Raw genomic sequence first — 1,099,359 nt, 5'->3', positions numbered from 1 at the left:
CATATCTGCAGAGATATGGCTCTCTCCTCCCCTTTCCCTAGCGCCGGCACCGATTTCAGTGGCTGTGTTCCACGCACACACCTTTGCACCTTAGTGCAAGTGTGTGCGAGGGTCTGGCATAGGTTTTGTACTGAAATGGAACCATTTCAGTACAAAATACTAGGCCTATGCAACGTCTAAAAACTTTATTACTTTGTATGTGTGCAGCACAGTGCAGCACGCATGCAAAGTAGGAAATGAAAGGAGAAATTAAATTTCTCCTTTTAACACCTGGTTTTAAAAGGCGTTAATTTTTGACGCAAAACCCTGTCTCACATTTTTGGTAGATAGGGTTTTGCATCAAAAAGGGTTGGAATGCCCATGTAATGCCCCCTTGACGCAAAGTAATGCAGAGCAGCGCCTCACGCTACTTTTCATTACTTTTCATCATTTTCCAGTGCAAAAAAAGTATTGCACTGGAAAGTAAATTATGGAAAAAACATTTTGGACTGTTTTGCATCACTTTCATGATGCAAACCCACTGCAAAATGTTGGTAGATCTGCCCCTACAATTGACAGGTTTATTGTGCTTCAGCAACTAGGGACTCCACCTAGGGGAGGAGCCAGGGCCATTTCACCCCACCAGCTACAGTCTTACCAGAGACAGCTGCAAACTTCTCACCATGGTGTACATACAGAGGCAAACAATAGCGGCAAGAGCAGAGGTGGCTCCAGTAAAGGAGTTTCCACCTCCAATCAGTGACTTGCCCCACCTCCTCCTCCAGTCACACAATACCTGTAAGGGGAATGATACAAGATTTCCTCTGTTGGGGGTGAAAATCACATTAGACTAGTAGGTGTTAAAGGTGGTTCGCCATGGGTCCTGCCTAGAACTTCTCACAACCTCTCCCAATATCCCACCTTGCAGGCACATCCTCCGTGGAAACCATTTTTGCCTTGTCTAGGAAGGTCAAGCGCTTCACCAGAAAGGCACAATAGAGAAACTCCCTTCACAGCAGAAGGGAAAAGGCATTTACTTTGTACTTACTCATTACAAGAAAATGATGGGCTCCCTCAGGCCTCTAAAATACATCCTGATGGAACATTTCCATAGGACAAATTTGTAGGATGTCATCCCAGTGCTCTGACAAACCAACTGTGTGATGGGGCTCACCTCAAGGGCGCCTACTTCCCCATACCTTTGCGACATGTGGATATTACTACCAATTCAAAGCGTTACCTTTTGGTGGGGGGGGGGGTCACCACGGCTCCATATGTATTCACAAAGAGTCTAACAGTTGTGTTTGTACAGCTATAAAGGCAGGGCACTCCCGTCTCTCCCCCCCCCCCCCCCCCCCCTCAACAATTGGCTTATCAAAAGTAGTGACAGTCGGCAATGCCTAGGCCTCACTTTCAGCAGTTTCCATGTTCCACAGCTTGGGATTTACTTTAAACACTCACCTGCAACCTTTCCTTTCTTAGAGGTTGGGTTTTGCATCTCAGTGCTATGACCATTCAGGGTGTGTGGGACCCTAAGCAGAAAGGCCACCACAGCAAAAACATGGAATTACTAGCTATACCCCTAAACCTCAGAGCTTTCTCCTAAGTCATTTGAGGGAAGGTAGTCCTTGCCAAGACAGACAACATGACCACTATGTGTTACTTGCCGAAACAGGGTGACGCGTACTCAACCCAGCTCTCTGCGCTACCCATGGGATCTGGTATTGAGTGATCTGCTACAACTTTTAGTGGACCATCTTCTAGGGGTGGATGACGACTTTGCAGACCTGCTCACAGGATCCATCAACAAGTCCAAGAGTACAAACTCACCCCCCACAAGTCCTGCAGAGGTACTTCCAACACTTGGGCACCCAAGAAATAGATCAGTTCATTGCTGCTGAAAAAGAAAATTGCCCAAACTTTGCCTCCTGGTACCTATACCAACGGTCCATGTGCAATGAACTATGAATGAATTGACCCAGTAGCTATGCTTACACTTTTCTCCTCTTCCACTCCTCTCGTACATGGTAAGGAAGATGAGAGAAATATCGCCAATGCTCATCCTGGTGGCCCCTATTTTGGCCAGGCACCCCGTCATCTGCATGTTCCTGGAGAGGTAAGGCAGCCCCCATGAGAATCTTCCCCTCAGGCCAAGCTCTTTTCACACAAAGATAAGGCAAGATGTGATACACAGACCCCAAACCGCTGGACCTAGTGATCTGGCAGCTAAGGTTGGCAAGATGAACCTTCCCCTGGAATGCATGACCATTCTGCGGGAAGAGCATAGGCCCACTAAATGGGCATGCTACATCACAAAGTAGAAAAGATTTGTCCACAAGTACATTTTCAAAGACTTGGACCCCTTTGACCCACAACCAGAACGTTATGAGCTATCTTTTAAATCTACAGAGGTCAGGCCTTCCCTACAAATGAATGCACCATCACCTAGCTGCTGTTGCAGCCTACATGCAAAACAGACCATGCATAATTCTTTAAGATTTCAGTAGTCAAGGATTTCATGGAGGGTCCTTAGAGAGTCCTATGTCCCTGAATGTATACAGCCATTACCACATATCTTTTACCATGCACGACAGTAGAAGATATAGGATTTTACCTTTATCATGCACCCTTTACCACCCAGGTAAGTATTTGTTATATCTAAATAACATGGTTTTAATGTTATGTTTTAAAATGGGGGGAGGGAGTAAAGGTGCAGTTAGAACTACAGGGAGGATAGGGTGATGTTAGGGTTTAAGTGTTGGTAAAAGGAGTTATGCGTAATTTTAAGGTTTTGGGGTGACTAGAGATAAAGAGAGGTATGGGTTAAGTAAGGGTACATTTATTACTGAGGGGTGGAAACAGGTAAAGAGGTATGGTGTTAGGTTTCGATAGAGGTAATGGGAGGCAAGAGTAAATTGAGAGTTCAAAGACAGAAGATGAAAGGGAGACTAGTTTTTTTTATTTTTATTTTTTCTTAAAGGGGGCCTTTAATATACATGACCACAAAAATGTGTGGTAAAGGACCACAATGTCATGGAACGCGTTGTAAAGGTCAGCACATTGTATTACATACATGGTAATGGCATGCGTTGTGATGTCTGAAACTTTCCAGGATACATCCTGCCCCTGTGTGTGGATTCTTAATGCAGTCCTCACAAAGCTCATGGGGCCAACATTACACTCATACCCTGTACAGTTCTTTTTGTGAAAGTTGGCCTTCCTGGTAGTCATTACTTCCCTGAGAAGTACTAGTGAACTACAAGCACTCACCCAACAAGAGCCTTTCATTCAGGCTCCCAAAGATAGGATGTTCTAACAACCAAACCTAAATTTCTCCGGAAGGTAGGATCACCCTTCCACCTTACCCAGAACATAGAGCTCACATTCATTTCAGTAGCCAGAGCCAGAAGCGAAAATAGCTGTACACATGTGAGATGTCAAAGAACTCTTATATATTACATTGATAGGGCCAAGGTCTTTCAAAAGTCGTCTGAACTATTTATAGCATTTACAAAGGCCAACACATTTATAAAACAGATACAGCATGGGGGATAGTCAGGTGCATCCAAACCTGCTACCACAAAGCTAAGAGAGTCCTACCACCAGCGGTGCACGCCAACCCTAAGAAAGGGACATCTATAGCTTCCTTAGGTAACATCCAGCATGCTGACATCTGCAAAGCAGTCACCTGGCTAACACCACATGCCTTTACCAAGCACTGCTTTGTTGACATCCTGGGCTGGCATCAGGCTATGGTTACCCAGACATTCTTGAGGACTTTGTTTCAGACATCTGCATCATCCACACGCTTGCTAGTGCTTATAGAGTGTATTGTTTTACAATCAATACAGAGCATGTTACACAATACAGAGCATGTTACACATGCTATGAACAGAAAATTTTACCCTGTAACATCTTTTCATAGTGTGTATTGCTGAAGATTCACTTGTACCCACCCTCTTTCCTGGAAGCTTTTGTGGAATGCTGATCTTTTTATTTATTACTGAGTTAACCATGCACAATACACTCACTCCCCACTCTATACACATTCTCGCCCACTGTGCAAAAAACCCAATTCAAGATGGAGTCGGTGCCCACGTGCATTGTCCACTAAGGGAAGGTTCACAGCACATTTTGTGACTGAAAGACTTCTTTGAAGAACAACAGCTTGCAAACATCTGAGCCGAACACTAGATGGTATTAGTACGCAGAGAATGTGAATCTACAGAACCACACGTTGTGAGCAGGTACTTACAAGTAACTAATATTTGCCTTGTGAATAAAACCCTAATATAGGCTCTGGAAGAAGGGACCACTGTGGCAGTGGCCTAATGAAACTTGAGGGTCCCCCTGCAAAGTAAATGAAGGGGACTCCCCTCTCCCCCACCCAGTCAGAAGCTCTCAAGCCAGGGGGCTGCGGCGGTTGCAGTGTACTGTGCTGAGGGGGGGGGGGGGGGGGGGTCCTGGAGCTCAAACCACCCACCCATCCCCACCCCAGGGGTAAGTGTTACACCAGTGCACAGTGGATAAAGATTTGTTCACACAATAAAATGATTGTCTGCATCAAAAAGAGGAGGCAAGGTTGTCATCATTGGTAAAAAATAAACCTGACCACCCCTGGGATCGGACTAGAGCAGCTGATGTCCAAAAGCAAAATATATTGAGAAAAAATATGAACAAGCCTTACTCAACTATCTTGGACCACCATCTGTCTAAGGAAATAATAGCTGTCAATCAGAAAAGAAATACCTTGGATTAACAAAATCTTCTCCTCCACTTCCTAAAACTATAAACAAAATAAACAGATGTACAGATGGGTGGGGGTTAAGAGTTAAAACTGTCACTTTTGTCAGAAGGCTTTTGTCTTCAGTCTAAGCAGTTCTCCTAGGATCCTGGAAGGAAAGCACAGATCACAGCAGGATGAAGGGTTGTCGATTTAGAGGGGAAAGGTCAAGAGGAGTAAACAGGTCTTTAAAAAAAAAAAAAAGGACCTTGTCGGCTTGCCTCCAAGGGAGTAATGTTCAATGATGACTACGGTTGATCTTCTAAGAAACAAATAAAAAAAAATAGGCTTCTGACAAGATGGTGGTCTTCAAATGAGACTCAAACTCTTGAAAGGAAGAGGTGATGCACTGAAGAAGGGGCCACACTTTCCAGAAGAGTTTCAAAACAGAATGAGTGAGACTGGTGTCCTAAAAACCTAAAGTCATGCAAGATCAGCTGGGCTCTTGTTAGAAGGTTAGATTAGGGTAATTTCCAAAGAGATGGTGGTTCATGCAAGAAAGAGTCCAGATGTGCTGCTTGAAGAAGACAGTGTCTTATATTCTCAGTCCTTCCCCAATAGTGGTGATGGGCATCAGACTTCAGAACTGTGAAGCGTTGCTTGGGTCACACTGCAATAGCCTCACAATAGAAGGGTCACTCTTGGCACCTTTGATGAATTCCTCCAGAGACAGTTTGCCTGGAAAGGAGAACAAGGTTGTTATATAGAGGATAATGACTTAACATGTCAAAATTATATATCAGACGCTGTTTTGTGATTCAGCCAGACTCCCTCAACCACTGGTTTCCTTGAAATGAGTACAAGTAATTCTGACACCTATGTATACCGCTTCAACATCCACCCACCAGGATGTATTTACTTTCACTTTAACAGATAACCCAGTTCCTCTGTGGTGGGGGACAATCTTGTCAGTATTTACACATTCCCTCTCTACCACTGCTGTGTCGGCAGCAGTGTCCATCATTGCAGACCTTCTTACCTGCAATCCTCCATAAAAATACATGAAATTAGGGTACCATGCTTCAGGGCTTCTGTGACTCTTTCCCAGACGCCTAGGACTACCATAGATGGCTTGACCAGCCCCTCTATGATGCGTTCAATAGTCGGCACAGTACTTTCCATGCCACACTTAAAACACCCACTGGTCTTGGGTGAGAAGGAAAAAAAGTTTACCTCTTCTTTGTGAGCCTTTCCATTTGACCTATTTCTCTAAAGTCTCAGTCCCTGCTGGAAGCCTTGGCAGCTGGTGCTGTGATTTCTTTCAGGCTTTTAGCTACACTGCTATCAGTTCATGTCCCTATGTGGCTAGGATAAGTGAGATTTCTGGCTCGTCTGAACAACACTGATTACAAACCACTTATCAGCCACACAAGCAAATTAGTAGCTGTATCTTTCAGAACAGACTGATACTGTGAGTTTGCTTGTTTTTTTTCCTTTCTCACCCGCTAAGAGGTTGTTTAATGATTGACCTACCCAACCCGTCCTTCTATGTACCCCATTTGCACAACCTGAGAGTACCCACCATTGTTGCACTAATTGAAGTTGGCACTGTAATGCAATGAACACATCCAAAATGTTATTACAGCTCCCTTCATGCTGTCATACTGTACTCTAACAGTATCGCTTAGGTTGACCTGGTTCCCAATTGAAGGAAGGTGACCGATGATGCTTTTGACTCTAGATTCCTTACTGTATGTAGGAAGCTGGCTCAGTATATACTATACCAATGTAAGGTATAGTGTGCACAGAGCCTAGTCGATCCCCCAGAGGCTAAAGTAGATAATACTAATGCTCTCTTTAGTGGTAGTGTGGACGAGCAATTAGGCTTATCAGAGAGCCAGTGGCTACTGAGGGTGGCTACACCCTTCCTGTGCCCAGCCCTATTGGCTGTCTCCCTCCAAAACAAGATGAAGGGTTACAACAGGAGGGGTTCACCTCAGCTCTGGGCACCTTAGAGTGGTCCCAGCCTGGTGTTGACTAATTTTCCCACTGGACCTGCTGCCAAAAGTGGTTCCTGGCCCAGAGGAGGTGGGGGGGCATCTCCACTAGCTGGAGTGCCCTGAGGCAGCAGAACAAAAGGCAGGAGCCTTTGAGGCTCTGTAAGGAAATGCCTCCTTGGCATGGTTGCCCCCTGACTTTTTGCCTTTGCTGATGCTATGTTTACAATTGAAAGTGTGCTGAGGCCTGCTAACCAGGCCCCAGCACCAGTGTTCTTTCCCTAACCTGTACTTTTGTATCCACAATTGGCAGACCCTGGCATCCAGATAAGTCCCTTGTAACTGGTACTTCTAGTACCAAGGGCCCTGATGCCAAGGAAGGTCTCTAAGGGCTGCAGCATGTCTTATGCCACCCTGGAGACCTCTCACTCAGCACAGACACACTGCTTGCCAGCTTGTGTGTACTAGTGAGGACAAAACGAGTAAGTCGACATGGCACTCCCCTCAGGGTGCCATGCCAGCCTCTCACTGCCTATGCAGTATAGGTAAGACACCCCTCTAGCAGGCCTTACAGCCCTAAGGCAGGGTGCACTATACCATAGGTGAGGGTACCCGTGCATGAGCCTGGTACCCCTACAGTGTCTAAACAAAAACCTTAAACATTGTAAGTGCAGGGTAGCCATAAGAGTATATGGTCTGGGAGTTTGTCAAACACGAACTCCACAGCACCATAATGGCTACACTGAAAACTGGGAAGTTTGGTATCAAACTTCTCAGCACAATAAATGCACACTGATGCCAGTGTACATTTTATTGTAAAATACACCCCAGAGGGCACCTTAGAGGTGCCCCCTGAAACTTAACCGACTATCTGTGTAGGCTGACTAGTTTTAGCAGCCTGCCACAAACCGAGACATGTTGCTGGCCCCATGGGGAGAGTGCCTTTGTCACTCTGAGGCCAGTAACAAAGCCTGCACTGGGTGGAGATGCTAACACCTCCCCCAGGCAGGAATTGTCACACCTGGCGGTGAGCCTCAAAGGCTCACCTCCTTTGTGCCAACCCAGCAGGACACTCCAGCTAGTGGAGTTGCCCACCCCCTCCGGCCAGGCCCCACTTTTGGCGGCAAGGCCGGAGAAAATAATGAGAAAAACAAGGAGGAGTCACTGGCCAGTCAGGACAGCCCCTAAGGTGTCCTGAGCTGAAGTGACTCTAACTTTTAGAAATCCTCCATCTTGCAGATGGAGGATTCCCCCAATAGGGTTAGGATTGTGACCCCCTCCCCTTGGGAGGAGGCACAAAGAGGGTGTACCCACCCTCAGGGCTAGTAGCCATTGGCTACTAACCCCCCAGACCTAAACACGCCCTTAAATTTAGTATTTAAGGGCTACCCTGAACCCTAGAAAATTAGATTCCTGCAACTACAAGAAGAAGGACTGCCTAGCTGAAAACCCCTGCAGCGGAAGACCAGAAGACGACAACTGCCTTGGCTCCAGAAACTCACCGGCCTGTCTCCTGCCTTCCAAAGATCCTGCTCCAGCGACGCCTTCCAAAGGGACCAGCGACCTCGACATCCTCTGAGGACTGCCCCTGCTTCGAAAAGACAAGAAACTCCCGAGGACAGCGGACCTGCTCCAAGAAAGGCTGCAACTTTGTTTCCAGCAGCCTTGAAAGAACCCTGCAAGCTCCCCGCAAGAAGCGTGAGACTTGCAACACTGCACCCGGCGACCCCGACTCGGCTGGTGGAGATCCAACACCTCAGGAGGGACCCCAGGACTACTCTGATACTGTGAGTACCAAAACCTGTCCCCCCTGAGCCCCCACAGCGCCGCCTGCAGAGGGAATCCCGAGGCTTCCCCTGACCGCGACTCTTTGAATCCAAAGTCCCGACGCCTGGGAGAGACCCTGCACCCGCAGCCCCCAGGACCTGAAGGACCGGACTTTCACTGGAGAAGTGACCCCCAGGAGTCCCTCTCCCTTGCCCAAGTGGAGGTTTCCCCGAGGAACCCCCCCCTTGCCTGCCTGCAGCGCCGAAGAGATCCCGAGATCTCTCATAGACTAACATTGCGAACCCGACGCTTGTTCCTACACTGCACCCGGCCGCCCCCGCGCCGCTGAGGGTGAAATTTCTGTGTGGGCTTGTGTCCCCCCCGGTGCCCTACAAAACCCCCCTGGTCTGCCCTCCGAAGACGCGGGTACTTACCTGCAAGCAGACCGGAACTGGGGCACCCCCCTTCTCTCCATTCTAGCCTATGTGTTTTGGGCACCACTTTGAACTCTGCACCTGACCGGCCCTGAGCTGCTGGTGTGGTGACTTTGGGGTTGCTCTGAACCCCCAACGGTGGGCTACCTTGGACCAAGAACTGAACCCTGTAAGTGTCTTACTTACCTGGTAAAACTAACAAAAACTTACCTCCCCCAGGAACTGTGAAAATTGCACTAAGTGTCCACTTTTAAAACAGCTATTTGTCAATACCTCGAAAAGTATACATGCAATTTTTATGATTTGAAGTTCCTAAAGTACTTACCTGCAATACCTTTCGAATGAGATATTACATGTAGAATTTGAACCTGTGGTTCTTAAAATAAACTAAGAAAATATATTTTTCTATACAAAAACCTATTGGCTGGATTTGTCTCTGAGTGTGTGTACCTCATTTATTGTCTATGTGTATGTACAACAAATGCTTAACACTACTCCTTGGATAAGCCTATTGCTCGACCACACTACCACAAAATAGAGCATTAGTATTATCTATTTTTTTTGCCACTATCTTACCTCTAAGGGGAACCCTTGGACTCTGTGCATACTATTCCTTACTTTGAAATAGTGCATACAGAGCCAACTTCCTACATTGGTGGATCAGCGGTGGGGTACAAGACTTTGCATTTGCTGGACTACTCAGCCAATACCTGATCACACGACAAATTCCAAAATTGTCATTAGAAATTCATTTTTGCAATTTGAAATTTTTCTAAATTCTTAAAAGTCCTGCTAGGGCCTTGTGTGTTAAGTCCCTGTTTAGCATTGTCTTTTAGAGTTTAAAAGTTTGTTAAAAGTTTGAAATTAGATTCTAGAAACAGTTTTAGATTCTTTAAAAAGTCTTCCAACTCTTAGCAAAATAATGTCTGATACAGAGATGAATGTGGTGGAACTCGACACCACACCTTACCTCCATCTTAAGATGAGGGAGCTAAGGTCTCTCTGTAACATCAAAAAAATAACCATTGGCTCCAGACCTACCAAAATTCAGCTCCAGGAGCTGTTGGCAGAGTTTGAAAAAGCCAACCCCTCTGATGATGACCTCACAGAGGAAGAGATTAGTGACTTGGAGGCCAATGTCCCTCCTCCAGTCCTAAATAGGGAGAACAGGACCCCTCAAGTCCTGTCTCCAACTGTGTTAGTCAGAAATAGTGAGTCCCTCACAGGAGGGTCCCACATTTCTGAAATCACTGAGGATGCTCTCAGTGAAGATGACCTCCTGTTAGCCAGGATGGCCAAAAGATTGGCTTTAGAGAGACAGCTCCTAGCCATAGAAAGGGAAAGACAAGAGATGGGCCTAGGACCCATCAATGGTGGCAGCAATATAAATAAGGTCAGAGATTCTCCTGACATGTTAAAAATCCCCAAAGGGATTGTGACAAAATTTGAAGATGGTGATGACATCACCAAGTGGTTCACAGCTTTTGAGAGGGCTTGTGTAACCAGAAAAGTGAACAGATCTCACTGGGGTGCTCTCCTTTGGGAAATGTTCACTGGAAAGTGTAGGGATAGACTCCTCACACTCTCTGGAAAAGATGCAGAATCTTATGACCTCATGAAGGGTACCCTGATTGAGGGCTTTGGATTCTCCACTGAGGAGTACAGGATTAGGTTCAGGGGGGCTCAAAAATCCTCGAGCCAGACCTGGGTTGACTTTGTTGACTACTCAGTGAAAACACTAGATGGTTGGATTCAAGGCAGTGGTGTAAGTAATTATGATGGGCTGTACAATTTATTTGTGAAAGAACACCTGTTAAGTAATTGTTTCAATGATAAACTGCATCAGCATCTGGTAGACCTAGGACCAATTTCTCCCCAAGAATTGGGAAAGAAGGCGGACCATTGGGTCAAGACAAGGGTGTCCAAGACTTCAACAGGGGGTGACCAAAAGAAAGGGGTCACAAAGACTCCCCAGGGGAAGGGTGATGAGACAACCAAAACTAAAAATAGTAAAGAGTCTTCTACAGGCCCCCAAAAACCTGCACAGGAGGGTGGGCCCAGAGCCTCTTCACAAAACAATGGGTACAAGGGTAAAAACTTTGATCCCAAAAAGGCCTGGTGTCATAGCTGTAAACAGCATGGACACCAAACTGGAGACAAGGCCTGTCCCAAGAAAGGTTCCACTCCAAACTCCCATCCAGGTAACACTGGTATGGCTAGTCTCCAAGTGGGATCAACAGTGTGCCCAGAGCAAATCAGGGTCCACACTGAAGCTACTCTAGTTTCTGAGGGTGGGGTGGATTTAGCCACACTAGCTGTCTGGCCGCCTAACATGCAAAAATACAGACAGCAACTCTTAATTAATGGGACTAGAATAGAGGGCCTGAGGGATACAGGTGCCAGTGTCACCATGGTGACAGAGAAACTGGTTTCCCCTGGCCAATACCTGACTGGAAAAACTTACACAGTCACCAACGCTGACAATCAGAGAAAAGTACATCCCATGGCAATGGTTACTTTAGAATGGGGAGGGGTCAATGGCCTGAAACAGGTGGTGGTCTCCTCAAATATCCCAGTGGACTGTCTGCTTGGAAATGACCTGGAGTCCTCAGCATGGGCTGAGGTAGAACTAAAAACCCATGCAGCAATGCTGGGTATCCCTGAACTGGTGTGTGTGAAAACAAGAGCACAATGCAAGGCACAGGGTGAACAAGTAGAGCTGGAGTCTGGAAGAATGGCCCAGCCTACCAAGAGAACAGGAAAGTCAGTTGGGAAACCAACTACAACACAGCAAAAGAAAGGGAACCTCTCTTCTCAGGAAGAAGTTCTGCCCTCTGAGGGAACTGAGCCTTTGGAGCTTGAACCTTATCAGGTTGAGCTCTTAGGCCCAGGGGGACCCTCAAGGGAGGAGCTGTGTAAGGGACAAGAAACCTGTCCCTCTCTTGAAGGCCTTAGGCAGCAAGCTGCTGAAGAGTCCAAAGGCAAGAAAAATGGAACGCATAGGGTCTATTGGGAAGATGGACTCCTGTACACTGAGGCCAGAGACCCCAAACCTGGTGCCACTAGGAGAGTGGTAGTGCCTCAGCTGTTCAGGAAGTTCATCCTAACATTGGCCCATGACATTCCCCTTGCTGGACATTTGGGACAAACCAAGACGTGGGAGAGGTTAGTCAACCACTTCTACTGGCCCAATATGTCCAACATGGTTAAGGAGTTTTGCCTCTCCTGCCCCACCTGTCAAGCCAGTGGTAAGACAGGTGGGCATCCAAAGGCCCCCCTCATTCCACTTCCAGTGGTGGGGGTTCCCTTTGAAAGAGTGGGTGTGGACATAGTTGGTCCACTAGAACCTCCCACAGCCTCAGGAAATATGTATATCCTGGTAGTAGTGGATCATGCTACCAGGTATCCTGAAGCTATTCCCCTTAGGTCGACTACTGCCCCTGCAGTAGCCAAGGCCCTCATTGGTATCTTTACCAGAGTGGGTTTCCCTAAGGAGGTGGTGTCTGACAGAGGTACCAACTTCATGTCAGCATACCTAAAGCACATGTGGAATGAGTGTGGAGTGACTTATAAATTCACTACACCATACCATCCACAAACTAATGGCTTGGTTGAGAGATTCAACAAGACATTAAAAGGCATGATCATGGGGCTCCCAGAAAAACTCAAAAGGAGATGGGATGTCCTCTTGCCATGTCTGCTTTTCGCTTACAGAGAGGTGCCACAGAAGGGAGTAGGATTCTCACCCTTTGAACTTCTGTTTGGTCATCCTGTAAGAGGACCACTTGCTCTTGTTAAAGAAGGCTGGGAGAGACCTCTCCATGAGCCTAAGCAAGACATAGTGGACTATGTACTTGGCCTTCGCTCTAGAATGGCAGAATACATGGAAAAGGCAACCAAAAACCTTGAGGCTAGCCAACAACTCCAGAAGTTTTGGTATGACCAAAAGGCTGCACTGGTTGAGTTCCAACCAGGGCAGAAAGTCTGGGTTCTGGAGCCTGTGGCTCCCAGGGCACTCCAGGACAAATGGAGTGGCCCTTACCCAGTACTAGAAAGGAAGAGTCAGGTCACCTACCTGGTGGACCTGGGCACAAGCAGGAGCCCCAAGAGGGTGATCCATGTGAACCGCCTTAAGCTCTTCCATGACAGGGCTGATGTCAATCTGTTGATGGTAACAGATGAGGATCAGGAGGCAGAGAGTGAACCTCTCCCTGATCTTCTGTCATCAGACCCAAAAGATGGCACAGTAGATGGAGTGATCTACTCAGACACCCTCTCTGGCCAACAGCAAGCTGATTGTAGGAGAGTCCTACAACAGTTTCCTGAACTCTTCTCCTTAACCCCTGGTCAGACACACCTGTGTACCCATGATGTGGACACAGGAGACAGCATGCCTGTCAAGAACAAAATCTTTAGACAATCTGACCATGTTAAGGAAAGCATCAAGGTGGAAGTCCACAAGATGCTGGAATTGGGAGTAATTGAGCGCTCTGACAGCCCCTGGGCTAGCCCAGTGGTCTTAGTCCCCAAACCTCACACCAAAGATGGAAAGAAAGAGATGAGGTTTTGTGTGGACTACAGAGGGCTCAATTCTGTCACCAAGACAGATGCTCATCCAATTCCAAGAGCTGATGAGCCAAATTCTTAAGTACCTTTGACTTGACAGCAGGGTACTGGCAAATAAAAATGGCACCTGGAGCAAAAGAGAAAACAGCATTCTCCACACCTGATGGGCATTATCAGTTTACTGTTATGCCCTTTGGTTTAAAGAATGCCCCTGCCACCTTCCAAAGGTTGGTGAATCAAGTCCTTGCTGGCTTGGAGTCCTTTAGCACAGCTTATCTTGATGATATTGCTGTCTTTAGCTCCACCTGGCAGGATCACCTGGTCCACCTGAAGAAGGTTTTGAAGGCTCTGCAATCTGCAGGCCTCTCTATCAAGGCATCCAAATGCCAGATAGGGCAGGGAACTGTGGTTTACTTGGGCCACCTTGTAGGTGGAGGCCAAGTTCAGCCACTCCAGCCCAAGATCCAGACTATTCTGGACTGGGTAGCTCCAAAAACCCAGACTCAAGTCAGGGCATTCCTTGGCTTGACTGGGTATTACAGGAGGTTTGTGAAGGGATATGGATCCATTGTGACAGCCCTCACTGAACTCACCTCCAAGAAAATGCCCAAGAAAGTGAACTGGACTGTGGAATGCCAACAGGCCTTTGACACCCTGAAACAAGCAATGTGCTCAGCACCAGTTCTCAAAGCTCCAGATTATTCTAAGCAGTTCATTGTGCAGACTGATGCCTCTGAACATGGGATAGGGGCAGTTTTGTCCCAAACAAATGATGATGGCCTTGACCAGCCTGTTGCTTTCATTAGCAGGAGGTTACTCCCCAGGGAGCAGCGTTGGAGTGCCATTGAGAGGGAGGCCTTTGCTGTGGTTTGGTCCCTGAAGAAGCTGAGACCATACCTCTTTGGGACTCACTTCCTAGTTCAAACTGACCACAGACCTCTCAAATGGCTGATGCAAATGAAAGGTGAAAATCCTAAACTGTTGAGGTGGTCCATCTCCCTACAGGGAATGGACTTTATAGTGGAACACAGACCTGGGACTGCCCATGCCAATGCAGATGGCCTTTCCAGGTTCTTCCACTTAGAAAATGAAGACTCTCTTGGGAAAGGTTAGTCTCATCCTCTTTCGTTTGGGGGGGGGGGTTGTGTAAGGAAATGCCTCCTTGGCATGGTTGCCCCCTGACTTTTTGCCTTTGCTGATGCTATGTTTACAATTGAAAGTGTGCTGAGGCCTGCTAACCAGGCCCCAGCACCAGTGTTCTTTCCCTAACCTGTACTTTTGTATCCACAATTGGCAGACCCTGGCATCCAGATAAGTCCCTTGTAACTGGTACTTCTAGTACCAAGGGCCCTGATGCCAAGGAAGGTCTCTAAGGGCTGCAGCATGTCTTATGCCACCCTGGAGACCTCTCACTCAGCACAGACACACTGCTTGCCAGCTTGTGTGTACTAGTGAGGACAAAACGAGTAAGTCGACATGGCACTCCCCTCAGGGTGCCATGCCAGCCTCTCACTGCCTATGCAGTATAGGTAAGACACCCCTCTAGCAGGCCTTACAGCCCTAAGGCAGGGTGCACTATACCATAGGTGAGGGTACCCGTGCATGAGCATGGTACCCCTACAGTGTCTAAACAAAAACCTTAGACATTGTAAGTGCAGGGTAGCCATAAGAGTATATGGTCTGGGAGTTTGTCAAACACGAACTCCACAGCACCATAATGGCTACACTGAAAACTGGGAAGTTTGGTATCAAACTTCTCAGCACAATAAATGCACACTGATGCCAGTGTACATTTTATTGTAAAATACACCCCAGAGGGCACCTTAGAGGTGCCCCCTGAAACTTAACCGACTATCTGTGTAGGCTGACTAGTTTTAGCAGCCTGCCACAAACCGAGACATGTTGCTGGCCCCATGGGGAGAGTGCCTTTGTCACTCTGAGGCCAGTAACAAAGCCTGCACTGGGTGGAGATGCTAACACCTCCCCCAGGCAGGAATTGTCACACCTGGCGGTGAGCCTCAAAGGCTCACCTCCTTTGTGCCAACCCAGCAGGACACTCCAGCTAGTGGAGTTGCCCGCCCCCTCCGGCCAGGCCCCACTTTTGGCGGCAAGGCCGGAGAAAATAATGAGAAAAACAAGGAGGAGTCACTGGCCAGTCAGGACAGCCCCTAAGGTGTCCTGAGCTGAAGTGACTAACTTTTAGAAATCCTCCATCTTGCAGATGGAGGATTCCCCCAATAGGGTTAGGATTGTGACCCCCTCCCCTTGGGAGGAGGCACAAAGAGGGTGTACCCACCCTCAGGGCTAGTAGCCATTGGCTACTAACCCCCCAGACCTAAACACGCCCTTAAATTTAGTATTTAAGGGCTACCCTGAACCCTAGAAAATTAGATTCCTGCAACTACAAGAAGATGGACTGCCTAGCTGAAAACCCCTGCAGCGGAAGACCAGAAGACGACAACTGCCTTGGCTCCAGAAACTCACCGGCCTGTCTCCTGCCTTCCAAAGATCCTGCTCCAGCGACGCCTTCCAAAGGGACCAGCGACCTCGACATCCTCTGAGGACTGCCCCTGCTTCGAAAAGACAAGAAACTCCCGAGGACAGCGGACCTGCTCCAAGAAAGGCTGCAACTTTGTTTCCAGCAGCCTTGAAAGAACCCTGCAAGCTCCCCGCAAGAAGCGTGAGACTTGCAACACTGCACCCGGCGACCCCGACACGGCTGGTGGAGATCCAACACCTCAGGAGGGACCCCAGGACTACTCTGATACTGTGAGTACCAAAACCTGTCCCCCCTGAGCCCCCACAGCGCCGCCTGCAGAGGGAATCCCGAGGCTTCCCCTGACCGCGACTCTTTGAATCCAAAGTCCCGACGCCTGGGAGAGACCCTGCACCCGCAGCCCCCAGGACCTGAAGGACCGGACTTTCACTGGAGAAGTGACCCCCAGGAGTCCCTCTCCCTTGCCCAAGTGGAGGTTTCCCCGAGGAACCCCCCCCTTGCCTGCCTGCAGCGCCGAAGAGATCCCGAGATCTCTCATAGACTAACATTGCGAACCCGACGCTTGTTCCTACACTGCACCCGGCCGCCCCCGCGCCGCTGAGGGTGAAATTTCTGTGTGGGCTTGTGTCCCCCCCGGTGCCCTACAAAACCCCCCTGGTCTGCCCTCCGAAGACGCGGGTACTTACCTGCAAGCAGACCGGAACTGGGGCACCCCCTTCTCTCCATTCTAGCCTATGTGTTTTGGGCACCACTTTGAACTCTGCACCTGACCGGCCCTGAGCTGCTGGTGTGGTGACTTTGGGGTTGCTCTGAACCCCCAACGGTGGGCTACCTTGGACCAAGAACTGAACCCTGTAAGTGTCTTACTTACCTGGTAAAACTAACAAAAACTTACCTCCCCCAGGAACTGTGAAAATTGCACTAAGTGTCCACTTTTAAAACAGCTATTTGTCAATACCTCGAAAAGTATACATGCAATTTTTATGATTTGAAGTTCCTAAAGTACTTACCTGCAATACCTTTCGAATGAGATATTACATGTAGAATTTGAACCTGTGGTTCTTAAAATAAACTAAGAAAATATATTTTTCTATACAAAAACCTATTGGCTGGATTTGTCTCTGAGTGTGTGTACCTCATTTATTGTCTATGTGTATGTACAACAAATGCTTAACACTACTCCTTGGATAAGCCTATTGCTCGACCACACTACCACAAAATAGAGCATTAGTATTATCTATTTTTTTTGCCACTATCTTACCTCTAAGGGGAACCCTTGGACTCTGTGCATACTATTCCTTACTTTGAAATAGTGCATACAGAGCCAACTTCCTACATTGGTGGATCAGCGGTGGGGTACAAGACTTTGCATTTGCTGGACTACTCAGCCAATACCTGATCACACGACAAATTCCAAAATTGTCATTAGAAATTCATTTTTGCAATTTGAAATTTTTCTAAATTCTTAAAAGTCCTGCTAGGGCCTTGTGTGTTAAGTCCCTGTTTAGCATTGTCTTTTAGAGTTTAAAAGTTTGTTAAAAGTTTGAAATTAGATTCTAGAAACAGTTTTAGATTCTTTAAAAAGTCTTCCAACTCTTAGCAAAATAATGTCTGATACAGAGATGAATGTGGTGGAACTCGACACCACACCTTACCTCCATCTTAAGATGAGGGAGCTAAGGTCTCTCTGTAACATCAAAAAAATAACCATTGGCTCCAGACCTACCAAAATTCAGCTCCAGGAGCTGTTGGCAGAGTTTGAAAAAGCCAACCCCTCTGATGATGACCTCACAGAGGAAGAGATTAGTGACTTGGAGGCCAATGTCCCTCCTCCAGTCCTAAATAGGGAGAACAGGACCCCTCAAGTCCTGTCTCCAACTGTGTTAGTCAGAAATAGTGAGTCCCTCACAGGAGGGTCCCACATTTCTGAAATCACTGAGGATGCTCTCAGTGAAGATGACCTCCTGTTAGCCAGGATGGCCAAAAGATTGGCTTTAGAGAGACAGCTCCTAGCCATAGAAAGGGAAAGACAAGAGATGGGCCTAGGACCCATCAATGGTGGCAGCAATATAAATAAGGTCAGAGATTCTCCTGACATGTTAAAAATCCCCAAAGGGATTGTGACAAAATTTGAAGATGGTGATGACATCACCAAGTGGTTCACAGCTTTTGAGAGGGCTTGTGTAACCAGAAAAGTGAACAGATCTCACTGGGGTGCTCTCCTTTGGGAAATGTTCACTGGAAAGTGTAGGGATAGACTCCTCACACTCTCTGGAAAAGATGCAGAATCTTATGACCTCATGAAGGGTACCCTGATTGAGGGCTTTGGATTCTCCACTGAGGAGTACAGGATTAGGTTCAGGGGGGCTCAAAAATCCTCGAGCCAGACCTGGGTTGACTTTGTTGACTACTCAGTGAAAACACTAGATGGTTGGATTCAAGGCAGTGGTGTAAGTAATTATGATGGGCTGTACAATTTATTTGTGAAAGAACACCTGTTAAGTAATTGTTTCAATGATAAACTGCATCAGCATCTGGTAGACCTAGGACCAATTTCTCCCCAAGAATTGGGAAAGAAGGCGGACCATTGGGTCAAGACAAGGGTGTCCAAGACTTCAACAGGGGGTGACCAAAAGAAAGGGGTCACAAAGACTCCCCAGGGGAAGGGTGATGAGACAACCAAAACTAAAAATAGTAAAGAGTCTTCTACAGGCCCCCAAAAACCTGCACAGGAGGGTGGGCCCAGAGCCTCTTCACAAAACAATGGGTACAAGGGTAAAAACTTTGATCCCAAAAAGGCCTGGTGTCATAGCTGTAAACAGCATGGACACCAAACTGGAGACAAGGCCTGTCCCAAGAAAGGTTCCACTCCAAACTCCCATCCAGGTAACACTGGTATGGCTAGTCTCCAAGTGGGATCAACAGTGTGCCCAGAGCAAATCAGGGTCCACACTGAAGCTACTCTAGTTTCTGAGGGTGGGGTGGATTTAGCCACACTAGCTGTCTGGCCGCCTAACATGCAAAAATACAGACAGCAACTCTTAATTAATGGGACTAGAATAGAGGGCCTGAGGGATACAGGTGCCAGTGTCACCATGGTGACAGAGAAACTGGTTTCCCCTGGCCAATACCTGACTGGAAAAACTTACACAGTCACCAACGCTGACAATCAGAGAAAAGTACATCCCATGGCAATGGTTACTTTAGAATGGGGAGGGGTCAATGGCCTGAAACAGGTGGTGGTCTCCTCAAATATCCCAGTGGACTGTCTGCTTGGAAATGACCTGGAGTCCTCAGCATGGGCTGAGGTAGAACTAAAAACCCATGCAGCAATGCTGGGTATCCCTGAACTGGTGTGTGTGAAAACAAGAGCACAATGCAAGGCACAGGGTGAACAAGTAGAGCTGGAGTCTGGAAGAATGGCCCAGCCTACCAAGAGAACAGGAAAGTCAGTTGGGAAACCAACTACAACACAGCAAAAGAAAGGGAACCTCTCTTCTCAGGAAGAAGTTCTGCCCTCTGAGGGAACTGAGCCTTTGGAGCTTGAACCTTATCAGGTTGAGCTCTTAGGCCCAGGGGGACCCTCAAGGGAGGAGCTGTGTAAGGGACAAGAAACCTGTCCCTCTCTTGAAGGCCTTAGGCAGCAAGCTGCTGAAGAGTCCAAAGGCAAGAAAAATGGAACGCATAGGGTCTATTGGGAAGATGGACTCCTGTACACTGAGGCCAGAGACCCCAAACCTGGTGCCACTAGGAGAGTGGTAGTGCCTCAGCTGTTCAGGAAGTTCATCCTAACATTGGCCCATGACATTCCCCTTGCTGGACATTTGGGACAAACCAAGACGTGGGAGAGGTTAGTCAACCACTTCTACTGGCCCAATATGTCCAACATGGTTAAGGAGTTTTGCCTCTCCTGCCCCACCTGTCAAGCCAGTGGTAAGACAGGTGGGCATCCAAAGGCCCCCCTCATTCCACTTCCAGTGGTGGGGGTTCCCTTTGAAAGAGTGGGTGTGGACATAGTTGGTCCACTAGAACCTCCCACAGCCTCAGGAAATATGTATATCCTGGTAGTAGTGGATCATGCTACCAGGTATCCTGAAGCTATTCCCCTTAGGTCGACTACTGCCCCTGCAGTAGCCAAGGCCCTCATTGGTATCTTTACCAGAGTGGGTTTCCCTAAGGAGGTGGTGTCTGACAGAGGTACCAACTTCATGTCAGCATACCTAAAGCACATGTGGAATGAGTGTGGAGTGACTTATAAATTCACTACACCATACCATCCACAAACTAATGGCTTGGTTGAGAGATTCAACAAGACATTAAAAGGCATGATCATGGGGCTCCCAGAAAAACTCAAAAGGAGATGGGATGTCCTCTTGCCATGTCTGCTTTTCGCTTACAGAGAGGTGCCACAGAAGGGAGTAGGATTCTCACCCTTTGAACTTCTGTTTGGTCATCCTGTAAGAGGACCACTTGCTCTTGTTAAAGAAGGCTGGGAGAGACCTCTCCATGAGCCTAAGCAAGACATAGTGGACTATGTACTTGGCCTTCGCTCTAGAATGGCAGAATACATGGAAAAGGCAACCAAAAACCTTGAGGCTAGCCAACAACTCCAGAAGTTTTGGTATGACCAAAAGGCTGCACTGGTTGAGTTCCAACCAGGGCAGAAAGTCTGGGTTCTGGAGCCTGTGGCTCCCAGGGCACTCCAGGACAAATGGAGTGGCCCTTACCCAGTACTAGAAAGGAAGAGTCAGGTCACCTACCTGGTGGACCTGGGCACAAGCAGGAGCCCCAAGAGGGTGATCCATGTGAACCGCCTTAAGCTCTTCCATGACAGGGCTGATGTCAATCTGTTGATGGTAACAGATGAGGATCAGGAGGCAGAGAGTGAACCTCTCCCTGATCTTCTGTCATCAGACCCAAAAGATGGCACAGTAGATGGAGTGATCTACTCAGACACCCTCTCTGGCCAACAGCAAGCTGATTGTAGGAGAGTCCTACAACAGTTTCCTGAACTCTTCTCCTTAACCCCTGGTCAGACACACCTGTGTACCCATGATGTGGACACAGGAGACAGCATGCCTGTCAAGAACAAAATCTTTAGACAATCTGACCATGTTAAGGAAAGCATCAAGGTGGAAGTCCACAAGATGCTGGAATTGGGAGTAATTGAGCGCTCTGACAGCCCCTGGGCTAGCCCAGTGGTCTTAGTCCCCAAACCTCACACCAAAGATGGAAAGAAAGAGATGAGGTTTTGTGTGGACTACAGAGGGCTCAATTCTGTCACCAAGACAGATGCTCATCCAATTCCAAGAGCTGATGAGCCAAATTCTTAAGTACCTTTGACTTGACAGCAGGGTACGGGCAAATAAAAATGGCACCTGGAGCAAAAGAGAAAACAGCATTCTCCACACCTGATGGGCATTATCAGTTTACTGTTATGCCCTTTGGTTTAAAGAATGCCCCTGCCACCTTCCAAAGGTTGGTGAATCAAGTCCTTGCTGGCTTGGAGTCCTTTAGCACAGCTTATCTTGATGATATTGCTGTCTTTAGCTCCACCTGGCAGGATCACCTGGTCCACCTGAAGAAGGTTTTGAAGGCTCTGCAATCTGCAGGCCTCTCTATCAAGGCATCCAAATGCCAGATAGGGCAGGGAACTGTGGTTTACTTGGGCCACCTTGTAGGTGGAGGCCAAGTTCAGCCACTCCAGCCCAAGATCCAGACTATTCTGGACTGGGTAGCTCCAAAAACCCAGACTCAAGTCAGGGCATTCCTTGGCTTGACTGGGTATTACAGGAGGTTTGTGAAGGGATATGGATCCATTGTGACAGCCCTCACTGAACTCACCTCCAAGAAAATGCCCAAGAAAGTGAACTGGACTGTGGAATGCCAACAGGCCTTTGACACCCTGAAACAAGCAATGTGCTCAGCACCAGTTCTCAAAGCTCCAGATTATTCTAAGCAGTTCATTGTGCAGACTGATGCCTCTGAACATGGGATAGGGGCAGTTTTGTCCCAAACAAATGATGATGGCCTTGACCAGCCTGTTGCTTTCATTAGCAGGAGGTTACTCCCCAGGGAGCAGCGTTGGAGTGCCATTGAGAGGGAGGCCTTTGCTGTGGTTTGGTCCCTGAAGAAGCTGAGACCATACCTCTTTGGGACTCACTTCCTAGTTCAAACTGACCACAGACCTCTCAAATGGCTGATGCAAATGAAAGGTGAAAATCCTAAACTGTTGAGGTGGTCCATCTCCCTACAGGGAATGGACTTTATAGTGGAACACAGACCTGGGACTGCCCATGCCAATGCAGATGGCCTTTCCAGGTTCTTCCACTTAGAAAATGAAGACTCTCTTGGGAAAGGTTAGTCTCATCCTCTTTCGTTTGGGGGGGGGGGTTGTGTAAGGAAATGCCTCCTTGGCATGGTTGCCCCCTGACTTTTTGCCTTTGCTGATGCTATGTTTACAATTGAAAGTGTGCTGAGGCCTGCTAACCAGGCCCCAGCACCAGTGTTCTTTCCCTAACCTGTACTTTTGTATCCACAATTGGCAGACCCTGGCATCCAGATAAGTCCCTTGTAACTGGTACTTCTAGTACCAAGGGCCCTGATGCCAAGGAAGGTCTCTAAGGGCTGCAGCATGTCTTATGCCACCCTGGAGACCTCTCACTCAGCACAGACACACTGCTTGCCAGCTTGTGTGTACTAGTGAGGACAAAACGAGTAAGTCGACATGGCACTCCCCTCAGGGTGCCATGCCAGCCTCTCACTGCCTATGCAGTATAGGTAAGACACCCCTCTAGCAGGCCTTACAGCCCTAAGGCAGGGTGCACTATACCATAGGTGAGGGTACCCGTGCATGAGCATGGTACCCCTACAGTGTCTAAACAAAAACCTTAGACATTGTAAGTGCAGGGTAGCCATAAGAGTATATGGTCTGGGAGTTTGTCAAACACGAACTCCACAGCACCATAATGGCTACACTGAAAACTGGGAAGTTTGGTATCAAACTTCTCAGCACAATAAATGCACACTGATGCCAGTGTACATTTTATTGTAAAATACACCCCAGAGGGCACCTTAGAGGTGCCCCCTGAAACTTAACCGACTATCTGTGTAGGCTGACTAGTTTTAGCAGCCTGCCACAAACCGAGACATGTTGCTGGCCCCATGGGGAGAGTGCCTTTGTCACTCTGAGGCCAGTAACAAAGCCTGCACTGGGTGGAGATGCTAACACCTCCCCCAGGCAGGAATTGTCACACCTGGCGGTGAGCCTCAAAGGCTCACCTCCTTTGTGCCAACCCAGCAGGACACTCCAGCTAGTGGAGTTGCCCGCCCCCTCCGGCCAGGCCCCACTTTTGGCGGCAAGGCCGGAGAAAATAATGAGAAAAACAAGGAGGAGTCACTGGCCAGTCAGGACAGCCCCTAAGGTGTCCTGAGCTGAAGTGACTAACTTTTAGAAATCCTCCATCTTGCAGATGGAGGATTCCCCCAATAGGGTTAGGATTGTGACCCCCTCCCCTTGGGAGGAGGCACAAAGAGGGTGTACCCACCCTCAGGGCTAGTAGCCATTGGCTACTAACCCCCCAGACCTAAACACGCCCTTAAATTTAGTATTTAAGGGCTACCCTGAACCCTAGAAAATTAGATTCCTGCAACTACAAGAAGATGGACTGCCTAGCTGAAAACCCCTGCAGCGGAAGACCAGAAGACGACAACTGCCTTGGCTCCAGAAACTCACCGGCCTGTCTCCTGCCTTCCAAAGATCCTGCTCCAGCGACGCCTTCCAAAGGGACCAGCGACCTCGACATCCTCTGAGGACTGCCCCTGCTTCGAAAAGACAAGAAACTCCCGAGGACAGCGGACCTGCTCCAAGAAAGGCTGCAACTTTGTTTCCAGCAGCCTTGAAAGAACCCTGCAAGCTCCCCGCAAGAAGCGTGAGACTTGCAACACTGCACCCGGCGACCCCGACACGGCTGGTGGAGATCCAACACCTCAGGAGGGACCCCAGGACTACTCTGATACTGTGAGTACCAAAACCTGTCCCCCCTGAGCCCCCACAGCGCCGCCTGCAGAGGGAATCCCGAGGCTTCCCCTGACCGCGACTCTTTGAATCCAAAGTCCCGACGCCTGGGAGAGACCCTGCACCCGCAGCCCCCAGGACCTGAAGGACCGGACTTTCACTGGAGAAGTGACCCCCAGGAGTCCCTCTCCCTTGCCCAAGTGGAGGTTTCCCCGAGGAACCCCCCCCTTGCCTGCCTGCAGCGCCGAAGAGATCCCGAGATCTCTCAAAGACTAACATTGCGAACCCGACGCTTGTTCCTACACTGCACCCGGCCGCCCCCGCGCCGCTGAGGGTGAAATTTCTGTGTGGGCTTGTGTCCCCCCCGGTGCCCTACAAAACCCCCCTGGTCTGCCCTCCGAAGACGCGGGTACTTACCTGCAAGCAGACCGGAACTGGGGCACCCCCTTCTCTCCATTCTAGCCTATGTGTTTTGGGCACCACTTTGAACTCTGCACCTGACCGGCCCTGAGCTGCTGGTGTGGTGACTTTGGGGTTGCTCTGAACCCCCAACGGTGGGCTACCTTGGACCAAGAACTGAACCCTGTAAGTGTCTTACTTACCTGGTAAAACTAACAAAAACTTACCTCCCCCAGGAACTGTGAAAATTGCACTAAAAGTGTCCACTTTTAAAACAGCTATTTGTCAATACCTCGAAAAGTATACATGCAATTTTTATGATTTGAAGTTCCTAAAGTACTTACCTGCAATACCTTTCGAATGAGATATTACATGTAGAATTTGAACCTGTGGTTCTTAAAATAAACTAAGAAAATATATTTTTCTATACAAAAACCTATTGGCTGGATTTGTCTCTGAGTGTGTGTACCTCATTTATTGTCTATGTGTATGTACAACAAATGCTTAACACTACTCCTTGGATAAGCCTATTGCTCGACCACACTACCACAAAATAGAGCATTAGTATTATCTATTTTTTTTGCCACTATCTTACCTCTAAGGGGAACCCTTGGACTCTGTGCATACTATTCCTTACTTTGAAATAGTGCATACAGAGCCAACTTCCTACAGGCTCACTGCCAAGTGTTGCTGTTCCTGCAGGAGGGAGGTGTGAAGCGCACCCACCCAGAGCAGGCTTTTTCACTGACTCCTGAGAGCACACAGGCTGTCACCCCATGGGGTCAAAAAGTTGGGTGCATTTCAGGGGGCATCTCTAAGATGCCCTCGGAGTTCATTTTACAATAAATCCAACACTGGCATCAGTGTGGGTTTATTGAGCTGAGAAGTTTGATACCAAATGTCCCAACATTCAAAAAGGCCATCATGAAGCTGTAGAGTTCGTAACGACAAACTCCCAGCCCATGTACTCAATATGGCTACACTGCACTTACAGGGTCTAAGAATGGACTTTGACACTGGAGGGGCATATTGCTCATGCAGCTATGCCCTCAACTGTGGTATAGTACACTCTGCCTTAGGGCTGTAAGGCCTGATACAGGAGTGACTTACCTATGTCACAGGCAGTGGTTTGTGGGCATGGCACCCAGTGGGGGATGCCATGTCCACTTTACTCTTTTCTCCCCACCAACACACACAAGCTGCAATGGCAGTGTTTGGTGAGGGGTCCTTTAGGGTGCCATAATATGCTGCAGCCCTTAGGGACCCTCCCTGGCCACAGAGCCCTTGGTACCACTGGTACTTTTACAAGGGACTTTACCTGTGTGCCTTAGGTGTGCCAACTGTGGACACAATGGTACAGTTTTAGGGAAAGGATACAGGTGCTGGGGCCTGGGTAGCAGGATCATATCACATACTCAGTCAAATTAGCATCAAATATCAGGCAAAAAGCATGGGGTACTGCAAAAAGGGGCCAGTTTCCTACACTGTATACTGAATGCAAACTCAAAAGTCCTTATCCACACACAGTCCTCTGCGCCAATGAACAAGTTACCTACCATTGGTAACAGCTTTTCTGGTACAGACACCACCTAACTGCAGATTCTTCACCTTGTGAATTTCCCGAGTCGCCAGACTGGATCCAGATTTTTTTTGTAGCAATTCCCTTGTGTGCCATTAGGTGGCATCATGCATCAGATCCATCGCACCCAAGATGAAATGACGCCACGCTCTCCCCCCACCCCATTGTATGCACCACCTCCGCAAGCTGGTGTCAGTCTCTTTTTGATCTCGGTCTGCTCCATCGGACACAAAGCCATCAAAATCGGTTAGTGCCATATGCCGACGATGACCTCTTATCAATGGATCCAATGACTTATTTCCACAGAATGGGGAGTAGGGTGGGTTGTGAGGAATCTACAGTCAGATAGTCTGCCAGAAGAGGTGTTACTGAAAGTAACTTGTTCTTCTAAGAGAAACTTCTAAACGCAGAATCCTCATCTTGTGAATAGATACCAAAGCAGTACACCTCCTCAATTGGTGGGTCTGTGAAACGGCTCAGTCCAGGAAATCCTACTGGGCAGACTGTGCAAAATACTCACCCTGCCAGATCTGGCTACTGAAGCAGTAATACTTTGTGAACGTGTGAAGGGATGCCCACATAGCAGTCTGGCAAATGTCCATGACTACCACATCACATGCCAGTGCAGTGGTAGCATCCTTTGCTCTGGTGGAGTGAGCCCTAACGCTCCAGGGGCTGCTTTTTAACTAGCCCACAGCAGATCTTAATACATAACACGATCCATTTGGAGGTGGTCCTTTTTTTGCACCGCCTTTCATTTTTGCCCCAGAGAAACCAACAAAAGGTTTGTCTTCCTGTCTGTACTCTTTGGTCTATTCAACATAAAAATTAAGTGCTCCTTTTGAATCGAGGTGATTAAGACATTTTTCCTCCTGAGGGGGTGGGAGTAGAGGGCATGACTACATTAGGTAGAATGCTGCTTTTGTGCAAAGGACTAATTTGTCCAGGAAGAAAGAGGTATATGGTGGTACCACAGACAACACCTGGAGCTCACTGACTCCTCTGGCTGAAGTTATAGCAGTGGGAAACACTGTCTTGGTGGTAAGTAGATGAAGAAGTGAACAACTGTGCATTGGTTCTAAGGGCATGCACATGAAGTAGATGAGAACTAAGTTAAGATCCCACTGCAGCAATGCAAAGGGTGTTGGCGGGAAGTTGTGGACCAGCACCGTTAAGAAACAGGTAACTTGAAAAAAGTTGGCTGATTAGGGAAACAAAAAAAGCAAAACAGACCAAAATGTAACCTTTACCTGTTGCCACCGCAGGGCCTTGCTGGGCTGAAGACAATCACAACAGAATAGCATCCAATTGTTCCTGCATGGATGGGATTGTTTTTTAGAGACACACCATGCAACAAACGTCTCCTAGCGTTCTGAATAAACTGATTTGGTTAATGGGCACCTGGCTGCCAAGATGACACCAATCACTTTGGGAGGGAGAACGAGAGGCATTATTTGTGTTGTTCAATCTCCGCATATGGAGGAGTACTTAGTGCAGACCCCGAAGGGGCAGCCGGCTTCGAGTGCTCATTGACAGAAGCTCAGGGTACCACATTCTCCTCACCCAGTCTAAGGCCACTAGGATGACTTGGCCCCATCTTGTTCAATCATTTTCAGTACACTGGGCAGGATGGTTAGGGGTGGAAGGGAATACAGGATTCCTGCCCCCCCCCCCCCCCCCCCCTTCAGTCCAGGTCAAAGGTTTCTCTGAGGTAAAGCTGCTTTGGAAACTAGTTTGAGCTAGGATTTCCCCCATTGCTAAAAGATGCCTGGTGTCACCTCTGAGTGTAACTGCCATTTGTGATCTGCTAGGTAACACTGGCTGAGTTTGCCCTGCCATGGCATTTAAGTTTCCTGCCAGGTGCAGGACAATGAGAGAGATGCCCCGAGAGTTCAGCCTCTTCTACAGATGCAGAGCCTCCTGGCACAGGACCCACAACTCCACTCTGCCATTTTTAATGCAATACCACATGGCAGTTGTGTTATCCATAGAACCTGCACCTGTTCCCCCCTTAATGGTCAGGAGGAACACCTTCAGCAAGTTGATGTGGAGACGAGCTTCCTACGAAGATCAGAGCCTCATGATTTCCACCTCTCCCAAATGACCTCCCCAACCCAGCAATGATGCATCCAGTATGACTCTTAGTAGGCATCTGCCCCTGGTCCAATTATGGTTGAGCAGCCACCACTGCAAGCATTTTGTAGTCTACTCTGACACCTGTATGAACACTGATAAGTCCCCTTGGTACTGAGCACTATGAAAAATCAGATCCCCCCCACAGAGTCCACATGTGCCACCTAGGGTGCTCCACTAGCAAGATGCAAGAGGCCCAGAGCTAGTCTCATGGAGACCCTGGGCAAGGGGTGAAACATAGGGATCATACCCGAATATCCTGGACTCGTTGAGGTGGAGGAAAAGCTCAGAAGAGCACTGTATCCAGGATGGCTCCAATGAAAGAAAACCTTTGTAAAGAAGTCAGTGTGACTTAGGCACGTAGATGGAAAAGCCCAATGATGTCTACAGTGTGACCATCGCCTAGATGTGGTTTACATCTGTTTGGGGGTGGGCCAGCCTTCAGTAGCCAGTCGTCAAGGTATGGGAAGATATGTATTTCCAACCTTCCCAGGTGGGCTACAACCATCACCATTACCTTTGTGAACGTACTGAGGTTCGACCAAAGGGGAGTACGGAGAATTGAAAATGCTCTTGGCCTACCTGAAACTGCAGGTAACGTCTGTGGGACTGTAGAACGGGATTGTGAAAATATGCAGTCCAGTGCTACCATGCAGGCACCTGGGTCAGGGTGAGCATCTTGAACTTGTTGTTCCTGAGGAAGAATTTCATCGAGTGCCTATTGAGGACAGGGCAGAGGCCTCTGTCCTTTATCAGCACCAGGAAATACCAGGAGTAACAGCCAGTCCCGATCACTGATGCTGGTATCCGCTCTATAGCTCCCAGGGCCAAGAGAGCCTGAACTTCTACTTGGAGTATGGGAAAGTGGTCCTTTAGGAGATGTTGTGGTGGGGGTTGTATGGCTGGGGCATAGGAAAGGGCAGGGTATATCTATGTCCATGATTTGAGGTTCCCATTGGTCTGAGGTGATACTCATACTTCCAGGGAGGTGAAAGGTGACTCAACCTCCACTACTGTGCGATTGTTTGCTTGCAAGTATAAATGAAAGTGGTATTGCAGCAGCTGTGTGTGTGTGTGTGTGTGTCGGGAGGGGGGAGTGATATGGTGTTTGGGTAGTATGCTGCTCTTGGGGGTCTAGATACAGTTGGCCTGCTACCGGCCTCTGCCCTGAAAGAACTGGGAGGCTTGTTGGTGCCGGGGCATGTATTGACGATGCCTCTGCAGATATTCCTTACCAAAGCCTCAGAGGGGTGTTCTTGTGGGGGACCTGCTGAACTAGGTGCAGTGTGGGCAGTGGCCTTGCACTCTTCAAATCTCACTAGGACCAAGTCAGCCTTCGCCTCAAACTAAATTTGAGGCATCAAAGGACATGTCCATGAGGGACTGCTGTACATTAGCTGAAAATCCTATGGAGTGAATCCAGGCGTGGTCTGAAGCGGACAGCATACTTTTCCACAAATTGACCATCTAAGGTTAGGCTTCGTAGGGTCAGTCAAATCTCTTCTGGGACAACTGCCAATATGTCCACCATTCTGTCCCACAAAGAGAGTACCTTCCCAGGAGGCATGGTGTGTTGGCTATTCTGATGGCAAGACTAGTGATGAAGAATACTTGTTTTGCAATAGTTACCATTCATTTGGATTTCCTGTCTGGTGGAGTGGTTGGGAACGAGTTGGAATTGAGATGGCTGTAGGATGTTTGTACTACCAACCTTTCCAGTGTGGGGTACTAGAAAGGAAAATTCATCTGTCCAGAGGCAGGTATGTGCCATCTTGCTACTAGACGGTTGACTGAACGACAAGCTCCTGATTTTTGCCCTGGTGCCTGCCAGAACATCACTGAGCCTCGTTAAGGGGTAGATAAGATCTCGGTTAGCACTTTGCTCTTTTACCACCGTGAACAGGAGGGCCTTGACCTTACTCTCCCTATGCCAAAAGTAAAAACCAGAGTCTCCAGTAGCCATAGCCTGGCTTGTGGAGGATAATCCAATGTCTGGTGAGGTCACCAATGATATCCCTTCTTCATAAACATACATATCCTGGAGGAATCCAGAGCATAGCTGTCTATGAACGGTGCGAGTAGTGGGACATCACGGATCCATGTTTGGACTTTTGTATTTCTTGCACGACATTATGGACATACATGAACTTCGCAATTTTGACCTCTTCTTCTTAGAGTTTGGCAACAGCCTATTTTACTTGCGGTTGCGGATGCATTGCAGTTCATTATCACAGAGCTAGCACAGGACTCCAAGTCATGGGTGGTGCTAAGGCAAACATTGTGTGTGTCTGTCACCGACCTCTGTCCTGGACAGTCAAAACACTGCTTAAATCCAGTAGTTTTTGGGCCCATATTTGCACAGTGTCAGAAGAGACTATTTAAATTTGAGGGAGAAATTCTGTCAAGAAGACAGATTGAAAACTCCAGATCCAAATAAAGAAACGGATGCCAGCATGCAGAGGTGGCACAGGTTTGGAGGACCAGACCTCATATAAGGGATGGGATGGTTCAGACATGGAGCTGCACGATGCCACGTAAGAACACAAGGGGACTGCTACAAACGTTTCCGAATCCAGTGTGGCGCCTGGGGAAATTCACAAGGTGAGGAATCTGCGGTTAAAAGTCTTTATCAAAAAGTCTTTATCGGAAAGTGCATGTTAACACAGTCTCCTTTGGAACATTTAACCTGGAAGAGGGCTGACTACTGGGGACCACAGAACTAGCTCCCTTCATCAGACCTAGCATAGAAGTTTTAAACTTGCAACTGGTTTATTTTGAGGTTGGCTGTCATCCTTTTATTCTCTAGTTTCAACTTTCTTCCCCCAGTTACCAATCTTTCTTTAATCTCTCTGACCTGTCTGTCTCAATATCAGTTTTCCGAAGCTCCTTTCCTTCACTTTTTCTATGTCCGAGCTAGTGTCATCTATTCTATATCAAGTTCTCCAGACTCTTTATTCTCCAAGGTTTTTGCCTTAGACTAGTTCATCTTCTTGAGCTCTACAGCTTGAGAAGCAGACGGTTCTGCTGTACTGCATGATCCTGAAGAAGGGGCAGTGACAGGCGAAAACGGTGGGTGGGAAGGGGCAAAACATCTAACAGAAGACCTGTCCTAAAGGGACCTTGTGTGAGAGCAGCTCGTCTGTCAGCTCTTTCTATTTGGGATCTATCACTCCTGTGTCTGTGCCACCCTCCCCTTTAGGTTGAGTGTCCAGGACAGTAACTATCTGCCAATCGTGTCACCTCCGATTGTGTTCAGTCTATTTGCTGCTTTTTAGAGTTGCTTATCTGCAGATGCTTGTTATATTTCGGCTACTAAGTGTCCAGGAGAAAGGAGTTTAGTGATCCCACCCGTGCTAGGATTATGGTGCGTTTTTTGGGGACGCAGGACAGTCAGATTTAAAATTACAATAACTATCACAATTAATCGCCGCCATCATTAGTGTAGTACAAAGTGTTGCACATTAATTGGTTGACCAAGCACTCCCTTTAAGCTGTCTCCCAGGGTAGCGGTTTCATGCAGTAAAGACTTAATGCAGAATGTTGTGTGATCCTAGTTTAACACATCAAATAATAATGGCCATACAGTCAAGCCTTTGTTAATAGGCAAGTAAAAAATCTCCAATTAGATGCAGAGATTGTCTTCAGATAACCTCAAATGTATTTATAGCTAGGAGCTATAGTTCAGTTTTAACACTGGATCCTGTGTCCCACGTTATCCTATTGGGGTTTGATACGCTGCACTAGGGTCTTTTTTTGAAGCACTCGGCTCAAAGTACTTTAAAAAGTATTTTTCGCAAGTTCACTTTGAAACCAAACTAACGGTCCTATTAGTTTTGGAAGGTAGTGCCTTCTTTTGGTTTCAGAAACTGTGCACCTGCGATGACACCCGCTATGTTCAAAGATGCCTAGAGGACTTACCATCCAAGGAAATGAAGCCCGCACAAAACTGGTTAGTAAGCTCTTTCTTAAAGAGGTGCTATCCAACAGGAGGAGGCAGGGGATGCTCAAACACTGTAGTCACTGGATTACTCATTAGTACAAGGGACTTTAACATACAGGAGTTCCTTAATGTTTCATGGAGCGAAGTAAGACAGGGACTCTTCTAGCCCGGAATGTAGCCCTTTTGTGCATCCCAAGTATTATCATGGAGTTCCATGAGGACACAACATCTCTCCAAAAAGTAAAAAAATAACTATACAGTAACAACTCTGACCAAAAATGCGTCCATTACTTACGATAATGGCATTACTCCTAGTCCTACTCCCTCGCCTTCCTTTCCAACCAATAAAAGGCTCCCTGCCTCCCCCTAGACCCCCCCTTCCTTTAAAAAAAGCTCCACCCCACCCCCTCCTGTACAGAAACAAGCCTAAACAGCAACTCAGGCGGTCCGTACCAGGAGGGCGGGAGGGAACAGAAAGAAAGGCGAGGGAGTAGGACTAGGAGTAATGCCATTATCGTAAGTAATGGACGCATTACCTCCCGTCCCTCCCTCACCTTCCTTTCCAACCAATGAGACATAGCAAGAGAAAAACAGGAGACGGACACTGAGTTGCAACAAGTTTAATCACAACCAAAAAGGACACAGGACAACCACCCCCCTATTACATCATAGAGGATAAGACACGGTGACCCAATACCGACTCCAAACCCCCCAAGTCAGCCAGCCTGTAATGACAAACAAAAGTAGAAGGTGAGGCCCAAGTAGCGGCCCTGCAAATTTCCACTACCGAAGCGCCCTGCAGCTCAGCCACCGTAGCAGCCATACCTCTGGTAGAACGGCCCTGTATCCCCTGAGGCAGAACAACCCCTTGCAAAGAATAAGCCATCAAAATTAGAGAGCCACAGACAAACCCAACTGGGCCCCCTCCTGCAGAAACTGCATCACCTCAAACAGAGAAGCTGCAGTAGGATCCAACCTATGCCGCAAACACCAGGAAGAAAAAACCTTCCACTGCCGACCATAAGACAGCAACGTGGAATGGCGCAGTGAAGCCCGCAAAGTAGAACTCAAAGTGACCGGAACCCCTAAGCTCGTCAATCCCCTCTGTTCAACTTCCAAGCCGTCAAGTGCAACCACCGCAACGACCCCATCGGGACGCAAGGAAACTCCAGAGGCGAGGGACAGAGAGGGAGAGTCCACATGTGACCGGATGCCATCAACCGAAGCAACGGAAACCAATTCACCCGTGGCCAATGGGGCGCGATCAAGAGAACCCTGGCCTTCAGAAGACGTACCCTCACCAGAAACGCACGGAGCAACTGGAATGGCAGGAATGTGTACAGAAGATCCTGAGGCCATGGACACGACATCCCGTCCACCGCCCAAGCCTGATGACAACGAAACCGGGAGCAAAAGTGCCTCACGTTCGCATTCTCTGGGGAGGCAAACACATCCAATACCGGAAGCACCAACAGGCGAACCAGGCGACGGAACAGTGACAACCGGAGGGAGAAAAGCTGAGATGAAGGAATGACCCGGATCAGAAGATCCGCCCGAACATTGACCACCCCCTGAATGTAGGTGGCTCGCAGAGACAGAACCCACTCCTGAGCCCAAACAAAAATGTCCCTCGCAATGCGGAACAGCGACCGCGACCTGGTCCCTCCCTGCCTGTTCACGTAAGACTTGGTCACCAAGTTGTCTGTCCAGATAAGAACATCCAATCCCTGCAGGGATTCCTGAAAATGAACCGGAGCAAGAAGCACCGCCTTCAACTCCCGCCAATTCGAGGAGCATCCGGCCTCCAGAGGTGACCAAAACCCCAGGACCTGAGCCGACCCCAGCCAAGCCCCCCAACCGGAGAGGCTGGCATCGGTCGTCACTACCACCGGGCGAGGAGGAGATAAAGACACCCCCAAACAAAGATGAGCCGGCACCAGCCACCAAACCAACTCCCTGCAAACAAACCCCGACACAGGAATCCTTGTCCGAAGAGAACTCGACCCCGGAGACCAACGAACGAGAAACCAGTTCATCAGGCAAAGAAGATGAAACCTTGCCCACGGCACCAGAAAAACCTCCGACGCCAAATGACCCTACAGACGAAACCACTGAAGGGCTCTGGGAGCAGTCTGCAATAAGATCAACAACAACTGTGACTGGAGGCACACAACCGCTTCTCCGACACAGTCACCAAGCCTTGAAGAGTCAGAAATCGGGCGCCGAGAAAAAGCAGATCCTGGGAAGGGACCAAATCTGACTTCCCCCAGTTGACCAAAAAAACGTGATTTTGCAGGACCAACAGAACCCGGGCCATATGACTCCTTAACAGAACCTGTGCGGGAGCTTGAATCAGAATATCGTCCAAATAAGGATGGACAAACACCCCCTCGGAATGTAGAAGAGGTACCAGAGGGGCCAGCACCTTGGTGAAAATCTGTGCAGAGGATTTGAGGCCAAACGGCAGAACACAAAACTGAAAATGGTCCTGGCCTACAGCAAAGCGTAGGAACCTCTGAGAAGACAGAGCCACCGGAACATGCAGGTAGGCATCCTGCAGATCCAGAGACCCCAGGAAATCCCCTGGACCGACCAGAGGAAAAAACGACTGAATGGAAAGCATACGGAAATGTACAGCCTTGATCCAGGAATTCACACCCTTGAGATTGAGGGCAGGACGAAAGTCCCCTGACACCTTTGGAACCAGGAACAAGATGGAATAAGTGCCCAGACCTCTCTCCCCCACAGGAACATTGGATATTGCCCTCTTGAGGAGCAAGTCCCGGACCCCCTCCAACAATGCCCGCCTCTGGGCACAGTTCGCAGGCAGCGGAGTTGGACGAACCCCTGTATCTGGAGGCACCACTTCGAAGTCTATAGCGTAGAAATTGTTCACAATGTCCAGCACCCAGCGATCGGTGACCTCCTGCCAAACGTGAAGAAAGTGCCTCAGCCACCCCCCAACCGGCCCGCTGCCAGGCCCACAGTGATTGTCAGGAACCCTTCTTGAGGCCTCCCTGCCCCAAAGGAGCAGACTTCTTAGGAGAAAAACGGGGCTGAAAACGACGCTTCCTGGAAGAAAAAGACTTGGAATCAAATTTGGGAGAAGAACGAGAATGCTTCTGCCAACCCTTGACAGAAGAAGAACTACCTTTGTAAGGCAAGGCATGCTTCCTCTCCTTAAAAGCTTTCGAAAGCATGGAAGGCAACTGATCCCCAAATAAATTGCACCCTTCAAAAGGCAGCCTGAGGAGAGCAGACTTCTCTCCAGGATCCGCCTTCCACATCCTTAACCAGAGGGACCTACGAGCCCCAATCAAAGCTCCCAGGCCAGAGCCGAAGTGCGGACAACATCAGATGACATGTCCACCAGCAACCTGGCCTGTTGTTCCATAACCGCCAGCAGCTCCAAACACTCCGAACCCTCCTGAACAGCCACCGCCAGCTTGTCAAAATCCTGCACCAAGGATTGGGCAGAATAAGCAGAAAGAATTCCAGCTCTGAGGGCCAAATTAGCTGCTGCAAATGCCCTCTTCTGACCTGAATCCACCTTTCTGTCAGTGGCATCAGCAGGAACACAGTCCTCCGGATTGACCGCTGTCTTGCCAATCAAAGTTGCCAAAATGGCATCAAGCTTAACGGAAGGTGGCAACACATCCTCCCCCTCCAGTAAGTACAGTTGCTGAAGGAAGCGCCGAACCTGAGATTGGTCCACATCCTTCCACTCCCGGAACACCATATCCTTAACAGGGCCCTGGAAAGGCATGGTAAACCGCAAAGGTGTTTGATATTGAGGGAACAAGTGGGAATCAGTCCCCGAAGGTTGAAAAACAGGAAACCCTAAATTGTCCCAAACATGCGTCAGAACCTCCCACATCTCCTCCCTGGAGACATACTTCCCACCAGAAGAAGTAGAAGTAGCGTCATCATCCGATGAAGAGGACCACTCCGCAGCCCCCGAAGGACGGGATGCCTGAGAACGTCCAGGTCTAGGCGCTCCAGCCTGAAAAGCACGAGACACAGCCACCTCAATCATGTCCTGAACCTCCTCTCCGGACATGAGAGGCGCAGGAACCCCTAGCGCAACCTGGTGTCTACCAGGAGTGGGAAGAGGAACCGCAACATCCTCCCACGAAGAAGAGACAATCCTGCACCGCTTGGAAGGAACCTGCCTCGACTTTATCCCAACAAGAAATGTACCCAAGAGGCCAACAGCATCCAGTAAAATAAAGGAGAAAGCCGCCTCCCCCCCCATCCAACAGCAGCAAATGAGAAAAGTGCATTAATCAACCCTAAAATAATAAAAAATGCGGGCAGAAACGCCCGTCCTACCGCCAAAACGCAAATTTTCACAACCGGCACATCAGCCCCGCAAACGCGAGCCGAAGATCCGGAAGCACAGCCCCAGCCACCACAGAGCCAACCGACTCTGTCAGCTGACTCCAAGGACGCGTCTCCAAGGCAGCGCCGCCTGCCACAGGAAGAAGTGACCGCCGGGAAACTCACTGCGAGGTGCACCGCGCTCGAAGAGAGTCAAGACAATGCCCCCCCCTCCAGGCCCCGCCTTGGAGGAGAAGGAAAAGGTAAGTCTAGCGGGGCTAGACAAAAAGATCAAGAGGTGGTGGGGGTGGGCGGGGCTTTTTTAAAGGGAAGGGAGGGGTCTAGGGGGAGGCAGGGAGCCTATTATTGGTTGGAAAGGAAGGCGAGGGAGGGACGGGAGGTAATGTGGATTACCTTAAACAATTGATAACTTTGGTGACTGCAGAAGTATTACTAAACATAATTCAGAAAGGGAATAGGATAAAGAAAGGTTTAAGCAACCAAAACCTTTAACAGAATATGCTATCTATGACTGACATCAAGTCGATATAATTTGCAGATGTGTCTGATTCAAATTTTACAAAACTGTGTGGACTAATAGCTTTCCATATTACTATTGAACCCATCTGTTTGATGATGTAGCAATTAAAACTGTGCCTTTAATTTTTTTCAATAAATACAAGGTGATAAAAAAAAAGAAGCTTTTAACAGAACCTGAAAAATACCTCTGTTCCTGAATAACATCTCCAAATCTTTCAGGCCTCTTCTCACAAACGCACTTCTCATGTGTTGTAATGTCCTCACTTCTGTACACTGCCTCAACTCCCCAGTCATTCTTAACTCCCCCCTCACCCTCCACAACAACCTTCTTGTCACTGTTCCTGTGCAATAAAACAACCCAAGCAGTATTCTACCAACCGCCATCACAGAATCCCTTTGACCTCCTGAATTTGTGTGCATTTACGAAACCTTCACAAGCCTGTTTAAACCAAAACTGGATTTTTGATTCTTACCCAGTCACCGACTTTAAATGTAGATCTAAATACTTCTATAATGAACATGTCTTTGTTTTTTTAATCAGACTTGGGTTTAGCTACCTGCCATATAAACTGTGCAACCTCCACCTTTTTCACCACCCATATGATCCAACTTGGACATAACTTTTAGTCTATCTTCCTTCCTCGCAGCAATTCTAAACTCTAAGTTGCTACTTGTGTTGTAGTCCTGTGTAACCAAATTACATCTCTTAACCTTCACTACATCTGTCCAGTTCCTGTACACACTCTGGGTGTATTCGAGCATACCTTTTTAAATACTTCACCTTTGAGATTACTTTGATGATGGAACAGGGCTGTCCTAACTACACAACATTAGTCACATATTTCTTCAGGAACTCCCTTCCTTCTTGAAAACAAACAGCTTACGTCCTTCATTGTAGGTTCTGACACAATTCTGATTTTCATCGACCTTGACAAATGATTTTTCAATACAATGAATTTGCTTATCTGCACAGGAAGTACTTGAAATTGCCTCAAGAAATCCACTCCCAACCTCTGCAATTCTCTACTTGGGCTCGCTATAAAATGTTCCATGAGTACTTCAGTGGCCAGTCACCTGCCACTATTACAGCACCTCACACATCCTTTCACCAGTCTTTCTCCGTCACCATTGATACCAGGCCTCCAGTAATCATTTCTAACATTCCTTTTAGTGATATTAATACCTGTATAAGCACTGCTACAAATATCCACAATTTTCCCCCTGAAACACGAAGGAATTAACTTATCACCCTGAACCAATATGCCAACTTCCGATTACAAGGCGTCCACAATTTTTCAGAAAGATTGCAGTTCCTAACGCAACGTTTTCTGCCATCCCTGTGCAGCAAGCCACTCTACATCCTTCAGCAGAGAGCCGTCTTCCATCTCATGAATCCAATCAGCTTTCTCCACACACACAGCAGCACCATCAGCACTAGCCCTGACGCACGCCACACTTTCACTCTACCTCTGTACTCTTACTCCTATACACAAGCCAACTTTGACAGCATGTTCTCCCCACCGGGAATGTAATTGATCTAAAAATTCAATTTCAACCACAGGTTTGTTTAATCTTGGCCGCTGCCATGATATCAACAATAAGCCCATAATCTGTTTTTATTGCCTCACAAATATCCTTTAAACTTTTCTACACCCACACGCAAACTATCATTTATTTTTCCATTCCCAGAGTGCCTATGTTCAACTAGTTGTAATGTTCTGAAAACAAAACCCACAGAAACTTCATGTTTTCCAACTGTATTCAACCCGCTTTAAGGAAGTAAGAACCAGGGTCCAGGTTACACAGCTCAAACACCCATCCACAGATGGTTGCACGGCTAGAGTACTCAAAATATATTTTTTTATCTTATTGAAACAGTCCAGGCACTGTTCTGTTCCTCTTTTCAACATTGCCCAGAAGCACTTTGCAACAGCAGCAAAACGTTTGTAAAACTTTGCATAAAACTCACACGCCAAGAAAAGAAAGCAATTCTTTGTTGTTCTTTGGAGCTGGGGCCTTAATTATATTTGTACTAAACTCAGCTTGAGCTAAATGCCCTCCATAGATAAGATGTGCCTTGAATACTTGGTTTTCCTTCCTTTAAGGACACTCCTGTTCCTCCTTAATACGATACCTTTTTCTTCTAAAATTGCACTAGCTAGTAGTGGCTATGCCATCTGCAGTTCGAGACTCCGAGAACCTCAGGGGTGGGGTGACTGCTTTAGCCACCCCTGCACTGCCAAGCACCATCGTAATCCCTGGGATTCCCTGAGATTGTAAGGGGAGCAAGACTCCACCTGGCAACAAAATGTGAGGGCTAATTATTTCCTTCTTGAACCGTAGGCCATGCCAGCAAGAGAATCACTTGGATTACCCTTTTGTGAGGGTTGGGGTGGAAGTGCCAGGGGTGCTAGCACTCCCCAGGGAAGTAATGCTATGGATCACCATCATTTTTTGGGAATCCCTGGCCTCGTAACCTCATATGACAGCCCCCTCGACCGAGCACTGCTGCACAAGCATCAAAGTACAAGGAGGGCTCATCTCTGGAATTTTGCAGGACCCGGGATTTCTGCCAAAAGTAGGCTCTGCTCAGATGACTTTGTAATCAAGGTCAGTTAATGGTGACAACCGTTGGGGAGAGTGGTGGGAATTAAGCCTGGGTAAGGTTGGTGGCTCCACCCAGATGTAAACGAGGGCCTCACAATAGCAACTCCAGCACTCTTTGTCCTAAAGACCCTTTCCTTCAGGCAGTGCCCTTCTGATTGACAGACCAGATGCAGGTGCTACAGTACACAATGTGGTGCAAATACAATAATGGTGCCATCCAAATCCTGGGATTCAGTCATTTCATTCCTTTTAGCACTTACTACCATGGTGGCATTTATGTATTGGAACAGAGCAGCGGCTAAGAGTTGGATCATGATTTACAGAGAGGGTCATGCGATTAAGGGCTGTATTGAGCCCGTGGTGGGTGACCCGCCAGGTCAGCAGTGGCATGTTCTTTGCTCCCCGGGCAGAGGGCCAACCACCGTGTATAGAGGGGACAGCCCACTTGATAAATTTCAGAAGCTGAATTATCTATAAAAGTATTTTGACAGCAGCCAGGAGGACTGCGCTCAACAAGTCCTCTGGAAAAACTTATCAGAGAGATTCTAGAACATCACTCTGGAGACGATAGAACAGATACAACATTGAAAGTAAACACATGACCCACATATTATGTGCATGCAACACATTTTCCCTCTTAAAATCAATTGTAATCTAGAGAACAATATTTTAATCATCCCTCTTTATTGGGAGACGCCTGGTCCTGCAACTCTTTCTCACTCTAGTTGCTACTGATTCAGCTTCACAAGCATAGCTAATTTTCAGTGGGATCAATTGACAAGTCACCACTCAACTCATCCTGAACAAGTTCACTTCTGCACTTGACCACCTTTTTCACATTCTACATTTTACTGTCCTGAGTGACAACACGGTTTTTGTTAACCTTCGCAACTTTAAGAGCACAACCACATTTTGAGGCACCTTTTACCATGAACCCTGGTTTGGGTATCCTCACCCAGTCTCCCATGACAAAATCAAGGACCTTCACTTTCCACTTCTCATACTTCGCTTCCATTTTCCCTTCTTTCTCCTTCACACTCTCAACCACTTCACCAAGATCCATACTCTCTGTCCTGGTAAATGTCTTTTTAATCCGCCATGGACACAACTTGGATACCAGATTCCTGGCTCACTTCTATAACAGAATGGGGTGTAATGTGATACATCCATAACTTTTCCCACAGGACATGCGTCCATTCAATTCCAGACTTGCAAGCCACCTCAATACCATCTGTCAGGGCGTGGCTTAAGCACTCAACTTAACCATTCCCCTGGGGTGCATACAGCGCTGTGGTGACATGCCGGATGTCACATGTTTTCAGAAATTCCTCCATTTCATGCGATGTGAGTTGCACCCCAATGTCACCAACACCTCGGAGCACCCTTCCCTAGCAAATACTCTGAAGAACTCAACCAATACCAGGGAGATAGCATGTGAAACAAACTTGACCTCTGGCCATTTTGAATGATAATAATAACCAACGCGGAGTTGGGCTCCTGGGGTAAACTGTTATAGGGACCGAGATATCAAAAGCCACTTTCTCCCAAGGAGAACTTGGCCATGACACCAGGTTGAGCGGCACTGGGAAGATCTGGAGCATTTTATCACTGTTTATACACTCAGAGGATTCCCTCACACATCGGTCCACCATCATGTCAAATCCAGGCCACCAAAAATTAGCTCTGATAAGCCTTTTCATGGCAGACATTCCTTGGTGTCCTTCATATGCCAATTTCAGTAGCTTTTTCCACATGGCAGCTGTAGGAACACATTTCCCTCCTTTGAACAGTAAGTCCCTTTCCATTTCCATCTCCTGAGAGAGGTCTTACTTCAGGGGAGACACATTTCTCCTTTGGCCACCTTTCAAACATGCATTCCTTCACAAGTTGTCATACTGCTTCCTTATTCATCTCTCTTTTCCAGTCTTCTTTAGAAATACTTATGCATTCAGCACTCACAAAATTCTTATCAGTTGCCGTCATTTCAATCTGCCGTGACGTTACATTTCCCAGGTACATATACCAAACAAAAACGGTATTCTTGTAATCTGGAAGTGAGCCAGGCTATGCGAGCTGTAGCATTCTACCTGCCTGCCGGCGACAAAATTACCACCAGTGGTTTATGGTCCATCCTAAGAATGAATCTACTTACCCACACATAGTTGCAGAAATGTTCAGTTGCTGAGACACTTTCAACTCCTTTTCAATTACTGCATATCTTCTCTCCGTGTCAGTTAGTGTCCTGGATCCAAATGCCACACACCAACATCCTTCCCACATTTCTGACCCAACATGCCTCCAATCCTATACAAACTGGCATCCACAGTTATACTGCATAGTTTGTTCAAACAAAACGGTTTGCGTAGGTGCCTGTGCAATTGCTTCCTTGATCTGTTGGAATGCTGCTTGTTGTTTCTCAGACCAAATGAATACAGCCCTATTTCTTGTCAGTTCTCTAAGAGGTTCAATTTTTGTGGCAAAACCTTGTATGAACTCGCTGTAATATTAACACAGCCCTGCGAATGATAACAGCTTTTCTGTACTATTGGGGGCCGGACCCTTAATGATGACACCTACCAAAGATTTTTCAGGAACTACACCATTTCCAAAGTGTGCCCCAGATACTTCACAGAGTTAGAAAAAAACTTCTCCTTAAAGTGTCAAACCACACTTCTCCAATATTTTGCATACTTCCACCACATGCTGCATGTGTTCATATTCGTTCCCAGAGAAAATGAGGATGTCATCTTGAGAAAATCTCACAAATGTGTCCAAGTCTTTGAAAATAGGAAACATTGCCCTCTGAAATACGGATGCCACAGAGGCTAGAACAAAGGGCATCATTTTGAATCGGAACAAGCCCTTAGGGTGTAATAAACGCAGTGAAATGCCTGGAATCCTCAATTAGTTCAATCTGGTGATATGTTCAGGGAAGATTCAACAAAGAGAACACCCTTGCTCCTTCAAGCATACACACCACTTCATTTATGTTTGGTAGTGGATGGTAATCCAGCACCAAATTGGCATTTAGGGCTTTCAAATCCACACAACCTGAGACTCTTATCAGCCTTTCGAGCCAAAACAACGGGGGGAAACCCACTCTGATTACTATTTCTTCTACAATTCCCTTGTTAACCAACCCCTCCAACATGTTTTTTTTTAACTCATCCCTCACATTCACTGGCACTCCTGGAGCTTCTGCTTTACAGGAACTGCACTTTATTTCACTTTGATCTTATGGCTAAAAACCCAACAATTTTCCTAAACTCTCAGTAAACACTCTGGGGAAATTATTGGATAATACCATCCTTATTCAAACCATCAGACACTATCAACACAGGTTCTTTACTCCTAGGATTGAGGATGATTGCTAAATTCCATTGGTCTCTCCAACCCAGAACATTGATCCCTTTAACAGCCACATACAATTTAATTTAAGCCACCTATTCAATTTCTACCTCTTCATAACCTTCAATGTCAATTTTAGAACATCAAAACTTTCCACGATGATGCTAGACTCCTTGAGAGCATCCAACCATATCCTGTCTCCAAATTTTTGCACACAATACTCCTTAGTAATGATGGTCCATGGGGAACCAAAATCCGCCATCAATTCCAGTTCTACATTAAACATACTCGCCACACACTAAGAAGGGCTCATTGCACCCTCCCTCTACAGACATGTTCCAAAATGTCTGATAGACAACACTATACCCATTTCTCCTCTACATTTTCCACCATGGTTGAAATCTTCACTCACACACAACACTTACCCTTTGGCATTGTTTGCACTATTCCCTTTTTTAAAAAGTTTTCGCACACCTGTGCAAAGTGCCTAATGTGTCCACATTTGCTACATTCCTTCCCCACAGCCAGGCATTGTGCTGATGATGCAATATGGCTAGTGCTCCCACACCTAAAGCAATTATATTTTTTTCACTTCTCTTATAACTGAGTACCACCATGTGAGTAACCAGACATTGCACTGCACACACCCTCAGACGTCTTACTATCCTTGTTTGAAGATTTCATCCATTAGCAGTACTTATAACAGCCTGCAAATTAGGATCACCCATTATCCACAATTCTTCCTGAAGCTTCTTGCTCCTGACATGTATGATAATTTGGTCTCTAATCATCTCATCAGTAATGGATCCGAAATTACAGCTTGTGGTGAGGCTTGTAATCCTGTGAGAAACTCATCAAATGTTTCACCTTCCTCTTGCTCTCTAGTATTAAATGTAAACCTGTTGAAAGCAACACTATTAGCTGGCTTTAAGTGATTCTCCATCTGTAGCATAGCTTCATCATACACACTCCTTTCACCTTGGTCTTTAATTTGTGGTAGTGTTCTGAAGACCACTAGACAGTGCAAAAGGATGTTTTTCTTCCGCTCAGCTCCCATTTATAGCTTTGAGGTAAGTAATAAACTCCTCTTTCCTTCTCATCCATGGAATGGGCGGTTCACCCTTATTTTGCAGAAACTAGGATAGTGGGTCAAATCTTTGAAACATGATGTAAAGGAGACTGATTTCACAAATTAATTTCTCAACACTGTTTCAACCTTTCACCGAATTTGTGCCAAATAATCCATGAACAATGGTATTTTCATAGTAATGCACACAGTGGAACTATATGAAACAGTCAGTAGGGAAGTCAGGCCAGCAAAAGCATGTATTTATGGCAAAGCCCTATGGTGATATAGCAAGCTTAGGTAGTGTTCAAAAGGTTCAGATACTTCAGCTGCTTACCAAAAAACACTCCCAGAGGAGTCACCAGTTCAAAAACAAAGGAAGCAGCGGGTACCGCAGCAGCACCTCACTGAGTGGAGCTAGCTGAAAACATCCAGTGCGGCAAAACAACAACACATGAAAGATGCAGTGAGCACTATAGCAACCATGCACTGATTCTGCTGCATCATGGAGGCATGCAGAAAACAACCTGTCAGAAAGATGGAGCAAGCCATGACGCAGAACGAAGGCATTACTAAGCAACCCTTGTGCTGTTGCGGTCATGTACAGTGAGCCCCTCGAGCCTTATTGAATTCCTAGTGCGGGCGTGGCTGCATCTCCCAAATTGTTGAAAACCCCTGAAAAGGTGTAGCAAATCCATTTAACAACAGAATTTTCCATGAAAATCAAGGTAAACCTTTCACAAAATCCTAGTAGATGCACGTGTTGCATAAGTTAATGCTAAAAAAAATCATCCTGGGTCCTATGAAGACAATATTGCTCCTGTGCTGCTTGAAGAGTAGCAGATATGTCTTCTTAACTCGTCGCCATTGTAAAAGTATATTATTGGCAGCGGCACAGTACGGGAGGACTCCACTTAACAAGCCCTCTGGAAAAACTGTCCTCAAAGAGATTCTAGAACATCACTCTGGAGACAATAGAACAGATACAGCATTGAAAGTAAACACATGACCCAAATATTATGTATATGCAAAACCACTGTATCTAGAAATAACCCTTCTCCCCGCCCAGGTGAGGATCTCTGTGCTGTGTCCACCACAACAGCTCCCTTCAAAGAGGTTTGCTGAGTGGGAAGCATGCTTGAAGAGCCCACTTTACAAACGTTTGTTCTCAAGCATTGGCATAGCCAATAGGTCTGGCCTTTAGTCCCTAATAAGTGTTTAGACATGCAGCATATTATCCAGAAGACAGCAGCTATTTTTTTTACAGGGAGTGCAGAATTATTAGGCAAATGAGTATTTTGACCACATCATCCTCTTCATGCATGTTGTCTTACTCCAAGCTGTATAGGCTCGAAAGCCTACTACCAATTAAGCATATTATGTGATGTGCATCTCTGTAATGAGAAGGGGTGTGGTCTAATGACATCAACACCCTATATCAGGTGTGCATAATTATTAGGCAACTTCCTTTCCTTTGGCAAAATGGGTCAAAAGAAGGACTTGACAGGCTCAGAAAAGTCAAAAATAGAGAGATATCTTGCAGAGGGATGCAGCACTCTTAAAATTGCAAAGCTTCTGAAGCGTGATCATCGAACAATCAAGCGTTTCATTCAAAATAGTCAACAGGGTCGCAAGAAGCGTGTGGAAAAACCAAGGCGCAAAATAACTGCCCATGAACTGAGAAAAGTCAAGCGTGCAGCTGCCACGATGCCACTTGCCACCAGTTTGGCCATATTTCAGAGCTGCAACATCACTGGAGTGCCCAAAAGCACAAGGTGTGCAATACTCAGAGACATGGCCAAGGTAAGAAAGGCTGAAAGACGACCACCACTGAACAAGACACACAAGCTGAAACGTCAAGACTGGGCCAAGAAATATCTCAAGACTGATTTTTCTAAGGTTTTATGGACTGATGAAATGAGAGTGAGTCTTGATGGGCCAGATGGATGGGCCCGTGGCTGGATTGGTAAAGGGCAGAGAGCTCCAGTCCGACTCAGACGCCAGCAAGGTGGAGGTGGAGTACTGGTTTGGGCTGGTATCATCAAAGATGAGCTTGTGGGGCCTTTTCGGGTTGAGGATGGAGTCAAGCTCAACTCCCAGTCCTACTGCCAGTTCCTGGAAGACATCTTCTTCAAGCAGTGGTACAGGAAGAAGTCTGCATCCTTCAAGAAAAACATGATTTTCATGCAGGACAATGCTCCATCACACGCGTCCAAGTACTCCACAGCGTGGCTGGCAAGAAAGGGTATAAAAGAAGGAAATCTAATGACATGGCCTCCTTGTTCACCTGATCTGAACCCCATTGAGAACCTGTGGTCCATCATCAAATGTGAGATTTACAAGGAGGGAAAACAGTACACCTCTCTGAACAGTGTCTGGGAGGCTGTGGTTGCTGCTGCACGCAATGTTGATGGTGAACAGATCAAAACACTGACAGAATCCATGGATGGCAGGCTTTTGAGTGTCCTTGCAAAGAAAGGTGGCTATATTGGTCACTGATTTGTTTTTGTTTTGTTTTTGAATGTCAGAAATGTATATTTGTGAATGTTGAGATGTTATATTGGTTTCACTGGTAATAATAAATAATTGAAATGGGTATATATTTGTTTTTTGTTAAGTTGCCTAATAATTATGCACAGTAATAGTCACCTGCACACACAGATATCCCCCTAACATAGCTAAAACTAAAAACAAACTAAAAACTACTTCCAAAAATATTCAGCTTTGATATTTATAAGTTTTTTGGGTTCATTGAGAACATGGTTGTTGTTCAATAATAAAATTAATCCTCAAAAAATACAACTTGCCTAATAATTCTGCACTCCCTGTAGGTGTGTTGGTGGTATCTTTTGATTTAGGCATTGAATGGTCAACTTCCAACTCATACTGCCACTGAAACTGTGGATTAAGCTAAAAAAAATATTGATGTAGAAAACACCTGCTGTAAACACAACGAAACATGAGACACGAAATATGGATAATGAGTGGTGTCAGTGGCAAGCCAACAGGTCTCGCGTTTTAGCGCAATTGCTAACTTATTGACTGTGCTAACACTTGGTAGAGCGTGCTATATAAATGCTGTTATGACAAAAGTATAATACGTGCTTTGTGCACTCAAAGCACATATTGCACCTGGAGACACGCCATGAAATGCATAGCGGAACCTTACCACCACCCATTTGTTCTGGGCCACTAGAGCTTCAGTAGACCATAAGTTACTTTTTAAGCGCTTAAAATAATATCCAACCCATGCTCTTATAATTCCTCCACTGAATAACGTGCAATTATATTGCACTTCATTCAGCATCTAAGCAACTCCAAAAAATAGCTGTAATTATTACCAATTCATTACGCTTTTACAAAGCGTTCATTACATATGTAAAGGAATCACTACTAATGGTTCCAAACCAGCAATCTGAGACTGATGAAAGAATGAGTGGTCATTGGCTGCAGCAGAACCTGTGCTGTGCAGATTACAGCAGCCGCCGTCTCTCACTGAGCCATCCTGCTGCCACTAAAACAACAAGCATTTGCAATGCAACGGGTCTCGCATTACATCGAGTTAGAGCTATTAGTGTTGTAAAATCCTAACCAGACTTTTCTTGCCACACTAACTGAAAAAAAAAAAAAAACACGATTGCGCTGTGAAATAAAAAGAAAAAAAGTAGTCCAGAAACCATACGGAGAACATGGAGCCTCGTATGTTTCCAGTAGTTTACCGGTTCTCTCAAGGAGGGCTAAACACCAGAAAAAGCATGATGTATGCATGCCTCTCATGAATGAAAACAAGCGGATTTTAAAAGGCAAGCCCACGAACCAATGAAAGTGACTGACATAACATGGGCGTGGTTAAAATCCCCCTAAAGAGAGATTAGAAGAGGGACGGAGCGCTTTACGCTCGCCCCTAAAAAGGGTACTGTGTAGAGACACAAATAACCAAAGCATATACTAATTCACTACTGAATACAACGAACCATTTCACTAAAAATGGTTCTGCGTTAGTCATACATTGGACCAGACATCCTTGCACATGAAACCCAGACTAGAATGGCTTTTGACATTTCCATAAGCACGGACGAGCAAGCAGAGAGAGGCATGCAGCAAGGGGAGTGTGGTAGTGGGAGGGATGGGCAAGCCACAAACTGGAAGGTGAAATGCAACGCTAATAATTTATGTTATACATATACTGCTGTCATCATAGCAACAACATGGGTGTAGTCGCATATGATGTCATTTAAAGTCCATTCTATGTTGCTGCATGTATTGTTTACGTGCACCCGTCACTACCCTGGCAATGTCGCCAGAAATGGAAGAATGTAAACAATAAAACAACTCATCACAGCCGTTAAACAACTCGCCATGTTCCCGTAAATTCTGATCAAAATCTATTCAAGTAGCCTGCAGTGCTCGTCTAAGCCATCACTTCCTGGCCTCAGAAAGGACAGGGTAGGTCCAGTCATGTCCTGCATTCTTTTATTCAAGGCAAATCCAACACTACCGTAAAAACATATGCGGTGAGTGGGAAATTAGGGAACGTTGAGGAAATATGATTAACTCCAAATCGCAGGGCACAGAACTGACCATAAAAAGAACATAGTTAGCGGTCCGAATTTTTCGTATCTGCGGGGCACAGTTATATGTGCTACCTACATTAGCAGAAAGAACGAACCATAGCTGAACCGCTCATGTTTTTGGCTGAGCTACGGGCTGAGAAAATGCATTCCTTGGCTTCATTATAACATCATGGCGCATTAAAACTAACCTGGATACCATCAATCTGCACAAATAAACATGACTGACATTACTGTTGGCCTGTTGACCAGCTCGGGTTAGGAAGGGTCACAAGAAGTGGTATAATAGCTGAGCGAGCCTCAAGGTGGCAATGCTCTGGAAACTGTCACGGGGAGAAGGATGGCACTTGTTTCTTGCTCAGAAGAATCATGCTCAATCTCCGAGCACTCCCCAACTCCCACCTGTGCACGCACGTGACAGCTGGAAATGAATATGTTCACTCTGAGGAATCTAAAACAGATCTTGAGGGAAACACAAAATGGATGCCAAAGTGGGCAACTCTCTGAAAGAGTGTGAGTGAGAGAAAACATGAGCTTCTGTAGCAATATAGAACAATAGGGCCTCATCCACATGCTTCCTGAACCTGGTGCTCAACTGCCAGCACCAAGAGGCCAGGTGAAGGGAGGCCTCTGCATTTTGTCACATCGCCATGCCATCCACTACCCCCCATCGGCTGTCAGTGACCACGCCGCTCCACATGCAGGCTGCAAAGATGCACAATTACATACTTAGAAAGAAGTAAAACACAGGGAGGAGATATAAAGTTAAACTAAAGAGAACTACTCCAGGACGCAAGACAGGGGAGCGTGGAAGTTCAGGAGAAGAGAGGAGGCATCGCGCAACGAAGGAGAAGAGAGCTGAGGAGCCTGGGACAGCCGTTCTCCGACAAAGAACTGTGTGTCATGGACTGGTTAAGGTGAGGCAGCAGTCTGACATTTGATCTATGCAAGTAATATGTTTTATGCAAGTAGGATGTTTTCTGAAAGTAAAAAAAAAAAAAAAAAAAAAAAAAAACAAGAGCGCAAGGATCATGCCTTTCCATTCACAAGTGCTCAAATTAAGGGCACTGAAACAAAGCGGTAAAGTGACTGATGAGCACATGAGTGAGTTGAGAAAGAAAAAAAAGATGAGGAATGTAAAACAGCTTTTGTAGAAAACACGCTTTTCCTGTACCTTGCAGATTCTGGACTCGGATATCGCTTATCTGTCCAATCAGTTCCTCTCTGCTGAAAAGGTACACCAAATGGTTCTGTGAGAGCACTAAACTGGAAGGGTCCTGTTCCTGTGCCAGGGGAGGAGGGAGGCAGATTTCCCAGGTCAGGGAGGAGAGCATGAAGAAGTGCTCAGCCATCTCTGAGGGCTGGAGGGGAGGGAGCAAGGAGTGCAACTGTGGGGCAGTGAAGGGAGGGGCAAGAGCAGGCTATATCCAGGAACTGGGAGAGGGCATCAGCATGGGGTGGAGTGACCTGCCAGCAAAAGCAGCAGAAAGGAAGTACCTTGTCCAGAGAGAGGGGTTGCACGCTCCCTGTCAGGGCAGCGTGGCTTTAAATGAAATGATTGAAATAGCTGTGGGAGCCAGCGATGGGGCATGGAGGAGCTAGGGAATTACAAGCAACATGAACTCTGCTTTTCATTGCACAGAAAATGTGACCAGATAACAAGATTTACAACACTGTTTACAGCAGGGCATGGAAACAAGCACTCCTGCCCAGTGCTCCAGATGAAAGATAAAAGTTGTCCCTGAACAGATGTTAATATGGTGAGCAATTTATTTATATAGTACTTGGTCGGTGCTGTGTGGGAGGACACAAAGAAGAGAAAGGAGGGACAAAAAGGAAGGATTGCCCATTAGAAAGCAAAGATTGTTTAAGGACACTGACAGACAAATGAAAATAACTGGGCAGAGCTGATCCTCACAAAGCATTTACAACAGGTCGCTAAGTGACAGCGCAAGCGCTGTCTAGGCTCAACCTAAAAAGAAGGGGAACCACCGATTTGCTGAGGAGGGAGGGCTTCCAGTTTACAGCGTTCCTCCAGTGCAACAAACCTTAAATAAGCTCCTAAGTTGCCATGGTAAGTAAATGTTTACTTGTATCGGTCCCATTCCATCACAATGTATGAGAATATTTCAAAGCAAAAACACAAATGTGGCAGCTGGGACGGAAGGTAAGCAGCAATCTTTAACATGGCCTTTGAGCAAAAATTGCTTTGCGCCAGCACCAAGGCACATGCTATATTCTATACAGCCAAGGTGGTACATTGTGCTGGAAAGGTGAGCTTTTCATAGTGCCAAAGCAGCTTTGCATCAATGAGGCATTACTGGTGTGGTTTGGGTTTTGATACAAAGCCAGGCCTACTTAGATAGTGAGACAGGGCTTTGCATCAAAAAATTAATACCTACTTAAAGCAGGCACAAACAAGGGGAAAATGTGTTAAATACTCCAAAAACATAACTTAGATCATGTGTGCTGCATTGCAAAGCACACATCCACTGCGCTGACCTTTTGTGGTTGTCTATACATAGGAAATTGTACTGGAAGCATATGCTTCCAGTACAAGTCCTACACTGAACAGCGCATACTCACCTCTGCACCATGGTACAAGGTTGTGTGTAATGCAAAGCAGCCTGTTTGTGCACCAGCACAGGGATGACAGCAGCAGGCCTATTTTAGTAGATATGGCACTTTGCTGTTCTTTCCCCTTCTGCACACCGCAGCGCACCTAATTTCGATGTTGCGCTGCACTGGGTGAAAAATATGTGAATCTGGGACTGTATTTACAATACAGCCAAAGTGCCTGGCTTACATGATACATTGATGGTAATGTGTTTGAAATGTCAAGGGTGCTGCCATCGCCCTAACTGCACATACATAAATATTCTAACAGAGAGAAGAAGCCCGATTGATGCAGCTATGTTGTAGCACAGATAACCACAGGTTAGTAGCTCTTGTTGGGCATTGACTTTTCACACTTAGATGCCTGCATGCAAGAACAAAACCAATTTGTGCCTCCAGATAAAACAACACCCTCTTATCTGTAGTGGGATTTTCTGCCTCCAGCATGGGGATAGCCTGGGATTCCATCTTGTTTTAAACAAAAGTTTCAGTAAATAAGGAGCGTGAAGAGCCACCCTCTCACTGTGAATGACTTGTAGGATTTTCTCATCTACAAATCCGGTCACTGATCGTCATGTGAAAGTGGTCCTCAAAATCACCAGCTCGATGGCTATGGTATTATGAGCAGAACTTTAAAAAATATCTAAATCTCATAAGAGAAGGAGATTCTGTAGATGCTGAAACATACACAGAAGTCAAAGAGTGTGTCTGAACTGCCTTGTTCTATTACAAGATGGATGCTTTTGGAAATTGTCTGTGTGTACCAATGCAACAATAAATGACTTTCCACGTTCTCATCTGTTAATCTGTTTCGATGTACAAGTTCAGGTTTGGGAGACTGATAAGTTTACTCTTTTAACTAATTAACTAAAACTTAGCCACTTGCACCTGTTCTGCTTTGTGGTGGATTCCTGTTAGCCTCTCAAGTAACCAGACTTCTGTTAAAAAACAAAGGTGTTTATAGCATATAGCCATACACGGACTTTGTAGGCATCGTGAACAGGGGGTGTAGCTTTGAAGGGGGAAGTATTAACCCCCCCCCCCTAATAAATGTATTTACTGGCAGATAGTTGATTGCACGTGTTTTCAGTCAGGCATGGTAAGGTGTCTGTTTATGTAAACATTTCTTGAGAAACCTGCCAGAGACAAACACACATTTACTCACATTTTGTGCTGGGGTTGCGTCATAAAAGTGACGTAAATTAATACAAAAAGTTTTTTTTTAATGATTTCCAGCACAAAACTTGTTTTGCGCTGGAAAATCATTAAAAGTAATGCTACGTTGCATGCAACCACCCATCCTGTTTGATGCACAACCTATCTACTAAAAATCTGAAACAGGGTTTTGCGTTTAAAAAATAATGCGTTTCTAAACCAGGCATTAAAGGGAGAAATGTTTTTATTTCTTCTTTCTTTTATCACTGTACACGTGTGCTATTCTGTGCAGCACACATACAAAGTAAGAAAAGTCTTATAAGTTGACTAGGCATAGTATTTTGTACTGGAAGAGTACCCTTACAGTAATAAACCTATGCCAGACTCGCGCGCACACCCTTGCATTATGGCGCGAAGGTGTGTGCATGGCGCACCGCAGCTAAAGTCTACGCTGGCACTAGGGAGAGGAAAAGAGAAGAGATGCCGTATCTCTGTAGATATGCGCGCTCCTGCTCCCCCCTCACACAATATAGTGCAGCATTTTTGGCTGCTGCGTTGCGTTGGGTGTAAATCTGCCCGACTGTGTTTTCTCTTACTTACTCCCCATGCCAATCCACATTTGTCTCCCTTTTCACTGCCCCTTTAGCCCCTCATGTGCCCTGCTTGTTGTATTTAATGGAAAATCTGAAGCCCCCCGTCCCCAATCTTACTGACCAAGCTACGACCCTGATCGTGAATGAAGAGGGCAGAAGTCAACTCTTAACGGAAAGTAAAGGCGGGTCCTCTCTGAAATGAAGGGGGAGAAAGTCTTTCACTAGATTCAAGAAATCAGAAAACGAAAACTGTGTATGATTCACGCTGGTTTATATTGTGCATGATATTGTAGGGGGAAATTCCAGAATTAATTCATCGCCACAACTCAATCCCATCCTGCTTAGTGACAGTGCCTTTAGGGCTTATGTGCAAATTGCATTCATGAAATAAATGTACATAAAACTGTAGGGAGGAGAAACGCTGCCCCCTGCATGCCCATCAATTATATAATATATATATGTAACCGGTTTCTGAGTTGATGAAAAAGATAAAGACTCAATTTACCGACACTGCCTAAATAAACTACTCGAGAGATGGACAGATTAACACGCTGAGACAACCTGTCCATTTCTGCTAGCTGGGTGGGCAGGATGGTGTCTCCTTGCTTGCTCATGTGAAACACTACAGGGGTGTGGTCTGTATGAAGTGTATCACAGGCTATTTTCTTCTCAGTGATGAAGGGAAGGGCTTTAATTAAGACAAGCAGTCTTGAATTCAGAATGACGACCTGGATTTGTGAACTCCTCGTGCCAAGAGTTATCCTATTTAGAAACCCACACCTCCTCGCTGCAAATCTACAATCCGTCATCAAAGGCACATCTAGATGTCAGGGAAAATAAAATTCGGAGATTTCTTTATACATTGGTAATAATAATTTGTGAATTTTTTTTTTTTTTTTTTTTTTTTTTTTTAATCACCACTTTAAACCAAACGTCAGCCGTAGGCAAGTGCTGTAACCAACATGTGTTATTGGTACTCCGTCTAATGACGCACAATTTACATAGTTTCGGTCGGATGACACCTTGCTGGGATTAAAATTTATGAGGAAGCAGTGATTACTGCTGCAGCAAGCATTCAACTCAGTGAGCTAGCTCTTATATCATACATGGTCCTAACAGAAAGATAAATGCAGCTGGGTTGGAGTGTGAAAGTCTAGCCATATAATGCACATATGTACAAGAGGACATAAAATCAGGGCTCAGTCAACGACACCATGTTTAGTTCAAGGTGCCTCAAAGAAAGGTACCAAGAACGATTGAAATGGCATGAAGTATTTCCAGGAACTGTAACCTTTGCGAATTAGCTAGTTCTAAGTTGTGCTTGGTTTGCTGTAGTACATTTATATTTACATATATTTTATCAGAGCTTTTATAGTTATTGTGTTGCACGTGCTTTGCACATGCTGTTCACTTGTGTCCGTGACTTGTCTGTTGGACACTCGTTCTACTGCTGTGCATCAGTGTTTTCTGGGCTCCTCAAACTAAACAGCATTGTTTTCTTACCTACAATGAGGATTTTATCTATCACAATTAGCATCGACTTTCAGGACTAAATGTATTTATTTAGCAGGTTTGTACAGCATGAACCGGACCCTAGTGGGGTGTTCCCCGCTGGGACTTCAATTTGTTTCTAACGTTTTTGGATGGGGGAAGGGTGTGTTCCAGCCCTCGCACAGGTGCCAGTTGTGGTGGTTAACTTCTAAAACTGTGTTCTTGGTGGCCACTTCTTCAGCACAATGTGTCAGTTATCTGCCACTGCTCTATCTCTGCCCACCCTATACCCGTTTCCATCAGGACAAACAGGTCCTGAGGACTAAAGCGACTTTTCATGTGTGAAAGCTTATGAGGCAGTCCATTACTCTTCACAAACTTTCCCTCTGCCTCCTTCAACCAAACAAGAGATAGGAGAGGTTAAACCAGCAAGACCCTCATAGGACTGTCAGCTTTGACATTAATCAATCAATCAGCCAGTCAGTTCTTTCTGACACACGTGGGCAGCAAGAAGAGCACGAGGGTCCCGAAAAGGACTGTCACAATGGATCCTGCTCTGCCTCAAGCTTTGCCATATTCTTGCTATAAAGGAACCACAAGAGGGAATCCTTGCTCATTCTACCAAAGTTAAGGCATGGATCTCTCACTGGCCAGGGGCGTTCTTGTGGCAGAGATCTGTCACTTATCAACATGGGCTTTCCATTCATACTTTTGTGAAGCACTATTTCTTGGATTCGTTCTGACCACTCCTTCAGATCCACCACCTGCTGTGGTATCTTTCAAAAGGCAGAAGTATCCATCAGACGAAAATGTTAGCTTTGGTAATGATCTTTTCGTGTGGATACGGTCTACCTGCAGATTCCTCACCAATCCTGTCCACCGCCTCGTTCTGACGGACATTCATAGACTTCTAAAATTAATAAGATTCTAAGTTTAGTTTTCTGGCACTGCATACTTTTATTCGATCGGTCTTTACCTCAAAGAGTGAAAAAATGGACAAGGAACTGATGCCTGGGTGCCTTAGTGGAGCTATGTAACTCCAGTGACTTACCATCTGTACTGCAACCGATATCAAGACAGAAGCAGACCCACTTGCTGGGAGAATTAATGCAACATTATTTATTCATTCAGGTGCTTGGAAATATTGAAAAGATAACTCAAGGGAGGAGGAACCTAGAGATACACAAGTATTCGCCAGAAAACTAGTTTGTTACCAAAGGTTTCTTCTTAGGGAGGCAAGGAAATCAGAAAAGATATCTTTTGGGCCCAGTGATGCTTTGTTGTACGAATATTTTGAATAAGAAGCAAGCCCTGATACAGATTACTAGAGAATCGCGGAACAGATAAATATGTTATGCTGGGCTTTCTAATTGGCTCTTTGCTTTAAAGCGAACTCAAAGTCATATGTCATTCGGACCTTGGGCGAGGGTCTGGGAGCATTGGAGATGTGACATTAAGAACATTTGATTTTAAGTCAAGGAAAGCCAGCCTCCCTGCAAAAGAGCAGTGGTCATTGGAAGAGGGTTTGAGAAATAAGAAGGACAGCTAAAGTCTAGCGAAGTTTCGGTTTTCTCAGCGTTGATGTAATATAGTGTGGGAGATCACAAGCTGAGCAGACTTCCTTGTGTACTCTTGTTTCAATGGGATGTAGGGTTTTGTGACTATCATTTGCAGGTTTTGGATTTGCCAGTACTAAGTGCTTAGTATTATAAGGCTGGAATATTTGCGATTGTAGTTTATCATGGGTGTGGTTTCATCCTCATGCCTGAGGTTTATCTGCTTTTCACCATCACAGTGGTTAAAATGTGGTTTAATGTTGTAGGGTTTATATCAATGATTGTTTTGTGAGGGGATCAGGATCTAGGGTTCTCAAAGTTGGATAGAAATCGATTGAAGTACAGAACTTACAGCAATAGCAAATCACTCAAAAGTAGTAAGGGGTATGGGCCTGGGTACTGTATCCAGAACAAAAGGTATGTGAAGATTTGCGGCTCCTCTTCTGAGCGACATGATATATGCACAGGACCTGAGAAATCAGATTCAGGGACATTTTGAGCTGACTGACAATTGGGAGGTGACATCGAGCATGTCTTGCAGGCAGTAGTCAGAGGTAGATGCACAGCAGAAAGATCAGGTCAGAGGCATAATTGGAGGTTGTTTAGAGAAAAGTTGGAAACAGGTCTTAAAAAGTGTGCTTAAGATAGGGGACGAGGATAAAGAGTGAAATATATCTGCTGCTCACGGTACAGATGTTCTAGGAGAACGTTTATAAGTCCAATAAGCTAATAACAGGACACTGGAATTATGTGGCAAAGTATGAGAACAATGTAGGAGTATTGACTGGCTATATCATATGGAAACAAAAAGCAAATTATGTAGCACACTGCAGTACATTTAATGGCAGCATTGCTTCGTTTTGTCATTTTCATGCATGTAGCACTGGGCAAAGATTACCTCAATAGTGTCAGTTTAAAACCTAAATGCAGGTGTCAGGAAATGGAAGGTGACCAATTACCTTTTGCAAAGGCCGTCCGCTGCTTAGTAACACGAGTGGCAGCAGTGTTAGTCATTTTTTATCCATTTATGCTAGAAATAACAAGTATGTTTTTTCAAATCTGCAAATTATGCAGCAGATGACTGTTTATGTGAGAAGTTTGGCAAATCCATAATTATGTGGAAGACACCTCTGAATTACATAATTCTATTGGCCGTGGCTACTAACCCGAAGACTTCGGATAGCAAATGCCAAATTTACAATACACAAGGTTATAGACTCTAATAGCACTTTAACCCAAAGTAAACATGAGAGAACGAAAAGATGAGATTTTTCCAAAACTCTTTATCGGAAGGAACAGATAGATAATTGCAAATGCAAAGATTTAATGTGAACAAGTACTATGCCCAAATAGGGAAACGATGAGACAGACCCTGGATGTACCGATCTGTGAAACCGAGGTGCACAGGGTGATGCAGGATCTAAAGCCTAATAGGGTTCCAGGACCTGATTGACTGACTAATTCCTTTTATACATATTTCTGCCCTATCTTGACTCCCATATTGTCTTCTAAATTCTGTAATTTGTCTTTGGAGACTAAGACTGTTACCTCTTTTATGACGTACGCTGACATAATATTAATATATAAACCAGGATGCTCTCATGAGATTTGTTCCTCTTGTAGGCAGATCTTATTGTTGAGAACGGATTGTAAAATATTTACTTGAATCCTGGCTTCTGGATCTTATGCTGTTTTTTAATCCATGGGGACCACTTATGTTTTTTTTTTTTTAAAGCAGACAGATGTTTGATAATATGCGAAAAGTATTGTATTTGATAGAGAAAGTGAACAGGAGAGAAAACTCCTATGGTCTTCTGATGCCTGGACAATGGCATTCCTAGAGCCCTCCGGGGTAGGTCCTAAAGTCCTATTGGAGGGTGATGATCACCGTATTTAAAGTCGATTTCAACAAAGCTCATTGTACATAAGCAGGAGGAGAGGGTGTTCCCATTTTGAGATTTGGGTAGCTATCACACCCACTCTTAATGAGGTATATAAAGTCAACTATCCGCATCTCATGGCTGATATTGAGAGAGATCTGGTGAGGAGATGCATCCTTTTTATTTCATGGCTAGATAGTAGGGTTGCAAAAGAAGACTATATTACCATGTTTATCATACTTCTTTCAAGAATCGCTCTCTTCAGTGGCTTTGGATGTATTTTTAAGGGATGGCATTACGTTTAGGACTTTTAGAAGAGTAATTAATGTGCACAAAATCTTAGGTGTCTGCGTCTCCAGACATAGACAAATATTAGGCTGCCAAGTGGGAGCAGTGTTTGAATGATGGCCATGAGAGTCTCAGAAGCACTGGGTCTGTACAGAAGCCATAATGATGAGATTGTCATTATTGGCCAAATTTGGTTTCCTAAAAGCTCCGAGCCCACTGTGGCATAAGTCTCAGACACGGCACGCCTTACCCTAGAAGCGAGGAATGAGGTGCCAATATTTTTCTATGTTCCTTTCACCGAAAACCCCACTGCTCCATAATCACGATTTTACACCAGGGTTAGTAGGAGATCCTTTTCTCAAGAGGAAGGAAGGGGACTGTAGGATATTTGGGGATTTATTTCAGAAGGCAAAAATTAAGCCCTTTGATACCTGCAATTGGGAATATTCATTAGAGAACAGAAACAAGTTACATTACGTCCTAATAAGAACTTAGGTATTATCTGAAGAACATCACTTGCATTGAAGACCCAACATTGTTTTTGAAGTGTTTTGCTTTTATTCTCTTCCACAGATGCTTGATGCCAAATATATATTTCCTATATACTGATGTGGAGGTAGTGTGGCCCTATATGCAATAATGGAAACACCGCTGGGTATCAAAAGTGCAATAACCCAATGACAGAGGTTTTAAAAGCTATCCCAAACTTAATATGTAATGTTAGAATAGAGAGAATGATTACAACTAATATATAATTCGTATTTAACCCCAAACCAGCTAAAACATGTGTATGCTAACATCAAGGGTGAGAGCTGGAGAGGTTGCGGTTGTGAGTTGTAGGACGACGAGTTAGACATTGGCTGGTCATGCCCAGTGATACGGACATTTTGGAAGGATGTGCTAAGTCCTACAAAGGGCTCTGTTGTACCCATTTACATTCGATCCACATACAGGGATCCTGGGCTTGAAACCATTGTTGTCTGTAGCAACGACTAAAATAAATAAATATCTGTGACGTGTATTGTAATGGGAGCTATGCAAACAATTGCAGGCTGCTGGAAGTGCACTCTGCCCCCCTCTGACACAGAAATGGTCTGGGAGATTGTGGTCCATGGTGGTCCTGGTACTCCTGTTATGGCTCATGAAAGGTGAGGGGAGTACATTTTAAATGTGGAAACCATTGATGGACTGCTCGGGCAAGGGATCCTAAGCACTTGTTTGTCCTAAATCAGTGGTCTCCAAACTTTTTAATGCCGCACCCCCCAGTTTGGAAAATAAAAATCCTTGGGCCCCCCTCAGAATTTTTCACAATTATTTTATAAGGAGGGCAATGTTTAAATATGTCTAGGCCTATTTAAACATTGCAGTTAAGTACTGTTACCTTTTTTTAAATGTGATAACAGGCCTTTGTTTTAAGCAGAAGCATGTTATCTGTATAATGCTTCTGTTGGCCAGAGTCTGGTGCCCCCCACTAGGATCACTTGGGCCCCCCCTAGGAGGGCACGCCCCCCAGTTTGAAGACCTCTGTCCTAGATCGCCAAGACTGCACTATTTACTTTGGGAGCAGTAGTATGAAGTGAAAGCCACACATAGCAGTGGCTTTCTTGTAGAGCCCACGTCTGATGCTTTGTTGTGACTTAACTATGGATACTATGAACTTCCTGCTTGGGTGCATGGGAGATTCAGTTTGGCAACCCTGGTGGGTGAGGGGGCTGAGCGGGGCTTGACTGTGAGACGTCGCCCCTGCGGATTACTGAATCTGTGGCCTGCCTAGAGCTGTGAATGTATTTAGAGCTCAGAAGGCATTCTGTTTTGTACAATAATAAAATCAAAGCATAGTTGAAACAAATAATTATCGTATCTCTATTTTGAATAACGTGTAGCGTTGCCAGCAATATACATGAACTGGTTATGTACGTCACCATACAACAGGGATATGACTGCAGTAGAACCAGTGGCTTTCCTGCGCTCCTGCGTTTGAAGCCTGCACATTTTAGATGGCGCTGCCTGACTACATGTTGAAGTACACACTAACCACACAAACTGCCTTGGCGCAGGGCTGAACAGCCAAGAAACCAAACAAACTAATCTTGCATTTTTGCCTGAAGTCAGTGCTTGCGGTCCCCTATCTTAAGACAATGAAGAGTTTATTCTAGATATGGAAAGACAAAGGACAAAGCACGACCTTGCCATCTGGAGATCCGGAATTTGGGAACTGCCAATAAAGCTGTATCTTTTCTCTGAAGATCGCTAGTGGCAATGTAGCGATTAAAGCACAAAAAAAACATACAAAAAACCCACAAATGATGGACGGAATGCGGAAGCAATCAAACATTCACCCCCAGTCACAGATCTGGGTTTAATCCATCAATTCTTTTGCTCACCATGCCACCCCAGTTTGGACCCAGCCATATGCAAATCTGTCTTGACCTTGTTCCCCATGGGAACAGTCCAACCCGAACTGCCAGGCCAGGTCCCCCCTGAACCAGAAACAAGCATCCTGGGACTGGTTTCAGGGTATCACCCTTCATCAGCCAGGCTAGTTTGAATCCAGTGGCACAGTGAACCCAAGACTCACGTATGGGCATACCCGGCGCACTTATGGCAACAAAAGTGATTAAGGCATTTACAAACACTTTGTGTTGGGTTTGCATTACTTTTTTAATGCATAACCAACACAAAGTGTAGTGGTGGGATTGCCACTAAAAGTAATACAAAGCTGTGCAGTGTGCTCCCTTGCCTTACTTTGCATCATGGGGGTGTTCCATGGATGGTGCATGGGCATTTCCATGCAACCACCCACAGCTTTGATGCAAAAATCTATGAACAAAGAACTGTAAACGGGGATTTGCGGCAAAATCCATGTTTTAATTTCTCCTCACTTTTCCCTCTTTGCATGTGTGCTGTATTCTACAGCATGCATACATACATACAAAGGGGGAAACACATTAAAGCATTGTTTCTGTACATCTGGGTACTAGAAAATTATGCCCATAACACAATGCAGACACCCTTGCAGCACAGCATATGGAGCCAAAGGTGCACCAGTGCAGGGAGAGAGAACAGCGCTACATCTTAAAAGATATGGCGCTGTTCTGTTCTCTCCCGTCACAGCAACTTTACTTGCCATGATGTGTGATCTTTTTAGTAAATCTGGGTCTTAGTTTGGAGTTTGAATAATCCGGTGGAAGCTCATTAAGACATTTAAATGCGAGTCCTAAACTGAATGTATGAGCAGTCCTGCGACAAGCTGAGACCTGATCTTGTGTGCTTAAGCCAAGGATGCTTCTACCGGCTGACTATCCGGGAGAGGTGCATTCAATGCATTACAATGGTCCAGGCTTGAATTTATAATGGCTTCCACTACTAAAGCCATGTACCTAATGGAAAGGAATGTTAGGATCAGTCCATTTTCTTTTTTTAACATGGAGAAAGTAACTTCTGGCTACTGATTTAGTTTATGGGGCAAGAGAGGCACTAAAGATTACATCAAGATACTTCACTTTAGCACCAACTGAGAATTCAAATCAAAGGAGGGGAGGCCAGGCGCAGGACTTCCGTTTTTTCACTAGCTAGGTGTAAACCATTTTCCTCGTCCGCCTCTTTACCAAGCCCAAGAACTCAGATACTCGCAATGAGTTGTTGGACTCCTTGTGATTATGCTATAATTCTACAGATCAATCATAATATCTACCAATATATATCTACATATATCAGTAGCATACAACATTCCCAGAAGATCTGAGCTGTAGATCATCTGGGCCAATGTAACATATACGTACAGGAGGATAAGAAGAAATAGAGACCATTGTGAGATGTAACGTTTATCCCAATAATAAGCTACGGTTTGTGGAAAAGAATACGGTGACCCAGTGTCAAAGATGTAGTAAAAACCAATGCTATTAGTTTGTCTTTCCCACTCCGATCTGGCACATTTTCTCCGATATTCATCATCACAGTCTTGGTAACGAGAAGGGGAGAACAGTCAGGCAAAAAATTAGAGCGCAGGGTCGTTGTTTTAACACAGGCTAACCGGCGTCTGCTTCAATAATACAATCTAGGGCCACAAGCGTCTGCTTTAATAATATTATCTATGAATGGCAAGGATGAAATTGAAGTAGGACAGTGTGTGTGTACTGGTGCATTGTGCTAGTGATGTGTGTATCATTTAAAACATCTTAGCATGAATTTGCATCCTGAAAGGTAGGAGGGAGTATGTAAATCTACGGCACTACAATCTACAGCACTACAAATTAAAACTGACTGGTAAAGGAAAGTAACATTTCCTGTTTGCAGCATGTGCTGTTGTTGATCACATGCTTTATACTGACTGAAAATCAGTGCCTGTCCCCTAAAGTGGTGGCTTGCAAGAAGATGAAAATCAAATATTAGACAGGACAAAGTCCCAGCTAATAAAAATCACTGTTTTCTTCTTGTAAAAAAATTCTCTCTAGCTATCTATTAATCGTTCTGTTCATCTGCTCCCTTACCTTGGCGCGAACTGATCCCAGCCAGCTAAAAAGACAATAGCTCAATTTGAATTAGCTGTAGATCCACCTAGCAGGCTACTGTAGCTGCAAACACTATAGATATGGTTCTGTGACATTAAGAAGAGTGGCCAGTGTCTGCTTTGTTCAGAGATGTAGTGCCACTGATTTTCCAAGTTGGGCAACGTCTTCCTTCTTCTCACTAGAGGAAGAAAGGGCTGCTCATGTCACCCCCAAATCTTGTTTTCAATCCTTGCTTTCTGTGTGTTCCCTTTGACTCAGGTGTGATTAACAGTTCTCTCAAGCCATCGGCATTCATCAAGCTAGATTACTTTATTTAAAGTATTTCTATAGCTCTGATCTAACCTATAGGCATTGGAGCACTTTACAGATAGCATGTGGCCACCGTCTTGCATAAGGAGAGATTTCAAGTGCATACATTAACCAGGGAAGTAAAGTCTGAAGTGGGGTTGACCATAGGACAAAAGGTAGATTTTGGAACAGCATTTCCTTCTTTGAATCCCACTGACACAATTCTACCTGACTAACTGGACAGCTGTCTGACTGGAGAATATGTTATCACAACTTGTATATCTATGGAAGACAAATTCTGGAAAGGATTATGTTACTTGCCCTGTAAGCCTCTGTTTGTGGCACGTGGTGCTGTAGATTCACATGCTCTGCATACTCTTGCGATCTAGTGTTGTGTCCGGAGTGGTGCAAGTTGTTTTTCTTTGAAGAAGTGATTCTACTCACAAGATCGAGTGACTTCTACTCTTGGTGATATTGCACATGGGCATCAACTCATTTGTCAGATTGCTTTCCCGCAGGCAGGTGAGAAAGGACTGAAAGGAAGGAAAGTGTAAGAAAAAAGATGTCCGTGCAAAGTGTAAATAGATGTGTGTGTGTATATATATATATATATATATATATATATATATAATAATGTAACTGCAATAGCTCAGGTGTTTGGGAAGGAGGGAGGGCACATTTGAATCTACAGCACCACATGCCACGAACAGATGCTTACAGGGTAAGTAATCTGTTTGATGGCATGTGTGGCTGTACATACACATGCTCTGCATAGACTGTAAAGCAGTACCTCCACAGAAGCAGTGGCTAGCCTGTAGGAGTTGCAGTAGACTGGAAAAGTGCGCATAGCACTGCCTGACCTACATTAGCTTATTGACCTGCTAGAACATCCACACAATTGTGGTTTGTGAATATGTATGGTATAGACCATGTAGCTACTCTACAAATGTTAGCAATAGGAATGTTGCCAAGGAAAGCCATAGTAGCCCCCTTTTTACTATTAGAGCGAGCTTTAGGAGAAAGATGCAAAGGTCTCTTAGCATAGCAAGTTTGAATGCATTTGAATATCCATCCAGCTGTTCCTGATTTGGATATTGGGTTACCCTTGTGAGGTGAGTAAAAAGCAACAGAGTGGTTTGGTTTTCCTAAATTCTTTAGATCTGTCAATATAGAACATGAGTGCTCTTCTAACATCCACTGTGTAAAGGGCCCTGTCTGGAACAGAGTGTGGTTGAGGGAAGAAAACTGGTAGCTCAATTGACTAATTAAGGGGAAACTGAGAAATCACAGCAGGAACAAATTTAGGATTAGTTTGAAGGACTACTTTATCCCTGTGGATTTGGAAGGAAGTTTCTTCCAGGGTTAATGCCTGGGGCTTACCAACATGCCTGGGTGAAGTGATGGTGACAAGAAAGACACTTTCCATGAAAGACAATTAAGTAGACATGAGTAGAGTGGTTCAAATGGGGAACCAATGAGTCTAGGGAGCACAATGTTAAGGGTCCACGAAGGAGTTAGGGGTACCCTAGGTGGAATAACATGTTTAAGTGCTTCCATGAAAGCTTTAATGACTGGAATCCTTAACCAGGAAATATGTTGTCTATTCTGGTGATATGCAGCTGTAGCTGCAAGATGTAGGTAAATTAAGTGTAGGTGAGATTTGCTTTCTGCTAGAGGAGCAGGTAGCAGACCATTTCTTGTACTGTAGCTTTCATGAGATCAAGACATTTGGGTTGGCAGTAACAAACAAAACATTTCCATTTTGCAGTAGAACAGGCTCTAGTTTTGGGCCTACAGGCTTCATTGAGAATGTTCATACATTCTGCAGGCAAGTCCAGGTAGCCAAACTCTATGACCTCAGGAGCCATATAGCAAGGTTGAGTGACTTGTGGTCAGGATGCCTGATTTGTCCTTGATTCTGAGTGAGAATGTCTGGCCTGTTGGGGAGCTTCTCGTGTGAGACTACTGAGAGATCCAGGAGTGTGGTGAACTAAGGTTGGCGTGCCAGTTGTGAGCTACAAGGATCATGGTGAGGGATGTTTGCCTGATCTTCCAAACAAGGATCGGAATGAAAAGGAGAGGTGAAAAAGCATAGGCAAGTATCCCTGACCAACTCATCCATAGAGCGATTCCCTTGGATAGTGGGTGTGGATACCTGGAGGCAAAGTTTGGGCATTTTGCATTTTCTATTGTGGCAAAAATGTCTGTGTTGGGAGTTCCCCACATTTTTAAGTATGATTTGAAGCAAGTTTGAATGCATTTGAATACTTTGTGGGTAGAGTCCCCACATGTGGACTTGTTGCTGCATCCTGCTGAGCAGGTCTGCAAAGTTGTTGTCCGTTCCCAGCAGATAGTCCACCAACAGGTGAATGTGGTGGTGAAGGGCCCAATTCCATATGGGCTGAGACAGGTTTGATAGTCGTGAAGACCGTGTTTTCCCCCATTTTTGTAAGTAATACATAGCTGTCATGTTGTCCAACCAGACCAAGACAACTTTTCTGAGTTAGGTGTGAGAGGAAAGCTTTCAGCACTAGGAATACCACCTGAAGTTCCACGTGGTTGATGTATACGGACTGGTATTTGGTGTCCCAGATTGCCTGCACAGTCAAGTCTTGAAGGTAAGCACCCCAACCCATGTGCGATGCGTCTGTGGTCAATGTAATGGGAGGCACAGGGTCTAGAAAAGGCCACCACTTTAGGAGGTTGTTGTTGTTTTACCACTGGAGAGAAAGGTGAGTCTGATGGTCTAACAACACTTGATCTTTCAGGTGACCCTGTGAGTGAGACCATCGTCAAGACAAATGGTGGACTGTAGGGGATGCATGTGTAGTCTGGCATGAGGAACTGTGGTGATGCAAGAAGCCATCATCCCCAACAGAGGCATAATGGCCCCGATTGTGTAAGATTGTTTTTCTTGAAACTGAGGGAGAAGTGACTGAAAACTATGTACTCAAGCTGAATTGGAATACACAAGTTCTAATTCTGCATTCAGAATTCTCCTAGGTAAGGTTGAACCTGTAGTGGCTGGATATGATATTTTGGAATGTTGAGAGTAAATCCCAGATTCTGAAGGAGATCCACTGTTAAGTGAGTGTGCAGTTGGCACTGGCGTAACGTACTTGCTTTGATGAGCCAGTCGTTGAGATAGGGAACGATGTGAACGTTCTGCCTGCACAGGTGTGCAGCGACTACTGCCAAAAATTTGAGGAAACCCTGGGAGTGGTTGTGACTCCGAATGGAAGGACTTTGAACTGATAATGTTTTCCTGCCATGACAAATCTTAAGTGTTTTCGATGTGCAGGGTGAACTGGTATGTGAAAGTAGGCATCATTTAGAACTAGAGCTGTCAAAGTCGCCTTGCTGTAAAAGTGGGATAACATCCTGAATAGTGATCATTTGGAAGTGTTCTGCGAGGATGTATTTGTTTAGAGGTCGGAGGTCCAGTATTGGTCTGAGGGACCAGTCCTTTTTGGGAATCAGGAAGTATAGGAAGCATGCCCCTGAGCCTTGATGTTCTTGTGGAACAGGTTCTATGGCCCCTTTGAGAAGAAGGGCTTGGGCCTCTTATTTGAGAAGTGTTAAATGTTTCTGAGAGAGTCTGCAAAAGTGAGGGGGAATATTGGAAGGAGTGGTGATGAGTTCCAGACAATAACCATGTTGGATAATGGCAATGAGCCATTGGTCCGTGTTGATGTTGTCCCAGGTGGTGTAGAAATTTTGGAATCTTCCCCCAACAGGTGTTGTATGATCAGGGAGAAGGTGTAGGTAGTCACTGCTCGGTAGTAGAGGAGGATCTGGGTTTAATGGCACTCTTTCCTCTTCCTTTGTTGTTGGACCCCCTGTAAGAGCCTCTGTAGAAGCCTTTAGTGCAGGAGCACTGAGGTTGTCAAGGGTGTGAGGTAGATGCCTGTCGATGACGATTTGTATACCCCCCCTGTACCCAGGATGAAGAAAGGAGCCCCTCTGTGTGTTCATTTGGAGGGCACCCATGGCCTTGACAGTGTCAGTGCACTTTAGTTTCTATAGAGTGGTATCCACCTGTGGCCCAAACAGGTGCTCTTTATCAAAGGGAATATTGAGAACTGCCTGCTGAACCTCAGGTTTAAAACCTGAGCATCTCAGACAAGCATGCCCACTTTGAAGGACGCTGGTATTTATGCCCCAAGCCACAGTGTCTGCTGCATCAAGGGTGCACCTAATGGGATTATTAGTGATGGTCTGGCCCTCGGAGACAATTTGTTGTCCCCGCTTACAGTGCTCCTTAGGGAGGTACTGTAGTAACTCCTCCATCTCATCCCAATGGGCTTGACCATACCAGGCCAAAAGGGCTTGATTCTTGGCAATGTGTCAATGATTAGCAACCTGTGCTGCTACCGTCTTTGCTGCAACATCGATCCTCTTTCTCCCCTTTTCTAGGAGAGGAGAAACACCAGTGGCCTGGCTGTTAGCTCATTTACGGCTCACTGTGGAGCCGGTGGTACCTGTGCCCTGATGTAAAGCAGGTCAGAGGGGGCCGCCTTGTATTTCCTGTCCTCCTGTGGCATAATCACCCTGGAGCGTACAGGCTCCTAAAGATATCTTCTGCAAGCCTAAGCATACCAGGGAGCATGGGGAGGTATTGTGTATCTCTATGTGTGGTGGGCAGGGTGTCAAACAAGAAATCCTGCTCAATGGGGCCTTTGTGCAGCTCTGCATGGCGAAAGGCGGCTGCCCTAGCAATTACCTGTTGGTGAGAGGTAGTGTCTTCTGATGGTGAGGGGCGTGCGAGGTGAAGGTCTGGGTCATTTGAGGGAATGGGATCGGGGTTATAGGCATCCCAAGGGTCAGTGTCATCAAGGAGACACTCTAAATCCCCAGTGTAAGATTGTGGTGACCCCTGAGGAGTGTCATCCCCTGTATAGGCGATGGTGGAGGTTGAGGAGGGAAAAGGGGTAAAGGTGAGGAAGGGGTGGAGGAGGTGGTGAAGAATAAGATGGAGGTGGGGGGGGGGGGGGGGGGAGGGAAGGCCTGCGAGGTGGGCTGGTAGCCTTGTCATTTGTCCTCTTTTTTGAAGGACAGGAACGTCCAGGGCCTCTTGAAAGGAAAGTTTCCTTTTGGGGAGCACAGGAGAGGAAAGTGTGGCAATGATCCGACCTGTGCCTTCTTGGAAATCTGAGTTTGCGCTGTCTAGCGTCCATTTTCTCCAGAATCGGCTTAACTGTGGAGGGGCTTGTGGAGTCTCTGGCTTTCGATATTTTTCGCTCCAGAGGTTTCGGTGCAGAAGGATTGTGCTTCAGAAGTTTTATCTGCACAATGTCAAGGCTGATGCTCGGTCCTGAGGTTCAGATCAATACTGAAACGAACTCTCAGTCTGAGGCTGTTGAGGATGAAGCCAATGGTGTGGCTTTGGCCTTAGCAGCCATTTTCGGTGCCAAACGGACCATGGCTGGATGGCATTGGTGGACCAGCAACCTCTGTGATGGGCTGTATGGCCTTTTTGGAGAATTTGTGCGGGTCACTAGGGGCCACAGTACTCATGCGCCTGGCAGAGGAAACTTCTTGGCTTTCGATGTCGAACCCGACATCCGACTCAGAGCTGTCCTGGATGGAAAAGGCTTTCTCCTCCTGTGCTGGTTCCTCCTGAGCAAGTTCCTCTCCAAATAGGTCTGGGGTGTTGTCTGGTATCTTCTGGGCCATTTCCAGCTAACCAGCTTGTCGATCCTGAAGGGTCTTTTGCAGCCGCAAAGACTTGCAGTGTCACAGTGGACCTCATGGTGGTCCGTAGAGAGGCAGAGGTTGCCCAAGAGGTGTTGGTTAGTGTGCTGGAACTTGGAGTGGCACCAAGGACAGAAGTGGAATGGAGTCCGTTCCATCAGGGGAATGTTCCCGTCGGTGCCGGGGCCACATGGAAGGCAAGCCCAAGGCTGACGCTGGCTCCCCAAAGGCAGTTGGTCAGATCCCAAAACGATGTAAGCAGAGAGAACCCTAAGATAGAGAAGCGAGATTGACAACAATACTGTTGGAATAAAACAGAAAAGATTGGGCGGAAAAAAACCGAACAGAGTCGAAAGAAGGAGTGGAGGCACACACGTCTGAACCCGAGAGTGGAGAGAAAACAATCTGACAAAGGAGCCGATGCCCAATGGCATTATCTCATGGGGAGAAGTCATTCTATCTAATGACTCCAAATACTTAATCGTAGAAAAACAACTTGCACCACTCCGGACTCAACACTAGATGACAGGAGTATGCAGAGTATGTATATCTACAGCCACACATACCATTGAACATTACAGTTAGAGATAAGCAACTTGCCATGCCACCTAAGGAGTAGGAGGAGGTGCAAGGATTTGCTAACTGGCAGCAAATACGTTTCTCACTACTGAAGGAATTGATGTAAGCATGACTATTGGAATTTCTCCCCGAGTCTTCCATGTGGAGCACTACTAAAAGCAACAAAGAGAGTGGAATAAGTAGGTTTCCCCAGTGCAAATTGTAAAGAATGACACCGGAGGATACCATGAAAGAAGGGGCACAGAGGGGAACTGCAAAGGGAAGCTACACCAAGCCAACACATACATAGATACCAATAGGTAATAGATAAGCAAGAGTGGAGTAAGAATGCAGTGTAAAGCTCTCTGACATTTTAATGACTGAGTCTGCGCTATACAAACCATGAATAAAATGGGCCCCAGAGGGGGCAGTGCAAGTGGAGCCCCCAGAAACAATTCACAATGGTCTCTCAATGTCGCCCAATAGGACAATGCAAGCAGGGCCCCATTTGAATGTAATTAGAGTCTCCAGGGAGGAAGCTTTAGCAAGCTTTTGCAGAGTTGTTTCCTTTAATCAAAATAAATTATAGGAGATACTTGGAACATAATGAGTGGAAACTGGCTCATATGCACACACAGCAGTGCCACTGTGACCTCCAATAACTTACCCTCCACACCAGATCACTTTCCACCCCTCTCCAACCCTGCCGATCCCCTACCGACTACCCAGTTCCCTTGACACCACATATTCAATCTACCGTCATTATTTGTGTCCATCTGACGAAAGATCTTTTCTGTTCTTTTTTCTGGAGTTGACTCATCTTCCGGCATCTTCATCACAGAAGACACCATCTTGTAAATGGCCTAAAACAGGGAAGAGTAAAGAGGAGAGAAAAAAAACAACAAAACAAGTAAGACACAATTCCCCAAAATTATATACAAAAGGAAAACTGCTCAAAATTAAAAAAATGCAGAACACCCCCACACCAAATTCCTTATTATCGTTTGAGGATATCAGGCCCCGTCAGATAGTGTGTGAAGACTCACAAATACACAAACAGCTGGCAGGAGGTAGGTACAAATTAAAGGAATAGGCACTTTGGAACAAAGTGCTTTATAAACACAAATAAATATGAGATTAACAAGTTACTCACGTAAGTAACACTCTTTGTAGTGGAGACTCTATCATATTCCTCACCTTAGAACACTCCCCAGGTGTCAGATTTGATCTTTTTTTTTTTTTACAACAGTAGCGGTGTCATGAGGCTCTGCGTCCACTCCACCATGGCAGGGATGGAGAGGAATGGCATGTAAGCTCCACCCTATGTGCCAATGCCTGGTTAAGTGTGCTGGATATAACTTAGAACTTTTTTTATATGTTTAAAAGACCATATCACTGAACAGGGACGTGGAAGGGCAGTGGGGAAACTGCAGTTAGATTGCGTATTCACCAGACTGTTACAAAAAGTAAGTACATTTTCTTAATATGGATACTTCTAACTGCAGATTACTAAGACTAGAATATAAACTAAAGGAGGGATTGTTGAGTGGGCTCAGACCAGAAAGTCTTTCAGGACCGAGAAGGCAAAATGTGTTTCTGTCTAACCTGGCTGTTAAGGTAGTAGTGCTTGGTGGACGTGTGCACGACTGTCCGGTCATAGACTGGTAGATATCAAGGACAGGCACTCATGTGAGAACGCAGTGGTAGCAGCCTTAGCCCTTGTGGAATTTGCTCTCAGGTGGTCCAGAGGCTGCTTTTGGTCAGTGCATAGCAGATCTTAATTCAGAGGACTATTCACTTTGACAAGGTCCTCTTCTGCACGGCCTTCCCTTTCATGTCTACCAGATCCCCACAAAAAGCTTCTCATCCACACAGTGGTCCTTGGTATGACCAGTGTAAAAAAAATTGGGGTCCAACAATTGGATCCTCTCCTACTCTTTCAAGACGTGAGATGGAGCTGGTAGAATGACGGATTGCCCAGCATGGAAGGGCGTCACAACTATCAATAGGAAGGTTGCTAGAGTCCTCAGCATCAACTTGTCTGGGAAAAAGGTGGTACAAGTGAGCTACCCTCTGAAACAAAGGCTGTAGTAGAAGTCTGTACACATGATGTTACGCGCTCAGTATTTGCTGGCCAAGGGGGTGCTAGGAAGAGACCTGCTGATTGTTACCAGTTTAGAGACCCCTGAAATACCTGTCGGGGTCCGAAGGCATGCCAAAGAAAGCCAGAGGGGCACTGAAAATGTGCAGCATAGCTTCTTTGAAGGACTTGATTTGCTGCAGAGTCAGTGATGGTCCAGGCAATTTGCAGTGCCTCAGGACCAACTAAGGAATGGCTTCCATGACTGGGCATATTGAAGGAGTGCATCTGACATTGTGACACCATCACACCTACTCTTTGGAGTCATAGAGGCCAGGAGAGGGGGGGGGGGGGCAGAGTGATTCCCACTTCACTTTCCTTATGTTTTCATTTAGAATTGGACTTCAACTTACCAGAGGACTTTGAGTAAGAAGTTGAAAGGTCACAGAAGTGGCCTCGAGACTGGGACAGAGTCCGGATTCACGACTAGGAGCGGGATCTATACAAAGGCTGCAATATCTTGTGTGTGGAGGCCTCTTACTGCGCCTCTTAGTGTTGGATAGCCTTCAGTTGCTTGATGGTGCACTTACCACATAACTTTGAGCCATGTCTGAAACTCTGACACCAAAGACACACCTCGTGCAGGTCCAAGGACCTCTGCTTCCTGCAGTTCTGACATTACTGGGAACCCTTCATTTTCAGAGGGGACATTTTTTCCTTAGCATACTGTGAAATTGTTTCAGAAGTCTTCAGAAAAAAGACAAAAATGGGAGCGGAACTCCAGGTCCGTGTCCGGAGGTGTGGAAAGAAAGGAATGGACATTAGTGTGCAGGGTTGACACTGATAAGAGGCTCAGTTCCATCACTTCTGGGGTGGTACAGAAACAACATGGAGCAGCACGACACCACATAGGGCCGTGCAGGAGTACTGCTAAAAAAATTAAAAAACATACCTCTGGATCCAGTCTAGCACCTGGGAGTATTCTAAGGTGAGGAATCTGCAATCACATGTTTTCATCAGAAGCTTGCAATTGAAAGACCAGCGGGGACCAGCAATTGGTATAAATTTAGTAACTAAGATCAGTTAAAAATACTCAGTGCAAACTAAGGACTGGCAGAAGAGGTATACAAACTAAAAACAACAGCAGGGGGCGCAGACAACTGCAGCACAACAGAAGATACATCTATACCATTCCGCTCTCAGAACCCCGTTACACCCCCAATCACTCGCTGACAGTATTTTTACCTTTGATCCCCGATAGTGCCCTGTTGCTTTTTGTCTAGGTTCGATGTATGCAAATGCCATTCACAGACCCGCATAAACGCAGTACAATTTCGATGCAAAGCGTACACGTAGAGGGACTCGCGTGGTCTATGGCGTGCAACCCGTGACAGAGGCACTGATTACCATTCTAGCCTGTGGGACTAGATTGTATATTAGTTTACAGAAAGATGGTCAATGACTATATAAACTTTAGCCCAGTGTTCGGCTAAAGTGTACATCAGGGGTCATTAAACTGAGGGCGGAGGGCAGATGACGCAGGAAGAGGTTGAGTCAACCATGACAGAAGCTCTCTCAGCCTTTTCATAGACATCTCTGAAAACCAGAGACATTTTGACAATCTCTTTTAAATGGTATTACTGAACGCCATGACAATGTATGAAATGTTAAGTATGTTCATGTGTGAACATAAAAGTTAAAATGGGTATTTTTGTCGAACGTTTTTGGTACTCGGGTTCGTCAAACACTTGGAATCGTTGGCTCAATTCCACTGTTTGACATATCAACTGTTTATAATGAGAAACAGCAAAGCACTGCCCAATATTAGTCTTTGTTTACATTTATTAGAGTAAATTACCCCCAAGCCGCATTGCAGTATTTAGTTTGCTCATCAAATTTAAATAAAAATTGGGAGACAGTTACGTCGTCATTTCGGCAGACCCAACTAATCGTAAGCGTCCTGCAAGAGCTACATGCGTTTCATAATAAAGGCCGGGAGGGGGCATTAGTACACCATGAAGCTGACTATTGCGGAAGATGTCATATTTTACGCATATATCATTTGCCGGGTTCATAATTTTCTTGGAGTGGAGGAGCAAGGCCCTAATTACAAGTAACAACGCATATTCTCTCCACATACGTTTCTTAGTGTGCGGCAACAGTGGATTTGCGTGCACACTTTTCGACTGAGTGCAGAATCAAGAGTGAGGAGACTTTTAAAAGAGCGATTACGGGGGTGAGCTGAGCTCCCCACTTCAGAGGCAGGAGTTATGGAGACAGACATCGGAGGCAAGGAACTAAAGAGGCCGAGCAACGATTATTATGAAAACACCAGCAAAAGTCCTCTGCGCCTTAGCACTGAAAGCTGAGGCTTACCAGCACTGCTTCAATTTCAAAACATGTTTAGAAATACTGTAAAATATACATATATATATATATATATATATATATATGGAAAATGTCACTTACCCAGTGTACATCTGTTCGTGGCGTGAGACTCAGTAGATTCACATGCTGTGCACATCCCGCCATCTAGTGTTGGGCTCGGAGTGTTACAAGTTGTTTTTCTTCGAAGAAGTCTTTTCGAGTCACGAGATCGAGGGACTCCTCCCCTTTCGGCTCCATTGCGCATGGGCGTCGACTCCATCTTAGATTGTTTTCCCCGCAGAGGGTGAGGTAGGAGTTTTGTATATAGCAATAGTGCCCATGCAATGGAGTAAGTATGTATGTACATGTGACTAAAAGTGATATATTTACAGATTTACAAATTTACAAGTTTAATTTTTTGTCAACTTCTAACGGCTACAGGCTCCCAGGGAGGTGGGAGGGCGCATGTGAATCTGCAGCGTCTCATGCCACGAACAGATGTACACTGGGTAAGTGACATTTTCCGTTCGATGGCATGTGTAGCTGCAGATACACATGCTGTACATAGACTAGTAAGCAGTTATCTCCCCAAAAGCGGTGGATTAGCCTGTAGGGGTTGAAGTTGTTTGAAATAATGTTCTTAGTACAGCCTGACCTACTGTGGCTTGTTGTGTTGTTAACACAACCACGCAGTAATGCTTGGTAAATGTATGAGGCGTAGACCATGTGGCTGCCTTACATATTTCAGTCATTGGTATGTTTCCTAGAAAAGCCATGGTAGCACCTTTCTTTCTAGTGGAGTGTGCCTTTGGTGTAATAGGCAGTTCTCTTTTTGCTTTTATATAACAGGTTTGAATACATTTAACTATCCATCTGGCAATGCCTTGTTTGGATATTGGATTCCCTGTATGAGGTTTTTGGAAAGCAACAAACAATTGTTTTGTTTTGCAAATTTGTTTGGTTCTATCAATGTAGAACATTAGTGCCCTTTTGATGTCTAATGTATGTAATGCTCTTTCAGCTACAGAATCTGGTTCTGGAAAGAACACTGGGAGTTCCACTGTTTGATTTAAGTGGAACGGCGAAATGACTTTAGGTAAGAATTTTGGATTTGTGCGTAGAACAACTTTGGGCCATATTTATACTTTGACGCACAATCTAACGCCGGCTAACGCCATTCTGAAGCGCCATGCGGGCGCCGTATTTATTCAATGACGTTAGCCGGCGTTAGCCGGTGGAGCTGCCTGGTGTGCGTAAAAAAAAATTACGTACACCAGGCAGCGCCGGCGTAGGGGAATATGGAGCTTGGGTGTAAAAAAATGGGGCAAGTCAGGCTGAGGCAAAATTTTCGCCTCAACCCGATTTGCGCCATTTTTTTTTACTCCCAACCCCCATTGAAATGACTCCTGTCTTCGCAAAGACAGGAGTCATGCCCCCTTGCCCAATGGCCATGCCCAGGGGACTTATGTCCCCTGGGCATGGCCATTGGGTATAGTGGCATGTAGGGGGGCACAAATCAGGCCCCCCTATGCCACAAAAAAAAAAAAAATAATAATAGTTACCTGAACTTACCTTAAGTTCCCTGGGATGGGTCCCTCCATCCTTGGGCGTCCTCCTGGGGTGGGCAAGGGTGGCAGGGGGTGTCCCTGGGGGCATGGGAGGGCACCTCTGGGCTCCTTCTGAGCCCACAGGTCCCTTAACGCCTGCCCTGACCAGGCACTAAAAAACGACGCAAAAGCGGCTGGACGTCATTTTTTTTGACCCGCCCACTCCCGGGCGTCATTTTTGCCCGGGAGTGTAAATACGGCGCACATGCCTCGGAGTCATTTTTTAGAAGGGAACGCCTACCTTGCATATCATCAACGCAAAGTAGGTGTCCACGCTAAAAAATGACGCAAACTCCATGAACTTTGTCGCTAGACGCGTCTAACGCCAGAGTATAAATATGGAGTTCGTTTTGCGTCGAATTTGCGTAAAAAAAAACAACGCAAATCCGGCGCGAACAGAGTATAAATATGGCCCTTTATGTTTGTGTATTTGTATAAAGGGTTCTTGTATGGTAAATGCCTGTATTTCACTTACTCTTCTGAGAGATGTGATAGCTATTAGAAAGGCTACTTTCCATGTTAAGTACTGTATTTCACATGAGTGCATGGGTTCAAATGGTGGACCTAGGAGTCGTGTTAATACGATGTTGAGGTTCCACGAAGGAACTGGTGGTGTTCTTGGTGGGATAATCCTTTTCAGACCCTCCATAAATGCTTTTATGACTGGGATTCTGAATAATGAAGTTGAGTGCGTAATTTGCAGATAAGCCGAAATTGCAGACAGATGTATTTTAATGGATGAAAAAGCTAACTTGGACTTTTGTAAGTGTAGTAGGTAGCTAATGATGTTTTTAGCAGATGCGTGTAATGGTTGAATTTGATTATTATGGCAGTAATAAACAAATCTTTTCCACTTATTTGTGTAGCAATGTCTTGTGGTTGGTTTCCTAGCTTGTTTTATGACCTCCATGCATTCTTGTGTAAGGTCTAGGTGTCCGAATTCTAAGATTTCAGGAGCCAAATTGCTAGATTGAGCGATGCTGGATTCGGGTGTCTGATCTGCTGTTTGTGTTGAGTTAACAGATCTGGTCTGTTTGGCAGTTTGATATGAGGCACTACTGACAGGTCTAGTAGTGTTGTGTACCAAGGTTGTCGTGCCCAAGTTGGTGCTATCAGTATGAGTTTGAGTTTGTTTTGACTCAATTTGTTTACTAGATACGGAAGGAGTGGGAGAGGGGGAAAAGCGTATGCAAATATCCCTGACCAACTCATCCATAACGCATTGCCTTGAGAGTGAGCCTGTGGGTACCTGGATGCGAAGTTTTGGCATTTTGCGTTTTCTTTTGTTGCAAGTAGGTCTATTTGCGGTGTTCCCCATCTTTGGAAGTAAGTTTTTAGTATTTGGGGATGAATTTCCCATTCGTGGATCTGTTGGTGATCCCGAGAGAGATTGTCGGCTAACTGATTTTGAATTCCTGGTATGAACTGCGCTATTAGGCGAATGTGGTTGTGAATCGCCCAATGCCATATCTTTTGAGCTAAGAGACACAATGGTGTCGAGTGTGTCCCTCCCTGTTTGTTCAGATAATACATTGTTGTCATGTTGTCTGTTTTGACAAGAATGTGTTTGTGGGTTATTAGAGGTTGAAATGCTTTCAACGCTAGAAATACTGCTAGTAGTTCTAAGTGATTTATATGAAGCTGTTTCGGCCGAGTGTCCCATTGTCCTTGTATGCTGTGTTGGTTGAGGTGTGCTCCCCACCCTACCATGGAAGCATCCGTTGTGATTACGTATTGAGGCACTGGGTCTTGGAAAGGCCGCCCTTTGTTTAAATTTATAGTATTCCACCATTGAAGCGAGGTGTATGTTAGGCGGTCTATCAACACTAAATCTTGAAGTTGACCCTGTGCTTGTGACCATTGTGATGCTAGGCTCTGTTGTAAGGGCCGCATGTGTAATCTTGCGTTTGGGACAATGGCTATGCATGAGGACATCATGCCTAGTAGTTTCAGTACAAATTTTACCAGGAACCTTTGGTTTGGGTGCATGGTCTGTATTACGTTTTGGAATGCTTGTACCCTTTGTGGACTTGGAGTGACAATCCCTTTTTTTGTGTTGATTGTTGCTCCCAAGTACTGTTGTGTTTGACACGGCTGTAGGTGTGATTTGTTGTAGTTGAGTGAGAACCCTAGCTTGTGAAGGGTTTCTATAACGTACATTGTGTGTTGTAAACACCGTTCTTGCGTATTGGTTTTGATTAACCAATCGTCTAGATACGGGAACACATGTATTTGCTGTCTTCTGACATGAGCTGCCACTACGGCCAGGCATTTTGTAAAAACTCTTGGTGCTGTTGTTATTCCGAACAGCAACACTTTGAACTGGTAATGTACTCCTTGGATTACAAACCTTAAGTACTTTCTGTGGGAAGGATGTATGTGTGTATGGAAATACGCATCCTTGAGGTCTAGTGTTGTCATGTAGTCTTGTTGTTTGAGCAATGGGATCACGTCTTGCAGTGTCACCATATGAAAGTGATCTGATTTGATGTAAATGTTTAATGTTCTGAGATCCAGGATGGGTCTTAGAGTTTTGTCTTTTTTGGGTATGAGAAAGTACAGGGAGTAAACACCCGTTCCTTTCTGATGAATTGGTACTAGTTCTATTGCGTCTTTTTGCAACAACGCTTGGACTTCCAGTTGTAATAGATCCATGTGTTGTTTGGACATGTTGTGTGTTTTCGGTGGGACATTTAGAGGGAATTGTAGGAATTCTATGCAATAACCATGTTGGATAATGGCTAGGACCCACGTGTCTGTTGTTATTTCCTCCCAGTTTTGGTAAAAATTTGTTAGTCTCCCCACCACTGGTGTTATGTGTTGGGGATTTGTGACACTGGAGTCACTGTTTATTTTGCGGTGTCTTGGGACTTTGGAACTTCCCTCTAGTTTTAGGGAACTGTCCCTCTCTGTATTGTCCCCGAAAACTTCCCCTCTGATACTGGCTCTGGTATGTGGGCCTGGTTTGTGAGGTTGAGGGTTCTGTGCTTTGTCCTCGAAACCCCCCCCTCTAAACTGTGTTTTGCGAAATGTGCCTCTGCTCTGTGGGGAGTAGAGTGCGCCCATGGCCTTGGCCGTGTCTGTGTCCTTTTTAAGTTTTTCAATAGCAATGTCTACTTCCGGCCCAAACAACTGCTGTCCGTTAGAAGGCATATTCAGCACCGCCTGTTGAATTTCTGGCTTGAATCCTGAGGTGCGTAGCCATGCGTGTCTCCGTATGGTGACCGCTGTATTTACAGTTCTTGCCGCTGTGTCTGCTGCGTTCATTGCCGACAGTATCTGGTTATTAGAGATACTCTGACCTTCTTCCACCACTTGTTGCGCACGCTTTTGGAACTCTTTGGGTAAATGCTTGATGAAGTGTTGCATTTCGTCCCAATGAGCTCTATCGTATCTTGATAGCAAGGCCTGTGAATTGGCAATGCGCCATTGGTTGGCTGCCTGTGCCGCAACTCTTTTCCCCGCTGCGTCGAACTTGCGACTTTCCTTGTCGGGTGGTGGTGCATCCCCCGATGTGCGTGAGTTCGCCCTTTTGCGAGCTGCACCTACTACCACTGAGACCGGTGTTAATTGCTGCGTGATGTACACAGGGTCTGTCGGTGATGGTGTGTACTTTTTTTCCACCCTCGGAGTGATGGCCCTGCCTTTCACAGGCTCTTGAAAGACTTGTTTGGAGTGTTTCAACATTCCCGGTAACATAGGGAGACTCTGGTACTGACTATGCGTGGACGACAGAGTATTAAACAAAAAGTCATCTTCAATTGGTTCTGCGTGCAGGGTGACATTGTGAAATGCGGCTGCTCTGGACACCACCTGTATGTAAGCAGTACTGTCCTCAGGTGGTGATGGCCTCGCTGGGTAGCAGTCGGGACTGTTATCTGATACAGGCGCATCATAAAGATCCCATGCGTCAGGGTCATCTTGGCTCATCCCTGTATGCGTTGGGGACTGCATCATTGGTGGAGTGGCCATTGGTGATGGTTGTGGTGAGCGATGTGGTGATGGTGGCGGAGTTACTTGTCTTGCCACCTTTGCTTGTGGCTGTTTGTCTTTCTCTTGGAAAGCAAGTTTCCCTTTCATTCGGATTGGAGGGAGTGTTCTTATTCTCCCTGTTTCTTTTTGAATGTGGAGCCTTCTTTGCGTGTAATCTGGCTCCCCAGCTTCTAACACTTGGCCAAATTTGTGTCCTTGCAATTGTGAGGACAGTCCCTGCTCCTCAGTGTAGGAACTTGGTTTCGGCTCCGAAGCCGGATGTTTCGGTATCAAAACTTTTTCAACCGTCTTTTTCGGCTCCGAAGACACTTTTTTGGCTTTCGGTGTTCCGATTTCTCGGTGCCGGTTTCTCGATGTCAAGATTGCTCTGACCCGTTGTCTTGGGGTCGAGCCTGTCTGTGCCGGTATCTCGACCGGAGTCGGAAGACTTCGACATGTGCATGCCCTTTTTCAGTGCCGATGGCCGGTCACCTAATTTTCGGGTTAAGCCATGGCCTGCTGGCGGTGGCGTCCCCTGGGCTTTTATGTATTTTCCATGAGTTTTGGCCAGGGGTGTTCTACTCACAGTTTTCGGCGTCTGTTCGGTTTCGGCTTCGTCCGAGTCTGAATCCACGATGGAGAAGGTTTCCTCTTCTTCCAAGTGTTGGTGTCCTGCCGACGCCATTTGAAGTCTTCTTGCTCTCCGGTCTCTTAGCGTTTTCCTCGACCGAAACGCTCGACAGGCCTCGCAGGTATCCTCTTTGTGTTCGGGAGACAAACACAAATTACAGACCAGATGCTGATCTGTGTAAGGATACTTGTTGTAGCATTCGGGGCAGAAGCGGAATGGGGTCCGTTCCATTAGCCTTGAAGACGCACAAGGTCGGGCTGATCAGGCCCCGCCGGGGAATCGAAACCCCGAAGGGCCACCGGAGCTCTTCCAAATTCGGTGTCGATCTGTTTTAACTAACCCGATCCCGAACGCAAACAATACCGTCGAATTTTCCGAGATTTAACTAACTTTCTGAACCGAAACACGGAGCGAAGAGGAACACGTCCGAACCCGATGGCGGAAAGAAAACAATCTAAGATGGAGTCGACGCCCATGCGCAATGGAGCCGAAAGGGGAGGAGTCCCTCGATCTCGTGACTCGAAAAGACTTCTTTGAAGAAAAACAACTTGTAACACTCCGAGCCCAACACTAGATGGCGGGATGTGCACAGCATGTGTATCTGCAGCTACACATGCCATCGAACATATATATATATATTATATATATATATATATATATATATATATATATATATATATATATAAATGGTGTATTATGATATTTATTTCCATTGTTGAGTGTGGTAGGGTCCATCACTTAAAAGAGAGCCATGATTTCCGTCTCTCTTACACCCTCTTCCCACCAAGGATCGTAATAGCATATTGTACTCAGCACATCTGCGTTATGGGGTTAGCCAAAACCCTTTGATTTTATTAAAGTCGTATGCATAACACACTTACTTATTAGGGCTTTCAGACAACCTTCTACATCCACTGGTCTGTGGTGTCATTTGTATTTTTATTTTGCCCACTACAGCATACTGTATGGGTCTGCGTCCTTCAGCAACTGGCTAACTTCACTGTGAGCGACAGAATTCTGCTCTTGCACAAGAGCACATCCGCACACCAAGTAGTTATCTTTAGTCAAGCAATTACTATGGAAATGTCCATTCTGAGACAAACAAATATTTGCTTTTAGCATTTTATTCTGCATAGGTGAAGGCCCAGCAACTCCCAAAAAACACATGGAAAACAAAAGCAGCACTGAACACGCCAGACCTGTTGACTGTCAATAGTTGTTTCATGTGTACTTGTTTAACAAAAGGTAATTAACTAAAACCAGGGTGTAAGGGGTTCTATTTGTGCAGTACATTAAAATAACACAGATGAGATATTCTGACTATCAAAAGAGGTATGTCCCTTTGTAAAGTAAATGTTGCTTGCAATCTGTAAGAGTGGGTGTCAGTTTTCCCGTATGGCAGTAATAACATTGAATTTAGCCTCGGAATGAGGCTTCTAGCTGAAGTTGGTTACCTGTCTGCCCGTTCACATCACTGGTTCATTTATCAATCTGGACCCAATACTGCAGGCTATGTTACGTGACTAGGCACAATATGCAAGGTTCAGTTCTCTGCCAGTAGCTACTCTGTAAATCACTTATACAAATCCCACAGCAGCTTCGGACACAGTTACCTGCACAATCTCCAGCATCTCGTCCCGGCTGATGTACCCGTTGCCATCCAGGTCGTACATACTGAATGCCCACTTGAGCTTCTGCTCTAGTTTGCCCCGGGAAGTGACACTCAGGGCAATGATAAACTCCCGAAAGTCAATGGTCCCATCACCATTGGTGTCGAAGGTGCGGAAGACATGCTCTGCGAACTTTGAGGCATCACCGTAAGGGAAGAAGTTGGCATAGATTTTTTTGAACTCTTCCACATTCAGGATGCCTGAAGGACAGTCTTTGAGGAAGCCCTTGTACCACTCCTGTAGCTCATGGTCCGAGAACTCGGTGTTCTCTCGCAGGTCCTGTAGCATCTCCGGCCGCAGTTTGCTGTTCTGCTTGCCCATGATGAGGAGCTGGTTCCAAGCTGCAAAGGATGAGAGGGAAAACAAGAGGGTCAAAGGTGAGCGCAGACGGGGATCAGAGCAGTGACCAGGAGAAGGAAGGTGACGAGAGGTGAGCTCCAAGCTGTATGCAGCCAGAGGAAGTCACCATGGCAGAGGTAACAGATGCCAGTAAGAACAGACTTTAAAAAACGGTAAGTGAGGGAGAAAAGGTCACCATGGCTGTGGGGACAAGGCAGCAGTCAGGAACAGAGAATAGAAGATCAGACTTCAATACAGGTTTGGCAAAAACTGACAGAGGTGGCAAAAGTCAGAAACTGCCTACAGTGAATTAATAGTAAGTGCCCAGGGCCAGATGGAACTAGAACAGATATTATCGGGGGGTGGGGGTGGAAGAGGTGATGATTAGTGCCAAAGAAAAGAGACTCTCAGCAGTCAATAGGCTGAGGAAGTGACTAGGGCAGAGCATGGGTAAACAATAAAGAGCATGATAGGTCATCAGGGCAGTAGGTGATCTGGGTCAAAACAAATACCTGCTTATCTCAACAGGGGTGATGGGCAGGTCAATGACCAGAATTAGAAGCATCAGTGGGTAAGTTATAAGAAAGGGGTAAGGACCAGGATTAACAAAGGGAGGATTTGTCTGTAAATGAGAAAGTACAGGTGTTACACGTGGCGAGGGACAGAGGGAAAAGAGCGTACATTCACAATTCATTAAAAAAAAAAAAAAATACCTGGGAAGAAGTAGGTCACCATGGATGATTGGGTCAAAATCCATGAAGTTAGCAGGGTTTTGGAGATGAAGGAATGACTAAAGAAGCTAGAAAATGTACATTCTGTGCAGGTATGGAGGTCGCCAGGGAAACACAAGTCACCAGGGATACGGAGACCACAAGGGGTTATGAAACATGCACCTGGTAAGCAATGAAGTAGCTTGTTGGCAAAGAGGGACTAAGGGATGAGGTCAAAAGTCATGGAGAGTCAAAAGAGCAAAGGGGGATACTAGGGGCACAAAATCAACCAGGGGTGAAGGACAGAGGTACCTAAGGAGATCACCAAGGAACACAGGACCCGCTGTGTGGGGGAGGGGTTAGGGAAGGGTAGGGATGGGCAGAGGTAACCAGGGCCAACAGGTGTTACCAACGGCAAAGCACCAAAGGCATAGGGTGCCATGAGAAGCCCGGTAACTGTAGTGGAATAAAGTCAGAGGGGCGTCAGATGGGGCTTGGCAGGTTCAGGAAGCAAGGATCAAGGAGTTCACTTGGGAGAATTAAAAGACTGCATTGAGGAGAACGATGTCCAATGAAGCCTACTGGGGATTTGGCGGTGGGGAGAGGGATGAAGGGGAGCAGATGAAACATGGGTGTCACAGGGGGAAGGGAAAAGGAGACTACTAGGGGCTTACACAGATAGCGGACACTCGATAGGGAGACAGGGCTGCTGAATGCACACTTTGGCTAAATCACGAGTTGAATTACCAAGTAGTTTATTGATTGCTGCATGTGCATTAACTGTGCTTTAAATCATAACATTAGTGTAAACATTTAAGTACTTTATATACATTAGCAGCCTAACATCACCAGTCGCTTGTGATAATGTACCTTGACTATTGGCGTTTGTGCAGGAGGTTGCAGGTGGTGGGCTCGAGCATCCTTTTTGGTGGACTTGGACATGTTCATCATTAGGTTGTGACTCAGAGCAAGAAGGGCAGAAATGGAAGATAACTTCTCCCAAGATGGTGGCATTCATCGGCGCTCACCGGGTTTCGTGCTGCCGTGTTCCATTCCAGGCCACCACAATGGCAGAAACTAAGGGCTCAATTTAGAGGAGCATGGTAACCGAAATTCACTGAAGACAATACATGCTGAATAAGTAACTCCTGCGTGCGTTGAATAAAATGTTGATCTGCAGTTGTAGAAAGCAACTGAAGTTTTGCTGTGCTGATTCTGACAGGTCGGCCATCTCTACCACCAATAAGTGGAGGTAAATACTATGAAAAAGATGGAAATGAATCTCTGGCACAACATCTGAAGATTGTTTGTAGCTCCATTAGTTAAATACCCGTGCCCAACTTAGACAAACATTTCAATTCCATTGCAGGTACGAATTAAATCGCATTACTTACTATCAGTCAGTGAGGCCTGTGCAGCGCACGATACACCGCAGCTCGCTTCTTCTCTCAATATCTGACTAGAGGCGCTGCGCACTTTGCTGGGGCGGGTGAAAACTTGGGGTGATGCAGATCTATTGGTCCGAATCAGGGCACCTGGTGATTCAACTGGCCAAGTAAGCACAGGCTAATTTATTTCCAAGCCCCACTTATACTGTCATCGGTAGCGCTGCCTTGTGGACTTTACGCTGGAGCAGGGACCCACCCGGACCATTTGTGGCATGCACTGAGTTAAGTATTACACATTATAATCCAGCCCAATCAGTCGACTGTGCCTGCCAGTGGTGCTTTTTCCTGTACAAATAATAAAAATGTTGCCCATTTGTGTGGTAAATCGCCCAGTCTGGCAACACTCAGTCCGGGGCATTGAATTACTGTGGGATATCAGTTCTTCACCAGGAGACAGTGTAAAGTGAGCAGATACTGTGGGACACTGTGTGAACTGGCACCGCACCCCTTCCCTGGTCACCGCGGTCACTTTTCCTCAGTTCGAACTATTTAGCAAAGCTCCTGGTATCTTCTGTAGTGAGCAGTTATTCCCCATTCTGTGGACACATCCCATGATTGCTGGAATTTGTGGAGGGTATACCAGCCGGATCCATAGCTTCCGGTCCCCGGGAATTTCTGCACCAAGTCCCTGCCAACTTGTACTAAGGGCCTGACTGTCCTTGATAAGGAAATTGGAACTTGAGGCTGATGCATCGAAATCAAAAGGAGCACTTCAGGAAGCTATTCCTGCCTTCCTTCCTCGCCTGTGTCCTTACAGTAGGGAATCCCCCGCTATATCAGTCAATTCTGATGTAATCTGGCCTTAGCGAACAAGGTATTCGCCACTGCCTTCAACAGTCAACCTATTCCCTTCTGTGACAGCCACACCATGCTGCTGCCACGAATACAGTGCCCTCTGCTCTCGTCAGATGACTCCTAAATGGAAACTGACCACGAACATTCCTGAGCTTTTAGTGAAGACGCTTTGCAGGTGGAAAGGAAGGTATTTATTTTGGGGGCAGTTCGGTCTTCATGTTAAAGGTTTTTGTTTTTTTAGATTTAATGATATCAGTGGGTTGTCAGCTGTATGCAGTGGGACAGAAGTTACACTATTTGGATCTGGTAAGAAGATTTTGATATTTCATCTCATGAATTATCGATTGCTCCTATATAGTGATCTGGCCATTCTACGGCCCTATGCAGTGGATCGTAAACTGGTTAATGTTTTAAGGAAATGTAAACCAGTTATGGTCTGGTTGGCAATTGTAAAACCTTTTCTAGCGGTAATTGTAATAGGTGTTCATATCGCCCTGACACATCTTGACATTGCAAAAACTCACGCTTTGGTTGAATGATTTCAATTCTAAAATTGACGTGACACTTGACTTCTCACCACGCTGCAAAAGAAATAAAATATCCTCCAGGAAAGCATCGAAGAATATGGCTCTTCTCAAGAGTTATGGGGTTAAAAGAGAACGATCGGGTATATCTAGAACAGTGGTCGCCAAACGTCTTATCGCCGCGGCCCCCCAGTTGAAAAATAGAAATCATTGCCCCCCCTCAGAATGTTTCACAATTATTTTATAAAGATGGCAATGTTTAAATATGTCTAGACCTATTTAAACATTGAAGTTGTGTACTTTTACCTTTAAAAAAATGCAAAAACATGCTTCTGCTTATAGTAAAGCCCCGTTACCTGTATAATGCTTCTTTTGGCTAGACCCTGCACCCCCCCACCCCCCTGATCACTTGAGCCTCCCCCTATGGGGGCCTGCCCCCCAGTTTGAAGACCTCTGATCTACAGGAAAACAAGGAATGTGAAGTATAAAAAGCACCACAGGTTACACTGCAGAATGTACCAAGGGGCCCTCAGTCAATGCAGAATGTACTAAGGGATCCTTAGTTATGCACAATGTACCAAGGGACCCTCAGTCATGCAAAATGTACCAAGTGGCCCCTAGTCATGCAGAATGTACCAAGGGGCCCTCAGTCATGCAGAATGTACCAAAGAACCATCAGTCATGCACAATGTACCAAGGGGTCCTCAGTCAATGCAGAATGTACTAAGGGATCCTTAGTTATGCACAATGTACCAAGGGACCCTCAGTCATGCAAAATGTACCAAGTGGCCCCTAGTCATGCAGAATGTACCAAGGGGCCCTCAGTCATGCAGAATGTACCAAAGAACCATCAGTCATGCACAATGTACCAAGGGGTCCTCAGTCAATGCAGAATGTACTAAGGGACCCTTAGTTATGCACAATGTACCAAGGGACCCTCAGTCGTGCAGAAGGTACCAAAGAATTATCAGTCACGCAGAACGAACCAAAGGGTCCTCAGTCATGCAGAACGTACCAAGGGGCCCTCAGTCATGCAGAATGTACCAAGGGCCGTCAGTCATGCAGCATGTACCAAGGGACACTCAGTAGTGCAGAATGTACCAAGGGACACTCAGTAGTGCAGAATGTACCAAGGGACACTCAGTAGTGCAGAATGTACCAAGGGACACTCAGTAGTGCAGAATGTACCAAGGGACACTCAGTAGTGCAGAATGTACCAAGGGACACTCAGTAGTGCAGAATGTACCAAGGGACACTCAGTAGTGCAGAATGTACCAAGGGACACTCAGTAGTGCAGAATGTACCAAGGGACACTCAGTAGTGCAGAATGTACCAAGGGCCCTCAGTCATGCAGAATGTACCAAGGGCCCTCAGTCATGCAGAATGTACCAAGGGCCCTCAGTCATGCAGAATGTACCAAGGGCCCTCAGTCATGCAAAATGGACCAATAGCCCTCAGTCATGTAGAATGGACCAAGAGCCCTCAGTCATGTAGAATGGACCAAGAGCCCTCAGTCATGTAGAATGGACCAAGGGCCCTCAGTCATCTAGAACGGACCAAGAGCCCTCAGTCATGCAGAAAGGTTTTAAATGTGCAAAGATAATCGAGGAGGCTTCCTGGGGTTGTACGTCTCTTTAGTCTGCTTGTACAGAGATGAGATAGAGGCATCAGGCGATATTAAACATAGCTGCGCTTAGGCGTTAATAAGAGCCTCTGATGCTTTACCTGTAGCCCTTTTTAAAAATATGTTTTGTGGCAGAGGTGGAAGATAATGATGGTAACTGACGCCTCCTGACAGAGAGGCAACTACTAGAGACACAAAAAGCTGCAGTGCTACCCCGGTGCTGATCCAGCCCGATTCTTCGGCTAGGCTTTATTGTTCTGTATTCACTCGGTCTTTTATTGGTGAATTTATAGACACTGAGATCACTGTGTATGTATATTGAAGCAGGTTATTTTGAACATGGCAACCTGCTGTGGACTCCAGGGGTGGCACCCATTTGAGGAATGGAATAATGGACAGTTTCTGGATGTCTGCTAAATTAGAGACAGAGGTAGGTAAGCTGCTCCTTAGATATCTCTGCATGTTTTTTACACCCTATTTTCTATTGGATCAGATCGAGCATTTTGATTAAGAGTAGCGGGTAAAATTCTCAATTGGCTTCTTTACATGAGAAACCAACAATGTGCTTGGCAATGTTATGTCCCCACAATTGTGGGAATCTATAAGGTCTAGACCCCTGCTCCTGCTTGCAGCTATTATGTGCTGCCTTTGACTTTGCAGTATAGGTTATAGTTACAGATTTAGGTGCTCATTACGACTTTAGCTGTCTTTTTGAAAGACCGCGAAGTCGCGGGCGCCAAAAGACCGTCAGTGCTGGCGGTCCAAAGACCACCCTATTACGACAACGTGCTGTTTTTGGCTGATGTCATCATAGAGGAACTTTCCACCACTGGCACCGCCACACCAACAGGACGCCGCCCCCCAAATTACAATCTGTAATACGGTTTCCTGCGCGCCGATGCAGTGCTGGAAAGCGCCAGGACCCGTCCCCTCCTGGACGGCCGCCTCGCCGAAGCAGGTAAGTTGATCATCCGAAAGGGGTGTGAGGGGGAGTCTGGGTGCATGTATGAATGCGGGGGGAGGGAGGGTGTAGGAAGTTGGCTCTGTATGTACTATTTCAAAGTAAGAAATAGCATGCACAGAGTCCAAGGGTTCCCCTTAGAGATAAGATAGTGGCAAAAAGAGATAATTCAAATGCTCTATTTTGTGGTAGTGTGGTCGAGCAGTAGGCTTATCAGAGGGTAGTGTTAAGCATTTGTTGTACACACACAGGCAATAAATGAGGAACACACACTCAAAGACAATTCCAGGCCAATAGGTTTTTAAATAGAAAAATATATTTTCTTAGTTTATTTTAAGAACCACAGGTTCAAGATTTACAAACAATACTTCAAATGAAAGGTATTTCACTCAGGTACCTTAGGAACTTTGAATCAACACAATATCATGTACAGTTTTGACAAAAATGGCAATAAGCTATTTTAAAACTAGACAGTGCAATTTTCAACAGTTCCTAGGGGAGGTAAGTATTGGTTAGTTTTGCAGGTAAGTAAACCACCTACAGGGTTCAAAGTTGGGTCCAAGGTAGCCCACCGTTGGGGGTTCAGGGCAACCCTAAAGTTACCACACCAGCAGCTCAGGGCCGGTCAGGTGCAGAGGTCAAACTGGTGCCCAAAACGCATAGGCTTCAATGGAGAAGGGTGTGCCCCGGTTCCAGTCTGCCAGCAGGTAGGTACTCGCAACTTCAGAGGGCAGACCAGGGGGTTTTGTAGGGCACCGGGGGGGACACAAGTCAGCACAGAAAGTACACCCTCAGCGGCACAGGGGCGGCCGGGTGCAGAGTGCAAACAGGCATCGGGTTTGCAATAGGTTTCAATGGGAGACCCAGGGGTCTCTTCAGCAAAGCAGGCAGGCAAGGGGGGCAAGGGAGAGGGCCACCTGGGGGTCGCTTCTGCACTGGAGGTCGGGTCCTTCAGGTCCTGGGGGCTGTGGGTGCAGTGTCTTTACCAGGCGTCGGGTTCTTAGAAGCAGGCAGTCGCGGTCAGGGGGAGCCTCTGGATTCCCTCTGCAGGCGTCGCTGGGGGGGACTCAGGGGGGTCAACTCTGGCTACTCACAGGGTCGCAGTCGCCGGGGAGTCCTCCCTGTAGTGTAGGTTCTCTGCAGGTGGAGCCGGGGGCGTCGGGTGCAGAGTGGAAAGTCTCACGCTTCCGGCGGGAAACGTGTGGTCTTTAAAAGTTGCTTCTTTGTTGCAAAGTTGTAGTCTTTGTGGAACAGGGCCGCTGTCCTCGAGAGTTCTTGGTCCTTTTAGATGCAGGGTAGTCCTCTGAGGCTTCAGAGGTCGCTGGACCCTGGGGGACGCTTCGCTGTTGCAGTTTTTCTTGAAGTGGGGAGACAGGCCGGTAGGGCTGGGGCCAAAGCAGTTGGTGTCTCCGTCTTCTCTGCAGGGCTTCAGGTCAGCAGTCCTTCTTCATCTTCAGGTTGCAGGAATCTGTTTTCCTAGGTTCTGGGGGCCCCTAAATACTCAATTTAGGGGGGTATTTAGGTCTGGGGGGTTAGTAGCCAATGGCTACTAGCCCTGAGGGTGGCTACACCCTCTTTGTGCCTCCTCCCTGAGGGGAGGGGGGCACATCCCTAATCCTATTGGGGGAATCCCCCATCTGTAAGATGGAAGATTTCTAAAAGTCAGAGTCACCTCAGCTCAGGACACCTTAGGGGCTGTCTTGACTGGGGGGGGTGGTGACTCCTTGCTTTCCTCATTATCTCCTCCAGCCATGCCACCAAAAGTGGGGGCAGTGGCAGGAGGGGCGGGCATCTCCACTAGCTGGGATGCCCTGATGCGCTGTAACAAAGGGGGTGAGCCTTTGAGGCTCACCGCCAGGTGTTACATTTCCTGCAGGGGGAGGTGAGAAGCACCTCCACCCAGTACAGGCTTTGTTACTAGCCACAGAGTGACAAAGGCACTCTCCCCATGTGGCCAGCAACATGTCTGGTGTGTGGCAGGCTGGTAAAACTAGTCAGCCCACACTGGAAGTCGGGTATGTTTTCAGGGGGCATCTCCAAGATGCCCTCTGGAGTGTATTTCACAATAAAATGTACACTGGCATCAGTGTGCATTTATTGTGCTGAGAAGTTTGATACCAAACTTCCCAGTTTTCAGTGTAGCCATTATGGTGCTGTGGAGTTCGTGTATGACAGACTCCCAGACCATATACTCTTATGGCTACCCTGCACTTACAATGTCTAAGGTTTTGCTTAGACACTGTAGGGGCATAGTGCTCATGCACCTATGCCCTCACCTATGGTATAGTGCACCCTGCCTTAGGGCTGTAAGGCCTGCTAGAGGGGTGACTTATCTATGCCATGGGCAGTGTGAGGTTGGCATGGCACCCTGAAGGGAGTGCCATGTCGACTTAGTCATTTTCTCCCCACCAGCACACACCAGTTGGCAAGCAGTGTGTCTGTGCTGAGTGAGGGGTCCCCGGGGTGGCATAAGACATGGTGCAGCCCTTAGAGACCTTCCCTGGCACCAGGGCCCTTGGTACCAGGGGTACCAGTTACAAGGGACTTACCTGGATGCCAGGGTGTGCCAATTGTGGAGACAAAAGGTACAGGTTAGGGAAAGAACACTGGTGCTGGGGCCTGGTTAGCAGGCCTCAGCAAACTTTCAAATCCTAACTTGGCATCAGCAAAGGCAAAAAGTCAGGGGGTAACCATGCCAAGGAGGCATTTCCTTACAGAGGGTGTCTGCGTTTGTGAGTGGGTGTAAGCCGGAGGGGTGTTGTGTGGGTGTGTGAGTGCGTATATGTTTGTGTGAATGCAGAGAGGGGCAAGGGTGTGTCAGTTTGAATGCAAGTGTATGTGTTAGTTTGAGTGTGTGCATGCGAGTGTATGTGTCCGAGTACATGTGTGCGAGTGAATGGGTGCATCTGAGTGCGTGTTTGGGTGTGAGTGTGTGGGGGTGTATGTAAGCGAGTGCGTAGATGAGTGGGGGTGCATGAATGTAGGTGTGTGTGGTCCTGTGGGGGTGTGTCTGCTGGTGACAGAAATAGAGATTCCTGTTGCCGGGTGCATGACCACCAGCACTTTCGTGGCTGTGTGACTGCAACGAAAATGCTGGCAGTCTGCTGAGTCGTAATACTAATGGCGGTATTACAGCTACCGCCGGAGGTGCTCACTTCCGCCCCAGCGGTCCGACCGCCCTGGCGGTACAGGCGGCGTTTCAGTGGTTTTGTTTCAGCAAAACCACCAGTCATAATATGGCGGTCCTCACCGCTGGTCCCGCGGAGGTAAGACCGCCACCGCAAGTCTGGCAGTCCAAGGACCGCCAGACTCATAATGAGGGCCCTCAGTGTATGCAGACGACACCCGGACCCTGCAGTGCTTCTTAGAGTGTCTTCAGTAAGGTGACAACATGTGTATGTGAACTATAGAGAGCAGGGTCAGATTGGTAAGGCGGGCAGTTGGGCATTGGCTGATGGGCCGATGCCTAAGGATGACCTATGGGCCAGTTTTTTATTAGGGCCTCTGTCAACCGGCCCAGGGCATGCCATTTGTATTATTACTCCCCTGCCAGGCTATCATCATTCTTCAGGATCTGATGGGCGCGGGAGGGGTTAGCCTGAGATGGCTAGGGGCCAGGTATTGCTATTGCCCTCAGGCCATTCTCACCTCGGCTCCCTGAGGGACCGCCACGCCCAGAAGCAATCTCTTTTCTCTGGCCCGGTCCCCACTGGGCCATTACATTCAGGGCATGGCTGTATGCAAGGCCTCCCTGGAGAAGAGGGGGCAGGCAGGTGATTTTGTGACCACTGGGTCATTTTCACCTCAGTCCCATAGAGAAGCAGTAATATGTTTTTCTTAACCCATCCCCTGCTACGAAATCGCCCTGATATTATGGTGGGCTGGAAGGTGACGACAAGGTGATTTTGTGTCCTTTGGCCTCCACCTCTCTGTTACTGGAGCAATAGCAGCTGTGTCCTTCACCTGAACCCCGCCCGGTCACATGCCTCTAAAACACTTTCTAGTGAGACTAAGCAACCAGTAGTTCATGAAAGGGAGCTGTCCAGAAATGCGGGCCACTTTTTTGGGGACTGCTCGTGCCTAATTATGATCCCAATCCGACCCTGATAGAGAGGGATGCACAACAACAGGCTACACTTAAAATGCTGACTAAACTGAAATTCTGCTTTTCGTCCGTCACGATCCTTCTACCATTCGTTCTAAATGGCCACAAAAAGGGATTGAACGCCTGCTCTAGAAACTAGGGAATCTTAATGGTTCATCAGTGCCTCCCATCATAAACCATCCTCCGAGGTCGAGGTAAATGTAACAAAGAGTGTACAATTTCAATTCCAGAGCCGAAGATCTGGCGCAGTGGCATTGGTACAGTCTCATTGCGCCAGTGGTCACATCAGGACCACATGGAGATGTATATTAATGCCGCAGATAAACTACTCAAAAAGCTATATGCGCTCCCAAGTAGCACCATTGGAATTATTTTAGATGGTATAAATACGCGCGTGCCTTAGAGGCCCGTTTCGATGGTGCTGTGCTTAATGTTGCTAGGAGACTGGACGCCAGGTTTCACCAATGTGGACAAGGTTACGTTCTTCCGCCAGTGATTCTGTGACAGAGATTATAGGCGTTTACAACCTTGCAAAAAAAAAAAAAAAATACAGTTCACCCTAAGCAAGGTCTTGGCAAATATTTCAAAGCTCAGTCCGATGGCAAAACTACGATATCGGAAGTCAACAGATAGGGGCAGCACGCAAGTACAAAGATAATACAAAGTACATATAAGTTACCCCTGGATATCTTGAGTAGTTCGCTGATTGTTTATTTACTACAATACGTACGCACAGTAAGACTTTATGCGATCCGAGGCATTTCTGTGTACCTGGCAGTAACTTTACATTTAAGTTCTGGCCCTATCTCTATCTTGTAATAATATGTGATATATTTTTCTTTTTGGAAGCAAGAGTCCGATAGGAAATCCCTGGTAGTTGGGCCCCGGCGTTTTTCCCACCATTTTCACAAACTGCTGAAGAGGCTATACCTTGTGTCTGCCTAAGGTTGTGATATAAAAAAAAAAACTATAAAATAAGCTGGCACTTAGACTTTGGAACAATTTTAATAAAGGTTTACATGGCATCATTGTTTCTCTATATTCTAATTCTAAAATGTCTTGAAAAGGTATCCGCTTCTAAAGTAATCAAGATGCTATGTTTTAGCTGCAAAGGGATTGATTGTTGGCATGTGTCTAATATCCTGCTGGTTTGTTCTGTAGCCCTGATTTCATCAGACATTTTAAATTTTTGTACCTGTTGGTATTGTTGTTTCATAATTGATTTTAATAGATTTTCTTATTTATATATTTTATTTTAGAGCCTGTAATCGGTCACCTCATGCGATTCTCTGCATATCAATCCAAATTACTAGATGAAACGGACTGCGGGCTGCAGCACGTTAGTCCCTCTTGAAAGACAAAGGTCTCTTACCTCTGGCTGTAAATATTTTTCAAACTGAACTCCACGGCCGCGTTGCCCCCTAATTTTGCTTCTTGAACAGAACAAGATGGTTCTTGCGTTTAGGGTTCTCATGCTTTGTGGTGCAACTATTGCAGCAAATGATCAGCGGGCAGTTGGTGGGAGATTTTAAGCATGAGAATAGAAGACAGAGATCAAGAGTTACTCTGTGGGCCAAAGCAGAGGAACTTCAATATGATCTGCTAGCATACAGTAGCAACTGCAAGAAGCATGTGCAGGCCAAGTCTGCCCCCTTGTGTCCAGGCTGAAAAACTCAGTTATGCAGCAGCGTTCTGAAAGTCTTCTAATCACAGCAATGGATAGGAAGGCTAAAAATGCTCAATAACAGATAGCATTATTGACTGACTTTTAGGTGAAAAGTTTACCAGAGGATAAATTCTTCAAAAATATATAAAAACTCCGCTGTAGTCACAAATAAGATCACTGGGGTCAACGAAAGACCAGCATTGAAATCTAGGCCAAGATTCTTGTGCTGGCTATACCAACAATGTTGAAAACTAAAGACTAACAAATGAAGTGAGTGTTAGCAATCACTGTGTTTACCACAATGCATTTTGGCAATTTCAAGTGGTGTGCTTGTATGTCAGTCAGTGTGCTCCCCTCTTCCCCCTCCCCCATTTAGGTTTCAATCGTGGATCATTTCAGAAGAAACTGTAGTAGATTCAGTGACCAATCCATAGTGAAAATCATTCTGCATTTAAGTAATTATATTTATTGCATGACGAGGGATTGGAGATGCAGAGACTGATTAACCTTCTTATCGTTATGGGCCTCATTACAAGTCTGGTAGTCAATAGACCGCCAGACACGTGGATGGCGGTTGGACCGCCGCCAATGCGGTGGTCTGACCGCCACATTACAACCCTGGCGGTCGGGCCACCACGGAATCGCCAGCTCTGCCAAGATCAGGGATTCAGGCGATTGGGCGGTGGTCCTAATCCACAAGGGCAGCACTGCCTGCAGCGCTGCCCTGGGGATTATGACCCCCCCCCTTCTCCGCCAGCGGTTTCATGGCGGTACCACTGCCATGAAAATGCTAGCGGAGAACGGGTGCAGGGGACCCCAGGATCCTCCTGCACTGCACATTCACTTGGCATGGACTGTGCAGCACCCCCCCTCCAGGCAGCACCTTCGCAATGTTCACGGTCTGCGTTGCTAGGAGGGTGCTGGTGCACACTGCGCTCTACAGCATTGCCGCTGACTTGATTATGAGCCAGAGACAATGCTGTAGGCTGTTTCCCGCTAGGCCAGCAGGCAGAAACTCATGTTTCCGCCCACAGAGCTAACAGGAAACTCTTAATGGGGCCGGCGGGGAGGTAGCCACTATGGTGGCAACCTCCCAGTCGGAGGTTCAGCAGACGGTGTCAACCATCCACCAAAGTCATAATCAGTCCCTGTGTGTTTGGACTGTGTATGCCCTGACAATTGCTCCAGGCTGAGAAGTTGGGTATACATCTCTATAGCCTTTCAAAGCTTCCCTTGTAAAGCTTTGTTCCAGGTAAGTGTTCTGTTTTGAAATGCTAGAGAAATTATTTTATCTAAAACTAGAGTCAACGCAGTGCTCATTCAGTCTGCGTATTCTCAGAGTGAGCCTCCACACCAGCGGCCAATGTGCACAGCGCTCTACATCCCTCCAAGCACCACCCCTCCCCCACACCCCCGTGCAGGGTGCATACTCTATACCCTCCTACTGGGCCTGGCTCCTGCTGGCCTAATTCCATAATCCCAGGCACCGAGGGCAGGCAGGGTTTATCCAGGTTGGAATCAAGACCCCCATCTCTTGCTTCCTCAAAGGAATGAGGTCACTGGAAAAAGCACAAAAACTACCATCTGCCCCCAAAAGAGCAAAGTCCGACTGGCAATCTGTGCACGTGTCTGTGCCAAGGGCTTCTTTGTGAATCTGTGCTCAGGAAACATCTGCACAGATAAGGAATAAAGAGCAGACAAATCTTCTAGAGCAAATCAAAACCCAGCAACATAGTAGAGGGGGTGCCCTGCATCTGCAGTAATGCAGGCCCAACTGTGCAGTCGATACAACAGCGGTGATGCACTCAATGTCGCTGGGATAAAAACCCTCTGTGGCTTTGGAAAGCTTGGACGCCCTTCTCCTTGTGCCTTTGATAGAAAGTCTGGTGTATTTCCTACAGCAAGCCTCTCAATCATAGGAGGGCAATTTTGAGACTGGTCTTTGCCTACATCAGGTGCCAGAGGGGAATCAAAAGGGAACCCACTTTCTAAAGTGAGTGCCTGCTGACCCCTGGGTATGCAGTAACTGACAAGGGTGTTAGCGTAATTGTAGTCCGGGGACAGATCTTTCTACCGACCCCCTTAGAATGGGCAGCCACCGGCTCCCTACAGGCCTGCCCAATATCACAACGGGGTCCTTTGTTTTCAACATGCCTGGGATTTGCACGTATGTTCTGATTCTGTAGAATGTGGATTAAGGTCAGACAAATGTCGGGCCCACTACACACAAGTTTCGCGTATCCCGCCATGAAACGTTTTTCTCTGGACAGCACGGGAGGATTTCTACTCCGTTTATTTTGTCCCAGGGTTGGTTCAAATGCCACAGAAGAAATTCGCCATTACCAAATTCCTGCGTTGCGGCCGTCTTAGGTGGCAAGGGAAGCAGATGCAGGTCTCAGTACGAGGTCAAAGGCCTTGAGCGGGCAGTAAGCGCTGAGTCTCTCGAGGCAGTCTGTGGCTCACCATTAACACAGAAAAGGCCTCCTCAGCTGTGCAGGAAAGAAAACTACAGGACCAGGGACAGCTTCCCTGCTGGACTTCTACTCACCCGCCAGACTAGGCCGAAGTCCGGAATTGCCTGCGGATGCACTTTGATGGAGTGCTATGAAAGTAAAAACTTTCCAGTATATCCAAGGACGCGGACTGCATCTACGAGTACAAATGAAGTAATCCATAGGAAGAGCTGTAGAAAGCCCAGCTGACTGGAAGCAACAGCTCGATGGACTGCACCTACCCAGGAGCCACAAAGTCACCACAAACCAGCTGCCAAAGAGGTATCGATCAGGGGTTCTAGAGCGCCTCGAGGACTTATTCCATCGTCTTCAACATCAAGAGTGAGCCCGCACTTCACCAACCCAGGCTTTCAAGTCCCCCTCTCCAATTTTTATTACACTCCATGATGGATAAGAAGGCAATACAATACGCCTTAACACTCGGATGTGGGGCTCAGATCCACGGATCGGACGAGGGTACCCACATTCTGGAAAAGTTGGAACTATCTTCCTAGAGTGTACAGTTCCAGCGATATCACAGAAGGACTAGCGTTGGATCCAGAGTCTTAGCATCCCTATACCAGCGGAAGTGACGTCACACGCCATGTGACCTCTACTTTCACTCACACAGACATGCTTACATATACCCAAACATTCGCCCATACACACGCTCTCTCACATAAACAACTCTCACCCGCACGCATGCACACAGAATACATTTAAAAGCATTTTACTTACCTCTGCTCCCTGAAGCGGTGATATTCCAGCCTATCATTCTCCATTCTTTATTACACCAATAGAGAAAAATGTAGCATTATTCACTATTAGTGGAATAAAAAAAAATGACAGAAAACAAGAAAAGAATTGCTCCAACCGACGTCAGTAAGGACAAGCTGCCTATTTGTTACTGGCACCGATCTTGCCACCTCTGAAGCCCGGGGTAGCCAGGGCAGTGCCAGGAATCGTAAGGGGCAAGGTCCATGCCGTATACCTTCCAGAACCTTCTTCACGAGCTTAACTAACTAGCAGCAGAACTCCAGGGCAAAGGGCCAAACATGTTTTCGTAACATTAACGGTCATATCTTCATCCCACAAGGTGCTAGGGTAGAGAAAAAGAGAGAGACTGCTTTAACTGAACTACTTACCTGTTAAAGTTCTTCTTTTCTCCAATCTAAACCGCAGTGATTCCCAACCGTTTGACTGTGGACCTCCACTTTATCATTACTTGAGCCCGGGGACCCCCCACAGAATCTTTATTGGAATCCAGGGACCCCCGTATCCCCACACTGAGTTATTATTGAAAGCTGCGGACCTAATCCGTTAATATTATTTCATTTTCATTGCAGTCGGTCCACAGGTTGGGAACCACGGATCGGAAGCACTGACTGCACACTGATGTAATGGAGTGTTATTAAATGTGTTACTCTGAATCAGAGTTTCAGACTCTTTTACCTCCTGGAGAAAGCCTTGTCTACCCCGCTTCATGCAATTACATTAGATGCATTAACTACTCCAAGTTGAGTGATTAAGTTGTCAACATATCCATTACATTTTCATTAAAACATACCATTTCAAACAAACAAATCCACAGAATTTCACCAGTTATAGTTATCTCAAGTAAACAGAACTTGTGCCCTAAAATAACTATAACTCATGCCTCCGGCAAGCAGAGTGGATTCCCACTTAATCAATACTGGAACCCGGGGATCCCCACTGAGTCATTACAAAGGACTAGACATTTCCAAGATTTGAATGGCAGAACAATACAAAAAAAATATATATATAAAAAAAGAATCAAAATTGTAATTTCAGTGGGAAGGGTGGAGCTTTACTAAATTTAATTGAGGCCACTTGTCGTCCATACTATATTCTGTCCGATGCACCTGCACCGCTCCCACGAATCAATCTCAGGATACTAACTTAATTTTAGCCTCTTATATTAAGTTCCTTCATATTTACAGAGTGTTTTAATATGTGCAATTTTACTTGTTTATTTACATACACTTTATTAATCTATTAATACTATTTAATTTTCTAAGCCAGCATGGACCCCGTGAGTAGGCTTTGTGGCCCCCCCAGGGGTCCACGGCCCACAGGTTAAGAACCACTGTCATAGAACACATAAATGATCCAGTATGTGAGGTAATTAATTAGCAGTGGATAGCGAGGGGGTAAGTTATGGTTACTTTAATGCATGAGTTATAGTTGCTTGAGATCATTATAACTGGTGATTTTCAGTAGTTTTGTTAGTTTAAAATGCTATGTTTTAACTGACATTTTCACTTAACTATAATGTTCCTTTAGCCTTTGTTTTTTTCAGTGAATTTCTAAATTTTATTTTTATTGTCAAGTAACATATTATTCCAACTCCTAAATATAACGTCACTTTTACTTTTGTTTTTTTTCAAAACCTGGCAAGCAGCCAGATTGATGCAATTCATGGTGACCCCTTTTCACAATAAATGTAGATAATAAAATCCTTGCCAAATAGATCATAAGTTAGAAACTACCTCTTCTGCTGGATATTGTCAGATCGGACCGGCTTTGTCCCAGGGAACTCCACCGCACATAATCTGCCCACCAGGTTCACTCTTCACCATCTATATACCAACAGCTTAGCCCTCCCGCTTTTCTCCTCAATGTCACAAAGGTATTTGATTCCCTAGAGTGGATTTACCTGTTCCAACTCCTGGCTTGTTTCGGGTTCAGAGCTAAATTCCTTGGCTGCATCAAACCCTTTTATACACTTCCAAGTGCAAGACTACATATTAATGGCTGTGTTACTTCTCCGTTTCCAATTACAAAGGGCACCAGGGAGGGTTGACCGCAGTCACCTATATTGTTTACAGTCATAATGGACTCCCTGGCAGCTAGATTAAGACAACATAACGCACATAGGCGCCTTGCCTCAACCGACCAGAGGATCCTTGTCTCTATGTACGCAGATATTACTCTATATAACGCGATCTTGATGCTCACCCCTCTCCGATGGTTCGAGAGATCATTGCAGTCAGTAACCATTCGGGAATCTTCATCAATTGGTCTAAATCAGTACTCTTCCCCCTTACTCAGGTGACAGTCTCCTTCAACTCTGATCATCCACTGCTGGTCCTGGGAGCCACTCCACTACATAAGAATCTGGATCAGCAGAAGTCTGGAGGAACTTTGGAGGGCTAACTGGCAGATTAATGATGTGGCCGGAAGGGCAGATTCCAGCCTGCTCCAGACTGCCATTGTTGCTGCTTGGGAGGACTGCGATTGCAAAAACGGCCATCCTCCCCAAATTCTTATACCTGGTTACAAATATCCCGATCCCCTGACAGCACAGTTTCTAAAATGCCTCAGAAATAATCTTCAGACTCCTGCTTGGGCTGGCCAGCAGCACAGAGTCAAGTGGGAAACAGAGACTCTTCTGTTTGAGCAAGAAGGAACAATGGCGTTACTGCTGTGCCCAGTCCTGTGCCCTCTTGTCAATCTACCAACTGCGCCTCATACATTTCAAATTTATACACAGACTTTACCGACACCTGTCCAGCTACACAAGATGGGCTGTCAGAGGATACTCAGGGGCATATTTATACTCCGTTTGCGCCGAATTTGCGTCATTTTTTTCGACGCAAATTCGGCGCAAAACTAACGCCATATTTATACTTTGGAGTTAGACGCGTCTAGCGCCAAAGTATGAGGAAAGAGCGTCATTTTTTAGCGTGAACGCCTTCCTTGCGTTAATGAGATGCAAGGTAGGCGTTCCCGTCTAAAAAAATGACTGCGCCGCAAATGCGTCGTATTTATACTCCCGGGCAAAAATGACGCCCGGGAGTGGGCGGGGCAAAAAACCCTGCATTTGCGCCGGATTTTAGCGCCTGGGTCAGGGCAGGCGTTAAGGGACCTGTGGGCTCAAAATGAGCCCACAGCTGCCCTCCCATGCCCCCAGGGACCCCCCCGGCCACCCTTGCCCACCCCAGGAGGACACCCAAGGCTGGAGGGACCCACCCCAGGGACATTCAGGTAAGTTCAGGTAAGTATAATTTTTTTTTTTTTTTATATTTTTTTTTGGCATAGGGGGGCCTGATTTGTGCCCCCCTACATGCCTCAATGCCCAATGACCATGCCCAGGGGACATAAGTCCCCTGGGCATGGCGATTGGGCAAGGGGGCAGGACTCCTGTCTTTACTAAGACAGGAGTCATGTAAATGGCGTCTGGGCGTCGTTAAAAATGGCGCAAATCGGGTGGAGGCGATTTTTTGCGTCAACCTGACTTGCACCATTTTTAAGACGCCCTAGCGCCATTTTTCCCAACGCCGGCGCTGCCTGGTGTACGTGGTTTTTTTCCACGCACACCAGGCAGCGCCGGTCTGCTTGCGCCGGCTAACGCCATTCAATAAATACGGCGCCCGCATGGTGCTTCAGAATGGCGTTAGCCGGCGCAAAATTTTTTGACGCTAAACTGCGTTAGCGCAGTTTAGCGTCAAAAAGTATAAATACGGGCCTCAATGTCTTGGATGCGCAGCCACCTTCCTACTCCTTGAATGGAACTGTCCGGCAGTGGCTCAGTGTTGGACCAAAGTCATTGATACCATTGCCCTGATCTCATATCGCATTCAGAGCTCCCTCTTGGTATTGCTCTTGGGATGTGTTAACTATAAAACTGTAAACTTCGCACTTGTATAGCGCACTACTCACTCGTTAGGGTCTCAAGGCGCTGTACGCATACCGCTATGGAACCCCTTCTGGCTTTTCCCTGTGAGGTGCCCACTCCTGGGCACCCCCAGGGCGAAGCCAGGCATCCAAGCGCTGTTGGGGCGGTTGTGGAGATTAAGCAAGCTATTGCCCAGAGTTACAGAGTGGGACCCATTAATTAGATTAGGCACAGAGGCGAGAATTATCTGGTCCAAGGGAATTGAGCCCAAGACCTGCCGAGGCGGGACTTGAACCCTGGTCCCGGGCCAGATCTCTGCATCAGGGTCTGCCGCTCTAACCATTGTTCCACACTTCTCCACTATGATCTGCCTTCGATCAGGGGACTGACCTTGAAGCTACTAATCCTGGCTAGGGAGGGTGGCAATACACTGCGATCTGCACCCAGTTCTTTGCATTAACAGCTGGCTGCAGGGTGTTATCATGAACAACTTGAAGCACACTGGGAACTTGCCCTGCATAGACTACGACCCAAGAACATTTGACATCCACTGGTTCACTATCTGGCATTGCTGGGGATGCCTGAGGCTGATGAAGATGCACCCCACCCCTGATCATAAGTGATTCTCTTCTGGAGGTCTGCTTGGGTGAGAGTGCATTACATTTTTACTTCATACCTGTAATTGTCATTGTGCTGTGTTCTGGTATACCCCATCACCTGTCACCTCCCGGATCCTGGACTCTGTATTATTATTATTTTTTTTTTTTACACAGAAACTTAAGGCTCTTTTTTGTCTATTACTGTTCGCATTGCAAACATCGTGTTACAGCTGACACCATGACATTATGCGACTCATACTCTGTATTCTCTTTCCCCCTTTTTTCTATGTTGCATTATTTTGTAATGTAGTGCTTTATCAATAAAACCTGAGGAAAAAAAACGTTGTTTTTTTCCAGTGAATGTCTGTTTTATTTTGTATATGTAGAGTAAGATATCAATTGCCAGGCGCAGTATGTGGATGGGTGTAGGGCCTGCTGACAGGCCCTGCACCCAACCTCCCGTTATCCACGGTAGCCACGCCCTGCACCCAACTCTCCACCCATGTGCACCCAATCCCCCTTTGTCCAATACCTGGGTAGGACAACTGTGTCATTTTAGCTAAGGCAGACTTAATGGCTTTATCACAGGGTCAAAACACTAAAATATAAAAAGCTGGGCGTCTATTAGCTTTATCAAGGCTTCAGCAGATCTAAATAAAGAGAGCTTGCTTATTTTTTTGGGGTGCCTCAGTGACCATAATATCACAAAATGTTGTGGGGCCACAGGGGAGCCCCATGTTCCCCGCAGCCCCGGCCAGCTCCCCAGCCAACACCGTGGAAGGAGCTGGCCTTTTTTATATATATTGTTTTTTAATGGACGCCCATTACAATGACCTACATGCAGCAAATCGTTGACAGCCGCAGGAGAAGCCCCAAGACCCGTAGTCCAAGCCGGCTCCCCAGCCAGCACCCATGGTGGTGCTGGCTGAAACAGGTTCAGTAACTTTGCTCCTGCCTGGGGGAAGAGCAGCATTCTTTGCTGTTCCACCATAGGGCAGGAGCAAAGTTGTGTTTCCTGCCGGAGAGAGCGCGTGCAGGGTATTTCTGCACTCTTCCGGGCATGGAACTACAGTGTCATGGGGGATGGGGTCCACCAGACATTACTCACGATGGGCCCTGCGGAAATCAAGTCGAGTCCCCAGGCAGAATAACAAGCTTGGGGCGATGGGCCCTGCGCCCCCTCACTAAAATGTTCCTAGTGCCCCTAGGGGTTGGGGTCCCCGAGGTCTTAGTGAGGCACTGGGATGGGAGCTGCACGCCCCCCTTTCCCTATATGTTGTACGCAGCCTGGGAGCAAGGGGCACCTGGGGCCTCAGTGAGGCACAGGGAAGGGGGCTGCACGCTCACTTCCTCCAAGAGATATGGTTGTCCCCAGGGGGAGAGGGACCCCGGAGCCTCATTTGACATAGGAAGGAGGGCCGCAGGCCCCTACCCAATAAAATATACATAAAAAACTAGCCAGCTCCCGGCCCTGGCTCACCCCAGTGAAGGTGGCATATTTTAAAAGACGTGGGAGGCCTTTTATTTTTCCTTCGCACAGTGGATCTAAAAAAAAAAAAAAATAAACACACCACATTACATATTTGGCCTTTGAACCCCTCCCTCACACCAGGCCTAAGGGGGGGGGGGGTATTCCTATTCCCCCATGTTTGTTACCCCAATTCAGGTCAAGGGACCACTTTACCCTCCCACCAAGTCCTAAAACAGCTGGTGCTGCATCTTTGTTGATGTAATAGCACCCAATCAAATGTTATATAGAGATCGATCGGATCCGTGGTCCTACAAGGCGTGAAATATCTATACATTTTGAACTGTAAATTTCTATACACAAAAAAAAAAAAAAAAAAACAATGAAATGATTTATAGCAAAAAACTAGTTTTGTGGACCTAGATCCAAATTTCTGTCAATTTGGTCTGCTTATGTTCAGCTATTTCGACAGTGTGTACTTTTCCTATGGAAAAGTTACTGGGGCATTGAGACGCCCTCCCTTTACCCACCCCCCATTTTTCTCGGCGTTATATAGCCTAAAATTACTTTCTGGCACAAGTTATAGTTTATACAGCTAAATATAACTATTCATTAGTTGTCAGGTCTGAAATGGAAGACATACTGAACCCCAAAATAATATGCCTAGACATATCCAAAGAAAATGTGCACATCATGGCCTAGGGGTGTGCCACACAAAGCACACAACTGCACAAACAGAATGCACACACTTGGAAATGGCCAACATGCGCAGTCGTGTAGCTGAAGACCTGCTAGAAAAAAAGAAAAATTAGCACGGGCATGGCAAATGCACACTCAACCAGCGCGTGCACTTGCATGATCAAAGCGAACAAGAACACCGGACAAAATAGAATGTGCACAGCTGCCAAAAGAGAGCATGCGTGGAGGCGTGCTTAAAGATACCATGAACACTTATCCATAACAACACTGACGACTAATGTAGAGGAAATCTACTAAACGAGCTACAACAATGAACCTGAAGGAAAAATAATCTTCAGGCATAACTCGCTATAGATACGGATAATTATAACATAGTATGCCGAAGACTAACAGTGGCACATAATTGAACAGGACGGCTGAACCAGGATTTAGAACAAATGAGAATATTCTATCACAAAAATATAATTTTATTAAATGATTTTACATAATGCTAAAATACATGGAAGACAAAACTAGATATAAGAAAAGGAAAAACTGAGTACCTAACTCAGACATACCACACTCATACTAGACTAAAGACAAATGGGATAAAGAATACAAAGATAAGAAACTACACACAATGTACTAAGATTAGCATAATAACACAAAAAAGCTACGGAGGCAAAATGACGAATCAATAAAAAGAAGAAACTAATCAAAGAAAGTACAAAAACAATTTATGTTCTGATACAAACACAATCTATAATTGGAAAAGGACGATGATGCAGTTGTTCTGTCAGAGAGGTACACTGACGACTGGCCATGACAAAAACGAGAACACGTGCCCAGACAGGAGAAGACACGCCACACCACCAAAGATAACATGAACATCGAACTAAATACTGCCCAGTCATCTGCCCGAGCAGTACGATAACTTGCACCTAACAAGCACTGGCAAAGCCAATAGGTCTCACCAATGCAAGAGCTATTGGTTTTGCCAATCTGTTTTAGCCATGTTGTACACCAGTGTGGCTGCTGTTCAGCATGGCTAAAAGTTAGTGGTGTACAGGAGAGTGGCATAAAGTGTTGCAGAGTGGAATGGTGAATAGTGGAGTAGAGTTGTAGAATGGAGTGGCAGAGAGTGACGTGTACTGGAGTGGCACTGTGCGGAGTCGCGAAGAGTGGCATAGAGTAGAGTGGACTGATGTAGAGTGCAGTGGGATAGAGTGTTGCAGAGAGTAGTGGCCTAGAGTACAGTGGCGTAGAGTGCAGTGGCATTAAATTCAGTGGAATGCAAAGCAGAGTTGTAGAATGCAGTGCTTAGATTAGAGTGGTGCATGTTGCAGTGGCACAGAGAAGAGTGGCGTAGAGTGGTGTGGCGTAGAGTTGAGTGATGCAGAGGGCAGTGGCACTGAGTATAATCAAGTGTCATAGAGATCAGTGGCATAGAATGCAGCGTAGCGTCAAGTGACAGAGTGCAGTGGCATAAAATGGTGTCAAGCAGAAGAGTAGAGTATAGTGCCGTAGAGTGCAGTGGCGTAGAGCGGAGTCGCATAGAGCAGATAGTTTAGAGTGGAGTAGTGCGGCATAAAGTTCACTGTAGCAGAATAGAGTTTCAGAGTACAGTGGTGTAGAGTAGGGTAGGGTGGCATATAGAGCAGTGGCAAAGAGTACAGTGATGCAGATTGAGTGCAGTGGCACAGAACGCAGTGATTAAGAGTAGAGTGGCGTAGAGTGCAGTGGCGCAGAGTAGATTGTTTCAGAGTAGAGTGAAGTGGCATAGAGTGGAGTGGTGCAGGGTAGAACCCACCTGCGTAGAGTGGCATAGAATGTAATGGCATAGAGTAGAGTGCAGTGGCGCAGAGCAGATTAGAGTGGTGTACAGTGGATTGGCGTAGAGTGCAGGGGCATAGAATTGCGTGTTACAAAGTAAAGTGCATTGGTGCAGAGTGTAGTGGCATAGAGTGCAGTGGCAGAGAGAACAGTGGAGTAGAGTGGAGTATTGCCGAGTAGACTGGTATGGCCTAGACTGGAGTGGTGTAGCATGCAGTGGAGAAGAGTTGAGTGGCAAAGAGTGCATTGGCATAGAGTAGACTGGTATAGGGTAGAGAAAGAGGCGTACCGTGAAGTGGCGTAGAGAGCATTGGCATAGAGTGCAGTAAGCAGTGGCATAGAGTGGTGTAAAGTGGAGTGGTGCAGAGTTGAGTATTCATGGTGTGGTAGCACAGACTGCCATTAGAGAAAACACATTTTCAGTTGAAATTACCATTACATTTGCACAGACATACAGTTTTACTAACAAAACTATACATTGCACAGACGAAAATGTGTGGAAATTACATCACCTAGCATAAAGATTTGTTTTGGTCATATTAAAGTATTTGCTTCCAAGACACTTCAGAAATAACAAAAATGTGTTTCATTTGTGTTTCGAACTCTGATAGCTTCTGAAATACTTCCACAGTTCATTTAAAAGTGTGCTAGAAAAAAACTCTGTCCTAACCCCAGCATCCAGCAAGATTGTCACATAAATCCTTTCACTTTGAAGTCAGAGAAAGAAAAGCAACCAAGCACCCTCAGAAGACAGTGTCTGACATTTGACCTCACTCTTTGAAGGCACAGCAAATGTGACAAGATAGGAACAAGATTTGCATGCCTGTTTACAGAAAGGGAGCACTCAGAAGGATACTGTTAGTAAGATTTGGGCAAGGGAAGGTAAACACACAAGCTGGACAGCCTAAAACAAAGCCAGCCAATGGAAAGCAATAAAATGTGAGTTACAAATCACAAAGCCAATGGCAAGCAAGGGGAAGAATGCATTTCTTGGTCAGCTTTCTGAATGTCCCCAAAATGTCTCTATCAAACCAGATAGACTGCGATCAAAAAAGTGCATGTCCTATAAAGAAGAGCAGTATGAAATAGGGAGCCATGAATCTCAATAGACACAGAGAGGTGCCATAGCAGCCACAACCACTAGATGGCAGGATTCAATCGCAATCCAATGCACTGAAAATAGGGGGGGAAAAAATAAAAAAAATCTTATTGTTCGTATCCTGTTTGTTGGACCGCTAACAGCGTAATAAATCACTCTCTGTCAAGGGAGTAGCCAGAAAAATAAACCACCTCCCAACTTGACTCAGGCCCTAAAGAGCTCTGAGCAGGAAGGCGAGGAATGAGAACCAACAGTAGTTCAAGAGATGTCTCCCTGGAGAGAATTCTGAAACTCTTACATTTCCTGACTACTTTTTCTCCATCATTCTTTCAGTCTTTTGTCCTTCATTCTCTCCATCATTTATTCTTTTTCCTTCTTGTTTTCCTTTCTTTCTTCCCCTCTTTTCTTTCTGCCTTCTTCATCTTTCATCTCACTATTCTCTTTTTAAGCTGTTTTCCTTCTCTCCCTCCTTGTCACTACTTTCCATCCTTCACCAAGCCTTAGTTTTTTGTATTTATCCCTTCATTCTCCCACCCATCCATCTTTCCTCTCCAACACTCTGCCTTAACAACCTTCCACTGTAAAATGGCATACTTATCTTCTGGAGACCAGTTTTTTGCAATATCAAGGGAGCCATAAACAACCATTTAAATATATCGCATTATACAGAACTGCCAAGTGACAGCCACCACCTCTCAGGCTGCTAGAGTGAGGGCTCTATAGCGCCCCCTCTTTCCAAGTAGTGCTACGAAAGGTATAACACACGTAAGGGCCCCAGCGCCCCACTGGTGCGCACAGAGGTACACGCACGCTGTTTATAAGAGACATTTAAAATATTTTTAACACATGACCCCTTTAAGTGGGAGTCCTTCGATGCTACGTGTGAGAGGAAACAAATACCTGAAGATGGAGTCAAATCAAGGTGAATTCTGGGATTCCCTTTGAGGACTCCCGGGGGCTGGGTCAGTCTCTTGAAGTCGCAGCTTAATTCTCAAATGTAAAAGATACATCCGGAAGCTAGTAGAGCGCGTGGCGATGCAGATGCCAAGCTGCAGACGCAATGGTACAGATAGGAAACTTCTCATCTGATGGCTGATTTCAGCCGAAGGGACCGGCACACAGACCGCCGGGTGGAGACGCAAAGGTACCATTCAGAGAAACACAACGGGAGGCAACAACTATGCAGGCAGGATTTGCAGACACAGGGTGATCATAAAAGACCGGCAGTACTTTATTGCCCTAAATAAAACAGACTGGAGAAAAGAGTCAAGTGACTGACAGTGGATTCATATCTCAGGGTAAGAGAAAGACAATAATTAGCATTTGTTGAAGGTGAGCTGTGCGCTCTGATGTATGGACCCATGCACTAATTCTTGTTGGGTTCCGGAGTCGCGTGCTACTTATCGAAAAGCGCTTCGACGCCTCGTCAGGGGTAGTAAGCGCTATATAAATACGATTACAATACAATACAATATGTCATGCAAGTGAAAGTATGCTGGGCAGTGCCGGCCTGCGCCACGCACAGCACTCGTGATATCGTCCGAGCTGGGAACCCAGCAGGAACTGGATAAAAACCATGGTAAATAAGTTTAAAAAAAACCTTGAAAGGGTGGGGTGTTCTGTAAGTTCAATGGAATGGAGCTCGGCGCTTACACAACGATTCGTCGGTGTTCTTTTTTAATCATATAACATTAAAAAAACGGAAAGCTGTAAGGAATATAAGAACACGCGTGTCCGTATTCTTTTCCAGTGCATTTAGTATGTAATACTTGGTATGACCGCTGATGAGGTGTGTGAAGAACCAACCACCACAAACCAGAAAAGTGAATCCCGGCAGCAACGACCCAGCCCTTTATTCTTCGGCAACTCATGACATCAGCAGAAACGTTAGGGGTCGCGATGACACTGGCTGGTTCCGCACACGGACATTAGGGTCTGCACTACATACATGGTTGCTGTGATATTAAGAGAATACAGGTTTTTGGCCATCCTTTTTTTACCCGTGCGGTAAAGTTGCTGACACCAAACACGTCACCCGGTTCTGGGTGCAGTAACAATCCAAACTGTACGACCCATTCTTTACATCTCCTGCGCATGGATCTCCGGGTCCCGGAGGCCCCCCGGCACTCCGTGGTTAGCCGTAATGAGGGGAGAACCGTAACCTCATCTTTCTGACGGATGTGCAACCTCGAGGAGCAGTACATGAAGAGACAAAAATTGCGTAGGACGCATCACCGCACTCTTTGTGAAAGAGTGTTCTGGCGCACGGACGACGCGTGGTTTGGAGGCTGGCATGCGTGAGACCAAGTGGGACCCCGCAGATGTGGGACCAAGTAAAGGACATCACGATTTCGTAATAGTAAGAGGCGCGAGCTGGGTGCATCAAAAGCTGGGAATGTAGGCAGGATTTGGTGGCAGGCCACAAAGGTCACACCTGTGGAAAGTGTGAGACGTCGGACATTAGAGAGGATCTCAAAATGAAACTTGGAGGTGGCTCCCCAAATGAAGAAGGCATGAGATGGGGAAACCTTAAAACTGAGCTTGAGAGCAGAACTGGAAGCAGTACAGAAAACTCAAAAATAAAATTAGTTGCACTTGTTTTGAGTTCATCTCTTCACAGCAATACGGGACAGGTTTCCCACATGATCCGACTGAATTCTAACTAACCAGTACAACGTGGCCTTTGTCTAAAACTCCGGCGCTGTACAGTTATTCAAACGTGATAAGCAAGGGTATTTACATTTCTAGGAGAACAGGGACAAACTGGCCAATGAGCTCCCAACTCAGTATCCTTAGAGTACGAACAACTCCCCTTTAAAAACAAAACAGGGAAATCGCAGTTCAGCTGCTGTCGTATATCATCAACGTAACTTCGATCTTCAAGAAGAGTAAGAACCGTAAACACTAACTGGAAAGAATGCATGGATTAAAAGGTCATAAAAATCAGAATCCGACAAGATAAACAGTGACGAGGATCGGGTTAATTAAATCCCCCACCAACCTCGAAAACAAGTTTCAACCAATTTTAGGGACGGGGGAAGTGATTCAAATTGTGCAGCACGTTCACTAAAATGACCACGAATCAAAAACGGACACCCGGTGACCAAGCCGCTTTCCAGGTCTCTCCTCCACAATTTATAATCCAGCCCGCCCTTCTTCAGCCTTCTGGACATATTTCTTATTCTTTTTCGGCCTTCTGTATCGCTTTCGATTTCTACAGCGAAGCCGAGGAGTTCACTCGGAGCGTAGCTTCCTCTGGTGCAGCAGGCTCAGTGACACCGGGCAAAGAGGCTTGAATATTATTGCTGCATTTTATAATTTAAACAACGGCCATGGGGGCCAGCCGACAAAATGGAAAGAAGAAATAACCAGGGAGACAAAGGGCCCTGCTGTCCCTGTGAAGAGACAGGTTTAGGAACAAACTGCCAAATAAAAGCGCCTTTTAAAGCGCAGCGGCCGGTTCATCCCATTGAGCGACCGCCTTACGGAGCGCTGCCTAGCGTGCCCGCCGGTCCTCCTCATTTGTCAGGCCGTGTTGCCCTCTGCACACACAGAGGTTGGCACAGGCCACAAATTACGGGCGAGGTGCCCATCGAAAAGGCCGTAATGCGGAGCTCAGGACGGAACTTGCAAGGTTAAACCCAGAGACAATTATTGTGCACAGTGCACGAGACCAATCGATTCATGAAACTCAGGAAGGCCGGAGCGGGAAACTGGAGACTTTTGTCAGCGACGCCCTCTGCGCAGATCGATCACTTAAAGGACGCGTGCTTCCTGTGAAATGGATCGGAGAGGAGAACTGGAAGAGGTCTGGGCGCGAGCTTCCTCTTCTGGACTCCACATTTAAGGGCTGAGAGAAGAGACAGAGGTCAGTGGGTAAAAGAGAGGGAAGGAGAAACTGGCAGAGTGAGACTTGTTTTTATAGCAGCAGCTGTCGCCAGGAGCCACTTTGTAGTGAGCTGTTCACAATATTTGTCTGCATTCTCCACATTTAAGTCACATTTAGATTGGTAGAACTTAGATCGCAAGGCCCGAGGCACTGTACATCCGGATCTGGGCATGGTTGGGCTATGCGCCTGTCCCTCGGAGGACCTCTGTGGAAAGGTCAGTGCAGCAGTTGTACGCAATGAAAAGGCCCCTCAGAAGGGCTAGTTCTATTTTTAAGCTCTCAAGGTTGGACTGGGCCCTCCAGCCTTGATGCACAGAGTTCAAAGTAGGGCACCTCTGACCAGGGGCGGCTTTTAGCATGGGTGAGCCGGGCACGCGCCCTTGGCGCCAACCTTCAGAAGGGCGCATGGAGCTGCCTGTCATCTCCTCTGACCCGCTCCAGCGATTCCGCCTCCACTATAATTAATCATCCTTTTTCTTACACAAGCCGCAGGTGCCCGGTTAGCATCCCCCCTCCCCCCCCCCCATTTCCATCACACCTCCACCCCCCTGGGCATATCTTACAATTTGGCGCTGGCAAGAATGAGCCTTGCTGCGTGTCTTTCAGATGCGGGCGGGAGGACAGGCGAAGTTGGTGTAATCAGCCAAGGCCTGAGCTTTGTATACAAAGGACGCCCACATTTTACTTAGCAGCTTGAGGAAGACCAGGTCCGACAGGACAGCAGCCATTTAGGCACTGAAGGCCTCACCCAGAGCAGCGGAACCCTATATGCTTTTATTGTTTTCTAAAAGGTGTAAATCTTCTGACTTTCTGGTCAATGTTCGCAAGGACACGATTAGTGTGCGATTGATATTGGGACGTTATTGAGATCTACGGTTTCCCTATGCATTACTTGCACCTTCGCTTCTGATCTCTATAATCGTTCCATGTGATTGCTGGACCACCAGTACCACCTGCAATGGAAACATTAATCGGAATTGTCATTGCAGAGGTTCCCCATGGGCTGCAGCTTGTATTATGCCACCCATGGGAGCCCTTGCAAAATATGTCTGCTGGCCTGCCACTGCAGCCTGTCACTGCACCAGGTCACTGTAAGTCATCCCTATGGCAGGCCCCCCTAGCCCAAAGGGCGGGGTGCAAGTACCTGTGTGTGATGGCACCCCTGCATGAGTAGAGGTGCCCCTACAAACTCCAATTCCATTTTCCTGGACTTCCTAACAGCGGGGAAGCCATTTTACCTGTGTACTAGGCACAGGAAGTGACCAGCTACATAATGGGAACTCCGAACCTAGGCATGTTTGGTATCAAACATGTCGGAATCATACCCCAATAATGTTGCCAGTATTGGCTGTATGATTCCATGCACTCTATAGGCTCCTTAGAGGACTCCTACCAATCTGCAGGGTTTTACCGGGCAGCCCACACTGCTGCTGTCCTACAGACAGGTTTCTGCCCTCCTGCTGCTTTACCAGCTGAAGCCCAGGAAGGCAGAACAAAGGATTTCCTTTGGTAGTGGGAGGCAACGCCCTCTCCCTTTGGAAATTGGGGATACTTGGCCTGCGAGGGGTAGCCTCCCCAAGCCACAGGTATGCTTTGAAAGGCACATTTGGTTCCCTTCATGCATGAACTGGTTTGCACCAGTCCAGGGACCCCAGGTCCCTGCTCTGGCACGAAACTGGACAATGGAAAAGGAAGTGACCACTCCCCTATCCATCACCACCCCAGAGTTAGTGCCCAAAGCTCCTCCAGGTGGCCACTTGATTCTGCCATCTTGAATCCAAGGTGGGCAGGGGCCCCTGGGAGCATTTGAGTGGCCAGGTCAGACAGGTGATGTCACAGCCCCTCCTGATAGGTGGTCACCCGGCTAAGTGACCAATCCCCCTTCCTGGCCTATTTAGGGTCTCCCTCTTGGGTGGGTTCTCAGATTGGACGAGCAAGATTCCAGCAGGACTCCTCTGCATCATTTACTTCATCTTCTGGCCACTGGGACTGCAACTGGACCCTCCAGGAACCAACAATCTTCAACTCCAGCAATGACTACGCTTTGCAACATTGTTTCTCTGGCTCCTTCCAACAACTTCAACATTTCCCTGGCTGTGCATCCTCTGAGGGTGACAAGTCTTCATCCTTCCTAAGAAGCAAGAAGGTGTCTCCCTTGGAGTGAAGGAGTCACTCCCGTGCATCCGCAGGCACCTACTGCAAGGAACTGTGTGGATCCTCCATCACAGTTGGTGGTCTGGAGTGGTCCCCTCTACCAGCTGTCTAACTTGGGAGACGGTAAGTCCTTTCCTCTCCTTGCAGGACAGTACCCATGTTCACCGTGACTCTTGCAGCTACCAAGGCTTAATGGCTCTTCTTTTAAGGGATCTTCAGGCTCCGTATAGCCCTGGTCTCCAGCACTGTTCCCTGCAAAGCACAGTCTCCTGCCTGCTGCTCCAGGGATGTGGGATTCCTCTCCATGTCTCTGGAGTGGGTCTCACTGGGACTCCCGTACCTGCTGCCTGTGGGGGCTGCATCCTCGTCTTTGGACTCACCCCACTGCTGAGGGTCACCTGGGACTCCCCTCCTTGGGTTGAGTCTCCCTAGACCTTCCTGGTCCCCGGCAGCTCTGCAACTCTTGCCTTTGCCAAGGCTTGTTGGTGGTTTTTCCACACCACTGACTGACTGCAACTCTTCTTCTGACCTGGGACATCGTTTGCACTACTTCTAGAACTCTTCTCCTGCTCCTGTGCTGCATAGCGGACTCCTTGTCTTCACCGTCAAACTGGTCCGGAGTCACCAGAAGGGCGGGTACTGGCTCCCGCCCCAACCAGACACTCCAATTCAAACAGGACCCAGTCCCCTTCATTTGCAGGTCCACTTCTGTCAGGATCCACCTTTGGTTTCCTCCAGTGTTCCTTGGGTCTTGCACAGTCCTTTTACAAAGTTTACCTGTGGGTTTGGGGGGAAAACAAGGTACTTACCTCTTCTCTCCTGGTTGCGGAGGGTGCACCCTGGTACTTACCTTTTGGGGTTCCTAGTTCCTCCGGCTCCCCTCTACAGACTATTGCATTCCACTTAGTGTATGGTTTGGTCTCCCCCTAGGGTCTCTATTATGTTCTGTTATTTCACTATTTTCTATTGCTTTCTATGCCAATTCCCGACTTCGAATGTGTATATAACAGTGTGTTTACTCACCTTCTAGTGTGGTATTGTCTTTACACTATTTAAGTGTTTGTGATACTATAATAAAGTCCCTTTAGTTTTGTGACACTGTGGTTCTTTATGTGTGTAATTGCTGTGGGACGATAGTGGTAATGCACAAGCTTTGCATGTCTCCTAGAAAAGTCTTGGCTGCTCATCCACAGGTACTTCTAGAGGGCCCTGGCTTTCTAGACACTTCCTACACATCACTAATGGGAGATACCTGGGCCTGATTACAACTTTGGAGGAGGGTGTTAATCCGTCCCAAATGTGACGGATATACCACCCGCCGTATTACGAGTCCATTATATCCTATGGAACTCGTAATACGGTGGGCAGGATATCCGTCACATTTGGGGCGGATTAACACCCTCCTCCAAAGTTGTAATCAGGCCCTATATGTGCTCACCACACACCAGGCAAGCTTCCTACAGTTTCCAGAGTTTAATTAACCTCTCCATAAAAAATAGGAAAATGATACTGTTTATTCAGGAGTCGCACCCTAAACCCATGTCACTTCTCAGGACCATCTTTCCTTGGTCACCATTCTTGGTATCTGGTATGCAACTGAGAGGGAATGCATACATCGGGGACGACAGTCACCTCAAGCCATGCACTATATGGCTGTGTCTCCACAGATTAAAGGTGAACCTAAGATGTGAAAATGCCTGCCAAGATACTTCATGAGAAGGGATGGTTGTCGGTAAGCAGAAAGGCTCTTTTTTTATTTATTTTGATTTTGTCTGCAGAAGTCCGCTTGGCTAGAACATAAGCCCCCTTGCACTTGTCTGCTTTTACCTCCTCAGTATTCCGTTTGGTGGCAGAAAAACACATATGGTTTGCAGAGACTTATAGACCAGTTCTCCTGCTTTATGGCTGACCTTCATTTGTTTATAAACCAAACTAAAACACATATTATGGTATGTGGCCCAAAAAAATAAATAAATAAATAAATAAATCAATCCAGAAGTAATGTGGTAAGACTGGCTCGGTTTCTACTTTCCGGCTGAGTTTTTACTGAGCACCGAGGCCTTGTTTACATTTTCTTTCCAACTGGGTTCTAAGGCTATTAAATACATGGTGACTATTTACAAGTCTTAAGTTTTACCCAATTGCAAAGTATGGGGTGGGGGGTTGGGGTTTTAAGGACGTGCCAGGCATTCATAATGTTGAGAATGCCTTTTGGCAGAGGATGCTGACAGTCTCACTAAGTAGTTCAACATACCTTTTGTCATGCTGAGCTGGTCTTGATTTTATAAAATTACGTCCCCTTATATGGTGGATTTCAATTTGGGCAAAGAAGAAAATGAGTTTTAATCTGCCAGTGCTGATTTGATTTTTTGAAATTAGATGGAGTACACAGGATTCCATGGCTAGCCTATCTCAATAAGATGCTTCCGTGCTCGGATTTGCCAGAATTGTACTGTAGCTCTGATACAATCTCTTTAAAAAAACAGTTAAGGAATGTTTTATTTCTATGTATCATAGATATGGAGAACACCGAACTACCAAAATCTAACTAAAGTAGTGAACTGCCTACCGATTATAACTTCGACTGGTATGGACCCATTCTTAAATTGGGTTAGTAATTCACAGCATAATTATCTCCTCACACGTTTTAGGCTAAGGATCCTACATCTTTGGTTGCAGTGAAATGCGCGACAGGGCTACGCCTGGGGGCCCCTGCACTGCCCATGCCAAGTGCATGGGCAGTGCAGGGGCCCCCAGGGGCCCCGTGCGTCCCCTTACCGCCAGCCTTTCTATGGCGGTGTCTACCGCCACGGACAGGCTGGCGGTCGGGGACTCATAATCCCCAGGGCAGCCGTGCTTGCACCGCTGCCCTGGGGATTATGACCGCCAGGCGGAAACCTGGCGGGAAAATGGAGGGGCCGGCGGTATGGCCGTGGCTTTTGCGCCACGGTCATACTTGCTGGCGGAACACCGCCAGCCTGTTGGCGGTGTTCCCGCCAGCAAACCGCCGGCTGCCAGGGTCGGAATGACCCCCATAGTGTTTTCGGTATTGTTGATGGTTTATATATATGTATGTGTGTGTGGGTGGGTGTGTGTATGTGTTGCTTTTCTAAAATGTTCTATGTATCTTTTATGGTTATATCTAAACGGAGTAAAGATTAATTGAGGTGAAGTGAAGTATTCGGTTTGGTGGAATAGAGTGTCCAAGTTAAGCAAATAGCCTTCATAACACAGCAAGAATCAAACATGGTCGAAGTATCAGACGAGATAGAAAGATGGTTGGCCAAAACAGGCTGGTACCAGAAGGTAGGACAAGTGATCCTGCCCAAGGACTTGATTGGGATATTGCTGAATTAGCCATTACATCTTGTTCCCTACAGAAATGACCCAGTCCAGCCGACCAGCCCCAGTCACTATTTCCAGAAGCTCCGCCCCATTACAAGTAATTCTACAGGCCATCAGGAGCTTTGTTTAGCACCGCAAGCTTTTCCAAAGCTATTTATATTTGTGCAGCATCAATTCCTCCAATTTATTGTGCCACCTTTCTCTGCCTGCAGCTTTGCTTGTATCGTCTTTGAAATAAGTAAAGGTCACTTACCTCTATTCCTAGCTCTCAACCATGTGTGTGTGTATATATGGGTGACCCCGATAGATAATCTCTCACAAACATTTTTACATGGCTTGACTTTTTAAGTTGTAACTAGAATATAAAAAATTTTTAAGCCATCGACAGTGTGAAAAAAAACATAAAATAACCTCATAAATTTGCCCATATCTAAAGGGTTAATACTCGACAGTTCAACTCAATATGCTGCTGGGGCTTTTCAAAACACAGGGCATGCGAAAAAGTCAGTTTGTGTTGAACAACAGATCGAGAGAAAAGCTCCTAATTGCAATTTTAGCGAATACTTGAATGGGTCGTTTTCAAATTTAATAACGTATCCATGATAGAAAAATAAGATTACATGTGGATGATTTTTTATTCTCCACCATGGATCACCTTTAATACTCATAGACAGAAAAGCAAGCTCATTACCCATGCTAAACGCGCAGAGAGAATTTCATTTTGGATTTTGATGGAGTGAAAAACCGCACTAGGGTTCATAGAACCCCCCCAAAAAATGTCTTTGTACTTGAAGTAGAGATAGAATGCAGTCTTCGTGGTTTGAAGATGGGGAAGACTGGTTGTATTAAGAGTTCTTATCTACATTTGTCAAAGGGAGTATTTCTGAGGTGTCGAAATGAAGTAGAAAGGCCTCTTGAACTGGGTAGTTGGGACCTACTAAGTATTTAACACTAAATAGCCAAAAAAAGATGCTAGAAGAGATGCTACTGGATACTAATCTAAACACGACAGAAATACACAACTGAATTTTCTAATATTTGGGTCATTAAATAAGGTTTGAGTGTGTATAGCTCAGATGCAATCTTTCAACTGGAAAAGATTAAATGGGAAAAAAGCTGAAAATTATTCTGTGCATCATGCAAAAGAAATCCAATAGAAAGTTCTAAAGAGAAAAGGTAAAGCTTCAAAGACATATATTTGGGAGTAGAATGAGGAACAAAATCATCGTGAAAACGGAAGCAAACTTTGCAAGCAGAGTTAATAGCTTCAAACCAATTGCAAACATTATCCAGGCTAAAGCTGAAAAGGAGCAAACTGGTGCATTCAACAAGCTGGTAGAGACCCCACTTTTTATGGAATGCATCAGCTCTCTATGGTCCACATAAAATCTTTCTCAAAGAAGGGAAACGAAAAACCCCACGCACCTACCACGTTCTTTCTTGTTCAGATGACCGCTCTAGAGCTGCAAAGTCACTGCTTAGCCTGCTGCCTCAGCCTAGTTATATTTTCAATATCATTTAATAGAAAGCTCACCTCCATAAGCAAGAACAGCTCTTCGAAGTGCATGTCTATTAGGTAAGCTAAGATAAGACAGCATTTGGTCATGTCATCATATAATCACCTTATGCAGGTGCACAGGAGATTATATGAGGGATGTGAAAAACACTTCACCCCAATGACGATTAAAGGGCTTCGGAGAATAGTGCATTTCAGATGCTCCCTTTCTAGGCACTGGATAAAGAGGACAGACTGCATAAAATGTGCTGAATGTAGTTAGAATAAAAGCAACTGGCTGAAACGCGGGTTTTCACACCTAAGTATTCCGGCATAAATAGAGGCAGTGCCACTTGGGGGAAGAAAAGGGAGGATTTTTATTTAATTGTGGAATGTATTTATTTTTACACAGCAGCTCCTTCTGAAGGCTTGAATTAATTGGAAAAACAGAACTTTTGCAGAAGAAGGGCTGTGGCTAGTACTTTGGGTGTTGCCGATACCCTGCGATTAGGGTCACAGCTCTGTTGTTGAGCCCAGCAGACACCACACTTAGAACAAGGCTCATTTACACCTGGAACTATCTTGTCCGGTTCCCTTTGAAGACCACCTTGAGTCCCCTTCTGTAGGGAACATCTGGGCACTGAGCTCCCTCCAAGGTGGAGGCTGTCTGATCATTGAGCTGTATGACACTAGAGCCCACCCCCAGGTCGGTCATAATTTACAGTAGCGGTCTTATGCTGGGCTCTCCTCCTAAAATGGAGGTCCCTTTGAGGTTGATGATTATTTGGCAATGGATAGGAGTATCTCCAACATCCCCTTGAAATTTCTATTGTTTCGAGGAGGAGCAGAAAGCACGCTCTGATGGGTTGTGTTCATGTACAACAGACGGGCGGTGATAGGACATCAGGTCAGAGCAAATCACCTTTGCATATTCTCTTTGCTGCCTGTGCTTTTTCAGATGGTAGAAGAATCCAGAAGGCATCTCTGGAGTCTTTGAACCAAAGAAGCCCTGGCAATGGCAATTCCAGTCACTGACCAGCAACTACCAGAGGGTATTTACACCAACAAACAGACCTACATCAAAAACACTCCCCTGTCTGAAAACAGGAGATAATATAATTACATTATCAGACCAAAGAACAATTATAATATAAAGCTTGTTTTGAATAACCCTTAGTACTCCAAAAGAACTGCCTCACACAAAATTAGATGAAGTAAAAAATGCCCAGCGTTTGAAATCCTTGCTGCGAAGATTTGAAACACAAACGGACTATATCACTGCATTAAAAGACTCCGCAGCAGAGTGCTGCGTTAAAGTGACAGTGTAAAAAATATCTTCAATAAGGCTTCTACTTACCCACATCTGTATAAACAGTTTTTTAAAGCAAGTGTTAGAAATGGGGTCTCTAGTTGGCAGTCGGTTTGAACACTGTCCAAGTAGGGACCCTCACTCTAGTCAGGATAAGGGAGATACCTGCTCAGATAACCCCTCCTCACCCCCTCGGTAGCTTGGCACGAGCAGTCAGGCTTATCTCAGAAGCAACGTGTAAAGCATTTGCACTTAACACACAGTAATAAATGAAAACTCACACACAACACCAGTTTTAGAAAAATTGCCAATATTCATCTATTTAAAACAAGACCAAATACGACAAAAATCCAACATACATTAATAAAAATATGAATTCTACAAGATTTACTCAAAAATACAGTCCCTTTAAGTCAATAGCTCCACATGGGGCTTTCACAGTGTCATGAGTAACAAAACCAACAGTTTAGGCCGGCCTCGGCGTCGCAGGCCAGCTACGGTGTCAAGAAGACCCGCAAACAGTACCTTGGATTTGTAGGGCGTTGTGATCCTCGTGGTGAGCACTAGAGAGGGGAGTCGCTGACGTCGCGGTGTCGGTTCCAGAGTCGGTGCAGGAGTCATAGGGCACTTGAAGTCACACACCTTGCAGATCGAACTCCGGGCTGATGAAGTCAGGTACGCCGGCGTGGATGGCGTCGGGCTGCAGTGCGAAGCAGGATGATGCGACGTGCGGTGCCCATAGGTCACAGTGCAGGCAGCGGCTCGGTGACAGCGTTCAGCGGCATCGGTGAGACCAGGGCTGCGGTGTGAAGTGGGGCAGTGCAACGTGCGGTGTCAACAGGTCACGTGCAGGCAGCATCATTGTCGTTGCGGAAGCGCTGTCGCTGGTAGGCCCAAGCCAGCGGTGTGGGACGGGACGGTGCTTCGTGACCCTCACGAGCGGTGTCCACAGGCCACGGTACCACAGGACGTCTGGTGATGACACAGGAGTCGATGATGCTGATGTCGGTGGACCGGGGCTGCAATGCGGGACGGGACGGTGCTTTGTGTACCTCACGAGCGGTGTCCACAGGCCACGGTGCTGGCAGCGGTGCCAGTGTCAGCATGTGCTGCGTTGTTGGGATGCCCAGGCTGTGGTGTGAGCAGGCGATGCCGGAGTGCGGGCCCACAGGTCATGGGGCGAACAGCAGCTCTGTGAAGTCGTCCGATGGCAGCGTCGGTGAGACCAGGGTTGCGGTGCGAAGCAGGGCAATGTGACTCCGTGCGGCATCAGCAGGTAACGGTGGAGGTCAGCGGCGTCGTTGTCGCAGTGGTTTCTCCTCTTGAACAGCACAAAACACGCAGTTCCCAGTGCTGCAGGTCGAGAAACCTGAAGTCTTTGGTGTCCCTGAGACTTCCTACAGGAGGCAGGTTCTACTCTAAGCCCTTGGAGAACTGTCTCAAGCAGGACACACAGCAAAGTTCACCCTTTGCACTCTTTTCAGGCAGAAGCAGCAACTGCAGGCAAGTCCAGCAAAGCAACACAGCAGACAGTACTCCTCTTCCAGCTCTTCTCCTTGCAGAGGTTCCTCTTGATTCCAGAAAGATTGTAAACGTCTGGGGTTTTGGGTCTTCTTCTTATACCATGTTCTGCCTTTGAAGTTGGCAAACTTCAAAGCAAAGTCTCAAGTGTTTGCAAGATCCTTCCTTGTCCAGGCTGGGGCCCAGACGCACACCACGGGGTCGGCGACTGCATTGTGTGAGGGCAGGCACAGTCCTTTCAGGTGTGACAACCACTCCTGCCTCCCCTCTAGCTCAGATGGCTCATCAGGATATGCAGGCTACTTCCCGCCCCCTTTTGTGTCACTGTCTAGAGAGGTGCAAAACAGCCCAGCTGTAAAAATGACCCAGAAAGACAATCCACAAACAGACAGAGTCACAGAATGGTTTAAGCAAGAAAATGCCTACTTTCTAAAAGTGGCATTTTCAAACAGACAATTTAAAAACCGACTTCACTAAAAAAAATGTATTTTTAAATTGTGAGTTTAGAGACCCTAAACTCCACATTTTAATCTGCTCTCAAAGGGAATCCGTGCTCCAAGGATATTTAAAGGCAGCCCACATGTTAACCTATGAGAGAGATAGGCCTTGCACAGTGAAAAGCGAATTTGGCAGTATTTCACTGTTAGGACATATAAAACACACTAGTATATGTCCTACCTTAAACATACACCGCACCCTGCCCCTGGGACTATCTAGGGCCTTCCTTAGGGATGCCTGACATGTAGTAAAAGGGAAGATTTAGGCCTGGCAAGTGGGTACACTTCCCAAGTCGAATTGGCAGTTTAAAACTGCACACACAGACACTGTAGTGGCAGGTCTGAGCCATGGTTACAGGGCTACTAGTGTGTGTAGAACAAACAGTGCTGCAGGCCCACTAGTAGCATTTGATTTACAGGCCCTGGGCACCGCCAGTGCACTTTACTAGGGACTTTGCAGTAAATCAAATATGCCATTCATGGATAAACCAATCAACAGTACAATTTACCTAGGGAGCACTTGCACTTTAGCACTGACTGGCAGTGGTGAAGTGCGCAGAGACAATAAACCAGCAAAAACAGACCTAAAGAACTAGGCGGAAGAAGGCAAAAGGTTTGGGGATAACCCTGCAAAAAGGGCCATTTCCAACAGCAAATTTATTATTTTTATTCTAATTGCAGTAAAAGAAATTTTGTTTTTAGATACAGTCTAGCATTTTCTAAAAAGTAGTTCAGTGAAATTAGTTTTTCTCGGATTTTGCCTACGACAGACAGTTAGCATTTCTGAATATTACGGAATATCCCATGAAGGAAAAATATAGTTATTTTTTTGGTTTCACCTACGTGGGCATGCGCTAGCACATGCACTCTCACTTACAAGACTCTTGTATTCTATAATGGGCATGGAACCTGCCCATTGCTTACCATTCGTTTGCATCATTGTCACTTTTCTCTGCTGACCTTTAATTGGATAGCGAGTCACTTCCTTTTCTTTTGGTAGCACATGGACCATCCACTCCTTGTGCTGTGATTCAGGTACTCTTTCTTTTTTTTTGTTGCAAAAAAACACTACGACGTGGTCAGCATTGACCGCATCATAGCGTTTGTCACCTTCTCCTACCCTCCCTCATTCTGTTTGTTCTCCCTCACCGACCCCATTGTGTTTCTTACCCCCCACATCCCCATCCTTCTTCTCCCCCACTCCTGTTTTCTTCTCCCTTCTCCTGTCCCTGTCAATTTTCTCCCTATGACTCTTCCTCCTGTCCATTTTATTTCTTCCTCTCCCACTGACAGAAGTAAAAAAAAAAAAAAACTATTAAGCAGCTTTTTTTATCCACCCCACCAGCCCCCTTGCTTTTTTATCCTCCACCTCCACCTACCCTCCTATCCCTCAATGTACTCATGCCGGCCCAACTGCCAAAGCAAGTAGCTCACCCATAGGCAAGACCTATTGGCTTTGCCAATGCTTGTTTTAGAATTTACTGACTGGTCTGGTGCCTGCATGTCCAGTTTGCATAATGGAGCTTGCTAATGACTGGTAAATGATAAACATGTTTTTCTGGCTACAGAGAAAGGGATTGAATCTCAATTTGCTCTCAAGCCCCTTCCCCTTCAAGAGTTGGGAGTGTAAATACAATCTGGGCTGCAGAGTACCTACTGCCCATGTGTTACCCAAAGTCCACAATGCAGGGCTCATGCTACAATCTTGAGAAGCAAGGCTGTAAAACCATGACCAGCCCTTCCATTGGATGAGGATCCAGGTCACACCCTTCCTGGCTCCTTGATAGATGCCTCCAGGCAGAAAGTGCCACAGGAACCAAGGACTAAGAATGGACTCCAGCGGGCACAACTTCTCTTTCAGGATGGCATCTGAGGAAGTTACCTTGAATGCGTGTCACAGGGTTCGGCAATGTGCCCAAGCAGGCACAAGTTCTACTGAAGGATGCAGATCAAGGACGTACCCTGAATGCACAAGGTTCCACAATGTACTTGAGTGGGCACAAGAGCCCACAAGTTCTCCTGAAGGGTAACAACCAAAAACATACTCTGAATGCACAAGGTCCCACAATGAACCTGGGATGGTGGAGGGCTCAAGCAGCACAACAGCAGAAAAGGAGGATCATGATGAATCGAAGACATGCCTGGCGCGCCTTCACCCAAAATCCAAGACCACCTATGCACCCCTCGTGCTCAGTCTCACTCCCTTCACACCTAATGAGGAGACAGCTGAAAAGGACACTTAAGGCCGAAACTGGTCTTTAAAGCCAGTGCTCTGGTTCGGAGAGGAACTGGTTGGCAGTTTGGGCTAGACTCTGCTGGAGAAGGACCAAGACTGATTTGTATATGGCTGGGGCTAATCTGAGGTGGCATAACAACAATGGGCTGGATGCTACCCTGAGCGAATGCCAGTGGTTAGACTTATTGCAAGCATTTTCCCCATCACCTTTTGTGTGTTTGATGTAAAGTCCTAAGTAGCCAGGGGATGCCTTGACATGGATCCCTTGCTCGCTGTGTCACTGGAACCAAGCTACATCTGACTAAAGAGACTCAATCCAGCCAAAACTTGTGTTTGGTTGCTTGTGTTACACTTCAGAGTGGACCTAGGTTGGCATATTGGGTTGGACTGTTTCGACTGGAGCCGGACCAATACTGATTTGCATATGACTGGGTCTAACCTGAGATGGTATGGTAAGCGCAAAGGAGCAATGGGTTGGAATGCTACTCTGAGTGATTGACAGTGGGTAGGCTTATTGCAAGCATCCTCTTATCACAGTTTGTGTGTTTGACCAAAGAAACTGGAGGGAGGTGCATAGCTCATTTGTTGAAAGGCGAACTAAGACCCAATTTCCAGGACATTGCGGAACTGGTAATAAGTGAAGTGCAAGGTGTGGGCAGCCTGCAAAGTTCAGGCAGCACATGCACAATACTTCTGAGTGGGTCGGAGTGTCACCCTTCAGTGACTGTTCTATGCATGTGAGAAGGCTCAGTTGTTCCACAAGAATAGTTCTAAACTGTATTTAAATATTAGACCTGGGGTAGAGGCTTACAGGAAAAACAGGGAGAGTGAGAGGGAGGGAAGGGAGAATTTCATCAAAAGCATGGGAAAAAGAAAAGTCCCCAATTCACAATTAATGAGAAGGAACCCCAAGACAAGAGGAACCAAAGAGAGATCCCAACACAACAGACAGAGACCCTGGAGGTAAATTAAATACCAATAGACAGGAATGACGTGCAACGGGCAAATATTACCTCACTGACTTTCCGGACAGAACCACAGGAGCTGGTGCAGAAGTCCGCTCACTGCAAGAATAAGAATGGAAAACGAAATTGTTACATTCTTTACACATGGTCAAATAGTGGCAAAACACCCCAAGTGCTAAATGGGCATTGCCCCATCCTCATAGATGCTGGACGCTGCCCACCCAACGCTTACGTATGTCAGAAAGGGCAGGGTGGAAAAGGGCACTGCTTAGTGTTTACGGAGGCGGGACGAGAACACTGAAACATGACATGGTTGAAAAGGGCACGGACCACTCCTCGGGTGTGAAAGAAGCTGCCCACCCCCAAGATTGAATCTGAAATTCAAAGCACAGTACGCCCCAGAAAGGGGAACAATTACACATCAATAGCTATGCTTGTGAATATGAAGACAAAGCCAGCAAACCCACCATACTAGAAAGCTAGCAGGTACACCAGGCAGGGGTAAGCAAAAAACACACACACATTCATAGCGAGTGCCTTGAGCCGCCATACAAGATTAAGAAAAAAAAAAAGACTTACACTTCTTAACTAAGCCATTAAAAGCTAAGCGTCTCCACCAGCAAGAATAACCAATTGCCCACACTCTTGGCTTGTAAAGGCAACACAAGCAATGGCAAACAGGTTACAACAGCATACCACACAAAGAGCACACCCGCCAGACAATCCTGAATAATGGGCCCCGATCACCCGACCTGCTTAGCAAGCATTCACCACACCGTTTTGCACGATTAAGAGCGCCCAATCCATCAGGTCAGCTAGCAAAAAGGTAAAACTAGACTAGTTCAGGCAATGTTACACAATCCTCTGCATGCACAGGCTCAGATAAGTCAGCATTAGCCACAACAGACCAATCAACAATACTCAAGAATGCTGCCACTATTGTCATTCCACGTGGCCAGACTTGGCAAGATTTTTCCGAACGGAGATGGACAAGCCTAAGCTGAGCCACCCCAAAGCAAGCAAGTTTAAGCTAGCAACCTCCAACCAGGCAAGTTACACATGGCTAAGTGAGCGCCTCTTCCACTGCATGATATCATAAGGGTGAGTCCTCGTAAATGTAAGCCAGTGACCCTTGCAGGCCTTACAAGGCAATGCCTTTTTCCACCCACAACTTAGAGAACGCCTACAGCAAGGCGACAGAGAGCAACACATAAAACAGACTAAGTGACAGACTTTCGTGGATCATGCAAAACTAAATAAGCATCCCTCACTGGGCTATTGCGGCTCAGCAGATATGCGCCATTATCCATGCAAGCATAAAAGAACGTCCCTTCCACTTCAAGCAAGTGCAAAGGTTTCAAGAGGAGGTAAGCCAAAGCTAACCGCTGCCCTCCTCCCCAGGCCAGGAGAGGCTCTACGAGTACCGCTCCCCTCAGCAGGCCACACAAGCGTAAGGGACTACTATTATTAATTACTTATAGATGCTCAGTTATTAAAAACCGCTGCATGCAGAAATCATTACAACAATTCAATCACATAAATAGTATTCTTAGAAAACTTCATGTTTTGCCAGTATTCCATGAAATCAAATCACAAAAAAAAAAAAAAAATTCTACCCTAAAAAGTCAAGAGATTGCTACAAGATCAAGCTGGAGAGCATAGGAGCTGGTAAGGTGACTGTCCAGTTGCCGGCTTAAGTTGGCTGTCATCTTTACATAAAACGTTCTAAGGAGGTACAGCCAGTGGAGCAATAAGTTTCTTTTCTGTGCAAATCAAGAACAGGTAGTCTGTAGTCAGTGACGCAATCACGGCTCTTATGCACCAGCGGATCCCTCTTGTTAAAAAGATGAGTTTGAGTCAATATCTGTGTTCCGTCTGAAGGCAGAACAGGTAGGTATAGGTTATACGTTCATTTGTCTCCCTTCAATGGACACATAAGTGGCATTGCTTCCTGCTATCCAGATTGCGCAAATTTGGGGCCAAATCTTAAATCGTAGCCATCTGAGTCGATACATGATGAGCTGCCGTTTAACTGTGGAAGAAAGCTGGCCGCCAAAATAGGGTTGCAGGTGCAGGAGCTTGCAAGGTGGGCATGGGATTGCCTTGCCAGGGTACTCTTGCCAATGATAGAGGAGGGCCACTGCATTGCTTTGTTGAACGCAGCTTTGAGGATTGAAAGCAGAGTCACTGAGGGCCAGAGGTCCCCTAGTTGTAGAGTTAAAATCGCCTGATCAAGATAAACCCAAGTTGATGATGATCTTTGAATCTGCATTTCTGTACGAGCTGATTTGGAGCGCCTGATTTCAAACTACCGAGTTTATAGCAGAGTTTTACATAGGACTCCTGGTGCATTGCATTTTGGCTGATAAGCCCAAACTCCAGTCATATTTGGGATGAGGATGCTCCGTGTGGTAATCTGAAGGCCTTCATGTAGGTACTTGAGACTAGACTGTCAATGAGCTGCACATCCCTACCACACAGGGGTTCGGAGCCATATAAGATGGTTGGGATCAATTTTGACCGAATAAACTACAAGAGTGGCCTCAATGAGGGTCCAGACATACGCTTTGCCAATTTTCCAAAGGTATATTGAAGAATTCCCTGCTGCTGACTAGACTAATGGCAACCAGGACCAAGAGGAGGCAATGGAGTCAGAGGTTGGTCGGTCGGAATCAAGTTTCACTAAACGGGTTGCCATCGGTGAGGGGTCCCGGTTTGTGAGTGCTGACCACGCTCTAACCCCTTGGAATACAGTAACAAAATGTTTTTGTAATTCTGCTCTTTAATTATGGTGATTTTCAGGGGTAGTGTAGTTGAACTTGAGGTTGGGTGGGGGGGGGGTGGTTACACCTCTTGTGCCCTTCAAAATGGAATAACGACTTATTTTTGCTGAAGCCTTGGGGGAATGGCGGGGGTTGGGGTGCTGTCTTGGCCATATCCATGTTTCACAGATTAACCTAGAGACAAGGGTAGAGTTTGTTCTAGTATTCTATTACCTTAATTCCCCAATCTCTGAACTGCCCCTTTTTCAATAAGATGAGGTGGGTAATTGTGGATGAGACCCATGTTATCAGTGTTGGTTCTTTATCCTGCTTGCCTCATCTTGGTAAGACTTGTTCGGCCTCTATTTCTTGGCATCTAATGTGTTCCAGGTCTGGGATGGCACTGAGCAATGTTAGGATGTTGCCTCGAGTTAGGATGTCTTGGGGTCCTTTTCGAATCATATTGAGGGTAAAACACGAGTTGTGTACTTCAATTCTTCGGTCTTTGGACAGCGTTACCATCAGCCTTTTTATCCAATTGAGCTTGCATGTTTTGAGTAGCTGGTGCCAAAGGGCTTGATGGTGTGACTTGCTGGATTACAGGCAGACAGGGCTGTGGGGCTAGATGTTGCTCTTCTCCTGCACAGTCTGCTATGGGAAAAAAGGCCAGACATACAAAAAGCCTGTTTGTGGCCCTTCTCGACACATGTCAAGGTGTGGGGTGGGCGGAGTCGGCTGCACCTCTTCTCTCAGTACCTCTGACACTCCTTGCAAAGATGCTACAGGCTGTTTTGTTGCTTTTCCGTTCACCCAGGGGTCGTGAGCATTGTTTAATCCTGTGCTGCCAGAGGTTCCTATAGGAGGATTTATGTGTTCTGGGGGTGCCCCCGAGGTACCAGATGTAGTTGCTTGTGGATTAATCCTGGGGCAGGATTGTTGATTTATTTTAGAGGTAAATATGGGGACAAGATTGGGATCGTAAGGGAGTGCACCAGCTGAGCCACTCAAAACAAAACAAGCCACCCTCTGCCTGAAACATGGAAGGTAAGCAAGCACCCCCTGCTTGTCGTGAAAGCACAAGGGAACACCTCCAGAAGACCAGCAAAGTGAGGAGTCCCCGGGAGATAATGAAAGACTTGGAGACGCCGGGAGGCACTTAGAAAGTGAAAATAACTTAATTTAAATGAGCCCCTGAAAACAGGAGGGTACTCTGAAAAATAAAAGTTTGAATGGAGCTCTCATGTGCGCCCAGGCACCACCTAAACGAATTGCCGGCATGCAAGAGAACTACCGAAAAGACGACAAACATGAATTAAGACTCTCCCCAACCATCGAGTGACTGACAGGGCTAGTAACAGTAATACTCCGTGACAGATTTGAGCTATAATAGCACACGTTGAAACACCGATTAACGACTGCAGAGAATGATATAACCAGTTGGCAATTTGATAACTCAGATGAAATTCACCACAATTCACCCACTTGTACACCACAGCAGCAATGTTCCTTTGGTGGAGCAGCATTTACAGTAACATGAAGCAGCTGACAGTTTAAAACAACAAAATTAGATGTATAATTATTGGTAAATGATTTTATGGACGCTGTACATTACGCAGCGAAGCAAGAGCTGTGTGTGAAAAGATGTCTTTCTGGAGTGAATATATTGTATGATAATCTTGAAAGTCAATTATCTATTCATACAAGAGGTTGAACACTTACAGTCAGGTGCAGGACCAAGTAGCCATGATCCCGGAGTGTGTAATATCTGGAGTATTAATTAATGCATAAAACAGAATTTGGCAAAATAATTACAATCGATGTTAATGGCTGAAGAGGGTGTCAATTTGTTTGTTCTCGCAACTCTACCTTTGGCATGGAGACCCCCAATTTTGAAGAGAGAGAAGTAACCAGAAAAGGAAAAGCAACTCTTCCACCTAGGCGACATGTCACCAACCTGAGCAATAGTTCACCATGACACACAAAGCCACGTATGAGCTCCTTGCTACCCTTTCCAGTGGATGGGACCATCCTTCCCCTCCACTGATCGCTGGTAGGATGAGTGACGGCCTCCCTGTCGAGGCATGGCAAAGCCAGAACCCCATACCCTCCGTCTGTGTAAACCAAGGGAAATCGAAAAAGCACCACACCAGGTTAGCTAAAGTTAACCAACTGCCCCTGCAAGGCCAGAAGGGTACAGCCCTGTCAAACAACTCAAACCTAAGGGTACCTTCTCCCCACATGCACACAAAGCTAGGGCAGTATGCCCTCCCTGCCCACATCGAGCTAGTGACCCCACCAGCAAGCGCAAGCGTAAGACAGCACTCTGCAGGCTGAACAGACAGGCAAGGCTAAGCAGGATCCCCCTCTTGTAAGTCATTACAAAATGATGTATACACTAACAGCAAGCAGGTTTCCAATAGTAAAAATCAGTTTGCAAACCTTTTAGAATGCAAATCAAGAAATTCATAAACATGTGAAGTCTACAAAGGTAAATGTACACTCGCAAGACCAAATGATAAGTTAGGTACAAAAAACAGACGCGGCCCCTCAAAGGCTCTCATGTATGGGCAAATCATAGACTCCTCATGGATTTGTCCACGGATATATTATAGGGCATGTGTCTTAAGGGACAACCAGTCCATGAGTACTATAACGGAGATCACAGGCTTCTTTTATTTATCTCCTGTGACCTTTGTGGTGACTCAATGGGTGTGGCTCAGATACTGCTGTGTCACTAATGATCTCAGTGGCCATATAACTAAATGCCCTGTCACCGAGTACGCATGTGTGTTACATTTGTTTTGATAAATATATTGACACAAACAAGCATCTAACACCTAAGTTTTGAAACAAAGATAATAAAATCGGCCACCAGTTCAGGACAGTTACCATTTTCTTAGCCTGTATGTGATGGCAAATTTAAATTCTTCATATGGCCACTGCACGTTCTCAGCATGGTGAACCGATCAAGCTAAGGTTCTTCCCATTTGCGGAAGAGACCTTGTACTGCCCTCGGGTGTAACTGCTGCTAAGTGCCAACTGCTCAGTTTGTCTGCCCTGGAGTTCAATGAGCCTGCCTGGTGGTTCACCACCAGGAAGATCCCTTGGTGAGCCAGACATTTACAGATGTGCCAGGCCTCCTGGCACAGGGTCAGTGACCCCAGCCCAGAAGTGGCACATTGGTCACCACTGTCAGCTCTGGGAGGAGAAAGGAGACCTCTATGCACACACACCCTGATTCAATCGCGGTACAGTAGCCACCACTGCAGATCTTTCCCAGTCCTTTCTGAAGTCTGAATGTGGTCGTAGAGGTCCCCTTGATGTTGGACCCACTGGGACTTGAAATCCCACTGCAAAAACCACATATGCCACTTGGCGTGCTCAACTAGCAGGATGCAGGAGGCTATCAGTCTCCAAGTCGACTTCACTGAAACTCATAACTAAAGCTGAAAGATCGGGATCATAGCCTGAATTTTCCGGACTCTTTTTCCCCCAGGGAAAAAGCACGAAACCGAGCTGTGTTCAGAATGGCTGCCAAGAAGGGGAGCTTTTGAGAAGGAGTCAAGTGTGACTTAGGCATGTTGATAACAAATCCACAAAGATGAAAGGAGGTTCGCTGCAGTCTGAAGGTGGTTGACTACTGCCTGGGGCAAGATCGCCTTAACCAGTCAGTCATCAAGTTAGGGAAAGACTGGCACTCCTGACCTTTGAAGGGATGTTGCCACTACCGCCTTCACTTCTGTTAACACCCAAGGGGCACTAGTGAGACTAAAGGGGAGCACACTGAACTGAAAATGCCCCTCTCACACCATGAACGTCAGGTGGCACCAATGAGACTGCAGGATGGAAATATGGAAATAGGAGTCCTGCAGGTCCAACGATACCATCTAGCCTCCAGGGTCAAGCACAGACAAGATCTGGGGCAGGGTGTGCATGCTGAATTTCTCCTTCTGGAAAAAGGCATTGGGAAGGGGCAATTCTAAAATAGGCCGACTATCTTGATCCGTCTTGGGCACCAGAAAGTAACAGGAGTAACAACCGGATCTCAGTCAATATGTTTCTTTTGACCATGGCGGGGAGCTGGAGGGCAAGGACTTCAGCCACTCTATGCATAACCATAGCATAGGAGGCAGATTTGTATGTGACTGAGCCAGGAGGGGTAAAACGTGCTGTTTCTAGGGATGTCTCCAGACCACTGGCCTTCTGCAAGTCCTCATACTCATTGTCCTTGGTTTAGGGCTGAGCGAACTCATCACCCGGGTTATAGTAGTTGTTGGAGTCACTCCCATAAAGTAAAGGGAATGCAGAGAATGTTGCCTGCCTTGTAGTAGTGTGAGTGCCCGAATGGGCAGCTCAGGAGGATTTGGGAGCAATGTCAGTCAAAGTCAGACCCGCATGAGAGAGGACAATTGCAGCCACCTCTTCAGACGTCAAGGTCAGCATTGGTGTACCTGGGCTTATTAAGGGTATGGGCGCCTGGAGTGGCGCTGGAACTGGAGCTGAGGGCAACAGTGGCTCGGAGGGTCCAGCTGGTGCTGAGGGCGAACCTGCCAGTGGTAGTCAAAGTAGAAGGCCTCAGAGTTCCGTGTGACCCGAAAGCACATCATAGGGAGTTGGTAGAGATCCAAAGGGCTGGAGCATAGCTGTGCGGAACTTTTTGATCTTGCGCTATGTGGCTGGAGGCCCTGGAAACTCTGGCTGTGCTGGAACGAGCCTTGGATTGAGAGTGGGACTTGGAGCAGTCCTGGTGCTGCATCTTATTGTGATTGGCAACAAATTGTTCCTTGTGTTCCTTGATGGCCTTAGTGTTCATCAATGTGCAGAATCCGCAAGTCTTGAAACCGTGGCCCCACCACAGTCAAACCTGGTGAGGAGCTGCCCCTGACATCTGCATACAATAGTCCTTACAGAGTTTAAAACATGTTGCATTAGGGAGTGGCATTCCTTGCACAATGTGATAATTGTTTTAAAGAAATTTCTTGAAGGAAAAAAAAACTTGAAGACGAGGTCTCTTATCTAGTGGCATGGAAAGAAAGGAATTGACATCAGCTTACGAGAGTGTTACTTACCTATAGGCCCCGCATATAATTTCCGGGTTGGAGTGTCAAAGGCACCACCTTCTGGAACGCAAAAGGTACTGCTGAAAGGCTTCTAAAGTGACACGTGGGGAATATTAAAAAATGAGGTATCTGCGGCTAGAAGTCTTGATCAAAAAGACAGATTTTTGGGGTTTTTAGTCTAAAAGGCTTGCAGACTGATTGAACTGCCAATCTGTTGTTTGCATGTATATTGTTTCTACCATTTCTGTTGTTGTAATCACATACTAGTGGAGGGTGAAAACATTGTGTATCTCTAATCCCTTAAAGGTTTGGCTATTCGTTCTGACCAGGCAAAGCGAATGCCTCCAATTAGCACGCAATGCCAAGTTATTTCCTCTAAATTCCCTCAAACTCCTCCATCAAAAACATGCAAGAACATGATAGGGCCCAATAAAATTATATAAAATGCCAAGAAAAGGTCAACTTCCAGTTGGGAAGAATATGCCAAGCCAAACATGCAAAGGCAAGTGTTCACCGCATACCTGAAAATGGAGAGCAAAGAGAATAGCCTCTGGGCAGCACATGCAGAGCTAAGCAAACAGTTGGACTAGGCTATGCACTAGCTGCAATTAATTCCTCCTAGACCATGCAATTACTAGGCTACCACAAACCTCGCTGGCCAGACCACGCAAGAATCAAGCTTGCACACATATCACTATCAGGCCAAGCAAGGTACTCTTCCAGGCCACGTACTACTGGGCAAGCATACTTCTGTCTGGAGAACTTAAGTCGCACAGGGCAAATTGGTGCCCTCCATGGCAGTCCCTACTTTCCAATCAACATCCACTAAGCAAATGTAATTAGGTGAACCATCCTAACCTACAAACATGCAAAGCTAAGCAAGTGTGAATCCACAACCCACCCATAAGGGGGACGAACGGCCTCCCACAAGCAAGGAACGATCAACTAGCGCCACTTGCCAGGCGAGGATAAATAAAGCTGCATTTTCCCAGTCAAAATAATCAACAACCAACCAAGCAAACACAAACCAGCATTCCCTTTTCTACTTCAGCAACTTTTGTAAAACAGTGACAGCACCACACTCACCAGCACATGCAAGACAAAGTTCTTACTTCCTCAGAGGCCGTGTAAGGCACAAGTACCCAAAAAAACACAAAAAACACACTCCTGGATTGCGCATGCACTTTTGATTGAGACTCACTCTCCAACATGAATCACCAAACAGCGCAACTCAAAGCGGTAATAACCAAGTACTCTTAGCAAGCCAAGCATAATCAAGCAGTTCAGACAAGTCCTGTGATGCAGAAATGCATGACAGATGTTGCTGTTGGCATAAGCAGTAGTTTTGCTTCCACAATTTGCAGAGTGAGTTGTGCAATCTTCCTACAACAATTCAGGTTCCACAATAGTTCAGAAGCAAGAGCCTGGCACCAGCTAAAATATACGCGCTCTCCTACCAGGCAACGTGAAGTGAATGAATCCATGATGCAATAGAGAGTGCCTAAGCTTAGAAGTAGCATGAAACGCAAATGTCATTCAAGAGGATGACTCTCCCCAGCTAAGAGATGCAAACAACCACCAGAAGACAGTGCGCCGACCCTTCAACTCCTAGGTAAGCGAGTTCTCCAAAACCAGGTAAGCAAGTCCTCTTCACAAGGCAAGGTTAAGCATGTGCCCTCCACCAACTAAACCAGACAGACAACCGCTCTCCCCTGCCAGGCAATGAGAACCAGGTGTTTCTATGCGCTCACATTCAACCACGTCAGGGCAAGTGCGCAACTTTACCAAGGTACCAGCGTCCCTGATAGTAAAGGGTAATCAAGACCTCTGCCTTTCCCACCCATACCTGTGAGGGTAAGCGAGGCCCCCTCATTAGCCAAGACTAATCAATCAAGCACCCTCTAACCAGCCGAGGTATGCAAGCTCCCTCCCAACCTAGAAAGCAAGGGCCTGCAATGCCCAGCAAAATGCACCTGCAATATGGTAAGTTTTTCTAACTTGTCAATGGTAAATCTGCGCTCTGCCGCCAGGCAAAAGAGCACCCCCTGACTCACTGCTTGCCTGCTAACTAGTCAATGGCAAGGAAGAACTGCCTCTAGTCAATGGGTTCCCTAACCCCACCAGACAAAGAAAGTGAAAATTCCCACCAAAAATCAACACCCAGGCAGAACCTCTAGGCCTAAGAAGGCAAGAGTAAGCAGCTGCCTCCAAAGTTACCCAGCAAGAAGATACGCGAACATCCACTCACGCAAGGGTAACCAAGGTCCCCGGGAGACAAGAGAACTGATGTCAATGAGACAACAGTAAGCGAGTACCCTCATGAAAGAATGAACACCCCACTAGGCAAGGAACGCCCACCCGAGGAGTGAGCAATCCCTATAAAGTAATATGCAAGCTAGCAAACCAACGCGGCAAGGGAGTGTTCCTTAAAGAGCCAAGTGTAAGCAAGAAGCCTCGCCAGCTGTGCATTAGAGCCCCCCCTACGGCAACTTCAGATGGATCCCAGCAGACTGTCGCAGGACAGTCACCCACGCCTTACTCACGAGCAAGCTCGACTGCGGCAACCCCCTCTACGCCGGCACCTCAACTAGGAACATCCAAAAACTTCAACTCATCCAGCATGCCGCCGCCAGACTCATTCTGGACCTCCCTCGCCGAGAACACATCTTCCCAACACCTGAGGACCCTCCACTAGCTACCGGTCGAGAGGCGAATCACCTTCAAACTTCTCACCCACATCTACAAGGCCATACACAACGCAAGACCAGCCTACCTGAATCACTGCGTTTCCTTCCACACCCCCGCCATATCGCTGAAGCCCACCCAGATGGCCTTGGCCACTGTCCCTCGCATCCGCAAAACCACCACCGGAGGACGATCTTTTACCTACTCTGCAGGGAAGAGCTGGAACAACCTCCCCCTGCACCTCAGACAAAGCCCATCGCTCACCATCTTCAAGAAGAACCTCAAGACGTGGCTCTTCTGATGACACCCCTCCCACAGCACCTTGAGACGCTCACGAGTGAGTAGCCACTCTTTATAATCACTGATTGGTTGATTGATTGAACTGTAAGCTAGTGCCTGCCCCCGAAGAAGAGCGGAGGACCTGTCTCAAAGACAACACTTGCTAAGCAAAAGCGCCCATAACAAGCAGGTGCGCCTACTCTCCTTTCTTAATGGGGTTCTCCCTTATTTATCCCACTCCCTTTCCATGTTATCTCTATTCTCACGTTTATTACCTGTTCACTCGTCATTGCAGCTCCTGTCACACTGACTCTCCAACCCCTCCACAAGTTTAACCCCTCTCTCCTTCCCTCACACCCTCACTGTCTCCCTTGCCCCGCCACAAACTCCGTATCATGCCCCCTTCCACTTCACATCGTCACACAACCCAAACAGCTTCTCGTCCCCTCCCCACTGTACCTCACTCCAAAGCCCCCACTACATTACCCCGTCCCTCGCGTTGTTCCTTCCACCCCCCGCACACCCGTCCCTCCGCTCAGCATTGCTCTCCGTTGCTTCAGGGTTCGCAAACATCCAGAGTCGCTCATCCGGTCAGGTATCAACTTTGCATTCTGGGGCTAGTAGTCTGTATTTTAAAATGGGACACACAGAACTCCGAGTCTCAGGACGTAAAACACAATTCTGTGTTAAATTAGATACTGAGGTGGACGATTGCGAAATGTTTAGCCTTTTCTGCCGACAGCCAATGCACATTCCAAAGGAATGTCGACCGGGTTTATCCTGCGCATAACACTAGACCCTCCCTCCCTATGTCACAAGTCCTTCTGTATATCCTCAGTTTTTCTCTCCCCGACAGTTGCTCCACTTCTCGGCACCTTTCTACTTTACCCTGGGACAGCCTTGCCCCCTTCCCTGGGGAAAGACCGTCACCAGACCCGGTACTCCCCTTAATCCCCCGATTTATATGCGCGGTGTCCCAACAAGTACCTGTCCACACACCTAGAAGCTAGGGCTGTCCATGGTACCTCAGATGTCGGCTCTCCTCCGCTATCCAGCTGTTTCCCCCCGCCTACGGGCGCATCCTCGTTCCCCAAGGTATCACCCGCCTCCTGCCCCTCCCCACCCCGCAAGGACTTGCATTTTAACCCTGGGTAAAGTCTATCCACCCACCCAGGTCTCTAGCGCCTCGGTACCTTCCCCCGGCTCACCGTGGATACCTGCTGGTCGCTGCCCCCGCTCCGGCTCCCCCCTGCCCCGGTTCTCCCCGGGCTTTCTCTCCCCATCCCTAGCAGCGGCGGCTTTACAGCTCCGGGGCTTAGCATAGGTCGGGAAAAACCATTCCGCAGAGGGGGCCGCAGGTGCTTGGTTATGGCTCAGACAGAGACCGTAGTCCCACAACCCATCGGGGATGGACTTGCTGGACATGCACAGTGCTCGATTGACCTCCAGATGTAAAGTCCCCTTCCCATTATCTTTTCGGGGAGAAGTACATTTAGCAGTACTACAAATATACGCAGACCCACAGGAAAGATGGTTCAGTCCAGCTCAGGGCCCAAGTACAGGGAATGATTCAATGGGATTTAAAGGAGGAGGGATTCAATGGAAATTGGGCGGGACTAAAGCTGAAGGAGAAGGAACCGGAGAAGAGGTGTTACAGGGATAAAAGAAGAACTCATGCGAGAAAACGAAGTAGAGAAGGAAGAAGGCAAGAAAGGAAAAACGGCTAAAATACACTAACTAGTAGCGTTACAAGAATGTTATGAACTGTATTTCAGGCAAGGATAATGCCCCTCTTGCCCAGCGGTTGGGCTATGGGATTTCGAACTGGAGTGCAGAGGGCTCCACTTACCCCTAGTACCCGGTAGCGCTGCACCTGCTATACCATTTGTAGCTTCACCCTTGATTCTGACTACGTTTGTTACTGGATACTATTCTAAGCAGTAGGTCTGCCATGGGTGGAAAGGTCACATCAGTTTCATGAATGTGGGTTCCCCAAAATGCCTGGGGTAGGTGAAGGGACTAAACACACGCTTTGACCACAATCATTTCACGGTAATTGAAATCACATAACCCACAGGTCATCCTAGAAAGTGATGTCATCTGACCATTGGCCCTGGTGGTATGAAATGAAGTACATCACAACAGTTAAGAATCTTACACTTAGTCCAAATATAAGAAAATACCACAACTGTTAACTAAAGCTGATATATTTTAGTTACTAAGAGTAATTACACCAGGATGCTGGTATGCCAAACATGTGGAGCACCATTAACTAATCATGTATAAACCTCTCTTATTAACTCTCTTTCCTACTTAGCCTCTTACTTCCAGTTCTATCACCCTTAATCTCTAATCTTTATCTCACAATGTCCCTCGCTTGCCTTTCTCTCCCAGTTTCCCCCTCTATCATTCACACCTATATTGCATTTCCCTTTTGTGAAACAATGGATTATTAGTTGAGGTGGTCGTGAGACCTTACTACATAATGATGTCACTATTCTGTATCGGGTCCAGTTAGGTTATCTTAATTTAACCTTATTTCAGTCCTCGGTAGCTCTGTCACAGAGCAGTTAGGCTTAACTCGAAAGGAAACAAGTGTAAAGCATTTGCATGTATCAAAACAGTTAATAAGTAGAAGACAATAAATATTCCACTGAACAACAAGTAATTTTAATTACAAGCATGTGTAACAAAAATACAAAGAAGGTAAAAAAAAAAAATCAAGCTGTTGCCTAAATGTGTCAGCCATATTCTTGCAATAAAAGACCCTTTCACATAGAAGACCACACAACCATAACTCTATGGCCCTTCTCGAAAATTTTGAAAACCTTGGCCTCACACAGCATGTTGCCCAACCCACTCACACCACTGGACACCTATTTGACCTGATTTTCTCCTCAATCAGCAACATCATAGTCGTCAAGCTAGCAACTATGACCTGAACAGACCACACCCTTGTCAGTTTCAGCATGCCCCTGTTACACCACCAGAGACCTACCACCACCAGAACCGTCCACCGCAGCTCAGAAAAGAAGTGGGCTTCCGCCCTCTCCAAGCACTGGCTTGTGCTCACCAGCAACATGCTGAAAGCCATCAAGAACCTCAACAGCTGGATAACCACATGTGCCGACACCCTGGCTCTACTCAAGCGCAACCCAACGCAAGTGTCTGACCACAGGCCAGCCGGTACACAAAGAAATCAGGCTGATGACACACCACTGCAAGCAACAGGAGTGCAAATGAAAAACAAGTCAGGACACCACAAAGACATCTTAAAATCAGCCCTAAGATGCTGTGCCCAGCAGATACGGAACACCAGGCACACAGCTCTTGCAGGTCGCACCAACGATTGTATTAACAGCAGCAACTAAGGCCCTTGTTATGAATCAGCTGTCTTTTTAAAAAAACGCAGAAGCTGCTGCCCGCCCTATTAGCAGTTTTCCGCTGGGCTCATAACCGGGCTGGTGGCAATGTAGGGTGCGTCGGGTGCAATATCACCAGTCGTGCATTTCACTGCCCATAATTCGGGCAGTGAAATGCGTGACGGGGCTGTCCATGGGGGCCACTGCCCTGCCCATGCCAAGTGCAGGGGCAGGGCAGGGGCCCTCAGGGGACCCCTGCTGCCCCCTTTCCGCCAACCTTTGCATGGCGGTGAGACCGCGACTGCCAAGACGACCAGGCCGTCAACATGAGGCAACCTGGCAGTGGCAGCGGTCAGACCGTGGCCCATCTGCCATTGTCATAATATGACGGTCGGTTCATAATATGAAGCCCTGTCTGCGGTGGTCCGACCGCCATCGTGAGACCGCCACACTCGTAATGAGGGTCTAAATCTTTGACATCAAAGATTTCACCACACCTCGTGCCATGTCCAGCAGCATCACTTCCTCACGAGACCTTTGCAACAAGCTCTCAGAACCCTTTTGTAACAAAATCACCTCCATATACAGCAACTTCGATCCTCAACCAGACCCGTCACTGTCACAACTCAACTTCTCATGATATCTGATGAATGAACCCTGACCTCATGGTCTGCCGTCACCACCATCCAAATCACTGCTTCCATGAAACCCATCCAGTCGGGGCTCCATCTGACATTTGCCTTCACCAAAGGACTCCTAAAGATTGGCACAGCACTATCACCTGTCCTCAATGCCTCCATAGACTCAGCCACATTCCCAAACACTTGGAAAGATGTCACCGTCATACCCCTGCTTAAGAAACCATTCGATGACCCAGCCATGCTTTCCTACTACAGAACACTCTCCCTTCTACCATACCCAGCAAAGGTCTTAGAGAAAGTTATCCATTGACTACCTCAGAAACCACCAGCTCTTTGGTGCCATGCAGTTCTGCTTCAGGCCCAACCACAGTACAGAAACAACACTCATCGCTGCCACAGATGCCATCGGCATGATCCTTGACAGAGGAGACACAGCAGCCCTCATTCTCCTGGACCTTCCTGCAGCATTTGACACAGTCTCACACCCCATCCTCATCAGGCACCTGCACAAAACTGGCATGCAAGGACTCGCTCTCTGCTGAATCTGCTCCTTTTTAACGGATAGAACACAGGTCTTCAGCCTGGCACCTTACTCCTTAAAAGTCTGCAAACTGATCTGTGGAGTGCGTCAAGGTTCATCGCTCAGCCCCACTCTCTCCAGTGCATATATCATTCCTCTGGCCAACATCATCTGTGCACATGATATCAGCACCCTCTTTTATGCTGACAATTCACAACACATACTCTCCCTCTAGGACATGACCCCCAACATAAGAAATAAGTTCACTGCCTGCATGAGCAAAGTCGCTAACTGGATGAAAGCCAAATGTCTCAAGCGCAACACCGACAAGATAGAAGTAGTGATCACCTCATCAAGGGACAGCAACTTGTGGTTGGCCAAACCCAGGTCCACACCCCACACCAGGAACCTCTGAAAAAACATTGATTGCAAGCTGGGCATGACTGCATATGTCAAAGCCATCCTGCTTTAACACACTGAAGTTGCTGAGGAAGATCTTCAAATGGCTTCCAAGCAACGCTACAAGAACTGCCACACACACTCTAGTCACCACTGAGTTAGGCTATGGAAACACCTATGCCTGGATCACCAAGCAACTCACTGGAAGACTACAAACCATCCAGACATGGGCAGCCAGACTCATCCTCAACTTCCCACACAGAACTTGCATCACACCACCCCTCTGGGATTTACACTGGCTCTTGATACACAAACAGTCAATTTCAGACTCCTCACACACACATTCAAGGCACTACACAATTCATGCCCCACCTACCTGAACCACTCAGACACCTCTGCTCCGCAGGACTTCTACTTGCGCACTTCCCAAGAATACACAGAAAGATCAGGAGGATGGGCATTCTTTTAAATCTGTCCTAAAGCATGAAATGGTCTCCCCACTCTACATAAGAGCCTCCTCCTTTCTACTTGAATTCCGCAAGAAACTGAAGATGTGGATTTTCAATTAACCCACTGTGAGGAAACGTGCCCAGAAGTTCCCTACTTACCTTGCATGAATCCCCGAGTCCGCACCGCCAGCTCCCGATACCTCAGGAACCCCTTCAGTAAAAAGAGAGAAAGGATTAAAGCAGGAAGAACACAGAGACAAACAAGGAAATACCATATTTTTGAACAGCAGGGTGGAGCTTCCAACGACCAGGACCAATCCCGCAAGCGTGAAGGAGGAGAAAAGAACACCACAGCTGCATAGAAGGAAGGCAAGGAGGAGACCGGGAAAAGAGAGGATCAGGGAACCGAGATGTGAGTTGGAAGTATCCCATCTAAAGCCAAAGTGCAGGAGGAAACCACCAGCCTGAACGAAGAACCCGATGCATGGAGCGAAGAGTGGTACACCCCCCCCAGAGGACACTGGAATTGTAGTGCACCAGGCTAGTCTTGAAGAGAAGGGAGCATGTATGTTTGGGGAGGTCACGGTGTGTGGTGGTGTCACAAGAGTTTTTTTTCCTTGTTTTCTTTTGTTGTTTACCATATCATGCTAATTAACAAGGGCTAGACTTAGCGCTTACATGCCGGCTCTTGTGTTTTGAGGATCATGGCGTCTCTGACCCAGGTAAAAGGGTAATCCCCGACACCTGGTGAGGTTACCCTGATGCATGCCGGAAACCCTGTGACACACTGACAGGGGCAAAGTGAGAAGGCAGGAGTGGAGAGTAACATAAAAGGAACTGTTGGACCAGAGGTGCCCAGGGCCTGTAAATCAAGTGCTGCTAGCGGGCCTGCAGCACTGATTGTGCCACCCACACGAGTAGCCCTGTAAACCTGTCTCAGACCTGCCAATGCAGTGTCTGTGTGTGCAGTCTTGCACTGCCAAGGTAGGCTCAAGGCAGCCCCATGGGCAGGGTGAAGTGTATGTAAAAGGTAGGACATGTATTGGTGTGTTTTATATGTTCTGATATTGAAATACTGTCAAATTCGTTTTTCACTATTGCAAGACCTATCTCTGCCATAGGTTAACATGGGGATTGCCTTGACAAATCTTTTAAGTGCAGTTTTCCATTGGGAGCAGAAAAATATTTTGAGTTTGGGGTCTCTGAACTCACAGTTTCAAATACATCTTTTAGCAAATTTGGTTTTTAGGTTGTCTGTTTGAAAATGCCACTTTTAGAAAGTGGGCATTTTCTTGCTTAACCATTCTGGGCCTCTGCTTGGCTGCTGAATACACGTCTGGGTCAGACTGACAGTTGGACTGTTTGTGAATTCAGGCTAGACACTGACACATAGGGAGCTGCGGTGTGCCCTGCATTTCCTGATGAGTCTTCCTGGGCTAGAGTGGGAGGGAGGAGCTGTCACCTGCACTTGAAAAGAGCTGTGCCTGGCCTCTCACAATATACTCTCCAGCGTGTGTCTGGGGCAGGGCAAGGAAGAGGCAGGGTCTTGTGAACTACAAAGACTTTCCTTTGAAGTTTGCTTACTTCAAAGACAGAAATGAGTATAAGTGTTGGACTGCTGACCCCACAACTTTAGATTACTCCTGGATCAAGAGGAACCTCTTCCAAGGATAAGAGCTTGATGCTTGAGGAGGACCTGCCACTCTGCCTGTTGCATAGCTGTGCTGGCCTGCTGCTGCTTCTGCCTGAAGAGGGAAAGGACTGGACTTTGCTTTCTGAAATCCTGCTTGTGAAGTTTCTCCAAGGGCTTAGACTGAGCTAGCCCCCTGTTTTGAAGTCTCGGGCCATCAAAGATGTAATCTGCTAGCACCTAGGCTCTCTTGCTGAGACCCTTACCCTGCCAAGTTGTGCCACATCCAGTCCCTGGGCCTTTGAAAGGAGAAGCTGAGGAACCCAAGATGATAATCCAAGCACCGGAGCCTAACGGCAGAAAAATAGACAGAGCGCCAAGGCTGAAAAATTGCTGCAGCACTAGTAAAATTGACGCATCGCTAGCTCAGCACGGATTTATTGCTGCCGTTCATCCGGATTTTCCACGCATTGTCCCTGGGCAGGTCAAAAGCTACAACCAAGACCACCCGGACCTGAGGTTGCTTGTCCGTAAACCAACGCATCACTTACCCGATGGCAAAAGAATTGATGCACAGCCTCACTTGCAAGTCAGGAATCAACGCATCGCTTGCTCTTCCGATGCACATTCGCCAGTGCAGCTTTATTTTTTTATGTATACCAGGTACTTTGTGCTAAAAAATGCATCCACTGATTTCTAAGGATTAAGCTCATATTTCTGCTTGTGTATGTTGGTTTTTTGCGTTGTGGTCTTGTTTGATTTGGATAAATATTGGTTATTTTTGTAAACTGGTGTGGAGTCCTTTTGTGGTGTTTTCACTTTGTTTCTGTATGTGTTGATAAAAATACTTTACACATTGCCTCTGAGATAAGCCTGACTGCTTGTGCCAAACTACCAAGGGGGTAAGCTGGGGTTATCTGAACTATATATCTCCTTTACTCTGACTAGAGTGAGCGTCTGGTTCCTACTTGGACAGGGTGCAAACTGCCTGCCAACTAGAGACCCCGTTTCTTACATTAACTTGCCCAGAGGGCATTTCCTTGATGGATAAAACTGATGGAGACATTTCCCCTCTTCTCATACTTACTGCTATTTCTCTTTCTGTGAGAATCCGGGTGGTGCGATCTGGATAGGTGACCCTGAAAAACCAAAAGGAAGACCATACCAGTGGATCCACCATCAGCATTCTTACAATTGTTGTTTCCTCATACCAATAACACTAATAAATACTACCATTCTGAATCCCATCCAGCCTCCGCGTTTACATATCCGCCCAGCCCTCCCACAGGTGGTGTCAGAAGTGGGATCTGGCGATATGGAGGCTGTGGTCCACAGGATGGCTGAGAGCCAAGAAAAATTAGAGAAGGCCATGGAGAAGTTCCTATCCGTAGCGACAGAGAACAGATAGACCCTTCATAAGGCCTTAAAATGCCAAACTCAGTCACAGAACACTGCCATTGGTAAACTCTCCAACGTTCTGGGAGAGCAAAGAGGCTATATAGCTTTACCCTATGTGGTATTGCAGAAATATATTGGAAGAGAGGATACAGACCTTTTTTGACAACTTTGAGCTCATGGCTCAGGCCAATGCATGGCCGGGAGACAGGTGGGGACAATACCTAGGCCCTTTGCCATCAGGCGACCTCCATGCCGCCTATCTGGCTGCTAATCCCTTGTGTACCACTTCCTATGAAGACATTAAGAGGAGTATCCTAGGACAGTTGTGGTTGGACAGAGAAACCTACTATGCCAGACTATGCCAAATCCGAGAAGGGTCACAGGAAACATCCTGAGCCTTGTACTACTGCGTCAGAGATATGAGATCAGTGGCTCAAACCTCTCACCACCTCAAAGGACGATATTATGGAGAAGATATCCCTGGAACAAAATCTTACTTCTCTCCACCCGGATACAAAAGTGGGTCTGTTAACATGCCCATTTGACCCTTGAAAATGCAGTAGAGATAGAAAATGCTTTTAGTCGGGCTTAGGAGTTAGAGAGGGCGGGGGAAACCCCATTGGAGACATCCTGGAGAGGGGCCATACGACTGCATAGAACCCCTCTGATCAAGAAACCAGAGACTGTGACAATCATACCTGTGCCAGCACCATGACCACACCCACTTCAGGACCCCAATGCTTCCAGTGAGGCAACTATGGATACATCTCCCAGGTCTGCTCACAGAGGTAAGAACCTATGGAAATAAGAATGGTTCGTACTTTGTACTGTACTCCTCCCATAGAGAAATCACCCTATCATTGTTGCCTTTCTGTTAACGGTGAACCCGTCACCGCCCCTTTTGATACAGGGTGTCTCCAGAGTGTGATGCGTCCCCACGTTCTTTCGGGGGCTATGACCCCTACCACCGGGTCTGTAAACATCCAATGTGCACATGGAGATAGCAAGAGAAATCCTGTGACAGAAGTTCAAATCCAACATTACACTAACCCTGTAATGCCCCTCAAAGTTGGTCTCATACCGAAACTGCCAGAACCACTGATAGTGGGGAACAACTGCCCCATCTAGAAACCTGGTTCAAAAGTCATGGAAGGAGGGAGATGCCTTTTTTTTCCCAGGCCGAAGACCATGATTGGCCCTCATCCAAAACACAAAAAAGTAGAAGGCAAAGACGGGAGGAAAAGAAAGCACCTCGAGCCGTATTACTGAGATGCACAGATGAGGCCATTTGGGAGACGGATCGGAACTTCCACACTGCCCAACTAGAAGATTCCTTGTTTCGAGAAGCCTGGAATGTCACTACTGAACAGGAAAATTCCAACCACATAGGTCCCCAGTTTTTCCTTCAAGGAGGGCTTTGGTACAGGAAGGGAGAGAAAACACAGCCCCAGCAACTGTTGGTACCGGCTCCTTTTCAGAGAAACGTCTTGTTTCTAGTGTACAGTCATCTCCAGGGGGCTCACTTCAGTACAGAGGAAACCGAAAAAGCCATTCTAGATAAGTGTTATTGGCCAGGGATCTACCAACAGGTGCAAAAAGTACTGTAGAGAGTGCCTCATATTTCAAAAGAACAGTCATTATCATCCCAGTAAAGTCCTCCTCATGCCCTTACCCATCATAGAAGAACCCTTTATGAGAGTAGGCATGGACATCATAGGACCCCTTCTTCCCTCCCACAGTGGTTGTCAGTATTTCTTGGTTCTCGTGGACTATGCCACTCGTTTTCCTGAGGCAGTGGGTTTACGACAACCCAACATGACCCACATAGCGAATGCCATGATTAGTGTGTTTTCAATGGTGGGATTCTCAAAGGAGATCATAAAAGACCAAAGGACCCCATTTGTGTCTACTCCCATGAGGCAGGTATGCCAACAACTGGAGATCAATACTGCGGCTTATCGCCCGCAGACAGATGGGCTTGTCGAGTGTAGCAGCGCAACGTTGAAAAGTACCCTAAAAAAACTGCTAGATCTTGAAACAAGTAGATGCGAGGATATGTTGCCCCTTACCCTGTTTGCGGTCAGATGCAAAGTCCCGAAAATACGGGGTTTTCTCCATTTGAGCTTCTCTGTGGTTGGCAGCTACTGACTTTACTGGACATGGCCAGGGTAGAGTGGGAAAAGAGAAAGACAGGGCTAAACCCCTGCTTGAGTATGTTACCAACCTTAAAGGCCACTCGGGGCAAATAAGAAGTATAATCAAAGCCAATATAGAACAGGCCTAACTATCCTAAAAATAAAACAGTACGACAAAAAAATGAAGGAAAGGTCCTTCAACGTCAGGGATCCCATCCTACTAATGATGGTTTTATCTGACCAGAAATTGTTAGGACAATGGCAGGGCCCCTATGTGGTCACAGAAAAAGTAACCCCATTTGTAGGAAAGTACCCTCTTTCTTGGCATGGGGTTACTTTTTCTGTGACCACTATAGGTCACTGCAGCAGGTCACTATAAGTCATCCTTATGGTAGGCCCTCTCAGCCCAGAAGGCAGGGTGCAGGTACATGACACTAGCAGAGGTGCCCCCACAAACTCCAGATCCATTTTCCTGGACTTTGTGAGTGCGGGGACGGCATTTTACGCGTGTACTGGACACAGATCACTCCCTAAATCCAGCTACATAATGGTAAAACTGAACCTAGGCATGTTTGGTATCAAACATGTTGGAATCATACCCCAATACTTTTGCAAGTATTGGTTGTATGATTCCATGCACTCTGGGGTGCCTTAGAGGACCCCTAGCATTGCTCCTACAGCTTTCTGAGGTTTTCCCGGCAGCCCCAGCTGCTGCCACCTCACAGACATGTTTCTGCCCTCCTGTTGCTTGAGCTGCTCAAGACCAGGAAGGCCTTCCGCCTTCTGTTACACCCTCTCCCTTTGGAAATAAGTGTTACTGGACTTGGGAGAGGTAGCCTCCCCAAGCCACTGGTATACTTTGAAGGGCACATTTGGTGCCCTCTGTGCATTAACCAGTCTACACCGGTTCAGGGACCACCAGTCCCTACTCTGGCATGAAACTGAACAGTGGAAAGGGGAGTGACCACTTCCCTGTCCATCACCACCCCAGGGGTGATGCCCAGAGCCCCTCCAGAGGGTCACCGGATTTTACCATCTTGAATCCAAGGTTGGCAGGGAACTCTGGGAGCATCTGAGTGCCCAGGTCAGGCAGGTGATGTCAAAGTCCCCTCCTGCTAGGTGGTCACCCAGCTAGGTGACCAATCCCCTTTTCAGGGCTATTTAGGGTCTCTCTTTTGGGTGGTTCCTCAGACTCGGCTTGCAAGATTCCAGGAGGATTCCTCTGCATCCCTTACTTTGACTTCTGACCAAAGAAACTACATCTGGACTCTCCAGGGCCCGATAATCTGCAACAAAGACGAAGACTTCGCCTGCAACATTGTTTCCACGGCTCCTCCCAGCTTCTGCAACATTTCCCTGGTCGTACATCCTCTGAGGACAGCCTGTCTTCAGTCTGCACAAGAAAGAAGAAGGAATCTCCCTTGGAGTGAAGGAGTCACTCCCCTGCATCTGCAGGGACCACCAACAATGATGACCGGTGTGTGGATCCCCTCTCCTGCTGAGCTGTGTGGATCCTGCAACACGGTGATGGTCAGAAGTGGTTTAGGTGGTCCTCTTTACCAGCTTTCCAACTTGGGTGGAGGTAAGCCTCTGCCTTCCCACGCAGGGCACTACCCACTTGCACTGCGTCTTTTACAGCTGCCAAGCCTTGTTAGCACTTCTTCCAAGGGGTCTTCAGGCATCTTGTAGCTCCAGCCCCCAGCACTCCTTCTTGTGACGCACAGCTCCCTGAGTGGCTCTCCTGCGGCATGGGACTCCTTTTCGTAATGCTGCATGGGATCCATTTGCAGCTTCTGTGTACCCGTCCTGTGGGATGCCTGTGCATGCTGCCTGTGCTTCTATGGGCTCTCTGTGACGCCGAGGACCCCCTCTAACTCCCCCTCCTGGGCCTTTCTGGTTCCCGGCAGCACCACTATCTCCCAACCGCAAGTTTTGCCTGAGCCAAGGCTTGTTGGTGGAATCCAGACATGCAACCCAGACTGCAATCTTCCTTCCGGTGTAGGACATCACCTGCATCCTCCAGGAACTCGACTTCAACTCCAGGGCTATAATGCTGATTCTTCTTCCTCACTGTCGAGCAACTCTTGCATCCTCAGCTTGGTGGGTAGGGGCTCCTGCCACACTGGATTCTGCTGTGTTTTCTGGATTTGATCCCCTCTTTCCACAGGTCTTCCTCTTTAGGAATCCACCATTAGTTTCTTGCAGTCATCTCTGGGTTTTGCAATTCTCTTCTTTTCTTCTAAGTGGACATTTTAGGGGACTTCTAGTGATTTAATCCTGCTTTCCTGGTCACTGGGTATGTTGTGGTACTTCCCTTTGTGCTTTCCTGGTACCCCCAGCACTGCTCTACACACTCCACTTACCTAGGTGGGGGTCCAAATCGGGCATTCCATTTTTTTAGTATGTGGTTTGTGCTCCCCCTAGGGCCACTATTCTCTATTGTGTTTTACACTGTTTGCACTGTTTTCTAACTATTCTTATGCCTGTTTCTGACAACTAGTGTATATATCTTGTGTATTATTTACCTCCTAAGGAAGTGATGCCTCTATAGTATTTTTAGTGCTGTGTTACCATAATAAAGTACCTTTATTTTTGTAACACTGTGTGGTTTCTTTCATGTGTGTAAATGCTGTGTGTCTACAGTGGTGTTGCATGAGCTTTGCATGTCTCATAGATAAGTCTTGGCTACTCATCCACAGCAACCTCTACAGAGCCTGGCTTCTAGACACTGCTTACACTACACTAATAGGCGATACCTGGACCTGGTATTAGGTGTAAGTACCTTAGGTACCCACCACACATCAGGCCAGCTTCCTACATTTGGCAGGGCCCCTATATGGTCACAGAAAAAGTAACTTCATTTACCTACCGTGTCAAAAAATATGTGAATAATAAAAAATAAAAAAAATCTACCATGTAAATCTCCTGAAGAAATGGGTAGGCCCTATATACCTGTTATGGTAGGATTGCCCAGAGATGACATCCCTTTATTTCTCTCCCCAACCTCCCTGAAACAGTGAAGCAGGGATTAACCCAGCTGCTCCATTACCTTCAGGAGGGTTTTCCCCCTTTCCTAGTAAAATCACCTTGTTGCAATATTCCATTAATACCCATCCAGGGAAAATAGTGCAGTTAAGGCCATATTGCATACCGGAAGCTCGGAGAGAAATCAACAAATGGAATTCCCCAATTGTACTGGTACCAAAACCTGATGGGTCGGTGAAATTCTGCATAGATTTCAGAGAGGTAAATAAAATATCACTGTTTGTCATGTATCCACTCCCTAGAGTGGACAAGATGAGATGGTAGAGTAACTGGGAGAGGCCAAGTATATCAGTATCTTGGCTCCCTCTAAAAGGTATTGGTAAGTACTCTTTCGGAAACAGGACAGGGAGAAAACAGTCTTCTCCACCCCAATGGGTTTGCATCATTTTATGGTATTACCTTTTGGGCTCCCTGGAACACCCGCAACCTTCCAACGCTTGATGAACTTGATACTGAAACCCCACTAACAGTACTCTGGTACACAGTATTCTGGTGGTTTTATAGGGGACATCATAATATTTAGTTCATCATGGGAACAACACTGATAACATTTACACGCTGTCATACAAACCCTCAGGGCAAGTGGGTTGAAGATCAACCCTGTGAAAAGCCACTTGGCTGCAAGAAAAGTAAAATACTTGGGGTTTCTTCTGGGGGAAGGCCATATACGAGATGAAAGCAGTTATCTTCAAAATCCCCTTACCGAGAAACTAGAGTGAGTTCTGTGCCTTATTAGGGCTTCTTGGCTACTATAGACAATTTGTTCCCTATTTCTCTCAGCTTGCAACCCCTTTGACCGATCAATTGAAGAAATCCACGAAAACAGAGCTCGAGTTACAACAGCCCTCTCCTCCTGAAGGCCTTCCTTACGCTAAAACAGATCCTTCTCTCTGAGCCAAATTAATCAGACCTGATTATACTAGGCCCTTCGTTTTAGAAACAGATGCATCAGAGATGGGTCTAAGGGTTGTCCCAGGTTGATAAAAAAGAAGTAGAACCGCTTGTGGTGTATATTAGTAGGAAACTGTTCCCCAGAGAAAAGAACTACGCAGTGGTGGAAAAAAAAGCATTAGCCATAAAATGGGCTATTGAAACCCTGCAATACTACCAGGAAGGTTGAGAATTCACTCACCTTACGGATCATGCCCTCTTAGAGTGGATCGCCCAAAACAAAGGCAATAGTTATTGTGTGCTTTGTTGGTTCTTAGCCTTACAGCTATTACATTTCCAGACCCTTCAAAGTAAAGGGACTGAGCAGGCTAATGCAGACTTTATATAGATATCTGCAGGAAGGATTTCATACTAGTAAGAAAGTAAGGGAAGAGGAATGTGAGAAAACAGGCCCAGAACCCCCAATTTACCTTGCATGAACCCTGAGTCTGCATCGCTGGCTCCTGATACCTAAGGAACTCTTTTAGTAGACAGAGAGAAAGAATTAAAGCAGGAAGAATACAGAGACAATCTCATGAGAGTGAAAGAGGAGAAAAGGACATCACATTTGTACAGTAGGGAGGCAAGGAGGAGATCAGGAAAGAGGAGGATCAAGGAAGCAAGACGCCAGTTGGAAGGATCCCATCTGAAGCCAACATGCAGGAGGAAACTGCCAGCCTGGACAAAGCGCCCGATGCATGGGATGAAGAATGGTACACACCCTTAGATGGTGAAGGAGAGCTGCTGGAACTCAGGAGAGTTGCAGCATAGCAGGTGAGTCTGAAAGGGAAGGGAGTTTTTAATGTTTGGGAAGGTCACGGTGCAGGGTGGTGTCACAAGTGTTTTTTTTCTTCTCCTTGTTTACTATATCACGCTAATTAACAAGGGTTTGACTTAGCGCTAACAGCTGGTTCTTGTGTTTCAAGGAGTCTGGCATCTCCGACCCTGTTAAAACGGTAATCCCTGACACACAGTGAGGTTAACCGAATGCATGCCGGAAACCCTGTGACCCACTAACAGGGAGGAAGTGAGAAGGTGAGAGTGGGGAGTAACATAGAAGGAACCATGCATGGGGGCTTTTCCGAAGCTCCTTATTTGCATGCTGGTTTCTTCTTTTCTCTTCTTATAACTGGCACGACCCTATTCCATAAAAGGACCCTAACTCTACACATAATCAATAAAACGCACAACGGGTGGTAATGGGTAGAACAGATAGAGACATTTCTCCTGTTCTCATATTTACTGCTATTTCTCTTTCTTTGAGAATCCGGGGTCGTGCCATCTAGACGGAAGGCCCTGAGAAATGAAAAGGAAGACTAGTACCAGGGGATCCATCATCAACATCCTTACAATTGTTGTTTCCTCATACCAATAACACTAACAAATACTACCATTCTGAATCCCTTCAAGCCTCTGCAGTTACATAACCGCCCAGTCCTCCCACACCCACCTACCATAGGCAGGGCAAGACACACACACACCTGCTCAGCACCAGGGTAACATGGTGCTTTACAGAGACACATAACATAACAAGACAGTTTAAACAAACAACGATTAGTAAACAACAGAAAATGAGGATAAATAACACAAAGTAACAAGCATTGGCTAAGTAAAATATTGGCCCAGCAGCCTTGGCATTGAAGTGCACTTCTAGTAAACTAGCGTACACCAGTGCTGATTGTTGTTGGCAGGCAAGGTGCTGTCTGTATCTGAAGAAAACAAGAAACCATACATCACTCAGTGTTTTATGAAAAGCAAACCTTTTCTGAGAAAAACAGTGCATGGTGCTCAAAGATCCAGAATGAGCTGGAGAAGGGTTCATGTCACCAGTGGACTTCTCGCAAAGCTTGTGATATTCTTGCTAGCCATAGAGGGACATCTCAGGCTACTGTGTCTGTGGTAGAAGTATACCAAGTGCCTTTAGAGGAAGGCAATAAAACACAGTACAACAGCATTGGTAGCAGCAAGCACAGCCTTCAGTCCACATGTTCAATTTGTCTGAAGAGACTAACCCACCCGAAGCAACTCAGTATTGACCAGATACCACTCTACTACCCCACTGCAGTGCTCAGTATTGTGGAACTACCAATAGTTATTTGTGATCCCTAACAGCTCAGTAAATCTTAATTTTGGCAGAAAAATAAAACTCAGATTTAGCGTGTGTTCATTTCCATGGCTCCTTCCAACTTCCCGCTAACAAAAGTCAGTCCGCCCATGTTAGAATGCCATAATCAGGATGCTCTTTAAATAGCACACAGCAGCTTACATCCAAACGTAAAATGGTCAAAGGTGTCATTATAGATGCCTGATGATGTTAAAAACACGGTCTTTCAGAATCTCACATTATGGTGTCAAATTTAAGTATGCCAATTCCCTTTTTAGGGTGGAGCGCGGAAGCACTCTAGCCAGCTGTAATCTCTCTATGGGCTTTTAAACACACCCACCACACGCCAATCAGTTTCATTGGTTCGTGGGCTTGCCTTTTAAAAATTGCTTGATTTAATTTGTGAAAGGCATGCATACGTTATGCCTTTTCCAGTGTTTAGCCCTCCTCGAGCGCACCAGCCAACTACTGAAAACATACAAGGCTCCATGTTTTCTGGACTACTTTTCGTTTTATTTGCTACACAGCGCAATCTCGCTGGGCAGCAGTCGAGCGCTTTGCATGACATGGACCCTGTTACATGGATAATTGCACTTTTGCTGATACGGTTGGCGGCGAGCAAACTTCTGTGTCCTTTTGGGTGTCTCCTTCACGCTCATGGTGGCCGTCAGCTTGCTTATGTAAAACTGTATTACTTTTCACGTTATGTGGCAATAAAAGCCCAGTTAGGACTTTACAACGCTAATAGCTCTAAGTCAAGCAAATGCGAGACCCATTGCATTGCAAACGCTTGTTTCGTATGCTATAAATAAAACGCTCATAATATCAAAATGCCCTGTAAGATTTCATCTCAGCCTGAGATTTAAGCATCAGATAACAGTCATAACAATTAAATGAAAAGCAAGTGAAATTAAATATATTCAGAGTTTTTAAATTGTTGTGTACATGCTGCATGAAAACATTTGAAAAGCTAACAAGGATTTCTCTGTCATACCACGAAATCACACCAACACTGGCCATTGCTCCCCCTGTGCTGTTATTGTCGGGCTCCTTGTGTATTCTGTAAAGATGTTGTTTTTTATTATTATTTTTTGCTGTTTTATTCAGCACAAACTCAAACCGAAGCTATTAAAGCGCCTTACATGAGCATCAATTACATTGCACAAGGTCACGTTAATGTTTTTTTAAGCGCAAGGGGATTAAGTGATTTGCCAGAATCACAGGATGTGGAGCCGACGCCGAGCCTGGAACCTCGTTCACCCATTCTAAAGTCGCCAGCTCTGCCACAGCGCCATATCCTATCAATCTTTTAATGGCCTCACGGTAGAAAGAAACGAAAGTCTAAAATGTGTGCTCCTTATTGAAAACCCACAAACCTAGAGGTTGTCTTTAAATATATCAGCACATGTTAAAACCATTCACAAATCTGTTTTAGAACGTTAACACTAATTTATTTGAAACCAGAAAAAGCATTTTATGTGTAACATTTACTTTTGAAAAATGTCTAGTACACAATAAAACGAACGTATGAAATAATCACTAAGGGGATTTTTTAAATACAAAAATGCAAAGGACCCGTCGTTACATGCCTAAATGCGAGGCTACGCCAGCCAACTGCATTGGGCAGCTTTATGTCAGACGGAATAGGAGCTGAGGTGCCCTTTGGTCTCCAATACAGGATTCAACAAAAGATGCTTCTTGCATGTGCTAATGTGCTCGCCCATGTAAGATGCAGCACATAACAAGTCCATCCAGGGCCGCTATGTATGAGGCAGAAGTAAAAGAAAACACATACTGCTTCTCTTAGCAAATCAGCAAAAAAGACAGGGCGGGTAGTAGGCAGTCCTGTAGCATTCTAAATGAGTAAAGAACGAAAGAAGGATACTAGTTTGGAGCTACCAGCTTTTATAAAAATAAAAAAAATTAAAAGATCTCTGGTAAAGCCAAACAAAAATAGAACTGGCTGCTAAAAGTAAAAACGTGTTTGCTCTTATAAAGTATGCAGTGACATACTAATCCCAGGCATCGAAGGGAACTACGTTGTGTGCAGATGTGCTTTTTGTGAAAGAGCAAAATGTTGTCACTCAAAGGGAAGGCAGCCAGTGACTGGAAGTCAGCTAGTCCATCGTCCCATGCTGTACTCTGTTGTGGGTGGTAGCAAAATGTGAGTGACAACAGCAGACCGATGAATGAAGAGAGCTGGCTGAAAGCCCTTTTAAGTATATTATGCATATAATTTTAGTAAAGTCAAAAGGTCTTGGCGAACGCCAGACCTAAAAATACCACAAACACCAAAATTACTAAAATCTGATGAAGGGAACCAAAGTTATGATTTTTAAAGGTTTTCTTACATCACTGCAATTCACACAAAAACGTTTCATAAATCACTGTTTTTCACTTGTAGACGTTTATGAGCCTTGAAAGCAGAAGCTCGAACCAAAGTCAAAGTTTCAGGCCCGATGGAGTGTCAATCGAGTGCAGGGCTGGGTTAGTCCTGGTCAAGATTTTAGCTTTGCACGTATTACCATTGTTGGGTTCTTTTCTGCATCAATGGGGCTCGTCGGTAGGATTCTCTGCAGTTTGGATCCGGAGATAGGCCTAACATCAGAAGACAGGCAAGATCCAGCAGTCCGAGGAGAGCCTCAGTTCCTGACAGGAGTTCGACTCTATCCACAAACCAGCAACACTTTTCAGCAGGTGTGTAACGAAGGACAAGGTGAAGTAAGGTACTCGCCTGAAATCCCAATAGCTCCTCTCATGCATGACCTGGAAAACAAAACTACAATAGGGAAAAAGAGAAAGGATAAAACCACAAAAAGAAACAAAATGAGGACTTGTTTTCCTTCCCCGAGACCTAACACTTAAAAGAGAAACAGAAGGGTAGAAGAAGAAGGGACGTAGCCAGGGAGAGAGGAGTTGGAGACACGAACAGAGATTTAGAGGTGGATACCATAAGATGCGCATTGGGATTCAGAGGGCAGAAGAGACTTTCTGGAGATTCAAGAAGAGTGGAAACCCCACTCATGGTCACAACGCCTCCACTCTAGATCGGAGAGGTGTCAGCCCACACCACAGTCACGGAGGGGCGTGGTTCACACGGATGGGTACCCGCTTACATGGCTGGAGCTAGCAGGAGGTGAAAAGTACTGGGAACAAGATGGATGGGGAAGTCCAGGGATAGGCCGAACTACACAACTGTAAAGAAAGTTTATTCTTTTTCTTTTGATTGTTGATAATGGGCTTAAAGTAAAAACCAGTAAAAGGCAAGAATAAAACTCCATAGTTTTATTATTCCTTCTTTTTCTATTTTTTACCTTTGTTTGTTACAAGCTAAATTTGTGTTAAGTCCTTCTGAGAGTGACCCGTCACAGAGGGTTGGAAGTTGTCAGGGCACACTGTACCAAAGCAGAACAGAAAGGACTTGCTTCACTGAAATTCCTTAAAGATAGAGGAAAAGAATAGAGGAAAAATTGTAAAAGGAGTAATCTTTTGTATGAAAGTGCGTACAATTAAGAAACTCCTGTGACAAGCCTATGGAAAACAATAAGAAATAGTTGGTGTAAGTAGCAAAAGAAACGGAAACCAAAGATAAATAAGGTGGAGAAAGAAATCTAACAGAGGGATGACCAGAGGAAGAAGCTTTAAAGCTGAAGAATAGGGATATGGCCTTGTTTACTTATTTGTGTGTCACCCTCTTTTGATAAAGGGCTTTGGTCTGGCAACATTTATACCTGAAAGGGAAAAGAATACAAAAGTCCCTCAGAAGTCAACGTAATTGTATGGATCAAATGGACTATCTGAACTTATAGATTCAATCTGTTTGTATGGACCAAACAGAGAACTAATCTGAATTTATATAAAACAAAATACCACAAAAACATTTACAGCTCAAGTCCTTTGATTCCAATTGTAATTGTTACCCTACGCCTACAAGGTGCAACTTGAAGTTGGCTGCTCAGGGAGCATTTGACAAAGATTGGGAGCCAAGTAGCAGTAGTGTAGTAGCCTCTGGTTCATTTCCAAAAACATTACCTTTTACGTAGGGTCCAGGGAAAATCACACTTCTAACTGGTCAGCTGGCTGCTACATAACTTCTTTAGCTTTTATGTTCATAGAGCTTAGCAGGAGGCTAACCACCTAGCCCTTGGAGTCCACTCTCTGGTCCTTGGCATACGTGGGAGTAGCAACAGCCCATGGGCTCTCTCCACAATTTTAACAGCAGGTGCAGTCCTCTCTCTCTTTCTCTCTCTCTAAAGTCCAGACTTTGGTCCAACAGAAGCAGTCCTTTTGGCTCTTTCTGAGGTCCATGGGTTCTACAGGTGCAGTCCTTCTGTTCTTTCCGAGTCCAACAGTGTTCTGAGGCTAGTATCCAGGGAGCCACTTTTATGCCAGTTTCGAGTTTGTGGGTGGGGAGGACTCCCTAACTATTGATGATAAAATTTGCATGGGCAGACCTACCCACTCTTGCATCACTTCCTGGGAGATTGGCATTAAACAATCCCACAGTGCATCTCTCTACCCAAATCCAACATGTCAGAATCATTCCTGCCTTGGTCAGAGCCCTGGGCACACCTCTGAGTTGTGTCTAGTCTAATGAGCAAGGCCCCCCGGAAAACTGGTTCTGCAGCAGGCTTTTCCCCTTTGGAGGAGATGCCAACCAGTCTAGCTAGACAAAGGAGTAGGCAGGCTGAGGTGTGACATTTACCTGTGACAGGAGGCTAAATCTTTGGTTATCTGTGGCACAGCTCTTTGGCCATCCTGTCAACAAATGGCTTTTTGCTCTCTTCCCTGCGAGCCATTAACACCTCCTGGTAGGAGGGCAGCAGATTGTCTCAGGTGACCACTCTGGTTAATCAGAAAAATCTTTTAGTAACTTTGGGTAAGAAAGTGGTGACTTTTATGTTAAAAGGTACTTTAAATCAACTTGACAATATTTCGGATTTAATGTAACAACTTATTTAATACCTTGAAATACTAGTGTTGGTATTCCCAAGTGGAAGTTAGCAATTTGAGTGCAGAGGTGTAACCCCATTTTAATCAATGGGAAAGCCAGCTTGCTACTGTGAAAATACCAATTTTGAGTTTTCACTGTAAAAACATGTATACTATAAAAGAATCGTGTTCTTTTTAATATTCTGCACCCTGTTGAATGGGTGTTTGAGGCTTACCTTAGGGGTGACTTAGGAAAATTAAAAATGAAGGTTTGGTTGTGGCAAAAAGGGTTATCTTGTCATGTTGAATTGTCAGTTTGAAACCTGAAGGACTATGCAGCAGTGGCAGGCCTACAGTCATGTTTTCACGTTGTCACTGCAGTGGCGAGACAGCACATACACTGGGGTCTGGTCAGCAGGGCTCAGTACACCCCAAAGTCTAAAAACCAGCAACATCAGTCCAAACATTTAGGATGAGGTTATCATACAAAAGAGACATTTCCTTACATCTTTCAACTGCAGATCTTGAATTATCTTATGTCAATCCCATCCAATCTGCATTGATCATTGAAAAATAACAATCTCTTGCTTTTAAGGTAGCTCCCTTTGTAAACTTTCATTCTCTAACCATCATTGTAGACAGTAGATTTCTTCTTCGTCTCTATCTAATCTTCTTATCTGTATATCTCACACATTTCTACTCTCAACCTCATTATCACAAATATTCTCTCACATCTATTTTCCAGATTTCTTTGTCCTCTATCACAATGCTATTTTTTCCATTTCCTCTCAACTTTTCCAATGTTCGCCTCAACTTCTTGAAGGTCCTATTTCTGAACTTACTACTCTGCCTTTTTATATTGATGCTTCACACCTATCCCCATCAGTGTAGGGCTCACTTTCTAACTCTTCAGTCAGCCTGCCCCTTCTCTGTTCAACCTTATAAATATCCGTATTGACCTTGCCCAAGATAGCTTCTTTTCTCTCCCTTTTGAGCTGTCTCATGTTTGTTCTTTTTGCCTCGTTCCGGTGACCTCTCTGATGGCCTTTCTTTCATGTTTCCGCCTTTGTCTTACTCATTATATAACTCCTGCCCTTTTCCTATTTTCTGTGCCTGGTCTCTGTTACTGGTTTTCTATTTATGTATTTGAATGTCATTTTTTATTTCCCTATCTTTCATTTGTTTTTTTCCATTCTTATATTTTCTTTTTTATTTCATTTTCTCTGATTTCTTTCTTTTCCTTTTGGTTATTTTCCTTTCATGTCACACACTGTTTTTATTCACCTCCCCATCAACTTTTGTCTTCCATTTCTCACAGTTTTTTCTCTCATTAGTACTTCCCCTCCAATTTCACTCCATCTCTCATTTCCCTTCATTTTGCCCTCTCACTTTTATGTTCTACTTGTTCTTTTCCCTTACTTCTCCCTTTCATTTTTCCCTATGGGATACCATTCCTCGTTCCAATTTACTCTCCCTGTAACAGCCCCCCCTTTTCTCTGCCATTTCCATTATTTGTTTTTCTCTGTAACAATGCTGATTCCTTGGCTCCTCTTTAACATCAGGAATCCGGCATGTTAAAACTTCCACAGGGTACTTATAACTCCAAGCCTGTGCAGAAATCAAATTAGTGGATGGAGCATAGAAATCCCTCCATCACTCCAGTACTTGTGTCAGAATGTAGAGGTACCCATAGGGAACAGTTATGGTACAGGCAGCATCAATGCAAGCTTCGCTCACACACACCATTGGTGCTGCACATTTAGCAGCATTGCAAACATCATACGCTCTCAAAACAGGGACAGCACGGCAAGAGTACATGACACCCTCACACACACAACAGGTACACCACCTACAGCGCCACCTACAACAGCAGTGCAATCTTCCCTCACAGCACAGTAAAGCTACAGCACAAACAGCAGCATAGGAACATGCCCTGACACAGAACAGCACGGACAACAGTGTGTAAGCTTCCTTCAAAAGAACCAGGGAAGCTACAGCACAAGCTTTCCTCTTAGAAATAATGAGCAGCATTGACAGAGGGTGTGAAAAAAAGGTGTTGCTTAGGAAGCAGTTGAGCAGGCTTCCTTCCTAAAAAGAGCAGTCACAAAACAGAAACTAACAGTATAGCACAATTCACGAAACAGGCAGAGTGAGAAACTGTTGGGTATGCCCCCTCACAAAACGTGCTATATGAGTAGGAACTCTGCGGACACCACGAGAAGCACGCGTGAGTGAAGCCTCACTCACCAAACAACTGCCCTGTAGAAAGCAAGCCGCGTTGCAAGCCTTGATAATAAGCCAACAGCTGTAGGGCCCTAGCTTGGGCAGTAAGATTGGGGGGGGGGGGTTCAGATTTCACAACAATAATGCAGGGATATCTTGCTAAAACACATTGTATGAGAAGCTTGACATGAGCGGGGCTTATGGGTAAGTGGAAAGGGAGAAGAGTGCGGATTGTTAGGGGCACCCAAAGCATTTTTTAAACTAATCAACATTTTAAGGCCTTCAAAACGGAGACGAGAGAGTGTGTGTTTTCAGTGTGGGCATGTATACATCCCAGGTAAAATCGAACAGACACTTTACCATACCCTACTGAAAGCACTTGTACCAAAGTATTTACTAGAGAATACATTTTGTAGGGGTTCTACCTCCCTCCATCCCACCACCCACCTCAACAGCTGGTTTAATCTCACAAACAAACCTTTTACAGTGCATTAATTAGAAAGGCAGGCCTTCTCATAAAACCGCCACAGCAAAGGAAACAAGCAGCAGTGCAATCGTCCTCCCACAAAACAGGTAAAGCATGGACTACAGATCTGCACCACTCAATCACTCAAACCAGGAACAGCATCATTCTCATTGGCCAGTAAGTCAGATTCAACCGTAAACGTCCATTTGCCCTTCAGTTAGGAATATAACTGCTGTGTAAACTATGCACCCAGCAGGGCTTTGCCTACAAGAGTTGTGCATGGTAAACCTGGTGCAATTAATGCAGGAAACGAGAGCAATTTCTGAGTTAGCGAACCTCTGATTGTTGGACAATTAGCTATTTGTGCAGTATTCGAGCTTGGAAACTTAAAATGGTGCTGTAATTGTACGCTTGTGGTAGCAGTACTTACAAGGTAAGCAATTACCAGCCATGATTGCACACTATCTAGAAATCAGAATCAAGTCCTTATCATGTGGGCAGCGGCATTGTAAGTCCTTTTCATGAAATAGATACAGCATGGGATGCAGCTTTGCAGGCCTGCCTCACAAGACACATATTTCATAGGCAGGGGCACCATACCATGTGAGAACTACAGCCAGCCCTGGATATTTATCTAAAAGCACATTCCTGATTGTGATTTTTAAATAAACACTTGCAATGGTAAAATAATTAGCCGAGTCCCAGAATCAATCAATTTTACGTCACCTAAAATCCCAAGAAGGCCGGAAGCTGTAATATAATAAAATATATAAGTTGGGACCTCTAGGCAGCTTTCCATGGCGGTACAACGACTCTCTAAGCAGCAACGCCAGACAGCCATCTTTCTATGAAGGACTCCTTGCAGTTATGGGGACAATGGCATCAAATGTATTTCAATTGTTTTAGAACACACTTTTGAGGCTCGTGGGGTGGGGGGAGGCGGGGAAGGATCTGAAAGCTTCAACATATGTGCTTCAGTTATCTGCAAGTCTGACAAGTGCATTTAAAAATTATTTCTTTTTATCGTTTGCATCTTTGCAATATCAGAGTTACAAACAGTGATTATTGTTGAACCCACCAATGGTTATCTAACTGTAGGAAACTAAAAACCTATGCTTAGCAGAAGGTCCTGTGGTCCAGTGAAAGAGGTCAGCAAGGGAGCCTCATTACATCCGAAACACCAGACAAAACGCAGCAGGACCCTGGCTTTACCTCTCGCATGCCAGCCCCACCCTTGGTTCCAGGCAGACCACACACCTGGAAAACTGCTGTCTCCTGGACTTACCTTTATACCCAGAGTCATGAGGGAAGACAACAACCTCGTAAGGGCGAGTGAAATTTAGAGAAGCAGCAGAGAATGTGAAACAAACTCCGCTGCTGCTCAGGAGTCTCTACAGGACACAAGCATTGAAATTAATTAGAGGGTTCATTACATGCACTTTAGATTGTGTTTAGTTTGCAAAATAAAAAGATTTTGAAGTATGATGTGCACTCCAATCAATTATAATTTCCCAGACCTAGTGAAGCAACTGAAAGTAAACAGGGCCCAGTAGAGCCTTGTTTTGCTTCTTTCCTTGTACTTTCTATGCGTTTGTGCTCTCTTAGGCCAGGGATCACAAGATCAATGCCAGGGGTCACAAGAGGAAAGCCAGAGGTAGCAGCTGCTTACCTTGGTAACCCTCAAGTCACATTAAAGCACAGTGTGCTTGACTCTTCAATTGGAGGCTAAGTCTAGGCCCAACTCTGAGATGGTGTGAAGGGTGCTACCTGATGCAGTGTGACACGGATCAGATATAAAAATCAATAAAGCAATGTGCACCTAACCCTACTCAACTGCTACTCCAGTCTGTCTATGCCTGTGGCCCTCCCTCTTATCTCTCACTTCTCCCTCCTCACCCTAAGTCCCTTCTCTCTCCCCTCCCTCTCTTCTAAATAGTACTTCAATGCCTGCCGCATTGCCGCTCTTCTGGCTCCACTGCAGGCACTGGCTCCCAGACTGCACGGCGACCAATCCTAACGCTGCTCTCAAGGTGCTGGCAGCATGAGAGCAGTGTCAGGATTGGCTTGAGCTCACTCGATTGTTGCTCCCAGACAGAATGGGAGCCTCGGGTTGGAGACAGCTCAGTGTGCATGTTGTTTGGCTGTCCTGGGACTTTACCCTGTGTAGCATGTTCAGGGAGTTACTCACAAAAAAAGACCCAGAAGCAGAAATATAAATACTAAAGAACTTTTTATTGGCAAGTTCTGAGACTACTTTAAAAAAAGTTTGTGGAAAAGTTTTGAGAAAACTTGCAGGGTGTGTGGGCCATTAGTTTTTTTTATTTTTCAAAAACAAACTTTTAAAAAAGTTTGACTAGTGGACATCACAGTTGACATTACTATTTGTCAAGCCTTTTCTCCACCTACAGGAACCAGTGGTGTAAAATAGGCCCCGCAGTGCAGACGGCCCCTGAACATCAGGGGGCCCCTCAGCAAATGTAACGAGTGTTGGGCCAGGGAGAGGGGACCACTACATGTGCTTTGCAGAGGGGGCCCACTGACAGGAACTACCACAAAGGTGGTTTCTCTCAATGTAGAGAGTTGTCTGCAGGACCAATGGTCAACTGTAAATATAGCAGGTGGAAGTCCCACAGGTGGCAGGTGTATTGACTTCACCAAACTCTAATTCAGGCCTCAAGTACCTTTGTCATGCATGGAAGAAAACGTTCCACCAGCATTTGCATCCGTTGCTGCTACTGCCCCCTCCTCCCACTCACTTATATCAGACTAGTTTTTTAAGGGAGGAGGTCCAGGGGCTTGCAAAGAGAGGGGGAGTCTATGGCAATCTGTAAGATTTGTCTTGGATGGTGTGCTGTTCTGGGAGTCTCCTAATTTGGACGTATTTGTGGATTCCTCTGTCATGCTTGCTCTGAGATACTGTGGCTGCTGGTTGTGTGCAAAAGGGACAGATGGTAGTTGTGCTGGCAGTTACAAGGTAGTGGGCATTGTGTCACATTTTTGGGGACTGGATCTTGTTTTTCCTCATCAGATTTTGACTCAGAGGTTGGACAAAGACAGGAAAGGGGTGGGGGGGGAGAAAGATGTGAAAGACAGGAAAGCAGTGGCAAAGAGAGAGTGAGGGTGAAATAGAACCTGCAAGAGTGTGATAAAGCGGCAGGAAGTGTATGGTGGTGGAAGAAAGAGGCAAGAGGTGGAAATCAGACCAGATATCCGTGGTATTGGAAAATCTTGGCATTTGGCAGCAATGGCTTTCGAATCATAAGGATAAACTATGGGGCCCTGCACGTATTTATTCATACAAATTAAACACTGCTCAAGGGTACTGTGGCACCTTCTGGCATGTTTCTGACACTTGCATAGAGCATCTCTAACTCATGTGGGATGGATTGCAGGTACCAGTAGGATGCCCATCTAGTATTACAGATGATTATGACATCTGCCAAAAAGTGGTTGATCAATATACTCCAACAGCTGCATTGCAAAAATCCGGACACTTAGAAGGTGCATCTCAAGTAGCTGCAGAGAGCAACTTTAGTATTTGCAGTTATGAGCTGTTTCCAAGGGGGTGAGACTTTAGCGTCTACAGTGATAAGCTGCAGGGACTCTAGAACCTCCAAAGCCTTGTCAAGCTTCTGCAAGGGGCTTTCCTATCATCTACAGATGAGGGCTCTGACACCTGCAAGCAGGAAGCTCTCAAGCCAGCTGGCAGAGGGGTGGGGTTCTGGTATGAGGACTGAAGGGCAGAATGGGAACCGGTCCTCAAGCATCTGTAGAGTTGCTAACTTAATCCTTGTGAAAATGTGTGTTTTGAATAAGTGACGTTTCCCGGTCTTTCCTAAATGCAGTGAGTGCAAAATTGTTTGATAGTGCTAAGAGAGGGGCACAGCCATCTAAATTTCAAAGCAGCAACAGTCATCTCATACTGAAATGCTTTATCTATATTTTTTGCTTCACTTTGAACTCTGTATTCAAAATGCATTAGCTGTGTGAGTATTATTGAAGACAGTAAATTGTAACCATTGTTATACACATAAGAGTTACATCCTCACTTTGACTTCCTTTAGAGATGGGGGTATAGATATGTCTGTAGTTTGAAGGTGTGGGGGTTTGGAACCTGTTTGGTGGCCACAGGGCATGAAGGGGCTACTGGGCCCCAACCCTGGTGGTTGGTTTAACATATGTCCTAGGGCCCGTTTTTTTATGGTGCAGCAAAGTGGGCCAAGTACATCCCTACTGTTCCCCTAATGTTCAGCCCAATGCTCTTCTTTAAAAAAATGACAACTATGTTAATCACACCAAAACATAATACATTACATATAGAGAAAGTAGTGCTACTGGGATGAACGACATAGGGCCAATAGCACTGCTTCCCAAACATTTTGAACCACAACCCAATTTTTAGAGTGCCAACTTTTGTGACCCACCTAGCTTTAATGGACGAGGCAGGAGATTTTTTAATGTAACAAAAGTAAGGCTTGGTAGTGCACTGTCATTCACAGACAGCACATTTTCTATTGAAATGGCTGCTAAATTTGTGCAGACATACAGTTTAACTGCTAAAACTATACTGAAAAATAATGTGAGGAAATTGGGTTTCAGTGAATATCATTTATGCATCAAGTAAAGTTTCTTGATTTGATCCTGTTATAACCTTTGTTTCCACCACTATTTTAATTTCAGAATTAGATACACTTTGCTTCATGTCTACTTTCTTAGCTGCTGAATGTCTACAGTTCATTACAGGTTTACATTTTGCTGTGTTACAAAATGTGAAATTCTGCAAGCCTTCACTTTCCCACTCCCTGTAGCCCAGCAAGACTGCCACATGATTCACTTTACTTTTCTTTCTCAGGCTGCAAAATGAGCAGAGTTTCTAAACACCTATCCCTATGCTAAAAAAATAAGCAACAATTTGACAGAAGACATAACCTAATATTTGACCTCTGTCTTTGAGGTGCAGCAAATGTGACAAATAAATACAGAATTTATAAGCATCTTTATTTAATGTTTGGACTTTTGAGACCTATCAAACATCAGCTTGTGACTCCCCAGTAGCTTGCAACCCACAGTTTGGGAAACACTGGTGTTTGGACAGTAAGTCTTCTGCATGTCTCTGGAGAGCGTACTTCGCATGTCTCATGGTGATTTACAGGCAAGTCACTTAAAAGTTACTGTGTGGTTTCTGGATCCCTACCTCAGTGAACATGACAAACATGTAAGTCCACTGAGGATCTCCCTGTTGACATGGACTGAGACCCTAGAGCTTTGCCCTGAGTTTGAGGGGGCATGCATAGTGCACCCCTATTTCACAGTGAGTGGCTACTGCCCTCTCTACCAAGGAGGTAGTAGACTGACTGTAGTGGCAGCAATAAATCTATAGTCAGGGATATTGGTATCCTTGTACCCTTGGTGGCGGGGGCTCCTGATCAAGTCTGTGCAGTCTTCTTTGCCTGTGGTCCTGTTGCCTTTGTCTACCTGGGATGTGTCTTTGAGAGCCAGTAGGTTCCCTAGGGTAGAATGGAGAGGTGAGCCATTGTGTTTAATGTGAGCCTAGCTGTTCTGCTTGACATTCTAGCTCCCCGTGCCACTTCCAATTCCTTGGAGAAGCCTGGTGGGCTGGGGGTAAACACTTGCTTTTATCTGTGTTTAGCTGCAGTAACTGCTAGGAAGGACCCTCATCCCCTTTTCTGTTTGGTGATGGTGAGTGCCTCCTGGTCTGGAGTTAATTAAAATTCCTCTCTGGGGAATAGCCTAGGCCAGAGGTCTTCAAACTGGGGGCCCTTAAGTGATCCCAGGGGGGGCGCCAAACTCTGTCCAAAAGAAATATTATACAGATAACATGCCTTTGTTTTAAGCAGAAGCATGTTATTGAAGTTTTAAAAAGGTAACAGTACTTAACTGCAATGTTTAAATAGGTTTAGACATATTTAAACATTGCCATCTTTCTAAAATAATTGTGAAAAATTCTGAGGGGGGGGCCCAATGATTTTTGTTTTTCAACTGGGGGGGCGCGGCATTAAAACATTTGAAGACCACTGGCCTAGGCTGATACCAAGAGGCTGTCCGGAAGAACAATAACTCATCCTTGCATGCCTTGTACATGCAGTGAGCATGACACACATGGGCCTCATGATTGAAGGGGCACCCAGGATTCAAAAGCAGCAGACCCTCTGATTGGATCAGCCTATTAATCAGAGGTGACAAAAGTCTGGCATCAATGGTCAGTGGTTGTTCAAGACTGGTCTTTGGTTCTAACAAGCATCTACAGAAGCCAGCTGCGAGCCCACGGTCTAAAAGCAAGGAAGCTTGCTCACCGCGTCTGAATTTGAGAGTTTTCTCTGTGATGGATGGATTCTGCTGTGAAGGAATTTGCCACCTGTGAGAGAGCAAAAGGATCAATCAACAGCCTGAATGCAGATGCAGAGGACCAGTTGTTGGTGAGGCTTGTGGAGCATCAGCTTGGAATAAGGAAATTTGCAGACAACTGCTCAAGATAAAGACGCTTGCAGCACAACAGCAGAGACAGGGGGAGGCGGGGAAGCTTGATTCCACTAGTCCTTTGAAGGTGAGATAATTTTTCCCAGACTCCTCCCCTATGCTGTGGGAGTCTGTGATACTTCCAGTTACTATCTGTAGCTGGGGAAGTGTCCTGTGGTACAGGACCCCTACTACCTTTCTCTCTGTGATGCATGGGGGTACCAGGATATACTATCACTCTGTTCAGCCAATACCCTCCTACAGATCGTTAGTGGCTACTGGGCTAGTGGGGCTCCAGTAAACTGTGCCAAGACATCAGGCGCCTGTGATCATATCCCTGATGCCACCAGAGCGGTGTCCTTGCTAAGGAGGGGAGGGCTGTTCTTTGGGTGGTGGGTTCTGGGGCTGATGTGGAACGTTTGACTTCACATCATATGCTGAAACTACACCATTGCAATACAAGGATTGGCATCTTGCTGTAGCGAATGAGAGCAACCCTATGCAACCCTATGCAACATGGTCTGTAATATGCAATGCTAATTGTGTGTCTACATGCCGTGTTTGTGTAGTGCTTAGCGTCTAGCCACTATAATACTGTTTGGGGTCAGAACTCTGGCCCTGAGGGTTGTAGAGATGTCTGGTTTTCACTGACTATCCTAATTTTATGTGTAGTATATTTCCTCTTATGTGTATTAAAGTTCTTTTCTTTTTTAAAATTAAAGCACTGACTGGACATTGATCTTAATAGCGGGTAGTACGGTGTGCACTGTATTCTGAATGTCTAAACCCATCTCACCTCCTTGAGTAAGCCTTGGACTCCTCTGTCTCACTACCCTGAGAGAGTCAGGTGCTGGAGAGGGATACTTGGTTATACCGTTTTGGATCCACTAGTTCTGAGGGCCCAGGACACAAGAGGGGAACACTCCCAGTTGATGCAATTGGAACGGGGTGTGCCCTGGTGCCCAGGAAACTGGGTCTAACAACTGGTCTATGGGGTTCACTGCACAGTAAAATAGAAACTCTGTTAAACTCTGGGGAACGTTCACCATGATTAAAGTGGAGAAGCTTTCTTGTAGTCTATCACCTGTACAGCAGCCCGTACAATTGACAAGGCAGTTCTTGTATAAGGGTTTTGGGTATTATTCAAAGACCCATCAAGCAGTTCAGTTTATTTGGTCACAATCAATATTTTCTTAGGCGTTGGTGTCACCTACGTATTCATGCACACTCAGATTGTCCAAGCGCAGATTTGTAGTTGTTCTGTGTACACGTTGAACCATCATGGTCTTGATCACCAGGGCTCATCTCAATCCTCTCCACATCAGCCGGTGATGGGTGCAGCAGCTTGGGGAAGGGGACACAGCTCTAACACTTCTGGTAGGGAATCTGTTCACTCCAGTCACAGCACTGAGATGTGATCCTTGAGTAATTTGAAGGCAGATTCTGCACAGATTTATCTTTCTCTGTGGTGATCAGGGTAGCATGTGTTCAGGTGAATCTTTTTCACAACATCTTTGGTTAAACAAGGGAGTTTGTGAAACCCTTGGGTTCATGCAGGTACACCCATATGAGCAAAATAGTTCTTCCAGGTGCTCCTTTCCAGTCTTTGTGGCTGAGCTTTTCTTCCTCTTGGTGTCAGGCATACATAAGATCACTTTTAATAAACTCCTCTAGTTCAGTGATTCAATCTGATGAACTGACGTGAAGTGCTTTGTATTTAAAGAAATACATTTTTTCTGAATTTTGATGAGAGTTAATATTTTTGAAGATATCTGTAGTGCAATATCTTCACGAGGTTTTTTGGGGTGTTTCACCCCCCACCAAATGTATTACTTAAGAAATAATTTGGTGCAGAAGCTTTCATTCGGGTAAGGCAAGATATCAGACATACACACCATCGACTCTGCTTTGAAGGTCTTAAAACACACTTATTTAACAAAATACTAAAACTAGTTTTAAGTACAGCGCAGAACCCACACTCCATTCCCTTTCCATCGGCCCTTACGCCCTCCTCATGCCTGCTTGCCATATGATGATTAACATGATACGCCATTGTGACTGTAGGAAAGTCCGAAGCTCAACCAGCCCAACAGTCTGGTTTCATTACTACTCCCCTATATCTCTACTGGGATGTCCACTGCTAGTCAACCCCTCTTCGATGGTTCTGTGGGAACTAGACTTCAGTGCATGGGCCGGCTCCCTCTGCTGCCTGCAGACTGTGGCTCCTAATCAGCTGGCTAGAGATTAAGTTTGAATTCTCAAACAACATCAAACGAGTGTAATAACAGTGCCTGTGTCTTACCCACTATGTTTCTGAGTAACTGACGGTGAATTCTTCCACAGATCCCATTGACTGGTATTCTCTCATACATTATATTTAGGAGTTTCGGTTTTGTGATATTTACCGTCTTCAAGTTTCCATCTATCATTTGATCATGTCATCAGTGTTTAGCTCTATTGATTTTGTAGTCCACAAAAAAGGATGTTAGACTAGCAAATTCCCACATGAATGAAAACGATAAATCGGCAATCTTTAGGGCTATCTGCACTCATGAATAGTGCAAGACTCATCTGAAAGCAATAGCTTTGTAGTAGCCACGACTTGCACATCTGAAGCTTTGCAACGTTATGGTATCTATACAGCACCCACTTTAAGCGTCCCATACTCTCATTCTGCACGATGACTACAGAGTCCCCCAAAGACCAGCCTTCCACTTTTTTCAACTTTAAAAAATAAACGCATACAAGGATATAGTTTTTCGAGTTTGCATGTATATGAAAAATCAGTATCAATATGTCTGTCTGTCTGTAGAGAAGCCTATCCAAAGACCACCCCATGTGTCTCTAACCCACAATGCTCCTGAGTTCCAAGGGCTCTCATCTCAAGATTCACTTAGAATATAAGAAGCGTAAAGAATACCAGGCCTGGCTCTTTACAGGGCACAGTCAATTGTTGTAGGAGAAAATGTGGCCAAGTGGCTCGAGCTATACCCAGGTGTGAATCCAGGCCTCAGGGCTCCTGATTCTGGCTAAATCACTTAGGGTCACATCTACAAAGATCCGGTATTGCGACTCGCAAACTGTGCGTCTTAGTGACTCGCAATTTGCATGTCGCAAAAACGGATGTACAACAGTGTGCTTTACACTGTTTGCGAATCCCAATGGGGTCGTAAATTACCTACCTCATGAATATTCATGAGGTAGGTCGCAATTTGCGACCCCATTGGGAATGGCCACCCTCACAGGGATGGTGGCCTGCTGGAGACAGCAGACCACCATGTCTGTGACTGCTTAAAGCAGTTTTTTTTAAAATGCAGTCCATTTTCTTTAAAGGAAAACGAGATGCATTTCAGGAAGGGACGCCCTTGACACGCTCCTTCCTAATACCGAATCGCAAAACCAAATCGCAGTTTGGGCTTTGTACATCCCAAAAAGCATTCTTCAAATGCGAATCAGTCCCTTTGGGACTTGAAAAATGCTTCGTACATCTGGCCCTTAATCTCTCTGTGCCTAAAAATGTGAAATGTAATTTGTGTGATCCCCACTTGATACACACGATCTTGTATATGGTATCCCTACCCCTCACCTAACTTGCTAGGCTTTTGCTATAGAAATATCAATACATATCTTATATTGCTGCCAAAGTATGTTTCTTTGGATCGAAGCCGGTGTTTGATCATGTTGATTGAGGGGTAAAGTGCACAGATATCATAACAGATGTGTGAAGCAGCTGCAGGGAGGTGGAAGAAATACCATACATATCCGACCATTCTGTCCTTTGGGAACATGAATGTTTTTGACATCAAGAGGTCCAATATTTGTTCGCGAATATCACCAATTCTATTATCCTTTCAACCAATCTACTTGCAATTAGCAACTAGTCTGGAAATCAGAAAAACATCTTTGTAAACGTCTCTATGCAAGAACGTTCATCAGCGTATGGAGAGGGAGCATATCTCTCAAGAAACCTTCCTCGTCAAGCAGATCCTCTCTGCATCTCACAGATGCCCAGCTTCCTGTCAGTAACATTTGATTAGAGGATGCCTCTGCGGAGCCGTCTGGACGACTTCCAAGGACAAATAAAGGATCTTTCTTTCAAGAAGCAACAGAAGAGGGGCAGAAAAGTAACACAAATATTATATTCTCCAAAATCGTATGAGCTGAAATCAGGTTATGGGGAGTCGTTTTAAGTTTATTGCGGTGGTTCCCAACCTTTTTTTTTAATCATTACTGGAACCCATGGACCCCACTGAGTCATTACTGGAGCAGGAGACCCAGGCCTAAACATTGTTGATGATTTGAAATGCAAAACAAGACACAAAAATACAGAAACAAACACTCCATTGAACACATATACAAATGATAACACCATTTATTTAATTTGCAAACAAATAAAATAAAATTATTGTAATAGAAAGGTTGGAGCTTTTCTAAATTCAGTTGAAGCCAAACATTGTCCATATTATATTCTGTTTGATGCACCAGCACTGCTCCCACGAATCAATCTAAGGATACTAATTTAACATTTAGATTCCAATTTCAAATTCCTTGACATTTACAGTATGTTTTAAAATGTTCTATTGTGCATTGAGCCACTTTATTTATATACACTTTATTATTATGTTAATTTTAGTTACTTTTCTAGGAAGTCATGGACCCCCTGAGGAGGCTTCATGGACCACCAGGGGTCCCTGGACCACAGGTTGGGAACCACGGGTTGGCATCAAAACAATTAGGGTGCAAGATGCCCCACTTACCAGTCCAGTAGTAGTCTGTGGCACAGCTTTGTTCTTTAAAGGTGTAATGGTATCCTAAATGCAATTCTTAATTTGAGGTGGTGGTTGCAGGTAGGGATCACCAGCACTCTTTTTGGGGGGGCTGGCTTTTATTTTTCTCAATCAGACTTTGGCCCAGAGCAAGAGAGACAAACAGGGGAAAGAAGAAGAGAGAGAAATGTGGAATAACAGTGACAAAGAAAGCAAGGATGAACAATAATGGAAAATGCGGAAGCCGACAAGTCATGGGGTGATGCTCCAGGGGAGTAAACGAGTTACAAAAAGGAGGGACCAGGAAGACAAATTACCCACTGGCAAGCAAGGCACTTTAAAAGACAAGCGATTACACAAATCAAAAGCGATGGAATGAGTCCAAGCCAACAAAGTACATACAACACATCATCCTGGCAGCGCTCCTGGGCTCGACCTAACAACATGCTCTATGTTTTTACAGAAGTAAAAAGAATCTCGAAGAGTGAGATAAAGGGGCAGAGAGTGTCTGTTGGGGCAGGAGGAGGAAGACGACACAGCCTTGGTATTCGGCACCAATGACATTCCATAGCACCGGTCGTGGGCTTCTGACCAAAAAACTTTCCTTCATTATCTTCATGCATTTCCCGATCTGCTTTCAGGTGCTCTGACTCATTTCTTCCATTTATTATAACCTACTTTTGCCTAAGTACGTGCCGTGCACGTTAGTAGTGCGGGCCAGAAACTTACAATCAAAAGAACCACTCAAAAAAGACTTTGCAAAAAATGGTGTGTGTAAGAGTCATCCAATGCTAGAAACTGATATACTGCTAGAAGTCTGGATGGACGCAGATTAGCAGAGCTGCATCTGGGCTAGCAGGGGGTGTGCATGGTAAGCATTATACTCTTTTGCGGGTTCTGGGTCAATTCAGTGGTTATTACTGACAATATCTGTGGTGCCTACGCTACTCCCATGTCTCATCTGTGTCCTGGGGTCTCCGTACTGTTGCCCCCTCGTCATTGCTTTTGTAAGTTTCATTTTCCAAGGGGAGCTGGGTCAGGTAGTCAAGGTTGGCTGCAAGGAGTCATGGTAGCTTTGCAATGCAGACACCCAGTGACACACTCAAAATCCAGCAGGCAGGTGCTGGCCAGGACCTCCTGCGGCCGAGCTCTAAGCATAAACAGCTTTAGACCTCTTATGTGGCAAGGTGCCGCAAATGCACTAGAATGGGCATTTAGAGACAATGTCATATGCTGGTATGTCTCGTGCTTTGGCCTGTTAAAGCACAATGACTGGCACGCCGATGTCCCCTTAGTCAGCACAAGGGGCCCACTGCAAAAGGAAGAGCCCGACAATCCCCTGATATTCGGCAGCAGAGCTTCACAGTGACAGTCTTGACGGTTCACTACATAGAGTAATGTAACATTAGTATCTCTGGTAGAAAGCACAAGATCAACACCAGCCAGCCCCATGTGTCGAGGCATATCCCGAACCAGCGGACAGTCCCATGAACAAATGTATGGGAATCAGGCACACATCGTGTCAAGGTAAACTCTCACCCGGTGAGATGGATAGAGGCGTGCCATGTGTGCACCTGTCTAGAAGTTCTCGACCTGACGAAACCCCATGAGCGCATGTGTTGAGATGAGTCCCAGCCGCGGCAAGGAACCTAGAAGTGCTCCATATGTATGTGTTCATACATGATGTGATCCTCTGGAGTGCGTCTATGGTATTTTTAACGCTTTAAAAGGATGACAAATATGGTGATGTGTCTTTATTTGTGATTAGTGCGTTCATGCTTTGATGCCTTATAATAACGGGAAGAGATGTGTGTCATGTTTTGGTGTTTTATGTCAAAGGGAGGCATGTAGTGTTGCGTCTTTAATGGTAATTCGTGTAAGGGTGCGGACACAGTGATAACCGTCCAACCACCCATGCCATGTCTCAGTGAGTACAACGGAATGTTCTGTTGCCATGGAGCTGCTTGCCTCAGGCACTTGGCAACACTGTGAAAATCTGGCATCCTCAGAAAATGTGGGAAGGGCAAGGTGTTGGCCCTGCTCTGGTGGGGCTTACTTAGCGGTCTCTTTGAAGCACCTCGTTTATCCTAATAAAAAATATTCCGGCCCCTGTGCAGGCTTGCGCATTATAACATTCGGGTTCGCAGCTATCTGGAAAGTCTTCGTTTTCTTACCACAACTTTCTGTAAAAATCAATGAAGCTAAAGACCGCGGGAGCACGGAAGAATAGGAAGAACGGCTGCCAAAAACGTCACAAAGCACTAACATATTTAAATATCCAAAAACATGTCTCTCAAAAGTAAACCGACGTTCCTAGCCACAAAAAGTGCGTTTTAAACTTCCAAAGAACTGTTCTAAAAAGTCAAAGGTCCAGTGACCGATTAATGGGCTTTCAAGGCCCTGGTGGCTTGTGCCAGTGTGAGCAGTGAACGCAGTACAAGAGGAGACCGGTTACTGCTGGACAACAATGGGGAGCAGGGACATTATTCTGGGAATGGGCTACCAAAGGTTTGGGGCCAAAACTCATAAACAGCTGGTCGAGGTTAGAATTAACATTTGGGGAGAGGGTGTACCTAAACACCCTCCGCCCTCCAAAAAGATAACAAAAGCCACTTGCCGGCCCTCGCAAGGCAGCACATGATGCACTCAGGGTAGGTACACAGACCGGTGCTTCACCTGAATCACAGAGACCTCCAGGCCAAGGATGGGCTCAGAAAGAGCGGTGCTAGTACCCTGTTATTCAGTACTTAATCTGTAAATAAAAAGGTGCCGGTGCCCAAAGCCCTTCTCTTAAACGAGCGGCTGTTGCAATTAAATGTGTGAACAGGGAATACTGAGGCGGAGTAATTCTGAATCCATCTCGGGCCTCTTAAATCCATATAAAGCCACTCTCTGCCCCTTCAGCTCACTCTTGCAGCTTTCTACTTTCTCCTTTGTGACGCTTTTGCGTTTTTCCCTTCCTCCGTCTTCCCTGTGTGTCTTTTGAGGCAGAAGAATAAGCCCCGGCACTCAAAAATAAGTGCCGGTGCTCAGCACCGAAACCAACAAGCACAAATTAAGCACTACTGTTATTGCTTTCTCAGTGTCCATGCTGCTCGCATTGTTCCATGGAACAGTTTCGTTTTAGCACGTCATTTGCTTTTCCCAAGGAGCCATACATTAGCCCACTTGGCTGTTTCTGCCTCTCACTCACTGGGCCTCCAGAAAATAGTCAGAAAGTAAAGAACACATTTTTATTTTGTATTTCACGTGTCTGCCAAGTGCACTGTGACATTTCAGCCATTCCTCTCTTTTCAGGCAAGAGCATATTGCATTGAGGAGTTTGCAGTTTTGCTTTAAGATTTTCTTTATGGGTCCAAAACCCTAGAATGCAACACGTTGCTGGAGAAAATGCCAGAACTGGCCAAAGGAGTTATAGACGATATGGAGCTACTTGCAGGTATGCTTTAAAATGTTACAAAGTCATCCAATCCCTTAAAAAACTGCTTGGTTTACACATTGTGAAAATCTAAAGTCTGTTCAGGTATTTTGTGAGGGTTCACTGTTTCATTCACATCATGCTTTAGAACGACAATCCAAATTGCCTTGCAAATTGTTTTGTCTTTATAAAGTGAAAAGTTTCATACTGAACTTCACAATGCAACAAAGGGACAACATGGATAGAAGCGGTGCAGCTTACCCTAGCGCAAGGAATATGTAAACGACAAATGCAGTAGCAGAAGGATGTTGTATGATCCTCTCACACATACAGGACAGGTATAACACATGTAGCTAACACACTAATGAGAAAGGGAGAGGAGCGCATGGACTGTTGTACACAAAAAGTAAAACACGCCTGGAAGAAAGAGCCAAACCTCTAGGAGAATCACCTTAAAATGCATCCTCGGAGGACGATGAACCCTCACCTACATAGCATAGTATGGTCATCAGTGGGTTCCACATCTAGCACAAAGTGTACTACTGTTCACTGCTGTATAGTTTCCCTAGTGCTGCTATGGTTACACTCCCTACGTCGATATTTATGTTCTTTCTTTGTTAAACTCAGACCTATATTAAAATATTTGTGGGTGAGCTACAATGTATTTTACTGGTGTCTCCCTGCCACAATATTGAAAACATAGAGTAGAGCAAAAGACCCTGCTTCTCTTTTCCATCAACATGTTTTGGCGCTCGAATAATGCCCCTGTGGGAACAGGAACTTCCTCAGGACTACAGGTTTCTCACATCACATACTGTAGAGCAGTCCCTGCCCTGTTCGTAGGGAATGCAATGGAAGTGAATTCTATGTGTCCTTTTTTTCTTCAGAAGCAGCAAAAACACTTTCATTCGTCAGTGGAAAATACAACAGGTACACCTTGGGCAGAACCAATGCAAGAGCCCTCCTTCAGACGATAGGCACAGATACAGCAGCTGAAGGGCAAGTTTTCTCCATCACAGGACACGTGCAAAAACCATGCAACAGCAGCGTAGGTTTAGCTTTGTCACAGAATTGGTGCAGGATGGAAGTCGCAAAGCAAGCTTCCCACTCTCACAGAAGTCAGCAAAAGCAGTCTTACATTCCAGGCAGAAGATATCCAGCAGCGGAGACTAGTAGAAGCTTTCCCTGGTCTCAGAACATGTACATTCAAGGCATGAATGGCATGTGGGGTACAAAGACATCTCTAAATGGGGCACATAACCCACTGGGGGAACCTATTGGTGGATGGGTGAATATTTGAGTTCTGATGCCATTCTCACTTATGTGATATTTAATGTTAGAATCCTGAAAGTCCTACATTTTCCACACAGTGAAAGTAGCCATTAGCTAGTTTCCCATTGTTATTTGGAGCAGTTCAGCCTAAATAACTATGCTCTATTCAGGTACACAGGTCGTAACCTCTTCGAAAACGTTTTGAATGCGCATGCTCACAAGTGTGCTGTGCAATTCTAGTCTCAGTACTGCACCTATTCAAAGTGTTGAGGGTCACCAGTGACAGTTGCGCCCGGAGAGCTGAAATTTAATGGTTAGTCTTGCTTCATCTTTAAAACACAATATCATTCGAACTATAAAGGTAAAGGGATGGCGAACTCTAAAGGTAAAGGAATGGTGCAAATGGTTCCACAGTCAGGGTGACGTGCCTCAGTTAGTGTACTTCAAGATCTGGGATAGAAATAAGATACCACTGTGTCAGGCTGTCCCTGTCTGAAAGATCTGTGACATTCTGGCAAAGTCAGAGGCTGTATGTGAAAAACAAGAGTGATGCAGGCATAACATACACACAGTCCCGGAATGTCTCTTACAACTATCTGGGCCACTTGTGAAGCAGATGTCTTGGGTTTGGTTCTGACCAACTACCTAACAAAACCCTACTTGTTCCTGCATAGCTGACATCCTTTAGATGGCCTAGTCATAGACTGAAGTGCACCAACCTTGCTTTTTTTTCTTCTTCTCCTGACCAAGAGCTAATTCCTTTCTCTGCAGGGCGACACCGCTTCCTCTTTTTCAATGACGTTACAGGAGCAAGGCTTCCTCCTGAGGCCGTATCCAGTTCCCACCTTTGGGGAAAAGACCAATGTACAGAGAGCCCTCTTTCTGGCCAGACCCCCTGTACTGCTACAGCAAAACTTCGAGAAGTCCAGATAAATCAAACCTGCTGACCCAAGAAGTCTAGTGTTTGTCTAACACTGGGAGCAGGGTTGGGAAGCCTACCAGGTTCTAAAATGATAACCCAAACCAACCAAAATGGAAAGCATCCTACCTGCCAGATAAAGGTGTGCGGATGCCCAATCCAGTGCTGAAACAGCATGGTTTGCACGCCGGATAGGTTGGAGGCACAACAACCAAGATATGAATGTTGGCCCTAACTAATGTTGGAGCAGAAGGAGGTGCTGCAGTACATGACTGAGGAACGAAAGTAGAGACGTGTGCCTCCACATCGTCGAGGATGGGACGGGATTGGATGACATGAATCTGCATCAGTGTGAGTTTACATCTCCCCGGTGGGTTGCAGAGGGTGCACCATGTGTTGGAAGACCTGTTGAGGAAGGAGGTATGGGATGAGGGACTGTGTAGTTTTGATGAACAGAAGGAGACATGGTAAAAAGCTTGTGGAGCACCACTCCGCCCTAGGGGGTTAGACAGGAAGAATGGGGTAGAAGGCATGCACTAACGTGATAGGAATCATGGGGTACGTGGCTTGTGGTAGGCGGTGTTATGAAGCATTTGGGCACACGAGGAGTCATTGTGGCATGATTAGACAGACAGAAGCTACTATGCTGAGGTTCTGTGTGTGTGCAGGTGGAAGGAAACATTGCACAAAGATGCAGAAGTGCTTGTGCACAATACAATGGGTGCACTTAGCAGGCATCGGGCGTGCCAGGGTCAGCAGTCACGGATAGCCAGACCTCCTGCTGCACGGAGTAGCCCTGAATTCAGACAGAATGGTCTTTTATTTGAGCCGGTGACCTTCTGGCCAATCAGAGTTCTCAGCTGTCAGTGCTGTGCTCGTTAAAGGCCATTGTCGGTAACGCGGGCTGGGAACAGCCCGCAAATCCGAAAACTGTGGTTCCTCGTTCTCGCAGATAAATCCCGATTATCCTGGGGGGATTTGCTTGCTATCTGAAAATAAGATTTCATATCAATATTAAATCAGTCCCCGCTGTTGGCCGGGGGTGCTGGCGTCACGGAGTGGTTAGGATTCAATCAAGCTCCTTTGGAATTTGTCTGGCAACATGTGGTGCGTGATAAAGACAAGACTGCAACATTCATTTGACTGTTTTTTGTATAGCACCCACACTGCTAGCCGCCGCGGTTTCACTGCGTGGCCTTCACACGAGGCCACCGGTCCCAATTACAACCAAAATAGGACACTTTGCTCGTCGCCATCTTTAAAATCGCCTGTTGCTAGACAATTGTGCAATTGCAATTTACTGATGCAAAAACATGGAGCACCAGAGCCAGACTGCAACCAGAAAAAACATCCTTGCATTGTAATTGCAGGTATCCAGCCCCTCGTAGCTCCGACAGGGCACCAAAGCGCACGTGTGAGTGGTGAACGTGGTGCTCAGATCCTGTCAGGCCGCCGAGCCTGGGCCTGTACTGGTGGATTGGTGCGAGTGGTCGAGAGGGCCGCTGCTAGACCCTTGCTGACAAAACCGAGGTGACTGGGCCAATGACTGCCAGTACGAGCCGCCGCTGGGCCTCGTTGCTGCCACAGCGTGGCGCACCAGAGCTGACGGCTGCCAGGTCCTCGCGCTGCTGGGGTCAGCTGCTGCCAGAATACATTATCAGGACATTATTCACCACTGCTGCTGCCTCTCTGGATAGAGCACTAACAGTGCAACAACCAGAACACACTCTGGGCCATTTATGAGAATGATCAGCCCGCATGACCGCTTTATCACTACCTCGTTATATGAACTCTCCAAGGCTAGACCTGCCATCAATGTCACCAACTACCCAGGGAGATCCCCGGGGATGACAGAGTGGTCAACTGACCTCCGGCTAACTGAGCAAATTGAATGGCAAACTCAAATGGGAACAGCAGACTATGGGCCACCAACTAAAACATGGCCACCCAATCAAATAGGAGGAATACTTAGTCTCATGCTCCCATTCCGCCACACATACTGAAACATGCAGTGCCACTGTGAGCCACATGATAGGCACTCTTCCCACAGTAACCTGGTGAACAGCCAATTACCCGGTGAGCTGGAATCCACTGCGGGGAGGTTCCCAGCCAGTGTGAGAAGGCTCGCTGCACAGTTCAGATTGATGATGGATTTTGTAACCTACCTGAGATACAGCTTCAGATTCTTTTGCTTGTGCCTTTGGGTAGATATGGAGTGGCTTGTTAAGCACAGAGCTCTGCCCCTCTGATATCCCTGTACATTTCAAAGTTGGGAAATTTGCATTCTGCTAGTTTATGGTGAGTAGAGCAGCTTTGTGGCATGGGATGTGGTGATTTATAATTCCTAGATGCGACCAAGCCATACACGTTGTGACTGTAGACTATAGATATGGTTGGGGTCTTGATGTTTATTTGTGCTTCTATTTTCTGATATGCTGGTATGGCACTCGTACCAATGCCTGTGATCTACTGATTGTAAGAACATTTTATTGTACCTTTCCCGACAAGCATAATAATTCTATGCTGCACCTCCCAGAGAATGATTTGCAATTGTCCGTGTCAGGGTGCATCTGTTTTTCTTTTCAGTTATCTCAATTGCATAACGTTTAAAAAAAAAAAAAGTCTCTCCCTACAATAAGACGAAACAAACAAAATAAATGCAGACTAGCATTCGTCGAGAAGCCAGGGACTGAGCAATGTCAGACCGGAGAACTAATAATGCCATCCTGCTCGCCATGCTAGGGAGTGGCAGCCACAGGCGATCACCAGAGATAAAAGATTCAGAGCCCAGTCCAAATGGCTGCCTTCTTCCTTTGCACCAACAGCAATAATTAGTGACACTTGACCAACCAGATATCACAAGCCTTGCCAGTCAATAAAAGAGTCCTATTATGTATGCTAATCATCACCAGATCACTGAGTAAAACACTCACATCTATCACATGTTGGATGATCTCTACCTGGGCCTCTTCATCTCCAAAACTTCACTTTGCTAATGCCTTTCCTATTCCTCACAAGTAAATCCCTGATGGACACCTAACCCATGGCAGAAATCAACCAAATAGGAACAAGAGAGGACTGTCAGTGGTTCACAAAACACCATACAGATCTCTACCATTATAGACTACACAATCTTGGAATGTGAATCATTACTTGTCCACTGCTCATTGTCCTCGACTTTCTCAGACATATTTTTTCTGAACTATCAGACTTCCCCCACACAACTTAGCTTTGGCAAATGCTCTCCTGGGCAACACACTTTTTTGTAAAAAATGATAATAGTTAATGTAATTTCCTCTAAAAAACAAGCAACATACACGCCACTGCCAACCATAACCAAGTGGGCCTCCCCAGCCACACATCAACAACTCTGCTGCGTTAGAATGATAAAAGGGAAAAAGCAAAGACATAAAAATCAATGATATACGCACGGCAGACTCTCCAGCAGACCGTTGTCCTTCAAACCTTTTCAGATTTCCATGTGACCTCCAAAAATCTTAGATTAAACAGATCCTATGGAACTGGACTAGGCTGCCTTAGCAGACTACAGGTCATGGTCTAGAAAAAGTAAAGTATTGCCAGATCTCAAGCTTCATTGAGCAGAATAAGCTACTGTCAGACAGGCAGGCACAATTCAGTCCTTGATGAAACACTGAATCAGCACTAATTTCCATCCCGTCCCAGATGATCTCAAGAAGTGTGTTGATGTTAGTGGAGTCAGTGCCCTACTCCTACATGAATTGTCTCCAGCGTTTCAGTATAACCCTAGTTGTATGCTAACCTGCTTACCATTTGTGTATTTAAAAGGAATGTCCTGTGTGGTGGAAGCGCAGAGCCTAGAAATAAGGCTAACTTCTTGTTTTTGCAGCTAATTGTAAGCTGACCTGCGCTCGTCTTATGTTTTTCTTGGTTGAAATAAAAAAATATAAAATAAAACAGAGAAGGAAATTGTCTACTAAATTGTCTACTCTCTAATGTCGCACTGTTCATAAGTGCAGAATCTGAAATATGGCTACAAAGAAAAATTACCTTGTGTGTTCAGTCTTGTACAAAGAAGGAAAGAAAAGCGGCAGTGAGCTTCAATATCAATTTTAAACAAGATGCATTGCTCAAAATAAGCCCTCTATAATGATGCACGAGCTGACTCCACCGTGCTACATAGGATACCATGCTTATGACAGTGGTTTAAGGGCACGGTAGGACACAAGGATTAACTGCTGGAGGCGAAGCTAAAAAATAGAGTTCCTACTTCCGATCTGAATGCAAATTTCAAAGTAGGGTACGCAGGAAGGCATTGCATGGTTTAGCGTAGGCAGACGTCCGTCGAGCCATGGGGCCAGCACAATGCTCAATTGGGTCCACCTCCTGCCACCACCAACGCAGCTTACTGTAATGGCAGCGGATGCTGGCGCAGCGATGGAAGGGTTTTTGGGATGTGGACAGAAAGGAGGGAGGCCTGGAACACAAGGGAATGCCTGTTAGTCCTCGTGTGTATTCCCTTTTCTCCCAGCTAGATTGGCGGACAAACTATTAGACAGTTACAGTGATTGCCTGCAAATGATAAACTCCCCCCTTCCAATTCAGTAAGAATGACAAGCTCTTCCAGATGTCTCATCAGACTGAAAATGTTAAGCTATTTCATTCCATTTGTTTTATAGAATATTTGCATCAACGTATTAGTAACCCACAGTTAAATCAACACAGAGAGGTTGTTTACAATTGTTTCTAGAATTTGGAAGGCTAGGATTTCTTCAGATGAAATGAGAAGTATGAGCTTACTTTTATTTAGTCCTTATAGGTCTGTGTTGTTCTCCAGAATTGCTTCATATAAAACTAAGATTGCACTCATCCTAGTCTTGGTAAAAAATAATTATTTTGTTCACAAATGCCATTTTGAGTCATAATTCAGTCTTTCCAATGTTCCCCTTTACCTTTTGGTATTTTCCCTGGAAAGTTGTGAAAGGAACTACAAAATTGTTTTTACTTTCAGTGTAATTTCCTTCTTGCCCTTTCTGCAATTATTGCAAGGGTATTTATAGCATCCAAATCACTCTTGCTAATAAATTAGTCTTTCAGGTTGGTTACAAAAGTGACCGTAACAACCTTTTTGTCAGTGTTATCCTTAAACAACCATGAATCTCGCATTGCATTCCAAATTGCTGCGTGAAAGAGCTTCTATACTTTTCAGTCTGTCAAAGAAAACAAGGTCAGAATGTTATCTTTAAACAAACATGAACCTAAATAAGCTGCCATATTACTGTGTATGAAAGAGCTTCAGTTTTTGGACTCTGTTAAGGAAATCAAAGGCCGAATATTGATGCAGATGCGCCCTTACTAAATACACTCACGTTTTGACCTTGAATCTCGAGATGATGCAACTGCAACGGCATGCTAAACTGCTCCTCTTCTTTCACGGGTTCTTCCACAATACTGAACAACTGATCTCGGGTGGGGTCGCTTTTTATGGAAGGAACCTACCCAAGCTGGATGCCCACAGGCATCATGGGACATGTAGTCCCTTTCTTAGTATTTGGTGCTAGAAAATGTCTTATGGTGAAAGCATACCCACCACCACCTGCATGACACAGCATATGCTTTCCCACAGTGTGTTCGAGAGATCATTGGCCCAAGACTGACAGCCTTTCTGTTTCTGCCATAGGTGTGGTCCCTCCACCAGTTGCTTTGGCAGGAACTTGTTGGGGCTCGCAGTTCTGCTCATAGGAACGTCTCTTTCGGCCAGGATGTGACTATTTCTGACAACCCTATTGTATAGAACTCACATAACCATGCTGTTAGAGAGCTGCCTATAATATTAGGCAGATACTATACTGATAGAATAGGGAGATGTGATGAAACTTGGTCGGGGCTTATAAAACCTTTGCTCTAAACTGCATAATTATTGCTGAGCTATGTATAATAAATATTCGTATTGTGCAAAATACCAACTATTGTGTGTGTACTGATTTACAGGGATGGGGAAGGACTCTGCACAAACAACCTGCAGATGAGCAGTCCTCTGATATATTTCTCTGATTCATAATACTCCCAACTTCTAGGCAATCACTCGGCAGGCAGGGTAAAAGTCACCAAAAATAGTTCTCTTTTCAGGGTTAGTAGATCTACCAGGTGTGGTCCCAATAACATGAGGGTTAAACTACTCCCCAAAGATTTCATGACACCAGGATCTAGGACACATTCCTTGAGTGGACAAATCTTACCTTAAGAATAGATCGTAACTGGCCACATTACTGTCAAACAAATCTTCAGCTTTCACTGGCTGGGTAGGTGCCCCAGGGGCTCAACAACTGTCCTTCCTGTCCAGTGTGTAACTACACTTTCTTCCAGTATGGTCAACTCTTTCACCTTCATCAACTATGCAGATGAAAATCAGTTCACCCTAAAAATTTGAAAGACCATCGGAGGTCAAGACATCAAGACTAAGGTGGTCATTATGAGTTTGGCGGTGTTGGACCGCCCTGCCAGCGGTGGAGGTGCGACCGCCGACAGGGTGACAGTCCTGACCGCCGTATTATGACTCAGGTGGGAAAATGTGAGCAGACCAGCCACTTCACCTCTGCTACTGCCAGAGCGGGATAGCTGCCGCCGCTGGCCATCTTCAGGTCGGCGTAAAGACCCTTCCCATCCACCGTATTACAACACACTGCACCGCCAAGATTTCCAGGGCGGAACTACCGCCACACAAAGCCTGGCGGAAGGGAGCCATACATAAGGAAACACTCACCGTAGGGACACAGACGACATCAACATGGAGTGTGAACTGGAAATTTTCCCAGTGCTGATCCTTGCGACATTCCTCCAGGACCGTGACCGTTGACGAAGACGACAACAGTGAGTACATCCACCTAGCACACAAGGGAGGGAAGGGGACAATTACACACCCACACACACCACCACACTCACGCCGACACCCTTACACACACCCGCCCTCACCACCAACACCCCAACGCACACACACAACCTCCCCCCCCCAAACTAGGTACATAATCTGTACAGGTTGACACTTACCTGACACATGCACAGAAAGAAAATACGAAACACATACCTGTGTACACGACCCTCCCACATTAAAATGCAGGACTACGGAAGAACTTTGCACCATCATACCTGTTGGCCAGATATATTAAACCAGAAACTGGAGGCAGAAAAATAAGTACAGACAAGGCCATGTGCCAGTCCTTTCAAATTGTCCCGTTGGGCCCACAAGGCCCACACTTGACTCCTACCATGACCATGGCCTCCACAGGGAAGGGGCATCCATGGGGCAGGCAGGAACCTCAGGGAGCAGGGGTAGAGGGTGGGGACTCAGGCTTGGCAGGGGGTTCCTTGGCTTAGGTTTCGGAGTGGGTGAGGTTTTGGGCTTGCCCTGGGAATTAGTGGAAGTGGACTTGGACCGGGGGGTGGGAGCGAGATCAGGCCTCCTACATGTTTTTTTCCTCCCTGGTGAAGGGGCACAGGACTGTGAAGGGAGGACTGGGGAGGAATCTGACAAGGAAGGAGTGGATCTGGTGAGACCAAGGGAGCGTTTAGGAACAAGACGGGGTGGGCCAGCGGGTTCAAAATGTTGACACAGGAAAGGTGCAGATGGAGGGGTTTTGTAGACAGGTTTGGGAGTGGAGGTTGAGGGAGTGGAAGTATGTGGTGTAGGCATGCTGTCAGTGGATGCATGTGCATGCTTCGTCTGCTGATGTTTGGTGGATGACTGTTGCATGGATGAGTGTGTACGTTTGTGTGTTCTGGGAGGAGGGGCGGAAACAGTGGGAGAAGACAGGCAGCTAGTGTAGATGATATTGTGCGGGTGTCTGAAGGTCTGGTGAGTGTGCAGTAGGTGTCTGTGAAAGTTGTCGTGGTGAGTGCAGGTGTCGTGTCTGGGGTGCATGAGTGGATGTTGGCAGTTGTGGTGACTGTGAGAATGGGGGCAGGAGCAGTGACAGACAGGGAGGAGGGGGTGGGCGACACAGTGGGGGAAGTAGATGTTGTTGGTGCCCTTGGATGTTGGGTGTGTGCCTGCTTGTGGTGGGACGTGTGGTGCCTGTGTTCCTCTTTGAGTTTCTTGTGTGTTGTCTTGGGTGCATGCTTGTCTGTATGTGTACTTGGGATGGGTGAAGGGAGTGGGGTGCTGGAAGGGGCAGAGGAGGTGGGAGGGGAGACAGATGAACCCACTGGCTGCTGTCAAAGAGGAGGCCAGAGCCTGAAAAGATTGCTGTAGGCCAGACATGGCACCATGAATGCCTTCCAGGTAGGCATTGCATTGCTGCATCTGGGATGCCAGCCCCCGGATGGCATTCACGATGGTTGTCTGCCCTACAGAGATGGTTCTCAGGAAGTCAATAGCCTCCTCACTGAGGGCAGCAGGGCTGACTGGGGCCAGGGCAGAGGTGCCTGCGCTGAAGGAGACACCCACCCTCCTGGTGATCAGGCACGGCAACGCGGGGGTAGGCACTGGGAGGGCGGAGCTGGTACTGGGGTGGCGGAAGATGTTGTAGATCCAGTGGTACCAGAAGGGTCCCCCACCACCTGGGAGTTGCCAGCGAAGGAGCTGTCAGAGTCACTACCTGCAGTGGTAGTTGCCTCCCCGTGGTGCTCCCTTCGCCCTCCGTCCCACTGGTCCCTTCAGTGGTCTTAGCCTCCTGGGTCCTGTGAGCAGCAGCATCCCCACTTGCCGGTGCCTCTGCTCCTTCGCCAGATGATGCTAATACACACAAGAACACAGAGAGGTGGGGTTGGAAAATAAAGGATGTAGGCTGTCAATACCTGATTGAATGGCATGTTGGCACAAATGCACTCCCATCCATCCCAGACACTATCCCTCAACATCACCCACTACATCAAGGTAGGTACCTCTGATTGGTCGTCTAGCTCTGACACTACACTGACCTACCTACACTTTACTGGCCAACTACATCACCATCCATTCCCTAAATTTCCAAACAGGTTGAGTTGGCCCAACAGAGAGGGATGCTGTCCCACCACAATGTGTCCAGACTCAGAGGACATACATTAGACCCACTAGCCCACCCATGGGATCTGTTACATGGTAAAATACCCACACCTTCAAAGCAGAAATCACAATCCAATTGACGGAGAGGGGGATGCCTGCATGGACATACCTGTGTACGACCTAGTCACTACTTGGCCACCACTCTTTTGCTCCCAGCTATACTTCACAAAAAGCAATCTGAACAGTGGTGGTACTCTTCCCCCCTTGTGGCTGCTGTACTGCCTTCAAGCGCCCATCCAACTCCGGATTGGCCACCACCAGAATGCGGGCCATTAGGGGGGTCAGGGTCCGACGGGCACCCTTTCCTCATTGGGAGGCCATCCCCAGATGGGCCTCTGCGGTCTTCTGTGCCCAGCGTCTCAGTTCCTTCCACCACTTCCTGCAGTGGGTGCTCCACCAGGCTGTAGACCCCCAGGGTACGCTCTTCTTTGGAGAGCCCAGGAGGAGGGTGCCAGTGGCCCAGGGGGGTGGGCCAAGGAGGGATGCGGCTGCACATGAGACCATATCAGAGGTCCTGGGGGCATACCACCATTCCCAGGAAAGGATGGGCCAGATCCTGGCCACATTGCAGGACAACCAGAGGCTGCATGTGTCACACCACCAGGAGGCCATGGAGCAATGGAAACAACTAAATGCTACGATGGCCTCCATTGCAGGGGGCTGCAGAGGTTGCCTTACATCTTGCCAGAGTCCAACGCCCACCAGCAGGCCCCTTCTATTAGCCTGGGCACAGCCCAGCCATCGACATCTGCAGCAGCTACTGGAATGATGGCCCTGCCATAGGACTCACAGGGCACCAGCACCATTTCCCCTGTAGCCGAGGAAGTCCCGTGCAAACGTGGCTGGAGAACCAGACAACCCAGTGACTGTAGCCAAGACCAAGCCCACTGCCAAGAAGTGACTCTGCCCTGAACTGTCTCCCTTGTGTGCCACAGAGCCATCTTGTTGACTATCCACTGCCATTTGCCCATTTCACATTGGCACCATGGATTGTACTCCTGTCCGTTAACCATGTGCCCAATCCCTTCCACATTCCCATCCACTTTGCCATGCACAAAATCAATAAACGGTACCTGATCACACCAGAAATTAATTATTATTTCATACCAATGTATTAAATATCAATGTAACTGACTTCTTCAAACATGAACCTAAGTAGACACATCTTGCAGAAACACATTGTACCGAAAGGTGGATGGCAAGTACGTGACACTGCACACTCCAGGAGTGTTAAATAAATCCCTTCAGCATCCATGATGTAGCCATATGTCAGCAGTAGGACACCATAGCAGCATTGGTCAGCAAGAGAAATGTAACACAATTTTAACTGCACTGTACCAATACAACAGAAGCCACATTTGCTGCCAGACATACACCCCTCCACCCCCCAATTTCAGATTAGGAAACTAGGTTAAAGTTAGCACCTATTACTAATGTGGGCTATGCACTACTCATACATGTGTAAATACACATTTTCATGGATATGAATGTAGAGTGGCTGATGAAAACTGAACATTACATCACCCACTATAGTGTCTAGGAATGCCAACCTGCCAGGACAACTGTCAGCCCTTACCCCACCACAAGTGTCACATTGATTAAAAATATCCAGTTGAGCTCCAGACAAAAGCCCTGTCAGAGGTATGTGGAGAAAAAAGCCATCACAGTGTCATGCAGGTAATGATGTTGTGTAAAACTATTGTGACCACTCTGTTCAACACTCAGCAGACGGCCAAAAGTGGACCCCGAAACATCCACACATACATATACTTCTGTCCACACAGCTTTGTGGAGGTACAGTCACCATCTACCACTGACATCCAGCCCAGTCTAGTCTGATATCACAATGCAATATGTACCTGAGAGTCATTGGAAGTACAGCTGTATTAGCTGGGTCCTGGAGCCAACTTCATCCCCCTCTTCTTGTCCATCACTGTCATCCATCCCCTGAGATCCCACGGGTGGCAGTGCAGCATCCTCCTTTTCCAGTAGTGGAACATGTTTCCTCAGAGCCAGAGCATGCAGCAGTCCACTACAATCTGACACATCTTTCAGGGGAATAGCACAGTGATCCACCGGACATGTGCAGGCAGCAGAATCTGGCCTTCAGGAGCCCAATGGTCTGCTCAATCACCCTTCTTGTGCGACGATGGGCATCATTGTACCGGTTTTCTGCATCTGTCCTGGGATTTCTCACAGGTGTCAGGAGCCTCTGCATGTTTGGATATCCCGAATCACCTGGGAAGAGGGCTAAAAGTTAGTTCAAAACACGCTTTACTGCAATGCAAACAAGCTGACAGTCAAGTATGACTGGAAATCTGGGTCATACACACCCGCCTTTTAGCCAGGCTCTCTCCCCCTGTAGTTGTGTCATCATGTGTGGCACACTAATGTTCCTCGGTATGTAGGCAACATAGACAGATCCAGGGAATTGTGCAGCCACCTGTGAGATATACTGATCTGCAAGAGAGACCAACTGCACATTCAGTGAGTGGTAGTTTTTGCAATTCATGTACACCTGTTCATAGGCTCTGGGGGGAATTAGGGGTATGTGGTTGCCATCTGTGGCACCAATCACATGTGGTATGTTGGCAATGGCATAATAATTTGACTTGAAAGTACTGAGATCAGGGATTTGGGGAAACTGGAGATAACTCTGCATGTGTCGTAAGAAGACACCAAGAAATTAGTTAGGATGTTGCTGAACATTGGCTGTGACACACCGGATGCAACACCTACTGTCACCTGAAATTAGCCAGTTGCAAAGAAATGTAGGACTGATAGACCTGCAATGTTGGAGGGGTAGCATATGGGTTTCTTATTGTAGGCATGAGTTCAGGCTCAAATTGGGCACACAGCTCACGGATTGTGTAACGGTTCAGACGATAATTGATGATGATGTTGCACTCCTCCATGGCAGCCAGATCAACCAGGGGTCTGTAGACAGATGGAGCCCTCCCTTTCCCTGTGGGTCGGAAGCTATGGGGAAAAAAAGGTAGATACATGTTGTGTAGGTCTAATTACTAACCATTCACCTCTCACATCTATTGCATGTGTCTTTCACACACATTACACAGTATAAGATCCGAAGCAGGATCAAACCCTGAATGGGCAATGTGTTGTGATTGCTGTAGTATGGACCTTTAACAGCGTAGTCATAATTGCAACCATGAGATGGGTATAGGCATTTGTCATGTCACCTCTAGCTACCTGACGGTAGTTGAAATGGTGCCAAATACACTTCCCCTGTCCTGTTTGGGTACACGTTTTGTTAATAAAATGGCAGCCTCCAGTCATACAGGTTGTGGAGAGTAGGAAGTGACATCATACCGCTGGCGTGTTTCATCATGGCGGTAGGCGGTGTTCACCGCCGTGCAACTGCTCATTGGTTAACATTGTTGTCTGTGGGAAACGGGCTAATCAAGATCACTGTCGGCGGTGACGGTGCACACCGCCACGGTTTACACCGCCATTTTGGGTTGCCTATGCCACTTATCTCCTGCACCACAAGACGGCCACTACTCCACTGCGTGTGCTGCTGTGTCCTGATTCTAGTCCTGGAAATGGCGTGGGCTACAGGGGAACGGGCCCCAGCCTTCACATCGGGGGATTTGGAGAAGCTGGTGGACAGGGTCCTACCCCTGTACGCAAAGCTGTATGGGCAACCAGAGGACCAGGTGAGTGGTATTCATGCGTCCTGGGAATGTGTGCCAATGCATCTGAGGGTTGTGCGTATGGCTGAAGTATGTGGGCATGGATAGGTGTAGTGTGCCAGGGCATATGTGTGTTGGCTCATGGATGACAGTAATTTTGCATGGTAAATTTGCAGGTGCTGTTGTATCCCATGTGTTAATGGTGTGCCTCCACTCACAGCTACATTTTCCTCTGTGTGTTACATGCAAGTCAGCGCCCATCAGAAGAAGGGACTGGCCAAGACCCACTTGTACTGGGGCCTTCATTGCCCTGCCTGGTGGTGGGTGGTGACTCCAATCCCTGTACAGGGGGGCAGACAGTCCGTGGCCTGGAGACACTAGTGTGGGGACATTGGGCCACGGTGATGGTGGTGTCCTGGGTGGGGCTTCTGGAGTGTAATGTGTTATGCATTGTGGCTAGTGGGTGATAGTGCAGTGGTGTGCTGGAGGGGATATGGCATTGACATTACTGTCCCTGAGTATTTTCATCATTTTATATGTGTTTGTTTCATAGTTTTTGCCATTGTCGCACTTTTCTCTAGTTTTCTGCCCCCTATGCTGTCATTGCCATATCCCTTGCAGCACTAGCCACCTCTTTGTTGTTCATCCATTCCCAGTCACTTGCATCCAGGGGCCCTTCGGGATAGGTGTGATGCATTTTTAGTTAAGGCATTGGTGGTGTATTGTGGGTGATGTAGCGCAGCATACATTACATGCAGGGGTTGGTGATTGTGCTCACAGGGATGAGTTGTGAGTTGGATGGGGTGTTGTGGGCATGCAAGGATTCTGGGTACTGTTGTATTTGGGATGTTGTATGTGTATGGGATAGGGTGTTTAGTTGTAGTGAGAGGGGTAGGGTGAGACATGCATTACAGGTGGGATACATGGTAGGGGAGAATATATGACTTACCCGAGTCCAGTCCTCCACTGAGTCCAGTGAGGCCCTCTGGATGCAGGATAGCCAAGACCTTCTCCTCCCAATCAGTGTATTCGGGAGGTGGAGGGGGACACCTCCAGTCTTCTGTACTGCAATTTGATGTTGTGATGCCAGGGAATGTATCTTCCCCCGCAGGTCATTTCACCTCTTCCTGATGTCGTCCCTTGTGCGTGGATGGTTTCCTTCTGCGTTCACCTTGTTGGCAATCCTCTGCCATGGCTCCATCTTCCTGGTGATGGACATCTGCTGTACCCGTACCCCAAACAGCTGCGGCTCAACCCTGAGTATTTCATCTACCATTGTCCTTAGCTCCCTGTTAGTGAAGCGGGGCTGCTTAGGGGGTGCCATGGTGTGTGGTGTTGTGAGGGTGAGTTGGTAGGGTGGTGTGGTGTGTGTGTACTTGTGGGTCCTGGTTGTGGGTGTGTGGTGGTTGTGTAGTTTGCGTTGTTTTGTGTGTGTGACTTGTGTCATAGGTTTGTAGAGTGTGCGCATGGTGTTCGTGGCAATAGCTATGGTGCAATTGGCGTTGCAAAGGTTTGTGGGATGTGTGTGTTTTATAGTGGGGTGTGTGTAGTGTGTGTATATGTCTCTCAAGTGAGGGGCTTTTGAATGGCCCAATGCATGAGGTTGTTGTTGGTGGGTGCCATTACTGTCCACAGTGGTCCGTACCGCCAATGGTGTACTGCCGTTGAATTACCGCGGGGCTGATTTGTGGATCATAATTTGGTGGGCAGATTTTTTATGGCGTGGCGGTGACGGGTTCCTGAGTACCGCCTTTCCGCCGTTGTTGGCCCTGGCGGTGGGTGAGGTTTGACAGATTTTTGGCCGTTTGGCTTTTTGTACTCATATTACGGCGGAATGCATTCCGCCGACACTGCCGGTCTTTTGGCAGCCACCAGCACGGCGGTCGGTGGTGTTTCCGGCCAAACTCATAATGAGGGCCTTAGTGAGTTACTATAAGCAGTGGAACAGCTATTGCTAAACAATCATCTTCAAGTGAATCACCCAAAACTGCGACAGTTGTCCCTGGATCCTGGCAAAATCATTACCAGTTAGCTGTGTGGCTTTGGCAGATGTGACTGCCCTAGTGCCATTTATGGGGATGAAAAACCTGGCATAATCATGGATTCCAAATTTCACCCCCAATCTAAGTCAACTCACAAAAGACTCATTTTAAATAACTTATCTTCTTTTACTTATGCCTCTATCACAGGATACCGGCATCATTAGATCTAATCATGTCATTTATAGATTACACCAGTCTTCTCCAAGGCGTAGTTCATGAGCTACTGGTATCTCTCCATTTACCTCTAAGTAGCTCTTCTTTGTGCAGCCCAGCGTAATAAGAAGCTTTTGATTGGTTGAAATAATATATGTATGCTAAAATTGAAAAGCACGTATACAAGATGAAAATGTGTATATTTACAGAACTCATGCGGATGTTTGGACAAAAATGGTTGAATTTGCATAATATATTTAAAGCTAATATTTGAGTTATACATTTTGAGGCATTGGGAGGCTCTTGGCCATCGGAATTGCATATTAGGGGATCAATAGAATTGGGACAATTTTCCTGCTATGTAACCCCATCTTTACAGCCAAAAGAAAAACCTCAGATTGAGAATGGCCCCATTCCTTTTAATTTCTCCTTTCCTAAGAATCCACATAGGTAGATGCTTCTTATCAGTGAAGGCATAGAAGCCGTGGAAGATGCTCCCAAAGTGAATATAGACCATCAGCAACTATAAGGAATCCAATAAAGCAACAAAGACCTAGTGTTTCCAAAAACTAGGACCCATGTGAAAACTTTGACAGACTTGTACAGGCAGCACGCAGAACTATGTGACACTTCATCTGCAGTTCCATGCAAAAGATGCTGCTGCATTAAGTCCAGAGTACACTCTCCAAGCCTCATGCACAATACTAAAATGCAACAACAATACATGATACAGCAACCAACACCCTTCTTTCTTCCATAAGCTACAAGATTGGGTAACTACCTACTTGACTATACATTGTTAGCAGTAGGTTAATAGAATCTGCATATCCTAAATAGATGACATGGGTATGTTTAAGCAGTGGGTAAATTGTAAGTGGATGCTTCCTAAACAATACTCCTTGCTAGGGAAGTTAACAAACAGTAATAACAAGTTTGCAGCACACCACCTGGTCAGTGAACTGCTCTGCCTCCCCATAGCTCCACCAGTAAGTGGAAGCCCGTCCTGATCCGAACTCTGACCTCTGTCAGAAGTTTGAGGCCTTCCTCCACCCGCAGGCTTCTGCCTGCGCCTCATCCCTGGTGCCTAGTGGGAGAGCTTTGCATTTATGCTGGGCTGCCCTCTGCCTCTTTTCTCTTTTCTCCTCCTTTTTCTTAATGTGCTGTTTTTGTGCTTTTCGCTTCGGCGCTTTCCTCTTTATTTGCCTCTTTCCCTTTTCTCCTACTTTTTCTTTTAGTGTGCTGTCTCTGTGCCTTTTTCGCTTTCTGCGCTTCTTTCCTCGTTTTTCGCCTCACTCCCCTCATTCTCTCTCTCCCCTCTCCGCATTCTCCCCGCTGCTGCTGACCCACCCCCCTCCTCGCTCGCATTCTCCCCCCCCTTTTTCACGCCGTTCCCACTCCCGCCTCCCAGCTGCCCTCTCCTCCCCCCTCTCCCTACTTAATGGCGGCAGCTGCGCAGAAGGAAGAGCAACCTCAATGACCTGGTCAGTGAACTGCTCTGCCTCTGCATAGCTCCACCAGTAAGTGGAAGCCCGTCCTGACTCAAACTCTGACCTCTGTGAGAAGTTCGAGGCCCTTCTCCACCCGCAGACTTCTGCTGCGCCTCATCCCTGATGCCTAGTGGGAGAGCACTGCTCTTCTGCTGGGCTGCCCTCTGCCTCTTTTCTCTTCCTTTTTCTTAGTGTGCTGTTTTTGTGCCTTTTGCTTCAGCGCTTTCCTCTTTCTTTGCCTCTTTCCCTTTCTCCTCCTTTTTCTTTTAGTGTGCTGTCTCTGTGCCTTTTTCGCTTTCTGCGCTTCTTTCGTCGTTTTTCTCCTCACTCCTCTCGTTCTCTCTCTCCTCCCTCGCATTCTCCCCACTGCCGCTGCTTTCCCCACCCCCCTTTTTCGTGCAGTTCCCGCCTCTCAGCTGTCCTCTCCTCCCCCCCTACTTTAAGGCAGCCGCGCACCTAAGGCAAACCAGCCTGCGCCCAACCGCAACCAGCGCCAGGACCCCTGGTCCTCTCATCCACCACCACTGCTCTACGCCAGCAGCACTCACCGCGCTCAACCCAGGACACAACAACAACTGCAAGCAGGCATCTCCAAGTGAAACCAAGGGACCCTTCACCTGTTGCCACTGCAAATTCACCAGCTTCCGGCACTGAAGCGTACCCCGAGGGACCCACAAAGCAGAACACAGCCTCAGATGTATCCTGATCAACACTCGCTCCATCCACAGGCACGCAATTGAACTCTGGAACCTCATCGACACCACATCCCCGGCTATTGCCTTTCTCACAGAAACATGGCTTAACCCCTCCTCGGCTCCACACATCGCCATTGCCATCCCAGGCGGCTACAAGATCATCCGGCAAAGACTGCACGAACCGTCCCGGGGGAGGCATCACCATCATCTACAAAGAGTCCCTAGGCCTATCCACCAGCACCGAAGACTCCACAACCCACATGGAACTCCTCCACTTCCAGATTAGAACCAACCCTAACACCACTCTGCGGCGCACCCTCATCTACAGGCCGCCGGGCCCAAACCCACATTCTGCGACAACATCACTGACCTAGCCACCACCCACGCTCTTACATCCAAGGACTACATTCTACTGGGGGACCTCAACTTCCACCTGGAAACCCAAACGACAAAACTCCACCACCCTGATCGAAAACCTTTGCCAACCTCGGACTCAAGCAACTCGTCACCACACCCACTCACTTGGCCGGTCACACACTGGACCCCATTTTTTTCCACCAGCAACCATTTCTCCGTCAGCCACACCACCGAACTCCAATGGACTGACCACGGTTGCATTCACTTCACCTTCAACAAACCCACTGGTCGCCACCACGCTCCCCAACTTCCCCGAGGAAACTGGAACAAGGTCACTGAAGCCCCGCTCACCGCCAGCTTCAAAGCAACACCCCCCCCAAGCTGCCACTGACGACGTCAACACTGCCACACACAACCTCTACGAATGGATCACCGACTGCGCCAACACCCTCGCCCCCCTCAAGACACCTCACTACAGAAGCACAGCCAAGAAAGCAAACTGGTCCACCCCCGCTCTCAAAGAATCGAAGCAGGTCTGCAGACGTCTAGAGAGGAAATGACCCCCACAAATCACGAAACCTTCAAAAACACTGTCAAACATCACCACGAGCTAATTAGGACCACCAAAAAACTGGTCCTGCAGCAACGCAGCAATAAGAGCGCCCAGAACAGCAAGAACTTTTCACAGTCACAGAGTTCACCAACCCCAACTCAAACTCCACCGACATCCCCCCATCGCAAGAACTCTGCAAAAATCTTGCCAACTACTTCCATCGCTAGATCGCAGACATTTATGACAGCTTAATCCACCCAGGACCCACCCACGACTCTCACCACCAGCTTGTCTACTGAAGCGTCACAACGCGCCCTCTCCCTCCTCTGCTGGAACAACATCACCGACAACGAGACCTGTGACATCATCGCAACCATCCTCTCTGGAGCACCCACCAAACCCTGCCCTCACCACATCTGCAACAAAGCCAGCACCATCATCGCACCCAAACTCCGGCATACGATCAACCGCTCCTTCGAAACTACCACCTTCCCAGAGAGTTGGGAACACGTGAGATCAAACCTCTACTGAAGAAACCCACAGCCGACCCGAAAGACCTCAAGAACTACCGCCCCATCTCCCTGCTCCCCTTTCCGGCCAAAGTCATTGAGAAGGCAGTAAACAAACAACTCACGCTTTCCTGGAAGCCAACAACATCCTGGACGCCTCTCAGTCAGGATTCAGAAGCAACCATAGCACCGAGACTGCCCTCCTCACCGGCATAGACGACATCCGAGAGGCGAGACTGTCGCCCTCATCCTCCTGGACCTTTCTGCCGCCTTCGACACAGTCTTACATGACACGCTATGCACCAGTCCCCACGACGTCGGCATCCGATACTCAGCACTGCAATGGCTCTCCGGGTTCCTCACAGAAGGTCCGACTCCCCCAACATCTCTCGGAAGCCAACAAGATCCGCTGCAGCGTCCCCCAAGGATCCTCGCTGAGTCCCACCCTCTTCAACCTCTATATGACCCCACTGGCCGCCATCGTCAGAAGCCACGCACTCAACATCGTCTCCTACGCCGACGACACCCAACTGATAGTCTCCCTCACCAACAACCTGACTTTTGCCAAGAACAATTTACACAAAGGAATGAAAGCAGTCGTCGCCTGGATGAAAGATAGTTGCCTCAAACTGAACTCGGACAAAACAAAATTCCTCATCCTCGGTTCTACACCCTCCGCCTGGAACAAGTCCTGGTGGCCCACCGCCCTCGAAAAACGCCCCCACTGACCATTCCCACAACCTCGGCACCATCTTAGACTCATCACTCTCAATGGACCGACAGGTGAGGGCAGTCTCATCGGGCTGCTTCAACACCCTGCACATGCTTTGAAAAATCTACAAGTAGATCCCCACTGAAGCCAGAAGGACAATCACCCAGGCCCTTGTCAGCAGACGCCTTGACTACGGCAATGCTCTTTACGCCGGAACCACCGCCAAGACCTGGAAAAGTCTACAACGCATCCAGAACGCCTCCGCCTGTCTCATCAAGAATGCCCCACGACACAGCCACACCTCCGCCCTTATAAGAGACCTACACTGGCTGCCTATTGACAAGAGAATCACATTCAAGCTCCTGACCCACGCCTAAAAGGCCCTACATGACGCCCGGACCAGCCTACCTCAACCACAGACTCTCCTACACTCCAACCAGACAACTCTGTTCCCCTGACCAGGCCCTCACCAACGTCCCCCGCATCCGGAAAACCACAGCCGGAAGAAGATCCTTCTCCCACATCGCCGCCAAGACCTGGAACACCCTCCCCATCCACCTCAGGCAATCTCTCACCCTGTCACAGTTCAGGAAGGACCTCAAGACCTGGCTCTTCGACTGATCCTCAGCACCCCACCCACACCTCCCCCAGCGCCTTGAGACCCTCACGGTTGAGTTGCCACGCTTTACAAATCCCTGATTGATTGATTGACACCAAAAAAGACAGTTGTCATTCGGTAGTATCTGAATTATACAAATTGTTACACAAAAAAAAAGAAGTTCATGCATACATTTGATTTACTTTCTATGATTTAAATTGAACAGACACCATTAGTACAGATATACGTTGGAAATTAGTTCATAAATAATGAACCCAATAATGAAAGCAATGTATTTGTATGTATGTGTTTGTATAGGACGTTCCGGCTGTATCATTGAAGAGCTAAGCAGCAACAAGCAGAGAGTGACAGAGAACTTGTGGAGAAGGAACAGCAAGCTACTAAAAGAAATAGCTAGAATTAATGTAGAAAGAGTCAGGTTTTCAGCTGCTTCCTAAAGGCCATAAAGTTATGTTCCTTCCTAATGGACAAGGGGAGAGTGTTCCAGCATTTAGCAGCTGCCACTACAAAAGCTTTGTCACCCCGTCTAGCCTTACGACTATGAGGGACAGAGATCAGGTGGAGTCCTGCTGATCTAAGCTGCCGACCCGGCACATACCATCATAAACAGGAACAAAGTTATTCAGACCCTACCGAGTGAAGAGACCTGTGCTCTAAACAAAGAGTCTTACCAGATGTACAATATACAGTTCATAGAACTTAGTGCATGATTTAAAGTTTGATGGATCGGTTATTCCATCACAAACATGACACTGTCCACCTTATTACGAGTACAATAAAATATAATGCATTTGTAATAATGCGTATGGGATATCTGTCACATTTGTGGTGAAGTAACTTACCTACCAAACTCTAAATAAAGCCCCAAGTTGAATGAATCGAATAATTTATTTACAACAAATAATTACAGCCTAAATCAAATGAATTAAAGTTATATTGAGTTCACCGAATTTAGTTGATTGGACAGAAACCAATATTTCATCACGTGACCACATCTAACACATGGTTTGTCAACACATTGGACTTTCCCAGGGCTGTCAAAGCAAAACAAATAAAAATAAATTGGTTGTAATTATTGACAACATCTTTGGATTCAGTGAAATCACCCATAAAATATTACACGTTTGTAAGGTATATAGCAAGATAGAAACAGTTATGTACATTGGGAATCCCATTTCCTAAGTTACTGGACAGGGGAGTTCTTGTTACAGTTAAACACCAATGTGAAACCATGAAAATGATTAAAGAAAAACTATAAAAGAACATCTAGTTACATGTAGAGTGATGCACAACAGTATTCCGGAGTGTGACAAGAATGTTTGAGAAGTAGATAAAATATAATACACTCAGGTTGTTGAAAGCAAACATAACACGTCAGTCCTTAGTGTCAAAATAAAGGAAACAGACGTATTTTTAGGTGGATAGGGTCTAGGTTTACCCAGTAAGTCAAAGTGGTTGTTGTTGAACTTTATTACTGATGATGCAGAATTTAGTTTTAACAGAGAAAAAAAGGGGACCATGGTTTTAATGTAAAAATGAATAGAGATGAATAAAGATGGTAACAAGTAGAGTTGTAGCTCACTGGATATTTGAGGTTATTACCCAGTTGCTTATTGTTATGTAGGAAAACAATTCTATGTGTTATAGGAGACTTGTGAATTGAAGTTGTGAAGAATGAAGAGATTGAACATTGTGCGACTGCATACAATGAAACAAAGGGGGCTGAAGAAAATATATTGTAAGAATACTTCAGTAGATCGATAGCTCTCGGTTAGGCAGAGTATACTGCCTGAGGTGCCCTTCATAAGACCCTTTTGTGAAAAAGAGGGTGATAGAAAAATAATACGAAGTAAAGATCAATAATGACTTGTAACCTGTTTAATAACATAATACATATAACACTTTAATGGCTAAGCCTCCAGTATATTTTATCCTAATTTGAGATCTTTCGAGTTGATTTATGTTATGTCAATCCAGTAGTGTACAAAACAGACCGGTCCTCGTTGAAAAACGTATGCATGCTGAATGTAAAATTTTGTGGACAGCTAACACAATCTTATTATAGTTTGCTGAAATGTGAGAAAATAATTTGGGTATAAGTGAGTTCAAAATGTCTATGGACGGTTTCTTTAATACGATTATAGCCCCTGTGTTTACTAAGCAGGCAAAGAACATATATAGGGTGTTGCAGAGGTGGCAAATGATTGTTATTCCCAAATGGATTACATAGTCACTGGGAACACTTTATATTGCAATAGAAATCACAAATCCAAAATCTGTCTTCCCCCATAAAACAAGTCACAGTCAGACTGATGAAGCGCGTGTCTGTAGTAAAAAAAAGGTAAAGTACATTCTATTAAGCTTACCCAACACCATGACTCGAAGAACGTGAGCTGAAAGAACTGAATTGAACTACGACCTCAGGTGTTAATGTGATGTTACTTTGGGTCATCTTGAAGGTCGTAGGTTGTAAATGTAAGCATCAATAATGAAAACAAAATAAAGAAACCTAATTTCTTTAGGCAGTGTGAATGTCAGCTTCCTTCAGCACTGGGAGGCACTGAGGCTGCATTGGTGGTTAATGGAGACCTGCACGAATGATGGTTTCATGACAGATGCCATGGGTGACCCAAGGGTAATGGGGGTGGTTGGAGCCCCTGAAAGGCACTGGAGTTGAAGGTGTTCCTGGCTGGCAATCGGGCCGTCGACGACCTGTACAATAGGGGTCCTGGAAGGCACTGTGGTTGTTGGCCCCACAGAGCCTACAACACTGAAGGTCCCTGGGAGGCACAGGGGCTGAGATAATGGTCGTGCCTGTGAGAACTGGAGTTTTGGGTGTTCTGGCGTGCCTGGGGTGGTGGATGTCACCGGGGATGCACTGAAGCTATCGAGGTGTAAAGGGGGGAGGAAAGCAGTGGGTGTCCCAAGGGGGCTGAGGTAATGCAAGTCCTTGCAAGGAACTGTGGCTCTGGGTCTACCAGAGGATGTTGGGTATATTGTTGGGAGGCACTACGACTCTGTATCTAATACCACTGAGGATCTTAGATTTAATTTATATGGCTTAACTGGTAGCCAAACCCGCACTGCCCTCGATCTTGCATGTATGCCCTTGATTACTGTGAGCTCTTGGTGGCCTTGTGTGAGCTATCACAAATGTTCATACAACTCTTGTCTCGTTCAGTGGGTGGGTTTCACAAATATGAGGCTATTAACAATTCAACAATATCAGTGACCTCATTGACAGTAATGGAGTCTCACATCAAGCAGTGTGAGGAGCCTCTGAGTCTCAAACTTTGGCTCCACAAATTGTAGTCTCACACACTCTCACAGACCCTGAAACTTCCGAAAGTACATTGCTTTGTGTTAAAAGTATCACAGCTGTTAGCAATGGATTGGTAATTCAACAAACGCTGTGTAAACAATTACAATATCCTGACTTGTCACATAGTGATAAAATGGGTTGGCTGAAAGAGTGTAATACTACCAAAAATGCCATCTAGTAAGTATATCATAGCTTGTAATTTTGAGTAAGCATATTGTTCAATGTATTTATTTCAGAGAAAATCGCATAGAAATACCCATCAAGTGCAAACAAATTTCACATTTAAATGGGACTACCCACACCCAATTCAGATATCCTAATAACAACTAGAAACGGCACAAAATATTAACATCAATAAAATACACAACATACATTTTTCAAAAGTCAAGACAGAAAAATAAAGCGCACCAACAATAGACAATAAATTGTCTGATTCTGTGTTAATAGCAGCAAGAATTATAAATAGCAATAAAATTCATAACACTGAATTTTGCAAAGTTCACAGCAGTAGTTACTAACATGCATCAACAGTATGCAGAAAGGGTCAGAAAAAGTCATATCATTATGAACTAAATAACAAAGAGGTGCAAAGATACAAATCTGAATGCATGAAAACCAACAGCAAAAAAACTCAACTGGGATCAGCCATTCATAATAGAGGGTTTCTTAAGTAGCACCTTTAAAAATTGACCAATAGGAAATGTGATTTCAGTCGATGGATGTGCAAATTAAGCAAAGGAACCAGATAATTTTGAAATGGATTGAATCAGATTCTGCAATTTATAAATAAGTCTTGCTTTTGTCTGTATTGAAACTAGGTAGCCATGCAAGAACCGTTTATTCAAATAATAATAGAAACGACTCTTTGGTCCAATGGGAATCAGAATCTTTTAGGAGGAGAGAGTGGGCTCATTTCTACCCCTTACTCTGTGTCTTTACTTTATTTGCCAAAGAGGGGTGACTTAAAGGCCTCCTACTTCAGTTTTGGGTGATTCCGTTCTCCAACCACTAGACCCGGAAGGTTTCTGTGAATGTAACAAGTCCCAGTTTTCAGATAGAAAGGGCTGAAAACGGAATGGGGGAAGGATTCATGTGTTCCACCGCAGGATCAATTTAACAACAAACAAAAAAAACTCCAAAACATTTTAAATAACATGGATGATCGTGTGTCTAAAAGTTGATTTCAATGCAGACATTCATCGTCCTGTGATGATATCATAACTGCATCTGGGGCCTGGAGTTGCCAAGCAAACTCTGCAACATGTACAGTGCACATAAATGTGATTGATGTAAGCAGTGAGTAAAAGGGGCATGTCGGTAAACAGAGCAAAATCCAAACTTACCCTGTTAGCTCCAAGCCTTGTAAAGGATACAGGACAGAAACTAGACACTGTGTTTAAGAGAGAGGGCGTCATGTTGTGGTGCAAATCATGGAGGATAAAAGATCTTCACTGACCGAACTCTTCGGGCACTGTCTTCCCCACCTCATTGATGCAGACCAGAATAGCTTTGCGCTGACACACATCTCACAAAATACCGCTACTTTATGCAGTGATGAAAGTGTCTCCTCAGCGGTGGCTCAGTGCAGTTGTGTTGGACAAAGAATAAGCCTCCAATACTCTCAAATGGGATTATCTGTTCCGTGTCCTGATCACATATGAATTCAGACCCGCACTGTAAAGCTCATGAAGTTCCTCTACACTGCCCCCTTGGTCAGAATCTGTCTTGGCCACTCTCTTTCTGCCTCTTTTCCTATCCACTGGAGGAGGCGCCATGGTTGCCCCATCTCTGTTCCCTTCTCTTCCCACAGGGCCTGGAACCGCTCACAGTGAAGGCAAGAAAACAGGGGGTGGCTTGAGGGGATTCTGTTACACAACACAATTCATGTCATATTCCTGTACACCGACGTTCTATGATATCTTTGGGATCTGCAACTATTCCATTATGGGCAGACTCTTTGCCTAACTTTGGAAAGCAATCGGATCTCAAAGTCAATTAGTGAAAGTCCTATCTTTTTCCACTGGCCTCTTCAACTCCTCGGGTCGACTTAGACATGGGAGGTGGTCCACTCTGTTGGGAGGACACCTCCCTTGGAAGGCTATTGCACTCAATATTTATTATTGATAAAAACGTCCTTGAAGGAAATCTAGGGCGGTCAGGGCCCTCAGAGCACAGGCAGGCTCCTGTAAGGGCCTGCCGATGTCAGTCACGGGTTGGGTCACCCTATCAAAAATGGTCATGCGCCTGAATCTCTTATAAAATTGTGTCAACCTACCTCTGCTCATTATATTAAAGAGATTCCATCAGCTGGACTCTCTGGTGGTCTTATCTGGCACATGGGGTGCTGCAGGGTGTTACGCAGCCAACTCAAGCTACTGATCAATTGCAGGGGTCTGACAGCCCTCAACGTTTTTGATTACTATTTAGTTGTACAATTGCAGTGGCTGTCCCACTGCACGGGAACTGAAAGAACTGTCAGCCTGGGTCACCGCAGAGTCGTTGGGATCTCTATACCCTCATATTTCTGAGAGCTAGACTCCCTCACTGCATTCCCTGTCTCCTTAGAGTAGCGCTACAGTGCTTCGCTAAAAGCCTACCCATCACCAAACACACAATATTATATGATCCTGCGATACCCTTACTGGGCCTCCCCTTACTCCAGGGACAAATTACAAGACTTGACCTACGCCGCTGGAACGAGGCTGGTATCACGTCACTGGGAAACCTCTTGCTAGACGGGTAACCTGTGTCCCTTCTTTTCCTTGCTGAACATTTTGGGCTACATGACAAATGGATGATCACTGACAGAACCGGAGACTCATAAGTCCATATATACTATGGGAAATGGGCAGGTAATTCCCAGTTGGCTCTATAAGGCCATCTTGGCCCACACCCAACTCCCAATACAATCTCTCTGGGACACCTAGGAACTCGAATTCCTTAGAGCAATGCACAAAGAAGAATGGGCAACGGCCCTAGAAAAGGGTCGGGCAACACGTTTTAAATGATTACAATTCTTCATCCTCCACAGAGCCTAACTCTGCCCCCATCTAAGGTTAACCATTTGCTATCCATGGCTGACGTGGCCTGTAACTGCTGTGGGGCCATATCGGCTGACCTTCGTCACTACCTGTGGGTTGCCCTGAATTGTCACTTTTCTGGTTGGGAGCTCTCCTTTGTGTAACAGAGTTAGTGTGACTTCTGCAATTACAGTTGTAGGAAGCCTGTGCTTTGGGAATCTTTTAGATGGACAAAGCAAAAAAAGCTTTGCATTTTTTAGACTTGGTGCTTTTGCTGGCTACAGGAACCATTACCAGCAAGTGTAGGTTTGCCCAGCTCCCCGCCTTAAACAAATGGGGCTGCGATCTCCTGCACTGAGCAGAGGTTGTGGGCCCAGTCTTTCAGAGAGGAACCTTGCAGTCTGTGCAAACACCCTGTTGCCGGTGAATAGGATGCATGATGGATGCCCCTCATGGTGCCACCTAGTGACGAAGCCTCATCGTCCTGGATTACCTTCTTGCCTAATAGGCCATGAAGGTCCCAGCCCCCCTGCCTATATTTCACCTCAACAGTAACAGGGCCCCTCTGTCAGCTCTTATCCCGCCGATCCTCACAGGCCTATCACTCTCTTGGCAGGCTCCAAGTCACAGCACCACAGAATCCTACATGCCTCAAGTTAGACACCACTACCTGCTCCTGAGCATCATCCTAGTCTACCAGTTAATTACTTACCTCAAATGAAGTTTGGACCATTGCCTGTGTTATACAGCTATATACAGTAATGTTATTCCTGATGGAGCAATGATTAGCTCACCCAACTGTCCGGCCTTTACATGATGCTTAGGATAAACACTCGAGCTAGCTCGTGGGCATCATGGCTCCTGCAATGGTCGTGATCTGTTTTTATGCGCTGTCAGAATATGAAAAACATTAACAAAAATGAGATTTTGTCACCTGAGCTACATTTGCCCTCTAAGATTCGCAGTTCAGGAAGCCAAGGACTTCCTGAGCTGTGACCCTATGGTAATCTCTGATCAGGTTGGTGCAACCAACTGAGGCTCTGTTGTGTAGCTAGTATGGTTCGATTAATACCGCTATGCGGCACAAGGAAGGGTTTGTGGTATTGTTCGCTTCTCCACTGGATACCACTGCTAGTGTATTAGGTCACGACAAATACTATTTGACAGAATACTTTGCCACCAAACAGGTCGCCCACTGACTTGAACCACCAGAAGCACGCGAGCTTCAATCGAAGAGAGGTCGTTTACTCCCAATTCACCATTTTAACTGCGGCGGATCCTTCCATGTCTTGAGAGCTGTCAACAAGTCACATACCCCCATACAGCAGCCTGCACCTGTACCTACCTATGCAGACATCGCGGCTCACCGAGGACTCGTCTTAAGCAATTCTAGCCACCAGGAGTGATGAACCAGCCACTGGTTTCTAATAATTATTTCAAAACATCGCCTTTGTTATAAGCCTTCGCAAATGTTTTCCCACAGAGCACCGAGGTCACAGTATGGCCTTTGTTGATCCTTTCTAACTCAGGCTGGAAAAGGATGTGACCTCAGTTGTGCTTTCGTTTTTTCATTTCATGAGCCTTTCCCTCGTGGTGAGTCATATAGGAAGTAGCGGAGTCTGTACAGCGTCAGGGTATTTATCTCATTAGCACATATATGGAATGCCGAGATTGGCTCTGCCAACTAGAGTGCACAGAATGGTGGAATAAACTACCGCTGTTTGTCTGCACTCTTAATTCAGTGAGAATGTGCGGCAGGGAAACTGAGCACACGGGCAATTGTTCTGTTTGGATACATGTGCTGGGCTGAGAGATGGGCGACGGGTGCTATTTATCTTATTGCCTCCACGCAATCTAATGTTAACCACCATTAAGTGTACGTCCCCTCATCATGCAACTTCGACTGGAGAAGATCATATATGGATTATATCTGGGCTTGTAAGTAATGACAGCCCCAGGCTATATTGCTAAGCTTTACAATTGTCCTTTGCTCAATCAGCTTTCTCTACTTGAAAAGCAATCAAAACGTGAACATTCTAATTGTTATCAGAAACTATTGGCATGGTACCTGGTTGGCAGCAGTTTAAAAAATCTTTGACTTTTAAAGACGCACTGTGCTTCTAACAATCATTTTATGTATTAAAAATGTATTTCTTCTTATTACTACAGATAACCAAACAATATAATCCAGTACATTTGGAAAAAAAAATCCACGATAACTGCACCAAAACAGACATGTAGCAAAGCTACATAACGCGTAAACATTGCCCATTCGTCGTAACCACACCCGGCTGTCACAACAACCCAAAGGGCATATTGTGTTGCCCGCAGCACAGAGGGGGGGGGGGGGGGGTGAAAGGGACGGTGAAAATAGAAGATTAAATGCAAATACCAGATCATGAGGATCTGGGAGAAAAAAGCCCATTCCTGTAATTTAAATCAGTAATGAGGCTTCCAGAGCTTCTGCTGTGTCCAAGCTCCCGGCCCTGGGAGGGAGGGGCCGGGGCTCTGGAGCTTTAAATACATCTATATTTATCACTGGAATCGGCAGGGGCAGGAGGAAGTGTTGGGGAAATCATTTTATCATAAACTGCTCAATTTCGGCTCCTCCCCGTCAGAGGATCACGGCATGCTTAAGCCTCACCTTGCTGGGAAGCAGAGGTCGTGGAATGGGTAGTTGAGAAGCGGAACACAGTAAGCCCTGCCACCCCCCCTTAAACGTCCCTCCATAACAGTCATTGGTTCAACACTGCCGTCAGGTGCACCAACATCACTCATCTCCCGAATGTTTTTATTTAGGGGGTCTTCTACTCTATATGCGAGTAAAACAGTGACTACAGAAGGTAAGGGGACTTTCCTACATCATGCCAGGTGTCAGTAGGAAGCAAGTCTTCAAGACCTGAAACTTCAAACCGTAATACAGGTCAGGAGCGGGCAACAAATGCAAAAGTCCTCTTATAGAAATGAACCCTGGAGGGATCCATTCACTCAATGATTCGCCCATGGAACTCCAACTCCTGAGGACAGGAGACAGCTTCATTGACGGACCCACAACTGGCTTGGAGGGGCTCATCTGAGCCAATGCTCCAAGCAAGAACCCCATCTTCCACCTGCCTTGGAAGAGACACAACTTCACAATCTGTCACTCATGGAGGCAACTCTGCCTTTGTGGGACCACCTTACATATTGCTTTACCCAGGGAACCAACCCAACTTAGGGGTTACAGCACACAGTGTACCCTCACCCATGGGGACTATCTTACTTCTCCATTCATTGGAAGTAACCACACTAGGACAGCCCACCTCATACAGAAATCTACCTGAAAAGGCCAATCCTGCCTTTCACACCACACAACGTTTCACTGCTTAGAGTCAACCCTGCCTCAGAGATATCAATTCAGTGTTTCATCGATTAAAACAATGCCTGTCTTAGAGCAGTCACATCACACCATGCTCCACCAGTGTAACACAATCATATGGGGTCAACTAATACCGTGCTCCACTGATGAAAACAACCTTGCCATGGAGAATCCTTATAGAATGTTCCACACATTGAAATAATGGTGCTCTAGAGGGTACACATGATACTCCACATATGGAACCAGTCTTGCCGTTTAGTGGACACTTTACATGCTGTTCGACCCATGATGGGATCCCTGCCCTGGGGAGACCACCTTACACACTGCTTCACATATGGAACCAACTTTGCTTTGGAGAACTCACCTCACATACTGCTTCGTCTCAGGAAGTCAATATTGTCTGGCAGACACCACCGTCTATGTTTCTTCACAAATGAACACTGAACCTGCACAGATTATTTTACCATTAAGACTGGATGACTTACTGTGTTACAGTGGTCACATCACTCTCCTGAGGTCAACCCTGCCTGGGAGACACCACTTCAAACAATGTTCCACCCATGGAATTAATCCTGCCACGGAGGAGTCCACCTCATATAATGCTCCACTCACACAACGCTTCACTCAGGGAGCCTCCATGTAATGTTCCAACTACAGATCCAACCTTGCCCCAGAGAGACCATATTGTTCCATCTAGGGAACCCCTACCCTTTTCTGAGTGCCTCATATGCTATTCTGACCAAGGGATCAACCCTGCTTTTCAGTGCGCACCTCACATGATACTGACAAGACTGGGGGCCTCATCACGAGTCTGGCGGTCTATGGATCCCTAGACTCGCGGTGACGATTGAACTGCCACCGACAGGGGCGGTCCGACCACCATATTATGACCATGGGGAGCTGCCACAGTCCGACCGCTGGCACCACCCGGTTGGTGCCAGTCGATGGCCTGGCGGTCTCAATCCACCAGGGCAGCGCTGCCCTCTGGATTACGACCCCAAAGGATGTCGTAAAGGGGATGCAGGGGCCCCCATCGACAGCCACTTGCGCTTTTCACTGCCCGAATTACGAGCAGTGAAAAGCGCGACTGGTGCTGTTGCACCCGACGCACTGCAACACTGCTGCGGGCTCTATTACGAGTCGGCATCAATGTTGTGGTGTGTTTTCCACTGGGCCGGTGGACGGAAACGCTGTTTCCAGCCGCCGGCCCAGCAGGAAACTCGTAATAGGTACTGCGGAGGGACGCGGCCATCCCAATGCGGGACTTTGGCGGGCGGCCTCTGCCACCCGCCAGAGTCATAATGAGGGCCTAAGTCTGTCCTGTGAGATTTTCTTACAAAATGCTCAACACTTGGAATTTCCTTTTGCTTGAAATGTTCACTTCACGTTGCTCAACCCGTTTGTCGAGGGATAATCTTATACACCTCTATCCCTAATGCAAGGAAAGGTTACTTACTACTAATCCTAGCTTCTTATCATGGGCATCTACATTTCATGCATGAACACTGAATTTGTGCAGCATTTCGGCATATCTTGTAATAGAGAAAACCCACCTGTTATTTGATGATTAACAGAGCATGTATGGCTTCAGTTAATTTTTTGTAGTTCTTATCGGAAAGTGATTTAAGGGCATCGATCTGTAGTTTTCCTCATTTCACATGCCCGACTATAAAAAAATATTAATAAAAACAGAGGAAAAACTCAGGCTTCCCCAAAACCAAAAAAGCGAAAATGACAATTGCAGTCATTGGATTTCATTATACAATGCAGTGGTTGTACTTCCCACAGTTCACACTAACAGCTAAGCAAAGAAAGGTTTTTGGTTCTTCCAAAATGAAGTTCATGGCTTCCCGTGGGTAGAGGGTCGCTTGCTTATGAAGTCAATTAAGTTACCCATAATGGAGAACCAGAATGAATCATATGTATCTTCACTTATTCCACCGTAGGCTCTAATGTGATATTTATTCCCAGTAAATAAATTGCACGCGCTTCCCCCAGAGAGGGATATGTGGATGTAAAGCCACAACCAGGAATAGAGAGGAAACAAATACTATTACTATCCAAATAGATTCAAATGAAAGAATGATCCACCTGTGATTCACTCTAGAGTGAAGAAATGAGTGCCTGACAAGTCCATATGCTTGCATGGCTAATCTCACGGACAGAGCATTTCTGAGAAGAGCAACAATGGCTACTTTAACCCTATTATAGTGATCTTAAAGCAGGCCTAAAAGGGACGGATTCTTCTCAGGTAGCATATGAAAACCAGAGACTATTGACCCTGCAATGGTTTGCGTAGTAACAAGAAGCCCTGTGTCCATATATTATAGTTTACAATAAGCTGTGTAGACTCTCAATTGTTTTATCTAGATCGTTTATAATGGTGCGCTTTACCTCAGTGGTGAGAGTAAAGAATAAAATAAAACCATCTGAATTATATGAAACTCTGATCAACTGATTGCCGTGGGAGATCCTGCTATTGTATTATTGGGGTTTATTTGAAAAATGGCTAACAAACTCACTAACCCACTTGTTGGAAAGTAAAGGCCTCTCAAAATGCACATTGCAAGAGATATATTTCAAATTTATCTTGTACATCAATGTAGGGACAAAGGGGAAGATGCACTAAGGCATTTTGCAATTGTAGTCCCTACAATTTCCAAAACCATATGGTTTCCAAACACAAAATCCCTTTTTGTCATGTAATAACTTCATTATGTAATTCAGAAAGTTTTTTCTGAATTGCATACTGAATTGCTATTTGGAAGGGACATGAAGGGGGTGTAGGTTCCAAAGTGCGAGTTAGTATGGTATGCATCAATGGTTGCCAACTATTGACTAGTTAAACTCCCAAGTTGGCATAAGTGATCTACAAAGGGGAATGGGACCCTTGTGAACCCTTCATGCTAACCATAACAGAAAACCTATTAAAAGAAAAAAGTTTTCAATTTTGGAATGCAGCCACAAGGATGGTGGTCTGCTATCCCTTGCAGGCTATCATTCTTGTAATTGTTGCTAATCACAGGGGGTCGCAACTTGCGAGCTGCCTAATGAATAATGAACACCACAAAATAAAATGATGGACAGATTATTGAAACTTTTCAAATACTCACCCCAAGTCACAGATCTGGGTTTAATCCATCATTATTTTGCTCGCCACGTTACCCCAGTTTGTATCCAGCCCTATGCAAATCAGTATTGACCCTGCTTCCCATGGGAACAGTCCAGCCCAAACTGCCAAGCCAGGTCCTCCCTGGAATGAAAACAAGCATCCTGGGAACAGTTTTGGGGTATCACCCCTCATCAGCCAGGCTAGCTTGAATCCAGTGCTGCAGCAAGAAAGGGACCCGTGTCTGGGTATACCCTAGCCACTTAGGGCGCACATAGCAAACCATAAAATAAAATAATAACGAGACATGATTTTTTGCATATGTTGGGATGGTATGCCTTCTGCAGTTCTCTGGAAAGCTTGCTTCCCCTGCCTTATGGTTATCTACAGGCAAGTCACTTAAAGGTTACTGTATGGCCTCTAGATCCCTACCTCAGTGAACATGACAAACATGTATTTCCACTGAGGATCTCCCTGTTTACATGGACTGAAACCCTGGAGCATAGCTCTGAGGTCAAGGGTGGCATGCATAGTGCACCCTATTTCACAGAGAGTGGCTACTGCATTCTACCAAGGTGGTGGTAGACTGACAGTGGTGGCAGAAATAAAGCTATAGTCAGGGACACCTGTATCCTTATATCCTTGGTGGCGGTAGGGGTGAGCTAGTAGCCACCATCCTGATACAGTCTGAGCAGTCTTCTTTGCCTGTGGTCCTGTTGCCTTTGTCTACCTGGGATGTGTTTGAGAGCCAGTAGGCTCCCTAGGAGAGAATGGTAAGGTGAGCCAATGTGTTTAATGTGAGCTGAGCTGTTCTGCTTGACATTCCAGCCCGTGTCCCTTCCTATTCCTTGTGGAAGGTTGGTGGGCTGGGGCAGACACTTGCTCTTATCTGTGTTTAGATGACCTAACTCTGCCAGGTGGGATGATGGTCATTGCCTCCTGGTCTGGAGTTAATTAAAATTCCTCCCTGGAGAATAGCCTAGGCTGCTAACGAAGAGCCTGCCCTGAAGCCCAGTCACATCCTATACACGTCTTATACACACAGTGAGCATGAAAAACTGATAGGCCTCATGATTGGAGGGGCACCCAGGATTTAAAAGTAGCAGACCCTCTGCCACCTATCAATCAGAGGTGATAAAAAGTCTGGCCTGAGTTGTCAGTGGTTGTTCAAGACTAGTCTTCGGTTCTAACAAGCATCTAAAGAAGCCAGCTGTGGGCCCGTGATGTAAAGGCAAGGAAGCTTGCTCACCACACCTGAACTGGAGAGTTTTCTCTGTGATGGATGGATTCTGCTGTGGAGGAATTTGCCAGCTATGAAAGAGCAAAAGGATCAATCAGCAACCTGAATGCAGATGCAGGGGACCAGCTGTTTGTGGGGCTTGTCGGAAAGGAGCAGCGTTGGCTTGAAAGACAAGGAAATTGCAACAGCTGCTCAAGATAAGGAAGTCTGCAGCACATCAACAGAGGGAGACGGGGAAGCTTGATTCCACCAAGCCTTTGAAGGTGGGGTCACTTCTGCCCAGACCCCTCCCCTGTGTTGTTGGAGCCTAAGATACTTACAGTTACAATCTGTAGCTGGGGAAGGGTGTCCTGTGGAACAGGCCCCCTACCTTTCTATTTGTGACACATGGGGGTACCAGGGTGTCCTGGCACTCTGGCCAGCTAATACCCCCCTATAGCTAGCCAGTGGATATTGGTCTAGTGGGACTCCAGTAAAATGTGCCAGTACATCAGGCACCTGTGATCAGATTCTCGACGCCACCAAGTGGTCTCCTTGCTAAGGACAGGAGGGTACTCCTGTTCTTTGGGTGATGGGTTCTGGGGCTGATCTGGAACGTTTTACTTCAGAACATATGCTGAAACTACACCATTGCCATACGAGGATTGGTATCATGGCTCTAGCGAATGAGAGCAACCCTGTGCAACATGGTCTTTAGTATGCAATAATAATTATTTGTCTACATGCTAACTGTGTTTGTATAGTGCTTAGTATCTAGTATGTTTGGGGTCAGAACTCTGGCCCAGAGGGAGGGTTATAGAGATGTCTGGTTTTCACTGTTTATCCTAGTTTTATCTGTAGTATATTTCTCTTATGTATATTAAAGTACTTTCCTTTTTAAAAAGTAAAGCATTGACTCGACATTGACCTTATTAGCTGGTAGTCCAGTGTACCCTGTATTCTAAATATCTAAACCCACCTCACCTGCTTGAGCAAGCCTTGGACTGCTCTGCCTCGCTAACCTGAGGGAGTCAAATGCTGGAGAGGAGCACTTGGTTATCCAGTTTTGGGTCCACTAATACTGAGGCCCCAGGACACCAGTGAGGGACGTTCCAGTTGATGCTATTGGAGCGGGGTAGCCCCTGAGTGCCCTGGAAACAGGGTCTAACAGCATACCTAGATGTTTGTACTCTTAATTGTGAATTTGTTTTTATACCTTGCTAAAGCACAGCAATATTGCACATTACACACATTTTAAATCCATTGCCATATTGTTATTCAGTGTATATTTAGACTAACTGATAAAGCGTAGCCCCGTTCTGAAGCTGACACAACAAAACAAGGACTGCAGAATTAGTGGTTAGCCTTTTTACTGTAGTTTGTATCTCTTCCTCAAGGTATTCTTGCATTCATTCCACAAGAGGAACCTGGCTCCAGGTTGTTAGTGTCTTTCTTATGTTTCTATTTGATCATGTGTCCTTTCCTCTTCTGATTGCATTGAGGAAAATGTATAAATGTACCACCAGAATACATAGAATTTAGCATTACATGCTCCAACTGATCAGATGGTGGAGCTCAGGTTTGTTGAAATGCCAGTTTACACTTAAAATATTTTTTGATACTTGATGTCTCTTTTTGCATTAAACATGAGTTAGTCTTCTATGACCTTTCCTAAGTGTCCAATTTCTTTCACAGAACTTGGTGCACTGTGTGCCAGGAAACGTCTTTGCTTGGAGATTGAAGTATTTGAGCACTGGACCGTACTTCATATGATGACTCCAGGCACCAAAGCTAAGGGAGAGATTTCTCCAAGGAGACAGGGGTGGAGCACAGCTCAGTGCAGGATCTGGTGATCTGGACAGTGAGCGTGTTGAACTAACTTAAGGTGAAGTCTAACCACATTCCTCATTCATTGCTTTGCCTTACAAATATTGTTTCATGATGTTTGTGGTACGTTAAACTACATACAAAATGTTGTTAGGGTAGGAGGCAACAGAATAATATACTGGTTGTACATGTAGGAACGGGGTATTTCCATTGCAAAGATGCATTCTGTGTGTGTGGAATCCACAGAATTGAGTGAGTGGGTTCTAGCAAATAGTGCAGAAAATGGAAGATAGACAGGAGTGGCAGGACCCACAGCACAGACCTTTGAAGGATGAATGTGTGAAAGAAAGAGGCCCTCTGATCCAGCCCCTTGCCTTGCCATTCCGAGGCACAAGCAAAGAATGGCTGGATGCAAGGGGATTCTTAGATGTGAGTGTGAATACCTTTCCTTCCGTCCTCTACAAGATCAGTTGTAGAAATAACTGAGGGACCTTCTACCCTACTTTCTGTTTCCTTCCCACCCCCTCCACAGGGTGGGCTATGGACACAAAGCCAGCAGAGCCCTTGATTTTTGCATATGAACAAAGGAGCATTTATGGAGGCAGAAAAAGCTAAGCAAAGCAAAGCTCCATTCCCCCTGCAAAGTACCACAAATATGATAAAGTCACATGAAAAAGTTCTGAAAAAGTGTGTGGGACCCAAATACAGATCAGAGAAAATCCAATCCTACACATGGTACCTTTGAGCCGTGTAGTAACTTACAAAAGAAGCTGAAAGATTCTAAAAATATAAGGAAGGTTTAGCAATAGCCACATTTTTAAATTGCCATGAGGAAACCAAGAAACACAAACATGAGTCCCAAGTCTGTGGTATAAAATAGAACCAGGAGAAACTGGAATACCAAGTAAGCACCTTAGGGACAGATTTTGGGCTTGTGCTCTACTGCCACACCTCCTCCATATTTATATCCTCAGATTACTGAACCAGCTGATAAAGAGAAAGAGAGCAATGACCCAAAAGAGGAGGATTTGCTGGATTTTTTCCTCATGCAGATGGGGAATGAGTGCCGACACACCTGCAAACAGGGCAGCACCAGAGTATGGAACACAAGGAGGTAACACACAAGTGAGCAATGCAAGAATCTGACAGAGCGCTAGGCGGAGGCACACAAGTTGCCAGATGAAACACAGACTCCACGACCACAAGAGTAATCTAGACCAAGAGTGTTTTCAGTCTCAGCAGGGTGTAGAAATCCCCGCAAACACATCTCCACTGTTACCTGAGACAGATTAAGGACCATAGTTCAACTAGCTAGGAACAGCATGTAAAGAGAGTGTAGAGGCCTCCCATCATTCTAGCAACACAGATGATTAATACCCTATTCTACCAATTCCCACTAATGTCCTTCTGTTAAGAGATTTTCTCACCCCAGAGGTAGAGTCCCCAACCACATCCCTTGGACAATTTATGAACTTAACAAGCTTGTGAAGAGGATTTATTTGACCCATAAAGGAATCTAAAGAAGTCTGCCAATTTGTTTTCCATGTCTGTTGGTTGAGTTAGGATGTTGTAATTACTACTAGAGAGCTGAATGATATTTGTAGATTCCTCTTACATACTGCTTAACCAGTGTATCAATTTACCAGTCTTGTTCCCTTGTTCATACGGTCTACGTTGTGTGGCAAGCCATGTTTTACAGACAACATTCATTCTAGCTTGCTTGTGTTGCAGTCTGGATTGAGTTAAACTATGCAGATTGACATCGGTTTTATGGTAACCATATTCATGTTCAGAGATTATAACCTTTATTTCCAATTTGTAAATTTTGTTTGCCTGTTTCCTCTAATGATGCAAGACTTTGCTAATTATGTGGCCAATTAGCTGCTTCACATACTTCCCAGACAATAGCTGCGGATTCTCCACTACCCATGCTTGTTTCAAAATATTGTATTATGGTCTTTTATAGCATATCTCTGTTTTCTTTTTCATTAGCCATCAAGGACTAAGATGCAATGGAATTTGGAGGTCAGGATTTTGGGGGTCCAATTTTATGTTAACTGGATCGTGGGAAGGCACTGCTCTGACTTGCAGGCCAATTCCCTTAAATAATTCCAGATCAGAAGTGGGTATCAAGAAGTAATCAAAACGAAATTGCCATGTTCACACCTAAGAAGAATGTAAAGCTGTCCTCCCTCGGGTGGCAGTGCAGAGCCATTTATTGTGCAATGTCTGCTAAGAGTGATGACTAAGGCACCACTGATAGCTAAGGATGAAATCTGTTCACTGTATAATCCATCAGTCCCTTCTCATTATCATTAGTCTATGTGGCGCCACCAGTAAAACTGACCCAGTGAGAAAAGTCTTGGATACAGGGGGATGTGTGTAGGTGGTCCATTGTGTGATCTGACATATACACTGCTTGTCAGCATAATGTAGTGACCTTATTTATGTTCCCATTAAAAATGCTTGTTAATCAATATGGCAGCACCCCTTAAACGCCTCTCAGGTGTCAAAGAACAAGGTGCTTTTCTAAAATAGGACCTTGAGTTTAGCTAGAATTAATATATATTAGATACCACCACTCCCAGTTTCCTCTTGGCTTCTTCAAACAATGTCTGTGGTTTCTGGATATTTCTTGTGTAGTCTGGTAATAGCAATCTGTTGGGATTCAATTTCCAGGCAATTATGGGCATCAGGGTGGCACCCAAAGGCATTTTGTGAGTCAGTCCCTGATGGGCACATTTGATTATTAAACATTTGTCTAGCTTCCCATCCCATCTGGGATCAGGCTCCACTGCCACTGTTCCAAGAATCGTTCAAGGTTACCAATTTCAGGGAAACCATTGAAAACAAGGTTGTTTCTCCTTGCCTGACATTTGGTATCCTCTACCACCAATTTCTAGGGATTTAGTAACAGAGGAGAGGCAAACATGCTTTTGCAGTGCTTTGAGTCCATAATCTTTTCCACAGCGTGTCTCAGGTCTTTTCCAGAGCAGAGAGATATCTATCTATCCAATTATGGTTTTCAGGGTTTCTTTAGAGGACTGAATTGCTTGCAATATAATATCTGTTGAGTGTGAGGTTTCTGGTGTGTACCTTATATATCATGACCCATGCCTGGGCATCACACGGCTTGAATGAGCAAATTTGTCCAGAGTGCCTTGTTTGGGGGCTTGGTTGGTCTTATCTTTGACCATGATGACAGAGCAGTTTTACATGGCGAGATCCAAATATTGCTTGAATTCTCTTTATTCAATAAGGCAGTTTTGAACCCAGCAGCCCTTGGATATATACTTCCAGTGACCAAGGAATGGCATGAACAGTCTCCTAGCACCCCCTGGAGATTTAAAGGGCACTCTGCTTCAACTACAGGGGACCAAGTCAGGGCAAACACATCTTCCACCCTGAGGTACAAGGTTGCAGGCAGCTTAGCAGAGCCACCGGAGCATTCAGGGATCAGATTTAAAATTGCCAGTACCTGTAGCCCAGTAATAACAGCTCAATTTAAGGACGGTTCCAGAGTGGCATTATGAGGAGTCTCTTCAGGCCAGCCCAATTTTCTAATGTGTGTGTGGCTGGGAGAACCCAATCCTCACTCGCTGTCACTGATTCACTGTATGCCCATTTCACAAACTGTACAGCAGGCGTCCTGGGCTCCCAAAACACCCGACCCTTGGGTAACTGTACCCCCTTACAGGCTGCAGGGAGCTGGTATCTGCCACTGCAATATCTGATGTTAATATCTGATGCTTATCCCATCCTTTTCTAAGATGACTTGGCTATTGTCAGTATAGTTGTAGCAGGTACATTTGAAGCTGTTGATGTCATCAGGAAGTAGGGATAAGTATAAATTGAAGAGGAAAGGGTTGATTGTCAAGCCTTGGGGGACACCTACCTGAGTGGTGAATGTTCTTTCTAACAGGAGATTAGTTTGTTCAATAAAGCTTGAGGTGTGGGAAAAAGCTGCCTTTTGAATTAATTTGCCTAGGAACGGTCTGTTAGATACTGGTATCTAATTTTTCAGGTTGGATTGATCAAGTCCCAACTTCTTTGCAAAAGCCTGCCTTGGAATGTATCCTGTGTCAGCAAATTTAACAGTACAAGAGCAAAATTTGCAACACTTTTGACACAGGCAGAAAATGTGCCTGTCTCGCAAATATCGATTGGCTTTTGGGCTGTTGCTGCTGGAGACTCTGCCAAGTAACTCTGTGACCTGGCAGAGTCTCCAGCAGCACTGCTCCTCGGAACAAGAGAATGTCTTACACCAAAAAGAAGTGGATTTCCGTGTAAAGGCTGTGCTCACTCTGGCACCAGACACCCTGACTTCCACTGGTGAGACTGAACTAGAGGACAGAGGTGAGATGGAGCAGCAGGGGAGGAGAGGAAATACAGGAGGAGGGGAAAGAGGTGTAGCATGGTGAAGGTCAAACAAGGGACACAAGGGTAGAGCAGTCATGGAGAAGTGGAGCCATAAGGAGAGGGGGCACTTGAGTTAGGAGGGTACAGGGAGAGGGGCCTAAAACGTGCTGGCTAAGGGAGGTGGGGGTCGCATGGCCAGAGGAGACATGCAGGGAGAGGAGCACAGAGGCATGAGGCTATGGTGGGAGGGGAGCTAGTCTAGGTGATCAGGGAGAGGGGCACAGGCCTTTAGTGAGCATGAAGTTAGAGAACACAGATCTATAGGGAGAGGGGACTAAGAATGTACGAGTGGAGAGGGAATCAGAAAAGACAAGGAGGGAGTGGGAGAGGCACATGGCAACAGGGGATGGGCCAGAGGAGACACTAGGGAATTGGCACACAGCTGGCATGGGAGATAGCGGGGGTGGGCAGAGAGGTCATGGGGGGAGGAGGGGCCAGAGATAGTGGGGTAAGAGGCCAGAGATGACATGGGACAGCCAGGAGAGGGTGCAGGAGACACCTCTCCTGCTTGCTGCTCATCCTCAATTTTTGCCCAGCGGCCAACAAAAGGGGGGCAGCCCTCCTTTTTTTTTAATTTCACAATTTTTGTGAGAGATTTTGTGAAACCTGGAGGATTTTGATTTCGAAAATCTTTGGGCTTCAGTTTAAGATGGGTTTAACGCAAGATGTTTACAGATCACTTGGGAACTCTACAGGTGACAGAGAGAAATTAGTCTTTGCTCCGGGAGTATAGCTGCACAGAATTGTGGAATGTTTTGAAATATGTTTAATGGGCCAGTGAGCCTTCAATATTTGTTATTTTGATAAGTTCCTTGCTTTCTTTTTTTCATAAACGTTTCGAAGGAATGTGGTTGTGTGGTCTTTTTTCCTTTCTCATTAATGTTGATACACAGACAGATTGATATACTTACATTCTACCTGTGCTTCTCTATTTTGTCATTATATATTTGTCTCCTGTGCTAGCAACTAGTATATGCTCCCTCTGATGCACTATCTACAAGATGTTGAGCGAGACAGATTGTTAGTTGAAGATTTTAGGTCTGAATTAAATGTTATATCTTTTCAAACTTTTCTAGGTGTCTTTTTGTGTTGTGTTTTATCTGAGATATCCCGGAAAACACGTGTTGGCAGCTGCAATTGATGGCAACTTCAGCTAGGTCTTGTGGATGGATACATTTTGGCAACTATAATCAATACATGATGTACATGCTATCAAAATTGTAGGTGCAATTATGATGTACATGTAATGAATATTATTGGTGCATTTAACTGCTGAAAATGTTATATAGGAAACAATTCTCATGATCCGATAGACAGTGATTTGTCTTGTCGTTTTGATACAATGAATTTGCATTAATTGAATATTATAATAATTATTTTTCAATGATTTAATATTTGCGGTGTATATATTTTGTGTCAGTGTTTCTAGCATTGAGTTTTTTCTCCCCACAATTCTGTGGTATAGTGGAATATTTCGTCAGGGGGATAAACTGACTCCTGAGGGTGAGAGCGCAGGGCCACTTCTTAGTTATCCCATACTAACATTGAATATGTGTGGTAAGGTAACACTGTTTGACCAGACTGACAACAGGAGCACTAGGGGCCAGATATGCAGATCAATTTACCTCCCGCATACGGCTACATTCACCATTTGCGACCGTTAAATTGCCTTGTAACATGCGCCAACCCTATTTTGTGAGTTGGTAACCTGTGACTCGCTACTAGGAAAGGGCGTGCCAAGGGTGTCCCTTCCTAATAGCGAGTCGCACGGGGATGTATGATTGTTTTGCAGCCAAGAATGTTGTCGCAAAACAATCGCAGTTACCACTTACTTCAAGTAGGTGGTAACCCATTCGCAAATGGGAAAGGGTCCCCAAGGGAACACTTCCCCTTTGTGAATGGGGTGCCAACATTTTTTCCAGAGTAAGCCATGGTACCATGGACCACTGCCTACTCTGAAAAAATGAAAAGGAAACTTGTCATTCTTTTTTGTAATGCATCCTGTTTTCCTTTAAGGAAAACGCGCTGCATTTAAAAAAATTTAAAATAAAAAATAAAAAAAAACACTGCTTTATTTAAAAAGCAGTCACAGACCTGGTGGTCTGCTGACCCCAGCAGGCCACCATCCCTGTTAGTGCTCGCTGTAGGAAGCCGATTCTGTATACACTAACACTATCCCAAAGTAAGGTATGGTGTGCACAGACCAGTGGATCCCCAGTGGTTTTATAGAGGCTAGAGGAGATAATACTAATACTCTCTTTTGTGGTAGTGTGGTTGAGCAGTTAGGCTTATCAGAGGGTAGTTCTAATCATTTCTTGTAAACACACAGTCAAGAAATTAGGCACACACTCAATGACTAACTGCAGACCAATGTTTATGTATCAAAAATATACTTTGTTACTCTATTTCTAGAGCCAAAAGGATCTTTGTTGCAGGTAAGTACAGTTTCAAGACTGGATCTGTGATGCATTGGCAGCGCTTCTTAGGAATTAGTTGCACTCTAATTAGAGATTGCACTTTTCATATTTATTCTTCTCAAGATATTTCAACATAAACATCAGATGAAGATTAATGCTTGTTCTTTTTCTTCTCTCTTCTAGGTTCCAAGGAGGAGGTTGTTCCCTCAAGAGAAGCACAGTAAGTATTAGTGAGTATTGAATTTTCCTTCTTGGTTTGATACCATCACCGTAAACACCATAACTGTGCACTGAAACTCAAAACGGTGGAATGAGGGCAAAAGAAAGGTTTCTTTCCTTTTTAGGTATGGGAGGAAAAAGAAGAATATAAAGAAACATATACCTTGCCCCAATAGGGTAGTAAGGCTTATACTCAGCCCCTTCCCCGCCATGCAAGACACACTCTACCCCCCACTCCCTTGATTTCTCTTTGTTAGAAATACTGGGGCAGTCAGATAGCTGCTAGTGGCATTCCCAGACCCTGGAGACAGCCACACACCTGATGGAGCCACACTCCTGAAGCGTGGCGGGAAGATGCAGCTACACGGCAAACGGCCTCCTGAGTCATCTCCTGGTCTGCTTCGGATTGCTTCCTTTTTGTAGTCTCCTGCACTGTGTCACAGCAAAGGGGGCGGTTCCCACCATCTTCTTCAACTCCAGTCGACTCCCGAAGATGTCTGAGCGTCTGTTCTTCTTCGGGTCGCTCAGCACTGTTCTCTGCTTACCTTTGCGATGCAGTACCTCAAAACTAAAAGGTCGTAATCCCAAAAACCAACCAAATATTCTATTGTTCTGTGCTTGGTTCCTATGTAGCTAGGTCAATGGAACATTGTCTGTATAGAGAAGATAATGTCTTCCTTCCAGGTAATATCATAGTTTCTCCAGAGCGCACTTCAGGGCGAAGCATTCCTTCTCAGTAGTGGAGTACTTCTGCTCCAGAGGAAACAATATACAACTAATGAATACAAAGGGATGTTTATCTCCTTTCTCATCTTTCTGAGATAATACAGCACCCTATTCCTATGTGTGAAGCGTCCTTCTGCACAAGGAATGGTTTGTCAAAGTTAGGGGACAACAGGACATGTTTCGTAGTGAGAGCTGTTTTAACATTGTCAAAGGCCTCTCTTGCTATTGCTGGGGGATGGTCAAAAACACATAGTCGAACTGACTTTTTTAGGAGGTCTGTTAAGGGGGCCTATATCTCGGAATACCACAGTACAAAAAGGTGGTAATATCCAATCAATCCTAGGAACACTCTCATGGCCTGCTTATTAGTAGGGAAGGGAGTGTTGAGAATTGCCTTAACCTTTTCGTTTTGTGGCTCTATAACTCCGTCCCCTAGTAAATAACCTAAGTACTTGACCCTACTGTATGCAAATCTGGACTTCTTGGTGTTAACATATAGATAGGCATTTAAGAATTAGAGGTAGGTGGTGTAAATGATCTTCCTAGGTTTTGCTGAACAAGCTCACACATCCTCTGCTCAAATTAACTCATACTAATACTATGACTGTACTCATATTTCCTTATACTAATCCACCACTAATTCCTCTTGGGTTCCGGAGTAGCGTGCTACTCGCCGAAAAGCGATTTGACGCCTTATCTGGGGTAGTAAGCGATCTATAAATACAATTACAATAGACCGGTCAGCCACACACTAGAGAGTTGGGCGAGTTTCAGAGGGCCCTCTGTGTGTATTTTACAATAAACCCAGCACTGACATCAGTGTAAGTTTAGTGAGCTGAGAAGTTTGATACCAAACTTCCCAGTCTTCAGTGAATCCATCATGGAGCTGTGGAGTTCTAATGACAAACTCCCAGCCCACATACTTAGTATGGCTACACTCCACTTATAGGGTCTAAGAATGGACTTAGACACTGTAGGGGGCAACTTGCTAATGCAGCTATGCCCTCATCTGTGGTGCAGTGCACCCTTCCTTCGGGGTGTAAGGCCTGCTAGTAGGGTGACTTACCTATGCCACCGGCAGGGGTTTGTAGATATGGCACCCAGGGAGGGATACCATGTCAAATGTACCTTTTTCTTCCCACCAAAACACCCAATCTGCAATGGCAGTGTGCATGTGCTTGGTAAGGGGTCCCTTAGGGTGGCATAATACATGTTGCAGCCCTTAGGGACCCCCTTTATCCATAGGGCCATTGGTACCACTGGTACCTTTTACAAGGGGCTTAGCTGTGTGCAAGAGGTGTGCCAATTGTGGAAGCAATTGTACAGTTTAGAAAAAGACATGTGCTAGGGCCTGGTTAGCAGGATCTAAGCACACACTCAGTCAAGTTAGCTTCAGATATCAGGCAAAAAAGTGTGTGTGTGTTGTGGGAGGGGGGGCTAACCAAGCAGAAGGGGCACTTTCCTACACAACCCCCTCCCCAACAAAAGAGGATGAGACTAACCTTTCCCAAGAGAGACTTCATTGTCTAGGTGGAAGACCCGGGAAAGTCCATCTGCATTGACATGGGCAGTCCCAAGTCTGTGTTCCACTTTAAGTCCACTTCTTTTACAGAGATGGACCACCTCAAATGTTTAGGGTTCTCACAGTTCATCTGCATAAGCCATCTAAGAGGTTTGTGGTCAGTTTAAAAAATAAAGTGAGTACCAAACAAGTTTCAACTTCTTCAGGGACCAAACCACAGCAAAGGCCTCCCTCTTGAAGGCACTCCAACACTTTTCTCTGGGGAACAAACTCTTGCTAATGAAAGCAACAGGTTGGTCATGGCCATCATCAGTTTGGGACAGGACTGCTCTTATTCCATGTTCAGAGGCATCTGTCTGCACAATGAACTGCTTAGAGTAGTCTGGAGGTTTGAGAACTAGTGCTGGGCACATTGCCTCATTCTGAGAATCAAACGCCTTTTGACAACTAACCGTCCAGTTTACTTTTCTGGGCATCTTCTTGGAGGTGAGATCTGTAAGAGGGATCACAATAGACCCATATCCCTACATACACCTCCTGTAACATCCAGTAAAGCCAACAAATGCCCTGACTTGAGTCTGGGTGGTAGGAGCCAGGTGGAGCTAAAGACAGCAATATCATCTTGATAAGCTGCACTAAAGGTCCCCAATCCAGCAAGACTTGATTCAGCAATCTTTGGAAGGTAGCAGAAGTATTCTTTAAACCAAAGGGCAGAACAATGAACAGATAATGGCCATCAGTTGTGGAGAATGCAGTCATCATTTTGCTCTTGGTGCCATGCGAATTTGCCATTCCCCCCAGTCAAGTCAAAGGTACTGAGAAACTTTGCTGCACATAATTAGTCTAATCAGCTCTGGGTATGGTGTGAGCATCTGTCTTAGTGACAGAGCTGAGACCCCTGTAGTCCACACAGAACCTCATTTCTTTCTTTCCACCCTGGGGATGAGGCTTGGGTGGTATGACCACTGGGCTAGTCCAGCGGGTCAATAACCCCTAAATCCAGCATCTTGTTGACTTCAACTTTGATGCTCTCCTTAACTTGGTCAGACTGCCGATATATTTTGGATTTGACAGGCAAGCTGTCTCCAGTGTTCAAATCATGGGTACACCAGTGAGTCTGCCCAGGGTCTGAGCAGAAGAGCCTGCTGTTGGGCAGTGAGGGTGTCTGAGTAGACAACTCCATCAACTTACCCATCTTTAGGACTGTCAGAGAGGAGGTCAGGGAGAGGTTCACTCTCTGCTTCCTGATCCTCATCAGTAACCATCAGCATGGATACATCACAGAAAATCATGAGGCAGTTCACTTGGATCACCCTCTTGGGTGTCCTGCTAGTGCCTAGGTCTACCAAGTAGGTGACCTCAATTTTCTTTTCAAGGATAGGGTAAGGCCCAGTCGACCTGCCCTTCAGTGCAGCCTTTTGCTTATACCACTGCTTTTGGAGCTGTTGGGTACCTTTAAGGTTTTTGGATGCTTTCTCCGTGTACTCTGCCATCCTAGAACGTAGGCCTGGTACATAGTCCACCACATCTTGCTTTGGTTTGGGGAGAGCTCTCTCCCAACCTTCCATTACAAGAGCAAGTGGTCCCCCTAACAGGATGGCCAAACAGAACCTCAAAGAGGGAAAACCCTATAGCCTTCTGAAGCACCTTTCTGTAGGCAAAAAGCAGACATTGCAAAAGGACATCTCATCTCCTTTTGAGCTTTCAAGGAGTCCCATGACCATACCTTTCAATGTCTCATGGAGCCTTTCAACAAGTTCTTTGATTTGTGAGTGATAAGGTGTTGTGAACTTGTAGGCCACCCCACACTCATTCCACATGTTTTAGGTAAGCTGAAATGAAGTTCCCACCTCTGTCAGAAACCACCTCCTTAGGAAACCCTACCCTGGTAAAGATACCAATGAGGGCATCTGCTACTGCAGGGGCTATAGTAGACCTAAGAGGAATTGCTTCACGATACTCGGTAGCCTGATCCACTACTACCAGTAAATATTGGTTTCCTGAGGCTCTGGGTGGTTCAAGTGGACCTACTTTGTCCACCCCAACCCTTTCAAAGGGAACCCCAACCACTGGTAGTGGAATTAAGAGGCCTTTGCTTGGCCACCTGCCTTATGACAGGAACTGCAAAACTCCTTCACCTTTTGAGACATGTTGGGCCAATAGAAATGGCTGACTAGCCCATTCCAGGATGTGGCCTGGCCCAGATGCTTAGCTAGGGATGTCATGGGCTAAGGAGAGGAGGAATTCCCTGAATTGATGAGGCACTACCACCCTCCTAGTGGCACCAGGTTTAGGGTCTCTGGCCAAAGTATACAAGAGTACCGCCTCCTAACAGACCCCGTGGGAGCCACTGACATCTCCTTTTTCCTGTGCAGCAGCCTGCTGTCACAACCCTTCAGAGTACGACAGGTCCTCTGTCTTTGGCACAGCTGGTCACTAAAGGGTCCACCTGGGTCCAAGAGCTCAACCTTGTAAGGCTCAAGTTCAATTCCCTCTGGGGTTGGTAAGTCTTCTTCCATAGAAGGATTCTTGAGCTTTCTGCTGTTCAGAAGCTTTTCCCCCAGTCTTCTTGCCTTTCCTCTTGGAAGGTTGGGCCATTATTTCAGGCTCCAACACTTGTTTTTCACCCTGTGCTTGCCATTGTGCTCTGGTTCCCCCCACCCCCACCCTCTCAGGGATTCCGAGCATGACTGCATGGGTTTTTAGTTTACCTCAGCCCATGCTGAGGACTCCAGATCCTTCCCTCGCAGACATTCAACTGGGATTGCAGAAGAGGCCACTGCCTGTTTCAGGAAAGTAACCCCTCCCCATTCTAAGGACACCATAGCCACGGAATGGACCATAGTTACATTGTCAGCATGGGTAGCTGTATATATTTGCCCAGCCAAGCACTGTCCTGGGGAAACCAGTTTTTCTTTTACCATGGTGACACTGGCACCTGTATCCCTCAGGACTTCTACTCTAGTTCCAATAATCAAGGGATGCTCTCTGTATTTGTTCATATTAGGGGCCAGACAACAAGAGTGGCAACATCTATCCCACCCTCAGAGTCAAGAAAACCTTCAGTGTGAACCCTGATTTGCTTTGGGCACACTGTAAATCCCACCTGGAGACTGGCTATATCAGTGCCAGCTGGTGCAGTACTAAGGGGATTATTTTTGGGACAGGCCAAGTCTCTAGTTTGTTGTCCGTTCTGTTTACAGTTGGAACACCAGCCCTTTTTGGGATCAAAGGTTTTACCCTTGCACCCATGAGTGGATGGTGAAGAGGTTGGGGCCCACCCTCCTGAGCAGCCTATTGGGGGCCTTTACAAGGCTCTTTGCTTTTATCCTTAGGTGTTTCACCACCCTTTCCCTGGGGAGATTTAGTAACCCCTTTCTTTTGGTCACCTCCAGTGGAAGTCTTGGTCACCCTAGTCTTGACCCAGTGGTCCGCATTCTTTCCCAGTTCTTGGGGAGAAATTGGAACCAGGTCTACCAGATATTGATGCAACTTTTCATTAAAGCAGTTACTTAATATGTGTTCTTTCATAAACAAATTATAGAGCCCACCATAGTCATGCACTTAATTTCCAGTTCACCAAATATCTAGTATTTTACTGAATAGTCAATGAAGTCAACCCAGGACTGACTTGAGGTTTTGTTAGCCCCACAACCCTAATTCTATACTCCTCAGTGGTGAGTCCAAAGCCCTCAATCAGGGTAGCCTTCATGAGGTTATAGGACTCAGCATCTGCTCCAGTGAGTGTTAGGAGTCTATCCCTACACTTACCAGTGAACAGTTCCCAAAGGAGAGCTCCCCAGTAGGACTTCCTCACTTTCCCCATTCCACAAGCCCTCTCAAACGCTGTGAACCATTTGGTGATGTCATTACCATCCTAATACTTGGAGACAATCCCTTTGGGGGTTTTAGGGCTACAAGATTGTTCTCTGTCCTTAGTTATTACGTTGCTGCTACCATTAATGGGTGCTAAGCCCATTTCTGCTCTCTCTCCCTCTCTATTGCTAGGAGTCTATCCTCCAAAGCTATTCTTTTGGCCAACCTTGCTAAAAGACTGTCCTCCTCACTAAGGCTGTCCTCAGTGGACCCAGTAAAACCTGACCCACCTGTGTGAGGCCTAGGTGCTGTGAGTACTATCCTTGGGGTCAGCGGCACAGAGGCCCTGTACCTAGTTAGGTTAGGAGGGGGGACGTCATTCTCCTGATCCTTAATGTCTTCCCCATCTGAGGGGAGGTCATCCTCCTCAGCAGGGGGTTCCTTTGTGTACTCTGCCAAGAGCTCCTGGAGCTGGATCTTGGTAGGGTTTGAGCCAGTTTTAATCTTTTTGAGACTGCAGAGAGAACTTAGCTCACTCATGTTAAGCTGGAGGTAAGGGTTCAAGTCAAGCTCCATAAGCAGGTCCTCTGAGCTGCTCATTATGCTACTAAGGTGGGGGATTTATTTTTAGGAACGAAGACTACTTCGAGTTACTTTACCCCGAACAATAGTATTATTATTTTTTTTTTTTAAAGAAATGCTATAGGGGATTTATCCCAGACCCTAGCAGGACTTTAATAAATTTGGGGAAATTGTCAATATACATATCAATTGAATCTAAAGGCAATTTTGGACCTTTAGTTGTGTTATCAGATGTTAGCTGAGTAGTCCAGTAAATGTAAAGTCGTAGACCTCACTGCTAATCCATCAATGTAGGAAGCCGGCTCTGTATACACTATACCAAAGTAAGGTATAGTGTGCAGAGTCCAGTGGATCCGCAGAGGTTTTACAGAGGCTAAAGTAGATAATATTAATGCTCTCTTTTATGGTATTGTTGTCGAGCAGTTAGACTTATCAGAGGGTACTGCTAAACATTTTCTGTACACACACAGTCAAGAAATGAGGCACACATTCAAAGACTAATTCCAGGCCAAAACCTATGTATCAAAAAATATACTTTGTTACTTTATTTCTAGAACCCAAAGGACCTTTGATGCAGGTAAATACAGTTTCAGGAATGTATCACTTTCAAGTATCAAATGCACTTTGTTTGCAATCCACAGATAAAACAGTTTTCAGGTAAGTAATACTTTTCAATATCAAAAGTCGACAGTGCAATTTTAATCTAAGGCAATGTAGTCCTGGGGGGAAGTATATACACAGTTTAAAGATAAGTACTAGACTTACGGTCCCAGTCTTCGGAGGTCAGGGTGGCCACAGGGCAAAGTTTAGAAAGACACCAAGGGTGCACCACCAGCACAGGGCTGGCTGGGTGCAGAGGTCAAAGTTGGTGTCAGGCACCCAATGGAATCCTGTGGAGACTGAAGGCACTCAGAAGTGAACGATTTGCAGGTAAGTACTGCGGTCTTAGGGCCTGGGACCTGGGGTGTTTAGATCAAACCTAGTTGCGGTTTGACGTTCGCGGAGGGTAGGTCCAAAATCCGGACCTGTAAAGGAATTATAATCAGCCGAGTCCTCGGAACGTACTTACCAAGGAGCCTGATCTTGACTTGGGGGCGGGCGACCTGACTACGACTAAGCCTGTATACTTCAATGTAAGTGACCGGCTTATACAATTCTAATTTTTACATTGTTAAATTTTTGTTGATTTGGAGAAGAGCTGACTCACGTTTCTTGTGAATTTTGGTCCTGATGAAGCGTCATTGGATCCGCAAGGACCGCACGACGCGAAACATGTTGACCCTAGTTTAGGGGGATCTCCAGAGTGACATCCCTCCGAGTTCACTGCTTTTGAAAGTAATTGAGCATTGATACTCAATTTACTACTTTCCCTTGTTTTTAATCTTGGTTTCATCTCTGACTATTGTTTAAAATTATGAAATATGTAGTGATGAGTAACCAATTTTATTCCTTTCTTTCGTTCCCTCCTCTGCGCGCTGGTGCCTGAATGCAGACATGCTCGCCTCGATAGTTGGAACTCACCAGTCACTATCAAGAACAGAACGGCTTGTTGCCCCCCTGTTGGGGAGCCCGTCAGGCACTGCACTGCCGGCCTGGCGTGGAGCATTACCCAATGATGATGCTAGTCATCCACTGTGATGCTTGAGGGTACTCGCTCCTGATAGTTCAAGTCTCGCTAGTCTCTTCTTGCGTGGAACAGTGTACTTTTGTTGTTGTAATTGTGTTTAGATCAGCACCAGGGGTCCACAGGTCAGCACCAAACACACACCCTCAGCGGCACGGGGGCAGCCAGGTGCAGGGTGCAAACACAGAGCTGGGCGCCCAATGCTTTTCAATGGAAAACTCTGGGTTCACAAAGAGGCTGCAGGCTTGATCAACTGGGTCGGCTGAAGAAGACCAATGGCTGGACAGGTAAGTTGAGGCTCCGCTGGATGTCGGTGGACCATCGTCTGAGTTCCCTAAGGCCAGGGGACTGCGGGTGCAGGGGTACCTTTAGGTACTGGGTATCTTCACCGGATCCGGTCGGGGGGGGGGTGTTCCTCCGGATTCAGGATGCAGGCATCATTGTGGTGGCCAGGGGGAGTCAACTCGTGGTGGACTCCAGGTCAGAATCGCTTGGGGACTCTACCTGGTCTGGCGGGCCACCTGGACTCATGCTGTGGGCGATGGGTGCAGAGTGGGCAGGACTCGTGGATCCAGAGGGTTCTGGAGTCCTGGTTGGAGCTTTCTTTATGGACAGGGCTGCGATCCTCGGGAGATCTTTAAGGAAGCAGGATTCCTATAGCCCGAAGCCCAGGAAATATTGTTTGGGGTCAAGGACTAAAAGATTTCATGTTTAATTTGTCCTTAGGACAAGAAAGCACAGCCATCTGCAGCACTAACCATTTGGATGCCAGTTTACAGTACCACATAATGGATCAGGAAAGGGCATTGTCTGCAGTTAGAGTAATCTTTGTGTCCATATGTTAATGCTGTTCGAACTTGTATTTATGGTTCATTAATGCAAAACCTTTATTATTAGAATGAGAGCTTTAACGAAATGTAAGCTCGGACTGCACTAATGAGATTGGTTCCATTGTTAAAATGTGTACATACATTTGCAAAGTTTAACAATATGAAACTACGTATAATGCTCTCTGATCAGATGCAAATATTTGAAGAAGCTTGAAAGCAAGTTTGATCCTTAGCTTTCACAATAAAATGTTCACAAAAATTGCTACCAGGAAAAAAGGTTTTGGTAATCTACTGTGAAATTTTAGGTACCATTTCTTTGAAGCATCCTTTAGTAAAATGTGTTGATGCATGCTACAAAAAATCATAATGGAAAATCAATGTAATCATATTTAACAAGACTATGGGAAACATGAAAATAAAAAATCATTGGCAAATCCAATAGGTCTGACCTTGATGGTCAGCCTTTTGGTTTTGTCAATGTGTGTCTTTTACATGGTTTTTGTAAAACATTGTTGTGGGAACTGCCGGGCTGCACCTTTATAACAAACATGGGCAAAAAGAAAAAATATTTTTGTTCTCAAAAAGCACACATTGCTCAGAAGTCCCTGACACTAAACAAAACTACTTTGTGTGCAGATATGCTCCTTGTGAAAGAACAGAATGCTGCCACTCACAGAAAGCCAACGATAGATAGGATTTTAATAACAAAAGGTGTTGGTTAACATCAGACATAATTAGGGGCCCAGTCCTTAAAGGAAGTCGCTAAAATGCACCCATGGTATGTGTCTTTGCATTAGTGCAGAATGTATGGCTTTTGTGACTTCACAAGAGTTTACATAATAGGTCAGGAAATCATAATCCTAGAAAATATTTGTTAACTGCATTTTTCAACACGACATGCGTAGATTTGCTCATGCGAATATCTGTTGAGCGTTTACAAGTTCTATTTCCTCCAACCTTTTTTGTTCCCAACCCTGGGAGATGTTTTACTTCTGCCCTTGTCAGGAGTAAATTTCCAACCTTTCTCTGTATGGAAAAAGACCAAAGAAGAGCTGGTGAAAATCTGTAAAACATGCAAGTTAGTAGGTTTACACAGATTCATATGGGCATTCCATCCCTGGCATTACAGCTCACTCCTACTAGCTAGTCCTGTAGGAAGGGTCGTCTTCTTGTAGCAGGAGTCTTGAAGCTGCAGACAGGCCGGTAGGACTGGGGCCAAGTTCGTTGTCTGGAGTCTTCACTGCAGGTGCAGCTCCTCAGTCCTTTTTCTTTAGGTCACCAGGAATCTGAAAAGCAAGGTTTGGTAGTGCCCCTAAATACTAGATTTAGAGGCATTACAGGGGACAGGAGGCAGAAGACAATGGCTACTGACCCTCAAGGTGGCTACACCCTTCTTGTGCCCACTCCAATTGGGAAGTGGAGCACATACCTAACCGTATTGGCTATCACCCTCCAAAATAAGATAGAGGATTCTGCCAGGAGCAGTTCATCTCAGCTTTGGGCACCCTAGGGGTAGTCCCGGCTGGGGTGGACACTCCTCCTGCTGTTTATTTTCCAGCCGGACCTGCCACCAAAAGTGGGGCTTGGTCTGAGGGGCAGGCATCTCCACTAGCTGGAGTGGCCTGAGGCAGCAGAACAAAAGGCAGGAGCCTTGGAGGTTCACCGCCAAGTGTGAAGCACCTCCACCCAGAGCAGGCATTGTTCCTGACTCCTCTCTAAGGCTCCATGATGGCTTCACTGAAGACTGGCAAGTTTGGTATCAAACTTCACAGCTCAATAAACCCACACCGATGCCAGTGCTGGATTTGTTGAAAAATGCACGCAGAGAGCATCTTAGAGATGGCCCCTGAAACTCACCCAACTCTCTAGTGTGTGACTGGCTGCACTATACCAGGCTGCCACTACCAAACAAATTTCTGACCCCATGGAGTGAGAGCCTGTGTGCTTAAGGAGTCAATGTAGATAGAGAGTAGTGAACATGACCCATAACTCAAACATAGCATTGCAATTTCAATAAATCAAAGTCCAGTCAAATACATATTTCCATATAAAAAAGAAGTATTTTATTTCTATGCATTCAAAGAAGTATTACTACATTCATATGCAATAACACAATCTCCTTGAGGTCGGGGCTTAGTATTTCACCAGCAAATCCCTGTTCCACTCGCTCTGCATAATGTGGTTGGGCTCATTACCCATTCACTGGTGGCCACATCCAGGGAATGCTTAATAGTAGTCTTCACTCAAGAGTCTACTCAGACTCTTAAAAAATAGTCAAAAGTGTCTTAGTGTTGCAGTACAAATAGCAGTGAGTCCCCTAGGGTCCAATAGGCCCATAACCAGTCTTACATTCCCCAGCAGCAAGGAAGCTTTCAGTGGCTCAGTGGGTGCCCCAACCGTGGGCACCTGCAATGCTCCAGTCCTGCTTGGTCTACTCAGGGTGCACACAGGGCGCATGGCAGCACCCAGCAGGCGCAGGCTCTCTTTGAGCCTGTTTGGCCAGCTCCAGCAGCAATCGGAGGTGCTCCTGTGCTTCCGTTAGCAAGGATAAGCACAGCACTCCCCCAATAGAGGAGGTGGGTTGATCCTGGTTCTCCTGATCTGCGAAGTGGCAATGCACTCTCTACGTCTTCCTTAGTCCATTAGCCAGATCGGGTCAGTCCTCGATGGTTGTTTCTGCCCACAGGTCATGGCTTTTCAGTTCTCTGGGTGGTGGCTCTAACTTCACAGCTCACTTGGTAACAGCAGCCCCTCCTGGCATACAGAGTACCTGTTAACAAGGTGCCAGTATTCTCTGCACAGCAGTCTATACCACGGGAGCCACACCTGGCATACAGGGTTGCCGCTAAGGTCCACATTGGTCTTCCCACTTGTCAGCACTGATACCTTCCACTGCGGTCCCTCCTGGCATACAGGTGAGGAACCAGGAAAGATAGAATCCCCACCTGGGGTCTCCTTCCCAGTGGTGGAGGGACAGCCTAGTCCTCAGGGTCCGTTTAGCAGAGAGTACACAAATCAAGCGGAGTCACCAACTGGAGGAATAAAGAGAAGTTTATTACATGGATTATAGCTCAAGCTAATACAGAGTCCCAGGACAGTCAAGTGACTATCCTATGGAGGATGACCCTTCACTCTGGGGCACCCAACCTTATATACACACAAAACTGCTTAGTCAGAGGACAACTCCACCCCTAGCGTATTCAGGGTCCTCTGCGGCCTTCAGAATATTTCAGGGATACACGTGTGGTGGGAGAAGGTACAGATGCAGCTGGCAGGAGGTGGCAATGACCTGTACGAACCTGTTCTGGCAGTTACTGATTAAGCACAAACATTCTCCGAACTACGGTTAGAACAAGTAAATTACAGCGATAAGCAGATTGCAGCCCAAGGCTGTGAACACAAGGTCAATCATCAAAGTTCAGGAGGTTTGTCGAGCACATGGCAACATAATAAAGATAAACAGATGCCTAGCAGCTATGGTGTATGATTAAGTTTATGTACATTTTCTCAATCCCTCGTTTTGCCATTGTGAGGCAAGTTTGAACGTCATTCAGTGTGTATGTTAATGAAATAAGGTCTTTTATCTCCTGCTCAAGGGATAGCATAGCCATGTGTTGAGGAGGGTGAACAGGCCAGGGGGCAAGGGATGCCATACAGCAACCGCACAAAGCAGGTAGGCACTGTACACAAAGACAACAGGTGAGGAATACAGCAGCAAGCACAAAAAGGAATATTAGTATCTTCCAGCCCCATTGGGAAATCAAACCCCAAAACCAGTCGGTTAAGGACCATGTTCCTTCGTCTTGGTGTATTGTGGAAGCTATCATATGCAACCTTTGAATAGCTTTGTACACTGAAGGGGCATTGTCTGGTATATAAACGCAGCAGCTCGATCCGATCAAAGTACAAACTCCACCACGGTCCGCCAAGATGATGTCAAGAACCATTCTGTTTTGAAGAGTAACAAGGCGGTCAGCAGCGAGCTCTGCAGTGATGTTACTCAGAGCTCCTGCTGTTTCATTTATTGTTGCTTCCACGACTCATGTGAGATGTCTGATATCCCAACTGTTCATCATAGGGCCCCAAAATGGAAGGACTCCTTTAAAGTAGTCCAATGCTTCTTGTGCTGAGGTATCTTCTGCAGATATTACCCCTCTACAAGTCCTGTGGTGTTGAGGGCCAGCTGTGTAAGTTGGTGGTAGTAACCAAGACATGTAACACGTGCCGGTCCAGGTGGGTACCAAGGAGGTGTAGGCATTATTACCACAAACAAAATACGAGTTTCGTGATGGCATCATGGTAGGCCAATTAGTTCCATTCAATATTACTGTAGCATTACAGTTACTGGCACCTAGACTTCTATTACCACTTTTCTGAAAACAAAGTGGAGCCTTGACCTGTGTTACCAAAAATCTTCGGCCAATCCGGGGTGTGGTATTAAAGGTTAAAAAATATATGTCAGTAGACCTATTTCGACGGTCAGCATATTCTGACTTTTCTTCCTTTGTTCCATAAACTCTTGTTCCAGTGGGCCAGCATAACCGGTATAGGTGGGTGACCAATAGTCCGGAATTAGTAGCATCCATTGAGGTAGCCCAAATGGCTGATAGTTCATACCAGGCACTGCAGGAGCCATAAAAAAAAAGGGGAATGAAATATATGGCAACCTTCTTTGCACGGAACTCGGTAGCAAGCCACATATCCAACAATTTGTTCTATTTACAGCCAGCTGATGTTGATGTAACATAGATATGAAGGTATTGTTTTCATATTCCTTACGTCGTCCTTCCTCATGGGGTGGTAAGGAAACATGGCTGTGTTCTGAAGGCGGTGGCGTAGTTGGTGAGACCTCTGAATCAGAATCATGTATTACCCACCCAATGCAGGACAGAAGTACCAAAAATAGTATTGTTATGGTGAGACAAGCGATACGTGGGCCTAATAGTCTTTTTAAATTACTTATTTTCTTCTTTTTCCTCTTGTCTTCTTGTATAACACCCATTTCTCTTTATTGCTTGTCCCACTAGCAGTTCAGTCCGACCTAAGTGCTGCCCGTGACTGGTGGTTGCTTCACTGTGGGGTGATACCAGCAGTCCTATTGACACACTCTGGTCCACCCCGACAGACAAAATCACGGCCCTGCAGCTATCGTCAGACTTAGTACAGGGGACAAGCAATCAGTTCATTGTTCATTTTCTTATTTTCGTGGGCGGAAATCGTATCTTGTGGACTGTGGTATGGTATGGTCAGGAAACAATTGTTCAGTGTGACCTAAATCTGAGGGAACCTCCTGCAGCACACTGTCGTTCTGTTTTTTATCACTCCGCGTAGTGTTGCTGAAAAGGTCCTCAGTCATCGGGTGGTCACCACTTTTTATTTCATCAGAGGGTACGAGTAAGGGTACTTTCTTACAGTGGGATGCATGTATCCAATTCTTAGCTCCCTCGACTTTAACTGCTGTTCGAGTAGCAAGAAGGACCTGTCACGGACCTTTCCATCGAGGTTCGAGACTCTTTTTCAGCTGGAAATTCTTTGTGAGAACCCAGTCGCCAGGTAGTATCTTGTGACCTGGATCAGTGGATACAGATGAGAGTGCTTCACGCACCTGTTAGTGAATAGAACGCAAAGAATTAGTGAGTTCATTTAAATAGTCCATCAAAACAGGATGTTCTAGTTCTGAGTACTTGTGAGGTCGAGGGACCCCCCAGACATTTGCTGGCCTTCCCATCACTATCTCATGGGGTGACAACCCTGATCTAGAGTGAGGCGTCATCCTGACAGACATTAAAGCCATGGGCAACGCGTTCGGCCACTGTATACCGCGTTCTGCGCATATCTTTGACATCTTCAATTTAAGTGTGCCATTATATTTTTCAACTAGTCCTGCTGACTGGGGGTGGTTAGCTGCATGAAACTTCTGGCGGAGGCCCAACCCTTCACACACCCTTTTCATCACCTGCCCTACAAAATGACTCCCATTATCTGACCAGACACACCTTGGGACCCCAAACCGTGGAAAGAACTCCTTCAGAAGTACCTTTGCGGTAGTAAGGGCAGTATTATCTTTAGTAGGGTAAGCTTCTACCCACTTACTAAACATACAGACCACAACTAGGACATATTTCAAGTTGTTACACCTTTCCATCTCAATATAATCCATTTGTAGTACTTCAAAGGGATACGTTGGTGATGAAAAATGCCCAGCGGGGACTGAGGCACCCTTCCCTATGTTATGTTGTAAACAAATCATGCAGGATTGAACCAGTTGGTCAGCTACTCTTCTGATATTTTTTTTAGACCAAACCGGATCAAGCAAATTACAGATGCTTTTCGCACTAACGTGTGCAGGACCATGGGCCATAGTCACTACTGGCAGAACAAATGCATTGGGTAACATACATCTTCCCCTCTGTGACAGATCTGTCCAGCACAGCGTATTTTCATCTAACTTGGCCTTCCCTTCTTCCCATTCCTTTCTCTCCTGTTCAGTTGCCTCATCCTTTATCTTCCTGACACTCTCTACCGTGTTCCCAAATATTTCATGGGGACAAACCTTCTCTGTACTATCTACCACAAACATGTGTCCTGTCTTTGCATACGCTGTATCTTTTGCTGTCTGATCGGTTAGGGCATTGCCCCGTCCAGTTTCATCTGTCACCTTTTTGTGTGCACTACACTTCATGATAGCCATTGTTTTGGGCAATGCCAGGGCAGAAAGTAAGTTAGTTATAAGGGTCCCATGTTGAATACGTGTCCCATGTGAGGTGAGGAATCCTCATTCTGCCCACAAGCGACCAAAATTGTGTGCTATGCCAAATGCATACTGGCTGTCCGTGTAAACATTCACATTAAGTCCTTTACTTAACTCACAGGCTCGTGTTAGAGCTATTAATTGTGCGGCCTGAGCAGAGTTATGTGGCATTCTAGCTGTTTCAACTACAGTGGTAGCTGTTGTAACTGCATAGGCTGCAGAGGTAGTGCCATTGGGTAGCTTGATGCATGAGCCATCTACGTATAATATGCCATCAGGGTCTTTCAGTGGAGTGTCCTGTAAGTCCACTCTCCCTTTTGTTTCATCCTCCGTCCGGAGAATGCAGTCATGTATGTCATCATAAGAATCTTCAGTTTTTTCAGTAATTGGCAATAAAGTGGCAGGATTGAGCGTGTTGCACCTTTTTAATGTTATATGACTAGCTAAAAGTGTCAGTTCATAAGTAGTTAATCGTGCATTAGTAAGATGCTGTGTTTTTATTTTGTTTAATAGTGCGTCAACAGTGTGTGGGACCAACAGGGTGAGGGGTGAATCCATGATTACCCCATCCGACTGGCGCACTGCGACCGCTGCAGCGGCTACTGCCTGTAGACAACTCGGGAGTGCACGGGCCACTGGATCCAGTAGAGCCGAAAAATAAGCAAAGGGGCGCTGTTTGCTGCCATGCTCTTGGGTTAACACTGATAGTGAACATCCATTTCTCTCGCTCACATATAACTGAAAATCTTTACGATAATCAGGCGTACCCAGTACAGGTGCTGTGCACAGTGTATTTTTCAATTCATCAAAACCAAACTGAAAATCGTCATTCCATTCAATTGTTTCAGGACAATCTTTGTGGGTGAGATGCAAAAACGGTTTTATCAAAAGAGAATAATTAGGAATCCATTGACGACAGAAGGAGGTAATACCTATAAAGGCCCTAACCTCTCTCTGTGTCCTCGGAACCAGTATGTCTCGTATAGCTTGTATTCTCTCAGCCGTCAACGTACGTCCCTCCTTAGACAGGAGGTGTCCTAGGTATATAACCTCCTGTCTACAATATTGCAATTTGGAGAGGGAGACCTTATGGTGATGGTGTGCAATATGTTTCAATAAGGCTACAGTATCTGTTTTACAATTTTGTTCTGAAGTGGATGCTATTAAAAGGTCATCCACATATTGAACCAGCGTCGAGGAGCAAGGAAAAACAAGGGTATCTAATTGACCCTTGGGGGCCTGGCTAAAAATGCTAGGTGATTCAGTATAGCCTTGTGGAGCGCGACAGAACCGGAAACTGCGACCACCCAGTGAAAACCCAAAGATGTGTCTGCTATCTGGATGAATGGGAATGCTAAAGAATGCATTCTTAAGATCGATAACAGAGAACCAGGTAGCGGAGGCAGGTATCATTGTTAATAATGTCGTAATGTCAGGAACAACAGGGAACTGGGGTATTACAATCTTATTGACCGCCCGTAAATCAATAACAAATCGGAGTCCTGGAGTCGCGGTGCCATCAGATAATTTTTTCTGAACAGGATGGACAGGACTGTTACAATCATTACCACGCGTTTCTTCAATGACACCCAAATCAATCAACTGGGTCACAATATTTTTGAGTTGTTGTTCAATGTGTTGGGATAATTTGTATTGGGGAAGACGAGGCAATTTGGCATTGGCTTTCAAGCGTATGACATACGGTGGTATGTCCAGACATCCAACATCGTCCTTATGTGTGGCCCATAAAATGTCTGGCAAATCTCGAAGTTCGGGTGGAAGTGGTTTTGACAAAAATTGTGACGGGGAAATATTTGGACCTAAAGTGACATGAACTCAATCCGGAGAGCAATAAATGGTGCCGTACAATTTCTTTAATAGGTCCAAACCCAATAAATTCTCACTACAGGCCGAAGTAAGAATGAGAGGGGAGCTAATGGTGTAAGGACCTATAGCAACATGCAGCGGCTGGGAGACGGGGTTAGCCACCGGAACACCAGAAAAACCCATAGAGACGTTAATATTGCCTTGGACCTCTTCCTCTTTAACAGAACTTTTGGTGGCCCCAGTATCTACCAAAAAATCATGTGAAGTACCGTCTAATTGTACCTCAACGTGAGGGCCATTCTGTCTAACAGGAATAGAAACTGGTCCCACCCCCCTCTGTCGAAGGCTGTCCCAGTCAAAGGAGGACCCCTGACCTTCATACGCATCATAGTCGTCATTAAAATATTGACGCTGGGATGAAGCATCAAAATAATTCGGGCGGGGGGTACTGTGGGACCGTGAAGGGGCCCGCTGGCGGGGTCTGTCTGCAGGACCAGACCTACTGCGTGGTCTGTTGTCCTGTTGCGGTGGGGGCATGGGGCGGCCTGTGGAGTTGTCCTTATTGGGGCAGTCATTCTTCCAGTGGCCCTCCTGCTTGCAATAGGCGCACTGATTGTAGGAGAGGGAAGAACGGGAAGGGCGTTGTGACTGCCTTCTGTCATTGGGAGGTCCTTGTGACCTTGATCTGGACTGCTGTTGACGGGGCTGAGGGTAGGCCTGCTGAAATAACACCTTTGTTTTCAACTCCTTCGTTTTTTTCTCGTTCTTTTCTTGTTCTACTATCTCCCTGTTCTCATAATATTGGGCCATTGTCAGTATTCCAGTGGCAGTAGAGACTGGCCACGTACTTTCACACAATTTAAATTTTCCCTTTCTGTCTGGTAATACATTGTCCACGAATTTGTCAACAAAGAGTCTTATCCCCCCTTCAGTAGTCATGTCTTGGCCGCTGTAATCAGAAAAGACACCCTCAAACCTTGTATAAAAGTCTGAAACACCCTCGTCCTTTTTCTGTTTACAGGCGGCCAATTTATCCCAATTTATCCTGTGTGGTGCAAGTATGGTCTTCATTTAATCCAAAATACGCGGTGGGAGAGCCAATATAAGTGGGTCTGGTTTCGCTCCCACAACCCTGTCCCTTTCTGCTGCTTGCAATTGGTCCCACGTGCCCCCTAGTTCAGCATGGTCGTGCCTCCGTACTTTTGACCATACTTCCTGCGGGACTACTGCTGCAATTAACATGTCAATATCGGACAACGTCATAGTACAGGATTCAAGAATTTGTTGCAGTTCTTTATAATATCCTGCAGGATTCTTACGGGGGTCAGGTAAGGCAGCTTTTAGGGTATATGTTTCATATCTTTTCCATGGGGTGTGTACCCACACTTGTTGAAAATGCCCTGCGGTAATAACTTGGCCAGCGTTATCCATCACCGGCTCTCGCCAAACCGGCAGAACCTCTCTCATGGGAAACATGGATGCCCTTATAGAAGGGCTACATGTCCACAGGCGGTCCCTATATACGAGAAGAGTAACAACATAATCATGTAGACCAGAACCAAACGGCAGTCCAGTAGAGGCGTATTTTCGGAGGTCCACCAGTCCCGCGGGAGCTGAGGAACCATCATCCTCATATTCTTGTATTATAATGTTGCACATAAGGGTAGCTGCATGTAACTGAACTAAACTATCCCATTGTTTCATAGTGTGGACAAAGTCCCTGACCCCATAGTCATTCCAATTAGTCATCCACCTCCGTGTCATTTCTTCAATGACATCTTCCTCTTGTGAATTAGAGAACAAGTGTCCGCGGAGGGTGCGCTTTCGCGGGGTCATGGGACGGGGGGTATGTGTGGTGTCTAAACAGGAGTCAGGGGTGGGCCAAACGGGGGCCAGTCGAGGGGTGTGTACAGTCGGGTGGGGTGTATCCTCTATAGGTCTGGTGACAGGAGGGGTGGTGGTGGTTGGCGGAGCACTCGCCTGAGATCCAACCGGGGGTGGCACAATAGGGTCACCTGGTGCAGGTTGAGGATGTAGTGTAGGATATATTGGTGGAGTATATAACGGGGGTTTATCTAACATATCGTTTAAAAGGGGGTCTTCCTCTTGTGGCTTATCCACTACTGTCCTGGAAGGGTAACACTTATCAGTTTGTAAGTGAAGCCTTCGGTCATGTTCTAAGATTTTCTGTTGATGTTCAGCTACGTCAGAGTCATATACCTTTTCAGTCACCGTCCTGGTTTTATGTCTCTGTAATTCTTTCTCTGCCTTCCTACGTCTTTGGTCTGCTTCTTTCTGCCAAGTCCGTAGTGAATCAAACATCCCTGGTCTACTTTTTGTCACAAACAAACGTTCCTGTAAATAGTCTAATTTATCTTTATCAAATGTCCCGCAAATAGGCCATTGTAAACCAGAACTACCTTTGGTTCTTTTTCTCCATATATCAGACCAGATAATTGGACCTATGCCATATTTAACATATATATCATGATTCGGAGTCCCGGCCGGAGGAGCGGGGCATGTTTCCTCCAGGTGGGAGTCCGTACTGCAAAGACAACAACACAATTTCCTAAAATAACTGAACGCTGGCATTCTTCCAGTATTTAAAAAAAAAAAAAATCTTACACCAGTGGTTTGAAGACACCAAGTGAGTGGCAAATATGCCCTTTGCTTCCTATATACTTAAATGACAACTGAGGTCAGTCTTACCACTGACATCGATCTTTGCAAAGAGCGATAGAAATGGTACAATACTCACAGACCTATTTTTAGACAGGAATCTTTCAACTCCCGTCCTTACCTGACACTTCTGTTATAGTCCGACAGTTGGGGACTCCAGTAGTTCACAGAAAACAGAGACCCGAATTCAGACAGCGCCAGGAGAAGTCGAGCCAGCTGGAAGACACACAGTGGAGATCCGCAGGTCCACGACAGAGAACGAAGCTCAGAATCTGGTGTGGGGCGCCTCCCTTGGAAATCCAATCGTGAGTCCTCCGTCACCTGGTCGGTCCCCTGGATGCCTGACTCGGGTCCCTGTTCAGGCACCAACTGAGGAACCAGGAAAGATAGAATCCCCATCCGGGGTCTCCTTCCCAGCGGTGGAGGGACACCCTAGTCCTCAGGGTCCGTTTAGCAGAGAGTCCACATATCAAGCGGAGTCACCAACTGGAGGAATAAAGAGAAGTTTATTACCTGGATTATAGCTCGAGCTAATACAGAGTCCCAGGACAGTCAAGTGACTATCCTACGGAGGCTGTCCCTTCACTCTGGGGCACCCAACCTTATATACACACAAAACTGCTTAGTCAGAGGACAACTCCACCCATAGCGTATTCAAGGTCCTCTACGGCCTTCAGAATATTTCAGGGATACACATGTGGTGGGAGAAAGTACAGATGCAGCTGGCAGGAGGTGGCAACGACCTGTACGAACCTGTTCTGGCAGTTACTGATTAAGCACAAACATTCTCAGAACTACGGTTAGAACAAGTAAATTACAGCGATAAGCAGATTGCAGCCCAAGGCTGTGAATACAAGGTCAATCATCAAAGTTCAGGAGGTTTGTCAAGCACATGGCAACATTATAAAGATAAACAGATGCCTAGCAGCTATGGTGTATGATTAAGTTTATGTACATTTTCTCACAGGGTTGTCACAACAATGTGGTACATGTTGAGGAAAAATTACATATACATCCATATGTATGTACCACATAGATGATATACTTAAGTTACAATTCTCTTGCGCATAATCTGAATCCCACAAAGCTATTTATTCTTGTCCCTGACCAAGCTCCTTGCTTGTGTGCTTTCCTTCTATTCACAGAATGGTTCCCCTAGTCCACATTACTATTTTAGCACTGCCCTAAGATTTCCCTGCTGAACTCTCTGACATGTACGCCACCTGCGCAAAAAAACCTCTCCATGCCATGTTAATTTTATCTCTGTCTTACATAATAAGTTCATCAAGTCAGTCCAATCTACAAGCAAGGTCACAGCTCCTTTCTGCCTGCAATCAGTCCACCTGTTGTCTGTTCACTTGTTTTTGTCCACACTGTATTATGTCTAATTTTACTCTGTGGTCTTGAAGTTTGTGTATTTGCAGCATTTCTATTTTGTATATGCTTGCCCATGTTTGGACTATGTCCCCTTTTGGGGTTTTGCAGTGACAGCACTTTTTAATATATATAACTGCCTGACTTAAATGACTCAGGGCAGAAGATGCTTGCTTATAAGACGTAACACGGGGATATGTATCTTCCTTCTGCCTTCGCCTGCCAATAAACCTTGGTATCTCAACAAACATTTCATCTGTTCCAGAGCTTTGCCTGGTGTTTGTGTTTTCTGTGTCACTCTGAGAAGGGTTGGAAAAGTAGTTTCCCTAACAGCATGAGTTTCACTCTGCCCACACAACATACAGCTCATGGCTATCTTCATGATGACTCTCTCATGGCATACAGGGAGAGTCGCCATACTGATTCTTCACACTGGCAATGACAGGTCAGTGCAGTAGCATCCCCTCACACCTCGCAAAGTGCTCTTGACCGGGGTCCTCACTGGACTTAGCTCCCTCCAGTGCACTCCTCTTTCTAACAAAGCATCCTGGTCTTGGAAAGCAGGCAGGCGCTGGTGACCCAGAGAAGGTGGTCTCTGTTTCCCTGGGTGATGACCCCTTAGCCAGTAGGTAGATTGGCAGGCCTTGGCCCCTAGTCCTAGTCACAGGTAGAAGTCTTGCAGAGATTCCACTCCTCACACAATCCAACTGGTTGCTTGGCAGACGACAATTTTTTGCGGTCTTATTCTTCCCTTCTTATTGTACCTTTCCAGACATACAATGTGAAGAGGGTCTGGTTCTTTGAGGTTTTATGTTGGGATTCTGCTGCTTTTGAAGTGTACACTTTATCTACCTCTTCCTCACTCGAAAGGCTTTCTGTCACAGCAGGAGAGACTCTGAATATGATAGTCCTACAACACAGGCCATGGAAGAGACCAGAGTTCACACCTGGATGTCAGCCACAGTGATATGTGCATTGAAGGGTTAATTCCACGTTCCCAGCCCTACTTCTTTATGATTCGCTTATCAGCCCCAACTCCTTCCTGAGCTGTCCAGACCTTTTCCTTGTAATCTCACTGAATCAAAGAGCACCCTTCAAAGTGCACAGGGGAAGACTCTAGCTCCCTTATCCAGTGTGTCCAAGCTCACAGGAATGGAGCAATACACACATTTGTCTGGTGAAATTCCTCTATTTCTTATGTCTTTATCATGCAGGCCTGGTGCCCTCCATATAATGTACCATTACAAGCATACTCGCACTCACTGTACATACACAGCACACTACTGTTCAGTCCTGTCATCTGCCTGTATTGTGCCACCCATGCCCATATACATTTGTCAGCACACAAAATCACTCTGTGTGCACTGCTCAGTACTATATCATTTTGGTGTTGCGCCATGGTGTGCTGCATGCAAACATACCCACTGCTAGTACATGTTCACCATGTGCGCATTGCACAACCCCTCATCCTTCAGGCATTGTACTTCTTGTAAGAACACATACACCCAGTACATGCTTTCACTGTGCACACTGCACAGCACTACATCTCATGTAATGTAATGTATTCCTCTCTAGTGTACATTCACCCAGTACATGCATAAACCATGTATGCACTAGCACTGCTAGTGCCTCTGATGAACCCTTTGCAGGAACACATACATCAAGCACAGAGGCATTATTCCTGTGTGCGCAACATTGTACATCTAACTGATGTAGGCAAAGGGTGAGTTAAGCACGCAGCAGCAATACTTTAAAAAGGTGAGTAAGCCTGGAGGCCTCGCTGAAGTGATACAGGTAAAATAAATTACCTGTTCACTCCTAATGGTCACTACATGGTATGCTGTCACCACTGCGCCCGTGCTGCTTTGGACGCCCCTCTTGGCTCAACAAGGCCACAATCTGTAAGACAGGCCTGCGTCATGGCGCACATGCATGATCTGTGTTTACCTATAACAATAAAAATCAACATTAGGGATATAGACAACAGTACAGTTGCAAACTCAGGGAAGGGATACACATCCATTTTCTAGACCAGACACTCATTCAAGCAACAGCAGCTGAAGATCTCCCCCATTCCCCACCAAAATCCCAGTGAAGGGTGTCTATCTGGGTAACCCACAAATAAGCTTAAAAGTGCTTAATTTCCGCCAGGGTGGCAGTTGGTGGGCACCAACTCTCATTTTTGGAGACTAGTACTTATTCTTCACAATCAGTCTTTGACCCAGAGCAAGCGAGAGAAAGGCAGCAAAGTGAGAGGAATAAGAGAAAGGACTGGAAACAAGTGACTAAGTGAGAAAGAAGGAATAAAAGAAACCTGCACGAGAGAGATAGAAACATGATGAGGTGAAAAGTGGTGGTGTGTGGTGAAATAAATCCTCTGCAGCTTTGGTATTTAGCAGCCCACTATTTAGCAGAGTTAGCTGTGAGTTCCTAAGAAACATTTTAGGCCCCCTGCATGTAACATTTACACAAATTAATCACAGAAACCAAGTCATCCCACATGAGGCTTAAGGAGGAAAAGAAATGGGAGAAAATTGAGTGGTTCAAGGTCGTATTCCCACAGCGCTCAGTGTGTAACTATCACTATAAAAAGAAATATTCCCAAACTCTCCTATGTCTCAAAATAGCTTTCCTGCTACCAATGTATTTATTTACTTATGTAGATATGTATTTGTTTGTTTTTTTAACACTCAGACAGCGCTGCAAATGGAAATTTAGGTTTGTTGGTACTCATTATCCAGAGCAGTGACGTAGCAAAAATGTCCTAGTCCCTGTTGCAGGTTTAAACCACCCAAGGGGCACAGGTCCTAAGGGACCAGAGTCAAGTATCTTACAAAGGAACAAGGGCCCTTAGATAAAAGGACTTAGATTTAAATACCACACAGAATCACAATGAAGTCTATGGAAAACGAGCAATAAATCAGTATTTTATTCCAAATTAAAGTAAGAAAACAGTGTGGTGGAAAAACAAAAACGTCTTGGAAACATAAATCATAATTGTTCAAGCATACCCCATGTGACAGCACAGTTATAGTCACAATTTTAAAGTGCTCTTGCTCATGACAAAACATATTATTGTACAAAGTCCAAGTACTAAACGTCGACGACGTTTCCATCCCTTATTTGATTGTTAGGCTCATCATCAGGACATAAAAATTATGCCTGAGATTCACATAAGTAGTCACTGACTATATTATAACCAAGACCTGTTAAAATAAATGAATATACTGATTTATTGCATGCTTCCCATGGACTTCATTGTGATTCTGTGTGGTATTTAAATCTATATCCTTTTATCTAAGGGACCCTTGTTCATTTATAAAATACTTGGTCCCTGTTGCAAGCAAATAAAATGGCCCCTTTGATGTTGGGGTAGTAAAATACAGCATTTTTCTCAGAGTTCAGTGGGCCCCGGAGGGATCTGATCCCCGATGTCACTGCACCTGCTGCACCAGCGGCAGGCCCGGATCCAGAGTACCTCCTCGCACCTGAGAAATGTCAATAGTCTCATTGAAGCCGTGCTGAGAAGCGCAGGTACTCTCGCTCTCAAATGTAAGTGCAGGTCCTGACTGGTTCCCCAGTACCTGCCTGTTTAAAGCAGTGCACCGAGGAATGTGAGCGCGCATTACAGGACAATGCTACCCTTGAAAGGGCCTAAGGGCAGCAGAAAGCATATATCAAAAACCTACAAAATGGAACGGCCCAGGGAAGAAAGGCATATACTCAGGCCCGACTCGACACGACAGAGTGCGCCAGAGCATGTAATCTTCCCTTAGAAATCAGACCCTTTCAACAGCGGGAGGGTGGTTAGCGCTGCTCTGGGTATGTCGACATTGATCCGACCAGATAAAATGAATCTTCCGCTGTTCTGTCGTAGTCACGCTAGCCGCGCCCAGCCAATGAGGATGACTCCTCGCCACGCACATCCTGCAGATGCACAAACCCACCCCAGACAGTGCAGAGGAATCTAAGCCCCGATGCACGCTCACAGGGAGAGGAGGGGCATGGGGAAGAAGCCACAGTTAAAAAAGCAATTACTCAGTGCAGGCGTACATTAGATAACCGCGGGCCTGGCAACATCAGTGGATTGCCATCTGCTGCTACAAACCAGCGTCAGGTGCAAGTTCACTGAGCCTTGTGGAAGCCAGCAGCATGCGAGTCAAATGCCTACCAGACGCATCATCACGCGGGTGTGTAGTTTCCATGGGTACAGCAGGTGCAGTGTCTCATGGGCCCACTAAAGCCTGATTTATTGCTGCATTTATAACTCACAGGGGCCAGGGGCCCATTTCCTTCCTTGCACTAAGACCCATGGCACCCTGGCTACGCTACTGTCACCACGACCTCCCTTTCACAAGCTACAAGAGCCAGACGACCCATGCTACCTACACGTATGGCATACGCACATGGCCATATTCTGTGAAACATGAGAGCGCCCACCAAAGAGCAGCACTGTGGCCGTGGTCCCAGTGAGACACGGACAGGTGCTTACGGATCAAAACACATGCCACCTAAGGCAGACCTGGAGAACATTTGGAGTTACTAAGGTGATGCTGTGAGATGCCCTAGAAAATGACAGTAGAGATATTGCGAATGTAGGAGTTGATTTGGCAGTATTCATGCATACGTGCATTTGGAGAAGATTTATCTTGTGTATGTGTTACAGACGTCTCTCTGCCATGACACTGCTGTGCCACAAGCCCCTAGCTATAAGATCCAGGCTGCTGATTTTTTTTTCTCCCTCCCCTAGAATGAACAACAATACAGTCAGAGTAGGCCTTTGCTCAGAGAGTGCACTGGACAAACTAAATTTGGAAGGAGTAGGAGGAAAGTAATGGGAAAAAGATAAGGAGCGCCATAAAAGTAAAATAAACAAAACGCAAACATGGACGCCAGCAGCCTTCAGAACAAGCACAGGCAATACAATAGGTCTCGCATTTGCGAGACTTAGAGCTATTGACGTTGTAAGTGGCTAAATTGACTTTTCTTGCTAAATACGTTGGTCAACACTGCCTCAAAATGTGGTCCTTTCCTGCCACATAATTCCAGTGACCCTGTATTTAACTAAAGCACATCCATTTACCTTCTTCCTCTATCTGCAACAGAAAATCAAAATGTTGCCATTTACCATCCTAATCAAAATCTGCCATGCTAATTACAATAGAATACCACTTTCACCACCCCACCATCAGAGTTGCGGACTGGCTAACAATTCCCTCCAAAAATACACAAGACAGCCACAGAGCAGTAATGCCAACCATTGCAGTGCCCCCACAAAGTAGTTGTGAGTTGTTTCCCAGATGACCACCTTTTACAAACCAATATGTCTTCATCGGCACCATCCTACGTCTATCATTTCCCCAGACCAATTTTGCCTGTAATTCCCACATATTCACTGAAAAATGTTCCTTGCAAAATCACAAATAGGACTGCAGAAAAATATAGCAACCGTGGTAGTACTAGCATCATTGCTAGAGCGACCCTGCCCATTGGTGACAGTGGCAATTTAGTGCAAAACAGCAGGAAACGTGAATGGAAGCAATTGTTCTACCCACATTTCAAAATATGAACTGGGATTCCAAACGCTACGCATTAACAGTACGCATTTGCACCCAGATATTTAAAGTATCTAAATTAGGGTGAACTCTGGGCGAAGAAAACTTGAGTGCTTTCGACTTTCTGTTGTAAAGAACACTGCAAATTCTCTGGCAACAAAAACTAGAATTCCAAAAGTAAATGAAGAAGGATTTTGTTATGCTCTGTCTTAGCTATACCGAAGAGTTCTTAACAGTATTAATTTCTAGATTGATGTGAGTGGCCGTAGGTGCATTACCAGTGTGAAACCCCATTGTGATGTTTATGTGACCCTGTAAAAAGCAGAGATGTTTAAGTCTCAACAAATTTCGGAATTGAAATATTTTCAACACATTTTTGCTGTTAGCCATTTATCTTAAATAGCTAACAACCAATGACAATAGTCCTGGATGGTTTTAGATGCATCTCAGTTGCTGTGTTATATATCTGAATGCAATCACGGAAATCTCAGAAAGGAACTAAGGGCCAGATGTAGCAAAGTTTTGCGAGTCGCAAATGGCCCGAATCGCTATTTGCGACTGTGCAAAATCGGAAATGGGATGCAAAAATCCCATTTCTGACTCGCAAAAAGCGATGCGAGCCGTTAGCGACTCGCAAAAATTGCAACCCCATTTTGCGACCCGCAAATAGGAAGTCGCAATTAGCGAGTCGCAAACCATATGCAATTGCAACTCGCAAATTGCGACTAGTCACGAAAAGCCCAGTTTGCATCTCCCATTTACCACTAACTCAGAGCAGGTGGTAACCATTACCAAAGTATAAAAGGAGACCCAGAAGGCATCTGAGTTACTCAAGATGGCGGAGATATACCTGATAGCAGTGAGGAGGAGAGTCTACGCAGCCCAGCAGAGGAGGAGGAGGGGCCACAGACAGGAGAAGATTTACAGAACAAGGCAGACTCTTTTTCAGCAAACTGAGGAAGAGATCTATGACAAATACCGCCTTAGCAGCGCAGCCATACTAGAATTAATTGAATTACTAAAACCACAGCTAGAACGCCAGACTCTGCGCGGCTGCGCCATCCCAACGCATGTGCAAGTGCTATGCTCACTGCACCTCTTGGCCTCAGGGAGCTATCAGGGGGTCATTGCTGTGGCAGGTGGGGTATCTCAAAGTGCACTGTCAAGGTTCCTCAGGGCATTCCTAGATGCCATACTCACACACGTCTCACTTCATATACCTACCCAGGAATGAGGCAGAAATTAACAGCACCAAGCTGGACTTTTACCGGATTGCCAACTTTCCCCATGTCATAGGGTGTGTAGATGGGACACATATTCAAATATGCCCCCCTGCAAACCTGGAATATCTGTTCCGCAACAGAAAGTGTACCCACTCACTCAATATTCAGGTTGTTTGTGACGCCCATTATGTCATCACCGACATTGTCGCAAAATTTCCAGGCAGTACCCATGACTCCTACATTTTTAGGCACAGTGGGATACACCAACGCCTGGAACATGGGGAGTTTGGAGACCGATACCTCCTAGGTAGAGCTGCATACACCTCATAGACATACACACAGGTCACTGTGCACACCAACCAGGACTTTCTAACAGTGTAATGTTTGTGCCCAACAGGTGACAGTGCATATGCACTACGCCCATGGATAATGACTCCGTTCTTAACACCCAGCAATGATTCCGAGAGGCGATACAACAGTGCACATAAGAGGACCAGGAACATAATAGAACGCACCTTCGGATTGCTGAAAGCAAGGTTCAGATGCCTCCACCGCAGTGGAGGTGCCCTCCAGTATACCCCCATTTCAGCATTCAAAATTGTTGTCGCATGCGCCATCCTGCACAATATTGCCACCCGACGTGGGCTACCTCTCACCCCTGCAGACCCAGATTCAGAGGATGAAGAGCAGGAGCAACCACATCGCCATCATGGGGATCGGAGTATAGCAAATCAAGGCAGACTGAGACGGGAACACATTGCAACCCAATACTTTGGAAGGTACGTGTCAACTTCAAACATACTCACCTATTGACCAAAAACTCCATTTGTTAAGTGGAACAAAAAAAATATTTAATATGTGTAGAAATTGAATTATTTACAATGACTAACTGTTCATGTACATCAAAAAGCAAACCATGCATGGGGCACATTGCTGTCATGTGCCCCAACATCAGGGACAGGGTTCAGTCTATGTCCTACGGCGGCCTCTGCCAGCCTGGCTGGTCCCAGGTTGTTCTGCAGTGCTCTGCCTGGTACTCCCACTCCGGAGCACCCTAGTGTCACTGGCAGAGACACTGCTCACTGTGGAGCCCTCTTCGCTGTCCTGGGTGGTGTCCCCTGTGCCCCTGGACAGATGCCGTGCCTACATTAAATCGATCACATGTGTGATCCGGCCCAGGCCTCTAGCCACATCCCCTGCAAAGTGGCCCATTTCAACTTGGAGGCCAACTGTCCTTCTCGACAGGCCAGTGGTGTTGACTGCCAGTCTGCCAATTGATGTGGCCATCCTGTCCAGCCTCTGGAGCAGCTGACGGTCCCTGCGCCGCCCACCCTCGCTCTGTGACAGTAGTCCTGCCACCAGTTCCCGCATGGACAGGGCTAGGTCCCCAGTGTTTGTGCCAATGACGTCCAATTGGGAATGGAGCTGCTGCATGCTGGCCTCATTGCTCCTCACAAAGCAGTGCAGAACCCCACTAATTCTCCCTAACATATTGTTCTGCAGGCGCTGACCACGGAGCAGCTGTGCCTCGGTGATGGTGGTCAATGGACGGCCGGACTCAGCCTGCAGCCCTGCTCTCCTGAACCTGCGTCGCCTGCGCAGCGGTGGATGCCCTGTGAGCTCTACTGTGGCACTCCTGGCTGTTGCTGGCGCAGAACCACTGTTGCAGCAGGTGTTGACATCAAGGGGATGGTGTTGGTGGTGCAGGTGGGAGTGGTGGCAGCTCCTGTGCTTTCCTCATGGGGCTGGCTGCTGTGGCTTGTGGTGGTGTCTTGTGGGAGCCCTGTGGGACATGGGGAACAGACTGTCAGTGTCTACTATCTGTTGCGCACTTCCTAATAAACATTTGCCTATTTACTGCCTACTTGACTACATTGCCCATAATGCATCATTCTGGTGTTTGCTACCCTTAAATGGAGCTATCTTGGTTGTGCATGCCCCTGTGTACATGGTGGGTGGGGGTATGGCATTGATGGGGGTACAGGCATATCACATGGTACTCACCGGTTGATGTAATGGGCTCAGAGGTGTCCAGATCTCCAAATCCTGTCACTGCCTCCTGCTCCAGGGTCTCCTCCACCCTTTCCTCCAGGGGTGTGGGTGGTGGTACGGATGATGGTCCCCCTCCTGTGCCTCTCATCTCCCGGAGCCTTTCTGCCACCCTCTCCTTGGTCCGGGAGCGGAGGTCATACCACCTTTTTTTGATCTCATCCACACTCCTGTGGCTGACCCCCAGGGAGTTCACTTTTTCTTGAATTTCCATCCAGAGTTGTTTTTTGGTTGAGTCTGGCACATTGAGGGCTGCCTTTCCAAAGAGATCATCATAGTGCTGACAGCATTTTTCTGTCAGCACCTCCAGCTCCTTCTCAGAAAATTTCAGTTTTCTTTTTCTTGGTGTTTCTGCCATTGTAGCTGCTGTTCCTCCTGTTGGCTGTTCAGCAGTTTAAAATGGGTGTGGTCCTCCCTCCTCCCAGGTGTATTAGTAAACTTCCTGGCTGTGAAGTCATCATCATGTGCCAGGAAGTGTTTCCAGAGTGTTCTGGAGTGGTTTCTTGAGTGTTCTGCAGCACCTGCAATCAATTTACATGGAACTCGCAATTTGCGACACCCACTTGCAAATTGCGAGTCCGTTTTTTGCGCGGTCGCAAACAGCGACCTCGCAGACAGCGGACTCGCTATCTGTGTTGCGACTCCGGGTGCGAGTCGCAAATTGTACACGGACATTGTACCTGCATTCCTATTAGCGACACGCAATTTGCAAGTCGCACATGCTCGCAAATTGCGAGTCGCTAATTTTTTTGTACCTACATCTGGCCCTAAAATCCAGGGGGGGTGGCCACTATGGGACTTACAGAAATGTAACTAACGTGCTTAAGCAACGCCCTTAACTACATAGACCGCTCCTCGTTTTAGAGAACCCTCATATTTCCATCTCAATTAAGGCCCTGGTGTGGGATTGTACAAACATAGGAACGAGATACAATGCTATACAAAGCCACATAAAACCCACAGTAAGCTTGACGATATATAAATAAGGCACACATAAAATGCACACATCAGTGAAGTGTGAGGCAGAGGGACTCGTCCGTCTTTAGGGTGATCAGCAGACAAAAAACAATCTTGATAATGATTTGTAGCCGAACAGTTAAGTAGCTGTAGGGTAACACTGATTCGGAAGTGATGGGTTATGGGCATCAGAAAGCAAAGTTACATCGCATCCAAACATACAAAAGTTCCTCGTCTAATATGCCTGTTGCCCATGAGCCTTCTCGCTTCAACATCTCCCGCAACTCCTTGCAGCACTTCCCTCGCAGATCTCCCGGCCTCTGCTTACTTCGCTGGGCATTAGTCGCTGACTATTTCCCTCGATCTAAGATGACCAAACACCTTTCTGCTGTTTATCCAGATTGTCAGGGACTTCAACTTGATGGCGCCTAGTCACCTCAAACAGCATGTGAATGTCCTTGCATTGCTTCTTGGTCGTAGAACAGCCAATTCTATGGCAGAACCCATTCTGGTGTGGAAGGGGCTCGTCGTATGTAAGCTGACCTAGGATTGGAGTATGCCAGCACCACAGCCTTCCTATTACGCTAGATAAATATATCTGGAGTGCTCATCATTGGCTGTAGATGCCGCACGTGCCTGTACAGTGTACATACAATCGTACTCTTCGAGCTCGCATTTGGTGGGTCTGGTAGGTCAGAGTGGACAAACTTCATTCATGAATAATCTACCAAGAGTCATTGTGTACCAAGGAGTAAGAATCAGTCAGCAGCCTCGCCCCGGCTATGCAGCTGCTACGAACATTTTTTGGATGGATTGGGATGGGGTGGGGTGTGGGGAGAGAGATATCAGTACAGCCAGTGCTAGCAATGGAAAACAAGCAACAGCGAAGGAAAAGAGGCAGCCTCGTCATGACGTTAATTAGCCTAATAAAAAAGTAGTCCCTAAGCACATGCTACAGTGGCACAAGTGGAAAGGTACAAGTACTGGGTCTATAGGGGAGTGTACAACTGAGAAAAAAGGTGGTACAAAGAAGGATTGACTACTAGCAAGCAAGGATTTTTGAAGGACACTGAAACAAACTAATGAAAAAGCAGAGAGCCCATAAAGAAATATACACACTAAAGTATGTACACAAGAGGCCGTAAGCGTACGTTCGTCCTAAAAAGTGTATAAACACACTTTTCTTTTGACCTAAATCATTGCTACTCGCTAACATTTTCCCATGAGCCACAAAGTTTGGCCTGTGATGTGACTGAGGGCAGTACTGATGACAGCAGGTTGGTGGGGGACATTAGTGTAAAGGTGGGTATAGGGGAAGCAACCCATATACATCTAGTGTCCGAATTGCACAAAGTGAACCCAAAACATGGGATTAATCCTGGCTTCTCTACGTAACCTAATTGTTTGATCCTAGTTGATTGTTTTATTACACTTTCCCTCCTCTCTCTTCCTTTCCACATATAAGGACCTCAGAATACATGACTTCAGGATGTGTGCTGTGCAAATCCTTCTCCTGTGTTTGATTTTTACATTATAATGCTGTTAATGTATAACAGGAACCTAGGCCACCCAAAGAGTACACATTACAACTGACTTCCCCCATACACCACTATTTGCTTTCTTGTCAACAGGAGCAGGGGATGTTTCTGAATTCAGGTTTGAAAACTACCACTTTTGAAAAAAAAATACTTCTCAATGCACTGTTATAATATAATCAGATGTACTAAAGTGAAAGGGATAGTTTCTTACCTGTAACTCCAGTTCTCTCGTAGGGGTATTTCCATGATAGTCATAAGCGCTGAATAGTTCCGCCCGCTTGCGGGGACCCCAGAACACTGTTCTGAAATTGTCTTCTTAAGTGTAGATGTTTGCCTTTTTCAGGAAGGCCTGCAAAGTCACTTAAGAATGTCAATATGCAGCCTAAAGGAGAGGCTACAAAGGCCAAATTCTTCATTCTACTTAGTTGAAAAAAGGGTATTGTAATGCAGATATGCATAAAAATGCATGGATATTCTAAAGATTTCAAAGAAAAATCTTTCACAAACCTTTTTTTGCAATGTTACATAAGGATGAAGGAATGCAGGGCAGTGTAGCCCATAGGCTGGCACTATACTGAATGAAAATTAAGCTGTGCCTTTAAGAGCAGATGGCCCTCCCATATCCCATCATGCTTAGCAAGAGGCAGTTGCCTCAGTTCTTTTTGTAGGCTTTGATAGTTGAGATGGAGCCTGTGAATTATCAACCCTTATTAATATTATTATGTCTATTCCACCGGGGAGGAGGGAGGGTCGCTTATGACTATCATGGAAATACCCCTACGAGAGAACTGGAGTTACAGGTGAGAAACTATTCCTTCTCTCGTAGGGGATTTCCATGTATAGTCATAAGCGCTGAATAGATTAGCAAGCCCATCCCCCTGACAGCGGTGGGGTAGACTGAACAATAGAGTAATATTACGTCATGCAAGAGATTTCTAAGAGAAGCCTGTCCTACTTGAGCATCTGTCCTAGCATCAGAATCAAGACAGTAGTGCTTAGTAAAGGTGTGGACGGACCTCCATGTAGCCGCTTTACAAATATCTGCTAACGGAATGTTTCTCATTAATGCAGCAGTGGCGGCCTTGCCCCTAGTGGAATGTGCCTTAGGTCTGCCATCAAGGGACTTATTGGCTAGCTGGTAACCGAGCAAAATACATGAGACAATCCATCTGGACAAGGATTGCTTGGAGGTGGCCAGGCCTGTTTGAACTGGGTCACAATTAATGAACACATTTTAGAACCCTCTTCACATTCAGAGAGTTAAGCGTTCTCTCAGCATGAGTAGATGGGGTTTGAAAGAAAGTTGGTAAAGAGATAGTCTGGTTTACATGAAAGTCAGAAATAACTTTGGGTAGGAATTTTGGATGTGTTCTCATTACCACCTTGGAGGAATGGAAAACTGTATATGGTTCCTGAGCGCAAAGGGCCTGGATCTCACTAACCCTGCAAGCTGAAGTAATTACTAAAAGGAAGGCAGTTTTCCAAGTAAGATGTTGGAGAGACACCTTGTGTATGGGCTCAAAGGGATGTTGAATCAGATGTGAAAGAACTATATTAAGCTCCCAGGGAGGAAAAGGACGTCTAGTAGGAGGAAACACTTTTTTAACCCCTCTAGGAAGTCTTTAATTACTGGCATTTTAAAGAAAGAGGTTTGTAAAGATCTTTACCTGTATGCAGTCAGAGCTGCCAGGTGTACTTTGATGGATGAGAATTATAAGCCAGATTTTGCTAGCTGCAATAGATATGGAAGAATAACATCTTCTCTGCATGTCGTTGGATCTATGCTCTTGTCCAGACACCACATGCAGAATGTTTTCCACTTTAAGGCATATGCTGATTTGGTAGAAGGTTGTTTTGCCTCTCTTAAAACATCCATGCAGTCTTGAGGAAGGTTAAGGTGACCATACTGCACTAGCTCAGGAGCCATTCTGCCAAATTCAACGTCGAGAGGTTGTGATGTCTCATCTGACCTCCAAATTTCGTGAGAAGGTTTAACCGGCATGGCAGTCTGAGATGTGGACGTAGTGACTGGAGAAGTAGGTTCGGAAACCACCACTGCCATGGCCACTCCGGAGCGATGAGTATCATGTTGGTTTTGGAGTAGGACAGTTTGATGTGGACTGCCGGGATCAGGGGAAGTGGCGGAAAAGCGTAAAGAAAGTTTCCTGACTACTCTACCCATAGGGAATTCCACAATGTCCCTGGATGGTAATATCTGGAGGAGAAGTCTGGGCATGTTTTGTTTTCTGGTGCTGCAAATAGATCTATAGAAGGGGTACCCCACACGGAGAAGATGTAGTGAACAACGTCATCGTGTAGAACCCCCTTGTGGTTTTTGTCTTTCGCTCTGCTGAGAGCGTCTGCCTGAACATTTTCTATGCCAGGGAGGTGAGTTGCTGTTATTGTAAAGTTCCTGGCCAGAAGCCAGTCCCAGATATTTGAGCCTCCAGAGATAGAGTCATGGTTCTGGTGCCCCCCTGCTTGTTCAAGTAATACATGGTGGCCATATTGTCTGTTTGAAGAAGCAGAGTACTTGTGGTGAATGCAGGAAGGAAGGCTTTGAGCGTGAGATGGACTGCATTTAGCTCTAGGAGACTGATGTGATACGATCTCTTCTTCCGAGACTAGAAGCCTTGAATCTGTAGATGATCCATATGGGCACCCCATCCAAGTAACAATGCGTCCGTGACTATCGTCTGTGTGGGAACCTGTTGGTGAAATGGCATCCCTTTCAGGAGATTGTTCGGAGAAGACCACCATTTGAGAGATTGTAATGCATGTGGAGATAGAGTAATCCTGCCCTCCCAATTGCCCATCAGCTGATTCCATTGGTTTTCCAGGCACTCCTGCAAAGGCCTCATGTGGAGGCGAGCACTGGGAGTGAGGTAGATGCAAGACGCCATTGACCCTAACTAAGAGAGACAAGACTATTCTTGCTGTTGACCGAGGAGCTCTCTCGAGAACTTGACATTTCCGGAGGATCAATGAACGTCGCTCCTCCGAAGGAAACACCTTTGCTTGAATGGTGTCGATGGTGGCGCCTAAGTAGTGCAACCTCTGGACAGGTTATGGCGTCGACTTGGTGAAGTTGACCTGAAGGCCCAGTCGATGGAGTAGTTGGTAGGTCCAATTGAAATGCAGTTGAGCCTCTTGAGATGTGGATGCCTTTATGAGCCAATGTTTTCTTAGATGGGCTGCCACTACCGCCATGCACTTGGAGAACGTCCTGGGTGCTGACTTGAGGCCAAAAGGTAGCACAGCATATTGGTAGTGGTCTTATCCGACAAGAAATCTTATGAACGTCCGATGTTTTCTGGCAACGGGAATGTGGAAGTAAGCATCGTGAGGATCTATGGAACAAAGCCAATCTCCATGGGGAAGCTGGGGGTAGGTAGATCTGATGCAAAGATAGCATTCTGAATTTTTCTTTCCAAATCCATTTGTTGGCTATTCTTAGATCGAGAATGGGTCTGAACTCATGCTTGTCCTTTTTTGGCACAAGGAAGTACCGTGAGTAGATTCCTTTTCCCCATCAATCTGTGGTAACTGGTTCTATCACCTTCTTTTGTAATAGGATTTTGACCTCTACCTTGAGAGCGTCGAGGTTGAATCTGGAAGGCTTTGGTGGAATAGAAGGCAGAGGATTGGTGAACCTGAGACAATAGCCATTCTGCACAATATTCAAAACCCAGACATCTGATGTTATGCGTTGCCACTCTTCCAGGTAATGCTAAATGCTTCCCCCTACCAGAGTGGGTAACGGAAGAGGGGGAAATAAGGATTCAGGGTTTAGACGCAGATGTTTGACGTCCTCCTTGGGCGGTTTGTGGAGTGGACCGACCCCGTATCTGTTTGCGTTGAGTTGGAAACAGTCTCTGGTGTTGATGGTGCTGAGATCTAGGTGACACCCATTGCGGAGATTGGTGTCTTTGTGAGAAAAACCTGCGGTGGTAGAGACAGAAAGACTTTCGCTGCTCTCTCGGTTTTTCAATGCCTACAGCCTTAAGAGTCTCTAGTTCTGCTTTCATTCTAGACAACTCATCATCTGCGTGAGAGCCAAACAGAGTAGAACCTGTAAAAGGGAGGTTCTGTATTCTTTGCTGCGCTTCTGGTTTGAGAGAAGTAAGATGTAGCCACAAATGCCTTCTCAAGGATATCCCATGACAATATCCATGTGTCGCTAAAATAGAAGAATCCGCTTCTGCGCTTATAATCTGGTTAGAGACCATGGCACCTTTGTTAATAATTTCAAGGAAATCTTCCTTCTTATCTTTAGGAAGGTGATCAGCAAACTGAATGATGGAGTCCCAAAGAGCACAATCATATCTGCCCAAAAGGGCCGTGGAACTAGCTGTCTTAATGGAAATGGCCAATGTTGAATTAACTTTGCGGCCTGCCGCATCTATCTTTTTACTCTCCTTGTCTGGCGGAGAGGAGGATGAAGGGGAAGTCAAATAACTACCAAATCTGGTGTTGGGTCTGCCCTTAGGAATAAAGGATTCTGTTCTGGAGGGTGATATTTTTTCTGGAGTCCAGAAGGTGCAGTTTTGCCCGTGGCTGGTGTCAAGAATAGGTCCATCACCGGTTCAAGCAGACCCGGGAATAGCGGAAGCAATGGTCTTGCAGAAGACCGTTGGTGTAGGGTTTCAAAGATAACTGATGTTGTCAGTGTAGGTACTTGCCATAGGGATGTTAAGTTTGGTAGCACCCCGGACAAGGACTTCCTGAAAAGTGTTAACATCATCAATCTGTGAGATTCATGGCAAAGGAGAGTCAGACAGAGTTGGAGAATAGACTCTGGTAGACGATGAGGAATGCCTACGATGGTAGCGAGATGTTGACCTGTTGTTAGAGTCATGACGATGCAAATGTTTTGAGGATCCTACATGAGTCTTAAGGGCCGTTTCAGAAAGCGGTATCGGAGGAGGCGCCACAGGAGCCTGATGAGCTAGTGGAGGTGGAGAAAGCGGCAAAGGCATTGTATGTGGAGGTGGAGATGGCTAAGGAGAAGATGGTAGTATCACAAAAGAGGCAGAGGATTCAGATGTGGAGTAAACCCTCCTTCTCTTTCTTGGTGGAGACCTCTACAAACTCCTGTACGTCGATACACGACGTCGACGTGTTCCTCTCGCCGTCAATCCCTCATGACATCAGGTATCCTTGACGGTGATCCCTTGTGACGTCGCGTGGACGACATCAATAGTTTATGACGTCGGGTGTCCCTCAACGTTGATCTTCCATGCCGTGTCGACGGCGACCTCGAGAGAGAGAGGCACTCCTCGACGTCTGATGTCCATGTCGTCTCAACGGCGTGTAAACTCTTGATGCTGAAGAGCGACACGACGGCGAGCGGTGTCGCTTCCTCACAAGCGAGCATGTCAGCGCTGTTACTTGCCTCGACATTGATGTTCTCGACGTCGACTGGGACCTGCGTCGTTTTTGACCAGAGCTGCATTTAGAAGCTGCCATGGATGATGAAGTAAGAGCCCGCGGAAGATTGACCTTCCCCTCGCTCTAAGGTCCTACTGGTAGGCTCCTTTCTCTGTCTGCTGTCCTCTTTGGCCTGGAGGCAAATTTTCTCCCTGTCACCCAGGGTGCGTCTGGAGAAGTTTTTGCATATCTCACAGGCATCTGGTATATGTGAAGCTGGAAGGCAGATAATACAGACTTCGTGTTGGTCTTTTGTGGCCTTCTTTCTGCCACAGCAAGGGCACTTGTCAAAAAATGAAGGCATTTTGGATGGGAAAAAGGCCTAAATTTCTGTCAGGATTTTACAAAAAAAAGACAAAAAACTCAAGCAAGATGAAAAATGTCGAGTAAAAGTGTAGTCAAAATTATTTGATCAGAAATTGTTGTGAAAAACCTATAAATAGGTGGAGCTCAATGCTTCAGGGTCCTGTTAGAAGGAGCCGGAAAACAGAACAGAAGCAACTGCCTCTTGATAAGCATGAGGGGATATGGGAGGACCATCTGCTCTTAAAGGCACAGCTTCATTTTCATTCTGTATAATGGCAGCCTATGGTCTACACTGCCCTGCATTCCTTCATCTTTATGTAACATTGCAAAAAGGTTTGTGAAAGATTTTTCTTTGAAATCTTTAGAATATCCATGCATTTTAATGCATAGCTACATTACAATACCCTTTTTTCAACTGAGTAGGATGAATAATTTGGCCTTTGTACCCTCTCCTTTAGGCTGCATATTGACATTCTTAAGCAACTTTGCAGGCCTTCCTGAAGAAAGGCAAACATCTACATTTAGGAAGACAATTTTAGAACAGTGCTCCTGGGTCCCCGCAAGCAGGTGTAACTATTTAGCGCATATGACTATACATGGAAATCCCCTACGAGAGAAGTAAAGTTCTGCATGTTAATAAAATGCACTTTTTGAATTTTAAACATACTTTTGCTGAAGATATCTTTAAAAATGAAGATGTTTCTAAAGCTAAGTGGTGTAGGACCCCACTTAGCTGCCTTTCTTACACTTCAATTAAAATGTAAATAAATGCTTGCCTGTTTATTTAACATCTTTTTAATGTTAGTGCTGAGTGTTAATAGCAGCCCAGTGCTGCTGTTGACCAGGAGACCCATTTAAAGGTCAGGAGGGTCATATGCCCCCCCACCTTACCATAACCTAAGTTATAGTAAGACTGCTGCAGGGAGCTCCAGCGCCACTCTGCAGGTCAGTGGCGTGGGCCCAGCTTGCACACCCTAAAGGCTGCACCTGCATACGATGATGACCAGTATATGGTTCACTAGTAGTGAATGCTGGTGCTGGGCCTTTGACCCCTTGTGGTAAGCTCTTCTTGAACACTGATTTTTCTACATCCTCAAAAGTAAATCCCCAAAGGAAAAACTCAGAATATACCTAGTATCCCTCTAGATCGCCTTCTCTCCAACTTCCACTAACGTGGACCTGCAGGTGAATGGATTGCACAAGGAGAGGAAACCTGAAAAAGTAGTGATGGAAACTATTTGGGCAGATCTTTGCTTCCAGATCCTCATTTGGGCTTGGTGCAGGCAGATCCTTAAGTTTCCCATTTTAGGAAAGTGCCCCTTTTTGACATGGTCACCCCCACTTTTTGCCTGGTACATGTTGCAATTTCAATTGAAAGTACACTGGTTTCTTGCTAACCAGGTCCCCGGTGCCAGATCACTTTCCCTAAAACTGTACACTTGTTCCCCAATCAGCACTATCTTTGGCCCTCGTAGGTCCCTAGTAAATGGTGTCCCTGATGCCTAGGACATGGCTAATAAAGAGGGTCCCCAAGGGCTGCAGCATGTATTGTACCACCCTCAGGGTCCCCTCACCTAACACACAGAGTGCCATCACAGGCTGCGTGTCTTGGTGCAGCAAAAAGTAAAAACACAAGATAGCACACAGCTGTGTGCCATGTTCCCTAAATATTGCATTCAATATATCTAAGTCACCCCCTACAGCAGGCCTTACAGTCCTAAGGCAGGGTGCATTACTTTGCATGTAAGGATGTATCTTCACCAGCAGATATGCCCCTGCTGTCTTTGTCGAGTCTTGGGCATAGTGAGTGAACAGGGGAGCCATTAAAGTACATGTGTTGGACACTGGTCATTACGAGTTCCCCAGCTACATGATGGCTTCACTGAAACTAGGGATGTTTGGTATTGTATTGTATTGTAATCGTATTTATATAGCGCTTACCACCCCTGACGAGGCGTCGAAGCGCTTTTCGATGAGTAGCACGCTACTCTGGAACGCAACAAGAATTAGTGATGGATTAGTATCGGGAAATAATGAGTACAGTCTTAGTATTATTATGAGTTAATTTGAGCCGCGGATATGAGAGTTTGTTAGTTAGATTGACTGGAGTAATGGAGGGGTGGAGGAGGAAAGAAATCCAGAAGTGTTAATTGGGAGTATATCCTTCATTTACTCAACCCAAAGGCTTGGGATGAGTAAAGGGGGGTGGAGGAGGGAAGAGTATGTGGAAGGGTTAGGGAGAGCATAGTAGTAGGGCAAGATAAATGCAGGAGAATTTAGTAGGGTTGTGTGGGAGGTCACAGTAGTAGAGTGAGGTTTGGTGAGTTAGATGTGGAAGCGGAGGGAAGAGCTTAGGCAGAGTTATTTAAGAGATGAAAGTAGTAGAAGGGATTTGGGATGAGTCAGAGTGAGAATGGAGGATAGTTTGATAGAGACATGACATATGATGAGTAGATAAGTGTGATAAGATGAGAGCAGGAATTCATAGATATCTAGTATAACAACCCACCAAGGAGCTATGCAATGATCCACGAACATGCCAAGCACAGAAACAACATATACACATACATATATATATATATATACACACACACACACACACACACACACACACACATGAATACACACATATATGCACATACAATACATAATTAGAACCATGGGTAAAAAATACTTAGTCAAACAGGTTTAAAGAGTGTGTGTGTATTTTATTGTTATGACATAGTAGCGATACATATTTTCTAAAGAAACTATAAATAAATAGAAATATACACATAATCTGAAAAAAATATTTATCAACATAGGCATATACAGTTCATAGTTGTTTGAATATGGTGGTTATGAAGGAGAGAGCCAACCCTTGAGTAGTTTTCTGAAGACAAGAAAGTTATCTGTGGCTCTTATAGTTGGGGTAATGAATTCCATAGTTTGGCTGCTTGGACGGAGAAGGATGTACCACCTATAGTCTTTTTCTTGTATGGTGGTGTTCTAAGGCGTGGTGCCAATCTTGAGCGGAGGTTTCTTTGTTGGATGTATTTGGTAATTTTCTCTCTGATAAAAAGCGGTCCTGTTCCATGTATAGCTTTGTGGGTGATACAAAGCAGCTTGAAAGTGCACCTTCTGGCAACGGGTAACCAGTGTAGTGCTCTCAAGGCAGGGGAGATGTGGGCTTGTGGCTTTACATGTAATAGTAGCCTGGCTGCGGAATTCTGGATACGTTGTAGTTTTTTCATGACAGATAGAGATGATCCATGGTAGAGGCCATTGGCATAATCCAGTTTGGATAGTATCAAGCATCTCATATTAATAAGCCCTCACTGATGCCAGTGACTAGACTAATTTTTTAGTACATGCACCCAGAGAGCACCTTAGAGCTGCCCCCTGAAACACTACCAACTACCCATGTTTGGACTGACCAATTTGAGCCACCCTGCTGCCACCAGACACAAATCTAACCCACCAATGGTGAAAGCCACTGCTCTCAGGGCGGTCATAAACCACGCTTGCTCTGGGAGTGGTGATTACTCATCCCACTCAACAGGATGACCTGCAACTCTGCATTCCAAGGCAGGGTGCTTCAGAAGCCCACCACCCTTGGTATGCAGATCTGGCTTCCCTCACGAAGGAGATGCCAACAACCCTGCCCCAGAGCCCATTTGGCACCTGGACAGACGGGAAATTTAGTATTCAGTGAGGTGTGTCCACCCCTCAGTCCAGTCCCACCCTTAAGGTGCCCTGCCTGAAGTGGACACAACTATTAAAAATATGCCATCTTGGTGTTGGCAGATTTAGGAACTCTGGGACAGGGTTATGTCCACTTTCCATAGGAGGTGGCCATATAGGGGGTGTAGTGACATCAAGGGACAGTAGCTCATTGGCCACTACCCTGCACCCCTGTAACACCCCTAAATTTTGTATTTAGGGGAGCCCCTGGCACCATAGAAGCAGATCCTGAAAACCAAAGAGCTGCAAAAGCAGAGAGGAGAGAAGAAGCAGCTGACCTGGTAGCAACTCCGTCGGCCTGTCTGCATCCCTTGTTAAAAACTGCATCAAAGTTGACATGTCCTGCATCTGTTGACTCCAGAAACCAGGGAGGACTGCCAGCCTTTGATAAATACGCAAGTCCTCCTATGAACAGCAGACCTGTTCTCCTCCAAACCACAAAGAAAGGACTCTGAAGCCTCAGAAACCACCAACACCGAAAGCCACCACAGCACAGTCGCCTCCAGCCCAAGTTGAAGTGGGTCACTGGTGCCAACAAGATCCTCCCCCAAGCCTTCCATCGGGGTTTCACCCCTCCTGGACTCCCCAACGATACCTGCAGCCTCTACATGCAGCTCCCATCTACCATGACCCGCTCCAGTAAGGAAAACCCATCACCCCTGGGCGGTAGGGAAGAGGACCAAAGGTGTCTACCTGTGTCCGAGCATTGTGAGGCCTGAGCCCCGCTGTTGGTTCAGCCCAAAAGGCTTCCTAGCCAGAGCCTGCAGCCTCTTTTCGCAGTGACCGGTCTCCATTGAAACACATTGGACACCGACACTGTTTTGCACCCTGCCGCCTGTGGTGTACTGCTGGTGCTGCCTTGGACCTTGTCCACTACTCACCTTAACCCCTGGAGATTGGTCTTGTAAGTCGCCATACTCTACCTGTTTGCAGAGCTTGTTCTTCCTCCCTATGATAACACTGCAGAACTCAGAAACTACACTTTTTAAAGTAAAAAGAATTTAGATTTAAGAACTTATCCAAACTATTTCTCTCTGTTGCTTAAACATATATAAAGGTACTTGCTATTTTTATAAATTGATGTGGATCTCCTTGAGTTGTGCATTTCATTTATTGACTGAAATGTGTATTTGTAGATGTCTAGCACTCATCTGTGTTAAGCCTAAGGCTTAATAGAGCACTTTGGGATTGCACAGCAAGTCCCTGGCCACTCACGGGGGAACGCCTGGACTCTTTACACAGTACATCTAGTTATTGATATATCACATAAAGAGCCAGCTTCCTACACCCAGACTAACCATATGTCAAGCCCGGTTTCCTTACCTTCAAACATTTCTAAGTCCTTGCTTTCTCCTTTATTATTAGACTCTCTGTTTAACAATTTCAGACCATAAGGTGACTCCCCACAGCACAATGTCTCTCCTATTGGTGAGATACAACCATTTTATGGAGCATCACTCCACTGACAAAGATTCCACTCACTCCATCTCTTTTGTTCCTTCTTTTCTCAATTCCATCTCCCCTGTCCTAAGAGCTTTCAGGTAGTGTTAAGGCAACAAATAAAAAGAGATATCCATCAAACCAATATAAGATCTGCAACAGCTCACCAAACCCTTCAGAGATGAAGCATTTGCAGTACCCTTTCACCATAACAGTACGACCCACCAAAAAAAGAAAAAACATGTAATGGCTTCCTGTGAGAGACAGTACCACCAAACAAAGCTGCAAGATCTACAGTACTCAGTTCCCTAGGAGAATAAACATCCCACAATAGCTTGGATTGCATGATGGCCACTCCCTGTCTGAAAGACAGCCAGGCACAGCTGAACCTTTTCCATTGGCTAATTCCCTTTGAAATATGGTACTCTACAGTTGGAACCTTTCCATGGCCACATTCTTCTTGAGGCAAGCCTAGTCCATCACTGCTAGAACATGTCCATTTGTTCTCATGTGAAACAACACAGCTTACCATGGGAAAAAGAACTCTGTAGCCAATCACTCATGAACAGACTACTCAGAAAAAAAGGAACTTTATGATGACCGTTTCCCTGTGAGGCACTATTAGCCCACACAACTGAAACATCGCCAGGGCTACCTTCCCTCATTATTAGCTGCCTTATACCAGTGCTTAATTTGTAAAGAAAAAGGTGCCGGTGTCCAAAGCCCTCATCTTAAACTTGCGGCTGCTGCAGTTAAATGTGCGAGCACTGAATACTGAGGCAGTGTAATCCTGAAAACATCTCAGGCCTCTTTAATCCATTTACAGCCACTCCCTGCCCCTTCAGCTCACTGTTGCAGCTTTCTTCTTTCTCCCTTTGTAACGCTTTTTCGTTTTCCCCCTCATCTGTTTTTCTAATATGTGTCTTTTGCTCACAGCAAATGCTTGAGGCAGAAGAATAAGCCCTGGCCCTCAAAAATAAGTGCTGGTGCTCAGCACCGGAAACAACAAGCACAAATTAAACACTGCTTTATATCCTCTTCACTTTTTTGCCAACCTCATTCCCAGGCCCTAGTTTTTATTTCTCCCTCCAATATCTTCTGTCTGATATCTCAGTCTATGTTCTTCAATGCCTAACAACCCATTTTTTTACTTTATTCACCCACCTTTCAGTGGCCGCTGCTGAGATTAGCAAATTGAGGGATATAAATTCCCACCTGAATTACACTGAGCATTTTTCCTAGGAACTTAAGACCTGATTTAGAGTTGGCAGACGGGTACTTCCAAAAAATATGACAGATATTATATCCGTTATACACAATGGTACTTGTAATATGGCGGATGGTATATGCCTCACATTTGTGAAGGGGTAACCTGTTGGTTGAACTTTAAATCAGTTCCTTAGATTGCCCCAGGGAAGAAACAGTTGAAGCACTGGGGTAATCTTTTTTGCTTCGCACAATTTTCACATGGTTTGCAAGAAAGGATATATGTTTTGAAGTTGCACTCATGAAATATTCCAGTAGTTTGCAAAGTCCAACCATCTCCCAGGGGTATTGCAGGTTTAGCCTTCCCAAGAAAATTGTAAGAAAATGTTGACAAAGGCAGTTTTTCTTACAACTGTCTGAAAAATCACAGGTGATGCAGACAGTTCGGCAAGTGCAGTCTTGTGCAGTACAATGTATACATTGTCATAGAGCTTTCTTCACTTTTACATTTTGCTTCCTTTTAGTATTTCCAGTAAGATTGTAAGTCATATTTTATGAATGACAATCTCTGAAACGGTAGTGTGGATAAATAAAATAAAAAACAATACAGAAATGTCACAATCTCAGGTTGTAAGTAGAAAGAGCTAAGTAGAGTTGAAACGTCCATATATCAATTATATTGATCAGGTTACTGAGATCTTATAGGTTTTATGGCAGATAGGTTATACCAGCCTTACTAGCCGATGTCTCAAACAGCAGTAGTGATTATGATGCTCTATGTTATCCGTAGTAATATTTGTGTATATGGTCCAATATCGCATTGTGGTCTATTTTAGAAATATATAGCACTGACTACCCAGGATGAGTCATAGAAGCGATTTTTAAATGGGCAGAATGCTACTCTGTGAAGTCCAGAATAGCACTCTAGCCATTTTAGTTTGTTTTGTTAGTTACAAGTTTTGCAGTTAGTCATAATATGCAGCATTAGAGTTGCTTTACAGAGTAGTTTAATGCAATTTCTGGTCTTATTATTGATGCAGATGCTTAAGTTTTGTATTGATTTGCATTATTCACTGTGTGTGTGATGTCCTTCAGATTATGTGAATACTAAACCTTTTTGTAATTTCATGTGTGCTATTTGGGTATCTTCAGATGTGCATGACAGAAGCAGACCTTTATTCTCATTTCTAGTTGTAACCTGGTATTCCATCTTTGCCTATGGTGTGTTAGATGTGCTGTTCTGGGACACGTTCATAATTAGGTGATGGTCAGGGGTATACGAACCATCTAGTTTATTGGTCTTACTTGAAGACGCTACTTCTTTTTGACAGGGAGATCATTTTTCTCTTCAATACTCAGAGGTTCATGGTATCATGGATAATAGGCAAGGTTAACGCATTCTTCTAAGTTTGAGGTCATTTATAGTAGCCCAAAACTTTGCTTGGAGTCTATTTCATATTTTGGCAATAAGGCCGGACAAGGATGCCCCACCAAAGGTTTTCTTCTTATGTGGTAGACCAATTAGTATTATCCTTAATTTCTTCTGTACAAATAATGCTCATTTTCAGTTTATTGCCTCGTGTGTTATGCACAGTAATTTGAACAAATATCTTTTGGCAGTAGGCAGTAAGTTCAGAGCCTTCACACTTGGTGAGATCTTGTCATGAACCTTAAGGTGCAAAAGTTGTTTTGCCACTACATTTTACATTCTTTTAAGTTGTCTCTTGATAGATACAGATACTCTATGGTAGTCTATTTGCATAGTCCAGATGTTATAATGTTAGAGTGGTGGTTATCTGGGCTTTCTGTGGGAATCCAAGCAAAGGGAAGATAAATCGGAGTGTTCTTATGGTGTTGAAGGTGCAGTTGGTCAATTGGTTGACTTGAAGGAGCATGGCAAGACCAGGGGCCATGATAATTTCTCAATCACGCAGGATTTGTAAAGAGTGGTTCATCACCGGTGGGTCTCCAGGCATTGTGGACCCTGTGGGAGCGACCTCCACTTTCGCTTTGGTGGATATGGATGGTGTGAGCGTGAAAAAGGAAAGCAGAGAGCAGGTGTCTGGTGTGTTGGTGGAAGTTCAGGCAGTGGTTGATGTATGCTGGTCATTGATCGTGCAGGGTTTTGTAGTAGTGGATCAGCAACTTGAAGTGACATCTCTTCATGGGCACCCAGTAAAGCTTCCTGAGGTGGAGGTGATGTGGGTTCATCTGGGGAGGTCGAGGATGAGTCTGGCCAATGGGGCCATGTAGACTTTGAACAGTGTAGGGCTGAGGGACGATACTTGAGGGGTACAGTAGATTACGTTTTTGGGTTCTGAGATAAATGGAGGTAGGTGGACTCTGTGTTCTTCCGGTGAGGAAAGAGGTGATCCACTTCAAGGCCTTTCTATGGATTTCAATATGGCGGAGTCTCTTGATGAGGGTGTGGTGGGATACGGTATTGAGCGCAGCAGAGAGGTCGAAGATGATCAAGGCTCCTTTTCTCTCCAATACAGGAGGGTTCGGATGTTATCAGTTGCAGTGATCAGGATGGTTTCAGTGCTGTGGCTGGTGTGGAATCCGGATTCGGAGGTGTCCAGAAGACTGTTGTTCTTTAGATGTTCTGTGAGTTGGTGGTTGATGGCCTTTTCAAGGATGTTGGCTGGAAAGGGGAGCAGAGAGATGGGACAGTAGTTCTTGAGATCACCGGGATGAGCAAAAGGTTTCTTGTGAAGGGGCTTGACTTCTGTGTTCCTATTCTTCAGGAAGATCGTTGTGGAGATGGAGGCGTTGAAAATGGTGGTGAGCTCATTGCTGATTATCATGCTTTCAAGGTTAAAGATGTGATGGGGGCCGTGGTTAGAGAGTGCTCCCGAGTGGATGGAGTTCATGATGGTGATGGTGTCTTGAGTAGTGAGCCGGTTCTAGGTGGAGAGCAGGTGGGTGGGGTAATGACTTGTGGTCACGAGCCGGTGGGTTGGGGTTCGAAGCTTTTGTAGATGGTGGTGATCTTGCTTGGAAGGAGTTTACTAGGGTGTCAGAGTTCCCGGAAAGGGGTGATGAGGGTCTCCGTGGCTGAGGGGTTTGAAAACTCTGACAATGTTAAAGAGCTTCATACTGTGGTTGGAGCTGGCTTCAATGTGGTCACAATGAGGGCATTCCTTTTTGTCTTTTTCAGGAGTTGGTGGTTTTGGATGAGGGACGACTTGAATGTGGCTTGGTCCAGCTGCTGCTTGGTAGGGGGCCATTTCTTTTCAAGACGCTTGAAAGTGCGTTTACTGGTTCTCAGTTCTGTGGTGTTCCAGCTGGTGTATTTGCAGGCACGGCCTGTCCTTTAGGGCGGAGGGGCCACGCCCCCCACCTTTTGCCCCTCATGAATAGTGTCTGTCAGGCCGAACAAAGATCAGCCTGAAAGGAAGTATTCATGTTCAGGTCAGGCATCCAGGAGCAGACATGCGCGATTTGCGCAGACTCCTGGCTGCTTGAGCTGAACTTTGCTGGGTTGAAGAGGTCACAGCTCCTGTGGGCGTGACCTCCTCAGCTCAGCAAAGGTGCCTTGAGGCCCTCCCCTGGGTGACGAGGGAAGCGTCACCCATTGACTTCGACCTGGGCGCTTCAAGTTTAAGCCCTGAAGCGCCCAGGGCGAGTGTCAATCAGTGACACCTCGTCACAGAGAGGGGTGGGGTCAGAAGTCTCACTGACCCCACCTCACTCTGTGACGAAGTTGGGACTGCTGCCTTCCCTCATTGGCTAACCTAAGGTCAGCTAGTGAGGGAAGGCAACAGTCCCAACCCTCCTGGAACCAAGGCTGAAGGTAAGTGTGTGTGTGATCTTCTTAAATTAATGTTTGGTGCGTGCGTTCATGTTTGAATGTTGATGAGTGTTAATGGATGTGCGTGCATACGTGTGGGTGTGTGAAAGAATGAGTGCAAGTGTGCTGCCCCCCCCAAAAAAATGCCAGCCGCCACAGTGTATGTGAAGGATTTCTTGAGTTTGGTGGACTTGATGGGGGAGACTGTCGGCACGTTTGGTGATCCAGGAGGAGAGGTTCTTGAGGGCCTGTTCTAGGTTGGTGGATGCACCAGGGTGGGCAACGGTCTGCTGGGTCTCAGATATTTTTTTCCAGCTGCGGTGGTGGGTGGCTTGGTGGTGAAGCCGGCAGGATCCCGAGATGGTGAAATGGACAATGATGTGGTCTGTCCAAGTGAACTTGATGACATGGCTGTAGTTGACTGTCACTGGGCGTGAAGATGGGGTCGGGTGTGTGTCCTGCTCTGTGTGCGTGGTTTTTGACAATCTGGGAGAGGCTGATGTTGTCCATGCTTTCGAGAAGGTCTGCAGTGTTCGTATCATTGAGGTCGTGAAGATGAAAGTTGAGGTCCCTGAGAAAGATGTAGTGCTTGGATTTAATGGTGAATGAGATGATGAATTTGGGGATGGCATTGCAAAAGCTGGGGCGAGGTCCTGGAGGTCTGTAGGTGAGGGTGCCTCTGATGGTGGTTTTGCAATTGGTTTGGAGTTGGAAGTTTAGGTGTTCCATGAGAGGGGTGGTGTCGTCCACGGGAGTGGTGCAGAGGATGGTTTCTTCGTGGATGATGATGCCACCTCCGTGTTTGTTGATGTGGTCTCAGTGTAAATTCATGTAGCCATTAGGTTCTGTGGATGCAGGGTTGAGCCAAGTCTCGGTGAGGGAGGTGATGATTTTCCAAATTTCAATGGCATGCCTGCAGAGTGACTGTGCACTGAATAGAAGGCAGTGGAGTAGATTAGGTGCAGAGGTGGACGCGTTGCGTGGAGGTGCTTTTTTGTTGCAGAAGAGGAAGTGCAGGCAGGAGAACTGTCCTTCTGTAGAGCGAGGCATGGCGCTGCAGCAGTTGTTGTTGCAGGGTCCAGGGCTCTGCACCAAAGCATCTTTCGGCGGCAGGAGGGCCAGTGTTCCTAGCGTTCAGCGCAGTCCTGGCAGGACATGCACAGACAGACTTGCCTTGGGTGCACCTGCTGCATGTGTGCAGCCGTACTGTGGCCTCTGTTAAGCAGTTTGGGAGGAGGCAAGGGCACAGAGGAAGTGTGCAGGGTGGCAGGAGGAAAACAGTGGAAGAAAAAACAGGAGGGCAGCGCAGCAGTGAATAAATACAATAAGGCACTATACAGAACAAAGTGCAGATACAAAATTACAAAAATTACAATATACAGGTGAACAGAAGTAAGCAAAAAGCACAGAAGGAGCGTGAGGAGTGAACAGCTGCTCTCTCGGGGAGATGGAGAAAGGAGGTTGCACAATGGAGCTGCGCTGTGGCCTCCATTAAGTATGTTAGGAAGGGTGCAGAGGAAGTGGGTGGGGCGGTAGGAGGGAAACGGTGGGAGAAAAAACTGCGGGAGAACGGCGGCGCAATAGGCAACAAATCCAATATGGTACTATACAGAACAAAGTTTCTACGTACTGTGCCTTGGTGGCATTTTTAGATCTTCAGAAAATATTGTTAATGGGTTGCAGATTTACATTTCCCATATCAATACTTTGTTTTTGTGGCTTTGAGTTTGAGGTGATTTTATCATCCATTTGGTTGCCTTAAGGTATTTGTTTAGTTTTAAAATCAGAAGGTCCTGTGGTTATTCCAATTTGAACACTATCTGGATATCATCACTGTAAGACGTTGGTTTATTAGTTGTGCAGGAACTGAGGCCAATGCAAGGTCCACAATTTCCCCTTACTGAGAACCAAATACCCCACTGTAGCACTTGACTATCTTAGGCTAGCGAGGCAGAGCAGTCCAAGGCCTACTCATGGGAGGTAGTGTGGGATAATAATCAATGATAACTGGCACACAATACACTCAATAAATGATTGTCCAGTCAGTGCTTTTTCATTAGAAAAAAAGAAAAGCACATTAATTACACATACACTACTGAATACTATATATATTAAGATATACATCAGACCGATTAAAAATACCTTGGTGACACTCTGAAATCATATTTGACGCCTAAAGGGTAATGACCTCCACAATCACAGTACCCTACCACCTACACCAGATAAAACACCACAATATACAAGGTGTCACTTTAAATAAACCAGGCCTATTGGCTTTGGTCATCACAACAACATATCAGGCAAGTCTAGTGGATGTGTCAAATGTTCATCACATTAAAAGAAAAATAATCCACAGGCTAAAACCACAATTGTTTTACTGTAATTAATAACCATGCTTATTGACAGTAATGATTGCATTAAAGCATTTCAATATTTATCAAACGTCACTACTAGCATTATTTTCTCAATAAAACATTTGAAATACCCATGACATGTGTCTGACTTTTTTTATACACATTCAGACCACACACAATTCAGCCACAGAACCAACCCCTAGAGGGCTTTCCACTCCCAGCAGAAGAGCAAAAGCAGAGCCTTAGAAAATAGTGAAAATGTCATACTTTTCAAGACCTCAGAAACTTAGGGTCCCTTTTAAACTATCCCATCAGGGGTGTATGCATCCAGCATCCCCCAGGACACTTCCTTACTTTGTTGGTGGCACCCCTGTTATCCTGGGGCCACCACAAGCCAAGAAACGTATATGGAAATTAAGCCCTGCACGGCATTATGGGGGAGATTCCCTCATGGAAGCAGTGAACAATTAAATTATCTGCTCTGCCACTGCTTTTGGGAGAGTTGCATTGCTGAGAAAGTGGCTTTGCTCCACTTTTTCTCTTCTGTTAGGGGTGCCCGGTCCCACCTGAGCATTCAGACACTCTTGCACTGCCGATCTGGCTCCCCGCTTGGCCTGCTGCTCAGGGATTTCTTTAGGGTGGCTGTTCCGCTCCCCTCCTTTATCTTCTTGCCAGAGGCCCAGATATGAGATCCTGGGCCCCATCCATAAAAGCATGGCCTCAGGGAAATAGCCCTGGAAATAATTTTAAAAGTCTCATGCCGACCCCTGGGCCTTGGACAAAGCTGGGAGTATTTTCAGGAGAACCCCGGCAGAGTGCCACACGCTCAGTTTTTCAAAACGATTACCAACCTTTAAAAAAAGGCATACCTTGGCCCCCTTTGGGACAATCTGGATGATCCAGGGCTCATTTTACTCCTGGTGGCACGCTCTAACCACTATGAGTAGTTATAGCTCACCTCATAAGCAGCACACTTTGCAAGGAGTTGGTTCCATTTGTTTCCTGCACCAGTTTTTCTCTGGTGCTCTTCTCCTCTCTCTCAGGCCCAGGAGTCCATATCTTCCCCATTAGGGGGTTAGGGGGACCAGCTCACTGGTTCTGGAGAGTCCCACTGGTCCTGAGATCCGAGGATGCAGAGTCCTTAGTCCATTAGTGCAACAGGAAAATAGGAAGCTTGTCCTTCCAGTTGTCCATGGCTGCTGCAGTTGTTGCCTTCAGGTGCACAGTCCAACTCCACTCTCCCTAGAAGCCAGGCATACCAGACCAACCATAGGGTGCTATATCACCACTCCACCCGTCCCAATCCTCCTGCACAACATGCTGGTACAATTCAAGAGTGTGCTGTTCACCTCTTTGCTAGGGACCTCAGCTCTGCCCCTAGCTGACATCACTGCCAGGATCTATCCCGCCAAAGTTGCAAAGGGGCACCCCTTCTGTGTTGGTTCCAGAGGTCTGGGCTTCCGCCTTTGTTCAGTAAGCCTGATCTGTTCTAATCCTGGTACAGTGTGCCAGTTAATTAACAAATGCAGATTTTCTTTCCACCCCTTCTTCCTCAGGAGCTTAGTAAAGCACTGTTAATTACTCCTTGTGTGGGGGGGCCTTTGCAGCAGAGAGATTACCTTGGCCCAGCAGGATGATAAAAGAACCGGAACCTGATTCCACGTTGAGCCACAGGAATATGAAAATTCTGGATGACCCATAAGGTGTATATGTATGATCTTGGAACTTGCATATTCATACTGGGTGTGCGTTTCACTCCAGTTTCATACCTCATGGGATTTTGGAGGCCTAGGGAAAGGAAACTGTATTTTAAGGCAGATTTCCCCCTATGTGTATAACACAGTAACGCTACAGATAAAACATTAAACCATATTGACTTTAAATAAGTGTGCCCACTAATATCATAAGGCCTATCCCAGGTCAACATTTTAACCTTGCAGAGTCCCCTCTGTGCCAGGCTACCTTTGCACAGTCACCAGGCTCCACATGACTGTAGTCTCGCATGCGCAGTATATGCACATGTGTAACCAGCCAAGTGGCCCTTACCCCAGATGCATCACAGTGGCATTATCTTAAAAGGCGGACACTGGCGGTAAACAGACACAGTCCTTTTACCATGTGATTATAGTGGGTAAGATACAAGTAGTAACACTCATCCACACTAAAAAGTCCAAAAGCAGGTGATCAAAAAAGCAAAAAGTTCGGGTGTACTAAATGGGCAGAAATCGATTGCAAGGATCATCACTGTTGTAGTATGTAAGAATGAAAGAATTGATGAATTCCATTAGTGGTTTGAAATAAACATTGAATAAAAGCGCTATGATCTTTGCAGAACTGGTCTTTCAATGTTGTCGGTGTGGAGAACAGAGAAGTAGGAGCTTTCGGTGGAAGAGGGAGGAATAGCTTAACCTGTCTTTAAGGTAACAGTCAATCCAGCCAAGAATAATTCCTATGACTCCCATATCATTTTGTCAGCTCAGAATGAGTGCTTCCATTCCCTCTTTATATACATTTTAGTTTTCAGGTAATCCTACATGAAGATCAGGTCAGGTTCTCTGCCTCTTGCATGCCAGCAGCCTGTTTGGTGGTCAAATATTAAGACTTTTTCCTCTAGATATTTTGATATTAAGCGGTTTGAGATCCTTTTTATTAGTTTTCCAATGAATGATCCATTGGAAACGGCTCTGTAAATGTTGGGACTTTTTAGGTCCTACTTATTCTTCTTAAGTAGAAGTTTTATGTATTATGTTTTGAGTTCTTAAGGAAATGTGCCTGTGGTTAGGGACTTGATATTCAGTGTTGGGATTGCTTATGCAGTTGATAGCAAGACCTTCCTTTGTGGAGCTGTACAAATTGCAAGCTTTTCCTTTTGTTTTTGTGGGTACTGATCTAGTGCTTTGGGTTTGGAGATAAAATGATTGGCTATTTAATTCTAGAGCTTGAGAGTTGATTTATTAAAGCGGGATTGCAAAATTCTGATAGATTCCTGTGTAGTTCCTTAGAAGGACACTCAACTGTTGTAATTCAGTTTATTTAGTAGGTCTTCTTTATTTTTTAACTACTAACTTTCCATAAAATGCTATTATAGAGTGTCCACCTTTGCATCACTTATCTTTTCTGTTGAGATTTCCTCCCGACTGAGGAGGCTCCACACATGTAACTATACTTTTTAGTAGTAACTGTGGAGGGTGGGCAGAGGGGAGTGGCTATGAAATGGAGAATACTTTCTCAAAAATGGGCGTAAGGAGGGTTTAATGAGAATGGGTTCAAAAATGGGCGTAAGGAGGGTTTAATGAGAATGGGTTCAGGGAGGGACATTTACTCACACACAAAAGAATAAGCCCATTTCTATTCTAAAACTGCACTTATAAGGTTACTACTACTACAGCCAACAAGGACTCAAAACAGACGTGAATGTACTTCAACTCAGAGCTGGACTAAGTCCAGCACCACAAACACTGGTACTACAACACCCAACACAGAAAATAATGGAGGTAGGGACTTAAAATAACCCTATACAGAAAATAATGCTAAATTAAATTACTTAAACTAGTTAAAAATATTAATACATTTAATTCAATATTAAAAGAGTAAAATTAAGGCATCTTATTTATTTTAACATTTAATAACCCTTTTACATCTAACAATTAATGTAACATTTTATACATCACTTTTAATATTAGTACATAAAATATTTTTACTTTAAATGGTTTGTTTTCAAACTTATTCTTGAAAATTCAATTACATTTTCAATGTGTTATTAATGTTGTAACTTTTTTATAGTCTACACATTAAAGTAAATATATAATTTATTTTCCATTAGTATTTACATTAAAATTGGTTTCGGTTTTAAAGTTTAATATGTTTTTATTACCAAATTTAGATTTTTGATAAACACAGCAATAACCACAGTGCGCTTACAATATAGATACTCATCCAAAAGACATACATCATTCCATCCATCATACTAAGCCCCACCATTTCCATAATATTTTGTGGTTCTTATGGGGTCAACCTCTTGCTGCCTAATAGGCTTTTTCTGCTTTGTGCACCAGTCCATGTAAAGTATTAAAAAAACTTTACACTTTTCTCTATACTTTTCCATATGGAGATATTTACCAGGGTGGCGTAGACCCCCACTTACATGTGAAAGGTTACTAGTAGTAGCTTTAAACTATTAAAGTATGTTTAACATAATTATTCAATTATTATAATTGTTAAATAATTGAAATAAGAATTATTTTTTTAAAGATTTGTTACAAGAATGCCACCTGAAGTCAAATGTTTGCATTTACTTAAGTAATAAAAAATTACAAAAATATATGTATAGAAATAATTGAAATGAATATATTTTCTTTACAAATAATTTCAATTTTAAAAAACATATTTGACAATTAAATAGTATTTGTTTCGTATATATACGCACATATATATCTAATGTGTCTGTATATGTATGTATATATATATATACACACACACACACACATATGATTTTTTCATATTCTATGTAATTTATATATACGTTTAAAAAGCCAAAACTATTATTGCCTCAGGAGCTCTATTTTAAGTCACTGACTTAATTATTTTCTAAGGGAGGGTGTTGCAGTATTAGTGGCTGACCATGCATGGTGCTGGACTTACTATTGTTCCTTTTTCCTATAGTAACTTTACACTTATGAATTTGGCTCCACTGCCTGCTTCAGGCATCATAGACATCCAAGTCTCCTCTTTTGATTAACTTTTAACTTAAAATGGTGACTAGCCAATTGTAGTAAAGTTACTCAAAAGTGCAAGAGTACATTTCCACATAGATTTACTCGTGTGTTTGTTTACTTTTGTGAAAAGGCCCCTTCTTTAATTTTCAAGAATTACCTGTTCCATACTGAAGTACAGAGAGTTGGTTACAAAGAAACAGTTCAGGCACAGGAATGGAGAACTGCAGCTCACCGAACAGACACTTAAGAGATCTCTTTTGACTCGAAATAATTACATTCTGCAAAACTCAATGATCAGCCTAGTCACAAACAAATCCCTGTGCCTCTTTTGTCACTCCGATTCCTTTCCTAAATTCCCACTTCTACCATTAGTCTGCATATTCTTGTATATGTTAATCTTGGTTGGGGGGGTGGGGTACCAAAAGAGAGAAAAGAGCATTTCTAGAGGATTCCTCAACAGAAGGTGAGTGCAACGGAACACATATTACCAGAGGAAACATGCAACAACGTTTTTTGGTACAGAATAAGTTTGTGGTGATTCTTCTTTTTCTGGACAGTTACTGTACTCCTAACCACGCGTCTGTTTATTTTACCCTTTCTCTAAGAGGTAGAACTACTGCAACACTGCTCCATACCAGGTGTATAGGACTATGGAGATATGTGTTCCAATTCAAGCAACTCTGAGGAAAGCTTTGAAATTACACCTATAGACTCAGAGTAAGAAGAGAACAATTCCTTGTATGGCGTTTTTCTTTCTCTCTTTGCTGTGGATCATCTTTTAGGATTAATTATACAATGCTAAATTTTCCAATAGTCTAACCTTTCCTCCTATGCAAGATTAATTTCCCATCTGCAAGTGTCTAAGGACTTAAGAGCCCCAATAGAATACACTCATTAACACTGTTGCCAATGTTGCGCAGCTATAAAAAAAAAAAAAATCCAGCCATCATTCCTGGTGTTAGGTCTGGCTTAAAGTGAATGTGTTGGTTCTTGCTTAATGACTAGAGTATTTAATACTGTACATACTGGGGTGGTAAGGTATGGATTTAGTAGTCATCTATGCTGTGGGTGTCATGCTATGTCCCTTATAGAACTATCTCATAAATCTTTTTCCATATAGATGCAAAAATTAGAAGTCTCCAGCAAAAGATCAATCAAGCAGCACCGGAGACCGAATGCCTGGTATTATAGTTTCCAATCTGGTAACACTAGTCGCCTTCTGACTTGTGGCATTGCAAAAGCTTGAGGGTGCATATAGGTCAGAGCCTTACCAAATAAATTGTATATGATTGAATCAACCAGAAATCGGGAGAAACTAAAAGAATAGGACTCGTAGTAATACTCCCATTTTTACAGTATCTATCTTCCCAAACTAGAAAAAAGAGGGCAGTGGCATATGTTATAAATCCCATTGTATATCCCCATGCATGAATGAATCGTTAGTCTTAGGAGATCTTCAATATGTGGTGCTACCTTGATTCCACAATATTCTACCCTGTTTGTTGACAAACAAAACTGAAACGAGGGACACAGATGCATTTCTGCTTTTGGGTTAAGTTTCATATCTCAGATGTGTTCATATTATTATTACTTTATATATATATCTCACAACTCCCTTGAAAAGTTTGAAGTGGAGTATCAGTGTCAAAAAAGAAGTTACTGGGGTACCTAAGGTGAGGAGGGCCTTAGCTGTGGAAAGTGAAATCTTATATAGGTCTGATCCTAAAATTATACCCTTAATGTCATCAGATTGTCTTATGTGACCAGCAGGGTGGTCTAGGCTGAGGGTGATCAAGAGATGAGAAAGGGCAGACATAACTAGTACCCTGTAGAAGGGTATAAGCCCTAGATGTATGCCCAGGACAATAGGAGCTTGTCACACCATTCACCAACATCTTTTTGATATATTTCCGGTCAAACTCAACCTCCTCCAGGACCAGTTTCAGAAATGACTGTCAACCTGGTCAAATGCCATCTTGTTGTCTAACGCAGCTACAACGCGGAAGCAGCCTTCAGAAGCATGGATTTTCATAGAAGCATCTCTATTCTTGCAGCTTTACCCTTCCCCCATCAAGCCGGTACCATCATTTGATAGGGTATCCCTAATGTAGGTTTTTTCAGATTTGTCTCGTAATTGTCAAGCTAATCTTGTCCTTACTTTGTTTGGTTCAAAGGAATGCCTTTTAGGATGGCGGCAAAGTGATCTCTTCTGTTAATGAATATAATTTTCAGTTTGTCCTTGGGCTTCATCACTCTTCTAAGTCTTTAAGTAAAGGGCCTCAGCATACTTCTGCCCTGAGTCTTAAAGTTCTTACAGTGAAAGCAGTTAAGCTGTTTCTTCTTTATTTGAGGAGTCTGATGTTGAGGCCAAGAATTCATCTCCTGGACCATGCTGTATTTTGCGCTTGGAGACTATTGCCCCAGAAGCTGTAATGTTTTCTGCTGAAGGCTTTTTTTGTCTTCTAAGATTTTTCACCTTGCGCCATCTCGAATTTCTGACTCACATTCCGGCTTCTTTTGCACGGACATCAAGCATAGACTCTGCCTCCTTGCCTGAAACTAGAATAAAAATGCAATGCAAAAAAATTTGACCTCCCACTGGTATGAGGTCTTTTGGTCTGCAGAAATTCAGTGGTCATTCTAAACTGTATTCTTCTTTGCAAAGTTTATGCTGCCAAGTCTCGATACAGTTGAAATTTGTGATCTTGGAAAGATACCTCAGACGTATTATTTGCTAGAGCCATCATCTCTTCATTTTCTTCCAATACGTGAGCTCACCTGAGAGTTTCTGTGGGTGCACTGATACCAGATCCCTATGCTCCAATTCGGTTTGGGGGGTCGGATTTCAGCAGGGGTAGTCCCACTTTTCTCTGACGAAGTGCAAACGCTCTCTTAGAAAGCCATGTGCATATTTGCCCTCTGCACCATGTGGCATTCCTCTTATGTGAACGCTGTTTAGGTGCACTCTGTTTTCTAGATCTTTGTATTTAAGCAGACACTCCTCATTCTATTCTTGTAGGGCTTGACTCATCCACCGCATATCTGGTGGTGTTGCTCAGATCTTTCATTATCCACTTATCTCGAGGTCCTCCTTTCTTTCTTCAAAGGAAGAGATGTACTCTTTCAGCTTTTAAAGAGGTTTTGAAGTCAGCTCCAAGAGATGTCCTCTTTGAGCTCTTTAGAACAGGTCTTGACTTGGGCTCTGATCTTACCTATTTGAGATTTGATTTCCCTGGCGAAGTACTAGAGGAAGCCTTTGATCTCTATCCGATCTGAATTGGTCTGGAATATTTGTGTATTTGTTTTGAAGAAGTTACTTGACAGGCAGATTTTGCTGGCCTCTGCTGCCTGCTATTTTATGTGTGGCTATGTCTCTGAGTACTTGTTAGATGGATTTGGGGTGCTTCCATCAGTGGGATGTTTTCTTTACCCAGGTTTTCAAGCAGGTTCCCCCTGCTGAAGCTAAATGTGGCTACTGTGATAAAGCAAAGGCTCACCTACTTTACAGTCCATATCTGGAAGACAATAACAGCGAGCTGAGGATCCAGGAATCTGCCTCTCTAGACCTAACAGATTGAGCTCAGTGAGTCTTACAGTGAATCTTCTGTGTCTGTTTGATTTGTGTTTCTAGTAACCTCTGAGCGACCTATTTCCAGTTTCAGAGCATGGCTACAGTAATTCAGGAACTTGAGACATAGACTTTGTGGAGACATCTCCAGGTATAGCGGATATATTGTGAACATACTGCATCCTCTGTTTCACTGCCCACCTCAAATGCAAAGTCCCCAAAGCAGCTCACCAAGAATCTGGGCAAAAGCTCCAGCAACTTCCAGTGTGGGGTAGTCCCCAGTTGAAACATGCCTCCAACTACTTTGGCATTCAATGCTGAATTTGTAGGAGTGAGGACCTGCTGAGTTTCATGCTCCATTTTTACTGTGCATTTTCCTGTTATAGGCCCCTGCACCTGGCTTGAGTCACATTTTATAGGTGTTGTTGCTTCTCTTTTGGCCTGTGAGTGTGAAGGAACCTCTAGCCTTCTCAGTTTTGACTTCCCTTTGTCAAAGCAGCTCTTCAAGCTTGTGTGTGTGTTTATAGACTCTGGTGTGGCTGAAACCCTGACAACCAGTTGCCACCCTATTCGATGCATATTTTGGGCCTCAATGTCAATGTATGCTGCCCTTCTTTCCACACCATCACTACTTTCAAGGTTGCCTAGGGGTCCAACAGCCTGTGGCATGTTGTCAGAAGCAGCCCTTCCAATTGTCTTCAGCCTGTATGTGTCCCTTGTGTTACAGAATGGTGATAACCCTAGGGCTTTGATTTATTATCAGTGGGGTCACGTATCTCAGAGCTAACTGCCACATTACTCACCCAAGGATGTGATGTGCCTGTTCTTGAACAACTGGGATCTCTTTCAGGTTAACCTGGGGCGTGAAGACTGCTGTTTTCGAGGGATTCAGATAATACCACTGGTTTGTGGCCCCGCCATTGCTCTGCTAGTCATGCTCCTAAATCAGAACTACAGCAAATGGTCATCATGGTGTCAAGGGTGTCCACAATATGCCAAAAATCTCCAGTGCTGGCTTTATTGCCAGATTGGTTTTATCATGCCATGGACACGAACAGTCTGGCAATAACTTATGCAATTATGTCAGGGCCATAATTATACCAGGGTAGCACCCTCACAGTACAAAAAACAAAAAATACACTCCTGCCTCCATTTGACCATGAATTCACAATACTATTTTATATATGTACCGAACACTTATTACTCCCTATTGTGTCAGGCTAATGCTATTCAAAGTTAATTTATCAATGCATAAATATGGCAAGAGCATTGCAGATATTCCAAAAAGTATTTAAAAGATAGATTTTAATACAACAAACATTAATCAAATTAAATGTGTTGCAGTTTTAAATATTCCCATCAAGTGCTCCAATTTTTGAGAGGTTCAATGATGCACCTACGTTACTAAATAGTGACAAAATAGTCACAAAATATGACAAACATTATACATACAAGTAAAGTCATATAAAACCCTAAGGGCCCAAAATGTAAAAACCAAAAACAAAATTAATGTAAGAGTCATATGTGAATAATCCAGTCCTTCTGAGGGAGTAGGAGTTAAGGTTAATTCACAAATCAATTTATACTGTTCATGCTTTCATTTCTCTGAGATATTTCTGTTTCTGCAATTGTGAAAAAATGCCCCTCAGCAATCAACTGTTGGTGCGACTTTACATGTTTATTTGTATATATTATTTTTGTAACTGTTTTGGAAAATATGACTGTTGGCAACCGCGACTGTACAGTTATCGTTATATCGGAGTGTCCACTGAAAAGGTGACCTTTGTTTTGCATTTAACTTCGGTGCCCTGTGATGAATCCAGCAGCACAAACAGACGATGGACTGAGAGCTGAACCTTTTCATACACTCACCCACCAGTCACAGATCTCAGTTTAATCCATCATTCTTTTGCTCACCATGCCACCAAGTTTGTATATAGCCATATGCAAATCAGCCTTGACACTGTTCCCCATGGGAACAGTCCAGCCAAAACTGCCAGGCCAGGTCCTCCCTGGACCGGAAACAAGCACACTTATTGGGACCAGTTTCAGGGTATCACTCTTCATCAGCCAGGCTAGCTTGAATCCAGTGGCACAGTGAGCAAGGGACCCACGTCTAGGCATACCCTTCCCATTTAGGGCAACTTTAACAACACAAAAGGATGATGGACGGAGTGCTGAACAATGCAAACACTCACCCCCAGTCACAGATCTGGGTTTAATCCATCGTTCTTTTGCTGCCAAGCCAGGTCCTCCCTGGACCGGAAACAAGCATCCTGGGACCGGTTTCAGGGTTTCACCCTTCATCAGCCAGGCTAGCTTGAATCCAGTGGCACAGTGAGCAAGGGACCCACGTCTGGGCATACCCTTCCCATTTAGGGCAACTTTAACAACACAAAAGGATGATGGACGGAGTGCTGAACAATGCAAACACTCACCCCCAGTCACAGATCTGGGTTTAATCCATCGTTCTTTTGCTCACCATGCCACCCCAGTTTGGACCCAGCCATATGCAAATCAGTCTTGACCCTGTTCCCTCATGGGAACAGTCCAGCCCGAACTGCCAAGCCAGGTCCTCCCTGGACCGGAAACAAGCATCCTGGGACCGGTTTCAGGGTTTCACCCTTCATCAGCCAGGCTAGCTTGAATCCAGTGGCACAGTGAGCAAGGGACCCACGTCTAGGCATACCCTTCCCATTTAGGGCAACTTTAACAACACAAAAGGATGATGGACGGAGTGCTGAACAATGCAAACACTCACCCCCAGTCACAGATCTGGGTTTAATCCATCGTTCTTTTGCTCACCATGCCACCCCAGTTTGGACCCAGCCATATGCAAATCAGTCTTGACCCTGTTCCCCCATGGGAACAGTCCAGCCCGAACTGCCAAGCCAGGTCCTCCCTGGACCGGAAACAAGCATCCTGGGACCGGTTTCAGGGTTTCACCCTTCATCAGCCAGGCTAGCTTGAATCCAGTGGCACAGTGAGCAAGGGACCCACCTCTGGGCATACCCTTCCCATTTAGGGCAACTTTAACAACACAAAAGGATGATGGACGGAGTGCTGAACAATGCAAACACTCACCCCCAGTCACAGATCTGGGTTTAATCCATCGTTCTTTTGCTCACCATGCCACCCCAGTTTGGACCCAGCCATATGCAAATCAGTCTTGACCCTGTTCCCTCATGGGAACAGTCCAGCCCGAACTGCCAAGCCAGGTCCTCCCTGGACCGGAAACAAGCATCCTGGGACCGGTTTCAGGGTTTCACCCTTCATCAGCCAGGCTAGCTTGAATCCAGTGGCACAGAGAGCAAGGGACGACCCTACGTCTGGGAATGCCCTGTGACGAATCTACACAACTCTCCAAAAAACAAAGAGTACCTCTGAGTTATTTACGGGATGTCAAGTTTCATGCAGAACCATTCACATGAGTAAGAAATGAAGGGGGGCAAAAACTTAGCATTTCCATGTTAACCTTCATGTGCTGTTTGGTGAAGTTTAACGAATCTGCATGAAATGTGACTGCTTTTTACCAAATTAAACCCACTGCAGGACTCGGGTTTCATGCAGATCACACAAAAAGGGTGAGAATAATGCACAGCACTGGCATGCCCCAGGCATATTTAGCTGAGCCTTGGTATTTTGATAGTCAAGTAAATTCATCACAGTGGGCACAGTAAAAACAAAAAAGAGAAAGGGGATTAAAAAAGTGTTTTTTTTTTAGATAAGTTTCCCTTTGTATGAACCTACATGTAATGTAGCAAGCGAAGCACTGTATGGGATGAAGGGATAGGCTGTACATGCTACATAGGCATTATCACTTATCATCACAAAATACATTTACCATAACATAAAAAATTAAGTTATGGCTAGCTTTATTAATGACACCTTAAAGTAGGTTTAAAACAATCTCTAAAATGTGTTTACAAAGTTATAGATCAATTACGTGATGAAACCAAATGAACTCTGAAATTCACCAGTTACGATTAGCTCCACAAAACTTAGCTCATACACCTATCATGGCTGTCGTTGTTAGAGAATCTTTTTTTTTTTGTTATTTGAGGTTTCTGGCACAGATCTTAAGGTGGTGGGGTATGCTCCCATCGAGCCATCTGCCCACACGCTCCCGTAGATATGCTCACATCCAACCAATTTCTCTTTTGTTGATGTGTCATGGCATGCTTGCGATTAACTCTGTCTCGACTATGATGTATGTACGATACCAACCCTGCTACTTTGTTCTCCGCTTCTTGGGTGTAAGCACTCTTAGCCCATACAAAACCAATGTATTTTTCTTACTTACTTCTCCTGTGACCACGCCCCTACTTCTATAGCACTTATTCCAGACTCTCTTCAGTTGTCATAGAACTATAATCTTAAGAGTCTTCGACGCCTCTCCTTCCTTCCCTAAACACGCGAGTCCCTTAATACTTTGTTGTGCATCTTTCAACTCTACAAACTGCAAGAAATTAACACATTACTGGCTCTTTAAACTGGCAAGTTTCTAAGCTTTACCCTCACTTGCCGTTTCTCACCTTGATTAGAGCACTGTGGTTTCCTGCTAATATTAAGCATAGAGTGGCAAGAGAGTAAGTTCTTCAAGCAAACCTTTCTTTTTTTCCAAACTTTTTCCGGATAGAGCTTACAAACCAGTGAAATGTTACATTGGTTTCCAACATGTAATCACGTGCTTCTCTCCACAAATCATTCAATATCTTCCCATTCTCTGTCGGCAAGTAATATATTTTTGTATTTTATATATACACCAAACCCTTATTTTACTGTACTACTTTATGTCCCATTAGTTGTCCTTTCGCCTCACAAAATGTTTTATTTTGTGTCTGACAAAACTGTTTGAAGCTGGGCTGGGGGCTAATACACCAGATTTGTGTAGAATGGTAGACATGTGTCCTGGAACCCATCTGCCCTTGATTTTTTCTATACGTGCAGAAAGATGTCCAAATACTTTAAATTTACTCTTTCCTTTACTAATTTTGTCACGGATAACTGTCTTTAGTTTCTCCATTGCATGAATTAACCTCAAAATGAACCACCTCATGGTCAGTAGGGGTAGAGGGAGTTTACTTTTTTGGAGCTAGTATCTATTATTTAAGTTTCCTGCATATGGTCGAGAGTGTATATTCAGGATCAGAATCACTGACAGAATATCCTAAATAAACTCATTGTGTGGAAAGAATATTGTGTCAAAAATATTCAGGACCACAATATTGAGACGATAAGTGCAAATAGGTAAGTATAGATTTACTATCAACTCCACATCTACATACCTAACAAAATATCTATCTATCTACATATGTCAACAAGGTACACACATGTAGAGTTATATATATATAAGAGTTGTTTAAGCTTCAACTTAATACCTGCTACAGTTTTAATTTAATATATCTTCCCAAAATATTTGTATCTCGTTGCAGGACCACTGAGTACGTCATGGTGCCTTTTTCAAAGCAACCTCTCCAGCATACATCAGAAGATCCAAACAAGTTGACAAGCAGACTTCTTTTCCACCATCCTGTTCCTACTCACATGTGCCCTTACCTTCCTTCTCTACACTGGCTTTTGCTTTTAAAGAATTCTTTCATTGCTTTGCATCACTTTACAACATATTCTTTACAATATAGACTTGATGTTTCATGGAAATATTTTTCTTCACTTAAAATTTTCCCCATTAAAAAAAACTCTATTGTTCAGGTATAAGTATGCCACAGTGCCTACTGGCTGTAGGAGGTTGGCTGGTTTGTAGTGGGTACCAAGGGGTACTTACACTCTGCACCAGGTCCAGTTATCCCTTATTAGTGTAGAAGAGGTGTTTCTAGAAGCTTAGGCTGGTAGAAGGTAGCTATAGCTGAGCAGCTTAGGCTGAACTAGGAGACATGCAAAGCTCCTACTATACCACTGGTGTCCTACGCACAATATCATAAGAAAACACAATACACAGATATACAAAAAATAAAGGTACTTTATTTTTATGACAATATGCCAAAAGTATCTCAGTGAGTACCCTCAGTATGAGGATAGCAAATATACACAAGATATATGTAGACAATACCAAAAATATGCAGTAATAGCAAAAGGAAGTAATGCAAGCAGTGTATAGTTACAATAGATTGCAATAGGAGCACATAGGTGTAGGGGCAACACAAACCATATACTCCAAAAGTGGAATGCGAATAACGTATGGACCCCAAACCTATGTGAGCTTGTAGAGGGTCGCTGGGACTGTAAGAAAACAGTGAGGATTAGAAAAATAGTCCACCCCAAGACCCTGAAAAGTAGGTGTAAAGTGAACCTATATTCCCCAGAGAGCACAGAAGTCGTGATAGGGGAATTCTGCAAGAAAGAACAACACCAGCAATGCAACCAAAGTGGATTTCCGGACGAGAGTACCTGTGGAACAAGGGGACCAAGTCCAAGAGTCGCGACAAAGTCGGGATTGGGCAGATGCCCAGGAAATGCCAGCTGAGGGTGCAAAGAAGCTGCCACCGGATGGTAGAAGCTGTGGATTCTGCAAGAACGAAGAGGGTTAGAGACTTCCCCTTTGGAGGATGGATGTCCCACGTCGTGAAGAAGCTTGCAGAGGTGTTCCCACGCAGAAAGACCGCAAACAAGCCTTGTTAGCTGCAAGGGTTGCGGTTAGCGTTTTTGGATGCTGCTGTGGCCCAGGAGGGACCAGGATGTCGCCAATTGTGTGAGGAGACAGAGGGGGCGCCCAGCAAGACAGGGAGCCCTCACAAAAGCAGGCAGCACCCGCAGAAGTGCCAGAACAGTCACTACGAAGAGGAGTGAACCGGAGCTCACCCGAAGTCACAAAAGGAGATCCCACGACGCCGGAGGACAACTCAGGAGGTTGTGCACTGCAGGTTAGAGTGTCGAGGACCCAGGCTTGGTTGTGCACAAAGGAAATTCTGGAAGAGTGCACAGGAGCCGGAGCAGCTGCAAATCACGCGGTACCCAGCAATGCAGTCTAGCGTGGGGAGGCAAGGACTTACCTCCACCAAACTTGGACTGAAGAGTCACTGGACTGTGGGAGTCACTTGGACAGAGTTGCTGAGTTCCAGGGACCACGCTCGTTGTGCTGAGAGGGGACCCAGAGGACCGGTGATGCAGTCTTTTGTTGCCTGCGGTTGCAGGGGGAAGATTCCGTCGACCCACAGGAGATTTCTTCGGAGCTTCTAGTGCAGAGAGGAGGCAGACTACCACCACAGCATGCACCACCAGGAAAACAGTTGAGAAGGCGGCAGGATCAGTGATACAAGGTTGCAGTAGTCGTCTTTGCTACTTTGTTGCGGTTTTGCAGGAGTCCTGAGCAGTCAGCGGTCGATTCCTTGGCAGAAGGTGAAGAGAGAGATGCAGAGGAACTCGGATGAGCTCTTGCATTCGTTATCTAAAGAATTCCCCAAAGCAGAGACCCTAAATAGCCAGAAAAGGAGGTTTGGCTACCTAGGAAGGAGGATAGGCTAGCAATACAGGTAAGACTCTATCAGAAGGAGTCTCTGACCTCACCTGCTGGCACTGGCCACTCAGAGCAGTTCAGTGTGCCAGCAACACCTCTGTTTCCAAGATGGCAGAGGTCTGGAGCACACTGGAGGAGCTCTGGGCACCTCCCCTAGGAGGTGCAGGTCAGGGGAGTGGTCACTCCCCTTTCCTTTGTCCAGTTTCGCGCCAGAGCAGGGAGAGGGTGTTACACCGTCTCTCTGAGGAAGTCCTTTGTTCTGCCTTCCTGGGCCAGGCCTGGCTGGACCCCAGGAGGGCAGAAATCTGTCTGAGGGGTTGGCAGCAGCAGCAGCTGCAGTGAAACCCCAGGAAAGGCAGTTATGCAGTGCCCGGGTCTGTGCTAGAGACTCGGGGGATCATGGAATTGTCTCCCCAATGCCAGGATGGGGTGACAATTCCATGATCTTAGAAATGTTACATGGCCATGTTCGGAGTTACCATTGTGACGCAGTACATAGGTGGTGACCTATGTCCAGTGCACGCGTGTAATGGTGTCCCCGCACTCACAAAGTCCGGGGAATTTGCCCTGAACGATGTGGGGGCACCTTGGCTAGTGCCAGGGTGCCCACACACTAAGTAACTTAGCACCCAACCTTTACCAGGTAAAGGTTAGACAGATAGGTGACTTATAAGTTACTTAAGTGCAGTGGTAAATGACTGTGAAATAACGTGGACGTTATTTCACTCAGGCTGCAGTGGCAGGCCTGTGTAAGAATTGTCAGAGCTCCCTATGGGTGGCAAAAGAAATGCTGCAGCCCATAGGGATCTCCTGGAACCCTAATAACCTGGGTACCTCAGTACCATATACTAGGGAATTATAAGGGTGTTCCAGTATGCCAATGTGAATTGGTGAAATTGGTCACTAGACTGTTAGTGACAATTTGGAAAGCAAAGAGAGAGCATAACCACTGAGGTTCTGGTTAGCAGAGCCTCAGTGAGACAGTTAGTCATCACACATGGAACACATACAGGGCACACTTATGAGCACTGGGGCCCTGGCTAGCAGGGTCCCAGTGACACATACACTAAAACAACATATATACAGTGAAAATATGGGGGTAACATGCCAGGCAAGATGATACTTTCCTACACTGGCCACTGGGAGCAAGAGTTCTGCTGTTTGTAAATGCAACACTTTGAAATAGGAGAAAACTAAAATGAAGAGTTATCTTTATCACTGAGGTAACTTTTCATTTTTATTTACTCCCTTTTAAAAGCATACAGAAACATCATTTTGTTCTCAGGTCCAATATTGATTTGAGAAGGCTTTTATTTAAGAGTTAAATACCACAGAGCTTCAGTTCTTCACCTCTGGGGGCCCCCTGTGTTCTAAATCTGACTTAGCACTGCTTATTATCAGGCCCTGCTATCTGCAAATATTACCCAACTGGGTCTCTTGCCAAGAGTCTTTAAATAAAAAATAAAAAAACATTAACCTTTTCTCTTCGAGTAGACAAGAATTTGGGCTTTTTGTAAAAGACATCAAGAAATGACATTGCCATAGTGGTAGCAAATTCCAACAATTTGGTCTATCTCTGAAAAAAAGCACACCTTCTTTTGAAAGCAGCATGGGCTAGGTTGAAGCAGAGCTATTCTCGGGTCTCTGGTGGGGTTATGGACATAGATGTGGTTATCAAGGCTGGCTCTAGACACTGAATGGATGCACTTATATACTTGGCTGCCCATCTCAAGTTAAATCCTATCTTTAATGGGCAACTAGTGGTGTGCTTTCATGGCTGCTGTAATATAATCTCTTTTTCAAAGGCCTTATATGTAGTTCACCACTGCACCATCTGGAGATGGTGAAGCCGGATATCAGGCAGGCCAGCATATGCATTACAGTAGTCCAGCAGGTGTTCGTAACTGCTCCTACCACCCTGGCCCCGTTAGTAACTGATGGCATAGGAAGAACATGGTTAAGACTGGATATTTTGAAGCAGCTGGCCACAACCTATCTGCTGTTTAAAGACCCTATTTATCTCAGTGATAACTCATGCTGTTTTTAACTTGGTCAACGAGGATGATATTTTGTCCAAAAAGGTTAGGTAGACTCTGGTCTGTCTAACTAGACCTTATTTCAGCCACCCCCCCCCCCCCCAAAAAAAATGCTCTGTCACAGAGCTGTTTGACTGTAAATATATAATGCTGAAATGTATCACTTCCAAATCTGACAATCTTCACTTCCAAAACCGTTCCTGGAGACTGAATGGTGTAAGGGCATATAAAGGGCTAGGGAGCACAATTCTGCAATGTTATCGCTGGCTATCGAGCATTCAGGCTGATACACACCGGTTGTTCCTCTGACCTTGGACGGGATATTGTGTCGTTTCGTGAAAGAACGGTTTCAATGAAAGGGGAGACTGGGAACTTGGCAGTAAGTACGTCTTTCTAGGAACTTTTTTAAAAGCACTTTTTTTTCATCAGTGTACTAATCATACAAAGACGCCGCTCACGTATACAGTTTGGGAAATCGGTGAGTGGCGGTTTTTAACTCATAAGGAAGACTGGAGTCAGAATCCTGCTCAAGGGACCATCAGTGTGCCTATTCAGGATGCTCCAGGTAAAAGGTTTCCAACAAGACCAAATCCTCCATCATAACTAGTTCCGATTGTGAAATTGGGCAGTAAATAGCCACTTTCAATGTTGGTTAGCCAGTTTTTAATTTGTGCTTGTTGTTTCCGGTGCGGAGGATCGTCACTTATTTTTGAGGGCCGCCGCTTATTTTTCTGCTGCAATCATTTACTGCGAGCAAAAGACACATATGGAAAACACGAAGGAAGAGAAAAACGAAAAAGCGTCACAATGGGAGAAAGCAGAAAGCTGCAAGAGTTAGCTGAAGGGGCAGGGAGTGGCTTTAAATGGGACGAAGAAGCCCGAGGTGACTTCAGGCTTACTCTGCCTCGGTATTCAGTGTTTGGACATTTAATTGCAGCAGCCACGTGTTTAAGAGGACGGCTTGGCGCCAGCACGTTTTTATTTACAAATTAAGCACTGCCGTTAGCATACAGGTCCGACCCCCTCAAACTCACATTCGTACTGCTGTTATCATACTATATAGAGAGGTAGCTCATTGTTAAATGCGTTCCTCTATAAATTACTTTAGCTTCTGGTTTCTATGTAGGTGTCCTAAACTAGTTGCACTTCCAGGGCCGCATTTATAATCGCTGGTGGCTGCAGCAAACCACGCTCTGGTTCATGCCGTGGTCTTGGAGGTAAGCAACGTTTCTAAACACTTTTTGGCGAATGTATTGGACAAATGTGGCCACCTTGGGCAATTGTGCATTTCTTTTTCTCAATAAATAGGAGCCCAGATATGGGCCACTCTGTCAGTGGTTCCCCCCTAGGGGTATCATGCAGATTTTTCCACAGAGGAGCATCCTCCAGGTGCGGCGCCCAGAAATATATATCTCATGTCAGGGAAACCAACACTTCCCCTTGAAAAGGTTTTAGTTTAGCCTGCGACATCCTGCACCAATTCACTAGCCTGAACAGATGGCATGGAAAGGTGCCCAGATTCCTAATAAAAACGGCATTTGAGTGGCATCAGTATACTTTGAAAGGGTAGTGAAATATTTGTGGCACTAGCAGCCTTTCCAAATGCCATCCTACCCACCATTGGTAATGGAACCTTTACACAGAATTTAGTCGAGTTTATCAGCTTAGTCAGTCCTGCAGGTGGTCTTTCAACACGTTTTCAGAGGACTGGCACGCTTGGAACCTCAGGCAGTGTAATGATGTAATTTGCCTGCTCAGAAGAACATTGGCAACCGACGGGCCACAACACGCCTGAAACGGCCAAAAAACGATGCAAATTATATTCCATTTAATACAGAGGCCAGATACTGGACTAAACCGCTCCACTTCCTCCAGTGATAAAGAACATTATATATATGTGTATGTGGAAGGTATTTATATGGTATGAACGTAGCCAAAAGCCAGCAGTGCGCCAGAGGGTGAAAGACAAGCATAGGTTGATAAGTGATAAGAGGTAGCTGGTTTGTGAACTGTTAATGCTTTGTGATGTAGTGTTCGTTGAAAAGGTGCACATTTAACTGTTTCCTAAATTGGAACAGTTTTTGGGCGGTTGAGATGTACACAGGAACAATTACTACTGGCAGTAAAGAAATCAGTTTCTTGGACTCAGTTTGATGCCCATGGCTTGGCAAGTGCCTTGGAAGAGGTACACCAGTAGGTACATCTCCAGAGGGAATACAGCGGGGCCAGGTAACACCAGGTTAAAAAAAAAAAAAACAATCTGTAGCATTATGAAAAGATTCACAATCAAAATGGAGGCACAGGACTCATCTAGCATGTCACATGTGAACATCTAAGCCATGCTTGTCACCTAGTAGGAGCTCCAAAAGCCACACAATCTGCTGCATTTGCAACCTGATCGTAGGTGGTACTTAAGAATCAGTCGGAAAGCAGCCTTTGAGTACACTTTCCCTGCAGTACTACTGCAGCTCCTTTTTAAATCACGTTAGTTCTTTTACTTCTAGTGTAGAAGTTTGAGCTCCTCCATTAGCACTTTAAGATCCACATGCATCTCTCACTTATAAATCGTGGCGCTAAAAATTCCTACAGAAATAAAAACATCAGATTCAGAACCTGAATCTAGTGTTGGTGACGATTTGGTGAGTGGGGCCCAGGGCCAGGCACCCAGTTCTGGGGGTTATGGGTAAAGCGCTGTCAAAAAACATCCCACAGGGAGTGAAATAAGGAAGTGAGGAACAAACACATCTTTAACAGAAAAGGAAAACTGAGTTGCAGCATGTGGCCCTGCCTTATATGAAAGCCAATAGGTCCGGGTTTAATGTACTAAAGCACACAACATTAGTGCATTAGAACGAGACACTCACATGGGAGCCGGCAGAGAGGGATATAGTTGTAAATTAGGCCTTCATGCAGTCCAATATAGGTGCTAATTTGGAAGGATATACCCAAACAACAAATAAAATGAAGTAAGAAATGAACTCTATTGAGCCGAGACAACACACGATTGGCAAAGTCTCAATGAACTTGCCAAACCCAAAGCCAGCAACAAGGACCCCACACACACATAGCCCCTATGTGACGCCCTTTCCAACCACTTCCTCCACAAAATCCTGGACATCCACAACAGCTTCAGACCACACACACACCCACCACACATACCCCTCACTCACCCAACCCTATCCCCACTCAGGACCCCCCCACCACACTCTCCACATGGACCCCCACCACACACGAAGAAACCGAAAAAAACATGATCTCCATCCACTCCGGTTCCCCCTCCGACCCCTGCCCACACCGCATCTACAACAAAGCTAGCCCTACCATCGCCCCCATACTCTACAAGATAATCAACTCCTCTTTCGACTCCGCCACCTCCCCAGACCCCTGGAAGCACGCGGAAATCACCGCCCTCCTAAAAAAAAAAAAAAAAAGCCGACCAAGAGATCCTCTCCAACTACCGCCCCATCTCCCTCCTCCCTTTCCCCGCCAAGGTTGCAGAGAAATTAGTCAACACCCGCCTATCCCACTTCCTTGAAGCAATCAACACTCTTGACCCCTCACAATCTGGGTTCCGCAAGAACCACAGCACAGAAACCACCCTCATCGCATGCACTGACGATATCAGGACCAAAGTCGACAAAGGCGAGACCGTCGCACTGATCCTCCTAGACCTCTCCGCAGCCTTTGACACCGTCTGCCACCACACACTCCGCACACACCTCCACAACATAGGAATTCGCCACAAAGCCTTAGATTGGCTCACTTCCTTCCTCACCGACCGGACCCAGAGAGTCCGCCTTCCACCCTTCCACTCCAACACTACCAAGATCACCTGCGGAGTCCCCCAAGGGTCCTCCCTCAGCCCCACACTCTTCAACATCTACATGATCCCCCTAGCTAACATCCTCCGAGCACACGGAATCACTATCCTCTCCTATGCAGATGACACCCAACTCATCCTCTCTCCCTCACCCGCAACCCCACCACTGCCAAAACCAACCTACACGCCGCTCTCCTCGACACCGCCAACTGGATGACCACTAACCACCTCAAGCTCAACTCAAACAAAACCGAGATCATCATCTTCGGCCCCAACAAAACCACATGGGACGACTCCTGGTGGCCCACCACCCTAGGCCCGCACCCACCCCCGCAAACCACGCACGCAACCTTGGCATCATCCTCGACTCCTCCCTCTCCATAACACAGTAAATCAATGCTGTAATCTCCTCCTGCTTCCACACACTACGCACACTAAAAAAAAAATCCTTCGAATGGATTCCCCCAGAAACCAGAAAGACAGTCACCCACGCACTCATCAGCAGCAGACAGGACTACGGTAATGCCCTTTACGCCGGCACCACACTCAAACTCAAACGCAAACTCCAGAGAATCCAGAACACAGCCGCTCGCCTCGTCCTTGGCCTCCCCCGCCATGAACGAATCTCACCACACCTCAAATCCTTTCACTGGCTCCCCATAGACAAGAGAATCACATTCAAGATCCTCATCCACGCACACAAATCCCTCCACAACACCGGCCCAACCTACCTCAATGAAAGAGTTAACTTCCACACACAACCTCCGATCAGCCGACCTCGCCCTAGCCACAGTCCCCCGCATCCAATGCACCACCACAGGAGGCAGGTCTTTCTCCTACCTCACCCCCAAAACCTGGAACTCCCTCCCCACCGACCTCCGCAAAACCAAGGACCTACTGGTCTTCAGAAAGAAGCTCAAGACATGGTTGTTCGATCAGTGACCCTCCCTCTCACCCCCCTCCCCCTCCGGTTTCCCCTCCCCAGCAGCTTGAGACCCTCACGGGTGAGTAGCGCGCTCTACAAATTTGTTTGATTGATCGATTGAGTGAGGCAATGGCTGAAAGAGGTTGTTTGAAGAAAGCCAGTTGTTGGATCCAAAGCCCACTCTGTGTAGGTTATCAATAGGTCTGTTTGGTACTTCTGCTGTCAAAAACCAGACCTAACAAAGGAGTGCCTGGAACACAGCCTGAAACTGGTGCTGGGATTGATGCAGCAATCCGGTAACTGCTGTCTGGCTCGGCAACTAGTGCAGGAGGTCATTACATGCATAAGGGCTCACACTAAAGGTTATTTATTGGAATCAATAGTGTCCAGGTTAGTGGAATGTAACACAAAGGCTGACAAGCTTAGTAACTTTATTTGCAGCATTTTTATCGCTAGTTTAAATAAGGACTGTAGCAAACAGTATCATTATTTGCCCAAAGCCTCCTCTAGGGTTTAATTTGGAGCTATTTTGTTCCATTTACGTAGCAGGCAAAATAGAAAATAGATTTCCCCATGTTTTTAAGATGAACATTTGAGGCAAAATCAGTTTCTTATAACCGCTAGGGTATAGGTAGCAAAAATAATTCAACATTCACTTCCTGTTGTATTTAATTTAAAAGCAGGAACTATGATTCCTTCATTAATCATTAAATGGGTTGTACATGTTTAACTAGTTCTCAATTTGTTTACTCCATTTTTGTTCTGTGCAAAAATCTGTAGTGATGTCAGACTAGGTGCAGACTTACAAGAGATTGCCTAACCTGCTGGGCGGTGTGGCTATTAACAGTTATGACGTAATCAGTGATTAGGTGTGTGATTCTATGCGAAGAAATAAAGGCGCCTAATCAACAGCTGTGTGTGAGCATGGTCTTTGCATGCACCCGGGCTGGGGTGGAAGCTACAACTGGTGATGAGGAAGAGGATACATGCGCTACAAAAATGAGGCTGCTCTCTCTGAGTGTTTGCAATGACCTAGCAGACTGCTTGTGTGTTTCAAGTGAGCTCGATCTGAAGCATGTCAGAGTTGGCTGAATCGAAGTGCCGCTCCAGCCCTTAGACAGCTCTCAAAGGAGTGGAAGACCATACGGAGGAGAGCGTTCAGTGGCAAGGTCAAAAGAAGAAAGACTGACACATTCTAACAGAGCCATCATCAATACAAGCAAAAGGTTAAAGGCAGTGACAACCAGGTATATGAAAAAGGCTAAACAAAACAGTGACCAAGTGCGACAGACAGAAGCAATACTTATAGTAAAAAAAGAGGGTGAAGATGTACAGCTTCTGCTCGGACAGGACGACTCAAGCACAAGCAAGCAGCCTCTGCTTACAGAAATTACATTTGCAAACAGTGGGTGGCTACTGCCACCATAACACCATAGACCATCAGTGGCAATAGAAAAGGGCGAGAAGTATGAGGCAGTTGCGTCTCTGAAACCAACACTGCCTTTTGACACCGCAGGAAACAACGCCATTGGCGTAGATGGTCTGCATGGATTTAGACATTTGATGACTTAATATATGCCCTAGAAGTAGACAATAAGAAAATCATTAATCATTCAAAGAACTTTGCTGGTGATGGAGTAAAAGTGTCTAAGAAAATCTTGAAGACTGATGCAATATCACACTGTATACCAACCTCAATCCGATACCGAATGTTGACTATAAAAGGTACATTTTCAATCAAGCAAAACGGCAAGATATTCTCATCAAACACTAAGTTCAGTGAATTTCATGATGAAAGTCAAACACCTTATAGTCAACAATGGCTATCTGTCGGACTCTTTCAGAAGATGCATGCTGAGAGAGATGCTCAGATTCGACAAAATACTCATGGCTGCTAGAGCTGATGAAAGAGCAGAACAAGCTGCTGATATGAAAGCTGGAATAGCGAAAAATGATCAGCACTGAACGAATAGCAGGTACAAGCATCAAGCAGATGCACACAAGTTGACGTCTTTAAAGAAGGTAATGATATGTTTGAGATATGGGTTTTCATATCCTCAGGAAGATAAATGTCCAGCCATAAGCCAAACGTGCAAAGGCTGCGGAAAAGAAAACCACTTCATAATGATTTGTAAGGCGAAAAAGAAATCAAATGCATCACAGTGAGAAGAAAAAACTGGACACCAGAAAGTTCCAGAATCATTTTCGTCACACTCACAAGGCCAAAAAGCACCATCAGTTACGACAAGTAGAAACCTGATGAAATAGATGACTGTCAAGCTCTTCCTGCAAAGGCTCACCAACATTATCAAGTGCTAATGAAGAAGATCGATGTTCAATGATGATGTCATCCTGGCGCATGTTGGGTTGGCTGTGTGCAAGGAAGAACAAATGACAAGAACAAATCGTCAAATGGAACGACCTAGTTACTTTGGACTCTGCCATAAGATCACAATAAAAGCTAACAGTTGCCCCCATAACCTTATAGACAGTAGTTTGTCGATTTACATCATGACAGTTGAGAAAGTTTAACAACCTGTCTCCTGTGCCATGACTAAACCTGTCAAACACAAAGGTATATACGTGGGCTGCTTCGAAACCGTTGCACAGTTAAGGATCATTCACAGCGACCATGAAATATAAAGCAGTGTCTGTGCAATTCACAAATTTCCAGGAACTTCGTCCAGTGCAAGCCTGCTGGGCTTTGCAAATGCTGCTGACATGGGACTGATATCTCTCAATTAAAACTTAGATACTCAATCTGAAATTCCCGTTATTACATGGCCTTTTGAAGACTTAAAACAATGTAAGTGTGACTTCACATTAACGAAAACATTTGCCCCACCGCTCAGCAGCACCGCAGAATTGCTTTTCATTTGCAAGAAGCTGTTGAGGAAGAACTGAAAATGCTGCTGAAGCATGACATTATTGAACGTTCCACTCGACCTACGCATTGCGTTTCACCCATAGTGGTGGTCCCCAAAAAGGACAGTGGAGGTGCTGTGTGCACCTGTGTTGATATGCACCAGGCCAACAAAGCAATCAAGAGAAGAGAGAAAGGCATTGTGGTCCACACATAACTGACATGATCATTCAGTCGAACTGCGACAAAGTTTTCTCTCATCTTGACCTGAGCAGGGGATACCTCAAACTCAAGCTGGAAGAGAAATGCAGGTACGTTACCACTTTTTCGACTCACTTTGGCTTGTTAAGATATAAAAGACTGACCTTTGCAGTGTCATCAGCTGCAAAAATATTTCAGGATGCTATACAGTGCATAATTCAACCAGCCACACATGCTTTCGAGTAGTGATGACATACCCAGTGCTTGGAGCAACACAGAAGGAGCATGACAAAGCTCATGAGCAAGTGTGCAAATTACTTAATGACGCCAGTCTCACTCTGAACGCAGCAAAGTGTGAGTTTCATAAGAGCAAACTTAAATTCTTTGGACACATTCTCTGATGGTGGAATGACTCCTGACCGAGATAAAGTGCAAGCTCTGTCAGCTACTTTAAACCACACCCCACCACAAGATGCCCCCATACTGCGATCCTTCTTAGGTATGGCCACTTATTTCTTAAGGTACATCATGTTTTTTCTACAGTGAGTGCCTTATTGAGAGAGGTGACTAAACAAGATGTTCCTTTCCAGGGTCTGTAGAAAAATACATACTGAGAACACCATAGATGAAAGCCCGGTGGGGTTAGGGGCAGTCCTTGCTCAACATAATGGACATCCGAATGCTCAGAGACACATTGTGGCCCAAGCCAGCAGGAGCCTGTCTGACACAGAACGAGCCCATTCTCAGTTGGAGAAGGAGCATCTGACTGTTGTCTGGACCTGCAAACATTTTCATGTGTTTCTATATGGAAATGTTTTACTATCATTACGGACCACCAAGGGCTACTCACTATATTTGGGAACCCGAAAGCTAAGATGCTCCCTCGCAATATTAGGTGGGGTTTGCAACTGCAAGAGTACAACTGTGTGATTGTACACAAGCAGGGTAAAGATCAGAACCCTACTGATTACTGTTCATGAGTACCTCTACCCCGACACAGTCCGAGGGTGGTGATGTGCAAAAGACACATGGTGTTAGTCCAGCATCCTGGAAAAGCTTTTAACATTTTAAGCACCTATTTTGACATTCAACAGTTCAATCTTCAAGGAGGATCCACTTAACAGTCCATATGAGCATCAGAATCTACACCACTATTGCTCCATCAGTGCTTATCTCCATCACTTGATCTGGCTGAATAGTGTGAGAGCCTCGACTACTTATAGAATAGATCTGATATAACTATTATTTTTACTTTTTATTTAACAAGGGGGGGGGGAGAGATATGGTGTTGTGGGACTAGGTGTGCTAAGACCCTTGCGGTTCTGGGCAGACTTAGAAGAGTGATTTAGTGTGTGAATATATGCGGAGAAATAAAGACATCTAAACAAAAGCTCTGGGTGTGGTGCGGTCTTTGCATGTTCATGGGCTGGGGAAGACGCTACAAAACCTATCTTTGATGTGGATTTGAAAAAAATATCTTTGCTCTTTTCTCTACCAAAGGAGCTACAAAATGGCTCCTTACTTTATACAACTGTGCAAAGTTTCTATACTATGCCCCATAATAATTACTACGATATGCACTCAATCTCAACTTTGCCTCAACATAAGCCATAACAATTACATACTAAAATTTGCCATTATAAAAACAGGAATTATTAATTGAAAAAAAACGCACAACAGTTAAAAAATCATGCCCAGCGAGTGTACTGTCATGTATACAGTTCCTCAAATAATAACAAGCATTGGCAAAGCCAATAGGTCTCACCTATACAAGAGCTATTGGCTTTGGCAATGTGTGTTTGCCATTATATATATATCTTAGTATGGCTGCTGTTTAGCATGGCTAAAAGTAAGTGGCGTGGAGTGTCGTACAGTGGAGGAGTAGAGTGTTGTAGAGAGAAGTAAGGGGGAGTAGAAAGTGTTGTTGAGGAGAGTAGAGTTCAATGGTTCAGTGGCAGTGAGTGTTTTGGAGTGGCATGGGGCGGAATAGATTGGAGTAGGTTGAGGTAGTGGGGTAGATTGGAGTGGATTGAAATGGGGTGGATTGGAGTGGGGTGATTGGATTGAAATGAATTGATAGGACTAGAGTGGGTGGGATGGATTGGATTGTAGTGTGGTGGATTATATTGGACTGGAATAGCATGGATTGGACTGAATTGGGGTCGACTGGATGGACTATAGTGGGGTGGGGTGGACTGGACTGGAGTTGGGTAGATTGGAGTGGGGTTGACCGGACTGAATTGGAGTTGGGTGGACTGCACTGAGGTGGGGCGGATTGGAGTGAATTGGACTGGAGTGGGGTCGGACTGGATAGGGGTGGGGCAGACTGGATTGGGGTTGGGCAGACTGGATTGGGGTTGGGCAGACTGGATTGGGGTGGTTTGGCTTGGAGTAGGGGGTTGGATTGGAATATATTTTTTGGAGTGGGGGGGTGGATTGGACTGGATTTCAGTAGGGTGGATTGGGTTGGATGGATTAAGGTGGACTGGACTAGGGTGGGGTGGACTGAACAGGAGTGGATTAGATGAAGGAGGACTGTATTGGACTGGTACGGGGCAGGCCACTTCAGGGACTGGTACGGGGCAGGCCACTTCAGGGACTGGTACGGGGCAGGCCACTTCGGGGACTGGTACGGGGCATGCCGCTTCGGGGACTGGTACGGGGCATGCCGCTTCGGGGACTGGAGTCAGACAGGCCGCGTTGGGGGCTGGAGCCAGGCAGGCCGCGTCGGGGACTGGAGGGACTGGAGTCTGGCAGACTGCTTCGGGGACTGGAGCGGGGCAGGCTGCTTCGGGACTGGAGCAGGGCAGACTGCTTCGGGGACTGGAGCAGGGTAGACTGCTTCGGGGACTGGAGCAGGGCGGACTGCTTCGGGGACTGGAGCAGGGCAGACTGCTTCGGGGACTGGAGCAGACTGCTTCGGGGACTGGAGCTGGGCAGACTGCTTCGGAGACTGGAGCGGGGAAGACTGCTCGGGGGACTGGAGCGGGCAGATTGCTTCGGACTGGAGTGGGGCAGATTGCGGATTGGATTGAGTGGGACAGACTGGATTGGAGCAGATTGGAGTGGGGCAGACTGGAGTGAGGTAGACTGTTTTGGATTGGAGTGGGGCGGATTGATTTGGATTAGAGTGGGGCAGATTGATTTGGATTGCAGTGGGGCAGATTGCTTTGGATTGAGTAGGGGCAGATTGTTTTGGTTTGCTGTACTGGAGAACATCAGATTGGAGTGGGGTGGGAGGATCAAGGTGTGGTGGACTGTGATGGAGGGTGGCGGACTAGAGTGAGGCTAACTGGAATGGGGAAGATGGAGTGTGGCAGATTGTTTTGGAGTGGAGTGAGGCTGATTGTTCTGTATTGGAGTGTGGAAGATGTTTTGGATTGGAGCAGATTGTTTTGGATTGGAGTGAGGAAGATTGGAATGGTGCAGATAGTTTTAGATTGGATTGTGACAGATTGTTTTGAATTGGGGTGGGGCAGATTGTTGTGGATTTGAATGGAGCAGATTGTTTTGGATCGCTGTCCTAGAGTGGGGCAGATTTTTTTGGACTGGAGCTTTTTTTGGGGGACTGGAGTGGGGGAGATTAGAATGATGTGGGTTGAGAGGATGGGAATGTGGTGAATTGGAGTGGATTGGGGTAGGCAGTTTTGATATGAGTTGGGCGAATTAGGGCGCACTGCATGATTATGTGTTAAAGCATAATTAAAACAATTATACATAAAAAAAGAAACAATGTTGCTTTGCAATATTTATAACAAAATAATAGTGATCTTTTCAGAACAGCGCCCACAAGCAAAAACAAAACAAAACATTAGTGCAAAGGAAGAAGAGAAGACCTGGCAAAATAAAACAAAAAGTTAACTACTGAAATACAACTTTTCAATTTTGTTTGTCCTGCTGAGCACATTTTCACCAGTCACACGCCTTCTGTTTGCAGGGCACCAGAAGTTAAAAATAACAAAATAATTCCTCAATCAGATCATGAGCAGCAGAATGCACTGATTAAGTTGAATCAATTAGTGCTTGGCCACTGCTCCATGGACAGGAACGGAAATGAGGATATGCCAGCTGTGACCAACTGTGAGGCTGTAAAGAAGAGTGGTACACAATTCAACAAATGATAAGCAACAGGAAGGCTCCGAGCCCGTTTCTAAATACAACAGCACCTTGCAAGCAATAAACATGTGGAAGTGTATGCAATTGCAGGCTTGACCCTAAAAATTATTACACATACCAACAGACCCAATTTTCCAGTGTGTGCAATGGAAGTCACATGCTGGACTAAACAGTACTTCCTGTATTGCTTACAGATGGGTAGGGGCAACTCAAAATAAAAACTAAAATGCAGACAGGGTATTTCATATACAGAACGATATTTTCTCATGGCCAAGGTGATGGCATGGCCTTACAATCTTAATCCAGGCAGCCCAACGGTAGCTTGCCACTGATAAGCAGATCTGTTGAACATCAAGTGCAGCATTACAGGTTACTACAGAAAACCTAGTAATAGTGGCACTAGCCACCTAGAGCAAAGGCGTTTGGTTTTTGTGCAAAACAGTATCCCGTCCCACAAACTAGGAGTGACATTTATCATCAGGGCGCAAGTCGGGGATACATGTGGGTACATGTTGTCCATCCACTATTTTCACAAATTTGTGCACCATGCCAAGTAGTGAAGCCATACTGTAATATGCTGAACTCGTCACGGTGTAATGTTTAAACACTGCGACGCATTCAGCAGTGCCTGCAGGTTGTCTACTTTCCTTCTGAGCAGCAATGTGCAGGCAGCAGTGAGGGAGCTTTTTTTTACTTTAAATTTGAGCTGAGGCCAAAACAAAGGCCAAAGTTAAGTGGTTATCAGGACCCCTTTTGTTCTCACTGGAGCTATCTAGAGCTGCACACCTAGCTGCAATGGAGGTGAAACAAAGGCACACAGTTTGTGGTTACTTCACAGGTATTGGGCATCATTTTGACTTTGGTCAGTCCCAGTAATTAAGTGGTATGCATGCACAGTAAGAATGCCAGATATGCTGGTTTGCTCCTGTGTTTACACAAATAGCAATTTAAATATAATTATTTTGTTTTATTTCTCTTTTGGCACTACTTATCCCACTGCAGGCTGTCAGAGCGCTTTACATCATATGTACACATTATACACTGACTGTAAATCATAAAATATAAATCTACTAACAGGGTGTGGTTCATAGGATAGTGAGGGTTACAAGGTGTAGGGGCCACATGCCCTTCATAGCTCTCTGTGCTGAATTAAAAGGATTACAATTTATGAGCTGCAAGTAACAAAAGGGTCTCCGTGTTAAAACAGTAGCCCACTTACCCATCTACATAAAAAAAAATCTGTCACGATGTGCTTTACAGGAAATATGTTAATCCTCTCTGCTATTTTGATTCAAAACGGACTAGACAACACACATCTCTCCAGCAAATGTGTTAACCACCAGAGCTATCTTACCATTATTATTTCATGAGATTTATGGGCATACAAACCTCTCTGCAGCAATGCTTTAACCCCATAAGATTTTTTTTTTATGTAGTCTGTGCAGCCAGTTAAGCAGAACAGATGTATTGCCAAGTTTCTCCTTGTGCCAATTTAGTTGTGGCAGAGATTTTAAAAACATAAATGTTGAAATTGAGGCCCGGATTTTGCATCAGGGTTGTGTCACATTTTTGGCACAACAACAAAGCAAGATCTAATTTGTTAAATCTGGTAATTCGCTCAAATGTACTCCTTATAGACCTGCTAAATATATGTGTGAGGTCTTAATATCAGATGTCACTTTTTGTGATGTCACTTCCTGTACGGTTATGGGTTGTAATGCCACTTCCTGTGATACTACTTGCGATATCACACACTGAAATCATGCGCCACTGATGTCACTTGTATACTGTATAACGTGGTTAATCCCACCACTTCTTTTTTTTAAGACTTGTGCCCTGTATATCATGTACTCAAGGGAAGGAAGCGCTTCACTCCTTCACTAGCACTGGGAAATCAGATGAGTCACTGGTTTTCAATAGTGGTTTCTTCGTCGACACTGCCATCTCCTGACAAGGCTTCGGAACTAAAGCGCCCTGTTTCCGCCAGTTTGCATATATCAACGCGAATTTTCAAAGCCCTGAGAAACTGAAATCACGAATCTAAGTGAGTAGTGGTGAACTTAGAACCTCTAACGTAAGGGTGCTTCAGTTGCATTCGTAAAACTGGAGTAATGCGACTCAGGGGCAGGCCCAGAGGAAGTCACAACGGTGACGTTTATGCACAGCACATTAGGTTCAAGTATAAGTAAGCAGGGAATGTAATAGATGAATAAATGGATTTTAGATATGCAAGATTCCTGGTTTAAAAGCGCCAAGAAGCGGAGTCAACCCCAAGCCTCTTTAATTTAAAGTCATTCAATTTGCTATGGGCACATTGATAAAATTGGCAAAGCGGCAGTCATTTGCTCCATGCGGAGTGCCCAGGAAACCGGTGGGGAGGGGCTGTGGAGAGGTGTCAGAGAGCCTGCCACTCCAAGTCGGTACGCTCTGCCTATCCTTGCACTATTCTACTGGTGCTCAGAGAATCTCTCGCTGCCACAGAACCTCAAGCTTAATGTCTGTGATAAAAACCCGCACCATGTTTTAGGCAATGGAACAACTGCTGTTCCAAGAAGGCGAAGCAGCAATAAGTGGAATCGATATTTAACTGGGGTTTTCTGTAGTCACCCACTCAAAGTCTTCGTCAGAACACGATAATTAGTAATAAAAATACAAAGTATTAGCAAATATCACTTGAATAACGTGCAGTCAAATTGCTATGTAAATGTGCAGATCATTTCTAATGATACAAGTTGTCAAATAGGCACAATGTAAGATTAGAAAATGAACACCACATACGAATATTTTAGACCAGCTGTAGATTAGTTCTTAGCGAAAGATCTGTACTTAGAAAGGGTGCTTGCATGAAGAGCGTGTTATTTGAAAGGTGCGGGGAGAGCTTCCGCTTGAACCATGAAGAATAAGATAAAGTGTGTGTAGGAAAGTACCATCTTGCCTGGCATGTTACCCCCATATTTCACTGTATATATGTTGTTTTAGTTGTATGTGTCACTGGGACCCTGCCAGCCAGGGCCCCAGTGCTCATAAGTGTGCCCTGTATGTGTTACCTGTGTTATGACTAACTGAGGCTCTGCTAATCAGAACCTCAGTGGTTATGCTCTCTCATTTCTTTCAAATTGTCACTAACAGGCGAGTGACCAATTTTACCAATTTACATTGGCATACTGGAACACCCTTATACTTCCCTAGTATATGGTACTGAGGTACCCAGGGTATTGGGGTTCCAGGAGATCCCTATGGGCTGCAGCATTTCTTTTGCCACCCATAGGGAGCTCTGACAATTCTTACACAGGCCTGCCACTGCAGCCTGAGTGAAATAACGTCCACGTTATTTCACAGCCATTTTACACTGCACTTAAGTAACTTATAAGTCACCTATATGTCTAACCTTTACCTGGTAAAGGTTGGGTGCTAAGTTACTTAGTGTGTGGGCACCCTGGCACTAGCCAAGGTGCCCCCACATTGTTCAGGGCCAATTACCCGGACTTTGTGAGTGCGGGGACACCATTCCACGCGTGCACTACATATAGGTCACTACCTATGTGTAGCTTCACAATGGTAACTCCGAATATGGCCATGTAACATGTCTAAGATCATGGAATTGCCCCCTCTATGCCATCCTGGCATTGTTGGCACAATCCCATGATCCCACGGGTCTCTAGCACAGACCCGGGTACTGCCAAACTGCCTTTTCAGGGGTTTCACTGCAGCTGCTGCTGCTGCTGCCGCCAACCCCTCAGACAGGTTTCTGCCCTCCTGTGGTCCAGCCAGGCTTGGCCCAGGAAGGCAGAACAAAGGACTTCCTCAGAGAGAGGGTGTTACACCCTCTCCCTTTGGAAAATGGTGTTAAGGCAGGGGAGGAGTAGCCTCCCCCAGCCTCTGGAAATGCTTTCATGGGCACACATGGTGCCCATTTCTGCATAAGCCAGTCTACACCGGTTCAGGGACCCCTCAGCCCTGCTCTGGCGCGAAACTGGACAAAGGAAAGGGGAGTGACCACTCCCCTGACCTGCACCTCCCCTGGGAGGTGCCCAGAGCTCCTCCAGTGTGCTCCAGACCTCTGCCTTCTTGGAAACAGAGGTGCTGCTGGCACACTGGACTGCTCTGAGTGGCCAGGGCCAGCAGGTGACGTCAGAGACTCCTTCTGATAGGCTCCTTCAGGTGTTGCTAGCCTATCTTCTCTCCTAAGTAGCCAAACCCTCTTTTCTGGCTATTTAGGGTCTCTGCTTTGGGGATTTCCGCAGATAACGAATGCCAGAGCTCATCAGAGTTCCTCTGCATCTCTCTCTTCACCTTCTGCCAAGGAATCGACTGCTGACCGCGCTGGAAGCCTGCAAAACTGCAACAAAGTAGCGAAGACGACTACTGCAACTCTGTAACGCTGATCCTGCCGCCTTCTCGACTGCTTTCCTGGTGGTGCATGCTGTGGGGGTAGTCTGCCTCCTCTCTGCACTAGAAGCTCCGAAGAAATCTCCCGTGGGTCGACGGAATCGTCCCCCTGCAACCGCAGGCACCAAAGAACTGCATCACCGGTCCTCTGGGTCTCCTCTCAGCACAATGAGCGAGGTCCCTTGAATCCAGCAACTCTGTCCAAGTGACTCCCACAGTCCAGTGACTCTTCAGTCCAAGTTTGGTGGAGGTAAGTCCTGGCCTCCCCACGCCAGACTGCATTGCTGGGAACCGCGTCTTTTGCAGCTACTCCGGCTCCTGTGCACTTTCCGAGGGAATCCTTTGTGCACAGCCAAGCCTGGGTCCACGGCACTCTAACCTGCATTGCACGACCTCCTGAGTTGTCCTCCGGCGGCGTGTGACTCCTTTGTGTAACTTCGGGTGAGCACCGTTTCACTCCTCTTCATAGTGCCTGTTCCGGCACTTCTGCGGGTGCTGCCTGCTTCTGAGAGGGCTCGTTGTCTTGCTGGGCGCCCCCTCTGTCCCCTGACGCAATTGGCGACATCCTGGTCCCTCCTGGGCCACAGCAGCATCCAAAAACCCTAACCGCACGACTTGCAGCTAGCAAGGCTTGTTAGCGGTCTTTCTTCAGGAAAACACTTCTGCACGACTTTCCACGGCGTGGGACATCCATCCTCCAAAGGGGAAGTTTCTAGCCCTTGTCGTTCCTGCAGAATCCTCCGCTTCTACTGCCTAGTAGCAGCTTCTTTGCACCCACAGCTGGCATTTCCTGGGCATCTGCCCACTCTCGACTTGGTCCCCTTGTTCCACAGGTACCCTCGTCTGGAAATCCATCGTTGTTGCATTGCTGGTTTTGGTCTTTCCTGCAGAATTCCCCTATCACGACTTCTGTGCTCTTTGGGGAACTTTAGTGCACTTTGCACTCACTTTTCAGGGTCTTGGGGTGGGCTATTTTTCTAACCCTCACTGTTTTCTTACAGTCCCAGCGACCCTCTACAAGGTCACATAGGTTTGGGGTCCATTCGTGGTTCGCATTCCACTTTTGGAGTATATGGTTTGTGTTGCCCCTATCCCTATGTGTCCCCATTGCATCCTATTGTAACTATACATTGTTTGCACTGTTTTCTAATACTATACTGCATATTTTTGGTATTGTGTACATATATCTTGTGTATATTTGCTATCCTCATACTGAGGGTACTCACTGAGATACTTTTGGCATATTGTCATAAAAATAAAGTACCTTTATTTTTAGTATATCTGTGTATTGTGTTTTCTTATGATATTGTGCATATGACACTAGTGGTACTGTAGGAGCTTCACTCGTCTCCTAGTTCAGCCTAAGCTGCTCTGCTAAGCTACCATTATCTATCAGCCTAAGCTGCTAGACACCCTATACACTAATAAGGGATACCTGGGCCTGGTGCAAGGTGTAAGTACCCCTTGGTACTCACTACAAGCCAGTCCAGCCTCCTACAGTGTGTTTTTGCATTCCTCTCTTAACGGTGAGTGAGGTAAGGCTTGCTCAGTTTTAGAAGAATGTACCTTCAAGATCATAGGTGCTGCCTCCAACAAGGACTATGCGCTGTTTGTAATTCCAGTCACTTTGTTTCTAATTTTCCCAACGATATTTAGTTTCGGCTCTTTGAATCTTGAGGTGTCATAGCCAGGAGCGGCTCGCAGTGGTAGCAGGGGGCGGGGCGGCGCGGCACGGTACAATAGCGCTTAAGGCACTATAAAAAGGCCACTTATTATATACCTCGTAATTCAGAAGCTATAAGAAGGGCCAGAGAAGTCTATAAGCAAGCCCTATTAAAAAGGAAACAAGAATTGAGGACTATGGCCTGGGAGGACTTAGAAAAAGCGGCAGCCCTAATCTTTTTTGGGAGATTGTCAATCGGACCCTCTTTACTAAAAACTTTTCCTCTGGAATAGAGTGCCATATTAGTGCCCAGGATTGGACTGATCGTTTTACAGCCATTTTCAATCCTGGGGATGTTTTAGTAACTCAAAGGGATGTTTTAGGCCTCCCATTTCTTGAGGTTAGTGATCACTGGTTAGCTGACCTTGTTAATTATGCAGCAGTTGTTAAAGCAATGCAGGAACAACTAATGGTAAAGCCCCAGGTCCAGACGGGGTACCTATCGATTTGTTTACATTTATTATCCATCTGTGTGCCCAGTTGTTGACTAATGTCTTGAGGGCAGTAGTTAAAGGAAATATAAAGGATTAACTGAAAGAGGCCATCATAGTACCAATGTTTTAAAAAGGAGATTGAAATACGCCCTCCTGCTACCGCCCAATTTCTCTGTTAGATTCAACAGTAAAGATTTTTGGAAGGGTTATTTTAGATAAACTAGAGACCTGGGCCGAGTCATCATCATCCTTTTCCCCATTTAATATGGGTTTAGGTCCAGTTTAGGGACGGTGGAGCAGGCCCTAAACCTGACTCATCTGGGGAAAATATGTCACAGCCAAGAGAGGTGCCTTTCCCGTGGCTTTTATGCACCTCTCCTGTGCTTTTTGACTTTGTGGACCATGGAATATTACGGACCTGGATCAGGCGTGAATTGATCCCACATTGGTGATGTTGGTACAGCGCCTTCATACGAATACATCTACCAAGGTGCGTTGCACTATTGTCGGGGAGTGTACTAAACTATAGGAGTCTCCAGAGGCTTTTGACAGGGATGCTCTTAGACCCGTTTCTGTTTTTATTATATAAATATTCTTTAGGTACCTTTTTAGATTATTACAGTAAATATATTTACCACAACTTGGCGTACAGGCAGTTCCAGTCCTCTCCTATGCATTTGATGCCGTTCTTTTGGCATTAACCACAAATGGTCTTCAAAATATTTTAACCGGGTTTAATGATTTTATGCGTAAATTAAATCTTAAGGTCAATCATCAGAAATACTTTGTTTTGACCTGTGGTCCCAAATCAACCAAGACCAAAAAATTTTGAGAAACACAAATTTCAAAAGTCCCTTTTTTAAAGTTATTTAGAACATTAAAAATGGTGGCAGCCTGTGATGTGTTATTTAGATTTGCTAATCGATTGCACTATAAACCAATTAAGGAGTTGATTCAGCTGTATAAGAGTAAATGCTTTTCACTTGGCGCTTATGAAGCAGGTGTGTTGGGCTGTGCTATGCCAGGCAAGTTTCAAATAACTGAGAACAAGTTTCTCAGTCACCTGCTAACGATACCTCAAAGTACGACTAGCTTTATTTTCCACTTTGAACTTGGAATGGATTATTTGGAAGACTTCGTGTATATGGCTCCACTGTTGCCTTGGACTAAAATTTGGAGTGCCCCTAAGGTGGGGTTTTCCCAGAAAATGCTTATGGATTGCCTGAATTTAGATAATTGGCACACTATCCAGTGGCTGGCCTACGTAAAAAGTAATTTGTGTAGTCTTGGGATGAACCAACATTTTGATTCCCCTAAAGGGACATGGCTGCAAATAAAGGAAATTATCAAAAAATGTTATTTGTCTTACAAGGATGAAGGTCTTATGGGAAGGTCCCTTAAGATGGTTTCTGTCCTTAATTAGAAGAAGCTTTCTAATAGTTTGGGCATGAATGGGTACTTGACATGGATAATTAATTCACAGCATAGATTTTATCTCACAGGGCTAAGGCTGGACTTAATACACCATTTAGTCACTTTTCCGATAGCGGGCTCAAGAGTAACATTTTTTCCACGCTGCCCATGTGATGGTATCTCAATGCAATCAACTATGCATTTTATGCTTTTTTGTAAATTTTATTCAGTGTTTCGGGCTGATTTTCTTTACCCCATTTTAAAGCGTATGCACTTTAAGTCTCACAAAGATGGTTTGCGATATCCGCAATCTGCTGCTACGCCGGAAATATGTTTTTCAGTTGTGAGTTATATCAGGGCTGCTATCAAACTCCGGAACACTTATGGTACCCACAGTTGTAATTTTATGGACATTTAGTCAGATACCACTTTTACATTTTATAAAAGGTAAATGTATTAGTGCTAGATAGGGGTATGACATTTTAGGCTGTTTGTTGAATTTCTTGTGTAAGTATTGTGTGTGTTTTAATTTTAATAATTTGTGATTAATGCTGTATGTTTTGTGCTTTTATGGTAAAAAAAAATGGACCAAATAAAGTTTTAACAATTGAACTGAATATGCAGCTATTTTCCACAGACAGGAGATCTTACTTCTTAGTGGAAATGTTTTATGTGTCTTCCGAGCAGATATGAGTGTTTAATGGGTTGAAGACAGATTTACCTGCAGATCCTTTCCAGTTTTCCAACACTTTTTTGTTGCTCCTTGTGGTCTTTAGAGAACTACACTGCTGATTTTTGGTTTCTGTAGTTCAATAACAATTTGGACTGCAGAAAGCTGGCCTGATGTGTTGTGAGCACTTATGGTGTTATCACCTTATACCAGTTCCAGGTATCCCCTCTTAGTGAGGTGTAGACACTGTCTCTGAAACCACAGCTCTCTAGAGGTAGCTTTGGAGGAGCAGCCAAGACCTATCTAGGAGACATGCAAAGATACCACTCTAGTCACACAGCACTTACACATATGAAAGAACCACACAGTGTTACAAAAATAAACATACTTTATTATAGTAACATAAGAAATAGAATACTGAATAGGCAATACCCCAAATGGAGGTAAATAAACACACTATTATATGTACATTAGAAGTCAGAAATCTGCATAAAAGGCAATAGAAAACAGCGAAAGCACTAGTAGGTACTAAAAGCCCTAGGGGAAGACCAAACCATACACTAAGAAAGTGGAATGCGAAAGTCGGGTCCCCACCCAAGGACGTGGAATCGGTAGAGAGGAGCTGGAAGAACTAGAAAGCCCAAAAGGTAAGTACCCGGGTGCCCACCAGCAAACCAGGAGAGAAGAGGTAAGTGCCTGGTTTTGCCCAAACCCACCAAAAGGACTTCAGAAGAGGATTTTGCAAGACCCAGACAAGACTGCAAGAAAGCAAAGGTGGATCCTGGTAGAGGAAGACCTTTAGAGGAAGGGGACCAACTCCAGTTCACGTTGGAGTGTCCGGTCATGACAGGAGACACTACCCGCCCGTCTGTAGATGCAGGACCAGTTGGACGGAGACAGTCAGCAGTGCAACACTTGAGCAGCGGAAGAGTTCCTGAAGTAATGCAGTCGACGTACCACGCCAGAATAAGGAATGCAGTCAGTCAGCGGTGTGGAAAAATCACCAACAAGCCTTGGCAGAAGCAAATGTTGTGGAAGAAGAAATACTGAGCTGCCGGGGACCAGAAAGGTTCAGGGCGACTCAACCCAAGGACTGAAGTCCTCAGCAATGACGACAGTCACAGGAAGAGGAGGCAGCCCCAACAGGTGACCCACAGGCAGCAAACAGGAGTCACAGTGAGGCCCACGCAGCACACCTAGAAAGGAGTACCGCGTTGCTGGAGAAGCACGCAGAGGGCTGTGCGTAGCAGAGAAGAGTTCTGGGGCTACACGGAACCTGAAGAGCCCTTAGAGGAGGCCTTGGTAGCTTCAAATGACACTGTGCACAGGGGTACTGTCCTGCATGGAGAGGCAAGGACTTACCATCTCCCAAGTTGGACAGCTGGTAGAGAGGACCAAGGGGACCACTCAAGATCACCATCTGTGATGCAAGATCCACACAGCTCAGGAGGAGGTCCATGCAGCCGGTCGTCGTTGCAGTTGGTGCCTGCGGATGCAGGGGAGTGACCCCCTCTCTCCAAGGGAGATTCCTTCTAGCTTCTTCTGTAGACTGAAGACTTGTCGCCCTCAGAGGATGCACAGCCGGGGAAATGTCGCATTTACTGGAAAGAGCCAGAGAAACAATGTTGCAGAGCAGAGTTGTTACTGTAGATTGTCAGTTTCTAGAGGGTCCAGTTGCAGTTCCAGTGGCCAGAATGTGAAGTAAAAGTTGCAGAGGAATCCTACTGGAGTCTTGCACGTTGAATCTGAGGACCCACCCAAGATGGAGACCCTAAATAGCCCAGAAAGGGGGATTGGTCACCTAGTAGGGTTGTCACGTAGGCTCTAATTATCGTAATGAGACTACTGGATTATGAGCAACAAGATCGTCCATGATGTGGGGGACTGAGTCTAGCCCACGGTAAATGGCGCTTGTCACTCCAAATCCGGGTTTTGCTCCGGCTAACCAGCAGTGCCTCATCTTTCCCAAATGGTAGAGACAATTGGGCAGCCGAGCGCATGACATCTTAGTACTTCTCAGGGAAGTCATGGTCACTCAGGTCATAACCGGTTCTCTCATACACAGTGCAGTCTCATATATAAATGACAAAAGGCAGTATAAGTTTTAAAGATTGGTTTAATAAAACAACTGCATTTTAGATAGCAAAGCGTGAGCTACAATAACCAGAACTACACAACACAGTAATATTAAAATAGTGACGATGAGAGTGAAGCACAAGAATAAAGCTATCATAGTGCCGCTAGGTTATTCTCTCTCTAGGTTATATTTTTGAGCACAGCATCTTAAGCTCTAAGCCTGCCTTTCAGGTTCCCCCGGGAGGACATCGACCCTCATACCAGAGGAAAGGCCTGTAATCTGCATCAGCATCTGCAACAGGGCATTCAGCATACAGTTGTGGGTCCCTGGCTGGAATCTCCCTCTTGACATGTACTAGGACTAGAAAGTGTTTTTATAACTGACACGCAGATGTTCTAAGAAAATGTCCCTCTGTAAGGATGTGTATTTTCTACGAATGCTGGAGACTAAACTTCTACCACGTTTACTGGCAATGTACCAGACCGTAGCCTTGACTGAAGCACAGGGCGATCAAGAATGAATTATTTGAGAACACAGTGCTGAACTAAGCTAAACAGTGTGATAGAAGAAATTAACACAAGACCGTAAAAACTGGTTATTGTAAAATAACAGTGCGAAGCTGAATAAATATATCTAGGGCAAAGTGCACAGCGGCCTAGTATGTTAAACTAACGTGCATGGAGCTATACTTAAAATGGCTACACTACACCCTCCCCTTGTCAGTAGAAAGTGGTTTAAGCCAAAGCTAAAATGCCCTAACCTAAAATATATTTAAAACCCTACTTAATTTTGACAAGTTAAGAGTTCACAAAAAGCATACTACTTGACAATTTATAAGTGAGCATGCGGCTTAGTTCCAAATTGTAAAAAGAAAACGTCTAATTAAAACAGTTCCGAATTAATCATTTGAGATGGAACAGAGGAGATCATCCACTTCAGCAGATGACATAACAGGCAAGTCCACGCCAAAAACGACCAAGGTGCACATGTGTTCCATAGCCCTAGTATCAACCAAGACGGCATCCCGTCCAGTGCCCATTAACGAGTTGATGGCAACTTCCTCCAGGAAGGGTAGCTCGTAATCAGCTTCTCTTAGCAAACGCAGCCGCAGTGCGCATGTCTGTTAATGAACCCTCAATGAGAACATCAACAGATCAGCATCAATCACTGAGGGGTGTTGCTGTGAAAGACAAACTTCTAGTGCATGTTCAAAAGAGCACCAACGACACAGAAGCACAGGCTGCACACAATCCAAAACCGGTCTGAATGACAGAGACCAGTCACACCCCAAATGTTCTAGGAGTGTTACTCCTAACTGCTGCATCATGCGTTCACGACACAGCTGCGCTGATGGGAGCGCCTTCATTTGTCCTTTGTGCGGCGGGACAGCCATTGCGGAAAAACAATAGCAACAGCAAAATGCCGGCTAATAAAGCCAAAGTTATTGGAAATCCCCCAAAAATGCTTCAAAAAATTGAGTGAATAGCCGAAGGTATCAAACTGAATATAGAGGAAAAGGTGTGAACAAAACCAATACCAACAGCTTTGAAGAAATGTGCTAATCCAGCCCTGCTGGACGTATTAAACATACGTCCCACGAGTTCACCAAAGTGTCTCGGAAAGTTCGTATTTAACAGGGACTGTATTTCTGCCGACAACCTTGCCACTTGAAGTACGTAGGTCTCGCGAGCAGATGTAAGGGCCACATGCTTCTGAAACAATAAAGCCTTCAGTCTACTTAACTTGTCAAAATTCACCTTGGAAGTAGCAATGTGAGGCCAGATATCAGCTACCTCCCTAAATTTAGTGGGGGGAAACAACACGTCCCCGCAGCATGTAACGACCTTAGAGACCGAAACAATGTAAGCTATTCTGGCCTGCATGCCACAACAGTCTTCAGTATTTAGGAGGACGTAGCTGCTGTTTGAAAGCAACTGGAACGTGCGTTTAATCAAGGGGACTGGAACTCCCTTCAGATAGCAAGCTAAGTTTGCAACCGAGGCATTACACGCCCCATGCAGGGACAGCTGTTTACAAATCATCGAATGGCTGACGGAAGTCTCGCATTCACTACCGCTAAGAAAAACCTCTTTCATGCCATTGAGGCATTTGTACGAGAAGGGAAGCTCCACCACCTCATGGATATAACTATCTCCCAACTTTTCATATCTGCCTACCGGAACGTGTTTCAAACAAGAAGTGAATTGTAATGTAAAAATAGGCAGATTAATAACCCGTGTATCAACCACTCTGCCGAAGGAATCTTGGCCACAGTAAAAGGCAGTCTTTCTATCTTTTCAATGTTAAGCATGACATAAGTCGCTTCCTTTTTAGCCATTAGTTGTTGTTGTCGCATCAAATTGAAGGAAAACAATATTTCCCTGGCACTGATGTGCTGCCACAGAACGCGAACCGCCTTCAATGTCTGAAGTGTCCGACCCAACTGCATAATGGACCTGGTCTGACTCTGTCCATGATATAAAGAAGACATATCAGATTGTATAATGTCTATAGCAGAAGAAACAATGTTGTTAATTGTATATATCCAGTCGGACAAGTGTGAATCCCATTATCCACAACAGCTAATGCCTTTTTCAAATTTTCCTGATCTATCTGCCTTAACCGGGCTGCAGCCTCTTGTTGGGAAAGTTTCCATATTTCATTGTATACCTCATACAAGAAACGCTTCCTACGTGGTATCTTTGGGCCTAATAAGAAATCTTGTAAGTCAGTGTTGTTAGACAGGAGATTGAGGTGTGTCTTAACCGCGTCTAGTGAGGATGATTTTAGCCACTGCTGGCACAATTTTCCTACACTATATGTTGTAATTATGTCAGCATGTTCTGGTGATATATAGCGAGGTTCTGACCTACTCGTTCGGAAACCCCCTGAGGAGGTGACAAAACGTTGATGACACCCGTTTGTATCTATCGGCCACAATAACCACCCGCCCGGATGCGTCAGTGAAGCATTAAACGTACCATTCTGGACCCACTCATTGAGGTGATTTATAGTTGTATTCGTGTATTTTTGCCAGTTATTAAATTTTGCAGGGGCAGGTATACTGAGCATGTTTAATTCTCTAATTGTTGCGAAGCCTAAACAACTTGTTTGTTGTACCGTTTCATTTAAAAAGATCATTTGAACAGGGATGAGACATGCTCTAAACAATGTTTCTCTACCCTTGGTCTGCCAATTTTTTGTTCCCCAAACACTTTTCAAATCAACATATTTTGACCAATATTCATAACCTTCAATTGATAACCGGGAAACAAAGGAGTCCGAATATATAAAGTTTGTGTTGGTCAATAACATATGTACATCCTTAGTAGGAGTTACCTTAAAATAATATGACTCAGCATTTTTTTTGATGATGCCCAGAAAAATACGCAAACTTTTCAGGACACGTTTTTGAACTCCCTTGCGGGGGAGTTGGGCAATGTTCCCATTGTGTGTAATTAAATATCGTTTTTGGACTGCTCGCTCTATGTATGAAGTGGTGCCCATAATAATTATAGCAAAACATATCACCATAATTTTCTTTAAACTGGTAAACATCTTCGTTTTCATAGACAGTATAATATTACAATTCTGTCATCATAGAATCAACTGTTTTCACATCCCAATCATCAGATACAATGCCTGGTATAACTATATCGTTCATGGATAATTTTAACACATAGGGTATTTGAATAATTTCAGTGGGACTATATATATCAAACATTACTTTGTCCCACACAATACCATCAGGAATTGGCACTGCAGAAATGTTCACAAAAGACAAGTCTCTTCGAATCTTATGTGATGAAAAATGTGGTTTCAAAACCTCCTCCATCTGTTCAACCGCTGATCTCTCGGGAAGAAAATGACCATGTATTAACAAGAAAAAGGTAATGACAAAACCAATCCAAAGCAGAAAGGCTAGGACAGTCAAGGAAAGCCACACATAGTTCCATGGAATATGTTTCTTTAAGCCAATGTATTAGCTTACGTGCACCTGACAGGTCAGCTGTCGAAGAGGCAAACAAGTCCATTAGACCGCTGTTGTAGTCGGCAAAATAACCAGAGGCTGTTCGTGCAAATGGCGTAGCCGTGGCCAGCGGTGGAGTTGGTGTTTCCTGAGGTGGTACACTGTAGACAGTACCATCCGTCTGGCTTGTAGTCATAGTGACTTGATCAAATGTTTCTAAATTGCTTGTTGTTAGTGGAACTAATGCAAGATCATCATCCACCCTCCCCAAGCTCGGAGAGGTATCAGCGTTGGTATAAACAACTTGAAGCGGAACTTCTTCTCCAGTAGTGAGAGGGATTCGGGAACTACTGGACGTTCCTCTTGGTCGGCTGTGTAGAATTGGCCACATGTTGTAGTCTGACATTGTCAATGGAAACAAAGCGATTTTCTTTGGCACTTGGCACGGTGGTAGAATAACAGTTCTGGTACTGTGTATCCCCAAACACAGGTACTGGTGCTTGATAAGAAGGGCCAAATTATTTTTTCACTGCGACCTTTTCACGCACAAGATCCCCAACCCTGGGAATCCAGCCGGTAGGTGTTACTGGCACATCCTTAATTCCGGTGGAGGCAGCACTTTTAGAAGAGTTATCTTCACGGAACTGCTGTAATTCCTGTAAAACAGTGACACAATCATTTATGTCAAAAGCTGTTTCCGCTGCCTCCACACCAGGACCATCAAGATCCGGAACAAACATTTGTGTTCCGAACAGGCACTCATATGAAGTACGACCCCCCCGGAACCTTCTAGGTAGGTTAATTAGTGCTCTCTGAACTCCATACAGGTGGGTTAGCCAACTACGACCTGTACCTAAGACTCTGGCCGTTAAGGATTGCTTTAAATCGCGGTTTAATCACTCCACGACACTATTTGCCTCGGGATGAAATGGAGATGAGTACTGGAGTTGGACCCTGTAGGAGGCTGGACTGGCTTGTAGTGAGTACCAAGGGGTACTTGCACCTTGCACCAGGCCCAGTTATCCCTTATTAGTGTATAGGGTGTCTAGCAGCTTAGGCTGATAGATAATGGTAGCTTAGCAGAGCAGCTTAGGCTGAACTAGGAGACGTGTGAAGCTACTACAGTACCACTTAGTGTCATATGCACAATATCATAAGAAACACAATACACAGTTATACTAAAAATAAAGGTACTTTATTTTTATGACAATATGCCAAAGTATCTTAGAGTGTACCCTCAGTGAGAGGATAGGAAATATACACAAGATATATATACACAATAGCAAAAATATGCAGTATAGTCTTAGAAAACAGTGCAAACAATGTATAGTTACAATAGGATGCAATGGGGAAACATAGGGATAGGGGCAACACAAACCATATACTCCAAAAGTGGAATGCGAACCACGAATGGACCCCAAACCTATGTGACCTTGTAGAGGGTTGCTGGGACTATTAGAAAATAGTGAGAGTTAGAAAAATAACCCTCCCCAAGACCCTGAAAAGTGAGTGCAAAGTGCACTAAAGTTCCCCTAAGGACAAATAAGTCGTGTTAGAGGAATAATGCAGGAAAGACACAAACCAGCAATGCAACAACTGTGGATTTCCAATCTAGGGTACCTGTGGAACAAGGGGACCAAGTCCAAAAGTCACAAGCAAGTCGGAGATGGGCAGATGCCCAGGAAATGCCAGCTGCGGGTGCAAAGAAGCTTCTACTGGACAGAAGAAGCTGAGGTTTCTGCAGGAACGAAAAGGGATAGAGACTTCCCCTTTGGTGGACGGATCCCTCTCGCCGTGGAGAGTCGTGCAGAAGTGTTTTCCCGCCGAAAGAACGCCAACAAGCCTTGCTAGCTGCAAATCGTGCGGTTAGCGTTTTTGGACGCTGCTGAGGCCCAGGAGGGACCAGGAGGTCGCAAATTGGACCAGCAGAGAGAGGGGACGTCGAGCAAGACAAGGAGCCCTCTCTGAAGCCGGTAGCACCCAGAGAAGTGCCAGAAACAGGCACTACGAGGATGCGTGAAACGGTGCTCGCCGAAGTTGCACAAAGGAGTCCCACGTCGCCGGAGACCAACTTAGAAAGTCGTGCAATGCAGGTTAGAGTGCCGTGGACCCAGGCTTGGCTGTGCACAAAGGATTTCCGCCGGAAGTGCACAGGGGCCGGAGTAGCTGCAAAGTCGCGGTTCCCAGCAATGCAGCCCAGCGAGGTGAGGCAAGGACTTACCTCCACCAAACTTGGACTGAAGAGTCACTGGACTGTGGGGGTCACTTGGACAGAGTCGCTGGATTCGAGGGACCTCGCTCATCGTGCTGAGAGGAGACCCAAGGGACCGGTAATGCAGCTTTTTGGTGCCTGCGGTTGCAGGGGGAAGATTCCGTCGACCCACGGGAGATTTCTTCGGAGCTTCTGGTGCAGAGAGGAGGCAGACTACCCCCACAGCATGCACAAGCAGGAAAACAGTCGAGAAGGCGGCAGGATCAGCGTTACAGAGTTGCAGTAGTCGTCTTTGCTACTATGTTGCAGGTTTGCAGGCTTCCAGCGCGGTCAGCAGTCGATTCCTTATCAGAAGGTGAAGAGAGAGATGCAGAGGAACTCGGCTGAGCTCATGCATTCGTTATCTAAAGTTTCCCCAGAGACAGAGACCCTAAATAGCCAGAAAAGAGGGTTTGGCTACCTAGGAGAGAGGATAGGCTACTAACACCTGAAGGAGCCTATCAGCAGGAGTCTCTGACGTCACCTGGTGGCACTGGCCACTCAGAGCAGTCCAGTGTGCCAGCAGCACCTCTGTTTCCAAGATGGCAGAGGTCTGGAGCACACTGGAGGAGCTCTGGACACCTCCCAGGGGAGGTGCAGGTCAGGGGAGTGGTCACTCCCCTTTCCTTTGTCCAGTTTCGCGCCAGAGCAGGGGCTAAGGGGTCCCTGAACCGGTGTAGACTGGCTTATGCAGAATTGGGCACATCTGTGCCCAAGAAAGCATTTCCAGAGGCTGGGGGAGGCTACTCCTCCCCTGCCTTCACACCATTTTCCAAAGGGAGAGGGTGTCACACCCTCTCTCAGAGGAAGTTCTTTGTTCTGCCATCCTGGGCCAGGCCTGGCTGGACCCCAGGAGGGCAGATGCCTGTCTGAGGGGTTGGCAGCAGCAGCAGCTGCAGTGAAACCCCAGGAAGGGCAGTTTGGCAGTACCAGGGTCTGTGCTACAGACCACTGGGATCATGGGATTGTGCCAACTATGCCAGGATGGCATAGAGGGGGCAATTCCATGATCATAGACATGTTACATGGCCATATTCGGAGTTACCATTGTGAAGGTACATATAGGTAGTGACCTATATGTAGTGCACGTGTGTAATGGTGTCCCCGCACTCACAAAGTTCAGGGAATTGGCTCTGAACAATGTGGGGGCACCTTGGCTAGTGCCAGGGTGCCCTCACACTAAGTAATTTTGCACCTAACCTTTACCAGGTAAAGGTTAGACATATAGGTGACTTATAAGTTACTTAAGTGCAGTGTAAAATGGCTGTGAAATAACGTGGACGTTATTTCACTCAGGCTGCAGTGGCAGGCCTGTGTAAGAATTGTCAGAGCTCCCTATGGGTGGCAAAAGAAATGCTGCAGCCCATAGGGATCTCCTGGAACCCCAATACCCTGGGTACCTCAGTACCATATACTAGGGAATTATAAGGGTGTTCCAGTAAGCCAATGTAAATTGGTAAAAATGGTCACTAGCCTGTTAGTGACAATTTGGAAAGAAATGAGAGAGCATAACCACTGAGGTTCTGATTAGCAGAGCCTCAGTGAGACAGTTAGGCACCACACAGGGAACACATACATGCACACCTATGAGCACTGGGGCCCTGTGTGACAGGGTCCCAGTGACACATACATATAGGCCACAAACCTATGAGCACTGGGGTCCTGACTAGCAGGGTCCCAGTGACACATAAAACATACTGAAAATATAGTGTTTTCACTATGAGCACTGAGGCCTGGCTATCAGGATCCCAGTGAGACAGTGAAAACAGTGACAAACACCCTGACATACACTCACAAACAGGCCAAAAGTGGGGGTAACAAGGCTAGAAAAAGGCTACCTTCTCACACAACCCCCCCCCCAAACGAAGGACAATAAGGCTAACCTTGGCCAGTTGAGACTTTATTGTCTAAGTGGTGATAAGTAGAGAGTAGCTCTGCAATAGACTGGTTACTCCCTTTATCATCCACTATATGGTTACTTCCCTGTGGGGATGTAAACCACCCTGTTTGAAGTTTTTTAGCTAAGCAACAATGTGAAGATGTATTTTCAGAGTTTCTATCAGTAAGTTTTAGTTTAGAGCAGTGGGAATTGCCCACTGAACCTATTTGTAGTGATGGAAATGCCAGACAGGGATGCTGTCTCAGAAAAGCCATAGCTGGGCAAAAACTTTGTCCATCTGGCTGGAAGAGAGAACAGGGATGCTGTTTCTCTTGAGTTGGAGCAGGGCAGGGATGCTGTCCTATGAGCTCCACACTAGGGCAGGGATGCTGTCCTAAGTGTTGTGAGGTAGTGCAGGGTTTTTGCACTAAAGTTTCTCTGGGAGGGTTGGAGGGATGCTCCATGTTAACTAAAATGGTGCTCTTTTTCTCACCAATGTTAGTTATCCCACAGAGAGGTACTTCCACCTCAGGGAGTCCAGCTTTGCCAGCTGATGATTCCCTTGGAACAGGTGCCACCCCAGGAGAGGTTTCTCCCACCACAGGAATAGTATCCTGAATGGTAGGGTGGTTAGGGGATACTGTGATACCCTTTTTACCTGTTGATGGAGAGGGATCCTGAGTTTTCAGGCCTTCTCTCCTTTGCTTTTTCATTTCACTTGAAATGAGAGGGAACAATTCCTCAGGGATGCCTAGCATGGCTGCATGGGCATAAAACTCTACATCAGCCCAACCTGAGGCCTCTAGGTCATTACCTAAGAGACAGCCTACAGGTAAGCTAGGTGATACCACCACCTGCTTAGGGCCAGTAACTCCACCCCAACTAAACTGAATTATAGCTAAGGGAAGAAACTTAGTGGAGTTATGGACATCAATAATCTTATACTGTTGTCCAATGATGTGTTGATCAGGGTGCACTAGGTATTCAGTCACCAAAGTGAAACTGGCACCTGTGTCCCTGTAGGCCAAGGCCTCAACCCCATTTATTGAAACTGTCTGCCTGTACTTATCCATTGTAAGGGGACAAGCAGCCAGTGTGGCAAGGCCAATGCCACTAGGTGTGACAGAAACTGTCTTGGGACTGATTACATCAGTTTCCACTATGGACCCATAAGTGAACCCAACTACACCCTTTGCTTGACTGTTGCCAGCAGTCCCACCACTAGTACCACTACTGCTAGGGGCACTAGAGCTTGATGTATTAGTGGTGGTAGGCTCAGGGGGTTTACCTGGACAGGACTTATCCCCTGGCCTATGGCCTCTGTTTTTACACACAAAGCACCAAGGCTTTTTAATGTGTGCAGGTTGAGAAGAAGAGGAAGAATTAGTTTTATCCCCACTCTCTGAAGAGTGTTTAAGATTTGAAGTGGGATCTTTGGTTTTACCCTTATCCCCATGCTTATCTTGAGATTTTTCACCATCTTTCTTCTTATTGCCATCTTTGTCACCCCCTGTATGAACTTTTCTGTTCACCCTTGTTCTGACCCATTTGTCTGCCTTCTTTCCCAATTCTTGGGGAGAGGTCAGATCAGAGTCTACCAGTTACTGGTGCAACAAATCAGACACACAATTATTAAGTATATGCTCTCTCAGAATTGTGTTATACAGGCTTTCATAATCAGTAACTTTACTGCCATGTAGCCACCCCTCCAAGGCCTTCACTGAATGGTCAATGAAATCAACCCAGTCTTGTGAAGACTCCTTTTTGGTCTCTCTGAACTTTATCCTGTACTGTTCAGTGGTTAAGCCATAACCATCCAGGAGTGCATTCTTAAGAACTGTAAAATTATTAGCATCATTTTCTTTCACAGTAAGGAGCCTATCCCTACCTTTTCCACTAAATGATAGCCATAGGATAGCAGCCCACTGCCTTTGAGGGACATCCTGTACAACACAGGCCCTCTCAAGTGCAGCAAACCACTTGTTAATGTCATCCCCCTCCTTATAAGGGGGAACTATCTTGTGCAGATTCCTGGAATCATGCTCTTTTGCAGGATGACTATGGGGAATACTGCTGCTGCCACCATGGGAATCTAAACCCAACTTCTGTCTTTCCTTCTCTAATTCAAAAGACTGTCTATCCAAATCCAGCTGTTGCTTTTTAAGCTTCAGTCTGGTTTGTTCCACCCTCAACTTATTGAGTTCCCTCTCTAACATTCTGTCATCAGGGTTGGTGGGAGGGACATTTCTAGAAACAGAGCTATGATGGGAATGAACAGAAGGAGACCTGTCCCTTACAGAAGCCACCCTAACAGCTTGGTTTACAGAAACATTACTACCAGTATGGTGAGAATAAATGCTTTTGCTATGATGTGAGACAACACTATTTATATGGTGTGGCTCATCATCATTACCATCTATGCTAGATTGTCTAGTAATGGGCAGGCTAGGAAGTTTCTTTCCTGAATCTTTTCCTGGGGGAGTCCCTGAATCAGATTGAGAACTATTAGGTATTTTTTCAACAGATGAGGCACCTATGGCCTTATCCTGTTCTCTAAGCATGTTAAGTAACAGTTCCAAGGAAGGATTCTTCCCTACACTCAAACCTCTCTCTATACAGAGACTCCTTGCTCTTTTCCAGCTAAGGTTGTCATATGCAAGTTTGGACAGATCAACACTTTGGCCTGTGCCAGACATTTTTAGAGAGAGTTAAAGTGATAGAAAAAGAGAAAAAAGTTTTCAGAACTTTTTGGAAAGACAGAAAAAAACTTTTTAAACTTTTAAGAACTTTTTGAAAGTTTAGAGGTACTTTTCAGCACTTAGAAAAGAGTGAAAAGAGGAAATGCAAAACTTTTTGGCTATGTGTATATACACTGACCTTGTTTTGTATATTTTTCTCTTATGAAAAGTACAATGACAAGAGTGGTAAGTAGTCTCAAGCACTTATCCCACCACTGCACAACCAATGTAGGAGGCTGGACTGGCTTGTAGTGAGTACCAAGGGGTACTTGCACCTTGCACCAGGCCCAGTTATCCCTTATTAGTGTATAGGGTGTCTAGCAGCTTAGGTTGATAGATAATGGTAGCTTAGCAGAGCAGCTTAGGCTGAACTAAGAGACGTGTGAAGCTACTACAGTACCACTTAGTGTCATATGCACAATATCATAAGAAACACAATACACAGTTATACTAAAAATAAAGGTACTTTATTTTTATGACAATATGCCAAAGTATCTTAGAGTGTACCCTCAGTGAGAGGATAGGAAATATACACAAGATATATATACACAATAGCAAAAATATGCAGTATAGTCTTAGAAAACAGTGCAAACAATGTATAGTTACAATAGGATGCAATGGGGAAACATAGGGATAGGGGCAACACAAACCATATACTCCAAAAGTGGAATGCGAACCACGAATGGACCCCAAACCTATGTGACCTTGTAGAGGGTCGCTGGGACTATTAGAAAATAGTGAGAGTTAGAAAAATAACCCTCCCCAAGACCCTGAAAAGTGAGTGCAAAGTGCACTAAAGTTCCCCTAAGGACAAAGAAGTCGTGTTAGAGGAATAATGCAGGAAAGACACAAACCAGCAATGCAACTACTGTGGATTTCCAATCTAGGGTACCTGTGGAACAAGGGGACCAAGTCCAAAAGTCACAAGCAAGTCGGAGATGGGCAGATGGCCAGGAAATGCCAGCTGCGGGTGCAAAGAAGCTTCTACTGGACAGAAGAAGCTGAGGTTTCTGCAGGAACGAAAAGGGATAGAGACTTCCCCTTTGGTGGACGGATCCCTCTCGCCGTGGAGAGTCATGCAGAAGTGTTTTCCCGCCGAAAGAACGCCAACAAGCCTTGCTAGCTGCAAATCGTGCGGTTAGCGTTTTTGGACGCTGCTGAGGCCCAGGAGGGACCAGGAGGTCGCAAATTGGACCAGCAGAGAGAGGGGACGTCGAGCAAGACAAGGAGCCCTCTCTGAAGCCGGTAGCACCCAGAGAAGTGCCAGAAACAGGCACTACGAGGATGCGTGAAACGGTGCTGGCCGAAGTTGCACAAAGGAGTCCCACGTCGCCGGAGACCAACTTAGAAAGTCGTGCAATGCAGGTTAGAGTGCCGTGGACCCAGGCTTGGCTGTGCACAAAGGATTTCCGCCGGAAGTGCACAGGGGCCGGAGTAGCTGCAAAGTCGCGGTTCCCAGCAATGCAGCCCAGCGAGGTGAGGCAAGGACTTACCTCCACCAAACTTGGACTGAAGAGTCACTGGACTGTGGGGGTCACTTGGACAGAGTCGCTGGATTCGAGGGACCTCGCTCGTCGTGCTGAGAGGAGACCCAAGGGACCGGTAATGCAGCTTTTTGGTGCCTGCGGTTGCAGGGGGAAGATTCCGTCGACCCACGGGAGATTTCTTCGGAGCTTCTGGTGCAGAGAGGAGGCAGACTACCCCCACAGCATGCACAAGCAGGAAAACAGTTGAGAAGGCGGCAGGATCAGCGTTACAGAGTTGCAGTAGTCGTCTTTGCTACTATGTTGCAGGTTTGCAGGCTTCCAGCGCGGTCAGCAGTCGATTCCTTATCAGAAGGTGAAGAGAGAGATGCAGAGGAACTCGGCTGAGCTCATGCATTCGTTATCTAAAGTTTCCCCAGAGACAGAGACCCTAAATAGCCAGAAAAGAGGGTTTGGCTACCTAGGAGAGAGGATAGGCTACTAACACCTGAAGGAGCCTATCAGCAGGAGTCTCTGACGTCACCTGGTGGCATTGGCCACTCAGAGCAGTCCAGTGTGCCAGCAGCACCTCTGTTTCCAAGATGGCAGAGGTCTGGAGCACACTGGAGGAGCTCTGGACACCTCCCAGGGGAGGTGCAGGTCAGGGGAGTGGTCACTCCCCTTTCCTTTGTCCAGTTTCGCGCCAGAGCAGGGGCTAAGGGGTCCCTGAACCGGTGTAGACTGGCTTATGCAGAATTGGGCACATCTGTGCCCAAGAAAGCATTTCCAGAGGCTGGGGGAGGCTACTCCTCCCCTGCCTTCACACCATTTTCCAAAGGGAGAGGGTGCCACACCCTCTCTCAGAGGAAGTTCTTTGTTCTGCCATCCTGGGCCAGGCCTGGCTGGACCCCAGGAGGGCAGATGCCTGTCTGAGGGGTTGGCAGCAGCAGCAGCTGCAGTGAAACCCCAGGAAGGGCAGTTTGGCAGTACCAGGGTCTGTGCTACAGACCACTGGGATCATGGGATTGTGCCAACTATGCCAGGATGGCATAGAGGGGGCAATTCCATGATCATAGACATGTTACATGGCCATATTCGGAGTTACCATTGTGAAGCTACATATAGGTAGTGACCTATATGTAGTGCACGCGTGTAATGGTGTCCCCGCACTCACAAAGTTCAGGGAATTGGCTCTGAACAATGTGGGGGCACCTTGGCTAGTGCCAGGGTGCCCTCACACCAAGTAATTTTGCACCTAACCTTTACCAGGTAAAGGTTAGACATATAGGTGACTTATAAGTTACTTAAGTGCAGTGTAAAATGGCTGTGAAATAATGTGGACGTTATTTCACTCAGGCTGCAGTGGCAGGCCTGTGTAAGAATTGTCAGAGCTCCCTATGGGTGGCAAAAGAAATGCTGCAGCCCATAGGGATCTCCTGGAACCCCAATACCCTGGGTACCTCAGTACCATATACTAGGGAATTATAAGGGTGTTCCAGTAAGCCAATGTAAATTGGTAAAAATGGTCACTAGCCTGTTAGTGACAATTTGGAAAGAAATGAGAGAGCATAACCACTGAGGTTCTGATTAGCAGAGCCTCAGTGAGACAGTTAGGCACCACACAGGGAACACATACATGCACACCTATGAGCACTGGGGCCCTGTGTGACAGGGTCCCAGTGACACATACATATAGGCCACAACCTTATGAGCACTGGGGTCCTGACTAGCAGGGTCCCAGTGACACATAACAAAACATACTGAAAATATAGTGTTTTCACTATGAGCACTGAGGCCTGGCTATCAGGATCCCAGTGAGACAGTGAAAACAGTGACAAACACCCTGACATACACTCACAAACAGGCCAAAAGTGGGGGTAACAAGGCTAGAAAGAGGCTACCTTCTCACAGACCCCCAACGAAGCCATGGTGTCCCTGAATGCCCTTGAGGCAAAAGCAGGGCCCTGGTCCGAATGGAATGCCGCAACCGCATATGTACCGACAAAAACTCACAAATCTTTAATAACAGTCCGAGCGTCAGCCGAGCGTTGTGGCCACACCCACACAAATCTGGAGCAGGAATCAACAGCGACTAATATATATTTGTATGCACTATCAGGTGTTAATGGACCGCAATGGTCCAAGTACACACATTGTAATGGTCTGTTGGAAATTAAGAGGGGTGTCTGCGGCGGGCGCTTGGCCGTGGAAACTTTAATTTGTTGACAGATGTCACAACAAAGGACATACTGCTTAGTCTCTTTATAGAGACCGGGCCACCAATAACGGGCCTGTAAGAGTGAAATTGTAGCCGCCACACCAGCATGTGCAGATGCCACCCCCTCATGCGCTGCTTTAATCAATTGAGGTCTTACATCTTTATTGGGGATGTCGCGTACGCCTACGCCTGGAATTTTAACCTCAGCGTTCAGCATACTTCCCATCAGGTATTGATATTTATTATGAAATCCTTTAGGATATGGCGTGCCATCAACAGTAGCTTTTATGGCAGCCATAATATCTGTGTCTGGTTTAGAACTCGAATGAGTCACTGCAGCTACAGTGGCGACTGCCACTGTTGACTTTGAGGCTTCATCAGCCAAAGTATTTCCAGCAACGTGCATTCCAACGCGCTGGTGTCCAAGTGTATGCACAACATGGACTTTGGGTAGCGTCTCTTTTAGGTCCATTACCTTCCCCCACAGGAGTCTGTGTTTTATGGTGTTGCCTTTTAAATCTCAGAACTTATTCAAACGCCAGCAATGCAGGTATTCATTAAAAGACTAGACGCTATAATATGAATCACAAACAATCAGTGTGAACTGTGTCAGATCTGTGTGTTCTAGTGCCAACAGTAGAGCTTTTAGCTCTGCCAATTGTGCTGTACAATCCCCTAAGGTATGTGTATAGGTATGTTGGGGACAGAATTTCTCCCCCTCCATATAGCCGCTCATGACTGCGCATGCAGCAGAATATTGATGTTTAGTTCCAATCGCTGGTTGCGCAGAGCCATCGGTGTACAAGACTGCATGATATTGATCAATAGGCAAGGTGTCAGCGGGAACTGGATATCCTACTTCATATTGTAGAAATTCTTGAGTTTGTAACTTTGGGTCGAAAATGTAGTCTACATCAGTGGCGGTTTAAGACGTAGCCCATTGTATCCATCGTGGATGAAGTGCTTTTGCGTTCGGAATGCTAGCTTTTGTAACAGCCGCCAGGGCTGGAATTGCAGAAACGACAATAATGCGTTTTCCTTGGGCAAGAGGTCTTTCTTTAATAACAGCCATCTGCACAGCAGTGAGAATTTTCTCCGTGGGTGCAAAGTGTTGTTCAGCAGCTGAATACAAATGTGATTTGTATGCAATCGGGACTGTCTCACCTTCATTAAATGTGACATAAGTAAAACCGATGGCCCCAGCTATTACCCTGATGACCAAATGTGTTTTATTGTCCTGTGTGTGTAAATGTTTTGCTGCTAGCATATCTGCCTGTAAATCTCGAAGAGTACGTGTATGTTCAACCGTCCAGAATTTACTTGAAAAATCAGGACGTATTAACTCATATAAAGGTTTTATGCGTGTGGCATAATCAGCAATGTATGTTCTGCGAAAATTTAGAAAGCCCAACGACTATTGAAGTTTTAAAATCGTATTTGGTGGTTGCAATTGTGCATATTTTTGTAAAAATTGTGGCGCTAGGCTCTTCCCTTCACTCAACAGCTCATATCCCAGAAACAGGACGCTGAGGAAGGCAATTTTTGACTTTTTAAAGTTAAATTTGTAGCCGGTTCGGCAAACCCTACAACAATGCGGGCTACCAGTCTTAAATGTTGTAGTAACTCGTCATCCGTGAGATATATATCGTCCACATATGACAATGCTTCAGGGTCTATCTCGTGTAAAATAGCAGTCACACGAGCCGCAAACAGTCCTGGCTGTTCTTATACCGCTGGGGCAAACAACAGAATTGTTTCTGGGAGTCTAATGCGCTAAAGCTTGTTAAGTCCTTGCTCTCAGGCGCTATATTCTGGCAGAAGAACCCATTTGAGATATCTAAAGTTGTTTTATATTTTTTCCGCACAATGTTGCTGATTAGTGCAGTGCTATGTGAGTTTTGTATAGCATATGTACGTGTATGTCCGTTTAAATGTCTGTAGTCTAAGACTATTCTGTAGGAATGGTCCGGCTTAGCTACAGGGAATAAGGGGTTATTCATCGGTGAGACACAGGGTTCAATCACACCCTGGTATTCTAATTGCGTAAGTATCTCTCTCACCAGTGCCCTTGCTTCATGTTTTATTGGATACTGCGGTTGTGGCTGAGGTTCACTTTTAATGGGAATGGCATGGTATGGAGAGTCCCTATCCCACCCTACGTGATTTCTATATAACGCAGGTGCTTGTGCTAGAGCCCATTCTATAGAATAGGACTCAGCGAGTTCCTTTGGAACAAGGGGCGAGAAGGAAGGTTTAATAACCTCTTCTCCACATGGGCAGGTGCGGACAAAATCAGGCGGCCAATCTTGTTCGGCCAACAAGATGTCATATTTTAACTACACAGTCCCAGAAGATGGCATGTATAGTGCGTTCAATGTTTCCTTCCAGTTGTAGAGTTACTTTATACACCCTATCGGGTTCGGAGACACGCATGTCCGCTGTTTCTGCTTGTCATCAGTTGCTTTCACCTCCAGATGTACTAGAAGATTCCAGTGAACTATTGTGACCTCTGCCGCGCTGTCTAGCAGTGCTAGAGCCCAGTTCTTGTTCTTCAAGGGAACCCTCTTCCTGAGTGGCATGTCTAACTGAGACAGCTGCCACTTTTTTCTTTTTAAATTGTTGTTTTTGTTGTACGGGTTTCTCTTCCTTTTTGACAGAAACCACCGAAGAGCGTTGTGATTCCTGTCTCGGTTTCACAGACTGTTCTCTGCTCTGATCGCCCACCTCTCTCATTTCTCTTTTCCGATGAGTCCTGAAAGGAACAAGATTGGCGCGTATCACTATATTGATATCTATCAGGTGTTTTTATATTCTCTCTATTCCTGAGATTATATCTATTCTGTGGGGTCTCCAGTCGTGGAGATTCTCCCCTTTTTTAGGTGTTTGTTGTTTTTTCTCCCAGCGTTTCTTATTATCCTCAGGTTGTTGTTTAGTATTATCTTTATTAATTTTACCCTGAAATTTAGGTTTTTGTGGTCTAGCCCCAATGCTATGTCGACCAATACTTGAATATGTTTCCGCTATTATTTTAGGCAGCTCTCGCTCCTTATCTTGTTGCGGAACGTCACGGAGCCGCATGCGCACTGCGAGTGCAACTGCTTCCCCTTTAAGCTTACTTAGAATGATTGAAGAATCTGTGGCAAAATTGCCCATCAGTTGCATACCCAAATCTAGGGCCAGAGCAGCCCCGTATTCATCTTGAATTTGTTTAAGCACTTCCGGTAGGTTGGCTAGTGTCGGTGTACCGTGTGCCGTTGTATAGAGCGCGGCAAATACCGTGCCCCATGTGTTACAGTGTTCAACTGTAGGGACCATCCCAAAGGGCAAGCACATAGTTAATATTCTATGTTTATCCTGAGGTCCCGTATGGGGAAATACTGCCTCCAGCGTATAAATTTTTTGTGCTATCCAAAACGTAGTCTCCTCACGTTTGGCCGGGACTTTACCCATAATAGAACGTACAGTCAACGGATTTATACCTGGTGTTACTGCATGTGGTTGTGCTGGAGCAGCACGCGCTGGGTTTGTATTTAAAGTCTGCATCACAAATTGTACTAATCATCTGTATATTGCTGTTAACTCAATGTACAAGCGTCGAACCTCAGCTACTGCTAAATTTGAAACCGCAGGATGTGGTGTATATGTGGCCAATAAAGGCCAGGTAACACCGTCATTACTTAGTGGACCTAACCTTACTGGTAATATTGTATGGGGTAGGGCGCCATCAAGCCAATTATTATGTTTTTGATAAGATAGAGATATCTCTGAGTATGCATACGCCCTGTATTGCCCAGGCGCGTTCGCAACTGTATATGTATGAAATGTATTTGTGTTCCCATCAACTGCTGGAAATGTGACCCAGAGAGTAAAAAAAGCTCTGTTCTATAGGCTGCGTGGGCGTCCACCACAAACGTGACTGGACCTTCCTGGGTCGTAAGGCCATGTGCTAGTAAATGTGCTGTGAGAGGTTGTCTCATGTTAAGAGCTATTTGTACAACCTGGGGATTTGCCATCATAGAAGCACTAAGAGTTCAGAGAAGGCACACCAAGATGGGTTTTATTCCTTTCAATGTTCAAACTTGAACAACCACCAACTGAAAATAGGATTACCTATACGGCTGTGGTGGAAATCCTCAGTACCACAGACGTCTCCGTATACGGAACTGAGGGGTCATTATATAAAAATGAGAGCGAGATATGCCGGTGGACCTGAAAATTAGAGCCTGACCAAACGTTGGGCGCCATGTCGCGTGGGCTCTCATTATCATAATGAGACTACTGGATTTTGAGCAACAAGATCGTCCACGATGTGGGGGACTGAGTCTAGACCACGGTAGATGACGCTTGTCACTCCAAATCTGGGTTTTGCTCTGGCTAACTAGCAGCGCCTCATCTCTCCCAAATGGTAGAGACAATTGGGCAGCCGAGCGCATGACATCTTAGTACTTCTCAAGGAAGTCGTGGTCACTCAGGTCACAACCGGTTCTCTCATACACAGTGCGGTCTCATATTTAAATGACAAAAGGCAGTATAAGTTTTAAAGATTGGTTTAACAAAACAACAGCATTTTAGATAGCAAAGCGTGAGCTGCAATAACCAGAACTACACAACACAGTAATATTAAAATAGTGACGATGAGAGTGAAGCACAAGAATAAAGCTATCATAGTGCCGCTAGGTTATTCTCTCTCTAGGTTATATTTTTGAGCACAGCATTTTAAGCTCTAAGCCTGCCTTTCAGATTCCCCTGGGAGGACATTGACCCTCATACCGGAGCAAAGGCCTGTAATCTGCATCAGCATCTGCAACAGGGCATTCAGCATACAGTTGTGGGTCCCTGGCTGGAATCTCCCTCTTGACGTGTACTAGGACTAGAAAGTGTTTTTATAACTAACACGCAGATGTTCTAAGAAAACGTCCCTAAGTAAGGATGTGTATTTTCTACTCATGCTGGAGGCTAAACTTCTACCACGTATACCGGCAATGTACCAGACTGTAGCCTTGACTGAAGCACAGGGCGATCAAGAATGCATTATTTGAGAACACAGTGCTGAACTAAGCTAAACAGTGTGATAGAAGAAATTAAAACAAGACCGTAAAAACGGGTTCTTGTAAAATAACAGTGCGAAGCTGAATAAAATATATCTAGGGCAAAATTCACAGCGGCCTAGTATGTTAAACTAACGTGCATGGAGCTATACTTAAAATGGCTACACTACAGGGTGACCACGTATTAGGAGGGGGCTGTGATTTCACCTGCCTGTCTTGGCCACTCAGATGCTGGCAGAATCAAGTGGCCACCTGGAGGAGCTCTGGGCACCACCCCTGGGTTGGCGATGGACAGGGGAGTGGTTACTCCCCTTTCCATTGTCCAGTTTTCCACCAGAGCAGGGACCATGGGTCCCTGGACTGGTGCAAACCGGTTTATGCAATCAGGGCAGCAAATGTGTCCTTCAAAGCATACCAGAGGCTTGGAGAGGCTACCCCTCCCAAGCCATGTAACACCTATTTCCAAAGAGAAAGGATGTTGCCTCCCTCTCTCAAAGGTAATCCTTTTTTCTGCCTTCCTGGGCCTGAGCTGGTCAAGCAGCAGGAGGGCAGAAACCTGTCTGTAGGATGGCAGCAGTGCGGCTGCCCAGGAAAAGCCTACAAGCTGGTAGGAGCAAAGCTAGAGGTCCTCTAAGGAGCCCCCAGAGTGCATGGAATCATACAAGCAATACTGTCAACAGTATTGGGGTATGATTCTGACATGTTTGACACCAAACATGCTCAGGTTCGGAGTTACCATTATGTAGCTGGACAAAGGAAGTGACTTGTGTCCAGTACATGGGTAAAATGGCTTCCCCGCACTTACGTAGTCCAGGAAATGGAGCTGGAGTTCATAGGGGCACCTCTGCTCATGCAGGGGTGCCCTCACACACAGGTACTTGCACCCTGCCCTCTGGGCAGGAGGAACTGCCATAGGACTTAGTGGCCTGGTGCAGTGACCTGTAGTGAAAGGGTACATGCACCTTTTCACGCAGACTGCAATGGCAGACCTGCAGACACATTTTGTATGAGCTCCCATGGGTGGCATAATATATTCTGCAGCCCGTGGAGAGCCTCTGGTGCCCCAATGCCCTGGGTACCTAGGTACCATATACTAGGTACTTGCATGGGGGTACCAGTATGCCAACTGTGGGGTCTACTAAGTCAGGAACAACCAAATTTAAGAGGAGAGAGCACAGTCACTGGGTTCCGGATTCCAGTGAACACAGTGAAAACACGCTGACAGCAGGCAAAAAGTGGGGGTAACCATGCCAAAAGAACAAGTTACTTACCTTCTAACGCATTATCTGGTAGAGATTATCAAGCTGCAGATTCCTTACCTTTGAATTCCCTGGCATCAGCTTCAAATCCAGAATCGTTTTGCTGATCAATACCCTGCGTGCGCTGTCAGGTGGCGTTGTTCGTATCCGTGTGTGTCATCCAGCTCCATGTGGCTTTGTCAGCCTTGTTGGAGCCGTCTGTGACGTCATGGTTGCTTATATAGGCACCACCCCGGCGCGCGTATGTCAGTTCTTTTATCCACACAACTTTCACGCCATAAGCGCAGTTATGGATAGAACCAACATTTGTCTGTGCAAAACTAAAGCCCTGAAATGGGATAAACCTTACCCTACTAGACATATCCGCATAACGGGGAGGCATGGGCGAGTGTAATGAATGTGAGTCTAGATAGAGTATCTACCAAATGTTAGTAACTTGTTCATCAGATAGAGACTTCTAGCTGCAGATTCCTTACTTCCGAGTAAATACCCAAGCTATAACCTGGCGGTGGGCTGCGGATATTACTCCTTACAGTAAGAAGTCCTGTAGGAGTGAATGGGCAAAGTGCTTGTCTCTTCGTACCTGACTGTCCAGGCCAAAGTGTTTTACTAACGTGTGCAAAGATGCCCACGTTGCCGCCTGGCAGATCTCTAGGACAGGTAAGCCTTGAGCTAGCGCAGTGGTAGCAGCTTTGACCCAGGCAGAATGAGCTTGCAAGCCCTCAGGAGGCTGCTTCCTGGCCAATGCGTAGCATATCTTGATGCAGAGAACGACTGAAGGGAAATGCCTCACTTGGCATGGTTACCACCTAACTTTTTGCCTTTTGTTGAGGCTAGTTATGATTGAAAGTGTGCTGGGATCCTGATAGCCAATGGCTACTGCCAGACCTAAACACACCCCTAAATTGAGTATTTAGGGGCGACCCTGAACCCAGGAAATCAGATTCCTGCAACCTGAAGAAAGAAGGACTGCTGATCTCTCCGCAGAGACGACAACTGACTTGGTCCCAGCCCTACCAGTCTGTTTCCAGACTCAAAAAACCTGCACAGCGACGCATCCAGCAGGACCAGCAACCTCTGAGGACTCAGAGGACTGACCTGCACCTAAAGGACCAAGAACCTCCGGAGGACAGCGGCTCTGGCCAGAAACAGCAACAAAGAAGCAACTTTAAAGAGAGTCTAACTTTCCGCCAGAAGCGTGAGTCTTCACACTCTGTACCCGACGTCCCCGGCTCGAGTTTGGAGAAACCAACACTACAGAGAGGACTCCCAGGTGACTCCGACAAGGTGGACACCCTGAGTCGACCTCCCTGCATCCCCACAGCGACACCTGCGGAGAGGATCCAGAGGCTCCCCCTGACTGCGACTGCCTGGTAACAAAGGAACCCGACGACTGGACCAAGCACTGCACCCGTAGCCCCCAGGACCAAGAGGAACCACCTACCAGTGCAGGAGTGACCAGCAGGCGGCCCTCATCCTAACCTATTCGGTGGCTGGCCCGAGAAGCCCCCGTGCCCTGCCTGCATTGTCAGACTTGACCCTCGGGTCCCTTCATTGTTTTCAATACAGAACCCGACGCCTACTTTGCACACTGCACCCAGCCGCCCCTGTGCCGCTGAGGGTGTGTTGTGTGCTTGTGTCCCCCCTCCGCAGTGCTCTACAAAACCCCCCTGGTCTGGTCCCCAAGGACGCAGGTACTTCCCTGTTAGCAGCCTAGAACCGGAGCACCTCTGTTCTCCATAGGCGTTTCCATTGAAGCATATGTGTTTTGGGCACCTCTTTGACCTCTGCACCTGACTGGCCCTGTGTTGCTAGTGCAGTGGCTTTGGGATTGCCTTGAACCCCCAACGGTGGGCTGCCTATACCCAGGAGACTGACTGTGTAAGTGCTTAACTTACCTGAAAAACTAACGATTACTTACCTCCCCCAGGAACTGCTGATTTTTGCAGTGTCCACTTTTGAAATAGCTTATTGCCATTTTAACCAAAACTGTGTGTACTACTGTTTTAAATCAAAGTTCTATACTTACCTGTGTTAAGTATCTTGCAATTTATGTACTTACCTAAAATTTGAATCTTGTAGTTCTAAAAATAAATTAAGAAAATATATTTTTCTATATAAAAACCTATTGGCCTGGAGTTAAGTCTTTGAGTGTGTGTTCCTCATTGATTGCCTGTGTGTGTACAACAAGTGCTTAACAGTACCCTCCGATAAGCCTACTGCTCGACCACACTACCACAAAATAGAGCATTAGTATTATCTAATTTTGCCACTATCAACCTCTAAGGGGAACCCTTGGACTCTGTGCACACTATCTCTTACTTTGAGATAGTATACACAGAGCCAACTTCCTACAACGACCCAGCACGAAATGGTTCGCTTATGCACTGCCCGACCCTTCTTTGCTCCACCGCACCCCACGAAGAGTTGGTCATCCACCCGGAACTCTTTTGTGCGGGTAAGGTAGAACGACAATGCTCTTTTTGGGTCCAGTCGATGAAGTCACTTCTCTTCTTTAGAGGGATGTGATGGAGCAAAGAAGGTGGGCAGGGTGATGTTCTGACCCAGATTAAATGGGGTCACCACCTTGGGGAGGAAAGAGGCATGAGTTCTGAAAGCCACCTTGTCTGGATAGATATTGAGATATGGCGGCTTTGATGACAGGGCTTGCATCTCACTCACCCCCTTGGCAGATGTTATTGCAACTAAGAAGGCTGTCTTGATGGTGAGCAGCTGAAGGAGACAGTTGTGCAAAGGCTCAAAGGGAGCACACATCAGAAATGGGAGGACAGATTTAAGTTCCACTGAGGCATAACAAAGGGCGTAGGGAGAAACATATGTACAAGCCTTTTGAGGAATCTATGTACAATGGAGGATTTGAACAGAGAAGGCTGATCAGGCAGCCGAAGAAATGGCGATAAGGCAAAAAGATAGCCCTTGAGAGTCCCCAAGGCAGAATCCTGCTGGGCGAGGAACAGATTGAAGAGAAGAATGTCAGAAAGAGAAGCAGAAAGAGGGAAAGAGGGTCAACAGACCTTTCTGTACAATGATATACAAAGCGTTTCCAACGGCAGGCATATACCGTCTTAGTGGAGGGACACCAGGCTGCCAAAATAACTTTACAGACTTCGGGAGGGGGGTCAAAAACCATCAACTGCCACCGCTCAATCTCCACGCATGAAGGTGCAGAGTTGACAGGTTCAGGTGGAGAACCCTTCCCTGTTGCTGCAACAGAAGATCCTCCTGAAGGGTCAGCCTGATCAGAGGATTGATGCTCATTTCGAGAAGCTCAGGATACCAAACTCTCTGTGCCCAATCCAGAGCCACTAGGATGCCTTGGGCCTGGTTGTTCTCGATAACTCTGGGCAGGACTGGTATGGGCGGAAAAGCTTACAGGAGGCCTGAACTCCACTCACGATGAAAAGCGTCACCGAGCGATTGCCATCTTGGAAACTCCAACATGCAATACTGCTGACATTGCCCATTCTCTGCGGAGGTGAACAGATCTAACCAAGGCTCTCCCCACTGCTGAAAGAGTCCTTTGCCCACCTCTGGATGGGACTACCACTCATGATCCACTAGGCATCGATGGCTGGGGTTCGTCCACGCTGGCGTTCAGAGAACCTGCCAGGTGTTGAACCACCAGGGTAATGCCCTGCTGTTCCAGTCATGTCCAGAGACATAGAGTCTCTTAAAAAAGGGTCCACAAACCCACACCGCCCTGCTTGCTGCAGTACAACATTGCAGTGGTGTTGTCCCTGAACACCTGCACTATCTTCTCTTTCACAACAGGAAGAAATGCTTTCAACCCCTGAGCTCTGCCTCTCCCAGATGGCCACCCCATCCCAGAAGTGGCGCATCTATCACTACTTTGAGATCTGGCCGGGGAAGGGAGAGGAATCTGCCTTTGACCCAATCGCAGTTCACTAACCACCATTGCAGGTCTCTTGCAGTTGCCTCCGAGATCTGAACTGTCGGTAAGATTTCCCTGATGCTTTGCCCACTGGAACTTCAGGTCCCACTCCAGAGCCCTCATATGCCATCTGGCATTTTTGACTATCAGGATGCAGGAAGCCATGAGTCCTAATAGCCTCAGGGTCTGTCTCACCAAAAACCAGGATAGAGGCCGAAACATCGGTATCATACCCCGCATATCCTGGACTCGCTGCTCAGGAGGAACAGCCCAGATGAAAGAGAGCTTCTGAGAGGGGGTCAGTTGTGACTTCGGCACGCTTATAATAAACCATAGCAAATCCAGGAGGTTTGCCGTAGTCTGAAGATGGCTGATGAGAGATTGAGGTGTAGAAGCCTTCAACAGCCAGTCGTCGAGTTAGGGGATGACAAACCCCTAACCTGCGCAGATGAGCTGCTACCATTGCCATCACCTTGGTGAACACCTGAGGGGCACTGTTGAGACCAAAACGGAGCACGGTAAACTGAAAGTGCTTGCGGCCCGCCTTGAACCGCAAGTATCGCCTGAGCTAGAGTGAGCATCTTGAATTTCTCCTTTTTGAGGAAGAAATTGATGTCCCTTAAATCCAAGATAGGGCGAAGACCTTTGTTTTTCTTTGGAATCAGAAAGTAGCAGGAGTAACAACCACTGCCTATTTCTGACATCAGGACCCTTTCTACGGCTCCCTAGGCCAAGAGAACTGTTACTTCCTAACAGAGCAAGATTAAATGATCCTCCATCACCCATTCTTTCAATGGAGGGATAAAGGGAGGGAAAGATTGGAAGGGGAGGGAACAGTCCTTCTGTGTGATCTGAAAGACCCATTTGTCTGATATTATGGACCGCCAGTGAGGGAGATGATATTGAATCCTCCCTCCAACTAGGCGAACATGGTCTTGCAGAACCATCCTAGAAGGGCTTGGGTGTTGCGGAAGAGGGGAGCTGGGCGGTGGCTGACTTCTGGCTAGACCCTCTGGGTCTGAAGGTACCACAACCTCCTCCTTGCACTGGATGCTTTTAAGCTGGAGGATGGTGGCTAACCTGTGATTGGCGTAGTACCCCGCCCCTCCCGAAGCCTCAAAAAGGATGATAGGCAGACTGCTGGCGAATGGGCACCAAGAGGCACAAGGATCTGGCCATGACTCGAGAGTCCTTGAACCGCTTAAGCGCAGTCTGCCTTCTCACCAAAAAAGCGTGAGCCATCGAAAGGCATGTCCATCAGATTTGCCTGGACATCCTCCGAAAAGCCAGTGGTACGCAGCCAGGCATGGCGACAAAGGGCCACTGTCAAAGAAGTCACCCTGCCCAGCGAGTCGGTCGTATCCAAGCCACACCAGATGGTAAACTTGACTGCATCCCTCCCATCCTTGAAAGCTTGGGTGAGATTGTCCTGTATGCCCTCCAGGACCTGGAGCAGCACCTGTGCCACCGTATCCCATAAAGTATGGGAAAAACGGCCCAATAGGCATGAGGCGTTTACCGACCTCAAAGCCAGGCTGGAAGAAGAAAACATCATCTTCCCAAGTTGGTCCAGCCTCTTGGACTCCCTATCCGGGGAAGCGGAAGGGAAGGCACCATGGGAAGTGGAGGCCTGGACCAGCAAGCTCTTCGGGTGGGGTGTTGGGTGAGGAAACTAGGGTCTGTAGGAGCTGGTCAATGGCGGCGGCCAATTGTCCTATTTACAGGAGCCCCTGTGCTGGGTTTGGACTTCGTTCCCAGTAGGACATCTGTAGGAAGTTGGGTCTGTATGTACTATTTCAAAGTAAGAAATAGCATGCACAGAGTCCAAGGGTTCCCCCTAGAGGTAAGATAGTGGCAAAAAGAGATCATTCTAATGCTCTATTTTGTGGTAGTGTGGTCGAGCAGTAGGCTTATCAGAGGGTAGTGTTAAGCATTTGTTGTACACACACAGGCAATAAATGAGGAACACACACTCAAAGACTTACTCCAGGCCAATAGGTTTTTATTTATAAAAATATATTTTCTTAGTTTATTTTAAGAACCACAGGTTCAAGATTTACAAACAATACTTTAAATGAAAGGTATTTCACTCATGTATCTTAGGAACTTTGAATCATCACAATAGCATGTACAGTTATGGCAAAAATGGCAATAAGCTATTTAAAAATTGGACACAGTGCAAAATTCAACAGTTCCTGGGGGAGGTAAGTATTTGTTAGTTTCACAGGTAAGTAAAGAACTTACAGAGTTCAAAGTAGGGTCCAAGGTAGCCCACCGTTGGGGGTTCAGGGCAACCCCAAAGTTACCACACCAGCACCTCAGGGCCGGTCAGGTGCAGAGGTCAAAGTGGGGCCCAAAACGCATAGGCTTCAATGGAAATAGGGGTGCCCCGGTTCCAGTTTGCCAGCATGTAAGTACCCGCGACTTTGGAGGGCAGACCAGGGGGGGGTTTGTAGGGCACCGGGGGGGGGGGGGGGGGGGGGGACACAAGCAGGCACAGAAAGTACATCCTCAGCTGCAAAGGGGCGGCCGGGTGCAGAGTGCAAACAGGCGCCGGGTTCGCAATAGGTTTCAATGGGAGACCCAGGGGTCTCTTCAGCGATGCAGGCAGGCAAGGGGGGGGGGGCTCCTCGGGGTAGCCACCACCTGGGCTAGGAAGAGGGCCGCCTGGGGGTCGTTCCTGCACTGGAGGTCGGATCCTTCAGGTCCTGGGGGCTGCGGGGGCAGTGTGTTTACCAGGCATCAGGTTCTTTGAAGCAGGCAGTCGCGGTCAGGGGGAGCCTCTGGATTCCCTCTGCAGGCGGCGCTGTGCGGGCTCAGGGGGGGTCAACTCTGTCTACTCACGGGCTTGCAGTCGCCGGGGAGTCCTCCCTGTAGAGTTAGTTTTCCGCAGGTCGAGCCGGGGGCGTCGGGTGCAGAGTGGAAAGTCTCACGCTTCCGGCGGGAAACGTGTGGTCTTTAAAAGTTGCTTCTTTGTTGCAAAGTTGCAGTCTTTGTGGAACAGGGCAGCTGTCCTCGGGAGGTTCTTGGTCCTTTTAGATGCAGGATAGTCCTCTGAGGCTTCAGAGGTCGCTGGACCCTGGGGGAGCAGTCGCTGTTGCAGTTTCTCTTGAAGTGGGGAGACAGGCCGGAAGGGCTGGGGCCAAAGCAGTTGGTGTCTCCGTCTTCTCTGCAGGGCTTCAGGTCAGCAGTCCTTCTTCGTCTTCAGGTTGCAGGAATCTATCTTCCTCGGTTCTGGGGGCCCCTAAATACTCAATTTAGGAGTGTGTTTAGGTCTGGGAGGATAGTAGCCAATGGCTACTAGCCCTGAGGGTGGCTACACCGTCTTTGTGCCTCCTCTCGGTGGGGAGGGGGTCACATCCCTAATCCTATTGGGGGAATCCTCCATCTGCAAGATGGAGGATTTCTAAAAGTCAGAGTCACCTCAGCTCAGGATACCTTAGGGGTTGTCCTGACTGGCCAGTGACGACTCCTTGTTTTTCTCATTATCTCCTCCGGCCTTGCTGCCAAAAGTGGGGGCTGTGGCCGGAGGGGCGGGCATCTCCACTAGCTGGGATGCCCTGTGGCACGGTAACAAAGGGGGTGAGCCTTTGAGGCTCACCGCCAGGTGTTACAGTTCCAGGGGGAGATGAGAAGCACCTCCACCCAGTACAGGCTTTGTTCCTGGCCACAGAGTGACAAAGGCACTCTCCCCATGTGGCCAGCAACATGTCTGGTGTGTGGCAGGCTGGTAAAACTAGTCAACCCACACTGGAAGTCGGGTATGTTTTCAGGGGGCATCTCTCAGATGCCCTCTGGGTGTATTTCACAATAAAATGTACACTGGCATCAGTGTGCATTTATTGTGCTGAGAAGTTTGATACCAAACTTCCCAGTTTTCAGTCAAGCCATTATGGTGCTGTGGAGTTCGTGTATGACAGACTTCCAGACCATATACTCTTATGGCTACCCTGCACTTACAATATCTAAGGTTTTGCTTAGACACTGTAGGGGCATAGCGCTCATGCACCTATGCCCTCACCTGTGGTATAGTGTACCCTGCCTTAGGGCTGTAAGGCCTGCTAGAGGGGTGACTTATCTATGCAATAGGCAGTGTGAGGTTGGCATGGCACTCTGTGGGGAGTGCCATGTCGACTTAGTCATTTTCTCCTCACCAGCACCCACAAGCTGGCAAGCAGTGTGTCTGTGCTGAGTGAGGGGTCCCCAGGGTGGCATAAGACATGCTGCAGCCCTTAGAGACCTTCCCTGGCATCAGGGCCCTTGGTACCAGGGGTACCAGTTACAAGGGACTTACCTGGATGCCAGGGTGTGCCAATTGTGGAGACAAAGGTACAGGTTAAGGAAAGAACACTGCTGCTGGTTAACAGGCCTCAGCACACTTTCAAATCATAACTTGGCATCAGCAAAGGCAAAAAGTCAGGGGGTAACCATGCCAAGGAGGCATTTCCTTACAACATCTGTAAGGGTTTTATTCAAGGGTAACATCACTACTGATGTAGCAACCCCCTGCTGAAGCACCTCTGTCAGGAGGTTAGTCCTGACCGGCACCGTAGGCAAGTCTAGGTCCAAGACCTCAGCTTCTCTACGCACAACCATGGCATACGATGCTCCCTCCTCCATAGCCACAGAAGGAGGTGACAGCATACCAGCATCTGGAGAAGTATCCAATCCATTGGCTTCCCCTAGATTCTCATACCAGTCCTGCTCCTGCAATCCATATTCCAAAGGGTCTTCAGACCCCCTCACAAGTGCCTGACTGAGGGAAATAAGCCTCAGACACTGATCTGGGCCTAGTCGGCATAGTCGAAGTCAGAATTGGCGTCGTACGACACCATTCCGGTTCTGGATTATCAGGAATGAGGATGGGGCATCCGCACTGGTGGGTGCCGGTGATGGGGTGGACCGTCATTGTCGTCAGGCCCGGATCCAACATGGGATCCTGGGGTCCCCAACGGCACTGAGGCCGAAGCAACCGATGAACTGGATGGGGCCCCTGCTGACCCTGTGGGGTACGAAGACCCACCTGCAAAGGCAGCCCGCTCAATGAATGGCTTCGTAAAATTATTTTATTTTAGTGGGGGACGCTCCAGTTCCCGGATATAGGGGAAGACGCGAAGTTGGCCCTGGCAACGGCTCTGCATAACCGTGCACAAAACGTCAACGTTGCTGAGACTTCTTCTTCTTCTGCCTCTTCCCCAAGTGCCCAGAAGACCTCGAGTGGAACGAAGAGGACTTGTAGCTCTGGGAGCGGTCCCGCAACCTCCACCTTGAGCTGGACTGTGACCTCCGAGGAGTCGTGCTATCTGAAGTCAACTGCTGGGCCACCATGAGCTTTAGAGACCGCTCTCTCAAAGCTTTCAGGGCCATGGCCCGGCAGTCGGAGCAAGACTTCTAGTCGTGGTCCCTGTCGAGGCACCAGAGACATACCTGGTGGGGTTTCGTCATCAACTTCGCTCGATGATAGGCACCACACTGCTTCCACCCAGTCTTCCTAGATGACATCTTCCTTGCAGAGTCGAAAAATTCTCAGACAAAAGGTCGAAAAACAGGCTTGCCAAAAAAGGCAAAAGGGTAGCTTGATCCTGGACCTGCTCTTAACCAGCGCAGAAGGAAAAGAACTGACGCATGCCCGCCGGGGTGGTGCCTTTATAGGCGACCGTGACGTCACAGACGGCTCAAACAATGCTGACAAAGCCATGCGGAGCCAGACGACGCATGTGGATCGAAACGACACCACCCAACGGCGGGCGCAGGGTATTGCTCAGCAAAAAGATTCTGGATTCGAAGCGGACGCCAGGGAATTCAAGCGTAAGGAATTGCCAGCTAGAAGTCTCTATCAGACAGAGGGTACTTTCCTACATAACTTTCCCCCTTCCCCGCCAAACTAAGGAAAATAAGGCTAATCTTGTCCAGATGAATCTTCATTTTCTAAGTGGAAATATCTGGAGAGTCCATCTGCATTGGAGTGGTTACTCCCAGGTCTATGTTCCACTGTATAAAGTCCATTCCCTGTAGGGATATGGACCACCTAAAAAAAATTGGGATTTTCACCTTTCATTTTTTAACCATAGAAGGGGCTTGTCATCTGTTTGAATAAGGAAGTGAGCGCCAAACAAGTATGGCCTCAGCTTCTTCAAATCCCAAACCACGGCAAAGGCCTCCCTTTCTATGGCTGACCAATGCTTTTCTCTGGGGCTGAGAAAGGGATGGTAGACCCACCATGGATCCAATATACTCGTTTAATTCATCATACTGTCAAAATATTTGTGTATTAATGCATTGATTCAAGTCCATAAGTCCAGTTTAATGTTTATTTGTTGACACTCTTGATAAGCAACAGCCAACACCTATTTCGTCCTCTGGGGTATATATACCTGAGGCTTTCTCAAGGCTGTGAACATTTTTATGAAAAATGTTTTTTTATTATTAGTTGAAAAAATAGAAGAGTGAAAATAAAGAGATTACCAAATTTCCCACACCCAAAGTGTGAAAAATGGGGGGAAGAGATGATTCAAAATTACACCACAAGTGAAGAAACACAATCATATAATTGTGATAAGAAAAGTGCTGAGTGCGTGAGTTATTTGTGAAAATATGCTGGCAGTTCAAATTATAGGGCCAGATGTAGCAATATTGCAAATTACGAGTTACAATTTGCGAGTCCGAGCGACTCGCAAATTGCAACTCGCAATTTGCAATGCAGAACGGTGTCTCAGACACCGTCTGCAAGTCGCTATGGGGTCGCAAAGACCCACCTCATTAATATTAATGAGGTGGGTCGCAAATTGCGGCCCCATAGCGACTATGGGCACTCGCTAACATGGAGGCCTGCTGTAGTCAGCAGACCTCCATGTTCGTGACTGCTTATCAATAAAGCAGTTTTTTTTTTTTTTAAGTGTAGTCTGTTTTCCTTAAAGGAAAACGAGCTGCACTTAAAAAAAAAATCCGAAACCTTTAGTTTTGGAATTTTTTCAGGGCAGGTAGTGGTCCTTTGGACCACTGCCTGCCCTGAAAAAATATTTTGCGGTCCATTCACAAAGGGGAAGGGGTCCCATGGGGACCCCTTCCAATTTGCGAGTGGGTTACCATCCACTTCAAGTGGATGGTAACTGCGACTCCATTTGCGACCACGTAATTGCATTCCACTGCGAATCGCAAATAGGAAGGGAACACCCCTTCCTATTTGCTATTCGGAAATGCATTTTGCGAGTCGGTCCCGACTCGCAAAATGCATTTCTGCATAGGAAACTCAGGTTTGCGACTCGCAAACGGCAATTTTTGCCATTTGCGAGTCGCAAACAGTTTCCTACATCTGGCCCATAGTTCCTTACAGTTTAGACATTATTCAAATATAAGAAAAGTGTTAAGGGTACCTACAACCAGTGGTCCCAAATGTTGTAAGTAAAAGAACAGGACATTTCTAGGATCGCCGAAAAGAAGACCTTCTGCCCTTATTACATTCACCACATGCTCATGCAATACTGTATAAAGAAAACGTTAAAGGCTCTCTGCCCCTTTATATAAGTTCAACTATACCATAGCTCTCCAATTATTTGAGAGAATGTATCCCTTTTATGGGGTTATGCAGAAGACCAAAGGTCAATCTGTAAATGCAAAAATGTACAGTAGTACCATGGTTTCAATTTCATCCAAAAATAGTGAAAAGATGTTCAGTTCAAAGGAAACATTCATCTAATTAAGTCACATACATCCCTGTTCTAAAATGTTATGTTCCAGGCTAATTCCTAATTAAGACCGACATTGGTACCGATTTTTATGTATGCCGGTCATCAAGTAAAATTAACTCCTACATCAAGGAGACTAATTAACACATTACATCGACTACTACATGTGTCATTGTTGCATAGTGCTCAACAAAGGTTTAGATTATTTGGCAACCATGAATGCAAAAACGACAAATTGGTCGGAAAACTTGGTCCGTATTGAGCGATAGCTATGGCATTGTTTTTTATCACATTTGGAGTTTTATATAGACACTCATAAGTGAGTCAATAAAATCATTCATGACCAAAGATGATCTGACTGATGGAATGATATACATACATAATACTTTCCAAGGACATAAATATGTTTAAGGAGGTCTCCCATTGTTCATATTTTGGATTAAGTTTGTGCTGAGCCTTGGTTCATTAGTACAGCAGCAGTTTGGTGATTGAGGATTAGGGGGCTGATCCTCTGGACTCGTGCACAACTTGTCCTGAAAAAATATACTACTTGAGTTTAATATGTGACTAAAAGAAAAGGTGCGGCTAAATATGCACTGGCCCCAGAACTGTTTGTAAAAAAAAAATGCTCAACAAATGTTTAGATTATTTGGCAACCATGAATGCAAAAACGACAAATTGGTCGGAAAACGTGGCCCATATTATAGGGCGTAACTTATCTAGTAATATGTCAGGCAACCATAATAGCGAGTAAAGCAGCCTAAATCATAACAATGATACATATGTCATGTGTTAAAAATACCGAAATTAAATGACATCTTCCCAATCTAATTGGGCCAGGCCAGATGTAGATCCAGAATGGAAAAAACGTTATCCTGAGAGAGCGGACTAGAGGTAGTTAAAAAGTTGGTTACCGATCAAAAGAACAGATTGAAAACAAAAGGAACAGCGGCTCGCCTTGGGTTGAATCCCTGGTAACAAATGCTTATGGTGAGTGTCTGGCATCTTGGTCCAGCATCATCTTTATTAGGACAAGCGAGGTGGCCTTCTTTGGTTTCCGTGGCCCAGAAAACGCCACAATCCGAACACCTATTTTGGCGGCCATGATGCAATGAATATAGTTTTGCACGAATTAACATGAAAAGATATAGAGATTGAATACAAGCTAGTTATTTAAAATCTATTTGGGGCAAAAAAGTAAAATTTTAAGATTTTTTTTTTTAAAGGTATGGGACATCCCGCAAAACGGATCAAAGTATGTATGCCGGAAGTGGAATGGCCATCATCCTGGAAAAAAATAATATAGTAACGTTGATTATTCTGAGGCAGACTATTAATAACTTCAACGAACTGTGATAGACCAGAGAGTTTACTGGCCAATCAAAGAACAAGTTAGTTTAAATAAAGAGTAAATACTAATCTTGAATAGGCTTCTGAACATCAGGTGCTTTCAAAGGAAGGCCTAATACGAAAAGAACAGATCATGGACGGAAACAAGCATCCTAGGACCGGTTTCAGGGTATCACCCTTCATCAGCTAGGCTAGCTTGAAACCAGTGGCGCAGTAAGCACAGGACCCACATCTGGGCATACACTTCCCACTTGGGGCAACAAATGCAATAAAGAACAGGTTTTCGAGTCAGGAGACAGGCCAGTAGGGCTGGGGCCAAAGCAGTCGTCCGTTGTCTCTGCAGGCTTGTAGGTCAGCAGTCCTTCTTTCTTCAGGTTGCAGGAATCTGATTTCCTGGGTTCTGGGGGGCCCCTAAATACTAAATTTAGTGGTGTATTTAGGTCAGGAGAACAGTAGCCAATGGCTACTGTCCTGGAGGGTGGCTACACCCTCTTTGTGCCTCCTCTCTGTGGGGAGGGGGGCACATCCCTAATCCTATTGGGGGAATCCTCCCAAACTAAGATGGAGGATTTCTAAAGGCAGGGGTCACCTCAGCTCAGGGCACCTTAGGGGCTGTCCTGACTGGTGGGTGACTCCTCCTTGTTTTTCTAATTATCTCCTCCAACCTTGCTGCCAAAAGTGGGGGCAGTGGCCGGAGGGGCGGGCATCTCCACTAGCTGGGATGCCCTGGGGTGCTATAGCAAAAGGGGTGAGCCTTTGAGGCTCACCGCCAGGTGTTACAGTTCCTGCAGGGGGAGGTGTGAAGCACCTCCACCCAGTACAGGCTTTGTTCCTGGCCACAGAGTGACAAAGGCACTCTCCCCATGTGGCCAGCAACTCGTTTGGTTGTGGCAGGCTGGCAGAAATTGTTCAGCCCCACACTAGAAGTTAGGTTTGTATTCAGGGGCCATCTCTAAGATGCATGTTACACATGGCATCAGTGTGCATTTATTGTGCTGAGAAGTTTGATACCAAACTTCCCAGATTTCAGTGTAGCCATTATGGAACTGTGGTGTTCATGTTTGACAACCTCCCAGACCATATACTCTTATGGCTACCCTGCACTTACAATGTCTAAGGTTTTGCTTAGACACTGTAGGGGCATAGTGCTCATGCACATATGCCCTCACCTGTGGTATAGTGCACCCTGCCTTAGGGCTGTAAGGCCTGCTAGAGGGGTGACATACCTATGCCACAGGCAGTGTGAGGTTAGCATGGCACTCTGAGGGGAGTGCCATGTCGACTTAGTCTTTTCCTCCCCACTAGCACACACAGGCTGTGAAGGCAGTGTTCATGTGCTGAGTGAGGGGTCCCCAGGGTGGCATAAGACATGCTGCAGCCCTTAGAGACCTTCCCTGGCATCAGGGCCCTTGGTACCAGGGGTACCAGTTACAAGGGACTTATCTGAGTGCCAGGGTTGTGCCAATTGTGGAAGCAAAGGTACAGTTTAGGGAAAGAACACTGGTGCTGGGGCCTGGTTAGCAGGGTCCCAGCACACTTCCAATCAAAACTTGGCATCAGCAAAGGCGCAAAAAGTCAGGGGGTAACCATGCCAAGGAGGCATTTCCTTACACACAGCCCAAGATTCACCCTGATCCAGGCACCTGCTACGGCGGCCATGCTAGAGGGATAGTATATCGTCATAACACTGTAGTCAGTATAATACAGAGATGCAAGGACTCAAGTGCAACCTAAGAACAAGTAGGTTTACATAAGAGTAAATACTAATCTTGGATAGGGTTGTGAGCATCAGGTGTTTTTAAAGGAATGCCTGATATCTTAATACAACACCGTATCCTATGAAAGCAGGCAGAATGTCCTACTTTTATTCCATAGCCCGAGTTTCACACTGAACCAGGCACCTACTACAGCGCCCATGATGAAGGGACAGTGCATCTTCATGACTTCGTGGTCAATATAATACAGAGATGCTAGGACTTAAATGCAACCTAAGTAGTATGGCAGCCTTAAAACAAGACAGTGAGAATGGAAATATATATGAAATCCATCCCACATTGAGACCCAAGAAGTACAGTGAAAATGGGAAGATTTCTAATTTATAATTATATGATATGAGACACCCAGAGACTCCCTGTAAGGAATAGAATGGATAGGCGATTAGTAATTTCTGTTGCCTTTACCTCATACTCTTCAGTGATGCTACAGTTCTGTCTAGCTCTTCTATATTCTCCTGAAGAGATCTTAGCTATTGTATTGTATAGGTGACAACTGGATGCACGGAGAATGGAATTGGCAGCTGTTTCTTTTCGATGAAATCAAGTCTATAGCTGAATATGATCGATATAAAGTGTAAGACTGATAAGTTACTTACCTGTAAATCCTAGTTCTCTTCCAGGGGAATCCTCAAAGTTATAAACACTGAATGTTCCCGCCCACGTGCAGGGACCCAGGAGCATATATGAATACACATTTATATACTTTAAATGTATATGTAAAAGTAAAAATCATGTAGAGAATTTTAGTACATATTTATCATACACATGTAAGCAATCATGCAGTCTATGTTGACAAACAGTCTAAAAGAGCAAGTTACTTACCTTCTGTAACGCTTTTTCTGGTGGATACACAGGCTACCTGTGGATTCCTCACCTAATGAATTCTCCCCTTGCGTAGCATTCAACGGAAACTTCTCTCTCTAGCTCTGCACGTCGGCGAGGATGTCACAAATGCCCGACTCCACGCAGCTCCGTGTGACATCATCGTGGCAATAAGAGGTCCTCGCCGCCGTCAGTTAACGCCACTTTTGACGTGCCTTTGAAACATATAGAGAACATCGACAATTCACACCCTTCAGGATTTGAGAAAAATAAACTTTATAGAAAACCTTCACCTAAAAACTTTTCCACAACTCCTCAGGAGCATATCTTCATGAACAGTCTGCAAAATTGAGAATAGTCCGGAAAACTATAAACATATATAAATATATAGAAACATTGAAAGCAAAGTACTGAAGCGCACACCCAAGGAGATCCTGGCATGACCAGACAGGCAACTGGGAGGTGGGAGGGACCGTGAGGAATCCACAGGTAGCTAATGTATCCACCAGAAAAAGCGTTACCGAAGGTAAGTAACTTGCTCTTCTGATGGATACATCTACCTGTGGATTCCTCACCTAATGAATAGAGTCCCAAAGCAGAACCACTTCGGAGGAGGATGTCCATCTGGTCAAACCAGGAACTCCTGCAGCACAGACCGCGCAAAATGGCCATCCCTCCGCACCTCCGCATCCAAACAATAATGCTTCACAAAGGTGTGAAGGGAAGATCAAGTCGCGGCCTTACAGATGTCCACCATCGGAACACCTCTTGCCAAAGCTGATGAGGTCGACTTGGCCCTGGTGGAATGGGCTCTGATCCCCTCAGGAGGATCCTTCTTTGCCAATGAGTAACATATTTTTATACAAAGAACGACCCACCTGGAGAGTGTTCTCTTGTGGACGGCCTTCCCCTTCCTCTTCCCCACGTATCCGATAAAGAGTTGTTCATCCAACCGGAACTCTCTCGTCCTGTCGATATAAAAGCTGAGAGCCCTCCTAGGGTCCAGATGATGGAGTCTTTCCTCCTCCTTAGATGGATGCAGAGGAGGGTAGAACGTAGAGAGAGTTATGGACTGTCCCAAGTGAAATGGAGACACCACCTTGGGGAGGAAAGCCGTCCTGGTCCTCAAAACCACCTTGTCCTTATAAAAAGTCGTGAAAGGCGGGTGAACAGAGAGGGCCTGCAATTCACTAACACGTCTGGCCGACGTAATGGCTGTCAAAAAGCCAGTTTTGAATAACAAATACCTTAATGGGCATGAATGAAGTGGCTCAAAGGGGGAGCCTATTGTAGGAAGTTGGCTCTGTATGTACTATTTCAAAGTAAGAAATAGCATGCACAGAGTCCAAGGGTTCCCCTTAGAGGTAAGATAGTGGCAAAAAGAGATAATTCTAATGCTCTATTTGTGGTAGTGTGGTCAAGCAGTAGGCTTATCAGAGGGTAGTGTTAAGCATTTGTTGTACACACACAGGCAATAAATGAGGAACACACAGTCAAAGACAATTCCAGGCCAATAGGTTTTGTATAGAAAAATATATTTTCTTAGTTTATTTTAAGAACCACAGGTTCAAGATTTACAATCAATACTTTAAATGAAAGGTACTTCACTCAGGTATCATAGGAACTTTGAATCAGCAAAATAGCATGTACAGTTTTCACAAAAATGGCAATAAGCTATTTTAAAACTAGACAGTGCAAATTTCAACAGTTCCTGGGGGAGGTAAGTATTTGTTAGTTTTGCAGGTAAGTAAACCACCTACAGGGTTCAAAGATGGGTCCAAGGTAGCCCGCCGTTGGGGGTTCAGGGCAACCCCAAAGTTACCACACCAGCAGCTCAGGGCCGGTCAGGTGCAGAGGTCAAAGTGGTGCCCAAAACACATAGGGGGTCATTCCAACCTTGGCGGTAAAAGCCGCTTACCGCTGTCAGAAGACCGCCAACATACCACCGCGGCAAACCGCCACGGTCATTCTGACCCACAACAGGCAAACCGCCAAAATGCAGACATCCACAAAAGTCCGCCACACCAAAGGCCAGCGAGAAACTGGCGATGACCAAACCTCCACCGTCACGCCAACAGAAATACGCCCACACTATCACGACCCACGAATCCACGCGGCGGTCTTTCAACCGCGGTAATCCATTGGCGGTACATACCGCTGCGCTCAAAATACACACACATTTACAAAACACATCCACATTGGACAAATCGAAAAACACACACCTGATACACATACACACACCACTCCCACACACCCAACACAATATAAAACACACACCCACATCACCCACAAACCCCCACTTCTACAGAATCGGGACCACGCACTGAGAAAAAGAGAACTGAGCACCCAGACGCGCATTTTACTTTCACCCAGCAATATTTCCACGCACTTCACACAACACACCAATACACATCACCACACAATCCACCTCACACATCACCCACACCACCCCATGGCACCGCAAAGACACCTCAGGTTCTCCGAGGATGAACTCAGGGTCATGGTGGAGGAAATTGTACGGGTAGAGCCACAGCTCTTCGGGACACAGGTGCAGCACACCACCATTGCCAGGAAGATGGAGCTATGGAGCAGAATAGTCGATAGGGTCAATGCTGTGGGACAGTACCCAAGAAATAGGGACGACATCAGGAAGCAGTGGAACGACCTACGGGGGAAGGTGCGTTCAATGGTATCCAGGCACAACATCGCGGTGCAGCGGACTGGTGGCGGACCACCACCTCCTCCCCCAGAAATTACAACATGGGAGGAGCAAGTCTTGGCGATCCTGCATCCTGAGGGCCTCGCAGGAGTAGGCGGAGGAATGGACTCAGGTAAGTCTCATCTTCACTACTTCATCCCCCCCACCCCACCAGCATGCCAACTCATACCCCCACCCTCACTCTCACATCCTGCTCCTTGCAAATGTCTCCACATCACAGCCCATCCATCCCAACACCAAGCCCTGCATGCGACCACAAAGCATGGACACCCATCACCAAAGCATGCCCACTGCACATACCCATCCCCCACCAAATCACCGTCACAAAAAAACCCACACGGGAATGCCAGCACTGGGGTACAAGGGCACCCACCCATTACACGCTATGGCACACACAAATGCAATAACCATACTTTTATACCCCTGCAGGACCCGAACGCCACGTCACCGCGCAGGAGGGTCCACAAATGTCCACTCCACCCCCAGAAGAGGCCCACAGTGAGGACAGCATCTCTGTCGACCTGGATCTAGATGACCAGCCCGGCCCATCGGGGACCTCGGGACAGTCGGTTCCCCTCAGACAGCCACAGCCCATAGCAGACCTTCCCCCCTCTGGCAACACCAGCACAGCACCCACCCAGCGGGCCCATCCCTCAGTCCCCAGGACACGTCAATCAGCGGTGTGTCCACCACTACAGGGCACCCAGGTTAACCCCCCACCCCAACAACAACAGGGACCTGGGGGCAGTGGTAGTGGGCACACGGTCCAGGGGACAGAGGCACAGGGAAACTGGGAGGGCTGCTGTGCGACAGAGGGGGGACAGGCCCAGGGAACCCACTCTCCACGAGGCCCTCTCCTCCATCATGGGAGCCTACCACCACTCCCAGGAGACGATGGCGACGGTCCTGGCCAGGTTTCAGGAGATCCAGCTTATGCAGGAGGAACAGTATTTGGGGTTCAGGGAGGAACTACGAAACATCAGTTCCGCCCTGGCCACCATTGTAGGGCTCTGAATCAGGTAGTCACCACATTGCGGGACACTGTGGCAGGACAAAGGGCCCCTGACACTAGCATGGACCAAGAACTGCCTACCACCTCCGCCGGCGCTAGTGGACAGGAGGCCCCGGCACAGGACCAACAGGCCACCAGCACCCCACCCCCGGCAGAAGGAGAACCACCCCGCAAGCAGGCCCTGAGATCCAGGAAGAAGACAGAGTAAGATGACAAGACCCCCGCCAAGAAAGGATACCTCCCTGATTGTCATCCCACTGTCCCACATTGACACCCTTTCCATTCTTACTGTATACTGCCCATGCTCCACTTTCCACAGGCATTTGGACATTGCACCTGTGAGACTAATAGTCTGGACTCTGCCATGGACAATCCTCCACCATCACCCCTCACCGACTTGCAACCACCCACCAATATAGGAAACTGAAATAAACAGTTATTCGACAAAACAATCAGGAGTCTGGCTGTGATTTTGTACTAATGTATTAGACATTACCGTCCCAAAATGCATATTTACATTGTGATGCCAACATACCACTGTCACACAGCTGTAGTCCATGGGTAAATAAAGCAGATGTCACGCAGTATGGCCCACATCTCTGAAATTGGAAGGGAAAGTCACAACTCAGTTACCATACACAGGGGGAAAAGGTCAGACAGTAGAGAGGTAGTAGGGGTTAAGTATATGTAATATGACGGGTTGGACTCTTACCTGTGTGTCATTGAAAATACTGCTGTATTACTGTGTTCCTGTTGTCTATGTCGTCCTCTTCGGCTTCCTCTTCTTCACTCTCCACAGGCTCCACAGCTGCTACAACACCACCATCTGGACCATCCTCCTGCAGAAAAGGCACCTGGGGTCGCAAAGCCAGGTTGTGAAGCATACAGCAGGCCACGATGATCTGGCACACCTTCTTTGGTGAGTACAATAGGGATCCACCTGTCATATGGAGGCAGCGGAACCTGGCCTTCAGAAGGCCGAAGGTCCGCTCGATCACCCTCCTAGTTCTCCCATGGGCCTCATTGTACCGTTCCTCTGCCCTTGTCCGGGGATTCCTCACTGGGGTCAGTAGCCAGGACAGGTTGGGGTAACCAGAGTCACCAATTAGCCACACACGGTGCCTCTGGAGTTGACCCATCACGTAAGGGATGCTGCTATTCCGCATGATGTAGGCGCCATGCACAGAGCCAGGGAACTTGGCATTAACATGGGAGATGTACTGGTCTGCCAAACACACCATCTATACATTCATCGAATGATAACTCTTTCTGTTTCTGTACACTTGTTCATTCCTGCTGGGGGGTACTAAAGCCACATGTGTCCCATCAATGGCACCTATGATGTTGGGGATATGTCCAAGGGCATAGAAACCACCTTTCACTGTAGGCAAATCCTCCACCTCAGGGAAAACAATGTAGCTCCGCATGTATTTCAGAAGGGCAGACAACACTCTGGACAACACCTTGGAAAACATAGGCTGGGACATCCCTGATGATATGGCCACTGTTGTTTGAAATGACCCACTTGCAAAGAAATGGAGTACTGACAGCACCTGCACTAGAGGTGGGATCCCTGTGGGTTGGCGGATGGGTGACATCAGGTCTGGCTCCAGCTGGGCACACAGTTCCTGAATAGTGGCTCGGTCAAGCCTGTATGTCAGTATGACATGTCTTTCCTCCATTGTCGACAGGTCTACCAGCGGTCTGTACACGGGAAGATTCCTCCATCTCCTCGCATGTCCCAGCGGACGGTGCCTATGTAGGACAACAGCGAGCACAGAGTCAATCAGCCCAGAGGTACGTAACCACAGTTTGCACAAAACACAATTCCCAATGCATTGAATGGTTTGTAGGAGTGTTGATGCAAGGCCTAGGTATGTGTGACGCAGTTAAAAGTAAGCCATGTGGGCCCTTGAAATGGCGCCTGCCTGACCTGTGAAGTGTGACAATGGGATGTGAGGTCAATGCGCTGGTGTGGCACACCGTGGCGGTAGGCGGTCGAAGACCGCGGCGCAAAGCAGCATTGGTTAACATTGAACCCTATGGGTCTCAGGAGCCAATGACGATGTGCGCCGGCGGTCACGGTACGCACCACCGCGGGCGTGACCGCCATTTTCTATTTGCTTAATCACTCGATACCTGATCTTCGACAGGAGAGGACCTACACTGCAAGTGCTGCTGTGACCTCGGTCTGGAAGAGACAATGGCTCATGCGACTGGGGAAAGGGCCCCTGCCTTCACTGCTCAGGAATTGGAGAAACCCGTGGATGGGGTCCTCCCCCAGTATGCGCTACTCTACGGTCCTCCAGGCCAACAGGTAAGTACACTGGGACCATGCTTTGTGGCCAATGCCTGTGTTGAGTCGGGTGGATGAAAGATGGTGGGGAGGGGAGCGAATGAGGCATGCATCAGACGACGGATGACAGGATGTGCCACATGGCAAGGGTAGGGATGGGGGGGCCACTCACATTGAGGGTGCAGAAGGTGATGACTTTTTCTCCCCCTGTACATTTCACATAGGTCAGCGCCCAACAGAAGATAGACATTTGGCATGCCATCGCCAAGGACGTCCGGGCCCTGGGGGTCCACAACAGACGGGGCACCCACTGCCGGAAGAGATGGGAGGACATCCGACGCTGGAGCAGGAAGATGGGGGAGGCTCAGCTGGGGATGGCCTCCCAACGTGGGAGGGGTGCCAGTCGTACTTTGACCCCCCTGATGTCCCGGATCCTGGCGGTGGCCTACCCCGATTTGGATGGGCGCGTGAGGACATCACAGCAGACACAAGGGGGTGAGTACAACCTCATTCTGCTGACTTTGCGCGCAGTGGAGGTGTCTGGGTGGGGGAGGAGGGCTGTGGGTATCCCTAGGCCAGGGCGATTTCTGTAGGCTAGGCCCCTCCGTAAGGCATGGCCGTGTGCCCCCGCCCCCACCTCCGTAGGGTGGCAAGTACAGTTATCCATGGCCCTATGTCATCTATGTGTGCAGTTGTCGTCCATAGGCTTGTAGGCCATGTCCCACGGATTGAGTAGTGGCCCCCAAGTGCACGGCGTAGTGCAGGGGGCTTCTGTGTCTGTCCTCTCCACCAACGGTGTCGCCAATGCATGCACTCAACATGTCTTTATTCCCCCCCCCCCTTTTTTTTGTGGTCTTCCTGTTCATGTGTGCATTAGCATCATCAGGCGGAGGAGAAGTGGCATCGGAGCACGAGGGAGCTGCATCCCACATGGCCCTGGAGGGCCATGCAACGGATTCCGAATACACCAGTGGGACGGAGGGCGAGGGGAGCTCCACAGAGGGGACTCGTGCAGACATTAGTGACACAGACTCGTCCTCTGAAGGGAGCTCCCTTGTGGTGGCGGCAACATCCATGCCCCCCGCACCAACAGGTACAGCCGCCACCCAGCGCACCATCACCGCCCTCCCAGCAGCCCCTCAGCGTTTGGCCCGTGCCCGCTCACCCAGGAAGGTGGGCATCTCCTTCGCCCCAGGCACCTCAGGCCCTGCCCCTGTCACCCCTGCTGCCCTCAGTGAGGAGGTCATTGACCTCCTGAGGACGCTCATTGTTGGGCAGTCTACCCTTTTGAATGCCATCCAGGGTGTAGAAAGGGAGGTGCACCAGAGTAATACATACCTGGAGGGCATTCATTCTGGTCAGGCTGCCCATCAGCGATCGTTCAACACTCTGGCCTCAGCACTGATGGCAGCAATTGTCCCTGTCTCTAGCCTCCCTCCTCCAACTTCCTCCACCCATACCCTATCACCTGTACCTCTGCCTATCCCAGACACACCATCAGACCAGCCTGCACACACCTCAGCACCCAAGGGAAGCTCATCCAGACATAAGCACCACACATCACACAAGCATTCACACAAGCAACATCCACATACAGACATACCAACACCCACTGCCTCCACTGTGTCCCCCTCCTCCTCGTCTCCCTCCTCCCTCCCTGTCACGTCTCCACTCACACCTGCATGCAAAACATCTTCAGCCACTACGTCCATCACCAGCACACCCACCAGAACCCCCCGCACACGTGCAGTCACCACCCCCACTACCATTTACACGTCCCCTGTGTCCTCTCCCACTGTGTCTGTGACCCCCTCTTCCAAGCTACACAAACGCAGGCAGCCACCCACCCAGCAGCCATCCACCTCACGACAGCATCCAGCCCAAGCACCTGCACCCAAAGACACCAGAGTGAAGACTCCAACAACCACAACCTCTTCCTCCACTCCCATACCCACTACACCTACCCGTCCCTCTGTTCCTAAATTGCTTTTCTTTTCCAAACTTGACCTCTTTCCAACAACTCCCCCACCCCGTCCATCTCAAAGGACTCCAGTCAGCACCTAAGCCACCACAAAAGCAGGACCTGTGATGACAGTGTGCCATGGACTGTGGAGTCCCCCACCCTCAAGGGAAGCCAGTTCAGTAAGGAGCCAAGGCACGGCCAGCCCACCCCCGGTAAAACATCCGAAGATTGTCAGTGGCCGTCGCGAGAGGCCGAAGACACCAGGGACCAAAATCCCTACCATGGCTCCGGCAGGAAGTGTGGTGCCACCTGGCACACCGCCAAAGGTGGGGAAGGGCCACAGGCGAACAGGGAAGGCTGGGAAGGGCAGCACGCCTGACAAGTCCGCCAGCAGCCCAGCTGGCCAGGAGGGCCCCGCCAGCCCCATCCCAGGTGGGCAGCAGGACACCCACAGGCCCGGTACTGCAGCCCAGGAGGGCCCGCAAGCCCCATCCCAGGTGGGCAGGAGGACACCCACAGGCCCAGTACTGCAGCCCAGGAGGGCCCCACCAGCCACACGACAGATGGGCAGGAAGGCACCGCCAACCACAGGTCAGGTGGCGAATGACCTCCATGCCATGGCCGGATCCGCTGAGCTGGACACTCATCCGATGCACCGCTGCACTGGGCACCGCCGTCTCAAGCACCGCTGAACTGGGCCCTTCATCTCAAGCACCGCTGAACTGGGCACCGCCGTCTCAAGCACCGCTGAACAGGGCACCGCCGTCTCAAGCACCGCTTAACAGGGCACCGCCGTCTCAAGCACCGCTTAACAGGGCACTGCCGTCTCAAGCACCGCTGAACTGGGCCCTTCATCTCAAGCACCGCTGAACAGGGCACCGCCGTCTCAAGCACCGCTGAACAGGGCACCGCCGTCTCAAGCACCGCTGGCCCATTGGCAGAAGGGGCAGGCCCGCCTCTGTGTCAGGCAGGGCTGCACGAAGCACTCTGGGCACCAGTCCCCCTCCAGAACCAGTGGAGACTGTTATCCACTTGTGAGACTGTGGCTTTGCACTCCCCAGGATGTAACAGTGGGCAACCCACCCACTGGAGAGACTTGAGAGACTGTGGCTTTGCACTCCCCAGGATGTAACAGTGGGCAAACCACCCAATGTAGAGACTTGAGAGACTGTGGCTTTGCACTCCCCAGGATGGAGCAGTGGCCATGGAGGCCCCTCGTGGATCTGGCGTCGTGGACTCATCTGGCTGAGGTGCCCCCCCTTCCCTTCCCCCCGAGGTGCCTGTAGTTTTGTTATCTGATGCCCCTGCAGTGTTCTCTCCGTTGGAGTCAGCTATCCTGTGTGGGCTTTGCCCATGTGATTTGGGCCCAGTGGTCCACGGACAATGCCTGCTACAATGATCGGACTTTAAAATTTATGTATATAAAGGTTTTAGATGTGTGATATTTTTTTAAGCCAGTGATACAATATATTCCAATGTTTAGAATCATTTCCTTTTGTCTTTGCATTCTTCCGGGGGGTGTAACTCTGAGTTGTTGCTATGCATTGATGTGTGTGTTGTAGTGGGTGAGGGTGGGGGTGGGTGTGTCGCGTATGTGTGTCCCCGTAATTTTTTTCCCTCCCCCCTCCCCTGTGTCGTAGGTGCAGTACTCAACGTTGTCTTCTGCGCCGGCGTTTGTGCTCCTGGTAGAGGAGCAGGAAGACAATCGCTGGGAGGATGTGGAGTTCGGGTTCCATGCTGTCCAGATTCCTCGTGGGGTGTATGGAGGTGAGCGTTTTCCGTTAGAAATGGCTGTTTCCGCCGTGTTTTTATCGGCGGGGCTACCGCCCCGGAAAAGGTGGCGGATTGGTAGGTTGTGATGGGGTGGGCGGTACATTGACACTCGCCTGTCTGTTGGCGGTGACCGCCGCGCTGTTTGTTTGTCCCGCCGTGGCGGGCGGTGTGTTGAAGTGGCGGTCTCTGTTGGCGGTTTCCGCCAGGGTCGGAATTCCATTTTTTTTTACCGCCAGACTGTTGGCGGTTTAGCCGCCACTTTAACACCGACCGCCAAGGTTGGAATGACCCCCATAGGCTTCAAAGGAGAAGGGGGTGCCCCGGTTCCAGTCTGCCAGCAGGTAGGTACCCGCGTCTTCGGAGAGCAGACCAGGGGGGTTTTGTAGGGCACCGGGGGGGACACAAATCAGCACAAAAAGTACACCCTCAGCAGCACGGGGGCGGCCGGGTGCAGAGTGCAAACAGGCGTCGGGTTTGCAATGGAGTTCAATGGGAGACCCTGGGGTCTCTTCAGCGAAGCAGGCAGGCAAGGGGGTGGGGGGGCTCCACGGGGTAGCCACCACCTGGGCAAGGGAGAGGGCCACCTGGGGGTCGCTTCTGCACTGGAGGTCGGATCCTTCAGGTCCTGGGGGCTGCGGGTGCAATGTCTTTACCAGGCGTCGGGTTCTTAGTAGCAGGCAGTCGCGGTCAGGTGGAGCCTCTGGATTCCCTCTGCAGGCGTCGCTGGGGGGAATTCAGGAGGGGTCAACTCTGGCTACTCACAGGGTCGCTGTCACCAGGGGGTCCTCCCTGTAGTGTTGTTTCTCCGCAGGTCGAGCCGGGGGCGTCGGGTGCAGAGTGGAAAGTCTCACGCTTCCGGCGGGAAACGTGCAGTCCTTTAAAGTTTGTTTCTTTGTTGCAGAATTGTTTCTTCTTTGGAGCAGCCCCGCTGTCCTCAGGAGTTCTTGGTCCTTTTAGATGCAGGGTAGTCCTCTGAGGCTTCAGAGGTCGCTGGACCCTGTGGAACGCGTCGCTGTTGCAGTTTTTCTTGAAGGGGGAGACAGGCCGGTAGGGCTGGGGCCAAAGCAGTTGGTGTCTCCGTCTTCTCTGCAGGGCTTCAGGTCAGCAGTCCTTCTTCGTCTTCAGGTTGCAGGAATCTATCTTGCTAGGTTCTGGGGGCCCCTAAATACTCAATTTAGGGGTGTGTTTAGGTCTGGGGGGTTAGTAGCCAATGGCTACTAGCCCTGAGGGTGGCTACACCCTCTTTGTGCCTCCTCCCTGAGGGGAGGGGGGGGGGCACATCCCTAATCCTATTGGGGGAATCCTCCATCTGCAAGATGCAGGATTTCTAAAAGTCAGAGTCACTTCAGCTCAGGGCACCTTAGGGGTTGTCCTGATTGGCCAGTGACTCCTCCTTGTTTTTCTCATTATCTCCTCCGGCCTTGCTGCCAAAAGTGGGGGCTGTGTCCAGGGGGCGGGCATCTCCACTAGCTGGAGTGCCCTGGGGCATTGTAACACAAAGCCTGAGCCTTTGAGACTCACTGCTAGGTGTTACAGTTCCTGCAGGGGGAGGTGTGAAGCACCACCACCCAAAGCAGGCTTTTGTTTCTGTCCTCAGAGAGCACAAAGGCCCTCACCACATGGGGTCAGAAACTCATCTCTCAGCAGCAGGCTGGCACAGACCAGTCAGTCCTGCACTGAACAATTGGGTAAAATACAGGGGGCATCTCTAAGATGCCCTCTGTGTGCATTTTTTAATAAATCAAACACTGGCATCAGTGTGGGTTTATTATTCTGAGAAGTTTGATACCAAACTTCCCAGTATTCAGTGTAGCCATTATGGAGCTGTGGAGTTCGTTTTTGACAAACTCCCAGACCATATACTTAATATGGCCACACTGTACTTACAATGTCTAAGAATAGACTTAGTCACTGTAGGGGCATATTGCTCATGCAGCTATGCCTTTACCTGTGGTATAGTGCACCCTGCCTTAGGGCTGTAAGGCCTGCTTGAGGGGTGACTTACCTATGCCACAGGCAGTATTTTGCGTGCATGGCACTCTGAGGGGGGATGCCATGTTGACTTTGCCTTTTTCTCCCCACCAACACACACAATCTGCAATGGCAGTGTGCATGTGTTAGGTGAGGGGTCCTTAAGGGTGGCACAACATATTCTGCAGCCCTTAGAGACCTTCCCTGGTCACAGGGCCCTTGGTACCACTGGTACCTTTTACAAGGGACTTATCTGTGTGCCAGGGATGTGTCAATTGTGGAACCAATGGTACATTTTAGGTGAAAGGACACTGGTGCTGGGGCCTGGTTAGCAGGATCCCAGCACACTTCTCAGTCAAGTCAGCATCAGTATCAGGCAAAAGTGGGGGGTAACTGGAACAGGTAGTCATTTCCTTACACAAGCCCCCCCAGCCCACAGGCCAGGAGACTCAGCCAAAGCTGGGAGAGTCTTCCTAGTCTGTCAGGCGAGGAAGAGTAGAGGAAATAGGCTGGTTTGTTGCAGGGCCTACTCTGCCTTACATCCTCCTGTTCAGGTCATTCCCTCTGGGGAACTGACCCACTTCCACAGTGATAGGACCTAGTCTGAATTGCCTCTTGTCTGTGCTTTTAATGTCTTCACCCATTCTCTCTATTTTGGGGTTAGAGGTATCCACCTCTGCTAATCTTATCTAAGCCAGGGTCACCCCTAGCTTACCCAAAGAGGTTACCCAGAGCTGGAGTAACCCCACCATGACCAACAGGGTCAAGGGGCCTAACTTGCTATTTGGCATGGGGTCAGACCACCATGCCAAGGATAGTGCAGCCATAAAGGCTAACACCCAGCAGAGGCCACTGACAGCTGTCAGTGCCCAGAACCACACCTTTAGCTCTTCGTCTGCAAGGGAAGGAGCTAAGTTACAGGCTTATTTGGGTTCAGGGTGCCTGTCTGCTGTGTAAGAGTGGGGGGTTACTACATCTTGAAGTAAACACCCTTCTTCCACTCTTTCTTCTGTTAACTGAGGAGCCACCCACTCAGGTTTAACAGTTGCCTGACTAGCCAGGACTTCTTGTGGGTCAGGTTTGACTTTACCAGTGCCATTTTTGGAGTTCTCCCCTACTGGAGCGGAATCTCCTTTGCTTGCTGGAACCTTGGCTAAAGGTTATCCACCTTTCCCACTCTGTTTTCCTTTCTTTTTCTTTTGGGGCCTACTTGCAGTTACTGCAGGGGTAGCACCTCCAGAATCCTTGGGAGAGGACTGGCACTGGACCAGTTCCTCTCTTGGTCTCTGACTAACCTCTGGTTAGTCATTTCCAAGGAGACAATCAAGGGGGAGGTCTGTACTGACTACCACCGTTCTCCAGCTAAAAGTCCCACCCACTTCTATGGGTACAAAAGCCACAGGCCTATCAGTGACCCTGTCTGGGCTAACTCTTACTCTGGCAGTCTCACCTGGGATGTACTGCTTTGAGAACACCAGCCTGTCATGCACAATAGTGTGACTGGCACAAGTGTCTCTCAGGGCAGTGGCTGGGATTCCATTCACCAGTAGGTGGTGGAAGTGTCTACTTCCCTCTGGAATCTCCAACTCACCTGTTGGGCCCTTTTTCCAGTTGAAGGCTATGAAGACCTCGTCATCTGAGGAGTCATCCCCAGTGGCTACACTGGTCACCCCTGGGATTTTGCTAGGGGGTTTGTTTTTGGGACACGAAGTGTCCTTGGTGTGGTGCCCTGTCTGTCTACAGTTTTGGCACCATGCCTTAGTGGCATCCCAGTTCTTACCCTGGTACCCACCTTTGTTTTGGGTTGTGTCTTGGGGCCCACCCACCTGGTCTGGTTTTTGGGGGCCTACAGAGGGCTCTTTTTCTTTATTTCTAGTGTCACCCACTTTCTCCTGGGGAGGCTTTGTAACCCCTTTCTTTTGGTCACCCCCAGTGGAGGTTTTTGGTTACCCTAGTCTTGACCCAGTGGTCTGCCTTCTTTCCCAATTCTTGGGGAGAAATAGGACCTAGGTCTACCAGGTACTGATGCAACCTTTAATTGAAGCAGTTACTTAAAATGTGTTATTTCATAAACAAATTATAAAGCCCAACAGTCATGCACTTCATTTCCAGTTACCCAACCATCCAGTGTTTTCACTGAGTAGTCTACAAAATCAACCCAGGTCTGGCTCGAGGATTTGTGAGCCCCCTGAACCTAATCCTGTACTCCTCAGTTGAGAATCCAAAGCCCTCAATCAGGGTAGCCTTCATGAGGTCACAGGATTCTGCATCTTTTTCAGAGAGTGCGAGGAGTCTATCCCTACATTTTCCAGTGAACATTTCCCAAAGGAGAGCACCCCAGTGAGATTTGTTTACTTTTCTGGTTGCACAAGCCCTCTCAAAAGCTGTGAACCATTTGGTGATGTCATCACCATCTTCATATTTAGTTACAATCCCTTTAGGGATTTTCAACATGTCAGGAGAATCTCTGACCCTATTTAGGTTGCTGCCACCATTGATGGGACCTAGGCCCATCTCTTGTCTTTCCCTTACTATGGCTAGGATCTGTCTTTCCAAAGCCAATCTTTTGGCCAACCTGGCTAGCAGGAGGTCATCTTCATTGAGGCTGCCCTCAATGCTTGCAGAGCTGTTGGACTCTCCTGTGAGAGAAGCAACATCTCTGACTATCACTTGTGGAGGCAGGGTTTGAGAAACCCTGGGCTCCCTATCTAGGACTGGAGGTGGGAAATCCTCCACATCACTAGCTTCCCCCTCTGTGAAGATTTCATCAGAGGGGTTGTTTTTAGCAAACTCTGCCAAAAGCTCCTGGAGCTGTACTTTGGTAGGGTTTGAACCAGTCTTTATCTTTTTGATTTTGCAGAGAGACCTTAACTCTGACATCCTAAGATGCAGGTAAGGGGTGAGGTTGAGTTCCATCACTATCTCTTCTGCAGCAGACATTATGGGGGTCATTCAAACCTCGGCGGTAAAAGGCACTTACCGCCGTTCATAAGACCGCCATAACACCGCCGCGGCCGCGGTAAACCGCCACGGTCATTCTGACCCACAACAGGCAAACCGCCAAAATACAGACATCCACAAAAGTCCGCCACACCAAAGGCCAGCGAGAAACTGGCGATGACCAAACCTTCACCGTCACGCCAACAGAAATACGCCTACACTATCACGACCCACGAATCCACGCGGCGGTCTTTTAACCGCGGTATTCCATTGGCGGTACACACCGGCGCGCTCAATATACACACACATTTACAAAACACTACCACATTAGACAATTCAAAATACACACACCTGATACACATAAACACACCACTCCCACACACCCAATACAATATAAAATACACACCCACATCACCCACAAACCTCCACTCCTAGAGATTCGTGAACACGCACCGAGAAAAGACATCCGAGCACCCAGACGGCCAATTCACTGTCACCCAGCAATATTTGCACGCACTTCACACAACACAACAATACACATCACCACACTTAGCACCACACAATCCACCCTACACATCACCCACACCACCCCATGGCACCGCAAAGACACCCCAGGTTCTCTGATGATGAACTCAGGGTCATGGTGGAGGAAATTGTACGAGTAGAGCCACAGCTGTTCGGGACACAGGTGCAGCACACCACCATTGCCAGGAAGATGGAGCTATGGAGCAGAATAGTGGACAGGGTCAACGCTGTGGGACAGCACCCAAGAAATAGGGAGGACATCAGGAAGAGGTGGAACGACCTACGGGGGAAGGTGCGTTCCATGGTATCCAGGCACAACATCGCGGTGCAGCGGACTGGCGGCGGACCCCCACCTCCTCCCCCAGAATTTACAACATGGGAGGAGCAGGTCTTGAACATCCTGAGGGCCTCGCAGGAGTAGCTGGAGGAATGGACTCTGGTAAGTCTCATCTTACTACTTCATCCCCCCCACTCCACCTGCATGGCAACTCATAATCCACCCTCACCCCCACCCCCACCCCATCACACCTACTCCTTGCAAATGTCTCACCAACACAACCCACCCATCCCAACACCTAGCCCTGCATGCGTCCACAAAGCATGGACACCCATCACCAAAGCATGCCCACTGCACATACACATACAACCCCCCCCCAAACCACCGTCACAACAGCCCCCACAAAGGAATGCCAGCACTGGGGTACACGGGCACCCACCCATTGCACGCTATGGCACACACAGATGCAATAACCATACTTTTATACCCCTGCAGGACCCGAACGCCAGGTCACCGCGCAGGAGGGTCCACAAATGTCCACTCCACCCCCAGAAGAGGCCCACAGTGAGGACAGCAACTCGGTCTCCCTGGATCTAGATGACCAGCCCGGTTCATCGGGGACCTCGGGACAGTCGGTTCCCCTCAGACAGCCACAGGCCACAGCAGACCTTCCCCCCTCTGGGAACACCAGCACAGCACCCACCCAGCGGGCCCATACCTCTGTCCCCAGGACACGTCAATCAGCGGTGTGTCCACCACTACAGGGAACCCAGGCTAACCCAACACCCAAACAACAACAGGGACCTGGGGGCAGTGGTAGTGGGCACACGGTCCAGTTGACAGAGGCCCATGGAAACAGGGGAACTGGGAGGGCTGCTGTGCGACAGGGGGGGACAGGCCCAGGGAACCCACTCTCCACGAGGCCCTCTCCTCCATCATGGGAGCATACCACCACTCCCAGGAGACTATGGCGACGGTCCTGGCCAGGTTTCAGGAGATCCAGCTTCTGCAGGAGCAACAGTATATGGGGTTCAGGGAGGAACTAAGAAACATTAGTTCCGCCATGGGTACCATCGTAGTGGCCCTGAATCAGGTTGTCACCACATTGCGGGACACTGTGGCACCTCAAAGGGCCCCTGACACTAGCATGGACCAAGAACTGCCTACCACCTCCGCAGGCGCTAGTGGACAGGAGGCCCGACACAAGACCAACAGGCCACCAGAACCCCACCCCCTGCAGAAGGAGAACCACCCCGCAAGCGGGCCCTGAGATCCAGGAAGAAGACAGAGTAAGATGTCAAGACCCCCGCCAGCAAAGGATACCGCCCTGATTGTCATCCCACTGTCCCACATTGTCACCCTGTCCAACCTTAAACTGCCCCTGCTCCACTTTCCACAGGCATTTGGACAATGCACCTGTGATACTGATAGTCTGGACTCTGCCATGAACAATCCTCCACCATCACCCCTCACCGATTTGCAACCACCCATCCAATTTAGAGCACTTGAATAAACACACTTATTGCACAAAACAATCTGGAGTCTGGCTGTGATTTAGAACAAATGTATTAGACATGACCGTGCCAAAATGTTCATTCACATTGTGATGCCAACAAACCGCTGTCACACAGCTGTAGTCCATGGGGAAACAAAGCAGATGTCACGCAGTGGGGCCCACATCTCTGAAAACGGAAGGGAAAGTCACAACACAGTTACCATACACTGGGGGAAAAGGACAGACAGTAGAGAGGTAGGAGTCTTTAAGTAAATGTAATATGCCGGTGTGTACTCTTACCTGTGTGTCATTGAAAATACTGCTGTGTTCCTGTTCTCTATGTCGTCCTCTTCGGCTTCCTCCTATTCACTCTCCACAGGCTCCACAGCTGCTACACCACCACCATCTGGACCATCCTCCTGCAGAAAAGGCACCTGGCGTCGCAAAGCCAGGTTGTGAAGCATACAGCAGGCCACGATGATCTGGCACACTTTCTTTGGTGAGTACATTAGGGATCCACCTGTCATATGGAGGCACCTGAACCTGGCCATCAGGAGGCCAAAGGTTCGCTCGATCACCCTCCTAGTCCGCCCATGGGCCTCATTATACCGTTCCTCTGCCCTTGTCCTGGGATTCCTCACTGGGGTCAGTAGCCATGACAGGTTGGGGTAACCAGAGTCCCCTAATAGCCACACCGGGTGCCTCTGGAGTTGACCCATCACATACGGGATGCTGCTATTCCGCAGGATGTAGGCGTCATGCACTGACCCAGGGAACTTGGCATTAACATGGGAGATGAACTGGTCAGCCAAACACATCATCTGTACATTCATGGAATGATAACTCTTCCGGTTCCTGTACACCTGTTCACTCCTGCTGGGGGGGACCAAAGCAACATGTGTCCCATCAATGGCACCAATGATGTTGGGAATATGTCAAAGGGCATAGAAGTCTCCTTTCACTGTAACCAAATCCCCCACCTCAGGGAAAATGATGTAGCTCCTCATGTGCTTGAGCAGGGCAGACAACACTCTGGACAACACCTTGGAAAACATGGGCTGGGACATCCCTGATGATATGGCCACTGTTGTTTGAAAAGACCCACTTGCTAAGAAATGGAGTACTGACAGCACCTGCACTAGAGGGGGGATCCCTGTGGGTTGGCGGATGGGTGACATCAGGTCTGGCTCCAGCTGGGCACACAGTTCCTGTATAGTGGCTCGGTCAAGCCTGTATGTCAGTATGACATGTCGTTCCTCCATTGTCGACAGGTCCACCAGCGGTCTGTACACGGGAAGATTCCTCCATCTCCTCACATGTCCCAGCGGACGGTGCCTATGAAGGACAACAGCGAGCACAGAGTCAATCAACCCACAGGTACGTAACCACAGCTTGCACATAACACGATTCCCAATGCATTGAAAGGTTTGTATGAGTGTTGATGCAAGGCCTAGGTATGTGTGACGCAGTAGAAATTAAGCCATGTGGGCCCTTGAAATGGCGGCTTCCTGACCTGTGAAGTACGACAGTGGGATGTGAGGTCAATGCGCTGGCGTGGCGGTAGGCGGTCGAAGACCGTGGCGCAAAGCCGCATTGGTTAACATTGAACCCTATGGGTTTCAGGAGCCAATGACGATGTGCGCCGGCGGTCGCGGTACGCACCGCCGCGGTACGCATCGCCGCGGGCGTGACCACCATTTTCTATCTGCTTAATCACTCGATACCTGATCTTCCACAGGAGAGGACCTACACTGCAAGTGCTGCTGTGACCTCGGTCTGGAAGAGACAATGGCTCATGCGACTGGGGAAAGGGCCCCTGCCTTCACTGCGGAGGAGTTGGAGAAACTTGTGGATGGGGTCCTCCCCCAGTATGCGCTACTCTACTGTCCTCCAGACCAACAGGTAAGTACACAAGGACCATGCTTAGTTGGCAATGCCTGGGTTGAGTGGAGTGGATGAAAGATGGTGGGAAGGGGAGCGATTGAGGCATGCATCAAACGACAGATGAGAGCATGTGCCAAATGGCAAGGGTGGGGATGGGGGGGGCCACTCACATCGAGCATGCAGAAGGTGATGACAATTTTTCTCTCCCTGTACATGTCACATAGGTCAGCGCCCACCAGAAAGTCGCTATTTGGCGTGCCATCGCCAGGGACGTCCGGACCACAACAGACGGGGCACCCACTGCCGGAAAAGGTGGGAGGACATCCGACGCTGGAGCAGGAAGACGGCGGAGGCTCAGCTGGGGATGGCCTCCCAACGTAGGAGGGGTGCCAGTCGTACTTTGACCCCCCTGATATCCTGGATCCTGGCGGTGGCCTACCCCGATTTGGATGGGCGCGTGACGACATCACAGCAGACACAAGGGGGTGAGTACAAATACATTCTGCTGACTTTGCGCGCAGTGGAGGTGTCTGGGTGGGGGAGGAGGGCTGTGGGTATCCCTAGGCCAGGGCGATTTCTGTAGGCTAGGCCCCTCCGTAAGGCATGGCCCTGTGCCCCCACCCCCCACCTCTGTAGGGTGCCAAGTACAGGTATCCATGGCCCTGTGTCATCTATGTGTGCAGTTGTCGTCCATAGGCTTGTAGGCCATGTCCCACGGATTGCGTAGTGGACCCCAAGTGCGCAAGCAACATCCACATGCAGACATACCAACACACACTGCCTCCACTGTGTCCCCCTCCTCCTCGTCTCCCTCCTCCCTCCCTGTCACGTCTCCACTCACACTTGCATGCACAACATTCTTCAGCCACTACGTCCATCACCAGCACACCCACCAGAACACTCCGCACACGTGCAGTCACCACCCCCACTACCATTTACACGTCGCCTGTACCCTCTCCCAGTGTGTCTGTCACCCCCTCTTCCAAACTACACAAATGCAGGCAGCCACCCACCCAACAGCCATCCACCTCACGACAGCCTCCAGCCCAAGCACCTGCACCCAAAGACACCAGACTTCACACTCCTACAACCACATCCTCTTCCTCCTCTCCCATACCCACTACACCTACCCGTCCCTCTCTTTCCAAATTGCTTTTCTTTTCCAAACTGGAACTCTTTCCAACAACTCCGCCACCCCGTCCATCTCATAAGACTCCAATCAGCACCTCAGCCACCACAAAACCGGGACCTGTAAAGACTGTTTTCCATGGACTGTGGAGTCCCCCACCCTCAAGGGCAGCCAGTTCAGCTAGGAGCCAAGGCACGGCCAGCCCACCCCCGGAAAAGCATCCGAAGATTGCCAGTGCCCGGCGCGAGAGACCAAAGACACCAGTGACAAAAATCCCTACATTGGCTCCGGCAGGAAGTCGGGTGCCACCTGGACACTGCCAAAGGTGGGAAAGGGCCACAGGCGAACAGGGAAGGGTGGGAAGGGCAGCACGCCCGACAAGTCCGGCAGCAGGCTAGCTGGCCAGGAGGGCCCCACCAGCCCCATCCCAGGTGTGCAGGAGGACACCCCACAGGCCCGGTACTGCAGCCCAGGAGGGCCCCGCAAGCCACATCCCAGGTGGGCAGAAGGACACCCACAGGCCCGGTACTGCAGCCCAGGAGGGCCCGCAAGCCACCAGACAGATAGGCAGGAAGGCCCCGCCAGCCACGTCAGGTGGCGAGTGACATCCATGCCATGGCCGGATCCGCTGACCTGGACACTCATCTCAAGCACCGCTCCGCTGGGCGCCGCCGTCTCAAGAACCGCTGAACTGGGCCCTTCATCTCAAGAACCGCTCCGCTGGGCACTGCCGTCTCAAGAACCGCTGAACTGGGCCCTTCATCTCAAGCACTGCTCCGCTGGGCCCTTCATCTCAAGCACTGCTCCGCTGGGCACTTCATCTCAAGCACCACTCCCCGCTGGGCACCGCCGTCTCAAGAACCGCTGAACTGGGCCCTTCATCTCAAGCACCGCTCCGCTGGCCACCGCCGTCTCAAGAACTGCTGAACTGGGCCCTTCATCTCAAGCACCGCTCCGCTGGGCACCGCCGTCTCAAGAACCGCTGAACTAGGCCCTTCATCTCAAGCACTGCTTCGCTGGGCACCGCCATCTCAAGAACCGCTGAACTGGGCCCTTCATCTCAAGCACTGCTCCGCTGGGCCCTTCATCTCAAGCACCGCTCCGCTGGGCACCGCCGTCTCAAGAACCGCTGAACTGGGCCCTTCATCTCAAGCACCGCTCCGCTGGGCACCGCCGTCTCAAGAACCGCTGAACTGGGCCCTTCATCTCAAGCAACGCTCCGCTGGGCACCGATGTCTCAAGAACCGCTGAACTAGGCCCTTCATCTCAAGCACCGCTCCGCTGGGCACCGCCGTCTCAAGAACCGCTGAACTGGGCCCTTCATCTCAAGCACTGCTCCACTGGGCCCTTCATCTCAAGCACCGCTCCGCTGGGCCCTTCATCTCAAGCACCGCTCCGCTGGGCCCTTCATCTCAAGCACCGCTCCGCTGGGCCCTTCATCTCAAGCACCGCTCCGCTGGGCCCTTCATCTCAAGCACCGCTCCGCTGGGCCCTTCATCTCAAGCACCGCTCCGCTGGGCCCTTCATCTCAAGCACTGCTCCGCTGGGCCCTTCATCTCAAGCACTGCTCCGCTGGGCACCGCCGTCTCAAGCAGCGCTGAACTGGGCCCTTCATCTCAAGCACCGCTGAACTGGGCCCTTCATCTCAACCACTGCTCCGCTGGCCCCTTCATCTCAAGCACCGCTCCGCTGGGCACCGCCGTCTCAAGAACCGCTGAACTGGGCCCTTCATCTCAAGCACCGCTCTGCTGGGCACCGCCGTCTCAAGAACCGCTGAACTGGGCCCTTCATCTCAAGCACCGCTCTGCTGGGCACCGCCGTCTCAAGAACCGCTGAACTGGGCCCTTCATCTCAAGCACTGCTCCGCTGGGCCCTTCATCTCAAGCACTGCTCCGCTGGGCCCTTCATCTCAAGCACCGCTCCGCTGGGCACCGCCGTCTCAAGAACCGCTGAACTGGGCCCTTCATCTCAAGCACCGCTCTGCTGGGCACCGCCGTCTCAAGAACCGCTGAACTGGGCCCTTCATCTCAAGCACCGCTCCGCTGGGCACCGCCGTCTCAAGAACCGCTGAACTGGGCCCTTCATCTCAAGCACTGCTCCGCTGGGCCCTTCATCTCAAGCACTGCTCCGCTGGCCCCTTCATCTCAAGCACCGCTCCGCTGGGCACCGCCGTCTCAAGAACCGCTGAACTGGGCCCTTCATCTCAAGCACCGCTCTGCTGGGCACCGCCGTCTCAAAACCGCTGAACTGGGCCCTTCATCTCAAGCACCGCTCCGCTGGGCCCTTCATCTCAAGCACCGCTGAACTGGGCCCTTCATCTCAAGCACTGCTCCGCTGGGCCCTTCATCTCAAGCACTGCTCCGCTGGGCCCTTCATCTCAAGCACCGCTCCGCTGGGCACCGCTGTCTCAAGAACCGCTCTGCTGGGCACCGCCGTCTCAAGAACCGCTGAACTGGGCCCTTCATCTCAAGCACCGCTCCGCTGGGCACCGCCGTCTCATGAACCGCTGTGCTGGGCCCTTCATCTCAAGCACTGCTCCGCTGGGCCCTTCATCTCAAGCACCGCTCCGCTGGGCCCTTCATCTCAAGCCCCGTTGAACTGGGCCCTTCATCTCAAGCACTGCTCCGCTGGGCCCTTCATCTCAAGCACTGCTCCGCTGGGCCCTTCATCTCAAGCACTGCTCCGCTGGGCCCTTCATCTCAAGCACCGCTCCGCTGGGCACCGCCGTCTCAAGAACCGCTGAACTAGGCCCTTCATCTCAAGCACCACTCCGCTGGGCACCGCCGTCTCAAGAACCGCTGAACTGGGCCCTTCATCTCAAGCACTGCTCCGCTGGGCACCGCCGTCTCAAGAACCGCTGAACTAGGCCCTTCATCTCAAGCACCACTCCGCTGGGCAACGCCGTCTCAAGAACCGCTGAACTGGGCCCTTCATCTCAAGCACTGCTCCGCTGGGCCCTTCATCTCAAGCACCGCTCCGCTGGGCCCTTCATCTCAAGCACCGCTGAACTGGGCCCTTCATCTCAAGCACTGCTCCGCTGGGCCCTTCATCTCAAGCACTGCTCCGCTGGGCCCTTCATCTCAAGCACCGCTCCGCTGGGCACCGCCGTCTCAAGAACCGCTGAACTGGGCACTGCCGTCTCATGCACCGCTGAACAGGGCACCCCCGTCTCAACAACCGCTGAACTGGGCCCTTCATCTCAAGCACTGCTCCGCTGGGCACCACCATCACAAGAACCGCTGAACTGGGCCCTTCATCTCAAGAACCGCTGGCCCATTGGAGGAAGGGGCAGGCCTGCATCTGTGTCGGGCAGGGCTGCACGAAGCACTCTGGGCACTAGTCCCCCTCCAGTACCAGTGGAGACTGTCATCCACTTGAGAGACTGTGGCTTTGCACTCCCCAGGATGGCACAGTGGGCAAGCCACCCCCTGTAGAGACTTGAGACTGTGGCTTTGCACTCCCCAGGATGGCACAGTGGGCAAGCCACCCACTGTAGAGACTTGAGAGACTGTGGCTTTGCACCCCCCAGGATGGCACAGTGGCCATGGAGGCCCCTCGTGGATCTGGCGTCGTGGACTCATCTGGCTGAGGTGCCCCCCCCTTCCCTTCCCCCTGAGGTGCCTGTAGTTTTCCTATCTGATGCCCCTGCAGTGTTCTCTCCGTTGGAGGCAGGTATCCTGTGTGGGCTTTGCCCATGTGTTTTGGCCCAGTGGCCCACGAACAATGGCTGATATACATATTGGACTGGAGAATTTATGTATATAAAGTTATAGATGTGTGATATATTTTATACTCAGTCTTACAATATAATTCTAAATTTATAATCATTTCCTTTTGTCTTTGCATTCTTCTGGGGGGTTTGGGGGGGTAACTGTGATGTGTTGCTATGCATTGATGTGTGTGTTGTAGTGGGTGAGGGTGGGTGTGTCACATGTGTGTCCCCGTAATTTTTTGCCTCCCCCTCCCGTGTCGTAGGTGCAGTACTCACCGTTGTCTTCTGCACCGGCGTTCGTGCTCCTGGTAGAGGAGCAGGAAGACAATAGCTGGGAGGATGTGGAGTTCGTGTTCCATGCTGTCCAGATTCCTCGTGGGGTGTATGGAGGTGAGCGTTTTCCGTTTGAAATGTCTGTTTCCGCCGTGTTTTTATCGGCGGGGCTATCGCCCCGGAAAAGGTGGCGGGTTGTGATAGGGTGGGCGGTACATTGTCTCCCGCCTGTCTGTTGGCGGTGACCGCTGCACTGTTTGTTTGTCCCGCCGTGGCGGGCGGTGTGTTAAAGTGGCGGTCTCTGTTGGCGGTTTCCGCCAGGGTCGGAATTGCATTTTTTTTTACCGCCAGCCTGTTGGCGGTTTTGCCGCCGCTTTAACACCGACCGCCAGGGTTGGAATGACCCCCTATGTTTCTAAAAGTTGGAATACTTTTTAAGAATCTAAAACTATCTCTAGAACTTAATTCAAACTTTTACAAAACTGTTAAACTTTAAAAGAAATGCTAACAGGGAGTAACACAAGGCCCTAGCAGGACTTTTTAAATTTTTGAAAAAAAGCTCAAATTTCAAAAATCAGTTTCTAATGACAATTTTGGGAATTTAGTCGTGTGATCAGTTATTGGCTGAGTGGTCCAGCAAATGCAAAGTCTTGTACCCCACCGCTGATCCACCAATGTAGGAAGTTGGCCCTGTATGTACTATTTCAAAGTAAGAAGTAGCATGCACAGAGTCCAAGGGTTCCCCTTAGAGGTAAGTTAGTGGCAAAAAGAAATAATTCTAATGCTCTATTTTGTGGTAGTGTGGTCGAGCAGTAGGCTTATCAGAGCGTAGTGTTAAGCATTTATTGTACACACACAGGCAATAAATGAGGAACACACACTCAAAGACAATTCAAGGCTAATAGGTTTTGTATAGAAAAATATTTTTTCTTAGTTTATTTTAAGAACCACAGGTTCAAGATTTACAATCAATACGTTAAATGAAAGGCACTTCACTCAGGTATCATAGGAACTTTGAATCAGCAAAATAGCATGTACAGTTTTAACAAAAATGGCAATTATCTATTTTAAAACTAGACAGTGCAAATTTCAACAGTTCCTGGGGGAGATAAGTATTTGTTAGTTTTGCAGGTAAGTAAACCACCTACAGGGTTCAAAGTTGGGTCCAAGGTAGCCCACCGTTGAGGGTTCAGGGCAACCCCAAAGTTACCACACCAGCAGCTCAGGGCCGGTCAGGTGCAGAGGTCAAAGTGGTGCACAAAACACATAGGCTTCAAAGGAGAAGGGGGTGCCCCGGTTCCAGTCTGCCAGCAGGTAGGTACCCGCATCTTCGGAGAGCAGACCAGGGGGGTTTAGTAGGGCACCGGGGGACACACAAGTCAGCACAAAAAGTACACCCTCAGCAGCACGGGGCGGCCGGGTGCAGAGTGCAAACAGGCGGCGGGTTTGCAATGGAGTTCAATGGGAGACCCTGGGGTCTCTTCAGCGAAGCAGTTAGGCAAGGGGGGGGCTTCTCGGGGAAGCCACCACCTGGGCAAGGGAGAGGGCCACCTGGGGGTCGCTTCTGCACTGGAGGTTGGATCCTTCAGGTCCTGGGGGCTGCGGGTGCAGTGTCTTTACCAGGCATCGGGTTCTTAGAAGCAGGCAGTCGGGGTCAGGGGGAGCCTCTGGATTCCCTCTGCAGGCGTCACTGAGGGGGGTGCTCAGGGGAGTCAACTCTGGCTACTCACAGGGTCGCAGTCGCCGGGGGGTCCTCCCTGTAGTGTTGTTTCTCCGCAGGTCGAGCCGGGGGCGTCGGGTGCAGAGTGGAAAGTCTCACGCTTCCGGCGGGAAACGTGCAGTCCTTTAAAGTTTGTTTCTTTGTTGCAAAATTGTTTCTTCTTTGGAGCAGAGCCGCTGTCCTCGGGAGTTCTTGGTCCTTTTAGATGCAGGGTAGTCCTCTGAGGCTTCAGAGGTCGCTGGACCCTTTGGAACGCGTCGCTGTTGCAGTTTTTCTTGAAGGGGGGAGACAGGCCGGTAGGGCTGGGGCCAAAGCAGTTGGTGTCTCCGTCTTCTCTGCAGGGCTTCAGGTCAGCAGTCCTTCGTCTTCAGGTTGCAGGAATCTATCTTGCTAGGTTCTGGGGGCCCCAAAATACTCAATTTAGGGGTGTGTTTCGGTCTGGGGGGTTAGTAGCCAATGGCTACTAGCCCTGAGGGTGGCTACACCCTCTTTGTGCCTCCTCCCTGAGGGGAGGGGGGCACATCCCTAATCCTATTGGGGGAATCCTCTATCTGCAAGATGGAGGATTTCTAAAAGTCAGAGTCACCTCAGCTCAGGGCACCTTAGGGGTTGTCCTGACTGGCCAGTGACTCCTCCTTGTTTTTCTCATTATCTCCTCCGGCCTTGCTGCCAAAAGTGGGGGCTGTGTCCAGGGGGCAGGCATCTCCACTAGCTGGAGTGCCCTGGGGCATTGTAACACAAAGCCTGAGCCTTTGAGGCTCACTGCTAGGTGTTACAGTTCCTGCAGGGGGAGGTGTGAAGCACCTCCACCCAGAGCAGACTTTTGTTTCTGTCCTCAGAGAGCACAAAGGCCCTCACCACATGGGGTCAGAAACTCGTCTCTCAGCAGCAGGCTGGCACAGACCAGTCAGTCCTGCACTGAACAATTGGGTAAAATACAGGGGGCATCTCTAAAATGCCCTCTGTGTGCATTTTTTTATAAATCCAACACTGGCATCAGTGTGGGTTTATTATTCTGAGAAGTTTGATACCAAACTTCCCAGTATTCAGAGTAGCCTTTATGGAGCTGTGGAGTTCGTTTTTGACAAACTCCCAGACCATATACTTAATATGGCCACACTGTACTTACAATGTCTAAGAATAGACTTAGACACTGTAAGGGCATATTGCTCATGCAGCTATGCCCTCACCTGTGGTATAGTGCACCCTGCCTTAGGGCTGTAAGGCCTGCTCGAGGGGTGACTTTCCTATGCCACAGGCAGTATTTTGCGTGCATGGCACCCTGAGGGGGGATGCCATGTCGACTTTGCCTTTTTCTCCCCACCAACACACACAGGCCCTCATTCTGACCTTGGCGGGCGGCGGAGGCCGCCCGCCAAAGTCCCGCCGTCAGGTTACCGTTCCGCGGTCGAAAGACCGCGGCGGTAATTCTGACTTTCCCGCTGGGCTGGCGGGCGGTCGCCTTCAGACCGCCAGCCAGCCCAGCGGGAAAGAGGCTTCCACGATGAAGCCGGCTCGGAATCGAGCCGGCGGAGTGGAAGCTGTGCGACGGGTGCAGTTGCACCCGTCGCGTATTTCACTGTCTGCGCAGCAGACAGTGAAATACATGTAGGGGCCCTCTTACGGGGGCCCCTGCAATGCCCATGCCAGTGGCATGGGCACTGCAGGGGCCCCCAGGGGCCCCGCGACCCCCCCTACCGCCATCCGGATCTCGGCGGTCCGACCGCCGGGATCTGGATGGCGGTAGGGGGGGTCGGAATCCCCACGGCGGTGCAGCAAGCTGCGCCGCCGCGGAGGATTCAATGGGGCCGCGGTACACTGGCGGGACCCCGCCAGTGGTGCCGGTCCGACCGCGGCTTTACCGCCGCGGTCGGAATCCCCATTGGAGCACCACCGGCCTGTCGGCGGTGCTCCCGCGGTCCTCCGCCCTGGCGGTCAAAGACCGCCAGGGTCAGAATGACCACCACAATCTGCAATGGCAGTGTGCATGTGTTAGGTGAGGGCTCCTTAAGGGTGGCACAACATTTGCTGCAGCCCTTAGAGACCTTCCCTGGTCACAGGGCCCTTAGTACCACTGGTACCTTTTACAAGGGACTTATCTGTGTGCCAGGGGTGTGCCAATTGTGGAACCAATGGTACATTTTAGGTGAAAGAACACTGGTGCTGGGGCCTGGTTAGCAGGGTCCCAGCAACTCAGTCAAGTCAGCATCAGTATCAGACAAAAAGTGGGGGGTAACTGCAACAGGGAGCCATTTCCTTACACCTATCAAAAAAGTCAACACCAAATTCAGATCCCACTGCGGCATGATAAAAGGCATGGGAGGAAATCTATTAGTAAGCCCCCTCAAAAATCGCAACACTAAGGGAGATTTGAATAAAGGAGGCTGATCTGGAAGATATAAAAAAGCCAAAAGGGCCAAAAGATAGCCTTTAACAGTGGCCACAGCACAGCCACGCTGAGCCAACGACAATGGAAACAATAAAATATCAGAAAGACGGGCACTTAAGGGATCAATTTTCTTCTCTCCACACCAACTAACAAAATTAGCCCACCTACTCGTATAGACTGATTTGGTGGAGTGTCGCCAGGCTGATAAAAGAACGACCACCACCTCTGGTGGGAGAGAAAAGGAACTTAGGTTGCCCCGTTCAATCTTCAGGCATCAAGGTGCAGGCTCTGGAGGTGGGGGTGTAGAACCTGCCCCTGTGACTGCAAGAGGAGGTCTGCCCTGAGAGGGAGACGGAGCGGAGGGCACAGTGAGAGTCGAAGTAGGTCCGCATACCACACCCTTCGTGGCCAATCCGGAGCTATTAGAATGACTTGAGCCCCCCAACACTTCCTGCATCGGATACTGAAGGCTGCAGAACAAAGGACAGTGCGCGTTCTCCCGACTGGCAAACAGGTATATTCGGGGAAAACCCCACTTCCGAAAGATGTAAAGAACCAGATCCGGATGCAGACGTCACTCGTGGTTGTCCAAGAAGAAGCGACTGAGTCTGTCCGCTCGTACATTTTGGACCCCGGCCAAATGGTTTGCCACTACGCAAAGCCGATGGTCCCGAGCCCAGGACCAGAGTCGTAGAGCCTCTCTGGAAAGAAGGTACGACTCTACACCCCCCCTGTTTGTTGATATACTACATCGCAGTCGTGTTGTCCGTCAGAATCTGAACTGACTGACCGCGAAGGGAAGAGAAGAAGGCCTTGAGGGCCAAACGAATCGCCTGCAGTTCTAGCAGATTGATATGAAACCTCTGCTCTACTGGGGACCAACGAACCTTCTGATCTCCAGATCCTCCAGATGAGCTCCCCACCCTAAGGTGGAGGCATCCGTTATCACCGTGGTCACTGTAGCTGGCTGCGAAAACGGCTTTCCTTGAGAAAGGTTGCCTTCTGCAGCCCACCATCTGAGATCCGCTGCAGTGCCTCTGGAGATCTTTATCGACTCCTCGAGATCTCCTCTGTGCTGATACCACTGCTTGCGGAGGCACCACTGAAGAGCCCTCATATGCCAGCGTGCATGAGTGACCAACAGAATGCAAGAAGCAAACAGACGAAGGAACTTGAGGACTGGAATTACCGCTCCTTCTTGAAATATTGGAACCAACGCCTGAATGTCCCGTTTCCGCTGTGGCGGAGGAAAGGCCCAATTCAATGTCGTGTCCAGTACTGCCCCTATGAACAGGAGGCGTTGAGAGGGCACATTTATGGAAAAACCCAGACTGAACAACAACTGAGTTGTCAGCTATAGATGATGCAACACAAGCCCCGGAGATTCGGCTTTGATCAACCAATCGTCCAGGTAAGGGAATACTGCTACTCCCTTCCTCCTGAGGTGTGCTGCAACACCTTCGTGAAGACCCGAGGTGCGGGAGTAAGACCAAAAGGAAGGACCGCAAACTGATAGTGCTGCGACCCTACCACAAACCGGAGATACTTCCTGTGCGACTTGAGAATGGGAATGTGAAAATAAGCATCCTGCAAGTCAACCGACACCATCCAATCCTACTTGTTCAACGCCAAAAGCACCTGTGCCAGAGTCAGCATTTTGAATTTCTCCTGTTTGAGGAACCAATTCTAAATCCTCAGGTCCAAAATAGGCCTCAGACGACCATCCTTTTTGGGGATCAGGAAGTACCTGGAATAACACCCCTGACCCCTTTCTTGCTCTGGAACCAACTCCACTGCGCCCTTCAATAATAGGGAGAGAACCTCCTGTTCTAACAACAGGAGATGATCTTCTGAACGAAAGGAAGGACAGGAAGGGAAGGGAGGAGGAATCTCCCGAAAGGGAAGGGCGTAACCTTTTCTTACCACACTGATGACCCAGGAACCTGTTGTTATAGACTCCCATATGGGAAGAAAAAGAGAAAGCCTCCCCCCTTCCGGAGAGGTATGAGAGACAATGGCAAGAGGACTAGGGCTGCTTTCCTTGTGGCAACCCTCCAGAGGAAGAGGAAGAGGAAGGGTGCTGCTGTTGGGTGGCCCCTCTTGTGCGGACTCTACCCCGCCCCCTGAACGATCGATAAGGGAGGCTGGAAGACTGCTGCCCCGGCTGGTGTGACCCCTGCAAAAGGAAGCTCCTCTACCAAACACTTGCAGCCGTCTAAAAGATCGAAACGGGGCGGAAGCAGCCTGCAGACCCAAAGATCTAGCCGTGGCCCTACATTCTTTAAAGCGCTCTAGCGCAGAGTCCGCTTTCAAACCAAATAGTTTTGCCCCATCAAAAGGCAGATCTAATAGCATAGTCTGGACGTCTGATGAAAATCCGGAAGTGCGTAACCACGCATGCCGCCTGGTGGCAACGGAAGTCCCCATGGCTCTTGCAATAGAGTCCGTGGTATCCAGCCCTGACTGAATAACTTGCGTAGCTGCCGCCTGAGCGTCCAAAAAAAGACGCAAGCCCGGGGGCATATCTGGAAAATATAGCATGGATGTACCTGCCAAGAATACAAGTCGCATTGGCCAACTTCAGAGCCATGCTGCAAGATCAAAACACCTTCTTGGCCAATTGGTCCATCCGCTTGGATTCCCGGTCCGATGGTACTCCCGGGAACGAGCCAGGGGCCGACCTCGAAGAGCAGGATGCTTGCACCACCAGGCTCTCTGGGGAAGGGCGTTTGGACAAAAACTCCGGGTCCCCAGGCGCAGATCTAGAATGCCTGGCCACTGACCTACTAACAGCCGAAGAGGTGACCGGCTTCTTCCAAACCTCTTCGATACGTTCCATCAGAGCCTCATTAAATGGCAGAAGAGGATCTGCCATGGCTGTAGCAGGATGCAAAACTTCAGTCAATAGGTTGGTTTTAACCTGCGCTGTTGGTAAGGGAAGATCCAGAAATGCTGCGGCCTTCCTAATCACCGAGTGGTAAGAGGCTGCCTCCTCTGTATATTCACCCGGGGAGGCCAGGTCATATTCTGGAGAAGTGTCAAGACCACTTGCAGTGTCCAGCCCGGGGAAGTCACCTTGGGGATCAGTGATCTCCCCCTCTTCGCGGAATTGCTGTTGGAATTGCTGTTGATATTCCCTCTCCTCTAGCAATATAAGGGCCTTCCGACGAGACCTCAACTTAGCCTCGAGCCCCGGCGCCGAAATGGAGCGCAACAACGTCGGTGAATGGTGCTTCTTGTGAGATGATTTTCCCGAAGAGGACCGATGGTGCCGCTTCCTCTCCTTCTTGGATCTCGCCAAGAATAGCTTTGCCTCACGCTCCTTCAACGCCTTCGGATTCATCTTCTGGCAGGATTCGCATTCTTGGACGTCGTGATCCGAACTGAGGCACCAAAGGCAATCGTTGTGTGGATCAGGTCACCGACATGCGACCTCCACATTCCCTGCAGGGCTTGAAACCCAACTTCTTTGGAGGCGACATCGTGGAAATACACAAAGTATCCCTTCCGAAGAGCTAACGATACAGGTAACAGAAAAGTAACCGTTATCGAAGGCACGGAAAAAAGGGAACGGACGTCAGCACGGCGGTCGAGGACCTCTTATTGCCACGATGACGTCACATGGAGCCGCGTGGAGTCGGGCAATTGTGATGTCCTCGCCTACGTGCAGATCTAGAGAGAAGTTTCCATTGAATGCTACGCATGTGGAGAATTCATTAGGTGAGGAATCCACAGGTAGTTGTATCCATCAGAAATGCCTTATTTTTGTAAAGTTTTTCTTTAATAAAACTCTTCAACTAGTGTTAACAGCTTTCTGCAATCAAAGAAGGGAGCTTAGAAAGTATTAGCAATCTCATATAGAGGGAAAACCTGTTGTGAAAATATAAAGGCATTATTAGCCAGTAGGCTGCATCCCAAATAACATAGCAGAACCAAAAACTGGCACCATGGCTTTAAGTCCCTGATGACCTCTAGTATCCCACCATGCCTCAGAGGTGAGAGTGAGGTGACAGTTGGGCTACAGTTAGGTCAGTACTTTTTTTTTTGGTGAAGAGAGGAGTAGTCTAGAAGATTAAACTGCTGTACCTCCAGAATTACGTCCGGGGAGGCAGTTGGGTTGCTTGTGACTTTGATGAGGACCCCCCTGGAAGAGAACTAGGATACAGGTAAGTAACTTGTCCTTCTCTTCCAGGGGATCCTCATCAATAGTCATAAGCACTGAATAGATTAGCAAGCCCATCCCACATCCCTGCGGACGAAGAGGTGGAAGCACGAGCAGTTGACTTGTTTTAATTAAATACATTTCTTAAAGAAGCCTGACCCACTTGAGTGCTTGTCTTACCATCTGAATCTAGAGAGTAATGCTTTATAAAAGTATGCACCGATCTCCATGTTGCAGCTTTCAGAGATAAGCACATTCTTCAGAAGGCCTGTCATTGCCACCTTGCCCCTTGTCGAATGGCTTTGAGTCTGGCAGTCTATTGTCAAAAACAATACATTAGATTATCCACCTAGAAATAGTTTGGTTTGAGGCAGCTATTGCCGTTCTCATGGGACCATAGTTTATAAATAATTGATCAGATTGTCTGATATCTTTAGTCTTGTCTTATGATAAAACTTTAACATTAATTTTAGATCTAGGGAGTGTAAGGTTCTCTCTGCTGGCGTAGATGGTTTGGGAAAGAATGTTGGAAGAGAGATGGTTTGGATAACATGAAAGTCAGACACTACTTTAGGTATGAACCCAGGATGGGTTCTCATAACCGCCCTGTTATCATGAAATACTGTGTAGGGTTCTTTAGAACAGAGAGCCTGAATTTTCGCTGACTCTTCTGGCTGAAGTAATAGCAACAAGAAAAGCTGTCTTCGATGTAAGATGTTGCAAAGAGGGTTTGTGTATAGGCTCAAAGGGTGGACCCATGAGGTTAGACAAAACCACACTCAATACCCATAGAGGAGAAGGTGTACGAACTGGTGGAAATACTTTTCTCAAGCCTTCTAGAAACTCTTTAACCAATGGTGTAAGGAAATGCCCCCTTGGCATGGTTACCCCCTGACTTTTTACCTTTTGTTGATGCCCAGTCATGATTGAAAGTGTGCTGGGACCCTGCAGACCAGGCCCAACCACCAATGTTCTTTCCCTAAACTGTACCTTTGCTCCCACAATTGGCACAGCCCTGGCACCCAGATAAGTCCCTTGTAAATGGTACCCCTGGTATCAAGGGCCCTGATGCCAGGGAAGGTCTCTAAGGGCTGCAGCATGTTATATGGGGACCCCTCGCTTAGCACATGCACACTGCCTCGCAACTTGTGTGTGCTGGTGGGGAGAAAATGACTAAGTCGACATGGCACTCCCCTCAGAGTGCCATGCCCATCTCAAACTGCCTGTGGCAGAGGTAAGTCACCCCTCTAGCAGGCCTTACAGCCCTAAGGTAGGGTGCACTATACCACAGGTGAGGGCATATGTGCATGAGCTCTATGCCCCTACAGTGTCAAAGCAAAACCTTAGACATTGTAAGTGCTCCCCCTGAACCCGACACCTGGACCAAGCACTGCACCCGCAGCCCCCAGGACCTGAAGGAACTGAACTGCAGTGCAGGAGTGACCACAAGGTGACCCTCTGCATAGCCCAGTCGGTGGCTGGCCCGAGAAGCCCCCGTGCCCTGCATGCACCACTAGAGTTACCCCCAGTTCCCTCCATTGATTCCTACTGAAAACCCAACACCTGCTAAGCACACTGTACTCTGCTGCCCCTGTGTCGCTGAGGGTGTGTTTGTGTGCCTACTTGTGTACCCCCAAGTGCTCTACAAAACCCCCCTGGTCTGCCCTCTGAAGACGCATGTACTTACCTGTTGGCAGACTGGAACCGGAACACCCCTGTTCTCCATAGGAGCCTATGTGTTTTGGGCCCTCCTTTGACCTCTGCACCTGACCAGCCCTGTGTTGTTGGTGCAGAGACTCTGGGGTTGCCCTGAACCCCCAACGGTGGGCTGCCTATGACCAGGAACTTGAACTTGTAAGTGCCTTACTTACCTGAAAAACTAACCAATACTTGCCTCCCCCAGGAACTGTTGATTTTTGCAGTGTCCACTTTTAAAATAGCTTATTACCATTTTAACTGATACTGTATATGTCACTGCTCTAATTCAAAGTTCCTTACTTACCTGTGTGGAGTACCTTGCATTTTATGTATTTACTTCAAATCTTGAATCTTGTGGTTCTAAAATAAATTAAGAAAATATATTTTTCAATATAAAAACTATTGGCCTGAAGTTAAGTCTTTGAGTGTGTGTTCCTCATGTATTGCTTGTGTGTGTACAACAAATGCTTAACACTACCCTCTGATAAGCCTACTGCTTGACCACACTACCACAAAATAAAGCATTAGAATTATCTAATTTTGCCACTATCTTACCTCTAAGTGGAACCCTTGGACTTTGTGCGCACTATCTCTCACTGTGAGATAGTATATACAGAGCCAACTTCCTACAACTAGCATTGTAAAGAATGATGTTTGAGAGGGTGATTTTCAGTTAAGAAGTAATGGCTGACAAATGTACCTTAATTGATCAAAACTGCACCCCCTGATTTTGCAAGGTGAAGGAGTAGGGTAGAATAACCTCCTCCTGAGCCAGAATTGGATTGGAGCAGTTCTGGATACACCACATGTAAAGTCCACTTGAATGAATGAGAGTGCCGTGTTGAAGGTCTTTTGGACTCCTTTAGAATATTCATGCATTCCTGTGAGAGGCCTAGATGGCCATACTGCAGGAATTCATGAGCCATGCTGTCAAGCTCAGCGAGGGAAGGTTGGAATGAAATACCTTCCCCTATAATTTGTGGTGAAGATCGGGTCTGCACGGAAGCCTCCTGTGAGGCTTTTCTGATAGGTGTCGGGGATCCGTGTACCACCATTGACAGGGCAATTCCGTGGCTATTAGTATCATCCTGGTTTCGGCCCTGTAGAATGTGTTGATCACTCTGGGAATTAGGGGAGTGGGAGGAAAAGCGTGGACAAATGTCTCTGACCAGTCTATCAACAGGGCATTCCCCTTTGTGCCTGGTCAGTAAAACCTGGATGCAAAGTTTCGGCATTTTTTGTTGTTTTCATCAGCAAACAGGTCTATCTGAGGATACCCCCATTGTTGAAAAATGTCTCCTATGACATCGTCGTGAAGCACTGTCGTGCGAGAAGCTTCGGTTGAGGGAGTCTGCTTGTGTGTTCTGGGCTCCTGGGAGGTGAACCGCTGTGATCGACAACCTCCTTGCTAGTAGCCAATACCAGATGGTCTGTGACTCTGAGATCGAGGGCGAGATCAAGTGCCCCCCTCTTTGTACAGATAGTACATCGTGGTCATGTTGTCTGTTTGGACTAAGATAGAGTTGTCCTTGATGGATAGGTAAAAGGACTTGAGGGCTAGATGAACCGCCCTCAACTCTAGCAGGTTGATGTGGTATTGCTGCTCATTGTCCAACCACAGTCCTTGGGCTTGGAGAGAGCCCATGTGAACCCCCCAGCCCTGAAGCGTGCATCCATTACCAGTGTGTGAGTAGGAATGCTCTGATGAAAAAGGAATCCTATTAACAGATGTTGTTGGTGAGCCCACCATCGTAGCAAGTTTCTTGCCGCTGGTGAGAGAATGATTCTTTCAGCCCATTTGTCTGCAAAATGGCTCCACTGATCATCCTGGTTCTTTTGGAGAGGTCTCATGTGTAACCTGACATTCTGAAAAATGAAAATGCAGGAGGCCATGGAACCTAGGAGTGATGCTATTTGCCTGGCCGTTAGTCATAGAGTGTGAAGGATGCTGTGACACTTCTGCGCTATTGATAATAGTCTCTCTTTCGAAGGATACACTTTTTTGAGGTTTGTATCCAGTGTTGCTCCTAAGTAGTGGAGTCTCTGGGTTGGGGTCTGTATAGACTTTTGTAGATTTACTTGAAGATCGAGAGTTTTGAAGGTATTCAAGCTGATTTTGAGATCTTGCATCGTCTGAATTGAAGTGCTGCTTTTTACTAGCCAATCGTCGAGGTATGAGTAAATAAAAACCCTTTTCTTCCTCAGGTTGATTTTAGACCAAATGGTAGTACCCTGTATTGGTACTGGTGGGATGCAACTACGAAGCGAAGATATTTGCAGTGTTTCACTGCCACTGGGATGTGAGAATATGCATCCTGTAATTCTATGGAACACAACCAGTACCCTTGATGGAGTTGGGGGAAGATTTGATGAAGGGCAAGCATTCTGAATTTTTCTTTTCAAATGTACTTGTTGAGATCTCTCAGATCTAATATGGGTCCTGAAGGGTCTGTCTGGGCATCTTTCTGTACCAGGAAATAGCGGGAGTACACTCTTTTTCCTCTCTGTGAAGGTGAAACTTCTTCGATAGCCCTTTTTTGTAGCAAAGAACCTCTTTTTGTAGGAGAGGTTGTTGATGACAAGCTGGTTTTGTTGGTAGTAGCGGAGGAGGTGATTTGAAACGTAGAGAATACCCATTTTCACAATATTTAGAATCAATTTGTCTTTTGTTATGGAGCGCCACTCGCTTATATAGTTTGTAATACGTCCCCCCACTGGAGTGGGTGATTGGATCAGGGGAAGTGATTCCTCATTGTTTTCCAGATGTTTTGGCTGCAGACTGATTTTGTCTGTTCGTACCTCGTTCCCCTGTTTGTTTTCGGGAATGGTAGAAAGGTCACCCTTTCCTTTGGGCCCAGTAAGGGGTTTGAACCCTCTGCTGGTATGGACGTCTATTGTAAGGTCTATATCTTCTGCGGTATTCCTTGCTCTTTTCTAGACCCACAGCCTTGAGTGTGTCTAATTTAGACTTCATTTTGGCAATTTCTTCATCTGTGTGGGACCTAAATAGAGAATTCCCAGTGAATGGGAGATTCATGATGCAATATTGTGCCTCTGGTTTGAGTCCTGTTAGGCAGAGCCAAGATGACAGTCTTGTGCATATACCATGCGCAAACCCATGAGCAGCTAGATCCGCACCATCTGCAACCGTGCTGATTATCTGATTGGCTACTAGGCCTCAATCCTGTAGGATTTCTTTGAAATCCTGTCTGTCTTCTTTAGGCAGTTTATCAACAAAACAGTTTAGCGAATCCCAGAGAGATCGATCATATCTTCCTAAAAGTGCAGATGCACTAGATACCTTCATAAAGGAATCAGAGGTACCACACATCTTTCGCTCCAAAGAGTCCAGATGGATAAGTTACTTACCTGTAAAATCCTAGTTCTCTTCCAGGGGTATCCTCATCAAAGTCATAAACATTGAATATTCCCGCCCTTGTGCGGGGACCCCGGAGCATATATAAAATACACACATATAAAGTATGAAATATGCACAAAAAATATATATATAGCATTTTTAGTAGACACATTTTCATACTAAACTCATAAATACATGTGTAAAACAGCAATGCAGGCTATAATCATAAACAGGCTAAAATGCTTTATTTCTATGGAGTTTTTTTTTTTTTAAATCTTTCCAAAATTACAATAAGAGAAAAAATATCTACCAAAGCCCCACAACTGGGCTTAGGGAAATAAGCAGTAGTAATCATCGGAGAAAAAAGAGAAAAAACTACATTGAAAAACAATGGAGCATTCTTAGCCAATAGGCTGCATGCAGGTTAACACAGGAGAACCATAAAAACTTTGGCACCGTGCCTTTAAGACCCTGAGCACCTCCAGTATCCCACCATGCCTCAGGGGTGAAGGAGAGGTGACAGTTGGTTCACAGTTAGGTCAGTACTTTTTTACGGTGACAAGCTGTGTAGCCGATTCGAAAGATAGTCTGTCCTGCACTTCTAGGAGACGTGCGTCTGGGGAGGAGGGTGGGTTGTTTATTACTTTGATGAGGATACCCTTGGAAGAGAACTAGGATTTACAGGTAAGTAACTTATCCTTCTCTTCCAGGGGATCCTCATCAATAGTCATAAACATTGAATAGATTAGCAAGCCCATCCCTTGACTCTGCGGACTGTCCAGTAGAAGTGCAGGAATAGATATGTATCATGCAAACAAATTTCTCAGAGAGGCTTGCCCCACTTGGGCGTCTGCTCTTGCATCTGAATCCAAACAGTAATGTCTAGTAAATGTATGTACAGACTTCCATGTAGCAGCCTTACAAATTTCAGATATTGGAACATTGTTAAGGAGGGCAACAGTAGCCGCTTTTCCTCTTGTGGAATGCGCTTTAGGTCTAGCAAGTAGTTGTTTGTTAGCCAACTGGTAAGCATTAACAATACAAGAAACTATCCATCTTGATATGGTTCGTTTAGATGCTGCCTCTCCTGTCCTCAAATGACCACAATTTACAAACAAGTGGTTGGAATGTCTAATCAATTTTGTTTTATCCAAATAAAATGTTAGCACTCTTCAGATCTAGGGAGTGCAACGCTTTCTCCGCCGGAGTCTCCGGATTGGGGAAGAAAGTCGGTAGAGAAATAGTCTGATTGATGTGGAATTCTGACACCACCTTCGGTAGGAATGATGGGTGAGTTCGCAGAACTACTCTATTGTCGTGAAAGACTGTGTACGGTTCTTTAGAGGACAAAGCCTGAATTTCACTGACCCTCCTTGCGGAAGTGATGGCTACCAAAAAAGCCGTCTTCCATGTAAGGTGTTGCAAAGAGGCTTTGTGTATAGGTTCGAAAGGAGGGCCCATAAGTTTTGACAGAACTATGTTCAGCTCCCATGGAGGGGAGGGTTTCCGAATGGGCGGAAAAACTTTTTTCAAACCTTCTAAAAAAATCCTTGACTACTGGTTTCGTAAAGAAGGATTCCTGAGAAGGTGACTTACGATAGGCTGTAATGGCAGATAAATGTACCTTAATAGATGATACCTGCAGACCGGATTTTGCCAGATGGAGTAAGACAGACAGTATGACCTCCTCCTGAGCTCGTATGGGATTCTGACCTTGCTGACAGCACCATATGTAGAACCTCTTCCACTTAAACGCTTAAGAACGCCGCGTGGAAGGTCGTCTGGAGTCCTTCAAGATGTTCATGCACTCCTGCGAGAGCCCTAGGTGCCCATACTGCAGGAATTCAGGAGCCATGCTGTCAAGCTCAGAGAGGGTAGGTTGGGGTGCAGGACCCTGCCCTCCATCCTGCTCAGAAGATCCGGTCTGCACGGCAGCCTCCTGTGAGGTTGTTCCGATAGGTTGAGGAGATCTGTGTACCAGAACTGACGGGGCCATTGCGGAGCTATGAGAATCATTCTGGTGCTGGATCTGTAAAGTTTGTTGATCACTGCCGGTATGAGGGGGATCGGTGGAAAGGCGCAGAGAAATATCCCTGACCAGTCGATCAACAGGGCATTCCCTCGAGATCCCGGACGGTAGAACCTGGACGCGAAGTCTGGGCATTTCTTGTTTACCTCGTCTGCGAAGAGATCCAATTGAGGCCAACCCCATTGAGCGAAGATGTCTTCGACGACTTCGCCGTGTAGGACCCAATCGTGGGCGTCCTCTAGGTGTCTGCTCAGGAAATCTGCTTCCACGTTTTGTTGACCTGGTAGGTGAACCGCTGTAAGCTACATTCCTCTGGCCAGGAGCCAATGACAGATTGTTTGGGACTCCCGAGATAGGGGTAGGGATCTCGTTCCCCCTTGTCTGTTCAAATAATACATTGTGGTTGTATTGTCCGTTTGTATTAGGAGAGATTTCCCCTGAATCGATGGAGCAAAAGACTTGAGAGCTATTTGGACCGCTCTGAGCTCCAGCAGATTGATGTGGTACGTCCTTTCGTTGTCGGACCACAGGCCCTGAGCTTGAAGGGGACCTAGATGAGCCCCCCATCCCTGAAGAGACGCATCCGTTACCAGAGTGTCGGATGGAATTACCTGGTGAAACGGAGCCCCTACTGACAGGTGAGGTCTGTGCATCCACCATTGCAATGACTGACGTGCTGCTATCGGCAGCCGCACTCTGTCCTCCCAGCGACCTGTCCTTTGGCTCCAGTTTTTCTGCAACGCCTCTTGGAGGGGCCTCATATGCAGCCTGGCATTTGGGACAATGAAAATGCATGATGCCATGGCGCCCAGCAGAGATGTCACCTGACGGGCCGTAGGTGCGTCGGATTTTAACAGGTCTTGACACTTTTTCTTTATTGATAATAGTCGTTCCTCCGAAGGATACACTCTTTGGAGCTCTGTGTTTAGTATTGCTCCCAGGTAGTGGAGGTTCTGCGTTGGAATCAAGGTGGACTTTTGGTAGTTGACCTGAAAACCTAGAGACTCGAAAACCTTGAGCACAATGTCCTGATGGGTTTTCGCCTGATCCGGAGAGGAGGCTTTCAGTAGCCAGTCGTCCAGGTATGGGTAAATGAAGATTTTTTGTTTTCGTAGATGTGCCGCTACCACTGCCACGCATTTCGAAAAAACGCGGGGGCAGATTTCAGGCCGAATGGTAGCACCTTGAACTGATAGTGCTGTGAGGCTATCTGGAAGCGCAGGAATTTCCGATGCTTGGGAACTATTGGGATGTGAAAGTATGCATCCTGCAGGTCGATGGAGCACATCCGGTCTCCCTGATGTAGCTGAGGGAAAATCTGGTTAAGAGACAGCATTCTGAACTTTTGCTTTCTTATGCACTTGTTCAGAAGCCGTAAGTCCAGAATTGGTCTGAAAATGCCCTCTCGGCCTTTTTTCGCCACCAGAAAATAACGGGAGTAAACCCCCTTCCCTCTGTGCGCGAGTGGAACTTTTTCTATTGCCTTCTTTCGTAAAAGGGCGAGAGCCTCTTTGCACAATAGGCTGACGTGAGACGGATTGCATTTGGTTGGTGGCAAGGGCGGTGGAGGTTGCCTGAAAAGAAGAGAGTAGCCATTCTCGACAATGTTGAGCACCCATTTGTCTTTTGTTATAGCACGCCACTCGTGAATAAGGTCTGTGATACTTCCCCCCCACCGGAGTGGTGCACAGTGTTAAGGGAAGCGAGTCCTCATTTTTTGGCCGGCGCTTTGGGTGTGGACTGTTGTGGTCTACTTGACCCGCGTTCCCTTGTGGCCTTACGAGACTGAAAAAGCGGGCGTCCCTGCCTTTGCTGTGGCCTCTGGGACCAGTGAGGGGTTTGAACCCTCTGCTGGAAAGGGCGCCTGTCATAAGGCCTATATCTCCGCCTAAAGTCCTTCTTCCTCTCCAGGCCTACTGCCCTCATGGTATCCACTTCAGTTTTCATGCGCGCCATTTCTTCGTCTATATGGGTACCAAACAGCGAGTTCCCGTTGAATGGAAGATTTAGGATGCACTGTTGTGCTTCCTGTTTTAATCCAGTCAATCTCAACCAGGAAGACCTTCTTGCACAGATCCCATGTGCGTACCCATGTGCAGCTAAGTCTGCCCCATCTGCCGCTGCGCTGATGACTTGGTTGGATACCAGACATCCTTCTTGAAGGATCTCTTGGAAATCCTGTCTGTCTTCTCTAGGTAATTTTTCTGTGAACCTGTTGAGAGAGTCCCACAGTGAACGGCCATATCTGCCTAGGAGTGCAGACGCGATGGAGACCTTCATCACAGATGCCGCCGTGCCGCACATTTTTATCCCCAGAGAGTCTAGATGTCTGCTGGAACCATGGAGGATGATGCCACTGAGTGAGTTTTTCGGGCTGCGGCCAAAATGACAGAGTCCGGCGGCGGATCTGTTCTGAGAAATAAAGGATCTTGTTCAGGCGCTTTATATTTTTTCAAAATCCTAGCAGGAGCAGATTTGAGGGTGGCTGGCACCAAAAAGGTGTCCATGGTTGGCTGCAACAGACCAGGCACTAGCGGCAGTAGCTTTTTCGAAACCGCTCTATGCTGTAGAGTCTCAAAAATGACTGATGAGGAGGTTGATGGTTCTGGAACCTCTATGTTTAGCTTCTGTGCTCCCCTGAAAAGCACCTCATTAAAAATAGTGATGTCGTCCACTGGTGAAACTCTAGCTGGTGGGGAATCTGTTCAGGTGGGGGAGTATCGTCTGACGGATGACCCTGACGATGACCAAGAGGGCGACCTTCTGTGTCTTGATCGTGATCTAGATCGTCGCTGGGAATGTAATCTGCTGCGAGACGCTGTAGCAGAGCGCCCAGGCCTCGTGGTCGGTTGGCGAGAAGCAGAACGTGCCCGTCCTGCCCGCGCTGTCGGTGATGGTGTTCTCGGGAGAGAGGCAGTAGGAGAGTACATCCGCGAATACTGCGAATCCGGGGAGGCCGTTGGTCTGTTAAGGCTCTCCAACCATCGTGGTAACAAATTGATGGGTGAGACATGCCCCGACTATGCCACTCTCGACCGAGATGAACCACTCCTTATGGAGACCACCGGAGATGGAGTGGTCTTGTCTGCTGGCGGAAGCCGATGTTCTGCTCCCTGCAAGACAGGTAAAACCTGTGTCGACGTCGACAGCTGTAATGACGTCGAAGGGAGCGCCGCCGGTTGTTCCTGTCTCGACGTTGAGTGTCTTGACGTCGAACGGCGATCTCTGGACCGCGACCTGCTCGCCGTCGTGTGCCTCGACGTGGAGCAGTGGGTGGGCGACGGCGGATGTCCTCGCTCTCGCCACTGGGGCGATTTCAACGTCGTCCCTCTTGACGTCGAGGGGTGCGAGGCCTTCGGCGGCGAACGGGCACGCCGGTGATGGCTCGACGTCGATCGGCGGGCTGCCGTCAACGGAGATATGCCCCTGCGATGGCCATGTTCTCTCAACGCCGTATCCTTCGACGTCGGTCGGGTCGCCGGTGATCTATGGCGGTGAGATGGTGACAGCGACGACGTCGACGGGGAACAAACAGGTACTTTCCTACCTGCTGACGTCGATCTAGCCAGTCTCTCCTGAGATTGGCTTGTTGGCTGCCTGGGAAGCGAAGAGGATGATGTTTTCTGCCTCTCGTGAAGCCCATGAAGCCTGATCTTTTCTCTGTCCTTCAGAGTCCTCTTTGACATGTTCTTGCAGTGTTTGCAAGTGTCAGGGCAGTGACTCTGAGGCAAGCACACAATACAGAGAGTGTGTGGATCTGACTGGGCCTTCTTCTTCCCACAGGAAGGGCATTTCACAAAAAGTGAAGGCATTTTTCTGTCAGAAAAAACTTCCAAACTCAGACAATGATATTAGATGTCGAGTAAAGTAAGAAAAAACGCTGTTCTAAAGTATTTTTCTGAGAAAAACTCAGAAAAACTGAGAGCTCAATGCTCCAGGATCCTCTCAGAATAAGCCGGAAAAAAGAACTGACCTAACTGTGAACCAACTGTCACCTCTCCTTCACCCCTGAGGCATGGTGGGATACTGGAGGTGCTCAGGGTCTTAAAGGCACGGTGCCAAAGTTTTTATGGTTCTCCTGTGTTAACCTGCATGCAGCCTATTGGCTAAGAATGCTCCATTGTTTTTCAATGTAGTTTTTTCTCTGATAATTACTACTGCTTATTTCCCTAAGCCCAGTTGTGGGGCTTTGGTAGATATTTTTTCTCTTATTGTAATTTTGGAAAGATTTTAAATAAAAATAAAAACTCCATAGAAATAAAGCATTTTAGTCTGTTTATGATTATAGCCTGCATTGCTGTTTTACACATGTATATATGAGTTTAGTATGAAAATTTGTCTACTAAAAATGCTATATATATATTTTTCGTGCATATTTCATACTTTATATGTGTGTATTTTATATATACTCCGGGGTCCCCGCACAAGGGTGGGAATATTCAATGTTTATGACTATTGATGAGGATCCCCTGGAAGAGAAGCTTGCTTTCCTTGTCTGGAGGAACTGTTGATGAGGACGCCAGTGAATGGGTTTTCCTGGCTGCAGCTAGAATGACAGAATCCGGCAGAGGATTGGTTCTGAGAAATAATTGGTCCTGATCTGGGGCCTTGTAGTTCTTTAGAATTCTTGCCAGTGCTACACGTAAGTTTGCCAGTGAGAGGAAAGTATCCATGACTGGTTGCAAAAGTCCTGGAACCACAGGAAGAAGCTGCCTTGAAGAGGAGCAATGGTGCAGTCTTTCAAATATTACAGACGACGACGCTGCAGGTTCAGGGAGGTCTATATTAAGCTTATGAGTTCCTCTGACCAACACTTCATTGAAGGTGCTTATGTCATCCACTGGAGAGACTCTCGCCGGAAGAGTGTCTGTTAACATGGGCGAATAGTCCTTAATAGAAGACATAGATCACTCTGGGAATTAGGGGAGTGGGAGGAAAAGCGTGGACAAATATCTCCGACCAGTCTATCAACAGGGCATTCCCCTTTGTGCCTGGTCAGAAAAACCTGGATGCAAAGTTTTGGCATTTTTTGTTGTTTTCGTCAGCAAACAGGTCTATCTGAGGATACCCCCATTGTTGAAAAATGTCTCCTATGACATCGTCGTGAAGCACTGTCGTGCGAGAAGCTTCGGCTGAGGGAGTCTGCTTGTGTGATCTGGGCTCCTGGGAGGTGAACCGCTGTGATCGACAACCTCCTTGCTAGTAGCCAATGCCAGACGGTCTGTAACTCTGAGATAGAGGGCGAGATCAAGTGCCCTCCTCTTTGTACAGATAGTACATTGTGGTCATGTTGTCTGTTTGGACTAAGATAGAGTTGTCCTTGATGGATAGGTAAAAGGACTTGAGGGCTAGATGAACCGCCCTCAACTCTAGCAGGTTGATGTAGTATTGCTGCTCATTCTCCAACCACAGTCCTTGGGCTTGGAGAGAGCCCATGTGAACCCCCCAGCCCTGAAGCGTGCATCCATTACCAGTGTGTGAGTAGGAATGCTATGATGAAAAAGGAATCCTATTAACAGATGGTGTTGGTGAGCCCACCATCGTAGCAAGTTTTTTGCCGCTTGTGAGAGAATTATTATTTCGGCCCATTTGTCTGCAAAATGGCTCCACTGATCATCCTGGTTCTTTTGGAGAGGTCTCATGTGTAACCTGGCATTCGGAAAAATGAAAATGCAGGAGGCCATGGAACCTAGGAGTGATGCTATTTGCCTGGCCGTTAGTCATAGAGTGTGAAGGATGCTGTGACACTTCTGCGCTATTGATAATAGTCTCTCTTTCGAAGGATACACTTTTTTGAGGTTTGTATCCAGTGTTGCTCCTAAGTAGTGGAGTCTCTGGGTTGGGGTCTGTATAGACTTTTGTAGATTTACTTGAAGATCGAGAGTTTTGAAGGTATTCAAACTGATTTTGAGATGTTGCATCGTCTGAATTGAAGTGCTGCTTTTTAGTAGCCAATCGCCGAGGTATGAGTAAATAAAAACCCTATTCTTCCTCAGGTGTGCTGCTACTACTGCTACGCATTTGGAAAATGTGCGCGGGGTTGATTTTAGACCAAAGGGTAGTACCCTGTATTGGTACTGGTGGGATGCAACTATGAAGCGAAGGAATTTGCAGTGTTTCACTGCCACTGGGATGTGAGAATATGCATCCTGTAATTCTATGGAACACAACCAGTACCCTTGATGGAGTTGGGGGAAGATTTGATGAAGGACAAGCATTCTGAATTTTTCTTTTCAAATGTACTTGTTGAGATCTCTCAGATCTAATATGGGTCCTGAAGGCTCTGTCTGGGCCTTCTTTCTGTACCAGGAAATAGCAGGAGTACACTCTTTTTCCTCTCTGTGAAGGTGAAACTTCGATAGCCCTTTTTTGTAGCAAAGGACCTCTTTTTGTAGGAGAGGTTGTTGATGACAAGCTGGTTTTGTTGGTAGTAGCGGAGGAGGTGATTTGAAACGTAGAGAATACCCATTTTCACAATATTTAGAATCAATTTGTCTTTTGTTATGGAGCGCCACTCGCTTATATAGTTTGTAATACGTCCCCCCACTGGAGTGGGCGATAGGATCAGGGGAAGTGATTCCTCATTGTTTTCTAGCTGTTTTGGCTGCAGACTGATTTTGTCTGTTCGCACCTCGTTCCCCTGTTTGTTTTTTAGGACTGGTAGAAAGGTCATCCTTTCCTTTGGGCCCAGTAAGGGGTTTGAACCCTCTGCTGGTATGGACGTCTATTGTAAGGTCTATATCTTCTGCGGTATTCCTTGCGCTTTTCTAGACCCACAGCCTTGATTGTGTCTAATTTAGACTTCATTTTGGCAATTTCTTCATCTGTGTGGGACCTAAATAGAGAATTCCCAGTGAATGGGAGATTCATGATGCAATATTGTGCCTCTGGTTTGAGTCCTGTTAGGCGGAGCCAAGATGATAGTCTTGTGCATGTACCATGCGCAAACCCATGAGCAGCTAGATCCGAACCATCTGCAACTGCGCTGATTATTTGATTGGCTACTAGGCCTCTCCTGTAGGATTTCTTTGAAATCCTGTCTGTCTTCTTTAGGCAGTTTATCAACAAAACAGTTTAGCGAATCCCAGAGGGATCGATCATATCTTCCTAAAAGGGCAGATGCACTACATACCTTCATAAAGGAATCAGAGGTACCACACATCTTTCTCTTCAAAGAGTGCAGATGCTTGCTTTCCTTGTCTGGAGGAACTGTTGATGAGGACGCCAGTGAATGGGTTTTCCTGGCTGCAGCTAGAATGACAGAATCCGGCAGAGGATTGGTTCTGAGAAATAATGGGTCCTGATCTGGGGCCTTGTAGTTCTTTAGAATTCTTGCCGGTGCTACACCTAAGTTTGCCAGTGAGAGGAAAGTATCCATGACTGGTTGCAAAAGTCCTGGAACCAGAGGAAGAAGCTGCCTTGAAGAGGAGCAATGGTGCAGTGTTTCAAATATTACAGACAACGACGCTGCAGGTTCAGGGAGGTCTATATTAAGCTTATGAGCTCCTCTGACCAACACTTCATTGAAGGTGCTTATGTCCACTGGAGAGACTCTCGCCGGAAGAGTGTCTGTTAACATGGGCGAATAGTCCTTAATAGAAGACATAGATGCAGTAGACAGGAAGATGATCTGTGACTTTGGTGATGGGATCGAGAGGTCCGAGATCTTAATCTTGGTTTGAATGCTTGCGGTGATCTACTCCTTGTGAGTGACCAACGAGTCCTGCACTTTTTTGCGGTGTGGGGTAACTTATAGGAGATGGTGCTGTCGGCCACTTGTTTGGAGGCATTGGTGATGGTGTCCTTGTAAGGGATGCTGAGACGGAATACATCCGCAAGTATTGTGAGTCTGGAGATTGATGGGCCTGGCTCTTGTTAAGACTTTCCAACCATCTTGGCGACAGACTTGCCCAGAAAGTGACAAGGCTCTTGAAGAAGCGAGAGATTACCTATTTGGTATGATCATTATAGGGTCATGTGTTTGAGGTACAGACATCAAAGTAGCAATAGGTGAAGTTGTCCTTTGATGGGCCGCCATTGGTCGATGTCGTGGTGAACGTGAAGGGTCTTGTTTCGCCGTTGACCAAATAGGTAAGGTGTGTCTCAGCACTGAACAGCGATGCAATGTCGTTGACAGAGACCGCTCCTGTCTTGACCTTGAATGCCGTGACGTTGAGTGTGACGCCACTGGTGGTGTGTCCAACGGCGTCTCGTAACTGTCGACGGAGAAACTGATCTTTTCCTTGACAGCGATTTGTGTGACGTTGTTGTCTTTGACGTTGATCGCTTGGACGCCAATGGGTCACGGTGTGCCCTTGACGGAGTATCAGCTCGTCAGTGCTAGCTCGATGTCGAGCGGTGGGTGATCGCCGATGGAGACTTATCCTTCGAAGTTAACTGTGTCTTTGATGTCATGTCCCTTGATGTTGCATGTGTCGCCGTTGATGGAGAGCTTCTCGACGTCGGTTGACGATGAAGGAACTGATGACACCGACAGTGAACAAACAGGTATTTCCCTACCTGCTGAGGGAGATCTTGCTCGCCGTTTGTCTGTAACACTTTTGTCTCTGCAGACCTTCTTATGAAGAGAAGTAGATGTAGTTTTCTCCCTCTCCTGTAGGCCATGGAGCTGAATCCTTTCTCTGTTTTTTTTTTTTTTTTTTTAAGATTCAGGTGGTGGTTGCAGGTCTCAAGACAGTGGCATTGAGGTAAGCACACTATGCAGACAGTATGGATCAGTCTGAGCCTTCTTTTTGCCACAAGCAGGGAATTTTACAAAAAGGGAAGGTATTTTCTTCAGAGAAAAATGTTATTTTACTCAGAAAATGAAAAAAGATGTAGAGTAAAATGTAGAAAATTGTTTTATAGAATTTTGTCTTATGAAAAACTCAGAAAATGAGAGCTCAATGCTTAAAGACCCTAACAGAAGGAGCCAGAAAAACAGAACTGACCTAACTATAGCCCAACTTTCACCTCACTCTCACCTCTGTGGCATGGTGGGATACTGGAGGTTCTCAGGGCCTTAACTGCATGGTGCCAGTTTTTCGATTCTGCTATGTTAATTGGGATGCAGCCTACCGGCTAATAATGCCTTTGTATTTTCACTGCAGTTTTTCTGTCTTTATGAGATTGCTAATACTTTCTAGGCTCTCTAAAGAGCCCTTAGACAGAGAGCTGTATATCATTAAGTAGGATATATACTTTCAGTAAGTCCTAACAGCAAAACTTCCAAATTGTCATTTTTGTTGTGGAAAAGTAAATAGTCCCATTAGTTAACACTGAGTTACTGGCTGAATACCTCAGTCTGGCTAACTTCTGAATGAGACTACTGAAACGGATACTTCAAAGTATCAAATTAATAGTGGCATTAAACCTGACTGGATGAAAAGAGCATTCAATTGGCTGAGAGGGCTGGACCATAGTTTTCTTTGGCTTTTCACTGGGGCTCAACTTTCTGTTTAGAAAAGCTACAGGTTGCTGCTGACCCTCTGTATTTAGTTTTGTGACAGTACTGCCCCAACCCCTACCTCAGAAGCATCTGTCTGTACTTTGAATTGCTTGTAGTAGTCAGGACTTTTTAAAATAGGATCAGAGCACATGGCTTGTTTACGTCGCTCAAAAGCTTTTTAGCAGCTACCTGTCCACAAAACGTTCTTGGACATTTTAGTGGAGGTGATGTCATTAAGAGGGGCTACAACCGGGCCATAGTTCTTAATGAACCTCCTCTAGTACCCAGTGAGGCCTAAAAAAGGCTCTAACCTGGATCTGGGTAGTAGGGGCAGTCCAATCCAAAATAGTTTGGATTTTCCCCTGTTGTGGCTGAATCTGTCCTCCACCCACCAGGTGGCCCAGAAATACCACTTTCCCCTGCCCTGTCTGGCACTTAGAGGTCTTGATAGTGAGGACTGCTTTTTGCAGGGCCTCCAAGACATTCCACAGATGGATCCTCCCAGATGGAGCCAAAGACAGCTATATCATCAAGAAAAGCTACACTGAAGTCTTCCAAACCTTGAGGAACTGCACTCACCAGCCTTTGGAATGTGGCAGATGCATTTTTAACCCAAAGGGCATCACAGTGAATTGACAGTGCCCACCAATGGTAGAAATGCTGTTTTAGGTTTGAGATACTCTGATAACGTGTTCTGCAGATAGCCAGCAGTCAGATCAAAGGTGCTTAGATACTTGGCAGATGCCAGTGTATCAATGACTTCATCTATCCTAGATACAGGACCAGTATCTGTTTTGGTCACAGTGTTAAGCCCTCTGTAGTCTACTCAAAACCTGATTTCCCTTTGGTCATTCTGGGAGTGGGGTTTTGGGACAAGCACTACAGGGCTAGCCCAAGGGCTATCTGAGTTCTCTATGACTCCTAGGTATAGCATCTTCTGAACTTCGGACTTGATGCAGTCCGTGACATGATCAGGCTGCCTGTAAATTTTGTCTTTATAGGCAAGCTGTCCAGTGTCAATGGTGTGCTCACACCATGTGGTTTGACCAGATGTCATGGAGAACAGTTCTGAGAACTGTCCTAGGAGGCTTGTGCAGACCTTTTTTGGGGACTCAGAGAGGCAGTCACCAAGCACTACCCCATCAACTGAGCCATCAGCTGCACTGTGGGAGAAGATGTCAGGGAGAGGGTCACTCTCTTCTTCCTGTCCTTCATCAGTTGCCATGAGCAGAGTTATATCAGACCTGTCATAGTAGGGCTCAATGCGGTTCACATGAAGCACCCTAAGGGGGCTTCTGGGAGTGCCAAGGTCTACCAAGTAGGTAACCTCATCCTTTTTCTCCACAACGGTGTGGGAACCACTCAACTTGTTCTGGAGTGCCCTAGGACCCACAATTTCTGTCCTGTCTCGTACACAGTCAGTACAGCCTTCTGGTCATGCCATAGTTTCTGCAACTCCTGGCTGGCGTGAATGTTTTTAGTGGCCCTCTTCATGTACTCAGCCATCCTTGATCTGAGGCCAAGCACATAATCCACAATGTCTTGCCTGGGAGGTTTGAGAGGTTGTTCCCAGACTTCCTTAACAAGAGCAAAGGGACTCCTAACAGGGTGCCCAAACAGAAGTTCAAATGGGCTGTGGCCCACACCCTTCTAAGGGGCCTCCCTATGGGGGAAGAGGAGACATGGTAATAGGACATCCCACCTCCTGAGTTTTTCAGAGTTCCATTATCACACCTTTGAGAGTTTTGTTAAACCTCTCAACTAAGCCATTTACTTGGGAGTGGTAATAAGTGGTGAACTTGTAAGTAAGACCACGTTCCTTCCACATGGCTTTCAGGTAAGCAGACATGAAGTTTGCACCCCTGTCTGATACCACCTCCTTAGGAAAACCCACTCTTGAGAAGATACCAAGAAGGGTTTTTGCTACTGCAGGAGCTGTAGTAATCCTAAGAGGAATGGCCTCTGGGTCAGTGTTGGCATGGTCCACTACCACCAGAATGAATCTGTTCTCAGAGGCTGTTGAAGGATTCAGGGGGCCAACAATATCCACCCAACCTTCTCAAAGGGCACACTCAACCACTGGAAGTGGCATTAAGGGGGTCTTTTGAGGTGCAACCTTTCTTGCTACTGGCTTAACAGGTGACACAGGAGCTACAAAACTCATTTGTATCTTCAGACATGTGGGGCCAGTGAAAGTGAGGGACAAGCCTGTTCCAGGTCTTGATTTCCCCCCAGTGACCTCCCAGGGGAATATCATGTGCCCAGGTCAGTAGAAACTCCCTGTACTTCAGAGGGACCACTAACCTGCAGGATCCCTTGATTCTGAATATAGGAGACTGTCTTCCCAGTACACCTTATGGGTGCCACTGATATCCCCCTGCCTCTTGTGCTGCAGATTGCTGCCTCAAGCTCTCTAATGTGGGACACGTCCTGAATTCCTTCCAGGCGGGCCCCCCTACACCAACGGGCTCAGCTGTGTCAGATTGCAGCTCCTCTGTTGTAGGATCCACCCAAGGAGTGGATTCTTCTCCCTCCGAGTTGAAGCTTCGCCGGAGCAGGGGGTACTTTCTTACCCTTCCTGCTCTTGGGTTTAGGAAGCTTTTGGGCCATTGATCCAGGCACCACAGATCCTTACTAGTTTTGCTTCTTTGCCTGTGCTCTTTTGAGGGCAAAGATATGCTCTAGGATGCCCAGCATTGCTACATGGGCCTCCAGTTCCACTTCAGCCCAAGCTGAAGTCTCCAAGTCATTCCCTAGTAGACATTCTACAGGTAGGTCTGAGGAAACCAGAACTTTCTTAGGACTATCAATCTCCCTCCCCCCCCCCCCCCCCTCCAAAGCTGAAATCAATAACTGCCGTGGGGTGGTACAAAGTGTTATTATGACAATCAGTCACTTGGTTCATGTGACCACATATGTGTTGTTCAGGGGAAACCAGTTTTTCAGTCACCATAGTGACACTGGCACCTGTGTTCCCGTAGGCCTCAGCACTATTTATCAAGGGGTACTGCCTGTACTTACCCATGTTAAGGGGACATGCAGCAAGGCTGGCAAAGTCAATGCCCCATTAGAGACTAGCACTGCATCAGTGGTCTCTCTAATCAGCCCAGAACCCACTACAGTCCCTAAGGTGAGCCCAGCTACACTTTTGCTCTGACTACTGTTAGTAGTTCCACCACCACTGCTATTGCTAAGGGCACTAGAAGTAGAAGTGGGGTTAGTAGTGGCGGAGGGATTGGTGCCTTTCTTAGGACAGGAGCTGTCTCTTAGCCTATGGCCTTTGTTTTTACAAATAAAGCATCAAGGCTTTTTAAAGTTAGAGGAACAGTTTTTGTTCCCACCCCAAGAGGAGGTTTTTGGGCCTGATGAAGACTCCTTTGATTTTTCTTTCTCCCCACCCTTATCTTGATGCTTATCTGTTTCCTTCTTTTTGTCGTTGTAGGATGTTGGCTCTGTATATACTATTTCAAAGTAAGAAATAGTGTGCACAGAGTCCAAGGGTTCCCCTTAGAGGTAAGATGGTGGCAAAAAGAGATAATTCTAATGCTCTATTTTGTGGTAGTGTGGTCGAGCAGTAGGCTTATCAGAGGGTAGTGTTAAGCATTTGTTGTACACCCACAGGCAATAAATGAGGAACACACACTCAAAAACAATTCCAAGCCAATAGGTTTTTATATAGAAAAATATTTTTTCTTAGTTTATTTTAAGAACCACAGGTTACAGATTTACAATCAATACTTTAAATGAAAGGTATTTCACTAAGGTATCTTAGGAACTTTGAATGATCACCATAGCATGTATAGTTTTGACAGAAATGGCAATAAGCTATTTTAAAAGTGGACACTGTGCAAAAATCAACAGTTCCTGGGGGAGGTAAGTAAATGTTAGGTTCACAGGTAAGTAAAACACTTACAGGGTTCAAAGTTGGGTCCAAGGTAGCCCACCGTTGGGGGTTCAAGGCAACCCCAAAGTTACCACACCAGCAGCTCAGGGCCGGTCAGGTGCAGAGGTCAAAGTGGTGCCCAAAACACACAGGCTTCAATGGAAATAGGGGTGCCCCGGTTCCAGTCTGCTAGCAGGTAAGTACCCGCGACTTCGGCGGGCAGACCATGGGGGTTTTGTAGGGCACCAGGAAGGGGGGGGGGGGGGGGGGCAAGCAGGTACAGAAAGTACACCCTCAGCGGCACAGGGGCGGCCGGGGGCAGAGTGCAAACAGGTGTCGGGTTTTCAATAGGAATCAACGGGGAGACCCAGGGGTCTCTTCAACGATGCAGGCAGGCACAGGCGGGGGCTCCTCGGGGTAGCCACCACCTGGGCTAGGCAGAGGGTCGCTCCTGCACTGGAGTTCGGTTCCTTCAGGTCCTGGGGGCTGCGGGTGCAGTGTGGTTTCCAGCTGTCGGGTTCCTTTAAGCAGGCAGTCGCAGTCAGGGGGAGCCTCTGTATTTCCTCTGCAGGCGTCGCTGTGGGGGCTCAACTCTGGCTACTCACGGGCTCGCAGTCGCTGGGGAGTCCTCCCTGTAGTGTTAGTTTTCCGCAGGTCGAGCCGGGGGCTTCAGGTGCAGAGTGGAAAGTCTCACGTTTCCGGAGGGAAACGTGTGGTCTTTAAAAGTTGCTTCTTTGTTTCCAAAAGTTGCAGTTTCTTGAACAGGGCTGCTGTTCTCGGGAGCTTCTTGGTCCTTTAGATGCAGGGTAGTCCTCTGAGGCTTCAGAGGTCGCTGGACCCTGTGGGATGCGTCGCTGTTGCAGTTTTCTTCGAAGTAGGGAGACAGGCCGGTGGGGCTGGGGCCAAATCAGTTGTCATCTCCGTCTTCACTGCAGGGCTTCAGGTCAGCAGTTCTTCTTCTTCTTTAGGTTGCAGGAATCTATCTTCCTCAGTTCTGGGAGCCCCTAAATACTCAATGTAGGGGTGTGTTTAGGTCTGGGAGGGCAGTAGCCAATGGCTACTGGCCCTGAGGGTGGCTACACCCTGCTTGTGCCTCCTCGCAGTGGGGAGGGGGGCACATCCCTAATCCTATCTGGGGAATCCTCCATCTGCAAGATGGAGGATTTCTAAAAGTAAGAGTCCCCTCAGCTCAGGACACCTTAGGGGCTGTCCTGACTGGGGAGTGACTCCTTGTTTTTCTCATTATCTCCTCCAGCCTTGCCGCCAAAAGTGGGGACAGTGGGCGGAGGGGCGGGCATCTCCACTAGCTGAGATGCCCTGTGGCGCTGTAACAAAGGGGGTGAGCCTTTGAGGCTCACCACCAGGTGTTACAGATCCTGCAGGGGGAAGTGAGAAGCATCTCACCCAGTACAGGCTTTGTTCGTGGCCACAGAGTGACAAAGGCACTCTCCCCATGTGGCCAGCAACATGTCTGGTGTGTGGCAGGCTGGCAAAAACTAGTCAGCCCACACTGGAGTTGGGTATGTTTTCAGGGGGCATCTCTAAGATGCCCTCTGTGTGTATTTTTACAATAAAGTGCACACTGGCATCAGTGTGCATTTATTGTGCTGAGAAGTTTGATACCGAACTTCACAGTTTTCAGTGTAGCCAGTATGGTGCTGTGGAGTTAGTATTTGACAGACTCCCAGACCATATACTCTTATGGCTACTCTGCACTTACAATGTCTAAGGTTTTGCTTAGACACTGTAGGGGCATAGTGCTCATGCACCTATGCCTTCACCTGTGGTATAGTGCACCCTGCCTTAGGGCTGTAAGGCCTGCTAGAGGGGTGACTTATCTATACCATAGGCAGTGTGAGGTTGACATGGCACTCTGAGGGGAGTGCCATGTCGACTTAATCATTTTCTCCCCACCAGCACACACAAGCTGGCAAGCAGTGTGTATGTGCTGAGTGAGGGGTCCCCAGGGTGGCATAAGACATGCTGCAGCCCTTAGAGACCTTCCCTGGCATCAGGGCCCTTGGTACCAGGGGTACCAGTTACAAGGGACTTACCTGGGTGCCAAGGTTGTGCCAATTGTGGAGACAAAGGTACAGTTTAGGGAAAGAACACCGGTGCTGGGGCCTGGTTAGCAGGGTCCCAGCACACTTTCAAATCATAACTTGGCATCAGCAAAGGCAAAAAGTCATGGAGTAACCATGCCAAGCAGGCATTTCCTTACAGTCGTCGCCCCCTGTAGGGTCTTCCTACTCACCCTGGTGCTGACCCACTTGTCTGCCTTCTTTCCGAATTCTTGGGGAGAGGTCAGATCAGAGTCCACCAGGTATTGAGGCAGCTGATCAGATACAGTTTTTCAAATTGTGCACTCTTAGGATTACGTTATACAAGCCCTGATAATCACTAGCTTTGCTTCCATGCAACCAGCCTTCCAGAGCTATTAGAGCAGTCCACAAAATCTCCCCAATCTTGGGAAGACTCCTTCCTGGTCTCTCTGACCTTGATCCTATACTGTACAATAGTCAGACCAAACCCATCTAACAGTGCTGTTTTCACAACTGTGAAATTGTCTGCATCTTCTTCTCTGACAGTGAGGAACCTGTCTCTACCCTTGTCAGGTATAGGTCCTCTCCAAAACAGTGAACCACTTGTAGATGTCGTCACCCACCCTGTAAGATGGGACTGCTTTGTTTAAGTTTCTGGTGCCAAAAGGGTCCTCCCTGACTCTGGCGTCCCTACAGCCTTGCCTTTTTCTCTCCATTGCTAATGCCTCCCTGTCTAGGGTCATATGTTGCTGCCTCAGCCTGGCCTCCTCCAGCCCCAGTTGCCTCAGTTCCCTATCTAGGGAATCCTCTTCTGAAGTGGAGCAGTGGGTCCCCTCAGATACTGAAGAACCATGAGAATGGGCAGAGGAGGATCTGTTTCTCCTTTGGGGAACCCTCTGTACCGGCCCTCTAGGGACAAAGGTGGGCATACTAGTATGACCCCCCCCTTCCCACTACCCACTACCTGTAGTGCCTCTAACAAGGCTGTGACGGTCCCCAGATTCTCTCTGATCCTCCCTTGGTACTTCCTGACCCTCTTCAGTATCTATGCCTACTCTCTCTAGCACTGATGGGTCAGATTCTGCTTGATCCTGGTCAGCCTGGAGAAGCAGGCCTAGAAGCAGACTCTTATTAGGATTTCTCCCTGTCTTCAGTTTTCTCTCAGCACAAATCTCCCTCACCTCTTGGAAAGTTAGACCCACATACTGGGAGTCCAGGGCCTGAGAGGTGTGCTCTACTGAGGACATAATGTCTAGCTGGAGTGGTGTAGGTAACCCTAACCACTCTAACTACTAGGCTCCAAAAGAAGTTTGGAGCAAGGGCTATGCTAGACTCCTATCTTATCCAAACTTAGGACACCTGTGTCCAGTACACGGGTAAAATGGCTTCCTCGCACTTACAAAGTCCAGGAAAATGGAGCTGAAGTTCGTAGGGGCACCTCGGCTCATGCAGAGGTGCCCTCACACACAGGTACTTGCACCCTGCCCTCTGGGTTAGGAGGGCCTGCCATAGGGGTGACTTACAGTGACCTGGTGCAGTGACCTGTAGTGAAAGGGAGCATGCACCTTTTCATGCAGGCTGCAATGGCAGGCCTGCAGACACATTTTCTATGGGCTCCAATGGGTGACATAATACATGCTGTAGTCCATGGGGAACCCCTGGTGCCCCAATGCATTGGGTACCTAGGTACCATATACTGGGGACTTACATGGAAGCAATAAGTCAGGAACAACCAAATTTGGGGGGAGAGAGCACAGTCACTGGGGTCCTTGTTAGCGGGATCCCAGTGAACACAGTCAAAACACACTGACAGCAGGCAGAAAGTGGGGGATAACCATGCTAAAAAGAGGATATTTTCCTACAGGGACTATTCCCATTTTCTCAAATTTAATTGCTACTATGTTGCTATAGCTTTTGATTAACAATTAACAACATGTGGTCGAAGGAATGATTCACTTCAGTTCTTGCTTGTTGCTTTTGAGTCAAGTGTTACTCTTCTCTTGTCTGTTGCAGCACAGGAGGCCTCCAATTAGCCATGTGCTATACAAAAACTCCACACTAGACTCCAGACTACGGACATGCCTGACACTGAAATAAACCCTTGCAGCGAGGCATTGCTGTATCAGGGCCTTGAGCAGCCTTAATACATAGGGGCAGTGCGCCCTTTTGGTTGTTGACTGCGGCCACTGCGGTCGTGCGGTCAGACTAGAACACTATTCTCTTGTGTGCCATAAGAGGCCCCCAGACAAACAGTGCCACCACAATTGGAAATAGCTTGAGGAAGGTAACATTTCTAGTGAGGCCTGACCCGACCCAAGGGTCGGGCCAGCATTACATGCACCACTTCATACCTCAAAGTGCCCCAAAACTCACGTGGCTTGACGCGTCTGTGTAAATGCCCCAAAATCATTAGTCTGTACCAACTGAAGTGTGTGAAGGTACTTAGCTCACAGGCCCAAAAAAACCCTGGCTATGTATTTGGAAAAGACCCTCCCCATTGGGATGACTGAGCGTGAAATTCCATGCAATGGCCCCTGCTGGTGCACTGGCTGGTCCCACGGGTCCATTGGCATTTTCGTTGGGCTCCCCTGCTCCGTACAAGGCGGCATCATTTATGCCATTTTATCCAGCTGAGGGTACCGGACCGGCGCGATGACATCGCCTCAAGCCCCTGCGGATCCCATGATGTCGCATTCTAGATCTATGGCGCCGATTTCATCAGCCCGTCAGCTGGCGCCGATGGTGCAGCCACGAGCATCTTCGGCGCCATTAGGATCCGTGCCGGATCCGAGTGATGGATTCGAACGGAGTCAACCTTCCTCCCATGTTCCACGTCAGGTGTTGAAGTCGGTGTCTTCGACGTCAGCAAATTCCATGTCGACGCCGAGGTTGGAGGCTCTATTGAGGTCACGCAGGAAGGCCTTGCGTCTCTTAGAGGAGAAAAAGTATACAAAGGCAGTTGTTGGAGGGAGGAGAGACTGTCGAGCCTTTGGGAGAGTATCAAGGTCTGGAGTCGGCCAGTGGGCTGGATACTTCCCCGGAATGGGACTTGTCTTCACCAGGGGAATTTATGGAGGAGGCAGCTTCTTTTCACACAGTGATCAGGAAGGCAACGAACTTCCATGGCCTGCTGTGGAAGTTAAGACGAACATTTTGACAGAAGTCCTGCATCCTTCTTCGGCTTCTGCAAACCCTTTGCTTCCATTCAACGAGGCTGTTACGGAGCCCATATTAGAACTTTGGAGGAAGCCTGTATCGTTGCCAGCTGTGAATAGATCTGTGGCAAGTAGATACAGAGTGGCGCCTGGTGATCCGGGGTTTTTATAACAACATCCTACCCCGAAGAGTTTGGTCTGCTCCAGGCTCCTTCCCTGTGATTCCATCAGACAGGGAATCCATGCGGATGGAGCAATCCGCAAAGAAGACTTTTTCGTCTTGCAGCATGGCTCTCAAAGCTGCAAACGGTACCTGTGTGCTGGGCAGATACGTCCACGCCCTCATGGACTCCACGAAGGCCATGGTTCGTGACCTGCCGCAGGATGTACAGAGACCATTTGGGGAACTCCTGTCTGATGAGCAGTCTGCTTGCAACAAATAATCCAGTCTGGCCTGGACTCTACAGACTCTGTGGCCAGGGCAATGGGTACATCTATTGCTACTCGGAGGCACGCTTGGTTGAGGTCCTCTGGGTTCTCTTCAGATGTACAGACTACCTTGTTGGATTTGCCCTTTGATGGGGAAAAACTGTTTGGTGATAAAGCGGACTCTGCCCTAGAGCACTTTAAAGATAACCGGGCCACGGCGAAGTCTTTAGGATTGCAAGCCTCCTCTGCTACCCCTTTTAATTCCTTTCGGAGGCTCAGGGTGTTTGGACGTGGAGCAGTTTATCGAGGGAGACCCCAGTCCACGGTCCAGCAGACTACCAGCCTTCCATGTAGGTCCTTTAGAGGGCGGGGAGTGTTAGGACAAGAGGGGCCACCCAGCAGCACCCTTCGTCATCTTCTTCTGTGGAGGACAACAGAAAGGGAAGCAGCCCTAGTTGTCTCCCCTTTATCGACCATACTTCTCCTGTAGGGCGAAGATTACGTCTTTTTCTCCACGAGTGGGAGTTGGTTACATCAGACTCATGGGTTCTAAATATTGTGAGAAAAGGATATGCTCTCCCTTTTCAGGAGTTTCCTCCTCCCATCCCTCGTTTTGTTCAGAAGACCATCTCCTGTTACAGCAGGAGGTTCAGACCCTATTGTCAAAAGGTGCGGTGGAGTTGGTTCCAGAGCAGGAAAGGGGTCAGGGTTGTTATTCAAGATACTTCCTGATCCCCAAGAAGGACGGTCGTTTGAAACCAATCCTAGACCTGAGGATTTTGAATTGGTTCCTCAAACAGGAGAAATTCAAGATGCTGACTCTAGCGCAGGGACTTCTGGCATTGAACAAAGAGGATTGGGTGGTGTCTGTCAACTTGCAGGATGCGTACTTTCATATCCCTATACTCAAGATGCACAGGAAGTATCTGGTTTGTGGTGGGGTCGCAACACTGCCAGTTTGCGGTCCTTCCGTTTGGTCTTACTTCAGCACCTGGAGTTTTCACAAAGGTGATGGCAGTGGTGGCAGCAAGTCTTAGAAGGAAGGGGGTATTGGTATTCCCTTACCTGGACGATTGGTTGATCAAAGCCAAGTCTCCAGAGCTTGTGTTGCGTCACTTGCGGATGACAATTCAGTTGTTGTTCAGACTGTGTTTTTCGATAAATGTACCCAAACCTCACCTGAAGCCCTCTCAATGCCTCCTGTTCCTAGGGGCAGTAGTGGATACAACATTGAATCAGGCCTATCCTTCGCCTCAGCGGATCCAGGATATTCATGCGTTGATTCCAATGTTTCAAAATGGAGCAGTTGTTCCAGTCCTCAAGGTCTTGAGCCTGCTCGGTCTGTTCGCTTCTTGCATTTTGTTGGTCACTCATGCACGTTGGCACATGAGGGCTCTTCAACAGTGCCTCCACAGGCAGTGGTTTCAACACAAAGGGGAACTCGAGGAGTCGATATAGATCTACAGAGATGCTGCAGCGGATTTACGATGGTGGGCTGTGGACGGCAACCTTTCGCAAGGAAGGCCGTTTTCACGGCTGCCTCCGGTGGCCACGGTCATGACGGATGCTTCCACTCTAGGGTGGGGAGCTCATCTGGGGGACCTGGAGATCAAGGGTCGTTTGTCTCCAGTGGAAAAGACTTTTCATATCAATCTGTTGGAATTGCGGGCGATACGTCTGGCTCTCAAGACCTTCCTCCCGTCCCTTTGCGGTCAGCCAGTGCAGGTCCTGACGGACAAAACTACAGCGATGTAGTATATAAACAAGCAGGGAGGAGTAGGGTCGTATCTTCTCTGCAGAGAAGCTCTGTGTCTCTGGTCCTGGCTCCAGGACCATCAGATTTGCTTGATAGCAAATCTGGCCGGGGTGCTCAACGTGCGTGCAGACTCTGTCGGCCTCTTTTGGCCGATCACAAGTGGCGTCTCCATCCGGATCTGGTCCTGCACATCTTTCAGATGTGGGGTTCTCCGAGGATAGATCTGTTTGCCACTCGGGAGAACGCACACTGCCTGTCATTCTGCAGCCTCCAGTATCCGGTGCAAGGAGCTTTGGGGGACGTGTTTCAAATCTCTTGGTGCAACCAGCTGGTTTACGTGTTTCCCCCCCATACCCTTGATTCCTTGGGTTCTGAGGAAGATTCATCAAGATCGGGCTCAGGTTATTTTAATAGTCCCGGATTGGCCAAGAAGGGTGTGGTACACGGACCCTCTCCAACTATCGCTGTGCCCTCCGCTCCATCTGCCTCTCAGGGCAGACCTCCTCTCGCAGTCGCAGGAGCAGGTTCTACACCCCCACCTCCAGAGCCTGCACCTTCATGCCTGGAGATTGAACGGGGCAACCCGAGTTCCTTTTCTCTCCCACCAGAAGTAGTGGATGTTATTTTATCGGCGAGGCGTCACTCCACTAAGTCAGTTAATGCCGGCAGGTGGGCAAAATTAGTGGCTTGGCGTGGAGAAAAGCAAATTGATCCTTTGAAGGCCCACCTTTCTGATATTTTATTATTTGCTTTGGACTTAGCAAGGAAGGGTTGTGCAGTGGCTACGGTTAAGGGTTATTTAGCTGCTCTATCAGCCTTTCTTTGCCTCCCGGATCAGCCCTCATTGTTTAAATCACCTATTGTGGTTAGGTTTCTTAAGGGTTTACTTAATAAGTTTCCTCCCACTCCTTTACATGTGCCTCAGTGGGACCTAAATCTTGTTTTAATTTTTTTAATGGGGTCACCATTTGAGCCCATGTACTCTTGCGCGTTAAGGTTTTTAGAGCTTAAAACAGTTTTACTTGTTGCCATAACCTTGGCTAGGCGGGTTAGTGAGCTCCAGGCTCTTTCTGTTAAACCCGCTTTTACCTTGTTTTTCCCAGATAAAGTGGTGTTGAAAACCAGGGCGGCTTTCCTGCCAAAAGTTGTCACTCCTTTTCATATAGGGCAGGATATTACCCTTCCATCTTTCTACCCTCCTCCTCACCCCTCGAAGGAGGAAGAAAGGCTTCACCGCATGGACCCTAAGAGGGCGCCGAGTTTTTACACTGAAAGGACTAAGGACTTTTGCCTGGAAGATCAGCTGTTTGTGGGGTATATTGGACAGAGGAAGGGCAGAGCAGTCCATAAAAGAACAATCTCCAGGTGGGTTATCCTTTGTATCAAGATCTGCTACTTGTTGGTGAAAAAGGTTCCCCCTGAGGGTATCAGAGCCCATTCGACCAGGGCTAAGGCCGCTTCTTTGGCCCTGGCAAGGGGGGGGGGGTCTGGCGGTGGATATTTGTAAGGCAGGAACTTGGGCATCCCTCCACACCTTCGCAAAGCATTATTGCTTGGGCTCTGAGGTTCAGAGGGACGGCCATTTTGCACGATCTGTGTTGCGGGTTGTCTTGGTGTAATCAGACAGGCACCCACCCCTGCGTGCGGTACTGCTTTGGGACTCTATTCATAAGGTGAGGAATCCACAGGTAGTTGTATCCATCAGAAGAACAAGTTACTTACCTTCGGTAACGCTTTTTCTGGTGGATTCCTCACAGTCCCACCAGCCTCCCCGTTGCCTGTCTGACTGCAATAGGATATGTGGTTGTATAGATGTATGTATATATTGATATTTTTCCAGTATAGATAAATGATGGTTTTGATTATATTGCATCATAAAGGTTTTGTGTATATATGTATTTATTGAAGTTATTGTGGAGTCGGTTTTCACCTGTTCGCCTCAAAAGCACATAAAAAATGGGTGAAACTGACGTCAGCACACCGGCGAGGACCTCTTATTGGCACGGTGACGTCAGACGGAGTTGCATGGAGCCGTGCAATTGTGACGTCCTCGTCGATGTGGAGAGCTGGGTAGAAGATTTTCCGTCGGATGCTGGCACAAGGGTGAATTCATAAGGTGAGGAATCTACAGGTAGTTCTATCCATCAGAACAGCGCTTTATATTGGAAGGGAGCCCGGTGTCTCAGCAGTGCTCATTTGCAGTGATCTAGGATAATAAGCTTATAAACATTTTGAGAGCTAATGCGTGAATACCCCACCTTCCCCATGAGCCTTCGATGGCACTGCTCTGCTGCTATTGCCATCCACTATCCTCATTCATTTCAGAGACCCCACTTTGCACTAGACAAGTGTCTTTCGCCCCACCAACAATGCCCGTAGGGGTGACCGAGATCCCACGACAACCGTCTAAGCCTTGCTTACAACCCTAGTGCCCTACGCCCACATCCATCTCTTTCATCCTGAACAACCCTTTGGCAACTTTTCTCGTGCCACTCTCTATTATTCCCCGCCCCTTGCACCTTCTCTAGGTTACCCTTCTCCTCTGTTGACAACAGATCTTTCCACACTACATCCATTACTATGGGGCACCTGGGATCAACAAACGTCTACCCCTGCACAGTGATTTTCATGTAGCTGTATTTCCTGTATCTAATTGCTCATCTTATGGTATTGTACAACCTGAAATGTATGTCTCCTTTACTATGTCTTCTATTGTTTAGACCCTATGCCATGTTTGTGCATCCTCCTACTGATTTTCAACGCTATAACACAGATATTTGCTATTCCCACACCTACCGTAAAGTAGCAAAACCTCAATAAAAATAATTTTAAAAAAATAGTATGATTGGCGGGTGACAGACATGTTACCTACCTGTAACACCAGTGCCCTTTGATTTAAAAATTAATTGGCCATTGCCTGATTAAAGGCAATATTTATATATATATATTTTGTTTTAACTTTAGTCAAAGAGAATATTAAAAAACCCAACAAGAACATAAGCAGAGTTTTAAAAACTCAGGAAGCAGCAATGCTGTCTTAACTCCCTTTTTCAGTGTTAGAAGAAAATGCATTCAAAGAAACTGCCATGTGGGGAAAACTGTCCCTTAAAGAAAGCGTTTGTTAAAGATAAATCTGCCCATACAGTAATTTGAAGTCTGAAAGTGTTTTATTAACAAAAGAAAAACATAATTGTGAATCACCATGGCGAGTGACAAAGGGAATTCCCAGCATCCCCAATGAGCATAAGCTGAACATGCAGAGAAAGACAACTGTATGGGTTTTCATATACCATGTTCCAATGGAGATCGTGTAAGGAGTCTGAAAAATGGAGTTACACAAGTGCACAATTCTAAAGTTATGAGAAAGTACATAGACCGCCTTCAGATAGATATAAAAGCTCTTGCAGCTGTGCAAGCAAAGCAGACAATTCTCATTTGTTATGTCAGGAAAGAAAACAAGACTTTACATGTCATATAGATGGCATAACGCAAAGGCATTCAGCGCTGAGAAGGATTGCGAACATAGTTACAATAAAACAATATTTTAAAATCTCACAATCCCTCCTTTTTGCCATTCATCAAGATTAAAAAAAACAATTTTATGCAATCCTTTTAATTCTATCACGGATATGATCAATTTGTTTATGCTTAAGGAAACATTTGTGTGAATGAGATTGTTCTGTTCCTACAACTGCATACACCACAACTCTTAGCAGGCAGGTAAGGTCTGGCAGATTTTAACTCTAAGGCTATAGATGTTGAATTTGTGACTTCTTATAGGACCTCAGCTACTATTCGAATCTCCTGTTTTGATAGCTCTATTTCACACATGTGGAAAATGAAAAGCAATGAAGAGGTCAGTTTAGGATATTTTCCTCTCCAACCTCTTCTTGTGAGGAGATTTAGCAGGGTTGTGTAGATTTGCCGGCATATTGTAGGCACGGTAGCCACATGAAGACCAGTCTCGATTCTATGATATAATACTGAGATTAAAAATATTATATTACAAAAATGATTGCATCAAAAACTTTGATTTTAAAAATACTATGTACTTACTATGTAAAATACAATATTAACTATGAGAATATTATGGACAAAATATTGAAAATACATAGGGTAAATATATCTTCAAAAGTTTGACATAAAATTAACTTTTATAAAAATGAATTAACTTTATAATATACGCATTAAAGAACAAGTTACTTATGTTCTGAAGTGCCTTATATCTGGTAGAGACTATCCAGCAGCTGTTTCCTTACCTTAGAATATTCCCTAGGCTTCAGACTGGATCTGGTAATTTTTCTGAGCAGGCTCCTGGCGTGCCAGTAGGTGGTGTAATTTGGCTTTGTGTGGCTCCACTGGCCACACTGAAGTGATGTGCTTGGTGCCTTTGTAAGCGCCACCCTAGCCTGCTGACCTTAGTTTCATGACTATTTTTTTCCGCGCCACAAACTGAGGTATAGAACCACTGTGCCAGAGTAAGGTCCTCAAGGGTCTCTTAAGGTAGAAGTCATGGGTCACGGAACAGGGAGGATAGGCAAGGAGTCAATGGGAGATAGTCTCTACCAGATAAGGCGTTACACAAGGTAAGTAACTTGTTTATTGAATAGAGACTTCTAGCTGCAGTTTACTTACCTTAGACTTGATAAGAAATCAATATCACCCAGGAGAAGGGTTTACAGACTACACTAGAAAGTGCTGGAGGACTTAACAGGAGAAATGCCCGTCACACCAGACCACACAGTCCAGACAGTAGTCTTTGATAAACCTTTGCAGCGATGCCCATGTAGCTCCCTGACAGATGTCCAGGACTGGGCCTTTGTGAGCTAACGTTGTGGTTGCAGCTTTGGCCCTGGTGGAGTGAACCAGTGAACCCTCAGGGGGCTGCTTCTTGGTCAGCACGTACAGGTTTTAATGTAGAGGACAATCCAACTGGAGATGGTTCTATTTTGCACTGCTTTCTTTACTCCAGCAAATCCCTCAAAGAGGTGACCATCCACCCAGAGTTCTATGGTACGATCAATGTAGAACGATAATCTTTTTGGATGCAGGCAGTGAAGTCTCTCTTCTTCTTTGGAGGGGTGAGGTGAAGCAAAAAAAGTCAGCAGGGGGATATTTTGTCTGATGTCAAAAGGTGTCACAACCTTGAGAAGGAAGGAGGTGTGAGTTCTAAAGACCAGTTTGACCGGGAAGAAGATGGTGTACGAAGGATTGACTGAGTGCGCTTACCATTTACTAACCCTCCCTGCAGATGTAGTAGCCATGAGGATGACTGTTTTAATTGTGAGCAGTCGAAAAGGGCAGCTGTGCATGGGCTCAAAAGGAAAGCACATCAGAAACTAAGAACTAAATTAAGATCCCACTGGTGTATAATGAAAGGTGTGGGTGGAAACGTGTGTGGAAACCTTTCAGGAAGAATGTTTTGAAGGGTGACTTCAACAGGGAAACGTGATGTGGCAGCTGCAAGAAAGCAGAGATGGCAGAAAGGCACACTAACTCTGCACAAAGCAAGGCCTTGCCAGGCTAGAAACCGCACAAAAAACAAAACTTCAGACATGGGTGTAAACAGAGGGTCAACTTGCTTTGCAAACCAACAAGCCACAAATGTGTCCCATTTGGAGGCATACAATGTTTTTGTTGAGGGGTGGCTGGCTGCCAAGATGACGTCACACATTTCGGAAGGGAGGATGAACACTCAACTGTCTCTGCTCAATCTCTACACGGGCGTGGAGAGTGCCCAGGGTCAGATGAAGAACACTGACCTGTTGCTGCAATAGGAGGCCACATCCGCAGCCACAAAAGGACTGAGGCACCTGTGAAAGAATGTGGCCGATAGCCCATATTAATTGCCAAGAAAGGAAGATTGTAGTTGTCATGGTGAGCCCTAACAATTTAGCGATGAGTCTGCTTTCCATTAAATGCTCAAGCACTGAATCCGCCTGGTCACCAAAGAGGTGAGTGCCGTCAAATGGAATATCCATAAGAGATGCTTGGACATCCACCGAAAAACCAGGAACCCTCAGCCAGGCGTGATGTCAAAGCGCTACCATAGAACCAATGGCTCTGCCCAGAGAGTCGATGGTATCTAATCCACAGCGAATGGCGAATTTTGGTACATCGCTACTATCGGTAATAGCTTGGGAGAGTATGGCCCAGGCCTCCTCCAAGACAACAGGCGACACTTGCACAACCAAATCCCATACAGTACAAGGATATTTGGTAAATAAGAATGCAGTGTTCACAGACCACAGCCTGCAGTGCAAGGCTGGTGGAACAGAAAATTATCTTCCCAAACATACTCAGCAGTCTGGATTCCCTATCCGATTGTGTGGTAGGGAATGCACCAGGCATGACTTTGGAGATAGAGCCCTGGCTCACCAGACTCTCCACAGTGTGGTGCTGGGCAAGGAAGGCTGGATTCCACAGAGCAGGGCAATGGTGGCAAGTGATGGCCCACTGCACAGGTCTGCCTGTACAGGGCTTGGTCCAGACTCTGAGCAGGACATCAGTGAGGACTTCACTAAAGGGATGCAGATGCTCTGAGGGATACCTGGGTTAAATCACCTCTGTCAAAACATTGGCTTTGACTTCCACCATGGGCAGCATCAGGTTGAATGCCTCAACCACCATCCGGGCCATCATTGCAAAGAAGGCCCCTTCCTTGTTAGTTACTGTGGGAGGAGAGAGAAGACCAGTGTCTGGTGAGGTAGCTAGACCACTGGCATTAGCCAGTACCTCATACCAGTTATCTTGGGCCATGGACTCTTCTACAGGGTTGAGGTAGCTGTAGGGATCCTCTAATCCCCTCTATTTGTGCTACTCACAGGGCCTTTCAGGAAAATAATTCAGGCCATCTAGGTCCAGTGAGCGCCATTGCAGCCCTGTATCTCACAATGGGGACGGCAGCACCAGAAATAGCACCAATGAAAAGACCCCTGGGGAGGTTGCAAAGTTGCTGCTGAGGCCGATCAGGACCCACTAACAGATCCTGAGTGCCCAACTGATGCTGAGAGTGAATCTGCTGGCGGAAATCAAGACGATGACCATCCCAGACCCATGGGGCCCAAAGGCACTCCATAGGGATCTAGCCACCCAAAAATGAGGTTCATGACCTCAAAGAATTCACATAGTTGGGTGACAGTAACTCTGGCACCGGGAAACTCTGAGAAGCACTGAGTAGACCCAAGCTCAGGCTCCAGAGGTACCAGTGGGAGTGGAGCCTAAATTTGTGACATCGTTCCTGCACCTTGTCTGATGAATTGGAGCAGTGCGGAAAAGTCAAAGAACGCTTCAACTTTTATTGAGACTTACCTGAAGAAGTCCTGGATTGCGACGATGACCGGCACAAGTGACTCAGAGCAGTCTTGAAAGCTCCCTTGAGACTAGGACCTGGAGCAGCACAGTTGCTTGTCGAGCAGTAAGGAGCCTCATGGCTGGCTCGTAGATGGCCTTTGATTGCATAGTACTGCACTCCGAGCAGACCTTTAAGTCATGGGCAGATTTAAGGCACCAGAGGCATACCAAAGTGGCAGACATTTGCCTGCGAAAACCCCACAAGGTTTTTTTTAGGGGGACATAGTCCAAAAAGATATGAAACAAGGTACAGTGGTGATAAATGTTGACAAAAAGGTGCAAAAATCCATTAAAAACATAACTGAGGAGAGTTCGATCCAATCCATGTGGATGCAGCAGAAAAGAAGGAACTGAGGTTAGGGCACTGTGCACATCACGTCCGGCGTGGATGATGCCACGAGGAGATGAACGACGCCACATAACAGCATGCAAGAGGACTGCTCGGAAAAATTTCTGGATCTTGATGCCTGGGAAATATTCTAAGGTCTTGAATCTGCAGCTAGACATCTCCATCAGATATATATAATAAGAATAAGTAAACAAATTGATGAATTAAAAAAAAGGAAATGCGACATCTAATAAAATGTAAACAAAATATATATCTAAACTAATACGTAAAAATTAATACAATATAATTAGAATATACTAATACAAATTGCAAAAAAAGCTTTACATTTAATGAAAAAATGACAGAAAATAGAATTATAAATTAAATATAAATAACATTACTAAAAGTAACATTTTTCAAATAACACATTTAGTCAACATAAAATACAAATATTTCAAATAAAATAATAAAACTTCTTTTTTTTTTTAAACATACAATACCAAATACTGAAGAGTCAGAAATGCTGGTATAAATGAAATCCCAAAAACGAACAAAAATAAACAACTTAAAAACAAAAACATTATGAAAAATGTTAACACCAACTCAATATAGATTAACAAAACAAATATACCATTAGAACTCACTGTACACAAAACATTTAAAAACACATAAAATAAAATAAAATGTCCTACTTAAACTCCAACAAAAGCAACAGTAGGGAATATATGTCACTTTGGAGGGATCATATTTACTACTCCCACTCCAACGTAAGCAACAGTAGGAAAATACTGGACGCCAGAGGGGGGTAGATTTATTATTATTCCCACTACAAACTGAGCAACACTGGCAAGAGTGTTGGACTTTGGAGAATTCAGATTTGCTATGTCCACTCAAACATATGCAACATACTAGGGAGTGTTGGAAACTGGAAGTGTTTGATTTAATATTCTCACGCCAAACTAAGTTACAGTAGGGAAAGGGTTGACTTTGAAGGGATCAGAATTAGTAATCCCATGCCAAAACTAGAAAAGAAAGAAAAGTGTTGAACATTGAAGGGTTCAAATGTACTATTCACACTCCAACCTAAATAAAAGTAGGGAAAAAGTAGACTTCGAAGGGGGTAGCTTTATTATTCCCATTCCAATGTCAGCAACAGTAAGGAAAGTATTACACTATAGAGGAGTCAGAATTCTATGTCAGGACCGGAGGTGAGGATTATGCTTTTCTTTCTTTCCTTTAATCAATCAGCAAAAGTTAGAAGCAAAAACATTTCCCAGAACACCCTGGGATAGGACTACAAAATTTAATAAGCCAGTCCATGTCATTCTGCTGCTGCTCATATCCTGTTGCACCTGCTCAGGCACTTCCTTTTTCTTTCCTGCTGCGGAAGAAGATAAGTGCGTTTTGTGTTTCATGTTGTTACAAGCTATTAGGATTTAATTACTTAGGTTGCGCGTGCAGGTAGTGGCGCCTTAGAGTGACGCATTAACTTTTTCCTTTGCAGGGATCCGCGGGGGCGCTATTCACAAACCCCTATTGTGGCTCTTTCTGCCCAGCAAGCGCTGCGGTGACTCCGCGCGCCTGCAGAGGGCAAAGCAGTGCTCCAATGCGCACCACACATCTCGATCGCAAGGGCACTGCTCTGTCTTTGATAGGAGTGTGAGCCTGTGGTTAAGCGATTCGGAGCACCGCAAGCCTTAGAAGCCCCGACACCCCACAAAGAGTCCGTATTGGGCACAGGCAAGTCGCCTTGCCCCAGTCGGTCTAGCAGCGGCAGACCCCCGGGTGTCTCGGGTCTGTATCGAGCCTTAAGGCTCCTTGTGCTTAGGCCATTAAAGTGCAAGAGCTCGCTTTCACCACTGCTTTGGGGGCTGGGCCCAAGCGTTCATTATCTCCCTATAGAGCTAAAGGGAGGTGGCCCCAGAGGGGTTACCCCAATCGCCTCATAAAAGGCTCTAAGCTGGTAAATTCTGTAGGGGGCATTCCCTAACAACTGCACGCTGTGCCTAAATCTTCTGGACCTGGTCCGGCCTAGTGGGACGCCCTGAGCAAACTTCAGTCTCATTTCTCTGGTCCTCACCTGCAACTTCAGTGGCCCCAGAGGGCCTGTATAGTACGCCTCCCATACACTTCCAGTATGCAAGGTGAGGAGTACATGAAGAAAGAGACCATCTCAGGCCTGCCTATTGATAATGAATTCTGTGAGGCGGTGGATGCGTCCATCCATCAGGCAGTGGCAGCCACATTTGAGCCTCTGGAGAGACGGCTACTCCAGCTGGCATATTCGTGCCTAACTGCCCCTTGACCTGTCTCTCCCTGCTAGGGGATCGACAGACTCGGGACAGTCAGTGAATCTTCCCCTTAAGCGCAAAATGGAGGGCGGCCTGGACATGACAGCATTTGATAAAGTGAAGCAGGCATTTGCACAGTGCCCCTTCCTGGACAGCGATCCACTCTCTCTGTTGCTGTCAGCGGATCCTGAGGAGGATGACTCACATGACTCTAATGACGAGGCAGGCCCATCTAGGCCTTGGAGACTAAGCCAAAGTCCTTTGGCACACCACCAGGCAAAGGGGTCATCAGGCATGTAAGACCCTGAGGACTTAGTCCACCCTCGCTCCTCTGAGTGGGTTCCCTCTGACAAGGTCACATCATACGTAGCTGCCAGGCTGCGCAAACCTCTGGAGAAAGAAGATTCAGCGCAGCTGAGGGTGGAGTGTCCTCGCCCATCTCTCCAGGGGAAAGTCTCCTCCACCCCGGACATAGATCCCAGGATGGCCACTTTTCTACAAATGTTTATCAAGGATCCCAAAAAGGTGATTTGCAGCTCCTGGAGGACTTGTCAAGACAAGCTGCTCGATATTTCTGGGCCTCCTACGAAAATACTGGAGCTGCCGGAGCAGGTAGTCAACAGATACTCCCTTATCTCCAGAGTGGTCTCCGGCTGGGCCCAGAGAGCTATAATCTTTCTGGGGAACGCCAACTGTGGACTCTCAGTGGAGAGGCAGAGGTCTCTCCTGATAAAGGTGGACCCAAAGCTCAGGGACCTTTCTTTTGTGGAGGCGGGGCCAGTTGCACAGAGAAGCCTTTTCAGGGACCCTTTCATTAAGGAACTGTCAAAGTTTGTTGCTACCGTTATGTCCTTCGACAAGGCAGAGTCCTCGATAAAAATGATATTTCAGCCACGCCTTTTCATCTCGGCTGGTTGTGGGAGAGGGCGCTCAACCAACCGTTTTTAAATCCAAGTCCTCGCCAGAGGTCAAGCCACATGCAAGGCGGTTGAGCAACCTCATTACAGAGAGTTCTTCCCAATCAGATGAGGTCAACGAGGCAGAGGAGCCAAAGGGTCCTTCCGGGGACAACTGCAAGGACCCCAAACTGGTGAGTGTGATGTCAGAGGTTTTCATACTGGTTGGGGGGGGGGGGGGGGGGGGGGGGGGGGGGGGGGAGGCTGGCTCTTTTTGTATACCATTGGAAGTCTATTACCTCAGACCCTTGGGTTCTTCAGACCATCAGAGGTTCTCAGCTAGAGTTCTGCGGGTCTCCTGTTCAAGTTTCTCGCACGCGTCCCCTAGTGTTCACCCGTTCCCAAGAAGTTTTGGTGGACAAGGAGGTGAGGGAGTTGTGCCGCAAGGCGGCTGTAGTTCCAGCTACTCTTCATCCTCGGGGTTTCTTGAGCAACATCTTTTTAGTGGACAAGCAGGATGGGGGCCAGCATCTGGTAATCCAACTGAGAGAGTTCAGTGGTTGGCTACCTTACTGCCATTTCAAGATGGAAGGCATCCATCTATTGTGCGATTTTCTGCGCCCCAACGATTGAATGGTGCGCCTGGATCTCCAGGATGCTTATTTCGCGGTACCGATTTTCCCCCCCAACGTTGTTTTCTACAGTTTCAGTTGCAGGGGCAGGTCTACAAGTTCACGACACTGTCGTTCAGCCTGTCCTCAGCCCCTTGATGGTTCACCAAGGTTCTGAGGCCAGCAATGGAGCATCTCAGGGTGAGGGGAATACGTTTAATCATCTACCCAGACGATCCTTTGATGTTGGATCAATGCCCCCACAGGCTGCGAGAGCAGCTAGAGTACACCATTTCTCTTCTAGAGAGTATAGGTTTCCTGATCAACGCCAAGAAGTCTTTGTAGAATCCCTCCAGACAGACAACCTTTCTGGGTTTTGTCATAAACTCAGTAGACAAGACTCTCAACCTGCTGTCTCGCAAGGTTGCAAAAATTTGCAGGAAGTTAAGGAAAACAGTTTCAAAGTCTGCAACTTCCCTGCGCCAGATTGCTTGCATACTGGGGCTTCTGGCTTTCTCCATACAAGCAATATATCCAGGCTCGCTGCACTCAGGGTCTTACAGCGTCTGAAAGCTTCCCACTTGCACTGGGGCTTCTCTCCTACTCGGATCAAGTCTCTGACAGGGGACGCAAGAAGCGAGATGAGCTGGTGGCTCTCTCATATGGAGACCTGAACCGGGCGAGCAATTTTTGGCTCAGATCCAGACGTTATCATAGAATCCGATGCCAGTGGCTCTGGTTGGGGAGCTCGCTGCGGGGATTCGGGCAGAGAGGGAAGATGGTCGTTAGTCAAGCAAGCCTACCACATCAATTGTCTGGAACTCCTGGCAGGCTCTTCTGCCATTCAATGCTGCACCAGAGACGAGGCAAATTGTTCGGTTTTACTCAAGACGGACAATCGCTCTGCGGTTGACTATATCAATCACCTTGGGGGCCCCAGATCCAAAGTCCTGGCAGATCTGGTCAAGGACCTTTGGGCATATTGTCTTACATACAATATATCTGTCACAGCGGAATACCTCCTAGGGTCTTCTAATCAAATAGCGGACTGGTGCTCGAGGGAATGGTCAGACAAGTTTGTGGCACTTAGATCCGAGGGTTTTTGCGAAGCTCACTGCCTGCAATGTGGGGTCCTTTCACAATCGACCTTTTTGCATCGAGGATGGATCACCAGGTTCTCCGCTACGTCAGCTGAAAGCCGGACCCACAGGCCATGTAGACTGATGCATTTCTCCAAGACTGGTCCAAGGAGAAGGGTTATGCTATTCCTCCCTTTGCAATGATAACGTGCCTAACGGCACAGATAGGAGGCACAAGTGGTAGTGATCACTCCGGTTTTGAAATCTCAAGTGTGGTTTCCGGTTTTTCTGGAACTTTCTTGGGATTTTCCAATCCCTCTCCCCCAAGATCTGGATGTTCTAAATGATCCTCTGGGTCAGAGTCATTCGTTGGATCTCCAGGACCGTCTTCTTCTCATGGCCTGGAGAATTACAGGGAACGATGGAGAGTCCCAGGCCTTTCATCAGAAGCTGAAAGGCTGCTGGCCGCAGCCTGGGCAGACAGCACTTTTAAGAGATACAAATCTGCATGGACAAGGTGGGTACGTTGGTGTCTTTAATGCAAAGAAGATCCCATGGGGTGCGACGTTGTCCCGGCCTTGAATTTCTTGGCTCTTTGGCATCCAGGGGTATGGCTTATCGCACCATTAATGCATACTGCTCGGCTATTTCGGCGGGTCACCTTCCTATTCAGGGTTTGCCGGTAGGGAACATTCTTTAGTGTGTAAAATGTTAATGGGTTTTCGCCTTGCTCTCACTCCGCAATCCAAGTACTCAATTTATGGAATGTCAATTTGGTCCTTAATCTTTTCAAATCCTGGCAAACAAACGAATACCTTTCAAGGAAGGAAATATTGGCCAAATTAGTGATGTTGCTGTGCCTTGTTTCCTGCAGAAGGGTTTCGGATGTTCGAGCCCTGGACCTTTCGAGGTGGGTTTTTACGCCTCAAGGAGTCACATTTCATGTATCCAGACAGACAATTTCTTATCTCGCCTTTGACAATGCTCCCAAGTTGTACGTGGTAAGATGCCTCAAGGCACACGAGCTGGCAACTGAGGACATTCGCCCACCCGGGGGAGCACCAGTTGCTCATTTCCATTAGAAACCTTTCAAGGCCGTCTCATCGCTGACCATAGCCCAATGGGTAAGATGGGTTATGCAGGAGGCAGGGATCAATGTGACTTATTTTGGGGCACATTCGGTCAGGGGTGCCATGGCATAAAAGGCTGTCTCTCTGGGTGCTGGACTGGAAGACATTATCAATGCCGCCGACTGGTCATCAGATTCGTTGTTCAAGAGGTTCTACTTTAAACCAGTATTGCACATGGCATCATTGGTGGTGGATAAGCTTTGAAAAAGCATAATCCTCACCTCCAGTCCTGACACAGAATGAAAAATGTCCTAGCTATCGTAACAGAAAGTTTCAATTCCATTAGAGACACAGAGGAAAGGAATATTCCCTTTCGGATACTGCTTGTCTTATTCCCGCCCAGTGGATGTTTTTCCTGCATGGGTGCTTCTAACTTCTGCTGTTTGATTAAAGGGAGGGAAGCAAGAGAAGCATAATCCTCGCTTCCGTGTCCTTAATAGAATTGAAACTTTGTTACAAAAGCTAGGAAATCTTTCATTACTATTCAAACTCAAACCTAAGCAACAGTAGGGAAAGTGTTGAACTTCACATGGTATCTCCTACTCCCTCTCCAAACTGAGGAAAGGGCTGGATTTTGGAGGAGTCAGATACATTTTCCCTATCCAACACCAGCAACAGTGGGGAAAGTGCCTCAACTATAAAGAGGTCAAACATATAGGGCCGGATAATGACCTTGACAGATGGGATACTCTGTCACAAACTGCCGTTTTACGAGTTCCATAGGATATAATGGAACTTGTAATACAGCAGGTGGGATATCTGTCACATTTGTGATAGAGTATACCATCTGCCAAGGTCGTAATCAGGCCCATAATCTTAATCAATCCTGACCAGCTTCCCTAAAAAAATGCAGTTATGGTTCACAAACTTAAATATAAATAAAAATGTTTATTGTCAGACTTGAGCTTTAAACTTTTCTTAAGCAGTACCTCTGCTTGTCAGTAGAGGGTGTTGTGAGACTCCGTAGCGACCTAGTCCCTGGATATGATGGAGTCCAAATAGTCCCTCCCCCGACACGCTGACGTCAGTTTCTTCTGTGACTAGAACCCACACAACAACGCGGAGCCACATAGAAACTGGCAATGGAACACTGTATACACCAAAAAGGTGGATATAATTATGATGTTACAATCAATAACTAAAAAGCGAACAAAGGAATGCCCCGAAGCGAGACTGAAGCCAGATAATAGTTCGCAAAGCGGGAAGGATGGATAGGTCAATAAGGAATCTGCGGCTAGTCTGTCTCTCTACCAGATGAGCAAGTTACTTACCTTCGGTAACGCTTTTTCTGGTGGATACACTGGCTACATGAGGATTCCTCACCTAATGAATTCTCCCCATGGGAAGCATTCAACGGAAACTTCTCTCTAGCTCTGCACGTCGGCGAGGACGTCACAATTGCCCGACTCCACGCGGCTCCACCTGACGTCATCGTGGCAATAAGAGGCCCTCGCCAGCGTGCCAATGTCAGTTGACACCATTTTTGACGTGCCTTTGAGACGAATAGATAAACATCAATAATCCAAACGCTTCATGCTCATAACCAATAAACCTTTATAGAAAACGCAAAAGTCAATAACAGAAACAATACCAATAGTCCTTCGTAAAAGATGTACACAATCATGAACAAATTTAAGAACTTGCAAATCACCGAAATGCAACTATGTATGTATGTACATATATACAAATATACAAAATTAAAATATAGAAATGCACACCCAAGGCGATCCCGGTATGACCAGACAGACAACGGGGAGGCTGGAGGGACTGTGAGGTATCCACAGGTAGCCAGTGTATCAACCAGAAAAAGTGTTACCGAAGGTAAGTAACTTGCTCGTCTGATGGATACAGCTACCTGTGGATTCCTCACCTAATGAATAGAGTCCCAAAGAAGTACCACCTCGGAGGAGGGTGTCGTTCTGGTCACACCAGGAACTCCTGCAGCACAGACCGTGCAAAATGGCCATCCCTCCACACCTCCGAATCCAGGCAATAATGCTAAACAAAGGTGTGGAGGGAAGACCAAGTCGCGGCCTTACATATGTCCGCCACCGGAACACCTCTGGCCAGAGCCGATGAGGTCGACTTGGCCCTGGTGAAATGGGCCCTGATACCCTCAGGAGGATCCTTCTTCACCAATGAGTAACATTTTAATACAAAGAACGACCCACCTGGACAGCGTTCGCTTGTGGACGGCCTTCCCCTTCCTCACGTATCCAATAAAGAGTTGGTCATACAAGCGGAACTCTCTCGACCTATCAATGTAAAAGCTGAGAGCCCTCCTGGAGTCCAGACGATGGAGTCTTTCCTCCTCCTTAGATGGATGCAGAGGAGGGTAGAATGCTGAGAGAGTGATGAATTGTTCCAAGTGAAACAGAGACACTACCTTGGGGAGGAAAGCCGCCCTGGTCATCAAAACCATCTTGTCTTTATGAAAAGTTGTAAACGGCGGATGAACAGAAAGCGCCTGGAGCTCACTTACACGTCTAGCCGACGTGATGGCTGTCAGAAACACAGTTTTTAATACAAATACCTCAAGGGACAAGAATGAAGTGGCTCAAAGGGAGATCCCATCAAAAAAGTCAGCACCAGATTTAAGTCCCACTGGGGCATGATAAAAGGAGTGGGAGGAAACCTATTAGTAAGCCCCTTCAAAAACCTTAATACTAAAGGGGATTTGAACAGAGAGGGTTGATCAGGAAGACATAAGAAGGCCGATAGGGCCGAAAGATAGCCTATAACAGTGGCCACAGCACAACCACGCTGCGCCAACAACAAAGCAAATAACAATATATCTGTTAGATGGGCACTTAAGGGATTAATTTGTTGCTCTCCACACCAATGAACAAATTTAGCCCACCTGCTAGCATAGACCGATTTGGTGGAGTGTCGCCTGGCCGATAAAAGAACGTCCACCACCTCTGGCGGGAGAGAAAAAGCACTCAGGTTGCCCCGTTCAATCTCCAGGCATGAAGGTGCAGGCTCTGGAGGTGAGGGTGTAGAACCTGCCCCTGCGACTACGAGAGGAGGTCTGCCCTGAGAGGGAGACGGAGCGGAGGTGTAGGAAGTTGACTCTGTACATACTATTTCAAAGTAAGAAATAGGGTGCACAGAGTCCAAGGGTTCCCCTTAGAGGTAAGATAGTGGCAAAAAGAGAGAATTCTAATGCTCTATTTTGTGGTAGTGTGGTCGAGCAGTAGGCTTATCAGATGATAGTGTTAAGCATTTGTTGTACACACACAGGCAATAAGTGCAGAACACACACTCAAAGACTTACTCCAGGCCAATAGGTTTTTATATAGGAAAATATCTTTTCTTCGTTTATTTTAAGAACCACAGGTTCAAGATTTGCAAGTATTACTTCAAATGAAAGGTATTTCACTCAGGTATTCTAGGAACTTTGAATAATCACAATAGCATATAAAGTTTAGACAAAAATGGCAATAATCTATTTTAAAAGTGGACACAACGCAAAAATCAACAGTTCCTGGGGGAGGTAAGTATTTGTTAAGTTCACAGGTAAGTCAAACACTTACAGGGTTCAAAGTTGGGGGTTCAGGGCAACCCCAAAGTTACCACACCAGCAGCTCAGGGCCGGTCAGGTGCAGAGGTCAAAGTGGTGCCCAAAACACAGGCTTCAATGGAAATAGGGGTGCCCCGGTTCCAATCTGCCAGCAGGTAAGTACCCGCGACTTCGGAGGGCAGACCAGGGGGGTTTTGTAGGGCACCGGGGGGGGGGGGGGGGGGACACAGGCAGGCACAGAAAATACACCCTCAGCTGCAAAGGGGCGGCCAGGTGCAGAGTGCAAACAGGCGTTGGGTATCTGATAGGCATCAATGGGGAGACCCGGGGGTCTCTTCAACGATGCAGGCAGGCACGGGGGGGGGACTCCTCGGGGTAGCCACCACCTGGGCTAGGCAGAGGGTCGCCTGGTGGTCGCTCCTGCACTGGAGTTCAGTTCCTTCAGGTCCTGGGGGCTGCGGGTGCAGTGATGGTTCCAGGCGTCGGGTTCCTTGTTACAGGCGGTCAGTGGGAGCCTCTGGATTTCTTCTGCAGGCGTCGCAGTGGGGGCTCAACTCTGGCTACTCTCGGGCTCGCAGTCGCCGGGGAGTCCTCCCTGTAGTGTTAGTTTTCTGCAGGTCAAGCCGGGGGCGTCAGGTGCAGAGTGGAAAGTCTCACGCTTCCGGCAGGAAACGTGTGGTCTTTAAAAGTTGCTTCTTTGTTGCAGAAAGTTGCAGTTTGTTGAACAGGGCCGCTGTTCTCGGGAGCTTCTTGGTCCTTTAGATGCAGGGTAGTCCTCTGAGGCTTCAGAGGTCGCTGGACCCTGTTGGATGCATCGCTGTTGCAGTTTTCTTCGAAGTAGGGAGACAGGCCGGTGGGGCTGGGGCCAAATCAGTTGTCGTCTCAGTCTTCACTGCAGGGCTTCAGGTCAGCAGTCCTTCTTCTTCTTTAGGTTGGAGGAATCTATCTTCCTTGGTTCTGGGAGCCCCTAAATACTGAATTTATGGGGTGTGTTTAGGTCTGGGAGGGCAGTAGCCAATGGCTACTGTCCTGGAGGGTGGCTACACCCTCTTTGTGCCTCCTCCCTGTGGGGAGGGGGGACATCCCTAATCCTATTGGGGGAATCCTCCTTCTACAAGATGGAGGATTTCTAAAAATAAGAGTCACCTCAGCTCAGGACACCTTAGGGGCTGTCTTGACTGGGGGGGGGTGGTGAGTCCTTGCTTTCCTCATTATCTCCTCCAGCCATGCCACCAAAAGTGGGGGCAGTGGCAGGAGGGGTGGGCATCTCCACTAGGTGGGATGCCCTGATGCGCTGTAACAAAGGGGGTGAGCCTCTGAGGCTCACCGCCAGGTGTTACAGTTCCTGCAGGGGGAGATGAGAAGCACCTCCACCCAGTACAGGCTTTGTTCCTGGCCACAGAGTGACAAAGGCACTCTCCCCATGTGGCCAGCAACATGTCTGGTGTGTGGCAAGCTGGCAGAAACTAGTCAGCCCACACTGGAAGTCGGGTATGTTTTCAGGGGGCATCTCTAAGATGCCCTCTGGGTGTATTTTACAATAAAGTGCACACCGTGTGCACTTATTGTGCTGAGAAGTTTGATACCAAACTTCCTAGTTTTCAGTGTAGCCATTATGGTGCTGTGGGGTTCGTGTTTGACAGACTCCCAGACCATATACTCTTATGGCTACCCTGCACTTACAATGTCTAAGGTTTTGCTTAGACACTGTAGGGGCATAGTGCTCATGCACATATGCCCTCACCTGTAGTGTAGTGTACCCTGCCTTAGGGCTGTAAGGCCTGCTAGAGGGGTGGCTTACATATGCCACAGGGAGTGCGAGGTTGGCATGGCACACTGAGGGGAGCGCCATGTCGACTTAGTCATTTTCTCCCCACCAGCACACACAAGCTGTGAAGCAGTGTGTATGTGCCGAGTGAGGGGTCCCTAGGGTGGCAAAAGACATGCTGCAGCCCTTAGAGACCTTCCCTGGCATCAGGGCCCTTGGTACCAGTTACAAGGGACTTGCCTGAGTGCCAGGGTTGTGCCAATTGTGGAGACAAAGGTACAGTTTAGGGAAAAGAACACTGGTGCTGGGGCCTGGTTAGCAGGGTCCCAGCACACTTTCAAATCATAACTTAGCATCAGCAAAGGCAAAAAGTCAGGGGGTAACCATGCCAAGGAGGCATTTCCTTACAGTAGGGCACAGCGAGAGTAGGAGTAGGTCTGCGTACCACACCCTTCGTGGCCAATCCGGAGCTATTAGAATGACTTGGGCCCGGTCTTGGCGAATCTTCCTCAGAACCCGAGAAATCAAGGGTATGGGGGGAAACACGTAAAGCAACTGGTCGCACCAGGACATCTGAAACGCGTCCCCCAGCGCTCCTTGCGTCGAACACTGAAGGCTGCAGAACAACGGGCAGTGCGTGTTCTCCCGAGTGGCAAATAGGTCTATTCGGGGAAAACCCCACATCCGAAAGATGTAAAGAACCAGATCCGGATGAAGACACCACTCGTGATCATCTGAGAAGAACCGACTGAGACTGTCCGCATGCACGTTTTTGAACCCCGGCCAGATGGTTTGCTATTACGCAAAGCTAATGGTCCCGAGCCCAGGACCAGAGCATCAGAGCCTCTCTGCAAAGAAGGTACGACCCTACACCTCCCTGCTTGTTGATATACCACATCGCAGTCGTGTTGTCCATTAGAACCTGAACCGACTGACCGTGAAGGGAAGGGAGGAAGGCCTTGAGGGTCAAACGAATCGCCCACAGTTACAGCAGATTGATACGAAACATCTGCTCTACTGGAGACCAACGACCCTTGATCTCCAGGTCCCCCAGATGGGCTCCCCACCCCAAAGTGGAGGCATCCGTTATCACTGTGGTCACCGGAGGAGGCAGCGAAAACGGCTTTCCTTGAGACAGGTTGTCGTCCGCAGCCCACCATCGGAGATCCGCCGCTGTGTCTCTGGAGATCCTTATCGACTCCTCGAGATCCCCGCTGTGTTGAAACCACTGCCTGCGGAGGCACCACTAAAGAGCCCTCATGTGCCAGCGTGCATGAGTGACCAACAGAATGCAAGAAGCGAACAGGCCGAGCAAACGAAGGACCTTGAGGACTAGAACAACCGCTCCTTCTTGAAACATTGGAATCAACGCCTGAATGTCCTGGATCCGCTGTGGCGGAGGAAAGGCCCGATTCAATGTAGTGTCCAGCACTGCCCCTATGAACAGGAGGCGTTGAGAGGGCTCTAGGTGAGACTTGGGCACATTTATTGAAAAGCCCAAACTGAACAACAACTGGGTTGCCAGCTGCAGATGATGGAACACAAGCCCCGGAGACTCGGCTTTGATCAACCAATCGTCGAGGTAAGGGAATACTGCTATCCCTTTCCTCCTGAGGTCTGCTGCAACAACCGCCATCACCTTCGTGAAGACCTGAGGTGCGGAAGTAAGACCAAAAGGAAGGACCGCAAACTGGTAGTGCAGCAATCCCACCACAAACAGGAGATACTTCCTGCGCGACTTGAGAATGGGAATGTGAAAATAAGCATCCTGCAAGTCGACCGACACCATCCAATCCTCCTTGTTCAATGCCATAAGCACCTGTGCTAGAGTCAGCATTTTGAATTTCTCCTGCTTGAGGAACCAATTCAAAATCCTCAGGTCCAAGATAGGTCTCAGACGACCACCCTTTTTGGGGCTCCGAAAGTACCTGGAATAACATCCCTGACCCCTCTCCTGCTCTGGAACCAACTCCACTGCGCCTTTCAACAATAGGGACAGAACCTCCTGTTCTAGCAACAGGAGATGATCTTCTGAACAAAAGGAAGGACGGGGAGGGAAGGGACGGGGAATCTCCCTTTTCGCACCACACTGATGACCCAGGAATCTGATGTTATGGACTCCCACATGGGAAGAAAAAGAGAAAGCCCCTCCCTACTGGAGAGACACGGGAGACGATGGCGAGAGGACTAGGGCTGCTTTCCTTGTGGCATCCCTCCTGAGGAAGAGGAAGAGTGCTGCTGCTGGGTGGCCCCTCTAGTGTGGAGCCTACCCCGCCCCCTAAATGATCAATAAGGGAGGCTTGAAGACTGCTGCCCTGGCTGCTACGATCTCCCACGAAAGGAAGCTCCTCTTCCAAAAACTCACAGCCGCCTAAATGATCGAAATGGGGTTGAAGCAGCCTGCAGGCCCAACGACTTAGCAGTGCCCTACATTCCTTAAAGGGCTGTAGCGCAGAGTCCGCTTTAGACCCAAACAATTTCGCCCCATCAAAAGGCAAATCCAACAACGTGGCCTGAACGTCCTAAGAAAATCCAGAAGTGCGCAACCAAGCATGGCGCCTGGTGGCAACAGAGGTCCCCATGGCTCTTGCAACAGAGAGCCCTGACTGAATGACTTGCGTAGCCACTGCCTGGGCATCCAAAAGTAGGCCATGCAAGTCCGTGGGCATGTCTGGTAAAACTGTCTTTGCCGCATCCATTATAGCGTGTATGTACCTGCCAAGAATGCAGGTAGTGATGGCAGATTTTAACGCCATGCTACACGATGAAAACACTTTCTTGGCTGACTGTTCCATACGCTTGGATTCTCGGTCAGATGGAACTCCCAGAAAAAAGCCATGGGTAGATGGCGAAGAACAGGATGCCTGCACGACCAGACTCTCTGGAGACGGATACTTAGATAAAAATTCAGGGTCTCCAGGTGCAGACATATAACGCCTGGCCACCGACCTGCTCACAGCCGAGGAGGTGTCAGGCTTCTTCCACACCTCTTCTATTGGCTCCATAAGAGACTCATTAAATGGCAAAAGAGGATCCGCCATGGCTGTAGCAGGGTTCAGTACTTCCGTCAAAAGGTTGGTTTTAACCTGAGCCGTAGGTAAGGGAAGTTCCAAGAAATTCACAGCCTTCCTGATGACTGAGTGAAAGGTGTCTGCCTCCTCCGTATACTCCCCTGGGGAGGCTAGATTCCATTCAGGGGAAGTATCAAGACCACTAGCTGTATCCAATCGTAGAAACTCACTCTGGGGATCAGCAAACTCCCCCTCCTCAAGGATTTGTTGCCGGTATTCCCTCTCCTCCAGCAACCTGAGGGCCTTCCGCCTGGATCTTACCTTGGCCTCCAACCCCGGTCGACATGCAGTGCAACGACGTCGGTGAATGGCGTCAAGAAGGCGTCATGACAGGATCTCCGGATCCTCCCGACACCGTAGATGGATCCATCAGCACCATGGACAAAGGCCCGCATCGGACGACGCCATCCGGCCTCGAGGCTCCATCTCATCTGACAACGGCGCTGAAGGTCTCTCCCTCGACGGCTGCACCGCCGGCATAGGCGCCTGGTTAGAGTCTCCTGCTGGACGGAACAGCATAAACGGCGTCGGCCTGTACGGCGCCGGAATGCCTAGATTAAATGCCAGGGCCAGCCGGCGCACCACCTCCCGGAGTCATATTCTGGAATTTGGCATTTAGAAATGCTGCAGGATCCGTCCCCGGAAACGTAGGATCGCCCTGAGGAGCCGGGGCCAGCGACAGGCTTGACTCCTGCACGCCTGGATGCGCCGGAGAAGCCTGATGACTTTGAGGCGCCAAAACCTCGAAGATCGACGGCGCCGGGGACGTCTGCGGAGTCACTGGCTGTGGAGACACCGTCAGGCTTACTTCCCAAGACTTACGGCATCGAGTCGACGGAGACCTCAACTCGACCGACTCCTGGACCGACGCCTAGAGTCACGATGATGCCGTTTCTTATGACTCGACATCCCTGAAGACGAACCATGGTGCAGCTTCCTCTCTTTCTTCGACTTGGCTAAGAACAGCTTAGCCTTGCGTTCCTTCAAGGCCTTCAGATTCATCTTTTGGCATGACCCACATTCCTGGACGTCATGATCCGAACTCAGGCACTCTCTGCAGGGCTTAAAACCTGACTTCTTCGGAGCCGACATATCGAGAAAATCACAAAGTTTCCCTTCCGAAGAGCGAACGATACAGGTAGCTAGAAAAGTAACCGTTATCGAAGGCATGGAAAAAAGTTTGGATTATCGATGTTTATCTATTCGTTTTAAAGGCATGTAAAAAATGGTGTCAACTGACATTGGCACGCCGGCGAGGGACTCTTATTGCCACGATGACGTCAGGCAGAGCCGCGTGGAGTCGGGCAATTGTGACGTCCTCGCTGACATGCAGAGCTAGAGAGAAGTTTCCGTTGAATGCTACGCATGGGGAGAATTCATTAGGTGAGGAATCCACAGGTAGCTGTATCCATCAGAAAAGGTGTTACAGAAGGTAAGTAACTTGTTCATCTGATAGAGACAACTAGCCGCAGATTCCTTATCTTAGAATTAGATACTAAAACAATATCAACCCAGGAGAAGGGCTGCGAACACATCTCACCCAGTTTTGCAATAAACAACCGGTCAACTAAGGAGTAGTAGAACAGCTATGAGATAGACAAAGGTGAGAAGAAGTATGTAGCTTTCAACAAAAGTAGATGACCCACATATCCCAAAAAGATATGAAAAGTCATAGGCATTTCAGAAATGTCCATGAAAATGAAACTGGAGGTGGGGTCACGACAGGTGACATGAAGTGCTCCCAAGAAATAGCCGGATGAATGAGGTGCAAAAACTACCAATAGGGACTGCGAGAGATCGCAAAGTAACCACCTATCAAGGGAAAAACCCAAAAGAGTAATTAAGAAGGGAAGCTACACATAGCCCTGCTTGCACCAGAATGGTCATTGAAAATTTGCAAAAAGCAGGAGCATCACGCTGAAAGGGATATGAACCTGACAGTGGATTGTACGTGTTCAAGAACACCCAAAGAGAAAAAATGCGTAGACAGAAAGCAAAAATGTGAGGCACGTAGAGCAAGCCGACAGAACACCATATAGATGTAACGAGAGCACGCTACTAATGGGAAGGTAGGAGAACCGGAAAAACCAGCCGGGGAACCCATACAGAGGGGCAGACATGTAAGAACATAGATATGTCAAAGGAGAAAGTGTCCAGAGACACACTATTAGGACCACACGGATGTCATAAATGAAAACAGAACACCAAACAAGGGGTCTGATCAGAACCCTCGATTGTAGATGGCAGGACATCAAAGTCTCAAAACCTGAATATTGAGCTATGCTCCTAATCTAAGAAAATAAGAACTGTGACTGTGGAGGAACAACAACACACAAAAAGAGGCGAAAAAGAAATACTTCTCAAGACAGAAAAATGAACCAAAGATAAAAACAAGGCCAGCACATCAAAGGAAGTAGAGGGTGGAAGAAACACCTGCTCAGATAAACCACCAGATACTGTGCGGTACAGTAAAAACAGAAACACAATGTAGAGAGACACCCTTTGAGAAAAGTCTACTCACCAAAAAAGGCATAAACAACAAATGGAATAAACCCTTTGAAGAAAGAATGGAAGTAAAAGTGGTAATTCCGAAGGAAGAACCAGCGTAGAAAACAGTGAACGAAGTTAAGATCAACACAAAATACTACTAAAGGAGTATATAAAGATTGATTCCTAGAATGGAATCTGCATACCAGACCTTACATGTGATAGAAATAGAAAAACCTTCACACCCCTGAACCAACAATAAAGTAGTGATGATAGGGGTAGAAGCCTGCAGGTAGATACCTGCATTAGGCGACAACAGATAATGAAGAAAATACATACACAAGGGGAAACAACCTTCTAAGACTGTCACAAAACCAGTCATGAAAGAATAGGTGTCAACAATATCCCATTGGCACACTATATATCCCCTCATGGAAGGTAGGTAGCTAACGGCAAGATCCATTGCATCCACCAATGGTGGTTTGCAATTATAACCTTGCCATAGCAGACTGATGAGTAGGAAATATGTCCAAGTAATAGGCGGTCTATGCCTGAAAGGAAAAAGGGGTTTGAATTCAAAGGTGAAGGAGGGAGATGTCTTAGAAGAAGAGAACCCTCACTACTCAATGTGAGCATCTGTGATTCTGACCATGAAGCCACAGGGAATATCCATATGAACAATAAGGGGATTACCCTCACAACCACCCTAAAAAGGCAGAAGGAAGGTGAAAGTAGAGGCCTCAAGAGGCAAGAACTGGTGGCTCTGAGTATGGAGAAAAAATAACCAGAAAAGATCTAGAATTAAAGTATTGCTCAATCGACCAATAGAAGTTCCATGGAAAATGGGAAGAAAAAAACTCCTCCATAAAAAGAATGGAAACGGACACATGCCAAAGCCATTTTAGAAATCCTAAGGACATTAGGAAACAAAATGATCCCATACAATTACCAAGGAAGTTCACAATAGGGAACAAGAAGCGTGAAAGAGTAGCAAAAAGCTTACACCAATTTCTCTGAAGAGCTGGAGCTGAACACAAATCTCCATAGAAATCACAGAGATTGTAGGCGGCCAGCCTACATTCAATAGAATTCATCAGAAAACACGCCATAGGCGGAATGACATTAAGACACCAGGCACACGTCTTTCATCTTGTCCAGTTTGTGTGATGAACTTCTTTATTTCACTTGATGTTTCTATTAATTTCAACATTCAGCCAACCCAACACGTGTTTCGTCTAGGACAATCACCTAATGACTTTCTCAAGGCTGTGAACAGTAATCATGAAATAACAAGAATCTCTCAATGATTTACTAATGGTTCAGTTAAAAAAACATAATTGTGTCAATTAGTGCTCTCCAATTCAAGTGTACAAACCTTAAATAACATCGTTTTTGATGATTTGTGTATATAACTATAATATTATGCATGCACACACATGTGGGAATCTTCTCTGTTCCTTATAACCCTATACAGCAAATGGAAAAACTTCTGAGTGTACCTTATATGCAAATTTCACCTCTCTCTCTCAAAGCTCTCCCCTTATATGTTATAGTTAAATCTTGTGCTGAAGCTTCTAGATCGAGAGGAAAATGCGATCGTTTGAACGAAGAAGAGCTATCTCAAATAACCAGTGCGTTAGCCACATGAGTCCACTGTTACAATTGCATACCTAATTATCTTCCCGAGCAGATCACCCCGATAAAAATATCTTACACGCAGCATTTATCCTAAAAAATAACCGAGTGCTGTTTGAGTTCATAGTCTAATTGACTATCTAGATTTAAAACTATCGCATTGTTCACTCCATATATCCACTCACTGGCAATTTAGTCAGTGTCTACCTCCGCGAGTACGCCGATGTGCCGTAATCAGCTGTGCCTTTTGAATCTATTTGAGCAACAATACCAAAAGAGGACTGTTGCTCCAACACTAAAGACGGACTGAGGAAGCTCTTGCCGATAGTCACAGAATCACCGTAATGTGTTCCCAACGCGCGTATGCACGAAACCCCGTCCTGTCAATTTCCTAGCGCAATTTTGAACCGTTTGTTAAATCCTACTGATATGAAAACTCTATGAAGAAAGCTGTTCCTCCTGTTTGCTAACATATCCTTCAATGACAGCAACGTTATACACCATTTAAAGCTAGATCTAACCAAGGAAAAGTTACTACTATGTATAAATATCGAGAATTAGAAGAGTAATCAAAATTTCTATTCCACGTGTGTGTACCCATATTCCATAATTCGATATTGATATATTAAATATATTTTAGACATTTTGACAGTATTCATCATTGGAACCATTATTGGTATGCATATATTAATGTCCACCCAAAAAATATTCCAACTCATGATCAGAATTCAATCAATTTTCTACTGCATTTAAATGCATAATCCATATGGATTCTCTTCTCCTGAGATGTAATTCCCTATTACCACCTTGGGGGATATTAGTAACATGTTCAATTCCCAAAAATTTGAATTCTTTGTATATACCTTTGTCCATTATCCACACTGAAATCTTTTTTGGCGTGCCAAGTCCATTTACAAACTCCACATCCCCCACATTTAAAGAAACCTTTATTGTGCAACCTCAACGAATTGTCATTAGCGCGATTGATTGGATAACTTGGACATAACAAATTGTTCAAAGATTTGCCTTTTTCGAATGCTGGATCTTGGGCTAAGATATTCCAATGTTTTCTCATAATTTTAAGTAAAGTATTTGAATTCTCTGTATAGTCCAATATTATTCTTATTCTATCTTTATCTTTGTTCGAATCGGAGATCGCCTGATGTTCCAATGTTCGCTGTCTAGGTAATCTGATTGCGCTCTGTTAAGCTTTGATAATGTTATGTTTCTGATAGCCTCTTGATAGAAAACAATGTCCCATATCTTGAATACATTTATGAAATTCAATATCCTTCCTGCAATTCCGTCTTGCTCTGATCATCTCCCCATATGGTATCGCCTCTATCTGATGTATAGGGTGTGCACTTGTAGCATGCAAAACAGAATTGCATGATGTGGGCTTCTGATATAATCTGCTTTCTATTTTGTTGCCCTCCACATATAATTCAACATCCAAAAATTCCATGTGTACCGAACTATATTGATATGTAAATTTAATGTTAACATTGTTATTGTTCAAGTACCCACCAAACCCTTTTAATTTCTCCACACTGCCTGTCCAGATCATAAAACAATCATCTATGTAACGCCCCCAATGAACGAGTTACTTACCTTCGGTAACGACTTTTCTGGTGGATACATTAGCTACCTGTGGATTCCTCACCTAATGAATACTCCCATGGCGCCAGCATTCAACGGAAATCTTCTTTCTAGTCTCTGCACGTCGACGAGGACGTCACTCTAGCCCACGCAACGCCGTCTGACGTCATACAGGCAATAAGAGGTCCTCGACGACGTGCCGACGTCAGTACCAACATTTTTTACGTGCATGAGAACAACAACCCAATGCAATGAAAGAGCAAGGCAACATCCCATAACATTGTAAAATACACAACATTGCAATAAAATGGCTGTAAATTTAATATAACTCTCTCTTTTTTTTTTTTAAACCAACAAATATATGCAAATCATGTATATACACAAAGATATATACATATAAATATACACAAGTATCCATATGTACAACATCTATTGCAACCTTGAAGACCAAGAGGAGCGCACTCAAGGATTACTTGGTAAGACCAGAAAGGCAACGGGGAGGTGGGTGGGACCGTGAGGAATCCACAGGTAGCTAATGTATCCACCAGAAAAGTCGTTACCGAAGGTAAGTAACTCGTTCTTCTGATGGATACAACTACCTGTGGATTCCTCACCTAATGAATAGAGTCCCAAAGCAGTACCACTCCCGGTGGAGGGTGCCTGTATGGTCAAACCAAGAAATCCTGCAGCACTGACCGTGCAAAATGGCCGTCCCTTCTGACCTCAGAGTCCAAACAGTAATGTTTCGCAAAAGTGTGAAGGGACGACCAAGTCGCGGCCTTGCAGATGTCGACCACAGGAACACCTCTGGCCAAGGCCGTAGTGGCCGACTTAGCTCTGGTGGATCCTTCTTTGCCAAAGAGTAACATATTTTAATGCAAAGAACAACCCACCTTGAGAGTGTTCTCTTGTGGACTGCCTTTCCTCTCCTCTTGCCCACGTATCCGATGAACAGCTGATCCTCCAGCCTGAAATCCTTCGTTCTATCAATGAAGAAGCTTAACGCCCTCTTTGGGTCCAATCGATGTAGTCTCTCTTCCTCCTTTGAAGGATGAGGCGGAGGATAGAACGTGGACAAAGTAATTGTCTGGGCCAAATGGAAGGGTGAAACAACCTTCGGGAGGAAAGCAGCCTTGGTCCTCAACACCACCTTATCCCCATAAAAAGTTGTATAAGGGGGTTTTACCGATAAGGCCTGCAACTCACTCACTCTCCTTGCAGATGTTATAGCCACCAGGAAGACTGTTTTAATAACCAAATACCTTAATGGGCAAGAATGCATAGGCTCAAAAGGGGACCCCATAAGGAAAGTGAGGCCCAAGGACAAATCCCATTGAGGCATCACGAATGGTTTTGGAGGATATTTATTTAGAAGACCTTTCAAAAATCTGAGAACAATAGGGGATTTAAATAACAATGGTTGATCTGGAAGACAAATGAAGGCTGACAGGGCAGACAAATAACCTTTAATGGTAGCCACTGCACAACCTTTCTGCGCTAGAGACAGAGCAATAGACAAAACATCTGACAGATGAGCATGTAAGAGATCAATCTGTCTCTCTCCACACCAGATAACAAATTTAGACCACCTATTAGCGTAGATAGATTTAGTGTAGTGTCGCCTGGCCGCTAATATAACATCCACTACATCAGGCGGGAGAGAGAAGGAACTCAGGTTGCCCCGTTCAATCTCCAGGCATGTAGGTGTAGACTCTGGAGGTTGGGGTGTAAAACCTGCCCCTGCGACTGCGAGAGGAGGTCTGCCCTGAGAGGGAGACGGAGCGGAGGGCACAGCGAGAGTTGGAGAAGGTCGGAGTACCACACCCTCCTTGGCCAATCCGGAGCTATTAAGATGACTTGGGCCCGGTCTTGGCGAATCTTCCTCAACACTCGAGGAATCAAGGGTATGGGGGGAAACGCGTAAAGCAACTGGTCGCACCAGGTTATCAGAAACGCGTCCCCCAATGCTCCCTGCACCGGATACTGGAGGCTGCAGAATAACCGACAATGCGCGTTCTCCCGAGTGGCAAACAGATCTATCCGAGGAAACCCCCACATCTGGAAGATTAAACGGACTTGACCTGGATGGAGACGCCACTCGTGGTCGGCCGAGAATTGGCGACTGAGACTGTCCGCACGTACATTCAAGACCCCGGCCAGATGATTTGCTACCAAGCAAATCTGATGGTCCTTTGCCCAGGACCATAGTCGAAGAGCTTCTCTGCAGAGAAGGTACGACCCTACTCCTCCCTGTTTGTTTATGTACCACATCGTGGTAGTATTGTCCGTCAGGACCTGTACCGACTGACCACGAAGGGAAGGGAGGAAGGCCTTGAGAGCCAGACGTACAGCCCGTAACTCTAACAGATTGATATGAAACCTCTGTTCCTCTGGAGACCAAAGTCATTTGATCTCCAGATCCCCCAGATGAGCTCCCCACCCTAGAGTGGAAGCATCCGTTATGACCGTGGCCACTGGTGGCGACTGCGCGAACGGCTTTCCTTGCGAAAGATTGTTGCACGCAATCCACCACTTCAAGTCCACAGCAGCATCTCTGGAGATCTTGACCGCACCTTCTAGATCTCCCTTGTGTTGAGACCACTGCCTTCGGAGGCACCACTGAAGAGCCCTCATGTGCCAGCGAGCATGCGTGACCAACAGTATGCAGGAGGCAAACAGACCGAGCAGACGAAGGACCTTGAGGACTGGAACTACCGCTCCATTTCGAAACATTGGAACCAATTCCTGAATATCTTGAACCCGCTGAGGTGGAGGAAAGGCTCGATTCAATGTTGTATCCAGTACTGCCCCTATGAACAGGAGGCGCTGAGAGGGCTCCAGGTGAGATTTGGGCACGTTCACTGAAAAGCCCAGGTCGAACAACAACTGGGTTGTTGACTGCAGATGATACGACACAAGCTCCGGGGACTTGGCTTTGATCAACCAGTCGTCCAAGTAAGGGAATACTGCTATCCCCTTCCTTCTGAGCTCTGCCGCAACCACTGACATCACCTTCGTGAAGACTCGAGGTGCTGAAGTAAGACCAAACAGGAGGACCGCAAACTGATAGTGCTGCGACCCTACCACAAACCGGAGATACTTCCTGTGCGACTTGAGTATCGGGATATGAAAATAAGCATCCTGCAAGTCGACAGACACCATCCAATCTTCTTTGTTCAACGCCAAAAGCACCTGAGCTAGGGTCAGCATCTTGAACTTATCCTGATTGAGGAACCAATTCAAGATCCTCAGATCCAGGATCGGTCTCAACCGACCATCTTTCTTGGGAATCAGGAAGTACCTTGAGTAACAACCTTGACCCCTTTCCTGCTCTGGAACCAACTCAACCGCGCCCTTTGAAAGGAGGACTTGAACCTCCTGTTCTAGCAACAGGAGGTGTTCTTCTGCACAATAAGATGGGCGGGGCGGTAGGGGGGGCGGAAACTCCCGAAAGGGAAGGGTGTAGCCTTTCTCCACAATACTGATAACCCAAGTGTCCGTTGTAATAGTCTCCCACTTGTGGAGAAAATGCCGTAATCTTCCCCCTACAGGAGAGGAGTGAGTGGGAAATGGTGGAAGCCTAAGGCTGCTTTCCCTGCTGCACCCCTCCAGAGGACGAGGAAGAGTGCTGTTGAGAGGCTCCTCTGGTGCGGGCCCTACCTCTCCCTCTAAATGATCTATAGGGGTGAGAAGAGGCGGCTTGCTGGAACCTCCCCCGAAAGGAAGAGGAGGAAGAGCCACGCCCAAATCCACGAAACCTCCTGAAAAATCTGGAAGAGGCAGAGGAAGAAGGAGCTTGCAGCCCTAACGATTTGGCTGTGGCCCTGCTCTCCTTAAATCGCTCCAAGGCCGAATCTGCCTTTGCTCCAAACAGTTTGTCCCCATCAAACGGGAGGTCTAATAGGGTCGACTGTACATCCGCAGAAAACCCTGAATTACGGAGCCAGGCCTGTCTCCTTGCCACCACAGCCGTGCCCATCGCCCTAGCCACCGAGTCGGTCGTGTCCAGTCCAGACTGGATAATCTGGGTTGAGGCAGCCTGGGCGTCTGAGACAAAATCCAAGAGTCCCTGGGGAAGCTCCGTAAAAGAAGATGAAATATCATCCATAAGAGCATGGACATATCTCCCCAGAATGCAAGTTGCGTTGGTGGCCTTCAACGCCAAACTGCAAGAAGAAAATATCTTCTTGGATTGCGCATCCAGTTTTTTGGAGTCCCTGTCTCCTGGCACCGTCGGGAAGGATCCAAGCACTGATTTTGAAGAACAGGAGGCTTGTACCACCAAGCTCTCCGGCGTAGGGTGTCTTGAAAGAAAGCCAGGGTCAGATGGTGCAGTCCGATATCTACTGGCCACAGCCCTATGAACTGCCGAGGAAGATACAGGCTTCTTCCACACCTCATCAAGCAAAGCCTCATTAAACGGCAAGAGAGGCTCCGCTGCAGCAGAGGCCGGATGCAGCACCACCGTCAATAAATTCTGCTTCGCCTCTGCCACCGGCAAAGGCAGGCCCAGAAAATTAGCCGCCTTCCTCACCACCGCGTGAAAGGAAGCAGCCTCCTCCGTATACTCCCCTGGAGATGAAAGGTCCCACTCAGGGGAAGTATCCAGCCCACTGGCCGTATCCAGACCATGCAGTCCATCACCCGAGTCCTCAACCTCTCCTTCCTCCAGGACTCGCTGGTACTCCTGCTCTTCCAACAGACTGAGAGCACGCCTTCTTGAATGTAGTCTCTGCTCAATGCGTGGAGTCGACATGGCCTCTGCCGAAGTCGAAGATCGGCGCCGATCTCCAGAAGCATCCGACGCCGCAGACAGCTTCGGCGCTGATGAAGGAACAGGACAAAGGGATCTTGGAGCCGATGGACCCACCGGAGTCACAGGACGAAATCCCGACGTCGACGGGATGGAAACATCCGGAGCCAATCCCTCTGAAGCCACCGGAGCGGCCACCGGCGCCGAGCCCACATTCCCAAAAGGGAGAAAGGGCATAAAGGGTGCCGGCCGAAGAGGCGCAGGATCACCCAATGAAAAGGCCAAAGGCCCCGAAGGACCAGCCGGAGCACCTCCTGGAGCCACCTGCTGAAAGATGGTATACATCGCATTCAGAAATGCGGTACTATCGGCTCAAGGGGCTGGAAAAGCCGGCTACTGGGGTGCCTGGATCGAAGGCGACCCCGACTCCGGCCTCGACGTCCGCGACGCCGGAGACATCACAAGAGGCTGCATCACCTCAACCACAGACGCTTGTCCAGGCGAAGTCGGTGACGCCGGAGAGGGCAACGGCGTCGATGGATGCGGCGTGACCGTGGGACTGACCTCCCAAGTCCTCTGACGTCGAGCCGAAGGCGACCTCGAACGAGTCTCCTTGCTTGAATGACGCCGTGAATCTCTACGGCGCCGGGAGTCTCGATGACGCCGATGAGACGTTGGCGAGGAAGACTTCTTGTGATGTTTTTCCTTTCTCTTCGACTTCGCCAGGAATAATTTAGCCTCACGTTCCTTGAGGGCCTTCGGATTCATGTGCTGACATGAATCGCAAGTCACATTTATGTGCTGACATGAATCGCAAGTCACAACGTCATGATCGGAGCTCAAGCACCAGAGACAGTCGGAGTGAGGATCTGTAACGGACATCTTGCCCCCACACTCTTGACAGGGCTTGAAACCCGACTTTCTCTGAGACATTGTTACCGCAGAGAAGAACTACGCAGCAGAAAACACACTGTAACCACTAAAGTAACAGTAGCTCCCTCGAAGATAACAGTTTCGAATGCACGGAAAAAAGGGAACTGACGTCGGCACGTCGTCGAGGACCTCTTATTGCCTGTATGACGTCAGACGGCGTCGCGTGGGCTAGAGTGACGTCGACGTGCAGAGACTAGGAAGAAGATTTCCGTCGAATGCTGGCGCCATGGGAGTATTCATTAGGTGAGGAATCCACAGGTAGTTGTATCCATCAGAAATAGTATATATGTTTGCCATTCCGCTGCTTCAATCCCCCACACCGATTTTTGTTCGAACCAACCCATGAATAGGTTTGCATAAGAAGGGGAAAATCTCGATCCCATCGCTACTCCCTGTTTCTGCCTGAACCATTCATTATTAAAAAGAAAGTAATTATGATTTAGAATCAAATCTATCATATCAAGTAACATTTCCGTATGTTCCAACAAACTGGCTGAACTTGTATGTAGTAAATGCCGTAATGCTAGCATACCATATTCATGCTTTATACTGGTATAAAGGGCCACCACATCCAATGTTACAATTAGCATATCTGGTTCCCATTGTATATCATTCAATGGACTCAAGGTATGTTTTGTATCCTTTATATATGATGGGAGATTAATCACCAGAGGCTGTAAAACTATATCCACAAATTGTGATATTTTTTCAGTGGGCCCTCCTATTCCAGACACTATCGGTCTTCCCTGGGGGGAAAGGGGATTTCTTGTGTATCTTGGGGAGGGTATAAAAACAGGGTAATCTTGGGCGACCTACCAGTAGGTACATGTATTCATCATCATTTAATAGGGGGAATGACACTTATACCTGGTGAAATAACAACAAAAAGGAACCACCATATGTGGAACAGAGAAAAATGAACATAAATGTCATTGGCTGTATAGCAACCGCTGAACAGACGTGGTCTGCACCACCAGGTGCATGTATCTGTGCCACTAAGCAAAATCTCCATGATGGAGGAGAACATAGTAGTAACAAATGAACCTGCAAAGTGCAGAAATTCACACTGGATGTCAAATGACAACAAAACACACTCCAGAATGATAATACAACTGCTAATTGAGGTGCACGTTTACAGACACACCTGGGATAGGACCGTCATTTCTGAGTGTGAGGGTGTGAGACCGTGAACATTATGCCACAGGAAATGCTCCTTAAAGAAGCTGTAGAAGAGGACCTGACATTAGGTCCCACCATAAGCATCTCTGAAGCGGGCCAAAGCTGAATCGGTATGCCCGCTAAAAAGGGACTTGCCATCAAAAGCATATCAAGCAACAAATCTTGTACAGGTTCTGAGAAATTAGAATAACGTCACTGTAGCGCTACGGAGGAAGCCATAATCCTCCCAACAGAACTGGTGGTATCCATACCACAGTAAACACTAAGTTTGGCAACCTGTTGACCACTCCATATCAAGTGTGTGAGAGCAGTTCTAACCTCGTCAGTCAGAGAAGGAAAAATATGATCCAATGAGTCCCACAGAACATGGGAAAAGCAAGCAAGTACACAAGAGGTATTAGTGGGACACAAAGCCAAACCAGATGAGGTGAAAACCCTCCTAACAGAAGCGTCCAGCTGCCTGGCTTCCCGCTCTGGTGGAACAGGAGGAATCTGCGTAAGACTGTGTGCAAGCAAAGCAGTTTGCACTACAAAACGTGAGTCGTCGGGTGCTGGAGAAGGCATGACGGATCCTCTGAGGCTGGCTTGTGTTTGTGGGAGAATAAACGCTCCACAGGGGGATAAGAAACTGGCTGGGTCCAAACTCCCAAGAGTTTATCATAAAGAGCCTCAAAAAAAGGAAGGACCGGCTCTACAGAAGACTGATGAGGATGTAATATGCCAAGTAACAGATCCGTGGACAATTGCACTGTAGGAAGCTGTAAATGCAACCCCTCTGAAACCAGTGTCAACATATCTGCAAAAGCAGAACTAGCTTCAGTAGCCACACCAGGGGATGATAGGAGGCTAGACGCCGGCAAGGAATCAAGACCGCTCACATTGGCCAAATCAAGCAACCAATCTGAGTGGGAAAGTGGAATGGTGTCTGAATAAGGAGGCTGAGGATGTTCAGGCCCCTCCAATGGAGAAGCAAGAAGTTGAGGCTCGGAGAATGAAGGAACATCTGACTTCAATGGTGCTGCTCCCAGTGTCGACCGACACAGAGGGAGAGACCTCAGAGGGGGCGTTGTCCGACTGCGGAGAGACAATGTGGGTGTCGAGCGAAGTCAGATGCGTCACCACTGCCGAAGACGGCGTCGGAACACAGGAATCCAGCGCAGTCGATGGGAACTCGCAGGATGCCGTGCCTCGGCACTGATCTGATGAGGATGAGCCGCCAGTGAGGACCCTGTCGCCCCTCGAGAGGGAGGAGGAGGAGACTCAAAAACAGCATGCAAGGCCAGAGTCGCCCACACGCCAGGATAAGGCAGAAAGGGCAGGGGTAAACTCCTGCAGAGATTCTTCCTCAGAAGGTCGTGGCAAATCGCGTGGGGGCGGTGAAAACAGAGGAGAAAGTGACTTCACCCGAGGATAAGGCTTACATGGAGATACCGTCAAGGAAGCTACGCGCAATCGTCTCCAGAACGGTCTCTGGGATGCGGAGTAGAAGATGACTGACTACGACACCTCTGAGAGTCCTGTGAAGGCTGCGATACCTGCGCCGCCAGGAGCTTTAGCCATCGTTCCCGCAACGTCTTAGGTCTCAGTTGTTGGCAGGCGTTGGTGTCGTGATGGGTGCCTAGGCACCACATGCAGACGGAGTGACGGTCCGTGACAGACATCTGTTGAGTACACGACCCACAGGGCATAAAGCCATTAGGCAAATACACTATTCCAAATACGAAAAATACAGTGAAAAGGGGAAGGCCAAAAATGGCCAGAGTAACTTCTGCTCTGGACCCGCGTTGCTGCATGGAAAAGAAGAAACTGATGTCAGCGTGTCTATATGGACTCCGTCTACATCATATTTGGGGACCCCGTCACTATAGAGTCACAGAACGCCCTCTACCAACGTGCAGAGGTACTGGTGAAGAAAAGTTTCCGGATCTAGTCTGACATCGGCGGGAGAGTTCTAAGGTAAGGAATCTGCGGCTAGTTGCCAGCCTGTATCAGATAATGTGAATACGAGTTTCCATTACTAGCAACTGTTTTAACTATTAAGTAGAAAAATCTAATTTAAAATAAATAAAAAATAATTTGAAACACTTCCCATCATATTCCCCTACAAACCTAACAGACCTATAAAAAGAATTTGAAATATAATTGTTTAAATACATAAAACCTCAAAAAATAAAGTCCACTAAAAATTACAAATAAGTAACATCAAAATAATAACACTAAAAGTTACAAAGAAATTAAAAAAACAGATACATATGCATTAATATGACATGACAATATTAAATACTTACACATTTTTAGACACAAAGATTCTTATATGCAATATTATGCACCACAATATTGTCATCATTTTTAACAATATTAGTTCATCATATTTCTACAGCAATACTAGGGTCGCGTACCCCAGTCCTGGGGAACGCATATACAGCACTCCGCTGCCTTTTGGTAAGGTTTGTGCTGTCGGAATACCATATAGTTAGATGTATCCACCTGGCTGCCGTAAACAAAATAGGTGTCAGGTTGTTCATGGCAGTGACTAAATGAATGAATAGAAGAATCCTGTTGGTAGCTGGAAATAGCAGGGACTGAGGTTAGACTCAGGTCAGGCACGGAGGGAGAAATCACATTTATTCTAGTCCACAAAAATGCTGCCATTTCAAATTTCACAGGTCATTACAAGAGCAGTGTTTGCAAGAACAGCATAAGGCATTAAATGCTGGTTAGGGAAACAGAAACCTCCAGCCAACAAGTGTAAACGGAGGGAGACACTGAAATCATCAGAGTAATGTTGATTTAAGTATAAGTGGAGACACTAATCCCCATCAAAGGGAACAGTGGTCACAGGTATGCCCCCTTGGACATCAGTAGGCATGGATCTAGCAAGAACAGAGGTTAGGATTTTTTATATATTGTTTCAGGAAACACAAAAAGGTGTTCTCCCTGTACAAAGGCTGTCCGACTCAAAGGTAGAAAGTGATGATGATTTCCGGCCCCTTGTCAACTGACCTTTCTCGACAGGGTCCTGGGTTATCCAGGCAAGCAGACTTACAGGAAAGAAAACTGGCTAGACCAACCTGAACAATGTCACGTCTTCGCTTCCCAAGTTTTTCAGCAAGCATGTTATGGCAGGAAAATGCCAGAGAAGGCTGGTCTGGCTAGGGCTGAGGCTATAAACAACCAAGTTTTACATCTTAGCCCTGAAGGCCCTTGAGTGCCCATGATGGCCCAACTGCTGTATAGAGGCTGGCTGCAGGTGATTAAGACCCTGCTAAATGGGGGTGGTTTCACTATGTGTGCTAAAATCAGATCCCGAGACCAGCTGGTAGCCCCAGAGTCCTTCTGAAGACCTTAAGCTAGAGGTTCCATCGTGGAGGTAGTTTGTGGCTGTTGCTGAATGAGTCGAGCTTCTATGGACCGTGTTTGCCTAGACCAGCCCTACTTACCAATCCAATACTATGTTGCAGTTACCCTGAAGATAAAAAGGCAGCAGCAGGACCTTAAGGGCAGAGAGACTGTAAAACTCCTTTTTGAATACCTACTGGTTTGTTAGTTTTAGTTGGGCCTATACAGCGGAGGTCTGCTATGCCTGAGTAATGATGAACGATTAACCTGTGTTCCTGGCAAAGAAAAAGAAAACAATGATAGGGTCAATGCACAGTGGTTTTCGGAGTGACTGAGTGAACAAGACACCTGTTTCTTGGAAGGTACATGTGAGAGAGGAACAGCAGCTTCAGAGTCCTCAGAAATGAGATGAAGCACAATAGCACCCCACTACCCCCCCAAAAAAGCGCCTGTACCACCTATTGCCAAGTGTAATGTGATGTTTTGCGGGGTGACTGATTTGCCACCTTTGGTTCACAAGTGTGCAAATTAGTGAGGTTCATTTACCGGCAAATTTGCAACGATCATTTAACATTTTGGGAATTTCATAAACTCCACAGATATTTCAAGAAGTGCATTTAAAAATCCACAAATCGTAGGTTTTATGGCCTAAAAGAATTTGCGAAACAAACTGTCTAGCAAGAGTCAAATGCTATTCCCAAGCCAGAGGGATCACTTTTGTACACTTTACACCTTAGGGAAGGCATAGGAGGGACAAGGGATGTCCAGCTTGATGTCTATTTGAAGCCCAAGCCCAATATCTCAAATACCTACATAGGAAATACCTCAGAGGCAGTCACTTAAATGGGGTAACATACATAAGGACTGATACTTTGTGTTCATGTGCACAGAGCTGCTGAAAATGTTTCTGTTCAAGCAATGCACCAACAGACAATATGAAACCTGGGGCTCAAACTATCTATGTATTGTCCTGGCTCTCCAAGCTTTCTAAGAACTTGAGAAAAGGAGGTAGGAGAAACTGTAGAAATGGGCCGAGAAAGAGAAATGAAATCGGTGGGAAAACAAATTAAGAGACCCGGAAGAGAGGGAAAATGAAAGGGAAAAAGAGCTAGAGAGGGAAAAGACTGCCCTTCAGAAGGAGAAGTTTAGGAGAGATGGCTCCACCTGGGAGGAGTGACTCCACCTCAGGCCAGGCAGTGACCAAGATTCCAAGAGATCTTGTACATACGTATGTGAAAGGGCAGGATATCTTGCACTGGTCTGTGAGCTTTGAGGTCACACGTAAGACGCAGGCCTTGAATGAGGTGTCTAAGGCAGCTGCGTTTAAATCATGGATTAATTGCGTATTGCATGACTGGTGAGAGGGTTGAAGGTCCAGGATTTTCTTTCTCTGAATCAGTTGATAGTGACAGAGCAACTCAGGGAGGAGTTCTCCGCCAACCCCACTTAGGCAATACCTGCCAGATTGGAGGGATCCAGAGAACTTTGCAGTATTGGCTGAGAAGTGACTCACTAACAAGTTTCACAAAGGGGCAAGAGCAGCATGGTTTTAATCTATAAGGAGAGAGGAACTTTCCACAGACAGAAATTACCAAGGCCCTTACCCTCAGGCCTTGAACCAAAGGGACCCAAACAGGGTCCAGGTGAAATGAGAAGGGTAATGGTATGTCCAGTAAGGAGCATCATGAGAAGGGACAACTTCATTTATTCCAAGGCCAAGGTGGTGACTTGCTGTAAGTGCCACCAGGTGAGACAGTATAGAAGAAACTGCCAGGTGAAAACCCTGTCCTAGCAGTACTTCTGATAGCTAGTATGTTACACATGGGCTAAGAGACATAAGAGGACCCCGTTTCGTTCAACTTAGTGGCTTATAGGCAGCCGGGAAAGAGATCTAGATGCTCTGAAGCACATACATCACAAAGGGGTTGTGCAGAAATTCAGTATCAATGAGGTAGGTTCCAGCATGGAGGTATATTGAGGCTTACAGGGCCACGGTTGGAAGGAAATATCTCAAGCGAAAGAAAATGCTCTCTGGTACCAAGGATATCAGTTTGGTAGCCAATGGAGAAGGCATAGAGTACCTGCTTGCACAAGTTGAGGTAGAAGTCAACGGCAATGGGTTCATGGTAATTTTAAGAGTGAGAGAGAAGCAAGGTGCTGGTTGTCTCTTGGCCAATGATTTCACTGCCAAAGGCATGGTTCCAAGATAAGAAGCCTATTTGCCTGGACAGCATCAGCTGTGTTGACCAGAATGCAGGCCTTGCTGCAGTCTCAGGAATCTGGGACCAGGACAAAGTAGCTTTCAGACAAGGGCAGACTCTGAGAAAGCACTGCCTTTGGATGTTATCCCTACTGCTATAGAGGGTGAGGAAGATAAGGCTCCCAAACTAAACAAGGTGCTTGAGTATGGGTTGCTTCCAGAGTTGCAGGGTGCTAGCAACTGGGGGGAGGTTGGGCTAAGCAGAATGATTTCTGCAAGGCACAGTAGAAGTGCCCTGTGTTTGTGGGTCTTGCCAAGGAACAGGTATGCAAAGCAGGGATCAGAAAACACCATGTTGGCTGGGAGGATTGCTTGCTTTATACTGAGCCTGTGATTCCTGAGCCAGATTCTAGCAAGAGGCTAGTGGTTTGTTAGTGCACAGGAACTATTAGCAAAACCAAGTATAGGTTGGACCTTCTGCTCTACTGGTCAGGGATGTGCAGACACACAGAGGTTCTGTTGAACCTGACCCGCTAGCCAAGCGAGTGGTAAGTTAGGAGGGAGAACAAAGGTACCGTGATTACCTCTACCATTTGTGGGTGTTCCGTTTGAGCAGGTGGTAATAGACACTAAAGTTCCATTTGACCATCCCCACTGTCAGGCAAGAAGCATTCCTTGATTGTGGTGGACCATTCCACCAGTTATCCAGAGGTACTACCACTGAGGAGCATTGCTGGAAATGTGGTAATGAAAGCTATTCTGGGGATCTTTTCTAGGGTCAAATTGCCAAGGACCATAATCTCAGACCGGAAAACCAACTTTATTTCCTCATACTTTAGTGACATGTGGGAGCAAGCTGGTGTGACCTACCACTTCTCTGTGGCATACCAGCCACAAACTAATGGTTTGGTTTGACAGTTCACCAAGACACTAAAAAGCATGATGAGAACACACTCAGGGAACTAGGGAGAAAATGGGATCTCCTGCCATGTCTCAGCCTTCAGAAGGCAGCAGGGTTTAGTCCTAATTAACTTTTGTACGGACACCAGGAAGTTGATGGTGAAATACATGATTCATTCAAAGGAAATCCTTCAGGCAAGCCAAGCGCTTAAAGTCTAGTATGACCAGAAAGTTACTCTAACTGGGTATCAAGAAGGTCAGGAGGTGTTGGTGCTGAAGCCTCATTGCCCGAGTTTTTGAAGGACAAATGGCATGGGCCATACAAGGCTGTTCAGAAGATTTGAGGTTACACAGATGCCAAGAGGGAACTTAGGTTTGTGTTCCATATAAACCAGATGAACTCTTACCTCAGAAGAGATTACCAAGTGGTCAGTGAAGGCTGTGAGCCTCTTCCTGAACTGCTCCATAGAGACATAAAGTAGGCACTTTGGGAGGGGTTCAATTAGCCACTGAGTTAACACCTGAGCAGCAGAGAGTGTAGAGAGGTGTTGGGATAGTTTCCAAACCTTGTATCCCTGGCTCCAGAGTTGATTTCTGTGTCCACAAAAAACACAGGTGATTGTCTTCCAGAATGCACCGAATGTCTGACCAGGTTAGGAATGGATTAAAGCTGAAGCAGGCAAGTTGCTGGACCTGGGAGACATTGAGAGATCTTGTTGTGTTTGATCCAGTACTGTGCAATTAGTACCAAAGTAAGAGTCTACTGATTTGTGGGTCTATGTGGACTACCAAGCCCTTAATGAGGTAACCAAGACCGATACCCATCCAGTCGTGAGAGCTGATGAGCTTGTGGGTTGGTTAGGTGCTGCAAAGTACTTGAGACCTTTGATTTACCTAGTGGGTACTGGGAGGTCACCATAGCACCAAGGGGGACACTGCATTTTCTATGTCATGGGGGTTAAATCAGTTTACTATAGTGCCCTCTAGGTTGACGAATGCCCCTACCGCTTTTCAGGGCCTGGAGAACCATGTTATTGTAGCGCAGGAGTTGTGTGTGACCCTCCTGTATGGCAATGTGATGTTTACCAATTCATGGCAGGACCACCTGAGATACATAGGACAGGTGTTAGCTAGGATAAAGGAGGCAAAACTGTCCAAAGCATCAAAGTGTCAGAGTCCTCTGTGGTATACCTTGGGCAAAAAGTGGGTAACTGGCAGGTTTGCCTGTTGGTGTCAAATAAAATATGTGATTAAGTAGGAGGTGCCCACCACCCAGAGTAAGGTAAAGGCCTTTTTAGGACCGGGGGTATTACAGAAATGATGTGGTAACTAGGAGTGTAGTTGTCCCATTGATTGCTTTGACCTCCAGGGAAGTGATTTGGACTAAGCAGTGCAAAGGGCATTTGAGGAGCTGAAGAAGGCACTCTACAATGTACTGAGAGCACCTGACTACAGTAAGACTTTTATTGTACAGACAAATGCCTTGGACCAAGGGTTTAGAGCTGTGTTAGCTCAACCTGATGACAAGATAGAAAGCATCTGGTGGGTAATATTAGTAGGAAACTAATACCCAGAGATAGGAACTGGGTGGCCATTGAGAACGAGTGCTTTGCGACAGTGTGGGTCTTGCAGAAGTTCCACCCTTACTTTTTTGGTACTAGGTTTGTAGTGCAAACAGATCATAAGACATTGAAGTGGTTGATGGCTATGAAGGGAGAGAATCCTAAGTTTTTGAGATGGTCTATTTCACTACAAGGGTTAGATTTTGTAGTGGGGTAAAGAGCTGGATTAAACTTCAGGAATGGAGATGGACTTTCTCAACAGTTTTGCCTATCTATCAGTTCAACCTCTCCAGGTTAGGAGTAGGCTCAGGGTAATCTGATCAGGAAGGGCATCTGTTGGGACAAAATGTCCCCTGTATGGTAACTGATGTGCACCCCTGCCCTGAGAGCCCCATCTGCATGGATATCTGGAATCCTGGTGATGATATCTGGTTTAAGGGGAGGACAGAGCATGTATGTGGGCCATACCCTAGGCCTGTCTTCTGGTAATAAGGACTTGTTAGACCAGAGGGGGCACACTAAGCACTACTTTCAGAGTGGTAGTGGTCTACTTCCATCACTTTGAGTTAAGTGACATGAAACTAGTGGTGGCATCCCCGTTTGTGCTTAATAGTGATCAGTAGGCCTTCTAACCTGCCTTATTGGAGTAGTGCCTATTGGCCCACGTAAGCAGAGTTAGGCAGCTGTGTACTTAACTCGCCCTTGGCTTGCATGGATTGGGTATATTACCGGACAGCACGTAATATTTGAAAGTTAATGCTGGGATATATGTGCTCCTTTCTATAGTTCATAAAATGGATGCCTGTGGGTTCCATTTGGGAAACAGGATCTGGAGAGGTTAGGACTGCAATCCCCAGTCAGCAGATGTGTATTGCTGACTTTCCTGAGGACTGGAGTGAGACCACACACACTAAAGGAAGGGGAGCAGAGCATCCTTTGTGCACAAAGGTCTCTGATTCTTGGAAGAATCACTATTCAGTGGAGTCTGGGCTACTTGGCAGTGATGGAAATGATAAGGTTGGAACTGTAGACAAGGGAATCTTTACGGAGAGGAAGGCTTAGGTCTTTGAACCTTTATGAGGCATATTTCAGTGGTAGTGATGGCCAGGTGTTATCCCCGGTTACTTCCTTGGCCTGTATTGTGGGCCAATCAAAATTGGAGCCACTCCTGCTCTGCCAGACTGTATCATTGGCAAATGGCAGTAAAGAGGAGAGAGCACTTCAAGGGAGCTGAAACCCCCAACAAGAAATCAGAAACTAAATTACATTTGTGTCTGCAGTTGGACTCTAAAGGTGGGAGACTGAGATTCATACTTGGTTCCACATCACTGTTCAACAGAAGAGAAGACAACCATGACTTCTAGCTGCTAGAAACAAGACTAGGAACAAAGGTCTGCTAGTCTCCCTGCTGGGTGAGGGACCGTCACCCAGGAAATCAAGACCACTTGCCCTGACCACTAACCTTCAGCCTGCCTGCCAAGGCTAGTGAACCCTGTGAGGAGGAGAACACCTGAAGGGAGTAAGGCCCAGCGGGGATCTTGCCCAGTCGATCCCTGTAAGGAAATGCCTCCTTGGCATGGTTACCACCTGACTTTTTGCCTTTGCTGATGCCAAGTTATGATTTGAAAGTGTGCTGGGACCCTACTAACCAGGCCCAGCACCAGTGTTCTTTCCCTAAACTGTACCTTTGTCTCCACAATTGGCACATCTCTGGCAGCCAAGTAAGCCCCTTGTAACTGGTACCAAGGGCCCTGATGCCAGGGAAGGTCTCCAAGGGCTGCAGCATGTCTTATGCCACCCTGGGGACCCCTCACTCAACACATACACACTGCTTGCCAGCTTGTGTGTGCTGGTGGGGACAAAATGACTAAGTCGGCACGGCACTCCCCTCAGAGTGCCCTGCCAACCTCACACTGCCTATGGCATAGATAAGTCACCCCTCTAGCAGGCCTTACAGCCCTAAGGCAGGGTGCAATATACCACAGGTGAGGGCATAGGTGCATGAGCACAATGCCCCTACAGTGTCTAAGCAAAACCTTAGACATTTTAAGTGCAGGGTAGCCATAACAGTATATGGTCTGGGAGTCTGTCATACACGAACTCCACAGCACCATAATGGCTACACTGAAAACTGTGAAGTTTGGTATCAAACCTCTCAGCACAATAAATACACACTGATGCCAGGGTGCACTTTATTATAAAAATACACCCAGAGGGCATCTTAGAGATGCCCCCTGAAAAAATACCCGACTCCAGTATGGGCTGACTAGTTTTTGCCAGCCTGCCACACACCAGACATGTTGCTGGCCACATGGGGAGAGTGCCTTTGTCACTCTGTGGCCAGGAACAAAGCCTGTACTGGGTGGAGGTGCTTCTCACCTCCCCCTGCAGGAACTATAACACCTGGCGGCCCCCTTTGTTACAGCAACACAGGGCATCCCAGCTAGTGGAGATGCCCGCCCCTCCGGCCACTGCCCCCACGTTTGGCTGCAAGGCTGAAGGAGATAATGAGGAAACCAAGGAGGAGTCACTCCCCAGTCAGGACAGCCCCTAAGGTGTCCTGAGCTGAGGTGACCCTTACTTTTAGAAATCCTCCATCTTGCAGATGGAGGATTCCCCCAATAGGATTAGGGCTGTGCCCCCCTCCCCACAGGGAGGAGGCACAAAGAGGGTGTAGCCACCCTCAGGGCCAGTAGCCATTGGCTACTGCCCTCCCAGACCTAAAAACACCCCTAAATTGAGTATTTAGGGGCTCCCAGAACCGAGGAAGACAGATTCTTGCAACCTAAAGAAGAAGGACTGCTGACCTAAAGCCCTGCAGTGAAGACGGAGACGACAACTGACTTGGCCCCAGCCCCACCGGCCTGCCTCCCTACTTCGAAGAAAACTGCAACAGCGACGCATCCAGCAGGGTCCAGCGACCTCTGAAGCCTCAGCGGACTACCCTGCATCTAAAGGACCAAGAAGCTCCCGAGAACAGCGGCCCTGTTCAAGAAACTGCAACTCTTTGCAACAAAGAAGCAACTTTTAAAGACCACACGTTTCCCGCCGGAAGCATGAGACTTTCCACTCTGCACCCGATGCCCCCGGCTCGATCTGCGGAAAACTAACTCTACAGGGAGGAATCCCCGGCGACTGCGAGCCCGTGAGTAGCCAGAGTTGACCCCCCTGAGCCCCCACAGCGACGCCTGCAGAGGAAATCCAGAGGCTCCCCCTGACTGCGACTGCCTGCTTCAAGGAACCCGATGCCTGGAAACCACACTGCACCCGCAGTCCCCAGGACCTGAAGGAACTGAACTCCAGTGCAGGAGCGACCCCCAGGTGACCCTCTGCCTAGCCCAGGTGGTGGCTACCCCGAGGAGCCCCCCCATGCCTGCCTGTATCGTTGAAGAGACCCCCGGCTCTCGCCATTGATTCCTATTGAAAACCCGACGCCTGTTTGCACTCTGCACCTGGCCGCCCCTGTGCCGCTGAGGGTGTTCTTTCTGTGCCTGCTTGTGTCCCCCCCCACCCCCGGTGCCCCACAAAACCCCCCTGGTCTGCCCTCCGAAGTCACGGGTACTTACCTGCTGGCAGACTGGAAACGGGGCACCCCTATTTCCATTGAAGCCTATGTGTTTTGGGCACCACTTTTACCTCTGCACCTGACCGGCCCTGAGCTGCTGGTGTGGTAACTTTGGGGTTGCCTAGAACCCCCAACGGTGGGCTACTTTGGACCAAACTGTGAACCCTGTAAGTGTTTTACTTACCTGTGAACCTAACATTTACTTACCTCCCCCAGGAACTGTTGATTTTTGCAGTGTCCACTTTTAAAATAGCTTATTGCCATTTTTGCCAAAACTATACATGCTATTGTGATAATTCAAGGTTCCTAGAAAACCTGAGTGAAATACCTTTCATTTAAAGTATTATTTGTAAATCTTGAACGTGTGGTTCTTAAAATAAATTAAGAAAATATATTTTTCTATATAAAAACCGATTGGCCTGGAATTGTCTTTGAGTGTGTGTTCCTCATTTATTGCTTGTGTGTGTACAACAAATGCTTAACACTACCCTCTGATAAGCCTACTGCTCAACCACACTACCACAAAATAGAGCATTAGAATTATCTCTTTTTGCCACTGTCTTACCTCTAAGGGGAACCCTTGGGCTCTGTGCACACTATTTCTTACTTTGAAATAGTATATACAGAGCCAACTTCCTACAATCCCCATGAGTGAAATGGGAAACTTCTGTTCCAGAGCATTGCACTGATGAAGTTGATGACCCTTTTTTGCCAGGATGGGGCTACAATGAAGAAAGGGCCATTGCACTTGGGCGAAGCCAGGGTCGCCCCAGTATGCCAAGTGGGGCCACAGTGAAGTAAAGAGCATCACCTCAAAACCGAGGAAATTGCCGACCACATGAGCCAAGAGGGGGCCAGCGTGGAGGCAGGGTGGTTGCCCTGGATCATCGTGCCCAGGCTGCTATCAAGGGCCATGTACTGATTGACACAGAGAAAGACATCCAATGAGGATCATTCAGAGACTGAAGGAGGCCCATACAAGTCATCAGTAAAAGATAGCAAGAGGTCACAAACCATCAGCATTGTTAACTGGAGCCTGCAAAGATTCACCCCAGTCTTTTCATACCTGGTGGCTGCCTTCAAGTTGGGTAAGACTATTCGTGGCAGCAGGCCTGTTTAGGGACTGACACCGACTTTACACTCGAGGCCAAAGATTCTCTGTTGTGTGGGGACCAGCATGTAATGAATCAAATAGGGAGAGTGAGCAGCCTCACTAGAAAAGCATGGAGGGACTTTGGGATACCACAAAATTACAGTGGCACATTTATAGACAGCCTCAAAGATATTAGGAGGTTTGCCATCATCTGGAGCTGGTCTATGACTGACTGTGGGGAGCCTGCCTTCAACATCCAATTGTCATAGTAGGGGAAGACTGCCATCCACAATCTCCTAAGATGTGCTGCAACCACTGCCATCACTTACGTGAACACCTGGGAAGCAATGGTAAGGATGAAAGGGAGCACAGAAAACTGAAAATGCTCCTGGCCCACCTTGAACCACAGGTAACTAATTTGGGACTGCAGTATAAGAACGTCAGAATAGACATACAGCAGGTCCAGCATTACTTCCTAGTCTTCTGGATGTAGAGCAGATAGAATGTAGGCCAATGTGAGTACCTTGAATTTTACCTCTCTCAAGAAGAAATTGAGAGGGCGAAGATCTAAAATGAAACAGAGACCTCAGTCCTCCTTTTGCACCAGGAAATAATGGGAGTAAGATCCAGTCCTTACTTCCAAGGCTCCTTTGTCAAAAATAACCTGGCCTCCTGCCTCAAGATGAACAAATGGTCTTCCGACAGCCACTCTGACATAGGTGGAATATGAAGTGCATAGGAGAGGAAAAGTAGGACTTACCCTCCCTGGACTACTTGAAGCACCCATCTGTCGGATGAAATACTTTGCCCATGTAGCCAGTGGGTGGAGGTATAGGGCCTGGGCACATCTTTGGATGGAGATTGGGCTGATAAATGAATCAAAGAGTAGGGTTGGGGGCCTTTGATGTACATATCACTGCTGCTGACATCAAGTGTGAACTTCTGGTCACTCACAGGGCCTGTGTGGTGGGGCTATCATCTTTGGAATCTCTCCTGCTGTGAAAGACTGCTAGTTAGGCAAGAGGAAGCAGACACCTAGCACAACCTCCATAGACCCAGGACACTAAATCACATTTTTCTATCTAGAAATGGACTATAAGAAAGGGAGCATGAGTGCCCCAAAAATGTCAAATGTCAAGCAGCCAGTCGGGCTGTATCTCAAGGAAGAGAAGCTCAGCAAGACGTCTGTGTGACCAGGTCTGGAGGCTAAAGTCTGCCAGTCTTCCAGTTGGCTGAGGAGACATCACCCAGGAAAATCCAAGACCACTTGCTCTGGAGCACCAGTGCCTGCCACCTAGCAAAGTCCTGTGTGCCCTTTGAGGAAGAGAGTTCTCAAAAGGAGGTAGGTCGAGTGGGGGATCCTGAGAGTGAATCCTTGTAGCGAGGAAGCAGCTGCTGCATTGTTCGGGCAGGCACCTAAATGCAGACTCGAGTCAGTGACCCCAGACACTAGAGGACAGCCTCCATGAAGTTAGTCGTTGCTGCACCGATTGGACATAGCCCATATGAGAAGCAATGTCGGAGACACCACATGCCACATTTAGCCGACGTGAAGAGTGAATTACTGCTGTGCTGAACGGGACATAGCCTGTATGCAGAGTCAAGTCACCAATCAAGTATGCCAGAGAGGGTTGCAGTTAACAGTGCATTACTGTCATACATATCAGGCTGTAGCCTGTGAGCGGAGTAAGTTGGTGACCACGGATAACAGAGGGGAGGCTGCATGAAGCCCCTGTGGTAACATGCAAGTGCTCGTGCCCTAAATAAAGCATCTGCACCTGAGTGATTGTATCCCTACATGGGAGAGAGAACAAAGGAACTGACTGCATCAGAGGGAGTGCCACCGACAACCTTTTGCAACACCTGCAAAGCTGAGTGTATCACTCACATCCAACAGCCACAGCAGACCTCTGCGATGTCGGAATGTGGAACGCTTCTGGGGACTCGAGTAGAGCAACCCTTAGCAGTGGCAGATAAAAGTGATATCAGGGTCAAGGGGCCTAGGAGAAACCTGTTCTGCCTTGTAGCGCCATGGGCGCTGGAACACTTGACTTTAGAAAAGTTCAAGTAGGACTCCTAAGACTTCTAGTGGGGCCTAACTGAATGTTGTCTATCAACAATGGGAATGACAACTACATTAATGATCTCAGGAGGACTGTGTGTGTATCAATAGAGTATGACATATTTTACTTTGTAAAAAAAAGGGAGCACACTGCCTCACACTCCAGCAAAAAGTTGGCCCCAATGCATCTTGGTAAATGCAGTCAGATTCTTTCACATTAACAAAAGTAATCAAAGTCTTTCACCTTAGTAGGTGCAGCAAGTGCTGTGTATCTCTGGACACGTGTTTCTGGGTTTCGCCTGTCATCAGCAGAGAGCAGCATATTTTGTAGGGTTGCTTGAAATGCCACCAAACGTCTTCTCAGGTTTATGTACCACTCTGGTGCGCAGGTGCCTCACCAAGGCTCGTCAGCCCGTTATCTCAAGGGAGCCGTCATTCGACAGTGCAAAAAAAAGGGAGCACACTGCCTCACACTCCAGCAAATTTTACTTTGTGTTTGTATATAAATGCTTTTTTTTTTTTTAAACAAAAACAAGTATTTGACTAGACAATCATTTATTGTTGCTATTGAACATATTTTGAATTGTGAGCTTGTGTTCACCTTCTGCACCCCAGAGAAGCCTTGGACTGGTCAAGTGCTGAAGGGGTACTTGGCCCATTTGCTCAAGACCCATAGTAGTTCGGCCTCAGGACATTGGGAGTAAATGGACACAACCCCCATGGTTGGGCCCACTAGATCTTGTTCGCCGCTTGGCCCTCTGAACGGGGTTTCCACCTTTATTATGGGCCAATACATACAGGGCCCGTATCCTCTACATAAGCCATCTCTCATTGGATAGCCCACTGTATTTATATGTCTCAGTCAATAAGTCGCTGCCAGGGAAGCCTAGGACTCCTTCCAGTAGAGGGAACGCAGCTAATACTGACTTGATGAGAAACATTCCTTCAGTAGACATCTGCAAAGTGGCCACTTGGAGGCTGGTCCACACTTTCATAGGACACTACTCCCTCAATCCTGATATGAGAGCTTACTCTAAAATAGGTCAAGCAACTCTGAGAAATTTCTGGATTATGCACTTCATTAGGGTTGTACAAGCAGTTGTGGACTATTTCTTATGATGTATGACCAAGAGTTTCTATGGAGATTTTGGAAGCTAGCTACTATATTTGAACATTTTGAATATTAATTAGGATCCTACAATGCAAAGGAAATGGTTACTTAATTGTAGTCTTGGTTTTTCATCATGTGCCGATTCAATTAGGTCAAACAATCTGCTCTCCCCTCCAACTTTCATCTTGGTAATACAGTAGAAGAAGGTTTGAGATTTTGTTCTGGAGTAAATTCTACATACTTGTTTTAAAAAACCCAAATAAACTCTAAAGCACAGTCAGTACAAGACATGGGTTAGGAAACCTGATGGACTCTTAAAAGAGCATGACCGTCATGTATGCTATGTGGCTCCACACAGACGCCGTTCCTCTCTGGAAATGTGCAGGGTTCATATAGGCGCCACTTCCGCATGCTCACATCAGTTGCTCCCGAGGCTGTCTGTGCCCTAGATGCAGAGTCACAACAGCAAATTGGCTTTGACTGGTGTGTAGATTCTTAGAATAAGGATCTGATTAACAATGAGTTAAAAAAGACAGGATGCAGCAGGCCTAAAGGACACGCATCAATGCCACTAGATAATACGTCGATCAGTTGCTAAGGCGGTCAAAAACGTATCGAGGGCCGGTGATGACAAATAGTGACGGGCCCGGCCGTGTGCCGCCCGTCCCTCTGATCATGTGTACACCGCCTTAACAACTGATCGACGTATTATCTAGTGGCACTAGTCTTTTAGCTTCCATCTGTTTGATATTGATTGGTTTGGACCGTCGCGCAATAATTTAGCGACACAATTTTTAGGCACACCACATGCCTTTGTGCACTCATATATCGCTAAACAACGTTTGCATCAACTAGAATAGTACCTTGCCCTGAGGAAGCCCATCTGTATGGGGCGAAACGCATTGGCTGTTTTTTTTGTATGAATCCCATGTAATAACAAGTTCTTTACGCCAATAAAAGTCTTCGGAAAGAAACTGAGAGAAGTCTCGCACCATTATTAACTCAACAGCATTGGACTCTTTCTGCTCACTGTGTGTTGCTGGATGTTCTGGAGTGGTGCACCCCCTGAATGTTTTTATGATCTGATTAACCCATCAAGCCTAATTCACAGAATGTGGAGGATGGAAAGGTCGGTGAAGAATCTGCTATTAGGTAGTCTCTACCTGAAAGAGCATTGCAAAAGCTAAGTAACTTGTTCTTGTGACAGAGACTTCTAACTGCAGAATCCTCACCTTTTGAATAGATAGCAGATCAGTACTTATCAGGAGGTCGGTCTGTGAATTCTAACACTACAATACTGACCTAAAAGTCATGTAGGACCCAGCAGGCGAAATGCACCTCTTGGTTAAATGGACTGTCCAGAAAGTAGTGCTTCGCAAATGTATGGAGCAATGCCCACATAGCCTAGCTGGTGTCCAGGACAGGTACTCTGTGCGCCAACTCAGTGGTGGCAGCTTTAGCTCCAGTGGAATGAGTCTGCAGACCTTTTGGAAGCTGCTTTTTGGCCAGTGTATAGCAGATTTTGATGCAGAGTACAATCCAATGGGAGATGGTCTTCTGCATGACCTTGTATTTTTTTGCCCCAGTGAACCCCACAAAGAGCTGATCGTCCACTTGGTGTTCTTTGGGACAATCGATGGAAAAGATCAGCACTCTTTTGAGGTCCAAGCAATGGAGTCTCTCCTCCTCCTCTACAGGTGAAGCAGATGACAAAACACCTGCAGGGCGATTTAGCAGATGTGGAACGGCGTCCCAACTTTAGGCAAGAAGGATGCTTCCATCTGCAGAACCTGTTTGTCTGGGAACATGGTGGTATATGGCAGATTGACACAGGGCCTCAAGCTCTCTTGCTGCGCCGATGTTATGGCAACAAGAAACACTGTCTTGAGGTTAAGAAGCCACAGAGGAGAGCTGAGAAGCAGCTTAAAGGAAGTACACATCAAATATGTGGGGGGCAAGTTAAGGTCCCACTATTGTATGATGAAAGGAGAAGCACAAATTGGAGCTGTCATTTTGCTTCAGCGCGGTCTAGTGTCCCTGTCTAGTTATATCAAACATAAGTGTCCAATTGATAGAGGTCTGTTTTCATGTGTTTCACCTAATTGAAAACGTTAAGTGATTTATGCTTCCTGTTCGGAGAATTTTGGATTTCAATTTTTTAATATTGCAACATTTTGCTTATTGCTTACCCTTGAGGCAGAGGTTGTAAAAGCTGCAATTTTTCCTTTGGGCCTCTGGGTCACACTGGTGCAGCCATTTTGGTTCGGCACGCTGTCTTTCAGCAGAACAATTTTTTCTGATTCTGCCTACTTAAATTGAACACCAAAGGCAAGCCTGTCTGCTCCTATTCGTGTCCAGCACCAGCCACCGGTTGGTTTGACTAGCAAAACTCTGGGTATGTTTTTTTATATACATTTAATCAGTTGAAAGCCTTAACTCATGTAGAGCTATGCCAGCTCGATTTGAGTGTTATTACACTGGCAACTTACGACATAGTTAACATTATACTTTATAGGACCCCAGAGGAGATGTGGAAAATGGCAGGTGGTATAGCGCCCAAAAATATGGCCCCCCTCAACGTGGGCTTCAATGTCTAATTTTAATGCACCGTTGATAAATGTTAGATTTCTGTCCAAACACCCACTGGATAATTTCCATCTTATTTTGTCAGATGACTGGGAAATAGTTGTTCTCATGGGAACCTGGATTTCGGATGCTTCCTTACCATCTCAATTTCCCATTTAGACAAACAGAATCACAAAGACCGAGGGACTGCTATAATCTATCACTATGTATATAAGCGTGCCACTTCTAGGGCTCTTATCCCCATTGTCGTGGAAGGTTTTATATTTTCCCTCAAAATCAATGCAAATTTTGCCTTCTTCCCTAACTGTGAATGATTTGTTAGAAGTAGCCAGGAGTAGACTTCAGTTTGCTAATTTTTCTATTGTTGGTGATTTTAACATACATGCAGAAGTGGGATACTTTCCTTCCAGATTTCAGACGATTGATGCCTTTGCTTCTTTAAAATGTATGTCCAAAGGTTTGTGGCCCCCCACACATGCTGCTGGCCTTACTTCTGAATTTGAATTTGTGTTTAATAACTATCCTGACCAAAGTGTTACTGCTCCTATTCTGCTGACTTTGACTGACCATTATCTAATCCTGAAGTCTTTGAACCCTACTTTAAAAATGTTTCTACCTGTTAACTACACTCATATTTCTCACCCTTGGTATAAAGTAAATGAGGCCAACTTGCTGAATAACCTGTTCAGGGAAACTCCGATATTTAAGGGGGACCTAGAACTCGAAGCAGCTTTAACAAATAATTGGCTTTCATCAGCTATTGTTCTCGTCAGATGTAAAGAGTCCCCCAGATCCCGCCCTTTCGTGCTCTGGTTCTTGGCTGCTTCAAAGGCAGAAGAAATTAGGCAGAAGAAATTAAGCATAAGAGGGTGGACAGGCGTGGAGGAAAATGTACAGCTATGCTGACAAAAGATAAATCTGCTTTAAAGACATAGAATTGCACCATTCGATAAGCCCATGCTAATTATTTCTTGGTCCAAGTTGCAGCTGCTGCCAATTGGTCTAGAGAGCTTTTTAAAATAGTTTGAATGTTTTTTTGAGCCCAAAACATGAGTGTCATGCCGTTTCCTCCACCGAGCTCTGTGAAAATGTCTTCTTTCATGAGGAAATTGAAAACATGTATGAAGACTTTGATCATCTATCCAACTTTGATCCCTTTTTGCCGATCAGTAGCCATCCTGGACTACTTTTATCTGGCTTTCAAAGTATCTCGTAGGATGTCACAACACAGATCAACCTTGGAGAGTTGCTCTGGTTTGCCACTGGCTTCCTGTCCACCTGATGTCTTCGCAAAGGCTCTACATAGCTCCTGTAATCAACAATCTATTTAATCAATTGATGCAATAGGCAGCAGTTCCAAAGGCTTGGAAACGTGCATGTGGTTCCTTTAATTAAAAAGTCTTCTGCAGATCCTAAGGTCTCAGCCAATTTTAGGCTGATTTATCTCTTACCAGCGTTATCAAAAATGTACCTTGATGCTGAAAGTCTTTTGCATAGTATGCAGTCTGGCTTTTGAAAATGTCACAGTACGGTGACTGCTTTGCTTGAAGTAACCATGTTTATCAAATTGAGCCTGTGTCAACGTCAAGCAGTAGTGCTGTTAAATGGTTCTGCTGCTCTTGACAGTATCACATTCAAATCTGTTACAGCATCTAGTGAGGAGTGGCATATGCAGTTCTGACTTACTTTGGCTTAAGTCTTCCTTTCTGTTCATCACCAATCTGTTTACCTCCTGCCACACATGCTATTTATCAACTACCTCAGAAATGGTTTCCCACAAGGATGTTCCCTAAGTTCTACTCTTTTCCATGTTCACATTACCCCATTGGAGAGGATTTTTATTCATTTGGCCTCAAGGTGATGTCATACGCTAACACACAGCTTATGCTCTCGTTTCCTGAGGTAAATTGTGAGCTACAGGATCACCGAAATTATTCCTGATGAAAGTTGCCGAATGGATGAAGAGCAGTTGTTTAAAACGTAGTTTGGATAAAACAAATGCTGCTCTTAAGGAGGTCATCTTTTATTTGGTCCAGTGCATGGTGGCTCTCTGAGTTTGGGCCCCCTCCTATTCCAATGGACGAGGGGAGAATTATTGGTCTTAAATTTGATACGCATCTCTCCTTTCTCCCTCAGGTGAGAGCGGCAATCACAGCATCCTGTTTCACTCTTAGAAAACTTAAAAAGGACCCTTAGCTTAAATCCAGCGTATAACAGAAAAAATATTATATACTCTATAATTACTTCTTGTTTGGAACATGCAAATATTTCACATCTGGGCCTACTTGATTACTTACTTTGTTGCATTCAAACAGTAGATAATGCAGCCTCATGGCTTCTACCAAATCTTCCAGACAGCAAGCAACCTCTCCATACTTGAAAACTTTACATTGACTCCTGGTGCACCAACGCATCCAGTTTAAACGTTTACTGCTAACTTTCGGGGCATATAAAAAATGGCCTAATGTATATGAGGGATAGAGTTTGTGTATATTGTTCCTGCAGATCTGAGATTTAAAAAAAATTACTGTTGAGGTCCCCAGAGTGCATTGTGCACGCTTGTGTGCATGGACGTTCCTTTTTTGGGCCTAAAATGTGGAATGTTCTTCCGTACAGTATTTGTGCTTCCACCAATTAACAGACTTTCAAAACTCAATTAAAAACTTGAGCTATATCTCTTTATTTAGCTACTTTTAAAAACGTTCCCCTTCTAGCTATTTCAGCTCTGGAATGTCATTGTGGCAGCTACGCTATATAAATGACTCATTCATTCATGTTGGAGACCTTTAAAAAAACATGTCACAACCGGTGATTTAAACAATGAGGGCTGATGCAGCAACCTAAAAAAGTCTGAAAGTGCTTAAAGAATCCCTTTAACTATGCCCAAAGCAAAGCCTTGCTGTGCAAGAGGCAAACTGAGCAATAAAACGTCAGATACCTTACCTTAGAGGGGGGTCAATTTGGCGTGTGTTGCACCAAACTACAAATTTGTACCAACAACAAGCATCTACAGTTTTTGCAGAGGGATGTCTGGCTGCCAAAATGACATCAACCCCCTCTGGAGGAAGATCAAATGTGTTCAGCTGTAGCCGCTCAATTTCCAGACATGAAGGTGGAGATTATGGGTGCAGAACTCTGCCAACTCTGCCCTGTTGCTGCAATAGTAGGTCCTCCCAGAGGAGCAGCCTGATCGGGGAGAGATACTCATGCCCAGTACATTTAGATACCATGCCCGGCATGTTCAATCTGGGGCCACTTGGATGACTTGGGCCCGACTAGTCCGGATCTTCTCGAGCACTCTGGGCAGAAGAGACCTCAGCGAGAAGGCATATAGGACTCCCGAGTTCCACTCTAGGCAGAATGAGATTCCTAGCGAGAAACACCTTAGAAATGTCAATGCACAGAATTGATGACATTGTGCGTTCTCTGTGGGGGCAAATAGGTTGACCCAAGGTTTTCCTCATTTGCAGTAGAGACATTGCCCCACCTCTGGGTGTAACTGGCACTCGTGATCCACAAGGTATCAATGGCTGACCACCTCTGCCCTGGTATTGAAAGATCCTGCCAGGTGGTTACCCACCAGGAAGATCCATTGATGATCCTGTCATTTCCAGATGCACAGAGCCTCCTGGCACAGGGTCCAGGACCTCATACTGACTGCTTGTTGCAATAACATATGGCGGTGGTGTTGTGCATAGGAACCTGCACCAGCCTCCCTTCGCGGGACAAAAGGAAGGCTTTCAACACCATGCGGATGGCCCTGAGCTCCAGGAGGGTGATATGGAGCCGGGCCTCCCCAGGAGACCAGAGGCCTCTGATCGGCACCTCTCCCAGATGGTCGTCACAACCCAGAAAGGATGCAGTCAGTCAGGGAGAGAGGTCTGTCACTGACCCAATCACTGCTCCGTAACTACCACTGTAAATCTTTTGTAGTCTCCTCCGAAATCTGGATGTGGTTGGAGATGTGGTTGTGATGGTGGGCCCACTCAGACTTCAGATCTTTTTGCAGAGTCTGCATGTGCCACCTGGGGTGTTTACCATGCAGGATGCAAAAGGCCATAGGTCCCAATCGCCTCTGGGTAGACCTCACTGAAATCCAGGACAGAGGCTTAAAGACTGGGGTCATAACCTCAATGTCCTGGACTCTCCTCTTTACAAGGGAAAGGCAAGAAACTGAACAATGTCCGGAATAGCTCTGATGAAGGGAACCATCTGAGAAGGAATCATGTGTGACTTAGTATTATAAAGTCCAATACGCAGTACGTATCTTTAAGTTCCAGACTTTATTTCCATCTCCACTGCTCCGTCCGTTCATACAGCCTTCTTGATCACCTTCACCTCAGAGCTCCTCTAGTCAACTCAGCATTCTATTCCACCTTCCAGTCTCCAACTGTCTGAATGTTCCATGTTCCATCTCCACACACAGGGGAGCAGAGCATACCAATTCTAAAATCTAAATTACTTATAACTTCTACATTCCACTACTATTTTAAATGCCAACTACCTTACATTATAATTTCCTAATGTACTATAAAACTATATTACAACACATCTTCCCCTTTATAATGATATTGATACATGTTATCATATATATGCTGACATTGAATACAAAGTTGTTATAATTGCTGTACTCAAAAAGTTTTATGAACAAAGAAGCCATGCATCATAGTTATCATTTAGTGACCTTATAGTCCTTGTGCCAAAACGGAGGTCTAGAAAGACGGTTATTTAATGTTCTTCGCAATTCATTCCGAGTCACGTTCTGTGATATCTTTCCCCTTCTGGAGTTCTCATTTAGGATCTCATCGGTGTTAGTTGCCTTACAATTCTGTCCATGCTCCAACATTGGCCATTTTCTAACACAACAACATTTATTTTTTACCTTAGTGATGCAGAAGGGACCCATGAACTTGGTTTCTTTCATGTGAGACCTTGAATACCCCATAGGTTTCTTTATATATACTTGATCTCCCTCTTTCAAGTGTTGTTTTCTTACCCCATTTTTAGCATCATCTCTTTTCTTATACCTTTCTTGGTGCACCGCTACTTTTAGATTGGTATGTGGGATTGCATTTTCACTTTTCTCTCCTCCCCCTAGCCATGAGGTGAAGAACTTCGTGCATGGTTTTCTACCTCGTAATGCCGAAAACAGAGATATTTTTGTGATCGAATTCAGAGTGGTATGATATGTCCACAGCATATCCCTGATAGCATTTTCAACATTCACATGGTTGATACTGGCTAATTGAATACAATCCTTAATCATGCGGTTGGCCCATTCTGCCACCCCATTAGCTCTGGGGCAATATATCGCAGTGGTAAGATGTTTTATACCTACTGAGTCAAGGAATTGTTTCATCATCACAGACGTTAACTGAACTCCATTGTCCGTTATGAAAATTTCCGGAATTCCTTCTACAGCAAAAATGTTTTTGAGAAAGTTAGTAACAACATCAGTAGTAATTTGATTAACAAACTTAGTGGAAATCCAATGGGACTGGTAATCAATTAGTACAATTGCAAATTTTTTTGAAAGCCCCGAGTAGTTGAGAGGACCAATGATATCTAACGCTAACTTCACCCACGGTTTATTAGGAATTTGAATTGGGGAGATTGGAGTTTTACGGATTACTTTCGTTTTGTCGCTTAAAGCACAGATGGAACATTCTTTAACCTCATTTTCAATCATGGAGTCCATGTTAGGGAACCAAAAACTTTATCTGACTCTGGCTTTGGTGAGACTTCTCCCTAAATGGCCTTCATGAGCGAGTTTAATGATTTTGAGTCTAGGACTCTGAGGAGGTATAATCTTATCATTTCGGAGCACAAAATTGTTCTTCTCATTAATTTCTAATCTCACTTCCCAAAAATCTTTGATGCTGTCCTCAAGATCTTTTCTTACTAATGGCCATCACTCTTTGGATTTCACTTTCAAAAGGGATAAAGTGTCACCCTGTTGGTATGCTGTTTTCCATTCATCACTACTAATTGAAGGTAAGTCAATGAATAAAATGGGACATTCATTAATTTCAACATCTTCCTTGGTGTCTAGTGGAACCCTGGAGAGAAAGTCTGCTGCAGAATTTGTATTGCCATAAAGGTAATCAACATTAAAACAAAAGTTTTATAGGCCCAAAATCCATCTAGCAATTCTTGGTGTGCTATTGTTGAATCCTTTGGTGGAGAATACATATACCAGCGGTTAATGATCGGTACGCAAAATGAATTGTGTGCCCCAGAGGAAAAATTTCAAATGTTTAATGGCCCAGTAACACGCCAAGGCCTCTCTTTCAATAACAGAATAATTGGTCTCTGCTTGGCTTAAGGCTCTAGATGCAAAAGCTACTATTCTTTCTTTGCCATCTGTGATTTGAGATAAGGTAGCAACTAAACCTAACTTGCTGGCATCAGTTGTAAGAATACTTTTCCTATTATGGTCGAAGTTACAGAGATAGGGAGCTTCTACTATGGCTAGTTTAATTTGCTTAAATGCACGATCATGGCAATCGGTCCAAATATAGGGTACATGGTTTTTTAGTAATTCTCTAAGCTCAAATGAAATGGATGAAAACTTTTTACATACTTTGCCATAAACTCAGCAAGGCCAAGGAATGACCTCAACTCATCTTTGTTTTTAGGGGCTTCGGCTCTCTTCACAGCGTCCACTAGTGAGATTTTGGGTTTGAAACCGTCTTTAGAAATAACGTGTCCTAAATATTCTACTGAATTCACTCCCAAACGGCATTTTTTTTCCTGCTGTTCTCAATTTTTCAAGGACAACTCCTACATTTTTGTTGTGTTCTTCTTCCGTGGTTCCATAAATAAGAACTTCATCCTGAAAACATAGAGTTTTCGGAAGATCACCTAAGATGCTTTGCATAATTTTTTGAAAAACAGCTACTGCTGATACGAGCCCAAAAGGCATCCTATTAAACGTAAAGGAGCCAAATGGGGTGGTGAATGCTGTGAGCCACTTGGATTCAGGATGCAACTCAACTTGGTGATAGGCACTAGAAAGATCTAGTACCGAAAAGAATGCTGCTTCCCCCATAGTGCTTAAAAGTTTGTGGTTCCTGGGGAGAGGGTATCTTTCGACCCAGATATTCTTATTCAAGTCCCTCAAATCAACACATCTCCTAATGTCATTGCAACTACTTTTCTTGGCAATAACAATGGGGGCCAACCACTCTGAACACTCAATGGATTGTATTATCCCTAGAGTTTCTAATCGGTCCAACTCTTTCTTGACAGCATTTTTTAGAAGTGCGGTATGGGTCTGGTCTTGTGTATTACAGGCCTGGACCTGGGTTTAAGTTTGATTTTGTGTTGAAAGTTTTTTAGTAGGCCTAGTTTTTCACAAAAAATTCCGGGAACTCTTGGATAAAGGGTTCACTTGAGTTAGAGTTGTCAAAACATAGTACTTGCTCTGGGTTGTTTGGGTCTAGTTTTATTCCTAGCTCCTTTTGGTGCTGCCATCCCAGCAAACTGGAACCTTCTTCCACTACGTAAATCTTCCCAACTGTGGACCGACCTTTGAACGAAATGATACCTCTAAACATACCTTTTAAATGAATGGGATCCCTATTGTAACCTTTAGGACTAATATCAGGGTTTAATAACTCAATGCTGTTACCACTTTCTATCCTACTTAAATCGGAGGCATTTATAATTGTGAACGGTGAGCACGAGTCAGCATACACTCTTGTCATCTTATCATTAATCGCTATGGTACATACAGGATATTGGGCAGCATTATTACCATCTGAATTTACTTGCAGCACTATCTTTTTAACCATCTGGGAAATTTCTTCTTATTTCTTGGTGTCAAATGATTTGGTGGTGTGCTTGCACACCCTAGCAAAATGGCCTCTTTTACTGCACTTTCTACAAATTGCTGACTTGGCTTGGCAAGAGGTGGGATTAGCCAGATGATTGCTACTCCCGCAAAGGAAACATGTTAAATTAGCTCTTGTATTTCCATACTTCTGGAGCTGTTTCTCATTGCTTTTAATTTTGAGAATTTTGTCCTCCCTCGCATCGTTTGTGATTTCATTCACATGGTCCTCAGCCGGTGGGGATCTAATCTCTTGAAGGCATATTTCGGTATGTTCTATGGATTTTGCTATTTCTATCGCTTCTGGTAAGTCAGGTTGTTTTTGTAAGAGTTTCTCTTGTATTTTAATATTGTTTGTGCATCGAACTAATTGATCTCTAATGAGAGAGTCATTCAGGTCCCCAATCTCACACAAGGTACATAATCCTCTTAGTGCAGCTATATAATTAGTTACACTTTCTTGTCTTCCTTGACAGCGAGAAAATAATTTATGTCGTTCAAGTACGACATTAATCCTGTCTCTAAATTGTTTCTCCAGTTTTAAATATGTAGTAACATACTCATCCTGAGCCTGACCCTCAGGAACATGAGGTTAAGGAAGAGATTCATATATTTTTCTACCGTGTGTCCCCAAATTATGTAGTAAGATATGTTGCTTCCTGATAGGGTTGAATTTATCCCCCCCCAATTGCTATATGACTCAAAAATTTTAAACCAATCCTTCCACGGAACATTTGGTTCCCCCATTTCATTCAAGAAAGGAATTGGTCGAGACATCCCTGCAGCAGCCATTGTTACCATTTAAGTCTTTGAATACATTAATTTCCCTGAAACAATCACAATTTCTATATCATGCAATGTAAATTCACAACATGTAAAATTACCTTACTAATTCAGCTTCGTATTTATCATAGAGTGAACAAGGAAGTATAGAGAATTAGAGAAAGCCATTAGCACCAGTACAATCCCATCATGCATTGCTTACAATTAGAGAAACAACCTTAATACCGAACAGGTTGCACTACTCAGCAGTTTCAAACTGTATTCTTACATAACGGTAAGGTTTTCTTACTTAATTGTAATGATTTATATTATCTTGTTCGTATTGAATGTTTCTTTACATTACGGAATTACTGAAGCTTTCAATATTCCACTCAAAGTTATTTCTGAATATTGCCCACCATTACTGCTGTTAATGTGTTTATATATTGCGTGGATCGAACCCGTTAGTATGAGCAATTACTGCTGTGCCTGTCAGCGTTATCTTTGACAGGCACTTTGAGCGTTGTAATGTAAATAATAATTAAAACTTTAGAATATCGCTGTGCCTGTCAGCGTGAGTTTTGACAGGCGAGGGAATCGTCCAGGTCCGATAGTGCCAAGTACACCGATTCTTAAAAAGGTTGTGCCGGTTGTTGCTACGAAACAATCAGCGGCAGTGCGTTCAAAGTAAGCTGTGGCTGTCAGCGTGATTCCTGATAGGCGAGGAACGCGTTAGAAGTGTGCCGTTCGTGAACCAAGCTGTGCCTGTCAGCGTGATCCCTGACAGCCGAGGAACGCGTTAGAAATATACCGTTCCTGAACCAAGCTGTGCCTGTCAGCGTGATCCCTGACAGGCCAGTAGAATGCTGAGGCAGCGCGTCACCGGTGAGCTGTGCCCGTCAGCGTGATACCGGACAGGCGAGAAACACGTTGGATGTAAGCTTGAAACAGACTTAAACGGCGAGGCGAACAAAGCACACACAGCAGGGGCTGATCCTTCAACGGCACTGCACTCCTATGAAACACACGCAGCAGAATTGCTTAATACTTTCCAAATCTGATTTGTTGAACGCGTGGTTGATTCCAATTTCCAATTCCTTCCACTCACATTAAGAGTAAAGAAACACAATGGGACTGTTCAATGAAGGGCATGCTCAGAACTGTCCTGTATCTCACCAATCCGTCCAGCTTTACTTTAATCTGAATATTCAATTTTATATTGTCTGTTAAATCTGTTAAAGGATAGTCATTAATTACAGAAATGCCTATTTTGAGATGAGGTTGGTGTGATATGAAAGAGAATCTGATAAGGGGTGGAGATGAGAGTGCCCCCTTACGCACTAACTCGTCGCCAGTATTATAAAGTCCAATACGCAGTACTTATCTTTAAGTTCCAGACTTTATTTCCATCTCCACTGCTCCGCCCTTCATACAGCCTTCTTGTTCACCTTCACCTCAGAGCTCCTCTAGTCAACTCAGCATTCTATTCCACCCTCCAGTCTCCAACTGTCTGAATGTTCCACGTTCCATCTCCCACACAGGGGAGCAGAGCATACCAATTCTAAAATCTAAACTACTTATAACTTCTACATTCCACTACTATTTTAAATGCCAACTACCTTACATTATAATTTCCTAATGTAGTATAAAACTATAGGATGGGTACATGGGAATAGGCATCCTGCAGTACTAACACCACCATTCAGTCTCCAGGGATGGGGGCAGCTAAAAACTGGACTAATGCAAGTATCCTGTAATTTTCCTTCCAATGAAGGCACTGTGAGAGCACAGGTCTACAACAGGACAAAGCACTCCTTTGGCACCAGAAAGCAGCTGGAATACTCAGAGCGTACTTCCATCGAAGTCACCCTCTTGACAGCCCCTTTAACCAAAACGGCTTTCACTTCCAGCTTTAGGGCAGCCAGATGGTCTTCTGCCAGTCGCTCTTGGGATGGTGCTGTTCAGTGGCAAGGTGTACCCCTTCTGGGCTATCCGCAGGACCCACCTGCTTGACATGATTGTCAGCCAACCCGGCAAGATTAATCAAATCCTAACTCCAAATGGGTGACTTTGCTCCACTAAGAGTACGCTAAAAGGGCTTGGCAGACTGGGCAGTGAGTAGAGTCTTTAACTGACCCCAACAGAGACAATGGGTGAAAATGCTGGGCACCTCTGTTGTGGTTGAATTGACGGATGGTAAGGGCTACTTCTGCCATTGTCACAAAAGGAAGAGTAGGACTGATGCCCCTGGTGAGCCGGGGCACATAACCCCAAGGAACGCACTGTGGCCCGGATGTCCTTGAACCGCTCTAGAGCAGAATCTGCCTTGTTCCCAAACAGGCAAGTCATGTCAAAGGGCACATTCATGAGGGATGGCTGGACATCATCTGAAAAAATAGCTGACTACAGCAAGGTGTGGCAGCGAAGGAAAGCTGGTGCCAATGGCCGCCCAATGGAATTTATTGTGTCCAAGCCACAGCAAATTGTGAACTTAGCCACATCACCACTGTCCTGTATGGCTTGGGATAGGACAGCCCAAAGGTCTTCTGGGATACCTGGAAGGACTTGAAACAATCCCAAAGAGCGCGGGAAGAGTGGCCCAGGAGGAAGCTGGCCTTCACAGACCTGTTAGCCAAGCTGAAGGAACAAAATACCTACTTCATAAAGGTCTCTGCATGTTTGGAAACCCTATTGGATGAGTAGCTGGAAAGGTATTCGGATTTGTAGACGCCCATACCACCAGGCTTTCAGGGGAGGGGGCTGATTGAAGAGCAAGACGGGCTCAGTAGATGTTTGCCCTGATTGGAGCACTTCTATCAAGACATTGGTTTTGACCTTCAATGTGGGGAGCAGGAGGTTGAGAATGTCTGCTGCCTTATGCACGACTATTGCTAAAGAAGCACTCTCCTCAGTGGCAGGATCAGGGGGAGAGAAGTCCCAACTCAGGAGAAGTGACAAGACCACTGGCATTTTGAATGTCAGTGTATCATTTTTCTTTCTGGTATTGATGCACTATTTCATCACCTGCATTGTAACTGCTTTCCGAATGCATGCTAAATAAGGAATGCAACATATATGTCCTCCTTTATGGAGGCGGCGAGTCAAGCGCAAGTGGCACTTTGACAGAAATCGAGCACTGACTTGGTCGGTGTTGTAGCTGCACCAACACTGAGTCCGAGAGCAAAGTAGGTACTTCATCTTCTGGCATTGGAGTCTGCATCAGCGTCGAGTCTCCAGGAACTGGTGTGGAGCAAGAGGACACCCAGTGGTTGATTTTGAGGGTTCAACTAGTGCCAATGGCAAACTCTCCAGCAGTATCCCAGAAAAGTGGGGGGTGCCTTGCGGTTCTCTGGGGCACATAGTCATGCTAGAGATATATGAATGAGAATGGCCTGTCGCCACTCTTTGATCTGCATAGGTTTTGCAAACAGCCCTGGAAACTCGGACTGTGCTGCAACAAGTTGCAAGATGGGCTGTAAAGGCCAGACAGCTTTGGGAACAAAATCGAGAGTCATGGTGACACCATCACGCCTTCTCCGAAGAATAAAGAGGCAGGAAAGGGCAGAGTCCTGCTTGGATTTTTTATGTTTTTCCTTACACTTTCCTGAAGACTTGGAGCATAATGAAAACCGACCTCAGGAATGACTTGTTTGCCTTGTGGTCTCAAACAGCATAAGTCATGGCTCAACCCCAGGAACCACAGGATAAACTCGATGAAGACTTATCACAGACATCTGTTTGTGACCATTCTTACAAGATTTGAATACTGTCATCCTGGGAGGTGACATTTTCCTTGCACACTGAACACATTTTGGTTGAAAAGCTGTCTCAAAGAGGTGAGAAGCTCTGGATCTGCGTCTTGTGGTTCAGAAAAAAAGGAACTGACGTCAGAGCACAGGAGTGGCAACTAAATAGGCCTGCATATCATTTCCGGAGCAAAACGCCACCAGTGTAAAGCCTCATGGCGCCACCTACGGGCATGCAAAGATACTGCTGAAAAAAGTTTCCAGATCTAGTCTGTTGCCTGGGGAATATTCAAAAGGTGCAGTTAGCAGTCTCTATCAGAACAAAATGGAGAAAAATTAAGTGAAAAAGAAAAAAATGGAAGTGAAACACGATTGAATGCAAGAGAATCAGGTTCTGATCCACGCAGTACAGCAAGAAGGGAACTGAAATAGATGCACATACTTGGAGGGTATGTGCATACATGTGCAGTACCAGCATGCAAAGTTCATTTAAACCAGCAGGTTTTGGTTCAGCAACTTGGCAGCACAAATACAAAGGAAGACCTTGGAGAAAGCCAAGACTTAATAGCAATAAGCAGAGATTGATACAACAACCTGTGCTGAAAGAGATGTGGTGTGCAAGAGCTAGCTAGGGAATACAGGAGAGGGTGGAGCTTGAAGTGGATAGAAAGATCACATTCTGAGGGATACAGTGCTTGGGAACTGGCTTTCTACTGTTAACACACTGTTGTCTTTAGCTTTTAAACCATTTGCTATCACTGGTATTACTATGTATAGCGCTTGGTTGTTTTCATTGCAGTTAGGGAATGTTGGGGAGCAGTTATAGTTACAGCTGCAGTGGGGCTTCTTATTGAGGACGTGATGGTCTCTCACCTCCTGTACTTAGTATTGCAGCAGTGTTTGTGAAAGGACCTTGAGTCCAAGAGGATCAATGCTGGACCTTGCATCCTGACAGCCAATCAGAATACGGAGGTGCTGACCCACTGGGAAGAACGGCGACGACACTGAGGAGCAGCCAACAAAAAAAGGTTGGTGGAGTACGGAGAGTACTGAAGTTTAGTTAGATACTTACCTATAACTGCAGTTATCCAGTATTGGTACCTTTCATAGATTCACACACTTGAATCATTCCCCATCGTCAAAATCCCATGAAATACAAGTATGCACCGTCACTATAGGCCTCAATGGCAATGGACCATCTATTTAACCCCTACGGTGCCTTGGACAAGGTGATCTCGTCCAAGGCACCGGTTCCCGGGTGCCTTGGACGAGATCACCTCGTCCTGCACCTAGGAACTGGGGGGAGCGCTAGCGCTCCCCCCATGAGCTCCCCACCCACCTCCCCCGGTGGTGGGCGGAAGGGGAAGCCCTTCCCCTTCCACCCTCGCCCCCTCCACCCCCGTGACGTCAGCGCGTATCGCGCGCTGACAATCACAGAGGGCCTCCTCCCATCGCGCTGGAAGCTCAGCTTCCAGCGCGATCGAAAGAGAAATGCAAAGCATTTCTCATTCGATCACGTGGGGGAGGCCCAGAGAGGCTTCAAAGGGAAGGAAACGAATTTCCTTCCCTTTGAAGTCTCTCTGAGCGTTTCAAAAGCCGGATTGCAAAGCAATCCGGCTTTTGAAACGCCCACTAGATACCAGGGATTTTGTTTGTTTGTAGAAATTGGCAATAAGGGAGCGACCCCTTGGGCAAGGGTCGCTCCCAGGGGGGGGATTTTTTTAGAAGGCCTTTTCTGCCCCCCCCCCCAGGGGGGGGGCAGAAACCTCTAGGCACCAGGGATCATTTTTTGTTTTTTTTGGAGGTGGGGAGCGACCCCTTAGGCAAGGGCCGCTCCCCTAGGGGTCAAATTATATTTAGGCCATTTATCGGGAGACTTAGGGGAATGCTGGGTGGAAGGAAATTTGTGGCTCCTCTCAGATTCCAGAACTTTCTGTCACCGAAATGTGAGGAAAATAAGTTTTTTTAGCCAAATTTTGAAGTTTGCAAAGGATTCTGGGTAACAGAACCTGGTCAGAGCCCCACAAGTCACCCCATCTTGGATTCCCCTAGGTGTCTAGTTTTCACTAATGCATAGGTATCGTAGGTTTCCCTAGGTGCCGGCTGAGCTAGAGGTCAAAATCTACAGGTAGGTACTATGCAAAAAAACCACCTCTGTTTTCTGTCAAAAAATGTGATGTGTCCACGTTGTGTTTTGGGGCATTTCCTGTCGCGAGCGCTAGGCCTACCCACACAAGTGAGGTATCATTTTTATCGGGAGCCTTGGGGGAACATAGAATACCAAAACAAGTGTTATTGCCCCTTGTCTTTCTCTACATTTTTACTTTCCAAATATAAGAGTGTGTGTAAAAAAGACGTCTATTTGAGAAATGCCCTGTAATTCACATGCTAGTATGGGCACCCCTGAATTCAGAGATGTGCAAATAACCACTGCTCCTCAACACCTTATCTTGTGCCCATTTTGGAAATACAAAGGTTTTCTTGATAGCTATTTTTCACTCTTTATATTTCAGCAAATGAATTTCTGTATACCCGGTATAGAATGAAAACCCACTGCAGGGTGCAGCTCATTTATTGGCTCTGGGTACCTAGGGTTCTTGATGAACCTACAAGCCCTATATATCCCCGCAACCAGAAGAGTCCAGCAGACGTAACGGTATATTGCTTTAAAAAATCTGACATTGCAGGAAAAAGTTACAGAGTAAAACGTAGAGAAAAAGTGTTTTGTTACCTCAATTTCAATAAAAAAAAAATTCAGTTGTTATTTTCTGTAGGAATCCGTTGTAGGATCTACACAAATGACCCCTTGCTGAATTCAAAATTTTGTCTAATTTTCAGAAATGTTTACGTTTCTGGGATCCAGTATTGGTTTCACACCCATTTCTGTCACTGGCTTGAAGGAGGCTGAAAGCACAAAAAAACGTAAAAATTGGGTTTTCCGATTCAAGTCTGCCTGTTCCTGAAAGCTGGGAAGCTGGTGATTTTAGCACCGCAAACCCTTTGTTGATGCCATTGTCAGGGAAAAAACCACAAGCCTTCTTCTACAGCCTCTTTTCCCCATTTAAAAAAAAAAAAAAAACGAAGATTTCACTGTATTTTGGCTGATTTCTTGGCCTCCTTCAGAGGAACCCACAAAGTCTGGGTACCTCTAGAATCCCTAGGATGTTGGAAAAAAAGGACGCAAATTTGGCTTGGTTAGCTTATGTGGACAAAATGTTATGAGGGCTTAAGCGCGAACTGCCCCAAATAGCCAAAAAAAAGGCCTAGCACAGGAGGGGGAAAAGGCCTGGCAGCGAAGGGGTTAACAACATATCCACATTATTTTGTAAGAAGAACTAAACTTGAACTATAACCAATCAGGTGACAGTAGCCTCTAGAACACTCCCAAGAGAGGTAGATTCCCTCAGATTTTCGAGCACAATTGAAGTATTCTAATATAAGTTATGAGGGGAGCCTCTCAGAGGAGAAGGGTTGGTCGCATGTGAATCTATGATAGATACCAATACTGGATAACTGTAGTTACAAGTATCTAATTTTCACTATTGTGTTATGAAACAATACTATATTTGCGGATGGTGTGTAATAATACAATATACTTACATTTATAATCATAATATCTAAAACAAATATATATGTTTATATATATATATATATATATATATATATAAAAATCAATAAATAAAACAAGAGCTATGCAAATAACACTAGGTAATAAACGAACAGTTAAATTGTAAAGAAATTTTCTTTAAATAAAGGCTCACCTTACTGAAACAAATATCTCAACCCATCTTGTCCTACGGCTGCCTCCTCTCTGAGTACCGACTGCAGGCAGTAATGCTGCGTAAATGTGTGGGTATTCTTCCATGTTGCAGCACGGGAAAACTTCTCTAATGGCACGCCCGCAAACAGAGCAGCTGAGGGGGATACTGCTCTCGTTGAGTGTGCTTTGGCTTTGAATGTTAGCGTTTTCCCCGCCTTTGTATGACAATACTGAATTGCTGCGGAGATCTATCTCGCGATCGTGGTCTTGGTAACTGCATACCCCTGATATCCTTGGTTATATGAGACAAACAGTTGATCAGATTTGCGTTTGTCCTTTGTACGATGAAAATGGAAATTAATACATCTCTTGAGATCCAGAGTGTGAAGTGATTGTGCAGCTGAGGTAGCCAGATTGGGAAAGAAAGTGTGAAGAATGATAGGTTCATTCAGATGGACATGAGTTGACACCTTTGGAATAAATCGGGGATTTGTTCTTAAGAGGACAGTCATCCGTGTAATGCAAGTATGGCTTTTGTGTCGTGAAGGCTCGTATTTAGCTAACTTTTCCTGCAGAAGTACGCACTAGTAATAATGCCACTTTCCATGTTAAACATTTTAAGTCAGCTTTGTGAACGGGCTCAAAGGGCAATATCACTAACTGAGCCAGTATTATATTGAGATGTCATCCCAGTAATGGGGGTCAGACCGAAGGAAAAGTCCTAAATAGTCCTTTCATAAAATGTTTCATTAGTCTCTACGAGACTGCATTTCAATATCGCTGCAAGGTGGAGCTAGACTGATCCATGCGTCAATCCAGATTTTGCCAGAGATAATAGGTACGGCAAGATCTGCTCCGGAGATACCTTTAAAAAATGGAAGTTAGAATGTTGACATCACATGTAGAATCTTTTCCATTTAAACTTATATGTTTTGATGGTGGAATCAGCTCTTGCTTTGTAAAGTATATCCTTGCAGTCTTAAGGAAGGTCTAAATCCTTGAATTGATTAAACTCAGGAGCCATGCACACAAGTGAAGAGAAGTTGGGTACGGATGAAGGATCTGCCCTGTGTCTCTGGTTTGCAAAGTTTGAAATGGTGGTAGGTGAGTGGGTTAGAATTCTACATCAAGAGCAGTTCCGTATTGTTGGCCGTGGCCATCTAGGAGCAATGAGGATCAGGCAACACTGCTCCCTTTAAATGTTTGAGAACCGTTGGTATGAGAGGGATAAGGGGAAAAGCATATGCATAAATCCCTGACCATTGGGTCAAAAGGGCATTTCCCCACAATCCCGGGAGCGGGTATCGACTGCCGTAGAATTGGCATTTGCCATTCTTGTCTGTTGTAAATAGGTCTAATGCTGGCCTGCCCCGTTGTGAGAATATTTTGATTGCTCTTGATCCGGCTCCCAATCGTGACAGCTGTCCATTGTCCTGCTGAGCGTGTCCGCTAGGGTGTTGATTACTCCTGACACATGGTCTGCCTTTAGCGATATGTTGTGAACAGTGAGCCAGTTCCAGAGCTCTTGAGCTTCCTGGAATAGCGTTTGAGATCGTGTTCCTCCCTGCTTAGTGATATAATGCACGCTGGTGGTATTGTCTGTGCGAACCAGTACTGAGGCACCTGCTATTCTCCAAAGAAAAGCCTGCAGAGTGAGGATATGGTCTTCAATTCTAACCTGTTGATATGCCATGTTTTCTGTTGCGTTGACCAGTGCCCCTAGATCTGCAAGGCTTGCTGGTGGCTGCCCCAACCCTGCGGGATAGCATCTGTTATGACAAACTCGGGGATCTGAGGTAGAAATGTGAGGCCCCGTGACAAATGAGAAATTTGGGACCACCATTCCAGAGCTTTTTTCACAGCTTGGCATAATAGTCACAATCTGGCCAAATAATCCTTCTGTCTGGATCCACTGTTATTGCAGTTCTTATTGAAATGGCTCATGTTGAGGCGTGTAAGAGGTACCACAGTGATTTTAGAAGACATTATGCCCAGCAACAATTTGTAGAGGTGAACCGAAGTGGACTTTCTTTTTGACAGCCTGACTGCTAGAGCTTGGTTTGTCAGTACGGAGATAAATATGCCTTGTTGTTGATGGCATCCAGAAGAGCACCCAGGCATACTGCAGTCTGACTTGGAATAGTTAATGATTTCTGTAAATTGACTGTTAGACCCAGCCACCAAAATAGGTTGAGACAGGCTTGAGTGGTCCTGTTAGCCTGAGACCTTGTTGGGGCTTTTAGCAACCAGTCGTCCAAGCAGGGAAAAACTTGGTGACCTTGGGTTCTTAGAGCAGCTGCTGCAGGTGCTAGGCACTTGGTGAATATGCTGATTTGAGCCCAAATTGAAGAACCCTGAATTGATAATGGGTACCGGCTACGGGGAAGCGAAGATAATTCCTGTGTTGGGGAAGTATGGGGATGTGAAAATATGCATCCTCCAAATCAAGTTGTCATGAAGTCTCTGCTGATGAGGAGATGTGAGATAGCGGAGAGGGTGATCATCCAAAATGATTACTTGCCTAAGAATGTGTTCGGCTTTCTCAAATCCAGAGTGGGTCTCCATTCCCCTGTCTTTTTTCAGAAGAGGAAGAATCGAGAATAGAAGCCTGTGCCTTTTGTGGCAACTTAACTCTCTATTGCTCCCTTTGCGAGAATGATGAGGGCTTCCTTTCTTATTAAGTGAAGTGGAGGAAGGGAGGCGGGGTGCGCTCCCCGTGGAGGGTTGTTTGGAGCTTTTTGCACAAATTCTAGAGTATGGCCAAAAGCGATCAACTCCAATACCCATTTGTACATAGTTATCTCCCTCCATTGAGGTAGGTGGCTGGAGATCTTCACACCCACAGGATGTGATGTGATGTTTGTAGCTGGCAACGGAAAAAGGTCACTGTTTGAGACCCATATCTCTACCCTGGGGAGGGGAGGAGAAATTGTTTTTTTCTGGCGAAGGTCTTGCTTTTTATAGACCGGTGCGGGTGGTTGACAGTACTGTTGCTGGTAGCCTTGCCTGTACTAAGATTGCAAGGGCTGAAACTATGGAGGATGTTGATATGATCCTCGGTAGGAAGAGAAACCTCTTCCACTGACCTCCTGAAAGGGCAGTTTCCTATACTGCAGGATTCCCAGGGATCTAGCAGTGTCGGTTTCATTTTTTATTTCTAGTAGCTCATCATCAATGTGCTTTCCAAAAAGCGTCTGGCCGTCGTAGGCCATATCTATAACCTTCGACTGGACCTCCGGCCTAAAAGATGTCGACTTAAGCCATCCTTTGGCGACTGAGGACAGCTGCTCCTTCTAGTTGACGGAAGCCTGTTGAAGCTATGTCAAGCACACAGCCTATTACCTCAGATGAGGTATGTTCTCCTTCTTGGAGGATCTTTGCTGGTTCTGCTTTTTTGTCTTCTGGAATAAGGTCCATGAGGTCTCCAATATCAGACCTCATCTGTCTATCATAGTGGCCAAGTATCGACAGTGACTTAGCTGCTCATACTACAATGGCAGGCATGAGGGAGAACCTCTTGCCCACATTATCCACACGTCTGCCCTCTTTATCTAGTGGAGTGGAAATAGGAGTGGATTGGTTCTTGGAACGGCGTTGTGCCGCTTCCAATATCACAGCGCCCGGTTGGGGATGCCCTGTGTGGCAGGCTGGGGAATCTTCCGGGCTTTGTATTTTTTATACACCCGTGGGCACAGTTTCTGGGTTCTTCAATATTTTAATCCCCTTGTCCCATATATAATCAATAATGAGGATATGTTGTTAAATCCTGCTGCAGCTCGGTTGTGAAACCCTCCAACGTCCTCAGGAATATTCGATGGGTGCCGCAGTGGGGGTGACGGTGGGGGAATTAAATAATAATCTCACTCATCTTGTGGAGGGGGGATTATCAGGTATCTCCCCTTCTTCCCTTTCATCCTCTGTTGAAGAGGGGTCTTCTCGTGGTGGTGCCGCAGTGTTTCTCTGGGTAACCCAGGGGGTGATAGGTGCAGGCAGATTCTGAGGTGAATTTGGGGCAGAGACTGGATGTGGCAATGGTTGATGTTCTATTGGTGGTTCAGGAAACCCCCTTCTATAACATTGTAACATCGCTTGTAGGTCTTGAAACAGGGTAGAAGGCAATTGTATCTCTTCCTGCGGCCTTTGAGATGTATAATGGTGCTCATAATACCTTCTTGGTGGAGAGGCATAATATTGTTGGCAATAGTTCTGCTCTTCCTCCTCAAAATCATCATCTTCCTGGCATTTCACAAGTAGCTGGGCAGGACTATGCGCGATTCTAAATGGTCCGTTGTCATCTGAATCCTCCATGTCTAATAGGTGAGAAGGAGAAAAAGGCAATATCTTGTTAGGAGATGTTATGGCAGGTGTTTAAGCCCATTCAGGTATTTTGAACCTTGCCACCGTCGTCGTCAACGATGCCTTCGTTGACAGCATTGTCGTCTTTGGTGTTACCGTTGACTGTAGGGTCGTAGACGGGACTGTCGTAGATGGAGTAGTTGATGAAGTTGTTGTCAACAGCGGTCTCATTGGCGGAGTAGTCAACGGTCTCAGCGGTGGGGTAGATGTAGACGATGGTCTTGTTGTCAACAGTGATCTTCTCGTCGATGAAGGATGAATTTTCGTCATCGGTATGGCTGCGTCGAGTTCCGTGGACAAAGGCCTGGTGGAAGATACCGTGCTCACTGTTGCTGACGATACTGAGTGCTTCTGTAGTCTTTGAAATCTCTGTAGATTTCAGAGAAGGTGTGATGGGCTGAGAGAAGATCGTTTCTGAGGAAATTATTTTTTTCTCTTTGTGTAGAGTGTCCTTGTGATGTTTAAGGGCCTTTCTACCCTCCACAGATGTCCCTTGGTGTCAGAGATCTTTTCCTTTTTCGTGACCTCTCAGACGTGTTGCTTTCCTCCTCAGAAGTGGTTACTTTCTGGGTCCTGGACATCTGCAGCCGGATCAGTAAACTCCCCTCTCTATCTTTAAGAGTCTTTGAGGAAAAGGTTCTACATACCTTACAGTCCTTTACTTGGTGGTTAGGGTAAAGGCATTCTTTATGTGGCTCATCCACATGTATTCTTTTTTTCCACAGGACAAGATCTGAAAACTCCTTTTTTGGAAAGACCAGCGATAGTTATAGGAATTCCTGCTTGAAGCAAAGGCAAAGCTGAGCAGCGCTCAGGGAGACTCCCTTCACACGACATGCGGTATAAAATCTGAGGGAATCTGCCTCTCTTGGGAGCGTTCTAGAGTGTTGTCGTCTGATTTGTCATAGTCCAAGGTTGGTTGTTTTTACAAAAGGATGTGTATATTTTGTTAAATAGATGGTCCATTGCCATTAAGGCCTAAGGTGATGATGCATACTGCTATTTTATGGCACCTTGGGAATTCCACTTCAACAACTTTGAATGATTCAACAATGTGAATCTATGAAAGATCCAAAACTGGATAAATAACACTTGCACACAGGAAAACCCTAGAGAGGAGCACTGGTTACCAAGGAACCAGTACTGAATTACGCACACGTGCGTACATGAGCATGCAGCAGGAACACAGAGAGAAGCACTGGTTGCCAAGGAACCGATGACACGACCTAGGTGTGCATGCAACATGACTTCCATATTGATTTCAGCACTCAGATAACGAACAGGAGAGTAGTTAAGGTCCTGGCAGGTGCTGCAGCCAATTACAAGCGCTAATGTAACAAAAGTGTACAGGAATTCCATAAAGTTGAGCGAAGGACGTGTATGGAACTTTAGTAGGATTGTTAAGTACAATAGAAGCAGGAAAGTTGGAAATGTAGAAAGAAGGAAATTGTGAACTTATAATGGGTTGGATGAGTTGAGTGTAAGTGAAGGAAATATAAGTGTGGAGAGAACGGCTGAAGTGAGGGATGAAACTGTGCAAGTTGAAGATCCTGGAGAAGAGTGAGTGATGACTAAATCCAAAAGAGAAATTAAGTATCCAATATATTTAAGGGATTATGTTGAATAAATAAGGTTTGGGGATTGCAATGTTTGTTTTGTACAGATGGGATTTTATAGTTTTCACTTATATGTTTAGCCATGTTCAAGAATAGTACTATATTGTTATTAGTATAAAGAGGAAGATGTTTGTGTTTAGCTTTTAAACCATGCTCAATCACTGGTATTATTAGATTATATATAGAGCGTGTGGTCATTTTTTTCAAAGTAATTAGGGACTATATCGGAGAATTCTTAAAGTGACAGTTCCAGTGTGGCCTCTTATGGAGAAGGCCATGTTGTCCTCTCTCACCTCCTGTATTTAAATAATGAAGATTATTTACGAATCAGTTTCTGTGCCGTGAATACACAATATGCACCATTTTGTGGTAGGATTTCACATTCATAGGACAGAAGGAATGGAAGTGTAAAAACAGTCGCCTAACACTGCATGTCACAGAAACAAGCACTGACCCATTAATCCATAAAACACAGAAGGTAAAAAACTGCAAAACCTTTATAACAGCAACACTTTGGTAATAAAATCCAAGCTAAATACAAATGCACAATTTTCACAAACAAACATAAAAATCTTTGATACACGAAATGAAAAGGTAGAAGTCTAGTTAGCTGCTTTGTCCAAGCACACCACAGCAGCTCCATGGAAATTCATGTTCCAAGAGTTCCACACCCACCATGTCAGAATTCCAGAGCCTGTCCTCACATTAAGGGTACAGGGTGCCACGGGACAGCAGGGACAGCCTGCAACAAGACTCCAGGGTCAGGCTAACCAATCCAGTGTCTTGAAATTCTTGACCTTTCGCCAAGATAGCAACCAACATGCTTGAGAACAATGACTAAAATGCTTTTAATTGTCCCCCTCCCCGATCTCAGGCTTGAAGTCTAAACTGCAGCACCGGGAGACTGCATCTCTGTTACACATAATCAATTATAATCATGAATAACCACAGGAACTGAAGTCTTGACCTGTGCCACAGTCTGATGAGGAATGCTCAGAGGTATTACTCACCTGGAACAAGAAACAGGCACAGTCCACACAGTTACATTTAAACAAAACAGAACAGCAGAGGGTATGGTGTCTGCTAGCTTTCTGTTTCTAGTGCTATCATACCACTCAGTATGTATAAGCAGCTGAACACTTAAACCACCCAGGAAGTGATGAATCCTCCCAAACTATAACATAGAACCAACAGCAGCTGACATCAAGCTGAACCACAATATTTCATGCTAAAGTCACAGCGAGGAGTAGACGACTGAGCTTCGTTGGAAACGATCCGCCAAGTTCTGGAACCGGCGATAATATCCTCCATTCTGGCTCACCCATTGTTTGAGGTGGCACTTATTAGGAAGTTTCTGTGCACACCTGGGATAATTCCTTTAAACATGGTAGAAAAAAAAGGAGCATGTCAGAAAGGTGGGCAAAGCGAAAAGCTAAGCAGAAAGCACACAGGGAGACTGTGTAAAAGTACCCAGTCCCAGTTTATCCCTACCTTGTAGTGAGGTCAGATGGATGCTGCCAATTCTGTTCTTGATTCTTGTACTCTGCACTGGCAACTTGGTCCATTAACATGAGCAGCTCGTCATAGGCATCTAAAATAGATTAATATTAAGCTGTTAGTGAGCGGAAGGATTACATTTACCTACTGGTAAATGTAGGTGCATCACTTCAGGTCTAACTGCAGAAAACCAACTGGATTGAGACAGAGCTTCCCTTAATGCCCAACCTACACCTTACCTCCTATCTTGAGGGGAGGGAGGGATGAGGAAGGCAATATTTTTAATCACTTCATTGAGGAAATGCCCAGTTCACGAACTGTTGCAAATCTCTACACGTTCATGGAATTCCAAAACACAAGCTTTTAAGTCAAGAACAGTTTAGCAAGATATTATGCTTACAGGTTTTTTATCCAGTCAGCCACATCAAATATTAAAAATATATTTAACTACAAATGCATCTTGAAAAAGGAATAAAGGGAATTGGATTCCTGTATTAAGATTGGAGAAAACTGGAAATATGACAACAATTTAAGCACTTCAGAAATTGCCAACTACAATCATCCAATGCAAGTAATGCAACAGCTCGTTTTTGAAGATCAGAATGAGTAATGATCTAACAAGACTCCACTTCAGAGTGCTGATCCCAAATTGGGGGTTGGTGGAGAGGGGAGAGATTAGTCAATAGAATTACCCTTATGAGGACTACCCTTTATAGGTAGGCTCCTTCACATTCACAACCTTTGGATATCCCTGGTGCCTTGCAGTATAAAAAACTTGAATTTATAGAAGAGGGCGTCTGTGCTTCAGAGCCAATGCTTAGTGTGCCCAAGCATTAAGAAAGGCCTGCCTCATGGGCCTAGGTTCACATGTGCCGACTGGAAAGTGTTCTTCTGAATAGTGACCTGCACCGTAGTCTGGGCAGGAAAGCCTCAAGCACCATTAAGGTTGAAACCTGGCTCTGCCTCTGGATGCAGTGCTGCAGATATATGAGACAGGCTCCAATCTTCAGGTTACTTGACACTTTCCTGCCAAGACTATTTTCTAGATTAGCAAGTTTTGATCCCTAAGGATCCACTACTCCTGAGCACTTCAAACTTCTCTCATGGACTATGAAAACAGCGCCAGTTACCAAAGTACATTTTCTTTAGAAAGATGTTTCACCTTCCCACAGCAGTTTCATAGACCTACTGTGGTGACATCTGCAACGGAAGAGGAGGTTACATGCAGAGGATACATCACTATATCTATGAAAGGAAATGTACTTTGCAGTGCCCTGGTCAACGGGAACCGGGTTTATTACTGCCTGTGTCTTGTCCCTAGTGATAAAATACATCGTCTAAGAATTTGTGGCACCTTCACCCTGCACGTATGCCAGAGACAACATACTCATGATAGGAGTGAACACAAGTATGCAACACCTGACAGGTCTGCATGCACATCATGCAGAGGTTATGCTGCAAATAGAAAATCAAGGTATTTTGACAATACACATATGTCATCAAGGTACATATATGTGGAGTTATATACCCACTATACCTGCAAGTTAAATTCAAGCAAACAAACAGAAGAACGAGTTACTTACCTTCGGTAACGACTTTTCTGGTGGATACATTAGCTACCTGTGGATTCCTCACCTCATGAATACTCCCATGGCGCCAGCATTCGACGGAAATCTTCTTACTAGTCTCTGCACGTCGACGTGCAGAGACTAGTAAGAAGATTTCCGTCGAATGCTGGCGCCATGGGAGTATTCATGAGGTGAGGAATCCACAGGTAGTTGTATCCATCAGAACACTGCGTTCAAAGTTTTCACCACTTATAATAACACCTTATCATAAGAAATCCGTAAGAAGCACTGCTTTCTCAGTACAAGCTGCCAAGCACTGGAACTCACTACAAGCCAGCATCAGAATCACCCAGGAGCATATACACTTCTGAAGACAGTTGAAAACTTGGCCTTTTCCTCGACAACCGCAACACCTGCATCCAGGCAACAGACACCCTCAAGTGCAACCCTCTGCTTAAAACACATGAATCACAAACAACTCAACCAACAAAATGCTTTCTTTATGCAGAGAAGCAAAAAGCTACTGATGTGCTTCACCATGGCATTACATAGTTAGGTACTATGGCCCAAAGCAATGCTGAAACCATAATATGCAGCAGTCAGCAACGAATTGTGATTTATACCTATTAAATTCACAAAATACATTATCTACTATGAGGTTTGTCCATCATCAGCACTCTGCAACCAATCACCAAACGAAAAAGCATGGAATATATAGAGATCTGTCACAAACTACAGGACAATTTTGAAGGTCTTTAATATATAGTTATTTCACTGCAGGTCCCAAATATCTATACAATCGCTTCTTTACATCTCACCTCAAAACTCAGATATGGGATGATAATAAAATGTCCATCTCTACAGAGCTCTCCTCTATTCTCTCTCTCTAACTTTACCATCTCAGGACCACAACTATACACAAATTCTCATATTGGACAACCCAGTGCAGCAACCAGCTAAGCAGACTATCATAAGAAACACTATAAAAGGACATGCAGAGCTTTCAAAGCTACCAGCGTACTGAAAAACAAAAAACTGCACATCTGTCTTTAACACTTTATCATCCGTAATACGGTAACTGCACCTTAGTGGTCAGAAAGCTTGACACGGAAACACTTCTTACATAGGATGGAAACAAAAACAACATACTTCACACCATACAACCTACACATTGTAGCATGTTACTAATGTAGACAATCACTTCAGCAGTACCCCATACAGGGGTTGCAAACACTGTTTAAATGCTGGAATACAACACAATACATCAGATGATTGCATTACGCACACAGTTTGAAGTTGTACACTGCGGCATAAGATGCCTAATCTGAAGTTAGGAGTTCAAGGAGAGAAAAGTACTAGGATAATGGACTCCAAGAAGATCCAAGAATAGGAGGGTGATTCCACTAGAGGAATTCAGTGACCTCAAGAGCAGTAGGTTTATGAAGCCAAAAATGAAAATAAATGTCCTAAGGACACCTTGGGTTCCAGATACGGAATCCCAGGTATCCCTTAAAGAAGAAATCTCAGGATAACAAACTACAAGAAAAAAAACATGAACTAATGAAAATTAGACATGCACAATGCAAAATGTATTTAAATATAATCATTGTTTCATTTTCTGTATAAGCCAATACTAGAACATAATATACCAACAAATAATATAATAATAAGCATCCTTGATGTGCATCCTGGAAAATGGAAGAACTAAAACAAAAAAATCACAATCATACTAACTTCATTCATACCATGTTAAAAAATGTGAGGACTCAATTAAATGCATTAAGACCAACACGGATAGAGCCAAAAAAGGCTACAAAGTATAATCATGCCTGATGGGCCACTAGGTCTTCATCAGTGATAACATAACCAAGTAATAGTCCAATGATGTTGTAATGCCGTAGTATAAGCAGGCCCAACAAGAGGGATCCTCAATATCTACTATATATTTCTTAGTAGTTCCACTTTCAGACTACAAAAGTCCTTCTTAATTAATCAAATGTAATACTTGATCCTTCCTTATGTTATATGGATACATTGATTGTGGATTCCAAAGAAATATCCATGTTGGTCACAGCAAGTGTCTTGTTCATAGATAATAGTGCAGACGTACGTTTCGGTGACTAGCGACCTAGGGAAGGACGCCCGCCTTCCTCAGGGCATTGACCTTTGTATTTTTCAAAACAATTCCAGGGAACAATTTGTTACGTACATAATCCAATATCTGGATGTATACCACATCAAAATGATACATAAGGGGAATGGGCTCACTATTAGCCAGATCTTATTTCCTCTGCAACCAGCATCTGCTGTACATCGCAATGGAATAGATGATCAGCAGTCTGCTATATATGTGGACGGGCCAAGTCCGCTAATCCCGACCCACCGGACATGCGGAGAAAAGTCCGATAACGTAACCTGCTCCAAAATTGTGAAACAATGGGCTCAGCACCTTCTTAAGATGTATATCGTTGTCAAAGCGACAAAAGATCTCATCAGGAGGAGGGACGCAATCCTAACTGACGGGGAACCCGCAATGCTATCAGACAAACCTACATTGTGCTTGTAGGTTTATGAAGCACATTGGGTGGATGAAAAGGAATCCAAGATGGCATGCACAGATTAAAATATGCCACCCATGACACGTGTTTCACAATGCCCAAAGCTATTCCCTCAACATTAAAAACAGTTTACTGTCTACCATTAAGACCAAGATTTGTGCAGTGATTAATTTTTATAAACAATTTTCTAGGAGGCCAATGCCCACTTCCACTGCTGATATGGCAAACTACCACCAATGGCGCCAGCGCTACCTACTGCCTGCGTACTTACATAAGGTACCTTTCTGACAAACATGAACCAAAAGTATTTGAGCATTACCATGTCATATAAAATAAGAAATCTAGCATGCCAAACTGGTGGTGGATTATGTTTTTTAAAAGTGATTGGGTGGAATACCTGATCAGAATTAGATCAATAAGGACGAACTGGCCTACCTTCCTCAGGGAGTTAAGGTGTGGGAGTGTTAGTAGGAGCAACCACACACTGTCAGGGAAGACACTCAAGTTGTTGCAGCAGACACAGAACACGCACCCTCAGAGACACAGAACAGACACCCTCAGAGACAGTCACAAACACACAGACTGTTTCATAGTGTAAACACGCACATAGAATTAAGCCAAGCACACGTAAGATTCGGCAGAGCAAACAACCCAGAATTTCAGAAGCACATTCACTAAATGTGGAAACATATGAGAAGAGCAAGTCCCAGGCCAGCTCTCCGTGTACTGCTGCTGCATCGCAAATGCTGCTTCCCCATCTTTTGAGCGTTTTATTCAGATTTTCCTTTGTTTTATTACTGCTTTCTCTTCCTCACCCTGCTTTATGAGTACTTTTTCCTGCTTTTCCATTTTTTTTTTTTTTTACTGCTTTCTCTTTCCTTTACCCCTGATTTCTGAGTCCAGCAAAATAGTCTAGTACAACTACATCTCACCTGGACCGACCACTACAGCGTCCACCTCACCATCTCAGGATCTATCAACATTCAACATGCCCCCAGCTCAACAGGCAGAAAGTGAAAAGTTCAGAAGACCAGTAGAACAACGCTCTCAACTCCAAACTCCCAGACACATCTTCTGACCCAGAACAGGCTGCGAAGAACTTCTCCCACTGGTTCAAGGAATGTGTTCACACAATCGTCCACGCCAAACCCAAAAGTACTGGCCAGAAGAGCCAGCTGATTCACTGCAGAGTGGAAATTCACCAAATGCAACTGCAATCAACTAGAAAGAAAGTACTGTACTAGCGAAAAAACAGAAGACCATACCACCTTCAAAACAGCACTTAACCAGTACCACCGCCTCCTGGGAGAAACAAAGAAGAACGTTACAGAAGACAGCATAGAAGTCAACACAAACCACAACAAGGAGCTCTTCCACATTGTGAAGGAGTTCTCCAACTCCCCACTGGGAACATCATCACCCTCTCCCAAGAACTGACGCACACCCTAGTGGACTTATCCTGCGATAAGATCTCAGCCATTTACAAGAACTTCAAACCCCACCCCAATTCATGTGAATTAAAGAAATAAGTAAATCTGCACTAATGCAAGGACTTCTAGCATGGGTGCACTTTTGTGACTCCCTTTCACAATTGGGCTCCCACTTAGGTCTGGTATTAACCTGGAAAGTTTTTATTAAAAATCTATATTTCTATCTATCCATCTATCGGCTGGCTTCAGTGAGGGTGATAGCAATCTACTTTTTCACAAGGAGCATTTTGGCACACAAAGTAGTTTTGTTCAGTGCCAGAAACTACTAAGGCAATGTGTGCTTTATGAGACCAAAAGCAGACCACTGGCCTCACCCAATTCCTGTGCCCAGTCCATATTAGGGTCGTCCTGGTATTCATAAGGGTCCAGGGACCCCTTAAATCCTTTCCCGTATTCATACCCATAAGAATAAGGGTCTGAATCCAACCTGGGGTGAAGAGACCCCATTGAAGAAGGCAGAGTTGTCCGATGCCGCTCCGACTCAGTCGCTGAGGATTAGGATCGGGTCGACGTCAGTCGTGGGCACAACTGATGCTGGGAGTGTGTTCGGTCGAACCAGCACCGAGGATGGTCTCAAAGGTACAACCAGCATTGGTACAGATCGGGTAGCGGATCTGGAGGGGACCTTTGTGGCCGGAACCGTAGACACAGAACCCGAAGGGCCCCCAGCCGAACCCCCAGGGCCCGAAGGGGGAATGAACTGCACAAAATTGAGACGCATGGCTCATAGAATTCTTTCAATTGGGCAGGGGGTCACTCCGGCTCCCGGAAAGTCGGGGAGGTGCAGAGTGGACCAAGAAGTAGGCTCCGAGGACGGAGGCCTAGAGCATCGATGCTCCTCTTACGTCGCATCACCCGAGCGACGAGGTGAAGTCGAAGGATGCCTAGCCTTCTTCAACTTCTTCTTACCTGAGTGACCCGACGTGGAGGACGACGAGTAGTGGTGACTCCGCGGGCAGTCTCAAGAACTTCCCCTCGAGTTAGACCAGGATCAATGTGGAGTTGACTTTAGGTCGTGGCTGCGCTCCAGGCACCACAAACAGACCCAGTGTGACTCCATCACCGACATCCTGCTGTGACAGACTTCGCAAGGCTTAAAACAGGTCTTCAGGGACATCCTTGACGCACCAAAAACTCTACAAAACTGTCAGTCGGTCAACAATTGACCTAGGGTAGCTCTCTCTGGATTAGCGCGTGGCTCGGAAGGAAAAGAAGTGAAGTCACCGCGCTGAGGCGGCATCTATATACGACTCCCGATGTCATCACGATGACCAAGAGGCCAGCAGAGTCAACCGATGCCACTAAACGATAGGCAAGGATACTGCTCAAAGAAAAATTTCCATATCCAGTCTGTGATACCTGGGGGGAAATTCTAAGGTAAGGAATCTGCAACTAGAAGTCTCTATCAGATAATAATGTTTTTCAAAAGCTATGCCAAGATAAGACACACACTAACAAAACCAAAAGACTGACCACCAACTTTGGACCTATTGGCTTTGCCAGTGTTTGTTTATTTTCATGTTTCTCAATCTTGTTGAACGTGGTTTCACTGATTTTCCATTTTAAATATTTTTTGGGAAATGCTAGCATGTATCAAAACTTTTCTCTGAATGATGGTACTTAAAATTTCAAAGTAATTTAGCAAAGTGTTTTTTCCTAGTTGCATTTTTTGTGAACATTTTATTTTGAAAGCAAAGAAACAGCAATCTTGCTTGCAAGCTTCTACAAATACTTTAATCTAATCAGAGCGCATTCTTTGAGCATTACATGTATCCTCATGTTTTTAAACTTTGTAAACGTGTGTACACTTTTTTTTTTTTTTTTTTTTACTGGAACCACTGTCAGGACTGCAGTCCGAGCTTACAACATGTACTTAGAGCTCTCACCCTAATAACACAGGATTTGCATTAATGAACCATAAATACAAGCTTGAACAGAATTAGCATATGGACACAAATATTAACTCAACTGCAGACAATTCCCTTTCCTGCTCCATATTGTGGTACTGTACACTACCAGCCAAGGGGTTTGTGCTCCAGGGGGCTGGGCCTACTTGTCTCAAGGACAGATTAAATATGAAAACTTGAACATGATCCCAAACAATATGTCCTGGGCGTCATTCAGGACACTTGCGGACCTCAGTAGCAAGCAAGAAGCTCAAGAAAGTCTTGAACGCCTCCATCACCACAGCCTCCTTCCCTGAAGACTGGGAAAACACTGTAGTGCGGCCCCTCCTGAAGAATCCATCTGCTGATGTAGCAGATCCAAAGAACTAACGGCCCATCTTCTGCTCCTAAGCAGCATCTCACCAAACATCTGGAACACTACAACCTCACGGACTCCTCTCAATCAGGATTCCGAGCCAACCACAGCACCGAGACAGCTCTGATCGCAGCCACTGATGACATCAGGGCTCTCCTAGACCATGGCGAAACAGAACACCCTCATCCACCTGGATCTGTCAGCCACCTTCGACACAGTCTCTCACCACATCTTGAGTAACATTCGACCAAATCGGCACCCAGGAAGAGGCCCTCAAATGGGTCATCTCTTACCTCACCGGAAAAACCCAGAGAATTCTTCTCCGACCATTCCCAACTTGGAACCAAAGATGATCTGCGAAGTCCCAAAAGGATCGTTCCTCAGCCCCTCCTCCAACATGTAAATGACCCCACCCCTGGCCAACACCATCATATTGCATGGACTCAACATCTTCTCCTATACCAACAACCCCCAGCTCATTCTTTTGTGGTCGGAAGACCCCTCCATCACCAGAACCAACTTCCAAAGATGTACGGTGAACATCGCTGACTGCATGAAGGGCAATTGTCAAGCTCAACACGGACAAGATGGAAGTCCTCATCTTTGGGAACAACACCTTTCCATGGAATAATACTTGGGGGACTGCTGAACTCTGCCTATCCCCTACCCCAACAGACCACGACAGCAACTTCGGCATCATCTTGAACAGCAAGTTATCTTTACATACACAGGTAAACACTCTTATCTGCTCGTCCGCTTGCTTCCACACTCTACACATGCTGTAAGATCCTCAGATGGCTCCCAATCAACACCAGAAGGACTGTCACTCAAGCCCTCGTCACCAGCAGGCCTTTACACCCTTTACACAAGAATCACTGCATGCCTCCTGAAGTGCCTACAAACAATACAAAATTGAGCAGCAAAACTCATCCTTGATCTCTCCAGATGGACTCACATCACCCTGTACCTCAAGAAGCTCCACTGGCTCCTGATCCAGAACATGTGCTAATTGAAGATGCTGAATCATGCATACAAAGCCTCGCACAATGAAGGACCAGCATATATCAAATGAATGACCATCCACTAACCGACCAGACTCCTGCGATGTGCCTCCCGTTTTCTCCCCTTTCCTCACAGACACCCCCAGATCTGCTGATCCATCAGTGAAGGTTGCTACTTCTCTCACCTGGTGGCCAAAGCCTCAAACGACCTTCCCCTTCACCTCAGGAACACCGCATCGCTCCGGGAATTCAGAAAAGGACTCAAAACATGGCTGATAGAATAAACAGAGCACTGCAAAGCAGCTAGCAACGCTAGCGCCTTGAGACCCTCACAGGTGATTTGGTGCGCTTTATAAATCCTGATTGATTGACACATACAGTAAAGAAGCGCCTGGGGTAGGGATGTGGTAAGAATGCAGCTTCCATCCCTAGGTTTCTTTTTTTCATCACTCTCCTGGCTTCGCTTCTTTGGAAGGATAGGAGCACACTTTTCTTACATGGTCGAGACCTGCTAACTCACAGGGTGCCACTGCGTGACACACGATATTGGCTCCTCTCACACAGTCTCCCAGTGAGAAGCCAATATCACACAGCAGCAGGGAAAAGGAGATGAAAAACACTGTTGTGTTTTTCAGCTCTTTCACGAAGGCTTTTATCTGTTGATGTCCATTAATGGGTGTGAAAACACCCCAAGAAATTGGCAGCAGCCTCAGCAAGCTTTATTTTTAATTGGGGGGGGGGGGGGGGGAACCTGCGGTCAGGGGCAAACATGCCTCTTAGGCACCTCTCAGCATGACGCCCCACCCCCTCCTCACACTGAGGATTTTGGTACAGTTGGCAAGTCTGATGGTCAAGTGATGAGCAACAGGGGATAGATGGCTTTCACTCTAGTTGACCATTCATTCCGTTGATATTTGAGCATTGTAAAAATAAGGAAAGTATTTGGTGGAATGACATAACGAGTAGCATGTAACCAATTTCTACCCCCAATTCGCTGCAGGAGTGTCTGAGCCAGGCAGCTACTAAAGGTTTAAAGCTGAGAGTGCCTGTCTTTCTACTACTGTTTGAACTATCGCAGCCTAGTACTAACAAATCCTCACACTTACTTGAAAAAGAGCCAGCTACACTGGGAGACACTTATCTAGGCTTAGCGTACGGAAGAACAATGTATCCCAGGCAGAATAGCTCTGTGTGTTTCGTGCAGCTACTTGAAAATCCTGTGGACAATCTGTTGGTCACCAGTTAGAATCCTATCAGAGTAAATTCAGGGTCTCATCCTTCATATATTGACAAAGGTGCTGTGAGAAAGTTGTGCCATGGGAGTTCACTGCTCTGATGCTTCAAGAACGTGGGAGCACGTACTGTATAAAACAACAGCTTTCTGCTCAGGTGATAGGGGACAGTCTTCTTGGGTTAACACTTGAAGAACCTCCTACCATGGCACCTAAGGGACCACAGCATAAGTCACACTTCCTGTAAGATGAATGCTACTGTGTGTTTCCTAAACACAATTACTTGAGCAGCCTAAAGATTCCCATTGTGTGTTCAGTGCTACCCAAAGACCTAGAAATGTGCATGAGCATGATCAAACTACATGACCCGCCCATGAATACTCACTGATATAATCCCCAATGGATTAACACCTGCATAAAGTGCTTGTAAGTCTCTTCAATGGTAGTAGGCGTTCCATAACATAAGTACTTGAGCAGGGCGAGGACAACAGTCTCAATGTGAAGAAGTGCAGGTGATACACACCAGCAACCATTAGTAAACATTAAGTACTCGATATCTGGAGCCTAATAGAAGGAAATTGGGTGGAGAGCAGGTGGTGAGTAATGTGTGGTTAAATAGAGTACCCACCAGAAAAGGCTGTAGCAAAGGTAAGTAACTTGTTACTTGTGTTCTTGATCCACTTAGAATGTGGTGTTTGTAATGTTAAGAGGAACTGCGTGGGTGAATTTTGGGGGAGAGCGGACGGTGGGGAAGAGATAATCAGCAGAGATAGCTGTGTTGTTTGGTTTGCTCCCCTATACACAAACTTACTTTTCTCTAAATCCAGAACCTATGATTTCTACACTTTTGGCGATTAGCAGACGGACAAGAATCCCCGTTGAAGTATCCTGAGAAGTGGTGATGGAAGCCTTTAGCGGATATCAGGGCAGAAAACAAACAATCATAAATAAAACTGAAGACTCGTTGATAAGCACTTCACGATAAGGTTCTGGAATGAGCAAGCACATCAATCAGCATATCGGCAGATGATTGCTGTTTACAGGGCAGTGTATGCATCATGTTCAGTGGGCAGCAGGGTTGGTTGTTTTGTAAAAAGCTCAACCAACTTTAAAAATGTACGTGCATAAAGCATAAGTGGCGGCTACTTAGAAGTTAGTAATTTTGACTGCTGCCATTTTAAATTGGGTTTGTGTACCAGAAAGCACAACCATGTTTAAACACAAGCACAAGATATGTGTGGTGGCCATCTCAGAATTTCTGGAAAAAAACAAGTTCAGGTATATCGAAGGCAACTTGCATGCCAGTTTTGAGGGAACATCGTTTTTCAAAGATTTACTGAACACTGGGAAAATAATTGTTTTATACAAGCACAGACGATACCGACTATTTGAGTAGCATTTATGTGCTAGTATACATTTTACATGCTCCACCATAAGCAGTTTATAATTAAAATGGCCAGCATTGCTCCATTACTTTCATTAATGCAATCCAAAAGTGATCCACCAATGGAGAGGGAACCAAGGAATCCAGTATTTTCTTTTAAGCATACTTAGAGGTTATGGAAGGTGATGATTGTCCACCCCAATGGAAATTTGCTCTTTTAAAAATACCTTGGGTGGAGTGGGACTCAATTCTTCCACCTTTGGATAACCTGGGAAACATTAATGGGCTTGATTATGCTGTCAATCAAATGATTAACAGATATGACAGAAAACTTAATACAGTCATGGAAAGGTTCAAATTCAATTCAAAAGCGCAAAGAGATGATGAAAGCATTGAGGAATAAGTATCGGCTCTATGGGGCACTAGCATCATCTTGTGAATTTGAAACGATACCCTACAATCAGGTACTGAGAGATGAGGCCATGATGAAAACTAAGAGCAAAAAAGTTAATTAGAGACTCTGGGTAGGCACAGAAATGACAATACTACTGTTAATATTGCCAAGAGCATCGAACAATCAGAGAAGTCTGTAACATAGTTCAGAGGAAATTCAAAATCCGATGTAAGCATTAATGCTATTGAGTACGATAAGGAAAAAAAAAATTGGAACAGTGAAAAGTTTCCAACTACATGTTTTAGATGTAGAAGCAACTTTACTTGAGTAACTTTAAAGAGTGTCCTGCAATTGAGAAATCCTGCAGCCGCTGCAGGAAAAAGGGACATTTGGTACAGTCTGCAAAAGCAAAGTTGAAACAAATGTTAATTGTGTGGTCGAAGAGGATGATGAAGATGGACTTAATCCTAACATGATACTTTGTGTTAGAGGTGGGGGGGGAATGGTGGTGCGGGGGTGTAAATAGTTTTCCTAAATGTAAAATTGCTAGTAATGGGAAAATCGTGGACATGGTAGATTTGTGTGTTTTGTACAGCATAATCAGTAAGTCCTTATGATAAAGCAACTGGAAAGATGAATGGTTGGTACCTTCTAATGTACGTCCTGGTGGTTATACAGGTCACAAAGATCAAGTTATTGGGTTATTTCTCAGCCAACATACAATTTGGCGATAGAGTAACTCATGATAAAATCTATGTTGCCACCAAAGGTGATCCTATTTTGGGGTGGCCACATCAACAAGAGTTAGGCGTAAAGTTAGACCCCCAATGTTGTATCACCAGTTTGTCACGCAAAGTGAGAATGATGAACAACTTGTGGGCAACATCAAGAATTAATTTCCCCAGGGTGTTTTGTGACAAACTTGGGAAATTTGTAGGGTTTACAAGTTGTTTTACTGGACAAAGCATTCCCAGTTAGGCCCAAAGTTCGTAATGTACAGGTCAAAATCGAAAGATGTTGAAAGATCTATGCGACAGACAAATGCACCAATTGTGCTCTTCAAGGCAAACCGGTGGCTGGGGGGAATGCTACCCCTCCCCAGCCTTGTAACACCTCATTCCAAGGGAGAGGGTGTTGCATCCCCTCTCCCGCAGGAAATCCTTTGTTCTGCCTGGTCAAGCAGCAGGAGCGGGCAGAACCCTGTCTGAGGAGTGACAGCAGCATGGGTTGCCCGCCAACCCTGGAAGACTGGTAGGAGCAATAGTGGGGGTCCTCTAAGGAGCCCCCAGAGTGGATGGAATCATGCCACCAATACTGGTATTGGGGTATGATTCTGTCATGTTTGATACCAAACATGCCTAGGCTCGTAGTTGCCATTATGTAGATAGACCACAGTGGCCAGTACACAGGTAAAGTTGCTTCTCTGCACTTTCAAAGTCTAGTGCAATGTAACTGGAGTTCATGGGGCACCTCTGCTCTTGCAGGGGTATGCACGCGCACACACACACAGCCTCAACCCCCCCCCCTTTTTGGGCTGAAAGGGCCTGCCATAGGGGTGACTTGTAGTGAGCAGCAGTGAAAGGGTGCATGCACCTTTTTACTGAGGCTTCAATGGCAGGCACAGACAGATTGCATGGGCTCCCATGGGTGGCATAATACATGCTGCAGCCCATGGAGGTCCCTGGTGTGCCAATGCCCTGGGTACCCAAGTGCCATATACTAGCGACTTACAGGGGTACACCAGTATGCTAATTGTGGGGAGTAAAATGTACCAGGGTAGCCACCTTTGGAGGAGAGAGCACAATCACTGGGGTGAAACAGTCACACACTGACAGAAGGCAAAAAGTGGAGGGTAACCATGCCAAAAAGAGTGACTTCCTACAGTAGTGGTAATGGTGTAGGAGATAAAAAATCATCCCACTTGTCACTAGGATGTTGAGGATTGATGATTTCTTCTTCCCACTTCTCATCCAAGGAGGTGCCATCTTCCCTGGGAGGTGCAGCTATCGTAGAGGCTAGTGTAAACTTAGGTGCTGCTGGAGGCGGAGGCATGCTTCTTGATGTAACTGAAGAGGGAGGCTGGGGCTGTGAACGTTGTTGTGGTTGGTCCGAAGCTGAATCTGGGAATCTCGGTTTGTAGTCCTGAAGCATGGACTGAAGATGCTGAATTAGGGAAACAGGCATCTTCACTGCAGTGTGTGGCTGTTGATATTGCATTGGTTCGTAGTAACATCCATGGCATGTGTAATCGGATTCATATTCCTGCTGTTCATAGTCACAGTCATCATCTTGGTATTTGATGCGCAACTGTGATGGACTGTGTGCGTCTCCAAATGGTCTCTTGTCATCATATTCCTCCCAGTCCAAGAGATGACAAGGTAGTAATGTTGATACCCTGCTAGGAGATGTATCGTCAGGGAACAAGGTAGACTTGGTGACTTTAGTAATCATGATTGTCGCACGGAGATCTGGAGAGTCTGCAGAGGTGATAACAGTGTATTGTGGTACTGTTTCCTTTGAAATAGGCAATGCGAGTGTTATCATCAACAATGGTGTCATCGTTGATGGTGTCAACGATGATGGTCCCGTCAACTGTGCCGTCGTTGACAATGTCTTAGTCAACGGAGGGGTCGCCAATGGTGCTGGAGACTTTGTTGACGGTTCAGAGGATGTCGTAGATGGCAGAAGTTTCTTTTTAGCTGGTGGTGAAGTTAAATCCACCATGTCACTCACCGAAGACATTGGCGTTTTTATGGCTGTCGATCATGCTGTCGACAACCACAACGGCCATCGTCGTCATTGACATCGTCGACGGTAGTGTAGTCGTTGACAAAATTAAGTGGTGTTTTTCTTGGTGTCGACGGCTTAGAGGAAGAGGTGAGATTTACGATGCTTTCTGCTCTCCTCAGAACACCCCTGGTCAAATGATCTTGACCTTTGAGGTTTTGGAGCCATGTCACTATGCTCACCTGAAGTACAGGACTTTGCTTGTAACTAAAGCAAAAGTCTTCCTTCTCTGTCCATCAGAGTCTTTGCGAGGAAGTAGTGACAGATTTTGCAGTCCTTCACTTGATGTTTGGGTTACAGGAAGTACAAACAGTCCTTGTGAGGATCATCCACATGGAGCCTTTTCTTGCCACATGTTTTACAAGTGCGAAAAAGGCCTTTCTTAATTTTCTGAAGTAGGAAGTTGGCTTTAAGAGCAAAAAATTGAGCAGAGCTCAGGGAGACTCCCTTCACATGACGTGCATTAGAAAATCTGAGCGAAGGAGCCTCTCTGGAGTATTCTAGAGGGTGGTTGCACCTGATTGGTTATAGGCCAAGTTTGGTTCTTTTTTCAAAAGGACATAGATAGGCTATATGACTGAGGGCTACTAACATTATAGCCTATGGTTATTTCTACATACTGCTTTCATAAGGTACAGTGGGGCTCCCACTTCAACGACCGGGAATGATTCAAGCATGTGAATCTATGAAAGATCCAATACTTGATAATGTACTTGACACGTAACGGGTCTCAAATTGTGTGACCTAAGGCAAATATTTTATTTTACAGAGTCACCATTTCCTTCTTTCTCACATATGAGTGCATCTTCAAATATGTGAGTTCAGAATTTCTGCTATACAGAAAAAACCTGATTAAATATGTTAAACATTTGCACCATGTATAATAAGAATCTAGCCACATATAGGGTACACATGATCCATGGCTTTCCTCTTAGTTTACTAATAGCATTGCCATCAGGGCAGGAGTGTTTCTCAATTTATGTTTAAACACTTTTAATAAATATATTTCTATAGCACGAAGTGGTAGCGCACTCATTTACAGACAGTACATTTCCAGGAAATGTCCAAACTCCTTCCCACTAACTTGCAGCTTTACTGATGAAACTATATAGTGTATCAACAATAATCTGTAAAAAATGGGTTTCAGAAAACGTTTATCATTTGCACATCACCTATTAAAGTGTTCCAATTTGTTTTCATCCTATTAAAATATTTTTTTCATCAGACAGAAGTAGACAAAATGGGCTCTCGCAACTACTGAACATACATTTTGAAATGTTTGAACACTTGACTTAGTTACTTAAATGTTGTGTTAGGAAAATTTTGACAACCTAGAGCCTTCCATTTTGCACTGTTTACAGATGTTCAGGCAGTCCACCTTACAAAATCCTGAAACTCTGCAGTCAGAAGGAAAAAGGAAATTGACTTTTGACCTTTGTCTCTGAACACAGAGCAAATGTGACAAGAACAAGTATTAAAGGCGTCTTTATTGCTCCTTCACTTTCTGACTGAACAGAACACCCGTTCTCTCAACTCGGCAGAAGGGGTGAGTAGGTCTTAAAAATAGCTCGACCTGATAAAATACGACTCGCCATTGTGAGTGGGCGAGTAGATTTTTTTAAGGCCTGGAGTCCACCTTTTTTTGGGCACCAGAAAATAATGAGAATATCACCCACTGGCTCATCCCTTTCTATGGCACCCTCTCTAGGGCCTCTTTGGCCAGCAATGACTGAACCTTTTTTGCAAGGATGGAGGCTTGTCCTGCCACACTCAGGGTGAAAACAAGAGGGGGACTGACAAAAAGGGAAGGGCATAGCTTCGATTGACAGCACATCCTGAGGCACTACCATGAACCGTGGAATCTCAAAAAGTTTTGGTAACTTCACGGGCTAAAATGACTGTCTATGACGGTAACCCAGGTCCTGCAAATAACCCCTGAATTTCAGGTATTGTTTGTGGAACTGGCAGCCCAGTAGCCAGCACACCCAAGGAGTGTGCTGTAGCAAAGCTATCTTTGACAACTTTAAAGATGATTCAGTCTCATACCAAAAAATTTTGTATACAAAGGAGCTGCCCATGAGGGATGCATGCCTATCTCAGGTGTGCATCCAGGTATGACAACAAATAACTGCACTACACAGTATGTGCTGTGTACATCCAGGTATGACTACAAATAACTGCCTACACAGTCTGTACTATCCCAGGTGTACATCCAGGCAAGACAAAAAATAACCGCCTACACAATCTGTGCTGTCCATATGAGCCCGCAAGATGCACTTTGCTGCCTCTTATCTGTTGTGAAACATCTGGGTGAAAGTATTTCAAACCTCGTTAAGGAGGGCAGGCAACATCTCAACAGCCATGTTCCAAAGGCATGGATATAGTTGTCTAGCAGGCAGATCGCATATACAGCCAAGCTGGTTGAGAAGAACGTTTTCTTTCCAAGCTCATTAATGCATGTAAACTATCAAGTAGAGCAGTGGGAAAGCATTCAGGGTTACTGGGCAGGCCAAAGCCTGTGCTACAAGATAACCAGGTGATGTGTGCTGAATCAAAAAGGCTAAGTCATCATAAGCCGGCCTGTTGTCCAAAGCAATGGGGCAACTCAATGGCTGCACTGATTAGGGCTGCGCAAAAGCAGTAGCCAAAGCATCTGCCAGTGCTTTATTGAAGGGTAGTCAAGGCTCTGAAGATGAAGGACTATGCTCCAAAATTTCATTAAGCAGATCAGCCTTAGACTCCACAGTTGGCCACTACTGTGCTAACACCTCTGCTGCTCTGGATACTATTACAGTAAATGAGGCACTTTCTTCACTGGGGGGTAACCAAAGGGTAGTCCAATTCAGTCTCTGGAGAGATATCATGACTACTTATATTTTGAAAGGATAGAGATAGAGTCCACCATCCACATAGTGAGTTGTCAGGCAATGGTAAGCCCTTACATCATCATCCCCCCACTATATAGAAGATGAAGTTTCCAACATTTGCACAAGAGCCACATAAAACCTCAAGGTGCTGGAGGTACTAGAGTTGAGGCAGAGGTACTGCCACAGAGTGTACTTCAGACAGCTGCCGAAATCTAGCGGAACTCAGCTCTGAATCCAAGATCAACATCAGGGTTGAAACAGAACGAGCATCACTAAAGACAGGGAGAGGGGGGGCGTCAGCCCGATCGGAACAGATGTGGTCTTTGGCAAAGGAGCAAAGCATATTTTTGCGCTGGCAGGAAACTGGGTGGGAGTCGAATGAGTCAGTCAGTGCTGAAGAAGTCCCCGCCGGTGAACGTTCAATTGGGAGTCCACACTGATTTGTGGGGAGGAAAGGTGCTCTAGGAGGACCAGGAAACATCTGGAAGAACTGCAGCATTACTTCCTTCAAGGGCTTAAACTGCTGTGAACTACTATATATACTATATATATAAAACAAAATAGTATTTATTGTGAAAAATTGGTATAAAATTAGGCCATACGAGTGAGCTTAATAATTGTCATTGGCGGATATTAGAAATTACTTAGAAAAAAAACCTAAAACAAAATTATTTCTGAAACTGAATAATCAATATTCTTAGTCCCACCTGTTTCAAAGGTGCTTGTACTTCATAATGGTGCAAACGTATGAAATTTAAAATAGTTTATACATCACAGGCACACACTAGTGCAAACATATAACCTTACAAATTAGTTGTACATCATAAACACAAATATCAAAGACAAATCAAACATGCAAAATTCAATTAGATTAATGAATTACATTTTTATTTAACCTTCCGATTGTTTTATATGTTGATTTGTTCCTGTTTTTGTAGGCTGACTTTTCTTCCTTTAAATTCTAGATTAACTTAAAAATATCACAAAAAGGGAAGTTTCCCCCCACAATATCCTTTATGTTCCACATCTGTGGGTTTTAAAACAGTTTTCAAACCTTCCCAAACTTGTTTGTCAATTAAAGTGAAAGGTGAACATGAGCCTGCCCACACTTGTACCTCTTTTCCATTTACCCCGATGATACACTTGGGTGGTTTATACACGTCGCCCATTTCTTCATATTGGGCAAATACCAATTGTGTCTCTACTCCTACTGCTAAAAAGTCCACCTCAACTTCTCCACTCGTGCTCGATTCTTCTTCCCCAGCATATTTCTCATGTTTGTTTACCACATTAACTGATTTATTGGTTTTACTCACATTTGACATATTACAAACTAGAGCAAAAGTACAAGTTACTTACCTTTGGTAACAATATATCTTTTAGAGACATATTCTAGCTGCAGATTTCTTACCTTAGAATCTCCCCCAGGCGTCAGACTGGATCCGGAGATTTTTTCTTCAAGCAATACCCTTGCACAGTGATTAATTATTTCTGAGGGCTGGCGCTTAGTTTTCTGTCTCAAGCATATACTGCGAGCAAAAGACATGTGGAAAAGACTGAGGAAGAGAAAAACAAAAAAGCGTCAGAAAGGGGAAAAGCAGGAAGCTGCAAGAGTGAGCTGAAGGGGCACAGGGTGGTTGTAAATGGATTGAAGAGTTCCAAAGTGGCTTCAGGATTACGCTGCCTCAGTATTATGTGCTCGCTCTTTTAATTGCAATAGCCGCTTGTTTAAGAGGAGAGCTTTGAGCACTGGCATCTTTTTATTTACAAATTAAGCACTGCCCATGCACTTTGGTAGGTGGCATCAGTCGACTCCGCGGCATTGTAGTCACCCTGATGACGTCGGGAGTAGTACATAGATCCGCCTCAGCGCAGTGAAGTCAGTTTCTTTTCACGACTTACCACGCCAACGCGCAGAGCGGTGAAGAACAGTGAAATTGGTGCGCCAGAGGTAAGGCCCTGAATGGGGAAGCCCTTTCCCTAGAAATCAGTTCGCAGGCGGGGAGGATGGGTGGGCGGTAGGGAATCTGCAACTAGAATATGTCTCTACCAGATATATCGTTACCGAAGGTAAGTAACTTGTACATCTGATAGAGACTTCTAGTTGCAGATTCCTTACCTTAGAATAGATACCCAAGCAATGCCATTTTCGGAGGTGGGCTGCAAACCAAGATCATACTAGAAAGTCCTGCAGGACTGAAAGACGAAAGTAGCCTTCCCTAAGGACCAGACTACCCAGGCAGTAATATTTAGTAAACCTGTGCAGGAATGCCCACATAGCTGCCTGGCAGATATACAGGACAGGAACTCTGTGTGCCAACGCCATGAAAGCAACAGGTGCTCTGATGGAATGAGCACGCAAACCCTCAAGGGGTTGCTTCTTTGCCAAAGCGTAGCAGATTTTGATGCAAAGTACCACCCATCGTGAGTAAGTTTTTGCACCTCCTTCATTTTCTTCTCACCTACATATTCAACAAAGAGTTGATTGTCCACCCAGAAATCTTTAGTGTGATTGAGATAGAACGCCAACCCTCTTTTTGGATCCAGAAGGTGGAGTCTCTCCTCCTCGTGAGAAGGATGTGGAGGTGCATAAAAACTAGGCAAAGTGATGGACTGGCCTACATGAAAAGGCGTAACGACTTTAGGAAGGAAGGAAGCCTTAGTGCGTAACACCACTTTGTCAGGGTGCACAGACAAAAATGGGGTCATAGAAGATAGAGCCTGAAGGTCACTCACTCTGCGAGCAGAAGTGATGGTATCAAGAAAAACAGTTTTGAAAGTAAGGAGCCACAAGGGACAATTGTGCATCGGCTCAAAGGGAGTACACATTAAGTACGGACAAGATTGAGGTACCACTGAGGCATGATAAACGGACTGGGAGGAAACAAATGGGTGAGGCCCTTAAGGAATCTACTAACAATAGGCGACTTAAAGAGTAAAGGCTGATCAGGCAACCGAAGAAAGGCTGAGATAGCAGATAAATAACCTTTAATGGTGCCCAAAAAGCAGAGCCCTGCTGGGCCTAAAAAAGAATGAAAAAAAGAACCTCAGGAAGAGGAGCAGAGAGAGGATCAACAGATTTATTAGTACACCATGCCACAGATTTATGGCAGCAACAAGTGTATACCGTTTTGGGAGGGACGCCTGGCTGCCAAGATTACATCATAGACTTTGGGTGGAAGGTCAAAAGCCGTCAACTGCCGCCGCTCAATACCACGCATGAAGGCAGAGATAGGATGTGTTCGGGTGGAGAACTGTCCCCTGCTGCTGCGACAGAAGATTCTCCCGAAGGAGCAGTCTGAGTGGAGGATCGGTGGCCATGCTCATTAGCTCTAGATATCATACTCTCCGTGCCCAGTACGGAGCCACCAAGATTATTCGGGCCCGGTCCTTCTTGATAACTTTGGACAGAAGTGGTACAGGTGGAAAGGAGGCCAGAGTTCCACTCAAGACGAAAAGCGTCTGGGAGGGAGTGCTGCCTTGGAACTCCAACGCACCAAACAGCTAACATTGCAGTGCCAGCCATGTCCAAAGGCACAGCGCCTCCTGACAAAGGGTCCAGGACCCCACTCCTCCCGGTTTGTTTCAGTACCACATGGCGGAAGTGTTGTCTGTGAACACTTGCACTACTTTCCCTTTTAGAGAGAGGGAAGAAATGCTTTCAATGCAAGCCTGATCGCCTCGAGCTCCAGAAGATTGATATGGAGCCCAGAGGCCTCTGATCTCCACCTCTACCATGTGGCCGCCCCATCCCAGAAGTGACGCGTCTGTCACTATGGATAGATCTGGTTGGGGATGGGAGAGGGGTCTGCTGTTGACCCAATGCCAATTCAAAAGTCCCCACTGCAGGTCTTCCGCAGTCCCCTCCGAGATCTGGATCATGTCGGAGAGTTTTGCTGATGCTGCGCCCACTGGAACTTCAAGTCCCACTGCAGAGCCGGCATTTGCCATCTGGCATGTCACTAGCAGGATGCAGGATGCAGGACGCCATGAGGCCCAGCAGCCTCAGCGTTTCACCAAAACCGAAGATAGAGGCTGAAATATCTGAATCAGAGCCTAAATATCCTGGACTCGCTTTTTGGGAGGATAGGCCTCAAACTGCATTGTGTCCAGAACAGCTCAGATGAAAGGGAGCATCTGAGAGGGAGTCAGGTGTGACTGCTGCACGTTTATAGTGAACCCTAGCGTGTGCAGGAGGTTTGCCAAAGTCTGAAGGTGGGAGATGACTTTCTAGGGCGAGTCCACCCTCAACAGCCAGTCGTCGAGGTAGGAAAAGACTGAAACCCCCAAGCTGCGCAGATGAGCTGCAACCACCAGCATTACTTTCGTGAACACCAGAGGAGCGCTGGTAAGGTCAAAGGGGAGCATGGTAAATTGAAAGTGCTTGTGGCCTACCACGAATCGTCTGTGGGCAGGCAGGATCGGAATATGGAAATAAGTGTCCTGCAAGTCCAACGCTACCATCCAGTCTTCTGGGTCCAAGGCAGAAAGGACCTGAGCCAGGGTGAGCATCCTGAATTTCTCCTTCTTGAGGAAGAGACTGAGGGCACAGAGGTCTAGGACAGGACGTAAGCCCTTGTCTTTTTTGGGCATCACAAAGCAGGAATAACAACCACAACCTACTTCTGGTGCAGGGACCCTTCTATATGGCTCCCTTGGCCAGGAGAGCTGTAACTTCCTGTCAGAGAAGTGCCAAATGATCCTCGGGTATACAGCTGAATGAAGGAGGCAGATTCGAAGGGGAGGGAGTAGCCCCTTTGAACGATCTGCAAAACCCACCTGTCCGTAGTGATGGATTTCCAGCAAGGCAGGTGATGGTGAATCCTGCCACCAACTGGACCAGAGTGAGGGGACGGAGTAGAAGGGCTTGGAGGCTGCAGCAGTGGCAAGGGTGGACTAAGCAGACCTCTGGTTACCTGTCCGAAGACCACGTGGGATTCCACGTCCCCAGCCATGCAGTGGCTAAACAGCATGGGTGGCTAGGAAAGGGACACGGCAGGGAGCCCTTTCCGTGGCCATAAAAGGGGCGAAAGGCGGACTGTTGAGGACAAGGGTCAGTGGAAAGGCCGAGGGACCTAGCAGTAGCCCGGGGGTTCTTGAACCTCTCCAGCGTTGAGTCCGCCTGGTCTCCAAAGAGACGGGAGCCATCAAAGCGCATGTCCATAAGTCTGTTGGACATCCCCTGAGAAACCCGATGTACTTAACCAGGCATGGCGCCTCAAGGCCACCGTCGTCCCAACCAATCTACCCAGAGAGTCGGTCATGTTCAGCCCACATCGGATAGTAAACTTTGCTAAGTTTCTCCCATCGGTAACAGCTTGGGAGACAATAGCATGGGCCTCCTCCGGTATCTACGGCAGAACTTGCGCTACTGTATCCCACAGAGAGTGAGTATAACGGCCCACAAGGCATGCAGTGTTCACTGACCACAGTGCGAGACAGAAGGAAGAAAATATCTTCTTCCTAAATTGCTCCAGCCTTTTTGATTCCCTATTCGGAGGTGCGGAAGGGAATGTGCCCGAGAATGAGGATGCCTGGATAACAAGGCTCTCAGGCCTGGGCATGCAGATATGGAACCCAAAGTCCCCCCAACCAAACCCCTGGGGCCCAAAGGCTCTGTAGCGGGGTCGGGCTGCCCAAAAATGAGGCGCATGGCCTCATAAATTTCTTTCAATTGGGCAGGGGTCGCCCCGGCTCCCGGAAACTCAGGGAGGCACGGAGCGGGGGAAAATAAGGAATCTGTAACTAGAAGTCTCTATCAGATTGTCCTATTATCTTGCATTTAAAACATCTACTTTGGAAGCAGGACAACTACTCGCTTCTGCTAAGTGAATGTAGCTCCCACATCTGAAACATACTCTTTTTCTCAAACTCTTCTCCCTTCTTTAACCTCCCTTTATTATCCTCCTCGATTCCTCTTTTCTTTCTCAAGTTTTATGTTTGGCTACATCAATAGTTTTATCCAGTGTGGGATTTTTTAAACCTAACAATTTTTCTTGTATTTTCATGTCTTGTTCTCTATTGATAAATTGGTCTCTGATTATCTCATCATTGAGATCCCTGAACTTGCATGTTATTGCTAATCGTCTCCATATAGCAATGTATTGCTCTATTGTTTCGCTCTGTTTCGGAGCACAAGAAAATAACTTATGCCTCTCTACAACTATACTGATCTTCCTCCCATAATTTTACTCCAATGCGTTCATCACTAACTCACATACTACTTCTTCATGGTCAGATTCCTCACCCCTATCACTAATACCAGGCATTAAAATTTTAAAACCTTTCTTCCCTCAATGCCTAGACAGAGTTTAAAAAAACATTATTTTTATTTTTTCTACGCACATTCCTCCCCCACCCCCCAACAGCTTCTAATTCAGTTTCAGAAGCTTCTTTCCAGTCTTCCCACGCCATACTTGGGTCTCCTGGTTCCTGCAGAAATGTCAGGGGATGATATGTCATCTTCCTATTCTTGTGTTTTCTCTCCTTTTTTTCTTCTTGAAAAAGAACAATTATTACTGATATCTCGAAGCCAATTGATATTTGGTCCACTCCGTTTCTTACTTTCAATATTAATATGTCGACTTTCTAGATTAACATAGAAATCACCTTTACAGTCTAATTGCACAATGCGCTAGATAGTTTCCAAACTGTGCGTATCAATGAATATCATATGTCCAGAAGTTTTTTGTTCCCCTTTGACTTATGATCTAGCTGTGTGCATCAAAATATAAATCGCCCAAGGCACCCTAATGGTGAAAAAAACTGACAGAGGGTCTCCCAAAAAACTAGTCAAAGGAGCTTTCCAAACGTGCATGGTTTACACCCAGATAAACCCTGCTTACACCTACACATTGTCAAGAGGAAGCCCCACTAACATGCGTTATCGTTTATAATCCAAAAGAAAACAAAGTAAAGAACATTACAGAAAATAACTGTAAAATACTGGTACCTTTGCAAATTCCTAAACCAATGTTCTCATTTCATAAAGCACAGAATCTACAAGGGCACCTGGTCAAGGCAGTCCAACCAGGACAGAAAAAGAAAGACTTTAGAGATGTGCTACACACCTGCCTCCAGTGACAGGACACTATAAATGTAGCAACTGCCCAGCCTGCCAGTTTACTAACAACTCACAGTCCATTATAATTAACTGGGAAAGTACACCAAGAGAGGAGTTTTCCCAAATGTAACACAAGAAACACAGTATATCGTATACAATGCCATGTGATTTAGCCTATATAGAGCAAACCACCCCAATTGTAAAGGCACGCCTACTCCAAAACCAATCGTGGATCAGATGCGGTGATAGGTGCTCCCTGGTTGAACACTACAAAAACACAAGTCACACAGAGAATGAAATATCATGGTCTGTATTATGTGTAGCTGAAGAAAAATAACGATAGAGGGGTTTCTCCTCAACTTACCCTACACCGCGTAAAAGATAGAATGATTGAAACATTCGGGACAGCTATCAAAGGCCTGAACGATTTGGACGAAATGTGTACCATCAATGAGTTCGCTAATTTACACACTAATCTCACTATAAGAGAATCGTTTTGCATTTAGAAAGCAGAAGCACAAACACATATAAAAAAAATTGGAAGACTAAACAAAAATGCAACTCATTCCTCTAAATGAATGCTGCTCGTTTGATTCGATTGACATTTTTGTTTGTGATATACAAACAATTTTTTATATCATACGTGTGCCCTATTATGAAATACAAGCATGTTTGAAACAGATGGGACTAAGAATGTGGATTATTCATTCTTTGAAATAATTTTGAAGACTTTTTTTTCTAAGCAATTTCTAATATGCGTCAGTGAAAAACTAAGTTCACTTGTATGGTCTAATTTTATACCAATTTTTTCCCCACTAAATATACATATATATATACCTATAGTATTTGTGGTCTGCGTATAATGGGGTTACATAGGCATAATCCCAAGGTTTGCACATTAAACTGCTGTGAAGTCAAGGATGGCTCAGGAAACTTGAGACACACCAGTCAATTTGCTGAATGGGGTCAGAATTGTACAACTGGTCTACAGTTATGCCTTTTTCAGTGACAACTTCCAATCCTTCCCTGGTGGACCATTCTAGAACCCCTGGAATCACTCTTCTGAATAGTATGTCTAGGTAAAAAAATAAATTAATGAATCCTTATTTTATCTTTCCCCTCTAGTCTGCCATGATATTTTCTGTAGCCTAGATTCAAATCCAATGCTGGCCTCTAACCATGGAATCCCCTGCCTTCTTTGCCTCCCCAAACTCAAGTCACTAGCAAGAAGAACTCTCTCATTACTAGATGTCTGAGCACACAGTGTGTCTCAGATTATTGGGCAGGGGTTCAGAAGTGTTGGGTTCTCAGAAAGATCATCTTCACTAGAGTGATCTCCAAAAGTGAAGCACCATCAGTTGCCTATCCATTTCGCACATATTCCAAGCCCTGACATTGTTCACTAGGCACCTGCAGACAATCAGCAAAGTAGGAAACAAATAAGAACCCTAATGAAAAGCATTATCATGGGACCGGCCAGCTCTGCTCACATGCTTTTTTTCTCAACCGGGGGCCCCAGAAGTAAAGCCTTTAACAACATTGGTGAAATTAGGATATGGGCCCTATCTAGTAGCCACTAGGTATAATATCTAGCGCACACCTGCTTTTTTATCCTCTTCCAAGAATAGATATAGTTGCATATGCTCCCTTCCACCAAAGTTCGAATTGCGGTGAAAGGAAAAAGTCACTGTTTAGAAGGCAGATGAGCCTTCTCAGAGACTAACATTTGTTGATTTGAACTGCCTAATCATGTTTTTCGGCATCTTGCAAATCGCTATGTAGCTGTTGGAGTTGCGGGCCAGAAGGATATAGCATAAAGCTGGTGTTCAGCCTACCATACCCCAAGAACTGAATTTTAAAGAGGTCCTATATCTTCTACATGACCACAGGGTTAAGCATTTGGCCTCAGTCTTGGCCTACTTTACTTCATTTCTGTGGGGTTGACAGACACCTGCCATCGAACGGAATGGTCAAGGTTTTTTTTTTGGATTGAGATGCAAGAAGTGAGGCACAACCAAGATGTAGGTTGCATGTTAAACATAAGTAAGTTGACCAGGTCAGCAGTATCCTTTGGTATGCGGAGTACAGTTTCTGAAGTGATCATGCCTTCCTTAATCCTTTGGGAATGTTCTAGCAGGTCGCACAATACAATATCCTATTGTAGCAATCCAATAAAGCTTAAGGGCCAGCTACTCTAAATATGGTGGAAGGCCCTTGACAAACTTTCTTTCTCAGTGACTTTGTGCACTTGTTTTCCTTCTGGTGGTGGTGGGGTTGGGGGAGGGGGGTGGAGGTATAGGGGGAGAGATGATGGGGAGCCTAATACATTGTACGTCGTAGAGTCAGAGAAATGTACTTACCTTTAAGCTGCTGTTCTCCACTGTTGGTATTGTTTATGAATTAACACACTTGAAATAACTTCCTGTTGTAAAACTGAGTCTTGTGTTAACTTTATATTACCTCTAAGAGGTCATTCTCTGCATGATATCACTACTCACAATTTCCTAAATGGAAGCAACCCAAACACCAGCCAATGAGGTGAGTGCGTAGAACACCACTCTCACTAAAAGCCATCATCATTTATATATCACAGCACACGTCTGACGGATATGCAGAGAAGGTGAGCCTCCAAGAGAAAGTGACCCATGCCGCTCTATGAAAAATGTCAATGCAGGATACTGCCTGTCAAAAAACACAACATATTTCTTCTCCCGCACTGGATCTTTCTTAGATTCACATTCTTAAATCAGATTAGCAAACTACATATCCACCTGTCCCACAACCAAGTCTCTTGAAGCCTCTGTATCCAGGCAATGATGTTTACTTATGGTACGGCAGATCTTCCAGGTTGTTACCCAACTAATGATCAGTAAAGGCTCTCCTACAGAGTGCCACTGTTTCAGCCACCCCTCGCACTTAATGTACACAGAACTATAGAGTGGATGAGTAGCTATAGCATAACAAAAGTAGTTGCCACTATTATCCATCTGTCAACTTCACGTCTGGCTAAACGGGTTCACCTTCCTGAAAGATTTTGTTATTTCGGTGCAAAAACTGAGATATCTGAGTAATGAGAGTGCAGCTTTCTCTCCACAGAAGAAGAAGGTTTCTGGAAAATCAAGCGTTCAGATTAAAGTCAGTCAGAAATGTAAGTGAAACTATGGATTTGTTCTGTTTAAATAATTTACAGCATGCTACCAACAGGAGGGCCTTCGGGTGCTAAAACCAGGAGAACTGTAGAATAGATCGAAAAAAAATGGTTATACATAAGCCTTGCCAAATACAATCTTTAATTATTTCCTGAATCAAATGTGAACATGAGTGAATCTTAACAGTGGTAGGGATTTACAGATTGTGGGGGCTAGCACCGAAAGAGGATGTCAGCCGGGTTGGGGTTTACAAAACCAAGGAAAACAGAGCAAAAATTGCAAAACAAAGGAAAGGGACATAGACTAAACCAAAGGAAGATCTGTGGAAAACTGAACAATTCCAAAGATTTTAAAGGAACCTTGAGCTTGAATTGGTTACCAGTGAGAATATAAGGTGAGGGGTGGGGTGGGGCGGGGGGGCATCTAAATTACCAGACGGGCCACCTGTTTCTCCATCGTCCGCAGATGATGAATTAGAGTGGAGTTAAGGCTGAGGTAGGTGCCAACGCAGTAGTCCAGTCAGGATCCAATAAGCAACATGACAACTGTACGGGGAGTATCTTGAAAGAGAGGTCTTCCTCGCAAAAAAGCATAAGAAGAAACAACTAAGACTTGAAATCGCATTTGAAGATATCCAACAATTTTTACACTAAGGCTCTTCACGGACTGAGAAGGACTGGGTGATGAGCGAAATTGCATATGGCTGGGGAGAAGGCTGTCAAAGATTGGTTCAACCACCACTGACCAAATATTCAGTTATAGCCAGTGACAGCCAATCAATCAACACACTTTGGAGAGGCAGTGTGTTGTAATGATGGGTCTGGACAGCGAGGATGTCTTCATTACATATTTATTAAGCACAGTACATAAATGTAACCTCCACCTCGGCCAGCTTGAATCAACCGTTCCCAGGCAGAATCTCACGTTACTAAGACACTGTTTCTATAACAACCTACCAACATTCTATTCTAACCAATAGCACATTATAACATATCCTCCCCCTTTACATAATAACACCCTTTTGATTTGAAGCAAAAGTACATTATCAAACATCACCTAACTAACATTACTTGAACTTTACCTTAAGGTATGCATCACTTTAAATATTACTATCTTACATAATCTTGCAAATACATTGGAGGACGTCTTTGTCTCTGCTCCCTTACAGGCAAACTCTCTACCGCAGTGTTTTGTACACAACTTGCAACCCTTCGGGAAGATCCAGAGTATTGTTCCACCTCTGGAATAATACCAGAAGATTCAATGCCTGATGTTTGAGAAGAAGACACTCTATTCTCTACCAAATCCTTAGAGAAAGATGTGGCCCCCTTCTTTAAATCCTGTGTTGTTTCGCTACTGGGTCTATCAACATCAATATTAAATGTTAAAGAATTTGACCCAATATCTTTAGTAGAACTCCGAGATTCTGAAGTTACTCCTTCATCCTCACCCAACACTGACCCCTCACACTCACTCCTCTGTGTACCAAACTTTGAGTCTTGCGCACCAAACCTAGCTACCCTCCTAAAATTCCACTTTTCACCATTTTCTAACACAACATGCCATCTGCCAACATGCTTAACTTGAAACGGCCCACGAAATTTGTTCAATCCCCCAGCACACCGTCCCGATTTTATTTTTACCCAATCCCCAGAACTTATTTTTTTAGTGTGTCTACTTTCACCCTTCTGATATTCCTCCTCCAAACTATTTCCTTCCAGCAGGGATTTAATCCAAAACGGTGTTAATTTGGTACTGGGCTTCCTGCCCCGCATCAACTCAAAAGGTGAAGATACTAGCGTATTGTGCACAGTAGACCGATAAGCCCACACCAAATCACTCACAACTTTTCCTACGCTTAGTCTATTCGCCAAAGCTAGTTGAATGGTGCCCTTAACTACCCTATTAGCTCTTTCTACAGTGCCATTTCCCTGAGGATTATAGAGAGAAGTGCGTGCATGTTTCACACCACATTCATTTAAGAATAGTTTCATACGATCTGAAGTAAGTTGAGTACCATTATCTGTGATGAGACAATCAGGATAACCTTCCTCACTAAAAATCTCGGATAGTACCCTCATAGTAGAAACCGTCGTCACTTCCGCCATAAACTTAACTACTAACCATTTGGTATTCAAATCAATCAATACAAACGCAAACCTCTGACTATAACTTACTCCTGCAATTGGACCAATAAAATCACCACACACAGTATGCCAAGCTATGCCTGGATCCCGCATGGTCCCACACACCGTTTGTTTGCCCACCTTCAACCTTTTCTCACTCTCCATGCATTCAGAACACCTTTCCACCCAGTTTACCACATCATCGTCAATTCCTGGCCACCAAAACTCAGCCCTGAGGCGTTTCTTTGACATAGTTTGTCCTAAGTGTCCTTCATGGGCTATATCAAATAACCTTTTCCTGACACCTACAGGAGGTATCAACCTTTCTCCCCGTACTAAAACTCCTTTGTCCAAAATAGATAATTCGTCCAAGACCTTACCATAAGGTCTAAGAGCTGGGGGTAACGTACTCGCTCTCCTTCCCCCTTCCACTATCATTTTAACTACTCCCATAAGCACCTCATCATGTGTAAAAGCTCGCTCCCACTCTTCTTTACTCACCGCCCCCAAGGTCCAATGAGTTACATCACAAACACTCGCAACTGCACCTTCACTTTCGTATTTCAGTACACCTTCACCATCAACTACCTCCCAACCTAAAGGTAAGCGAGATAAACAGTCTGCCTGCACATTCCTCCACCCTGGTATGTATTCTAAGTCGTACATATATTCCTGCAACCTTGCAGCTAGTCGAGCCAATCTTGCAGAACACTTGCCAGCACCACCAGAAGACAAAATTTTCAACAAAGGTTTGTGATCGAAACGTAGAGTCACTCTTGTTCCCCATACATAGACTCTGAAATACTCCATGCCCCAAGCTGCGGCCAAAGCTTCTCTCTCGATAACGGAGTAATTGCGCTCTGAATCCGTTAAGGAACGTGAAGCAAACGCAACAGTCTTCTCACCTGTTGGGTGTATTTGTGCCAGCACTGCCCCTATACCACATGCACTCGCATCTACCGTAATTGTGGATTTCTTTCCAATGTCAAATGGAGTCAATATACCAGCGCAGCACACCTCCTCTTTAATACTCTCAAAACACTCTTGATGCATGTTGGTCCATGAAAATCTTGCCCCTTTCCTTAACAACCCTCTCAAACTCTCAGTCTTAGAGGCGAAATTCTTCACAAATTTAGAGTAATATTCTAACATTCCTAAAAAAGACCTTAATTGATCTTTGTCCTGCGGCGATGGAGCCAATCTAATGGAATCAAGTAGTTTTTTTTTTAGGCTTGATACCTTCCCCTGAAAGAGTATGCCCGAGATATTCTATCTCCCTGACTAAGAACACACATTTCTCCTTCCTCAAAGTTAGCCCAGCATTAGAAATTCTGTCCAAGACGTGCTTCAAGATGAAATTATGATTCTCCACTGTCTCCAAAAATTAAGATATCATCCTGGAAAAATAGAACATTTTCCAATTCACGGAATACATCAGTCATTACTCTCTGAAACACACTAGCCGCCGAACATAATCCAAACGGCATACGTGTAAATTGAAACGTGCCTTCCATAGTTATGAAGGAGGTTAAAGATTTAGAGTCACTGTGCAATTTAATCTGATGATATGCATGCTTCAGATCTAGTTTCGTGAAAAATTTTCCACCCTTCAGGAGAGTCAAAAGTTCGTTGATATTTGGAAGTGGAAAATTGTCTGTAACAACAGATTGATTTAGGCTCCTCAAGTCAACACAAAATCTCAATTTGCCATCAGCTTTACGTGTGATAACCACTGGAGAAATCCACTCTGCCGTCTCCACTGGCTCAATTATTCCCCTTTTTAACATGTCACATATTAATTTGTTGACCTCTTCTCTTACCAGAACAGGTACTCTTCTGACTTTATGTTGAATAGGAATCGCACCACGTTTCAATTTAATCTTATGCACATACCCTTTGAGTTCACCCATATCCTCACGAAACACATTATCGGCACCCCTAATAATGTCTTCCAATGTAACCTCCTGAACAACCATGACAGGATTCTCCGCACGTGGATTTATAATGATGTGTAAATCGTATTGATGAGCCCACCCAAGAATCGGCGGACCCGCTTCTGCAACATATACTTTCCCTTGGATAATCCTTTCACTAAAGGCGATGTCAGCTACCACATAACCTATAATATCAATTTTTTCACCCTGATACCCACCAGGGTTGATGTCTTTCGGCAATAACTTAATGTCTGGCCACTTGGACCTGAATAAACTCTTGGGTATAATGGTATAAAGAGACCCAGAGTCAACCATTAAGTGAATTGCCTGTCCCATAATGCGAAATTCAGCTGTGGGTCTTTGCTTTCTATAATATTCATCCTCCACTAATAATACTCTGTCTGGGCATTCATTCAAATTATCATCAGATCCCTCTGATAACACTGCTACTCTCATCTTTGCAGAACTTCAACACATCCTGGCAAAATGTCCTTTTTGATTACACTTCCTACAATCCTTTCCCTTCGCAAAACAATTTCTTGCTCCAGTTACATGGTTGTAGCTACCACAATTATTGCATGCTTTCCCTGTTGTTTTTACCCTCTGACCACCTGTACCACCTTTGTATGCACTGGTACCACTTTTGCTGCTAAAAACTTGACTTTCTGTATGTTGACCGTTGATTGACACACCGGTTTTTTCCTCTCTGTTATCCATTACTCTCATGCAATGTTCAGACTCCTCAATAACTTTAGCTATCTCAATGGCATCTTTTAGAGTAGGATTCTTAGCAGCCCACAATCTTTCTTGTATTTTGCGACTGTTGCACTGCACTATCAATTGATCACGTATCATCTCCTCAGTCATTGGACCAAACTGACATTTTAACGATAATTCTCTTAATCTAGTAATGAAGTCATCAATCGACTCCCCAGGACGTTGTGGCTGATTGTAAAATTTGTGTAGTCTAATTACAATATTTCGACCCTTTGCAAATCTAATTTCTAAACGTTTACGAGCATCAGAATAAACATCTACATCAGGTTGGTCTTCTTGAATGGGTAAAGCCGATAGATACTTAAAGATGTGTTGCCCTTCCTTTCCTAAAGCATTCAATAAAATGGCCTTTTTCCTCCCAAGAGAAAAGTTGCGCCCATCTATTGCTTCTAAATAGTTATCAAATACATCTATCCATTCTTCCCATTCAAGCCAAGGCTCACCAGGTTGAGGTAAAAACAATGGTGGTGGCGCAATGGAATGCAAATCCATGTTGATGTTGACACCTAAAATACAAATATCAAAAATATCAAAGTAATCTTCCCCGTAAACAACAATAATGCGATAAGAACATGAAGATATACCAAGTCAAATTTAAAATCTAAAGTTTTCCAGCTTGTGACCAGCTTAAGCTCATGTCAAGTTAATGGTAAGGTCCTTTCCTCTAATACCGTAACACCGGAACCACTTGCCGTGAAGACCTCTTGAGATAAAGATGAGACTACACACCACTCCGCGCCCACCGTGAAAACTGAGATGAGCTCAAGTCCCACACGCTGCAGGATGTGACCGCACACCACTCCGCGGTCGCCGTGAAGAACTGAGGTGAGTTACGTGCTGCAGATTGCGCTGTCCACGCAGCCAGTCTCGCGCTCTGCGCTGAAAGAATAACAGAGCCAGTCTCGCGCTCTGCGCTGAAAGAATAACAGACACCACCACGCTCCACTCAGCGCGCGCGACTTATAATTACCGTTGGCTGTGTTTCCTTTTCACACAGTACCTGCGCTGTACTGTATGCGCTAGATTGTAGCAATTTAGCGCTAAATTGTAGCAAAATACTGTATAGTAACAAGGCAAAAGTTAAAATTCAACCGAGTCCCTGCTTTTCCTTTTTCCGGACTCTAGCGCTCTGCGCTGAACGAAAGTCGCACTCTACACAGCGCCCGCAACCTATAACTACAGTTGGCTGTGTTTCCTTTACCCACAGTATCTGCGCTGTACTGTATGCGCTAAATTGTAGCAAGACGTCACTCCAACGATATCCTTTCTCTTCCCTTTTGGTCTCCAGGTGACCACAGCCTCCGTTGATTCCTTCCGACAATCCTAACCTTTAATCACCATCAACAATACAGCTGTATTGTAACCAGGCATAGATTCAACGAAGTCCTCTCTTTTCCACTGCACGCTAGTCCGTTTACTCCTTGAGGATAGAGGTCACACCACTTCTAGGTCGTAGCAGCTGGCTCCAACTCGTCGCCAAATTTATGTTGTAATGATGGGTCTGGACAGCGAAGATGTCTTCATTACGTATTTATTAAGCACAGTACATAAATGTAACCTCCACCTCGGCCAGCTTGAATCAACCGTTCCCAGGCAGAATCTCACGTTACTAAGACACTGTTTCTATAACAACCTACCAACATTCTATTCTAACCAATAGCACATTATAACACAGTGCTGAGGAGAGAGATTATCAGAACAACCACCACTCAATCTGCAAAAAAATTGCGAGTGGTTCACACTAACAGTAAAATGGAATGAGACTAGAAAAGGGCCTGAGCTATAGATCAAATTTATAATAACAGCGACCGCACCCTTGGGGAAAACCACAAAACAGTTAGTGTTAAGACGGCAAACAAAGGGCAAAGGGAAATTGTGTGAAAGAAACGAACAAAACCACTGGAAAACTGCTGCCAAAACCGGATGCAAAAGTCATTTGGGATTAGTGTGTGATCGACCGTGTCAAAAGTCGCTGAGAGGCCTAAAAACATCAGATTTGACACGGTCATCAGCAAGATAGAGCTTACCTTACCTAGAACTGCAGATTCAGTGACTATTAAGTCTATTGCCTGCCTTGTTCAGAATATTATAGGATTAGAGAAAAACGGAGAGAGGGCGAGATAGAAAGGTGTCAACAATGTGCAGTAGCCTGTAGAAGTAAAGTGGGTCGGTAACTGAAGGGGGGAAGCATCTAATGAGGGCCTTTTTTTCCACAAAACGGAGAACTGTGGCAGGCATACTAAGAAGGAGCATGCCCAGACAACAAATTAATTTCAAATATTAGGTGTCAAAATGTATTTTAAGAAGGACAGAAATCTTACTGAAATAAGGTGACAAGAGGAACCAGACCTGCAGGAATCCAGTAGAGCATGAAGACTACATTGATCGATTGTCTTACAATCTAACTAATGAAGCTGTATTACTGGGGAGGGAGGAATAAGACCAAATTGTTCAGCAACCGTGTCTCCAACAGCACTAAATCCCGAAGAGAAAAACTGGATAGTCGTGCAAAGCAAAGTTGGGATTCATTGTTAGAAGTAATAATTTTGCCAGCGAGGTCATTAATAATTAAGAAGCATTCTTTTTTATCAGCTGAGGTAAGAAATCCTGCCGAGTAATAGAGGCAACGAGCCTCTTTAAGGGCAGATTTATATTTTGAGATGTCCTACCCGCACTCCAGTTTCTTTGTCAATTTCGTAATTATAGGCCCGAATGGGGTCGATAGGTTTCAAATCATGCTTAAGAGTGCCTAGTGGCACAAGGGCGACATTTCGTTTTTTTTCTTGCTGGGTCCATTCATAAATTTGTTACAACATATTTAATGCAGCAGAAATATAATGACAATACTCACAGTATGAATGTGTGCCTGAAATATAAGAAATAAAATGAGTAAGAGTAGTAGAGAGCAGTGTGTTCAGCTTCTGACGGCAACTGCAGACGAGTAAAGTTGTTGTGAGAAATAGGCAAAAGCAAAATGCGCTGACATATGGGCAGAGTAGCCAGAGGAAGTGGTTGAGGTCCGGGTCGGGAGTCCGCTTTAGGATGTATGCTAAGATGCACTACATGGCCTGATGCAGGTGTAGCATTAGTTTGGAAATGCAATAAAAAGGACTGTAATAGATAAAGAAATCTGCATAAAAGTATCTCATCCGTCTGTTAAAAAGGATGTTAAAGTCTGCCAGAAAAACGGGCACAGACTGAGTGGCATTAAAGGTAATACTAGCATTTGTGAAGCCACTCACATAAGTCAGAACAGCACCATGTGGGCAATAAATGAGTATGAAAGTGTAAGCAGGCGGAACCTCAGAATCTACAAATTGTGTGGCAGGTAGGATAGATATATATATATATATATATATAGAAAAGATGTATTTAGACAGCCCCGCTCAGCCTCCACAGTGATTAATAGGGCGATTGACAAGTACCCAGTTTATAGTTTACACGGGAGCTTCGTTGATTGCCACTCTGGACCAATCCCTCAACAAGGTGGACAAAAATTAATCCTCTTCTTGTCTACAATGAATATATGATTTTCTCCGGCATGTTTTGGCAGCAGAATAACATTAAGCAGTGCAGTTTTTAGTGATGATTGAGGCCTGCAAGGCTAAACAGGGCTATCATATAAAAAAGGAAGATGGGGAGGATTTACGTTAACAGCTAAATTCATAACGTCCTTGAGGGAGCAACCATGCGGCGGCAGGCATTATTATGGCAGAGATTCTAAAGCTTAGTCCTGCAGTAAACATAATATACCTGCAAATCGGAGTTGCTGCTATGTGTTACTGTAACTGAAAGCAGGCAGCATTGTTTGTCTCAGGAACTGGCCAGCCTCAGACAGGATTGCCTTTGGAATGCCCAACACCGTTAGACTGCTATGGTGGCCCTGCACAGGTTTGTTAAGTTAAAAAAAAAAAAACCAGCAAGCTGGCGAATATCATTTATGTGCATGGAGCCCAAAATGGCCATCGGGGATGCAGGTCAGAAAAAGGAAAAAAAAAACAGTACAGACAAACAAACCTAGTCTTGTCTTTGGGTAATTTTACTAATGGATCCTTGTTTCTGAATGCCTGAATCTCAGCATCTTCTAGCAGAACTTAGAGATAAGTAGCCACCTTACAGGATAGGAATTTTAGGTCGCTCTGTAAACGTGCTCTTCAGGAGTTCACACCGTACTACTTTGAGCTTTCAACGTGTAGGCTGTTTTTTCACATAACTAAAGACTAGAAAAAGTCCTTTAAGAAAATCTAAATTCAAAAGATGCATTTTCCTGAGCGGCGGAATGTTGAAATTGCAGACAAGTATACTTCAATTCAAGGTAAAGGAGATACCGCTGATATGGTGAGGCCTAGCAGAGATCATATCTGGGGCTGATTCAGGCTTTAGGGGATTTAACAATGCCTGTCTGGGTCGCAGAGTACATAACCTCCAGACCCCTTTGCCCAATTTAGAGAGGACTGCCTCCCTAGAGATGGTTGTCTACCTAGAGATTGTTAGAGAGCAAACATTATTAATAAAATAAGTAACCAAAACTAAATGATTAGCATGTATTGAAAGGCCTAAATAGAGCAGTGTGTTTTAGAAACATAAAACGTGCATGACATGGTGTCAACAACCTCAAGCTTTATGTGAAATAAAAAGTGATTGTGAAATTGTATTTTGATTAATTATAACTACATGTACTGGCAAGACAGGAATAATAATATTGTGCTACAAAACTAATGGTTTGAAATTAGAAATGTTTTATTCTTCATGAATTAGCATTAGTAAAAAGGCCCACATTTTAGTATTTTTTGTCCAGAAGCACAGTGTTAAAATGCTATGCTGACATTACTGAAATGCTGTTATAAACTGTGGCAGGCTTTGGCGGTACAAAAAGGCTGAGACGTCAATAATTGGGTAGGTAAACCAATATTTTAATTTTCTTTCCAATTGTGAATACAGTCCAGTATCTGTTCTATGTTTCTTGTGGCTCTAGGGGTTGTGATTCAGTCCTCCGTTAAGTGTTGTCCTTTCTTGCTTCCTTTTCTCTCTTTTAGGTCGGCTATGGTCCTGTTCGGGATGCTCCAGCACGTTTTACCGGAAATATAAACAAAAAAACGCGAAGGTAAGTTGGTGGGTGGTTCTGGGGTTTTCTTAGGATAATAGGTGGGGAAGGATCACCCAGGGAGGGAGGGGGGGAGAGTAAAAGAGTGATGGTATCCCGGGTGAGTGTGAGGAGGAGGAGTTTTTAGTGGTGGTTCTATTAGTGCTTCTACTACTTCTTAGTGCTTCCAAAATTAAAGGGTGAGAAGTGCTTTTGCTATCTGGTAGGTGCTGCACTCCCTTTTCCCTCTCCCACCTCCCCTGGTCCCTTCCCCTGTGCCCCTTTAGCTGTGGCCTCCCTCGTCCCCAGGAGGGACCGTACCTTGGAAAGCCACGACCCTCCTGGGTCGTGGCTGGTTCCTTGGGTGCTCTGTTCCGGCGTGTTCCTGGAATTGTAGCTGGTCTGCTCGGTTTCTGGACAAAGTCCTCGCTCGTCTTGTTCTTCCCGGTGCGCGTCTCCGTCTTCCTCTCCCTGCTCCGTGGCGTCCTGCTGCCTTTCCTTGGAGTCCGTCCTCTTTTTATTGCCCCGAAGCCGGAAGTTCGCTTCCGATGCGTTCCATCGCCTTCCCATGTTACCATGGGAACGCGGTACTGACGAGACGGGGACAGCTGAAGACTTCCGGTTCGCGGAAGGAAGAGACGTGGTCTCAGAGACCTTTCTACACAAACATTGTTTAATAAAGCTCACAATGGAAAGCTAATGCTTTCTCAGTGCTGTGCACTTAGCACTTCCTTGTGATAAATGTTGCAAGACTTAACAATGGGGATTTAGTTTTTGAAAGAAAGCGATGTTAGCTAAATGTGTTCTCTGCTGCCGTTTATAAAAATGTAATTATTACATGGAAACTGTTGTCCACAGAGAAACTTGAACATGTGCCCATCTTGAAGAAGAAATGAAGAAAGATACAAATGGCACAGGAACTTAATTTAATTGGCTAATGTGCATCACACCTTATAGTCTTGTCCAATAGAAGCTGGGCTGGTAACTTTTGGGACTTTTATTTGGCAAAGCTTCAGGTGATGCAAGTCAGTTTAATTTAGTTTTCCATTCAGTTCTTTGCAGTTCAGTTTCGATTCTGTTCAGTTCCTGTACAGTTTAGTTCTGCTCAGTTCTTTGCAGCTCTTATGTCCAGATACTTGTGATTGTAACAGTTCAGTTACATCAGGCCCAACATTACTGAACTTTTGCCCTTCACATGTTCCCGATTGTGAACTGGCCACTGAAGACCTTTTCCTGTGCTCCACTGAGGAAGACTCTGTAAGTTGCTGTCTCATTTAGGAGAGGTATAACAAATGTGCATTTGTTTTTCTTTGCAGGTTTTTCTCTTTAGAAATCCAACCGCATGTTCTGGTTAGTGCCATAGTTAGATGTTTTTCCAAATTAATTGTTATCTTATTTTAAATTTTTGCATGTTCAAAGTGCAGCACACATGCTTTCTGAATCAGAATTTGGTAGTGAGGATGTCTGTCCCATTATTTGATTAAATGTTTATAAATTGATTGTGATCGATTTAATTGCACAACTAAATTAGGTTTGTTGCTATATCTCAGATAATTCTTTTAGTTGCATAGTTCTTTTGGAGTGCTTAATGGTAATTGCACTTACAAGATTAACATTTTTCAGACGCTTTGGACAGCCTGTGTTGATTCTTTAATGCTACCATTTGGTTTTGTTTTTTATTTATGTGATCTTAGCATTGTCAATTTAAGGGCAATAAATGTTTAAACTTTACTAAGTTGGTGTGGTGATTGATAACCACATAGGTCATTGCATTCCTAAATTTCTGACTCATTATTGTATATCTTGATTGTATTGGTTCTCATTGTTGATAGGATAATCTCATTGATCCTGTCTGAGTCACTGTAGCCTAAAATTAGGAGGTCACACGCCCACATATTTTGGCTTTGAGAGATTTGGTTTTGCCAATGATTGTTTAGATGTGATTTGGTATGTTCCCAGTATTTCCAGTGATTTGTGAGTTCTGAGTAGGGGTTGTGCTTGCAATGCTTTGGAAAATCGCAGGTGAGCTGTGATGAACGAGTGACAAAGGGAGTTTGCGTACTCCAACATAGTTGAGTAGGAAGTTTGCGTAGTCCAAAGGGTGAGAGTAGTGAAGTCGTTGTACTTCAAGTCAATGTGGTGTTTGTGCTCAAAAACAGCCCATATTGATGTACCGGATCCCTGCATGGTCTAAGACTCTGGAGTACTGTGCAGGTGTATTAGACACTTGGTTGTTGTTGTTTACTTGTCTGCAGTTGGTGTAGTTGTATTCCTAGTGTGCGTGTTAAGGAAGTGCTAGTTTGACAGGTACCTCGTGGTTCCTGAGTGCACCAGGAGGATCTGGTATTAGTCAAGAGTGAAATTTCCAGGTTGAATTTTACTTGGGCATGAGAGAAAGCCACAGCCTGCTGAGTAGCTGTTTGAGCGAAAGGCCAAAGTCGAAATTTCCGTAAGGCTTCTGAAGTGATTGAGCCCTATTTGTAGTTAGCAGACAAAATGGTTTGTTGATTTTTTTCAGTGCTCACAATATTAAGCATTTCGTTTTCTGTGTGAATCGAGTCTGAAGGACGAGCTGCAAGGCTTTGTCAGCTGCTATGTAAGCAAGTGTGACGTCACTGGGTCTGTGCTGAGATCGGTTGGTTGGTTAAAGGAGCTGTGAACGGGATTTGTGGACAACTATTAGTTGAGAGTAGCAAGCGAAAAGCATTTTGGGATTAAAATACTTCCTGTTGTGGATTAAATTTGTAGTTTTAAGCACTATTAAAGTTAAAAATGAAATTTTTCAAAGCACTAAGATGTGTGATGAGATGAGATGCTTTCATTCCAGTAAGAATAGAAGAAATTGCCCCACCAGGAGGTACACCTGCATTCATAATAATCAAAGAGAAAAGTCCATCAGCAGTTATCAGGTTAAAACAGTGGTGCAAAATAACAGAGAAGGTAGGAAGCTTAGCTTTCCCTGCTCATGGAAGTTTTAATATGAACATTTTAGAGTATTTTATGACTTAAAGCCCCCTCCGAGACCAGCACAATTCAAAGCCTCAGCTATTTATGAGTTAGTAGCCAGACAAGAAAGATAAATTAACACTTGAGAGACGAATGAGAAAAGCTGAGAAAACATTGTTAGAAGCTAGATGGGATAATGAGCAGAAGTTTTGGAGAACAGAAACCCTACAAGGTATTGGAATGTTTCCTGGGATATCACAAGAGAGAGGAGACGATGTCAGAGCAAATAAGGAAAACGAATTCTGAAATAAATGAGCTAAGTCAGGTAAAGATAAAAGATCACTGACTTATGATAGTGATCTGAATGATGATGAATTTATAACAAAATTATTGAGACATTGTCGTCCTCCATATGCAGCAGAAGAGACGAATCAAGCTGCTAGTCCAGATGTGGTTACACAGAGTCAAGTACAGGTCGCAACTAATGTTCCTACTATTACAGTAACGCATACTCATGTGATTCAAACTGTAGCTCAGCCTGTAATATATTCTACAGTTCCTGTTAGTTCCAGACAGAGTATGACAGTACCGGTGGCACCAGAGATTATTCAGAAACCAATGATGGTTCAGCTGGAGTCTCCACCTAGTTCAGTAACTCCTGTAAAAGTTGTCAGTCAAGCTCAGACAATGCCAAGGTATACTCCAGTGACAATATCGCAATCCAGTTCCTCAGTATTTACAGGTTAGAGTTCTGGAATGATTTACTTGAAAAATCAGAATACTTCCTCAAATCCAGAAGCATTAACAGTTCCTTTCACAATTGGCCCAATTGTTCCAGAGAAATAATGCGAGCAATATGCAGAATCCTAATTTAGTTAATGGTACAATGTTTTCACCTCTTACTTCAAATGCATAAATGGAGAAACTCAATGCTACTGCAGGAATTAGGTCTCCAATAAATCAGACTTTTGACAAAACAGTTCTGATTATAGACGTAACTTGTTCTGGAACCTCACAAACTTTAGTATCTCCAAATTCAGTTCCAGTGTCACCAGAGAGAGTGACGGGTCGGCCATGTAGTATTCCACAATGTGCGCTGAATGTGAATAATAATGTTTTTTTACAAGGCTTGACAGCTCAGGAATTAAGAGAATGTTTGAAGAAATTGAGTGGAGCATCAGCAATGAAAACAGTTGCTGAAGGAGAAGGAACACTGAGTCTAGCAAGATTAAAATTAGAATTAAAAGAAATGATTGATGGAACACTTGAATTAGAATTGATTCATATAATGACGATGAGTTACATTTTTTGGGTAACAATGTCACAAACAGAGCAGGCTTTGTACATAAGAAATTATCAGTGCTTGCAGCAAAATATGAAGTGGATATTGAGAAATCCAAACCATTAAAGATAAGTTACAGATTGGAATTGATTCAAAAGACATTGCAAACATGGGATCGCCTGGAATGCAAATTCATATTAGAGGACTAATCCAAAGTATTCAAACATAGGGAGCATTAGATAAATGGGAAGGCAGATGGGTAAAGAAAAGAGAGCAAAAGAAAAGTCAGGGAATTCAAAGTCTGACACTCAGCAGACTGATAGTCCAGTAAAAATATTACCAATGAGTGAAATTCCTGGAGGGAATTATGTTCATGTCCACTGGGGCAGGAGTGATATTTTGTCATTCACAAATGATTACCCGAGATTGAGAGAGAAATCAGTGGAGTGGTATCAGCAGAAAGACAGGTTTGTGAAACTTGAAAAATGTTTGTGGGAGGATTATGAAAGATTGTTGCAGGCATTCAAGCATTACAGTGGTACAGAGACAATTGAGCCCAAAGACATGAGTCATTTTGTGCTCAAGTTTGTGCAGGGGTTCAGATCTGAAATTTGTAACATGATAAGGAGTCATTTGATTTGCTGGCAAGCAAAACCGATTGACAAAGTATTGTATTTTGCTAAATATTGCAGTGACAAAACTGACATGAAGCAGAAAAGATTGATGAAAATGGCATTGGTTATGCAGAATAGAGCAGCACATTCAGGGATGCAGGGAATTCCACAACAGGGAAACATGCAAGTGGTTAAGAGTCAAGGACAGGCAAGAGGAAGAAGACGTGGTGGTAGTGGAAATGGAGATCGTGGAGATTTGATTACTAATGTTAATTCAGGCGATGTGCAGACAATGAAGACAAAGTTACCTTGTCACTATTGCGGGGGTCTTGGAAATTGGAAGAGGGAATGTCCCTTGATGGTGCAGGAAGGTGTTGTGCAAATGAATGAACATAATCTGTTTCCAAATTTGAGAGGACAGAGAAATTGGAAACCTAATGTAAATGTCCAGAATGTGAATAATTAAATGCAGATTTCAGGTACAACAGCAAATGATGGCACAACAACCTCAAATGCAAATACCTCAACCCCGAATGGCACAGCAGCAGGTAGCAGTTTCTCAGCAGAACATGGGCCAAAGGTTAAATCAAAACAGTCAACCACTGATAACACAGTACACATTACACAGTGAGGATTAATTGAATGATGAAATTGTGAGTGAGTTCGGATGAACAAGAATGGGTGTTAGCAGCTTCATTAAAGATGGATCAGAATTGTCCCTATGTAAATGAAAGAGTCACGGGTCATGAAACTTCATTCTTGGTTGACGCAGGAGATACAGGGTCTACTGTCAGAACTGCAGAAGTTATCAATATGACACTTTCTGGGAGAACTGTACAAGTTATAGGAGTAGCGCATCAGCACTTGACAAATCCAATAACTGAATCGATTCCTGTTAAAATTGGTTCTTTTGAAGGCATGCACAAATCTGTAGTCTGTGACTCAAGTCCAGTATGCCTACTGGGAAGAGATTTGCTGTGCAAATTAAAATGCTCAATTACTTGCACAAATGATGGAACTGTGATTCAAACAAATAGTGATGATGAGGAATCATCTGTACCAGTTGGCTGTAATCTAATTAATGAAGAATTCCCATTGATTACTCTTTTCCCCACATTTATGATACAGGGCTTGCCAAGTGACCTACAAAAGACAGTTATTCTAAAAGTGTGGGATCTTTCTGGAAAAGATATTGGTCTAATTAAAGGAGTGGACCCATCAAAGTCACAGTTAAACCTAATGCAATGTTCCCCCAAAAACTCCTCGGTATCATATGGCACCAGATATAATTGAAGGAGTTACCACTATAATTGCAGATTTTGTTGAGCAAGGGGTTTTGAAAGAACTGCTATGCAGCCCATGTAACTCACCTAAAATGGGTTTACGAAAGCCTAGTGGAAAATTTTGCATAGTTCAGGATTTGAAAAAAATAATAATATGGTGGTCAAATGTTGTCCAGTGGTTCCTAATCCATTAGTGATCTTATTCCAAACTCCATGTGACACAGAATTACTCACAGTAGTGGACTTGTCACACTCATTTTTCTCAGTGCCTTTACATGAGGATAGCCAGTTTCTCTTTTGTTTTTAATTCTGCAATTGTCTGTATTCCTGGTGTAGAGTTCCTCAAGGCTTTTCAGAATCCCAGTCAATAGTTTATCAAGTGTTGAAAAATAATTTGGAAGCCTTTCCAATCTACACTGATTCAGTACACTGATGATTTAAAGGTTGCTTCAAAGACACAAGAAACATGCAGGCAAGACACTATTGCCTTATTGAATCATCTGGGTGAAAATAGATAGTGTTTCCAGCTAAATTACAGTATTGTCAAAAATATGTGAAGTACTTGGGACATCAAATAGAGAAAGGTGTAAGAAAAAACTGTTAAAAGAAATTGTTACAGCTATGTTGCAAATGAACCCTCCTGTTACAAAGGGATGTCGGAAAGCTTTTGGGAATGGTGAGTTATCATCGCCAATGGATTCCCAATTTTTCTGTTATTTTCAAACCTTTGCAGAGATTGAACCACAAAGATATTACTGATCCAATCCCTTCTGATGAAGCTTGTATGAAAGCTTTTACTGAGTTGAGAGTCTGTGTAGAGCACCAGCTCTGGGAATGCCTGATTACACTAAACCATTTTCATTGTTTTGTCATGAACGTGATTGTTGCTTTCTTTCTGTCCTAACATAGGTACATGGTGGAGTAAATCGTCTTGTAGCATATTTTTTCAGCTACATTTGATTCAATTGCTGCTGTTTTACCAGGTTGTTTGAAGCAAGTGTTTGAAGCAAATGGCACCTGTTGGTGTAAGCCTTGCCCAAAGTGAGCATTATAATGGGACATCCTTCAACTGTTCCGTTCCTCACCAGGACTAAAACTCAATATGTGACAAATGCTCGATTGACTCGCTACGAGTTATTGATTTTGGGGTCCCCAAATGTAACCTTCAAGAGGTATGGAGTACTTAATTCTGCTACTTTGTTAACTATAGACACTGCTGAATCTGAAAATGTAAATAAAGTGGAACCTGACTGCCTGGATGTTACTAAATTGTGCACCAAACCCAGACCTGATATTCAGGATCCTCTGTTAGAGAAAAATTATCAAATCATTTCTGTTGATGGTTCCTGTTTAAGAGACAATGCAAGGACATTGAAACCTAGTTAGCATATCTCTGGTGTGCTCAAAGGTTCATGGCTTCAAGGAGTATTTTCTGCCTAGGTGGCTGAATTGGTGGCTCTTACTAGAGCATGCTGAATTTCAGCACAGTTTAAAATTAAATTTTTTACATACAGCCATTATCGATTTGGTGAAGTACCCAACTTCGGGCAGTTGTGGTCCCAGAGAGGTTTCATGACCTCTTCTGGCTCCCCTGTAAGAAACAGGGATAAGATTCATGAATTGGTAGAAGCCCTACAATTTCCTTAGAAAGTTGCAGTTCTGAAATGTACTGCGCATCGCAAAGCAAATTATTTTATTACTTTGGGTAATGCGAATGCTGATCAAGTTACTAGATATTGTGCACTTAATTGTGCCACTTTCAATGGAGAATGGAAAAATGGAGACAATTCAAAGCTTTCTGTTGACAATGGTTGACACTTAGGAAGAAATTATAAGATTGCAAGCTGAGGTTCCAGAGCAGACCTCAAAAAATCAAAAATGTTACTAGACCTGCTGGTCGAGTAGCTTGAATAATCTTTTCCACCTAACTGTAATGTACTTGACCCGGAAACGGGTCTCAAATTGTGTGATCCTAGGCAAATATTGTATCTTACAGTTGCCTTTTTCTTCATTCTCATATGAGTGCTCCTTCAAATATATGAGTTCAGCATTTCTGCTTTTGTTTTGATCAAATACACTAAATGATTGCTCCATGTATAATAAATCTAGCCCCCATATAGGGTACACATGATCCATGCATGACTTGCCTCTTAGTTTACTAATAGTTTTGCCATCAGGACAGGAGTGTTTCTCAGTTTATGCTTAAACACTCACTTTTAATAAATATATTACTAAACCATAATGTGGTAGTGCACTGTCATTTACAGACAGTAACTTTCCAAGAAATGTCCAAAACCCTTCCCACTAAATTGCAGCTTTACTGATAAAACTATATAGTGTATTAACAATAATCTGTCAAAATTGGATTTCAGAAAACATTTATCGTTTGCACATGACCAAGTAAAGTGTTCTGACTTTTTTTCCATCCTATTAAAATAGTTTTTTTCATAACACAGAAGTACAAAAAATGTATTTCACAGCTACTGAAATACATTTTGAAATGTTTGTAAAGTTGACTTAGTTATGTAAATGTTATGTGTTAGGAAAAACCCGATACCAAAAGCCTTTCATCTCACATAGGTCAGATAGTTCACCTTACAAAATTCTAGAACTCTGCAGTTACAAGGAAAAGCACATGCATTGCAAGAAGGAAAACTGACTTTTGACCTCTGTCTCTGAACACAAAGCAAATGTGACAAGAATAAGATTTAAAGGCATCTTAATTGCTAATTCAGTTTCTGACTGAACAGAACACCTCTTCTTTGTCCACTGGACAGAAGGGTCGAGTGGAATCTGAAAAAAGCTCGACATAGCAAGTGGTCGAGTAGATTTTTCGAGCCCTGCAGAGGAGGAAAAGAAGAAGCTAGGTAAAATTGGGTTGCAATCAAATTTATCACATTTGTGTTTCAAATGAAGGGCAGATAGTCTTGCTAAACTGTTTACTGACGCAAATGGCCAGATACTATAATGGTCAAACTCACATTGGCAGAGATGCAATGATTCGAACATTTAAGCACTCGCTGGTTCAATCCAAAATTTTAAAAGGTTGCAGAAGCAATTTGTCACTGATGCATTACATGCCAGCAAATGAACGTGTGAATGACAACTGTTGTCAATTTGAGCCACATTAGAAGATCAGGTGGTCCATTTAACAGAATGCAGATGGATTTAATTGAAATGCCTACGTTTGGTGGTCTGAAATATTTGTCGGTGATTGTATATTTAGTCAGTGTATTGAAGCCTACCCTACACGTAGATATGATAACGTCACAGTAATAAACCTGTTACTTAGAGAGTTGATACCATGATTCGGTTTCCCGGCCTTTTCAGAATCAGACAGAGGAAGTCCCTTCAATAAAGACTTAAACAATGAGCAGAAGCTGCACTGTAGCTACCGTCCTGAAGCTTCTGGATTAATAGAGCAAATTAATGGAACTCTAAAAACTCTAGTGGGAAAAATGTGTGCATCTACAAATCGGAAATAGCTTGATGCTTTTCCTTTGGTTCTAATGAGCATGCAAAGTACACCCGACAGAAAGACTGGACTCTCGCCACATGAAATACTAATGGGCAGAGCCACAAGATTTTCAGCTGTTCCCGCCAATGTGCTTGTAAATATATCAGATAAGTTGGTGCTGGATTACTTCAAGGGTCTAGCTGATGTGGTACGCTCTTTGTCTTACCAGGTGGAATCAACAGCTGTGCCACCATCCCAAGATCAAAGTCACAGTCTTTGGTCTGGTGATTGGGTGGTGATCAAGAAGCACGTGTGGAAGGCTTGCTTGGAACCTAGGTAGAAAGGACCTTTCCAGGTCATCCTAGAGTCAACGACTGCTGTGAAGCGTGCTGGAGTTCCATACTGGATTCACGCAAGCCATACTTGTAAAGTGCCATATCCTTTGGATGATGATGATCCAGTGCTCCTGAGAGCACCAGCAGAAATTGTACAGTCTCAAAGGGAACAAGTGACAAAAGCAGAACAAGAGACTGCAGAAGTAAAGAGAGTGCAAACTGGTGAAGATCCAGATTCAGGTACTCCTCTGACAGATGAAATTGAGGATAATCCTGATACTATCAGCAGAAACAGAAGTGGATGCAGAAGGACTCTCCTAGAAGAAGACAACTGGACAAAAGAGATAAAGCAGATCTCCTTTCCTGAACTAGCCGAAAGTAGAGTTGAGTTAAATCAAATCAAAGTCACACAGATTTCACTACTGCTGAAGTGTCTGATGGTGCAGGTGAAGCAAGTCAAAGTCAAAGAACTTGTCAAATTCCTGCTAAACCAAAAACAATTCTAAGTCCCATCACTGTCTAGAAAAAACTGTGAAAGGAGATAAATGGCCTTCTTTGCGTGCAACTGAAAACGTTTCTGATGTGTTGTCGAGCATAAATGAGAAAGCAGAAGCAGCAGAATGAACAGATCTGAGTGAAGGAGAAACCAGTTCAGGTCGAAAATTTTAAGAAGTTGCAAGTCGAAGATACTCAGGTCCCGAATGAGCGTACCTTGCAGCTGATGAGTGGGAACACAAGTTAATGTCCTTTTGTTTTGATCCTGAGAATCCAGTGCAGCCTTTTGGAACTTGACATTGCACTTGAACTGAGTTTTGAAATTACATTCCCAAATGAGCAAGGAAGACATTATACACTGGAAGTAATAGTGATCAGCAGATTGTGATCTACTAAAGAGATTTTTTAAACTAATTTTGACAAAGCTGCTAAACTGATTTTTGACGAAGAGAGCCCGAAAGCTGCTATAAATAGTCGCAAAGACTGAGGATTATTTTTGATTTGTGTTGTGGCTGCCTAGTTGAGTTTATATTTTTCTTTCCTTCCACTTTTTGACTCTTTACAGGCTATAAACACCAATTTGAAACAATGGGTGCAAATAATTGTGTCTGCATTGGCAATTGTATGTGTGTTGATAAGTTTAGACATGAGTGGTTTTGATAAAGCTGAAATTACTTACACACCTTTTCCAGTAGCAGAGACTACTACACTTTTTTGACAAGTTTTATTAGGAGAACTACTTACACTTAGGCATCTCGCAAGGAGATCTTTCCGCTAATGTTTTCTATTGTTTGCTGTATGAATATGTTGAGACCATGGATGTGAGAGAATGTTGTGTGTACACTAATTCCTTTCTCAGTACAAGAAGGGATTACATGTCATAGCTTACCACTAGTTTATGGGAGTAGATGCACTCTTTATTAACAAGGCTTTATGCATAAAATTGCAAAAGGGTGAAGAATGAACAGAGAAGGGAAGAAATAGAAATGAAAAAGATGTGAAACAGATACTTTTGTGATTTGAGAAATTTTGAAGAGTGGAGAAAGCCTAACAGTAGAGATACTAAACAGACTAAGTTTTGAACTGCCTCATTAATGAATTAATGTAGTATTATTTTGTGATGGCACACATTGCCGTAAGAGAAGGGACGGTTAGAGGGCAAACATTAATAAAAGTAAGTAACCAAAATGAAATGATTAACATGTAGTAAAAGGGCTAAATAGGTAAATGTGTGTTAGAAAAATATAACCTGCATGTTTGAATGTGGCTGACATGGTGTCAGCCACCTTTAGCTTTATGTGAAATAAAAAGTGATTGTGGAAAATCATGAATATTAGGCGTAGGTTTTAGTAGTTTTTCCAGAAGCACAGTGCTAAAATGTTATGCTGATTTTCACAATAGTGTTTCCCGTGAACACCTGCACCACTTTCCCTTTGAGAGAGGGAAGGAATGCTTTTAATGCAAGCCAGATCACCCGGAGCTCCAAAAGACTGATGTGGAGTCCAGACTCTGCCGGAGACCAAAGACCTCTGATCTCCACATCTCCCATGTGGCCGCCCCATCCCAGGTGTGACACGTGTGTCACTACTGTTAGATCAGGCTGGGGAAGGGAGAGGCATCTACTGTTGACCCACTCCTGATTCGAAAGCGACCACTGCATGTCTTTCGCAGTCTCCTCTGAGATCTGGACCATGTCTGAGAGATTCCTCTGATGCTGCACCCCTGGAACTTCAAACTGCAGAGCCCGCATATGCCATCTGGCATGTGTCACTAGCAGGATGCAAGAGGCCATGAGTCATTCTCACCGAAGCCCAGGATAGAGGCTGAAATATCAGAATCATAACCTGAATATACTGGACTCGCTTTTTGGGAGGACAGGCCCAAAACTGCACTGTGTCCCGAACAGCTCTGATGAAAGGGAGCGTCTGAGAGGGAGTCAGGTGTGACTTAGGCATGTTTATAGTAAACCCCAGCATGTGCAGGTGGTTTGCCGTAGTCTGAAGGTGGGAGACGACTTTCTGAGGTGTGTCCGCCTTCAACAGTCAGTCGTCGATGTAGGGGAAGACTGAAACCCCCTACCTGCGCAGATGAGTTGCAACCACCGCCATCACTTTCGTGAACATCCGAAGGGCGCTGGTAAGTCCAAAAAGCAGCACGGTAAGTTGAAAGCCCTCGTGATCTACCACGAATCGTAGGTAAGACGGGGATATGGAAATAAGAGTCCTGCCAAGTCCAACTCTACCATCCAGTCTCCTGGGTCCAAGGCAGACAGGACCTGAGCCAAGGTGAGCATTTTGAACTTCCCTTTTTTAAGGAAGAGTTTGAGGGCCTGAAGGTCTAGCATAGGACGTAAGCCCTTGCTCTTTTGGGCACCTGAAAAATAGCAGGAATACCAACCGCAACATACTTCTGGTGCAGGGACTCTCTCTATGGCTCCCTTGGCCAAGAGAGCCACTACTTCTTCCTGACGGAGAAGTGCCAGATGATCCTCAGGTAAGTGGCAGTAGGTGGAGGCATGGTCGGAGGGGCAGTCTCGAAGGGGCGGGAGTAGCCTCTTCGGACGATCTGCAAAACCCACCTGTCCGTAGTGATGGATTCCCAGAGGGGCAAGAGATGGCGAAAGCTGCTGCCCAACTGGCCTGGGATGGGGGGGGACGGACTAGGAAGGCTTGGAGGCTGCAGCAGGGGTAGGGGTGGACTTGGCAGAGCTCTGGTTCCCTGTCCTACAAGGCGACAGGGAGCCCCTTCTGTGGCAATGAAAGGGGCAAAAGGCTGACTGTTGTGGACGAGGCACAATCCAAAGGCTGAGCCGTATCTCAGGAGTCCCTGAACCTATCAAACACCAAGTTCGCCTTGTCTCCAAAGAGACAGGGGCCATGAAAGGGCATGTCAATAGGGGTCTGTAAGACATCCCCGACAAACCAGATGTCCTCAACCAGGTGCGGCGCCTCAAGGCCACGGTCGATGCAACCGATCTACCCAGAGTGCCGGTCGTGCTCAGCCCACATCGAATAGTGAACCGCATCTCTCCTATCAACAACTGCTTGGGAGATGATAGTCCTGGCTCCTTCAGTATCTGCTGCTAGACGTGCGCAGCCGTATCCCACAGGGAGTGAGTAGTAATGGCCCAAAAGGCATGTGGTGTTCACTGACCGCAACGCCAGACTGGAGGAAGAAAACATCTTCCCAAGTTGGTCCAGTCTCTTTGATTCCCGATCCGGAGGTGTGGCAGTGAATGCCACAGATGACGAGGATGCCTGGATAACAAAACTCTCAGGCGTGGGGTGTTGGGAGCCCCTGTGCTGGGTCTCGACCAAGAACGACATCAGTGAGGGCTTCATTGAAAGGAAGAAGCAGCTCAGATGTGGAAGCCCCTGGTTGAAGCACCTCCATCAGGAGATTAGACCGGACTTCAACAGTAGGCAGTTTGAGGCCAAGGACCTCAGCCGCCCTACTGACCACCACAGAATAGGTGTCTCCCTTCGCCATAGCCACGGTAGGAGGAGAAAGCATGCCAGCATCTGGAGAAGTATCCACACCATTGGCCTCGCTCAATTCCTGTACCCAGTCCATGTTATGGTCGCCCTGGTATTCATAAGGGTCTGGAAACTCCTCCAATACTTCCCCGTATTCATACCCATAAGGAAAAGGGTCTGAATCCAACCTGGGGGAAGAGACCCCATCGAAGAAGAGGGCGGCGTCAGCTGACGCCGCTCTGACTACGATTCTTCGGGGATTAGGATCGGGTTGATCGTGGGCACAAGCGATGTTGGGAGCGTCAACAGCCGAGCTGGCGCCGGGGAAGGTCTCAATGGTGTGACCGGCTTCGGAACAGATCCGGAGGGGCCCTCAGAGGCCGGGGCTGGAGTCGGCAGCGAGGAACCTGAAGGGCCTCCAGCCCAACCCCCAGGGCACGAAGGCGCCAAAGGGGGGTGGGGGCCTGCCCAAAAATGAGGCACATGGCCTCATTGAATTCTTTTAATTGGGCAGGGGTCGCTCCGGCTCCCGGAAAGTCGGGGAGGCACATAGCGGACCCAGAAGTAGGTTTCGAAGACGGAGGCCTAGAGCGTTGATGCTCCTCCTGTGTCGCATCAGCCAAGTGACGAGGTTAAGTCGAAGGATGCCTAGCCTTCGACATCTTCTTCTTACCCAAGTGACCTGAAGACTTGGAGGACAATGAGTGGTGGTGACTCCGCAAGCGGTCTCAAGACCTTCCTCTCGAGTGAGACAGGGATCGAGGCGAAGTCTAGCGCTGGGCTGCCATAAGCTTGAGGGAACGCTCCATCAAAGCCTTTGGGTGCATGGCCAAGCACTGGGAGTACGACTTTGGGTCGTGGTCATGCTCCAGGCACCACAGATGGACCAGGTGTGGATCCGTCACCAACATCATGAGGTGATAGCACTTGCAAGGCTTGAAACCGGTCATCGGGGACACCCTCGACGCACCACAAATAACCAAAAACTTAACAAAAGTGTCGAAATTGGTCAAAAATTATAAGAGTAGCTCTCTCCGGATCAGCACGTGGCGCGGAAAGAAAAGAACTGACGTCGCTGCACAGAGGCGGCATCTATGTACGACTCCAGAGGTCATCACGGCGACTATGACACCAGCAATGCCTGCAGAGTCGACAGACGCCACCTGACATGCAAGGGTACTGCTCGAACAAAAATTGCCGGAGCCAGTATGACGCCTGGGGGAAATTCTAAGGTAAGGAATCTGGAACTAGAAGTCTCTATCAGATATAGAGCTTACTACCTCTATGTGGGGCATGTGTTGTAAGCTACACTTTCTAGTGTGTGTGGTTGGAAGGGTGTGGTCTTTGTTTCTGAACATATGTGGCAAATGTTTCCCTGCTATGCATGATGACCACCAAGGTGCATTTATTGTGCTATGGGAAGAAACACTGCACTGTGGTGAGTGAAGCTGTGTGTGAGACAGATGCACAGTTTAGTTTTCAGTAAGCTGGCAGCTTCAAGCAGGGTTTTATGTCAATATCATGCACAAAAATATCGAGGCACATGCATATTGTTTCAAAAATATGATTTACCTTAATATATTTCTATATTTATAATAGTAATTACAAAAATAGTGCCTCAAAATAACGTGGAAGGGTGTGAGGGTCAAGAGGTGTTTCCTGGCAGTGAAGGATACAATTTTTTTTCCATTACACCGTCCACCCTAGATACTGTGCGCAGTTGAATGCCTTCTTTCAACGGCCCCTGCTATGTAAAAAAAAAAAAAAAGAAAAAAAAAAAACTTTTCATCAACTAAAACTCTACAGTCTGCCTGTCTCTGAATGATGCAGGGTGGACCGAGTTTGGCAGACCCCGTACTTAGTCGCAAATGCATCCAAATTCTAAATTAGGCCCATAATAATTTTAACTGGAATCAAATACAAAACCTTTTCCATTTGGCTAGGTACATAGTGTTGGTTGAAGACACTCTGACTTGTGACAAAAGTTTTATTGAAATCTGGAAGGACAGCTGAATGGGTACTCTAGCCTCACTGGGACCAAGCTACAACGCTCAATGATGGAAGATCATGCGGAAGATGTGTCTTCCATCCCTGTTTCAAACATCTGCTTGCTTGACCATGTTAAGGACTGGATGCTTTGAAGGTATCACTTGTTCCTTTCTTTGACAGACCAAAGAAAAGGTTAATACTTCCATTAGCCACAGTGCCACCCTGTACTTAATGGGCATGTCAAAGGTGTCACATTTTTCCTTAAGAGGATTTTTAGGAGGAAAAAGATACAAAAGGTAAAAAGATAATCCTTGGCAATATTGGTAGTACTTGATCGGATGCAAATTTCAAAAGAGTAGGAACGAAGCCACAGAGAGGTAGAGGAGAGAGAGTCCAGCTAATAGTCTTATCGGCAAGAGATTTGAACAGAAATGCAACTTAAGCAGAAAGGAAAATCACAGGAAGACGATTGGCCACCTTCTTGGCTATGGGTGCTCTGGCAGCAAACTGGAACAATGACTTTCTTGGTTTAAAAGGCTAACCATCCGCATCTTCTCAGGCAAAAGGTGTTAACCTTCTATAGCATGTACATGAAAGTAAAGCAAATGCTTGACAGCCTGCTCATCATTCATCTGAAATCTGGGATCATCCAAAACCCCATGGTCCTCCTCACTCCTCATTTGGATGTCCTGACCATGTGCAGAACACCTTGATACCACTGGTAAACCGCTGAGTTTGCCACAGTGGTACCAGTGTTGGCTTGCTTCTCTTGGCAAAGTGGACAGGGAAACCTGCCTCCGCTCCAGCTGCAGGAACATTTCCAAGAGAGAGATTACATGACAGACACTGCCTTCTAGTCTGCAGATGCAAATAAGACAGCCAAGTCACAGCAGCAGAAACAAAGCTCCTTTCTGGGGAATTCCATGTATAGTCGTAACACCCCAGTGCAATGTGTGGGACTTCTGAAAGTCAAGCAGAGGCTTATCCGAATCAGGAGGCAAGGTTCTTTCTTGTTCATACTCACTCCCTCCCTCTGGATGAGGGAGAAGCATTCGAAACACACGTGCAACAGTCTTGGACATTGCAATCAAAAAGGCATTTAACCCTCACTCCTGAGTGCCAGAGGCTGCTGGCAAAGTATCATTTCTTGTTGGAGGTTGTGCCTAAGGTTAAGATTTGAATGTCCAATATCGAAAAACTTAGTCAAGTAGACCCTGCGCCAATTCCCGTCCATGGCTCACTGATGGCATGTGACTGAGGATGTCTGCACACACATTACTGACACCTAGAAAATCCAGTGATAGATAATCCATACAGAATTGTTAGACTCCATAAGTGTTGTGTTTCTTCTGACAGCACATTGGGCCTTGTTCCTCTTTGTTCATGTAAAACAGACATGGTGCTGTTGGCCTCAGCTATCTGAGAGCCAACCTTCCATTGAGGCATCTATAGTCACCACAAAATGTGCCACGTGAGGCTGAAAATAAAGGCCTGGTCCATAGCTGCTCCTAGAAGTCCACAAAAGGAGTGACTATATGGTCCTGGATATTATAGAAACGTTGTCGTCAAAGGCTCCAGAAGTTTGGAGCCATCGTACGATGAGGTGTTCACAAATCAAATACTTCCTCACTAGTTGGGATCTGTAGAGCCCTGTTGCAATACTGGGTACAATCCAAATTTGATGACATTAGCATTATCTGAAGGAAATAAAGGGGGTCCAAAACTGAATGTATGCATTTGAACCTAGGGAGGACTAGCTTGTGTTCAGAGACACTCCTAACCATGCAAACAAACACATGCTACAGAGTTGGTAGCAGCAAATGGCTACCTCAATTGACAATCAGGCACCATGGCACTTGCTGTTGATGTGGGAAGCACAAGAAGTGAAAGGCATCACGAAAGGAGGCTGGGCTTCTACCCAAGATGCTTCAAAAATATGCCACAGTACTGTTGGGGACTTTGAAGTTGCTGTGTCCACCATCTTTGCCTGAAAAGTCTCATCAACATGGAGCCAAACAAAGCCTCTCTGTCAAAGGGCACTTCCAGTACACTGTTGTACTTCCGACAGAAGGAAGTGCTGGTGAACCACCCATGATGTTTGCAGCACCAACCAACTATATAAATCCCTTTGTTGCTACATCTATTTATCATAACATCAAGTGAGGGAGGCGGGCATTTATCCCCTGGGGGTGGTTAGCATAGAATTGTACCCCCTGCAATGACAGATGCTCGCCCCCGCGACATGGGTCTTGTCTGCGGACAAGATTAAAAGCTAGGGCCGCCGGCGCACAGCTGCACAAGATAGTCCTATTCCCCTGGCCCAGATAACAAGGAGCGGTAGCCGAGGCACCAGGAGCAACTTTCAGCTCGCAGGGCACCTTGGTGAGAGGACCTGACTGAAGAGGCACGGGGATGAGAGCTCTCCTGGCATGGGGGATGCTGTGCGGGCCTTGGGGTGAGGCCTATGAGAAGGTCCTACCTGTGGCACTGTTGGACTCATGACCGCTGTGGGTGCCCCCTGAGACCCGCGAGGGCTAGAGCCAGCATTACATAGGCTTGCGGCCAGTGGAAAGAGGGTGCCGGGGGTCGTCTTACTGGGTGCGCATTAAACGGAGATAGCCTCTACCACACATTCCTCCACCCTCAGGATTATAGCAGCTGTGGTCTGATTAACAGTGGGCCACGAACAACCAGAGGCCTCCTGCCAGGTCTGGTGCTGTCTTGACCACTGTGGGGACTGGCGGGCTGGCACTGCCTTGCTGGGAGCGACGGGCCGCTTCAAAGGAGGCCTGAGGCAGCCCAGCCGCAGCACTGTTTTCCGTTCCCCCAGGTGACCCATGACGAAGAGGTGAAAGTGAACAGCTGCTGCCCAGGTAAGGAGACGGGGTGGGGAGAGGAATCTGGCTGCATTATAAAGGACCCTATATACAGTGAGCCCTGCCCGGTTGCTCAGTAACCATCTATTAGCCCAAAAGCAAGGCACCACCAGCGGAGTCTTGGGATCAAAGGGTCATCAGTAAAGCTCTACAATGGAGCATCGGGCCCGGGGAGGCCATTTGACATTGCAGGCAGCTCATCTTCGCCCCCAGGCACCACCTAACCCCACCACAACCCTAACATGGGGAGAGACAAGTATGGGGGACACAGCTACCACGGGGTGGGGGAATTGATTGCAGGGGGGACCCCCATGAACTGTATCTGGAGAGAGAAGAATTCTGGCGGTCCGACCTCCCAACCTTGGAGAACAACCCAGAGGGGACCTTGCTGACGCTGTTAGGTGGAAGCACCACAGAGAGCTAGACATTCACACTCTAGCGCCCTGCTGACTTTGTAATGGATTTCTGAGTGGCAGCCCAGCCCCCTAACTCTTGGTTTGGAAAGTCGGCCATCCTGCAAAGCCCAGTGACTGGCCTAGAGACCAGGGTCTGGTGGGTCAGAGATGCCAGACTGGCTGAGAACTGGTATTCAGCCCTTTACCAACGCTTCATGGGCAAGCGTATGACGAAGCGAGATGTGGACCTAGGGGGCTCCCTGCAACCTAGTACTGCCCGGATTGCTCAGAACACAGTGGCAATACCAGCTGGACAGGCACCCTTCACTCCCACGCTTCAGGATGTGTTAGAGGCCATCACTGCATCACGAGAGGCCCTGAAAACCAAAAGATACTCTTAACACTGATCTGGGCCCCCTGCATGATGACCACTGGTGGCTGGCAGAGACCTAGCATAGCGACCTAGAGGGAGTTGTCTGAAGATACCCCGGTTGTGGTGGCAGCTAGCATTCAGATGAGTTCCCTTGAATCCTGGGTGACCCAGGATGCAATCAATTAATATTTCTTCTCATTCAGTCAAGCCTTATATACCACAAGGCTGCCCTTTGCGTTGAAGTGCGTCTAGTTCCTCCAAATACCTACAATTCTGTGCCTCTCCTGTGAGGACACAGATGCTCGAAACGGATTTTACCTTGTCAGAGGTACTTGGGGCTATTAAGGAAATGGCCCAAGGTAAAATACCGGGCTCGGAAGGCCTACCAGTTGAATTTTACAGCACATATGCAGCCGAACTGGCCCCCCCAGCTAATAAATCTATACAATGGGGCAAAAGCAGGTGGATGCTTGCCACTGTCCAGCAGGAAGGCATTGATAGTGCCCCTGCTGAAGCTGGGGAAGTCAGCCACTGAAATCAGTGCTTATAGGTCACTTTCAATACCAATTACAAAATCTTGAGTAGGATCTTGGCCTCCCGACTGCTCCTGCACATGGTCAGGCTGATCCACCCAGATCAGATGGGTTTCATCCCCAAGCCTTCAACATAAGACGGCTAATGACTATTTTGGAAGATGATATCTACGATAAAGGAAATGCCGCAATCCTGGCAGATGACATCCAGAAGGCGTTTGATAGCCTTGAATGAGACTACTTATGCAATGTCATGGAACTTATGGGGCTGGGCCTAGACTTTGTGGTCTGGATGTGCCTCTTATACCCCAGCCCTAAGGTTGGGATACGACCAGTTCAACTTATCTCAGACAGCTTTGGGGTGGGGAGAGGCACGTGGCAGGGCTGCCTGTTGTCACCCCTATTTGCCATTGGCATCCCTGCTCTGTTCCGGTTTACATTATGAGGGCTTTTGGACTGGGGATACAATACAGAGGATTGCTTTATACATGGACAATCTCACCCCCCCCCCACCGACTTGGAGCAGAAGCCTAGCTGCCCCCAATATTTGGGAGCCAAAAGCTACCACTCCCTTGCCGATTCGTCAACACAGAATTACAGAGTGGCTATTCGTAACTTGAAATCACTCATCGCCTTTTGGCAAATCTCCCAATATCAGTGGCGGACCGTGTTGCCCTCCTCAAAATGTTGGCCTTACCCCGCTTTTTGTATCTATTCAGGAACCTCCCGCTTTGGTTGCTTTGGCCTTCCTTCACAGAGTTAAATACCATTGTTACTGCCTTAATATGGGGCACCAGGAGCAGGTGGGTAGTGTTTTGTACACTCCTACGCCCGGTACCCCACGAAGGCTTAGCAGTCCCAGATTTCGAGGCCTACTAGTTACTAGGCTTTCTAGTTACCACATAAATAGGCACATTCACTGCTCCAACCCATGCCCTCATGTATAACTTCACTTTCCTCTTCCTCACTACCATCTGCTACAGCCTGAAGTGGTTAATGCTCCACAACGAATGGGGCTGAGTTAGTGCAGGATGTGGTTGTGATGGTGGGGTGCAGGTTGCGCATGCACAATTGATTGTGGTCTTTCGAACCCGGAATCTAGTATAGCAGTCTGACATCATGCGGTGCAGATTGTTAATCAGGTTGTTGGGGATCTTCAGCAAGGCTGACATTGGGATCGTGGTTCATATCGTACCAAGATGTGAACTAGGATATAACAGGCATCTGCAAAATTGTGTCAATGGTGCCTTAAAAGCTGACAGAGGAAGACATCACCACATAGACTAGTTTCGGGATGTCAAGAGTGAAGACTTCGATAATGGAATTCTTAGATTCTTAGCTTTAAGAGGTGCTTAAAAGAACACTTGAGGGGAGGGGAGAGGGGGTTCTATTAATGTTCACCTCACTGAGTGGAGTTTAGGTTGTTTCCAATGAGGTAGTTGTACTAATAACAGGAGGCAGTGTGCAGCCTTCCAGGCACAGTTTGCGCTTACACTGCTTAATAGCAGTATGACCATGGGGCTCCCAGCTGCTAATGGCAGTAAAAGAATAACGGTGGGGCTCGCAACTGGACCATGGAGAGTAATTCAAGCATGTGAATCTATACAAAAAAAATAAAAATCAACGCTGGAGAACAAGGAGTAGATTCTCTTTTAGGAACTTTGGCTTCAATTCAGACTCTGTGCTTTTCTTATCTTGTCTCCTTTTGACTGAATGTCCAGAAGCACGAGTGAGAAAGGTGTACATTACTGGTGCAAAAAGACCAGGGCCCACAAACAATAAATCTTGCTGCTTTTGCCTGCAAAGTCTTAAAAAAAAACAATGGAAGTATGGACTACTAGAGTAAAACTTTCAATATTGTTTCCTGGCATCCATGTTTGTAACATCACAGAAAAATATTATGTCATTTGATGGAGAAATTCAATGTGATGTCGTTTGATAACTGAGGAGAAAAGACTAAAATGATCAGCATCTGTATGTGTGCTAGGGTCCTTTAGCACTCTCTAGGTGGAGTGCATCCAGAAAGACTATTTTTATATGGGATGTTTCTTTGTCGACGAACTTCCGAATGATCTATATTGCTAGGAATGTGTCAGAGTTTTGGACACACTTCAATTTTAGTCTCTATGGCAAGGTTGGACTCCCTGACACCAGAGAAACGCGGAGGACGTAGGATTCCGTTGCCGGATGGAGCACGTCAGAGAGGAGCGAGAGGAGAGGAGCGAGGCACGTGTAGAGCACGGGGGAGCAACCGTAGAAGTACGGTCCCCCTCATCTCTGATCCGACCCTACCGAAGCCAACCAGAGCCTCGATCCACCCGCACCCGGCTCTTAAACTGCCCGGTCCGGCCCATTAGGAGGAGCGTGAGTCCCAAGGCCAGCTGCCCTCCCCATGCATCAAGAGGAGTGGAAGGTGAGGCGGCTGGGGGCATGGGGAATTGTGGAGTGTGGTGTACAGAGAGCGGTGTGTGTAGGCGTTAAACCCTCCCCCCAACCCTCAGTCGACTGCCGACCATGCCCCAGCACGGCCAGTGGCCAATGGTGTGGTGTTTGGAGTCGGCAGGAAGGCATGGGGGCTCGTAGGCTGGCATTGAGTCCCTGGTTTGGCTGGCGTGGTGGCAGACGTCGAGGCTGGAGTCCTGAAGTTCAGGTGTCCAGGAGCTTCACACAGACCACGCAGCCACTAGTGAGCAAGCACCAAACCGCACCTTTACCGCCGGCACAGGCATTAACAACGACTTGGAAGGTGGTCCAAGTGGCAGCGAGCATCTGCAGAGAAACCATACCACATGAGCCAAAGACAGTATTTCGAGTGCCTGGTGCCTGAATTTTGAGGGTGCAGCTCTTCGAGAGCATTAGACCGCAGCCATCTTTTTGCATGGAAGAGGCCGGAGTTAGACCGGTGCGGCTTGTGCCTAAAGGAAAGCTGGCACAGGCACTCTATTCCAGCTTGGCAGAAGTGCATGCTTTCAATCAACAGGACTCCTTTTCTACTTTAAAGCTTAGCAATTGGAACAACTGGAGCCAGAACTCCCCTCTGCATACTCCATAAGCAACGCAAATTACAGTACACACCGCGGGGGGGAGTATCAGTAACTGCATAATGATGCACGATCCACCCCTAATTGACCTCTGACACTTGCGCCGCTGCAGTTTCAACTGACCCGGTGGCCTGAGAGGGACTCATTAATGCGGCCAACCATCAATCACCAATGCTACGCAAGGAGGGGAGGAATGTTCAGAAAATCTTACAGCCTTCCTGAATCAGTGCACCACCAGTTGCAGTAGCTCATGGGTGGAGGCACACTCCTCCTTCAACCCAAGCGCCCTAGTGTCTTAGTTAAGCAGGATCGCGCAACAGGCACTGTGTTGGGCTGTCTAGAGAAGGCAAATGTCCTAGTGGACCCCACTTTGGAAGCTAAAATTAAGGCGGATTGGTCTGCTTCTGGGGAGGCAGGGGCCCCGTGGCAGGCCCTCTTATCGGCCATTGATGCCGATTTATTATCAAGCCGACAAACAGGAAACTCAGGTGGACCTACTCAATTTCTTGGTAGTACACATAGTGAGTATCGATAAGAAGCTTCAAGCGTTGAACAATCTGATAAGAAAGGCCCAGACCCATTCTTACACTCAGCAAGTGTTATGCCAATGTGCTTCCAGAGGACATAATCCACCTAAGTTGAAATTCTAAATGACATCCTGACAGAAGTCAGGGCCAAGGCCCAGAGAACTCAGGATGGGCTTTGCAGGAGGGAAGGGACTGTGCACTCTAATCATTTCGATAAGAAAGGCGCTGACAGTGAAAATAGAAAATCACAGGCTACTTGCTTTTCCCGGCCGGAGGAAAACCAGAGCTCATCAGGGTGCAGGAAAGACTCCAACATTCAAGCAACAAGTCCCGTCAGGGAAGGGATTGCAGGAGAAGCTTCAAACACCTTAGCAATGAATGAGGTCTCTCTTACTAAAAGGGAAAAGAAACGCCAAAGGAAACCTCAGAAGAAGGTCAAGGATGCTCAGCAAAACAGTATCTGGAAGTCATTAACAAAGTCCATTGGCATGCAGGGCAAAGACCCTGGGGGGACAGATGAGGGAGATTTGGAGGATAGCAGTGCATACCTTGCACAGCAGATGACAACGCAAAAGAAAAAGCAGGATAATCCACAGTTTGCAGTTTATGCAAGCAGAAGTCAATCAACTCAGCAAATCCTGTCACTTAAGGATACAAGGCCATCGAACGGCTGCTGGGGTGTAAACCCAGTTCAGCCGGAGGTTGTGGTAAGCAACCCCCCGGAAGAGGATCCTAACATCTGCCAGATCACTGACCAAGGAAACCAATGTGGTAATGCTGGGGAGAGGTGGGGGGGGGGGGGGGGGGGGGGGGGGGGGGGAGCCATCAAACATTGGGAAAACAATCAAGACCTGCAGTAATCGATCATAGCCAGACCTCACATCTCCCAGAGGTAAATATCATGCCAGACATCAACATATAAGGATAGACATCACTCTCAAACTGCTGTCACCAATAAGTTCGCCAGGACGTCAGACCTTACAGCAAACAGAGGTTTTGAGTGACAACAAACTCTTCATTCCCAGGTACAATTCAAAAGGGGCTTTTGAGATCTTATATAGAGCAACAATCATCAAACTTATAAATGAAATTCGGCCCCTAGCCCATATCACCACGACTGAGCTGCAGACAGTGGAGCTTGTCCCGCATCCGAATAACAGGGTCAAGGAGGCAGCACTTACATCCTGGGCCTCTCCAACCACCGCTGCCCAAATCCTGGCACACCAAGACATCTTCAGTTCATGGGGCATCGCGCTACAAAGACCAGAACCTTGTCTGTATCCTAGCCCCCTGCTCCCGGGAAATGAGAGGGGGCTTCAGTGTTGAAAGGAGCGGTTGGAGTGAATGTGACTACCAGCAAATGGGAAAATCTAACTATAGAAAGGAATCAAAGTTCGCTCCGTCAGGGGAGAAGCCACCAAGTATATATTGGCAGGCCTCTGACTTGGAAACAGGCAGAGCGGCAATCCATAATGGTCCACAGTAGAAATTGGTCCTGACGAAAGATCCAGATGGCAAACTGCTGCAGAGGATAGTCTCCACATATGCTCTTGGAATTGCCATGGACTGAAACAAATGGTAACGGACGCGGAGGCATTGATGTTCCTACAGCAGCTTGATATCATCATGCTTCTGGAAACCTGGTGTACTAAGCCAATCCAAATCTAAGGCTATGTCGGAAGGCACGTTCCTGCAGTCAAGTCCTAAATATATGGGCATCCCAGAGGTGGCCTCACTACATTATGTTCAACAAAAACTAATTGGGCCATCAAACAAACTGAACTCGGAATTGCCTGGCTACTGCCAATCAAGTTAGAACCCCCAGGAGCTAAATGGTGCTAAAACATCACTGCTACTAACCAATGTGTATATTTACCCGAACAAGGATCAAAACAGGGAAAATAGGGAAACACTATTTAGCATCCTAGTGTGCAGAGGCAGTACAAGGAGGCAATTCATATTGATTCCGGCGAGTTTAATGCTGACTTGAGCAAAGGCTATACAAAACAGGGACAAAAATACAACGGAATGCACCTGAATAACAGCTTTGAAAATCCTGGCCTCTGTCTCTGAATGACCCACTCAAATGCCTTTACACCAGTAACTTTCTCAAGTGGATCAATGAAATCAACAATAGACTTCATATTAATAAATGCCATCAGTTGCTGCCTACAACATTTATGTTCGCCCAGAGAGCGATCACTTTCCACAAGCCATACAGTTAAGATTAGAATGGAAGTGATTACCGACCACAAACATCATTATCGCTGCCCCGACGACCCATACTACAAAAAAAATTGAAAAGGCAGAGGTACTGTATTGAGGAAGTGATAGAAGTGTATCACTGTTCAGGGTCATTAGAAGAGTTCAAGAAAGAATTTGAGAACCAGGAACAAGCAGTAACGAGTTCAGCAGCATGGGTGACGGCAAGGAAGCACCTATGCGACTCATTATTAAACACATTTCCTAATAAAATCCCCTTCTCAAGCTCCGCATTTGCTGCACACAAAAATCTGAAAGGTGTTACTGAAGAGCATCCATGGTATAACAGATCTCTGCGTAAATTTAAAAAATCAAGTCTCAAGTGAGACAAAAAAAAAGTGGCGAAGGAGGCGCGAAGGGACAAGAACCCTGACAAAGCAAGGCTCCTTAAATTTAGATTACAATACAAGAAAGACTGCTGGACGAAAAAAGGGCAGTACTATGACGATCTGTGGTCAAAGCTCCTGATGTCTAATAAACTGAAGAACAACAAAAAGTTCTGGAAACTGGTAAAAAGGTTGGTACAGGGTAACAATCGACATTCTAACACAGGTATTGATGCTGCCACTTAGGAAGCCCATATTTCATCCTTGTATTTGTCCTCAGCCCAAAAGGTGAAGGGAGAGAACCCTCCGGCTGTAAGTCGTTGCATTTCAAGTTGACCAACTTTGGTTTTAGAGTAAAGTTGAAAACAGACGCTTCCCAGCCTGATTCTGATCAAGACAACACTCTTGCGGATATAGACATTGAGCAGCTGATAGGCATTATAACAAAGCTAAAAATGGAAGGAGCCGCCGGAGAGAGCGGCATCCCTAATGCCCTTTTTGAAGGTGATGTACCACACTGGGCTTATTACTTGGTGCTTCTTTTAAACAATCTTCACGGCATAAAGCTGCTGCCAGATGCGTGGAAAGGTAATATCTTCCATCCGATTTACAAGACTGGCAATTCTGCCTCCCCGCTAAATTACACTGACATCGACGCAAAGATTTATGTATCCTGTCTGTTGCAACTATTATCGTTTTGGATACACGAGAAACATCTCCTGCCACAAAGTCAGACTGGCTTCAGAGTAGGAATGGGGACTTCAACCAACTTGACAGCATTGGCTTGGTTAGGTATAAAGGCTATGCATAAGAAAAGTCGACAATTTGCCTGTTTCACTGACCTTAGGTCAGCTTTTGACCGTGTCCCAAGATCTCACCTATGGGAAAAATTGAAAGGCTGGGGTCTCCCCAGCAGCCTGCTGAATGCAATGATTGAACTATATACGGGTACTTGGGCGCAAGTCAAAATTGTAGTGTTATGACTACCAGGCGCAGTCAATTCACCGGAATAGTGCTCAATCAATAGGCACATTAATTTACACTCCCAGGGACTGTTTTTACTGCTTTTTGTAACCGTATGTTTTAATTACTAATTTGAGAGCATGTGTGCATTTATTAGCCCAACAACGTGATAATTTTTATAATTGGTGTTGGTTTTAATTAACTATGCTAATAACATTTACTTACTTTGATAGAATGATCTTTTATTTTTACCTGTGTAGGAGTCTCTTATATTGCCCGGGAGAAGTGGTCTATAATTGGTCTTTTGTGGGAGCACTTCCAGTGTCTTTCTTCCATAGGTGGAAGTGCACCAAGCAGATTTACTGACAGAGGGGAAAAGAGGCACTTGTCAAACAAGACAACTGTGGCTCCTTCCCAAATAATCTCTAGCAGATATGAGACTGTGTTGCCATCCACGAAACCCACGAAAGGCACTAGCTTCTTAGCCAACAGTTACAGTAGGTCAGAAGGCAGCAGCAGTGGGGCTTGAGATCAGTGAATGCACCCTAAAAATTGGGTTTCAGTGGAAGAGAAACCTAACTAGCTTGAATGTCCTCAAGGTGGACATGGCTCAATATCACAGGGTACCTCAAAGCAATAGTATACCAAACCCATCAACAAAGAGGTGAGAAATGAGAGGTCAAGCACCTCAACAACTACCAGCACTAGCTGTGGTGATGCGAGCGTCAACAAAGTGGGGAAATTAAACAGACAAAGAAGGAAAGCTGCCTTCTTGCAGATAAAAAGCAGATCATAGGGGCAGGATGAGAACATTGTCTGCTCTCCCTGTTAGACTGTAAACTGAACCCCTTTTTCCTGCATTTTTCACACTTTCAGTCGAAATACAAAATTACCTTTTCAAAATAATAGCATGTGAATAGTTCAATCATGTACAACACGTCAACAATCTCCAAATCAACAACAGTAGTTCATGTCTCAGATTAGTTATTTTGAAACTATAATGCATGTAAAACTAACACTCACGTTGGTACTTGTGCAAAGGTGCCAGCAAAATATTATCAACAGCCCTACACATTGCAAAATCTTGGAACAAATTCACTATGACTTGTGAAGTACCTTTTTCTGGCTCATGCTAACTAAGCCTCAGTTATGCCTCAACAACATCTTGTTCAAAAAGGATGTCTCACCCTTCACATTTCCGGATTATTTCTGCAGCACTCAGTCAGTCGAAGTGTTGGTTGTTTATTTCCATTGACAATGATTTTTTTCTCTAAAAAGCTTTGCAACATGGGCTTATGAATATTATAGTCATTTAAGGTCTTTTCCGCTAGCTCACTGTGCTTCATTCATTCACTGTTCAGTCAGTAGTTTGTCCTGCCATCTCCAGATGACATTAGCACAGAATGGGTGAATCAATATTCATGCATTGGGTAGTGCTTAGATGGTAAGGCAATGTGACGTCTAATAAAACAATGCTTTGGTTTGCTGGAATTATAGCTTTTTTTCACGCCATGATGAATTTTCTCTTTTAGTTTTGTTCTATGAGAAGATTTCTTTTATAAATCTTCAAATTTGGAGAGGTGAATCAGAAGACTTTCCGATACTGTCCAATTTCTCGGTGATTTTGTTGCATAGTTGGGACTTTGAATTTTTCTGATTTCGCTTATTGTTCTATAACTCCCTATTACGCAGAGCCTTTAATACAATGAATTATGCATGTACACTTTACAATTTCAGTCTTGTATTCTTTTAAATTTTTGTATTCAATCTTTATAAACATTTTAATTTCTCCCCTAAAACTCATTTATTGAGTTTGTCACTACTTAATTGACTGTATTCTGATATGATGGAGGGTGTTTTTTGTCTTGGACCACATTGCCCCATGAAATTGAGGTTTAACACCGTCTCTGTCTCTGCAATCTGTGGTCGTGGTATTGAGGTGTATAATAATTTAAAGGTTCACAGCAGCCACACCCGCATCAAGTTTTGCATCACACTTGTCATAAATCACCACTATCAAAGACTTGCAGTACTAACTGCTCCATCACAACTGCCCATCAAAATCACTCAGGAAGGCTCTTTGGACTTTATCACTATATCACTACTTGAACTTGTCCCAATATTCAAATCCATGAACCCTTCAGGTGGCCATTTGACAGTTTCAGCCTTCAAAGCATCAAGCATCTTTCTCTCAACTGAAAGCTACTATTGTGCCTAATACCCTATTTCAACCTCATACACCTTGAGTCTACTTCTCAAGCTACTTCTGTCAAAACGTACAGTTGGCCCACTCTCTCTACAAATTACTGCTCAAGTGTCTCAACTCCCTTCTCCACAAACGTTTAACCCCTTTTTTTAACTGCCTTACACTTTGAGACCTCCAATTTGCTCATCCATCTCCAGTCGGGTTTGTATGCACATCACACCACAGAAACAGCCCTTTCATACAGAGCAAACTCAACTGTCTCCACTCACCTTTCTTCCATCCATCTACTTCTTGATCTACCCCCTGTCTTTGATGCCATAGATCACACTCCTCTACTTAGGATCCAAATAAAGGACTATTCTATCATCAAAGACCCTTTAATAGGGATAACAACATGTTAATGCACCACGTTTTCCAACTTTCCTTGCCGTGGTGATAGCTACAAACAAAAAAAAAAAACAAAAAAAAAAAAACCACCTTCATGGGGAGAAACTTCTCAGAGAAAGTCCAAGGGCTAAAAAGAAGCTGCCTGGAGGCAAGATAAGACCACAGAAAGATCCCATGAAGAAAATTAGTTTCTAACCTTCAGGCGTAAAAGACTAAACCCTAAACTGTCCTGAAACCTAAGGATCAATAGTAGATGGTGTACCCCAGGAGCATCTGAACACTGTTATGGCTGCCTACTGTAATTTCAGAGTAGCTACTGACAATTCCTTTTCAAAACCATCCTACAAAAATTGCAATATGTCAAGAGATAATGCCTGGAGTGGTGAAATAGGTCTACCATTGCACCAGGAACTAAAGGAAATCCCAATGTGATTGGGGGGCCTTGTATGTTGATGTCCTCCTGGAAGTCTGCAAATACCTGGAGAACAAAATAGAAACCCTTACTCTGAACTCCTCCCTCTCAATCTCAAGACCTGCAGTCTTAGTCTGGTTAGGGTTCCCATGGGAAGAGGGTGATAATTTAAGGGAGGGGGGAGATTGGAAGGATCCACTTCTACTATATGCAAGGTGCAAAGGCATGGCCACACTGTTGCCCATCCTTATTACTAAAATCTTCCTTTGCAGGATTTGCAAGTGCGCCAGAATTCCTCTACAGACCGCCATCAGCTCTTTCCAGTTTAAGGACATGCTCCATTCCGTCATAATCCAAGGGTCGCAAGTGCTTAGGTTGCCCCTAACCTAAATCGCAGTCAAAATTATAGACATGGGATAAGAAAACATCGTCCCTCAAGTTAGATATGGTAGATATAAGCACCAAGTAATGCTCTCTTGACCCACATGAGTTACTGTTATTAGGCCCTAGTAAGCCTCCTGTTGTGGTGTCCAGTGGCCCAGGATGTGACGAACCAGGTCTCCCAGATGAAGGTGAGACCAAGGGATGATACTCCGAGTTGTTGCCTAGAGAAAGAAAGCACCCTAACTAAAATTGCTGTATAGAAAAAGAAAGAAAAAATGCAGCATCTCAAGAAAAAAGAAAAAAACAGTGTTTACCGTGTCCCCTTGGATCAGTAACCACTATTTTGCTAGAGCTTCTGATCTGGAAAACAGCTCTGCAAGGCGAAGCTAGAGCTTTGCCCTCCAGGCATATGGCGGGGAGCCAATCTGATGGTTGGATTGAATGCTACCCCTAAGTATTCTAGTCTCTGACATTCACTAGATGAGACTTGCCCCAGCTGATAAGGAATCAGAAGATATGCAGTGTTTGGATTGTTCCTTACCTTTCACAGTTTGTTCCAGAGATGTAGTCTGGACCAAGATGTTGTCCAGATAAGGATGGATGAATATTTTCTGAGAGTGTAACAACCCCAGAACTGGAGCCAACACTTGCGAAAACTGTGCAGGAGGGCCAGAGCCCAAAGGAGAGAACCTGAAACGGCCAGTGTTGAGAAATCCGAGATCTATTATCATCCTCAATTCCAAAGACACTTTGCTACACAGGAATTACTAGGGAATAACATTCCTTCCCTCTCTCGTGAGCAGGTATCATGTAGAAGTCTCTCTTCAGTAAAAATAAAGATCCATAAATCCCCTGAATTACACAAATTTAGTAATGAACTCCCCAGAGTGGCCATCACCTCCAGGCCTTCCCATCCATATGTCCCCATGCAAAACATAACATTTCGTCAGCTTAGCAAGTATTCCACTGAAGGAACACTTTCAAAGTACATTCATACTACATACTGGAATAAAAGCTCTCTTGATTAATAAAGCAATGCAATTTCATAAAGATCTCTGCTTCTCCTTTTCCACAGCCAAAACGTCCTAACAAAATGAGGATCTGGAAATTGAGACAGTTCAATGGAGTAACTCTCTGAAATGGAGAGCCCAAGAATTTGAGATTATCTCCTTCCATTTGTGTTGAAGAATAAGGAGGTGGCATCCAACAGGGCTCGCAATGGCCCCAGCATACTTAGGAACTCTGTTTTTGACCTATCTTATACCCAGTTGGTGAGTGGAGATATCAGGCTCCATAGATATTAGACTTTCGAGCTGGAAACTGTGCTTACAGACGTAAAAAAAAAAAAAAAAAAAAAAAAAAAAAAATCAGACTCTACTTGTAATGCTCATCTTTCTAACAGACCTCCGTTTGTAGCTAAAAGGTCAAGAGTGTTTCTGGTACAAAGAATTTTCACAAATCCTCAACGAAAAGCCTGTAGCACATCCTTAAGAAACTATTTTTCTGCGGCGCATCCACTTTGCAGCTTAAGATATATAAATGTTGCTTAGCAGCCACAGCTCTTACTAGTGCCACAATAGCCCAGGCCCTCAAATTGTCAAACATATCTGAGAGATATTTAGTTTGAACTGCCATCATTCCCAATACCTGGGAGAAATTCTCACCTCCCTGAATACTGCACCTGAACATCTTACCAGCTATTGGGAGGTATAAATTGCATGAACCACAGGCCAAATCACCAGGAGACCAAAATGTGACCTCTCAGGGGCACCTTCCACACCTTCTTGTTGAACGAGACTGACCATATCACCTCCTCCAAAAGCTGGGAAGGCAAGCCAAAAAGGGATCCATTGTAAGATTTTGAGAAAGTGTTCCTTTCTTTGGCTACAAAATATAATCTCCCTATGAGCCCGGTGATGAAACCCTGTCAGAATCTTTCCACTCCCTTTCCAAAAAAATAAGGCCCTTATTACAACCCTGGTGGTAAATGCCGCCTACTGCTGTGCTGACGGCCGCCAACATACCGTGACAGCAGCGGTATACCGCTACGGGTATTATGACCCACACAGAGAAATCCACCACCATATAGACACCCACACAAGTCCGCCAGAACACAGGTCAGTGATAAATTGGCGACACCAAAACCCACACCGTTATGCCAACAGGAATACGTCCACAGTATCAGGACCCACGAATCCCCGCGCTCATAATACATACACACTAACAAAACTCCACCACAATGGACAATTCAAACTACACACACCTGACACACAAACACCCACCACACCCACAACACCATAAAAGACACACCCACATTACCCACAACCCTTTCAACGAAAAAAAAAAAAAAAAAAAGATAGCAAACAGAGACAAAATCCAGGAGCACCCACTCAATCTGAGGCATAGAACACCATCACCCATACACCATCCACGCACCTCACAGCACACAAGACAACACATCACCCCACACATCCCTCACACCACATCCATGGCACCCCAAAGACACCCCAGGTTTTCAAAGGAGGAGCTAAGGGTCATGGTGGAGGAAATCATATGGAAAGAGCCACAGCTATTCGGATCACAGGTGCAGCAGACGTTCATTGCTATGAAGATGAAGCTATGGTGGAGAATCATGGACAGGGTCAACGCAGAGGGACAGCACCCCAAAACAAGGGATGACATCAGGAAGAGGTGGAATGACCTACGGGGAAGGTGTGTTCCGTGGTTGCAAGACACCAGGTAGCTGTACAGAGGACTGGTGGTGGACCCCCGCCTCCTCCCCCACAACTAACAACATCGGAGGAGCAAGTCTTGGCAATCATGCATCCTGAGGGCCTCGCAAGAGTAGCAGGAGGACTAGATTCTGGTAAGTCAAATCTTTACTACTATATCTCCCACCCTACCTGCATGCCATCACAAACTCCTACCCCCTACCCTCACCCTCATCACACCACCACCTCACATTTACCCCACTATCACAACCCACCCACCCCAATAGCAAGCCTTGCATGCCACAACAATCCATGGACCTCTATCACAGACCTGCATGGACACCCATCACCACAGCATGCCCAGTAGAGAGAATCATCTAGCCCACAAAATCACCACGCACACAAGGCAAAGCTGACAGGGCAATCACAACCATGCACAAGATGGCACACGCAGATACAATAACACTGCATTTGCATCCCCACAGGACCCCTACTCAAAGTCACCGGAGAGGAGTTGCCAGCAACACCCAGTCCACCCCCCCCCCCCCCAATCACAACCATGCACAAGATGGCACACGCAGATACAACAACACTGCATTTGCATCCCCACAGGACCCCTACTCAAAGTCACCGGAGAGGAGTTGCCAGCAACATCCAGTCACCCCCCCAACACCATGAGGGAGGCAGTGGCACACCAACGGGCCCCTGGCACTAGCCACACCGAAGAACAGCCCTCCACCTCAGCCAGTGCTAGTGCACAAGAGGCCCCGCCACAGGAACAACAGGCCACCAGCACCCCACCCCCTGCAGAAGGAGAACCACCTTGTAAACGATCCCTGCGATCCAGGAAGAAGCCAGAGAACATTCCCAAGACCCCGCAAGGAAATAAGACTCTCCTGATTGTCACCCTTCTGGTCCCACTCTGTCACCCTGTCCACCTTGAACTGCCATTACTCCCCATTGGACAATGCACTTGTGATACCAAGAGACTGGACTCTAACTGGACATTCCTCCAACATCACCCGAGCCCATTGCACATCCCCCTCTACTTATGAGCACTTAAAGAAACAACCTTGGAACAAATACAAATCTAGAGTCTGTCAAATTATTGAAATATGTATTAGTAAACTGAAAACATTGCAAGTCACATGTACAGTTATATATACATTGGTATGACCTTTAGTGGGCAGCAGTAAACATACCAGGAGCCAGAGTGGGTCACAGAGATCTGAAAATAGAGATGCCAAAGGGTACAGTAAGTGGCCATAGATATAGGGAAATGAGGCTGCCATGTACAGTTCCAACAGAAAACTGAAAAGTAAAGTGAAGTTACATTGTCTTACTGGAAGTACTGCTGTATGAAATTACTTCTGTTGTCCACATCTTCCTCTGCCTCCTCTTCCTCACTGCCCACAGGCTTCACCGCTGCCACAAGAACATCTCCAGGCTCATCCTCCTGCAAAAAAGGCACCTGGCGTCTCAAGACCAGGTTGTGCAACATGCAACAATGATCTGGCACACCTTCTTGGGTGAGTAGTACAGGGATCCACCTGTCAGATGGAGGCACCGGAACGTGGCCTTCAGGAGGCCAAAGGTTCTTTCAATTATCCGCCTTGTTTGCCCATCTGCCTCATTGTAATGTCCCTCTGCCCTTGTCCTGGCATTCCTCACTGGGGTCAGTAGCCATGAGAGGTTGGGGTAACCAGAGTCACCTGAAAACATCGAGAGACAAATGTTAGACACACACTAACCCTTAGGGACAACCCCATACCCAAACACCAACATATACTGGGTGGGGACCTTGGGCTCACCTATTAGCCATACCTGGTGCCTCTGGAGTTGGCCCATCATGGGACGCTGCTATTCCTCAAGATAAAGGTGTCATGCACAGAGCCAGGATACTTGGCATTCACATGGGAGATGTACTGGTCTGCCAAACACACCATCTGCACATAGAGTGATAGCTTTTTCTATTCCAGAACACTTGTTCATCTCTCCTATTTGATACACAAATGCTACTTGTGTGCCATCAATGGTATCAATGATGTTGGGGATATGTCCCAGGGCATAAAAGTCAGCTTTCACTGTGGCCAAATCCTCCACCTGTGGGAATACAATGTAGCTGCGCATGTGTTTAAGCAGGGCTGACCACACTCTGGTCAACAGGTTGGAGAACATTGGCCGAGACATCTCCGATTTCATGGCCACTGTGGTTTAGACGGAACCACTTGCCAAGAAATGGAGCACTGACAGGACCTGCACTAGAAGTGGAATACCTGTGGGCTGGCGGATAGCTGACATCAGGTCTGGCTCCAATTGGGCACACAGTTCTTGGATTGTGGCCCGATCAAGTCTGTATGTTAGTATAATGTGTCTGTCCTCCATTGTCGCAAGGTCCACCAGGGGTCTGTACACTAGAGAAAGTCTCCATCTCATATTCATCCTCAGCGGTTGAGGCCTATGGAGGAAAACAGTGAGCGGAGGTTCATCATCACACATCTATTGCAATAATGATGCATTTCTACATTTACAGAACCAGTATGTGAATCCGAGAGTCAGTTGCTGTGCCAATATCTGCTGTGACACAGTTAGGTGCCATGGCCTGTGCCCCCCTGAAATGGCGTCTGCCTGACCTGTGAGGAGGGACAAGTGGAACTGAGGTAATCCTGCTGGCGTGCGCCGTTGCAGTAAGCGGTCGATGACCGCCGCGCAACTTCGCATTAGTTATCATTGGGCCATATGGGTTCCAGGAGCCAATGGCGATGTACGCCGGCGGTGACGGTACGCACCGCCACGGACACGACCGCCATTTTCTATCTATTCACTCACTTGCTACCTGACCTTCAACAGGAGAGGACCTACACTGCAAGTGCTGCTGTGACCTGTGTCTGGAAGCGACAATGGCTCATGTGTCTGGGGAAAGGCCCCCTGCCTTCACTGCGGAGGATTTGGAGAGAATGGTGGATGGGGTCCTTCCCCAGTACAAGTTACTCTACGGTCCTCCAGACAAAAAGGTGAGCACACTTTGAGCATAATGCGTGGGCCATGAATGTATGGAGTGCTGTGCGTGTAAGCCACATGTTGGGGTAAGGGGTGGGGGTGGGGGGGTTAAGGGGGGGGGGGGGGGGGGGGCGCTGAGGCGTCCTGGCCAGAGTGCTGTATGTATGGTGGTCAATGTATGTGCATCAGGGGATGGGAGGGATATGGTGGCCCATGAGTGTGACGGTCCGGACGGTTAACTAATTCCCTTTTCTGCTGTCTTTTTCCTGCAGGTCAGCGCCCATCAGAAAAAGGGTATCTGGCGTGCCATCGCCAAGGAGGTGTGGAACCAGGGGGGCTTTGATAGGCAGAGCACCCACTGCCGCAAACAGTGGGAGGATGTCTGCCACTGAGCAAGGAAGAAGGAGAAGGCCCAGCTGGGGCTGGCCTCCCAACGAGGAAGGGGTGCCCGTCGTACCCTGACCCCCTGATGTTACGCATCCCGGCGGTGCCCTATCCGGAGTTGGATGGGTGCTTGAGGGCATCACAGCAGCCACAAGGGGGTGAGTACAAATTCAGATTCATTACTTTGCACGCGTTAAGGTTTTACCTTTGTGGGGATGTGGACTGTGGGTGCCCCTAGGCCAGGGCGATTGGGAGGGTAGGTCCCTTGTGGGGCAGGCTCTGCAGCACTCCAACCCCCAATAGTGTTAGTGGGCATCTACTACCGGTCAGGGCCCTGTTTGTTTCAGGTGTGCAGCTGATGGCATTAGGCATTGTGCCCCATGGGCTGGTGACTAGCATTGTAACTGGTACTGCATGGCCTAGTGCATAGGACTGTTCCCTGCGAGTTGTGTACGCCAAGAGTAGTGTTGTTGCTGGCATTGACAAAGTGTATCCTCTGTCTCTCCCCCACCCCTCCCTCTTTGTTTTGTCACCCTGTCCTTGTGTGCATTAGCATTATCTGGTGGATGAGCAGAGGCACCGGTGACGCAGGGAGCTGCATCCCACATGGGCCTGGATGCCGAATCTACCGACGGTGAGGGCACCAGTGGGACAGAGGGCGAGGGGAGCACCACGACGGGGACAGGAGGGGACCCCACAGACAGTGACTCCTTCGATGCAAGCTCCCTGGCGTTGGCGGCCAGCTCTGTGCCCACCCAAACAACAGGTACAGCCGCCACCCCCCTACCAGCACTGCCCTCTTAGTAGCCCCTCAGAGTGTTTCCTGTGACCGCTCACCCAGGAGGGTGGGCATCTCCTTCACCCCAGGCACCTCAGGCCCTGCCCCAGTCAGCCCTGCTGCCCTCAGTGAGGAGGCTATTGACCTCCTGAGATCCCTCACTGTTGGGCAGTCAACTATTCTGAATGCCATCCAGGGTGTCGAGAGGCATTTGCAACATACAAATGAATATCTGGAGGGCATTCACTGGCGTGACGGCCCAACAGAGAGCATTTCAGGCTCTGGCCTCCTCACTGATGGTAGCCATTGTTCCCGTCTCCAGCCTCCCCACTCCAACTTCCTCTACCCAGTCCCAATCCCCTCAACCCCAGCCTATCCCAAGCACACCTTCAGACCAGAATTCACTCAAATCAACACACAGAAGTGGCTCAGGCAAACACAAGCACCACACTTCATTTCACAGGCACTCACACAAGCACCATCCCCATGCGGACACACCAACATCCACTACCTCCAACGTGTCCCCCTCTTCCTCCTCGTCCACCTCCCTCCCAGTAGCGTCTCCACTCACACCTGCATGCACTACATCCTCATCCACTACCTCCATCACCAGCACGCCCATTACTACACACCCCTCACTGGCAGTCACCACCCCCATATCCATACACACGTCCCCTCTGCCCTCTCCCACTCTGTCTGTGACCCCTCCTCCCAAAGTACACAAACGCAAGCACCCACCCACCCAACAGCCATCTACCTCACAACAGCATCCAGCCCATGCACCCAAACTCATTAGACAGACACCTCCTACAACCACTCCTCCTTCCTCCACTCCCAGACTTTCTCCCTCTTCCCACCCCAGTGTCCCTAAGAAGCTTTTCTTGGCAAACATTGACCTCTTCTCTACCCTTCTCCCCTCCACTCCACTCCACTCCCCCGTCCTTCCCCTCAGGCCAGGGTGGCCAAAATCCAGCCCAGCACCTCAGCCACCAAGTCCACGTCCGCTGTGGTTCCTGCAGCTGTCAGAGGCTCAAAGGGGGCATCCATCAGCCCAGCCAGTGTGCCACCAACCCCTGTCAAGGCAAAAACCATTCCGCCACCTGGCAAGGAGAAGAAGGGGACAGCATACAGCAAGGGGAAGGAGCCACAACCACCCAGCAAGGCCACCTCAAAGACTCCAGTTGCCAGACCCAAGGTGACACCACCATCTGCCAAGGTGAGGAAGGGGCACAAAGCACCAGGCAAGGCACTTCAGCCGCCCGAGGCTGCAGGTGAAGGCCTGGTGGCTACCAGCACAAGCGCCAGCACTGCCACCTGCACCACGGCCCGCACCACCAGCAGCCCTGCCGCAAGCACTGCCACCTGCACCGCCGCAAGCACCACTACTATCAGCAGCAGCAGCCCCAGTGAGCAGCTGTCCAAGGCTGCAGGAGAAGGGCTGGAGCCTCCCCCCACCACTGGCAGCACTGGCACCTGCACCGCCGCAAGCACCGCCACCAGTAGCACCACTGCCAGCAGCAGCACTAATCGGCAGCCGTCCGAGAGGGGCTGGAGCCTCCCTCCACCACTGGCAGCACCCCGACCAGCACCGGCACTACCACCACTGTGCAGCCATAGCCGCTGCCGGATGGACTCTAGCCCTGCCTCCGTGGACTATCATGCATCCCGGTCACTGCAAATCTTGTGGCTCAGACACCCAGGTGAGGGACTGTGAACTGCCACACTCAGTGTTGCATCACTGGGCACACAGCCCCCTTCAGAACCAGTGGAAGAAGGCATCCACTCACCCTGTCCTTGACAGGATGAAGCACACTGGGCCCAAAGCCCCGTACAGAAACAGTGGAGAAATGCATCCACTCGCCCTATCCTTGGCAGAATGAAGCACACAGGGCACAAAGCCCCCTCCAGAACCAGTGGAGGAATGCATCCACTCACCTTATCCTTGCCAGGATGAAGCACACTGGGCACAGATCCCCCCTCCAGAACCAGTGGAAGAAGGCATCCACTCACCCTATCCTTGGCAGGATGAGGCACACTGGGCACAAAGCCCCCTCCAGAACCAGTGGAGAAATGCATCCACTCACCCTATTCTTGCCAGGATGAAGCACACTGGGCACAAAGCCTCCTCCAGAACCAGTGGAGGAATGCATCCACTCACCTTATCCTTGCCAGGATGAAGAACACTGGGCACAGATCCCCCTCCAGAACCAGTGGAAGAAGGCATCCACTCACCCTATCCTTGGCAGGATGAAGCACACTGGGCACAAAGCCCCCTCCAGAACCAGTGGAGAAATGCATCCACTCACCATATTCTTGCCAGGATGAAGCACACTGGGCACAAAGCCCCCTCCAGAACCAGTGGAGAAATGCAGCCACTCACCCTATCCTTGGCAGGATGAAGCACACTGGGCACAATGCCACTCCCCCTGCCCCCCCCCGAACCAGTGGAGAAATGCATCCACTTGAGAGACTTTGGCTTTGCACTCCCCAGGACCAGGCAGTGGGCAACCCACCCACGAGAGACTGTGTCTTTGCACTCCCCAAGACCAGGTAGTGGGCAACCCACCCACTTGAGAGACTGTGGCCTTTCACTCCCCAGGACATCGATGTGGGCATGGAGCCCCCTCCAGGAGCAGTGTTGTTGTCCCGTCTTCCGGCTGAGGTGCTCCCCCTTCCCTGTCCCCCTGAGGTGCCTGTGTGTTTTCGACCTGATGCCCCTGCAGTGTTCTCTCCGTATTGAGGCAGGAGTCAAGTGTGGGCTTGGCCTATGAGTTTTGGCCCAGGGGGCCACGGACATTTTGAATTGACAATGTACTGCCTTATGTACATATTGTATATTTTGTAAATACAATTTTTGAATTTATAATGTGTATCTGACTATTTCTAATATGACACTCATTTGACTCAATTCCTTTTGTCCTTGTGTTCTTCCAGAGGGTTACAGGGTGTGTATGTAATGTTCATGCATGTATGTGTGTGTATGGTGTTGGGGGTGGGGTGTTGCGTGTGTGTCACTCTCTTTTTCCTCCCCCTTTCCCCTGTGTGCTAGGTGTAGTACTCACCATGGTTGTCGCCACCGCCGTTCGTACTCCTGGTAGATGAGCAGATACACCAACACGGGTAACACCTGTAGCTCGGGCTCCATGGTGTCCTGGTTCTTCGTTGAATGTCGGAAGGTGAGTGGTTTCCCTTCTGTGTACTGTGCTTTTGATGGCATTGGTACCGCCCCGGAAAAGCTGGCAGATGGGCGGGTTGTAATGGGGTGGGTGGTACGTTGTCTTCCGCCTGTCTGTGGCAGTTACCGCCATGGTGTTTGTTGCTCCCGCCGTGGCGGTCGGAGTGTTAAAGTGTGTTGGTGGTTTCCGCCGTGGTCGTGATTCCATTTTTTTACCGCTGGCCTGTTGGCGGTATTTACCGCCGATTTAACACTGACTGCCAGGGTTGTAATGAGAGCCTAAATACCGCCTGAATAGTAGGAACCTTAGGGAGTATAGGTTTGTGGAATCAATCAAGCCCATCACTACCACTTCTCGTGGGAGAATAAATGGTAAAACAAGACTCTTCTTCGTCATACTCTGGGGATACCCAAGAAGAGACTGAGCACACCTGGGGAAAAAACTATTTCCTTGAAGGAAAGAACTCAAGATCTGTCCTTCTGATGGTCGTATACATCAGACAGCAATTTAACCACATTCTTCAGCTCCTTTTCATAGCACAAGGTTGATTTATATCTTCTACCCCTATGATAAACTACATGAAGTTATCTGCCATCTGGAAAAGACAGTGAATTATGGTGCCTTTCCTGCCTGCACTTTCCCACAGTGTGCGCCTACGAGAGCAGAAAACCACAAGCAATCAAAACCAGCTATCCTGAACATTGCTCGTGTAACACTATAAAGGAGGGCAGCCGCACTTTTTTTCATCTCACTGGGAGACCGAGCACTAGAAAAAACACAAACAGGAGGGCCCCTGCACCAACATACATTTCAGAGTGAGCTGAAGCTCTGTTCTGATCTCAGAGATGGGCCATTGAATCGCTCATGAAAATGCCAAAAACTGAGCATAATCTAAAATGGAAAATGGGTCACATGCCATTTTCTAAAATAAGAAGCTACAGGATTTATCTCCATTTCAAAGTATGAAAACAGGGCCTCTGCAATGGAATGCACCCCTGCAGCCTTCCTTTAAGGCACTGAATGGAAATGCATGGAAATAAAACAGGAAGTGATGTAGAGCAGGAGGAAGCACCAGCTACTACTCCACCGTGCCTCTTGTTTACAACGACCTTTTCAACCCACGCTGGGCTCCATTGGTATAAGAGACTTACTTTCGGAATCTTAAGTGCTGCCAAAGTCTTCCAGAACACGATTTGAGAGGTGCTAGGTGGCCTGCCAGGAGTCATCAACATAAGTGACAATATTCTTGTATACGCCACCTCCACAAGAGGCTGAAAAATGTACTGCGGAGGAAAAGTACGAATTCCTAAGAAACAACATCCGTTTATTTGGGTATGGGACCACCCATGCACTAATAAAGGAGGACACACACAGGGTCGGACCTAAATTTAACTTTACACTACCCACGAGCAGTATGCCACCAGAAGTGCTTGCCTTCGAAAAAGCTGTTAATTATGAGATTGACAAACTCAAACAAGCACCCCTCGATGTTTTTCACAACAGAAATAACTCAGAGATGGGAGCACTCTGTAGATTATTTGCTGACAAGGACATTGTAATAAAACCTGCATATAAAGGAGGAGCAATTGTAATATTTCCTGTACAAATGTACTGTGATTAATTATTGCGGCTCTTAAACGATACCCACTACTATAAGTGTCTGAATAAGGATCCCACCCCTGAGATTAAGGAAGAGATCAGCTTTTTGGTTAACAAGGGCCAGGAGCAAGGATGGATCACAAAACAAAGTCTTTTTTTTTTATTTATTTTTATTTATTTTTAACAGACCTCAGCTAAAATGCCCTATTTGTATATACTTCATAAAATACATAAGGGGAAAGTTCCCCCTCCTGGAAGACGCATAGTCTCAGTAATTGATTCAGTGTTGGAACCACTATCTCAGTTTTGCAAGAGATTTTTTTCAGCCATTAGTCAAGGAGATACTCACCTACTTACAGGACACCAAGGATGTTCTAAAACTTCTGGTGAATGAGTTTTAATGAAAAAAATGAACTTTTGATTAGCCTAGATGATGAATCATTACACCAATAACCCCAAGGAAGTAACCCTTGAAGTGATTAAAAAGATACTCCATCAAGTACACTGGGAATCTAGGACACCCCGAGTTCTTCCTAGATATAGCACATATGGCCTTAACCCAGAACTGTTTTGAGTCTGAAGGAGAATATTTTCTCCAGGTACACAGGACATTCATGGGGAGTACCTTTTCCCCAAGGGTAGCATGTCTCTATGTCCATGCCTTCAAAGCAGAATATGTCTTGCACTCCTCTAAATCATTTCTGGAAAGCATCAGATTATAGAAACGATACATTAATGATGTCCTCCTGATCTGAAGGGCTCCAGAAATAAAGCATTGGAGGTCACAGAATGGCTGAATGCCCTTAACCCCTACTTACGATTTACTATCAACATCGGGGGGAAATAATTACCCTTTCTGGATCTACTAATAGCAGCTAAGAATGGCCGGTTAGTAACAGAAGTTTACTATAAGTCAAGGGATAGGAATAACCTACTTAGGTTCGATAGCTTACATCCCCGCTCTTTAAGAGAGAAATTACCAGTGGGCCAATTCCTGAGGCTAAGAAGGAACTGCTCTGGGAGACAAGATGATTATGACAAACATGCCACAAAACTAACACAGAAATGTCAAGCTAAACACTGTCCATCACATTTGATAAAACAAGCATACAAAAGAGCCTTGAATAATAACAAGGAACAGCTACTAGATCCTTACAAAAAAACTCACAATAGAGAAATTAATCTATGTTACAACATATAGTCCCCTATCGAATCACTTACAAAAAAATATCAAAAAGAAGTGGAGGGTTTTGACCCCAGGAGGTGTTCCATTTGAACCACCCATGCATGCTTATAAAAAAAGCCAGGAGCATTAGTGACAAAGTGGTCCACACACGACCATAAAAAACAAAATTTACCAGAGGTCAACAAACTCTTTGGAACCTACCCCCACCAGCAGGCCATGCACCATTTGGGAATTGCAGTGTTTGCCCTTACACTGAGAAGACATCGAAGTTGGACCTCAGTCTCAAGAACCATTGGGAACTGAAGAATTTCTCCAATTCCAATAGTAAAAATGTAATCTACATGATAAAGTGTCCATGTAACCTAAAATATAAAGGTCTGACCACCAGGTGAGTAGATACACGTATCTGAGAACATAGGAGCACGATGCTTTGCAAACGCGATTCAACAAGACTCGCGGATCACTACATCAAAATGAACCATGCCGCCAAAGATATTGAGTGGTATGTGGTAGAGAGATTCACACAGTCAAAACACAATATGATTCAATATCTACTGTGGTGTAAGCAACGCTGGGTATGGAGGCCTTCAAACCAATATGAACGGCCTCAATGATGAGGTCGTTATTACAAAGGGACTAGAAACTCACTAAGGATGCAGGACCTTTTATATAACCCCTCCCCCCGTCTCTATTCAAAGGACCTTGTAGAGCTAAGGTGAGAGTTACTTATAGGTGGTTTGTTTAGAAACAACTAGCGATGGTAAGATTCTTTAGACCACCTCTAATGAGCTCACACTACCCTCTGATCGACAGCCAGTTCATTACGACAGACACATAGGCCCTTATTATGAACATGGCGGTTCCGACCGCCATGCCGACGGTGGCGGAACTCACCGCCACTGGCATAGCGGTCTGGACCGCCATATTCTGAACAAGGGAGGGTCGCCACAGGTGGCCCTCTGCCACCGCCAGGCTGCTGCCGAGAGGCAGCCTGACGATGGCGGATAAACAACCCTTGTTCCTCCAGACTTTCCCTGGCGGGTTCCCCTGCCAGGGAAAGGCTGGCGGAAGGGGTGCTCTGGGGCCCCCCTGAGGGCCCCTGCACTTGGCATGGGCAGTGCAGGGGCCCTCATGCAGTGCCCAGTCGTGCAGGTCGCTACAGGTGCTGCTGCACCCGCCGCAAAGTGACATTCGATGACAGCTCCATGTGGAGCCGTCGGCAACGTCCTGGCCCAGCAGAATGTATATTATTTGGCCGACGGGTTCTCAAGGGGGCTGGCGGTCTGTGATAAGACCGCCAGCATGAACACGGCGGGGATTCCCGCTGTGTTCATGACGACACCCATAGTGTCACTTTAATGGTGGGGCTGCACAGCAGCAACTACATCTCCCATCATGTCTTGCCCACGTATGCCAATGCAGGCGTACATAGACATTCTGAAGTCTCTGTCGGCGTTACACAGGTGACGAACAGGGGCATCCGTCCACCGTTCGTCTCCCTGACCAAAGAACACTGCCCGGGGACTATACAAGACATGACGTGCAGCCAAATAAGTGGCTGCTTGGCGTAGGCGTCTTTTTCCTGCTCCCGCAGGGGTCTTTAAATACGTTTTTCCACAGTGTGGACAGCGGGCAAGCGGCTGACAGCAACAATGTCTAGGTACTACCACGCGATGCGCCTTTTGACGAAGTAAGTACAGGATGGGTGTGAGAGGAATGGGCTCGTCTTATGGTCCCTGGGAGTTCTTTTGGGACCTATTATAAATTCGTTCTGACTTTCTTAGTGCAGGACTTCTTTTAAAAAGATAACTCTGCCATCAGCAAGATAGGGGGATATTGGTAACAACTAGAGAACGCAGATCAGGGTTTCCTTGATTTAGTCATAGAATTAGTTTGTTTCCCCCTAGTTTCCAATTAGATTTGTTACCGATATAAACCGGACACCAAGTATGTATACTATTTTAATTCTTTCCCTAGTGTGTGACTAAAAAGGACATTGCCTTTTCTCCAGACTGGAAGCTTGTTACCCCCCAAATAAAGGGTAAGGGGTTTATTTAACCCACACCAAGCAAGGATTTTCAGTAGGTTCTCTAAGAAATGTGGAGACATACAACAACAATAAGTCAATGAGAATGCCAGCTTTTACAAACACCAGTATGATACCGGTTTGCAGTGCATATCACTTGTGCATGTTCACATGTGTAATGTTAGTTCATGATTTACTATCCCCATTGGCAGATAGGATTCACAACATATCATTTCTGTTTCCTGTGTCTCTTTGCCTGGTGTCTAGGTATCTTCAATTTATGATTCCCATGCAGGTAAGCCCTTGGGTGTTACTCCCTGGGTTTAGATTTGAGGGATCCCCAGCCCTGACGAAAGCCCCAGACTGCTTTAGGCTCAGAGCGGGCAGAAACATGCTGGCTTAAGCAGACAGTTAGGGTAATTAGGTCCTGATTACGGTCTTTGAATGTTTTTAATTATATCCTTAGACACCACCAATAAAGGTGAATAACACCGGTAGTCCAGGAGATATTTTTTTTGACTTAGATCTGGATCCCCGACTCTATCCAGTAGTCCTTTATATAAGAACTCCCTCTAGTGCAGGCTTTACCTAGAGGTTGAGTCCGCCCTGGTGGCATTGCCCTACCAGGGTGGGGAGAGGTGGTCAAGGATGAAGCATGACAATGTGTCAAACCACTTCTTCCATTAAGAAAATATTCTAGCAGATAGACTAGAGAGACATTCGAGACGAATGGTGACAAATGGTTTCGCTTATCAGAACTTGACAAAATATCACACTTTGAGTTCAACGCCACCACACTGCTTGTGATTAGTAAGTCATCAAAGATGTGACCATGTTCACCCATCCCCTGAGAGAGCACAGAAAGGTAAAAAGAACCTGGAAGGCAACCGCAGCACGAATAGGAGTTCCTAAAGATTAAGGATGCTCTTCCAGCTGAAACCACACTGGCAAACCTTGATCCCACATCGAACTGCCCGTTGATGCAAGTTACTCAGTAATAGGTGCTGTGCTAGCACAGGAACAGAAGTTTAGGGAATGGGCCCCAGCTCCATATGCAAGATGATCACTGACAGCCATTGAGCAACAGTACTCACAAGTTCACCAAGAGGCTATTGCGATTCACATGGGCAGTCACCATTTCCATATCTATGACAAACCTTTTGTCGTCCATATTGTCCCATGATATCACTATACCAGGGAACGCCATTAAAACCTCTGCCAAGGATCAGGAAATGGGCGATCCAGCTCCAAGAGTACTCTTTCAAAGTTGAGTACACCCACCAGGATTGTAATCCCACAGATTAATTCTCCAGAAACCATGGCCTGCAACACCCAAGGAAACGTGCAAGGCATGAGAAACTGAGAAATACTTCAACTACTTTGTGGAATGGTCCCGGCCAATGACACTGGAAGAAATTACAGCCCTCACTTTGCGAGATCACTACCTAAAACTGGCTATCACTGCACTGACCACCGGGAACAACTCAAGCCTCACCGGGGGCAAAGAACGTCAGAGGCACAGAAGACCCTTTAGGACCTAATGTCCAGCAAGAACTGGCAGTAAATATGAATGGATGCCTGTTGTGCAACAGCAGATTTGTAATTCTTCAGAGTCTGGTCACTCAAGCAATTAACTTTGTGCACACAGGGCACTATGGCATGGTGAAAACCAAGGGGCGCCTCAGACAAAATGTCTGGATCCCTCTTCTAACATGAGCTTGTTGAGGAGGCAGTACATGGCTGCATGTCATTCCACGCCACTGGCAGAGCCAATTGACCTGCAACTGTGATCACTAAGGAAGGACCGCAATGGCCCTGGGCATCTGCCAGCCCGGACTGTGGGAGCCTGACAGATGGTCGACATATGATGATCATGGTGAACGACTACTCAAAATATCCTGAAGAAGAGCTCGTCACAACTACATCAGCAAGTGATGTGATACCAAATACTGAGAAGATTGACATCATTCTTGAATTAAGGACAGATGATGGGCCCCTTTTTCGGAGTCAAGACCTTGCAAGACTATTTGCATTCATGGAGCATAAAGCACAAGAAAATCACACCTCACTGGCCTCAAGCGAATGGAGAACTGGAGCGTTTTATGCCAACTAGGAGTAAGAAAAAAAAAAAAAAAAAAAAAAATCAGGATTGCACAGTTAGAGAGAATGGCTCTAGAGTGGGCAATCTATTCATTTCTGCGAGAATATATCCTGACTCTACACACCCCACAGGAGTGACCCTAAACAGTGTCTGCATGAAGAGGGTGGTATGTGATAGCAGCCTTCACCATCCTCTTTAGGTGTCCGAAGCTATGGATGATCACCAAAATCTTAGCAGTAGATGAACATCCAACAGAAGGTGCAGCATCAAATTAGAAATCAAAATTTCAAGAGGGAGATAAGGTCCTAGTGAAGGGCAGCTAGCCTGGCAGCAGGTTTAAGTTACCATTTGAGTCTGGACCCTGGGTTTTGGTCCAGAGAAAGGGTACCATGGTCCCTGAAGAAATCAGATGATAACCAGAAATATCTTGTTTTTCAAATGATACACCAACACACAGCCAAGCAAGATCTCAGTTCCACAGAGGAACAAGTTCATTTTGAACTCATGATGCTGCTGCAAATAGACTCAGATATGCAACTTCCTGAGATCCCAGCCCAAACTAGATTCAAAGATTCAGTGTCACTGAGTTGTCAACCGAGTGGTATGAGACATGACCAGGAGGCGTCCAGAGGGCAAAAGTGCCCCTACAATTTGATACAAAACCCCAGTCTGTCCTGCTGACTTAAAGACTTTGCAAATTGAGGAGTGCAGCTACATGTACTTATCAGTGGCTTTTTTGATGAGCAACTTGTTCTGGTGGTATTCTAAGACTCAGGTTTGGTTTTGCAGTAAGTTGGAAGGGATTTAATGTTGTCAAATGAGTACAGTGTTTGAACAATTCACCTTTGAGGCAAGCATTAAATAAGGACGCTTAGTGTGGGCCTCGGTTGGTAGATCAGGGACATGGCTGAGTTCAATAAATGTGCCCACCCAATTCAGGTGCAGGTAGTTGCACACCATGTGTATGTTATATGCGGCTGCTAGCGCCCATGCTATTGCCCCAACACACAAGTCGCTTTGGGGTTCACAACAGTTTTATGGGAGTAGTTCTCCCTGTGGTATGGAAAGTGAAGAATCTAATATATAATGTCACAAGGGTATTTTGCCCAAATGATTACAAAATGCATTTTGTACTGACATGTGTGGACTGCATCAGAGGTTATTAAAACAGTGATCTCTCAAACTGTAGACTTAAATATTAATATCAGCATACAATTGTTCAGAACATGAAGAGGTCTACTGCTGTACTCCTTTTACAGCAAGAAAGCATTTGATATGCTATAATAGAACTTGATGTTTTAGGTGTTGCAGCACATTGGGATGGACATCTGCTTGATAAAAATCAATCTCACTCCTCTAGGTTAGTCCCGTAGTAAGCGTCTAGATCAATGCAAAATTCACTAGCACAATAAAATAATACAGGGCAATAGGCAGGAGAGCCCCCAATTGCCACTAATATTCATAAAAGGGATAGAACCAGTTGCATACATATTGTACAGGTTTAATTTGCACAGGGCCTAGGCATAACAGGTGAATATTGCTGTCACTTCATACTAACAGCATACTACTATATGTTAAGACCCCTGAGAGAAATGTGTATTCTATCATCAGTGGGAGAAACTGGCACCTTGTTGCAGAGCCACCCCCCACACACACTTTTTGCCTGGTTTCTGAGTGCAACTTGAACTGGAGTTCACCGCGATCCTGCTAACCAGGTTCCCAGTGCCAGTGTCTTTCCCTAAAACATTGTAAAGGTAATCAGATATACCTTTAGCAATCACTATAAGTCCCTCGTAAAAGGTACTTAGGTACCCAGGGCATGGGGTACTAAAGTGCCCCTGAGGACAGCAGCAATGATTGCACCACCCTCTAGGGCCATGCATTCAGATACATCCAGCACTGCTGTAACATGATGAGTGTTCTGGTGCCAACCTAACGCACAAACTCGACTGGGCACACTACCTGTGTGCCCTGTCCACCATATACTACATTTACTATGGGTAAGACACTCCACTAGCAGGCCTTACAGCCCTAAGGCAGGGTGCTCCATATTATATATGGGGGCATAGCTGCATGAGCAATATGCCCACACTGCGTCCCTGCCAAACATGTGACATAGTGAGTGAACAAAGCAGCCATTTTAAGATATGTGCTGGACACTGGTCAACACTAGTTTCCCAGCTACATAATAACTACTCTGAACCCTGGGTTGTTTGGTATAAAACAACTCAGAATGATAAATCCAAAATCACACCAGCACTGGATTTATTACAAAATGTACCCAGGGGTCACCTTAGAGGTGGCCCCTGGCATGACTGCTGACTGGTTCCACCCAGCCTGCCACATCCAGACAGCCAGTACATAAAATTTGGGGTAGAGCCCTGTATCTCTAGCTTGTAAACCAATGACCCTCCTGGGCGGTGAAGCTAACACCTCCTCCCTCAGGAATGTGCACTGCCCAAGGCTGCTGCTAGCAGCAGATGGCCTCTCCCTTTGGAAACCCCCACTTTTGGAAGGAGCAAAGGCAGGAAACCACACTAAGGGTAGGAGGAGGGCGGCAAAGTGGACCCTCTATTTTATTTTCCTTCATGTTGGATGGCAGGAAAATAGCCAATGAGGCATAGGGTAGTGACCCTTCCCACAGGAAGTGGTCACTGTAGTGGGTGTATCCACCCAAGGGTAAGTGTCCCATTGGACACTAACAGGTTTCCCCTAAAACACCCACTAAATTCAGTATTTAGTGGGCTCCCCTAGACCAAGAAATCAGATTCACCAGGAAGAAAAGAAGATAGCACCAAAGAACCAGACAGCACGAGCACAGAGGAGCTGCTGCACCAGAAGAGGCTCCAAGACCCCTGCCGCTGCAGAGGAGCTGACCACTGGACCGACCTCAAAAGACCCAGAGGACCTCCAGGCTTCGCAAATAGCCCGAGATCTCCATCCTGAGTGGAGGCACCACTAAAGAAACCAAGGAAACCTGCAAAGAACCAGCAAACCGGTGAGGGTCACTTCACCAACCGGATGATATCTCCGCAACCGGAAGTCGCAGCCAGACCAGACAACACACCAACAATAGCCCAGACGAGACCTACAAGTGTGCCAACTTTGGTGGCATTGACCCCTCCTGTGGACGAGTTGTGACAATGCCCCAGATACTGGTCAGTGCACATCAGACGACAGCAAAAACAGCTCACCCAGATCTGCAGCTGGACCAGGAGGAAGCTCCAGTCAAGGGACTTCAGAAATACCCCGGACCTCCTGCCAGAGTGCCCTCGTTGTCCTGCAAGGCCCCAGAAGAAGACTTACCTCCAGCCCCAAAGGGCTCCAGTGCGCACAGCCTCCAAGACCTCAATTTTGCTCTGCATCCAGCCGCCCTGAGCCCTGCATCGCGGAACCAGCTGTGTGGCACAGGTCCCTAACCCCTTGCAACCTCAACAGCCCAAGAGGACCCTAACACACCACCTTTAAAACTGCAAACCACCTCTTTTTCCAGGTGGCCCCTCCAAGTGGCCCTGTGCCAAAAGACTTTCCAGCTCTGCTCCCGCCAGAACTGGGAGCCTCCCGAGGCTCTCCAGCTGGCACAGTGTACCCTCCACCTTCATCGACCACCCTGCAAAAGAAGAGACTACCAACTCAACTGTACGATTTTTTATTCATTTTTAAAAGTGACTTCCTATTGATTCCGATGGTGCACAATTACGCACAGAAAGACTAACTTTATTAAAAATTTAAAAAATCATAACCCAAAAAGTACTTAATGTATCGTAATCATTTTGGTCTTAAACATTATATAACAATCTGAAGTATTTTTAATAAATTCTGGTATTGAGTTATTCATTGAGTGTGCGTGGTGCATGATTGATACTGTGAGTACAACAAATGCTTAGCACAGCTCCTGGATTAGCCTAGCTGCTTGACCAACTACCTAAAAAATTGGAGCATTAGGTGATATGATTTTTACCAATGTGTGCTTGCCTGGACCTCCTGCACAGTGTGCCTAGTTTTGCACACTACATATAGGGCCAGCCTCCTACAATCAGAGTTTGAGTGTCACGGATGTTGATAACACGACATTCAGGTCTCACGCTGTGGCGGGACTTCGGAGGTGCTGCAGTGGCATCAGGCACATGTTGCAGGTTGCGGTTGTTGCACTCAGCAGGGACCACGGCTCCAGTGTAGGCGACGGCACGGAGCCTGAGGACAGCACTGGATCCGAAGCCACTCTGGAGTCAATGTGCTTAGTTTCCCACCAGAGCTCACTTCCAAGGGACCAGGAACTGGATTTGGCACCACTTGGCAAGTGAGGATGCTCAGCAAGAGAGCCCAGGCGCTGGTAGGTGAAGTCTTTGATGGCCCGAGACTTCTTAAGAGGAGGCAAGCTCAGTTCAAGCCCTTGAAAAACCTTGGAAAGCAGGGTGTAGAAAGCAAAGTCCAGTCCTTTCATTCCCAGGACAGAAGCAGCGAGTAGCAGGCCAGCACAACAAAGCAACAGGCAGACTGGCAATCCCTCATACAGCATACAGCTCTTCTTCCTGGCAGAATGTCCTCAGTCCAGAAATGTGTAACTATGTCGGGTCAGAACAGTAGCTATACTTTTTTCTGTCTTTGAAGTAGGAAAACTTCAAAGATAAGTTTTTGCAGTGCACAAGACCCTGCCTTTCCTGCCCTGGCCCAGGCACACTCCAGGAGGTTGGAGACTGCTTTGTGTGAGGCTAGGTACAGCCCTATTCCGGTGCAGGTGTCAACTTCTCCTACCACTCTAGCTCAGGAAGACCTATAAGCATGGTGATGGGCCATAAGGATATCCAAGGCACACCTCAGCTGCGTTTGTGTGACTGTCTAGAGTGAATGCACAAACAGCCCAATTGTCATCCTGACCCAGATGTGTATTCGGCAGGCAGTGGCACAGAATAGTTAAGCAAGAAAATGGCCACTTTCTAAAAGTGGCATTTTCAACCCCACAATTCTAACACCAACTTCACCAAAAGATATATTTTTTAATTACGATCTCAGAGACCCCAAACTCCCCATCTCTATCTGCTCCCAATGGGAAATTACACTTAAAAGATATATATTTCACGGCAATCCCCATGTTACCCTAATGGGGAGAGATAGGCCTTGCAATATTGAAAACTGAATTTAGCAGTATTTCACTGTCAGGACATGTAAAACACACCAGTACATCTCCTGCTGTTTAAATACACTGCACCCTGCCCATGGGGCTGCCTTGGGCCTACCTTAGAGGCGACTCACACATAGTAAAAGGGAAGGTTTGGGCCTAGCATGTGGGTGCACTTACCAGGTAAAAATGGCAGCTTAGAACTGTTCACACAGATACTCTAGTGGCAGGTCTGAGACATGTTTACAAGGCCAATCGTGGGTGGCACAAACAGTGCTGCAGGCCCACTAGTAGCATTTGAATCACACATGGTGCACTATACTAGGAACTTACTAGTAAATCAAGTATGCCAGTCATGGATAAACCAATCACCAATACAATTTAGACAGAGAGCATATGCACTTTACCACTGGTTAGCAGTGGTAAAGTGCCCAGAGTCCTACAGCCAACTAAAACAGGTTAGAAAAAATAAGAGGAAGTAGGCAAAACATTTGAGGATTACCCTGCAAAAAGGGCCAGGTCCAACATCAAGATATATTTTGTCATACCTCTTTGGTAAGATGTCCTTGCCGCAGAGTAGCAGAGGAGACTTTATTCATCTTAGTTAATATTATGGGGGAATACACATTCCTGTATACTGCACCTGCTTGACTGTGTGACAGTGCATCTCCTCAGGTAAAATTGAGAGCCAAGTTTTAACCTAACAGAGCGGAATTGAGAACACTGGGGCCTGGCCAGGATTTGAGACACGGTACACAGTGGGAATACTGGTGCAGGAGGACTATGTAAATGGTATAATTATGCAAATGAAAAAAATGTAGGATGCTACTGCACCAACAGTGCAAATAATGCATGTTTGTTAAATTCAGATTATGTATCAACGCAAAGTAATGCCTACTATTACTTACTTCACATGAATGTCATTTTGTTTCTAAAAAACATGTTCACCAAATCCATCCACACCCACAATATCTATCAGAAGAAAAAAAATGCTTTCTAAATGCCACTTGCACCCCTTTTCCAACTAGGAAGTACTCTGAGGTGATTGATCGTGGAAGAATGTATGCATTCATCACAATAAACATCCCCAGCTCTGGGATTACCTCGGTTTGGATCTTCAGTACTCCTCATATGCTTTAAGACACACTGAAGATATGTCTGCTTCTTCCATTCTAGTTCTGCATGGGGAAGGGATTTGTGCCTGGAAGACAAAAGAATAAGATAGCATGTAGCTGTGGCTTCACCTTCCCAGCTTGATAAACATAATTCAGGCTATGAGGGGAAAATCCTGACCAAATCGGTGTCAGATAGACAATCATTTCCAAAGTTTGGGCAAATACTCTGCATCAAGCTCACACTTCCATTCTTGTGTCCTTAGGCTTCTCCGACAAGTAGCTTTATGAAGTACTGGTATCTCTCTAGCTACCTGGACATAGCTCTCCTATATACATCCCAGCCTCCTAAATTAGAGGTTTTTACTTGGCTGAATTACTATATGTATACCGAAATAAAAACCATGTATTCAAGATGAAAATGGATGTATTTTCAAAACTCATAAGCACATGTTTGGGGAAAAAATTGCTGACGTTCCACAGTACACGCACAACTGATATTTGAGTGATAATCATGCTGTGTTGGGACCAGGGACTTTGTAGCAATGGCTGATATGTATTATAAATGGAGAAGCATAACCACATTGACTAAGCATTTTTAAAATTACTACTGACAACCATGACTGATGCACTGAGGTCATCACTGCTGGTGGTGCTGCGTGGTGGTCACTATGGTAATCTTCTCTGATGTGGTCACTTTTACAACATTAATAATAATAGTTGAGTGGGATGATTTTCATTGAACATACGTAGCTCTAAATAAAGAAAATATTGGAGACCCCTGCCTTGAAGAGTATTTGTTACTGTAAGGATCGTCTCGGATATTTGCTGGACATAAAAGAAATAGCAGTGCTGATTGAAAATGGTATACTATAAGATAGGGGTTCCACAGGAGGCCAAACAGGTCTGTACATGCATTGTGACTATTTTGGATCAGCACAGTCAGATCAGTTTCAACAAACAAGACTACAACAAGTGCTGAAAAATGGGGGTTTTCAGAGGTATTTACTAGTCAGTCAGTAAGAGTGGCACAGAAAGAGTGACAAAGAACAGAAAACATCAGGACAGTGGATTGTCAGTTTATTAAGCATATGCATAATTTTCAGACACCTTAGCTGATTAAAGTATCACCTTTTGAATTCCCATTGGAACGCAATCCTGAGACCAGACCCTAAGCATGCTCCTTAAGGTCTTCAGGTGGCTCCCAATCGACACCAGAAGGACGATCACGCCGGCCCTTGTCACTAGCAGGCTGGACTATGGGAAAACACTAATAGGAATAACAGTATGCTTCCTGAAGAGACTACAGACAATACAAAACTATGCGGCAAGACTCCTCTTCAATCTCCCTAGGCTGAACCACATCACACCCCACCTTATGAAGCTACACTGGTTCTCAATTCAGAAGAGATGCCAGCTCAAGATGTAGGACCAGCATACATCAACAAGTGCCATGACCTTCCACCAAACAACCAGACACCTATGACCTGCCTAGCTTTACCTCAGACAACCCCCAGATCCGTGGTGCCAACAGCAGAGGATGCTCTCTCTTTCTCACATCTGGCGGCCAAAGGTTGGAACAACCTTCACCTGCACCTCAGGACTGCCTCATCACACCAGCAATTAGTTGTTTCCTCCTTTAAATTTAAAAGGTTTTAATTGGCACAAAGTAGACCTCAGGGTGTCAGCGTGCTTTACATTCGTAGAGAGAGAGAGTTCCATATGTTGACTGTGCTTCTCAAGCAGAAACAAGACATTGTTTTCTTCGATTCTTCAACTTGGGTAGTTCTACAAAAAAGAGAATTTGTACTTCGTGTGGAGGGGCACCAACCAGATAGTGTGAGATTTTGATCATGGTATTCCCAAGTTCCACAATGCAAACCTTCAAAGGTTATGCACCCAACGGTAAAGATGCTTCTGACTTCAATGGGAAGCCAGTTGAGTGATGTGAGGCCAGCTAGTTGAGTGACTGAGTGATATGAGCACAAAGGAGATGCGATCATAGAATAACTCCAGGGATGAGTTTTGCAGTGAAATTCAATGCTACCTTCATATGCGCCAAGTGAATTTTTGGAAAATCGATATGGAATGCCTTTCGTAGTAGAGTCTGCAGAGCACTACAGCAAGTATAGCATTTGAGATTTGAGCCCAGAATAGAAGGTTTAATCTTCCTTAGAAGTCTGAGTTGGAATTGGAAGCTCTCTGTTTCGTTGGTTGTGTTATTGAATATACAGACACTTGCTAAGAGTGAACCTGAGGGATTTAAAGTAGTCAGTGATTTAGCGATTGCTGTCTAGTGCATGTAACAAAGTTAACCTACTGTGGACTGAGGAGGAGGCCTTCGGGCAGGAGATAAGGAAGAATTCCATCTTACAGGTAACTCAAGAACAGCCACGTTTGAGTGTTAGTGAATCTCGGATTAAGACATAGGATAACTTGTTGAGATGCAACTTTAAGGTATAGGTGAGTGACATCCGCATATAAATAGCACACTTTGTTTACCGGTTTTAAAATGGAGGTAAGGCGTTCCTTGTAAAGATGAAAGATTGGGTGAAAGAGTGGAGCCTTCAGGTATTCCTCAGGTAACCAGAGTTGCTTCAGCGAGGCACTCATTCATCTTTACTTGTTATCGGCTGACTAAGAAGGAGAAAAACCAGTAGAGGGCTGATTCACTTTTGCCCATTTTGAAATTGAGTGTTTTATTAGGATTTTGGGATTGATTGTGTTGAAAGACGCAGAGACGTCTAATAGCATGAGAAGGCACCGATATATTTCATCTAAAAGGAGCCATGCATCATCCATAATAGGAAGTGCAGGCGTTTCTCTGCTATGCCCTGGCTTGCAGCTAGACAAAGTTTTCCATCATGATTTGCTTCAATATTTATTAAGTTTCAAGGATTTTGGCTAGGACCGAAAGGCTAGTCTCTGAGCAGGAGCTGTTCAGGTGATTGGGCTCACTATCAGATTTTTTCAGGAGGGCAGTGACCAGCTCAATTTTCAGACAGTCGAAGATGCCTTCCGTGCCACGGAGGTATTTCATCAACTGAGTCGAGTAGGGTGCTATTTACTCTGCGTTCTTTAATTATTAAGGAGAGAATCGGGTATGTGATGAGTGTAATTTAGTTTTTGCTTTCATTGACGAATTTGAAGAGTTCCATACTGCACTGCTTTTTGGGGTTAGAAAGATGGTTGATGAGGTTGTTGGGATAGTTGGCAATCTCTATCTTCTTTAATGTTCTCACTGAAGAAACTTGTATCTTCTAGTTAACTTTCTTTGGACAGTGTGATCGTGGGTTTTGACTCGGGTTGATCTGTTGCTTAGTTTTCAACAGATTCTTTGGTTGGTTTTTTTCTTGACTGAGTTAAAGATCGGAAGTAGGTGGTGTTTGCCTTGAAGACGTTGCCTTTGTATTTTCTTCTTTGAGAGCGCTGGCTAAATGCGTTGCTGCGGAGTATTATTTCCATTTCTGTTCTATTAGTATCAGGTTTCTTGTCTCCCTGCTTACTTTTCCATTGTGCAGAGATTTTAGTTTTTTTAGCTCTTCAGTTACAGAGAGCATTTTCATCTATTATAATGGACATGGCACCATAGTAATTATTAGCCAACTGACTAGGGGATAGTGGCTCGCTGACTGGGATCAGTCATGTGCTGATTTTTTATGCCAGTTCATTGTGGGTGGTTTTACTCATATCCCCGCTTTATAATTTCGGTCTCCTCCTAGCAGTTATCAGAGCAAGATTTGATGAAAGTATTGTTTCCAGTGATTTGTTCCCTTTATGCCAAACTCTAAATGAGGGACAGGGTCTCAATGAGTGAATATACTGCGGTGCCTATCCCATTAAAGGATATTGATGGGAGGAGCGAGTAAGAAGAGCATGAGACACACATCTGCTCATTATATTGTAAATAAAAATACGAGATAAAGTTGATTTCCTTTAAATATATGTAGCTCATAAATCTCTTAAGAAAACATTTGCTCTACCAAGTACACACCACTCAATTCGTTTGATAACTTTGAAATTAGGCCTGGTGACCAGGTTTCATCCCACATCAGATAAATACCATCTTCCCTCTTTGAGAGGGAGAAAAAAAGTGTGCCACGGGGCAAACATTGTTTGTTCTGACAGCAATACCTAGATGAATTTTGCGACGTGTGCGCTACATTATAAAATGTATTAGCAAAACATAAATATAAGCTGGACGGAAGCCGTTAGAACACAATATCTTTTCCTTCTGCCACTCAAACAGAAACAAGCATTGTCAAAGCCAGTAGGTCAAACCTTGACAACTAATGTTTATTTTTTTATAGTAAGCATATGCCACAAACCAATAGAAAAAAGAAAAATGGCTACCTAAATAGGACAGCCACATGCTTGCAATAAAACATTGCAAATAAAAAAACAATCATAATTTTATTAATTTTAATAGAATATGGTTGCTTCCAGTCACATTTAGAACAGATATAGAAGCTCTTTTTAATGTTAATGTACATCACAGGAAAATGTGATTCTTACGCACAAAAAGAAAAGGTTTTATTGGCTCAGAATTACACTAACAAAGTCATGGTTTAAACATATAAGGATGACAAAAAAATAAAAATGATAAACAATGGCGGGTTTATCACCTAAAGAATAGAGTCCCAAAGCAGTACTACCTCCGGAGGTGGGTGCCCGAATGGTCAAACCAAGAAATCCTGCAGCACCGAGCGAGCAAAATGGCCATCCCTCCTAACCTCAGAATCCAAACAGTAATGTTTGACAAAAGTATGGAGGGACGCCCAAGTCGCTGCCCTGCAGATGTCAGCCACAGGAACGCCCCTAGCCAAGGCCGAAGAAGCAGCCTTAGCTCTGGTGGAGTGGGCACGAAGCCCCACAGGTGGTTCTTTCTTCACCAAAGAATAACAAATTTTAATACATAGAATGACCCACCTGGATAGCGTTCTCTTGTGGACAGCTCTACCTTTCCTCTTCCCCACGTATCCAACGAAGAGCTGATCATCTTGCCTGAACTCCTTTGTCCGGTCGACATAGAAGCTCAGCGCTCTTCGTGGATCCAGCCGGTGGAGCCTCTCTTCCTCCTTGGATGGATGAGGTGGAGGGTAAAAGGAAGAGAGAGTAATAGACAGCCCCAAGTGAAAGGGTGTAACAACCTTCGGGAGGAAAGCCGCCTTGGTCCTCAACACCACTTTGTCTCTATAGAAAGAAAGGTATGGGGGTAAGGGTCAGTGAGCCTGAAGCTCACTGACCCATCTGGCCACCAGGAACACAGTCTTGAGAACTAGCAACCGCAAAGAGCAAGAATGCATCGGTTCAAATGGGGACCCCATTAAAAATGTTAATACCAAATTAAGGTCCCACTGAGGCATAACAAATGGTGATGGTGGAAATTAGTTAGTAAGCCCCTTTACAAACCTTAAAACAATAGGAGATTTAAACATGGAAGGCTGATCAGGAAGGCACAGAAAAGCCGACAGCGCAGATAAATAACCCTTGACTGTGGCAACCGCACAACCTTTCTGTGCCAGGCAAAGAGCAAATGACAATATGTCAGACAAACACGCCTTTAAGGGATCAATTCTGTTCTCTCCACACCAGCATACAAACTTAGCCCAACAACTTGCATAGATCGATTTGGTGGAGTGTCGCCTGGCCGATAAAATAACATCCACCACTACTGGTGGGAGAGAAGAATAAGTTACTTACCTTCGGTAACGCTTTTTCTGGTGGATACAGTAACTACCTGTGGATTCCTCACCTAAAGAATTCTCCCCTCGCGCCAGCTTCAATGGAAATTTCTTCTAGCTCTGCACGTCGACGATGACGTCACAATCGCCCGACTACACGCGACGCCGTATGACGTCATCCAGGCAATAAGAAGCCCTCGTCGACGTGCAGACGTCAGTTATCACCATTTTTTACGGGCCATAGAGGCGAACAGGTTAAACCTAAAGAGTACATATTCATCTAGAATGAATGAAAATAGAACGTTTATTAAAAAACACATTATAAATAACAGTAATGAATGCTCAATACAAGAGAGAAATATATTTGTATATATAAACCAAGTCCAAAATGTCTTCTTGAACCATCTTACTTTGCAAAGGAAATGTATATACAGTTATCACAACTATATACATGAATCAGCTATATACATATATACAAGACCAAGGATGCGCACCAAAGGAGTTCTCGGTTTGACCAGTCAAGCAACAGGGAGGCGGGTGGGACCGTGAGGAATCCACAGGTAGTTACTGTATCCACCAGAAAAAGCGTTACCGAAGGTAAGTCACTTATTCTTCTGATGGATACACCTACCTGTGGATTCCTCACCTAAAGAATAGAGTCCCAAAGCAGTATAACCTCCGGTGGTGGGTGCCAGAAGAACGAGTTACTTACCTTCGGTAATGACTTTTCTGGTGGATACATTAGCTACCTGTGGATTCCTCACCTAATGAATACTCCCATGGCGCCAGCATTCGACGGAAATCTTCTTCCTAGTCTCTGCACGTCGACGAGGACGTCACTCTAGCCCACGCGACGCCGTCTGACGTCATACAGGCAATAAGAGGTCCTCGACGACGTGCCGACGTCAGTACCAACACCGTGAGGAATCCACAGGTAGCTAATGTATCCACCAGAAAAGTAGTTACCGAAGGTAAGTAACTCGTTCTTCTGATGGACACAACTACCTGTGGATTCCTCACCTAATGAATAGAGTCCCAAAGCAGTACCACGCCCGGTGGCGGGTGCCTAAATGGTCAAACCAAGAAATCCTGCAGCACTGACCGTGCAAAATGGCCGTCCCTTCTGACCTCAGAGTCCAAACAGTAATGTTTCGCAAAAGTGTGAAGGGACGACCAAGTTGCGGCCTTGCAGATGTCAACCACAGGAACACCCCTGGCCAAGGCCGAAGTGGCCGACTTAGCTCTGGTGGAATGAGCTCTAATGCCCTCAGGAGGGTCCTTCTTTGCCAAAGAGTAACAGATTTTAATGCAAAGAACCACCCACCTGGAGAGTGTTCTCTTGTGGACTGCCTTTCCTCTCCTCTTGCCCACGTACCCGATGAACAGCTGATCCTCCAGCCTGAAATCCTTTGTTCTATCAATAAAGAAGCTCAACGCCCTCTTTGGGTCCAGACGGTGCAGTCTTTCTTCCTCTTTAGAAGGATGAGGCGGAGGATAGAACGTGGACAACGTAATTGTCTGGGCCAAATGGAAGGGTGAAACAACCTTCGGGAGGAAAGCAGCCTTGGTCCTCAACACCACCTTATCCCCATAAAAAGTTGTATAAGGGGGCTTTACCGATAAGGCCTGCAACTCACTCACTCTCCTTGCAGATGTTATAGCTACCAGGAAAACTGTTTTTATAACCAAATACCTTAAGGGGCAAGAATGCATAGGCTCAAAAGGGGACCCCATAAGGAAAGTCAGGACCAAGGACAAATCCCATTGCGGCATAACGAATGGTTTTGGAGGATATTTATTTAGAAGACCTTTCAAGAATCTGATAACAATAGGGGATTTAAATAACGATGGTTGGTCTGGAAGACAAATGAAGGCTGACAAGGCCGACAAATAACCCTTAATGGTAGCCACTGCACAACCTTTCTGCGCTAGAGAGAGAGCAAAAGACAAAACGTCCGATAGATGAGCATGTAAGGGATCAATCTGCCTCTCTCCACACCACGCAACAAATTTAGACCACCTATTAGCGTAGATAGATTTAGTGGAGTGTCGCCTGGCCGCTAATATAACATCCACTACATCAGGCGGGAGAGAGAAGGAACTCAGGTTGCCCCGTTCAATCTCCAGGCATGTAGGTGCAGACTCTGGAGGTTGGGGTGTAAAACCTGCCCCTGCGACTGCGAGAGGAGGTCTGCCCTGAAAGGGAGACGGAGCGGAGGGCACATTGAGAGTTGGAGAAGGTCGGAGTACCAAACCCTCCTTGGCCAATCCGGAGCTATTAAGATGACTAGCGCCCGGTCTTGGCGAATCTTCCTCAATACTCGAGGAATCAAGGGTATGGGAGGAAACGCGTAAAGCAACTGGCCGCACCAGGTTATTTGAAACGCGTCCCCCAACGCTCCCTGCATCGGATACTGGAGGCTGCAGAATAACGGACAATGCGTGTTCTCCAGAGTGGCAAACAGATCTACCCGAGGAAACCCCCACCTTTGGAAGATCAAACAGGCTTGATCTGGATGGAGACGCCACTCGTGGTCTGCCGAGAATTGGCGACTGAGACCGTCCGCACGTACATTCAAGACCCCGGCCAGATGATTTGCTACCAAGCAAATCTGATGGTCCTTTGCCCAGGACCATAGTCGAAGAGCTTCTCTGCAGAGAAGATACGACCCTACTCCTCCCTGTTTGTTTATGTACCACATCGTGGTAGTATTGTCCGTCAGGACCTGTACCGACTGACCACGAAGGGAAGGGAGGAAGGCCTTGAGAGCCAGACGTACAGCCCGTAACTCTAACAGATTGATATGAAACATCTGCTCCTCTGGAGACCAAAGGCCTTTGATCTCCAGATCCCCCAGATGAGCTCCCCACCCTAGAGTGGAAGCATCCGTTATGACCGTGGCCACTGGTGGCGACTGCGCGAACGGCTTTCCTTGTGAAAGATTGTTGCTCGCAATCCACCACTTCAAGTCCACAGCAGCATCTCTGGAGATCTTGACAGCACCTTCTAGATCTCCTTTGTGTTGAGACCACTGCCTTCGGAGGCACCACTGAAGAGCCCTCATGTGCCAGCGAGCATGCGTGACCAACAGAATGCAGGAGGCAAACAGACCGAGCAGACGAAGGACCTTGAGGACTGGAACTACCGCTCCACTTTGAAACATTGGAATCAACGCCTGAATGTCCTGGACCCGCTGGGGTGGAGGAAAGGCCCGATTCAATGTCGTGTCCAATACTGCCCCTATGAACAGGAGGCGTTGAGAGGGCAAAAGAGGCTCAGCAGAAGCCGGGTGCAAAACCTCTGTTAATAAATTTCTTTTGACTTCCGCAGTAGGGAGGGGAAGGTCTAAAAAGTCTGCAGCCTTCTGAATGACTACGTGGAATGAAGCAGCTTCTTCAGTGATCTCTCCAGGGGAAGCTAGATCCCATTCCGGGGAAGTGTCCAAGCCACTGGCTGTATCCAGTCCCTGGAAGTCACCAGAGGGCTCGCTCCAAAACTTCACCTTCTTCCAGGTGTTGTCTTGCATACTCTTCCTCCTCCAAAAGTCGTAGAGTCAGACATCTTGATCTAAGCCTTGACTCCAGACCTGGCATCGATAAGGCGTTGGCCGACGCCGAAGATCTTCGTCGGCGCCGAACCTCGGATCCGTCCGAAGCCGGAACCTCCGGCTCCACAGGATTCTTAACCGTCGATCGGATCCGAGGCGAATCCAACGGCGCCGTAGCAGGTGTAGTCGGTTTGGGCGACGTCATGGGCATCGGCGCCACTTCAGGTGAAGCAGATAAAAATGGGGTGAAGGGTGTCGATTTATAAGACGCCGGAACGCCCAAAGTGAAGGCCAGAGGGCCAGACGGACCTGCTTGACTTCCACCTGGCGTCATGGAAGTAAAAATGTTAAACATTGCATTTAAGAACGCTGCAGGATCCGTTACCGGAGTCGGGAAAGCCGGGTATTGCTGCTGCACCGGCGCCGGCATAGATGCCGATGAAGGTCCAGGTAACTCCTGGCCAGGAGAACCTTCTGGCCTCTGGGGAGGCTCGACCTCAAAGACCGACCCGGGTGACCAATCATAAGCTTTTTTAAGATTAGTATAACAACCTGAGTAGGATTCTTTTTGGAGAGATTCTGTGACTTCATGACGAGACTCTAGGGAGGAGAGGAGATTATGTAGTTCGAGTCATATTAGCAGTGTGGGTGTAGTTATCAAATAGGCCCAATTTGCTGTAAACTTACCAGATGATGTCCCCTTGCTGAAGCAGACTGCATGTTGTTGTAGAGGGTTAATGTATGAATTGATGTTATACATGTCTCTCTTGCTGTGCCGGTACCAGCTGCAACATATATTTGGACTGCTGCATACTAATAATATTTTTAATAATAATCTGAGTGGTTTTCCTAAATTTGTATTTCAAAATTCTTTTTACATGAAGCCCAACATGTTGATGCTAATTTGTGGTTAGTGAGGGTATTAACTTCGAATGCTCAAGATTTATATTGACACCTTTTGAATGTTCGTACTAATGCATACTTTGCCATTATTACTAATCCTGGTGCTATTAATCAGTGTAATAATTTTGGAGATTATTTGCTTGGTTGTTTTGATTAAACTTAGATATATAAAACGTTCTAATCAACCGCTATTAATTCTATATGCGTATCATTTGTGTTTGAGAGTGATTTTCGTGACATTAGCATTGTTAATCTAGGGCAATACATTTTACAATTCTTAATAATCTGGTGTGGTTATTGTTTGAGGTTCTGAATCTTTGATTATATTGATTATTGTTGATGCTTACATTCCTCATTTGTGACATCCCCTCATTCCTATGTCGTATTGATCTACTGACCTCTTGCGCAGAATCCAATATTCGGTTTAATTAATAGCTAGGATTCCGTAGCGCTGCAGCAGTAGCTAACCCACAACTCCATTCACACCAACATTTACATTGGTGTCCATATCATTTTCTGCATCACACGCTACTAACACTTCCACTTCATCCCCCAATTCCAACTCTTCCATCCATTGCTTATCTGAACCATCATTCTCATGTAACATGTTAGCAGTACTCTTAACAACACTAAGCTCAGTTTTACATACCCTTCAGTTATGTTACAATTGAACTCTGGTAGAATATGTGGGCTGTATCTTGTTCCTGTATTAGTAATACAGAGTCATGCAGTCAATTTCAGTTCCATCTACATTTGTTGCCATTCATGGTGACCACATTTTGCCAGAGGCGGACTGGGGAGAAACACTTGAAATTTATTTGGAAGCTTTTGGAAGGGGGGTTGGTGACTATGTGCAAAGGGGAAACCAGCTTTGCAGAAACGTGGTTTAGGTATGAAAGGAAAGTAATTAACTGAGTGGGCACAACGATTTCCGAATTGATTCAGACAGGTCTTAGGATTAAGAAATTTGCCCATAACAGTTTTGAAAGAGCAGTACCAGCATTGCTTAAGGTGGGGCATGTACCCTTCGCTTTTCAGAGGACTTTAAGGGAAGAGTTGGACAGGCTGCAGAAAATGAATGTGATGCTGATTGAATCACTTTAATGGTTGAATCCAGTAGTTACAGCTCGAAATCTAATGGAAATATCAGAAAGTGCATTGATTTTAGAGATCTCCACAATAATATTTGGGTAGATCGCCATCCTCCCCCAAATATTAACAAGATATTGACTAGTGTAAGAGGGGCAAGTATTATTTCACCATTGATTTGTCTAATGCATACCATGAAATATATCTATCAGGTGTTATTTGTAATGCGTGGCTTGTCATCCAAGTGGCTATCCAGGCACTTGCTGTAGGTGTTTATTCGAAAGGCCAGGTTTTCATTCCCTTTCTGAAGTGGGTCAGCGAGGGTGAGGTGCGGAAGTGGAGGGCGTTCGAGGCTTTGGAGGCGAGGTGGGAGGAGCATCCTCCAGTGTGGCAGTGGCATATGCGTGGTATCTTTGCAAGGGCTATGTGTGCCGAGCGGAGGTTCCTGGTCAGTTGGTGGAGGTGATGCAGTTCTTTGGTGCCTGCGGTTGCAGGGGGACGATTCCGTCGACCCACAGAAGATGTCTATGTCACACCACACTCCTTCCACATGGCCTTTAAGTAAGCAGACATGAAATTGCTTCCCCTGTCTGATACTACTTCCTTTGGGAAGCCCACCCTGGAAAATATTCCCAGGAGGGCCTTTGCCACTGCAGGTGCTGTAGTGGTCCTTAAAGGAATTGCTTCAGGATATCTTGTGGCATGGTCCACTACCACTAAGATAAACCTATTGACTGAAGCAGTAGGAGGGTCAAGGGGGCCAACTATGTCAACCCCTACCCTTTCAAAGGGTACCCCAACCACAGGCAGTGGAATAAAGGGTGCCTTTGGGGTGCCACCTGTCTTGCCACTGGCTTGACAGGTTTCACAGGACTTACAAAACTCTTTTGTGTCCTCCGACATTCTAGGCCAATGAAACAAGGGAACAAGTCTGTCCCAAGTTTTCATTTGTCCCAGATGTCCAGCTAGGGGAATGTCGTGGGCTAGAGTTAGGAGGAACTTTCTGTACTCCTGAGGAATCACTAACCTCCTGGCAGTTCCAGGTTTAGGATCCCTTGCTTCAGTGTACAAGAGGTTGTCCTCCCAGTAAACTCTGTGAGAGTCACTGACATCCCCATTAGCTTGTTTGACAGCTTGCTGTCTTAGACCCTCTAGTGTGGGACAGGTATGCTGTGCCACACTCAGCTCCTCCCTGGCAGGCCCCCCTTCACCCAAAATCTCAGCAGTGTCTGCTTCCAGCTCCTCTGGTGTAGGTTCTGCACAGTGTGGAAATTCTTCTTCCTCAGAAGTAGAATCCACTGTAGAGGGAGGGATAGTAGGTAGTGCTTTACTTCTACTAGCCCTAGCTTTAGGGAGCACTTGGTCCATTGTTCCAGGATCCAAGTTTCCCTGTCCTTTTTGCTTTTTGGCCTGAGCCCTAGTTAAAGCAAAAATATGCCCTGGGATGCCCAGCATTGCTGCATGGGCCTCCAACTCCACATCTGACCAAGCTGATGTCTCCAAATCATTTCCTAGTAGACAGTCTACAGGTAAATCTGAGGCTACCACAACTTTCTTTGGACCAGTAACCCTCCCCCCCCCCAGTTGAGATTTACAACAGCCATGTGGTGGCTAAGTGTGTTGTTGTGAGCATCGGTTACTTGGTACTGGTGACCAAGTAGGTGTTGTTCAGGGTGGACCAGTTTCTCTATGACCATAGTCACACTGGCACCAGTGTCCCTGTAGGCCTGAACCTCAACACCATTTATTAGGGGTAGTTGCTTGTACTTATCCATGTTAAGGGGACAAGCAACCAAGGTGGCTAAATCAATAGCCCCCTCAGAGACTAACACAGCCTCTGTGGTCTCCCTAATCAGACCAACCCCAACTAAGTTACCAAAAGTGAGCCCAGCTACTCCCTTGGATTGGCTATTAGTAGGTTTGCTCCCACCACCACTGCTATTAGTAGGGACACTAGGTGTAGCAGTAGGGGTTGTAGTGGTAGGAGGCTTGGTGCTTTTCTTTGGACAACTGGGATCTGTTGTCCAATGGCCTTTTATTTTACATAAATAGCACCAGGGTTTCTTTTCTTTGTTTTGATTTTAAGAGGATTTGGGCCCACCACCCCCACCAGAGTGTTTTTGTGGGCCTGATGAAGACTCATTTTTAGATTTGTCCCCACCCTTGTCAAAGACTTACCATCCTTCTTCTTGTTGCCATCTTTGTCACCCCCTGTATGAACCTTTCTGTTCACCCTTGTTCTGACCCATTTGTCTGCCTTCTTTCCCAATTCTTGGGGAGAGGTCAGATCAGAGTCCACCAGGTACTGATGCAACAAATCAGACACACAATTATTAAGAATATGCTCTCTCAGGATCAAGTTATACAGGCTGTCATAATCAGTAACTTTACTGCCATGTAACCACCCCTCCAAGGCCTTCACTGAATGGTCAATGAAATCAACCCAGTCTTGTGAAGACTCCTTTTTGGTCTCTCTGAACTTTATCCTGTATTGTTCAGTGGTTAAGCCATAACCATCCAGGAGTGCATTCTTAAGAACTGTAAAATTATTGGCATCACTATCTTTCACAGTAAGGAGCCTAGCCCTACCCTTTCCACTAAATGATAGCCATAGGATAGCAGCCCACTGCCTTTGAGGGACATCCTGTACAACACAGGCCCTCTCAAGTGCAGCAAACCACTTGTTAATGTCATCCCCCTCCTTATAAGGGGGAACTATCTTGTGCAGATTCCTAGAATCATGCTCTTTTGCAGGATGACTATTGGGAATACTGCTGCTGCCACCATGGGTTTCTAAACCCAACTTCTGTCTTTCCTTCTCTACTTCTAAGGACTGTCTATCCAAATCCAGCTGTTGCTTCTTGAGCTTCAGTCTGGTTTGTTCCACTCTCAATCTATTGAGCTCCCTTTCTAACAATCTGTCATCAGGGTGGGTGGGAGGGACATTCCTTGAAACAGAAGTGTGGTGAGAATGGACAGAAGGAGACCTGTCCCTTACAGAAGTCACCCTAACAGCTTGGTTAACAGAAACATCACTTCTACTGTGGTGAGAAACAATACTTTTGCTATGATGTGAGATAACACTATCTGTATGGTGTACCTCTTCATCATTACCAATTATGCTAGACTGTCTAGTAATGGGCAGGCTAGGAAGTTTCTTTCCTGAATCTTTTCCTAGGGGAGTCCCTGGATCAGACTGGGAACCATTGGCTACTTTTTCAACAGATGGGGCCCTTCTGCCTTATCTTGTTCTCTAAGCATGTTAAGCAATAATTCCAAAGAAGGATTCTTCCCTACACTCAAACCTCTTTCTACACAGAGACTCCTTGCTCCTTTCCAGCTAAGGTGGTCATATGCAAGTTTGGACAGATCAACATTTTGGCCTGTGCCAGACATTTTTAGAAAGAGTTTAAGTGATAGAAAAAGAGAAAAAAGTTTTCAGAACTTTTAGAAAGACAGAAAAAAACTTTTAAAACTTTTAAGAACTTTTTAGAAAGTTTGGAAGTACTTTTCAGCACTTAGAAAAGAGTGAAAAGAGGAAATGCAAAACTTTTTGGTTATGTGTACACACACTGAACTTGTTTTGTATATTTTTCTCTTATGAAAAGTACAATGACAAGAGTGGTAAGTAGTCTCAAAGCACTTATCCCACCGCTGCACAACCAATGTAGGAGGCTGGACTGGCTTGTAGTGAGTACCTAGGGGTACTTACACCTTGCACCAGGCCCAGTTATCCCTTATTAGTGTATAGGGTGTGTAGCAGCATAGGCTGATAGATAATGGTAGCTTAGCAGAGCAGCTTAGGCTGAACTAGGAGACGAGTGAAGCTCCTACAGTACCACTAGTGTCATATGCACAATATCATAAGAAAACACAATACACAGATATACTAAAAATAAAGGTACTTTATTTTTATGACAATATGCCAAAAGTATCTCAGTGAGTACCCTCAGTATGAGGATAGCAAATAAACACAAGATATATGTACACAATACCAAAATATGCAGTAATAGTATTAGAAAACAGTGCAAACAATGTATAGTTACAATAGGATGCAATGGGGACACATAGGGATAGGGGCAACACAAACCATATACTCCAAAAGTGGAATGCGAACCACGAATGGACCCCAAACCTATGTGACCTTGTAGAGGGTCGCTGGGACTATTAGAAAATAGTGAGAGTTAGAAAAATAACCCTCCCCAAGACCCTGAAAAGTGAGTGCAAAGTGCACTAAAGTTCCCCAAAGGACATAGAAGTCGTGATAGGGGAATTCTGCAGGAAAGACACAAACCAGCAATGCAACAACGATGGATTTCCAGTCGAGGGTACCTGTGGAACAAGGGGACCAAGTCCAAAAGTCACAAGCAAGTCGGAGATGGGCAGATGCCCAGGAAATGCCAGCTGTGGGTGCAAAGAAGCTGCTACTGGACAGTAGAAGCTTAGGTTTCTGCAGGAACCTAAGGGCTAGAGACTTCCCCTTTAGAGGACGGATCCCTCACGCCGTGGAGAGTCGTGCAGAAGTGTTTTCCCGCCGAAAGACCTCCAACAAGCCTTGCTAGCTGCAAATCGTGCGGTTTTTGGATGCTGCTGTGGCCCAGGAGGGACCAGGATGTCGCCAATTGCGTCTAGGGACAGAGGGGGCGTCGAGCAAGACAAGGAGCCCTCTCAGCAGCAAGCAGCACCCGCAGAAGTGCCAGAAACAGGCACTACGAGGGTGCGTGAAACTGTGCTCACCCGAAGTCGCACAAAGGAGTCCCACGTCGCCGGAGAACAACTTAGGAGGTCGTGCAATGCAGGTTAGAGTGCCGTGGACCCAGGCTGGACTGTGCACAAAGGATTTCCGCCGGAAGTGCACGGAGGCTGGAGTAACTGCAAAAGTCGCGGTTCCCAGCAATGCAGTCTGGCGTGGGGAGGCAAGGACTTACCTCCACCAAACTTGGACTGAAGAGTCACTGGACTGTGGGAGTCACTTGGACAGAGTTGCTGGATTCAAGGGACCTCGCTCGTCGTGCTGAGAGGAGACCCAAGGTACCGGTGATGCAGTTCTTTGGTGCCTGCGGTTGCAGGGGGACGATTCTGTCGACCCACGGGAGATTTCTTCGGAGCTTCTAGTACAGAGAGGAGGCAGACTACCCCCACAGCATGCACCACCAGGAAAACAGTCGAGAAGGCGGCAGGATCAGCGTTACAGAGTTGCAGTAGTCGTCTTCGCTACTATGTTGCAGTTTTGCAGGCTTCCAGCGCGGTCAGCAGTCGATTCCTTGGCAGAAGGTGAAGAGAGAGATGCAGAGGAACTCGGATGAGCTCTTGCATTCGTTATCTAAGGAATCCCAAGAGACAAAGACCCTAAATAGCCAGAAAAGAGGGTTTGGCTACCTAGGAGAGAGGATAGGCTAGCAACACCTGAAGGAGCCTATCACAAGGAGTCTCTGACGTCACCTGGTGGCACTGGCCACTCAGAGCAGTCCAGTGTGCCAGCAGCACCTCTGTTTCCAAGATGGCAGAGGTCTGGAGCACACTGGAGGAGCTCTGGGCACCTCCCAGGGGAGGTACAGGTCAGGGGAGTGGTCACTCCCATTCCCTTTGTCCAGTTTTGCACCAGAGCAGGGGTAAGGGGTCCCTGAACCGGTGTAGACTGGCTTATGCAGAAATGGGCACCATGTGTGCCCATGAAAGCATTTCCAGAGGCTGGGGGAGGCTACTCCTCCCCTGCCTTCACACCATTTTCCAAAGGGAGAGGGTGTAACACCCTCTCTCAGAGGAAGTCCTTTGTTCTGCCATCCTGGGCCAGGCCTGGCTGGACCCCAGGAGGGCAGAAGCCTGTCTGAGGGGTTGGCAGCAGCAGCAGCTGCAGTGAAACACCAGGAAAGGCAGTTTGGCAGTACCAGGGTCTGTGCTACAGACCACTGAGATCATGGGATTGTGCCAACTATGCCAGGATGGTATAGAGGGGGCAATTCCATGATCATAGACATGTTACATGGCCATATTCGGAGTTACCATTGTGAAGCTACATATAGGTAGTGACCTATATGTAGTGCACGCGTGTAATGGTGTCCCCGCACTCACAAAGTCCAGGGAATTGGCCCTGAACAATGTGGGGGCACCTTGGCTAGTGCCAGGGTGCCCTCACACTAAGTAGCTTAGCACCCAACCTTTACCAGGTAAAGGTTAGACATATAGGTGACTTATAAGTTACTTAAGTGCAGTGTAAAATGGCTGTGAAATAACGTGGACGTTATTTCACTCAGGCTGCAGTGGCAGGCCTGTGTAAGAATTGTCAGAGCTCCCTATGGGTGGCAAAAGAAATGCTGAAGCCCATAGGGATCTCCTGGAACCCCAATACCCTGGGTACCTCAGTACCATATACTAGGGAATTATAAGGGTGTTCCAGTAAGCCAATGTAAATTGGTAAAATTGGTCACTAGCCTGTTAGTGAAAATTTGAAAGAAATGAGAGAGCATAACCACTGAGGTTCTGATTAGCAGAGCCTCAGTGAGACAGTTAGTCATAACACAGGTAACACATTCAGGCACACTTATGAGCACTGGGGCCCTGACTAGCAGGGTCCCAGTGACACATACAATTAAAACAACATATATACAGTGAAAAAATGGGGGTAACATGCCAGGCAAGATGGTACTTTCCTACATCATGTAGACGCTGAAGAGTGTTGGGCTTAGGGAGGAGCCTTGGGGGACGCTGCAGATGGTGTGCTTGAGCTGTGAGGTGAAGTGGGGGCGGCAGAGTCTCTGGGTGCATCCCGTGAGGAAGGATGCCATCCATCTGTAATCCAAATCTGGCGTAGCTGTTGATCAGTGTGTGGTGGGAGACCATGTCGATGGAGGCAGAGAGGTTGAGCAGGATCAGGGCGGCTGTTTCTCCTCTGTCGAGCAGGGTGCTTATGTTGTCTGATGAGGCTATCAGACCGATCTTGGTGCTGCAATTGGCTCTAAAGCCTGATTGACAGCGGTCTAGCAGGTTGTTTCTCTCTAGGTGTTCAGTGAGTTGGAGGTTGATGGCCTTCTCCAGGACTTTGGTGGCAAACCGGAGCAGAGAGATCAGGCAGAAATTATGGAGCTAGCTGGGGTCTGCAGAGGGCTTCTTGAGGAGGGATCTGAACTCTGAATGGTTCCAGGATTCTGGAAAAGTGGCAGTGGCATTAAGGATGGTGGTGAGCCGGCGGCTGATCTTGTTTCTTTCGAGTTTGAAGATCTTGTGGGGGAAGGGGGTTGGTGGGTGCTCCCGAGTGGATGGAGCTCATGAGTGTGATTGTGTTCGGTGTGCTGAGGTGTCAGCGGGTGGTCAGCAGTGGAGTTTGATGGTCAGAGGGTTGGGATCAAAGTTACTGTAGATGGTTTCTATCTTGTAGTGGAAGTGTTTGTCAAGGGCATTGTAGAGTTCTTGTGAGGGTGTGACAGATTCTGATGGCTCGTGGGCAGGCAAACTGATGGTGGTGAGGTGTTCCTTGGTTTGACGTTGGTGCTGTTCTCGATCCGGCGGGTCAGAGCCTCTTTTTTTGCAGCTTTGATCTGGCGGTGGTAGTCGTTGAGGACCATTTTGAAGGTAGCTCCCTCGGTGTGGTTCTTGCTGGTGTGCCATCTTCTCTTCAGTTGTTTGCACCTGCATTTTGATTTGCAGAGTTGCAGGGTGTACCAACTGCCTTTTTTTGGTGGTTCTGTGGGTTTTGGTTAGTTTGGTTTAGGCAACCAGGTCAGTAGAACTGGTGACCCAGTTGTTTAAGTTCTGTACTGCGTGATCCAAGTTGGTGGTGACATTGGGCTATGAGGTGTTGAGGGCGTTGGTCCATTGCTGCTGGATAACCTTGGTCCAGCCAAGGGAGGGGGATCCAGCGAGGATGAAGTGTACAATGTAGTGGTCCGACCGAGTGAGTACTGTGGTGTGACTGTAGCTGGTTCTGTTGCTGAACGTGAAGATGGGGTCCAGTGTGTGCCCTGCTTTGTGCAATGGGCCCATGACCAGCTGCATGAGGCTGATGTTGTCCAGTCTTTCCAGTAAGTCGGTGGAGTTGTCCAGGTGGTAGCTGAGGTCTCCCAGGAAGACGTAGTGTTCGGATTCAATGGCGAGCTGGGTGATTAATTCAGTGGTGGCATCGCTGAGGCCGGTTCTTGGTCCTGATGGTCTGTATGAGAGGGTGCCTGTGATGGTGATGTTGCCATCGGCGTGGAGCTGGAAGTTCATGTGTTCCATGATGAGTGGGGTTGTCTGTATCCAGATTCCAAGCATTTAACTTCATTTGTGACACTTAAGGGTTCATTTTGTTTTGTGTGAATACCTTTTGGCCTGGCTTAGGCATCAGTGGTGCTTCAGCGTGTCATGCAGCATTTGCTAGGAGGGTTAGAATGCGTATATTTTTTCAGGATGATGTGCTAGTATGGGGTAAAGAGAAAGAGAACCACAATAGGTTATTGGGTAAGGTGTTGGAGATCTTTGAACAGGAAGGGCTCACTGTGGAGACTGACAAAAGCAAGTTTGCAGTTAGAGAGTTTGAGGACTTGGGGCATACCATTTATGGTGAACGAATAAAGTGCAAAGTAAAATTGATAGAGGCTACAGAAAAGGCACCATGCCCCCAGGACAAGGATTAATTTAGATCATTTCTAGGTCTGGCAGAATGCTACACTAAATTTGTTGAGCTCTTTGCTGACAGAATGCAACCTGTGAGGACGTTGATGAAAAAGGAAAAGATGAATGAATGGTCATCACCCTGTCAGAATGTGTTTGAGGAGATTAAGAGCTGCATTATACATGCTGGGGAACTTAACCCTTTTGAATAATAGACAAGAATGAAGAGTATCATTTGCTTTTAGAACACTTAGAAGGGCAGAGTTGAGTTACTCTACCACTGGGGAGGCAGAGGACTGTTTGTGTGCAGTTCAACATTTCACGAGCTATGTATAGGATTCAGAATTTGAGCATAGAACAGACCATATGCCTTTGACTGGTCTGTTTACCAGAACAGAAGCAAGCAAGGTAATGCCACGATTTGCAAAGTGGTAGCATGTGCTGCAAGAGTTCATACGTTTGTGGTCCACTATGCTCCTGTGATTAAAAATGTGAATGCATTTGCTGTCTTGCTTACCTGTGCATGTGAATGGAAATGACAGAGGATGATCTGGTGGGGGCTGACGTGGAAAGTAGTAGTTTAAAGGCAATATCAGAGAGTGGGTGGATACAGACAGTGGAAGGAGATCGAGAAATGCAGAAAATAGAGTTATCGCCAAAACAAAGAATATCAGAACGAAGTATGGATCCTGAGGTATCAAACTACAAATCAGTTTGGTCAGAATTGTGTCAGATGGCATTATCAGATGAGGTGATAAACTGTTAGAACCTGTCAGATCCCCTTTAAAAGAGCATGGGGCACACAGGGGCTGCTGGGACCAACTGTTGGACTCTTGTTCCATGGCTCAACCAACTCTGGATCCCGCTCATATGGGCCAAGTACCCCTTCTGCACTTGGCTCTCAGAAGCTGTCAAGGCTCCCTCAGGGGGAGGGGGAAGAGGTAGACACAGGTCCATGAACATGATTCATAACCCAAAGTGCAAACAGTACTAACTATAAATCAAAATCCAGCCAAATACTTACTTTATAAGAAAAAGTAGTATTTTATTTCTAACTCTACACCTGCAAAGAAATGAGACATTCAAATGCAACTCAATCGCCCTTGAAGTCAGGGCTAGAGAGCTTGTTAGACAAATCCCTGTCCCACCCTCCTTTGTGTAACATGTTCAGAGTTTACTGGTGGGCACATCAGGGAATGCTATTGGGCCATACTCCAGAGTTCTCCCTTTTGATCTTTTAGGAACATAACTAGTCTTCCAACACGAACAGTAGTGCTTTTAGCACCCTCCCAGTCCAAAAAGGCCACAATGTGCGAGACAAGCCTATGTCATGGAGCACACTCATGATCCGTGTTCACCTATAGCAAAAAAGAAAAAGAAAACACAAATCAACATTAGGGATCCAGACAGCAGCACACGTCTTTACCATGCGCAGGACATTATGAGGGGTTGCTGATAACGTGACATGAGGGGCATGCTAGTATGCATATTTTCCATGAAAAAGAAAGAGGCAAAACATTTGGCGGCCCGAGTAGATCGAGATGTGGAAAGGTTTGTAAGGGGATGCACAGCGTGTGTTGCTGTGACAAAAGCCATGTGATGAGGAAAACTATAATACTGATTTTTCTGAAAGGGCATGGAAGAAGGCAGCAATGGATGTGTGGCTCGTTTGAGTTGCTAGGGATGCAGAAAAAATGTGCCCTAGTGCTTATGGACTGCTTTTCAAAATGGCCAAAACAAAGTTTAATAAATGAAGTGGAAGACAAAAGTTGTAGCTGAGTTTTGTAAAGAAGTATTTAGAAGGGAAGAGTACATGAAGAAAGTATTAGTGATATTGGACCTCAGTTTGGGTCTGAAGAATTTGAAAATTATCTTGTGCAGAACAGAGTTAAACTCAAAAGAACAGTAATAGGGAATCCACAGTAGAATGGTCTGGTGGACCGATTCAACAGAGTGCTAGGGGAAATGTACAGTCGTCAGTACAGAATGGTGTTAAGTGGAAACACGAGATAAAGAAATGAGTATGGAGTTACAGAATCACTCCTCGCTCTACAACACCCAAGTCATTCCTTGTGCTGGTAAATGGTCGAATGCCATGCTTAAAAGCTGTTCCAGAATGAATGAGCAAGGGAAAGTAAAAAATGTTGATGTGATCAAGTAGTGAAACAGTACATGAGAAGCAGATTATGCCAATGACCAATGTGGCAGCAGAGAGTTGGAGTTTAACGCTGGAGATCTTGTATGTGTTCAAGTTGTTGTTAGGTGTGAAGAAGGGTACAAAAATGGTTGATGCCCAAAAGGTCATCATAGCTGGAAGATATATCATTGCTTTGAAGGATGGGAAGAAATGGAATGTGAGAAATGTTGTTAAATGTAATGAAGCTGAAGTGTCATGTTGGAAAGAGTCTCCATCACACCGAAGTGCCCGATGCTGGTCAAATTATACAGCAAGTATTTTTATGTGCATCAAAAGACACTGCCAGAAAAGCCAAGATTTTCAATTTACTATGGGTGGAATATAGCTGCAGAAGGCTTATAAATTTATTGTGAGTTGCATCCCTATACCAAATTAATTGGAATTGGCTTAATCTTTTTTACATATTTTTTTTTTAGTTTATGGGAAAGGGGATGTTTGTATTTATGCTATGTTAACATTAGATTTTAATTAATTCTAGAATGTTATTTCTCTGAAGAGAAGTTTGTTACCCTGCCAGTTGGTTGTTGGAACTTGCCTGGCCTGGTTGTTTACTTTGGAGCATAAACAAACCTGATTGCTTGACAGAAATTGTATGTTTCTTGGTGCAGACTTTATACCGGGCTCTGTCCTACTATGGCCCTGCAAACTGGGCCAAATACAATCCCCTCAGCAACTGAATCACAGAGGCAGTGATTGTGAGCAACCGCAGACTTCTCATTGAAATAGTGTGGAGTAGCCAAATCACAATGCAAAAAGCACACAGTAGTGTAAAAACTAATTGTCCAGTCCTTTATTCAGAAAAAGAAAAGTACTTAAATGCACACTAGAACTAGTTAATACAGAATACAGGCAGGATGTAATCACACCCTGGTCTGTCTGTGAATCTAACCACTATCTCCTCTGGCTCCCACCCCATCACATGCCAGTCTAAAGTGGTCTCTCTGTGGTCAATGCACTAGCATGATTATGGCTCAGATGTAGAGAGCACCCTTCATGACAAATTGCTGTCTTCTCTCATAGTTTGTATGCACAGTTCTCGCAGAGCGAGGTTTGGTAGCTTAGGTTAGTCTTTACCACCAGCAGGTGAACTCAATCCAGTTGGGTCTTCACAAATATCCTTTTTACCGCTTCTGGGAGTCATGAGTGCCAGCTCTGTCAGGACTTCTTCGCGGCTGTGGTCATCTGTCTGGCAAACACGTCTTCAGGGCTGCTCCTTCACATCTCCATTGGCTGCATTGGGAGGATGGAGGTTTTCGTAGAAGTCTGAATCATCCATTCAAGAGGTGGACAGTTGCTCTGGGATTGGTGTGGCTCTGACCAGGTTCACCCTGGTGAGGCAGCCACGCATAGATTGGTGTTCAATGGCAGAGCGACCACACAGGCTAACCTCTAGCTGGGCAACAAGACCATGTTTCACAAAAACTATTGCCAGTGTTTTTAAGTTCTTCCCTCAGCAAAAACGATTTCCCTTTTCCTTGTACCTACGTTGGTTGCAGCGGCGTCCTCACTCCAGCAGGTTCTTGTGGAGGCTGTTCTTAGAACTAGCTTCTTCAGGTCTAACTGCCACTCAAGATGGTGGCCTCAAATCTTTGTGAGAACAGCGCTGTGAACTTCAACTGTCATCCTGAGGCGAATGAGCAGTGTTCCTGAGGTGCTTCGTTTCATAGAGAAATCTTCCCGTTTTGAGTAATTAATTATTTTTCTTGTTACCGTGTGCACACTAGCTACTTTTTCCCCTTCTGGAGAAGCTGAATTTCTTCTGTCTTCCAACAACTGGCTATCAGCTTTCCAAGGAGAATTTGTTTTGGCTTAACTGAACTTCAAGCCAACAGCAGTAAGGAATCCTTTTGTATGATTTCCAGACTTGCCAATATATATATATATATATATATATATATATATACACACACACAAACATATATATACACACACACATATATATATATTCAAAAACTCTTCGCCTTGCAGGCTTGCCAGTCTTAGAGCTAAACCTCAGTGCTCAGACTAATTCCTAGAGACTGTGATTGAGAAAACTGAAACTTGAGAAGGAGCTTTCGTTTCCTATAAAAGACATTAGGAGATTGTATATTTCTGAACCTTTGAACTGTTCTCCAGAGAACCTTGGATACCTCTAACTCCTGGAGAAAAGAAGATATTAAGTTACCATTGTTCTCTTAGAGAGCGGCTAGTCTCTTAAAAGATCCAGGTTAGAAGAACGATAGAATGGGTGAATGTGAATGGCTAACAGTTGAATGCTCAGTAGGAATGTACTTATCTGTGCTCTAATCACCCGACTGCAGGTCATTCCTTTAAAGAAATCCCAATAAGAAGAAAGGTGCAGGTTACAGAAGCACACACTGAATATCCTATCTTCAAGTGGGAAACACAGGCTGGAACTGGATCTGAAGGCGGTCTCTCTTTCTAGTCCCATTCCCCTTTCCCCCTAGCGGATGCAGGGTTCAGATAATCAGCAAAGTCTGAACACGCATCTGTTGGAGGGAGTTGGGTAGAAGGCATCTGCTCCTGTGGAAGTTTGATTTAATGGGTAATCTTCTGGCACCGTGCACCGGCCTTTTACTGAGCACAGTAACTTAGCTTAGACCAGTGGTTCCCAACCTGTGGTCTGGGGACCACAAAGCCTGCTGAAGGGGTTCGTGACTGCTCAGAAAATTAAATAATATTAACAGATTAGGTCCAAGCTTTCAGAAATGACTCAGTGGGGGGGTCCCCAGATTTCAATAATTATTCAGTGGGGGTCCGCGGGTTCCAGTATTGCTAAAGGAGGACTCCACAGATGTTCTTATGGGCACACCGTACATGTACAAACTGCTCTTCTTCTGGTCTCAATGGCTTTAAGAGCCTTACAACCACATACCACGGCCCCAACCAGGCCTTTCCGATCATCAGGTCGCTAGTGTCCGTCACGGCACATCTAGTGACATGGAATATCAATGAGCATGACGTGGAGAGTCTATATCCCTGTGAGGCCAGCTCCCTCACCACTCTACTCTTCTGCAGAGCTCCACCAGCACACTGGTCACTCTGTACCTTGCCCCTTTTGGACGGTCACTCTTACTACAGGTTTGAAAGGCTCATTTCCCCTCTCAGCATGCAGGGAGACTTCTCCGTTTGTTAGATAAACAGCTCTTCCTGCATGGGGTAGACTCAAGTGATGCTCCTTTCCTCTGGGAAAATGGTTGTCAGGAAGACCCAGGATCTCGTTGTAAAGCAGAGTTCCGAGTACTCTGTAGAGAGTATAGAGTACTTTGAAATGGGGAAGAGGGTCTTTATGCAGCAAACGGACACAAAGAACAAGTTACTTACCTTCGGAAACACTTTTTTCTGGTGGATACAGTAGCTACCTGTGGATTATTCACCTTATGAATTCTTCCAATGCGCCAGCATTCGATGGAAATTTTCTTCCTAGCTCTTCACGTCGACGAGGTTGTCACAATTGCACGGGCCGTAAGCGACTCCAGGTGACGTCATTGTGGCAATAAGAAGTCCTCACCGGCGTGCTGACGTGAGTTTCACCTTTTTTTACATGCCTTCGAGGCAAACGGGTGAATACCTACTTCACAGAACAATATATAAATACCAATCCAAATATAAACCACAATATTTGTTTATATAAAAACACCAAAAACATATATATATTTATAGTAAAAGAAGTCTTCTTATGACCAGACAGGCGCAACAGGAAGGGGGTGGTTGGTGGGGCTGTGAGGAATCCACAGGTAGCTACTGTATTCACCAGAAAAAGCGTTATCAAAGGTAAGTAACTTGTTCTTCTGATGGATACAACTACCTGTGGGTTCCTCACCTTATGAATAGAATCCCAAAGCAGTCCTGCACTCGGAGGTGGGTGCCAGACCGGTCAAACCAAGAAATCCTGCAAAACAGAACGTGCAAAATGGCCATCCCTCCTAACTTCAGAGTCTAAGCAATAATGCTTTGCGAAAGTGTGGAGGGAAGCCCAAGTTGCGGCCTTACAAATGTCAGCAACTGGGACACCGCTAGCCAAGGCCAAAGTAGCAGACTTAGCCCTAGTAGAATGGGCCCTAATATATCTTCAGGAGGAACCTTCTTTGCCAGTGAATAACACATTTTTGTGCAAAGAATGACCCACCTGGAAAGGGTTCTCTTGAGGACGGCCTTGCCCTTCATCCTGCCCACATATCCAACAAAGAGTTGATCAACAACACGAAAGTCTCTTGTCCTTTCAATGTAAAAACTCAGAGCCCTTCTTGGATCTAAGCGATTAAGTCTTTCCTCCTCCTTTGAAGGATGGGGAGGAGGGTAAAAGGATGACAGTGTTATAGACTGGCCCATATGAAAGGGAGTGACAACTTTAGGAAGAAAAGCCGCCCTGGTTCTCAGCACCACCTTGTCAGCATGAAAGGATGTAAAAGGAGGTTTCACACTAAGTGCCTGGAGCTCACTCACATGCCTAGCAGACGTGATAGCTGTGAGGAAAACTGTTTTCAAAACTAAAAGCCTCAACATGCAAGAATGCATAGGCTCAAACAGGGAACCCATTAAAAAAGTAAGAACCAAATTCAAATCCCACTGAGGCATGAGAAACGGAGTGGGAGGAAACTTGTTAGTCAAGCCTTTCAAGAACCTAATAACTGTAGGGGACTTAGATAAGGCAGGCTGATCATTAAGGCAGAGAAAGGCCGACCGCGCTGATAAATAACCCTTCACAGTCGCGACTGCACATCCCTTCTGTGGCAAGGAAAGGGCAAATAGTAAAACACCAGACAAATGGGCCTTTAAGAGATCAATTTGCTTCTCTCCATACCAAGCAACATATTCTGTCCATCTGCTAGCACAGACAGTCTTGGCGGAGTGTCGCCTGGCCAATAAGATAATATCCACCACTTCTGGAGGGAGAGAAAATTAACTCAGATTGATCCGTTCAATCTCCAGGCATGTAGGTACAGGCTCTGGAGGTGGGGGTCTAGAACCTGCCCCTACAACTGCGAGACGAGGTCTGCCCTGAGAGGGAGACAGAGCGGAGGAAACAGAACGACGGGCAGTGTGCGTTCTCCCGAGTGGCAAAAATATCTATTTGTGGAAATCCCCACATTCAGAAGATATGAAGAACCAGGTCTTGATGAAGACGCCACTTGTGATCGGCCGAGAAATGCCGACAGACTGTCCACAAGTACGTTGAGAACTCCGGACAGATGGCTTGCTAATACGCAATCCGATGGTCCTCTGCCTTTCTGCAGAGAAGATACAACCCTACTCCTCCCTGCTTGGGAGGAGTAGGGTTGTATCTCCACATTGCGGTAGTGTTGTCCATCAAGACAAACTGACAGACTGCAAGGGGACGGGAGAAAGGCGTGAGAGCCAGACGTATCGCCCGTAATTCCAACAGATTGATGTGAAACATCTGTTCTACTGTAGACCAATGACCTCTGATCTCCAGGTCCCCCAGATGAGCTCCCCGCCCTAGAGTGGGAGCATCCATTATGACTGTAGCCACCGGAGAAGGCAGACAAAACGGCCTTCCTTGGGAAAGGTTGCTGTCCACAGCCCACAATTGTAGATCTGCTACAGCATTTCTGGAGATAGTTATCAACTCCTCAAGATCCCTTTTGTGTTGAAACCACTGCTTGCGGAGGCACCACTGGAGAGCCCTTGCATGAGTGACCAACAGAATGCAAGAAGCTAACAGACCAAGCAGACGTAGGACCTTGAGGACCAGAACAGCCGCTCCCTTTTGAAACATTGGAATCAACGCCTGAATGTCCTGAATTCACTGAGGCGGAGGATAGGGCCGATTCAATGCTGTAACCAGTACTGCCCCTATTAACAGAAGCACTGAGAGGGCTCCAAGTGAGACTTGGGCACGTTTACTGTAAAACCCAGTTTGAACAACAACTGTGTTGTCATTTGCAAGAGATGCAGCACAAGCTCTGGGGACCTGGATTTTATCATCCAATCGTACAGATAAGGGAATACAGATACTCCCTTCCTTCTGAGGTCTGCTGCAACCACCGCCATCACCTTCATAAAGACTTGCGGTGCAGGAGTAAGACCAAAAGGAAGGACCGCAAACTGGTAGTGTTGCCACCATACCACAAAACGGAAATACTTCCTGTGTGACTTCAGAATGGGGATATGAAAATAGGCATCCTGCAAGTCGACAGACACCATCCAGTCTTCCTTGTTCTACGCCAGAAGCACCTGTGCTAGAGTCAGCATTTTGAATTTCTCTTGTTTGAGGAACCAATTCAAAATCCTCAGGTACAGGATAAGCCTCAATCGACTATCCTTCTTGGGAATCCGGAAATATCTCAAATAGCATCCCTGACCCCTTTCCTGATCTGGAAACAACTCCACTGCACCCTTTAACAAAAGGACTTGCACCTCCTGCTAAAACAACAGGAGATGATCTTCCATCCAAAACGAATGACAGGGAGGAACAGGAGGGGGAAACTCCCAAAACGTAAGGGCATAACCTTTCCCCACAATATTCAGCACCCAAGAGTCCGATGTGACTGACTACCACTCGTGGAGAAAATGAAATATCCTTCACCCTATGGGAGAAGTATAATTCAAGATACGGAGAGAAAACTAGGACTGCTTTCCTTGTTGGGTACCCCCAGAGGAAGAAAATGAGACGGGAGGCTGCTGAGTGTTCTAACCCTCCCCTGCCCTGTGTAAGACCTATAGAGAGGGTTGGCAGACTGCTGCATGCTGGACTGTGGCTTTCCATAAAAAGAGGACCTACGGCCAAACCCCCTGAACCTCTGAAAAGATCTACAGGGAGTGGACGCTGAAGCCTGGAGTCCCAAGACCTTGCAGTAGCCCTGCTGCCTTTAAAACGCTCCAAAGCAGAGTTGGCCTTGGATCCAAACAACTTGTTGCCATCAAACAAAAGGTCCAACAAAGTTGTTTGAACATCCGTGAAAAAGCCAGAAGACCTAAGCCACGCATGCCTCCTGGTCACCACCGAAGTGCCCATTGCCCTGATAACGGAATCAGCCATATCCAAACCCAACTGGATAACCTGCTTGGTCACCGCTTGAATGTCCAACAAGAGCTCACCAAACTGCCCCTGCACATCATTGGGCAAGCTTGGCACAGCTCTTGCTGTGTCCATCAGGGCATGAAAATACCTCCCAAGCACACAGGTAGCATTGACTGACTTCAAGGCCATACTGCACGAGGACAAACCTTTCTTAGCTGCTTGCTCCATCCTCTTAGACTCTCTATCCGATGGAGTAGCAGGGAACGAACCAGGTGCTGATCGGGCAGAACAAGATGCTTGCAATACCAAACTCTCAGGTGATGGCTGCTGAGACAAAAACTGTGGATCCCCAGGAGCAACTGTGTACCTCCTCGCCACAGCCCTGGAAGCCCCTGGAGTCGTGACAGGTTTCCTCCAAATGTCTAAAATGGGCTCAGTAAGGGCATCATTTAAAGTGAGTAGGGGCTCCGCAGACGTAGAGGAAGGATGCAACACCTCAGTCAATATGTTTGCTTCACCTCCGATGATGGCAAAGGAAGTTCCAAGAATTCAGAAGATGAAAGATCCCACTCAGGGGATGTATCTGGTCCATTTGCAGAGTCCAGACCCTGAAATTCCCCCATAGGCTCAGGAATCTCCCCTTCCTCCAACAGCTGTTGCTGATACTCCTGCACCTCCAAGAGCCTCAAGGCTCTCCTCCTTGACTTCAGTCTGGCCTCCAACCACAGCATCGACAGAGAATTAGCCGACGTCGACTATGCCAGTTTCAAAGCAGATGGACGCTCTGGCAGAGGAGATGGTGGCGATATACTGCGTCCCGATCAGGATCCATCCGGCACCAACTCCATCGGCAACATCATCTGGGATGACGTCATTGGCGCCGAACCAGTACCTTCAGCTGAATAGAAGGGTACAAACGGGGCCTGTTTGTACGGCGCCAGCGAACCCAGAGAGAAAGCTAATGGACCCGTGGGACCAGACGGTGCACCAGCAGGGGCCATAGCTCTGTTGAAAAATGGTAAACGTACCATTAAGGAACCCCGCAGGATCCGCTCCCGGAGTCGGGAAGGGAGGAAACCCCTGCTCATCTTGAAGCGCTTGGGCTGAATCCAAAGCTTGTGCCACCTGCTCCTGAGTTAACACAGGTGAAAAGTGAACCGGAGGACTCAAAGACCTCAATCAACGACAGAGCCAGACAGGCCTGTGGACTCTGAGACTGGGGAGTAATTGTTGGACTGACCTCCCACGCCATACGGCACCGTCTCGGAGGGGACCGAGACCGATCTCTGGAAGAACAGCATCGAGAATCGTGCCGGCACTGCTTCTTGTGAGACCTCGAGGACTTATGTGAGGAACAGTCCCTCGCCTTGGATCTTCGATGACCTTTATGCTCCTTCTTAGCTTTTGCCAAGAAGAGCTTAGCCTCTGTCTCTTTCAAGGCCTTTGGGTTCATCCGCTGGCAGGACACGCATCCCTCCACGTAGAGGTCCGAGTTTAGGCCCCACAAGCAGCCATCATGAGTATCTGTGACCCACATGCAACCCCCCCACTCATGACAAGGCTTAAAGCCAGATTTCTTCATTGTAACTAGACAACAAGAACTTCAAAACGGTAACTGTTCGAGAGCCATAAAAAAACGTTACCGTCGAAGGCGCGGAAAAAAGGGAACGGACGTCAGTACGCCGGCGAGGACTTCTTATTGGTACGATGACGTCAGACGGAGTCGCGTGCGGAGCCGTACAATTGTGACGTCCTCGTCGATGTGAAGAGCTAGGAAGAAAATTTCCGTTGAATGCTAGCGCATTGGGAGAAATGATAAGGTGAGGAATCCACAGGTAGTTGTATCCATCAGAAAGATTTTTATCCAGTCTGCCCTTTCAGAACTACTTTGGGGTGTTTTTTTTTGTTACCTTTCCAGTCTTTTCTAGAAACAAAACCTTTGTGTGACTCTGTGATGACTCACAGCAGGATAGTCTACAACCTGAAGCACTCATAACAGAGGCCCCAACAGGTGTGAACTTTTTGTGTCTGATACCCATAAGTCAAGCTAAAAGAGTGATCAAGGAAAGAAACATATGGGCCTCAGGTAAGGAGTCCCCTTCACACTGCACAACAGTATGTAGTCACACACTTCACCCCTACTGTCTACTAAATGGCAGAGGTTCATGGGGACTGATCAGCAGCACATGGTGCAGCAAACTGTAATTGAATTAGTAAAGAAGGATGGTTTCTTCTTTGCTCACTTCAATGTCTAGTTCAACTCCCTCTAGCTTCAGGAGGGTCAGCAACATGTGTGGGAGAACAAGATAACCTCCATCTGACCACAACTATCAATTCATAATTTAGAGAGTGCTGCCCCCACTGCTCTAAGTGCTACACCCATGACAAGCATGGCACCCCTGAGAGACCACGGTCTCTCAATGAGTGCCACTAAAACGGGTATGGCCAAAGAAGCATAACTAGGAAATCTTTCAAGAGTAATGGCCAATGTATTTAAGGTTGTGGCGTAAAACAAACTGAAATCTTATGCTTCACATAGCATGCTACCTAACCAGTATTTCTGTGCCTCAGTGAGTCTACTGCCTTCAGACGTAACGAGCAACAATGAACATGTTTAAAACAGAGACCTATTGATTTTTACATTACATCTACATCCCTCATCTATCTCAGTACATTGAGGTTAATCCACTTTCCAGACAGGAAAAACAGGAGAATTCTGAAATGAAGCCCCACCCACCTCCTGGGTGCTAAATATAGGCTATCATTCCCAAAATCTTCCTGTTGTTTCTTTTTTCCTGGCAAAATTACAGGAATTAGGAGACATACCCTGTGCTTATTGCAGGAGAGGTGATTCCTTGTCTGCTGGGCTCTCAGGAGATCCCTCCTACGACATGGGAACCTTGAACTTACAGAGTGGGGCGACACTGTGAAGTTCAGGGATTTGGGATCCTTCCCTCCTGGTCCTTGGGACGCAGACTGAAGATGCCCCTGTTACTGTATCATATGCTCCCTGCTTGGTGAACTGGTGGAAGATGGCGCCATTCCTGCGCATGTTTCCTGGTCTGGACATTTCTTGGTTTCACTTTATTTTGCCATAATGGGGAAACATTTGATTAAGAAGAAATAAGTTACTTACCTAATACTGTAGTTCTCCAGTACTGGAAATTTTCATACATTCAAATGCTTGAATCCTCACCCATTGTCGAGATGGGAGTCCCCAGTGTAATACCGAAGCTATGCTCAAATGTGTGTGTGTGTATATATATATACACATATATACACACACATATATACATATTGCATGCATTAGGCCTTTAGCTTAGTAACATATCACAGTCATTTTGTAAAGAAGGACCAAACTCTAGAATCAACCAATCAGGTTACACCACCCTCTAGAACTTTCCTGTGGGGGCTGCCTTCGCTCAGATTTTCCAAGCATTAGTGCTGTAATAAAGATACCACTGCGAGAATGAGGGTGAGCTCCCCAGGGGAGGGAGGTGGGTTGCATGTGAATCTATGAAAGTTTCCAATACTGGAGAACTACAGTTACAGGTAAGTAACTTATTTCTTACTCCAGTATTGGAACTTTCATAGTTTCACATGCTTGAATCAGAATAGCAAGCAGTGATTAGCACATTTTCTGCGTGTACAATATCAAAATGTGGTTATTTACCAGACAGTGTGAACACTTCTTACAGGTTATGCTTGTTGTTTAGAGCATGGAGAACGGAAATGTATTACGCTATAGAAAATGTGAAATGGAACAGTACAAGCGGATGGTGGAAACAAATAGCTCACCTTTATTGGAACAAATGTCTAAGGACTGCTTGGCCAACTGCTGCATCCCGGAGCATCTCCGTATCCAGGAACAGTGCCTTGTGAAGGTATGTGATGTCTTCCACGTTGCAGCTCGACAGCTGTCCAGTAGCGATACCCCTGAGAACAATGCACAGGACTTGGATATGGCTCTGGTGGAATGTGCACACACCTTTGTATCCAATGGTCGACCAGCTTCTGATGGCAAAAGACGACTGCATTTGTAATCCATCGAGAAATAGTCTCTTTAGTTACTGGGTATCCTTTTGTAGGGGCACTAAAGGCTATGAACTGCTGGTCAGCTCTTCTAAAGGTTTTCATACTGTCCAAATAAAACTTGAGGCATCTCTTCAGATCAAGCAAATGGAGGGATCTCTCTGCCACAGTTTGGGGCTTTGGGAAGAATTACATCAGTACCAAAGGTTCATTAATATGAAAGTGCAAAGGTACCTTGGGGATGAATTTAAGATTGGTGCGTAAAATAACTCTGTCTTTGAATTGTAAAAAGGGTTCCTTAATTGTAAACGCCCGGATTTAGTTGTCAGTACGTGCAGAAGTGAGGGCAAGGAGAGGCACCACTTTCCAGGTGAGGTATTTGATGTCCGCCCTATGTATGGGCTCAAAGCGTTTCCTCATCAGCTGGCCTAAGACTGTTAATTTGTCATGCCGGAGGAGGGGTTTCACTGGAGGAAAGGATCTGCAAAGACTTTAAGAATTATTTTATAAGCCTTTGAGAACACAGAGATGGTTTACCAGATATTCTTCTGTACAGATGGCTGCCAGATGAACTTTGATTGACGCATGGGCAAGCCCTGAGCATGGTAGTTGCAACAAGTAAGGTAAGATCTCTTCCGGGAGGATGAGGATGTATATTCATGAACTCGCACCACAGACAAAACTGCTTCCACTTTAGGCAGTATGTTTTATTTGTGCTATGCACCAGGGCTTTAGCAAAGACGTCCTTGCAATCCTTTGGGCTGTTCAATCGGCCAAATTCATTGAATTGAGGAGCCATGCTGTTAAGCTCTGAGATTTGGGATCCGGATTTCTTACTTGGCCCTGGCTGATGGTAAACAACTCTGGAATCGGCTTTATCTTGATGGGAGCACATGAAGATAGTAGTAGTAACTCCGTGTACCAAGGTTGACATGGCCACCCTGGAGCAATTAGTATTATCTTGGAGGGTTCCGATTTGATCTTTCTGATCACTCTTGGGAGGAGGGGAATTGGAGGAAAGGTGTAGGCATAAATTCCTGACCATGCAATCGAAAAGGCAACCCCCCCACGACCCTTGGTGGTGATCCCAACTTGTGTCAAAACGGCATTTGGCATTCTGGGAGGTTGCGAAAAGATCCAGGTTCGGTTTGCCCCATTGGAAGAATATTTTGTCCAGTTTCTTCTGGTCCAATTCCCACTCGTGGGGAGATGTCTTTAGCCTGCTTAGCGAATCCGCAATGATTTTCTGAAGGCCTGGAACATGTTCCGCTGTTATGTGCACTGAGTGCTGAATGCACCAACTCCAAATGGTTTGTGCTTCGCGGGACAGTAGATGTGAGCATGTTCCTCCTTGTTTGTTGATGTAGTGCATTGTGGTCGTATTGTCTGTTTTGACAAGCACTGCTGATCCGCAAATTCATGGGAGGAAGACTTGCAATGCAAAATACACTCTCAGTTCGAGGAGGTTGATATGAAGTGTGGTGAGAGGGACGCCGCTTGCCACTTACCACTTACTTGAGGGTCCTGTATGCATGAGCCCCATCTGTTCATTAACGCGTCTGTCATTATGGTTAGCAGGGGAATCTGAGGTAAGAAGTGTACACCTCTCAACATGTTTGCGGGAACTGTCTACCAATCGAGAGAAGCTATCATGAGTGGAGTTATCTGGATTATGTCCCCGAAGGACCCTTGCGCTTGTTTCCATTGCTTGTCTAGCTTCTCTTAGAGTAGATGCATATGAACGAGACAGTGGGGAAGGAGGTTTATAGAAGATGACATCATCCCTATCAATGATCTGTAGCGTCGAACTGAGAGACTTTCCTCGTTGAATTCGTTTCACTAGGGGGATTAGTTTCTCCTGTCTGTCCAGCACTGGGTAGGCTTTGGTTTGTTCTGTGTCTAGTATAGCGCCAAGGAAGACTATCCTTGTCGATGGTTGGAGCAGCGACTTCTCCTGGTTGAGAGTAAAACCAAAGTCCTGGAAAAGGCGTAAGGTCGCTCTGATGGACCTGCATGCTGACTGGATGTCGGGAGCTTTTACTAACTAGTTGCCTTGATAGGAAAACATTTGGTGTCACTTGCACCTTAGGTAGGCTGCGACCGGAGCCAGACATTTGGTAAAGATCCGGGGTGAAGACTTGAGTCCAAAGGAAAGGACCTTCAATTGAAAGTGCTTGCCAGCTACCATGAATCTCAGGAACTTTCTGTGGCTTGGGTGAATGGGTTTATGGAAGTAGGCATCTTGAAGGTCCAGTGAAGCCATATAGTCCACTCTGTTGAGAAACTTGGGTGAATGGGTTTATGGAAGTAGGCATCTTGAAGGTCCAGTGAAGCCATATAGTCCACTCTGTTGAGAAGCAGCAAGATGTCTTGCAATGTGACCATACGGAATGTTTTCTTTTTTAGGTATTTGTTTAGTTCCCTTAAGTCTAGGATTGGCCTCCATAAACAAGACTTTTTTTCTAATTATGAAGAAGCAGGAATAGAGGTCTCGCCCCCTTTGGCAATAGGGTACAACTTCTATTGCTCAACATGATCTACGCTTCCAAGTTGAGCAGACGCAGATGTTTTTGTTGCAGCTGGGACAGTGGTGTCACTGGGGGTTTCTGTATGAACTCTAGGAGGTGGCCAAATTGTATTACATCTAGTACCCATTTGTCCTTGGTTATTTGACACCAACAATGAATATGGTGTTTCAGCGTTCCTTGAAAAGGTGATGGGAAAGAACCAGAGGTAGCCGGTGCTTGAAGCCAGTCATTGCCTACGGGAGGCTCCCTTAGTTTGCCTTCTGGGTTTTCCTCTGTGAGGAGGTCTGCTGTAAGCCGCTGGGGGCGGTTACCTTTGAGGATTTTGGGGCCTGGCGGTGTGGAAGGTGGTGGAGTAAGATGGATGTCTGTACTGTTGGATTCCTTCACGAAATGAAGGTTGCCCTCTGCCCTTGGCTCCACAAAAAGGCACTGTCCTATACTGCAGTGTGCCTAGAGATTTGACGGCATCAGTGTCTAATTTTATCGCTTAAAGCGCGTCACTGACATACTTCCCCGAATAGTGCTTCTCCCTCATAGGGAAGATCTAAAAATGCTTTTTTGGATCTCAGGTCGGAAATTCGTGGCTTTGAGCCAACCTTGACGCTTCAAAACTGCTGATCCAGCTAGTAGTCTAAAGCCCATGGCGGCGATGTTGAGTGTGCAGTCAATTATCTCCACAGAGGAACATTGTCCCTGCATTAATACCTTCTTGGTCTCTACCTTGGAAGTGTCCGGTAGTTCTTCCAAACACTGAGTTATGTCCGACCATAGTTGCCTATCGTATCCGCCAAGGAGCGCTAGGGAATTGCAGCTTGTTCCACAATGGCAGACACTGAGGAAAATCGCTTCCTTATCTTATTGAGGCACCTCTCATCTTTATTTGGCAGCGTGGTTAAAGGTGCAAAAGGGGTCCTAGAGTGCTGTTACGCCGCCTGTGAGATTACGGAGTCCAGCTTTGGATGACCTGTTAGGCAGGCAGGAGTGTCATCTGTTGACCTGTACCTCTTATGCAATTTAGGTAACACCGCCGGTACTGTTGCAGGGTTACGCATTATCTTTAACCCTGGACACCAAACGTGGTCAACTACTGGAATAGCTCTGACCGTTTTCCTGTGAGGTTCTTTGAAATCATACAGGAAACAGTCCTGCTGAGTTGCAGGCATCAGTAAGTCAAAGCGTGTGTCGCCCTTTCCAGCAGGTTGTGAAAACCACCTATATCCTCAGGAGGAGATTCCACTATAGGTGGTCCAGGCGAGGCAGGCGCTGGTATTGTATATTCATCTCACTTATCTTGTGGTGTATGGATCTCACCCTCTTCACCTTCTTCGTCCAAAGAAGTTTGTACTTGTGTGGGTAGTCTGGGAGGAACCCCGTGGTCGAGGAGGAGTTAACACTTGCGGTTGTTGAAACTGATGAGGGGTTGATGGAATTGTGGGAATCATTGGTTGTTGCACAGATGTAGCTACTGGCGGAAAATGCTCCCTGTAATCTGCCAACATTCCTTGTAAATCAGACATTAAACTGGAAGGTAGACATACCATGTTGTGGCTCCTCGTAATACTGCTGGTCACAGTATGATTCATCATCAGAGTATTCCTGACATTGTAATTGTGAAGGGCTTCTAGCCACCCCATATTGCCCATCATCCTCTGAATCATCCTCATCCAAAAGGTGTGATGGAAATAGTCTCAACAGCTTACGTGGAGATGTGAGGGATGGGGTCAAAGGATGTTTTGAAATCTTTTTAAGTCCAATCTGTTCTGCCGATGAGGAAGGAGACAATGTAGACGGTCTTTGTCTCTTTGTAGGTGTGTCGACAGGAGGTGAGTCAGTGGCGTCGACGGAAGTGTCATCGACACAGGTGTCGTCAACGGTGGTAGCATCGTCTGTGGAGACGTCGATGGGTGTTCCATCGACTAGCGTGTAGACAGAAGGATCGTCAACGAGGTGTGCATTGTCAACGGAGACTGTACTCGCTGTAATGAAATGGGGCCCACCGTCGACGAAGACTCTGTTGAGGCTGCCGTCGACAGATATGGTGACAACGGTTGATGTCATTGTTGATACGTGATAAGTTGACGGCTGGTTTCTTGAATGTATGCTTAACCTGCAGAGGCAGCGTTGGGGGCTCAGATAGGGTTTTCTTTTTCGATTTTAACAGGGAATCTGCCCCCCTTGATTTCTCCGACTGCGACAAATGGAGGTTCCTTAGTGGCAGTCAATTCCTCACTATGGCCCTTCATTATGACATTGATTGTAAATCCTGCTTACCACCAGTGATGGCTGCCAACATATTGCCGCAGTGGCGAATATCCGTTCCCCATATTATGACACAAACCAATCCGACAGAATACTGCTACATACACAAATCTGACAGCCATACGGTTACGCCAACAAAACAACACCCACCACATCATGACCCACAAATCACCACAGCGGACATTCAATGGCGGGACATACTGCCGCACTAAGAATGGACACCCACATACAAAACAACACTATATTGGCCAATACTAAAAAGCACACACCTGACACTCATACACATACCACACCCACCGCCCCACAGCACCATAAAACACACACCCACATTACCCACAACCCTTTACGAACAATTACTGCCAGGAGATTGACAAGAACAGCACAGAGACAACTAGACACACACACCACATACACCCATATATCCCTCACGCACCCCACATCACACACCGCACCACATTACTCAACACACTCTCACCAACACACACCACACAACCTCCATGTCCCCACTAAGGCACTCCCGTTTTACTGATGAGGAGTTAAGGGTCATGGTGGAAGAAATAGTCAGAGTAGAGCCACAGCTGTTTGGAGCACATGTACAGCAAATATCCAGTGCCCGGAAGATGGAGCTATGGAAGAGAATTGTGGACATGGTGAACGCCGTGGGACAGCATCCAAGAACAAGGGACGACATCAGGAAGAGGTGGAACGACCTACAGGGGAAGATACGTTCCGTGGCAGCAAGACACCAGCTCGCCATACAAAGGACTGGCGGTGGACCCCCACAGCTCACAGCATGGGAGGAGCAAGTCTTGGCCTTACTGCATCCTGAGGGACTCGGAGTAGCCGGAGGACTGGACACCGGTGAGTCAATATTTACTACTTATCACCCCCCATACCTGCATGCCATCACACCCCCTCACTCCACTCCATCCCACACTGCACCTACACGTATGACTAACCCCAATGCCAAATCCTGCATGCCATACCAATGCATGGACAGCCCTCCCAGCCCTGCATGGATACCCATCACTAAAGCATGGGGGGCATAGGGAAGCTAACAATCCCACAATACATCACCATACACAAACAAAGGTGGCAGGGCAACAGCAACGATAGAGGGGAATCCAGGGATGCACAATATGTCACAGACATGAAGCATAATACATTACTTACATCCCCACAGGTGCCCCAGACAATCCCAGTGGAAAGGAGGTGCCACGACTATCCAGTCCCTTGACAGAAGATGCCCCCAGTGATGGCAGTAACTCTGGACTTCAGGATCTGGACCAACAACCTGGCCCATCAGAGACCCCTGGACAGTCGGTCACCTCAGCCCACTCCCAGTCCACCACAGAGCCTCCCCCTTCAGTATGCAACACCACAGCACCCACCCAGCGTACACACTCCTCTGTCCCCAGGACAAGTGAATCAGAAGTGTGCCCACCTGTACAGGAACCCCAGTCTACACCTCGACCCCAAAACAATCAGGGACCTCGGGTCAGTGGGAGTGGGCACACTGTTCAGGGGACAGGGCCACAGGGACACTGGGAGGACAGCTGTGTGCCAGTGGGAGGACAGGCCTAGGGAACCGAGTCTCCAGGAGGCACTCACCAAGATCCTGGGAGCCTACCAACATTCTCAGGAGACGATGGGCCAGATCCTTGACAACGTGCAGGAGAACAGGCAGCTGCATGAGGAACAGTATCAGGGGATCAGGGAGGACTTGCAGGCCATCAACACTACATTGATCTCCATAGCAGGGGTGCTGGCAGACATGGCAAACATCATGAAGGAAGCAACAGCACAGCAGCCAATAGCCCTCCACTTCCGCTAGTGGGAAGGATGCCCCAGCACAGGACCCACAGGCCACCAGCACCCCTCCCCCTGCAGAAGGTGAACCACCCCGCAAATGTTCCCTGCAAACCAGACAGAAGCCAGAGACACTTGCCAAGACCACCGCCAGGAAATGAGACTCTCCTGTTTGTCCCCCTTGTGTCCCACCCTGAAACCTTGTCCACTGTGAACTGCCTTTGCTCCCCTTGCTATGGCCTCTTTGACACTGGACCTGTGCTACAAACAAACTGGAACAATACCATGGACTTTCCTCCACTATCACCCCATTCAATTGCACTTCCCCTCAATTTCATAGCACTACAATAAACACCCTTGAACCCAACTTGACTACTAGTATTTTATGTGTGGAAAATTTGCATTTATGGAAGCAGTCACATTTGGTGGAAATTATCTGAACACAATGAGAGCATGGAAATAATAACCTGTGGCTCTCTGTTGTCATCACATCAGTACACAGTTGTTATCTGACCAACAGCTTTAAAATGACAAGCCATAGGTGACAGTAAGTTGAAATGCAAAGGAAGTTAATGCCATCATGCAACAGCCACACAGAAAACATGAATAGTCAGAGGAATGGTCAGTTGCACTGTCTCAAATGTGTGTCATTGGAAGTATTGACGTATAGCGAATGTTTGGTTGTCCTCATCCTCTGTCTCCTCATCCTTATTGTCCTCAGGGTCCACTGCTCCCACAGAAGAATCTCCAGGCTCCTCCTCCTGCAGACAAGGTACATGCCATCCGAGGGCCAGGTTGTGCAACATGCAGCATGCCACTACTATCTGACAGACCTTCCTGGGTGAGTAGCACGTGGAGGCACCTGAACCTGGCCTTCAGGAGCCTGAAGGTCCTCTTGATGATCCTTCTGGTTCGCCCATGTGCCTCATTATAACGTTCCTCAGCCCCTGTCCTGGCATTCCCCACAGGGGTCAGCAACCACGATAGGTTTGGGTAGATAGAGTCACCTGCAAGTACTGAGGGACAACATTTAGCCTCACACAATGCTAAGGGGTTGACACCTGAAGGCATACACTACCATACAGTGGGTGGGGACCATGGCTCACCCTGTGCATCTGTAGTTGGCCCATCACATATGGGATGCTGCTATTCCTCAGGACAAAGGCATCATGCACCGACCCAGGATACTTGGCAGTGACGTGGGAGATGTACTGGTCCGTCACCTGTTCATTCTGGCAGGGGTGTAGGGGGTACTGAACGCAACGTGTGTCCCGTCAATCGCCCCAACAATATTGGGCATATGTCCCATTGCAAAGAGTCCGGCCTTCACAGTGACCAGATCTTCCACCTGGGGGAAAGCTATGTAACTGCAAGTGTTTCACCAGGGCAGCAAAACTTGTGCCAGCACAACTGAAAACATTGGCTGTGACATTCCTGCTGCTAAGCAGACTGTCACTTGGAAAGAACCAGTTGCCAGGAAAAGGAGCACTGATAGCACTTGCACAAGAGGGGGGATCCCAGTCTGATGACGGATAGCAGATATCAGGTCAGGTTCCAACTGGGCATACAGCTCTGTGATTGTGGCCCTGTCCTTTCTATAGGTGAGTATAATGTGCCTGTCCTCCAGTGTAGCCAAGTCCACAAGGGGTCTGTACACGGGGGTTTGTCTCCTCCTATTCATCTGCAGTGGTAGGTATCGAAAGGACACAAGAGTGAGTAGGCTGTCACAATTTGAACAATGGAAATACCACCTGAGTGTACAAAGTGCATTTATGTGATGGGACAGTGGGAATGGCGTGGTATGTGCTAATCTAGGCTGTGACACAGTTAAGGTTGATATGATCGCCTGTCCTGTATGTAGGGACAGGTCAAAATGAGGTAACTCTGCCGACGATGGGCGTCATGGCGGAAGGCGGTGTTGCACCGCTGTGTAATTCTTCATTGGATAAGTTGGGGCTCTATGGAATACAGTGGCCAATGGGGATCAGCACCGGCGGGGACGGTGTACACTGCCGCGGACGTGACTGCCATTCTCCATCAGATTCCTCACTTGTTTCCTGACCTTCAACAGGAGAACACCTACACTGCGTGTGCTGCTATGACCTGTGTCTGGAACCTACCATGGCCCGTGTGACTGGGGAAAGGGCCCCTGCCTTCACTGCGGATGAGGTGGAGTGATTGGTGAATGTGGTCCTACCCCAGTACTGACTGCTGTATGTGCCTCCAGACCAACAGGTGAGTACACCTTGCACATGATGCATGTGTGAAGGATACATGGAGATGTGTGTGCAAGCATCGTGCCATTGGGGGGGGGGGGGGGGCTGATGTCTTGTGGTGGTGTACATGGTGTGTGCTGGGCGATGTGTGTGCCAATGAGGAAGGGGTGCCTGTCCAATCCTGACCCCCCCTGATGGCCGTATACTGCAGGTGGCCTACCCAGAGCTGGATGGGCGCTTGAGGGCATCACAGCAGCCACAAGGGGGTGAGTACAGTGGGCGTTACTACAATAATTGGTAGGTGGCATGTGATCCAGGTGGTGGCTGTGACTTAGTGGTGTAGTGTGGTTAGTTTTACGTATCCTTTTGCGCGTTAGCTTCAGGCTTTAGGCCTTTGTGCACTTTGCCCTGGATGTGTTTTATTCATTTGCTTGCAGCTTAGAGCCTCTGTGCACTTTGCTCTAAATGCTTTTTATTAGGCTTCGTACTGTTATTTTTCATATAGCCAGTTCTACGGTTTTGTTTTTTATTCATATCACACTGTTTAGCCTACTTCAGCACTGGAGTTCTCCATAACACATTCCTGTTCACTCTGTGCTTCAGTCAAGGATACAGTCTGGTACATTGCCGATAGACGTGGTAGGAGTTTAGACTTGGCATTCCTGCGTAGGGACATTTTGTGATCACGCTGACATGTTAGTTATAAAATCACTTCCTTGTCCCAATACACAGGAGAGGGAGATTCCGACCAGGGAACCACAACTAGACGCTGACTGCCTCGTTGCAGATGCTGAACCAAGATCACAGGCCTTTGCTCAGGTATGAGGGCTGATGTCTCCCCAGTGATACAGACAGGCAAGCTAGAAGCTTAACATGCTGTGCTCGAAATAGAACAAGCAGAGGGAGAGTAGAAACTATTAGACACGATGATCGCTTTGTTCTTATGTTTTACTCTCCTGGTGACTATTTCAATCCTACTGTGTTGTATGGTTCTGGTTATTGCGGCTCACGCCTTATTATCTAAGATACAGTCGTTATATTATAACATTATATAAAACTTATACTGCCTTTGTCATTTGTGTATGAGATCATACTGTAAATGAGAGAGTTGGTTTGGGATCTGAGTGACCACGACTTCCCTGAGAAGTTCCAAAGATGTCATGCGCTCGGCTGCCCAATCATCTCTTCCCCGTGGGAGAAATGAGGCACTGCTAGTTAGCCGGAGCAAAAACCGGATTTAGGGTAACAGAGTTCCTTACATGTGGGTCAGACTCAGTCCCCCACATCGTTATCGATCCTGCTGCCTAGAAATCCAGTAGTCTCATTTAGGATAATGAGAGCCCACGCGACAGTGGGTGCCCCTTAATGCCAGGTCAGACATTGCAGCGTGATCCAGCTCAAGGGTAATAGGTGTATGGCAAATGCAGGTAACCTAGCTTGTTAGCATTCCATGTCAGTCAGGTCTTTGTGGGTCCCAGGAGGGGTGAAGTTGGCGGTGTGTGGCCCTCATCTTGCTGTGGCATCTAGTCAAATCACTGGCACTACAATGCATAGTGCTCAATCCTGATCCCTGTGTGTGACGGTGCTGTGTATGCCAACTGTGGTGTTGGTGCAGTAACTGACCCAGTGTTTCCTTTCTCACTCTACCCCACTTTTTTCTTCTGTCATCCTGTCCATGTGTGCATTAGCTTAATTTGGCGGAGGAGAAGGGGCACCCGCGACAGTGGGAGCTGTATCCCAAATGACCCTGGGGGCAGAGCCCACCAACGCAAGGGCGAGACAGGAGGCGACACAGACTTGGATACCTCCTCTGATGGAAGCTCCCTGGTGATGGCGGACACCTCTGTGACCACCCCAGCTGCAGGTACAGCCGCCACCTCCCGTACTAGCACCACCCCCCCCCCACCAGTAGCCCCTCAGCGACTTGCTCGTGCCCGCTCACCCAGGAGGGAGGGTATCTCCTGCGCCCCAGGCACCTCAAGCCCTGCCCCAGTAAGCCTGCTGCCCTGAGTAAGGAGGCTATTGACCTCCTGAGATCCATCTCTGTAGGGCAGTCAACCATTGTGAATGCCATCCAGGGGGTAGCATCCCAGATGCAGTAATTCCTGGAGGGCATCCACGGTGGACTGGCGGCCCAACAGAGATCGATTTGGGCTCTGGCCTCCTCTCTGATGGCAGTCATTGTCCCTGTTCCTACCCTCCCCCCTCCAACTGCCACTTCCCAGTCCCAGTCTCCTCAACCCCAATCCATCCCATGCATATATACAGACAAGCATGCACACAAGACAACACACGAGTGGCACAGTCAAACATAGGCACCATAATTCATCCCACAAGCAATCATGCAAACACCAGACAGTTGCAGACATGGCCACATCCACTGCCTCCACTGTCTTCCCCTCCTCCTCCACCTCCCTCAGTCATGTCCATACTCCTGCATGCATTGCATCAACATCCACCACCAGCATCACCACACCAAGCAGCGCACACACTTCACTGGCAGACACCTCAACCACATCCATCCACGCGTCCTGTGTCCTCTCCCACCCTGTCTGTCCCCCCCATCCTAAAGGAGAAACGCAAGCACTCAGACACCCAACAGCCATCCACCTCACATCAGCACACTGCCCAACACCTGCACCCAAGTCCAGCAGACATACACCTCCAACAACCACTCCCTCAACCCCCACTCCCATCCCTTCTCCCTCATCCCGCCCCACAGAAGCTTTTCCTTGCCCAACTTGACCTCCCCCCCATACACCCCTCCCCCCAGTAAGAGCAGGGTCCCAAAGACCCAGCCCAGTACCTCAGCCAAACAGTCCATGTGGACAGTGGAGGCACCTCCTAATCGTGGAGGCAAGACAGTGAAGGATCCCACTCCACCAGCCAGGAAGGTTAAGGATCCCACACCTCCTGCCATGAAGGGCAGAAGCCCTCAACTCCTGCCATGAAGGATAATGATCTCACACCTCCTGCCATGAAGGGGAAGAAGCCCTCGACTCCAGCAGAGGCTGTCAGGGTGACACCACCACCAGTGGTCACAGAGCCCTCACTGCCAGCTGAGGAAGTGCAGCCTACTCCTCCGGCAGAGGCTGCCCAGGAGGCCCCTTCACCTGCTGAGACAGTGCAACCCTCACCTCCAGCAGAGGCTGCCCAGGAGGCACCTTCACCTGCTGACACAGTGCAGCCCTCACTTCCAGCAGAGGCTGTCACAGTGACACCACCAACACCACCACCAGTGGTCACGGAGCCCTCACCGCCAGCTGAGGAAGTGCAGCCCACTCCTCCTGCGGATGCTGCCCAGGAGGCATCTTCACCTGCTGACAGTGCTGCCCTCACCACCAGCGGAGGGCATGTAGGCCACCCTTCAAGGACTGCTGTACAAGGCCCCCCCCCCCCCAACAGAAGCAGTGGGCATGTTCCCACCTGAGAGACTGTGACCTTCACTCCCCAGCAGAGAGAAATGGGCATGGAGCCCCCTCCAGAATCAGTGGGCGTGTTCCCCACCTGAGAGACTGACCTTCACTCTCCAGCAGAGAGAAATGGGCATGAAGCCCCCTCCAGAACCAGTGGGCATGTTCCCGTATTCAGCTGAGGTGACCCCCCCCCCCCCCCCATCCCCCTGAGGTGCCTGCCCACTTGCAAACTGATGCCCCTGCAGAGTTCTATCCAGGTGAAGTCAGGATTCAAGTTGGGCCTTGGAGTATGCCCTGTGGCCATGTGGGCTGTTAGTACTTTGGACTGGGCTTTGGCCCTTTGTGTACATTTCTACATATCTGTTTTTCATACAATTGGTTCTTTTGGTAGCTGTTCACAATCAATACATTCTCATTACTGCCTTCTTGTTGTCGTGTGTGTGTGTGTGTGTGTGTGTGTGTGTGTCTCACTCTCCTTTTCGTCCCTCCCTCCCTTGTGTGCTAGGCAGCTGTACTCACCGTCGTCTTCGTTCCAGGTGGAGCATGGCGTAGATGAGCCTGAGGAAGACTCGCAGTTCCGGTTCCATTGCGGCTTTGTCCCTCTCTGTGTCTCCAACGGTGAGTCTTTGGTCTTCTGTGATGAGTTTCCGCCAGGCTTTTGATGGCGTTGGTACCACCCCGAAAATCGTAGTAGTTTCCTGGGTCATGATATGGTGGGTGGTACTTTGTCTTCTGCCTGGCTGTTGAACACTACTGCCGTGGTCAGTGGTGTTAACACCCTTGCGGTTGGTGAGATACATTGGCTGTCTATGGGAGTTATCACTGCCATGGTCATAATTTGGTGGTAATTACCACCAGCCTGTTGACAGTATTACTGCCACTTTATCACTAACCGCCAATGTCATAATGAGGGCCTATGTCTCTTCACAGGTGTCTTGGTGACAGACATAGAAGATGAGGCATTGTCAGACCGGATTGTCTCTAGAGTTCAACTTTTTTAGCCAAAGGAGAAGACAACCCTCTCTGTCTTTTAATGTTTTAGTAGAAAATTTCCAACATACCTTACCATCTCTGGTCTTATGCTTAGGATAGAGACAGTATATTCAGTCCTCATGCTGGTCATCAACATGCAGCCTCTTCTTCATGGAGGTACCACAGGATCTAAAAAGTCCCTTTTTAGGTGTCTCTGACATGGTTGTCAGTTTGAAGTACCCAAATGAAGAGAATTTCTGAAGAAGAGTAATCCAAAACACCTCAGAATAACTATCTGAGAGAGAGCTGAGCAGAGCTCACATGAGACTCCTAAGCATGACGTGTGGTGGAAAATCTGACGGAAGGCAGCTCCTCACAGGAGGGTTCTAGAGGGTGGTGTAACCGGATTGGTTGATTCTAGAGTTTTGTCCTCCTTTACAAAATAACTGTGATAGGTTACTAAGCTAAAGGCCTAATGCATGTAATGTATATATATACATTTGAGCATAGCTTCTGTATTAGACCGGGGACTCCCATCTCAACAACGGGGAAGGATTCAAGCATGTGAATCTATGAAAGTTCCAATACTGGAGTAAGCATGTTTCACCCCAATCTGCTTCTCCCGTTTCCTCTCTCTCTTCTTATTCCCCTCCTTCCCCCAACAGAAAGCAGTGTGGTAAAGAGGAGATGGATGGGAGAAAATCAAGAGGATTATTCTGAATACTTTGTGGTAATTTCAAAGGGGTGATCCTAAAATAACAGAAAAACTATTTCCTGATGTTTTGTCTGCTTCAATTGTGTCATCTTGGAAGACACTTTCCCTGTTCCAGAACCGAGGAGAAAGTATATTTCTAAGGAGAGGTTTCCTGATGTTTTGGCCCCCATAAGACAGAATATTGGATTTGAAGGTATTGAAAGACCATCTACTTCACAGGAGGCAAATCTTTGCCAATTCCAGATATTCATTAATGAGGGAGTACCAATTCAGTTTGTTATGGAGGGTAAGCAAGAATGGAAAGACCCAAAGAACTGCCCTACATCGATTTATGTCCAAACTGTATTCTGTGGAGAACATGGACACTCTTATCGGATAACATTCATGTAGATTCTGTGGTGGCACATTTGGTGTGCAGATGTTCGATGGCAGAGGATAATATTATGAAGAATCCTGCTAATAAAAAAGCGGATTCCTCTCTCAAAAAGGTTTTTGAAGGATCTTGTATGGATATGACAGCAGGTGTTTATGGGGCATATTCAGCTCAATCATTGATAATAGACCTCAAGACATTATTTGAGGGCATTCAAAAAGGCTCCAGGTCAGAAAACATGGAATGCCAGCTGGAACTACATTCAGATATTTCTTTTGATTTGTTCAAGTCTACTGCTTTTGCAATATGTTCCATGACTGCTAGACAAAATTGGTACGTTTTTCACAATTCATAATGCATTAAATGCATGGGTGTGCATTAGAATGATATTGGTGAACTGTGATCTTTATGTTTAAGCCAAAGGCTTGTTTTTTGGCTATATCTCAAAATGTAATGTAATGACGATGACTAGGGACTCGAGGTAATGTTCTGATTACTTACTGGTAATCTTCATTACTCCTAGTCCTGCTCGGCCTTGCCACAGTCACTAAGTCGTCTTCCACCCTCCCTTCTTAGCCTTTGACGTAGGCTAGGAAGTAACAGGTGGATTCTGGGAATGCTAGCCTATATGTAGCAGCCAGGAGGGTGAGTGGGGCTTCATGTCCAATTATCTTGTGTTTTTTTTTCCTGTCTGGGAGGTGGATTTGCCTCAAAATGTAATGGCTATGACTAGGATGAGTAGGACTAGGAGAACAAGTTACTTACCTTCGGTAACGCTTTTTCTGGTGGATACAGTAGCTACCTATAGATTCCTCACCTTATGAATTTGTTCTTGGGCCAGCATCCGACGGAAAGTCTTCTTCCTAGCTGTCCATGTCGACGAGGACGTCATAATGGCACGGCTCCACGTGACTCCGTCTGACGTCACCGTGCCAATAAGAGGTCCTCGTCGGCGTGCTCACGTCAGTTTCACCCCATTTTTTACGTGCCTTTGAGGCGAACAGGTGAGAACCGACCCATAAAAAACGTAAAGAAAAATACATTAACACAAAAACACTTCCCATAATTGCATATATTCACATGAAATATAAGTATCAGATTACACCCATACATACATATATATACATAAATACATATAAAATTTTGCAAGATATCTGTGCAATCAGGCAGGCAACGGGGAGGCGGAAGGGACCGTGAGGAATCCACAGGTAGCTAGTGCATCCACCAGAAAAAGTGTTACCAAAGGTAAGTAACTTGTTCTTCTGATGGATACAACTACCTGTGGATTCCTCACCTTATGAATAGAGTCCCAAAGCCGTACCGCACTCGGTGGTGGGTGCCCGCCTGATTACACCAAGAAATCCTGCAATACCGAGCGTGCAAAATGGCCGTCCCTCCTCACCTCAGAATCTAAACAGTAATGTTTTGCGAAGGTATGAGGGACGCCCAAGTTGCCGCCTTACAAATGTCCACTAATGGAACCCCTCTTGCAAGGGCCGAAGTGGCCGACTTAGCCCTAGTGGAATGGGCCCTGATACCCTCAGGGGGAACTTTCTTCGCCAGTGAGTAACAAACTTTTATACACAGGATGACCCACCTGGAGATTGTTCGTTTCTGGACCGCTCTGCCCTTCCGCTGTCCAACATACCCCACGAACAGCTGATCATCCAGACAAAAGTCTTTTGTTCTCTCCAAGTAGAAACTAAGAGCCCTTTTAGGATCCAATCGATGGAGCATCTCTTCATCTTTAGAGGGGTGTGGAGGAAGGTAGAAAGAGGGAAGGGTAATAGTCTGTCCCATATGAAAAGGAGTGACAACTTTTGGCAGAAAAGCTGCCCTGGTTTTCAGCACCACTTTATCAGGGAAAACCATGGTAAATGGGGGTTTAACGGAAAGGGCTTGAACCTCCCCAACCCTTCTAGCAGAGGTAATTGCAATCAAGAAAACACTCTTTAGGACTAAGTATCTTAACGGGCATGAATGCATGGGTTCGAAAGGCGAACCCATCAGAAATGTCAAAAACAGATTTAGATCCCACTGAGGCATGTGAAAGGGCGTGGGAGGAAACTTATTAACTAATCCCTTAATAAACCTATTTACAATCGGAGATTTGAATAAAGAAGGCTGGTCCGGAAGGCAAAGAAAAGCCGACAGAGCCGCTAAATAGCCTTTAACTGTAGCTACCGCACAGCCTTCTTTGCTAAATCAAGAGCAAACAAAAGAACATCTGAAAGGTGGGCCTTTAAGGGATCTTTTTGATTCTCTCCGCACCAAACCACACATTTTTCCCACCTACCGGCATAAATGGATTTAGTGGAGTGTCGCTTGGACGATAGAATAACATCCACTACACTAAAAGGAACTCAGGTTGCCCCGTTCAATCTCCAGGCATGAAGGTGCAGGCTCTGGAGGTGGGGGTGTAGAACCTGCCCCTGCGACTGTGAGAGGAGGTCTGCCCTGAGTGGGAGACGGAGCGGAGGGCACTGAGAGAGTTGAAGAAGGTCTGTGTACCACACCCTTCTCGGCCAGTCCAGTGCTACCAAGATGACTTGGGCCTGGTCTTGACGAACCCTCCTCAGAACCAGAGGAATCAAGGGTATGGGGGGAAACGCGTAAAGCAACTGGCCGCTCCAGGACATCTGAAACGCACCCCCCAACGCTCCTTGTAATGGATACTGGAGGCTGCAGAACAACGGACAGTGCGCGTTCTCCCGAGTGGCGAATAGATCCACCTGAGGCGAACCCCACATCCCTAAGATGTAGAGGACCAGGTCCGGATGGAGACGCTACTCGTGATCTACTGAGTAGTGACGACTGAGACCGTCCGCACGTTCAGAGCTCCGGCCAAATGATTTGCTATTAAGCAAATCTGATGGTCCTGAACCCAGGACCAGAGTCGCAGAGCCTCTCTGCAGAGAAGGTACGACCCTACCCCTCCCTGCTTGTTTATGTACCACATTGCGGTAGTGTTGTCCGTCAGGACCTGAACCGACTGACCGCAAAGGGAAGGGAGGAAGTCCTTGAGTGCCAAATTTATTGCCCGCAACTCCAACAGATTGATGTGCAACACCTGTTCCGCTGGAGACCAATAACCCTTGATCTCCAGGTCCCCCAGATGAGCTCCCCACCCTAGAGTGGAAGCATCCAATACCACTGTGGCCACCGGCGGTGGCAGTGAAAATGGTTTTCCTTGGGAAAGGTTGCGTCCACCGTCCACCAATGAAGATCCGCTGCAGTGTCCCTGGAGATCCTTATCGAATCCCCGAGATCTCCTTTGTGCTGGAACCACTGCCTACAGAGGCACCACTGAAGAGCCCTCATATGCCAGCGTGCATGAGTGACCAACAGAATGCAAGAAGCAAACCGACCTAGCAGGCGTAAGACTTTGAGGACTGGAACTGCCGCCCCATTCTGAAACATTGGAATCAGCGCCTGAATGTCCCGAACCCGCTGAGGCAGGCCCGAAACAATGTTGTGTCCAGTACTGCCCCTATGAACAGGAGGCGTTGAGAGGGCTCCAGGTGAGATTTGGGTACGTTTACCGAAAAACCCAGATCGAACAACAACTGGGTTGTCATCCGCAGAGGAGACAGCACAAGCTCTGGAGACTTGGCTTTGATCAACCAATCGTCCAGGTAGGGAAATACCGCTACTCCCTTCCTTCTGAGATGTGCTGCAACCACTGCCATCACCTTCGTAAAAACTCGAGGTGCTGAAGTAAGTCCAAACGGAAGGACCGCAAACTGATAGTGTTGCGACCCGACCACAAACCGGAGATACTTCCTGTGCGACTTGAGTATCGGAATATGAAAGTACGCATCCTGCAAGTCGACAGACACCATCCAGTCTCCTTCGTTCAATGCCAATAGCACCTGCGCTAGGGTCAGCATTTTTAATTTCTCCTGTTTGAGAAACAAATTCAAAATCCTCAAGTCCAGGATCGGTCTTAGACGACCGTCCGCTTTGGGAATCAGGAAATATCTTGAATAACACTCCTGACCCCTTTCCTGCACCGGCACCAACTCTATTGTGCCCTATGATAACATGGCCAGAACTTCCTGTTGTAACAACAGAAGATGGTCGTCTGAACAAAATGAAGGATGGGGGGGAAGGGAGGAGGGGACTCCTGAAAGGGGAGAGCATATCCTTTTTCCACAATCCTTAACACCCCAGAGTCCGTTGTTATCGACTCCCACTTGTGGAGAAAAAGACTCAGCCTTCCCCCTACAGGAGAGGTATGATCGATAAAGTGGGGAAAACTAGGGCTGCTTCTGCTGTTGTCCACCAGAGGAAGAGGATGATGAGGATGAAGGCTGCTGGACTGCCCCTCTAGCTCTACCCCTACCCCGCCCTCTAAAGGAACGATAGGGCAGATTGGCAGGCTGTTGGGCCAAGTACTGGGACCTCCGAAAGGCAGAACCACGTGCAAACCCCCTGAATCTGCGAAAAGGTCTATAAGATGTAACAGTGGTAGTCTGTAAGCTCAAAGACTTAGCTGTTGCCCGACTGTCTTTAAACCTTTCAAGGGCAGAATCCGCCTTCTCTCCAAACAACTTCTCACCATCGAATGGTAGATCCAACAAGGTGGTTTGAACGTCCGAGGAAAACCCAGAGGACCTCAACCAGGCTTGCCTCCTAGTAGCCACAGATGTCCCCGTGGCCCTGGCTACCGAATCAGTCGTGTCCAGGCCAGACTGTATAATCTGTTGTGCAGCCGCCTGAGCATCCAAAAAAAGAGACCCAAAGGACCTCTGTTCCCCCTGCGGTAGATCTCTGACCAGCTCCTTAGCCGAGTCCATAAGGGCATGGACATACCTGCCCAGCACACAGGTAGAATTTGCAGCCTTGAGTGCCATGCTATAGGATGAAAAGATCTTCTTAGAAGACTGCTCCATCCTCTTAGTCTCCCTATCAGTTGGAACCCCTGGGAATGTTCCAGGAGCAGACTTCGCGGAGCAAGACGCCTGGACTACTAAACTTTCAGGAGTCGGATAGTGTGACAGGAAACCCGGATCCCCGGGTGCGCCCCTATGCCTCCTTGCTATTGCCCTGTTCACTGCCGGAGTCGTAACCGGCTTCCTCCACAGATCCAAAATGGGCTCAGTCAACGTCTCGTTGAAGGGCAGCAAAGGATCGGCACTGGACGTAGAAGGGTGCAACACCTCAGTCAGCAGGTTGGTTTTCACCTCCGCCACAGACAAGGGCAAGTCTAGAAACTCTGCTGCTTTCCTGATCACTGTATGAAAGGATGCTGCCTCCTCTGTAAACTCACCCGGAGATGCAAGGTCCCACTCCGGGGAAGTATCCAGGCCGCTTGCAGACCCCAAACCTTGGTACTCATCACAAGGCCCAATCTCACCCTCTTCCAACTGCCTGTACTCTTCCAGGAGTCGTAATGCCTTTCATCGAGACCGGAGGCGTGTTTCCAAAGTCGGCGTCGATAACGAATCCACCGACGCCGAAGACTTCGAATCCCGGTAGGGCACAGGAAGAGATGGATGACTCCTAGCATCACCCGGCGCCGGCACGGACTCCAATGACGTCCTCTGCAGAGTCGGCTGGCAGGAAAACGGCATACATTGCATTAAAAAATGCAGCCGGATCCGCTCCTGGAGCCGGGAAAGCAGGATACTGAAGAGTAGAGGACTGTCCTTGAGCCTGCTGCACATCAGGCTCCTGCGACCCCGGTGAAAACTGAGGGCTATGATGAGACACCTCAGCTGGAGATATCTCCGGACTCCTGGGCTGAGGCGTCACAGTAGGGCTCATCTCCCATGTCTTTTGGCGTTGAGAAGACGGAGACCTCGATCGGCTCCGCTCAGACTGGCGCCGAGTCATGACGGCGTCGTGAATCATGGTGACGCCGCTTCTTATTCTTCTTTGGTGAAGCATGGGAGGAATCTCTCTTATGGCCCTTCTTCTTGGCTTTCGCCATGAAAAGCTTAGCCTCTCGCTCTTTTAGAGCCTTAGGGTTCATACTCTGGCACGACCTACTCCCTTTGATGTCGTGCTCAGAGCTAAGGCACCAGATATAATCCAAATGTGGATCGGTCACTGACATCCGACCTCCACATTCCCTACAGGACTTAAAGCCAGACTTCTTTGGAGGAGACATTGTAACCACCAAAAACGCAACAGTAATCAACGAGCCAGGAAGAAAAACCGTTGGCGTCGAAGGCACGGAAAAAAGGAAAGCTGACGTCAGCACGCCGACGAGGACCTCTTACTGGCACGGTGACGCCAGACGGAGTCACGTGGAGCCGTGCCATTATGACGTCCTCGACGACGTGGACAGCTAAGAAGAAGACTTTCTGTCGGATGCTGGCGTAAGGACGAATTCATAAGGTGAGGAATCCACAGGTAGTTGTATCCATCAGAAGTAATAAAGATTACTGGTAAGTAATTGAAGCAGTGACTGTTGGCAGGAGTGTTTCAATTGCACCTCTTTTCACCATTCACACCACTTTACTCCACAATATTTTCACTCTCAAATATATTTAAGCCCCTTTCCTCCCCCACATTTTTCTAAACATCATTTATACACATCTCTCATACATCAACCCACCCCCCAGCCTGTACCTTATTTCATCTCCTACATTTATAAACGACAACTGAAAGAACTGCATTTTCTTTCTTTGAAGTAGTCAATATTTTGACAGAGGTGTACCTCTTTCACACACTTTCATGAAGAGAGAGAATGACAAATGGCACATATTTAACCACTGCTTTATGCACTTCCCAGAGAGGCCAAGGACTATGTGCATTTAATGGAAGAATACCTTTATGACTCATTGGTACTGTGAGAAACTTGTATTGCCTACAGCCTTAGCTCCTGAGTTCTCAGTTTTGCCCACATACTCATCCTCAAACTGGACTCACCCAGACACCTGGAGGTGATTCCCTTCACCATATGTACTATTCAAGAGTCATATTTTCACTGGAAAAAACTACATAAACACAACTTCTTGAAAACTCGCTCTGCAAAATGAAGCAAAACATGAAATGTAAACTGGGACTGCACTGCCAATATGCATTAAAGGGTGCTTTTTTTGTAGTCATTACTGAAAAAACACTCAACATTTTTTACTATAAAGTTAAAGATTTGAATATAGGGCATGATAGTGACCTGTTTTAAAGTCAATTTTTAATTACTGGCAGATTTAATTACAGCACGACTTGCCCCACTTAGGCCCTCATCATGACATTGGCGGTAATGGCTGCCTACCGCCGCGGCAACTGCCACCAAAACACCGTTGCCGCAGCTACCTACCGTTGGCCATAATATGACCGTAGCTGGAATTCCACAAGGCAGCTGGCGGAATTCCGGCTACGGTCATGGCGGCAGACAGCGGTAAGGTGGCGCTGCTGCCAGCAGCAGCACCACACCAGTGGACCACCACAGACCGTATCATGACCCATGATACAGCCTGGCATGTTCTGCTGGCAGACGCTGCTGCTGGCAGCAGCGCCACGTCCGTCTCCTGCCGGAGGACCCCCTACAAGCAGGTAAGTCGGGTACTCCAACAGGGGAGGGGCTGGGGGTGTTGTGTGTATGGGGGGTGGGGGTGTGTTTGTGTGTGCATGCGGGTGTGACACGTGTGGAATGCGTGTGCATGAATGAGTGTGAGTGTATTTGTGAATGAGTGTGTGCTTATATGTAAGTCAGTGTGTGTGTGAATGGATGTATGCATGCATGGGTGAATGTGGGTATAAGTGTGTGTATGTTAGTGCATGCATGTCGTGGAGGGAGGGGTCCGGTGGGGGAGGGGGCATGAGAAAAGCCTATCAGTGTCAGGGAAGGAATTCCCTGGCACTGATAGTGCCTACCGCCATGGTTTTCGTGGTGGTAAGAATGCCACGAAAACAATGGCGGTAGGTGGGGTCAAAATCCCGTGGGTGGGACAGTGACGGACGCCTGGCTGGAGACTGAAGTCTGCAGTCCGGCGGCTGTTACCGCCCTGGCAGACGGAATGGTACATCGGCAGTTTGGCTTGAGCCAAACCGCCAATGTCATATTTTAGGGAAAGGTACCGCCAACCTGTTGGCAGTATCTTTCTCCAAAATACCACCGTCCGCCAGGGTCGTAATGAGGGCCTTCCTAATGATAGCAATGTTTTATTTTGGATTCAAGCAAAAATGTGGCAAACGTTTCCATTAGTAGATTTTATTTTTTCCCCTATCGTAACGTCTGATGAAATAAAGTGTAGTACTTTGAATAGTCAGACATTTATTGTTTATTTGCTGTGAAATCCAGCGAATGCCCTTCAGTTGTGTTCAGCTGGACCTGCTAAAACCAGCACGTGGAACACTCACAGTGAAACACAACCTTGTGTATGATGGAAGTACTGGCTGCAGTTTATTAAACATTTGGTTAAAGCAAGAGCCCCCTTCATCACATGTCCTGGGGAGCCATAAATCAAAAGTGACAGGGCTATGATAAATCACTTCTAATATTTGCAGACACGTCAATTTACATGAACCATAAATCATTTGTATTATCTCAGGTCATAGTCTACTGGTCATAAATCTTCCTGGCATGAATTGGTCTAGGAGGAAATGGAGTCTTTGCTCTGGTGTGTGTGTATGGTGGTGGTGTGGTGGGGGCAGAGGGACTCCTTTAACCCTTTGTATGCTTAACTGGCTACCTTTGACTGTTCGTTTTGTCCTGCCCTCCACAGACTTGCAGGGCAAGCACCATGTTTTTGTGTACCCCTTTGACTGACTATTTTACCCTGCCCTAAGTAATCTCAAGGTAAGTACCCTGGTCCGCCACTCCACCATGTTCATCTGAGGCCTTTCCATCATCCTTAAATTCACCTCCTTTCCCGCAGTCGCTCTTCACTGCGACATTCGTTGTTCTTCTGTTAATTCCCTAGGTGTGGATCTTCACTCTTGTGCTGCTGCCCAGCAGCCCGAAGGAAAGATGGGGCTAGGCAGAGGCAGCTTGTTTTAACCTTGCAAACCCGTCTTGGGGGAGGGGGTTATTTCAGAAGTCGCCTCAGGCCCTCACTGGGGTTTCCACCTTTTTCCATACCATTTGGCGCCTTGGCAACTACCCCGCCCTCCCCTCACACCTCCTTGTTCACACTCCCTGAGGGCCGCGGCCTGTTGAGGCCTTGGCTTCGTTTAAGCACCAGCCCCTTTATGAGCCTCCTGCGGGTGAGAGGCCTTCACCATATATATGGGGACAGGAGTGTTTTAAATCTTCTGCCGCTCAGGCGTGAAAACCACAAAACTAACCGTGCAAATGTTCAGGTGATCATTTTTAGTACATACCAAAGCTTTGGGTGCTCAGTGTTTTATTATGTGTGGATGAGCCCTGTAGCTGCAGACCTCAGGGCTTCTCTGTTTTAGTAAAGATTTAGGTGCTCAATGTATATTATCCTAATTGTGTTGTCAAATGTCCTGTAGCCGAGTTCAGCTGGATGTGCATTCGGAGCCCTCTTCTCCCACAGGGAACTGTAGGAACTTTATATTGAGAGAGCATAGTTTGAACGTATTATTAGAAGTGTAATGCTTACATAAATGCCTAACAAATGCAGCATAGAAAACGATAATGAATAGTAATTTGCTTAATGTGCATTTGAATTATGTCAATGAAACGTGAAAATACCACTGTATACACAAACTAATGTTAGTTATAAAAATGATTGCTTGCATCATAATTAATCGAGCTTATATTGGCGTTTACAATATTGCATTAAAACCCATCAGCCTTAAGTTAGCGTGAGCTGCGGATTTAGCTGCCTAGCTCTCATATTAAAGCATTTTCTCTGTTTTTCAGTGTGCTGACTCACAAAGGGCCATGACCCTGCATTTGTTCTTTTCTTCGTTCCATGTAACTATAATGGTTTTGTTCCCATCCGAATGCTAGCTGCTTCTGTATGGATTATTATACTATTTGCAACAAAGTAGATTAAAAGAAATATTCAAGGACATTTAACCATGGACCGAAGAACTTATGACCCGAGGAACGTGCCAAAATGATGAACTAATCCAGGATGTGCCACCTCCGAAGACGTCAATTATGAAGACCAATCAAAGTGTTGTAAATTATCGTGGGGTGACAATTGAAATTACCTAATGTAGAATTTGATAGGTTAAAGATAGTGGGGTATAGTAAATGACCAATAGAATTTTGGGGGAAGGGGTTACGAAAAGGGATAAAAACTCATGTCACAGAAGGGACGTTAGAACTAGGTAGGGAATGCTATCGATTTCATCCAGAAACTCTGTCACTCTGTTTGGTGATTGGGACTTAATAAAATGACCATTGCCCACAGACTGCCCTTACACTTCTCCTCCTTATGAGGGAAGTGTCCCCTGTCTCTTAGACGAGGCCAGACTGAAGGCGATCTGACAGATGCCCTGAAGACGAAGACTGATCCTGTGTGCTGACCTATTACTGGAGGGTAATTATGACAATGTAAATTACAATTTGTCTGTTTGCTTTTCTTTCTAGGTACCAACTGCTGTATATTTTTTAATAGAGGCCATAGCTAGATGTTTCTAAATTGGTGTTCAAAATTATTTTTGCATGAATTCCAACATGCTGATGCTAATTAGTGGTTAGGCTAGGTAATCACCTGACTGACACTTATAGACAAAACTGATGTTGCGCTACGCTGAACTGAGACTGCATTATATTCTTTGTGTTCTAATCTATGTTTATGATATGTTATATTCTAATGTTCGTGATTCTTGCATTAGTGAAATCTTATTATAGTTGCCATGTTGTGGTAATGTTCTTATGCTTTTTGGTTTTGAGATTGACACTTCTACTAGTAGATTGTAATCAATAGGGAATAAAATTCATAAAATTCCATCAGAAGGTGTGGTTATTCATGGCTGAAAGGTCATGGTTGCGCCAACAGTTTAATCAATGTCTTTATCCAAAGTAAAGTATATTGTGGTGATAAATACTGGTGACATTATTGACATACTCCGACATATTGATCAGTTATCTCGTCCTACGGTGTCTCACCACTGGGTCAAAAGATTCATTGGCCTAAAACGAGTCTTAATGTGTATAAAATTGGCATAAAGGGACACGTTAACAGTTCTGGTAGCAGAGCGACGGTTTGGCCCTTGGGGGCCCCAGGACGGAGAGTTATTGTTTAATTTGTTTTTCTGTGATAATGCAAATTGGAGGTATGATGGGTTTCTAAGTTCACCATGACTTTCCCGGGATCTCGGAGCCTGCTTAAGTGAGTTGGGAATGTTCACGGCGCCATAATGTATGTGGTTTAGGGTTTCTGCGCTTGCCTAGCTTATGCCTTTTGCAGAAGATTGTGAAGATTTGTATGCATTTAGGCCAAATTAAGTGTTGTTTAGTAGGAGTGGGTGTACTCCGCGGTATGAGAGTAGGGAAGTTGGCGTACTTCATGCGAGTGTGGCGCTTAATGCTCAAAATTATCCACGTGGTTGGTTGTTGTGTACGGACCTGTTGAGGTCTAAGACTCTGGAGTATGTAGACAAGTGCGGAAGACACTTGGGGTTATGTTGTAATCTGTGCGGTTTAATAGGTCAATCGGGCGTGGTTGACAAGCCAAGTTTGAATCATAATGTATGTGTGAAACCTTCGATGGAGATTTGACAAATTCTAAAGTGCACTAGAAGGAGTCATTGACAAGTCGAGAGTAGGATTTGCTGGTCAAATTCTGCTTGCGTATGCAGGAATTGATAAGGAGAAAGTAGCGGCCGAGGCTTCAAGTGAAATCTCTGTAAAGTTCTGAAGCGAATGTGTTACCCTTCCTGTAGTAAACCGCCAGATTTATGTTGTCATTTAAGGTGCTTGCAATAATTTGCATTAGTTTGTATGGGTTCAGTGAGGAGCGGACGAACCGCAAGACTGTCAGCTGCAGTGTGTGTATGTGAGTGTGACGTTTGTGGTGCCGCGCTGAGATAGGTCAGTTGTCGAGAGGGGTCGCGCACGGATTGGCTGCCGTCCGTGAGAGGCAACAGGTTGAGAAGGCGGGTGAAGAGTGTCCTGGGAACTAAGTCAATTCTGATTAAAATACAAAACAGAAGAAAATCGCAAAATGAATTTTGTTAAAGCATTCAAGAGCGCTTTGAAGGGAGATACATATATCATAGCGACTGATGGGGAGCCTACACCACCTGAGGGTACCACAGCTTATATAGTTATGGAAGAAAAGGGTGTCGCTCCTTGTTTATGGATGAAACAATGGCGCAAACTAACAGAGAAAGAGGGATGTTTAGCGTTCCCAGAATATGGAACATTCAATACGAGGATCCTTGCACGATTGAGGTGGATGTTAAGTGAACAGAAACCACCTCCGAGGCAAGCACAATATGAGGCGTTAGCGGTTTGGGATTTAATGGCTCTTAAACAAAAGCAGGAGAAATTTCAGAAAAGGTTGCGAAAGGCAGAGAAATCTTATGCGGAAGCTAGCTGGGATGATGAGAGTAAAATGTGGAGAAGGGGAATAGTTGATGGGATAAAACTGTTTCCAGCAATAGCACAAGGGGAATAGACACAGGGAAAGAAAGACTCATGTAAAACGGATAGAGACTCAGGTAAATCTAAAGATAATAAAAGATCTTGGGAAGAGGAAGATGATTCAGACGACGAGAAATTTATGGACAGATTGTTACATGATCGCCCACCACCTTATGCAGTGAGCGACAGTGCTCCAAGCACTAGCATGGATCCTCGGAACCAGACGCAGGAAAAGGGAGTTGCTGATGCGGTGCAGACTAGTGATACGGTTCCGATACAGAATGGTGTCAGTGTACCCACTGCACCAGACATACCGATACAGTTGCAGTCTCCACCGCAGATACAGAGAATCTACCCAGACGTCCCAGTGCTTCAGACTACTACAAATTTGATAGTGCCGCCAGACCCGATATACACAAAGCCAAAGCTAATACAGATTGAATCAACTCCGAAATTAGTGTCCCAGCCGCAACCACAACTAATGCCAGGGTACAATCCAGTAACTGGTCCACCATTAGTACCAGTCCCAGGTACATTAGAGCAGACTTATGGAGTCGCTGCTCCACGCAGTTTAGGTATGGGTCAGACACCTGCCGCCATATTATTACCAATTACTGTCGGTCCACCAGTGCCATTGTATGCACAGGGTAAACCTGGCGTATGTGATCAGGGAGTGATGACTCAAGATGCGATAAGAGGAGGGCCTATGGGAACCCCCCAGATTATGGCCCCAGGAGAACAAGCAGTTGAACAACCAAGGTCTTTAATGGACCCTAGTCCAGTGGGAGCACCCATTGAAGCAATGCGTCAAGCAGGGTTAGGAGTTTTAACTCCACAGACAATGAGTATAAACACTTCGCATTCACCAATGATGCATGCAGGGAACATCTCATTGCAGAGTTTCACAGTCCAGCAGTTAAATGAATGGTTAGAAAGGACTTATACTTCACAAAAGACTGCAGTGGTTACAGCGAACCAGAAAAGGAAAAACAGGACGAATACCTGAACTTTGTAAGACTAGGGGCAGAAGCTGCTGAGCTAGTAGAAGGTACAGTGGGAGTAAACAGACTGGAGTCATACACGGAGGCAGAATTGAGATACCTATGCCCTAAGATTACCAAAGAAGTGGGCAAGGTGCATTAGAGATTAGCGAACCTGGCGGATAAATATAACATTGATATCGGAAACACTAAACATTTGAAAAGGAGTTATAGATTAGACTTGGACTCAAAAGATTTTGAACACTTGAGATCTGCAGGAATGAAAGCACATTTGAGAGAACTATTGCAAAGCGCAAATTTGGGGTGCACTGGAGAGATGGGAAGGCAGATGGGCAAAGAAAAGAGATAAAGGAAAGAGTGACAGTCCTGGATCTGATCAGACTAAGGCTTCACCTGATCTGGAATCGGTAAAGATATTACCTAGGAAAGAAACAGCTGGTGGTGTCTTAGTTCATGTGCCATGGACTAGAGGAGATATTCTATCTTTTACTAACGATTATCCCAGATTGAGAGAGAAACCGATCGAGTGGTATCAGCAAACAGATAGGTTCGTGAAACTTGCGAAATGTCTTTGGGAAGACCTGAATACCTTGTTTGAGATCATTGTTCCGCCCGACTTGTGGCTTGAGTGTAAGAGAGGTGTTGATTGGCCGACGAAGGAACCTGCAAGGGATAAGGTAACTGGGGCACCTTCTGAAGAGGTGATGAAGTATTATCATAAGGTGATTGAGTTTTTGAAAAAAAAGGTGTCGCCGAAAGTGACTGATTGGCAGAAAATCGACCGGTTCTCTCAAGAGGATAAGGAATCAATACATGCCTACTACGAAAGATTGTTAAAGGCATTCAAACACTATAGTGGTACTGAAACTATTGAACCAAAGGATATGAACCATCTCGTGTTTAGATTTGTTGAAGGGTTGCGACCAGAGGTTAGCCAGATGATTAAGAATCATTTGATCTGTTGGCAAGCTAAACCGATTGATGAGGTGTTGCAGTATGCAAAGTACTGTAGTGACGAGATGGAGTTGAAACAGAAAAAGTTGAAAGAAAAGGTGATGGTTATGCAGATAAGGGCTGCACAGGCAGGAATACAGGGAAATGGAGTTCAACAGATGATACAGCAGCAACCGCAAATGAACGGTGTGTTTCAGACACAACCGAGGGGTCCAGGCCGAGGGTTTGTGAACCGTGGTTCAGACATGAATACTGTTGTAATTCAAAATGACACACAAGGGGTAAAGAAGATGTCACCATGTCACGCGTGCGGGGGGGGGGTGGGGCATTGGAAACGGGAGTGCCTGAATATGGTGCAGGATGGTGCTGTTCAGCAAGGTGTTAACGTTGGTGCGTTACAAAATTCACGAGGTCCGAAAGTGAGAAATCAAAACCCGAATTTTCAGAACAATTCAGTACAAATGCAAGGGGTACAGCCTATGCAACAAATGCAAATGCCACGTTTTCAGTCAGTGCAATTGCAACCAGTACAACAGCAGATTCCTATGGTGCCTAGACAGCAAATGCAATTACTGATGGCTCCGATGGGACAGCAACAGGTGATGGTTCCTCAGCAGGTCACAGGTCAAGTAATGAGTCAAAATAATACAGTACAACAGTTCCCATTACGAGGTGAAAACAGCATGAATGGGGAATGGTCAGATGATAGCTCAGACAGTGAAGAGTGCAGACTTGCAGCATCCTTAGAGGTGGATCAGAGGGGTCCATATGTAGAAGGGAAAGTGATGGGTTACAAGGTTTTATTCCTGGTGGATACAGGAGCTACCACGCTCTACAGTCAGAAGTGTTGAGGTCCCAAAGTTGCCACTTTCAGGACATACTATAAGAGTGGTCAGAGTGGCAAACCAGTATTTGACAAATCCAGTTACAGATCCAGTGCAGGTTGAGATTGGTAACTTTCAGGGACTGCATAGGTTTGTAGTCTGTGATTCAAGTCCGGTATCCCTACTGGGGAGAGACTTACTGTGCAAGACAAAATGTTCAATTACCTGTTCCAATGACGGAATTGAAGTACAAACAAATAGTGACGATGAGGGAGACGAAGGGCAATTCTCAGAAGATGACACAGGAACAGCGAATGAAGATTACCCTTTAATTACCTTGTTCCCAATGCTTACCTTGATTGATCTGCCTGTTGAATTACAGGGGACAGTAAAAAGTGTGGGATCTGACTGGAAAAGAAGTAGGATTTATAAAAGGGGTAGAACCAGTCAAAGTCCAAATAAAGCCAGATGCAGTATTCCCTCAAGTACCACAGTACCACATGACACAGGACGTTCTCATCGAAGTGTCACAAATAATTGTAGATTTTCTCAGACAAGGGGTTTTGAAGGAAGTTTTGGGCAGTCCATGTAACTCTCCAATAATGGGTTTGAAGAAGCCCTGTGGAAAGGTCCGAATTGTGCAAGATTTGAGAAAAATAAATGAAATTGTGATAAAATGCTGCCCTGTGGTACCCATCCCAGCAGTAATAATGTTTCAGGTCCCCTGTGATGCTGAATGGTTTACCGTAGTAGACCTATCACAAGCCTTCTTTTCGATACCTCTTCATGAGGACAGCCAATTTTTGTTCAGTTTCAAATTCCTGGATAAGGTGTACAGTTGGTGCAGAATTCCTCAAGGGTTTTCTGAGTCACCGTCCAGCTTTAATCAGATATTGAAAAAGGATTTGGAACCTTTAGTACTGCCTTTTAATTCAACTCTTGTGCAGTACATTGACGATTTGCTAATTGCGTCCAAAACTAGGGACAGTTGTAAATATGATACCATTGCATTACTGAATCATCTGGGAAAGAACGGACATAAGGTGTCACCCAGAAAGCTACAATGCTGTCAGAAGGAGGTGAAATACTTAGGGCACTTGATTGAAAAGGGTTCCAGGAGAATATCAAAGGAAAGAATAACAGCTGTTTTGCAAATGAACCCCCCAATGACAAAAAGAGACGTCAGGATGTTTTTGGGGATGGTGGGCTACTGTCGCCAGTGGATACCCAACTTCTTGATCATTTCAAAACCATTGATAAAGCTAACAGGCAAGGAGATCAAGGAAGAGCCATATACTATAACTTTGTCTAAGGAAGAACTTGAGTCCTTTATGGAGCTAAGAGAATGCATGTGCAGGGCACCAGCATTAGGAATGCCAGACTATGAGAAACCTTTTCTGTTGTTCCGTCATGAACGTGATGTTTGTTCTTTGTCTGTTTTAACACAGGTCCATGGAGATGCAAAACGCCCTGTAGCATATTTTTCAGCTACCTTGGACCCTGTCGCAGCAGCCTTACCGGGTTGTTTGCGCGCAGTTGTAGCAGTTGGTCAGAGCGTCACACAATGTGAAGGCATTGCCATGGGATATCCTCTAACAGTAATGGTTCCACATTCAGTTGAAATACTGTTGACTTGAACTAAAACTCAGCACATGACTGATGCACGTCTCACTAGGTATGAGACGATCATATTGGGGTCACCCAACGTTTCTTTGAAGCGGTGCAGTGTATTGAACCTGGCAACTTTACTTCCTGTTGAAAACACTGAGATTAAAAATGAGGAAGAATTTGAACATGATTGTCTTGAAGTAACTGAACTGTGTACCAAACCTCGTCCAGATATTCAGGACACCCAATTGAAAGAAAATGACTGCATCATGTTGGTTGATGGGTCCTGTCTAAAAGATTCTGCGGGAACGCTGAGATGGTTACGCAGTATGTACTATAACCGGCATTGTTGAAGCTTCCTGGCTCGAAAGAGTGTTTTCCACACAAGTGGCAGAACTAATTGCCCTTACTAAGGCATGCCACGCAGCTGTAAATTTGAAAGTCACTATCTATACCAATAGCAGATACGGATTTGGAATTGTGCATGATTTTGGCCAACTTTGGTCCCAGAGAGGTTTTATGACCTCATCCGGCTCCCCGGTGAAAAATGGTGAACACATAAAAGATTTGTTACATGCAATTCAGTTACCTCTTGAAATTGCTGTGGTGAAATGCAGTGCTCATACCAGATCACAAGACTTTGTGTCCATGGGAAACGGCTATGCAGATCAAGTCGCAAGGTTTTGTGCATTGAACTGTATATCGTTCAAGGAGCAATGGGAACTATTACCACAGACTGAAAAGGACACATGTTTGAATCTTGCATTACGAGAAGTTGATACCTTAGATGAGTTGAAGACATTACAGAGTTGTGCAAGTAAAGAAGAGAAACGTTCTTGGCAAAGAATGCAATGTACCTAGAGAGCTGATGATATATGGGTTTCAGAGGAAGGAAAATTAGTTCTACCAAATAGCCTTTTGTCACAATTTGCCCGATTGTACCATGGACAGGCTCACCTTGGGAGGGACGCAATGATCAGGTCATTTAAAATTGATTGGTTTAATCCAAAATTCAGACATACGGCCAAGGTCATTTGTCACAGGTGCATCATCTGTCAACAGATGAATGCGGGAAAAGGGACAGTGGTAACTTTGAGCCACACTGGGAGAGCTGGAGGTCCATTTAGCAAGATGCAAATGGATTTCATTGAGATGCCTGTTTGCGGAGGATTGAAATATGTGTTGGTGATTGTGTGTGTTTTCAGTCACTGGATTGAAGCATACCCTACACGAAGAAATGACAGTCTCACAGTTGCAAAATTACTACTCAGGGAACTAATACCAAGATTCGGGTTTCCGGTCTCTATAGAATCAGAAAGGGGCAGACACTTCGACAATGAGGTGATCAAACTTCTGTGTGCTGCACTTAACATCGAACAGAAGCTGCATTGTAGCTATCGCCCAGAAGCATCAGGACTAGTTGAACAGATGAACGGTACCCTGAAATCGAGAATGGCAAAAATGTGTGCAGCTACCAATATGAAGTGGCCAGATGCATTACCTCTAGTGCTGATGTCAATGAGAAACACCCCAGATAAGAAAACGGGATTGTCCCCCCATGAAATCCTCATGGGTAGAGCTATGAGGTTACCAGCAGTACCTGCAAATGCTCTAGTGAATATTACAGATGATATGGTGTTGGATTACTGCAAAGGTTTGGCTGATGTGATTCGCTCTTTCTCTCACCAGGTGGAAGCTAGAAATTTGCCACCGATTGGGTATCCATGCCACTCTCTGCAAGCTGGTGACTGGGTGGTTGTCAAAAAGCATGTGAGAAAGTCGTGTCTGGAGCCACGCTGGAAAGGGCCCTATCAAGTGATCTTGACAACTACCTCTGCTGTAAAGTGTGCCGGAATTCCAAACTGGATACATGCCAGCCACACCAAAAAGGTAACGTGCCCAGATGAAGAAGAGTTCAGAGTTACCAGCACGCCTGTTTCAGAAGGAGAAGTCTCAGGTCTAGAAAACATTCAAGAAAGAACTGAGACTGCTGGAGAACTCACTGAGAACAGCCTCGTCCCTCAAACAGTTAATGAGTTCGAGAGAGGTGACAGAGAGCCCATCTCAGTAGAAACGACAAGAGGACAAGATCAAGAAGAAGTTCTCCCAGAAATAGACAGATACGGGCTAGAACTTGAACCTGGTACAGACCCAGAGGAAGAAGAAAAAGAGGAAGGAGAAATAGTAGACAGAAGCCAGAGTGAGCCAAAATCTCCTGAGCCAATTGCAGGTCCATCAAGCGAAAACACCATAGTACAAGAGGAGGGTGCTGTCCAAAGTCCTGAAAAGACACATCAGACGCATAAGGGTGATGACAGACCAAACAAACCGCTTTCTAAAATAAGAGGTGTGCCAAGAGACACAGTAATAGAGGAAAGTGATACATCTCGAGTGGAAGACTTAAGCGAAGGAGAACAACAAGGTGAACGAAAGTTGAAAAGGAAAAGAATTGCAAACAGGAGATATACAGGTCCTGAATGGGCATATGCTACAACATCTGAATGGCAACAAGAATTCCTGGCAGTCTGTTTTGATCGAGAAGTACCAGGCCAATACTACAGTACCTGAACGAATCTGAAGAAATCTTGGTTAAAATCGGAAACTGAAAAATTGAAAGAAAAAGAGAGACTTTATAAATTACCTAAAGTGACACTAGAACCAGATTTGACTATTGAGAAACCCGATTACGACAAGCTGCTAACCTGATTTGACAAAAGGGATCCTGCTGCGAGTGAAAACGCTGTAAATACACACACACAAAAAAAAAAAAAAAAATGAGTTTAAATCATCCTCTAGTTGGTTGTTATTCTGCTATCTGATTGTATACAGACATGGCTAATAATAGAAGTAGTAGCAAGAAAAGTAAAGTGTGTGGATGGTTGAGCCCTATAATAGGTATTGTGTGTGCAATAATGATAGTGGGTGTGATTGTAGGAATGCCGTGGTTAGAGAAAAAGACTATAAATGCTACCTCAAAACCTGTCACTACAACACTAACACCGTGGGAAAGATTCGAGCAGGATGCACGACACATGCATGAGGGAACTAATTCAAGGGGGGTAACTTTCTACTAATGTCTTCTATCGCTTGCTAAATTAATATGTGGAGACTATGGATGCGAAAGATTGTTATGTGTGCACTAAGATTCCTTCATCTGTGCAGGAGGGAGTTACTTATCATAGCCTCCCTTTAACTTATGGAATTAGCTGTAGTTTGCTATTAACAAGATTCTATAATGAAGAGCATGTGCAATACTTCTATTCAAACTTGGATGTTGTATTTTCCTTTGTGCCAGTGATTGAATTTTTGAATAGATTAGCTAAAGAACATGATATAAAATTAGTTAGAGGTTTCTTTGAGCCAACACTCCCCTTCGGAACTGCTTATGCACATCGCAATAATTGGACCTGCTTATTATCGCCTGTAGAAAATAGATTTTTAGACCACACTGATGATAGACGCAAAGCATTAAAAGAGAGATTAGAGAAAGGATTAGAAAAGCGCACATATGCAAATTATTACGCTTACACTGCAATCAAATCACAAGGGAAATTAGCTATAGATGCATTACATGTAGGTAGACTTTGTATATATAGACCAAAATCTGAGCAAGACAATTTATTTGTGGGAACGAGTGAATGCAGGCATGTATTTTTGTTTCAGAGTAAATGGACATTTATGTTGAATGGACAGGATCCAGCGATCCCTGGGATCTATTACATTTGTGGGCTTAATGCTTATTACCGTTTACCTAAAGGATGGTATGGGACATGTTATTTGGGAATAGTTTTCCCAAAGATCTACCAGATTGATGACCTAAAACAAAAACCTAAATCGTCTGAAATACAACATACTAGACAAAAACGAGAATCAGTGGCGGCTGTCATAGGTGACATTTGGAGTAATAATCCCTTCAGTAGGGGTTATCTTAAATTCTATGAAGATACAGAAGTTGTCTACTATTGTGGATAACATGCTGACAAATTTTACAGGGGCTATACTCCTGATGGATACTGAACTTGCTGCAGAAAGAGCTATGACTCTTCAAAATCGGCTTGCTTTAGACATTCTTTTAGCAAAGAGTGGAGGAGTCTGCAAGATGCTCAATGAGCGTCATTGTTGTTCATTCATTCCAGATAACAGTAAGAAAATTAGAAGTATGCTTACTAACCTTACTAGAGATAGTACAGATTTGAAGGATTTGAAAGAACTTGGTGTTTGGGAGAAATTTGGAAAGGGAATTGCCAGAGATGGGAGTTGGTTTACCAACATTTGGAATGGGGTACTCGCAAAAATATTAATGGGATTACTAATTGTCTTAATTTGCCTATTAGGATTGTGGGGGGCATGCAAAATTAATGACAAAATTAAGAGAAATTGGACTAAAAGAAAAATGAAGAAAGTGAAAGAGAAAATATTCAATGAAATTTGGGAAAGTTCACATAAAGGGCAAGATGTTGAAATGCGCATTATGCGCAAGGTGAAAAATTGAAAAGGTTTGTGTGATGACGAACGTCATCAGAGGAGGGACTAAGAGCATATTTTGAACGTATCTATTAGAAGTGTAATGCTTACATAAATGCCTAACAAATGCCGCATAGAAAACAATAAAGAATAGTAATTTGCTTAATGTGCATTTGAATTATGTCAATGAAACGTGAAAATACCATTGCATACACAAACTAATGTTAGTTATAAAAATGATTGCTTGCATCATAATTAATCAAGCTTATATTGGCGTTTACAATATTGCATTAAAACCCATAAGCCTTAAGTTAGCGTGAGCTGCAGATTTAGCTGCCTAGCTCTAATATTAAAGCATTTTCTCTGTTTTTCAGTGTGCTGACTCACAAAGGGCCATGACCCTGCATTTGTTCTTTTCTTCGTTCCATGTAACTATAATGGTTTTGTTCCCATCCGCATGCTAGCTGCTTCTGTATGGATTATTATACTATTTGCAACAAAGTAGATTAAAAGAAATATTCAAGGACATTTAACCATGGACCAGAGAACTTATGACCCGAGGAACGTGCCATAATGATGAACTAAACCAGGATGTGCCACCTCCGAAGACGGCAATTATTTAGACCAATCAAAGTGTTGTAAATTATCGTGGGGTGACAATTGAAATGACCTAATGTAGAATTTGATAGGTTAAAGATAGTGGGGTATAGTAAATGACCAATAGAATTTTGGGGGAAGGGGTTACGAAAAGGGATAAAAACTCATGTCACAGAAGGGACGTTAGAACTAGGTAGGGAATGCTATCGATTTCATCCAGAAACTCTGTCACTCTGTTTGGTGATTGGGACTTAATAAAATTATCATTGCCCCCAGACTGCCCTTACACTTCTCCTCCTTATGAGGGAAGTGTCCCCTGTCTCTTAGACGAGGCCAGACTGAAGGCGATCTGACAGATGCCCTGAAGACGAAGACTGATCCTGTGTGCTGACCTATTACTGGAGGGTAATTATGACAATGTAAATTACAATTTGTCTGTTTGCTTTTCTTTCTAGGTACCAACTGCTGTATATTTTTGAATAGAGGCCATAGCTAGATATTTTCTAAATTGGTGTTCTAAATTGTTTTTGCATGAAGTCCAACATGCTGATGCTAATTAGTGGTTAGGCTAGGTAATCACCTGACTGACACTTATAGACAAAACTGATGTTGCGCTACGCTGAACTGAGACTGCATTATATTCTTTGTGTTCTAATCTATGTTTACGATATGTTATCTTCTAATGTTCGTGATTCTTGCATTAGTGAAATCTTATTATAGTTGCCATGTTGTGGTTATGTTCTTATGCTTTTTGGTTTTGAGATTGACACTTCTACTAGTAGACTGTAATCAATAGGGAATAAAATTCATAAAATTCTATCAGAAGGTGTGGTTATTCATGGCTGAAAGGTCATGGTTGCGCCGACAGTTTAATCAATGTCTTTATCCAAAGTAAAGTATATTGTGGTGATAAATATTGGTGACATTATTGACATACTCCTCGACATATTGATCAGTTATCTCGTCCTACGGTGTCTCACCACTGAGTCAAAAGATTAATTGGCCTAAAACGAGTTCTAATGTGTAAAAAATTGGCATAAAGGGACACGTTAACAGTTCAAATGAATACATTGTCCATTTAAATCACTGTCAAATCATTTATTGTTTCGTATCTCTATGCATGGCACAAAAACATGCTTTCCTAACTCTTTTCTGCTACCCCATACAATTATTTGTTAAGTCAGTGATTTTCAATAGTAAATAGATTTAAAGCCAAACGCTTAGTTGGTTTTTGTTTGCGAAGTTATGAAAATGTACCCATGCCAGATTAGAGAATTAATTGAAGTCTTCAAAGAGGTCAAATTAACTTCCTTTATATGAAAACTCTTCACGGATTGGTTATTGAATACATAAATCAGAAAATATCCGCGCCATGGCAATTTTCTTAACAGATTTATGCATTAAAAAAAAAAAAAGTTTTTTTGAAAACCTATCAATAAGAGTAAGCAGTTTGTCTTTTTTATCCAGACGCAATTCGGCTATCAAAGCTATAAATTGTGTGGATGAAAAAAAAGTCACTTTCAAACATCCCCAAAAAAAAAAAAAGAAAAAAAAAAAAAAAAAAAAAATCAAACCGTTACAAAAACAACAGGTTTCGCATTTAATAGACACATGCAGGCTTACTGGCTTGCCAATACTTTTTATCTTACCATTCCAATATGGCTGTGGCAATGTCGGAATGGTTATTACAAATAAAAAAAGCCAAAATGGTCACTGTGAGTCGACAATCATGCATCATGTGCATAGACAAACAAACACGTGAGTCTGGTTGCTTGAGAGCAAAGGCACTCATTCCGAAATGGCGCTGTGTACTCTTTTCGCCACCAAGACACATTTTTTTACCATTCCGACAGGGCCGACATACTAAAAAGGTAAAATAAAACAAACACTGGCAAAGGCAGTAGATCTGGCTTTGTTGTGCCAAAGACTGATGCTATTTGAATACTCTACCACATCAAAACCAGATCTATTTGTAATGCTTGTTAGAATGGTGAACGTTGCATCTGTAGTGATTAATAAAAGTTGTACACATTATGTGATTAATAAATCTTCGCATTGTAGAACTATAATGTGTTCCTAAGGTTTTATAGATTACTGCAAATTCATTGGGGATTATAGTGTTAATTTACAGTGGCTACAGAACACTGGCTGGATTTAAGTCTAATGATGGGATCTATGCAGGTTCTTAAACAAAACTCACAAGGCACACATATGCACTGACGCACAGAAGGAAACGAGGGACAGTTATGATATACATAGAAATAAAATGAGCAGCATAACACAGGCTACTTCTCTTTGGAATACTTACCCGTCTGGAAACTGAGGATGTAGATATTATACCTGTGATGAGCGGTAGTGAGAGATGTGTTTGGCTATAACACTGGTCGGGGTAATTAATGGCTGAACTATCCACTAATAATGATATAAGTTTATTCAATGGAACAACCACCTAGGAAAGAGTGTCCTGGTTCTTTTGAAAACAGCAAACTTATTTCAATTCCCAAGTGTTGAGACTCTTCTGGACCTCTGTCATTGGGTTCTGTGTGCATATGTAAAGGAATGCTGCTACAGACCTTACCAGAACAAGCATTTACAAAGCAATGGGTCTCGCATTTGCTTGAGTTGGAGCTATTGGTGCTGTAAATTCATAACTGGACTTTTCTTGCTGCAGAAACTGGTCAACTCTGCCTAACAATTTGGGCCTTTCCTGCCACATCATTCCAGTGGCCCTGCATATAACTATAGCAATTCAATTTACCTTCCTCCTCTATCTGCAGCCAAAAATGAAAATGTTGCCATTTAGCATCCTAATTTAAATGTGCCATTCTAATTCCAATATTATACCACTTTCGCCACCCCAACATCAGAGTTGCTGGCTGGTTAACACAGTCCCCCCCTCCACCACCCCTCCCACCCGCACTCAAAAAAGAGAAACAAGACAGCCACGGAGGAGGAGTAACAAGGGAAATAAACTAGAACGGTCACCCAAACATATCAAGAATGTTCAAACAGTTGTAGTGTAATAAGGATGTTAGTTTGGCCTGAATCATGGTCATAACTGCAATAAGCAAAGATTAATAAAACATATACAATTATCATATAAACCCAATAAAAACCTTTATCAGAAATAAACTGTTGGCATTAGACCCTAGAGGGCATAGCCACATGAAAAGAAAATGACCGAAAGTAATACAGTCTAAGCATACCATATATTTGGCATACCATATATCTAGCCCCTAGAGGGTGTAGTGCATTGCACATTTTCAGGGCTAGCTGGCCTACTGCAATGATCTTACAAACAAGACCCTTCAAACTACTTTCAGCTGTAAAACAAAAGTTCCAGCCAGGACAGAGATTAAAAAAACACTGAATAGTGGGAAGGGTTATTATTTTGGGGTCCCCACTCACCTAGTGTAGGGACCCAGAAATGATCTAGACAGAAAGGGCAGGTTGTGGTGAACATTTGGAAGGTGGTCTCATTGTCCTAGGACCACCAAAGGCTAAGTTATGAGCAAAAATATTTTGTAAAAGAATGCCTTGCAAAGCATTATGAGACGACAGAGCAGCGAATATTGTAGTTATGTTGACTGTAATGCTCAGAACAGCCCCTGGAGGACACGGCTATAAAAACAGCTTTTGTAAGAAAAATGGTCATGTAACAACAGTTAGCCTCTAGCGGGCATAACCACATGAAAACAGAATGGCAGAGCAACCATATATTTAGCCCCTAGAGAACGTAGTGCCTTACACATTTTCAGGCCCTGCGGGCCTACTGCAATACTAGGGAACTTTGAACACAAACTACTCCCAGCTGTAAAACAAAATTTCCAGACATAGAGCTTAAAGGCACTGAATGTTGGGAAGGGTTACTTTAGGGTCCCCACTAACCTAGTGTGGGGACGCAGAGATGACCTAAACAGAAAATGTGTCATACTGAACGTTTTGGTTGTGGTCCCATTGTCCAAGGACCACCACAGGCTGAGTTATGGGCAAAAATGTTTTGCAAAAGAATGATTGGAAAGCATTACTTAGCATGCTTTTCCTGAGTGCAGTGAATATTGTAGTATCGGCTCTCCTGCTGTGCCGGGAGAGCCCCATTATGGATTTCTGTGTTTTTTAGTAAAGCGTTCATCCAAAACAAGTAATTTTGGGAAAGCTATGGACCGTAAAGGGGAGAGCCAAAATAAATGATTGACTAGGAACGGTGTGAACAATGTGACCGGTGCTCCAAAAAAAACTGATGGAGTTTGCGCTGTTTGTGCTATTCGCGTCATGGTGCACAATGGGGGAAGACCAAAGAAAAACAGTCCGCCCACGCTGAAGTATATGGGCAGTCGTGCAATTATCCATGTAACAGGGTCAGTCTTCAAGGCGGTAGCCTAACCCGCCCCAAGGCGAGATAAACGTAAAGCATTTACCAGTGACATCAAGGGATTTTTGAAAGACAAGCCCACGAAAGAGTGAAAGTGATGGGAGTGAGGTGGGCATGGTTAAAAGCCCACAGATAGATAACAGGTCAGAAGTGCTTGCACGCCCAACCTAAAAGGGAAAACAAGTGATTTATGGAAAGGAATTAAAAGGGGGCAGTGTTCATTTGATCCAAACGACATGCAAAGGCAAGAAATCGATCCCTGATACAGGTAGTTGTGATATAGAAAAGGACGTCAATCTTGCCCCACAAAACAGTAGCTCCATTCTAGCACAAAGGTGCTCAATTTTAGCTTCAGTCAGTTACTACTTATCCAACTTAGTACTTCAGAGGAGCACTTTACAAGAGCACAGTTGAGCATCCGGTTATTTCGTGCCTTTTAAAAAAATATATATATATAAATATATATATATATATATATATATATGTATATATATATATATATATATATTTTTTTTTAAGAGATAGAGCGGCACCCAATTTATTGGGGGAGGGTGGGTGGTGCTGCAGAATCTTTTCAAGTACATACAGATACATGTTCTTATGAACCGGAGCAATATACAACAAAATTAGCCTGCTTCGGTATTAGTTAGGAAAGCAGAGGGCAAAAATGCTTACGTTCACCTATTTCAGGCACTTTGATTACATACTCAATCGATAACTATAAAGCAATAATGGCTACTGCAAACTTATACAACACTCAAATAGGGACTATCAAGTAGATAAAGACTCCTCTAGCCTCAAATGCATGTATGCACGAAAGGATTCACTCGAGTATGCCAAATAAATGTCAGCAGCCCCTTTCTACCCAAGGGAGGGCATATTATGCTCACAAAGGTGCAGGGGTACTAAACCTTGCCAGCAGTCAACTTACTGCCATGCCAACTGCCCTTGCAAGCCCAATACCTACAAGTTGCAAGCCATATGCCCTAATGTCTATATTTATAGGAAACAAACCCACAGCTCGCTTCCTTAACCCAATCTTGACAGCTCCGCCACACATTCACTATCTACAAGCTCAAAAACGTCTTCCCATTTATAAACCCTAATCTGATATCTGCAAGATACCTATAAACAAGGTAGGCTTCATATGAATGGTGAATTGAAGTCAATGCAAATTCGCATTGCCGAGATTGCCAGCCGTCTAAGTAAAGGACGTGCATGATTTGAAAAATACTTGTTAGAAATTAGAATGTAAAATCTATTTGCTTTAATGATGCGAAACTTAATACGTGTGTGTATATCATTTAGCCAATAACTATACACCCAAACAATGTCGCGTCTCTGCATTCTCACCTTGTATTAAAATATTCTCCTTTAGGCCATTGAAGTGACAGTCCAAAAAAAAAAAACAAAAAAAAAAGCACCGTTTCCTTGCATGGAACACTGGACAAGAACCAGTATTGTGGAATAGATGTAGCATATGTATTGTCCTGATTGGGTTGTAATGGTTTCCCTGGAAGTTGCTGGGTTTTATTGAGTGCGTTAGTTGCGATTGTTGGGTATGCACGAGACTAATGGTTGTTGTGCTTTTGATTAAAAAAAACTGAGTAATGTAAAGTATGTTTAATAAATGTGTTTTTTTTTTTAAAGAAATACAAAAAAAATCATTTTTGTAACTTTGGTGTCACAGTACGGATCGCTGTCAGGTGTTCTCTCTATAGAAGAAATAAGGACTGAGTTAGTTTTAGCGATATTAACTACTCCTCTCTCGAACCTAAGAGTTCATTATGGGGGTACCTTTGTGGTTTTGCACAGAAGTGACATTGGCACACAGACGGAACATTTCAAATCAAAATTATGGAAAGATGGACATGGGCATCAATTTGTCACCTTAGCCAACAGACCTCACGGGCACTTGACGTATTAATTTCACGCTGTTCTTCTAAAGAGCTGATCCAGACTTCACTTTAAGTGGCAATAGGCGAAAGAGCATTAGCTCACTTCATAAAACACTTGTAAACTTTCTAGCTTCTGACGAAGCATGGGTCAATTTCGACAAGTTCTGGACGTTAAAAAAAATGGGAAATAAAGCTTTCTAAGAAAAGGGAGGCAACATAATCTGCATAATAATTAAAATAGACGTCACAAGTTCTTAAGTCTCTGCGTCCAATATAAGGAACAGATCGTTGTCGACATGTTGCTGAACAGGACGAGGCCTGAGGGACGCGCATGCCAGGATGATCATTTTGAGTTCTCTCTACCAGCGACATCCTGAAGACACACCGAACCCAGACGTTAGAACAAGAGCGTGCCTTCTGCCTTGTCATCCTGCGTTGTGCGCTACCCGAGCCAAATAGCAAGATTAAATAAATCAATCCCCGCTGTCTGTGCTATACTATGCAAACGTGCCTCCCAGATCCATCTGTGAATGATGCGCGTTCCTTCTGTCACGGGAATCACATCCTCCACAAGTGCTGTTACAAGGCTGGTGCTATGCTGCAATAGCTGTCCATCCACATTTGCTTAAATGGGTGAGGTGAATGTGTTCTTTCAGAACACTAAACTGTACAAATAAATGATTGATTAGTTAACAGCGCTCCAAATCCGCCAATGGAGTTTGAGCTGTTAGCGGTATGAGCGCTCCAAGAGCCAAGGCTGAAGCAGGAAGGGGAGACACAAAAGACAAGCATTTGTAATGCAGCGGGTCTCGCATTTGTCGAGTTAAAGCTATTAGCGCTGTAAGCTCCTAACCGGACTTTCCTTGCCACAAACTGAAAATGAAAAGTAATACAATTTTACATATGGGAGACGATTTGAAGCACCACGCCATGAGCGAAGGTGACCAATCAGAACAAAAAGATGGTCTGGTTTAGCCTTTGCATAGTAATAAAAAATTTTTTTTTTTAAATGAGCGCGCTCGCGAAGGAGCGCTAGGGTAAACAAATGGATTTAACTGGTAGTCATGAAAAGCGCTCAATTACTGCCCAGCGAGATTGTGCTGCCTATGAAATAGGGAGAAAAAGTAGTCCAGAAACCATACAGAAAAAATGGAGCCTTGTACGTTTTCAGTAGTTGGCCGGTGCTCTCAAGGAGGGCTAAACACCAGAAAAGGCATGACATATACATGCCTTTCACTAATTAAATAAAGCAAATTTTAAAAGGCAAGCCCACAAACCAACAAAAGTGATGGACGTGACATGGGAGTGGTTAGAAGCCTACATAGAGATTACAACAGGGACAGGACGCTTGCACGCTCGACCCTAATCAACGTTGTTGGCCCACAATGAAGTATATTGGAAGTTGTGCAATTATCCCTGTAACACGGTCAGTCTACACAACAGTAACAAAACCTCCCCAAGGTGGGACAAACGTAAAGCATTTACCAATGACAAAGGATTTTTGAAAGGCAAGCTCACAAACAAGTGAAAGTGATGGGTGTGAGGTGGGCCTGGTCAAAAGCCCTCAAGCAGCTAACAGGTCGGAAAGAGCTTGCATGCTCAAACTAAAAAGGCCCTCTTGCATTTATGCATATGATTAATTCAAGGTACCCCAAGTAATAGATTATCAGCAGATATTAGTGGCCTATTGAGAGTGTATCTTTGGAGTTAAGAAAGGAAAGTCTCAGAGTGTTGCCTGTTAAAGGCACTGTGTGCATCATCTACTGAAAGTCAATGCATGGCTGTGGTGAGTCACTGGGCTTCAAAACTTCGGCTCTTAGCCTTGATTAGCCAATCATCCAGGTAAAGGTAGATGAATAAATAGTACCTGCCATACGTGAGCAGCCATTAAGGGCATACATTTGGAGAACGTGTGTGAGACTGACAAGGCCAAATGATAGTGTGTTGAAAGCGTTAACTTCTGATGAAAATTTTTAGGTACTCTTTGCAATGCTCTTCAGTGAGAATGTGAAAGATCTATCACCCACAAACTTCTTTTGCTTAAAATGTGAATACATTTGATGTACTGGTTGGCAAAGCACAGTTCTAGTAGTGGCCTACTGTTGTGAAAGGAATCATGAACCCCTCACGGATGTAAGTATAGAACACAAGTTTATTCAGCGAAGCGACCTAGCATCCAGCCACTCTGGAAAGGCAGCAGTAACTGTCTTCACCAGACTGTTTGGACGCGTACGTTCTTCAGAACGACCAGAATCAAAACACAACATATCCTCTTGTCTTCACAATGAGTAACCAATAAAGAATGTCAAAACTAAAAAATAAAAATAAAAAATAAAACAGAAAGCAAGAGTTGAACTTAAGCATACAAGTTACTAATAACATAGTTCCTCAAGTAACTAATGAACAAAACAGCAGAGGAACATTTTAAAAACAAAAGTTACTTCACAATATAGTCCTTCAAATAATCAGGGCACTTATGTACTCTTGTCGGTTGTTTACGAATGGTTGTGCCTAAATGAGGTGCACTTGCACCTTGATTCTCACGAATTTCTCTTGCGTCTTGCAACACACCATCATGAACAGCACCTGCGCCTTGTGCACTTGTGCCTTGGTCCTCATCTCCTCCATCCTCTTCACAAATTACGTCATCAGAAACAATATCCCTCTTGCCCTCATTTCCCAAGAAGAAGGAGCTAGAACACTCTCCCTCCCCTTGACTTCGAGCATGCACTCCTCCTCTCTGATACAAAGCTACATTCCTCATATTCCACTTTTCACCACCTTCAATCTCAACTTGAAATTTCCCCACCTTCTTTACACGGAAAGGACCTCTAAACTTCGAAACACCCCCTTTGACTCTACCCGACTTGATCTTAACCCAATCACCCACCTTCAACTTATGGTTGTGGTGAGAAATCACACCCTTGTCACCCCTTGATATCCTGTTCCCACTTGAAGCAACCCATTCTTGAAGCCAGGAAGGAATCAATTTCGAGCCTATTGGTCGCCCCCTCATCACACGAAAAAGAGACTCTCCAGTAACAGTGTATTGTGGAACGATATGCCCGTACGACATCAACAATCATTTCCCGGACACAACAATTATTGGCAAGAGCTAACTGCACTGTCCCCTTGATTAATCTATTGATCCTTTCCACAATGCCATTACCCTGAGGATAATACAAGGATGTTCTGGCATGACGCACTCCACAATCTTTCAGAAATGCACACATCTCCTTCGAAGTTAATTGAGTCCCATTGTCCATGATCAAAACCAATGGAAAACCTTCCTCCATAAAAATATCTTCCAAAACTCTTATAGAAGTTGTTGTGGTCACATCACGTACAAACCTAACCACCAACCACCTTGAATGTACATCCACCACCACAACTGCAAAACGCATCTGAAGAGGAAGTTCCAACAGTGGACCAATAAAATCAAAACAAATAGTGTGCCAGGGCTTCCCAGGATCTTCAATGTGTCCTTCCATCTTCCCCACACCAACTTTCAACCTCTTTTCACTCTCCTTACACAGCCTACACTGCTCCACCCAACGCTTAACCTGACCATCTAAGCGTGGCCACCAAAAAAACTATTTCAATCTCCTGCTTGTCATTCCTTGACCCAAGCGACCCTCATGGGCCAGGGAAAATAATTTAAATCTTAACCCAATTGGTGGAACAAAACGCTCTCCCCGCATCAACAAACTGTCCCCACAACACGACAATTCGTCCAACACATCCAGAAATGGCCTCACAGACAGCGGAAGAGAACTCTCTCTTCTAGCCCCTAAAGAAACTAGTTTGAAAACACATTTCAGACAATCATCTGCAGCCATCTCACTCTTCTATTCCTCCAGTGTAAATGTACCTAAACCCCACTCGACCAAGTCACCAATGGAGGCCACTGCATCATCCGTATCACAACACTTTATCGATTGAGAATCAACTCTCTCCCAATCAAGAGACAATCTGGACAGGCAATCAGCCTGGACATTTTTCCAACTTTGGACATACTCCACACAATATAAATACTCTTGCAGTCTAGCAGAAAGTCTGGTCAAACTTGCTGACCCGTTCCCCGCACCACCAGCAGACAGTATCCTTAACAGTGGTTTGTGATCACTCCTCAAAGTAAACTCTAACCCCCACAAATACGTTCTGAAGTACTCTGGACCCCAGACACCACCAAGGACTCTTGTTCAATAACAAAATAGTTAGGTTCTGTCTGGGTCAAAGTTTGAGACGCAAACGCCACAGTCTTTTCACACTTACCATGCATTTGTGACAACACCGCTCCTAAACCTGTACCACTGGCATCTACAGTAAAGATAGAGCGCACATTAACATCAAAAGCTGTTAGGATACCTGCTCCACAAATTTCCTCTTTGATCCTGTTAAAGCAAACCGTCTGCTCATTAGACCAACAAAACTTACTCCCTTTTCTCAACAATTTCCGTAGATCCTCAGTTTTGCTTGCAAACTTATCCACAAACTTGGAGTAGTATTCCACGAGTCCCAAGAAGGACCTCAACTGTTCCTTATCAGTCGGAGCTGGTGCCAGCCTAATGGCCTCTAATAAACTTTTCTTTGGCTTGATACTCCCTTTAGAAATCGAGTACCCTAAGTAGTCAATTTCCACTACAAGAAAGATGCACTTCTATTTATTCAACCTCAAGCCAGCTTCATCAATAATCTTGAGAACTTTTCTGAGTGTGATATTGTGTTCACCAACTGTTTCACCCATCACAAGTACATCATCCTGGAAAAATACACCTTTAACATCCCCAAACATTTTGGCCATCATTCGTTGAAACACACTTGCTGCGGATGCCAAACCAAAAGGCATACGGGTGAATTGAAAAGTACCTTCTGGAGTGACAAACGCCGTAATGTGTTTGGATTCAGGATGAAGCCTAATCTGATGATAGGCACTTCTCAAATCTAATTTTGAGAAAAACCTACCATTTTTGACCGAGGTTAACAACTCATTAATATTCGGTAAAGGATAGACATCCACCACAATATTCTGGTTCACAGACCTCAAGTTCACACACAATCTCACCTTACCATCTGACTTCCGTGTAATGACAACGGGAGAAATCCATGGAGAAATCTCAACAGGTTCGATAATACCCTCTGCCAACATGCTGCTTATCACCTTTTTGACTTCATCCCTGACAACAAATGGTATCTTGCGAACCTTGTGCTGACTCGGGTGAGCATCATCCTTCAACGTAATCATATGCACGTAACCTTTTAAACATCCCAACTCTTTATTAAAAACATTCCCAGCCCCCTTCCAAATGTCCTCCAACTGCATATCATCTACCAACAAAACCTGACTGGATGCCCTGGGACTGATGACAATGTTGAGATCAAATTGATGCATCCAACCTAGGATAGGTGGACCTTCAACTGCCACATAGATTTTCCCAATAACTTTTCTTTTCTTAAATTGAATTTCTTTTAACATATATCCAAGCAGTTGAATTTCCACACCTTGATACCCACCCGGGGATATATCTTTTGGTAACAATTTCTCCCTCGACCAATAACGTTTAAAGAGGCTCTAGGGGATTATGGTGTACAAAGAACCAGAATCCACCATGAGATTCACTTGGACCTCCCCGATAGAGAATAGAGCTGTTGGTCTAGAGCATCTCCGGTCACTCCCATTCATGCTCAGTCATTCCATTCTCAATTGCTAATATCCTGTCCTCGCAAGCCAATTCACAGCATTCCTCCACTATATTTATACTCGGTTTCAACTCCTTAACAAATCGGTTACCTTCCCTGCACACACGAGCATAATGCCCCCTGCGACCACACTTGCGACACTCCTTATTGGTAGCAAAACATTTCTTGAAATCCCCCAAGTGTAAAGTACTGCCACACCGAGATACTACAGCCTTCACCAGGAGATAAGCTGCATGATTGTGGTGGTGGCAGCATAATATATAGTAATCTGTAGGAACGAACAGGGCCTTTTTAACCAGTCACCAAAGTGAGACCCACAGACTCACTCTTTAAAAAAATTCTGCTGCTGTGTGCTTAACTCCCCCTTGGCCTACTTCGGTTTGTTGTGAAGTGCTATGCAGTGCAGGAGTGGCGTATCTGCCTGGGTGTATGTGTGCCAGAGAAGGGTACAATACAAGGACAATGCAGTACTGAGCAGTGTGTGCATGCTTAGTGTATGTACTGGGCTTATGTTTCCCCACAAGTGCTAAAGTAAATGGAGGATGTAATGTTGTGCAGTCCGTCCAAGATAAATGCTTGTGCTGGAAGTATGAGGGCCTAGGAGTGGTACAATACATGAAGGATACAGTGCTGTGCAGTGTGTGTAGGTTGCATACATGCACTGGGTGTGTGTGTGCCTGTGGATGGCATAATACATGGAGCGCCCTGTGTTCCATTTTGGGAGACCCAGACCTGCCTGGTGAAACATGGAGAAGAGGCAGAAATCCCACCTAGACAGAAACTGTGTATTGGTGCATTCCTGTAACCTAGGTGAGACACCCACACTGGAGAGGGGCGAGTCAGGCTTCCCATGTACACTTCAAAGCGTGCTCTTTGATTTAGACAGAGGTCACAAGGAATGGGCTTGAGCAATTAACAGGAAGGAGATGGGACTGATAAAAGAACCAGAAAGTGTAGGGCTGGGGCCCTGGGCCAACCTTTTAGTATACATATCACTGTAGCTGACATCAAAGTACAAAATGTAGTCATTTCCACGGCCTGTGTTGCGGGGCTATCAGCGTTGGAATCACTCCTGCCGTGATAGACTACTTTCAAGGGGAAAAAGAGAGCAGATCAAAGAAAACGGACACCCCAACAAATGTCAAAGAATCAGACTCTAAATTAAATTTGATGTTTGAAAATTAACTATAAGAGGACGTTGAGAACCCAAAAATTGACATCTGATAAGTAGCCAATTGGGTTGTGAGGTTGCTGCAAGACTTCTGTCTGTGAGCAGGAATGGAGGCCAAAGCCTGCAAATCAGAAGGAATATCACCCAGGGAATTGAAGATATGTCCTGGACCACAAGAGCCTGCTTGCTTCCTCAGACCAGCGAGCACTGTGAGAAATAGAAGAGTGTTGGAGGGAGTGAGGTTCAGTGGGGAGGCCTGTTGAATGGACTATTTTGAAGTGTGAGGATACTGCTGCTGCATCGATCAGGTTGTTGTCTGTGTGCAGCACAAAGTATGCGACCCTCGAATACCAGAGTACGCCCACCATGAATTGAGCCATGTTTCACACTGCGCCGGTTGGGTTGGAGTCCTGCGCAATTTCAAGCTCGCAACCCCGTATGAAACACTACAGTGGGATAAGGAACATAGGCCCATATGTACAAACACTTTTCCCCATAGACACAAAATGGGTAAAAACTTTTGCTACATCTGGCCCATAGCCTTGTACAGTAGCAGATCATGACCCTGTAAGTCAACAGTAGCTACTGCCCAGGACTTCCCTGTGCTGACCGTGCAGGAGCACATGTATTGTGAGGCTACGGTGACCCTGTCAGAGGGGGTCACCCGGAGGATCAAGAACTGGATCCTGATTTGCAACTGCCGCCAGAGAAGTGAAGGCACCATGGGAGCACCTGCGCACCATCACCCAAGTGCGAGAACCACATCAGGATCATCGCCCAACCCCTACTGGGAGACAGATTTATAAATTGCTTACCTGTTATCCTAGTTCTCTTCCAGGGAATAGGGAATCCTCATCAAAGTCATAAGCACTCGATATTCCAGCCTACGTGCTTGGACCCCGGAGCACACTTTCAAAACACGTATATATATATATATATATATATATATATATATATATATATATATACACAACCTCACTTAAAAAAAACAAAGGTTACAGGGAAATAAATAGTTAGACTCACATTTTAAACGTACTAAACCATAGAAATTGGACAGTTATAGTTTGAGTTATCTCAAGTAACTATCATTCGTGCCCTAACTATAGATCGCGCTCTCGCCATGCACATTTTTTTCCAAAAATTGTTTACTGCAAGTATTACGTTGACATTATCAAGGATGTTATTAAAGATGTCATGGGTACTGTAGGAAAATAGGTTATTGGTAATGGCAGGTAAGTACCTACACTTAGCAACAGGCCAATAACCTCCACTTGGGTCCAGTCAGGTCTCAGTAAATTAAACCTAGCTCAACCCTCGGTAGCTTGGCAACGAGCGACGAGGCTTAACTTAGGAGACAAAGCGTATAGCTTTCAAATATCACAAACCAGTAATTAAATAAAACACAGGAAACAGTTTAAAAATCCAAAATCAATTTATAAAAATGTAAATATTATTAGCTTTAAAATGACACCCAAACTAATAAAATCGGATAAGGGAAACCGGAGATATGAATTTTTAAAGAATTATTGCTTTCTAGCGCATAGAAACACAAACAGCCAATCAGATCATCTGGTCCCACTGCGACCGGGGCAAAGTCAAAGTTTAAGGCTGACCGCGATGGAGCCCGGCTTGGCTACAGCCCACGGGAGGCCTCGGTCAAAACTTTACCTTAGGACTTAGTAGTTTTTCTGAAGATTTTCTTCAGCGGGACGAACCTGCCAGTCCAATCCAACCTCCTGGAACTCTTCCTCGGATACGCGCAGTGGGAACCCTCGGTGGAGATTTTTACCTTCGGACTTAGTCGTTTTTTCAACGTGAAAATCCTTTGACTGGGGCAAACCTGAATCTTCATCCGACGTCCTTGGAGCCCTCCTCGGATATGCTGGCTGGGAGGTCCTGGTCAACTTCCTACGTTTGGACTTAGTCTCTTTTTTGAGGATTTTCTTCACCAGGACGAACCTGCAAGTCCGGTTGGGTCACAGTTGAGGCAAACCGGCTAGAGTTGCTGCGGCATGTCGGTCCCTCTATGGAGCTTTTTTCAGAAAGTTCTCCAAAGTTCTGGATCTTCTTCCAGATGTTCTTTTAAGGTTCTTTAGAGGTCCGTAGTTCACCCCAAGGTTCGAGAAGCTCTGAGATGCTCCTGGGGTGTGTGGACTACAACTCCCAGAATGCACCTGGCGCAAACTCCTTTTTGGCCACTGGACAGTGATCAGCTGGGTGGTTTCTTCAGGAGTTGGTGCAGGGGACTCTGGTTAGCAAGTTTTCACCCCTAGCAAACAGGGAGTCCCTCCTTGAACCAGTTGAAGCCAGGCAAAGTCCTTCTTGTGGTGAAGCCAAAGTGTGCAGCTGGTGCAGTCCTCCAGAGTACAGGGTTCAGGTGCAGGCCAGGGGTCCATCAGGACAGTCCTCCTCCTGTAGTTCTTCCTTGTTGGAATCTGATGTGGATCAGAGATGTGGGTGCAGGTCTGCCAGTTTTATCCCTGCTCTTGGGTGAAAAAAAGGGGGGCCTGGTTCTCCAATCAGGGGCAGGGTCCTTCCCCGTGTGATGACCATTTCTTGGGAAGTGTGGCAAAAATCAATCCCAGGGAGCAACATTCCTCAAAAATCCATCATGGCTGAAAGGGATTTTTGGAGGTTACATCTGGCTGAGCCAACCCACTGGTGTGGCTAAAAATCCTCAACACACCCCTCTCCTAATCTAATCAAGGGGGCACCTAATTGTCTGGGTTTGCAGGATGTGAGGGTGTTGCTGGGTTGCTCAAAATGTCCCTCTCTGTCTTTGGAGACCACTTTGGCAGCCCTCCTCCTTATTGCTTACCCATCTGCTGAGGGGAGATCTCCTCCCCCAGGCACATCTCTTTGTGCTGAGCAAGGCCACTTCACACCTCATCAAGGCAGCCTGACCAGGCTGCCAGAGGCTAGCCTATCAGAGCGCAGCAGCAAAAACACTGCAGGGTTGGAGTTGGCAACTTTTCAGGTAAAGTTTAAAACTCTTTACCTGAAGAAGTTATGTTAAATCCAACAACAGGAAGTTGTGGGATTTATTGTAACAATTAATTTGATACCAAACTTCTGGTATCTGTTACTTAAGGGGATTAAAAAAATTAAAATAAAGTCTCCCAATTCTAGCCTATGGAGGCCATTCACTACAATGAGGGAAAAACAAATGTTACTGTTTTACCTCACCAGGGCTTATAAAACTATTTTTATAAGGTCCCTGCTTATAGTTACATGGCACCCCGTCCTAGAGGCACACAGGGCACACCTTAGGGGTGACATATGTAAAAATAAGGTAGTTGAAGACTTTGGAACTACTTTTAATTCCAAAGTCGAATTTGCATTTAACTTTAATTTAAAAGCAGCCAGCAAGGCAGGCCTACCTTTAAAATGACACTGGGCACCTCAGCAGTGCACCTATGCTGGGGTCCCTAAACCTCCATGCCCTACCATATACTAGGGACTTATATGTAGGTTAATTTTGCCAATTATCAGTAGCCTAATTTACATATCCACTTTACACAGAGCACTGGCCCTGGGACTGGTAAGCAGTACCCGGGGCACAGCCAAGAGTCAGTAACCACCAGTACATTGGCAAAAAAACATTTGGGGGTGACCAGGGCAAAAAAAGAGGACCTTCCTACACTGCCCCCCCCCACCCCAGATGAAAGGTGATGGGTACTAATCTACACCCTGGTAGTCCTCATCAGCTAAGTGGAAAAACCTGAAAAGGCCATCTGCATTGGCATGGGCAGTCCCAGGTCTGTGCTCCACTGTGAAGTCCATCCCCTGTAGGGAAATGGACCACCTTAGCAGTTTTGGGTTCTCCCCCCTCATTTGCATCAAACATCTGAGAGGTCTGTGGTCAGTTTGTACACGGAAGTGAGTGTGTAGGATGTTGGCTCTGTTTATACTATCTCAAAGTAAGAGATAGTGTGCACAGAGTCCAAGGGTTCCCCTTAGAGGTAACATAGTGGCAAAATTAGATACTTCTAATGCTCTATTTGTGGTAGTGTGGTCGAGCAGTAGGCTTATCAGAGGGTAGTATTAAGCATTTGTTGTACACACAGGCAATACTTGAGGAACACACACTCCAAAGACTTAACTCCAGGCCAATAGTTTTTATATAGAAAAATATATTTTCCTAATTTATTTTTAGAACCACAAGTTCAAGATTTGGAGTAAATACATAAAATGCAAGGTACTCCACACAGGTAAGTTAGGAACTTTGAATCAGAGCAATAACATATACAGTTTTTGTTAAAATGGCAATAAGCTATTTAAAAAGTAGACAGTGCAAAAATCAACAGTTCCTGGGGGAGGTAAGTATTGGTTAGATTGTGAGGTAAGTAAGACACTTACAAGTCTCAGTTCCTGGGCATAGGCAGCCCACCGTTGGGGGTTCAAGGCAACCCAAAGTTACCACACCAGCAGCCGAGGGCCGGTCAGGTGCAGAGGTCAAAGAGGTGCCCAAAACACATAGGCGCCTATGGAGAACAGGGGTGCTCCAGTTCCAGTCTGCCAGCAGGTAAGTACCCGCATCCCCGGGGGCAGGCCAGGGGTTTTTTGTAGAGCACTGGGGGGGGACACAAGTAGGCACACAAAACACACCCTCAGCGGCACAGGGGCGGCCAGGTACAGTGTGCAAAGCAGGCGTCGGGTTTTGTATTGGATTCAATGAAAGGACACAGGGGTCACTCCAGCGGTGCAGGCAGGGCACAGGGGGGCTTCTCGGGCCAGCCATCACATGGGCTAGGCAGAGGATTGCCTGGGGGTCACTCCTGCACTGAGGTTCGGTTCTTTCTGGTCCTGGGGGCTGCGGGTGCAGTGCTTGGTCCAAGCGTCAGGGCCCTTGTTACAGGCAGTCGCAGTCAGGGGGAGCCTCTGGATTCTCTCTGCAGGCATCGCTGTGGGGGTTCAGGGGGGTCGTCTCGGGCTACTCACGGGGTCGCAGTCGCCTGGGAGTCCTCCCTGTGGTGTTAGTTCTCTGAAGCTCGAGACTGGGGCATCGGGTGCAGAGGGTGAAGTGTCACGCTTCTGGCGGGAAGAGTGAAGTCTTTAGAAGTTGCAAGAAAGTTGCAAAGTTGTTGCTTGTTGTTGAGCAGAGCTGCTGCTCACAGGAGTTTCTTGGTCCTTAGGTTCAGGGCAGTCCTCTGAGGCTTTAGAGGTCGCTGGTCCCTGTTGGATGCATGGCTATTTGCAGTTTTTCGACTCAGGTGACAGGCCGGTAGGGCTGGGGCGAAAGCAGTTGTCATCTTCGTCGTCTCTGCAAGGCTTGCAGGTCAGCAGTCCTCCTTAGTTCAGGTTGCAGGAATCTGATTTCCTGGGTTCATGGGTGCCCCTAAATACTAAATTCAGGGGTGTGTTTAGGTCTGGGAGGGCAGTAGCCAATGGCTACTGTCCTGGAGGGTGGCTACACCCTCTTTGTGCCTCCTCCCTGAGGGGAGGGGGGGCACATCCCTAATCCTATTGGGGGAAATCTCCAAACGTAAGATGGAGGATTTCTAAAGGCAGGGGTCACCTCAACTCAGGGAACCCTAGGGGCTGCCCTGACTGGTGGGTGACTCCTCCTTGTTTTTCTAATTATCTACTCCAGCCTTGCCGCCAAAAGTGGGGGGAGTGGCAGGCATCTCCACTAGCTGGGATGCCCTGTGGCGCTGTAACAAAGGGGGTGAGCCTTTGAGGCACACCGCCAGGTGTTACAGTTCCTGCAAGGGGAGGTGAGAAGCACCTCCACCCAATACAGGCTTTGTTCATGGCCACAGAGTGACAAAGGCACTCTCCCCATGTGGCCATCAACTCGTCTGTTTGTGGCAGGCTGGCAAAACCTGGTCAGCCTAACACTAGAAGTCGGATTGGTATTCAGGGGTCATCTCTAAGATGCTCTCTGGGTGCATTTTACAATGAATTCCACACTGGCATCAGTGTGCATTTATTGTGCTGAGAAGTTTGATACCAAACTTCCCTGATTTCAGTGTAGCCATTATGGAACTGTGGAGTTTGTGTTTGACAGACTCCCAGACCATATACTCCTATGGCTACCCTGCACTTACAATGTCTAAGGTTTTGCTTAGACACTGTAGGGGCACAGCGCTCATGCACATATGCCCTCACCTGTGGTATAGTGCACCCTGCCTTAGGGTTGTAAGGCCTGCTAGAGGGGTGACTTACTTATGCCCCAGGCAGTGTGAGGTTGGCATGGCACTCTGAGGGGAGTGCCATGTCGACAGTCATTTTTCTCCCCACCAGCACACACAAGCTGTGAGGCAGTGTACATGTGCTGAGTGAGGGGTCCCCGGGGTGGCACAAGACATGCTGCAACCCTTAGAGACCTTCCCTGGCATCAGGGCCCTTGGTACCAGGGGTACCACTTACAAGGGACTTATCTGAGTGCCAGGACTGTGCCAATTGTGGAAGCAAAGGTACAGTTTAGGGAAAGAACATTGGTGCTGGGGCCTGGTTAGCAGGGTCCCAGCACACTTTCAATCATAACTTGGCATCAGCAAAAGGCAAAAAGTCAGGGGTAACTATGCCAAGGAGGCATTTCCTTACAGAGTGCCAAACAGGTATGGCCTCAACTTCTTCAGGGACAAGACCACAGCAAAGGCCTCCCTCAATGGGACTCCATCTTTTCTCTCTGGGGACTAGTCGCCTGCTGATGAATGCAGCTGGTTGATCTTGGCCATCTTCATTAACTTGTGCTAACACTGCCCCAATCCCTTCCTCTGAAGCATCTGTTTGCACTATAAACTCCTTGCTATAGTCAGGGGCCAATAACACTGGTGTTGAACACACAGCCTGTTTTAGGGTGTCAAAAGCTTTCCGACGCTCTGGGGTCCAAATAACCTTCTTGGGTTGTTTCTTGGAGGTAAGCTCAGTCAGAGGGGCCACGATGGTCCCATAATTCTGAAAAAACCTCCTGTAGTACCCAGTCAGGCCAAGAAAGGCCCTGACCTGAGTCTGGGTTTTAGGAGCCTCCCAATCCAGGATAGTCTGGATCTTGGGCTGGAGAGGTTGTACATGGCCTCCACCAACAAGGTGGCCCAGGTACACAACTGAGCTCTGCCCTATCTGGCACTTGCTTGCCTTGATAGTCAGGCTTGAAGCAGGGCCTGAAGCACTTCCTTCAGGTGGACCAGGTGGCCCTCCCAGGTGGAACTAAATACAGCTATATCATCCAGATAAGCTGCACTGAAAGATTCCAACCCAGACAGGACTCTATTCACAAACCGTTGGAAGGTGGCAGGAGCATTTTTCAGGCCAAAGGGCATCACCTTGAACCGAAAGTGGCCCTCTGGTGTGAAAAATGCTGTTCTCTCCTTATCTTCTGGACTTAAGGCAATCTGCCAGTATCCTGAGGTCAGATCAAATGTGCTCAGGAATTTGTCAGCCTCCAACCTATCAATGAGCTCATCAGCTCTAGGTATGGGGGAGCATCAGTCCTAGTGACTGCATTTAGACCTCTGTAGTCCACACAGAATATCACTTCCTTCTTCCCACCTTGGGGATTAGGTTTGGGTACCAGTACCACTGGACTGGACCAAGGACTGTCAGAGGGTTCAATTACATTGAGCTCCAACATCTTAGCCACTTCAGCTTTGATGTTGGCCTTGACCTGGTCAGGCAGCCTGTACAGCTTGTTAGGGACAGGTAAGCTGTCACCAGTGTCAACGTCATGGACACACCAGTTGCTGAGTCCAGGGGTCAGGGAGAATAGACTAGCAAACTGCTCCAAAACTTTTCTGCAGTCTTTTTGTTGCTAGTCTGTCAACTTGGGAGAGAGTACCACTCCCTCCACTGACCCATCTTGTTCATTCGAGGACAGGCAGTCTGGCAGAGGTTCACTCTCCTCCTCCTCCTCCTCCTCTTCACCAGTGACCATCAGCATGGCCATGTCTTCCCTATCCTGGTGGGGATTCAATCTGTTGACATGCAGGATCCGCTGAGGATTCCTGGGGATGCCAAGATCCACCAAGTAGGTGGCCTCACCCTTTTTCTCCACAATTGGATAGGGCCCAGTCCATTTGGCCTGAAGTGCCCTAGGAGCCATAGGCTCCAAAACCCACACCAGCTGTCCTGGGTGATACTCAGGCATGGTAGCCTTCTGGTCATGCCAGAGCTTCATGAGCTCTTGGCTGGCCTCCAGGTTTCTGCTTGCCTTCTTCATGTACTCAGCCATGTGTGACCACAGGCCCAACACATAATCCAGCACCTTCTCCTTGGACTCTTTGCAAGGCTTCTCCCAAGACTCTCTCAACAAGCACAATGGGCCTCTTACAGGGTGCCCAAACAGCAATTCAAAGGGGCTGAATCCAACCCCTTATGTGGCACCTCTCTGCAGGCAAACAGCAGGCATGGGAGGAGAACATCCCATCTCCTCCTGAGTTTGTCAGACAAACCCATGATCATGCCCTTCTTATTAAATCTTTCCACCAGACCATTGGTCTGTGGATGATAGGGGGTGGTGAACTTGTAAGTAACACCACACTCATCCCACATGGTTTCAGATAGGCAGACATAAAATGTGTGCCCCTATCTGAGACCACCTCCTTTGGGAATCCCATTCTGGTGAACACACCAAGTAGAGCCCTAGCCATTGTGGGAGCAGTGACTGTCCGGAGGGGCATATTGCCTCAGGGTACCTGGTGGCATGGTCCACAACTACCAAAATGTACCTGTTGCCTGAGGCAGTTGGTGGGTCTAGATGACCAACAATGTCAATCCCCACCCTCTCAAAGGGAGTCCCAACCACTGGCAGTGGTATCAAGGGAGCCTTTGGCTTGCCCCCCTGCCTTGCCACTGGCCTGGCAGGTAACACAGGGGCTGCAAAACTCCCTGACTTTTTCTGACATTTGGGGCCAATAAAAATGGTTGACCAGCCTGTTCCAGGTCTTGATCTGTCCCAAATGTCCAGCTAAGGGAATATCATGGCTTAAAGTGAGGAGGAATTCTCTATACGTCTAGGGGACCACCACTCTCCTGGTTGCCCCTGGTTTGGGGTCCCTTGCTTCGGTGTAGAGAACTTCATCCTCCCAGTAAACCTTGTGGGTTCCACTGGTATCCCCTTGTTCTTGCCTGGCAGAAGTCTGCCTTAGGCCCTCAAGAGTGGGACACTCTTTGTCCCTGGCACAACTCTGGTTGGCCCACCTGCCCCTTGCAGTTCCGCAAAGTCAGGCAGAGCTTGCAGGGGAAGTGACCCTCCCTCAGAGGTCAGGTCCTTCCCCTCAGGTTTGGATTCTTCATGACCCTCTGTACTTGTGGGGGCTGGCAAGCCAGACCCAGTGCCCTTTCTCTTCTTCTTGGAGGCTTGGCCCATTGTTCCAGGGTCCAAGTGTCCAGCACTTCCCTGTTGTACTGCCTGTGACCTGGTCACAGCACACACCCGTTCAGGGAGGTCCAGCATCTGTGCATTGACCCTTCTCTCCACCTCTGACCATTCAGATGCTTCAAGACCATTTCCCAGAAGACACTCTACTGGGAGGGCAGGAGCTACAGCTACCTTCTTAGGGCCAGTCACACCTTCCCATTCCAGGCTCACCATAGCCATGGGATGGAGTTTGGTTCTGCTATCTGCATAAGTCACTTGGTGGAAGACACCAGGTAAGACCTGTTCTGGAGGAAACAGCTTCTCTGTGACCATTGTCACAGTGGCTCCTGTATCTCTCAGAGCTTCCACCTCCGTCCCATTGACTTTAGACCTTTGCCTATATCTCTCCATGCTGGGAGGTAAGGTGGCCATAGTTACAATGTCCATCCTAGCCACGGATACTAAGGTGACCTCTATGTACCCTGATCCCAGGCCTGGGCCAACTTCCACCCCCAACCCCCCCCAATGGAATCTCCTCTTTTGTGTCCAGATTGATGACACTCAAAGCACGTGCCGGCCTTAGCAAGCTCCTGAAACGTTCCTGCCTTAACAGGATCATAATGCTTCCCCTGATACCCTTTCCCCTTAGAAGTGGAATGGCTCGGGGCTCCACCACCCTGAGAAGTTTTTGGAGACTCTTGTGAGGACTCCTTGGGCTTTTTAATCATCTTTCCCTTGGTTCTTTCCCTGAGAAGAACCATGTCCTCCCTTTTTCAGATCACCCCCTAGGGGTTTCTGGTTAACCCTAGTTCTTAACCAGTCATCTGCTGCCTTGCACAGCTCTCTGGGGTTGGTCAACTTAAAATCAACTAGATACTGGCAGAGCTTCTCTTGGACACAATTGGGTGGAAGGTGCTCCCTCATAACCAAATTGTACAGCCCCTCAAAGGTACTTAACTTGTTGCCCTGTATCCAGCCCTCTAGTGGTTTAACTGAGATGTCTAGGACTGGGTACTTGTCTTTTGGGTGTCCCTAAACTTGAGCAGATACTGCTCTGGGTTCAGACCAAACCTTTTAGTTAAGCATCTCTTCATACTGGGGTATGAATGTGCCTCCTCCCCCCTCAAGGTTAGGAGACTATCCCTTCCAGAGTTGGGGACCAACTCCCAAAGAAGTGAACCCCAGTACTGAGGCTTAACTCTCCTAATCTGGAGGGCCCTCTCAAAGGCCCCCAGCCACATATCTATGTCATCCCCCTCTACATAGGTAGGAACCACCCCCTTGGGTAATCTGGGGCAAAACCCCCTACCCATGGACCCCCAGCTTCTTTGTCGCTGCCACCATCTCTTTTCTCTTCCCGTGCCCACTTTTAGTTTTCTAGGGCCAGCTTCTCTGCCTTCAAAGCTATAAATGCTAGCTGGCCCTCCAGCTCTCTTTCCCTGAGGGACAGGTTCTCTCCTCCTGAAGGAACCCCCCCTTCCCCCAACTAGCATTGGGTATGCCCCTAGTGACTGTGTGCAGTGAGGACCGGTCTTCCTCCTCCTCACTTAGGCTCAGATGCTCAACCTCCCCTGAGTGGGTGGAGCTAGCATCCGCCCCTGATCCTTCCTCCACTGGAGCTTCCTCTGAGCCTACTTCTTGGGCCTCAGCCCATGCTGTCAGGGATTTAATCAGGACATGCTTCCTGAGGTCAGTGGTTGCAGGCAACCCCCTTGCAGTACACAACCCCCTAAGCTGGACTACTGTCAGTGTGGGTAGGCTAGCCAGATCAAGCTCCATGGTTCCCTACATTTGTGTCAACAAAAGCTTTTTGCAAAAATTGGAAACAAGAATTTAGAAAAATCACAAAAATTCAATAATTGCAGTCCAAACTAAAATGTAAAAACTATTTTTGCACCAGGACAATTTAAAGGATTTTTAATTTGTTTTACTTAAAACTGTAGTTTGATACTGAACACAAGTACAGGATCCCACCACTGCGTACCAAAAATGTTGGAAAATAGGTTATTGGTAAGGGCAGGTAAGTACCTACACTTAGCAATAGGCCACTAACCTCCACGTAGGTCCAGTCAGGTCTCAGTAAATTAAACCTAGCTCAACCCTTGGTAGCTTGGCAACGAGCCACAAGGCTTAACGTAGGCGACAAAGCGTAAAGCATTCAAATATCACAAACCAGTAATTAAATAAAACACAGGAAACTGTTTAAAAATCCCAAATCAATTTATAAAAATAGGAAATATTTTTAACTTTAAAATGACACCAAAAACGAATAAAATCGGATAAGGGGAACCGGGATATGAATTTTTAAAGAATTATTGCTTTCTAGCGCATAGAAACACAAACCGCCAATCTGGTCATCTGGTCGCACCTCGACCGGGGCATAGTCAAAGTTTAAGGCCGACCGCGATGGAGGCCGACCGCGATGGAGCCCGGCTCAGCTACAGCCCGCGGAAGGCCTCGGTCAAAAGTTTACCTGAGGACTCCGTCGTTTTTCTGAAGATTTTCTTCAGCGGGACGAACTGCCAGTTCAATCCAACCTTCAGGAGCTCTTCCTCAGATACGTGTCGGGAGAGCCTTCGTGGAGATTTTTTACCTTCGAACTTAATGAAAATCCTTTGACGGGGGCAAACCTGAATCTTCATCCAATGTCCTTGGAGCCCTCCTCGGATGTGCTGGCTGGGAGTTCCTGGTCATCTTCCTACGTTCGGACTTAGTCTCTTTTTTGGAGATTTTCTTCACCGGGACGAACCTGCAAGTCAGGCCGGGTCGTAGTTGAGGCAAGCCGGCTAGAGTTGCAGCGGCGGGTCAGGCCCTCTATGGAACTTTTTTCAAAAAGTTCTCCAAACTTCTAGATCTTCTTCCAGATGTTCTTTTAAGGTTTGTTTGAGGTCCATAGTTCACCCCAAGGTTCCATAAGCTCTGAGATGCTCCTGGGGGGTGTGGACTACAACTCCCAGAATGCACCTGGCGCAAACTCCTTTTTGGCCACTGGACAGTGGTCAGCTGGGTGGTTTCTTTAGGAGTTGGTACAGTGGACTCTGGTTAGCAAGTTTTCACCTGTAGCAAACAGGGAGTCCCTCCTTGAACCAGTTGAAGCCAGGCAAAGTCCTTCTTGTGGTGAAGCCCAAGTGTGCAGCTGGTGCAGTCCTCCAGAGTGCAGGGTTCAGGTGCAGGCCAGGGGTCCATCAGGGCAGTCCTCCTGTAGTTCTTCCTTGTTGGAATCTGATGGGGATCAGAGGTGTGGGTGCAGGTCTGCCAGTTTTATCCCTGCTCCTGGGTGAAAAACAAGGGGGTCCTGGTTCTCCAATCAGGGGCAGGGTCCTTCCCCGTGTGATGACCACTTCTTGGGAAGTGGGGCAAAAATCAATCCCAGGGAGCAACATTCCTCAAAAATCCATCATGGCTGAAAGGGATTTTTGGAGGTTACATCTGGCTGAGCCAACCCACTGGTATGGCTACAAATCCTCAACACACCCCTCTCCTGCCCTCTCCTAATCTAATCAAGGGGGCACCTAATTGTCTGGGTTTGCAGGATGTGAGGGTGTTGCTGGGTTGCTCTAAATGTCCCTCTCGGTCTTTGGAGACCAGCTTGGCAGCCCTCCCCCTTATTGCTTACCCATCTGCTGAGGGGAGATCTCCTCCCCCAGGCACATCTCTTTGTGCTGAGCAAGGCCACTTCACACCTCATCAAGGCACCCTGGCCAGGCTGCCAGAGGCTGGCCAATCAGAGCACAGCAGGAAAAACACTGCAGGGCTGGAGTTGGCAACTTTTCAGGTAAAGTTTAAAACTCTTTACCTGAACAAGTTATGTTAAATCCAACAACAGGAAGTTGTGGGATTTATTGTAACAATTAATTTGATACCAAACTTCAGGTATCTGTTATTTAAGGGGATTAAAAAAATTAAAATAAAGTCTCCCCATTCTAGCCTATGGAGGCCGTTCACTACAATGAGGGAAAAACGAATTTGGCTGTTTTACCTCACCAGGGCTTATAAGACTATTTTTATAAGGTCCCTGCTTATAGTTACATGGCACCCCGCCTTAGGGGCACACAGGACACACCTAAGGGGTGACATATGTAGACATAAGGTAGTTTAAGACTTTAGAACTACTTTTAATTCCGAAGTCGAATTTGCATGTAACTTTCATTTAAAAGCAGCCAGCAAGGCAGGCATGCCTTTAAAATGACACTGGGCAGCTCAGTAGTGCACCTATTGGGGCACTACCTATGCTGGGGTCCCTAAACCTCCATGCCCTACCATATACTAGGGACTTATAGGTAGGTTAATTTTGCCAATTATAATTAGCCTAATTTGCATATCCACTTTACCCAGAGCACTGGCCCTGGGACTGGTAAGCAGTACCCAGGTCACAGCCAAGAGTCAGTAACCACCAGTACCTGTCCAAAACTTTTGGGGGTGACCGTAATGTGAGGGGCAATTAGCAATGCATGGCAGGAGCGCGGAGGCCAACACCCTATAAGCACCCAACCTTACATTGTGCATTAGCTTCTCCCGTGCGCAGCAGAGGTTGCCCGAAAGACCTGGCCTGCAGCCAGATCCTGTGGCCATCCCTCCAAACACCCAACCCCATGCGGCGGAAGTTGGCCCCAGCCTCTCTGGGTGTCAAAGTAGGTGTGAGAGGGTGTATCTGGGGGGGGTTAGAGTGACTGTGACAGTGTGACTGGGTGTGAGAATCCGTACATCAGTATTTGAATGGGTGTGACAGTGTCTGCACGGGTCCTTGAGTGGGTGTATGAGGCTGTCAGTGGGTCTGTGAGTGGGTATGCGAGAGTCTGAATGGGTCTGTGAGTGGGTGCGTAAGTGAGTGGGTCTGTGATTGGGCGCGTGAGGGTCTCTAGTGCACGAGGGTCTGATTGGGCGTGTGAGTGTGCACAAGGCTCTCAACAGGTCTGAGTGGGTGCGCAAGGGTCTGAGTGTGTTTGTATGAGTGGGAGAAATTGATTGAAAGAGAAACAGAAAAAGAAAGTGAGAAGGAAAGAGTTTTTTAGGCTTTGATGTAAGATGTACTTAGAATTAGATATTTCTGTAAAATTTAAAAAAATATATCTTTCATTTTCAAAATGTTAAATATTTTGTACTAAAAATAAAAAGGGAAACAAGACAGCAGCTGACGTGACTGGCAAAAACGTTTTCGGAAAGTTTTGTGAAGATTCATTAAGCGGCAGCAAACATAAGCAAGTAAAAAAAAAAAACAATTTTTATATAAAGATTAGGTCCCAACTAGTGGCGACTGCAGGAAAACAAAAGAAAGGTGCAAGTACAGCTTTTATTAAACAAGAAACTGCAATGGAATGGAAGGCACTGGTAGACAACAGGCTGCATTTAAAAGCATAACAGAGAAAACTGGCAGAGTGCCTTTGACCACTTAGGTGCAAGGGAAGTAACTGTTACGTCTTCCGCTGCGCCGCTCAGGTGCTGAGGACGTAACCGTTACATCGTGGACCCAGCCCACAGGGGAAGAGCTAGCGCTCCCCCTGTGGGCCTCCCACCCCTCACCCCTAGGCAGGGAAAAAAGGGGAATCGCTCCCCCTTCCACATCAAACCCCCCCATGACGTCTGACGATGTCAGCGTGCTAACCTCATTAGAGGTCGTCCCCATCGTGCTGGAAGCTCAGCTTCCAGGGCGAACAGAAGAGAAATGCTTGCATTTCTCTTCCAGTCAGGGAGTGGGGGAGATCAGAGGCATCAAAGGAAAGGAAAGGCTTCTTTGATGTCTTTCTCAGCATGATCGTGCTGCAGGAATGTCCACTAGACACCAGGGAGTTTGTTTCCATGTAGTAAACACATGAGGGGGTCAGCCCCTTGGGCAAGGGCCGCACCCCAAGTGGCGCATTGTTTTTTTAACTAGGCCATTGACCACCCCCCACCCCCACCCCACCTGCCTTGGGCCAGTTTGGGTGTGTTTTATTTTTTGTTTTTTTGGTGGGGGGGGGGGGGGGGGGGGTACCCCATTGGGCAACAGTCGCTCCCCATGGGGACACATCACTGTTGCCCATTTCTGCCCCACTTGGGGGCAGATCGGCCTATATTTTGTAAGGCCCAGCTGGGCAGAAAGCCCACTAGACACCAGGGAAGATTTTATTTATTTTTTCGAAAAAAGGGGTTGGGGTACAAAGTTGTTCTGCCCACCGGCAAATGGGGCAATTACACCCGATCCACACCGGGGGGGGTGTTGGGGTGGTTTGGAATGAGCTTTCGGTGGGGGTGTTACAAAGCCTACTAGATGCCAGGGAAATAAAGAATAGTGGGGTGGTGGCTACCAACCAGTGTGAGTATGGTTATGCCCCCACCCCAAGTGAAGGGGGTAACAGTCTTTCAGCTCTCCCCGCACACTAAAAGATTTTATCCCAATGGCAAGCAAGAGGAAATTTGATTATTTTGGGTTTTGATTTTACATTTGGGCCATAAGAGCTTGGCTGACTCTCAAAATTGGCCCACTTGGAATGGTGAGGGCTGCAATTTTTGGACTTTGGGAAGCTGCCATGTAGAAAAATTTACGAGACTTAGACACATCTGAAAATTAAACATCTGGGTGAGTGTCCAGGATGGTGTGCTTCACATGCACCCCGCACCATTTTCTTACCCACAATGCCCTACAATCCTCCACTTTGCTTCAAATCACACATTTCCCCCCACATTTTTGTGATTGAACCTTTTGGAATCTGCAGGAATCCACAAAATTTCTACCACCAGGCATTGTCGTATCTATACTGATATACCGATAAAAATTCTGCCCCATTTGTCTGCCCAAAAACATTTTTTTTTTTCAAACTGCCTTTTTGGACCCACTTTGGTTCCCCCACAATTTCAACATGATTTGGCTCTTCCCTGTCACAGGCATTTGGCCCACCTACACAAGTGAGGTATAATTTTTATTGGGAGGCTGAGGGGAAAGTTGGGTGGTAGGAAATTTGTGCCGGTGCAGTGATCCCACACAAAAACGTGGGGTAAAATGTGATTTTTGAGCTAAATTTGAGGTTTGCTGAGGATTCTGGGTATGAAAACGCTGGGGGATCCACGCAAGTCACACCTGCCTCGAGTCCCTCGGGTGTCTAGTTTTCAGAAATGTCTGGGTTTGGTAGGGTTCCCTAGATGTCTGCTGAGCCCAGGACTAAAAACTCAGCCCCGCAAAAACAGGTAAGTTTTGTAATTGATAATTTTGATGTATCCATGTAGCGTTTCGGGGCATTTCCTGACGCAGGCACTAGGCCTACCCACACAAGTGAGGTACCATTTTTATCAGGAGATGTGGAGGAATGTTGGGTAGAAGGTGGTTTGTGACTACCTTCAGATCCCAGAACTTTGCAGCACCGAAATGTCTGAAAAAAGGTTGTGGGTGCCTGTCTGATAACACCAAGAAATCCTGCAAAACAAATTGTGCAAAATGGTCGTCCCTCCGAACATCAGAGTCCAAGCAGTAATGCTTTGCAAAGGTATGGATGGACGCCCAAATTGCTGCCTTGCGAATATCGACCACCGGAACCCCCCTTTCCAGGGCCAAAGTAGCAGACTTAGCCCTGGTGGAGTGGGCTCGGATACCTTCAGGGGGGAACTTTTTTCGCAATCAGTAGCAGATCTTGATACAAAGGATAACCCACCTGGAGATAGTTCTTTTATGGACTGCTCTGCCCTTCCTCTGTCCAACGTAGCCCACGAACAGCTGATCTTCCAGGCTAAAGTCCTTCGTCCTTTTAAGGTAAAAACGAAGCGCCCTTTTAGGGTCCAACCGGTGAAGCCTTTCTTCCTCCTTTAAGGGGTGAGGAGGAGGGTAGAAAGATGTAAGGGTAATAGTCTGTCCTATATGAAAAGGAGTGACAACGTTTGGCAGAAAAGCCGCCCTGGTTTTCAACACCACTTTATCTGGAAAAAACAAGGTAAAGAGGGGTTTAACAGAAAGAGCTTGGAGATCACTAACCCGCCTAGCCGAGGTTTTGGCAACAAGAAAAACGGTCTTTAACACTAAAAACATTAACGGGCAAGAGTGCATGGGCTCAATAGGTGACCCCATTAAAAAGGTCAAAGCAAGATTTAAGTCCCACTGAGGCACATGAAAAGGAGTGGGAGGAAACTTATTAAGTAAATCCTTAAAAAACCTAACTACAATAGGTGATTTAAATAATGAGGGCTGATCCAGGAGGCAAAGAAAGGGTGACAGAGCAGCTAAATAACCCTTAACCGTAGCCACTGTACAACCCTTCTTTGCTAAGTCCAAAACAAATAATAAAATATCAGAAAGGTGGGCCTTCAAAGGGTTAATTTGCTTTACTCCACACCAAGTCACGAATTTTGGCCACCTACCGGCATATATGGTCTTAGTGGAGTGTCGCCTGGCCAATAAAATAACATCCACTACATCTGGTGGGAGAGAAAAGGAACTCAGGTTGCCCCGTTCAATCTCCAGGCATGAAGGTGCAGGCTATGGACGTGGGGGTGTAGAACCTGCCCCTGCGACTGCGAGAGGAGGTCTGCCCTGAGAGGAAGACTGAGCGGAGGGCACAGCGAGAGTTGGAGAAGGTCCGTGTACCACCCCCTTCTTGGCCAATCCGGGGCTAATGACCTGAGCTCGATCTTGGCGAATCTTTCTCAGAACCCGAGGAATCAAGGGCATGGTGGGGGCGGGGGGGAGGACGCGTAAAGCAACTCGTTGTACCAAGAGATCTGAAACGCGTCTCCCAAAGCTCCTTGCACCACATACTGGAAGCTGCAGAATGATGGCCAGTGCGCGTTCTCCCGAGTGGCAAACAGATCTATCACCGGAGTACCCCACATCTTAAAAATGTGCAGGACCAGATCCGGATGGAGACGCCACTCGTGATCAGCCGAAATGAGCCGACAGAGAGTCCGCATGCATGCTGAGCACCCCAGCTAGATTATTTGCTATCAAGCAAATCTGATGATCCTGAAGCTAGGACCAGAGATGCAGAGCTTCTCTGCAGAGAAGATACGACCCTACTCCTCCCTGCTTGTTTATATACCACATTGCGGTAGTGTTGTCCGTCAGGACCTGAACTGACTGACCGCGAAGGGAAGGAAGGAAGGCCTTGAGAGACAAGCGTATTGCCCGCAATTCCAACAGATTGTTATGAAAAGTCTGTTCCAATGGAAACCAACGACCTTTGATCTCCAGGTCCCCAGATGAGCTCCCCACCCTAGAGTGGAAGCATCCGTCATGATTGTGGCCACCGGAGGCAGCAGTGAAAACGGCCTTCCATGCGAAAGGTTGCCGTCCACAGCCCACCATTGCAAATCCGCTGCAGCGTCTCTGGAGATCGTTATCGACTCCTCAAGATCCTCTTTGTGTTGAAACCACCGCCTGCGGAGGCACCATTGGAGAGCCCTCATGTGCCAACGTGCATGAGTGACCAACAGAATGCAAGAAGCGAACAGACCGAGCAGGCGTAAGACCTTGAGGACTGGAACAACCGCTCCATTTTGAAACATTGGAATCAACGCCTGAATATCCTGGAGCCGCTGAGGTGGAGATAAGGCCCGATTCACTGTTGTGTCCAGCACTGCCCTTATGAACAGGAGGCGTTGAGAGGGCTCCAGGTGAGATTTGGGTACATTGATCAAAAAACCCAGTCTGAACAACAACTGAGTTGTCATCCGCAAGTGACGCAACACAAGCTCTGGAGACTTGGCCTTGATCAACCAATCATCCAGGTAAGGGAATACCGATATCCCTTCCCTTCTGAGACTTGCTGCCACACTGCCATCACCTTTCTGAAGACTCGAGGTGCTGAAGTAAGACCAAACAGGAGGACTGCAAACTAGTAGTGTTGCGACCCCACCACAAACCGGAGATACTTCCTGTGCGACGAGTATAGGGATATGAAAGTACGCATCCTGCAAGTCGACAGACACCATCCAATCCTCTTTGTTCAACGCCAGAAGTACCTGCGCTAGAGTCAGCATCTTGGATTCCTCCTGTTTGAGGAACCAATTAAAAATCCTCAGGTCTAGGATTGGCCTCAAACGACCGTCCTTCTTGGGGATCAGGAAGTATCTTGACTAACAACCCTGACCCCTTTCCTGCTCTGGAACCAACTCCACCGCACCTTTTGACAATAGGGTCTGAACCTCCTGTTGCAACAACAGGAGATGGTCTACTGAACAAAACGAGGGACGGTGAATGATGGGAGGAGGAAACTCCTGAAAAGGGAGAGCATATCCTTTTCTCACAGTGTTTAGCACCCATGAGTCTGATGTAACTAACTCCCACTTGTGGAGAAAAAGATGTAATCTTCCCCCTAAAGGGAAGTATGGTCGACAAAGGGGAGAAAACTAGGGCTGCTTCCCTTGCTGTTGTCCTCCAGAGGAAGAGGATGATGTAGGGTGCTGTTGGTTGGCCCCTCTCTTTCTAACCCTCCCCCGCCCTCAAAAATACTGATATGGGAGGCTGGTAGGCTGCTGGACTGAGGACTGGGGTCTCTCTCGATAAACTGTCCCACGTCCAAACCCCCTGAACCTATGAAAGGACCTAAAAGGGGTAGCAGAGGAGGCTTACAATCCTAAAGACTTCGCCATGGCCCGGCTTTCATTAAAGCAGTTTTTCCCCATCAAATGGCAAATCCAATAAGGTGGTCTGTGCATCCGATGAAAACCCAGAGGATCTTAACCATGCGTGCCTCCTGGCCTGCCTTGGCCACCGAGTCCGTAGAGTCCAAGCCAGACAATTATTTGTTTAGTTGCAGCCTGCACATCAGACAGGAGCTCCCCAAATGGCCTATGTATATCTTGCGGCAGATCTGGTGCCATGGCTTTCGCAGAGTCCATGACGGCGTCGACATACCTACCCAGCACACAGGTAGCGTTTGCAGCCTTGAGAGCCATGCTGCAAGACGAAAAAGTCTTCTTTGCGAATTGCTCCATCCGCTTGGATTCCCGGTCAGGTGGAATCACAGGGAAAGAGCCAGGAGCAGACCTTGTAGAGCAAGAGGCCTGAACCACCAAACTCTCTGGGGTAGAATGTCGCAATAAAAACCCCAGATCTCCAGGCGCCACTCTATATCTTCTTGCCACAGCTCTATTCACCGCAGGCGACGAAACCGGCTTCCGCCAAAGTTCTAAAATGGGTTCAGTAAGAGCCTCATTGAAAGGAAGCAAAGGGTCTGCAGAAGCCAAAGAAGTATGCAGCACTTCCGTTAATATGTTCGTTTTAACTTCCGCAGCAGGCAATGGAAGTTCTAAAAAGTCTGCTGCCTTCCTGATTACCGTGTGAAATGAAGCTGCCTCCTCCGTAAATTCCCCCGGTGGAGTATCCAGCCCACTGGCCAACTCCAAGCTCTGATACTCTCCCAAGGGCTCAACAATCTCTCCTTCCTCCAACTGGCTTTGATATTCTTCCTCTTTCAAGAGACGCAAGGCCTTCCTGCATGACCTTAATCGAGCCTCCAACCTCGGCGTCGACATGGAATTTGTCAACGTCGAAGACACTGGCTTCAACGCCTGACGAGGCACCGGAGAGGAGGGTTGACTCCGCTGGAATCCATCACCCAGGTCTGGCGCCGGCACGGATCCTAATGGCGCTGAAAATGCATGTGACTCCACTATCGGCGTCGGCTGATGGGGTGATGATATCGGCGTCATAGATCTAGAGGGCGACGTCTTGGGATTCACAGAACCTCGAAGAAATGTCATCAGCGCCGGTCCGGTACCCTCAGCCGGATAAAATGGCATAAACAGTGCTGCCTTGTGCGGAGCCGGGTAGCCCAATGAAAATGCCGATGGACCCCTGAGACCACGCGGTGCACCAGCAGGGGCCATGGTGTTGAACATCATAAACATGGCATTCTTGAATGCCTGATTCGCTCCCAGGGCTGGGAAGGCAGGGTACCGCTGGTCTCCCTGTTGCACCTGTGCTTGCTGACCATCTGACTGCTGAGTAGCAGGTGAAAAACGAGGACTGTCCTGAGGTGCCACAACCTCAAAGACGAACGGCGCCGGAGAAGCCTCAGGACTCTGGGGTTGTGGAGTCACCGTCTGACTCACCTCTCACTTCGCACGGCACCGACGAGATGGAGACCTTGATCTTGATTGGCTCCGAGAGTCATGACGGCACTGCATCTTAGAAGAAGCGTGGAAAGAGGATCTTCTATGGCTCCTATGACCCTTCTTTGCCTTGGCCAAAAAGAGTTTGGCCTCCCTTTCCTTTAAAGCCTTGGGATTCATGCTCTGGCAAGATGCACACTCCTGGACATCATGCTCAGAGCTAAGCACCAAAGACAATCGTCATGAGGGTCAGTGACTGACATGCGACCGCCACAACCTCTGCAAGGCTTGAAACCGGACTTCCTTGAGGGAGACATTGTAACCACAACGAGCAACAAAATCAAACCTCCAACAGAAGCAAAAGCTAGGAGAAAACTGTAAGGAATGGCTCCCTGTTGCAGTTACCCCCCACTTTTTGCCTGATGCTGATGCTGACTTGACTGAGAAGTGTGCTGGGACCCTGCTAACCAGGCCCCAGCACCAGTGTTCTTTCACCTAAAAAGTACCATTGTTTCCACAATTGGCACATCCCTGGCACACAGATAAGTCCCTTGTAAAAGGTACCACTGGTACCAATGGCCCTGTGACCAGGGAAGGTCCCTAAGGGCTGCAGCATATGTGGTGCCACCCTAACGGACCCCTCACCTAACACATGCACACTGCCATTGCAGATTGTGTGTGTTGGTGGGAAGAAAAAGGCAAAGTCGACATGGCATTCCCCTCAGGATGCCATGCACACAAAATACTGCCTGTGGCATAGGTAAGTCACCCCTCTAGCAGGCCTTACATCCCTAAGCAGTGTGCACTATACCACAGGTGAGGGCATAGCTGCATGAGCAATATGACCCTACAGTGTCCAAGTCTATTCTTAGACATTGTAAGTACAGTTGTGGCCATATTAAGTATATGGTCTGGGAGTTTGTCAAAAACAAACTCCACAGCTCCATAATGGCTACATTGAATACTTGGAAGTTTGATATCAAACTTCTCAGAATAATAAACCCACACTGATGCCAGTGTTGGATTTATTACAAAATGCACACAGAGGGCATCTTAGAGATGCCCCCTGTATTTTACCCAATTGTTCAGTGCAGGACTGACTGGTCTGTGCAGCCTGCTGCTGAGACGCGAGTTTCTGACCCCATGTGGTGAGGGCCTTTGTGCTCCCTGAGGACAGAAACAAAAGCCTGTGCTGGGTGGAGGTGCTTCACACCTCCCCCTGCAGGAACTGTAACACCTAGCAGTGAGCCTCAAAGGCTCAGGCTTCGTGTTACAATGCCCCAGGGCACTCCAGCTAGTGGAGATGCCCGCCCCCTGGACACAGCCCCCACTTTTGGTGGCAAGTCCAGGGGAGATAATGAGAAAAACAAGAGGGAGTCACCCACCAGTCAGGACAGCCTCTAAGGTGTCCTGAGCGGAGATGACCCCTGCCTTTAGAAATCCTCCAGCTTGATTTTAGACGATTCCCCCAATAGGAATAGGGATGTCCCCCCCTCCCCTCAGGGAGGAGGCATAAAGAAGGTGTAGCCACCCTCAAGGACAGTAGCCATTGGCTACTGCCCTCCCAGACCTAAACACGCCCCTAAATTCAGTATTTAGGGGCTCCCCAGAACCTAGGAAAGTAGATTCCTGCAACCTAAAGAAGAAGGACTGCTGACCGGATGCCCTGCAGTAAAGACGGAGACGACAACTGATTTGGCCCCAGCCCCACTGGCCTGTCTCCCTACTTCGAAGAAAACTGCAACAGCGACGCATCCAACAGGGACCAGCGACCTCTGAAGCCTCAGAGGACTGCCCTGCATCCAAAGGACCAAGAAGCTCCTGAGAACAGCGGCCATGTTCAACAAACTGCAACTTTCTGCAACAAAGAAGCAACTTTAAAGACTCCACGTTTCCCGCCAGAAGCGTGAGACTTTCCACTCTGTATCCGACGCCCCAGGTTCGACCTGCGGAAAGCAAACACCTCAGGGAGAACTCCCCGGCGACTGTGAGCCCGTGAGTAACCAGAGACGACCCCCCTGAACCCCCACAGCGACGCCTGCAGAGGAACTCCAGAGGCTCCCCCTGACCGCGACTGCCTGTAACAAGGGACCCGACGCCTGGAACCAACACTGCACCCGCAGCCCCCAGGACCTGAAGGAACTGAACTCCAGTGCAGGAGCGACCCACAGGCGACCCTCTGCCTAGCCCAGGTGGTGGCTACCCCGAGGAGCCCCCGTGCCTGCCTGCTGATTCCAATACAAAACCCGACGCCGGTTTACACTCTGTGCCGCTGAGGGTGCACTTTCGGTGCCTGCTTGTGTTCCCCCCCCCCCGGTGCCCTACAAAACCCCCCTGGTCTGCCCTCCGAGGACGCTGGTACTTACATGCTGGAAGACTAGAACCGGGGCACCCCTATTTCCATTGAAGCCTATGTGTTTTGGGCACCTTTTTCACCTCTGCACCTGACCGGCCCTGAGCTGCTGGTGTGGTAACTTTGGGTTTGCCTTGAACCCCCAACGGTGGGCTACCTTGGACTTTCAACCCTGTAAGTGTTTTACTTACCTGTGAACCTAACATTTACTTACCTCCACCAGGAACTGTTGATTTTTGCAGTGTCCACTTTTAAAATAGCTTATTGCCATTTTTGTCAAAACTGTACACGCTATTGTGATTATTCAAAGTTCTTAGAATACCTGAGTGAAGTACCTTTCATTTGAAGCATTACTTGTAAATCTTGAACCTGTGGTTCTTAAAATAAACTAAGAAAATATATTTTTCTATATAAAAACCTATTGGCCTGGACTAAGTCTTTGAGTGTGTGTTCCTCATTTATTGCCTGTGTGTGTACAACAAATGCTTAACACTACCCTCTGATAAGCCTACTGCTCGACCACACTACCACAAAATAGAGCATTAGAATTATCTCTTTTTGCCACTATCTTACCTCTAAGGGGAACCCTTGGACTCTGTGCACATTATTTCTTACTTTGAAATAGTATATACAGAGCCACCTTCCTACAAAAACCATTAGCGTCGAAGGCATGGAAAATTTTGAGGATCTAACTTGTGATTTTATTTGGAACACTGACTCTGTTGGAACATTCAAGATGGAATCATTCCTTATAGAATAAAAAAAAATTGATTTATGGAACAAATTTATACTTTGGTTTATATTGGATGTATATTTTTACATAGCATTTTCTACATTGCATGTTTTGATTTATGCGTGTGCCACTACACATTATTAGAAGAAAAAAAACACATGCTTTCTTTTGCAGAAAGAAATTTTACATATGTTTTTGCTAATTTCTTGGTCTCCTCCAGGGGAACCCACAAACTCTGGGTACCTTTAGAATCCCTAGGATGTTGGAGAAAAAAAGGACACAAATTTGGCGTGGATACTTTATGTGGACAAAAAGTTATGAGGGCCTAAGTGCGAACTACCCCCAAATAACCCAAAAAAGCTTGGCACCTGAGGGCGAGAAGGCCAGGCAGAGAAGGGGTTAAGACCTCAGAGGACTGTCTGTATTCCATCATGCTCCAAAGGTGACAGTTAGGGCAGTTTTCTTTATTTTTACGGCGACATGAAGATAACAGTACCAAAGATGTAAGCGCGGTTGTATGACATATTGATGACTGATGAGGACTCTCCTGGAAGGGAACCATGATTACAGTTAAGCATTTTATCCTTCTCTTCCCGGTGATCCTCATCAATAGTCATAAGTACTGAATAGAGTAGCAAGCCCATCCTACACTTTTGCAGATAACTATAGATCAGACAAAAACAGTTACAAGTAATGAAACAGATTTGAGTATATGCAGTAATGACTGGAGAAAGTGTGTACCAATCTCAATGTTGCAGCTTTACAAATTTCGGCAATGGAGACATTTTCAGGAAAGCAGCTGTTGCTACCTTACCTCTCGTAGAGTGGGCCTTAGGTTTAACAGGTAAATGTTTGTTGGATAGCTGGAAGGAAAGTGCTATACAAGAGACTATCCATTTAGAGATGGTCTATTTCTCAGTGGGTCGTAATTGACAAATAGGTAGTCAGACTGAGGGATGTCTTTGGTCCCATCGAAACTAAATTTGAGGACTCGTTTGAGATCTAACAAGTGTAATGCTCTTTCCTCTGGAGTAAAAGGATTAGGAAAGTACTGGGAAGGGAAATAGTCTGCTTAATATGAAAGTCTGAAACCATCTCAGGAAGGAAACTCAGATAGGTTCTCATGACTCCTCTGTTGGCATGAAATACAGTATAAGGTTCTTTAGCACCCAGAGCCTGGATCTCGCTGACACTACATGCTTAATTAGTTGTAACTAGAAAAGCAGTTTTCCATGCTGAGGTGTTGTAAAGAGGTCTTGTGTATTGGTTCAAAAGGCGAACCAATCCGTTTCGAGAGAACTACACTAAGTTTCCATAGGGGAGTGGAGGGAACGCACAGGTGAAAAAATCTTTTTCAGACCTTCTAGAAAATCTTTCATTACAGGCACTTGAAAAAAATGAGGCCCAAGTGGTAGACTTTCTGTAAAAAGTGCTATCTGCCAGATGTACTCTAATGGATGACAACTGTACACCAAATTTTGCTAAACGAAGGAGATATGACATCCTCCTGTCCCAAATTGGATGAAAATTGTTCTGAATACACAACACATATAGCCTTTTCGACTTGGATGCATAAGAGCTTCTGGTAGAGGGTCTTTTGGACTCCTAAAGAATGTTCATGCATTCCTGTGAGAGGTCTAAATGTCTAGATTGGAGGAATTCAGGAGCGATGCTGTCAGAGGGAAGACTGGGGTGGAACATCTGCCTTCTGAGCTTGTACAATAGATCCTGACAGGTGATCCTGTTTGACAGGTGAAGGAGAGCTGGGAACCACCACTGGCAAGGACATTCCAGGACTATGAGAATCACCCTGGTCATGGATCTGTAAAGCTTGTTGATCACCGCTGGGATCAGGGGAATCGGGGGAAACGTGTAAATACATTTCCTAGATACATTTCTCAAAGGGGCAGGTCAGTAGAACAAGAATGCGAAGTCTCAGCATTTTCTGATGTGTTTGGCTGCAAACAAGTCTATTTGCAGATTCCTTCACTCTCAAAAGGTGTCTTCTACAAAGTAGTCATGCAGAATCCAGTCGTGCGCCTCTGCGAAGTTGCAGCTGAGACAGTCTGCTTTAGTGTTGTGGACTCTTGGCAGGTAAATGGCGGAAATTGTCAAGTTCTTTGCTATTAGCCACTTTCAGATTGCTGCACTTCTAGAGACTGGGGGCGAGAGCGAATGCCTGCTTGTTTGTTAAAATAATGCAATGTTGTCATGCTGTCCTTCTGGGTCAGGAGAGAGTGGTCTGTATCGATGGATAAAAAGACTTGAGGGCTAGATGGACCGCTCTCAACTCAGCATGTTGATGTGATAGTGCTGCTCTCTGTCAGACCAAATAGTTTGCATCTGTAGAGGACCCACATGGGCACCTTACTCCTGGAGAGATGAATCTGATGAGAGTTTGTGTGGGAAGATCCTGTTGGAAAGGGACCCCTTCCAGTAGATTTTGTTGTTGAGACCACCATGTTAGTGATTCCTTTGCCTCTTGCAACAGTCACAAGGCTCCCAGTGTTCTGAGAACTGTGAAGAGGTCTCACATGCAGCCTGGCCAGTGGGACAATGAAGACGCAAGAGGCCATTGATCCCAGAAGAGATGCCACTTGTCTGGATGATGGACGCAGTGTGTGCAGGTGACTGACACTCCAGCTTTATTGAGGATAATCTCTCCTCCGAAGGAGACACTCTTGTGGCCTTGTGTCCAGAGATGCACCCAGATAGTGGAGGCTTTATGTTGTCTTTTGTATGGGTTTTTGTAAATTGATCTGAAGCGCCAACCTTTGCAGTGTGTTGAGTTATCTGAAAATGATGTTCCATTTGGGGCTCGGGGGAACTTTTTAGAAGCCAGTCGTCTAGATAGGGATAGAGGAATATCCATTTTCTTCGCCAGGATGCTGCTACTACAGCCATGCAGTTTGAGAACATGCGAGGTACCAATTTGAGGCCTAACGGTAGTACTGTGTACTGATTATGCTTGGATGCCACTGAGAAGTGCAGAAATAGCTGATGTTTTGGTGCGAATGGAATGTGGAAATATGCATCGAAGAGGTCGATGGAACACATCCAGTCCCCATGATGAAGCGGAGGGTATATCTGGTGAAGGGCCAGCATCCTGAATTTTTCTTTGTGCATAAACGTGTGTGGTAGTCTTAAGTCCTGAATGAGTCTGAATTTCTTGTTTGGGTTGTTTCCGTACTAGGAAGTAGCAGGGATATACTCTTAAACGCAGTTAGGAGCGGGAAAACTTCTTCTATGGTGTTTTTTTTTTTTAAAGCAGACTCGTGTCTGTCCCGCAAGAGGGCCCGTTGAGAACATATTTTTTGCAGGTAGTACGCAGGGAGGAGGAGACTTCAATAGCAGAGAGTAGCCATTTTGCAGTGTTCAAACCCCAATTGTCATTTGTGATGGAGCACCACTCGTCGAGGTTTCTGATGATATTTACCCCCCAATAGAGTGGATAAGAGGAGTGGGGAAGCGTGGACTCATTGCTAGGTTGGTGCCTTGGAAGAAGCTGGATGTTGACAGTTAACCCTTCTTGCTTTAGGCGGTCTGTGAGGGTGGAAATGAGACCAGAATAGTTGGTGTTTTGTGGAAGCCAATAAGAGGTTTGAACCCTCCGATAGCATGGTATGGCATGTATCTTCGTCAGAAATCTTATTGCTTTTCCAGGCTGACAGCATTCCGCGTATTAAGTTACGCTTTGATTTTGGCCATTTCATCATTTCATGTGTTGTGCTTCAGCTTTAAGGCCTGTAGGCCAAAGCCAGGAGGTTCTTCTGCTGCATATCCCATGTGAGTATCCAGGTGCAACCATATCAGAAGCATCTGCAGCCGCGCTTATGATCTGGTTGGATACCAGACCCACTTCCTTCAGTATCTCCTGGAAGTCTTGCCTAGCTTCCCTTGGTAGTCATTTTGTAAAGCAAGAGAGGGTGTCCCAGAGAGATCTGTCATAGCTCCCTAATAAGGCAGATGCAATAGCCATCTTCATGAAGAAAGCAGAGGTACCACACATTTTCTTACCTAAGGCATCCATGTGCATGCTGTCTTTATCTGGAGGCACAGAAGATGAAGCAGCCACAGCATGTGTCCACTTAGCGCAGCAATACTCACAGAGTTTGGTGCCAGATCACACCTTAGAAATGAATCATGATCAGGTGCTTTGTACTTTTTGAGGATCTGCGATGTAGCTGCTCGCAGAGATGCTGGGGTACGAAAAAGGTTCATAGCCTGTTGGAGAAGGCTTAGCACCAGAAGAAGTAGTGGTCTTGACACGGATTCATGATGCTGTTTCAAAGATGACCGATGATGTTAGGGGGGAGGGATGTCTATGTTTAACTTGGCTGCAACTCAAACCAACACTTCATTGAACGTTGATGGATCTATGGGGGAGAGACCCTTGATGGTGAAGGGTTTGTCAGTGTAGTTGAATATTCTCTCACTGACGACCTAGATGATGTAGGACAGGTGGGAGACCTATGTAGATGTCGCAACCTGGATCTGCAAGATCACCAGGACATCTGATCCTTGTTGTTCTGGCTCTCAATCTATGTCTTAGCGGTGTCCTGGATCTCCTTGGTGATCCAGTTACAGCACCATTCCCTCTCCTGCGGTAAAGTGAAGTCTGACAAGTAGGGGGTGGTGTTGTTGGCTACAGTGATGATGACTGCGAAACAGCTCTAGACAGAGAGTATACCCGTGAGTAGTCTGATCCTGGACTTTGCTGTTCCCAACCATCGTGGAGAAATATTTATTTGGGTCTCGAGGGGTGCAAACTGTGCACAAGATGTGACATTTAGAGGTTGCACTGTCACAATCTGAATGTCCACTGATACAGAACGCACTCCGAGGGTTGAGGGCATTGTTGATTGAGATCCTGGGCTAGAGGGTAAATGCCTCTCATCTCTCCATGGTCTCGATGACGGTGGTGGCAACGTCAACAGTGGTTGGTTAGGTCTTGATGTGGGCTTCGAATGACTGGGCAGTCTGTGACTTGACGTCGAGTGGCTGTCCTGAAATCAAAGATCGGTGCGATGGAGAAGGGTGTTTTGACATTGAGTGGTGCTGTGTCTTGCTTGATGGAGCCCCTGACTTGATGCATGCCTCGATGTTGATGAGTGGTCTCAACATCGACAGAGGCCTTACCGGTGATGCATGCCTCAACGAGTGATGTCTGGGTGTTGATGGAGGCCTTGAAGGCATGGGGTGCCACTGGGTTGATGTAGACAGAGGTCTTATCGGTGAGGATTGCTTTGATGTAGAATGGCATCGGTGAGAATGGCTTCTAGCCACTGAGCATACAACAATCTGCCCAGACCTTGATGTCATACTTATCCGTCGACATTAGTCGGAAAAGCCATTTTTCATGTTTCTGTAGATCTTCTTCTGGGTGCCTTCTTGAGGTATGCGGAGGGTTTCTTGGAGGAAGGTTTGGGGTTCTCCAAGGCCACTTGAAACCGTTCTTCTTCTCCCCTGCAGCCCCCTCTCTTTTAAAGTGCCCCTGGACATCTTCAGGTAATGGTGACATTTTTAAGGAAGATGAGTCTCAGGAAGACAGACGATACAGACAGAGTGAGGCTCTGTCTGTGCCTTCTTTTTGCCACAGGAAGGGCACTTCACAAAGAGCTAAGGCATGGTGTCACAGAAAAAGATGGATTTTTCTGCCAAAAAAGGACACTTCTATATAATAGGTTTCAAATGTTGTTAGTAGAAATCAAAAACAGGAGTTTTTGAAGAGAAGTTTTTGATAAAAAGCCAAAAAATAGGACAGCTCAGTGCTCCAGGATCCTAACAGTAGGAGCTGGAAAAAAGAACTGACCTGTCACCTGTGGCATAAGGAGATACAGAGGGTCCTCTGAGGTCTTAAACGCACAGTGCAGTTTTCTCTGTTATGGTTTTAAATGCAGCATATTGGCAACCAATGCCTTTCATTCCATTGCAGGGACGTTATGTTAGGCTCACATTTTAAACATACGAAGACAGTAAAAAAAACAACAAAAAAAAACAAACAGGCACTTTTTACCTAGAAACTATGTCCTAGCTATAACCACTAAAGGCCACTGGGATGGATATATATATATATATATATATATATATATATATATATATATATATATATATATATATATAAATATATATATATATATATATATATTATACAAAGTGTGCTCTGGGAGTCCCACATGTTTTCAGTGGTCATGACTATTGAGGAGGATCTCCTGGAAGAACAATTTACTTACCTTCGGTAACGCCTTTTCTGGTGGATACACTAGCTACCTGTGTATTCCTCACCTAAAGAATTTTCCCCTCGCGCCAGCTTTCGACGGAAATTTTATTCTAGCTCTGCACGTCGACGATGACATCACAATTGCCTGACTCCACGCGACGCTGTATAACGTCATCCAGGCAATAAGAAGACCTCGTCGACGTGCAGAATCCACAGGTAGCTAGTGTATCCACCAGAAAAGGCATTACCGAAGGCAATTAACTTGTTCTTCTGATGGATACAACTACCTGTGGATTCCTTACCTAAAGAATAGAGTCCCAAAGCAGTACCACCACAGGAGGTGGATGCCTGAATGGTCAAACCAAGAAATCCTGCTTCACTGAGCGGGCAAAATGGCCATCCCTCCTGACCTCAGAATCCAAACAATGATGTTTGACAAAAGTATGGAGGGATGCCCAAGTTGCCGCTTTGCAGATGTCAACCACAGGAACACCCCTAGCCAAGGCCAACGAAGCAGCCTTAGCCCTGGTGGAATGGGCTTGAAACCCTACAGGAGGTTCTTTCTTTGCTAAAGAGTAACATAGCTTGATGCAAAGAATGACCCACCTGGATAGTGTTCTCTTGTGGACAGCTCTGCCTCTCCTCTTCCCTACGTAACCAACGAAGAGTTGATCGTCTTGCCTGAACTCCCTCGTCCTGTCGACAAAGAAGCTCAACGCTCTTCGTGGTTCCAACCGGTGAAGCCTCTCTTCCTCCTTGGATGGATGAGGTGGAGGATAAAAGGAAGAGAGAGTAATAGACTGTCCCAAATGAAAGGGTGTAACAACCTTCGGGAGGAAAGCCGCCTTGGTTCTTAACACCCCTTTGTCTTTGTGAAAAGAAATATATGGGGGTTCTAAGCTAAGAGCCTGAAGCTCACTCACTCTTCTAGCAGATGTTATGGCCACTAGAAAAACTGAAAATCTCAAGGAACAAGAGTGCATCGGCTCAAATGGCGATCCCATAAGAAAGGTCAATACCAAGTTAAGATCCCACTGTGGCATAACAAACGGATTGGGTGGAAACTTATTAGTGAGACCCTTAATGAACCTCAACACAAGAGGTGATTTAAACGAGGAGGGTTGGTCTGGAAGGCACAGAAAAGCCGACCGCGCTGATAAATCAACCTTAACTGTGGCAACTGCACAACCCTTCTGTGCCAAGGATAAAGCAAATAATATCTCCGACAAATCGGCCTTCAAGAGATCAATTTGGTTCTCTCCACACCAGCTGATAAATCTGGCCCACCTGCTTGCATAGATCGATTTGGAGGAGTGTCGCCTGTCCGATAAAGTAATTTCCACCACCTCCGGCGGGAGAGAAAAGGAACTCAGACTGCCCCGTTCAATCTCCAGACACGAAGGTGCAGGCTCTGGAGGTGGGGGTGTAGAACCTGCCCCTACGAGAGGAGGTCTGCCCTGTAGGGGAGATGGAGCAGAGGGCACAGAGAGAGTTGGAGAGGATACGAGTACCATACCGGTCTTGGCCAATCCGGGGATATTAAGATCACTTATGCCCGGTCTTGGCGGATCTTTCCCAAGACCCGAGGAATCAAGGGTACAGGAGGAAACGGCTAAGCAACTGACCCTTCCGGGACATTTGAAACATCCCCCCAAAGCTTCTTGCACCGGATACCGGAGGCTGCAAAACAACGGGCAGTGCGCATTCTCTAGAGTGGCAAACAGATCTATCTGAGGATACCCCCACCTCTGGAAGACGTAAAGGGCCAGATCTGGAAGAAGACGCCACTCATGATCGGTCGAGATGAGCCGACAGACTGTCCGCACGCACGTTCAGAACTCCGGCCAAATGGTTTGCTACCAAGCAAATCCGGTGGTCCTGAAGCCAGGACCAGAGCCGAAGAGCTTCTCTGCAGAGAAGATACAAACCCACTCCTCCCTGCTTGTTTATATACCACATCGCAGTAGTATTGTCCGTTAGGACCTGAACCGAATGACCGCGAAGGGACGGGAGGAAGGCCTTGAGAGCCAGACGTATCGCCCGCAATTCCAACAGATTGATGTGAAATCTCTGTTCTCCTGGAGACCAACAACCTTTGATCTCCAGGTCCCCCAGATGAGCTCCCCACCCTAGAGTGGAAGCATCCGTAACAACTGTGGCCACTGGCGGAGGTAGCGAGAACGGCCTACCTTGTGACAGGTTGCCGACCGCAGCACACCATCGAAGATCCACTGCAGCGTCTCTGGAGATCCTTATCGAGTCATCGAGATCTCCTTTGTGCTGAAACCACTGCCTGCGGACGCGCCACTAAAGAGCCCTCATGTGCCAGCGTGCATGAGTGACCAGCAGAATGCAAGAAGTGAACAGACCGAGCAGACGAAGGACCTTGAGAACTGGAACTACCGCTCCATTTCAAAACATTGGAATCAACGCCTGAATGTCCTGAACCCGCAGGGGCGGAGGAAAGGCCGGATTTAATGTTGTGTCCAGTACTGCCCCTATGAACATGAGACGTTGAGAGGGCACCAGGTGAGATTTGGGCACGTTCACTGAAAAGCCCAGATCGAACAACAACTGAGTTGTCGAGTGCAGGTGATGCCGCAAGAGCTCCGGAGACTTGGCTTTGATCAACCAATCGTCTAGATAAGGAAATACTGCTATCCCCTTTCTTATGAGCTCCGCCGCAACCACTGCCATCACCTTCGTGAAGACTCGAGGTGCCGAAGTAAGACCAAATGGAAGGACCGCAAACAGAGTGTTGCGACCCCACCACAAACCGAAGATGCGTCCTGTGCGACTTGAGGATCGGAATATGGAAGTACGCATCCTGCAATTCGACGGACACCATCCAATCTCCTTCGTTCAACGCCAAAAGAACCTGTGACAGGGTCAGCATCTTGAACTTTTCCTGCTTGAGGAACCAATTCAAAATCCTCAGGTCCAGGATTGGCCTCAACCGACCATCCATTTTGGGGATCAGGAAGTATCTTGAATAACAGCCCTGATCCCTTTCCTGCTCCAGGGACAACTCCACTGCGCCCTTTGACAATAGGGATAACACCTCCTGTTGCAGTAACAGAAGATGGTCTTCCGAACATAAGGATGGGCGGGGAGGGATCTCCCGAAAGGGAAGAGCATACCCTTTCCCCACAATATCGGTGACCCAGGAGTCTGATGTTATTGACTCCCACTTGCGAAGAAAGGGAGTTAGTCTCCCCCCTACAGGAGATGTGTGAACAGGGAGTGATGGAGAACTAAGGTTGCTTTCCCTGCTGCACCCCTCCGGAGGAAGAGGCAGAGTGCTGCTGGGCGGTCCCTCTAGTGCGTACTCTACCCCTGCCCCTGAAGGATCTATAAGGAAGAGTCCCTGACTATTGCTGTCCTGGCGCATGGAGCCTGCAACGAAAGGAAGCGCCACAACCAAATCCTCTAAACATTTTCAAAGAAGAGGATGTGGCTGCTTGCAGTCCCAAGGATCTCACTGTGGCTCTACTGTCCTTAAATCGTTCCAAAGCAGAGTCGGCTTTCGATCCAAAACGTTTGTCAAATGGCAGGTCCAGCAGAGTGGTCTGAACATAGGGGAGAACCCTGACGATCGCAGCCAGGCATGCCGCCTCATCGCTATGGACGTACCCATAGCCCTGGCCACCGAGTCCGTGGTGTCCAGCCCAGATTGAATCACCTGGGTCGCCGCCACCTGAGCGTCCGACAAAAGGTTCAGTACTTCCTGCGACAATCCGGGGTGCCCCTTAGCCTCATCCCTAAGGGCACAAATGTAACGTCCCAAAATGCAAGTAGCATTGGTGGAATTCAAGGCCATGCTACATGACGAGGCCTTTTTAGCTTGCTGGTCCATTCTCTTAGACTCCCTATCTGCTGGAAATCCAGGGAACGATCCAGGAGTGGAACGGGAGGAGCACGACGCTTGCACAACCAAACTCTCCAGAGTCGGGTGCTTAGACAAAAAGTCCGGATCACCTGGGGCCACTCGATAGCGTCTCGCCAACGCCCTGTTAACGGCAGCCAAAGTCACTAGCTTCTTCCAAACGTCCCTAATAGGGCCCATAGGAGCCTCATTAAAAGGAAGAAGGGGCTCCGCCACAGCTGATGCTGGGTGCAACACTTCAGTTAGGATGTTGGTCTTCACATCCACAGCAGGAAGCGGCAAGTCCAAAAAGTCTGCTGCCTTCCGCACCACAGCATGAAAAGAGGCAGCCTCCTCTGTATACTCCCCCGGAGAAGCCAAGTCCCATTCCGGGGAAGTGTCTAGGCCACTTGCAGTGTCCAAGCCTTGCAGATCCCCTAAAGGCTCCATGATCTCTCCTTCCTCCAAGTGCTGCTTTTCATATTCTTGTTCCTCCAGCAGCCTCAGAGCCAACCTCCTGGAGCGGAGCCTGGACTCGAGCCCGGCGTCGATAAGGCATCAGCCGACGCCGAAGATCTATGACGGCGTCGATCCACGGAGCCATCCGACCCGGGATCCCCCGGCGCCACAGGCATCTTTAAAGTCGACCAGATCCTTGGTGAATTCATCGGCGCCGGGACAGCAGACGTCGTCGGCGACACCGGTCTTCTGGGCGACGCCAAAGGCATCGGCTCCGAAGCCGTACTTCCCAAAGAAAGAAAGGGCATAAAGGGTGTCGGCCTGTAAGGAGCCGGAGCATCCATGTCAAAGGCCAAAGGACCTGACGGCCCGCATGCCCACCTCTAGGCGCCATGGTGGCAAAAATATTAAACATGGCATTAAGAAATGCTGCTGGGTCCGTGCCCGGCACCGGGAAAGCCAGATAACCTGGAGGAGCCGGAGCTTGAGGCAAAGCCGATGACGGCCCAGGCATCTCCTACTCCAGAGAAGCCCTCGGCTCCGGCTGCGGATCCACTTCATACACCGACAGCGGCGACGTCGTGAACCTGGAGTCGTCGGAGGAGGAGGCGTCACAGTTGGGCTGATCTCCCACGTCGGTCCCTATGACGCCGATGAGACTTCGAAGATTTTGAAGAAGACTCTTTATGGTGATGCTTCTTCTTCTTGGATCGAGCAAAGAACAACTTAGCCTCCCGTTCTTTCAGGGCCTTCGGATTCATGCACTGCTTACAGGGTTTAAAACCAGACTTCCTCAGCTGCGACATAGTTACACTGAAGTGAAACTGTAGCTCCCTGGTAGCCTCGTAGAAAAACCGTTACTAGAAGGCGCGGAAAAAAGGGAACTGACGTCTGCACGTCGACGAAGGCTTCTTCTTGCCTGGATGACATCATACAGCGTTGCGTGGAGTCGGGCAATTGTGACCTCATCGTCGACGTGCAGAGCTATAAGAAAATTTCTGTTGAAAGCTGGCGCGAGGGGAAAATTCTTTAGGTGAGGAATCCACAGGTAGTTGTATCCATCAGAAGAGAACGGATTAGTTACTTACCTGTAAATCCTAGTTCTCTTCCAGGGGTATCCTCATCAAAGTCATAAACATTGAATATTCCCGCCCTTTTGTGGGGACCCGGAGCATGTATAAAATACACACATATAAAGTATGAAATATGCACACAAAAAATATATATATATAGCATTTTTAGTAGACATATCTTTCATACTAAATTCATATATACATGTGTAAAACAGCAATGCAGGCTATAATCATAAACAAGCAAAAATGCTTTATTTCTATGGAGTTTTTTTTTTTTTTAAACATTATAAAATTACAAAAGAGAATAAATATCTACCCAAGCCCCCAAAACTGGACTTAGGGAAATAAGCAGCAGCAATATCTAGAGAAAAACTACATTGAAAAACAATGGAGCATTCTTAGCCAATAGGCTGCATGCAGGTTAACACAGGAGAACCATAAAAACTTTGGCACCGTGCCTTTAAGACCCTGAGCACCTCCAGTATCCCACCATGCCTCAGGGGTGAAGGAAAGGTGACAGTTGGTTCACAGTTAGGTCAGTACTTTTTTACGGTGACAATCTGTGAAACTGATTCGAAAGACAGTCTGTCCTGCACTTCTATGAGACGTGCGTCCGGGGAGGAGAGTGGGTTGTTTATGACTTTGATGAGGATACCCCTGGAAGAGGACTAGGATTTACAGGTAAGTAACTAATCCTTCTCTTCCAGGGGATCCTCATCAATAGTCATAAACATTGAATAGATTAGCAAGCCCATCCCTAAACTCTGCGGACTGTCTAATAGAAGTGCAGGAATAGATACGTATTATGCAAATAAATTTCTCAGAGAGGCCTGCCCAACCTGGGCGTCTGCTCTTGCATCTGAATCTAAACAGTAATGTCTAGTAAAAGTAGGTACAGACTTCCATGTAGCAGCCTTACAAATCTCAGAGATTGGGACATTGTTAAGGAGGGCAGCAGTAGCCGCTTTTCCCCTTGTGGAATGCGCTTTAGGCCTAGCTAGTAATTGTTTATTAGCCAGCTGGTAAGTATTAACAATACAAGAAACTATCCATCTTGATATCGTTCGTTTAGATGCTGCCTCTCCTGTCCTCAAATGACCATAATTTACAAACAAGTGGTTAGAATGTCTAATCGATTTTGTATTATCCAAATAAAATTTCAGCACTCTTTTCAAGTCTAAGGAGTGCAATGCTTTCTCCGCCGGAGTCTCCGGATTGGGAAAGAAAGTCGGTAAAGATATAGTTTGATTGATGTGGAATTCTGACACCACCTTCGGAAGGAAAGATGGGTGAGTTCGCAGAACCACTCTATTGTCGTGAAAAACTGTGTACGGTTCTTTGGAAGACAAAGCCTGAATTTCACTGACCCTCCTCGCGGAAGTAATGGCTACCAAAAAAGCCAGCTTCCACGTAAGGTGTTGTAAAGAGGCCTTGTGTATAGGTTCGAAAGGAGGGCCCATAAGTTTTGACAGTACTATGTTCAGTTCCCATGGAGGAGAGGGTCTCCGAATGGGCGGAAAAACTTTTTTCAAACCTTCTAAGAAATCCTTGACTACTGGTTTGGTAAAGAAGGATTCCTAATTGTGCCCTTGTTGACAGCACCATATGTAGAATCTCTTCCACTTAAAAGCGTAAGAACGCCGCGTGGAAGGCCGTTTGGACTCTTTCAAGATGTTCATGCACTCCTGCGAGAGCCCTAGGTGTCCATACTGCAGGAATTCAGGAGCCATGCTGTTAAGCTCAGAGAGGGTAGGTTGGGATGTAGAATCCTGCCCTCCATCCTGCTCAGAAGATCCGGTCTGCACGGCAGCCTCCTGTGAGGTTTTTCCGAAAGGTTGAGGAGATCTGTGTACCAGAATTGATGGGGCCATTGTGGCGCTATGAGAATCATTCTGGTTCTGGATTTGTAAAATTTGTTGATCACTGCCGGTATGAGGGGAATCGGTGGAAAGGCGTAGAGAAATATCCCTGACCAGTCGATCAACAGGGCATTCCCTCAAGATCCCGGACGGTAGAACCTGGATGCGAAGTCTGGGCATTTCTTGTTTACTTCGTCTGCGAAGAGATCCAATTGAGGTCGACCCCATTGAGCGAAGATGTCCTCGACGACTTCGCCGTGTAGGACCCAATTGTGTGCGTCCTCTAGGTGTCTGCTCAGGAAATCTGCTTCCACGTTTTGTTGACCTGGCAGGTGAACCGCTGTAATTGACATTCCCCTGGCCAGGAGCCAATGCCATATCGTTTGGGACTCTCGAGATAGGGGTAGGGATCTCGTTCCCCCCTGTCTGTTCAAATAATACATGGTGGTTGTATTGTCCGTTTGTATTAGGAGAGATTTCCCCTGAATCAATGGAGAGAAAGACTTGAGAGCCAGATGGACCGCTCTGAGTTTCAGCAGATTGATGTGGTAGTTCCTTTCCTTGTCGGACCACAGGCCCTGAGCTTGGAGGGGACCCAGATGAGCCCCCCATCCCTGAAGAGACGCATCCGTTACCAGAGTGTCGGATGGAACTACCTGGTGAAACGGAGAACCTATTGACAGGTGAGGTCTGTGCATCCACCATTGCAATGACTGAAGTGCCGCTGACGGTAGCCGCACTCTGTCCTCGCAGCGACCTGTCCTTTGGCTCCAGTTGCTCTCCAATGCCTCTTGAATGGGCCTCATGTGCAGCCTGGCATTTGGGACAACGAAAATGCATGAAGCCATGGAGCCCAGTAGCGATGTCACCTGACGGGCAGTAGGTGCGTCGGCTTTTAACAGGTCTTGACACTTCCTGTGTATCGATAAAAGTCGTTCCTCCGAAGGATACACTCTTTGGAGCTCTGTGTTTAGTATAGCTCCCAGGTAGTGAAGGTTCTGTGTTGGAATCAAGGTTGACTTTTGGTAGTGGATTTGAAGACTTAGAGACTCGAAAACCCTGAGCACAATGTCCCGATGGCTTCTCGCCTGATCCGGAGAGGAAGCCTTCAGTAACCAGTCGTCTAGGTATGGGTAGATGAAGATCTTTTGTTTTCGAAGATGTGCCGCTACCACTGCCACACATTTCGAGAAGACGCGGGGGCAAATTTCAGGCCGAATGGTAGAACTCTGAACTGATAGTGCTGTGAAGCTATTTGGAAACGCAAGAATTTCCGATGCTTGGGAGCTATTGGGATGTGAAAATATGCATCCTGCAGGTCGATGGAGCACATCCAGTCTCCCTGATGTAGTTGCGGGAAAATCTGGTGAAGGGCTAGCATCCTGAACTTCTGTTTTCTTATGTACTTGTTCAGCAGCCGTAAGTCCAGAATTGGTCTGAAAACGCCCTCTCGGCCCTTTTTCGCCACCAGAAAATAACGGGAGTAAACCCCCTTTCCTCTGTGCGCAGGTGGAACCTTTTCTATTGCTTTCTTTTGTAGGAGGGCGAAAGCCTCTTTGCGCAGCAGGCTGAGATGAGATGGAATGCATCTGGCTGGTGGCAAGTGTGGTGGAGGCTGTCTGAAAAGAAGAGAGTAGCCATTTTCGACAATGTTGAGCACCCATTTGTCTTTTGTGATAGAGTGCCACTCGTGTAGATAACCCGTGATACTTCCCCCCACCGGAGTGGTGTACAGTGTCGAGGGAAGAGAGATCTCATTGTTTGGCCGGCGCTTTCGGTGTGGACTGTTGAGGTCTTCTTGACCCTCGCTCCCTTGTGGGCTTACGAGCCTGAAAAAGGGGGCGTCCTTGCCGTTGTTGTGGCCTTTGGGACCAGTGAGGGGTTTGAACCCTCTGCTGGAACGGGCGCCTGTCATAAGGCCTGTACCTCAGCCTGAAATCTTTCTTCCTTTCCAGGCCTACTGCCCTCATGGTGTCCACCTCTGTCTTCATGCGGGCCATCTCTTCATCTGCATGGGTACCGAACAGCGAGTTCCCGCTGAATGGGAGGTTTAGGATGCGCTGCTGTGCTTCCTGCTTTAAACCAGTCAGTCTCAGCCAGGAAGACCTTCTAGCACAGATTCCATGCGCGTACCCATGCGCAGCTAAGTCCGCCCCATCCGCCGCCGCGCTGATGACCTGGTTGGATACCAGGCATCCCTCTTGCAGGATTTCTTGAAAGTCCTGTCTGTCTTCTCTGGGCAATTTTTCTGTGAATCTGTGGAGGGAGTCCCACAGAGAACGGTCATACCTGCCCAGGAGTGCAGAAGCGCTGGAGACTTTCATTGCAGATGCCGCCGTACCGCACATCTTTCTTCCCAGAGAGTCTAGATGCCTGCTCTCTTTATCCGGGGGGACCGTGGAGGATGATGCCACCGAGTGGGTTTTTCGGGCTGCGGCCAATATAACAGAATCCGTTGGCGGATCCTTTCTTAGGAATAAAGGATCCCGTTCGGGAGCCTTGTATTTTTTTTTTAATCCTAGCCGGGGCAGACTTGAGTGTGGCTGGGGTCAGAAAAGTGTCCATGGTTGGCTGCAATAAGCCAGGCACTAGTGGTAGTAGCTTTTTCGACACTGATCTGTGCTGCAGAGTCTCAAAGATGACTGACGAGGAGGTAGTTGGCTCCGGAACCTCTATACTCAATTTCTGCGCTCCACTTAACAGCACCTCGTTAAAAGTGGTAATGTCATCCACCGGTGAGATCCTAGCAGGTGGAGAATCTGTTAGGGTGGGGGAGTAACGCCCAACAGATGATCCTGACGACGACCAAGAGGGTGATCTTCTGTGTCGCGATCGTGACCTGGATCTCCGTTGGGAACGAGACCTGCTGCGAGACGCTGTAACAGAGCGCCCAGGCCTCGCGGTCGGTTGACGAGGAGCAGAACGAGCCCGTCCTGCCCGCGCTGTCGGCGATGGTGTTCTCGGGAGAGAGGCAGTAGGAGAGTACATTCGAGAGTATTGTGAATCCGGGGAGGCCGCTGGTCTATTCAGGCTCTCCAACCATCTAGGTGATAAGTTGATGGGAGAAACATGCCCCGATGATGCCGCTCTCGAATGAGATGAGTCGCTCCGTATGGAGACCACTGGAGATGGTGCCTTATCTGCTGGAGGACGATGCTCTACTCCCTGCGAGACAGGTAAAACCTGTATCAACGTCGACTGCTGTGCCGACGTCGAAGGGCACACTGGTTGGTCTGGTCTCGACGTTGAATGTCTCGACGTTGAGTGCCTCGACGTAGAGTGTCTTGACGTCGAGCGGCGATCTCTGGACCTTGACCTACTCGCCGTCGTGTGCCTCGACGTGGAGCGGCGAGTGGCCGACGGCGGATGTCGCTCATGCCGTCGTGGCGATTTCGACGTTGTGTCTCTTGACGTCAAGGGGCGTGAAGTCTTCGGCGGCGAACGGGCGCGCCGGTGATGGCTCAACGTCGATCGGCGGGCTGCCGTCGACGGAGATATACCCCTGCGGTGACCATGTTCCCTCGACGCCGTATCCTTCGACGTCGGGCAGGTCGCCGTCGACGGCGATCTATGCCGGTGAGACGGTGGCAGCGACGACGTCGACGGGGAACAAACAGGTACTTTCCTACCTGTTGACGTCGACCTGGCCATTCTCTCCTGAGAATGGCCTGCTGGTTGCCTGGGAAGTAAAGAGGACGATGTCTTTTGCCTCTCATGAAGCCCATGTAGCCTGATCTTCTCTCTGTCCTTCAGAGTCCTCTTTGACATATTCTTGCAGTGCTTGCAAGTGTCAGGGCAGTGACTCTGAGGCAGGCACACAATACAAAGAGAGTGTGGGTCTGACTGGGCTTTCTTCTTCCCACAAGAAGGGCATTTGACAAAAAGTGAAGGCATTTTTCGGTCAGGAAAAAACTGCCAAACTCAGACAAAGATGTTATCTGTCGAGTGAAACAGGAAAAAACGCTGTTTTAAAGGATTTTTCTGAGAAAAACTCAAAAAAACAGAGAGCTCAATGCTCCAGGATCCTCTCAGAAGAAGCCGGAAAAAAGAACTGTCCTAACTGTGAACCAACTGTCACCTTTCCTTCACCCCTGAGGCATGGTGGGATACTGGAGGTGCTCAGGGTCTTAAAGGCACGGTGCCAACGTTTTTATGGTTCTCCTGTGTTAACCTGCATGCAGCCTATTGGCTAAGAATGCTCCATTGTTTTTCAATGTAGTTTTTCTCTTTTTTCTCTCGATATTGCTGCTGCTTATTTCCCTAAGCCCAGTTTTGGGGGCTTGGGTAGATATTTATTCTCTTTTGTAATTTTATAATGTTTAAAAAAAATAAAAAATAAACACTCCATAGAAATAAAGCATTTTAGCTTGTTTATGATTATAGCCTGCATTGCTGTTTTACACATGTACAGGGAGTGCAGAATTATTAGGCAAATTAGTATTTTGACCACATCATCCTCTTTATGCATGTTGTCTTACTCCAAGCTGTATAGGCTCGAAAGCCTACTACCAATTAAGCATATTAGGTGATGTGCATCTCTGTAATGAGAAGGGGTGTGGTCTAATGACATCAACACCCTATATCAGGTGTGCATAATTATTAGGCAACTTCCTTTCCTTTGGCAAAATGGGTCAAAAGAAGGACTTGACAGGCTCAGAAAAGTCAAAAAGTGAGATATCTTGCAGAGGGATGCAGCACTCTTAAAATTGCAAAGCTTCTGAAGCGTGATAATCAAACAATCAAGCGTTTCATTCAAAATAGTCAACAGGGTCGCAAGAAGCGTGTGGAAAAACCAAGGCGCAAAATAACTGCCCATGAACTGAGAAAAGTCAAGCGTGCAGCTGCCACGATGCCACTTGCCACCAGTTTGGCCATATTTCAGAGCTGCAACATCACTGGAGTGCCCAAAAGCACAAGGTGTGCAATACTCAGAGACATGGCCAAGGTAAGAAAGGCTGAAAGACGACCACCACTGAACAAGACACACAAGCTGAAACGTCAAGACTGGGCCAAGAAATATCTCAAGACTGATTTTTCTAAGGTTTTATGGACTGATGAAATGAGAGTGAGTCTTGATGGGCCAGATGGATGGGCCCGTGGCTGGATTGGTAAAGGGCAGAGAGCTCCAGTCCGACTCAGACGCCAGCAAGGTGGAGGTGGAGTACTGGTTTGGGCTGGTATCATCAAAGATGAGCTTGTGGGGCCTTTTCGGGTTGAGGATGGAGTCAAGCTCAACTCCCAGTCCTACTGCCAGTTCCTGGAAGACACCTTCTTCAAGCAGTGGTACAGGAAGAAGTCTGCATCCTTCAAGAAAAACATGATTTTCATGCAGGACAATGCTCCATCACACGCGTCCAAGTACTCCACAGCGTGGCTGGCAAGAAAGGGTATAAAAGAAGGAAATCTAATGACATGGCCTCCTTGTTCACCTGATCTGAACCCCATTGAGAACCTGTGGTCCATCATCAAATGTGAGATTTACAAGGAGGGAAAACAGTACACCTCTCTGAACAGTGTCTGGGAGGCTGTGGTTGCTGCTGCACGCAATGTTGATGGTGAACAGATCAAAACACTGACAGAATCCATGGATGGCAGGCTTTTGAGTGTCCTTGCAAAGAAAGGTGGCTATATTGCTCACTGATTTGTTTTTGTTTTGTTTTTGAATGTCAGAAATGTATATTTGTGAATGTTGAGATGTTATATTGGTTTCACTGGTAATGATAAATAATTGAAATGGGTATATATATTTTTTTATTAAGTTGCCTAATAATTATGCACAGTGATAGTCACCTGCACACACAGATATCCCCCTAACATAGCTAAAACTAAAAACAAACTAAAAACTACTTCCAAAAATATTCAGTTTTGATATTAATGAGTTTTTTGGGTTCATTGAGAACATGGTTGTTGTTCAATAATAAAATTAATCCTCAAAAATACAACTTGCCTAATAATTCTGCACTCCCTGTATATATGAATTTAGTATGAAAGATATGTCTACTAAAAATGCTATATATATTTTTTTTCGTGCATATTTCATACTTTATATGTGTGTATTTTATACATGCTCCGGGGTCCCCGCACAAGGGCGGGAATATTCAATGTTTATGACTATTGATGAGGATCCCCTGGAAGATACTTACACCGCAGTAGGAACCGCAAAGAACCTCCAGTCACTTCAGGACAGTGACCACATGTGAGGAACCATGCACCCGGTGATTGCAGCCCGCCATGTCCAAGTGTGGCAAACTCACCTGAGCTCCTGCCACTCCAATACCCGCAGGGGGGCGCACTTAGCAACTCCAAAAGCTGCATGCCTGCCTGTGTAGGTAAGACTGATTTTGACTCTGTTGGCCCCAGTGGAACTTGCCGCAAGTTAGCACCGCAGCACTGGTACAGTGTTGACTTTAAATTAATGTCAAAGTGGATTGCTGGGGCTACTAGTGGCCTACACCTAGAATGTTACCTATATGGAATAGGGAATAACCTAGTGGTAGAGCAAGGAGGGATGGAACAGGAAATCGCCAAGGAAGCACTATTGCCCTGACCTCTGGGGGTGAGGGGAGGAGAACAGGACTGTGTGATTGCTTGTGAATTGCATTTTTCCTTTGTATTGTTTAGCCATAGAAATACAATACTTCCCATTTTTCATGAAATTGAGTATTTGGCTGGACAATTATTGCTGCTGCTGCTGCTGCTGTGCGCATTTTGAATCTGTATTATTCTGTACCGCTTGAGTTGGCAGACGTTTTAGGTGTGGATATATATTTTGAGGTTTTATGTTGGTATTGATACCTAAGGTCTTGCTGCTGATGGTGTTGTGGCTGGTAGGGCTAGCAACTAAATTAGACCGTCGAAGGATAGAAATGTTTTCTTTTTGTCTTCTACTGCTGGCTGTAAAACCTCTTCCTCATCTCTAGGTCTACCGCATTAAGGGACTTCAACTCAGCCTTCATTTTAAGCATGATCACTGGTTTGCTGATCTAACACTGCAGATCCAGAGCAGGGAGGTTAAGACGTGAGTTTTTTTATTTGGAATCAGGAAGACCTAGGAAACACTATGTGAAGTAGCTAACTGCAGCTAACTCAGATGAGTATGTTACAATGCTGATAAGTTGGCTGAAGACCAAGGAGCCTTCATTCATCACTTTCTCAAAATATGTTGTTGAGGGAGGGCATCAATAAAGGATTATGTTCCGTCCCAAACTTTACTGTGGAATCTTCCTAAAAGGCGGAAGCACAGGCAGCTCCTTGAAGCTGTAGCAGTCGTTCCACAACCTTTCCTGCCCCGTGGTGTTTATATGCCTCCTTTTTCCTGGTAAAGCAGTAGCCTCCCGTGTTGAAGCAGGTTGCTGCCTTACAGAAGTTGGTATAATGGAACGCTGTTTTGAGCTAGAATTAAGGAAGTCAGCGCCCTGCTGAGACGGTCTGTATTTTTTGTGGAGACACAGATTTGACGCCTTAATTGCTGCTGGATTGTGGAACAACTTCTGAATTCTCTATAACACCCAGAATTAACAACAAAAGAGAACTCTGAGCTGCCCTTGGTTGATCATCATCACTGACTTCATAGGTTTCAACACCTTTAATAGAATGTTACATTTTGTTGCACCCCTAGCAACAACTTAATAAAAAGTGGTGATGTGATATCCTCTAGAGAGAAAGAAGAAAGAGGCAGCTGGAGATGACATATAATAGGATGATCTAAAAATCATCCGTGCCCAAATTAGACAGTGATCTGTGCCTCTTAGGCCCATCTGGAGTATGTGGTGACCTTGCTCTACTCTGATGTGAGGGTGGGGCTGGTGTTTTTATAGGCAATTTTTTTGGGGGGGGATTTAGGCAGATCCTTAATTTTCCCTCAAAGTCTCAGAACTAGAACTTGAAACCATCCGCAGTGATGGAGGCTAATCAAGACGGCATAATGGAACCTGTAGTGTGTTCTCAGGAGGGACAATGGACCATGAAGGACCTAAAGAAAGTGGACTTGGTTCATCAAGCATAAAACTAAGTCTGCCTATCAACCGGGTGTGAGTGTGTGAGGGAGGGAGGGGGGGAATTACCCTCCCTAAATGCAAAGCACACAACTGCCTTGCATGGAATTGTAATGGGTCCTCGGAAACTCTGCAGTGCATGGCACAGAGCTGTGTGTGGTGGGGAGTCACCATCCCTACACACAAAGCACATAACATAACTGCCCTGCATAGCATTACAATGGGACTCCACCCACTCTGCAGTGCATTGCACAGAGCTGGGGGGAGGGGACGTAAAAGGAAACGAGAGGGATGTGAGACCCACGTGGGAGTCAGCCAGGTAAGTCCTTTTTAGGATTTTTTTGGGATACAATATATTTCCCAAACACAGCGCAAGCACTGTGTAGACGAAGCCTAAAAGGGAGGGACATATAAAAAGAAGTAACCACTTAAAAGTAAGGATTTACAATGAACACCCAAGTTAACAATCAAAAGTGGTGGGTGGGATGTAAACCCACAGATTAGATTACAGCATGTCTCGGAGTGACAGAGCACGTGCTGCCTAGGCAAGACCTAAAAATCACTCTGTCCCTTTGAGACTATAATGGCTTCCATCTTCCTTGATGCTTGGCTCTAGCAGTTGCTTCATAAATACAACTTAGTACTACTATTTTACTGTAGTAATGAAAACATGTTATAATTTACAATAGTATAATGTAGCAACAACTTTGCAAAAAGAATTTTGAAACTTTACATTTCCATTCTTGCTGGCCCCAAAAGGAGACAAAAGCTGCAGTTTTTTTTCAGTCATCGCCGGTAAAAGAAAATGCATAAATCCTTTACTATATTTGAACCTCCTGAAGCCTAAGGATACTGCTGTACAAATCGTTTTGTACTAATCTTGAATAAATAAGTGTAACTGCTTCCTGTGGTTTTTAAGTAACGCAGGATGTTTTCTAAAATTGTGTTCCAGGTTTCAGAATATAAGCTGCAAATTCCGAAAATCGCAACAAGTTATGGCTTAAACCATCTGCCATCAAACCTTGCAAGTGTAAAGTAAAATAACCTAAATCAGAAGTATTTCATTTAAACTTTTGCCTTTAACTTACTATTAATGTAAGCTTGTTTCCTCAAAGTATAGGTCTCAATAAGATAGAATTCAATTTCCTCGATCTGATGTTTGCTACAGCAATCATGAAAGCAATTTGCTTATTTATACCCAGTTTCATCGTATACTTAAAATAAAATGACTGTGCACATAGTTATGCCCCATGTTTGGGGGTCATAGTGAAGGGAGAATTGATGATAGATAGCTTCTGACCCAATATTTAATATTGAACTGCAGCCTAGTTCGAATATCTGATGCGATTTCTGCCTTCAGTGTAGTAGAATTCACTCAATCAATTCTTTAAGATAGCAACAGTAGAATATCAGCAACAGAAATTCTCTTATTTAACCATAGTTCCATATGTATCTGTGCATGAGGGGATTTTTTTCTGGAAATACAAGAACTGTTAATTTAATTTGAATGCAGTCTTATTACATTTTGGTTTAATTTGCTCAAATGTGCTTGGTGCCCTATACAAATCAAATTTACTTTTAGTTTTTCCATTTGCCCATCAACTCTATGTAAAATTGTTGAATCTCATTAGTTGCACGTAAGCAACAATGTTCTATTAAGAATACTTTCCATGTAATTCTCTTATCTAGTATAACACCTAGTTCTTCTTCACTGTATGATAGCCAGTTAAACTCCTAAATGTTACAATAATTCCCTGCTGCGTGTGTGTACCCCAGTCCACTTCATATTAATTATTTGTCCACATAATTGCACACAAAGGGTTCTATTGTCCATATGTTAAGCAGCATCCTCCACAAGCATAACCAAGGCAAGAATTTCTCGAAATGTAGATTGGTGGAAACACAGAAGAGAATATTTCAAGACTGCATTGCAGCATCTGATTTCTACCACTGAGGGAAAAATGATATATTGTAGGCTTGAAAAGATGTTAAAATGGACACCTGCCTCTTTAAGGTTCCCTGAACTTCTCCCTACCCATGATGATTTTACTGGTAGTTGCTTCACTGGGACTGTTATTTTTCCAGTGCATGAGAAAAGTATCCCAGAACGCATGAAAGGCCTCACGTATCTTTTTTTCAGTGAATTCTGTCTTTGCATTTATTGTTTTACATCTTTACTTTGTTTTTTGTCTGAAATGCCACCTTTGTTTCTCAAATACCCCTGCTGTGGGAAAAAAGGCAGCTACACACTCGATTGTATGTGGTGTGTCATCTGCCTACAAGCTTGGTAAAAGAATGTGAATTCTTCATAAAAATGTCCAAAAATAAGTTAAAGGACCAGGAAGGCATCAATTAAGTAAATTGGGAAGACATGCAAAGAAAGGAAGACGGCTAAGAACCTACCAGCCTCGGAAAACGAGCCAGCACCAGGAAAACCTCCCACAAGGGAGAGCTAAAGAAAGAAGATTAAGTAGACAAGAACTGACATCAGTGCTATCATTCAGCGTCATTTCAGGTTGATGTAAAAGAAAACGCCGTTGACGGAGTCCGCTCTAATTTGCTCACTATTGGTGTCTCTCCTTACTGATGTCAGTACTTCGTCACCATCAGAAAATTCAGAATAGTCAGCATCAAGACAGTTCAGGATGACAGCGACTCGTGCTCTCATTCTCCCTGGGCATCAAAGAGATACTGTATGAATTCTGCACAATCGTTGTCGCAATCAATGCCCAAGAGACCTATATCGAAGTTACCCTCCCCGTTAATATCCGAGCACAGCGTGATGGTCACACCCTTACCCCTGACCAAATAAATCCACTCAGCGTCGCTTCTACATACAAAAGAGCTTGAATCACCGTACCTCTCAATGTTACAGAGATAAACACCAATATTGTTTTGTTGTCAGTTTAGCTAAAACTTTAGCCAGTAAGGCAGATGTCTGCCTCTGGTCCCTGCGGAAGGAGCTGTCGACCCTCCTGTCTAGGTTTGCAGGAGGTGCACGGCTCATCTATTCGCAAGTCACGTAGAAGAGGATGCTAGCCAGACCAGGTGTGCCATGTTTTTACCACAAGACATACCTGTGCCCCTTTTCAAGGGAGGTTCTTGGATATGTTTGTCTGAGATGTGGACCGCCTTGTCACTTCACAGATGCAGACTTCGAAGTTTGTGTGCCACGAAGTCATAAGACGTGTCTGAATTGTCACACAGTGGGTGTTTTAATATTGTCATTAACAAAAGGCTAAGGGAAGGGAAGCTACCCAGTGACTGCTGCACATAGTAGTACACAGCTAGACTTGTTCAGAAAGTATCGATTTATTGCTTTCCGAGGCATGACTATTTTGGCGACTACTACTCTACTGTAAATCAGTGTAAAAGATCATATTCCTCTGCCGCAATCAAGTCTGCGGTGCCCTACATTCTAACTTGTTGGTGTCAGATCAACATCCTGTGAATCTGGGCAAATCACTTAATATTACTGTGCCTACAAAAAAAAATATGACTGTGTCCTTATATAATGTAACTGGTGCTCATGTAAAGCGATCCAATACCTTTGGGTCGAGCTTGCACTATATAATACTGGAAAAGAAAAAACAAAAAAACAAATACGCTGCATTTTACTGGACAACAAAGACCGATGTTTTCTTGTCCGACCGCTTTACCTTTGCCCCCAACCATTTATAATTCCTTCTCAAGGGGTTAATGTCCTCTACCTGGGGTTATGACGCCCAGGTTCTGGGATTTGATGTCCCTTTCATCAACCCACCACTTTCAAGGATGCCTGTACTTCTTCAATTGTTTCATGATGATGTTGTATTTGGCACATGTAGGTGATGCTCCTGAGCTCCTCCCTGGGTTTCTCTTGTCTGTGTGGGATGTAAACAAATCACACCACTTGTTAATGAAGTATCTCCAATGAGTGTATTGATGGCTTTTAGTAGATCTCATAGGCAAAACCTATTAGCTTTACCAAAGCTGGTTTGTGTGTTTCTCCCGCCAAACAGAACACCACCTCATTACATCCAGGCTTTCTCCTTTCAGCATTTGTGTGCACTGTTTTTTATTTTAGGTTTCGGTTCGAGTTTTATGAATGTTTCCTTTTCATTCTATACCCTGTTGGTGAAGCTTTAATTTGTTGTGTATTTTTTATTTCAGCAGTGCAGTCATTCTGCTGCTACTGGAGGGCTGGGGGTTTGTTGGGACGCTCCTCCGCCCTAATGGAGGAGCCGCCCCAGACACCCTATTGTCCTGTTTGTGTCTAGCCTGCACCAACTCACCAGGTCACAGTTCAACAGAATATTGATTCTATTTGTTACAAATTTATTACCGCCCCAGTAATCCTGTCCAAGGTGGACATTTCCAATTTCCTGAAACTTTATTTAGAACACTTCTCACTTTTTAAAGTCAAATATGCGTCTGTTAAATGTTTTTATCACTTATTGTTTTCTAAAACGACAAGAACTTTCTATTAACCCCTTCGCTGCCAGGTCTTTTCCCCCTCCTGTGCGAGCCTTTTTTTGGCTATTTGGGGCAGTTCGCGCTTAGGCCCTCATAACTTTTTGTTCACATAAGCTACCCACGCCAAATTTGCGTCCTTTTTTTCCAACATCCTAGGGATTCTAGAGGTACCCAGACTTTGTGGGTTCCCCAGAAGGAGGCCAAGAAATTAGCCAAAATACTGTGAAAATGTCGTTTTTTTCAAAAAAATGGGAAAAAGTGGCTGCAAAAGAAGGCTTGTGGTTTTTTCCCTGAAAATGGCATCAACAAAGGGTTTGTGGTGCTAAAATCACCAGCTTCCCAGCTTTCAGGAACAGGCAAACTTGAATCAGAAAACCCAATTTTTCAACACAATTTTGGCATTTTACTGGGACATACCCTATTTTTACGTTTTTTTGTGCTTTCAGCCTCCTTCCCGTCAGTGACAGAAATGGGCATGAAACCAATGCTGGATCCCACTTCTGAAAAGTAGACAGAATTCTGAATTCAGCAAGGGGTAATTTGTGTAGATCCTACAAGGGTTTCCTACAGAAAATAACAACAGAAAAAAAAAAATATTGAAATTGAGTTGAAAAAATCTGCTATTTTTCTCTATGTTTTACTCTAACTTTTTCCTGCAATGTCAGATTTTTGAAAGCAATATACCGTTATGTCTGCTGGACTCTTCTGGTTGCGGGGATATATAGGGCTTGTAGGTTCATCATGAACTCTAGGTACCCAGAGCCAATAAATGACCTGCACCCTGCAGTGGGTTTTCATTCTATACCGGGTATACAGCAATTAATTTGCTGAAATATAAAGAGTAAAAAATTGCTATCAAGAAAACCTTTGTATTTCCAAAATGGGCACAAGATAAGGTGTTGAGGAGCAGTGGGTATTTGCACATCTCTGAATTCTGGGGTGCCCATACTAGCATGTGAATTACAGGAATTTCTCAAATAGACTTCTTTTTTACACACTGTCTTATATTTGGAAGGAAAAAATGTAGACAAAGACAAGGGGCAATAACACTTGTTTTGCTATTCTTAGTTCCCCCAAGTCTCCCGATAAAAATGATACCTCACTTGCGTGGGTAGGCCTAGCGCCCACCACATAAAAACGCCCCAAAACACAACGTGGACACATCCCAGTTTTTCACAGAAAACAGAGGTGTTTTTTGCAAAGTGCCTACATGTAGATTTTGGCCTCTAGCTCAGCCGGCACCTAGGGAAACCTACCAAACCTGTGCATTTTTGAAAACTAGAGACCTAGGGGAATCCAAGATGGGGTGACTTGTGGGGCTCTGACCAGGTTCTGTTAGTCAGAATCCTTTGCAAACCTCATTTGGCTAAAAAAAACACATTTTCCTCACATTTCGGTGACAGAAAGTTCTGGAATCTGAGAGGAGCCACAAATTTCCTTCTACCCAGCGTTCCCCCAAGTCTCCAGATAAAAAAGGTACCTCACTTGTGTGGGTAGGCCTAGCGCCCACAAAAGGAAATGGCCCAAAACACAACATGGACACATCACATTTTTTCACAGAAAACAGTGCCTACCTGTGGATTTTGGCCTCTAGCTCAGCCGGCACCTGGGGAAACATAGCAAACCAGCACATTTCTGAAAACTAGACACCTGGGGGAATCCAAGATGGGGTGACTTGTGGGGCTCTGACCAGGTTCTGTTACCCAGAATCCTTTGCAAACCTCACAATTTGGCCAAAAAACACTTTTTCCTCATTTCAGTGACAGAAAGTTCTGGAATCTGAGAGGAGCCACAAATGTCCTTCCACCCAGCGTTCCCCTAAGTCTCCCGATAAAAATGGTACCTCACTTGTGTGGGTGGGCCTAGCGCCCACGAAAGGAAATGGCCCAAAACACAACGTGGACACATCAATTTTTTCACAGAAAACAGAGGTGTTTTTGCAAAGTGCCTTCCTGTGGATTTTGGCCTCTAGCTCAGCCGGACCCAGGGGGGGCAGAAATGGCCTAAAATAAATTTGCCCCCTAGGGGGGGCGACCCTTGCCTACGGGGTAGCTCCCCTTGCGTAACGGCGCAAAAAAAAAAAAAAGATCCCCAGTGCCTAGTGGTTTCTGCCCCCATTGGGGGCAGATTCACCTAAAATCGGCCGATTTGCCCCCGGGGGGGGGGGGGGGGAATGGTCTAAATACAATTTGCCCCTCCAGGGGAGCGACCCATGCCTAAGGAGTCGCTCCCCATCTCTAAAAAAACAAACAAAACAAAAAAACACAAAAACAAATTAGCCCTGGCGCCTAGAGGTTTGGCAGAAATGGCCTAAAATATATGTGCCCCCCCACACCCCCAGGGAGTGACCCTTGCCTACGGGGTCGCTCCCCCTGCCTGACGGCGCAAAAAAAAAAAAAAAAAAAAAGATCCCTGGTGCCTAGTGGTTTCTGCCCCCCTTGGTGGCAAATTGACCTAAAATCGGCCGATCTGCCCCCAAAGCGGGCAGAAATGGCCTAAATACAATTTGCCCCTCCAGGGGAGTGACCCTTGCCTAAGGGGTCGCTCCCCATCTGTAAAACAACAAAAATCCCCGGTGCCTAGTGAATTAAAATAGGCTGATCTGCCCCCCTGGGGGGCAGAAATGGCCTAAAATAAATTTGCCCCCCAGGGGAACGACCCTTGCCTAAGGGGTCGCTCCACTTACGTGAAATTTACAAACCAAAAAAAAAAAAAAATCCCTGTTGTCTAGTGGTTGATTGGCCTCATAAAAATAGGCCAATCTGCCCCCAAGGGGGGCAGAAATGGCCTAAATATAATTTCCCCCCTTGCCTAAGGGGTCGCTCCCCACACCTAAAACAAAAAGCGCTTCAGACCTGTTGTCTTCTATTCTGTGGGCTTGCCTTTCAAAAATCCCTTGATGTCAATGGTAAACGTTTTACGCTTGTCTCACCTTGGGACGGTTTTGTTACCGCCTTGCAGACTGACCGTTACAGGGATAATTGCACGAATGCAGATATATTTCAACGTGGGCAAACAACGTTTGTCTTTTTTGGGTCCCTCCTTCGTGCTCCATGGCAGCCATGGCCCTCAGAGCTACATGCTTTTGGTTCGTCCCTCATTGATGCTGCTAAGTTATGCCTTGGACACCAACCCTGTTACATGGATAACTGCACAATTGCCAATACGCTTTACTGTGAGCAAACTACTTTCTTATTTTGTCCCTCCCCTTCGCACTCCATGGCGCTTTCAAGTCTTACATAGCGGAAACTCAATCAGCAGTATTGGAGAGCTTTGCATGACTACCAGTTACTTCACACGAATGGCATCCATGGCGCTTTCAACTTTTACACAGCGCAATGGGCAGTATTGGAGCACTTTGCATGACTAAGTTACTTCACATTGTTTCCTTTGTTTTTCCTTCGGTTTGGTGGTGGCAATGGCGCTTTCAAGTTTTACACAGTGCAGTGGGCAGTACTGGAGCGTTTTGCCTGACTACCATTTACTTCACATTGATTCTTAGTTACCTCACGTCACAGTTACAGAGAGGACAGAGCATTCCGTTCGCACACAGCTTACCAAATGGCAGTATAAAGCTTAACTATAGTTAAGCACTTTAATTTTCTTCATCATTGTATAGTGCTGCGATACCCTATCCTTGACAACTCTGGCTTCAATATTTCTGATTAAAGGTTCCCTTTTGTCACGCATGGTCTTGCCGAGCTGCTTGCATAGTGGAATTATGTGGCAGGAAAGGACCAAAATATGAGGCAGGGTTGACCAATTTATGTGGCGAAAAAGTCAAATTATGCACTTAGAACGCTAATAGCTGTAACTCTCATAAATGTGAAACCTATTGCATATGCTTGTTTAGATTTGTCAGTCAACATGTGTTATACATGCTGTAATACTTTTATGTGTGACTGGGTGTGCTTAATCAGCTCTTAAAAAGGTAAATGTAAAGCCTTAAATGGGCTTAGACGGTACTTCTCTCAAATGGATAACCTCGATTCTTAACCCTCTCCTCCTGTATGTGAAAATAAAGTGCTGCAGAGTCCTACATGCAGTGGAGAATTATTCTGGTGTGTATTACTCTCAATGAAGACACTACGGTAAAGAAAATAGGGTTCTTATTGCCGCAAACAAAATGTACTACTAGACTTTAACTACTGTACCCTGAAGACACATTTTAAACACAGAAGGGGTGAACAAAAACATTAAAAAATGAGGAAGAAGCTAGAAAAACAGTTTTGGTAAAGGAAAATACAGGTTTACCAACTCAACCACTTAAGTGTGGCTCTTTTTTACGTATATGGCCACATATGATCAGGAGAAATGCAGTAACTCTCCGTGCAAGCTGTTTCTTCGCATTCTGGCACAAGCACTCTTCTTTTGCTACTGCCACAAGCATTCAATACCTCGTTTCTTTCTTTGGAATTGGAGCAACTTTTCCCAATTTCTTCGCAGTTGACAGCACCTTTGTCGAATCCTTTGATGAAACATGATTTTCCCCCTAAAGTCACAGCAGAGAAAAGAAAGTAGAATTAACCTTCAAAACAAATGCAGTGTGAATAATGTAACAGTGAAGATTACGTTATAGCTTCAACAGCAAGTGCTCCATACCAGGGGTCTTCAACATTTTCTGTTATAAAAGATAGTTAACGTCAATGAAAACCAACCCAAGCCACTAATATTAGTGTTTTAATAGTGACCATGTCAAACAAGATCAACTGAGTGACAGAATACTGAGGACAAAACTACTGCGGGACCAAAAAAATGTGGCAAAAATATCGAGGACCAAAATATCCAGAAGGTAGGTTCATAAGTAAGTACTGATTTGCTATTCTTAACTCCACGTGTATGCACTTTCACGAAATATGTATAAGGTCAAGGTTTATGTACAATGTGAAGTTAAATATAGTAAGCCTATGCTTACCTATGTAAACGTACGTTCACGATATTTTAGGCTGTGATATTTTAGCCACAACATTTTGCTCCCTCCCCCTATACTCTCTTTGGTATGGTGGATTACTAACAATTACATTAGTGGCCAACATATGCAAGATACAAGCAGTTATCAATCCTGTTCATCAGGTGTGGTTTTTAAGCAGTAATGTAAGAAAGGCTTGGTCAATGTTGCAGTCCTCTACGTGCGTAATACATAAAGCCTCACACCAAAATATTAGTTCTAAGTCTCACCAACACCACATGATTTGTCACTCACATAGCTTTACATTTCTGTTGTGGAAATTAAACACTTTTCTTCAAACATCAGCTGTCAGTTCTGAAAATAGACACATCCTCATCTCTGATACACAAGTTTTAATTTTGTTTTACATATATTCATTCAAACAAGCAAAAGCTTCTAAGTTAGTAGGCTGGGCTACACAGAGGACGGGGTCTTCAAGGTAACAGCAGAGCTAACCGTGAGTCATATCATACTTGTATAAGAAGCCTACTCTACACTAAAAAACAAGGAACAGGTGCTCTGGTCTGGAGAAGCAGGCAGTTCTTAAGAACACTACGAATGAAGTTACTTCTCTGCAATCCTAGTTCTGCTCCAAGGAAATCTTCTCTTAAAAAGAAAAGCACTGAATAGTCCAGCCTATGTGGGAGAGCTAGGAAGCATTTTCCAAACAACATTTCATCCTTTTTCAAGAAAAGTGAAATTTGGGATTGTTGGCCTACCTGTAGCAATGTTCAAGATTGCAGAAAATTGTTAAGAAACTATTTTAATGTGATAACCAGTGATAGCTGGTTATTTTTTAAATTGGCACTCTAATTATAGACAGCGAGCCTGATTACTTCTAGGAGTATTTGAGGGTTTTGCTTCAAAGGAAATTTTGAAGAAAAAAAAACAATGAGGTCAAAAGGGCCTTTTAAAGCATAATTTTCACGTACATTTCCTCAAAGACTCTAAAAGGCCACTCATTAAATATGCAAGTACTTTAATCATCTCAAGCAAATGAAATCCAACGCTCCCCAAGAGCTAGCAATATTTTTTCAAAACAGCCAGTGGGTGTTCAACCCCTGAGTACATCCAAAATAACTACATTGGACCAGCACCAGTATTCTTTTTCACCTTTTGGCAGTTATTAGACAGTACAACAGTGTTCTACAATTAGGTTACGGTTACAATATTCCTACATCCCTAATGTCAAGAATCACCCTATGGTGAGTCATATGCCAAGAATTACTTAATTTGCCATGATTGCCATTTATGCCAAGAACTACCCCAAAGAACGAGTTACCTACCTTCGGTAACAACTTTTCTGGTTGATACATTAGCTACCTGTGGATTCCTCACCTATTGAATACTCCCACTGCGCCAGCATCCAACGGAAATCTTCTTTCTAGTTTCTGCACGTCGACGAGGACGTCACAATTGCCCACGCGACGCCGTCTGACATCATACAGGCAATAAGAGGTCCTCGCCGACGTGCCGACGTCAGTACCAACATTTTTTACGTGCCTGAGACTAATAGGCCATTGAGACAAACAATCAAATAACATTGTTTAATAATATCGAAGATAAACACAACATTCCAACAATTCAAGATCTTTTTTTTTTTTTTAAATAAATAAATACATAAATAAATATATACAGTATATGTACAGGCCCCTAAGTACCAAGAGGAGCACATCCAAGAACAACTTGGTTAGACCAGACAGGCAACGGGGAGGTGGGTGGGACCGTGAGGAATCCACAGGTAGCTAATGTATCCACCAGAAAAGTCATTACCAAAGGTAACTAACTCGTTCTTCTGATGGATACAACTACCTGTGGATTCCTCACCTATTGAATAGAGTCCCAAAGCAGTACCGCACTCAGTGGAGGGTGCCTGAATAGTCAAACCAAGAAATCCTGCAGCACTGACCGTGTAAAATGGCCATTCCTCCTAACCTCAGAATCCAAGCAGTAATGCTTTGCAAAAGTGTGGAGGGATGACCAAGTTGCGGCCTTGCAGATGTCGACCACAGGAACACCCCTAGCCAAGGCCGAAGAGGCCGACTTAGCTCTGGTGGAATGAGCTCTTATACCATCAGGGGGTTCCTTCTTTGCTAAAGAGTAACACATTTTAATGCAAAGAATGACCCACCTGGAGAGTGTTCTCTTGTGGACTGCCCTTCCTCTAGTCTTTCCCACGTACCCGATGAAGAGCTGATCCTCCAGCCTGAAATCCTTCGTTCTGTCCACATAAAAGCTTAGCGCTCTCCTCGGGTCTAAGCGGTGTAGTCTTTCTTCTTCTTTCGAAGGATGAGGCGGAGGATAAAACGAGGAAAGAGTAATCGTTTGGGCCATATGAAAGGGTGAAACAACCTTCGGTAGGAAAGCAGCCTTGGTCCTCAACACCACCTTATCCCCATAAAAAGATGTGTAAGGAGGTTTAAAAGATAGAGCCTGCAGCTCACTCACTCTTCTTGCGGAAGTAATTGCAACAAGGAAAACAGTCTTTAGGACTAATAACCTTAAAGGGCAAGAATACATAGGCTCAAACGGTGAACCCATAAGAAAAGACAGAACTAGGTTTAGATCCCACTAAGGCATAATGAAAGGAGTGGGAGGAAATTTGTTAATGAGACCTTTTAAAAATCTAAGTACTATAGGGGATTTGAATAGAGAAGGTTGGTCCGGAAGACATAGAAAGGCTGACAGGGCAGATAAATATCCCTTAACTGTAGCCACTGCACAACCCCTCTGTGCCAGAGACAATGCAAAAGACAAGATATCTGATAAGTGAGCACGTAAGGGGTCAATTTGCCTCTCTCCACACCAATTCACGAATTTAGCCCACCTATTAGCATAGATAGATTTAGTGGAGTGTCGCCTGGCCGATAAGATAACATCCACTACATCAGGCGGGAGAGAAAAGGAACTCAGGTTGCCCCGTTCAATCTCCAGGCATGAAGGTGCAGGCTCTATAGGTGGGGGTGTAAAACCTGCCCCTGTGAGAGGAGGTCTGCCCTGACAGGGAGACGGAGCGGAGGGCATAGTGAGAGTTGGAGAAGGTCCGTGTACCATACCCTCATTGGCCAATCCGGAGCTGTTAAGATGACTTGGGCCTGGTCTTGGCGTATTTTCCTCAAAACTCGAGGAATCAAGGGTATGGGGGGAAACGCGTAAAGCAACTGGTCGCACCAAGTCATCTGAAACGCGTCCCCCAACGCTCCTTGTCCCGGATACTGGAGGCTGCAGAATAACGGGCAGTGCGAGTTCTCCTGAGTGGCAAACCGATCTATACGAGGAAACCCCCACATCTGGAAGATTAGACAGACTTGATCCGGATGGAGATGCCACTCGTGATCGGTTGAGAAATAGCGACTGAGACTGTCCGCACGCACGTTCAAGACTCCGGCCAGATGATTTGCTACCAAGCAAATCTGATGGTCCTTTGCCCAGGACCAAAGCCGTAGAGCTTCTCTGCAGAGAAGGTACGACCCTTCTCCTCCCTGCTTGTTTATATACCACATCGCAGTAGTATTGTCCTTCAGGACCTGAACCGACTGACCGCAAACGGATGGGAGGAAGGCCTTGAGTGCAAGACGTACAGCCCGCAACTCCAACAGATTTATATGAAACATCTGTTCTACTGGAGACCAAAGACCTTTGATCTCCAGGTCCCCCAGATGAGCTCCCCACCCTAGAGTGGAAGCATCCGTTATTACTGTGGCCACAGGTGGAGCTTTCGAGAACGGCCTTCCTCGGGAAAGATTGCCGTCCGCAATCCACCTTTTTAAATCCGTGGCAGCATCTCTGGAGATCCTCACCAAACCTTCGAGATCTCCTTTGTGTTGAGACCACTGCTTTCGGAGACACCACTGAAGAGCCCTCATGTGCCAGCAAGCGTGAGTGACCAGCAGTATGCAAGAAGCAAACAGACCGAGCAGGCGCAGGACCTTGAGGACCGGAATGACCGCTCCATTCGAAACATTGGAACCAACGCCTGAATGTCCTGAATCTGCTGAGGCGGAGGAAAGGCTTGATTCAATGTTGTATCCAGAACTGCCCCTATGAACAGGAGGCGCTGAGAGGGCTCTAGGTGAGATTTGGGCACATTCACTGAAAAACCCAGGTCGAACAACAACTGAGTTGTCGACTGAAGGTGATGCAACACAAGCTCCGGAGACTTGGCTTTGATCAACCAGTCGTCCAGATAAGGAAATACTGCTATCCCCTTCCTTTTGAGCTCTGCCACAACCACTGACATCACCTTTGTGAAGACTCGAGGTGCTGAAGTAAGACTAAACGGGAGGACCGCAAACTGATAGTGCTGCGACCCCACCACAAACCGGAGATACTTCCTGTGCGACTTGAGTATCGGGATATGAAAGTAAGCATCCTGCAAGTCGACAGACACCATCCAATCTCCATCGTTCAGCGCCAAAAGCACCTGAGCTAGGGTCAGCATCTTGAACTTTTCCTGTTTGAGGAACCAATTCAAGATCCTCAGGTCCAGGATTGGCCTCAACCGACCATCCTTCTTGGGGATCAGGAAGTATCTTGAGTAACAACCCTGACCCGTCTCCTGCTCTGGAACCAACTCCACCGCACCCTTTGAAAGGAGATCTTGAACCTCCTGTTCTAGTAACAGGAGATGCTCTTCTGAACAGTAGGGACGGCGGGGCGGGATGGGGGGCGGAAACTCCCGAAAGGGAAGGGCATAGCCTTTCCCCACAATGCTGGTGACCCAGGAGTCTGATGTTATGACCTCCCAATTGTGGAGAAGGTTCAATAACCTCCCCTCTACAGGAGTGGAGTGAGAAGGAATTGGTGGAAGTCTAAGGCTGCTTCCCATGCTGCACCCCTCCAGAGGAAGAGGCAGAGTGCTGCTGGGTGGTTCCTCTAGTCCGGACCCTACCCCTCCCTCTGTAAGATCTATAGGAGAGAGCAAAGGTGGGTTGATGCTGGAATCTCCCTCGAAAGGAGGAGGAGGAGGAACCACGACCAAATCCTCGAAACCTCCTAAAAAGTCTGGAGGAAGCAGAAGAGGCTTGCAAGCCTAAAGACTTGGCAGTTGCCCTACTCTCCTTGAACCTCTCTAGAACTGAATCAGCCTTGGAGCCGAAAAGTTTATCGCCATCAAAAGGAAGGTCCAAGAGGGTTGACTGTAATTCAGAAGAGAATCCAGAGCTACGAAGCCAGGCTTGCCTCCTTGTAGCTACAGCAGTACCCATAGCCCTGGCAACAGAGTCAGTCGTATCTAACCCAGATTGAATAACTTGGGTTGCCGCTGCTTGAGCATCAGAAACCAGGCTCATTAATTCTTGAGGCACCTCAGTATGAGTCGACTTTATTTCGCCCATCAGGGCGTAAATGTATCTCCCTAAAATACAGGTAGCATTAGTGGATTTCAAAGCCATGCTACATGACGAGAAAGCCTTCTTTGACGAAATGTCCATTTTCTTAGAGTCTCTATTTGAGGGCACAGCTGGAAACGATCCTGGAGCAGACCGGGCTGAGCATGAAGCCTGAACCACTAGGCTTTCAGGAGTTGGGTGCCTGGAGAGGAAGCCTGGGTCAGCAGGAGCCACTAGATATCTTCGAGCCACAGATCTATTCACCGCCGAAGATGACACCGGCTTCTTCCAGATTTCCATGATCGGATCCAACAAAGCCTCATTAAAAGGCAGAAGTGGCTCTGCAGTTGTTGAGGCAGGATGCAACACTTCCATTAAAATGTTTGGCTTAAGCTCAGACACCGGCAAAGGGAGGTCTAAAAAGTCAGCTGCCTTTCTGATGACCGAATGAAATGTTGCAGCCTCCTCCATATACTCTCCAGGTGATGACAAGTCCCATTCTGGAGAGGTGTCCAGACCACTAGCCGTGTCCAAGCCATGGAGATCTTCACGAGATTCCTCAATCTCCCCTTCCTCCAATGTCTGTCTCTGATATTCTTGTTCTTCAAGGAGGCGAAGAGCAAGCCTCCTCAAATGTAATCTCTCCTCTATCCTCGGCGTCGACATGTCGTCTGTTCCGGTGCCGGAACCACAGGTCTACTCAGCTTCGCTGGCTGAAATGCTGACGCCGTAGGCGCCGGCGCCGAGCCCACATTTCCCAAGGGAAGAAAGGGCATAAAGGGTGCTGGTCGTAACGGAGCCGGAGCACCCATATTGAAGGCCAAAGGGCCCGAAGGACCAGCCGGTCCACCACCTGGAGCCATCTGTTGAAAGATGCAGAACATCGCATTCAAGAATGCGGAAATATTGGCTCCAGGGGCCGGGAAAGCAGGGTACTGAGGAGCCTGGGTTGGAGGCGACATCGACGCCGATCCCGACGTCTGCAAAGCCGGAGAAAACTCTTGACACCGAGGCACCTTGAACACCGAAGGAGGATTCACAGGCAACGACAGCGAAGTCGGGGAAGTCTGAGATGCTAACGGCGTCTGCTGTTGGGGAGAGATGGTGGGACTAACTTCCCAAGTCTTCCGCCGTTGAGTCGAAGATGACCTCGATCGCGATCTCTCCCTACTCGACCGGCGTTGAGATTCTCAACGACGCCGGGAGTCCCTATGACGCCGATGCGACTTCGCTGAAGACGACTTGCAGTGATGTCTTTTCTCCTTTTTCTTTGACTTCGCCAAAAAGAGCTTGGCCTCACGCTCTTTTAAGGCCTTTGGATTCATTCGTTGACAAGAGTCACATTTGTCAACGTCGTGGCCGGAACTAAGACACCACCAACAGTCAGAATGTGGGTCCGTAACCGACATTTTGCCACCGCACTCGTTGCAGGGCTTGAATCCAGACTTTCTTTGCGACATTGTAAACTGTCTCAAAGCAAAATCAGCAAAAATAACTGTAACTACGTCGAGTAGTAACAGTAGCTCCCTCGAAGAATAACCGTAGTTTGAATGGCACGGAAAAAAGGGAACGGACGTCGGCACGTCGGTGAGGACCTCTTATTGCCTGTATGACGTCAGACGGCGTCGCGTGGGCAATTGTGACGTCCTCGTCGACGTGCAGAAGCTAGGAAGAAGATTTCCGTTGGATGCTGGCGCAGTGGGAGTATTCAATAGGTGAGGAATCCACAGGTAGTTGTATCCATCAGAATGTGCCAGTGCAAGAACTAGGCTATTGGAGTCCCATGTGCCAAGAATTACCCTAGTCATACACGCACATGCTTGCTTACTTACTTTCAGACACTCATTCTCACACACTCACACTTATTCACTCCCACTCACTTGCACTGAATATCACCCACTTCCTCTCACTTATTTCGCTTCCAAACAAGCTAAAACATTTACATACACACACAGCACATGAGATTTTCCATTTACATATGTTTCAGCTGTCTGTGCCAGGTCATTTCAGCTCCTCAGCTACGGACCTAGATAGACTCTAGAGGCAGGTTTACAGCTCCCTCCTTCCGCAAGTGCTAAAAAAAAGCGGCAGAAAGCCTGCACATGGTCCAGCATTCAGTTGCTTCCTTTTTCACCTCACCCTCTTCAACTCGTTACAGAGTTCAATGGTATGGTATGAGTGAGGCCACCCTCAATTGCCCCACTGAGCAATGACAAGAGGGGTGGGGGTCAGGTGACAGCATTCATTAAGTGCTACCCAGGGCAATTATACCGGGGTCTCTTACAGGTGATGCTACAATACGTTACAAATAGTTGGCACCTGAGCGTGGCAGGTCTCCGAAGCTAGTACTGCGTGTATGATCGCTAGCACCAGTGCTTCTATGCGCTTGAGCCCAGCATCAGTATAAACCACAGGAGGCACTGTAGCCCCAAAAGGACAAAGATCTACAACATTAACATGCTGAAATGTCCTATGAGGCATCATTAGAGATTATAACTCAGGAAAAATGCAATACATACCAAAAGAACAAGTTACTTACCTTCAGTAACGCTTTTTCTGGTGGATACAATAGCTACCTGTGGATTCCTCACCTTATGAATTCGTCCTTGCGCCAGCATCCGACGGAAAGTCTTCTTCCCAGCTGTCCACGTCGACGTCACAATTGCACGCCTCCACGTTACTCCGTCTGACGTCACCGTGCCAATAACAGGTCCTCGCCGGCGTGCTGACGTCAGTTTCACCCATTTTTACATGCCTGAGGCGAACAGGTGAGAACCGACCCACAATAACACCAATAGATGTATACATACAAAAAACCTTCACGATGCAACATAATCAAACACATCATTGACAAATGCGAGAAAAACATCCAAAATATACATATATATAAAATTCATATATAAAAATACCACACATCCTAGTGCAATCAGGCAGGCAACGGGAGGCGGGTGGGACTGTGAGGAATCCACAGCTAGCTATTGTATCCACCAGAAAAAGTGTTACCGAAGGTAAGTAACTTGTTCTTCTGATGGATACAAACTACCTGTGGATTCCTCACCTTATGAATAGAGTCCCAAAGCTGTACCGCACTCGGAGGAGGGTGCCTGCCCAATTACACTAAGAAATCCTGTAATACAGAATGCGCAAAATGGCTGTCCCTCCTAACCTCTGAATCCAAACAGTAATGTTTTGCGAAGGTATTGAGGGACGCCCAACCCCTTGCCAGGGCCGAAGTGGTTGACTTAGCCCTGGTGGAATGGGCTTGGATACCCTCCGGGGGAACTTTCTTGGCAAACGAGTAGCAAACCTTGATACAAAGAATGACCCACCTGGAGACAGGTTTTTTGTGGACTTCTCTGCCCTTTCGCTGTCCCACATATCCCAGGAACAGCTGATCCTCAAGGCGAAAGTCTTTCGTCCTCTCAATGTAAAAACTGAGAGCCCTTCTGGGGTCCAATCGATGGAGTGTCTCTTCCTCCTTTGAGGGGTGAGGAGGAGGGTAGAAGGATGGAAGGGTAATCGTTTGCCACATATGAAAAGAAGTGACAACTTTTGGCAGGAAAGCCGCCCTGGTTTTCAGTACCACTTTATCAGGGAAAAACAAGGTAAAAGGGGGTTTCACAGAAAGAGCTTGAAGCTCAGTAACCCGCATAGCTGAGGTTATTGCAACTAGAAAAACAGTCTTAAGAACTAACAACCATAACGAACAAGAGTGCATGGGCTCGAAAGGCGAACCCATCAAGTAAGTTAAAACAAGATTTAGATACCACTGAGGCATTTGAAAAGGCGTGGGTGGAAACACATTAAGCAAACCCTTTAGAAACCTATTTACAATAGGTGACTTAAACAGAGAGGGTTGATCCTGGAGGCAAAGAAAAGCTGATAGGGCAGCCAAATAACCCTTAACTGTAGCCACTGTACAACCATTCTTTGCTAGTTCTAAAGCGAATAATAAAATGTCAGAAAGGTGGGCCTTCAAGGGATCAATCTGTCTCTCCACACCAAACCACAAATTTTGCCCACCTTCCGGCATAAATGGTCTTAGTGGAGTGTCGCCTGGCCCATAAGATAACATCCACTACATCCGGTGGGAGAGAAAAGGAACTCCGGTTGCCCCGTTCAATCTCTAGGCATGAAGGTACAGGCTCTTGAGGTGAGGGTGTAGAACCTGCCCCTGCGAGATGAGGTCTGCCCTGTGAGGGAGACAGAGCGGTGGGCACAGTGAGAGTGGGAGACGGTCTGTGTACCACACCCTTCTTGGCAATCCGGAGCTATTAAGATGACTTAGGCCCGGTCTTGGAGAATCTTCCTCAGAACCCGAGGAGTCAAGGGTATGGGGGGAAAAGCGTAAAGCAACTGGCCGTACCAGGACATCTGTAACACGTCCCCCAATGCTTTCACCGGATACTGGAGGCTGCAGAATGTCGGGCAGTGCGCGTTCCCCCGAGTGGCAAACACATCTACCTGAGGAGATCCCCACATCTGAAAGATGTAAAGGACCAGGTCTGGATGGAGACGCCACTCGTGATCAGCTGAGAAGTGCCGACTGAGACTGTCCGCACGTACATTCAAGACTCCAGCCAAATGATTTGCCATCAAGCAAATCTGATGGTCCTGAGCCCAGGACCAGAGCCGCAGAGCCTCTCTGCAGAGAAGGTACGACCCTACTCCTCCCTGCTAGTTGATGTACCACATCGCGGTCGTGTTGTCCGTCAGTACTTGAACCGACCGACCGCGAAGGGAAGGGAGGAAGGCCTTGAGAGCCAGATGTATCGCTCGCAATTCTAACAGATTGATGTGAAACATCTATTCTGCTGGAGACCAATGACCTTTGATCTCCAGGTCCCCCAGATGAGCTCCCCACCCTAGAGTGGAAGCATCCGTTATAACTGTTGTCACCGGTGGTGGTGGCGAAAACGGCCTTCCTCGAGAAAGATTGCAGTCCACAGCCCACCACTGGAGATCCGCTGCAGCATCCCTGGAGATCTTTACAGATTCCTCGAGATCTCCTCTGTGTTGAGACCACTGCCAGCGGAGGAACCACTGAAGAGCCCTCATGTGCCAGCACGCATGAGTGACCAACAGAATGCAAGAAGCAAACAGACCGAGCAGGCGTAAGACCTTGAGGACCGGAACAACCGCTCCATTTCGAAACATTGGAATCAACGCCTGAATGTCCTGAAGAACAAGTTACTTACCTTTGGTAACGCTTCTTCTGGTGGATACACTAGCTACCTGGGGATTCCTCACCTAAAGAATGTTCCTCACACGCCAGCCCTCGACAGAAATGTTCTTCTAGCTCTGCACGTCGACGATGACGTCACAATTGCCGGACTCCCACGCAACGCCGTATGATGTCATCCAGGCAATAAGAGGTCCTCGTCGACGTGGAGACGTCAGTTATCACCATTTTTTTACGTGCCTTTGAGACGAACAGGAGATCTTTGACATTACAGATGTGATATGAGTACATCAAACAAACTTATATACCAACCTTTATTTCAATAATATGAAACGCAATCAATAGAAATAACCTACACAAAATATGTGTATAAATATATATATACATATCGACACGTTTCTATATATATATATATATACACATATATATATATATATATATATATATATATATATATATATATATATATATATATATATATATATATATATATATATAAATTGCATCATCATATACATATGTACAATACACAGGCACTCACCCAAGGAATTCGTGGTAAGACCAGTCAGGCAACGGGGAGGCTGGTGGGACCGTGAGGCATCCACAGGTAGCTAGTGTATCCACCAGAAAAGGCGTTACCAAAGGTAAGTAACTTGTTCTTCTGATGGATACAACTACCTGTGGATTCCTCACCTAAAGAATAGAGTCCCCAAGCAGTTTGCTCTCTGCACCCGGCCGCCCTTGTGCCGCTGAGGGTGTACTTTCTGTGCCTGCTTGTGTCCCCCCCGGTGCCCTACAAAACCCCCCTGGTCTGCCCCACGAGGACGCGGGTACTTAAATGCTGGCAGACTGGAACCGGGGCACCCCTGTTTCCATTGAAGCCTATCTGTTTTGGGCACCTCTTTGACCTCTGCACCTGACCGGCCCTGAGCCGCTGGTGTGGTGACTTTGGGGTTGCCTTGAACCCTCAACGGTGGGCTACCTTGGACCAAACTTTGAACCCTGTAAGTGTTTTACTTACCTGTGAACTTAACAATTACTTACCTCCCCCAGGAACTGTTGATTTCTGCACTGTGTCCACTTTTAAAATAGCTTATTGCCATTTTTGTCAAAACTGTACATGCTATTGTGATTATTCAAAGTTCCTAGAATACCTGAGTGAAATACCTTTCATTTGAAGTATTACTTGAAAATCTTGAACCTGTGGTTCTTAATATAAACTAAGAAAATATATTTTTCTATATTAAAACCTATTGGCCTGGAGTAAGTCTTTGAGTGTGTGTTCCTCATTTATTGCCTGTGTGTGTACAACAAATGCTTAACACTACCCTCTGATAAACCTACTGCTCGACTACACTATCACAAAATAGAGCATTAGAATTATCTCTGTTTGCCACTATCTTACCTCTAAGGGGAACCCCTGGACTCTATGCACACTATTTATTACTTTGAAATAGAATATACAGAGCCAACTTTCTACTTAGGACCAGAGCCGAACAGCTTCTCTGCAGAGAAGATACGACTCCACTCCTCCCTGCTAGTTTATATACCACATCGCAGTAGTATTGTCCGTCAGGACCTGAACCGGCTGACCGCGAAGGAAGAGAGGAAGGCCTTGAGAGCCAGACGTATCGCCCGCAGTTCCAACCGATTGATGTGAAACCTCTGTTCCACTGGAGACCAACAACCTCTTATCTCCAGGTCCCCCAGATGAGCTCCCCACCCTAGAGTGGAAGCATCCGTTACAACTGTGGCCACCAGCAGAGGTAGCGAAAACGGCCTTCCTTGCGACAGTTTGCCGACCGCAGCCCACCATTGAAGATCCTCTGCAGCGTCTCTGGAGATCCTGATCGAATCCTCAAGATCTCCTTTGTGCTGAAACCACTTCCTGTGGACGCACCACTGAAGGGCCCTCATGTGCCAGCGTGCATGAGTGACCAGCAGAATGCAAGAAGCGAACAGACCGAGCAGACGAAGGACCTTGAGGACTGGAACGACTGCTCCATTCATAAACATTGGAATCAACGCCTGAATGTCCAGAATCCGCTGCGGCGGAGGAAAGGCCCGATTCAATGTTGTGTCCAGTACCACCCCTATGAACAGGAGGTGTTGGAGAGGGCTCTAGGTGAGGTTTGGGCACGTTCACCGAAAAGCCCAGATCAAACAACAACTGAGTTGTCGACTGCAAGTGATGCCGCAAGAGCTCCGGAGACTTGGCCTTGATCAACCAATCGTCCAGATAAGGAAATACTGCTATCCCCTTTCTTCTGAGCTCCGCTGCAACCACCGCTATCACCTTTGTGAAAACTCGAGGTGCCGAAGTAAGACCAAACGGAAGGACCGCAAATTGATAGTGTTGCGACCCCACCACAAACCGGAGATACTTCCTGTGCGACTTGAGGATCGGAATATGGAAGTATGCATCCTGCAAGTCGACGGACACCATCCAATCTCCTTTGTTCAACGTCAAAAGAACCTGTGGCAGAGTCAGCATCTTGAACTTTTCCTGCTTGAGGAACCAATTCAAAATCCTCAGGTCCAGGATTGGCCTCAACTGACCATCCTTTTTGGGGATCAGGAAGTACCTTGAATAGCAGCCCTGACCCCTCTCCTGCTCTGGGACCAACTCCACTGCGCCTTTCGACAAAAGGGATAGCACCTCCTGTTGCAGTAACAGGAGATGGTCTTCCGAACAGAAGGCTGTGCGGGGAGGGACGGGAGGAGGAAACTCCCAAAAGGGAAGAGCATAACCTTTCCCCACAATATCGGTCACCCAGGAGTTTGATGGTATTGACTCCCACATGCAAAGAAAGTGAGATAGTCTCCCCCCCCTACAGGAGATGTGTGAACAGGGAGTGATGGAAAACTAAGGTTGCTTTCCCTGCTGCACCCCTCCGGAGGAAGAGGCAGAGTGCTGCTGGGCGGCCCCTCTAGCGCGTACTCTACCCCTGCCCCTGAAGGATCTATAATGGAGAGCTCCTGAAGATTGCTGTCCTGCTGCATGGAGCCTGCCACGAAAGGAAGTTCCACGACCAAATCCTCTAAACCTCCTGAATGACCTTAAAGAAGAGGAGGTGGCTGCTTGCAGTCCCAAGGATCTTGCCGTGGCTCTACTCTCCTTAAACCGCTCCAAGGCACAGTCGGCTTTCGATCCAAAAATGTTGTCTCCATCAAATGGCAGGTCAAGCAGTGTGGTCTGAACATCAGGAGAGAACCCTGACGATCGCAGCCAGGCATGCTGCCTCGTCGCTATGGACGTGCCCATAGTCCTGGCCACCAAGTCCAAGGTGTCCAGCCCAGATTGAATCACCTGGGTCGCCGCCGCCTGAGCGTCCGACAAAAGGTTCTGCACCTCATTAGACAATCCAGGGTGCCCCTTAGCCTCATCCATAAGGGCATAAATGTATTGTCCCAAAATGCAAGTAGCATTCGTGGATTTCAAAGCCATGCTACGTGACGTGAAGGCCTTTTTAGCTGACTGGTCCATTCTCTTCGACTCCCTGTCAGCGGGAACTCCTGGTAACGATCTAGGGGCAGAACGAGAGGAACACGAAGCTTGTACAACCAAACTCTCCAGAGTCGGGTGCTTGGACAAAAACGCCGGATCACCTGGGGCCACTCGATATCGTCTCACCACTGACCTGTTCACAGCAGTCGAAGTCACCGGCTTCTTCCACACTTCCCTAATGGGGTCCATAGGAGCCTCATTGAATGGAAGAAGCGGCTCCGCAACAGTTGATGCTGGATGCAACACCTCAGTAAGGATGTTGGTCTTAACATCTGCCGCTGGAAGAGGAAGGTCTAAAAAGTCTGCTGCTTTCCGTACCACAGCATGAAAAGAGGCAGCCTCTTCTGTATACTCCCCCGGAGAAGCCAAGTCCCACTCCGGGGAATTGTCTAGACCACTTGCCATATCCAAACCTTGCAGGTCCCCTGGCGGCTCCATGATCTCCACTTCCTCCAAGTACTGCTTCTCATATTCCTGCTCCTCCAGCAGCCTCAGAGCCAACCTTCTGGAGCGGAGCCTGGACTTGATCCCCAGTGTCGATCCTCAGAGTCCTCCGACGCCGGATCCCTGGGCGCCACAGGCATCTTTAAGGTAGATTGGATCCGTGGTGAATCCATCGGTGCCGGGACAGTGGACATTGGCCTCACCGGTCTTCTGGGCGATGCCATAGGCATTGGCGCTGAAGCAGTACTTCCCGAAGGAAGAAAGGGTATGAAGGGCGTTGGACTGTAAGAAGCCGGAACACCCATGTCGAAGGCCAAAGGACCTTGATGATGCTGCTTCTTCTTCTTGGACCGAGCAAGAAACAACTTGGCTTCCCGTTCTTTCAGGGCCTTTGCATTCATGCGTTGACATGAACCACACGCCTCGACTTCGTGGTCAGAACTAAGACACCACAAGCAATTGTCATGTGGGTCTGTGACAGACATCCGACCTCCGCACTGCTTACAGGGTTTAAAACCCGACTTCCTTGGCTGCGACATTGTTACACCGAAGTGAAACTGTAGCTCCCTGGTAGCCTTGAAGAAAAAAACGTTACTCAAAGGCACGGAAAAAAGGGAACTGATGTCTGCACGAAGACGAGGACCTCGTATTGCCTGGATGACGTCATACGGCATCACGTGGGAGTCGGGCAATTGTGATGTCATCGTCGACGTACAGAGCTAGAAGAAGATTTCTGTTGAGGGCTGGCGCGTGGGGAAAATTCTTTAGGTGAGGAATCCACAGGTAGTTGTATCCATCAGAATCCGCTGAGGCGGAGGATAGGCTTGATTCAATGTTGTGTCCAGTACTGCCCCTATGAACAGGAGACGTTGAGAGGGCTCCAGGTGAGATTTGAGCACGTTTACCGAAAAGCCCAGATCAAACAACAACTGGGTTGTCATCTGCAGGTGATGCAGCATGAGCTCTGGAGACTTGGCTTTTATCAACCAATCGTCCAGGTAAGGGAATACTGCTATTCCCTTCCTCCTGAGACTTGCTGCAACCACCGCCATCACCTTCGTGAGACTAGAGGTGCGGAAGTAAGCCCAAACGGAAGGACCGCAAATTGATAGTGTTGCGCTCCTACCACAAACCGGAGATACTTCCTAGGCGACTTGAGTATAGGGATATGAAAGTACGCATCTTGCAAGTCGACAGACACCATCCAATCCTCTTCACCCAACGCCAGAAGTACCTGCGCTAGAGTCAGCATTTTGAATTTCGCCTGCTTGAGGAACCAATTCAAAATCCTCAGGTCCATGATTGGTCTCAAACGACCGCCCTTCTTGGGGATCAGGAAATACCATAAATAACTGTCCTGACCCCTTTCCTGCTCTGGAACCAACTCCACCGAAGAGGATCCTGTTCCCCGTGCGGTGGGACTCCTGTGCGTGCTGCCTGGTCTTCTGATGGCTCTCTGAGTTGCTGACAGCCCCCTCTGACTTCCCACCCTGGATAGAGTCCACCAGGTCTCCCCTGGTCCCAGGCAGCGCCATTTTCCGCTAACCGCGAGCTTTGCGTGTGCCAAGGATTGTTGTCGGACTCCAGCGACGCAAACCAGACTACAGTCATTCATCCGGCGTGGGACATCACCTGCACCAACCAGGAACCCGCAACCCGTCTTTTTAGGTGCAGTACTGACTGTTGTTCTTCACCGGTGATTCCTCTTTTGCACCTTCATCCGGGTTAGGAGGGGCTCCTGTTCTCCATGGACTCTTCTGTGCTTCTTGGACTTGGTCCCCTTCTTCCACAAGTCTTCAAGTCGAGGAATCCATCATTGGTGTCTTGCAGTCTCTTCTGGTTCTTGCATTATCTCCTTTCTCATGTTCTTCTGTGTTCTAGGAAAGTTACTGTGATCTACTCCTGCTTTCCTGGGCTCTGGGGTGGGTTCTATTAATTACCGTTGTTTTTTTTCTATTGTATTTCTTACATTTGTGTCACCAAAATAAAGTACCTTTATTTTTGTAACACTGAGTATTTTCTTTCATGTGTGTGAGTACTGTGTGACTACAGTGGTATTGCATGAGCTTTGCATGTCTCCTAGTTAGGCCTTGGCTGCTCATCCACACTACCTCTAGATAGTCTGGCTTGTAGACACGGACTACATTTCACTAATAAGGGATAACTGGACCTGGTATAAGGTTTAAGTACCTTAAGTACCCACTACAAACCAAGCCTGCCTCCTACAATGACCTCATGGATCCTTCCTTTAATGGCCTTTGATCGTCTCCTATGGCTCCAACAGCGTTTTCTGGGATCTCAACATCTTTCTTCAGTGTCAGTGGGAATGGTGACTTCTCTCATGATCTTCCTCTGTAATCTTTTTTTTTTTAGAGGAAATATGCAGAGAGGTTTCTTGTCTCTTTGCCTTCTTTCGTTCCTCTTCTGCCCTCATGTTTTCAAGAATACTTCCTAGGAAAATGCCTTCTCAGTCCTTTAGACTTATTTTATTTTTTGTTTTTACACAAATGTCACAACCTAAGACAGAGTGAGAGAGAGGCAGATAAACGTTATGCACATCAGTCACTGCTTTCTTTCTCCCACAAGAAGAGCACTCCTATTCAGCGATAGCATTGTGACAAAATTCAGTCAAAAACTGTTTCACAGAAGAGGTGTAAAACATTGAGTGAAGGTCAAAGAATCAAAATCCTTTCTAGAAATTAGTTATTCTGAGGTAAAACCTTAGTAGTGTTCTTGGGATCCTTGCCACAGGAGCCAGATAAAAAAATTAAAAACACTTGAGTGGGCGAGGCAACTGCCAGTACTACTCATGCTAGGCAGGGGACCGTACCAGATTTTGAAAGCGATAGCCTTTCAGTCTATAATAAATGTAAGCCTATAGGCTGCATTTAACATCCACATTCTTCATCTTATAGTGCCACTGTGCTACGTTTTCTATTGAACGATGCTACAATGCAGTTTTTTTTTTTATCTGAGTTTTAACACAGCATTCAAGAACGCCTGTTTGCAGTCTTCTGTTCAACAGATCCAAAATTCATGGATAAAGACATTCCTTGATGCTGTTTCCATGAGAATGTACTTTTTAATTGTGTCCTGGGGTCTGTGTAAATAGAAAATTATTCAAGTGTTTATGACTTCAATGAAAATGCTAACGATACAGAATGGTATAGTCAACTATGGTACCTCAGGACTATAGATAAACTGATTAAGTACATAAAGCAGATGGGGAGCTGAGGACTCCTTTTTCCTGTCCCTCTTATCCTTAGAAATCAAAGAGCTGTCCTGGCCTAGATACCTAAGAGTCTTACGTATTGCCCCAGACAAACTGTCGCACTTGCCATCCTGACACCCAAACCTGGCAAACTGAAAAAGTGTAGCTCAAGAACAGACATTCAGACGGATAGTTCTTTTAGCACAATCTCATTATCAGAGTGGGTGGATTGAGTAACGCGGGTTTTAATCAGTTGATAATGGAGGATACGTGCTAAAGCACAGCAGCTTCTGGATGTTGGCTGGTCCAATACTTTTGACATCTTAAAAATCAATTAACAGACAAACCAGAAAAACTCCCTCTTTGAATAATAAAACGTTGTCTGTGCACCCCTAAACTAACCAACTGCCCTAGGCTGGGAAATGTTCGATTTTTAAGAAACAATATGAAGCAGGAAGGCTTTTCTGAAGTAGACTCAGAAGGGCTCAGTGGGACACAGACTAAGTGTGGTAGAAATCCAAAGTATGGTGGCCCCTGGAGGTGGAAGAGTGGTGTTTATAGTGCTTTCGATTGGTCAACGGCTTAAATTATGAAGCTTCGGCCCACCCACATCCCCTCCCCCCACGTGCAAGTGTTAAGCATTGTTTTGATATTTGTGCAGGTCACGGTTTACCCATTCATAACTTTTTTCATAAAAAGTATCCAAATCAAATTTGGGTATATTTACCTCATGTTGAGTATCCAAAAAGGATCCATGCTTTATGAATTCCCCTAGAAGGAAGTGAAATATACCCAAAGTGTAGCAAAAAAAGTAGCTAGTTCTCCAGCCTTGGTATTTGTCATAGATTCATATGCTTGAACCATTCATTCTCGGTCAGGCTGGGAATTCCCACCATAATGATAGGGAATGACTCGGGCGTGTCAATCTATAAAAGGTAAAATGCTTGTTTTTTTTTTATTAAATAGGGGTGGGGGGGTGTTGTGTAAGAAAGTATCTTTTTTTATAAAAGTGGCACTATTTAAAGGTTTGCTGTGCTAGGATAACTTTCTTCCGAGCCTTCAGGACCATACAGAGTTGGAAAAAACAACCATTTGCTCCTGTTTTTGAGGTTTCTACCTACTTGCAGTTTGTTGGAGAATAAACGTGTGAAGTGTGGAAAACCTCATTTCTGAAAGAGGTGTAGATCACTATTGGTTTTTCCCAGTGAAATTAATCAATGAAATAAAAATAAAATCAATAATCGTGAAAAGGAAAAAACATAAATAAGTGACGTCATCTATCATTTGTGGCCCCGATGGCAGTCCTACAAATGTAAGACATACTTACTTCTAGTCCTGGTTCTGCATCATAGGACTTCGTTGATTATATAAACATTAGAATCATTCTTTAATTGTTCAACATAGGAACATGTTGCTGAGCACTTCTGCTGGATTATGGACAATTTAAAAGACGTTATGCGGAAAAGTGTTACAGGATCCCGGAATGGAGAAGGGAATTATTCTGAAGTATATGACGATTAATGAAGCTCCTAAATTACAAAACAGATCATTATGTTCCTCAGGCAATACCTACAGGCAACTACAAAGGACAATGATATTCACTGAGAAAGTCATTGTATACTGACCAAACATCAATGTATACAGTAAAATCCAATAAATGAAAAATATGCATGAAGGAAAGCTATACTTTTTTTCAAAAATGCCCAAGAGTATGAGTTTAGGAATAGTGGTTATTTGTGCAATTGAATTTTCAGCAAATACGACATGAAATAAACAATGTGCCATCAGTTGTCTCATATTGAAATCACACATTACAGCTGTAATAGGTTTTTAATGCCTGTCTATACCACAACGGCAACATCTTCACTCCCTCCTCCCCTAGTACACCTCCATGTTAAACAGTATGTTGAACTAGGTCAGTATTCGACGGTAGATGAGCTGTTAGGGGTGCCCAAATGTCTCTAGGACGCAAAGGCATCGGCATAGGTCTCCAAATGTCTTTACAATAAATCATGTCCATCAACCAGTGTTTGTGGTTAGGTGTCGAAGGCTTTCCCCATTGAATTACCACTTGTTGTTTTGCTAGTAACATCACTGTCACAAACTTGCGGCTTGAAGCTTCTTGATCAGGCCTAGCAGGCACATCAGTGGGAAGGGGTGCAGTCCATTGAGTCCAGCGTCATGCATTTAAGGTCCTGCATATGTATGCAAAACTGCTGGACCAAGCCACATCTCCTGGCAAGAAGCATAAAGTTTGCATCTGGTGTCCCACATCTCATGCATTGTGCATTATCCCGCAACTCATGGCTGAAGAACCTAGAAGGGGTATCGTACATTTGCTGCAAATATTTGAAGTTGATTATTCATAAATTGCAGGTAGACGTTAGCATCCCCAGCAGTGTACAGCAGAATTCCCAGCCTTCTAATGGTAATGGTGCATCTAGGGTAGTGCTCCGTCGGGAGAAAGGGCCTGTCACCCTGAGCCGCATTATAGAGTTTAGTAACTAGGTGTCAGCGTGTGGGACTGGAGGGTAAGATTTGTAGGGAGCGGAGTGTGGGGTGTTTTCCCCGGAACTCGGGGTATAATTCGCTCACAGCTGATCTAAGACGATAGAATGTGAATGTAAAGAGTGATGACTCATTCTGTGTGGATGTAAGGTCCACGAAGAAAATAAATTGCCATTCGGGGATCACACTCATCGTCTCCAACCCCGCTTTCTTGAGAAGAGCGAGTGCTCCTTCTTCCTGAGTGACTGCTAGGGCTGGATGATGGCATAGGGAGAGCACAGGAGCTTAAAGATTAAGTGTTTGGGGTTGCACCCAAAGTGACTGCCAAGCCGCCGTGATGCAGTGTAGTGTGTTAATTTCCGTGCGTGACACATCTGTACGCCTATGTGGCGAAACAGACCTTAGCAGAGAGAGGTGCACGCCCTCTGCCTCAATTGCCAGGTGAGGTGTGTATGAGCGAGGGTGGTAAATCGGGCGTGCCAAAACCTCCCTAGGCAAACAGCAGTGTCAATGTTCCAGTTAATACAGGGTTGCCTGCCATCCCATGTCAGCGTTTTCATGTGCTTGTGCACCGTTTTACAAAGGGGCTGAGGGAGCGATATAGGAACGTTATTAAGAAGGTAAAGAAACCGTGAGAGTATGATTATCATTATTACTACTCTATCAGCTTGGAGCAGAGGCATTCCGGATCATATAGCCACCTGATCCTCCAATTCCAATACCACCCTGCCGTAATTTTTGCAAAGGACCAGGTCTGGGCGTCTGTTATCCACATCTTCAAGTAGTTGGCAGGGTCTGTGCTCCATTATAATAGATATTCTAACATGCGGTTTCGTGCTGGGTGTCAGAGGTAGTAACACTGATTTCGCCTAATTTATTCCCAGACCGGAGTGCCTTTCAAAACGAATATATTCCCAGAGGAGTGGCACCAAGTGCAATGTGGGATTGCGGACATAGAGAATCACATCGTCCGCTTAGAGACATATGCCAAACGGTCTCAGTTGAAATCACAGGGCACACTCCGCGTCTGTCAGATCACGCACGCTAGCAGTTCAAGGGCTAGTGTGAAAAGAATTAAGGAAGGGGGGCATCCCCGTCTCGTACCTCAGCGTGTAGGCAGCAATTCTAATGTGTGCCTGTTAATACGCACTCTAGCCACCAGGCCCGTGTACAATAGGCGCTCCCGACCTTCAATAAAGTTTTTGGTATCCCCATACGGCTCAGGAGAGGGAACATATAAGCCCACTCGATCAAATCAAAGGCTTTAGCAGCATCTAACAATACCACCACCACCACCAGGTTGGGTCTCAGTGGTTGTAATAGTGCAAATATCGTGCGCAGGTTGTGTGTTGCAGAACAAGGCTGGATAAAACCTGATTGGTCTGCGAGAATCAGGTTTGTCAGTAGTGTCTGATGTCTGCTGGTTAAGATTTTCGCATCTATTTGGAGTCAGAGGGCAAAATGATGTACAATATTGAGGGTTTTTTGCAGGTATTCAGCAAAAAGGTCCGCAAACTCTATGAAGAGTTTACTTGTTAGGTCATCTTGACCTGGTGGCTTGCCGTTAGGGAGTGTACAACTAGCCTCTCGCATCTCCGCCGCCGCTATGGGTTGAGTTTAGTATTTTCGTTGTCCTAGTGCCAGCCACAATAGGGCACCGTTGCCACGGTACGTGCTTGCCTCTTCCATGGACGATCCGCGAGCTGAAAATAGATGTGTGGAAAAATCTAAGAAGGCAGACAGAACCGCAGGTGTTTCATATTTATCCTCATATGGACCAGTGGGTTTAACCAGATGGTTCTGACCCCAGGTGGTTTTCAACCTGTTAGCCACATTACAGCTAGGGCGTCTTCCCTCCCCATAAGCTCGTGACGTGCTGTGGAGATATGTAGCGCAGTTCCCTCTCCGCCATGTCATTATAGTTTGTAATTTGTTCTCTAATGTGGGCTAGGGCGTTGGAACAGGGATTGTTTTCATAATCTCGTTCTAATGTCTGATGCCTTTTCTCTATATGGTGTAATTGTGTGCGGATCTGGCGCAAAGAACACACCTCAGAAAATATGTCTGCCCTCAAAATCACCACCCGCGAACACCACCAGCTGATCCGCTCCACCAAAAGAGCATCCTTCAAAGAGAGACTGGACAAGCACACCGACAACAGCAAAGAACTCTTCAACATCGTCAAAGAGCTCTCCAACCCCAACCCCAGCTCCAACTCCATCACACCCTCACAAGAACTCTGCAACTCCCTCGCTACCTTCTTCCATCGAAAGATCACGACCTACACGACAGCTTCAGACCACTGATACCGCCGACCACCACGGAACTCATAGCCCCAACCATCACCCTCAACGCCTGGACACCCATCAGCTCCGAAGAGACTAGAACCACCATGAACACCATCCACTCCAGCGCCCCCTCAGACCCTTGCCCACATCACATCTTCAACAAAGCCGACGCCATCATCGCCCCCTATCTCCAGAGCATCATCAACAGCTCGTTTGCATCTGCCACCTTCCCCAAGAGCTGGAAACACGCGGAAGTCAACGCTCTCCTGAAAAAACCTACGGCGGACCCCAACGTCCTGAAGAACTTCCGCCCCATCTCGCTCCTCCCATTCCCGGCCAAGGTCATCGAGAAGGCCGTCAACAAACAACTGACCAACTTCCTCGAAGACAACAACCTGCTCGACCCCTCCCAGTCTGGCTTTCGGGCCAACCACAGCACGGAAACCGCCCTCATCGCAGTCTCCGACGACATCAGAACCCTGCTGGACAACGGAGAAACAACCGCCCTCATCCTCCTTGACCTCTCGGCTGCCTTCGACACCGTCTGCCACCGCACCCTAATAACCCGCCTCCGCTCTACCGGTATCCAAGGACATGCCCTGGACTGGATCATCTCTTTCCTCTCGGACAGATCCCAAAGAGTCTACCTCCCGCCCTTCCGCTCAGAACCCACCGAGATCATCTGCGGCGTCCCACAAGGCTCCTCACTAAGCCCTACTCTCTTCAATGTCTACATGAGCCCCCTCGCCGAAATCGCTCGCAAACACATCAACATCATCTCCTACGCCCAGCTGATACTCTCCCTCACCAAAGACCCAGCCACTGCCAAAACCAACCTGCAGGATGGAATGAAAGACGTCGCACAATGGATGAAAATCAGCCGCCTGAAGCTGAACTTTGACAAGACGGAAGTCCTCATCCTCGGAAACTCCCCGTCTGCCTGGGACGACTCTTGGTGGCCCACGGCCCTGGGCACCGCACCAACCCCTTCAGACCACGCACGCAACCTCGGATTCATCCTGGACCCCCTTCTCACCATGACCAAGCAAGTCAACGCCGTCTCGTCATCTTGCTTCCACACCCTTTGCATGCTCCGGAAGATCTTCCGCTGGATCCCCGCCAACACCAGAAAAACTGTGACCCACGCCCTAGTCACAAGTCGCCTGGACTATGGAAACACCCAATACGCAGGAACCACCGCAAAACTTCAGAAACGTCTTCAGCGCATACAAAACGCCTCTGCACGCCTCATCTTCGACGTACCCTGCCACAGCCACATCTCCGCCCACCTGAAACACCTGCACTGGCTACCCGTCAACAAAAGGATCACCTTCAGGCTCTTCACTCACGCACACAAAGCCCTCCACAACAAAGGACCCGAATACCTCAACAGTCGCCTCGCCTTCTACACGCCCACCCGTCTACTTCGCTCTACCAATCTCGCTCTCGCCACCGTCCCTCGCATCCGCAGAACCACAGCTGGAGGGAAATCCTTCTCCTACCTGGCAGCCAAGACGTGGAATTCCCTCCCTGCCCACCTCAGGACTACCCAGGACCACCTCACCTTCAGGAAGCGCCTCAAGACCTGGCTCTTCGAACAGCAGTGACCTCCCCCCTCCCCCCCAGCGCCTTGAGACCCTCACGGGTGAGTAGCGCGCTTTATAAATGCCTTGATTGATTGATATCTTATTATTCCAGCCTGTGTACCTATGCAGACCCCTCGTATAGTAGCTTTAAAGGCTTCCCAGAGGGTATCTACCCCGTTTACTGACCCCTTATTTGTGTCAAAATATTCAATAATGGTTAATCGCAGGCTCTCTATACACCGGATCCAACACTGCGGTGGCACTGAATTTCCATGTGAATTGTGTGTGGGAACACATATATCCAGCCTAAATGGCTTGTGATCCGATAGGGTTCTGACGAGGTACTGTATGTCCAACGTCCAGGCTCTCACCTCTCTGGACGTCAGGCAATAATCCAGCCTGGACCAGGAGGTGTGCACAGAGAGGTGAAAGTGCCCTCCTGGCTAACTAGGTTCCTCAAACTCCAGAGGTCCACCATTCCATATTCTTCCATTCCCTCTCTTAATACCTTGCCAGATAGTCCCCACCATTCCACATTACTTGTGTCGACTGATCCTGCATCAGGTTAAGGTACGTATTCTGGCCCTTACCCCACAAAACTGTGGACAGTGTCATGGATTGTAGTTAATTCCATATTTGTGTATGGAACTCAGGGTCGTCTGTTAGGCCCATAAGTGTTCACCAAACTAATAAAGCGCGCCGCAGAGAGCACCTATGATGGCATATATATACCCTGATCATCAGCCTCTGTCTGAATGATGGTGAGTGGTACCCCTTTTTTGATCAAAATTAAGACCCCCTTAGACTACGACTATTAAGATGAGATGGGTCATAGCCCATCTTGCCCCAACAGCTCCCTGCGCCTGTTTGTTAAATGAGTCTGCTGGAGGAGAGCGATTTGTATGTGGTGTCCACCTAGGTAGGCCAATACTTGGCGTGTCTTACGGGGGTTATTAAGTCCCCGTACATTCCAGGTTATGAGGGAGAAACATCCGTGTGGCTGGGCCATATAGGCATGGTGTGACATGGCAAGAGTTGACATGGTGTGGCAAACAGCGTAGAGTCGTGTCGGCACGAGCCTCTTTCAAGCTGTGGCAACAACAATTCAAACAATACCCCCCCCCAACCCCCCCCCCCCCCAGGCACTTCAGCATCCCAATCATGGCAAAAACCTTTCCACAGTTAAAAAAAAAACAAAAAAAAAAAAACAAGTCAAACAGTACAATAAACCAGAAACAGAAGACAAAAGCATTTGTAGTTGCAACACATTTGGACGTCATTCGGGATGTACCCACGTGAGAGCAGCCAGTAACCCACCCGCTGGATACCAGTCATATAATGCAAATACAGGTGGGGCAGTGGGTCAGCAGTGGAAGGGTCTAATATAGGATACAACGCCTCAGTCAGTTGACATCAGGCCAAACCAGAGGTAAGGCATATAAACGCTACAAGGTTGGTATGAGACATTTACCAGCCAACGAGGCCACTAGCCGCTTCCAGTTGCTTCAAATGCTCGGGTGGGCTATGGGTCACCCACCACCACAGCTCACATGCCCACAGTTGGGGTAAAATTCTTGAGCATATGACAAAGAACGTCAAACGCGAGTGCAGCCAGTCGCTCCCGGCTTCATCTTCATGAGCAGGGTGATCACTTCTACATAGGGAGGATTTCGTAATTAATTCAATCACTGCCTTGGGCGTCACAAAAATCTTTGTTTTACCCCGGTGGTCCATTCACAGTCGGCCCGGGTACAGCATCACATATGGAATCTCTGCTTTTTGCAGCTTCTTTTAGATGGACAGGAATTCTTTCCAGGCCAGCTTGCACATATTCTGTGAAATTCAGGAAAAACGCCACATTATTTAGTTACAAGTTAATGTCTTTTTTCCCTGTGCCAGTCTAAGCACAGCATCGCGATAATTGGTCGTGGAGGGGCCTCTGCGTAGGATCTTGCTGCCACAAATCAATGCACACGCACTACCACCAGCAGCTGGAAAAGCTCAGGCGGAATAGGTCTGTAAGAATGCTTTCCATGTATGTCTTCATTTTGCAGTGTTCGTCGATTCTGCTATCCCTGTTATTCGCAAGTTGTTGTGGTGTGAGTGCACCTCCAAATTTTCATGTTCTGCTTGTACTACTGGAAGTACAGTCTTCATGTGGACGCATTTAGTGTTCATGGATTGCATGTTGTCTTCTGTTGTGGAAATGTGGCTGGCCACGTCGCACGTAGGGCGACAATAAAGGGGACATCTTCTTAGCGTCGCTCCCCTGTTAGAGGGAAAATTGGCCAGGAGGGGCCTCCGTACTAGGGAGGGTGGTCCACCCCCGGTTTATGGCCCCAAAAGGTGCGAGGAGGGAGGAGTGAGGCCAGGAGGTCCATTTAAGGGGTGACCTCCCAGGGCTGGGCCTCTTTTGGCGAAAGGCGAGCAACGCGCTGGACGGGAGAGAGGCTGAGTCCTGATACGGACATCTGGCATGGCAAGGATGAGCTGAGGTGAGTAGGAGGAGGGGGTTGCGAAGGTTGGAGGCAGTGGCAAATCCCTACGTTTTGGAAAGGGATATGGGTCCGAGAAAGCGGGGAAGACGCGAGTTACAGATCCGTAGCCACCCGCTCCCTTCAGCCGCTGCCACCCAAAAACCCCTTCCTCCCTCCTTCCACCTAACCAGCACTCGGTCACAGACTTAGGTCGGGCACCGAAGGAAAGCCCCTCTCGTCCAGCACTTCGCAGACGCTCTCGTCCTGTGAGGGCTGCGCCGGCATAGTTGCTGGTTCCTTGGGTGCCGGGCCTATTAAAGAACCCGGTCCAAGAGGCGACCTACGCGCACTCGGTAACAGAAGGGCGAGGCCTTCCCTCGCCGGTCCTAGAGTGGAGGGCCGCCGACGAGGCAGGCAGCAGGCGCGTGGCAGCCTCTGGCTCTGCCTCCTGGTAAGCGACATGGCTGCGGGGAGCTACCGGTGCGGGGCCTGGGCCACGGCAGTCCCCACGCCGCGTGCAAACTCCCCGACCCGTTGTGGCAAACGGGCGAAGGACCGGGAGGCTTAAGCCGCGCCTCCTCTGCCGCACCTCAGCATATGGGGCGCGGAGCGAGGCTAAAAGAAGCAAAGCGAAGGAAAGGAGGTGCCGCTCGAAGGAGTGCGCGCGGACACCTCCACCCATAACGCCCGCGAGACCCAACGCCCGTATGGTGGCGGGCGCGCGAGGCGATTAAAAAAAAAAAAAAAAAAAAAAAAGGCCCGACAGAAAAGCAGAAGGAGGTGCCGCGGGCACGAGGACACGCGGTAACCTCCACCTTCCCAACGCCCGGATGGCGGCGGGCGCACCGGTGTCGGCATAAGAACTTAAAAAAAAATAAAAAAGTATATTAATAAATACAATGGAAGAGATAAAGGAAAGGCCGTGGCGAGGGCGCGCGGACACCTTCACTCCCCCAGCGCCCGCATGGCGGTGGGCGCTCAGTTGGGAAAGTTGAAAGATAAATAATATTTTAGCGATTGTGCCTCACCGTCCGGGTGCGACGTCTGAAGCGCCCGCTTGGAGGGAGTTAGGTGCAGCGGGGTCGGGGGCAGACAGCCGCGTCGGCACACTAGGCACTCGAAGCCTGCCAGGGCGCGGGCCTACCAGGGCTCGTGTGAGGGGGGGGGGCACCAGGCTGCGAGGGGGCGAGTACGTGCGCTGCATCGGGATTCGAAGCCGGCATCAGGAGGAAATGAAAGGCTTCGCAAGAGTCGTCCCCGTACCCCCCCCCCCATTGCAAACACACCTGCAGCTACTCCAAGATAACCACGTGTTGGGGCAAGACGATGCCGCAACGGGCCGAGTGGCGCTCGGCATAAAAAGGGTCAGGAATTGCAGGAATGGTTTGCGGCATATGCGTGGTATCCAGGCCGGCACATCAGGGATAATTGAAAGTTTGGCGGGAGCGGCAGCAGGACACAAAAAAGGAACTAGGAGGCGGGGGGGCGATACCTGCATAGGACCGAGCGGTGCTCGGCAAATGGGTGGCTCAGGCTTCCGAATCCGCTCCTCAACATTAAAACAGAGGCCTTCGTTTTCGCCGCACACAAGAGTCTGGCCCCCTATCGCGAACAAACCACTGCTGCGTAAGGTATTCTGTGGTGCTATGTATGCAGAGTGCAGTCTAGACTGGCAAGCTTGGTTTTTCCATGCCTTGCACTGCATAGCGCACGAGCACTGCACTACTCGTTACCCACTATATGCAGAGCTCACGTGTGCACAGACATTGTCCTATATTTGCAGTGTGCTATGCATGGCCTTGCTCTCACTGCCCAGAGCAGGCAGTGCTGCAGTGCACTATGGTACGGCCTCAGTATTACTGCTGAGTGCGTGACATGATGCTGAGTACGCTCAGTTCCATACTTGTTGCGTGCAGTTTAATGTGCCTCGTACCACCCTAACCCCCTGCATGCCTCACACCAATAGACACCGACTCGCTTAACTGCCTATTGCTGAATGTAGCCCCGCGCGGACCGGCTCTGACGGTCCACTGCTGCATTGTGTTCTGGCCACCGCTCCCACGTTCTTGCAGTAGGGCCCTGCCACTAACTGACTATCAATTCTCAGTGTAGGCAGTGCTGCCCTGCCACTGCAGGCAGGCACAAGCACTGCCTCGTTCTTGCGGTGCACCAAAGGCCAGGAATGTGGCATTTGTCAGGACAATTTCCGGGCTGTATTAAGGAACATGCACAATGCAGGAGAGCAGCAGAACGGTCTGCACCGCAGTGAAAGTGAAAGCCTTTCCCCTGCCTCTGCAAGCTCATTTGCATTTCACACACAGTTACCCAAAGACTGAGTTACAAAGAACAGACACACAGTAACAGTAGACTCCTCTGGGGATGTAATGCCTTTGCCCTAGATTTCAGCCTCCTTCAGGGCAGCCCTTAGTTAATGAGCTTGAACCTCCATTCTTGCAGTTCCCAGTTTCCATTGATGTGAGCATCACAAGCTGATGCTCTGGGGTTAATCATTACCCGAGGCACAGACGCACTTGGCACAGAAGGATGAACACCAAGAACTCTGCGGTGGTAGCACTGCATGTACCACGCCACTCTCTCACTGCCCGTGGCTGCAACGCAGACTACCCTGAAACTGTCCGGCTCTGCCTGCCAGTGACGTACTGATGCAATGTACTTTGGCACTGTCTCGCTATTCCCCGTTCAACGCTGGGACAACGTTCACCCAGGATATCAATTTGCCAAAAAAAAAAAAAAAGGGATGGGGGCACCTGGTCATGGCACCTTTCGCAGGCCAAGGGGTGCACATTGTGGGGGGCTGGCTTGTAGGGGGCACCAGAGGTACTTACACCTTGTGCCAAGTCCAGTTATCACTTAGTGTAGAAGAGGGTTTTCTAGCAGCTTAGGTTGATAGAAGGGAGCGATAGCAGAGCAGCTTCTGCTGGGCTAGGAGGCATTCAGAGCTCCTACCGTACCACGGGTGTCTGATGCACAATAGCATAAGAAAACACAATACACAGATACTAGGAGAAAGGTCCTTTGGTTTAGGACAATATGCCAAAAGGATCTCACCGAGTGCCCGCAGTATTGACCATCTTGTCTATACAATAAGTGAATCAGCCGCTGCCTTCTCCTACTTACCACTGGTGTCATACGCACAGTATTATAAGAAACAATACACAGAAGTACAAGAAATAAGGGTACTTTATTTCAGGACAAGAGGCCAACAGCCACAGCATGAGGTTAAGTTAGATACGCACGATATGTGTACGCGTGAGGCAACCCTGCATCATGAAACCATTTACCTGGCAAAACTAGGAACGGCCTGGTAATTGTAGCATTACTAAGAATTCCTTGGGGGAGCCACCTGGGGAGCTGAAAGCCCCCGTTCAGTTATGACACAGGGATACGCAACAGTCGGGAGGCATTAAGACATACGAGGCATGCAAAGGATAATATAACAAAATATAAAATATATATATATATATATATATATATATATATATATATATATATATATATATATATATATATATATAGATAGATATAATAAATAAAAAGAAAACATGTGTATCTTATCGGGACACTTAAGGTTGATTGAAGATATATATACATATATATATGGTAAGGTCACATGCACAGGGGAGGGTGCGTAACAATTAGAGATGCCGCCGGAGGGGGGTGGGCAACAGGTGTGCCAATCAACGCATCTCCAAGCTTTCTGATACCTTCAGGTAGAGTGGGCGCAAATGAAGTCAACTAACAATGCTCTAATACCCTTGTGTCGAGTTGGCATTAATAAATCGACAACACGACGGTGGTGGCAACCTTGAGCGGGGGAACCAGGTTCGGGGCTAGGCTTCCGCCCCTCGTCCCTCAAAACGGCCTAACCAAGGGGTCCTGGTACAAGGTCTATTCAATTAGGCCCATGGAATCGGGTGGGGCAGTAGGTTAACGGCCCCTTCGATAGCTCAGTTGGCAGAGCGGAGGACGGTGAGCAAAGTCAGGGATCTTTAGGTCTCGGGTTCGGATCCTGCTCGGAGGACAGGTTTACCCTAGGGTACCATTATCAACAGTATGTTACTGGTAACATGGGTAACACAGCGGCCCTATTATCAACAGTATGTTATGTGTAACATTGGTAACCCGGCTGCCTCCCCCACAAAAGGTTCACTGCGGTGTCACAGGACTTAGCGAAGGTGGGGCAGCGATGGAGAGTAGGACAGCACCACCAGATCTGACATGCAAGAACGATGGTGGCAGCATACATAAGAGATGGACTTGTTGGAGGGTTGAGTCAGGCGAACGATTCCAGGCGCATGTGCATTTCTGGACTACGCTTCGGGAACAAAACAAAAAAAAATATATATATATATATATATATATATATATATACACAATATTAATAAAATGAAATTAACATATATAAGTAAGTATAGCAATAAGGATGCGAAGCAGAAGCTTAGCCGCAAATAGCAGGACTCCGGGGCAATTGACAGGATAGAACTAGCAATATGGGACCTACCATCTGTGACTTATAACCTGCCTCCAAATTCTGTCTGACAGCCATATAGAGAGCAATGCGTGGCACTCGAACTTATCCTGACTTGTAATGTTAGGGACTTGTCATTTGAGGAGACGAAGGGAGTGATTGAGTTAGGAGGCAAAGGCCTGTCACAGGAGCCTACACAGGTAAGGAAACTGCGGCCCAGCTACCGAGATGAGACGTGTTGTTGTCAAGCGGATGAGGCAGGCCAGTGGGGCAGGAGTTTATGCAGGTAATCATGCTGGGGCCCCAGCTGCCTCTAAGAGTAGGGTTGTGACCAATCGGTGGCCAGCAGCGCTGGGGCCTGGATGCATACACGGAGTGGGGTTATCGAAAATTAATAATAATGAGGAATAAGCAGATAAAAGAAAGGAGCGACATAGGTTTAGGAATTTTAAAGGAATTTCAGCCGGGCCGAACTGTAGCCCGGCTGTAAGAAGCGGGCTCTGGAGGTATTATCTCAAAGTAAGAAATGGCATGCACAGAATACAAGGGTTCCCCTTAGAGGTAGGATAGTGCAAAAGGAGAGAATTCTATGTGGTATTTTGTGGTGGTGTGGTCGGCCAGTAGGCCTATCAGGGGTTTGTGCGGGGGCATTGTGGTTCACATACAGGCAATGAATTAGGATCACACACATGCACGAAGTGGGGGGTTATTGGAAATTCAGAATAATAATGGATAAGCAGATAAACGAAAGGAGCGACATAGGTTTAGGAATTTTAAATGAATCTCAGCCGGGCCGAACTGTAGCCCAGCTGTAGGAAGCGCGCTCTGGAGGTATTATTTCAGAGCGAGGAATGGCATGCACAGAGTACAATTGTTCCCATTAGAGGCAAGATGGTGCGAAAGGAGAGAATTCGAATGCGCTGTTTTGTGGTGGTGTGATCGAGCAGTAGGCTTATCAGAGGTGTGCTGGGCGTTGTGGTTCACACACAGGCAATAAATTAGGAACACACACTCAGAGACAATTCCAGGCTAATAGGTTGTGTAGAGAAAATATCTTTCTAGTCTATTTTAAGAACCACAGGTGCAATATTTGCAAACAAAGGAAATGGTGGCACAGGCGAAGAAAGGCACTTCAGTAATGCAGGGTAATGACTGCAGTAATGGCGGACACATCCGAGGAAGTTAAGGCATGGCACAAAAAAAAAAAAAAAAGGGGGCATGTAAATATATTAGAGCATTGACGAGCCATAACATGTGCGGTAACAGATGTCAAGAAGTGGTGAGGTAATGCTTCCCTTCTCGTCCATCTAGGGACTGCGACAGTATGATGATGGGGCCACTCCGTGGTGGCCAGAGCTGAACGCCTGGCCAGAGTGGGTGACTGGAACCCGGTTTCAGCGATAGCAACTCGCCTGGATGGGAACCCCCTGGAACGTGATGTGCCATGTGTGAGCTAGAGTTGGCCAGCTGGTGGGCCAAGAAGGGGTTAAGCCAGCCTTTCCAGAAATCCACCTGGGGGGAAAACTAGCTAAACAACTGGTGGTAGAGGTCCACGGTGGCGGGCCGTCTTAACACTGGGTCTGGCCAGAAAGGTTGCCCGAGGGAGCTCTGAGGCATAATTGGGCCAAGAAGATCCCAGGAGAGGTGATTCAGGGAGCCAGGTCTCCAGCCCCAAGTGGAATGTCCAGGCAAAGAGTCAGCCCGCGCTAGTGTGAAACAGCATGGATGGTATTCAGCAGATGGGTACACCGGTCTGAGGCGGGCACAGACACTTCCTAACAAGGGTAGAAACCCTCTCGAGATAACAGCCTGAGAATGAATAAGTAAGGGAGGAGCACAGGTGGGGGGGCCTCGGTTATCGCAAGATGCCATCCCCGAGGCTTGGCAGTTACAGGGCGATCCTAAAGCTTATAAATGATTAAAAGGCCTCCAGATGGTGATTCCTGGAGCAAAAAGCTATTCCTCAGGCTACTTGGAGCCTTTTACGGCAGGGCCTGGGATGACGTGACGGCGCTCCTTAATCCCGCAAGGGACAGTTGGAATCCTGAGCAACTGTGGAGACTGGCCTGGGTCTCGCTCTGACTTGTCAGGAGCATGACAAATTGATAAAGTGGTAAACCACAATAAAGGAACGAGCTGTAAGATGCTAAGCGTGCTGGTGCAGAGAACACCAGATGGAACAGCTCTAGCTTTCTCAGGATGGGTGTCGGCCAATGTTTAAGAAACTCATCGCTGACACCGGGATCGCCCGTAAGCTAACCCAACCTGTGTAAATAATAAACTTGCGACATATTATACCCACAAAATGTTGTCCTAGCATTTATTATGTTGCATGCATGATATTGTGATAAATGCCAATTGCACACCCACTAAGGGACTAGGGGTAGCAGCGCTATGTGGCTGGCCACGTCGCACGTAGGGCGACAATAAAGGGGACAGCTTCTTAGCGTCGCTCCCCTGTTAGAGGGAAAATTGGCCAGGGGGGGCCTCCGTACTAGGGAGGGTGGTCCACCCCCGGTTTATGGCCCCAAAAGGTGCGAGGAGGGAGGAGTGAGGCCAGGAGGTCCATTTAAGGGGTGACCTCCCAGGGCTGGGCCTCTTTTGGCGAAAGGCGAGCAACTTCCCACCCACCCCTACGACAGGGCAAACAAGCTCATGCATTCAGAGATGAAGAGGTGATTACATATGTGAAAGAGGTGTTTACAACATGAATTTCTCAACAAGAACATCAAGAAGCGTCGCAAAGCGGAGTTACAGGGCGATCCTAAAGCTTATAAATGATTAAAAGGCCTCCAGATGGTGATTCCTGGAGCAAAAAGCTATTCCTCAGGCTACTTGGAGCCTTTTACGGCGGGGCCTGGGAGGACGTGACGGCGCTCCTTAATCCCGCAAGGGACAGTTGGAATCCTGAGCAACTGTGGAGACTGGCCTGGGTCTCGCTCTGACTTGTCAGGAGCATGACAAATTGATAAAGTGGTAAACCACAATAAAGGAACGAGCTGTAAGATGCTAAGCGTGCTGGTGCAGAGAACACCAGATGGAACAGCTCTAGCTTTCTCAGGATGGGTGTCGGCCAATGTTTAAGAAACTCATCGCTGACACCGGGATCGCCCGTAAGCTAACCCAACCTGTGTAAATAATAAACTTGCGACATATTATACCCACAAAATGTTGTCCTAGCATTTATTATGTTGCATGCATGATATTGTGATAAATGCCAATTGCACACCCACTAAGGGACTAGGGGTAGCAGCGCTATGCATTCCTCCGCTGCTGTCAGTCCTGCTGTTTCTCGAGTTAGGCAGTTAAATGGTCCATACGTGGGTTTAGACTATCTATTTGGCCCTGTATGGGCTGCAGCCTCTGCTGCACAGCCAGCAAGGTATTTTCTAGTGCTGTGGCTCTCTTGCTTGAGTGGTCCATTTCTTGCACTGTAATTGCATCCGGTGGGGTCCTGCTGCTTTTTTGTTCCAGGAAGGTAAGATGCGGTTGTGTCTTATCTGCTTTCCTCGTCTGGGTGGTCAGACACGGCGTTGACACCGTGGTAGGTGGTTACCAGTGTGCCCAGCTTCCCTGAAACCACTGTGCAGTGGGTTTGATACCCCTGCGGTCATAGGCAACGAGATTTTTGTGTTTTTTAAAACTTAAAACATAAAACAAGTTTCACATCTGCACAGGAGCTTTATCCAGGCACACCTACATTTCAGGCTTTCAGGTTTATTTGGGAAAGAGTATACCATATGTCAGAATCAGCACTTTGTGGGCACCGGCACAGAATTAATGTTCACCGAACCCACGGGACCCCCAGATCTAGTGGTTATGCCGTTTGTTATGCTCTTTTATTGGTGCCTGTTGGGTGTCATATCCCAGTGCAGTCGTAGGCCTGGACATGAGGCTCGCGTTGGCTGAAGCAAGTAGATCAGTGTCTTATGGGCCTTTGCTAGGGATCAGCGTAGGCCCTGGGCCTCTAGGCAGTCAGAGCCAGGCAGCCGATCTCTTCCCTAGCGCCACCTAAAAACTGCAGTCTCCCCAGCAGCGCAGCTGTAGGAGACCCATCCTGCAGCTTGCCGCTCTCACCTCACATTTCTTGTTGCTGGGACCTCACAATCATCACGTTTCACAGCTGTTCCCCGGCAAGTGGGCCATCCCTAGAGAACCCCTGGGAAGCCCCCCACACGGCTGCCCCAGACAACACCACAGAGCGCCCGCAGTCCTCTCACCAGCACGCCATCCGCACTCGTTTGCAGGCCCTTTACCAAAAGGCCTTCTGTACTTGTGGACAGCGGCCTCACTCTGCTCAATCCGGCCGGCACCACTACCATTCACGCGCTGCCTCGCCGTCCAGCACCCACAGCAGGATCCCTTCATTTGAGCAAAGGCAGCAGTGCAGGCTATAGTCTGATGGTGTCCAATCGAGCACCCACCGCAGCCCACCTATTCTCCTTCAGACGCCCACCACCTTGTGTATTTCGGCCTCAGCAGTTCAGACTTTCTTTGGCCTCTGTTACAGAAATCCGCACACTTTTTCCAACTAAATGTCAGCACTTATTTCCCTATTCCAATTGCTCCGTTTTGCGGGTAGGTTTCAACCGGATTGCAGGATTTGGAAAAGACTGTAGCTCTCGGCTGGCAGAGCTGCACTAAGGTACGGCGATCCTGCTGTATGCTCTCTATCACCCCCAGCAAAATTTTTTTTTTCAAAATGGCACTGACTTACATTTGGAAGGCAAAAAATGATTGAATTTCAATCGATAGTTACTCTATCAATCTGTTCTCCCACACTTCTCCAGATTGGAACGGTATCCCATGTGAGGATGAACTAATCATCCACTGATGAAGACTCCTAAATGCAGCATGGAAACATTTAGATATTTTCTTGGAATTTCATCTGTTTTGCAATGTGGATATCTGTGGTATTTTGGCCCAGGGTTAGCTAGGCACACCAGGAAACCTACCAACCCCAAATATTTGAGCAAACTAGACACCCTGGGGAGTTCAGGCTTACATGGATTCTACCATTTTTTATAGCCAGAGTGCCTTGCAGTCAAACTTTGTTTAAAATTCGAGCATGCCACCAGATTTGTGAGGTAAATACATAGAATCTTAATGTATTAAAAAAAGGTCCTGCATTCCTACACACCTCTTGATAAAAACACTACTCTAGTTATAGGGCGAAGTCAATAACCTGCAACTGGTAAGGCCCCTTATCCAACACTGAGACATTAAGACTTCCTTGGAATCAATCTTTCTGCAAAAGATAGACACTCAGGGTAGTGCAGGCTGGTGTAGCTTATGGCGATCACACCACTTTATTACATGGAAACAACTCATTTTCTTCCACTTTATCTGCGGATATCAGTACACCATGGAAGTTGAGGCTGTTATTCAGAGAAAAAGCCCCCGACTACTAGGAAGCTCGTCATTGGTGGCCCAAGTTGGGGCTATACATGGAATCACTGATGCCAAACGGATTATCCTCCCATTAATGGGTAAACCAAACTTTCAAATCATCTGCACTGCCACATTAAACGGTTTTAAGTTTAGATCTTTTTGAATTTTTAAACAAGGTCAGTGGGTTACTAAACTGACAAAGTTTGAATCTTTCCAATATATGTTTGGCATTATACTACTACTCAATTACTAGAAAGAAGACCCAATGGTTGAGGAGAAACTCTTTATGAAAACAGACTACACGGATGCATACCCCAGTGAATTATCTGTACTGAGTCATACTTTCTACAGTCATAACCAGTAAAGGTATGAATTCTTGTTAATGTGAATGACAAGAAAACAAATTACTTACCTGTAACTACAGTCATCCAGTATTGGTATCTTTCATAAATTCACATGCTTGAATCATCCCCGTCGTAGAAGTGGAGTCCCGCGGTACATCAAAAAAGCAGTAGGAAAAAAATGCAATAATACTAGCAAAATCATGCATATAGCCTATCCATGTCCTTTTGTAAAAAAAAAAAAAAAAAAAAATCCAAACTTGAGTTATGACCAATCAATCAGGCTCCAGCACCCTCTAGAACAGGGATACTCAATGTACGGCCAGTGGCCGCATGCACATGCGGCCTTCCTGACCAACAGCAGCAATGGGCTGCTTTTTACTAGACTAAGCACTAAAATAAAAAAAATAAAAAATGTTAATGAAACAGCTGTCAGGGTACTTGAAGTTAAAAAAGAATGTGACTAGGTTGTCTTGCTCCATTTAACTTTAGGAAAACTTTAACTTGTTAAGACATCTTGCAGCAAAATTGTAAAAATATAATAAAGTCTGCAGAATTCAAAAAGTGTACTTCATTAGTATGCAGAACCGTTTCGCCTTAGTAAATCAGATTATTCGGTGCAGTGAGAAGTTTTTTTTTTTTTTTACCTTGGAAACCTTCATTCTTTCCCCACTCTAGCAACAATGCCAATAGTGAACTAAGAGAAGTTGTTGTGAGACCCTTTGGTTTGCCTGGGTTCCTATTATACATGAACAGCATTAAGGTTTAAGTCAAACAGAGGAGAATATTTAATATAGCGAGCATCCTGAAGTCCTGCCTTTCGAGTCCTCTTATATGTGATAATCGAGGGAAAGTGGAATAAAATAATTGCCTAGAATCACACAATTTGGCAAAGTGGGAAAGCCATGATTAATCCCAGGTTTTCTTGTTTCACATTGTGCATTTCAGCCAATAGATGTAGATGCTTCGCTTCCCCTAAACTCACCTTACCTCCAACACCCCCCACCACCCCCACCCCACAAACCAACCCCCCAACCACAACCACTCCCTTTTGGCATCAGTGTGGCCCTTGGTCACATCACAGATCAAAATGTTGGCCTCTGGGAAAATCTTTGTGAGTACCCATGCTCTAGAATATTCCCCAAAGACGCTCATTCCCTCATATTTTCTAGCAGAAGAGTGAGGAATATGTAATGAAAAGGAAATGTGAGCTTCAAAGGGGAGGAGGGTGGGTTGCATGTGGATTTATGAAAGATAACAATACTGGATAACTGTAGTTACAGGTAAATAACTTGTTTTCGTATCCAGTATTGGATCTTTCATAAATTCACAAGCTTGAATCTGAATAGCCAGCAGTACTCCCAATAACCGTTATGCCCACAGTGGATGGTGGGTGCGAGCATTGTAATCTTTCTAAATATATATATATATATATATATATATACATACACACACACACACACACATTAAAACATATCAAGCAATAATTGCGTAGGAGTTCGAAACTATTACATATAGAATTAAATATGCACATTCAAGTAAAAATCTCACCTCAATGAAAAAGATGACTTAGGACCGCCTGTCCAACAAGTGAATCAGTTCTTTGTGTTGATTCCAAACAGTAATGCTGTGCGAAAGAATGTGTAGTCTTCCACGTTTCAGCTTGACATATCTTGTCCAAGGCGATCCTTTGAAACAGGGTAACTGATGTGGACATCGCTCTTGTAGAGTGTGCCTTCGGATGGCTGGTTAGTGGTTTTCCACCCTTCGTATGGCAAAACTAAATGGTGGATGCAATCCAACTAGCTATCGTTGCTTCAGTAACTCCTGTACCCTGACGACCCTGGCCACAGGAGGCTAGTAGCTGGTCTGTCTTCCGGGGTTGATAAGTATGCTGAAGGTAGAACTTCAAGCACCGTTTGATATCCAGTGTGTGGAGAGTCCTTTCCGCCACAGTTGATGGATTCGGTAAGAAGGTTCTTAATATCACTAGTTCATTCAGGTGAAAAGATGAAGGTACCTTAGGCATGTATCTTGGGTTTCTTCTGAGAAGAACAAAGTCGTCTGAGAAAATAAGGTAGGGTTCCTTAGTGGTAAAGGCCTGTATATCACGGACCCTTCTCGTAGACGTAAGAGCAAGTACAGTTGCCACCTTCCATGTAAGATATTTTAGATCCGTTCTGTGAATAGGCTCGAACGGGGCTTTCAATAATTGTGAAAGGACAATGTTTAAATGCCATTGAGGAGGAGGTGGTCGCACAGGAGGGAAAGCGCAAAACAGACCCTTCATAAACTGTTTTATTAGCCTGGATAAACCAAGGGAGGGTGCATCCGCAGAGCATCTGTAAGATGATATAGCAGCCAAATGGACCTTTACAGATGCATGTCCGAGCCCAGTTTTTGATAGAGCAAGAAGGTATGATATAATTTGCACTGGCAAGACCTTTAATGGATGTAAATGTTTTTGATAGCACCAGATACAAAACCTCTTCCATTTAAACCTGTAAGTCCTGTTTGTACTGTCAAGTCATGCTCGGGACAAAATTACTTTGCATTCTTCATGCCCTGGAATTCATAGAATTCAGGAGCCATGCGTGCAATTGGAGAGATGCTGGATCTGGATGAAATATCGGACCTTGACTCTTTGTTAGAAGGTCATGCTTGCAGGGAAGTCATCAGGGATTGGCCACCGACAGGAGAAGGAGTTTGTGTACCAGTACTGTCTGGGCCACTTGGGTACTATGAGTATGCGCTTGCAACACTCCGATTTCATCTTCTTGAGAAGCCTGGGGATTAATGGGAAGGGGGAAAAGCGTATGCAAAGATCCCGGACCATCGCATCGTAAGAGCATTCCCCCACGACCCTGGGAGTGCGTATCGACTGGCATAATATTGGCATTTGGTGTTCTGATTGGTGGCAAATAGATCCAGGGTTGGCCGTCCCCAGCATAGAAAGACGTTGTCCAGTTGACTGTGATCGAGATCCCATTCGTGGCAGTTGTCATCCATCCTGCTGAGAGAGTCCGCTAGGGTGTTGTTGATACTTGGAAGGTGTTTCACTCTCAGACAAATCTTGTGAAGTGTGAGCCATTCCCACAGAGATTGAGCTTCTCCTGAGAGGGAAAGAGATCTTGTTCCTCTCTGCTTGTTGAGGTAGAACAAGCTTGTTGTGTTGTCTGTATGGACCAACACTGAGGATCCTGAAATCCGCAGAAGGAACGCTTTGAGCGTAAGAAATATCGCCTTTAACTCTAGCAGATTTATGTGCAGTCTCTTCTGCGCACTTGACCATTTTCCTTGAATGCACATGTCTTGCAGATGACCTCCCCAGCCCTCCAATGAAGCGTCCGTTGTGCTAATGAAATCTGTCATTGGAGTTAGAAAGGTCAATCCCTGAGAGAGATGATAGGTCTGGGACCACCACAGCAGAGCCTCCACCATCCTTGGAGTGATATTGATTAAATCCTCGAAGGATCCTTGGGATTGGGTCCATTGCAGCTGCAATTCCTCCTGTAATGGTCTTATTTTCAACCTTGCTAGGTGGACTAGGGTGAGTGATGAGGAAATCATTCCCAGGAGTGACTTGAACGTTGGTACTGAAACTGACCTTCTTTTTGAGACCCTGATAGCCATGTTGGTCAGTTTCTGTTGCCGTGCCTTTGAAAGATAAGCCTTGCTCTTGACTCTGTTGAGTTCCGCACCCAAAAAGACTATCTTCTGTGTCAGAAGAGTGAACGATTTTTGTAAGTTTACTGTTAGGCGTAGGTTGTGAAATAGTGCTAGGCAGGCGTTGGTAGCTTTGGACACCATCTGTGATGTAGGAGCCTTTATCAGCCAGTAGTCCAGATATGGGAAGACTTGAAAACCCTTGTTGCAAAGTAAAGCTGTTATCGGAGAAAGACATTTTGTAAAGATTCTTGGCGCTGACCTTAAACCGAATGGGAGAACTTTGAATTGATAATGGGCACCAGCCACAGTGAAGTGGCAATATTTGCGATACTTTGCATGTATCGGTATGTGGAAATAGGCATCCTGGAGATACAACTATATCATGTAATCTCCAGTGCTGAGAAGATGCAGGATATCCAACAGTGTGATCATACAAAAGGATTGTTTCCTTAGGAACTTGTTCAATTTTCTGAGGTCTAGGATTGGTCTCCATTTCCCTGACTTTTTCCTTAGTAGAAAGAACTGGGAACAGAATCCGAGTCCCCTCTGGTGCACAGGGACCTTTTGTATTGCTCCCTTGGAGACCGTTAGGAAAACCTCTTGCTGAAGCAAGTGAAGATGAAGTGGTTGTGATTTTCCCAGCAGGTGGAGTGGTGGTTTTTGTACAAATTCCAAAGTATGACCTTGAGCTACTACATCCAGTACCCATTTGTCCGATGTTATGCTTTTCCAATTCTGAAGGTAGTTTGAGATGTTCGCTCCGACTTGATGGAATTGTGGAAAATATGGATGCGTAGCGGATGCCAGACAGTGATCATTGTTTGCAAGATTGATCCTGGGTTTGCAAGCTCTGTTTCCCTCTCCCACCTTGTCTGATGTAGGAGGTCGTGGATGGTTGTCTATAAGGCTGTTGATAGGCCGGTCTGTATTGTGGCTGTTGGTATTGCCTATGGTAGGAGCCACAAAACAGAGAAACCCCTACCTCTGGCTCCCCAAAAGGGCTGTTTCCTGTACCGCAAGGTACCCAGAGAACGAGCAGTGTCCGTGTCAGTCTTGATGGCCTGTAAGGCGTCATCTATATGCTTGTCAAAGAGAGTTTCTCCACCATAGGGCATGTCTAATATCCTGGACTGGACCTCTGGCCTGAAAGAGGTTGCTTTCAACCATCCCTGACGGCGCAGTACGGGCTGCTCCCACAAGCTGCTGGAAGCCTGTGGAGGCTTTATCTAAAGCGCAATCGATGATCTCTTCTGAAGTACGTTCTCCCTCCTGCAGTATTTTTTTCATGGCTGAGGTTGTTTGTTCTCGTGAATGAGCTCTCTGAAGGCATTCATGTCAGACCACATCTGGCGATCATCGCAACCCAAAATCACTAGAGTTGGCTGCACGGATAGTTAGAGCTGACATGACCGAGAATCTCTTGCCTACGTTGTCCAGGCGCCTGCCTTCCGTATCTGGAGGAGCAGATATAGGCGTTGATGGATTCTTGGTACGCCTTTAGGCAGCCTGGGAAATGACAGAATCTGGCTTTGGGTGCCCTGTCAAACACGCTGGAGAGTCCTATGTAGCCTTGTACTTTTTATCCAGCTTCTGTGGTACTGGTGAAACTGTAGCTGGATTCTCCATAATTTTAATGCCTTCACTCCAAATAAATTCTATGTTTGGAATTGCCCTCACCGGCTTTCTTGCTTGTTCTTTAAAGTCATGGAGGAAGCATTCCGACTGTGAGACTGATGCCGGCAAATGAAACTGTGTGGCCGCTCTGTTCATTAAATTATGAAAGCCTCATATATCCTCCGGTGGAGAATCTGATGGATGAGGAGGTGGTGGTGATGGAATAGGAGCTAAATATTTGTCCCATTCATCATTAGGATGTTTGCGGTGGGGGGTTTCGGGGGTTGAAATCTCTCCTTCTTCCCTTTCATCCTCTGAAAGGAGACATCCTCTCCGGGCGGGGTGGCTATTTTAGACTGAGGTGTAAGCCTGGGAGTTGCTGGAGGTGGAGGTATACTCCTTGGTGTAGCAGGAGAGGAAGGAAGAGGTGGCTGCGTCTCAGCTGTGGTTGGAAACCTCCTCTTATAATCCTGTAACATAGACTGCAAGTCTTGAATTAAAGAGGCTGGCATTTGCACAGTGTCTCTTGGCTGATGTAAAGGCTCATAATAACGTCTTTGATGAGGATAATAAGACTGATACTGTTGTACGTACTTATCCTCCTCCTAATATTTGACATGTAACTGGGATGGGCTGTGCGCATCACCAAACGGCCCTTCAACTGACTCCTCCCAGTCTAGCAGGTGACTAGGAAGTAAGGTTGTTACCTTAATTGGTGATTTATCTGCCGGATAAACAGTAGACCTAAACATCGTAGTAATTTTCACTGTGGCTTGAAGGTCGGGAAATCCAGAAGAAATGGGGATCACACTGCCTTGACTGACAGGAACTAGTAGCATCGTCAATGACAATGGTCCCGTCGATGGAGTTGGCGTCAGACAATTTTTCCGCCAGCAACTGTCTTGTCGACGGTGCTCTTGTCGTCGATGGTGTCGATGACGGTGCCCTTGATGTTCTTGTTGACGTACCCTTCAATGACAAGGTCTTTTCTGGAACAGCTTTTGTCGACGGCTCCAACGATGGATGTGACTTATCCGTGACTCTGACTGAAGGAATTGGTGCCTTTATAACAGACGTAGTTGATGACGAGACGGTGGAGACGGTAACTGTGGAAACCATTGTCACTGTGGTTGACGGCCGTGTCATCGTCAACTTGAATTTAAGTGAAACCTTTCTGGAAGTGGAAGGCTCTGATGAAGGAGAATGGTAGCGGGACTCCTTTTTACAACAAGGAGAGGATGGCTCAGAGGAAATTGAGCTTTGTGGTTTTTTGGCACCCTCCTTATGGTGAGTCTTGTGATGTTTTCTGGATTTCTCAGCCTGCCCCAGGTCCGCAGATCTGGACCTTTTATGAGGTCTTTCTGAATCACTGTCCTCCCCAGAAGTACAGGATTTAGCCTGTAATCAGAATAACAGTCTTCCTTCTCTGTCTCCAAGGGTCTTCGCAGAGAAGGTGCAGCATATCTTAGTCTTTTACCTGATGGACAGGATGTAGGCAATATAAACAGTCCTTATGTGGATCATCCACATCCTGTCTCTTCTTGCCACAGGCCTTTCCTGGAAGAATCAGGCATCTTCTGAAGAAAAACAGTTGTGTTGAGAGGAAAAATCTGAGCAGAGCTCAGGGAGACTCCCTTCACACGACGTGCGGTAGAAAATCTGAGGGAATGAGCCTCTTTGCGGGAATATTCTAGAGGGTGCTGGAGCCCGATTGGTCATAAGTCAAGTTTGGTTATTTTATACAAAAGGACATGGATAGGCTATATGTGTGATTTTGCTAGCATTATAGCCTAAGGATTTTTTTTACTCACTGCTTTTTTGATGTACAGTGGGACTGCTACTTTGACGACGGGGATGATTGAAGCAGGTGAATTTATGAAAGATCCAATAATAGATAAGCAAATACTTGGACTAGACACATTCATCAGCGCAGCAGTGGTGGAGTTCCAAATGGTGCAGTGAATCAAGGGGTTATTAGCTGCATGGTAGCAGCTTATGAGGCATAAAATTACTCATCTAGCTATAGACTGCTCAGAGGAGGCCTGCCATGTGTTAAGAGCTCAACATCTGATGGTTGTTGAAACACAGAAGACGTAACAGTAAAGAAGTGTGTGAGGTTCTTCGGTACCCACTGCCTGAAGCTCATATGCTCTTCACACAGGTAGTATAGCAACCTTTGACAAAGTTTTTTGTACATACAAAAAACTTGAAGCATATGCTTAAAAGGCGTTTCCCTGAATGTCAAAAAGATTTTGTTCAATATTCATTTGGGTGTGATAATTTGTAAGCATCTGATCTGGCACAATGCTGAAGTACACAAAGGAAATTTCAAGACATGTGACAAAATATATCCAAAAAAGAAATTTACAATAAGCAGTAATGTAAGAGAAATAATTGACAAATATAAACGAGGTAAAGGAAGGTAATCCTGTGTTCCTTGAACAACAAAGGGGGGTGGGTTAGGGTCTAACCTGGTGCTTTTGTGTGTGTACAAAGCATAAAGAGTCCTCCTCCTTGCAGTTTTACATTTTTTAAAAATATTTCCTTCGGTCCTCTGTAAGCCATTCCTTGATAGTCATCAATCTTTAAATGTGTGCGTTAGACCCTCCCCGTCCCTTTGCCCTCTAACAAAAACAACAAAAAACTCACTCTTACCTCCGTTGTGTAGAACACTGTGGACAAGATTTATCTATATAAACATTATGCACATCAGTTCAGCACTATACTACCATTTATATGGTCTTGTAACCCTTCATTTACCAGGGCAGCATTTGAAGTTCTGGAAGGCTTGTTGACCTGAGTCAAAGTGGTCTACTGGCAATGCAATTGGATGGGGTTTCATAATATTTAGATGCATCATATAGGAAAGTCCACAGTGATTTTAAAAGAAACTTGGCCCATTGATGAGCAATTAACGTTCTTTACATACAGATAATCTAGAGGAGGCGAAGGTTAATGATGATTCTATGGTGGGAAATATCTATCAAAGAACAAAACCATTATGACTACCTTTAACAATCATGGCTAGATGGTATGCCGCACAGTAAAAAGGGAGATCTCCTGTAGATAGTAGAAGGAATAAAGATTGACACTTCTCTAGCAGAGACATCCAAAAGGTGGTATCCAAAAGAATGTAGAAGGAAATCTGGTCTCAAACACAGATCACAGAAGAAAAGTGGTAAAGTCACCAGAACAAAGTGAAGAAAGAAGGGACAACATATGGTTGCAAGCATGGTGTGCAAAAGTTAACAAGAAAGGTCCCTAGTGCAAAAGATAAGAGGCTAGGTGGGCCTTCAACATAGTGCACACACAGGATGGAGAGAATATAGCACAAAATATAGACAGGAGGGAGAAGTTCCTCATAACAGAATGCAGAAAAGAACGCCGAGTTGGTTTTCAGCAACGAGCACAAACGGAGTGAGGAATATCTTCAGTAGATTGCTCACAGAGGAAAAAGCATTGTCAGCACATAATGGAGAAAGGATGGGATGGCAGGTTGTCAGCAAGGCAGAAGATAGAAGGAAAGTCTTTAGTAGAGGAGCAGTCTTGATTATAGAGTGCAGATACATGCATGACCTTAGACATAGAATGCATGCTACAGAGAGTAGGTTATCTTGAGCAAAGAAAATATTTAGAAAAGGGTGCTCAAAACAAGAGGAATGTCTTTTGTGCATTGTAGACATCTTTTCAGGAGGAAAGCAACTCTGTCAGAAGTTCAAGACTTAGGAGATATGCCTTAAGTACAAACAAGGAAAGTCTTTGCAGACTGCAGCTAGGAGAAATAAAGAGAACAGACAGTAGGGATTTCAGTACAGACAGAAGAATGACTTCAGAACAGATGTAGACCGGTGGTGGTGGAATGTTATCAGTAGGGAAGACAGATTGAAGTGAAGTCTTTGAAGGTATGTAGCAGTTTCACAACATACCTAAATATCCATCTAATAGATACTCTGTGAACAGGTTCAACAAATGCATTTAATGCACTTAGTGAAAGGACCACTATATTAAAAACAGAAATATTTCCTGCAGAAGCATTTGGACTCATACCAGGTGTGAGGCATGCTCTTATACCAATTAAAAAAGGCTTGCAGGAGCTAGTAGTGCTTACTTTTTCCACAGCTGTATTGGTTTGGCTCAGGAATGGGCTCTCAGCTACATCATTGTTTTTGGATTCCACACTCTTTGAATCTAAAGCACCACTACTGGAAGCACTACCTCCGGAGGTAGGCAAAGGTCCAGAAATATTCACAGGCTTGTTTAACTGGAGCAGGAATGCAGTCAGCTTATGTGCACTGGAAGAGTCCTTTCTAGATGAAAGATGAGAATCAAGAATGCAGCTAGGAACCAAGGGAACTGGGTGAATATTTTTTGTCAAGTTAGTAGGACTAATTAAGTTACTCTCTTCAGTTGTTTGAGGCTTTTCTGACTGAACATTCTTTCCAGAGCAAAGTTGCTGTTTGACCAGCACTTGAGGGTGCACTAGCTGTTCCTTGTTAGGTTTGATGGCAACTGCTTGATAGCTAATATTTCCTTTGGAATTATCATTATCTGCTTTGAATAGCACTACTTCTTCACCATTTGTTTTTCCTTTGGGTTTACTTCCGATAACCTCCTCTAGTAAGTCATCTCGTCCCGCTGGAGATTTGCAGTCCTTGGACAAGTAATGTTCCCCTTCACCTAAAGCAATATCTTCTCCATGATCCACAGTAGACCCCGGAATAGGGCTCAATGCTAGAAGCTCATCAATGTCTAAATCAAAGGGTACATTAACGACTTTGCTGCTCTTTAGATGTCCTTCTGCCTCATGTTCCCTTTTATATTCATGCTCTCTTTCTGAAGTCTCAATGCGGCTTGGAGTTGCACCACATTCAGACAGAATAATCATGCTTGCTGCCCATTCTCCAGGGCTTTCAGAATCACTTTCCGAAATATTGTGCTTGACTGGACTTAGCCTCGATTCAGATGTCTCTGTTTGTTGTTTTCTTTCATGCCAGTAAGAACACTTGGGTGAGGAAATCTCAATATTATGCTTTTTCACATCACCGGTTACTAAATTGTCATCCAAAAGGCTAGAGATCTCCTCCTCGGTCATTCGAAAAGGTGAATCCTCTCTCTCAGTATCAGAAGGTGTAAGCAACGAATCATCAAGGTCAACGTCTAATTCAGGGATGTCCTGCTTGGATTTTAAGGACACCTTATGGGGGCAGAAGACTGTATCTTCCATGGTCTCATTTAAACTGCCCAATGACCCTAAAAAGCACTCCGAGTCTGCAGAGGAGTGCGTTGCATGTGAACAGGGTGTGCTGCTGTAGAAGGGCATCAGGAGAGGCTTTTTAAAATTCAATTGCTGGAGCTGCTCTTCTGAGGCAGAGTCCTCCAGGACTCGCTTGGTTCTGGAAACTCTCTCATTACCAATTTTATTTTCAATTCGGTTTGCTGATCCCTCAGAATCACCTTCCAAAAATTTACAGACATCTTCTCTGTCAATATTCACGTCCTTCATGATGGTTCCTTATTGAAGCTAAAACAAAATGCTCACTTTCCTGCAAAGAAAAAAAAGAAAAAGGGTTTTAAAGTAGGTATTTCCCCATTTAGTCTTCTCAAAGGAACAAGTTGTAACATTGGTTCAGGTCGATCCTGCTATCCCCAGGGAGATTTATCATATTGGAAATATCCAGGTTGGCACACACATCTTCCATACTACCACGGTCCTGATGAATATTATTCATGTGTCAGGAAGTCTCTCTGGCATTAGGACTATGAAGGACTTAAGTGACATAACTGTGACAAGCACTGCAGTTCCCAGATATCCTAAATAAGAGGACATCTTAGGTGGAGTTGAGAAGTATAAGCAGTAAAGAATGTACAGAGAATGCCATCAATCAAAACCAATGCTACTGAAAGAATTAGACTTTTTTGCAAATTGACACCATTAACTCTAATCTGTAATGTTGAAGGATTTAACAATTTCGAAAAATGTGAATGAAACATAAGTACCAAAAGGAAATGATACCAAGAGATTTCCTTTCAACACAGATTTTGCAATTATCCTATTCTCCCTTACTTCCATTTCAAGGCATAATCCTTTGCAAATACATTCAATGAACAGCAACGTGCCACATATTTCCTCGCAAGCAAAGAGACAGCAATCACAACAGAAGTCTCTCCAATTACAATAAACACTAATTTAGTCAAGTGGCGCCTTACAGATTGCTTAAAAACACTCTTACAAAAATGACAACCTAGCAAGATATGGGTCTGTTATCAATAACTATATCCTACTAAGGCTACTTACGGGCACTAAGCAGTTGTCTAAGCATTTTGAGTTCACAATTTCCTGAATTCCAATAACTGTTTTTCTTTTTAAACAACCTATGTGGCCCACTTGTCTGCCTTAGAAGGATGTGAAAAAAACAAGAACCTAGATCAACTGGTTTAAGTGAAAAAATATATTTAAAAAGGCTTTATCCACATGTAATCACATTATAAGCCTCATGTGCCAAGCAAGCCTTCAGCTCACTAAGCTTTATCTCTAAAGCCTTCAGAAACACTGTTCTAAGAGCCAGTTTATCAATACAAAATTCTCTCTGATATTCATAAAAGGCAGAATATAACTACACGTCTGAAAGATCCTAAAATACTATCTTTAAAAACTAGTCAGGTTTTCCAAATAAGGAAAAGGCATGCCACAAAAGGCAACCTTTAATTTTTTTGCCAAAATATAGAACAACAACAGTATACTTGATTGAAAACACGACAGAGGAAGAGTGTAGAGAGGAAAAAAAAAGATAAAGTGAAATGGTGCCCAAGTTGAAACACTGAGTAGGAATTAAAAACGTGTTTCTTTAGGAATTCTGGAAGACTGCACTATCAGATCATGCCCAGCAGGTTGTCAGACAGTAATTTTTTTTTTGGAGGAAAGGAACGATCTAAATCTTACAGAAATCGGTTCAAACTATGTGGTCTTAAAATGTTTGAGCTGGGTGGAGCTTTTATGATTTCAGGAAGAATACCCATGGTGAAGAAGAACGAGTTACTTACCTTCGGTAACGACTTTTCTGGTGGATACATTAGCTACCTGTGGATTCCTCACCTAATGAATACTCCCATGGCGCCAGCATTCGACGGAAATCTTCTTCCTAGTCTCTGCACGTCGACGAGGACGTCACTAGCCCACGCGACGCCGTCTGACGTCATACAGGCAATAAGAGGTCCTCGACGACGTGCCGACGTCAGTACCAACATTTTTTACGTGCATGAGAACAACAACCCAATGCAATGAAAGAGCAAGGCAACATCCCATAACATTGTAAAATACACAACATTGCAATAAAATGGTTGTAGATTTAATATAAACTCTCTCTTTTTTTTTTTTTTTAAACAAATATATGTAAATCATGTATATACACAAAAATATATATATATATATACATATAAATATATACAAGTATCCATATATACATCATCTATTGCAATCCTGAAGACCAAGAGGAGCGCACTCAAGGATTACTTGGTAAGACCAGAAAGGCAACGGGGAGGCGGGTGGGACCGTGAGGAATCCACAGGTAGCTAATGTATCCACCAGAAAAGTCGTTACCGAAGGTAAGTAACTCGTTCTTCTGATGGATACAACTACCTGTGGATTCCTCACCTAATGAATAGAGTCCCAAAGCAGTACCACTCCCGGTGGTGGGTGCCGAAATGGTCAAACCAAGAAATCCTGCAGCACTGACCGTGCAAAATGGCCATCCCTTCTGACCTCAGAGTCCAAACAGTAATGTTTCGCAAAAGTGTGAAGGGACGACCAAGTTGCGGCCTTGCAGATGTCGACCACAGGAACACCTCTGGCCAAGGCCGAAGTGGCCGACTTAGCTCTGGTGGAATGAGCTCTAATGCCATCAGGAGGATCCTTCTTTGCCAAAGAGTAACAGATTTTAATGCAAAGAACAACCCACCTGGAGAGTGTTCTCTTGTGGACTGCCTTTCCTCTCCTCTTGCCCACGTATCCGATGAACAGCTGATCCTCCAGCCTGAAATCCTTCGTTCTATCAATGAAGAAGCTTAACGCCCTCTTTGGGTCCAAGCGATGTAGTCTCTCTTCCTCCTTTGAAGGATGAGGCGGAGGATAGAACGTGGACAAAGTAATTGTCTGGGCCAAATGGAAGGGTGAAACAACCTTCGGGAGGAAAGCAGCCTTGGTCCTCAACACCACCTTATCCCCATAAAAAGTTGTATAAGGGGGTTTTACCGATAAGGCCTGCAACTCACTCACTCTCCTTGCAGATGTTATAGCCACCAGGAAGACTGTTTTAATAACCAAATACCTTAAGGGGCAAGAATGCATAGGCTCAAAAGGGGACCCCATAAGGAAAGTGAGGACCAAGGACAAATCCCATTGAGGCATAACGAATGGTTTTGGAGGATATTTATTTAGAAGACCTTTCAAGAATCTGAGAACAATAGGGGATTTAAATAACGATGGTTGGTCTGGAAGACAAATGAAGGCTGACAAAGCCGACAAATAACCCTTAATGGTAGCCACTGCACAACCCTTCTGCGCTAGAGACCGAGCAAAAGACCAGACGTCCGACAGATGAGCATGTAAGGGATCAATCTGTCTCTCACCACACCACGTAACAAATTTAGACCACCTATTAGCGTAGATAGATTTAGTGGAGTGTCGCCTGGCCGCTAAGATAACATCCACTACATCAGGCGGGAGAGAGAAGGAACTCAGGTTGCCCCGTTCAATCTCCAGGCATGTAGGTGTAGACTCTGGAGGTTGGGGTGTAAAACCTGCCCCTGCGACTGCGAGAGGAGGTCTGCCCTGAGAGGGAGACGGAGCGGAGGGCACAGCGAGAGTTGGAGAAGGTCGGAGTACCACACCCTCCTTGGCCAATCCGGAGCTATTAAGATGACTTGGGCCCGGTCTTGGCGAATCTTCCTCAACACTCGAGGAATCAAGGGTATGGGGGGAAACGCGTAAAGCAACTGGTCGCACCAGGTTATCAGAAACGCGTCCCCCAATGCTCCCTGCACCGGATACTGGAGGCTGCAGAATAACGGCCAATGCGCGTTCTCCCGAGTGACAAACAGATCTATCCGAGGAAACCCCCACATCTGGAAGATTAAACGAACTTGATCTGGATGGAGACGCCACTCGTGGTCGGCCGAGAATTGGCGACTGAGACTGTCCGCACGTACATTCAAGACCCCGGCCAAATGATTTGCTACCAAGCAAATCTGATGGTCCTTTGCCCAGGACCATAGTCGAAGAGCTTCTCTGCAGAGAAGGTACGACCCTACTCCTCCCTGTTTGTTTATGTACCACATCGTGGTAGTATTGTCCGTCAGGACCTGTACCGACTGACCACGAAGGGATGGGAGGAAGGCCTTGAGAGCCAGACGTACAGCCCGTAACTCTAACAGATTGATATGAAACATCTGTTGCCCTGGAGACCAAAGTCCTTTGATCTCCAGATCCCCCAGATGAGCTCCCCACCCTAGAGTGGAAGCATCCGTTATGACCGTGGCCACTGGTGGCGACTGCGCGAACGGCTTTCCTTGTAAAAGATTGTTGCTCGCAATCCACCACTTCAAGTCCACAGCAGCATCTCTGGAGATCTTGACCGCACCTTCTAGATCTCCCTTGTGTTGAGACCACTGCCTTCGGAGGCACCACTGAAGAGCCCTCATGTGCCAGCGAGCATGCGTGACCAACAGTATGCAGGAGGTAAACAGACCGAGCAAACGAAGGACCTTGAGGACTGGAACTACCGCTCCATTTCGAAACATTGGAACCAATTCCTGAATATCTTGAACCCGCTGAGGCGGAGGAAAGGCTCGATTCAATGTTGTATCCAGTACTGCCCCTATGAACAGGAGGCGCTGAGAGGGCTCCAGGTGAGATTTGGGCACGTTCACCGAAAAGCCCAGGTCGAACAACAACTGGGTTGTTGACTGCAGATGATACGACACAAGCTCCGGGGACTTGGCTTTGATCAACCAGTCGTCCAAGTAAGGGAATACTGCTATCCCCTTCCTTCTGAGCTCTGCCGCAACCACTGACATCACCTTCGTGAAGTCTCGAGGTGCTGAAGTAAGACCAAACGGGAGGACCGCAAACTGATAGTGCTGCGACCCTACCACAAACCGGAGATACTTCCTGTGCGACTTGAGTATCGGGATATGAAAATAAGCATCCTGCAAGTCGACAGACACCATCCAATCTTCTTTGTTCAACGCCAAAAGCACCTGTGCTAGGGTCAGCATCTTGAACTTTTCCTGATTGAGGAACCAATTCAAGATCCTCAGATCCAGGATCGGTCTCAACCGACCATCTTTCTTGGGAATCAGGAAGTACCTTGAGTAACAACCTTGACCCCTTTCCTGCTCTGGAACCAACTCCACCGCGCCCTTTGAAAGGAGGACTTGAACCTCCTGTTCTAGCAACAGGAGGTGTTCTTCTGAACAATAAGATGGGCGGGGCGGAAGTGGGGACGGGAACTCCCGAAAGGGAAGGGTGTAGCCTTTCTCCACAATACTGATAACCCAAGTGTCCGTTGTAATAGTCTCCCACTTGTGGAGAAAATGCCGTAATCTTCCCCCTACAAGAGAGGAGTGAGTGGGAAATGGTGGAAGCCTAAGGCTGCTTTCCCTGCTGCACCCCTCCAGAGGACGAGGAAGAGGCAGAGTGCTGTTGAGAGGCTCCTCTGGTGCGGGCCCTACCTCTCCCTCTAAATGATCTATAGGGGTGAGAAGAGGAGGGTTGCTGGAACCTCCCCCGAAAGGAAGAGGAGGAAGAGCCACGCCCAAATCCACGAAACCTCCTGAAAAACCTGGAAGAGGCAGAGGAAGAAGGATCTTGCAGCCCTAACGATTTGGCTGTGGCCCTGCTCTCTTTAAATCGTTCCAAGGCCGAATCTGCCTTTGCTCCAATCAGTTTGTCCCCATCAAACGGGAGGTCTAATAGGGTCGACTACATCCACAGAAAACCCTGAATTACGGAGCCAGGCCTGTCTCCTTGCCACCACAGTCATGCCCATCGCCCTAGCCACCGAGTCGGTCTTGTCCAGCCCAGACTGGATAATCTGGGTTGCGGCAGCCTGGGCGTCTGAGACAACATCCAAGAGTCCCTGGGGAAGCTCCGTAAAAGAAGAAGAAATATCATCCATAAGAGCATGGATATATCTCCCCAGAATGCAAGTTGCGTTGGTGGCCTTCAACGCCAAACTGCAAGAAGAAAATATTTTCTTGGATTGCGCATCCAGTTTTTTGGAGTCCCTGTCTCCTGGTACCGTCGGGAAAGATCCAGGCGCTGATTTTGATGAACAGGAGGCTTGCACCACCAAGCTCTCCGGCGTAGGGTGTCTTGAAAGAAAGCCAGGGTCAGATGGTGCAGCCAGATATCTCCTGGCCACAGCCCTATGGACTGCCGAGGAAGATACAGGCTTCTTCCACACCTCCAACACCGGATCAAGCAAAGCCTCATTAAACGGCAAGAGAGGCTCCGCTGCAGCAGAGGCCGGATGCAGCACCTCCGTCAATAAATTCTGCTTCGCCTCTGCCACTGGCAAAGGCAGGTCCAGAAAGTTAGCCACCTTCCTCACCACCGCGTGAAAGGTAGCAGCCTCCTCCGTATACTCCCCTGGAGATGAAAGGTCCCACTCAGGGGAAGTATCCAGACCACTGGCCGTATCCAGACCATGCAGTCCATCACCAGAGTCCTCAACCTCTCCTTCCTCCAGGACTCGCTGGTACTCCTGCTCTTCCAACAGACGGAGAGCACGCCTCCTTGAATGTAGTCTCTGCTCAATATGCCGAGTCGACATGGCCTCTGCCGAAGTCGAAGATCGGCGCCGATCTCCAGAAGCATCCGGCGCCACAGGCAGCTTCGGCGCCAATGAAGGAGCAGGACAAAGATCTTGGAGCGGATGGACCCACCGGAGTCACAGGACGCAATCCCGACGTCGACGGGATGGAAACCTCCGGAGCCAATCCCTCTGAAGCCACCGGAGCGGCCACCGGCGCCGACACCGGCGCCGAGCCCACATTCCCAAAAGGGAGAAAGGGCATAAAGGGTGCCGGCCGAAGAGGCGCAGGATCACCCAATGAAAAGGCCAAAGGCCCCGAAGGACCAGCCGGAGCACCTCCTGGAGCCATCTGCTGAAAGATGGAATACATCGCATTCAGAAATGCGGTACTATCGGCTCCTGGAAAAGCCGGATACTGAGGTGCCTGGATCGAAGGCGACCCCAACGCCGGCCTCGACGTCCGCGACGCCGAAGACATCACAAGCGGCTGCATCACCTCAACCACAGACGCTTGTCCAGGCGAAGTCTGTGACGCCGGAGAGGGCAACGGCGTCGATGGATGCGGCGTGACCGTTGGACTGACCTCCCAAGTCCTCCGACGCCGAGCCGAAGGCGACCTCGAATGAGTCTCCTTGCTTGAATGATGCCGTGAATCTCTACGGCGCCGGGAGTCTCGATGACGCCGATGAGACCTTGGCGAGGAAGACTTTTTGTGATGTTTTTCCTTTCTCTTCGACTTCGCCAGGAATAATTTAGACTCACGTTCCTTGAGGGCCTTCGGATTCATGTGCCGACATGAATCGCAAGTCACAACGTCGTGGTCGGAGCTCAAACACCAGAGACAGTCGGAGTGAGGATCTGTAACGGACATCTTGCCCCCACACTCTCGACAGGGCTTGAAACCCGACTTTCTCTGAGACACTGTTACCGCAGAGAAGAACTACGCAGCAGAAAACACACTGTAACCACTAAAGTAACAGTAGCTCCCTCGAAGATAACCGTTTCGAATGCACGGAAAAAAGGGAACTGACGTCGGCACGTCGTCGAGGACCTCTTATTGCCTGTATGACGTCAGACGGCGTCACATGGGCTAGAGTGACGTCGACGTGCAGAGACTAGGAAGAAGATTTCCGTCGAATGCTGGCACCATGGGAGTATTCATTAGGTGAGGAATCCACAGGTAGTTGTATCCATCAGAAAAATTAGTTATTTTAGGTAACACAATTTCTGGTTGATACTCCAAATGGAAATTCTTCACCTTGGAATATTCCCCAGACTGGATTCGGAAACTTTTTTCGGGGGTGCTCTTGCGTGCTGCTGGGTGAGGTAGTGCAGCCCCACACTAGCTTCGTAAACCAGGAATTGACAGAGCCATACAGAAGTGCTACCTCTGCAGCCTGTTGTCAGTTCGTTATTTCCCTTTCTGGATCCTCAAGTGCGGAGTGTGAAGAACTGTTACCTGTGTGCTAATCTCTAACCTAGGACCATATGGAAGGTTAAAAAGAGGCAACTTCACAGAACGCAGATGTGAGAGGGCTGGTGAGAAACCTGTGATTAGATAGAATAGCTATCAGAAAGCACGTTATGAAAGGTAAGTAAATTGTTCTTATGATGGATACTTCTAACTGAAGACTTCTCACCTTAGTTCAGATACCAAAGCAGAACCTCCCCATGGTAGAGACTGTGGAGAGTACTCAGACCAAAATGTTCTGCAGAAGAGTAGTCGGACATAGCCATCAAGGTAGTAGAGCTTCTTGAAGATATGTGCTAATGCCCATGTCGCAGACTGGCAGATGTCAAGGATAGACGCACTGAGCAATGCAGTGGCAGCAGCATTAGCCCTGGTAGAACAGGGTCCCCTCAAACTCCTTGGAAGGCTACTTCTTGGCTAGTATATAGCAGATCTTGATGCAGAGGGCTATCTTCCTCAACAGGATCTTCCACAGCCTTCCGTTTTGTCATCCCAAAGAATCCCACAAAATGCTGATCATCCACACAGTCTCCCTGGATACGATCACTATAAAATCTTAGAGCTCTTTCGGGCTCCAGTCAACGGGGCCTCTCTTCTTCTAGTGGGTGAGGAGGAGCAAATAACGCAGGCAGGGTGATGGACTGCCCAATGTGAAAGGGAGCCATGACTTAATAGGAATGCCACCACTCAAGACCCCAGCACAAACTTGTCCAGAAAAAAGGTGGTGTATGGTGGTTGCTCTGAAAGTGCCTGGAGTTCACCAACATGAGGAGACAATTACAATGAGGAAGATAGGTCTCAATGTTTGTATACGCAGCAAGCAACTACTCATCAGCTCGAAGATGGTGCACATGACAAACTTTGGAAAAAAAAAAAATTAAGGTCGTACTGTAGCATTACATTTTGAGAGGGAACATGTGTCAAGCCTTTAAGAAATCTCATCACAACAGGTGATTTAACAAGGATGGTTCGTCTGTTAAACACAGAAAGGTCAAAAGAGCCAAAAAATAACCTTTAATAGTGCCCACTTTAAGGAATTGCTGGGCTAAATATGAAACAAACACCAGGACGACCACAGCTTTCCTTGTAAGACGTCAATCTTACACATCTCATATAAAGCCACAAATTTGTCCCAGCGCATGGCATAAATTGATTTTGTGGAAAGTCACTCAAACTCACTAAGTAACTACTGCTAAGTCTCCACCCGTGCAGCTGAAAATTGCATAGATCTGGGTGGAACAGCCTTTCATGTTGCTGCAAAAGAAGAATCTCCAAATCAGATGGCATGCTCATGCCCAGAATTTCCAGGTACCATATTCTCCTGGCCCAATCTGGAGCCATTAGGATGACTTGTGCCCAGTCGTCCTGGATCTTTTTCAGAACCCAAGGCAGAGACAGAAAGGAGTGCAGGAGTCCTATTGCTCCGAACCAGAATGCATCTCCAAATAAGTCAGGCTGCTCTCAATTGTTGTACAATGCCTTGCACCATCTCAAGATGTAGATGTCACTCATGACCTGCTAGGCACTGCCTACTCAACCCACTCACCCTGACATTCCGGGATTCTGCCAGGCAGAGCATGACCAAGGAAACACCTAGGCGCTCAAAACAACTTTTGAGGTGCAGTGCCTCCTGACAGAGGGCCCTGGATCTCACACTGATCTGTTTGTTATTATACCACATGGCAGCAATGTTGTTCATGAGAACCTGTACCAGCCTGTCCTTGGTGGATGGTAGGAAGGGCTTTAGAGCCAGAAGAATGGCCAGCAATTCCAACAAATTGATGTGCAGCGAGTTTGATGGAGAGCCAAAGTCGTCAGATCTTCACTCCCCCCCCCCCCCCCCCTCCCAAACAGCGGCATCCCCAACCCAGCAGGGATGTTTGTCACCACCTTAGCTCCAGGTGGGGAAAGAAGGGCCTGCCACTGGACCAATATCGCTTGAGTAGCCACCACTGGAGATAGTGGGCCATCTCCTCTGAACTCTGGATGAAATCTGTCACATTTCCTTGATTCTGGGACCACTGGAACTTCAGATTCCATTGCAGAACCTGCATGTGTCATCTGGTGTAGTTCACAAGGAGGATGCAGGAGGCTTGAAGACCACAAAGCTTCACAGTTACTCTCATCAAGATGCAGGCCTGAAGGTGAAACATTGGGATCATAGCTTGCTGCAGCTGAAGGAAGACCAGAATGTTACCAAGACTGCTGCAATGAATTACATCAGGTGGAAGTCAGGTGTGACTCATTCATAGTGAACCCTTATAAAATCAAGATGTTAGCCATCCTATGGAGATGGTCTACGAATGACTTTGGTAAACCTGGTTTCAACAGCCAGTTGTCAAGAAAGGGGAAGACAAGTAATCCTGACATCTGAAGATAGGTCGTGACCAGAGTCACTACTTTTGTGAACGCAAAAGGAGTACTGATGATGCTGAAAGCCCCTAAGGATAATTGCTTTGGTAAGTCCAATGAGCTAAGGTTAGGATAGTGCTATCTTAGCGGTGGCAAAAAGATAGAGACAAGATCCTCCACACTGCTGGAAAATGCCCTATGCCACCTTAGAGTGTAGCCGCCATTCGCGATACACTAGGTAATGCTGGCTGAGTTTATCTACTGTGGTCTTTAAAGATCCTGCTAAGTTTTGTACGACCACAGAGATGCCTTGACCCCCCCACCCCACCCCACAGTTCCAGAGGCAAAGAGGCTTGTGGCATAGGACCCATGGCCACACTCTGCCCTGCTTGTTGCCGTAAACATGGTAGAAGTGTGGTCCTAAAGAACCCACAACTCTAGAGACTTTCTTCGCTTTTCTCAATCTCTCCAAGGTAGTCTCCGAATCGCAGCAGAGATGCATAAGTCACCACCAGGGGTTCTAGATGGGGTAGGGAGAAAGGTCTGCCACTGGCCTAACTGCAGCCCAGCATCCACCACCGCAGATCTTTCGCAGTCTTCTCTGATGTCTGGATGGAACCTGGCCTTGTTGCTGAGCCCAGAGATTTCAGATTCCACTGCAGAGCCTGCACATGCCACCTGGAGTTCACAAGCAGCATTCAGGAGAATAGTAAGCCAAGAAGCCTCACAGTTGATCCAGCTGGGATCCATGTCAAGGGTTGAAACATCAGGATCATAGCCAGGTTATCCTTGACTCTTAGTAGGGAAGGATTGAAACAGCACAGTGTCCAGAATGACTCCAATGAAAGGGAGCCTCTATGAAGGAATCAGGTGTGACTTTGGTATGTTGACGGTAAATCCAAGAGCTATCATTGGGTCAGCGGTCATCTTGAGGTGGTTCACGACTGCTTGAAGCGAGTCCTCCTTCAGCAACCAGTTGGCAAGGTATGGGAAAACTGGTATCCCCCCAATCTCAGATGGACAGCAACCACTACCAAGCTTTCGTTAGTACCAGAGAGGCACTAGTGAGGCCAAAGATGAAACACGCAGAAGTGAAAGTTCTCTTGGCCTACCAGAAACTGCTTGCGTCATAGGAACGATGCTTGGGTGGATCTCCGTTGCTACTTCTTAATCTGGATCATCTAATCTTCACAGACTTGATCTTCTAGAGGGAAGGGCAACCCCTTCCAGTACATACAGTTCAGTTGACACAAGGCAAGCCCAGCAGTCAGTGCCCTCTACAAGGAGCCCCAAGGAGGAAAGAGCCCATGGGGAAAAACTCAAGATGATGGACAGCTAGGACTATAGTGATAATGTAGGCGTTACACCATGAGACACCAATTAGGAACATAAACAAGACTGATGAGTTGATAGCTAGGTGAACCTAGGATAGAAAAGGAAGGCAAGGAAAAAGGCTGGAAAGACTAGCACTATGGCAAGGCAAAAACACTCTGAAATGGTAGAACACTACAGAAGCAACTCAGACCAACTAAGAATGTACTCCTTATGTAGCAGGAGAAACAGGGACTTGGGTCAATAACTTCCACTCATCATTCAGGACTGAATGTCAGGGAAGAAACCTTTGACAGGCAGCTATTTGGGAATGGACTAAATAACCCCCTTCCAGAGTCACCCCAGGGGAATCTTGGGAAGGTAATACCAGAGCCAGCCTCAAGCGTCTGAAGCATGGTGTAAAGGACCCCTTTTCCCCCAGGAAGAAATGCAGAGTGTGCAGCCCACAGTAATGGGTTTGCCACTGCCCCATGAGCTGTATTATTTTCCCCACTGTGACCCACTAGTGCTACTGCCGTGCCTTGACATCAGGACTTTGTTTGCGTCCTGGTAGCTCAGAAGAGCATAGCATGCAGAACACACACGGTAGCTGGACCAGCAGCATCACAGCAGGTAGAATCTGTGGAATTGCAGGACAGGGATATGCTAATAGGCATCCTGAAAATCAAAACCACCATCCAGTCACCTGGATCCAGGGCAGACAGAACTTGAACCAAGGTGATCATCTTGATTCTTGTTTCTGCTGCATCTCTCTTCCAAAGCCTTAAAAAGGGCAAAATATTGGGTGACTGAACTACTGGCGTTGCAAGGCTAGGAGAGTGCACTGATGCTTTGCTTTCTTTGAAGCACAGTAATTCAAAGTTTGCCTTGGCTCCAAATAGATGGGTGACATCAAATGGCATGTCCATGAGCAACTGTTGTAAATCACTGGAGAAGTGAGTATTTTGTCCATGCATGATACCAAAGCAACACACTGGTACCAAGTGGCCTACCCAGTGTCAGTTGTGTTCATGCCGAATCTGATCATGTACTTTGCTGCATCTTAACCGTCCTGTATGATTACTTGGAGGTTGGAGAAAGTCACAAGGGACTGCGGACAGGATATCGCTAACCACATCCTACAACACATGCTAATACCACTGAGGGAGACAATTGGAATTGACAACTCTAAGGGCAAGACTAGCAGAGGAGAAAATGAGTTTCCCAAATACCTACATGCATTTTGATTCTGTTTGGCGGTGGACAGAAACTTGCTTGGGTTTAGTCAGATCAGCTGGCGGAAACCTGAACCACAAGGTTCTCTGGTGTTGTGTGCTGCAGGAGGAAAGATGGGTCATCCACCCCTTCCCCCAATCTGCCACTGGGCTATTTGTCTACTGACAGAAGGGAAAATGCCTACAAGTGTGGCTGTGATGGCCTCATTGAACGGAAGTAGTTCTTGAGAGGTCTGCCCTGGCTCCAGAATCTCAGTCAACACATTTGTTTTAACCTCCACATTTGCGAGTCTTCTAACGACCATGGTAAAAAAGGCAGGTACCTCCATTGAAGGGGCAGGTAGAAAATGTAGTCCAATATCTGGGGAGGTGTCAAGATTACTGACCTCCTGGAGGTTCAGAAACATTCTTGTAGTATATATGCAGTTTTTCACACCATTACTGTCATCATGTGGCTCTGGGTCTGAGAATCTATGTGGCAGAATCTGAATGTGGCTGTGGGAAAGGTCGAGTTGGGTAAGACTTTAAGGTTGCAGCAGATTTGCTTCAGAGTCCAGAAGGACTATGGGTTCACTCTCAGGCATTTGGGTCACCGCTGCCAGAATCAACGCATGGGAACGGCACAGTTTTATGTGCTTGGCAAAGAGTAAGGGCAGGTATTGGCCACAAAGTTGGTGCACATCACGTATCAGAGTTGAGAGTCCTAGTCAGCATATGGGACAGACCCTTCAGCAATAACCCATCTGGAGGCCTCCTCTGATTCTTGGTGCCTAAAGGCGCCTCTGAAGAAGGGTACTGAAAATTCAAAACATAGCCTCTTTGAAGGCTTGAATTGGTCATGCCATTTCAGATGGCCCCCGGAACTTTAGCTGGATTGAGACTAATGCTGGAGTATTTTCCCCAAGTGGGTGACGGAGATGGATAAGTTACCTCCCAATAAATCCTAGTTCTCTTCCATGGGTATTCTTATCAAAGTAATAAACACTGAATATTTCCACCCACGTGCGGGGACCCCGGAGACTATACAAACACATGTATATGTATGAAATATCTATGTAAAATAACATTTTAGTAGAGAATTTCAATACAAATATAATATATACATGTGCAAACAGCCTATGTTGAGAAACAGGCTAAAAATGCTTCATTTTTTTTGAGTTTTTTCTTTTTGAGGAACATAAATTGAAATCTTCAATTAAAGATAAAAACATTCTGTAGTGTAAGTAGCAGGCATAGAAAGTGTAAACCATCCACTTTAAAAGAGAGAAACTACATTGAAAATAAAGGAGCATTATTAGCCAATAGGATGCATGCAGGTTAACACAGCAGAACCAAAAAAATTGGCACTGTGCCTTTAAGACCCTGAGCACCTCCAGTATCACACCATGCCTCAGGGGTGAGAGTGAGGTGACGGTTGGTTCACAGTTAGGTCAGTACTTTTTTCGGTGGTAAGGAGAAATGGAATAGACAAATGAGTAGTGCTGCACTTCAAAAAAAAAAAGAATATCACGTCCGGGGAGGAGGGTGGGTAGTTTATGATTTCGATGAGGATACCCCTGGAAGAGAACTAGGATTTACAGGTAAGTAACTTATCCTTCTCTTCCAGGAGATCCTCATCAATAGTCAAACACTGAATAGATTAGCAAGCCCATCCCAAACCCTGGCTGACAGAATGATAGAAGTGCAGGAAAAACACACATTTTAGGCAAATAAATTTCTTAGAGAAGCCTGATACACTTGAGTGTCGGTTTTGGCATCTGAATCTAAACAGTAATGCCTGGTAAAAGTATGTCCGAATCTCCATGTGGCAGCTTTGCAAATCTCTGAGATGGGTACATTCTTAAGAAGGGCTGCAGTCGCCACTTTCCTCTCGTGGAGTGAGCCTTAGGTTCAGCTGATAATTGCTTGTTAGCCAACTGGTAAGTCAGAATACACAAAACTATCCATCTAGAAACAGTCTGTTTTGAAGCAGCTTCCCCTGTCCTCATATGTCCATAATTAACAAACAGGCGATCAGATTGTCTGATTGACAGTCTTATCAAGGTAAAATTTGAGCACCCTCTTAAGGCCCAGGGAGTGCAAGGCTTTCTCCGCAGGAGTAACAGGTTTAGGGAAGAACGTTTGAAGTGATATTGTTTGGTTAATGTGGAAGTTCAACACCACCTTAGGCAAAAACAATGGGTGGGTTCTTAGACCTACTCTGTTATCGTGGAAAACCGTGAAGGGTTTCCATGAACATAGAGCCTGAATCTCACTGACCTTTCTAGCCGAGGTAATGGCTAACAGCAAAGCTGTCTTCCACATAAGGTGTTGTAAATAAGCTTTGTGGATGGGCTCAAAAGGAGCGGCCATAAGCCTAGACAAGACCACATTCAATTCCCATGGGGGTGAGGGTTTCCGAATCGGTGGAAAGACGTTTTTCAAGCACTCTAAGAAATCCTTATTCACTGGCATAGTAAAGAAAGACTTTTGAGAGGACGACTTACGATAAGCTGTAATGGCAGATAAATGTACCTTAATGGAGGAAAACTGCAGTCCTGACTTCGCAAGATGTAACAGGTAAGGAAAGATAAGATAACCTCCTCCTGGGCCAAAATAGGGTTGTAATCATGCTGCCGGCACCACATGTAAAACCTTTTCCATTTGAACACATAGGAGCGTCGTGTAGATGGTCTTTTAGATACCTTTAAAATACCCATGCATTCCTGCGAGAGACCTAGCTGTCCATATTGCACGAATTCAGGAGCCATGCTGTCAAGCTCAGAGAGGGAAGGTTGGGATGCAGAATCCTCCCCCCCCCCCAAATCTGTGGAGAAGATCCTGTCTGCAAGGCAGCCTCTTGTGAGGTCGTTCTGATAACTGGGGGAGTTCCGTGTACCAGTATTGTCGAGGCCATTGTGGGGCTGTAAGTATCATCCTTGTTTTGGACCTGTAGAACTTGTTGATCACCGCAGGTATCAGGGGGATCAGTGGAAAGGTGTAGAGAAATGTCCCTGACCAGTCTATCAACAGGGCATTCCCTTTCGTCACTAGACGGTAGAACCTGGATGCGAAGTCTGGGCATTTTTCTGTTGACGTCGTCTGCAAACAGGTCTATTTGAGGCTGACCCTACCGTTAGAAGATGTCTGCTACAACATCGTCGTGAAGAACCCAGTCGTGGGAGTCTATTAGACTTCTACTTAGGAAATCTGCTTTTGAGGTTTGTTCTCCCAGAAGGTGGACTGCTGTGAGAGACATCCCCCTCACTATTAGCCAGTGCCAGATGGTCTGAGACGCTCAGGACAGAGAACAAGATCTCATCCCCCCGTCTGTTCAGATAATACATCGAGGTTGTATTGTCCGTCTGGAACAGAAGGTACTTTCCCTTGAGAGATGGAGCAAAAGTCTTGAGAGCAAGATGGACCGCTCTCAGTTCCAGCCGATTGATGTGGTAACTCTGTTCCTTGTTGGACAATAGACTCTGGCTTGGAGGGTCCCAGGTGAGCTCCCCAGCCTTGTAGTGATGCATCCGTTACAAGGGTTTTGGAAGGAGTGGTCTGATGAAAAGGAACACCCACCAACAGGTGCTGTCTGCGCATCCACCACTGTAATGATGCTTGAGCCCCGATTGAAAGAGTTAGTCTGTCTTCCCATTTGACTGTGTGCTGACGCCACTGATCCTTTAGATTTTCTTGAGGACGTCTTATGTGCAAGCTGGCGTTCGGGACAATGAAAATGCAGGAGGCCATGGAGCCCAACAGAGATGCTATCTGACGGACTGTAGGCCTCTGAGTGTGCAGAAGTGTGTGGCACCTCTGTGCTATTGATGATAGTCGTTCCTCTGAAGGATACGCTCTTTCTAGCTTGGTGTCTAGCATTGCCCCCAGATAATGGAGCATATGAATTGGAGTGAGTGGACTTCTGGAAATTGACCTGCAGAACCAGAGAGCTGAAAGTGTTCAGAACTATGTTGAGATGCTTCACGGTCTGCTCTGCGTCGATGGCTTTAAGCAGCCAATCGTCTAGGTATGGATAAATAAAGATATTTCTTTTTCTCAAGTGTGCCGCTATTGTTGCTCCACATTTGGAGAAGTGCCCGAGGGGCTGATTTTAGTCTGAAAGGCAGCACCTTGAAATGGTAGTGTTGTGATGCCACTACAAAGCGAAGACATTTTCGATGTTTTGTCATGATCGAAATGTGAAAGTACGCATCCTGTAGATCTATGGAGCACATCCAGTCCCCTCGATGTAGCTGAGGGAAAATCTGCTGAAGGGCCAGCATTCTGAATTTTTATTTTCGGATGTATTTGTTCAGATGCCTCAGATCCAAAATGGGTCTGAAAACTCCTCTTGGCCTTTCTTTTTCACCAGAAATATCAGCAGTATACTCCTTTTCCTCTTTGAGAGGATGGAACCTTTTCTATCCTGGTTTATGCAACAGGATGCAAACTTTCTTTCATAGTAATGAATGGTGAGCAGGCGTTGATCTCGTTTGTGGCAGAGGAGGTGGAGGAGATTTGAAACTAAGAGTATCCATTCTCTACAATGTTTAGCACCCATTTGTCTTTTGTTACGGCATTCCACTCGTGAGTGTAATTCAAAATACTTCCCCCCCACTAGAGTAGTGGACAGGACTAGGGGAAGCAAATCCTCATTGTTTGCTCGATGCTTTGGGGTTAGACTGATGTGAGCTGCTTGGTGCGCGATCTCTTGCCGTTTTGCGTGACTGAAAGAAAGGTCGCCCTTGTTTCTGCTGAGGCCTTTGGGACCAATGAGGGGCTTGAACCCTCTGTTGATAAGGGCGCTTATCATAAGGCCTGTACCTCCTTCTATACTCTTTTCACCTATATAACCCCACTGCTTTCATAGTGTCGACCTCAGATTTCTCTTTTTGCCATCTCATCATCAGTATGAGATCCAACTAATGAGTTTCCATTAAAAGGCAGGTTCAGGATGTGGTGTTGTGCTTCCTGCCTCAACCTTGTAAGATGAAGCCATGAGGCCCTCCTTGCACAAATGCCATATGCGTGGCCATGAGCCACCAAATCTGCGCCGTCTGCAGCAGCACTAATAACTTGGTTGGACACTAAACTCCCCTCCTGAAGGATCTCCTGAAAATCTTGCCTATCTTCCCTAGGCAATTTTTCTACGAACCTGTTCAGAGAGTCCCACAAAGAACGGTTGTATCTTCCCAAAAGAGCAGAGGCACTGGAGACCATCATATATGCTGCTGAAGTGTCACACATTTTCCTGCCCAGTGAATCCAGATGTTTACTCTACTTATCTGGAGGGACCGTCAATGATGATGCCACTGAATGAGTCTTACGGGCAGCAGCTAAAATCAGAGTCTGGAGGTGGATCAACCCTGAGAAACAAAGGATCCTGGTCTGGGGCTTTATACTTTAATATCCTAGCCGGAGCTGAGCATAGGCTAGCAGGGGTCAGAAAAGTGACCATAGCTGGTTGTAAACGACCAGGAACCAGTGGCAATAACTGTCTGGAAGAGGCACAATGATGTAGGGTCTCAAAAATTACCAACGATGAAGTAGTCGGCTCCGGAATATCTATATTAAGTTTCTGGGCCCCTCTGACTAACACCTTGTTGAAGGTTGTAATATCGTTGACTGGCGATACTCTTGCCGGAGGGGAGTTAGTCAAGGTAGGTGAACAGTCTTTGATGGAAGACTCCGATGCCGTAGACCACAAAGGAGACCTGTGCCACCGTTGCTGTGATCTAGAGGATCTAGATCTAGACCTCCTCCTGGATCGTGATCTACTTCTGGTAGATGGCCTTGACTGGCTTTGCTGGCGTCTAGGAGTGGGCTGGTCCGACGTTGGTCTTGCGCGCTCGACGGGTGTCTTTGGCGAAGGTGTATTCGAGGTAAAGACACCGATGGTGAATAAAGGCGCGAATATTGAGTTTCTGGAGAAGCCGGTGTTTTATTAAGGCATTCCAACCACCTCGGAGACAAGTTTATAGGTGAGAGGTGTCCTTCCGATGATGCTCTTGAAGATCCACTCTGAATAGTGACTACCGAGCCTTGGTAAAGAGCAGTCTCAGAAGTCTGTTGTAGACCTGTAGGTGACTTTTGAGGGGGGATGGTACGTAGAGGAACTCTTTGTGAGACAGATGTCACAGGTGATGGTTGTCTCGACATCGATCGACGTTGTACTGCCATCAATGGAAATCTTTGAGTTCCTGACGTCGAGCAAGACTTCCCCGTCTTCTCAGGTCTTGGCCTCGACGATGAACGGTGGGCCGTTGCAGGAATATGCCTCGACGTTGAGTGTTTTGACGTCGAGCGGTGGGCAAACGGAGACAAGTGTCTCGACATCGCATGATTGGGGGACCTCAACCTAGTTCTTGAGGCTGACTTCGACGGCGGGTGCCCCGACGTCAGAGGATGACGACTAGCCTTCAAGAGCATGTGAGTACTGCTGTACCTGCTCAACGTCGATCGGTGTGTGACCGTCGAAGGAGAACTACCCTGATGAGGGAGTTGAGTCTTCGACGTCCGGTCTTTCAATGTCGCTTGAGTCGCCGTGCTCTTCGACACCCGGTGATGTGACAATAGAAGGGATGACGTAGATGGTGAACAGATAGGAATTTTCCTACCGGCCGACGTCAATCTGGCTCGCCGCGGTTCAGAAGAGTCTTTAGAAGTCTTCTCTCTCTCATGCAGACCATGTAACCGAATCCTTTCTCTGTCCTTGAGAGTTCTTTTGGACAGATTCTTACAATGTCTGCAGGTGTCCGGACAGTGACTCTGAGGCAAACTTACCATGCACATAGAGTGTGGGTCTGACTGGGCCGCCTTCTTCCCACAAGAAGGACATTTCACAAAAAGTGAAGGCATATTTGTGAGAAACAATTATCCCTCTACTCAGGACAAATGAAGAACCGTTGAGTAAAGCATAGAAAAAATAGTTTTAGATCATTTTTCTGGCCAAATAACCAGAAAAATAAGAACTTAATGCTCCAGGATCATCACAGAAGAAGCTGGAAAAAAGAACTGACTAACTGTGAACCAACTGTCACCTCACCCTCACCCCTGAGGCATGGTGAGATACCAGAGGTGCTCAGGGTCTTAAAGGCACAGTGCCAGTTTCTTTGGTTCTGCTGTGTTAACCTGCATGCATCCTATCGGCTAATAATGCTCCTTTATTTTCAATGTAGGTTTTCTCTTTTAAAGTGAATGGTTTACACTTTCTATGCCTGCTACTTTGACTCCAGAACATTTTTATCTTTAATTGAAGATTATTTTATGTTCTTTAAAAAAAATAAAAAAATTAAAAAAAACATTTTTAGCCTGTTTCTCAACACGGGCTGCATTGGCTGTTTGCAGATGTATATATTATATTTGTATTGAAATTTTTCATAGATATTTCATACATATACATGTGTGTTTGTATATGCTCCGGGGTCCCCACACGTGGGCGGAAATATTCAGTGTTTATGACTATCGATGAGGATCCCCTGGAAGAGAACTGAAGGTACCTCGACATTTAGGTAACAACTCAACAAGAGAGGTGGGAAGAGGGCTAGCTGTGTTTGGACTGCTTGTGTTCTTTTTTGGCTTAGCTGAGAAATTGGAGTGTGATGAAGATCTCTCTCAAGAGAAGCTTTGGACCAAGAACACAGCCCAAACTTCTATCAGGATGCCCAAGCCTTCCCCATGGTGCTCTGAGGCAATTTGGCCTTATGGTCTCAGGATGGCCTTTGAGTTCATTCGAGCACATTTGTCCCAAAACCTAGAGTCACATGGGGAGCAGAGAAAGACAGGGTGGATCAGTCACTGACATCTGGTTGTCACAATCTTTGAAGAGTTTAAACTGGAAGGTGCAGAAGAAAAGAACTGACGACGCTTGAAGGTGGTGTGTATATTGTGGACTGACATCATTTCCGGGTACAAGATGGACCAGACGCAGAGCCGCACAGTGGCACCTACCAGCACGCAAAGGTATTGCTGAGGACCATCTTCTGCTACAGTCTGGTGCCTGGGGGTATTCTCAAAGTGAGGAATCTGCATCAAGAAGTACCCATCAGAACCTACTGTTCAGCAAAACCATAGAGTTCCAAGTGCAGTATTACAAATGTCAACAACAGGTAGAGTTCACTTAAGAACTGCAGTAGTCACTTTCCCTTGTGGAGTGGGCCCTAGGCTTGCTAGATAAATATCCATTGGCTTTTCTAGAACACTTAACAATAATATAAAATATTCTTCTAGCTGTGGTCTTTTTAGAGGAGGCTAAAAGTGGCTACACAGTACCATAATTAATAAAGAGCACATTGACCTTTTGCATCTCTTTAATCATGTCAGATTAAGAATGGAAAGCCTTCATTAACATTGAGGAAGCATAAGGACAACATTTGCGAGAAAAGATGGATTTCTTAATGGTACACAGTGACAAAATCGGATTACAAGTAACTTTTTCATATAGTCTTTCCCTATTTTAACTCATTCATTTACAAGAAGCAGTAGCAGGTGAAAATGGTACTATAAAGAGAAGTACAACATTGCCTTAGTAGCTTTCCACCGAGATCTACAAAAACGGGGCGACGGCTGATATCTGAAAGATAGATGGTTCTTGAGGTTTCATCACAAAAAAGGACTGAGCTGCCACACACCACCTTCCAGTGAGAGTACTTGGTTAGCTGGGAAGAATCCTATGCCACACAAAAAGATGCAGCAATGTGACCCATTCACGAATTAATCAAGCTACGGAAACCATCTTATCTGTGGGTGTACAGGCACAGAGTGCTGCGTCTTGCACACTCAAAAAGTTTTGTTTTCAGTATTCTAGCATACACTTATGGTCTTCTTTGTTCTCCATAAAGTTAACACAAAGTTTAGAAATGTACAAATGCAGAATTTCCTTTTAAGAACAGACGTGGCCTGCTGAAAATATCTGCATATCCACCGCTTTGTCGTTTGAGCAACATGGCCCCTCATCATGCCAAAGGTATGTACTCTTAAGACAGACAAGGGACAACCCTGTATTGCCAGGAACTTGGGTAATGTATACTTATGAAAATACAGTGTTCCACAATGAATCATTTGAGAATTATTTTAAGCTTTAACAAGGAACTTCAATCTGTCCTTTATTCCATCTTCACACAATGTAATCAATAAAAAGAACTTAATTGTGTGATTTATGCTATCTACATATCACATGCATTACAAGACAGTTTGAACATAAAGAAGGTGCTTGTGGTGATTGTGCAGTGCAAGTGAAAAATCAGTGAACCAGTAAATTACAGAGAATATTTACAAGGGTCCAAACCCTTCGGACATGTTTACTTCGAAATCCAGACAAAAATCAAAGATCATGATCACATTAAGCCCAGCAATTAATAAATGGTTAGGACCAATAAGTCAATGTTTGAACCCCTATGAGTGATTTATACAAGTTCTTCCTTAAAGAAACAAGCAGTATCACCTGGCTATGGGATTAAGGTGCACTCACAAATGGCATTCAAGAAACCACTCATCCTGATCTTATTAAAAAACTTTAATTATTCAAATTCTCACACAATTTGTCAGTTTAAAGACACATGCACAAAGGGCATGTTTTAGAGTTTGGCGGACGGGTTATCCCATCCATCGTATTACAATCTTCATAGGCTATTTTGGAATCGTAATAAGGTGGACAGGATAAGTTTGTGACCGAGTAATCCCCTCCGCCAAACTCTAAATCCGACCCAGTATTAAAGAAGGTCATGATTACTGATTTCTTGAATGCCATTTTTTATTACAGCAGAATTGCATACTCGGATTACACCTGTTTGTTGTGCGCATAGTCACTGCAAACAGGTAGCTTTTGAGCCCATCACTTTCCACACATGCCAGGTCTGTGATGCTATGTAAGAAGTACACTGACCCTGAATCAAGTTGAGCTCGAGTCAGAGCAACAGCTCCAATTGCGTCCTCAACAGCATTTAACTAAGCATCTCGCTGCAGTTCTGGCATGCTCTAATGAGGATAAAAAGCATATGTATAATGGTTAAGCATGTGCAGCTTCCACAAATAAGGTCCCCTGACATGCAGAAAACGGAGACATTCAGACCCTGAAAGGAGGCACCGCTTTGCTTCTCCTTTGCTTAACCAGATGCATTTTAATCTACCTCACAACCAGCTGAAGTGGCCCAGAGCCGTTGGAAATGATGGCCTTGAGCGACCCAGAGAAATGCGTATCGGCTACGATAAGTCAGGGTTCGGGGCCAGCCAGTGCTCAATTTGTAAATTAGGAGGTGCTGGTGCTCAAAGCCCTTCTCTTAAACACGAGGCTGCTGTAATTAAATCTGCCAGCACTGAACACTGAGGCAGCATAATCCTGAAGCCATCTCGGGCCTCTTCAATCCATTTACGGCCACCCCTGCCCCTTCAGCTCATCCTGCAACTTTCTACTTTCTCCCTTTATGACGCTTTTTAGTTTTTCCTTCTTCCGTCTTTCGCATACGTGTCTTTTGCTCGCAGCAAATTCTTGAGGCATAAGAATAAGCCCCAGCCCTCACAAATAAGTGCCGGTGTTCAGCACCGGAAACAACAAGCGAAATTAAGCACTGGGGCCAGCCCTCCACTCTCCCAGGGGAGGCTAGCAGATTATTGCGGACTTCTGCAAACATTTATTGGCATTTATAGATATTCCTCAGTCAGGTGGCTTCCCTCTCTAGGGGCTTAACTATCTGGTGGGCAAGTCTGCCAGAAGAACGAGTTACTTACCTTCGGTAACGACTTTTCTGGTGGATACATTAGCTACCTGTGGATTCCTCACCTGATGAATACTCCCATGGCGCCAGCATTTGACGGAAATCTTCTTACTAGTCTCTGCACGTCGACGAGGACGTCACTCTAGCCCACGCGACGACGTCTGACGTCATACAGGCAATAAGAAGTCCTCGCCGACGTGCCGATGACAGTACCAACATTTTTTACGTGCATGAGAATAATAATAACCCAATGCAATGAAAGAGCAAAGCAACATCTCTTAATATTGTAAATCACACAACATTGCAATAAAATAGCTGTAGATTTAATATAACCTTTTTTTTTTTTTTTTTTAAACAAATAAATATATTTATACATACGAATCATGTATATACCCAATATATATATAGATTTATATATAAATATACACATATATACAAATATCATACATGCAAAATGTATTGCAACTTTGAAGACCAAAAGGAGCACACTCAAGGATTGCTTGGAGAGACCAAAAAGGCAACGGGGAGGCGGGTGGGACCGTGAGGAATCCACAGGTAGCTAATGTATCCACCAGAAAAGTCGTTACCGAAGGTAAGTAACTCGTTCTTCTGATGGATACAACTACCTGTGGATTCCTCACCTGATGAATAGAGTCCCAAAGCAGTACCACGCCCGGCGGTGGGTGCCTAAATGGTCAAACCAAGAAATCCTGCAGCACTGACCGTGCAAAATGACCGTCCCTTCTGACCTCAGAGTCCAAACAGTAATGTTTCACAAAAGTGTGAAGGGACGACCAAGTTGCGGCCTTGCAGATGTCGACCACAGGAACACCCCTGGCCAAGGCCGAAGAGGCCGACTTAGCTCTGGTGGAGTGAGCTCTAATGCCCTCAGGCGGATCCTTCTTTGCCAAAGAGTAACAGATTTTAATGCAAAGAACAACCCACCTGGAGAGTGTTCTCTTGTGGACTGCCTTTCCTCTCCTCTTGCCCACGTATCCGACAAACAGCTGATCCTCCAGCCTGATATCCTTCATTCTGTCGATATAGAAGCTCAACGCCCTTTTTGGGTCCAGGCGATGTAGTCTTTCTTCCTCCTTTGAAGGATGAGGCGGAGGATAAAACGTGGACAAAGTGATTGTCTGAGCCAAATGGAAGGGTGAAACAACCTTCGGAAGGAAAGCAGCCTTGGTCCTCAACACCACCTTATCCCCATAAAACGTTATATAAGGGGGTTTAACCGATAAGGCCTGCAACTCACTCACTCTCCTTGCAGATGTTATAGCTACCAGGAATACTGTTTTAATAACCAAATACCTTAAGGGGCAAGAATGCATAGGCTCAAAAGGGGACCCCATAAGGAAAGTCAGGACCAAGGACAAATCCCATTGAGGCATAACGAATGGTTTTGGAGGATATTGATTCAGAAGACCTTTCAAGAATCTGAGAACAATAGGGGATTTAAATAACGATGGTTGGTCTGGAAGACAAATGAAGGCTGACAAGGCCGACAAATAACCCTTAATGGTAGCTACTGCACAACCTTTCTGCGCTAGAGACAGTGCAAAAGACAAAACATGTGACAGATGAGCATGTAAGGGATCAATCTGTCTCTCTCCACACCACATAACAAATTTAGACCACCTATTAGCGTAGATAGATTTAGTGGAGTGTCGCCTGGCCGCTAAGATAACATCCACTACATCAGGCGGGAGAGAGAAGGAACTCAGGTTGCCCCGTTCAATCTCCAAGCATGTAGGTGCAGACTCTGGAGGTTGGGGTGTAAAACCTGCCCCTGCGACTGCGAGAGGAGGTCTGCCCTGAGAGGGAGACGGAGCGGAGGGCACAGTGAGAGTTGGAGAAGGTCGGAGTACCATACCCTCCTTGGCCAATCCGGAGCTATTAAGATGACTTGGGCCCGGTCTTGGCGAATTTTCCTCAACACTCGAGGAATCAAGGGTATGGGGGGAAACGCGTAAAGCAACTGGTCGCACCAGGTTATCTGAAACGCGTCCCCCAACGCTCCCTGCATCGGATACTGGAGGCTGCAGAATAACGGGCAATGCGCGTTCTCCCGAGTGGCAAACAGATCTATCCGAGGAAACCCCCACATCTGGAAGATTAAACAGACTTGATCTGGATGGAGACGCCACTCGTGGTCTGCCGAGAATTGGCGACTGAGACTGTCCGCACGTACATTCAAGACCCCGGCCAGATGATTTGCCACCAAGCAAATCTGATGGTCCTTTGCCCAGGACCATAGCCGAAGAGCTTCTCTGCAGAGAAGGTACGACCCTACTCCTCCCTGTTTGTTTATGTACCACATCGTGGTAGTATTGTCCGTCAGGACCTGTACCGACTGACCACGAAGGGATGGGAGGAAGGCCTTGAGAGCCAAACGTACAGCCCGTAACTCCAACAGATTGATATGAAACACCTGTTCCTCTGGAGACCAAAGCCCTTTGATCTCCAGATCCCCCAGATGAGCTCCCCATCCTAGGGTGGAGGCATCCGTTATTACCGTGGCCACTGGTGGCGACTGCGCGAACGGCTTCCCCTGTGAAAGATTGTTGCCCGCAATCCACCACTTCAATTCCACAGCAGCATCTCTGGAGATCTTGACAGTACCTTCTAAATCTCCCTTGTGTTGAGACCACTGCCTTCGGAGGCACCACTGAAGAGCCCTCATGTGCCAGCGAGCATGCGTGACCAACAGAATGCAGGAGGCGAACAGACCGAGCAGATGAAGGACCTTGAGGACTGGAACTACCGCTCCATTTCGAAACATTGGAACCAATTCCTGAATATCTTGAATCCGCTGAGGCGGAGGAAAGGCTCGACTCAATGTTGTATCCAGTACTGCCCCTATGAACAGGAGGCGCTGAGAGGGCTCCAGGTGAGATTTGGGCACGTTCACCGAAAAGCCCAGGTCGAACAACAACTGGGTTGTTGACTGCAGATGATGCGACACAAGCTCCGGGGACTTGGCTTTGATCAACCAGTCGTCCAAGTAAGGGAATACTGCTATCCCCTTCCTTCTGAGCTCCGCCGCAACCACTGACATCACCTTTGTGAAGACTCGAGGTGCTGAAGTAAGACCAAACGGGAGAACCGCAAACTGATAGTGCTGCGACCCTACCACAAACCGGAGATACTTCCTGTGCGACTTGAGTATCGGGATATGAAAGTAAGCATCCTGCAAGTCGACAGACACCATCCAATCTTCCTTGTTCAACGCCAAAAGCACCTGTGCTAGGGTCAGCATCTTGAACTTTTCCTGTTTGAGGAACCAATTCAAGATCCTCAGATCCAGGATTGGTCTCAACTGACCATCCTTTTTGGGAATCAGGAAGTATCTTGAGTAACAACCTCGACCCTTTTCCTGCTCTGGGACCAACTCTACCGCGCCCTTTGAAAGGAGGACTTGAACCTCCTGTTCTAGCAACAGGAGGTGTTCTTCTGAACAATAAGATGGGCGGGGCGGGATGAGGGGCGGGAACTCCCGAAAGGGAAGGGCGTAGCCTTTTCCCACAATGCCGAGAACCCAAGTGTCCGTTGTGATAGACTTCCACTTGTGGAGAAAACGCTGTAATCTTCCCCCTACAGGAGAGGAGTGAGTGGGAAACGGTGGAAGCCTAAGGCTGCTTCCCCTGCTGCACCCCTCCAGAGGACGAGGAAGAGGCAGAGTGCTGTTGAGAGGCTCCTCTGGTACGGACCCCACCCCTCCTCCTCCCTCTAAATGACCTATAGGGGAGGGAAGAGGCGGGTTGCTGGAACCTCCCCCGAAAGGAAGAGGAATAAGAGCCACGCCCAAATCCCCGAAACCTCCTGAAAATTCTAGAAGAGGCAGAGGAAGAAGGAGCTTGCAGTCCTAACGATTTGGCTGTGGCTCTGCTCTCCTTAAATCGTTCCAAGGCTGAATCTGCCTTGGCTCCAAACAGTCTGTCCCCATCAAACGGGAGGTCCAGCAGGGTCGACTGCACATCCGCAGAGAACCCTGAGTTTCGGAGCCAGGCCTGTCTTCTTGCCACCACAGCCGTGCCCATCGCCCTGGCCACCGAGTCGGTCGTGTCCAGCCCAGACTGGATAATCTGGGTCGCGGCAGCCTGGGCGTCCGAGACCACATCCAAAAGACCCTGGGGAAGCTCCGTGAATGAAGACGAAATATCATCCATCAGCGCATGGATGTACCTCCCCAGAATGCACGTGGCGTTGGTGGCCTTCAACGCCAAACTGCATGACGAAAATATTTTCTTGGACTGCGCATCCAGTTTCTTGGAGTCTCTGTCTCCAGGCACCGTCGGGAAGGAACCAGGCGCTGACTTTGAGGAACAGGAGGCTTGCACCACCAAGCTCTCCGGCGTAGGGTGTCTAGAGAGAAAGCCAGGGTCAGATGGTGCAGCTCGATACCTCCTGGCCACAGCCCTATGAACGGCCGAGGAAGACACCGGCTTCTTCCACACCTCCAACACCGGATCCAGCAAAGCCTCATTAAATGGCAAGAGAGGCTCAGCTGCAGCAGAGGCCGGATGCAATACCTCTGTCAGCAAATTCTGCTTTGCCTCTGCCACCGGCAAAGGCAGGTCCAAAAAGCTCGCTGCCTTCCTCACCACAGCATGAAAGGAAGCAGCCTCCTCCGTATATTCCCCTGGAGATGAAAGGTCCCACTCAGGGGAAGTGTCCAGCCCACTGGCTGTATCCAGACCATGCAGTCCGTCTCCAGAGTCCTCAATCTCTCCCTCCTCTAGGACTCGCTGGTACTCTTGCTCTTCTAAAAGACGGAGAGCACGCCTCCTCGAATGAAGTCTCTCCTCGATACGCGGAGTCGACATGGCCTCCGCCGACGTCGAAGAACGGCGCCGATCTCCAGAAGCATCTGACGCCGCGTCCGGCGCCACAGGCAGCTTCGGCGCCGAGGCAGGAGCCGGAGGACGAGGTCTTGGAGCCGATGGACCAACCGGAGTCACAGGGCAAAATCCTGACTTCGACGGAGGGGCAACCTCCGGGGCCGAAACATCCGAAGCCACCGGAGCGGCCACCGACGCCGGCACCGGCGCCGAGCCCACATTCCCAAAAGGGAGAAAGGGCATAAAGGGTGCCGGCCGAAGAGGCGCAGGATCACCCAACGAAAAGGCCAAGGGCCCCGAAGGACCAGCCGGAGCAGCTCCTGGAGCCATCTGCTGAAAGATGGTATACATCGCATTAAGAAACGCAGTACTATCGGCTCCAGGAGTGGGAAAAGCCGGATACTGGGGTGCCTGGATCGAGGGCGACCCCGACGCCGGCCTCGACGTCTGCGACGCCGGAGAAAACACAAGAGGCTGCACCACCTCAATCACTGACGCCTGACCAGGTGAAGTCGGTGACGCCGGAGAGGGCAACGGCGTCGATGGATGCAGCGTGACCGTGGGGCTGACCTCCCAAGTCCTCCGACGCCGAGCCGAAGGTGACCTCGAACGAGACTCCTTGCTGGAGTGACGTCGTGAGTCTCTACGGCGCTGGGAGTCTCGATGACGCCGGTGAGACCTTGGCGAAGAAGACTTCTTATGATGTTTCTCCTTCTTCTTTGACTTTGCCATGAATAACTTGGCCTCGCGCTCTTTGAGGGCCTTCGGATTCATGTGTTGACATGAATCGCAAGTCGAGACGTCGTGGTCGGAGCTCAAACACCATAGACAGTCGGAGTGAGGATCTGTAACTGACATCTTGCCCCCACACTCTCGACAGGGCTTGAAACCCGACTTCCTCTGAGACATTGTTACCGCAGAGAAGACTACGCAGCAGACAATACACTGTAACCACGAAGGTAACAGTAATTCCCTCGAAGATAACCGTTTCGAATGCACGGAAAAAAGGGAACTGTCATCGGCACGTCGGCGAGGACTTCTTATTGCCTGTATGACGTCAGACGGCGTCGCGTGGGCTAGAGTGACGTCCTCGTCGACGTGCAGAGACTAGTAAGAAGATTTCCGTCAAATGCTGGCGCCATGGGAGTATTCATCAGGTGAGGAATCCACAGGTAGTTGTATCCATCAGAAATCTGCTGTTAACACATGGACTAGTCAAATCAATTCAGATTTGTAAACCCCAGCGAATCACCTGCAAGGGTATCCAGGCGCTGAGTGTAGATGCTCAGATCAGTCAAACAGCCAGGTCTTGAGTCCATACCTAGATTCCAAAAGGGAGGAGAAGGTCCACAGGTGAAGGGGGAGGTAATTCCAGGATTTTGCAGTGAGGCAGGAGGATGAGAATCATCCACTGATATGTGCTGGTCCTTAAATGTGAAGGGATTCGTAGATGTGGATCAACCTCTTTAATTGGCATCTCATCTGGATGAGGAGCAAGTGGAGCTTCCTAACGGTGGGGGGTGATGTGGGTCCATTTAGGGAGGCTAAGTAGGAATCTGGTCCATAAGTTCTGTATGTTCTACAGTCTCTTCAGGAGGTGTGACACGATTCCTATGTAGTGTGTGTTTCTGTAGCCCAGTAGGCTTGTGACCAGGGCCTAATGACGCTACATCTGGTGTTGACCGGTAGCCATGTTAAGATCTTACCAAGCATGCAAAGCATTAGGAAGCGGGCGGAAGAGACTGCATTGATCTGGTTTTGCATGGTGGGCTTGCTGACCAGGATGATGCCGAGGTTGCAAGCGTTATCTGTAAGGGTGGTTGCTAGTCCAAGTTTTGTAGGCCACTGTAGGAGGCTGGCCCTCTATGTAGTGTAACCAGAAAAATAGAGAGGGGACCCTCCTATAACCAGTGTATATGGGGGAATAGGGTACCGTAACACAGTAAAATCATAAAGAAATCCCCCACGAGAAAACCAAATCAATCACACCTCACTCATACACGTAATGAATCTTTCTATTGTTCAGCTAAAATCAAGGAAATCAAGGGTAAGTATTTTTAATAAAAATCCAGATAAAATCCAAATCTTACAAAGACAACACAACCACAAATACTAAAACTTCAATAACATGGAATAAATATCAAATGAAATTAAATGGAATGGAGACAAACACAAGACATATACAATAGTCTATAAAAACGAACTGTCCCAATGTTGATAGGAATAGGTTTATCGATAATTATCCACACTCTTTATTCGATAAAAGCCTCCTTCTATGGGTCCAGTCAAAGTAATGCGTCGACGCATTTCGGTGGGCTTCCAAACTTTTTTCACCACCTTCTTCAGGACTATATATTGTGCTCCCCAATATGGTTCGATAAAACCTCCATACAGGTCAATTTAAACCATCAACACTGATACACATAGATACTTTCCTTCACATCCACAATTTCTGTGAAGTATATTTCATGGAATCCAAATCTATTGTACTAGGTCAGAACCGTATAACTCAACTGGTTCAAGCCTTACTTCTTAAAGATGGCGCTCTTCTTCCTTTCACTGCCGCTTAAAATTCATTTTGTATGTAGTGTGCAAAACGGTGTACACTGTACAGAGGGTCCGGGCAACCACACATTGGTTTACAGAGGTAAAAACTAGACCACCTAATGCTCTAATTTTTGTGTTAACTTGATCAAGCAGTTAGGCTAATATTGAAGAAGTGCAAAGCATTTGCTATACTCACAGTATCAATAAATGAAAACACACTCAAAAGAATAACCCTAGACCAATTTACAAAAATACTTCAGATTTTTATAAAATTAAGACCAAGACCAAAAATCGGTAAGTAATTTTTAAGTTATGAATTTTCAAAGTTTATAAAATGTCTCATTTCTATGCGTAATTACACCCCACAGAAATCAATGGAGAAATACTTTAAAAATGAATATAAAATCAGCCAATGTGTTTACCAAGGTCTCCTCATGGTTGTAGGCAGAGGTCGTCAGTGGGTCCTGTGGACCAGCTGGAGAAGTTTGGGCGGCTCCCGGTTTCAGCAGGAGCAGCTACAGAAAGTCTTTGGAACTGGCGCACGGCCACTGCGGGGGACCACTTGGAAAAGCACTGCTCAGGTGGACTTCAAGGTGAGTCCAGTGGGTCCCGTTGGAATGTGGAGGGAGGGGAGGCCCTTAGAACATATCTGGATCATCGGTGGAGGGCACAGGGCACCCAGCCGCCAAGTGCAGAGCGAACTGGTGAGCCAAAAGCTGTGCGCCAGGTTCCCTTGGAAGCAGGAGATAGATCACTTTGAGGGTTGCTTGCAAGTCAGCAGGGTCATTCTGGTAGGAGGTCTTGGTGTTTTCAGAAGTCCCTGAACTGGGGCTTCCTCCTGGTCCTTTTGCAGTTTGGAGTGGACTGTCCTGGGTGTCAGCCATTGCTTGGTTCAGCCACTGAAGGTCGCAGTGCCACCAAGCTTGGCACACTTGCAGGGTTAGTCATCCAGATCTGCTGGGTGAAATTTGTCCAGCTGCAACATCCGGTTCCTTGATCAGCAGCCAGTCAGTGAACTTGACTTCACTGGCATTTGGGTCTTTGATCACTTCGAAGGCAGGTCTTAAGATTTTTTTTTTTTTTTGTTGAAGAGTGGAGGTCCTCTGCAAGTTTTTAGAGTCCGTCCAGTGTCTGAGCAACCCTTCAGCAGTGACTGTCGAGTGTTGGGTGCAGCAGGCAGGGCTTGGCGCCTTTTTTCTTGATGCAGCAGGACTTCAATTCTCGAGCCGTGGGCCTTCTTTGCTGCTGGTCTTCTTGTGCCCTTGGAATCTGAATCTCTGGTCTAGGGGTGCCCACTAAATAATTAATTTAGTAGGCGTTTAGGGGAGTACCTTAGGCTATTTTCCTACCATGTAAGATGGAGGAAAATGAAATTGAGGGGTCACCTCGCATGCAAATTAGGGGTGGTGCAAGCTGGTGGTGTCAACTCCTCCTGTCCTTTGTGTGTTTTTCTGCTGTTGCAACCGCCAAAAGTGGGTGTTGGCAATGGGTATGGCCATCTGCTGTTAGCATCAGGCCTGAGGGTCTAGTTTCAAGGGCAGCAAGCCCTTTGAAACTCGCTAGTAGGGCACATTCCTGAGGAGGAAGGTGTGACACTGCCACCCAGGAATGGCTTTGTTCTGGGGCCCAGAGAGCAGGAGCTCTCACCCCAGGGTTTCAGATCTTGTCTGATGGTGGCCGGCTAGTTGTGACTTGCACAGGTCACCTCTAACTTGGTTAGAAGGATCCCAGTGCACTCCAGTCCATGTTGCATGCAGACACCAGGCAAAAAGTGTGTGTGTGTGTTGGTTCAGAGGGGAAAGGAGGTGGGTGGATTCTCTGGGTTCTTTTGAAGAAAGATGTGATTCACTTGAGGGTTTTTCCTTGGATTCCGATGTGATGCACCCTTGTAAGAGTGTGGTGTGATACAGTGTTGAATGCGGAGGTCGAAGAGGATCAGGGCATCAGTTTCTCCTTGATCGAGCAGGGCTCTGATGTCGTCAGAGGCAACGATCAGGATGGTCTCTGTGCTGTAGTTGGTGTGGAATCCAGAATGGGAGAGGTCCAGAAAGTTGTTCATCTCCAGGTGTTGCGCTGGGTTTTTCGAGTACCTTGGCGGGAAAGGGGATCTGCAAGATGGGGCTGTAGTTAGAGTTTGCTGGGTCACCGTAAAGTTTCTTGAGAAGGGATTGGACTTCTGCATGTTTTCATACTTTGGGGAAGGAGGCCGATGTTATGGATAAGTTGAAAATGGCAGTGAGCTCGCTGCTGATCATCTTACTACCAAGGTTAAAGATGTGGTGGGGAAAGGGGTCCTTGGGTGCCCCTGAGTGTACAGAGTTCATGATGGCTATGGTGTTCTGTGTGGTGAGCTGGTCCCAGGCGGTGAGCAGGTCATCGGAAACCTCTCTGTGAATGTTATTTGAGGTGGCAAGGAAGCTGAGGCTGTCAGCAGCCGTGGGTTGGTGTCCTAACTATTTGTAAATGGTGGCTACCTCGTCATGAAAGAACTCTGTCAGGCAGTTGCAGAGTTCCTGTGAATAAGTGATGGTGTTTTCGGTGGGTGAGAAGTTGGAGAACCCACTGATGATGTTGAAGAGTTCCTTGCTATGGTTGTAGCCATTTTCGATGCCGTCTGCTAGGACATTACTTTTTGTTTCTTTCAGTAGTTGGTGGTATCATTTGAGGGGTGATTTAAAGGGGCTCGGTCGGTGTGCTCTTTGCTGGTATGCCATTTCCTTTTTAGTTGCTTGCAGTTGTGTTTCACAATTCTCAGCTCTGGGGTGTAGGGTCTCTTGGGTTTGGTGTGCATCAGTGGGGCATATGTCGGCCCAGTCAGAGAAATTCTTAACATCCTGTTCAAGGTTGGGTGCAGTTTTAGGGTAGGAGATGCTGAGGGCGTCATTCCAATGGCACTCAGATACTTTAATCCAGATGCAGTGTTCGGTGCTTGGTGGCAATTTTTTATCATTCAGAAGCTCAACACTCAGGCACACATGCAGCACCATAAGGAAGATAGGCAATGCTGGGTTAATTGTACCATCCCATATATTTGTTAGACTACAACTAGTCTGTATGCCCCGAATGAAAATAACCCTGAACCATTGATAAAATGTGTTCAAACTCATCTCAATCTCCAGCTCTAGACTCGACAATCTTAAATAAAAAACAGAAGCCTAAAACTGGAAAAAGGATGGTTATGTATCAGAGAGACTTAAAACTAGTTGTTCATGGAGATTGGCCTGTCAAGTTAAATGAGAATATACTTGTTTTTTCAACCAGATTTAAAATGGCTACCCATATTTACTTTCTTCTGATTACTTCTGATATCATGTTCAAAGGTTCAGTTATCCAGCCTTAAAAGATCTTGTTACCCCCACCCAATAGGTGGGTTTTTAATTAACTATATTCAGAAGATAAAATTGGGTTGAAGACTTAAAAGTAGAGATCTTAAAATTATTTTTACTGAATCAGGATTCTGCGACAGAAGATATGGTTTGGATGCTTTGAAATTAAGTATACAAGCGTTCATCTCAAAATTTATTTTCAGAAAGGAATATTAACGTGATTAAAACAGAGCAAATTACAGATTAGGAGAGATTATGAAAAATTCCTGGCTCTTGAAACAAAAGAAAATAAAAGCGCTCTAGATCAGTCTAAGCCTAAATTACGTATTACTAAACAGAGAGCCAAGTGAATAATTCAACCTATTTTGCAGAAGTTGTACGAGTAAAGAGGCTATGAAGGGTAATTAATGGCATGAGAAACACATCTATGATTATTAGCACTTTAAGATGCCAGAGACCTAGCACATCTCCAATGTTGAAGAACAAATTAATAAACTCTTTTTGTAACACTACAAACAAAAGTATAGCCACATTAAAGTAGATGATCGAGATAAATTACTTTTTGGAGCCACTGTGTATTCCAAGACTCACTCAAGAAGTTGCAGCTTCAACACTAATGACATTTACTATACAAGAACATAGAGATGAAATCACACCAGTCTCCACTGTGGGAAAGTGTGTGGGTCCTATGGCTATCTAGCAGAACTGTTTAAAGTGTTTGCACGTTTTCCGAACACCCATCTTTTGAAACTGATTTAAGAACATCTAAGCTTGCGGTTCCATTGTTGGGCAGTAGTAAAGGTTTAAAACAAAAAAGGTAAAAGCCCAGGATTAGAACTCATATCATCCAATTTATCTAACACATTGGGTTTATGAAATTGCCATGAAGCTTACATCAAATTGGTTTATTAGGGTTGCAGATAAATTAATACACAAAGATCAAAATGGTTTTATTGCAGGGCACCAACTACATAAGAATACAAATTTGTTTTCTATACTGTAAAACTAATTCCCACAACTATCTTTTTGTTGGATGTCAAGAAGGCTTTTGGCTTAGGAGACACTTTTTATACCCTCAGAAAATTTGATTTCCCTCACAGTTTACAAGGGACATATACAATTTATACAAGGGGCAGAATGTTAGGATGATCTTGAATACATCCAAAGCAGGTATAGTTAAAGTTCAAATAGGCAAAAAACTAATTCATCTATTGTATTTGCCCTTTTTATACAGCCATTAGCTATAGTGATTCGCAGTGATAAAATATTCTGCCCACCACTTTTGTAGATTAAGTTATATGCCGACGATATGGAACTATTCTTAAATCCTTGAGCAGCTTCTCATGATAGGGTGTTTAGAGTTTTTTCCCCTCTTTTAAACTCTGTGCAGCTACAAGTTAAAGAAATCAAAAATTTCAATTATACTATGTAAGTGTTCTTCGGAAACCTATTGCCTGAGTTACAAAGCTCTTACCGCAGACCTGAAAGGTTATTTGGGTATTGATTTTTCTAATACAGAGAATCTTTACAAACTGAATTACAAACCTTTAGTAAGAAATGGAAAGTAAAATTAAAGTATCACCCTCTCACTGATTGGCAGAGACACCTTAACATGGCATTTTATCTTTGTTTTTCATTTGCACCCTGCAATTTTTATACACACTTTTTTTTTTACAAAAATAAAGTTAATGGTTTCATCATTAAATGGCATGATACTAGGCCTAGACTATCCTTGAGCACTTTAGGTTGTCTTATTGCAGATGGAGGAGTTACATTACCAAACATAAAAACCCTAATATGCATACTTTGCACAGCACTTATCTAGATGTAGAACAATGCATTGTTCTTGTGTATATTATGATGAACTAACTAACATTATGTTAAACGATATCATCGTAATGATTTTCTTAGACTGATAAAATACCCAAAAAGTATTTTAAATGGTATTATCATGGTTCCTTATAAGGAGAACAATTTTATAAAATGTTTTCTGTGACGGTTATTAAGGTGGCAAAGCATCTCGAGGATTTGGTATTGGTAAACCATGAAGCTATTAATAAAAGCGTAAACCAGTTACAATGGTCAAATAATGTTATCTATCACACTCTTAAGCAGATCTCCCCCAGCTTTGATTTATGATGAATAATTAGTAACTAATTGATTGAAAATTATTGATTGAGGAAAGAAGGAAACTGGAAGACATACTTGACTAGTACTAATCAGCTAGACATTTTCCCGAAAATCTCCAGCAAATGGAAGAAGCAGGTACAGTGTTACAGCTGGAAGTCTGGCACAAAGTCAATGAGTTCAATTTTTCAGATTTAGGAGGCACCGGTGTTTATAAAAATACAATTGTATTCTACATGGTTGATCTATTTTACTTCAATAAGATTAACCCTGATAGCTATTCAAAATATTTTAGATGTAAATCCACAGAAATAGCAAATTGTACCCACAGTATTCGGTGCTGTTCTAGACTTTTTGAAATTCACATCTGAATACCCTGAAAGCCAACTAATGGTTCAAATTACTCAAACCCTCACTATACTATTGTTGTGCTACTATCCAACTCTGGATATTGTGAGCAGATTTCAAAAATGTATTTTCATGTCAATTCTAGTTACACAGTCATTAATACTACAGAAATGGGGGCCTACACCGATTCACTTCTTTGTAGGTTGGCTTAAAAAAATTAGTAGTGTACAACAATATGAAAGACTATGATAAATGGAACAGGGCAATCCAAACGTGTTTAAAACTGTGGGATAAGATGTTTCCATAACACATGGCATATTAAGATTATGATGAGCATTTGTTTTTTACACTTTATTAGAACTTCATAAAAGATAAATTTGTCGATTTTGCCAACTTTGTCTTTTTCCACATTTCTGTTAAAACTATTGCATAGCACCACTTTTAATTTTTCACTCCATAAATATAATTAATCAAAGTATGCATTATCGAATTTGATATCTTTCTCTTTCACAATTTAATGGTGGATTATAGTGAGTAAGCCCAAGCATACTCTCTACTATGTAATTAATACATTTATCAATGTCGACAATTAGATTATTTTTCTAATTGTTTGCACTTCAGAATAAGAAAACAAAGATCAGTGTTGGTGAATATGTACATTGCTTAGATACTTGGAAAAAATGTTTAGGTGCAAAAGAAAAAGGGGGGAGGGAATTACATCAATTTATTTTTATCAGCAAGAAGAGCACACATTTGGCCTTCTATAGAAAATATCAATATGAAAAATAAAAAAACCAGCCACTGCTCGACAGATGCAGTAAATACAGTAGGGCACTAGTAATTGCTCCATGTTTACCATTAATAGATCTGGTCAATGAATTGCATATCATCGTAAATCTGGATGAAGTCAGAACCGAGCATCTTACATGAAATATCAGTAATGGAGTTTTGAAGATCTATACAAATCAATTAAATACTTTATTTTGAGCAGTGTTGTGTATCTTATTTGATAGCATAAATTAACTTCACTAGTTACTGGAGGACTTCAGCCCAAGAGAATTGAAACCCCTTTCCACTAGCAAACCTATGGTAAATAGCCCAATAAGAGTATTGTGGGCAACCCTTCATTTAATGAATTTTCTGGGGATTTCTCCAGGCAAGTTGCACCTCAGAAGATGTAAATAACTTTGACTTTCCTCTCACCCCACCCCCAACAAAATAAAATTAAAAAAATAAAAAATCTTCGGGTTCTTTGAAACTTCACCTATCCTGTGATTGTTTCCCAATCATTGATGTTAGATAGTGTTTTGATTAATTTGCGTTTACCAATTCAAAGAAAGACAGTCTTAAGCACTATATTAAAAACTGTAAGTGCCACATCAGATACTCTTTGCCCCGCAATTTGTAAACGTGGCACCAACAGCTGTACAGGACAAATGGGTGTGCCGCAGGCAACAGCTTTGACGCCATAATACATACATGGAGTATTTGGCTAAATTAAGAGCAGAATATTCGGAAGGCTGCCCACATCATAGGCCTCCACTGCTGAACGAACTGCACCCCAGATCTGTGCTGTGCAACAGGAGCCAAATAAAACCATTCATTATTTCATTTGGGTCATCGTGCTTAGAATATGGTTATATAGACATTCCAGTCCCTGTGTCAAGGTTTACACCTTCTTTGCTAATACCACCATAGTAGAGCCAATTCCTTGATGAGAAAATAAAGTTTTCTTTCTTTGGCTAGAATGAAGGGGTTAAAAGAGTTATTCCGCTACTTGGCATCCATGGCCATTCTTCCAAAAGTAGCAGTACGCACCCCAGGAATATCTAGGATGCAATGGCTGGAAGATCTGAGCAGGAAGATGAAGGAACAAAGTTTTGACTAAGAAAATGAGACAACGCAGAGGAAACACTGCGCAATGGGACGCTAGAGGGTTTCCGGATGAAGTTCTATATTTGGTGGAAATAGAAAAAGAAGAATTCAGGACAGAAGGGTTTTTGAGGGCTAATCTTCCTAAGGAAATGCTGTGGTGGAATGAGCAGGTTGGGTGGAGGCGTTAAGGCGCAGACGTTAGGCGCTCCTCCTCCGTCTATTTGTTTAGAATTCCCTCAGATGTCTTGTTTGCAGGCTCTGAGAAGTTGTGTTTGCGTTGGCTTCAGCTACACTGCACTTCGGTTGACTGAAAAAGCAGACTGCTAAAGATGTGGCAGTTAGTAACTGAGTAACGACATTTGCGCATAATTATCAAAAACGCAAGAAGCACACAAATCACGCAATCAACATGAACAGGAGATGCAACTTCCCAATGTAAGCGGATGCTATTTATTATGGGAGGCCAACAAAATAGATTTTTTACCTCAGTGCACAGGTCGAGTAATGTTTCGCGCATGAACCCACCGAATCCAAACGCAAGCAACCAGTGGGCTGGCTTAATATGGCAAGACTTCAATCAAATGCACAGAAGCATGCAACACTGGCACAGCAAGTGGCAGCACCAATGACAATTGAGAAGATAGTCCAAGGCTATCTGGATGACCCAACAGGTGTACCTGGATCAAGACCTATTTACCTATTGGAATGGGAAGAAGGAACAGGGGCCAGAACTCAGCAGCCTTGCAATACTGATTATAGTATTTCTGTTAGTCAGTGTCTGTCTTCAGAGGGTATGTTGTCAGTCAAAGACAATTAACTCTCCTTGAAACATGGAACGGAGAGACTGTTCATGTTAAAAATTAACACTTCAGACCAAAAATTATAATACCGCAGAAGGCACAACAGTGGATTAGGGCAGTAGGCCTGACATCACTATATATATATATATATATATATATATATATATATATATATATATATATATATATATATATATATATATATATAGTCACTGAAAAAAAAAAAAAAACGTTGCAGGGACGTTAGTTAGGTTCACTCCTACAAAACCACAGAAATTCATAGTCCGATTTCTTTCAAGGAACTATAACACATGCCTTAAGGTAACTATAAATCGCGTTGAGACATCAGCTACCAAAGGAGTTGGAAAATGTATATTTATGTATGTGCATATACATATCTACACACACACACACACACACACACACACACACACACACACACCTTAAGGCAGTTATACTTACTTGAAAGAACTCTAACTGCTGAACTTCTACGGTTTTGTACGAGTAAATTCAGAATTTAACTATAGCGTCCCTGTAAACTTTGCGTTTTTCAGTGAAATATATATATATATATATATATATATATATATATATATATACATATATATATACATACATACATACATATACATACACATATATATATATATATATACATATACACACACAAACACACACGCCTGTAAAACCCTTACAATGAATATGCCTTTTCCATTCATTCTTTTACAATGCAATTTGTTGTAATAGCATGCGTGGTATAGGAATATTGGTTGTAAAGGCATGTGTGCTAATGGCATGCGTAGTAATGCTGCATGCATGGTTAAGCCTACATGGTAATGGCATGCAGGATTCAGCCTTCATTGTAGAGTCTGTTTCCCCTACAGCGCTTACCATAATTTCTATGACAAAATGAACCCCCTTAATTTGCTTCTTATTAAATTAAATGTCTGTTTTGCTGAGAATGTCAGACTTTATTCTTATATGGCTGAGAAAGATAGCGTGAATTTACAGAAAAGGTGCCCTCATTTTAGCTTCTGGAGCACCTCTTATCACCTCTATGGGAAAAATAACTGGATAACACTTTTCTCTCAAACATGATTCATGAAATTCCAGCAGGGTGAAATCATCTTAGAACACACCACAATTCCTAAAATTAGTAAGGGACCACTTTATCGCCCTTAATAAGTTCGCCTTTTTGTGACCCTCAAAACCTCACATTCACTACAATGCATTTTATTGGGGTGCTATCATATATATTGGTCTCAAGATGGCTGTCATCACTTTCTGGTTTAACTGCTCACAGCCAGTCGGATCTCACCAGGAGATGTGTGCTTAGGCTCTGCCCAGATATACAAATTTGGTTTTCCTGTAATAGCTCAAAAACTACTGGTTAACATCAAACAAGAAAAAGCATGATCTAAGTACCAAAAGCTAGCTTTCTGCCAAATTTGGTTCAATGCTGCCCAGTGTTCAGGCTGTAGTCGTGTTCAAAACACCTATGGGAATTAATATGGAAAAAGCATTTATTGAATTCCCCCCCCCCCCTTACTTGGCCCCTGCTTGACAGATCACCCCAAAACATTTCACAAATGCAAAACAAGAATTACCAGCACACTTTTTGGGGGAAAGTTTCATTAAGATTTGCCAAATAATGCCAAAGATATAGGCAAGTTGTTGCAAAGTAATCGTTTTGCTCTGTTGAGCCCAATTGTGTTTGCTCACTGGTACTGATAGCAACTGACTAACTGTCCTGAGCCCTGCTAGCCAGGCCCAGGCCAGTGCCATGTTAAAACACACACATGTAGTAGAGTACACTAGTATTAGGGTACCCTTACAATTGGCCTGCCAAAACCCTAAAAGTCCCTGGTAGCTAACAGGGCAAGCGGGTACAATCTGCCTTTAAGTCCCTATTATATAACAGAGCATGGAGGTTAGACACCCAGTAGAATTTCTGCACTTGCATGTGTGCACTGCTGTGTGCTTTCTGTCCTTTTAAAGGCAAGCCTGCCTTGCAGCCTGTCTTCAAAAGTCACATTCCTATAACTCCCTAGTAGATAATAGGGAAAGGGGGTGCCAACTACCTATAAGTATAAGACCCTAGTTGATAACAGGGCAAGGGGTATAGGTAAAGGCCAAGCATATGTGCTGCCCTTTGCATGTGGTCACTGCTGAAGGTTTTCTGTCATTTCTAAACGCAGCCCAACTATGCAGACCGCATTTAAATGGAAATGGTGTCCCAATTCGACTTTGGTGCTATGGGCACTTTAAAAGTGATAATCTACATTATATTTTACATATTAGGTACCCCCTCCCTCCCCCCAGTCTCCCCTAGGTGTACCAGGGAGGAGGGGTGTTGTGTAACTATAAACAGGGTCCTTAAAGAGGTTTTATAAAGCCTGGTAAGTGAAAACTTCTCATTTGATGTTCTTTCTGGGACAGGAACACGCCAAACTTTGAAGGAAGTGGTCACGCACCTGGGTGTCACCCAGCATTCTATTGGTCAGTGATGACTCCCGCTTCCTGATGCCCGGGACCTGTGAATAATTATTGGAGAGGTGTATAGCCTCTCAGTTCTGCTGTCTGAAACTACAAGAGAAAGAAGTACTCTCCTGCTGAAACCTGGATCTGCACGCTTGGCCTGCACTCCAGTGAACGGTGCCTGCTGCACAATCTGGTACTACAGTCCTGGGGACTATGCCTCGGTTCAAGGAGGACTAAGGAGTGGACTCCCTGCAGCTATAGATTAAAAGAACTTCACCTGCATCATCTCTAGCATGGTGCCTAACCTGGAGTGCATCGAGTCGACTTTTAAGGATTTGGTCAGGTGTATTGTGGGATTTGTTTTCCCACCTTTCCAAGGTCAATTCAGGAGATTCCAGACCCTTGGATTTGTCTTTTGGACCCTTTGAACCTACAAGGAGGACTTCAAGAAACATCTCCGAAGTATAAAGAACTTTTGTGAAAAAGTTCCAGGAGGTGACTGACTCGGCCCGGGAAGTCAAGCCAGCGAACCCTCACTGTGACCTGGCCCGGATTTCAAGTTTGTCTTGCCGAAAAGCTCTGGAGGTCTGACTTCCAGGATTTGACCGGGAGCTCCCTGAAAGTGAAGCCAGTGAACCATCACTGAATCCAGCCTGGTGAAGAGCAGTGAGGGCCCTCAGAAGAAAAAGCTCCAGAAAAGTTTCTAAATGTGAAGGTAAAATTCGGACTGAGGCCTCCCGCTTAGTGTATCCAACCAGGGTTCCATTGCGGTCGGCCTCAAGCTTTGACTTTGACCCAGTCTACCGCAAACAGATGTCCCAATTTGGCGCTTTGTGTTTCTAAGTACTAGAAAGTGTTTATTTTTTTTAAATTCATATCTCCGGTTCCCTACATTGGAATTTTGTTGTTTTGGTGTCTATTTAGTCATACAAATATAACCTATATTTATAAATTGGTGTGGAGTTTTTATTGTGTGTTGTGTCTTACTTGTTTACTCTATTGGTGTTATTGAATGCTTTACACTCCTATCTCCTAAGTTAGGCCTGCCTGCTCGGCTACAGCTACCAAGGGTTGAGAAAAGGGGCTAATTTACAGAGACCTTTGCTGATCCTGTATTGTGTTAGTGGCCTTATTGCCAGTGGTAGGTGCATACGTACACACTACCAATTACCCACTTTCCAACATTTGGTGTTCAGCGGTGTGGATGAGGACTTGGTTCAGGTTAAGAGCAGTAAAAATCCACTAAATTGCCTGAGAATAAAACTTGATTTTTCAAATTTTAAATTTGGACTAAGCTGATTTTTAATCCATTATTTGATTTTTCTAAATTTGTTCTAAGTTTGATTGATAGTTATTGTGCCCCAAAACTAGGGATACCATTGAGCTGGACCTGGCCAAACTGACTAAACTCAATGTGGCTCAGCTTAGGGTTTTGTGTAAGGCTAGGGAGTTACCTGCTACTTACAAGATTAGGAAGGCAGCATTGGTTAGATTGCTGAAGGCCTGGGCCAGGTCAGTCCCAGAGAGTGAAGGAGAGGAGAAGGTGTACCCCTCCAACCTAATCACAGAGTAGGATGAGGAGAATAGAGCTTCCAATTGCTTCCAGTACTAGGTCTGTCACTTCAAATGTTGTAAGGAGGACAGGATCTCCTGCTCAGGAACCACCACTGTCCCATGGAGAGAGGGACAGCTTGAGGCCCACTTACCTTTAATAGCTTTGGAGCTTGGAGAAACTAGAGTTAGCTAAGAAGCAGTGCGAGGAGAAAAAAGCGGATAGAAATGGTGGCAGTGACAATGAAGATGTTGAGGTGCCCATGGGTAGGGGTTTGATTCTAGGCTCCCCAAGGAGTAATACCCAGGTACATAGAGGGGGATGACATTAACAAATGGCTGACTGCATTTGAAAGGGCCCTTAAGACATGGTGGTTCCGCACTAAGCATTGTGGTTCCCTCTTGGGGGATCTGATTCCAGTAACTGGGATGGCTCTTGACGTGAAGGGGAGGAGGCTAAATCCTACACCCACAAGAGGAGATGCTTAGTTAAGAAATTTGGTTTGACCCCAAAGCAGTACAGGGTGAAGTTCAGAGACACCCGGAAAGTGAGTACACAGCCTTGGATGGACTTTCTGGATACCTCAGAGAGGGCACTAGAAGGCTTGATTGTTCGTGACCAAGTAAGCACATACGAGGGATTGTATAGTTCATTTTTGAAAGAACACATTATGACTCATGTACAAGAGAAGTTACGCCAGTATCTAGTAGACTGTAAGCTGTCTAGTCCTAGGGAAACTAATCAAGGCAGCTGAAGTGAGGGCCAGAAGAACGAGTTACTTACCTTCGGTAACGACTTTTCTGGTGGATACATTAGCTACCTGTGGATTCCTCACCTAATGAATACTCCCATGGCGCCAGCATTCGACGGAAATCTTCTTACTAGTCTCTGCACGTCGACGAGGACGTCACTCTAGCCCACGCGACGCCGTCTGACGTCATACAGGCAATAAGAGGTCCTCGACGACATGCCGACGACAGTACCAATCATTTTTTACGTGCATGAGAACAACCAGGCAATGCAATGAAAGAGCAAGGCAACATCCCATTACATTGTAAAAATACACAACACTGCATGAATAACTGTAAATCTTTTATATATATATATATATATAACTCTCTCTTTTTAAAATATATATACACATCAAGTATATACACAAAGATATATACATATATACATATATATAAATATAATATATACAACATCTATTGCACCCTCAAAGACCAAGAGGAGCGTACTCAAGGATTACTTGGTAAGACCAGAAAGGCAACGGGGAGGAGGGTGGGACCGTGAGGAATCCACAGGTAGCTAATGTATCCACCAGAAAAGTCGTTACCGAAGGTAAGTAACTCATTCTTCTGATGGATACAACTACCTGTGGATTCCTCACCTAATGAATAGAGTCCCAAAGTAGTACCACGCCCGGCGGTGGGTGCCTAAATGGTCAAACAAAGAAATCCTGCAGCACTGACCGTGCAAAATGGCCGTCCCTTCTAACCTCAGAATCCAAACAGTAATGTTTTGCAAAAGTGTGAAGGGACGACCAAGTTGCGGCCTTGCAGATGTCGACCACAGGAACACCTCTGGCCAAGGCCGAAGTGGCCGACTTAGCTCTGGTGGAATGAGCTCTAATGCCCTCAGGAGGATCCTTCTTTGCCAAAGAGTAACAGATTTTAATGCAAAGAACAACCCACCTGGATAGTGTTCTCTTGTGGACTGCCTTTCCTCTCCTCTTGCCCACGTATCCAATAAACAGCTGATCCTCCAGCCTGAAATCCTTTGTTCTATCAATAAAGAAGCTCAACGCCCTCTTTGGGTCCAGACGGTGCAGTCTTTCTTCCTCTTTGGAAGGATGAGGCGGAGGATAGAACGTGGACAAAGTAATTGCCTGAGCCAAATGGAAAGGTGAAACAACCTTCGGGAGGAAAGCAGCCTTGGTCCTCAACACCACCTTATCCCCATAAAAAGTTGTATAAGGGGGCTTTACTGATAAGGCCTGCAACTCACTCACTCTCCTTGCTGATGTTATAGCTATCAGGAAGACTGTTTTTAAAACCAAATACCTTAAGGGGCAAGAATGCATAGGTTCAAAAGGGGACCCCATAAGGAAAGTCAGGACCAAGGACAAATCCCATTGCGGCATAACGAATGGCTTTGGAGGATATTTATTTAGAAGACCTTTCAAGAATCTGATAACAATAGGGGATTTAAATAAAGATGGTTGGTCTGGAAGACATATGAAGGCTGACAAGGCCGATAAATAACCCTTAATGGTAGCCACTGCACAACCTTTCTGCGCTAGAGACAGAGCAAAAGACAAAACGTCCGATAGATGAGCATGCAAAGGATCAATCTGCCTCTCTCCACACCACGCAACAAATCTAGACCATCTATTAGCGTAGACAGATTTAGTGGAGTGTCGCCTGGCCGCTAATATAACATCCACTACCTCAGGCGGGAGAGAGAAGGAACTCAGGTTGCCCCGTTCAATCTCCAGGCATGTAGGTGCAGACTCTGGAGGTTGGGGCGTAAAACCTGCCCCTGCGACTGCGAGAGGAGGTCTGCCCTGAAAGGGAGACGGAGCGGAGGGCACATTGAGAGTTGGAGAAGGTCGGAGTACCATACCCTCCTTGGCCAATCCGGAGCTATTAGGATGACTAGAGCCCGGTCCTGGCGAATTTTCCTCAATACTCGAGGAATCAAGGGTATGGGAGGAAACGCGTAAAGCAACTGGCCGCACCAGGTTATTTGAAACGCGTCCCCCAACGCTCTCTGCATCGGATACTGGAGGCTGCAGAATAACGGACAATGCGCGTTCTCTCGAGTGGCAAACAGATCTACTCGAGGAAACCCCCACCTCTGGAAGATTAAACGGACTTGATCTGGATGGAGACGCCACTCGTGGTCTGCCGAGAATTGGCGACAGACTGTCCGCACGCACGTTCAAGACTCCGGCCAGATGGTTTGCTATCAAGCAAATCTGATGGTCCTTTGCCCAGGACCATAGTCGAAGAGCTTCTCTGCAGAGAAGGTACGACCCCACTCCTCCCTGCTTGTTTATGTACCACATCGTGGTAGTATTGTCCGTTAGGACCTGTACCGACTGACCACGAAGGGAAGGGAGGAAGGCCTTGAGAGCCAGACGTACAGCCCGTAACTCTAACAGATTGATGTGAAACATCTGTTCCTCTGGAGACCAAAGACCTTTGATCTCCAGATCCCCCAGATGAGCTCCCCACCCTAGAGTGGAAGCATCCGTTATGACTGTGGCCACTGGTGGCGACTGCTGGAACGGCTTTCCTTGTGAAAGATTGTTGCTTGCAATCCACCACTTCAAATCCACAGCAGCATCTCTGGAGATCTTGACAGTACTCTCTAGATCCCCTTTGTGTTGAGACCACTGCCTTCGGAGGCACCACTGAAGAGCCCTCATGTGCCAGCGAGCATGCGTGACCAACAGAATGCAGGAGGCAAACAGACCGAGCAGACGAAGGACCTTGAGGACTGGAACTACCACTCCATTTCGAAACATTGGAACCAAATCCTGAATATCTTGAATCCGCTGAGGCGGAGGAAAGGCCCGACCCAATGTTGTATCCAGTACTGCCCCTATGAACAGGAGGCGCTGAGAGGGCTCTAGGTGAGATTTGGGCTCGTTCACTGAAAAACCGAGGTCGAACAACAACTGGGTTGTTGACTGCAGATGATGCGACACAAGCTCCGGGGACTTAGCTTTGATCAACCAGTCGTCCAAGTAAGGGAATACTGCTATCCCCTTCCTTCTGAGTTCTGCCGCAACCACCGACATCACCTTCGTGAAGACTCGAGGTGCTGAAGTAAGACCAAACGGAAGGACCGCAAACTGATAGTGCTGCGATCCCACCACAAACCGGAGATACTTCCTGTGTGACTTGAGTATCGGGATATGAAAGTAAGCATCCTGCAAGTCGACAGACACCATCCAGTCTTCCTTGTTCAACGCCAAAAGCACCTGTGCTAGGGTCAGCATCTTGAACTTTTCCTGCTTGAGGAACCAATTCAAGATCCTCAGGTCCAGGATTGGTCTCAAACGACCATCCTTCTTGGGAATCAGGAAATACCTTGAGTAACATCCTCGACCCCTTTCCTTCTCTGGGACCAACTCCACCGCGCCCTTTGAAAGGAGGGCTTGTACCTCCTGTTCTAGCAACAGAAGGTGTTCTTCTGAACAATAAGAAGGGCGGGGCGGGATGAGGGGCGGGAACTCCCGAAAAGGAAGGGTGTAGCCTTTTCCCACAATACTGAGAACCCAAGTGTCCGTTGTAACAGTCTTCCATTTGGTGAGAAAATGCTGTAATCTTCCCCCTACAGGAGAGGAGTGAGTGGGAAATGGTGGAAGCCTAAGGCTGCTTCCCCTGCTGCACCCCGCCAGAGGATGAGGAAGAGGCAGAGTGCTGCGGAGAGGCTCCTCTGGTGCGGACCCTACCTCTCCCTCTAAAAGATCTATAGGGATGGGAAGAGGCAGGTTGCTGATATCTTCCCCGAAAGGAAGAGGAGGAAGAGCCACGCCCAAATCCACTAAACCTCCTGAAAAATCTGGAAGAGGCCGTGGAAGAAGGAGCTTGGAGCCCTAACGACTTAGCCGTGGCCCTGCTCTCCTTAAAACGTTCCAAGGCCGAATCAGCCTTGGCTCCAAACAGTTTGTCCCCATCAAACGGGAGATCCAACAATGTGGACTGTACATCCGCAGAAAAGCCCGAGTTACGGAGCCAGGCCTGCCTCCTTGCCACCACAGTTGTGCCCATTGCTCTGGCTACCGAGTCGGTCGTATCCAGTCCCGTCTGGATAATCTGGGTCGCAGCAGCCTGGGCATTTGAAACAACATCCAAAAGACCCTGGGGAAGCTCTGTAAATGATGAGGAAATGTCATCCATCAGAGCATGAATATACCTCCCCAGGATACAGGTTGCGTTGGTGGCCTTCAACGCCAGACTGCAGGACGAAAAAATCTTCTTGGACTGCGCCTCTAGTTTCTTTGAATCTCTGTCCCCAGGCACCGTCGGGAAAGAACCAGGCGCTGACTTGGATGAACAGGAGGCCTGCACCACCAAGCTCTCCGGCGTAGGGTGCCTAGACAGAAAACCAGGGTCAGTCGGAGCCGCCCGATACCTCCTGGCCACGGCTCTGTGAACTGCTAGGGAAGATGCCGGCCTCTTCCACACCTCTAAAACCGGATCCAGCAGAGCGTCATTAAATGGCAAAAGAGGCTCCGCCGCAGCTGAGGCCGGATGTAGCACCTCTGTTAGAAGGTTTTGTTTAGCCTCCACCACCGGCAAAGGCAGGTCCAAAAAACTAGCTGCCTTCCGTACCACTGCGTGAAAGGAAGCAGCCTCCTCAGTATATTCTCCCGGGGACGAAAGATCCCACTCAGGGGAAGTGTCCAGCCCACTGGCCGACTCCAGACCACGCAGCCCATCACCCGAGTCCTCTTGCTCTCCTTCCTCCAGGGCTCGTTGGTACTCCTGCTCCTCTAATACACGGAGAGCACGTCTCCTCGAATGAAGCCGTTGTTCAATACGCAGAGTCGACAATGCCTCCGCCGAAGATCGGCGCCGATCTTCAGAAGCCACCGACGCCGCGTCCGGCGCCACAGGTAACTTCGGCGCCGACGAAAGAGCAGTCGAAGCAGATGGACCCACCGGAGTCACAGGCCGAAATTCCGACGTCGACGGGATGGAAATCCCCGGGGCCAATCCCTCTGAAGCCACCGGAGCGGCCACCGGCGCCGACACTGGCGCCGAGCCCACGTTCCCAAAAGGGAGAAAGGGCATAAAGGGTGCCGGCCGAAGAGGCGCAGGATCACCCAATGAAAAGGCCAAAGGCCCAGCCGGAGCACCCCCTGGAGCCATCTGTTGGAAGATGGCATACATTGCATTCAAGAATGCAGAACTATCGGCTCCAGGGGTGGGAAAAGCCGGATACTGGGGTGCCTGTCTCGGAGGCGACCCCGACGCCGGCCTCGACGTCTGCAACGCCGGAGAAAACACCTGAGGCTCCAATACCTCAATCACCGACGCCTGTCCAGGTGAAGTTGGAGACGCCGGAGAGGGCAACGGCGTCGAAGGATGCGGCGTAACCGTGGGACTGATCTCCCATGTCCTTCGGCGCCGATCCGAAGACCTGGAACGAGTCTCCTTTGAATGACGCCGAGATTCTCTACGGCGCCGGGAGTCTTGATGACGCCGATGTCTTGGTGAAGAAGACTTCTTGTGATGCTTCTCCTTCGATTTCGCCATAAACAGCTTCGCCTCACGTTCCTTGAGGGCCTTTGGATTCATGTGCTGGCATGAATCACAAGTCGAGACGTCGTGGTCGGAGCTCAAACACCAAAGGCAATCGGAATGAGGATCCGTCACTGACATCTTGCCTCCACACTCACGACAAGGCTTGAATCCAGACTTTCTCTGCGACATTATTACCACAGCGAAAGACTACGCAGCAAAAATACACTGTAACCACAAAAGTAACAGTTGCTCCCTCGAAGATAACCGTTTCGAATGCACGGAAAAAAGGGAACTGACGTCGGCACGTCGTCGAGGACCTCTTATTGCCTGTATGACGTCAGACGGCGTCGCGTGGGCTAGAGTGACGTCCTCGTCGACGTGCAGAGACTAGTAAGAAGATTTCCGTCGAATGCTGGCGCCATGGGAGTATTCATTAGTTGAGGAATCCACAGGTAGTTGTATCCATCAGAACCTGGGTTTCCAATCAGCAGCAGGGGGTGACCCGAAGAAAGGAGGACCGGTCCCTTCCTAGGGGAAAGAAGGTAAAAAACAGGCATTTTCCACAGACCCATAAAAACCTAAGAAGGGTGGGGGGGGGGGGTATGGGGGGGGCAATCAGGGAAAGAAGGGTAGGTACTTTGATCCCTCCAAGGTGGAAAAGTGCTTTGACTGTGGTTAGCCATGGTACAACAGAGGAGATGCTGTCTGCACAAAGAAGCCCTAGACTGTTGGCCGGTCCTCAGGGATTGGAAGTGTAAGTGTGGGGGTGGAGGGTACCCCAGAGAGGGGCAGGGAAGAGCCAGAGGCAACCTTAGTATCCTTTGGTGGGGTGGATCTTGCACCCCAAGCCACCTTACCACCAAGCATGGACCAGTAAAGGCAGAGGCTTAACATCAGCGCGACTGAGGTTGAGGCTCTGAGGGACCCTGGAGCCAGTGTGACTATGGTGACAGATACACTGGTGTCTCAAGAGCAGACCTTCACCAGGTGACCTATGCAGGCAGCAGGACCAAACTCTATCAAATGGCTAAGGTGAATTTGGAGTGGGGAGGTGTGACAGGCCCCAAGAAAGTAGCTGTGTCACCTAGCCTTGCAATACAGTTTTTACTGGGAAATTATCTCGAAGTATCGGAGCGGTCAAAAGTGGAGAGGGCTCCATATGAGAGTACTGAAGCTCCATGAGTGAGTATGTGCTGTCTGACCAGGTCACAGATTACACAGAAGGGAAATGCTGGATGCTTGGACCCTGGAACGAAGGGCTAAGCTTCACTGGACAAGGGTGCTGGGTCTGGTGAGCCAGCCCATAAAACTCCAGAGGTGCAGCAGGAACCTGACCCTGATGGGGAGGATCTGACCTCGGAGGATGGGACTCCATCCCTACCAGCTGTATAAAACTTGGCAGAAATTACAGTAACCAGTAGTCCCTACAGAAAGGTGTCTTTTTAGAGGCAAAGAGATTGTCCCACTCTTTCACAGGATCTATTGGGAAGATGGGCTGCTGTATACTGAGGCCAGAAACCTCAAAAAAGGGCCCACCAGGAGGTTAGTGGTGCCCCAGAAGTAAAGAGTTTAGCCTGAGTCAAGATACACCCTTGGCAGGACACTTGGGGTGGAGCAAGATCTGGATCCAGTTAGTGAACCATTTCTATTGGCCTCATATCTCTCAGAAGTTAAAGGAGTTTTGTAGCTTCTAGGTCAACTGTCAGGCCAGTGGGAGAACAGGGGGCACCCCCAAGGCTCCCTTGATATGATACCACTGCCAGTGATTGGGACCCCTTTTGAGAGGGTGGGGGTAGACATGGTTGGTCCCCTAGAACCACCTACTGCCTCAGGGAATAAGTATATCTTGTTGGGAGTTGATCACGCCACAAGAGAACAATAGCTGCCCGTGTAGTGGCTAGGGCCCTGCTTGGTGTGTTCATCAGAGTGGGTTTTCCAAAAGAGGTTGTTTCTAATAGGGATACAAACTTCCTGTCCAGCTATCTGAATGCGATGTGGGATGAATGTGGGGTTATTTACAATTTCATCACCCCTTATCATCCCCAGAAGAATGGTCTGGTGGAGAGATTTAATAAGACAGTAAAAGGCATGATCAATGGTTGTCTGACAAACTCGGGAGAAGATGGGAACTTCTCTTCCCATGCCTACGGTTTGCCTACAGGGAGGTCCCACAAAAGGGGGTTGGTCTCAGTCCCTTTGAGTTGTTGTTTGGGCACCCTGTGAGGGGGCCATTATGCCTGCCAAAAGTCTCTTTGGAGAAGCCTCTCAAGGAAGCAAAGGACAATGTATTTGACTATATGCTAGGCTTGCACTCACGCATGGCACAGTACGCAAGCAGGAAACTGGAGTCCAACCAGGAGCTGATGAAGCAATGGTATGATCGGAAAGCTGCAATGCCAGAGTATACTCCAGGACAATTGGTATGAGTGTTGCAGCCTATAGCTCCTAGGGCCCTTCATGACAAGTGGACTGGGCCCTACCCAATCAATGAAAAGAAGGGTGCGGCTTCCTATCTGGTAGATAACACCACCCCCCCAAGAACCCTTATAGGGTCCTGCATGTCAATAGATTGAAACCCTGCCACGACAGGGCAGACATGACCATCTTACTGGTCACAGATGAGGGAGAAGAGGAGAAAACTGAGCCAGTGCTCGACCTCCTGTCAGAATGCAACAATATCCTAATCAGACTAGGGTAAAGTCAATAAGTGTAATTACTCACAAGGGGCTAACTGGGACCCATAAGAAGCAAAAAGGAACTTGGAGGTGATTCTAGAATCGGCGAAACTCCCAGATGGCTGCCAGATTAAGAACCATAAGTTTGCATACTAGTTTTGCAAACCAAGAAGCCAACAATAGAACGTCCAGGTCTCTCGCCTAAGGCGAAGCGCATTACACCTGAAGAGTTAGAGCCGTAAACAGCTTTGTTCCCATCAGAAAAGTTTAGTCAGGGTAAAGGAGTCTTAAAATTCCATTGTGTAGTACCTTCAGGCTTCATTATGAAATCTGCATAAAGAGAGGAGGTTCAGAGTAGTGTCTCGTATTGGAGTCAGTCTGTTACCAGTATCGGGAGGCAGAGCTGGGCGGTCTGAGGAGACTTGCCACTTCCTGTTCTTACACCACCTGCTGTCAAAGTCAGCACAAGCATATCTAAAAAAAATTATTTGTGTGACCATATAAGAAAAGCATAAATAAAATACAGCAGTTTCGCTTTAGAGATATAAGATCTAGCGGACCTTAGTAAATTTAAACTAAATATAAGACACCTCAAGATTAAAGCAGAACAAGAACTTACCCGAGTTCAGTGAGCAGTACTTCGGGATTAATGAAGAGCAGTGTTGTCAAACAAGTACACTAAAGAGGAGAAAATAAAAAAACTGTTTAAACTGCTAAATTTCTTTTGTAAAGGAAATAAGTTACTAGGAAAAGACATTTTAATTTCCGAGACGCAATTTCCTTAGCTACATCTTATCAAACGAAATATATAAACATATGTACATATTGTTCAAGAAGAAAGGATATCAGCTGGGTCAGAAAATGCATATAAAATTTTAGTAATACACAAGTTAAATGTTCTATTCAGTTTTCTATAAAATTGTGGATGATTAAATATGTTATTTTACAGTTGAGATGCTGAATCCTGAGACAAAAAAGCAAAAATATCTCTAGCAAGATATTGGGTGACAGGAAATACTCAGGAAAAGACATCTCGAAGCCCAAACGTCTCTTCTTACGCCCCCATCCCCTCTCCCCCCCCCCTTCTGACGGTCTATCCAACGTTTTTCTTTGAAGGACAGAGGTTATCGGAGGGAGAGGCATAGGGAATATTTCTTCATTCTTCTCTTGCGCTGAACAGGTCAGAGTTTTGACACCTCCTCTTCAATGATGTGCAAGATGGGTCAGTAGAGTGAGTTGCGCACTCTACCAAATTGACAGACCAACAGCACACAGACTGCAAGCAGGTGCTGGGGCAGTTTCCTAGTCTGTTCTCTTTGACCCCAGGTGTCACAGATTGGTGTGTACACCACATTGACACTGGTGACAGCCCCCCTGTCAAAAATAAACTGTACAGGTTGTCTGACCATGGCAGAGACAGCATTGAGGCGGAGGTAACCAAGGTGCTGGATTTGGAGGCGATTGAGCCCTCTCATGGTCCATTGGCCATTCCAGTGGTACGGGTTCCCAAAGGTTCTATGTGGACTACAGAGGACTAAATGTAGTCACAGAGATTGATGCCACCCTAATATCTAGAGCTGATAAGCTCATTCATAGGTTAGTGGCTGCTAAGTATCTGAGTACATTTTATGTGACTTCAGGCTACTGGCAGATTCCACTCACTGAAGGAGAGCAAAGGAGAGGTCAGCATTCTCCACGCCAGAGGGCCATTACCAGTTTAAAGTAATGCCCTTTGGCTTAAAGAATGCCCTGGCCACCTTCCAAAGGATGGTGAACAGGGCCCTGTCTGGGTTGGGGCAGTTCAGTGCAGCATATCTGGATGATATAGCTGTGTATAGTTCCACCTGGAGGATCACCTAAACCACCTGAGGAAAGTGCTTCAGGCCATGCAGCAGGCAGGTCTGACTTAAGGTCAGCAAGTGCCAAACTGGAAAGAGTTTGGTGGTGTAACTGGGCCACTTGATAGGTAGAGGCCATATAAGAACCTCTCCAGGCCAAGATCCAAACCATTTTGGATTGGACAGCTCCTACTATCCAGACACAGGTCAGGTCCTTCCCTGGTCTGAATGGGTACTATTGAAGGTCTGTTCAGAACTATGGGACCATTGTGGCTCCCCTGACAGAACTTACTTCTAAAAAGAGGCCAAAAAAGGTGATATGAACTCTATTGTGTCAGAAGGCTTTTGACACTCTAAAGGCTGCTGTGTGTTCAGTACCAGTGTAGCTGCCCCCGGACTACACAAACGAATTTGTGGTGCAGACTGATGCTTCAGAGCAGGTAACTAGGGCAGTGTTGGCACACCTAAATGAGGGCCTTGATCAGCCAGTTGCATTCATTAGCAAGCGAATTCTCCCCAGAGAACAAAGTTGGAGTTCTATTGAGAGGGAGGTCTTTGCTGTGGTCTGAGCCCTGAAAAAGCTGAGACCATATCCGTTTTGTACTCACGTTCGTGTTCAAACCGACTACAGACCTCTCAGGTGGCTCATGCAGATGAGGGGGAGAGAATCCCAAGCTTTAGGGGTGGTCCATTTCTCTACAGGGGATGGACTTTACAGTGGAACATAGACCTAGGGTTGCCCATGCCATTACAGACGGACTTTCCAGGTTTTTCCACTTAGCTGATGAGGACTACCTGGATGCAGATTTGTGACCCATCACTATAAGTTTGGGAGGAGGGCCATGTTGCAAAGTCATCCTTTGGTCCTGTCCACCCACATTTGTTTTGCTGACTGGTACTGATGGTAACTGACTGACTGATTGTGCTCTTGGCCCTGCTAGCCAGGCCCAGGCCAGTGCCATGTTAAAACACACACGTGTAGTAGAGTACACTAAGTACTAGGTTATCCTTACAACTGGCTTGACAGACCCTGTAAGTCCCTAGTAGCTAATAGGGCAAGGGAGTACAATCTGCCTTTAAGTCCTGAGTAAATAATCGGGCATGGCAATTAGACACCCAGAAGTATTTCTGCACTTGCATGTGTGCATTGCTGTGTGCTTTGTCCTTTTAAAGGCAAGCCTGCCTTGCAGCCTGTCTTTAAAAGTCAATTTCTTACCATTTCCACGACAGCTCCTATAGGTCCCTAGTAGATAATAGGGCAAGGGGGTGCCAACTACCTATAAGACCCTAGTAGATAATAGGGCATGGAAGTTAGAGGTCCAGCAGATTTGCTGCTCTTTGCATGTGGACACTGCTGGAGGTTTTCTGTCATTTTTAAATGCAGCCTGACTATGTAGACCGCATTTAAATGGAAATGGTGTTCCAATTCGACTTTGGTGCTATGGGCACTTTAAAAGTGATAATCTACATTATATTTTACACACTGGGTACCCCCAGGGTCCTTCCCAGGTATCCCATGGCTGGGTGTGAGAGGGGGGCAGGGTCATGTAACTATAAACAGGGTCCTTATAAAATATGTTTTATAAACCCTAGTGAGGGAAGACTTTATTTCATTTTTCCCCCATTGTAGATACTAAGCTCCATAGCCTAACATTGCAATATTGTATCCAATTGTAAATATTGTTAGAAAAGGCATATAAGTGACATTCCAAGACTTAAAAGATTGGTTTTGATTGAACCAGCAATTTGCCATTGGCGAATTTATCATTACTGTTACAGCTAAGAAGTTATGAGTCTTTTCTTTTGTAAGCCAAAATCCAGCCTTCTGCAGGTCCCCCCCGATTGGTCATCGCTAACAGGATTAGCAAGATGACTTTGAATAGGTGATAAGTGGCTGTCCGTGGGAGAGGCTATCTGCTAAAGGGAGCTCTGCAGCTGCACAGGAATGGCAGAGCAGGAGGAGGGGTAATAAACCATACAGCCTCAAAGGAGAGCAGGACAATGAGGGTAAGACAGGCCACTTACCCTCACACCCTCTGCCACTTAGCCAGACAGCAGGCTCAAGGGAGGAATTTGCAGATGTCAGGAGGAGAAGAACTATGGAAATGAGCCACACTGGGAGCTGGTTTAATTAGATCTAACTGCTCTGCTGAAATTTCAGCCATCATGGATTTTGGAAGAATTGGGCTTTCTGGGGCAGGAACATGCCACACTTTGAAGGAAGTGGTCATGCACCTGGGTGTCACCCAGCATTCTATTTGTCAGTGGTGCCCCCTTCCTGATGCCCAGGAGCTGTGAGAAAATGTGAGAGGTGCAAAGCCTCTCAGTTCTGCTGCCTGAAACTACAAGAGAAAGAAGGACTCTCCTGCTGAAACCTGGATCTGCACCCTCGGACTGCATTTCAGTGAACTGTGCCTGGTGCACAATCTGGTACTAAAGCCCTGGGGACTATGTTTTTCTTCAAGAAGGACTAAGGAGTGGATTCCCTGCAGCTACAGGTTAACAGAGCTTCACCTGCATTATTTCTAACAAGGATCCCCAGCCTGGAGTGCATTGAGTCGACTTTTAAGGATTTGGGCAGGTGCACTGTGAGAATTGTAGTCCCAACTTTCCAAGGACGATCCCGGAGATTCCAGACCCTTGGATTTGTGTTTTGGACCCTTTCAACCTACAAGGAGGACTTCAGGAAACATCTCCTGACGTTTGGAGAACGTTTGTGAAAAAACTCCAGGAGGTGACCAACTCGACCCGGGACGTCAAGCCAGCGAACGCTTACTGCAACCCGGCCTGGATTTTCAAGTTTGTCCCGCTGGAAAGCTCTGGAGATCAGACTTCCAGGATTTGTCCAGGAGCTCCCTGAAAGTTAAGCCGATGAACCGTCACCAAATCCGGCCTTGTGAAGAGCAGCGAGGGCCCTTGGAAGAAAAAGCGCCAGAAAAGTTTCTAAGTGTGAAGATAACATTTTGACCTAACCTCCCGCTTAGCCCATTCAACCAGGGCTCCATCGCAGTCAGCCTCAAGCTTTGCCTTTGGCCCGGTCTAGCGGCGCGACCATATGTCCCAATTTGGTGCTTTATGTTTTTAAGCGCTAGTAAGTGTTTATTCTTTAAACATTTCTATCTCCCGTTCCCTACATTGGATTTTTTAATGTTTTGGTGTCTACTCATAAAAATACAACCTATTTTTATAAATTGGTGTGGGAGTTATAGTGTGTGTTGTGTCTTACTTGTTTACTCTACTGGTGTTTTTGAATGCTTTACACTCTTGTCTTCTAAGTTGGGCCTGCCTGCTCGGTTACAGCTACCAAGGGTTGAGCAAGGTGCTAATTTACTGAGATCTTTACTGGCCCTGTATTGCGTTCGTGGCCTGACTGCCAGTGGTAGATGCATACTTACCACTACCAATGACCCACTTTCCAACACGTCAAAAAATGCTTTTCATATGGAAACATGGTCTTAACTATGCCTACTAGCGACCGCCACAAGGTAACACACACACACACATTTATATATATGCACATTACCTACTGGCGGTCGCCAGTAGGTAGTTACATTTAGGACCTAGTTTCCACAGGAAAAGTTTTTTTCACTTGGCTATATCTTTGGCACCATTCGACGAACCTTCAAGACACTTTCCAAAACAGTATCTCATTGGGTCTTGTGTATGGCAAGTTTCTGGGTGATCCATCAACAAGGGGCCGAGAAAAAGGGGGGTGTCAAAAAGTGTGTTTCCCATGTTAATTCCCATAGAGATTTCAGACATGACTGCAGCCAGAACCACTGACGGGATTACACCAAATATGGCGGGAAGGTAGCTCTTGGTCCAGAAAGCACGCTTTTGTTCTTTGGTGTAAACCCATTCAGTAGTTTGAAATATTAAAGAAAATCCAAATTTGTATATCTAACTGCATAAATTCTCCCAATATCGTGCACAGATGTTATTGGCTGCCAACACAGGAAGTGCAGGCAGCCATTTTGGGAGACTGACTCAGCCAAGTCCCAAACAAAAAGATAAAAAGTAATGATAAAGGGAGCTGGGTATAAATGGCCAGATCACCCAGCTATGCTGCTAGGGTACCACCTCCGTGGGGCGAACTAAAAAAAAAAACTGATGCGGGGGGCCATTAATGGCCCTGGGGACTGCCTCCTTGCCCCCCGACCCAACATGCAGGAGATAGGTGTTTTCTTTTCGCTAAGCAAGACAGGACGGTTCCTACCAAGTAAGAGCAAACATCCAGAAAGCTATCAAACTGCCCCACTTGGTGGAAGCAGAGTTTTAATCCTTTTCTCTGCCTGCTGCCATGCAGGCAGGGAGCGAGATGAAATGATTGCTCCCACATGCAGGGAGCAGCATTTGTAGCTGCTCCTGCATGCAGGAGCAATGGCAGCTCTCGGTAGGAGGGACCACAGGGACCTTGAGGCTCCCTTTCACGGTCCAATGTTACACAATGGGTGTCCTGGGTGGGGTCAGGGCATCCAGGTACTAGCGGTCTGGCTGTGAAGTTGGGGTCCCTGGGGCCATATGTGGACTGGGAGGGGGTGCTCCCCCTTTAAAGAATGCATTTGGCCGAGGGGAGGTGGTGGTCCCCAAGGCATTGTAGGACCCAGAAGGGGGATGCGCGGGTCCCCCTTCTTTACTACATTTACCACCCCCCTCCCTCATTACAATAAAGCCCCTGGGGAGGTGGTGGACCCTGGGGCTCATAAGAGTCTCAGGAGGGGGGCCCCATGCGCCCTGCCCTTCTTAATCTTTTTTACACATATTTGCAAGCCACTGGGACCTGGCCCACCCGGGGCTTTATTAAATACTAGCCGTGTGCCCACACTTGTAATTTTTTTCTTTCCATTTTTTCCACTAACTCACAGCAAAACTTTAAAAAATAAATGTTTTTTTGCCTTGGTGGGGTCCCCGACCGACCCAGAACCAAGGATAAGGGGTCAAGGTATTTCTACCCTGCCCCCTTTCCTGTGGCAACAGTGTGTGGAGATAACTGCTTAATGTGCCCTGCAAGCATTCCCGCCACACAGCTGAAGGCTGAGTGTGGCACACAGTTGGGTGTTTATAGGGGGTTGCCCGCACACGGCCAACCCGCTCCGCGTGCAGCAGTGACTGGATTAGCATAACGTCATTAAAATTACTTAATGTTATAAAGAAAAGAAAAAAATACTGGAAAAAAAAAAAGTGACAGGAGTGTTATAGTTAGGAAATAAAAATAAAAAATGTTTTAGAAAAGTAATTACCTCACATATTACACCACTGATGACATCTTCGATGACATCATTGATAATATCACTAACATTTGCAGTAAAATTGAGGGAAAAAATGCGTGGCGGTGGCGCGAGTTATAGCTACCTTGGGCGTCAGTCATAGTTATCTGATATAATCCTAACTATAACTGTTGAAATTCTATGGTTTTGTGCGAGTAAAATGTGAACCTGTAATCATTGGGTTTTATATATATATATTTATATATATATACACACACACACACACACACACACACACACACACACACACATACTGAAAAAAGAAAGGTTACAGGGACTTTATAGTTATTTCCTGAATTTACTCACACATAATCAGAGAAATTCAGCAGTTATAGTACTTGAAATAACTAACTATAACTCGTGCCCTAAGGTAATTAACTCATGCCCTCACCATGCACAGTTTTTCCTTCATTAAATTGACTGGTAATGCTTCATTGACATTTATAATGACATTATAAAAGTTGTCATGATTGCTGTAATATCTGGGGCAATTAGCATTGCATGGTGAGGATGGGCGCGAGTTATAGTTACGTGAAATGGCTGCTGAATTTCTAAGGTTTTGTACGAGTAAATTCAGAACGTAACTATAATGTTCCTGTAACCTTTGTTTTTTTAAGTGAATTTCTATGTTTTATTTAATTTTATTTCCCAACTTTAACATCCCTGTAACCTTTGTTTTTTTCTGTCACTTTCTATGGTTGAACGTAAAGTAATGCTCATTACTATATTAATCCAACCACTGCCACGCTCAGCCAAAGGCCAGGCCCTACGGCCAACCCACTATAACCAACCAAACTTGAGCCGCACATAGCTGGGTTGGCCGCAGCACCTGGCCTGCATCCAGACCCTACAGCCAACTCCCCTAACCACCCAACCCCACGTTGCGCACAGCCTTTGGTCTTGAGCAACAGGAGTTGGCCTCAGGTCTGCATGGCCCTTCCCCCAGCCAATTCCGGACCCACGGAAATGACCACACACACACACATACACTTGAACCCATAACCTTCAGCATACAGGTCAGAGACCTTAACCACTAAGCCCAAAGTGACTCGTTAGCATGTGGTGTCCAGACTTAACTACGACATTGAACCCAAAGATTTTGATTGGAAAAATACTGTAATGTTACATCACAAGGCATGTTTATCAAAACACAGGAAAATAAACAGACACACTGTCATAAGATACAATGATGTAAACCTCCAGCTTACTGAGTGACAGTCCAAAAGCTTTGCCATTAGGCCAGGAGTGCCCACTGTCTGCTGTCCATCAAAAGTAACCAACATTCTTAACAAACATCTTGCTAGTTTGTCTCTTTGATGTCACTGTATGGAGAGACCACTGCAATAAGAACCTCTCTCTCTTCGGAAGAGAGAGAGGAAAGCCCGTGGGGCGGGACTTAAGGCCCTGCGCAGTGCTAGCCCGTTCCCCACGACCTGCAGGAGTCGGCAGTGCTACCAGAACCAAAGATCTGCTTTAAATAGCAGGTCCCTTCTTGCAGGAACATTGTTTTCATCTGTTTACCTGCACACATTAATGACCTCACTTGCAGAATGTGAAGTGTTTGCTCTGACTTGGCGGGAGCGGTCAAAGCTATTGCCAAGTGAGAGCAAACAGCTATGTCCTAGGGGTGGGCACTCCGGTGCATAGCAGGGGTCAGTACTGAGGGATGACAGCCCCCAGGGCTATCATTGGCTCCTCGAGGGAGGCAGTGCGGACCCCCTACAATGTTCTGTTGGCCCCAGGAGGGGGTGGTCCAAGAGGGTGGGCAGGTTCGAGCACGCACCCCTCTTCCTGCATAAAATTGTATATCTGCCCCAGGGAAGTGGCGGTCCCCAAGAATGCAAGGGGTCTGTAATTGTAGCCCCGGGAAGCTGGTTCTCCCTAAGGCTGGGGCGGGTGGTCACGAGGCCTCCCCGTATAAAATTTTAACTTTGCTCCGGGGGGTGGCAGTCCAAAGGGCTGCAGGGCGGCATTGTGCGCCCCCCTCCCTGCATAAAATTGTATATTTGTCCTGAGGGGAATGCACTCCTGAGAAATTGGGGGTGGGGGCTTTGTGCATACAATTAAATAATTGCCCCAGGGAGGTGGTGATCCCTGGGGATACAGGCAGGCCTCATGCTCCTCCCACATACAACTAAATCTTTGCCCTACAGTGGTAGTGGTCCCCAGTGCTGCAGTGGGGAGGGGTTGCGTGTGCCTCCCTTGCACAACATTTTGTATTTGTTGTAGGGAGGTAGTGGTACCCGGGGTGGGTGGGGGCGAGGGGGGTGAGGGTGGAGGGGGTATGGTACACCCCTTGCATTTTCTTTTTAATTGCCCTGAGTGGTGGCAGTCCCTGGGGCTAATAGAAGCCCAAGGAGGGAGTCTCCATGCGCACCCCTCCTTCAAAAAAGCCCCCAATGCCCCTAGGACTTGGCCCACCCGGGGCTAACTAAAAGAAAAGAGTGGGAAATTCGTCTGTGTTTTTTTTTTTTTTTTTAAACATCAAAAAAAGTGGCGGATTAATGTTTTCTAAACATGGTGGGGGTCCCTCAAACCCCAGTACCAGAGCTAAGGAGTCAGTGGGACCCTTCCCTGGCCCCTTTAATTTGTATTAATATTTTTTTGTGGGACTTGGCGGAAGCAGAGTCCCAAGATGGCTGCCAACACGTCCTTGCTGAAGATAACAGCATGAGGCCAGTTGGATCCATGAAGTATTCGTGTACCCAGATAGCTTCATATTTTTTTTTTTTACTCCAAAATCTTCACAACTACTGAAAGAATTTACAGCAAAATCACAAAAAGCGTGCTTTCTGGACCAACAGATAGCTTTCTGCCAAGTTCGGTTTAATTACATTCAGCAGTTCAGGCTGTAGTCAATATTCGTAAATGTGAAAAATCCCACTGATCTAGAATGGAGAAAAGTGCTTAGGCACCCCCTTTTTCTCAGCCCTTGCTTGAAAGATCATCATGAAACTTAAGACAGCAGCTAAATTGACCAAAGTAAACGTTTTGAAAATATTATGAAGATTCGTCAAACGGCACCTAAGCTATTGGCAAAAAAAAAAAATGCTTCATCTATGGAAAAAAATGGTCCTACACTATAACTAAAGACGACCGCTATATATGCATAAATTCATGGGGAAAAAAGGATACAGGGAGGTTCTTAGGTGCAGATTTCATTTGTACAAAACTATTGAAATTCAGCAGTTATAGCTAGAGCTCTCTCAAGTAACATACTCGTGCCCTCACCATGCACACTTTTCTCAAATAATTTTACAGCAAATGTTGCAGTGATACTATCAAGTATGTCACAGAAGATGTGATGACTGATGGAATATGTGGGGTAATTAGTGTATGGCGAGGGTGCGAGTTATAGTTACTTGAGATAACTAACTGATGAATTTCAATGGTTTTGTACGAGTGAAATCTGAACCTAACTATAACCTTTTTTCTGTGAATTTCTAAGGTTTTTTTAATTTTTTATTTCCTAACTATAACGTTCCTGTAAACTTTGTTTACTTTCAGATAATGTCAATTATTTAATGCTATTGCCTAACTATAAGGTTCCTGCAACCTGTGTGTGTGAGGGTGTGTGAAAGCAGGTGTGTGTGAGTGTGTGGTTGGTGTGCTAGTGCGTGTGTGATTGGTTGTGTGGTTCTGGGTGTGTGAGGAGGTGTTTGAGTGGGTGTGTGAGTGGTTGTGCTAGGTGAGTGTGTGAAAGCTGTGGGTGTGTGAGTGGATGCATGAAAGCTATGTGGGTGTGTGAGTCTCCAAGTGGGTCTGAGAGTGGGAGCGTGATTGAGTGGGTCTGTGAGTGGGTACGTGAGTAAGTGCGCCTGTGAGTCCATACGTTTCAGCATGGGTCTGTGAGTGAGTGAATGAATCTGAGTGGGTCTGTCAGTTGGTGTGTGAGCCGGAGTGGGTCAGAGTGGATGCGTGAATGTCTGAGTGGCTCTGAGTGGGCGCATGCGTGTCTGAGTGTGCCCGTGAGTGGGTGTATTAGTGTCTGTGGCTGTGTGTGTGACTCAGCCACTTCAGTCGCCCTTTTAGCCAACAAAAGTTCACAGCTTTGCACAAAATATCTACCCAAGTGGAGTTCTTTCTGTCTCCTTGGGAAAATGGCAAGTTTATATTTTCTACACTACAGTTGTGCAATGAAACACTAGGAAATGTCACCAGTGACCTTGTGTGCGTTTTGGCAACATGATTGTTCCTAGTGCGTCTTTCTCTGGAATTCTGTGATAACATGAATCCTCCTACAGAGTCCAAAAAGACTACAAAGACTTAAATTTCCACCAATGCAGGGTACTTCCTTTTATCTATATGAGGTAAGTGTTTCTTTGTTTTGTGGAGATGTCCTCCTGTTCCTCGGCATCAAGAACACTCAATCAGTGACAGAGGCACGGGGAGGGAGGCTTTTGGTAAGCTGCCCTTCATACTGGCAAAATGCAGGAAGACCTTTGCATACTAAGGTGGACGGTGCGGAACCAAACAGGTGGAGCTTCCAGGTGATTGCGCTCAAATAGATCATTTCAAATTTTAATACAGGAGGGGGTGCATAGCCCCCTTCCCAGGCACATTTCAGCTCTCGGTACCCCATCCCCCAGGCCCTGGCCATGTCTCCTGGGTGCCCCCTGGTGCACCAGCCAGCAGCGTTGGGAAACGCAGGGGGAACCCGAACGCCCCCCCGTCCCAGACGGCACTGCTCTCACACATAGGGAGCTGCTAAAGATGCAGCAACCTTTGTGTGAGAGCACTCTTTTTGAGTGTTTTCCTGCACGCATAGAAGTGGGCAGTGAAACACACAAAAACTCCACTCCAAGCAAGCGAGAGCTGTTTTACTGCTCTTGCTTCCTGGCATCTGAGTTAGTGTTTGCTTTGACTTGGCGGGAGCTGTCAAAGCTCCTGGCAAGTCAGAGCAAACAGCTATGTCTTGGGGGTGGGCACACCGGGACATAGCAGGAGCCAGCCCTTCGGGGTGGTGGTCCCGAGGGCAACACATGACTCCAGGAGGGGGCCGCGCAGCCCCCTTCCCTGCCCCTCTACCATATTGAAACAAAGCCTCAGGGAGGTGGTGGTCCCCGGGGCTTCTTAGAAGCACAGATGGTGGGTTTGCGCGGCCTCCCTCCTTCTCTCAGCAAGGTCCAGCCCCAGGAAGGTGGTGGTCCCTAAGGCCGAATACGGCCCGGTATTGCGGGGGCCTCCATGATTACAAACAAAGCCCTGGGGAGGTGGTGGCCCATGAAGCCTTACGAGTGGGGTGGCCTGTGCACCTCCCTCAAAATAAATATATATATATATATATATATATATATATATATATATATATATATATATTCCCCAGGACCTGGCCCACCCGGGGCTCTATTTATAAGCACAGGATCCTGCGCTTTTATTTTTTTGCATTTTTGCCGGATCCGCAGTTTCGTCTACATTTTCACAAACATGTTTTTTTTTTTGCCCTGGTGGGGACCCCCTGGGACCCCGGCACCACAGCTAATGCGTCAGGAAGTCCCTGCCCCTTTTTTCTATTTCACATTTTTTCTGTGACTCGGCTGAAGCAGAGTCCTAAGATGGCTGCCAACACTTCCTGGTTTCCATAATATCTCCCAAACTACTGAACATAATTACACAAAGTAACAAAAAGAGTTCGTTCTGGACCAAGAGCTACCTTTCTGCCAAATTTGGTGTAATTCTGTCCAGCGGTTCGGGATGTAGTCATGTTTAAAATCCTAATGGAAAAATGGATGGGGAAAACGCGTTTTGGGACCTCCCTTCATCTCAGCCCCCGCTTGATGAATCACCCTAAACTTTCCAGAAAGCAGCAGTCAATTTTTTTTTTTTTTTTTTTTTTTTAAATTGTGAATATTCATCAATCAGGGCCAAAGATCTTAGCAAGGCAAACATGATTTTTCTATAGAAACTAAGTTCTAAATATAACTACCCCGTGGTGACACAATGGACCATACAGGACAGGTGAAAGGAGCATGGGCAACAAACCAACCATGCAGGAAAGTCAAGACACGCTGTACCAATACAACAGACGGTTGAGAGCAGAAGGAAGAGACCGTGGCTGTACGCCATACATGGCAGCAGACCCGATTCAGGCAGAAGACTCCAGATGTTTTAAAGCCCAAAGGGGCTTTATTATATCTGTCTCTTGCCTAAAATCTTCTCTTTTTCAATTTAAGTCAGTAGGGAAAATCAATTTCCCAGTTTCTTTTTTTCTAAATCTCCCTCTTCCCAAGTTCAAAATGTTGGTAAGTATGGTAAACTGGATCACTGAAGACAGGAAGAATGGGGGTACTACACATCTTTAAGGCTCATGATGAAAGGCAATCTTACTCATTTTTAATGAAAAATAAATTTATATTTTTAATTTATCAAGAAATCTCATTCTAAGTAGGTCCTAAAACAAAGCCTAAAAAAATCTCCCTCCCACTTTCTCACACTCACAGACCCACTCAGACATTCACACCCACTCACAGGCCTACTCAGACCCTTAAGCATCCACTCACAGCCCGAGTCAGACCCTCAGGCACCCACTCACAGACCCACTGACACTCATGCATCCACTCAGACCCACGCACACACTGACGCTCCCATTAAAACACTGATGTACGCACTCACACCCATGCAACCTGACAGCCACTCACCCCCAGATACACCCTCTCACACCCAGAGAGGCTGCGGTCAACTCCTGCTGCGCAGGGTCAAAGGGCTTTGCACAGCATGTGGTTAGGTGGTATGGGGGGGGTTGGCTGCAGGGTCTGGCTGCAGGCCAGGTCTTGCGGGCCACCGCTCTGCACACAGGTGAAGGCTGTGCATGGTACGATGCAAGATTGGGTGCTTATAGGGGGTTGGCTTCAGGTCCTGGTCAGAGGCCAGGCCCTGTGGTCAACGCAGTGGTTGGATTAATGTATAGTGATGAAATTTATAAGTTAAAAAACAATAGAAATTCAGTGGAAAAAAACTAAGGTTACAGGGACGTTATAGTTAGACTCACATTTTAAATGTGCAAAATCATAGAAATTCACCAGTTATAGTTAGTTACCTCAAGTAAGTATAACTCGTGCACTACGGAGACTATAACTCGCTCCCTCGTCATGCACTGCTAATGACCCCACAAATGACGGCACTCACAACATCTTTGATAATATCATTGATAGTATCAATGTAATATTTGGGGTGAAAATTCACAAAAAAAAACTGCATGGCGGAAACGCAAGTTATAGTTACCTTAGGGCACGTGTTACAGTTACTTGAGGTAAATATATATACATATATATATGCACACACACAACATAGTTAGCAAACAGAATTTAAAAAAATGAAAACTTCACTTACAAAAAAAAAAAAAAAAAAAAAGGTTACAGAGACGTTATAGTTAGGTTCTAAATTTACTTGCACATAGCCATAGAAATTCAGCAGTGAGTTATTTCAAGTAACTATAACTTGTGTGTAAAGAAATGGCTCCCTGTTGCAGTTACCCCCCACTTTTTGCCTGATACTGACTTGACTGAGAAGTGTGTTGGGACCCTGCTAACCAGGCCCCAGCACCAGCGTTCTTTCACCTAAAATGTACCATTGTCTCCACAATTGGCACAACCCTGGCACCCAGGTAAGTCCCTTGTAACTGGTACCCCTGGTACCAAGGGCCCTGATGCCAGGGAAGGTCTCTAAGGGCTGCAGCATGTCTTATGCCACCCTAGGGACCCCTCACTCAGCACAGACACACTGCTTGCCAGCTTGTGTGTGCTGGTGGGGAGAAAATGACTAAGTCGACATGGCACTCCCCTCAGGGTGCCATGCCAACCTCACACTGCCTATGGCATAGGTAAGTCACCCCTCTAGCAGGCCTTACAGCCCTAAGGCAGGATGCACTATACCACAGGTGAGGGCATAGGTGCATGAGCACTATGCCCCTACAGTGTCTAAGCAAAACCTCAGACATTGTAAGTGCAGGGTAGCCATAAGAGTATATGGTCTGGGAGTCTGTCAAAAACGAACTCCACAGCTCCATAATGGCTACACTGAATACTGGGAAGTTTGGTATCAAACTTCTCAGAATAATAAACCCACACTGATGCCAGTGTTGGATTTATTAAAAAATGCACACAGAGGGCATCTTGGAGCGGTCCCCTGTATTTTACCCAATTGTTCAGTGCAGGACTGACTTTCTGTGCCAGCCTGCTGCTGAGAGACGAGTTTCTGACCCCATGTGGTGAGGGCCTTTGTGCTCTCTGAGGACAGAAACAAAAGCTTGCTCTGGGTGGAGATGCTTCACACCTCCCCCCTGCAGGAACTGTAACACCTAGCAGTGAGCCTCAAAGGCTCAGGCTTCGTGTTACAATGCCCCAGGGCACTCCAGCTAGTGGAGATGCCCGCCCCCTGGACAAAGCCCCCACTTTTGGCGGCAAGTCCAGGAGAGATAATGAGAAAAACAAGGAGGAGTCACCCACCAGTCAGGACAGCCCCTAAGGTGTCCTGAGCTGAGGTGACCCCTGCCTTTAGAAATCCTCCATCTTGATTATTCTCAGAATAATAAACCCACACTGATGCCAGTGTTGGATTTATTAAAAAATGCACACAGAGGGCATCTTGGAGCGGTCCCCTGTATTTTACCCAATTGTTCAGTGCAGGACTGACTTTCTGTGCCAGCCTGCTGCTGAGAGACGAGTTTCTGACCCCATGTGGTGAGGGCCTTTGTGCTCTCTGAGGACAGAAACAAAAGCTTGCTCTGGGTGGAGATGCTTCACACCTCCCCCCTGCAGGAACTGTAACACCTAGCAGTGAGCCTCAAAGGCTCAGGCTTCGTGTTACAATGCCCCAGGGCACTCCAGCTAGTGGAGATGCCCGCCCCCTGGACAAAGCCCCCACTTTTGGCGGCAAGTCCAGGAGAGATAATGAGAAAAACAAGGAGGAGTCACCCACCAGTCAGGACAGCCCCTAAGGTGTCCTGAGCTGAGGTGACCCCTGCCTTTAGAAATCCTCCATCTTGATTTTGGAGGATTCCCCCAATAGGAATAGGGATGTGCCCCCCTCCCCTCAGGGAGGAGGCACAAAGAGGGTGTAGCCACCCTCAAGGACAGTAGCCATTGGCTACTGCCCTCCCAGACCTAAACACACCCCTAAATTCAGTATTTAGGGGCTCCCCAGAACCTAGGAAATCAGATTCCTGCAACCTAAGAAGAAGAGGACTGCCAAGCTGAAAAGAAAAACCCTGCAGAGAAGACGGAGACACCAACTGCTTTGGCCCCAGCTCTACCGGCCTGTCTCCCCCCTTCTAAAGACACTGCTCCAGCGACGCTCTCCCCAGGGACCAGCGACCTCTGAATCCTCAGAGGACTGCCCTGCATCTAGAAGGACCAAGAACTCCCGAGGACAGCGGCTCTGTTCACCCAAGACTGCAACTTTGTAACGAAGGAGCAACTTTAAAACAACTTGCGTTTCCCGCCGGAAGCGTGAGACTTGCCACTCTGCACCCGACGCCCCCGGCTCGACCTGTGGAGAACAAACACTTCAGGGAGGACTCCCCGGCGACTGCGAGACAGTGAGTAGCCAGAGTTGCCCCCCCCGAGCCCCCACAGCGACGCCTGCTGAGGGAATCCCGAGGCTCCCCCTGACCGCGACTGCCTGCTTCCCAGATCCAACGCCTGGTAAAGAATCTGCACCCGCAGCCCCCAGGGTCTGAAGGATCCGACCTCCAGTGCAGGAGCGACCCCCAGGTGGCCCTCTCCCTTGCCCAGGTGGCCCTCTCCCTTGCCCAGGTGGTGGCTACCCCAAGGAGCCCCCCCCCCCCCCTTGCCTGCATCGCTGAAGAGACCCCTTGGTCTCCCATTGAAACCCGACGCCCCGTGCTGCTGAGGGTGTACTTTCTGTGTGGACTTGTGTCCCCCCCCCCCCGGTGCCCTACAAAACCCCCCTGGTCTGCCCTCCGAAGACACGGGTACTTACCTGCTGGCAGACTGGAACCGGGGCACCCCCTTCTCCATTGAAGCCTATGCGTTTTGGGCACCACTTTGACCTCTGCACCTGACCGGCCCGGAGCTGCTGGTGTGGTAACTTTGGGGTTGCTCTGAACCCCCAACTGTGGGCTACCTTGGACCCAAACCTGAACCCCGTAGGTGGTTTACTTACCTGCAAAAACTAACTCTTACTCCCCCCAGGAACTGTTGAAAATTGCACTGTGTCTAGTTTTAAAATAGCTCTATGTGAGTTATGTGAAAACTGTATATGCTATTTTGCTAATTCAAAGTTCCTAAAGTACCTACCTGCAATACCTTTCATTTGAAGTATTACATGTAAATCTTGAACCTGTGGTTCTTAAAATAAACTAAGAAAAGATATTTTTCGATACAAAAACCTATTGGCCTGGAATTGTCTGAGTGTGTGTTCCTCATTTATTGCTTGTGTATGTACAACAAATGCTTAACACTACTCCTTTGATAAGCCTACTGCTCGACCACACTACCACAAAATAGAGCATTAGTATTATCTCTTTTTGCCACTATCTTACCTCTAAGGGGAACCCTTGGACTCTGTGCATACTATTCCTTACTTTGAAATAGTGCATACAGAGCCAACTTCCTACATTGTGTCTTAAGGTAATTATAGGCAGAGAGGCAATTTTGTCTCTTTAAAAATCTCAAAGAAACAATAAAAGCCATATTATTGATGAGGTTATAAAGGTTCTCATGAGTGCTGTTATACCTGAGGTAATTAGCAGTGCATAGCATAGTGCATTACTCCGAAACTACTGAACAGGGACGTTCTAGTTAGGTTCTGAATTTACTTGCACACAATCGTAGAAATTCAGTAGTTATAGTTAAAGTTATCTCAGCTAACTATAACGCAGCCTAAGGTAACTAACTCGCGCCCTCACCATGCACTAATAATTACCCACAAATTATGCCACTTATGCACAAGTTATGACATCTTTGATAAGATCACTGATAATATCAATGTAATATTTGCACGAAAAAAACTGTATGGCAAGGGCACGAGTTAGTTGAGATAACTAACTAGAAATTGCGACTTTCTATGGTTTTGTACGTTTGTAATGTGAGCCTAACTAAAACGTCCCTGTAACGTTTAACACACACACACACACATATATATATATATATACACATACATATATATATATATACACACACACACACACACCCACACACACCCACACATACCCACACATACCCACACATACCCACACATACCCACACACATTAACCAACTTCTGCGAGTTTCCAAGCAAGAAAATCCGGCACACTAGACTTTAGTCTAGAGTGGTGGTTATTATATTAGCGGGTCCTGCAGCCGCTGCCAAGCACCGACCACATCAGGACAAGCTGCAGGAAGTCTCTGAATATATAGATATTTATAAGAGTGACAGTAGCCACTGTGTAGTTATTTTTAGGATTCAGAGATGGGATTCCCTCAGATTTTTGCAAGCTAATAACTTTTCACCCATTTGACAGACCCTTGCGAAACTTTGCAGACCTATTCCCTTTTCTACATTGGCAGACGGTGAAAGGTTTTGCGGATATTTGTCAAGAGGGTGCAAACAAAAAAGGGTGTACCAAAACGCGTTTGGGGACCAATACATTTTCCTTAGACTTCGTATTCAGTGTAGCATAAAAACGGCAGAACTAATTTAAATGGAGTTTGCGTGACATATAGGTTATGGTGTACAGGTGATCCTTTTGAGTACTACAGGTAAGTAGGTTAAGTATTTGAGTTATAATGTATTTGAAAATTTGTGATATCTTTTCTCGCATTAGTTTTGCGAAATTTAGAAGCATTTTGCAAAGCTACTGCGGTTCATAGCAATGACACAGCATTATGTGATTGGCTAATGACCGCATTTACAAAAAACTAAGGCTGCCATGTTCTTTCCAGTACACTGACTGTGTTCTCTGTTACGCGGCCAGCTGGATGGGAAAAGACTATTTATCTCAGACTTAATGAAGACAAGATGGAGGTCTTGATCTTTGGAAGTCAACCTTCCATTTGGACCCACTCGTGGTGGCCTGATCTGTTGGGTACACTACTCACCCCAACGGATTCTGGAAAGAACTTAGGAGTACTGATTGACAAGAACTGAACATTTGACCTTCAGGTTAACTGGACAGTGTCAACCTGTTTTTGGATTTTTAGGGCTCTTAGGAAAGTGGTTCTTTATTTTATTTTCCCTTTCTGGCGAGAAAGCAAGTTGCATTAGCACTTATCTAGGATAGGCTATTGTAATGCGCTCTACACGGATACCAGCAAGGCAGTTATAGCCAAACTGCATTTGGTCCAAAATGTGGCAGCAAGAAAGAATCTCGATGTTCCTAAATCCAAATGTGATTCACCTGGGATTAGGAAGCTCCACTAGTTGCCTGTGAACAAACGTATTACCTTCAAAGCCTTATGTACTATTCACAAGGCACTGCATAATATCGGGCCTGGAGGAATGAAAAATATGTTTCAATGGCATATTCTTCTTAAACTGCTTCTATCATCGAGCCAAAATCTTTGAATTGTGCTTAAATATCGAAAAGCAAGGTAGGGAGATAGAGCCTTTTCAGAGGCTGCATCCAAACTATGGAACTCTTCCTCACTTGTTTTCAAGATCAAATGCAATTCCACAAAGCCATAAAAACCTAGCTTTTTACTCTTTAACTGATGCATGACTTGTGGTCCCGAATTTCTTTTCCACCTTTTCCTTACTGCCTTAGGGTTAACTGCTACCATCACCTTGGGCAAATGCTTGCGCTTTATAAAACATTTTCATTTAATTTTACATCCTTAGATACAGGTATTAGGTTTTATATTTCTTACCTACCTATTACCACTTAAATAAAAAGGTGGAAGGGAAATTATTTATACGTTTCTATATGTTTTTTCAAGTAAGTACAGAGCAGTGCTGTACTTCCTAGGAAGTACTGTGAAAAAAATGTTTTAAAAAAATAAAACGCCGGTGGGACCTCGGCTTGTGATATTGTGAGAATGTCCTAAATAACTTTCCATCTGCTTCGCAGCACGCCCCGTTAAGTATAAAGTTGCCTTAGCTTGGGATGGGAAAAGGTGAGCCACAAGGCACCATTGGGTCTCCTGACACCGGGGATAAGGTTTTTTTTTTCTTTAACTGATGATTCTGATTTCTCTAAGTTTAGCAGCACATCACCTGTAGAGGATATTGTTTCAGACCCGCAATGGACACGTTTGCTGTCACAATCAAACAAGTGTGTTGTGGAAAAAAGGGGGAACATCGTAATCCATGGTGACCCAGGGTGGAACTCTGATGGGACTGTGGCCCCTTAACTAAAATGGGATTATTCTGACACGCAGCAAATGTGCCAGGAGGTGCAAAGTGTCCCGAATCCGTCACAGGTGGGTCAACTCCTGGGAAATGTCTTAATGGGCTCACCTGAGGTTAAGGAACCCTCGCTCATCTTTCAATCTATAAAACAACTGCAAAAGAAAATACGAAATGAAAATAGCCACGCTTGTCTCGCCCCCAAAAAATTACAAGGTGCCATCAGGAAAGTCAATAAATCCTGCTCTGAAACGGAAGTGCAGATCTCTGTGGTCAAAGAACGCGCTGTAGTGCCAGAGACTGAGGTGGGATTGTCAAAGGCCCAACAAGGGCCACAAGAGTCTCGAATGAAAAATGTAACGGGGAAGCTTGAGGATATCCAAAATCGCCAACGAATGAATAATCTACAATTCCTCGGGATTGAGGAAGGGGCAGAGGGTAATATCCGGTCCTTCATGTTGACGCTCCTCAGAGGGGCATTCCCCGAGTTTACACACTGGAATTGGGGACTGTTATATCCTATTCTCAGGTTGAAAGCGGGAGTGTGCGAGCGCGAGTGTTTGGGTGTGAGCGCGTGGATGCGAATGTTATGTGTGAGCGTGAGGGTGCGAATGTAGAATGTGAGCGTGAGGAGAATAGAGAGTGGGGCCGAGAAGGAGAGGTGACGGTTGCAGATAACCTTTTTATTGCTGCAATAAACCAACTCGTTTGAGCTCAGGAACTGTATCCTTGTCTTTATAAACACCGGATGTTACACTGGCGACGAGAGGCTTTCCCACGCAAACTTCAGAAAGCATCCTGACTCTGAAAGACAATCTCTGAGCGCAGGTTGCGTTCTCGAGCTCCCTGTTTCCACGTCAGCCGAGTCACTTGCTGTTTTCAGGACAATTTCTACGCAGATTCAAGCGCAACTGTAACTGTAAGCTGCCTACAATTTCATTGTTTTATTCCTTTTCTTCCGCTGTTCATCTGTTTTTTTTTCTCGAGCGCAGGTTGCGCTCTCGAGCTCCCTGTTTCCACGTCAACCGAGTCACTTGCTGTTGTCAGGACAATTTCCACGCAGATTCAAGCGCAATGGCCTAGCCCGTTTCCAAGGCAACCCACACGCTTTTCAGACTTAAAGACTTCTGTGTTCTGTGTCTCCTGTTTTCAGGACAATTCTCTTGAAAAATACATATGATAAGCAAATTTCAGCGTCCATTGCTCAAAAACCAAGCTAACTTCAGCGTCCACTGCTCCACGCAAGACTGATAAAATAAGTCCTTTTCAAATATTTTACTCTAGCTACTTGTATATATATATATATATTTTTTTCTTCTTCTCTGCACAATGCAGAATGTTGCTGCTCCTCCCTTTTTTCTCTCCACTCCCGGGGATCCTCCAACCAAGTGGAGCAAGTGGAAGAAAGTATTCGAAAGGTATGCTAGAGTTTGTGGTACTTCACTTAGTACTGAAAGGAGGACTGCTTTGTTACTCCACTGCCTAGGAACGGAAGGTCAAGAAGTATTCGATCATCTCCCAGATATTCCCGACACTGATTCTATTGCTTTAAACGAGTATGAAATTTGTATAAAAAAATTAGACTTGCATTATCTGCCGAAGGTCAGCACAATTTTGGAGAGGTACTATTTCAGTAAGAGACTTCAACGTGAAGGAGAAACAGTTGAGAATTACTTAACAGATCTGAGACGTTTAGCTTCCTCATGCAGGTTTGGCTCTACATTGGAGGAACGAATCCGTGATCAATTCATGCTAGGATGCAAAATGGATAAAGAACGTGACGAACTATGGTTGTTAGATGATCCACATCTAGATGAGGTCATCCTGCTGGCAAAACGAATTGAACACTCTGTAAAGTGTGTTGAGGTCATGAAGAAACAAGAGTACAAGGAGGTGTCTGTAGTGGGGAAAGACAGCAGACCCTATAACTCCTTTCAAGGGTCTGTCAACAATAAAAGATGTTTTAGATGTGGTAAAGAAGGACATTTTGCTAATAACAAATCATGTCCTGCTTCTAAAGCTTTCTGCTCGTACTGCAAGAAGAAGGGTCATTTCTTTGCGGTATGCAACCAACGAACGTTTAAGAAGTCAGTCCACTCCATTGCTAATGATCCTGATGAAACTCAGAGGGTTGGTGACTTTCAGGGTGGTCAGATTGTGTTACAAATCTCGGACTGCAAAGCTAAGGGGCCTGTAGACTATGTATTGGTGGAAGGAGCAAGGACATTAATGCTGTTCGACTCTGGTGCCAAAATAACAATAATATCCAATCAATTTTATCAGGAACATCTTGAAGGGAAGGTTCAACTTTTCAAGCCTGACATCAGACCATGCGCTTATGGCGGAGAACCCATAGAACTACATGGGTACTTCCTAGGTTTACTGGAATATGCTCAGCGATTCGCCACGGGCAAGGTGTATGTTTCAAAAAAAGGGGATAGCATAATTAGTTGGTGGCATCAAAAAGATTTGGGGGTGATGCTTGACCCCAACAGTTCTCCTTCCATTCTCCTTAAGGAACTGCCGTGTGTGAGAGAAATAAATAACACTGAAGTAAATCCAGATTTCATTTCTACTCTTCGTCAAGACTTCAGAAACGTATTTAGTGATAAGATAGGGTGCATGCATGGTTATTCACACAAGATCAAATTGATTCCCGGATCTGTTCCTTTTTGCAGCAAGGTACGGAGTGTACCTTTTTCCATAAGGGATGATCTTCAAACTGAATTGATGAAACTAAAGGAACAAGGAATAATCGAAGAAGTAGAGGGCACAGAATGGTTGGCCCCCATTGTTATTGCAAGGAAAGCTAATGGCCAGATTAGACTTTGTGTGGATCTCCGCAAGCTCAACAAGTGTGTTGTTGTAGATAGGTATCCTCTCCCTAACATTACGGAATTGCTGTCTACAGTCTCAGGGGCTAAGGTATTTTCTACGATCGATCTCACGTCGGCTTATCACCAAGTCGAACTAGATGAATCATGTAGAAACTACACGGCCTTTATCACTCCGTATGGCACCTTCAGATTTGTACGTTTACCTTTTGGTCTGATTTCTGCCGCTTTCGTATTTCAAAGGTTGATGGAACGTGTGTTGAAAAGATTGTATGGAGTATGTGTATATCAAGATGACATACTAGTATATGGTAAGGACTTCAAAGAACATATGACAAGACTCAGAGAGGTGCTTAAAAAATTAGCAGAAGTGGTCTAACTATAAAGGCTGAGAAGTGCAAGTTTGGGGTGAAGGCCATTGATTATTTAGGGCACACTATTTCTGGTGGGGGTGTTTTACCCAAGAAAGAAATGGTCGACTCTATTCGGTGTTTGGCTTCTCCCACTTCGAGAGAGGAACTAGTGCGATTCCTTGGTATGACTGAATTTTACAGTAAATTTGTCAGGAATTTTGCCAGTTCATGTTTTAACATGAGAAGTTTGTTAAAAAAGGGAGCTGATTACAAAATTCCTTCTCACATTCATCATTCCACTTGAAATCTCAAGGAGTCTCTTACGACAGCGCCCACACTCAAGAATTTTAATCCTAATGATCGTTCTATTTTGACGACTGATGCCAGTAATAAGGGGTTGGGAGCAGTTTTACAACAAGGTGGTTTAGATCCAGAAAACACCATTGCCTTTATTTCTAGAAGTCTTAGAGGTGCTGAGAGCAAATATTCGGTGATCGAGAGGGAGGCACTGGCGGTCTTTTGGGCGATTAAGAAGTTAAAAAAGTTTTTGTGGGGAGTTTCTTTTGTCGTGAGGACTGATCACAAACCTTTATGTCAAGTTTTTTTTTCTAAGGGGATTGATTCTGTCTCAAGCAGGATCACTAAGTGGATTGTTGGATTACAGGAGTATGATTTTGTCGTAGAATATGTTCCTGGTTCGCATAACTTATCGGCTGATGTTTTATCTAGATTAGTTTCTACAGAAAGTCGGAAGTATGAGAACGATGGTCTGGAGGGTGATGATACAGAATGTTTTGATCGGGTGTGTGAAGTCAGTTTTGAAGTAATCCCCGAGGCCAAGTGGCGTGAAGAAACTTTGGGAGATGTGGTGCTACAAGAAGTCATTAAGTTATTACAAGATAATTGGAGGAGTAAAAAACAAGGTAGTGGGGGGAGTGCAGAATTTTGGAACGTAAGAAATGAATTGGTTTGTGTTGATGGTCTGTTATTAAGAGGTACGAGGTTGGTTCCCCCTAGTAGTGTGAGGAGTCAATTAGTAAATCAGGCTCATGATAGTCACATGGGCATCTCGAAAACCAAAGAGAGGTTGCGTTCCTCCTATTGGTGGCCAGGGATGGACATTCAAGCTGAAAGGGTTGTCAGAGATTGTCTACAGTGTGCAGCGAGTGAAAAAGCTTTGAAACCTCGTGTTCAACCCATGATCACTAAGGAGACACCAAAAGGTCCGTGGCAAGATATTGCACTAGATATCTTAGGACCCATTTATAGTGGGGGCATGGCCGAATATATGATTGTGGTGATTGATATGTTTTCAAGGTGGCCTGAGGTGAATTTTACTGGAAGTATCGAAACTAACAAGGTAATTAAATTTATCAAGAGGTTAATAATTCAAGAAGGTTTACCCAATACCATTCTCACAGATAATGGTGTACAGTTGGTTTCAGGGGAAATGAATGATTTTTTGCATGGGTGTGGTATCAAGCACAAACTCTGTGCTTTGTACCATCCTGAGTGTAATGGTATGGTGGAACGTTTTAATCGGGTTCTCAAAGAAACCATCTCCATTGCTCAGGATAACCAATTGAACTGGAAGGAAGAAGTGTTAAAAAAGGTCTATGTTTATAGACATACCCCTCACACGTCTACAGGGGAGACTCCTTTTTCCCTGTTTCGAGGTAGGCGTGGTAATTCTGATTTGGAACCCACTTGGGTTAATAATTTACTTGATGGTAGAGGTAGGGTGATGGTAAATGATGAGTGGATGTCTAGGGAGTGTGCAAAGAGGGTGAAGAGTAAAGTTAATTTTGATAGGACCCATGCTGTGAAGAAAACTGTGGTTAATGTGGGTGATTGTGTTCTAATCAGAAATCCTCTGATGAAAAACAAACTCTCTGGTATGCGAATGTAGAATGTGAGCGTGAGGAGAATAGAGAGTGGGGCCGAGAAGGAGAGGTGACGGTTGCAGAGGGAGGCGGAGGTCGGGATGCTTTCTCTTCGAGATAACCTTTTTATTGCTGCAATAAACCAACTCGTTTGAGCTCAGGAACTGTATCCTTGTCTTTATAAACACCAGATGTTACAGGGACTCATAGGTACAATGGGTGCACCGCTTCCCCAACAAGCTAAAGAAGTTTTAAAAACCTAGAGCCATACTAGTGTACTTCAGAAACTTCCTCTTGAGGCAAGCTATATATGAGAAGGCGAGACCTAACTCGAGAAGAGAATTCGATTGGCACTCTTTCTTTGACAGAGCCGATTTCTGCCACTCTACGGTAGAGCGGCGTTGGCACCTCAGACAGCTCTCTAATCCATTCTAAACATTGGTATGAGAAGTTTTCTTATTCAATGCGGCCTGCCTAAAAGTTACTATTAGGGGCAAGACGTGGACCTTTGTATTAGAAATAAAAGCTGAAGAAACGTAAAGGGCTTTCTGCTGGTGCCGGGACTTACTGGAACTGTCTGCAGTGGTGGTGGTGGGGGGTGTTTCCTTTTTCTCTCTGCAGTTTCACTTTGTAGGGCGGCAACGTGCTACACCGGGCTGTTTGGAATGAACATGTAGGGTCTCCTCTGAGATTATTCACTTGGAATTATTGGCTTTCCATAGGAAACTGAGTTTTTTCATCTCCTTACTCTTTCTCTTCTATGTTTATTCTTAACTCCTGTAAGTCTAGGAGCAGCTGTAGATATACTATCGGGCGACATACTTCAGGTTTTCAGACCCAATTGCTCTACGTAGGTGGTGGGGACTTTCTTTGGGGGGTGGGGGGGGGCTACGCAGGGTAGGCGTGGGTTTGGGGCAGGGGTTGGTGGGTGAGGAGGCATGCGAAAACACAAGAGTTTGGTTACGTTATTTTTCAGTTCTGTAGGTTCCCATTCCTTGGTGGCTCTAGGTACCAGTTCATTTTTGGGGTTTGTCTTGTTTTGGTCTACTTACTCACACCATGAGTAAAATTCAGATAGCCACGGTTAACATCTGTGGGCTGAATGATGTGAAGAAACGGCAAAGGATAGCTATAGAGCTCCAGGTATTAAAGGATGATATACTATATCTCCATGAGACACATATTCAAGGTGCCAGGCAAGGAATTATTTAATCTTTTGGATTCCATCTGATTGGTGCGACTTTGGATGGCACAAGGACATGAGGAGTAGCGATCCTTGCTAGAAGTCAGCGCTTTAATTTTATACATACACAGGCTGATAACCAGGGGCGATGGCCATAACAGAATGCCATTTTCCAAATGGGCTCAGTGTATGGTATAGTTTCACGTGACCCAGTGCTGTTCGACTGGCTCAATCATGAGCTGGCTCTATGGCCTACACCTATTATCTGCAGGAATCTCAATATAAGCATCGCAGTTGGTTTGTATCGCAACAGGGTAAAAAAAAAAAAAAATGTATTCAGACCGGAAACCCAGGGTGTTTCGTGCTTTATGTGATTTGATTCAAAACCACTGACTGGCCGGTGCCTGAGGGGGTTAAAATGCCTTCAGATTCTGGGTTTACTTATTTCTCAGCACCACACCAGACACGCGCAGGCCTCAATTACTTAGTTGTTTTACATTCTGTGCTCTCAGATTGTAGAACTGAGAAGTTTCACCGCTTAATGACGGATCATAGTCCACTCATGTTAGAAATTACTGCTAAAGGTTGGGAAAGACAGGCCCGGAACGGAATCTTCAATCAGTCTCTTCTACTGGGCAAGGATTAAATCAACAGTATTAAAAATTGGATACCTATCTTTATGAAGGAAAATATTAAACGCGCTTCTGTAGGGATGGTATGGGACATATTTAAGGCTTGTACCTGGGGAGAGACTTTACGGTTCAGTCTGAATCGTCAAAAGAAGGAAAACTTTCTAATGTCTGATTTGTATATAGCCCTGGCTTTACAGCCAAAACAATGTTGGTAACTGGGGCCATAAAAGGCTCAGCAAGGGATGGCGATCACTAAAACTGAAATCTTGGAGATGACTGCTAAAAATGGCCTATAGGGCCTGGAAAGAGAAATCCTATGAGTTTAGTTAGCGGGTGGGTCACCAACTCACCATTTGCACACGTTAAAACAGGTGCAAGGAGAAATAAAAGAAGTGAGGGACCTTACATTTGGGTTAGTGTCAGATCCCAAGGAAATTCATGCTGCCTTCCAGAGGTTCTACTCGAGCATATATACTGAAAACTCACTTTGGGAGTATAAAGAGATTCTGGGAACAGATTTCGCTTAACACGCTTGTCTAGGTGGGCAGGAAATTAATGGAGGGTCCATTTTCGTTGGATGAAATTCTTCTAGCTACTTCTAAATTAACGTCCATCATGGAGGATGGGACGGACAACATCCCTTTGAATTTTATAGGGTCTTTTCGGCCAGCTTAAAGGATTACTAGACCTTTAAAACACAAATGTTAACGGAGCTACTCCTCCAAAGTCATGGTCTATGGCCAATATTGTGGTCTTCCCTAAACGGAATAAACATGGGCAAGAACTTGGTTCATATTGCCCAATTACGCTGATTAACGGGGTTACCAAAATCTACTCCAAAGTCTTGGATGCTTGTCTCTCTAGGGTGATAAGTAAAATCGTGTCTCCTTGACAATACTGGTTTATCCCCAGGAGGGAGACAACGAGTCACACTCACTGCGTGATATCATTTTTGGATGCTGCAGGTACAGCTGGGGACCCTATGGCCTTAACCCTCTGGGTGCGTGGGGCGAGGTGGCCTCGTCCTCTGCCACGGTTCCCGTGTGCCAGGGACAAGACCAGCCCATCCTGCACCCAACCAACTGGGAGAGCGGTATCGCTCTGCCTGTGGGCCTCCCACCCACACTCCCCAGTCAGGAATGGAAGGGGAAATCGCTTCCCCTTCCACCACGACCCCCCCTCGGCAATCTAATTACGTCAGCACGCCAGCTGCATCAAATGCTGTCAGGACGCACTGGAAACCATTTGCTTCCAGCATGTCCATCGGAGAGGACCTTCAAACAGTGAGTCCTTCTCCCTGGGGAGGGGGGTCTTTTTGGGGGAAAACAGACACAGGGGGAAAGGAAAAAGTTTTTCCTTTCCCCCTGTGCCATGTTTTGAGTGGATTCCTGCTCCACGATCACGGGCGAGGCCTGCGATTCCTGCTCCACAATGTACCCACTAGACACCAGGGATTGTTTGTGGGTATTTTGGGGACCAACCCCTTAGGCAAGGGTCGCTCCCCTGGGAACAAATATGTATCTGTGTTTAGGGAAAATTTCTATATTCTTGGTGTCAACTGACCAAGTATTTTGCATTTGTGATTATAACAGTTTATTTCTCCTTTTTCTTCTAGTTCAAAGCTTTTGCTTCCTTTGCTGTGGCTCTGTGCGGTTTTGGCAGTGGTTGACCTGCGGTTTGCATAGTTGCATGTTTTAGGTAAGTAAAAACAATTTGCTCCAAAGGAGTATTGTTGCCATGCATGAATGACATGTTTGTAGGTGCTAAATGCAGGATTGTGTGTGAAATTGTCCTTAGATTTGTGCACAATGATGTGTTGTCTTATGTCTAATTTGCTTTTGTATTTAGTGGGATATCATTGGTGATTGCTATGTCTATGCAGAGTAGTTGCTGGTGAGAATAACTTTTTTCAGGCAAGTGAGTGGTATAGTTGGAGTACATAACTCTGTGATAAAGCCACACTTTATTACTTATTTTAGACAGCACTGGTTGTTGTTGGCGCATTTGTCAAATTACAGTTCTTAGAAAGGATCATGGCTAGCCGCAGAGTGACCGCTCAGCAGGTGGTTGGTATGCTTTTTGAGTCGTCTTCTGACCATGATTATGATACTGATTCTGCATCTGAGGCAGAGGAGGAAGTGAGATTCTGGCAGTGAGTTTTCTGTCCGAGAGCAATCTTCTGATGAGGAAGCCACAGATGAAGGGCCTGTTTTAGAGGGGTAAACTGATGTGCCAATAGTGCAGCAGCTTGGGGCTGAAAGGTTTCACATTGGAAGACCTGACACCTGGGTTGCCCCAAACATTGAGCAGCCACAGTTGCCTGCCTTTACTGGTCTCCCAGGGTGTAGAGTGAATACGGAAAACTTTTTCCTGTCAATTTCTTTCAGTTGATTATGGACGATGTCTTTTTGGAAGAGATTGTTGAGCAGACTAATTTGTATGCGGAGCAGTATTTGAGGGACAACGCTGCCAGACTTAGGCTTCACTCTAGAGCTACCCAGTGGATTTCCTCAAATCTGGAACAGCTGAAACGTTCCTGGGTTTGACTTTTCTGATGGGGTGGATAAGGAAGCCATCACTGGCTTCTTATTGGTCTACTAGTCCCTTGATGGCAACGGTTATATTTCCTGCAACCATGACTCGTAATCGGCATTTGCTTCTTCGGATGCTGCATTTTGTTGACAATGCTTTAGCCTTGCCACGAGATCACCCTGATAATGACAGTCTTTTTAAGATTGGGCCTATCCTTGATCATTTTGTAGATCGGTTTTCAGAGTTGTATGTTCCAGGCAAACAAATAAGTGTGGATGAGTCTTTGGTCCTGTTCAAGGGGCGTTTGGTTTTTAAGCAGTACATAGCAGCCACTAGCTCCCACCCTCGTCCGAAACCTGGAAGAACCCTTCTCTATGGACGAGCGGTGTAGGGTGCTCGAAGAGCTTTGGAAAGGGAAAAAACCAGGCCCAGATGGCCTCAAACCCGCTTTCTATACGGGCTTCTTTCCTCAAATGAGGAACTTATATGAGCTCTACAACTCCTTTTCCCAGGTCACTGGCCTCACCCCGACAATGTACCATGTTGAGATCTCACTCATCCCGAAGCCTGGAAAGCATCCAACCCTTTGTTCCTCCTATCGCCCAATAGCCCTTCTAAATGGTGATGCAAAAATTAACACTAAAATGCTGGCAAATAGCCTCAAAGCACTACTGCCTGATCAAGTGGGCTTTGTAAAACATGGGCAAGGACCCAATAACCTCTGCCGGCTTGCCCACCTGGTTGAGAAAGCTCGGAGACACAGCATTCCAGCCCTGCTACTGTCATTAAATGCCCAAAAGGCCTTTAATCAGGGTAAGCTGGAAATTTCTACAAGGAGTCTACCTAAAAATGGGGCTGGGTCCCAGCTACATAAGAGACCATAATTTTGCTAAACATTTTGGGACCCAGTATGCTTAGCAAAATTATGGCCTCTTATCTAGCAAGCACAGTGACAATTTAGGTCAACAGCCAGTCAACCCAGCCCTTCCCGTTCTCCCAAGGCACTCCCAGGGCTGTCCTCTATCGCCCCCTACTATTTGCCTTAGCCATTGAGCCTCTCGCCATTCGCCTCCGACAGGCCAGAGATATAGCAAGCATCCCTTTGGAAGCCAGGACCACAAAGCTTTACTCTTTACTGATAATCTGCTCATTGTTTTAACTGAGATGGTTAACTCCCTTCCTGCAGTGGTCGAAGCGATCCAAGCCTTTGAGGCAGCCTCTGGGAATAGGGTCAATGTATCTAAATCAGCCACTCAACCTCACCATCCCGCAAGTCCATGCTCCCGCACCTTCAGGCAATCGCCATCTTCCATTGGGCGCCACCCTCCAGTACCTCAGCCTCACCATTACCAATGCCCTCAGTACATGGACTCTGGCAAATTGGCCACGCCACCGCATAACGATCCTAGAGGACCGATGACAATGGAGACCATTTCACATTTCTTGGTTAGGCCGCATCAATGTAGTCACAATGAATATCCTCCCTAGACTCTTCTACCTATTTCAGTCCCTCGCTACTCCTATCCCAACAGATGACATCCAAAAGCTACAAGGAGACCTATGTGCCCTCATATGGAAAGAGAAACTGCCCGCATTTCTAATGCTTTACTCATGCTCCCTAGGAACCAATGCAGCCTGGCATGTTCCAACCTCCAGGATTACTGCTGAATGAATGAAAAGGTATTTGTAGAGCACAACTGTCACTCAAAAGACAGCATCCTGGTGCTGTGCCGATGACGTCTACAATTCCTGTAATGGTGAAATTATAAACATTCTATTAGTGAACAACTACAAAGTGGGTCAGAGGCTATGAAGAACCAGGTTTTTAATTTTTTTCAAAAATTTCTTCGGATTCAGTGGAGCACAGACAGGAAAATTGTTCCATGCCTTGGAGCTGGGCTGCCCAGTTCCGTTTCCTCTCAGAACTGGTAGTTCGAGAAAGCAAGAAACACTGGATATACATTGATAGATCGGTGGCCTGCAACAACTGTGGGATCTGGCTTGGCTCCTGAGACACCTATGCCTGCAGAACACCTATATAGCTACCCCAAAACAAACAGTACTGGAGATATGGGCCAACCTTGCTATAAGAAAGAACCCAACCACATTCCCCTACCCCAAATACCACCACTGCACAGAACCATGACTTTACACCTGCACTCCCCCAGGACTCTATCCCAGCTTAGATCAAGGGAAAATGACAAATATGACAAGACCATCTTAGGAGGGGGAACCTATTAAATCCTTTCAAACAATGTAAAATTGAATTGCCCCTTCCCGAAATCAAAAGGCACCAATACATCACTAGGTACTACGTCCCTCCAATGCTTTAGCAGCTACTAACACACTTTGAATCACTAGTCCGCAATTTCGAGGGCACCCAAAGCTTGGTCTCCAAGACACATGCAGTACTGCAGCAATCCTGCTGTCCAACCCATCTGTATCAGAGAAAGTGGGAATTTGATAGTACCCAAGGTATCATGGGGAAACAGTGGGAACACCTATGACTCCTACAAAGTCATGATGCAGTAGTATTACACTCCCACCTGCTTAAGCTTCATCTTTCCAACAGTATCAACCTCCTGTTGGAGATGTGGAGAGCAATCGAGAGACTTTCAAACACATATGGTGGAACCGCCCACCCATAGCTCTCTTTTGGAAAGAAATCTTAAGTCACATTAAAGGACACACTAGGTCACCCTATCCCGGCGGACTACTGCACGTTTGTTTTAAGGCTGTGTCCGCTGACACTTCAGGCAATGAGACATGCAGAATGATACTTGACAACACAACAGGTGCAGCGAAGCAGCTAGTAACACTGGCCTGAAAGCTCCACCAACAGTATCCTGGTTCACAATGTTCTGGTACCCCCAGCAATGGAGAAAATGACCCACAAGCAATCAGGATTCGACAAAAAAATGCACAAGGCACTGGCTGCCTCTTATAGACTATAAGTCCAAGACGGAGTACCTCCGCTTCCAGGTACCCAAACTGCACTCTACACTTTTTGATTATTCAGGGAGTGGCTGGTTGCGCCCTTCCTACCCCTGCTGTTGCATCACGTTGCAGGGAGCACCCCTTCCCCCACAGGTAAGAATCTTTCAACTACCTACCTCATCCTTCCACTGTCTCATCTACATCAACACCTCACCTGAATACTTGCACCCCAAGTTACCACTCCCTTTCCCCTGCTCCCGTTCCAAAGTTGGGCAAATTTTCTTTTCCCCCTTGGCACACCAGCTCAAGATTCATCTTCACCCCTCCCCCCACCCTTACCTCATTTTCCCCTGAGGTCACTTACTATACATTTAAGTCAAGGACAACATCAGCTCCCTTCCCCTCCTACGCAGAAAAGACTACAGCAACTGGACATTTTCTCGCTCTCCCTTCAACATAACCCACACATCAAACAATGTCCACTAGCTCTGATCAACACTGTAAATGCTACCTGTTATCGCTAGTGATCTCGCTACTATACCTTGCTTGTCTTATTGTTTCTTAACCTGACTGCTTTGTTTACCTTGGCAACAACATTGGTATGTTCTGGGCCCTCCTGCTGTTGTATGGTTTTGTGAAAACCAAATAAAATAGATTTTGAGCAAAAAAAGAAAGACAAAGGTCAGCAGGTGATAAGCAAAAGGAGCCCTGGTCTTCCTGACATACATTCCTACATTAAGGTAGCCCAGATTTGCCCAGACCGGAACTATGATCCAGATCTTAACACTTGGATTTAGATAGAACAAGAGTTCACCTCCCATTGCTACTTTGGCTCTCAAAGAGATTGCATTTAAAGAAACTCACTCCTACTTCCGAGAACAATGTTTTAGATTATTAGCCACAAATACTTCATTACAAGGTTTCAACAACCTACCCTTCACGTTTGGCACCCATCATTTACAACTTTAACTTTCCATTAGCACTGTCAGATTCTACCTTTCACAATCTGAACTTTGGGGACCAGCTCGGCTATGGGAACTTATCAACGACAGTGAATTACTAACTTTAGAAACATACCAGAGCTTCAACCTCCTCACCACAGACCGCTATACACAATTAAGACACTCAACATCCAATATAGACACAAAAGAACTTTCTTAGTCGCCCCACCCCACTAAAGCCCATCTTTATAAACTGATTTCGCCTTAAGGCCAGTTCTTGGCTTTATAAGAGCTTACTACCATGTGAAGAGTACCAGGGGTTAGGAATCTTGGAAAACACATGGGGAGTGATCTGGTGCAGAGAATTTAGGGCTTCGGTTTTTGTGCAACATAGAGAAAATTAATGACCCCCCCAATGGCATCTTCCTCAGGACAATTTAAAGGTAAAGTTTAAGGAATCAGACTTAAGTTAAAAGGGCTGTGGAGAGCGATACTCTTCTACATGCTTTGCGAGGATCAGTTCACATTAAGAACTTTTGAATCGAGGTTCTGTCTCGGATTAAATCCATTACTGGGGCCATTCTACTCCTACAGCCACTGGTAATCCTGCTGAGCGACCCAGGAGATGAGTATTTTCCCCCTGACCCACCCCTGTATAAATTAATTTCTCACTTGCTGTTGGCATCATGTCTCAACTGCCCAGATGTGGAAGCAGCCAGAAGCTCAAACAATCTCCCTTATGATGGTGCAAAGTCTAGATCATGTTCGCAATGGATAAAGTGTCCATTGTCATCCAAGTTAGGGGTTACATACTTGATAGAACATAGCACACATTTACGACACATGAAGCATTCTCTGATCCTGGGGGACGACTAAGCGGTCTTGTCTGAAGTCCTTAGAAGCTCCCAAATCTGTGATCTATCATCACTCTAAAGAAATAAAAATGGACAATCCACAGAAGCAGTCTCTAGAAACTGCAGGGTTTCCACACTCTGCAACTATCATTATCACAAACGCCTTCACACGCCTGGAGGAGTGGACTTTGGTTCCATCAAAATAAACATGGGCTCAGACGTCGGACTCCCGGAATACTGTTCATGTATTATGATGTTTTTGCATCTCTACATCCGTTCTTTAAATTCTAAAATGAAAATAAAGTTGTTAAAAATATACATATATAATAAAAATGTAGAGGGCGGAGAGCTTCCCCCCTTCACCCCAAACAAGACAATTAAATAAATATGAGGGATTAGCCCCGAATTGAAAAAAATAAATAAATAAAAAAAAAAACATTCATAAAAAAGTTAAGTTATGGTCAAAGCAAAATCTAATAAGCATCGGCAAAGCCAAAAGGTCTCACTTTTGGTACCTACTGGGTTTGCCAATGATTTTAGCTATGACAGACAACATCCCCGGGGCTGCCCCGCCTGACTTTTTTTTATTGTCGAAACCTATAAATTTCAATGCGTGCACCCACAAATGGAACATCTTCTTTTTGATTATGAGTCATCTATCAGTTAGATCAATAAATAACAAGCACTTACAATGCAACGGGTCTCGCGTTTGCTCGTGTTAGAGCTGATAGCAATGTAAACTCCTGACCCGACATTTCACTGGTGTTGGACTTTTGCTTATGCAGGGTCATCCCCAGTCTTTTTGCCTCCTGCCTCCTATTTTTTTCTGACCTGTCGCTGTTGGCTTTTGAACTCTGAGCACTTTCCCACTGCTAACCAGTGCTAAAGTGCATATGCTCTCTGTGTGAAATTGTATGTGATTGGTTTATCCATGATTGGCATATTTGATTTACTAGTAAGTCCCTAGTAAGGTGCACTAGAGGTGCCAGGGCCTGTAAATCAAATGCTACTAGTGGGCCTGCAGCACTGGTTGTGCCACCCACATAAGTAGCTCTGTAATCATGTTTCAGACCTGCCACTGCAGTGTGTGTGTGTATTTTTACACTGTAAATTCGACTTGGCAAGTGTACCCACTTGCCAGGCCTAAACCTTCCCTTTTCTTACATGTAAGGCAGCCCTAAGGTAGGCCCTAGGTAACCCCAAGGGCAGGGTGCAGTGTATGGATAAGGTAGGACATATAGTAATGTGGTTTATATGTCCTGACAGTGAAATACTGCTAAATTCGTTTTTCACTGTTGCAAGGACTGTCTCTCTCATAGGATAATATGGGGGCTACCTTTAAATATGATTAAAGCGTAGATTCCCCTAGAGAGTAGATGGACATGTGGAGTTTGGGGTCCCTGAGCTCACAATTTAAAAATACATCTTTTAGTAAAGTTGATTTTAGGATTGTGCGTTTGAAAATGCCACTTTTAGAAAGTGAGCATTTTCTTGCTTAAACCATTCTGTGACTCTGCCTTGTTTGTGGATTCCCTGTCTGGGTCAGTTGACAGTTGGGTTGTTTTTCACCTCACACCAGACAGTGACACAAAGGGAGCTGGGGTGTAACCTGCATTTCCTGATTAGCCATCTCTGCTAGGAGGGAAGGGTGGAGTGGTCACTCATCTGAAAGGACTGTGCCTGCCTCTAACAATGCCGGCTCCAACCCCCTGGTGTGTGTCTGAGGCCTTGCCTGGGCAAGACAGGATTTCACAAGTAGGTGTGAGTCCCCTTTGAAGAAAGGTGACTTCAAAGACTAAAATGGGTATAAGAAGGGCACCCAAATCTACAGACTTCAGAAACACTTCTGGAATCAAGAGGAACCTCTGCCTGGAGAAGAGCTGTTAGCTGAGGAGGAAGTGCTGCCCTGCCTGTGACTGTGCTTTGTGGAGCTTTCCTGCAGTGCTGCTTCTGCCAGAGTAAGAGGGCAAAGACTGGACTTTGTGTGCCTTCCATCTTGAGAAGAAATCTCCAAGGGCTTGATCTAGAGCTTGCCTCCTGTTGTTTGAAGTCTCAGGGACAGCAAAGACTTCTCTCTGCCAGCACCTGGAGCCTCTGGAGAGACTCCTACTCTGCCCTGTGGTGCCCATCCAGTTCCTGGGACCCTGAAAGGAGAAGCTGGCAGCCTAAAGACAAGAAAATCCACGCACAGAGCGCCGTGCGGGGAAAAGATCGACGCGAATCCGATCTGTGGCTGAAAAACGACGCACCGCCAGCTCCGCGGCTGAGAAACGACGCTCGCAGGAAACGCGACCGAAGAATCGACGCACGGAGCAGGAGAAACGACGCGCAGCATCGCTGACGGAGGCTGGGAGATCGCAACCTGCGCGGCTGGATCGTCAACTCATCGTGGGGCTGGATTTTTGACTCGAGTACCGCAGTGCGGAGTTATTTTCGACGCACGCCCGCCCGTGCGGGGTTATTTTTGACGCACACCAGGTACATTTTCACTCTAGCAGCGCTAGTGTGTTTTTAAAACTACTTAAAGACTCTTTTTGATTTTTAATTAATGACTTGACTTGTGTATGGTGGATTTTTGTCGTTTTGGTCTTGTTTTGTTTAGATAAATATTTCCTATTTTTCTAAACCTGTGTTGTATCATTTTGTAGTGTTTTCATTGAGTTACTGTGTGTGTTGGTACAAATACTTTACGCCTAGCACTCGGAGGTTAAGCCTACTGCTCTGCCAAGCTACCAAGGGGGTAAGCAGGGGTTAGCTGAGGGTGATTCTCTTTTACCCTGACTAGAGTGAGGGACTTTGCTTGAACAGGGGGTAACCTGACTGTCAACCAAGGACCCCATTTCTAACATTGGTGATCAGCGGTCGGGATTTGGACTTGTATTTGTACTTGACATACAGTGATTAAGTGTACACTACTGTTTTGATCTCAGACCACTACGTGACCACATACTACTTGTTTGGTGATCTTTTGCTTTTTCTCTTAAGGACTCCTTTTTGTTCTACTTCCATGATTTTGCTGATCCCTTGACTGATTCTTTTTACTTCATTGGGAACTTATTTTCTGCCTTTGGAACTTTGCACTTGTGACCATCATGTCTCAATCTGGAGATGCAACAGCTGGAGATGTGTTTGAAATGGAGAAACTGAAGGAGTACTCAGTTGCTCAATTGAAACAGTTCCTTAAAGATCTTGACTGTCCCACTAAGAGCTCCACCAGGGAGGGGGAGCTGCAAAAGGCACAGAGGGCCGGGGTGACAATCAAGAAGGCTGGAGGGCACACAGAGGAGGAGAATGTGGGTGGGGAAGTGCAGAGGATACACAGTGGTGTAGTGGAGGTACCTGTTACGCCTGGGGGGAGGGTCCCCAGGAGGAGTAGCAGGGTGTCGTCTAAGGGTCTGACTCCTAAAGATGTGCAGGACAGACAGGCAGAAAGGGTTCGCCGGTTGGAGGCAGAAAAGTTGAGGATGCAAAGGGAGTATGACAAGTGGGAAAGGGACTTCGAGATACAAAGGATGATTTATGCTTACAAGCTTAAATTGAAACCGCTGGAAGTCATGAGGGCTGAATCCAGCTGGAATGGTGGCAGCAACAATTTTATATCTAGTGCTGCTGAAGAAATGCACATGCCCAGAGATGTGGTGCCCTACTTGAAGGAGGGAGTTACACACCAGGAGGTTCAGGGGTATGAGGTAGCTCCAGTGATGCACAGGGTCCCTGAGGTGGATTGGGGAACTGGCATGGGGAGTCATATTCCTACTGGTGGGAAGGACACTCTACTGACTCTAGGTGAGAGTGACAGGGAGAGGGGTTCCCCCCAGGTAGAAGTCCTGGTTATGGAGTGTGAAGACATCCCAGAAGAGTGTGGGTTGAGTGTCAGGGACAGTCAGGTACTGTCTCACCAGTCTCAGAAGGGTGATGTGGGGTGCTTTTCCAAAGCAGAGTCACTGGATGGTTGGGTGAAGGGTACTTTGGTTAATTCATGTAAGGGGCTGAGTGATGTAATTGCTGGAGAGCATATGTCTAGTCCTTATTTTCCAGAGCTACGCCAACACCAGGTGGAGTGTGAGTTCTCTGACCCCAGGGAGCTTACAATGGAGGCAGACCTCTTGGTGAGTACCAGAGAGTCTGAAGAGGCATTTGGGGGTGCTCCTGAGAGGAGTGGTCTAGGTATTTCCCAACCAGGTGAGGTAGGGAAGGATTGTAGTGTCCCAGGTAGGTCCCAGTGTAGTGGGATGGGTGAGGGACCCCATGTCCAGTCTCTGAGGAGAGGGAATGGGGATGGGCTGAGGTCCAAGGTGCCCGAGATCCGGTCCCAGGTCCTGGAGGGTTCCATGAGGGAACACCAGGAGGGGAGCCTAGCCTGTACCATAGGGCCATCTGTTGAGGGAGACCCCACAGTGTCAGGAGAACTTGGGGGGGCGGCTGTAGCCAGCGTCCCACCAGTTCTGGTGTCTGGCAGTACCACTCCTAGTGAGGGGGTGCAGAAGTCCAGACAGAGGGTTGAGGGGGGGTTGCGGACCCCAGTGGAGAACCTGGAGGGTCAGGGGTCAGCTCTGAGAGCAGAGCCCCCCAGGAATGACCTTGGTAAGACCATTTTGGGGTTGGGGGGAATCCAGACTCTGTCAGATGGGCAGAGGTCAGGAGACCTGCGCCAGCCAGACTCTTGTGTGGCCCTTGGGGACAGTGGTGTCCCTTGAGGGGGGTAAGTGTGCCCCCCTGGAAGTCCTGGTGTGCCAGGCAGTGGTTCAACCGCAGGGTGGTGACCCTGGGTTGGATGACCAGGTTCAGAGGGTAAACTCTGACCTGGTGGGGGGTAGGTATGCCCCCCAGGAAGTCCTGGGTTGCCAGGCAGTGGTCCAGTCTGTGGGTACAGACCCTGGACTGGAGGATCAGGTGCAGGGGGTAAACCCTGACCTGAAGGGGTGGGTGGTTTGCCCAATCACCCCCCCTGGTGTGATTTCAAGGGGTACTCTCCCTGAGGGGGGGGTGCAGAACCCTGAGAGTAGGGACAGGGGAGAAAGAGCCTCACCCCTGGCCCTGGTCCAACCTGAAGGTACAGACCCCAGGTTGGCGGACCAGTTGCAGGTTAACAGCCCTGCACTGGTGGAAGAATTGTGCAGGACTGCTTCTACAAGCACCCTGACAGTTTTTGACTCTGGGGGTGCCGCTTCGGCAGGGAGGGTACACAGCCCCAGAGGGGAGGACCAGGGTCAGGTTGTCATCCCTGACCTGGTGGAAGAGAGAGTGTTCAAAGGGTGCCAGGCACCTGGGGCTACCGCCCCCCACTCTCCACAGTCACAGTGGTTGGAGAGGCCTGAGGTCGGGCTCTCATCCCTGACAGTTGTCCGGGGCCACCGTGGCTTGCTGTCCTGGTGGACAGAGTTGCCCCTGGGGGGGGGAACGAGAGTCACACCCCGGGGGTGGAGTGGGCAACACCACTGTGTTGGCCCTGTTGGTACTATCTGCCCATTGCAATTCATCTGTGAGCAAAGTAAAGTTAGGTGCTGCACAGATGGTGTCTGTAGATGTGGAGAAGGGTTCCCCCTGGGTTAGCTTAGTGGGCCCTGAGAGTATGGACCGAGGGATCCAACTGGAGTCAGGAAGGCGTAGAACTGGAACATGCCCCTGCTGTTGTGGGCCTGGGTCCTTGTTCTATCGCCCCAATCAGGGAAGTACATCAAGGTATTGATTGTTCTCCCCTGGCTTTAGGCTGGTAGGGGGTCGTGTTGGACTTTTGCTTATGCAGGGTCATCCCCAGTCTTTTTGCCTCCTGCCTCCTATTTTTTTCTGACCTGTCGCTGTTGGCTTTTGAACTCTGAGCACTTTCCCACTGCTAACCAGTGCTAAAGTGCATATGCTCTGTGTGTGAAATTGTATGTGATTGGTTTATCCATGATTGGCATATTTGATTTACTAGTAAGTCCCTAGTAAGGTGCACTAGAGGTGCCAGGGCCTGTAAATCAAATGCTACTAGTGGGCCTGCAGCACTGGTTGTGCCACCCACATAAGTAGCTCTGTAATCATGTCTCAGACCTGCCACTGCAGTGTCTGTGTGTGTATTTTTACACTGTAAATTCGACTTGGCAAGTGTACCCACTTGCCAGGCCTAAACCTTCCCTTTTCTTACATGTAAGGCACCCCTAAGGTAGGCCCTAGGTAACTCCAAGGGCAGGGTGCAGTGTATGGATAAGGTAGGACATATAGTAATGTGGTTTATATGTCCTGACAGTGAAATACTGCTAAATTCTTTTTTCACTGTTGCAAGGACTGTCTCTCTCATAGGATAATATGGGGGCTACCTTTAAATATGATTAAAGCATAGATTCCCCTAGAGAGTAGATGGACATGTGGAGTTTGGGGTCCCTGAGCTCACAATTTAAAAATACATCTTTTAGTAAAGTTGATTTTAGGATTGTGCGTTTGAAAATGCCACTTTTAGAAAGTGAGCATTTTCTTGCTTAAACCATTCTGTGACTCTACCTTGTTTGTGGATTCCCTGTCTGGGTCAGTTGACAGTTGGGTTGTTTTTCACCTCACACCAGACAGTGACACAAAGGGAGCTGGGGTGTAACCTGCATTTCCTGATTAGCCATCTCTGCTAGGAGAGGGGTGGAGTGGTCACTCTCATCTGAAAGGACTGTGCCTGCCTCTAACAATGCTGGCTCCAACCCCCTGGTGTGTGTCTGAGGCCTTGCCTGGGCAAGACAGGATTTCACAAGTAGGTGTGAGTCCCCTTTGAAGAAAGGTGACTTCAAAGACTAAAATGGGTATAAGAAGGGCACCCAAATCTACAGACTTCAGAAACACTTCTGGAATCAAGAGGAACCTCTGCCTGGAGAAGAGCTGTTAGCTGAGGAGGAAGTGCTGCCCTGCCTGTGACTGTGCTTTGTGGAGCTTTCCTGCAGTGCTGCTTCTGCCAGAGTAAGAGGGCAAAGACTGGACTTTGTGTGCCTTCCATCTTGAGAAGAAATCTCCAAGGGCTTGATCTTGAGCTTGCCTCCTGTTGTTTGAAGTCTCAGGGACAGCAAAGACTTCTCTCTGCCAGCACCTGGAGCCTCTGGAGAGACTCCTACTCTGCCCTGTGGTGCCCATCCAGTTCCTGGGACCCTGAAAGGAGAAGCTGGCAGCCTAAAGACAAGAAAATCCACGCACAGAGCGCCGTGCGGGGAAAAGATCGACGCGAATCCGATCTGCGGCTGAAAAACGACGCGCCGCCAGCTCCGCGGCTGAGAAACGACGCTCGCAGGAAACGCGACCGAAGAATCGACGCACGAAGCAGGAGAAACGACACGCAGCATCGCTGACGGAGGCTGGGAGATCGCAACCTGCGCGGCTGGATCGTCAACTCATCGTGCGGCTGGATTTTTGACTCGAGTACCGCCGTGCGGAGTTATTTTCGACGCACGCCCGCCCGTGCGGGGTTATTTTTGACGCACACCAGGTACATTTTCACTCTAGCAGCGCTAGTGTGTTTTTAAAACTACTTAAAGACTCTTTTTGATTTTTAATTAATGACTTGACTTGTGTATGGTGGATTTTTGTCGTTTTGGTCTTGTTTTGTTTAGATAAATATTTCCTATTTTTCTAAACCTGTGTTGTGTCATTTTGTAGTGTTTTCATTGAGTTACTGTGTGTGTTGGTACAAATACTTTACGCCTAGCACTCTGAGGTTAAGCCTACTGCTCTGCCAAGCTACCAAGGGGGTAAGCAGGGGTTAGCTGAGGGTGATTCTCTTTTACCCTGACTAGAGTGAGGGTCTTTGCTTGAACAGGGGGTAACCTGACTGTCAACCAAGGACCCCATTTCTAACAACTGGTAATGAAACCTATCGGCAAAAGTGCATTTATGTACGTAACCCAAAAAAGTGCAATTAACTGTGTAACAGGGCCGATATTATGTAAAGCGCTTGACATCTGCCGAGCGAGGTCGCGCTGGGAAAATAGAGAAAAGGTAGTCCACGAGCTGGACAGAAAAGAGCGAGCCTCGCATGTTTTCTGTACTTGGTCGATGCGCTCGAGGAGGGCTAACCACCGGAAAAGGCATGACATGTGCATGCTTTCCACTAATGAAATCAAGCACATTCTAACAGGCAAGCCGAGAAGACAATGACAGACACTGACGTGACGTGGACAGGGCTCCGAGCCCTTTTTAATTACTAAAGCGTCTCGCTTAGCGAAACGCATGCGCAAGTGCATGCGACGCAGGCTCGACCCTAAAAAGGAAAAGTCCAAAAGTGTTTAAAAAGAGGCAGGAGAAATATCAGTGGGATGGAAGCAGTTCAGGGGACACGACAGAAGCAACAGGGTGTGGGGTGGAAGCACGAGGGCACAGGTGAAGGAAGCAACAGTGGTGGGTGGTGAGATATTAAACAGGTGCAAAACAAACGTTGAGCTGGCAGGGAGAAAGAAGAAAGGAGACAACGCAAAGCAGGGCAAACAAAGCATACAGGCATAAGAGGGAAACGCTGAGTGCAGCGCAGATGGGAGAGAAGCATCACTTGAGGGAGACCGCTAGAAAACATACACTCTTTAAGAGTGCTTAATCAAAAAGAAAAATGTACCTTATAAAAAAGGAAACAGTGGAAGGACATTATACAGCTGATGAGAAGAAGTAAGCAAATGAGAATAACAATGAAGACAATCAACGGTAAGCAATGGGCGAGATCTAAGTCCACTGTAAGCTAATGTGTCGCAACAGACAGCACATGCAATGTCTAGTAGGCTGTCGTGAAGAGACTCATTATCGTAACCAGACTGTTGGATTTGGGCGGTAGCACCACCGAGCAAGGGGGACTGAGTCTGATCCCACTCGATGTGACAGCTGTCAGCCTAACCCTTCCAAGCAGCTAGTAGCACCTCACCAGGACTGAAGAGTAAAAGTGATTTGTGGCAGCCCTTTACATGACTTCTTGGATTTCTCAGGGAAACCGTGGTGGTGCATATCATACCCTTTTCTCTCAGTCACATGTCTCATACAGGCAAAGGACAAACAGAAGCAGGACTAGATTCAATACATTTTATTGAATCAATTGCTTTCTATGTAAAAAAGGCATGTATTGTGATTATAAGGATGATAAAACATAACGGCAGCAAAGCAGTGACGATGAAAGTGAAACATAGGAAAAGTCCCACCATACTTTCACAATAATGGTTCTAGAATCCCTACCTGCACTACTACTGCAGTGCAAGCCCTAATCTGCCCATTAGGCACCCTGGAAGCAACCCATCCCTGTGGTTGTTGGTAAAGAAGAGGTCTGCTGGTCTACTAGGAGTCCTCCCACATGTAGGCAGAGGAGGTGTCAGTGCAAAGGTGGCGTGCAGCACATGGTGGCAACGGGCTGGAAATACCGTCTAACGTAAAGGGGGCAGTGAGGTGTTTTATAATAAAACATCAGATGTTCTGAGAAACTGCCCTGTCGTTACAACAAGTATATTTCTATGTATAAAAGTTGTGGACATGATAAACGCTTTGTACCGGCAATAACTAATAAGCTTATCATAGTCAGATTTGGACAAAGTACAGAGTTAATGAACAAGTTACTTACCTTCGGTAACGCTTTTTTTGGTGGCTAACTAGCTACCTGTGGATTCCTCACCTTATGAATTCTCCAAATGCACCAGCATTCAACGGAAATTCCTCTTCCCAGCTCTCTACATCGACGAGGATGTCACAACTGCACGGCTCCGCATGCGACTCCGTCTGACGTCACAGTGACAATAAGGTCCTCGCCGGCGTGCTGACTTCAGTTTCACCCATTTTGTCCATGCCTTTGAGGCAGACAGGTGAAAACCGACCTCACAATAGCTCAAATGAATACATACATAAAACCATATTGATGTAACACAATTACAACAATCATTTATATACAAGATTATCAAAACATATATACACGTGTAATACAGAAGTCTTGGTATGACCAGACAGGCAACGGGGAGGCGGATGGGAGTGTGAGGAATCCACAGGTAGCTTATGTATCCACCAGAAAAAAGTGTTACTGAAGGTAAGTAACTTGGTCTTCTGATGGCTACAACTACCTGTGGATTCCTCACCTTATGAATAGAGTCCCAAAGCAGTACCGCACTCGGAGGTGGGTACCTGACCGGTCACACCAAGAAATCCTGCAACACAGAACGTGCAAAATAGCCGTCCCTCCTAACTTCCGAGTCTGAGCAATAATGCTTTGCAAAAGTGTGGAGGGAAGCCCAAGTTTCTGCCTTGCAAATGTCCACCACCAGAACACCTCTTGCCAAGGCTGAAGTGGCAGACTTAGCCCTGGTAGAATGAGCTCTAATACCCTCAGGAGGAACCTTCTTTGCTAACGTGTAACAGATCTTAATGCAAAGGATGACCCACCTGGATATGGTTCTTTTATGGACCACTCTGCCTTTCATCTTTCCTACATATCCAACAAAGAGTTGGTCCTCCAACCGAAAGTCCTTTGTTCTCTCAATATAAAAAGAGCCCTTCTGGGGTCCAAACGATGGAGTCTTTCTTCCTCTTTTGAAGGATGAGGAGGAGGGTAGAAAGATGAAAGGGTAATAGACTGCCCCATATGGAAAGGAGTGACAACTTTAGGGAGGAAAGCCGCCCTGGTTTTCGGCACCACTTAGTCAGCAAAAAATGATATAAAGGGAGGTTCAACACTAAGGGCCTGAAGCTCACTCACATGCCTAGCAGATGTAATAGCTATCAGGAAAACTGTCCTAAAGACTAATAATCTTAAAGGAAAGGAATGCATGGGTTCAAACGGTGAACCCATTAAAAAAGTCAAAACCAGATTTAAATCCCACTGAGGCATAATCATGTATTTGTTAAACCTTTAAAGAACCTAACCACAATAGGTGATTTAAACAAGGAAGGTTGATCCAGAAGGCAAAGAAAGGCTGACAGTGCCGACAAATAGCCTTTGACAGTCGCAACTGCACAACCCTTCTATGCTAAAGTTAAAGCAAACAACAGAACATCAGACAGATGGGCTCTCAAGGGATCAATTTGTTTCTCTCCAAACCAAGCCACAAATTTTGCCCACTTGCCGGCATTAACAGTCTTATTGGAGTGTCGCCTGGCCAATAAAATAACATCCACTACCTCTGGTGGGAGAGAGAAAGAACTCCAATTGCCCCATTCAATCTCCAGGCATGAAGGTCCGGGCTCTGGAGGTGGGGGTGTAGAACCTGCCCCTGCGACTGCAAGAGGAGATCTGCCTTGAGAGGGAGACGGAGCGGAGGGCCCAGTGAGAGTTGGAGAAGGTCCATGTACCACACCCTTCTCGGCCAATCCGGAGCTATTAAAATGGCTCGAGCCCGATCTTGGCGAATCTTCCTCCGAACCAGAGGAATCAAGGGTATGGTGGGGAAGATGCATAAAACAACTGGTCGCACAAAGACATCTGAACCACGTCCCACAAAGCTCCTTGCACGACGGGCAGTGCGCGTTCTCCCGAGTGGCAAACAGGTCTATCTGCGGTGAAGATGTGAAGGACCAGATTGGGATTGTGAATGGCCGAGAAATGCCAACAGACTGTCTGCACCTGCGTTGATAACTCCGGTCAGATGATTCGCTACCAAGCAAACCTGATGGTACTGAGCCCAGGACCAGAGCCGCAGAGCCCCTTTGCAGAGAAGGTACGACCCCACTCCTCCCTGACTGTTGATATACCACAATGCGGTAGTGTTGTCCGTCAAGACTTGAACTGACTGACCGTGAAGGGACGAGAGGAAGGCCTTGAGAGCCAGACGTATCACCCACAATTCTAACAGATTGATATGAAAAGTCTGTTCCACTGGAGACCAAAGACCTTTGATCTCCAGGTCTCCCAGATGAGCTCCCCTCCCTAGATTGGAAACATCCGTTATCAACGTGGCCACAGGAGGCGGAAGTGAAAACAGCCTTCCTTGGGAAAGGTTGCCATCCACAGCTCACCATCGTAGATCCACTGCAGCGTCTCTGGAGATCAATATCGACTCCAAGATCGAAGAACCCTCATGTGCCAGCATGTATGAGTGACCAACAGAATGCAAGAGGCGAACAGATCGAGCAGGCGCAGGACTGGAACAACCGCTCCATTTTGAAACATTGGAATCAACGCCTGAATGTCCTGAATCCGCTGAGGATAGGCACGATTTAATGTTGTATCCAGTACCGCCCCTATGAACAGGAGGCGCTGAGAGGGCTCCAGGTGAGACTTTGGCACGTTTATCGAAAAGCCCAGACTGAACAACAACTGAGTTGTCATCTGCAAGTGATGCAGCACGAGTTCTGGAGACTTTGCTTTGATTAACCAATCATCCAGGTAAGGGAATACCGATATTCCCTTCCTTCTGAGACTTGCTGCAGCCATCACCTTCATGAAGACTTGAGGTGCTGAAATAAGACCAAACGGAAGGACCGCACACTGGTAGTGTTGCGACCCCACCACAAACCGGAGATACTTCCTGTGAGACTTGAGAATACGGATATGAAAGTAAGCATCCTGCAAGTCAACAGACACCATACAATCCTCTTTGTTCAACGCCAGAAGTACCTGCGTTAGAGTCAGCATCTTGAATTTCTCCTGTTTGAGAAACCAATTCAAAATCCACAGATCCAGGATAGGTCTCAATCGACCATCCTTCTTGGGGATCAGGAAATATCTTGAATAACAAACCTGACCCCTTTCTGCTCTGGAACCAACTCCACTGCACCTTTTAAAACCAGGATTTGAACATCCTGCTGCAACAACAGGAGATGGTCTTCTGAACAAAACTAGGGACAGGGAGGGTTGGGAGGACGGAACTCCTGAAAAGGAAGGGCATATCCTTTCCTCACAATATTTAGAACCCAGGAGTCTGATGTGGCTAACTCCCACTCGCGGAGAAAAAGACGTAACCTTCCCCCTACAGGAGAAGTGTGGTTCAAAACGGACAGAAAACTAGGGCTGCTTCCCTTGTTGTTGTCCCCCAGAGAAAGAGGAAGAGGATGAGGATGATGCAGCGTGCTGCTGGGTGGCCCTTCTTGTCCAATCCCTCCCCTGTCCTCTAAAGGATCTATATGGGAGGCTGGCAGGCTGGACTGGAGTCTCCCACGATAAACAGCTCCATGCCCAAACCCCCTGAACCTTCGAAAGGACCTGAAAGGGGTAGTAGTGGAAGCCTGCAAACCTGAAGACTTCGCTGTGGCCCAACTGTCCTTAAAGTGCTCTAAGGCAGAGCCAACTTTAGCTCCAAACAGCTTTTCTCCATCGAAAGGCAGGTCCATTAGAGTGGTCTGGACATCAGTAGAAAACCCAGAGGACCTCAACCACGCATGCCTCCTGGTAGCGATTGAGGTACCCATCGCCCTGGCCACGGGTCTGTAGAATCCAGGCCAGACTAGAAAATCTGCTTAGCCGCAGCTTGAGCATCTGCCAGGAGCTCACCAAATTGTCCTTGCATATCCTGCGGCAGGTCTGGAACCATAGCTTTAGCCGTGTCCATCAGGGCGTGGACATAGCTCCCTAACACACAAGTAGCGTTTGCCGCTTTCAAGGCCATACTGCAGGAAGAAAGTCTTCTTGGCCGACTGCTCCATTCTCTTGGACTCTGTCCGAAGGAATAACAGGGAAGGAGCCTGGTGAAGAACGTATTGAACAGGAGGCCTGAACTACCAAACTCTCCGGAGTGGGATGCTTTGACAAAAATCCAGAATCTCCCGGAACCACCCTATACCGTCTTGCCACAGATATGTTCACAGCTGGGGATGACACAGGCTTCCTCCATACCTCTAAAATAGGCTCTGTGAGAGCATCATTAAATGGAAGCAGGGGTTGTGCTGAAGCCGAAGAAGGATGCAGGACCTCGGTCAAAATATTTGTTTTCACCTCAGCAGTTGGCAACGGAACATCCAAGAAATTTGCCGCCTTCCTGACCACAGAATGGAAAGAGGCCGCTTCCTCTGTAAACTCCCCTGGAGATGAAAGATCCCACTCTGGGAAAGTGTTTAGCCCACTGGCTGAGTCACGGCCCTGATATTCCCCCAAGGGCTCAGCAATCTCTCTCTTCTAGTAGCAGTCTTTGATACTCCTGTTCTTCTAAAAGCCTCAGTGCTCTTCTGCGTGACCTCAACCTGGCCTCCAACCTCGGTGTCGACAGTTAGCCGGCGTCGATGACACCGGCTTCAGGACTGACAGACGCGGACCAGGAAAAGAAGGAGAGACACTACGATCCAAACCGGATCCATCCGGCGCCGGAGCTGATCCCATCAGCGCCATGGACACCTGAGGCTCCGTCATCGGCGTCGACTGCGTATGAGGCGGCATTGCCGGCGCCGCAGGTATATAAGGCGATGTCAATGGCGCCGTAGGTCTTTGCGGCGAATTCATCAGCGCAGAATCGGCACCCTCAGCCGGATAAAAGGGCATAAACGGCACTCACTTATACGGGGCCGGGGAGCCAAATGTAAATGCCAAAGGACCCGTGGGACCAGCCGGTGCACCAGCAGGGGCCATAGTATTGAACATGTTAAACATGGCATTCAGAAATGCCGCTGGATCCACTCCTGGAGCCGGGAAGGCAGGATACCGCTGATCTTCATGCGGCACTTGCACCGGCTGGACATCAGAATCCTGCACCCCAGGCGAAAAGCGAGGATTCTCTTGAGGTGCAACCACCTCGAAGACCGATGGCGCCGGAGAAACCTGAGGGCTTTGAGGCTGTGGAGTCACAGTCGGACTAACCGCCCACGTCCCACAAACCCATCTAGATGGAGACCTGGATCGTGAACAACCTCTAGCCGAATGACGCTGAGTCGTGTCGGCGGCCGCTTCTTAGACGAAGTATATGAAGACGATCTCCGATGACTTCTGTGCCCTTTCTTCGCTTTAGCCAAAGAGAGTTTGGCTTCTCTCTCCTTCAGTGCCTTCGAATTCATGCTTTGGCAGAACACACACTCCTCGACGTCATGCTCCGAACTTAAGCCCCAAAGGCAATTATCGTGAGGGTCCGTAACTGACATGCGACCCCGCACTCCCGACAGGTTTAAACCACGACTTCCAAGGAGGAGACATTGTAACTAGAGACAAAAGGGAACTCCTTTGAAACATTAACAAGAGTTAGGAGAAAACCGTTCGCGTCTAAAGGCACGGATTAAAGGGAACTGACGTCAGCACGCCAGCATGGACATCTTATTGTCACGGTGACTTCAGACGGAGTCGCGTGCAGAGCCGTGCAATTGAGATGTCCTCATCGACGTGGAGAGCTGGGAAGAAGATTTTCCGTTGAATGCTGGCGCATTGGGAGAATTCATAAGGTGAGGAATCCACAGGTAGTTGTATCCATCAGAAATATTGTTTAAGAAAAGAATAATTGAATCCTGCGCAGAGGCACAACTGATAAAATAATAAAAACATCTTCACTAAACCAAGACTTTTCTAAAATCATAAAATGAATAAAATGCCATGCTAGATGAAAGGACACAAGCTTCAGGCCTAAGCTAAAATAATATGCTTGTATACTAGCTGAAGCAACCTTATCACATCCTTCCCAATGACTGTTAAAAGTGTAAAGGCCCCTAATAAAGTTAACAGCAAAATCACTGTATTTACATGTATTCCATTTAAAAACAAGCTAAAACTTATAAAATGAAACGTCTGTGTTGACAAGCCAACAGATCACAATGCAGGCCAAATTAAGATCGGTCAATTAGGAATTTAAAAACTTGTAAGGCCAAGCGCCAGCAATTTAAACAATCATTGTCTTTTAAAAAGTTGCCAATTTCATCAAGAATAATTAAATCTAAGAAAGACCCCATATCAACAGATGTTAAGGAAACCAATTGGTTTAAAAGGAAGGTGAGAGAGCACTCATGTTCCAGTACCTCAGCTCCAGCCGAGGCAGCAGAATCCCATGCAGTGGTAGGTGTTGTAGCACCAAGATCCACTTGATCCACAAAAGGAGTCTCGTAGGAAGCATGATCCACAAAAGGAGTCTCGTAGGAAGCATCACGTTGCAAATGCAGTTGCAATGTGCATGACTGGTAATGAGCCCTGAGAGAGAACATCAACAGATCAGAGTTCAAAGAAGGTATGCACTGCTTATCATGGCACGCTTCCAGTGCATGCTGCTTTTTAGCCTTTATTTGGTGCTGTTGCGGAAAATTAAATGTGGCAAACAGGTCTTTTGAGCTACTGTATTGACATTGTATACGACTACTTTTTAGGACCCGCAATGTCCAATCTAACAGCATAATGGACCTTAGTTGCGGAGTACTGTAGTTTGGTGCCTAATGCCGGTTGTGCTTCACCATCAGTATAGATTAACGTTTGATGCTGTGTGCATTTTGAACTGCAAATCATACAGGCAAAGGACAAACAGTAGGACTAGGTTTAATACTTTTTACTGAATCAAGTGCATTCTATGTAAAAAGGCATGTATTGTGATAAGGATGATAAAACAATATACAAGCAAACCAGTGATGTGGAATGTGAAACATAGGAAAAGCCCCAGCATACGGTCACAATAATGGCTCTAGAATCCCTATCAGCACTACTAATAGTCTATACAAGAGCATGGCAGTGTAAGCCCTAATCTGCCCAACAGGCCCCGGAGGAACCCATCCTCATACCTGTGGTCACAGGTAAAGAAGAGGTCTGCTGGTTTAAGAGTCCTCCCACATGGAGACAGAGGAGGTGTCAGATCTTGGAAGTAATTGCAAAGTTGGTGTGCAACTCACGATGGCAACATTAAGGGGCAGTGAGGTGTTTTAGAATAAAACATCAGATATTCTGAGAAACTGCCCTGATGTGGCAACATATATATATATCTGTGCTTAAAAGTTGGGGACATAAGTTTATTTGTTATTGCCGATACAAAACATTTATCATAGTCGACCTTGGAGAAAGCACAGAGTGAATATATTGTGCAAGAAAAGAATAACAGAATTCTGCGCTGAGAAACAATTGATAAATAATAAAAACATCTCCACTAAACAAAGACTTTGCTAGAATAATAAAATGAATAATATGCTATGTATCTAGATGAAAGAGCACAAGCTGCAGGCCTAAGCTACACAACACTAAAGTAATGTGCTTGTATACTAGCTACAGCAACCTTACAACAGACAAGACCTAAAAACCTATGAAATTCACTTATTATAACGGAGGGAGATAGAAAAAACTTTTAGCATGCAAATTAATTGTTCACCCTTGGTCACCTTCATCCTATACCCGATGTGAAGCCAAACACCGTAAACACTGCGCGCTGTATCTACAGAGCATGCTCCTACACGTGTATTATGTACAAGGCAAACAGCCTGACTTGGTCTACAAATCGCACAGCACAATGGCTGGACTGAATGTGTTGTGGTTCCTGCAAAAAGTTAAACGTGTGGTTATGATATCTAAAAACTGTAGATTCTCTATCTCCCAATGCTTAGCGGTGTTCTGGGAGGTAATCTCATTTCTTTAAAAAAAAAATTGACAACAGGTTGAAAAAAATGTGAATGCAACCCATATCATAGGATAGGCTAAAACAGAGGTCTTCGAACTGTGTGTCGTAACCCTGGGGGTTAGGCAGGGGGTTGCTGTGGAGTCGTCAGAAGGGGCCCGCATTCCTCTTCCACTTCTGCCTCTATTCCAAAACGTCTTTGTTTTGGAAACCGACACTTACTAGGAAGGTTAATTTAGATAGCTTAGAAAGCTTCAGCGGAATTGTCATTCAGTGAGTCTCTTCTTAAGTGAATCCGAGGGAGGGGCAGACATCTTTAAAAAAAAAAAATTTTTTAAAAAGCATTCTTTCCAATGTGCCTGCTTGCCTGAGAGAAATGCAAATATGCCCTACCAGTTCATTTGCAAATGTAAACTGTAATCTGCAAATGTAAAGGATGCTTGGGAGCCGGTACTGATAAAAATCACTGGATGCTTTATGAAGACAAGCATTTATTCTATTTAAGTGGTGGTAAAAAGAGTTAACACCTGAACAGTAAAGTGAATGCTTTTAATTGTAATTGTATGTACATAGTGTTAACTACCCCTAAGGAGGTGTTGAAGGGACAGCTATGTATAAACAAAAAAAACAACAACAAAAAATGTATTGCGTATGGTCTGCATATTACTAAAATCTATATTTTCGGAAGCTCTATTTTTAATGGTAAAACATTTTGCACATTTTGTAGAAGTCTATTTTGTACTTTGTGTAATTTAAAAATAATGACTCCACAGTGCTTTCTGTCCTCTCCAGTTACACACAGACCTATGCAGGGCATTGACTAATAGAAGTTTCGTAATGCACTACAGTACATTGCACAAGGAGTAACAACTTTCTTTTATTTATTTTTCATTTAAGATGGCTGCTATTTTATAAATAGCTACCTGACGGAGAAAGACCTTAGCAAAAAAAAAAACCTTACAGAATATTTTTTAGCTTATTTATGAGCTTATTTGTGAGAGGCTTGTGTCACCCAAGTACCACATTTTTTGACGGTCCGGCAACACAAGCCTGTCAATCATACCTAAGAGGCGATGCAAAGCCAGGCTTTGCATGGCCTCCTAGATATGGAGTAAGACAAAGCAGCGCTAGCCGCTGTGTTGCTTTACTGTGCGCCAAGGAGGCGTCCCATGGGAGTTGTGGTGGCTGTTCCCACGCAAAACACCCATGGATTTTGACGGTGCCCTAGATTTTCATAATCACAAACTTGAGTGGTGCCAAAACTTTACGCCTCCCCAGAGCAGACATCATGAGGAGATTTTTTTTATTTCTCCTTGTTTTTCCTCTTTCCATGAGTACAGAAATGCTCTGTATTTCATAAATACGGTCCATTCCTGCCCTTTTATATTGGCGTAGGTCAGTGTAGCAAGAAGACTTGCAGCACTGCCCTATGCCAATTCCTCATAAATGAGGACCTTTGTTTTTAGTCACACCTTTGACCACTCCACCACACTCGCTTACCTTTGGTTTGCTAAACACCCTTTAATATTATTTATTCACCGTAAAAATGATTTGCTGTGGGAATCTGGTACATTTATGATTGCCGATGAGGAGGAGTACCAGGTTCTAGAAGTTTTTTTTCAGGAGGAGGTCCTTAGGCCTATACATTTTTTGAGAGGGGGTCCCAGCATCAAAAAGTTTGAAGACCTCTGGGTTAAAAGAGCAGGATAGTGAACTGTCCAAAAATGTACCTTATGACGGTATGGGAACTGCCTAAGAGGATACGGGAGCAGGAAAAGGTCTCCTCATGCCCTCTTCAAATAGGAAAACATTTGATGGCCATTTTCATTTCGTTCTTCAGCTCAAATGCCAGTCAGCAAGATTGCATTTGGAAAACAGGAACACAAATCGTCCAAAGTCCCCCACTTTCTTGTCAAATGGGGAGCCAACAGCCTATTAGCCTACATAGCCCTCCTCATCCTGGATATTAAGTACCCCGACCGAAACCTCGATTCAAACGGCAGGCCTCCTTGTGATTACTGGTAGCAAGTTAACTCAGGTAGTCACGGTGTAGAGGCTCATCTGCAGAAAAAAACAGCCTTCAAGATTTTTTTTTTAAAAACTCGATGGTGTCTCAAAAGTAGTTACACTTGCGTCAGAACTAGGAGAGATTTTTTTTAAAAGGGTGAATTGTTAATAAAACAACATCGATAGTGTCTTTATGTGCGTTGAGCATGTGTCAGGGCTCCGTTGAAGAAATAAGACTGATGGTGGTTTATAATGACGTGGATAGAATGTTTTGTCTAGCACTCTATGGTCACGGGGCATAAAATGATGCTAATTATCAGCAGGCATGTGTGTTACTGTGCCCTTTGATACGCGCTATAAATGTGTAGAACCAGGAAAAAAGTGTTCACTTCATTGCAAAAGAGTGATAAAATTTGCATACATCTAATGTTTCTTTGCCGGCATGTACCCATCTCGTCGTGAGTGCTGATCACAAATGGACCTTGGGGACCGGGACACCCGTAGTCAGCAAAATGGTGAACAAATTACAGTTTAATGGACTAAGCCCGTTTTCTCCCCATGTGCGAAACATAGAATTTACAATGGTGAGCCTTCTAAGTGCAAATATAGAGTTATTGACTAATCAGTCATCGTGCACCTTTTTTATACGCAAGGATCTTCCGGACGGCTATATACAGCTTGTTGTTTTTCAGAGATTGAAATTCTGGGATTCAGATTTTCGCTGGTCCTGTACTTTGATGTAATATGTTACACTTGATGAACTGATGTTACCTATAGCAAGTGGACAGTATTCCTAATCGTAAAACTAGGTTTGAATATGGAGTGTTGGCCTTTCTCTGACTCACGGAGAAGGGGTCCTGTACATAACACTTGTAAGAGAGACACCCAGCTAGTGCTGTTGTGATGACAAAACGGACTGTTCCTGAGCTGAAACTCCTTGGTTATATGCTGTCATAAGCAGTTGGCAAACACATCCATACCCTTATATGTTATACTAAGCTGCTAGCGAATTCTCAAATGTAAAGTAAGATATGTTGATCTGCTTATTGCTTCGCCGACAGCTACCTTAGACATCGTTCTGAATTGCTCATTGAGTTATTTTTCAGGATGCTCATTGGTTCAGTGCCAGTCACGTGATATTATCATTCAGGCCCATGTGGAAAGTCTTTAAACGGTAGATCCACCATTCTATTTGGAAAAAATAACTTAGTCTGCATCCTTGGCAACATGATCTAATGTTTTGAAGACCACCCACTCAAGTTCATCAGCTGTGTGTTTTGCTATAAGGAAATGGTTAATCGTGCCCATGTTGCTTATTCACGCCTGATGTTGCGGCATTGCTCCCCTATACGTATCTTGATCTTTCTTCATGTCCTACCTATGTACTTCAAATGGCAGGAGCATGTAATCATGTAAATGACATGTATTGGATTACAGTTCATGTGTCTTCTTCAGGTCTGTTCAAAGTGGCTGTCAAGGTCTAAGATTCCTGAGGCAGGAAACCCAAAATGTGCCACAGGGGTAATGACCTACTACAGGTTATAAGCCCCAGCTAGTGGGCACTGTGTTGTCGGTTTTCAAAGTATTTGCTGGTCTGGTACGGACTAAATGGTTTGTGAGCAAATCTAGGTTTTTGTCAGTTCAGGGTACCAGAAGGGGACTGTATTCCAGTGCTCATTAACAGCCTTCTTCACACAGTTGGAGCAGTGCAGAATGTACTTACATATGTGAGGATGTCTTCATCAGGGCTTGTCTATGTTTTTCCAAGAGGATTTCTTTATTCTGATTCTTGGCACGTCTGCTGCACCGCTGTCTGATATTCTCAGGCTATTCTTTCAGTTTGTTGGTGAGGTTGTGCTTGGTTGTTGTAATCCTGTATTTTAATGTAATTGCGACATACCCTTAGCAATTGACAGCTGGGCAGATTCTCGGTCAGTGGGCATGGGTGGAAGCTGCTGAATGATAGAAGACTATTTCTGTCAGTAGGTTTGTATTAAGTCCTACTATTCAGTCCTTTGTCCACCGAGAAGATGGTCACATTCAGGAACGCTAATGTGGTCCGATGTATAGTACACATGAACTGTAGGATGTCATTGTTTGAGTTCAGCCATCTCAAAGATTCCAGCACCGAATCCTCAACTCTTTGCTAGATGATCAGTATATCGTTGATATATGATTGTCCAAATAAGTGTCCTCTGTTGATAGAAATTGGTGACATTCAATATTTGCATTTTCGAAATTGCTGACAGACCCTCTAGGCAGGCAGTAAATGTCCTGCCCATTGATGTCCCGTGGGTCTGCAAGAACACACCGCTGTCTTATTCAAAGATCTTCTCGGTTAGTGCTAATCTGCAACACTCAAGAACAAAATGCTTTGGTGTGTTGTGCTGCCAATCTTCTCTGAAAAGCATGCGTTCAATGGTTGCCAAGGTGGCATTTTCTATATAGGATTTTGATGTCTTCATATCATATACCACATTAAATGGTTGCACATTGAGATAGCTTCTGGTCCTGTGCAGAACTGTAAAAGGCAGCTTAGCCCTACATTATCTTTGGCCATGAGGAACTGTGGTCTTCTACAGAGCCCCACACCTTTAAAGCAAGGACCTGGTACCCTACATGCATCAGGGATTTAATAGGTGGAACATGTTCTCAAACAGGCCCTTATGACAAGCAGCTGAATGTTGGATGGGACGTCGCATGGAATAGTCAGAATTCACTGGACCATAAATAGTCTATCCCCATACAAGATGGGGATCATACATGAAAAATATTTATTTGATGCCTAACGACAAGGCTAACGGGGCACTTGAAGAGCAAAAAGGACACTTTGAATTTGTTCCCAAAAGATATCAGGATCAGCCCTGAAGAAGTCCCTTGTGGGACGAAACACTTTGGCTGCAGTTAAAAGAAGCTTTTAAGAAGACTATGAATGAAGGAAAAATGTTTTTAAATCATTCAGAGGAGTCATGGAATTATGTGATGACGTGTATGCCAATGCTTTACCGATATGATCATTTTAACTAAGATGTCACATTTCTGATAATTTAGGCACAGAGTCATTTATGTTATTAATAAAGATTGCGCCAACTGCGTCTGGCAGATCATACTTGGAAGCCGACTGCTTCGGATCTCTCACGCTTAAATAAACATACCTCCACAACTGTTTTTCATTGTTGTCCCTCATTAACAGACAAGTGTAACTGATGTGTGTGTTCACTAACTAGGGGGCTCATCCAGGATTCACCAAGTCAATCCAGATGGACCAGAAGGAGCCGCAGTCAAGGGGCCCGTTAAAGAACAGACCGATTTCAAAGTATGCACCCGCAGAGGGGATTGCATTTCCAGCTGCCGCAGTTTGAGGGGAATCACTGGTCCCCTGAGAGACAGGGTTGACACCGCTGGATCCAAAGAACTCCGAGGCAGACAGTAGTCGAGACCTGGTAAGAACAACCATGGATGCATGTTATATTGTGAAATTATTTATGAGACGTATAATGAAATATTGTAATAGGGACAGTACAGTGCGTTGTACTTTATTATGTGATAGTCCTGTATGAGGTTTAGTGGGTAGTTAAGTGACTGGAAACATCTGGATTGTGGCAAAGAAGATTCACTATTACTGCACTAAAATAATTACCTTATAGAAGCAGCAAAAATGGGTAGTTGTAAATTGTGTGGTGTCAATACACTTGCAGCCATGTCCAGTAGAAGGAAATCCAGCATGGGCGGTGAGGATTCAACAAGGGATGGAGACTGGACAGTTTTTGCTTGAATATATTGAAAAGGATCTCATTATAGTTTCCACTGAATGATACTTTTGATTACGATAAACTGAACTGTCTAAGGGAACGCATGTTTGAGGAAGGAAGGAGGAACATGAAACTGCTGCAGTTTGATGTGCTGAACAAATGGGAAAAAAATGCCAAGCAACAACATATGAAGGAAGTAATGAGGACAGAAAGGGAGAAACTCAGGGAATATGACAGAAAGAAAAGAGCTGATGAATTTTCTGAAGAGATCAGGTAACATCATGAAGGATAGTAAGTCATTTGTGGACTATACAGCAGAACCAATGGTTTCCTATTTTGGAGGACTACATAATTGAGCACATATTTACTAAAAGATCAAAACTGCCACCCTACCAGGCAGCTACTAATCAATTACTAATCAAGTAGGGCAATTACAAGGTACTTAATTGGAACAAACACAAACTGTCAATAATACCCGATCCCAAAAGGTCTTCTCTAGAAAATAATGAACAAACACCAGAGGAGGACATAGGCTTCACTTTCTCTGCTGTTGAACTACCTCAAGGGAGACCTGTCAAGGCCACTAAACTGATGAGGAGCACTATTTCCTAAGACATACAAGAGAGAGTCAAAGCATTTGTTCATGATAATTGGCAAATCAGCACTGCAAAATACCCCAAAAGAAGAAGACAGGCACTTTGGATACCAGTGATAAAATCATATAAAATTATGTAATACAAGAATTAGGAAAGGTAATATATACATCATGTATTAACTATAATTCAGTACGGCAACAGCAGCGCCAGCCTGAAGATTTGGCGCTACCTCTTAATTTCACCCATTGTGATGGTAAATCTGACATGTTTAGCCTGATGAATGTTGAATGTAACAATGCTTTTTCCATATATCTTGAGTAGATAGACATCAATCTTGACCCGCCAGTGTGATGGGCCCTATGCATGAAGTACCAGGGTTTGATGCCAACAACCCCAGTGCCACGTCCATTTCTCTTGGATAAAAATGGAATTGATATCTTTTTACCAAAGGTTATCCTGACATCAGAGAAAACCCTGATGAATGGTACACTAGAACAGAGAAAATACTAACAATAGGTCTGCTAACATTAAATTATATAGACCAGGTGTCTCCAACCAGTTGATCACGAGCTACCAGTAGCTCCCTGACACCTTCAGAGTAGCTCACAGTATGGAGTTCATTTTTAAATAAACACAGGGTCACATTTTTCCTTTTAAAGTTTTGCATTAATATCACCAGGCTGCAGATAGCAGGGCCTGATAAGGAGCACTGCTGGAGTCAAATTTATTACCCAGGTCACAGAGGTGAAGAACTGTAGCACTAAGGTATTTAACTCTTAAATAAAAGTCCTTGTCAACTCAGTATTGGAAGTGAGAACACCAATGTTTTTAAATAGGAGAAAATGAAAGTGTACTTTATAATTAAGTTAACTTTTCATTTTCTCAAACTATTTTTCAAAGTGTTGCATTTACAAACGGCAGGCCTCTTGCGCACAGTGGACAGTAGAACATGGTGGAATATATAATCATTTTTTTTAAATGGGAGAAATTTAAAGTGCAGAAAAATGTTCCACATTATGAAAAATGTTTGCACTTTCAATTTCTCCTATTTAAAAACATGGTTGTATGTTTCCGTTATACTTGTAACTGTGCCACATAAGGAGAAAGGTATGCCCTGTGCCACAAGTACCTACAACACCAGCTCTCTGTTACCCATACACATATATCCCATTCATATGCACACATGTTCATACATTCCCAAAGACCACGCTCTCACTGATACACGTGGCACTCCTGTCATAGTGTCCCTAGTCAAAGTATTTTGTTCAAACAATAACATCTGCAAGGACGTTTGCCGTGAGGGTGTCTGGAAATAATGCTCGGGTTGTTTAGCCTTCGGTAGTTCACGGTGATTTTCACTGATCAGAAGTAGCTCTCACTACAGAAAAGGTTGGAGACCCCTGATTATAGACCAAATGTTTTCTTGTATTTTTGACTTGATTTATGGAAAAATTGTAGGAAGGAGGATTTTGAGGGCTTATTTTGGACTGCAAGTGACAATACAGGAGATGCATGAAAGCCTGATGGCCAAGTAACTGATGAAATAGCAGCCTTGACAGGCAAACTGATGGCTAGATTGCATGGATTAGTTCCCCGCAAAAGGGTAGCGTGGCCTAACTTAAATGACTGTAAACAGTGAAAAGGGCGTAAAATGTAGAAGTTATCTTTTCCTGAATTAAAAGGGTTTTCTCTGCCTATTGTAGGATGCATACTGCTGAAGAAGGGGCCCACCAATCCCTCTCCAGTTGTTTTGTAAATGGCTTCCGAGAATGTATAAGATTATCTATCCATACCAATGAGCCAACCTAGGGAGTAATGCCACTAAAAGAAGTATTGGCCATTGCCCAATACTATGCTGAGAGACAGGTACTGGATAAACAGAATAAGGATAAGAAATACAAGGAATTAAAGAGTAAAGTTTTGATCCAGCAACCACAGTAAGGAAGACACAGGTCCACGTTCTTGGGACAACAGGGGTACTGTGCACCAACTTAAAGACCTCAGAATGCTCAAGTAGATAATGGATGCCACAATTCTAGGGACCCCAATCACTGGATAAGTGAATGTCCATTTTTAGAGAAAACTAACAGAGGGTCCATCATGTCACCAGGACGTACCTAAAAGGGCCACAGAAATTCTTTTAACAGAGGGTGACAACAACATAATGATATGCCAAATAATGTCCCCTATGCCGAATATTATGCTAATGACACCACTTTATCGGGGACACCAACAAAACTACTTTAACAGACAGGCTAACGGATCACCGATGAAAACTGTCCTCTTGCCCGATCATGATTTTGCTCAATAGGGTGGCACGGGAGGGAGAGAACAACAGGTGTAAATTTCAGTGGATCCAAGACAGCCATATGTTGAAGTAACAGTACAAGGACAGAAGGTGAAATTCCTCCTGGACACCAGCATCACTAATACATTGAATTTCAGGAAGTTATCCCACATGCATTCCTCTCAGACATATACCATTAGCCCAATAACTGACAAATATACTTTTGTGTTAACAGATAAATGCGCCCTTAGCTTGCTGGGCATAGACTTACTTTACAAATTGCACACAACAATAAAAGGCACAGCTGATGGCATAACTTGAATGTACTGAAAACTCTCCTTTTCCCACTAATGTCTACATGTCCTGACCCCAAACTACGGGACTTGAATGGGTGATTGACAAAGTAAGAACAATGTGGGACACAATAGCACCTGTACAACTAACAGTGAAATAAAACGTTCCAGTTCCTTTCCCATGAGTGCCATAGTTTAAACTTTCATCAGAAGGAGAACAGGGAATGGAAATAGTAATATAGGGCTTAATTGGGAACAGAGTGATAAGAGATATAGGGTTCTCTATGCAAAATTCAAATTTTCCTTGAAAAAGAAAAGTGAAGACCTCACTAAGGAAGTTGTTTGTGGTTTTTATTCACAGGAACTAAAATTCCAACAAAACTCCTTTCAGTTGACACCAACCACCAATCTCTTACAATACATAGATGAAATATTATAGACCAGACAACTTTACCATGATTAACTTGACACCTGAATAGTTTTTGCAAATTAAACAGGTACTTTGTGATGCTCCTGCTTTTGGAATGCCTGACTACATTAAAGAATTTCATCTTTTTGTACATGAACAAGATGGGCTCACATTTGTTCTTACACAACAGGGCGGCAGGAAAGCCCTGCGCTTATTTTTCCACTACCTCAGGCAAGATTGCTTGAGGCTGACTAGCATGCCTGCATGCAGCTGTAACAGCAGCAGTTTCCCGAAAAACAAGCAGAAATAGGGATTCTTGGACAGAAAGGGCATCTTTATGTTTCTCATTGTAGATATACTGTTAAACAAATGGCAAACTCAACGTTTGACAAATGCCAGACTAACACATTATGAGTTATGTTTAGTCCGTCAATATGTTACCATACATCAATGTAATACACTTTATCCACATACCCTCTTGCCCCTTCCCCAGAATGATACTGGCACACCCCATGGTTGTGCACTAATCATAGAAGAATAGACCAAAGACTAAAAAGAGTTACAAGACACAACAATGGAAGAAAGACAGGGACTTATGAAATAGAAGAGAATGAGATTTATAAAGTGCACTAAACCTGAAGGTATCAAGGCGCTAGTGCATACTGAGAAACAACTGAAGGAGAACGTAAAACCACACATGCTAAAGAGAAGAGCCAGGGATTAAGTTGCTTGGGGAACATTGAGAAAAACTCCAGGGCCACAATGTGCAAAGGTAAAGTGTTCCACAGTTTCGCCACCGCAACTGAGAAGTGGCCACCCCATATGGGTTTACGGAATCTAGATACAGTCACCTTCATGAAGAAGGATGACCTAAGCAGTCTTAGGTGTGTGCCCCCGAAAAGCTGTTCTGAGGGGTGCAGAGTCTTGATGGAGAACTACTATGCCAAGGGCTTTATATATCACCCGTTTCCTTACTGATATCCAGTGTATGGGGCAAATGGCATCCCTCACTGAGAAAGGTTTAGCTACATTTAAAACAAGGCAGACTGCCGCATTCCGAATGACATGGGCTTTGTTCAACGAGGACTTTTTGATGTTCATAAGGCATTGCAGTACTCTAAGCGCAACGTTATCTAGGTGATGACCACTGCAACAAGAATTTGAGATGGAATAAATGTAAAACATTGTCCCTACGTTTTTTTTTTGCAGATTCAACTGGAGATGGTAAAAGGGACACATGTCTCTGGCCACCAAAGCGCGGACCATGCTGAGTGCTGAGCCCTGAAAACCAGAATCTGTTTTTTTGGCATTTAGTTTTAACCAGTTGTCCTTCTTCCAGGCACTGATGTCATTCATGCACTATTTAAACGTATCTGCTACCAGAGGTAGCTTGTCTGATATGGAGACAATTTTTGTTTCATCAGAATACGATATCACTTGGAAATCAAACATGTATGCCAACTGAGAATGAAAAGAGTGGAACTGAAGGAGGACTCCTGCAGGCCCAACAGGTAAGCTTAAACAACTCCACTCTAAAATCGCCACAGCTGACTGTTTCGACCCTGTCGGTCAGGAAGGAGTGGAGGAGATCCAAAGCAGTGGCCCTCACTCCCACCTGATGGAGTCTTTGAACCAGACAAGAAGGTGATCTGATATCAAATGATGCAGACAGGTCTCACATTACCAAGATGGCAGCACCCCCTGGGGGACCTGGCATCAGATAAGAGTCTGCAGCGAGAACCAGCAGACTCTGTGCTGCGACCACTTCTGAACCCAGTCTGAGACAGATCCAAGAAAACCTGAGTGGTAATGAATTTAACTAACTCTTGGTTAACATACTTTAACATTTTAGCTGGCACAGGCAGTAGAGAGATAGGATGTGGGTTTTTGAGTTCCTCTAGACCCTTGTTCGGTTTTTATGCAAAGGAATGACAATAGCTTCCTTCCAAAGACTGGCACACACTCCTGTATTAAATATCTGGTTAAAGACTTTAAACAAAAAAAAAAAAAGCCACAATCTGATCAGGAATGAGTTGCAAGATTCTGGGCAGGCAAGGATCATCAGGCAAACTTGATTTCACATTTGTAATAGTTTTTAACATGCAGAAACGCAGACCGAATAGCTGGAGGATTCAAGTCAGCGGAGTCTAGGGAGGGGACCAGCCTATCTTCATTAATATTGAAATCTGAATAAATCTTTAGGATCTCATCTCTGAAATAGACAACAACTTTATCGCAAAAACTTTGCGAGTTCTCCATAGACTGTTGAACAGAGGGGTAGATAGCTCCTTTACCACCTTGAAGAGTTTGCTAGTAGAACTACTTGCAAATCTAATTTTATTAGCGTAGAAGGAAGGTTTGGCAACTCCAATCTCACACTTGTAAATAAGTAATAACCCTTTGCAGTTTTCTTTATCTTCTGGTGACAAGTTCACCCTTCATTTAAGTTCTTGCCACGGATACTGCTGTGTAAGATCTTTGAGTTCGTCCAAGAACCAGGGTGCCAATGTTGTGATTCTGGTACAGATTCTAGTTTTCACTGGGCCAACCTGATCTATTGCAGCCTTCACCCAACCTGCAAAATTTTCTGCAGTCGGATCCTGTGAATAGTTGTTACCCACCCAAGAGTTTTTGAGAGCAGAATCCATATATTAAATTACTCCCATTTCTGCATGATACCGATTTATATTGTGCCTGCTCTGCCCGCGCCTGCACTGCAATTCTAAATGCCACCGTCCAGTGATCAGCCCAATTTAACAAGAAAATATCCCCAATAGCCAGGTCCGGGTAGTTAGTGAAAACAGCATCCAACGTGTGACCAGCCATATGAGTGGGGGATTTATCCAAAATTAGTCACGAGTTTGAGAAAATTATTTGAATCACTGCAAGACTTACCTATGAAGTGAAAGTTAAAATTGCCCAATATCGTGAAGTTAGTGTTAGCAACAAAAGACTCCCAGATTTGAGCCTAGGCCTTGAAAGAAAATGAGTTAGAGTGCAGGAGGGCAGTAGATTAAGAGCTCAGAAAGAGTATTTTTCATATTTGCTTTCAATCTAAACAGTGCCACCTCACAGCCCCCACTAATTGGTTCTAAAGTGCAGTTGACAATTTCTGGATGTAATAGCTACCACTTCCACATCTGGGGAGGGGAAGGTCAAGTCTGGCAATGACAACCTGGAGCAACCGCTGCCACCAAATCTGGGCCAGAATTGTCCTTCGCCCAGGTTTCTGTAATAAACAAGCAAACAAAATCCAAAGATTGAATCATATCACAGACTTTCAGATTATGTTTAATCACTGAACGCGCATCAACAAGAGCACTGGTGATCTCCCTTCTATAGAAGTGAATGCAGGCAGACCCCGGTCAGTCGAATTAGTATGCCAAGTGCAATATGTGCAGCAATTAGTTGTTTTTTCTAAGTTAAGGGTATCACATCCTCCATTTTTACATTTTGAACGCCACTCAAGTAACTCTGACCGAGAGTACCATATCACAGTGCACTTTTTAGGGGGAGAAGCACCAGCGGGGCATCCAAAACATCAGCTGGGCTCCTATGGCTAATCAGGAGCACAGCTGTAATCAGCCCTTGACTGCTAACTTGCACCCCTCCGTGGCCGGAAAACAAATGGCTGGGGGAGGAAAAACTACCCTTGCAGTAGTGAAAAACAGCATGATCCCCAGTAGCACAATGTGCGATAACACCCCCCCCCCCAAACCACAACCCAATATTCACAATAAGGCATTCAAGTGCAAAAAAATGTTCATAGGTTGATGGCTCTTGGTTTAAGCTCAAGGATGGGACAACCATTTCAACCTATGTTACCACCACCTTACACAATGTCACTGAAACTTGTGGACTGTTAGAATTATCGATACAAGCAGCTGAATAAACAGCATTAACAGGAACCTGTGAAATTAGCGCTGGATTAACTGTGAATTAATATACACACACACACATATATATATCACACACACAGACACCCAATATGCGTTTGGAGTTGCGCAGGCTTTGGGCAGCAAGACGTTTCTTCACATGTCAAGGAACAAAAATACAGCATGGTCCACTTATTGTTAAATTGCTTAATGTTTTATAGCTTTCAAAACAGGTAACCACTGTCAAATGTAATGCATACGAAAAAACATGGTGTGGATAAGGGAAATACATTTGCTGATGAAACAGCCAGACAAAGAGCATAGAATGTCATGTCATTAACATGTGTTTCCCATTGAATGTTTGTTGAAGAGAAAGAATGTGTATATCACTTCAGAGATAGGGGTATAGCAGATTTTCAAAGAAAAGCAACTAAAGGAGAGTTACAAAAACAACATCAATATGGTACTCTTGTACTTGGTTGTTGGAAAGATCAACATGGTCATTCATTCAGGCTACCTGACAAACAATTATATATGTGTGTGTGTGTGTACATATATATATATATATATATATATATATATATATATATATAATAATAATAATAATAATAATAATAATAATAATAATAATAATAATAATAATATTCCTACCCGTACAGGATATTTTGCACCTGCCAAGGCACCCTTCGAACATTTGCAGATGGACTTTACAAAGCTGCCTCCTACAAGTATGGCGGAAGGCTCCTCTGCAGGGTCCTGGACACAATATTCAATGTGAATGGTCAAGAACTTTCAGAGATCTAAGCGCCTACAATCACACTGTAAGGATCCCGTACAAGTTCTGCTGGCAACACAAACAGGCATGAAAAAGGATAAAAATTGGATTGATGCTTCAAATGTGAAAAGCGCTCCCTTGCCTTCGACCATGCCACTGGCTGCAGCACACAGGATTGCCCCCACGACTGTGCCACTTCAGCCCATCAAGGATGCTGGCCCTCGATACAACCTGCATCTACAACCCATAGCAAGTTCATCTTTTTGACCCAACCAACGGTAGTTTACTATCAGGTTCAGTGCTGCAAAGTACTGGTGACCTCTCACAGCCTAGTGACTGTGAAGAAGAAAGAACAAAGGGGGCAGCTACTCAGAAGGGACAAGCAGGATGGAAAGGAACCATTCTAATAAAGAAATTGTGCATACCATTTGCTATGATCAGCATTACTACCCTAACAGCTGTTGTCAACTACACTTCCCGAAATTATTGGGTTAAAATAATACCACGCTTACTGAAGCTCTGCAACGACCACCATTCCAAAGAGCACCTTGAAAACACTGCCAATCAAACCATAGACACGTATCACAAGGAATGTAATGTTTCAGATTGCTGGATTTGTCCGGAACTTCCTTCTGTAACAAAACAATGGATGCCTTTGTTGCATTTAAGTTTGATCCTCAACTATTCTTGTTCTATTTTATTTAGAGCCGTGATAACCTGTTTTTCTGGCCCGGGAGGGTACTGATGCCAAACGCAAATACAGAGATGACATAGTAGTACCAATGGGTTCTTTTGACAAAAGGGAAGAGTCACGCCTTCAATGATAGTGTCAGGTGTAAAAGCTATAAATAATTCGTCCTAGGGATTAAACAACACCTCTGCCTTGTTTGATAATCCTCCGGCCTCATGAGTAACAAGAAAACACTGGCAAATAGGTCTCAAATCAAATGGATTCAGAGAGATAGGATGGAACAACTGCACCCGTGTGGTCAGTCTGGCTATTGAATCCTGGCCTTCATTACCAGTAGTAGCAGAGGGCAATTTTTGGTATGCGGGCAGAAGGAATACCCTTGGCTGCCAAAGGTTAAGGTCCTGTTATCTGGACATAGTGCTTTCCCGTATTAGATACAATTCTAATAGCAGGCTAGTAATTATATGCAAACAAACAGTGTAGTTTACAGACATCTGTAAAGGAGCATCAGATTCATCTACATTACGCTGAGAAATATGTCAATATCTTCCTCTTCCTGTCCTATTCTTTCAACTTCCACACAGAAAAATTAATTGGGATGCATAGCCTTGAGATGCTTCCACACCCCCAATGCTCCTAAGTAAAACATGTCCGGATGACCCTTTTCTAACACTCGATTACAAAGAGTGCAAGAAACCTTGAAGGCAATAACCTGTTTTTTGCACGATGGTTAGGTAAAAACTTCCACACCACATTCTCTCTTTCGACATGAAATGCAGCGTAAGTGCTTGATGTGGAAATCACCACAATTTCATATTGTTAGTGTGGCTGAGCAGACTATGGTCCCATTGTTCTCCCTGTTGCTTATTTGCTTTATCCACTAGCCTCAGATGTCATGATGGCACTGGATTAAGCGCCCTTCTGCCCCTGTGAGGGAACTAACAAAATTGTGTCCTCCGAAGAGTGGGCTCTTTTTCCGAAAGGCCGACATCTAGCTTTTCTAGATAGTGTGGTCTTGTAAAACCAATGAAATAGCTAGGTTTATTTGGGTTTAAAATGATCCACGGACCCTCTGTAGCAATGCTCCAAAAGAAGATGCACAGTTGCATAGGCTTGCAGGAGCAGGAAGGTGGATCTTCCTTGCGGAGGTCCACAACGCAACATTTGTACGTTTGTTACAGTAACTGGTGGCAGTGAGTAGCCTTGGCCCTGTAGAGAAAATGCATACACTTGTGGACCACTGGAAAAATGTAATTGTTTTCTGTGACTGTATTACTACACATTAGAATATTTCTTGTCCTCAGGTATAGCACTACAATCTTTGTAACTGGAGATCTACAGAAAAGGAAGGTAGCTGGATATTGTTTGCAGATTTAAAAAAAAACATCTTTCAACTTTGATTTGGCCTCTAGTTGGGATGATCAGCAAACAGCCAACCCAGAGCAAGCTGCTTAGGATACCAATGATTAGGAAGACGAAGGCACCAGGTCATCATGCATGTCAATCTTGTGGAATGTTTTGCTATCCCTGTGGGTGAGATGTACCGGTCAGTAAAATTGCAAAATTTGTCCTATGCATATTATGTGACAAAAATTGCAGCTGAAGAAGTCTGAGGCGGAAGGGGGAAGTAATCCTTTGGTACATGCCCACTGTATAACCATCGAAACACTTGGCATCTGAGGTCATTTAAAGCAGCCAAACAGAAAAGAGACTCTGCAAAGGTAAAATCATCATGCTCATTACAGTATGCCATCCCTCTTAGAGACCAGGCTGCCACAAGACATCCGGCAAGACAGAGAAGTAACATGTTCTCTACAATTGGCTTGCACTGTCTTGTCTATGAAATGGTGATCTCTATTAAAAAATAAAAAAAAGTGTGCAAAACAAGGGGTGCCTAATAAGCAGACGTTGAAAAAATAATAACTATTTGAATTTCGTATTCCACTGTGCATTTTGCTTCTTCATCACACAAAATATAAAAAGCAAAAACTAAGAACAAAACCCTCTTTAAATTAATTAACTTTTCCGTCAAATACATAACTGCAACACAGAACAGGCGCTGTTTAAGTCCAACACTTCATAACATTGTTTCATACATCAGTTACAACATACATCACACCATAGGTCATGTTGACTAAACATATAATGCTACATATTAACCGTGTCCTCCCCCGTCACAGTCTCAGTCGATAGCAAGTATGCATTCTTTGGGCTCCACATGTCCTTGGGTCAAGAGGCCTGTGGAAGCTGAGTTGCAGTCTAGCTGATCCCTACAGTATCTGAGGTCCCTCAGCCACATGTCAAACATTGGTTTCCGCTTACTGCCCCAGCGGCTAGCAACTCTTCTTTGCCACTAGTAGCGCTACTGCCATTAAATCCTGGTTAGTTGGCTGCAGTGACTTAATCAAGCCAATGAGACATGTTTGTGTGTGTGTGTGTGGGGGGGGGGGGGGGCGGGGGGGAGGGTGTGCAGGGCACTTCCTTGTTTGCCATAATGGACAGTGCCACCGTTACCTGTGCCCAGTAATGGTGTATGGGGCTGCAAGACCAGGCCACATACAGGAAGTCCGCTTCCTGTATATGACACCATATACACTAAGGGTCTGCCCGCAGTCCTATTCTATATAACTTGTGGGGGAAGTAATATGTCTGATGCAGATCTCTGAAATGAATTACCTTTAGGTTACAATCAGGTGTCAGCCTACGCAGCAGTGCAAACAACTCACCCAATCTGTGGACGTTAAGGGGTCAACTAGTAGACTATTCCATTTATGTAGCACAGTGGGATCATCGGTTGCTGGATCTCTCTGAGATGTAGTAGACAGTCTGGTGATTAGTTTTGTTCTATTGTTGCATGTGAGCAATGTTTGTAGCACTTCAAGTAGCGCATGTTCGTTCGGTTATTATGTATAGGGTGGTTTTATGGCCTCCTGCATGCGTTGATAAAAAAAGTTAGGAGCGGAGTCTGTCCATGTGTACTCCTGAATTCTGTGAGCTCTACAAAGGTCCCACCTGTAAAGATGTTTCCCATCGTCTTTATACCCGCTTTCTCCAGCTTGGTCAACATGCTGGGCTCCTGTGGGACCGATATGGCAGGGTGGTGTGCAAGTGGGAGGGCAAAGCATATAATGGGGATTTGCTTGCTCAAATTCCGAGGGCTTGCCAGGCTTTCGTCGTACTGTTTATTATGTTGATTTCAGTTTGGGGTATTATTGTGCACATGTGGGGCAGAATGGCCTGTAGCGGTATGGGGTATGCGTTGATGCTTTCTATAGCTGTGTGTGGTGTATATTCTGGGGGTAGTACCAGTAGTGGGCAAAATGTGCCTGTGCACATAGATAGGCACCAAAGCCACCCTGTGTATATGGTAGTGCTAACTTACTCCAGCTCACTCTAAATTGATTTCCTGCCCATGCTAGTTTTATCATGTGGGTTTTAAGCATCTTAAAGAAAATAAGCTTTTGTCAGTGGAATGGGAATATTCATTAAAAGGTACAAGAACGTGGGGAGCACGATCAGCTTCATGAGTGCTATTCTATCAGCGAATGAAAATTGGAGCCTCATCCAGCAGGATATTTGGCCCTTCAGACATTTAACAGCAGTCCCATAGTTGTGCCAGATAATTGTCTGGATTCCCATGTACCCATACACCCAAGTATTTAATGGGGTCTGTGCACCATTCCAGTGGTAAATCTATAGGATGTGGACTGGTGCGCGTGGTTAAGGGGAAGATGGTCGATTTGCTCCAATTAATGCTCAGAACCCAATAACATTCATATATATTTACTCACGGATTACAGGCGCCAAGTTAGCCGCTGGGTGCCGGACCTACAGGGATATCGGCAGAGGCCTCTGTCAAAACCACAGAGCAGCACCATCGTGTCACTGCTGGATTATGCAGGCTAGAGTTTCGAGCACTAGGGCAAATAGTATTGTGACAGTGGGCATCTGTGTCGCGTCCCTCTACTGATTCCAAATGTTTCCATTATGTTGCAACTGACATGGAACAGAGCTACTGGATGTGTACAGTAGACAAACCCACTGTAGAAACATGTGGGGCATGTCCATAGGGTGAAGCACCGCGAACACGTATGGCCATTGTATGGAGCTGAACTCCTTTGCGGCATCAAGCGGAACCGCCGCTCCCAGGAGTGTGGGGTCAAATTGATGTACTACCGCGAGTAGTGTACATACATTTTGTATGGTGGAGCGGGAGGGGACAAAGCCGGATTGCTCCAGGAGAAACAGTGCGGAAAGCAAAGGCTGGAGTTGCGCCGCTAGAATTTTAGCGAGGATCTGGACAACCGTTAATTAAAGATAATGGGCGGTAGGGGTCGCGTCTATCCGGTGGTTTATCTGGCTCGAGAAGCGTAATTATTAATGCTTCTCTAAGAGTTGGGGGCAATACCTGTTTGTTATAGGCTTCGGTGTACATATTTAATAAGTGGGGCACAAAGAGATCGGCATAAGCTTTATAAAACTCGCTTGGCAAACCATCAGTCCTTGACACTTTCCCATTAGGAAGGGATCATTTAGCATCTTGTACCTCTTCTTTTGTAATGGGCTGTACCAAAAATTAAATTTGCCCTAGGAAAAGCCAGGACAATGCCACGTCATATAGGTAAGATGCTGTTTCTTGTTCCGTGGGCGAGGCTCAGGCTCTATATAGTTGTGTGTAGAAATCTAAGAACAAAGCTGTTATTGTCGGTGTGTCATGGGAGGTGCTCCCGACTTGAGACTGTATACCCACTATGTGCAAGTGTACCCAGGACTTTTTGATCTTTGCTGCCAGGGTGCGACCGGGCCTGCCGCCCTCTCAGTAAGCCCTTGCAATCCAATGCGTAGACAGGTGTTTCACTTCTTGATCTGCAGTTTCATTACATTCTGTGATATGTGCTCCGATTTCAGCCAGGGTCATGAGTCTAGGGTCAAGTTCATAATCTCGCTCCAACCTCTGCAGGGCGCTCTCTCTGATCTGGAGGCAAGTGCGGATGGCTTTGAACACTCCAGCCTGCAGACCGATACATGCCCCTCTAATCGTGCCTTCAAAGGCTTCACATAGCTTAGTCGCATCTTTTACCGTGCCTTCATTTTCAGCAAAGTATTGCATTACTACTGTGCGTATTCCGTCGTGGAATACCGTATCTAACAGGGAGGAGGCTTGGTTTCTCCATTGAAATTGCCTAGGTGTGTGGGTGGGTATTTTCCATGCACTGGCCTCCTTTGTCACTAACCAGTAGCCAAGCCGGGACCATGTAGTATGCACAGAAGATGTGAAGGTGCCTTTCTTAACCCCAGGTTGACATTCCCTCCATATATCCATTAGCCCACATTCTGACGCTCTCTGCCAGAGTACCCTGGCAGCCTGCCTGCCCTGCCTACACACACACTAGTGGATCTACCTAATTATGGGATTAAATGGACGATTAGGTCCCCTCTCAGCATGATAACAAAAGTGTTTAGTGCATGCAGTCACCCCCAGACTGGAATGTAGAAATCCGTAGAGGTTGACCAGGGTAATTGCGGTGCCACATAGGTTTTCTTGCACAATTGCACACCTCCCCTATTCATTCGTTTCGGAGTTTGTAAAGCAAATTAAATGCCTTTCTTAATCAGGATGAGTACACACCCTGGAGTAGGATGAGTAAGAGGAAGCTATGCAGGTGCCCGTACACTTTGATCCTAGCATTCGTGCCATGAGCGTGAGATGGGTTTCCTGTAGTAGCGTGACATGCACATGGTGCCGGTCCAGGTAGACAAACACCTGCCTAATTTTTTTAGGAGTATTGAGACCGCGTATGTTACCTATGTTAAAAAGTTAACGTGCTCTGGGCCATTAAAGCTTGGGGTGGGAATATATGTGTGCTCGTTATAGGCCTCAACACATAGTATGATGTCATGTAAGGAGCTCTGTGATGGCTTGGTGAAGTTGCACATACTGTTTGATCTTCCCTCCCTTCCCCTATTTTATCCTCCCAAGCTAAAGCCTTTCCCACATTCTTCAACAGGCATTAACCAGCAAACAAACCAACAATTAATACAAATAGAAACATTCAAAAGACCACTTATGGTGAACATTCGGGGTGCACCCCCAAAGGGTGACTAGAGGCCGAACTCCTTCCAGATAGTAGGAGGTGCCAGGGGCACGGTAAGGTGTTAAAGAGAGGTAAAAAAAAGTCTATATTGGGGGATTAATGTGACAGTCTTGATCGCGGAAAACTATAGTCCTGCAAGTGCACGAATCTGAAAGGATCACCATCAGATATTTTCAGTGACTGATTCGGATCTCGGTGTGCAGCGACGTGGCTGGGAAAGTGATTTAGCAAAGTCCATTGCCTGCCTTTCGGTGTGGCGAATGTTCTCGGCTTGCCCTCAAAATCTACTCGGAGTCAAGCAGGATAGAGCATGTCGTACGGCACTTGCGCCACCTGTAGTCTCTCTTTTTGCCTGGATGAATTTGCACCTAGCGGCCTGCACTGCCATTGTAAAATCCAGGTAGAATGCAATGTCATATACGTTTTAATTTATGGTCCCTTTTTCCCTGGAGAAGCTCAAAATAGTGTCGTGATTGTAGTGTTCCGTGACGGTCTAGTTGTTGGGAGACTGGTCACGGAGCACTAACCCGGGGACACAGAAGAGGTTCCGGGGGAAGTGGGAGGTGATAAAATAAAGCGGAGTGCAGGAGTTTGATGGTTGTTTTACCCGCGGCTCCAGTGTGGTAGCACTTTCAGTGTTTGGTGTAATTATTGGCATGCATCCTGCGCGAGCATTGAGGTGTGAAATACAACACTGGCGACGAGGGTGGTCTATACCACACGCATATCACTCTGCTGGTGTTTGGGCCCCCCATGGCGTAGCTGTGAGGCAGCTGAACAGCCAGGAAGAGACAAACAGCAGGCTAAGCTCCTCCACAGTGTGACAGGACGTCACCGTATCCAGAAGGAAGAATCAAAGTATATCTCGGACTCCTACAAACCGAACAAGGATACTGCGCCCACAGGAAACATGAAAAAGTTGTGACAGAGCACCGCATGAACGCAGAAGGGGTCACACAGCAGACTAGGAGAGGTGAGCCAGAGCCAACGAGCACAGATAACACTATCATTATGGCAGATGAACCAGCGCCGGCCACCCATCAACTGCCACAGCACACAATGACAGCCGCGCTCCCGCCGTTTAGCGAGCTTGCGGATCCCGCCACAGCGTCACCCAGATGGAAGGTATGGGTTGGGCGACTGGAGAACTATTTTGTGGCCACCCGCGAGAAGGACAGCGAAGTCAAGTGGTCGTTGCTCCTCCATTTCATGGGCGATGAAATATACACATTTTTCAGACACCTACCAAACACAGGTACCCATGATGACTATGACGCGGCGGTGAGAGCTTTGAATGCACACTTCGATCCACAGCTGAACCCGGATTTTGAACGGTTCAAGCTACGACAGGCAAGACAGAGAGAAGGAGAGTCCATCAACCAATTTTATGCTCGCCTCCGGGAACTAGCAAGTACGTGCACCGACGACGACCAACAGAAAGAGGTACGGGCGCAAATTATACAAGGTTGCAGAAACAAGACACAGAGGACTAATACTGAGACAACCAAACATCACGCTAGATGAAATATTAATCATGGCGCGCTCCGATGATCTATCGGCGGCTAGAGCAGCTGAAATGGAAGTGGCAATGTCCCACACGCCAGAGAAGACCCCGGTGATCAAAACAGAACGTGCCAACGCGATCCAGTCGTCACAAATGAGGAGAAAGTCTAGAGTATATGCTCCGGCCAAGTCAGGGGGGAGATGTGAATACTGTGGGAGAGATGAACACAACCCAAGAGACTGTCCGGCACAAGGGAGAACATGTTCCAACTGTGGAAAATTGAATCACTTCGCAGCCGTTTGTAAAGGAGGAGTGAGAGGAAGAGGAGCAAGAGGGAGGCGCCCACCTACCAGAGCGGTAAAACAGTTATCACTAGATGACCGTACGACACGGGGAGCAAGTGACACATCGTCACGTCATACCTTTGAGGACTCCTCCCCAGGAGAAGATGAAGAGGAAGAAGTGTTTCTCATGTCATTTACCAATGACCTAAAGAGGCACCGGCGACCTCAGCCCACCTGTGTGATTGACATAGCAGGGTCCCATGTCAAGGCCCTCAGACACTGGAGCCTCAGTTAATGTGATGGGAATACAACAGTATCGCCGCCTCCAGCCCCGCCCACCATTGACCCCCTCACACACCAAAATATTTACCTACGGAAGTCGCACGCCCCTACTGCTGAAGGGACGCATGGCAGTGACAGTGCAGGCGGAGGGAAAAACGATATACACGATGTTCCACGTGGTCGACAGGGAGGCAGACACTCTGCTTGGCAGTGAAGTGGCTGAGGAGCTAGGTCTGGTGATGTTTGCAAAAAGCATACTATCTTGTCAAATTGATGAGCTGCTAAGAGAATTCCCAGAACTGTTCACAGGCCTTGGCTGCCTCAAAGCTCCCCCGATCAAGCTACACATTGACAAGGCCGTGAAGCCGGGTGCATTACGACACCGGTGAATACCGTTTCACTTAAGGCCGCTAGTGGAGCGAGAGCTGGCTAGCCTCGAAGAACAAGGAGTCATCGAAAGAGTATCTGGACCCACTCCCTGGGTATCGCCCATGGTGATCGCGGAAAAGCAGAAGCAACCAGGAAAAATCCGCCTCTGCATCAACATGAGGTTGCCCAACCAGGCCATCAAGCGAAAAAGGCATATTACCCCAACCATAGATGACATCATAGCTGACTTAAACGGATCCAAGTGGTTCTCCAAACTAGACTTAAACGCGGGTTACCACCAACTCAGACTGGCAGAGGAAAGTAGGTATATCACCACGTTCTCAACACATCTTGGCTTGAGAAGATACAAGCGCCTGAGCTTTGGTGTGTCATCGGCGGCGGAGGTCTTCCAGGACACCATTCGACAGACAATGTCAGGCTTACAAGGCGTGATGAATATAAGCGACGACCTATTAATCTACTCCGCAACGGCTGAAGATCACCATCGGCAAGTGAGGGACACCCTCAAAAGATTGTCGGAACATGGACTCACCCTCCACAGAAACAAGTGTGTTTTTTTCCAGACAGAAATCAAATTTTTCGGATAGGTCTTCAACCAGGAAGGCATCCAAGTAGATCCCCGCAAACGAGACGAGACACCATCCCGCGGCACCCGGGTGGGAACCCATCCCCTATCACCAGAAGCAGACACAAGCCAAGAGGAGAGAAGTCAATCACAAGGCGAGCAGAACGAGGCGGGCCAGGGTAAGAGACATTCACATCGGTGACCAGGTGATTGTCAAGGATCGCAAACCTGGATGGAAATTCCGCACACCCTATGAACCTGGAGTATGGACAGTGACTGGGGTGTCCGGGACTATGGTGACAGCAGAGAGAGGGTGTGAACGGGTGACACAGAACATTTCATGGTTCAAGAAAGCAACGTTTGTGGAGAATTCCGGAGACCAAGAAGCAGAGGATCAATTCTCGGACTGGCCGACCACCGAGAGTCCTGCACAAGAGCGTGAGGGTGAACTGCCATCGGTGGCCAGACCAGGCGGTGGGAGACAACCAGTGGGTGCCGCCCCAGCGGCCCAGTGCAGGGAGCCCAGATCCCAGATGGGGAGGTACTGTTTAAGACCCAATCCGTACAGGAAGTGATGCAGCGGAAACCAGGATTGCCCGACCTTCCGGTACAGATCCACGTGACTGCTTTCCATTTCCTCTGCGACTTCGGGCAGGTGAGCGTTACTTTGCTCTAGAGATCAAATCGGTTTGGTATCACATCCATCCAAAGGCTGTCTGCGGTAAGGGTGGGTGAAGGAGTCCACTCTGAGGGCAGGGAGCTTCGGGGCAGGTCAGGTCGCGTCCGACCTTGCACGCCGGCTGGAGCAAGTACCTTATTTCGTGAAGCTGGATCAGAGGCCTCTGCCTTCACGCTTCCGGTTTCAGTGCTTCAGGTTTCACGCGCAAATTTAATTTTACGGGACAAAGGGTAAATCAGTGCTCTGCCCCGTTGTTTTGGGGCTTCCTCTGGTGTTCTTGAAGCCTGGTGGAGGGAGCATATGATAGAGAGCAGTGGATACGGAGCGACCTCTGACCTGTTTTAGGTCTAGAGCTCGCCCCCCACGTCCGCAGCACCAACCTGCTGTCTCCTGCCTCTGACCCCCCGCCCACGCTGCTGCTAGCGTGTTTGAGACCCTCCTCCACCCGCAGGCATCCTCCTGCGCCTCATCCCTAGTGTCTAGTGGGCTCTAGTAAGCTTCACTTGACCCGTGTGCCGCTTTCCGCCGTCCTGCAAGTGTTTTTCTCATTTTTCAGCGCCTTGCCTCCTTGCGCTTCTGCCCCCGTCGTGCCCCTTCTGTTTGTGCCACTTTTCGCCGTCCTGTAAGTGCGTTTTTACGGTTTTCAAGCGCCTCGCCTCGTGCCCATCTGCCCCCTCTGATTGCTGTTTCCCCGATTGTATACTGTGCCATTAGTGTATTTCTGTGACTGTTTTCAAATTGTGACTGTTTTGAAAAATTGTGCCTGTCTTTTTTGTGCCTTGTTTTTCGTGTTTTCGCCCCTTGTGCGCTCCCCCTTGCTCTCCGCTCCCTGCCGCTGCCTCCCTGCGGCCCCGCCCCCCTCGCGCCCCCATTCGCCGCTCCCTCCCACCTCCCGGCTGCTCCTCCCTCCCCCCTCCTCCTCCCTCCCTTCTAAATGGCTGGCGCTGCGCGTCCGCGAAGCGGGCGCGCCGGAGGCAAGCCCATCTGCGCCCGTCCGCGCCTGGACCGCGCCCAGCGCCACCCCCCCTGGTCCTCACGCCCCCCGCACCTCCTGCTTCCGATACTCGGCCAGCGAACTCCTCGCCCTCAACCCCGGCCCCTCCACAGTGTGCTTCCTAGCCACCCCGAAGCACACCAAAGGACCTTTTTCCTGCCGCACCTGCAACTTCTCCTGCAACAGAACAACGAAGCCAGCAACAACCAACACAAACCACCTGCACTGCATCCTCCTCAACACACGCCCCGCACGAAAACACGCCATCGAGCTCTGGGACTTGCTCGACACCACCGCCCCAGACGTGGCCTTCCTGACCGAAACCTGGTGGAACGACTCTTCGGCCCCTGACATCGCCATACCTGACGGATACAAGATCACCAGAAGAGATCGCACCAACGGAATCGGCGGAGGGATAGCCATCGCCCACAAATCTACCCTCAAGATCCACACGGACGACACCCTCAAGACAGCCGAACACCTCGACTTCCAGATTCACACGGACCCCAACACTACCCTCAGAGGAACCCTCATATACCGCCCTCCAGGACCAAGAGCCCCCTTCAGCGACACAGTCTCCGACCTCACAAGCACCCACGCCCTCGCCTCTCCAGACTACATCCTCCTGGGAGATCTAAACTTCCACCTGGAAAACAACGACGACGCCAACACCACATCACTGACCACCAACCTCCTCAACCTCGGACTCCGTCAACTGGTCAACACTCCCACCCACATCGCCGGACACACGCTTGACCCACTCTTCACCTCAAGCAACCACATCTCTTTCAGCCACACCTCCGAACTCCACTGGACCGACCATCACTGCGTCCACTTTACCTTCAAGAAAAACACCGAACACCACCGCATCCCTCTACCGCCTCACCGCCGCTGGGGAAAAGTCACCGAAGACCAACTAACCAGCACACTCGCCAAATACCCACCACCCGAACCCACCGACCCGAGCACCGCCGCCATCAACCTCCATCAATGGATCCTCAACTGCGCCAACACCTTAGCCCCACTCAAGAAACCCATTGCCAACCAAGAAAAGAAAAAACCAGCCTGGTTCACAGACAAACTGACCACCTCCAAACACACCTGCCAGAAACTCAAGAAGAAATGGATCCTCGAGCGCACACCCGACAACCTTGCTACCCTCAAGGACGCCAACCGTGAACACCACCAACGGATCCGACTCGCCAAGCGCGCCCACTTCACAGAACGCCTCAACAACAACGCCCACGACTGCAAACAACTCTTCTGCATCGTAAAGGAACTCTCCAACCCTAACGCCAACAACGTCCCTCCCTCCCAGAAACTCTGCGACGATCTCTCCACCTTCTTCCACCAGAAAATCGCAGCCATCCACCACAGCTTCAACACCGCACCTCCGCCAGACCCCACCCCCGACGACTCCTCCCACGCCTGCCGCCTCACCACCTGGACCCAAGTAGACGACGCCGAAACCCTAACAACCATGAATTCCATCCACTCAGGCTCTCCCACGGACCCGTGCCCACATCACGTATTCAACAAAGCCGACGCCACCATCGCCCCCAAACTCCGCAAGATCATCAACCTCTCCTTCAACACCGCCACCTTCCCGGACAGCTGGAAGCACGCAGAAATCCAACCCCTCCTCAAGAAACCCAAGGCTGACCCCAACGATCTCAAAAACTTCCGACCGATCTCTCTCCTCCCTTTTCCAGTGAAAGTCATCGAGAAGATCGTCAACGCACAGCTCGCCCACTTCCTAGAAGACAACTCCATCCTAGACCCCTCTCAATCTGGATTCAGACGAAACCACAGCACTGAGACCGCACTCCTCGCCGCCACAGATGACATCAGACAACAAATGGACAACGGCGAAACCTCAGCCCTCATCCTACTCGACCTATCAGCCGCTTTCGACACAGTCTGCCACCGCACCCTGCTAACCCGTCTCCACGAAGCCGGCATCCAAGACAAAGCCCTCAACTGGATCTCATCCTTCCTCTCCAACAGAACCCAGAGAGTCCGACTCTCACCCTTCCGCTTCAAAGCCACCAACCTCATCTGCGGCGTCCCCCAAGGCTCCTCTCTTAGCCCAACGTTGTTCAACGTCTACATGGCCCCCCTCGCACAACTGGCCCGTCAACACAACCTCAGCATCATCTCCTACGCCGACGACACCCAGCTCGTCCTCTCCCTGACCAAAGATCCGCTCACCGCCAAAACCAACCTCCACGAGGGACTAAAATCCATCGCCGAGTGGATGAGCAACAGCCGCCGGAAGCTCAACTCCGACAAGACGGAAGTCCTCATCCTCGGACGCACCCCCTCGGCCTGGAACGACTCCTGGTGGCCCACCGCCCTCGGACCCCCACCCACCCCAGCCAGCCACGCACGAAACCTCGGCTTCATCCTCGACTCTGCTCTCACCATGTCCAAACAGATCAACGCCGTCTCCTCTTCTTGTTTCAACACCCTCCGCATGCGCCGCAGGATCTTCAAGTGGATTCCAACAGGAACCAGGAAGACGGTGACTCAAGCCCTCGTTAGTAGCAGACTTGACTACGGCAACGCACTCTACACAGGCATCCCAACGAAAGACATCAAACGACTCCAACGCATCCAGAACGCATCCGCCCGCCTGATCCTCGACATACCCCACCGATGTCACATCTCCCCCCACCTGAAGGACCTCCACTGGCTCCCCGTGGAAAAAAGGATCACCTTCAAACTCCTCACCCACGCACACAAGGCACTACACAACACCGGACCTACCTACCTGAACACCAGACTCAACTTCTACGTCCCCACACGTCAACTCCGCTCTGCCAACCTCGCCCTCGCCATCGTCCCCCGAATCCAGCGCAAGACCTCTGGTGGCAGATCCTTCTCCTTCCTCGCCGCCAAGACCTGGAACTCTCTCCCCACCTCACTACTCCAGACCCAGGACCTCCTCACCTTCAGGAGACTCCTCAAGACATGGCTCTTCAAACACTAGCAGCACCCCCCCCTCCCCAGCACCTCGAAACCCTGTCGGGTACATAGCGCGCTTTATAAATTCACTGATTGATTCACTGATTGATTGACTGATTGATCCGCCACCCAGCCAAAAACTAAAAGACTTTGTATGCATGGTAACTTTTGATCCAGTTGGGGAGGGATGTAGTGTTCCGTGACGGTCTAGTTGTTGGGAGACTGGTCACGGAGCACTAACCTGGGGACACAGAAGAGGTTTCGGGGGAAGTGTGAGGTTAAAAAATAAAGCGGAGCGCAGGAGTTTGATGGTTGTTTTACCCGCGGCTCCAGTGTGTTGGACTTTCAGTGTTTGGTGTAATAATTGGCATGCACCCTGCGCGAGCATGGAGGTGTGAAATACAACAATGATCACAGCAGATTAGTATTTTGGCGATGATTGGCCTTGGAAGTGGGACCAGGAGGCCAACAACTATCTATGTGCTCTTTCTACTATTAGGACCACCGAGAACTGTTCACTGCCAAAGATGTCCTGCACCATTTTCTCCACGTAGGTCTCCAGCCAACTGGTGCTGGCGGATTCCAGAATACTCGTGAAATGCAGATTTTTACGCCGTGATCGGGCTTCTAAGTCCTCGGTTTTTGCTTGCATCGCTGGCAGCACTTTGTCCGAGTTCAAACATTTGGTGGTGCATGTCAGGAGGTCCTCTTCTGCAGTTGATGTTCTTTGCTCCGCTGTCTGGAGTCATGTAGTGTGTTTGTCGAGTTTAGTTGCCATGCTGTCCATTCTCATATTAAGAGTGTCTATTTTCCCATCTATCTATCGCAGACTCTACTGCATGTCTAGGAGCGTGGCTTCTAGAGGCGCAGTATTCTGGGGCTATAGCTCCAGCTCAGTGTCCCATAGCACCTGTTGTTGCAGTCTGGCCGTGTGTTTAGCCTCAAAAGAGAGCTTGGACTGTTGCCTGTGTCTTTCCCACTGCGACAACCAAGGCACTGCAGTACGAGCACTTGTTGGTGTCCCATGTAGATACTTTTCCCACAGTGCAGTAGCCCCTTGTTTGCTGGTACACCTAGCTAAGGTTTACTGTGGTCTTGTTGGCATCAAGCACATGCATGGGAGGCGTGAGTTATCGCCCTCTGTTTATTGCCTCCTGATCTTCTGACTGTGCCTTTATCACTTGTGCGTTATCACGTGAACATCCTGCCAATAGTGCTATATTGTCCAATGTGTCCCAGATTTGCATTGCGCGCCATATGGTTGATCAATGGCAGGCTGTGTGCTGCATACCCAGATGAGGCTCTCTGGGTGCTCCAGGCCCCACCTCATGCCCCGGCGCAGGAGGGGAGCCAATGCGTGCCTCAAACAAGCACCGCTCCCTAGCCGGAATTGTCCGTGCGGCTCCCCAACCTGCTGCAGCCAGAACAGACAGCAGGACACCAGGCGGCCATCCCTCCACCAAGCCATCCCCGCGGGCCTTGGACCAGTGCCCCGCTGCATACCCAGTCAAGGACCATCGCACAGGAGTCCCGGCTGCGACCCCCCTGCCAGGCCAGCCAGCGACAGGCCCACCACCAGCTGGCCGCACACTGGGATCACCGCAGCAGAATATTGACGGATGTTTAGTCCTGGCCGGCAGAGCGACACTACTGTACAGCCATCTTGCCGTTGGGTCTCTAGCGCCCCTCCTCTTTAAATAAAATTAAATAAAAGCTCTTCAGGGTCATCTTTTAAGGTTTAAAGGAACAAGTTACTTACTTTCGGTAACGCTTTTTCTGGTGGATACATTAGCTACCTGTGGATTCCTCACCTTATGAATTCTCCCATGCACCAGCATCCGACAGAAAATCTTCCCAGCTCTCCATGTCGACGAGGACTTCACAATTGCATGGCTCCACACGACACCGTATGACGTCACTGTACCAATAAGAGGTCCTCGCCGGCATGCTGACATCAGTTTCACCCATTTTGTACGTGCCTTCAAGGCAAACAGGTGAAAACCGACCTCACAATAGCTCAAACTAATACATAAAAACATAATGATGCAATACAAATATAACCATCATTTATATATACATATAATTACCAAAACCTATATACACTTGTGAAACAAAAATCTTGGTATGGCCTGACAGGCAACGGGGAGGCGGATGGGACTGTGAGGAATCCACAGGTAGCTAATGTATCCACCAGAAAAAGTGTTACCTAATGTAAGTAACTTGTTCTGCTGATGGATACAACTAACTGTGGATTCCTCACCTTATAAATAGAGTCCCAAAGCAGTACCGTACTCAGAGGTGGGTGCCTGACTGGTTACACCAAGAAATTCTGTAATACAGATCATGCAAAATGGCCGTCCATCCTAACCTCCAAATCCAAGCAATAATGGTTTGTGAAGGTGTGGAGGGACGCCCGAGTTGCTGCCTTGCAAATATTCACCCCCCTAGCCAGGGCCAAAGTGGCAGACTTAGCCCTGGTCGAATGGGCTCTAATACCCTCAGGGGGAAACCTTCTTTGCCGAGTAGCAAACCTTGATACAAATAATGACCCACCTGGATATTGTTCTTTTATGGACTGCTCTGCCCTTCCACTTTCCAATATATCCCAATAATAGCTGGTCTTCCAAGCAAGTCTTTTGTCTTCTCTATATAAAAACGGAGAGCCCTTCTGGGGTCCAAACAATGACACCTCTCTTCCTCCTTCGAGTGGGGTGAGGAGGAGGGTAGAAAGATGGAAGGGTAATGGTCTGCCCCATATGAAAAGGAGTGACAACTTTATGTAGGAAAGCCACCCTGGTTTTCAGCACTACTTTATCAGGAAAGAATAAAGTAAAGGGAGGTGTAACACTAAGAGCCTGAAGCTCACCAACACGCCTAGCTGATGTTATAGCTATCAGGAAAACCGTCTTAAGAGCTAAAAATCTTAACGGGCAAGAATACATGGGTTCGAACGGTGAACCCATTAAAAAAGTTAAAACCAGATTCAGATCCCACTGAGGCATAAGAAAAGGAGTGGGGGGAGATTTATTAGTTAAACCCTTTAAGAACCTAATAACATTAGGCGATTTAAACAAGGAGGGCTGATCCGAAAGGCTGACAGTGCCACCAAAAAGCCTTTAACAGTAGCGACTGAACAACCCTTCTGTGCTACAGCTAATGCAAACAACAGAACATCGGACAGATGGGCCCTCCAAGGATCAATTTGCTTCTCTCCTCACCAAGCCATGAATTTTGCCCACCTGCCGGCATAAACAGTCTTAGTGGAGTGTCGCCTGGCCGATAAAATAACATCCACTACCTCTGGTGGGAGAGAGAAAGAACTCAGATTGCCCAGCTCAATCTCCAGGCATGAAGGTGCAGGCTCTGGAGGTGGGGGTATAGAACCTGCCCCTGCGACTGCGAGAGGAGATCTGCCTTGAGAGAGAGACAGGGCGGAAGGCACAGTGAGAATTGGAGAAGGTCCATGTACCACACCCTTCTTGGCCAATCAGAGGCTATTAAAATGACCTGAGCCCGATCTTGGCGAATCTTCCTCAGAACCTGAGAAATTAAGGGTATGGGGGGGAAACGCGTAAAACAACTGGTTGCACCAAGAGATCTGAAACGCATCCCCCAAAGCTCCTTGCACCGGATACTGGAGGCTGCAGAATGACAGGCAGTGCGCGTTCGCCTGAGTGGCAAACAGATCTACCCGGATGGAGATGCCACTCGTGATCGTCCAAGAAATGTCGACTGAGAGTGTCCGCGCGTACGTTGAGCAGAGAATTTACGACCCCACTCCTCCCTGCTAGTTTATATACCACATCGCGGTAGTGTTGTCCGTCAGGACCTGAACTGACTGACCACGAAGGGACGGGAGGAAGGCCTTGAGTGCCAGACGTATCGCCTGCAATTCTAACAGATTGATATGAAAAGTCTGTTCCACTGGAGATCAATGATCCTTGATCTCCAGGTCCCCCAGATGAACTCTCCACCCTAGAGTGGAAGCATCCGTCATGACTGAGGCCACCGGAGGCGGAAGTGAAAACGGCCTGCCATAGCCCACCGTCTTAGATCCGCTGCAGCGTCTCAAGAGATCGATATCGACTCCTCGAGATCCCCTTTGTGTTGAAACCACTGCTCGCGGAAGCACCATTGGAGAGCCATTATGTGCCAACGTGCATGAGTGACCAACAGAATGCAAGAAGCGAACAGACCGAGCCGGCATAGGACCTTGAGGATTGGAACAACCACTCCATTTTGAAACATTGGAATAAACACCTAGATGTCCTGAATCCACTGCGGCGGCGGATAGGCACGATTCAATGTTGTATCCAGTACTGCCCCTATGAACAGGAGGCGCTGAGAGGGCTCCGGGTGAGACTTGGGTACGTTTACCGAAAAGCCCAGTCTGAACAACAACTGAGTTGTCATCTGCAAGTGATGCAGCACGAGCTCTGGAGACTTGGCTTTGATCAACCAATCGCTCAGGTAAGGGAATACCGATAGTCCCTTCCTTCTGAGACTTGCTGCAACCACCGCCATCACCTTCATGAAGACTCTAGGTGCTGAAGTAAGTCGAAACGGAAGGACCGCAAACTGGTAGTGTTGCGACCCCACAACAAACCGGAGATACTTCCTGTGCGACTTGAGTATAGGGATATGAAAGTAAGCATCCTGCAAGTCGACAGACACCATCAAATTTCTTTGTTCAACGCCAGAAGCACCTGCGCCAGAGTCAGCATCTTGAATTTCTCCTGTTTGAGGAACCAATTCCAAATCCTCAGGTCCAGGATTGGAATCAATCGACCATCCTTCTTGGGAATCAGGAAATATCTCGATTAACAACCAGCTCTGGAACCAACTCCACCACACCTTTTGATAACAGGATTTGAACCTACTGCTACTACAACAGGAGATGGTCTTCTGAAAAAACGAGGGATGAGGAGGGATGGGAGGGGGAAATTCCTGAAAAAGAAGCGCATATCCTTTCCTTACAATGTTCATAACCCAGGAATCTGATGCGATTAACTCCCACTGGCTGAGAAAAAGACGTAATCTTTCCCCTACAGGAGAAGTATGGCTGAAAATGGGCAGAAAACTAGGGCTGCTTCCCTTTTTGTTGTCCTCCAGAGGAAGAGGATGATGCAGGGTGCTGCTGGGTGGTCCCTCTTGTCCGAACCCTTCCCCGCCCTGTAAAGGACATATAAGGGAGGCTGGCAAGGTGCTGGACTGTGTACTGAGGTCTCCCACAGTAAACAGCTCCACGCCGGATCCCCCTGAACCGCCGAAACGACCTGAAAGGGGTAGTAGTGGAAGCCTGCAGACCCTAAGACTTTGCTGTGGGCCTACTGTCCTTAAAGCGCTCTAAGACAGAGTCAGCTTTAGCACCAAAAAGCTTTTCCCCATCAAAAGGCAAGTCCAAGAGAGCAGACTGGACATATAGGAAAAGTCAGAGGACCTCAACCATGCATACCTCTTGATACCATCGCCCTGGCCACCGAATCTGTAGAATCCAGACCAGACTGGATTATCTGCTTAGCCGCTGCCTGAGCATCCGACAGGAGTTCTCCAAATTGTCCTTGCACCTCCTGCGGCAGGTCTGGAACCATAGCCCTAGCTGAATCTATCAGGGCGTGCACACATCTACCTAATACACAGGTAGCGTTTGCTGCTTTGAGGGCCATACTACAAGACTTACTTACTACATACTTCGCCGACTGCTCCATCCTCTTGGACTCCCTGTCCGACGGAATCACAGGGAATGAGCCTGGTGCAGACTGTGGAACAGAGGCTTGAACAACTAGACTCTCCGGGGTAGGATGTTTCAACAAAAATCCCGGATCTCCAGGAGCCACCCTATACCTCCTTGCCACAGATCTGACGACAGCTGGGGATGACACAGGCTTCCTCCATACCTCTAAGACAGGCTCCGTAAGACCATCATTAAATGGAAGCAATGGATCCGCTGAAGTCGAAGAAGGATGCAGGACCTAAGTTAGAATATTAGTTTTGAACTCTGCAGCAGCCAACGGAAGATGCAAAAGATTTGCCCCCTTCCTGACCACAGTATGGAAAGAGGCCTCCTCCTCTGTAAACTTCCCTGGAGAAGAAAGGTCCCATTCCGGGCAAGTGTCTAGCCCACTGGCTGAGTCAAGTCCTTGATATTCCCCCAAGGGCTCCACAATCTCTCCTTCCTCCAGCAAGTGCCTTTTGTACTCCTGTTCCTCCAAAGGTCTTAAAGCTTCTCTGCGCGACCTCAGCCTGGCCTCTAACCTTGGCGTTGACATAGAATTAGCCGACGTTGATGACTCCGGCTTCAGGACTGAAAGGAGCGGACCAGGAGAAGGCTGACTACGGTCTAATCCGGGGCCATCCGGCGCCGTGGTCACCTGAAGCTCTGTCATCAGCGTCGACTGATAAGGTGATGACATCGGCGCCGCAGGTCTAAAAAGGCCATGTCATTGGAGCTGCAGGTCTTTAAGGCAACGTCGTTGGCGCCGAACCGGCATCCTCAGCCGGATAAAAGGGCATAAACGACGCTGCGTTGTAAGGAGCCAGGGAGCCCAACGTAAATGCAAAAAGACCCATGGGACAAGCTAGTGCACCAGCAGGGGCCATAGCATTAAACATAGAAAATATGGCATTTAAAAACGACACCGGATCCGCTCTCGGAGCCGGGAAGGCAGGATACCGCTGGTCTCCATGCAGCACTTGCGCCGGCTGAGCATCCAAATCCTGCGCCACAGGTGAAAAGCAAGGACTCTCTGGAGGCGCAATGAGCCCAAAGCCCAACGGCACCGTAGAAGCCTGAGGGCTTTGAGGTTGTTGAGTCACAGTAGGACTAACCTCCCACGTTGCACGGCGCAGTCTAGCTGGAGACCTGGACATTGAATGGCTCTGAGCCGAACAACGCAGAGAGTCATGACGATGTCGCTTCTTGTGCTTCTTCGACAAAGTGTGAGAAGACAACCTGTGATGGCTATTACGTCCTTTTTTCACCTTAGCCAAAAAGAGTTTGGCTTCTCTCCTTCAGAGCCTTTGGATTCATGCTCTGGCAGGAAACACACTCTTCAAAGTCATGCTCGGAGCTTAAACACCAAAGGCATCATGAGGGTCAGTAACTGACATGTGACCACCGCACTCTCAACAAGGCTTAAATCCCGACTTCCTAGGAGGAGACATTGTAACCAGAAACAAGATGGGACACCTTCAAAAGTAGCGAGAGCTAGGAGAAAACCGTTAGCGTCGAAGGCACGGAAAAAAGGGAACTGACGTCAGCAAGCCAGCGAGGACCTCTTATTGGCATAGTGACGTCAAACGGAGTCGCGTGGAGCCGTGTGACTGACATCCTCGTCCACGTGGAGAGCTGGGAAGATTTTCCTCGGATGCTGGAGCATGGGAGAATTCATAAGGTGAGGAATCCACGGATAGTTGTATCCATTAGAAATACATATTTGTTGTTTGTTCTGCAGGTCAGTGAGACAGTTAGTGCAATTGATATTGAGGAAAGATGAGTGAGAAATTGTGTCACTGACAGGTTGCATGAAACTAAATAAGAAACATGGGAGATTTTCCTGCAAGGCTTAATTGCAGAGCCTAGTTTGCATCAAACCCACCCCAGTTGGCAATCCTTTATGTGCAAGGCTTATGGCCATGTGCATCGTGTGATGCCCAGCTACACTGTCTGTACTACCCAGCTGTGCGCAGCTGCCGTGGCTAGAGAGCCTGTTTTTAGGCCAGCCCTTGTTGCATGGAGCCTGGTCTGCACAAGGTCTTCAGATTTGTGGCACAGAGCCTGGTCTCCCAGCCAGAACCTACAGCTCACAAGTCAGAGTTCAAACCCATACTGTGCACAACCATTGGTTGCATGCAATGTGGGTGGGACCCAGGAGTTAGTGACATGTTCTCATTTAGGTCTCAGAGCGCGCCGCTCAGTGTTTGCTTGAGTGGCAGTGTGGTGACGTCCCTAAGTGTACTATGTCATAATGCCTGTGCTTTAACTGAAGGGATAAAGGGGGCAGGACAACAATAGTGGGTTGTTTACGTCTGTGTGTCCCCGAGGCTCTGGGGAAGTACCTCTGTGTGTGGACATCCCTGGGTGTCACTAAGTACATCCTACTGCCTTTGTCTCCATCAGGTTCTCGTGCAGTCAGTGATGCTGTGCTTTTTCAGATTGGAAAGACTACCTACTGCCCCTCCCTACCCCCGGCCCCGATTGTTTAGAACAATAGTGGTGTGGGAATGCAAGTTTCAGGATGTGACAATCATTCCCTTGCTTCCACTGCACTCACGAAGACAGTGGTGGCGTCCTTTTTCAGAAATGCATATGTATCCCCGGGTGTCTGGCAGTGTGGTGACATGTCCCTGAACGAAACACTTCCTTAGTCACAGTACATTTGAATTTCCTTGAAACTTGCAAGTGTCAAACATTTTGATATTCTTCACACTAGTTTTTACTGCTAAATAACATCCCTCAGTTTCCCTTTAAGTACTTTTCTACATGTATCTAATTAACTACTCACTCACAGCTCTTTAACATTAAAATCACATATTATCCAGACAGTTATGTAAGAAAATGAATCACTGACAGAAAATATGAATAGTTCTCAAACTAGCGATGATCTAATACTTTCTAGAAAGCTTTGCAATTATTCATCTGAAAACTTCCATATGTGCGTTCAACTACACATTCCCTCATCCAGTGAAAGAATTTCTCTGCTTTGCCACTTAAATCTCCTGGATCCAACTAATATACACCTCGTTAAAAGTGTGTTTTTTAAATACATTTATTTCTTGAAAAAGCATTAGTTCAGTTTGGAATAACTTTACTTTAAACAAACTAATAGTAAAATCTCTTCTACTGTACACCAGTTTCTAAGGTCACCATAATCACACCCAGTTCCTAGTCAGGTCAAAATGTTCACCATGTTCAAGAAACTGGAACTCTGAAATTATTACTAGTCCTTGATATCATCTCTTGAGCACAATTCACTGCAGATATCCGACCCCTCTTGCACAACCTTTGGACCTCTCTAGCACAACCTTTGGCCATGCGAAAGCAGCGATCCCATTCTCTACAAGTGTCTGGCATCCGCTGCAAATGCTCCTGCACCTCACCCTCCGCATGTGTCTGTCCCAGCCACCAAAGGGTTTTGCTATGGGCAAGCTTAGAGGACCGGGAACCAGAATAGCTGAATCAACAAATTTACAAGGGACCGTGAAGTTTGCAAAGATGTCACAGTAGCAGGACCAATTTTTAGTTCCATAGTACGTGGGGATGGACCACACTCCAAACAGAGAAGGTAATGCAAATCCTGCTTGGAGGGGTAAGGGTGGGAACCTGCACTTTTGATTTGTGTATACACCCTCCTCTGGCCCCTTATGCTGGCATGTGGGTCAGGTGTGTGCACAGGCCAGTTTTCTCTGGCATTCAGGACGCATACTGAAATGGTAGCCACTAAATTTTGCTCTCAGTGCAAAGAAACAGCCAATGGGGAAAAATGCTCCCTCAGCCAATCATCTCCAAGTACTTTATTTTATTTTTATTTCGGACCATAGGCGGTCTGCGATACCAGTATTTCAGATCATCTGAGAATCTGACAGACCGGACAGCTATAAACGTTAACCTCTTCATGCCCAACTAGAGCACCTTATTTAAAAAAATAAAATAAAAAAATAAAAGTGTCTGAAAAATACTGCACGGATTTATTTCAAACCACCTCCTTGAATAAAGTTCTACATTCACACCAAATCTGGTGTAATCCCTTCATTCACTTTTTCTATATCGGACGACATTTCCTAAGGGAGTTCGAAAGGAAAATGGACCCTCTCCTCTTTCTTTGCCCCTGCTTGATTGACAGATCTGCATGAAAATTGCCAAGAAGGACCCAAAGTGGATGCACTTATTTTGTAAAGTGTTGAGCAGATTCAAAAGGCACCAAAAGTTACTAAGAAAAAAAGCTTTCTATTGCCTTAGAGAATGCAAATGCTTCACCCATCAGCTCAGAGCCGTACAGCTCTTTGACTGCACCTAGCTGAGTAGTGGTGCTGCAGATGGCATCCTTCTTGACAACTCCATTCCCAAATGGGGTGGATACTACTTCCCACATCCACCTTCAAGAGATGACAACATTGTTGCCCCTCTAATGTGCAGCTGAAAACCTATGTTTATGATCGTTCTTTGGGAAAAGTGGGCAGGACCACGGGGATGACGTGCACTGGGGGGAGTGCTCAGCACCCCCCCTCAGAGCGCATGTGTGTTTGGCCGGCCATCTTGGGCCAGCCAAACACATGTGCACAAGGCTCTCTCCAGCCCAGCAACACTGTTGCTGGGCTGGAGAGAGCCTGCACAGGCTCCCAGTCTACCTGGGAGCACCCAGCCAATCCTAACGCTGTTTTAAGCAGCATCAGGATTGGCGCAGGGCAGGCTGGGAGCCTGTTCTTGCAGCACCAATGAGAGGGGAGGAGTCAGAGGATCGGCGTGGGTTTGAAGGGTAAGTGCTTTTTATTTTTAATTTAATTCTATCCCCTCCCCCCGCTCGTGCCGCCCCTTTCAGTAAACGCGAGCACAACAATTTTTTTCTTTCTTTCTTCTAAAGTATTGATAATCAAAAAGTCAAAAAGTCAAATATGACTATATAATTAGTAAATTGTGATAGACTGTCCACAATCCATATACATTCATATATTATTAACCTCAAGCAATGTAGGTTCTCATAATTTGATATAATGAAAATATTTATTACAGAAATTGGTGACAATGATAAATAACGTACAACACTAGACCCCTACAGTAGACAACCAATCAACATAAAAGACAATGTAAATAGATACAATAAAAGTCCATAATCTAACACAGAAATAAACTATGAGTCAAAGGACCGGATGATATTTTGTCGAATCCACATGTAACATCAGCCATAAAAGTCCATAATCTAACACAGAAATAAACTAGGAGTCAAAGGACCGGATGATATTTTGTCGAATCCACATGTAACATCAGCCGACATGTGTTTCATCCACAATTTGGACTTCTTCAAGGCTTAATCTCTCCATTTATCACTTGTATCTCCAAATGATATTCACATCTCTTGGTATTGTCCGCACTAAGCTTGTTCAATGTACAAAAAAAAACGCAACTGATTTTCATTTTTTTGATAATATAATTTTAGTTCATCAGCTTATAGTTGGTCCTGTATCCTCGTAACGTCCGCATAATAGCAATCCGCGTCCCGTGTTGCTTCGTTGCAATACCAATGAAGGTGTGTGCCTAGGGCACTTGTCAGATTATGTACACAGGCCCCTCCCTAGTGTCCACAAGAACAAATATAGGGTTTCAACCCCGACTACCTCTCCAGACCACTCACTGCTTTTTCTTCTCCCCTTTCAGGTCTGGAAAAACATCCCGTCTAGCCACGTCCACATTTTATGCCCCATTAACATTCTCCCTTCATGGAATCCTATTATGTTTTTTCTGTGGTTATTTGGATAAAGCGAGGGCCGTGGGGAGAGGGGTCTTTGTTTTAGTTCTGTCCTTTTTATAAAACAAGTTGGACGCTAACACACCACATTTGCCAGTAGCAACCATCTATTATTTAATTGGTGTATCTTAGTTTTGTAACACCGCTTTATTGAAAACCCTAATCATAAATATTCAAAGGGGGTATGGCCAAGCCAGCCACCATGATGGCCACGTGGCAGTGAAGCTCCAAGCTGGGTCGGCACTCCAACATGCAGCTGCCCCAGTATCTTATGTCATCCATGATGCCAAGGAGTGTCCAGTTCTGGCCTGCCTCTCCCAAACACTCCTCACCCCCCCTTGCCAATCGTCCCTGATCTGGCCCATTTAGTTCCACTGCGAGCCCCCGTACGGAGTAAATACTTTTGTGGTGTGGCTGTGGCCTGACGCGGCTCACAGAATCCCAGCGGCATCACATTGCACGCCTGCCTGCTGCAGCTACAACTTCTGGTAGCACAGGATGCGAGGACGTCCCACCCAGCGCTGAAACTGCCCACCTACAACCACTGGCAAGGTGCTGCGAGGCCCTGCCGCCCAGACACTGACTGGGGCCCTGTGTTGCATCCAGTCTCGCTCCAGGTCCTATGGCCTGGGACCCACGGCTTCTCCATGGCGATACGTTCAGCTGATCTGGCTGAGCCACATGGATGATCTAAAATCTGGCCCCCTCTACCAGCTGTTCTAAGCACTGCACATGGAGTCTGTGCGAGCTCCCTGAAGGCACTGGTGCTCTTCCCTTGGGGAAAGAGCGCCCCACCCAGCATTCTGTGACCTACACTACTGGAGTCCTCTCATCCACCCTCCCCCCATCCTAACCACCACCTCCCCCCACAGCCATTAACTCCCTGAATTCAAGCTCTTTTTCCAAACAGGCTACCTTATGGGAAGCCTTTAAAGCTTATATTAGGGGAGTCTGCATTTCCACCAATTCTGGAGTTTTAAAAAGTATACGTAACGACATGGCTCAAGTGGAACGGGACCTGCAGGTTATTGACGCCAACAGTTCTAGGGGCACCAGAGCATCAGTGCTGCACATAACATCACTTCTCTTACAGGAATTTTATGACTTAGCGGATCATGAAGGTAGATACTTTGGCCCGCCATCTGCACTCCATTTACCAAGCCACGTATAATTCTACGCTGCGGGCTGATGATGGCACTGTTATATCGGGTGATGACAATATTGCCTACAAACTCTATTACCGAACCCTGTACATTTCACAACATAGACATGGCTGAGGAGATCACTTCCTATCAGAGATTGCCATGGTCTGGCTCTGAACTGGGCAGCAGCAATTTCTCGCGGCCCCCATTATACCGGGCCATTGATGCCCTCGGAGGATCAAAAGTCCCCAGTCAATGGCTTTAAAGGGCACATCTATAGAGCTTTTAAGACAGTTTTGGTCCAACACCTTTCCAAACTCTACACAGAGGCCCTTGAGGACGGTGCTGTGCCTCCCACCCTGCAAGCTATCATTACCCCTGGTTCTCAACCCTGGCAACCCTCTGCTCCTTTGCACCTCATGAAGGCCCTTACCGCTATTCAACTAGGATGATAAAATCCTGGCAAAGGTGAAAGCAACAAGACTTGCCCTCTTTATGGAACATATCCTTTCTCCTCCTTAATCAGGGTTAGTGCCGCACCATTCCACCTCTATCAATCTACGTACAGTATTCAAGATAATTAATCAGATCAATCCAACACTTCCAGCGGCCTGTGCCTTTCTCGAATGGCCTTTCCTGCGAGACGCGCTCGTTAAACTGGGGATTCTCTATGCTAATCCGAATGTCCACCTACAAGTCAATGGACACCTCACTGATGCCTACCCAATCACCCGTAGTACCCAACAGGGATGCCCTTTGTCCCCTCTTCATTAGTTCTCTGATCCACTAATTAGATACTTTCAAGAACACCATCTACAGGGGACTATGTTTCATGAAAGGTCACATCTTTGCTGCGGTTTACGCAGACGACATACTACTGTGTTAGAGAACCAGTGGTACATCTCCCCAATCATTCAAGAGATCAAATATGGCACCTTATCTGGCCTCTCGATAAACTGGTATAAATCCAAACTCCTCCTCTTCACAGAGGCTATTATTCCCTGCCCCCTGGAATTTCCAAAGAAATGCTGATGACTCCTAAATATCTGGGATTATTTTTTTTTTTCACTGACAAAAGGACGAAGTGCTCTGTTGCAATTATGGGGCTGCGATTGACACCCTTTCCGCCTAGATAGATAGCTGGATTTGTCTCCCAGGCTCCATAGAGCGGAGGTCTTCAATCTGTGGGTCAAAACCCCCAGGGCGAGGTGGAGTCATGGGCAAGGGGGGGAATCTGAGGGGCACGGATTCCACCAGCCTCACTTCATCCGATCATTAAAAGGCCTCAGCTGAACTTTGATTTATTGAGACTCTTGTGCTGTGAAACAAAGCCACACTGACAGCTAAAGACACCTTTGTGCAAGGACGCCCGCTTCCTGAATGAAATGCAAATGTGCACTACGAGTAGATCTGCAAATGTAAGGGGGGATCTGCGACCATACAAAAGTGATGGTTCTGGCTTTAAATGATCGAGTCACTCAAAGCTTTGCGATGACAAACATTTATTCTTTTTGAGTGGTAGTGCAAAGATATAACAATTGTGCTGTGAAATGTGTGCTTTTACATAGGGATTACTTCACCTAGAGGTGTTGAAGGGACAGCTATTAAAAATGGTATTGCATATGCTCTGGTATTACTAAAGTCTACATTTTGGAAGCACCCTTTTATATTAAACCTTTTTGTAGTGGCCCATTTTATACTGTGTGTAATGCAAGTATAAATAATGCCTTACATATTCACAGTGCTTTCTGTCACAGGTTGTGACCTTGTGGCACTAAAAATTCACAAGTCACTATTCTTCACTGCACAAACCAAGATTTAATTCTGTTGCTCTCTGGTTACACACAGACCTCTGCAGCGCATTAACTAATAGAGGTTTCATAATGTACTACAGTGCATTTCCCAATGACTAACAACTTTCTTTTATTTATTTTTCATTTAAGCTAGCTTTTATTTTATATGCAGCTACCTGATGGTGGAATACTTAAATACAAAATAAATAAATAAATAAATAAAATTAAAATAAAAACTTACAGAATATTTTGAGGCTTATGAGAGGCTTGCACCCCCAGAGCATCACTTTTTGACACCCCAACGGCACCCGCCTTTCAACTATACCTATGAGAGGAAACAAATCCATCCTGCATGGCTTTACATGGCCTCATAGATATGGAGTAAGGCAAAGCAGTGCAAGCCACTATGTTGCCTTACTTTACGTCAAGGAGGCGTTCCATGGGTGTTGTGGAGGGTGTTCCCACGCAACACTCATGGATTTTGACGCTGCCCCAGATTGAAAATCATGTAAACTGGAGCAGAGTCAAAACCTTACGCCCCCCGAGAGCAGGCATTATTAGTAATTTTTTTTTAATTTCTCCTCTTTTCCTCTATCCATGCATGTTGCATACTGCCGCACATATATAAAGAGAAAAATGCCTCTCAAATTGTTTTTGTGCAGGAAGATACCTCTTCCTCCACAAAAACAATCCTGCCTTCGTTGGCACTAGGAAGCAATTTGTTCAACAGTGCGGGGGAAAGGACAGGAATGCACTGTATTTTATAATACGATCCATTCCTGCCCATTTATATTTGCGCAGAGAAGTGTAGCAAGAAGACTTGCGGCACTGCTCTACGCCAATTCCTCATAAATTAGGACCTTTCTTTTTCACCAAAACTTTGACCACACCCCCACACTCACTGACCTTTGGCTTGCTAAACACTATTTAACATTATTTCCTCACCATAAAAAAGAATTTCTGTGGGAATTGGGGACGTTTATCATGGTCGATGAGGAGAACCAGGTTCTAGACATATTTCTCAGGAAGGGGTTCTTACACCTAAAATGTTTTTAGATGGGGTTCCAAGCATCAAAAAGTTTGAAGACCTCTGCAATAGAGGGACGCATTACTTTTATTAACATGGTAGTGCTTCCCCGTTTTCTCTAGTTAATTTACCAATTCGGCTGAACAACTCTTTTCTCTACACTACAAACACTCCTGACACTCCAAAGATAGCTTTTGAGTCCCAGATCTCTACCTTTACTGCTTGGTGGTGTAAAGTCACTTTTCTTACTATTGGTATCACCCCAATGTCAGACTCCAGCACTTAAAGTCGGAAAGGCACCAAGCAGACAACCTCCCCCTGGCGTCCCTTCTCCCAGAGTTTCCCCCAAGAGCTCAGGGACAGTCACACCCTCTCTACCACATGCTGGGCATGGTCTAGGCTTAAATGGTACCTGGGATTTAATATCCATTATTCACCAGACATCCCTCTTCAGAATAATCCATTGCTCCCAATGACACAAGAAACACTAGTGAAATGCACACTTTCCACTTATTGGTTGCATACAATGGGCCACCTTTTCAATAACCAAACTGTGTAGGAAAGTCCACTCTTTCTGGACTAGTTACCCCCACTTTTTGTCTGTCGTCAGTGTGCTTAGACTTTTTACTGGGATTCTGCTAACCAGAACTTCAGGGATTGTGCTCTCTCCTCCAAATGTAGTTGCTTTGGTACTTCTTACACCCTACAATTGGCATACTGGTGTACCCCTGTAAGTCCCTAGTAAATGGAACTTCGGTACCCAGGGCATTGGTATTTGTATTATGCCACCCATGGGAGCCCATGCAGACTGTGTCTGCAGGCTTGCCATTTGTAGCCTGCGTGAAAAGGTGCATTCACCCTTTCATTGCTGCTCACTACACCAGGTCAGTGTAAGTCACCCCATGGTAGGCCCTTCAAGTTCTAAAGGCAGAGTTGCAAGTCCCTGTGTAGGTGGACACCCCTGCATGAGCAGAGATGCACCTACAAACGCCAGAGTTCATAAGTGTGGGAAGCCATTTTAGCTATGTACTGGCCCTGTGGCCCAGCTACATAATGGTTTGGTATCAAACATGCCAGAATCATACCCCAATACTGAAGCCAGATTTGGTGGCATGATTCAATGCACTCTGGGGGCTCCTTAGTGGACCCCCACCCCTGCAGTACTGCTCCTACCAGTCATTCAGGGTCTGCAAGCAGCCCCCCAGACAGGATTCAGCCCTCCTGCTGCTCGACCAGCTCAAGCAGGGGAAGGCAGAACAAAGGATGTCCTGTGGGGGAGGGAATGCAACCTCCTCTCCCTTGGAAGTAGATGTTACTGGGCTGAGGGTACCAGTTTGTTTTGAAGGGCACATTTGGTGCCCTCCTTGCATAATCTAGTTTGCACCACAGGTCCCTGCTCTGGCTCAAAACTGCACAAAGGAAAGGGGAGTGACCACTCCCATGTTCATCACCACCCCGGGTGTTGGCCAGAGCACCTTCAGGTTGCCACTTGATTCGGCCATCCTGGAAACAAGATGTGCAGAAGCGACTGCGCTCATCTGACTGATCAGGTAAGGTAGCTGATGTCAGTGACCCACTTCAGAGTGACCAAGCCCCCTTTTTGGCTATTTAGGGACTCCCTTGCGGGTGGATCCCCAGATTCGTCGTGCAAGACTCCACCAGAACCTCTCTGCAAAGACATCTTCTCCCTTGGCCAACGGAACCGCTACTGGACTTCACAGAAAACAAACAAGACTGCAATCCAGAGACGACCTCTCCTTGCAACACTGTTTCTGCTGCTCCTGTCAGCAACTTGCAACGTTTCCACGGCTGTGCATTCTCTGGGTTCAGCAAGACTTCAGCTGCACCAAAGAAGCAAGAAGGAATCTCCCTTGGAATGAAGGAGTCACTCCCCTGTATCCGCCGGCACCTAAGGCAACAATGTCCAGCTGCTGGGATCTGCTGTTGTCTGGACTTGCAAAGATTCTCCAACACAGGTGGTGGCTCTGAGGGGTCCTATGGGTCCTCTCTCTTCCTTCTGTTCAAAGTGAGAGATGGTGAGCCATTCCCTCTTCCTCCAAGACAGAACCCCTGTGCACCACGACTGTTGCAGCAACGAAGGATTGTCGACTCTTGATACAAGGGATATTCAGGCTTCAAGTAGATCCAGCCCCAGCACTCTACATCCTCAAGGACGGTCTCCTTTCTGCTGCTCCAGCGATCTGGGACTCCTATTGAGGTGTGCTGACTGGGCCTCACTCAGACTTACTGTGCCTGCTGCCAGTGGGTTGCTTGTGGTGGCTCCGACTACTTCTGCTGGCTCTCCTGTCTTTTGAGGGTTAGCCCGGACTCCCCTCCAAGGGTCAAGTCCCCAGGACCTTGCTGGTCCTTTTCAGCTCTGCAAATCTCCAGCAGCTGCATTTTCTTGTTGGTAGTCCTCCTGACCACTAACCCACCTGCACCTACGATGGACAGCTCCTAGTTGACTTTAGGGACTCCTTTGCAGCTCCTAACCTCCGCAGCTGGACTTCATCCATCACGGTCGACCCGAATCTTCACCCACAGAAGGGTGGGCATAGTCTCCCGCCCCAGCTGGACACTCCTGCGTGGACTGGACTCTGTCACTTTCTTTAGCAGGTCCTCTTCATCCGGAATCCACCGCTGGGTTCCACCGGCCTGGTCCTGTTCTTGCAATATTCAAATTACAAGTCCCCATGTTAGCCTCTGGGAGGACCAGGTAACTTACCTCTCCTCGTCGCTGGGGCTCTTCTAGATATTTACCTCTGGGGGTCCACTCTCTCCCAGCCCTTGGCTAACTACTACATATCCTCTGAGGGGAGACCCGTCCTTGCATTTCACTTTCAGTATATGATCTGCCCCCCTCCCGCAATAGGGCCCTTGCTATTTTATGCAATTTCCCAATACTTACCTGTGCATATTTTGTGTGTACTTACCTCCAGAACGGGGGTTTGCTTATGGTAATCTAGTTTGGTACCTTTATTTTTGCAACAGTGTGTTGTTCCTTTCATGTGTGACATGTCACTGTGTGACTACTGTGGTATTGCAAGTGCTTCACACTCCTCCTAGATAAGTCTTGGCTGCTCACCACAGCTACCACTAGAGAGCGCTGGCTATTTAGACACTGTAACACTATCTAATAAGGGTTGCCTGGACCCAGTATAAGGTGTAACACCATAGGTCACAAACAGTTAGCAGCACACCTGCCTAACATCCCAGCAAATGATCAGCCCCATTGCATCATGATAAATGTAGTTTCCTCAAAAAACGAACTCCATTAATTTTAAATATTTCACCTCTAAATAGGTGCAGCCTTTGCTGTGCATCTCTGGAAACATGTGTTTCTGGGTTAATCCCTTCTTCAGCAGAGAACAAATAAAAGCACATTTGCGGGGTGCTGGAAATGCTGCCATTAATCATCCGGTTTCAATACCTCTTCACTGGCATGTACGTGTCCACAATACACTGGGCCAGCCTCCTACATACTGGACCTCGGTTTCATATTTGAGGCCGGCAGCATGCGCCCATGGTGGACCGCTAGGTCTGTATTCGACTACATAACACTACAGGAGATATTTCCCTCCTTCCTGAAACAGCCACCTTATTCCCCCCCCACCTTAGTGTTCTCCACTATAGGGTTGATCAAAGTAAGTGAATTTCTTGCCTTCGTCATACTAGCCTCGAACTGCGCTGAGTGCACCACATTGTGGTGCGAGCGGCCTGGGAGCGAGATTCGAACTCCTCCATCCCTGACAACGTATGGAAATTTTGCTGCCTGCAAACCAAGTTGGTTTCCATTAATAGCTGACAAAAACACCTTCAAGTTTCTCCACCAAGCTTGCACCACTCCCCAGTCCCCTGCTAAATTTGACCCCTCACGATGTGACAAATGCCCTAAATGTTCTGCAGATAATGCCGCTTTTTGTTCATCTCACCTGGTCTTGCAACATTATACAAAGCTTTTGGCAATCTATTTTTACACTTCTCTCTGATATGTCAAAGCAAATGCTGGTCTCTGGCCCACTCTGACCACTCGTAGGATATGTCAAACCTCTTGCACCGCAGCACAGACGATTTGCAGCAATGTCAATACTACTGGCTAAGCAGCCCATTGCTATATCGTGGGGTGGTATTAGTAGGAGACCCACTACAGCGGACTGGTTACATGATCTAATTTATTTTAGCACAAGTGAACTCTATGCCTCTTCTCCCCCCCTACGTCCAGACCCAATGACATTTGAACTCCTCTTTGCTTTGAATAATGCACTGCCTAATTCTGCTGTCAATGTGCCCGATCCATGATCTTAAAGCAATTTACATATCGCCACTCTGTACCCCCTTATTAAATTGTGCATGTTACTTAGAAGGCAGTCTTTCTCCTTCACCTTTTACCAAGTTATGTATTACAGATCACGGCTCTGTAAGTTGTACGGTTGGGAAAATGCAAATAAAAGAATTGAAAATATATATAGCTTTGCAGTAAAATAGCCTAGATTTGTTGACGTTACTTGTTGGGAGGCTGTGAGGGGTGGGTATGTGATCTGGGCTACAGAGTACACGGACGCGGATGTATCAACCCTTGATAGGGAGTTACGTGCTTTATTTAAGTTGTAGGAGAGGTGGAACAATTAATGTCTCTTGGTGGTTCTTCTTTTTCTCTTCTTTTATTCTTCCTCTTCCTGCTTTCCTTTAGGCCGCTAAGGTCTTTACTGTTCTCCTTTCCTTTTTCCCCAGGTGACGTGTTCCCGGCGTCTTCCTTTTGGGACCGTGATTTCCTCGGGAGAACAAAAGAGGATAGAGCAGGTAAGTGGTACGGTATTTCCTTAGTTCCTAATTGTGGGGGGTTTTGTGCGGGGAGGGGAGGAGATGTGAGGGAAATAGGAAGTGACGGGTGGTGTTTTAGGTTTAGTAAGGTTTAGGAGGTCGTTCTGAGCTCTCTTCGGGGTTAAGGGTCGAGTGATAGGGTGCCCTGGGAGTTTCCCCAGTCCTTGTCCCCTTTCTTGCTACCTCCCCTCTCTTCCCTCCCCTCTCCACCTCCCCTTCTCTCCTCCTTATCGTGCCTGCCCTTGAAGAGGGCACGTACCTTGTGCAGCCACGACCCTCCTGGGCCGTGGCAGGCTGTCTCGTCCTCTCCCAGTCGGGTTGCTCCGGCCGCCTCCTTCCAGTCGGGGTCTGTCCTCGTCGGTTTCCCTTCTGGCTCTCGGGGTCTGTGGTATCTCCTCGGCTCCGTTTTCTCCTCCTGCTCGCCGCGCTCGATCACGGCGTCTCTTTCTTTAAAAATGCCGGCAACCCGGAAGTCCGGGCCGATTGCTGGCTCCGCCTCCACGCGTCTCCTTGACGACGTGGGCGGAAGTCGGGAAAGGCGTCGGGTGAACGCCAATGTGTTACGTCTGTAGGCAAGGCGAGCGACGCCCGCCTACACACCCCTTCCCATGAACGGGACTGGTAGAGGACCGAGGAATCCGGGCAGCGGGAGAGAAAGTCAGCGGGACATTGACGTGACCCAGGAATGTGACGGACCTGAAAGGTAAAGGGTTGCAATTCAAGGAACCAACGCAACACTCGGGAATTGGTATCCTTATGGGAAGACAACCATGTTAAGGGTGCATGATCAGTGTAAAGAATGAATGGACGACCCAGGAGATAGTATTGTAAACACTCAATCGCCCACTTTATGGCAAGACATTCCTTCTTGATGGTAGGATAGTTAGTTTCCCTAGGTAACAACTTCCTACTGATATACACGATTGGGTGATCAGGTCCCTGATCGTCCGGTTGCGCCAATACGGCCCCCAACCCAATATTGGAAGCGTCGGTAAAAAGATGGAAAGGTCTGGAAAAATCGGGGCATCGTAACACGGGTTCGGTAGAAAGGGCTTCCTTCAGCCAGTGAAAACCCTGTAGTTGCGAGGGGGAAAAAGGAGGAAGGGCATTTGGGTATTGTTTCTTTAATAGGTCCGTAAGGGGGCCCGTAATGGTCGAGTACTGTGGTATGAACCGTCGGTAGTATCCTACCAACCCCAGGAATGAGCGGAGTTCCTTCTTAGTTTTGGGAAGCGGTATCTGTCTAATGGTGGCTACCTTATCTTTTTGTGGGCTCAATACTCCTTTACCGATGACATAACCAAAATAGGCAATCTGGGTCTGACCTAGGACACATTTTTTTGGGTTGGCTGTAAGGCCTGCGGCCGCCAGCGCTGAGAATACTTTCCCTAGATGGAGGAGATGGTCAGGCCAGGTAGAACTAAAAATGACAATGTCATCGAGATAGGCAGCTGTAAAATCATGGAAGGGTCTCAATAATCGATCCATCAAACGTTGGAACGTAGCCCTGGCACCATGGAGACCGAATGGGAGGACAGTAAATTGGTACAACCCCGAAGGGGAAACGAATGCTGTCTTCTCTTTGTCTGAGGGGGCTAAGGGAATCTGCCAATATCCCTTCGTCAGGTCAATAGTGGACATAAAACGGGCCTGCCCGATTTTTTCTAAAACTTCATCCACCCGGGGAATGGGGTAGGTATCGAAAAGTGATACCTCATTGAGTTTCCGGAAATCAATGCAGAAGCGGACCGAACCGTCCGGTTTCGGCACTAGGACGATAGGAGAGCACCATGGGCTGGTGGACGTCTCAATAACCCCAAGAGATAACATTTTGGTTATTTCTTCCTCTATAAGGACTTTTCTCGCTTCGGGGATTCGATAAGGACGTAGGCGTACAATTTTGCCCTCAGGTGTGCGACTATGATGCTGAACCAAAGAAGTTTTCCCCGGCAGTTCAAAGAAGAAGCAGGCATGACTGTGAATTAGCTCCATTATTTGCCTTTTCTCCATCTCAGAAAGGGACTCATTGATTCTGGGAAGAGCCGGGGGGGGGGGGGGGGGGTGGTACTAGCTGGGAGGTGGGACATAGTTCTAACCCTAGTGGGTGAGCCGGGGTGATCAGGTACCCCCTTGCAGGTGCATTGTTGCCATTTTCTGGGTCCTCCCATTTCTTTAATAGATTGATGTGATAGATTTGGGTTCGTCGTGGGTGGTTATTTAGTTCCACTAAGTAGGTAACCGGGATGACCGCTTTTATTATCCGATACGGTCCTTGCCATTTGGCGATTAGCTTATGTTCAGAGGTGGGTCGTAGGATTAACACCTTCTCGTTGGGTCGTAGTACCCGTAGCTTGGTACCCTGATCATAGTAAGTTTTCTGATTATCTTGGGCTTCCTCTAAATGTTGTCTTACGTCTTCCCACACTGTCTGGAGATGGGATTTTAATTTGTGAATATAGTCTAATATGGGTCGTTCCTCGTTATTCTCCTCTTCCCACAGTTCCGCCGCCATGTCTAGTAAATTGCGAGGTTGTCTCCCGAATACAAGTTCAAACGGACTATGTCCGGTAGAGGATTGCTCGTGTGTCCTTATTGCATATAACACTAGGGGAAGTTTCTGGTCCCAGTCTTTTCCCGTCTCACTCACTATTTTCCTTAAAAGGGTTTTGATTGTGCGATTATATCGCTCCACTAAACCATCCGTTTGTGGATGATATACTGATGTCTTTATCTGGAGAACACCTAGGGATTTACATATCTGTTTCATAAGTCCAGATACGAACGGAGTTCCCTGGTCAGTAAGAAGCTCTTCAGGGAAACCCACTTGGGCAAAGAATGTTATCATGGCTTGTGCCACTGCCTTCGTGGTGATACTGGTAAGTGGAATCGCCTCGGGATATCTGCTCGCATAATCGACCAGGACGAGGATATGGGTGTGTCCTTTGCTGGACGGCAGAAGGGGCCCAACTAGGTCCATACCAACTCGTTTGAATGGGGTATCAATAATGGGTAATGGTTGTAATGGGGCTCTCCTAATGGCTCCTGGTTCTACCAGTTGACATTTTGGGCATTGGGCACAATACCTTTGGATATGTGCATATACACCTGGCCAGTAAAATCGTCTCAGCAAATATTCCTCCGTTTTCTCCCGGCCACAATGACCTCCCCCCGGTTGGTTGTGGGCTACGAAGAGTACCTGTGTCCTATATGGTTCGGGAACCACGAGCGGTCTCTTTTCCCCATTCGCGCTGGTGGTTACTCTATACAGCAAGTCCTTGTGTACCAAGAAGTAGGGACCTACATCTCCAGTAGAGGCTGGTTTGGCATTCTTCCAGGCATTCCCCAGGGTAGGATCTTCGTACTGACTCATTCTAAAGGATATGGGGGCAGTCTCTATATGGGCCACTAATCCTCCCTCTTCCTTCTGGACTTGTTTAGTTGCAAATCTATGTTTCTCTGCTCTCCTTCCTCTTCGGGTTAACTTTTTTCGTGTGGGGGAGCTACATATAGAGTCTTCCCAGAAAGGGGCAGTACCCCACCACTCATCTACCGGATCCTTCTTTCGTGTTTGGTCTAGGATCTCATGGAACCTCTGATAGTCAGTTCCAATGACGCACTCCTCTATTAAGTTATCCAGGAGTCCCACGGGAAGGTGGTCAAGGTGAGTGTTCCATTCTACTTCGACCGTTGAAAGGGGATACTGAGCGCGATCTCCATGAATACAGCAGATTGTTACCCATTGATCGTTAGTCGGTTGTACAGGGTGAATGATACTACGACGGATTACCGACTGACTACATCTGGAGTCAATCAAGGCCATGACCGGCAAACCATTTATCCGAAGGGGGTGTTTGAATGACATCACTTTTCCCCAGGCATAGGACTCTTCCTCGAGTAACACCTATTTCCATCGGTTCTACCCCCTCATGTCTTTTAGGACACCCGCGGGCGATATGACCCCACTCCCCACAACTGAAACACTGAGGTTGTTGCATGGGACTTCTCTCGGTACTCCGTGAGGGTCCTGGTTCTTCCATTGTTCGCCGGGGAGGAAATTGTGGAGGAGTTATAGGTGGTTTACCCACGGGCCGGATTGACTGATGTTTCACGTCTCCTGACCTGTGATAGGCGCATGCCAGGTCAACGGCTGTCTCGGTGTCTATTTTAGGGTGCTGCCTTATCCAGTTTCGGGTGCTGGATGGTAGGGAGTCTAGATATTGTTCTAGGACAATGATCTTGATAACGTCCTCGCGATCTGTCCCTAGGGGTCCCAGCCATTTTAGTCCCAGGTCCTTCACCCTATAATAGTAGGTCCGTGGGTCTTCGTTGGGTCCCCATTTGACTTTTCGGAACCTTGTCCTGTAATATTCAGTGTCATGTCCCACACGCTCTAAGACACTTTTCTTTATTTCTGAATATGGGGTGGTGCCACCCGGATTTGCAGCCTGATAAGCTGATTGAAGAGTGCCCGTTAGGAGGGGAGCAATGTATTGGCCCCATTTGTCTTCAGGCCATTGAGCTAAGGAGGCTACCCTTTCAAAGTTCGTGAAAAAAGAATCGGGATCTTCCCCCTCCTGATACTTTTGCAATACCGAACTAGGCACATTGGGATGCACTTTGCTTGCAGCGATAGTGTCGGTCAGTTTTTTTAACGCATTCTCATGGACCAGTTGATTACTGGCCATGATAGTAGCCTGACTTTTTAGGGCGGATTGCAGCGCCTCTCTGTCCTCCTTGGCCTCCCTTTGTTGTGCTTCCCACACTAATTGGAGGTGGCGCTGTCCCTCTGCAAGTTGTTTGATCATGTCTTCGAGACTGGGTTTGGCCTCCATTGTAGTACGGTCTCTGTATGCCCGTCGGAAAACCCGATCCCACTTCTGACACCACTGTGAGGGGTGGGTATGTGATCTGGGCTACAGAGTACACGGACGCGGATGTATCAACCCTTGATAGGGAGTTACGTGCTTTATTTAAGTTGTAGGAGAGGTGGAACAATTAATGTCTCTTGGTGGTTCTTCTTTTTCTCTTCTTTTATTCTTCCTCTTCCTGCTTTCCTTTAGGCCGCTAAGGTCTTTACTGTTCTCCTTTCCTTTTTCCCCAGGTGACGTGTTCCCGGCGTCTTCCTTTTGGGTCCGTGATTTCCTCGGGAGAACAAAAGAGGATAGAGCAGGTAAGTGGGACGGTATTTCCTTAGTTCCTAATTGTGGGGGTTTTTGTGCGGGGAGGGGAGGAGATGTGAGGGAAATAGGAAGTGACGGGTGGTGTTTTAGGTTTAGTAAGGAGGTTTAGGAGGTCGTTCTGAGCTCTCTTCGGGGTTAAGGGTCGAGTGATAGGGTGCCCTGGGAGTTTCCCCAGTCCTTGTCCCCTTTCTTGCTACCTCCCCTCTCTTCCACCCCTTCTCTCCTCCTTATCGTGCCTGCCCTTGAAGAGGGCACGTACCTTGTGCAGCCACGACCCTCCTGGGCTGTGGCAGGCTGTCTCGTCCTCTCCCGGTCGGGTTGCTCCGGCCGCCTCCTTCCAGTCGGGGTCTGTCCTCGTCGGTTTCCCTTCTGGCTCTCGGGGTCTGTGGTATCTCCTCGGCTCCGTTTTCTCCTCCTGCTCGCCGCGCTCGATCGCGGCGTCTCTTTCTTTAAAAATGCCGGCAACCCGGAAGTCCGGGGCCGATTGCCGTCTCCGCCTCCACGCGTCTCCTTGACGACGTGGGCGGAAGTCGGGAAAGGCGTCGGGTGAACGCCAATGTGTTACGTCTGTAGGCGAGGCGAGCGACGCCCGCCTACAGAGGCTTACATGTGTTTTACTCCACACTCCCTGGTCTGCACTTTTAGCTGCAGAGGGAGTGTTCTTAGGCCACCATCTTTTATGTTCCCTCCGGAGGCACCATTTTTTTTTTTTTTTTTTTTTAAATCATGCTCTAGTTGGCCTGGGCTATTCTGAAGCATGTCCCCGTTATTATAAAAGGGAAAATGAAGCACAAATGCACAGCTGGTGCGCTAAAGGCAAGCTATTTGCACCCATCTGTGTCACAACTGCGTCAGGGGTCAGGAACCAGGACCACCGCTCCAACTCACCTGAGGAGCCAGCCTCCTGGAGGTCAATCTGTCCTACCTCTTGCATGCATTGAATTAAGCTTTCAGGAACGGTAATTACCTGTAAGCATGGCGTTCGCTCCTACTTTCAGGTCTAAGGTCATGAAGGACCCTCCACCCCGCAGGTAACAACATTATATCTTTTTCAGTATTAACTGTAGCTCTATGCTTAAACACAAATTTGATGTCAGTTTTATTGCTGATCAAAGGCCTACCAAGCCTTGTTGTTGACTAAGACCCTGCTTTGTGATTGCTCTTCCCCAGATGTGGTTCATACTTTCCTGGAAGGCTACTGTATCATTAGACAATAATTAAATTAATTAAAAAAATAAGGTAGCACTGCCACTGCTTTTAAAACTTTTACTTATGATATACTAGAGCTTACAGACCTGAATTGCAGCGGGTTCATTTTTTTCTCACAAAGTATCAGAACTGCACCTCTTCTGGTACCTTTATATACAGGTCCGCTGGCAAGGAGATTCGCTTCCCCCAGGGACTTGTGGAAGTCATTCCTCCATTTGTTCTGATTTCACATTATTAAGTTATCTTGATTTTATTTTAGAACATCTTTGTTTCCCTTTTGGCAAATAATGTCATCTAAGACTTTGAAGCCATTCGCTAGTCCAATTTGGTTAAGGTTCCTACCTATGCAGCAGGTCACATCTCAGACAGTGTTCCCATTTTTCACCCCCAAAAGTTGATGGTCCTCTCCCTCTCAATTGCACTTTACGATCCCCTGGACTATAACTTTTACAATGGCTGCTTCTCAGGCTCCTGTGGTGCCAATGTACGCTACACACAGTTCTAAACTTATCCCCTCAGTCTGGTGGCCTTTTAAGCACCTCTAAACCACACCTCAGTTCCTCTGTTGAAGAAGCAGGCAGCAGAAAAGGTCTAGATTTCTGCTTCCTTAGATAAGAGCCTCTCTGCAACGGATTTATCCAGGAGTACTAAACTGCAAGCTCTCCCTGGTTTAATCCCACCTATTGTCACTGAAAAAGAAACAAAAAAATGTAAATTGCTAGAACAAGAGTGGCAACAAAACCATCACTGAACTTGTAAGACAAAAGCAATTAAATCTATCATAAAGCTTTCAGGACTCCTTGCCCTACATTCTATGCTCTAAAAGTCAACTGAGCTTCTAATTCTTCCAAAGAGATTTTTACAATTGTTAAATCACTGCTTGATTCCCCCTCTAGCAATTCTAGCGGTGTCCCTACCATCAATAGATGCAGCAACTTGACTCATGTCTTTTCTAATAAAAACCGAGGCAATCCCATGTGGTCATATTACTAGTGCTCCTACATAAAATGGGGAGGAGCAACTGTAACTATTGCTTGTAAAGATGTGATTGAGAAGGCATCTTCTATCACACAATCTTGGATTTCCCGATAATTCAGACATTTTGGGAAACTAACACAAATAATAGCATTGGAGGTCCCACTAGAGAAGTTGATCTTGTTAAACATTGAGGGTGAGACGGCGTGGTCTAAATACCCAAAACTCTGGTTAATGGTGGGGGCTGGAGTGGCTAAACTAAATGTGGTACATGCTTGGGGAATTGCAGGACCCCTACCAGGATCACACACTGGGAAATGGATTAGTGCCAACAGGCAGAAAAGGTGGTGTAACAGAGTCAGTGCTTCCCACCAAAGTGGGAGAACAGTTTGGGTAACTGGCGCAGCTTTAGAGGTCATTAAGATTATGTGGGTGGAACAGCGGGACACGTGTTTCACATTTTTGGGGAACAGGTCGCTCTCCTACACGTTGCCTCCAAACCAGATGACTGGATTTCTTGACAAAATGGCGGTGAGCACACTGCTTATTGTGGAAAACTTTACAGATCTTTTGACTATTGCACTTGTTTATTGATATGTAATAAAATGAATAAAAAGTCGTTTTTTTCTTAATTCAGGCGATTCATTCGGCATTTCATGCAGAGTTGTTGCACAGTACAACTCACAGTAGCTATGACCCACATAATTCAGCAGAGCTCAGTTTACTTCTGTTTCACACCATTCACACAGACAGTCTTTGGACTTTGTCAATACAGTCAAAGGCAGCTCTCTGCTGGAACTTGCCCTGCTCCATGCCATTGAAAATGGCATGTCCAGTAATTTCCCGGTCCAAATCGATCTTCTTAACCTGTCGATCTCTATGGCACAAGTTCTCCAGCGTGGAAACATGCACTTGTTATTCCACTGTTTGGCGGGGGAACCTTTGTTGGAAGCTACCAAACTCGAGAACCATCATCTTGTATTTCTTTTGACTTTCACAGCTAAGATTCTAGTGAAATATTCTATTTGTCAACCATTTGCTTATCTAGAAAACCACAATCTGCTCCATTCATCTAATCTGGGGTCTAACCCTCCTCACAGCATAGCATCTCACAAGAACTTGGATGGACTTTCGATGCGTGGATCACCTGCTGTCATTCTTCTCCCCTTGAGTGCAGTGTTCAACACTGTCTCATTACATGTTACTACAGAGACTTTTGTGGGATATGGGATTAACACCTTGCAGACCATGGACGTAATGGTTACGTCCATGGCTGCGCCTCTCCGGCCCTTTCGTCCGTTTACAGGCCTTCCCCACCCCCCAGGTTAGGGCAGGAAGAGCAAATCGCTTCCACCCCGACCCCCCCAATGATGTGCTGACCTCAGAGGACCATCCAGCGCGATGCGGAAAAGAAATGCCTTGCATTTCTCTTCCGCTCGGGAGCTGGCCAGCAGAGGCATGAAAGGAAAGGAAAGGAAAGCCCAATAGACACCAGGGATTTATTCTTTTGTTTGAAATGGACGTGAGGGGAGCGGCCCCTTGGGCAAGGGCCCCTCCCCAGGGGGCCAAATAATTTTTAGGCCATTTCTGCCCCCCCTCCAGGGGGCAGAAAACCGCTAGACACCAGAGCTAATTTTTTTTTGTTTTCTTTTATGTGTAGGGAGCGACCCCTTCAGCTCCATGGGGGGCCAGATTGTTTTTAGGCCATTTCTGCACCCCCCACTAGAAATCACGGATTTTCTTATATATATATATATATATATATATATATATATACACACACACACACACACATACATACATACATATATACATACACACACACACTAACGCATAGGGAGAGCGGCCCTTTGGGCAAGGGCGGCTCCCTGGAAGGAGGGGGGGGGGGGAGCTAAATATTTGTAGGCCTTTTTTGCACCCCCGGAGGCATATCGTCCTAATGTAATTAGGCTGATCTGCCTCCGGGTTGGCAGAAACCTCTAGACACCAGGGATATACATATATATTTACTTTATGTTTTCAGGTATGGGGAGCGACCCACTAGGCAAGGGTCAAATGGGGGGCAAATTGTATTTAGGCCATTATCTGCCTATTTTTATTAGACACCAGGGATTGGTGTGTGTGTATTTTGTTCGGGGGGGGCTGCCCCTTGGGCAAGGGTCGCTCCCCCACCATGGAGGCACATTACTGTTGGCCATATCTGCCTGCCCCCTTGGGCCTATTTTTGGAAGACCCATCGGCCCCCAAGGCGGGCAGAAAGCCCACCAGGGAAGATTTTTTTTTCAATGTAAGAGGGTGGGGGTATGGCCATACCCCCCCACCCACAATAAATGGGGCCAAAGTTGTTCTGCCCACCAGTGGGCAGATGGGGCAATTGTCCCGGGGGTGGGGGGGTGGCTACCAACCAGTATAGGCCTGGTTACCCCCACCCCAACTGAAAGGGGTAACAGTCTTTCACCTCTCCCCTCACACACTAAAACATCTTATCCCACGGCAAGCAAGAAGACATGGATTATTTTGGGTTTTGGTTTTCAATTTGGACATTAGAGCTTGGTAACTCTCAAAATCGTCCAACTTGGAATGGTGAGGGCTGCACTTTTTTTTTTACTTTGGAGAAAAATCCACAAGACCCAGACACATCTGAAAACTAAATATCTGGTTGATTCCAGGGTTGTGTGCTTCACATGCACCCCGCACTATTTCCTTACCCACAATGGCCTGCAAACCTTCAACTTTGCTGGAAATCACACATTTCCCCCACATTTTTTGATGGAACCTTCCGGAATCTGCAGGAATCTACAATATTCCTACCATCCAACATTGTCTCATCTATACCGATAAAAATTCTATTGCACTTGTCAGCCTGAAATGTGTTTTTTTTTTTTTTTTTTTTTTTAACAAACTGCCCTTTTGGACCCGCTTTGGTTCCCCCTCAATTTCAACATGTTTTTGGCTCTTCCCTGTCACAGGCACTTGGCCCACCTACACAAGTGAAGTATCATTTTTACCGGGAGACTGAGGGGAACGTTGGGTGGTAGGAAATTTTATTACAAGACCGGAGGCTCATATTATGCAGTCTTTTCTTGCTTTTAATTGTAACAGCAGCCAAGAAATAAACTACATTTCCCAAGAAAAGTGAACTACAAAATGACATCACAGTAAGAACAGCCAATAGGACGTTGAGTATAGATACTAATACATTGACTGCGAACAAGACCTCTTTTCTTGCAGGTCTACCAATGGTTATTTTAGCCGCTGTAGACACGTGCAGGAGCCGCTTCATCTGCATTGTCTTCTTACCGATTGCCGGTTAGTTTTCCGGTTCGGGCTTCACGCGGAGCTCTTATTTAGGCTCCGTTTCACCAGAGGCATTTCCTTTTCTCACAGAAACTCCCCTGGGAGGAGTTTCTCATTCTAGTTACCGCCTCCTGAAGGTCGCGATAGGCTGTTTTATTCCTAATTCACACCCATTTTGCTGAAAGCCACTCCCTGCCTTCTCAGACTGATTTTAATCCCTTATTTACTGGTTTTAATTTAAACTTCGTATTTTTCTCAATTGTTTTGGTGAATTCCTTCTTCAGTATGTCGGAGGAAGAGGATTCTCAACTTTTTTTCTGAAACATTAAAGTCCTTTATTAAGGGCTCTGTTCAACAGGCAGTTTCTGTCTCAATGTTGGACATATCAAAAAATTTGGAGGCCTCCTTTTCGAAAAATTATTTCTGCTTCTGATATGCCTTCTGCGAAAGGCAAGAAACACGTGGCCACCCCTCCTGGGCCCTTAAAAGGCATTTGTCTCCTTTGGTCCTCCCACCCGAGAGGTTTCTAAATCGGGAATCTCTTCCTCCCCTTTGCACATTACCCAATTAAGAGACACGTATGTCATACAGATGGATATAGACGGATCCTCAAATCCATATGTTTATGGGCCTTTGGAGAAAAGGCGCAAACTTTCTCCCATTGACGGTGGTGTTGTTCACCCTGTGTCTCAGGTCTTAGTAGACCACTCGGGCGAACCTATGTTCGACCCTTCCTTCATGAATCATCCAAACTCCAAAGAATGGTTTCCGACTGACCATGTGGCAGACTACGTGTCTTTCTACTTACGCCACGCTGGACAAGGTTACTAGGAACAAATTAAAATCTGAGTGTCCTCGTCCCTCCTTATCCGACAGTGTCACTGCTACCCCAGTCATTGACCCGAACATGCTAATATTCTTCACAAAGTTTGGGAAAGACCCTAAGAAGGGAGTGGATAGAGCCTGGTCCAGTTGCCAGGACAAACTTTTAGATTTGGTGGGACCTCTCACCAGGATTTTTGATATGGCTGAGGAAGCCAAGATGGACCATTCCCCAATAGACCCTGTGGTCCTTTCCAATTGGGCGCAACATGCTATTTGTATGCTTGGGAATGCGAATACCCAGTTATCAATCGAAAGGAGGAAGAGTCTCCTTTTAAAGATTGATCCCAAGCTGGCATCTTTGGCCTCCAAAGAAGAGGGACCTTCAGCCAAAGGATTGTTGTTTGGAGATTCCTTCATAAAGGAACTGAGCAAGTACGTCTCCACCTTTGCCACCCTGGACAAGGCTCATCTTTCTTTCTATCAAAAAGATTTTTTTCTTCATGGGTTTTTGCCAGGGCCGGCAAAGGCAGGAGTTGCTTTGCCGGCCACTTCCTCATGGGTCAATATCCCAACCGAGACTCCTACAGCCAGCAGAACCAGCTCGATACCTACTCAGGATACAAGCCACGGTTCTATCCCCGCTCAAGAGGGTATCATAACAGAGGTTACGCCAGCAAAGGAGAGCAATGGTCCGGTAAGTGCTTTCAGTTCTGGCCTTCCTCCAGTAGGAGGCAGACTGGCTGTATTTCTAGATTCACGGTTACTCCTCACGTCAGATCCCTGAATAATTCAATGTATCCAAGGTTATCTGATAGAATTTTATCAAACTCCAAATCGGTCCCTTTTTCCTCTTCTCAAGAGCAAAACCAACTACTCCACGACGAGATCCAGTCCCTCCTCTCAAAACAAGCCATAGAACCGGTTCTGTTTGACTCCTCCAGTTTTCTCAGTACCATTTTTTGGTCCAAAAGAAAAAAACAGAAGTTTCGACTAGTTATCAATTTAAAGGAGTTCAACAACTTTGTAATTTATTGGCATTTCAAGATGGAAACTATCCTCCATCTCAGAAACATTTTGCTACAGAACGATTGGTTGGTCTGATTAGACCTCCAGGATGCTTATCTCACAGTACTAGTTCATTCCTCACAAAGGAAGTTCCTTCAATTCCAATGGCAAAACTCCTTTTACCAATTCAAGGTTCTTCCTTTCGGACTCTCTTCAGCCCCTTGGTGTTTCACCAAGATTCTCAAACCTGTAGCGGCTTTCCTTCGATCTCATGGGGTCCGCCTGATCCTTTATTTAGACGACTTTCTCCTGATGGCACAGGATAAAAACCTTCTACTCGTTCAGTTACATTTTTGTCAGGATCTCCTTCTCAAGTTAGGTTTCCTCATCAACCTTCAGAAATCAGCCCTCGTTCCAACTCAAAAACTAGAATTTCTCGGTTTTCTCATAGATACTACCCTTTCAATTCTTCAACTTCCCCAACACAAGGTCTCTTTAATCAAGAAAGAGATTCGTCACGCCTTATCCCTTCCTCACATCTCTCAGAACTTTAGCTCGTTTAGTAGGGCTTCTCGCTTCCTCTATTCAAGCCATTTTCCCAGGTCCACTGCATTATCCCGCCCTCCAACGTTTGAAGATACGCCATCTTCACAAAGGCCTCGCCTATTCCGATTCACTGGCTCTCGACTCAGAGTCCAGGGAAGCACTCCTGTGGTGGCTAACTCACTTAGACGCTTGGAACAGGAGAACCATCTTCTCTGCCGCCCCAGATCTTGTATTAGAATCTGATGCAAGTCGGACTGGTTGGGGCGCAAGATGTGGTCAGTTCTCGACTGGAGGCGCATGGTCTCTGAAGGAGTCCTTCTTGCACATAAACAGTTTAGAGATGCTTGCAGGTTCTTTTGCCATCTGCTCCTTTACAAAGGACTAAGTAAGTTACACCATTCTTCTCAGGATGGACAACTTAACCGCCGTCACATACATCAACCACTTAGGAGGCACCAGGTCCAAAATTCTCTCAACCCTAGCAAAGCATCTCTGGGAATATTGTCTTCCTCATCAAATATCTGTCAAAGCGGTTTACCTCCCAGGCAATCTGACTACAATGGCAGGCTGGTACTCCAGGCATCTTCACGATTCCAGCGATTGGCAGTTGCACCCTTCAGTGTTCAATCATCTTATTTCCATCTTTGGCATCATGTCCATAGACCTTTTTGCTTCTTGTCTCAATTTCCACCTTCCTTCCTTTTTCAGTTGGAGGCCGGATCCGCAGGCTCTTGCCACGGATGCTTTCCTCCAGATTTGGCCACCATCTCTTCTTTACGCTTTTCTTCCTTTACTTTTGATTCCCAGAGTCCTTGCACAAGCACGCAGACAACAATCCATTCTTGTGCTTATAACCCCCTTTTGGCAAGCTCAGCCTTGGTATCCAACTCTTTTGGAATTAGCAGTCGATCGTCCAGTCTGGCTTCCTCATTTCCCCAACCTACTATTGGATCCCCAGGGTTGACAACACCATATGGTCATAGACAACTCCTTGTTCCTCATTGCTTGAAGGATTTCGGGTCGTCCTGGAGAACCCCAGGAATTTCGGAGGATGCTCTTAAACTCATCCAACAATCTAGAGCCCGGGTACCTCCAAAGCTTAAAAATCCGCTTGGACCATTTGGTCCAGCTGGTGTATGGACAGGACTTCAGATCCCTTTTCAGCTGATGTAGTGCTAGTTGTGAATTTCCTTGCTTCCTTAGCCTACCAGGGTAAGGCCTACTGCACTATCAACATTTACAGATCGGCCATTTCCGCCGAACATCACAGAGCCAATGGCAGACCGATTGGTGAACATCCCCTCATCTGTCAACTTTTAAAGGGAGTAATATGTGTCTTTCCTCCATCTCCTAAATATAATATAATGTGGAACGTTAACCTGGTGTTGAAATTCTTTATGGTTTGGCCAGATAATGATCTGCTTTCTCTTAAGCAACTCTCTGCAAAGTTGACTATGCTTTTATGTCTCATATCTCTAAAGCGTGTTTCAGATGTGAAAGCTTTGGATATTACGTCCTTTTTCTTCTCTCCTTTTGGTGTTTCTTTTCAGGTTCGTAGACGTACTGAGACTAACCTAGCATCTGTTCATTATCCACTTTTTCCCTCTCAACCCAAACTGTGCGTTGGAAATTGTTTAAAGAGCTATGTGACTCGTACTGCAGATTTGAGATCATCCTCAGCTTCCAAACTTCTTATTTCATTTCAGAAACCCCATAAACCTGTTTCTTCACCTACCTTAGCTCGTTGGGTCAAATGGATCACGTCCTTAGCTGGGATCAATATAGAATCTTATGGATCCCATTCTGCCAGAGGGGCCATGGCCTCTCGGGCTTTCTGGGCCGGGGCCTCTTTACAGGATATTCTCAAGTCTGCAGACTGGTCGAATGAAAACACGTTTAAAACCTTTTACTGTAAACCAATCTCTCATGTTTCAGACTCTGTTATTGCTATGCTTTAAACATGCATAATATGAGCCTCCGGTCTTGTAATAAAATTGAGATTTTCCTAGCCTTGGTGTCAGAAAGGCTAGATTTTATTAAAGACACGGAGGCGAGTATTATCCCACCACTCGATTGACCCTTCCCTGTTCATTCATTTTAGTTCCAACTCCCTCTTCAGCCGTTGGCACCTCCTAGTCGGCATGAGATTCTTCCATCAAGACAGGATTCTGTTTTCAGCGATTCGCTTCCTGTGTTCCAGTCTACGCTCCCCAGCTCAAGGATTGTTTTATTGACTTTTTCACCATGAAGACAATTTTCTATAAAGTTTTGTTCTTTACTTATTCTCCGTTTTAATTCTCGCATCAACAAAAAAGGTCTTGTTGTTCGTGGTCAATGTATTAATATCTATACTCGATGTCCTATTGGCTGTTCTTATTGTGATGTCATTTTGTAGTTCACTTTTCTTGGGAAATGTAGTTTATTTCTTGGCTGCTGTTACAATTAAAATCAAGAAAAGACTGCATAATACTCGCCTGTCTTTAATAAAAATCTAGCCTTTCTGACACCAAGGCTAGGAAAATCTCAATATGTCCCTGTGCGGTGATACCACACAGACATGTGGGAAAAATGATTTTTTAGCTAAATTTTAGGTTTGCTGAGGATTCTGGGGAAGAAATCATTGGGGGATCCAAGCAAGTCACACCTCCCTGGACTCCCTTCTGTGTATAGTTTTCAGAAAAGTCTGGGCTTGGTAGGTTTCCCTAGATGGCTGCTGAGCCCAGGACCAAAACTGCAGGTACCCCCCACCCTCAAAAACAGGTACTTTGGTATTTGATAATTTTGATGTGTCCAGATAGTGTTTTGGGGCATTTCCTTTCGCGAGCACTAGGCCTTACCACACAAGTGAGGTACCATTTTTATTGGGAGACTTGGGGGAACGCTGGGTGGAAGGAAATTTGTGGCTCCTCTCAGATTCCAAAACTTTCGGTCACCGAGAATTGAGAGGAAAAAGTTTTATTTTGGCCAAATTTTGAGGTTTGCAAAGGATTCTGGGTAACAGAACCTGGTGAGAACCCCACAAGTCACCCCATCTTGGATTCCCCTTGTTTTAAAAAATGTGCAGGTTTGGTAAGTTTCCCTAGGTGCCGGCTGAGCTAAAGGCCAAAATCCACAGCTAGGCACTTTGCAAAAAACATGCCAGATTTCAATGTAAAAATGTGATGTGTCCATGTTGCATTTCCTGTGGCGAGCATTAGGCCTACCCATGCAAGTGAGGTACCATTTTTTATCAGGAGACTTGGGGGAACACAGAATAGCAAAACAAGTGTTGTTGCCCCTTGTCTTTCTCTACATTTTTTCCTTCCAAATGTAAGACAGTGTGTAAAAAAGACGTCTATTTGAGAAATGCCCTGTAATTCACATGATAGTATGGGCACCCCGGAATTCAGAGATGTGCAAATAACCACCGCTTCTCATCACCTCATCTTGAGCCCATTTTGGAAATACAAAGGTTTTCTTGATACCTATTTTTCATTTTTTATATTTCAGCAAATGAATTGCTGTATACCCGGTATAGAATGAAAACCCATTGCAAGGTGCAGCTCGTTTACCGGCTCTGGGTACCTAGGGTTCTTGATGAACCTACAAGCCCTATATATCCCCACAACCAGAGGAGTCCAGCAGACGTAACGGTATATCGCTTTAAAAAAATCTGACATCGCAGGAAAAAGTTACAGAGTAAAACGTGGAGAAAAATGGCTGTTTTTTTCACCTCCATTTCAATATTTTATTTAATTTCAGTTGTTATTTTCTGTAGGAAACACTTGTAGGATCTACACAAATTACCCCTTGCTGAATTCAGAATTTTATCTACCTTTAGCTTTCTGGGATCCAGCATTGGTTTCACACCCATTTCTGTCACTAACTGAAAGGAGGCTGAAAGCACACAAAATAGTAAAAATGGGGTATGTCCCAGAAAAAAAATGCCCAAATTGTATTGAAAAATGGGGTTTTCTGATTCAAGTCTGCCTGTTCCTGAAAGCTGGGAAGATGGTGATTTTAGCATCGCAAACCCTTTGTTGATGCCATTTTCAGTGAAAAAAAAACCACAAGCCTTCTTCTGCAGCCCTTTTTTCTGCTTTTTTTTTTTTTTAAACAAAACAACATTTTTGCGGTATTTTGGCTAATTTCTTGGTCTCCTTCAGGGGAACCCTCAAAGTCTGGGTACCTCTAGAATCCCTAGGATGTTGGAAAAAAAAGGACGCAAATATGGCGTGGGTAGCTTATGTGGACAAAAAGTTATGAGGGCCTAAGCGCAAACTCCCCCAAATAGCCAAAAAACGGCTTGGCACCTGAGGGGGGGAAAGGCCTGGCAGCGAAGGGGTTAACAAGACCTTGGAGTAGCTTGCTTCCTTCTCCTTAAAAGATCACTACTTTGAAGTTCTACAAGCTATATATTTCTTCCAACTTGCCCGTCTCTTGTGGTGAGCCTCAAGGACCCTCCCAAAGTCTTACACTTTAACATATATGCTGTCCCTCTGGCAGACCCTGTGGAATCTTTTGGTTCTCCTGGTTTTCTTACACTTGTAATTTTGCTATCCTCTGAGCAGGAAAATTCTTAGGAGCAATTTAGGAAATGCCTTTTGGTGGCGACAAGCTGGGTGGGTCTGAATTTTCCTAAGGTGAATGGCGGAAGGACATAAGTGATGGTGGGGGAAGCAGCCCAATCTTTGGACCCCCTGCTCAGTGGCCACAACGCTCTTGACCCTTTTCATTCTCCTCGCCAGTAAATAATGTGGGCATATGGTGTGATGATAAACTCATTTTGGGCCTCTGAATTAAAAAAGCTCTGGCTGCTACTTTGGACTCCGCCTCAAAAAGAACTTTGCTAGGTTAAACCCAAAAGAAACCATGGTCTGGGTGATTACAGCATGCTGCTTGAACTATGGGAGTGTCCTGTAATTGGCTGCTTCCCAGTCCTCTACAAAACATCTGCAAATCATTAAAACCTGCTGCACGCAATTGACCCCTTCTCATCCAGAAGATCTTCAATGATTGCTGGTTGAAAAGCAGATCAAAATGCAAGCCTTTTTTTCCACATTTTGGGCCTTTGCCAACGCCAGCCCATTTACATCAGACACCTGATTAAGCCTTGTATTCCTAAAGGGTCTGACTGGATTGAGTAATTTTATAAAGTATTTGCTTGTCCATGGGGTGGATGCTTAATAAATCTACTTGTCCAGTTAAAAAAAAAAAAAAAAAAAATGTCCCTTTGGAAAAATGCAGTGAGGTGAAAAATTCTGGTAGAGTTCTCATTATATCGGAGCTCTTATAACAGCCTCTCTAATTATGCCAGGGCTCGTAATAGCATGGTTTGCATGGCAGTAATGCCCTGATTTTGCTGGAGGTCGCAAGAAGTGGTACTTCCAGGGTTAGAATACCCTTCTGAATGTGTGTGCACCTACCAACTTGTATGTTTAACAGTTTTCACAAACTTCTCTAATCTCCTTTGACATGTGAAAAGATATGAAAAGTACTCCTGACAAGGGTAGGAGTACAATCATTGCTAGGTTTGGGAGGGAGGTTTGAGGTCAGGGGTACGAGTTTGAAGGGTGAACTTGCAAACGCTTGGCAGATTTTCACATGAGAAAACATTCACAAACATATTTGCTCCTGCTCAAATTAAGTTCACAATTTTTTGCTAGGAGTATAATTAAAATGCTTAAATATCATTGGTTCACTTGTGACTAATAACTGAGCTCCTAATTACATCTGGTGTTAGCCAATCCCTTTTATTTTTATTATAATGATATACATTTATAACTACACACAGTTCACTTCCACATGAATGGCTGCATACTGCTCAGGGGCACGCACTTTTAGCGCCAATGACTACTATGGCAATATGTGCTTTTTGAGACTTAAAGAATGTATATATATACATTCGTACTTTTAGACAATGTTTTTGTTACATTTCTGAGGGCCCAGTAGCTCCCACAACAAAAAAGTTTGTCAAAACACAAAAACAAAAAGATGGCAATCAACAGAGTTATTGTCTTTGCTAGTGCTTGTTTATTTTCATGTTTCCAATATTCTTGCTGCAACTGGTTTTACACTACATTTTCCATTACTATTTTTCTTTGAAAATACTAGCATGTATCAGACACATTTTACTAAGTTTTGCTACAATTAAATGGTACCTGCAATTGCACAGTTTAGTAAAATGTTTTTTTCCAGTTACAATTTGTAGTACATTTTATTTTGAAAAAAAGATTCATTAAATCTTGCCTTCAGACTTCTGTGAATATTTGCATGCATTCAGAGTCCATTATAAACAGCATCAAATTCTTAAACTTCGTAATTGTGTGCACATTTATTTACTGGAACCACTGACAGTAGGGAAAGCAAAGTTCGCAATTAGCTTAGAATGGTCAACCTAATAAAGACTTTGCATTATATAACTATAAATACATGTTTGAACAGCATGAACACAGATACAAATCCTATCCTAGCTGCAATACTGTGCTCTTTCACAGATCCATAGTGTTATACTGTGAAATATCAGCCCAAGTGCTGCAGTGGTTGGGCTACTTTGCCAAAGGACAAAATAAACATGAAAACTTGATGTCCTTGACTGCAAACAATGTGTCATGGGCATCGGGAGATAGGAATTTCTGACCACTGGTCTGAGGTCTTCAATGTACTGGCCTTTCTGCATAGAAGGACCTAACTTGGTGGTCCTTTTTAATAGCTTCTTGTTTCAAAACCTTTCCGCCTCAGCTTCATCGGTGTATTAGTGAAGCAGCATTCAGAAAATTAGTGACATGGTTCTTTTAATCCTTAGTCACACACTTGTCTTGTTACTCGCTCTTTTGCCCTGTGAAGCCCTGGTTGAGTAGCCAAGACCCATGCGCTGAACAAATCTTAAACAAAAATATAAGCATAAGTGAAAAGTCACTGGAAACTGGGGACTGTGGTGTGTACTGAACATATACTGCAGTTCCTGACTACAGTGCATTCAGCAAAGATAAAACTTCACTACCTCAGGCCAGTGTTAAAGTTTTATGTTGGCATGAACATATAGCCAACAAGCATTTCCCGCACATTAATACTACTCTAATTTGGGGGGGGGGGAGGGGGGGGGGGGGAGTGATGGATGGGCCTTAAGACCAACATACTTTAAATACAAAGACTGGACTGGATCTCATTTGCAGTGAGCCTTGTAACCTACACTCCCCAGGTTGGATCTCAACTAATGCTCCAAGGTTTCCATACAATTACAAGGAGAAAAATGTGTGTATTCTTCTGGGTATTTATTTTGAAAACAGTAAAGTATCATGGTGTCCGTAGTGTTTTTCCATGCTCTCAATCATGACCGGCAGATGGGTACAGAGTAGGATTAGTTAAAAAAGGAAGAATTTCCAATGAAGCTTTAGTTGCCACAGATAAGCAGAGGTTCTAGTGCAACAATGTTTGTTTTCAGGTGAAAATACTGTTTTATTGAAATTAAAGAACGTTGTAGTTGGCACCTGCGGATACAGGGGAGTGACTTCTTAACTCCTAGGGAGATTCCTTCTTCCTTCTCGTGCAGACTGAAGACTTGTCGCCCTCAGAGGATGCACAGGTGGGGAAACGTTGCAGAAACTGGAAGCAGCCGTGGGAACAATGTTGCAAGCAGAGTCTTCGTCGTGGATGCAGATTGTCGGTTCCTGGAAAGTCCAGTCGCGGTTCCAGTGGCTAGAAGTAGAGGTTGCAGAGGAGTCATGCTGGAATCTTGCAAGCCATATCGGAGGTCCGACTCCTGAAACCACAGCTGGGTGGCCAGTTGCTCCTACTTCCTTCTTGACTCTTCTGTGACTTCTGGACTTGGACCCCTTCTTCCACAGGTCTTCCTCTCCAGGAATTCACCGTTGGTTTCTTGCAGTCTAGGTGTTGCATTTTCTGTCTTTTGGGTGTTTTGGGGGGGGAAAAAGTAACTTACTCCTTTCATCCTGGTCTCTGGGGGGTATTGTGGTACTTACCTTTGAGGTTTCCTAGTTCCCCCTGCTCCACTCTACAAATTCTACTTACCTAGGTAGGGGTCCTGCATTCATATTCCATTTTTTTTTAGTATATGGTTTGGGATCCCCCTAGGGTCACTATTGTCTATTGCTATTTGCACTGTGTTCCAACCCTTTTTATGCCCATTACTGATTATATATATATATATATATATATATATATAATCGTGTGTTACTTACCTGCTATTGGAGGGTTGCCTCTAATACTTTTTGGTAATTGGGTCACTAAAATAAAGTTACTTTATTTTTGCAACACAGTGTTTTCTTTGATGCGTGTAAGTGCTGTGTGACTACAGGGGTATTGCATGAGCTTTGCATGTCTCCTAGATAAGCCTTGGCTGCTCATCCACAGCTATCTCTAGAGAGGCTGGTTTCTAGACACTGCCTACATTTCACTGATAGGGGAACCCTGGATAGGGGGAACTGCCTACATAGGTACCCACCACAAACTAGGCCAGCTTCCTACACCATAACACACAGATCAGTAAGCAGAATACAGACCATACTAACCTACATCAGAGCAGGTTAAAAGGCAAATTACAACTCGTGCAAGATAATCTGGAATTCAGAGAAGATTAAAAACATTAGTAATTTAAAGACGTATACAGTATGAGAGCGGCAGAGAAGCATTCAGTTCCAAGCACCTAATCAATATTCTCTTTGGTAAAGCTTTAGCGCTGTCAGATTATGTCCCTCCTATAGGATGCATCTTTCTGGAAACACCTTGGGGGATGTGCATATGTAAGGGGAAGCTGGGCTGATTCAAAATGTTACTGTGAATGGTTTGCACATATTGTATTTAGGACAATCAAATGTTTGTCTGCTACCCCAAAAAAAAAAAAATACACAATATATGCATATGAATCATGCCCCATCCTAAGAGTGCAATGCATGCAAAACAAGCGAAAATTCCTGCATAAGGATTCCAAGTGAACTTGGAACTATGGTTTCCCTCAAGCTCCTCTGCAGGGCTTCTCACCATGCACGGAAGAGGCCACAGATTTATAATCAGCATGAGAAACAGGGGAAAACAGACTGCTGATATCAGACGCCTGCTCCGATTTCATAGTACAATACGCAGCTCAAGCACATCCACTAGAGTCAGATCCACTGACACGAACGTCTAGACGCACAATAACAGGCAATGTTTAAAAGTAACCACAGCTACTGTAGTTGGCATCATGAATGCTACACTAACCTCTTCTTCATACCGGATTAATCTCATTGATGTACTGATCCAGAGGCAAACTCCTTCCCCCAAAAGGAGCGGAGAGGAGGGTTTCACCAAGATCTGTGCATTGGACAAGTGTGCAAACTAAGGAATTAACTCCACAAGGGAGGCCTCTGAATTCAAAGGTGTGGGGGAGGGCGAAGCAGGATCAGCGTACCTCTGAACATTTGCCCTAACATAAGAGGACAGGGGCCACTGGGCATTTGCACCAGCACAGATGAAAGTGTATGATAGTTGAGAAGAAAAAAAAAAAAACACTGTGAAAATGTCAAACAACTTATTTTTAGGATTTGGAAACTAGGTCTAACTCGTCATTGGACAGAAGGAACAAATGTAAGGGGATGTTAGCATCTACATTATTTGATCTTGCAAAGATAAATTACTTTGGAGTTCTGTGAAACTGAGAGAAAAATCTAAAAATACATTTCAATTACTGAGTACACTAAATAAGCAGAATATTTCCTTAGCCTTGAGGCTCAACTATAACATTCAGGTTTGTGCAAAAGATGAAGAAAAAGGCAAAAACTCATTTTTTCCAAGTTCTTCTTTTAACCATTTCTGTGTGTGTCAACACAAGTATGTCGACACCAAGGGATAAAATGTCTTGTCTGATCAACCTGTACTATTCTCCTGAACAACTCTGCTAATGTTACTATACAACATCAGTAGATTGAAATAGTATTTGAAGAGTAATGGGTTATCATTGATCTGCAGGTGGGAGATCATCAGAGCATATACCACTACCTAGGATCACTGGTCTTATAGCACCAGTTATAACAAAAAATAATTAACTTATAGTTTAGAGTAACAAGAAGTATGCCTACTTTTAAGGCATAATACATTTTAAAACAAGTCTAGAGATTCCTATTACACTTTCTTTTCCTGCCAAAATTCAATAGCAGCAGTCAAGACAGAATGAAAACTACAAATCCCAAAAGGCAAATGACAATAGCCAATGGAATGAAAAAAGTACTCCGCAGACACACACCAATCATAAGCCAGCTGACCCTACAGTACTTATCTTGACTGAACAACGCTCTTTTCTTGTTGCTCGCAGTCAAGATAAGTATGCTCTTTGTGGCGTTACACATTGTTCTATGAAGTTTTTGTGGTACAAGATATATGTTTGTTTATGTACTTTGTTTCTATCACACTGCTGAATTTCCTTTCCCCAATTACCAGTCGGCTGGTAGCCGCACCGTCGCCGAGCGCGCCTTTCCTCAGGCGCACTTCGTTTTTAGCTAACGACACTCTCCTCAGCCCGGAGTTGAGAGAGACATTGTGTGGCTCACCTCGGCTTCACTTTTCCTTCGGTGAACTGTGGTATACTTTTTCCCCTGTTTTGCACCGTGCCAACTTCCCCGGTGCTGCCGGACATGTTGCTGCGCTCCTGAAGGTTCCTGGGTCCCCACTCTAGTCAGTCTCCACCCCAACCTCGCTTGTGCCTCCCTTTTCTCCACCCAAAGGTGGAGTTTAGCCATTTCTTCATCCTGTTCCTTTGTTTCAACCCCTTTTTCACCACATTTATTTTCCGAGGCAGTTTTAACACGTTAGCATGGAGGTTGACAGCTCTACTATAATGCATGCCTTTAATGCAGAGTCTCCATCTGTTAAGGACAATTTGAGTGACTTTATCCAAGTGTCTGTGGAACACGCAGTTTCTGCCTCAATGGATAAATTGACGAAAAATTGGGAAAAATTCAGTCATTAATATTGTGTCTAAGACGATTTTGGCCTGTTTTGCAGGGGACAGCATAAAGCACCCTCTTTTTGGAAAAAAGTTCCTAAAGTGTGGCTGTTGGTTAGGGAGGATTCCTCACAGGCCTCCTTTACAGGAGGGGAATAGTAAAAAACAAATCATCTCTTAAATTTAAATCAAAATCCAAACATACTGCCTCTCCTACAATTATTTCAGAAATACCTGACACTGATGTTGATATGGGGGATGCGGATTCAGACACAAGGAAGTCAGATAATGACCCCCTCCCCCTTCAAAGAAATCAAAAATTGTGGCTCAAGGTTTCAAAATCTATTCTAATAACAGACAGAAGGGGTCCCTATGTTTGACCCAAATTATATTCACCATCCTCATTGTACAGAGTGGTTTCCTGCGGACCATGTGGAGGAGTATGTCGCTTCTAGATTGCGCACCCCTTTAGACAAACAGACCAGAGCTAAATTAAAGTCCGAATGCCCTCCAGTCAAAATTTACTGTAACGCCTTCTATTGATCACTCACTTCTAACCTTTTTCTCAAGATTTGGGAAAGAACCCCGTAAAGGAGTGGACAAGGCATGGTCCACATGCCAAGACAAACCTTTAGACATTGAGGAGCAGTTAACTCGCATCTTTGATCTGGCTGAGGCAGCCAGGTTGGACAACACTCCCATTAGCCTGTTAGATTTACCTTTGTGGGTCCAACATGCCTTTTGTTTACTGGGCAATGCCTACTCTGCGCTTACACATAAGCGCAGAAAAGGACTCCTTCTTAAACTAGACCCAAAACTGGTAAACCTCACTGTGGCTGATCCAGGCATCAAGGCTGAAGGTCTATTTGGGGACACTTATCAAAGAACTAAGCAAATATGTTGCTACTTTTGCTTCCCTGGACAAAACTCAACAATCCTTCAAAAAGATGCTCTCCAATCGGGTTTTCACCAGGGCCGTCAAAGGCGGAAACCGCTTTGCTGGCCGCAGATACAATAATCAGGGTTCCCGTGGTGCATTCAACCCGTCATACCAGGAGTACAGACCACAGTCTTACCCTCTGAGGGGACGAGGATTTCACAACAGGGGAAAAAGGAGTTCCAGATATTCCTCTCAAACTAGTAAGTCGCCCTTCTGGCTTTCCTCTTGTAGGAGGTAGTCTTTTACTTTTTCTCCCAAAATGGCGGTCAATTACTTAGGATCCATGGGTAATAAACACCGTCCAAGGTTATGTTATCGAGCTTTACTCAACCTTTTCAGTCAGTGCTTCCTCATCCTCTCCAGTTTTCGACAGAAATTACAAGCCTCATTTTGTTAGACGCTCAAGCGCTTCTCCAAAAGCAGGCAAGAGAGTTCCTTGTCAACTCGACCATTCAGGTTTCCTTAGTTCAGTATTTCTGGTTCAAAAGAAGGAAAAAAAAAAAAGAAGAAAAAAAAAAAAGAAAAAAAGAAAGATGCGTCCAGTCATCCATTTAAAACATTTCGATCACTGTTGTTTACTGACATTTCAAAATGGAGAGCTCTTACAACTAAGAGATTGTCTTCTTCAAAACGACTGGATGGTTTGTTTGGATCTACAGGACATGTCTCTCACCATCCACATACATCCAAACTCCAGGTCATATTTGCAGTTTTGGTGGTTAAACCAGACCTTTCATTTCTCCTCTTTTTCTTTCGGTCTCTCCTCGGCATCATGGTGCTTTACAAATCTCATAAAACCGGTAGCAGCTATCCTCAGCGCTAAAGGAGTCAGGTTGATCATTTACCTAGACGATATTCTAATTCTGAACAAAAATCCTCCTTCCTGCCAATCTCAAGTCCAATTAACTTGGTCTCTTCTGTCACACCTTGGATTTATAATCAACCAAGAAAAATCCTTTCTTATTCCAGTTCAGCAAATAAAATTCTTAGGTTTTCTCGTGGACTGTTTCAGCTACTTCCCTCAGCAAAAGGTCCATAAATCTGAGATTCTCCAAACTTTATGCAATTCTCTGATTTCCCTCAGGTCCCTAGCAAGGATTGTAGGCCTTCTGTATTCTTCAATCCAAGCCATATTTCCAGGTCCACTTCATTATAGGGCCCTTCAAAAGGTTCTACATCTACAGAAGAGTCTTGCTTATTCTGACATTATAATCCTAGATCAAGAACCTTGAAGAGTTGCAATGGTGGATAGACCTTGTAGATGCCTAATATTGCAGGACCATCTTTGCATCAGCCCAAGATCTTGTATTAAAATCAGATGCAAGTAGCTCAGGTTGGGGCGCCCGGGTTGGTCCAATCTCGAATGGAGGTGCATGGTCACATGAGGAGTCCAAATTGCATATCAATTGTTTAGAGATCCTTGATGGCTCCTTTGCAATCAGAAGCCTAGCAAGAAACAGATCACCGTTCTGTTCTTCTCAGAATGGACATCTCGGCGATTCGCTATATCAACCATTTGGGGAGCACAAAATCCAAACCTTTAGCAGAGCTAGCGAAGGGGTTTTGGGATTTTTGCCTCCAAAACAGAATCTCAGTGAATATTTACCAGGCAATCTAATCTCAGTAGCAGACTGGCATTCTCGCAATGTTCAAGATTCAAATTGGAAGCTTCATCCCGATGTATTTGACACTCTTCATCAGAAATGGGGTCCTTTCCAAAGAGATCTAATTGCTTCTTGCCTCAACTCCCAACCTCCCCAGTTCTTCATTTGGCACCCAAATATCATGGCATAAGCCTGCGATGCCGTTTCACAGGATTGGTCAACCTCTCTCAATTGCGCTTTCCCACCGTTCATCATGATCAACAGATTGTTAGCACAGGTAAGACGTCAATGAAAAGTGGTGGTTCTCCTAGCCCCATTTTGGCAATCCCAAGTGTTGTTCCCTACTCTTCTGGAACTGTCCATAGACTTCCCGATTCTCCTTCCTTCATATTCGACCCTACTTTCAAACCCTCTTGGCCTCCTTCACAGCTTAATTTTAGAGAATCTTCTTATTCTCTCAGCTTGGAAAATATCAGGAATTCCCAGCCAGTCCCTCTTATTTCGGCAGAAGCTTCAAATTACATTGAACACTTCTGGGCTCCAGGAGCTAAAAAGGCGTACAAAGCAGCATGGTCTTTATTGGTTGGCTGGTGCATGGGAAAACATTGATTCCCTTTCAGCAGATGTAACTTTTATTGTCAATTGCCTTGAGGCAGAAGCAAGCAAAGGTAAAACTTACCGCACCATCAACTTGTATAGATCAGCCATTTCTCCCATTAACAGAAAACCAGTCGGAGAACACCCTATTGTCTGCAGTCTGTTAAAGGAAGTAAAGTTTTGTAATACTCCTCTACCGCAATACAGTTCTCTGTGGGATGTTAATGGGGTATTGAACCTATTCTTATCTTGGCCTGATAACATTTTTAAAGAACTGCATTATCTGCAAAGCTTACCATGTTGTTATGCCTTGTTTCTATCAAAAGACTTTCAGATGTTAGAGCTCTTGATTTTACAGCTTGCCAATTTACTCCAACAGGTGTCTTATTTACAGTTCATAGACATACAAAGACTAATTTATCAACAGTGTTTTATCCCTATTTTCCAGACCATCCCAAATTATATGTTTGCCAATGCTTGAAAATATATAAAAAAAAAAAAAAGACAGTCAATTTGAGAACATCCTCAGCATCCCAACTCCTTATTTCCTTCAGAAAACCTTTCACGTCTGTATCCTCTTCAACTCTCGCCCGTTGTGTTAAGTGGGTTTTGTCCTTATCGGGAATTGATACCTCGACTTTTGGTGCCAGTTCTTCCAGAGGGGCTATGGCTTCTAATGCGTTTTGGCCTGGTTCCTGTCTCAAAGACATTTGTGGATCACCTTATTGGTAAAATTATAACGTTTTTTAAAGTTTTATTGTAAATCTGTATAACATGCTTCTCTGTGATTAACTTGCTTTAAACAAGCATAATAGGAGCCTCCAGTCTTGTTATAAAATATAGATTTTCCTAGGAAGTTATGAAGGAAAGCCTTAATTTTATTAAAGACCTGGAGGCGAGTATTATCCGCCTCAACATTTTTACTTTAACCTAATGTCTTTCTCTCTCCCTAACAGTGTCTTTGGCTCCTACGCAAACTTACTCCAAAAGATGTTCATCCAATTCAGAATTATATGCTGGTTTCTTCACCCTCAGCAGATCTCCTCAACACTTCAGCTACAGACGCTTAGGGCTGCCTTCAGAACTTCTCAAGAGTTGTGAAGTTTTGCCAAGAACTATTGTCGATTGTTATGGCCTTTTGCATAATTTGTTCCATTTTGCCAGTGATTAATACTTTCTAATCCCTCGCACAAGAAAAGAGGTCTATTCACAGTCAAGATAAGTACCATAGGATCAGCAGGCTTACGATTGGTGCATCTCTGTGGACTACGATTTTCATCCCATTGGCTATTGTCATTTACTCCTTGAGATTTGTAATTTTTATTCTGTCTTGACTGCTGCTATTACATTTTGACAGGAAAAGAAAGCATAATACTTGCCTCAGTGTTTTACATAAAATTAAGACTTTCCTTCATAACTTCCTAGAAAAAACGACTGTCAGCAATGAGCTAAGGCTAACGCTGTGTGTTGGGATAGAAAAGTCACTCGCATGGTGATGGACATGCTCCCCTGCTCCGAGTGCCCAAACTGCAACGATGTCTGGATCACCAATGCTGATTTTTGCTATTCATGGACGAACATGGCTCATGCGTGTGTGTGCCGTGACAAGCATGACCAGGACAGAGCTCAAACCACTACTCTCAAAGTGGTGAAAGGCTACTGCCTTGACCATGCCTTAAGGAGCATGAGCACAGGGGAAACACCTGGAACAAACGAGTCAACAACCACGAAGTCGTAGAAAACGAAAGCGAAACAACGCTTTCATTTTCCACAACTTCCTTTTTTTAGGGCCTTAACCATGCATGTGTAAACCACAAACATGCGTGGTTAAGGCACAGAAGAAGGGAGTCGACGCGATCAAGGAGGAGGTAAGTTGGGCTGGGACTGGGCTGTTTTTTTGGGGGTGGGGGCTCGGGGTGATTAGGGTTTAGGGGCGGGGGGGGTCAGGGTTTAGGTTTTAGGGGTGGGTTGGGTGTTTGGGGTGGTTTAGGTTTTAGGGGAGGGATGGGGACTCTGGGTGATTAGGGTTTAGGGGAGGGGGGTCAGGGTTTAGGTTTTAGGGGTGGGTTGGGGTGCTTTAGGTTTCAGGGGAGGGGGTAATTTTAGGGGTGGGGGTTGGGGAGGTTGAGGGGGCCACGATAATTTTTAGGGGTGGGTCAGAGGGGGGCGCATGCTGGAACCATGCATGCTGATCACTAATGCCTTTACCAGGAATGCCTATACAACGAAAAATTGTTGTTAAGGCATTCGTGGTAAAGGCATTAGTGATAACAACGAGGTAGTTGTTCCGGCCTCGTTTAGGCATGGGTGGTTGAAGCACTCGTTGTTTCAACATATAAACTGAGCACAGTGGTGGCAGCACCCCGTGAAATGATCAGTAGGAGTGACCAGGTCCTTTTTGCATGTCCTTTTAACCTGGGCCACTGGAGTCAGGCCTACAGGCTCACTCATTTAAAGTTATGCTGCTGTGTACTTAACTCACCCTTGGCCTATGTAGGTTTGCAGTGTATTGCTGCAAAGTTCATGTGCGGTATACATGGTTTGGGTGTAGTGATACAGTACAAGAAATAATGCAGTGCAGTATGTGCACATTATATGCATATGCTGGGTGCATACATGTCTGTAAATGGTACATTACATAAAGAATGTAATTCTGGGCAGCGCGTGCATTGTACATGCATGTGCTGGGTGTAGCTGTGCCTGTGAATGGTATAGTACATGGAAGGCTCTGGTTCCACTTTAGGACACCCAAGCCTGACTGGTGAAACATGAGGAGAGAGGAGCTAGAGAAATACCTCCATACAGATTGGTATATTAATGCATTCCTGTAACCTGGGTGGGACAACAGTGGAGGACCGAGAGCCAGGCTCTTCAGTACACCTCAAAGGTGCACTTTGCTTCAGAGCAAGGTCACTGGGAAGGGGGTCTGGCACATCTTATAAAGGAGACTGGGCTGATAACAGAATCACGAAGACTAGGGCTGAAGTCCTGGAGTAACCTTTTGACAAACTTAACACTGTGGCTGACATCCAGGTATGAATCTCTAGTGACTACTATGTCATAAGTTGTGGGGCCAAACAATTTGGAGTGGCTCCTGTTGTGACAGACTGCTTTTTGGAGGAAGAGAGAACAGACGGGGCACTTCTAAAGCAAGCAGATCCCCAACAAACTTCAAAGACAAAGATACTAAATCACTTTTGGGGCCTGGAAATGAACTATAAGGTAGTCAGCTTGAGACCCCAAACATAATCAGCCATCAAGCAGTCACTATGGCTGTGCGAGAAGCAGCTGTGGAAGACTTCTGCCTGTGACCAAGGCTGGGGGCCAAGGCCTGCTAGTCTCCCAGCTGGGTAAGGAGTCATCACCCAGGGAATCCAAGTCCATCTGCCCTTGGAGTCTGGAGCACCAGAGCCAGTCTGCTTGCCAACAGCAGTGTGCCCTGTGAAGTAAAGACGTGTGTGCCCTGTGAAGTAGAGACGCGTGTTGGAGGGAGCGAGTTCGGGGGGGGCGGTTCCTGGCGAGTGGACTACCACAGCAAGGTGTGAGGAGACAACTGACAAACCGATTGGGTTGTTACCCGTGTACATGGAAAAGTCAGCAACCTCTGTATGCCAGAGGAGGGCCATCGTGAAGGGGGCTGAGACCATTTATGCACTGAACGGGCCATCGTCCGTGTACTGTATCAAGTCAGCGACCCCATATGCCAGGTATGGCTGTCGTGTTGGTTCGGCTGTAGCCCTCTGAAGTACTAAGTTGGGGCCCCTCCATGCCAGGTTAGGCCACCGTGAAGATTGATGAATGCTTATCAAGCCATAGCTCAGGTGCGGTATCACTTTGGCAACCCTCTATGCCCGATGGGGTCACCATGAAGATTTCTGTTGTGCCTATTGGGCACTAGCCCATGCCCAGAGGTGGAACGGTGACCCCATTTGACAGGGGCCCATCAGGATAAAGCTAGAGGCGTGATCTGGTCAAGACAATCAACAGAGGAAGGGGGCTGCCATTGTGACCAGAGTGGCCACAGGCGAGGGCACCAGGATTGTCACACCCTCCCCCACTTACCTGTGGGGAGAAACCAGAGGAACTTACTCAGGCTCAGAGAAGCATCGAGAACCCTTCATCCGCTAATGGATCATATGTGAGGAAGTCGAGGACACTCAACCGCAGTCCCTCTGGTCAGCATGTGATAGACATATAGGAGGCAATCACTTCAGCTTCAGATCCCACAAAGAGGGCACAGTCAGAGTCGCCAGTCGTTCTGATCCTGCTTGTGGGGGTAAGATTGATTTTCGGGTCAGACAGCCACAAGGGAACTTGCTTGCCAGATAACACCTCGGCATTGGAATACTTTGAGTGGGACTCTTGAAACTCGCACTACTGGTGGGCCTTAAACTGAATGTTGCCTATAGGGAATAACCATTACGGCTACGTGGAGGGGAATGGAATTCAGCAACCCACCTATTAAGCACTAGAGGCCTGACCTAAGGGGACTGAGTATAGTTTATAAATGTCATATTCTACTTTGTAGTTGTATAAAGATGCTTTTTTTTCATTAAAGTATTTGACTGGCAGTGAGCCTGTGTTCACCCACCTGTGTCTACCTCCGCCCGAGAAGCCTTGGACTGCTCGACCCGCACTACCAGAGTCAATTACTGAAAGAGGTACTTGTCTCGGTTGCTCAAGATCCATAGTAGGGTCGGCCCTGGGACGTCAAGAGTAAGAGGCCTCAATCTCTACAGTTTGCCCCATTAACTCCTGCTTGCCCCGTGGCCCTCTGAACAGGTGTGGACACTGTACACAGAAATGTAAGCAAATTACTGCTTTGTCTTGGGATTCCTTAAGCTTGTGAAAACATTCGTAAAAATTTAACATCCACAACCAAATTATTTTAAGTCAAACAACCACACATCTTTGGTTTCTTAGCTTAAATAAATACAGAATGCTTCTATAAACGTATCCAAACAAATGTAAATGTGTTGCCAGCATTTCGTCCTCGGGACTGATTGGTTTGGTCATTTAAATCTTCAACTCCAGAATACTATAAACTATGTACTGTCCAAAAAGGAGGAAAAATACAGGGTTTCAATATTTAAAACATCTCTGTGGTACAGTGACTTATAGGTTCATGCAAATACCACAGAACCCTATCCAGTCTACCAGCGAGACATCTCTGATCGCCTCACTTCTGAATTGAAACAATCCTTTTCAGCTAGCAGTGTCCATAGTAACATTCTCATAACTCTTACATAAACTGCGGTTGCAGACCACATAAGTCGTTTAAATGCTGAATCGCATATTTGAAACAAGCTGCTTTGCTCGTGCTTAAACGTATATACATGGCAATCTTACTTTATGGTCAATTGAAAATTGCTTACCAATGTGTAGGCTGGCAAGTGAGGCCCTTTAGAAGTCTGGGTTTAGGGCACACATACCAGTCACCCAGTTTTAACGTTGCTAAGAGAAAGGTTTCAGTCTGAGGAAGGGGTATATGAGCATTTTTTGCACCCTCTTGGCCTAGCTCTACTTTATGACGCGAGTGTTTTAATGTGAATTGGCAGGCTTGCGACTCACCTGCATCTACAGCCTGTTCCGGACAGTGCATAGTGCACTACTCCTCCATTTCAAATATTGCAGTCATCACCAGGTGCATTTGAAACCAATGCTTTCGTCGGCAACACTGCAGTTCTCGTGTGCTTCTTTTGGGAATACGATGTGTTGACAACTTCTGCGTTCCATCTACTTCTAAATGCTATATTTAGCAAAACACTTCACACCGTTGAAGTACACGGCGGTTATTTAGGGCATATCTGTCTTTACCCAAATTTCTATTTTGATTATCATAATATTGCGAGCATGGGTGGATACCGCTGTAATTACACGAGCGTAAATCACCGACTTTAAACACATTAAACTAAGAGAAAGCATGAAATCTCATAAGGGGTGCAAGCACAGGGAGAGACGAGAGAGAAATAGGAAGGCCACCAGCACCGAAACTCATTCATTGGGTCCAATGCTCAAAACGTTCACTCCCAAATCATTCAGTGGCTGTCCTTCCAGACAGATACTCCATCAGACTTACCTTTACCAACAAAAAAATGCATTATTTTTATTTCACACTAACCATTCTATAAAAACAACTACCCCAGAAAACAGTTACTACGGAAAACGTACTCACTAAAAAAAGTTAATCTACATTGACTGGCATCACCAGAAATATCTAATAATGATTTTAACTTACTTGGCAAGTTAATACGTTGGAAAGTAAGCTCAATAGACATTCCCAATTTCCCATGTGCCTTAGCACAAAATATCAGCACCAACTTCACCATACACCCATAGCATGTTAATTTTGGTTCTCAGTGTTTGCATGTAGATTACATTATCACACTAAGAAACCGCTTGCCCTGCCTCTCCTTACTCACTCTATCCTCTGAGACGTCGTGAAGTTTGATATGGGCGGGAATCTAAAGCGATATCAACTGCCGGGCTCGCGCTTCCCATTGGTCAGACCACGCTGATTCCAAGAGAATTCAAGCAAACGCATGGCATAGGCATAAACGAAGGACAGCCTGACACCTCCTTCCTCCATCTTAGAGCGGGAATGGTGAAAATTAGGAACGGAATATGAAAGAGTTGGTAATTCAAAGGTCTCTTTTCAAGATGGAAAGGAAAAACCCTTTCTTTCGCTTGTGCAATTGAGGATTTCATACTGAAAATTCCTGCTGTTCTTTGAGTGGTGTTTTTTCCGCGGGATGGTGCACTAAATATTCCGAACCAATTTATATTTCGTTCATTTCTATGGCTCGTTACGTTCGTATAACTATCCATCCCAAAACCATGATGGCAGTCGCAGCCAAAAAGTGCTCGAATAACCCAATCTAATAAGGCACTAAGCGCCACATGTGACTACACTCTAAAGTAGCACTTCTGCGAGATGGTGCTGCAGCCACGCTCCGCGCATTAGTGTTCCTTGAAACCTCAGTCAACAGAGGCGCCATATATACATATGTGAACGCTCCTTCAGCATATAGTACTTTTTCCATGTTACCAGAAAGGCGGAGCGTCGCAGCAAATAGTCCTTCTTTTGTGTTGATAGCTGATGCAACTAGGCACGCCAGGCAGCTCCTGCGGACACCGGCAAAGTGTAAGATTTCCCCTTTTATCGTGATATGTAGGCTATTGCCAGCTGGCGTTATTTTACAGGATTAGGAATTTTGGAGCATGTATGCTATAGATGTATGTCTACCAGTGGTCTCACAAATCAAGATTGCTCATTGGTCCGACTCAGGCCGATCAGGCTGACATGTTCAGGATAACCTCTTCTTCAACCTCTAACTACTTTTAGGAGGATGAAGCTAGCTATGAGCAGCAGGCAATCGCATCGAATTCAGATGGAGGTTGCCCGTTTTTTATGCCCGTTGGTTAAGTTCTCCCCCACAGTATTTCCGTTCTGCTGGAACCTAGCAAACATTTGGCATGTTGGAGGATAAACCCGGTTTTAAGGCGAATGACAGCTCACAAAAGAGAGATAACCCTCTACATCAATCAATTAAATATTTGTAGAGCGCACTACTCACCTGTAAGGGTCTCAAGGTGCTGTGGGGGGTTAGTACTCTGTGCTTCAGCCGAATAGCCAGGTCTTAAGGTCCTTCCTGAATTGAGGTAACAATTAGGGTGACCACCTGGGCATTGATGCAAAACAGGACTTTAAAAAATTCAGGACAAAGGGTCAAAATTCAGGACAAAAATTCAAGAACAAACGTCAGTTTTTACAGACACACGCAAGAGGGGCCATGCCTCACTACGATGTCAGTGCATTTATTTACTCTTTTTTTAACATAGCACTATTTTTCTGATTGCCTCCTGGTATGCTGTATTCAGGTGTCACATTATGTCCTTGTTCAGTAGTAAATGAATGCCCTTCAGTACTGCGGCAAGGCCATCCCCCACTACTCAAACCTACCCAATCTTTCTTGAAGAGAAAGTAACAGCAAATGTTTGATTATGTTTCTGTACATTTTAAAACCCCTGGCAAACAGTTTGAGAAACATTAAGGTAATTAACCTTATGCTAGTTTAAACAAATTGAACAAAAACATCTGGCTTATCCCAACCGACCATGGACTTTCAACCTAGAAAAAAAATTAAAGAGGGAGGGCAGATGGTGTGGGTGACAATCTCACACCTAATGTCAGGATGTGAGGAACCCACAACTTGTCTGTAGTCCAACAGCACTAGAGTGTATGTCTGGGATTCTACATTTATCTCAGAGTCTACTCTGCAGTCTGGCACTGCACTACTCTGCATTACCGCACTCTCTGCCACTCTGTTGTATGCCACTCTGCTCCACTGCACTCTATGCTACTCTACCCCACTCCACTTTATGCCACTGCACTCTGCGCCAATGCACTCTAAAAAAACTGCACTGTACGCCACTGCCCTCTACTCCTCTCTGTGCCACTCTACTCCACTCTACATCACTGCACTGACACTCTACTCTGCAACATTGCACTCTCCGCCACTGTACTGTACACCAATCTACTATGTACTTGTAGTATGTAGTATCTGTTTTAGTATGTGTTTCTTTATGCTGTGCCTTTTAATAGTTTGTTGCCACCGTGTTCCAAATGTGTCATAAGATTCCATGGAAGCTTATGACAGGCAGTTGGTTGTCAAGTGCTGGAAGGGATGGGAGAGTTACTGTCAGCTGGTGCTTCATGTCGTGGGTTCATCTACTCTGAGAAATAAAAGACACAAACAGTCTTTCACCTTTTTACTGTCTTGTGTCTCACTGTGATCATTGCTACATTTTTGGTACCAGAAGTGGGGCTACGTTTTTCCTGAACCCACCGACGAAAGAATACTTCCTGCTTTGAGGAAATAAACCGTCCCTGGGAAGCATTGGCTATCAGTGAGGCTAATTTTGTCTAAAATAGCAGGGCAGCTATTTTGTTTCCTTAAAAAAAAAAAAAAAAAGCTGCTTTCCTTCAGTTTCTGAGTGTGTGAGGCCTCGTTGCCTACAACATGCTATTGCTTATCTCTGAACAAGCCTCTGAAGGATTCCACGTTGCCTAGTACCCACTATTGTTTCGGTCTGAGTAAGCCTCTGAAGGATTCCAGAGTTTCCTTAGCAACAAGTGACAGCAGTCTTCTTGCTGGCAAGCTTCCCTAGCAACTAGTGACAGCAGCCTTACCTAACAACTACCGATGGCAGTATTCTCATTGGAACAAAACCTTTGAAGGATTCCACGTGTTGTTGGAGGCTTTGTGGCAACCATTGTCAGATTGTGGAGATCCTTATTTATCCTCTGTGCTTTAACTCAATGGCTACAGTACAAGGAGCTGTACAACCACCTCCCTTTTTGCAGCAAGCTGGCAAACCTGAGATTAAATGGAAGGAATGGCTCCGGATTTTTGAGAACTACCTAGCAGCCATTGATGCCACTAACTATTCACCTGCTAGGAAAATGGCGTTATTATTCAACCATTTAGGTGTTGCTGGACAAAGAGTATTTGACAATCTGCCAATTATCCCTAGGCCAGATGGTGATGAGGCTGCTTGGAATGTTTATTTGGAGGCAAAAACCCGTATGGGCAAACAATATACAGAAGAACCTAGCGTTCTCTTGGAAAGACACAATTGTTTCAAAGCCAAGCAAGCCAGCTATGAGTCGGTGGAGGAGTTCATTGCTACATTGAGGGTATTAGCGTCTAGATGTGAATTTTAAAATAATGTGGATATCTACATCAGGGACCAAATTGTCTTCAACTGTTATTCGAAGAAAGTCCAAGAACGTCTTTTGACCTGCAGAATCCCTACCTTATCAGAAACAATAGACATTGCTAGAGCCATAGAGAGATCCATCCTAACAACACAAGTACTTTCTGGTCAGAGTGCACATGGCAGCGGTAACCAGGAAGGTCTTTCTCCAGTCAACCTAGTGGTTGATGACTCCTCTATTTGTGCAATCGACAAAGTTTTTAAAGGGAAGAGGGGTTCTGGTTCTGTGTGCTACAGATGTGGCTCAAGGAATCATTTAGGAAATGTTCCCGCATGTCCTGCACTAGGTAAAAATGTTTTACGATGTCCGAAAATTGGTCACTTCCAGGTAGTTGTAAGAGTTCTTCAGGTAATGGTAACAAGATGAAGATTAGTAACGTGAATGTTAATGACAATGATGATCATCTCCAAGACTGCCTTAATAGATTTTCTAATGTCTTGTTAACCATTGACATTTATGATTTGAATCATATCAATTTGGCTCCTGACAAGAAAATCAAAGGGCCTTTTTGTCAAGCAACTATTGATGCGAAATCTATTACTGTTATGGCAGATTCTGGGGCCCCTGTAACGATTTTAGGTGATGTGACATTTCGTAAGTATTGGCCTTCTGATACGTGTCTTATTTCACCTGATATAAATCCAAAAGCTTTTGGTGAACAAGATGTGGACTTATTTGGGTTTTTCATTTCAACTTTGGAATGTTTAGGGAGGAATGTCGTAACAAAAATTTACATTGCAGTTAAAGGTCGTGACATTGTTGGCTGGAAAGATTTAGCAAGACTTGGCATTCATCTGCGTCCTGGACACACTGAACCTATTGTTCTTGGTGATATGCCTGTTTGCTATTTATCATCAGACAGTGATATAGTGGATTCGTTATTGGGGACATTTCCAGCTGTTTTCAAGGATAACATTGGCAATGTAAAGGGGTTTCAGCATGTGATTAAGTTAAAAAAAGATGGCGTACCCATCACACATAAAGTGAGGCCTGTTCCTTTAAGTGCCAGAGCTGATTTAAGAAAACTTTTAGACAAATTGGTTCAGGAGAAGGTTATTGCCCCTACTGATTCTTCGGAATGGGTTTCTCCAATTGTTTTGACCAAGAAACATTCTGGGGATTTAAGGTTATGCGTTGACCTCAGGTCATTGAATCACAATATAATTGTAGACTGCCATCCATTGGCACATATACAGGAGATGGTGGGTAATGCAAAATACTTTTCCACAATAGATTTGCACTCTGCCTATCACCAGGTACCTTTGAGTGAAGAGTCTCAGGCTTTGACTACGTTTGTGACACCATTTGGTGCCTATAAGTATTTAAGGTTGCCTTTTGGTCTGGCATCTGCTGCCAGTGTGTTTCAAAGACTTATGGATTCTTTGTTTGGCCATGACACACAAATCCAGGATTTCCAGGATGACATTCTGGTATTCACAGAAACTATTGAGGAACATGTCGCTAAGTTAGAAAAAGTTTTTAGTACTCTGATGAAGTGTGGCATGACAGTAAAGTTGAATAAATGCAAGTTTATGCTACAGGAAGTTGAGTATTTAGGCCATACTATCACTAGTGAGGGCATCAAGCCTAAGGCCTGCAATGTGACGGCTATTAAGTTGGCACCTCCGCCCACAGACTAAGACTCTCTCAAATCATTTCTTGGGTTGTGTGACTATTATGCACGTTTCGTGCCGGGTTATGCCATGTTAGTACAACCTTTGACATCTTTGCTCAAAAAAGGGGTTAAATTTGAATGGTCCACAAAAATTAACAAGGCTTTCGAAGAAATGAAGGAGTTAGTTATTAATGCACCCATGTTGCAGCCTTATCATTCTCAGTATAAATCATTCATATCCGTTGATGCTAGTTTGAAGGGGCTGGGGGCTGTTTTTGGACAGTGGGTTAATAATAAAGAGAACACAGTTGCATTTGCTTCTAGGTCCCTCAGTGAAGCAGAGATGAAATACAGTACCATTGAACGAGAGGCTCTTGCATGTTCTTGGGCGGAGAAATTCAAAACTTACATTTGGGGTACATCATTTGAATTAATTACAGATCGTAAGCCTCTTGTTTTTCTTTTAAGTGGTAGTGGTTTGGGAAAAGCTTCTGCGAGGTGAGTTAGACTTCTGTCCAAATTACAAGAGTACAATTTTAAGATCAAGTATATACAAGGTAGAAAGAACTTCAGGGCAGACTGTTTATCCCGCTTACCTCTCAGGGAAGCTCACAGTGAGATTTGCGAAGAAAAAGAATGTGTTGTAGCTGTTGTTGATGTAATATCAAGCAGTGAAGGTATTATTTCTGAACAAGAGTGGTTGGAGGCTATGGATAAGGATGAAGTATTAAAAAAAGTATTACATTTCATAAATGTGGGTTGGCCTCAAGATAAGTCACTTTCAGGTGATCTCAAATGTTTTGCACAAGTGGCATCTGAATTGTCGTGTGAAAATCAAATATGTGTACGCAAAGATTTAATTGTACCACCTACTGCAATAAGGAAACGTTTGTGTTCAATGGCACATGAGGGACACTTAGGAATTTCAGCCACTGTTAAAAAACTTAAACAACATGTTTGGTGGCCAGGTATGGACAAAGCAGTTTCTCAATTTATTGAACTTTGTCCTCAGTGTATTGCTTCGGACAAACATTGGAAAACTACACACAAACCTTTATTTCCTGTGGAGATGCCTGAATCTCCTTGGGTGAAGATGGCTTTAGACTACTCTGGTCCTTTCCTTATTCTTCCGAGACAACAACGTTACCTTATTGTACTAGTAGATTATTTTTCAAAATGGATCTATTACGATTTTGTTGAATAACCTAGTACGAAAACAGCTATTGATTTTTTTAAAGAAGACTTTTCAAATTGAGGGTTCTCCACGCTATATTGTCACAGACAATGGTATGCATTTTGTCTCAAAAGAAATGAATGAGTTTTTGACAGGTCTAGATATTTCACACATAAAAGTGGCTCTATATAGTCCATCTTCTAATGGCTTAGTAGAGCGGGCTAATCGTATACTGAAAGAAGGTATTCAGACTGCCGTTTCATTGAACATTGAAGTGGAAACTTTTCGAAAAGAAAAAATCTGGGCGTATGTAACAACTCCTCATTCCACAACAAAATTTTCTCCTTTCAGAGTGCTTCGAGGCAGAGATCCTAAATCTAAACTTATTCATCAGTGGTTGAGATTAGCCACTAATAGTAATGACATTGCTATAGATTGTGAGACTATTAGGAAGAATGCACTAGTTAAACAGATCAAACAGAAGGACCATTATGATAAAAAGAATAATGTTCGCGAAGTTAAAATAGAAGTAGGTAATTGGGTTTTAATGGAAAAAAAACAACAAATGTTTAAAGGGGGAAACAAAGTTCATGTCCCCTGTGAAAGTACAAAAACATCACTTTTGTTACAAGGGAAAGGGTGGTGGAACAGAGATAGTGTGGTTCCTATTTCTGATTTGCAGGCTCACCTTTATCAAAATGTTTGTAAAGCAAAACATCCAGAAGATTCTATGCTTTCCACTGATGTTTGTCAGGATTTTAAATGTGTTGATGATAATTCTGTTCTCTCACCACAAAATAATCAGCATCTCGCCAGTAGAGGTATTGCATGTAATCAAATGGCAGGAAAGTTACATGACACTCTATGTTCAAGTACGAGATCCGTGGGTGTCCGTCAGGTAAAGGTGCCAAGCAAATTTAAAGACTTTGAATTGTATTAGCGAATTCTAAAGTTTTTGTATTACTATGTTTTAAGATTTGAATAGTGTTTTATTTTGTATTTTATCATTTTATTTTTTGGTTAGCTTTTAAAGGGGGAAGGTGATGTAGTATCTGTTTTAGTATGTGTTTCTTTATGCTGTGCCTTTAAATAGTTTCTTGTCACCGTGTTCCAAATGTGTCATAAGATTCCATGGAAGCTTATGACAGGCAGTTGGTTGTCAAGTGCTGGAAGGGATGGGAGAGTTACTGTCAGCTGGTGCTTCATGTCGTGGGTTCATCTACTCTGAGAAATAAGACATAAACAGTCTTTTACCTTTTTACTGTCTTGTGTCTCACTGTGATCATTGCTACAGTACTACTGCATTTTATGCCACTGCACTCTATGCCGCTCTACTCTGCATCACTCCACTCTATGCGACTGCACTCTACAGCACTATACTCTGCACTGCACCACTCTACACTACGCCACTGCACTCTGCCACACAAGTGTACTCTGCCCTCTATGCCACTGCACCACTCTACACTACTGCACTCTCTGCCACTCTATTGTATTCCACTCTACTCCACTATGCCACTCTACTCTGTCCCACGCCACTCATGCCACTACACTCTAAACACTACACTCTATGCCAGTGCACTCTAAACAACTGCGCTGTACCCTGCACCACTGGGCTCTACGCTACTGCTACTATGCCACTCCACTTCACTCCACACCACTACACCACACCACTAACTTTTAGCCATGAACATCAGCCACTCTGGTGTATAACATGGCTAAAAGACATTGGCAAAGCCAATAACTCTTGCGTAGACTAAACCTATTGGCTTTGCCAATGTTTGTTAGTTCTATGAGGTACTGAGGCCCGGAAAGAACTGTGAATGTGTGTCCTTATTTTAAACATGCATTCAACGCCTCCTCAGGGATAGTAAACACTTTATAAATACAATTACATCATATATGAGCTGCTACAAAATGTGCAAATACATTGTGATAAAATAAAAAAAGTGCTTCTCAAATACAGATTTTAATAATATACATTTTTTACCTTGTACAAAAATGTTTTTTATAACACTCCATTAAAACCACACACTCCACAACTCACCTTGGAACACCATTGCAGTACCTCTCTAAAAGAAAATGTATTTGCCATCAGAAAGGTTCAAGTGACTCCTTTGGTTAAAGTGGATGCAGGTTTTCAAGCCCCTTTCCATTTGCAGATTTAACAGTTGCCCACATTTGCATTTGTTTAGGGAAGGAGATACCCTGGCAAGAAGGTCTATTTCTTATCTGTCTGCCCGTCCCTCCCTCCGAGCACAGGAGACCCCCTGCCTTCCACTCTAGCTGGGGAAACTAATCTGCCCGTAATTTCGCCCTGTCATCCTTTGTCCTTTTGGTGAAAAGCTAAAATTACGGACAAATGGCGTCCGTTAAGCCTTTCATCACGGACAACGGACGGCAGGGCAAAATTATGGGCAGTCCGGACGAGTGGTCATCCTAGTAACAATGGTGACTGCCTGAGGTGGAGAGGCAAGGTGTTTCAGCTCTTTGCTTTGAGGTAGGCAAAGGATCTTCCTCCAGCCGAGGTCTTCCGTACGTGGGGGTAGTGTTTGTTTAATTGTAAGTTTCAGTTGTTGCCTTTTATTTCTTAGTAACACAATTTGCATCACAACAATTGAAATGTCACAATGCAAGCTAGTTTGTTTGTGTATTTTAGAATTGTGTCTCTGGTTGCCTGAGGGCGAAGCGGTAACCAACTGCCTTATTGTCAGAACAGCAGAGACGCCGTGGTTCTTTATGGTTACTTCTCAAGGAGAAATAAATCTTCACCTTTACCGTAACCCTTCGTGATGTGTCACCGCTTTTATCCTTGTTAACCTGCACTACAGCGGGGTACGGTGGCTAGTGCCTGTTGAGCAGAGAGGTGTGGTGGGGGAGTAGAAGGTGATGCAGTGGTTGAGGATAGTGTGTCCCAGGTTGTGGAGAGCTTTGTATGTGTGGAGGAGGAGTTTGAAGTTGATCCTTTTTTTTGACGGGAAGCCAGTGGAGATCTCTCAGGTTTCTGGTGATGTGTTTGTGGCAGGGTACGTCCAGGATGAGTGTGGTGGAGGTCTTCTGGATGTGCTGTAGTTTCTTCAAATTCTTCTGGGCGGTGCCGGTGTAGAGAGCATTGCCGTAGTCGAGTTTGGTGGTGACCAGGGAGTGGGTTACGGTCTTGCAACAGTCATTTGGGATCCATTAGAAGATCTTCCGGAGAAGTTGGAGTGTGTGGAAACAGGAGGATGTGACATAGTTGATTTGGTGGATCATGGTGAGAGATGACTCCAGGATGTTGCTGCGGTTGCATGCATGGTTTGTTGGGGGTAGGGGAGCTGCAGAGTGTAGCAGGCCACCAGGAGTCGTCCCAGGCTGATGTGGAGGGTCCCAGGATGAGGATCTGTCTTTTCTGAGTTGAGCTTAAGGCAGGCACTGTGGCTTCCATCCCGTTGTGGAAGTTCTTCTTGGCAGTTGTACGGTTTTTCGTCAGTGAAATGATCAGCTGGGTGTCATCAGTATAGTACACAATGTTCAGTCCGTGGCTTCTGGTGATGGACGCGAGCAGGACCATGCAGATGTTGAAGAGTGTGGGGCTCAAGGAGGAGTCCTGGGATACTCCGCAGCTGATTTCCATAGGTTCTGACAGGTATGGCTGGAGTCTGACTTTCTGTGTTCTGCCAGTCAGGAAGGAGCGTATTCACTGTAGGTCCTTGCCACGGATGCCGGCTGCGTGGAGTCTGGAGCAGATGGTGTGATGGGAGACTGTGTCAAAGGCGGCTGATGAGTCCAGTAGGATGAGGGCTGCTGTTTGGCCGCTGTCAAGGAGAGCAGATGCCATCTGTGGCGGCGAGGAGGGTAGTCTCTGTGCTGTCGTTGCCCCTGAAAACTGAGTGGGAGAAGCCCAGGATGTAGTTATCATCAGTGTGTTTGCGGAGCTGTGTGTTAATGGCCTTTTTGATAACCTTGGCTGGGAAAAGCAGCAGAGAGCTGGGGTGGTAATTCTTGAGAACCAGGGGGTCGGCCGTTGGTTTCTTCAGGAACGGGTGGATCTCAGCATGCTTGCAGTGCTCGGGAAAGGTAGTCATCTCCATGGAGCAGTTGAGAGTGTTGCGGTGCTCGGTGCAATGGAGGTATTGGGTTTGTTGAAAATGTGATGGGGGACAGGGATCGGTAGGGGCTCCGGTGTGCATGCTGCCTGTGATGGCGCTGGACTTGTCTCTGGTGAGGGGGTCCAGTAGTGCAGGATCATGAAGGTTTAGAGGATCCCAGCTGGAGGGTTGTTGGTGGGTTCAGAGTGCCCTAGGGTCCAAAGCTATCCTAGATGTCCTTGATTTTTTTTATAGAAGAAAGTGGCTAGTCTGTTTCAGAGATCCTGAGATGGAGGGATGTTTACAGCTTCTGATTGAGGTTTGTAGAACTCTTTAACCACTGTAAAGTGCTCTTAGGTATTGTGTGCAGTGACACTGATACGGTCCTGCTGCGCGGCTTTCCTAGTGGATCTGATGAGGTTGTGGTGGGGTTTGGTGATGGATTTGAAGGCCACAAGGTCTTCTTGGGACATGCTGTTTCTCCATCTTTTTTCTAGCCGTTTGAAGGTGCTCCTGGAGTGCGGGGGAGAACCAGCTGGCCTTCTTGATGTTGTGTTTACCTAAGGTCATTCGGCGTGGCGCAAGGGCGTTCTCCCATTCAGAGATCCATTGGTGGAAATTCCGTGCCGAGATGTTTGCGTTTGTGGCGTGGAGAGGTGGGGAGTTGCTAAGGGTGTTGATGACCTGTTCCTCGGTGGTCTGGTTTCATTTCCTGTATGAGGAGGGGAGGGGAAGGAGGTGGACTGTAGGTGTGGTTCATCATGGCACACAGTGGGGGATAAAAATATCTTCCTAAGACAGTGTCAGTATATTGCCAGTGTTTCTGTGGCTGGAGAATGCGCACCTAAACACTGAAGTGATGTGGATAAAGACAGGACTACCTTTAGAAAGTCCACAATGTCTTCTTAGCAAAAGACTGCTAATTAGTTTGTTCTTACCACTGCCATGTTGTAGATGGTTCGGGGTTGAGGCGTGGGACTGCAGTGTCTTCTGTTCAAAATGAAGAAGTTTCTAAATAGAGGGTGACAACAATCAGGTGCAGACATCTCAAACTTAAATTTGCCCCTGCTTTGGGTATTCCTATTCAGCAATAGCCCCATTGCTGCCTACTGTGAGAGCCATCACTTTGCACAGACTGTCTGGTGAGTAGCCTGAAAATGACATTTGAAAGGGAACCAACCCAAAGCAATCCTGAAGTCTTAGAGTGAGCGCGAAGGTGCAGTTGCTTCTGTATGTGAAGTTACTCATTGGAGGGGCGGAATCTTGAGTGAGCAATAGTGGCATTCAGCAATGGACGAGGACAATGTGCTATTGTGTGTAATTGACCTTATTAGAAAAGGTGGTAGAAGAGAAAGTACTCTTCCTCCCTTGGTGCGACCATATGGCAAAGTGTTAGATGAACTTTCAGAGGTGAATGGTAAAATGGTTCTACGTGGAGACAAGATAGTTCCACCCATGGGTGTCAATTCTTTTTTTTTATATATAACTCATGAAGGACATCTGGGGCAGACTTTTACAAAAAAAAAGGCTCAGGATGGAGCTTTGGTGGCCAGGCATGTGCCCCAACCCAACTTTAAGGCGTTTTTCACTCTGAATACACTCGCTACACCTTTCTACCCAGCATACCACATCACTGTCCATGCCTGGCCACCAAAGCTCCATCCTGAGCCTTTTTTTTTGTAAAAGTCTGCCCCAGATGTCCTTCATGAGTTATATATAAAAAAAAAAAATACAGAAGCAACTGCACCTTCGCGCTCACTCTTCAAAACCTCATGCTCATCAACTATACGCCAATCAAGTGCCAGACGTGACAAGCAATCAGCCTGAGCATTCTTCCAACCAGGAATATACTCAATTTTATAGTTATATTCCTGCAGATGTGAAGCCAGTCTGGCTAATCTCGCTGAACCTTTGCCAGTACCACCAGGCAACAAAATCTTCAGCAAAGGTTTATGATCTGTGCGTAGAGTGATCAAACTACCCCAAATGTATGTGCGAAAGTACTCCACACCCCACGCTGCAGCCAATGCCTCACGTTCAATAACCGCATAATGTCTTTCCGTGGTCGTCAAAGTCCGTGAAGCAAAAGCAATTGTCTTTTCAATTGAATCATGCATTTGGGACATGACAGCACCTATTCACGTGGCACTGGCATCAACCGTAATGATGGTATCTTTCTTAGTATCGAACGGTGTCAAAATACCAGCACCCCACACAGCTTGTTTTATAGAAAGAAAAGATTGTTGTTGCGCCTTGTCCCACACAAAACTCACTCCTTTGCGTAGTAAAGTCTTCAGATCGTCAGTTTTGCTTGCAAAATTTTTCACAAATTTAGAATAGTACTCCACTAAGCCTAAAAAAGATCTGAGCTGATCCTTATCCTTAGGTGCCGGTGCAGATCTAATGGCCTCCAAGAGATCTTTCTTAGGCTTGATTCCAAGTTCGGATAGAGTGTGGCCCAAGTACTCAACTTCCTTCACAAGAAATTGACATTTCTCTTTCCGCAATGTCAAGCCACACTCTGACAGTCTGTCCAACAACATTTTCAGAGTGACAATATGGTTAGCAATGGAATCCCCGAAAACAAGTATATCATCTTGGAAGAATAAAACATTCCGCAAACTCTTGAAGACATTGCTCATCATCCTTTGAAAAACACTTGCAGCTGATGCTAAACCAAAAGGCATCCAGGTAAATTGAAATGTCCCCTCCATGGTAACAAAGGCTGTGAGCGCTTTGGATGCTGGATGAAGTTTTATCTGATGATAAGCATGTTTAAGATCTAACTTAGAAAAATATCTAGCTCCTTTGCATAGCAAAACCAATTCACTAATATTGGGCAAAGGAAAGTTATCTGTCACAATATTTTGATTCAAACCCCTCAAGTCCACACTTCCAGGTCTTAACTTTCCATCTTTTTTTTTTTTTTAAATAACAATAGGCGAAAGCCATTCAGAGGCCTCCACAGGTTCTATCACCCCACTGTCCAGCATTTCACTTAAAAGTGCTTTGACTTCACCTCTGACTGATACTGGCACCTTCCTGACTTTGTACTGCACAGGGACAGCTCCCTGCTTTAACTTGATCTCATGAACATAACCTTTTAGTACTCCCATTTCTTCTTTGAACACATTCTTTGCACCAGACAAAATATTGTCCATTGTAGTGTCACCAATAACCATAACTTGACTGGGAGCACACAGATTAATCGTAATGCACAGATCAAACTGATGTTGCCAACCCAAAATAGGAGGACCTGACTCCGATATGTACACTTTGCCCATGACCATCCTCCCTTTAAAGGCTATTTCTGCAAGCATGTATCCTATAATATCAATTTGTTCTCCTTGGTGCCCCCCCCCCCCCCCCCCCCGGGTTAATGTCTTTGGGTAATAATCTAGTCGACGGCCACTTGAGAAGAAACAATTCCTTCGGAATAATGGTTTATAAAGAGCCAGAGTCCACCATTAATTCAACAGGCACATTCCTAATAATGAACGTAGCTTTGGGCCTTTGCATTCTTCTTACCCCTACTAGACTAGTGTCAGACTCAGATACGCATAGTATCCTGTCAACCACATCACAGGCATACGGGTTTTCTCCCTCATCAACCACCACAGCTACTTTCCCTTTGGATACGTCCTTTCCCTTGCATACTCTGGCAAAATGCCCTTTACGTCCACATCGTCTACACTCTTTCCCAATGGCGAAACAGTTCTTAAAATCAGAAGAGTGATATCTACTACCACATTTAGAACACAATTTATTGCCAAAAGAACTACCGCCTGGCATCCCTTTACCCGACTTTCCTCCCCACATTCTGGAGGTAACTGCAACCTCACTCTCCACACATGTCACGTCATCAGAATATTTAACCTCCCTCTTATCCATCAACTTCATACATGACTCAGACTCTTCAACCACTTTAGCGATCTCAATAGCATCTTTCAACTTTGGATCTCTTGCAGCCCACAACCTTTCTTGCATTTTCCTACTTCTATATTGCACTATAAGTTGATCCCTAATTAACTCTTCCGTCATGGGGCCAAACTTGCACTTAATAGACAACTCCCTCAAACGAGTAACAAACTCGTCTATGGATTCTCCCTCTTTTTGAGACTGCGTGTAGAATTTAAATCTACGCATAACCACATTTTCAGCCTTTGCAAATCTCAGTTCCAATCTATGTCTTGCCTCAACAAACACATCTATAGGTTGCCCAGCTTGATCACATGCCTTAGGTAAATATTTAAACACTCGGTGACCTTCATTGACCAAAAAACTGAGCAAAATCGCTTTTTTTTTGTTAGGAGAAAACCGCGACCCATCCAGCGCTTCCAGATAATTGTCAAATATTTCCACCCAGTCCTCCCATTCAATTGGCAGAGCACCAGGATGCATCAAAACTAGTGGAGGGGAGTTGATTGCTGCAGCTGAATTCTCCATGTTTATAAGTAAGTATAAAGTACGTCAATCACCGTTGAAGACCAGATTCAATATGTGAAACAGCACGAAATTCCCATTGTTCAATCGAATGAATCAGTCTATGTACGATATATACCCAGTATGACCAACAGGGGTATAGTGTAGTAAAGCTGGTATTAACTTCACTGGCCTTGCATCACCAAAGATGGCTGCCACGCAGAGACGTTGATGAAATACGTGCAGAATACTGAGGTTACAACATAACCAGCGCGTAAATAAACTACGCGTGTTGTAAGGAAAAGAGCACGCACAGCGTTTGAGAGAAGAAAAAAAACGTTCACAGTGTTCCCACATTGCTAGGTAACACCGCTAGCATGTATGGGACGCAAACAGCCTCAGAAAAATTGAAGAAGATATGAAATATATAATGTCAATACCGGAGAGTACCAGGAAATGCTTTCTTGACACTAGGATCGTCGAAATGAAGTCGGACACACCTCCGATCTGGACTTGGAAGTCGTGACTCCGTGATGCATGAGTCCTGAGCATCCACGACGGGTTGTAACCAGGTGAGTAATCTTGCTGGCCAACTCGTCGCCAAAAATGATGTAAATAAAGCTCCGTATGACCACAAAGACGGAAAGGAAGCTTTATTGAAGTACAACTCCGACGCAGTGCTCTCTCTCTCCCAAAGTCAGCAAGTAACTGCCTCGGAGAGAACACCGCAAAGCACATACGTATTTAACATTCTGTTGTCTCGAGGCCTGCATCACGTAGGATCCTCGAGACATATTACAACAGAGAGCTTGGAGAAAGCTTATTTACTCCACAGTGCAAAGTCAGAAGTGTTGTGTTGTGAAGGTCTCCCCACCACCACTGTCCCCAAAACAACCACACCTATGCAAGCTACATTTAATACTATCTAAACAACTGCTTGTGTCATGGGACAGATTGCCACAGGCTGAGAGACCAGTGCTCTCAGTGCAGTAAGGAAAGACCACCTTGATGCGCAGGCCTATCCCACTAATTTAACTTCACAACTATTGTCTCAAAGGCGCCTGCCTAATGGTGGGAAGCAGCTTAGCCACGAGGGCCACAGCCAGTGTGCTCCCTCAGCAGTGTCCAGACTGCTAGAAGATAAAAAAAAGTGTGGCCTAAAAACTAAAATCACTCAGCTAAGTCTGCCACACTTGCCAAGACTTTTTACTAAGAAAGATTAAGAAGACATTGAAGTAAGGTTGCACAATTTACAAGTGAGCAAAATTGAGCCCACTGCACCTGTGCCTAATCCTTTCCTAAAACACATAGGGCCTGGTTACGACTTTGGTGGATGGGATACTCAGTCACAAAAGTGACGGATAACCTGCCTGCTGTTTTACAAGTTCCCTAGGATATATTGGAACTTGTAATATGGCAGAGGGGATATCCGTCATGTTTGTGACAGAGTATCCCATCCGCGAAGGTCGTAATCAGGCCCTTAGTGTATTGTAGTCTACACATAAAGATTCTCAACCATAGCAGACGAGAAAGATACTGGGAATTAGGGGTATAGCACCTCAGGAACTAATACAAGGTAGTTTTTAACCCAGTACGACCTTTCAATTAATTGTGTAGAATTTAGTTTCTGCTGTGTGATTAGAGTACTTTTTACATAAAGATAAGTGCTGGGCATTATGTTACTTTGTGTTGAGATCTGAGCTCTTGACCCTCATACTATCTTTCAGAGAAGGCAATGACTGCTCACCTTCGCTACCATTATAGACAAAAGCAGAAAGGGTTTACTTGACCTGAGTTTGCAGAGCCATAGTAGTTGGGTCCCCCAGTCTATTTTTTATCCCCAAACGAGTTCTCACAACCACTGACTTTGTAAGTTACAGTAATGTTCATTTCCATTCATTATATTTAAATTTATCTCATGGAGAGATCTGTACTTTCCAAATTCCAGGACCGTATGGATCGCTTGCCAATTGCCACCCCCCACCCCCCCCCTTAATCTTCCTCATAAATCCATGATCCTAAGGGGGTGTCCGAGAATGCTTGTGGAATTACACAATAACTTGGTTTTTTCATATAGCTCTCAATCTCGCACTTGCAGTTTCCAAGCACTGTAAGCAGCACATGTTACAGTTACCCAGTTAATGGTAGCTGCTAGGATGGAAGACTAAGCCCTCTTATTGGCGCCATCCTGTATGCTTAAAACGTAAAACACTTTATACCTGTAATCTACCACAAACACTGCATTACTATACATGGCATCTTTCCATAGGCACTCCAATGCACCAAAACCCCATGTCGGATATCCCACTATTCGATGCATACACAGGACCTCTGTTTCCAGATAGGTGTATCGTAAAGTGTCTTGTCTATGTAGAATCACGTTTTATGTACTTTTGGTATTTTCAGGTGTGACTTGTGTTTTTTTTTTTTTTATATGGTGCTTCATACTTTTTTTGCCATTCTATAATCACTGTAGCTCAGAAGGATGGAAGATTTAGTTTGTATAACTGGGACTCATACCTGTGTGAACTTCATATCACAGGCACACAGTGGTGGGCATTCAGCGTCCACATACAAGCAACCTTAGAGGGATCACCCTACAATATCTTGACACATGTTTGAGAGGAAGGTAGAGACGTGTCCCAAGGTTACCCTTTTTTTTTTTTTTTTTTTTGTAAGTCAATCTGGGGAAACCCAATGTCTTTGGGCATCTTTTAGAGTTTGGCTGTGGGCTTTCAACACCTGAGGCACGTTTTCTGATTTTGCTAGACTTAACCATTTCTTGGTTTTAACTAATGACAAAAATAAACATTTTTTGTGCTTGTTGTTGCACGTGTTTGCTGCGCTTCATAGTGCAAATGGAGAAAGTGTCAAATGGGGCTTTTTCACACTCATTTGCAGGCTATGTTGAGGTGCGGAAAGCCAAAGCCTGCATTTAAATTTCTCAGTATTTTTAACTGTATCAGTGATTATTTTTTCAAACATTTTTATTGATTTTTAATATGAACTCTGAAGCCAGCCGATAGACCTATCACCTCTATTATCATTCAGTAAAAAATTGCTGTTACACGCAACAAGAACAACATAATCAAGGGATATATCCAGACTGGGGTACAGTGGTCATGAAATGAACTCTATCACTCGTTACAGAACAGTTAACAGTTTAATTTGACAAATTTCGTATCTAAGGGTTCTTGGGGCTGGGAAGAGGGTCACACAAATTCTGCACATCAGTCTTGGTTCCAGCAGTGCCCAGCTTCCCATGGCGACTTATTGGCAGCTTCGGGGGCAAATGCGAGCATGTTATCCCACTTTATAGTGCACACTTTACTGCTTTCTGTCAGTGTTTCTTGCCAAGCTCCCCCATCTACTGATCCCTAGTTGAAGAGTCCCGACCTCCATTTAGCAGCGTCTGGTGGGAGCAGTGACTTCCATTTCATAGCAATCATTCTTTTAGTCAGTGTCAGCCTATGAATTTACCATAAGATTTGTAGCACCTCACCGATTTTATTCGTATACACAAGCAATGATCTATCCAGGCTCAAGTGACCTTTACATGCCCAGGTTTGAGATTTGAATCTGAAAAAACCCCAATGTATTTTCCTTCAGTAAATCTGTAGAAACATGAAGGTCGACTTTTTTTTTTTTTTTTAAGGAGGGTAGGGGGTTCTTCAGAAGGCTCTTCCCTTCTGCAGGAAATGCTCTCACTGCTGCAAGAAGACTCTGGGCTCAGTGGTTGGGGAGGTTAGCGTTGCTTTGCAGCAACCCTATTCCCTGTACCTTTGGAAAAGACCCTGAACTTCCAAATCTTACCCAAGCCCCCCACGACGCAAGGAATTTTGGGTTGTGGCAGAACAGCTGGTCTTGTCCTGAGGTGCATCCTGCTTTCCTGCCCGAATACTCTGCCCTAACCTCTCCTTTACCATTGCAAGGCATTGCAGGCTGCAGCATAGTGTTCAGCCAGTCGCTAAAGTGCGACTCGCATCCCAGCCTGGATCCTCTGTTCCCTTGACTCCATACTGAGTCACCCTGTGTCATCCGGCGTGTCCCACTTCCGTACCGCCTGCCACTTCTTACCTGACGCAGAGATGACTGCTGGATGAAGCAATCTGACCGAGGACGTTCTACCAAGGGACATCCTGAGGCAGGAAGAGGTGGATGTAGCCATGGAACATGGCTTTTATTAAACCTGTAGTTTCAAGCCTGGTGTCATACGCATGTATACCTACACAGGTTTGTAGCATCTTCCTAAAGAAGCCAATTCAAAGGGATTTTATCTGACATAACATCCCTTCAAAATTATACGAAAACAATAGATATTTTTTTGCATTGAACATTATGTAACATAACATTTGCCATTTCTCATCACTGCTTTTAACATTCTAACATTCTCATTGTCCAGTACTATTTAATTTAAGTCTCAGAATTATAAATCTTTGCAAGATTAAAATTCGAAACTGCAGATCACACTAATGTCAACAGTGACCAACTAACTTGCTGCTTCATATGGCGTAGGCTTGCACATCCAGTGTAGAAGGGGGGGGGTGAGTTCTACGGTCCCTTACTTTTAGGAGTAACCTTGGGATAAGTCTTAACTGATGCACAAAGATGTCTGTTTAAGAAGAGGTCAGGGATCATGAGTGAGATTCGGCCTCTATTGTTCTGTCCCACAGTTTTCTGCAGTCTCTCCTAGCATGTCTGTGCATTACAGGTCTTAGGAGGGGTCAGAAAGTCCAGTCAATGTCACATTCTTCTCTTCGAAATTTCAAATGACAACACGTTTTGGGTGATCTGCATTAAACATGTAATCGATGTTCTCGTGAAGTCTATTAGTTCAAACATTGTTTGGGGGTCTGTTTCAGATGGCATTTACGCAAGTATTGACACCTACTTTCCTAAAAGCTTTTCTCAATGTAGAACACCGACTGCCAATCATTTGTGAATGCATGCTGTCCAAGTCAAGTTTGCGTCATAAGGCTCACCCCCTAGTTAATACACGGCAAAACCTTTACTCAGCTAATGCACATTTATTTGTAAATAGAACATTAAATCTTGGTATCTATTGTTGTTCCTATTTTATGTATTTATATATTGTCTTATATCATGAGCATTACCCAGAAGAGGTTTTGGAGTGCTGTACAACCAGAGTAGAAATTAAGTGTCATCATAAATCCATAATTTTGTAGCAGCTTATACAAAGGTGAAGGAAAAAGAAGCAGTCTACCAAGAGAAGACTGTGCAGCATATAGGTATGCGTTGAAACAAAGGGATAAATAGTAAGCTAGTTGCAAATAGGATCAGCGAGTAAAAGCAGTGCATTTAAGTGCTGTACAAAATTATCCAAAATATATAGAAATAAGTGGAAACATGTCACAATCACAGTCATACCTATTAATAAAACCTAAGAAAGCAGCCAAGTTACTAAGCGCTTTACAATCAGGCAGGTGTTGAATGTAGCATTTGAAGGACACACTTATTGTGTTTATGACAAGGGTGATGAAAATGCATTGTCAGCAAAGCATGGCACTAAACAATCTAAGAGTAGGTTGAGCGTGGCATTAGAAAGACATTCACAATAGACGGGGATGAAAAACCTAGTAGTGTTGGGAAGTACAATGGATAGGGAAGGAATAATAACACAAATGTAGGCAGTGCCTGATTGTGTAAAAACAGAAGAAAGGAGTATGGCAAGACTTAATCTTTCAATTTGGAAGGAATAGGCAGCATTTCTGTAACTTCAGTGTTTGACAACACCTCTGCTGGGCGATGTTTCGCAGAGTCAGTGTCACTTTGGTTTCTCAGTCACTTTTCCTGTGTGTGTGTGTGTGTGTGCATCTCTTGTCCAAGTGTTCTTGTCCCTCTATCTTAGTATTTAGGTACGTGTAACTGTTTCAGTGTTTGTCTACTTGCACTAATATAAATTTTTCTATTTCTACAATGTCTACTGATTTTAATATCCGCATCTTTGTGCTGTGGTGTTGATTTGTGTTTTTCCTTGAACCTGTGTTCCGTTTTCTGGTTCCCATTCTGCCCAGTCCACGTGATTTCCAGCACTCATCGCCCTGTCCTAGTACCTGAGGTCTCCTGTTGCAATCCTGCTGCATCCTGCACCACATGTATAAAGCACAGTATGCACTTTCTGCCAGTGCAGGAGCCTAGTCTGCTTTTATTTTTTGTGTTTTATATTTACTCTCATTTTATTTTAATATTTTCTGATCCCAGTCAATACTGCCAGGAAGGGAGTTTCTTGGGCAGCGTCAGAGAAGCTGGGCTCCGGTCAGTGTCCTGTTTGTCTTTGTCTCCCCTTTTCCCCCCAACCCCCACACACCTTCTACCCAAGTGGAGCATTCAGTACACTTCAGTTAGTGCTCTAGCACAGGCTCTAGTGACTCCCCTCTCCACGTTGGCGCCCTATTAGATGGATGTAGCTGCGTGTCCTGAGGCGGCGTTGCAAATGCAAGCACGTCTGCACTATTTGCCCAAACCTCTGGATCTCAGCCTCCCTCGTCCTCCAAACTAACCCCTTACTCTGCAGAAACCCTGCACTCTCTTGATTCGACCGTTAGGACCTGTTCTGCTTGCCCATTTTCCTTTCTCATACTGCCTCTGTAGTTTCACTTCCTTTTTACTGTCCTGTATTAGATCACCCTGCGCCTAGCTACCCCTGTTAATACCTCGAAACCTACTTTGCCGTTGGCCCATTCTCAACACCTCAAATGTATTTCACTCAGTATCCATTCTTTCACCTAGCACCAATTTGAGATTCACAGACTTCCAAAGTCCCTGCAGGCAGATATTTTCTTAACAGAAATTTGGCTACAGAATTCGTCCTCCCTAGATGCTGCTTCTGCAGTTCCAGCAGGTTACACTATGCTGAAATGCTTCCATATTAGGCGGTCCTCCCTGAAGCGGAACACCCCACCTACACTTGAATGGGCTGTGTTCTTTCTCTACACAAAGGACTGCATACCCCTCTGAAGCCAGGGCCTTGAACGCAGGGCACCTCTGCACTTCAAAGGCCTCCCTCTAGAAGCTTCTCCCCTCTTCAAAAACTCAACTAGGTATAAATACTGAATCTCAGACACCACCACTTGGGGACACCTGTGGATACTCTACCAGGAAGGACTGCTGTGCTGCTACAAAGACTGTCTCTCTTTTGGACTGATGCTCTGAAGGAACTCCTGCCCTGCTGTGCTGACCTGCTGCCTTTTTGCCTTGGTAAGAAGAACAGGACCTGCATCTCTTGATCTCAGAACCCATAGTGCCTCCAAGGGCTAGTTGACTGCCCTCCTGCTCTGAAGCCCCAGGGACATAACAGACATCCAACAACCTTGCACCTGGACTCTGCCGTCTTGTCAGTCTACCCTGCCAATGGGTGCCAGTCCTGGACCTTGTAAATGGGTTTAAGGTGCTCTGCCAGCCTTTGTGGATCCAGGGGAACCAAAGCATTTCTTCTGCTGTGCGGCACAGCTCCAAGCAGAACTGACGCATTAATGCTACTGCATAAATTGGACCTGTTGCGCAGACCCCCACCACCTTCAGAACCGCGGCTGCGTGACACATTCTTGCCACAGGCCATCATACCTCTTCCCAACTGCACTCTTGATGACAGACACTGCATCGCAGCCTTGCGGCTCCTCGGAACAGATGCATTGCCCCAACTGTGTGCTGCATCCTCGATGCCGAGCTTCGCATTGCAAGCCCTGTCAACGAGATCCTTGATGACAAAGCAGGCCCTCCCATCGCAGCCTCTCCATATCTCAAAACCGATGCAGTGCTTCTGCTGTGTGACGCATCTTCGCAGATCCTCACAAAGCTCCACAAACAGGATTTAAGGTACTGTGTTCAGCGGGCCTAACTGGGTCCATCGTGGTCAGCCTGAACTTGTGACTTTGTCCCAGTCCGGCACAGCCAGATATCAACAGTTGACTCTTTTGTGCTTTTTGGGGCTATTTAAACTAACATTGTTAAAATTAAGACATCTCCGGTTCTTCTATTTGGATTTTTGTCATTCTGGTCTTGTTTTATATATTAAAGAAAGTTCTGTTTTTTTAACTTAGTGTGGGATCCTTTTTGTGTGGTGTTTTCACATGAGTACTGTTTGAATTGTTGCAAAGTTCCTTTATGCATTCCCTCTGAATCAAGCTTGACTGATCTATGCCAAGCAACCAGAGGGACGAGAACAGCTTAATTTGGGGTTGGCTTTCACCTCACCCTGACAAGGGTTATGGTTACTGCTTGACCAAGGCTCACACCACAGTCAACCAACAACCAAATTTCTCACAGGTATGTACTTGACCCCATTATTTGCTAACTCCAAAAGGATCCGCAATGTCCCCACCCCTTCCCACATGTCTGGAAGGTTCATTTTGAGGTCCCTTTTTCCCTAAGTTCCCAGAAGTTGACAAATCTTTTTTTAGTGCTCTTGATGATGCTTCTGTGACCCGCCCTATTTTCATTGTAACTAATATTTTCAACTTGCTGTCCTAGATACAATGGCACCTCTTAAACCATATCAACCTTGCCACATAACCATGATTGCACTTTAGCATAAAAGAGCTATATGGCACCAAGGGGAAATGTAAAAGACATGCATGACTACAGAGGAAATTCTACATGTGCTCATACGGACTGCACATATTTCTTAATAGTCCTCCTAAATAGCTACTGCCGCCAACTCCTCTTGTTAGATCTTCACCATAGGTAAAAACCTTGTGTAACCTTCTTCACTTAAGAATTTCATGGAACTGTGCTCCAACCCCTCATCCTTCTTCCATGGAAAGATTATTAAAATCCAATCTGGTTTCCTTGCCCAAGTACCTTTTGTTCTTCTTTTCTTTTCTCCACTCTTATTTAGTTTCAAGCCAAAGATCTTCCCTTACAGATTTCTCATCTTTAGGCCTTGGGATGTCCCACAACCTAATGGAATTCACTAAAATTTGCAACCTATCTCCGCAGTCCACAGCAATGCCGGTCTGCTGGAAACATGCACTTTCATATCTCTCCTTTAAAAAAAAAAAACTGCTGACTCTTCTAATCTTAAATTAGCACACTATCTTTTTTCTACCCATTCTCTCCAAAGTGCTGGGAAAACAAGTAAGCAGCTTTCACAACTTAAGAGTCCTACTCTTTATTAGGTTTGGCTCAATCTGGCTTTGATCCGTCCCAGAATACAGAAATCACCTTTTTGGCAGTAACCGTGGGTAAAAGCAGGTTTTCATCACTGGTTTTATTTGACCTCTGCTGCATCCAATACCTTCTCTCATTCTACCCTGGTTAATAGTCTGTTTCACCTAGTCATCTGTAAGCAAACTCTCAACTGCTTCTTACCTTTTCACTCGGATCTCAAGCTGTCTTGCATCCTCCTTTGTGTCACTCCTGTTCTCATTACCTGAGCAATCCCTCAAGGCTCATCTTAAGGCCCAGCATTGTTTAATATCTGCATCACTCCTCTGGCATCCCTACTTCCCTCTTATTGGTTCAGTGTCACATCCTATGTAAAAAAAAAATCTTGGAGTAAAGATAGATCAGGGCCTTAGCAAGAAAGATCAAGTTCAGTCTATTACAGGTACTTGCTTTCACAATTTACGTTTACTAAAAAACACTCTCCTGTTTCTTCCTCTTATGGCTAGAAAGCCCTGGCACAGGCCCTAGTGGGGAGCCGGATCGATAATGGGAGATCATTATTGGCATCTATGAATGAGGCACTCTAAAATATGTTTTTGAGTTTCTGCTGCTTGAAGCTCGTTGGACAGTAATCTATGCTTTGATTACCGATAGGTTGGACTACAGGAGGTCCTTATTATCTGATCCACTGTCAGCAGACTGTTTCAAACATCGCAATTCATTTTACTGAAACCTCCACCCCATGCTTCCGTTCTTCTTGTCTCTGGAAACTGAACTGATTACCAATTTATAAACAACTTATCTTCAGATCTCATGACTGGTCTAAAAAACCATTCACAACTAAGGGCTGATTAATCACAAGTCATCAGTAGGATTATAGCAATTGTAGAGATATGTAACGATGCAATCTATGCATCCACAGTAAAGTGGGAAAGAAAAAAAGAGTGGGAGGAATGGGAAGGGATAGAGAGGGTTGGGGATGAAGACTGGGCCGAGGTAAAGGAGAAGAGGAGCACTTCTTAAATGCTACAGTGTCAGATAAACAGGATTACATCGGTCAAGCACCATCAGAACATATATACCAGTATTGCATATCCAGTGCTAACAACGCAGTTTTGCTTAACAGTTCAGGGTAGGTATTGCCAGTCGAGTGCTATCTCAGTTAAATATAATGTCAATGAAGACCAGATATCCTGAGGGCGGGAGCTCGCCAGCATAAGGTCCCAGTAAACCCTAGTTGTTGTTGACAGTATGCTGCGGCGCGTAGCTACTCCGACTTGAGCATGCAGATTCACTCTTTTTGTACCTCCACGCTATCTCTGTTCATCATCTAAATATTCAGTAATTCCATGCTTTCACCACTGCTGGTGAGGTCCTGCCATCTCTAAACCAAACGTGAAAATCTTTACCTACTGACATTAAAACCAGCTCCTACTACAACTTGTTGGAAAAAAAGGTTAAAACCTGGCTGTTTGTCCAGTGGTGAGTATTGCATCTTAGGTTGCTCCTCCTTCCAGCACCAGTATGGCTGTTTGCCAGTTATCACCCGTGCTTTAAAGACTAACATAACATAACGCCTGTCCCTTTGTCTGTCATGTTTTCTTGTGTCATTACTTTGCTTGTTCCCTTTACCGGCATCCATGTTTCTTTATGTGCACCCACAGGTCCTGGACCCAGCACCCACATTTCTCTCTAACCCTGCTGTCTGAGCTCACTCTTCTATTCCACCCTAGTCTCTATCTGCTCTTACCCCACCCTTCTGGTTCCCTGCTCGCCACCTGTGCGCTCTCTGGTTTGATGCAATTATATGCAGACACCTAAAGCAGAGTTGGTAATCTTTGCTTTGAAAATGTTCACAAAAAATGCAACTAGAAAAAAAAAGTCCTGTTAAACTACCGTGACATTTCTTTTAAGCACATTCAATTAAATGCGCTGATGCCTACTAGTATTTCCAAAAATATTCATAATATAAAAATCAGTGTAACCAGATCCAACAAGATTATGGCAAACATGTAAATTAACAATCATGGGCAAAGCCAATAGGCCTGACATTGGTAGTCAATCTTTTGGTTTTGTCAATGCGTGTCTTGTTTTGATATGTTTTTTCTAAACCTCTGTTGTTGTGGGAGCTACTGGGCTCTCACAATCATAACAAACTTTGGCAACAAGCAAAAAGATTTTTGGTCTCAGAAAGCACACCTTGCCACAGATCATTGACTAAAACTACATTATGTGCCAATATGTTCCTTGTGAAAGAGCGAAATGCTGTCACTCACAGTGAAGAGATAGAATTGAAATAAAAACAAAAGGTCCCAATTCTTAAAGAAAACCACAAAAGTGCATCCATGGTATATGTACCTTGCATTAGGGCATATTTAATTCTCTTTTTAATTCACAAGAATTTACAGAAGTAGGCCAGGAAATCGTAATTCGAGAAAATATTTGTGAACTGCATTTTAGCAGGCGCATATATGAATGTGTATATTTGCACATGCTAAAATCTGTTGAGTGTTTACAAGTGCACTTTCCTTCCAACCACTTTTTCCCAACCCTTGAAGAAGTTTTACTTCTGCTCTTGTCAGGAGTAAATTTCCAACCTTTCTCTGTATGTGAAAAGATTAGAAAAGAGCTGGTGAAAACCCGTAAAATGTGCAAGTTAGTAATTTTTCAAGGACTCAAAAGGGGATTCGAATCTTGGAACTGTTCCTTAACATTATCTTCAGCTCCTGTATGTAGATCTGCTGTAAGGTGGCAAAATAAGGGAATTGCTAGTATTCAAACCCTAAGTAGTATGAGCCCTGGCATAATCAAAGAGGCTGTTATCAGAGCTCTTAAATAATGAAATTGTGTCATGATTTGTCGTCACACTACATGACACCAAAGGAACATGTGAATCTTTTTACAAGGCAAGTCGATTTATGAAACAACCTGTCCCATGGACAAGTAGATATTTTATAAAATTCCACACTGCTGTGTTAGCGTTAGCATGCCTGGGCCAAGCTAATTTTATAGTATTTGCCTTGGCTTATTTTGGTAACAGTTGTGTTTTTATGGCTTTCTTGGAGGTGAAAGGGTCTAGGGTCTTGCAGATGTTGCAGAGAGGAAGGTTTCATTGGATGGCGTCCAGGACTAAGAACCCTCACCCCCCTTATACACCCCTGCAAATTTTGAGTAGTGGTTGTTTTGATGATGTTAGTGTTTTTGTCAGGAGCTACCTCAGTATGTTTATTTTATAGGTATTCAGTCCATTTTCTGTGCAGGGCTTTGTGGTGGTTGATACAGTTTTTGAAGGCAGTTTTTAGGTTGCAGACTAGCTAGCGTAATGAGACTTTGGAGCTTTGGTTGTTTGGTCAAAGCAGTGGTATTAATCTTCCTTCTTCGTTCCCTGCTCATTGGAGTCTGCAAATCAATTACTAGTGCAATCTGAGAGGTGAAACGTTTGAATTGTCTAGCTATAACATTGCTAAGGACAGTTTAACTGTTCAATATGTTGTGAACGAAATGGGTTGAAGATTCATCTTAGGAGTCTGATGCGCAAGAAGTATGCTTTTCACTCAGGAAACTGCGTTGATTCGTGTTTGGTGTGTCTCCTTGCTTACTGTTAGGTTCTTTCCTACGTTGACTGGGAAGGGCATGATCCCATTTATAATGGCCAGGTTAGATTCAGGATGTCCAAAGTGCAATGTTGCTGTTTAATCTGGATTTAGTTTCAGTGAACCTTTGTTGCACATAAATATCTGACAAAAGTGTTGGATTTGCCGCCTAGAAATTTCTTCACTCCTTAGGATGATTTGACTGATGTCTGCATAGATCCAAAAGGCAAGGTTGAAGGAGTGAGTTGCAGGAGAGGATTTGTCCATTTTCAACATTACACACTCAGCTCTTATTCAGTTAAGTATCGAAAGGCTCCTTGTTCCTTAGACCCCTTCCCTATACATTTGTTCAGCTGTCTAGGTCATTTTGTGTGTTTAATTAATTGTCAAGACTTAGGGCCTGATATAGAGTTTGGCAGATGAGTTAATCCGTCTCAGGCTTGACAAATATTCCGCCCACCGTAATACAGTTTCAATAGGATATAATTGAATCGTTACACGGCGGATGGGATATCAGTCATGTTTGTGACAGAGTACCCCCACCCACCAAACTCTAAATCGAGCCCTAAGATTTAGCTTGTTTTTTTCTTCATTCTGTTTAATTTATTTGGCTCATATTCAGCCGTGGCTAGATGTTTCCTTGGCTTTTCCTATGCTCAAACCTTGTCATATCCTGCTGCAGCTGGTCATGTCTCTGCTTGCTTGCTTTCATGTTTTTTTATTCATGCAGTGTAATATAGCATGAGCACTGCCTGAAGGCTCCGGAGCTTTTCACAGGGGACATGACTAGTCTTACATTGAAGTATAACAAAGGTAACAATGACAACTAAATTGATAAGTGAACAATTAGACAATCAGGGAAGTAAGAACTGGACCGTTTACAAAAGGAGGCACTGATTAAAGACATCAGTTCGGGGTGCACAACAATCTGGATCTAAATAAAAGTATACACCAACAGAGTATACATTTGAAATTACGGCAGAAGGAAAATAATAGGAGCCATATGTGTGAACACATTTTCCCATAGACACAAAATGGGTAAAACCCTTTGATACATGTGGCTTTAAATCTCTAAAGTTAAGAAGCAGGGTAAACAAAGTAGGGACAAGAAAACAATGAGCTGAGGACAAGAGGACCAGCAAAACAGAGTGTTTCAGAAGGAGAGAATGGACGCAACAAAGGTGGGAATGATCAGATAATGTCTCTAGGAAAAAAGTTTCAGCTTGATCTTAAAGATGCCAGGCGGGCAGTGATTCCTAGACCAGTGAAGAATTTTTGCCTTCATGCATTCCATTAGGAGGGATGGAAGTGTTTAAAGCAGCTTAACGGTCTTAACCTCCACACCCCTTTTTAGTTTTACCACAACGTAATGGGGGCTGGCAGTGCGAAGTAACTTGTGGGTGATGCATGCTGTCTTCTAAAGATCCCTGCCTTCTGCTGTTGCCACTGAAGAGTAAGCACGACTGGAGTAAAACGTGCAAATCTCGAGGAGCCAGAGACCGGGCGTACTGCAGCATGCAGCAGAGCCTTCAGTGGGCTGAAGTGAATGGGAGACCGGTCAGGAGAGAGTTACCATAACTAATTTTTGACAGCATTAGGGATTTGATAAGGTCTTGATCAGTTCCAGCAATGAGCTAGCGAATTCTCCAAAGAAGGCGCAATTGAAAACATGCACTCTTAGCCTTAGTGTTGAATTGCATTTATAGGTTGTCTGTGGCCCCTGTGCGTTTCCCTTTGTTGGCCTTTTCTCCCCTTTGGTTATTACTGTCTGTTCTCACCCCTGAATATTCATATTCATTTGTACAGAGATGGTCTTTTGTGAATACAGGATCCAGCCCTCCCCGTCCCCCTAGCTTCCTTATTCTTGCCTTGGTTTTATTCCCTAGTACCTGTGAAGATTGCCTTCTTCACAGAAAGCATCTACCACACGTTTGAATCTAGGAAATGTTGTCTCATATATGTTTGCACCCACTTAGTTTAGTTTAGTAGAAGACCAGTTAAGAGAAATTAAACTTTCATAAATGCTATGGAGTTCATGCCTGCTTGTCTCTTTATTCATAATTTTGGTCTGCCTTTTATTGAGAGCCCCTCTGTTTCTATGTACATTTTGTGTCAGCTCTTGTGTGGCATCGGGCATGTTACTGTGCGTGACGCATTACTGTAGTATCTAGCTTGTAAATCATGTTGCATCCACATGTACTGGTGACCTCTTGTGCCTGTATCAAATGGGTTCTTCCTTAGCCCTTTGCTGCAGTTCAGCTTTATGTTGCTTGTTTTTCAGTTTCTTCATCTCTTACCTTCATGTCTGTGTTGCCTTTTCAACAGGTCTTAATTCGGTCTGGAATTGTAGTAACTTTCAGAAGCAATGGGGGAGCAACTGAGTCCTGAGGAAAAGTATCAGCTCATCTCACGGAATCTTCAGGTGGGTTCTGGATCATTGGTGGTAAGAAGAGGATAAAAGGATTAAGGGTAGATACAGCAATTTTGCATTTCACTTTGATTGTTTTGAGGCTGCAGTTACTACACCATCAACCTTCACATCTGCCTAATCAAGCAGACTAATCAATACCGCTACCACGTTTTGGGGTGTTCATCTTCCACAGGCATTTTCTTTTTTGTTTTCTGACAGATTTCATGGACGTTGTCAGAAATCAGACCCTATACTGTATGATAGTCTGCAGAGTCTTCCTTCTGGCTTTTTAGATTTATGTCCTGTTTTTTAATTTTTTTTAACACAGATTTGTTTTTGTCTTTTGCTTAATAAATCTAGCTATTAATGCAGCTTCCTGGTTTAAACACTCATTCTAGCCCTTGACTGGAGAGTGTGGATACTTTGCATCGCATTTGGGTCAATGTAATCCTAAAGCTTCTTTTCAGCCAAACGATGTTTTTTGAGACCCAATATAAAAAAGGCTTTCATTAAAACATCCTGAGCGGCAGTAACTGAGCTGGTTCTTCCAGCCATGTCCCACTTTCAATATAATTGTCTTAATTTATAAATACATTGTTTCCTCCGGCCTCAGCGCACAATACACCAGCCTTCTTTCTGTATCTATAGATGCATTTTCTGCATGTAAGCAATCATACTTGTATAACATTTCAAGCAGTCATGTCTATTAACGGGTCCTTCCTCTAATTCCAAAGTATTGAGAATGGGAGCCCCCCTGTCTTCCTATTAAGGGGAAGGCTCATAGTTGAACCAACATTAATTAACCCAGTATGGTGTTAACACTCAATGGAATAGCAACATGTGACTCCCGATAGCTTCTGAGCGACCACATCTAAGACAGGACTTTATTTAATGGAAGATCTTAAACATTTTAGCTGGAATACAACACCGGTGAGATATAACAAAGAAACTGAATTTCTTGTGGCTTTCCAAACATGTATGATAAAGAGCAAAACTTGTTTACAAAATAATCATCAGCCATGTGTATCAGTATACTGGTCACAAAAAGTAGAATTTGCTGCCAGTCTTTTTGCATTCAGTACTGAGTTTTTCCTGACTGACCTATACACTAGTAGGCCATTTTGCAGTATTCCAAATCAGAATGCGACCTACCTCATTGATATTGTTAAAGATAGGTTGCACATTGCGCTTCACTCCGATTGGTGGAAATCATAGTGGTGGTGGCCTTCAGGAGTTACCAGCCCACTGGTGATTGATATTTGGTAAAGGTTTTTTTTAAAGCAACCAGATTCCCTTAAAGGAAACAGGGTTAGTATAAAAAATGTATTTTTGAAAAATGTTTGTGTGAGAACTACTGCCTGTTCCCCCTGAAACCTTTTCCAAAATTCACAAAAAGGAAGGGGATAAAGGTGGCCCCTTCCCGTTTATAAATAAGTTACCACACCACAGTAACTTTGGAGTTGTTAACTTTTCAACCAACTGTAATTTCAATCACAAACCATTTATACATTTGGTACTGATTTGGTATTTGGAAGTAACGTCCACATTGGTATCCCTTCGCAATCCCATTTTAGGAGTTGGTTTCGGCATGGCAACCCTCACTTTTCACCTCTTGATGAACAATATATTTGTTCTGGCTTCAGAACTCTGTGCACTTTACCCCTGCTAGTCAGGAGTAGAGTGCTAGTCCTCCCCCCCCCCCCCACCACCCACTCCCCCAAACATGTTTATATTGGTTTATTCCCAATTAGCACATTTAACTTGCCTGTAAGTCCTTAGTATATTGTTTACAAACTGCACCTGGAGGTTAAATGCCACCTGTGGAATGCTGCGCCTATTGTGCCTTTCACCATAGCAGCAATACAAATATGGTTTCAGTCTGACTCCAGCAGTGTGACCTGTTAAAATAACCCTCTTGATAAGTAAAAGCCTCTCTTTTAAATATTAGTAAGTCACTCCATGTAAGCCTTGTAGCCTAGAAAGTAGGGTGTGCATGGTATTTAAAAAGTGGGACATGTTGAAAATTAATTCTACAGTGACAAGCCCCTAAAAGCTATTTTCAGTATTGCATACTTAGCTGTTCTATGTAGAAAACCAGAGTGCTGATTTAAATACTAATACTGTATCTGGGGAATTGGACAGCCTAGAAAAATAATGAAATTGTTATATTAATAGTTATTTAAATACAAATTAATGGTGAAGTCAGATTTGTAATTAATATTAATGAAAGGTAACTTTTAGAAAGTTTCTCTTTACCTGCTTGAACAGTCAGAAGGCTAGTCGGCATAATCCTGTGCCAGCTGTCAACCTGTGCTCATCCTTGACCAGGGGTAAAAAGCCTCCCAGGAGCAAACAATAAGCTGATTTCATTGGTCAGAGATGACTCCTCCGAACTCCACAGAATATTGAGAGTGTGAGCTGTGGGCATCCTTTTTGACACTACAGTGTCAAAACCTGATTGACTGTATGTTGAGCCGCATGTAACACTTGGGGGACACTTGAAAGGGGGAGAACAGCATTCCAAGACAGTTCTTGTGGATTCCCCATCAGATTTTTTCCTACCAGACGTTTGTCTCCAGGTTTTTTGTGGGTACAGTGCCTGCCTCAATCTGGATTTTAGTGTTAGATGCGGGCAGACACTGGCGATTTCCCTGTGAATCTCCATTTTTAGTGTGGCCAAAGACTTTCACTATCTTGAAAATGCCATGCCACATGGGCTTGTTTGCAGAAAAGCCAACCGGGACTACCGAAAAGGTGGGTAGGGTTGACCCCTGGGTCTTTCACCTCATTGGTTAGTAAGTGCCCAGGGGTCACCCTCACCCATTAGCAGGTGCCAGGCATAAATGTGGTACCGCCAGGCTCCCACTTTGGAACACTTTCAGAACATACCGAAAATCAGAAAAGGACTGAACTTGCTCTCTGTGACCTGAGAGAAGCCCTGAAGGGCTGGACTTGCTCCCTCTTTTGCCCAAGACAAAGTAGTGAACTCTAAGGGTCATTTGGCTCTCCTTCTGTGTGGCTACAGGGAGACAATAAGCTGCAAGAGCCCTTTTCCTGGAAGTACCGAACAGGCCAGTGGCAACTCACCTTGGACTGTACCCTGCTCTTGTTCTCTGTATGATAGACTGTGAGTCTGTAGGTGCCTGAGTTCCTGTGGAGATTTAGAAGTGTGCTTCTGTGGAGGTTGATTATGACTTAAAAGACAAAGTTTGAAGGGAAAATCTTTCATTAGAACAAATCTGGTGGGCCCTAAACTGTACCTAGGTTGTGGTCTACTGCAACCGTAGACTGTCATTGGCACCTAGCACATTTTTGTGCTATTCGTACCTAAAAAAATTATATCTCCGACTCCCCATATTGTATTTTTGTCATTACATTTTACCCTGTTTTTCTTTTGAGGTTTGGGATTTCGACTTTATTGCTGTTTCGGTACTGCATAAATACAGACTGCCCTAAGTTAAACCTCTCTGCTCTGTGCCATAGCTACCAGTGGATTGCGCTCCGGTTAATTAAGTGACATGGAGGGTTCACCTTTACAAGGGTTGTGATTATTCCCCAAATAATAATCTAGTTTCTGACAGTAGTATTTTACCAACTCCTAAAATGAGATTACTAGATTCCAGAAACAGTTTTGCGATTGTAAACTACGAAATGAAGAGTTTATGTTCCCAACAATGTTTTGTTACATCTCTAGCCTTGAGTATCTACTGCCTCAAATAACAGCTGAATATATTTTGGATATCAATTGCTTTACTCCTTCAAAGACATCAGAAATCCTCTCTACTTTGCAAATTGGAGTGCCTAACCTGGGCACAATTCACTTAGTAATTTCGTTGTTGCATTTTTCAGTGGAATATTGAAGAATGCAAATCCTACTCCCCAAGATCCTTAAGTAGTGTTATGATCAGATAATGTTCCAGCATATAATTTCTTCTGTCATGCACAGTGATACTGAATATTCTTTTCTGATCATGCAGGAGGTGCTCGGTGAGGAGAAGATGAAGGAGATCTTGAAAGAGCGTGAGCTGAAGATTTACTGGGGGACAGCAACAACAGGAAAACCTCATGTGGCTTACTTTGTGCCAATGTCAAAGATTGCAGATTTCCTGAAGGCTGGATGTGAGGTGTGTTGATTTGGGGTGTGGAAAAAGATGTGTGTGGGTGTAGGTATAGGGCTAAGATTGTGAATCGTTTGTGGAGAGCACCATGAGTGGGATGAGTATGTTTGCAGAGGTGTGTACGGTGTATGATCTGATCTATGTATGTACAGTATGTGAAGAGGGTCTTTGGGATAAATGTTTTTGGTGTGTACATTGCATATTGTGTATGGAGAGGCGTCTGCTATTTCAAATGTTTGAAGAGTAAGAAAAGGTGCATGGAAAGGGAGGTAGCATGTGTTTTGAATTCTATATCTTTTGCAATTTATTGGCCTCTTGGTGCTCTTAATCTGGGTTGCACCTTTTGTTTTCATATGGGTTGTCTCTCTCTTACCAATAGAGGGTGCTGCAGAGGGGGTGCTGGCTGGGTATTTGCATCACATAAATTAGCTTGGTAGTTAATGGGAAAACTGTGTCCAATCCTGTCAGAAATATGTATAATGTAATATATAATTTACTCTGTGGGAGAATCCATGTGCCAGAGAACTTTGTTGGCAATGTTGTTCCACCGGGGTTCACAGTTGTCCAGTCTTAGCAGATGCATTATTTGGATGCATTATTTGCAGGAATATAGGTTCAATGTAATGTTGTGCACATGTGGATGTGGCATGTTTAAGCAAAGATGTAGCAAGTATGTTGGTGTGAGGATAGCAATGTATAAGTGAAATGACAATGCTTATTTAAGTATTCAGCTTTGGTGCTGTTGTGTGAATGATGGTGCGAAGAAATTTGTCTGAAGTAGTGTGAATACAAAATATATATGGACTTAATTGAGTGAGATACATTGTTAGTGATAGAGGTCATGTTTCTGATTGGCTAGGGTATGCACCTAAGCCAGGCAGAACCCACCACTCTAGTCAGGGCGAGTAGACAAAGATAGCCTGTGCTCACCCTTTGATAGCTTGGCACAGAGCAGTCAGGCTTATCTCCAGAGGTCATGTGTAAAGCGTTTGCACAACACACTCACACCAGTGAAACACTAAAATACACCACACAAGAGACTCCACACAGTATTATAGATAAAAATATAGCATACTGTGCATAGCATAAACCAAAACGACAATATTTATAAGTACTGTGCGCACTATGCAAATCCTGTCAGTACTCACTATCCTGTTTAGGCAAGAATTAAAATGTCATACATCACAACATCAGGGCATGGGGCAGAGCAAGTAGGTTATCATAGTAATCCTATGAACACCATGTACCATTAGATATTGTGATTATTGTGCAAGTATCTATACAATATGTATCATGGCCTCAGGTCATGCAGCAGTAGAGCATGATAATCATTACAGCGTAACCCCCACACATATGCAAGCTTTGACGTTCTATAACAATAGCAAACACCTATATACTTTGCAAGTTATCCCTGCAGATGCATAACACCTCCAAATGACATAATCCAATCACTGCTGTCAGTAAGGTGGGATTTGTCAGCAGAGGCCGCATGGATTACCAAGACAACTTAGGGCACAGTACCCTCACTCGTATTAACTATCCTATAGTGCTGAAAAGCACACTGAGGTCTCACGAGTACCTGTGTGCGTATTTCATGTAATTCAGGGATCCAGGCAGTGCTCGTTGCTTAGGCCAATTCGTGTCAGCAGCAGGGGTCTCCACCAAGGCTTTACCCCAGGAGCTGGGCAGCCCGCGCTGTAGGGAGGAGCGGGGAGACCACCCCCGGTCTCTTCTCTTCTCCCTGCGTACAAGCTACCCTCAGCTACTCGCAAGCGCATGGTGCAGTGTCCGGGATCAGCATGGCTTGGCGATCCTCACAACAGCTGGGCCGCCAGAGAAGGCATGCGGCCAGGCACTCAGCCCCACTGTACCTTAAGGCAGGAAGTGGTCTCCGTGTCGTTCTGGCCAGGCATAGGCTTCTGCTCTGCAGTAGCTCCTCTCCTTTCTTTTGGGACAGCTTCCTGTCACGCTGGTCTGGTGGGAGTAGGAGGTGCCTCTCTGGGGTTCCTCACCGTGCCCCCACTCAACCTCCCAGGACCCCTGACGCGCTCTATCTGAGGAGCGTGCAGCAGCGTGAGCCTGGGCGCTGTTTTGGAAAGCAGAAGTCCGAGCAAGCGCCCCTCCAGCACTAAAAGGTCAAAAGCTCTTGCCCTGTTCTGATAGACGTGGGCAAGAACTGAAGTCAGAGCTCACCACGCACGAATCCCTGAAAATAAGTGTGAATGTGCAGCGCTGGCCAAGCGCTGGTTGGAGGCTGGCAGAAAGCAGCGCTTCTCACATACTGATACCAGAATAAAATAATGATGACTTGGTTTGGCCGGACTCGGTCCCACAGCCATTTCTGTGCAGAACAGTCCCAAGAGAACACTTAGGAGCTCCCAGGGTCAGGTAGGCCAGCACTTTAGGGCAACAATAGTGGTTCCTCCTGGAAGTCCCACAGGGTTTGGTAATCCACAGTCCAGGAGCAGCTGGCAGCAGAGCACAAGCAGAAAAGCAATCTAGTGAGTCCTTCAATGCCACCCAGCAGGAAGCAGAGCAACAGCAAACGAGCAGTCAAGGTGAATCCTTTTGCAGCTCAGCAGTCCTTCTGGCAGAGGGTCAGTCCCAGCTCCAAAAGTGCTCTAAAATCATGGGGTCGGAGCCCCTGTACTTATACTCAGAAAGGTCTTTGTTCAGTGGTTGATCTCAAAGGAACCCTTTCAAGTAAAACACAACCCCCTTTCGATGCAGCTCTGGCTCCAGACAGCAGTAAGGGGTAATTCAGAACATTGTGTGAGGGCAGAAGACAGCCTTTTGACATGTAAGGTGTGAACGACCCTCCTTCTGCCCATCCCAGGATGACTATCAGGATGCAGACGCCTCTCTTGTCACCCCCAGCCCCTCCTGTGTTGTGGTTCTTTGGAAAGTATGTGCCAAGTGAAGTTGTCACTATGCCCTAGATGTAGACTGGAGTCAGGCTGCAAAGCATTAGGATTATAAGCAAAGAGAAATGCCCACTTTCTAAAATTGCAATTTCAAAAATAGTAATGTAAAATCCATTTACACCAATAAGCAGGATTTTTCACTACCATTCCAAACATGCCCACACTACTCCTTCCAGATCAGACATTACCACTTAGACACATACACACACACATATATTTATTCATATTCCCAATGCTAACCTATGAGAGAAGCAGCCCTCACAGTAATGAAACAAAATAGGCTGTTTTTCACTACGAGGACATATAAAACATATAAAAACATGTCCTACCTTTTACATACACAGCACCCTGCCCATAGGGCTATCTAGGACCTATGTTAGGGGGGACATAGGTGTAGTAAAAGGGAAGTTTAGGCCTTGGCAAATAGTTTGACTTGCCAAGTCAGTATGGCAGTAAACTGCGCACACGGGTACTACAGTGGAAGGCCTGAGACACGTTTCAAAGAATACTTCTGTGGGGTGTGCAATCAGCACTGGCCCACTAGTAGTATTTAATTAACAGACCCTGGGTATATGGGATACTACTTTACAAGGGGTTTACAGGTAAATTAAATATGCCAACAGGTGTAAGCCAATCTTACCAAGTTTTAGGGGAAAGAGCACGTACACTTGAGCACTGATTAGCAGTGGTAAAGTGCCCAGAGTCCTAAAGTCAACAAAAAGGTCAGAAAAATAGGAGGAGGAAGCCAAAATGTTTGGTAATAACCCTACAGAAAGCACCATTTTCAACACTTAGATTAAGTAGTTTGATAGTTTGGAGATAGCTGACTCTACGGCATATCACAGTATTTCAGATGGGTGTGAAAGGATGTCTGATATGTTCTGTAGAGTGATAGTGTGGTATTTAGTATTTAATAGCTGCATGTGGGATGTCTTGTCTAATGTGTTCCATTGGATGGTGGGCTTTCATGTGAGAGATTGTTGGAATGGAAATGTCCCTTGCATGGTGATGGACGTGCACCCTTCCCTGAGTGCCTCGACTCTAATAATGTCTAGATCCCTAATGCTGATTTTTGTTGTGATGGGCGAACACTGATCATTCATGTGCCCCAAGGCATAGGTCTGTCTAGTGGATTGCATTCGTTGTTTTGGACAGGAAAGGGCACCCCAAAATTCTACTGTCAGTGGTGAAAAAGTCTACTGCCTTTGCGAGTAGTTAAGCAGCACAAGTGTGGTGGCAGCATACCGTGTAGTAATCAGTAGGAGTGAACATGTCCTTTTTACCTGTGTCACTTGAGTGAGGCCTACATGCTCACCTATTTAAAGTTCCCAAGGTGTTTGCTTAACTTATATCAGTTTTGTGTGTAGTGATGTGTAGTGCATGTGCTGGGTCTATTTGTACCTGTGAATGGTGCAGTACGAGGTAATACAGTGCATGCATGCAATATGCAATATGTATGTGTTATGTGTGTGTGTGTGTGCCTGTGAATGGTACAATACATTGGAGACTGCACTTTAAGCTTTTGAGTTGGTCACTATGCAGCTCTTCAAGACTTTAGCCATGAAGGGAAGATAAGAGACCAGTCACAATTATTCAGATCAACACGGTCAGCCCAGGTGTGTTTTATCTAATAATGTGACTTAGATCATTTTTAAGCATCTTGGGACTGATCCTTGGGACATCTCTATATTAATCAGTTTTTTCATTTTGGGAGCAACAGAGGGGCTTATTTCCTTGAGGAGTGTAATGGAAAGAGTTGTGTGAAATGAGGAATACTTAGTTTTGGTGATAATTAAATGGAATGTCTATCTGGGTGACTTCTTTAAGCAAAGACCAAGGGACCTTAGCTTCATTTTTTGAGGGAAAACTGAGGTCTTGAGATTTTGAGGTGTTTGGGGCAAAATTAAATCTTTACTTTCTCTTTGTAAAAGGTGGTGAACTCATCAGATCTTTCTTTGGAGATCTTAGTGAACCGCCCTGATGAAGGGAGAGTGGTTTGTTTCTCAATCTTTTTGGGACTTTTTTCTTGACCTGTCTCCATTCCAGCATAGACAACCTGCACCATGTTCTCCAGAGAAGGGTTTTCCAGTAATATTGTTTCTGCTTCTCTTAGGATTTTCCTACCCACTTTTGTCTCTTTAAAGTATCAGTGCACAGCCCTTTTAGTGTGATAACTTATCATTGTTTTAGTTGCAATTGTGTTGATTATATCTATCATGTTCTCATTGTATTGGTCTGTGAGCCCACTGACCTGGTCTGGAGGAATGGATTGATAAATGTGTGCTACTTCCAAAGCAAGCATGAGTGTATCAGTTTTCCTCTGATCTCTTACCCATTTCCTAGATCCGGTGCTTTCAGTTTTCAAGGTGGGAAAGAAGGAAATTAGGAAATGGCTGGACCAGTCACTGGGATAAGAGGATAGTTTATGATCCTCTATCCTTTCGTTATGAAGAGGTCTATAGCAGATCCATTTGTGTGCATCTAATTTTTATATATATATATATATATTATTTTTTTTATTTAATCTTTATATTGATTTTATTATTCAAGAGTATCAGCCTGGCATGACATGAAACTGCATTACAGGATACCAGGATGTTGGTTTAATTTTGTCCTGAAATGTATACTTTTGCTCCTTGAGTGATGTCAACAACAAGCAATATGATCAAAATGCAAACTAATGTTTCCCTGTGGATCCTGTGCTCCGTTAAATAATTTAGTTTTTACTACTAAGGTGACATATCGGGAAGTGTGTATGGTTGGGTGATAATTCTTGTGTTTGTTATGGATGGGTTGTCTTCCAGTCCACAGCTTGTAGGTACTATATATGGGCATATTGCAGTACCCTGCTACCCTAGGGAATGGCATACCTCTATTATACAGGATTATTGTACTGGTCCCATTGTCCTTTTTTCTCAATATTCGGGCCTCTCCAAGGCTGGATATTTTACTGGTTCATCAGGTTGTTGTACCATACATCTCAGCCCTGCCTTCCCATCTTTCCGAAGTAAGAGCATGTCATCTGCTTTTAAAAAATATCGTTAAGTACTCCAGCAACTAGGTAAATGCCCTTCATTTCTTCTTATGTTCTCAGAATTTCAGCAAGTGGCTTCATGGCTTATGCAAAGAGTATGGGAGAGAGGCAGGCAACCCAGCCTGATGCCTCAGTATAGTCTGTAAGGGATAGATATGTTTGCCAGTATGTCCTTTGGATGTCAGTACAGAGTAAGTACAGCAAGGAGATTCACTTATACCAGTTGCAGCCTATCCCCATCCATTTGAGCACAGGTATACTGCCAGTTCAGGGTGTCAAACACTTATTCAGTATCGACCAGTCCAACAATGGCACCATCAAGGAAGTCCTGTGGGATTTCCTCCAGGATCCTGAAAAGGTTTGTTTAACGTTTAGTGAGAAGTTGTGTGTAGAAATGATCCCATTTTGGGCCTGATAGCTCAAGGGGAGAGGGGAGAGCATTATTGATAGAACTTTACTCAGTATTGTGTTGTCCAAATTAAACATGGATAGAGGCCCTAACCAGTTTGTCTCAATGTGGACCAAAGAGATAAAAACAAGGCCTGTCTAGTTGCTGGTCAGCTTCCTTGTTCCAGGTGAACCGAGTACATTCTCGTTAACGGTGGTGCAGGCAAGCTTTTACGGTTTCTATCACCTCTCTTCCGGTCAAAGGAGCATCCAGCAACTCAAAAGCTTCATCTGGGATCAGTTTCAGGGATGCTGTCTCGAAGTAGGTTTCAATTTCGCTTGACAATGCTCCTTCCCTTTCTCCACACAGGAGTGTATAGTACTCTAGGAACACATTGAGTCCCTGTTAATAATGTGCCACCTGCCCAAACCCATTTCTCACCTGCATTTATGGGTGTACCTCCCAATTGTGGCTTAAATGACCACACTAGGAGCTGTCTGGCTTTGTCTCCTTCAGTGTGGGATCCCACCACATTTTCAATCTAATTAAGGCACCTTCATTTTTTAAAAGTAAAAGAGGGTAATGAGTGGATAAAGCCACCCAAGGTACTCCTGGGATTGCAGGGCTCACAATCTTAGCCAGTGAGTTCATGGCTTTACTTATTTCCACTGTAGTTGCTAGGTCACCTATTTTTAGGCCCAGTAGAACGGTTCTGTCACTGTTTCATTGGCCATGTGAGTCCTGTTTTTGTCTTTCTTTGATTCTGTTAATGCACCATCAGGGCTCGGAAAATCTACTCAACCACTCACTATGCCTGGTTTTATTTTATGAGGTGGAGCTAATTTTAGATCCTACTTGCTCGCCCCTTCTGGCAGTGAACAAAGAACAGGTGTTCTGTTCAGGCAGAAACTGAATTAGCAATTAAGATGTCTTTAAATCTTATTCTTGTCACATTTGCTCTGTGTTCAGAGACCGAGGTCAAAAGTAAATTTGTCTTCTTGCAGAGCAAATACTTTTCCTTGTGACTGCAGATTTCCAGGATTTTGTAAGGTGAATCGTTTGACCTATGTGAATGAAAGGCTGTTGATATCAGGTTTTTCCTAACACACAACATTTATAAAACTAGGTCAACTTTACAAACATTTCAAAATATAATGCTGTAGCTGTGATAGACCATTTTTTGTAGTTCTGTGTAATGAAAAAAATATTTTGCTAGGATGGGGAAAAAAAAAGTCAGAACACTTTACTTGGTGATATGCAAATGATAAGTGTTTTCTGAAACCCAATTTTCACAGATTATTGTTCACAGATTATTGTTAATATACTATATAGTTTTATCAGTAAAGCTGCAAGATAGTGGGAAGGTATTTGTACATTTCTTGGAAATTTACTGTCTGCGCTACCACACCATGCTTTAGTAATATATTTATTAAAAGCGAGTGTTTAAACATAAACTAAGAAACACTCTAGCCCTGAGGCAAAACTATTAGTAAATTGAGGCAAGACATGCATGGACCATGTGTCCCTATATGTGGGCTAGATTTATTATACAGGGAGCAAACGTTTAGTGTTTTTAATCAAACAAAATAGTTTTTTTGTTTGTTTTTTTTAACAGCAGAAATGCTGAACTCACATATTGTGTTTTCTCTGTTGTATCTAGGCTGATAAAATAATAATATGGTATAATTAGCAGGTCCAGCAAAGGTGAGATATTTAAGTCAACCAGGTTTTAATTAAAATTATTTGCTCCAGGCTGTTTATTTGATTATGCCAACTCCACGTTATGTTTTCTTGCCTAATCTGCAGTTGTGCAAGAGGCATTTGAGGAAAGAGCATATAGTTCTACTAGGGGGAGTCACTATTTTTTTGCCTGAAGTAAGTCGATTGGCGTTTCTTTGTGTTTTATTCCCTTTATTACAGAGATAAGTTTGACCTCTGTCTATTCATCAGTGTGAGGTGTATTGGTTAAGTATGTCCCCAATGTCCTTTTTGGATACAGGGTCAAGGTTGTCTTTTTGTGATGTCCAGGTTTCATCATCTATTTAGGGGAGTTACCTTTTGTGTTTGGAAGTGAGGTGGAGGCTCGGTGCGTTCTCTGGTGCAGTCACCTTGGTGGTAGAGCGGGTAAGAAAATGAACCATAATGTCCCATCATTGAAGAGGATTTTGCAGTTATAAGAAATGGCCTCAAGATCCAAGGTAAAAGTAAGAGTACTCAGTTGAGCCCCGTTTTACATTTTTGAAGTGAAATAAGTGCCCTATGCTACAGGTCACCAGAATACATCTGCACTGGTGGCATCAGCGATAGAAGAGGAAGTGTCTCCTCAAAGTCCCATAACAGTCCTTTAGATAAAGTAAATCATTGAATAAATAATCTGGAATGTTACACACCCTTTCACATGTGCAAAGGACAGAGGAGTTGAGGGTTTGGCATTGGTGTCTTATGATGTTCTCATCCCTATCTGTACTGAGCCTGTATATAGAGTGCATACGTTAGAGTGTGGCAGTGATGGAATTATGGAATGGAAAATATGTGGCATTCCGGTTTCCACATATTTTGTCCTTCATGTTGTTTACAGTTCTTATTGTACATGAAAGATGTGAGAAAGCAGTTTGGGCTGGTCACAGGTGTGGTCCAAGAGCAGGTATGCATGCTGCTGGAAATGTCTTGTGGGGGTGAGCGGGGTACTTTGTAGGGACTTTGTGTTGAATCAGAGTCTGCAGTCAGTGAATCATGAAATCGAGGTTGTACAGAGGTCACCTATTCTCCTTTACTCGGTGTGCATCCCTAAACCTCCCAAAAAACACCATAGGAGTCAGTCTTTTAAGAGTAGCCCAAACATGTATACTCTGAAGAGTAGGGTGTAATGGGCCTTACAGTAATTTTCCATACTGTGTGCCTCTTGCCATTGAGTTTGTGAAGGTAGAAAATTCCAGGGAATATTGCGTCCCTGTCTCAATTTATTGTGTGGTCTCTGAGTGTTGGGTACCTGCTGTTAGCGCACACGTGTGCGTGCATGGGGGATGAGGGATGTGAGAAGTATGGAAGGACAGATTTTTATGTGGGTAGTCCTGTGGTGTAGGGGATTTCTCCCAGGTGTGTTGGAGTGAATGCTGAAGTGCCTTGGGGTGCAAAGTATGTATGGGTGAGTCTAGTTCATGTTTGAGGAGAGACAGTGCAATATCTGAAGTGCATGGAGATGACCCTGGAATGTGAAAGGAAAGTTGGGACACGTAGGTCCAGAAATGTCTAGGAATTCGTAATAATTTTCCTCCACTGTCTGCTCCTCTCAGGTCACTATCCTGTTTGCAGATCTCCATGCCTACCTCGACAACATGAAGGCACCTTGGGAACTCCTTGAGCTTCGTACCCGCTACTATGAGAATCTAATCAAGACCATGCTTGAAACCATTCAAGTGCCACTGGAGAAACTTCGCTTTATTCAGGGAACAGACTTCCAACTCAGCAGGTGAGGGCTAGCTCACTTTCACATAAGTGATGCTGGTGATAATCCACTTTGTTTAGGAGACAAACTACCAGTTCATTAATTGAGGCCAATGTACTCTCACAACTAAACTTATTACACAAATCCCAAAGAAAGGGGCAGGGTGTAGATTTACAAGACAACATTGCTCACTGTGGTTGCAGATGTTCTCTTATCCTTTGTTTGCTTGGTCATATCTATTTCATGGCTTGGTTGCCAGTTGCACTGTATAAGAACATGTGTCCCCTCACAATAAGAGGCTGGAACAGAGAGGGTAGATACATCCCGTCTGTTTTTCATCATAAACATTCAAATGTTATTGCAGATTCAATCCTTGTGAAAGTTCCTGTTGAAGAAAGTTCTTATTCAAAGAAGGGGAACATATAGTAATCAGTTGTTTGAGGAGATGGTGAGGTGAAAGGTGAGAGGCATGAAATGCAAAGTGGAAGGATGCCCAGCATTTAGCTTCTGAGAATTGTCAGCAGACAGTGCTCCGTGCCATTACTCCTTGCACTTTTGTTTGGATTCCTCTGTGGATTCTAAGAATTTGTGATCTTTGTGTTGGCTGTCCCAATTTTGTAGGTTTTATTTCTCTAATGATGTCTACATGTGGTATGTTGTAGCTACATACTCAAGTATGTATGTAAGAATAACATATTTCTAGAGTGCACATATGGCATAGCTTCATGGTTCTGTGATCCCAGGATTAGTGATTGTTTTATGGGATCTTTGTGGCATTATACTGTCCTAACCCTTTGCTTCTACATTTTTGTTTTTATTTCCTTATTCGCTGGTTTTGTTGTCATGAGAACAGGCTGTTGTTTGGTTCCTACGTCTCAAGTAGGACTGTATATCAGGCCAACATAAGCTTCAGGATATAGGGACTCGGTCCATGTATACGATCAGGAAATGTTGACACAGTTCCTGGCTAGTTCATAGTGCCCTATTTGAACCCCTAAACTTAACAGAATACCAGATGGAACCTTGAACATGACTACTCTGATTCCTCAAGGGAATTGTGGAAACAACTCCACCCTTTCATTGTCACTTTGCGCGCCCAATGTAAGAAACAAAAAAATACGAAAATGGCTTTTCAGACATTTATTGAAACAATCATATGCTTACATATAGAGAAAGAGTTATTAGGCAGATGAAACAAAGCATTGTAACCAGCATTAAGAGAATGGTAAAAAAAAGATAAACAATTCAACCATGATAATGTTTTTATGTTGTCATACTCCTTTCTGATCCTACTTGTACTTTTGAGAGCACAGTCGGAGTACCCAATGGCAAATCTATTGGGACAGCCTAACCCCCACACCTTGGTAAAAGGTGCCTGAAAGCCTGTTTGATGTAGTGCGGACTGTTGTACTTTGCCGGATGGATGTAGGAGTCAGCAGGGCTGCATCTCAGTCACAGTGTGCTGTTTTCCAGGATAACTCCAGCAGAACTACTGCTGAATATAGCACAAAGTGGTTTATATAATGAAAGCACTGTTCCTATTGCGATGTGTCAGAGGTGCAGAGCTGATGCAATGATATGTCTGGAGTTTTGGAATTGTCTCCAATGGAAAATCATAATACAAGGGCATTGCCCAGTATGTGTCTAGCCTTAGATGTGATGTACAGGCTTCAAGTCAGCAACACTTATGCAAAGCTGCTGTTCATGCAGCTCATTTTGTAAGATTAAAACCATGTAAAAAGACACCATCAGAAACAGATTTCAAGCTAAAATGTGCAATCTAAAATGGAGGCTCTGTACAGGCTCTATATGTTTCACCACAAGGTCATTAGTGAACTATTCTTCACTGTGTTCTGTGCTACCAAAAGGGAAACTACCGCTTTCCAGTATCTTCTGGGAATTGTTCTCCCAAAGGTAATAGGGTCACCTTGTGGAGTTCCTATTGCATAATATTTATATTTCTTAAAGAAATTTGATTTTCTTTTACGTGCCATTGGAAGAAAATGGAGAATATGCTACGTTGGTCAGTTTGGTCCACATTGCACTAATAACTGTTGCCCATTTTTCCTCTGGGCAACAGTATCCACAGTAATTGGTTTTGCTAAAGCTGTTCTTTGTTTCTGTCTTTTGATTTAGGTTTGTATGACTGGGAGGACAGCTGTAGTTAGATGTCTCTTCTGTTGCTTTGTCTATTTGCTTGGATTGTCTTCCAGTCTGTTTATTTCGATACCCTCGTCTGTTAGGAGTTTTACCTGGCAAAGTGAGTAACTCTGCATAGGTGGCAAGTAAAGCTTGCTTAGCACACTGAGACTGTTTGCTTAATCATTAATCTATTTTTGTGGGGCTACTGAGTATGTCATTGACCAGTTTCGGCTTCCAAGTATTGCTTAGTTCTTCTCTAGAGTGCTTTTTTTTCTTTGTTTCTGCGAAACACAGTTTGTGTCTAATAACCAGAAACTCACAATCAGCTTCCTGCATTGCTGAGTGGTAGGAGTTTTTTTCCACATTTACTTCTGAACAACGCCTGCTTCGTGTTGCATGTGCTGGGACCTCCTCACTGATTGAAATGGAAGCCCGTTTTTGGCCTGGCTGATCAAAGGCAGATTTTTAAAAGGGCTATTTCAGTTGCTTAATCTTGCTTACCTCATTCCTTTGTACTCCTCTGATGAATAGACAAATATCATGGCTAAGATACGTCAGGTGGATGATTCTATGTAAGTGGTGCAGTAGGACTGAAGGGACTTTCAAGAATACCACAGTAACTTAATTTTATTATTTACCCATAACGCCTTTGGTCCTACAAATTAGCGGTTTCCCAGTATTGAATTACAATAGGGGGTAATCTAGTTAGCACTGTGAGAGGATTTAAGAGGAAGCTGTTGTAGTGTGGCTGACTGTGGCCACAGGCACGATTGTTGCTGCTTGTGGTGCAGACTGTTGCCGCCTTTCATAGCTGCTGTCTGTTCTGCCAGCAGTAGATCACTAGTTGAGCAGGCCACCAGTGTGCAGTAGCTAGGATATAAGTGCTGAAAAAGAGGGCTTATGAAATAATTTTTCCCAGCTTTAGGATCTCGCAGATGTCTATAGATTTTTCAGAAGAGACTCGGTTGAGCATGTAGTACCATTTGGTGGCCGTAGCATAGGGAGTCCGGCTGTGCTGCAGAGTGAGAGAGGGGGTTAGCCACAGTTGAAATTGTGAAGATTATGCTTTTACCTTGACTTGATCTTTAACAATACAAGTTAAGTTGGTTCTGCTGGAAATAGGCGTCTAAGCCTCTGCTGCAATATGTATGCCACATGTTTACTCATTGTGAAAGTTACCTGGATTTTTCAAAGTGAAATTTAGAAATTAATCACAAATGTTTTGGTCTTGAGGCACAGCATGGAGCATGCTGCTCGACGATATATCCACCTCTACCAAGAAACTTCATATTGTATGCAAAATATGACACAGAATTTTTTTTTTTTTATTATTTTCAAGTTAATACATTTCATCTATCATAACGTTTTGTATATTACAATGCTCTCATATTTTATTTTTATTATATTTTGAACATGTGTGTTAACAATTACATTCATTCAAAATAAACTTGATTGGACAATACAAACCTCCTTAGCTGTGAGAGACTGCAGCTCACTAATTGCGCAAACCTGCTCAATAGATAATAAAACGGCAGGTGGCCAAGTGACTGATATAAAACTATGGCAACCATGGGCTCAAACATTCTAATAATCTGAGCTTTAAGGACAGTTTTCAGATCTAAGTGACTGAGGCCTTAAATATGAGAAATAAATTGAGGAGTCTCTCTGGATATTCTGACTATTCCGTTTTCTACAGAGTAAGACTGACTGCTACTCAACAGGTCTTACTCATTGCGCTCAGATCACCAAAGGTTAAAATTTGGGAATCTATCCTTTAAGAAAGTAGCTGGATTTATTTGCTTCTCAAGGCCTCTTTTGCAGAAAAACAGATTTACATACATTCAGCTTTCTTACAAATGATCACTCCTCCCCTTGTATTTCTTACCCTTCCCTCTTCTCTCCTGTTTTTCTCAAATTACTGAGCTTCACAATCAAAAATAGAAGTTGTTGCAATTGATTGTGCTGCAATATTTATTTGAACTTTTAAACATTTTAAATTGTTTCAGTTGGCTGTGTGGTGGAGTCACTGTCAGATAGGGGTTGCTATGGCTAACCCCAAATTCATTCTTCCGTTATTCACAGAGAATACACACTGGATGTTTACCGGCTTTCATCAGTGGTCACGCAACACGATGCCAAAAAGGCTGGAGCTGAAGTGGTGAAGCAGGTGGAGCATCCGCTCTTAAGTGGCCTTCTATACCCAGGACTACAGGTGATTCGAACTATGTACTCTCAGATCTGACCGGGGGCCCTCTAGTGCTTCCCCAGTTCCTACACTTCTCGGGGCAAGGTCAAGTGATGAAAGCCTCTGCTGCCTAGTTGGATTGGAATTTGCTATTCCAGATTTGTAGTAGGGTGTATTTGCATCAGCTTGAAGTAAATTGCTTCTCCTGGGGGGCATGAACAAAAACATATGTGATCCTGTTAAGTCAGTTGGAGGTGGGGTGGATCAAGAACATAACTGAAAATAACGAATCTCTCATTTACCATCAATTTTGTATCATCAAGATAAAAGACACAAAGATTAGACTAACGCCCTGATTATGAGTTTGGTGAATGGGACCACTCATCCGCCAAACTCCCGACAGTGTGGCCGCCTCCATGGCGGATGCTTTGAGTTTCCCAGCAGGAAAGTAGCGGCAGCATTGTCGTCCGCACGTAAACGAGCCGGCGGCAATGCTGACGCCCGCAGGGGGCACCAGCACCATCATAATGCGCAGTGTCTTCACAGCAGACCGTGCACATTACAAGGGTGCTGGGCAGATGGACCCTTGCACTGCCCATGCCACAGGCATAGGCAGTGCAGGGGCCTCCCCGTGGCCCCCTGCATCTGTTCTCTGCTAGCCTTATCATGGCGGCTTCATTGCCATAAAAAGGCTGGTGGAGAACCAGGTTGTAATCATCAGGGCGGCGCTGCATGCAGCGCCGCCCTGCCTGATTGCAACCTGCACCCATCTGCCGAGATGTCGGCACCCTGGCATTCGGGCCACCAGGGTCGCAATGTGGCAGTCAGACCACCACCGCGAGTCTGGTGGTCTAGTGACTGCCAGACTTGTAATTAGGCCCTAAGGTGGCAAAAATACCCTGTAATTACTTAAGTAAGTAACTTGTTCTCAGCACTCTAAATCAACATTTTTTACAAAGATTTACATGAATATTGGACACAGTTATCTCAATGCATGGCGCAAAGTATAAAGCCACAAAGATACCAAAAAATAAGAAGAAAAAATCACACTGAACAAATCTGAAACATTCTAACAAAGAAGTAAGGAATTACAGTGATACAGAAAGTTTTAGTTCTTGCTTGAGTCTGTCTTACTAACAATAAATGAAGTCCCCCCAAGAAGACAAAGTTCTGATGTTTGCTAGGCCTTTTCTTAGGCAATGAGGGAATGCCCTAAGGTATTGTACCACTCCCCTACTTTTAATATATATTGGCAATGCGTTTAGACCTTCATGTCACAGGACGAGATTTAATGTTGAGGTCATCCTCAGGGCAATAAACCAAATTAGTTGGTTGGACACAGACATAAACAAAATAGTTTAATCAATATCACTACTTTCATTTGTTCAAAAAGATATGGTGTGTTGAAGAAGGAATGATGTGTAAGTGTTTCTATTTATATATACAGTCCAACCAGCTAGATAGTCAGGTCTTCAAGCTTCAGTGCTATAAGAGATACTTTACAAGCAGCAAATCCCCAACAGTAATTCAGTGACTTCCCCCGAAAACCTTCATTTTGCCGTATCACACAATTCACTCCAGTCTTGAAGGCTAATAGGTGAGGTTTCACAGAAGTCTATGTGGCACTATACTGCAATATTCTCTACCACTAACTCTTTATTGCTCCCCAGGCCCTGGATGAGGAGTATCTGAAAGTGGATGCACAGTTTGGAGGAATTGACCAGAGGAAAATATTCACTTTTGCAGAAAAGGTAAAGCCTGAACAAGTTTGGGTTTTTCATAGTATGTGTTCTGAGCAGCTTCTCTTTTGCAGCATTGTACTCTTTCTGTACTGTCAGCAATGCTGGGGCGGTCTGTGTTTGTCAGGGCTGAGCAAGTTGTTAGGGATAACCTGTAGCACGTTTGCAAACTAGGTGCATACCTTAGTAATGGCTTTGAAGGATAGTTGTTTAATATTTTCCTACCTCTAATGGAATCAAGACCAAAAAGTTTGAGTCAAAAATCTATGTTGCAGTAGACCGCAAAATCATGATGAACTGAGCAATCCCAGGAAGGCAGCTAGTGGTCAAACAAAATAGGATTTTCTATCCTTCAGCACCGGCTTGGAATAGAATTTACTGTCAACATAGCTTTTTTTTTTTTTTTTTTTTTTTTTTTTTCCTCATAACAATCCGCATTGGCGAACAAGGGTCATAAACATGTGTCCAGTGGGGAACGGCCCTTCAGTAACAGCCAGTCTACACCACTCGACACACATAACTCCTTTCCACACGTTGGTCCATTTAGGCTACATGCACACAAGAGATGCATATACTTTGGCTAATTGGACTCCTGCGAAAGCGGGAGAACTGTAATCCTCGGACTATACCACAAAATTAATTACCAGATTGCTGGGCATTTTCCCAGATAAACCAACAAGCATCTCTTTTGCTTGGGGGGGGGGGAGGATTACCGCTCCAAGCTACAAAAATATTTAATAGATGCAATCCATCCAGACACTGTAGGGGGTGACGATAAAGTCCACCTCAGACTAATTTGCCATTTAGCTAAAAGAATCAGCCAGAACATCAGTTGCTTATAACACACAGAAAGCTTCAAACCCCACGTTAACCCATGTCCCAACCCAAAGATTAAGAGGAGGGATACCTCCACCTCTGAGCTTATGACATCCTTAAGTATTATTTCAACGGCAACCCAAAAGTTACTAAGCTTTAAACAATACCAAAACATATGCAGTTCATCTGCCTTTTCCTCGCCATGGCATAGGCATCTTCTCTTCTCTAAAGCTGACAGTTTCTCCTGGGACCAATATACCCTAAGTACCTTAAACAAGTGATTTTTTTTCAGAGAAGCAGATTTAGTGATGGACCAAAGCATAAAGCATGATGTTTCTCGTATATATTACCAACATTCCCCCCCCCACCCCCCCCCCCCCAAATCTTCACAAGGAGAGACAGCACATCATGCGATGCCTCGACTAAAATCTGATAACACCATGCAATCTCTTTATAAACAGATACCTGAACTAGTTTCTCCTCCCAGGTGTTCTTCCCGGCTCCTTCTCCCTGGAGAGTGGTGACCCAGCTAGCTAACTGATAATATTTAAACTTTGAGATCCTATATCCAGCTGATTCCTCAAATATAGCCCAGGAAATCAACTTGGAGCCCTCCAAAATGTGTCCCCACTTCGCCACCCCATTCGCCTTTAACAGAAGTGCCAAATTATCTGTAAGACAATCAGGGGTGCCTGGTGAATCCCAAACCGGGGCCAGAAAACTATAGTAAGTGATCCCTAAAGCTCGTTGAATCAGCCACCAAACCCTACCAGCATCCTTCAGAATCTTCAAACGGATCTTTATAAAATATTTCGGATCGCCAAACTTGTACAAAAAATGTTCACCCGCCTTGGTAAATTACTGAGTCATTGCCTACCAAAATGTAGTGTACTTGGATCTATCACGAAACAGGATCCGCACATTCTTCAAGTGAAAAGCAAGCTAGTACTTGTAAAAATCTGGAGCCGCAATCTCACCTTTTTCTTTTTTTCTACATAGTTTTTGCCATGCAATCTGCACCCCCTTAGATGGCCATACAAACGAACTCAAATCCCCCTGTAACTTTTTAAACCAGCACATCTTAAACTCTAATGGAATTGCATTGAACAAGAAAGTACATTTCGGGAGAATAATAATTTTAAGAATATTAACTCTTCCTATAAAGGACAGGGGAGACCAGCCCAGGTTCTAAGAAGTCTTCTGGTTTCTGCACAAGCTCTGTCAAAGTTAACCTTAGCCACTTCCTCTAGGCTAGATGTGCCTTGAATCCCCAAATACCTAATCTGTTGCTTAACTAAAAGACTGTTGTAAATGACATTCTAACACATGATTTTAGTTTTCTCCGGGTTCACAGAGTAATCCAACATCCTACCAAAGTCATCTAACAGCAAAGTGATTCTGGGAAGTGACTAAGCCAAATCTCTAGTATAAATCATAAGATAATCGTTGTATAAGGCAACCTTCTTTGCCCAACCCTTACTTTGAAAAGGGAGAATCTGTTTATCTGCCCTGATTATTACAGCCAACGGCTCAATATCCAAGTTGAACAGGAGAGGGGATAATGGGCAGCCCTGACGAGTCCCTCGCCCAATCCTAAACTTCCGATACACCTTATCATTAATCAGAATGCTGGCGATCGGGCATTTATATAAAGCCTTAATCGCTCTAAAACAATTTGCCCCAAACTTATAAGCCTCCTTGGAAAACTGCAAAAAGGGCCAGTTCACCTGATCTAAAGCCTTAGCAGCATCAAAGGTAAGAACAGTTAGAGGGGCCCCCGCCTGAACTGCCATATCTACTGCACCTAATAAATCATGAGTGAGTTCATGCAATTGTCTTCTTTAATAAATACATTCTGATCTTCATGGATCAGCCTGCTAATCTGTTTCTGGAGCCTTTTAGGCAAAACATATGTATGAAGTTTGTAGTCTGAGTTCAATAAGCAGATAGGCCGATATGAACTGCATTGTGCCGGATCTTTCCCGAATTTTAAAAGGAGGCTAATTACAGCTTCATCCCAGGATTTGGCATATCTACACCCTCAAGCATAAGAAAGTTAAACAGCTCCACCAAAATTGGCACACGCTCATCACATAGCAAACAGTACGATTCATTTGGCAAACCATCCGGGCCAGGGGCCTTCCCCTTCTTTAAGTTATTTATTGCAGCAACCACCTCCCCCTGATCTATCTTCCTCTCCGCCTGCAGTTGGTCATTCTCATCCAACTGAGGAAGATGGATCTCCTCCAAATAGCCTCTGACCTCCTCCTCTGAGATCTTCAAATTGTCTGTGTAAAGCTTCTGGAAAAAAGCTATAAAGTCCTCCTCTATCTCCGCTTCCCCCGTACAGTAAGCTCCAGTAGTCTCCGATTTAATTAAAGAAATATGGTGGTTCCTATTATGGTCTGTTTTAGTTTTCCATGCTCAGACCTTACTGCAACCTTCCCCATATTCATAAAGGGCATACTGACTACTATCCCATCTCCTTCTGTTTTTCCTCTCAAGGAATAAATCCAAATCTGTTTTAGCTGTTGCTAGTTGAGCTTCCATAGTGGCTAGCTCAGACTTCAACAGAGTCCCTTATGTTATACATTCTATTGTTCCACATGATCCTCAAAGCAGCCGGGAACCTCACCTGACCCGTAGCCCCAAAAGAGATCTAACCTCCGGCATAAAATTCACAAGTTCCCACTGTCTATCCAATGTCGTATTAGAAACTTCTGAGCGCATTCAGAAGGACCAATCCCATTTAGAAAAGCTGCCCGCCTTAAGAGCTTCAGAGAGGATTTTCTCCTTCACGGAGTGGGTTCCGAAGTTTATAAGTATTTTCCTAGGAGCTTTCCTCAGGTTTCCTTTTGAAAGGATCTCGATGGATTCTTTGTCTATCCTCTTCCAACTTTAGATAAGCCAAGTTCGGAAAAAAACTCTCTAATCAAAGAGATTTCATAACTCAGCTTATGATTTGATTTGTATAGAATAAGTGTGCCACAAAGAAAGCTAAAAAGCACTCTGGAAGAAGAAATGTTGCAGGTGAAACCAATAGTGATCAGATTCACAGAGGTAAAGTTGAGTGGTTGGACTGCAGCTAGGCAGACAGTCAAATGTGGCAAACTGGAAATAAATAAAAGGCTTTACTAAAAATGAGACATGGAGCTACAATAGAATCAAAGGAGGCTTGAAGGCCTAACAACTACGGATATTGTGCATTTGAGGCCACTTCAGGGAATGTCCTCAGTGAAGGCAGGTGGTAGAATGCTAATTGTATGCACACAAGGGTCCATGACTATTTGGTACCTAGGAGTAACTATAGTCTATTTTGGTCCCTGCTCTACAGACAGAGCACATTTCTGGTTCCCCTTTCTCAATAACTCTTCTAGCAACATGAAGGAAGGGGTCAATGAGGCCTTGAGTAAAGTAGTTTAAATTAAAAAGAGGCTTGTCTGCAGCAACTGAAGTTGACTAGAAGTATGAACAGCAGGTCCAGAGCATGCACTATATCAAATGTCAGGGTTAGGCAAGAAAGTATAGAAACACATCAGTGAACAGTGTTAGAAAATCTGAATTTTTGCCTGGCCTCCTGTTGTAATAAATGATGAGAAGCATTCATGTGTTGATTGTCTTTATTCTCCGACTGGAACTCCTCAAAAGCTACTTCGTCGGAACACTCCACCTCTGCTTACTGAGCTCCCAACGTTCTAATACAGCCTTCAGAGCACTCCAACTCAAAGGGAGAAAGGGGGTGAGGGGGTTAGCCAGGGAGGAATAAACCACTTAATAAAACCTAATACATAATGGCTAATAATATAATAAAATAATGAATAACAATAATATAGAGATAGATTTTTGCAATGAGTCATGAGCATAGGATTTGGAATGGGATTAATTTGTAACAGAGTACAACACCGCCCCGTTTTGTGGGACAGGATTAGGTTGCCTTATTTGATTCTGGCCACTGAAGCATATTTGACATGTTGTAAAGCCGATATTTTCACATGATGTCAGACACCTGTAAGTGGCACCTTGAAGCCCATGAGACCTGAGTGCATAATGTATAGAAGTAAACCATGCCAAATATGGAATTGAAAAGTCTCTCAAGTAAAAAGAAAAAAGGTTAAATGTGCATTTACTGCATACGGCTAAAATATCCTTTCAGTTTTACCAAGTTCTGGTTAAGGTTTAAAGCCACTTAGTCATAAGTCTTTAGCAAAGGGCGACAGAAGACATCTGCATTGTAATTGTTATCAACATTCTAATTCATTGATCAAAATGGGTGTTTGGTCAATATGTTTTAAAGATGGTTTAAATGCCAATTGTACATCCATGTCTGCAGCCTTCTTTCCATCCAGAGGTGACCTGGGATTAGAGTATATTACACCCTTCTTGGACCACTGTAAGAATAAAGAGCATTTGGGGGTAGCTGTCTAGCCGGAAGATCAATATTCAAAATAACACAAGTGGTAAATAGTAGGGACAGACACAACAAATGACTTGCTCACAATGAACTTCTCAATTGAACATTGGTAATGTATTTTAATTATAGCAAACGTTTAACAAATGTTGACAACGACACCCCAAGTGATGAACAAACTAAAAAACTGAAAATTCTCTTCATAAAGTTATATACAAGTATTTACAACATATTATTTACAACAATTTGTTTACACCTATACACGTTATTTTAATGTATCTTCATCAGTCTCCATCAAAATTTAGAAATGTGGTTAAAGGTATATTGAAACTATAATCCACAGAGAAGAAAGATAGTTGCAAATGTGGCTACATCCAATAATCCTGCTTTCCCAAAGCACTTGTTAACGGAGGGATGTAAACTATATACAATGTCCATATGTCATTAATTTTTATATGGCAACCTCCTTATGATAAGGTCGACGTGTTTCAGCCCTTATAAGTATGGGCCTCTTCGGGACTCGTGGAGTGATAAAGACCTAATATTCGTGGATATCTTAGTTTTAAAACCGCTGTCGCCTCATAGAATTTTTTTATTAATAATGGCAGTCAGCTAAGTATCCTCCATGCCAGCTGTTAATCCAGTGTTTATTTTTGCTCTAAAATAAACAAAAATGACATAAAATAAACGCGGGATTAACAGCCGGGCTGGAGGATATTTACCTGATTGCCATTATTAATAAAACTTTCTATGAGGCGACAGAGGTTTTAATTCCGAATTACCCACTTTCCCTATTACGCCTGTCTTTCCTCTTCAATTACACCTATTGGAAGCCTGAATTATCTCAAGATGCTTTCTTGAAATATAGCAGGTTTATCTTCAGCGTTTAGTGATAGCAACTGGGCACAGTTCGGGGCATACCAGGCTATGTTTGCACGAAACCTGGGAAGAGCCTAACTTTTTTTTTTTTTTTTTTTTAAAGACTATCAAATGCATTTTTCTCTAGTAACCGCATCAGTGTCCAGTAGTTCTAAAGGTGGACTGATCATATTTGTATCAGTAGAGTTGTCTGGTCATGCTAAGGACTTGAAGTGGGATTCTGATCAGCTGCAAGTTCTGGAGCAATCTGTTTCCAGTTCCATTCCATTAGTACTGGTTAATTTAATGCAAAAGCAGGGCAGGGAGGGGTATCTAGCCTCTCTTGTTTGCACTCCGCTCTTGATTTTGTGGCAGGGCACAGTTCTGGTCGAAACAAGCTCATCTTAGTGGGTGAATTTAACTGCCATCTTGTGCATATGTCCCCCTAATCGAGACAAATCCAATTCTGGGTGTATGCCGATTGATGGGCTTAATATGGTCCCCATAAAGGAAGGGATGGATCTCCTTGCCTTTTAAAGGCTGCTCTGAAGCAGGTTCCAAGAGACGGGGAACTTGTTACCTCCAGTCGCAGAGGCTACAGGAAGGCTCTGGCTACACGTAAACCCATCCTGCTGAAGCTATGGGGCCACCCTTGTGCCATCACATTTCAAAGCATCAATAGGTCTGTCATTTTAAAGAAATGTATATCTTTGGGCTTAGTGACAGGGAGAAGGAGTAGGGTAGTTTACTCAGTTGAAGAGCAAATGTTTTTACTTTGGATGAAGTTGTCCGGGGCATGCAGGTGCTGTTGAATAAGCTGGGCCCCGGGACCTGATGGTATTCCCCTGTGATTTGTTTTTGGAGAACATTGAGGTTTTGGGGCCAGTTTTGATGCTAGTACTTAATGCTGCAGTGAGAGAGGGATTCTTGCCATCATGGTCAAGTGCTGTAATAGTCCAGGTTTCCAAAAAGTGGGACAAGGATAACCGCATGCGTTACCGACTGATATCTTTGACAGATGCAGTGGTGAAGGTTCTTGGGAGTGTCCTTTTATATGGCTTATGTTGTGGGCAGACACAAATGACATCTTTACGGAGGTGGAATATGGCTTTAGGCTGGGCAAATCAACCACTGACCAGTGTCTAAATCTGTAGTTAGTTATAAGTAAGTACACTGTTGCCGATACTGGTCCACTTCGTTTAGCCTTCATGGACCTCACATCAGCCTTTGACAGGGTCAATCGCAGGAAGCTGTGGAATCTGCTCCTTGCGATGAGGGTTGGCTCGGATACTGTGATCCTCCTGTCAGATCTGCATGCCATCACCACAGCTACGGTACAATATACACAAGGAATAGATTGTATCCAGTAATTTGGCACCAGTGCGGGAGTGCATCAGAGGTTATTCTTGCCCCCTTTCTGTTAACCCTTTACATCAATGGGCTGGAAAAATCTCTTCTTTCTGTGAAGGCCGATTGCCCGAGAGTGGGTCCCAGGACTCTCCAGGTCCTGCTCTATGCAGACAATGCTGTTTTCATGGCTCGCACCGCGAGGGGCCTGCAGCTGTTAGTGGGTCTGTTTGATGCTTTTATGAGTAACCTGGACCTGGGGGTAATTTTCTCAAATTCATATGTTATGGTAATCTGACCCTGGTCCACCAGCTCTAAAACATTCCAGTTAGGAAACCATACACTGGCCAAAGTTCCAGCTTTTTCCTAACCAGGGGTGTTGCTTGATGTAAACAAAAGCTGGAAGCCCATGATCGTTGGGTGGAGGGGTGAACTCCTCTAGGCCATGAGTGCAGTTGTAGGGTTTGCTCAGAGGTTTCGATCCTGGCCCTGAGCACACTGGTCAAGCTTTACCAGGCTAAATGTGTCTCTAGGGCCTTTTATGGCTGTGAGGTCTCGGGATCCATGAGTATTGACAAGATTCAGGTGGCAGAGAATGGGTTTCTTAGACGTATTCTGAAGGTGCCTAGTAGCCCCCCCAGCTTTCTGTGTCCACGATGAGCATGGTGTAGGCCTTATAGGAGACCCTGCTGACCTTCATCTGTTGCTTTGCTGGGTTAAGATCTGGACCAGAGTGGGTTCCCAGTTAAAGCGGCAGATCCTCTCAGATTGTTTATCCCTCAATCACGCACTTAAAATCCCTTGGATTGCCTATGTCAAGACAGCCTCTGTCAGTGTGGGCAGGGAGGATATATTTTCTAATCCCCAATCCCTGCTTTGTTTAGAGCTCAAGAGGTCGAGGAACTTACTTTTAGAACAGGCTTCAATGAAGCAGGAAAACATTGAGCTGAGGAAGCCAAAGGTACTGGGGTTTATATTGTGGAAATCTGTCCAGGGTATGAAGCCATATTTAACCCTTGTATTCAACGAGCGGGACATGTTACTTTTGAAAGGTTTAGGTTTAATTTGCTACCTAACCTCCTGGTGTCCCCCAGTGGATGGTTCCCTCCTGGAACATTGGGGCCCTGTGGCTGCGATAGTAGGTCTCCACAGGATACCCTGCATTTTGTGCTCCTATGTAAATATTTTACTGTTCCAAAGAAAATGTTTATCATCCCTTTATTAAAAACCCCAGAACTTTTTTCAAGCTTTCCCAGCTCCTCCAGTTTTGCCGAATGTACATGTTTTATTTGCCGTCTCCTGTTTTTTACGTACTGCCCTGAGATCAAGGCATTCCAGACCTGACTAACCGTATTGCTGCTATTGGGGAGCTGCTTTTTTTAAGGTCACATATAAATGTCATTGTCTATTTAAAACATCGTTTTTTATATCGTTGATAATGAATTAATTTATGGATTTTATGTACTGTGTATATTGTGCCTTATGTGCTTTTATGGTTATTTTTACACATAAATATATATTGACTGATATTGTGAAAGCACATATATTGCAACTCACCGAGTTAACCAACCAGTATCTCTCAAATAGTTTGAGTTATGGATGTTAATGTGACATTGTATATTCTCAGAAGATTTCTTGACAACACCTCTTACTTGCAAAATGGCAGATTACTGACAAACATGCTGATCATTGTCAATTCACAGCCTGCATCACTTCCTCACTAGTACAGGATATCTCACACTTTTAATCAAAGGATTTACCCAGTTTTGATTATGTTCCACAGTGTCTGCCGTCGCTGGGCTATGCCAAACGAATTCACCTGATGAATCCAATGGTACCAGGGCTCACTGGCACAAAAATGAGCTCCTCTGAAGAGGTGCGTACAGAATTGAGTTATTGGGTGGGGCGGGTGTTAAAAGGGAGAAGGATATAACACTTTGGTTTTTGGGCCAAGGGGTGTTTCTTAAAAATCCAATTTGGAGGGTTTTGGAATGATGTGATCAAGATGTATTTCTGTGACTGATTCCCATATTTAGTTTTTGGCAATTGTTCTAAGTGCCTTTGATTTGAGCTACTACTCACTTTTTACCATTGGTAATGTAGCAGGCCCAGATATGGATGACTTTGGACTTCAGTTTATCTTTCAACAGGCAGAAAGAGGCAGGATGTTTGCCTATCTCTGGGTTGGTTATTCAGTAGCAGAATGCACTGTTCTTTTTCTCTCTGATGGATGGGACCTTGCGATGGGGTGTGGTGTTTTATGTCTGTTAGTGGTATACCTTTGTGGTTGGTGTAATACAAAGTGGATATCACCTAGTTCAAGGTATTTGTCCATGTACTACGGTGTCTAGTTGGGCACCAAAGATGGTGTGCTACTCTTGTTTCTGTTGTTGGGCATAGTTAGCGAGATTCTGTCCTTCAACACTGTCGATAAGTCACTTTTAAATGGTATGGGGTATTATTTTATCAAGTGCTTTGAGGATTTCTGTCTGGTGCATTTGGTGCTTTAGAGGGTCTTGTGGTGGAAAAATCTTTGCCTTGCTGATTATTCTTAAGGAGCTACTTCATTTCTGATCGAGAGCAGGATTCCAAGATAGATCTCCTGGACGGGGCCGAGGATGTGAAGAAGAAGCTGAAGAAGGCATTCTGTGAGCCTGGAAACGTGGAGAACAATGGTGTGCTGTCATTCATAAAACATGTGCTCTTTCCACTTAAATCGGGTGAGTTCCTCCATATACGTGCTCTTCCTGCGGAAGGCTTTTGAAAGGAAAGTATGAGATATTCTATCAGAAACGCAAGCTTTTTATGGGGCTGCTCTCCCTGCTGTAATCAAAGTGGGGAGGGGTGGGGATGCTGATGTCCCTGATCTGTTTTTATGTTATGAGAACGTTTTGAATCTCTTCTCTGTATATCGTTTTACTATTTAAATACATAGCTGTGGTGCAGTTTGACGTCTCTGGGTGGGTACGATGATGTGTGATCATAGAACAGTCCATCCCAAAATCGCCTTGTGTGCAGCTGGGGATTCTGGTTAGCAAGCATGTGCCATGGGGAAAAGGGGGGGGGGTATCATCCAGCACATCCTGTAACCTTAACTCCGTCCTCTCGTCTTCTAGAGTTTGTCATTCTGAGAGATGAAAAATGGGGAGGAAATAAGACCTACATCAACTATGAAGAGCTAGAAAAAGACTTTGCTGAGCAGGTAAATCTATATCATAATATTAATGGCATGCATATCACTGACTGTCCTTTGTCTGTCAGTGTTCTGGTCCACGCTGTATCATGGGCAAGTCCTCCCATGTGTTTTACCACGTCATTGGTTTGTCCAGGTTCTCTTCTGGTTTGTTCTTGATGCATTGGACTTGTGCTCTCTGTTGCTTGCATTTTAATATGTGCAGGCCCTTTTCTTGTGCATTCTGTATTAGTTGGTTGGTATTTGATTAATTCCCATCATTCCTTCTCTCGTTGATGGCAGGTTGTGCATCCTGGGGATCTAAAGTCCTCTCTTGAAGTCGCCCTGAACAAGATGTTGGACCCGATAAGAGAGAAGTTCAAAACCCCGGAGATGAGAAAACTCATCAGTGCAGCGTACCCAGAAGTATCCAAACAGAGTAAGACTTAATCATCTTGTTCTGGGCAATCTCCATCCATCCATTCTAGAGCTGAAATAGCTACTATAGATGCCATTAATTCTGTCGTTGTCTTTGAGAAAGTGATCCTATACATTCTTGTAGAGCTTATAGTATGCCCTGGGCCAGTTTCTTGACCTCTTGTATGTGGTAGACTTTTGTGTCAGTGAGAATGGACATACAGTGTGTGCCTTCTTAGAATTTGATGACGGCTTCCTGTTCCACGCGACTACTCATCATGTTGTAAGAACAACATGAACAGAGTGGAATTTCTCTTAACTGGTTTGAGGTGGTAAGATTTGCAGGAAGGTTTTCAGACTCCTTGAGAAGTGCAGTGTCTAAATGGTTCTGACCTACTTTTGAACACCTACGTTATTTTTTAATTTGGCTTAAGTACCAGACCCAGACAGCATAAGAGCAATGGATTTAGAAACATTAGGCCCAAGAAACCGCATGGTTAACTGTGGGTAAACTTGTTGTTCTGCTCCCTGTTTGAACATATTGTTTCAGATTGTTTTGCATATTGCATTAGCAACCTGAACATTTCAAAAGCCCGCATCAAAGAATCCAGAACATTCTTGCTACTACCTGATGTTTCAGACCTAGCTTAGGGTTTTGGTGAGAGCAACTCTGTGGCTTCCTGGCCTCCTCCATCTTGCTAGTGGTCTACGCCAGGTAGCACTTGCAGGTGCTGATGTGGAATCTGAAGTCTCACTGGGATCGGCACCAAAAAAAACTCCCAGACTCCATCCGGGTGTCAAAGGAGACTGCAAAAGATCTGCAGTGGTAGCTCGTCTACCACAGTTAGAACCATGGCTAGACCCTTCTCCACCATATATGACAGATGCATCATTACTGGGTTGGAGAAGTCTTCTGGGAAATGTGGATATAAGAGGACTCTGGTCTCCCACAGAATACCGTCTCCACATCAACTTGTTAGAGTTATGGTGATTGACTTGGCACTGAGGGCTTTCCTCCCTACCATCAAGGAAGAATGGGTACAGGTGCAGGTACTACAAAAACAGGTTGTCACGGGTTCATGGGTACTATGTCAGGAGGCTGTAACTCTTTGCAGATAGCTGAACGCTCATGGCTTCTCCCTAGTCACTCAGCACCTGGCAGGATCTTTACATGCCAAGTCAGACTATCTCAGCCAGCATTGCCTAGCCTTATTTGGCTTCCTCAAAAGTTCTGCATTGGAAAGCTTGGCTTTGCTGTCACAAGTGGCTTTCTTGTTCATCTTTGCGTGGCAGCTGCACAACCTCGAGTCATGCTGGAACCAAGAGACTGACATTTTGTGTCTGTTACCAACATCCGACTGACTACGGTCTTTGCCAGGCTTAAACCATGTAGTGTTGGAGGGCACATCCCTTGGACACTGGATATATTTTGAGGAAAAGAAATTCTGTCCAACTGACTGGATTCAAAGGACCTTCGGATCTGCATAGGAAGAATGGAACTGATGTCAGCGCACAGAGGTGCCGCATATATTGAGGCCTCGATGTAACATCCGAGGTGGGATGGTCCAAACCTGGTGCTGCATGACACCACCTACCAACATATGAGGGAATTACTGTTAAAATGATCCTGGTCCAGTCTGGCACTTGGGAAATTCACAAGGTGAGGAATTTGTAGTTAGAAATCTCCATCACAAATGTAACTAGTTGACTGATTTCCAGTGTGGCGATCAAGAATATCAGGGATGGACTTTATTTTGCAGTTTTCTGTGTGGCCCAACTCATTGCTTTAAATTTGCTCTTTCGGGGACTACTGTGCCGATGCCTAGTTCCCACAGGCCACTCTAGCCATTGCCTGGACTTTGGTCCTTTCTGAGGGGGTGAGGGTAGGCAAATGGGATAGCACAGGGTGTTGGGTCAGAACACCTCTGTCCTCCCAATGGAAGCTCAACATCATTTCTTCAGTTTCCCTCAAAGGATTTGAGCAGAACATCAATGTCAACTACTAGAGGCCTTCAACTGCATGAGGCCCTCTTGCCACTGCTTCAACTTTGTCAGCCTCTATGCCCTGTACTTGTAGTGGTTCCTTGTGATCCTCTCTGGTCTGTGCCTGGGCCCCTTGGGTATATGTGAACCCTGTGCTCTGTGTCTGGACTCCGTGGTTCCTTCTGAGCCCCTCTAGCCAGTGCCCCCTGGTCATTTTTTTAATTGTACACTCTTCCCAGTGCTTAGACTGTGTGCTTCTCTGCGAGCCATTTAACCCATGGCCTGGGAAGTGGGATTCCAAGATTCTCCATGGAATCCCACTTCCCAGACTATGGCCTCTATGATTCTCTGTTATTTCTTTGTGTCCAACACCCAAAATGTGGTTCTCCAGGGGTGCTCCTGTTTAGGGTCCGTATGCTCTGATTCTCTGTGAGACACTATAATTAGAGATTGGCTATTGTGATTTCGTAAGCCCCTTTGTACTCCGCTTGAGGCTTTGGTTCTATGTGAGTACCACTGCCTAGTACGTATACACTGGGGTTCCCCTGGAGCCCTTTCGCCATTCTCAGTACTCTGTGGTGCCCTTTGCACTCTCCTGGCTGCTTCATGAATTATGTTCCTGGACTGCGTCCCTGGAATATGCACTGCCAGGATCCTCACAGCCAGCACTCTTATACTCTGAATGTTTTGACTTTAAAAGGGCTGGGTAACAACATATCCAATTTTCTCCTTGCATAGAGCCTGCCATGAAGGCACCCAGCAAGAACTCAAATCCTGAAGACGCAGAGCCATCACGCCTGGATATCCGTGTAGGAAAAGTGATTGCTGTTGGGAAGGTAGGGATGCACCTTTTGGAAATATCCTTGGCCAGGGTTTTTAATCATCTAATGAAACAGTGTCTGAAACATCAGCAGTGTCCACTGATGATAGTAGGGGTCTTTTTAAATGCTACAAATGATCTAACAACTGTTCAATCTGACTTTTTCTTCTTTTGATAGCACCCTGATGCCGACAGCCTGTACGTGGAGACGATAGACGTGGGAGAGGCACAGCCGCGCACAGTAGTTAGTGGCCTGGTCCAGTATGTCCCTGCTGAGCAGCTCCAGGACAGGATGGTGGTTTTGTTGTGCAACCTCAAACCCCAAAAGATGCGTGGGGTGGAATCCCAGGCGATGCTGCTGTGTGCCTCGACGTAAGTGGCATTGGTTTAGGGAGGGGGCTGTGTTCAGAATTAGGAGGCCGTGCCTGATAGATTATTCACAGTAACCTAAATCCTCATTAATATTGCCATAATTCTGTGTTAAGATTTTTGCGATTTTTGTGTTTGGTTTATTGCCTTGGTGGTTTTCTGGAGGTCTGATCCTTGTGCTCAGTCTTTCTCGTTGGAGCTGCTCATGTCCTAATGTCCAGCCTCTCTTTTTCCCCTCTTTTGCCTTCTAGTTTTGTTGCACATCCCTCAGTCTCTTAGCGGCTCTCTTACTACTTCATATATTGTTTCACAGAGATGGGGAAAACAGGCAAGTGGAGCCCCTGGATCCCCCAGAGGGCGCTGCTCCCGGAGAACGTGTCTTTGTGGAAGGATATGAGAATGGCCAACCAGATGAGGAGCTGAAGCCTAAAAAGAAGGTGTTTGAAAAACTACAGGTAACCTTGACATCCATCCTATTTGTTTCTCTTCACACCAACTCACGCTCGCGTTATTCACTGTAGATCATTCCCTGCTTTGTCATGTCCTCTGTACATTCCAGCCATGTCAATACAGACCTGCCTATAGCAACTTTCGGTTTTCTGCCTCTCCTAAATGTGAAACCGAAAGAAGCACATAGTTAACCAGAACTTGGACGCGGTGCAGATGTAATGATTTGTGATTCAGACGTTTATTTCCATCTCTCCTCTCCCTTTTTAGGCTGAATTCAAGATCTCTGAAGGTTTCCATGCTCAGTGGAGACAGAAGAATTTTATGACCAAGCTGGGGCCCGTGACTTGTAAAACACTAAAAGGTGGGAACATCAGTTAGTGCCCGCCTTGCTGACTCCTCTCACCCCCCTCCTTTTGTCAGCATGGTTCACTCTGATTCTGCAGCTCTGCTGTCACCGAGACCCCCCGTCAATCATGGATTCCAGGCTCCGGATGTCGGTGCTTGTGGTGGTGGATTTTAGCCGTGAGGTGATGAAGGCGGATGACGGCTGCCGGGAGGCCGTCTCATGTACGGGAAGGACTGGTGATCTGGAAAGCACACTTTGCCCACAGATTTACACAGGATGCATGCCAACCAGTCACGGACGAGGTATGCCCAGAAAATTGGCGAAGAACGGAGCAGGAGGCTTGGAACCACCCTAATAACTGATCAGCTTTCACCTCATTTCCGAAAGGGTCCGATTCATAGAACTTTTTATTGGGACATGGTTTCTTTAAAGCATGGATTCTTTCCTCTTTATTAAATGATTATTTAAAAGAAATATCAAGTTGTCAGATACATTGCAAAAGGTTTGAGATCTCCCCAAAACAATCCAACATATATTAATAGGGCAGTGGAGGTATCAGTTTGTTTTGGAAGGATGTGTGGTGTTTGAGTGCCTCTGCCCTATGATGTGCTACTCGACATCATGGATTTGTGACTTTTCTTGCATCGCTGTAATCCCTCTATTAAGATGACCTCTCCCCTGCTTCAGTCCTCCACGTGTAATGTAAGTGGTAGTTTTAGAGAGCAAGCAAGGCGATAACACAGCGAATGTACGATTGCACCCAAGCACAGGAGCCAACCCTGTCATGCCTACTCAGAAACCCTGCACCGACCCCGTGCAGATTGGAGAGACGTTGTTTAATCCACATTGTTTTCTTTTGAGGATCTCTTAGGGGAGGTTTCTCCCTTGTTCTGTGGCTTTTCCACTGCACTCTACCACACCAGGCAGGTTTCAAAGACTGCAGGACACGAGAGGTTCAGATTTCACATTCTGTTTTCCACAGGCACTGCTTTCTGTGCCTAAGTTGCACACACTTGGTTCATTCTCCTTCTGTACTTCTCTTTCTTGTCAGGGTTTTTGATGTGGCACGTTGCACCGATGGCGTGTCTCAGGTTAAGGACCTTCACTGTTGGACATAAAAAGGCATGTTGAAAGGATTTATGCCCAGAGAATCCCCACTGAAGCGACTTTTTTCATGTTATACAATGACGAGTTGCCTTTACATTCAGGTGGAAGAACCTCACAGGGTGCACCAGTAGACGTCCTAAGGTGCACGAAAGCCTTCCACCAAGGGTAATTCTTAGTAAACCCTACCATAAATACTGGGGATACCCAGAATTGCTACAGGACAATACTGGGGCGACCTACCGGTACTGCAGCTGAATCCCATTTTCACTGTTTGGTAACGTCACAGTATGTCAGATACCTAAAGAGTGCAACTGGAGGATTCCTAGTTCCAAGCAGATACTAAACAATGACTACTGGGGGTACTAAAGAGGCAAGGGCATTAATACAATGTGAATAGAATCTAGTTCTAGAAAGGATGATGGGGCTTCTTGAAGCCCCAAATTAACTGCTAGTGGTCACTTCTGGTCCATCCCTTGCCATGACCACTATGCATGAGCTTGTTGCTAAAACATAGACCCTGCCTTGAGAATGTTCTATTTTTTGTTGCTGTTGTCAAATCTTGTAACAGTATGAAGCGACGGAAGGAAGGATTTGTTCCTCCACTCAAGGATCTATGGGTTCGCAGAATTCAAACATCATTTTTGAGTGTGATATGCTATTAGAAAACATGACTCCGAGAAATCTCTTGGGATTAAAATCTCCTAGGGTGCTAGTACCTTGGTTCTGGGTGCCCTGTACACTGGTTGCCCTCTAAAGGAGTTGCCTGACTATGATGGCACTCATGGCAAATGTTTTAGGAATGTCGTGGACTGGTTGTAATGGGCACACAGTTAGAACAAGTCAGCTTGTTTGACACTCTTGTTTCGGCCTCTGCTTTCACTAAGACTACCGCTGTGGAGTGATTTTTTTTGTTTCTTTTTTTTCCTCATAGATTTCTTTGCCAAGATCCAGTTGCATGTGTGTGTTAGGTTGTGTGTCTTTGTGGTGGGGTGTTTTTAAGTGGGAACTTACATGGCACCAGACATTCCCAAGGAGTAGCTTTAGGTTCCTTTGTCCTGAAACTTGACATTGTTGATCGTGCAGGTCCTTCCACTGACTATTTGGAAAAGAAGAGGGGCATGGCCAAAGCAAAGTGATATATGCTGTTGTAAGGAAGACCCTAGACAGCACTCGGTACCCCAGTTCATGCTAAGCTCGGTGAAACTGTGTCTTGATGTTTGGAAGCAGTTACTGAATTGAGACGCGATTAAGAATCAGTTCCTTATGTAGATAATCCTGTATTCCTAGTACTTCCAGCATACAAACAGGAAATCTTTCCATAGAATGGCACTAGAGAACGGGTGCCCCATTACTAGCACTATAAGAACTTCATAGTAAGGCTGGAAGTGGGAGACTGCATCCACTTTTAGGCTCGGCCTAATTTGTCACACTGCAGTCTCAGTGCACTGCACTCCTCTCCCGCCATCACAAAACTATTTTCAGTGCCAAGATGGAAATTAAAGGAAGGTGGAAGGGCCATGTCCCAAAAGCATAGGATATAAAAGAGTTACCACAAAAGTAGGTTGTCATTATTGCGTCTAAGACTTTTCAATCCTATAAATGTGGATTCATTCGAAAGCATGGAGTATTACAGAGCTAACTAGATCCTGCTGCATCTAGCAAGCCTAGCCTTGAATGTTGTTCAACCTGGGTAGGGCAAAGTGGACATTAACCCTGAAGCTATCAATCATACTATGACATTCCTGGGGGGAAGTTGCTTAAACCTTGACAACAAAGGTCTGCTCTCCTACTGACAGGGAAAGTCCTTCAGAAGAGTGTCTCTCACAAAGCCATGTTAGTATGTCTCTTACTGGAGGGCCCCCTATTTGCCTTCATCGCTGGAGACGAAATAATGAAAGTAAACAGCAATCCCATGAAATGGAGAATCCATTGGGAGAGTCAGTGGATATCCTGTCTAAGTTTTGTGTTGTGCTGTGTGTTTTATTTGTATTGTGTATCGTCCACATTTTCAGCTGCCTCTTACATCGGTTAGATGTTTGAGAGGTCCAATGAATATTTGATCCTTCTTAAAAATACTCTTATGGGAGGTTAGGCTGTGTGACCCACAGCCCATCTGCATGTTCAAACCTCTTCTTTATTTGTGCTGTCCGATCCCGAAATTATTTAGTTTAGTAGGTATTACCCTGTATGTTTTCATTGACGACTGTGTTCTCGCTAACGTTCTCTGTGCGCTTTTTCCATCTGAATAGCGTCGGATTCTGGGCATTCACCATAATGTCTAAAGGAAAGAGACTGTGCTTGAGGCTTAATGCCAGCACATGCCAGAATAGGCAATAAGAGATGTGTGCTTTATATTTGGATCGTGATGTGCTAACATGCACCTTCAGATTCTTTAATTAGCGCTCACTGATGTGTGGTGTTGAGACTGTATGCAACTGTTGAACCTCATAGTCTAGTGTGCTACTGGACTGGCAGTCCCAGTGGCCTTAAGAACTGTCTCAGCGATCCTCCCCACTACCCAGCAAGCCTAATGTCATGAGGACCCATCCACTGTGCAACATTGCTGGACTGTTAGTCATGCTGCACTTCTAGGTCATCTAGTTAAAGACACCAAAACATAGTCCTCTAGATAATGCAAAAACACAACCCTTACATGTCTAAAATGTAGTTTACAAGAAGTCTTTTATTCTGCTTCTCATATAAGCAACTGGATGTCATCGCATAAGAGCTGATCTTTTCACATCTAAGTCTCTGTGTGGTGCTGCCAGTTGTTTCATAGTTTAATTCACAGTGGCGCAGTGTGATGGGGTGGTTGCATGATGTAATGTGAAATAATGGTGTGTGCGATGTGGTACACTGTTATGTGATGCAGCATTTTCAGGAGTTTTATATTTCATAGTATGGTTTTAAGGACGTTGTGGACTGCGATGTGTTGTGGTGTGGTATGGTATTGTATGGTATGGTGTGACGCAGTGTAACATGGAACACCATGTTGTGGTTAGGGATGGTGTTATCCAGTGTGATGTGGCTAGGGATGTGATAGTATTTTAGGTTGTGGTTCAGTGTGATGTGTGGCATGATGCCATGCGATGGGCTGTGTTGTGATCTGTGTCGTGGTGTTGCACATTGTGAGTTGTTGGAAGGTGTGATCCGCATTCACTGGTTTTGTATTTTTAGGTTCGATGGCATGTGTAGCTGTAGATACGCATGCTGTGCATAAGTCCGCTTTCTAGTGTTGGGCTTGGACTGTTACAAGTTGTTTTTCTTCATAGAAGCTTTTCGAGTCACAAGATCGAGTGACTCCTCAGTAATAGTGCGCATGGGCATCTAGTCCTTTGTTAGATTGTTTTCTTTCCACTATCTTGTTTGGACGTGTTTCCTCTCAATCCGGTGAATCTTGGTTCAGTAATTCTGAACTTATTCTGTCTTCTCTATAATATCGTCGGTATTGTTTTCAATCATGTTTCCATTTATGCTCGATCTGATTTAGACAATCAGGGTCGAATTTCTCACTCTTACAAGGGCAACGCCCTTTGAGGGAATACTTCATTGTAAATCTGATGGAACTAACTCTGTTTCGATTCCGTCCTCAGTGTCACGTTAAATCTCCATAAACCGATCAACATTCCGTGTATAATCTGTCTTTCTCCAGACCATCAAGAAGAGAATTGTGACACCTGCGGATCTTTTCAGTCTAAAAAGACTCTTCTGGACCGTGGAGCTCATCGTCTTGAAATGGCATTGAAATCCACAGAAGAGACACAGGACATTTTCAGAGAAGAACATGCCCAAGAAGAAGTTCAACAAGGGGCAGTCTTTTCCATCCAAGACTCAGACTCCGAAGAACACTCCGATGATGACACCCTCTATATGCCTGCGGCGCAGTACGTGAGTTCAACTGCCCCATCGCACCACACAAAAATGACTGAAAAGACTTCAGCACTAGTCGTCGATCCTCCACTGCCTTTGGGCCATGGTCGGATTTGAAAAGAAAGTCCAGATGACCAACCTTCAGGTTAGGCACCGAGATTGAAGACTAAAGTGCATTCAGCATCGACCAACAGACTCCTACACCAGTCTCGGGATCAAGCTGAAAATCCGAAAGCACATCTTCAGAGCCGAAAAAATCAACATCTTCGGAGCCGATGTGTTCAGTTTGCTCAAAACACAAACTTTCAGAGTCAAAAGCCATAGGTAGTAAAGAAACTACTCCTACCCAGGAATCCATGGACATACAGCCTATTTTAGAGGTGATGGACGCTAAACGGAGAAAAATGCACATTAAAAAAGACACGTGAAGAATAATTATCACCACATGCATTCTCAATTTCACCACATAGGGATGATCTTAGTGATGACCAGAAGGGTACAGATCCATGCGATACATATGACTCTGATTCTATTCTACCAAATGACCCACATCTATGTCCTGTCAGACCCTCATCACCAGAAGACACTACTGCATATAATCAAGTAGTGGCTAGAGCTGAGCCTATCATAATGTACAAACGCATACAGATCAGATAGAGCAAGATTTCCTTTTTGATACACTAGCATCAACACATAAGCAATATGCATGTCTTCCCATGCTTCCAGGAATGCTCAGACATGCTTTTGATATTTTTCAAGAGCCAGTTAAAGCTAGGATTATCACTCCTAGAGTAGATAGAAAATATAAACCATCACCCTCACACCCTGTGTTTATAAAAGCCCAATTACCTCCTGATTTAATTGTAGTTGGTGCAGCAAGAAAAAGGGCTAACAGTCCGTCCACAGGAGATGCCCCTCCTCCAGATAAATAAAGCAGGAAAATAGTTGCAGCTGGGAAAAGAGTAGCCTCACAAGCTGCAAATCATTGGAGAATAGCCAATTCACAAGCTCCTTTGGCTAGATATGACGGAGCACACTGGGATGAAATGGAAGAGCTATTACAAAACCTCCTTCCAGAACATCAAAAAAGAGGACAGCAGATAGTAAATGAAGGGCAAACAATATCTAATAACACTATTAGATCTGCTATGGATGCAGCTGATACAGCAGCTAGATCAAGTAATACCAGCATACTTATTAGGCAACATGCCCGGTTAAGATGTTCAGGTTTCAAACCTGAAATACAACTGGCAGTACTAAACATGCCTTTTCATTTAGCAACACTTATTTGGCCCTGACGTAGACAAAACTACAGACAAACTTAAAAAATATTCAGGAACAGCTAAAGCCATGGGGTGTTACGTATCATATCCACCAGATGTACTTTTCGTAGACCACAATTTAGAGGGGGTTTCAAACCATCAGCTACAGAGACCGCAACCTCCCAACAAAAACTATCCTCACAATTTTATACTAAAGGATCATTTGGAGGCTCCTATGGAGGACCCAACAATATAGGGAGAGGTAAACCCTCCACCTCTAGAGGAGCCTCACAATCAAAAGAGTGACTTTCTCAACATCCCCAGAGACCACACATCTCCTGTACGAGGAAGACTGGTAAAGTTCTATTCACAATAGCACAACATCACTACAGATCAGTGGGTTTTGACAATTATCCAACATATGTATTGTCTAGAACTCATTTCCACTCCACCAAACATTCATTCCACCTTGTTCATACAAACTAACTCAGGAGCATCTAATTTTATTGAAACAAGAAGTTAAATCACTACTGCTCAAAGGAGCCACAGAGATGGTACCTGTATCCCAACAAGGGTCAGGAGTATATTCACTATACTTCCTCATACCAAAAAAGGATGGTACTCTCAGACCCCTCAATCTATACATACTTTCTGAGCACTTTCATATGGTCACTCTACAATATGTCATTCCCCTTTTACAAAATCAAGATTACATGACAGCATTAGATCTCAAAGATGTTTATTTTCACATTCCAATACATCCAGCACATCGAAAATATCTAAGATCTCTAATAGCAGGAAAGCATTACTAAATCAACGTACTACCCTTCGGAGTAACAACAGCACCAAGGGTATTTACCAAATGACTAGCAGTGGTTGCAGCAGTCCTCGGAAGACAACACATACATGTCTTTCTGTATCTGGACCACTGGCTCATAAAAGCCAGTACAATTCAAACCTGTCAACAGCACACGCAGTATACAGTGGACACTCTACACAACCTAGGATATACAATCATTTATCACAAATCTCACGTGCAGCCAGCACAAATACAACAGTATCTGGGAGCAATTCTGAACACTCATTCAGCTTTAGCATACCCGAAACCCAGCGAGAATTCAAGCTTTTCACGATCTCATATCTCAACTGCAATACAACCACACTTACAAAGTGAAGTTGATCATGAAACTATTGGGTATGATGGCATCATGCATAGCGATAGTACCTAATGCACGCCTAAACATGAGACCACTACAGCAGTCTCTCTCGCAACAATGGTCTCAGGCACAGGGTCATATTCAAGATCTAGTGTCGTTGGACCGCCAAACTTACCACTCTCTGCAATAGGGGAATCCCAACAACCTATCAAAAGGGTGGCGCTTTCAGGACCCTGTGCCTCAGACCTTAATCACAACAGATGCGTCAATGATAAGTTGGGGAGCTCATCTCAACAACCTCACTATACAGGGACAATGGGATGCAATCCAACAGACTTATCATCTAAATCACTTGAAATTACTAGCAGTGTTCCTCGCGCTTAAAGCCTTTCAAACACAAATCACACACAAGACAGTGTTACTAAAAACAGACAATATGACAACAATGTATTATCTGCAAAAGCGGGGGGTAGACACATTCATCTCAATTGTCTCTTCTAGCGCAAACAATTTGGAAATGGGCAATTCACAATCAGGTTCAATTAGTGGCAGAGTATATCCCAGGGGTACACAACCAACTCGTGGACCTCTTAAGCATGACGCAGCAACAAATACATGAATGGGAGATTCACCCACAGGTGATTAAAAAATACTTCCAAATGGGAGGAACCCCAGAAATAGACCTTTTCGCCACAAAAGAAAACACAAAATGCCAAAACTTCGCATCAAGGTACCCACACCCTCAATCTAAGGGCAATGCTCTATGGATTAACTAGTCAGGGATATTTGCTTACTCTTTAACACCTCTCCCACTAATTCCATTTCTGATAAAAAAAATGAAACAAACCTCCCTCACCATGATACTCATAGCAGCTACTTGGACACGTCAACATTGGTACACAACACTGTTTTATTTGTCTGTAGTACCACATCAAAAGCTACCAAACAGACCAGATCTGTTGATTCAAAGAAGAGGTCAAATCAGACTTCTAAATCCAAGCATACTCAAAACTGGCGATTGGCTCCTGAAGTCATAGAATTTCTCTACTCACAACTTCCATCTGAGTTTATGGATATTCTAAAAGAAGCACGCAAACCCACAACTAGACAGTGTTATGCATCTAAATGGAAGCGTTTTGTCTACTACTGTCAACCTAAGAATATTAACCCACTTAAAGCTTCAGTTCAGGATATTGTTTCCTACTTGCTACATTTACAAAAAGCAAACCTTACATACTCCTCTATTGGGATACATTTAACAGCACTAACTTCTTACCTCCACAACAGACAACATACTTCCCTATTTAGGATTCCTGTTATTAAAGCCTTCATGGAAGGTCTTAAGAGTTATTCCACCTAGAGCACCACCAGCTCCTGTATGGAACCTTAACATTGTACTCAGAAGACTTATAGGACCACCATTTGAACCCATGCATTCTTGCCCTCTTCAGTTCTTATCATGGAAGGTTGCCGTTTTAGTAGCAATTACTTCTTTAAGAAGGGTTAGTGAAATCCAAGCATTCACTCTAAAAGAACCTTTCTTTTAAATTCACAAAAACAAAATAGTTCTTAGGACAAATCCAAAATTCTTACTAAAAGTGGTTTCACCTTTTCATATCAATCAGTCAGTCAGAATTGCCAGTCTTCTTTCCATAGCCAGATTCAGTTGCTGTGAGAGCTCTTCACACCCTTGATATTAAAAGAGCTCTCATTTATTATATAGATAGAACAAAAGACTTTAGAAAATCAAAACAACTCTTTGTGGCTTTTCAACAGCCTCACAAATGTAATCCTGTTTCAAAAACTGGAATAGCATGATGGATAGTCAAATGATACACACTTGCTATCTTAAAGGCAAAAGACAGCTACCAGTACGTCCAAAAGCTCATTCCACTAGGAAAAAAGGGGCTTCAATGGCATTATTAGGCAATATACCAATGGCAGACATATGTAAAGCAGTCACATGGTCTACACCACACACATTTACTAAACACTACTGTGTGGATGTATTATCTCACCAACAAGCAAATGTTGGACGAGCAGTGCTTAAAACACTATTTCAAACTACTACAACTCCTACAGGCTAGCCACTGCTTATTTACTAGGAGGTCTGCTTTTCAGTCTATGCAAAGCATGTGTATCTACAACTACACATGCCATTGAACGGAAAATGTTACTTACCCAGTAGACATCTGTTCGTGGCATTTAGCGCTGTAGATTCACATGCACCCTCCCTCCTCCCCGGAAGCCTGTGGCCGTTGTACTATTATATTGTAAATATGTATGTTCGATGGCATGTGTAGCTGCAGATACACATGCTGTGCACATCCCGCCATCTGGTGTTGGGCTCGGAGTGTTACAAGTTGTTTTTCTTCGAAGAAGTCTTTTCGAGTCACGAGACCGAGGGACTCCTCCCATTTCGACTCCATTGCGCATGGGCGTCGACTCCATCTTAGATTGTTTTTTTTCCGCCATCGGGTTCGGACGTGTTCCTTTTCGCTCCGTGTTTCGGGTCGGAAAGTTAGTTAGAATCTCGGAAAAAACTTCGGTATTGTTTGCGTTCGGTATCGGGTTAGTTACAACAGATCGACACCGAATTTAGAAGAGTTCCGGTGGCCCTTTGGGGTTTTTTCGATCCCCCGTCGGGGCCTGGTCGGCCCGGCCACGTGTGAATTCAAGGCTGATGGAACGGACCCCATTCCGCTTCTGTCCAAAATGCCATAACAAGTATCCGTATACGGATCAGCATCTGGTCTGTAACTTGTGCCTGTCCCCAGAGCACAAGGAAGATGAGGCCTGTCGAGCGTTTCGGTCCAGAAAGACGTTAAGAGACCGAAGAGCCAGAAGACTGCAGATGGCGTCGACGCCGACAGAACAAGAGCGTTTCGAGGAAGAAGAGGAAGCTTTCTCTATCCACGAATCGGTCTCGGAAGAGCTTGAGGCCGAAGAAACGCCGAAAACCGTGAGTAAGACGTCGAAACATAAGACTCACGAGAAGTCAAAAAGAGCCCAGGGGACGCCACCGCCAACAGGCCATGGCTTAACCCAAAAAAGCGGTGACCGAGCCAAGGCACGAAAAAGGGCACGCTGGTGTCGAAGTCATCCGACTCCGGTCGAGATACTGCCACACAGCAATCTCGGACCCGAGACATCGGCTCTGAGAAATTTCGGCACCGTGACAGCGGCACCGAACAAATTCGGCACCGAGACACCACCACGCCGAAAATTACAAAGGTTTCTTCAGAGCCTAAAAAGACCTCCGAAAAAGTTTCGGTTCCGAAACATCCAGCCTCGGAGGCGAGAACAGGTTCCTATACAGAGGAACAAGGATTAGCCTCAGAAATGAAAAAACATAGATTTGGAGAGGAACTTCAAGCTGTAGAGCCAGACTATACTCAAAGGAGGCTCCACATTCATCAAGACACAGGGAAGATAACCACTCTTCCTCCAATTAAAACAAAAAGAAAACTTGCCTTTCACGAAAAGGACAAGGAGCCACAGGCAAAGGTGGCAAAGAAAACAACTCCACCACCTTCTCCACCACCATCAGTGCACACATCACCAGTAGCAACTCCTCCACTGATGCACTCCACGACTCATACTGCCATGAGTCAAGATGATCCTGATGCATGGGACCTTTACGATGCTCCAGTATCGGACAACAGCCCAGACTCGTCCCCTCCTGAGGACAGTACATCTTACACACAGGTGATTGCAAGGGCAGCTGCTTTCCATAACGTCACCTTGCATTCAGAACCAATTGAGGATGACTTCTTGTTTAACACGCTAACCTCCACTCATAGCCAGTACCAAAGACTACTTATGCTCCCAGGAATGCTAAAACATTCAAAACAAATCTTTCAGGATCCTGTTAAAGGCCGAGCCATAACTCCAAGGGTAGAGAAAAAGTACAAGCCACCGCCAACAGATCCTGTTTATATTACAACGCAGTTAACTCCAGACTCAGTAGTTGTCGGGGCAGCTCGTAAGAGAGCAAACTCTCATACCTCGGGAGACGCACCACCTCCAGACAAAGAGAGTCGCAAATTTGATGCTGCGGGCAAAAGGGTTGCAGCACAAGCAGCAAACCAATGGCGCATTGCCAATTCACAAGCGCTTTTGGCAAGATATGACAGAGCTCACTGGGATGAGATGCAACATTTGATAGAACACTTACCCAAGGAGTTCCAAAAAAGAGCACAAGTGGTGGAAGAAGGACAAAGTATCTCTAATAATCAGATACGGTCTTCAATGGATGCAGCAGATACGGCTGCAAGGACAGTAAATACTGCAATAACAATAAGAAGGCACGCATATGTACGCACGTCAGGTTTCAAGCCAGAAATTCAACAAGCCGTGCTAAATATGCCATTTAATGAACAGCAGTTGTTTGGGCCGGAAGTCGACACTGCTATTGAGAAACTCAAGAAAGACACTGATACGGCAAAAGCCATGGGTGCACTCTACTCCCCGCAGAGCAGAGGCACCTTTCGCAAAACACCTTTTAGGGGAGGGTTTCGAGGACAACCTACAGAAACCACAACATCACAAACAAGGCCCACTTACCAAAGCCAATATCAGCGGGGAAGTTTTCGGGGGCAATATAGAAGGGGACAATTCCAAAGAAGTAGAGGAAAGTTCCAAAGCCCCAAAAGTACTCAAAATAAGCAGTGACTCACAAGTCACACATCCCCATCACATAACACCTGTGGGGGGAAGATTAAGCCAATTTTACAAACATTGGGAGGAGATAACAACAGATACTTGGGTACTAGCAATTATCCAGCATGGTTATTGCATAGAATTTCGCGAATTCCCTCCAACAGTCCTACCGAAAACACACAGTATGTCGAAACAACATATAAATCTTCTAGGATTAGAAGTTCAAGCAATGCTCCAAAAAGAAGCAATAGAATTAGTACCAAAACAAGAACTAAACACAGGAGTTTACTCACTGTACTTTCTGATACCCAAAAAAGACAAAACTCTAAGACCTATACTAGATCTCAGAATATTAAATACATACATCAAATCAGACCATTTTCACATGGTTACATTACAAGAAGTAATCCCACTGCTCAAACAACAAGACTACATGACAACACTGGATCTAAAGGATGCATATTTCCATATACCAATACATCCTTCACACAGGAAGTACCTAAGGTTTGTATTCCAAGGGATACATTACCAATTCAAAGTGTTGCCATTCGGAATAACAACTGCGCCAAGAGTTTTTACAAAATGTCTAGCAGTAGTAGCTGCACATATCAGAAGGCAGCAAATACATGTATTCCCGTACCTAGACGATTGGTTAATCAAAACCAACACGCAAAAACAGTGTTCACAACACACAAATTACGTCTTAGAAACCCTACACAAACTAGGTTTCTCAATCAATTACTCAAAGTCACACCTTCTGCCGTGTCAAATACAACAATACTTAGGAGCGACAATCAACACAACAAAAGGGATTGCCACTCCAAGTCCACAAAGGGTACAGGCATTTCACAATGTAATACAGGCCATGCACCCAAAACAAAAGATACAAGTCAAATTAGTAATGAAACTCCTAGGCATGATGTCCTCATGCATAGCCATTGTCCCAAATGCAAGGTTGCACATGCGGCCCTTACAACAGTGCCTAGCATCACAGTGGTCACAGGCACAGGGTCAACTTCTAGATCTGGTGTTGATAGACCACCAAACATACATCTCGCTTCAATAGTGGAACAGTATAAATTTAAACCAAGGGCGGCCTTTTCAAGACCCAGTGCCACAATACGTAATAACGACAGATGCATCCATGACAGGGTGGGGAGCACACCTCAATCAGCACAGCATCCAAGGACAATGGGACATTCAGCAAAAACAGTTTCATATAAACCACTTAGAACTGTTAGCGGTATTTCTAGCTCTGAAAGCATTTCAACCCATAATAACCCACAAATACACTCTTGTCAAAACAGACAACATGACAACAATGTATTACCTAAACAAAAAGGGAGGAACACACTCGACACAGTTGTGTCTCCTAACACAAAAAATATGGCATTGGGCGATTCACAACCACATTCGCCTAATAGCACAATTTATTCCAGGGATTCAGAATCAGTTAGCAGACAATCTCTCTCGGGATCACCAACAGATCCACGAATGGGAAATTCACCCCCAAATACTGAACACTTACTTCAGAATGTGGGGAACGCCACAAATAGATCTATTTGCAACAAAAGAAAACTCAAAATGCCAAAACTTCGCATCCAGGTACCCACAACATCAGTCTCCGGGCAATGCACTATGGATGAACTGGTCAGGGATATTTGCGTACGCTTTTCCCCCTCTCCCACTTCCTCCATATCTAGTAAACAAGTTGAGTCAAAACAAACTCATACTAATAGCACCAACATGGGCAAGGCAACCTTGGTACACAACACTACTAGACCTTTCAGTAGTACCTCATATCAAACTGCCAATCAGACCAGATCTGTTAACACAACACAAACAACAGATCAGACATCCAAATCCAGCATCACTGAATCTAGCAATTTGGCTCCTGAAATCCTAGAATTCGGGCACTTAGACCTCACACAGGAATGTATGGAGGTCATAAAACAGGCTAGAAAACCTACCACTAGACACTGTTATGCAAATAAGTGGAAAAGATTTGTTTATTACTGCCATAATAATCAAATTCAACCTTTACACGCATCTGCAAAAGAGATAGTAGGATACTTACTACATTTGCAGAAATCTAAACTAGCTTTCTCTTCCATTAAAATACATCTTACGGCAATTTCAGCTTACCTGCAAATTACGCACTCAACTTCATTATTTAGGATACCAGTCATAAAAGCGTTTATGGAAGGCCTAAAGAGAATTATACCACCAAGAACACCACTGGTTCCTTCATGGAACCTCAACATTGTCTTAACACGACTCATGGGTCCACCTTTTGAGCCCATGCACTCTTGTGAAATGCAATACTTAACGTGGAAAGTTGCATTTTTAATTGCCATCACATCTCTAAGAAGAGTGAGTGAAATTCAAGCATTTACCATTCAAGAACCATTTATTCAAATACACAAAAATAAAGTTGTTCTACGGACCAATCCTAAATTTTTACCAAAAGTAATCTCACCGTTCCACTTGAATCAAACGGTAGAATTACCAGTGTTCTTCCCACAGCCAGATTCTGTAACTGAAAGAGCACTACATACATTAGACATCAAAAGAGCACTAATGTACTACATTGACAGAACAAAACTAATTCGAAAGACAAAACAACTATTTATCGCCTTTCAAAAAAATCATACAGGAAGTCCAATTTCAAAACAAGGCATTGCTAGATGGATAGTTAAGTGCATTCAAACATGCTATCTTAAAGCTAAAAGAGAACTGCCTATTACACCAAAGGCACACTCAACCAGAAAGAAAGGTGCTACCATGGCCTTTCTAGGAAATATTCCAATGAACGAAATATGTAAGGCAGCAACATGGTCTACGCCTCATACATTTACCAAGCACTACTGTGTAGATGTGTTAACTGCACAACAAGCAACAGTAGGTCAAGCTGTACTAAGAACATTATTTCAAACTACTTCAACTCCTACAGGCTGAACCACCGCTTTTGGGGAGATAACTGCTTATTAGTCTATGCACAGCATGTGTATCTGCAGCTACACATGCCATTGAACGGAAAATGTCACTTACCCAGTGTACATCTGTTCGTGGCATTAGTCGCTGCAGATTCACATGCGCCCACCCGCCTCCCCAGGAGCCTGTAGCCGTTCAGAAGTAGATCTTAAACATTTGTACATTTGTAAATATATTACTTTAAACTTCATTATGTACAGACGCATTCACTCCATTGCATGGGCACTATTACTAGCATACACAACTCCTACCTCACCCTCTGCGGGGAAAACAATCTAAGATGGAGTCGACGCCCATGCGCAATGGATTCGAAATGGGAGGAGTCCTTCGGTCTCGTGACTCGAAAAGACTTCTTCGAAGAAAAACAACTTGTAACACTCAGAGCCCAACACCAGATGGCGGGATGTGCACAGCATGTGAATCTGCAGCGACTAATGCCATGAACAGATGTACACTGGGTAAGTGACATTTTACATACATTGCATGGACATCTAATTTCTTTACTATATATGTTCATATACACTTGTACACTCTTTACTTCACCCTCTTGCGGGAAAACAATCTAACAGAAGACTAGATGCCCATGCGCACTATCACTAATGAGGAGGAGTCACTCGATCGCATGACTCGAAAAGCTTCTTTGAAGAAAAACAACTTGTAACACTCAGAGTCCAACACTAGATAGCGGACTTATGCACAGCATGTGAATCTACAGCACTACATGCCACGAACAGATGTCTACTGGGTAAGTAACATTTTCCTTCTACACCATGTGGTCATCTGATTGTTAATAGGGAAAGTGAAGGAGGTATTTATAATCCATTGTTACAATCAGAATAAGTAACATTCTGCCCCTAAATGAAGAATAACAGTTAAGACAATCAGTTACTGGATCTGGTGTCTTTATTGTATCTTAAGTTATTAGCAAGACAGACAGCCCTAGTTCCATAGTTCGGCAGATTGGAATTAAAGGTTTTCTTGGACATCTTTGGTTAGGTTTCCGGTGTTATATAATATCTTGAAGTGTTCTATTTAGGATTTATGTTACCATTCCTGCACCATAGAGAGTATGACTAGATAGGAGTGATAAAACATTTGCAGTAAGTCTGTTGGATAGACTATGGGGCATCAAAGAGCCAACCGTTAACTTGATATTAAACCGAAAAAGGTGATCTGTTTCCTAGAAGTGAATAGAGTGGGTCGATTTCTGATGTGGAACCAGTATCGGATTAGTTCTGAGTTTTGAGTGAGAAAGAGTTTTGAATTTCAGCGCTTCTAACTGCAGGCAATTTCAGCTTTTTATTCCTCTTTCAAAACCCAAAATGTTAAGTAACTTGGCAGAATTTGTGGATGGATTACTTTATACATGAGTGTGTGTTTGGTGATGTGTTACATGGAGGTGCACACTGATGTTTAGTTTTAGATGGTTTCGAACGTGTAAGATGATGTATATTGTGGGCAGAGACTAGGCAGTTATATGGGTATAACATGGTGTGGTATACTGTGAAAGGGTGTTAGACTGAGTCCTTTTATGAAAGGGTCCAGTATTATGTCTTTAGTAGTGTTATGTGGTTTAGTGTTGTATTATATGGTGTGGCATAGAATAGCGTTGTGTAGCATGGCATAGACTGGTGAAGTGTTGGATGGAGTGATGTGGTTGAGATCATTAAAATTATGTGATAATGAAAAATATAGTTATGCAGCTGGGTTGAATAAATGATGTGAAAAAATGCCACATTTCACCATACTAGTACCAGTTTAACATATGATTAAAGCACTAGGTAGCTGAAGGTGACCAGCAGTTAAACTTTGCAGAGTGCACTGCTTCATTTACAGTAGGGGTCGATCCATTTGAGCTTAGAACATTTTTTTGTGAAAATCTGCAAATTTGGCAGCAAGTGCCAATGTTATAAAACAGCAGGGTGGCTGTATTTCTCCACAATCATAACAATATATACATGTTCAATCTGTACAGCATTGCCAGGATACCCATATCGCCTCATCAGGGTAGTGAGAGCAATGTCCTAATCCTCTTGCAAACAAGTAGCCCAGCTTTGCATACAGGACATTCTCCGCGATTGAGAGAAGCACTCACTCATCCTTAATCTTTGGGTTTTTAGGGTGTGAGTGTGTCTGAATGTCATGTGTAATACTTCCTGCCCTGGTGACCTGTGGAAAGAAAGTGAGTGGGGCAAGGCTGGGGCACTGAATTCCTCCTGCAAACTCTTTTCCCTTATTCCAAAACCCAGATCTGAAGCCCTTGCTTTTCACTCCAATGCCAAAATATCAGTGGGAAGAAATAGTGTGGAGTAAGGCTGGCATCGTGAATACCTGGTTGTATGATACAACCACGCATGCGGGAACCACGCATGCCTAAACAGCGCGGTTGGAACCACAACTGCGTCTTTTCCACACATGCCTTTTTCACACATGCCTTTACAACACATTTTGTTGTAAAAGCATGCTTAGTAAAGGCATATGTGGAAAGGGCATGCATGGTTGTGTCATACAACCCCTGTTCTTAACCTACAAATCTACCCCAACCCCCACCCCTAACAAGTAAACTACTCATACACCCGCCCTAAGCCCTAAAACCTTCCCCCACCCATAATAAGTAAACTACCCCACCCCCCCCCCTAAGCCCTAAAAAGATACCTCAACTTCCCCCACCCCTGCCTCTAAAAACAAACTACCCGGACAGCCCCCACCCTCCCTGAGCCCTAAAACCTTCCCACACTCCTAAGTAAACTACCCTGACCCCCCACCTACACTAAGCCCTAAAAATAACTATGCCAAATCCACACCCATGCCCCGTAAAAATAAACTGCACTGACAATACCCAACTGCTCTGAGCCCTAAAACCTTCTCTCACCCATGTAAACTACCTCAAAAGCCCTATAAAATAAACTACTCCGATCCCTCACCCACCCTAAACCCTAAATCCACCCCACTGCTTAAAACTACCCCCCAAACTTTGCTCCAGCCCCACATACCTCACCGCATCCTCTCCCAATCCTTTCTTCCTCCTCTCCTCTCCCGCTCTTCCTTAAACTTTACCCCAACCCTAAAAATTAACTACCCACCTTAAGCCCTAAAAACTCCTAACTCCCTCGCCCATAAAAAAAAAACACTAACCCGACCATCCCACCCACCCACCCTAAGCCCTTAATCCACCCCACCTCTAAAAACTACCCCCTTCCCCAACCCCTTCTCTCCCCCCCACCCCAATACAACCATGCAAATGCGTGGTTTGGCACATGCGTGGTTAAGGCAGAGAAAAAAGCAGTCTTTCAGGCAAGCATTGTTCCGCTTGCGTGCTTACGGCCTGCGTGGCTCCGGCCGCGTTGCAAAGGCAGTTTCTCTAAATACCTTCTGCATCCCACCCTGGTGTCAGAGATTATCTAGGGGACAGGTAAGGGTGACATGCCCCTGCACTGATGTGGCCACTTCTCATTAGTAGCTAGTCTAGAGCCCCGTCCTCCATTAACGACGAGACACCGCCCCTTTACATAGCTTACTGCTGAGTCACTACTGTGAGGCTGCAGGTTTGGAGTGGGGATCTGTGAATTCAGGAACCCCTATATGGATTGCTGGGGGTCCCTGTATTCACTTTCTCAGAGAGGAAACACTCTCCCTGGGTGTGGCACAAGAGGTGAGTGTACTCCAACCCTCTATTTTCCTTCATCGTTGGTTGGGTCTTTAGTTGTAAAGAGTTCTAAGTGTCTGGAAAGTATGATTGCATGATGGAGAAAAATGGGAGGGAGTGACATTGTTGATCTTCCAGGGCCAAACAGGGCCTCCCAAGTGCAGTCATCCTTAGCTCATTCAGTTCTTGTGCTCAGAAGCCTAGGTAGGGGTACCATAGGAGTCCATGAAAGAGGCAAGGCTGATGTAAGCCTACACAGCCCTATCCGGTCATACAACATGGTTGGTTTGAGACTGATCAGTGAAGGGGACCTACTTTCCTATTTACTTTGCAGTAAAATGAGGGTGGAAGGCTGAAGGGTTTTCGCCTCGAGTCTCTTTTTTCTGTGGTCTGATTCTGATAGAGTTCTAACTTCCGAATCCTCACCTTTTGAATACTTCCATAGGCATCAGACTATATCCAGACATTTTTCAGAAGTACTTCTGCATGTCAGTAGGTGTTTGTGGTTGCACATTGATGCCGTTCTGCTCCAGAAAATGGCATGCAGAGCCAACACAGATGCCATTTCTGCGTGTAAGTTCCTTTTTTTTTCCACACCACCAGATGTGGATCCTGAGCTATCTCTCACCTCTTCTAGACCATTTTATTTAAAAAAATAATTTAAAAAAAACTGAAAACCATTGTGTAAAGGTAATGTACTTCCCATGTTCAGGTTTGCCTATGGTACCTGGGGGGTTGACTTAAGAAGGTATGTTGATGAATCCAATAGCTTTTCGGGACCATGACGCAAAACTTTGTGTCATCAGGCATCGGACGACCCCACCGTTCTAAGTCCAGAGGTCACTCTTGATGCCATTCCTGGTCCAGAAGTGGGTCCCGAGGTCGATTGTTGCCACACTATAAATCCTCAGGTAAGTCGAAGAAAATCATAAGAAATTCAAGTGGGAATCTGCCCCTTCACACCACTCTCGCTCACCTGAGAAGGCGTGAAGGCATTGACATGCCTCTTGATCTCGCTCCCAAAGTCGATCAACACTGGACTCAATCCTGCAAATTGTCCCAGTACAGCCAGAGTTTCCCAGACTATCTTCAATACCAAGGCAAATAATAGAGTCCCGTGAGGCCATGCTATGACTCATTGACCCCTTCAGACACGGGCTGGCCTGCCTTCGGGGCTCACAGAGGCAAGATGTCCTCCATCTGGGTTACCGCCAGCAGGGTTCACCCTCAACGCCAGTTTAACCATCTGAGCCCACTACTGGGCACCTACCACGTTCAGCACCCATTCCCAGAGCAACAACACTGATGCCAACTCCATCAACACTGGAGGACAAGTCAGTTGCCACTGTGCTCTCTGATTCAGAGTCAGCACTACTTTGACTGAGGCTGCACTTTGTCCTTCGAGCCACATTCCTTGCCCACCTCATCTGAGCCTCTCAGCTTTGCGGTTCACAGGATAGGACTTATATGCTGTATTCCTTATTTGGGACAGTATGATCTAGAAGATAGATTTGGGCAACCCTACTGTGATCCCCTGCACCACCAAATACATACACCTACTAGTGGATGGATTTCAATTTTATTTTTCAGTTTTTTCACTGTTTTTATCTTTTACTTTCATGTTTCTTCTCAGATAACTCTCTCAGGTGCTAGATTCTGGTCTTCCCTCCCAAGGGACTTCACAAATACTTTGTGATGTTCACCTCCCCTTCTGCTTCCTCTTTGTTCTCTGGGGTTCCTCTTCCAGTTGCCTCATGGAACAGTTTTACAGGCGCCCCCTCAAAGGAACATACAACAAAGTAAATAATAATATATTTAGAGCTTCCCTCTTCACCTTTTTTGCCTGCCACCATGCTTGTGCCTAGTATTGTGCTCACTCTGTCACACATGCCGGGTCCACCTATAGAGTCCGACCCCGTAACGATAGCCGTACCCCTGCCCATCTTCTCTGCAGAGACAAAAACTGCATAAGTGTGACTTGCCTGAGGCCATGGGCCTCCGTGGTTGTGACGTTGGGAACCGCTGTGGCAACTGGACTCGACAGCAGACGGAATAATGCTGTCCTCCTCTCCCTCTACAGCAGGTTTGTCGACCCCTCCTTGTGGACCGGGCAACACTCACACATCCTTGGCGTCCTCCTCTGGCTCAGCGGGTCTGGCCAAACAGTAGAAGCTCTCCAACATCATCTCCTCAACACTTTCTCCTGCAGCTGGCAAACTGTCGCTGTAGAACCTCCTCCGTCTCTCTCCCTTTCCCACAGCTCTTCTGGCTTTATGGCTTCTGACTTCCTGAGTGTCCTCGTGATGCTGTCTGGAGCGCCTAGAGTGCTGCTACTCCATACTCATGAGTCAGCGGTGTTGGCCATATTGGAATCCCCGGACTGGACACCCTCCTGACTACACCTACCATGAAGAAAACTGATATGAGGACCTCCAGGGTGCCACCGGCCTCAACACCTCTACTAATACAGGCCTCGCCTCACTTCCAGGCCCTGCAACTGAGTAAAGTGCCTCCTTCGCAATGGTTATGTGGAGGGCACCCGAGGTTCTGGACCTCTAGCTCCCCACCATGGAATTCAAAACTAACCTGCTAACGAAGTTCTCTAATCTGGGCAGACCAATACTGAGCCCTTGTTGACCTCATTGGCACCCTTTTAGGTTCCTTGGTGTGGGCCATCTGTGAATCACCACATTATGCAGTGCCATGCCGTGCCCCTGGAGAGTCTGCTTTTCTGACTTTGCAGCCTAGCCCTGAAAGCTTGGTGGTGCAAGTTTCCACCAGCAGGACAAAGCAGAATGCCTTCCTGACTACTCCTCCAGATAGGCAGTGTAAAAGGATAGAGACATTTGGGAAGAGGGTATTTTCTTCTACAAGTTTGGCTCTCCGGTGGGTCCATGCCAGCTGCTGTTCAGCTCTCTCCAACTCTATGGCTCAAGTTCTCCCATGAATCCTGGAAGATCTTTGTCCCATACTGACCCAAGCCATTGGGGATGGCAGGGATGCTTCAAAATATACTATGTGTTGTGGCCTGGATACCATGGATACCATTGGTTGAGCCACTGGCACTAGCATTGCTATTGGTCGTCACGCCTAGTTGAGATCTACAGGTTTCGAAAGCAATGTCCAGTCATCCTTTATAGACATGGCCTTTGATGGGACTTGCCTATTTGAGAACAAAGGGGACTGCACACCCCTTGAGCTTGTCTGTCCTATCACGCTTAACCACACAAGCATTTGTGACACTTCTGTGCCTCTAGTAGGGGCATCCCATACAATCAACCATTTCAGCCTCAGCAAGGTTCCCAGGCCTCTGGTGCCCAAAGCTGTGGCATTCACTGATCCCGCAGTCAGGGACAGCGTGTTAGTCAGTCTGCCACCTGCCAAACCCCTTTAGTGTGCCACCCCATTGGGAGGCATGATTCAGCGATTTTTATTTGGCTGGACGGCTAGAACATCGGACAGGTGGGTCCTCTAAATTGCACAGAAGGGTATGCTCTACCCTTCCTGGCTGCTCTGCAGCACTTTCCACCATCCCTGGATCATCTGTTTGTCTTACAGCAAGAAGTGCAAGTCCATTTTGGCCAAAGGAGCTCTCAAGAGGGTGCCTGCATCAGAAATGGGTCTTGTTGTGTTACTTCTGCTACTTCCTGGTGCCAGAGAAGTTGGAGGCCTTTGTCCAATTTTAGACCTGCACCATCTTAACGCATTCCTCCAGAAGGATAAATTCAAGATGCTCACTCTTGTCCAGGTGCTATCTGCCCTCGTCCCGGAGACTGGATGGTAGGGTTGGACCTGCAGGATGCTTATTTTCACACCCCTCTCCAGCAGTCCAATAGGTGCTATCTGCGGTTCATGGTGAAACAGGAACATTTCAGTTTGCTTTGGTTTCACCAGTGCCCCCTTGTGTGTACACTAAAGTGATGGCAGCAGTGGCGCACATCTTCGGAGCTGAGCGGAGACATCCCTGTCATCCCTGTCTTTCCCCTGCCTGGACGAGTGGCTGCTGAAGGCAAGCGTGGCATAGGCAGTCATCACTCACCTAAAGACTACAGAAAGCTTCCAGATGTACTTGGGGTTCACTATCAATGTGCTGAGGTCACACCTGACTCAGACGCTCTCTTTCGTCTGAACCATTCTTAATAAGGGCTGGTTTTGTGTCTTTCCCCGTAAAAGAGAGACCAGGAAATTGAGCTTATGATCCCGATCTTTCAGCCCGTGTCTTGGATTTCAGTGAGGTCCACTCTGAGGCTGCTGGGACTGATGGCCTCCTGCATCCTGCTGGTTAAACATCCTAGGAAGCATATGCGGGCTCTCCAGTGGGATCTGAAGTCTCAGTGGTCCCAACATCAAGGACATCTCTCCGCCCATGTTCAGATCTTGAAGGAGAAACAAAAAGACCTGCAGTGGTGGTTGCTCGACTTCAACTGGGTCAGTGGCAGAACCCACTCGCTACTCCACCCAGAGCTGACAGTAATGAGCAGTCCATCGCTTCTGGTTTGGGGTGACCAACCCATCAGGGAGAAGTGGAGATCAGAGGCCTATGGTTTCTGGTGGAGGCCTGGCTCCACCCAAACCTTTTGGAGTGAAGAGCCAGCTACTTGGAGTTGAAAGCTTGCTTTCGCTTCGTCAAAGGAAGGCTGCACATGCTTACAAACATCACCACCATGTGTTATTACAACTAACATTGCAGGAAGGGGTTGTGGACCCTATGCCAGGAGGATCTGCATCTCTGTAAATAGCTGGATCATGAAAGAATCTTCCTGGCGGGGAACCATTTGGCAAAATCTTTGAAAGCCAGGGCGGACAAGCTCAGCCATCAACACCTATCAGATCAAGAGTAAAACCCCGTGCAAGGTCTCTTCCACGCTTGGAAGAAGCTTGGCTCAGTCTGCACCTGCCGCCCCTGAGAATGAGCAATGTTAGCAGTTCTACGTATAGGAGTTTCCAAGGTGTCTCTCCCTCTGAGCTGCGTTCTGCCTATGGTGGGACTGGACCCCTGTATGCCTTCCAGTTAATACCTCTCCTGCCCCAAGTTGTTTAGATCAAAAATGACAATTTCCAAGGCATCCTAGCGCCCCCAGAATGGCCACAGAATGTATGGTATCTAGACATCCTGGGCATGAGCACCTGTTATCCGATCAGGCTGCCCTTCAGGGAGGACCTGCGCTGTCGAAGCAATAGGGCAGGGTCTTACACCCAGACTGCTGCAATCTCCATCTTCCAACTTTGAGACTGAGCTTCAACAGCTTCATACTTGGAGACTGATCTTCCACAGTTGAACAACTTTGACCTTTCGCCAGTGGTGGTTGATGTCATCTTGGCAGCCAGGCGTCTCTTGACAAAAACTGTACGTGCCTGTCACTGGGACATATTTGTGGTTTGGTGCAGCACACAATAGAATCCCCCTGTCCACCAAGGCCGATTTGTGGAATGTTTTGTTTGTTCTCACCCTCATTGTCAAGGCATTGTTTTGGGTACAGTTAAAGGGTCGTTTTTCCGTCTTTTTACAGTTGTTGAACCAGCCCTTTTTATTTAAATAATTTTATGTGATGTTTTTTTTAAAAAAAGAATTCCAACATTTGTTTCCTCCTTCTCCCTTTGTGATACCGAAGTGGGATCTTATCCTGGTCCTCGCATATTTGATTTGTACTCCCTTTGAACCTCTGCACATCTGTCCTTTGCAGCCTCTCTTTCTCAAGATAGTGTTCCTCATTGCCATTACATCAGCGTGGCAGATTAGTGAGCTCCAAGCTCTTGTGTAAACCCGCTATGTACTACTTTTTTCCCCCAAATAAACTGGTTCTGCCTCAGGCATCCATTCTTCCCAAAGTAGAGAGACACCATTCCATGATGGCCAATCCATCAAATTACCAGCATTCTATTCTGTGTCTCATTCCTCTAATGAGGATGAGAGGCTGCATCGCCCAGGCCCCAAAAGAGCAGTGAGCTCTTACATCAGTCGTAACAGAACACTGGGTGGGCGATCAGGTCTTTGTGTGGTTTGCAAGAGTGAAGAAGGGAAAAGCTACATAGAAAAGGACCATCTCTTGCTGGATTGTGCTTCATACAAATATCTGCTACACACTGGCAAAAAGCAGCCCCAGAAAGAGTTAAGGCTTCATTTCGCCAAAGCCAATGATGGAGTTCCAGTCCTGGACATTTGCCAGGCGGCTACGTGGGCATCCCTTCACACATTCACAAAGCACTACTGTCTGGACAGCCAGGTTCGCTGAGGGGAATTTTTGAGCCAATTCACAAAGCCACCTCTGAATTATGTATTGCTTTGGTATCTGTTTAAAAGGTCAGAGATCTGCGGTTAGAAGTCTCTTTCTGAAGTACTAGTTACGTATCTCGGATAATTCTCTTTCTGGTAGAGACTCTATCTAGCTTCAGATTACTCACTGATTCAGTTGAAGGTCGTGGGAAATATTCAAAAGGTTAGGGTTTTGCAGTTAGTCTCTGCTAGAAAGAGCATTACAGCAAGGTAAGTAACTTTTTCATCTGGAATCTTGTGAACGCAGATCATGTGACCTGATAAAGTGCCTTCTGGTGTTTCGGCAATAGGGGCATTGTTGAAGTGGGACAAGCAGGAGCTGAAAAGGAAAGCAAAGCTCCTCTGCTCATGCTTTTTATACCGGTGAAAAAGAGGATCCAAGAAAATTAAGAAGGCTTTGCGAATTGAGGATCTCCAGTCTGTGGAGACCAGCTATGGTCATATGACGTGTGCAGTGCCCATCTGAAGCTGAAATATGAAGAACATTTGGTAGAAAGGGAGAAATGTACAGTCCTTTTGCCATCTTCTGCTCCAGATCTAAAGTCATTGACATCCTTGGGTATACTTTAGCAACACAAAAGGATGATGGACAGAGCGCTGAACAATGCACTCATTTACCCCCAGTCACAGGCCGGGGTTTAATCCATCGTTCTTTTGCTCACCATACCCCCCCCAGTTCAGACCCAGCCATATGCAGATCAGTCTTTACCCTGTTCCTCATGGGAACAGTCCAGCCCGAACTGCCAAGCCAGGTCCTCCCTGGACCGGAAACAAGCATCCTGGGACCGGTTTCAGGGTATCACCCTTCATCAGCCAGGCTAGCTTGAATCCAGTGGCACAGTGAGCAAGGGACCCACATCTGGGCATACCCTTCCCACTTAGGGCATCTTTAGCAACACAAGAGGATGATGGACGGAGCGCTGTTTAAATATTAGCAGATTAATAAAGTGTATATGTGTATAAATAAATTTAAAAAAAGCAAAAGGTAAGATAAGATTGATGCACTGTAAATTTGAATTTGAGGCTAGAAATTAAGTTGGTATCCTTAGCTTGCTCAATGGGAGCAGCGGAAGTACAGCAAATGTAATCTAGTGCAGATGTTTGGTAGCCTCAATTGAAGCACTAGTATGTGTTGACAAAAATAGCATGTTTTCAAAACAAAATAGATAAAGTGATGTGTTAGAGTCTAGCATGTCTCTTTGTCTTTTAGAAATAAAACCACATTTTAGAAAGCTCCAACCTGCCCATTAAAATTCAGACTTTACTTCTGTAGTAATCTGGCTCTTTATTGTGGTGCACTAAAATGAAGTACACTGTGCAGAGAGTCCAGTGGATCCCCAAAGGTTTGCAGAGGCAGAAATAGATAGGTCTAATGCTTTATTTGTGGTAGTATGGGTAAGCAGTGAGGCTTTTCAATAAATCGTGTTAAGCATTTATTGTACTCACAAAGGCAATAGATGAGACCCACACTCAAAGAGTAAATTCAAGACCAAATTAGAAAAATTACACTTGCTTTTATATATACTTTGAACCAAAGAATTTATAAGGTAAGCAGTATTTAAATTAAAAATACTTTACAGTTTCAAAAATCGACACGCTGTAATTTTCAGAGTCTTCAATATTAACCAATGGGAGGAAAACGAGAATGCAGTTTGGCAGGTAAGTACTCAAATTACAAATCCAGTCTTTGGGGTTTTAGGTCAACACCAGGCAATTTTCCAATCAGTACCAAGAGTGCACCAGCAGCGGCATGGGCACCCAGGTGCAGAGTTCAAATTCAGGATCGGGCCCCCAATGTTAACCAATGGAGACTGGAGGTGAATGAAGATGCACTGCTCACAGGTGAGTAAATCAGTGTCAGGGATCGATCTTCTAGGGTTGAGGTAGGTACAAGTGGGGGCCACAAGGCAGCACTAAACTTACACCCTCAACGTCAGCCGGATGAAGAGTGCCAACACAGTGTCGGGGGCCCAGTGTTAATTAATGGAGACTGGGGGTGGCCAAGCACGGGGGTGGGGGGTACAAGGCAGCACCAAACTTATACCCTCAGCGGCACAGGGGTGGCTGGGTGCAGAGTGCCAACACAGTAACAGGCGCCCAATGCAAGTCAATGGAGGAGGTTGGTTTTGGAAAAAGGCTGCGAGCTCGGGCCAGAAGGCTGAATGAAGAAAACCTACAGCTGCCCAGGTAAGTTTGGATGTTAAGGGACTCAGGGACACCGTCAGTCCTGCTCCCCAAGGTCCAGGGGGTCCAGATGCAGGGTTGTCCTTTGACGTCAGGAAACAGCTTACTGGGCGGTCATGATCAGGAGAAGTCTTCCGATTGCTTCTGCAGGCTTCAAGGCAAAGTCCAGCAGGGATCAACCCACAGTGGAATTAGTCTCAGAATCACTGGGGAACCTTCACAGGACCGGTGGCCCACTCAGACTCAGGCAGTGGGCATCAAGTGCAGAGGTGGGTCCATGTGCGGCTTCGTAGTTCCTCAGGGCACAGTTCTTTTTCTTTAAAGTTGGTTTCTTCTGGACAGATCCATTGTCCAAGGAAGATCTTAGTCTTTGTCAAAGACAGGTAGTCCTCCCAGGGCATTGTAGGTCGCTAGGCTGCAGGACTGGTTGTCTTTTGATGCAGAATCGTTGAGGGCTGCGGACAGGCTGATAGGGTGGGGCTAAGTCAGTTGGGGTCTGCAGTCTTCTCTGTTGGTGCGGTTCTATAGTGTATGGCTCTTCTTCATCAGGAATCTGAGATCTAGGGTTCAGGGGTGCCTTCTAAATACTGAAATTAGGGGCATTACAGGGGTGCCAGGTGGTATCCAGTGGATTACTCAGCTTTAGGGTTCTTGTGACCATTTCCTTCAGGAAGTGGACATAGCCCTAACCCTATTGTCCTAACTCCTTCCAAACAGATGGAAGAATTTAAAAAGTAGTGTCCATTTCGGCTCATCCACCTTAGGGGTGGGACTGTCACTTCTCCTAATTTAACTAATTTTCCTCCTAGTCCTGCTGCCAAAAGTGGGGTAAGAAAACATGGGTCAGCCTTTTCTGCCATTTAGAGGCCTGGGTCGCATTTCAAAGGCAGCAAGGCCTGTGAAGCTAACCACCCTGGAATGTCCATCCTACCTAGACAAGTTATTATCACCTCCCCCCACAGCAAGCCTTTGTTCTGAGCCCTTGAGAGCATTGGCTCTCACCTCAGGAGACTAGAACACTGTCTAAAGTGTCTGCACTGGTTTGCACCAGTCAGATATCACGCTAAGGGTTGGTAGGTTTTCAGGGGCACCTCTAAGGTGCCCTCCATGTGCATGTATTAATAAATCAATGCCTGGATTCAGTGAGGGTTTATTAATACAAGATGTTTGAAACCAAACATCCCTATCTTCAGTGAAGCCATCATGTAGCTGGGGAACTCGTAATGATCAGACTCCAGCACATGTACTTTAAAATGGCTTCGCTGGTCACTTGATATGTCTGTGAATCAACAAACACACAACAGGGGCTTTGCTGTTCATGCAGCTGTGCCCACACATGTAAAATAATGCACCCTGCCTTAGGGCTGTAAGGCCTGCCAGAGGGGTAACTTACATATATTGCACTAAATGAACACACAAACGATCCAGAATGTGCACATAAACATGGCTTAAATTTAAGAAAAGCACACATTCACATTGGCCACACTTACCCAATGGTAATTGAGGTGCAGTGTTCAATTCGCCTGTTTCTGTATGGTGTTTACATTTAGTCTGAAATAGCCAAAAAAAAACAGACATTATTCATGTGAGAGACCATTATGGTCTGTGAGAGAGGGCTCCTCACTTTAAGCATTTTTTATTAATATGTGCCTAATTGTGACTTTTGATATTTGAATCCTAGAAGCCCTTTAGCTGTGCCAAGATGTGGCATTACCTCAAGGTTTGACAATAATGGCAATTCCATTGTAAGGCAACCAGCACATACAGTTCTCCTTACTGTTATTAAATATAAGATTTGTAGCACCAATTTAATTCCTAATTCTACTTTCCCTGTTAGTCCTCCAGATCACTGTTTGTCCTGTTGAGACCCTAGTTTCCTTTTCAAGGGTTTCAAATGTCATCAAGAGCAAACAAGACAGGCCTTATTTGTCTTGACATAAATAAGGGAATTTGCTCTATGTGTATTTGTTTCAAATATTATATGGAGGCTATCTTAGTGTAAGATACACCATTGGTTGAAGACATAACAGTGAATTTTGTGATTGGTCTGGTTTTTGTGCTATGTTTTTTCACTTTGGGTGCACTGTCTTCACTATTGCGTCTTTTGTGATGACTGAAAAAATATTTTATGCCTTGGTAATTACTCACAATAAAAAACGTTTTTTTTAACGCATCTGATTACTGGTTGCAATGTATAAAACTGACATGTTTTTAACAGAATTGACAACTGTCTTTATTTGAGCATTTTTACTGATTAATTCAGTGGCAGGATTTTCTGCTTGAGTGTATATTTCTTTTTAAGTGAGTTTCACATGAATGTGTGCTTTCCTTACACTTACTGCAGACAGTGTTAGGGGACGTGGCACACAGGCTGTGGGCAATGTCATGTTATCATTTTATGTCTGCACCAAGACACACAGTCTGCAGTGGCAGCACTGTGTGCAGTTGGTGAGAGGGTCCTTGAGGGTGACACATTCTTTGCTGCAGCCTTCAGGGGCCTTCTTTAGTGCCCCATGCAACAGGTACCAAGGGTACCATTTACTACGGACTTACAGTGGGCAATTGAAAAAACAACTGTGCAGGTTTTGGAATAAAGAGATCAGGCGCTGGGGACCTGTTTTGCAGGTACCCAGTGCACTTTCAGTCGAAATTGCACCAGAAACCAGCCTAGCCGGGGGTAACCATGTCAAAAGAGGCACTTTCCTACAGCTTCAATTAGGGAGAGAACAGAATATAAATCGAATTTCTTCCCTTCTGCATCTAAAAAATATTCCTTATCAAGTGGCTTAGCTCTGGCTACCAATGCATGCCCTATTCCCTGTACCTGGTGATACCAAAAAGCATTGCATTTAATAGTTGAAATTGCTCATCAAATGACAACCTAAAACAATTTGTAATGGATACTGCTTACCTTAAATTCCTCATCCGAAGAAATAACCCAAGGAATCAGCTGAAATCCAAAAACGATTCATAGAATGGTTATCAGCTAAAGTTACGCTGCAACTCCATAAAGACGTCAACATCCACACAGGTTGTGTGAGATCCTCATTTCCGTTTGCTACAGATGGATCAGACCTGAAGCTGTCTTTTTAGTTTTTTTTTTTTCTATATTGTTCTTCCGATTTTTTTTTGTGGCTGGGCATTTTGCCCAAGATGGGGTTTAAGCATGGCACAGACTGCAAGTGTTGTATGTCTGTGTCCAACCCATAGCACAAGTATATGTAGTTTTGGGGCCTGTATCATTAATACAGTGCTTGAGACTCATGCTTCAGCATGCACCCAAAAACATTTGGAAGAGGCCAACCCTTGTCTGTATCTCCTTCACCAGAAGTGGTCACTTTACCAAAGTGGGCTCAGAGTGGTGACCATGGCAATGAAGAACCTGGACATTTAGGGGAAGTTACACAATAGGAAGAGTACTATTAGATATGATCCTTGTGAAGCCCTACCATGGGTAGGATCATCAGTGCTCTGACCAGGGACCTTCTAGGGGGTCAAAACATCTGGTTGCTTCACTCTCAGATAATCGTCAGCCTGGATTTGCCCTGCTCTGATCTTCCGTCTTCTTCTTGAGACTCGAAAGACAGTGGTTCATGCTCTAGTTACAGGAAGACAGGACTATGCACATGTTCTCTGGGCCTTTCAGGCATTTTGATCAAATGGCTGTAGATTGTTCAGAACACAGCTGTGCGCTTGTTCCCGAAGATCCCCTGCTGTATATTTATCTCACATTATCTTAATGCACTCCATTGGTTGCTGGTCTAGAAAGGGATTCTTTTTAAAGCCCCTGTACTGGCACACAGAGCTTTCTATTCTTGTGGTCCCAAGTACTTGTCTGGCGGCTCAAACATTATTCTCCTTCTAGGATGCTCAATTCATCACAAGCTTTTCTGGTTATACTGATGTTTAGGCACTCAAGGAGAGAAGGATGTTCTTTTTCTTTGTCCACAGCACCAGCTAGAACAAGCTGCCCTTGAATTTCAGAGTTACTAGACTGATTTTCCACAAACCTTTAAAAACTTAGCTCTTCTCCACATCCTAACTGACAGGAGCAGTGGTTTCCTTTGGTTCTTGACATGCCGCAATGCTCTTCGGAGCAGCTAAATGCTTTACAAATCCAGGTCATTCATTCATTCGAGAAGATTCAGGTAAATGTCCCACTACTTTCTACCAATAGGGCCTTATTTAATGGGTTCAAAGCCTTCCATGCTGCAGGCATTCAAGGATATGACCGCTTTAAGCCCCCTTCACTGGATGATGCTGTTCATGGTCTGGGCAGTTTCACGTTGTAGTCTCAGGCACCAGGTCCTTCTCAGTGCACCATATCCAGTGACCTCAGTGCCCTTTTATGTTGCCAGAGGCTTTGGACAAAGGTGCACTACAGAAATCAAGGCTTGATTGTAAAAGAATTGGTCAGCCTGCCCTGAAATTGCTCTACTCCTTCCTGTTGACCATATTCCAATCAGCTTCATTACCTTTGTTCCACTCTTCGCCTAAAGAGGTAAAATGCGGGTTTCCACAAGTTTCCTCCCTCAGCCACACAGTTTTTAATTGCATCAAATCCCCTTTGGTGGCTCTTGTGAGATCTTATGGGTTTAATTCCACCTCATGTGCCGATGACATGCAATATGAATATCTGTCAACGTCGTAATCACTCAAAAGAATTTCAACATCATTATGTCTACATTCACTGGTTGGATGCAGCAAAACTGCCTCAAGTTGAATGGAGAAAAGAACAGACATCCACATATCCCGGAACAGTGCTTCTTCCATTCGGTCATCTTTCTGGTGGCAGGCAGTGGCATAACAAAGGCCCCGGGGGAGGTGGGAGGGCGGCTCCAGTTTCGTTATGCTACTGGTGGCAGGCCAAAATCTGTCCCACCTCTTTTCCATTTCTGGGAATCGTCTTTAATTAATAAATTCTCCTTCTTATCCAGGTCAATAAGTAGCAGCAGTATGTTTCTCCTTGCTTAGAATGTCCACCCCTTTCTTCCTGCAGCAGCATGCCGCCCAAGCACTAATTACAGGATTACAGGAAGTCTATTTATCTCTGAATATCAACTCGCCTCTTTCAGAGGTTACAGATCATTCAAACTGCCGTTCAGCTGCTACTTAATTTTCCCCAGGTGCTTCCATCACAAGTCACTGAAAAGATCATCGTTGGCTTCCAGTCTAAAAATGTGCATCTTCCAAGGCACTACTCATTGTTCATATCAAGCCACTTCTAACTCTGGCCCTGTTTATCAGAGTCTAAAATGTCAAACTTGCTCTCCAACACTGTCTCTATGATCTGCCAAGTTAGTGACTGTTACTTTCATTCTCAGCAACTGCTTGGATAACAGGCCTTTTTCTTCCTTGGCATCTGAGCTTTGGAAAACCTTACCTGCCGACATAAAGAGTATTACTAACTGGCTGGATTTCCAAAGAAGTTTAAAACTTTTTTTTTTTTTTGCGTAATCGTCTTCCCTTACTTGTTAAAGTCCTTATCCTCTAGCGCCTAGTCACTTGTGTATGGGTATTTGGTGTGCTGTACAAATATCTTTCATTCATTAATTTAGGCCTCTGGTCTTTAGGAGGTTATCATTCATTTTCAATTCTTCTGAGGAGAATGAAATCCAGTGACATTTTTCAATACCCATGACAAGGTAACCAATGATGAAAGGTACCATCTTCTCCTACTCAACAGACAGTGAAGCCATGCCCTTATGTGGATATGCAGAATGCAGTGTCAAGGTTCTTCCATGTCCACAGCAGGGGCACAAAGCAGCCCTGTTATGTGTCAAAATGTGCACTACTTCGCTGGGCCGGATAAGGTAGGTTCTGAACCTGATGGGGGAAAAACCCAGTTTTTTTTTATGAAGAGCGTTGTGGTGTCAACTAATGTCTGCCTATGGGCTCCACAAATAGATGTATCTGATTGCCTACTGTATAGGGGACCGTGGCATGGGCAAGTACTTAATGCCAGACTTACAAAAGATTAGAGAGTGTGTGTTCCAGTTTTTTCTTTTTTTTACCCAGCTTCACTTTACTGCTGGGGGGTTTTGAGCCAATTGTTTAAATTTTAACAGCAATTTTTTCAAACCCTAAAATACAGTGTGATGTCTGTTAAAAGGTCAGAAATGACTTAAAGTCATACATTTGTCACGGGGATACTTGGCAGCCATGAACATCCACACAACAGCAGCACTACCTTAATGTACTCAAGCAAAGACTGCAGAAAAGCAGTGGCGAACATGCTTAAAGCATCATGTGCCTAAGAATGCAGGGCTACAAACCTGTAATTCAAAATTTCACAAGGTACTATGCTTTTGTCAGGGTTGACCACCTATACAATGTCATAATATTCAATAAAGAGTAGGTGAATGACCCCCACAACTGTGTCCTTGAATTTGTTTATTAGAACATTAGAATGTAGTGCTCTTACTTTTTAATCCACTAATAGTCCTGTAAATCAGGCAAGAGTACTGGCAGAGTGAGAGGGTAATGAGATGTGCGAGTGCAGGAAACGGACTTTCTGTGCTTAAAACAATCTAGCATGCCACCAATGGGAAGACACTACATACTCTGCATTACTTCTCATTTAAATTAAATATTTGCTTTATAACTATCACTGCAAAAACATGTTTTGTAAACACTGGAAAAATACAGTTTTTATCCATTTTGGGGTTAGGCATCTGAATAACACCGATAAGCACTGTTTTCAAAAGGTTTGGAAAACACTGAGAAAACACCTTTAAAATCCACAAAAAAACATTGAAAACAGAACAGCTTATTTAAAATATACCGACCTAAAGGTCTGGTTTACTTCAGTGGTGGTGGGTGAACTTAAAAAGGGGTAGGGCAAAGATACCTTAATCAATGTTTCATGAGTGCAGTTAATTATGTTTGGTAATTATGTTCTCTTTTTGTGCAACCAAAAAATAAATCAATTTAAAAGAAGCTATCTCAAGGCCACATCTAAAATTAATGATGTGGGAAAACAGGGCTGATTGCAGAGGCCCCCTAACTTTTTGCCCCCATTTTCCACTTTTTGCTGGTGTTTTCCTGACTCTGATGGTGCCCTGGGTACTGCTAACCAGTCCCAGGGCCTGTGCTCTGTGTAAAATGGATATGCAAATTACGCTAATTATAATTGGCTAAGTTAACCTACCTATAAGTCCCTAGTATATGGTAGGGCATGTAGGTTTAGGGACCACAGCATAGGTGGTGCACCCATAGGTGCACTGCTGAGGTGCCCAGTGTTGTTTTAAAGGCAGGCCTGCCTTGCTGGCTGCTTTGAAATTAAAGTTATATGCAAATTCGACTTTGGAATTAAAAGTAGTTCCAAAGTCTTAAACTACCTTATTTTTACATATAAGTCACCCCTAAGGTGTGCCCTATGTGCCCCTAGGGCTGGGTGCCATGTAACTATAAGCAGGGACTTTATAAAAATAGTTTTATAAGCCCTGGTGAGTTAAAAACAGACAAATTCATTTTTCCCTCATTGTAGTAAATGGCCTTCATAGGCTAGAATGGGGAGACTTTATTTTAATTTTTAAAGTCTCCTTAAATTATGCATACCAAGAGGTTGGTATCAAATTTATTCTTGTAATAAATCCCACATTTTCCAGTTGTTGGATTTAATATAACTTGTTCAGGTAAAGAGTTTTAAACTTTACCTGAAAAGTTGCAAATTCAGCCCTGCATTGTTTTTGCTGCTGTGCTCTGATTGGCCAGCCTCTAGCAGCCTGGTAAGGCTGCTTGATGAGGTGTGAAGTGGCCTGGCTTCACACAAAGGAATGTGCCTGTGGGAGGGAATCTCCTCTCAGCAGATGGTGAGGCAGGAAGGGGGAGGGCTGCCAAACTGGTCTCCGAAGGCAGAGAAGGACATTTGGAGCAACCAGCAACACCCCCACATCCTGCAACCCCAGACAACTAGGTGCCCCCTTGATTAGATTAGGAGAGGGGTGTGTTTATGATTTTTAGCCACACCAGTGGGTGGGCTCAGCCAGATGTAACCTCCAAAAATCAGATTCAGCCATGATGGATTTTTGGAGAATGTTGCCTCCTGGGATTGATTTTTGCCACACTTCCCAGGAAGTGGTCATCACAGGGGGAAGGACCCTGCACCTGATTGGAGAACCAGGACCCCCCTGCTTTTCACCCAGGAGCAAGGATAAAACTGGCAGACCTGCACCCACACCTCAGTTCCCTACCACATCCAACAAGGAAGAACAACAGAAGAAGAAGGACTGCCCTGCTGGACTACTGGTCTGCACCTGGAACCTGCACTCAGAAGGACTGCACCAGCTGCACACTTGGGCTTCACCACAAGAAGGACTTTGCCTGGCTTCAACTGGTTCAAGGAGGGACTCCCTGTTTGCTACAGGTGAAAAATTGCTATCCAGAGTCCCCTGCACCAACTCCTGAAGAAATCAACCAGCTGGCCACTGCCCAGTGGCCAAAAAGGAGTTTGTGCCAGGTGCATTCTGGGAGTTGTAGTCCGCACCCCCCAGGGACCATCTCAGAACTTCTGGACCCTTGGGGTGAGCTGTGGACCTCAAAAGAACCTTAAAAGGACATCTGGAAGAAGCACCAGAAGTTTGGAGAATTTTTGTAAAAAAGCTTCTTAGAGGGACCGACCCACCGCAGCAACTCTAGCCGGCTTGCCTCAACCGCGAACCGGCCTGATTTGCTGGTTCGTTGCGGTAAAGAAAATCTCCGAAAAAGAGACTAAGTCCGAAGGTAAAAAGTTGACCGGGACCTTCCAGCCAGCGTGTCCGAGGAGGTCTCCAGGGACGTCGGATCAAGATCCAGGTTTACCCCGGTCGAAGGATTTTCACCTCGAAAAAGAGACTAAGTCCGAAGGTAAAAATCTCCACCGAGGATTCCCGCATCGCGTATCCGGAGAAGGGCTCCAGGAGGTCGGATTGGACTGGCAGGTTCGTCCTGCTGAAGAAAATCTTCGAAAAAGAGACTAAGTGTGAAGGTAAACTTTTAACCGAGGCCTCCCGCGGCCTGTAGCCGAGCAGGGCTCCATCGCTGTCGGCCTTAAACTTTGACTTTGCCCTGGTCGAGGTGCAACCAGATGACCCGATTGGCACTTTTTGTCTCTAGGCTCTAAAAAAAAAAAAAATCTTTAAAAATTCATATCTCCGGTTCCCCTTATCCGATTTTATTTGTTTTGGTGTCATTTTAAAGATAAAAATATCATCTATTTTTATCAATTGGTTTTGGATTTTTAAACTGTTTCCTGTGTTTTATTTAATTACTGTTTTGTGATATTTGAATGCTTTACACTCTGTCTCCTAAGTTAAGCCTTGACGCTCGTTGCCAAGCTACCAAGGGTTGAGCTGGGTTTAATTTACTGAGACCTAACTGGACCTAAGTGGAGGTTAGTGGCCTATTGCTAAGTGTAGGTACCTACCTGCCCTTACCAGTAACCCATTTTCCAACAAATGATAACCATTTTCTGACAAAAGAACTAGATCACATCCATTTATCCCAATCATTTGAATCTTCTCAAAGGCTCTTTTTTTAGAGCAGTCATATTATGTACAGAAAAACACTTCCTGCTGACTGTACCACAGTCATATATACTTGAGGTGGTTATTCTACCCGAGTCCTGCTCTGTGTTGTCACTGTAGTACAGACGTATGCTACAATTATTATTTAAAACAGTCATATTTTACCGTTTTAAGCAACTCATTTGAAAACAAGATAATATCAATAATAAATTATTCAAAAGTGTAACAAAAAAGGCAATGTGGAATAAAGCAGAAAGCTAGGGACGGTCATGTCTATTGAGGATTCATAGAAAAATAAAATCGGTTGCTAGACCAAATAAGTTTTTCATTCACATCTCTTCAAATGATACTTTAGACAATCTAGCGCTCTCAAGGTACCAAGGAAGTTTACTCAGCGCTTCACAAAACCTAAAAAAAAAATACTGCATCATCGATCATATTCATTCTCCAATTACATCTAATGCATTTTATGTCATGCAGTTTTTTCACTACCACAGGCCGACGTCATAATACTGAATATTAATTGTTGGGTAAAATGGTCATCACTAAGAAGCTGTAAGCAGCTGTATGGCGCATTACAAAAATGTAAATATTCAACATTAAAGTAAATGCAATTCAAAACCATGCACCTGAACACAGTGTAGCATAAATACTGTAAGGAAATGCCTCCTTGGCATGGTTACCCCCTGACTTTTTGCCTTTGCTGATGCTAAGTTATGATTTGAAAGTGTGCTGAGGCCTGCTAACCAGGCCCCAGCACCAGTGTTCTTTCCCTAACCTGTACTTTTGTTTCCACAATTGGCACACCCTGGCATCCAGGTAAGTCCCTTGTAACTGGTACCCCTGGTACCAAGGGCCCTGATGCCAGGGAAGGTCTCTAAGGGTTGCAGCATATCTTATGCCACCCTGGGGACCCCTCACTCAGCACAGACACACTGCTTGCCAGCTTGTGTGTGCTAGTGGGGATAAAAAGACTAAGTCGACATGGCACTCCCCTCAGGGTACCATGCCAACCTCACACTGCCTATAGGTATAGATAAGTCACCCCTCTAGCAGGCCTTACAGTCCTAAGGCAGGGTGCACTATACCATAGGTGAGGACATAAGTGCATGAGCACTATGCCCCTACAGTGTCTAAGCCAAACCTTAGACATTGTAAGTGCAGGGTAGCCATAAGAGTATATGGTCTAGGAGTCTGTCATGCACGGACTCCACAGCACCATAATGGCTACACTGAAAACTGTGAAGTTTGGTATCAAACTTCTCAGCACAATAAATGCACACTGATGCCAGTGTACATTTTATTGTAACATACACCCCAGAGGGCACCTTCGAGGTGCCCCCTGAAACCTTAACCAACTACCCGTGTAGGCTGACTGGTTTTAGCAGCCTGCCACACACCAGACATGTTGCTGGCCACATGGGGAGAGTGCCTTTGTCACTCTGTGGCTAGTAACAAAGCCTGTACTGGGTGGAGATGCTTATCACCTCCCCCTGCAGGAACTGTAACACCTGGCGGTGAGCCTCAAAGGCTCATCCCCTTTGTTACAGCACCCCAGGGCACTCCAGCTAGTGGAGTTGCCCGCCCCTCCGGCCACGGACCCACTTTTGGCAGCAAGGCCGGAGGAGATAATGAGAAAAACAAGGAGGAGTCACTGGCCAGTCAGGACAGCCCCTAAGGTGCCCTGAGCTGAAGTGACTCTGACTTTTAGAAATCCTCCATCTTGCAGATGGAGGATTCCCCCAATAGGGATAGGAATGTGCCCCCTCCCCTCAGGGAGGAGGCACAAAGAGGGTGTAGCCACCCTCAAGGACAGTAGCCATTGGCTACTGCCCTCCCAGACCTAAACACACCCCTAAATTCTGTATTTAGGGGCTCCCAGAACACAGCAAGATAGATTCCTGCAACCTAAGAAGAAGAGGACTGCTGAACTGAAAACCTGCAGAGAAGACGGAGACACAAACTGCTTTGGCCCCAGCTCTACTGGCCTGTCTCCCCACTTCTAAAGACACTGCTCCAGCGACGCGTTCCACAGGGACCAGCGACCACTGAAGCCTCAGAGGACTGCCCTGCATCTAGAAGGACCAATAACTCCTGAGGACAGCGGCTCTGTTCCACAAAGACTGCAACTTTGCAACAAAGAAGCAACTTTGAAACAACACACGTTTCCCGCCGGAAGCGTGAGACTTTGCACTCTGCACCTGACGCCCCCGGCTCGACTTTTGGAGAACAAACACCCCAGTGAGGACTCCCCGGCGACTACGAGACCGTGAGTAGCCAGAGTTGACCCCCGTGGGCCCCCACAGCAACGCCTGCAGAGGGAATCCCGAGGCTCCCCCTGACCGCGACTACCTGCTTCAAAGACCCGACACCTGGTAAAGACTCTGCATCCGCAGCCCACAGGACTTGAAGGATCCGACCTCCAGTGCAGGAGCGTGTCAAATGCACATATTTGCAGATACTTACAAATGCATTTACAAAGGAGTTTTTGACACGGAGAGCCGGAGTGAAAAATCAATGACCAAAGGTCTGTTTATTTTTGCTGCAGCAAAGAGGACAGGTTTACCACTGGCATCCCAGGCCCGAAGTAAAGTGTGCTAGCATAAAGCGTTTAACAGTGATATTTATACTCATACATCAAAGGATACATAAAATGTGTAAATAATGATATACGTCATACAGATATTTTAAGGAGTTAATCAGTTTCCACACACTGGTTCCATTCCCAGCTTTGTCCTTGCCTCCCTTCTGCAGCTGCCTGACTCCCCACATTCTTGAGACCCTTCAAAGGATTACGTGGTTCAAAGGTATAGATATCAGCCTTTCCCTCCCCAAAATACCACAGCCGAGGTCAGTTAGTTATTTGAACACACAATTATAATGAGTACAGTGCCCCAGTTAGGGAAAGAAACCAGCTGCAAGCCTATGGCGTGGAACCAGGCTTATTTTACCTAAACAAATATACATAAGATAACATATGTGATAGACAGTGCGTTCAGAGACAACAAAAGCTCAAACTTACACGTGTAAAAGAAACGAAGCAATTCAAAATGGATTCTAACAATCGACCCTTTTTGAGTTTTTTTTTCTTCTGAACATAATCAACGTTTGAATAGTTCTAAATTTCCTCATATATGTTGAATTTTACTCCTACTTCATTGAAATTTGCATTCATGGGGACATAAACAACCAATGGGTATGAGCAACCAGTATCTGTAGTGAGGACAGTGGGGTCAATAGCCATTAGGGAATTTATCTCTTCTCTCTGCATCATAGCTCGATTGGTTTCTAGTATTTTCACTGGCGGAAGTTTACACAATTTTAAACAGGAACAGAGAGCATGTAAGCACTGTACTAATAAACAACTTAATACAATAGCTATTATTATAAAAAGTATGTCTTTAAACAACCAGCCCCACCCCCCAAACCAAGACCATAACCATGATAAACTCCAATCGCCTCCTTCATATTGGCCCCCCTTTTCAAATACCTGTACTGCTTCTTTTATTTTCCCAATATCCAATTCTATCTCTGATGACTTGTTGACAAAATAACAGCACTTTTGCTGGTACTGATGTTGGATTAAAACACATACTCCTCCTTGTTGTACTGTAATCAAGTCTAGGGCAAGCCGATTTTGTATCGCCAATTGGGCTGCAGAGTTTATCTCTATCTGTATACTTCCTATGGCCTCCCTGGTGGCATTAAATGCAATGGCTAATTCAGCTGACATATTCATCATTGCCAGTTGTAAATCGAAAATTCCAAATCCGGGAATAAGAACATGTAATACTTGAAATACCCAGTTCTTTCGCTCCTCCAGTATGGGTGTCCCTCGTTTGTACCTATGTGCAAAACTCCCCATGTTAAGGGGCTGGGAAGATGATATATTTGATATCACAGTAATGTTGGGTGCCAAATATGCCAGTGAACATATCCCTTCCCAGTTTAGAGGTAGTACTTTATATGCAGTTCTTCCACATACGAAGTACATGCCTCCCTGGATTTGTGAATTTATAATGCTGTATTTTATTCGGGGCAATCCTACACCCTCTGGGGTGTCATGCTCAGAATTATTGCAATACTTGTAATCTTCCCAGATTGTATTTAGCAATGATACATTTGCCCAGGGTGCAACATATGAACATCTAGCCGTCCAGAGGGGGCCAAGGAAAACCCGGGACAATATTACAGGTGAATTTTTCCCATTTCTATCTTGTTCTCTGGAGGGATCATATAACAATCCTTCTGGATCTACTAGAATCTCATTTTCTCCCACAGTCAGGTTCCAATAATTTACAGTGTAATTTTGATGAGTCCCATTAATTAACGCTGTCCAATTTCTGTCTATTTTCTCCTCTCCTTCAAGATCCCAATTCCCTGTTTTTATATCAAATAACAAAGTGTAAACACACTGTTCCGGAGGGATCTTTCCCATGTATTTTGCCTCTGGGTTTTGCCCATAAAAATAGGTACCAAAACATATGGGAAACATTTTAAGTGTGGCATTCTCTCCAGGCATCGGGGAGAGCTTGTATTCTGCCTGGGTATTAGGAAGCACCGCACACCTAGGGTACCATTGATATTCTTGTTGGTCACATCTCCAAGTGGTATTTGGTACAAGACACACTTCCCCTCTTTCATATTCGCTTGGTGATACTGGTACTTCATAAAGGCCTATAGGATCCTCGGGGTGTCTAGACAAGTGCCGGCAAATCCAGCAGTCAGTGAGACTTAATGTCTCCGCTAATTTTCCATGAACCTTTATCAATGGATGTAAGGTAGGATTTTGCAACAATGATGCAACACCACTGGACATTATACATATTAACATAAGGGTCACTAGGTACTTCATTATTGTTTTGTAGAAATAGTTATAAGGCCACTCTTCCCTATTCTCTAGAGGGATATTTGTCCTGCCAAATGGATATATTTTCATAATTTTATTGTGCTCTCCTCCTTGGTCCTACAACCTTTCTATGATACCGTTTTACTCGTCTCAACCGCCTACGCGTGTTCAAAAATATGGCCACACAATTACCAAATATGTAAATGCAAAATATTGATATCACTATACTAATAATCATATACGTATAGATACAGATAAGTAAATTTTCCTTCAATGTTCACACCCACTAGGGTTCAGCACCGCCGTGCTTTCCACTCTAGCAGTTAGGCTGCACTGGTTGGTCCATGAACAAGTTTTTTCAAATACAGGACAATAGATGTTGGCTTGATCCTAGGTCCCTTATCTTTTCCTTTTCGAGTTTTAACTCCTGGTGAGTCTCAACTCCCAGTGAGTAAGTCGCGATACTTCAAAGTTCGTCTTCAGTATAGTTTGTCAGTTTCGTTCAGTGTCTCAGCAAAAATGAGGGCGGAGGCCAGCAATTTTCAACCAGATCAGTGATGTGCTTGGGTATTAAACAGAAAAAGGGCACCTTTTTTTTTTTTTACCGCTGGGACTACAAACCGCACCAACCCTAATGGCTGGCCGCTTCCGTAGAACTGGTACTTGGTTTTTTCTCGCCAGTCACAGAACTGTTAACTCCATTTACCCACTGCTTGAATAGCGTTGCACAAGCTGCATCCCACTATGCTTGTGTTCTCGTTGAAACAATTGTTCTGACCAATGTTCTGGTGTCGTTGCACAGGCTAGTCACCCGTGTTCCTGTTCATGCTGGAAATTTAGTCATCACAGTCATTTACAACCTCGTCGCCCAAAGTGTGCGTAACAACAGTGAGGATAGCTCGTTTTAATGCTGGTACATCAATGGCATCGGAAATGCCGGTGGCGGTGAAAGCGGGGAACTGTATTTCATGAAGGCAAGCGTGCCGTATTCTGCTGAGCAAAGGATTCCTTGGCCATTCAGAAGAGACCTCAGTTTGCAGTTCCAAGCTAGGAGCTATCAGGGTGATGTAAATGTAGCTTTTCGTAGGGGTCACCACCTTACGCACCTTCAAAATTCTGTTCATTTAGATGGGCGAGGACGCAGGTTGTATCGATGAGTTTGTTGATCTTCAAACAGTAACTCTTCGTCACTGGGCAGCTGTGTCACCTCAGGAGCAGAAGTAGCACTTGAAACCTGTGGAGGTGTTTCCTGTCTCCCTACTTTTCTGTAATCAGGAGACAATGGTAATTCTGCTGTTAGAGTACTTTGTAGTGGAATTGGTTCACGCTTACAGTGGCTAGCATGTATCCAGTTTTTCCTTCCTTCCACTTTCACCGCTGTCTGTGTTGCAAGCAGTACCTGGGCTGGCCCCCACCACCTGGGCTGAAGACTGTTGGTTCTTTGAAAATTCTTTGTCATAAGCCAATCCCCTGGCTTAAAAGGGTGACCAGGGCCTTCAAGAGGAGTCGGTAGGCTGGCCTTGACCTGTTGGTGGATCAAACGCAAATCTTTAGTCAATTGTTTACAGTAATCTACAAACAAAGGATATTGCACTTCAGAAAGCTTCTTTGGTCGTGGTACCCCCCAGATATTGGCTGGCCTCCCCATGACAACTTCATAGGGGGATAATCGTGACTTGCTACTGGCAGTCATCCTGATGGACATTAATGCTAGGGGCAAAGCATCTGGCCATTTTAAGTTGGTCTCAGCACAAATCTTAGCTATTTTGCTCTTCAAGGTGTAATTATACCTTTCTACAAGGCCCGCTGATTGTGGGTGATTTGCAGCATGAAATCGATGTTTGATGTTAAGGGCGGTACAGACCTTCTCCATTACCTCATTAGAAAAATGACTGCCATTGTCACTCCAGACTAATCGTGGCAAGGCGTATCTAGGAAAATATTCTTTTAGTAATATTTTGGCGGTAGAGAGGGCACCATTGTCTTTTAATGGGTAGGCCTCTATCCATTTTGAAAACATGCATACTACCACTAACACGTATTTCAGTTTGTTACACGGTTCCATGTGGATAAAATCCATCTGTATAGCTTCAAAGGGGAGATCAGGAGGGGCAAAGTGGCCAGGGGGCGTAGGGGTCCCTTTTCCTGCATTGTGCACTGCACACACCATACAACTTTTAACCAGGTTATTAGCAGCTTTGGATATCAGAGGATTACTCCAAACATGGTCCAGAGTTGTCTTAATGCCTTGGGCACTGATGTGTGCAGGACTGTGGGCCATAGTAACCATAGCGTGTACATAACAATTAGGTAACATCCATCTTCTTCTGTCCGTGTCATCTGTGTAACAACCCTCACTGTCTAGTCTACCGTTCTTCTCCCACTGTTCCCTTTCCTCTGCTGTTGCTTCTGCTTGAATATCTCTCACACACTGCATGGTATTTTCTAGTACTTCGTTCTGGGGCTCTCCCTTGATGCTACTCTCAACATATGCATTGTCAAATGGTGCTCGTGCTGTTGCTTTCGCTGTAGCATCTGCAAAAGCATTTCCTCGTCCTATATCATCAGTAATTATTTTGTGGGCACTACACTTAATGATTGCGACCTGACGGGGCAGGCTGAGAGCAGTCAAAAGTGTCACAATCAAGTTGCCATGCTGAATGGTAGTGCCATGTGACGTGATAAAGCCTCTATTCGCCCAGAGTCGCCCAAAATTATGAGCTACTCCAAACGCATATTGGCTATCAGTGTAGATGTTAACACTAAGATGTTCACTTATTTCACAAGCTCTGGTGAGGGCAATTAATTCTGCAGCCTGTGCCGAATTTTGCGGGATTCTATGAGATTCAACCACTGTTTTGACTGTGGTGACGGCATAGGCTGCAGTGGTCGTACCATCTGGTAACTTGAAGCAAGACCCATCTACAAACAGCTCTCCCTGTGGGTCAGATAGGGGAGTGTCTGTTAAGTCTACCCGTCCCTTGGTTTCTTCCTCAGTGGCAAAAATGCAATTATGATCAAATTCCACATTGTCCTGAGGGAGGGGTAGTAACGTAGCTGGGTTCAAGACATTGCACCGCTTCAAAGTAATATTTGGACTGAACAATGTTAATTCGTAACCCGTTAGACGAGCACTGGTGAGGTGCTGCGTCTGTGTCTTGTTTAACAAAATATCAACGGCATGAGGAACCATCACAGTGAGCGGATTGCCACCAACAAACCCTTCACTTTGTTTCACCGCAGCTGCTGCAGAAGCCACTCCTCTAAGACAAGTAGGCAAAGCTTGCGCCACAGTGTCGAAGGTGGAAGAGAAGTATGCACAAGGGCGTTGTCTCCCACCTTGATCCTGTGTCAAAACAGACAATGTACAGCCATGCTTTTCATGCACAAATAAAACAAATGGTTTGCTGTAATCCGGATTACCCAATACAGGAGCAGAGCACATCGCCTTTTTTAAATCTTGAAAAGCCTCCTCACATTTGTCAGTCCAAGGTACAGGAGAGGGCACATCTGAAAGTGTCAGAGCAGTCAATGGTTTTGCTATAAGTGAAAAATTTGGAATCCACTGTCTGCAAAAGGATGTAAATCCCAGAAATGCCCGGACTTCAGAAGGGGTGCGTGGTGCAGTCATTGTATGAACCAGTTTAATTCTGTCTGGATGTAATCTCCTTCCCTCCTTAGAGAGGAGGTGTCCTAGATAGGTGACCTCCTCTCTACAATACTGCAATTTTGGAAGGGACACCTTATGGCCCAGAGGTGCTAAATGATGTAATAATGCAACAGTATCAGTCTTACATTGTGTCATGGAATCTGAGGCAATTAAAATATCATCAATGTACTGCAACAATGCAGAGCCTGAAGGTGGATTGAATTGGTCTAATTGACGTTTAAGACATTGACTATATATGCTCGGGGACTCAACAAATCCCTGTGGAATTCTTGTCATCGCGAATGATCTACCAAAAATCGCGAAGCTAAACAAATATTGAGATTCTTCGGCAATTGGAATGCTGAAGAACGCATTCTTCAAATCGATTACGGTGAAAAAACACGCAGAGGGTGGAATCATGGTGAAAAGACTATTCATGTCTGGGACCACGGGAAACTGGGGAATTACTATTTTATTAATTTCTCGGAGATCAATAACTAATCGATATACTGTGTTATCAGTAAATGATTGCTCACCATCTAATCTATTAGCATCATTTCGTTTCTTTACAACAGGAAGGATTGGACTGTTACATGGGCTGCTCACTATTTCGTTTATGACACCTGCATGCACAAGATCAGATATGACTGCCTTGAGCCCTTTTTCGCTTGATTTAGGTAATTTGTATTGAGGAACACAAGGTAACCGGGCACCTGGTTTGATTTTTATTACAATAGGGTCGATATCCATAATGCCTACATCATTCTTGCCTTTGGCCCATAAGCGAGGGTCTATTTCCTTTAGCTCTGGGGGTAAGTCGTATTCCTGTGAGAACATGCACCGAGTTGGGGAAACACTATCCATAGTTACATAGACACCATCCATTGAACAGTGAATAACTGCATTTAATTTCTTTAACAAATCTAATGCAAACAAGTTTTCATTGCAACCTGATGTTAAAGAGAGTGGCGTGTGTACTGTAAATGGGCCTACAGTTACTCTCATAGGTGTTGAGATGGGGCTCACCACGGGGATTCCAGAAATCCCAATTGATGTGGTATGAAGCCCAGACAGGGGAGCCCCGGGGACTGCAGAATGTGCAATAGATGTTCTGGTGGCACCAGTATCTAGAAGAAACTTATGGCCCTCTCCTTCGATTTTTACATCAATGTAGGGACCATTTTGATCTACAGGAATACTTACTCGCCCCTGGCCCTGTCTGTGGCTGTCCTAATAATTGTAGGATTCAGAAAAGAAATCATCAGCATAATATTGTCGTTCAAATGCATTGTCAAAAATATTAGTGTTACGCGGGACCTGATTCTCATTCTGCGAATTCTGATCAGTTCTACCTCTTCCTCGTCCTCGTGCATTACCTGCCGCGTTCCCTCTATGAAGTGACATACTTTGTCTTCCTTCCAGTAATGGGCAAGTATCACGCCAATGTCCATCCTGCTTACAGTAGGCACATTGGTTGATATTTAATCGGCGGTCTTGGGGTGGTGCAGATGCACCTCGGCCTCGACCCCTTCCCCGTCCCCTTGGTGGGCCACCCCTTTGCTGAGGGGTTGTATCCCGCTGAGGGTATGCCTGCTGTAATAATACCTTTTTCTTCAATTCTTTTACTGACTTCTCATTCTTTTCTAATTCTTCCTTGTACCTGCTCTCATAGTATTGCGCCATCTGCAAAATCTCTGCCTGTCCCTTCGTCATCCACGAACTCTCTGTTGCTTTTAATTTTTGTGATATTTCAGGTAGAAGGCCATTAACAAAGCGTTCTACAAATAGTGTGACACCTGTTACGGTGGCGAGGTCTTGACCGCTAAAATCTATGAAAGCTTGTTCAATTCTAGTAAAATAATCTGGGACATCTTCACCTATTTTCTGTTTATAAGTGGCAAGTTTTCCCCAATCCACAGTCTGAAGAGGTATAACAGTTTCTAGCTTAGTCAATATCCGGTTAGGTAAATCTAAAATATCCTGATGCGGCAGGGTTCCTGGTGCCCTTTGTGCTTCTCGTGCTTCTAAACCCCCCCATGTATTTCCCAAAGTAGGTGCATCATCTACTCTTCTAATTTTATGCCAAACTTCAGGACCCAATAAAACACCAAAAAAATAGTCAATGTCTTTGAGTGTCATAGTTGTGGTGGAAATGGCAATTCTAAGGTCCCGATAGAATCCAGCTGGATTCTTTCGAGGGTCTGGCAAGTCTTTCTTTATAGCCATTACCTCCTCCCTTTTCCATGGTATATGGACAAATTGGGCCACCGGCCCGGGAGCTGGTTGTCCGGCGGCAGCTGCTGCTGCAACTGCAGCTGCAGTGGGCATATCAGGGTGCACTTCCCTCATTGGGTACCCCTTGTCATATCTATTTAGAACATCTTCCCTGGCTATGACACAAATGCGTACTCCCTCATTTATGCTGTTACTATCAAGAATACAAGCCACACTGTCCCGCCATAATTGGTTTAATTCTTGTTCATAAGGGAGAGGGGTAGAATCTGTAATACAAGACTTCCAATCCCTCTCCAATTTTTCAATCATATACAGCAGTGCTAATTGCTGTCCAAAATGTGACATCTGTTGTATTGTGTCCATAATATCGGTGTGGGTGTAAATAGGATGTGACATCCAGTTCTCTGACTGATTCTTGATAACCCGTTTTTCCCCATCCCCAATAGTGGAGCGGGTACTAGGGGGCGAAATCGACTTAATAGGTGTGCTCCATATGGGTGAAAGTGAGTGTATGGCTGTGCACTGTCGGCGTTGTCCATTTGGGGTATTAGGGGCAGGGAACATTATTTGTAACCTTGCAGTGCTGGCTGGTAGTGGTGGGGCAGGTGGTGGAGGGATTAGGACTTGGGCTATTGGGGTAGCTTGGGCTAGAGGCTGTGGTGGTTGTGGCACATGCTGCTGTAGTGGTGCACCTGGATTTCCCAAATTGTGTCCTTGCCCTTGCTGCTGTTGCTGTGCCCCCATGTTAGGTTGGGCTACTGCAGGGGGTGTGTAAGGTGGAGGTGCAGTAGGGCTATTATCTAATAGCTGTAGCATTACCTCATCTTCCTCTAATGCATGTTTGGTTTCTGTTGGCTTTGATACATAACTTCCTTCCACCTGAGCCCTATGGACTCTATCTTCAGATTCAATCCCTTTCTGGGTTTGGGACTGGTGATAAAGGGCGGCCTTTTGCATGATGGTTCTCCTATTTTCCCTCTCTATCAGTTTATCTGATTTAATTTTTCTTTTATTGGCCTCCATTTCCCATTTTCTGTATACCTCAAACATATGTTGTCTAGCCTTTTTATGAAACAAACATTCCTGTAGGTAGGTTAGTTTCTTTAAATCAAAAGACCCATCCTCTGGCCACTGGAGGTCAGGACAATGTCTAGTATATCTGCGCCATATACTATTATACAAATTATTCTCTAAACCATAATCCTTTAACATGTCCCACCCTGGTGTTCCCTCTTTTGGGATCGGTTGCTTTTTATCTAAACGTGGCACATGATTTCGGCGAAAACAAAGACATAACCCTTGCCAACATTTCTTATTTCCCATATCTAACCTTTTAAATTTTCAAAAGACAACACACACCAAATTTTAAAATGTAACATGCACCAAAGAAACCCTTTTTCAAATGTGCACCAAAGAAGAAAAAAAAACCCTTTTTCAAATGTGCACCAAAGAAGAAAAAAAACCCTTTTTCAAATATTTACCAACTTACAAATTGCTCCAGGCCTGGGCAAATTACTCAAACAAGAAAAACACGTGTAATACAAATTGTCAAATGGTACCTTGTACAAATGCAAATTTACCAAGAACTAATCATTCCCAAAAATGATAAGTTATCCAAAAACAATTATTCTCTCAAATGCAAGTTAAAGCAGACAAGTAGCCAGCGAGGAACAGTCTTACCTGACTATCTGCTTTTCCTGGATTTCTCTCCGGCCGCCCGTGTCAGACTAATCAGTCAAGATAAACACCGATGTTTTCAGGGACTTCGCTGGGACATCATGAGAAAGCGGGGAGAGGCCTGCCCGGTGGATAAGATGCAGCTGCTTTTGAAACTAAGTCTTTGTGCAGGGGCCCCTGGAATCTACACCTCCGGAACGGCGTCCCCCCACTGGCAGCACGTCTCTTGACAGAGCCACTGAAGATATCCACTGGAAGGTCCCTGTTCGGGCGCCAAATTGTCAAATGCACATATTTGCAGATACTTACAAATGCATTTACAAAGGAGTTTTTGACACGGAGAGCCGGAGTGAAAAATCAATGACCAAAGGTCTGTTTATTTTTGCTGCAGCAAAGAGGACAGGTTTACCACTGGCATCCCAGGCCCGAAGTAAAGTGTGCTAGCATAAAGCGTTTAACAGTGATATTTATACTCATACATCAAAGGATACATAAAATGTGTAAATAATGATATACGTCATACAGATATTTTAAGGAGTTAATCAGTTTCCACACACTGGTTCCATTCCCAGCTTTGTCCTTGCCTCCCTTCTGCAGCTGCCTGACTCCCCACATTCTTGAGACCCTTCAAAGGATTACGTGGTTCAAAGGTATAGATATCAGCCTTTCCCTCCCCAAAATACCACAGCCGAGGTCAGTTAGTTATTTGAACACACAATTATAATGAGTACAGTGCCCCAGTTAGGGAAAGAAACCAGCTGCAAGCCTATGGCGTGGAACCAGGCTTATTTTACCTAAACAAATATACATAAGATAACATATGTGATAGACAGTGCGTTCAGAGACAACAAAAGCTCAAACTTACACGTGTAAAAGAAACGAAGCAATTCAAAATGGATTCTAACAAGCGACCCCCAGGTGGCCCTCTCCCTTGCCCAGGTGGTGGCTACCCCGAGGAGCCCCCCCCTTGCCGGCATCGCTGAGGAGACCCCTTGGTCTCCCATTGAATCCTATTGCGAACCCGATGCTTGTTTGCACACTGCACCCGGCCGCCCCCGTGACGCTGAGGGTGTACTTTTTGTGTGGACTTGTGTCCCCCCCCGGTGCCCTACAAAACCCCCCTGTTCTGCCCTCCGAAGACGTGGGTACTTACCTGCTGGCAGACTGGAACCGGGGCACCCCCTTCTCCATTGAAGCCTATGCGTTTTGGGCACCACTTTGACCTCTGCACCTGACCGGCCCTGAGCTGCTGGTGTGGTAACTTTGGGGTTGCCCTGAACCCCCAACGGTGGGCTACCTTGGCCCCAAGTTTGAACCCCGTAGGTGGTTTACTTACCTGCAAAAACTAACAAACACTTACCTCCCCCAGGAACTGTTGAAAATTGCACTGTGTCTAGTTTTAAAATAGCTATATGTCATTTATGTGAAAACTGTATATGCTATTTTGCTAATTCAAAGTTCCTAAAGTTCGTTTAAGTGAAGTACATTTCATTTAAAGCATTACTTGTAAATTTTGAACCTGTGGTTCTTAAAATAAACTAAGAAAAGAGATTTTTCTATACAAAAACCTATTGGCCTGGAACTGTCTCTGAGTGTGTGTTCCTCATTTATTGCCTGTTTGTGTACAACAAATGCTTAACACTACCCTCTGATAAGCCTACTGCTCGACCACACTACCACAAAATAGAGCATTAGAATTATCTATTTTTGCCACTATCTTACCTCTAAGGGGAACCCTTGGACTCTGTGCATACTATTCCTTACTTTGAAATAGTGCATACAGAGCCAACTTCCTACAAATACTTCGTGAAACATTTAAGTAGACTGCATTTCGATTACAAAGCTCCATACCTTCAAAAACCATGTCTTCAAGGCGCAAGGCTCTTTAAAGGTTAGTTCAACTCTCGCTCATGCTGCTGATTACTAGCTTTGGGGTAAGAGACAGCATACAGTAGGAGGCCTTGAAGCCAGGATGGGAGTATTCAACCTCCAAGTCGAGTTCACATACGACGCACTGCCATAAGCGGAGATGTTGGTGATTTGCGCTTCTGACTACTTTCTACTCACTGCTTATTGGATGTTAGGAAGGGCTAGGGAGGAGCTGGTGACTCCATCTGCCCGGTGGACTCCTCACCAAACCCACACAAAGCCCAACCATTGCTGAATAGAAACTAAAAGGAGGGTAGCGACAAGTGGCGGCCCGTTCTTTAGGACGGAGGGGCCACGCCCCCCCACCTTTTGCCCCTCATGAAGAGTGTCTGTCAGGCTGAACAAAGGTCAGCCTGACAGACACTCTCCATGTTCAGCTCAGGCAGCCAGGAGCAGATATGTGCGATTTGCGCACACTCCTGGCTGCCTGAGCTGAACTTTGCTGGGCTGAGGAGGTCACAGCTCCTATAGGCGTGACCTCCTCAGCTCAGCAAAGGTGGCTCGAGGCCCTCCCCTGGGTGACAAGGAAAGCATCACCAATTGACACTCTCCCTGGGCGCTTCAGGTTTAAGACCTGAAGTGCCCAAGGCGAGTGTCAATCAGTGACACCTCGTCACAGAGTGGGGTGGGGTCAGCAGTCTCACTGACCCCATCCCACTCTGTGATGAGGCTGGGACTGCTGCCTTCCATCTTTGGCTGACTTAAGGTCAGCCAGAGAGGGAAGGCAGCAGTCCCAACCCTCCTGGGACCTGGAGGCTGAAGGTAAGTGTGTGTGTGTGTGTGTGTGTATGTGTATGTATGATGTTTTAAATTGAATGTTTGGTGCGCACATGCATGTTTGAGTGTTATGAGTGTTGTTAATGGATGTGCATGTGTGTGAAAGAATGTGTGTGCAATCTTTTTAAATTAATTTTTGGTGCGTGCTTGCATGTTTGAATGGTATGAGTGTTGTTAATGGATGTGTGTGAGTGTGTGTATGTGTCGCCTGCCCCCCTCCCTCCTAAAGCTGCCGGCCGCCACTGGTAGCGACGATGAATGTCCTCCTTTCCTGCGCCACCCACTAATAGCTTGACTGTGCTTAAATATCCTGCCCCATCATTGAAATCTTTTGGACCGAGTTGGCCCCACCCAGGGACACAAACAAATCGCCCCTGGGCCGAACACACCACTGGCACTGATAAGAGGACACACCTCTTCCCTGGCACAAGCACTCTCACTTGTACCTCAGGGGCGAATGAGACCCTCGCTCAGCACAGCCTCAGTTACATGCCCTGTAAAGAAAAAGAAAACACATCTCAGCCCTTATACTGAGCTGCTCGTGTGTTCTGTCCTTCTCCTCTTCCTCTCCTCCTCTGAGTGGCAGGGCACTTCCGCCTTCGCCCTCATGGACGAACCGCTCTTGGTATACTTGCTAATTTAACCTTTGGCTGTGGGGATCTTTCTGTGGCTGTTACTAATTGGGTTGTGACATCTCATCATCATCGTTAGCTTTATTTCGGTAAAACACAAATACCATAAAAGCGCATCACAAATTCACAGTTTTACAAAAATAAACTATGTATAAAAGTCCTAGATTATAAAACATTTTCCCTTTAAAAATCGTGTCATATTATAAAATCGTACAAAAATGTAAACTTTTTCATAATAAATATCATAGAACAAATATATCCCTAGTTAAAAACGATAAATAAGATGAAGGTACAAAGCATTCCCATTATAGGCTCCTATTTATGAGATGATTTTAGCATTTTTGTTCTAGCACGCCAAATTTCATCTAAGTAGCTGGCTAAAGCAAATGCCACCACGCCCTGGGTATTTGAACTAAAAATTCGAAGGGCAGCAAACCGATTCTGGAAGCCCATGGTTCTACAAAGAGGTACAATGCATTTAATTTGTTGTTTATCATAAGCAGGACAATGGAATAGTACGTGTGCACTACATTCGGGAAGGCCGCAGCCCATCGGGCAGAAATTGGCATAAGGATCATCTTTAGACCAAGTACAGGTGAAAGAGCGTAGTGGTAACGAGCCTAGCCTGAATCTGATGTAAAGGGCGCGGGCTTGAGGGAATGTAATAAGATTCATATACGATTCAAACTCGTAGTGACATTTGACTGATGTAAACTTATCTGTCAAACTGCCTAAAGGGACCTCTGCTAGTTTTCCCAATTTTAGCCACCGCCAATATACATCCTTTACAATATGTACCGCATTTTTGGGTAGATCATAAGGGACCATCCAAAAATGGGCCAACCCCAGTTTGGTCAGACTAGCTCTAACGTAATTGCACCAAGGGATTTTTCCCGTGTAGTTCTCACTAATCAGAGCTTTCAACCATGTCCTATATGGGCTAAGTGTGTCCAGGGACCATATTCTGATCCAGTATAATATTGGTTTCAGCGCTGCTATATGTGCAATAGAGTCTAAGTTCACGTCCATGCGGACAGGCAACGTAGAGGAACTAGTGGGTATTCTGAGGATAGACTTTATAAAAGAGTTTTCAGCAATCTCCAAATCCTTCAGATTACCATGTCCCCATAGCTCCGCTCCATAGAGAGCACTCCCTCTTGCTTGTAGCTTGTATATTTCCATTGCTGGAGTGATTGCGAACCTAGGGGACCTATTTGCAAATCTCAGAACATCACCCAGGTTCTGCTTCAGAGACATTTGTGCCCTCGTTATCTGAGCCTGCCATCTATGCGTATCCTCCAGTCTAACCCCCAAATACACAGATTCAGCAACTCTCTCCAACTGTACCCCTTCTGTAAAGATTCTCTTTCTTACTTTGTGTTTATTGTCACCAAAGGTCATATACTTTGTTTTCGTAGAATTAACTTCAAGGCCGTGGTCATTGCCGAAGGACGTGAATTTTTGGAGTAACTTTGTTAAACCAGAAGCAGTTTGAGATAACAATAATGTATCATCCGCAAAGAGCGGGCATGGTGTCTTCACCCCCCCTAGTTTGGGGGCATCATTGTCGCAGGCAAATAGATAAGGAATACAAGCGTTTATAAATATTATAAAGAGGGTTGGGGCCAAAACGCACCCTTGTCTCACTCCCCTTTTAATAGGGATCTCTCTTGTTACTTCCCCATTTGCTCCCCATCTAATTTTAGCAAAGGTCTTGTTATACAAGCTTTTGATTGTATTTAATAACGTGCATTGGAGTCCTACTCTATCCAGTACCTCCCACAGCTTTTGGCGTGGGACCAAGTCAAATGTGGATCTAAGATCCACAAAAGCTACGAATAGCTTCCCTCCTTCCAGGTCCACAGACTTCCATTTAATCGTGAGGAATCTGAATATCTGGTCGATTGTGCTAATTGTTTCCCTAAAACCAGCTTGGAAGTCACTCAAGATTTGTGATTCTTGCATCCATTCCTTGGTTCTCGTCAGAATCTGATGGCAGAATATTTTTTGGAGGTTATCCAAAAGGCTAATTGGCCTGTAATGTATTGGATCAGATCTGGTTCCCTTTTTATAAATAGGTATGATGATAGCACCCCTCCAGGTGCGGGATAATTTCCGGTGGCCAAGACTGCGTTTGATACTTTGTTTATATATGGGACCCAAATCTCTGGGTCAGATTTGTATAAGTCAGCCGGAATGCCATCGAGACCAGGAGCCTTTCCCGCTTTTTGGGCCATAATGGCCTTTCTCGTTACGGATAGTGTAAATGGCATAGGGTTGATCTCAGAGAGAGAACCCGTTTTGTACACCTCAAGATCATAAACTTCCTTTTCGTAGAGTTTCGTAAAATGGTCAGCCCAAGTGTCAGAGGGGATATGGCATTCAAGTCTGTGGTCCTGGTTTCGCCCATTGGAAGCTACCAGGGACCAAAAGCACTTTGTGTGCTTTTCCCTGACTGCTGTCAGTAGCTTCTGCCAGGACGTCATTTCCCAATTATTTTTGGCATGCTTTATTGTTAGCGCATACTCTCGCCTGGCGTTGGTTATCAAAGTTTTATCTCATGATTTAATTGCTTTAGTCAGGCCATTTTTAGCATCCCTACATGTTTTGTCAAACCACCTGTGGCAGACGCGCACTGGGCGTTTGGCTTCTTTTCTAGTTTTTAGGAAAAGATCCTGAAGGGTGACAAATAGGGCCGTGTGGAGACTCAGGATCTCATTTGGAGAATAAGAAGAAGGGGTTTCAACTAGCTGATGTGTTAATACTATATCATACATAGTCCTCCGCAATTTGGTTGACTTTTGGAAACACTCCCATTTCAGGGTAAGCTTGTTGGAGGAGAGTGTTAGGGGCAGGGAGACTCTCTTGCTGCAATGGGTATCCTCTCTTTATGAAATTAGGCCCTCGTAGGTGACTAGAATTGGGGGGTGGTCGCTAGTGTACTGTCTTCCGACATGCATGTCGTGTATGCTGAGCCAAATTTGTGTGTCAATTACCGCATAATCCAATGTACTACTATACTGGCCTCTAAAAAAAGTGGGCTTTGCAGGTGTATCCGAGGAAAAGCGCCCGTTCCCAGGGCGAAGGCCATGGGCGATCATGAAATGTATAAATTGAAGCGCTCTACCATTTGATTTGGCCTGTTTCTTTAGAGAAGAAAAGGGCGGAATGTTCCATGCTACATCTTCTAGTTGAGTTACCTCCGAAAAAGCACAATTAGGTTAAAGCATTACATTTAGATCCCCTACAATAAAAATTAAATGTGAACTTATATGTTCTGAAACTAGAGCATTCAATGCATGGAAGGTTTTGGACAATTTGTTTGAGGAACCTGGTCTATTGTAAATGTTTACGCATAATAGAAGGGAACCGCACTTCTGCTGTATGGATAAGGCCAATATATCCTCTGAGTCCACTTCAATTTCTTTGATTTTCCCCTTGACTGTGGTCTTTAGCCATGTAATAAGCCCTCCAGCAGCACTCCCCATAGGGGAAGGGCTTGCTGATTTGCACTAGGATTTGAAACCTTGCCTAAATACATTATCTATCAACCATGTTTCTTGAAAAAAGCAAATGTCAAAGTTGTCAATGTAGGCCCCCCAATCTGGATCAACTAATTTAGTACGAATTCCTGCCAGATTCCATGACAGAAAGTTTGGAGTTAAATACCCCTCAATTGCATTCCTCTTCAGTGGAGGTGTGAGACTACACATATTACCATTAGAGTTTTTAGAGGTAGAGTTAAGTGGAACATTTTTTATGCCTGACAGTGGAAATTTCTCCCTCCCTTGAGCAGGAGGCTCTGGAGGGGCCCCCTTTTCCCCAAGGAATGTGGTGTAGGGGGGCTCCCTATGGTCCCGTTCAGGAATAAGTCCGTCAGATTCATCTGCCAGGAGTAATTGGGCAGGACTCTTTGGTGTTGGTAAAACATTCTCGGGGGGACTATCCTGGTTGTTGGGGTGATCCAAGGCTCTCTTTGGAGCTAGTAAGTTCATAATTGGCACATGGTCTCCTTCAGGTCAGCAACTTTTGAAGTGGATCTTTGAGCCATTTTGCAAAGGGTTTCGCATTTCTAGGGATAGAAGACCCCTTACCAGATCTGGGGTGGATAATATCAGCTTTATTGTATCAAATTGACTCTCCGATGAGGGATATCGCTGAGCAAAGGTTATGTCTGAGTGTATTACAGAGCTGCATTGGCAAGTGTGCTGAATCCAATGTATGACTTTATTTTTTAGGGACATCATGTCTTCTTTAGTGTTTGTTACTAGGGAGGGAACTCTGCACATGTAAATTGAATGTCCACAGTCTCTGAGCTGGTGTGCATTTTGCGCAAGATTTGCAACCCTTGTATGCTTTGGGTGGGCCAATGTTGGCGCTTAAGGATTTTTTGTTCCAAAGGGACTGTCAGGGCCAGACGGTGAAACAGAACTTGCCTGAACCTGGGCACTGGGTGCCCGTAGTGGAGATATTGCCTTGACTTCCCTAGAAACAGGTACTTTGTAAGGCCTAGTTTTAATGGATGGCTCACGTTTATTCATATTGCAAAGTTCCATAGGAGTACTTTTAGAGTGGAGTAGAGACAAGACCTCAGCTAAGGACGTTTTTAGGTCTTTCACCTCTTCTTTTAATTCTACAACAAGCGTTAACAAATCCTTCTGAGTAGAAAGAGTAGAATGTTGACTTATGGCTTGATCATTAGAGGTGCCCAGATCATCGTTATGGCCCAGGGACTCCAAAACAGAGAAACGGTTTGAACACGGGATCTCATGGACAATCACACTTCTGGCTGGAGTTTCCTCCACACTTGACAAGACTCCATGTAAGCCCCCTTTGTTTTGGCAAGGCAGAGGCCTCGTTGTGGCATCGCTGGTAGGAATCTTTCCCTTGTCACAGGGTTTAAGAAAAGTTGTGAGGGAGCCATTTTTTTAGCACTTCTGTGGGTCTTTATCTTTTTTGGTCAACAAGGCCTCCACTTCTTCTATTAGAATGTCAATATCGTCTGCCATACAACCAGACGGAGCACGAGATGTTTTAAATAACTTAGGAATCTTGGGCTGGGCATTTCCCCCTGGCGGGCTGTTTCTGGCCTTACGTTTCCCCATAGGAGGCGCTCGCTATAACTTAAGGATGCCTGAGAGCCTGTAAAAAGGAGGTGTCTACACGGAGTTAAAATGTAGAAGTTTCTACCTTACTGCAAAGAGCGATTGCCCAGCCCGGCCTTCTGTCGGTCTCTGACGGGCACGGACGGGCCCGCCCTTGGCCCGGGCTTCACCCGGACGCGGCCCGCACGCGTCCTGTGCCGCGGGGTGTTGCGGCACGCTTAGTAGCGCCCGCGATGCAGGGCCCAGCCCCCTCCGGTCGGCAAATGCTCCTGGGACTCGTAGTCCCACCAGGAGCCAAGGATCAGGTCGGGATAGTGCTGCGGGGTGTTGCGGCGCGCTTAGTAGCGCCCGCGATGCAGGGCCCAGCCCCCTCCGGTCGGCAAATGCTCCTGGGACTCGTAGTCCCACCAGGAGCCAAGGATCAGGTCGGGATAGTGCTGCGGGGTGTTGCGGCGCGCTTAGTAGCGCCCGCGATGCAGGGCCCAGCCCCCTTCGGTCGGCAAATGCTCCTGGGACTCGTAGTCCCACCAGGAGCCAAGGATCAGGTCGGGATAGTGCTGCGGGGTGTTGCGGCGCGCTTTGTAGCGCCCCCGATGCAGGGCCCAGCCCCCTCCGGTCGGCAAATGCTCCTGGGACTCGTAGTCCCACCAGGAGCCAAGGATCAGGTCGGGATAGTGCTGCGGGGTGTTGAGGCGCGCTTAGTAGCGCCCGCGATGCAGGGCCCAGCCCCCTCCAGTCGGCAAATGCTCCTGGGACTCGTAGTCCCACCAGGAGCCAAGAATCAGGTCGTGGTCGGGTTGTGACATCTAATTTCATGCAATGATTAATCTCAAGTGTTTTACATCTGCAGCGGTCTAATCTACTTTTGTTTCAAACATTAAGCTTCTCTTGAGTTAAAGAGAATACTGATAAAATTAACCAAAATAAGGAAACTTTAAGCCTGAAATGTCAGGGTATCGAGTTGACTGTGGTCAGTTGCCTGGTAGCAGTATTTCAATAAAGGGTTGCCACAATATTGAGTTCTCTGACACAGTCCTGCCTCAATAGATTGTGTTTTTGCCTCATTTTCAGAGGATATCCCATTAGCTTCACAATGCAACACTGCAGTAGCTCGCTGTGGAGGAAGGCAGTGCATATCATCTCAAGCTGTTGCATTAGTTTTCAGCTGCTATGCAAAAGCTTGCTGTGTAGCTGAAGCGTACATCCCATCTTCCGCTCAGTTAGTCTTAGTTCTTGATGTCACTAGTGGCTTTAAAGTTTCTGCAAGGAATATTGATCAATGAAGTGAAAGGCTATTTAATGTAGAATTTCGTTGCACCATCATCTGATCCGCTTGAAATTACTTTGAAGACAGAATTTACACTTTGCCCTAGCACATAGACTATGTAAGACTTTGAAGTTTTCCAGAGTTCTTAGATAATCTAACTTCGCTCGTACTCCTCCACTGTGCCATTAGAATAAGAGTCTTCGATGTCAGGAACCAATCAAGGAGTCCTTGGCTTCTGAAGCAAGAGTTAAAGTGAAGCCTGCTCCATTGCCATGACAACACTGAGGTTGATACACACAGATATACTTCACCATCAAGCCTTACTTTGGTTTTAAGTCACATGTTCATCTTGGCTTCTGCATGCTTCATTCAAACATCTGAATGGCCATCTGTGAACTCGTGGGTTGACTTCACATGAGATGCTTGTGACAAAGTAGATTAGTCTGACAACAAAGATGGGGGAGTTTACAGATAGCATGCGTTGCCGCAATGATTGCTACGTCCCGAGACATGGTGAGCCATTCTGTAGCCCTTACCATTTTCAAGGGCACCAGCTATAACACCAGGAAACTCCCTTCAAAAGACTCTTAAAAACAGTGAGCACATGAAATCTGAGCCGGAGACAAAGACATGGAGAGTAATTTTTACTCTTGATTTTGTTCTCTGGAGGATATTGGTACCATGTTAGTCTGATGGCTCTCTTGGCCACCAGCATAGATATACAGGGAGTGCAGAATTATTAGGCAAATGAGTATTTTGACCACATCATCCTCTTTATGCATGTTGTCTTACTCCAAGCTGTATAGGCTCGAAAGCCTACTACCAATTAAGCATATTAGGTGATGTGCATCTCTGTAATGAGAAGGGGTGTGGTCTAATGACATCAACACCCTATATCAGGTGTGCATAATTATTAGCCAACTTCCTTTCCTTTGGCAAAATGGGTCAAAAGAAGGACTTGACAGGCTCAGAAAAGTCAAAAATAGTGAGATATCTTGCAGAGGGATGCAGCACTCTTAAAATTGCAAAGCTTCTGAAGCGTGATCATCGAACAATCAAGCATTTCATTCAAAATAGTCAACAGGGTCGCAAGAAGCGTGTGGAAAAACCAAGGCGCAAAATAACTGCCCATGAACTGAGAAAAGTCAAGCGTGCAGCTGCCACAATGCCACTTGCCACCAGTTTGGCCATATTTCAGAGCTGCAACATCACTGGAGTGCCCAAAAGCACAAGGTGTGCAATACTCAGAGACATGGCCAAGGTAAGAAAGGCTGAAAGACGACCACCACTGAACAAGACACACAAGCAGAAACGTCAAGACTGGGCCAAGAAATATCTCAAGACTGATTTTTCTAAGGTTTTATGGACTGATGAAATGAGAGTGAGTCTTGATGGGCCAGATGGATGGGCCCGTGGCTGGATTGGTAAAGGGCAGAGAGCTCCAGTCCGACTCAGATGCCAGCAAGGTGGAGGTGGAGTACTGGTTTGGGCTGGTATCATCAAAGATGAGCTTGTGGGGCCTTTTCGGGTTGAGGATGGAGTCAAGCTCAACTCCCAGTCCTACTGCCAGTTCCTGGAAGACACCTTCTTCAAGCAGTGGTACAGGAAGAAGTCTGCATCCTTCAAGAAAAACATGATTTTCATGCAGGACAATGCTCCATCACACGCATCCAAGTACTCCACAGCGTGGCTGGCAAGAAAGGCTATAAAAGAAGGAAATCTAATGACATGGCCTCCTTGTTCACCTGATCTGAACCCCATTGAGAACCTGTGGTCCATCATCAAATGTGAGATTTACAAGGAGGGAAAACAGTACACCTCCCTGAACAGTGTCTGGGAGGCTGTGGTTGCTGCTGCACGCAATGTTGATGGTGAACAGATCAAAACACTGACAGAATCCATGGATGGCAGGCTTTTGAGTGTCCTTGCAAAGAAAGGTGGCTATATTGGTCACTGATTTGTTTTTGTTTTGTTTTTGAATGTCAGAAATGTATATTTGTGAATGTTGAGATGTTATATTGGTTTCACTGGTAATAATAAATAATTGAAATGGGTATATTTTTTTTTTTGTTAAGTTGCCTAATAATTATGCACAGTGATAGTCACCTGCACACACAGATATCCCCCTAACATAGCTAAAACTAAAAACAAACTAAAAACTACTTCCAAAAATATTCAGCTTTGATATTAATGAGTTTTTTGGGTTCATTGAGAACATGGTTGTTGTTCAATAATAAAATTAATCCTCAAAAATACAACTTGCCTAATAATTCTGCACTCCCTGTACAGTTGAACCAAGGGAGTTTAGGGGGAACAAGTTTTTCAGATCAGGCGCCAAACAATGAGAAAAGGCTGTGTTTACGATAGAGTCTTGTATTCATGTTGCAAGTAACGAACCAATGTACACTCCATATTGAGAGCACTGAGGCAGAGACTGTCAGCACACGGAGGACACGAGAAACCTGATGGGAATGGGTTTGTCTTCAGAGCTGATTGGGGGCATGGGTACATACTTGAGCTTCTCCTGCAGTAAAGTATCGCTTTTTTGAACTATGCAACAACCTGAGGGCAGGGATATGCCTTAGATTTTTCAAAATTCGATTTCTTGTACAATTCAAGACTTTGTAGATATTCTTTTAAGAAAGTGCCTCATGCAGGTACATTAATAAAAAAAGAAAACAAAATTGAGGGATCGGATTTCCTCCAAGCCCTCCAAAACATTTTCTGCCACACTCTCTTTTTAGGTTGCAGCCTACCAGACAGCACAGCTGTTTGGTTTGCTAAAGTCATTTTGTGGACATTCAGAAAGTTGATCTAGGAATGCAATCCGCCCGTTGCTTACCATTGGCTTTGTGGCTTTGTAACTTACATTTGCTTGCTTTCTATTTGCTGGCTTTATTTGCTTTAGACTGTCCTGCTAGAGTTCGTTCCTCCTGTTGCCTAAACCTTGTTTACTGTATTCTTCCTCAAACACGCTTTCTGTATATAGGCCTTTAAATCTTGTTCTTATCTTCGCACATTTGCTGTGCATTCAACCGCAAAGGTCAAATGTCAAGCTGTGTTTTCCAATGGAGCCTGTTGTTTACTTTGCTTTTGGTGACTTCAAAGTGAGAGAGTTTATAGGAAAGAGGAATGCAGCTTACTCTTCCCATTGAGCCCGCTAATGCCTCTCCTAAGGTCCATGTACAAGGCTGTAACATTACCCTTCAATAGAAAATAATGTAACATGCGGATGGCATATTTTTATTTTAGCTAGATAAGTTAGGTGGTTACTGCTTTTAACACAGAGATAGTTTTGTTCCTTGCAGGTAAAAAATTTGAATCCCTCTAATATTGCACAGTGAGCTACGAAGGGCATATGACTTCTACACCTTGTAGCCTCATCGTTTTATGCAACAGACATCTTGTACATTGATTTACATACTTACATGATTTATTGTAAATGTTTATGTATGTTAATCACTCTGTCACCCTGAACTGGAATGTGTAGCTCTATAAAAAGACTTTAAATAGTGGTAGTTTCATTGTTATTTGTGCAAGTACTAGGACGGACCAACATCTGACATTCTTACAGTGCATGTATTTCTCTTATAAACAGGGACTGAACAAAATCAAAAGCATGCCTCTCTTAAGTACTTGTGAAGTGATAACAAGTTGTGAGTCTTTATTTCCCTTCCTTTCTCCCATCCCTATCTTTTTGTACATACTCTCATATGTCACTCATTCTATTAGTGCAACAGGTGTAGTCGCACAAGGATAATCCAGCATCAAGGACATATTGAAAACAAATGACTGCTTCCGTTTGAAAGTTTTTACAGGACACAAGAATACCATTTGCTCGGTCTCTATGCCACTGTACTTTACGCCACTTTACTCCACCCCATTGCACTCTAAGCCACTCTACACGTTGCACTCAAGAACACTCTACCCTGCAACACTGCTCTGTCAGCCAATGAACTCTCCACCATTTTACTCTGCAATCTATGCCACTGGAGCACTCTACTCTGTGCCACTGAACTCTGTGCCGCTCTAATCCACCGTGTACCCCTGCATTCTACATCGCTGCACTCTGCCACTTTACTGTACATCTCTGTATTCTACTCTGTACCACTGAACTTTCTACCCGTGCACTCTTCACCACTCAAGTCTAGGCCACTCCACTCTACATTGCTCCCCTATACAACTCAACTCTACCCTGCACCACTCGACTATGCCGCTTCACTCTACTCTGAAACAATCTACTCTTCACCACTGTACTACAAGGCATTCTACTCTATACTGCGCCACTCTACTCTATGCCACTGCACTCTAAGCCAGTCTACTCTAAACCACTGCATTCTACCTAATTTACTCTACGTCACTTTACTCAAAATCAATGCACTCTGCACCACTGCACTCTATGCCAACTACACTGCACTCTATGCTGCTAAACTTTACTCAGCAACACTTTACGCCAATACCTGCTATGCCACTCTACACCATTGCCCTCTACGTCACTGTACTCTATGCCACTGTGTTCGACTCTGCACAACTGTACTGTATGCCACTGCTCTATACAGCACCCTACTCTGCAACACTCAACACCACTGTAGTCTACATCAATGCATTCTACACCACTGCACTCTAAGACACTCTACTCTGCAAGACTACACTCTACTCTGCACCATTCACCTCTATGTCAATGCACTCTACACCACTATGCCACTGTAATCTACTCTGCACCACTGCACTCCACGCCACTACACACTGCGACGCTCCACTCTGCACCATTTCACTCTATCCTGAAACAATCCTCTATGCCACAGCACTCTACTTCACCCTGTACCACTGCACTTTATGATGTGCCAGTCCACTCTACATCACTCTAACCTACATCACAACTCTACACCACTCTACTTATTCTTTGCCACTGCACTGTGCACCAGGTCACTCAAAACCAATGGACTGTAAGCAACTGGACTGTCAATCTAGTCTGCACCACTCTACTTTACACCACTTCACTAGGCCATTCTACTCCACTCTACAACACCCCACTCTACTACTCTATACTCCATTAAACTCAACTCTACTCTATACTACTTCACTCTATGCCATTCTACGACACTACTCCATGATGCTCTACGCAGCTCTTGCTACAACACTCCATGTCACTTTACTGCACTCTATTCTACGACACACTACTACACTATAAGCCACTCCAGTACTTCAATCTAGGCCACTCTACCCCACTACTCTACTCTTTCACTTCACTCTATGACAATCTACTCTGCTCTACATCACTCTACACTACTCTACGCAACACCTTCTATGCCCCTCCACTCTTCTATATACCACTCAACAACACTCTTTGCCACTCCACTCTATTACACTTTAAATTACTCTACCCTGCTCAACTCTAGAACACTCTACGGCACTCTACTTCCTCAGCAACACGTCACAGAACTATGCAATACTATTCTATGCCACTCCATGCTATTCAACTATACACCACTACATGCCTCTCTGCCACTCCCATAACACCCCACTCTACTCTGTGACACCCTCCTTTATGACACTCTGCTGCACGCCACTCTCGTTTATGCCACTTTTAGCCATGTTGAACAGCTGCCAAACCAGTGTACAACATAGCTAAATCATATTGGAAAAGCCAATAGCTCTTGCAGATGCAAGACCTATTGGTTTAGCCAATGCTTGTTACTACATGGGACTGGTATTTGACTACTTTTAGCTCCCAGTTCACGCCTGCTCTGCTGAGACCCTGAAATGAAAAAAGCTGACAAAAAATAAAGTTAGAAAGACTGCCTGAAATACGAAAATCCACTTTGAACATATTTTGATTATAGTCTGCAGTTTTTTTGCAGATCAAACTCAATGGAGTTCAAAGAAATCTGATTGCCGAGTCAATCGTTTTTCAGTTTTCCCTCTGATGTCATCAACGTTAAGTTGACTCGACAAGTCGTTATTTAAAGCTTTACTATCCTTGATCAAACTAACCCTTGCCAGAAATAAAAGATTTCGAATCCGTAACACAACTAGGATACAGAACACACATTTCAAGGATACTAATGCTACCTGCCCGGAGCAAAGGATTAGTATGGAGTAAAAGGATGTGATCTCTCAATGATGGACCTCGTGGGGTTTCTACGGGTTCCCTGTCCTTTTACAGGAGGTACTGAAGGCATAGAGTGCGGATGTACCTTGTTAATGTAAAGCATGTGTTTTGAATTTTATTAGTTTAAATTGACTCGTGATTCTTAAAATCCTCTGTTCACATACTCTGCTCTGGTGTGAATGCAGTGTCATCATCACTGCTCCGACTGGTAGGCTGCAGTCACCCAGGGACTAAGAGGCTGTCTATTCTTCTTGGGTCTACTGTTGTTCTACAGATGAACCCTTTCACCAAGTGAGCTTTTGCAGAATCACTACCACTTCGTTACCACAAACTGGCGACAAGTTAAGGCACTTCTCAAAACTGAACAAAGGCCACCCGAAGCGTGATGAACTTTCAGTTGAACATGAGATTTTTCAGCAAATATTGCACACCAAAATAGTGCTGCATCGGTTACTGTTAGGGAGCCTATTAACTTTCAATTAACACGCCAATTTCAGCCATCGAGAATAATTCGTTTACCTTTGAACATACTGACTGTTAGATAACCACATGGCACGAGCTCTACTTTGACTTACTTCCTAGTTCCTTGGTAGTACGTCAGCACAGTTCCGAACCGGACCACGTGTGAGTTGCACATGCACCGACCCCAAGCATTAAAAGGACATTGAGAGTTGCACACACTGTGGTGTCCAAGCGGCCACCTCACACTGCAAATCAGCCCTGAGGTAGCTCCGCAGTGAGGCAGAAGCACTTACGATGAAAGACGTCTTCGTGAAAGATGAGGATTGTCTGTATCTGAACCAAATACAAATTCCTGACAAGAAAATCAAGCATTTCCAATACACTCTGAGGATACAAGTAAAATCTCAGGTGAGGAACTCTATTATATTATTTACATGCAAAATCATAACGTTTAATGAATGCTTCACAGAGGAAAAAAATAATCAAGAACTACAACGTTTATTGCATTAATATATACCAGTAACATTATAAATTGGGTAATTTGAACAAGTTGTGACTTACTTAAACCCTGACCAGTTCACAGGTATTCAAAAAGCCCAAGTTTTTTTTTGCAAAATCCCAGCCACCCCAGGAAGCAATTGGATAGAACCTTTAACATGATCTTATAGCCATTGATGGCATCTTATCATCACCAGAGAGGAAAATACGTTGATGTTTGGGCTTTTGGTGGATGCTGGCCAGAAGCTTATTTATAATTTGCCAGAAGTGGAGGCACCACAGGGTAATTCGTTCCATGAGATGTCTACAAAGAGGCTGTGATGTGTTTGGAAAAGCGCTTTACAGCAGAACCAAGTTTCGTGTTCAAGTGTCCTAATTTTTCCAAACGAAGCAAGTTGGCCAAGAATCAATTTGTCTTTAATTGTGTTTCAAAGAAAATTCAAGAACGACTACTGGCTTGTCTAAATCACTCATTGACGGAAGTACTGGATACAGCCAATAAAATGTTAAAACAATAGCTACGGATGAATGAAATCCAGAACGTCTGGTTGTGCTGTACAGGACAAGGAGAAAGGCAACAGCTACAATTGTAACAGTAGAAGAACCATAAGTTGTTACAAGTGGTGGGTCCAAGTTACGCTTGGGTCAGAATCCTGCTAATAAAGCGATGCAACATCGGGGCCTTTCCAAAGTATTTGTAGTGGGTAGGAAAACTTAATCAGGTATCGATGCCAATTCAGGTGAAGAGGTTGAGCATGCTTTTATTACTAATTTGGCATTATTCGTAGAAGAAGTAGTAGCAATCAGCTCAATGAGCAGATTCAAAGGGCCCATGGACTGAATCTACATCTGGAAAGTAGGCATTTATATTTTCGTTGAATGATGCCAACTTGGAATTGAGTGTGCCTGATGCTAACCAAAACGCTTTCTGTGAGTTTGAGATATCCATGCTGGGCTATTTCAGCCCCACAATGTAATGTATAAGACTTTCTATCAACAGAAACATTTAGAACTTGTTTCGTTGGCTGGCAAGATTTGGGACATTTAGGCCCTCATTATGACTTTTTCGTTGGAGCTGGCGGTCGCAGCGCCTCAGGCCCAGCGGAGCAGACCACAATATTACAACAATGGCAGTGTTCTGACCAGAACACAGCCAAGTCGCCGCGAGTGCAGGCGGGCCGCCGCAGCCAGCGGTAGACAATTCCAGGCCGGCAGGGAGCATGTTTCCGCTGACTATATTATGAGGTTGCACCCCACCAGGAATTCCACTGCAGTTACCAAGCCACGAAAAGGCAGGCGGAAGAGAACCACATAAAAGGGGACACTCACCTTCAGGAACACAGGCACATCCGCCATGGAACCCGAACTGGAAGTCTTGCCAATTCTCCTGCTGGCCATACAACTCCAGAACCAGCGATGAAGACACAGAGACACACACACACAGAGACACACACACACAGAGAGACAGACACACACACACACACACACACACACACACACACACGCACGCACACCAGCACGCACGCACACACACACACACACACACACACACACACACACACACGCACACCAGCACGCACGCACACACACACGCACACCAGCACGCACACACCGGGGGAATGGTCAGCAACGGCCACATACATACACAAACAGGCATAGCAGCATTCCCCCCCCCCCCCCCCCCAAATCGCACATATGCAACACATACATGTGGAAGGAGAGCCAGGACAAGTATGTCACCCTCGACACCAAGGGGTCCCTGGTGCAGATATATTAATTTGAAAACCGGAAAGAATAAATAACTAAATACAAATAGGCCTACTTGCCAGTCCAACTGTATTGTGTGCCCCAGGCACACAGGGCAATCGTCCATGGCCCCAACTTGACTCCTGACTGCAAAGTAGCCTCTACATGGCAGGGGCATCAATGGGGCATGCAGGCACCTCAGGGGTGGGGGGCTGGGGGTCCAAGGATGGGGTTTGGGTTTTGATGGGGGATCCTTAGGTGGGGCTTTGGAGAGAGGTGCTTTGTTTTTGGTTGGGGTATGGATTTTCGTCCTGGCTTTAGATTCTGGGGACGGGGGTTGGATTTTGATTTGGGAGGGGTAACCTTGGCCTTGGTGAGGGCAGATGTCTTAGGTGGGGGAGAAGACTATGGGAGGCTTGGGAGGTGGAAGGCAGGGGTTTTGTGAGTGGAACATTGCTCTTGGGGGAACAGGGACTGGGTCAGTGAGAGGGAGCAGGGAAAACTCATGCAGGAAACTTTCCTTAGGGGCACAAGGTTGGGAATGGGAGTGTTGTTTGGGAGTGGAGGGAGAGGGAGTGGTATTGAGGTGTGTACGGTGAGGTGCCTTGGGTGCAGGTGCGAGCATGGATGTTGTGTGTGCTGTGTGACTGTTAGGTGTATGAGTGTGGGCGTTTAGGTGTAGTGCGAGGAGGGGGTAGGAGATGCAGGCAGATGGCGGGGGATGTGTGAATGTATGTTGTGGTGGTGTGTGCAGGTAGGGTGGATGTGCTGCATGTGGGGGTGTTGACAGTTGTGCTGAGTGCACATGTGCTGTATGGGGTGCATGCATGGGGGTCTGCTATTGGGATGATGATGGGAATGAGTGCACTTGTGGCAGGATCTGGGACTGATGATGTGGTGAATGCAGGTATGAGCGGTGTAGTACCTGTACGGGGAGAGGTGGTGGGGAAGGCCGTGTAGGGAGTGGATTTTGCTGTGTCTGCATCTGAATGTTGTGTGTGTGCATGGTGGTGGTGTATTTTGTGTGCCTGTGTTTGTCCTTGCAATCTGGGTCGTTGATGTGGATGCATGTTGGTATGAAGGTGTGCCTTGGATGGGTGAGGGGAAAGGGATGTGGGACTGGGAACAGGTAGTTGGAGGGGGGACAGAAGAAGAAGGAACATTGACTGCTGTCAGTGTGGAGGCCAGAGCCTGAAACTATCTCTGCAGGGCAGTCAGGGCATTGTGAATGCCTTCCAGGTAGGCATTCACCTGCTGCGTCTGTGATGCCAGTCCCTGGATGGCATTCACAATGGTTGACTGCCCGACAGAGCTGGGCCGCAGGAGGTCAATAGCCTCCTCATTGAGGGAAGCAGGGCTGACTTGGGCAGGGGCAGAAGTGCCTGCGGCAAAGGAGATGCCCACCCCCCTGGGTGAGCGAGCACAGGCAACTGAGTGGGGAACAACAGGGAGGAGGGCCAAGGATGGTGCTGGAATGGTCCCAGATAGGTCTGCCACCACCAGGGAGTGTCCATCGGAGTAGGAATCTGAAGACGTAGTCATCAATCCTATTTTCCTTGTGGCACTCCCCTCTCCCTCCATCCCACTGGACCACTCAGCTTTGCTGGTATTAGCCTCCGGGGTCCCATGGGCTGCAGCTTCCCCACTCGCCGGTGCCCCTTCTCCTTTGCCTGATGATGGTGATGCACACAAAGACGGAGGTGGAGAAGAAGGGAGTGTGGCAGAGAAAGACAGGGTGCAATGGGTCAATAACAACCCTACATTCACACAGAGTAACAACAACATCATCTGCTGCTATGCCATGGCAGGCCATGCCCTCACCAAAACATGCCACAACAGTATGAAACCACGGGGGATACCACAGACATGCTGTGAAAACTGATAATGTTGGAACAGTAGCACTCATGCACTTCATGAGGCACAACCTAGTCACACTTGCCCTGTACCTGGAACATTCCCATGGTAGTGTGTGGGGACATTTCCTGTACACCGTACTCCACAGAATCCTGCATTGGTTAGCATGACCACTAATCCATTGACAAATCTGGCCCCATTGTACTCATCTACGCATACGGTACAAGACTGATTGAGGGCACACTAATTACCTCACCCACAGTGGTAGGCTGATACTGATGGCAATGCCCTCCCACCTCACTTGTACTGATACTGATGGTAGGAGCTTGGATCAGGAACCCTGTTGAGGGTAAACACACAATTCCCAAATTGGAAGTGACTACCCACATATTTCCCTGTCTGCATCGTATGGGCACACATTTTTGAACCAATCCTGCAAGGGGGCTGATACCCGTAGTCTGCTTGCTACTGACAATCACTTATGCTACATCATTCCACTATTGGGAAACTCAAAGCCATACAGGCAGAACATCATCAAGGAGTTAGTGTGTACTTACCCCCTTGTGGCTACTGTGCTGCCCTCAAGCGCCCATCCATAACAGGGTAAGCCACCTCCAAAATGTGGGCCATTAGAGGGGTCAGGCTCCAACAGGCACCCCTCCTTCATTGGGAGGATGTCCCAGCTGGGCCTCTGCGGTCTTCCGGTCCCAGAGTCTGAGGTCTTCCCACTGCTTTCTGCAGTGGGTACTCTGGTGCGCCTGGACCCCCAGGGCCCGCACTTGCTTGGCGATGGCATGCCAAATCCCCTTCTTTTGATTGGCGCTGACCTGCATGGGTGACACAGATAGGACAAAGTCATGTAGATTTGTATTACAGGGTCAGCAGTGGACATCACACATCTAACACATTTCTTGGCCACAGTCACGTGCCCCCACGCCATTAACGCTGAGACTCCTCACCTATCTCCATGCATCCACTCCGTCTGCCTCGTCCTGACTTCTTACTTCCTCACACACATTACAATCACACATGACGGTGACATGAGACTCACCTGCTGCTCTGATGCCCCATACAACTGTCCATACAGAGGTAGGACCCCGTCCACAAGCTTCTCGAGCTCTTCCCGGGCGAAGGCTGGGGCCCTATCTCCAGCAGGACGTGGCATCTTGGCTTCCAGAGTCAGAACACAGCAGCGCACGCAGTGGAGGTCTTGCTTGCACGAATGTCAAGTGAGCTGTGTAACAGTAAATGGCAGTTACGGCTGCCACGTACATGACCGTCACCACCGGCAGTGATCACCATTGTCCCCAGTCTCCCATAGGCAACAATGTGAATCAATGAGGTGTTGCACGGCGGTTCAGACCACCTACCACCATGACGTCTGATGCCGGCAGAATGAGGTCACTACCAATTGTCCTGTGCATACAGGACAGGCAGCTGCCATTTTACATGCAGAAAGTTAATATTAAATTAATTTTGTGTGCGTCATGGATGATATGTAGTGACTTCTGCATAGATTGACAATGTCGACACATTGGTTACATCAACGTTTGACTACTTCTCTCTCCTGTTCCCAGATATGGTGCAATGGTGATATTGAGACATTCCCCTGTGTACCGCCCCTTAGTCGACCTGGCTACCCTGGAGGAGAGACACGTCATTCAGGCATACCGCCTGACCATCATGGAGCTGTGTAGCCAGTTGGAGCCTGATCTGTTGCCTGACATACGTCATCCCTATGCTATCCCTCCCTTAGCGCAGGTGTTGTCTGTTGTCCACTTCCTTGCCTCAAGGTCGATTCAGATGACAGTGGGCTTGACAGCAGGGATGTCACAGCCGATGTTCACCAATGTGTTGAAGGATGTACTGCGTGCTTTGCTCAAACTTCTGCCCTCCTACATCATGTTCCCTCAAAGTGCAGATCTGACCACTGTGAAGGCTGCCGTCTACAATTTGGCACATGTCCCTCATGAGATAGGGGCCATAGATGGCACCCATATTGTCTTGGTACCACCCAGGATGAATGAACAAGTGAACAGGAATCGGAAAAACTTTCATTCAATTAATGTGCAGGTGGTGTGTCTTGCTGACCACTACATCATGCAGGTAACAGCCAGGTTCCCTGGTTTTGTACGTGACTCATACATACTGCGGATCAGCAACACATGATGGCACAACTACAGAGGGACCGGCATGGCTCATCGGTATGTTTCTGTTAGGAGGTGTGTCCCTGTCATCTCACTTCAATTCACAATCTGCCCTGTGTCCCCACCGGTATTGAGATGTGTCCTACCTTTGTGCACACGTGACTAGGGGTATCCCAACCTTCCCTGGCTGCTGACACCTGTGAGATATCCGACAACAGATGGCGAACACCGTTTCAATGAGGGCTATGGCAGGACGAGGCGTGTTATGGAGAGGACCTTTGGCCTACTGAAGGCCAGATTCCGCTGCGTCCATGTGTTCGGAGGTGCCCTACTCTACAAACCACTTAAAGTCTGCCAGATCGTTGTTGCCTGCTGCATACTGCACAATCTGTCCCTGAGACGTCACATCCCATTACTGGATGTAGAGGAGGTGACAGCTGGACCAGTGGCTGACGAAGAGGACATAGTGAGTGATGAGGAGGAAGATGATGAGGTTGCAGCTGACTCCAGAGCAGAGTTGATCCAACAATACTTTCCATGAGAAACAGGTATGTGTCATGTGTAATGTATGTTACCTATACTCCTGTCTGCATTGTACCATAGCTCCTCCTGGTGTCTATCATTAGTGGAGGCGTTGAATGCAGCTCACCCTGTGGGTGGGTTAGGGGGGAGGCATTTTGCCCATCAGAGGAGGTTTTTCTGTACAAATGTAAGTGCTGTTTCCACTGTGCTGTTATGTAGCATCACTCATGCAATATTTTGTCAATGTGCTATGTTCCCTGTACTGCTTTGTCAACTGCAGTTGTCATGCCAAGGATGGTGTTGTCATCAGTATTGCTATAATTCCTCACAGTCCACAATTGGAGAATGTGTCACCCAACTACTTATACAGCCTGTGAACCATGGCTTTAGGTGAGTTTTGTCAGCTGTAAGGGAAGGACTATTGTAGCTGGCTGTCATGGAAATGGGCATATGGTTTGTGATTCCACATGCTAAGTCACACTATGGATTTTAAGATTGTACAGCATGTGTGTTGAGTGGCCTACTGTGTCTCCTATAATGATAGCATTCCCTGTCTTGGTCTATTTGCAGGGCATTCGTGTGGTGGGACTCTGGTTCTGGTGCCTTGCCTGGTGGCTCCCTTGACACATGAATCCAGATTATCTCTGCGCTACCATCAACCTTGCTGCATATTGCGCACCCTTCTGTCTATCTCACAGACATCTGCAGGACAATGGTTTGACTGTGATGACATGTCATTCAAATGCGATTCTTACCCATTACAATAAAGACATAGGCAGTAGCTGTGCTCAAAGGTGTTTAATGCTACTCACAAGTGCAATGTGTGATGAGTGGGCTCAAGGTGGGTATAATCATCTGAGTAGTTGTCAAAACTGTAGGTAGTCCAGATCCAGTATTCAAGGGGTAATGGGTAAAAGGAGCCATGACAGTGGACAGTCAACAGGGTGTGTCAGTGGCAGACAAGGGAGAATGTTCAGGAGAGGCTCAGTTCCTGGCAGTGGTCTTGGCATAAGGTCCTGCAGGATGTCTGGATGGATGTCCTCGCTTGCATGGGGTTTCCTCATCTACAGGGGTAGGGGTGCTGGTGGTGTGCGGGTCCTCTGGCAGGGCCTCCATTCCACTAGCCGCCGCAGAAGGCTCATTTGAAATATGGTTAGTGGAAGGGGCCTGCTGGTGGGTGGATGACACACGCAGGATGGTGGTCAGTTCCTTCAGTACCCCTGCAATGGAGGCCATGGTGTCATTGAGGGCCTGCCTCCTGGTGGTGTTCCCTCTGGTTCTCTTGGACGGTTGCGAGGACCTTGCCCATAGTGCCCTTGGAATGGTGGTATGCTCCCAGGACTTGGGTGATGGCCTCCTGGCCAGTCCTTTGTTGTGGGTGCCCCATCCTTTGGGTCACAGGTGTCCTACCACTGCCCCTGGCCCCTCGTGCCTCTGGCACAGTGTGTCCACTCCCAGTTGCCCCAGGACCTTCATCGTCTTGGGTGTGCAGCCTTGACTGTGGTCCCTGTACTGTGGGGCACACTGCTGATTGACCTGTCCTTGGGACACAGGTGTGGGGATGTAGGGTTGACTGTGCTGTGGTAGCCACATGGGAGGGTGACTCGGATGTGTCCACGGTGGGGCTGGTGGTGGTGGACTGACCAGTTGTTCCAGATGGGCCAGGCAAGTCGTCAACTTCCAGAAATCCACTGGGGCCTTCATCCTGGGAGGGCTGTCTGTCTCTGGCATGGGCTGCCAGGTGGCAGTGGCAATGGGACCTGTGGGTGGAAAGGGAGGGAGTTACATTATGGATATATAGTTGTTGGTTCATTGTCAGGTGCTTGAAGTAGCTTGACTTGCTTTCCAGTGATAGCAATGGCAGCAGCAGCACTGAAGACATTGCTTGCGTGTGACATGTTGTGGCATTATTATAATTTGGCATTTCAGTTTGGGGATTGTGGATTGCATTGCTGTCAATGCCATATGTTGGTAGGAAGTCATGGCATCCAGTTGGTTTAGAACGTGCTATAGTTGTCCGTGCAGGTGTTACACTCTGAAGTGACACATTACATTGTTGATGTGTGGGGAATGATGCATTGTGGGAGTTGTGGTGCTTGACATTGTGATTGATATCTGTGCATTAGGGTGGGACCTTGTGGGAATAGTGGCAGTCGGGTGGTGTGGCATGCAGAGGAGGAGTGAGGGGGGGCAGAAGTGTGCGATGGGGTGGGTTAGGGAGTGATGGGTCGGGGGAACGCATGCTGGGCACGAGTGGTTGGTGGCTGGGGAGTGTATTACCAGAGCTGAGCCCTCCAATGATTCTAGTCAGGCCCTCAGGATGCATGATGACCAAGACCTTCTCCTCCCACTATGTGAACTCAGGGGGAGGAGTTGGGGGTCCACCGCCAGCCTTGTGGATGGCAATCTGGTGCCTGGATGCCATGGAACACACCTTCTCCCGTAGGTCATTCCACCTCTTCCTGATGTCCTCTCTTGTGAGTGGATGGGTGCCCACTGAGTTGACCCTGTTGACGATCCTCCGCCATAACTTTAGATTCCTGGATATTGAGGTTTGCTGGACCTGGGCTCCAAACAGTTGTGGCTCTACCCCTGACGGTTTCATCTACCATGACCCTCAATTCATCATCAGTGAAACGTGGGTTCTTCTGACGGGACATGGTGGTTGTGGGGGGCGTTGTGTGTTTAGGGTGCGGTGTAGGGCGGTTGGTGGGGTGGAGGTATTTGGTTGTGTGTGCTGGTGGTATCTGATGTATGTGTGCAGTGGCAATGTGTGTATTGTGTTGGTGTCACAGTTGTGTGGTGTGTGATGTTTTGGATGTGTATTGGTGCCAATGGTTTAGACGTGCAGTGTCCTCCGTTGGTGTGCTCCTCAGCCTTTCGTTTGGTAATTATGGTTGCAAAGGATTGTGGGTGTGTGTGTGAGGTTGTGTTATATAGGGCAGGTAGCAGTTATTTGTGGTGAGTGTCTCGTGTGGGGAATTCGAACTATCCAATGTGGTGTCAGATTCAGGTGGAGGTGGTGTTTTGACACCAGCGGTTTCGCACCGCCAGTGGTATACCACTGTGCAATGACCACCATGCTGATTTGTGGGTCGTAAAATGGAGGGCAGGGTGTTGTTGGTGTGGCGGTGCTGGTGGTGGGACAGTCTCTCTCCTGCCCTCGGTCAGCCTGGCAGTGTCGGATGTGTGGCTGTTTTTGGGCAGCCTTCAGTTTGTGTCTCGTAATACGGCAGTCACTGTACCGCCATCAATGGTGGTCTTTTGGCAGCAACCAGCATGGCAGTCTTGCTATAGGACCGCAATGAGGGCCTTAGTATTGTTTTAAATCTGGTTCTGAGTGTCCAATATTCCTTGGTGAGATTCTGGTTTCTGCATTTCATGCTGATATTAGTCAAACCAATGACAAACACAAAAACGTTTTCCTTCCATGTGTGGGATATGTGAAATGTTTTAAATATAAAAACATCTAAATCCTGGTGCGTTTCATGTTTCTCATAAAGTACACCCTGAAGCAGTGAGAATTCAAAATTCTTTGTAAAGATGGTATAACAAGCCCACAGAGTTTTCACAATGCATTTCTGCCATGGTGATAGCACTTAAGGAATCAGGTGGCATAACAACGTCTGACGATTTAAGTCCTCTGAATAGTAGCAATGTCGTGGATTATCATCCACTGCCCAGAATCCATGACGTGCTGACAGAAGTGAAAGAAGAGTAGTCTTCTCACCAGGTCTCATTGTTTGAAGAGTCTTGTGACCTAACTATATTTGTAATCTTGTTCGAGGCATTCAGGTATTTGACATTACCCTTCGGGCTGATGTCAGCAGCAAGTATCTTTCAGAAATGCATGGCTATACTGTTCAAGAGTTTACATAGGCTACAAACGTTCCAGAATGACACATTAATATATGCTGAAGTCCTGTGTGAACAGAATGCTCTACTTGACAAAGTATTGGGAGTTTTAGAAAACAGTGGCATGACAGTATTGACAAATGCAAATTTAAACAACAGCAATTTGATTGTTTTTGAGGACTGGTGTAATCAAATGTGATTTTACTAACATGATATATTCTAATGCATACTGCTTCCAGCTAACCCTCTTCATCCATTGATCTGTTTTGTGTTGTTCACATCTTTAGTCTGCCCATTACAACATATAGCATGAGGCTAACTCATGAAGTAGCTAACATTGCTGTGAGTGATAGCATTGTGTCTTCTCACAAAGTTTCCTTAGCAGTAAGGTTTTGCAAACAAACATGACAAAACAGCCAATGACAAAGCCAAAAGTCTGGCAGCCAACACTATACCTCTATTGGCTTTGTCAATGCTTGTTTTTCTATAGTGTAGGCCTGGCACACGAGTGTATCAGAACACCGTACAATGATAAAAAACACAACTGTTCCAGAAGAAAGCACACCATAGACCATCAGCTATAACCAACAATGTAAGACCCTGGCATGGCCAGCCACCGGCAAAGATGGTGGCTTCTTTGAGCGGCTCCTGATCCTCACCACTCAAACCCCCTAAAATCCAGACAATAATCCGCCATCCACTGTACGGTTGACAGTGGCACTGGGCTGCAGAGAAACCAGTACCTCCTTAGCGGCACACAAGGATGTGATTTGGCTGCTATCGACCGCTGGGGCCTAGGGAGGTGTGGACGCCTTTGGCCTCTTTTGGTGACATGGCCCGGCATTGGCTGCTGGCACTGCAGGGGGGGGTGGAGCTAGAACCAGCGGCTCCCCCAGTGGGCCCTAGGAGGCAGCAGATGGGCCCGAGCCTATCCGATGCCATATTTAACACAGTGAGCGGACCCTGCTAGAGTAGAGAGTCTGCTCGCCTCGCTATGCCGCTCCTTTAGTGGGACCCAGAGGTGGCTGCCATGCTGCCGATGAGCCAGTAGGCTGGAGGCACCATCAGACTTCATTTGAGTGCTGTGGCAGGAACGGAGCGGCCCTGGTGAGTTTCTCTGGGCCCCAGGGACACCATTAAAAGAAATAACTGCATCTGGGCCAATAATGAGGCATATCACTAAACCCTGGCGGAGAACGGGAAAAGCACACAAGCAGGCCCCAGAGACATGGGGCACAGCATGGCGAACCGGGAGCTGAATGTGAGGGCACAGAAGCATTGAGGTTGTCCTTCCTGCCTGAAAACAGCTTGGGCAGGTGAGGGCAATACCTAGTCCCTCCACCGAGGTGGTTGAGCGGCACCCCTGGGCACAGTTGGAGCTGCCAATTGCTCCATGAACTCGGAGACACTGGGGTGCATGAGAAGTCCTGGGAAAGATATATCATACTGCATGCCGCAAAGATGCAATTGATTCACCTATACAAACGGGTCATTGCCTGAACACAAGGCACTATAGGCTTCTTTAATGATCACGCAACGCACTTTCAAGGTGCCTCCAACTGCGCATTAGTCTTCGCTGCGTACAAAGGAGAAAGGAGAATGGCCTAGACAGTTAAACCCAGCAGCACGGCCAAGCAGGTCCTTGAAGTACTGTGCCACAGGGACCTGTAAGCACAAGGGAGCCCTCAGAGATGATTGGGGACCCCACAAAGGGGCTGGCGGAGGGTGGTGCCCCTCCCAAGACATACTAAGCGGCAAGACTTTCTTCAGCGTTTGAGTACAGGAAGGTTCCCTACTGATACCCTTCCAGGGGTGAACTAATCTGTGAGGCCAGCAAAGAGAAACCCGACAGGCCACAGGGAGATACCCCACTTGGGACCATCCCCTGAAAGGCAGTGGTATCACAGCCAGGTCTTCCCACTTTTCCTAACTCTTGGCAAGAAGCAGTGACAAATTGTGGAAGAGATGACAGGGATCATGACCCCCAGGCCGCCCACCAGCCTAAGCTGGACAAATCTGTGCTGCCGCGTGAAGATGTGACCAGATCCAAACCAGAGGAGTTGACCTGCCCCTCTACACAAACTCCAGATTCGCTCACCCTCAAAGACAGCTTGACAGTGATCCAGGTGGTGCGATCCTCCCAGGAAACTAAAATAAACACAGTGTCCATGGAGGTCACACTGGTGCGGGCGGACTTCTGTAACATGGACACACACTTGAAGGCAGAAGATTCCCTTGTCACCCTCCAGATAGAGGCGGCTACCCAGCAGCACCAAGTCAAAGATCTGAATGCCACAACAGAAGTTATGGGAGCAAGACTGGAAGATTATGAAGGTCGTTCGAGAAGAAATAATATAAGACTGGTTGGGATTCCAAAAAAGGCAGAAGGCCCAGCAACCGATCTCTGTAGAAGACCTAATCCTGAAGGGCCTTCAGGCTTGCGGGCTTTCCAAATTCTTCTCCGTGGAGAAGGTCCACAGAGTCCCAAACACTCGGCCCAAGCCAGGAGTACCACCCAGTACAATAATTGCCCAGATTTTTTATTTCAGTAGCTGGGATGTGATCCTACAAGCAGTGCGAAGTGCCCCTCCGGTCAAGTATGGAAATACATTCATCAGTTTTTTTCCCCAGACATCACGTTCCGGGTGCAAAAGCTTCAGTGCAGCTTTCTGGAAGTAAAATGCGCTTTGAGCGACCAAGGCTGCAAATATTCTATGCTGTACCCAGTGAAACTACGAGAGGTGGCACTTCACCACCCCTGAGGAGGCAAAAACACCACTCTGTCCAACAAAAGAAACACACTGATGTTAAGGAACACTGTGACGACTCAACTGACAAGAAACTCGGCCCCTGAACGGGCAGAACGCCTAAACCAGGGGGAGTGGAATGGCAGCAAGATGGACAGGATGACTTGATAGATAGAGTGGGATGATACAATGACTAAGTGAGGGATTGGCCACACATAGGAGTAAGAACAGAGACACTTCACTGTTATCCTCCTGTCTCTCTTCCCTGCCCACATAATGAGGAACTGACCACTGGCATCATTGGAGTACTCACAAATGCTATGCTGATGGAAGTCCATTGGAAACAGGTTAAAGCTTGGATGGGGGCTGCAGGGAATGTGGCTATTGGTGGATGACACAGTTGCCCTAGTTCTAGACCTAGTTAGGGCCAATAGGGGCTCTGCTATGTTGGGAGCGGGCCATTCCAATTCTGCTAGGCAGAGAGGCATGGTGGGGGGAGCAGTTCAGGGACCCTGGTTATAGTTCTGTTTTGTTACACAAGGTACAGCGACACTGCATTCCCTTTTCACAGAAAACAAAGGCACATGCACAGGTTCACAAATCCCCCCCCAAAGAATAAGAGTGCCTGGCGGCCTGATCAAACAGGCGAAACCTCAAGTTTTTCAGGAATATGGGTGATCAGTCCAATAAACTGAACATCAACCTACTCTCCTGAAAACACAGTGGCCTAGGAGAATAAATTAAACGAGGGGTAGTGCTGCAATACATAAAACACCGTTCACCCGACATTATTCTCCTCCAGGAGACCTGCATGATAGACAGCACCTATTGTGCCCTAGACAGATAGGGTTACAAAATGTCAGAGTTTATGCTGGTTACACTAAAGGTTCCCGGGGGGTGGGGGTGGGGGGGGGTCAGGATTCTCATTCGTAAGTCACTACTGCTCATCATTCATCAAACCTGGTCAGACCTTCGGGGGTGATATGTAAGCCTCACAGGGACCTGGGAGGGTGTCACACTTGTGTGTTCTGTCTATGCCCCCTTCGCCTACATGACTCACTGCTGCAAGATCTTATCACACTACTACTTGCAATGCCAGAGTGTAAGCTACTATTGCTGATGTGTGAGAAACTGGATTGCTCCCACCTTAGACAGAATGCCTCCTCCCATCGACCACTACCAGACTTTCTCTCTGCCATTGGCCTATCAGACCTATGGCGTGCAAATAACCCCAACATGCTAAATTTCACCTTTCACTCTGGGGCACATGGGAGCCTTTCCTGAATTGATCATCTCTTCACCCACTCTCAACACCTTCATCACTATACAGAGCTCCAACACCTTACCAGAGGGATATCACTCTCTGCTCTGGGCAGCCTTCGGTCTCCACAGCGAGCCAGGAAGGAGAAACATTGTCCTCAGCCCTGGTACTTTAAGATACTACTCTTTAGGAAGGGAATTAGAGGCCACAGACCAATACTTCGCTGAGAAGGTCACCTCTGTGGATTTGCCACAGACACTATGGGAGGCATATAAAAAGGTTCTATGTGGGGCGTGGCCAGGCAAGATGGCTGACTAGACGTGCCCTATGCAGCTCCCACCCTAGATGCAGTGATCCTAGGAATATCCTGTTCTAATGCAGCCATCGAACTCTTGGACAAGATCCCCTGCACTACAAGGGACTGGGGGAGCCTCTAAAACTCCCAGGTCCGTGCGCCATTTTGTATCCTGAGTCGGTGTGTGGCGCTCTGTGGCACCGCCGGTCATTGGGACACTTTGCTGCGATCCCGTGGTCCCTGCCGCGCCTGAGGACTCGCGGTCAAGACCTGGTTCTGACACTTGGTGCTGACTGAGGGGCAGACAGAGCACCTGGTGGCAGTGGCACGGGCGAGGCCTCAGAGGTGGAATGCTGGGGACGTGCTGCGCACCTCTGAAGATCATCATGGCCGGGGGGGGCATCTGGAGGTTGTGGTGAAAGAAGAAGACCACTCTGGAAATGATCAGACCCCAGGCACAGTGAGTAAGTCATAATACAATTTTTCTGGGTCTGGACTACTACGACGAGACCTTACCTTTAGGGCCCTGAATGCCAGTCTGGCTTAATTCTATACAACATGGTGGAAGAAAAGAGTGCCAAGTTATCGCAGTCTAATATAATAAGTAATTATACCCACCCCATGCCACCATCGAACCATTCTGAAGAAGAAAATGTGCAGATTGAAGAACCCATTAGAGAAGGGGGAATGATTTCTACTCTGCCCTCGTGAACAGACCTGATGGTAGCGATCCAAAGTTTGAAAACTGAAGTGCTTAATAAGATAACAACAGTGAAGGTGGATGTGACCCTGCTTCGTGCAGACCTTCATAAGGTGTCAGAAAGAGTGACAGAGACGTAACAAAACTTCACGGGCTCCAGCAAGAAATACGCACTCTGTGGACAGCAGTAATGGAAATAAAAAATTAACCACCAAGCTAGATGACCGTCTTGAAGATGTGGAGGGCCGCTCCCGAAGGAACAATCTGCGCTTTGTAGGGTTTCCCGAAAAGGTGGAGGACCTTCTGTCAAACTCTTCTTGGAAGAATGGATTATGACCACCCTTAAACCAAAGCATCTCTCAACCTTTTTCACCATAGAAAGTGTCCACAGTGCACTGGCGTCCCAGTCAAAGCCGGGGGCACTGCCAAGAGCTATTGTCTCCCACTTATTTAATTTCTGGGATCGAGATGCTATCCTCCAGTGCACCAGAACATGTGACCCCCCCCCCATCATATCAGGGCACACGCATCTCAATTTTTCCAGTCTACACACAGAGGGTACAGGAGCAGAGGAATAATTTTGTGGCAGTGAAAAAGAGATTGCAAGGTTATAACCTAAAATACAGTCTCCTTTTCCCGGCAAAACTCTGGGTCCAATATGGAGGATCCGCCATGTTTTTCTAAACACCAGCGGAAGCCAATGAGTGGCTAGATACCTTGCCTCAACACACTGTCCAAACTTCAAAGTGACCACCCTCTGAGGCGCAGAAGCCACTAACCCGGTCCACTGACGTGGGAAGTCAACAAACAGCAACAAAGCCGAAGTCGCCCCAGCAGATAGGATTACTGATGGTCCTGATAGCACATTACAGGTTGTGGATACTCCTTTCACCCCCGGATACACGCTGCAGAGTACCAGTTTGGGCTTGGGGTCGGCCAGTTAAGATTCTGAAAAAGAATAAGAGATGTGGACAGGGGCATGTCCCCAGCTGTCGTGCCTCACTAAACCTAAACCTCCACCGTTAGACTGCACTTAAACTAGGTTCCCTGTGATGTGGGGTGGCTAATTTGTTAAGAAAATGATACAGTGACACATGGTGAAAAGTGTTATTTGTTGTTTAATAATATTCTGGTGATGGCTTTCATGCATGTATAATTCAATCTGCTTAATCTGGATCACAATGGGGTCAGAGGAAGCTGTAGAACAGAGGATGTAGGAGGAAAGTGGGGAGGTTTGAGGATAAGACTTTGTCTCCTTTTCTCTGCCTACAACTCTAGAAAGCGAAAGTTATATATGTTCTATGTTTTTATTTCGGTGACCTAAACTTGATCAGTGTTATTTGTGGGAAATGGGGTGGCTAACGCCATCCGCCAACATTGCATACACTGGGAGGTAGAAGAACTGCCCGAGGGGTGGGGGGAGTTGGGATCAAATACAGTATTTTTTTTTTTACCTTGATATGTTATACAGTTTTGTATGGCTCTTCTGTGTCATTAAGGCTCGCCTAGCTCAGGACGTACGCCCCTTATGCAATCCAGGACAGGTATTGCTTGAATCCCTACTGATAGGGAGACAGAAACTCGTATCCTCTCCTGACAGATTACACAGCTAAATTAATGACATGGAATGGCCAAGGCATTGCCCAGTTAGAAAAAAGAAGACAAGTACATGTATACTTAAAACGTTATAAGATTTCCATAGCATTTCTTCAAGAAACGCATGTTTGGGATAGTTGCATACCTTTCCTCCGCAAACACTGGAGTGGTCAGATTTATGCTATGTCTTCTTCTGGGTTTGCACAGGGAGTATTAATATGGGTGGCCCCAGGGGTGCCCTTTTCCCATAGGCATCATGTTCTGGACCCAAACGGTAGGTATGTTATTTTGCACGGCACGCTGGAAGGCAGAGAAATCTGCATTATCAATGTTTCTGCTACTAATAATGACTGCCAATTTTTTTTCAGAGAAGTGGCGCGGGCTGCCCCCCTATACTTCGGTAGATGTGATCATGGCAGGAGACTACAACTGTGTCTTGGATTGGCTCCCACCCCGGCATCACACTAAAACACACATGACCAGGACATTACGAGACCTTAAGAGAGAAATAAATCTAACAGACATCTGGTGGACCAGACATTCAGATACCCAACAATTCTCCTGTTACACTCCTGCCACAGGTGCTCATAGTAGACTGGACTATATCCTGATGTCGGATTCTCTAGCATGATGAATACACACTATCATTTGCCTTCCCAGATATTTGTCAGATCATTCTCCTGTCTTACTGACTCTAGGAAGACAGACTGCACACACGACAATACCAATGTGGTCACTCTGCCCCAAAGCCCTCACAAACCCCTCCTTTGATGAGACAGTCAGCGACACATTATTGTACTATTTCCAAGAGAACTGGGGTTCCTTGAGCAGCCATGCAGGGGACTGGGAGGTGATGAAAGAAGTATTGTGAGGAGTTTGCCTCAAAACTACTTATGGGGTTAGACAACAACTAGAACGAGAAATCAAAAAACACAAACAGGCGTTAAAACACATTGAAAATCAACTATCCACTCACACAGAATATCTGCAGGCCTGGAAAGACGTAAGCTCAGCGGTCCTTAATGATTGGCACCACTTAGAAAAATTCACCTTTACGGCGTGTCAACAAAGGCTACACGCTGAAGGTGATAAAACAGATGCAATGCTTGCCCCTCTAGTCAGGCAGGAGAGATCCCAGGCTCCTATCCTTACTTTAAATTCTGAAGCTGGCACACCAGTATATACCTAGCAAGACATTAATAAGGTTTTCCAATCACACATTAGTGGGGTGTAGACAAATCGGGGTGATTCCCAATCTGACACTATAGTTGAATTCCTGCAGAAGGTTGACCATCCAAGACTTTTTCCTGAAGAAGGCAAGGCCATAGATGAACCTATAACAAAGAAAGAAATCCTTATGGTTCTTCGCTCCTTAAAAACAGCCAAACTCCCCAGGAATGATGGTCTCCCGACTGAATTTCACTGTAAATATGCAACCCTGGTGGTAGATAAACTTCTAGAAGTCTAACAGGACTGTGACTTGGTAGTCTCCTCCCTTCACTCAGGGAAGCTCTAATCGTTATGATACATATGTCCTGCAAAGACCCCACTTTCGCTTTTGTGTATTGCCCTATTTCTCTTTGGAACATTGATGTAAAAATACTTTGCACCATACTTGCTAATAGCTTACACCCTCACCTCCCATTTCTGGTCCATGTTGACCAGTGGGGGTTTATCCCCAAACATAATACTTTGCATAATCTGAGAAGACTGGAATATGTCTATCATACCACAATGCATTGACCCAAGGAATTTGCCATTGTCTGTTTAGACAGGCGTTTGATTAATTAAATTGGAAGTACCTCTGCACGTTCTCCATGACTTTGAACTGGGACAATTACATTTACTGGATTCAGTTACTGTATACACCCCCCGTGCATGGGTGTGTCCTGGAGGTGAGATATTGGATGTGTTTGGTTTGGGTGGTGGCACCAGGCAGGGATGCCCTCTATCCCCATTCTAATTCGTAATGGCGATTGAACCCCTGGCAGCCCACCTCAGACAGGCCATGAACCCTTGGGGGATAACTGTAGGGAGAACCACTCATGTAGTCTTCCTTTATGCAGACGACGCCCTGATCTATGTTTGTAATCCTACCTTATCCGTCCCCATCCTCATGCAGGTAATAAATGAGTTTGGAACTATAACCAGACTAAAGCTAAACCCTAACAAATCTAGATGATATCTCCTGGGATCTCTTGTGGACATTGGGCAGGATGACTTTCCCCCAACAGATATTCTGTGGCAGCTCCGGGATATCCAATATTTAGTTAAATATCTTGCCCCCACTGAAACAGAAATTCTAGATTTGAATATTGGAAGGATTGTGGCAAACTTTCGGGAATCAGCTTGATTTTGGAGGGTCCTACCACTTTCTTTAATGAACATAGCGATTCTAAAAATGATACTACTCCCCCGTTGCCTATATGCCTTACAGGAAACGTTTTATAAGATCCTACAATGATATTTTTTAACACTTGATTTCCTCATGATTGAAGTTCTGTTGGTGAACAAACGGAAACGGGTTAGTCTGGCAACCCTTAGGAGGCGATGGCCTTTGTGAGGAATAGAGTTCCCAAACCTGGAACACTACTATATAGCTGGACACCTACAACACTCAGTCCACTGGTTAGCATGGGAAGATTCCTAGGAAACTAAATTACTAGATGGCTGTTGTGGAGAGATATCTCTACTCTGCTGATGGCTGGATCCAGGGTCCCCACTGACACACCTTACATAGTCCAACATGTAACTCAGCTTTGGGAGGATATGGTGAAGAGGGTGATCCAGAGAGCCCCATTTCATGCAGAGCTTAGCATCTGGATATTAAACCCCTTTTACAACAATGAGGACTGTATGTCGCTCCAGAGATGGAGGGAGGGGGCTGCCTTACAATAGGTGATCTCTATCCGGGGTAACGCTTCATAACATATACGGATGCGGTTGAGTCATTCACATTAGGATCAGGACAATACTTATAGTATCAAAAACTCTCTACCACGGTGTGCGGTATTTGGCTGCCATTTCCGGACACCACACCATCTTCTACCGTTCCGTGAAACTCTATTGAACATGGCCGGTGGCCGCCGATTGATATATCTATAGGGCATTACGTACAGACTTTCCCAGGTAACCTCTCGCGGTCCAGAGTAGGTGGGGAGAGGTGGTCTCAGACCAGTTAACTCCACAGGAATAGGAACACATTCATGAAGAAGTACATACGAGCACCTCCAATGCATGGTTTAAATTAATGAACTACAATATCATACACCAAACATACATTTTTCTAAGTATTTTAAGCAGCATTTATCCCAGACGCTCAGATAGATGTCCAAAACTTTCAGCCCCAAACACAGACGTTCTACATTTATTGTGGATGTGTTCAAAGAGCCCCTTGTTCTGGCAACAGGTCCTTACAATCCTAAACACAGCTTTGAGGTGGGCACTCTCGCTGGAATCCAAACAGATATTATTAGGCCTAATCCCTGCTCCAACCAAGAAAAAGCTTAGCAAGGGGTTCATCTTGCTAGGCCTAACACTAGCGAAAAGGCGGATTGCAATAAGATGGCTAAGTCCCAACCCCCCTGTTTACTCAGAATGGACCGAAGATGTTATGGAATGGGCAATAGCTGAAGAGATCCGTCTGAAACACACCTGAATGGATGAAAAATTAGAAGAGGATTTGAGAAGCTGGGTAGCTATGATTTCAGGGCGAACAGCACCTCCACCTCATGACGGAACGATACAGACGTCCGATCCTGTTTAAATGTAAATTGTAGTAACAAAATATGTCTTGGAGAAAAGATTGTTTTTATCTACTACTCTGTAACATGAGTGGAACATGAGGTTTATACGGGCACCACCTGGACCGAGGGGGGGTAGGGATAGTTTACATGCTAAGTTGTTATGTCTGAATTATTTGAAACATATGCATCATTGTATGTCATTTGTTTTAACTTCCACTGTTTATAACTGAAAAACCAATAAAGATATTTTGAAGAAAAAAAAAACGATTATACGTGGGCAAGGTCAATTACTGATAACGGGCCACAAATTAGATAAATTGGCTTTATATAGAGGCCCCTGAGAGAGAGCTGCTTGAATGGAAAAAGCTCTTACGCAAAATTACCCACCTGAAACCTGCCAGGCCTTGCACATAAAACAACAGCAATATAGAAATGAGGCTACTGTAGCCACTAAAACGATCTACAGGGCGACACAACATCACCTATATGAGGTGGGTAATAAAGCGGGCATTCTTCTGGCCTGGCTAGACAAGAGGGAAGAGGTGAACTGCTAGGTCCTAGAGGTGCGTATGTCTCTGGAACTCTAGCACGAAACCCACTGGAAATAGCCAACACTTTTGCACCCTACCATCTGCAGATCTAATCCCCGATGGCCACTGTCACAGTTGACAAGTCCAAGAAGCTTCTGGCTGACCTACACCTCCCAACACTCGAGCAAACATAGGGCTTTCCTAGAGGAAGAGCTGACTGATGTAGAGATATACAAAGCTATCCAAGATCTGAGCTCAGGCAAGGCAGTGGGCAGTAGTAGAGTGTTTATTGAGCTCTACAAGATAATGTCCTCCAAGCCGGTCTCCCACCTGTGAAACTTGTTCGAGGAGAGTTGATGTGTCAGTTCACTGCCAAGGGAACAGTGATTGTCTACCATAGTGGTCATACCCACGAAAGGGAAGCTGCCGACTGATTGTTCCTCATATCGACCCATATCTCTACTTCACATTGAGGTCAAAATCCTAGCGAAGATATTGGCTTCCCCCTTCCTCAAAGTTATCATGACCTTAGTCTACCCAGACCAAGCAGGCTTCATGCCAAGCCGAAGTACCGGACTCAACCTTGGGCATCTCCACGTGGTGCTCTGCCAGTCCCGCAACTTTCCAGAGAGTTCCCTGCTACTCTCCCTCAAAGCAAAAAATGGCTTTTGACACAGTGGTATGGCCCTACATGTTTGAGGTGCTGGCCAGACTGAGATTTGGTCTGCGCTTTATCAGTTGGGTGAAATTGCTTTACACTGGCTCAGGTGAGGGTTAATGGACGACTGTCCTGCGTGTTGCTCCTCCAGCGTGGCACTCGCCAGGGTTTCCCCTTGTCACCACTCCTTTTCGCCTTGATATTGGAGCCACTAGTGAATTCGATCAGATGAGACCCGCTGGTCCGTGGTCTACATTGGGACGACACTTGGGTGGACAAAATATCACTGTATGCGGACAACATCCTTTTATATGTCACGGACCCCACCATCACCCTTGACAGACTTATGCAGATCCTCACCATCTTTGGTCAATACTTGGGTTACACCATTAATTGGAAAAAAATCCCTTATTAATCTCCTAAGTGGCAGTGAACCACAGCTGCCCTCGGATTGTGAAGAGGAAATAGTTATGGAAGGAATCCTTTACCTAGGCATATACATCACTACAAAGCCTGAGCTCTTCTACAGTAAAAATCTCCTGCCTCTTCTAGATAGGCTGTGACATTGGTCACTGGCAGTCTCTGCCCCATCACTCCTTGGTAGGGCCGTCTTTTTCAAAATGATGTCCCTACCCTGATTTCTTTATATTTTACAAAACGCACTCTACGAGATACAAGATTCCTACTTCAAATCAATTGATACGGGATTCAGGATTCTACTCTGAACTGGAGGCCCGGCCAGAGTCATGCTACACAAGCTCACCAGGGGATGGTACAATGGCGGGATAGCACTCCCTGCTATTTGGAAATACTACTAGGTCGCTTAGCTTATAGTTATGAACCAGTGGGTACACCTCCCCCTGGAGGAACCAGCACTGCAGATGGACAGATTTCTCATGCAACTGTCCGGATACCTCAGGGCACTGTATGGCTCACCTCAGAAACTATCCCCCACAGGTCCTACTGGCACGGTGGTGACC

General features: G+C 46.0%; 3 protein-coding genes across 9 annotated transcripts; 1 reads left to right on the top strand and 2 right to left on the bottom strand.

Moving 5' to 3' along the window:
* Nucleotides 1–2,928: 2,928 nt before the first annotated feature.
* Nucleotides 2,929–136,189, bottom strand: HPCA (hippocalcin). Of its 3 annotated transcripts, none has more exons than XM_069223399.1 (5): nt 135,826–136,189; nt 123,880–123,930; nt 81,384–81,781; nt 69,871–69,976; nt 2,929–5,440 (listed from the first exon to the last, which is right to left on the bottom strand). In XM_069223399.1, the coding sequence occupies exons 3-5, from the start codon at nt 81,759–81,761 to the stop codon at nt 5,343–5,345; spliced, it is 582 nt and encodes a 193-aa protein (XP_069079500.1). In that variant the 5' UTR covers nt 81,762–81,781; nt 123,880–123,930; nt 135,826–136,189; the 3' UTR covers nt 2,929–5,342. The 3 variants fall into 3 exon arrangements, with proteins under 3 accessions (XP_069079500.1, XP_069079501.1, XP_069079502.1); XM_069223400.1 differs by having other exon boundaries at nt 135,835–135,939; XM_069223401.1 differs by lacking the exon at nt 135,826–136,189 and adding an exon at nt 135,617–135,661.
* A 345,984-nt stretch (nt 136,190–482,173) lies between these two features.
* On the bottom strand, nt 482,174–946,256 carry S100PBP (S100P binding protein). Of its 4 annotated transcripts, none has more exons than XM_069223397.1 (8): nt 946,145–946,231; nt 862,369–862,537; nt 812,618–812,676; nt 758,396–759,830; nt 711,699–711,793; nt 574,596–574,693; nt 483,170–483,269; nt 482,174–483,054 (listed from the first exon to the last, which is right to left on the bottom strand). In XM_069223397.1, the coding sequence occupies exons 4-8, from the start codon at nt 759,788–759,790 to the stop codon at nt 482,913–482,915; spliced, it is 1,830 nt and encodes a 609-aa protein (XP_069079498.1). In that variant the 5' UTR covers nt 759,791–759,830; nt 812,618–812,676; nt 862,369–862,537; nt 946,145–946,231; the 3' UTR covers nt 482,174–482,912. The 4 variants fall into 4 exon arrangements, with proteins under 4 accessions (XP_069079498.1, XP_069079497.1, XP_069079494.1 ...); XM_069223396.1 differs by lacking the exon at nt 946,145–946,231 and adding an exon at nt 945,961–946,138; XM_069223393.1 differs by lacking the exon at nt 862,369–862,537 and having other exon boundaries at nt 946,145–946,256.
* Nucleotides 946,257–946,764: 508 nt separating this feature from the next.
* On the top strand, nt 946,765–1,011,342 carry YARS1 (tyrosyl-tRNA synthetase 1). 2 transcript variants are annotated; one of them, XM_069223392.1, is made up of 15 exons: nt 946,798–946,866; nt 960,667–960,810; nt 975,823–975,919; nt 979,885–980,031; nt 989,665–989,840; nt 994,041–994,170; nt 995,814–995,894; nt 1,005,095–1,005,187; nt 1,005,896–1,006,031; nt 1,006,428–1,006,513; nt 1,006,787–1,006,922; nt 1,009,622–1,009,719; nt 1,009,882–1,010,075; nt 1,010,386–1,010,527; nt 1,010,790–1,011,342. In XM_069223392.1, exons 3-15 carry the CDS (start codon nt 975,863–975,865, stop codon nt 1,010,898–1,010,900), a joined length of 1,587 nt encoding a protein of 528 aa, XP_069079493.1. In that variant the 5' UTR covers nt 946,798–946,866; nt 960,667–960,810; nt 975,823–975,862; the 3' UTR covers nt 1,010,901–1,011,342. The 2 variants fall into 2 exon arrangements, with proteins under 2 accessions (XP_069079492.1, XP_069079493.1); XM_069223391.1 differs by lacking the exon at nt 960,667–960,810 and having other exon boundaries at nt 946,765–946,866.
* The last annotated feature ends 88,017 nt before the right edge of the window (nt 1,011,343–1,099,359 follow it).

The sequence above is a fragment of the Pleurodeles waltl genome, chromosome 3_1 (assembly GCF_031143425.1).
Source record: "Pleurodeles waltl isolate 20211129_DDA chromosome 3_1, aPleWal1.hap1.20221129, whole genome shotgun sequence".
Classification (NCBI taxonomy): domain Eukaryota; kingdom Metazoa; phylum Chordata; class Amphibia; order Caudata; family Salamandridae; genus Pleurodeles; species Pleurodeles waltl.
Note: the sequence above shows the minus strand (reverse complement) of the source record. Positions and strands in the feature narration are given on the sequence as shown.

Coding starts and splice junctions, on each gene's coding strand:
- HPCA (XM_069223399.1), bottom strand. CDS start 81,761: ATGGGCAAGCAGAACAGCAAACTGCGGCCGGAGATGCTACAGGACCTG. Junction 69,977..81,383: donor AGATGCTGGAGATTGTGCAG/GTAACTGTGTCC, acceptor TCCCTGTTTTAG/GCCATTTACAAGATGGTGTC. Junction 5,441..69,870: donor GATGGACACAAATAATGACG/GTAGATTGAATA, acceptor TCTCCTTTCCAG/GCAAACTGTCTCTGGAGGAA.
- S100PBP (XM_069223393.1), bottom strand. CDS start 759,790: ATGAAGGACGTGAATATTGACAGAGAAGATGTCTGTAAATTTTTGGAA. Junction 711,794..758,395: donor CCAATACAGCTGTGGAAAAA/GTAAGCACTACT, acceptor CTGTGACTTTAG/GGGGAAAATCATGTTTCATC. Junction 574,694..711,698: donor ATTCCAAAGAAAGAAACGAG/GTATTGAATGCT, acceptor TTTGTCTTCCAG/GCACAAATCCCTTCCCCATG.
- YARS1 (XM_069223391.1), top strand. CDS start 975,863: ATGGGGGAGCAACTGAGTCCTGAGGAAAAGTATCAGCTCATCTCACGG. Junction 995,895..1,005,094: donor TATTCACTTTTGCAGAAAAG/GTAAAGCCTGAA, acceptor TATGTTCCACAG/TGTCTGCCGTCGCTGGGCTA. Junction 1,009,720..1,009,881: donor AAGTGATTGCTGTTGGGAAG/GTAGGGATGCAC, acceptor TTCTTTTGATAG/CACCCTGATGCCGACAGCCT.